This window comes from Cinclus cinclus, chromosome 6 (assembly GCF_963662255.1).
Source record: "Cinclus cinclus chromosome 6, bCinCin1.1, whole genome shotgun sequence".
Classification (NCBI taxonomy): Eukaryota; Metazoa; Chordata; class Aves; order Passeriformes; family Cinclidae; genus Cinclus; species Cinclus cinclus.
Genome location: NC_085051.1, coordinates 41,353,033 through 42,478,326, shown reverse-complemented (window position 1 = coordinate 42,478,326; position 1,125,294 = coordinate 41,353,033). Strand labels below are relative to the sequence as shown.

The 1,125,294-nt window shown below is 39.1% G+C and overlaps 2 protein-coding genes across 12 annotated transcripts; one reads left to right on the top strand and one right to left on the bottom strand.

Annotated features, from left to right (window-relative positions):
• Positions 1 to 97,923: 97,923 nt before the first annotated feature.
• On the top strand, positions 97,924 to 109,614 carry DIO2 (iodothyronine deiodinase 2). Its single transcript, XM_062495166.1, has 2 exons — positions 97,924 to 98,145; positions 109,042 to 109,614. Exons 1-2 carry the CDS (start codon positions 97,924 to 97,926, stop codon positions 109,612 to 109,614), a joined length of 795 nt encoding a protein of 264 aa, XP_062351150.1.
• Positions 109,615 to 192,756: 83,142 nt separating this feature from the next.
• On the bottom strand, positions 192,757 to 1,093,146 carry NRXN3 (neurexin 3). 11 transcript variants are annotated; one of them, XM_062495263.1, is made up of 22 exons: positions 1,092,438 to 1,093,146; positions 1,061,683 to 1,061,700; positions 1,051,627 to 1,051,656; positions 1,049,279 to 1,049,290; positions 893,067 to 893,368; positions 888,293 to 888,337; positions 886,321 to 886,482; positions 852,792 to 853,230; positions 847,427 to 847,810; positions 814,117 to 814,320; positions 806,765 to 806,791; positions 733,564 to 733,683; positions 726,980 to 727,361; positions 725,411 to 725,601; positions 724,705 to 724,878; positions 708,980 to 709,099; positions 437,875 to 438,056; positions 325,122 to 325,293; positions 303,563 to 303,652; positions 297,010 to 297,317; positions 228,461 to 228,545; positions 192,757 to 194,143 (listed from the first exon to the last, which is right to left on the bottom strand). In XM_062495263.1, the coding sequence occupies exons 1-22, from the start codon at positions 1,093,144 to 1,093,146 to the stop codon at positions 193,218 to 193,220; spliced, it is 5,082 nt and encodes a 1,693-aa protein (XP_062351247.1). In that variant the 3' UTR covers positions 192,757 to 193,217. The 11 variants fall into 11 exon arrangements, with proteins under 11 accessions (XP_062351247.1, XP_062351251.1, XP_062351249.1 ...); XM_062495267.1 differs by lacking the exon at positions 888,293 to 888,337 and adding an exon at positions 292,819 to 292,821 and having other exon boundaries at positions 192,757 to 193,519; positions 228,470 to 228,545; XM_062495265.1 differs by lacking the exons at positions 888,293 to 888,337; positions 1,049,279 to 1,049,290 and adding an exon at positions 292,819 to 292,821 and having other exon boundaries at positions 192,757 to 193,840; positions 228,470 to 228,545.
• Positions 1,093,147 to 1,125,294: the final 32,148 nt, after the last annotated feature.

Genomic DNA, 1,125,294 nt, shown 5'->3' with positions numbered 1-1,125,294 from the left:
TTGCTGCAACCTGAAAGTTTGGCACAGTCTGCAGATATGTTTAAGTTTAGTTAAGGCTCTACTAGGAAAGTTCGTATGTTAATTTAACGTCAACATTTGTACCTGCTTTCTGCAATTAGACTATAAAATGTTAGCCAATGAGGCAGTAACAAAAATATCAAACTACATTACACTTTTGCTGACTTGGGTCTTACTCCAAGCAATTCCTGAAGGCAGGGTTGCAAGTCTTCATTGCATCTCAGGAGATAGTTGGTACCTTTGCAGGATTGAAGTTGCTAGCTGTGCTTGTAATTTAAAGTATAACATAAAAACTTGTCATTTTTGTAAGTTAACATAATAAATTATTTTCCCAAGCAATGGAATAGCATCTGTATTCATTTACCTAATGTCAAACTTTGTAAAGGCCTGTTTTATGTAATTGATATTTGTTTAAGTTTTGTGAAATATAGATGTGTCATCCGGAATTGTGTTTCCCAATTTTCTTCTTGTCTCTAGGAGCAGTTGGATTTTTTCTTTTGTTTTCTTTCTTCTACTATAATATTTGTTTAAAAACTAAAATGATAGATTAATTATGAGACTAAGTATTCTTCAAAAGCGTGTATTCAAAATACTTACAAAGGTCTAAGATTTGTATACCATTAGGGACCCAAAAATATGGCAATGTATTATGGTGTTAGAGTAGGAGTGGGTCTTTACATTGGGCATTACTGACAGTATTTCCAGAGGTGCCCTTAATTAGGACAGGCTGTTGTGCCTATAGTCTCTTAGAGAGAGTGAACAAGATTCATCTGATTGAACTTGAGTGTGGACAGAACATGTCTCCATCTAAATGAACCTCCTTTGTAGTCAATGGGATCTGTAGCATGCTTCATCTCAGCCCAAAGTAAGCAGTCAGGGTTTGATCAAACTGCATTGAACTGCTCTGACTACATAGTTTAAATCTCCATTTAGTAAAAAGGAGAATCAGGCATCTGCCGTAGATGTTTATTGCTTGCATTATAGGCACCATATCCACCCACAGAGTGGTGTCTATCCATGTGTGCTTTATCTGGATTCCAGGGTAAATTCTTTATTACCGTAAATAAGAGACACCCCTGGAGGCAATGAAATGGGATGCAGTTAAACAAGCAAAGAGATTGAGCCATGACAGTATTTAATGAAACAAAAATCATTGTTGCTGCTAAGTTCCACACAGCTAAATTTCTGTGGAAGCCTTTAATGGAAAACAAAGCCTTGCATTATATTTTAAAACACAAAGTAAAACAAAACCAAAACAAACCAAAAGGTATTGCCTAATTCCATATAATGAAGTTTTCTTATTCTGGCTTCTCACAACAAGCTGGCCAAAATATAGTTTCTTTATGTACTGAGAAATCAGTTATTGAAAGCCTGTAATTATTTTACTAATTTCATTCTCCTCAATTACATATTCCCTTGCCTTTTGAAATTAAGAGGGTTTGTATGTATTTTTATATATTTTGTGATCTGCAGTTGGTTTATGACAAACTTACTTTTCTTTGAACCTTTTTTTAATTGAAGATAGCAGAGTTGTTTCTTTCACATATGCTTATTCCTCTTCTTAAATCTTCTGTCCCAGAGGCTCTACCACCATTGCATAACGGCTCAGCCTTGGCCCTGAGAATTGAGCTCTTGTAGACAAATAACCTACAGGCTCCTTTACAAGTGAAAACAAGTAGTTTCTAGTTTCCTTTTGGATACCTTCTGAATGTGATCCTTAGGTAGAATTTAAAAAGCAGTACATACTACTGTCTGGAAAACTGCTGGAAGCATCAATGGTTCTACAGGAGACAGGATGCCTATGAGGACAGGTCAATCAACATCTCTAATGCTCTTGGCAATGGACACCACTACAGCTCAAACAACACTTCTCAATGGGTAAGGAAACTAGTTTGATAAAAAGAGTGGACAAATTGGTTTCAAAGTAATTTTAGCTGTAGTCTCAGAAAAATGCATTTATTTTGACCTCAGATAAAAGCCCCAGCTGGTCCTCAGTTAGTAGTGTGGACCTTAACTTATGCTTGTTTTACAAGCCAGAAGCCCATTGAACTATCAAGTGATGGTTCTTCTTGGCCTGACCATGGGTACCTCCTGGTGCCTCAGATTCATATAGGAACTAAACGAGAGTGCAAGACTGGGTCTACAAAAGATTCCTCAAAACTGGTGAATAAGAGCAATAGACAATGCTGAAAATTACAATTTGGATTTTATCTCAGGAGCTGAGAATTTTGAAACAGTCTGTACAGCAAAGTGCAAGCCACAGCCAGTTTTATATAGTAATTGTCAATAGTCAGTTTAGTGACAAAACTTCCAAACAGGCAATGATATATCTAGCGCTGAATCTAGCATAGACCTGCAGCCAACAACAGTGATAGAGGGCAGTTTATAATTTCCTTACAATTCCTTGGAGAAAAACTATACTGTGACTTTACTAAGAGATGGTCCCAAAAATTCTCCCACATATATCCCATGTAGAAATGCATTGTTATTTCTCTTAGTTTGTTGTAAACTCTGTTTTGTGGTAGAAATAGGATAAACTCAACTTTTAAGACGTCCACCAAATACAGGTGGATACAGACATACATTAAAATAACAAAATTTTCCAGCATAATATAGGCTAGGAGATTATATTTTCAGATTTTTTATCCAGGCTTTTAGTAATTTTATCAGAGTTCCTGAGAGTTGTTCTGTTGACGTCCCTTCTGTTGATCTTACCCTCAGGGTATATGCAACCTCCCATTTCCCAAATCCTTTTGTCTTGCAATCCCCATGCAATGAGTCACATTTGCTTTATTTGTTTGAGACTGATGGGGTCAGGAACCTTTTGATAAAAGGCAGGAAGATGACTTCTCCCCGAGGAGTAACTGAATGTGCTTAGGCAGAAAAGTTTTCAGTATGTGAGACAGGGCATTTGTACAGGAAGAACTCAGCGTTAGGTGAAAATAGGACATTGCAGAGAGGAGAGAACAGATGCACAGCCATACATGAGTGGTGATGGAAATAATAATTCCTTTGGACCTAGGAGGCATTGTGCATCAATTGGCTGCATCTCAGAAAACTATCATGTTACTGATCTATGACCAAGCCTGAAAGAAAGGACTCTCTTGTGAGCAGGAGAAAATTTTTTAACAGATCTTCCTTTATTTTGCTTAAACATTTGTTAGGACCCCCCCCCGAGGCAGGGTAACTGAGGTTCTTGTTAATAGATCCGTTGAGGTGCATTAGAGTGAAATGACACCAGTGTGTGCATATGTGTGTGCATATATCTATCTATATCTAATCTATATCTATCTATATGTATATATTTTGGGACAATGTGCTTACAATGGAAAGGAGGTATGTAGCCATTTTGGTTATTGTCTATAGTAATATAACAGTATAAAAGTATAAAGATAGCAAATAAGGAAAAGAAAAATGTAGAAAGAAAGGACAAGAGTAGACAGTGAGAGGAACCCCTGCGCCCACAAACAATACTTGATTGATGCAATTTAGATGTCTGTAGGTTGAAGTGATGGTCACTCTCTTGACCCACTGGGAGTGGGGGCAGCCTGTAAAATATGATCAATGGGTTCAAAAGTTCAGTACATTTAGGTACATGTAGGAACAGCCTGGTACCTGCCTTGGTGGGGGAGTTTTACACTGACTGATGCAGCACTGTGGATCACACTTAATTTTCTGGTGGAAGGCCCCAGAAATGAACTGGGGGCACTTCAAGGATCTTTGATGGTTGATGATCCCTTCTAAGACCGTGATGGCTGTTTCTCACAGGTGCATAGTTGAGTCAGTTGTGCCATATCAGAAGGGATGAATACTGTGAGACTTACCTGTAGATGTCCCAATGCCTCCCTGGAGGTGGGAGGAGGGAGGGAAGTTTTACACCTGAGCCTCATGGGGAAGGAGGACATTGGCATGATAAAAAGCATTTTCTTGCCTCAAAGGATCTGCTGCTTATCAACCTTTTCACTTACCTTCACTTCAAATTCCAGCTTGTTGCTAAACAAATGTTCATTTGTTGCGGTCATCCTCTGGTGCTGGGAGCGCAGCCCCTCTGCGCCTGGACTGTTCTTACGCAGATCAGAGGATTTCCCATAACACTCAAAACCTCTCCTCCTTCCGTTTGGCTGGGGGGGGAGGGGGGCTGCAAACCTGTCCTTAGCAAAGCACCTGCTGCTTTTGCAAAGGTCCAATTGTTTAAGTCGTTTAACCTTTAGCATTTTTCTCACAATTACAGAAGCCTTGTGCTCAGCAGGACTACTTACATGCACCTGTCCACTTATTTTTTTGTTCCTGTTCATTCCCTGGCAGCTATTCTAGTCTGTCCCCTAATTCTCCTTCCTGTTTCCTGTTTTTAGCTCCAGCCTCTGTCCTTAGAGGAGACAGCTACTCTGCTCTTCTACCAGAAGGCTGTTAATTAGTCACAAGTTGGCTAGAGACTTTTCTTCTTGTTATCACATCTTTACTTAACATGCACGTAGTTGTCCATTAAGGAAGCTTCTTCCTAGTCCTTTCTAAGGCAAATAATATATTCCAGCACCTTTGGGATCTTTCCAGTTAGATTCGCAAAGAAAACCTTTCTCGCTTATTTCCAGCCATTTCACATATTCCATTACTGCCAAGTTTAAGTATCTTGAGGCTATGGCTGCAGATGTCACTGGCTGGCAGTACCCCCTGATTTAGCCAACTTTCACCATACTTTATTGGCAAGAACAGAGCTCAGAGGAAAGTGCCTAACATGCAAATGCTCTGTTAAAAAGGAAAAGTACCTGAATGCAAATTAAGGCAGTATTTTTTGGGGTATGTAAACCTAGGAAGAGTAGTACTATTTCAAACAAAATTTAATCTAAGGAACAGTAGTACTATTTCAAACAAAATTTAATCTAATCTTGAATTCTGTATCCAGATATCAAGAAAGTATTGAGAATTTTGAAAATACCTTAAATGGGTTTTAAGGATGTTTTTCCAACATGTAACAATTGTCCTTTCATGGAATTCCCGACACTGTGGTGATAGTCTCCTACTTAATGATAGCCTTGAGGTTTCTTTTTGCTTCCATTAATTTATGCGGATACTTTTCGAAACTTGTATGAGTTTTATCATCTCTAGAATTCTTTAGCAGAGTTCTGTGACATAATCATGCAATGTGGATGTGGTCAGCTTTCTGAATATGCCTCCTGCAAGTTTCCAATTCAAGTGACCTAATTCTTAGTGCAGTAAGAGAATTCTGCCTTCTGAAGACCCTTCTTTTATCGTGCAAAGTGCTCTTCTAAAAATAATGCGGAAAATCAGATTTGTTTCTTTTCTCATCAGTTTCTGCGGTGGCTTCCTGGTATATTGCAAGTGCTTTAGCAGCAAGGATCCCATCTAGATGAGATTTTTTAAAAAAGTAAGAAAGATATGTAGTAGTTGCTAGCTAGCTGTCAGATTCCAGAGGCTGGAATCTTCTGGTTCTATTCTACAGCATTTTGAAGACAATATGTGAAAGAGATTCTGTGACCTTTGATGGAGGGTGTGTCCCTGAGGCACGGCCTTGTTTCAAGAGAATACCTTTTTTTTTTCCTGGGAAACCAAGGCTGTTCTACTGAACAGATAAGACTGGCTGATAAAATAAATGAGACTAGCTCATTTTGTTGGTCAAAGGGAATGGATGGACAGAAGATACCTGAGGCATAGCAAAACTGCTTTCTTCAAAGTGGAGTTTCTGAATGAAGTTGGGAAGAATCAATGTTGCCTGTTCCCTCAAGTAGCCTAGACTAATCAGATACAGACTAATAACTGTAATTGTGTCTTTTTTATCTCACACTAGAAGATTATTGTTTCATATTGGATTGTTTTTTTGTAATGAAATTCAAAACCCATGTAATCTTTTGTTGGATCTCAACAGACTGCTTTAACACAGGATCATTAAGAATCATAGAATCATTAAAGTTGGAAAAGATCTCCAGTATCAGGTCCAACCTTGTTAAATCCTATTCAGAATGTACCATGTTACAAGGTGTTTCTGCAGTCTCCTAGACAGCAAATATCATATTTACTGTGATTTAAGATAGAAAGTTTAATTCACAGTTTTTGTCTCCATGATAATTTCAAAGCTGGGAACAAGTGTGTGTTACTCCATATTGCTCTATAGAAAAGGGCCATCCAGCTCAGTGTCCTGTCTCCGACATGGGTATGGAATAAATTGCTAGGCAAGAGTTTAGGCAAGTATCTGGCCCTGCCTCCTCAAATTGTTCTCCCAGCTTCTGGCGAACTATCTCAAAACCCTCCTAAACTGAAACTTGCAATTTTGTTCTGTTTTTCTGGTTAGACGTCTGCAAGGAGGCTGTTGCTTTTCTGCAGCTAGGAAGGAAACTTCTTCCCTATTAGATGCATGAAAGGAGTTACCCTTTGTGAGATAACAGAGAGTGCACGAAAACCTAAAATTTCTTTTCAGACACACACAAAACTTAATCCGCAGAATAGCAGCCAGTGCTGCACACAACTGGGTTCTTAAACAGGTTCTTATCTCTGCCTATCTGGAGCTGTTTTCTCGAAGGATCCACGTTTTTTTCAAATGTAATGGTTCTGGGGAAGTCCACTGTTTTGTGGAATATAGGAGTGTTTCTCCTTAACGATTCCTATGACCACTGGAATCTTGTCCTACTTCTAGCCATGCATGTGCTACAGGCAGTAGAGAGGTAATTGCAGGGAGGGGCTGCTCTTCAGTGAAGTCGGTGCTGACAGCGGTATCTGCCACGGTGCCAGGACTGATGTGGGTGACTCAAGAGGGGTTGTTCTTCCATTTGTTTCAGTACTGAAACAATGTCACAGCAGGATGCTGGAAGCTGCACGGGGGATGAGATGTAAAAGCCTACTTTTCAATGCTCCATTACTCTATTTAGTGTTTGCTTGCCTTCTCTATTGTGTGTTTGATGAAGTTTTAATTATTATTTATTATATTGTTAATGCTACATGCCAGACACTGTGGATGCAATGGAGAAGGTTGGTAAATAAAATAATTAGTATTATGCTTGAGAATAATGGCCCCTTGCACAGTGAATGGCATGAGTGAGCTGGTACTTCTGCAAAATGTTTTACTATTCATAATCCTTCTGTACCTTTTCTTCCTATGTGCCAAGTCTGTAATTAAACCTTCCCTCTTGTTTCTCATGGTAGATAAGGACTTATATCTATTTTGAATTTTCATTTTGATTTCCAGGCATGTAGAGTGTCTTGGCCAAAGCTGCAAACTTGTGGCTAAACGAGAAAGGATCCTGGTCTGGAGTCTCCTTGCTTTATCTGAAAGACTCTGCAGTAATCTATTTAGGTATTTATGAGTAAAGGTCTTTATCTGCACTAAAAATGACATTAAATAATCTAACAAGTTGCCTTTGTTAGTAGGCTAAATAGAAAAGGAATGCAGTGGCACTTTTTTCATCACAAAATGTAAGATGTCATTCTACTCTCCAGTTTTGAATTTTTTTTAACTGGCAGGAGCCTTGAATTATGTCTGTAAATTTTGCTTTGCTAAGTTTGTGTAAGTGAGAAATTGAGGGTAACAGCCATGTCAAGCACAGAGGAGAACTAGATATCAGTGGGGGGAATTGGGAATAAATCAACACAGGAAGACCTTGAAAGCAAATGCAGGAGTCACGGAAGAAAAAAAGAAAACAACAACAAAAAAACTTCAAAAGGCAGGAGCCTGTGATTGTTTACAGCTATCAGGAAATATTGATCCTGCTCCCAATCTTCTTTGCTATTCAAGGAAAGAAAAGAAATATGAAGAATTTAATTTTAATTAAATAAAATAACACTCTAGGGAAGTAGGCCATGCCAGGGCCTACTCTCTATCTAATATTTCACATAATTTGGTTGGTGGCCTGGCTGAGAGCTGCTATACATGCCTGTCATGTGAGCTGCAGTTCCCCAAGGCTTTGGGATTATTCAGGTTTGTGCCATAGCACTCTGTTGGTATTGCTTTGAACCTGATTAATGAATGGAAGTTGAGTTGATTTAATACTTCAGGTACCGGCATAAAATTAATGGTTGCTGAAACTTGTTCAGGTTTTTTTTTTTTTTTTTTTTTTTCAATAAATATTGCCTTATTCTCCCTGTTGTCTTTGAACAAAAATAGAGAACAGTAGACTAAAGTTCAATATATCTGTTTCATTAGGCTGTGGAAACCCAGATGCAAATGAGGGGGACAGAAACTGAGTATAAATTACCCCTCCCAAAAAATTCTCTAAGCAGTGTTGGAACAGGTACTTTAGCTGCAAAGACATGCAAAATTGCTTCTCTTTTGTTCACCTTCCAGCTAGGAAAACGTTATCTCTCCACTTAACAACAGCAGCAGAAAAAAAAAATAAATACAAACAAACAGATCAAGGGAATGATCAAAGTCTGTCTGCCCAAGTAAGAGCAAAACCTTTTCTGTCCTCCTTGGGGCTGCCTGGCATGACAGTAGTCAAGTGTCCCACTACCCTGGAGGGAGTTCAGAGCGTAATCCATAGTACAGCCTGAGAACAGGAAGGGTGCCTGGGGAGGCAGCACACCCCTGCTACTATGCCAAAGTGCTACAGAGCACTACTGTGTTTGCTGTGTGCCCAACTCAGAGAGGAAGTTTTGTTTCATCTGTTCTGGCAGTTTCACAGTTTCCCTTGTAAGCCCCTGAAACTGAGCTGTGGTCCTGTCACATGAGATGCAAAGGGGCAGGAGAAACCGGGTTGGGATCAACAGCACAAAAATCTGAAAACACAAATAAAAGCATTACCAAAGCATTAAAATCATAGAATCGTGAAGATTGGAAAAAAGTCCTGCCCTTTGCATAGTTGCAGCAGATAAAAATCAGCAGTCAGGAAAGAAAAGCTGCTCCAAGAGCACCAAAAGTATGCCATTGGGATGAACTGCCAAGAAGCTCATTGGCTCCTCCTGGGAAAGCAGTCCATGTGTAAACCTACCCTACAGTGATGGAGGCAAGGACAAGACAGTGCAAAGCTACTGCCTCTGGAAAACAAATACCCATTTCTAACCCTTTCCACTCTTGCCTCTCCCTGTTGATTACTGGGAAAGGCAACAGAGTGTGTGTAAAGTTCTTCATGGTGCAAATTGATAAAAAGGCCACATTACTGGGTCAAACTCTATTTTGGTTTTCAAGGATAGTGGTATGTATTTTAGAGCCTCAGGTTACTGATAGCACAGTATTAACATGTTCTAAGTTTTGTGTTTGTCATACAGATTTAGCACATCTAGTGAACGGAACTAAACAAACCCAAATAATCCCACGGGTTTCTGTGGGATGATGTCTCAGCTTCAGATATTTCAAACTCAGGGTGTTTATTTCCTTTAATATGGTCTCCAAAGGTCTGCAGTTCAAGAGCAATAAAAAAAAGCTGAGCCTTTGCAGTTAAATAACACTTCATACTGTTTATTGTATTAGTGATGGTAATCCAGGTGCTTGTATCATTCTTTCTATCAGATTTTGACACTTGTGTGTCTGTTGTTGGATGGGCTGATAGTTACAAAAGGCTATTGCTTCAGTCTTTGCTTCAAGTACTGGAATGAAGCCTGGCCCCCTTGGACATTTTAAGTAGCTGGTTTATTTATCTTTCCAAAGCAATTTATCTAAATAGGCCAACACAATCAAATTACATGGGATTCTAAATACATTCCACTGCCCACTCTGACATCTTAATCAGAACTTTTGAAAAATAATAATTACCTTTTGGCTCCCAAAATTTCACTAACCTTTCTTAAAAATTGGCCAGTGAATATCACTAGCAGCCACACAAAATTATTTTTTTTTTAAAGTTGATCAGACTTTCCATTGGCATATATCCTGGCCAAGAAAAAAAAATCTGCAAGAAAAAATACAATTTCTGCTGGTTCAAAAACACAAAAGCAGGGAATAACTGATAGTTCCAGTTGCAATCTTGATCTTGCATAAAGCCTTTTTTATCCACCTTTCTCTGCCTTACAAAACCATTTATTTTCCAATATAGTGTAACATGCTTGTGTTGCACAATATTGTGAGTAATTTAAAATACCAAAATGATTGCATTGGCTTTCCCATGCTGCTTCCAAATTTTTTGCCTCAGGGACTGCATAAGTGGAGCTATTGCTGTTAAGTGTAATTTTGAGTTTTTCTGTATTCATTTATAAATTATCTCATGTGCCTTAAAGTGGACTATCATCTGTGAATGAAGGAGGATAAATATCTACTTAGAGAGAGACTTTGGAGTGCATGAAAGACAAACATCATCAGAGCTCAGAGGTGAGGATTTAACAAGATGCTAGCTAGTATTACTACTTCCTTTAATTTTCTGCGGGTTATTAAAGTGAAATAAATTTTAAACCTGTGAAAAACTTCTTGAATATAGACTCAACTAATTTACAGCCATCTTTAAAATAAAATAAACACCACCACTCCCCCCCGCCCCCATTTCAATTGTGAGAATTGCAAATGGTTCTCTTAGGATTTTTTTCCAAGTGCTTATCTAGATATTGAACTTGAGAGATTGATGGTTTCTTTTAAGATAATTATACCTGACCACAATTTTCATCAAAACTCCACTAGTCAAAGTGAGTACAGTTTTTTAGAGATGAAAATAAATTTGTTCAATATTAGTTCAGTTATCAGTTTTGGTGCATAAGTACAAGGTTCCATTCAATGGAAATTAAGTTAGAAGTTTCAGTCCAGTATGCCAAATGCAAAGCAGCCTCTTTGAGACACCAGCAGCAGGAAATGGGCTTTGAGATGGCTTCAAACCCTATTCATGACCACTTTCATTCTAAGTGGCCAAAATGAACCTAGTCTGGCATGAAATTCCATTAAAAGCAGACACCTCAGATGTGGGAGCTTCAGCACACGCTGCTTTGATCTACAGATCCACTTGTATTGTTTGTTAATGTAAGCCTTTGTGACTTTGTGAAGTTTCAGCTTTCTGTTGAGCACTTTGTTTAAAGTAGTTGGCAGTATTTACTGTTTCCTTGAATATCACTTTCACCTCCACAGGTATATGGTAATGTCCATTTACAAACTGTCTGAAGGAAAATAGCTGGATAAACACATCATGTAATGTGTGAGCAACTGGCTCATGGATCAGGCACAAAGGGTTACAGTGAATAGGATGACATCAGACTGGTGACTGATCACTAGTGGGGTTTCACAGGGCTCCAACCTCAGCCCTGTGCCCTTCAACATCTTTATAAATGACTTGGATGCAGGACTGGAGCAGATACTAAGCAAGTTCATAGATGATACAAAACTGGCAGGAGTTGCTGACTGCCTAGAAGGCAAGGAGGCTCTGCAGAGAGATCTCAACAAATTAAAGGGCTGGGCAGTCACCAAAATTAAATGGAGTTCAGCAATGGAAGGTGACTGTTTCTACATCTGGGGTGGAGCAGTCCAGGATGTATGGACACACTGGAGAATGAGAGACTGGAGAGCAGCACCAGGGACCCTGGTCACATTCGATGCAGGTTGAATCTCAGACAACAGTGCCCTGGCAGCCAGGAGGGCCAACCCTGTCCTGGAGTGCATCAGGCACAGCGTGGCCAGCCAGGCAAGGGAGGGGATTGTCCTGCTCTGCTCTGCTCTCATCTGCTCTGGGCCAACCTCACCTGAAGTGCTGGGGGCAGTTTTGGGCACCAAAATTGAAGAAAGACATTGAACTGTTAGGGAGCATCCAAAAGAGAGTGTGACGATGTTGAAAGGCCTTGAGGTGAAGCTGTATGAGGAGTGGCAGAGGTCACTTGGTCTGTTCAGCTTGGAGGAGAGGCAGACACTGATCTCTCTGGTGACTAGTGACAGGACAGGAGGAAATGGCATGAAGTTGTGCTGAGGGAGGTTTAGGTTGGATATTAGGAAAAGGTTCTTCACCCAAGGGTGGTTGAGCACTGGAACAGGCTCCCCAGGAAAGTGGTCACAGCACCCAGCCTAAAAGAGCTCAAAAGACATTTGGACGGTACTCTTGGGTATGCAGTGTGATTCCTGGGTATGGTGCTGTGCTTGTCCAGGAGTTATACTCAATGATCCTTGTACATCCCTTCCAACTTGGAATATTCAGTGATTCTGTGAGTCTGTGAAAATAATGAGGTTCAGAAGTTTAACACTGTGTATGTAGAGACCATAATACAAGTCAGTTACTATTTTCCTTATCTGCTTGTTTCAATTCTGTGGACATACTACTTTTATTGCACTGAAGATTCATCCTACGTTTCTATTATCACAGCTAGCATTATGTCTTGTATTTTCCATTAAAATTTCAGATTATTCTGCAGTGTAAGACAGTACAATTTGAATCTTATGATAGATTATACAACATAAAGAAGAGAAAAAGGTCAGTACCATGTATTTCTGTGATTTCTGCCTTGTAGTTTAGTTGAGCCAAAAATGAACTGGTAAAGAGCCAGCTTCTTAAATTGACTTGGACTGGAATGAGTTCTCATCCTGCCTTATTCAATATAGTCAATCTTATCTTCTTTGCTCTCTCTCTATGAAGAGAGTAGAGGGATGCGGTCAAAACCATGGGAATCTGCCATCCTGAAGCCATTGCTAGTAAAGCACTAGCAAAAACTGACAAAGGGAAGGATGGATGGATGGATGGATGGATGGATGGATGGATGGATGGATGGATGGATGGATGTCCAGCAAACAGAATAAAGCTATCAAACACTGAAGAATGCATATAGAAACCTGCATGACACAGAACAAAAATAATTAGGAGGGTCAGAGGCTTGTGAACAGCAGAACTGTTGGCAAGATGGCTGCAAAATAGTAGTTGAGGAGACAGTGAAATAAGAATTCATCAAATGCAAAGGGAGAAAATGATGCTAAATGAGAGAAGACAGAGGATGTGTGAGGACAGAAATTCAGCTTGATCACCTAAAAATGTCTGGTCTGCATATGTCCATCATCTTAAGTTTGCGCAGTTGTTCTAGAAGTTGTGCATCTCGCTAAGGAAATTGTAGCCAGTTGAGAGTTCTAGGAGAGAAATTTAGCGATTAAAGCAATGATACCAAAGTGAAAAGTCCTTGCTAATGCTCAGAAAGTATATGTGAGACAACAGGTAGAAAAATCTTCACATTATCAGTGATAGAAAAGGGAGTAGGAATAACAGAGCTAATACAGGTGAAAATTGAAATTGAGTGAGATGCAGAGAAAAGAGAAGGAAGAGATTTAAGATCTAACATAATACATGGCCCAATACAGTGTCTCAGTCGAAAACCAAACAGAGCATGTTGAAATCAATGAGATTACTTAAGGAAGAAATACTGATTTTATTAGGAAGAGGAAAAAGAACAATTAGATTCTTATTTAGCTTCCTTTAAGAGTGAAAAGACAAGTATGCTAAGATATTAAAAAAAACACTGAAAACATCATTTTGTTTACTGGGAGACAGGTAAGTGATAATGCAAGGTTATGACTAATAGATGGAAACAGTTTGCAGACTGTTTATGGAAAACTTTGTGAGAAACAACAACCATAGTTGTCCTGGAAATGAAAACTTGACTGTTTTGCACATTAAAATACCTTCTCTCATGCTCCTGCATGAACCAACTTTCTTCAGAAACACTCTAAATAAAGGTCAGTGCTTTGCTAGCCTTCATGAAAGGCCAAATTTTCGATTTATCCAGGATATATATAATCTGTACTTTTGCAGCAGGACTTCCTCCCAGGAAAGATGACTCAAACTTTGTCTTAGTTTCCTTTCTAAGTAGAATAGCCTTGCCTACAGCTGTTGAGTTGCTGGTAAAAGAAAAGAACCATTTATTAACTAAATTGTTCATCTTTGATGGCATACTTTAAAGAAAAAATAGGACTGGATCAAAACTTTACTGACAACAGAAGCATACCAATTTTCACAGAGAATGTGGAAGAGAAGTAAACAATATCCTTCCAAGCATTAAGGATTTTTTTTGTTCTAACATTTTCTTTGGGAATTCCAAATACCTTTGGAATTTTGTCATCTTAATCTAACCAAGCAGTGGATGCTTGCACAGGTACTGAATAAACACTGTGCTGGAGATAACTGCACATTTTTAGCACCAGTAAGCATGAAGAATTAGAGTTTCCAAGCTGAGCAAATGTTAGTTCTCCAGTTGAGTGAATAAAACCTGATGTGCTTAATCCAAACTGATTAGGTAGTGCTGGAGCTTGTACTTTATGCAACTTCTTTATTAAGGTGTTTATGTTGGCAAATGTTTTAAATACTCACTAGTTTGTTTCTGAGATGCTGGATAATAATTGACATTTGAAAAAAAGGGAGAGAGGTCTAGGAAATTCAGATAGGAAGCAGAACTTCCAGTCTTCAACAAAACTAGTTAGAAATTAAATTAGTTAGAAATTTAAACCCTCTGCAATCAAAAGGAAAGCAAGATAGGCATCAAAGTTCAGTTTCTGGATGTCACATTAGGGTGAAATCTCATCCCAGTAAAGTTCATTCCAAAATTAGTATCAATTTCAGGAAGAACGAGCAGCTAGGATTCTCTATCTTGACTATACCCACTTGAGCCATTGAGGAGCCTTTTAATCTCAGTCTTTTGATTTGTGTAAGTCAATAAGAATAGAAGCCCAACAGTTCTCATGTGCAAGATCTAGTGCACCAGGTTCCATCTTTGAACATACAGGCAGGATTTTGGAAGTCTCACAATAGTAGCATTATATTCAGTTCTTCATGATGCAACCTAGAAGCTATTGTCAAATTACAAGATTTTCTTCCTTCAAATTTTGGCTGTCTTAAAAACTTCACTATTGTTGACCCTGAAACGTTCTAAAATTCAGACATATCACAGTTCCATTCTTGCAAATCACCCTATAATATTAATATACATCTTAGTTTTATGGTTTTTTTTAAAAAAAGCCCTGTGAAGAAATTCACAGATCTAAGTAACTAATATCTATAGTGAAATGGTCAGTCCGTTAGGATGAGTGACTTTCAGAATTGGTATAGTTGATTTTAGATGCCTCCACATAATATTAGCAAAACTTTAATTATTCTTAGCTTGAGGTATTCTGAATATTGTTATCAGTTCTGCTTTACATTTGTACTGCAGTATAAATGGCATGGTTTTTTGCATTTTGGAGCAGATAGTTTTGAGAAGGCCCCTGAAGGTGGTAGAAAAAATGGCTGCATATGGTTTGAATCAGAAACAGCCATCTGAAGGGAGGAGTAATAAGCAAATCAGCCAGCCAGCTAAACAACAGAATATAATTCCTGCTAAATCTTTGGCACAGAAGTGCCCTCCCAGTGCCCTAAAGCATCTGGGAAATGAGAATGACATTCAAAGCCTGACAGATGGTGAGAGCATCCTGCATGAACTCAGATCATGCCAACCGAGGATACCTGGTCTGTCATGGTCTGAATTCCACTTGAATGCAAAAAAAAAAAAAAAAAAAAAAAAAAAAATCCAGTCTTTTTAAAATTGAGACCATCTAGATGAAAACAATGTCTGGTAAATCTAGTTTGTCTGGTTTTGATGAGAAACAAAATAGGTTAGATATTGGAACAGAACAGCAGAGGCTTCATAGTGAAAATTGAAAGCTTCTCTGTGTGAAACTAGAATGTTTTCTGATCCATACTCTTCCTTAAATGATCTCAGGTTAGCAACTGTGTGTTAGTGAGATATTAACTGTTTCTGAGACAGATTTTTAATGGAGGATTCTGCCAGACCTACTTCTGGAAAGCAAACCAAGGTCCCTTGAGGCAGGAAAAAAATTTAAGTGGTGTTCCAAGAAGTTGATTCCCTGGAACATAGATGAATAGGGTAAGCAATACATGTCTTTACTGAGCAGACTTTCAGATGGCTGGCACTTCCACAAGGTGGAACTTGCAATATTGCAATAAACTTGCAATAAACTGCAATAATAGTTTAAAATTGGCATAAAACATGTCACCTTCCCATTCTTAGGGACAAAGCTCACATTAACCAAGAGGCTACACTACTTATGTAGCTATTTTTCTCCAAGTTTTTTTAATTTTTTGAAAATTGTTTCCAACATTGATGTCTTCAGCCTGGTGGTTTTCATGGTCTTTTTGAACTCATATGAGTTAAATGATTTTGCTTGGTTGGTTGGGGTTTTTGGACAACATTTTATTTTTCTGAAATTAATGATTATGTATATCAGCTTTCTACTATCTCTCTTAGATGTTCCTCCCAGCTGTTTTTTTTTTTTTTAAATATTTGTCTTATGTGTTTTTTACTTTTGAAAGAGAATGCAATTGTTTAGATTATTAATTTTTTTTTCATGTTTTTTCTCTAGTGGGTGGTCTTTTCCAGTTGTTCATTTTTTTTTTTCTATTTCATGGATACTGAATCTAAGCATGTTAAGGCTGATGCTACAATTCTTTAATTATAAAGATTTTAAACATGGTTCTGAGCACTACTCAGCAACAACTCAAGGGCATCTTCTGTTGTGGGATCCTTAACCTATTAACCATTTGTTGATTGTATATCAGAACATGGGACCAGTGTCAGAAGTGTGACAACCATTCTACAGACATGGAGTGTGTTCAAGTCTAGAGTTGACCCCTGCAACCATGATCAGTTGTTACTGTTGAGGCAGCAACTGACACTTCTTCCAAAGAGCTGAACTGTCATGTACAGGTCATAAGTGTTGCAACTCCATATTTATAGGAAACAAAGAGCTTTGCTTTAACCTGGAGATACAGAAAATAAAGCCTTCAAATATTTCTTTAACCTTGGAAAAATCTTTGGTGAGCACTTCTGATTTCTATTCCCAACCTACCTTTGAAAACTTGATACTTTAACTGTTGAAATCAGGCCACCTTCTGAACATTATGAAATCAACACTGAACATGAAAAGTTGTAAGTTAAGAAGCAAACATTCCTTTCCCATTATTATAATTTCTTATTGGTTATAATCTGAAAATATGGTACATTTCCCTTCCAGTGTGTGTACCTTTTTTTCTAAATTGCATTTACTTTCTTTACTAGAAAGTTTATGGAACTGTTACAGCTTTTAACTGGTTCTGATTAAAGGCATGTTTCCTCTGTGCATATGAACTTTTCATCACGGATTTCAGAACTAGAGGTGTCATCATGGCCAATGGCCTTGCTTGAGCAAGTTGTACTCAACATCCCCAGGTTTGTTTCAAAAGTGCTACTAAATAATTGGAGATTTGGCTGATTCTGCCACAGTCAAGATTGCAGGCTGGATAGGACAATTAAATAGAATGAAAAATCATAGCTGGTAACTCTCAACTAAGATGAAAAGTTATTGGTGGGGTGCACAGATATTTGTTGGTTTATATTACATGCATAACATGCCCTAAGTACTTTATTCCACTACAATCTACTTTTAAGATTGGAAAAAAAAAATTACTTCAGTAACTTTGTAACAGAAAAAGAGAAAACTCAGAGTTAAGGAGACTAATATTAGTATGGCAGAATCTGGATAGATCTGTTTGCACTCTACAGAAGAGCTTGATATTACAGCTTTTGCTATCCAGATGTATTTCTAATGAATAAGAGTCTGGAGACCAGTCTCTCCTCTTAATTTTCTTCGTGTGGAGAAGCTTTAAATTAAATTACAGCCTGCTTTCTGTAACTTGTAGGCCAACCTCCATTACCTTATATACTACCTAAGCTCAAGGCTGAAACAATAGTTGAAGCTCTGAAGCTGAAAATAACTTTTACTGTGTAGCTGGTAGAACACATCCTGCTTATGAGCATTGTGTTTAATGTGCATTGTTTCATACCCTGTAATGGAAAGGAGTCCATAAGATCCTGGAATCTGGACCACAATGTCTGCTTCTATTGTTATAGAATTCAGTCCTGTGGAGACAAATGCAGTTGTCATCTTTGCTTTAGTATTAAACAGTACTCCATAATGACATTTTAGAGCTGCAGGCAAAGTTTTGAGCTGTGACTGCAAATTGTTACTTGGCTGGTAAAAATCAGTAGGGAGGTGTTGGAACCATTGTCTGAAGTTTATTTTTGAATACCTTCCATCTAAAAGTCAGGATGCCAATTTCCTTTGGGTTCTGTTTTTCTGGATTTCCCTTGGCTTCCCTGATGTATAACTGTTTTCTGATGCTAACAAAAATCTTCAGCATGTCTCTTTTGAAGTTTTCACTCTCATTTAAGACATGGTTTAGGGCCTCCAGTGACATACAAGTTTCACATACACTATTATATATTCTGTAGGAAGAGATCTGATTATGTTGAGGGAATTTATGTTGAGAGAGAGCTTATGCTAAATATCTCAGATTTAGCACATGCATTTAATGTCACATACCTGCAGCTGCTATTGATATTTATTCAGACCTTGACATGACTGATCACAGTTCACTTTTGAATATCACTATTCATTTCTTCCTGAATATTCACAGGGAGCAATAGTGCACAGCTGCCCCAGTGGGAGTAATTGACTTTAAATATGAAGTTCACAAAAATATTTTGTCTGGCTGCTTCTCTGTCTTCTCATCTTCTGTGCAGTATGTACCTTCTTAGGCTAAAACTTTTGCTTTTGTAGTGCAGTCCTGCCCTAACAAAGATATGTGTCCTGTTGTGAATAGAGTCACTCCTGGTACTGGCAGAGGCCTCAGGAGGATGTTATAGTTCATATCCTGAATACTAATATAACAATATGTTGATAGCTAGGAATTATATCCTCTACTATTTAACCTAAATTTGTTCATAAAGGAACAAAAAGTCAAGTGTGTTTTTTCAACTTCAGGTGAAGAAATACAGATATGTCTATATTTGGAAACTTTAGCTCTTTTAAGTTGGAAACACCTTTTCTTACTAATGCAGTCAGATAGTTGGATAAAGGCCTTTAATTCCTTGCTTTCACTTTCACCCTGCAGATATTATTAGGTTCAGTATCAATCTGTCAGCTTAGCTGCTGTGTGCTAGTAGTGCCCAATCTGATAAAACATTAATGACTGACATTCATAATGGCATCCAAGGATTTCAAACTGTCTTCTGCCAAAGGTTACTTTAGTAGTCAATCCATCCTTCATCTCCTTTAACACCTGACAAGGAGTTAAAGATATCAATCAATTACAGAAATTATAGTGTATGAACATGTGAACAGCCATTCCCTGTCTGACCAGTGATCTGTGTAATTTATCAGCCTCTCTGTGACACTGCCCAACAGAAAAGGCTGGAGAGAAATGCATTGAGCAAACTCAGTATTCAGTTTCCCTTAAACAGTGGTTTAGAAACTGCATCCAGAGCACTTTCAGCAAGGATAATACTTTCCATTATTCTGATTCCTGAACCCTTTTAATTTATTTATTTGTTTAGTGCTCAATTCATATCACAATGGATTATCCATTGTAATGATTTGTCGAGTGAAAAATGGTTCCTTGTTTATTGCATTAAAACCTTCTACCAGATCACCCATTTTATTTCCCCAAAGCTATGATCCTTCAAATCCAGAACAGGATTTGAAGGATCCTATCCAGATCCCATTAGTAGAGGGACAGAAGGACAAGATACCAAGAATGGCCATGACTACCAGACTTTATGTATTGCAAGATCACTTGCAAGTGTCAAGGTTGCTTTGTGCTAGCAGTGGTACAGACTTCTGAGAGAGACGGTGCGAAGACTTCATACTCTGCAAAGAAGAAGCTGTAAAAGTGGAATAATGAAAAAAAACAGTATTCTCATTCTTTTTGTCCTTTTGGAAAGAGCTAGAAAGTCACAATTATTGCTGCTGCTGTCCAGACAGTAGGCTGGGAAATATCCTTGTTCACCATCCTCCCACTTTTACTCAACTTTCTTCAGCTACTTTAGGCCTTTCTTGCTTGGACTCATATCAGGAAAAGAAGCAGAAGTTATGCAAAAGAGTCAACATGTGAACGGTCAGCAGAGAAGTGGTTCCCTCATATGTCCTGAACTTTATTGCACTAGGATCTCTGAGACTGGGATGTTCAGAAATCACCTGCTGCTCCCTGCACAGGAACACAATTAGTGCAGAACATGGTCTCCAAGATGACAAGTATTGATTGCTACTCAGGGAAGCAAGCAGCTGCAATGGGCAGGAGAAGGTAGAGAAAGTTCTAGATGAAGTATTCTATTAACATTTATAACTACAACCACCTTACACCCATACCTATTATGTTGAGGCTTCCTTGTATAACACTGCTGTCAATAAAGGTACATTCAGACATTGAATAGTAATTTGTGACACCAAGTATGAAGCTGAGGTAAAATTTGAGGAAAATGCAAGAAAAAGCAGTTATCCCAGAATCTGCATTTCTGAATTTGTAGCATAACAGCACCAATGAATATCTTAAGACCAAACAAGAAATAATACATGTAGACAGTGACAAGAGAAGGTAAGTACAGAAAATTCCATACTGATATTTCCCCAAAATATTCTCCCAGCAACCAGGAGTCTATACATCCCTCTAAGACTTAAATTATTTTTTCAGTGAGGTGTAGGAGTCTATACATCCCTCTAAGACTTAAATTATTTTTTCAGTGGGGTGTCCATTCCCTTTTTGAACCTGCATGACCTTTGTCTTCTATGGCTATGGGTTAAACAGCACAGCAATAAAGAAGTGCTTCTTTCTGATACTTTTGAATCTAGCACTTATCATCTTGCTGTTCTCTAGTTATTATATTGAAAAGTTCTTCCATATTTTACTCTTTATCTTTTAAACCACTACTGTATTTCAGATTAAATAGTCTCAGTTTCAGATTATCGAAACTTAGTTAATTAGTGTTTTTCTGGTTTGGGCTCTCTACAATACTATTACATGTCCTTTTTTGATATCTCTTCCAATTCTTCTTTTGGGGAAGAGAGGTCAGACCTACTCACAATTTTCACAATACCAATAAGTCAGGGAGTTATGCAGTGGAATAATCCTGTTCTTATGACTGCTGGTGTTCTACATCTTTTTCTGACTATTACAAATTATTCAGATTATGTTTTCATCAAACTATTTATTAAATCCTCAAGGTTTTCACCCTGCCTTGAATTAGTCAGCCCAGAGCAACAGTTTATATGTGAAGTTCAGGTTGTTTTTCCCCATACACATTTATCCAAGCTGAATTTCAGCTGTTGTTTCTTTGCCAAGCAATTCATTATCATGAGGCTTTTCTGAAGCTGTGTCTCTTCTTTATTGCCTTGAATAGTTTAGTGTCAGCACTATTCTTTGTCACCTCAGTATTCTTCCCCCTTTAATTAATTTATGAATACACTGAGGGCCTCATGTCGCAGCGCAAAACCCTGTGGGACTCCACTGGCTTTTTATTCTTTGGCTCTGTTTCTGATCTCCTAAACAGTTCTTTATCCATCCAAGGACATTTCCGTGTTGTTTAGATTATTTAAGAGTCTTTTGGTGAGGAACATTACTGACTGCCTTTTGAAAATACAAGTAGACCATATCAAAGGGATACTCCTTGTCCACATTCTTAATTGCTTCTTCAGAGAAATTAAATAAATTTGTGAGGCACAAATTTTCTGTAGAAAAAAAACACAAGAAGCAAATAGTGTTGACTGTTCTCTATTCATATTCATTCACATGTCCATCAATTTTAATATGTAGGATAAATTCTGCTAAGATTTCAGAGGACTGGGAGGCTCATTGGTGAGATCTTTCTTGGGTGTCTCTGAAACTTCCGGAGAAGAATCTGCATTATGTTGGCCATCTTCTACTAGGCAAAGCAGTTTTAGGTACAAGATGCAATATACCACAACGAGTGCCTCACTGCTTCATCTTGAGTTACCTTAGAGCTTTTGGTTGAACAGGAGTTGATGATAACTTATAATTAATTTCTTATGTCTTTTGCAAGTTTCTTCCCATTATTTTTTTCTTCTTCTTTTTACTCACCTTACTGTGTTATTTTTTCACTTAGCATGCCAGCACAGAAATTTTCTGAAGGGGTGCTTTCTCCCTTTAAAAGCTGATTTTATTCTGCTTTCTTCTTGTGCTTTCTGAGACTTTCTTTATGTGCAGTACTACTCTGTCCTGAGAATCCAATACATGATGTGTATTCCAAGCTGTGGTTGGAAGCTGCTGATAGGAAGAGTGGCTGTAGAGCAAAAGTAAAAAGAAAGAAGTAAAATGAAAGAAGCAGTGAAGAGGAAGGAAATATATTTCTAGTGTCCAAGCATCTTGATGTGGCTCTACAGGAGAGCAGGAAAATGTTACCTATGCTCCACCAATGGAGTTTAGATAGACTCATGATATTTTGCTAAAAGGCACGCAGGATGTTTACTGTAGAATAGAAAATTGAACTCAGATCTTTAGGGTCCAGGAATGTCACACAGCCAAAGCACCAGATGGATCTCTCTTGCTCATTATAAAAGTGCCATTGCTAGGATGATCTTAGTCCTATTAGCAAGTCAGCATTTTCACTAGAACAGTGGCTTGAATAATATTACACATAAACTATAAAGAAAGGAAAATAAAAACAGAGATCAAGGCCAGTGGCTTTCAAGAAGCTTGTTTCTATTCTTGCTTCAAGAGGCAGTTGTGGGAAAAGAGGATTAAATAGGGGAAATACAAGAGATGCAACTGGGATGTATACAGCTTCTCTTGAGAAAGAAAACTGAAAAAATGTGTGGAAGTATGTGGGGAAGAAAAAGTTCTTTATTCTGCTAGCTTATACTGTCAAAGAAAAAAGGCCCATGTCAATATTTTCGTTTTTTCTGTGGATTTAATTTTGCTAGATGCATATGATAGAAAAACAGACAGAATGGAGGGAACAAAATGTCAACACACTCGCCTAAAGAATTAATTTTATTTTAATGGAATTTAAGAATAAATTTTAATTAAAAATAAATAAAGGACTTTAGAATTGTATGCTGTTAGAAGTGTCCTGAAGTTATACACATGAAACATTTAGTTTTAATAAAAAACATTTTAAAATGCCTTATACCCATTGTTCAAATTTGGATCTACCGTGCCTTGGGCTTCACTGAAGTACAATGTATGAATGGATAGGAAGTTTAGATACAACTCTCTGCTATACAAAATTGTCTTTAAGCCCTTGCTGCTTGTGTCATCTCTGCCTCTGCACAGGACTCTTTAGAGGAGAAAGGAAGATGAAAGAGAAAAAAAGAAGGTACCTCAGGTAATTAAATATACACACCTTTGCACTACAAATATGAAGACCATTTTTAATTGTTGCAGTAACTTGAAAATTATTAGTCAGTTGTGAAATAACATTTATTTTGTATTGAAGACATCTGAGTTAGATCTTTTTCTTTCCAGCTCAGATCTCAGAAGCACCTTTATTTTAATGAGTTGTTTCCTGGTTTTGTAGATTTATTGTGACATTTTGTGTGCTACCAACTTTAGTGTAGTGAATTTGTAGTTACAATTGTCATTAAAAGTTGCCCATCCTCAAGCCATCAGAAGCAAAGAAAATAATTTTACAGTACCTGGCAACATAATATATTCAGTTTAGCTTCCATAATTTTCTTACTCTGATACTTTGAAACATGAAACATTTGTTAAATATGTCCCTGGCCTGATCAAAGTGATAAGGTAATACTGTGAAATGTTGCGACCTTCCAGGTTTTCCCAGATAAAATATAGGACCTTCACCTCTTTCAGTGTTCAGAGTAGGACTCTCTTGAATCTATTCCAGAAATGTAAAAATAAATAAAAAATCAATACTTCCTGGAACATAGTACAAAGTTTGGAAGAGCAGCAGAGATAAGATAAGCTTCCCATGTGTGAAATCCTTTCACTTTTGTAAAGACTTTCCTGTGTCATGAATTTCCAGTGAAAATAGTATCAGGAACCGAGATAACGTCCTGAATGAAATTGAGTGGATCCCTGTTCCTCTCCTCATTTCACAACCCCCTCTAATGGACTGTGCTATTCTGCACACTGAAATCACTGATAATATGGGAGTGGGAAGCAGGAGAAGCATAGCTATGTGGCCTTGAAACTCTCTGAGGATGCCTACTGCTTCTGATGGACAGAGCACACAAGGATGTTATTTTTTCTTCAATGCTGTGGACACCAGTCTCTTGGATTAGATAGACAATGGACCTACTATAACACAGAAAATTAAATGGAATAAAAGTAGTGCTGTTGAGACTAATTAAGACACAGAATAAAACATCTAACATAAAGGCCATGAGTTTAAACGTATTTTGTTGCTTTTTTTTTGGATGATCTCCCAACAGAAAAAAAAAACAAAAACAACCCCAACCTAGTATTTAGTCTTGTCTTTAGCTATGTAACAGGAAATTGTGTTGCATCATTTGTCTGCTGCTTCCAGGTGCTTAAAAAAGCTCAGTGGTTGCTGTCACTGAAACTTGAGTGCTGTCCAAATGTTAAAATCCGTTTCTAAAAAGCTTAGTTCATTCTAGAAGGCCATGCCCTATGGGACAAAAACCAAAGGACCCACTGCCCTACTTTGTCACTATCATTGGCACTTCCCTCTCAGTTTTGCTGGCACAAATCTTTCAGAGACCATGTAATAAACTGGATCAAGGACTGAAAAAACACCCTTATTTTCTGATGGGTTATTTTGAATCATTTCCCTTTTTCAGTTTAAAATGAGATACTACAAACAGTTGTTCCCTCAGTGGTAAAGGGATACTCCACCTTTTTCTAGCAGGGCGTAGTGGAGATGGAATACGTCAAAATTCATTAATTCTGGATGGAAAATTTATTCTGATCTAGGCCACCTGATCACTGGTTAGATAAAGTCGTTGTACTACTCAAAGACCTCAGAGGGCATATAGGCACCAATATCCTTCATGCAATGAGTTCAAAGCCTAGGAAATCTCCACAGGAAAAGGACATGTTATGATGCCATCAGAAAAGCTGTGCATGTTTGTTAATAATTAAGAAAACTGGAAAGACGTGTAAATAGTGGTCCCTCCTCTAGAAACTTCACAGTACAATTTGGAAGATGACAAAATTAATGCAATAATTAGAAAGAGAAGAAAAAAAATCAGTTTTGAGATCAGATCCTGGTAAAGTTTATCAGGTTGTTGTATTTAAAATCCTTCAAAGAAATCTGTCGTGGTTTAGGAATGGTACTTCCCCATTTAGTGCTTCCACAGAGACTCCCCAAACCAAGCTGCTGCTCACTTGCTCACTCACCCCTTTCCCCTCTTCCTCTCCCCTTAGGGAGGCTGGAGAGAAGGATTGGAGGCACAAAAGGCAAAGATCACAGGTTGGGATAAGGACAATTTACTGGAAATGGCAATGAGATACGAAAATTAACAGTAATGGCAAAAATCCTAATAACAAAGTGTACAAGAGAGACAAAGGATTCCCATGTGATTGCTTGGAAGGGGGGTTACCCGACCCCTCCCTCTGCCCACTCTCCCTTCCCCTGCAGTGATGTGTGAGAGTGAACACCACCAGTGCTCTGAAAGGAAGGTGTAAACACCAATCCAGCCTGTATGCCGATGACTCTTGCTCAGTTTTGAGAGGTGGTGGTGAATACATATGCTGAAAATCTATGTATGCCTCATATTTCTAATTGTGTTTGTTCTTATTTCTGAGAACACACAGCATTCTCCCAGGGCAGGGAGCAGGCCCGTTGGCAAGAAGCTGTGGAGTAAGCTTTCAGTTCAGCTTCCTGGACTGTACATGTTCTATGAATAAATAAGGCTTCACTGGTTTAGGCTGACAACTTTCATTGAATGAATTTATTTGAGATTGGTCCTAGTGTTTGGATTTTGTTTTTTTAAGATCTGTAGAAGAGATGATGTTGAATGGAAGTGTTATGAAACAAAATCTGGATTTATGTTTTGAGGCTTGGTCTTTCCCTCCTGATCTTCACTTCAATTAGCACAGCTGGGGTGTGACACTAAGCAGATAATCCCATCTTCGGCAGCACAGCTGAATGCTGTTAATCTTTCAAATTGTCTTTAATTTAACACTCTTGTTGGTTAGTTTTGCATATGCTTCATTAGTAAACAAGTACATCAATAGTGGAAGAAAAGAATAGTTTTCTTTCCTTACTGAGAGATTTAATCCTTGAGAAAAATGTGAAGTTGTGAAGATGCTGATTCATGTACCACCTAAGATATGAAATGTAAGTAATTTACTGGATTTTTTTTTTCATCTTTACTAGATGAAAAAAAACATTGGAAAACATTAGTATCTAACTCAAATGACTGGTGGTTTAAGAATACTGAATGGGGTAAATTTTGATCTGTCTAGGTCTCATTTATGGTTTAGCTGTTTCTACGTGCACAGCAGCAGAAGGAGCTGGTGTACTCGTGTGTACCAGAAAAGTTCCTCTTGCTTGCAGGCACATGTGCATCTGGAAAATGGCTTTGAACAATAAGTGTAGAGTAATTGCAGTTAATTACAAACTGCTTTGTAGTATTTGTTCCTTCTCATTCACCTTTGTCCTTTTCTTCTTTTCTCTTTTCATGTGTAGTATAGTATTTGAGCCAAATTTCAAGTACATTAAGTACTCTGATGTATATCAGTGCTGATAATATGCTAAAAATTATAAATTATGTCTGTAATGGCATTCTGTTTCAATGTGTAAGCCAGTGTTTGGTGTTCAGTTCTGACAGGTTTCTGGATGTACTCTGAGGACTAGTTATTCTTGAAGAATAGTTCATTACAGTCTGATTTTTCTCTGGGTTTTTTTATTTGTTTTCTTTATTGTACTAAAGCTCATGTCTGTTGAGGCAGGCTCAAAGAGGCAGACTTGTCCAGTGTTATAAATGGACTTTAAAGATGAAAGGTTCTTAGTCAGAAATTTCCCGGATTTGAGGTCTTTACTAGAGCTGTTCTGCAAAACTTGGGCCTGATTTTCTTGTACTACAAAGCATTTTTTTTATTCCTTCAGCTTTTTAAAAATATTCTCAGTATGAACAAACAAAATTCCTCTCCATAGTCTCTTACTTGCTCGAGTGGCATCATTAGCCTTAGACTCCATGACAGCTTAAACCTGTTATTTTATAGTTTAGACGAAGGGACTTAGGATTATATTAAAATTTTCACCAAAAATGGAAGCAAGAACAGAAAATAATACAGTTGCAAATGTAGCTAACCTTTCCATTGGAATTTCCTGATTTTGAAAGTGGTTTACCAGACTTGGATCAGATTTTGAAACATTTATGCCTCTGTATAGCTTTGTATATACACGGAGAACATTAGTCATTAGATAAATGTCTGCAAGAACATAACAGAGTGTTCACTTTATTTTTTTATTTTTCATTTTATTTTCTACATTTTCCTTAAGAAAAAAGAAATGCTTGAAAGTTCTCATAAAAGTACTCCAAGTAGGATTACCAAGGCAGAGGGAGGTCAGTAGATGGGAACTTCCCTGAGACTCATTAATCACTAGGAGACTAAATAATACTATGGACAGATGGCACATGACTGTCCTGCTGTTCCCTTGCCCCTCACTTATTTCTTGCCAAGCACTAAGTAGTGGGAAATGGGAGAACTAAAAGTCTACAGTATGAATGCAATGGGGGGAGAGGAGAACTTGGGGCATTGAAAGTGTTAAGTGGAAATATGTTGCTCCACAGGTTGGTGGTTGTGTAGCATGGGAAGATGGAAAGTTCATTTTAGTGAACTTTTAGAGACCTGGATTGCTCGGAGAAAGGTTACTTTTTGCTCTTGTGAGAACAACAAAATTCAACTATCTTCTCTCAAATGGGCTGATCAATTTTCATCTTTTTTGCTTAAAAATTTTGGGGAAAATTGGTTCTTCTCCTGTTTCCAAAAAGCAATCTCTTTCGCAAGGACTGGATCACTTGAAGCAGCTGACTAAAACTGAAAGGTTTTACAGTTATTTTCATTATGTGCAGCAAAGCATATATCACAGACCTGACTTTTCCAGTACTGCAAAATGTATTTTGTGACTTTCCCTTGTCTCAAGACTCCCTTTAACCCAATTCTTCCAAACACTGGAAGATCTCTCCCCTCTCACAGCAAGAATTATGTAGTAAGGTCCAGTCCCCTTTGCTTTACAGCTGCTGAAGCTGTTCTTTGCTCTGAGATCCTCAGATCTCAGAATGACCCTTTGGGACCAATAGTAGCAGGTGTTAATTGGAACAATCTTTTGGCTGCTATGTTGCACTCTAGGGACAAGTTGTGATTTAAAAGCCATATGTATGCATGCCAGAGCTGAATAGTTGAAGCAGAGAGTTTGATGTTTCACATTTCAGGCTTGTACTGATTTTTAAATGTACAAATGGAATTTGTTTCAACAGATCCTGGGCAGGAGCCACGGTGTTCATTTACTTCAGACTATTGCAGATAACAATAGGAAGAAGAAATAGTTTATTTTTCTCCTTTATTAAAGCTACTTAAAAAATACTCATCCTTCTGCATGCAGAATCAACCTGCATTTGTGTCCTTTCAGCACAGTTTATCAGTAGATAAAATGTAATTCACTTGGGCACGTTTTTAAAGATATGTCTTATTCTTTAGTTGTTATGATTGCACGGGTATTTAGTACACAGCTATTTAGAAAAAAAAAATCATTCAAATTTCAGTATATTTCATCATACTCCCAGTACCTCTCTATTTGATTGTTCTTTCTGTTCTTGAATAATGAGAACTTGGTACTTGGGCTTGGCCATCCAGCGTTTTTTGCTTTCTCATAGAGATGCAAAGGAATGTGTCTTGTATTCCATCCAATAAAGATTGGGTTTTGATGTATTTTTGGACACTGGCAGGAGATTTTCTCATGGAATGACCAGTGTTTAAGTATGGAAGTCTGGGCTTGCCTGTTCTACCTCTAAGCAAAACCTTTTTGACTAAATGTCACTGTGGAGGACCTTTCTTTAACCTTTGAGGCAGGCCATGAGATGACCAGTGCTGGAGACTCTTACACCCATAGGATTTCTATCAGCCTGGGAATCTAATAGGAATCTGTTTTTACTCTGTTTTTACATACACTGAGTAGTAGTGAATGTATTAATTTTCTATGAAAAAGGTTTTTAACAACCAAACTAAATAAATCAGAAAAGTAAAGATTGAATTTTAAAAACATTTTGTTAAACTTTTAAATGCTTGATAATCAACAATTTTTCATCAGAGGGCTTTATGATTTTTTTTGTCTGTGTATTTTGAGTCTTTGGGCTTTTTTGATCAAAACACAGAAAGCTTTGATACAAAGTAGTACCTCTTGTGGAAATTTAATTTCAGTGGCACTTTTTTTTAGTGTTGCCATTTCTCTTTTAATCTGCATTTACTGTAAGCTTAAATTCACCACTTGGGATGTTTTGTTTTATTCCCCCACAGTTATAAATGACCAAACAAGAGCAAGAACTCTTTTCTTCTACAATATAGCATTTGTGATTTTCCTGCTTTTTGAAAAAACAGCATTTCCCTGGGCCAAACTCAGGATAGGAATATCACGCTTTACTGGAGACCAACAGCACACTCAATACAGCAGCAGAAATTAAAAAAAAAAATAAATCAGCACAGTCTTAAACTTACTTCAATCTTAACCCTCCTCACCTTTTAAAACTTCTTTTCTGTCTCTTTACCATGTGTGCTAACTTTCCTGATGGAGTTTATATGGTTGAGTAAATTAAAGAAGACCTCACAATGAACCATAAGCTTTTTTCTAAGCCTTTGTAATGTCCTCAACTTTTGATCACGTCTTAGAAGCAGCAGTTGTGACCATTTGATAATAAATCATTTACTGGCATGCAAGGGTCCACTGGGCTTTGCTCCCACTCTTTCATCTTCAAAAACTTTCTGCACAGAAATATTTTTTTCTCACTAGAAGTTCAGTGCCTTTGGTGGCATTTTAATTTTGTTCTTGTTTCCCCCCCTTCCCCCTGCCATGTAACAAATATGTTGCTGAGTTGATGTTGTAGATTGCAGGGACAGAGAGTTAAAAAGTGCTTTAATGCTGTGTGGATTTGCCGGCTCTGATGAGTTAAGCAGGCAGCAATGACTTTTCCTGTCACTGAGGTTCAAAATCACAAAATCTTGGCATCAGACTACAAGAGAGACTTTGCCCATCCCACCCTGTCCCCTATTTCCATGGTGAACTTCGGTTTGCAGAATTGGATTACCTCATAATTGCAGAACAAAACCCACCTTTCAATCACTGCACCATTTGCTAAGTTGTGCTAAGTTAGCACACTTGTTTTTTTGTTTCTTTTTAATGCATGCTATGAACTCATGATTCTTATAAATACTGAGATATTCAGAAAATAAAATCCACAGGGGACACTGACGGCCTATGATTTATGATAAATGTTCATGGGTCATGTTCTTGTTGGTTGTGAGAAGGTAATTTCTGCAGACTTGTGTTGAAGACCAATGTGACCTGGGGCCATGGATAAGAATAAACAGATCTGATAGGCACAGAGACTAGAGAGTGGTTTCCCTTTCATTCCCTTTTCACTGCTGTTGTGTTAAGAGAAGTTGGGAAAGCAGTCAGGTTTCTCTGGCATAGTGATGCTTTCTGTGCACACCTCCCATGTTGACTGTTTTCCTGCCTCATTCTTTATACCAACCTTAGATTTGGAGATTGCAGCAGGGAAGAGGGAGAAGGGAACCTGACCTTGGTGTGTTGCACAAGTTCGGACCAGCTTGGGGCTTTGGTGAAGCAGCTGGTGTAGATTAGAAGAGCCCTTGGTAGGAAGGGCAGGGCTGGTGAAAAACTGCCCCCAGGACAGGACAAATGCATTGGTTTTTCATGGATCTCATCCTCAGCCTCCTCCTTAGTTACATCTAATGAACAATGGTACAGCTGGGAATGTGGCCACACACAGTTTGGAGAGTTTCTTTTTGTAACTAGATCTTGGGAAAGATTTCCCTTCAATACAGAATTTCATGGATTTCCTTTGTGCGAGTTGAGAAAATAAACAAACAAACCACGTCCTGCAGTTGGAATGTTTTGGACTCCATGAAATGAATTTGATTTCCCTGTCTGATGATATACCAGGGGCACTGCTTGTAACAGATACCCTAATGGAATCTGAGTACATTTAGGTGTGGTTCTTCCATTCAAGTGTCAAAGTATCTGGAATGAAATTATATACTAAATATGTGATGCTATTTCTATGTATTTTTATTTTTTATGCTTACATATATATATTTACAATATTTTAAAATTAATAGCAATTGGGCCACCAGAGCTAATTTAGTGGTTCATGACACCTGTTTTTAGGAGATTACCAGCTGTTTACCATTCATTGTCCACAGTAACTACAACTGCTCAGACCTCAGTGTGTTTCCCACAGCTTTCCTGAACTGACTGAGCCAGTTCTCCAATATTGAAGTGGCACTGACAAATTTTGTTACTTGATTATTACACCTTGTTCCTGCATAGCAGGTTTGCATATTTGTATTTCTTTTACTGGATTAGCAAGATTTATTTATGATAATTTAATTTGGTGTCCATCCCTTAAGTTTCTTTCTTTAGAATGACTTTGCCATCTGGTCTGATAATACAAATGTGGTGTTTTCTTTAGCATATATATAGTATAGAGTTGCATGCTCCCACTCCTAGGTGTGACAAAATACTTATGCCCACAGAAGATGCACAAAAGAACAAAACCAGTGTTTTGAATACCTTCTAAATATGAATAGTACCAAATATTACTCCATTTTTTGCAGTCATGAAGGTTATTCTAGTCTAATAGAGTGTCCTTAAATAAATAAGAGAAGAAAAAGAGGAAGACAGAGATACGGGCATGTGTAGGGAAGTGTAACAATCCATGGGGTTAACTCAGTTTTGCCCCAAGGCCCTTCAGCTTTTTATGTTATGATTTTCCCTCTGTCAAACTGGCACACAGGGGTTTTATGTAACCTGTCAATAACCAGCAGTTATGTCTATGGAGAAGAAAGCCTTAAAGAAAGTCACATGATGTATGTATTTGAAAAGAGGAAGGACACAAAGAGGGTGAGGTTTCATGAGAAGGACCACAAGCTGAAAGAGGATACAGTGAACACACATGCTTATTTTTCAAGTGAACAGAACATTTCTGCAAAGCATCAGAAAAACTCCAGAGACAAGAGGCTGGGTGGCACCATGCAGGTGATAGTAGGGAGTAAAATGTAATATTACTTCTTTTAGCACCCATATCCCATTGGATCAGCTTAAATATCTATTGTAATTTCAAGTAAGGGCATGTGAGTGCATCACAGATTGCTGAATGCCAGTGCAGAGCTATATTGCCTTTTCCTCTTCGTGGATACCCGTGGTCACATCTCTTTCCAGAGTGAAAAAAACAGTCAGAAACAATATCATTGTCATCTATGGCCTTTGCAGGGTGTCTGAAAGAATGTCCAGATATGATTTGACCTTCATCTGCTTTCCATGGCTTGGTATAAAGCATGATTTTCCAATGCTTTCTCATTTTAATTTGTGGTTGGGCCAGTGAAAAGATTACACCTTCAACTTCCTGCTTTAGATTTATTATTTTTTAATGTTTGCAAGGTGAGGTAATGTGGAGAACTGAAGTTGAGAACTTTCCTCAGAAACTTGGAAATCATACTGGATACCAAGATCACAATGTGTAAATGAAATACTGGCTTCAGGGGTGACGAGGGAGTACCAGACAACATAAAAAGATTAGGCTATTCATTTGCAAACACGTGCATATACACTAGCACCAAGCATGAAATTCTGTGGCACAAGTAATTTTAGACCCTTGTTTACCTCTACCGCAGTTTGCTGTTATCTGGTCTTAAAGGTCTTATTGGGAAAATTCAATCACCACTGTGGTTTAAAATTCTCATACACATAGTAAAAACTAATCCTGCATCTATACATAGCCACAAATAAATCATATGTGCTGTAATGCATTCCTCTGCTGACATACTAGTGTTCTGACTGGTTTTGAATGGCTGAGGAGTCCCTTTCTAATGCTTTTATATTACGTGATAGAGAGGTTAGCCTCTCCCTGACAATTCCACTATTGTCTATGACTGTGTTAGAGCTGTTACCAAGTATCTGGTCTCCAAAAAGATGTATTGATGCCCAAACTGAGGCCTTTAATAAAGACTAAGTGCGACTGCAGTGATGTTTTAAAAGTTAGTGTCACATCTGAAAGGGGAAGAAAGGGAGTTTGCTCTTGCTGCTCTTAATACTTTGAGCAGCACAAACACACTGAAGTACCCAGTATGTCTCCTCCACAGTTCTTATGGAGACTGAAACACTAAGCACTGCTTCCTAAACGAAGTCCAAGTTGCAGCTCTCTCCACTCAGTTTTCACCTCCTGTGATTTAACCTTGTTGACTGCATCTACTTCTCCAGTTCAAGAGTTGTTGAAGGTTTGAGGCAAAGCCTTTTAGAATCAGTGTGAGTTGTTCTTCTGGCTCTTATCAGGCTTTCTGTTCTTTGGTGTTATGGTAACGTATGACCCTCAGTTGACTTGTAATTATACACTTGAGGAACAAAGAGAGTGATAGTATGAAGCTGATGTTTCATTCCAGTAATAAGCTGACTGAACTGGGGAGGATTTACTGCAGCTGGCCAGAGCTAATGGCTGTGAGTATTGTGGTGGCTGAGAGTTCCCTCTCATGTGCGTGGAAATTCTGAGGAAAAACTGACTCCACCAAGACCAAAACATATTTACCAGTGGGAATTAAAGAGACCATGTGATCCAAGGATGTCTGTCTCTGGGCTGGGAATGCTTTCAGAGAAGAGATGGGGAGCCAACTTATTGGAAGTTTTGGTCAGGACACACAAGCTGCTGCTGAAAGGGCCTGTCTACAGTTGTCTTCTGCACATCCGAACAGGGGATCTCCTCTAAGAGAGAGGGGTTTTTTTTTCCAATTGCATTTTCCCATTGCTGGTCTTCCAATTATTTGATTAAGTGAGCAAAATGGGGACCTACTTACATGCAGTGATGGGTTTAATCCTTTGTGAAATGGATTTTGTGCTGGGAATTCCCACTGAAAACTCCCTACAATGTGAGTGCTGTGTCCTTCCTTTTCCAGCATGCTGCAATCCCTTTATTTGTATAGAAGGCTGGAGTAACTTAAAAGCTGCCTTAAAGCTTATAAATAAATAAAACAACATTAAACATGTAAGTTTCTGGTCTTCACCTTCATCTGCTGTATGTTCTCTATAATCAACAGTGATTATACAGCAGTGCCTGTTTTTTCCCTACAGGTGAAAGAGCTAACTATGCTGAGGCTGCAGACTTTCCTTGTAGATTTTGAGATAAATTAATGTGTTTGGCATATATGTCCATGTATATTTATTTATGATCCAATATCACCTATTAGTGGCAGATCTTGTTGTCTGAGATACAAGAAAGACCCTGAGTGCTTACACATTTACAAGTCCTATAATTATTTTTGTGTTTATTGTAACTTTGCTTCTGTGCTGTCTCAGATCAAAAAGTACTGTATTAAAATTGAAGTATCACCCTGTTTCTTTTGTGAGGGTTGGAGGAATAAGAGACAGAAGGGCACACATAGGGATGAATATCCATGTGCCTTTACAGACAAATACATTGGATGTGAGAGTAGTTAAGAACACCAAATATTCTATAAAGCACGTCTGTTCTCCATGCAGTACTATTTCTAGGAGGCACATGAATACTTAAAGTGTAGAAATCTCCTTTAGGTGACTTGTTGCTCCTTTGGTACTTCTGTATAAGCAAGTAGCCCCAGTAGTTGTGAATGTGCATCATTAATGAATAAAGATAGTTTTTGTTCACTGTCTGAATCTGAATTTGGACGAGGACGGCTTGCATGATTCAGATAACATTCTGAAATTCAACTTTGATTTTTGAATGTTAGCTTTCATTGAAAATGGTAGTATGTTACAGTTCTTTCCCATCATCAGAATTTCCCATAAACAAGATTCTTGCTTAAAGCAAAATTCACCTCTCATAAACTCCAGAGATTATGCTATGTGCAATTACTGTTCTATGGATTTTTAAGCTGATTTCTTCCTCTACAATTCTTTTCAGGTTGGACTTTGTTCTTGGACACTCTTTAGTATTCTATTATTATAATTCAGTTGTAATTACCCTCTGCTGCTTTTATTTCTGATTCTCATGGATGAAAGTCAGAAAAAATAAAATAGCTGGAGTACTAGACCTATTAGATACTAACTCATATATGCCAATAATGCTGTGAAGTAATTTTTTAAAATTGCTACATGCAATATAAAAATTAACTTCAGAGTTAAGTGAAAAACCAATCTCTGTAGTTACATAACCCTGGATACATTTTCTTTTAGAAAGCTCAGTAAGAAATCTGACTTGTGGTTTTAGTTAGAGCTCATTAACAGTTCATATTTAGTTCTACCTATGTGGTTCTTCCTTGTTTTTATATTGAACATTAATACTTTAACTGCCAGTAGCTGAAAAACAAAGAGCTACTACAGTCTGAGTATTAAGAATATTAATAAGAATTTCTCTTCTGTGCAGTAATCTCTTAATTTTAAACTTGAAAGAAGGAAACAAATTAGTGTAGTAAAGTAGCACGCTTCTTTGATTTCAGCAAGGTATTTCCTTCCTTTTTACAGAAAATCTGACTGATAGATCTACTAAAGACACAAATGCCTTTATCATCCTTCATCAATCCTTTATCATCCTATGTCATCCTTAGGATTCCCTGCTTTCCTCAGTTGTAACCATCAGTTGTGAAGAAAAGTCATTTAGACACATAGAATTGTTACTCTTCTATCAGGGCAGAATTTGCATTTAAATTGTGGACAAGGACCCCCTGTTGAAGAGATCACTAGAGTAAACATTTTGTCATCCCAGTGGACTGTCTTTCACGTTGTCTTGTGGAATGGTGTTACTTCAGTTTTTTATGAAAGATACTTGGAAATTCCAAATATATTTTGTTTCCCATTTTGCTGCTAATGGCTGCAGAATTTATGTGTTCTGTACTTTTTCACTGAACTATTTACTTTTCTTTTGTCAACAACCTAATCTTTAATAAAAAATTATTTTTACACTGACAGTGAATGGAAGGTTTGACAGCTTATTAAAAACAGCATTTCATTTTCTGTTTGACACTTCTTGCTTAGTCCATTCTGTGTAATTTTCTTACCCCACATCCTCAGCAAATATGCAGCGTATCTTCTACACAAGAGCTTTTCCTTGAGACCTGTCCTGCATGTATTTTTAGTTCCTGGTTTTTTTTTTTTTTTTTGGTATAGTTCATTCCCTACTGAGCAGGAATATTTATGGCACAGAGGTAGCTAGTACAGGAGGGTAAAGTCTGCCTGTTGAGATATCAATGAATTACATGGTCTAAGTAACTTTTTATGGTTTCAACCTTCCTCTAAAGATAGAATACTTTATCAGTTGGAGAGACTGAATAACTGCATCTGCTCCTAGTCATGCAGGTGGTAATGGCTCTGCCATTGCATGGCATTTTCGCCTTTTCTTTGCTTTCATTTTCCAATTCTGCTTGCCACTGCTTGAAACAAAAGGCATTTAATAATGTCATGGAACTTGAGGTAGGCAAGGTTCACCTGTCTCTAATTTGATCTCCCTGCAGTACTTCATGATGGAAGACATATGCAGTTCATTACAAAATCTAAATTAATGCTTTATCTGTAAATGTGCTGGGAGGATATATGAAGCTGCACAAGGAAATAAGAATCTTTAGGAAATACCATCTAAAGACTTCTGGCCTCTTCTTTGGATTCTCTTAATGCTATATAAGCACCATCAGTTTCAGACCAGCAAGTGGATTTTACTCAGTGTGTGGATAGAAGCTCACAGAGGTGGGTGGGTCAGTCTGTTCATGTTCCTGAGCATGCAGATGCTGTGTCACTGTGTTGCTGAACTCCAATTCCTCTCAGGGCTTTGTTTGGTTTGGAACTGTTAGGTCAGCAATGTGCACCTATTTAGGGGATGTATATTGTGCTAGATGTACTGAAGGGAATAAAGAGAAAAGCATACCTCTTTCTACATCTGTATAGAATCTCCAAGGTAAGTTAAAGCTGGGGAAATTCTCACTTGTTAGAGCACTTAGTATACCTGGTTTTCTGTGTACCTTCAGGGAGCAAACATGAGAATGGTTCAGCATGACAACAAAACATCCCAAAGAGCTGTTTGCCTCACTTAAGTCTCCAGAAAAAAAAAAGAACAAGAATTTGAGGAGGTCCCACCCTTAAAAAAGATTAAGGGCCAGACCTAATTTTAAAGATTATTTGGCAAAAGAAACACAGACAAGAAAGTTTCTCGCAGCTAGTTTGTTTGAATGGTGACCTTTATCTTTCTCCAAATTAAAATGAAAACTCTTCCTATGCTGCATGACCTCCAGTGGGGTTAGACAGTTGCATCATGATGAGATGATGTATATTGACCTCTGTTTCTACTGTGTCCTTTTCCCATATGTGTGTTCCATGTTAAGAAATCTTCTTCTTTATCTCTCTCCCATTTTTGCACATTTTTAACACCTTTTATTTGGTTGGGTTTTTGTTGTGTTTTTTTGGTTTTTTGGTTTTTTTTAAACTATGCCTCATTTGTCCTCTCACTGCCCAGAAGTGTGGCATTGAGAAGAAAGTTATAGGTACAAGAAAGGAATTATGACACTTTTGCTTTTGGACCAGTTTCATAATCTTTTGCAGTTTACTGAGTTATCTCTGCTGCAAGGGTCCTCTGCAATAGCTTTGCCAAAACTGCAACTGTTATAATGGAATCCAAATTAAATGAATTTCAATATTGGCACAGAAAGCATAGCTTTACATGTGCTCCTCCTAGGAACGGGTCAGAGAAGGATTTTTTTAGTTGTAGTTGGTTAGAATGTTGGCTAGGAAAACATCAACTATCCATTAAGAATTAATAAACTTTTAGGATGAAGTAGCATGACAAATTCAAGTCCAAAATGTGATCTTTTTCCTGCATTCTCTTTCTTAATCTAGATTTTTGGTTAATTCTTATTTCCAGTAGCTGTTTCCCTTGAAAAACATTGTGCTTTCAAAAGCTCTATTTGTGTAAAGAACTCTGATTTCAACTATTTCTTCTGATAATTGACTGGGATGTAAAATTCTCAAGGTTAAACATACCATGTAGAACACAAGCACAGCATATATAACTTGAAAAGTCTTAAAAGGTACAACTTATGGGAAATATTGAAACTGGTACTTAATGGTAGTATCACTGTAATGAACCCTTTGTGATGTCCTTTGTCAAACCTCTTAAAGGGATCTTAGAGTGTAAAGACCTTTACTGCACACTGGCTCTTCTTTACTGACAAAGCTGCTCTCTGTGCAAATGATTTTTTTTCCTTAGTTGTCATTTTTGATACTTTTTATTGCAGATCAGGTCCTTTTTTGGCTCGTCATGTGAAGGCTTGTGCATCCTCTGCCTTTGCACCAACAGCTGTTATAGAGTCTGCCCCATAGTCGTGACAAAATTCTGAATCTAGTTCTGGGAAGGTGAAGGAGAGAGATTTCTTACCAGAATCAACAATGTTTCTTACCAATATTGACATGAGAGACCAGGACAGTAGTTGAGCATACATCCTTTGTTACCCTTCCTGGACAAGGGCTGTCTATCTTGCATGGTGCACAGTCCAGTAAAGCCCTAATTCCAAGGGAGACTTCTTGGCACTAAGATGAGTGGTTCATATTAAATTTGCCTTAGAGCGTGACACGACCTTGGTAGTGAGACAAACAAATAGAAAAGATGTCTTCAGTCTCAGGTTTATATATGCTGCAGATTTAAGCTGAATTTAACCCTAAACCAAGCAGGAGTATTTGACCAGATCAAAAGATTGGTGAGTCACAAACAAGCCATGTGGAACTGAAGTTAGAGTACAGAGAAATTGTTTTCTAAGGATTGGAAAGAATCCTGTGAAACTTTGAGGTATATGGAGACATTTAAATTATAGATAATGTAACAGCAAAAAGCTGCTTTCATGATTTCTTGGGTTAAGAAGTTTGTGTCTGCTAGGGTCCTTCAAAATGTTTGATGACAGCCAAGAACACAGGGAGTACTATGCATCATGATGAGATTTACAGGAAAATGGGATCTCAGTGCAGGCACCAGCTGGAAAAACCTAAAGAGCTCTGAAGTACTGCCACCACAAGTACCCTTAAAATACAGGGTGAACTCATTGACTACAGGCTTCTATTTATCCTTTAGATTGGCTCTTCCTGGTGCTGTAAGAATTTGTTATAATAATTTTAGAAAGGAAGGTGTGTAAAAGCTGTTTCTCCTGTGAAAATGTTTGTTTGGTCACTTCCAAGGCAATACAGTAGACAGCACAAATGGGTGGAAAGGCTGGGTTCCCTTTTTCTGCAATACTTTGTGGACAGAAGATGAGAAATATCTCACAGACTGATTTCATCCTTCTCATATCTTGCTTGTCCCTCAGGAATGTGTTCATGTGCACGGAGAAGGAAACTGAGCACAGAGCTCTCATAGGACACACATTGTTCTCAAGACACACAGTCATTGAAAACCTATAGAAGGGAATACATTTTGACCTTTTCCATACCCATTTCCAAGACTGCATCTCTCCTGATGAGCAGTGGTGTTAATGTTTCTTATGCTGTTTTGTTGTTTTTTCAGGAGATGCTCTTACCCCCTAGTGCGAGTACTTGTAGTTGAGCAGCAAAGAGGTAGCAGCCTCAGTGTGACACAACTTTACTCTCACAAAGGCAGAAATGCTGAGTCTGGCTATTCAAAAGGCTGTAAAATGAAAATTGCTTAATGTAGAAGTAACAGTGCTAGCAGCCTTAGTTGTGCTTTTATTAATATGTGTGCACCTCCTTTTGGCAGAGATTACACTGCGTTTAAAAACTGCTGCAGATGCTTTTTCGGGGATCTAAGCCTGTCCATGTGGGTGGTGGTTTTTTTTTTTTAAACCGGCAGCAGGAGATTTGAATCATGCTGCAGATTTCACACTTGAAAGAATTCACAAAATGTCCCATCCTTAGTTTGCTGAAAAGCTATAAAAACTTAGGCTTAACTGGTCTAGTGTTGGGGAATATATAAAAGGATTTCCATCTAGCAAGCAAACAAAGGTACATCAGCATGAAAAGAAAATTCACATCTAAGAAAGAACTGGAAAAAAATTGTAGTTTTCATGTCTTTAAATTAGGCCTTGGATGAGAGCCTGAAAATTGAGTCTCTAGAAGGATTATGAAGTAAACATCTTTACTTTTCAGTCTATTACAAGATTATATCAGAGCTCATGATGAGTTGTTAAGGTGATGGAAAACCTAAAGTTCAAGGCACCAAACTTTTGATGACTGTATTTGGTAGCTGTTAATCTAGCTTCTTATTGCAGATTTAGAAAAATGAAGTGTTCTGACTTAATCCTTTCTCCTTGGAATCACCAGTGGTTCAGAGATTTATATGGTTTACCTCTCTCAATAGCTTAGCATCTTCTTTCCATCGTCATGCGTTCATTTGTCTGTGACAAATACATGAATAAAGAATTAATGCCCTCTCTCTTCACCCACCCCCTCAGTACAGTTTTGCATCTTACTCAATAACAACAATTGTGAAATTTCAAACAATGATCCATCAAGTTCATTCTGAATGCCTGGGGCTTCACAGACAGGCATCAGCTATGTCACATCTCTGTGCCTTTAGTCCAGAGTTCAGTATTGTGGCTTTGGAATGCAGAACTGGATTTCATCCCTGGTCTTTGGTGATCTGCTGAAATAATACTGCATAAATGTTATTAACTCTCTAGTAATGGGTAGAATTATAGGAACTGGATGCATGAGTGTTTTCTTCCCAGACTTCACAGCAATCCATCTCAGGTATTTTGCAATATATGCTTGAAAAAACATATTGAAAAATTGGATAGATTATCTGTTGGGAAAAGTTTCTGCTTTGCACTCCCTCAGTATTGCATACACATTTGCCAATAAGGATGTTTATAAATCAAGAGTTTTACAGAGATAAAGGAGTAAGAGATGCAGCAGGGTGAGAGTAATTTTCATTTAGATTTCTTAACAGACACCTCAGGAAACTAATGTTCCTCATACTATACTGCTTCTGTCCAATTTATGTCCATGTGCCTCAGATTTTGGGTAGGAAGAGGCAAAGATGGGCCATAACAAGGTCTTGTACACACTGATAATTGCAGACACTGGACAGAAGAGTGGGTAGGAGACAGGACATGACCCAAAATGACCCTCAGTTTCTATCTGAACACTTGCTACAAGAACTTATTCCATCACACAGTCTGAGCACCAGCCTTGTGACCTGTGCAGACACCCAATATAGGTTTAGTAGACCCTCTTGACCCTCTTTCACATGAAGGCTGTTCCTTTTATACCCTATAATTTTATACCTTTTCTTTAATATTTGTTTCTAGTTTATGTAAATCAGAATGCCTTCCTTTTTCATAGGTGTGCTTCATCTGGTTCTAAGTCCTAAAAATCTCACAATATGTTAGAACCTAAAGTCTCATAGATACTATCTGAAACAATTCAATGCTAAATTCTTTCTGGCTCTTGGTGAGACATGGAATTGCTGGCTTCTGAACAAGCTGACAAATCAGAACCACAGAATATCCTGATGTGGAAAGGACCCACAAGGATCATTGAGTCCAACTCCTGGCCCTGCACAAAACAGCCCCAAGAACCGCACCATGTGCCCTGTTCAGGAGTGCCCAAATTGTCCAAATGCTTCTTGAATTCTTGTCAGTCTTGGTGCTGTGACCACTTCCCCAGGGAGCCTATTCCAGTGGCCAGCCACCCTCTGAGTGAAGAACCTATTCCTAATATCCAACCTAAATCTCCCCAACTCAGTTTCATGCCGTTCTCTTGAGTTCTGTCAGTGGTCACCACAGAGCAGAGATCAGTGCCTGCCAGTCCTCTTTCCCTTATGAGGAAGCTGTAGACTGCAATAAGGTCTCCCCTCAGTCTAGTCTTCTCCATCCTGAACAAGAGGATAGATGGGAAGTATCTTTTCACTGTGTTAAATTTCTTGAATTCTGTTCCCTTAATGCAATTTTTTTAAAATTCAAAGTAGTGCAGGATGGAGAATCAATATACTTTGCCTTTGTCCTTACTGATCTTAATGGTACTAGAGTTACATGTAGAAAAAATTTCCTGAATGTTTCTGTCCCTCAGATATTTTCTCTCTCTTTTGTTTGCCAAATCCAGCCACGACATAAAAAGAGTGATTGGAGATAATATTGTTTTCCTTTTGGCTTCTTATGTGGCCATATGACTCAGCAAGAGTTGAACTAGAGATAAATAGTGCTAATACACATTTAGAAATGTGCATGGATGGCTCAAACTGAATCAGCATTTTTAGTGCTTTGTGTGACTCTCCTGACTTTCTATTGGTTACAGGAAAGCACTGTGAGAGAAAAGAAAGCTGATGAGAGGGTTGTAATAGAAGAGCTGTGACACCAGTTTCATGTAGAAGAAGCAGTAATAGCACGTTTTATGCAACTGCTTCATCTTCATCTTTTCCTTTGACACCTTTGTTCCTTTCTTCATGTTGCCCTATCCTATAAAATATACTTTTTCTTTTATAGGTAAGTTTGTTTTGCTTCTCCCTTTCAATTATTTTATTAATTATATTTAGGGAGGTTGTTCATATCACACATTCTCTGTAGGCTTCTCCTTTATATGTCCAGCCAGACGTGAGATTAAATTAGGCTTCATGGGTTGTAAAGCACTTTTAGAGCTAAATTTGGGGCTGGGAAGGAGTGTGGTATTTATGCAATTTAAACAAGCAATAGAAGGCAGCAAGGATGATTGGGAAGTTGGACATCAGTCTAAACTGGCAGCCTAGGAGACCATTTAGGGTAAGAGTGAAGTATGCAACAGCTGCTGGTTGTGGCAAAGGAAGCTTGGATTTATATAGCTTATAGCCTCCGAGAGGGGTGCACTCAAAAACCACCTTGGACCCAGTCTGAGACAAAAGCCTAGTATAAAAGAAGTATAGTTACATTGTTGTTACAATTTTGTCACCGTGTCTCTTTTCAGATGTGAGGGTTTTGGTTTTTCTTAATTTTTTAAATTTTTAATTTATTGTTTTTTGTTATTAGATCAAGCTACTTGATCTGCCTCTTCCCCAGGCTACTTTTCCATGAAGGAGGTGTAGCTTATGTCCTTCTCACTTTAAAAATGCTGTGAAACTAACAGTAGTGAGGCCAAAAAAAGTGATTGTGATAATTTCAGTAGAGATTTGTTGAACTATGGTAAAGAAGAAAATATTTTCAAAGTATCAGAAGAAATGGACCACCCTGTTCTCACATGGTGTGAACTGGTAAGGCTCCAGCTGGTGTCAGTAGATCTGTCCAAATCTGTGCATCAGCTGGCAGTCTGGCTCACTCTTTGTGAAGACCATTTGATAAATGGGTGGAAAAGTAACACACAAGAACTCTGCCTCACCTTAAGTCTCCCTGCTAGAAGCACACAGTGCTCTAGGCAACAAACTGGATGCTGAAATCAGAAAAAAAAAAGGCACAATCAGGACTCTGGCATCTGAGGAGCTATACTTTTGCAGAATTTTCAGCTGGTTTGTAATAGTGTTTCAGGACTGGCACACTAACAGGTTTTAATGTGTTTTAATCCGCTTATGTAATTTAAGCACCTCTGGGAGTGGTGAGCATTCATTAAATTATTTGTTATGGTGGGAGTTCTATCATGTTGAGCCAGATGCTGCTTTCCATGGATATGCTATTGTGTCTGGCCCAAACTAAGCTGAATAACTCCATCAAATTCGATCAGACTATAAAATAGGTCTCTGCTATGTATTAAAACGCATCAGAGCACATCCTTGGCTCTTCTAAGCACCTGAAAAGTAACTATCAGCCATGCTACAGCTGACAGTTTTTCTTCTTCCTTTGATATTATTTTTGACTCTTTGTACATCATTACCCATTTTATAGACAAACATTCATAACAGTGGATTTAATTGAGAAGGAGAAATACAGTGGTGTGAAATGGCTCAGAGGTCTCCTTTATTGCTGTACATTGAAGAACGTTACCCAAATTAGAACAAACTTGATTTTGTAGGGTACAAAGAAAAATTGTTCAAGTCTGTGTTCTGTGTTATTTATTCTTCCTCCGTTTTGTGAATTAATTGTGATCAACATAGCCTTGCATAGTTTGCAAGCAAGGATCCAGTCCCATGTTTCTCCCATGCCCAGGTTGTCCTTGATCTGAAGAAGAGTTTGGAATTTGCTAGGAATATGAAAGTAAACCATTGTGTAAGGCATATGGTCTCTTGGCATGGGTTATGACTGAGGAAAAACCAGACCAGAAATCTCAAGTGTGTAAATAATGTGAGTAATAAATAGATTTCACTTCTTTCTAAAACGTTTTCTCTAACAGCTCTACTTCATTTATTTATAGTTGAAAGTATCAACAACTAATGGATAGGCCTGAGCTATATTTTTTTGTCTTAAATTCTGTTAGCTCCCAAGGAAGGAAAGTTTTATCTATTTTCAGAGCACCAAACACTGTTCCTTTGTGACTTTGTGTTCTGTAATCCATGTTTGAACCAGTTCAACTTGATTCTCCTGAACTGACTGTTTAGATTGTGGCCAGTATCCAAAGGCTCAATTATAACCCATTCTCCAGTGTAGCCTTTTCTTTGCCTTTTACTCCTCCATCTTCCAGACCCAGCCTGGCATTCTGCTTCCTGCCATTCTGCCCAAGTTCTGCATCACCTCTTTCATCTGGGCAGATGAAACCTCATCTGTCACACTCTGCCCACCCAGTCTGAGACACTGATGTCTTTGTCTCTTAGTTATTGAAGGTTCTGGATCCTATTCTCATCCCTGTTGCTGCTTCCCATACTCCCTGCACTTTCATTTATTTAGACAGTAAAATATACAAAAGACAGTGTGCCAAGTCAGAAATCATAAAACACGATAACTGCTAAATAATGTACCCTACAAGAGCTATGTGTAGGTTTCTGTAGGTGTCAGTAGCTGCAAAATGTGTTGGGTTTGAATGTTATAAATCCTTCCTTGAGAGAAACATTTATGGTTTGAGCAAAAGCCAGGGCTTTTTTTTTTTTTTTTTTGTGAGCTAAATAAATAGAAGCATAAGTTCTTATGTCACATTTTGAAGATTATTCTTCTCAACTTGCAAACATTCAGACATTGCAAACATTTGGAATAAATATAAAATATTTTTTATGGAGTGTGGAGGAAAACAAAAACCCACAAGAAACATGATAAACATGTATAGTATCTGTGTGATAAACTGAAAACTAACAAATAGTTTCACTGGAAATTTGGCCAGCTTCAGGGTTCTCAGCTGCAACTATCTGAAATCAAGCTGAAAACTGTCACAGAGCAACATTGAGCCTCTTAAAATCAATTGTAAACCCAAATAAGTTTAAAAGTGAAGCCCACTGGGATGTGTTTGTCTGCACCACTCTTCCTCAGCCGTGTAGCCTCATTTGATGACGACCTCTACGGTCCAGCCCTGGCATCAGCACTGGGGGCTCCCACTGACTAGGAAGTTTGGCTCTGTGCTGTCATCCTCTGTGTGGCCATGGTGAAATCAGCTCTGGCTACTGTGGTTCTGGTAGATTCAATTTTTAATTAATTTGGTACTGTCTGCTCAGCAGTGCTCTGCTTATCTAAGCTGGACCACTTCTGAGTTACCTTCAAGTGGAGAACATGGTGAGGAACCCACCAGTGGAAGGACCCCAAGCTCCCTGGCACAGTGTCAGACCCACAGAGAGAGAAAAAGAAAAAGAATCTCCCTTCTCTTGGACCTGTTTTCCAGTCTCAGACTGCTGAATGTAAAAACAGGATCACATGCTTATTTCAGTGCCTGTTTTATGCAGCTCCTAGGTCTTTTCATTGACTTTAGGAACACCAACACTCTCCTTACATTTGTATTACTGGAATACAGACAAATGTAAAGAGAGCAGCAAATATGGTTCATAGAACATATGGCTGATCTAAGGCATCACTGTGTCCCTTGATGTAGTGACTGCATCCATTAGACCATTCTTCTAAAACATTTAAAAATTAAAAAATCCATCCTGCTGGTGAAGTGATAGGGTCTGATGTCACCCGTAGCTCTGAATGACAGTTTAAGCAGTGCCCATCTAAGGTAACTACTTGATTGAACACATTCTCCTCCAGCCAATCTTTTAAAAGTCACAGTATTTAAATAAAAAAAAGTTTATATATATGCGCATGGATTTTTATCACGTACATCTGGAGCTAGTCAAATATTTCCCTAATGAAATGCATTAGGGCAAGGACAGGTTTTAATAATACACAGAAATTTTAAGAAATGCCTTTGATGGAAAGCCAGTATTTAAACTAGGGCAAACAATAAGCATTAGCTTTGAGGAAAGGTAGCACATGTTTTCGTAAGCCATTTTAAATGGGTTTCATCAGCTCTGAAATAAATACTATCAACAGTGCTACTATGTTTAACAAAGGTGAAAGGAAAGGATGTTTCTGAAATGCCCAACTCATTTAGGACTAAGAACAGTTAATGAGCTCCTGAAATGGGAGGACTTGTACCAATTAATTTCTCAGAATAGCTAGAGTATGTCCCTGTTCTTTTCCCACTGGAGTAGAACGAAATGCCATCATTATCCTGCTTGGGAGCAAGACCATCCCATTATTTACTATGTTATGGTAGCCAAGGTGACATAATATCTTGAGTTCCTTGAGTTTATTTTGAGATTGCAGTTGGAAAGTTGTAAGGCTCATTTCTGTTTTGCTGTTGTTTTTTCCATTTGTACTAAAATACAAACATAGTTGAAATGTAGCAGTCAAGATTTTTTTTAAATTTAAAGGCAGATAATTCAGCATAGGTGCATTTTGCTTATCTAAAAGGAGAAGAAATGTTGTTTTGGCTCTCTGTTACTGCTTTGATACTGAAAGACATCCTGAGTTATAAACAGTGTTTTACTATTAATAGTTTAATCAAATGTGAAATCTGCCATTAAAATGTCAGAGTAATTGCATATTACTGGATGAGGTATTTTTTTGCCTCTTGTACTGGGTTCCTTAGGTAACTTTGAGGAAATGTGGCTTTACTGATATAAGGGGAAGCAACAACAGGACTATGAAGACGATTTAATAGGCCTCAGGGTAAATCTTGTTTTCTTGAAAAGTGTTTTCTTCTATTAGTCCTTCTCACAGTGAATGTCACGGTAGTCACCATCCCAGTTTGATTTCTCCTGAACAGAATTTTTCTGCAGCTAAATAGCCATGGCATGGTGGAAGTACAGGTAGATTTATCTTTCTTTTCATCTTCCTTGTTCTCTTCCATGAGTTCAGATGTTGAATGAAGCACCAGCTTCCACAATGATATTGTTATTTATTGTATCTGTGGAGCTCCTATTTTGAGATATCTTGAAAGAACACATTATTTGGGAAAAGTTGAATTGCCATCTCCTTTTAACTTAAACCAAAGTAAATATACTTTTTGAAAAACACCCAAATACTGACACTCATATCTGCAGATCAGTTCATCCCTGGAGGTTAGGTAACAAACATTGATAGAACGGGTAATAAAAAAAAAACAGAAAAAAAGAATTATAAATATTCCTCTGCTACTCAGTAGGGAACATTTTTTTTCTGAACACAATTTTGAGAGCTAAATCTATATTGTTACAGAAACTCTATGTAAAAAAAAAAGAAAATTTTAAAAAATACATGATTACATAAAATTATACAGAATAGAGTTATAATGTAAGAGCCCTAATGCAAATTCTGGTATATGGCTGAGTACCAGAACAGGCAAGAAGTTGCTGTGCAAATGATATATGCCATTACAGAGCTTCAAGGGAAAACCAGTAATTCCTTGCTAAAGCATGTACGTGATAAGAAGATATTTTTATGAAGAAAATATCAAATCTATTTTCAGTTTGTAATTCAAGAAAGGCACAGTTTTAATGACTGAACAGGAGAGTACAAACTACCTGAAACCAACACAGTTCTAGTGTAGAGCACAAATGGGGTCATTTAGGAGTGCTCCTAATCTCAAAACTCCCAGCATAGGAGGAACAGCTCAAATGGACCAGGACAGTCCTAGATGATGAGGTCTGAATGGCAGACACACCTGCTGACACTTTTCTACCTGCCAATTTTTTTATAATCTTATAAACAATCAGCAGGTGGGGTAAACACCACAATTTCTACTTTTACCACCCACAGCAAATACATTGCTCTGTAGGAAGCTCTGAGACGTTAGAAGCTCTGAGATTTCTGATGAGCTTGGACTGGAAAACAGAACTAGAGCCTCAATTCCTTTTGGTTACCAAAGTTTCCACAGCACTTGTGTGAGCAGGAGTGATGGCACAGTGGGGGTCAGCACATTCTGCTGACCTAAAAAGACTCAGTGCTCTTTCAGTTCTCTGCAATATACTCATGGATCAGAAGTTCTTAGCTTATGCTCAGTACAGTAAAACAGTTGTGAAGTTTAAGCTGCATTGTTGGTAAAGCGAGGGTTGATGTGATTTGAATTTGTTAGCTGCAGGGAGATACACTTCATTGAGATATATAGAAAAAAAGCAATGTGGATGTGAACAGCCTCAGAGCTGTATCATGCCCTCAACTCAGTCTTCATAGCTCCCCAGATCAGTATGAAAAGGTCCAGTAGACCTCTAGGAGGATATTCTGATGTGGATGCTTGCTTTAGGAGAATGGAAGAGGAAAAATGCAATGGAAAGCTGGATTGGCATCACAGCCCCAATCATGCTAATGGCAAAGAGCCCTATGATTTAAATTATTTACGATATTACCTTTAATTGGTTCTGGTTACATAATCTGTTAATCTCTTTCCTCCCATTGTTTCTCTGAAGGAATGTTCTCTAATGAGTAAATGTTCTGTCCATTTTATTAAAGATGGAGCGCTAATCATAACAAGAGATCTCATAAAAATCACCACACAGAAGTGGATTAAATGACAGATACCAAGGTCCCAATGGCTGGAATCATGTCATTATCAGAGTGTTTAAGCTTCTGTTTTCTGTTTTTTTTTTTTGTTGGGGGGGGGGGATTTGTAAAAAAGATTTTAAAAATACAGCTGCTGTGTAGTTGAGGAAAGCAGTTTTTGAAAACACAAACATGCCTGAGAGTTAGGTACTGTACCATAATAGGAACCAATTCCAGATTCATTGTTGAAATCAGTGCAACAATGCACTTCATTTCAAAAGGTTCCTTACAGTGCTTTGTAAGCACACATGACACCCCCTCCTACCCCCGCCCCCAACACACCCCCACACACGTCCAGAAAAAAAATAAATCTCATAACTGAACTGAGGTGCTTCAGCTCAGGCCACCTATGGGTATTGACACAGAGGTCAGGACCAAAGTCCTCAAATTCTGTTCTTTTCTGTGGACACAAGAAGTAGCCAGAATTTTATTCCTGACCAAATGTTCTTCCCAATCATGTTTTTGTACACTGAAGTTAGTCAGGCACGTGCAGTTGTCCCTGCTTAGCCCAGGCAATTTAGGCTGCCTGCAGAAATCACTTGCAGTGAACTGTCCTTCCACACTCCAGTTTTAGAGCATTGACTTTGCATGGGCTTTGAGTGAATAAAAATTCAGCCAGCAGTTTTGCAGCAACTGAATCCAAGGTGTTTGCTTTTTAATTTTTTTTATTAGGGACTTGCTGCTATTTTTTTGTATAGGATATTTTGTATTTAGTCTCCTTTTGCAAAAGCAAGTCTTGTCAGCAATTCACCATAAAGAGAGATGGAAGAGACAACAAAATGACTGCACTGGATTGTCAGTGACGGCCCATATGGGCTTAAGACAATGAAAGAGAAGGATTTACCAAAAGTGTCTGTAGCTCCATGTCATAACCTTTTTACATCACTTAAGGGTTCATCTATGGGAAGAGACTGATTAGTAAGAAAGGGAAATTACAGTAAATAATTTTGGGATTAGGCGAATGGTGGGAGTATCTCCTTTGTCATTCTGGGGGAGGGTTGAGGGCTGGGAAACTGACCTTTGGTCATTATGCCTCACTAGGAACAGGGGGGTTACAGTGACCCTTTGCCATTATGGTTCAGTTAGAAGAGAACAGAGCCTTCTTCTGTGGCTGTCTAGGACACAGGCTGCCCCTTCCAGCCGTGCTGGGCACTCATGAGGAACAGTCCTCTTTTCTTCCGGTCATGGTTTAGGATCGGTATTCTCCAATGTAGTATTTGCCCTGAAATCAATCCAAACCACACACTTCTCTCCTTCCACCATTCCCCTCGCCCTCCTCTGTGGCAGAATAGAGAGGAGAATTGGAGGCACAAAAGATAAAGGTCATGAGTTGGGGTAAGAACAATTTACTGGAAACGGCAGTGAGAGAGGAAAACGAACAGTAACAGAAACAAAGTAGAGGGTACATGAGAAGAAACCCTGTTGCTCATCCAGGAAACTCCCAGCAATAGACAGCACCTCTCTGCTCCTTGTGCCACAGCAGCCCCACTGTTCCCCAGCCCCTCACCCTGCTTTGGAACCAGCCTTACCCCACTGCTCCCTCTGCCACACTGACTCCACTGGAAGGAACTCCTTCTCTGAAGAGGCCCCTTTTCCCCACCCCAGCAGTGGTGTGAGGTGGTACAGGGTAACCCCCGTGCCCTGGCCACAGCCCCTTCTGACTACTGCAAAAAATCAACTCTGTCCTGGCTGGAACCAGGATATCTCCCCACAGCAAGGGACTGAAGGACAAGTATGCTTGTTTCCCCAGTAGGAGAGTGAATCCGCTTACCCAGTTCTTGGAATTGTACGTTTGTTTGTGTGCTTACATCTATGTGTGCATGCATTTTTGTGATTATATAGCATAGTTAACATTTTGCTGAGGAGATTAAAGAGTTACACACCTGTAGAGAATTTTAGGGTACCTATTTTTATCCAGGCACCTCTGCCTTCTCTGCAAACACTGCACATAGTAGATCATTGTTAGGTGAACTTCCAGCATGAATAATGATTTCAGCATCTTTCACCAGTAAGCTGTAGACACTGAATCTGCTTAATGGCTTATTTATTACAAGAGTCCTTAGGATCTTTCTGCAGTCTCTACCCGGTGCATTTTGGGGTATGTCCTTCATGTTCCTTAATGTCAGGCTTCTAGCAAATATACTGTTTGTATGTTATATATAGAAGCAAATACACTTTTAAGTCATTCATCTGCATTTCCTCATGTACATTTAGCCCTGACAAGGGCTATGAAGGCACAGGTGGCTTTCTGTTGTTTCACCTTCAGAAAAGCAGGTTTATTCTTTTGAACATTTCATCATGTGAGCATTGTTCTCTAGTACTGTTTTTTGAAAATTGGATCAAACATCTGAATATGAAACTTGGAAATCTAAGCTGGCATCCAGGTTCCTGTAAACATATCTTGCAGTTTTGCTTTGCATGGCTTAAAAATTTGAATCCACTTATTTGCCAGTGAAGTGTGATTCTGATTTAAGTTTTCTGTCTTTCTGATGTATAGGTCAGGAGGGCTCTTACTTTGGAACACACCCTTGTGAGTAGACAAAATGAATTCTGTTGCCCAGCATCACCTGTGGTTGGAGATCAGTGTGTCAGGTCCTGCAGCACTGCAGTGATTTTCATTTGGGGAGGATTTGTTTGAGGTGACCATGTAAAATGAGATGTGGTGCTGCTCCAAAGTGGTGCCACGTAGGACCCTTTGCCAGGGATAAGCAAATGCTTTCCTCTTGCTCAGACTTTCTGTGGTAGAATTTTGTGCAAATATATTGAAAGAATGAATGTTCAGTGTCACAGAGCACAGCTTAGATATTGATTTGTGTTACTGTTGCATAACACTTAGGGACTCTGTAAGAAGCAGGGTCAAATCAATCTACATGTGTTTAAATACTCAGAAATAAAGCAATGGAAAAATTTTGGGAAAAACCAATCAGATCTTACCAGAAAATGATGTTTATTAAGCACTAAGCCAGACCAAACTCTCCTGGTCTTTAACAAAGCCATGTTTTTAAGAGCTGTTTTAGATTTGGAGCAGTAACAAGAGACAATGGGTATTGAACTTAGGAAAGTCAAGGCACTATAGATATCAAAATACACATTGCAGAATTTGATTTTCACTTAGCGAAATTAATAGTGGTGATCAGTAAAAACCTACATGCTCATGGTTTTTCAATGTAAAAATACATGTAGTCCCAGCATATATATAAATGTGGAAGTTTTCAGATTTTTAGAAATAAACACATTTATATCCTGTTGAATTTGCACATGGTAATATGAGGCACAGAGAACATAAATGACTATAACACCTGGAAGATTAATGAGCAAAGTAAGCTACCATCAACCTGTCTTTGTTCGCTGTCCAAGGGAATGAGGAGCAGGTGCTGTGGTCAGTAGACAGCAGATAGCATGTCATGAAGCCCTCCTACTTTGCCACTGCCTAAGTACCCTCCTACTCTGCCGCTGCCTACTTTTATTGCTCATAAGTGTCTCTTTCACTAGGAGAGGTTTGACCCCTTTATTCCAGCTAAAAGTGCTCTCTGTCACCTAAAGAGACAACCTTCTTATACATACTTGGTCTTTAAAGCTGGGTTTGCATGTGAAAGTAGATTCTGGTGTGACAGCAACACAAGTTTATATATGTGCCGACAGTATATATGATATACATGGCTAGATTAATGCATTAACTGGGGGGATAGGGGCAATTGTAAAGATTGTTTGGTTGAGATTCACACTGGAAGTAAGACCCCAAAACAGGTTCTATTTCTGTATCTGAATGTCCTCTCTATTGAACTAGACTCACCTTGGAGCTGTCTCCATAAATTTTTACTTGGTTTTTGTATATTCTTTTCATAGTTTTTTAATTAAGTGGTTTTTAATCATGCCTACTGCCACATGAAAAAGTAAGTCTTCTGACAGAAAGAATGTATTTCTTAAATAGCATAAAAAGTTATGCTCTTTTAAAATCAGCTTTGAGTCTGGAAAAAACTGTTTGGTGAGGTTTCCAGAGGTTCCTGCCAAAATGCCATGAGACCATTACTTCACATTTACTTCCAGATTTATCTGGAACTCAGAACTGCAGACACAACACTGAAGAGCTGGAAGAATCAAGAGTTCATCAACTATTTCTGAACTTTCAAAATTAATTATTTCTGGTTCAGTCTGAGAAAAACAGAAAAGTTTGGGTGGGGAGGAAGTTAGCTTTATTTCCCAACACTTTTCTGTTCTAAAGTAAATCCTCTTCAGATTCAAGATCACTTTGATTAATTAGAAGATAATTATCCATTTGCTGACTAGACAATACTTTCTTCTGTTGAAACTAAGCATAATCTCTTGCTCATCATCTTTCATGTGTTGGCAGCAGATCTTATGTACATACTGAGAAAAAGGTTTCGTCCCTTTGGGAATGCATGCGTGTGGAAGAAAAAAAAATGCACTCATTTGAGAAGGGTGATTATAATGCTGCACACATTACTTCAGGTATGTGCAAGTCAAATACCCACTGACCTGAAGCAGTCATGGTTCAGACAGCCCAGCATGGTTTCCTGCCTGCTGTGACCTGGCGTAGCCTAGGACAGCGTGAGGTTTCTCGATGCATGGCTGGCCGCCACTGCTTCCCTAGGAGTGGAAACTTAAAGGCTGGTGATATAAGGAAAGGAATTTTTCCATTCACAGTTAGCTTTTTGAAATAATGAAACAAGGTACGTTCATGATTTCAAATTAGTACTTGCAGGTAGTGGTCATCCTTCCCTCCCTTCCACAGCTGAGTGGGGAGCACTTTCCTAAGCTGAGGTGCAGTCTCAATACTTTTCTAAGTGCTGGGCAAAGACCAGCCCTACTGTGGTGCCAGTGCAATGGAGATATCAGGATGCCACAGAATTGATGTCAGGTTTTGCCTGCCTCTTTTGAACCTTCTCTCAACTTTATTCAGGAAGGTCTATTATAGGAAAATTGATTAGTGTAAGATAAAATACTTACTAATTTCTGGAAGGGGAGCCAGTTTAGACAGACCTTCATTTTTCCCTCATGTAAATTCAGTTTTTGTCAGTAGCACAGAAGCAGACAAATATCAAGGAAACTCCAGCTCCTTCTTGGTGAAGTAGAATACAATAGCTTGCCTGCTTTATAAACAGCCTAATGCTCCTAAAATTAAGTTTTTGGTGTATGCCCAAATATATTACAAAGAAAACATTTCCTGTAGCATTTTGGTGCTCCTGTTTGGCTCCAGCTAGGACTGAGAAATGTAGAAACCATGTCAGACATGAATAATTGTAATAGTTTGCATTTGTAAAGTGATCCAGATACTAACAGTAATGGACTGCAGTTGTGGAGTGTGAGCATGGTAAAATGGCTCTGTTACAAGCACAGTTCTTTAAATGAAGTGGTGAAAGGGAGACATTAATTATACTAGGTCTGGTATACTTTGATCAGAGGTGTAGCAACCCATGAAACTGAAAAGGCTGCTAATTCAATCACTGAAATTATTTAGCATAAAAAAATTGAATGTGTGGTAATTTTAAAATAAATCTAAGATATTTTAATTGCCTAGAACTTAGACTTGCTTGGAACTGCAGAAGAAAATGATGGGCAGGTACATCACATCCTTTTTCATTGTATTTTGCACACAAAAATAGAAACAAAGACATAATTTAGACAGATTCCTTTAAGTCACATAGTGACTCCCACCTGACACTCTTAGTAATCCTACTGTTCTTAGACATATTTCACCTTCAACTACAGAATGGTCCACGTTTTCCTAAGTTAGAAAACATGAGCACTTTTGTCACATACAAAGAGAAAGGGAGCAGGGGACACTTAGAAATGGTTGGCATGATTTACTGTGTTTGGAAAATAAATACCGGCCTAAATGTTCATGAAGAGGAATAGATACTTTCCCTTTCACTGATAATGCTTAGCAGAATTTCTAGTATCCTGGTCCATATATATTTTTGGGCTATACACTCAGATACAATGCATATCAGTTTGCTGTGTGAAACTCACCGACTCAGTGGTTGCTACCTATTCAGAACACATGGTAATCAGACAATTACTGGGGTCTCCTCATCAATAGTATTAAAAAAACACACACATTTCTATAAAATCAAGTGGGAATTCTATTTCAAGTAAATTCCATTTCATAAATATCTATTTAAAGAAGCTAGGATTGAATACTACTCTATTCCATGCCAATGAATACACACAGATATACAGTTTGTGCTTTAGCAATTCTTGCAGGGCCATAAAGGAAAGTGTAAGTTAGTACTGACTTTTTAAACTGTAGTAGTAGCCTTGCATCCCAGGAAAACCAAGAAAATATCACATTTACGCAGTACTCATAAATCAGTAAAACACAAACCTGAGCTGGACAACTTTTACATGACTTCAATCACAAACTGTGAAATACCCAATAAAATTTCACAACATACCTGTGGAACAAGTTTTGCAATGTGCAAATAACACAGATTCCCCACTACCAGGAAGAAAAAAAAAAAAGTCTTTCAACACATACAATACAAATTCTACAGCGTACATGAAAAACAAGTTCCACTGTATGTATGGGGATTTTAAGAATAAATATAGTATCTTAATAGTCACTAAACCTGAAGTGACCCATTGTTTCATGTTGAATTAGTATTTGGTTTTGTGGTCTTTCATTGCCTCAGGGCTTTATTATGAAGGTGAGTTAATGTGAGAATTGGTCTTTTAAATGAATTGTTATATTTCTGACCTGAAATGCCATTATCAGTCCAGAACCTGCCTGGAACTGGCCCCAAAAAACGGCCCCTAGCAGATTCATAAAGCTTCTGAAAAGCAGAAATGCAAACAGAATGGAATATAACCATCAGAAACATAGAAATGCTTGTGCTTGGTTTTAACTGTGTAAAGTAAATAGATTCAAGAAGCTACAGGGAGAAGGAGGGCAGACAGGGAAGCAGTAGTGTGGTATTAGAAGGTCTTATAGAAGACCAGTAAAACAGCACTAGAGCAATGGATGAGAGATAAAGTTAGGGGTAAACATCCCTAAAATATAGTGACCGTGGGGGGGGGGGGGGGTGAACCATAACTATTGATAATATCCACAATTTTATACTTTTCATTTATAAAGAGCAGAAGGTACATAAAGGAATTGACACTCTTAGTATCAGTCTATGAGCTAATTTCTACTGCCCTTGACTTGGAAAGATGCATCTCCTCTTCATCTGTGTCCTGGCTCCAGCCAGGACAAAGTTATTTTTGTCAGTAGCCAGAAGGCATGGCTAGGATCCTGAGGCTATTCTATACAACCTCACCCCATGTGCAGGGGGTGGTGGGGAAGGGGTCCCTTCCACTGAGGAAGCATGGTGGAGCAGTTGGGTATTGCCAATTTCCATCTCGTGAGCACTTGTGTGTTAATTGTTCACCTCTCTTGTACACTCTGTTATTAATATTTTTGCTGTCACTCTTCATTTTTGTATCTCATTGATGTTTCCACTCAATTACTCTCAGCTCAATCTGTGATCTTTACCTTTTGTGCCTCCAATTCTTCTCTCCAGCTCACCACAGTGGGAGGAGGATGGGGAGGTGGAGAGTGAACGAGCAGTGCGTGGTTTGGAGCGTTTCACTGAGAACTCTAAATTGGAGAATACCATTCCTAAACCACAACAGTTAGTCTTTCCTTTTCAAATTCTTTCAAAATATTTGGCCTTGCAGCTATGAAGGCACATGAATGTTGCTTTAGCCCTAGAGTCTCTGGTCACAAAATGTGCAAAAGCTCAGCTTGAAGAAAGGAACTGTGTATATTTCTTTGTTTTTAACTGAAGCAAAAAGGAGTGATGAAAAAGAAGACCAGAAAGACGAGGAAAGGCAGGTCACAGACAGAGAAAAGAAAATTTTAAGAATGCAGATGTGGAGAAGGCAGGTAAGACTTGTCACTTCCAGATTGTCACGTTAGAGCATGAAGAGCTTGATTTTTGCTTAGGAACAGCTGTAGAGCAGGGTAATATCCAGCTCTCTGCAGCTGTGAGAAGGGGGCACTTATATTTTTCCATCTCAAGCAGTTTCCATGTCACAAAATACTTGGCCACATACTGTGTAACGGTGGGAGGTACAAGCCCATCCAGGTGAGCAGTACTGTTCTTTAGGCTAAAGCAGCTCACTACCTCAGTAAACATTACCAGTGAACTGATGTGCTGCTGTCACTGTTGATTACAATGATGTCAGTATTCCTACTAGAAATCCTCAAAATCGGGCCAGAGAAAAGAAATCCCTATTACTTATACAAACTGTGGCTTCTCTTTGGGAAAAAAGTGAGAATTCATCAAAGAATGACCAGCTTTGTTCTTTTCAGATTTCTGTGAGATCTAGTCCAATTAAATCCAAGAGCCAATACAAAGTTATTGTGTATTTATATATTTTCTTGTCAGTGTTGCTTGTTAATGAAGGAATTTGAGAAACTTGTAGTGAATAAATACTTTTTATGTGCAAGTAGGAATCAATACCTTATTTCTGCCTTATCTCTCAGGTTTCCTTTCTGGCCTTCAAGTATACTCTCCTATGTATTTCTTTGTTCCACTCAACAAAGGAGACTCGTGTTGAAAGTAGGGCACCTACTTAAGTGTTTAGTTGGATTAGGGTTCTTCAGAGGATTTCCTAATCTCTGGAAAAAAATGATTAATTGTTGAAGCATTAGGCCTTCAAGGCCTAGACTTTCAAGAAATTCAGCTTTGAATCCCGGGCTGGGCTGACTGAATTGTTTTAGGATGGCTAGCCCTAGGACTGTGCAGGGTATTGGTTTCTGTGTGCAGACAAGAATAGAAGGAGGTGGGTGCTGTGTGAGTAAAATGAGATTTAACTAATGAGAAACTAAAAAACCAAAACAAAACTACACCCCAAAAGCCCCAAACAGCCCTCCCCTCTCTCCCCCCCAAAAAAAAAACTCTTAACAAAACAACCCAGTAGAAGAGAATACATACTCCATACTCCAGTTACAGTTTAAACTTTCTTGGGACATAGTCATGGAAAAGAAGATATTGTCTGCTTCTGTCTTCCTGTTTAACTTTGTCAGAACAGCTTTCAAGATGAGAAAAATCAAAATTGTGTGATGACACTAGATTTTTGAGATGCTGCAGTTGACCATGAAGTCTTAACCATGTTTGTGACCGTAATAGTTTCTGAAAAGTGATGTGCTTTGTGAGGTAAATCAGAAAGTTAACTTCTACTCAGTAAAATTTGGAGGTAAAGTCTCTAATATGGTTAATTGGCAAGTGGCCAATGTTTTTTTCACCCACCTAAAAGGCATCCATGTTCAATGTGATGACATTTTCTTTAATCTGATTAGAAGACTTGAATACTATCAAATGTTCCCATACTTGCCCTATGTGCTTGTAGACCTTTACGCCTTTCTTATACATTGCATAAAAACTAAAATTATTTCCCTGCTAGCTTGCACATATTTAATTTTAGCCAGCAGTTGCATCTCTCATAACCTAGTCCCTCAAAGTGTCTTCTTTTCAGAGTTTGCCAAAGGGCTCACTTAGAAATGCTAGTTCTCACAGCTCTCACCTCACTTTGTTGTGACTAAGCCCTCCTGAAATGCTATCTGTTCCACAGGGCATTCCTTCTGCAGCTGTCACATGCTGCTGTGCTTGCTCTGTACTTCCTGAACTGCCTTATACTCACATAGGACTCTCAACTCTCTTTTCTTTTCAAGGGGGAGTTTCTATTCAGTCCTGTGTGTCTTTTCCTTGGTTGCTAATATCTTATGGTACTCTATAATGACAGTAAAACTGATACCAGTCTTAAGTAGAAGAGATCAGCCTATCTGAATGCTGATATAAACTGAAATGATCGTATGAAATATGTCAATAAATCGTCTTGTAGTGCATTTCAAACACTTTTTTTTTGCCGGTGTGAGTAAGCACATTTGCTGAGATGGGCCAGACCTGGGATAATGGGAGTTTTTTCTAAGTACTGATGGTTTCCTTGGTATGCACAAGTGCTTTGTAAATTTAACCTGTTATATCCTACTTCACCCCTAACACCCTTTTCCCCCAGTTCATCACCTTTTAATTGCCTCCTAGCCCTGTGTTAATGAAAATGTAGCTCTGAAATTTCGGCCAAGGGGGAAACTCTGCCAATACTTTTTACCTGGAAAAAATCCTTTTCAAAAAGAAAAGATAAGGAATAGTCTAAGTTGTAATCTAGAATTGCACAAATTAATTGGCTGCTCTGAGGCATAGTTATTTGGCATAACATGTTGCTTTGGAAGCTGTTTCCAGGTACAGTGTGGAGCAAATCAATCCCTTTCTTGTTTCTGGGAGTTCCCTGTCCTTGCCATGGAATTGCAATAAGCAGTCAGAATGCTGTGGTCAGTGGCATAATTGGGTTTGGTCCCGGAAATAATGGGAATTCAGCCAAAGCCTCTGAGGGAAAGAGAAAGGACTCTGTAAACAGTTGTAATTGGGTCTGACTGAAAAAAGATCATTAATGGTGCTGTGTCTTTTAAACTGCTAAAGCTGCTCTTATACTCTAATTCTCCCCCAGATGTCTGCATTTTGTGCCTGTTGTTACCCCTATGACTATATGGAAGACACAGTTCCCTTCAATTCTATATTCAAGAGACAGGTTGGATCCTTACTTTCTTTCTGTACTTTTTTATCTCCTGACTCTAGTATGAGAGGTGCAAATGCTGCCAGACATGTCTACTGCCCAGTGGGGCAGCTCCCTCTGCACAGGAGGAGAACCACTGCAACTCCCCACTTCTACCACTACCCATGGCCATTGTGGTTGGATGTGACTCTGCTGGTAAGCAGGGTCCCCATATGCTGCCTTGACATTCTGAAAACACCTGAATTGTTCTCTGCAGAACAGAAATAACAGGAAGAACTGCAGAGGAAGGCAAGATACCGCCCCAAAATCAAACAACATGTCTCCATTGTGAAAGAAGTAATTGGGAGACAGGAAGAACTGCTGGATAGATGGGAAAACAGCTAACTGCTGAGAATAAAACTACAGCTTTGGTGTCTTTTTTAGCAAGAGAGGAAAAAAATGTTTTTTATATATCCATATGCTTTAAAGAAATTCTCGATGTACAACAGAACAGAATAATCAAGGCTCGTAGAATTTCATGTGAGAAATTTCTTGTGCAAGAAAGTGAAAATCAGTGTGTAGAGGAAGGATGGTGCTGTCCCCTTATAGAGCTGAGTCTGTGTGCACCATTGGACAGGCTGGCCCATTTCTACAGTTCTTTCATAGGGAAGTGATGTTTGCCATGATTTCATCTTTTTGTCCCAGTGAATGGCAGATGCAGCAAAGGGAATGACTTTCCTGAGAAGTCTTTTTTTGTCTGTAGGAAATGACTAAGTCAGGTGAGGCCTACAATGGCAGAGAATGAAAAAGAAGGGATGAAGATGACCTGTGTGGCTGAAAACTTGGCTGCTAGTTAATCTGATAAAATATATTGACTTTGTCTACAGACTTTGTTCTGGATAGAAATAAACAAGAGTCATGGTCTAAAATCCAATATCGAGACAGAGTTTTGTTCACATGAAAAACTGAAAAACTGAAGAGCAAGAACCAGAGTGCAGCCCTACCCTGTCTGTGTTGGCTCACACTCACTGGAGTGAAGGCACTCCAGAAAGGGGCTTTACTGATATAATTTAACTAAAAAAAAAACTTGTGCTACACTTGGTGTAGTATGTCTAATGATCTGGAAAATATATGTTAGATATTCTCCTTGTGGTAGCGGACCTAGACACAGAAAGACAGCCATATTTTTCAAAAGTCAAGATTATTGCTCAGCTTTCACACAATCTGCACACATTAAAACTGGCACTGTTTTCTAACTATTCAATAAATGCAAAATTCAGTGGAGCTGGGGAATTAATGATAGGCTGTAATACTTTTGAAGCCAGACCCTCCCATATTTAGGTGGAAAAGTGCAGTGGAAGCAATGCAACCTGAGAATTATTTTCTGTGTAACTTCAACTTGAGCTCTCACCCCAAATTCAGTGTTAGATTTATCTCAATTTCTACATATCTCCCTGGCTTCCTCTGCACAGCATCTGAATGTTTGAGAGTGCTTGGAAATCTATATGATACCTGTGAAGCAGCAGAAGTATTCTTGTTTTCCTTTTGTTTTAAAGAGGAAAAGAAAGATGAGACTTGCCAAAGGGCATGCAAGTATTTGTGCCAGAGCCAGGAAACAGGTACATGTTTTAAGTGTACCAGCCCAATGCCTGAAAAGACAGATTTTTTTTTTCCCAGTCGTGTCTTTTTTGCATTACATAAATAGCTAGATGTGTAGTGTAGTTATTTCCTGCTATGTGTTTGCTCCCTGTGTGTTTTACATAAGTGCTGTGTGTCACATTGGAACAGGCCTTGGTCAAACACACACCAAACTCACATCCTGGAAGACTCTCTCAGTGATGTAATATGTACAGAAAAGTGTCTCTAATATCTTCTGTCTTCTTGGCCCTAATTCAGGGCCCTGATTCAGGGTCAAGAGGATATTTCCAACAGTTGCTTTTTCCAACAAAGAGTGCTCTGAAAACCCAGGCTCTGTGAACTGAGCAAGTGCTCAGAGCACACACTTCTATAAGAAGCTTGCTTGCCTACTAAGCAATTCTCAGCAATGTCTTTGGCTGCAAACTATTGTTATTTGTTTGTACTGTGGCAATGCCCAGAGGCTGCAGTCATGGATCAGGGCCTCATTGTGCTAGGTATTCTAAAGACACAACAAAAAGGTCTTTGTCATACTCTTAAGGGAAATCTGAGGTGAGTCTGGGAAAAGAACTTTCCCAAATCCAGAGTTCTAGGGCCAGTTTGTAAGTAGTTTACTGTTCTCCACACTTTGGGTTTATCCTTGGTTTTCTCATTCGCATTGTTTATTCAACACAGTTAATAAATGAACTCTGGAAACACAATGGGAAATGCAGAAATTTGATGTAGTTACTTATATTTCCTGCTGAAAGATAGTATTTTAAATAAATAGCCATCCAGTGACAGATAGAGGTGCCTTGAGGATTTAGTTGCCATCTTTGGCTCTCTCGAAATATTTTGTTTTGGTGACAAAAGACTGAAGTCTGAGGCAGAAATAACACTTGCCAAAACCCAACCTTTTTTCAGTGTATATTTCAGATGTGTGACTTTCATTTGCTTCATGCATATGGCATTGCTGGGGGTATCCACGTGACAACACAAATTTTGCACCTCAGGCATTCACCAGCTGCTGGCACTTGAAGTCGCATTCCTTTCTGTATCACATCACATTTAGTTGCCGTGGATACTCTTGTGATGCCAAAAACAAAGGATTAGGATTTACTGTAGCCCTTCCTCTCCTAGAACAAAGGGTTCTGCTTCTTATCTGCATTACGGGCAAATGGAGCAGTGAGGGTCACTGGGGAGGGACGGGGCTGGAGCTCCATAAACACTCCCACCCTACAAGTGGCAGTGATGTCCTTGTCTCCCCAAAAGGCTGTGGATGAATAGAATTGGCAATTAAATTTTTACTGGAGTAACTAAGGTGCAAATACCTACAAAGTCATTTCAGATCCACCTTAGTACTTTGGCTTTTTATCTTTTCTGGGTGTCCCCTATACACCTCTTGTCTCAAACTAAGAATGAGAATAAACTTTTCTAGGTTTTGGAGATACTGCTAGTGGTGTACGGTATAAATGAACCCATAATCACAGGAAAACGGTCTGGAAAGTACCTCGAGGTGGCTCTTCACTTGTTAGGGAATCACTGTGTGATGCAAGAAGATGGTCTGAGGCCATAGTTTATATTTTTCTGACTCTCAAATGCAGCTCTGTAGGAATTGAGTCTATTTCAAATTCCACATTCAGCTAGCAAAGAAAAAAAAATTAATGTTTCGGGGAAAAAAAGAGAAAGAAATATAGTATTTATTCTCAGAATAATTCAGCATTTAACACACATAATTCTTACCTGTTTTCATCTGTATGCTGATTATTAAACACCTTAAAAAACAGATTTTGGATTTTAAAAAAAATATTCTTTTGTTCAATAAAAAAGTTAAATCAATACATTTAGCCACTGCTGGTGGGGCTTGTTTCATTAACCTTCCCTGCTATGGATATTTAATAATTGAGAGAACAAACATTTATCAGCTGGAATAAAGCCCTTTTTTTTTGTTTGTTTGTTTCTGTTTCTGTCTTCTGAGATGCATTCCAGGCTTTCAAAGAAGCCACAATAAAGCTCTGATTTTCTATTTATATGCTCAAGCATTATTTTCATTCATATATCTATAACTAGATAAACATTCTGAAAATTCACATTGCATTATAATCACTTTGTTCTTCTTTTGGGACACTGACTCATAATTAAGTAGATGCAGCTGAAAGGCATTGAGACTATGCTGTTGCAGTAAGGGGAAAAAATGATGAAAGCAGAAGTTCTAAGGTCAGCAAAGCAGATTTGAATAGGAACTCAAAAATCAGGTTAATGCTCTGGTGCATCCACAAATACCCTTTACCATGTACATTACAGCCAGTGTTTTATACTTTGGCTTCAAAATGAGGATAATTATTTTCCTGTGTTAGAGGCTTTTGTGAGAATATCTTTTAGTGACTGTAAAAAAATAATCTGACAATATGGTAACATTCACATAGGTAGCAAGAGAAACATTTTGCTAGAGGCTGATATTCTCCTTAGAAAGAGCAATAGACTGAGTTACTGAAGGTAGCCAAAATTCAATCCCTTTCTGTTTATGTAATGAGCTAACTCACAGTTGGTATTTGTTGTGAATTGCAAAGTAAAAGAATTTACTTTAAAAATGCCTTTTTATTGAGTCTTGGACGTGTTGTCCAAAATGTCTCATTTTTTAGCAAACTTTCAAAGAATTTGAGCCTGACCTGGATTCTGAACCTGGCCAGATTTAACACTGCCAGGCAGCATCTGCAGCTCTGGGTTAGGAAGCTGCAGGAGCATTTCCAGGGTAGGGCTGCACACTCAAGGTCTGCAGCCTGAATGGGTTTTGCCACCCTGCTGGAAAGGGTCTCAGATTCCTACTGTGAAGCCACGACTTACAGCACTAGAAGCCTGGAAAAGACTTTTTGCCTTTAGTGGGGAGGTCTGTGCCACCACTACAGCACAAGCTGAATGTAGGGTCTCCCCTGTTCCAGGGCACAGTCCTTTCATGGTTTGCTGTGGAGCTAGGGGAGCAGACCGGAAAAAAAGTGTTAGATTTCTTGTTTTGTAAGTCCCTGCCTTAAAGCAAAGTTTCCTCCTGGGGGACAAAATGTTCCTTAAATAAAATAATTGTATTTCTTTTAAAATCTATTTATGTTGCTGAAACTACAAAGATTGCAATCATTTCTTTTAAGGTGACAGAAATGTACATGGTCGTATCAAAACAAAGTATAGTCTACTTAAAGCTGATGGACATGGAGCAAGTAACAGTGCCTAAAATATTGCAACTATCTAAAGTTTTAAAAAATGTCTTTAAAATTGTATTTGCCCATGCATTTTTAAACAATTTAAAACAACTACAAATCGGGTCATAAGAAAATACAATTGTATTATTTTATTTTTAGTCACTTTTCTTCAAGAATAGGATAGCCAAATTCCCTGAGTTCTTTGAAATGTTTCTATTAAACTTCAAGCTCTCGTTTGTTCATGGGATAACTTTCCATGTCTAACCTCAATTTTATTAGAAAGGAAAATTTCTATAACTTGACTCAGTCCCTGTTTCATGCTGCACTGCAAAGGAAAAACAGCTGTTTTTTCAGACATCTCTCAAGAAAGGTGATGTGTGTTTCCATGTAACTCTTGCAAATACAGTGCTGCCACTTTTACAAAAAAAGGTATTGTGAAATAGTTACATCTTTGAGATATATTGTAGGGTGTTAGGACATTAGTCTCAGCCAGACTGAGAGGTGGATTCTTAAAATAACAGCGTTTTTGGCTTCTGTAACATTTTTGATGTGCAAGATCGGCTAAGAGTTCAGAATCATAGAACAGCTGGGATTGGAAGGGACGTTTAGAGGTCACCTAGTCCAGCTGCCTCTGAAATGAACCCCACCCAACCGGGATTCCAGGAATGGGGCATCCACAATTTCTCTGGGCAACCTGCTCCAGGGTTTTACCACTCTCATGAAAAAGTCTTCCTTATATCTAGTATGAATTTACCACCTTTTAGTTTAAAACTCCACTTCAACAGGCCTTACCACAAAGCTGTCCTCACCTTTCTTATAAACCCCCTTTAGCTAGTAAAAGACTGCAGTAAGGTCTTCCCAAACCCCAGCTCTTCCAGCCCATCCTCACAAGAGAGGTGCTTCATTTTTGTGGGCCTCCTCTGGACTTGCTCCAACAGGTCCATGTCTTTTTGTGCTGAGGATCCAGACCTGGATGCAGCATTCCAGGTGGTGTGTCATGAGAGTGGAATAGAGAGACAGAATCACCTCCCTCGCCCTGCTGGTCAGGATTCCTTTCTTGCAGCAGGATGTGGTTGGCTTTCTGGGCTGTGAGTGCACACTCTTTGCTTGTGTCCAGTTTCTCATCCACCAGTACCGCCAAGGCCTTCTCTGCAGCATAATACATGGCTTATCAAAGACAAAATGTATTTGTTCTGAAATTTAAATTCACTTTTTTTTTTTTTCCGGGCATTTCCCATTTCTTAATGTTAAAATTTGCCTGCTCTACAGGGAATTTTCCTAATAATTGACTATAATATGTCTGAAAGTCTTTGAGTTCAGATAGCCAGAAGACCTTCAAATTATTGTCTCTCGCAGGTTTCTCTTGACTTCCAGATTCCTTCTCATGGGGTATCCCTGCAGGTTTTCTGTACTATGAGATTTGAGAGCATCCATCTGGGACTCTCTAGCCTAGCTGATGGCACTGCAAGTATCAGTTACATTCAGAATCTGCAAGCTCAGGGAAGGTGCTTTTAGAGGCAGCATAGAAAATGAGTATTCCAAAAACATTTGTTTGTACATCTTGAGCTTGTGAGAAACCAGAGATATCCATTTCAGTGCGACTCAGGTAAATATTATATATGAAAAAATATGAGATTTTAATGAATTCAAAGGCCTTCAGTCTTTTTGAGTTTGCACACATGATTACACAAATCACTGTTTTAGTGTAGTGTATTATCTTTAGATAGAACATGCTGAAAGATGTATAATGTAATGCTAAAAAAGCTATAAAATACATTGCTACTTGGTTACATCGGATAGAGATCCTAATCTAGTACATATGTCAATGATTGATCTCCAGCCATTGTTGCTCTACTTTCAGCTGGTAAAATGTCATTTTTGTGTGTCATTTTGGCTGCTTCTCTGTGTATCTTCAGTGAGTGAGGAAAAGACCGTCTGCTCTTGGCTCACTTTGCAGGTGGTCCTTGGAGGAAAGCTGGTGCATGAGGTGCTGCAAGCAGCTGCTGAGTTCCCAGGCACTGAGGGGACCATGTACCCCCTCTGCCCACAGTATGGAGAACTGGAGAAGGCCAGGCCTGAACAAACAAATATAAATAATATTTTTATCTTCTTATTTCATGAACTTCTGCAAAGTTAAGAGTTCAGGTTTGAGAAAATTACACTGGCAACCTCTCCTCTGTTGTGAGCAGGATCTTGCTGTCTTCATTCAAGCACTAGCTTCATATTCTGGCCCTAGCTTGCATTGTTAAAGAAATCTGGACATTTCCTAGAAGCCTGGAGGATTTTGGCTACTAGAAATGCTAGAGATTTCCTCATGCTAAGAAAAACCACAGACTTCTCCAATTACAAATATAATTGTAATTCACAATTAGAAGTTACAATAAAATAACATTTTCTGCAGAACCAAAGACCAGTTTAAACTTGCAGTCATTATTTGCAGAGCAGGAAGGATGGAACTAGATTGTAACTAGGACTATTTACGTGACTTATACATTGCCTTTAGTAAAAGAAACATTATGCCCAATTTGGGCACACTCTTGAAAGGCAAAGTGCAGCATTTGAAATAAGAAAGGCATTTCTCAAATGTCTTTTTCATCTTCTCCATCATTCAGTCCCAAAGTGTTCAAGACACATTGTTGTCTGTCAGACTAAACAGAGAAAGGAAAGCATTATTCAATTCTAGAAATATTTCAGTGCCCACACATCTTCAGTTCTCATGACTTTTTTTTTTGTCCAGCCATTTGTGTCAATGATATTATCTATTCAGAGAAGTATGAGGCAATAGGATAAAATGTTAACTTCTTTAAAATCTTTCATTCCATGTACTTCCCCAAACAAATACTTTACCAAGTTAAATAACATAGCTATAGAATTAAAATATTCCAGAGGGAGAGGCAAGGAAAAAGCTAATGTTTTCAGTTGAAAGTGGAAGAGAGATGGCAGCTTCTAAGCCCTGTTCTGGGATGCAAATGAGGATGTTCTTATAACCTCAGTTCTGTATTTCCGAGACTTTGTTAAGGGCAGGGTGCTCAAGCAGAATTTGGAAAAGGGTATTTCCAAGGCAGAAAAACAGGGCAGAATGGCATTTCAATTCTATTTAACTACTTCTGGTCTATCCTGCTTTCATGGTTTTTTTTCTGATTGAGTAAAAAGACTTTAAAGGATACAATTTTCCGGAGTAGAGTACATTGATATGAGGCTTGATTCTATAGTGTGTTGCTGGTTTATATGAATTGGAGGTGTGTTAGGTCAAGAAAGTGGAAATATTAGGATTTTATGAGGTTTTGTAATTATGAGCTGAAACTTTCTTAAGATGACCAGTGAGATTTTTGATACACTTAGGTAGGATATTCTCATTCTGTTCAGAGTTTAACTCCAGCACACATTTGAACTTCAGTTCTGGTCTGAAGTTTTATATTAATCAGGTCTGAATTCGGCCCCTTTAGTGCACTTTTCTCTCTTTTATCCTGTCCCTACTGTATGATACAATTTACAAATGTTTTCTCACTACTTAATCTGTTACTAATGAATCACTGTCTTGATAGAAATGTATACAAAAGTAAATGTTAAACTGGAGCATAGAGCATAATTACATCACAGCAAAGTATTTGGCAGCTGACTCATTAAAATAGTCATGGAGATACTTTTAAAGTATGTATAAATATGAGTAATAAATGCTATACCTTTTTGCTTTCCAAGGAAAATAGTATATAATCAAATTGGTAGACCACTTACAAATATTGAATTAGTCACATTTAGTGATTTATGGAAGTAGACTGGTTATCATCATGAGAGCCAACAGGTACACCTTTTCTCTTTGACATTTTTTAGTCATTAAAAAGGTACCTCAAAATATATATGCTTGACTCTGAGACTAGCATAAAATTACACTGGGACGTGCCCTGAAGTCTAAATGCCTACAGAAAGAAATATGTATTTTTATAATCACATGGATATAGTGAAAAAGCATTGATGAGATGAAAAGCATGTAAATTCTCCCCTCCTTGTACAGTGGGAAGTGTTTTCAGTTTTATACTACTAGTAAAATTCTGTGAATGAAAAATATAAAAGTTATATGTAAAATAGAAAAATTCTACTTGCAAGAGGCAGATTATATTTAACTGAATCTTTAAAAATGAAGAGGCAGTACAGATTAATATATTTGTTTACATTTATGAATTAAATAAATCTTCACATAATCCTGTAACAAATAGTAGACAGTCTTAACAGTCTTCCAGTAATTTAGCAAGGATGGAACAGCAGTGTAGGTAATAGTATTTAAAAGTTCTTAGTTATTGCTTAGTGTTTGAGGTTCTGCAATCCTACCTCTGAATTTATGAATACATTTGTCAAACAATTCTATACTTTAATAAAAATCAAGTATTTTTGAATTAATAATCTGCTTTTGGAAGGAGAACTATAAAAAAGTTGTGACAGCAGCAGCTGGCATGGGTCTACATGATACCTTTTAAAAGAAACTTGATATGGGAATGTCAGCTGGTCAGCAGACTGCATCTGCACATCTCCTGAGTTTCAGCTAGAGACATATGCAACAGGAGGGTGAAATGAGTATTTCCTGCAGCTTTATCCCTATACTATTTGCCACAAGTTCCATTATCAGAAGCTTTTTCTGTGTTATTTGTTCATCCCTGCAAATATTCTTCAAAGAAAGCTTATAGAGCTAAGCTTAATACTGTTTTTGAAGTATCCTATAAAGTGCTGCACACTGGAATCCAGCATGTGAGATGGTCTTATCATTTCCACTTATACAAAGAGAAATGACCACGGTAACTACGGACTCAAATTAGATCCAGCTGAAATCCTTAGGCAAATGAATAATTTTCAAAGGTACTAAGCAAAAAGCTATTTCTCTGCCCTCTGAAATAAACTGTGAGTACCCTGAGGAACTGAAAATAACTGATAGTCTTCTTCATGTAAAACTTCATTTATTTTCCTTTTAACATTCTCAGAAAATCAAAATCTAACACACTGTAATTAATCTCAAAATCTGAGCTAAAAAGCTGTGCTATATTGCCCAGCTGGAGAAGTAAAGAAGAAATAATTCTCTCTGTTACATCTTACAGTATATTCAATGACAGCATTCTTCAATTAAAAAAAGAATTTGAATTTAGTAGATCCAAGCCCTTCTGGTATTTTTATCTACTGATGTATCCATGTCAAGCAGTGATACTGTTGCTCTGATCATCCCAAGAGCATCCCCTGTAAGGGCTGGATGTGTTTCAGTGATCACCATAAGACAGTTTTTGCAATGCAATAATGAAAATATTTTTTAAAATCAAAGGTCCAACTAGTTTAGTGTCATGCCTCTAACAGTGGCTAAATATGGTTGCAAAGATAATCAGAATAGGGGCAATGTACAGATATTTCCACATCATACTTTCCTGACATTCTGGGATTTCCTAATGCAAGAATAATATTTCTCCATTAGAAATATGAATTATGTGCCCATTACCTAGTTGTGCGCACCTGTCTTACGGAATTTAAGTAATGTGGAGATAAGCAGGTATAGTTGGTTGCTGTGTCTTAATACATATGCAAATAATTTCCATTCTAATGCCAAAGTGCATCCTTGGTTTGCATGGGCCATGGCAGTAGGGAGGTCTACTGTACATCAGGATATGTTTCAAATTGTCACTGATTGTCTAGTAAGTATATCCTTGCTGCCTCAGAACACCCAGCTTTGGTGCATCAGTCCTCAAACACTGCGGACACTTGAAAACACACAGAATCACAGATTCTTTAAGGTTGGATGAGACCCCTGTGATCATCTAGTCCAACCATCAATTTAGAATCACAGTCACCCCTAAACCACATCCCCAAGTGTCACATCCAGACACCTCTTGAACACTTCAAGAGATGGTGACTCCATCACTTCCCTGGGCAGTGTATTTTATCTAATGTTTAATCATCTGAATCTCTCCTGGCACGACTTAAGCACATGTTATTTCATTATACAAAATATTAAAAAAACAGCAAGGGAAATTTTCATTGTCTTTTGAGCCTTAGGTTTGGGGAATGTTTTTTGATCCCTTTTTCCCCCAAAGATTTAAAATAAAAATTTGTTTCCAGTTCTTGAGGTGTCATGTAGCCACATCTTCAAATACTCTGAGCTGTAAGAAAAGCAGAAAATATAGCTAGCATTGACACAGCAAGTAATTTTTAGGTAAAAAGCTTCAGTCAGGCTTTCACAGCCACTGCTACATTCCTTCTTTATGATGTTTTAGAAGTTCCAGACAGAAGAGGAAGTGCTGAAATACTCAGAGAAAGGCACTTCTCTGCTCCAGAATGGAGTCCTGTCTGGAACTCAGTGTGAACCACTGGACCTCGTAAGAGAGACTGTCCTTGGGTGAGGCTGATTCTGGCTTCTACAAACCTATGGCAGCTGAAGACTTGAGCTAAGATGCAGGGCAATAGACTGTGACCTTTTGTGTGCATTCTTCCCATAATTATACAATAAAAATGCAGACTGTTATTTCTATCTTGCTAAATATCAGCTGTGAGTTTGAAACTGTCCAAGATCCAAAACAACACACTTTAACTTAAAAGTAGGCAAAAAACCCCACAAGCTAGAGATCAGGGATAGCAGCATGTCCTACAAAAAGAGGCATAATATGACATTAGTGATAGGAACTTGTTGGATAGAAAATGGACATTTTCCAAGACCTTCTAGGAAAAGGTAGTGTGGAGTTGTTTTGAGATGCCAGAAAATGTTGACAACCCTCAGGTGGGATAGCCTTTAGGAAGGTTAGAGAATGGGTTGAGGGAAGGACTTGAAGAAAAATAAGTAATCATTGTGGACTTTCCATAAATGGTGAGGTAAAAGGTTAAGAAATAGTAGCAGAGGGACAAGAATTTTTTTATTTACTGAAATTATATTTGCCAAATGAAGCATTGTTATTCAATGAGAACAGGTGATAACAATTCCTGAGGAGATATGAGTCTCATGACCATATAATCCTTGCTCACCTGTGTACCTACAAAATCATTGGGAAGGGAGCTCTGGGGTCAGTTCAGCTGTTATCTTTTTGGCATGAACCTGCACTAGTTTTCCAGATGATCAGAGAAACTTACTGAGTCTTGTATCAATTGATAATGTAGACGGTATCATAGATATTTTTTATATTTAGTTGGGTTTTGTGCCTGCACCAAACCATGGCTGCTGAGGTAGGTACGGAAAGCTCCATGCCATGCTGGCTGAGCTTTTCCTATGTGATAAGGAATACATGCATGAAGTTAACTCAGAGTAGATCATCTGCATTGCAGCTATGTGGAGCTTCAGAATGGCCTGGAGCACTTCAATAGTTGGTCTGTGCTCACCTTGGATCTTATAAACCAGAAGGGAATTATTTTCTTCTGGGTGCTTTCTGACATAGTTGTGTACCGTGTACTGTTCTTGCCACCTCACTAATTTCCTCTGGTTCTCAAAGTGTATTGCACTTTTATAAAAGAAGGCTGAATGGTGAGCTTTGGCTTATGATAAGAATTAACAGGCCCAGCAGATTTAAATGGGTTGATTTAAAGTCAAGTCTGTCACCACAGCCCATTGGCATAGCAAAATATGAAGATGTAAGTTATGATGTATCTCCTGTGTGCTGTAATTTTTTGTATGTGGAATAGTTAAGGAGAAATATTAATGGTAGTTTCAATGTATTTCACTCTGATGTATTATCTAGGATTCACATCTATTTTTGAACAGGTAACAAATGGAGATGTTTTGCTTCCTGATGAAAAATTACCTTAAAAATTAATTTGTTGTAATCAAAAGCTTTTCCAGGCTTATGCTACATTCTGCAATAATTTTGTTAGGAAGGTTTTGTAGATCCAGAATAGCTCATTGCCTAATTCCAATGAAAAACATGAAGTTAAATCTCTGACAGCCTATAAACAGTTAGTGCTCTCATTTCACCCCAATTCCCTCATGACCAAGCATCAGAGGTTTCTTTGAGGATTTATGTTTTCTGTAGAATCTGGTGGTTCTTAAATGTATTATAGCTTAAAATAAATGTGAAGGGGAAAAAAAGAAAATATGAATTTTCAAGTATTTTAAAAGAAAATAGAACTTAAACCCATTAATCTGGGGAGTCACAGTCATGTGTTTTGCCAAGAACAGCAAAATTAATAACAAAATTTTTCTTATTTTTTTGCTTGGTCATCCATTTTATATGCAAATGCTCCTGTTCCTGCTTATGTCAACACTGAAAATAGAATAATCAGATTTTTAATAAGATTTTACAGTGGTGAGATTCCAATCCAGTGTTATCCAATGATTTTGTGAAGGAAATTATTAGCTCTGGAGAACTGGCTACAAACTTGGAGAGAGCTAACAAAACTATAAGCAAAATTTATGTCAATCCATAACATTGTTTTTGGCACAAAGGAAAATGAATGAGCAAGTGCATGAATAGGAAATAGTTGAACTTTGTCAAAAATTTTTTGGTGTTCTGAATAGGGCTGTGAATAAATCAGCAAGAGAGAGAAAACTCTCAGGTATGTCCACAAAATTATCTCCCCTTAGAAGAAGGATGGTGAACTGTGGCTCTTCAGGTGAGTGAAGGTTACAGCCCGAGCAGGTCATGCTTTCGGCAGAGCTGAGTGCACTTTGGAAGTCAATCTGAGTGTGAAAAACGGAGATGACAGGAAGTGGGCTCCCTCCCCTTGGAAGGGAACAGCAGTGTTGACACATTGAACACATCACTCCTGTGTGATAAATGAACATGCAAAGCACAGGAGCACGTGCTCTGAGATTGGGACTTGTTGGCTTTGCAGGCTAGAAATAGACCTGAGTTTATTCTGAGTTGTCCTTGGATCTGGCAGTGTTGTATCTTGCCAAGAAAGGGTTATTTTTGCATTGCTTCTACCACCTTTTCTGCATCCACTTGTGCTGACAAACTGAAAGGGCTGATACAGTGAAGCAGAAGATTTTCCTTATGTGCTTGTTTCAGTTTTGAGCTTTAAGGTTGCTCCTCCTTGGCACACTAAAGAAAGCAGGGCAATGCAGAAGTATGTAAATAGCTTCTGGGCTGCCAGATAATATAATTCCCTCACAAGTTAATGAGAGGATGGGCACTTAGGTGAGATTAGCTGTGACTGTGTAATTGTTGTTATTTTTTTCCCCCCATGTATGTACAGGTCTGGGGTTTTTTAATACCTAAAAATGCAGGGATTCTTGCTTTGTTTCTTGCATTTACTATTCCAACATCTTTTTTTTTTTTTTTTAATAAGCAATAATCAATTATCCTTTGGTAATTTTGATTTTAAAGCAAATATTTTAAAACTTATTTATTTTCTGCTAAACATGGGCCTGTAAAAGCATGCATTTAAAAAGTAATTTTGGGGTGACATTCATGGTTGTGGAGACAAGAAAATCTAGATTGATTGTTTTTTGGGTTTTTTTTGAGAGAAGTGACAGTAGTACCTTCTGTGAAAATCACATCTTTGAGGAAAATACCTCAAATGTTTTCAGTTTCCTGCTTCCTGCAGGTATAAATGAAAGAATAGCTTCCTTCCACAAAATAGCTATGCTTCCTTTCATAATAGAGTGGGTAGGAGAGTTTTGATTTTGGCTGAATTAAAAAGGGGACACTGGTACTTGTTATGAAGTGCGTATCCTATCCTCCTACTGCAGAAGTAGGAGAGCTGCAAGCACAGCCCTTTTCTCTACACTGTGATACTCAGCTGGGCTCAGTACTTGGAAACACGATTCTGCATGTGTTTAACTTTCAATGCACGAATAATTCAGCTGAAGTCAAGCTCACATGAGATTCCACACACCCTTCTTGGGAAAGTAGTCATTACTGCTGGGAATATTCCATGGAGCTACGTGTATAAGGGCCACCTATATCGAGAACAAACGTAGACAGTGTTGCCAGGGAGCCCCAGGAGATTTGAGAGCGCAGGACAGCAAGAACAGACTGAAAGGGTCTGTCCTGTACTGCTTACACTGCAGAGCTACACACTCTGGATTATAATCAGCCCCTTGAGGGCTGCCAGTTTATCCTGCCTGTATTTCACTGCAAATCATTCTTCTGTGCTAGGTGTATAGCTGCTGTGACACTGCTCAGGTCATTTTACTTGAGCCAAGGTGGCAGTCATTACAATGAACAACTTCTTTGGCAAAACATTGACGGCTTTGTGGTGAAAGTAATTTCTGAGTACCTGGAGTCCAGCATGTCCTTATTTATTTTTGTGTCAGAGGTTTTTAAGGTTTTGGCTGCGCCATTAAAACTATTCAGGTAGATCATATTAACTAGCCATCTTTCTTTTCTCTGTCACTGTACTCACAAGCCCATCTTTGCACAAGGGTCAGAATGTTGCTATTTATATAGTTCTGATTGGTTTTGGACCATGTCACCACTTCTTTTCTTACTTTTTCACAGATTCCTAGAAATCAAGATTCTTGTTTTCACCCTCAGGGCATTTCTTGGTTTAACTCATCTACAGAGTAGTACAGCTATAGTTGTTATTCAGGAAGAGAGCCACTGAGCTGAAACACCAGCTATGCAAATTGTTTACTCTTTGCACCTAATTTTATTCTCATGGTGTTAACTTCCACCTGTCTTCTCTGAGCATTTCTTTCACCATTTTTTCACTTGCTTCTATGCTAAAATGCTGGATGCCCTTTCTGAATGAGCCAAAATACTACAATACTGACTCTTAGAATCATAAATTCATTGAATATCCTGATGTGGAAAGGACCCACAAGGATCATTGAGTCCAACTCTTGGCTCTGCACAGAACAGCCCCAAGAGCCACACCAGGTGCCTGAGAGCATCGTCCAAATGCTTCTTGAGCTCTGTCAGTCTTGGTGCTGTGATCACTTCCTTGGGGAGCCTGTTCCAGTGCCCAAACACTCTCTGAGTGAAGAACCTATTCCTAATATCCAGCCTAAACTTTCCCAACTCAGTTTCATGCCTTTCTCTTGAGTTCTATCACTGCTTACCAGAGAGAAGACATGAGTGCCTGCCCATCCTCTTCCCCTCTTGAGGAAGCTGTGATTGCAATGAGGTCTCCCCTCAGCGTCCTCTCCTCATAGAGCTTCCTCTCAAGGCCCTTCACCATCTTCATTGCCCTCCTTTGGATTCTCTCAAATGCCTTAACGTCCTCATGTTGCCCAAAACTGCCCCCAGCACTCAAGGTGAGGCCACCCCAGAGCAGAGCAGGACAATCCCCTCCCTTCCCTGGCTGGCCACGCTGTGCCTGGTGCTCCCCAGGACAGGGCTGGCCCTCCTGGCTGACAGGGCACTGCTGGCTCATTTTGACTTTCCATTGACCAGGACCCCCAGGTTCCTTTCCATGGTGCTGCTTTCCAGCCTCTCATGTCTCAGTCTGTCTGTACATCCAGGGTTGCCATGTCCCAGTTGCATAATCTGGCATCTGTCCTTGTCAAACTTCATATATCTGGTGATTGCCCAGCACTCTAATTTATCCATGTCTCTCTGCAGAGCCTCTCTGCCTTCTACAGAGTCAACAGCTCCTCCAAATTTAGTATTGACAAACTTACTTTTTCTTTGGTTTTGTTTGGGTTTTTTTGTTGTTGTTGTTTAAATGACTTTTTGTGTATTTTACTTTAGCTGTATACAAGGCTTTATTCAATGTATACAGTAAAAGGTGTCTGTATACAAGAGGACTTCTGAACATAAGTGCACACAGGCAACAGCATTGCTTTGCCTTTGACTGTTGTGTGGTTAGCTCTCTGGGCTTTGTATGTGGATTCTTTAGGCACTAAATGCAAATTAAAAAGTAAAAAGGGGCAGGACCATGAATTCACATAGCTTTGTCTCTTGCCTCTGAAAATTATGGATACGGTCCACTTAACAGCAAGAATAAAACCAAATTGGTGTGGATGATGACATCAGAACATCTCTTATTTCAGACACTAATTTAAGGTCAGGAGTTAAAAGTGAGGGATAGCTAGGAATGTCTTAAAAGATTCCTGCCCTGACATCAAGGCTTTGAATTGCAATTCCTCTGTTTCAAATTTCACTGCTTCACAGCAGTACTATAGAAAGTAATTAATTGGCGACTGTTTGTGGAATTGCTTTCTAACTGCAAATGAAGAACAATACAATTTTCTCAACTTTGGATGAGACATGACATTTTGATTCGGTTTCAATGGGTGTAAAAGTTTTCTATTTTGGTCTGGCTATTTGCTGAAAGGGAAATAGGTGTGCAAAGGAATTTTTGGAAAATGCTGTGTAGAGAATTGATAGAAGAGACTGGTATGAAAACTAGACAGATGTTAAAAATTCTAGAATAAAACGACACTCCGGTCAGTAGCAGTAGAGACCACAACCACCTTTAATAGACATAATCTGCATTTAAGCAGCAGATAAACTTTGTTCTGTTTGACCTGTGAAGTTTAGAAGGAAGAAGTAAAGATAATGACATATGTTTTCATTAGCTTCTTCCATCATGTTTGCAATTTAAAACTTTTATCAGAAAGTAACAGCAGTTTTGTTTTTTTTTAAATTTATATCTTAATTAAATGAAAAGCAGTACTGCCTTCAAAAATTTTTATATTTTTTCCTTCCCCTGAGATAAGATGCCAGAGTATATTTATAGATCTACAAAGAGCATGTGTGTTCAGGAAATGTGTTGTATCTCATCTTTATTTCAGAAACTTCAGCAATGGACTCCCTCAATAGGCAGTAGTCTGCAATACCCGATATTCCTAATAACCTGACAAATTCAGGTAAGTGTAATAATATATTTAAATTATTTTGGATATACAAGATCACATCTTACTGACTTTTAAAGAGGCTCATTCTTTCACATACCAGTACAAAAATGAGTTTTGAATGAATTTTTATGAGCTTTGAAATTTTACTCAACCGCATAGAATTCTACTAACTTTAAATGCTACAGGAGGCTTTCTCTATATGAATGGCTGACAATTAAAGAGTGTGTTTTTGTAGTATGTTACAGAGACTTTGTGAAGTGTGAGGAGGACAAGGAAGGTGCATGTATATGTTGGCTGTTTTTCATTATATTCCCAAGTTTTGTTTTTTTTTTTGTTTTGTTTTTTTTTTTTTTTTTGTTTGGTTTTTTTTGTTTTGTTTTGTTTTGTTCTTTGTTTTATTTTGTTTTCTTTTTTTTTTGTGCTCTGGTGTCTGAACTACTCTTTTATATTATGAATATAGAACTTCAATATTGTAAAAATACTGTCACTGGAAAGCTGGTCCTAGCTATATTAGCAATTTTGTGTCTCAAAAATTTATACATTTCCAGTACCTTAGTGACACAGAGAAATACTATCATTCCCATTTTAAGTTCACAAACTGTGCAACTTTCCAGCATGACATAGTCTCTCTTTTCCAAGATGAAAATTAAATACGCAGGTGCTGGATTCAAGCGCTGTTCTGGCATGATCTTCCCCTCCACTGGAAAGGGAAAAGTTGTACTTTTTCTAATCCAGAATCAGAATTCCTCTTTAGCCTAGAAGCACTGATTAGCTTTTAATGTATGAGAAACATATACATGACTAACCAGATCCTAGAAAAAAAGTTAATTCTAAAGGCTGAATCCTTGGACTCTTAAATTTCAAGTACTGAGCTCTGTGACCTTCACTTAAGCTCTTTGAGTTCACATAGCATCATACTTAACCCTTCTTTCCTATTTGACTTTATTCTTTCTCTTAAGTAGTGTTACCTTCAAAACATCTGAATGAGCCTCCAGAAATCTAGGCTTAGTTCCTGGTCTTGCCACAAGCCTCCTTCAGCTAACACTTTGCACTCCTTGCTTTCACTGGGTTGTGGGTTTAGGTCTTTTGGCATAGTGAATATGGGTGTAGGGACTTTGATTTTTCACTATTATTATGATGCAACTACAAGTAATCATATTACTGTTTTTGTGTTCATAGACATACACTGAGTTGCTCTCCCTCACACCTGTGTCGTGATTTGGACACATGGAAAGAAAAATAAATAATGCAAAAAAGTAATAATTTAGGACTTGTCAAGCTGAGGGATGCTATCTCTCTGCACAATCTCAATAAATCATAATGAAGTGCCTGGGCAGGGAAGAGACAATGCCCTGGAGCTTGTTTCCCATGTGTGTTGGGGTGTTTTCTTCTCCACCCCCTCACCTGTTTTACTCTTCTTCTTTCTATCATTGCAAAAATTCTCTAAAAAATGATGCCATTAACCAATGCATATGCCAGTGACGTAATTAAAATAACTTCAATTATGTTGAACACAAGAAATTAAGGAAATCCATTTAAACAATCATTGTCCACATCAAAAAGATTTTAGCAGTAAGACAGGATACATAGATGAGAACCACATAGGCAGCAGAACATGGTATATATATTCTGATCATTAAAAAAAATCCCTTTAATTTCAGTTTAATTTTCCTGTCAATCAAACAATTGCATAAGCATTTTATTTCTATTTACTCCGAAGGAAGAAATTCAGTGAAAATTATGAAAATATTTTACAAGTGATTGGTAAGTTACGTAGTGATTTACACTGTTCTTACTATTGTGGTGATTGCAGCTGTGATGGTAGTGATGGCTGTAGATGAAGCTCCTTTTGTATTAGGTGCTGCACAACCACCTTGTGAGGAGAAATCACGACAGTGAGGTGAAATAGGGCTATCAGATCTCTAAAACAAAGGCAAAAGAGTCTACATGTAAGTGGTGAAATGACTTCTGTACCTCCAGAGGTAACCGAAGAATAAGGGGCAGAGTTAAAGCAAAAGACTTAACAGTGATTTAAAACCAATTTTAAAAATCCAGTAGTTAATGAAAACTAATCTTCCATTTTTTACAGTAGGAAGACTTAGATAAACGGATAGAGAGGCCACAAAAACAACTAGTAAGACACATAAACTAAAGCCTGTCAAGGCTAGGGTTAGACCTTATTACTTGACTCACAATTCCTTGCAGTAAGTATATCATACTGCATGAAATTAGTCACTGTGTGCTTTAGTCATCCATTCTCTGATTGATTAATTTTGGAGAAATAAAACATCATCATAAATAATTTTAAGTCAGTACAAACAATTTATTTAGTCTACAGGGCTTTGTTCCCCCTAGAAGTCTGCTTTTCCTAATTCCCAGATAAAATGAAACACCTCCAGTAAACGTGATCACTATGCTTTCCCCCATTACAGAGATAGTAGGAAATCCCTTAGGCTGTATGAAAAATGTTTGGCTTGCCTACCTTTTGCAGAAGCCTAGGTACTCACAGAAAAACCAGTGTTTCTGCACAATACACTAAAACAGATTGCCTTTGGATACCAATTGCCTCAAATATTTTTATGGAGTTCAATGACCCTGCACTTTTAGAGCAGATGGTGTCAGCTGCAGGTAGTTCCACCATGGCTTGTCTTTTTTTTTTCACTAAAATTTATTTATTTTATTCTTAATGACTCAGCCACTTTTGCCAAAAAGGCTTTTTAGTTTTTTATTCCTTACAATGGGACAGACAATGGTGTTGAAAGGTATTGTAGCTGGCATAGCCTAAAGGCACTGTGAAACCCGGTAAAACACTTTGTTTCCTTCTCACTGCTTAATCCTGGCTTGCATTCATACTGACTTATTAAAACAAAATGGAAAAAAACCCAACCCACCCAAACATTCCAGTTTGATTTTTATCATGAAGGGGCTTCTGTGCCAAGAAGACACCTGGTTGGTTCAAGAGTGTTATTTTCCAACACAGCCAAATTATTAATTATATTTCTTTTTGTGGGCCAGGTCAGAGTTTTGAACTCTGAACATCCTTTACCTCTCCACAAACAAAGTGAATATGTAGGATGGCTTTCATTAATTAATCCATCCTGAAATTCAAGGTGCTGATAAGAGGGCACAGTTGTAGTAGAAATTTGGATTTCCAGATGAAATCTGGAATCTTCCTGAGCTATTATGGCTTTATCTTCTCATCAACATACCACAGGATCTTTACTTTCTTCATTTTTCCAGTGTAATTTCAGTCTTCTGTGCAATGCAGTCTTTATCAGATATCTCTGTTTCTGACCCTGAATATTTGGAGATGAACTCCTGAACTTGCCAGTTCCAAACTCTATGATCATAGCAATGGTGCAAGAAGTCAGGAGCCAACTGGAAATTCAGTTGTAAAAGTGAAATTCAGAACTACAGGCATATAATAAGCCCAAAGTGACATTTCCAGAAAAAAAACAAAAACCACCAAACTTGGAAGCTGCTATTCTAGAAGGGAAGCAGTGGCTGTCAGTTGCTGTTATTGTTGGCTAAATTATGACAGCAGGCTAAACACTGGAGAGCGACACACATGAGGACCTTATGTGATCTTGCAACAGGATATTTTAACTGCAACCTGCTGGAGTAAAAGGGGTACCAAAACTGTACTGAGATGTAATTACAGAAGAATGAGATTGAAATAACTTCCCTTCAGTGTTATGTTCCTGAAAGAAAGACACTGAGGCTGACTATAGGCTGCCCACCTGGTATTCCCAGTGAACTCTGGATGTACATCATATTTAGATCAACCCTAGGGACATATCTACTTGCTCAGGCAGTCTCTAGCTTTCCAGTCACCTCTTTTTGATAGCTTTGGTCTGAAAGCAAAGCCTGATAGTTTCTCCTATCATGATTCTGATGTGGCTTACCATAGATGCATATGGGATTTATAGTCCAAATTGAAACTGAGGCTTTTGTGTGTCTGTCTGGGTCATATGATTAGGCTGGAACAAAGAAGGTTCCACAAATGCTCTGTCAGCTAACGTGGTCATAAGCTCTAAGAGCAAAGAGTATGTTTACATAATACCCATTATAAATGAGGACCTCAGAGTATAAGTTTCTTTGTTGTTCTTTCTATACCACTGAAACCATTTCCTTTATTAAATAAATTAATTTATTTTTACCATGAAATTTATCCTCACCAGGATCTGGTATATATTATCTGAGCCATTTCATTCTATCATTACAATGTATTTGTTCATTATGACATTCTAGTTAGTATGCTGTTTGGTCTTAAAAAATTAAGAAAAGTTGAGTCTGGGTGGTAAGTGGATGAATGACTTCCAAAAAAACATCAGTGATTCATAACAATATTATGATTCTTCAATTTGAAGTACTTTAGAAATAATAAATCTTCTGTGTTTTGAAGAGGTAAAAAAGCTTTAATCATTCTCTTCAATCTGAACCCTAAGGGATTTGATTTTATAGTTGGTTTGAATTTTTTTCTTTGTGTGGGAAGCCTCTCTGTTTTATATGAATTGTATGGAGCTGCTTTATTGTTGCCCTTTAGTAGCCCCAAGATAAGTCTGTAGTGGCCCTACCCGAGTGTTTCTTGGATATTTGTCATGTAGGATGCATTGGGTAATAAATCCCTTGGCCCACCACTCTTGCACTTGCTGCCAATGTGCAAAAACTACACTTCCTTCAGGGCACAGTGGGTGCAAAAGACTATTATGTGCATAATTATCCTGCTGCTTAAGTGAGCTGAGTAGTAAAGGAAGGTGGCTTCTTTTATATGGATCAAATATATTGCAGAAAATGTTGCTGCTAAAGAAAAATAGAAGGCATTTACTATTGGGAAAATTATTTGACAACTTGTAGAAATGGAGGATATGGGTTGGATGCTCAGGGAATGAGATTTTAAATGTAAATTTTCCAGTAAGGTTACTGTTTCCCGTCAGCTTTCAAGTGTATATCAAATGGGAGTAGTGAAGGTGAAAGGCTTACTGCAGACACAAAGTGAGCCAATGATTAGCATACATTATTCTCCTAGTTTCCTGAACATTTGAAAAACAATTTGCTGTTTCCCCTTTCTGTGCAATTTTAGATGAGGTTTGTTATTTTGAATTAAAAATTTAACAAAAGGGCCCTCATGCTATTGTATGTGTAAGATACATTGACATCAGCAGGGCCTTTCTCCTCATCACAGGCTTTTGCAGGGTCGGATATAATTCAGCAAAACCTTGAAATGATCTTTCTCTGCCAGTAGACCAACAAAAATTGGGCCAAGGTAAGTGTGATCTCAGATAAAATTCAGCTGAATTTGTATTATAGACTTGCATGGTCCAATGCATATTCCTTGCCCAAAGAAAGATTCAGTGGGGATATTAGGTCAGTTTGTTATGCTGTTCAGAGGGATATCATCAGTCTCGAGAAATGGGACTGCATGAAGTTTGACAATGGGAAGCACAGTGTCCTACACCTGGAGGAGAATCTAGCCCCATGCACCAGTAATTCTGGGTGTCTCGCAAGCAGCTTGACAGAAACAGAGCTGGGTGTCGTGGTAGATTCCAAACTGAACATAAGCCAACAATGTGTTCTTGCAGCACAGAAGATCAGCAGCCTCTTGGTCTGTATGACAGACAGTGCTACTAGTAGCCCAGAGGAGGAGATTTTCCTCTCTACTCAGCATTGCTGAGTCCCTTTGTGCATGGGCATGCTGAAGCAAGTCCAGCAAGGACCATGAAGCTCATTAAGGAAATAGAAAATTTCTTATCCTAGGAGAATCTGAATGATCTGGAACTGTTCAGCCCAGAGGACATCTCAGGGGTGCATATGTGGGTCATATTGTGTTCTATATTCACGTGATCAGCTCCTGACATGGGTGAAGGGGGGAGGTAAAGACTATAAGGGTAGACTCTTCCCAGAGTTGTTCAGTGAAAAGAGAAGAGGGATTAGTTGCAAATTGAACTACAGGACAGTCCACTTAACAGAGGAAAATAAATCCTTTTTTTTGTAAAGGTGGTCAAATAGTGAAACAGGTTGCCTAAAGAGGTTGTGGAGTCACTGTCACAGAGATTCAACACCTGACTATAGGAGGCTGGGAGCAACCTGGGAGCTGACCCTACTTTGAGCAAAGAGATTGGACTTCATGATCTTTGAGGGTTCCTTTTAATCTCCATCATTCCATGATTCTGTGTAGCTATCTATAGGTAACTGAACTGTATAAACAGTGGGTAAAACTTGCTGCTGTACTTTACATTCCTCAGCAAAACTAAGGTGTCCTGGAGTGATCTTTTGAGAAGACAATATGGAGGTCAAAAGCTTTTTTTATTCTAGAAATTGTAGGTTTGTCAAATCTTTTGCAAAATAAGGGGCAGAAGTCACATGCCTTGAAATTTCTACCAATTGAGACAATCCTTTCAGAATAATTGTAGAGAACAAGCCTATTTTGACATGGGGTGGACTGCACAGTTCTCTGCCCATGCAGGTAAATTTCTGTGATTCAGGTATTTCAGCACAAAGGCACACATATTACTAAAGCAGTATTTTATTTGTGTTGCGTAGATGTAATTGCACATGACAGTGGCTCAAAGCAAGTTTTAATGTACTAGCAAAAAAAAAGAGAGAGAGAGAGAAAGAAAGTAAATATCAAGGGGAGGTGACTTGCTTTGTATTGTTGTCACCCAAAACAGCTAGAGCTAGCTGTCTTATATTGTAGATTGTGTGAAGGATTTATCTGGGTAAGAAAGTGGGATGTAAAAAAGCAAAATATGTGAAGCCAGTTTGTTAATCTAGCTGTGTCCTTCCTGGTTCCTGGAATGCTTATTCATTCCTTACATCTTTTGCCCATCTGCAAGACCTGAAATTGGAGGTTTTGTTGATTTTGATGTTGTTCATAACTTTTATATGCCAAAAATATTTTTTAAAAGCTGATTAACAATGCCTTCCCAATTTGGTGTGGGATTTCACTCAGATATTACTTACGTGCTTACCTCTCTTACTGCTTACCTGATAGAGCATAAAGGATTACCTTTTACTGTATGGTCCCTCATTAATTTTTATTAGTTGCTGGTCAACAACTTAACTCAATCCACTCTAATAAATTAACGTGATAAAACACGATACCCTAATATACTTATTAATACAAATGAACGGAATCAACTTTGCTGCACACCTGTTCTCAGTAATCTGTGCAAAGACTAGTGAATTAGAAAAATAACATCTCAGAAATAACATCTACAGTGACACCTTGTTATTCTTTTTTGTTGGCTGATGAAGCTCATGTTATTGCATTGTACAGGACGCTTTGGAAAATACAGTCACTGTGACTGTGAACTGTGGCTGAACTTTATACATCTTGAAGAGACAGCTCTCATTTGCTTGTGACTCCATCAGAACTTTATGGCTGGAAATGCTATAATACTGAAGTGTCTTAGAAATATCAATATACTAAGTATTACAAGAGCCCAAGGGGCAAAATCAAAAGAGACAAAGAAATGGAATTGAGTCTGACGGCTGTAAGTTGATCCTCTGTACAAGGAATTTTTTCCTTGAGCACTGCTCTGGCTCACTCAAGGTCATACAGGCCATCCATGACAGAGGGGATCTATAGCCCTCTATAGTGGTTTTAACCATAAGGTGCCTGGGGGAAAGGTGCTAAACTTGCAACATACCTGGCCCTCATTAGAGTGTATGAAAGAGGAAGAATATGCAGATGATGTAAATTTTATCTAGTGAAAAACATTTAACATACTTTGTCTTGTCTCAAGATTGCTGCACAAATTTCATTCCATTTTCTCCTTTTCATGATTAAAAAAAATTGCAATATTTTTATCCCTTTTTTAGCTCTGATTTGAATCAGTCATTGCCCATACTGTAAGGTAGGGACAGTGACACATACAGGCATCTGAGAATCTGTCAGGGAGTTAATTTCAGATCGTGGACTGGACAAAAGGGGTTCATGTTTCCAATTTGGGAGCATAAAGTACTAGACTATCTCCCATTTTGCCCTTTTTTCACTCCCAATATCTGTTTAAAAATCTTTGTCTTGTTCAAAGGTTATGTGCCAGTGCTTCAGCTTTGGTCCTCTAAAATGACTGAGTTAAGCTTAAGCCCAGAGCCTTGGGTTTAAGCACATTTTGTGTGTGCTGGAAGAAGCAGAACTGGAAACTTGTATAATTTCTTCAGGCTATGGTCATATGAAAATTACTCCTAACTCTATGTAGACAAGCCATTCCACCAAACACTTTCACTCAGTTTTGTCCAACTTTACAACAGTGTATCTTGGTTTACAAAAGTAATCCAGAATTACTGTTTTTAAGTATACATTCTTCTAGTTTACCTGTGCTGCCAACTGTAATTTATACTCTGCTCTCTTCTTGATATGATACTTTAAAAATCATGTCAGTCAGGTAAATCCCAGGTGATTAGAAAAAGGAAATCATTGTACCAATCTTTAAAAATGGTAGAAAGGAGGACCCTGGGAACCATTGACCTGTCAGCGTCACCTCTGGGCTAGGGAAGATCATGGACAAAATGCTCCTAGAAGCTGTGCTTATGCACAAGGAGTACAAGGAGGTGATTTGGGACGGCCAGCACAGCTTCACCAAGGGCAAGTCCTGTCTGACCAACCCAGTGGCCTTCTCTGATGGTGTGACTACATCAGTCAACAAGGGAAGGGCTACAGATGTCATTTACCTGACCTTCTGTAAAGTCTTGGATAATTGGAGAGAGATAGATTTGATTGGGTGGACTGTTTGGCGCATAGCAAATTGGTTGGATGGTCACATTCAGAGGATTGTGGTCAAGAACTCAGAGTCCTGATGTACATCAGTGACAAATGGTGTCCCTCGGGGATCTCTGTTGGGACCAGTGTTATTTAATATAGCAAATATGCAGATGACACCAAGCTGAGGGGTGTGGTTGACACACATGAATAATGGGATGTCATCAAGAGAGACCTGTATAAACTCAGAATATGAGCCTGGGAACCTCATGAGGTTTAACACCTGAGTTTGGACAACCCCCAGTACCAATTGGTGGGGATGCAAAAGGCTGGGGATAAACGGATTGGAGCAGCCCTGTTGAAAGGACTTGGGAGTGCTGGTGGGTGAGAGGCTGGACGTGATTTAACAATGTGTGCTCACAGCCCAGAAATCCAATTGTATCCTGGGATCAAAAGCAGCTTGACTGGCAGGCCAAGGGATAGGATTCTGCCCCTCTGGTGAGATCCCACCTGGAGTTCTGAGTCCAGCTCTGGGGTCCCCAGCACAGGAAGGACATGGACCTCTTGAAGTAAGTCCAGAGGAGGGCTACCAGCATGGTTAGAGGGATGAAGCACCTCTCCTACAAGGACAGGCTGAGAGAATTTGGATGGTTCAGTCTGAAAAAAAAGAAGGCTTTGAGGTGATCTAGTTGCAGCCTTCATTACCTGAAGGGAGCCTAAAAGAAGGATGAGCAGGGAAATTTTACAAGGGCATGTAGTGACAGGACAAGGGAGAAGGGTTTCAAACGGATAGATGATAGGTTTAGATTAGATATTAGAAAGTTTTAACTGTGAGGGTGGTGAGATACTAGAACCATCACCAGTTTGGCCAGAGAGGTTGTGCGTGTCCCACTTTTGGAAGTGTTCCAGGCCAGCGCTTGGATGGGGCTCTGAGCAACCTAGTCTGCTGGAAGGTGTCCCTGCCCATGGCAGGGAGGTTGGAACTGGGTGATCTTTAAGGACCCTTCTAACCGAAACAATTCTATGATTCTTCTGTACCAACTTTTCCAAAAAGTCATATCAAAGTGGTACACTTTCCTGCCTTTTCCATAGACAAGTTTTTAAGGCTTTAAATGCAAACAGTAATTCCATGTTCATTTTCATAAAATCTGCTGACCAGAAATCAAGATTTTGCTGCTTTTGAACACTTACAGTATATCTGCTGAAAACATTCAGATGTCCATGTATTACCAGAGACCTCTGAGAGCACAATAAGAAGAAACTGTTTTATCTCTGAGGAAGAAGAAGGATGTTTTAAATAAATTTACTTAAAATATGTTTGGAAGAGATTACTGAAAATGGTTCGGAAAGTCAATGGAGTTCACTAGACAAAGGGATCTTTTCCTGCTTCTCAGTAGAGGCAGCAATGACTGGCTGAGATTATTGTAGCACTGCATGGATCAGTTAGATGCAAAAGTGATTTTGCACTAGAAAAATTACCTTTGTGAGTTTAATGGATTTAACTTTAGTATTTATGGATTAAAATTTAGTATGCTTGAAAATGAAAATCAAAGGTGAGAGATGCATCCCAAGTCCACATATATTTGTTATTAAAGCAGAAAGTGTGTTGGAAGAGGGAAGGATGAATAGTTGTATGGGAAAAGGGGTGGAAAATTTTTACACAAGATGGTATGGCCTTCAGCTGTGAGAAACTGAAGTTTCTTGCATGCTTGCTGCATGCAGCCCAGACAATTTGGGTGGCATGACGGGGAGAATGGCAACAGGTATGAAACTGTCACCCTAGAGGAGCAGCTCCTATCAAAGTGTAAAAACACAAGTAAAATGAGGCTGTGCAATTAATTTGGTGAAGCATAACACCCTTTTACTGGCCACCTCCTTCTTACAAGGAACAAAATGAAGGTCTCTAATGGGAAGTGCAACATTTTTCTTAAGGGCAGGAGTGCTGAGAACAGCCCTGTTCTTAGAAATGTAAGGTGTGGTTTTGCAAAAAAAAAAAAAAAGTTTTTTGTTTCATAGCTATGACATGCTATAAAACCACTGCTGACATGAAACTGAACAATTCAGGAAAGGTAAACAACTTAGCACATAAAAATTGCTAAGGGACTTCTCCTGGTAAAGTCAGTGGGACTTTTTGCCCGGTATGTTGAAAGGTTAAAATCTATGTAATAAAGAAAAGGAGAAAATAAGGAAAAAGCTGTGACGTATAATTTAGGGATTGACCTTACAGCTTTGTGTAAGTAGTTTCACTCTTTTCTGAAGGCTTATTCCATGTGGTGAAGCATTATTTTTTCCTAAGTCATGTTGCCATGTTAGTTTCTTAATAGTTTTCAGACATAAAGGTATCTGGGGACATATCTTTCCCTTGCTGAAGTAATAAGCAAAACTTCTCACTTATTTCAAGGGTACCTTAATCTTTTCAAGGCTTTTTTAATTAAAATGAATTATTCAGTATGTGTACAGCACTTTGAAAGTACACATAGCTACGTAAGTGCTAAGTGTTAGTACTATTCAACTCATTATCTTTTATCATAAAACCAGCCATGACTTAGCTGCTGTTAAGCTTCTTAGTTCTCAAGGAAAAATAACATTAGGAAATGCTTTGACTTTTTTTTTTTAACCATAGCAAATTACTACTACCACTGATGACGGCAGTGATGACAGTGTATGAGCACTGACTGAACCAATGTAGAGATCAGTTGTAGCTGCATTTCTTTAAGAAACTGCACCCTTACGAGTTGCTATGCTGCACTTGATCATAATCACAGACACATGAACATGACTTTCCACTCTTTTTGCAGACACAATACATGCAAAAAATACACCCTTGGAAAGTGGTAACTATACACCTAACTTGTGTTAGTGGTCACAGGAGGTACAGAGCAGCGGAAAGTCAGAAGTGGAAGACACCTAAAAGACACTTACATTATGCCTTGTGGATATGTGTTTCAAGAATGGGACACTTCAGCTAATGCTATCATAAGAAATCTGTTTCTGTACAAGTGAAAATCTAGGTTTTTGAAGTTTCTATGCTGGACTAAATAAGTCTTGCATAAAGTTAGGTATGTGTGTTAGTTGTGGGTTTTAGGAAAATTATCTGATTTTTGTTGGGAAGAGGCAGAACTTTAACTTTTTTATATAAAATTAGAATCTTACTAGCCCCCTAAAACAGGCATTCTGTCAAATTTGCCGTTGAATAATTATAGTAATAAATACAAAAGTCTACCACTAAATATGTCAACAAATCTGTTTTTTCTCAGTATATATATACCTTATCCATATTTAGAATGTTTTGACATAAAAACCTGAATTTTACTCTAGGGAAACATTGTGAATTAATAGGAGTGGGGTAGAGAAGTACTGTGGATAGCTCTATGGTAAATGCTACATGACATTATTTAGGCTATAGAAACACTTCTCATACTTAGCTGTCTTTTGTCTTGGTTCCTTAGTTATTTGAGTTTTTAAAAGAAGTAGACTATATCTTATCCATTGCCATATAACTTTTTTTTCCATTAAATTAATAGTGTTAATCCTACCTGTACACAGTGAAGATGAGGGCCCTTTTTTCACTTGCAATGAGACTTCAAAAACAAAATCGCACAATAACTTGATAAGATTCTTGCTACTTTGAGTGTGAGGAAATAATAGGTTACTGTCTAGGTAGCTAAAGGTATAGTGAAACCTTACAGGTGAATGCCATTATTTTGTGTCTCTGCTGCATTGTTCTGTTTAGTGCGGTTAGTAATATCTGACATTTACATATCTTTTCTCTGAAGACATAAAAAGCTTTAAAGCTTTGAAGAGCTTACTTAAGTTTCATAAAAATGTGTGCTAAAAATGTGTGATATAACCCTTTTAGTAAAAGTAGGTATATAGGGAATGCATGGCAGAGGTTTCCAGTGGCTTATTTAAATGCACACAGTGAGGTGTTTGCTGACTGAGGACAGGTTTTTTCTCTTAATCTACTGTTCCATCTAAAATTCTTATTTCCACCAGTACAATACTTCTGATGTAAGGGGAATTACATTTAACTTTCTGAATCAATACATTTAATTTCAAATCCCTGTTCAAATATTGTTAGGAGGAAATGAAAACTAATGTTCCTGGATACATGCTCACAGCATTTATTGAAATGGTCTGTCATGCTGAACCTCAGAACAAGCATCTTTCATCATCTATAAAAACGTCCCCTTTCCCAAGAGAAGGCTAGCTGCTGGGAAGTTTTATTCTTTCTTCAGATTAGGAAGGCAGCATAACAGACATTTAGGCAACTATAAAGAGCAAAATGTACTTGGAGCTAAGGACATGGTGAGGGGAGAAAAAGCAAAAATTCTAGACCCTGTACTTGTGTTAAGTTTATTTCTAAGACAAAGTTTTGTTGTTTTTTGTTTTTTTTTTTTTAATTTAATTGCCTCATTCTATAAACTTGCTGTTTGAAGGTACTCTAACATTAAATCATCAAAATCTTCTTTACTTGACCCTCAGTTGTTGAACATTAGTTGTGGCAGCATCAAGTAAATAAGAACCTGAGAATCAGACCTGCTATTTTCTTTCTATTTCTGGCTGGAATGATTCTTTGCCGTAATAAAAGTGGTAGAGGTATACTGAAATAAAATAATTACAGAACCCTGAAATTCAAGTTCTGGCTTATGACTGCAAATTGCTGAAATTCTCTGAGGCTCTGCCCCTTTCTCCATTCTTTCTAAATTTCCTACTTAAATGGAAGCTCTTCAAGGCAGGGATTTTCTATAATATATATTAATTTGAGGCTTAGTATAGTTGATGATTTAACTTAAACATCGTATTTACCGATGAAGTGTACAGACTATAAAGAAATTTGCATGAATTGTGACCCTAATGAGGGGAAGTGTGGTAGGAGATGGATGGAGGCAGCCATGGGATTGTACAAGTGTCACAGGCTTCTAACCACAGAAACTGGAGACTGAAAGAACATGCTTTTACAAGGCATCCTAGGCCTAAATGATTTCTAAAGAGAAAATGGTAATGGGATTAAAATGAATTAAAAACAAATAAAAAAAGAACCCAAGTTAAATTTCACTAGAGTCAAAACAGAAGTTTCAATAAAGCTGCCCTCTCAGTAAGTCTGAAGTCTGTGAGCTGAAGACTGAAAGTATTCTTATTTCTTACAATGCAGCTCTTGTGTACTTTCCATTGCTCATATTGTTGAGTATATATCCTGTCTAGCATCTGTATTGTCTATGAAAATACAGCTCAGAAATTTGCTGGTTTTCATGTAAAAAAATGAAACATTAATGAAATAGTGGGTTTATTTTTTTGGAGAAGTGACTGACTTGAAATGTTTCCCTCTATTCTGCGAAATATGGTTATGGGAGAAAAAAGCACATAAATTTATACATATTTAACATTCCTCTATAAGAAGCACAATGGGCACTTTTTGCATTATCACTTAGATTGTTTTAGGGTAATAGAATGAACTTTTTCTAATGCAGCAAAGAAAATGTTCAGTAAGAACAATTTTTCAAACTGAAGAAAATATAGTAGAAAACACAGCATGAGCAGACCTGAGTAGTTTAGGAAAAGCTAGAGCCCTGGGCTAAGGCAGACTTCCAGCAATACTGGTCCTGTGTCCCATATACAGTTAACAGTTTTAAATAAACTGTTAAACATGAAACTGAAGGAGTTAATTAAAGTAATGCCAGTCTTCAAATGGCCTGAAAGCCATTATTTATACACTTGAATGTATGAAACCAAGCTATTGCAAGGAGATTTGGACACCTACAATATGATTTCATTCAAAGATTTGTAGTTTCTGACACAAATATTGAAAACATTGAAATTAAAGAAGAAGCCTTGGCTTTCCATCTTTGATATAAGAAGTTCCATGTCCTTACTTAGAGAAATAAATTGCCCACGAACTCCTTACTGCCTCATCCAAGAAGACCTAAGTATTTTCCTGATTCCTGAGGATGAAGTGCTACAAACTCATGGATTTCCCCAAAGATGCAAACTTCTAGGATATTTTAGCAGCAAATTCCTTCTTTCTAAAACACATACAAATGATGGTAATAAAGTATTGACAGACTTGAGAGAAGCAAGATTATGTAGGAAATTAGAATCCAGCTGAAAATTTTCAAAGTTGTCTGGTCTGAGACTGAGAATTGATGGTATTTGGGTATATATTTACTAATCTCATGCATCTTAGAGATTATTCTTGTTAAGAAAGTCAGTGTTTTGCTGGGAAAAAGGAAATGGACCCTTCTCAACTAGAAAAGGTGAGGCTGTGGAGCTTTTCTAGAGCTTTGAGCCAAATTACTTAGAAAGGGCTACAGAGATGATAGTAAAATTTTTTACATACTCTTTCTCTCCCCTTCCCCCCATCTCTCTGGTATTTAGATGGGTAGGAGTACCTTAACATCATGTTAGCATCATTGACAGCTACGCACTTAGCTGCCAGTAGACTCCTGTGTACATGCATCTAATGTGGATAGTCACGGGAGAGGTAGACTTTAAATTCTAGTCCCAGCTTTTCTGGGGAATTTGGGAGGTAATTTATAGAACCTACAAATAGATGAAGTTGTTCTCATATTCAAGACATAAAAGTGTCTTTTGCTCTTCTTGTGCATTATTCAGAATACTTGGGCTGACTAATTTTTCTTCTGACAAAGTCTTCTGATTGTCCTTTTTAATAAATCTTCCTTCCTGTTTTCCTTTAAAGGAAAACCTTTAAGGTAGGGAACACCACTCTACCTTATCTTTTAGGGTGGATAAGGTGATTTGTTTTGTTCCAAAATTAAGTCTGACTCAGCCAGGTGTGTTTTAGCATCAGCTTTGTTGAAACAGGGAAAGGATTTTTCTTTTGCATAGAAATTTGGGGATCATTAGTTAAGGGATGTGAGGAATTCTTCTAGTCTCAAATTTGTCACTATTATACAGCCACACCCATGAGTAAATTTTTTCATTTTGCCATCATACAATGAATACAGGCTCTTAGAAGGTGCCAGACTGACAGCTTTGAAGTTTACAGAACAGGTTTTGCAGAGGCAGTGGCAGTCCCACTTTTCCTTGTGCACTTCGATCTTTCTGAACAACTGCAGCTTGATTATAAGACAACCTCAGTTACTTCCTGGTGTATCTAGGTATAACTTGCTATGTGTTAGGATATTCTGTTCTTTCCTTATCCAGAAGTGACCCAATTATGTGGCCTTTTTCTTCTTTAGTTCATTTGAATACTGTTCCAGTTTGGCCTCTATTGGATGAAATGACCTCTAATTGTAGCACTGCTTTGTGGATTGAGTGAGCAGTGAGGGTGTCTTCCTTTATCTGCTTCAGGGGAATCCACTCCAAATTGTCATGGAGAGCTGCTCCTGTGGGCAGTTTATATTCTTCTTACCTGTACTTGGCCGCACTGCAGATAAACTTAAGTAAACAGGTCTCTGGGTCATTAAATCAACACCTCTCACAGCTGCCAGTTTCACAAAATAATCAACTCTCAATTATGCAGCATAACGGCAATGGAAGAATAACCCAAATAAAACAAAACCAAGGCTTATACAAAAGGTAAATAAATTAGGCCGTAAAGATAGATTTAGTGTGCTCACCTTGGAAATACTGGTAAGGAAATTCCTGTAGAGAGCAGAGGCAGCTTTAAGCAGGCAGAATGGGGCTGGGCATGAACAGTGCTCCATTCGGATGAGGTGATGTGGCCAGGAGTGATGGAGGAAGGTAAGGCCTGGAGATTAGCACCGTGGATAATCCATTCAGACAACAATGCAACTTGTGCAGGAAGAAAAAAATTTAAACAACCCCCCCCCCCCCCCAATTTTTTTCATTAAACATATTATATTTTTTAAGAAAATATGCTGCTGGTCCTAATCAAAGAATGTAAATAGACAGTGAATGCTCAATGGCATTTTAAGTGAGGGAATTGTTGCTGAGAGATAGGGGTGATTTTTCACTTTTGGCAAAGAGGAAAAATGTGGGTTTATGAGAGGTACAAATTCTTGTTTGGCTTTAATAAACAAATTTTGCCCAGGGCGGCAAGGCTAAGCTAAACTTTACTCTTCCCCATCTCTAGCCGTATCACTCTGCAGCTGCACAATTCTCCAGGGATAAGCTCATGAACACACTAACTAGCTCTGAAACAAAAAGCTTCATTCTTTGGTTTTGGCAGTGAAAACAGTGAGAAGCAGCAAGGCAGGCACACAGGTTGTGCTGAATCCTTTGGGGTGATCTCTCCCATGAACCTTCTGGGGGTAGGACCAGAGCAGCAGCTTTGCTTGCCTGTCACTCTGAGGTACTCTTTCACAGCTGTGCTGCAATGACTAAGTGCATTCAAAAGAGTCTTGCTCAGTTGGAGAAAATAAGGTTGAATAACCAAAATATCAATCAGTCTACTTGGTTTGTACTCTAGTGTCTTGAAACAGTGTGATTGACTGCCACAGTGGCTTACACAGGTAATTAGGCAAGGAGCAAGTAAAAACCAACATAAAAAAGTGAAGATTGCAAAAAATACTCTCTGACATGCAGAAAGCTACTATGGATGCACTATAAAATGAGATTAGAGGAAGTGGCCTGAGCTGTGGTAACTCTACCTCAAATTTTCTGTGTCCAGATGCAGTTATCAAGAGAGTGCAATAAACAAACTTATTAGGGACTCGTCCTAATCTTCATGCTACTGTGGTTGAAACTGGAAAGAAACATGGTGCTATGCATGGTTTCCGTTTTGATGGCACTGATTTTTATAAACATTACAGAATACGAACATGTATACCGATACTGTTGACTTTAGCCGCATACAAGGTTTAGTAACAGTAAGTGCTTTAATGTTGTTGGCTTTGCTCATTCCACCTTGACAAATTATGGATGATATGTTTAATTTCCCATTACTGAACCTGACTGCTCCTTAGATTACGAGAGGACTTTTATTTTCTTTTGCTGATGAAGAACTGAGGTACATTGTAGGGCTATGCCCAAATTATATAGGAAGGTATGGCAGAGCAGGTAACTGAAATGAGCTTTAGCTGAACCCTATCTCAGTTCTTTCATGTGCAAATTCAACCCTGGCATATTCTTCCTCATGAATCAAATTCATCCAGTTTTCCTTCAAGAAGGAAGGCTTCAAGACTTAAAGGCTCTCTTAATATCTCAAGGTCTGAAACATCTAGCCTTTGTTCCTCTATTCATGACCATCTGCAGGGAAACAGCAACAGACTGTTGGCTTTAAAAGTGAGATTATATTCTACACACCTGATTTTCACAAAAGATGCAAGCAGTGATTACCCTTGTATTTTTGATGTCTGAGAGAAATAAACAGAGGGATCAATTGTTCCAATCAAGGAGAAAAACTATTAACTACTGTCAAGAAGTTGGGTCAAACTTTCCATCTCTCTTGAAGGCTGCTGTACTCTACTGTCAAGATGACTAGAAGAGCCTTGTGCCCTGCAGAGCCTACTTCTGAAGACAGTAATGACAAAAACTATCTTTTTTGCATTTATGTACTCAAAAGATTTATGTTTTATGGTTATATTAGGGAGTTATCATCCATTTTTTGACTGAAGCTCCCAAACACACCGTCTGTTGTAGTTCTGTTTAACTCTATTCACACAGTCAGCTTTATAGACAAGAAAGGTGACACAATAAATATGAACCTCCATCTCACACCAGTGCTCCATGGGCTTCCTGCTTGGCTCCCAGTGCACTTCAAAGCTCTGTAGCTGTCTGGTCTCCAGCTGTCTTACAAACAACCTCTTCACCCATGAAGCATGCTGTGGGTATGGGCAGTTTTTTCACAGGAACCCAGAATACATTGTGTTCCCAGGGTAAGTTCTTGCCTGATTTTACCTCCAGGGAACAGGAAGAGCCTGAGCTGGACTGTCCTCAGAGCTGTTTGCAAACTGTTCTCAGAAACAATGGCTGATGATTCATCTGGCACTGTCATCAACAATCTCCAGGCCTGCCGTTTAACAGACCTTCCCAAAATAAAGAAAGGGGACCTTCCCAGACAGAATCATGTATTTTTTAGTGGTGAATCTACAGAAGAGTAACTTAGGCTTAAGAGTGCTGGTAATCAAGTGATTATATATGCTTGCCCGAGGTCAGACAGTAAGCGAGTTTAGCAGCTCTGGGGACCCTTGTTCCTGTCTTGTGCTCACATGACATGAGCACACTGACTCATCCATGAGTGGGGATATATAAATGCCTTCTTATAACGTGTTTTTGCAAGTTTTAGTAATAAAGCCAGATCTGTGAGGCTTCAATCCTTCTATGGCAACAGAATGCTGTCATCACCAACATTTGACTTAAAAATAGTTTGAAAAAGAAACTCAGTCTTTTGTTTGTTTGTTTGGTTGGTTTATGCTAGTAATGCAGACGGTCACTGGTTTAATGTGTGCAACCTTTTAAAGTTATTTCTATGAGTAAACATTTGCTGAAAGATATCCTGTCTGGGTGATATCTTTTGCGAATGCCTGAAATTAAGCTACATAAACAAACTTTTCTTTGGTGAGAACAAGACAAGACATGGGGTAGCTTTTCTAGAGGTGTACATCCTAGTATAATGACAGGCCAAGTGATATTACAATGTCTGAAAATTAAAGACCCCAGAGTTGGGAAGATTTATGGTGTTTACCTTCTGCATTTGGTAGCAGTGAAAGGATAGTCATGACTGATGAAGACTAAGTTATATTAATGAACAAAGTTTGTACCCCTTATCAAGGATGTGAGTTGACAAAGGCTAGATATCATGCTGGTATCTCTGGGAATGAAATGTATCCAGTGAAGAGAGCCTACGTAAGAACATAGTGAAGACATCCACTAAAACCCAAAATTATGGATGTCTACAACAGGAAATACATGAAGTATTTACCTAAGGGATTTAGAACCATGCTAAAAAATTCCCAAACAAACACATCTACTGTAGCTCCTCAAAAAATCATGTGAGAAGAGGACTAAGTATTGGATTAAAAAGGTGAAACAAAGAAAAGAGCAAATGAACAAAAAAATCCCATCAGCATGGGGCTGAAGAGGATACTTGTAGTTGTAAAAGTATTAATGGCTCTACCAGAGGAAACTTCTTTCTGTTTTTTCTTTACAAGCTTTTAACCAAAAGTTAGTTAACCTTAGTAGACTAGTGGATGTAAATAGCTATCATAGGGGAGTACTAAAGTTCTTGAAGCTCAGTTGTTTTAATAACATTTAAGGCTGAATCATATTTTTTTTGGGGCAGGGAACTTTAGTTTCAAAAACCTAAATCCATAAAACACTTATTTTCTGTCTTTCTTATCTCCTTGTCTTACATACCAGTAGATGAAGTCAGTTATAGGTGTTCACTTATGTTACCAAGAAAACAACAAAAGATATTTAAGCACTATACATGTACTTCAGGTAGGTGGGAGAAAAATATTACAGAAATGTGCCCTTTCTTGGGAGGCATCAAATCACACACCTTCCTATAAAAGAAAAAAAGGAGAAAGAAAAAAAATCACCATGAGAAAAAGCCTATCAATAACAGAAGTCTGTGTTGCTGTGTCACCTTCCATGTCACATGAAAATATTTCTTCCAAAATTTGGAAGTATGTCATAAGAGCATTCAGAAACATACTGAGTTTTTTCTTTCTCCTTTTCAAAGCAATACAAAGTTCCACCCTTGCTCTCTGTCTCTCTTTTTTTCTCCTCTCTCTTAAGGGAGAAAAAAAAAAGTTTTGAGAATTTCATTTTTTCTATTCACTGCAGTCCTGGCCAAAGTAAAGCCCTCTTTTACATTGACGTCAAGATCTTTACTAAGATTAGGGTTTCATTTCTCTATTGCAGCAATTAGCTAGGGAATGTATAAAAGGCTTCAGGGAAGCAAGCTAGGACTCCAGAGGGGAGAGCACTTTGCACCATAGGCAGATAGCAAAGAGAGTTCGAGAGGAGGAAGGCAGGAATACAGAGACGCGGAGTAGGAGGGGGGGACGGGGGAGGCAGAGAGGGAAAGAGAGGGAGGGAAGCAGGGAGGAAGGAACAGAAAGTTTATGTACATAAACTTTTTTTTTTTTAAAGTATTGTTGCACCTAGTAGCTAGTTTTACTGATACAGAAATGAGTTAAATATCCGAGAAACAATGGGATAGTGCAGAAAAGTTAACAATTAACAGTCTCAGCTTAAATTTTGTAACTGCAGGGAACTGGAAACAGAGCTGCCTCTCTCTTCAGCAAAATCAGGTCTCCTGGTAAAGAGAAGAATTTTTGCTAACATCTAAGTTTCTGAAAAAGAAGCAGCTTGCAGTTGAATGAATATCGTGCAGTTATGGTTTTAACCAGCCTGCTCATACTTAACTATCTCTGCTCATTTTAAACAGAGCAGCTGTGAAAGGGGTAATGAGGCTTTTGAAATGCCTTTTGCTTTACTCTTTTAAATGAGGGTACAGAGCAATAAAGACAGCTGAAGGTATCCGGCTGAAGAGAAGCAGCAAGGAAGATGGGTCTGCTAAGTGTGGATTTGTTGATCACGCTTCAGATCTTGCCGGTCTTTTTCTCCAATTGCCTCTTTCTTGCGCTCTATGACTCTGTGATTCTCCTGAAGCACATGGTTCTGTTTCTGAGCCGCTCTAAGTCTGGGCGCGGTGAGTGGCGGAGGATGCTGACCTCGGAGGGGCTGCGCTGCGTCTGGAACAGCTTCCTCCTGGACGCCTACAAGCAGGTGAGTGCCGGGGATGGGGACTGTGAGGCTGGGCTGGGTGAGCTTGGGATGAGCATCCCGCTTGTCAGCGGAGAAGGGAAGGGAATGACTGTGTGGTGCAAACGATCCCCTATCTCATGTTAAGTTTGACGGGAGAAGTAAAAGCTGAAAGAAGAGGTCCTTCTAAGTTAAGGTTAAGGATTGACGAAATTCTGGAGCCGCTGACTACCTGCGTTAACTCTCTGCAGCCTTGGCCGTGTCACTTAGTTTAGGCGTGCCTCAGTTTCCCCAACAGTATGGATAATAATCTTCATGGTTTTAAAGTACTTTAAGATCCTCGTTTTAAAGTAATGCAAAATACTCTAGATGTTTTCACAGCTGTAGGTTATTATTGCCATGTGAGATCCTCAGATATTATAATAAAAAGACTGTATCTTCAGGTAGAGCTCTACATAGATGTTAGCTATGTAACTAGAGTTGTTTTACCTAGAGTAAAGTATAGAAATGAACCATTGCCATTACACTGGAATTTTCTATTACTCATATGTTAACTTGAAGTATATTGGAGGAAGTATCCAAGTGATAGTAGAACTGTGAACAAATTGAAAAAGTTACCTTTTTCCTTCATGAAAGTGGTGACAGAGGGACATGTCAGAGATTAAAAATGAACTTGACTAGCTGTCGGACAGCTGCCTGGTGATTTAAGTTAATAAAGCTAGTAACAGTTATGCAACATGTACTTTTCCTTTTAAGATTTCTTTCAAACATTACCCAGTGGTACTGCCCAGGTCTCATGAGGTAGATAGAACTCCCTTTTATAGAATGAAAAGTTGGATCCAAAATCATGAAATTTCTTGCACAGACCACCCTGTTAGTATGTAGAACTTGATTCAGAGCTCTGTGGCTTTCAAAACAGTGCTTAGTCTGTTAATTTGTTGTCTAATTTAGACCATCTAATTTAACACACTCCATGTGATGTCATAGGGGTCCTGTCCAAATGATACTCTTCTGAAATACTTCTTTTTGTATTGCCTTTCCCCCAGTTCGCTTCCACACCTCTACAATAGACTTTGTATATGCTCTTATCTAAAAATGTGAAGAGCTGGTGATGATGGTGTTTGCTGGCTTTCTGATGTAGAATACCATCTGCTTAGCCCGAAACTCAAGCCATGGGGACATTAATTTTCAGTGTAAGACAAATATAAATAACTTTAGCTTTTGCCAAATGGGTCAACCTCTTACTGTCACCCCAGGAATCATCCAGCTGGCTACCCAAATAAAATAATGCTGAATGAAGCCCACTATTCTCCTAGCCCTTCTAGTCTTTGTTTTTATTCTCTTCATAGGCATTAAGTAAGTACATTTTACAGTGGCCTTGTTAAATGGGTCACTGAACATAATTGTTCCCATTTTACAGACAAGGCAAGGCAGGACAGTTAACACATGACTTGGTCAAGGCTCCAGTGGAAGTTGGTAGCATGACTCTGTATCAGTCAAGTTTTGAGTTCCTATATTTGCAATCTTATGTGGCCTGGGGTCTGGAGTAGTTGTGAAACTGTAAGAAACCTTATATCCATGAAATATTTTCAATCTCTTTTTTGCTTAAATTGCACACAATTATTTAAAATTAACATATTGCATGCCTTTCTGTAGTCTCCAAAGTCATGCTTTGCCTTTCTTTCAGTATCATTGATGTTAAGCAACAGGTATGGTGACTGTGCTATTTTTGGAGTTGGCAATGAAACTCATACCTTGAACTTTGGTAATTTTATTCTCTCCCTTATCATCATTAAATCATCTGGGTTCAGGTCAATCAGGCCATAAGGTTCCTAGAATGAACTCCGTGCCTCAATGAGCTCAGAAGAAAAAGGCATATAAACACAACCAAATTTTTTCAGTTTGTTCCAAGAAAGAGGAAAATGTCCATTCATGGCAGCTATCCTTAAGACAAAATGAATTGACCAAAAATTCATGGAAAGACTGTTTTACTTGATAAACTATGGGCCATAAGGACAGAAGATCATTGGAAACTCTTTACTGTCACATAAAGATAGTTAAGCATAGAAATCAAATTATAAAAGTGTCAAAATAAACTGACAAGCAATATTGGAAGAAGACTAATCACCTTCACAATAAAGGAGAATCTTTTGCTGCTCCTGCAAGGAACAAAAAGGAAGAAAGTTTCATCTGAAAAGTTGTACTAGTAGACTTGAAAAAGATTGAAACATACTCTGTTTTGTAACATATTTAAAAAGCATGAGAAATAGTGAAATATATCAAAGAATGTCCTACAAAGCTAATTTTTCCTTAAGTCACCCTTTTCTAAATCCTGAATAGAGTTACCCTGTTTTGTTGTGATCTTACTCTAAGACAATAAGTGAGAAATGAAAATGTTATGGAATCAGTGCACTATACAGCATGGCAAAATGTAGCTGATAAGGTAACCATGATTGCTTGTTGCTCCAATTTGCCAGCTGAAACCAGGTATTAGCAAATTACTTTAAAAAGTACTTAAACTCATTCCACTGAGCAATATTTATGAGAAAATCACCATTTTTCATGTAGATTAATGTAATTGCAGATGTCTGAGATAACCAGGGCCAGAGTGCCAGTTAGCAGAAGACTGGATCAAAGAAGTAACTATGCTTGGTTTTGCTGTGTTTTGTGTCACTCACACAGAATTCTCCCTAAGTACATTTCATAATATTTTCACAAAATTACTTTTACTTGATGTGAAATTTCTATTCAAAGAAAAATTTATGGGAAGCTATTCCAGAAAAACCCTGTGAGTGGATACTGCATTCTGAATTAAAGTAAATTTAACTCAAAAACATGCATTGTCCCAGAACTGATTTTTTTTTCAAGGTTAGTGTGTACAAGATATGATCTTGTAATGGTTAGAGTATATTTCAAAGAAGCTATTCTGATTTACTTTCTCATTGTCTAGAAAACATTATTAATATCCAAATTTCAACTTTTTTTCTGCTTTTTGTTGTTATTAAGTATTATTGTAGTATTAGTGTTTTTGGTGAAGGCAATTATTTAATAGGCAAGATTTTAACATCATTAGTGGGGAAACAATGCAAAGTTTGTTGTGTTGTATGTAGAGTATATTCAGTGTTCTTTTTTATTGGAACATTTTATATGACTGGTTTTCTCCACATTTTAAAATCCTACTGGAATAAAAATAATTGCTTTTTTTTTGGCTTATTTTGTTCTTTTAAATGTAAATTTTACTAATGGATAACATATTTCTTTTTACTTCCTTAGCTCTGAGTTCAATATCTGTCAGACTCAGTGTTGACATTGCCTACATTGCACCAGCTTTGTGATTTATAGACCATCCTTCTATTATTTTCCAAGAGGCAAGTGTGTCTTACATTACAAGGGGGTCTTTAGGACCAAACTAATCATCATAACAGAGAGAAATAGAGGTAGTAGTCAAGTCAGATTAACTTTCTGTAATTGGAAAAGTGCAAATGTTTGTGCAATATTATTTTCATATATGTATGTACATGTAGGTATTTAAAATTTTAAATGTTTGCCTGTATAAGATAAATGTTTGCCCGTATATATACCTCTTTGTCTCTATGTATGTGCATATATATATGTATAAAAAGGCAAAAGTACACATATGTAAGCATACATTTTCAGGAGTCAGTCCCTCTCATTTCTCCTTGTATATATGGACATATATGTGTGGATGTACGTGTACATACAAATATGAATGCAGTCATAGCTATTGATGAGAGGGAAAAACCAAGACTTTTTGGCAGGGTGTTAGTATAAGCATGATTTACACAGGCCATTTGTAAAATGCTAGTGAGGTATTTGTTTTAGCTTAAAGCATATGTACTAAATGTATTACACATCTGCAAAAATCTGAGAAAAAGCTGGAGAGATTTTGAAAAAAAAAATTAAAAGCCTTATTTTTTTGCCTGATAATGCTTTATGCTCTATGCTTTATTTAGTAATGGGATGAATCTGTTTTCTAAGATACCAAAGGTGAGAAATTGTTATCTTAAAATGCTTTTTAAATAGATTAAAAAATGGTTGTACCCTTTACAGATACCCAGTGGTAAGGCCTTGTGCTGGGAGCTTTTCCAGGGCCAGATATGAGCTCTGTGTTTCAGCAAGGCAGAGCTATCATTCATGGTCTCACGTAGAAAGCTGTAATGTTATCCTTGAGGAAATTGTCCCTCTTTTCCACCTCAGTGTAGGGCAGCTACAGGGGAGGATTAATGGCCTCTTCCTGCAGCAACCCAATATTTAGGAATGCCGCGATGTACGTCTGGGTCAGTGTGCACATATGCGTACACAGAGAGATGTGTGTAACCGTGCGTCATGGGCCTCAGAGGGTGCTGGTGTCTCAAGTGATGGATGGTGGTGGGTGTGTGTGTACTTGTACAGCTTTTTACTGTCTTTAGAATGGGCCAGCAGCAAGCTCTGGCATGACGGTCCCAGCACAGGGGAATGGCTGGCACAGGATCCCAGGTTCATGGCGTAGACCCAGCTCTGGATGTAGCAGCAAGTAGAGTGGTTCAGTAAACACCCAGTGCGATATTCCTGGGTTTTCAGGCAGGCAGTTAAATTACCTTTGGCTGCTTTTTCCTGCCTGGTAGGTAGATCATCTAAAATAAATCTGCATGCAAAGCAAAACAGTCCCAAATCTTACGTGTTAAAAGCATGATGCACAATATTATCACAAAGATATATGCAAAAGTAATATAAAAGTATGATCCTCTACCTTCTCTTTGGCTGTCCAGTAAATCTTTTCTTGTTGAAGAAATGTTTTAAAGGTTGAAACAAAGACACAAACTTCATACTTGCTATTTGTATTTATTTTGTCTGGCAAGGTAAAGAAGTGTCTCTCTCTTCATTTGATAGTGATAAAGGGAATTTGTGAAAGTCTGTTGTATAATTTCAGGGTTTAAAACTAGACATTGTGTGGTATTAAAAATATTTTATTGGTTTCAAAAAGTTCAACTTTAGCAGAGCTGTTTTCATTGACATTTGCAAATGAAAACAATCTTGAAAGAAGCGAGAAAAACAAAACTGAACCGAACCACAATTAAAACTTCTCCTGCAAAGATTGGAGCATAAATTCAAGAGGATTTGGTCTTGACATTGTAATAGTTACTAAAACTTTCTCGTTATTAATATATAATCATGTTGGTTGTAGTGGTGTTGGAGGATCAGCCTAGGCCAGGGACCCTTTGTGCTAGGCAGTGTCCCAACAAGAGGGGCAGAGTGTTGGTCCCATGGAACTTAAGAGTTCAAGCATTCAAAGAGTAGGAAGAGGAATATGAGGACTTTGATCCCACATGGGCTCTTATCCCATTTCATTTTACGGATCTAAATTCACTTTTGCCACACCTCTTTGCACTGTTCCATTTTCACCCTTATGTGTGAAAAACTGACTGTAAGGAGTGCTTGCCTTGTTGACAAAGCCTTGTAAAAACCCCCTTTTGCTGTGATAGACACAAAAAATTAGCTAATGGGCACTATTCAGGAAGAGGATCACACATGGTTCTTGACTGCTGGTTCTATCTCTCTGTCAAAACCACCACTGTGTATTCATACTCATAAAGCTGAGTAAAAAAAGAAGTAAATTCCATCATCCAAATTCCCTTCATGTGCTGAGTAACAAAATCTGGGGAGCTTCTCTGTCACGTGTAGGTAGATCCCAGTGGCCATGGTGTACCAGGCCATGCTCCCAACTTGAGGGAAACATAAAGCCCTTAAGAAGCTTGGTCTTGGCTCCCCAATAGCAGGAACTAAAATTAACTGTAAGAGTGCAAGGCAAAAGGCTCCTTTATGCTTTCCTTGTGCCATGCATACTCATTTGCGGGACTGGTGGCTTTTAAATGGAGAGAGCAGCATTTGACTAGTTATTTTTATCTGGACTGTGCCTGGTTTGTTTGTCTCCCACTTCCCTTCGTCAGCTCCACATATCTGATCCTAAATAAATGACTCTGGGAAAGCCTGAGCCGTTTCTAGTCTGCTCTCCAATTTGAGTAACTCAAGTTGCCACCCTCCCAAGACAAATGAAGAACTTCTGCACCTTTACTCTACTCCAGGCAAGGGTCTTCTGTGATTTTTGTCAACTGCACAACTCTGGATCATGAAATAAAGAAAACAAAAGTAATTGTAGAATTTGCCAGTCAGAGTCAAATTATGATTTGGATGAAGCTATGCCTAGCTGAATAGGATCATATCAAAGCAGAGAATTCTAAAGAATTCTAAAGAATTCTAAAGAATGGTAGAGTCACTGCACTCCTGTCCCAAACTCAACATGTCCATATTCAAATGAGTAATATCATAAACTGTTAATTGTCTGGAAGCACCTATTTTTTAGGGGGTTGACACAGCTTGATGAGTCTGCTAAATTGAATGAAAGTCCCTGATGCAGGGAATTAAAGCTGTATTCCTGTGCACAGGATCCCAGGAAGGTTATGCTGAATTTGATAAAAGCAAAACAGGAAAAAAAGAAAAGGTAAATGAGGAGACAATGTTTTATCTGTGGGGCTTTACCTAGTCCTTGTGGAAAATGCACCACAAACTTTGCAGTATGTGCTATTTCTAGCCTGTGGTTTATGAATAGGGCTTTCTCTCCTGCTTCTAAGTCTCCTTCATTTTGCAGGCTGTGTGCTAAAGCATCAGCAATCTTGTTCCCTTTTCACTCTGCATGCCGACTGAGAACAGGCTGTCAGGCAAACACAAAATTCTCACAAATGATGCGAGTCAGTGCTTTGGTGCTGCTGCTTGCCCCTGCTGATGGCTGGGCTGGCTTGCAGATTTAGCTGGCCTGCCTTGCGTGTCCCACGCAGGCTGTGTGGGAGGGGATGCCTTCGTGCTGCTCAGTTTCTACCTCATTCAGAAGGCTGGCACCCAATGGCCAAATATTCACGCACAAAAGTACGTGATTATGGAAATGATGGATTGCGTGTGAGGGGAGTTCTGCTGGTTTGTTTCTCAGAATTTACATTTTGCCTGCCTTTGTGTAAAATTTCAAAAGCAGTTTGGCTGCATACATGAGTGTTTTTGTTTGTTTTCTCATTTGATTTTCTTTTCCAAGAGCTATTTTTTCTTTCAACAAATAACAACAAAGATGGCCAAGGCCTACAATGCAGATGATCAGCAAGGGTGATATTGTCATCCTGTGTCAATCGGTTCAGAGTCTGGTGAAATAAACGGTCCCTTGGGAATGTCAGTGCTTCATCAAGACCAATTAGTGGATCTGCCGCTGCTGCTTATGTTTAAGCATTAACGACTGGGCAGGGCTGCTTTTTGGAGTGCCTGACACTGGCATGGAACAAGGCACCGACCTAATTACTTCTCTACAAGAGCAGAAAATGCCTCGTGAATGCCTGCTTGGCAAGGATGTCTCATTAAGGGGAAAAGCCCAACACAAGCACTCCTAGAAACAAAAATTGAAATGATAGGTAACCTGCGGCCATGAGACTTCCTTCATGGCTGTGGGAAATGAAGAGAAGCTGCTGTAAGGTGATGTATAGCTGTACAGATGGATAAAAGCTTTGTACTTTGTTTCCTAACTCCATATATTTTTATAGTCCATAAGGAGTATGAGAGACAGAATGCAAACTGGCATTGTTGAAGAACTGAAAATATGTTGTCTTTGGTGTCAATGTTAAATGGGACTTGAAGGGCATTCTTATGTTGGTGTCTCTTGGAAGTTGTTTTATTAGTCTGTTTCTTGAGGGTTTGCAAACTAGGAAATTAAAGGGTTTGGTAGACCTGAGTGAGGAATTGGTAATGAAAAGCTTATGATATATAGCCTCTCTTTCTGCTTAAAATGATCAAGAAGCAAACTGTGGTTTCTCAGTTCAAGAGTGGGGGCTATATATTTTAAGTCATTATAGTTTTGTTAAAATAAAACCTGAGGAGTAAGGAGAAACAGCTGCTTAGATGTTTCTTTGGTTCTAAGAAGCTCTATTCATTCCTGACCTATAGGTGCTTCTTCCTTACCTTTATTTTTCTTCTCCTCTGAAGTGTGAAAGCAAATATAAGAAATACAAAATGAATTGTATTATTGTGATTTGTGAGGTAAATGACATGTTATTACTTCTTTTCTTTGACTGGATGAGCACATACTCTTAAATACTGGAGTCCATTATTCATCCAGGGGGTTGGGTGAAGCACAAATACTTACATGTCAGGCTTTCCCCCAAAGGCACATTTTGATCAAGCTAGCTCTGAAAAATCATGTAAGATAGTTCAAGAACAGTTAAGCTTTCTAGGAAAAGAGGGATCTAGTGTTTGTGTAGATATGCATATGTTGTGTTTCTTAAGGTCTCCCTTTTTTTGCTAGTCACCAATTTATCAATAGTCATTTATCATTTATCATTATTAAATGGCTGAATTGTTTAGTTGGCTTCTGGATTGAATGCAGCTCTCAGGGCGATTATATGGATGCCACATGATCTTGATCTCTGTATTTCTTTGTACAAGTGCAGCCCTTTACCTTACTCCTGCTTTACCTATCTTGCATCACAGAATGGCAGAGAGAGATGATCAAGAGCTGAACGGAAGACTACCTGCTAAGGTGTAGGTGGCCTTAAATGCTGTTGAGATGCTTGATGCTGCTTCTTAAATGCAAGAGCCTGAGTCTCTGAGCTTGCCTCTCCAGGCACATCATTTCTTCTCAAGAATTGGGATATAGTTATTTTCTTTCTTTGAGTTCAGTGGACAGCACACTCAAACATCAGGTCCTGAACTCAGCTGTTTCAAGCCTCTTGTTTTCAAAGGCAAAGCACAAGTTGTTTTTTTTTAAGTGTTACCACTGCTCTAGCAGATAGCAATGCTGCAGATGCAGGTTTACAGGGGTGGGGGCAAAAGAAGTTTTGCTTTCCCAGAGCATCATTGTTTCTCTTGACTGTGGTTCAGCTGCATATCCTCTGCTTCCAGTGGCATGATCACTACACACTTGTAAGATTTGTGGGTCTCAGGTCATCCTTCTTCCTGTGATTCTCTTCCTTGCTGATCTCTGAGTGAGAATAGTGGCATGGTTGTGTTTCAATTTTCCCTATTGAAAAGAGTCAAAATAATGCTCATAATCATGTGCCAACATGCTGTGAGACATTTTCATATAGCCATGAAGTCTGGAAGCATTAATGGCTGTGTCTCACAAACTTTTCTTTGGTTATACTCTTGCTTCTATTCTGGTGAAATAGTGCGGAGTCATGAATAACTGTAGTTTTGTTCAAGATAGTCAGGTTTCTGAGGGAGAAATGGAGGATCCAGTATCAGCAATCTACTTGCCTTTGGATCTATGTTCAGCAGCAACTGCATGAGTTCAGTATTCAGCTATTCACTCTGGTTCTTACTGCATCTGACTCTTATATTGCATCTGATACCCTATAATGCAATGTAAAATAGAAGTGCACCAAAAATCAGATATTTATTCAATTTTTACATGGGTCTCATGTAGTGTTAACTTCTATAGGCTTTAATTGCAGTGTAGCTTCAAGTGTAGAAAGAAATACATAAAATGTAAAAGACTTCAGAATTTGGCCCTGCATTTTTCCTTCAAAGCAATAATTCTGAACATGATCAAATAGTCAGGGGACAGAGATAGAAAGAGTCAAGAAAATACAGAAGGATAATTGCATATCTGTACAAGAGGTTGATGTTAAAGGCAGAGGGAATTGCTGTGGCAGAGCTCATTAAAAATTAATTCCATTATGCAATAACACTTTGTGGTTCTATAGTAGTTATCAGCTAAGGATCTTGGAGCCCTCTGCAGGCTCCACCTTATTCTGGCATGCCCTTCTGTGAGTTGCTGTTATTCTGTCTTTATTTCTATGGACATGAAAACAGAAAAGGTCAGGCAAAATGACCTTTCCACCACTGCCTGTTGGTTCTGAGCTAGATTTGAAGTTGGATCTGAGAAGAGCTAATTTTGCTTCATCATACTTCAGCCATTATATAAACTTTCCCCTTTTCCTGCTGTTTTTTCCCCACAATCATCTTGTAAAGAAACATTGGAGTAGAAGGTGATGTGTCAGTCAGTCAGTGATGAAATTACTGCAAAGGGATTAGAAGAAATTTTGGAGAGCACAATCCTGGATGATTCACTTTCAAAGCCGTGTATATATTAAGTGGGCATCTGCAGAAATTTCTTGTGTTTGATACTCTTGAGTATTTTCATTCTTGGACTGCAGTATGGAAGAGAATATACAAATCTGAAAATCTCTCAAAATTGAGAGGCTCTGTGTGTTGTGAAGATCAGAAATATTATGCAGAATGATTTTTGAGAATTGGAAAATGGTTGTGGGCTGAAAAGGTACCTAGGCTAACACCTTACTGGCTAATCCTTAATGAATAAGCTACTGTTTTTCCAAAACAGTCATGGTGTTTCATAGAAAGCAAACAACTAGAATATATAAAGAGGTGTAGTCTGTGAGCTACTGCATTACACAAAATAATTGTCTGATTAAACTGAAAATTGGTGAAAACACTGCTGAAGTTTTGAATAGTAAGATTCAAGGATGATGTGAACCAAGTGGAGAGACCTCATGGAAAATGCTGGCGGAAGAAGCCTTATGTATCACAGAGGAAACATAGAAGAAATTTAAGGTAGTCTGTCTGAGCAAATACAAGTCTACAAATACATAACGATGGACAGGATCAAGTATGTAGTGGACAGGGAAGGCCTTTTATCAAATTTTCTAACATTTATGAAGTAGCATATTTGTCAGAAATACCACATTTTCCTGAACTGTGAGTGCAGGTGGACAAGATGACCATTTTGAAGCTGCTACTTTTGATGATTTGCTCTGTCCCTATGTGACTCGGGTGTACTCTGAACAGATGACTGTTTGAGGAGAGTAGTCATAAGGATACTGCGCAAAAAAGTCACACTAACTTGCTATGTTTTAATTTGTTCTGCATCAGGTCAAACTGGGAGGAGAAGCCCCAAACTCCAGTGTAATCCACATAGCCAAGGGCAGTGATGGCAGCAGTGGCAGCTGGAAGAATGTTGGTGGCAAGTGTGGAACCAAATGCCACCTTCTGGATTTTGCCAACTCAGAGCGGCCACTGGTGGTCAACTTTGGTTCAGCTACCTGACCACCGTTCACAAGCCAGCTGTCAGCCTTCAGCAAGCTGGTGGAGGAGTTCTCTGGTGTGGCTGACTTTCTGTTGGTCTACATTGATGAAGCTCACCCATCAGATGGCTGGGCTGCTCCTGGAATCTCTCCCTCCTCATTCGAAGTTAAGAAACACAGAAGCCAGGAAGAGAGATGTGCAGCTGCTCACCAGCTCCTAGAGCACTTTTCCTTGCCACCTCAGTGCCAAGTGGTGGCTGACTGCATGGACAACAATGCCAATGTGGCCTACGGGGTTTCATTTGAGCGAGTATGCATTGTGCAGAGACAAAAAATTGCCTACCTGGGGGGAAAAGGCCCCTTTTTCTACAACCTTCAAGAGGTCCGGCTTTGGCTGGAACAAAACTTCAGCAAAAGATGAAATCCATTCTCCACAGGAGTTATGTCAACAGATGTGTCCCTTTAAGGTGATGCAAAAGGGAAAAAAACATGGAAAACATATGCTAGTTTGAATAAAATCTTTCAGATGATTTCAGGAGAACACATTTGATAACAGTGTCAAATGAATGTTAACTAGGAAAAGAAAACAAAAATCTAGCTCCACAGAAACATTGTCAAGTGAAAAAAAATCTCACTCCTGCTCTTGCAATGGGACAGAAGAGGTGAACAGGCTTCTCCAAAAAGGTGCTGCTGGCAAGCAGGTAGGGTGATTAGATAAGATCTGTTTCCCAGAAGACCCAGTCCTGGGGTGAGGCAGAGAAAGCGTTTCTGCTTGGAAGGCATTCCATGGAAAGGCAATGCTGTACATTTCATCAGAAACACTTTATGCCCCTGTGGCCAATGCAGGGAACGTGGGAGGAACAGGGGGTTTGCAATTACTTTGCATACAAATGGGCAGTGCAGTGTGGCGATTTTCCTCTCTTGGTAGAAAATTTATTGTTCAGAGACTTCAGGAACCACATGCAATACATGGCATAGGCAGACTGGCTGCTCAGAGCAAGATGAACCTTTGTCTGCTGGTATTTGTCCTCTCTGTGGACACCACTGCACAGTATATTAACTATGTAATGCTATCATGCATGTTTGTATCCAGTGGGCAGGCCTGTGCCTGCTGAGAAAAGTGTTAAATTCTATGGAGTTGGACCAAAAAGACAAAGGTGATCAAATAAGCCCATTACCATTTGAAAATTGAAATACCTGGACTAATTATAACACAACACTGAGAACCATCTAGAGCATGCATCATGAGACAAAACTCAGCTGATGACAACCAAACCCTTGGTTCTAAGAGCTGACAACACACATTTATCAATGTTCTCTGGTTCTTATCTCTGTTTCTTTACCCACCTCCATCTCTTTTCATACAGCAATAGGCTTAAAGGTAATTTCACTTTTACCTTTAAGAAAATCCCAACTTATTTCTCTCTCTCTCTCTTTCTTTTTTTTTTAATGTTAGTTGCCTTGCATTACCTTACATTTTGGGGATGGGGAGCTTATGCACAATTTTACCTCGTTGAAGTGGAAACCTATCCTGTCATTTACCCTGTTAAATGTACTCATGCTGACTTTCACTGTCTTAGATATCTGAACCTATGTTAATCTGAAAGTTAAGTCGTTTGCAGCCTTAGAATTGATTAGCTGCAGTTCTGCTACTGGATGAGTTGATAGTCTGTTTTGCTCATGCTCTTGAAAACCTTCCCAGAAGAGAAACAGGGAGGACAAATAGTTTGAATTAATGTGAGTGTAAAAGATGGCAGAATTTTCATATGAATGAATATGAGGAATGGATTGTTATATTGAAAGAGATACTGTGAACTTAGAGTACACATTAAGTTAAAGTATTTCTAAAACTAAAATTATTTAATCAAGCCTGATGAAGAGGCAGATTTACAATGAACTAACCTATTAAAGTTGACAAATGAAAACCCATATGGAGATGGACTATCCAAGTTTTCTCTCATCTTTGGCAGAAACATGAAACAGATAAACAGAATAAGTGGCAAAAATCAAATTAGTTCTTTTAATTTCTCATCCTGCCCATCATGAGGAATATGATGTGTTGTTACTGACATAGGAAAGAATAGAAAATACATAAGTGTTTTCACAATGCCCATTAATATTATGTCTTTCCTCTAGCTTGGCTGTTGGTCAACTTAGCCAGTATAGGAGGAATTTGGAAATGTGTTTTCAAGCACAGATCTGCAATAATGACAGTAACATGGGTAATTTCTCCCATATTCAGGTTCATGATTCCCATTCTTCTCACATTTTCCTCCACACACTGTTAAGCATAGACACACATGCACTTACATAGTTGGTAATGTGCACTGGAGAAGGGTGTAAAGAGTGGTCCTCAGATCTCCTAGTGAACCCCACTTCTCAGAAGGTCTGTGTCTCTCTATGTGGGCATTTATAGATGCATCCATATGTATATAATACATTTCTATGTATGTATATACATATGCATGCACATATAAATACTGTCTAAGACCACTATTAGTTCTCCTGTCCTACCATTCTTTAATGTTACTGTAAATCATTGCTCAGTGTGGAAGATTGTTACAGATCTTCATGACTAACTGGGATATAAAACTGAATTTTTAAAACCTCTTATCATAGAAACAGTAACATAGCCAGACTACATGTTTTATTTAATCCAGTGTCCTACCTCTGACTGTATCAGATGCTTCAGGGGAAGGTGCAATAATTTTTAACTTACAGAAGTTTTATTAGCTTCAGCCCATATTATTTTTGCCTCATCTAAAGTGATTGCTGATGTCTCATCATCCCTCATGAGAGGCTGATTCTGGGTTTTGAGATTTAAATATTTTGTGAGGTGGGGATTACTGAAATAAAAAATATCCCATTGAAGTTCAAAGCAAACAAAGTGAAAACAGATTTTTTCTTTCATATTTAAATCGGCTGCTCTTCAATGTCATTCTCATCTCTTGCTGTTATATGCTAAACCACTAAACATAAGTGATCCCAATTTTTCGTATGTATGTTGGTCATTATATTATCTATATAGAAATTTGCATAGCTTTTGTTTGCTTAAGACAAACAATAACTCATACTCTTTCCTTGTCTTTGAATCTCTTCTGTTTTTGCTACACTGTTCTTTTACTCAGGTGAGTAAAGATGTAGACATTAATCCAAGTGAAAATCTGTATTGATATACCCAGCACAGCATTTTTCCTTATTATATTCTATTCTTCAGTCATCTGAAACTTTTTAAATCCATAGTAACTCCATTTGCCTTTGTAAAACTTAAACTAGTAAGTCCTTTCTTCTTTTTCTCATTATACCATTGAAGTCTGAACTGTTTATATGGGAAATGCTAGGCAAATGTTTAACACAGCTGTTGAAACATACCTTTAGTTCAGAGGAAAGAGCTGGAATTAGTAATTCAGTTTGTTAATACTCATTTGCATATCTAAAGTTACAATTATTTTTGAAGTCCATTCTCCCCTTTTGAATTTTGTTATCTTGTTTTGTAATTCATAGATGCCTCTTCATCACATAGTAAACAGGAATTATAAAATTGGCTCCTGTTAATGGGAAAAACACATTGATTTTCCACAAATAAAAATGCACAATAATTTCATTTCTTTCTTGGCAACATGTATGACTGTCCTGGTTAAAATTTAAAGATATTGCACCCTCACTGATTATCAAGACAGAAATACATTTTGCAAAACCTTGGGTTTCCCCAGAAAACTTTTGTTCAGAAAGCAGGGCTTTCTTCAACGTAAAATGGACATAAAGGAAAAAAAATGAAAAAGTATTATCTAGGAGGCTGACAGAAACATATTTATTCTTTTCAACAAAATCAAAACATTTTATTGAAAAGGTTTTAAATGAAATGTCATGCATTGTCCTCAACTGATAATAGAAGTGGCTATATGTCAGATACCCAAAATTCTTGTAACAATCGTTTTGGGTCCAGGTAGAGATTTTACTACCTTGCTAGCCTTGTCTAGTCTGCTGTGAGACTGTATTTGCTTCTGTGTCATTCTCACTTTGTCAGGGCACTATACCCTATTACTTGAGGTGCTCCAGTGTGACATACATGTTGAGCAACAGCTCACAAAATAGGTGCCTGAAAGCATTCTTGAAGGCTACTGTATATAATAGAGACCCCAATACTGTGTCTCAGTATTAGCATGGGAAACTTCCAGTATTTTTTCATTTTGAGCAACCTAAAAAGCTATTCTGGGCTATCATTCTACATTGTTCTGTGCTTAGCATCTGTATTTAGCACTGTATAAATGGAATGCAAAACATTTTGTGCAGATGAGAAACTAGCATTTTGCTCTTTCCTTGTGTAGACAATGACATAAATTTAAGGCAGCAGGAAAACATGCCCCATCTATTAAAAGTAAGAAAATATATCACAAAACATGTTGTTGAACAACTGTCTGACACTTTGAAAAACAAAATGCAGTGATTTTTAGGAGGGTGATCTTGGTGGGGAAACCTACAACACTTCTCAAAAAGGTATTTGTGCTATGCATCCAGGTGTGTGTAGAGGGAAGTTATGTTTCTGCATGTGTGAAAGTGGCTTTTCTGTGATGTGGAGTATAGATTTAAGAGTTTTTAAGGCTTTCATTCAGTACTATAACCAAAGCAATAAGAGGTGTCAGGTAGGGAGTATTGGCCAGTTTTGTACAACTCAACACCACGTCTGTGACAAATCCATAATCAATTGGGCCCAACTTGGAGTCTTCAGTGAAGAGAGATTGGGGTGAGACAGGGGAGGCTTGTGTGCTTATGAAGATCGCTAACAAAAGAGTGATTAACTCAGTTAGCGTTCAGATGCCCTCACACAGGCATTGCTCTGTGCACCATAGCGTGTCTGTTGGAAAGAGGTGTCTCTTTGGGTCTGTTCATAAGATCGCCGTGGTGTAGGTGCCTGTGTGTACTATGTGTGTGTCATTGTTTAAATGTCAAAAATACACTGCAGGAGAGCCAGCAAAATTTTGTTAAAATATGGTGCTCCATGAAATGTGCTTTCTAGATTTGTTTTTCTTGTATTATAATAAATGATAAAGGAAAATATACCTCTTCTGTGTTTTATTCTGATTGCTAATACACAGTGGAATCTTGATATTTGACCAAGGAAAATTAGAGCTATATTTAATACAAAAGCTTATGTCACCCTGACTAGATCTTAAGCAATGCAAGCAAAGTCCTTTATAAGTGGCGGAACTAATTTATTATCTGACTGCTCTCAACTTTTAAGAAAGGTAAAGGGGAGGGAAACAGAGAGCTACAAAGACAGTAGTTGAGTCTGCACAGAATTACACTGTTCCAAAAAGAAAAAGAAAAAGAATGCCAATCTGTATACAGCACATGAAAGCTGGGCAAATCAGTTATGAATGCATCAGCTATAAATGCCACTCCCATTTCAATGTCCAGGCAAAGGTTTAAAAATAAAATTAGAACTACAGCTGAATAGCTGCTAGAGGGGGAAAAAAAATCAAATGAAAGATGTGCAGCAACTTTTTAAACAAACTAATTTTGTGATATAATTGTATTTTAGAAATTCCCTATTCTTTGTCATCTTTTTTTACAGTAAGTTTTATAGGACCCCGCATCTAAAAACTGCTTGTGAATATAGGTGAGAAAGATCAAAACAAATCACCAAAAGGAAGACCATGAAAAAGGTTATATCCTAGTTCCCCAAACAGAGATGTTCATTGCAGTATCCTTTATAGCCCTTGAAACAGTCAAATACATAACTCTCTCTACATTATCTAGTTCACATCACAAAAGTAACCCCCAAAAGTACTAAAAGGAGAATTTTGAATTGTGAGAATTTTCCTGTAGTCTGGTTGCTGGTGATTATGACTATTATACGAGTTGTTGCTATAAGGAGCTACTCTGTACTCTGGAAGAAATAAAAATACCCTTCAGGTATTTTTATTCAGGTCTTGACTCTTACTTCCCAGCTGTATAAATCAGGTGAAGGCAGATGTGATGAAATAACAATTTTATTAGAAAATAGAAACATTAATAAATAACTTGTTAGCAAAAATTAGACACTGGATACTCCTAAATATTTGTGAGAGTGTTTTGTTTTGTTTTTTTTTTTCTGGAATAAATGATATCCTTGGTAGGAACAAAAAAGAAAATAGATTATCTATGGAGCTGTATCTCAAGATGACTGACTACTGCTCAAAATCTTACTTTCTAACAGAGAATTTCTGAGGCATAATAAACCTTTCCCAAAGAGTCTTCAAACAAATGACCTAAATCTTGGTTAAAAACATTGATTACAGATGAGTCAACTCACTGTATTTGACTGTATGTTTCTAATGTTCATGTTAGTGAATCAATGAGCTTAAATGTGTCTTAGAAGGCTAATGTGAAATGGAAACATATTGAATGGGCATCCAGTTCAAATCCTTAAGACCTAAGGATTTGTAAGTCTTGTTATGTCACTTGACTAGAGAAGGAGAATCCAATTTTGGTCATATATATGAAACATATGAATATATAAAAAGTTTTAGTTGTCTCTAAGTGCCTGTTATATAAAAGTAAAGAAGTAGCAGGCAGGAATATTACTCTTTTTAAGTCAGTATTTCCCGTATTTTCCATGTGTGCATTTTTGTTTTCCATAGAAAATCTACTGTGACTTAGGTATTGGTTAGGTGCGCAGGTAATAGAAGGGGAAGTTTTCTTAAAAATCTTATCTTCTTTTAACCCTGTTCTTCTTATATCCTTCCTGCACCTGATTTCCCATATTACTTGAACCTGTCATATTACTGGCTATGTTTCCCCCATTTCAGTCTTTGGTTTTGTGGAGTTTACTTAAGGCTACAAGAATAGCTGAGGTCTTAATTTCAAGTATGATATCAGGATGTCAGTTGTCAGAAGGTCAAGTGAGATATGGGAGAATACAGCAATTTGTTCTGTTTATCTGTGTATTCTTAGTGCACGTCATCTGCATATGAGCTTGTTCTCAAACACAGTTTTTTACATGCCAGCCTGCAGAGCTAAAACTAGCTTTCTGGACAGATTATAACAACACAAAACAGCTTTCTGCAGACTGGGAATAAACATACAGATTTTCAGCTCAGTCCTAGCTACTAGAGTTCGTATTTCCCCATGTCTGCCAACCTTTTGTAAAAAACTCATAACACAAAGTGAGGGTCTGAGCTCAGTGACTCCCATACATTAGACTTCAGCAGATGTCTTATGAGACAAATCTCTCTGAAGTTTTCTCAGAGATTCACAGGAAATTAGACCAATCCTTCCAAATCAGAAATTGGTGGACTATACTTGGAAATTAAAATCACTTGCTTCATGAGAAAGAAAATCTTGTAGCTGATGCTACTGTGTTAGGAGCAGCAGATTTTTGCTAGCTGCAGAAATTGTGTCTTAAGTGATCCTTGCAGATCTTCACAGATGGGCTCAACTGCAGTGCTGAAACTGTCCACAGTAGTTCATGTAAAGACTGAACACATCTAATGGAAAATAACACAACTTTGTCAGCTGTGCTTCCCCAAACACCTGAAAAACAGAATTACATCTCTACAACAGATTAATTTGATAACGGCTAGGCTGGATGCTTGACTGAAAGTGCATGTAAACATTAGACCTATTTTCTCAGCATATTTCTCTTGCCTGTCACCAACATCTGAATACCTCAGTATAATGCTGCTTTTCTGTTGTCCAATACTGTAGCAAACAGTCCAGTATCACACCCAGTTCCTCCTAAGTAGGTTGTAGTGGCCTCTTAATTTACTCTGTGTGACCCTGGTGCTGAGCTGAAGTTCAGGTCATCCTGTTTTATATTGGGACGAATATTTCCAAGTCAACAGATCTACAAGTTTCCCAGCACTATTTTCAGCAGTGGAAGTATAGAGTAGGTGAGGTTGGAGAGAAGAAAAGTTCAACAGATCTTTTTTATTCCAATGGGACTTATTATTTAATGTTGATTGCAAGAGTTTTCTTATTATATGTTTAATTATGTATGAAAATCTTCATGGGGTTTCCACTTGTATTTACTTAGAACATTAAATTCAAACTTCAGTGGAACTTTCAGTATCTGAATAGAAATTTCACAAGACACAAGTACTTTTTGCAGGTTTCAGAAACTGCAACTGTGACAAAGTCAGAGGATACTCCTTAAAGTTCGTGATGTCTTGCTTAGAATTTTTTCAGTGAGTTGTTAAGGGAAGCAGAAAAATAATCATTTTCCTGTATCATGATCCATGTCAATGTGAGGCAAAAGGAAGATTTTCAGGCCACATGACAGTCCTTTGTGGCTTCTAAAGCATTCCTTAGTGTTATTGCCTCTGTTTTGGAGTGGATCACCACTCCTTGAGAAAAAGCCTGCTGGGGTGGCCCAGTGGTGCGATGAGATGTTTTTATTTAAAGGACAGAATTTCCCCTCAACTGACCACTTCAGAGCAACAACTGGAAGAAAAAAAGTCCATGAGAACTAGGTAAGTTTCCATTCCCAAACTGACTGCGGAGGAGGAAGATCTTCCTGTTGTGTTTGTACTGTTTTAATCAATTTCATGTTTTCTCCCGCTGCAGAAGTGAATGTACTGCTTCAGTGATTTGAACATTTCAATGCTAAAGCAGCCTAGGCTACTTGAATCTTTTTGTGGCCCCTCCCTCCTCCTCCTTTCTTTGTTTGGGGCCAGGTAAATAGGTAAGTCATTACTGAGATTACTGCAGTCTGGATCATTACCCAGAATACCATCTGCCAGTATTTTGTCAAGATTCCTTCCATTAAAAAGCCATTAGATTACATCTGACATTCGTTTATGATCAGCAGATAAACCAGTTCACTTGACAGATAAATAGGAGCCCAAGTAACTTTTTAATTGTGACTACTACCATATGTTGTAACTCATGATATATTTAATCACTGATCATGCTATAATTAAATGTATCTTAAACCTCTTTGTCTTGTCAATAGAAGAAAACAGATGGTGATACTTTGATGTGGCTTTGAGTTTACTGTAGACATATTTTCATTGACATGCAATAAAGAATTCACTTTGAAAATATATATATGTGTGTGTTATCAAGATGTAGCATGCATGCAGGATTACTTCTGATATTTGGAGAACAAGAACTGTTATGTAAAGGTGATATTTTTGAAGAAAAATTCAGAAGTAATAATAGTATTTTTATTAAGGAAAAGGGCTTTCACATACTGTCTTAAATGTTTCTGTGTACATTTGTTGGAATACCTATTTTGATTATAGTGAGCAACAAAGAGAAAGGATATTCCTTTGAGTGTTTAAGTGTGCTTGGACTATGTATTTTTTACTTTTAACAGAATAGAAGAAAACAGCGCTAAGTTTCAAACTTTAAAATTGTTTTATATCACATTATTTTTATTTTTCCTATCTCAGTGTGTTAAAAGAAATGCCGTGGAGTGTCCTAAGGATAACTCTATCAGAAATTCTGTCAGTACACACTATTTAGTTTGTTTTCTGATTCCTGGCAGCCTGAATCAGAGATGCACATGAGTCACAACACAATGCAACAATCAGTGTCTCCTTCAGGGCAGTATGTAGGTTTACAAATAAGTCCATCATGTGTTTAAAATTTCTTAAGCATTTATGGACTTAAAAAAAATTAAATGTGGTTAACCTAAATACAACTGATATAATAGGACTTCACAGTTCATACTTTCCATTATTCATCGCTCTCTTTTGAAATATAATCTTCTGCGAATTTTTCTTCCTCAGAAACATTCCAACCATGAACTCTTTCCGAAGCTGATGGGTTTTTTGTTATTGCTTTTTTTTTTCTTTTGTGGAAAATGTCAAGACATTTTACATTGCTATTTCAGAATGTGGTAAAGAACAGAGATACATCCACACAGAGACAGGCAGACGCGTATTTTTCCCATGGTAAAAAAGGAAGACATGATGACAATTAAACAAAAGAAAAAGGCCAGAGCAAATATGAGTGACATTTTTCACCTGATATATTGTAAATAAAAACTCTGAAGTAGAAAGCTTCAGGAAAAATAACATTCATGTAAGCTGTTGAATAACTGCAGATGACCATTTTTTTCTGAGAAAGCAACCACATAATGCAAACTGTAATGGTACTTTCCACAGGCTAAGACTTTATCAACTTTCTAATCATGAGGATGGAGACATTGATGAGCATGGAGGATGACTTCTTTAAAGGAAATATTCCATAAGAAGCCAGAGCCTGTTAAAGGAAAATATGTGCCACACAGTGTGTCTCTATTTTCAGAAGATTTTTCTTGCCATGGCTGAAATCAACCCTGCAGCCAGCCAAATTTTCGTTATACTATCTATCTAGTTATTTCTGTAAAATCTTGCTAAAACTTATGTTATTTCTCTTCTGTGTTCTCCCTGCATCCCTAAATGGGCAAATTTGCCAGAATATGAAGGAATGAGCGAAAGAAAGAAAAATCCTACAAATGAATATCTCCTTCATAGGAATCCATGAACTCTGGCTCCAGTGGTATACAGTAACCCTACAGCCTCATATGATTGTTACCCTGAACATACTAAAGACATGAGAATGTCTCATACACTGAGAAGTGTGTTTTCACACTCCACACACTCCAAGTGTAGTATTTAAGGAGGACATTGTACACTGACATTTTAGACAAGAAAAAATTTAGATAATTGTGACAAAGTTAAGGCAAGTAAGCTATAAACCACAAAATTTTCAGAAAACTCATCTGACATCATTATCATAAGTGTAACTATATATCAATAGATAGTCTGGAGTTATATTTTAGTGATTAATCAACAGTACTAACAAGATTGATTAACATTAAATAATTGCACTTCAGTGAGATGTAAACAATTTGATTATTTTTATTATTTTTGCAAAAATTTTGTCTGAACCTTTTTAAACTTAAAATGTGAGCACGGAGATAATATTCAGAAAAAAAGGTAAGAAAAACCACAGAAAATAGATGACTTTTATTGGCAGCAGTCATCAAATTGGCATAGCTTTACTTGCCTTCTTCTTGCCTTCAACCACTCGGAGTTTGTGTTGGTCTGCTGTTTAGGAGGAGGGTAAGCATGAGAGAGGACCAAAGAAGAGAGACAGCCTTGGGATCAGCAGTGTAACAGTAAAATGTTTAAAAATATTAGTTCCTTTCTTTACCTTAAATAATTGAATGCCATACTCCTGCAGATTTATTCCTGAATCTTTGGAGTGTCTCCTTTAAAAATAAAATCACTGCCTTTATAATGGGCTGCTCTCCAAGCATTTGTCAAAAGATCAGACCTTTGTGCACACACACGCACACACACACGCACACCAGTATCTGAGTGTGCCCTAAGTGGGTTAACCATTACAAAACACATCAGACCTCATATACCTATCTCACATAGAAGAGCAGGTTTGAGAAAACAGTAAAAGAACGGTTTTTACCGTTTCCATAATACAATAAAACGATTTTGTACAGGTGTTTTTTTTTTGTTGTTTTTTTGTTTTTTTTTTTCCTTCTTCATTGGTTGGTATCAGTGAGAGGGCAAGAACATTCACATTCAGCAGACTGATTTTTGTTCATATTGTTCCAACACTGCTGCAGTCACAGGTCCAACCCTTCTAGGGCATCCTGTTGCAAATTGACACTGGGCTTGGTAGATGAACTGGCTGGATAGCCTCACACAAAGACTTGGGGTCAGTGGCTCCTTGTTTATGTAGAGCCCAGTGACAAGTGATGTCCCTCAGGGGCTGGTAGTGGGGCCAATAATGTTCAATATCTCTGGTGGGATTGAGTGCACCCTCAGTAAGTTTGCTGACAGCACCAAGGTGAATGGTGCAGTTGACACATTGGAGGGAAGGGCTGTCATCCAGAGGGACCTTGACGTGCTTGAGAGGTGGGCAGATGCAAACCTCATGAAGTTTAACAACATGGAGTGCAAGGTCCTGCAACTGGGTCACAGCAATCCCACCAATCCCACAGCAAACCTACAGGTTGGGCAGAGAAGTGACTGATAGCAGGCCTGTGGAAAAAGACTTCAGGGTGGTGGCTGATGAAAAAGTCAACATGAGCCATTAGCATGTGCTTGCAGTCTGGAAAGCCAACCCAATCCTGGGGTTGCATCAAAAGAGGCATTGCTGGTCACTGGATGACAGTGGTGATTCTGCTCCTCTACTCCGCCTTTGGGAAACCCCTCCAGAGTGTGGAATAGTGTTCTGGAGCCTCCAAGAGGAAGGACAGGGCCCTGTTGGAGCAAGTCCAGAGGAGCTTCATGAAGATGGTTAGAGGACAGGAGCATTTCCTCTGTGAAGATAGTTGAGAAATTTGGAAAAATCTGGAGAAGAGAAGGTTGCATAGAGACCTCATAGCAGCATTCCATGTTCAAGGCAATGTTAGATGTAGTGGGAGGTCTCCCTGCCCATAGCAGGGGCATCTGGGACTAGATGATCTCTGCAGTCCCTTACAACACGTAACATTCTACAATTCTTTGATTCTACATAGAATTCCCTGGAGAACAGCTTCTAGGGCTCCATTCCAGTTTTAAGTGATGAGACATAACTACTTTCCAATAGTATTTACAAGTTCAGTTACCTTCATATGAAGGTTCTTGGTTTTGTTTTGTTTTGTTTTTCTTTTGGATAAAGCTTTCTTTCCCTTTTTTGAATTTTCTGAGACACCCAATCCTCCTTATTATTAACTGAGAATCATGCAAACAAACCACAGGCTTTTATCCAGGCTTTCATCCAACCCAATTCTCCCATATTTCCTGTTTCCCAGCCCTTTCCTTTAAACCTTAGACCACACTGACTAGTCCAAAATCCATTTTAAAAATCACTTACATATAAATAAGGTTTAGAGTAGTCGTAGGATTTTGAAGATCCCAGGTGGGAAAATCAATAGCCAGCATTCTTTCTTGGTCTTTTATAAATATATATTTACAAATATAATTGAGTTTTTTTGCTTGGGATGCATACAAGATGACATTTTGTGGTAGTCTATTCTCTGCTTAAAGAAGAAAAAATATGTGTTAAAGTTGCCTCTGTAGGTCTTTGAAGGAAACTGGTAATTCAGGCAATGTGTACTAAACACTCGCTGAATGTATACTAAATGATGTATACTAAATACTCACCGAATATCTTGTTATGTTGTAGAAGTTACTTGTAGAGTGTTAGTTGATACTGGTAAAGTTTACAATAAGAATTCAGATTTTTGGACTTATTTCCATAAAAGATGAGAATCTTTAATCTCCACCACTTCTTCAGTATTACTCAGGAAAGCAAGGGAAATGTAGCTGCTCCTTTGGATGACTTTTTTACTTTAAAAAAAAAAAATTTCTTACAACACCACATAGTTTCTATTTCAACTCTAATTCTTCCAGGTCTGACGTTATTCCTGGAGAGTTCTTTATTCATTTATGTAATTGTGGATCTTTACCTTTCATGCAAAAGGCCTAAGTAGGTCTTGCTGCTTAAGCAGCATTCTGACCTGTGGGCATTTTTCTAAGAGTTTGGGTTTGTTTTTTTTTCTGAATAACTGGGCAGCTGCAGGATGTCAGATGATCAGTGGCCCAGCAGCTGGAACCGTGCTCTCTGAATTGGTATTGCACTAGAGATCCTCTAGCACATGTCTGGAGACTGCTGCCAGGTGGGCCTTGGTGACCCTGGGCACTGCTGAATTTCTGCTAAGCTTGCACAAGAGGAGTGGTATTTCCCCACTCTCTTTCAGAGTATTAGTTTGCGCAAACCTCTTTCTCTTCCTTGCATTTGCCTAGCTCTTGCCAGGCAGGGACTCGGTCCTGCATATTACAGCTGCAGTCCTGGCACTCTGGGCTTTCATGTGAAGCTCGGGCACGGACTGGCTCTTGCTGCCCTTCTGTGGCAGGGTGATCAGAGGACAGCTGCAGACAAGCAGTGCTGAGTGCTGCCTGGGCGGCACGTGCTGAGCTCTGTGTGGAAAAAGGGTCAGATCGAGTGGAATTGGCATAGCCCTAACCCAGACTTAGACAAACAGTGCATCAATTTGCCAATGAAGGGAAGACTTACCAAGTATATAACCTGAGGCTTAAAAACAAATGGTACTATCAGAATCTGTGTTCACATATAGGGAACAAAGTACTGCTGTTTGTTTTGTTGGCACTCATTTTTTAAGGCCTACAGCTTTCACTGGTTTTTAACTGACTCTTGTGAAACTGCCTTATAATGCTGCTTTTTTTTGTTTGTTTGTTTTGTTTTTGTTTTTTTAAATTCTGGATTCAATCTGTTCAAACATTACTATCCTTTACTCCTTACCCTAAAACACATGTGCACATCCATGCCTGAAAAGGCACCTCATGCTCTTTGTATGTTAAGGGGCTGAATTTCTGATGAGTTCAGCTCCCATACAGTTAATTTCATAATGATCAGATTCCCGTGAAGAGGCCGACCCACCAGTTTTGTGGACTGGTATAAATGGGACTGAGATTCTGCCGTTAGTATTTTGGGAGCTCTCTGAGTATGCTAAATATGAGAGCTTTGCTTTATCGCTACATCAAACAGGCACTAAGCCAAAATCAAAAATATTTGGAAATTATGTTAGAAGAACCTTGGTTTCAGATGTCAGGCATTAAGGAAAAGCCCCTAGACTTATTCTTGTCTTCCTTAATACAGGTTAATGCTTCTTGCTTGTCTTTGAATGGCAGCAGGCTCTGGACCAGCCCCTTTTCTTGTTTATGCACTAGCTGGGATGCAGATTAGAAGAAATTCAAAGTGAATCTCATTAAACCTGTTAAATCTTTGCCTTCCCCTGGGATTTGTCATTCAGTGAATGCCCTCCCTTTGAACTCTCCCCATAAAACTGAATTCCTTGTTCAGTACAGGAAAGTTATGGGCTGTTGTTTTTTTACTGAAGAGATAAGGTGGACCTTATACCTAGCCAACAAAAAGTACCTGCTTGTATTAACCTAGAACTGATCTGTCTTCTGCTGGTTTTTTTGTAAGTGAAAAGATATGTGTATGCATTAGTTGGAACAAACAAGACATCCTCAGATCCTTATGATATGGGGCTGTTTTCGTTAGACCAAGTAGAGCTGTGCAGTTCAACACAGAGGAACACATGCTCCTTGATGCTGGTCAGCTTTGGGAAAAGATTGTCTTTGACTGTTGGTTATAGCTGGGCCAGTCATGATTTTCAAGGCAGAAGAAAAGTTATGAAAGAAAGTGGATTTTCACGGCAAAACGTCAACCACAGCATTAGCAAAGTTGAGAATGGAAGACTCTAAGACGTCTTTGCAAATTCAACCCCTAGAATTCTACAAACCTACACTAGTCTGTTTGGTACTCTACGAGGGCAGAAATAACATGCTCAGTTCATTTAGCACTCAGTTTTTCTTTTATTTAATAATAGCATTATTTGAGAGGAAACTCTCCCACCTTCTTTAATTTACCAAATAATTACTAATTGCTAAGTTAAACCTGAGGCAGGTGTAAATTTACACTGCCCTGACCCAGCAGGAACAAAAGGACTCTGATTCCCATACTAGAGTTTCTAGCTGAGAGCTTGGCTGTGGAGCTGCCTCTGCAGAGACATACAAGAAAAGAATTTATTTTAAAATATTTTTTTCTACATAAAGGTCTGGACACAGTGCAAGGTATGTGCTCTTGAGAAAGACTTGGGCTATTCTTGATGGAGCGATGGTGGTAGTGAATATCTTTTGGGATTATGGTTCCTTTCAAATCTGAAAGGCCATATTGCTTATACCAAATAAATTCCAGACAATATGGCAGCCGGGACCAGGAAATTTAAAGACAATAGGAGCTTTTACTTCTTTTCATATTCATTGTCCCCTAGCTTGTTTCTGCTGCATTCTGTAGGAGAACTTTTTTTTTAGCTCAAATACATTGGTACTTTCAGTGCTGATGATCCATTCTGTCCCGTCTAGGGAGCTAAAATAACAGTCTTTAAAACAACATTTGGCATTCAAGCAAATATATCACAACAAAGATGACAGTCATCCTTATCATCCTTTGTTTCAGACTGACTGCCCTCAAAAGGGAGGAACACTGTGAAGGAACACTGAGGTAGTAGGAAAGGGTTCTCTGGGTATGACTTCTTTGCAGCTGGTACTTAAGCTTAGAAGTTGTGTGTGAGAACACTTGGTAATGTGGCTGCAGTTAAATGAGTGCTTTACCTCCTAAAGAGTGTACTACTCTGAGACAGTTGGTAGCTCTAAGAGTTCCTAAAGGCCTTTAAAAATCTGGGTGGCTTGATTTGTGTTAGATAATATTCTGAATATGTGTACTGGAAAGCCTGAGCGCAGAATCAATCACTAGGGTTTTTGTCAAGGTTAAACAATGAATTAGTTGTACTGACTAATTACATCTTACCTCTTAATTCCTGAGCAATTAGAGAATCATACCGTCTTACAAAATAATTCCCATGCCTTTCCTTTATTCCTCCACACTCTTTCCCCATAGGTCTCCTTGAAAGCTTGAGGGTGGACATGCTGTTTCCCAGCCTTCAGTCAAGATTTGCAAAGAGTCAGCTGTGCATTTAATTTTTGTCTTTGTTCTGAGACAGTTAGTAGTTATTTAGCCTGGAGTGTCAAATAGCTCCGGGGCAAAGTAATCGGTCTCCATGCGTGGTTTGTAACTAATACTATTGTAATACAGAAGAAACATGAAGCACTGAATGTTTCTTTCCAATACTATGGTACTTAAGCAAGTAGGATACATTTGAGTCATGCCAGCTTCTTAATCCGAAGAGTCTACATGATAAATGTGAAATAATAGGCTAGAACCTGCAAAGACATCTCCTGCCTTCCCCTTATGATATAGTGCTTTCACACTTGCAGAGAAACGAATTTCTATAATATCACGCATTTGTCATAGAGAGGGGATTTTTCCCCCTCTGTTGTCAACACAAAAAAAAATCAAAAATCAAAGGGTAGAAACACTTTCAGATCTGTGTGTTCAAATTGAGGTTCTGCCTTTTGTTCAGCTGGCTAAACTCTATGATTTGCTCTTTGGAGTTTCTCAGCATCAGTTTATTAATATATGTTTTCATGCGGGGAAAAAAGGCAGGAAATGCACAGCTGAATTTACAGTTGTTTGACCTAATTTGTGAAGTCCTAAGCTGTGAGTTTGTCAGCCTCTCAGGTCCAGCTCTGTGAGAGGAGTCATCTTTAAGATATGTGTTATTCATGTTGTGTTTGATTCATGAGAGAAGGTTCTAAATCTGTTTTAATTTTGGGATGCTGGAATAGAAAGATGCTAGCAGTCTGAAAAAATTGTGTGACATGAATACCAAGAAGGGAGGGGTCAGGGCAAAGGAAATATTTAGGAGGATAGGCAGGATAAATATAAACAAAGGAAAACTGAGATGGAACATAATAAGAAAAATCCTGAAATTAAAATGTGTTCAGCTGAGTTGCAAGTACACTTGCATAATCCTAGCCCTTTTGGACAGCAAATATTAGAATAGAAAAACACCAGAAACCTACCTATATATCCATAGGGTCTATCTGTAGACTATCTAAAGAATCTACATGCATTTTATAGCACTTCTCACTGCACTACTAGAAAGGGGACTGGTGGGGCAACCTGCTGCTGAGCCAGGGCAGCGGTCTGCGTGGCCTATATACTTGTTCTGAACAAAAACTCTGGAGCCCAGTTCTCTTACTTTTTCAGATTACCGTGAGCACTTTGCCGTGCAAATAGGTGGGATTTCCTGGGAACACATCCTTAGAAAACTTTTCTTTCACTCCTTCTACCCAATGTTCCCACATGATTTTACAGCTGTCCGAATTTACACTAGATTTTCTGATCCCCAAGGCTAGCTGAACCTGAAGGAACGTGGCACCACCACGTCTCCCTCTGCCATGTAGAAAGCACTCATATTTCATCATATTGCAAAGCTGAACATACCACTAGGTTTTTCTGTGTAAATGTGAGGTATGTGTTAAACCTGATGTATCTTTTATAATGAGGGTTTGATTTTTCTGCGTTGTACTTATTGTGAGCAATAGAATTAAAGTTACCTCCAGTACTAGCAGGCTAATTTTCTTTTAATTATTATTTCAGTTGCCTGTAAAATGGTGGCTTTAAGTATTGAGGAAAAAGTAAATTCACATCCTTTCCAGCTTTGGAGAGTCAACAGGTTTGCTAGGATTGAGTAATTTTATTTTGTTGAAGTTATTAAAGCTAACAGGTAGAATTCAGCCATTACCTAGGTTGTGTGTAATACTTTTATTCCCTTACACACTGCCAGTTGCTAACAACACGTATACCTAATCTAAGGTGGCCCAGCTTCTGGAGTCCGTAGGCTGAATTAGTTGAAAAAGGCTTGAGACACATTGCACAAATGTGAGGCTTTTTTTAGATGGTAAGTCATCCTTGCAGTTTAAGGCTAGAAATGGATCCAGACAAACATCCCTGAACTGGAAAAGAAATATGGATACAAATTTTGAAACTAATATTTTTCTCTACTGGAAAAGAACCCCCTAATTTTCTATTTATCCTGTTCCTCCTTTCCCTAACAAAGCAGTATTTTTCTGATCATGTGAATTTTATTTACTGACTACCAAGTAATTGCATGGTGAGTAATTGGATGGCTCTGCAGGGCTGGAAATGGAATGCTGACTTGTTAACCTGTAGGTGAGTATTCCAGCCCTGTGCTGTCCTAGCAGTGAGGGCAGATTGCTCTCAAATGCCGGCTGAGTGACGTGGTGGGATTCAGCCCAGTGGAGTCAAGTGTGTGCTTGGCAAGGAAACACTTAGCTCTGCTGGCAGCCTTGGGAAAGGAGCAGGACAAAACTGTTCTTAGGAAGAATGTCTCCTGCTAACTACCATTTGTCTGGACAGACTGTATCTATGGCTATCTGAGAACATAGAAGTGCTTGTAGTAATCGAAATCTCAATTTGTTCGTGCTGAGTACCTGCCGAGCTCTGTTATCTTTCACTGACACTAGATGAAAATTAAATATTTGATTTAGCTGCAGGACCTTAAGTAACTGCCTGAATCACTGCTGGAAAAGTAAACAAGATTTTAAAAGAAAATTTGTAGCACAGAAAACTGCCAGAAGGAAGCTGTACTCAGCAGCACTTTAGTTGAAAGAGGGGAACAATTCCTGCTATTTTCCTGCAGTGGATCTTTTCTTTGTGACCCAACAGCAGTTGATTAGTTACCCTGAGCTGTTGTAATCTGCACCAGGTCCCACTAAAATCCCTGGGTTTTTTGCTTAAGAAGGAATGGTGAGAAAATGAAGCCCAGCTGTTACAATATAGAAACCTACAAGAGCAAATCTTGTAAAAAGAAGCCCAGCACAGAAAGAGCTTTTATTCATATGGATAGTCTTCTTTTTTCTTCTTTTTTTCTCCTCTCTTTCTTCTCCTCTCTTTCTTCTCCTCTCTTTCTTCTCCTCTCTTTCTTCTCCTCTTCTTTCTTCTCCTCTCTCTTCTTTCTTCTCCTCTCTCTTCTTTCTTCTCCTCTCTCTTCTTTCTTCTCCTCTCTCTTCTTTCTTCTCCTCTCTCTTCTTTCTTCTCCTCTCTCTTCTTTCTTCTCCTCTCTCTTCTTTCTTCTCCTCTCTCTTCTTTCTTCTCCTCTCTCTTCTTTCTTCTCCTCTCTCTTCTTTCTTCTCCTCTCTCTTCTTTCTTCTCCTCTCTCTTCTTTCTTCTCCTCTCTCTTCTTTCTTCTCCTCTCTCTTCTTTCTTCTCCTCTCTCTTCTTTCTTCTCCTCTCTCTTCCTTCTTTTTTTCCCCTCCCTTTCTTTTATTTTTTCTCTTTCTCTTTCTCATGGACCTTTTCCCTCCTATAGCTTTATGCAGATCTTCTTCCCGTTGTTGCTGGGAGATTTAAAACAAACAGCCAAACAACCAAGAGCATTTAATGAACTCTAAATTGCCTTGCTATTAACTGAGAGAATTTCTAGGTTTCCTACTTCCCCAACTGGACTAAAATCACAAAAATAACCTCATCTTGTTATAATCCTGTTTCACAACTGCTTAATTCTACTCTAGACTGGATTTTTCTTACTTAGCTCTCATTTTTCCCCTATTACACATGTATCCACTCTTCCTCTGTCACAAACAAGCTTGTTCACACACCCCCACACATCCATGCTCACATACACCAGCAGTGGTTTACAGCTCAATTTGAAAGATGTTTCTTAACAACAACAACAACAAAAGCTTTCATTGTTTCTGATGTGGAGCACAACTAACAAAACAAAGGAAACCAGAGCGGGCAGTAAAACCCTTGGGGTGTGCAAGTTCAGTTGTGGGAAATGTGGTGTTAATTTTTCTTATTTTAAACCCAATAATGCCTCTCACAGAACTCAAAAGAACATTTTGTTTACTTAAAAAAGTAAAAAAAATAATCTGATGACTTCGTTATATGGGATTTATTTGGATTCTTTCTCTTTCTTAACTAGGAAAGTTTGTAGGAAAACAGGATATTTGTCTCTGAAGATGTTGTCTGCTACTTATTTCCTGCATGAGCTTCCTGCTGTTGCTACTTCAGAAACTACTGTCTAATCCACTTGTGTCCCAGGCCTTTAACTCTGTCACTGTGCACCTGGTCCCCAGACCACGGACTTTCAAAATTAATTCATTCTCCCATATCACCCCTGCCCTTGATTTCTTTAGCATACACTGGCTGGGTCATGCGACAAGTTTTCCCTCACTCGTTCTTTCCTTGAATAACCATTTTGTTCACCTCTCCCTCAAATTTCCCTGTTTCCTCACATGACATTCTTCACAGTACTTAAATTTCAATCATACATTGAAGCTTGTGGAAAGAAGGTCCTTGCTTTTGTGGATGTTTCAGCACTGTTTAACTACACACAGAAAACACCCACAGCCTTGCAAATATCCCTGGAAATTTGAGGAAATTTGATTTCCTGGGATTTTTGACTCTGTATCCATTCCTTTAATCCTCTAATTAGTACACTTGTTATGAGCTTCCTTTACTGTGTGGAGTGTGGTAATACCATGCCAAAACTTTTTTTCTTTTTCTTTGGTTTTTTTTTTTTTTTTTTCCCCCTCCAATGTGATAAAATGACTTTTTCTTCCATCAGGGCAGATTACACAGCTGTGTATTAAAAGGTCAATGTACAAAAAAACCTTATAAAAGTATCGACCAGTCTGGAAGTTAGTTGTTATTTTTGTAATGCCCTGGTAACACAATGATTAAACTGATTAAGCCATAAATGATGAGGACATCAACTTCTTTCAGTTCGGCTCCTGGAACAGCCCTCCAGCCCCCAGTCTCCCAGTGTTCTGGATAAATGTGCTTTGAGTTCGTTGTAAAACGCCAGGTCAATGGACTGCCGAGTACTCAAACAAAGCAGAATGTCCTGACCACGTGCAGAGCCAGCTCTCCTGCCTGTGCCGCCACAGGTGAAATCAAGGCAAGGAAATGTGAGCAGCTGGCAGACCTACATCAGATGTCATCTCAGTTTGTCTGCGATGAAGGTGAGTGTTCCTTTAGACTGGTGACATGCTTTCCACTTCTGCCTGGCAATTTGCCTGGCTGCTCTCCACTACCTGTTATCTAGATAGCCTCAGGTCTGATATAATTTGCTCTGGAAGAAGTTTCTTTCTAATTCTTAGAACATAATCACAGGGCAACCGCTTCAAAGTGAACTCCTGAATGTGTCCACCACTAGCTACTGTGGCTACTCTAATGGCCCTAACAAATGCAGCTAAACACTGAGAGCATTTGAAGAGCGTGACAAGTGTGGATGGTAGCGGTGGTAGTGACTTGCTTATTACTTTATGCCACACCAGGAACACTGCACACCAGCTTTCTGCCTTCTGAGTGGTGTGCCAGGACTTGGAGCCAAAACTTAGTCCTAGCTGTTTAAGGCCCTTATTACCTGGGAAATGCTCCTTTTTTTGCAGTGTCACATACCCAGAGCTGGTGACGAGGGAACTGAAGTGGGAGTGCGTCAAGACGACGTTTGTGGCAGCACACTCTGCAGTACAGCCTGCGTTGGCTCACTTGCTAGGCAACCTCTGAATGCTGCCTTTCTCGAGTGTTTGGGAGGAGGTGAGCTGATCTCCTTTTGAGAATGGCTAGAACAGAGCAGCTCTGATTCTGAATCATTATTCTGCCACTGATTAATTAACAATGGGAACAGTTTATTAATTAACTGAACTTGTCTCTCTTCTCTGCTTTAATTTGGAAAAAGCAATTAAATACTAGGTTGATGAACCAGAGTGTAAATACACAAACAGCTAGTCCCAAACCCCTGTGACTTTCTTCATATAAGGAAGGTGTTAACACCTGTTTACCTGTGAGGTAAACTCCATGCAACTCTCCTATTAGACCTTGTAGGGATGAAGCTATGGAGAGAGAGCAGTGTGGGTGCAGTGTTGGCACCCATACACAACAGAACCTGGGCTTGAGCCAAGAGCAGTGTGCAGATGCAGCTGGTACATCAGTTCCTGCATGGAATTGGCAGTTGCTATGCATCTGTGAAACTAGTAATGGTGCACAACAACCTTGCATGGAAGGAATTTAATCTAATTTTTAAAAAATCTTTATAAAAGCCCTCTTTGTAAATGCAGCTAGTTATACTTGCTGCAGTTGCAGAGAGGATTTTTTTCTATGTGTGTAAGGATCACTAGATGTGTCACTGACATATGTCTGCCTTCTGGATGGAAGGCAGCAGCCTTTGCTGCCATTTCCTGTGAACTTTATGGCCTTGTGTTCTCTTGCCCCTCTCCAACTCCTAGCACTCAGAAAGGATGAGAAAAACACTACCAGATGAATGAGCAACTGGTGTAATCCTGCTCAGACAGGATACCACTTTCAAGTTGCACGTGATTGAAATTTGTGATGATTTCCACCCTTCTGGGGATCTGCTGGCCAGCTATAGGCAAAAAATGGTTCTGGGTTTGAGATATCTTGGCAGCTGGAGGGATAAGCTCTTGAGTGGTCATTAACTGATGCAGACAGACAGAAGCAAAAGGAAAGCAACTCAAGGGAAGTGAGATACGTGCTTTTCTTTGAATTTATTCTTTAGCTGCTGTTTCATATCATGGTCCACTGATTCTGTAGTTAATTTTGTAGTAGAGATTTCGTAGTTTCTTTGTAAGCTTGGGTCTTATTTTTTTCAGGAGTGAGTTCAAATATTTAGTTTTGGTCTTGAACTCTAATATGACAGATTAGGCACCTGCTTTATAATTATGACCAGACTTTTTCTATTCCCAAGGACTTTTTTTGTCTCTTTCTCATTGATGTCTGGAAGAGTTCTCTTAAGGCCAAGGGAGTTAACAACTGAGCTACTTACTTCTTCAGTCCTTGATGAGATGAGCTTGTGAAACTGCAGACTTGTTTCACTATTATGTATTAATGGTTAAGAGTATGATAGCACCTAGAAGACAAGAATACAAACTAGGCCTCCACCTGACAAATGCCCTTCTTTGCTGGGCAAATGCGTGACAAAGGAAAAGAAGAAAGGCAGAAAGAGATGGAGGTACAGAGGGAGAAAGCAGCAAAAATGGGGGTGGATGCTGAATAGCCATGTCTTTCAGTCTCTTCTGTAAGCCTTTTTCTCTTCAGCCCTTTTAGAGAGGGTCTTGTTGACAATCAAATTAGAAATGGGGGCTAAAGACTGGGCATGCAGTGGAAGAAAGTCACACCTTGAAACTTCAAGGGACTTCTGTTCTGTTCTGCCCTGTGAAGAGGGATTGTCACAGGACTGATGTCAGAGGAATGGATATGGATTGGTCTCACAGAACCTGTGCAAAAGGGTAGCAGATGAAGGATCTGAATCTCAGTTACACTTGTGTGTCTGACACAGCTCAGAGAAAAATGGACCGTTTAATTACAGGAGGGTTTCAATTACACAGATTGCTGGTGCAACATGTGGTCAAAAGCCTGTATGGAATAGGGCCTTCAGATTGCTGAGCATGCTTTCAAGACAAGAATATTAAGCATAGATGAAACATGCTTCAAAACTGTCTTGTAAAGATGCACTATGGCCATCTCGCTGTGAGGCAGATGAAGTTTGTAAATGGGCAAGCAGTACATTGACTCTGTTCTTTCTATGACTCTCACTACAAATTATTTTGACTTCTGACAACCATAAGCTGAAGTAATAAAATTAATTTAAACCTGACCCTGTATGCAGCCTATGAACATCCTTCTTCTGCCAGAAAAAATCCTTTCAAATGTCTCTCCTAGGGCAATTGATTATTGAAAAGCTGGTGATGTATCATTTGCATAGGTAAGATGTTTCTCTTGGATCTCCTCTTCCTATCCTCTATGTTTATGCAGCAGACAGCAGAAGTGCTGCATGTCCCCTCCTACCCTGGAAGTCCACTGTGTGGAATAAGCAGATGGAATGAGCAAAGGGAAACTTGAGGTCTAACTGGGCAATTGGGCTTAAGGGAAATATAGAATAAATGTTTGTCGTAAAGCCCGCATGTTAATGATCAGCCAGAGTTGAGAAAGTACCAAGATCAACAGTCATCAAGTGTGACAAAATCCTCTTGAAGAAAGGAATTAAAGGCCTTACTTTGTTAGGATCAGTTCCAGACCAGGATTTAGGCATCATGACTTTCAGTAGAGGCATTCTTTCCCTCCTCCCCAATTCAGAAGTTTGGTTACAGCACATGAATGTAAGGGCTGACTTCAGATCATTACATAATGAATTGAGGTGTCTAAGAATAGCAGTCACACCAAATAGAGGGGATGAGAGAAAGTCTGATCCAGCCAACTGGCAACGTGATGAGACCTCTCTCTGTATTGCCTGGATTTAGAGAGTGATCTCAGAGGTGGCATTTTGAAATGGAGATTCAGCTTCTGAAAATGCTTCTGGCAAATAAATGCCTGGCCTGCATGTTTTACGTAAAAGTTGTTATTTTTTCATAAAACTTTTTTGAAGGAAGAGCCTTCAACCATCCTTGTTTCACACCTTGATTGCTCATTCAGGAAATGTTAAAGATGAGTATAGACCTTTTGTCTGCAATGATGCCATAAATAACTCTCATATGGGGAAAACTTTCTGTATTTCTTGAGCCTGAGTCACTTTGCACAGATTCATTGGAAAGCAAGCAGAAATACAGTATAGCTGAATAATACAGTGCCTGCACCTTGAAATTGTTCATAATTTTCAGTTATTTACTTGTTCCTTTCATTTTGAACGCAAGAACTATAAATTCATACAACTTCATGAAAAATATGAATGAGAAGCTATGAGATGCTAGTTAACAAGTTCAGATTGCTTCCTCAATGATGGGATTGCACTTTGAGTGTTAGAGTGAAGGATAAGACTGGTGATTTTACAACTGGTATAGCAGTAATGGGACCTCACTAATGTCTCTAGTGGCATAAAATGAGACAGATTAAGGAACAGATAACATAAGACAAAATGGCATAAATATGTCAGTTCTTCTGAGCAGGCAACATGACAAAGGAGAATTCAAAAGGAGAGCAATAGACTGGCATTCAGTTTGGTTGCCACAATCAAATAGACTAAAAACCATCACACCCTCAAGAGGTGTAATTTTGCTCTTTTTCTGTGCCCATAAGCAAGGTCTGCAAAGGCATATTAGTTTTTTTTTTCCATGTACTTTCCTCTCTTTCACCTTAGTGATGACACAGACACTTGATCATTATGATTTCCAATGACTCACGCTCAGCAACACAAAGCTAAATTGATCACCAATCCATCCTCCAGGAAATACTGGTGGGTATCCTCAGGAATCTAAGTTAGGTTCAGGTAAACATCTCTCACACTGGTTCTTCTGATGACTAGAGCAATTTGGTTCTTCCTGCTTTCTGTTTCTAACAACAGAAGTCTTGTTCTCAGTTAAATAAAAAAAAAAAAAAGGATATAGTTGGTAGGCAAAAAAATCCAAACAACAATAACAAAAAAGCCACCCAACAAAACCTTCCAACAGAACATATAATGATATACCAGAAGAACCACTTATGCATTAAAATCTCTTCTTAATTTTCCAGAAGGCATCCGAAGCTCATTAAAAGAGGCTTTATTTTAGTGTGGTTGTGGTTTTCATTTTCTCTCTTCTTAAAAGAGCTTCTGTCACAGACAAATCACTTTCTCTGGCATTTTCAAGCACATATTTCCTAGCAATCATGCTAATACCATCACAGGAGGGAAGCATTTAACTATTGCTGTTTCACCTCTATCTCAGCAGTGCGCAATTCTGACTTGCAATTGCCATTGAATAACATTTTTCTGCAGGGAAATGTAGCCAAAATTGAGCCCTTGCCTTTAAATAATAGAACCAATGAACTTACAGTGACTGATGTCTGTCCTATGCGAATATATTCTTTTGCACGGTTGAATTGGTGGAATACAACGAGATCTCCAAGTCAAGTAATTGTGATGTACTCAAGATGAAGCACAAAGTATTGAGATTTTTGTTGCAGGTTATAAGGATTGGATCAGGGGCAAAATTATTCAGAAATGGTGTGTTTGCACTGAAGTGATTGATTTTACCTGAAATCTGCCTCTATTGTCTGAGTGCCAGTCTGTGGTTGCCTTATCTGTGATATTTGCAATGTAACAGTTTTATTTGAAATTTTAAATTCGTTGCAACTCTTCACTGCTTTTAACAGTTTTGTGTAATGCTCTGATTTGGACATGCATGGGAAGCCTCAGTTATCGCCTTCATCTCTGCTTTGAAAATGTTGTCTTGGCCACCCAGGATGAAGAAGGCTTCCTTGGTCCCAGCAACTGGATTTTTTATTGTTGTATCCCTTACAGGCAATGTCACTCACTAGAGACTGATTTAGTAAGGTGCTTCAGACACATTCTTACTTCTAAGTCACCTTATGAGCCTGTGTAAATCAGGGAGCATTGTTTGGATGCTGAAAATTACTTAGGTTGTCAACAAGGTCCTCAAAATGAAGAATCACAATATCCATACCCACATTTAGCAATCCTCAGTGGTACTACCTTACTATGACTGTAGTGTTGTGGAATGAAAATGGGACCCTTTGGCCCAGAGGCATTCTGTTGAAGCATCAGAAACAAAGCACTTATTTGGCAGAGAAATACAAGAAAGAGATGGTCGTGAAGAGAATACCTGACAGGAATGTAAAGTTATTCACTCGAAGAAATAAACCCACTGATGGAGAAGCAGTTAAAGAGGACCAGCAGTCTCAGAACTAAATACTAGACCAGAAGCCTCTGCCTGAGTGATTGCTATAGATGCACAAAGTTGATAGGTGGCTGGAGCTAAATTCCCTCCTTCTGTTATGGCGTATCTGACCAGTTGTCTGTGATAGCTTCAACCTTAATGCTTTCTTCATGGGTCTCCTGATCTGCAAATGTGTAGCAGCATTCCCAATAGAGTCGACCTGGTGACTTGACCTTGATATCCATTTGAGGCACACTAGGGTGAAATTTTCTAGGACACTGAAGCTGACCTGACAATTAATTTATTTTTACAAGAGGTGAGCTTAGTACTTTGTTAGCTTTATTATTAGCTAGTTAAGGAAGTTGAGTTAGCTCACAAGATAAACAAGCATTGGACTGGGTGCACAGGAAAGTGCAGAAGTAGTACACAGCTGTGGCAGGAGGGTGGACTGTCTCTCCAGAGAGGGAATCAGACAAATGCAACCACTTCATGCAAGGTCAACAGTTTTCATACTTCTTGCCCCAGTAGTACCACGACCTGTATTTTCAGAGCTTAATGATCTACCCTATTTCATGCTGTGCTTCCCTGTGTAGGATAGTGCTGCAGGACTGAGACAGTGAGGATTATTGTGCAGATGAGGGAAGGTGATAACTGCAGCACTTGTGATGGAACCTGGACAGATGCTGACTAACAAAAAACTCCCTGTTTTCTGTCTTCTCATAGACCCCACGTTAGGTCACCACCTTCTTGAGACCTTCTTTTCATCTCTTTACAGGAAAAGAATAGTCCTCTGCCCTCTAAAAGTATTGCTAGGCTAAATTATGTATTTTCCAGAAAAAATAGTTGGTTTCAGCTTCAGATCTATCAAAGATTCTCATGGTTCTTGTTTGTACACTTTTTCAAAAATGTATGGGAGATGAGAAGACTGAAGGTTAGTGGTCCAAAACAAATTTTAGTGGTTATTACTGTAGCAAATAGTTGGATTAGGCAAACATACGAACAAGAGCTTTTTCTTCTCAGCACTTTTTTTCCCCCACAGAAGAATGTGAGCCACTCTTTATTAGGTGTAAATTGTGTATTACTGCATCAAGAGATTGATGTTGATTTACATGGGATCATGGTTTGGCTCACTAAAGCTCTGCTCCACTTTGCTGGACTACATTGTGACTGCAATGAGGTATCATACTAATTTCTCCTGCAACCCTATTCCTCACATCTCCCAGGCCATGGTGTTTGTGTTTCCTGATTTTAAAGCACAGTGTCTTAATTATGGTCAGAAAAAAAACATAAGGGAAAGGAATGTCCTGACCTGTCTTTTAACTGCAGTTCTTACTGGTATTTATTTCAAAGTAATTATAGGAATGGAAATTGCTATGAAAAAATGGCTTTTCCTACTAACAATCTCAGACACTTATGTGTATTTCAGACAAATCTGCAGACCTTTGTTGACACAAGTTTTATTGCAAGCCATATTTATTTTCCAGCCACTACTGTGAAATTGCCTTGCAGCAAGGGTTGTCTTCAAGGAGAGGAGAAGGGTAAAGAACCGGAGGGACTTGCAGTGCTAAAGTCACTTTTTTCTCTTACTCTCTTATCACAGGCAGCTTTTGCTGCCGAAACTGTGAGCCTCTCCTGCCCCCTCGTGCAGACATGTGAGCACTGCCAGCAAGTCCCTTTCAAAACCCTGCTCAGAGAAATAGCAAAATAGAATAACGTGCAGAAGAGCTTCGAGATAAAGCACTTGTGCTGAACAGTGTTTTAGAAAGGATAGCCACATGAAGACAGCTGTCTAGTCCTGCACTGGAGTATCTCCCAAGCCATTAACAAAGAGAAGTTGCTTCTAGAAAACTTGTTTTTCCAGGCTGTAGAACACATAACCTTATGATGGTAGATCTGGTGAAAGTTTGTTTATGTTCATTTATGTACGTTTATGTCTGTTTATCTGTTTACGTACGTTCAGATTTGACAATAACTGTGTCCAAACTTTTAATCTGAAGAGTGGTATCGCCAGGAATTAAGCGTGGAAACATTAGTTAAGCCTTTCTGCTCTACTGCTCCTCTCTGCAGGACACGTCTCCCATGTGTGTCAAGCCTTTGCTGGTGCGTTGCTGGTCCTGCTGTCACCTGGTGCTTCTTACACCCTCATCTGGTACCCAGATGTCTCAGGCTAGGCATCTGTTCTTCTGGCCTGAGTCTCTCACTACACTGAGTTCTAAAATATTTTTGGGTACCCTTAATTGAAAAAAATTATCAAACATTTTGTTAGAAACGGCATGGTAATCAAAGGGTGAGAAGCACAGCAATACTTAAGCTTTGCCTTCATATTTCAATGCAGTTTTATGTACTTGCATCAATAGTGGACCATACTTAGAAGACTATTTGTTTTGTTTTTCTCAGTGGTAACTTAGACAAAATTTCACTGAGGTTAATGGGAGTTCAGCTGAGCAGAATACAACTGGAATCAGGACTGTGGTATTTGGTTGGTTTTTTTTATTATTTTTTTTTCCCTAATACAGTCAGGGTCAGAGTGGATTAGCCTGTGTTCCAAAAACATCTTAGCAGAAGATATTGAATTACAGCAGCAGCTTCCTCACCTTATTTTTGAGGACCAAACTACATTATATAACTAATGTTGTTGAGTAAGCACATACTGACATTGTCTGGTATTAGTCACTGACTTTTGGGTGCAGCACAACTGTTTTAGGAAAAAAAACAATCAGTAATACAAGACTGATCAAGAGCAGAGAAGATAAATGGAATGTCCAAGAATACAAGTCCTCTAATTATTTTTCTAGGCTTTGGATCTTTTTAATCATCTTTCTCTGCACAAATGAAATCCTAACATCTCCCCCTCTCAATTCACAACACAAACCCCAAACCAAAAATGAAAGAAAAAAAATTACAAAACCCACAAAAAAAAAAAAAAAACCAACAAAAAAACCAAAAACCAAAAAACACCACCAAACAAGAAAGAGAGAAAATTGCTTCTGTGATTACTGTGAACAGACTCTTAAGTGCAGATTTATAAGGTCTCATAGTCTCTAAACTGGCTTTGTTTACTGGAAAACATTCTTGCAAGCAGCAGGGCAGCATCGTGTTTTACAAGAGAAGGGTGATGGTGGGGCACTTGAACAAACAAAGTCACAGAAGAAAAATCCACTAATAGTTATTAAATATGAAGATACAACCTCTGTGTCAGGAATTCCCTGAACTATGGATTGCTGAAGCCCATGTCTTTCCCAAGGGAAGTATAACAATAATCTTGCTATGCTAATTCCCTTCCTATCAGCTGATAGCCAATGACAAAAACAAGATAATCAGGTAGCTGATCTTGTCTGGTCCTCCCATTCTATTCTTAAGCAGTCTCTTAATCTGAAACCAAATGAGAGCAAATAAGATACAAGGAAAGAAATGAAGTAGGGAGTAATTCACACACTCTTCCCAGTACCCAGCAAACCTGGCTTCAAATGTACAAGTAACTATGAAAACGTAGATTTGAAAGCTATGAAGAGCCATAAATGGATTCATCAGATCCAAATTTTAAATAATTCAGTTTAAAAAGATTAAGTGGTGGTGGTGGTGCTGTTATTGCAACTTTTTAAGGCCTCAATTAATTCTAGAGAAAGAGAGCCAATGCACCTTTAAAACTTTCTGCTTAATCAAGTATAGCGAATGCTCATTTAATGATTGTCTTTTTGTACCAACAAGAAGTAACAACGCTTTTAGCAAAAGAAATGGAATGAGAGAGAAATTGCCTAATCAGCCCTACTCATGCAGTGCTTTGTGAGAGAGATTATTGAATTTTCAGTCTCTGCAGAATTTTAATGAAGCTCTGTCTTGCTGGAAAATCCAGCCCTTTGTCAATAAAGTTCAATAACTCGACCACCCATGTAATAAGATGTACTGCCTGCAATCTTTCACTTGCCAAAGCCAGAGCCCTGCTGGAGTCTCCCTGAAAGCTGGAAGTATTCATTTGTTGTGCATTTTCCTATAGTCTGCATGCAGTGGAATTTGTATTTACTGTAGTGAAGGTGTTTATAGTGAGGTAGAGAAAAAAATCAAATTTGTCTCAATGTGCTGTTTGCTATCCTAATAGGAATATTGTGCTGATGAAAGGGAATACAATTAACCTGTCTTTAGGACCGCATCTGTCATAGCAAAACTGCTCATTCAGTTATGAAATAAGTAACAAGGTACTGAGGAAGACTGAACTATAAGAAAGGGAGCAAAAGGTGTTTCAGTAATGTCTGAGCTGAGGTGAAAAATTCTCTGTATTACCCCAAAGGGCACAAAAATTCAGAAGGTCACTAAACAGGAGAATACCCTTGCACCAATGCTGTTGCTTGGTATCAGAAGTGAGGTCACCAATCTGCCAGACTAGACAGAGCAAATTTCAAAGGATGCTCACAAAACCCTCCAATAACCAAAAACCAAACCCCAGCGAAACAAAACCAAACAAATAACAACAAAAACACAAAAAACCCCAAATAAATAACTTCAATTTGGCTGGATGGGTATGGTGTAACTATAATGTAGACACCAAATTTTAAGTTTAAAAATAACAAGAAATTGCAGGGATGTGAGCAGGCTTTTTTTCTATGGAATAACTGGCCACATAGAGGTCCTCTGTACCACTAGTTTCAAACAGAAGTTCTAGATCTCTGGATTTACAGACACGTTTGTTGATGAAAATTTCACTGTGGTACTAACTCATTGCAGTGAGAAAATGTTTTTATATTAACTATGTTTTTTCAGTGGAAAAACTTTTGCTGAAGCAGCTTCTACACCAGTTGCTCTCTAACTCTGGACTATATTCCAAGATGAGCAAGAAAGGAATTAAAACTTCTGAAGAGGAATTTGTGTAAAGGAATATCCATAGAGAGCAGTGGGGAGCTGGTATTTGATAAAACCAGGAGAAGGCTCAGTCTCTTCTGATGAGAGGGCACAAAGTTATTGAAGATAATATTATCAGAAATTAGTGGGGTAATACAGAGAATAGTCCAGAAGCAGATTAGCTACAGCAGGAGAAAACTTTGCATCAATCCTGACATCAAGGTTGTGATGGAAGTGAAGAAACCTGTAGAATATATGTCATGGAAAGCAGCAGAAAGTGTGAAGATTTTCTTGTCCCAGCTGCCTGTAAGTGTCTTTCAGATAATGGTTTACATTAAATGAATTTAATACCACAAAGTTAGATGAACAGAATAGACAGGGAAGTAATTAGAGATACCCAAAGAATGAAGAATGGGCAGCTAAAGAATAGTAATGCAATAGATGGTGTTTGCTTTATAGAGACAGAAGAAGATCAGAAAGGTTTAATGAAGATTTTTGTAAGCTATGGAAATCTGTCAATTAAAATAGTGTTAGTAGCTGAAAATATTGCGGACTGCTTTGGAGAAGAATGTCTGCTGCCTGATAAACAAACCTTGTGGAAGGATGCCAAAAATGCATTAAAAGTTTCACAGTGATTGCTCTGGAAGAAAAAGGATTAAAGACTGGTGACCTTAGTTTTGAGTAGCTTTTATGTTGGTTAGGTGTCTGGAGTTCTTGCTACTGTGACCAAAATAGTTATCCAGATTAAAGGAGATGTGAGTAATAAAGGAGTCCTTTTCCAAAACTGGTCACAGGTAGCATTATGATCCTCTGGGAATTTGATGACACTCACTGGTAGAAATGGGAAGAAATGAGATAGGAAACAGGTAAATATCTTAATTAGAAATATTAAGAAACACTGCTAAAGCTTCAGGGATTTTAGTCAATGAAAGAATTAACATGAAATAGAAGAAAGCAGATAGAGGGAGGCAAAGAGAATGGGTAAGAGTAAGGGAAATAGGAAATCATTCGGGAAGGAAATGGAGATGATGGCACTGCTGAAGAGCAGTTTAATAGAATGGAACTGTCCATCATATTGAAGACTAATATAAGTAGAAAGATTATTAAATACTTGCCGAAGAATTGTTTTCATGTCCAGCCAGAGCTAATCCCAGAGCAGGATAAGAATATGAACTGGATTTTCAAAAGAAAGAGGCTTTTATTCTGAATACTTGCTGGTAAAGAGGTTGGAATTGGAGTAGCAGTTAAAGTATTGGAGAAAGGAAATTTATAAATAGGGTGCTTTTGAGCCCTCAGGAACTGACTGTTTAAAAAGTGTGAACAAAGCAGCTATTTTAAAGGATGTGTGTACCAGGAAAGGTCTAGCTGCCTGAAAAGAGAAAAAGAGACAAAACACCAGAGGACCTCACAGCAATGAAGAGAGAAGAAAGGATTGCCAGCAAGACTAGAAATCAGAGAGGGTGTGGCAAACAATGAACTTGCATGTCACAGTGTTTGTTTGCTGGAGTCAGATAATGCCAGAGTATTTGTGGTTTATGTCTTAGAGCAAATGTCTGGGAAGAGTCCAGGCTTTGTCTTACTGATGTACAAACCAACTGAGATTAACTGATTACTCATGTACACAAGGTACTAACCTTTTCCTCTGTACTTGCCAAGTGAGACTCCAAAGGTAGGTGTAGGTTAGCCAAACCTTTTAAGAATCATTTATTTTCCACCTCTTAAGTTACTTGGACAAGGTAAAATGTGCCATTGAATGATACATCATCGGTGAATCACAAGACATGTTGCTCCATGCAGGGGTTACTGTGTACAGTTCTGGCCTTTATGTCAAAGGGAGTCTGAAAACTCTGTCATCTTAATGTCCCTTTCAGTTTTATACTTCATTAACACAAAGTATTACATTTCATCTTCTTCATACAGAGACAGTATTCTTTATAGGGTAGTGGGTTCCCTGTGTTCAGAGCGAGTGTTTTATTACAGCAGAGGATTCTTACTGCATCCTTTCTATTTGTGTGAATCCATAATTAAAAGGTATTACATTAAGCATATGCATGATTAAACTCTAGGTGGGACAAAGCGATGGCACCTCAGCAAAATGATTTTGGTGCCCAGACTTCCCTGAAGACCCACCTTATTCATTCCTGAGTTCACATCCTGTATAATAATAATAATATATATATATATATATATATATATATATATAATAATTCCATACCACAGGAGCAATAAAAAGGCAGCAAGTGGAAGCCAGTAACGTGCGAAATGCATGGGTTTCTATGAAGCAGCAATTCCTGCCAACACTTCCAAGACCAGAGTTCAGTTGCAGTCTTGCTGATGACATCTATGTGGGACATTGTGGTTAATTATGTATCTGAGAGCTATTTTCTTTTCTGAAAAGGTGCGAATAACTGTGAATAGCTGGATATCTCTCTGAGTTGAAATGGCATGAGATAAGATTTAATTACACTAAATATGAGCAATTTTAACCTTGTTAAGAGCCTACATAAAAGGTAAGAAATATGGGTTTTATTCCTATTTTTGCTACATCATTTCCTTCATTATGAGCAATTTTTAAATTTATTCTTGCTGACTATTATTGTGCTTAAGTATTTTGCATGAAGTGAGGCACCACTGTATGGTTTAAATACTTGTTCTGGATGTGTCGTTTTATGTCTGTAAAATGTGGCTTAAGTCCTTAATATAAGATACTAAACAAGCACAAAATTTAGTAAAAAATTATGCTAATGAATATACAAAAGTCACTCCTGCTCTGAATATAGCTAACTTAAACTATAAAAATATATGAAATGCAAACTGATGCAAAACTGTTCCTGTACCAGATATAACATACACTGGGAGAGGGTAGCAAGCATTTTCATCAAAGAAGCATCATTACTTAAAAAAAATAGCACTGAAAACAAGAGCCCAGGAATATCCTTGACCTTTATGAGCAGATTTCTTTTTTTTTATGCCTTGGGTACATTTTGTTTCATTTCTAAAATAAAACTTTTTCCAGTTCAGTATGGCTTAAACTTTAGAAGTAGAAAATACTGATAATTGTGTTACTCTTCTTAGTTGTTGCCATTTTAAATTTCATTAGGTACTATGATTTGCTATGCTACCATGTATTTTATGTTTTTGTGGAAATAATACTGAGAGATACTTCTCTTATAATATCTGCATAATCTCCCTAAAAGGAGACATTTTAACATTCTAGCTGCTCTCCCTCTTTGCATGCAGGACAAAAGCTGAATGGGTCAGGGACACTGAAAGCAAGCATCTTGTTCTTGAAGTTGGTAGGAGTGTTTGGATTATATAATAACTGCTGGCATACATCATCACAGGTATTTCATGCCTTTGATTCTGTGAGTATACAACGTGATATATGTAAGCTCTAATATGCTGATAAAAGTCCAAATTGCAAACCTTGTTCTTTTTTCTGAATGCTTATCCCCACCTTCACCACATTATGTAAGGGTCTTCGCTTTCAAGATACAAAATAAAAGCGTGCTTAAAAAAGATGCTTCAACAACGACAAAAATCCTCCTTGTGAATCCACTCCTTTAAACTTTGCTCTTGTATCTCTTTTGTATTAAGCATATCCATATTATCCATATCTCCAGTGTTGTTTAATATTTGCTTCTATGTTTACCCCTCTTGAAGAAAGTGTGGGAGTGTAGGTTGCCTTGTGAAAGCGGACAGCAGGGAACTCGGGGTAGAATTCCCTTATCTTTTTTTTTCTCTATTATATCCCAACTTTTCTTGATTAATCCTGTGCTAAAGCTAGAGGAGGATCTTTTATTTGCTTGGTCTCACTTCCTCATCCTAAAAGGCACTTTGATTTGCATGGAAGGAATGGCATTGGAAAGATTACACAGAAAGGGGCTTATATGAAGGAAAGCTGATTGAGAAAGCTTATTTTTAAAAGTCTTGTCCTTTTAGTTTTGTATTATACATTAAATTAGTTCTTTACCCTTTATACTTCTGTGCTCTTGGTATGAAATAAAAAGTTAAAAAGAAGGATTTTTAATATACCATAAATTCTCAGGCACATTTTCACTGAGAATGTGGAGCCTTACAACTGAGGAAAGATACAAGGAAGAGTTAGATGTCCTGTTGAGAGCTGGGGAAATATTAGCAAACCTGACCTCATTCCTGCTTCTCTCCTGGGTGTTAGAGCAAAGGACAGCGAGGGGTGGAGTGCATAGAGCAGTTGCTCCCAGCTGGATTGTTGTGGTTTTAGAAGGGAGGTCTTGATGGGTGGGTCCTGAACCATCCCCAGGGGAGCAACATATATTAGTAGAAGTAGATAGACCCAATTTTTATAAAAAGCAATGATAGACACTAGTGGTAAAATGAGATAAATCACCCTCAACTGGAAGCACTAAAGGTCATTTGTGATTTAGTACTCAGAGCAGCTTTAGAAAGGCAATCCTATTCTCCTCATTAATCATTAAAAGTCCTGCATTGAATAGCTTCTTTGTCTGCAAAAATTGAAAGATGCAGAAATTTTAATGTTTTCCCTCCTTGATGTTATTTAATTTTGTATTTTTCATGTGTAATACCCAAAGGCATAACTTGTCCTTTTACTTATTCTTTCTCCAAAGTCTTTTATTTCTGATGCTGCTGTAGAATGACACTCTTGCCTAATCTCTCACTGTATAAATGGCAAAGAGAAAAGAAGAGAAAAAGTGAGAAAAGGAATAGGAAGCATTTTGTGTCCCAGCTTTGCACAGCACTGAAGCTCAGATCTTGTCTTGTGCCTCAGTGGGACAGTGGCTTTCTTCTAAATTCATTGTTGAAGGACTGTCTTCCAGACTGACCCTAGCTGGGTAAAGTATACTTGCCCTCTGGGAAAATGTGAAACTCATAATAATTATCCCACTAACATGAATTTCTGCTTAACACTGTAAACATTAATAATAATAATAATGATAATAATGATAATGATAATAATAATAATAATAATAATAGTAATGAATCAGTTTATTCTAGTGAAATGTAAAGAAAACAAATTAGCTACCAGATGTGAAAAATGAAGAGGGGAAATGAATTTCACAGTTACCTGAGACTTAAGCAGAGCTTCAGGTTTTCTCTGTTAAGCTCATTTTGTAGAGAAAAATAACTAACTTTTACAATTTGTGAGAATAGAGGTAAATTTCTTTTCAAAACTTAACTTTTGTCTAGAGCTCCATGCTTCCTTGGATAACCCTTTTGTCAGTGATGATAAATATACTTCCAAAGACTTCTGGAGACTTTTAACTTTGATGAGCTTTTCAATCAACATACTCAGTTATGACACAACTTCTAATGGATTAGAGCTTTTTTTTTTTTCCACATACAATTGGAATGTGTCTCTTCCTATACACAGGTTAGAGAGAATAAGCATTTCTGAATTGTCACGACAATTTCATCTAAGACTGTAAGCTGTTATAGCCTACAATTTGAGAACAATTTAATTATGTGAACATTGCAATGGTAATAAGGAAGACTGCTTATTGCTAGCTGAAAACAGAGATTATACATGATAGGTAATGAGACAAAGCTGGCAGACAGCAGTAAACTTGGGTCTGGCAATTCCTTAGTCTGAACCTGCTGGATTTGGAGAAGTATGGGCATGTAACTTTTCATGGCCCTGTGGGTTCTTGTAGATGGAAGCCATTTTGGGAGGTGCCAAATGGTGCCATGAAGTCCATGGATATAGAGTATGCTTTGTGCCTCCTTGAGGCAAGATCCAGTGGACATAAACCCACAAATCAGTATTTTTGTAGAGGAATGTTTCACCTGACTTTTATATCTGTATATACAGTCTCAAAGAAGTGACTCACTTTTAAGAAATGATTATGAAGAAGTACAATCAGAGGGCAATGGAATAGTACAGAATTTCAGCAGAACAACATTTGGGTCATTGTGTGCCTTTTTGTCTTATTTCTCTTGTTTCTTATGTAAAGCCTTTCACTATTGTGAGAAATAGATGGCTTAATAATCCTACTGTCATCTAAGTGGGCAGGATTTTTTTTTTTTTTCCATACCCACTGCCCTCCCTCCACCAACAATATGTGAATAAGAATAATGCTGGGAAGGTGAAGGAATGCTGATCCCAAAAAACATGCTGCCCTCTGATTCTATCCATTATGCATATCTCTGCCATCCATGATTATAAAGAGACCAACTTTATCTTATATAAAAAGTGATTGATGCAGAACATGTGTTGTGAGGCTCAATGGTGAGCCTTTTATTTGCATTCCTCTGCCCAGCTGCTGGCTCTGTAACCCAGGGTGGAGTGTCAGGACAGAGACATTTAAATGTGTATTTCATAGCTGTATTTTCAGTGGTGGTGTCTCAAGGTGGCCCTTTTGACTCTGGTGTTATCAAATATCTTTTGAGCTTTGCACTTCTGGAGTGTGGCATTACCAACCCCTTCATAAAGTAACAGCTGTGCTCCAATGTGTGCTGGTCTTCTGTTCAATTTCTGTATCAGTAGATGTCTCTGCTTCAGTAGTGCGTGTGAGAATTGGGTCTGACTGCCTTTATTTCATTCTGTCATTGCCTGATGCACTTTGGAAGGTATACAGGGCATGAGGCTATGTGGCTAGCATGCCACTGCACCACTAGTTTCCATTTTTGTTCTGCTTGATGTTAGTTCTTCATCAGCTGTTTTGGAAAAACCATGTGCAATGAAAGACTTTCTATTTGCAATGTCACATTCTTGTTTGGAATCCATCTGAGGGCTGTGCCTGTCACAGCCTTCTTGCTAATTGAGAGAGGATTCACCTTTCTCATATTTTCACAGTGTCCATTTCTTCTTTTTTCCTTTATGTTTGGATGATTTGAAGATTAGGCATGTTTTAAGTCAGCAGTGAAATTTCACTGTGCCCTGGGGACCACTATCTAAGGGTAATTTTAGGCTGTGGCACCCTGACTTAGCACAGGGGGATACAGCTGCTGTGCACACAAATGTTAAGCCTCTTGAGAAACAGCACACAAAGCCAAGCGAGAAGGCAACACAACATATTATTCCTGAAAATGCCTGAACTCAACAGAACAGTGGTTGTGAAAGTGTGCATTGTGCTGATTGAATCTGCCTGAATGTGTGTAATTGCACCCACTATTCATTCAGTCAAAATGATGGAAACTGGTCCATTTTTTTCCCTTCTTCCCACTCTTTCTCTCCTTTTGTGATATGTAACTTTTTCTGTACCTTCCTCTTTGTGTCCTCTTCACAAATGGTCTTTGCCAAATGAAAATGCTGCCTGGCATTAATGGTTATACTCTGAAATAACATTGCAGGCTGTAATAACATTCCATGAGAAGTAAGCCATTATTTTTAATAATGTGTGTTCTGTACAAGACTAGGTAATATGTTAAAGTTCTTTGCCTCCTTGAATGTGGAACTCTGCTTCTCTGTTAGCACCATAATGTTGAAGCAACAACAAGTTGCCACTATTTATAAAATTTTCAATGTATTTTGAATATTTTATTTTTTTTCCTTATATTTAAAAATGCTTCTTCCTCCTGTTTATGTCAAACAAACGTGTCCAGAACTGTAAAATGACAGAACATGTGTTGCTGTTTTTAGGGAGGAGTTTGTTTCTGTCTTCTACACTGCGTCTAGGTTTTAAGTTCCTCTCAATGCTCTCTTACTGGGTTGCATTATCTCTCAGTTTTACAGATTAATCATTAAGGCTTCTTTAGATGGCTTTCTGGTCTAGAACCTCCAACAGAAACCAGAAAGCTGCATTATTTGAATATTCTTGCCTCAGAAAGCTCATCTTCATAACAACTGTGTCAAAGAATTTTTTAGCCTGAATGGTGCCACATTTTACAAAATATGCCAGAAAATGGAAATACTACCCAAAAGAGCTTTTGTAAGTACAGTTGGTATGAGCTACATCTCTGGGAACCTTTTCTCACTAAGCCAGTTTGTCAGCCATTCTTCCTAATTTTTGTGCTGTTCACACTGTTATTTGCTGGGATGGGAGTTTCTAAACACTTCCCAAACTTCCAGATGGAACCACAGTCCCTTTCTTCTCTATTTCATATCCACGAGGGCTGATGCAAGACCCAAGTGAAGCAGGTAACAGGACTGGGGAACTAGTGTAGACCTATTGCCTCCTTTTTCTGTCAGAGCTCTGTAAAGCAAGATTTATTGCTGCTGATGCCACTAGGGAATGGCTGTCATCTGTGGCATAGCAGGTATGAATGCTTGTGAGGAATTCAGTCTCTCCAGGGAGCCCGAATTACCATTCCCAATAATTTCATTACTTGGCAGGAGCAGAAAGTGTGTTCTTTCAGCAGTGAAGCTAAGCCTCAGGGCCTTTTTCTCTTGCCTGCCAAGCAGTGAATGCCCAGGCCTGTCCCTTCACCATGAGAGCACAGAGCTCAGTGTGCCAGTCATCATGCCTGACACCATGGCATGAACACCACAATTAATTCTGCACTTCCATTAATGACTACTTTTTCACTGCAGGCACGTTGCATTCTCAGTGCCTCAGTTTCTCTGTGAAACTCACTTCCCTTTTTGAGGAGGAGGTTGGGAAATATTTGATTAGTGCTTCCAGAAATGGAGCTAATTATAGTGTCCATGCACCCCTTCTTCCCTGCGACAGTACCATGAAATGTAATCAGTAGCAATCAATCACCTAGAACTAAATAAAAAAGCCTTAAAAGGTAAAATGGAACTCTTGTGGAAGCTAGAGGTTAAAAGCTTTAAGAAGTGGAAGTGAGCTAGTTTGTATAACTATTTTTTGATGATGCTAGTAGCAAAATTATTCAATATATGCAAATGGTAAATATAAACTTCAAAATGTAAACTCTAAATCTAAATTTTACCTAGGGTTATCCCTAGGAAAACAAGTCAGGGAAAAGGTCTGTAAATGCCTATCTTCAACCAAGAAGATGACAGTTATGAGAAGGATGATGTAAGAAGGACACTTTTATTCAGAAACAGAGCTTCTTCTGGTGGTGCACATGTGTGGACACTGTTGGTCAGGGTAGGATGCCCTGTATTTTTAACTTCAAGATCAATCTTTCCTCTGAATGATGATTTGTTTTTAATTTTGATAAAAACCATCTAAACACATGCAATAAATCACAATTTCAGATCCCACAAAAGAAATTTCAATTGTTTTGAACCTCTCTTACTGTGTATCCACATGACCATATGTGAATGCAAACACTGTCCCTTTAAATGAATTTTGTGTCAATATCATGTGTATGGGAAATTAGCAGATATTTGCTTATACAATGAGATGGGTGACAAGAAAATACTTATGATTTGATAGAAAGAATGCAGAAACCATTTTTCAGCTACTCAGTAAGGTGAGTGCTGGGTATACTTAACAATCTGCTTTGATGGTGGTGTGCATTTTCTAATTTATTGGATGCCTGCTCCCTTCATAAAGTAAATGATGTATCATTAATCTTTCTTGGAAGCTGATACCTTTAAGATAATTTAGTGATTATTTTCTTAGATAATCTACCAGTTAGGAAAGTATGATGTGATCAATATAGAGAACTAATCTTACTATCAATGATTTATGTGTGTACATGTACAATATATGCCACACCACACTTGACCTCTCCTCTCAAAGGCATTCGCATTTGTTTTAGGGAGTGAAATATTTTATTTCACATCTTTTGGCACTCAATGCTGAAAACAGCTAAGATTTATAATGGCAAAGGGAGTACATTGATTGATTCCTACACTCATCTACCTAAACATTTCTAAAATGTGGAAAATTAGCACTGATTCTTCAATAACCTCCATGAAGCCAAAACCATGAATCAGTGTGCACTGCAAGATTTGAGCCATAATCAGTGTTGGGTGGACAGATTGATTCTTGATTCAATACAGCAATTAAGCATATGCTTAACTTTGAGCACGTTTTATGCCTATGACAATCACCTAGCACAAAACCCATGTGCTCTTATAGCACGGCACTGGAGCTCTGAGAGGACAGTGCAGAGCCCATCCTACTCACCTGGAAATCACAGGAGGTTGCTACAAGAATGACTGAAGTGGGTGTAAGGAAGTGAGCTGAGCAGGGACAGCTGGTGCCTGTTTGCCTGCTAGGTAACTCTGTCCCTGTGCGCTCCCACAGCTCTTGGATGCACCGGAGCTTTGCCTGAGCCAGTTAGGGATGGTGGGATGCTCCAGTGTGACTGCCTAGTGAACTTGTTCTCAAACAGAGCCTGGAGGCCACTGTTGCAAACACTACAGGGCCAGATATTATGGTCTAAGGATGCAGCAAAGATGAAACTCAGTGTTTTCCTGGAGGTAGAGTCTATTAAATCAGACCCTGTTCAGCAGATGCTCAACCATCTTCAGGGGCAAGAAATATTCTTTCCTTCCAGCTTGATTGCATTTCGAACCTGGTATTCCTGTTACAGTAAGAAAAAATGGAGACATGATCTATTTGTTTTTGATGGAAAATGTAGCTTAATGAGAAAGTAAAATGGATTGAAGAAAGTATGGTTCTGCCTGTGTCTTCTCTCCAGCTGCAAGATTTTGAAAAAACTGGGTAAATATATATATCTTTGATGAAGTCCATTTCCACTGCCTTCTGTGAATTTGCTGGTTCAAATTGAAGCTGGAAATATAATTATTACTGCTTTCCAGTGGCAGATATTTCTATCATGGTTCTAAACCAAAGGGATGTTTTGATCGGAAGTCTGCTCTCAGGAGATGTCCTGGCTGATGAGACAGATAAATCCATCATGTAATGCTACCAAAATTAAAGGGCAAATACCTGTTCTCTGTTACTTTCTTTTATACCATGTAAATGACAGTGGAGCATGGTCTGCTTTCTTGTTCCATGGAAGAGTATAATCTAAGAGGTAAGAGAAACATCTGAACTTTGGATTGTCCAACCGAAGTTGATTTTTGAACTTTTAAGGTTTACTTATCACTGAAGATAATGTGTTCCAGAAAAAGCTGTCTCACTTTGTGACCTTCTAATGACTAACTATTCTGCTCTATTTCATTTTTTATTTCACACCTCTCACCTTTGTATTTGGATGCCAGTGAGATGGGCACCTTGAAAAGTGATTGAATTCAAGAGAATCCAGGTTTTCCCTAACTTTAGTTTTATAGAAACCTATTTTTTGCTCCAGTTAGCTGGCCTCTTGGAGATTGCTTTCTGACAGTAACCTGGGAACACTGCAGCCTATTATCCTACAGGATCAAAGGACAAGTTTTTTTAGCAATGGAGCCTTTTCCAATCTTATATCAACCATAGTAGCAGAGAATCTGCACACAGAGTTGAACCCATTTGGGGTTTAGGATGTAAAGGGTTATTTCATTTTTTTTTTTGCCTTAGAAAATACAGCTTAAAGATGGATCACTTCGATATATATAAACAACATAGAATTGTAGAACAATTCAAGTTGGAAAGGACCTTTATGATCATTCAGTCCAACAATTTACCCAGCTGTGCCAAGTCCACCACTAAATAATGTCCCTGAACACCATATCTACACATCTTTTAAAGACCTCTGGGGATAGTGACTCAACCACTTCCCTGGGCAGCCTGCTCCAATGCTTGAAAACCCTTTCTGTGAAGAAATTTTTCCTAATAACCCATCTAAATCTTCCCTGGCACAACCCGAAGTAATTTCTTCTTGTCTTATTGCTTGTTACTTGGGAAAAAGAGACCAACACCTGCCTTGCTACAACCTCTTTTCAGATAGCTGTGGGGAGAGATAAGATCTCTCCAGAGTCTCCTCCAGGCTAAACAACCCCAGCTCCTTCAGCCACTCCTTGTGAGGTGTGTGCTCCTCATCTTCATCACCAGCAGGCAGATTTCCAGCCTGGAGCACTGCATGGTGCTGCTGTGACCAAAGCTAGGACCCAGTACTTGGCCTGAACCTCATGGAGCTGGTGTTGAGTATATAGCAGATGTTATCTATTAAGTGAGAGACATTGTAGGGCCACCAGCTGCCTATTGTAAAGAGCATGGGGCAAGGCCTTTCATTCAAAAAATGGCAGATTTTCCTGGATTCTTACAAGATCAGCTGGTCTTTGCTTATATACAAAACCACCCACACCCTCCCAGTTTCTGTTCACTTGCTTTACGTGCTTAAATTTTCCTTATTTAAGTTTTCTACAAAACAATGTCTCCTGTTACTCATGCCTGGAAAAGCATTGAGTGGAGGGTCAACAGTGCTGAGATCTGAAGTACAGCTGTTAATTCACCTATCTGCTCCTTAATGGCTAATGGAAGACATTTTTGGAATACAGCAGGCACACAGATCCCTGCACCAAGATGAATGTTTTACCCTACATTCTTTTATTCAGTGACTTAGTCATAAGAGCTGTCACTTCAGAGATGGAAGATTGAGATTAATTTTCTCTCTGCCTGAGAAGGGTTGAAACTACATCTCCCACACTAATGGTCTGAATATCAGTCAATTAAATATCATGGGGTGAATAAACTCTTTCCCCCTTGAAACCATACCAGTTCATATAGAAAAAATAAGCAGCTGAAAATCTGGATGGGGAAAAGACAAGGACATTACTGCTTCAGAATTACAAAGCTACAGGGGAAATGGAAAAAAATATTTGGCTTCAGTAAACCTTATGTGTATATTCACTGAAATTATACAGACACTGGAACTCAGGTCTCCCCTTTGCCAGATGGGTGGTGCAACCATCTGTGTTTCTGTGGATTTCATAGGACAAAAAAGGTCCTAAAATGTTGATGTTGTAAAATGCTTGATTCTGGTTGCAAGGGCCAACTACCCTTGAGAATCTAGCACTGACTTTTTGCAATAGCTGGGGTGTTTTATAGTTAGTAATTATGGAAATTACCTATTTTAATTTGCATTTTTATATACTTCATTCACTTAGCTGAATAATTATAGCTTAGGATTTAATTATCCCAAACACATATCCTTCTTGCCTCTAATTTTAGTCTGTTCTACTACACCTGTCTCTCATCTGCTGTGTTCATCTCAGTCACAATATGATTGGAATGTATTTCATGGAATCATAGAATGGATTGGGTGGGAAGGGACCTTAAAGATCACCTTATTTCAATCTTCCTCCACTAAACCAGATTGTTCAGAGCTCCACCCAGCCTGGCCTTGAACACCTCCAGGATCCACAGCTTCTCTAGGCAACCTGTGCCAGTGCCACACCACACTCACAGTAAAGATTTTTTACCAAACATCTGATCTTAACCCACTCTCTTTTAGTTTGAAGCCATTCCACTTGTCCTATTACTACATGCCCTTGTGACAAAGCCCTCTCCATCCTTTCTGTAGGCTCCTGTGACCAGCACAGCTCCCTTGTGTCCTATACCTTTCTCTTACTAAGATTTCTGATCTCAGTGTCAATGACTCTTTTGTTCTCTGAACTGTTTCAGTTTGTACACCATTCTCTAAATCTTCTTAGAGGCTTTCCCCCCCCTTTTTATGCTGTTTCCCCCTTATTTAGGATGCTCTCAAAATATTAAAAAAACCCATATTGTAGATCTACTATTTTTAAGCAATATCTCTTCCATCTTGAGATCATTATTTTTATAAACCTTCTTAGAATATAAAGTGAAATATAAATATTTTTAAAATAGAAAGTGAAAAATCACACTAAAGGAGAAACTGCTAGCAATGCAGAACAGAAATTTTGAACTTCCTCACTTGCAACTCAGCCAAATCTGTGACTGAAAAAAGAGTGCTGAAAAATCTTCAGATGACAAGCTGTGCCATTAAACTTCCTGATGACTTCATTTCTTATCAATATGGCAGTCCTACAAAGACAGTGTTTTGATTCTATCCTGTTTGATTTTCTTGTGCTCAGCTTAACAGTGCTGAATGATATATAATTTATGAAATTTTTACTTTAAGAAGAGGCATTGCCCCCTCAAAATAGCTCAGTATTTTGAGCTCTCCAAAATATATTGAATTTTGCTATGTTGTCAGTTCTTGCTGAATGCCAGTGGAATAATCTGCCTCTGGCACTGTTACAGTGGTGAAAGTACTGTTCTTGAGATCTGAAGGTAAACAAAAACTAGTTGCAACAGTTGAGCAACATCTGCAGCTCTTGTGGATAAGAACAAAGAAGACAGCAACAAGAGTCATATTATAAGAGCCCTTTATATTCCTTTGTGAAATTGGAATATACATAAAAAGCTTTTTTCTTTTTTTTTCTTTTTTTTTTTTTTTCTTTGATGGTGTCCATTGCAGCTGCCAAAGCATAAAATTATGGAGCTAAACCTCTTTGCTGAAATTATGTCCATGGCTAATTCATCTGTCACATGGCATCCTACATCTGGACACAAAAACTGTTTGTAGGAGAGTCCCCCACGGGTAGGATCACTGTAAGTGACTGGCATATGAAGAAAATTCTGACATACTAAAGTTGGGAAATACAATCTCTGTGTAGAAGCTTTTTCTGGGAGGCATATGTCTCACTGTAACCTGCTGGGCTATATACTGTTAAATCTGGAAAAGAACAGGAGTGTGATTATGAAAATGAAGCTAGATACCTGAGAACAAGCAAGCAGCAATTTTCCTGGGATATGACACTGTAAGTGCAGAGCACTCAATGCCAGCCAAGTGGAAGGTAGCTGTTTAAAATCATCTGGGTTTAAGCAGTCAAGCAGCACATTTTTGGGAAATGCGATTTTGTTTTCAAACTAGGTTGGACAGCAGGTTCCTCCCTAAAGTATTTCACAGTATTGCCACCCTCCAGCTATTAGCTGTGGATGGATTTACCCTGAATTACCATGATGAGCCTGAGGTTCAGATTTCAGCCTTATGTGTTTATTGTGAATAATACTGTGAACAAGATTTCAGAGTTTGGGAAAATTTGGAGCTGGGTGTGGTGACACTGGTAATTTGAGTCACTGTATGAGCTGAAGCTATAGTATGTCTGTGTAAGACAAGGAGTGGAAGGAGTAAAAAAGTTTTTGAGGTGATGCTGTATCAGTGGGATCTTCCTCCATGCCTCTGTCTTTGTGAGTTGTTGATGAGCAGTAACAATATGGGCACCACACTGATGATACAGACACAAAAACCTGTCTCTTCAACAACACTACTGTGAGTGGTATGCTGCTACTAGCACAGGGGAATTCCTACTCTATGTTAGATTCCCATAAAATACCAACACCTTCACTACCCCAATTTTTGATTTCAAGGTGCTGCTCAGTGATCTGAGCCTGATAACTAAAGTCACCTAAAACTTCAGGACCAGAGTGCTGAAAGTCTTCTCTGTTAGAGATAAATTATATACAGCAAGAGTGAAACTTGCATGTGTGGAAGTAGAACTGTTGCTGCATCAGACTGTGATCATGATGGACTTCAAAACTATCTCAAACATCAGTAAAATTTATTATGATCTGCTGTTTAACTACCTTTGGTAAATGGCAGCTGGAATACAGAAAATGTTTAATAAGTAACTGAGCAATAAAAAACACGAAAACCTCATCCTTTTTGAGTTGTAAAGAAGTAGAGAATCTGTTTTGAGAAGTATCAGTGATGTGCAAGTGTCAGTAAGGTACTTCTAAAACATGTAATAATGCTATGGTAGAAGAGGGAATTGAACAACCTGAGCAATATAATGTCTTGCATTTCCCATCTATTTCCCTTTTCAGTTTTCAGAATTTAAATCAAGGTATGTTCTGATTGAAAAGTTTTTGAGCAAGATCACTTACTCCCTTTCCTAAAATAAAGTACTTTTTTCTAGGAAAAGTCACTCTATTATTCCATCTTCAGTAGCATCTGGACTGTTGTCTATACTGGTAGCTGGTAGCGGGTCTTCGTAGGAAGTAACAGAATAAGCCATTAATTACTCCCAATTCAGAAAATGCTGCTTTCTAAAATAGAAATGATGCAGAGGAAAAATCCTTCCAGAAAGCATAATTCCAGATTCTGAGATTTCAATATATTTGCACTTGAAGAATGCAGGAGGCATCTCTTCACACAGCCTCAGATTTGGAAACAGAGTTGGTGTGGTCCTACACATGGTCCTATGACACAGCAAGAGCCTAAGCTGCTGTGCAACAAAGAGAATTGCATATGTAGAGACTAAGAAAGTGCTGACTCTCATAATTGCATCCCAGGATATAAGAATGAGCCCCTGCTAGATTCTTTCCAGCTTGCAATAGAGATATATAATCAAATATTTTCAGAAGATCTCAAATCCTGGGCTAGGTTAGGCAGATTCCAAGCATAAACGACATTGAATTAAAAGGCAATTGAAAAAAAAGAGCTAAAGAATACAAAGCTGAAGCCAAAGCCCCAGCAGAAACCGCTTTTGTTCTCATAGCTGGGGGCAGAGTCAGTGATCTTTCCTGATAATAAAAAGTAAACAAAATAAAATGTGACAAGATATTCCTCTTGACAGATGGCTTAAATTTTAATGCATCCTGCTGATGTTGAAAGCTTAGGAGACTTTTTACTGTTTCAGCCACCAAATCAGTGTGAACTGTTAAGCGTATATTTTTCAATTTTCAGTTTTCCCAACTACATGATGGAGACAATCAAATTATATCTTTTTACACTGCTTTTTAAAGCAGATGAAGATAAGTGAAGGTTTCTGTGGACCTTGTGAAATGGAGCAAGTTGAATGCAAATGCTTTTCATGTTCTTAGATACTTACGTTGCTGCTCAATGGAGGCACACAGCTACTGTGTCACTTTGTGCTGGTACAAGAACTGAGAAAGACCACTTCTCAGTCAAGCTTCAAACTGTCTCCAGGTGCTTGTGATATGGGAGAGAATTGGATTCAGGTTCTGAATTTACATAATTTTAATGTAATAAACAATTTTTGTCCAAACAGACATCTGTCTAAGACCCATGAACATTGAGCTGATTTTCAAGATAAGCAAACAGGCAGAAAGGTACAAAACCAAGCCTCAGTATATCCTATGTCTAGTTACTCACACAGCTGTAGGAAAGAAACCCATGTCCCTGCATTCTCCTCAGTCAGCCCCTCAGGCTGCATAAGATTCCTTTATTTTTTCTCTCTCCCTCAGTAGACCTAGTATTGTTCATCTTAGACTGAGCTCACAGACAAGCTTCCAAGATTTCAAAATACTTGAAGCAACTGCAAAAATGCATTAATAGCAGATGCTTCTGTAGTTATATTAAATTTTTGGCGTTCTGTATTAACTTCAGAATGACAACACTGTCAGTCATTCTAGGACATTTTCTTTGTACATCATATCCGTCTATAAACTAGTATGTCCTGATAATTACACCACTTCCCTGAAAAATCTTAAGAGAGCTTTATCTCCATGAAAAATGGAACATTACATTCCAGTTATTAGACACATTGCTTTGCTTTGCTGAGTTCTAACATATCTGATGTGTGACTCAGAAAACAGATACATGATTTGGTTTTGCTGTCATGAATTTCTCTAGCACATGAACAATAGGATTTCAGCCCATTCCTACACTGCTAAGAAAATTTCTGCCAGTTAGGGCAAGTAGTATGAGATGAATCTACTTTCCCCTGTATTTTTCGGAGCTGCAGGTACTTGTTTTACTTTGCCCTTAGCAAGTTTCACTTCAGAAACTGTAGGTATTGATTCAGTTTCTATTAGCAATATATGAGCCTGGCTGGCAGAAGAGGTGCTTAGATCCATTGCATAGTAAGAGTTGAGATTCTTGGGCTGATGTGACCTCAAAGAAGCAAGATAGATAGATCTGAACCTTTTGTACCACAGCAGTTCATTCCTCACACCACAACCTGCATAATCAGTATGATGCCACAGGGAATATTACCTTTCCATCAGAATCCCAGTATTTGTCTTGTGCTGTGTCCTCTCAGACACAGCTGCTGTATTTCACTTTACTTGTCTCCCTGGCACTTTGTTCTTCCAAAAGAAAATTCAGATTCCTTCTGATCTTACTGGCAGATGGGGTGTTCAATTTTCTAGTATTATCAAGCATATAACCTCACTGGCAAAATTTCTGGTTGATTTAAATGCACTTCAATAGAACTAATTCCGTTGGAATGTGTTCCTGATTTTCAGAATTCCAGGTGTTCAGTTGCATATGGGAAATTCCCCCAAAAGGTTTTTTTAACTGCTCATGAAGAAGATAAGATAAAGTTTGAGATTCTGGAGTAAAGCCTATCAAAGTGAAAAAAATCCCCAAAGTACCATTAACATTTAGAAGGCTCTAGATCTGACCTATTAACACAGACAAGCCAGATATGTCTTTTCATTTCAGTGATAAAATGAAATGAAGTATTTTTATTTGAGCTCAGAAATCTCAGCTGGGGTAAACAAAGGTCTTCCATCAGATCTTCACTGTTCATATTCTCATTTTCTGAGGACCCTTATGGATTTGCAACAGAACAAATAAGATTCTTATGGATGAAGACTGATTGAAAATGTATATGTACAAAATATCAGAAGAAGCAATACAATCAATACAATATCAGAAGAATGGCATGAACTGTTAACCAAGGAAACATTGTTTTTAAATTAAAATCTGAAAAGTGTGTGTTTGCATCGGAACAAGAAAGTTATTGCTCTGGTAAGGCCTCAGCAGAGATGCCTTCTCAGCAGAAAGCTTGTGCTCTAATAGCAGGAGAAAGGCAACAAGCTACAACTCACTGTGAGTAATTTCTTTCCCTACCTTTTATCCCAAGAGGAACTTTGTCTAAGATTTGTGGAGAATGAAGCAAAAACATATCTTGAGGGAAAAGGCTGTGATACCTAGTGTTGCTCCAGCTGTGTCTGAAATAACCCTAGGTGATGATGCTTCTAGACTTACGCCTGTCTTTATGAGGAATTTTTCCTTCTAACTTATAGTCCCCTGAAATCAAACACAGTGTCCACATCATCATATTTAAAAATCAGTATGACTTTCATTGAGGGAAGAAGCCCCATAGTAACCCTTTGCATTCAGAATAGTAAAATCATGCCCTGATCAAAATTAATTCTCATAAGCAACATCTCCTGATTTTATAGGGATCTGAAATTTCGATCAGAATTTTGTTTACCAAATAATTTTTTACTGAAGGTTCTTTAGACTTGTTTGCTCTCTTTATCTCTGTGAATATGGCTGTCAGTATAGTCACTATAGGTCAGTGGATGATCTGCAGGGAAGATGTTTTATGGGCATTTTACATAGAGAAAGTGTTCAATTTTCTTTTCCAGAAGTGAGGTGATGACTCTGTGTGCAAGACTGGATGCTCATTTTCACCAATCATTTCTTTAAGGGATAAATAGCCATTCAATTGAGTGTCTTTTAATGTTGTTAATCCAGTTAAGTGCTTGTGTGAAGGAATCTGACAATAATGGCTAACCCATCTGAAAGCCACCCATAATTGTCAGGATCTGGCAAAAGGCTGACTCAAACATACTGGCTCATACCCTGCAGCTGACATGTCTTCTTCCCTTAAAGCTCCCTTTCTAAACATCTTTCTGACTTGGTTTATTTTGTCATGTCAAGTAATGTCATAGCTGTGACAGTCTTGTTTCCAAAGCCTTTAGCACTCATTTCTGACCAGTTTATCTCAGAAAAATTATTTTCTTCCCTTTCAATCATTTATTAACTATAGCTAGTGTCTTCAAAAGCTATTTTTTTCACAGTGTTTAAGTTTTGAATGATGTTATTATGGCCAAAAGCTACAAGAAAAAGGATCATGTGCTGGGAATGATTTTTCTGACATGAAAATTAGTTTTTGCATAATTTAAATGTTCTGAAGGAAAGGTTGAGTAAAAAATTTTGTTCTGGCTTTGCTCTTCACCAAATACTTTAATTACTGTAATGTAAAAGTAAATTAAGTAATTATTGTGATGTGTAAATGTATATAATATTGTGAAATATTTTAACTTTATTCATTGGGCCTAAATTGAATAATTTCAACAGAACTTTGAACTACACTTTTTATTACCTTTTGGCTGTTCTGTATTTCATTGGACCCACTACTGCTGGAAATTATACATGCTGTATAAATGTACACGTGGACCCTTAAAATAAACTTGCTTATTTAACACACCTGGTTGCAGCTGTGTAATTGTCAATAAACTCTGCAATTCCCACCCTGCTTCTCAGGTTTGGTGAGGCTGATGTAGCTATTAAAGAGATGGTGCTGGTCAAGGTAGGACTGTGTAACAACCCTCTGGAGAATGGTTTTCTGAATCATGTTTTTGGATGTAAGTATATAACATCTACCTAAGCTCCATGCTGAAGTACTGGTGACTTGGCAACCACTTCTGTTGCAAATTTGCTTGTAGCCTAGCTACTTTATATGTTGCATTATGTAAGTTCTGTTGCTTTCTATTAGTATTTTTGGATGGGTGTGTAAAATGTAGACAGCTGCATATTAAAAAGCCCTGTTATGAGCTAGTTGGAATGGATTGCTCTTTTACAAAAGTGCATGTTTGCTGTGCAAAACTGAAAGAGAAACTGGACATTGAAAAAAGGAGACTTGCTAGTCTTCTCAGCTCCTATGATGACTGGACAATGTACCTAAACCAAAATATCCCATGTCAGGAACAAGGCATTGTATTCATAAATTCAAGTATCTACAGTATGGGCTTCCATACCTGAGCTAGTTATATGAACTTTTAAAAGTGTGTGATCTGACCTGAATGTGGAGCTTAGAATTTGGCATTAAACTGAAGGCTGTTGGCAAAACTCTGTGATCAGATCAGTCACAGTGTAAACTCTAATGAGTGTATATGGACAACATTTCCAGTGATCATGAAGTGGTTCCAGATAGCACACAGAGATGTCTGCAGGTGTTCAACATCTACCTAAGTTCCATTGCTTCTTGCAAATATATGTTGAATGTGCCAGATCATAAAATTTAATGCTGAATAGTTCCTTCAAAATTTCCTGGAAGGTTGGTGCTTATATTCATCGGAGGATTTCAAATAAATTTGCAGGCACGTGCTACGGCTAAAAGTATTATCAACGCCCTGCGACTCAGAGTAGTGGTGGTAACGTCCTCAACCTTGTAATTTACACTGATGCAGTTCCTGGAAATGCACACATAAGCAGAAAGCAAAAGACTTAAACCACCCCAGATAACTGTGTGTAAGTCAGAGTCTGTGGCTGTCACAAAGCCTGTCCTTGGCAGTTTTAATGAGACATTGTAGGGGGACCACAAGACTGAAAATTGCCGGAGTCAAATTCAACACAGCCTCATTCAGGCAATCCTTCCCATAGTTCCTTTTCATTTCCGTGGTTTTTAGTGCAGATGTGCAATTTGTCAGAGCCTTCATAGGTGCTCAAAACAGTAGATACACCTTGCAGTTGGTCTTTCTTGCACACGACTTTGTTTGTCATTTGCGTGCTGCACTGTGTCAACTTTTCTTGGTATGCACTATGCAAAAAAATCCTCAGCTCTAACAGATCAGAGAAGGTAAACAATTCCCTCAAAGGCACAAAAGAAAGTGGTGACAAATCTGGAAAAAGGACTGAATATCCAGGCACTCTGATCCCATTGCAATAACTTTTTGACAGCATTATTTTCAGAAACTGCTCCAGTGCCACAGTTTTTAGGAGAGCAGCTGTATTCCAGACTGAAAGTTCAATTAAAAAAATAAAGACAATCAGCTCTTTATGATTTCTTGCAGGAAAGCTTAATGACATATCTCAAATTTTCACATTTGTAAAGCTGAAACTGGTTAATTTTTCGCCATATAAAACAAGATATCAAGAGCTTGACAGTAATGAAACATTCATTTTATCTTTTTACAAGGCAGACAATTAGTAATTTTATGGTTGAAAAAGCTCATTTTTAAACCTTGCATGAGAATGTTATTGCTAGACCTATTCTGATGTCAACTTTGTTGAAAAATAATGAGTGTGACTTATTCTGAATCTACTCCTTTCTGGTGGAGGAAAAATCTTTCAAAGCAAACAAACTGAGAAACTGTTTCCAAAAGGTTTGCAAGTCTTGTACACTTTCTCTTTCGATTTGTCAAGACAGCTACAATGTATGTTTTCACACTAAATTTATGCCTCACATAACTGGCCTTTCTCTGGCCATCTTGAATGTCTTTTCCTCTGAGTAGAAAAGCTTTTTCGTAACCTTTCTCTCTTTTTCTGGCTCTTCCAGTGCCCTGCTGCACTGGAATCTCATCAGTTCTGGTTTGAGCAGACTTTGCAATTGATAGCCAGGTATTACACAAAAATATAGAAATGACTGTTCAACTGAAGACCTTTTTTACCCTTAAATGCTGTTCATGAGTTTTGAGGCCTTGTTTGACACCCAAACAAGTGCTAGATTCCATCTCTGAATCTCTACTTCAAAGCTTTGAGCAATTTTTTACTTGGGACCCTCTCTCCTGAAGTTCTCTTCCAAAAAAACTGAGAAACTACATCCCCAGGATTTCATAATAAGGCTTAATTTTTCCCCCTGTCTGTTTCCATGCCAAGGAAATCAGCCCAAAAGGATGCAACATAAAATTTTATCAGAGGAAAACAAAAGGAATGAGAGTAAATAACAATGAAAGGAAAATATGAACAATAGGATTAAATTCCTGCCAGGGCATCCTAAACTACAGAGTCAATGAGATATCTAGCTATTACTTTTCTGGCCTTGTAAGTGAGGTTTCAGGGTTGATTGCTTCAGTTTGGAGAACATCAACCTCTGAGGAAATTTTAAACTGTAATCAATATCCAGAATCCAGTGCCCTTTGATACCTGAACAGTGAGCTGCTCAGGGGGAGTTCAGGCTGCTTCAAAGCTGCTTGTTTTGTCTCCCAGCAGATGGTTGTGTTCTCCTTCCTAAGCTAAACAATCTCTCTAGGATCTTTGAAAAGACAAATATTTATTGAAATTATATTTGCAAGCTGAATGTAATTTAGTAGCTTTGCAGATTTTGCTGACCTGTGCTGTGCAGTCCCTCTTGCCATGGAAGGAAAGGTTTACTCGCATGTGCATTCTCTGAATGGTTTGCTGTGTTTGAAGTGGGGGCTCAGTCACACTGAGGGTTTTCCTATATAAGTTAAGGCAAATTTTGCTTCTGAAGTTAAAACAGAAAACTCTTTAATTTCAAAGTAGTAGTTGAATGCTTAAGCAGACTATCCCTTAACTCCTTGCAGACAATAATTTGAAAGTTAAATTTTTACCTTAGTTATATCTATATACCTTTAATCTTCTAGCAGAAATACCGTATGAAAATAATCTTTTCCTTATTCTTAAATTTGACATTATGCCTGGCCCTGAGCTCAGTGACACCTGAAGATGTTGGAGGACTGTGCTTTTATGTTTGTGCTCACTGTGGTCTGCATGCTTACAGCCCCAGCCTGACAGATGCTGTTGCAGCAGGCTGGAATGCACAAGCAGCACTAAGATGTGTAGATGCCTTACTGTCATTCAGGTTCTGAACTACTCACTGTTGATAATTTAGATGCCTTACTGTCATTCAGGTTCTGAACTACTCACTGTTGATAATTTAGCTTTGAGGATATATACTCAAAACTTTGTGGGTTTCATGGGATGTAATGCCAACACTGTAAACCCTAAAATGAGGGCAAAGGAGTTAAAGCCTTTTTTTGGCCAACAACACCTCATGCAGTTGTGCAGCTCTATCATAAGCCAGAGCACACCGTGCTTAAGTCAGGCAGTTTCAAGTTCACAGAGATCATTTCTGTGATGTCCTCCATTAAACTGATTTGTGGAACGTTTCATTTTTTCACAGCTTGGACATATCTTATAAATTTCAGGAGCCAGGACCTGTTATATCATCATAATGGCTTTCCTATAGAAGGAGGTTTGAAACAAATCTCTTCAGTGCAATGTGGATTCTTTTATGATCATGAGCATCAGCATGTAGTAGGGTCCTTAAAATAACATTATGACTTTCATGATTTTTCTTTTGTTGTTGCCTTTTAGTATTTCCCTGGACTTGCTTGCCCAAGTCCAAACTGCTATGTTTTACAAGGGACTCATGCTGCCCCCTCCAAGATGTGAAGTATAGTGCTCCTACTTTATATGCTACTAGCCTGTATTGAGCTTTGGTTTTGAGTTTAGAAAAACGCCTGCTGTATCTATTAACAATTTAAAATAAAAATCTGACTCCCTCTTGCATCACACCTCAGAGAAAAAAAAAAAATCTTCAAGCTTCAGTTTTCCGTGCAATACTCCCTATAATTATCTGAGTAGGTCTGAAATGGTTGAGAACCTTTTTATTATCTTGGACTCTTTTTTTTCTCTTTTTTTTTCTTTTGGTTTTTTTTTTTTTTTTTGTTTTTTTGTTTTTTTTTTTTTTTGTTTTACATTTTCTTTTTCTTTTAGAAGCTGTATCATGAGGAAAAAATATAACCATGGTAAGAACTACCAAGATCTGACACCACTGGCATTTGCAAGCCATTGTTTCTATACTGTGTGGATGAGGATTTTAGTTATAAGCTTAATGTAATGTGTAAGCCCAAATAGAGTATATAGAACTTTGTAATGTTCTGAAATAAGATATTCACTTTAAACAAAGCTTGTCATTATATCTGCTATATGCAATAGATAACCATTTCAAACAAAGTTTTCAGGACACAAAATGTCATCAAATTTTAAAAATTAGCAGCATAACTGCTCATATGGGAAAAATGGAAACTAAAACTGACTAAAAATTTGGGATGTTAACAGCAGTATTCATTGTAACAGTAAGGAATTTAAAAGGTAAAGGGATAAGAAATGGAAATTAGATAAGAAAATCTCCTTATTACCTTTCATGTTCACTGTCATCCACCATGACTTCCAGGTGCTGTATCAATAGTGTGACAGATATAAAAGACTGCCATTTCAGCTGAGAATAGCATTTTTAGATGTCTGAAGCAATTTTTAGTTTGCCACTGATGTACACCTGGAATAGCCATACTGATTTTTCTAGATTTACTTCAAATTCATACCTGCATTTCCCTATGAATAGGAGTGAATGTTTCCCTTGAAGAGAGCAGCTGTGAAGTCCAGTCTTTGGCTGCACCTTGTGCAAAATGGCTCTCACGAGAGCACGGGTAAATGAAAATGCTGAGTGTTTGTTGCAGGGTCTGGTGCGTGCAGAGCTCCCTGCTCTCAGAATAACAGTCTGTCACACTCCTGTTAAGTGGTACCAGTGCCAAGGATCGTGACAGGTCTGTGGAGTGCAGACTAATTATCACCAACAATTGTGTCTGCTTATTTCTCGCATGAATGGATAACATCTTCAGTGGAGCTGGTCACATATCATCACTCGGGTTTAAGGGCTGTTGATTGCACAGAGGATGGTTTGTGGCTATTCATAAAGAGGAAGAGTGAAAATATGGCCAGTTTCATACTCTATAACTGCATTTGTAGTTCCAGGGTAATTACCTACTAAATACACTCCAAAATCTCTTCTTCTAGATGCAGCAGGTGAAAAGTGCAAAATGTGGAGGATGCAGAATAAAGAAATGCCTTGGTGCTTACAGAGGTTTTAGGCACATCTTCCCATAATTAAAGCAGCTTTCTTTCAGTTACTATAAAGGGCTACTCATACAAAATGCTGAGTAACTCCTACAGTTATTTTTTCACCCTCCATTTCCAGACTGTTCATAGGGTCCATTCTGCAAGGTACTCCACTTTCTTGGACAAGCTGATTCCACGTAGACTCAGAGGCACATTCTAGAGTTGAAAAACGAGCATGGTGCAGATCACCAGGTGTAGATAGGCACAGACTGAGTGTGGGAGCAAGGGTAGGAACTGAAATGGTGCTCTCTTCCCTTTCAAAAGGGAAGATTTAATCTAGGGCTAAGTAGGAATCAGTTACTCTGTGACTAAAAGCAAGGGAAGCTGGTATCTGTGGCATACAGGGTCTTGTCTTCCTAAAGACAAGAAAGAGGGACATTTAAGTAGTTTTCTGTGTAGCAAGAAAGGATAACTGCAGTCCAGGAAACCTGGGAGCTAAGGGAGCTTGCAATTGTATACTCACATACAATTATTCACATATTCAGTCTCTGCCTTTGGAGTGATCGCTAAAACCAAGATACAGTGACTGCAGTGAAGAAAGTACTGGTCTTAATGAGCTATCACAGATCAAAAGCCAAAACAAAGCAGAAAGATGGCAAGTTTTCCTACCTGATATAAACTCCTCCTGAGAAAATATGGATAAATTATTTGACTTTTGATTTTCCTTTTTAAATTTATACACCTAAGAGCTATTTCATAGCTTTTCCAGGATGTATTACCAAAGTCACCATCCTTGAGGTCAAGATTGTACCCAGAAGGCTGGTGAGTATCAGGTTACTTTGGAAAAAGGGGGAGAAGGAAAAGAATTAATGGAAAAAGGAGGAAAGGAAAAGAAGAGCTTCTGCCTCTGCTGACTACATTTTATAAAACACTTCAGTAAGCATTTCAGCACTCTAAGAAAACTCCATTTCAAACATTTCTCTCATCTCTCCCTCCCATCTCTGTTTTTTACATGATAACACCCAAGAGTATCGTCCCTGGACTAAATCATGTGAAGGACATTTCTCAAGGTGTCCTGCTTTCATTCTAAAGTCATTTTCCCCTGGAGCTCCTGCTCTTCTGAAAGAAGTTAAGTTTTTTGAGCTAAGAACTCATGAGTGTGCTGTAGCGCCGGCCCCCCTGTGAAGATGCTCCTGAACTAGAGAAACATCTGGATGCTGGATTTGGCTGGTCCTGACTGCCAGCTGATCCAGAGACCACTGTTCTTCTCATGCATTTTGGTATCTCCCTCTTTGCTTGCATGTCCGGAATAGGATTTCGATGCTTTCTGAGTAGCTGGTATTTTCCTTGCATAGGTCCCTATTGTTGATTCTGAGAGTGGCATTGATGGACAGTGTTGCCTGCTCTTCCAGCTGGAGGACTCTCAGTAATGACATACCATGAGGGAAGGGAGCACAGCAAGCCCTGAAGATTGAGATGAGTGAAAAAAACCCAAAAACCATAGAGAAAAACTATTAAGAATTTTCTCTCTCCTGCAGAAGGAGCTGCTTGTCAGAGAACCACTATTTTGGACTCTTTCTGCCATCTCTGAAAATTCTCTCTCTGGTTCACATTCATAGCCAGTGAACTACATTCATCTGAATCTGAACTTGCTCTTTAGGTCAGACTATGGGACATAGAATAAAGGCAATGCAAAGAGGCATTACCCTGGAGGAACTCTTGAGAATTTCTGTTTCTCTGATGTATTTTGATATGTGGCCTTGTGCAGGGACTGGCCCTCTTGCTTCCTGTCTCTTCCACTTGTGTCTTTAATGCTGCCTCTTCTTGGAGCTGGTGGCTGAGAGCAATGCAGTAAAGGGGCTCTGTGCAGTGCCTGAACCCATCCACATATGGAGAATGGATTTGGCTACAAAAAGGTTGTTACTCAAATATTACAATAATCTTGCTTCTTGGGATAGGCATTCAGAGCCAAAGCAGCTTGAAAAACAGGCTACTAGAAGAAATTAATCTGAAAATAATATTATTTCATTGAAATTTGCCCTGTGTGAGAACCTGTGTAAAGCAAAGCTGTAGAATGCCTAAAATAATGCCAAATTGAGTTGAACTGAGAGAAATAAATGGTTAGCACAATTTATGCATACATAAATATATTATAAATATGCAATAAATACACAGTACAAGTGCATAAATGTATAAGGGGGACCAAGGGGGACCTCCTTCAGTACATTAAAAATTACAGTAGTGACAGCCAGTGTTGCTAGTGCTGAGAAGCTGTAGGAATTCTCTATGCTAACATTTACACCCCTGTCAAAGGCTGTATTGTTTTAATGACTAAATGCTCCTTATTCATGAAGAAGTGGTATTTTCAGGCTTAGTGATGCCAAAAAGGTATAGTCATTTTAGAAGCTTAAGACTTCTAATTTTTCATCAGGAAAATAACTAATTGTTGGACAGTGTCAAAGAAATAATCTGGGTCAAGATTAGCAACTCAGATTCTTGGCATTTTGCTTAGTGATTGCCAGGAAAAAATATATTTTCCTAGAGAATATGATATAATGAATGTGAAAATTTCCAAATTGGAATTCTATTTTTGTCTCTCTTTCCCAATGTCCTCCTAGGTGACTTGGGAGAAAACATTCACTGTGCTTCAATTACCCCATTTATATGGCAAGCAAAATACTACAGAACTTGAATTTTGGTACAAGAAATAATCTTGACTCTGATCTCTCATTTAGACTTCTAATTTCCTGCTGCAATCAATCTGCAGTATCTCGATAAGTCTCATATTCAGAACAAGCTGTCCTCCTGCCTTCTAACTTCTCAAAGTTTCTATTAAAGTTATATCAATCTAGTTATTTAATTCCACTAATTCTGAAACTTGTGATCTCTATTTTCACTGTACAAAGAGACAAACTGAAGCAGAGGCTTGCTGCCTTATCTAAGCTCACCCACAAATAAGCATCAGTCAGAAGTCTGACTTTGAGTCCCTGTTTGAAAACACAAGATAAAATACTTATCTTGGGCATAATTTAAGAATAGCTTGGAAAAAGAGCTTTCCTAGGGAAAAAAACCCAGAAAAGTAAAGGTTCGGTCCATGCACTTGAGATCCCAGGTCCTCCAAATACCTTACTCAAGGAGGAGACAAGGGTGAAATGTGAAAGATATTTATGTAGCTTGCTAAAGGTGCAGCAAAGGGGAACAGGAAGAGGGTCAAAAAGATTGATCAGGTCAGTCAGTGAGCTTGACATAAGGGTTAAGACTTGTGATATGGATTAAAGATTATCTTGGAGACTTATAAGGACACAGGGGGTGTCAGTGAAAGATAAGAGTTAGAAAAAGTCAGCAAGATGAAGACCACACTTATCTTTACCTTGGGTATAAGTGATCCAAAGAAAAATGCCATTTCAAGCTGCTGAAGCTTGTGGATAGTCCCAAGAATGAGGACAAATTTGAGAGAGATTGCAGGCCCAGATTTTAAATTCTTTTGACTGTTTGGATTTACTGTCACAGAGACACAAATTTAGAGCTGCTTGAGATATCTGATGGTGCACAAAGGTTTTTTTGAAATAAAGAATACAGATATAATAATCAAGTATTGGTAGAAGTTCTGTAATGTTGAAATCAATTCTGTATTTTATAACAGCTCTCATATAAATGATAAAAAAATGCTTCCTAAATTTTTGCTAATCTGTATTACTTCCCTCCAGGGTGAGGTATTATATCTGTCTGCAACAGGGAGCAGGAAGCATTTAGAATTATTGTCTGTGTCTGAGCAGAAATGAGAATCTAGGTTTATAACTGCACTCACTGGAAGTGTGACACTAGAAATTACATATTTTATGGAAAACTGCTCAAGGCAACTAGTGATTAAGCCATCAACCAATCTGAAATCAAGGGATGCTCCTTCCCAGTAACACAGTTAAAATCAGGTAATTGTTAAGGGCTGTACCCACACCACACAGTCTAGGAAGGGGGGGTTGTGATCTCTAGAATTAAACAAAGGAACGGGGCTAGGGTGAGATGCAAGGGGAGAACACTGCTACCAGATTTTCTGTGTTCTCAACAGTGTACCCAGCCCAACAGGGCTGCACTTCTGCCCTTTGCTGAAAGCACAGAATGACAGTGCAGCTCTGTCCAAGTTTATGATGTAATTTTGTAAGTGCTCTCTTTTGTGCGTGTTTTCTCTCAGTAGTGTAGCTCTTTCATCCAGTGCCACCACTGTCTTGGTATTCTGAGCACATTCAGAAGCCAGTCCAATTTAAATGTACCCCTGTTGTGATACCTTTATTTCTCAAGCTCATCTTGAGTGTGTGGGAAGGAATCATCGTGGCTTTTTGTTTTCAATGGAACCTGATCTCTGTCAAGATCTCTGCTAAGGACTTTCCATTAACAGCTTTAAGTTTACTAATCACTTCTTTTGAGCCACAGGCATTAACCATTTATGCAATCAACCAAAATACCTGGAGAGGATCTTTTACATGTTAGATTGCTGTTGTTTGCTAAGATTGAAAAAATTGCTTTTTAAGTGGATGTCTGGTGAGAGGATAAATTGCTGGCAAAGGAAGTAAAAACAGCCATGCTGTAAAATATTCACAGCCCATTTTAGACTTTGACAGCAGCTGGATCTGAATGCTTCATCAAAAGGTGTAACATTTCCCTAGCATAAACAATTGTATCTCTGTGTTCCAGAAACTTTCTTCGTTGTTCAAACTGATGGTTGTTTTATGCCAGAAAGCTTGAATACTAATAACCTTAATGTTCCTTGCAGTAATATTAATTAGGCTAACATTTCCAGCTATAAAATAAAACCAACAACAATACAGAACTTTAAAATTTTAGCAAAAAAATCAAACAGCCAGTGGGACAGCAAGTTCACCCCAGTGCAAAACCTGCCTGGCAGGACTTTTATGATTCATATACATCCAGCTCCCAAAGAGCTGTTTTGATTTATTTAGGTGGTAGAGAGCAACCACTTCTGCAGAAGTGTTGGAGGTACTCCTTTGCCCAGCCTGCTTGTGGCACGGGTGTTTGAATTCGCTGAACACATCATTTTCCTGTTGAAGCAACATGTGTGTCCCTGTATTACCTGTTGCCCTGTGAATCTTGGCTGTAGACACACCAAAACTGTTGTTCATGGAAGCAGCTTACTTCCAGCAATAGTCTCTTCCAGCTCTGGTTTTGCTGGGTCTAGTTGCCTGAGTGTGATGTTTTGGAGACATTTCTGTAGACTTCTCCTTCTTAGAGAGTCTGGGAGTACTTAATCATCTCTGGAATGCTTCATAGATATCCGGCAGGTGTTATACCTGAGATTAGACACCCACATTTATTTCAGGCACCACTGTGTGTAGGGTCAACGCTGATGCAGTATTAACATATCTGCCTGCACGTGCTTTGTTGAAGTGAAATCTGTCATTTCTATATTGTGCCTTGGAATAAATCCACTAGAATTGGAATTTTCCCATTTCCCAGAAAATGGAGAGCCACGGAACCACAAGGAATACTTCACAGGTAGGGAAAAAGAACAGAAGTTACCTGTAGGCCTTCAGGTTTTCTCTTTAGACATGCTCCCTACCCCTAGAGGTCCTGGAGGTCCCTCTGTGTAATATTTCAGCCTCCTGCATTGTCTTCTAAGAGACATTGTGTGCTGTGAACTGTTCAGTACTCCTCAGCCATTGGTTTCCTAATGTCTTGCAGTGCCTCCATTTTGAGCACAATTTACTCTGAGTACTTTAAAAAATATTAGAATACCGGTCTTATATCAGTAATCAGGTTTACAAGAGACTGCTGAAAGTTTTTGGCAAGGACAGATAGACTCTTGTCTCCCGTGTAAGCTTCACTGGAGCTTGGAGAGTGAGAAACATCTAAACACAGATTTAATACTTTCAGATACCTTCTGAGGTCTGAAACATCATGTAGAAGAAGAGTATTTACTGTTTAGCACAGACCACTAGGAGCAAAACTTTTTGTAAATCAGAAACAGGATGACAAAATTAAAATACACCACAACTTCTAGAGGAATCTGATGTCTGGGATGACCCAGGGTAAAACGTCCCAAGATTAGAATGTTAGCATGTAGCAAACTTTTAACATGTAATTAATTATAATTAAGAAATGGAATGCAGCACATGTTACACATAGAAGGTGATTTTTTGGCCTAGGGCCTAATACTTAGAGATTCTAGATATCTAACTACTGAGTGCAAGATGAGTAAAAGCTGCAGAAACCTGGTATCACTATGTAACTAAAATGAGATTAATTTAATCTAACAACTCCCCCCCCCTTTGAAATTAGGAATAAAAATTCTATTATCATCAAGAACTGATAATCAAGAGTTAATCCTGTTTTATTACACTCAGAGATTAAAAGAAAGATTTTCTGAGTGATGAGAACTCCTCAAACTCTTGTCCTTATGAGATGTCTGAGAATTTTAGTGCTGCATTTGTCAGTGCCAAAATATTTTTGAAACCTTCCTGCATCGCCTCAAACTCAGTAGGTGCAGAGCACCACCAAGTATTGTGTTTATGTCCTCTATTTGACCTGTGCATGATTTCTGTCTCTCAGAGCACACACTTCCTTGGGTTGTGCAATGTTGAATACATTCCAAAGGATACAGATAAAACAGTCTCTTCCACGTGGACTAAATAACCTTTTGCTTCCTGCTTTCACCCCCTTAAAAATTTCAAACTGGGAAAGAGCAATCAGAAAGGAACCAGACATACTTTAAGGGAGATTCTTTTAGTGTGTACAAAATAGGATAAAATAGATACTGATATGATTTTGAATAAAGGTCATTGGAATATGGTGGCAGCAAAGGGAGAAATTAGATTATTAATTAAACAGAAAATACGAGAGCAAAGGATTGTTTAATACAGCACATATGTGCCGATGCTGTGTTTTAACAAGTCAAAATTAATGAATAATGGAAAAATAGATACCCATTGCAGATGAATATATACTTCAATAATTAAATAAAGATTATTTTTTGTATACAGCAGTAGTAAAGAATAAAGGCTATGGAACCCAATCTGTGTGGGAATGTCTGTGAGTGCATTGAAATCAAACTCATGGACATGTATTCTCTGCAAAATGAAGGACATTGTTTTCTTGTGAAATACAGTTGTTGCTGGCACTGCTTTAGATCTTCTACATTTCTTCACATATTCCCAGCCAAACAAGGCAAGACTTCACAAATACTCAGATGAATTGTGATGCAACAGAAAAGAGGGAGCAAACAGAGTGCATTTCATCTCTACCCTTCTGAAGACTGATGGAGCAGAGGAGGACCAGGGAGCAGAGGTATAGCAAGGCAGATCTCAAATCTTTAGTGGTTTTGGGTTCCTGCCTAGTTTTTGACTAAGATAGAAAGGATTTGCACAGAAGAGCACCCAAGAAAAACAGTGAGCCCATCCCCTCCCTGTGACCACCTGAATCTCAAAATATGTTAGAAGTACTGCAGAGAGCAACCTAGTGGCCCAGCCAAGTCAGAAATAGTCCTATCCTTGGCCACTTGGCCAGGTATTTTGAAATCCTTGCATTTAGCAGATGACCAAACCCTGACAACACGGAATTCAGGCACGAAGAAGACTGGGAGTCGCTGCAGAGCTGGAAGGTGAGAGATTGTCCTGCTAGACAACTGGGAGGGTGACTGAAGGGTTTCATCTCACAGCACTTTATGAAAGCAAAACCTATTAATGCCTTCTGACTATTAAATCCGTGCAATGTCAGTGGAACATTGAACACCTCATTGTCCTAGCAATAGCAAAAGGGGAAACAAAGGAATGCGATTCTATGTTTTTGTGGTCCTTACCCCACATTATTGAATTTGCAGCTATAATATTTTACTGTAAGAAAACTTTAAACCAGACAAGGGATTTTCATTTCAGTTTGTCACATTTTTTTTTTCTGATTTTATTCAATTATTTTTCCCATCAATTAAGAAGATTTATGAATATGTTTTCCATTACGTGATGTTTGTCAAGTAAATTATTCATTAGTTTTCCCTCAGCCAGCAAATTATTTGCGAACCATCATTTCCCCTTTTGTTTTTCAACCTGCTTAGATTTCTAAAATGATGACAGTTTGTGTTTGATGAATATGGTTTGTTTTCTTCATAATTTTTACATAACAAAATATGCTTTTTATAGGCATTCAGACTCACAGTTAACTCGTCAAACAGTTGCACTTAGTAATGAACACATGTAAGACCCCAGCTTTAGCTTAAGTTATTAGCCCTTACTATGTTCTGCAAAGGTGAAGTATGTTAGATGGCACGTTATTGCTCACTTGTCTAACCTTGAAGATTTGAAATGCCACTGAAGAAGCAGTGGACCTTAACTCTCAACTTGCATAATGATCACTCTAACACCAGGCTACAGATCCAATTCACATTTCAAGACTCCTAGAGCTTTGAATAACAAAGGCTGAAAGGCACATTCACCTGCAATACTGTGGTAGTTAAGGTACTCTTGTCCTTATTTGCTCAATGCCCTTATTTGTTCCTGCCTCAGACAGGTGGTGGAGGATCTTGTACAAGTTACAGCTACAGGACTGATACCATTGGATTTTTGGTAGCAATGAACCAAAATGTCCATCCCTAGGATGCCTTTAATAAAATTGTTGACCTGTTTTGCAGAGCTCAGCAATGCAAATTGAGGGGCAATAATTTTGTCAATAATACACCAAGGTTTGAGTTTGGCATACAGGAACTGAGATTAATGGGTATTGTTGTTTATCTACATCATCCACGTGACATTAGGTATTGGCCTCCTGTCAGGTCCTCAGGGACAAGCCCTTGACTGGACCAAGATATGATCATCATCCGTACTGAATTGCTGGCAGACTAAATGGAGGAGCCATACAGGGTGATGGTGGTAAGTCTAATTTGCCTTTTGCATTTATGAAAACCATTCTGAGGCCCTAGGCAGTGGTAAGATGCTACCCTGGTGACAACAGGGGGAAACATGGCCTGGTATAAGTGAGTCAGAAGTGAAGAAAAATAAAATTCTTGCCTATTTACTTTTGCTTGATTCTCAAAGTGTATCCCATCCCAAACATTTTTTAATAATTTAGCTGTTTCTATTGTTCTTGCTACGGCATTGTTTTTTCTGTTCCTTCTTGCTGCAGTGGAGCAAGTCTGTTTTTAACTTCTGCTGCTATGGAGTTTATCTCCAATGCTCATATGAAAATGTTAAAAGAGCATGACATGGGTGTGCACGTGGAAATGATCAGTAATCTTTAGCCTGAAATAGCAGAACTCTCTTATCTCACAATGAGGGAGGAGGAAATGAAATTGGATTTCCTGCTCCTTATGACAGTTCCTACAGCTGTAGTGTGGCAGTCCCATCAGGTACCATACTGCACAGCTAACCTCAGCTGCTTTTCTCATTGGAAGCAGCTGCCAGTTTCCCTTCAAAACTGTGGCATGTGAAAGCTATGTAGAGAATTAGCACTTTTCTTCTTGCCTTATCATTTTCTGACTCACCTTATGTAAATAAAGTTTTCTCAACATTTGTGCTTCACAAGAACACACTCAAAGTAATTAAGAGAAAAGTCCCATTCTTTACAAGAAAAACAAAAAAGGCGTTATTGCAAACGTGACTTAGGTTTTGTCTGGAGAGATAAACCAGTAGCAGATGTTATGTTTGAAAATAACTGACAGCGAATTAGCCGTGTACAGTGTGCCTTGAAAGTGCTGTAATGCAAAAGAGACACCGTGTTCACCCCAACTCCCAGTAACGCATTCAGTGCATTGGCTAAATAGGAGCAAATGGATATGTGTAGTGGTGGAACATGAGCTAGGGAAGCTGCAGCCTGCAAATCTACTTGAAGGCAACCCTCAGTCAGGTGCAATCCATGGGATTATTCTCCTTTCTGTTTCTTGAGGCAGTGTTTTTTGGGGCAAGTAAATGCGTGGAATAAAGAAAGTTCAGCTTAGTCTTGATTATATCTTAAACTAATCTATTCCCCCATTTCTTGCCTTCTACTCAAATCATCCTTACCTTCACTTGTGTGAGGTGAGAGTGAATCCTTTGGCTTATCCCTTCTGTGTCATGTTATTTACTGAAAGTGAGAGCCTTCCAACCTTTTTACTGCTTTTTGTGTTGCTATGGCAATGGTGGGGTGAGGTCCATGCTTCTTGTCTGGTTAAATGTAATTTTAATTTCTTCAATTAATGTACTTTAAAAATATACAGTGAAGGCTAATGTTAATGTTATAGTTATGTTACATCACATGTAATAGAGATAAAAATAAATGTTAATGTAAACTTATCTTTAACTGGTTTTGAAACAGGTGATTTAGCTTTCAGCACTCTGCCTTTTGGGCTGCGGCAGGAGTGATTGCTTTGGGTAAACACTTGTCTTCAGGTGAAGCCATGGGTAAATAGGATTGGAAAGATGTGCCTGTGCCATTGAATTCAGTTCCTTAGGATTACAGGTGACTGTAAAATAGGCATCTAGCGTAGCGTGATACACACAGGGTCTGGATCATGTGATGTTCCAGAAAAACCCTTGGAGCATGCTTCAAAATCCTGTAATAGAGTAAAAAACTTTGTCTGCAATAGTGCTATTAGGAAGGGGGCAAGAGATAGGGCTACTGCTGATCTATATTTCCATGATTGTCCTACCCTACAGAGCACAGGAAAATCAAATGCCATGCCAATGGAATGTATTTTTAAAGGCCTTTGGGAGAGCAATTTAGTGGCAATTGTTTTTGCTCTTTTCACATGTGAAGAGTGAAATATGAGTTGAAATAGGCGTGGTAGTGTCATCTTCTGACAAGATGCTGAAGACTGGCATTGGACCTGTACACTCAGTCTGTAAATCCAATATTTTTTCCTAACACTGAATTGTGGAAATGGATAGAAAAGAACTGCAAAATTGGTTTGAAAGTAGGAGAAAATATCCTGCAGCAAAAAAGCTACAAAATCAGCATGTTTGAATTATTAAAAAACTTTAGAGGAAGCTTGGGCAGAGTGAATAAAAATCCTCTAAAGAGAAAATACCGTATACCAAAAGGGCCTTTTATTTAGCAGAGAGAGGACTTAAGGTCAGGCACATCCAAATTGGATATAAACCAGATTAAGTTTGAAGGCAACTAATAAGACATAGTGTTCTGCAACTCTTTATATGGGGACTGGCCCCTTTCTAGAGAAATTGTTCCAGTTTTACACAAGCTGGTGGGCAGGAAGGGCAGCAGAGGGGGAAATTCTGTAACATTTTATATACAGATATGCCTACACTATTTATATGCTTACATAAGCACACATACACATAAGGAAGAAGTGATGACTTATTAGGTTTTTCTGGCTCTAGACTCCAAGGCAGTGATCTGTGTGGCAGTACTGAACTTGCTGTTTATAAACTTCTTACAGAAGACTTCTTCAAATAAGAAGGGTAGAAAGCAATTATAAGTTTTCTTGAAACCAATTATAATTTTTGTTGCTAAAGCTCTGTTAGATTCTGAAGCAATTATAAGAGAATTTGAATTATAATGTAAGTGTACTGTGCTTAGCTTTGATATGTGAAGGAAACATGGTTTCTAGTAATGGAACAATGCTGGCAATTAAACCTTGCAGAGCACAAAATATTTGTAAACGAGATAAAGGATGTGTGTTGGTTGCAAGGGTCTTTATATGCCATTAGTGAAATCTCCTTGAGTTTTGAAAAGTTTGACATAACCACTTTTTTTGTGGAGAATGTAAAAAAATACAATTTTTAAGTTATAGAATAAAACATATTAGGTAGATGAAATAACAAATTGGTGGACACATTGTACAAGTGTGTACATAAGTCTCATATTTTAGAGCTAAAAACACTTAGAAAAATGGTTTGTAATCAGAAAATTTTACTAATAATTTTGCTAATATCAATATTTAGAAGTATAAGAATGATGTAAATTTGGCTTTGTGAGAAGTTTAATTTAATTTATTATTTACAATAAATAATGCATTATTATATAATATACAAATAATATATTGATATAAATAATGTATAGACAGAGATTAAAAAAAACTTAATTTCTGCAAAGTGTTATTTCTTTGTCTTGGTCATGCCCAGGTTAATTAACTGAGAATGTTAAACTTATGTTATTCTGCAGATCTGCACTCTTTCCTACAATAATTTGATCATTTTTGTGCTTTCCAAGGCTTTAGAAGTGTTAATCTTGAACAGTTCTTAGGGTCTGGTGGTATTATAATGGAAATAAAAAAAATGCCAATTTAAAAAGTTTTAATGTAAAAGTATACATCATGTGTTATAATTTAGTGTTTATTTAAATTATCAGTTGGAAGAAGAGACCTAATTAACAAGCCATTTTAGGTGGCTTGCCAACTCACAGCCTGATTGTGCTTTCCCCTGGTGCTGGCTGCAACCTTAGCTGCAGTACAAGAGGTGGTGTGTGGCATCCTCTGCTCCTGTGGGAGGCATAAACACCCTGGAAGTGCAGGGCTCCCAGATAAGGGCTGGGACTGCCAGAAAGAGCCATTTGTGACCCCCTCCCTCACCCCCCTTACTGGATCCCCAGCATAAAAAAGACATGTGGAGATCCAGAGTGTACCTGTCTTTTAAAAAGAGCTAACGTGATGGTTTCAAGCAGTTAATGTTGCACTGAACAGCACTTATTTGATGAGTATGACATGAGCTATTTAATTTCCATTGAATCATTGCCTTGCGACTGCATCCTAACCCCTAAAGTCTATGGGTGTCTAATAAATCACAGGAGCCAAAGTGGGAGGTTTAGAATTTGCAGTACCTCCTAATCCTAGTAAAACAGCTCTGAACTAGGCTGAATAACTAATGGTGAATGATTTTCAGTTCTATTTTATCTGTCTTTTAAGTCATGAATAGCCTACCAAAACCTTGGGAGCCTTTGCAAAGTTGTATTTTATTACCACTAATTTTCCAATTCCTTTCTCCCAGTAATTTTTCACCAGTCTTATAGATGAGATTGCAGATCCCTTGATGATAAACTCAGAAGTAATAAAAATAGATAGGTACTAAAGTGAAGTACACCTTTAATTATGAACAGCTCTTCCTGGTTAAATCCCTGCCTTCCTCTGAATTATGTTAATAGATTTCTTATACATTTTGGAATAACTGCATCTGCTATTACAAGTAAATAAAAAATAAGTATGACATATTTATCTAGGAGTAAAGTATTTGGACAAAATCTGTGGATCACAGATTTGGGTCTAGACTGGTTTCTGATATTATCTAACTGCAAGACTGCACAAACCCCCATTTTTTAAAATGTTACTGCTTCCTCATATGAGATGAAACACTCATGATTCTGCCATATTTTCTCAAACACTTTGAGATTTTAAAGTGGATTACATCCACTGGGATTTCTCCCTATAGATGATGATCCACATCATAACCTTTGGGACTCAGCTTTATGAATTTGATCCTGTTTGGTTTTTTTTTTGGTTTTTTTTTTTGTTTTGTTTTGTTTTTTTGTTTTTTTTTTTTTTTTATGTGTGTGTTGGATTTTTTTAATATTATGATTTCTTGGTACAGTCCATATTTGTAAACTGAATTTCGAAGCCTGATACCAAGCTTGTCTATTCAAAAAATTTCTATTTTGTGAGGTTTGAGATGTCTCCCTCCAAAGCAGAAAACAAAATTTGATCACCTGTGTCCAGTTTCTGCTAAAGACACTAGGAAAGACTGTTCTTTCTGTGGGGTTGGCAAGTGTAACCAGATCAGACAATCGGAAGTGCAGTTGCTTGGATACTTGCAGAATAATTTTACAGAGCTGTTATATTACTGAAAAATACTTATTCATCAAAATATTCTGAAAGAGAAGACTGACAAAGTCAGGGCTAAGCCAAGAGCGCTGAGAAAGTCTTCATAAGTTTTTAACTACTTGGGAGGTGTTACTTAGTGAATAAGTAACACCTCCACAGCTCAGTTGCAGTGGATAGTGCCCCGTGTCACAAACATAATACCTGCAAGGCAGCACTCTGTGCAGGTCCCAGTTCACTCTCTGTGATGTTCTAGAGAAATGTGATTTAAATTAGGTGAATACTAATAACCTGGTTATTATTATTCTAAGGCTAAGAAACCCAGAAGCAGCACTTTCTCCCAAAAAAAATTGCCCCAGGTGACTGGATGCCCCTCATCCTTTCACCAGTCTAGAGAAATTTAGTGCTAGACAGCATCATGTGCCTATTCTAGCTACAGTATACATAAAAGAAAACAACATAAATGAACACATCCCCCTACCCCCAAACATCTCTCTATTATTATGTTAAAGTTCACTGTCTTTGGCTGAGCTGTTAGACATGGGACCCAGATGAAAACAGCTATTAACATTGTGAAGGCATATTTGTTAACTGCAGAACTATTTCACTCAGTGCCTTGACTAAATTATCTTTGTACAAATTACATTTTTTTCCCTAATCACCTCAGGTACTTCACTTGGACGGCTTCCTACTTTTCTGCAGCCAACTGCCAGGTATTAGAAAAGCTTCACACCAAACTTGTTTTGGATGATGTCTGGAGTAAAAGGCTACTAATTCAACCTGCTGCTGTGAGCCTACATCTGGGCCTTTATCTGTCAGGAACATTGCTTGTTTCTTAGCTCATATTTGATATGATGGAAAACTTCCAAGACTAGCCTGTGCTTTTCTAGCACCTGAAGACTGGATTTAGTCATTATCCTGAACCCTTGCCTGTATCTTATATGGAGAGGCAAATAAACAGCTCATTCCAACATCCACAGGGCTGTTATGTTAAACAGGTGCTGAGGACCTGGGTAAGGTGTATCAAGGCAGATCAGTCTATATGGCTTATAGTATGCATCATTATCCTCTTACTTGGAGACCATGGCTTCAGGTAGGCACAAAGTTTTTCTTGGCTTCAGGCAGGAATGAGATGTTTCTGTAAACTTAAGATTCTTGAGGTATTAAGTTAGTTTCAACATGAGTGTCCTGATTTCTGGATAAAATACTCAAGCACCAAGGCAAACCCTGCAGAGATTAACTTATGATTTACCAGAATGCTGAAGTCTCTCTTGATTGAGGGATACATGGAAATCCAGACTCGCATCACTGTACTGCCAACTATACAAGTGCAGATGTTTTACATTCTTCATTTCATAAAAAAAAACTACTGTGGAAAAAAGAATGAAAAAAAAATAAATTTTAGGTTACTAAAATATCTGTGAGTACCTAATCTCCTATTCCTGACCTACAGAGGTCTCTTCCATCATACAGTTTCTGGATAAAATGCAGAACAATCCAGGGAATAAAGTCCAGATAACAGAGTAACAGGTCATCAATAAAGCCATGTCAACAGCTTCTTAAACATGGGAACCAGTGGGCACCTGTGCAAGAACCAGGTACCATGAGTGGCATTCTCACATTTAAGGTACCTAAACCACTAGCTTTGAAGCTATGGGTTTGATAAACAGACAGTGAGGTGGATTGAATACTGGCTTAAGAGCTGTATCTAAAGGATGGTGATCAGGGCTGTGAAGTCTAGTCAGAGGCCTGTGGCCAGCAGTAGGGGAATCCTAGGGGTCAGTGCTGGGTCTAGTTCTGTTTTCATCATTGTACATAAATACTGAAAGGCAGGGTGTAAAGAAGATGAAGCCAGGCTCTTTTCAGTGACAGGACAGCACAAAACAGTATCAGTTGATCTGAATTCTGACCACACTTATTAGACAGGGCTCTGTAAGGTATCTAGTTGTGAGAGATGCTTGGCTCTGCATATCAGGCTTAGGAAGAAAATAGAGATGGCTGAAGCCAGGTGAGATTGCAGAACCTCAGCTCTGTTTTAAAGGGAAATTTAACTGTTGACAGCAACAGGTTGACTTGTATTTTTCCCCCATCCTTTTGTTTAAAAACACCTATTTTATACACCAGACAAATTAAATGGCCTCGAAATCTCAAACCTCTAAAAGTACAGTTGACATTCCTGCAGAAAAGTATGTTCCAGGCTCCAGATTTCCTTCCCTCCCAACCCTCAGCTACTTTGAGACGATTCAGCCTCTAACCCATTCATTGCTAAAAAAACCTCATAGCAAAAGTTTTGTGTTAATCACTGTCAGCAAGTGCTGAGATCTGATTGCTGACAATGTGTTTTAAGGCATAGCCTACCTATGTAGGCCTATCAAGACGTCAATGAAGATTTATCTTGGATATGGAAAATAGGATAGGCTAGGAATCTGGGTTGACCCATTTAGGGAATGAAAATAATTTGTGATTGAAAGATTCACATACAGGGATATAAGTGTAGATCTGTATTTTAATGTGAACAAGTAAACAGTCAGCACTATAATAATCTGTAAGGCATTTGATCCCAATAAACCATCTTAATCCTTAGGGCTATTCTGGCAGTAAGAGATAACTGCAAAGAAACAGAAATATTCTTAGCATAAAGCTCCCATATCTGTTTACTCTGTGTGTTAGACAGTTTCAGATCCTTTCCCCCTCCTTCCCAAAACTGATGAGTACTTCATCTATGCAGTCTGGTAGTTCCCTACTTCACTAGCCCTTCAATTTGGATTTTTATTATTTCCAGAAAAGGCCAAGACAAAAGGAAAATCAAGTAATAAAGAAATGCTTGGAACTAATGCTACCCCACTGGCATGCCCTCTGCTTCAATAAAGTTTCACAGTAGATTTTGGTTTTAATAGCCATACATGTAGTCCTGCACTTTGTGGGAGGATGCATTTCCACATCTCTGCTCTTAACAAGCCTCTGAGCTCAATATTTTTGTGTCTGTCTCCTGGCTGCTGCATTGTCTTCATTGTTGTCTGCATTGCAGACAAAGGGCTATAGCTGTGAAATGCAGAGACTGTGAATGCCAATGCAGTAAAGTGCTAAAACTTACTTATTTTGTTGTAATTTCTAAAGACTGAATGATGCTTATGAAAAGGTAGGAGCAACAGCACATTGTACCTTCAAAAATGGGTAGTACCACTGCAGGTTTTGTGGCCATAATTTTTTTATAAGCTTAAGCCAGCACTTGTCCCTCTACTTTTGTTGTCCTGACATCTAAAGACACTTGAGGTCTGTCTGGTATTTCATGAACATACAGACCTTGTCAGCAGTGCAGATGTGTGGTGCCTGGTGCTACTGGTCTAGTTCTAGTGCTCTGCTGGCCTAAACTGTGTCGCAGACATGTAAAGGTGACTATTACTTATAGTTCAGAAATCCCCTGAATAAAGGTGGAAATTGTTCTCTAAGTTTTTTCATTGACCAATTAGTTTGCAAAATCTTTCTAGGTTAGATGGGTGAATGGCCATTAGGTGCCAGGCTTTGACTCAGCTCAAGGCTGTTTGCTACGTAAGCTGAAGCAAATTTTTCCTTCCCCCACAAATAACAAGCTCGGGATAAGACTCTTCAGCACAAATGCTGCCATGTAACAGCATTAAAATAATACACGTGTATTTGTGTTGTGAAGTCTTCAAGGTCTGGAAATGGAATTTGAGTTCCCTCAATTATGCAAATACCAGCAAAAACATTAACCTAGCTGGACACTGCTCTAATTGGGGCAAAACAAGTATTTGGCATCCATATTTAACATTTGGTGTTGGCTTTAAATTGCTTTTATAGACAAGAAGTTCAAGTTCTACTTCATATTGTTGGACAAGGATGGGTAAGAATTTTAGCTTCAATGAAGCTTCACAGGTGCCACTGCAAGAAATGATCCTTAGTATATGAGATACATTAGGTCCCGTATACATAGCGAATTTGAGGAGGTAAGTATATATACTTTAATTTAGGTAAGGATACCAGGAATTGGCTTCAAATTCACACACACTTTCCCCTTATGCGTTTTGTTGATCAGTGACAAAGCATTTTTTGACTTCAGTTAAGTGCTCAAGCTGCAATATGTCTTAATGGTAAAGAGTATTGTTGGATGTGTTCACCCTGGATGTATACCTTATGTAAGTGCAAGAGCCCATGCTTATGTTAAATGCAACAGTGCTGTTGATGAATTTGGCTTACATTTACCCAGATACACTGTATATGCAGCTTATTTTCTTCCATTTTGCTAAGCAAATTAGTCAATGAGAAAGCAATACTATGAAGTGCAATCAGCTATGGAAAAAAAAAAACCTGTAAATCCATTTGTAGGTAAAATAATAATTGTAAATTTATTTGTAGGTCCCTTTCTGTGGAAGAAATCTTGATATTATGGTCACTTAAAATGAATTTTGTTTTTGAAGGCCCAGAAACATCAGGAGAACAGAGAAGCCTTTGAGGTGCTTGAGAGTTTCTATACTCTCAATCTTTGTGTTAAAAAGGCTTTGAGAGAGCAGAAACAGTCCTTCAGAAACTTTCCCTGTTACAAAGTAAGCTTTTATAGTGCATACCATAATTGTTATTCTTTGTGATCATAATGTGGTTAATATAAAAAAAAATAAAACAACAACCAGTGAACACCATGAGGTATGGAAAACGAAGAAAAATCCAAACAGATTTTACAGCAAAACTTGCAGAGATTCAGCGATTTATGGAAAGGGAGCACACTTTGTTCACTGTCAGGAAACTTTGCCATTAGCTTCAAAGGAAGTTTCAGTAGGTTCTGAATGTTTGTAAGAGTTATGACTCAATTTATCCAGATAACAAGATCTTTGTTATCTAAAACTTGCCAATGCTATGTATTTCAGCGCGCAGACTGCGAGAGATAACAATCAACTTCAACTCTCACTGACCCAGGACGGCTGTGGTATGGCATTTAGTCTTATGTCCTATAATTACATGTAATAAAATTGTGTTGTCATTGGTGTTATTGTAATTGGTATAAAAAGTTGTTTATAGCAAAATATTACAGATGCAGGCAGTGATTTTCTGCAGGAGTTCGCAGATGGCAAAGCTAAACTCTGGCAGATTGGAACTGCCAGAGTATAGTACTTGCACAGTACAAGTAAGATCTAGCTCATAATGCACATGGGAGAAAAGGGCTTGATTAACAGATTAGAAGCTGCTTTGGATGTTAAAATTCATGCATGTGCCTGTGTATATACCAGTATGTATAAATCCAGGACATTTTAAATAGACAGTTAGAAACATAATATTTTCCATTGTTAAATGGTTCGTTCTTAGTTAAGTGTTTATTCTCTTTTCAGAAGCTCCTGCATTCACATCATTTGTTCTAAGTTTTCTTAGCCAAATCAAATCAAATCAAGCCTGCTCTTGATTTGGAGAAGCTAATGTTAATGGGAGCACTGTATTTTTTTATACCTCTGGCAGTGCCACAGTGTACTTTGGAGGTATGAGTAAAGTAGGAGAATCTGGAAACTTTGAGGGCTAATCTTTTTACAAACATGGATTTTCTATATAACCAGAGGCAAGTCTCTCTGTCTTAATTTTCATCCTTGCACAGGGGAGATACTAGTATCAGCTCACAAGGGAACCATGGATGTAAATTAATGTTTGTCACTCAGAGAACAGGCAGAAATGAATAATCACATAATGTAGAAGAAGTGGTAGAGGTCAAGTACTTAATAGAATTCAAATAGTACTACTAGAAGTGTCCTTCATAGTACAAGTAAACAAGTGCATGATGCATGTGGACAAAAGGGCTTGATTAAGTTACACAAAAAGTTTTAGCCCTGGCACAGCTCAACTCAGTATTCTTGGTTTGGGAAATCAAAACCCTGTTCTTCACCTGCTGCTTTACCAGTCGTGTGGCTGTGCACTGAATGCAGGCTGTGTTTCTCCATCTTCATCTGTTCATACAAATAACTTTTGGAAACTGTTCCTCAGAAGGGGAACCTCATCACCTTGTGAGTGATCCTTCAATTTATCTTTTTCTCCACATAACTAAAGGCTTGCTGTTACCATCACTTGATAGTAGTAACAACTTTAAATTACTGGGCCTGGCTCTAAAACTGAAAACTGTGTGAGAACTGTGTGAACCAAGGAGGTTATGCAGATGCAATTACAAATGGTTTACAGAGCATTCACTTTTCTCATTTCTGCTTTTGTTTCCGTGGTGTGATTCAGACCTGTTTTGTTGTTCTGTGTTTTAACACTTTATATAATAAGTATTCTTGAAATCCAAATACTGAGTGCATTTTTTCATAGTGTTACAAAGGCTTTGGCAGCATTAGTAAATGTATATATATAATTCTTTTCCAGTGAGTTCAATTTTCCATGTGCACCAGCCAAAGCTGTTAGGCATGGTGCCCAGCTTATGAGCCACTGAAGAAAAGCATGCCTTAAGTTTTCCCAGCTGCTTGTTCAGGATTTTTCTGACCCATGAGGACATAGTCCTTTTGTTATGTTCTGTAAACAGGCCAACAAAAGAGATGCATGAAGTGGTAGATGAAAACTCTTGCTGAGAGGCTTTAGGTTGTGCTTGGTGGCAGAAGTACAGGTTTGGGCTTCTGTTGGGTTTTTACAAGGTATGTAAATAAGCCAAAGTTGTTTTATTTCTTTTTTTTTTTTTTTTTTTGGTCTGCTTCAATGGAATTTAAGTAAACATCATGCTGATGGAGCTTCATCCTAGCATGCTGAAATGGATTTGTCTCCAGGCAATTTACAACATATCTAAATCATCTCTCATTTTAACTCCTACTCTGAAGGCAGGTGAGTTATGTAAGCCCCTTGAGAAAAAGCAGAACTTTGTCCACCACTTGCCTACACCATTTGATACTGCAAAAGCCCAAGCAATTAACACTAGCTAATTAACTTTATCTGACTACTACAATGAAATGGCCTGAATTTTTAAAGGTGTTTATGTAGTTGATTTCCCCTGTTTTCAATAAGAATTAGCCAGCTTAATAACTTTAAAAAATAAGCCTTTCTTTAGCTATATGCTGTTCAACATAATCTCTTGAGTGTGCTCTTTTCCCTCTCTCATACAATCCATGTGACCAAATAACAGAACACCAAATCCCTGCAGACCAACATTTACTGAAAATTTTCCTTGAATGGCACAATATTTTCTCATGTGTGAAAGACAACATGAACAGGCACTCCAGAAAAATGGGGTTTTTGGAACTGTTTGGGAACAGACTGGAGAAGGAGACATAGTAGTGTGCAATGGGTATTGTCTGAAGAGAAAACAGTGTGATAGGTTACTATAAAATGTTTTACCAAGTTGAATGAGAAATTCTGATTATTTTTTTTTCTTAAATAACCCAGAAGATGTTGCTACTGTGGGAAAACCTTCACCAATAATGAGTAAGTATCAGCTAAGATCTTCCACCCAAACCTCCTTCATTTCTTATGACACCCTTGCTTTCAATACTTCTATACCACCAAAGCAAATGTGCTCTCAGAGCTCAGCCAGGGTCTCATCCAGAGAGCCAAACAGCAGGCAATAGTCTTTCTTCTCATGCTAGTATCTCCACCAACTTAAGCAGATCTGGTGAAGTTGACAGCTGGAAGGCAGGTCTTCTTGCTGTTCCATTTCTTTGTTATCACTTGCATGTGGGAAGGGAAAGGCAGTGATTTGTTCTACCGTATGAGAGACATCTTCTAGGGAGCTAGTGCCAACCTTGGAAGCTAGGGAGGGTGCATGATAAAATGGCAACAGCTGCATGTGACTTTATGTTCTCACAGGGCCCTTGACAGAACTTTGTGATCTTGCAAATGCCTTACAGACTGACAGCATTAAAAACTGCATCTCCATGCTTAATTTTGGCTCTAAGTGTCAAGTCACATTCATTAGTTATAACTGATGTTTCTTTGCCTTCCTTGGGAGTCATCACCATCTTATGATTGAAGATACTTTCACTACGGAATTGACAAGAAGGATATTTGTCTTCTAATCATTATTACCAAACTGTCTGATCAGTATGTTCCTGCTTCTTGAGGAAGAAAGACAGCTTGGCATGGCAACTGCAGAGGATGTCTGCCCTCCCTCCCAGACAAGAAGCACAAACATGTCTGGAAAAGGAGCCAGCACTGACGTTGCTCCTCACTTGTCCTTTTCTGTAACATCAAGGCTGGGAAAGCTAAAGCCCATTCGTGCTCAGATCTTCATGACTTGTCTCAGTGAAGAACCTCTGCAACCTTGCAATAAACAGAGATGTGCTGAACAGCTTTGGAAATACAGAACTAGGCATCTAAGAGAGGGATCTTCAAAAAGCGACACAGTAAGCGGGATGCTGTTTACCAGTAGAAAATGGCAGGAAGAGGAGCAGCTGCCCAGCACTGGTCCTTGGAAAGAGCTATAAACCTAGCTCAGTGATGGTGATAAGGCAATTGTGTCTGGTTCAGATACTGGAGTGAGTCTGATAAAGAGATTGAAGATGAATAAGTGATTGGAGCATATGTTGTACAACATATGAGCTGGGACAGCTCAGCCTCAAGAAGCAAAAGCTAATGGGGAATGTTACTAATATGTATGAACACCTGAAGGGAGGTTGTAAAGACGAGAGAGAGCTAGGATCTTTTCAGTGGTACCCAGCAAAAGGATAAAAGAAATGGGGACAAATTAATTAAATTTCATCAAACCAAAACAAAAAAGGTTTACAATGGGTGTGTCCATACAGAGCAGGTTGCCTAGAGTGTTTGTGGCATTTACATGTGGAGACATAAAAAAAATTAGACTTAGTCCTTGGTGAGTTGCTGCACTTGACTGCTGTGGGGTGGTAGTACTTGGACTACATGATCTCCAGGGGTCTCTTTCTATCTCAACAATTTTGTAATTCTGTGATGAGCCGAAGACATACTTTAATTCCAAGCCTTTTAGGCAGCAATGAAATCTCCTTTCTGACATTTTTATTTAGCCTAAGTAATAAAATGGTCGTTAGGTGACAGAAAAAATGAGAAAAAGCATGACTATAGCCAGAGGGTTAGGGTAAGTCAGGTTGAAATTTCTTTCTTCACATAATATTTTATAATGATATGAAGTATAACAGGTTTTGAGAGAAGTAATGAGGGAAAAAAAATCAGAACACCAACTACTTGGTGATAAGGAAATTTTCTGCAATATTAGAAGAGATATTTAGGTTCAGATCTCTATCTCCCATGTGCCAGCTGATTGGTCCAGTACTGAAAATATTAGGTATCAGGAATTTAATAATTTTGGGAGGGAAATGAGTAGAGATTAGACCAGAACCTGTGGGTTTGATACATGTGGGAATCTGTAAGTTATCAAAACATGATTCACAAAAGAACTGAAAGCAGTAAAAGAATCTCACATGTGCGTACACATACATATTCTTGCATATGCAAATGTGAGCAAAAGCAATGTAGAAAATCACAGGCAATACCTGGACAATCATTTCATTCTAAGTTGAATTTGGTTGCAAATGAAGCCTGTGGAAAACACTGCTCAAAAGACCTACAGATTCCACCTAGGGGAAAAAAAAGGTGAAGTCATCCCCTTTCATTTGAAAATGAAAGGGCTGTGAAACACTCATTTGCCTGACCTCCAGATGCCTGTAAAAAGTAAGTAAAAATCCTTACAGATAGCTTGGAAAGTTTGAATCTGCCAAACCCCCACACTACTACTGTAAAGTTCTGCACAACTTGCTAAACAAGACAGGATATTGGCAATTTTGCATGATGGCCAGAATCAGACTATAATTCCCAGTAGGACAAAGAACATTTAGTACTGTGTTTGGGGTTAGCAGGAAAGAAGTGAACACTCAGACCATCTACCAGGTCTGATCCCTAGCACCTAAAATATAAAAACTATCTTCCTTAGGTAGTACATGGAAGGTGATAGATAAATTCAGGGGACCTAAGATAGATCCTCATCTAAAATAATGTGAACATTTTTCTGCATCAAATTAGCTTTCTAAATCTCCAAAAGAATTCAGCTTATGCAGCACATAGATTCCTGGCCACAGATGAATCCAGAATCCCCTAAACATCATTGAAAGAGGTACACACTTCAAAGGGAGCACATAAGAAAGGGCATACTAAGTCAATGTCCTCAGTATGTTTTTATCTGAGATAACTAAAACTCATAATACAGAGAACTATGCAACTGAGGTGGTGGGAGTGTTACGAGACAGACTTCAGACTCAAGTTTAATTTATATCCCTGTAAAGGAAAGGAAAAAGATTCACTGGACCAACAGAAGAATGCAAACATGAATATGAATCTGTAATTTGGTAGCTAGACACTCCTGTGGGATGGGGGATAGTTACATCACAGAATATTTTCACCTTTAAAGGTCTGGAATTTCCCTGAAGTCTTTTGGAAATAAAAACGCAGCAACATCCAGGGCTTTGGGAAGAACATTTTATTGCTAAGCATATCTTTAAACAAAATGCAACTAAGAAAAGAAAAATAATTGAAAAGAAGAAGAAAAAGAAAGGGAAAAGAAAGCAATAACATCACAATAACTCAAATAAAAATTCTCTGGGTTGTCCATAAAGCAACAGGGATATGGTAGTAGCCCACATACAGAAATGCACATGTTCCCAAAAACTGTCCAATAGAAACTTACACAAAAAAGGAAAGTGTAAATATTTTTCCTTTAACTTAAAAAAGGAAAGCAAAAAGGAAAGGAAGAAAGAAAGCAGGAAATCATTTCACAAGACTCCAAGACTCCAAGAACATCAATCTTTTACAGACATCAAGATATAATCAACTTTTATATAGTTTCGGCCAGTTAAGTCATCTAAAATCGTGCTTTCATACCTTTTTAAAACCTGTCTTATTTTCTTTTTAGTATAAAAAATAAAAAAGAAAAAAGCTCAACCTCACACACACGCACACGCACCACACACACGCACACATACACGCACTGAAAATATTTGTTAACATGAAAGCGCCTTCTCTAAGTGTTTGAGAAGACTGTTTTTTGAATTTAAGTTCCCATGTGCGTGTGTGTATCTGATGAAACTTCTTCAAAGTCAAATATTCATGCGACTTATAAACACCAGCAAGAGTAGATTTCTAAACCTAAACAGCTGATTAGTTTTCATCTGCATACAGCAAAAGTTTTCATTTCTGATATCCCAGGGTTCTCAACCTCTCTTGGCTTTTGTTGTTTCCCTCTCTGTCTCTCTCTCCCTCATTTTCTTTTTTGCACATGACAGGCATGGCCGTCAAACCACCTCACTATTGTTCTGTACAGTAAGATAATCCTTTTCACAATAACTGGGAAAATGTAGAAACCAAACAACCAAATTAAATAAATTAAATAAAACAGAAGACATTCCCAATTTAACCATAAAACAGTATATACACCATCAGGGTATCCATATAGAAATTATACTAGCAAAAAAATAGTAGTAAAATATGTAAACAAAATTTCAGATTTTTTTTTTGACACAGGTAACTGTGACAAAGCTAAAACACACGCTCCCTTCACATTTTAAGGTTTGCTTTTGTTGTCTGTTTCTTTTTACTCTGTTCTTCAAGAACATTCTCATTCTGCATTAAGACTATAACAGAACTTCTGTTCCAACCGTCCCTTCAAACATACCATGATAAATACATCTGTGTGTATATATATATATTATATTATTAAATTAACTTTTCTTTATTATTCTTTGTGTGTCACAGCAGCTTTATTTATTTTCTTTTATATAAAAGAGAAGGAAAAGGGAGAATAGGGCTAATGGAAAGACAGAGATGATCTGAAATGTCAAGCTACAAAATAAAAATATTACATATGTAAAACAGTTATATGCCAAAAGAACAATTTAATTTGCATCCTTTTACAAGTGTTTAGCTTTTCTGACATTTATTGGTCTTGTCACAAGTTGAACTCCAGTAGTGTCTTTCTGATTAAACTGATTTATTATTATTATTTTGCATGCACTGCAATGTCACAGAACCAGAACCCAGAGGAAGGCTCCTTTTTCTTTTTTTTTTTTTTTTGCACAGTATATTCAGCTCAGAATGGTTAATAACTTTTAAACATTCTTTTTTGAATCTCTGAATCTCATTAACCATACTTTGGTTGTCTAATGCACACTGAGTGCCATACTCAAATAAAGCTAATTACTGATCAGAACAGACCCAAACTCATCTGCTCTTCTGTTCAATTGCAAATACTGGAGCCAGATCCAAGAGAACCAGCTTTCCATGACAATTTTCCTCAGCACCTCTCATCAGACACTTTCACTGCATTGTTAGCAAACAACTACAAGATGATGGGTTCTAGAGACAATACAACCAGATATGCAGAGTAAACACCATGGGTAGCTTTTGAGTTCATATATGGTAATAGTCTCTCTTTATTTATTATGAATTTTTTTTCCGAGATTTCTTCTCGAGTCATGTCCTGGGTCACCCCCCACACCATTCCATTCTACTCTTCCCTCCCTCACCCAAAAGTAACCAAAGAAACCAAATGTAAACCAACTCAAGAAACAAAACAAAACCAAACCAAAAAACCAACAATCTCCAAAATCTTTTAGTCCCCTCCTCCAATCTCGAAAAATTATGTGTATGCTGGACACGGCCAGATCGGTTTGCTCAATATTTTTTTGTTGTTTAATAATGTTTGTATTTTTTTCTTTTTCCTTCTTTTTTTAATTTTTTTTCATTTTAATAAGTAAACTGAAAAATTATTGATACAGTCAAGGATCACGAACATTGTTAAAGACTCACTTGGAGATATGAAACAAGTAAGCCATGAAGTCTTCTACCTTTGCAGAAAGTTCAGCGGAGGAGGAGATTTGGAGATGTCCAAGTTCACTAACAGAGCAGAGCTGTGCGCGCCATCTCCAGAACGCTTAGTGTGCTTTATAATACATTAGGGCAAAGTTTGCTGACTCCAAGTGATGACTTAGACATTAACAGTCACTGCTGAATTTTTTTCCCAATACTTTTTCCCACAAACGATATCTCCCAATCATCTCGTTTGCTGCAATGGTTCTGATATCTCAGTTAAATCTCATTAAGTATTTATATATTTATATATAAATAATTATTCTTTTTTTACACATAATACTCTTTGTCCTTGTTTTTCTGCTTCTTGTGGCCGCTCTTTGAGCTCTGCTGCTTCTCCTTCACGAGCGTGCCGTTGCTCTGGGCTGAGTTGCTGATGTAGTTCCGCGTCTCGTCCACCTGATAGGACCCCTCGTCCCTGTTCCTGTACTTGTACATGGCGTACAGGAGGATGAGGATGCAGAGGGCGGCAGCAGCCACAATGCCGACGACCATCCCCGTTGTGCTGCTCGACTCACGGACCACCTCTGAGGCCCCCGGAACCCGTCTGATTCCCGGCTCCGTGGGGTTTGCTGTGGGCACATTACGGAACATGGGGGAAGTGATTAGCGGGCTCTTCAGCTTTGTGCTGTCTAGCTCATAGGCAGTGGGCAACGGAAGCAAGACTATGTCAGGCTGGGGTTTGAGCTCACGGTTATTCATTTTGCCGGCTGGCAATTTGGGAACCATCACAGTCGAGGACGAAGCTGTGGAGCGGATCAGCTCAGGGGACAAAGACGTGGTAGTAGTCCTACCAGTTTCGGAGACTTTGTTAGGTCTAAAGTCCTTGGATTCCCACTTGGGTGCGTGTGCTTTGTAGCCACCTTCGAAGATGGAAGTGGAAAGACTCTTATCTGTTACCAAGGAGAAGGTGGTGTAAAAATCTTCATCATCAGTAGGGGGTAGGTTAGAGTCAAAGGTTTCCCCTGAGCCATACCCAGATATCACCAAGCCATCATCATCACAACCATCGCTGCCTTGGTCCGACAAGCAAGGTAACCCCGCCTCAGAGGTCATGGACAGGGAATCTTTGGTGGTCTCAATAATGGTGAGGAGGGGGCGAAAGGTAGGGGGAAGTGTAATGAAAGGTGCACGAGTAGCAATAGGAGGGATATCTAAAGGGTCTTCTACAAGTAGAGGGATAACTAATTCACCTCCTGGGATGGAAAAGAGAGAAAAAAAGGAAGATTAGTACATTTTAATGACACGATGCACCATTCTCAGTTCACTTAAGGGTAAGAGAGGATCTGGGCATTATGAAAAGCTGTCAGGGATCAGCTTTCTCTCTCTAGCTACACTACCAATATACTTTCCTGGGGCTGCCTTTCACTGATCTCTCCCACCCTGCTTGGACATTGGTAAAGTGCATGTTCTGTTTCCCACCTATGCTAGGTATGTACAGTGAAATACCCTGAATTTTTGCCCACTCAATTTTTTGATTTTTGGAGATACTCTCAAGTGACTCTGTGGTCTTCAGTTTTTGGTAGTCATCTTTTTAAAGCATTTGGTTAGAAGACTATTTAAATTACTTTAGACTGCCATAGACTAGTGCTCCCCTAGATATATTTTTCCACCACTCATCTTTCCAGTTTTGCTTCTTCTGATTATTTTAATTTAAAATAACAGTGGTATTTTTTTCTCTGCCATTCTAATATGCTCACCTCTGTAGCAGTATGTAAGTCCTTCCCCTAAGGAGCTTTCCATTCATCCATTTCTTCTGGATGGCTTTTAAATTGTGGGAAGGTTCATGAAAGTGAGGGATGAAATAAGAACCAAGTACTTACTGGGTCCAGGAAGGTACAGAGCTCTACTTATAGTTCAACTCTTTTTAATCTTTCTTTGGCATTCTGTTTGAAACTAGGAATGTCCCTTTCCTTGCATCTTTTGGGGCTACTAGTGCCATGCTATCTTCATCTTCCAGTCTTCTTGATATTCATTTACTATAATTTGATTAAAAATTAAGATAGATTTTATTATGATTGACAAAAAAAAGCCCCAAAAACTGAATAAGGATTTTGATTAACCAAGTTAGCACTTGAGCCCAGGATTGTACTGCAGAAGTTGTCTTCACACCTACTGTTTCTTCTTGATAGTCAGGCAGGCGACATCAGTTCTTCTGATTTCTAACATGATGGTTATGTGCCTACAGAGGGCTGAAAACAAGGTGGACTCATGGTCCCCTCTTCAAGCAGAACAATAAAGCTATAGATGTAACATCTGTACCTTACAATATGAAACAAGAAAATCAGTGCATCATTTCTATGATCTGGATTCTGAGCAGCAATATTGCTACTTTTAGGTTATAGTCCTATGTTGTCTCTATATTATAATGTGACTGCACCTCTACTCTTGAGTCTATGGTAGTTAACACTCCATTGTTTTATATTGTGGACTAAAAAAAAAAAAGTGTGGAATCTCATTAATTTATCTAATTCCTTTAGTTCTGATTAAATAGTCTTCTGCTGATAAACAGGTCGTCAACAATGTTTTTAGAATGAACTATATTGGTTTTGAAAGTTTGTGTATATATTTTCCCTTGGATAATTTTTCTTTGCCTAGTCATTTAAGTAAGCAGCTTAAAATACAAATTGAATTGTTCAGCTGACATCATGAGAACAACCTAGATCTATTCAAAGGAGTGCAACTCAGTAAGAAGTATTCCTAATACGTAGGAAGTTTTGATTTATACTCACCATTGCTTAAGGAGGATGTACAAAGTGAATTACAGTTCCTAAATAAATAATTCTGGGTTTTAGTTTTGTATTAATAACTGCTAATGAAGAGTTTGGCATTGTTCCAATGCTGAATACATCAGGGTCAAAAATTCTACTCTCTCAAATCTACCCTATATATTACATGTACTTGTTTCCCATTGAATTCTGCCAGTAATGTCCATAGAACATCTACAAGGAATATGGTCTAAAATCAAAATGCCTTCTAAATGTATTTGGAGAGCAATATATTTGAACAAATTATACACTTAAGATAGAAATATACTGGAAAAGGTACTTAACAGTTTGATTAAATCTGGATAGCTGAAATAGCAATATGACTTATTCTTTTTGTTAATGGGAAACTAAGTGGTGACACAGTTTAATCAACTGAGACAGTGGGAATTCTCTCAGAGGTACCAGGGTAGAAATTACGCCAAAATAAGAAATGCAGTATTTTGCATATTTTCATGCAAAGCTAGTTTCAAGTTAAGATACAAAGGGCCAATTTGAACATGTTATTTAGTTTTTTGAGCTTCCTCAGTATGTTCATATATCTATTTTGTTACTGCAGAGAGAATGAAGAAGTAAGTATCAATGTCTCCAAACTACATGCTTTCAAAAAAATTATGTAAAAAAGCCTAAAGTGTAGTCTGCCAAATGACTACACTGCATTTTGTGCTCATGCATCTGAGCTGTTTTCTGAGCTATGTAGAAACTAGAGCATGTAATATGATTTATGTATGTCCAGAAGGCCTATTCATGCCTTGAGTAGAGCATCTATAATCTATGCAAACAGGTGGTCTCAGGATGAACTTGGAGTATGCCTTAGGGGAAAAGATCATCTGTGAGCCTGGTAAAAAAAAAATGAATAAAAGTAACAGTATTTAAGTGAGGATTTCATCAAATTGCATGAGTCTGGAATTTAAGTTCTGGAAAGTCAGGGATAGATAGTGTTCATTTAAACAGTATTTTAAGATCAGTGTTTTGCTGGTCAATTGCAATACTCATCTGTGATTTTCATTCATCTGTGACACTTAACTGGAAAAAAAAGTTTGTCAGCTTTTAATTGCTTGTCTGGAGCCTTGAAGTGCCTTTCTTCTTAAAAGCTATTATACTGGCCTACACCATCAGTATGTAGTTGATCTGTCACCCATTGGAGCAATATTTTGGGTACTTTTCAGCTAAAGAGAAGTTATTTTGGTCGCATTAATGATTAATTTTCTGGAAGGAATCAGACATATCTTACATTTAATATGAAGGCCTTCCTTTTGCCCCAGTAACCTTTGCATCTAAAACCAAATCATAATTATATAGTTTGTGTTTCTATCAAGGACTTGTGATAATGATCAAGACTACTGAAAGTATAAAAATGATCACATCTGTCTTGAAATAGTAAGTAAAGTTGATAGACTTGCTATAGTAAGTGGGGCTTTACATAAATTATGGAGAAAATAATGGAGCTTTTTGATGCCAGCAAGTCTGTTGGATGGAAGGCAATAAGACAGAGTCAGGACTAAGTTTTACAAAGCTTTCATCTCTCAATGTATGTGAGGAGAGAAATAACTTTCATACCATGAGCACTGGATTAATTTTGATACAATTATTTAATCTCATCATTAGTTTTTATTCCAAATTGCCCAATGATCTATACTGTGGTTACTTGCATACTCAAGAAATTAAGAGACTGTTTAACATCCTTCATTAGGAATCACTTCTTCATCAAGGAGTTAATTTTTTACACTTACTCTTGTGGAGTATCATGTAGATGCAAGGGTGGTAATAATGTTTTGATTTTTAATTTTTTATTGTCTGTAACAGAAGAAACTGAGACCAAATAAAGCTGTGTGACAGTAAGTCAGAAAAATCAATCTAGGCTTCTCTTTTATTGCATTGTTAGGCATCTACGCAAATCTCACAGCGAACTTGAAGCCGTAGGTCTAACAGGATGCAAGCACAATGAATACTTCTTGGAGTGTGTGATTTATAGAGGAATAAAAACATCCTTAAAAATGGCATGATAAAAATGCCACTCATTCTAAGAGAAATGTGTTATTTCAGGATAACAGGGAATGTAAATCCTGACAAGCTCCCAGGAACGTATGAGAAATATGATCACCAATGTCTATGGCGCAAGTGCAAACTTTCATCTCATACGTGCAAACAACTCTGTAAGTGGTTCTACATTTCTACATGTAAGAGACATGAGAGGGAGTGTGATGACCAGCAGATTATGAGTGTGTGTATAGGGGGAAGCATCTTCCACTGAAAAATGGCTGTGGGTGCAGGAAGCTGCCTGGAGCCAGGGGTCCTTTGATAGTGGAGTAGTGGTGCCTCTTGCCCAGGCTCTACATCAGTTTAAATGTAAACATGGAAAGATTTAAAAAAACTAAACACCCACTTGGTTGTCAAGAATATCTTATGCAGGATTTAGATCCTGAATGGTTTGCTGTGGAAGGCAAATATTTTGGAGATATAGGCCTCTAGAAAAAGAGTAGCCCCTGAAAAACCTTACATGAAGGGAACTGTTTGAGAGATTTTATGTTTGTCAAGATTTCTTTTCTCCTCACAATGTCTACCCATTTTTCAATTGAAAAATTAATGCTTTTTAGCCTTGAATAAAACTTACAGGTTCAATTTCCAAATTGCTCTTTGCTGTAGGGGGAAAAAAAAAAGTAAGGCTGCAACCCAGTTTGAGCCACGGCTTACAAACAAATATTCATGTGAGACTTAGATTCCACCTGTGAATGATATAGATTGTTTCCTGGTAGTTACAGGTGTGTTTTGCTATTTTTTTTTTTTTTCCCTGTTGGCTGTTAAGAACCCGTTAAAAGTATTCACTGGTATGCTGTGAGTTCAGGACTATTTTAGCAATCCAAAGATTTCACAGCGATTTTCCAGATTAATTTCTCACCTACTTTGTGCTTGCTCCCCTAACCAGGGAATAGATGTTTCTTGAATATAAATATATTTTTTAAAAAGCTACTCTCGACAACACAATGCCAAAGAACTAAAAAAAAAAGAGAAACAGATAAAATTGTTTCCTCTGCAGTGACACAGATGCAAAACTTATTTGCGCATCAACAGTGTAGATGAAAAAAAACAACACCCAAGTCCCAAAAATCTTAACACCAAATTGGTAGGACCTCTGAGAGAATTGAATTCTGTGAGGTTGGAAATCTTATACCAAACAGCCCAGCTTGGCCTCATTCCAGAAAGCGTGCATATATTAATTAAAAATTAGCCTTTTAATCTAAAATATATACTACTTTCATGGAGTTGTGCTTTTCTTTAAACTGTCAAAAGCACTGGGGATATAAAAGGTCTGCTTAAGCCTTGGAGCTGCCCTGATTTTTGCTTTATGAGTGTATTTATAGATATATAATTCATACCTCTGGAGCTGAGCTCCAGTCAGAGTCCTCTGCCACTGGAAAAGACAGAGTGTTTAAAATTTAATAGAAGCCTTATGAACTGTGAGGATGGTGTGGGCAAGCCAGGAATGCAGAGGGCACCAAAAAATGCAATAAATAAAACAACTTGGAAAACTGTAGCAGCCACTGGTTTTCATCTTTAGAGCCACAACTACTTCAATGGAGTTTCAGGCATCAAACTGATGCAGGACAAAAGGCACACAAAAAGAAAGCCTGAAAGATTCATCTTCTCCTGATGATGATAAGGAACACACCTTATAGTCTCTCTCTTTTCCAGCTGCAGCCAAGGAGCTTTAAAATCTCATCTATAAAGGCTGGACAATTCATCCGTTCCTGCAGGTACTTGAAATTCTGCATCCAAAGTTTGCAATTTTCAATCTATTCTTTTGATGTTCCTCTGAAGTCTGACTTCATTTTTAATAAGAAATACTTGCCAGAGAAATAATTCCTTACCTTTTCCCCCTCTGTATCAACTCAATAATTCCTTATTAAAAGACTGAGTTCATAACTTTCAGTCTAACGGTATTTAGTTAATTCTGCTTTGAGTCCTCTGAGGATAAAAAGAGGAAATTATTCAGAATATAGTTTCTGATTCAAAGGAAAGATGATGCTAACACAAAACCTAGTATATGAACAATCTCAGTATTTTCTACTCTTGCAGTCTGAATTAATTGCAATTGACAGAGAGTAGTACAGAGAAAAACATTATTTCCACAATGGAATACTGCAACTCTTTATCTCAGATATCCCCTTTTCATTTCAGAGACTATATAGTCCTCAAAGTGATTTGATAAAACTGGATTTCTGGTGGAGTTGGTAGAAAAGTGTTTCCTAAGCCCCTCCTTCCAACTATATTAAAAGACATTAGTAAATGCAGTGTTTCCCAACAGATGAGCAAAAGTTTGAGTCATGAATTGAGTTTGAGAGGTCATGAATCCCAATTTAATTCTGGGTTGTCTGTTACTGATGTAAATTATTGTCACCTTTGTGGAGTTTCAGTGAAACAGAACCTTCCAGAGAGGTCCTGACATCATGTCTGGCAGCAAAATTCTAGAGCAAAATCAAGCATTTTGGTGCCCAGACACTGAGCTTCTCTGAACCAATTGAGGCATGCCTTCTCCTATCTCCCACCATGATTTTAAACTTTTATGAATATCTGGTGACAGCTTCCTATTCAGTATAATTATCTGTTGTGTTTTCAGTATCGGATGTTCCAGGGACTGGGTGGTTGAACCTAATATAGCTGCTGAGCACAGCATTACTATGCAGAAATGGAGAAAACATATGTACTTATACAGAAGTACAGCTTTCTCTTACTTTTAGCCACTGCTTTTTGAAGAAAATAATGCAAACCTCTTTTTTAGTGAGGAAATTTTAGAGGTTCAGGATCTGTCTGCATAATTTCTGTATGATGCTATCAAGCCTGATACTAATAGTAATATAGTGGGTGCACTAACTTGGTAAGAGTTCACTTGAGAGTATCATTTGGATTGGACATCAGGCACATAATCAGCAGTGAAAAAATTGATAGAAATAAAAGTTTCATGGGAATAAAATTAGAATGGTGTAGAGCTGCAGGAGAAAAATCCGGAGAACTACCAAAATTCTAATGAAGTCCCATAAATTTTGACTTGACATGAAGGCCACACCACCAGGTTAAATACAATTTAAATAGCATGAAGAGAAGTGGCATTACTGGTGATTTGTGTGGGGAAAGGGAAAGAAAGCTTCTAGAGGGGGACTGAGAAAGAACAGAACCAAACTGCCTCAGGCTCCTTCACCCCGTCCTATGCACAATACAATATGGTAGTCGACAATATACAAAGAGCACATAACATAAAGTCAAAAAAATTGATTAAAAATAAACAAACTTATATATATATATTCCTAAAACAAAACCATACACTAGAAAATAAAAATGCCACAGCAACAAGGTCAGAGAAAGGAAAAACAGAACAGGTAATTCACTTTATCAGCAAAAGAAAGATCAAAACCTATGAGAACTGAAAAAAAATTATGAAAATCAAAAAAATTATTTCCTTTTAAAAAAGGGAACCAAAAATAAATAAAAGTATTTAGAAAGCATACCACATTGATTTCATAACAGTCAACTTACATCAACAAATTGCCCGCATGTTTTTTGGCATGAAAGGAAAAATTTACAAAAGAAAGTTGTGTAAGAATGCTCTTGGACAAGTAGCATTGCCACATTCTTGTAACTTGCTTTTTTTTTTTTGCTGTTGTTTCTTAAAAACTTTTTTAGCAAAATGTTTATTATTTCTTTTTAAATATATTTGTTTTACAACAAAGGGCGATACAGGGAGGCAACAACACATACATCCACACCACATAACATGAAAAGAAAAAAATCTTGCACCTTAACAGATTTGAACTGGTTTCTTTTTTCTGCTGTTTTTGGTTGTATTTTTTAAATTATGTAAAGTTGTTAGCATATTGCATTTGAAAAATCCTGTACAATTTATTGAATTTACTTTTGCTTGTTTGCATATCTACACATATAATGTTTTTTGAAAAGCAAAGTTTGTTGCTTTTTTTCCTTTTTGGTCAATTTGATATATATTTTTTTAAACATTTTCTTTTTTTCTATAATTTTTGTGTGTGTGTGTTTTAAGGAATGGATGACTGCACATAAAATTTTAACAATGCTAAAGAAAGGGGTGGTGAAGGGTAACTTATGGGAAGAAAAAATGCTTAGGGTGGATGGAGTGGGAGTGTAAAAATCTATGAGTGTACTACACAGGAGATGAAGATGATGGGAGTGAATGTGTAAGTCAGTTGCCATGTCCATGTAAGGGCGGTACGGAGTGATCTAGCAGCATTAGAGCTTCTGGCTGTAAGGAAGGGATGGGCAATATACAAAAACAAATGAGCATATTCATGCCCATCAACAAAAAGAAAGAACAGAACTCTAACATTGACAATCTCACAAACCCTAAGCTGCAACTTCTTCAACATGCAAGTTACAAAAAAATTAATAATTATAGTATTAATATTTACATTTTCATTAAAGGTTCTCAAATTATAAAAACAGTTAAGACTTTTCCCTACTAAAAATAGCAGTAAAAATACATAAACTAATAATAATAATAATAATAATAATAATAATAATAATAATAGTAATAATAATAACCAGAGAGTAAAACAAAAAAAACACAAGGAAACTAGTTTTATGCACTGGAATTAGAACAACTTCATCTGTAGCTGCCCACAGCTTTCTTGTTCTAAGAATCATCTTCTCTGAAGTCCATTAGATTGGCATCAGTATTCTCAGTAATTTGAGACAATAATTTCTTGAGTACATCAAATGTACTGTTTCAAATGTAAAAATTGTGTTTGCACACCCATCCCTGTTGTCAAATTAGACTGCTTTTATATTCAGATTCCCTGAAGAATCTCAAAAATACAGCTGTAGGATTCTACCAGTGAAGTAGTTCCTTATTTAAAGACAGAAATAGAGGGAAAAAATTGCAGAAAACAATTCATAACTCTTTTGTTTTGTTTGTTTTTTTCATTATTAGATTGGAACAAACCAAATCTAAGATAGAAATTCAACCATTGAAAAGAAATACATCCAAATATAACTATGTAGAGATATACTAAAAAAAAAAGCAAAAAATGAAAAAGAGAACTTTGTTCCCAGGAATAAGGGCGATAAGAACAATTGCTGGATTTAGAAAATTTATTTTTAAAGGAAAAATTATTCCACACACTTTCAAAGATGGACGAACCAGATGCACACATTGAAAGGAACAGACAAAGCAGTCTAGGGACACTTTCATAATTAGAATTAGTTTTTAAAATAATTGGATTCTCTTTCCTTCCGTCACCCTCCCATTCAAATATGCTTTCAATTGTTGGCCAAAAACCCCACCACCCTTGAGTGTTGCTTTTTTTTTTAATACATCTTTTTTTTAATCACTTATTTTTAAAATAAACATGGAGAGGAAAAAAAAAAGACGTGCAGTCTGGATGTACGTCATAAATAGACATAGAAAAAGATAGAAGAAATTGGCTGAGATCGACAAATGGGTTATAAAATAGCTTAATTTTACTGTAGGATGTTAATAATAATGCATGCTTAAAGTAAGTTGCATTTAGGGAAAGTAGAAAAACAGAAGAGCAAGCAAGGATTTGGGGGGCGGGCAGGCAGAAGGGAAGGGGCAGACAAGGCCATCCATGCCTCTCCAGAAAAGGCAAAGCACATTCCAGCAGGATCTCTGCATTTCTGGGGGAGGTCAGAAGGGGAAAAGGGTGAGGAGCAATTATAATCTATGCTAGGATTACTTTCACTCTGACGATGACCTTTTTAAGTCCACTGAAAACACCAGACTCCATCCCTTGTTCTGGTTCTAACTCTCCAAGCCACACCTGCAATCAGTGGCTTTTGTTTTTCTGCCTAGTGGCAGAAAATGCTGCCACTGCTAGCATTAAGACAGAGACTACTTTCTCCTACAAAATTATTAAAAATTCAGGGAGATATTACTAATTGTGTCTTTCCTAAAACTGTATCTCAGATATGATATGTCCTAGAGGGGTCCTCAGCTTCCTCTGAATTCCAAATGAAACATATGATGTCTGCATTTTTCTTGTATAAAGACCATCACCTAGACATTGGAGTCCTTCTAGGAAGGAACTCAGGACCCCATACAAGCAAACTGTTTTGTTTGGTGTTTTAAAAGACAACAAAATTACATATAAAGCTCTGGACCCTGCCTAAGATTAATCTCTTCAGGAGGTGGGAAAATCAGGCTGTAAGCACTGCATACACCTTAACTTTCCATCAGGAATACCAGCAAGATGATTCCATAAGCCATCACAAAGTCATGCTACCACCAATCAGTTGAAGTGGGAGCTATCTTGACAATGAATTTCTGGGAATAACGGGGATATCCTCCCTGTGGATGTGGCTGGGGTACTTTTGTGTAGATATGATAACAAACAGGTAGGATGTTTCTGTACTTATTAACATGAGGAGCAATAGCCCCTCTAAAACCACTGATAGATCAGCGTTAGTTCTAGGGAATATTACATAAGTATAAATCCCACAAAAATTAAATAGCCTGGGTTGATTTTAGACATATTACTGAAAAGTGTCCAGTTCTGAGAGGAGTTATATAAGAGCTCTACTTCAGAAGTGATGAGGTTGCACTGACTAAACAGCACAGTGCAGCTGCAGCTGGAATGTACCATGCCTGTGCTGGGAGGCTACACTGGACCTATCTCCTACATCCCTTTGGTAAACATGTTAGGAAGGGAAGAGGTCAAACCACAGAAGTGGAAGCCTGGTCAAGGTTATCTCAGGGACAAAACATGCAGGTTACAGGAAGTAAAATGCTGGTTGACATAGGAAAATTCAGGGACATAGGAAAATTTGTGGATCAGAAAAAAATTGATTAGGAATATGAAAAAAAAAATACAGAAGTGAGGCCTTCTCAGACCTCAGTGGAGATTTTTGTTTTGCAAGGTTACAAGGATAGTGTCCCTGGACATCACTCCCCACCAGGATTCTGAGCCTCTGGTTTAATTCTACTTAGGGAGTTTCACAAAGAGGCATTTAAGCTTTGAATTTTAATCAGTATTTGTCATGACTTGCAGCTGGATTTTCAGAGCAGTGAAATATCCCCCTTCAGCACATTAGAATTGAGTGCCTTCTCTTTGATGCAAAACAGACTGTAAGGCATGAGTCTGGCTGCCAACTGTGCAGTCTATGTCAGGCCTCTCCAGAAAATACTATGCCCTATTTGATGATAAGCACACAACTCATTGCATGAGGGTCTGGAAAAGCCTTTTACTGCCTGAAAGATCAAAAGAGAAAGAGAGAATCACAACCGGAGCCAGAAACACTTAAAGAGATGACAAGATTTTGTAAAGGAAATCTTGATGTTAGTCTCTTAGGATGTGAAGGGTGCTAAGCAATGTTTTATTTGGTCAATACAGAGGCTTGAATAGAAGTAGAGCTCTTTGGAAAATCTGGGTTCAACTATTTCTGTTCAGGCTGGGAAAACCTTCTTCAGTCTTTAAAAAAAATTCTGGCTGCTAACAGTCAAAACTAGATGTCCTAATGTGAAAATTGGATCCTAAATGCTTCCACATGAAGCTACAAGATGCTATTTTATTACTGAACACTTAGCAAATTATTCCTCAGAAAAACAAAGACTAAAAAGCATAACTAGTGCAGCTTTTTTTTGTTATTTTCAAAATCTCAAAGTAGATCAAAGTACTGGGAGTATAAACATCTGTATTATCAAAGCTTACAAGTTTATTGCCTGAAGGATTAAGCTGATAGCCAGTGTTTTCAAATGAAATAATCCATATATCAACAGGGAAACAATTATACAAAAAAGCCCCCTTGTTCACTGACTGCAACGATAAAGTTTTATTATATTATTTTTTGTTTTCAAGTTGCATTTTAAAGGGAAATGGAAAAAAGTGAAGGCAATGCACATTTCTGTGTGTGTATGTGTGTTTGTTTGTGTGTATTAAAAAGCAATATAAAAGATGGATGGTCAATTAGGATCTAGGGCTGCACTACTGCACCCACGTTCATTCTAACCTCTGGAACTTCCATATCTTTTATCACTCTAGTCAGAGAATCACAGAATTACATAATCACAAAACATGCTGAGTTGAAAGGGACCCACTAAGATTACCAAAGTCCAACTCGTGGCCCTGCACAGCACAATTCCCAAGATGAGTCCCACCATACACCTGAGAGTATTGTATAAAGACTTGAACTCTGGCAGGCTTGGTGCTGTGACCACTTCCCTGGGGAGCCTGTTCTAGTGCACAACCACCCTCTGGGTTGAAGAACCTTCTTGTAATTTCCAACCTAAACCTCCCCTGACACAGCTTCATGTCCCTGTGCTCCATTAAAGCTGACAGTTTCTCTCGTCCCTAACACACTGAATTCCACATTGAGTTCTGTCTACTACAACACAACTCTGGTTCTTCCTGCTTGTACTAGCTCGCAAAACAACCTGTTCATTCTTGCAGGCTTTTAACCTTTCATAGTGTTTTTCAGACATCCAGCCAAACTAATGCTTAGCACACCACAAGTAACAGAGAGCTTACAGATTAATAGGACTAAATACTAAGTTTCAAAGGAAACCCTCTTCCCTACACCCAACTAAGAATAAAAATCCATTCCTGTGATTCCCATCAGCTATCTATACTACCTTAAACTGCAAGAGAAGTGTACTGAATTAGCTGGTCCACTACAAAACACAGAGATAGGAAGAGCCTAAGAATATAAATTAGTTATATCACTTCCCTTGCACCAGCTGTTTGTACTGGTAAAAGCTCACTCATTCTAAGCCCATGGGCACGTCTGGAGCTTAGAAATAAAAAAATAATTCATAGTAAGAATATATATAAAAGAATGACTGGCAAAGTCCCACATGCTGTTCTGTCTGGGTTTGTGTGTAAGTGTTAATTAGTTGGGCTTCTTTATAGCAATGAGCTAAAAAACTATCATCAGAAATGAAAGCACATTTATAGCTCTGAGAGCTAAGGAAATCATAGGGCTAAACTGCCACAGCAGTAAAGAATTTTTCAGGTGTTTGCCATAAGCTTATTATCTTTTCACAGTCCTCCAAATCAAAGAGTATTTGATGCTTCCACTGCTAAGTAGCCCAACCAATATCACTGGCCTGAAAGCATTCTTCCCATGCATCTCCAAAATGTCTCTTTCTCCAGGGAGAAAGATCTGATGGGGTTTTTTTGAAAGACTGAAGATTGGTATTTGTAGGCAGCCAGCTAAGGTTTTTTATTTTTTTTTTAATGTAAAGCCAAACTTATTTTATCCTAGAAGTCAGTTAAATAGAAAGAAGTCTTTCTGAAGGGATTTTGCCACTGAAACCCAGATTCTCATACTGACAAACTCAGCAGCGTTTAGCAAAGTGTCATCCAATAATTTGAGTGGGAGAAGGAATGTCTATCCTTGCTACGTCTCAACACATGCAGCAAATGTTTCCTGTATATTTATGGAATACTAAAATGTACGTAATTTTCTGCTAATCCACAAATATAGAGCAGCAAGGCTATATCAGCACCTCCTCCTTTCTTCACTATACAGCTATGAAGCAGGTAAAAATACACGTCATCAGGTTGTCCAAATGCCAGTAAATACTTCATGACTTCTGCGTATCTTCTCAATAATAATGTCCTAAGAAGTCATACGTTGTGGGACAGGTTGAGATAAACTATATGAGGTTCAACAAGGCCAAGTGCTCAGTTCTGCACCTGGGTCACAACAACCCCAGGCAGTGCTACAGTATGTAAAGTGACTGCAAAGCTGCCCAGCAAGAAAGGACCTGGGTGTGCTGATCAACAGCTGCTGAACATGAGCTAGTGTGTGTTCAGGTGGGCAAGAAGGCAAATGGCATCCTGGGCTGTGTCAGAACTAGTGTGGCCAGCAGGACCAGGGCAGTGGTTGTCTCCCTGTGTTGGTGAGGCCACACCTTGAGTTTTGTGCTCAATTTTGGGCCCCTCTCTTCAAGAAAGACACTGAGGTGCTGAGACATCCTGAGAACAGCAACAAAGCTGGTGAAGGGTCTAGAATGTCCTACAAGGAGTGGCTGGGGGAACTGAGATTGTTAGGCCTGGAGAAAAGGAGGCTAAGGTGAGAGCCTGTTGCTCTCTACAACTACCTGAAAGGAAGTTGTGTACTTCAGAAGTGGGCAGAATCCTTTCTCAATGTAATGTTTTTAATCACTTGCATACTAGGCTGCATTTGCCATTTCTGCTGAAAGTTCCTACAAAGTAATTGAATTAATCCCTAAAACAGCATAAACATACTACATTTTCAAAGTCTGCATCTAATCCAACCTCAAGTAACTCAGTGGATGGAACTTCCTCCCCTGTTTTGAGAGAGGAGAACCCAAAGCACAGTAGAATCACTGGTAAGAGGTTTCTCTCGCAATGAGCTTAAACGTACTTTCTGAAGGAAAAGTGTTGATTCTAGTTCTGCACTCAGTAATCCCTCTTCTTCTAGTATTTCCTATTCCTGTTACAGACCCAAACCAGTGCTGGGAAGAACATGCATTTGCAGTATCCAGAGGTAGATATTGTGCTTTTTATCTTGGAGTTGTAAACAAAATAAAGCAAAGAAAAAACACAAAGAAAATGCTGTCCACTTTTTGGATGGTTAAATAATCCAGGAACATCCCAGGCACTACTTATGTCTCTGGAGGACATCCAAGATCTGAAGCACTCCACTTTATAAGTCTCTACTGATGCAGCTACACCTTATCCTTGAGAATACATGGGAATCAGTACAATCATAGACCTTTAACAGTGTACACACATTATAACAAGGAAAGTGTTGGACAAGCTCAAGAAAAGAACAGGGGTGTTAATGTCTAAACTGGACTATACAAACAGTGATGAATGCCAATTAACAACAATACACAAGTTCCTTGGTTATTATATCAAGCTAAACAGTGCAATTATTGAGAAGAAATAATGTACTATGTCTTTTCAGCATTGGGAACACCAGTTCTTTGTAAAATGTAGAGTGAAGAGAATTTACAGCGTGATGGCTGGGAAGAGGCTTATTCCAGTAGGTTTTGAAAAAGACTAATTTGCCTGTGCCTTCATACCTGAACTTATCTATTTTATTAATCACAGGGAATGATAAGGATTCTTATAGGGCATGTTTTATTCTACTAAGTTTGAGAAATTTTAAGTTCCCTCCTAGAGTAATTGAGGTGTAAGAGTTAAGAACTGAAATGACCTATTCAAGCACATGTTAAAAAACTGCACTAAATCAGGGATTAATAAGTTCATGTTTCAAATGATGGAAGCAGTACAGCCCTGCTTATAATATTATTTTCCTCATGTTACAAGAAGCCTTTGGAAGTCCAGAACTGAGTCCTAGGACTATGAGACTTCAGTCTCCTCTTCAGACAAAAACAAGGTGAAATAGTCCTCAGAATTAATACAAGGACTGCCCCAGAGCCATCCTAAAAGGCTAGGCTAAATTCTCCATCAGTAAAATTAGCTGCATACACGATGAGATATTGCATACACTAAAGCTTTAATCCCCAGTTACCTGTAAAAGAAAAATGCTACATAAGATTCTGTTACTGATGAGAAGTTCACTAACAAGTAGACTACTGACAGGTTCTACAAAATTACCACTGTGAAGTGGTAGAAAACCATAGGTAGAAACCCTGATAAGTCTGTAAATATAAATAAATAGAACCCAAATTCTTCCTCCAGAAAGGAAAGATGGATTGCCAAGCTTTTGAGCGGTATGTTAGGTGCTGTTCTCTCACACCACTTCAGACAATGTGAGATGCTCTTTCCTTTTGATTTTAATAATGTATAAAAGCACTAGAATCCCCTTGAGACCTCAAGCAGAGGTGTTTGGAGACGGAATGGCAAATGCCTATTAATCCATGCTTTGACGTCAATTCTCCTACTAGGCAGCACTTGTAACTGCATCAGACATACAATAGAGCTAACTAACATATGAGCTATCTAACTCTGAAGCACTGCAGGGGGAATCCTTTGTATAGGAGCTTTCAACATGTGAGCTAGTTCTGTCTATCATTTAGAAAAGACAAGAGGGGATGGTGCTGTGACTCAGGCGTTTGGGAATGGATTTTTGGCAGGACTTCTTGTTTGTTTTTACAGGCAAGTTTAATACTAGCTATGAAGTGCAGAAGCATAAAGAGAGGGTGCTGTTTTTGCAAATTTTCTTTTGAAAGTTCAGGATTACAGCAATGGAAGGCTGCTGCAGGCAAGTTTGAATCCTCTTTTACAACATTGTGAATGACTGGAATAAATTCTGTGATTCAGAAGCCAACACTTTAAGCTGTTTATCAGAGGTTGCATTGCAGCAAGAAAGTGGATGGGAAGGGTATTTGCTCTGTTTTCATAAAAGATTGGATTAGAAGAGAAACAGATCTCATTCCAAAAGTTAACTTACTTGAGTATTAATCATATTAGTATCTGGGGCCCCCAGCATAAGAAAGACCTGCTGAAGCAAGTCCAGAGAATGGTCATGGAGCTGAGGGATGGAGCTTGTTTCCTGTGAAGACAGGCTGAAAGAGTTGTGGCTGTTCAGCCTGGAGAAGGCTCCAGGGACACCTTACAACACCTTTTTCCACTACCTGAAGAGGGCCTACAAGAAAGCTGGAGAGGGACTTTTTATAAGGGTATGCTGTGATAGGAAAACAGCTTCAAAATGAAACAAGGTCTATTTAAATTAGGTACTAGGTAGAATTTCTTTACTGTGAGACTGGTAAGGCAATGAAACAGGTTTCTCAGAGAACCCCCATCCCTGGAAATATTCAATGCCAAGTTAGATGGAGCGCTGAATAACCTGGTTTAGTGCAAGGCATGCCTGCCCACAGTGAAGAGGTTGGAACCAGATATTTGAGGTCCTTCCCAATCCAAACAATTCTATGTTTCCATACTACGATAATTGTATTTATTTCAGAACCATAAGTAAAGCCAGTATGTTCACAAATAAAGCTGAGGAGATGGACGCCAGAATTTTTCAGGTCCATACAGACTTTTTAAACAAAAACTCAAAATGACTGCTTTTTGCTATTGATTAATTATGCTTGCCTCATTTGTAAGCCTTGATATTCTTTCTCACTAATCATCATGATAAGATAATGTATATCCCACTATCCCAAAAGTTCTTCTTTGTTAGAGAAGTTGAAGCACTACCATTCAAAATGGATGGAGAAGGGGGGATGTGGTGGTATGGTGGTTTTTTTTTTAAACCAGCAGTTAATATTCATAGACCAGGGCAAGTCAGATTGCTGTGCAATCACTATTTATAGGGATATATAGTCATTCATTTGAATATGTTTTCCATATTATTGCTTACTGTATTACCTGAAGTATTTACATTTAAATTTCAGGGTCATTGTTAGAAAATCAACTGTAAAATGACTGCATAGCTATTAACCATCATGTCTGAGCTTCATGGTTTAGTAATTCTCAGGAGCATAAAAATCATGAATACCTGTGAAATGAAAGTTAACTGCAGATCAAGTCTAATAGGATGGAAAGTTAATTAAAAGAAGCTTAAAAAAATCTTATCATATTAGGCTTTCCTCTGCTATGAAGTAAGACATTGTATGGTTAGATTTTAATAGGAAAGTCTATTACTTTCTCATAGACTCTAATTTTCTTTATCTGTATGAGCCACAAAATTTTCTCATGCAGAATTATTTTTCTGATGAATTCATTATTTCTATTCATAGTCTTAGTCTAATTTATGGTCTTAACCACAATAAAAAAAGAGACGGAGCTGGAAACATTATGTCAATAGAACAAACACTTTATTTGAGCGATTCTGCTATTGGCAAACTTGCAACTTTGAACTTTGTGAATGAAACAAAAAGGTGTTCAAATTCTAAGCTTATTGCCCTGTGATTTACTGCCTTATTAGGGTATTAATGAACAGCACTGTTTTGAAGTTAGAAGAAACATTTCACCTTCAAAAGGCTCATTATAGACACTTGAGCCTGTTGCTTGCCTTCTGTGAAGGACATTAAATGAGAACAGACACATGGGCCAACATTATACTGAAGAAGAACTGGCAGATTTGCCTGTTATTTCCAGTGCCTAAACAATTCTTGCTAGTCTTTCATGGTAAATTTAAGTATTTAATGCAAAATGGCTTCTTTTCACAACCTTCCAAGGCATTGAATTATTCATCAAAATGGAAGCATGCCAGAAGACAAATTATAAGTTGCTACTGCTGTCTTAGAGTTCCATCACAATTCCTCATTATTGTCTCATTTCATTGTCTGGTAATTCAGTAGTGCTAACCTCAGCTGAAAAATACTGAGAAAAGGAAGCAAGTGGCAATTCAAACATACAGCTACAAAAGCAGAATTCACATGAGCACTAAGCTTTGAGATAAGATGACAGCTGTATATGCTGTCTTCATAGGTGGGGAGGCATAACATGAACTTAACTGGAAAAAAACACTACATTTCTGCTCTTCAGCTTCACCTTTTTCTTAAAAAAATACATTCCACTTCAAAAGTCTACTGTGGTGTTCCCTGCTTATTATGTCTCAGTGGATGGTTTCCCAGCCTGAAAAATATCTACTTCCAACTCTAAAGATATTTTTCATACCAACTTGCTGCCAACCCAAATTAGGGATCTGAGAGATGAGTTCAGGTCTCCAATCATTACCACTCAAAAGGAAAGACTGTAGGTTAATTTATGTACTTGGCAACCTTGTAGCTACCCTACTACCTTCAGTGATCTTACAGAAACATGACTGGCTGAACTTTTAAATTGAACATAAGTAAATTACTCCACATGAAAAGTGAGGGACAGATTGGAACCCATTCCCTAACCCCAGTACAACATGGACTTTACAGGGACCATCAGGAAACCAAACCCTAAAACTCAGTGGACTGGTCTCTAAAATCAAACACATGGATCAGTGAAGAGAAGGAAACACTTTCTCTTTGCTCATCTATGGCATTCAGGTAGAGCTGTGGGTGAAATTATTCCTTTTGCTTAAATAAATATGGCTTTTCATAATGAAAAACAGAATTTATTTAAAAACATTCCCTCTCCTTTATTAATGCAATTCTTCTTTTAAACTCAGCAGTAGTTTATCCTCCTTCCACCTCTGAAACTGTCACATGCCCTACAAATAATTTTCTCACTGCATTGCTCTATGTTTCTCTCAACTCAAGCTTGTTAGTGAGACACCTAAGGAAACATTCTTTTAACATCTCTGATTATGATATTTATGAAAAGCAGACAATAGCATTCATCACTCTTACTAAATGTCTGAAAAGTTTATTTTTAATACCTGCAAAACACATTTCAAATCAGAGATAAATAATGTCACTGAAGTAGTAACAGTGCATTTCTAGTCAAACACCTTACCTGACATATAGGGCTGGTTGCTTTGCTAGCTAAGATCAAGATCCATAACACTATCAAGTGCAAAAATAAAAATGGAAATAGCAATGGCTTACTTTAAAGACAGAAAAAAGCAAAAGGAGGGTTTATCCCTGCTCTCTTCAAGAATATTAATGTGCAGAATACAGATGCACCAGCTGGGATCAAAAAAGTACGTGAAAGTCAGAAGCTGCCTGATCTCAGAAAACCAACAGACATTCCTTATGTATTCAAACAGTGTAGAATAAAGAAGAGCATTGTAATGAAATGCAGTAAAAATGTAGATGATACATACCTTATGAAAACAAGCTGTTGCATTTTTCAGCTGAGGTTTGAAATGCTCCAGCTAAAGTCTCTCCTCTCTGTTTAATCATCTGGACTTTTTTTTTTCAGTCTGTGATTTAAGGTCTAGCTAACTGTATATAGTGATTTCCTGCTCCCCCCTCCCCCCCCCCCCCCCCATATAACTATACAAATTTAGCCCTAATACTACAAACTGTTAAATACTTTCTACTTTCATTAATCAAAAGTCACTCAACATCTCATCGTTGCCAGCCATGTGGTTACTGTAAATAGCAAATATGCATGCACGCATGCATATATACAGGAATCTATACTCTTTTTTTTTTTTTTTTGCTATGAAAGCATTTAATTTGCATCCAAATTCCAAACTACTGTAGAGATCCAAGTGCTGACTCCTTCCTTTCCCAAAAGAAAAATCAATGTCTTGTTCACAAATGCTTTGGACAATACCTTTAGAAGAGTGTTATAAAACAAGTGAGGAATGCAGAAGGAAACTTCTGCTTTTGGTAATTTAAGCCTATTACCAAATGTAGTCTCCCAGGAATTCCTTGTACACACAACTGGCCTTTTTTCTATACATGTTATGAATCACCTAATCCACTCTTTCTGATCTAGTGTTCAGTTCTAGCACACAATCCTATTTTCCAAACTTAAGAGCATGATTTGCTCCTCACCTGCAGCAGTTTTACACTGATAATGCTTACATGCATTATTGCTAACTTACATTAGCAGTAAATGAGAGGTACAGCATGTGCATAATTTCTTACAGTGGAATCAGAGAAACTTAAAATATGACATGCAGTCTATCTCCTAGGGACAGGATATTACCAGCACTCTGCTTTCATATCTAAGATATTTGCTAGAACTATCTGCAACCTGTCATGATATTACGTACCTGAACAATACTCATGGGTTTTTCATAAATATCTACTAGATATGTGTATACATATTTTTATACACCCACATATATATATATATATATATATATCTCACATATATCATATATATATTTTTTTTTTCTTTTTCTTTGTTTTCTATTTTCAGAACCTTTCCCAGGGCTCCAATCAGAGATGTAAAGCTCAAATTTATTGGATTTTATAAAAGGAAACTGCATTTGCCATCCCTTAATCCTTTCTTGCAAAGAATCTCCTTCCTCTGCACCAGTTCCCTGTGCTTATTAAGCTTCCCAGCTACATTCAGAACTCAGGCACTGTAAGCAGCAGCATCACTGTAATGGAGCAGAGAGATAACAGTGCCTCTCTACTTGGCTTTGTCAGTACTACCCCTGAAATTATGTGTACAGTTCTGTGCATTTCATTACCAGAATAAAGCAGCACAAGAATATGCAAAAGAGAAAAATTATAAAGAACTGCTGCTCAACAAGGAACAACAATCATTGCACGAAGTTGATGTCTAAAATCTTTGCTTTCACTGTAGATAGCTTCATCATTTTGGTTGCACTTGCTGAAATCTCCCTTGAATTGGAAAATTAATGTAATATGACACACACAGTAAAAGCTGTCATTGCTCTAACATGGCTAGATCCCCAGAAAAACGACTTTCTGGTGTGTGTATCTGTCTGAAGATTTAAGAAATCTGTAGGATCAAAATACAACTTTTGCTTAAAAGTGGAGGAAAGATTAACAAAGTTTGGAAACTGAAAGAAGAATTAAGACTCCAAGGTCTTATTTCAAGTTCTGGCATTCAGATAAACCTTAAGGGCCTGGTATACAAAAGGATTAACTATTTCTTGTCAGTATATAAATCTAAAATTTAGATCTTAGAAGCAAATGCTCAACTGCTCTAATATCCACAAAGCTCCCCTTAGCTGTTAGAAAAATTATGGCAATATAGCTATAAAATGTTGTTGGGGCTATTGGACACTCACATATGCAGCCATCCCCAGGATATAACTACTAAAATTCATTTAAAATAAGCATCTTGAATGTGTAGCTGGCATCAGAGATCAAATGGCAATAAAATACAACAAACAATATTGCTTGTATCGGGATTTTAAGGCAAAAGCCATAGGTATCCATAGCAATTGGTATTTGTAAGACCATCAAAAATCTGGGCCTTCACAAAATGTCTGCTACTACAGTAGTCCAAATGGCTTTGACCTCACTTGCTGCTTAGACTCCTAATTAATTTAGTGAAATGTAAGGAAATTTGGTTTGGAAAAAGAAACAAAACTGCTCAAGTTCCTCAGGATACTTCAATAAACATCTCATGTGAAAATAGTGTTCTTACATGAGGCGCGCCAAGCCTGGCAGGTCTTAAGAGTTTCTTAAACTATCTGAATTGGCAGCTTGTGTTTGGACATTTGCCACCTACAAGACAGGCCAACAGAAAACTTGCAGCTTGTCATCAGGAAGCAGAGGTCATCTGAGAGGCAAGGGAAAAAAAGTCACCAGGAGAATTAAAAATCTACTGGTTCAACAGTAAATGAGGTATAGATGACCGGGATTAATTTTTCCTATACTGTCATGTCTTTGTGTTTGCTGTAGACAGTAGTACCAGAACACTCATTCTTCAGCAGAGAACTGTAAATCCTTTGGACAGGAGGCAAGACAGGGAAAAAACTGCTGTACCAGGATTCCCTGCTCTTCTTGCATGGAGGAAGAATTACTAACAGAGTGAGTGAGACACACAAATGGCTTTCATCTTTCAACAATCCCGTTATTAGAATAGAGGTGCTGCAGGCACAACATCTGCAGTTTGTTTTGCCATCTGTTTCTAAAAATATCATCTCAGTGAAGGAGACTTTTTCCCTGTCTCTCAAAATCATTTTTGTTTGCTTTTCCTTTCCAAGAGAAAAGTGATGGATTTGGAAAACAGCATATGTGGGAAAGATCATTCAGCTTCAGGGGTGGACTTTACCATTGCTATTCAAAATACAACGAAAAGCTGTGAATAAAACAATTGAAAATTTTGAAATATACTGGCTCAACTTCTTTGATAAATGTAATCAAAGGGTTTAGTCTTCTAGCATAATTCATACAGAGCTAGTGACAGATGTTTCCTATGGAGGAAAGTATGGTTTAATGTTCTGGGGAAGCTAATGGGGGAGAAAAGAAATTGAAAACCTGAAAAGAGTTATAAGAAGCTCCAAAGGTAATTATAGGTGAAGTTTAGTAGTCATATTTTCAGAAATCAAAAAAAGAGACAAATTAAGTGGGGGGACAAAAGAAGTCCCCATAAGATACTTCATAGCCTAAGTTTACTTTGTTTCATAATTAGAGATTTTGTTAGAATGGAGTTTTCACTTTTTTTAAAGCACCAATTTAAAAATGCAAAAAAAGTAATCAAACCTAGCATTTTAGTGGTCAAGGAACCTTTCTCATTTTGGATATGACACACACCGCTCAGAAGAGACTAGATGGAGGCCATACAGTATTTTGACAGCACCAAATCTTCATTTTTTACTAAAAAAGAACTAAGGCATTAATATCTTCAACTGCTTTTTAGTCTCTGGATTCCTTTGGGGCTAATTTGGCACGTTTAAGCATGTGAAGTAAAGGGTGTGAGAGACTGAAATGTGAAAGACCCAAACAATTGGCTGTTTGCAAAAGCAGCAGATGCCTTGCTGAGGCCAGGTTTGCATCCCCACTCCACAGAAAGGGCAGAGGAGATTTTTTGGGTGTGTGGTGGCAAAACCTCTGATCTGCATAAGAACAGCCCCAATGCCAAGGAGGGGCCTTCCACCAGTGGGCTGCATATGATCCACAGTGTTCCAGGGAGCACCACCCATCAACCATGGGAATAAGGGCAGATTGGGTAGTATGACCAGTTTACTGAACAAAAGAGCACTTTATTTTATTTCAGATACATACATACTCCCACTGCACTTTCTCTCCAGCTGTCAAACCTTTTTAATCCTCTCCACAGGTTTCTGAGAGTGCCCAGAACCCTGGCAGAGGTAAATGATTCAGTACCTCATCAGAGACATCTCCCTGCTGTGAGTTCAGATGCGTGACAGGGATCCTCTGTTTCAGACTGTGCCCAGACCTCAAACCTGAGTCACACTTGCCCCCACTCACAAAACACCTCCCCAAACTGATGGGATGTACTAGCAGTTTTCCAAGTTATACAAAAGCCAAAGACTTGAACTAACAAATATAGCAGAAGCATGAGAAAGAGGATGAGGCAAGATGCAATCTATTTGTTCCACATTTGCTTATAAAGTTCCTAAATAAGTATATTCTACTATTTCAGTTCCCCATAATGCTTCTTTTAGCCAGAACATAAACATGGCATTAGCAGATGTATAAATATACATGCATGTACAGAGAGAAAGCGTGTGTGCACGTTTTGTAATATATTTATCATCCCTGTCTTAGCACTAAAAAAAAACAGCATACAAGAGAACCATGGATTCTAGAGGAAATACTGGTCTCCAGGCTCTCCACAGTAGACTTGTTACTGAATTGAGAGAGATCAGAAGAAGAGAATAAAATTATATTTTGATACATTAGAAAATAATCTGAACTATTTACAGGGGTAGTTTTGTTCTTTTCATTGGTCAAAGACAAAATTTATGAACTCCCCAAGACTTCAGCACTGAAACCTGTAGTTGCTAAGACTAGTATCTAAAAATCAGTCATACTGGTTTGAGTATTAGGGAAAAATCCTGAATTATGGACATATGTTTAAAATTTTTTTTTAAAAAAGCTCAGAATTGCTACAATTGCTTTGCATTGTATTTCTCCTGTCCCTCAAAGACAGATAAGTCTTTCCCCCTTTCTTAATATCTCTGACACTGAGGTGGAGTGAAACCTGTGGAGATAAAACTGAGGGCATTTTCTTGTTGCGCTAAAATAAGCTAATTTTGGGATTTTATAAGTTTGTTTCTAAATAGTTGTACTTCCTCTTGAATGTCTAAAGAGGAGCTGATGATTCTTAAAACACCACCCCATGGGACCAAAGAACTTAGTTTTTATGAGTCTAAGCAGAAGCAGAAAAAGAAGGTCCTTGGTGGTGGCTCTTTTGCAAGGTTTTAATAATGTATTTGTTAGTGCAAAGATCAAATGGGCTCTCAAATTACTAGACATCTGAGATTTCAAATCAAGCCAGTCTGATTTCTTTTTGTTCTGGCTTTTGCTTCTGACCTCATTTCCAAATTGGTATGGTCTTTGTCTTCTGCTCCTCACAGACCATTTAAGATAAGTAATATTTAAGAAATACTACACTTCACTTCCCCCAGGAACTGGAATCCCCTGCTTTTTACACTGGGAAGAAAGCAGTGATCTCTACAACTTGTAAATAAAAAATTGGAACTGAAACAGAGAGACAGAATGAAGACAAAGTAATAACCCCTTTGATGTAATTACAAACTTTGGAAGCAAAAGCCTACATCTGTTTGTAGTATCTGTAAATGCTCAACATTATTTCTCTCTAACAGACATTACTTATCTTTCAGAAATCAGATACTTTCTTCTTGTTTAAAGGTAACTAATCAGTTGCTATAGACATTTAAAGTTCAAAACAAACATTTGCTTTTGATGCAAAATCTGTTTCTGAGTCATGTGCTAGCTCTTCTCTACCACTGAATGTGTCATTGGCTATTTTTATTTTCTTTCCCATATATTTTATGAAGCTGAAAATCAAAGCTAACAGGGACAAAAAGCAAGTCGCAGCAGGTTGAAAATATCATATCTTAGTATTTTAGACATGTGTCAGCTTGATAACATAGGCACAGCACTAGAGGGATTGCCAGAATCTGACAGTGCACATGGCTTTGAGTTTAGAGAACACGCTTTAAAAAAAGACTGGAAGGCAGCAAGGGCAAGGTATCCAGACTGTGGGGCTGATTCTGATCCTTCCTGATCTTAAATGCAAAACCAAGGAAACTTACACCAGCTAAGTCAGGCTGGAGAAACTATTAAATATTTTAAAGGAAAACTCTATAAGGGTACAAGTCCAAGTGATGGAAGTGCTGATATTTAAGATCTGTATATTGCTGTCCACTCATGATGTTAATTTATGTAGCCTGAGCATGGTTCATTCCAGTGCATGCGTTAATTCTAGAGGGAAAAGTGGTATTTAATGAATATAATTTCCCACCAATGATCCCTGACATTAAAATACTTGACTTTTGTATCCTTCACTTTATTCTGTCTGCATAAGCAGATTAGGAATTGTACCTGCATTATAAAAATATGTGATAATATTACTTCTCACAGCAAGTGAAGTTAGCATATGGTACTAAAAACTTAACAATAACACAGTTTATTTGCACATTTCTGGTAGGTAGCAGTACAGAACCATTTTGAGGTGTTGAACAGCAATTTTCACCTGACTATCAAAGTCTACTAAAATAGTAATTAAGTCTCCTTTCTGTTCATCTTCACCTCATTTAGCTAGAAGTATTTCATTTATCCTCCCTAAGAGGTAGAAAAATGAACAATATATACACACACAGTCACAGAGTACCACACCAGAGCTCCGGATTTTTATTCTTAACTGAACTCTCAGCTCTTCCCCTTGCTTAGTGACAAATGTCACAAAAGCTGAAGCCAGCAGCCTGCCCCAAGACGGGAAACAAAAATAAGAACTCTTTTTAGTGCCAGACATCCATATATAACCCTATTGGGATAAAACAGCACAATGGGACCTTTCACAGCACCTCCTGCAGTTCAGTGAGCCCCATGCCCCTGCAGAAGGCTGGTCACAGGCATACAAGAGGGTACATGAGGCAAACAGAAGTCACCATTCAGTAGGACACAGCAGCTTTATCACAGCCTGCAGGTTATTGTCCTGATGCCCAGACACTTGATCATCACATTGCTCCAGTCTGAAGTTACCCTGAACTTCATGATACAGGAGGCTAAAATTCCAATTGCTCTGCTTCAATAACCTGCCACTTGTTCTAAAAAAAAATTGTTTCTTTTGCTGTTTGCCTTGCAACAGGACTGTTCTGGTCTCTCTGCCAGAGGGCAGTATTATACAAACTACAAGCTTGTTGATTACAATATAATTTTATAAGCAGTTGCTTTACTTAATCAATTGACAAGAAAAAAGCTTTAGATTCAGTAGGAAGTACTAGTTATGAAAAACACATGAGATCTAAAATCTAAACCAAGCCAGCTTTAAATACTAGTTTTCTGTTGTAATAATTATACTCAGTAATTTTTCTCAGATTACATTAGAATTAAGAAAACCAAACTGACCATAAATCATTGGTTCCCACTGGTGAAAGAAAAGTGATCTTTTTATCTCTCTGCAAGTACAGGAAACATATCTTGGGTAAGTTAAATGAAATTATTAAATAATTCCATGTTGGAAACCTGAGCATATCCCATCACTTCCCTCTTCTGGTAACTCTTAGCCTAAAAAGTCATTCATTATATCATGGTCCTGTGAGAAAAGATCACAGATTTCAATGTCTTCTCTTCAGAAGAAAATAATTCCTACAAAAAACTGGAATTTCAGCTAGGCTATAAGTATGTGTGAGTACGCTTTTTGTGATGTTGTGAACATTATCTGCATGAAAACTGTCTGCCTTTTCCTTCACTAACTTGGGCTGATCCACTGATGCTAGCTAATACCCTGAAGCGTCCTGTGCCATTAATGTGGCCAGTACATTCACAGAGAACTGAATTAAGGTACCAGGAAATGAACCACTGGACAATCCAAACCATATTTTTTTCTAAATATTGTTTCTAGTCTAAGCAGACACTTGAAAACTCAGCATGCTTTCCTCTGCTATATGCATTACTGCACATTTATGATGCATATGGCAGAAGACACCCCAGATGCAATTCCAGAATTGTGTTCAAGCTATACAAGTAAACATTAGCAAGCCAGTTTTCACCAGCATCAGTAAGAGGAAGACATCACACAGTGACAGACAGAAGATCGACCCCACAGAGTTAAGGCACACTACCCTTAGATATCCTACGTACATCCTGGGATGTTTGTTTGCTAACTACAAACAAACTACAAACTGTGGACTTAAAAAATACATTCAGATATCTTTTCATCTGCACGTGCACTGTGATATTCCGTGTCCAAGACTGCCTTTTATAAAAAGTCCTAGGTACATCCCATTTAACACACAGCCTGCATCCTGCATGGCATTGTCTAGTACCTAAAGCACAGATAGCAGGAATTCTTACTCTAAGACATCAACATGTACACACAAATCCCTTAAGAAGCTGTATAAGAAGTCACTTTAGCATTATGTCAGCAAACCACTTCTAGGAGTGAAGTGATAACAGAGTTTGAAAACTATTGAAATCAGAACAGCTGCAAACTTGGTCTTATGAAGCTCTGCGGACATCTTGCAACATCCATCCTGAAGCCTCGGGGTGACACTCAGAACGTCATTCAAAGCTTGGTGCCTCTTTGTGGACCTCCCTCGGGTAGGTGAGGAAGGGAAGAGGGGAAGGGAAGGGGATGAGGGATGACAGAGCGCCGAGGAGCTAAACACCAGCTTACGAACAGAGAACAGAATCACATAACATCACTGGACCAGTGGACTCCAAGACACAGTGACAAGACAGATGGATACAAACAAGACACAAAATCACTACTGAGAAATAAAAAAAAGCAAAGAAACCCCATTTTAAAAAGTAGATCTATAACTCTGAGGCTGCAAGAAGCAGCAAAGGGTACTGGGATAACTCCTCCAAAAAGAATAAACTATAATATACGTAAAAATTAAAATCAAAACAATATCCCCCCAAATCATACACTACAGACTTGCTCAGTTAGCCTGAATGCGTAGCTCTGATGGAACATACGATGGTGTCATCACAGCCCATGCACCAGTTAATGAAGGCCATGGTTAGTTACATCAGCTAAACTACAGCATGCCAGAAAAATGATTTTGCACTGACCCAGAAATAAAAGATACGACAGACACTCTGCATTGCAATAAAATTCTTTTTATGCCATCTGCAGTTTCTAGGGATCTTTACATTGGAAGAGCTTTTTCTGGGAATATGAAGGGTAAAGGGGAGTGTTTTTTTCTTCTGTGTTTTTTTCTCCAAACGCAATTGAAAAAAAAAAAAAAGAAAAGGGAAAAAACAGGATAGAGACTTGGCAGAAGTTTAAAAAAGTAGGAAAATAAAAATAAAGGATGCATAATACTCTTCATTCTTTTGCACACAACTTTCTTGGGATGTCCAAAAATGTGGATTTCTTGAGGATGGCAAGAAAAGATTTTGTTGCCTTTATTGGTTTGCAGATCTATATCTCATTCTTGAGATGATTAACTCATTATTTTGTTGGAAGAACTCCAAAAATATAAATTGAGAAGTACAGCAATGATTTTAAAAATTAAAAAAATAGCACTATGGCACGATTAAGAGCCAAACAAAAAAAAAATAAAAGAAATATAAAATAAACTAAAATATCAATCACCAAAAATTCATGCGGCACAAGATGAGGTGAAACGACAGAAAATGTTCTTCAAATATATACAATGTATATATCTATCTATATATACACGGACTATGTGTGTATATATCGATCGATATACCTGTATAATTTTTTGTTCTCCCTGGCCCACCCTACCCCAAGGCTAATTGGTAGATGAAATTATCAATTAAAAGTAAAGAAATAAATAAAAGGAAGAAAGAAAAAATTCTAACAGAAAATAAATTAACGTGCTTTGTTCACCAAGAAATAACAATATCATGCATCTGTCCACACCAGCGGATGCCAGGGTTAGATGAAGGCATGAATTTCTGTGTAAACATGTGATTGGATGATAGGGGCTACTGCTGATATTGGTCATTTATTACTTTAGCATATAGGCATATATACACACTGTATATATAGTGCATATATAGATAAAATATCCTCATGGGTGGGGCCTTTGGAGCTTACATAGATTGAAAGACCAATATGCTGAAAACCAATCTCAGTATTCCTAATATTAAAAACAACAACAAAACCAAAATTAAAACAAAACAAAACTTCCTGTAAGTTAACTGCATGATTGTAAAACTTGCTCATTTGATCTTGTTTTGGCTGTAAGATTGTAGCTAGGAAATTCCAGCAAACAAGTGATGTTATTATACCCTGGGAAGTGTTGTGGATGAAGCCCTGTCCTTTGGGTCCATATGGTATTCAGCTTATGAGATAGGAAGTCTATTTCTCTGAGTACCCAGAGGCATGCACACAAAGGCCATTTCTTATTCACAACATGAGAAATGGGCAAGCATTCCTGCTTGTCAGAGGGAAAGGCTGGGGATAGCTGAGCCCTGGACTGTGGGGGGATGTTCCTGTCAGAACACTGAAAATTCTGTAGGTGCTTCAGGAAGGTTGATACAGTTATGGAGGACAACAACCAAATAAACACTTCTTTTGGTTTCTTCAATGAAGTCTTCACTTCCAAAATATTGCTTTTTGTATTGTGCTGGCTGCTTTGGAAGACAGATTATACTTGTTTTCTGCAAATAAATCCCTGACCCAGGCAGCCTGCAGGTGGATGGCTACAGGCCAGTAAATTATAGATACAGAGAGCGTATCTGTTGGATATGTGCCTCCCATGTGTAAGTGTACAAAACACTACATAACTTCCAATGCAAAGAACTGAAGATTTTGGCATATCTACTGCTGTGTCCAGTCCCCCATCAGAAAGATTTACCAGTCTGATTAGATAATAACAGCCTTAACGTATATGAAGCCTTTTTGGGAAACACAGAGTAAATTTCCACGGGGGAAAAAAGTCACATAGGAAACTGATGGGCTGATAGGAAAGGAAAACTGGCAACCAGGGAAAAAAACACAGGATGTATCAAGCCAGGGAACAAGGATTAAGCCCTACTGACCATTTCAAGAGGCTGTATTCTGGGCTTCAGGCTAATTGGTGAGTGTCTGGATCTCACTGTTTTCAGCAGTCCAAGAAGCACCTTGGGCTATGATGCCAGTCAGCTGCCTGGCCACCAGCATCCAGCCTGCCTGGTGCCAGAGCTCCACTAATGGACATCCTTTACAGGAATGAGGGCAATGGTATGAGGAGACAGCAACAGCTGTCAGGAAAGAATAATCATAATCCTCAAGGCTTTGAAGTCTCAGTACAATCAGACTGTAAGGGTGCTCCTCATTTCACTGAAAAGAGACAAATGCTTTCTTTCTTCAGTGCTTCCTAGTAATTTCTTGTTAGAAAATATATTTTCCTTGCAAATCTTACATTCTCTGAGAGCAGCTGAGTGACCAAAAAGCCACCATGGAGCTGTTCTCAGAAGTACAGACTCAGGACCTTGTCTTGAGTTTTGAGGAACTTGAATATTTGAGCCTTTGATCCACCTGGAGCGGGCCAGAAGACAGTCCTGTATTCATAACAGAGAAAAGCATCATGTTTCAGCCAAAATAAATCTTTTGGCCACATACTGGGACAAGCAACATTTTCATAGAGATAAAAGCAGATCTTCTCTTGACTGTTAAGTAAGTTCTTCTTCATGGCAGATGAACAGGTTTTATGCCCCCTGTATCATTTAGATTAAGCCTTCTGGGAGACCTAGAGATCTAAGGATATCTAGGCTTGTCTGCAATAAGATGAACAGGAGGCAATTTCTGCCCCTGAACTTGCAATGGTTTCTTTTGCATTACATAGAATACAAGGGGGTTTTGGATCCTCAGCTGTCATTACTGTCACTTAGAATAAGTCCTTACGTATACATACATGTCTACAGGTGGTGTCTGTAAGCTGCCTCACTCAGAACAGGTCCAGTGACAGCTCCTGGTTTTTAAATGAAGTTTTTCTACCAAAATTCCAAATGAAATCACTTCTGGAAGGGGGGCACAAAGTGTCAGCCAGCCTGCTACAGTGTGTGTTTCAAGGCAGCCTGGAAAATCCTGAAGGGAGAAGAGTTAGGGAACACCTTCACACTGTCTTTTTTTTTAAAGAGATGCAAGTGTTCAGATGCAGATCCTATGTGCATGAGATTCAGGTCTTAGATTCAACCATTAGACAGAATTAAGTGGCAATAAGACCTTGCCAAATGGTTATCACATGATATTTAGCCTCAGAATACATGATTTTCAGCCTGTGAGTACACCAAAAACAAAGGTTTCAAAAGGACTCTACTATGTAAAGTACTGCCTCTGACTAAGGACCAAGACCAAAGTAATATCTCTAGATATTAGGATTTGATTCTGACCCATATGAAATCTGAAAACTTCTGATTTGCAGGGAAATATTCTCTGCTGCCCTTGTCTTGGCTGTTGCACAGCAGGTTCATAGTGATGTGTATCATATCTCACAGCTGCAGCAGTGAGTTCAGTAACCTTTACATTACTAGACCATGGCACTGAGGGTGATGGAAGGCCAAATTTGGCAGAAACTCAAGAGCTTTAAAAGCTACACATTATCAGAGCAACAGAAAGAAGACTGTGCTGGGTTAGGTAATTTAATTTTCAGTCTGCTGTGAAAGGGATCAGGCAAGGCAGAAGGCAGTGACCTGTCAACAGAACAGGATGAAGAAATTTCAGATGAGCGCAATTAAAAAAAAACCCAACAACAAGTTTTAAAAAAATCTGAAGCCACACACTAGAAAACACAAGCAAGATAAACTGGATCTTTCCTCTCCACAATGTACATATTTAAATACCAGATCTTGGCGTTTGGCCAGAATTCTGATGTGCCTGGTGAAGTGTAAAGGCAAACATATCTGCTCAGCCAAGCCAGCACTACTGGATTTTGATAAACCAGCTCAGATTGCTTTAGTGCTCCAGAGCAGAATGGGCTGAGTGTTTTGATACTGTCTGTATTGCAGACACTGGATGCACTGAGAATGCACACAATAAGACAAAGAAAATGAGAAGCCCCATAAACCTGCTACTTTTCCTTCTTATTATGACGGAATGAGTTACGTTTATGCAAAAAGGTCCTGCAGATTCTTCCTCCTTCTGTCAATGCTGTACACCAGCGCCTCTGAGTAGGAAAACTCAAAATCTGGAAGTGCAGATTTCATCAGCAAGGACCATCTGGGAGACTTATTTTTGCATATAATCAAGCTAACTTTTATTCTCAGTGTAATTCCCTAGAAAATAATCAGACTTCAGTGGCTTATGTGGCCCACCTTCCTACGCAAAAGGAGTAGGGTGGAATGAAAGATAAGGGTGAAATTTGCAGGAATGTCTAGTAGTTTAGGAGAGAACCTTCAGCAGATTTTCCATGAATCATATTATTTTACACAGCAGATATTCAAACGTCGTAGGCACTTATACCTGCCAACTGTAATGCTTAGCAGGATTTTCAAAAGCAAGAAAATTTTACAAATCCAGTTTGTACCTATTTGTAGCATTAGATTTCTAACTGTGTCAGGAAGGAGGTATTTTTAGTCTGGAAATGTTGCTGTACAGCACTATGAAATTTAATGCTAAACATGCTGGTTTACCAAATTTCTACTCAAACTTTGATTTTTCCACTGACAGCACAAGATGAAAATATTGCTGTTACAATTCCTAGCTGCTGAAATTACTGGGATTTTTGAAACAAAAATTTACAAGAGAAGGAGTCTGAGAAAGACATTATTTTGTCCTTTAATTGAAATACATGGCAATCGGAATATAAATTTAAAAAAGAAGTCCTCACATGTTAGTGAAGCTTTAATGAAGTGACTTCATTCATGTGCATATCAGTTGCAGTACCTTTGTCTTTGCAACATGGTCCTGTTAATCTCATGCCTCACTTTCATTACAATCACTGTGCTGGCCTTTTATTACTACCTTTATTTAAACTCTCAGTACCCCCATTGTTTATACTTCACAATCTAGTAATATTTGCACTGCTTTTCTTCCAGATGGGGAATACAAAAACTCACAGAAATCGGTGAAAAAAAGAGATTGGAAATAGGCAGAGCTATCTGTTACCCACAGTCTGTGTCACTGCCTTCACTGCCATCACATGGAAGTCAAGAGTATAGGTGGAAGTTCCCAGCTACAACATAATGCCAATATCAGGTTACAGCAGGACCAAGTTCTACTGAAAATGCAGGTACACCATGACAAATTGAAAATAAATGTGAGAGCACTAGCCTTGGGTGAATTTTCATGTTATTATATTACTCAAATGGCTTCAGGAAATTAGAAACAGAACATTTATAATACTTTCTTGGTATTTTTGTAAGGAAAATAAAACATCATCCCAAATAAAACAAAGCAAAAACAAACAAAACAAAGCCAAACAAAAGAACCCCCTCAAACTATTTATATGTTTCATTTTTAAAGACAAAAATTCTAACCAAACTTCATCTTTTTCTTTTAAATGTACACAGAAATTCGATGATGTCTGTTCTCTATTATAGAAATGCTTAACTCATGGCAAACCTCAAAAAAGAAGACTTGAAAAAGCCTGTAAGAAATAAAGTAGACTGCAGTTGCCTGCTGGATACCACATAATATATCTCACCAGAAAGAAAAGCCATCAATTTATCAAAATGTATCTGAAAGGGAGAAGTTGAGTCAGTTCCACATGGCCAGTCCTTCTGACTCTTTAATGGATACATTTTGAAGCATCACTGCAGATAACAAGGCAAGAATTACTACTAATTTTGTTATATTAAAACTATGTTTTGGTGCTCCCCAATTTCTTTGGGGTCACAGGAAACAAAATTAGTATCACCACATTACCATGTTAACTGTACTCAAAATCCCATGGACAAATGTATCCCTTAACATCCATCTTCAGAGTAATTAAGAAAGATCAAACATTGCTAATATCTGATTTTTATTTCAGTTTTGTTACTCTTCTGTTTTCAAATGTTCACCCTCTCCACTTCATAAATCTTCATTATTTGTCACAATCCATATTGATTTTTTTCCTAATGTGTTAGTAAAGTAATTTAGAAATATGTAAATTATTAATTAGCTGGAATCACTTTCAGGAAGTTTGCCTTTCCATGCAAACAACTTTATATAAACCAAATAGTGGCTACATATCAGTGTTTTGCTGTTGCCAAGTCCATGGGATCTGATGCTTGGCTGTATAGTTTCTTGTTTTATATACAGTGTATATATACATGAGTGTATATATATATACGCATATACACACACATATATACATATATAATTATATATGTATACATTCACACACATATAAAATATATGTATGCATTGTTTTTTGCAAATGAAATCAGAAAGCAAGCAAAACACGACTGACCTGACTTACCTGTACTGGGCTCACAGTCAATGAAATCTTCATCATCACTGGAACATTCAGCTGATGAAACGATGTCATCTGTTGTCTGGCATGTGAAGCAAAGGAACAAAAGAAAACAAAAGTAAGACATTTGCAAGTCAAGAAGCTATTACACAGGCAGCTACATATCCAAGAGAAAAAAACCCCAGGTTTCACAACTGTATCTTTTAAAATATTTAAGTTGTACCAAGCACTCCATATTCGTCTGTGTAAATGTGTCCTCCATTGAGTTGGAGTCTCCTGTCAGAGGAACCTGTGCTTAACCTGTGCTATTGAATATTTCAGATGTGCACAGGTGCTGTGCACCTGCTGGGTTGTTTAGGGCAGCAAGTGGATCATACTGATGCTGTTGAATGAAGTACAGTGGGCTACAAAGCTGCTTGGCTGGCAAACTGCCCTCCAACAGCCGCTGTAGACGTGCCTGCTGGGAGGAGGCTGGGCTCCTCCCTAAGTACCAGTATCATGCAGGGCCAGACAGAAGGCACTTCCTGAGAGACTTACCATGCATGTTCAGACTGAACATGCCTCCTGCAAAATAAAAATACAAGGGAGACACAGATAACACACATCATTCACACAGCCAGCAGTACTCTTTGCTGTGCCGGATGCAGCACTCTGTGGCAGACATAATTCCTGCTCTGTTAATGCACCTCTTGGGCTGGGAATCTGGTGTTTACCCAGATAGTAAATATCTGTGCAACTCACTGTTGCATGATGAACTGCTGCATGTGTCAGGTACGCCCAACATGCAACCTCACCTCCTTGCTTAAAAAGTAACACGGGTGTGGATGCAACTAGACTGACCAGCTGTAAAGCCTGATTCTGAAAGAGTTACACCAAACTGTGATCATTCACAACCATTACAGGTTTCACCACATTCCTTTGTGTTTCTGGTTGGCGATAGTTTGATAGTTTCTTCTTTTTTTTTTCCTTTAATTTTTTTTCTTTCTGAATGTGTACTGCTCTAATTAGTGAGCAGCATGTGCTGCAGCATGTTAGAGAGACGTGTACTGGTGTCTCTTCCCAGCAGCATCTCCTGCCTGTAATTGCTGCAATTAGTTGAATTAGTAATGCAGACCATTAGGGAGAGCCTGTGGCAGCCTCTGGACACAGGTTGTAATGTTCCTGTGCACAATACAAAATTACCCCAGCTCAGCAGCATTGGCTCAACCGCAGCTTCTGATGAAACTGTCTCCCCTAACAGCTCTTCCTTGCAGAGAGCTGCCTATTCTGCTGAGCAGTAGGATCAGTGGGATGACTCCTGAAACAAAACAACTGACATGCTCCTCACCAGGCAGCAAGCACTGTAGAACTCAGGAACAGGACAGCTGCACCTCAGTACTCTAGGTGAATGTTTCTGGGAATCCCACATCTCAACAAGACTTTCAAATCCTTATTCCTGAAAAAGACTGTCCAGCTTTAAATAAGGTCTCCTTCATATTCTTATATCTGCTATGGCTGTCTCCAATATGTTCCCTCTTCCCTTTACAAAAGAGTTCCGAGGACTCTGCCTTTTCTTTAACCTCCTGTGCTCCCAGCACTATGAAATACTTCTGACCCCTGCCAGAAGCTCTCCCCCTCTCTGTTTGTATTTGAGCTAAGGGGTGAAAAAGAGAACCAAGAAGTCAGTCAGAAAGATCAGATTAAACCTAATGTTCCTCCAGTCTTTATTTCAGTGGCTTAGATTGAGCCAAGAAAGAAAAACAGGATAGGCCAGTTGTAAGTAAAAATCATAAAAATAGAGTATCTGTAAAAAAAACAGTAATGAAGTATTTTATATGTAAGTCATTCATACACAGCACGGTCATTTGGCAATGTTTTGTGGAATGCTATCTTGCAGTAGTTTCATGCTTACTTTCATTAAATATTTTTAAAATCTTGCTTCCACGGGGAGCCAAGATTAAAAGGAACTGAAGGTAATATGTTCCTAGCTTACATGTCAAGTTAATTAAAAAAAAAAATTCAGTCATAGAAAGTGGAAGAATTCTGTTGAAATCCTGGTGATTTCTCTTATGACAAGCTGGATTTAAAATTTTATCTGCTCAGTAAAGAGACAATAAAGGAAGAATTCACAAAATAGAAATTTACTTTTTTCAATTCTTCTGCTTCTGTCACATATATTTTAGAAAGTATTATTTATCCTGAGAGACTTTATAACTTATATAGTGATCACGCCCTCCAACAGTGAAATGCAGCTGTCCTTGGGTAAAAAGATATTAGTTTTTAATTGCACCAATGTAAAGTAATTTAGTACAAGTTAGTAAACAAGGCTATACTGCTAGAAATTTTTAAGCAGGAGAAATGTTGTTAGTGAAACTGGAGATTTATACTGTAGTTGTCTAAGGGTAAGGATGGCACTCTGAATAAGGAATAAACTATCCATCACTACTAGAAGACCTTGCTCAGACAGTGCTAAAACCCTGGCAATTGGCTTTGACTTCCAGGTTGAATTTAAATCAGGTGGATTTTGCTCTTAGTTGAAGATCTGACAACTCACACTCCTCATAGCAAAACAGTGGTGATTTGCTCCAACAGGAAATAAACATAAAAATTGTAAAAGTGTGTTGCTGTCACTTATCAGCTGCTATACCTATTTGATTGCCCACTTACTTACTCAGATCTAAAGGCTTCATGCAACATTAACGTGGAATCAAATCCAATTGAATTGACAATGTGATTTAGTATTTGGAAAAAATAAGGATTTCCTTTATAACAATTTTTTCCTCTTGCATATTAGGGTCATCATATGAAACCAGGAAGGTAAGGAGGACTTTTTTTTTTTTTTTTAAACTGGACACCTCCTTGCAACAGGATACTGGTAGATAATAAAAGTTTAGAGCAATTAGGAAGTGATCAGCCAAATTGAAGGTCAAAACATCCTTCCAGAGCTATTATTTACCCTATATCTAGTTTGGGAAGTCCCTGTACCACAACCTGAAAAGCCATGAAGCCTGGCCCTTGTTCTTCTTCTTGTTCAATTTCCCATCTCATAAGCAGCTTAAGGCAGTACATGCAACATATTTATGCTGCACTCTGGTATGTGTACTAGATTTCCTGCTATAAAATCCTCTTGCAGCTTGTGCTGGTTCTGAGCAGAGAAGGGCACGGTAAGCCAGACTCAGACAAAATGCAAATATGTGAAGTGCAATACTCACCAACCCTGTGAATTCCAACCTGTATTTGCACTTTTTCACAACTGGTTCTGCCCATGATTTTATCAATTAATCCCCATCTCTACTACATGCTATTTCACCTCATATTCCTGTTGTTTTTTCTTTTTTCTTTGTGATTTCTCTTTATCCCATCCTGCTGATTTTATGTGTATAAAAACAAGGGTTAGAAAAAGAAAACAAGCCTCCAGAAGTTGTGTTAAAGTCAAGGTCATTAACGAGATCTCTAGAAACCACAGAAAAGATAAGTACACTAATCTGTCTTGCCATTTCTTATCTTGTATTTTTAATCTCGGTACTTTCCATCACAATTCATCACAAACTGATTTTCTAGACCCACCACATATTGGTTTCCCACACTCCTTCTGGTCAGATACAAACATCTGAATCATCCTAAAGGAATAAAGTTATTTCAGTGAGAAAGAACAGCAAATGCCTGACTACAGGAACAGGGTCCAGAAAACATCCAGAAGACCATTACTTCTTGTGACAGGAATTGGTACCTTTCAAGACCCCCCCCTGGAACTGAGAATTTCCACTGGTTTATTAAACTTGCTGCTTCCACAAGACAGGAAAGGCTAGTGAGCAGAGACCCTGGAAATCTCTCCACTAACATAATTTCTTCACATCAGAAACAGCTCACTATGAGGCAGTAAGCAAAAACACTACACAATTTCTAGTCCCTTTTCCCCATTTTTGAAATGTTCTCATTTTACTCACCCACTGGCCCCAGGGAATGTAAGTGGATTAATGCTCTAGTGTCTTCCCAGTGATCTAGGGATAGTAAATGCTAAACATTCTTATGTATGGGCAAAAGGATAGTAATGAAACTTCTCCATATGCTCTGATGGAAATGATGTTTGTGTTTTCATTGGAAAGAACATGAGAGAGAAAATATTTTTCCTTTCCCTATATTATCTAAATTCTATATTAAAAATAATAAGTCACACTATACTATTTTAAAATATGTATTTCATTTTTAAAGAATCCCAGCTTTGAAATTACTTGGCCTGTATTAAAGGCCATAAAACTAAAGATAGGTATTATAATAACTTTCAATAAAATTTCTCTCTGGCAGGAACCCTTTTTATTCCTTCCCCTGAAAGATTTTTTATGGCATTTATATTATTATTTTTTCTCTCCCTCTCTCTAGTGTTTAATGAAATTGCTTTGGAATAAAACCAGGGTAGGAGAAAGTGCTAAACTCTGAGTCCACCCCAGAGGATTTATGGGCATATTTACCTTCAAATTCTTTCAATTTCACTGAATTGGCTCCCCATTCCTTTCCATGAATTATTAGTTCTGTAATCACCTCCTCCTAATTATTCACTCTAAGGGCCTCTTCAATCTTGACACAGTGATGGCTCTACAATCTTTGTTCATTACACTGTATGTACTGGTGTGGGATATATAGTGCAAGGAAATTTGGCATGGTGTGGCAAGACCTGTTCAAGATGACTCCATTTCTGTCCAATCTTTAAACTGCCCAAAGTCCTAATTTATGTATCAGATCCTTAACCCTTGCTCCTTTGTTCTACACAAAATGGCAGATGCTCAATCTTCTGTTCCCCAATTCCAAAGTTTTTTTTAACACCTTGCTGTTTGGATACACTACTATTTGAGAAAGATTAAGCATCCCGGATAAAATAAGCTCTGTCACAGAACAGCTTTATGAAATTATAAAAAAACCCCCACACTCAGGAATTATGGAGTTCTCCCTTCTAGAGGAAAAGACAAGGACCCCTAAACTCAACCCCCAGACAAATTCCTGCAGAATTACACACATGGCATTTGCTTCACTCCGTAAAGTAGGGTTCAATTTTCCTACATGCCTTTTTCTTGAAATTCTTCTGCATACTATACATGTTACTTCCAATTCAACACCATTATTTGAAAAGCAACACTTAATGCTTTGTTGTGAGGGAAGTGTAAATCTATTTGCCACTGAGGATCCACAATTTACAGTGCTTCTTGAAATACAACCATCACAAAATGCTAGGCACAAATATCTTCCCTAGAGTGGAGAAATACAGTTGTATTAAACTGTGCACTGTATTTGCCTTTCACAGCTAAAATGTACAGAGCTGAAAGTCAACAAACTTTTCCTAAATACAACTGCTTGACTCCCTCCATTGCTTTCACACTGCTATATTTTCTATAGATCTCAAATTCATTATGGAATATGGACTACATATTTTCTTCTGTGCATAATAGCATAGAATAAAAATGCTCCCTTCAGAATAGCAAAAAGTTAGTGATGCTGTTCTAGGAACCAGGATGTTTCTTGGCAAAGAATAGGCTCAAGGCATTTACTCTCTTGCCAAAAGAAGATAGCAGATGAAGTGTCTGTCTCATTAGGTGCCATTTCTACCTTGAATATCTCCACCCTTTGTACTTTGGTAACTGGGTGTTTTAAAGAACTTTTCATATTCTGTTCACACTATTCAATTAAATGAGAATCCTTCGTCTGTCCTTTCGGCATGTTACATTTGTTTCTCACTTTTTAATTAATCTTTATTTGCAGAATACCCTGGAGGTCACTACAGTATAGCAGACCTGAGAGACTCAGTCTGGACAAACTCAAACTACTACATACACATAGAAATAATCTGCATACAAAGGGGAAAATATTAGAAATGTTGCAAAAATCATAATGAAGTATTGCAAAAGAAGCTGCAGTTTGGGACTGTATAAACTTTTAAGGTGAGTTGTGAGTCTCTTGTCTTTTGCTAATCTTCTCCATCTCATTATTGGATAGAACAACTTGTATTTTCTTATCATGGGACACACACAGCCACATTCGCATGCCCACATACTAATGCTGAGGTTGTGTCTGCCTCTGCAGAGGCAATGCATCAAAGAACATGAAACTAATAATTTTTCTTCATATAGCTCTTTTGAGGTAAATACAGATGCAAGAGGACCAAATCCTCTGTTTGCTTAAATTAGCATTGATTTCAACCAGACTGCAACAAATTTCAGCAAGAGAAAATGGCTCAAAAATTTAGTGTTGGACAATTCAGTACCAAAAGATTAGTAGTAATTTTAGTCCATTCAGAGAAGAGCCGCTGAAAAGAGGAAAGAACTTGGGAGATGTATGAATGAGACAGGCTTAGTAAAACTAAACATCAGAACTTGACTTCACAAGGACTTAAGGTATGATAAATTTTTACAGGTGTTACAAAAGGACATCAGGAAGAATGATGAACTACTTAGAGTGCTTCAAAAATGATAAAATAAAGGGGTAAAAAGTGCTATTTTCACAAAAAAAAAATCAGTAGTGATCTTTACCAACTATGGAGAAGTCTCAAAGAAATAGCAGAAACCATTAGCACTGAGGTCAAGCAGTTGCCTAAGCCATCCAGGTATCAACCATTAGTATATATACCCTAATGGGGAGGAGCTTGCTCCATCTATTTTCAGTCCAATCTAATTCACTCTAAATCAAGTCCATATTTTCATCCTCTCCATCACATAGTAATATAAACACATTACACATTTCTCTCCGTAACTGCAAAGCAGGCACCAAAGCTATCCAGCACAGCCTTTCAGTTAGCTGTGCTTAGAGACAGAATCGCAGAATCTTCTGAATTGGAAGGGACCCACAAGGATCATCAAAGTCCAGCTCCTGGCCCCACACATAGGACAGCCCCAAGGATCACATCATGTGCCCAAGATCATTGTCCAAACACTTCTTGAACTCTCTCAGCCTTGCTTCTGTAACCACTTCCCTGGGGAGCCTGTTCTAGTGCCCAACCAACCACCCTCTGGGTGAAGAACCTCTTCCTGATAGCCAACCTAAATATCCCCTGACACTTCAGGCCATTCCCTTGGGTCCTGTCACTGGGGCTGGTGTGTTATCTACCAAGAGGCTACCCTTCAACAGGAGCCCAGCAAAAGTGCTTCTCCTGGCTGCATGTTCCTGGCTGGATAGAAAAGCTGATTTGCTGTCAAATTATAGCCTTAAGTAGGGATCATGAGAGAGCTACCCCTCAACAAAATCAGCCATTTGTCCACTACTATGGCAGACAACAGATTAAGGAGCTAGGCAGTTAAGAAAGAGAAAGCAAAAAATAATCTTCCCAACTGTATGTCAATCTAGATTCATGGGCAGTCATGATTAAAAAGAGCTTTGAAAGCTTGAATTATTCCTTTGAAAGCCAAAAGCCTGTCTCACTAAAATCAATAGTTCATTAAGACTGTAAAATCTGACTCTTCTGGACCAGGTTTGATGCCAAATTTCAGAGACTTTGTTCTGTGCCTGAGCTGTGGAAAGTCAACAGGGAAAAATTACGTTTCCGCCTTTTGTCTCTGTCTGCTGGCAGTGGGAAGGGTGATGATGTTGTGAGGCAGTGTGAACAGAGAGAGAAAGAGAAGGGAGGGCAAAGAGGGGAGAAAGGAAAGTGGGGAGGATTAATTTATCTGTTGTTCAAGGCACCCTGACAAGGGAAAGAGAAGTATTGAACCACAGCAGCTTAACCCAACTTCAATGTACCTTCCCAAAAGCATAAAGAATGCAATTCTTCATGGTGTTCTGCTGATAAGAAAATCCTCCTAAATCCTTTCAATTCATTTCTTGGCCTGAAGAAATTACATACTATTTAGGAGCTAAATAAATAAATAAAATTTCATTTCCATGAATCTAGATTGGTTGCTTATTGATTGCATATGCCCACAGAGCCACTTGCTTTTCTACTTCTTTCCTAACAGAACAGGCTCTTATTGTCTTGAAGTAGGAAAGTGTCAACTGGCAAATCTTTTCCAGACTATTCAATGTAGCCATCAAGATTTGCAAGAGCTTTGAACTGGGCTGTAAAATACCATTTCTTGGTTTTAATACGAAAGATACAGCTTTGGTGTGAGAACAGACTATTTCTCCCCTCTTATCAACCAATTTCTCCTTTCCATGTGAATTTTCCTTCTTCCAAAGAAGTACCTTGAAAATGAAAGTTGTGATGATGAAGACAGAGCCTTTTGGAATAACCATACAAGAAGAATATTCACACTGAATATACTTTTAATCTGATGAAGGAGCTTGGGCTCCTTCCCTATTATATTTTTATTTCTTATTGAAATAAACTGTTACTTGAAACAGAAACCATCAGTTGTCTGTTATATAACCACAGTTATGCAGATGGTGGTGATGCAGGTAAAAATTCCATAAGAAAGGTGCAGAAGGTGTGCCCATCATGAACTAAAGTAACTAAAAACTTAATACTAAAGATCAAGCCACTACAGCTGACCCCGCAACAACTCCCACTCTAAAGTCAGTGAGAGATGCTGGATGGATAATTTGCTGAAATTCAAACACTGCTCAGGAATGTGACCTTCTGAATATCACATCAATGTGCACAATGATGTTTCCCAATCCTTGTTCAAAAGTCTTCAAATGGAAAAAAATTCTTTTAGGAAATGGTCTGAAAACAGATTCAGATTCTCCTCTATGCCATCATCCTACTCAAAAGAACCAAAAACCAACTAAACACACAGGGCAGCATAAACTTCAACTTCCTGCTCAACATCTGCTTAAAGAAGGACACAGGAAGCAGAATCTGAAGATTCTTATAGATATGGAAGAAAAAGCCAGATTATTGACAGAATTTAGTATTCTGCTGGGGTGGGCTTTAGTCCCCTAGGTGCAAATTCTAATCTTAAATTGCCACAGAAATAATTTTATTAATATGCTGGCTATAAACTACACTTGCTTAAAAATAAAATGTTACATACTTCACCAGCAGAAGGGCAGGGCAGATCACTGGGATGCAGTAACTTTTTAATTGCCCCAGTTCAAATTGCCAAGGACATTGAATCAGAGCCCACGTCACTTCATTTTGTTTTCCTGATATTGTAATATATTGCAATAAATTCACTGTCTGACATCAGCAAAATTGCCCCCTTTCCTTATGCTTCTGTTTATATTGCCACAAAATGGGGAGAAAACAGCTTCTCTGCTTGCTAGGCATACAATCAGAATTTTAGCAAATATTTTACATTCCCAAAGCAAAGCCTAAATACAGAAAACTCCGTTACATTTAGTAAAGGGAAGCCTATGTTTCAGAAAGTTAGAGACTCAAATGATCTGAGATGAATCAGCTGCCCTTTGAAGACTCAGCCTCTAGTAAGAGTAAATGGGTTTTTCTTTGCGTGCTAGCTGGCACTTAATAACTGTGTCAGAAGAATATTTTTCATTTACACTTTGCTCCTTTGCTGGAAATCAATATGTCGTTTGCTGGCATTTTCTCCTGGACATCTTTATTTAGCTTGTCTTTTTTTCCTCAGAGGGGAGGGAGATGTATTTGATTTTGTTCTGTTATTGATTGGATCACTCTGAGCAAGAAATAAATAACTAAGCGCAGCACAGTAGCTTTAATGACAATCTCTTAAGCCTCAAAATCTGCACACCATTTTACACTCCCCCCTAACACATGATTCAAAAGGAACAAATCTGTAAAGTACAGTTACTATGTAGAAAAGGGGTAGTCACACATGCAATTTAACTGGCATTTCTACTTATGTGATCACTTAATAAAACCATACAAGTACTGTTTCTATTAAATCAGTTGTCCTATTGCTTTAGCACCTACTGCTGGGATCTCATAATCTCTTGCAAATGAGTCTTAATGAGAAATTAAAGATACAGGAGATCTTCTCCCAGCAGACATCATTCCCTGGAGAAAAGAGAAGTGAGTTCACATCTTAAACAGTGATGGCAGTGCAGCCTGATACCCGATCTACAGCAGGCCAGTGAGTGCTGGTGGAGGGGCAGTCGCTGTGCCCTGGCTGCTCCAAGCAGCACCAGCCACAGCAATCCTGCCAGCATCCAATGGGAAGTGATGGGCAAGTCAGCCCTAGGGTTGCACACTAGTTGCCCATTATATTTTTTTTTTTTTTTTTTAAACTGGGGAATTCTTTACCTCCTCCCCTGCTTCTCTCTTAATTTCTCTTACTCATTATTATATCAACCACAAATGGTTTGCACACGCAACTGTAAAATTCATAAAGGAGAAAATACCCTGGTACGGTCCAAACTGTGGCACTTAAAATCTAATGTGACAGGGTGTGTTATTCATAAAGTAACAATAAATGCAATCACTCTGAATAAATGTGCCTTAAAACAACTTCTGCAATTATTATAAGTACCTCTGAGTGCAATAAGATAAACAACGATCTTTGAATATTTACATTAATGCGCTAGACTATTCTTGCCAGACAAATATTCCTCTTGCTCTCCAAACATTAACCCACACTTAGAAAATGGCATTTAAATACTGTTACTCACAGGATTCACACATTAGCTCACAAGGGGAAGGCAGTTCCCACACATTTAAATGCAGAATAAACATAACGTAGAATAAATAAATGCAGACTAAATCCTGGCCCACTAGGTACCAATCAGCACCTAGAAATGCTCCCTGAATAACGTTAGAGAGTATAACATTTAACAAAGGAAAACAGCCACTAAATACCTATATGTAGGCACATATACAACATACTTGCTAAAAAAGGCTACGAATATTTTTAATTTATAACCAACAAGAAGTTTTTAAACACAAATGTCAAAAAAGTGGTTCATCCTTCCTCTCTTAATATAGCTTGTAAATGATTGCCAGCACTAGTACAGAGACATCTGTTTAATCAACAAAAGGTATATAATACCATTAACCTGTTAACATACATTATCATGGTAAGATCTAATAAAAGTTAAGTTAAATGGTTCTAGACAATATTTCACCCAGAAATACAACTGCCAAATAACTAATGCTTAAAAATCATGGTATTCTATCATTACCATGCTTTTTCCTTTTGAAATATGAGTAAACTAACATCTTTACTGGAAGGACAGGGAACTGACTTAACACCACATGTTAGCAAAAAACATGTAACAAAAGAGTAAACAGGGAAATTAAATCATCACCACCACCAGGGATCATGGGGGAAAACTTAAGAAAGTTAGAGCCAGAAATTTGTCTAATAATAACTTTTACAAGGAAAGAGATCGACTCCCATCAAACATATACCCTTCACCTTGAAAAACATACTTGGTCAATCAAGTACTGATGAAACCAGGTAAACTTCAATCTCATGAACAGTGGAACACGACAAATGGCTCCTGAGCATTAAATCTGAAGTGAACTTCACTTAAATGGCATGCGAAGTGGTCCAAGCTGCAAATGGTTGTTATGCAAGGAAATTTTGCTGTTAGGTGAGGCAGACTCCCATGCACAACAAGCCTGATAAACACTTATCGCTGCTGGGTTTCCCAGCAGCCCCTGCCTAATCAGAACATTTGCCCTGTGAAGGATAAGAAGGCCATTTTCCTTGCTTATTTATTTAGTTTTGTTGTGAGTTTGATTAACTGCAGTAAAGACAAATCAATCTTTTGTGTTTGTGTAAAACGGAAAAAAGGAACAAAGTTAGCTTTAATGGCTCTGCAGATGCTCAGCTGGAATGCACTTACTGAGCAGAGAGCTAGACAAAGGAATTCAGGCTTTTAACACCATCAAGAACCAACTGACATCACTTATATTCTACCTGCTTAAAGGAAAACAACTCCACACATGGTGAAGAGGCTTTCTTTTTCTCTGCACGTCTGTCTATAAAGGCATCAAGTACTACAAGGTTCTTCCTTGTGCCCTTCAGATTTCCACGGTGTAATTTGGGAGACACTAGGAAACAAGTATCCAAAGGAACACTGTCAGAAGGAGAGAGGATTTGAAGCTCTAAATCCATAAGAATACTTCTTTCACTGTCAGTAAACTTGCTTCTCAAGTAAGTTTTGTGGCAATGTTGCATTTTTGACATGAATAACTTCTTGTAGGGACTGAAAGATAGCATGAAATTCATGCCCACTATGAAATGAAGAAGCTTCAGTGTAAAGAATTTGAATGAGACACTTACCAGTTGAAAGCAGAACTCTGAGAAAATTTTCCTCTCATCTATTCTAATAATAGTGTTAACAACAGTGGAAATCACAAAAAAAGTTATGCCATTTTAATACAATGCCCATTAAAAGCCTTTAATAATACAAAGAAATACCCGGATCTTCCGACTATGGACAAGTTTTAGCCCATGGAGGATTTAATCTTAGTCTTAGCAAGGCATAGAAAAGAACAGCTTGACCAGGATGGAGCCAAAATGGAGCAAGAGTCCCCATATTAAAGATATTCCAGTCCCTGAACAGACAGACAAAAGCTTATGCTTAGGTTTCTTGCCACATCAGTTGCTGCTTTTTCATAAGCATTTTAAAAAAGCAGAAAAAATCAGAACTTTTGTTCTAAGAAAAAATGCCATCTTCCATTGCTATAACACCCACAGCCTGGTGTCTCCTGGGAGGAAACAAGTTCAGTTTCCCTTAAAATTCCCTTTTCAATGGTGTCAGTATTGTAGCTTCACTTGTACCAGCCAGAAACAAGTCATAATAACCAGTGAATTTAAAAGGTAGTGCCTCTGAGGTTTCAGATGTAGGCCCCACTCACACTAAAGAGATTACTGACATGAGGGCATATCCAGGTTGGTAGAGCTGCTCCTTTTAGATCCAGCAATGTTAATTGGAGAAGACTTTCTGCCAGCAGAGTTATACCACCAAAGAGTGTTTAAAACTAACCTGACAATAACTGGCATAGTTATGTCCATGTCAGGATTTTGACTGGCAACAGCATGTAAAATCAAAGCACGTGCTTTTCTGCACTGTGGGACACGCAGTGAAGTTGTCAGAACTCCAGAGTATGGCACTGTATTCCTCTGAAATGCTTCAGAATGGCAGAAATGTTTCTAAAGAATCCTATAATTGGCCCCAATTATTAGCAGCTGCTATTAACTGTCTCACAGTTATTAGCAGGCATATAACTTAAGTCAGGAATTTGCAAGTAAAAGACTGCAGTCAGTGAGATTTCTTTTGATTCAGAAATCCCAGGTCAGAGGGGTCCATTATTTTCACTGTATGACTGCCCATTTTACACAACTGTGGAATTACACAGAGTGCCAGGGTGTCTCTGCCACTGATTTGCAATGACCTTTTACAGGGCTGTTAACGTGTCAGCATACCATAGCTGAATTTTTAAGATAATGAAGATACACATGTATCTCTTGGAAGCAAATGTTTATAAGTTGCTCTGACAGTACCTTGAAGACAGTGCTCTATAAAGCATCTGAATAAACCTTACAGAATTGTTTGGGTTGGAAAAGATCTTAAAGCTCACTGAGTCCAACCATTAACCTAACAGTGCCAATTCCATCAGTAAACCATGTCTCTAAGTGCCACATCTATGCATCTTTTAAATACCTTCAGGTATGGTGAGTCAACCACTTCCCTGGGCAGCCTACCCTGATTGTATCCAGTTCTTTATCTTTTGTGAGCAGAAAAGCTCACACTGTCAAAATGGAACTCCCGTATGGACTGGAACAAACTGCTATGCAGGGCTGAGGTAGGAAGGACATAAGAGACCTTCTGCTCTCTTTAATGTTTCTGAAACGAAATAAAATATTGTAGGTGACTGCACAGTTCCTACAAACTGAAGTTCCTGCAGATAGGAATTTCTTGCAAATTCTTCTCATCAGTGGGGAAAGCCTGCAGTGTACGTCTATAGAAGTAAATGGCAGCAGAGTTTAACACCAAAGGAAACGACCCTCAGAAAAAGAACCCTGCCATGGTGGACCACCAGTACTCATCCCATCAGAACACGAAACTTCTTTCAGCACAGCTTTTCCATCAGGTGCAGAGTAAAGCTCTGTAACCTCTCTACCAGGCAGCTTTGAATCTTAGCACCTCATAGGTACTGGAACAAATTACCTGGCTGGTCCCAGGATATCCCTTTCACCTAAGTCTCCCACTTACCCAGAATGTGCAATTGATTGAAACAAATGCTACAATTTGACACCATGGAGCGCTTGACAGCTGTCAACTCATTAAGTTCTATTCACTGGTTTCCCACCTTCTTGCCAATGTATTCCATAAATTGCATTTTAGCTGGCAGCCTTTTCCTTTGCCTGAAACCACTTTGTACAGAACATATTTAAGTTCATTTCTTTTTAAATGAATTTATTCCCTTCCCTTTGGTAATTTGCCTCACCTTGCAACAGTTTGAATGGGCTGCAGGATACTGTTTCATTATCAGCTGCAACTGGAAATGAATATTTCATAGCAGCTGAACAGAGGTTTGGCTGTAAATGACTATATCCTAATTACACAAAACAAAAGGAACACAGAAAGAAAAATTAATTTAATTAATGAAATATTGATGCAATTTACAGACAAAGGACTTCCCATTTAGAAGGGAATTCCTGCATTGTGAATTTTATAAGGAGCTGGAGGTTCACTGCCTCCTTGATTTATCTAGTTATGTGTCTCATATTTAATTTTTGCTTCTTTCAGGCTCTTTAAAATGCCTGAAGGTATGTCTGGTGACTGTCCATACTAAGTGACAGATGTAAGAGCTTCAAATGCAGATATATACTTATAATGACCGTGTTATAAGAACATGTAAAACCAGAGCAGGAGTGCAGTCATGCTAGCTCAAACTCCACTAAAGCCTTGACTCCTGCCGCTGGCATTAGACATTTATCTTTGCTGACAGATAAAGCATAAACACAAGAGAAACCTGCAGAAGTACTTTTCTCTCACATATGCTAGTTGGAGTGGCAAGCATCAGTTAGGAAGTGGTTATACCTGCAACTCTGTGCTGCATAGATTTTGTATTTCATGGTTCTTAATGGGCTTTTCGACCACATGCTGACATACTAGCTTTTAAAATCTATTTATGTTTTTCTTCTATAATATCATATGGCAGTGAGTTCCACATTTTGTATAAAAGCACTTCCTCCTGTTTGATCTCAGCCTGCTTCTACCTTATTTCACTCCTCAATCTTTGTTTCATGAGAAACTGTGAGCAGTCATTGCCTAGTCACAATTTCTCTGATCCATTTTGATTTTAAAAACCTCTTATCACCATTTGGTTACCAATTTTTCATCATGAAGAATGTCTGCCTATTTAACCTCTCCTCATGTGGAAACCATTGCATATCCTGTAGCTTTTTTATTTGTCATCGATCAGTTTTTGAGAGCTGATGGCCAAAAGTCAGTGCAATGCAGACGGCAAGGCACAACACAGATTTGCATAGTTGCACAATTTTAGTTTAGATTTTTTCCTCTAACAATTTCTAGATTTTCTAATTTTTTTCTAAATTTTGTTTTGCCTTCTTGAATGCAAATACATGTCCAAAAGTAAGCAAATCTGGCAAATTTTTAGCGCACAAACTAATTTTCAATGTTCCGTGTGGTTAAAAAGATATATAAATCAGTACAAAATAATGCATTTTTTTCTGTTCTGGCCTCAGTTTCTGACATTTTTGAATTCAAGGCCCTATATCAGAAGGGATTTATTGATTCCTGAGGTGCTTCAGAATGCCATCTGTTAAACTGTGTATGGAGTGTGAGCTACAAAGAAGAAATAAAGTTTTTAAGAGGATGCTGCATTTCTCAGTCATTCTAAGTCCAACAAGCTGACACCTTTCTGAGGTCACAGAAGGCACCTGAGTAAGCTCCAGGAATGTCTGTCAGGTTCACAGAGTCAGGAGGCAGGAGAGCACTGTAATGTGCAATCATTTAAAATGGACTGGAGCAATCCACACAAGATCAGTAACAGACAGAAGACACAGTATCATAAATAGAAATGAGGAATGTATTATACATTCCAGAAGTGAGGACACACTGTAGAATCTGCTCCAACTTGCTTCCTTATCTCTTTTTGATGGTAAATGGTTTTTAATACCATGCATGTTGTAAAGTGAATTAGGCTTAAATATAATGTCAAAATGCTGCCTGAATAAAATTAGAATATGAGAATAGACCTGAGTTTTAAAGAAAATCACATGCAGCTGCACTTTGTAGCCCAAAAGACAGTTGAAAATGGAAAAAGTATGGCATATGTTTGCCCCAAATAACCTTTCTCTTCAAACCATTTGTATCATTTTGGATGAGCATGACATTTCACCCTGGTGTGGACTCTATTGTCCACTGGGGATCAGTAATGAAACACTTTTAAGGAAACTGCTCTGGTTTAAAGTTAGCAAGGTCAAAGAGAATACAGACTAATAAATCCTATGACTACAGAACCAAGGAACCACAGAATCTGGTTCTATGTGAAATGCAATGTTCAGAAACTTGGGGGAGAAGCTATTGACTCTTGTGAGGCCAATCAACCAGATACCATAAGGCAAATCTCTGCAAAAAGCAAGAGAAATCATTGACCTGAAAGTATATAATTTAGAATTTTCTACACGTATAGTTGCTTTAAATCCTGCATAGGATGTGAACATAAAAGACATAAATGAAAACACAACTACTATACAATTCTTTCTATACCTTGCCATTGATTTGAAGTAAATATAATTTCTCATCTACTTCAGCAAAAAAAGAAAAATATACCAGGAGTGAATGAATGAAATAAAAGGATAATTGACAAGTTTGGAAGGGAGACAGATACCTTTCACAGACTTCAATTACACCTCTCCTTGTGCTATGATTTGTTTTCTAGACTGTAGTCTCCATTTCCCACTCACTGTTTCCACCTTCAGCCCAAAGCTGTCAAAGTCTTTCTGCTCCTACTGTGCCTCTCCCTCCCATGCAGTATTACTAAAGCTAAGAAGCTTTGGTCCTCTACTTTCAACATTACTCCTCTTTTTCTCTGCCACCCCTTCTTCTTTCAGACACTGAGGAAAAGTGAGTGGCTCTTTACTACCAACAGAGATACTGATTGTAACTCAAAAACAAGCTTTTAAATTTGCAGGGGAAAGATTTCTTTAAATTACATATTATCAGAAAGCATAAAACTTATATGTGAAGATACAACAGCTATTACCTGAATTTTAACAATAATGATTTTACCCACAGCCTCAAAACAGATCAAGATTGTGTTATTTAGATACTACAGTATAAACAGGATAAAGGAGACCTTGTTGCTGTTTAGGTGAAGAAGCAACACATTTAGTACAGCTGCCAAGGAAATAACAGCTCACTTTTATGGTGAGTTATGATGTTAAAAGATTAGCTTTTGTTCTATGCTTGAACAACACCAAATGCCCTTTTAAAACTACCTCAAAAACCAGAATGCTATCAAAGTATCAGTTTTCAGATAATATTTTTTTACTTGCACCTAAATTTAAGTTCAGTGTGTGCATGGCAGCAAAGCACCCACTGGACACTTTGGAGGGTGCAGCCCCCACAAAAGGATCCAGGCTTGACATCCTTGCTTCTGAATATCTAAAAGCAGGGAAAATTCTCACTGCATCAGGAGTGTAGGAACAAGAACCTGCAATATCTCCTTCCCCCAGCAGTGCCCCGACTGCAGCCTGCTATGGAGAGAGTGCCTCTTCCCTCCTTGCATGACAGAACAGAGAGCATGACAGAGGACAGCCTTAGGAAATACCACTTATGGCCAAGATAAATGAAAGTGCAGAGGAAGTATGGTCAGAAAAAGATTGTTTGGCTAAATGTGGATTCCTTAATCTGGTTAGCCTGGGAGATTTCCAAAGAGGCTAACAAATTTATTTAGGAATGCAGTTAGTGCATGTGCAACATTAACTGAGATTATACCTTAAGAGTCTACAAAATAACATTACCAAAGATTATACTTATGCTTCTAGGGCCTTCTGAGAAGAACAACTTCAGGGAAAAAAAAAAAAAAAAGAAAAAAAGAGAGAACAAAAATGTAATTGCCTGCCTATCAGCTCCACTATCATAATTACTTTCAAACTCTTGACATGGGTTGAATCAGATGAACACCAAATCAATTTTTGCAGCCAGCAATCATTGCATTCTTAGCTCATAAATTAAAATGTCACTGGTAGACTGAGTACAAAATAATGCCTGTTTCAGTATTTTACCCTGCAGAGAGAGCAACGTCTTTCTCCTGTTTGCAAGTGTAGCTTGTATATCCTTAATCACTGTACAGTACATTACACTCATCTAATTCAAACCAACGTTTGCACAGCTGGATCCCACACAAGAAAACACAAGAAATTATTCATTACCTACAGAGTGGGGTAGTTTTATCCCCCTGGGTATCCAGAGCCCCATTCTAGATCTGGGGAGAAGGTGACAGGAGTTTTGTCTTGCATGTGCACAGCAGCAGCATTATACATTGGGGGTTTTCTGACTGCACACTGGTTCAGGGAAGGAAGTACCTTAAACCTGCACTGCACTGTCCTCCCCTTCATCCTTTTCTCACCTGCAGTGAACCTCATCAGATTGAAGTGAGTAGAGGGCTCCCCAACACAAGGAACATTCTCAAAAAAGCCCCAGATTTTAAGGTCAGAAACTATTCACTGTTGCGATTTCTTTAAGGAATAAAGTGATCAGAATAAATTTATGAGTAAGTAGCATATGGTGAAATCTGACCCATAATAATAAAGTGCTTAATTTCATATTACCTTTTTTGTCCCATTTCTGAGTCTAAGTAGAAATAATTTAATGAACTGTTCTGTGTCCAGTATCTTGCCTATCACCTCTCCCTCTCTATTTTTAACCACAAACTCTACAGCTGAGGGTCACAGAACCAGCTCCCTGAGCTTACTTTTTGTGTAACTAGAGTTACCAAGATACCTCGTTGTTTTCTCCTTTTTAGGGGCCTTTGCTTTACATAACATTTAAGTGTATTTTTAACTTAAAGTACATTGCTTAATCTTTACTTAATGATTGAGATAATTTTTTCTCATGTAATGTGACTAGCCAAGTCCCAGATAACCTTGGAGTTTTTGATATAGTTTGAACTATCTCAAACATCATCCTTACTTCCCAAAAGATAAAACTTCAAGCACCTTATTCTCTCACCCACCCCAGCAGGAAAGGAGCCATGAAGACCAACACTTGTTGAATTCCCAATTGCTCCAAAATTCTCCTCCAAAGCTTCACCTCCAAATACTAATGAACAAGACATCCAGCTGTACTAGCAAATCCAACTGATAATTTTAAATGAATTTCTCTAACAGCCAATGTCAGTATTCAGTTTTGCCTCAAGGGATATCTTTGAAGAGTTGAGGATTTTTCTTCTGCTCCTTCTAGCCTTCAGAAGCTGAGCTATAAACTCACTGAAACCTGAATATAAAGTACTTTCTTATTTAGTAAAAATAGGATTGCCTATCACTTCAACCCAACCAACAGCCACATAGTGGGGTGTTGCATTTAGGGAAAGTCTCCTCTCTTCCTTACAGTTGATTACTTCTCTGGTTCAGAAAGACAATTTTCACTTTAAGTGGAATGGTTGACTCTATCTGATCAGTGGGGTAATTTGACCTCATAGGATGTGATTATCCAAATCATCAAGAGGTCTTGTATGTTTATCAGTAAGTTGCAAAAGCTTTCTGCTCAGCTGTGCCACCAAAATGCTGACAGCTGTCCACACTGGAGCTCAGCAGAGCTGAGACAGCAGTGGTCTAGCATCTCTATCATACTGTCATTAGTACAGTACCAAAATGGCTCATCAGGTCCACAAATCACAGAAAAACAAGAAGGAACCTGTAAATGTGCAGAAGCCAATACTTAGCTACTTTAGTTCTACATCAAATAAAGCCATGAACAAATTTACTCTTCTGGACCTTTTCCTCCAGATGATTCCTATTTTGGATAGAAACCCTTTTCTAACTTCCCGCTGTAGCTTATTGACAGTTGGGTATCAGCCATTTTGGGCCATGCAACCCTTTCGTTAAAATAAATAGTATCCTATTCCAGACTCCTCTTTGGAAACACAACATACTTTCAAAGAGCAAGCATCTCTACTTTATTCTTTCAGTATGCAAGCAAAAGAAGCTAAATTGTGAAATATTTCTTTTACTGAGACTGATTCCCAATTCACAATTTGTCCCTCAAAACTTTCTCTGTACCAGTTTCAAGTCCTTCCAGTCATTCCATAATGTGAGCAGATATGCTCTGAAACAGCACTGAACAAACTTGATTTTTTAAAATAAAATACTTCAAAGAAAATTTCTGCTGTAGTAAAATTCTGGCATGTTTGTGTGAAGATGTTTACAAATTCTTTACTTTCACAAGTAAAGGAATACAGATAATAATGTTCTGTCAGATAGTAGACCAGGTTTGCTACCAGTTTTAACTCAGTTGACATTCAGAGACTACCAAAAAATCTGACACCAGTTCTTAAGGGAGGGATTTCCAGTGGCTTAAATGCAATGACGTTTAAGGATCAGCCCAAAATACTATTGAACAAATTCAATTCAGACCATCTACAAAATGTCTGGAAAAAAAATTGTGCCTTGCTTGAGCACAGAAGGAGGTAAAGAGATCAAGCTGAGAAAAAAAGGCAGCTACTTTTCAAATTGCCATCTTTTATCTCTGAAGAAACACAAAGACAAACTCATAACTTTCTTGATATGTTATCAGTTATAATAACTACATTATGGAGATGCAATACAGACTAAGTCCTTAGAAATTCCAAACTTAGAAATCAAATATAATGAATAAGTGAGAAAGCCCCATGTTCCATTTCAATTCTGCTCTCCTTATCTGCCATGCTAATATTTAGAAAGTAATTACTGCTCTTGATGATTAAACTTTTTCTCCTCCTCTTGAAGTGACTGATTTTTCTTTTGAAGTCTGCATCACCCTGAAGGGAAAATACATTTCTCAGCAGATTTTTTTCCTTTTTGCCTAACAAGGAAAGGGGATTAGAAAAATCAGAATAAAATGACAATAAAAACAAAAAAAGAGGGGAGGGGAAGAATGAGCAAGGAAAGACAGGATGATTTGGGTTTTTTTTAAATGAGGATTGTCTTTGGGAATTCATGAAGAGAAAGAAGTGAAAAATGATGAGTTCATCACCTAGGGTATGACACCTCATGCTGCAATCTGGAGTTCCTACAATGAGGTGGATGTGCCCTGCTGAGAGCTCATTGCTGGGGAGAAGTTAAAACGAGTTCTGCATCACCAGGCCAGGCATTTTCATTGTACCACATTACACATAAATTTTTTTGCAGCATTATTGCAGCTGGGTTAGTTCTCTCAAGCGAGCACAAATGTATCTTATCCTAGAGTCTGAGTGTCATGACCAAGTTAATCTGGGCTGGAGGGAAAGGAATTAGCACTATGTAATGATAAAGGGAGGTGTGCGAATGTAGATGGTTGAATACTTTATCAATATAAAGAGATTAAACTATGGAAGTTTAACTACAGACTCATGTATCCCCTATAATAAATGGCAAAGTAAACTAAAAAAATAATATATTATAGGATGTACCAAAAGCAAAATATAGACATATGTGGTTTCTCATTCTGTAAACTTTTCCCATTAAAGTGATACAATGGGACATTGGGGGTTTTGGGTGTACAGTATACTGAAACCATGAGTGAAACTCCCTAAGAGTCAAAGCCCACACATAGGAATGTGCTCACCACCAACTCGTCCCATCCTCAGTTTCAACATCTGAAATCAGTGAATGCCATGCAAATTAACTTGTCCAACCTTATACAGAATCTTACCACATAATTTGTGAGAATAGCTCCACACTGCTCCAGTGTGAACACACTGGTGCAAAGTTAATGGTTGGATTTGATCTTAGAGGTCTTTTTCAACCTAAACAATTCTCTGATTTCTGCACTCTGCTCTTGCATAATGTCAAGCATAAGATGTGCACTGTTGTAGATGAGAGACATTTTCTCCATAGCCTCTACATGAGACTGAAAATGTTGAAACTAATACTTCAAAGCACTCTTTGGTAGGAGTACTCAAAATACCACATGACAAAGAAATTTTTCTTTTCTCTTTTTTTTTTTTTTTTGAACAAACTCTCAAATCCCAAACTCATATGTGGTTGTTTCCAGGAAAAAATAAATAACAGAAAAAGAAAAGGTATTAGGTCTTAGAAGATGACATACTGACTGTGATTCCCAGCTAGACTCTTGGATAGCTGCTGAAACAGCTACTCAAGCCAAACTATAATTCACAGAAACAAGCTGGAGGAGAGCCAGCTCTGAATGAAGTGATTGGCTTGTTTTGGAATATGAAGTGTATCCTCTTGACAGTAAGCCATGCTGACTGTCCTTGGAGGGATGCTAAGAAGAAACCTTGATCAGATGGGAGACAAAGCATCAGTATGGGGTTGCGTAATGGATGACCATTCAATGCCTTTATATCTGCAAAGTATCTAGGCAATATCTGCAATAAATTAGATGTCTTCAGTTGCTAAAGAGGCTAAACATACATTTCCTGGCATTGTTAGAGCTTGGTAAATCATCAGCAAGTTTTGTCATCTTCTTTATTTTAAATACACTGCTTTTGAAGTTAATAAAATGACTTGTTTCTCCCTTGTGCTGGACCATTTGCATAATTATAAAGAGGGTTCATGAAAGAGAGTCAATGAGATAATTCCCACATGTAAATTAAAGATCTTTCAATTAACATGGCAGGACGTGTGTGAAAACCATGCTAATGTCGTAGAAGATATCCCTAGTTGCAGTTCAGTAATTTGCCTATATACTAAGGCATCTCTTTGTCTCACTTTGCTTTGTCACTGGTGGCCTTTGCTTGGGCAAGAGGATGGTGGAGCAGAGCAAAAGACAAAGATTTATTAGAGATCTTTACTGCAATGTTACTGGTGGTGTGGGACAGCAGTGCCTTACTCAATCTTTTTTTCAGGCAAAAGTCAAGTTGATTGATTAAATAACTGTGTCTCTTCATATCAGGGAAAAAAAATAGAGTCTGATTTCTAGAAAGCTTTTTCATTCACAGATCTATTTGCTTCTAGTTCCCCTTGTGAAAGGTGACTTCCCTGTCTTGTCTTCAGTAATAATACACACTCAACTTTCATAAAGCTTCTCTTGTTTCTCTGCTTACAATTAATGGCACCTCAGAAAAACTACTGAAAAGCAGGTATGAGTGGAAAAGGACATTGGATACTTGGTAACACCTTAGCTTATACCTGATAAAATGCAGTGAAATTGCACCTTTAGAGTTCATATGTATAAGCTGGTGATCAACTTTAACATCAGAATTTAATTTTTCCATGACTATAAAGATGGTAGATGATCCTTTACGGAAGTATTGCATCTTTCCCTCAAGCGTGGGAAATATTAAAGACCAGGTACCAGAAGACACATGCCTGCTTGCTGTTGTGGCACCTTGCTAGCTTTCTAATCACTGAATAAACTTTCAATTGCAGCTCTGACCCAGGAGAAATACCTCTGTGTCTTCCAGCTAAACAAACATACCTGTATTACTGTAGGTGCTAGTTGCTCCTTACTCCTGAACTGCGACCTGAATAAGGAGTCTGCAAGTCTGGAAATCAAGAGTCCCCACATGAGCATGTCAGAACTCTCCCATGAAGGTATCTGCTTTGCTGCCATCATGCTGATACCATCCCCAGGAATCTGCAATAGCTCTAAAAACTGCTTCTCAGGGAAAAACTTACTGATTGCCTTAAAAAAAACCAAACCCACCAAGCAAAACCCCAAAACCTGCAGTTTGCTCTAGGTAGGAATAATTCAGCAGAATACGCATTTATGTGGATGATGAAGGCGACTAACACAGTCACTGTCACAAACTCAAAACTATGTTAAAGAAAACAAGAAAGTTATCTTTGCTGAATGCACTCAAATAGGTTTTTTGTTGTTGCTGTTGTTGCTGTTGTTTTTTTGTTGTTTTTTTTTTAAACTACAGACATTCGCTAATTAAAGGAATATGACTTTCACAAACAGGAATAATCTCCTACCACCTAAACACAAGGATGAACTGGTAGTGGCCTTGGTATTAGTACCTCTCTCTCAGCTTTATTCATTTCATCACCAGCCCACAGGTTATCCTTGTAGGTATTCTGCTTCCTGCTACTGAAAGATCGTGGTGCGCAACCTAATTTAATGGAATAAATATAAAACTGGGAATAAGTACAAAACTGGCCTTATTGTAAGGCCGACTGCTCTTTCCCTGGCTTCTGCACCATACTGGTGGAGCAGACCTAATCCCTCTCATCTCCAATTTAGGGGCAATTCACTTTCCCATTCAGGTTCTTAGTGTTCAAAACTCACAAGGGGAAGTGTTGTGAATTAATCCAGCTGAGACACAAGCCTTGGTGAGCAGCAAAGTTTGCAAGGAAGCAACTGTAGCTCCCACATTGTGCATATAACCTTCAAATCATTGGAGCTTTCATCCACCTACCAACATCTAAGAATAAAAAATTATAATTACAAAAAGCTGCTGTATTTGCATTCCTGTGCCTCTGGATTTGACCAGTTTATAGTGTGGTTCAAACAGAACAACAGTTTTAAATGCTATTTTTGTGGCAGCAAATAAAAATCAGGAGTTCATTCTCAGCAGGCTATTAGTTTTATAATTATTATTAATACTAGTTGTTTTATTATGTAGCACTAACAAAGTAAATTGGAGCTTTTGCAGCACATTTTAGCTTTAACAAAGCAATTACTTGAGTCAAAATCATGTATCAAATTGAGCAACTTCCATCAAGAATTGTATTTCTGTCTTCAAGTCTTTGTTTTTCAAATAATAAGGCATAATAACTTCTTGAAGAATTAGTAATCAATGTGTCACTCCTCTAAGTAATTATTTTACTTGAAACAAGTAATAAGCCTGTGTTCCCATTTGAGGGCACATGTAATTGCAATGTATTGTTAATTCTGCAGTCTTTTGTACAGAATGAATACTCAACTTTAATAATCATAGGAAACTATCAAACTATCTCTAGTGTATATTCTCTAGAAAAAAAGGAATGAAAAAAGTTAGGATGCTGAGTACATTTAAGTTTCAAACTTCAGAGAAAAACACGATTTACTGAAATGCACTCTGTGTGTGGTATTTGTGTGCATACTCGGCATGTCCTAAGGTTTTATTTGTTTGCTTGCTTTTTTGAAAGAAAACTATAAGCCGGGTAGAACTTAGAATTAAATGGGCTTGTTTCTTTATGCTTGTCTCTTCAGTTGCATTTTCTGTCACACAAGGAGCAGAGCACAAGTCTCTTCTCTGCTTCAGCTTCACTGCCTTTAAAGTGAAGAAAAATAAAACCATCTGTAGTGAACATTTTTGTCATGACTGATTGTTTTCTAAGCACTTTAAAATCAATAATACATGCTCTTAGCATTACTTGATTTTAAAAGATAACAAATTAAAATCAAATACGATAAAACTTTTCAACTTAATGTATGTCTCAAGACACATAAGAACTCAAAATTGCATTTCTGAAACTAATTTTCACACAAAATGAAACATATTTTACACTCTACATAAACACTATACTTGAGTATGAGACATGACTTCCATCCACAGAGGGTGTTCAAGAGCTGATGGATATGGCCCTTAGTAAACTGATATGACCAGATCTGCTTTGAAAAGGCTGTTGGTGGAGCTCCTTGTTACTGAGAGCCTTCCTGGACTGGCCTTGCTATTCTGCAGTTCACAAGTGTGAACCTCGTATGAGCGCGCAAATGGGCAGGACAACATTGAAACCCTCAGTCTAAACAACACTTGGCAGCACACAGGATGCAGCCAAAACTGTGTTTTGAGCCAGTTCTGGTCCCAAAGGTGATTTTACATATAACCTCACGATTGTGCCTCTGCAAAGTCTTTCTTCACAGCTGGACTTCCTCTGTGGGCACTGTCCTTTGTTAAAGCACGCAGGTGGCTTTTCTACTGCAGTGAACTCAGGGAGCACGCACAACTGTCCACACCTGGCTGTGCAGTGCTGCCTGTAATGTCCCTGCCACGGCAGAAAAGCACCATTCATCCCAGACTCCAAGAGTACAGGTGTCACTGCTGTGTCTCTGCCATCGCCTCGCACAGCCCTGTGCTTTCAGCACTGTGCTGGGGCTTGAATTAACTGCTGACAAAGAGAGAACTGCAGCATGTCAACCATCAGGAAAGCCTGTGATGGCTCATTATACACCAATGACACAAGACCAAGACAAAACCAGGTCTCCAAGCTGGACGTTTACATTACTGCTCTTATTTTGCCTGTTTGTTTGTGTTTTAATGCCTATGCAGTTAATTTGAGGACGATAAATAGCTTTTTGAGAAAACTAATTTGTACACAGCTGCAATTAATCAGAGTGCAGAGAAGAGTGCACCAGAGCTGAACGCCCTGCTGAAACAGATGGTTGTGCTGCTGCCACACACTCCTGCATTCCTGCGAAGGTTAAGCCAAATTGCAGAGCCCTGGGAATATGAGCCTGCACACATGCTGGCTCTCCCCACATCGAGTCTGTTAGGGAAAAGCTTGAATGATTTTCACCTGGAAGCCTCCTGGGGCTTGCAGCCATTAGTTGAGAAGTTTAATAACTCCTGGCAGGGGAAAAAATAACCCACCAGAAACAAGCAATTCACTGAACTTTTCCAATTGCACAGCTGAAATTTAGTATCTAGTCCTGTTCCTGACTGTTTTCCTTATATTGCCTGATCCTCAAAACTTTCATGACATGAGAACCAAAAGATAGCAGCCAGATGGCAGCTCCTGCTTACAACAAAGCAACCTGATAAGGATCTGGTAGTTTTAGTTGTTTCTACTGGATTCCATCTGAACGCAATAAGTTAATATTCCCAAGGACGGAGAAGCTGAGGTGCATAGAGAAAGGTGTAATGTTTCAAAGTTTCTGGAGGGCAGAATGGGTTCCTGCAAACCTTGGGGACTGATCTGCAGTTGTACTGAATGATGTGCTGACTCAAGTGAAAATTGTAAGTGCTGGTGCCAAACAGAACTTCTCTGAAATGAGAGAAAAATTCTACTTGGTGGCACCCATCATGTTTGGGGCATGCAGTGGCTTGTAAGATGGTTATTAAGGTTATTAATTAGGTTATTCACCATTTGCCTAAGGTATATCCAAGACTTACCAGGAAGAGGTTTAGCATTCACTATAAAAATCTTGTCATTTAAGACAAAAAACCCCAGATGAAATTCAGAAAGATTATGTTTGAAACCTGAACCTCTTTCTAATACGTAGGTGCTCTACATAATCACTAGAAGATGACTAATATCCTTTAAGTATTACTGCTCAATGAGTCTTAAATGCAGAAGAACAGTGATTGTGCAAATGCCACAGCTATTACAAGTGATTCTTCAAAGGTCAGAGTAAAAGGTCCTCCCACGTGTGCCATTATATTATGGAAGATAGTCCCAAAAGAGACTAGTGTGAGATATACCAAAACCACAAGACCATGTAATCTCTGCTTTGATGTTGTTGATTTAAAAAATGCTATAATCAATTTTTGTTACTTGATTGAGAAACAAAAGGCAACATGGAAACCAAGTCCTGACTGTATGGGCTTGTTGCAGCTAAGGGAAGAGAATTTCACTTTCCTATCCATTTTCCTTTCCTGGGCAAACACACACAGCCTAGCAGCATGCCTTGAATAAGGGAAGCACTTCAGCTAGGGAGTAAAAGCAGGTGGCCAAGGAGTTAAAACCTATAAATGTCTGTCCAGTAAATTCACATCAGATAATTAGTGTCAGGTTTCTAGTTCTTTCTTATTTGCAAACTCTTTAATGACTTCAATAATTTGCCATTATCTTGAAAAGGAGGGATGAGGAAAATGGCAATAAAAATGGTTGCTTAAAGACATAAGCACTGCAGTATTCACTTGGGGAATTCTAGTTGCAGGGCAGAAAAACATCTGCATAGATCTTTAAGGAGACTGAACTTGTGAACCGTGGAGTTTAAAGGCTTTTTATGATTCTGCACAAGTTGTGTGTGCTTTTTCTTCTGGCCAGAACCTTGCTTTCCTAAGAAGCAAAAGTAATTACAGTGTTGATTCCAATAAACTCATAGACAGTGTTATTATTTCTCTCCTTTACACAAAGTACATGCAAATGTTTTCAACAGGCTATTGTCTTTTTTGCAGACAAGAAAAAATTCGGACAGACATTTCAAGATTAATCATAACAGTGGGGCTAAAAAAAAAAATAAATAAAAAGAAAAAGCAAGCAAAAAAGCCAGGCCCCCAGAGTTCGACAGTTCTGAAGGTTCTGAGATGTAGTTTTGGGCTGAGAAGCTGAGAGGATTTCCATGTAGGCAATAACAATTGCACATGCAACATCATCAGCTGAGAAACCAGAAACCCAGGCAGGACTTCCCATGACGCTTTAGCAAGGATAAAAAGCTGCGTTATTGCAGACCTTACAGAACAGTGGCATAGTATCTTCTGTTATTAAAGTCTGCAAAATATAAAGCTATAGATCAAGGAAAATTTGTTATTTCATTCAGAGACAGAAATCCAGATTTCTAGTTTCTGCTGCTGGTTCTCATATTAGACTTTATTTTATAGGGCCACCACTATTACAGCATCTGACCAAATTTTATGTTTTATCCTCATAACTGATATAAAAACTATTAACCTCACTTTCAGAAGGCACTAAAGGCACCAAAAGGCTATCTTCCCTAAGATCATATGGGAAATTCATAAAAGGAATGAACTGACCCAATTCTCCCAAGACTCATGTTTTGAATTTTCTTCTTTGCTTGAATCCACTCAAATGTCCATAACCTCAGTTAGCTCTGGATATAATTGTATTTTCACCAAGTTGGGTAAGAAAACTGAATTTTAAAGCCTTCTGAGTTGCTAGGATGAAAGACACTACAAGAAATTCAGTGTACTATAATAATCATTGGCCTCATGCCTTGCAGTAGTAAAACAAAATAACATCACTACAGCTTATTATTCTTCAGATAAAATGCTTTTCTTATTTCCACTATACTTGTAATTCTGCAGTGCTTAACTCCATAACACTCAAGCTCACCTGTTTACTCCTCGAGCTCCAAGCCATAGTTAAGGTTTGCTCTGTAGTGCCTCACAGTGAAAACTCTGGGTGGATATCTGTGGGCAGCCAACAAACAATGGCAATAAAACTGATTTCAAAATGTATAGCTACAATATAGATTGTCTCCACTCCTACTGTGCTGAATGGGCTGGAGATAAAAAAGTTGGGGATATCCTATTGGGAGTTATATATCAGCATTACAAAGCAACCTGATCAATGCCTGCACAAGCACATCTGCCAAAACCAGCACAAAAGCCTAGCAGTAGGTAAAAACCAACAGCCTAACTGTGACCACACTGTGTTCCTACTGCCTGTAATGGGACAGCTGATGCAGAGTTCAACACTGAGCCTGGAATACTCTGCTTTTATGTGACAGTGGTTCACTCAAGTGAACTAGAGGAAAAGAAATCCCTCACGCTAAGCTAGCAGGAGCAGCACTAACACCTGTTTGACACGTACTTCTACAGTAATAGAAGAGGACTGCTGCTACCAGCTTTTGAAACAGCTATGGGGATCTAGCACATAGCAGCTCAGCAGAACAAATACTCTCATTAAGAGCTATTTCCATTGAAGCTATCCTGACCCTCTGCCTGCAATTTACATGAGCTTTTCCTATCTACATCAGAGCTGAAAGGAAATGCTGTGAAAGGGAAATGTATTGATTCAAAATAAAAGTTGCACAAAAATCCTAAATCATATTCAAGTGCTTTCTGCTAGATCAATTAGTGAATTCCTATTGCGTCCTGTAGAAAGGCTCCTTTACAAGGTTTATAATTTCCCTACATTCTCCTATAACAGATAAAGAAGTTGAGATTTTCTGGAGGTGATCCTTCTGCCTTCCCATGCAAACCCCAGAAAGCTTTTTAAGGGCTATGCTAATGTGACTTGGCTACGCTTTTGTGAGTGCAGGGAAGCTGTATCTGCTTCCCATGCTGAGTGTGAGCGTGGGCTCGTGCATGTGTTTCTTGGTGCCTACAATTTGCTGAACAAGATTGCTACTTGTGGGAAGGAGTTTGCTGTACCTGAGAGCACTGACGTGTGTAGGTGAGGAACATGATGTGGGAGGGTGTAGTACACAGACACATGAGAAGGTGTGTGGGTCTGAGAAATAGTTACAGCCGACATAATTACATGACTGGCAACTTTTCTCTAACTTTTTGGAGTACATGAGTGTCTACTCCCTGGGAAAATGGTATCTATCTGGTCTTTTAAGGTGTACTGTAAGGCATCTTATGTAGCTATATACACTTTGATGAATTTATTGAAGATCTCTAAGCATGGTTTAAACTTTCCCCTCTCACTTTACATGTTGGACAGTATGGGAAGGACCAATGCATTCTAGGACAAGGTATTTTATGCAACTAAATAGAACACCCCTTCTCTTCCCTTCTTGGTCTTGTCAACTCATCCAACAGCAGATTGTTGAATTATTACCTTTGCAATAGTCTTGTCCATGAAGCAGATTTTTTGGCTTTAATTCCCATCATCGACCTGGGACATGCATGAAGCATTTAGTTCTTCGGGATATAAATCATAGGAAATTTTCACTTTCCCAACGCCAACAAATCTGTCCTCTCTGTTAGAAGTAGGCAGACAGATGAACTAAGCTAGACAAGATCCCTCTACCTATTCCAGATCAGATCAAAATTAAAGTTTCCAAAAGCATAGGCATGAACCAATTTATGTCTTAAGTGGTTTTTCCTTCCCGGTGTTGAAAGAAAAGATGACTGTTACTCATATTATGCGTTCTCTTCCCTCTAGTCCAAAACTTATGCTTGATCCTTGAAAACAGCAGCCTGTGTAATCTCTTTTTGGTAACTGGCAGTCTGTGGGGCATGAAAGCAATCATCACAAATGAAATTCACCCAGCATTTACAAACCAGACAAGAGAAAAGAAGGCTGAAGTGAAAAGGAACCTTTTGTTTTCAGCAGGGAGCAGAGCACAACAAGGAAATAAAAAGATTAATAAACCTGTCACAGACTTTTTCTTTATGGAGCAGAGGCACAGTTATTAGGTACTCAGAAGAAGGCATTCTGGATATATGACTCCTAATACATCGTCCATAATACAGCACTGTGCAGAAGGCATACAACTTTTCAAACAGTTGTCAGAGAGAGAAATAAATACAGTGTCTTAGAGGAAAAAAATGGCCAGAAGGATTAGAAGTGAGCATTGGGGTGGTGCAGGTAGAAGTCAGAGAGCTCTCTTTGACAACGTGTTTTCCTACACGACACTTGTCAGAAAGAAAAAAATTATTAACCTATCATTATTATTTTTCTCTTATTAATCAGGTTGAGGTTTCCAGTGCTCATAACCTGTGACAAATTGATACTGCTTACTAGAAAGGAAAGGCCACAAACACAGAGCTCTGCCAAGCATATCTCCATCCGCAATTGTGGCACTCTTCAATAAACATGGGTCACACCACTCATGTGAAATCCGTGATCTGACTCTTCCGAAGGCTCAAAAACCCACTCCTAATCCTCCTCACGGCTAATTGCTAACTTCCTACTGTTTCATCTCTTCCCACAGCTCTGACAAAGTACAGTGATCTTTGTATCACATTTCTCTTCAGTTTTCCATGTCTGGCATCAACTGCTCATGCCACCATGCCTGTAGCATTCCTCCTTATCCCAATACTGATCTCCTAAAAATGAACAGAATGTCTTAATACTTGAGTTATGCAATTACTGTTATATCTCCTAATGCAATAAAGCTAAATCTTTGTCATACGCTGACTCCATTGCGCAATCTTACCCATCTGCCTGTCTGCTTCACCAGCATCACAGATTTGGGGGGCAAAGAGGTATCAGAGTGTATAGATCTGGATGCAGATGGGCATATTAGGAAAAATCAGGTGAGAACTCAAAGGTGGTTTATCTGCTGTTACAAATGCTGAGTGGAGGATATTTGTTCTGTAAATTTGTGCATTAAGGCTTTGAACTAAGTAACAGCCAATTTTTTTTACATATTTATACTGCTAAAATGCATTTGCTGTTGTTTGCTTTTTCTTTTTTTTTAAAAACATTCAAATATTATCAGCAAAAGCTTCAGGTAACAGCAATAAGAAACATTTACCAATTATTGTTTATACCTTCTTGATAACATTAGATCATGTTGTTTCCATGCTAACTAATAAGACTTGATTCTGAAATGAGAAGCTTGGAAGGTCTTTTCTATCCTTTGTTCAGCAGTCTGTCATTTGATATACTACAATTCACACAGAAACCACTACAAGACTATTGCATAGTCCAAATTTCTTTATAGACAGCCTCATTTAAGACCTGGGCCTGAAATAAAATAAAATTATTTTCAATGATGGATGATCTCAACAGTAGAATTTTGTCTGACCTGCTGCTAGAAGCAAGGAGGACATTACTGACTTGAGATAAGTTGGTTAGGCTCAAAAACCAGAAACTGCAAAGCTTTCAAACAAAACTGAACTTGTGTCTGAATAGAAATCTTACTCTGAGATCTAGATAAAGGAGTTTTGTTTTCCTTAAGCATGAAGCATATGCATGAAGCAGTGTTTATAAGATCTCTGGCTGAAATGACAAGTGCCCTACCACCGTCAAAGTAAAACAGCTGACAATCCACCAAGGTTGGCAACACCTTCTCAGTTTCAGTGACCTACCTATCTTTCACTCTCCCTCCCTAGCCCTATCTCTTTCTCTGATCTTTCTCCTCCTTGCCTCCTACATAGCTCTTTGTTCACAAATTATTTCCACTGTTTCAAGGAAATTATATAGTACAAAATGAAACAGCATAGTACAAAATGAAACAGCATAGCACAAAACACCACCCCTTTGTTATATTGCACTAAAATGTTATGAAAGGCACAAATTACTTTATTCTTTCCATCCCTAAAAGTAAGAAACTAATCTCTGACCACAAACCTGGCAACTCATGATCCCTGCATATAATTTACAAAAAACCAGAAATGAAGTTGCAGTAGTAACAGCCCAAATTACAACTAAACAAAAAGTTGCATTGCTTTCTGTCTGGCTTGTAACCAAAACATAGTAAGATGTAAAGTAGGGCCAGTTTTTACACCAACCCTTCTCTTTGTCATGGTACTGCTACAGATATTATTAACCTCTGGCTCTGAGCTTCTTTATTCAGTACTGTGCACAGAAATGTATAAGCATGCAACACAGCTTTATGGACAAGGCCAGGGCAATGAAGTGGTGATTTGTCCTCTCAATAAGGGTGAAAGACAACTTCATATAATTAAGTCCTTCACTCACTCTGCAGCTAAGTATTTTTCACATAAGTTTTTAATGTAACATAAGTTTTATGGGTCATTACTCAGACAGGCGTGCTGCATACTGTACCTTTTAAATTCCAGGCCAGGAAAATGAAAAGAGGAATGGCAAAATTACTTGGCTGCAAGCATTCAGGGAATGCAGTGAAATGTTTAATGACAAATACTCAGTCTCACTTTCTATCTTTCAACAACTCTTTTGAAGTTTGATATTACATTCCTTCACTGCTCCCCTCTTTCCTACCTTTTATACTTTACTGTAAATGGCATCCTTCTGATACCAAATTAATTCAAAATCAATTAATTGCTCTCCTAACTCCATAAACTAAGTGCTGCAACAGTGAAACATTCACTTCCCAAATAAATCAAAAATCTAATCTTGTTAATTTGCAGCCTTTCTAGTACAACACAATCTGCTGTTTGTACCTGGTGGGTAGGGCTTAGGGATGCTCTTATCAGCACAGTGGTGGCTAGACCACTTCCTTGCTAATGTGTAATTCCATTTGGAAACAATATTTGGGTTAATTCTAACTTCTGACAGTGGAATGTGCTTCTGCAATTGCATATAAACGGTCTATGGCATTATTTTACTTCAGCTTAGACATCCTGCCAATAGGCTTTCCCTGATGCAGTACCCACAATTTCCAGAGAATTTTAATTCAAAATAAAAGCAGTTTCACTTAATTACCTTCACTGATGGCTTTGATTAGTGCATTTTGTACTGATGTAATCAATTGTAACCAGGGCTGCTACTTTCTTTCATCATGTAAACTAATTTGAACAGTCATATTTACATTTTCAGCATCCCATATTACCTGTTTCTGCAGTGAAAGTGGACAAAGCTCTGACAACCTACATAGAGAGCTGCCTATTCAAAAAGTTATTACATGAAGGTAAAATAAAGTAGATACAATTCATCCCACTGGGTAACTGAGGAAGTATCACACCACAGGAGGTATTCGACCATTGCAGTAAATGTTTCACTTTCTTGACAACAGAGAGTTTTTTAAAATTTTCAGATAAGAAGGACTAACTTCTTTATTGGATTAGCACCTACAGAAATCTGAACTGGATATGCCATTCCTTCTTTTGATGCTTTCCAATCTCCCCCCCCCCCTCCCCCCCCCCAGTATTTGTGGAAATAGGGATTAAAAAAATGCAGCTTTGGGAATTAAGTGGATTTGCACTTAAATCTGAATCACCAGCCTCTCCTGTTCTAAACTATTTCTGCACATTACTACACAGCTTTTGCACTCTGCAAAAGATAGATGCAAGTAAGAAATGAGGGAAATGAAGCATGAACAGACTAGAAAGACAAATATGTAGCCTGTTAGGGATCTAAGACATTTAGTGCTCTGCTTACTCTGATAGACTATAAAAAGTTACAAAAAAAGCAACCTAGAAATGCAAAAATATTTTGGGGAACATTAGCTTCAAACTGTATAAACGGATGGGTAGATTAACATTCACATACTTACTTTCTTTTTGATAAATATTTCTCAGTGACTTTTGCAGATTAAGATATAGTTACAAACACACATTACAGGGCTTTTTTCTCTAGCTCAAAGAATCTTGGAGCAGATGAAATGCCATGTTTTGACTTACCTGAAGAGCCTTTTAATCACAAAGAATAGACAACTTTGACTCAACATTATTTCTGCAGAGTCCTGTCACTGATTTAAAGCCTGTAAAGGGCGAGAGAATCCCATCCGCTTCTGAAAACTCTTCCCAATCTGAAATTTGAATGTATTGCTTCCCCACTAAAAACAAAAGCCCAGCTATTCTGAAACGAAAAGTTTTCACGTTTCACTGGGTACTTCACTACCCAGGACGAAAGGTTCTAGTATTCCAGCCTAAAATCATGCTATTCTGAGGGCAGCTATTTCACATTACAGCTTGAACAGAGGGGGAAATGCAGGATCATTTCACAGACACATTGGCCAATTAAGTATACTAAGTTAGTCATAATTACATCAAAATATGCCAAGTATGACTAGATGTAATCACAAGACAAACACATCTTTGTTCAATTGACAACAGAAGCAAAATTTAATGTAAAATTCAGAACAATTTTTACTAATGCTATCCAGTATCAGAAAGATTCTAGATAATTTGAATGCCCATATTTTACTATATCAAAACTAGCATAATTCCATATCAGTGTATACAAGGAGAATTCAGTTACTGGGAAAGTTGAAATAATAAATGTACATGCAAAATAGATTGTGCATTAGAACAGTATGTGTATTTAAATGACAAAGGTACCTATTCATACAGACTAACATCTTATACTTGGTAAAAGTGAATATAGAGAGAAATACTTCTTTTAATAAAGCTAAACAGAAGGTTTTAAACCAGTGTGGATTTGAAAGACAAAGCTGTTTTTTCATTTCCTTCATTAATGAGAAGCAGATCATAGATTTACTAGTTATTAGTAGGAGCTATGGTACCATTCAGGTGTGCAATGCTCTGTGTACGATGCTACCTGCTATGTACTGAAATTGCACAGTGCAGTCCTGCGGAAAAAAAAATGCAATCTAAATTAGTAAATTTGGATACCAGAAGCAGAAAAGCCATGTACTGCTGCATACCACATTGTCTGATTTCCCTGTTTCTCAACCAGGTAAAATTATCTGCATGGAGCTCTGGGCTGCTGTGGTTAAACTGCTCCCAATATCTGCGCACATTTGCTCAAAGCTAACTTGCCCTATCTCTGTACAGGAATACAGCATCTGTGCAGGTATTTAAAATGATTTTACCGAGGAAAGAAGACAGAGCCCAGAAAGGTAGAGTTAACTGATGTACTGTTCATTAGACTTGGTTTTAACAGCAGTCAATAATAGCTCAGAGCTAGTGTTCTGTAATGTAACAGGCTGGGTTTGGAGGAGGATGTGAAGGAAGACCGTCTGCTTTGTGCTCTGTTGATGTGAGCATGCAGCACCTGGTTATGCTGCAACTCTGAATCACATGAGCCATTAACAGAAAACAAAGTCACAGAAGCAAAAGACTGGAAAGCCATAATACATCTTGGACTCAGTCCCAGCTAGGACAGGCTCCTTCACAAAAGTTCGGGATGAAAGTGGTATAGTGCAGATACCAGCAAAAACGACAAGAAGAAATTATTTGCAGAGAAGGAGAATGAAAGACAATCTCTACATCACATCTGCAACATGAAGCTTTAATTAACATTTCACAAGCCCTGGAACACTTCAAATGTCAGTTTCTGTTCAGTATGGAAAATCTGTGGGGGCTTTAGAACCACAGCTATGGATGAGACACAAAGGCAGGACTATGATTAGGACAGCTGAAATAAAATTAAGCTGCCTTTCCTTGTGGCCATGTGAATCATGACAAAAATAGAAGCAGCTGTTACTGTTGGTTTGGTCACACTGAGGACAGCTATTGCCACTGGCATGAGTAACTGGCTAGCTTCTAGCATTGCTGTAGTGGTTTGGCTGGCACAGACCACAACTTTCCTGTCTGCAACAGCTTTATGAAAATATCACTGTTCAAAAATTTCCATTTGGTTCAATTTCTTAACTGAATGCTTTCTTTAGAAATAAATATTCTAAGTGTTTTTGGGACTAAGCCCCCTCAAGACACTATTAAACTAGATCACAGGCAACAGAACTGAAAAATATGTATTTCAACATAAAGCAAGGATATTTTTGGTTGTTTCTTGGGGAGAATATTCCAGAGTTTACCAAATCTTCCTTTTACGAAATTGCTTCTTCTTTCAGTCTAAATGTATTTAATCTTAGCTTCAGCCCAATACACCTAGTCATATGCCCCATAATGCATCACTCGAAAGCATTTATACTCTTTAAATATATAATGTCTTTCACATTTCTCTTGCTTCAGTATCATTTATCAAACAATGCATGTTCCTTTGGGCTTGACAAGCTCTGCAGATGCACAGTTTACAGGGTCATTTGCTATTTACATAGCAGTATGGTATCTTGGTACAAATGGGAGAAGAAGAGTTTTGTGTTCCTGCCATCATCAACAGCACTGTCAGCTGACTTGATGAAGCACCTCCATTTCCTGTGTACATAACACTAACTAGAGGCTCTAATTAAACTGTTGCTGTATGAAATTCAGAAGGAGGAGATATAACTATTATTATGGCTACCTAATTGTTTCACTGTTTTTGTTGGTGTCACTCATATGGCTCATACTGCACCATCTCTGGAACATCGCTAGTTCCCTTTAGCTAGTGGCCCAGCAAATGTACTTCATGCATCAAGATTCAAGGAGTTCTGTGTGATCTCTCTAACAGACACTTCATAAAGTTAAAAGCCCCATTCCTCCAATACTGTTATAGAGGCACTGTTTCAATTTCTTCACATAAAATTGCTTCAGAGTTTTCAATACATAAGATGTCCCAAATGATGTTTATCCCGTTTTCCCAGAAGTGCTAAGACCACTGCCCTTAGAGGTAAAGCTGAACAACAAATCAGGATAACATAACTTCTGACCTCAACAGTTACTCCATGCTTATCCTCTGTCCTAGGAGAAGAAAGCTTTTTGTTTCAAAAGGTGTAACAGGAGGCAACATGGATACAAATTTCAATTCGTAACATCAGAAGCAGATGCCTCTTTGCACCAGTGTGTGCACACCCTACAAAGCAGAATATAAACCCGGGAATGAACAGAGGGATTATTAGAAAGTGGAAATAGATTTTAAAGCATTTTAGGTTGTAGATATTTGATATGATGAAGGCATGCAATTGTAACTGACTGGAAGTCAATGAAGAGAGGCCCTGCAGAGAAACCTTGTCAAATTAAGAGGGCTGGACAATCACCTACCATATGAAGTTTAACAAGTAAAAATGATGGATTTTGCATTTGCCCTGGGACAGGGCAACCCTGGATCTACAGACTAGGGAATGAGAGGCTGGAGAGCAGCACTGCAGAAAGGGATGTGGGGGTCCTGGTTGATGGCAAGTTGATCACAAGTCAGCAGTGCCTTGGCAGCCGGGAGGGACAGCCTTGCCCTGGGGTGCATCAGGCACAGCATGGCCAGCCAGGGGAGGGAGGGATTGTCCTGCTCTGCTCTGGAGTGGTCTCAAAAGATTAAAAAGACATCAAACTCTTACAGAACATCCAAAGAAGGGCTACAAAGGTGGTGAAGGGCCTGAAGGGGAAGCTGTATGAGAAGCAGCTATGGTACTTTGGTTTGTTCAGCCTGGAGGAGACTGAGAGGAGCCCTCATTGCACTTATAGATTCCTTGTGACAAGAAGAGGAGGGGCAGACACTGATCTCTTCTCTTTAGCAACCAGCAACAGAACTTGAGGAAATAGTGACTGAAACTGAGTCAGGGGAAGTTTAGGTCGGGTATTAGAAAAGGTTCTTCACCCAGAGGGTGGTTGGGCACTGGAACAGGCTCCCCAGGGCAGTGGTCACAGCACCAAGCTTAGTCTCCCAAGTTCTCCCCTGACAGAGTTCAAGAAGGGCTTGGGCAACACTCTCAGGCACATGGTGGGACTGTTGGGGAAGTTCTGTGCAGGGGCAGGAGTTGGACTCAAAGATCCTCCTGGGACCCTTCCAACTTTGGATATTTCATGACTCTATGAATGTTAAATAAATACTTCAGAGAAGAACCTAATGAAGCTTTACTCTTGTTTATGGCTTTTATACTAACTACCTTTCTCCGATACTTTCTTTTTGAAACTTTCTGATTAATTCCTTTTGTGAGATTAGAATCTGTATTTATATACTGTGTATCTAATATAATTTTTTATATCTGCATGAATGCTTGTGAATAAGGAAGGAGGCAGGACACTGAGGTGTTGGAGTGTGTCCAGGGAAGAGCAGGAAAACTGAAGAGTCTGAAGTACAAGTCTTATGAAGAATGGCTGAAGGAGCTCAAGTTGTTTAGCCTGAAGAAAAGGAGGCTTGGAGGGAGACCTCAGGGGAGACTTTATCACTCTCTACAAGTACCTGAAAGTAGGCTGTAGCCAGGTGGGAGTTGGCCTCTTCTCCCAGGCAGCCAGTGACAGGCATAGTCTCAAACTGTGCCAGGAGAGGTTAAGGTAGGATATTAGTAAGAAATTCTTCACAGAAAGGTTGATAATATACTGGAATGGGCTGCCCAGGAAGATGGTGGAGTCACCATCCCTGGAGATGCTTAAGGAAAAACTGGACATGGTACTTAGTGCCATGGTCTAATTGACAAGATGGTGTTAGGTCTCAGGTTGGACTTGATGACCTCAGAAGTCTTCTTTTGCCACCTAACTGATTGTGTGATCCTGTGAAAAACTTTGTACTTTGAATGTGTGTAAGGATAAGCTTTTCTGGTGCCAGTGAATGAAGAATTTAGACATTTATGTGTGCAAGGGTAAATGTGAGCAGGAATGTGCAGTGTGTGCATATAAGGTGCAAAGTTGAATGAAAGACATTCATTTGAATTCAAGTATAAATATAAATAGTCAGCTCCCTCTTTGAATGAAAATCTTAGGTAGGCAGAAGCTGAGAAAGGTAGTGCAATTCTGGTTTTTTTTGTGAAAATTCTTTTGTATGAAAAAGAACTTTCTGCCTTTCTGCCTCTTAGGTTTTGAAGGATTTAGAGTACTTTTTATATTCTTGGTCTTCCACATGCAGCAAAATATGTTCTGAAAATGATAGTTATCTGTGAACTCAGCAACTCTGCCAACTAGAGAAACAGCTTTCAGCCCCACAACCCGTTTGGAGCGATAAAGAATTGCTGTGGTCTTGCACTGAAATGGACTGACTTCATTATCACACTCAATGATGGTTTTAACTTCATATTTCCTCAGCTTTGCCTGAAGGAAAAATGATAGCTCTGATAACCAAAGAATAATATTAAAGCTAGTTTCCCAGGGAGCTTAATGATAACTGCATTATTTCTCCTTAAGAAAATGAAATTGTGAAGCTAGTTATGTTCAGTGTGCTTAACATTGGGAGACTTTGTACTACTGGATTTTAAAGGGCAAGCTAGTGTGATTTTTTTCATATCTATGTGTGTTGGATTATTCAATGGAAGTGTTTTTGGGGCACATTTTGAAGGTAAAAATGAAGCCTCCCTAGTAAGTGGTCTTTTAATCAGTTTGTGGTCTTTACTTTGGTGCTTGTAAACAATGAAAATGATGTCTGAATTTAGTTATTCATCCACTATGTATTTCACTGTTTGATCACATGTGGGATTTCATGACAGAGAGAATTTTATTTTTACCAGCCCCTCCTTACCTTTGGCACACATTATGCACTTGATCTTGCTGCTATGTATAAGATTAGTGGACTTTTTTTAAAAACTATGTGCACATGATGAGTGTTCCCAGACTCAAAACCTTCTTAAAATGGTTTCTTCAAACACAAGGCGATGAATTATACACAGGAATTTGTTATTCTATCATACAATAAATTCTTGTATTTGAAGGGATAAAAGGATGGATTCTGTCCTTGGTTATATTTCAATAAAATGGTAATTATAATCTGGTATACTACCATTACTGATATAACATGGACTACATTAACATCCTTCCAGTGATAAGAAATGTCCCCTGACTTGATGAGTTCACATTCTAAGCAGCAGATACTTCCATCTGAAAAGGGAAGTCAAAAGGAACTCCCTAATCTGAAATTGCAGTACGCTTTCTAAATTTTCTTTCACCAAATTTAATGTCATCCTTAGGGGGATAGTAATTACCAAGCAGATCAGATGAGTGATCTATCTAGACCAGTATCACACGTTCCCCAGAGCAAATGCCAGCAGCTCTCTCCAGAAGACTATACCCACCATTTCATCAAGTACCATGAACCACAGTTACTGCTTCTCTACAGTTTCACAGTATGTTTCTGTTAGTGCCTTAAAACAAGTTGAAATCTCCTTTTGGAGTCCTACAAAAGGCTACAAGGACTTTCTCATTAGTATACATTTGTTTAATCCTCTTTTGAGCACTGATAAATTCTTTGGTTTAGGCTCTTTTTATTGCAATTAGTTTTATAGGTTAATTATCTTTTGAATACAGCACATTTTCTTCTATCATCTTCAAAAATATCACCTTTCAAATCCTCTGAAATCTTTCTGTTCTTGCCATTTTGGAAAGGACAAATAAGAATGTTCAGTATTTCCTCCCTCAATCATTCAGGAATTTTCCCTGTGTCTGCTTGCCTGTTTTTGTGACAACCACAGCTTCCTAAGTATTTCCTGCTGCAATTTACTCTTGTGTCTCTTGTCAACATTAGCAGCTGTTTTTTTGAACTTCCTTTACTTATACTATTTCATGATTCTGTGAGCAGAAATAAATGCTACATCCTTGGTAAGGATGTACTACTGTTTTATATAATGCCATGATCAGTGGAATTTTCTACCCCATTATTCCTGTATCACAGTGTAATTCTTGCTTTTTGACTTCTGCTGTGCAATGAGCAGATGTTTTTACTGAGCTTCTGGCAATGTCCCCTAGGTTGTTTTTTTTTTCTCCCTGAATGGTTACAGTTAATTTAGAAGCTAGTAATGTGTATGAACAATACAAATTATTCCTTGCAATGGGCATTACTTTGTAGTTGTCAACAAAGGATTGCATATGATGTTCTGCTGCCAATACAACCTTCTTTATCAGGAGTCAAATTCCTCACTGTCTTCTTAAAGGCAGACTTCCATAATAATTTCTTATTATCTGCAGATCTTGCAACTTCACTGCCAATTCCTTCTTCCACATCACTGATTAAATACAGTGGTCCTCAAACAGAAGTTTGAGGCACTCTTCCATTAACCTTTTGCCATTTCTGTATTAACCTGAAAATCAAGCATCTATTTCTCTTTTTGGTCTCCTGTCCTTTACTGGTTTCAAATCATGACAGACATTTACCTTTTCCTATCTGACAGCTTTGCTTCCTTATCAGCTCTTACAAGGAATTTCTGAAAGACTAAATAAGTCCCATTTATTTGTTTCACTATCCCCATTATATGGATGACATGGAATTAATACTAGCAAATTGGAGAAGCACAGTCAATTCCAGATTCTCACTTTCATATTATATTAACATAGATGCTGGTTCATACTGTAAATTCATTTAATTACCAATCCAACCAACTTTCCTAAAGTCACAATCACTGAGCTATACAAATATGTATTGAAATAACATGTACTCTGCTTCTGTTCTACAGCAGTTATTTTCATGAATCTTTTTCATTTTGAGTTGTGAAAGATTTGCTCCTCCATTCTATCTGAAGGCCCTTTTTGTTAATCTAGCAGTTCCTCCCTTCATATTATTCTGATCTGTCTTCCTGAAAAAAGCAGGTTTGAGGCACGTTCCTTCTATCATAGAACAGCTTCCAAAAAATTATTCGGTAACTCCCTAATGCTTTCTAGGAAGTGTAATTTCTCCCTTTACTCCTTCATTGTCAAACCAACACAGGGATACTTCATTAAACATTTTGATTTTCATATTTCACCTTTAAAAATCATTAGCCTGTTACTGCAGACAGTTAATTAAGGACTTCCAAAACAATTTGTGTTGAAGCCAGTGACTTGAGAGGTACTGGAGAGAGAAGTCCAGGGTCATGAACCATCCTGTAACTTTTCTATGACATTATAAGCTTCAGTATTTAAGTGGTAGAAAAGAGGGGAAGAATATTCAAACTGAAAGTGCCTGGAAAACAACAGGGAGGTGAATAACAGAGGAACTGGATTTTTCAAAACCAAACTCTGTCAAAGCAGCCAGTTTTCTCCATGGATTGTTGATGAAGGTAGAACCAGAAATTTATAACTTGAAAACCCTTCAGCAGAGTTTCACATGCCACAGAGAAACCTACTTCTACACAGTGGCACAAAACTAACTGAAAAAACATATTCTGTGAATAATTAGCAGTACTTCAGAATGAAAATAGGAGGTTATATTAAATCTGTTTGTCCTGTTTTTGGTATTAATATTTAATTTATTTAGCACCTGGAGGATAGAATAAAAAAATGAGCTAATAAAATCTTCACCTTAATCAAATTTGGAATTATCCACAAAACTGAATTTACTTCAAATTGATTTTAAAATTTAAAATACAGGAGGTGCAATGCAATAAAACTAAACACAGTTCCTACAGTAGTTTAGAATAAACCTGCCTGACCATATGATGAGGAGTGATCAGCCTGGCAATAGTTGAGAAGAGGAGGACCTACACAGCTATAGTTTATTGCAGAAATACAAACCAGAGGTCTATTATTGCCTCCTGTACAGTGTATTCAGTGTTGATAAATCTCTCCCTTAAACACTGTATTTGGATGCTATAAAGTCTGTGAAGTTACAGGGCAAACAGCTGGAGATTATCCAGGACACAGCAACAAGAACAATCTGAGCTCTAGACAACAGAGACCTGAAGAAAGGTGAATTAACCTGTTTTTTAGCCTAGAAGCCTGGGCCTGAAAATGGCAGCAGTACTAAAATATGGTAAAGTGTGCTGCACGAAGGTGACTTGAAAGATGGACATGACAAGAACCATGATCTTAATGTGAAGAAATTGAGGTTTCAGATAAAGCATCTGTCTAGACTGAGCAGGTGGTTTTGTTAGCTTCTCTTCACCCTTATTATCTACAATACTTACTTAAAAGAAAGAAAGAAAAAAAAAAAGAAAACAGCTGCAAGAAAAATGCTGCAGGTATCAGAAGTGGCCTTGGGCAGTTGGGAATAGGCCATGACACTGAGGAATCAAGTTAGTACTACGCTAGTTAAAATACCTCTTGGATCCCTATTTTAAGCCATGAGCAGCAACTGAAATGACTGCATCCATCAGAGAGAGAGCACCATCTAGTCACAGTAAGTGAACTGAGTCATTTACTCTGGATTCATCCTGTGGCATGGCACTGATTCACGGTGCAGCCGTTTTGTAGGCAAAACACTCGAGCCTTCTGCACTTGCTTTCCTTCTCTGAGGGAAGAGTACATAACCTCAAAAGCACATCACAGGTGAATCATGGTAGAAGCCCTGGTTGAAATGGTTCATTACAAGGAAACTGAGAAAAAACTCACTTCCTAGAACACAGCTTCAGATAACTTAAGGGCACAGGATCATTGTTCTCTGCTACTGTTGCCGATGCCTGCCTAACACAGGTTGTTTTCATCCTTTCAGGCAGGCTGTCAGAACAGCTGAAATAGTTTCCAACAAATTCACAGAAAGATCTCAGCAGATGGTCATCACATATTCTTTCAGCCTATTTCCCTGCTTTTTGCCTGCTTTTTTGAGCAGAACAATCACTGCTCCTAGTGCACTCCTACTGAAGGCATTTTACAATGTACCACAGTGAAATAAAGTATTTCAGCCTGTGGTTGTTCTACAAGACATTCCCTTTTGAAGCTCCCGGGCAGTCCCAGGTCCTATGTCTCCTACTTGACATTACAGTACCCTGCTTTCCTCTGTGCACTTAATTTTTATTCAATCTCCAGGTATTTTATGACCATTAACTTCATGGGCCTTGATCCTAGCACAGATACATCTTCATACTTTACAACCAGAAAGTTAAGAGTTCAAGTGTCAAATTCAACATCACAAAGCAGGGCAACAGCTGAACTGAAACAGATTCAGGTTTATCTGATTTCCAGTTATGTGCTATGGTAACCTACATATATGTATATATGAGTATGCATGGATATATATGGATTCATATTATAAGGATTTTACATTGCCATATGTGCATGTGTAAAACACTTAGCCTAGCTGTGAAGACAAACAGAAGCATATGATTCTGTTTTTCCTTTACTCTGTAAAAGTATATTCCAAACAGGTTCAATTTCAAAATATGCATGAGACTACTAAGTGTTTTAAACTACATCTTTCAGGGAATAATGAACACTTCTAAAGAAGTCTTTAGGGGGAAAACACTAGAAATTGTACATGCTGGCTACAAATGTTTTGATTACTGTGCACCTTATTTAGAAAGCCAAGTCTGACCTTCTATTTTCTGGAGAGCTTGCATCCCTAATTTTGGTTGCTTCTTTCTTTGTTGACTACAGAACTGATACACTTTGATTTTCATACATGACTTATCTAGTTTCCATGTGCTTCAAAACTGTCCAGCCTGAAGGCATCTATTCTGGTTTCAGTCCAAGGCAAACTTCACTACTTAGTGGCAAGGGGACATTCATGATAGGGGAACACTGGTCCTCTGGTCTTAGATTTCTGTATTTAAAGGAAATGGATAAGCTGTCAAATACAAAAAATAGGAGTTGTGACAAGGCACAATGCAGAAATCACTATATAGAAAAGAACAAGAAAACAGTTTGCCTTTTTGAAAGACTCCAATTGATAACTGACATTCCTGTCGCCTTCTTAAGTCACCTGATTCAATTTTCTACTAAGCAGTTCAGAAAAATCTATAGGTAGCACAGCCTTTGCCAAAGTAGATAAGTGCACCAGTCAGTCCTCCTAGTTACAATACCATGCCCCTTCACATGCCTGGAGAGAACAAGAGTTTCTCTCATCTTCTATTCAGTCCTGCATTAGAGCAATCAGATAACCTCATTCAGAATGAGTACCCTGTATTCATATCTAGCAGCAACCACATAAACCTCTATCATCACTCTGTTCATAGTCACTGTCTTACACACAGGAAGGGGGCAGTGAATTTGTTCTAGGTGAGGAAGCTCTTGTACCACACTATCACAGTATCTGAGCATCTTACAGCAGCATTTTAAAGGCGATGACTGTATAGCTGGAACAATGCCTTTCTCCCACTTCATCAGCCAAACCTATTCACCTGGAAAACATATTTTTCTTTGGCAGACAGGAAAATCATAAGCTTTTTCCTATGTTCTTCTCTCAGAGAAACAGTGCTCTTGGGTAAGAGGTAGGCTAGAGAGAAGCAGGAAGGAAAGAGAAATTTCAAGGTGACAAAGTAACCACTAGCTATTACAAGAGGTGAGAGACAGGAAGTATTTTTTCCTCTTGCAGCTCTGCATCATTCACAAGAATGAGGGAGTAAAGAGTTTGGGAAGCTGGGACAATCAGGGGCCCGATGTAGAGTCATGATTCACCGCAGATACAGAAGTATACTGCAACTTGTCTTTACAGAAGTCTGGTATAAATGGTGGTGATTTCATAGCTGGTTGTTTCTTACAGAAGAGCAGGGCACAAAACAGCAATGCTTCAGGAATACATTATGGCTAAATTATGTGAATGCATATGGAAATTAAGCATGGCTTTCCACTCCTGCAACATTACTGAGTATCCCCCTGTGTCAGAGAGTTTGGGAGTGCCTGTTATGCAGGCATCAACCTACACATCAAAGCTCTGCTATTTCTACAAGGAATAGGGGGGTAAGCAGCTCTTCCTTCCTAGCCAGTGATTAATCATTCTGCACTGCAGCAGAAGCCATACTCCATAGAATTCTGGCAATGTTACAAAAAACAGGATGGCCATTTGATGGAAAATCATTATCTTCCCTCTCCTGTGTATGACCACACTGATAGCTGCACAGGAGAAGTACATGAACAACCTGTATAAGTTGCAGAGTTGACAGCACACTTTCTTCAACTCAGCTTTCAAAAGCATCACCCTGGAACTGCAAATATTCTTTTAAAAAAACCCAACACTTTTGAGACTTTAGAGAATCTTTTTTTTAAAAAAAAAAAAACTGATAACAGTGAATTTCAACAGCACTGAAGGCCAAAGATTTCCCACTGCAAATATCTTTCCATCAGAAGGTCATAATCCCATTCTGTAGAAATATCCTTCATTAGGAGTACTTGTTTCCCCTAAAGTCATATCTCTCTGGCCTCAGCATAAAGGTGCCATTTAAGGCGAACAGCCTGATGCCCACTCTGACCACATTCTCAATGTGTACAAGAAGGAGCAGTGAGAGTATTTCAGTGATCAAGCTCTTGATTTTATCCCTGAGCACAAGATTTCAGCTGGTGATTTCAGATTTAAAGGCTTTAACTTTTCTCCTCATGTTAGGAAGGTTCTCAGGTTATTGCTCTATCCCTTAGATATTGGGATCTATCGGAAAATGACAAAATAACAGAATATATTAATGTTCAGAAATGGGATTGCTAGTGGAATATACTTGGAAGCTACAGAAAGCATTTTTATAAAAAACTCAGTGTATTACAAACAATAAATTAGTAGATCTGTGTTATTGAAATAGAACTCTTAAGGACTGGATCAGTCAAGATATTCTTCAATAAACTAAAACAAATAAACTTGATCACTCTACTCCTGTCTATGACGTTCATACTATTTATCTAAAAATACAGGATCAGTATCCAAAGTGTAGTACATTTCAGGATTACTCAATTCATTAGTCATTAAATCAAATACATCATAAAATTCTCTCTTTGATAATATATTCATCTGTTTAAAAAACAAAATTACAATTTTTATGGAAAGCTTTTTTATCCTCAGTTATAAATGAAGAGAATTTGCATTGAAGTGCATAAACTAAAGGGAGAGAGAAAGAGGAAGATGAGAGAACATGTGTGAAAGAAAAGAAGTGTAACTGATTGCAACACAATTTATTAGCTTCAAAGGTCAAGGCAGCCAGTGTTTTTATAGGATCTGTTTACCTAGGGGCATTTGCAGTGCCTTGACCTGAAACAAACAAGTTGCTCTGGCAGTGCTTCCATATATTTATGTCATTTCTAGGCTAATGCAAGCATTTCTTGAAGTCCTAGTGCAGCAGAGCTAGCTCTGTGCAGTCATTATCCATCGGCTGAAAATGCCAGGCAACAAGCAGTGGCACAGAATTATCAAATAAGTTTTTTCAACCTTCACTTCACTGTAACTGGATCATCTTTGCCCTTGGGTTGGTCTGGTGGCAAACATCCTCCATAGGCAGGAGATGGCAGCAAGGGGTTGTGCAGAGCTGCTTCACTGAGGAACATACCTATCCATGCAGAAGGAGTGTTCTCTGGAGAGTTATTCCTTGCCAGGGTATTTCAGATTTGTTTTGGGATACTAAGAGCAGCAACAGTATAAAAAAAAGGCCAATAAGTAGGTAACCAGCTGCTTCCTAGATGATCTACTTTTAGCTGTATTTCCACTTCAATAACTTTTCTTGAAAAGAACGGTTCATCTAGTTAATAAGGAAAGTTCAGGATACTGGGGTTTTCCAATTCACTCCAGCTAAGACTATTAAATCTCCTGTAGCAGTGGCTCAGATGTCTAGTGGAAAATGGCATCCTGACTGACATAGCAGATGTTATGAAAGACCAGCTTTTATATTCACCCCATCTTTTATTAGCTGCACTGGCATGTGGGCTCAATTTTTTTGTCTTGACAATATAACCCTGAAATTCCTAGTAATATTTGTGCCAGCCAGCCTTCAGCCTCTGCTACTGGGTTGCTGAGTCTCTTCCTGAGGGCAGCACCCAGTGAAGAGAAGATGGTACCTGAAGATGCTTCAAAGATCCTGAGTTCAGAAATGCTTGCTACAGAAAGAGTTACAAGTTCAGCCTATGAAAAAGTGACTCTAAAACAGAGATGAGAACTGAAGCCTCTTACATGAACTGAAGAAGAAAATGGCAGATATCAGTCTTCTCTTTAGCTGGGGGTTCTACAGTGCCACACTGGACAAATGAAGGATAAATTCTACTAAACTATAGGTCAGTACTACTACTTGTTCCTGAAAATGAGCTCCATCATTGCTAAAACTTGAACTATTGGTTGGTTTACCAAAGGCTTCAGCAGCTGAAGTACAAAGCCAAGTGCACTAAAGCAGCTGTAAATTACGGCGTAATATAATACAAGACCTGCCCACTCATTTCACATAAGCCACAGAAATCTTCCAAATTATATTGACTCTGAACCACTAGTGATTTACACTGGATGTGTTCTGGAATTCTAGAGGTAGTAAATATGTTCTCTTTGTTATTCACATGACTTATTCACAAATGTTTCACAAAAACAGTTGAAGCCATCAAGAGGTCAAATTGAAAAACCTATATACTAGCAAAGTTAGCCATCTTTTTCTTTTAAAATATTCCTTCCATCTCAGTGAGCACAGTATCACTGGTGCTTACACATGCCAGCAATGCAGAAATTTGTAATCTAATAATAGCCAAGGAAGTATTAGAAGTTGCTGTGATGCTCAAAGTTTGAATCACCTTTAAGGTCCTTCTAGCTGGGGATAATCTCTTTCTGAGACACACACCTCAACAGAGGGGAAAGACAACATTCCAGCCTCAGGGTTTCTTACATATACAGCAAAAATTAGAAAACCAAGAGGTAAAACTGTCTTGAAAGCAGTGCTTTCAAGGGATGACAAAACTAAAAATTGGAAATTTTAGGTCTGCAATGTTAAAGAATTTTATTTCATCCTCTAACTAAAATGAAGGCCCTATAGAGAGAAGTTTCTATAGAAGTTAAGATACAAACAATTATCATGCATTAAAAAGTACTACAAGAATTAAGAGGAGCAATAATCCTTTTCCTGAATGGTACAGACACCAGACATAAGGGCAGGCAAAGGCTAATAAGAGGTAACTAGAACTCACTATGAAGTGTCAGAAAGTCATTGCCATACAATAATGAAATGCTGAAAAAATGACATTGACTGAAAATTCCCCCCATTCCCATTAGAAGTTTGAACGAGATATTTTAATTCAAGCTGATATTATTTAATTATACACCTCACTTCACTTTTAAACACCCACTCAAACACTGGTCCAATGTTTATATTCAGTTTTGACAACTCAAAGAATTACTAACAGTATTTAGGAGCTGTTGGTAACCATCAGATACCTCATATTGTCATGCTGGCATAGTACAGGTATCTGCAATTATAGTTTTACATAGCTCAAAGAAACAACTTAATTGTACAAGTGTGTACTAGGAACAAAAAGACAAAAGATCAGCTGGACACAGGCTTACTGTAGTACCACAGTTATAATTATGTGATACATTTGTTTGCAATACATCTCTAGCAATGTAATAAAAAGTGTAAGGTTTGCAACATAGCCTGTCTGTGTATAAAAATGGGCCTAAGGATACTGATACCACATTTTGTTTGACAGCATTAAGAGCTGAGAATCTTGACCTATCACACTCACCTCTGATCTAAAGCTCTGGCTGGCCTTTCTTTTTTTTCTAAAACACTCATTTTAATTAAAGGTACACAAATGTGATGATCCAAAGAAGTGACTGTGACACTGCAGGAGGGAGAAACACAAATGGTTCTCCAGTGAGAACAAAAAATCTCAAGTCTGAGGGGGGTCACTGATATTTCTGATCAATCCTCTTTAGGCATCTCCAGCCACAAGGAGAGAAGAGCCTGCATGAGAATAATTGTGCCAGGCAATACCCATTTGCTGGAGATGCACCCAGTTACTCTCAAAGACCTATGGTATCCCCTGCTTCTCTGCAGTCAGAAGTGGCAGCTTGTCCCAGAAATGCTAACAAGTTTGTGCTGACTTGTGCAAGGATCTGGAAGAACTGTGCTGGGCAGGACAAGACAGTAGCACTCAGAAAAGAAAATGGGAGTTATTTATGCACAACTCAGAATAGGAGCATGGTCATACAGCTCATGGTCTGCTGTGGTTACCTTCAATCCCAGCAGTGACAATTGCTGGGCTGTATGTGCATTTTCATTTATCTCTGCAGCTCCAGGCTGAGGGCAGCCAGCATCCATTTTATCACAAGACCATGCCTGTGAGACAGGACAAGTGTATTTTCAATTCACAAGTAAGCAGAGTCCTGTCAAGGGCAATATTAATTTCTACAGGGTTATTGGTGCATTAAATGTAAAAAAAAAAAAACAAAACAAAAAACAAAACCACAAAAAAACCCTAACACCCTCAATAAAGGAATTTGTTGTCATTGCAAGCATTCTGCAATTCTTCATTGTTCTCCAGGAAGATGTGTCAGCTGACTGCAAGATGTATGTATCCTTTAGAAAGAATATGACAGTACTAATACATGCAATTAATTAGCATTTTTCAGCTATACATCTGAAAACACTGTACAAAAAAAAAAAAAAAAGGAAATACTAATGCCACATCGCATAAAGAAAGAATCTGGGCACACAGGGGCTCAAGTGCCTGGGGCAATGTTTTGTTGAAATGTCAGGCAAAGTCTGGAAACAAAATGTTATTGAAGAGAACAGAGAAAATGGTGTCTGTAACAGCTGGGGGACTTGACCCAGTGACTTACACAAGGTTTTCCTACAATGGAACCCTATAACTATATTTTTGGCCTAAACAGTTGGTTCTGGTGTTCTATCTACTAAAGAAGGAGACTGCACAAGTTATGCATATACTGGTAAAAATTAAATCAGCACCGCGTCAAACAAAAAATTCTTCACTGAAAAAATTGCTCAGTGAACCACAGAAAACAGCATGTGGTTCAGAACCACTGAGAAGACTGTTGATAACAAAAGGAAGTTTTGAGAGGTCAAGGCAATTTCTGCACCTTTGTGTCAGTTGAAAAACACCTATCCTTCAGAAGAGTCTCTGTCCTCTTGAAAAGAAAAGACAAACAAAACAAGAAGTCAAACCCAAAAAACCCAAATACACCCACTGAGTATCATCAATCCAGAACAAATTTGGGGTTTCTCACCCAAGCTGCAAATGTCAGACCACAGCTTGCCTGCATAAAGAGCCATTCCCCTCAACAGAAAGGAAGTCCTCACTAGCAAGTGTCAGGCAGTGAAGGGATAAAAATTCTCATGATCCTAGATTATTATAGTTAAACATTTCTGCAGTAATCATAGAAGTTATGGTCTGACTTTATTTCAAGAGTGAAATGAAGTCCTGCTTTACCAACAGAAAAGAAACAGCGCTTCAGTGAGTAACCCATACCATGTAGTTCTTAGATCATGAGGTTGAAGAGGACATCTACAAGCCGGATCTTGAGTTTGTCATTGCTCCTCAAAGGAGTGCATAAAAAGAAAAAGTAGCAGGCTAGTATAAAGTAACAACTAGTTTAGAAGCTTGCTTCAGCATTCATTTTCATTATTTCTCTTGTGTAGTTATTGGACAATTTATGTTTTGTTTAATTCTGATTTGAAAGAAGAGAGTCAGCTTATTTCAATTTATAGCTAGCTATACCTAGCTAGAGGATGTCACCACTCTATAGTCACGGGTGTGACTACACTGATATGAAGTTACACGTGACTCAGCTTGGAGTTATCTCTTAGCAGGTGAGTGGGTGCATGCTAGACAGCACAGAGATTAATGAAGACTGTCATAACCTGCTACTCCCATATACAATGAATTTTAGGCTGCCAGTTATCATGGACTGGATTACAGAAAACAGCAAACAACAGGTATGATTGACCAGAGGGTTCCATTTATGTAATTTTGTAACACAAAACCGAGGCTAGGCAAATAAAAAAAGCAATGGATTCTAAACAAATAAATGCCAGTATTTTATATTTTGTGAAATATACTGCTGTATTACCATGGCTAATTGAGTAATAAACATCCTGGGAGGATTAAGTATTTTCATAAACAGTGCTTGCAGGAGTCTTAGCCACAATAGTAGTTTAAGGCAGTTACTTCTCATGCTTTGGGAATCAACATCTAGGGACAGAATCCAAAGAAATATAGCACACACATACAAAATTCATGTGCAGGTGCATTGGGAAGGTAAGAATGTCCTCACAAACCCCCTGGCTGCTTCATGCACTCAGCTACTGTCTGTTAAGCCCATTCAAGCTAAGCCCTGCAAGGCAGGTGCCTCCAATTGTCCCAGGAAAGAGCTTCATCCTCTTTGTACTTTACAAATTTGCTGGAAATGGAAGGGTGCACCCTGTTCAGAGGGGGCAGAGATGTTACAGAGCCTCTAGCATTTGTGAGACTCATAAAAGCAACTCCATTTGAGGGAGTTTAGATCAGTGTATTAGGTTTGTATTCAGCTGGCATTAAAATAAACAAAAGGTGGGAGCACTGAAGAAGAAAGGAGCTATGAAAAGCTAACTGCATGAGGAAGGAGAAAGATGGTGTGGTGTGATGTAATGGCAAGACAGTGGAGAGAAAAAATAAATACCAAAACCAGAACATGCAAGCTGAAACAGAAAAGGTTAAGTCTGAGCCCTGGCAGTCTAACAAATTGACTGTGAATTCTTTGTGGGGGAGACAGCTGCCACTGAGTGCACATAAACACTCCACAGAAAGAGCAGCTTCAGAAAGCACAGCAGAGGTCATTCAGAAATGCTCCACATCTCAGAAAGCCTTTTTTATTTTAGAAGAAAAAATCCAGAGTTTGACATGAATGGTTTGATTTGTTTTCCAGGTTTGCAGAAACAGATGACACAGTAAAGCCTGGAAAGTACATGTGAGCTCATCATTTTTACAGAAGCCTTTAACAATACAGCAAGCATCTCAGCCTTAGTGAAAAGACCAAGCAGGTATGCCTGCCACTCAAGGTGTATTTTAATAAAAAACTTGCATTCCTGGCCAAGTAAGTAGTTTCACTTGGCTCTTCTATTTTAAAGAGCAAGAAATTCCTCAGAAACCATAAGATGTTAGCTTGGTACTGAAGGAGTAGTGAATAAACCATTCTCATGGGATTCCAACATAGGGTGTGAGATGCCAGTATAAGAGGTCAAAACCAAAGGTAAATTTAATGAAAACCCTTGACAACTATTGAAAATCTTTCACTGGTTCAAGAAGGACTTCAAAGTGGTAGAACTGTCACAAAAGGAAGAGCAGTCCAAGAAATAAGTTATTAGGTGAGCACACCTAAGGAGGGAAAAAAGATATATTTGTCTGAAGCAAGTACTGTATTCCTTTAAAAGGTTTGGATCTGTGTCTTCATTATGCACTACAGAATGTAATGCCATGCAGAGAAACTTCAATAACACTTTGCAAGGGCATTGAAAAGCTTTGCCATATTAAGAAATAGCCTCATTTAGAACAAAAGCTTCTGACTGACATCCTGTTTTACTGTTGCGGCAGTGGTTGAAGACATTAACATCCCCAGCAGAGGTTACTGTCCCTGCAGCAAGGGCAGTGAAGAAGACTCGTGTGTCCACTCCTCCACAGCTCCATTTCAGGAACCAGCATGCACTCTAACCTGCTCATCTAAAGGGGCTGGCACTGCAGTGCAGGCTGTGACCTGCAGCAGCTCAAGCACAAGCATATGTCCTGATCTGCCAGCTCTGCCAGGAGGCAGCTTCAAGGAAAGATCAGATCACATGTGAATGATGACCTACTAAATGGCAAAATTCAGCAAGTGAAGTCTTTAAGTCTCAAACACAGAATATGTTCCATCTCTTTGATTCTGCCACTGAAGTTGGCCACTTACATTGTCTATCCATTTCCTACCCATGAACCTCAGCTACCTCTGAAGACAGCTGCAGTATATAATATCATCCTATCAATCCAGCTAGGTCATGTGTGAACCAATTAACCTCAGACAATATATAACATTCCCTGCTTTTCACTAAGCAATGTGTTAATATGGTGAACATTTTACACTGCCTAAACTGAGTTAATTTATACTTAGTTTGGACAGTGCTTCTCTGTTGTTCAGCTGTACCTATTGTTACTTAACAGAAAAATAAGAAGAAAAAAATCAAACCCACCTCCTGTCTGTGGATGAGAAGAACTTGCACATGTTAACATAATATACTAAGTACAGCCATGAAAGGCAGATGGGGAAGATTCTTGTTAATCAGTGGATGCAATTTTGCATGTCAGAATGGGACATTGTGGAGGTAGTGGTAAAACTGAGATCATTTGACTATAAAAATCTTTTCTTAAATATCAGTTTTAGGGGTGTCCTGATGTAATGACAGCTTGGTTATTTATATCCTGCTTTGGTTTGGTTTTGCCTCTTGCTTCATGACCATGTTGAAAGCATCCTTCATTGTCATTCCAGACTACTGCTGGCTTAGCTATGCATTATTAAACAATAATTAGCTGCTAACCTACAATTAACTGTGTATCTATGATGAAAGCAAACAATCCTCAGATACAATTTGTAAGGTGCTTCATAAAGAAATCTTGTTAACAGCTGTTTTCATTACTGTTATCACACATACACAATGGTCCAGCAGGTGCCACAAGGTCTATCCCAGAGACTGAAGCCTTTGGGCAAGCAGGTTTGAAATCCACCTGTTTCTCTTGCTACCAAAAAAAAAAAAAAAAAAAGTCACAGCACTACCCTCTACCAGGTACGATGTCAAAGGCATCAACTGAATTATGAGTTTTCTCAAATTACACACAAGTAGGAATGCAAATTCTGTATCCAGAACCATGAATGGCTGAATTTCTGCATACAGTTTGATGCCAAACAAGGTCAATCAAGTTACAATTGACTTTCTGATGCTGCCATGTGGGCTACAGCCCAAATTTCACTCCTCTGTTGAAAGGAAAATCATGCCAGATACATTTAAATAGAGCAGAAATAGCACCTGGAACAACATGATATGGTTAAATGAACGACTGCAAGCAGTGATCAGAAAAAAACTGCAGTCCCACTACAGATGCCGTACCAGACTTATAGGACAGTACATGCTTCTCCATATCTCCTTCAGGACATAAGTACAGTTTCCAGCAACAAGTGCTTATGATCACCTTCTTCAGTGATGTGAATTTTCTGTTAAAATACTGCTTTGTATTTTCATAAAGCAAATCCATCTTCACAAACACATCCTCCCTTCTATTATTCTGTAAGTTTTAAACTGGCCACCAGATTTTCTTACATTAAGATTTCCAATAAAGATAATTTGTTTCTAGTAGCAGAGAGTATGGCCACTCCTGTCCACTGACATCTTTGACAAATTTAAGGCCATAATTCATATTATGGCTTTTATCATAGTTTTTATCTGCACATAGTTTTTATCAAGTCAGAAAATGTTATTTTCCAGACCCACACTTACATGCAAATAAAAGTGAAAAATTAATTGATGAACAATAAGGAAAAAAAACCCACAAGATTAATTCAATCTTACTTCTTCAAAATAAAAACCAGCCTTCCTCTCTTTCAGAAAGTACTTTTTTTTTCTTTTTTTAAAAGGTCTGCCCTGACATCAAAAGGGAAGAGAAACGGCAGGGGTCTGGAGTGATTTTTTTTCCAAAGTCTTTGCTGTCTATGAATGAAGTCACACTAGACTGCTGAATAATGCCCTGACTTGAAACATGATGATGCTATGATTTAGTCTTAGTCTAAAACCCATATAGGTCTACAGTAGAATGTATCAATGGTATTAATAAAATATATTAAAAAAAGATGAGAATTTCTGTCTCAAAGATATAAAACAAACAAGTGGCTTTCTGAATTTGAGGTAAAGTACATAGGTGTTTTGAATTAATAGTCATTATTTCTACCCACATCCTTAGTCTGAATTTACGGATCAGGTGGATGGCACCAGGGCTGCAAAACTCTCAGATGCCAAGGCAATATACATGACAGGTACTGCAAATGTAACTTGCCAGATGGAGCTTAGTTCTACCCATGGATAATAGTAATCACTCCTCTTGTTTTCTCTGTAATGTCCTATTGGGAGAAGAGGGGTACAACATTGCCTAACCCCTGTCACCTTTCATTGCTACCAAGTTACCTCTCAGCTTTAGAAGTACAGAAAAGCAAGGGAAGAACAGCTAACAACAGGAAAAGAATTTCAAAAAATGCAATCTCCAAATCCTCCTGACTTTCAGCTACAGCTGCCATTAAATTAGGTTTGAACAGAAGAGAAATACTAAGTTCCAAGTGACCAGACCTGACAGAAGCAGAGGGACAGCTGGCCTCTGCTATTCCCTCTCTCTGCTTCTAGAAAAATCCTTCATGTTCTAAACTGTTATTTACACCCTCTGCCTTGCTCAATCTGCAACTCTCTTGAGAACATGTGATGACACTGTCATCCTTTCACCCTATTTCTCTCCTCACAGTAGAAGCCCTGATGTCATTTAACTGTGGCTGCCTTTGATGCTTCACATCCACCACTACAATAGTAAGCAGGAGAGCACAAGTGCCTGCCAAGAGTTGCACCAGCAGATCTTCCAAGCCACACCAAAGGAAACCTGGCCCTGTGGAGAAAGCAATTCAGACTCGGAATCTGAAACAGGGACCTATCTTGAATGGTGTAACAAGCCATCATAAAAGAGCAAGTCAGACTGCACAACAACGCACTCCTTTTGATACAGCATTTCCTAAGGCCAAAGTCAACATAGCAGATCCTGGTTCTTAACAATCCATTGCCAGGCTCTCACCTTCCTGTCTAGTTCATGCCAATTTTCCTCCTTCTTTTCTTCCAGGAATCACATGGAGCAGATGCAAACACCATTCCCATGGCTTCAGTTAAGAAAGGACAAAATAAATAACTTGCGAGTACTTGGACATTAGCTGAGAGGCATCCAGAGAGACACTAAGTCTTTTCACAGCAGATTGTAAGTGGTCCTTACTTCTTGCCAGGGCAACAAATATTACAGCCAAGCAAGCAGAAATTTCTCTGCTGTGCTTGAGTCCATAAACAGGACAACGGGTAATCAGCCATCTGAGCACCGAAGAATTATTCATCTTCAGGCAAGCAACAATACCTCAGAATGAGTCAAATGTGGGGGTGGAAGAAGTCCTCTACACGAGAGGCTCCCACTGCAGTGGTTCTTTCTGAGACATATACACAACATACAACCCTCCTTCTTCCTCCCATCCATCTTTCCTTTCCACCTTAGCATTCTTATTTATGTCTAGCAGCTGGAAATCCTGCTGATTCCCAGCAACCACACACAGCTCCATTACAGAGTGGGACCAGCTGCCCTCCTGGCTCTGGAGAAAGCCCATAAGCTCTGCTGCACAGATCATCCCCTAGTGCTCTTAAAGCTGGATGCCTTCAGGAACTCCAGAGAAAAAGGCTGTATATTCTGACCTGCCTACCATATCTACATTTCTAAATTTCATTCTCACTAATTGCTAAATCTCAAGACAAGACAAGCAGGTCACAACAGTAGTCACCTGAATAGCCATTGCTCACAGCCTTAAGAACAACAATTAATTATGCAAGTCAGACAGATGACAGAGTAAATGGCAATGCATTTGGCAGTTGAGACAACTATATACAACTTAAGTAGTATATGTAAACATATATGGGACAAACCTGAGTGGAAGAGTGGCATGTATGAGGAGTGCAGAATCAGTTTTAGCTTGCTTTACTATGAGTATCTCTAATGAGACTATGTTTCTAACAATGAAACAAATCTACAAATCTGGGCACTAGAGACTCGAGTGCTCATATAAGTTTTAATACAAATGTTATTGCTTTAGCAGAGCACAAGAGGATTAACTGCTGCCTAAATGTAATCAATTGGGAGCAAAGACAATGATGCCTAAGAGTTGGACCACAAACATATTTGCAAGTCCTGAGCCTACTCTGAGGGCATTATGCTAATACATCCATAGCAAAAAGTAATCAAATAGTCTCCAGGAATACTGACCCTACCAAAAAAAAAAAAAAAAAAAGCTTCTAAAGCATAGATATCACAGAATGAATGGAGTTGAAAGGGACCTCTGAAGGTCATCTCCCCCAACCCCCCTTAACCCCCAAAGGTAAAGCAGGTGAGCTTTGAGGAGGTGCACAGGATCACGCTTATGCATTTTTCAAGTATCTCTAGAAAAAGAGACCTCACAGCCTCTCTGGGAAGCCTATTCCAGCCTCTTCCACCCACACAGTAAAGAAGTTCCTTCTATTCAGATGGAACTTCCTGTGTTTCAGTTTGTGCCTATTGCCCATTCCCCTCTCACTGGCACCATGGAAAAGAGTCTGGCCCCATCCTCTTGACCGCCATCCTTAAGATGTTTTGTGTACATTGATAAAATCCCAAACAAGTATGTTCCTTTATTACAGGTATTCCTTTCTATATTCTTTTGCTCAAAGTGAAAACAAAAAAAGGTCTGACCTCTTAATTAACATATCTTTAAGTCTTTTTTCATAAGATCCTTAGGAAACAAGACAGTTGGAATCCAATCCTATTCATAAGACAGGTTTCCTACTTAAATCTAAGTCCATATGCATTCAAAATATCCATTTCTGTTTTTACCACAGCACAGAGTAAATTTTCTGCTCTCTGCTGTACACATGTTTAGAATCAAAGTGGAACTTCAGGGTCTTAATACCACTGTGAAAAACCTAGGCCAAGAACCAGGGAGAAGGGAAATGGAATACTCAACCTGATGGAATTTACAAGGTATTACCAATACTATCACAGAACAGTGCTGTGAACTTGGTTGTGAGATGGACCAAGGACTTGGCTTATTTTACTACACAGGAAAGAAAAGAACCATTTAGAGAGTAGGTTTCTTGACAGATGCTGAATGAATAGAATAAGGATTAGAAAACAGTAGCTCCTGGCTCAGGACCTGTATCCAGCCTGCCACAGCCTTTTAACTTTCTAGCTAAAGTACTGCAACCCCAAAGCATCTTGGCAGCTCACCTCCCTCTGCAAGTTGATTGTGTTCCACTTGTTGTGGTCTGCCCCATTAATCTCACCATCAAATTTGCTCTTACCTCTTGCTTCCTGCATTAAGTTCTTCTAGCAGAAGGATAATATATTAAAGGAATAATAATAACACTGATAACAATAGTCTAAGAAATACATACTTCTTTCTCCATATTTCCCCTTGTTTGATTAGTCTCCCAGCAAGAGCAGCATTAATCACTGGGACAAGAGATAAAAGACAACGTTCAATTTGAATTTTGCTGTGTGCTACTGAGAATGTATATGTGTGTTCAGGCAGGAGGCAGGGAGGCCGCGGGATAATCTGTCATTTTATATATTTATGCTGTTGGAGGCAATCGGGACTGGTTCTCCATTGTTACCACAGATTAAAATCATTCATGTCCTTATACTTTCATTGGAGGTCATCTTTCAGGAAAAAAGAGATATTATGACCAAGTTAAATCCAAACTATTTCTGCAAATCTCTGTGTATGGCTTGGACACGGAGGCTATTGCTTGGATATTAGAACACAACATACAGTATTTTTTTGTCCTTACCTGACCTGACTCTTTTTACACTGAGTTTTCTTGCTTTGAAACAGTAATGAAAAAAGAACTGTTGCAAGTGAGAGGAAGATATGCATTTTAAATGATCTTATCACAAGTGAGTGATCCCAGCTCTGCCTGACTTCGAACTGCCATGGAAGAATCCATGGATCGTCAGATCTCACTCACTTCCAGCATTTCTACTGAACTGAGTCCCAGCCAGCTTGGCAAAAATGGAAAACTTTATCCTTAGGGAACATGGTGTGTGGAACCAAGCAAAGATTAAAAGTAGAAGAGTGGTTACCAGCCCATATAGTAAGAGTTCATCTTTTCCTAAAACCTTTGCTTCTCCAAAATAGAGTTCCTAGAACCACCAGCTTACCAGTTCTGACCAGGTGACTCTCCATCTTTAAATTATGCTGGTTCTTTCCCATATCTCTGTGAGAGAGATGTATGTCATCCTTTGGATCTTAGTTGCCATCTGTCCTTCAGCATTCATCCTTTCTCTACCCACTTTGATACATTTAGCCATTAGAGCATTTTCAACATATCCTGCTCTCTCATTCATACCTCCTATAAAAACTACTGTTATTCCCTGGGAATTGTCCTTACCCAAAAATCAATTTACTTAGAACACCTAATGTGAGACAAAGTAAAATGGGCAATACAGCACCAGTTGAAAACTCTAAAGGTAATTATTAGGGAAGAGGATCCCTTTATTAGTCAATTTAAGAGTAAAAAGCTAACATATTTTGTATGCAAATACAAATACAAATATCAAACACCAAATAACAACTTTTCCTCCAAAAATCCACTGTAAGACAAAAGGGAAGCATTAATACCCTGGGCATTACCAGGAAAACTGAAACCCAGTTTCTCACCCCTTTGGCTTTATTTTTTCTCAGGAATTTTGTGGAAACACAGTCTTATCTTTCAGAATATAATAGAAGTAATTTTGCGATGAAAATGAACAACATCCCACCTACTCATGTGCCATCTAAGGGAGGAGGTAAAGAATTGGCGGTTGTATAGCCTCCCTTGTTAATCACTACTTTTACGAGCTGTACTGTTACAGACATATCTTGCAAATCAGTGACAACTCATCCAACAGATGAAAAAGAAACTAGCAGAGATCCTTCTGTTTCTGTTAGCTAACAACACCATCATTCTGAAGAAAATCCAAGGCATTAATTAGAGGATTTCAGAAAGCAGGCCTGTCACAACAGCACAGATTTGTTTCCCATTTCTGTGCACTCACTGAAATGAATGGCCTGTGGAAGATAAGAGGTATATTCCCACCTCTCTGCCAGTCCTGTAAAAAAAAAAAAAAAACTAAAAACCCAAACCAAACAAATTAAATGGAACTATATGTTCGGGAAGAATTCTGATAATGTCTGCAGCTTCTAGGCATTTCCCTGAAGTATATAAATAGCAAGACGAACAGATATGCTATAACAAAACATGAGCCAATCCTCCAACTATATTTGAGCCATAACCATTGATTCTACTCCATTTATTTCCAAGTAGTTGCTTTTGCAATATTGGATCTCTTCATCATATCCTGTCGCTGCACAACCATTCTAGAACAACACACTTGTCCTATTCTTTTATTTGGCTTGGGATCAAATGTATGGTCAACTAGAATAGCTTTAGTTCCTGAGTACTGTATTAATCAGATTTTGAAAATAATCTTTCACGTGACTTTCAAGAATCCTTTTTGACATGTCTAAATGCATGAAGGGATACTGTGCTCTGAAAAACGTGCATACTGATGTTATTAATGTTGCTTTCTGAGAATTGCTTGCCTTCCTGAAGAAGGCAGGTATCAGCTTTCAGCTTCCTACTCTTTTATTCAAGAAAAGGGTGTGCTTCTTGTTCACCTAAAGGAAAGTAAAAATTTCAACAGTTCTTTATCAAGACAAAACAAAGTATCAGAGAAAAATCTAGAAAGATTCTGAAATTCAAGAAAAATGCTAGACATACCCCCTTTTACCCTCCCCTTGCTCTTTGATGCTGGGCCGAATCTTCATTTCCAAAATTGACAGGAGAACAGAACTGGGTACATGTGCTAAAAACACCAGCTGATATTTTGATGCAAGATGCAAAAGATTGCTCAGACCTGTAAGTTAAGGGAATGTAATCTCAACCCTTTTAGAAATGAATCAGCCAACTCGGACCTTCTGTAAATTATTAGACTGAAGAAATAAAAAAGCAGTGTGCATCCTAACAAAACACACAGAAGAGTGGCTGAAGTGATTACTTGTCAATGCTACTATATAAAAACAGGTAATTCAACGAATGAGTAAAAGCTATATTTTGAGAAATCATGCTACATGCCAGTTTATGGCTCTCAAGTTTGCCACACACATTCAATCAAACCCCTCCCCTGGAATCAGGAGATGGACAATTCCATTTGGAGCCAGTAATGGCTACTAAGTTAAATGTTCCAATATCACTGCTGGTAATGTCAACAAATGGCAGCATATACCCAGCATATGCATGAACTGTTTTACAAACACAACACTCTTTATTACTGTAATTGTGCTTAGCAGAAATACAAGGGTGAGTTTACTTTCATCATCAGTCCTTGTCAGCACTGGGGAGCACAGGCTGGAAAAATAATATTACAGCAAAATCACATTCTTATTTTGAATGGGCACTGTACTTGTGGCTCACTTACGGCACTTCTAGAAAACTGGTTCCTTATGGCACCTACAGATAGTGCACAACCATCTTCTGAGAGACACAGAGTAGATGAAATCACGAAAATGTAAGATTCTCCTTTAGATTATATGAATTTTACAGGTAATCTGAGTATCCTGAATATGACATCAATAAATATAATTTAAACACACCATACCATTTGCACACCTAATACTTGGAGAATATTTTCAAGCGTTTCCCATACAGAAAATTATCATATCATTTACATGTTTCTGGTTGGATAGCTCCTAAATTGCTCACCTACAATTCTTTATTTCAGTGTGCACTACATATATTTCCATATTACATATTGTAAAGTATTTAGAGGTCATTTGGTATTATTGAATTAGTAAGTGTAACCTATATGAACAATAGTCTGCATGAAAATGTTCAACATTTGGATTCTTGCTTCCAAACTCCGCTTTCTATCTCTGCTCAAAGCACTTACTATTTAATCACTACAGAAGAGATGCGGCTGTGAATAAGTAAATGCCATTTTGTGAATGCCACTGCAGCAGTGCAGGAGTGTGGTACAGGAGAAGGGATTCCCCTCTGAAGCATGGGAAAGTTTGGAGCTTTGGCCTCTTTAAGAAAAAATAATGGAGGAAGAAGCAGATATGAAGGGATAAGAACCAGACTCTGTAATTCTCAGCTTTGCCAATGAGCCAATGAAGTCACTCTTTAAAGCAGAGACTCATCAAAAGCTCTTTTTTTCATTAGATCTTTGCAGTCTTGGGATGAAAATGTCACTAGTGACTTATAAGAAGCAAAAACCAAATTAAAGGCCAATTTCTTTCCCTACCAAATTATTATCTATGAGTGTAAAAGAAAGTACCTAGGCAAGACCAAGGGTGAGACAATTTTATTTGTCTTACTGACAGTGAAAGTCTAATTAGACTGACAAATCTTCTGAGCCATTTTCCTTTGTGATATACACTGTAGGAAAGGATTTAGCCTGGAGCTGCACGTTATGGAAAGACATTAATCAAGATTATTGGATCCTCAACAGAAAACACGGTTAGAAGGCTGAAAAGCCTAATGGTTAAAAATAAAGGTTGAGAACCTTATTCTAAGCCATGCCAATGGGCTGGACTCTCCATATAGATAAGGGGCAGATACGTTCTTCTACTCTCTAGAGAGAACAGTCTGCATATAATAAATCATAAACTGTCATTCTATGTCTCTAAGATCATAGCTGAAAACATCCACAAGTAATTTATTCTTGTCACCTACAAGCTAGAGTTTGAATGGTTGGGCAAGTGTCATTTTCCGCATCTCAAGAAGTTGGGGCATGCCCAGGATATGTAATAGAGCACAGTTTCTGGTCCCTCATGGAGACCACAAGACCTTCTTGCCCCCCAGAAGGTTTCTGATCTCTTTTTCAAAGAAAACTGTTTCAATCGTGGGTCCTCAGCTATCCATGCCATAGGCCAGACATATTAGGGACCTGCCCTAGGGCCTCCAGAGGATTACCTGGTTCTCCACTTGGATTTGATGAACGGAGATAGTTTTGAATGGAAGATGTGCATCATGATGAATGATCTCTAGACTGGCTTTAGCAGTTAACTTTGCACAAACTGTTTGAAAACTGAATGACCCAACTGTGAATGAAGATAGAATTATGCCACATAAAATCATATGGAGAGCCTCCTAAAAAGCTTTGAACAGCAACTCATGAAAGAGAATTCTGACCACACAAGCAGCTGCCGTGGAAGCAGAAGACAAGAGAATGAGTGTCAGTTTAACCTGTTTTCACAGAGGTCTCCCAAACAAAAAAAAATCCCTGAAGTACTTCATTAATAACTGAAGTTGTTCTTTAAATTAGCAAATAGGGACATGTGGGATTCCAGGACCTCTAAATAATGAAGTAACCCTGGAGAAGCATAACAGCCTGTGGCTCAGCCCAATGACTCTCATCCAGAAGCAGTCTGCATGGCATCTTAACTGAACCACAGACAGAAGCTTGCAGCTTGTCTTTAAGGCCTTTGCAGCTAATGTGGCAAAGCAGAACTCTCAGAGAGGATGTCATTATCACAGGAGAGTCTGATGCATCAGGGCCTTGAGAGGCAGCAAGAAATTAGTATAGCACATGCCACTTCTCAACAGACTGTACTTAAATCCAGGACAAAACCATATATAAGAAAGTCAAATCAGTGCTTCTTCTTGAGGCAGTAGAGCATAAGCACCATGTGCAACTCACTGAAACAAACACAAATCAAAACTTCTTTTTCTCCCTTATTTTCAGTTAGGGAAAAAAGGTCAGATCTTGTTACTTCCTTCTCTGAATCACAGGAACATTCCCAGCAGGATAGCAAACAGCCATATATCTCAACTGTTTCTCACTCAAATCCTAGCAGTCTTCCACTGACTTGAGTTTTACTGCCTTGCAGAATTTTAGTATAAATTTATAGACATTTTAAATGCTAATTTCAGTGCCACTGGGTATTTCCAGCAATATTTTTCTCTCAATTCCCTTTATTTTAGCTGTTTGTCCAAAACTATACTCCATGTCTGGGATCTTCAAAAGCTGCAGCATATCAGTGGTCTGTACATGTACTGTGTATTTCTAAACCTCTTCATTTTCCCAGCTGTTTTATTCTAACCATGCTCTAAAATACTTCTGTTAGTACTCAGACTACTTAACTGCAGGAGGTGTCTTGGTGTGTGTTACAAACAGAAGATATCTTTGCAATTATGCTCTTCTGTAGTTTCTCAACAAGTGATGTGTAAATCTAAGTAGTTCTGAGATTCCTCTGGATTTTGTAACACTTTGTGGTTACAGACTTGATATTCTGCACAAGACTTATATGCATTTTAAAAAGTAGTAGTTTAAGTTACTTACATATGAAAATGAGTAATATAAATAGCACAGATACTCCTAACAGAGTAAGAACAGTAATTCTTTATAATGACTTGTGCTATTTTGCTTTAGATGCTTCACTTCTATTTGTATCATGCTTGGTATTTCTACAATTGGCCAAAACCCTTCTGTGCCAAGTAAAGTGCACGTGCAGAATAAAAAGTACATTTTGAACCCAAGGAGTCTGAAATCTTAGCATAAAACAAGATATCATAAATGGATACAGAAACATGGATAATAAAGAAAAAAAATGTGACAACACTCATTGACTTGATGAACAGTTGTCTTAGACCATCATCAGCCTAACTTTTTGACAACTTTTTGGCATGCATCATGATGACAAGAGTTTCAATGGGATTGGAAAAATAACCTGCTGTTGCCTTTGTATGGAATCAGGAAACAGAAAGATTCCCAGGATCAAATCTAAGAAGTGAGCAAAAAAGTGCTTGAATCATGCTGATCAGAATCAGAAGCTAAACTTTAAACAGCCCTGAAAGTGAAGAAAAACCATTTACTTCTGAGCAGAAAAAAGAAAGCTGAAACAAGGTAATAACTAACTGTATTTGTACCTTTCATAGCCTTAGGTATCTATATTTTATGTTTCCCAAAGAGTAAACTTGCTCTATTAGATTTTTCCACCACTTAGATCTAAAATTGTAAGGAGGCTTGATGATGGTGATGTCGAACACAAGCAAGATAAAAGAACCATTAGGCCTAAAAACCATGAGCTGAAAAACCATGGCTGGAGATACTGCCCAAACAGGAAAAGACAATTTCTTCTCACTTTCACCACACAGATAGTGCCACTTAAGCAGACAGAATCAAATTCCACCAAAAATAAGGAAGAAAGCCCAGCTATCTGTGCTGTGACAGCAATAAAATGTCCCAATATTGAAATGTAGATAGTTGTAATGGAGGTACATATTGACCTTTATTTTTCTTTCTGCGGGTAGCATGAAGTGTCAAAGAGTTATTGCTTTAATATCAGCTGAGATGAGGCCATTTGTTGTGGTGCATGTGTATCCAGGAAATCGCTGCTCTAACCATGTTTTTAGAAGCACTTTGACACTTTATTAAATCTTCTTGATGCTCTTTCAGCACACAGTGGTCTCTGTAGGCTGAGTGAACTGCCATGTAGGCTAGGCAGAAAGCTTTCAGAAAGAGTTCCTTTTCAGGTAAGCCAGCATCGTTTCCAGTCTGACCCAGCCCATAAAGGTCCAGTGCTACTTTCTGCCCACTGGTATAGCTAAACACAGTTTTGCTGCCTTTAAAAATTATAGAGGGCAGGATTAGAACCACAGACTTTATAGTTCTGGAGATGTAACTGTACAAATACTTTCTCTAAAATTAGAACTAGTCACTGAGGAGAAGGAACTGTAACTCTTGCAAAGCTTATGACAAACAGTGACCAAACCTGGGGTAATTTTCCCTCATTTGGCTGAGACTTTATAAAATCACCTGCTGAGTGTTTGAGGCTAATAACTCAATTAATCCCAGTCCTGTTGCCATCTGGATTTAGACAGTACCAAAGCAGGCACTGTTAAACCTCAGCTTGGAATTAATTACTCTAATAGTTGAAAATTCCACTGCAGCCAGACATACCTTACAGAATCACAGAATAGCTGTGGTTGGAAGGCGTCTCTGGAAGTCATCTAGTCCAAACCTCTGGTCAAGTAGGATCATGCAGAGTCAGCTGTCCAGGACTATGTGCAGATGGCTTTTGAATATTTAACAGCATGGACACTCCACAACCTTTTGGGGCAACCTGCGCCCATGCTCAGTCACCCTCATGTTACAAATGTTTTCTGATGATTAGAGGGAAGGTCCTGTGTTTCAGTTTGTGCCCTTTGTGTTTGGTCATGCCACTGGGCACCATTGTCATCTTTACACTCTTCCTTCAGGCATTTGTACACACAGTTACGATCCCCCCCAGCCTTCTCTTTCCCAGGATCAACAGTCGCAACTCTCAGCCTTTTCTCATATAAGAAATGCTCCAGTCCCTTACTAATTTTAGAGGCCCTTTGCTAGTCTCTCCAGTAGCTCCATCTCTCTAATGATTTCAAAACAAATGTTTCATTCCAGTTGATAGCACAATAACATGACAGTATACTGCTGAAAGAAATAATCCACAGGTCAGACTGGTTATTCACATGATTCTTTTCTTTGCACAGACAAGGAGAGCCAATTGAAGATGTTTATTTCTGATCAGTTCCTTATTCTGGCTGCCACAAAAGTGATTCCAAAACCACTGCATTTTAAGGGTTGAAGTAACTACTTTGGCACAATTAAGTCAGATAACCTGAAATATTTTTTTTTTTAATTTATTTAGGAAGGATGTTTACCAAATAAATTGGAACTGCTCTATGTTGGAATCTCTACATTTTGCAAGAAACTGATCTTGATAGCGTTCCTTCAAAATTCTCTGCAGGAAGGCTATAAAAGGGAAATAAAAAATGACTCCAACTGGAAGTAATGCTTCATTGCTTTTCTACTCATTATGAACTTCGCTATTGCAGCAGTTCATCCTGTCATAATAATAAATAACCATACACCCACCCCCCATTAAGCTGTGTAACTCTCTTCGGAATACATTTCCCCACATATGGAACTTTTAAAACATAATTTAAAGCCTTGTTCTTATTCACATTGTGAAAATCTCACACAAATCGGGTTGCACTAGGTCAGGAGCAAAATCTATTCCTGTTCTTACATGTATGTGCCACAACAATTCAGCCAACTGTTTGTCCTGTGTCCAACACAGGAGAACAACATTTTAAAAACAGTGTTACAAGGAGCATTATTCAGAGAACATAGCTCTTATTAACTTACAAATAAGCAGGAAGATGAATCCAGAACTGAAGGAAATGGAGAACCGACTCACCTGGATGCTGGGTGGTGAACGATTTTTTCGGGTGGTAGTGGTCGCCATCGTGGTCGTGGTTTCCATGACTGTAGTTGACATTTCCGGTGGCACAGATGTTGTGGGTGTTGTTCCCAAGATGGAAGGGACTTCCCCAACGAGTCGGACACTTCCATTGATTTTAATGTTGGGGTTGTTCTCTGCCGCCATGTTCAACACTTTCAGGCCATTGTAATAGAGACCGGAGAGCTGGCCTTGGAAGAGACGCCCTCTGTCCTTCCCTCCTATGGCTATTTGCGCCTGGGTGTTGAAGATCGTTAACTGTCGTCCTAGTGAAGGGGGGTGAATAACATTATTGACAGACATTTCCCAAGTTTGCATACTACATTGAGCCCTGGCCCAAAGTGATGGACAAAGGAGAAGTAGATTCATTCTTGGGAGTGTTTATGATGACTGTAGAGAAACAGTATGGAAATGTGGTGCCTAAATAATAGCCTGGAAGTATGAATACCTAAAACTGAACCTTATACCTCAGCATCCACTCACATAAAAGCTCTAGAGGAACTTCAGAATTTGACCCCGTTCTTTTAGGACTGGATGAATTTTAAACTGCAAATAGGACTTCAACATGTGGCTATTTTTCTACTACCAATTCAGACTGCAGTACCTGTCAAGCTTTAGTCCACAAATAAACCTCCTTTCAGACTGGTTAAAGCACTGGGTTGACTCATAAAGCCACTTTTAATAATGAAAAGGTTTCAGGGGTTGGCTCAAAAACAGTAAAACATCAGTTAAAAATGAAGTGATATAAGCATTGAGTAGGAGTGTTATGATAGATCAGTCATGATTTTTCACCTGTAAATTTCGTGTTGTGAAGGCTTGCAAATCTAAACCCAAGAAAGAACAAACACAAACATTTCTGATGTCTCTAAAAGAGCAAAGCTTTTGAAATAGTGAGGATAAGAGTGCTTCAGATGGTTAAGCCCCAGAATGCCTTACTCACTCTTACAGAAAGTGAAATTCGAATGCAGGCAGGTTACGTGGTTTAGTCAAGGTCACATATGAGTGTTAGAAGAGGTCCAATATAATATGTAATAAAAATATAATTATTAAAAATAAATCTAGTAACAATTGCCACCTAGTTTTGCAGGACACTTTTATCACATTAAGCCTGGACTGTTCTATAAATACTGCTTATGTCCCAGGCTGCACTAGGCTGACCATGTTAAGAAAGAAATTGCTTCATGAAGTGCAAAGGCAGTGACTATAATTTCACTATTCCTCAAAGGATTAGGGGCATGCCACCTGAAATCTGCTGAAGTAGCAGACAACCAGACTGGACATTACTCAGAAGGGTTATCAATGCAGCATCAAGAAAAAAATCATTTAAATATCTTGTGCTTTACCATTTTTATGAAGTTTAAAATATGTTTTCCAATCCCATTCCCACTTCCCAGTTCTCACTCGCCATTTTCTGTCTAGTCCGGCCTGATGGGAGGTGCAGGATGCCACCATGTAGGAAAGCACAGCCTATGATCCACTGATTCCTTCACAGCCAGTGGTTAGAGTAGATTAAAATACATGGCGGAGCTCACCAATTTTGGTCGTCGTGGCAGGTCTCGAAGTCAAGTGGTGATGCGGTGTAGCATCATCTTATGGTGACAGGATGGACCATGGGGGAGAGAATGGGGACAAGAGAAGAAATGTATCTGAAAGTGTTCCTGTCCCCAAGAGGGCCCTATCTAACTAAGCAACAGTAAATGGAGAGGTGCAACACACAGACATATGGAAGTGGGCTGCACAGCCCTTATGCTCCTCACTCTGATTTGTAAATGGAAAATTAGGACTTGATCAGGGTGGAGTAACTGCAGTGATGAAGAAATGAGAAATAAAAATGGGGGGTATCCTTCCCCTGGAAAGTGTTGAAACACCTGGTGCCATATTATGCATCTCAGGAGGTTTTAAACTTGCCAGAGGCAACATATGTCTATTAAAACATCAATAAACATGCACTGAAGCCACACATCCGCAGAATGCAAATAGAGCCTTTACTCTCTTCTATGACAAAAACAGGGCCCAGTAACAATACCTGTTAAGATACTCATTCCTCTCAGCCTAGCTCCTGTCTGAATTAGAGGAAATGGCACTGTACACTGTAGAAGGTCAAACTCCCCTCCCATACCATGTCCTCAGAGCTTGCTTTTCTTTTCTCTCCTGTTGTGCTTTGGATTTTTTAAGGGATATGCTGTAATAACTTCACTACATCATTTTCCCTTCTCTGAATATGTTCCCTCCCTCTAGCACTATAGTTCTGTCTATATTGTCCCTGTCCCTACCAACTCAGACGTGTCACTTCCTACTGTTCCCTTCTTCCCACCTCACTCATGGTAGAGAGTGCCAAAGAGTAGAGGTAAGATGAGTAAAGAAGGGACTTAAGTGTAAAAAGTCTTATATCACTAATCTTTAGATGTTATTCCTGAAAACAGATGGAAGTTAACTGTCCGTTCAGTTTTTCATTTTAATTTCCATTCCTTTCTTCCCTTGAATTAATTTAGCATCTTTTTTATCTTTTGAAAAAGAGAAGAAGGTGGAAGGTGGTAAGAAGAAAAAAAAAAAATGTTGCTGCTCTGGGTAGAACTCTCCAAAGGATAGGAGAGGGGTCTCTCACTTTTACTGGAGGATTATGACTCAGGTCAGGATGTAAACTATTCTAACCCAAGCTCATAGCATAGCTTTACAGGTCTGTCACATCTCTTGCATTATTCGCAAGAATGAAAAGTTAGTATATTAAGCCTGGAAAAAAGAGACCATGACTCCAATTCTGGGCCTTCATCTGCATCTTCTAATATTGAAAGAAAGTGTACAACATGGAGGTGATGCTATTGCAGCAAAAACAAAAGGAACTTTGATTTGTATTTTGGAGTCTGTCAAATGGTTTTCCAGACCAGGATTCATGCACTGCACCATATGGTTAATGCTGGAAACCACACTAAAAATGTGCTTGCTAAAAGAACAATCACTTGTTGCAGTCACCTACTACCTGAAATTCCTCATTCTTTGCTCTAAGACTGTGTACATGCGCATGGTAAAGACACCAGGGAAATGAATATGGAATGAGAAAAATCTTCAGAGAGAATATACGCTTCATTCTGCCACCATATGTCTCTTCTGATGATTCTTTCAATGGAATTCAGCTAAAGTGTTTACTTTCCCTAAGTAAAATTTATTTGGCCACTGAATTATATTGAGGAACTATTTACATTAGCAAATTCTACTAGGTGTGTAATTCAATTCTGCAGTCCTTTTTCTTCCACAGAGAATTCTTCCTACTGCTATATTAGTGCCATACTAAAAAAAAAAAAATGAGGTGTTTTGTAAGTATTCTGAATAGTTGAGGCTCTTGTTTGCTCTCTCGTTGACTTCTTCATTTGAAAAACTGAATTCTAATTAAAAAAGACCACAGAGAAAACTGAAGTGTAACTTTTCTGTAGCACTAGAAGAGATTTTGGGCCTGATTTTGCAAATCCTAATTCATACTAATAGTTCTTGCTTCAAAAGTAGAGTCACATCAAGGAGACTTTACAGGTAAGAGAGATTTGAATAATTAAGTACTTCAGGGATCAATCCTTTTGATGAGATGCTTCTGGGTCTTTATTAGCTCATTCAATTGCAGAACAGGTTAACATCTGTGCCTGAGCAGACACCAAGTATTCTTCTAAGGAAATCTGCTGGATTTATGACTACTGAAGTTGAACAATTTAAGACTAATACTTCTTTTTATATTCACATATATAATCTCAGTGAAGTTAATAGCATTTAATATTTTGCTTATTACTCATGCAATTCAAGACTGTAAACCTGGGCTCTTAAAATTATTTTAAACTAATTTATAGAATTTAAAAGCCCTTCAAAGCCAATAGTGATGCCACTTCAGAAAGATAATATGTTATATTTGTTTTCCAAGAATGAACCATTTCATTATCATGAACAACACAGCAGCACCAAAGGAAGACCAAATCTATAGCATTCAAAAATGTCAATCAAAAAGTGTTTCATCTTACCTCGCACAAGCCAAAAACTCATATGGGCAAGACAATTATTCTGTATGCTGACTCTTTCATGAATCTATTCCTTTATCCATCAGTTTGTCTTGTTCCACTTTGATAGGAATCTACCCTTTCACTCACCATCTTTATATAGTCTTCTGACAGAGGGCTTCTATGTTACATTATTTGTAAGAGATGGATGAGCAGGCTGGTGAACAGCTACATAAATTACTCATTCTTTCATTTTTTAAAATTTGAGTGGTACCTAAGTTGCTGAAAATGTTGACTTTGGAATGAAGGAAACAAGTTATATAGTCTCAGGTTTTACACTGCACAGTCTCATTCCCTGACACGTAGTGGAAAGACGGAATTTCCTTTCACTTTAGTAAAAACAGCTCTATCCTTCTAGCCTACCCACATCCAGTGCTTTCAGAGTGCCTGAATACTCAAATATTGTCTCTTTTATGCTCTAGTGCACATGTGATTGTCTTTTAACAAAGCATCAATACCCACAAAAGGTAGACTTCAGTTCAAAACTTCAGGATGGATTACAAATGAAAGTATTTTGGCATGCTTTTAAGCTCAAACTTGTAGAAGCTGAGACATAAAGTAAAAGATTTTGTGGAAAACCAAAAAGGGAAAAAAACAAAAACCCAACAAACCCACAACGAAACTAAAAGTAAAAAAGATGGGTTTCTCAAGCACATGAATTGCATCAAGGACTTAGACATGCATCTGTTTTAACAAAGTTGAGGCAATCATTGTCTTTAGTGTTAAAGGGACTTTAGCAATTCAGACTTACCAAAATTATTTTCTTTTTAATATTAAACTTTATTTATCTATTTAATTTGATCTTGTAAATTAATAGGGCAACCCACTGAGACTCAGTAGCATTTTCTGTTTATTGTTATCTTAAAATTTATTTACAATTGAGCTGAATAAAGTGTTTATGATATACTGGTTGTAAAAAAAAATAAAATTCTCTTTTGATTACATAAATATTTTTGCCTTACTTTCATTAATATTTTAGCTTTAATTTTAAACATTACACCTTTGTAGACCAAACCTGAAAAGTGAGCAACACTGCCAGCTCTAGTTGAAGTTAATAGGAACTTAGTGTGCACAGCACTTTGCAGGATCAGGCACCTCACATGACAATATTTTGACTGGATTTAGCCACATCCTTCCTGACCTTAATTCGTATTGGATAAATCAATTTGTTAATTCAGCTGAGGTTAGAAATTTGAAACAGAACATAAATTATATTTTCCAGTCCTACAAGAGATTGGTTTTCCTTCCTGGAAAATGTGTTAATAACCATAGTCTAAATCAGCACAGAAAATGCAAGATCTGAGTTCAAAGGTCACCCCCTTTTATTAGCAGTACTTTCATAAAGGGAAACAAGAGAAGATTGTGCTCTGCTTTGTCTAGATTTCAAGGCATGGAGTTAATTATGGGTTTTTTTGGGGGGTTTTTTTGTTTGTTTTTTTTTTTTTAATACCACATTTAGTAATAGAGGGGGAAGATCTTCCTGACTTAAACTCCACTGCATTACCAAGAACCTAGTTCAAACCCTATTGAAATCAGCAAGTTATTCTGTTACATTCAACAGGCTTTAAAATTGGTTCTACACCCAAGATTTTTTTTCCTCTCCAAATTTCTCACCAAAAAAAAAAAAAAAAATTACTGTTCTGACACAAGTCCCATTTCAAAAGGTCATGGACTGTATGCAGAACTTTCACTCAAGCCATATGGACTTATTCATGTTAACAAGTGTATTTGTTGAACTGAAGCCAATTACTTCAGACAAACCCATAAAATTAAGTAGCGCTACCTTAGACTAAGAGACTAAGAATTTGATCCATATTTTATACAAATATCATTTGAGCATTCAAACTGTACTCCAGACATAGCATAAAAGCAACAGAACAATCATTTTCTCTGTCTCCCTCACTGTAATTTAAATGAAAATATTAAAAAATGTTTTCTTTACAACATTTTTTAAAATCATTTAATTATCTTAATACAATTAGGAGATACACAGCCATGGTGGCCAATCAGACTCATGAGAAACAAAAACAAACCAACTTAAAGGAAGTGGTTTAACAAGGAGATTTGAAAATCTATTAAGAAAACTTCAGTAATAAAGATATAAATGTAGCTCAAGCCCAAATTAAAATAGGAAAATCATGCAGTGGTTAAATTGCCATAATACATGTTGTTGCTCTTGACTCTTCTTCATTTGGCTTTTATTTTTTTAGAAATCATCTCCTGAATTTTTGCTTGTTTGTCATTACTATTATAGCAAGCTTAGAATTTCGTCCCTTTAACTGCATTTTAATAGCAATGTATTATAGCATGATTTATCAACGTATGGCAGGTGGAAGCTGACAAAAATTATAATGAAAATTAAAACAGTCATTTATGCAGCACAGGCGATTATCATTTAAGAAACATTTATTTGCAGGCTTTAAAAATGAGAGTTTAGAATCAAATGGGTTTAAAATGAAAGTTTTAATGACTGTTACCTTTTTCCTGCAGCCACTCCTCTACAGGCCGGTTATATTTGAAGGGGATTTTCTGTTTTACCATTTGGAACCGTTCACTATCAGTGTTGCCTTTAAAGTTTAAAAAACAGCTTAAAAACAATCTGTAAAGTCAATGAAATAGTTAAAACATCCTAGATTTTTTGGTTTTTTTATGACCTTATTTAGCTATAGAGAAATATGTGCGCATGTGTGTACATATATATATTTGAAAAGAGATTTATCTTTAGTAGAGTGGAGAATAGTTATACATCCAATTGCCTGGGGTTCTGGAAGGTCAAAGAAATGAAATCCTACAAAAGAGACAACTCAGGTACTCCTCAGAGTATTTGTTTATCCAGATTGGTTAGAAGGGATGTGCAATTCACCTGTGATGTGAAACCTTGCATGAACTCAGTGCCACGAGTTAAAACTTTTTGATCAGACCCTGGATCTGATTGCAAATGGACATGGCACAATATGTCAGTGATGTAAACACACAATTAGTAGTAATTTGCTAAATCTTCTTGCACTGGTAAAAGACACGTGTCAGGACTAGAAACCCAGTAAACAGGGGGAAAAAAAAAAGTAAGGAAGAAAACATAAGAAATCGATGCCAAAAGGATGTAATAGAATTAGTTAAAAAAAAACCAAAACCAAACACCTAAGAATGGAAAGATAAACAGGAAAAAAGAGAAGCAAAATTTGAAAAGAGGAAGAACTGTTAATTAAGGATACATGAATATTTCTGTTCAGTTATGAAAGACTTGGGCCTGTTGCCAGAATAAAACAAAAGCTTAGAAACTAATTTAAGTAAAAGCAGAAATAATTAGCCAAAGTGTAAATTCTGGCAATTACAGTTCCATTGTTCCATGTTGATGGATAACAGAATCATCCATTAAAATGTGCTTTGGCTGAAAGCGCCTAATACTTGCACAGCACAGAGAGGAACAGGATTCGCACAGAGACTGTCCAAATTCCCTAGTTACTGGAAAATTGTACAGGTGAGATGGAACCTTTAGTAGAAAGGAGCAGCTCAGTTTGATGGTGCTAGGAAGGACAGTGAACAAGTGCCATCATTCTGCTTTTTCATTTTCTTCAGCTAAAGTCACTTTCCAATTAAATCTAATTTTTGCTTCAAGTACTATTTTTACAAAAACTTTTCAGTCAAACAGGCATAAGAGAAGTGTATTTTTTACAAGCAACATTACAATACTGTTGAAAAAGGATTAAGCCCACACCTTCCTGAAGTAATGCCACCAAAAGCAGAAAATCACTAGATCAGTTGTGCTCCAGTATGTGCTTTGTATAAATGGTGGTCCAAGTCACCAACTGCTCTGCACAATTTGCAGTATTACCTTTAAAATCCCACATATAAATATTCTAATAGGGCTTCATATTTATTTGACTTTCTGAAACAGATGCTGTAATCTTTTTCAACGTAAAAAGAGACACCAATGAAAAAAATCATAGTATAAAATAAGTCATATAAGCCAGTCAAGAGCAGACACTGTCATACTGCAGGGAATATGACTGGTGAATCTCATGTGCTTGATTATCTTTACTGCATAGCTGTTGCTCAGAAATGCTGCCAGTCTATGTGAGCTGACCACAGCTGTGCTCTTGAGTAGCATCCTGGAACTGCTGACTTTCTGCAGCTCATGAGAAGGACTACAGCAGCACACCAGATTGTCCCACAGGGGTTCATATGACCTTATCCTAAGGGACACTTGTTAAAATTGTCGTCTGTATTGCTGTAAACCCAGCTGTAAGGAAAACAGCAATTTGCATTTGGGTTAGTATCTCCAACTATAATGATGAACATTTAGGAGCCTTGCTGCTTTTTAGGGGAACCAGGTAAAAAAGAAGCAAAAGCATTTAAGAACAACTGGCCCAATTACTTATTACCTTCCTGAAAAGTTAGATTACTTTTTACCTTCCATATAACACATTAATCGTGGGAAACCGCTATTCTCCATTGTAGAAATATCTAATTAAGGACCAGCTGACACACATTATTGCTCCAGTTTCTCTGTCACACCTCAGATGCCTGCCATATACAATTGGTCACTCAGATAAACTGGAAGGAAAAGACAAAATTGAAAACGCTCTCTGTCATTTGTCAAGTCATATTTAACAATGTACTGTGGTGACTGGGAGTCACTCACAGACATGATGTTACCTTTAAGTACATTCCTAGCTCTTGTAATTCATATCAGCACCACCAAAGTCAGTTCTGTACTTCTAAGAATACATAAGCCTAAACAGAAATTTTGAACTATGTTCAATGCAGCAAGCAAGAAAAAATTGATAAAGAGTAGCTAATATAAAGAACAAAAAGAGAGAAAACTCCATCTAAAGCTAAAGACACAACAATATTAACAATGATATTTGATCTATTTATTAATAATAAACTACTGAAGACTAATGTAAGCTGAGGTCATGCAGTTCAGTTGTTTTTCCAATTTCTTAACCCAAATGACAGCTTACTTTCCTGCAAATTCTGCCATTCATTTAAGCCTAAGGCAAGCTTACACTCATGTGACAAGGAAGCAGATCCATGGGCACATTGATATTATGTCGATGGGCAGGCACATTTTCTATAGCTACAAAGAAATTCTAAAACACTATTTACAAGTGTCAAGAATCTCCACTGTCTTCATCCTGTATTGGTGTGCACATAAGTAACCTTTTACTGATGGCAGTGAGATCGTTTTCAGAATTAAGAAAGTTCAGAGGAACACTAGACTCAGCCAGGGACTAGCATGGAGTGCTTCCTCCTCTGTCTGAAAGGCTGACTGTAGAAAAGAAAAAAAATGGGTGAATTGAAATTTCTCAGAAATAGGACATCTGACAAGAGCAGGCCAACAAGACTAAGATAAAAAAAGGAAGTGGGATAATAAAAAAAGATCTGATGATGAAAAACGGGTTTCTTATAGTTCTAGACCTTCAAGAAAGCCAGAAATGACAACTATTCCCCACCACATCTTTAAAAACATTTTTTTAAAAATCAGGTTTAATTTAATTTTATTATGTTATTTTTATGCAGATATATTCAGCAAGATTAAAATACATATAAAAATCATACCTTTAAAAGCGATGAAAAATTGAAGGGCATTAGGAATTCAGTTAGGTTTATATTGCAACATTAGTATCTGATCTACTCGTTTTTTGGTTTGATTTTAGATTTTATTTCAGACATAACTAAGAATGATTTTTAAAAACATGTGCATGAGAATGTGTTCACTCATATACCCCATCACACCAGTGAGCTACAGAACAACTTTTTCATTGTTAAATGCTTAGAATAGTAATGAAATATAACAAATAGAACCACACAATTACTAAACTAATACTGACTTGGAGTTGTGCTTTAAAAAATAAACACAACAATTGGTATGAGAGCTCAAAAAGGAAATATGGTTTGCAACATGAAGTAACGCAAGTTCAGCATGAAGAAACTTATTGAACCTCTCACAGCTGAGGCATGATGTGATTAAAGGTGTTTCTTGTCCACCTTCATACACAGAAAATTTCAGTAACAATCCTTTTGTGACCTCAAAGTAACTTCTTCCTAGAGTTGAATGATGCACATATTCAAACAACCCTTTCATGTAACTAATGTAGATCCTCTCTTTTTTTCCTTTTGAGTCCAGATTTGATTCCAGGCTGTTCTTCAGATAGAGCGATTTAAATTTATTTCAGAAAATACCCCTAATAGCATAATTTTTCTCCATTCAGAATCATTGTGGGTCTCCAAGATTGCAGGATATAATTTTTTATTGTAAAATTGTGCTGATTGGTTTTGCCACTTGTGATTTACTAAATATTTCCCTCGCATAGTTTCTAGCTGCTTAAATGATTAAAGCACCAATAGGAAAGGCTCATTTTAAATAAGTTTCCTCCATCCATATACTAAATTCCTGTATATCAATACAACTTAGATCTGCTCAACAACTTTTTCTAAAGAACTGTGACTCAAACACATTATTTTGCCTATTTTTTTATTACTTTTTCATGTAAAAATTCTAAAGCCAACTGTGAAGACTAGGATTAAAAGAAATGTTTGTCCCATTTAGGGCTTATATGCACAATCAATAGAAATTCTGCTGCATGTCCTAAGGTTTTCAACAAACTGATAAGCAATCAGACCTTTATGACCTCAAGGATTTTAATGGTAACGTTTTGAAATCTAGATTCTTGAATCTTGGTTAACCTGAATATTCAAAATAGTTCAAATACCATGGTCATTCTTGAGGACCAAATACTTTGGAGAGAAATATGGCAGAAGTGTTCTTTGTTTTTGGGGGCTTTTTTGGATTGTCCCTCTTTTTCCAAAGGAAATGTGGAATCCAGTCATAAAAATAAGACCCTACTGGTCAAATATGATTGGTTGCCAGTATTCTGTCTTTTCTCTGAAGCCCTCAGTATCCCTGCTCCACAGACCATACAGATAAATAGATCAGATTCACTTTGAACTTTAGCTTTTGATAATCTTCAATTTAGACCAAACTAAAATAGGAAAAAAAAAGTCTAAATTGCTTGTGCTGATCACTACTGGCAGTTTCCACAGGAAATACTTTTTATGCAGTGCGACAGTCCATGGAACACAGTTTAAACTTGTTCATGGGCAAAGCAGAATTTTCTTCCAAAACCCTTGAGTGCTGAAGATGTTTTTCTTTTCTACTGATGGTTCCTTTAAGAAAACAAACAACCTTTATTGCATTAAGCTTATTTCTAAACCAAAATGGAATATTAAGCCAAAGAAAGTACAAGAACAATTGAAGCTCTGAAAAGTCTTGCTTCTTGGCCTAGACCTATCATAAAGATTTACTGCCTCTTAGGTGTGAAAAACTGAATGGTTCCAGCAAATTGCACCAAGCACAAAGAAAGTACTTGCTTTTAGGTGGAATATTAATCCATCCTGATGTGTTGTCAAATCTGTGAAGATGCTGAAAAGAATACCATAAAAAAACACTCATCTGATCTAAATTATTGTCAAAGATTGCTCTGTGAAGCAGAATTTTCTTCCTTGCTTTAAAGTCTCTAAAAAGAATGAGACATTTTATCTAATGAGCAGTTATTAAATGAAAGATGCTACAGTGATACTAATGATTTAAAGAAACATCTTGAGATCAGTGTTCAAGCTTTAAAATGTTTCCACCATTTCCCCCTTATTGTTGATGGAATTTCAGTAGGAAGAGGGCTTGTACACAGCTAGTGTTTGATAGCTCAGTTCACCCAGCAGCCCTTAATGCCAGCTCCCTTTGAGTTTTTATGGATGCCCATAATTTCACTAAGATTTACACAGACTTAATTGACATCATCATGGGAAAGAAGTAGCCTGCTATAGCACAGAAAGTGCATATTCGATGGCTAAATGCTCTACTAACATAAACTGAATCAGTTCAATCCAACCCCAAACCTCTCCTAGGGCTGATGCTGTGTGTCCTGGAAAAGGAGACCTGCATGCATCATGGAGAAGCTACCACTTCCCCCTCTGATAAAGAGAACAAAAGTTTCCAAACTGTGTTTGTGATTGGCAGACTGAGCCTCTTTAACCACTTCTGTTTTTAGACAACTGCACTTAAAAACTTACAGTATACTGAACTGCCCCATTTTCACATTTCCTTAAGTACATATTTTTTTAAAAAATACTATGAAGTACAACCACTATTTGTTCATAGCTTGTCTTCAATTAGAAAATTGACACAAGTCTATTAGTAAAGGATTAGAATCTATTTTTAAAACTAGACCTTCCTACATACATCATAAAGGAATAACAACACTTACAATCAAGTTTTAGCATCAGGTCTGTTTATGTATGGATGTTTATTTTGTTGTGTTACTGTAAGACCATATTGTGGTTTAATGTTATATAACATAGGGAATGGTTGCACTAAAATCCAAACATGTAAAAAATTTCTACTTACTGTGGCTTCAGAAAACACTTGAAAAATGTCCAAACCTGAAACCACAGCTGTGACTTATACAAAAATGAAACAGGATGGCCATGCTAAACAAAATGATTATAAGGCAGATGATCTGGAATGCTTCTAACTATCACAAGCTGTCCCTGTAAAAATTCTTGTAAACCTTCAGTTTTGCCTTGTATAACAGAAGCACTATAGAAAATTAATTCAAATTTGGGATCTTATTTTCTTTGAATGAATTGAAGAATTGACAAGTCTTAACATTGTTCAGCTTTGCTTCAGTTCTTGGATATTATATTTTTCCTCTGCCTTTGCTGTTCAATAAAGTTGCATCTTTTGCTATTGAGTTCTCATTTTATTTCTTGTCCTCATTTTCCCCTTAATCCTGGATGCCCTTGACTTAATCTTCAATTCCCTCTGATCACATTGTTTGCTGGGAGCAACACCTTTTACTCTGTTCATCTCACTGTGGACTGCAGTTAAAAGCTGACCTTCACACTGCAACCCTCCTTAGCTCACTGCCCTCATGACAAGAGACAACAAGGTCTCAGTAATACAAGTACTAAAAATATGAGAGAGAATTAGCAAGCAAGACTCCAACAGTAAAAGTTATTCAGGCAAGTGGAGCTGTTGTTACTAAGTCTCTAGTGCCTCAACCAAAAGCTTTACTGTGACACCACTCCCTATTTTATCTGATCTTTTTTAGCCTAAAAAACTTGGGGTTCGAATTCCAAGTAAAGCTCCATTCAGGCCAAAATCATTGGGAAATTCAGAAGCAAACTAGGAGATAGAAGTTTAAATGTCTGTGCAGGAGGTACAGCAAACTTGGACCACTATGACACTAATAAGACTAAGAAAGACTTTAAGAAATCATCTAATTCAATGATCTGCCCCAAGACAAGATCAGTAACATTTCAACCTCCCCTAGATTAGTCTTTCAATCCTGTTTTGCATGACTGAGCAAGTAGTGCCTTACCCTTGATAAGCTAACATAGAAGCACAATAGGAGCAAAACAAAAGAAAACTCGACCTAACAAAGGTGGAAGAAGGTTAATCAAACCTTTCCAAGCATTCAGAAGAAAAAAAGTATTGTGAAAAATATCATTCAAGTCCTATTTTACATGTCCACATTATGCCGAATCGCTTCAACCCTGTAGAAGCTGAGGCCATAGGCATGAAATAAAAGCAGACAGCTTTAGTCCTCATTTGAGCTATGTTGGAAAACGGAACTAGTGTACAGCACAGAGAAGGCAGCTACCAGTTCAACCTCTGGAAAAATATGAAACAATTTGGGTGTCTACATTACCAGATGCTTGAAATGTTTTATAAGGAATGTGTAAATGACTGTGTTTTTTCATTGAACAGATCCAAATTGAGCCCCATGTCAGGCAGCCAAGGCTGAAGTGTCTATTAAAGAAAAACAGAAACTACATATTGATCTTTCCATTTTAAGCAAGAAAAAAAAATCATTTTGCAGGAAGAAATCAGAGATTGGAATAAAATCCACTGCTATTGTCCCCACATCCTACTTTATTCCCTTGTGAAAGGTAAGGATGTGATTTATATTGCCCAGCGGGAACAAGCAGCAATAATCAAATACCAAAACCACTTTCTTTTTATTGATACTTTAAATTCTATTAACTCTCATTTATCTAGAGGTTGTTTATCTGTTTTGTGCATTAGGCAAAGTCAGGACAGAGAATCACTAATCTGATTTACATATTTGGGGTTAGGCATTGGAACTACATGAGTGTACTTATTTGCTTCCAGGAGCAATGTGACACTGAAAACAGCACAGTTGCCTTTGAAGGATGCATGATCTAAGGTAAGAATACTTGTGGCTTTATACTTGCATCTTGAAGGGTCAGCATCTTGCTACCACAGCCCTGCAAACAAGAGCAGCTCAGTTCTAGCAGACCAGCAGTCTCTGCCTTGGTGCTGGTAGCTATGGAGCTGGATTGACTCCAATAGAAACCTTCCAATGTTTCTGAATCTCGTTTCTCTGTGCACATATTATTAGGGAGATATGGGGAGCTAAATGCACAAATAGAGAGAGCATGTGCAGTCCTTTCCCATTAATACAGTACTACTGTAGGGAAGCTGATCAGTCAGTAACAATAATGAGAGAATGCCTATAAGGCCCTTAGTCAAATGTCACTGATGAGGACTAGAAAGCTAACCAGTTACAAATAACCAAATGGCAAAAACTCCATGGAAGGGGCCAGTTCTCTAGGGTGACTGCTGGGAAATAATTAAAAGCATGTAAGAAACTGATGAAAGAAGAAATTTATTAAGAAGCACTTCCTATCAAGATTGCATATTAGACAGTGCTACAGTATCCTCGGGGAAATTCTTGAATTATTTAAAATTTTACTTGAAAAAGTGGTGGGGGATATCAGTTTATTACAGAATGAAATAAATGAGAGCAAACAGACCTTTCCCATTTATAATTGCTACAAATAATGAAATCAATTCTTCTGTTTGCATCAGTTTAAAAAAAGGAAAAGAGAATTCTAGGATTCTGCAGTAACTCAGCAAGTCTTCTTAAAGACAGATGCTATTCACAAAATTGTGCCATGACCAAGAGCACCAGGTACCCAATAAATAGCAAAGATGCAAATTCATTGACCCAGAAAGACTCCATGTTCACTGAATTGTGGAATATTTTCTAAGTCACCAAAGATAGGGATAATTGGAGCTTTATCCTCAGTTTACTGATGGGAAAAACTGAGCTTCAGAGTGGTAAAAAGCATTACCCAAATTCACAGAGAAAGGCATCTCTAAACACAAAACTGGGATTCATGAACTTCTGACTCGCAGTTCCATGACTGGCCCCTTTCATTTCTGACCATCCTTTCACAATCTGAAGTAGAGCAACTTCAGATTGTAACATGGGATTTTAATGACTTCATGCTTTCCAGTGCCTTCAGCGAGCAGGGAGAAGGCTGATGTGGATGCATAAACCCCTTCTGTCACTGCATGTCAGCATGTCAACCTGGGATTACAGCTGGCACTGTTCTTTCTGCAGGCAATGTGATCAGAAAAGCACAAAATTGTTCAAGCCTGTGATCCCTCAGGACAGATGTTTATTTGCTCATTCTTACTGTGCACACATGTGTGTTTATGAGAGAAAGACAGGGACAGAAGGAGACTTGGAGAGAGAGAGAGAGACAAGAAATAAAACATAAAAACTCTGTTTGACCAGCAGAACTGAAATAGAACTAACCCAGGAGAGAAATGTAAATATATTAATGTCTGGGAACTCACTGCACTATGCTGTGCAGCAGGATTCTATTTACCCTGAATCTCCACCTGAGAAATATTTCTCCATCCTTTTCTGCACTACATTAGACAGCTGCATTTGATGTATCACCAAATGGTTTGCTATGGCTGAAGCAATTGGTGGGATGGGGCTTTGAGCAGTGTGGTCCAGTGGAAGGTGTCCCTGCACATGACAGGGGGTTTGGAACTAGATGATCTCAAAGGTCCCTTCCAACCCAAGTCCTTCTGTGGTTCTAATTAATCTTATTCCAGCACAGGAGAAATTTACCAGAAATCATTGTTGTTAAGGTTTATGCTTGGTACCTGGACCTCACAGAAACACGGAGCAATGGACACAAACCAATGAGAACAGCTCAAAATATCTGAGGATTTAGTCAGGAAACACATGCTGTGTGAACAGCTCTATACTTTGGCATGGAATTGTTGGGAAGACCAAGCTATCAGGATATACCTACATCTCTTAGTATGCAATTACGATTCATGGAAAATGGCTGGATATTAAAGAAATACAGGGAAAAACACATGGATTGTATCTGTTTTGCATCATAGTATCTCAGGCACTGGGACTCAAAGGCCTGTGGTAAGTCTATGAATGCAATGCCAATACTCCAGGATATTCCTCTGCCCAGGGTTCTTAAATCAAATACCAGGTGAGAACAACTAGGCAGAAAAATGCATCAATGCCCTATAGATACTGTATCTTGGAGTATTTTAAGTGCTGACATAGAGTAAATCTAGGACTAGAAAATCATAAAGCTCATCTCTTCATGAGTTTCAGTTTATGCTGTACTACTATTGAAAAAGGGTTAATACAACTCTTACTAGGCAGTCACTCTGTGTTGCAAGAATTTATCTTGCAAAGAATCCTAGTCAATAGAACTAAGCTAAGAGGGAAAAACTGAGATTTAAGAATCAATACATCAATGAAAAAAGAATCAGAGAAATAGAGAAAAATTACAGATGCAACTAAACTACCTGGATTTTGGGTTGTTATCATTTAAATTTGGCTGAGCAATGGGGTCACAATGCTGCAGAGTAACTTCTCCAGCTGCAGAAGAAATAGGAGTATTTCAATACAATCATGTCTTCCTGAATAAATTAATGAGGGGAAATAAAGGAACCGTTTGCTTTCCAACTGAGAAATACAAGTGTAATTACTGTAGATATGATACAAACACATACAGCTTATTTGACTTCACATTTCAGATAACAAACTAAATGCAAAAGTAGGACAATTGTTTTAGGAGGACATCTCTCGGGGCATATTTTTGTTGTTGCCACGGTGGGGTTACTATAATTCTCTGGAACATCAGACACTTGACAGGTCTCAGACTCAATAAGCTTGATTAGATGAACAATCAGGTTCTGGGAAGACAGAAGAGAATCCCAAATCCAGGACCATTGGAAAGAAGTGTCATTTTGACCATTAAAGCAAATTTTTCTTCTAAAGTGTCTAGTAATCATCTGTAGATTTGACATATTGGACATCTAGTCTGATTCAGGAAGATGTAAGAGTGTTGCTACACTAGCTCAGCTAACAGCTGAACATATGACACATATAATACATATCTCTGGTATTTTGGACAGCAGCAAAAATACTTTTCCTCAAACTATCAGTACTTTTTGGCAATATTTTTCTTTATCTAGGCTATGAACAAGTATTTTGGCTCAATTAAACTAGTATTGCCTCTGTGGCATATATTTGCATGTTAGAACAACCTTTCATGTGATTGTTAGGTAGCAGTAATAAAGACTGCTACAGAAGAATATTCCTTTCCCCTCTCACAGATCTCAAGGATTATCAGTGTAATCTTGGGTGGGAATTAGATGGTCACAGCTACTTCCATGAAGATACTTTTCAGTGTTTACTTTCTTCCTGGGTAAACTTCTTTCAACCCTATTGCTGTTAAATCATATTGTGCTGTATGTCCTGCTTCGATACCCTTACATGTCTTCATAAAGACCCATGGCATTTCCTTCTTTCTTGATGCCAAGCTGACAAATTCCAGTGCTTGACAGACTGCTACTCAGATGGGCTTGAGGTACTTGGTGAAGTTAAAACTACAGCTCACTTAGACTGAATGCAGTGTATTAACAAGAGCTCGGATCAGTTTTAAGAAACAAAACAGGAGCAATGGATATTGGAAGCTGCAAAACAACCTTTTTTGTTTGTTTGTTTGTTTTCTATGATTTTTCTCTTCTGTCCTCAAAAACAGAATTTGGAAGACAGAAAATCCCTACAACACTTCCATGAAACTCTTTGAGGATTGGGCGAATCAGAAATTAACCACAGCTTCATTTTTTTGGGGGAAAGCAAAACACAAAGCACACAGCAGTTAAACTCTAAGCATAGTGGCAACATTTATGTAACTTTTATATCATGTCAGATACCATCCCATCATCCAGTATGGAAACATATGCATTAACTTGAGTGTTTTTGCACAAATTCCAGTATGTTTGTTTGTTGGTGACTTCATCTATGGAGGTTTATATGTCAGTGGATACAGGGGAACAAAACTTGAGTGTTCATATCAGGTAGCCATATCTATCAGTTTTCCAATCCTATAAATATATTATAGATGCTATGGCCCTGCAGTGACAAGCTACAATCAACTCCTGATTTCATCAACTTGTCATGCTTTAATCATCCCTCTTGGCAGATCTTTCAACATATGTCACAGTACTGCCTTCAAAATGTGCTTCTCCAATTCTGTTTTATTAACCCTGTCTTTTTATATGTTTTAGGCTCATTATGAAATGCAGTAAATCTGTCAGAGGCACTTTATATGCTGTCTCCAATTCATGCTGATAGGAAGCATCTGAGTGCTCATTTAAGTCCCACAAAATGAGTACAATATGAAAAGTCAAAATCCACAAAAAATACATGACAAGAACCATGTGAATGGTGATCACATTCAGCCTACAGGGCTAATAAAAAAACTGTTCTCTTGTTCCTTACTCATTGCCCACTCAGAAGGACATTTGGATAGGAAAATATTAGGACCACAGTGGGATCTGGTAGCACCAAGTAAAAAAAATCCCTTCAGCATGCAGATCAAGCAACACATCTTTATTAATGAATCCAAGTAATCTAGCACAAGATCCATGTGCGTTTTCTTGGAGACAACTGGATTCAGCCAAACTTTTTACTATTACCTTGGTTGCATAAGCAAGGTTTCAGAAGTGAAAAAGAGATCATAACAGCCTCAAGTCTGAGTGACTTGAAGAGATTGATACAGGGGCACAAGAAGGCAGAATCCAAAGTTTTTGCAGGGAGTTAAAGGGTGGAAAGAAGAGGAAATGATATGTCAAAATCATTCTCCAATACACAGAGTGAATTTGGGGGAGGAGGACCCAGACTCTGCAAAGCACAGAGAACTAGCAATTTGCTCTAGGAAGGCTCCATTACATTTGTACATTTGAACATTTGTAAATCACTAAAGTGGTACAATGAGCCATGTAGAGATATTGTGGAGGGATAAGTACAAACTTAGAAAGAAAGAACTTGTTGGAATGACTCAGATATGTCAGTTAGTTCTACTTTTGTGTATTTCCTGTTAATTTCACAATCAGCATTAGACTTTGCATCACTGAGCTCACAAGAACTCATAATCACAACATTGCATATTATTTACAATATCAGTTCACAAGTCAGTTGAAGAAAGGATATATATAATTTTCCTAATTTCCCCAGTGATACTACCATTAGACCATCTAACTTACCTTTTTTTTTTTCCTGTCTAATGCATTATAAATTAAATAAAGCGAAGTTGGAAGCGGTAATATCCCACTGATAACAGTTAAAAAAAGACAAGCTTTCAGAAACAGAAGATGCAAAAAAATTACAGAAGGAGAAAACTATAATGTCAGTGATTAAAAAAAAAAAACTATCAGGAAGAACTTATATATCCAGAAATAAGGTGCTTTTTTTTCAACTGTATTGGGTTGACTCATAAAAACTATTAACCTTCAGTAATTCTGCCTTTTAAAGTGAAGACTAATGCAGATATCACACACTATTTCTCCACAGTTAAAGACACTCTTATTACCTAGGTTGGACAGCAGGTAGCAAAGCAGAGCACAAAGAAGTCGGCTCAGACCCCTGCTTCAGTCTTGGGAAATCTACTGTCTCCCCATGTTCAGCAATAAAGCCAGCGAGATGAACTCTAGCATGCACAAAGAATCTGGATACAATCTTGTGAGACCTTCTGTTTCAAGGACAAGATGGGGATAAGAAATAAAAATCAGCAGTCACGGGTGGGAGTCCCTGTATGCTTTACATCAAACAAATCCTTGCTAAATTTTTTTCTTTAACAACTACAACAACTACTGCATTATCTGAGGAAATTCCTCATCATAACAAGCTCTTGTGTGTTTTGTGTAATTCCTTTACAAATAACCTTGAGGTTTCTGTATGTCCTCTTAATATCTCAGGAGAGGATCTCACTTTCTCTTCTTCTCTTCCTCTCCTGTCTGCCTTCTCCCCCCCACCCCCCAATTATCTCTTGCTGTCTTCTGGGTGGTTATGTTTAATCTCAGGATTAGGCAGAAGCCTGCAGTTTGCTTTGAACAGCTTATCAGCTTCCAAGAGACATTTACAGGGAGAGAAAGACTCCAGTTTTGATATCAGTAATTGTATTTAGCTTGTAAGATACAGGGCTATTTATCTCATGGCTGGGAAATCACAGAGGGAGAGAAAGAAAATGTTGTCTATAAAAACTAAATAAAGCAAAAAAGAATGGGGAAAGGGGAAGGGGAAGGGGAAGGGGAAGGGGAAGGGGAAGGGGAAGGGGAAGGGGAAGGGGAAGGGGAAGGGGAAGGGGAAGGGGAAGGGGAAGGGGAAGGGGAAGGGGAAGGATCCCTTCAGTAGAGGGATGAGGTGGGAAGTAGACTTAATTGAACAAAAAGATCATGCCAGTTGTGGAAGGGGACTGACAATAACTAGGAAAAGGTAATTAATGACTTGAGTAGGACACAAAATGACCTGTTCCAAAGCAGACTATGAATTCTCATTCAATAGTCACAACTGTGTAAAACTAATGGAATTTTATTTGTAGAGATGGGTAGAACCATTTTTAGGGATACTGAGAACCCTAAATAGGAGTCTGTGGACATCCACATCTCTGGAAATGAAATCTGTTTTTTTGTTTTTCACAGAAACTTACAGTAGTACCCATCATGGAATGTGGGGTGCCATGCAACACTTACTACTAAAACCAACTTCAGGTTCCTCACTTATGAAATGCCCTTTCAATTTCACATTTATTCAGTCAGTATTCAGTATGCTCTCACCAAAACAGCTTCATGCGTCAATTTTCCCACCTCAAAATTTCTGTAAAATCTCTGTTGCTGGCTTCAGTACTCCTACTGTACAACTCCCTTTTTAAAGTGTCTACAGCAGGTTTGGGTGGGTATTTATGAGAAAAAAAATAGAATCTAGATATTGCAAATCTTATTAGGCTGCAACCAGTATTGTAATCTGGTACAATCAAACAAGCAGGGAAGAGTTCACATCAACTCCCTAAGAAATATTCAGCACTTTGCAAAACTATCAAATGGGTAACAGCAATACAAAAAAATCTCAGATTCCAATTATTCCAATACTTTTAATCATAGACTACTTTTCCAAAAAGAAGAACAAGATGGAACGAAGCTTTCAATCTTATCAAGACAAACACAAATACTTCCAGCTCTTTCCAGCACCATAATTAATTCTCTGCAGTTAAGATAAAAAATACATCTACTTTTTCTATGTTATAGACATGTACTGTATAATTTTAGCTGTCTAAAACACGTTTCAAAATTCTAAAATTTTCTCAAAGATGAGAGATCATAAAGCAAAAAAAAAAAAAAAAAAAAGCAGAAAAACTGACAGCCACGAGCTTATTTCTATAGTCTTTGGTGCATCACCTTTAACTTAAGCACAAAGCTATAACCTCTGCCTGATGTTCTCTATTTCTTTGTGAGCAAGTAGTTTAGACTAGACTAGTATATTTGGAAAGTAGCTATAACGATTATCTAGCTCAGGCAGGGCTGGCCAAACGTCAAAGCATGTTCTTAAGGGCATTGTCCAAATGCCTTTTTAAACACTCATGGGCATGAGGCCTGCTGACAATCTCTTTAGAAAAATGGTTCTGTTTGACCAGTCTGTCAGTAAAGTAATGCTTCCTAAGATCTATCGTGGACCTCCTCTAGCACAGGTTTGAAACATTCCTACATGTCCCATCACTAAGTACCATGGAAAAATAGCTCAGCACCTGTCTCTGCTTCTACTCCTCAGAAAACTGTGAAGAGCAGTATCACCCCTAGCCTGCTTTTCTCCAAACTTGATGACCACAAAGTCCTTAGCTACTCTCCATAGGACACGCCTTCCAGCCCTGTCACCAGTTTTGTTGCTGTTCTCTGGACATTTTCATGGATGTTCACATCCTTTTCAACTTGTGGGGAACTACCATGATGTCTCACTAAGATGAGACCACACCAATGCTAAGTAGAGCAGGACAACCACTTATTTTGCCTGGCTGTTTGTGCTGGTTTTTATGCATCCCAGGACATGGTTTGCTGTTTTCACTGTCAGGGTCCACAGATGACTCACATTGAATTGCTGCCCACCAGCACCCAGATCCCTTTCTGCAGGGCTGCTCTCTGGCCACAGCTCTCCTAATTCCTAATAATGCCTTACAAGTGTTACTCTGTCCCATGTGAAGAATCCAGATTATTTTCTTGCTTAATTTTATCCCATTAATCATAATCCAACTCCCCCATCCAGCTTGAATCCCCTGCAAGGTCTCTTGTCCCTCGAGGGGTTCAACAGCACCTCCCAGTTGAGTCACATTAGCAAACTTCCTGCATGCACTACCTTCCCTTCATCCATGAGATAGGTGACCTTAGCACAGAAGAATTACTATATTGAACAGAGCTGTCCCTAGAAATGAACCCTGAGGAACAGCCCTGGTGACCTCAGTTGCCAGGCAGATGTAGTCCCATCCACCATAGCCCTTTGAGCTCTGCTGTTCAGCCAGCTCCTAACCCAGCACACAGTGCACAGCTCATCCCACAGCTGGGCAACTTGTTTGGAATGGTGCTGTGAGGGATGGTATCAAAAGCATTACTAAAATCCAGGAAAAATTACATCCACCACCTTTCCTTCATCCACGAAGCAGGTGACCTTACAATATAAAGACACCAAATTAGTTAAAAGGAGCATTCCCCTTATGAACCCATGTTGAGGGTGCTTTATGACTGTATTATTCTTTAAATGCCTTTCAAGAGCATACAGTATAGTCTTTGCACTTTTTCCAGGATCTGAGTTTAGACTAACAGGTCTGCAGCTGCCTGTATCTTTTCTCACACCCTTCTTGTACACTGGAATAGCAATGGCTAGGTTCCAGTCAGCAAAGACCACCCCAGACACCAAGACCCTTGTTAGATAATTGAGAGGGCTCCTGCTGCTAGCATCCTTCAGTATTCCTTCAGTTAGCTAGAAAAATTATTGAAAGAAGCAAGTAAGAACTTAGCCAGTTTTCTCCCTTATCTCACATAAAGTGCATGGCACAATAAAGCCACTTCAGATCTTTTGACCAAGAAAATGAAGAAATACATTTTAGCAAGGCAAGGTGGATGCCTTTCACATTTTAGATAGGTAGGAGAATCTAAGCCACTATCATTTTGACCTGTTTCTAGAAAGCTTATTATTTTAGACAAAGACTTTGTCTCACATAGACTAACAAAGATGTAGTTCCAATTGGATTGCTTTCAAATTAAATTAAAAAAAAAAATATATATGCCCAACAGTTCAGGAACTTGGAACTGGGACTACTCTGAAAGAAAATCCCAGCACAGATATCAGGGTCTCAGAATCAACATTTTGTTTTATAGGTATGGACTTATCTGGCCATACTACCTACCAGAGCAGTCACTTCTGCTGCCAAGAGCAAACTACCCAGCTTTTCCAGAAATACAATTTCCTCTCAGAAATGTACTTCAGAGACCAAATGAAGTAGGGGCATAGAGGATGAAATACCTTTTTCTTTCATCCACAGCAAAAAAACTGCAGAATAATGTAATTTGAAAGGGCAAAGACTACTACAAGAACACAGAGATAACTTGAAAACGATAAAGGGGAAAAATATAAAATATGTACTGTATGTATGAAATAATGAATCCTGATAATAATCCAGTTGTTTAATACTGTCTTATTTCTTGTTTCTAAAATTCATTAAAGAATCGAGGCTACACTTTTCTTGCTAGATCATGCATTTCTTTAAATGAAGCTCCTTCCTACCTGTTGCCTTCTTCCCTTTAATCTTCCCCTTTAAAACATAACTTCAAAAAGATTTTATTCTTTTGTCGTAGATAGTCTTACTTTACAGCTTCTCTTCACCTAGCATTTTTGTTGTTGTGGTTTTTTTTTATTTTATTTTTCTACTGCAGAAAATTTAGTTGGTGCCTGGATGAATGAACAGGAATTATAAGGCTTCTTTTGACACACACTATGCATCTGGCATCACACAAAATATTTCTTTGCAAGGAAAGATAACAAACAGAGTAAAAAACCCCTGTCCTGCCTAAGAACTAATGAAAACTTAGGGACTCAGATATCCCAGCTCTGTGTAAAGATAGAAGATTTATTTCTAACTATTCTGGAAACTTCTGCGAACAGTCTCAAATTTGATGGCTTTCATTTTAATCAAAACAGAAACATATCAGATACTTCCTCTTCCTAAAGTCTGGGTCCAAAACTACTCCAATTTCACTGTTAAAATATTTATTTAGATATAGAGGAGGCTGTCCCCAGGAAATAACAGTGACCAAGCACAATCTGTTTTCTGTGATGTACACAAAAGTATGAAAGCATGTGAGGCAATAGAAGGGAGGCAGCCATAGAAAACTGTACTTTAGACTACAGCAAAAGTTTCATACTCTGACTGAGAAAAATTTTATCACATTGTGAAAACCAACTTAATGAATCAAGCATAAAGAAATTGGCTATCAGTACAGCCTATGGAAAAAGCCCCTCTCCTTATTGTGTTCTTGAGAGAGCGGAGAAAGGGCAAACTTAATGCAAATAAATTACAAACAGCTCAATGGTTTTGGCTGAACCACAACAGCTGAATTGCAGATAGCAGCCTCTGTACTAATGCTACTTTTTAGACATCTCCCAACTCTGAGGAGCTTTGTCTCAGATATGTACACTGGGCCACTGTTCTGTCTTAGTGCCCAGTAACAGAAAGTCTGGCACTTTGAAATGGTACTAAAGATGAAAGACCATCCCTAGTAATTTGGATTACTTCAGTCACAAAACCAACTTTAGCTCCAAGTTAATTCTCTCCTTTGCCATTTTTCTCTAACCCTTTTCCTTCAAAAATGTGTAAAGCTCATGTTGCAGGTGACTGGAATGCATTTGGATGCTATAAAACCCAAAATGTCAGTGCCTGAATTGTAAGTTTGTTGTCATTCTATTTTCCTTGTCTTTTATTTGAAGTTGTAAAAATACTACTTTGGAGCCTTTTGGTCCCATTGGGCTAGTTTCAGTTAATTTCAATTTAAATAAGGACTATATTTTAAGGAAAGCCAATATTCCCTCACTTTGCTCATTTCATGAATATCCAACTTTTATTTGTACTTTTCATTGAGCAAGTCATTATGAGTTTAATGTATAATCCTTCCACAAGTAATAAAACTCAGAGAGGAGCATGGAAATACCATTCAGAATGCAGCCCTGACTGAAGATTGCATCATGTGTGATGACAAAGAAGATACACTGGATAGTTTATAAAATTCACAAACATTAGACTCTAGCATTGTGTGGAAACCCAAACACACATGAAATTATTCATTTTACAGTAAATACAGTGTGCCCAAGCAAGCATAATCTACAAATACAGTGGTTTTTAAACACTACAAATAACTGTTTCCAGAATTGACATGATCCTATGCAAAACATAGGGGAATATTTAGCTACTATCACTCAAGTTTTATATGACTTTAAATTTTCAGCAGGTTCCAGTTGAAACACACTGGATTAGCCTGGGTCCATTCACTCACAAAACCTTTACAGACCTGAATCTCTACTGAACACAAGTTTCGTCTTGCAGTCAGATCAAAAAACAATACTGTAAGTTTGGCTTGTCAAAGATAACAAGTAATTAATTTCAAAAGCTCCTGTTCAGCCTTCTTTTAAATACCATTGACTGCCCAGAAAATGGAACTAATAAGTATTGGTTTCCTGTAATTATTGGTTCATGGAATCTTTTCTGAATCTTAGATATTCATATTGCCACTCTATGATATAGATATTCTGGTATTTAACATGAAATGACATCAAGCCACAGTCCTTTCCTCTGGGAAGGCTGGAATATTGCCCTTCTCCCTTGGGTCTGTATTTTGTTTGTTTATTGGTTTGCTTGGGTTTTTTTTCCCACAGCAATACAATATCATTAGGTTTTTTTGATTTTGACCTATTTTTTTTTAATTTGGCTAAAATATTAGTTTGAAAGAAGTAGCAAACAAATAAGGGAGAAACCTGCACACGAGAAGTTTGGTCCCATAAGCCTTATTTTCACAGGGACAAGCTTAAAAATCCATCATCTACAAACAGACAAAAAACTGAAATACATGCACAGAAAGGAAAAGGTGTCTGGAAGATAAAGGTGTCCTTTTTTCTTAGGGTTCAACTGCATACATTCAATACTAGTCCAGAACATAAGATTAATTCTGATTCCATAAAACCATATATCTTCTAATGAAAACACAGAAATATCTTTAGCCAAGGCAGAAGCCCAGGGTACTGAGGTAGTCTCTGAGTATGATTTATTTTCCCTTTTAAAAATAAATATCTCTAAAGAATTGAGCTGAATATTTTGTTTCTTTACACCAGAGGCTTACTACAGCCAGCAATATCAGAAAAAAATTATTCATAGGGTTTGTAGTGACTGTAATTGGCTGCCAACTGGATTGGAGGTATTTTACAAAATAATTGATGAAAGGAGCTGAAGAAAGATACTCAGCTGGACTTTTCCTAACACACTTTCCTCTCAAACCAATGGAGAGCAGAGCCAGAATCTAACACAGCATATCTGTCATGGCATTCTTCAAAAAGAATTTTTTCACAGAAATATGGCTAATAAATGAAATGTGTCCTTTTGCATATACCACATGAAACACTGACAAAAGAACATATGTGGTAGAGAACAATACAGCATAGATGATTCACATTTAAAAACTTTCCTGTCTGCTTTCTGAGGGAGTAGAAGACATGAAGTCATGCCCTTGGAGTAATTTATTAGTATAATGTCACATAAATTAGTATAAAACCTCAAGATGGGATATTTCCTATAATTTAAGTTTCTTTTCAACAATGCCTACACAACTAGCAAGAAATATTCCTTCTGTCCTAAGTTACTACTGTACAACCTAGAAGTAAAGAACTGAATGTTTCTTAGATGCAATATTGAAAACCAAGATGATCATGGCTTGATCTTAGGCAACATATGAATAAGAGGAACATGGTTAACACTCAAGTTCTTTCCTTGTGTTCATTCTTCCTTTTATAACCACATACATCATCACACCTCAGCTATCTAATGCACTGTCAGCACCACACAGCAATCTGTTTTTCACTTGGAGTTTGATCTTTTAGCATGGTGACATAAAGTATCATGAAGTTGTGATTTGCCAGCCGTGGGATAAAACGTGACAGTGTATCAAGAGCCAGTTATTCACTATTATTGGTGGATTTAGGGTGATAATTTCCAAAGATACTGAATTCTTCCACTGCATTTTGACAGAAAGTCAACTAGGAGTTGTCAGTCTTGATTAGATGCTAACCTTTGTATCCACAAACCTAAGAGAGAAAGTGAAATTCAGATGATAAAAATTATGAGGAAAGCATAAGGTCTGCTCAAATACTTGCTTAATCTTCCACGTTCACTACATTTCTATTCTGTATTTATATTGACAGTATCTGGGCATGGCTAGAGTCACCATTCCTTTTCATAAAGTCTGCTCAAAACTTTTCTACCCTTAATATTTAGAAAATATCACAAGTAGCAAAACCAAGTTTGTAACTGAATGGCTTTGTAACCCTGTGTAGAACCAGGATTCATTTAGAGACCTCTGAAATAGCATGATCTATGTGCATCATACCATACAGTTGGCATGCTTATTCTTCCAGTTTAAATGACCATTACTTTGTTTTCCAAGAGACAGAATACACATCACCAGGCTCGCGAATTTATTGTCAAGATGAAGCAACAAAGATTTATAGACCAACCAGTTATTATTAAACATTAGTTTATAGATACAGATACACTGAGAGAGAAAAACAAAAGGAAAAATATATGTACCTGTGGGGTAGTGTTCATTCACTGGCCAGCTGTCAACCTGAAGTGTTGCATTGCCACCATTCCTGGTAAAGCGTACTACATGGTATTTGCCATCATTTACAGGTGTGCTTTCCTCTTTAATAGAGATGTCCACTGTGCCAATATTGAAGACTACACCAATCTTGCCTTGCTCCTAAAAGAAGAAAATAAACAAATGTTTTTAAATTGCTGCCACTTACTCTGGGCCTCTAAGTCTCTAGTGGGTAATTCTGCCGGTAGATGGCACTGAAGAATACACAGAAGTGTCATTTTGAGCTTTGTCAGGACACATTTCATTGGTTCAGCTTCAATGAAAACACTTTCTTTCACACTGCTTTTTACAACATTCACCTGAAGACAGTGACTCATTTGTTCCCGTAAAACATCACAAAAGACAGGTGAGAAACCAGGCAACAAAAATCAGATGTGGATAAAGAATTATTTGAGCAACTCCTCTACTGTTTATTACTAGTCACTTGTTATATAAAATGCAGCCACAGACAGGCTGTTATCTCAACACCTTTTTTGTTCTGTTATTCATCTTGGGAAACAAACAGTCCTCACACCCCTTCCACGCCCCCCCCCCCGCCCCCCCCCCCCCCCAAAAAAATAACTGTGGGATCTAGCAGGAAAAATGCAGTTAGAAGATGAATGGAACTCAAATGGAGCAGAAATGACATTAGCTGATTTTGAAAACCAGAGGGAAACTACCTAAAAGACAGGAGCAGCCCATCTTATTTTCTCCACACACCAAGCAGTGCCTTACCAATAAAGCAGTGTTCTTCCAAAACTTTTCACCAGTCACTGACTGAAAGGGAAGAGCAGGCAAAGCCTGTTGTAGTAGCCCCAACACTTCTTTCTGCAGCTCCCCCCAGGTCGTTCCAAGTAATGACCATATTTAATGTCTTTAGGTTGTATAATACACACCCAGAGTATACTCAGATTAGATATGCACATTTAATACTACTGATTTAAACAGCAACAGAAATTCTCATCACTGTACAGTTAACAGGAATGCATCTTCAAACAGTCTGTAAGGAGAGGCACAGTATGCTGGTGTCAACTACTGTGAAGGCATATTAAGTGCACTGCACAGATCCAAAACTGGTACAGACAGAACTAAAATGTATCATTTAGGAAGCTAATACTTTTGCCAGCTCCATCCTATAAAATTGAAACAACAACAGAGAGTAGATGGCCATTTTCTATGCAAATATATTTTCCTTGAAAAAAACCTGAGGCATAATAAAGGGTCACGGGCCAATTTTGTTCCACTTACTACCTTATGTATCTGCTTAGTGTGCATCCTTCAGGGCTGTTACCCTAACTTTACTACATTCACATTAGCAAATCTCAGCAATAAGAAAGAAACCTCTCCTCTTGTACTTGACGGCCACCCTGAATTCCTGTTCTGGATTTAATCCTGTCTCCTGGTATCAAAAAATCTTTTTCTGAAAATTCCACCATGTTTCAATTTCTTGGAGAGGTCTTTCTGATTCCTGTTCTATCTTACATTTCAAAGTTTACTCATACCAAAAGTGCTCATCACAGTTTCCTTGTACCTTCAACACCCCCTTTTTTGACATTTTCTTCCTAACACCAAGTTTCCTGGTATCAGACTACAACATTGTTTTAGGAAAGGGAAGGAAACAGTCCTGTAGCTGAAGAGGCCATGAACAGTGGTTAAACTACTTGAAGTTTGGCACTGAAACAGTAAGCACTTGGTTTTTCTCTCATTACAACACTAAATTTTAGACTGCGCTAAATGTATGCTGGATAGAAAGTTCCATGTACATTCATACTGTTATTCTTTGAAGGGACTTTTCTTCAATATATCAATATCATCTTTCCCTTTTCACTAGAATATGAGGTAAGTGGATTTCTGCTCCCAGCAGATGCATGAAAACAGATGCCATTTGAAAACAAACAATATTTCTTCTCTTATGCTAGCCCAAAAATAAGTGAAGTTTCAGTTAACAAAGATTTATTTCAGATAAAAGCATTGCTGGCACAGTTTCACCAATTCTTTAACATATGAAGTAAGTGATCTCCCGAAAGCGTTTTAGTGAATTTTTTGCTGGCAACCACATAATTATCTTTACCTGCACAGCAATTACCAAAGAACATATGATTAATTTTTCCTCAAAGACTCAAATAATATATAGTGTCCAGATAACCTGGCTACTGCTACTGTGGTTTTGCAAGATATTGCCATGCAATCAATCTCCTGATTGACGTCTCATATCGCTTTTTAATTGCCAACAATACATCAAGCTTCTTCGGCAAACTGTGACTGCTCTAAGAGTCCACCTTGGTGAAGGTACAGCATGAACAGGTAAGATGAAGAGCTGCACCTTTTCTAATGGAATAGATCACCACAACAGAAGAGGAAGGGATTAAAAGGTATTCAGCAGAGTCAAAGCTGCATACCTTCAAGCCTATAGGCTTAATGAGGCAAAGGTAAAAACTTGCACATTGGGAAAAGGATGGTGGGAAGTTCTATTCATCTCTGCAGAATTAGAGAATGTTTCTGACTTCTCCTCAGAGGAAAAGGAGATAGCACCGTTCACCACTTCCTTTCCCAGGGCTTGAAGGAAAAGACCTATTTAAAGGGCTAGTGATAAGAGGGCAAACTGGCAAATTGGCAAAGAGATAAGATTCTGGAAGCAGAGGACTGCAAAATGCCAGTGGCCTTTAATCTGATGGAGAGAAGAGGGAAATGAGCAAACTGGTGCCTTCCCCATCCCAAGAGGCATCCCCTCCCAGAGCCAGAGAAAATAGCCTTTCTAAAAGCAGTGTAATACTTTGCAACTAAGAAGTGCAAACATTTGCCTGAAAAACAAACAAACAACAAACAAACAAACAAACAAACAAAAAACCACCAAAAAACACCCCCAAAAAACAACAAAAACCAAAAAAGCCCCACAGTTCTTATGGAGAGCCTATTCCAGCTCTCTTCTCTCTTGGGCAGAGCTCCATGTGACTCTTTAAACTGAGCTTTGCAGAATCACAACTTCTGAGACTCTTATTTGGAAAGAGTAGGAACTTGTCATGAAAATGGTTTTGTTCCAATTACCAGAATAAAACGTAACACAATATGTCAAAGGTAAGGCTACTGAAGCCAAACTGCACACACAGATCCCAAGATAAAGTTTATTTATGATATTTTATATCTTCAGGGCACCAGACACTATGAAAAAATTAACAATTAGTTTATGCTTTCCTGGCAGAAGTAAAAAATAAAGCAAAGCACAGAGAAAATCCTACAGCAAAGAAGAGTGACACAAGGGGAAAATCCACAATTTACTTCCAACATCTCTTCAATTCCAGTTTCTTACACTACAGCACTTCATTAAAAGCAGCTTTTACCAAGACCTACCTTCCTTCTAAATCTGAAAGACAAGCTTTACTATGATACTTCATGATGGTCATAACCTTTCATTCCTTTCCCCACATATTCAACTGGTGGATTTTCTTTCCACATAACCAAACAAAGGTATTAACTAGATCTGAAAATATGTGACAAAGAAAGATTTACCTTTGAGCCACTTCCTATAACATTTGCTTTGTAGCTATAGGGGAAAAAAAGTCCTAAATATACAGCAAAGAAAAAGGTGAATACACACGGAGCAAACAACTAACGTGGTCCTAAAGGGCTCAAGAGAATTTCAACAGCCAGTGCAATATTCTTCCTCTCTATATTGGTATTCACTGGGTGCCCCAAAAACTTTCCATGAAAATACAACCATTAACTAATGCTTTTGAAACCTCCAAGTGATGTCAAGTGCTGGCACTGTGTCTTGGAAAATTGAAAACCATTTTATTTATAAATAATGAAGTGAACTCAGCATTCAATCCATCTTACTTTTTCTTTTCTTTCTTTAAGGCTACTTTGCCAAAAAGGATTTTTAAAGTTTTTCAAGAATTTTTCTTGTGCCGATTTGTCCCATAAAACTCCCTCAAAAACCACAGTTTCATTCCTTACAGTACTTCTGGAGATAAACTTCTGCCATTATGTCTTTAAAACTTTAGAAATATAATTATGATTACATAATGGAATGATTGTAGATAAATTATAAGAACAAAAAAGCACAAGGTACTGAAAAAAAAAAAAAACAAACTGTACTAGGCTTCTCCTTGACCTGTCTACTCTACATAGACTCCTGGCAACAGTTTTTTATGTGCACAATTACCAAACATTTTAAACATTATTAAATGACACAAGAGCTAATCTCCAGCCTGGATCATGAGATCAGCAATTTATTGCTTGGCCAGAAGCACTGGATCACTTTGGACAACCTTTTCTTTTACCTTTCTGTAAACCAGATTGTTTATCTGTGAGAGAGGAGTTATAGACACCTATCTTTCCAGCTCTGCAAGCCCTGAAATACAGATATATTTTGCTTAAACATTGATTATATACTGTCAATGCAAACATTTCAGCCCTGAGAGCAACTACAATCTGCGAGGAGCAGGTCCTAAGGTTTTCTCAGCTTCTACATTCAATTCCTTCAAAACCTGTTCCTTTCCTCTGAAGGGACCTCAGAACAGGTCTGAGGTATTACATTTTAGCAGGCATGTTTTGACTTCTGCTTCCCTTAATTCAAGGAAAAGTAGAGCCTGTCCTGTGTGCAAATTGTCAGGCCTTTGCTTTCTCCATGCCATGCCTTTACATTTTGAAGGCATCTGTCTTTATGTAGCAGATCAGGTAGAAAGAAAGTAAAATGGGGTTGGCAGTGATTTTTCAAGATGAGCAGTTAAGAGTGTGTTAGAAGGTACACATACATGAAAAGCCACATGCATTCTGTGCTCTGAAAAGGGATTTACCCTTAGGTTTTCTTTTTATTAATCAAACATTTAAATTGTTCACACTAAAAGTATATATTTGTTCCCTGTGCTCAGAAAGTATTTCATTTCAAAAAACGAGAGAGAGAACTCCAGGCATCAGGACAGAACCTACTCTCAGCTGCATCAATGTGAATCAATAGCAATTCTGTTAAAGAAACTCAATTCCTACTGATAGAAGTGGAAGCAGAGTTTATGCCAGTATCTTTTTTGTGTTGTTTTCCTGATTTTTCTGAAGCAAAATGTAAAATTAAAGGAAGCATTTATAAAACATACCTGAAATCTGACTACAATCCCAGGCTGTGTTTTCTCACATTCATTTTATTGCATAATTTTTTAAATAGCAACTACTGCACATACAGCCTCGTTCTCCCACCCTGGCTGGTTCCAACATGGCGAGACATCAGTCCAAACCTGGCAGACAATACTCCTCGTTACTCTGTCCTGCAGATCACTACTGATTGTGCTGCTCTTATTTGAAATTGATACAAGCTCTTTTAGTAATATAAGCTATTTCACGCTGCAGGAAGGTTTAGCAAACTTTGCCTCCCCCACAGAAAGTGCCACATACGTATACACACAAACACAACTGCGCTACCCTGTAAATTCAGGAAAATTATTTTGTGTTTTTATAACCCCGAGAACTGCTTTTTCTGGAATGGCTTAGGCTCCTCACACTTGCAGTCTACATTTTAAAAAAAGAGATTGAACTTTTTTTTCTCCCTCTTTGTTTTCACTTTATTCTTTAAGACTTTCTTCGCTTGATTTCCTTTGGGGTTTTGTTTGCCTGGCTGTTTTTTTCTTTTTGCTTTTCCTCAAACTTGATTCTGAATGTTAGTCCCTCTGAAGGATCACTCACTCTCTGTGTTTCAGAGGGCTTTGCACAACAGTGCTAAATGTTGCAAGTTATCCAGGAAAACCAAAGGTATAGATGCATATTCCTCAGAGAACACTTTTATTACTATGACTGCAAATCACTTTATGTGAATTCTCACTGTAAACAGAAACTCAGAAAGTTCTTGCTGATTAAAAAGATAGTAAAAAACAGCATTGTCCTTAGAGGGCCCTTCTGGGCTGCAGCTAGAGCTGAATGCATGGCTGGACAGATCGTTCTGGTATACATGTATCAGTGGATTTAGGAAGGGAAAGTATTAGAACCTGTATTCAGCGCAGACTATAAGGCAGTTAGTTCTACTCTTCTCTGGCTAGCTATATTTAGTACTGTTTTTAATATCACTGAGAGGTGAGTCTGAAATCAGGATTCAGTATGCAAAAAAACCTCTAGGGCTGGGTGAAGGGAGTGTTTACTGAATGAAGTCTGCCCTCATCCAAACAATGATGGCAGGGGAAGCATGCTTAAGAATCAGTATCACCACCCTGGCAAATAATCAACAAAAACAGCAAATGCTCTCAGAGAAATGAGAGGCACTGAAGCTTACTGGACTTGGAAGTTTTTGATCAGGGTGCCAACACTATACAGTTATCTTGAAATAAGGAAAAAATATTTTTAAGGGGAAAGGAAGTACACAGGTCAGCGAATTTTGTTTGATTTTTAAGAGCTGTTATAAGGAGCGGTAGGTCATTTTTTGTTATATACTGTTACTGCTTCTTTAAGGTGCTCAACCAGATCTACTCAATGCCAGTTAAAACCTATTTATCAGAAAGGATCACACACACAGAGGATAAAATAAATAGAAATTATTACCCTTTGGGGGAATGGTTTTTAAAAGAAGCGGTTCTCAGCGATACATAATTTATAAGGCTAAAAGGGACAATTGTTATAATCTACTCTCCTCTAAAATTTTATAGGAGATCATATATCTTGTCTGAATTGATTATTTTTAAACTACAGGATATATTTTAGAGCAGCATCTGTGATTTGCAGCTGAGGAAAGAAGGCTTGGATTCATTAGAGTTGCTACTTTGATGAGATTGGCCTAGTGTTGAACTCAGTCAAAAAGGCAAGTGGAATTCAAGAATTATAATGAAAAGGAACAGTGTACAAAAGGAAAACCTCTATTATAAATTAAGGCTGGACCTTTAACTCAAATTCTTGAATACAGTACACAGATCTTTTTGAGGCCATCTCAAAAAGAAAAAGAGTAGATATAAAAGGTTCCAAAAAGTAGTACACTGGAAATAGTGTGTACAGTCATGAAGCAATGATTAAGCACTGGTTCTTTATAACTCGAAGAACTACAAATTTGAGAAAAGCATTTGACTAATAATTATGTTTAAGTAAAAAAAAGTACCAAATTCATGGGAAGAATCAAGAGCTGTTGAATACAGCAATATGAATATAACCTTGCACTCAGCTCTTCCTGAAAAGCAGATCATTATTGTTTAACTGTTACTGCCTAAACTGAAACACCACCTAGCATCATACTGCCATAAATGACTTGTAGGAATGTGATCAAGCCAAAATGTTCTTAAAGGTTGCTACTGATTCTTGTTCATTTTAAGAAGTGGTGAAAAAATGAAATTAGAAAAATTAATGAAAATCTAATCTTTTCCTATCACAGCCACGCTGCTGCCTTTAGTGTGACCACAGAGCAAAAAAATTGTTAAAGCAAAAGACTTAGGGTTCCAGCTTCATCTTTCCTTGACTGCAAAATCTCTCCTTAGTTTTACAGAGTATAAGAGAAAACCACTCAGCTCTCTGAGTTTCTTGCTTAAAAGCAAGTTTTCCAATCTTTCATTTAAACTTCCCCATGGCCCTGAAACTCCTTCACTTTACTTATACTATTTTTCAAGTGGAAACACCAGAAATTTTAAACTTTAGTTTACAGAAATTACACAATCTTACCATGGGGGCTCATATTTGAGGCTTATTCACCATGATCAACAGTATAATTCAGGAGTGTTCTCTGGGAGTGTTCCCTGTATTGAAAGATGATCTCTACTCTTTGGCTGGAGACAATGCTACATTATTTGGCTAAGTTAAAATGTATGCCAGTTCCCCTGTTAAGAGTTTAACAAATTTTCCAAACTCCCCTTCATTTTTGGCCAGTTGAATGTTTATGTGGGACACAGACAGTAATATAATACTTCTTTAATGGGCTGTACTACAAGAAAGTGTAGCACAGCAATACACTGCTACTAAAGTACATCTTACTCCTGGTCTTGAACTTTTTTTGACCACACACCTTTGCAATGTTACAGAAATAGAGTTACCAGTGGAATGTGAAATTGCCATTCTCTTGCTTTAATTTTTACCTAATTTTCTTCTCTCCCTGCATCTTTTCATCTTTCAGTCTTTGCCTTTTGTCTAATACAAGTTTATTTTATAAACAAAACTACCCTGAAAAAAGAAATGGACAAGAAGTTCAATTCTGCGACAGTTCTACCAGAGCAGGAGTGGCTCCTTATGTACAATGACACACATGAGATATTCTCACCAAGAAAGGGCATGAAATGTAGAAGATGCTTGCTTATTTCAGCCTAGATATCCTGCATCAGATAAGAGCTTTACATATCATTGAAGCAGTTTAGGTAACATTAATACATAATGTCAGCAGAATTACACTTAGGAATTAATTTTGCACCAGAAACTTACATATTTAATGTATGGTGATACCATTAGTACAGATTGAGACTTTAGACTTTAACTCACAGAGGTAATCAAAATTATTTAGATAGAGAACAGGGTTGAAAGAAAAGATTTTTGATGTTACTGCTGCTCTGCTGTACCTTGAAAAAGCCACTTTAATTTCTCTCTCTCCAGTTTGCTTTTTTATAATGTGAAGTCACATTATCAAAAGGCTTATCAAACAGTATATATGTATGTTATCTGCCCAGTGGAGCCCTGGTATCCCATGGGGCCTCCAGATGTTGTTGCAGTACAGTTAATTAATATCAAGCAGGGTATCCTGATTTACAGTAGCATCATTATCATGATGAGGCTTGTACTAACCTTACCCTAAATTCATTTCCTCAAAATCTGGGGAATGCTGTGGCACATCTAGTTGCTCTTATATCTGACACCTGCCAAGCCCAGTAATCAGTGATATTCAGCAGTCTTAAAAGGAAGGCTTCCTTCCGTGCCATTCAGTGCCTAGAATGGTATGCCCAATTAAATATTTTTTCTTGTTACCTAGGATAGCACCAATACACTGTCAGTCAATTAACAGGCAGTAAAATGTTTCAAGAAAGACATGCAGGTGTGTTTAGGCTTTTCAAAAAACAATTGCTATTACACAGCTGGTGAAACTCCAGCCACGAGGCTGCTAAACTCCACTCATTTAGGAATACACTGCAAGTAAAGAAACAGAAATTAGCAGCATGCTGAAAAGGGGCATTTCCAAGGGAAACAGAATGCAAAACAAATTAAAAGGTGATACCCATCTATTGGTTCACTAGCGAATACACTATTCAGATGGCTAATTTGTTCTCATGGATTAAAATACACATCATAAAAATATGCCCTATGTGATGGTATGAACTCCAGCTATAACTAGGATTAAATATTCTGACAGTGCTTTCCAAAAATAGAAACAGTATATCCTGGAAAGTATTGTGAAATTATACCTTGTAGATATGATTCTGCACGAGGTCAGAAACAGGAACCATTCTAAATGTTGACACCAGCTTCAATTTTCTAAGAGAAGGGAGCCGATGCATATTGAGGGCTGCATCTTAAACTTGCAGGATGTTTAAGCTGCTGCACTGTCCCAGTGTTACAGAAGTTGGCTGATTAAAAGTAGGCCTTTACCTTTCTAACAGCTGCTCTGCAACTCACTCTTCAGACAAAAACATGACCAGCTGCTCAAATGTCACATCCACTCAATAAAGAAATTACTGCAGTAGCAAGTCAGATTTTACTAGGGCACAAGAACAAGGAACTTGCTCCAAAGCAGAAATCTTCCGGGAGAAAATATTCCCATCCATCTCACAGCATCTCCCATGGGGTTTCAATCCTCTGGGCAACATTGCCAACAACTTGTGCTGGCAGAAGCTAAAGTGGCAGTCACACTCTGGTGGTTTGAACCTTGCTGGATGCCAGATACTCACCAAAGCCTCTCTATTATTTCTCCAATTCAACAGGACAAGGAGAAGCAATAAAATGAAAGGCTCACGAGTTGAGATAAGGGCAGGGAGAGAACAGTAATGAGTTGTTGTCACTAGCAAAACAGTCTCAACTTTGGGAAATTAATTTTTTACCAATCAAATCAGAGCAGGGTAATGAGAAACTACTCACCTAAAACACCTTCTCCTTGATTGTCCCTTCTTCCAGGACTTAAATTCATTCTCAAACTCTCTACCCTCGCCCTGCTGCCTTCCTCACCATGGGTTTCACCACAGGCTCTATCTCACTGCCATTGCTCCTGCTCAGCAATCCATCCCCGTTTAACTATGTTTTCACAGAGGTTATACCACTGTTGCCTTGGCCAGCAGCAGGTCCTAGTCTTGGAGTGGGCTGGCATTGGCTCTGTCAGACATGGGGAAAGCTTCTGACAGCTTCTCAAAGAAGACACCTAGACACCTATATATCCCCCTACACCAAAACCCTGCCATGCAAACCCAATACATACACAAAATATGGAATGAAAGATCTGATACTGACAGGCCTTGTGGCATAAACCATGTACTTTAACTACTAGGCTTCTTTATCAAAAGCATTGGTACAATTGTGAGATGTCATTGAGCTGAAGACACAGCACATATTGCTCAGTAATAGCAATCAGAGCTGTCTGTCTCAAGCCATAACCAACAGAAAAGTGAGCACTTGTCAAGAAGATGGCATTAAAAAAGGACACTGTTCTGACAGGAAAAGTGATTACAACTACCAACTCGCCACCATCCAATTAACCCAAGTGCAATAGCTATAGAAGTGCAAGGGGTGAAGAAGCTTGGGACAGAAATAATCTATTTAAACTTGGTTTTGCCTAGAGTATATTTTTTCTGCAAACTCTCTTCTCTTAATCATAAATAATATCATAAGATTTCAGGGTAGTCCAAAAATAGAATTTAAAGGTATATGACTAAGCACTATATACTACTGCACTTTCCTTTCTTAGTGTTTTCTTTAAAAATTTTTAATGGAATAGAATTCTAATAGAACTTAATGCATCCAGGGCCTATGTTCTATGTTTCTTTTGAAATCTATGAAACAGATTCCATGAACTGTATAATATCAACAGCCAAGAAAAAGAGAGAAATGTGGTGATTTGCAAACATAAACAGTACCTGGATTCAATAACATCTTATTTCTAGTTTTTAAAAGCTAATTTTCTTAAAATGGCAGATTTTTTAATAGTTATTATAATGTGGCTTTTGAGATGTGGCTGGACTCCAGCTGAAGGCCTTTCTAATCTTGAATCAAAGAGTTTCCTAAGATTTTTAATGGAAGCAGAACATTAAAAATACATGAACATTGCAGTACAAGAAACTTATATTTCAAATGAAAATACTCTAATCACTCAAAATAATTTAATACTCTACACATTGTATGACAGAGCACTGATAGATAAGAAATAGTGGAATATTAGACAGAGATGGAAAAGTAAGAGGAGAACACAGTGGTTTGAAGACATAGCTCACAAAGGAGGCCACCAGTACCATTTGCATGCTGGAAAGCAGAGACAAAGATAAATGACAAAATTTTGCAAGAACAAGAAGTTACAGGAACAGAGCAAATAACTGAAATGCCTTTTCATTCTTAAGCCACTACCTAGCAATTTACATTACCTTAACTTTGCTACCAAGGAACACTTCAAGCACCCATGTTTTATATACATGTAGGATGCACTAACTACTAAATGGGTCAAAAGGCTACATATGAAACTGCTGGAAAAAGCACCTCACATCAAGACTGACTTTTCCTACAGGGATGAGATTTTTATTAAATCAAGATAGGCCACTGGAAAAAAATGCAACTTGGCTACTTACATATTTATTTTGTGTTGCAGAATTTTCTTATTGCTTGGCAAAGTGGTATCAGCTGAACCCCTTGCCAAGTTTATATTATGTTAGTTAAAACAGAACTGTCGATGTCAAATGGAAATTTGATTATTTGGAAAGGATGCCACCAAAAAAGATGAAGTACTTCCAGTACTGATTTTTTTTTGCACATAGTAGGTGTGGGGTGAGTAAGGAGAAGGTTAATGTCACAATTTCAGCTTTCATACTATCTCCTGATACCTTCTTCTCTGCACTTTCTAGAAAAAAAATGTTATGAGATGTAAAAGGACAGCCAGTAAGTGAAAGGAAACTCCTGTCTTAGGACTGTGCTGAGATCCTAGTCCTACTGTAATACTAACAGTGCTTAGAAGATGAGTGTCCTTTAGGTTCTAGAATACATTGAAATCAGTAGGAGAGAAACACAAAATAACTTAGCATAAGGACTCATTCCATAACTCAGCCTCCCTTGTCCCTATGGCCACTCCCTTATTCACATTAGCTCCATGGGAAGCAGCTATGTTTCATCAGACCTGCACGAAGGGACGAAGACCACCTTTAGAGACAACCCATTATTCAGAAATCAGTGTAGCTACCATTAGGAACACTTAGGTAAAGGAAGCTCAGGATGTGTGAGGTAAGACCAGTACAAAACCAGCCCTAACATGTCCTTTCCAAGATTAAAGAAGAATTTTTCTGAATGAACTGGAGCAGTCAAAGGAATTTAGAAATACAGGACTGTTATGACTTACACTATACAGTTTATGCTTACATACTGGAAGGAAAAATTTTCTTGCTTTTGTCCAGCACTCAGTGTTTTAGCAACACTCAGTAAATATTACCCAAGTGCAAGAACAGAGCTCCTCTGCTCATTCATTATTTTGTCAGCAGGCTGCTGAAATTAGTAGGTCAAACTCTGACATTTCTACTCAGGAGAAAGCCCTACAGAGGACCCAGATCTGAAAAGGAATTTAGCCTGATACTGTATGTTCAGCACAAAATAACATAGCCTTTAAAAATCAAATTTTAAAGAACTGCCATTTTGTTCAGGGGAGTAAGAATAAGATGTGCCTTCTTTTTACAATTATATGACCATAGCCCCAACTCTTCATATTTTCTCCTTCCTACACAATTTAGCCATCTGACAAGTTGACTGGGAGAGACAAACTTGCAACAGGCTGATCTTGTAAAATACAAACTGAAGGAGCAATAAGGGTGATGGATGTCTGTGGCCAACTATTACGGCTGTTGTCTGTGTCTTCAGGCAGATGGAGGACAGTACTGGCAGCATATGGCATGGGAGTTTGGGCTTGGAATGCAGATACAGCAGACTTGTGATAAAAAGAATTAGAACCAAAGCAGCACAGTGGCTAGCAAGCCAGTCTGAAAGACCAAACTGTTGATCACCTTCCTCATTTCTGCACCTCTACACCTTACCCAGTTCTGTAGGCTCCTACCTCCATTCCTAGAGCTAGCCATTTAGCTCTGCCTGCAGGGAGAGAGCCAAGAAGACTTAGCTTGAAAGGGGCTTGTGTCATCAGTCATTTGGGCAGCAGCAGCCAGGCAGCAGTAGTCAGCTGGTGAAGCTGGCCAGGGTGAAAGTCTCATCAAAGTCTATGTATGCTGCTTGCTCCTTGAAAACCTTAATGGACAGCTGAGTGCTGCTCTGTTTAGAAAACAGTCATTTGGGCACTTTGGTTGCTGGGAAACACAGAAGCAAAAGGTGATGGAGGTCAGCAGCTGTCCCTAGAGTCTCTCATCACAGCTTCAAGGCCCATGGGAGTGCAGCACCTCAGGCCCCTGCACATCACACCTAGTCACTGCTGCACTGAAGTCAATGTATTAATCTTTTGCAGTAGCTGTGCCACAGTTTCCTATGGGCTTAAAAGTTTATAGCCTTTTTTTTTTTTGTCCTGACTAGTCTGAACACTAACCCTGGACAACCTTTTATCTCACATGGTTCACCTTCTTGTCATACAGAAGTTGAACTTGTTTCTTCTCCCAATATATTCCGTTTCATTCATCCTGCCATCCTTTTCATTTAAGGGGATACAACTACACTGCAAACGGAAGGGGTTTCTCTGCAGTCTGGTAAAATCTCAGAATGGTTTCACGAGATGCTTTGTCGTACATTTTCTGAATATTTACATTAAAAGAGGAGAAGCTGGTTTTAGTTAACCTTCTTGATAAGCAACTGTTGACTAGATCATTGAAAATTACCTATTTTCTCAACCCTATTGATGTTTCTGCTTATGTCCATGCATGATAGTGTATAAAAGAGTCACCTCCTTTCAATGTCTCTGCTATACCTATGCTGTGGATAGACTATAGCCTTCAAGAACTTCTTAAAGGGCAGCTACCAGCCAGTTCAGCAGCAACTTTAGTGTTGTCAGTTTAAAAATAGTATATGGCATCACAGAATGATTTGGATTGGAAGAGATCTTAGAGATCATCAATTTCCATCCTACCCTGCCATGGGCAGGGGCATCTTCCAGTAGACCAAGTTGTTCCAAGCCCTGTCCAACCTGGCCTCAAACACTTCCAGGGATGGGGCAGGAAGCAACCTGTTCCAGTCCCTCACTACCCTCACAGTATATTATTATATACTAATCAGAAATTATACAGTATTTAAAACAGAGTTGTTTATTATAAGAACACAGGCTTTCACAAGCAAAAACAACAACAACAACAAAAAAAAGCTTCAAAGGATGATACATAGTGTCAAGATTCAAAAGATTATTTTGCAAATTGGTGAACTATGCTAGCAACACAGCCTTGCCAGGCTATAAAAGAAAATACTGATAAAACAGAGCAGGCAGTATGTGTATGCATGTTGGAGCACTTCAAGAACAACAAAAAAAAGGAAATGCTGACATGGATTCCCTGTGTTTGTAGCTACCACGTGTTCTATATTTAGTCATACTACAATAAGAAGATGAGAACAAAAAACAAAATAGCATTAGAAGCATTGGATCTGCTTTTTGCAATGGTCCTGTTCATTTCTGTGGAATCCCACTGCTCTGAATAAACATCACTAACCTCAAATTGCTTTGTAGTTCATTACAATATTAATAATCAAAGACTCTCCTTCAAAAAATGGATATAGTTGTTTTGGAATTGCTAATATGAAATTGATGCTGATCCACCAAACACCATTCATACTCTTGTACCAAAGAAGAATTAACTACACTACTTAAGTCAAAGCAGCTCCAGGGAATTCATGTAACACCAGTCTGCAGTCTGCATGCAAAGATAACCTGTACTAACACTTAAAGGATAGATAAAGCTAACAGATTGCAGTTCTGTATCATAAAATCACGATGGTCTTTTTTCACACCAGAACACAAGTTAACCTAATTACAATCTCCCTAAATAGATACGTACAAATGCCAGCCTGAATGCACAGCAGATTCCTGCGTCAGGGCTCTGAAAGTTTCAGGAGGGTTTGCACTGCTTCTCATTAATGAGCCTCAAACGCTAGCAGAACTGTCCCAGTGTGGGAAAAGAGACCATCAATGAGTGGCCAGAATATAGCAGGGAGAATACAAGTAGTTCAAAATTTCGGGTTTACAAAAAAAATAAAAAAAATTCACCCTGTGATGGTTTTTAAACTCAGATTTCCCATGATAAAATGAAAAAGTAATAAAATAACTGCAATGGTTTTATTTAATCACCCAAATTTTGTTAGAATTTTATTTTCTAGATAGATTACTTATTCTTACATTTAGTCTGTATTTCCATACTCCCTTTTCCTTTGAAGAAAAAAAAGAAGCAGAAAAGATGGCAAAAAATGATAAAGCAGAAATCTCACCATTTACAAGCCTAAACTTCAGATATGTATTTTATCTGAAGACACAATTTTCTAATACAAACAGCAACACTATCTGCAGTGGAAGGTGTTCAAACTCTAAAAATGTGTCCAGTTAAAATCTTGTTTTGTAACACTTGTAATTCATTTTTATCTTTCTTAGACAAAGAAATATGTGGGTTTCTCAAGCTGAAATTACATGCAGAGCATAACCACTTCAAACTAGTAGCTTATGTGTCCCACTTTTACCTTCAAAAATACACATCGTAATCTTCTGATTTTTTATACCGTATTTATTCAGTGCAGTTGTTGCTCTTGCTAAAGAGGTTTGCCTTCCTTAAGCTCCCTGCCAAACTTTGGGAAGTGTTATCTCAGGGGAACAATAAGCATTACTACCAAGGGAGATAACACTGTGGTCTTTTTAATAAGGACTCTTCCTGACATTGAAGCATGTGCTATGTGGTGGCAAGGGAAAATTTGTTTAACATAATTTCCTCATGCAAAGTTAATTGAAACCTATATTGGTTTGGTGCTTTTTAAAATGCAGTTATCCATTCACTTTTTATCATGATTAACTTTCTTCTTTCAGGTGACTACATCTTGGATTGTTTGGGGATGATTTTGTTTTTAATGTTGCACACTGAACAAAGATGCAACCCTAAAGTAGTGGGTTCATGATCACAGCGAGTGGTTAACAATGCTACAACCGTCAAGGTGGCACTGGAGACATGCATTTCTCCCAGCCTTCAGGGCTGTATTTCCTTCTTTCTTTGTGAGACTACATAGATGATTTCAAGAAGAAAAAACATGAAAGCCTTGTTATCTTTTCTAACAAACACTCCTCCAACAGAATTATCTGAAATGAAAGAAGCATGAAAAAAACTTTACTGTTTTTGTGAGAAAGGTTAATAGCAAGAGCTGCATTTAAGAAAGAAAAGTGAAAAAAAAGGTGAGGGAAATGAAAAAAAGCCAGGAGCTATATCTCAATTTTGAACAAAGCAACAGAGAAGTAGCTGTGCCAAGTGTCTCCCCATTTTTCCAGATAACTTTATAGACATGCAAGATACAATACTTAATAAGTCTCTTTTTTTCCTTTTTTTTTTAAACATCCAGCTACATGCAACAAACAGCAATGAAAACTCCCTATGTGCCATCATCACTTAGCAATGCACCTTCTGATAGGACTCCAAGAAAAGGAGTGAGATTCAAACCCCACAGCATTCTCTTTTCAGGTTTTCAGGACAGATGGACAGCAAGGAGTTCCAAATTATTCTGGGAGTATACTAAAACCTGACATTTTTTGGGATTTGCAATTTTTTCCAACCACTATCAGTTGGGCTGAGACTACCCAACAGCTACACAAGATTTGGCATCTTCTTTTATTACCTGTGTGTATTGAGATCAACTGCTAACTAGAAATTAAGAGCATTGTTTAATCCTGGCAGCATTCCTTAGGATTCAGTGTTGTCTATCTAGAAATACATTTGGCTTGAAAACTGTTTCTTTAAATTGATCCTATGAGTCTTAACCCTGTTAGCAGTGGAGGATTGGGTATACTGCATTATTTTCTGAGATCTGCCTGTGGTTTATTTGCAAAAGCCACTTTTCTATCATTGCATTGACACACAAATGGAACCTGCACTTAACCCCGCCACATTTGCTAGCTGAACACAAAGCAAAGATTTCCACTCTTCATTATCAAAAAGACAAACTATTTTCTGTCCAACTCAAACAGCCCTACTATATCCAGATCAGTCGCTTTCCAGAAACGATGGAAGCCACAACACCAGGTCTTGACCACTAACGTCTCAGAACATTTCCCTCTTTTGACTATGGGTTTATGTGCACTTTTCTTGCTGTGACAAGCAATTTTGAAAACAGTCTGCAGTTCCACTTATGTATGTCACTTGAAAGTTACAGTCCTTTTTGTCTTGTATACCAGGGTTGGAACAATGATCTGAATTGCTCCTTCCTGAAGAGCCTCTCATAAAACTGTGAAAAGGAAAAAAGGGGAAAATTAGGGAGGAAGCAGACCCAAAAAATCATCAACACTATGTACTAAAATACTACTGCTAGCATAGATCAGTGTCTCAACTGTACGTCTGAGATAGCTGAAAAAGGGAACAGATGCAATGACTCATGTTACTAAAGGTACACTGCTTGTGATCAGAGCTGAGTTTTCTGGACTGTTAAATCGGCAACTTTCTTAAATGCTGAATTAAAGACGTTTTAAATAGTATTTCAAAGTTACAGTTGGTTACATTTGAGCATGCTGACCTTAACAATGTCACATTAAATATTTGCTTTTTAATTAAGGTAATAGCAAAGCTCTGAAGATGGGTATTGGTTTTCACTTCGTTAATTTTACTGTTAAAAGGAAAGTAAGACATAGGAACAGATTAGCAGAGCAGCATGGCAGAAGGGCCCTTTCAGCTAGCCTGAACCATCACAACCCTCATAGGTCCAGAGTAGCAGTTTCAGGGCCAGGCAGGCTGTGTGTGCAGGAGCCCTGACCCCAGCATGGCTCAGCACCCACAGCTCCACACACAGCTCATGGCAGTGGCCAGCACACACCATTCCGACAGCCACGCTGGCTGCTGGCCACACAATACACTCCAGCTTCTGCAAAGATACACGTGAACCTTTTTTTCTCAGCAGTTCTGCAAGCTCCTTTTCTGTTGGCTGCTGGAGTATTAATACTGGGTATATTTCCAGCATGATAAAGGGAAAACCTGTGTATGCCAACAGTAAGTCAGGCAGCAAATGACCTACTTTGGTTACTGAAGTTTAACCAGATTACAACATGATACAACACTGTTATCATGTAATATAATCCTAAAGTTTCAAGAGGATTACTTAGATTTGAATTTGAAATTAAAATTAGTTGTGCTATACAGACACCTTTATAATAGGAAAGTCTCAAAAAAATCTCTAAGTACTTCAAACTAGGAAAGGTAAAAATGTGAAAGTATGAGATATACAAAATAATGTATGAAACTGAGAAGTTAAGCATTTTGATTTATCTTATCTGATAAACAGATAAATAATGAAACTACTTTATCAATTTATTTTAGCTTTTAAGACAATGCTAGTTTGTAATCTAGGCATGTATTTGCTATAAAGTACTTTTGACACCATTGCATTAGGAGTTAACATTCTTGGAGGTAACAAAATTTCTAAGGATGCAATTTTCTTTTCAAGAAACCAAAAATAAAAAAGACTCTTGTACTCCAGAACATAAAATGAACAGAAAGTGTTTAGAGAAAAACTTTTGCAAGAGCCCAAACCAGGAGCTACTTCCTCTCCTTGTGTTGATTTTGCTGGGTAAAAGCCACTGGCCAAGAAATTCCCATCTGGAACACATTGATAATTCTTCTCTGTTCAAAATTATCATTCTGCATATAGGAGCTCTTAAATGTTTTTGTGATGGATTTGGGTCCTATTTCTATGAGCAGTAAATTTTTAATCTGTTTTTTTCAAAATTAGTCCGACTCATCTAATATATGATGAAAAGAAGCTCCTTACCCTTCATAATTACAAGAGAAACGTGTTAACTGTTAAGACAAGTAAAGAGCTTTCCTCAGGCTCTCTTTTTGAAATTATCACATTATTCTTGCTCACAGGATTTATTACAGAGTAAGGGAAGATTCTCATTGGATCCATTCTGAAAACACTTGTAGCATTATCATTGCTTGCCAGGTAAAGAAGGACAGCTGGCAGAGCATTTAGTCCAGTGACTGGAAAACAGCAAGTCATTTGTTTTTGTAAGGAAAGTAATGGTTTAATAAATCAGTTGGAGAGCTTCATGTCAGAAGATCTTAATCATACCCCCTTATGTTGGATGGGGCTTGCTGTGTAACTTGCAGGAGGCATAATAGCAATTTCCCCCCTTTTTCAAATGAGAACAATATTTTTATTAAGTAGGTACAGACTGCTCAGAGATCCCAGAAAGGGAGATGTCTAGACAAATGCAAACCTCACTCAAGTATTGTCTGACCCCTTACTGAGATATTTACAGATTTGTTTGCAGGTTGAAAGTCCCTGATAGCAGGATAGCTTGTTTGCACAGTCCACCCCTCCTGTCTGCAGCTGTTCTCAGGGGACACATGTAATCATCACATTTGTCATGATGGCAATGGTGATAATGATACCGTGTGCACTAATGAAAGGCAAGTACATATTTCACTTTCTGTGAGGGCTGGTGCTTGGGCAACACCGCCTGCCAACTGTCTCTGTCCACAGCACAACCTGTAATTTACTTAACAAAATGAGCCATTTCAGAGATCAGTCATTATCCTGCCTTTTTCCATTTACTGTTGCTACCAGTGATAAACATAGTAGGTCTTATAAACAAGGCCTTTATGGCTGCAAGGGATGGAAGAATAATAATTGAAAAAAATAGGACTCTTGCCCAATCTGATCTGCCTAGTCAGATCTTTTTACCAGAGTTCTGGAACTTCTGCTTCTTCTCATCTCTGAAGTTAAGCAAAAGTATGTTGGACACACAGTTCTCGATTTTGCATCCTCACTTCCAGCTTCTTTGATACTTTACAGGTTTTTTTGTGGTAGCTATGGTCTGACAAGAAAGTCTCTTTAAAATCTCTTCCTCCTTTATGTCCACCATGTGCTTTAAAATCCAGATGGATGCTATGGTTTAGCTAGTCTCCAAGGCAAATGAACTTCTAGGGGTGAAACAGCTTCAGTGACCATAAAGAAACAATGTATGTTACTATTAATGTTTCACCTTTCATTCACATGAAATTTGATGCAAGTATTCAGATTATTTTGTTGACTTACTTTGCCCCCTCTTTTGATAGAACAGGTATAGCCAGACCCTAATCAGTAGCGAAACCACTGCTCACAATTCAATGTTAGTCAAGTGCTGAGTAAAATTCTGAACATAAACCATTCCACATCATGGTCTACAACTTCAAGGTCTCACTCATTTTCCCCTCAGTATTTAGTTAACATTTGGTACTGCATCATCCCTTAATTCAGTTGCCATTTACTCCACTCCCATGTCTCCATAAAAAAAAACAAAACAAAAACCATCTCCTTGTATCTTTGAAAATTGCAAGAATTTGCACATAACAAGAAGCAGAAGAAGGATTTGGTTTAGCCTTGAGGGCTTCAGAGCACTGTCAGAAGAGCCCTAATTCATTTTTTGAGAAGCCACTCAAGTCTCCCACTGTCACTGCTGATGAGAGGCATGCACACTCCCTGGTCTCTGAATGCAATCAACTTAGATCTTAATGACTCTCCAGATGATTTTAAAGGTCTAGAGCCATAACCTAATCACAAGGATTTTCACTAAGATTTGATTCTGAAAACAGTAACTTGAAGAGAAACTTTATCTTCAGTCTCAATTTCACACAAAGATAATGCATTGGAGGAAAAAAGGTGGAAAAGGGATGATATTAGGTCTGGATTTTCCCTATTCATACCACGACACCAACGTTATGCTAGCATTTAATTATAGTGTGCAGTTTACTTTGCAAATAGTTGTGAAGAGCTGCAGTATCCACTGAAAGACACATAAATAATTAACATTCATTTTTCTCAGAATACAATACAAACTGTGGTGATCTTTCAAACATGTACTTAATAGTTACAAGTGAAGTTGATTTGCTAGCAATATTATGCAACTATTCATACACTATCCTATAGAGTACAGCCACTACAGTACTGGAAGGTGACACAGACATCTTAGGGTTTTGGTAGTTTTCTTTGGTTTTTTTGGTTTTTTTTTGGTTTTTTTTTTTGGTTTTGTTGTTGTTGTTTTTTTTGTTTTTTGGTATTTATGCTTACGACAATGAGGCAGCTGCAAACCCTACTTCATTGGTAGGCACTGTAACAGAAATAAATGTCACAGATTATTAAAATATAACCATATAAATCCAGTATTCTTTCTATAAGCAATCAAACATACTAGGATTCTTTGGATCTACAAAGATGTAATGAAACACCAGATAGAAGAAAACAGATCTCAGACAAAATTTCAAAAGGCCTTTAAAGAGGCCTTCACCAAAACCCCTATAAACATCATAACAGGAGAAAAAGTGCTGTACAGGATTAAAAATTATTAAATCACAGCAAAAATAAATTATGATCAAAATTGTGGGTTTTTTTTTTCAGTATGATAAAGAAAACAATGCAGGCACTCTGCTTAAGCAGCTCCACCTCACCTAGTTGTCAGCACTGTGGAAAAGGATGCAAATAACAAATAAAACAAATCTGCAGCTGGCACAAAATTATTTAAGTTGTTTCTTAGCAGAAGATATATGAAACTGGTCTATGCAATGGCAAATTAAATCTACTGTTGACAGATGCAAAGAAATGCATGCTAAAAATAATGAATTAACTGCATGTGTACTTCCAAGTTCCAAATTGACTGGAAGCACCAAGAAAAAAGGCCCTTGTGTGTGCATCTCAACCTATCAAAGTCTAAACATGAGATACAAGATGGGATGAAGATCCTAAATGAGGGACACAGCAAAACCACTCAGGCAGAAAACTTCAAATACTTGGGAATTTATTGTGAATAGCTTTTTCTTTTTTTGTAGACCTCTGCTCAGTTGTCCCATATTTCTGATAAAGGCAAGTTTAAACATTAAAATTTGTCAAAAACCAAACAGCAACAGAGCGTAAATTAATCTAGGACCAAAAAAAGGTGATATCCCTGAAAGAGACAGATTTTGAAAAATATTTCCACATGTATGTCAGCACATGAGGCCACCGTAGCATCACTAACCCTGAATTCTACAACATGTCCAGATGGATGCTGATTAGATGAGCCACTGGTCAGAATAATATTCACACCTATAGCACTGCAATGCAATCCAGTTTCACCCTTGACAACATTTTGTCAAGATGTACATAGGCAAGGCACATATTCAACCTCTCTTTATTTTTCCCTTCGATTACAAAGGAGTCATTGCTCAGACTGAAGTTTTGAATATTCCAGATTGTTACACATCTCTGATGGATGGATGATTCATGTCAAATGAACCAACACCATGCACAGCCTTACATCAGTGATGGAAAGATACTTAAAGCACAAGCCAAGTGTGTTTATTTCTTAGGGAACCTTATTCCAGGCAAGGCAAAAGAACAGCCTGCTTGGCTTTGTGGGTGATGCAAACAATGGAGGCAGAATTCACATTGGATTAAGTGTTTTGTAACAACTTGCAAAGCAGAGAATATGATCTGACAAACGGGTGGAACACGTAGGAGGAAAAATAACTTAGAAAGATTTGGCAGCATATCCATGGGTTAAATATGTAAAATGTGAGAAACATGAAAAGTATTTAAGGAGTGTAAGTTACAAAAAAAATTACTCTTCTCCAAACCTTAGAGTTCCCTACTAACATAATTAGACTAAAAACCAAACCACATAGACAGGGCAGCAAACTCACCTAGGGATGTGATCTAGTTTAAGTAGACATGGGGCTGCTAAGAACTAAGGTAGAAAAGAGAAATGCAAAGGGGTTCCTGTTTTTTCCTTACCTTGCCCTTGTTCCAAGCAGTTGTACTTGTGCAAGTCTCATGAGTTAAAAAATTTATTCCTTACCAGAGCAGGATCATTACATTTCTATCTGTCCCTGCTGGGATAAAAATAAGGTCAATGTGTCACAAGCAAGATGATCTCAGTGGGCAAAAAGGAAGAATATTACTAACAGGAAATCAGTGAGCCACAGATATGCCTCTCAGTCCTGCACACCATGAGAAGATTTAAAATTCTGAGATCAGAAGAAACAAATAAAAAGGAAAGAAGGAAAGAATAAATCAAATAATAAACACCCTTTCTTCACAGCAGTAGACATCTTCAGGTTCTTATTAATGCATTCAAGAGGAGAGGATAAATAAGCCACATAAGTATCCCTAATCTAAATCTCTATACCTACATTCTCCATACATAAGCCAGACCTGTTGAAACGATTGTGTGTTTGGGTGTCCTCTACTGATCTACATTCTTGTCTGCAGAATGCACCAATCAACCATTTACACAGTTTAAATTAAAAACATCCTGATCAACCTGGTCAAATTACTGTCTGAAAAATTAGGATTAGAAGACAGTATGGCTGTGGATGAGTTTAACAGATTGGGTAAGAAGGAAATGGATGGTTTTACTTTTATCTACATTGAAAAGAGAGAGAGAAAAAAAAAGTCTAACAGCAGGTGCAACCACCTTGTCTTCTCTTCCCCTGCCTCCATACCTTCATCCAAATAATTCAGTATTAAAGTACCAGGAGAAGACATTTCAAATTTCTGTAAGATCAACCTGACAGCTTACCAGCTGTTTCTTTACTCTTCATCCCACAATGGCATGAGTAATCCAAAGACCGTTCTCACTTTCTCTGCTAGCAGCATGGTTACCTGCTGTTCACTTCTAGTCTATTCCCTGAGCAGCAAAGTACTGTCTCTTTTATATCCCACTCACTTTGCAAACCACAGGATTTGATACTGTATAAGAGCAACTATTACCTGTATCTCATCCTAGAAGTTCTCATGCTGCGAAAACAGATTCCCATCTCTTTTCTCTAACATCACTGCCCCAAAGATACATTGGTCAATTTTTGGTGCTATTACAGTACCTTGGCCTGAATAAGAAATTTATGGGCCAATATGTATTTCAGCTTAATACTTAAGTATTAAGTTATTATCCCCTTAAATACTGTAAGAGAAAAAGAACAAGTACTGAATAAGAGAGAAACATGGTCAGTTTAGGGGAAGGTCCTTGTCTCTCACAGGCACCTAGTGTTGCCTGAGAATGAAAGACACTAGTCCAACAAGCTTTGATGGGCTAGCAGTCTTGCACTCTCAGAATACAAAGCTCTTGGAGAAAAAATACTATAACAAAACCACTATCTAGGACTTGAGCCAATCCTTGCAGATATGTGTAACTTATCCTGGATTGCACTGTATCACCTGAGGTCTAGAAGTCTGAAGAAAGTACATTTAGTGTCACAATCAATAGCTGGAAGGACACCAGAAAAGCAAGTGTGCCTCAAATTCTCTGGTGAATCTTGTGGGTTAACACCTGCCATGTCCCATTATATCAGCCTGAGAACATGTAAGGGTCCAGGATGCATGCAGCCTTACCCAACACAAATCACCCCTCATCTTTCTCTTTTCTTAAGGGATATTTTTTCCTGTTGTGTGCCATTCACTGTTTTCTGAATAATTGAGTCTGTGTAGGTAAAAGGCCTGCGGGATTTGTTTGCCCTTCTGGCAAAGCATGCAGTATGTCCTAAAATGCAGAGCCAGACTTCCCTCATGTTTGCCAGCACTGTACAACAGGCCGTTTTGAAATGCTACAAAACAGAAACTGACTAAAGGAGGACGGCAGTACTTGCCAAATGGCATCTCCTGTCAAATGCACACACTGGTCTGGATAGCCACTTGGGTGAAGAAACAAAAAGGTATTAGCACTGGGATAGAAACAGACATCCAGTATCCCCACCCACACAGATGGAGGAAAATAGAACACCTCACTGGTAGTGATTTTCAGAAGAGACACAAGGCAGGAAACCAAACAGGACAGACACCAACAGCACTTTTTTTTCCTACAGCATGTTCCTGCCCCCTCTCCCCTCTCTCATCTAGTGTCTAATCCATAACACAACCTAAATCTCATCTCATAAAACCTCTCTGTTCCTGGATGCACTTTACAGACAATGAAGTATGAACACAGAAAAACACTGTGTTTAATAAAAAAGGACTTTCCTGTCTCATTCTCTGTAATCATATAATAATATATCACATACCAAATAAATAGAGACAAAACATAGAAAAAAAAGCCAGCTTGGGATTCAAACTGTGAGGCATAGGTAATACCAAGTTTCTTCAAAGCTTTTGACTCTGCAGCTCTCTCAAAATAAGGTAATGAAAAAAATCAACAGTAATAATACTGATACTGCCAGCAGTAATAATTTATCCTGTGGCAGAACAAAAAGAAACCATCATGAAAGTGACCTTGGGACACTCAGTGACAAGACAGCATTCATAGTACAAAGGATACATGATACAAATGAGCAACATAATGGGATACAGGACAGGTAAAGCTTGGTTTATCTTCAAACAGGACTTGTTTAGCAATAGATCAGAGAAAAGATACTGATAGAGGAGATAAGGAAACGAGACAGAGACCAAGTCTCAGAAGGAGAGAAGCAACAGAAAAGAAATGGATTAAGTCACCAATCAACGTAAGTTCTTAGAAGAAAACAGTTACAGAAGAACATGTTGCAGTTCCAGCAAAAGATAGATTACAGTACAGTCATTATTATTATCACTGTTTAATAAAAAATTCCTTTTCTATACAGCTCTAAGACCATCACAAAGCATTCTGACACACTGTAACCAGGACATGGCACAATGGTTAGCTACTAAATGAAGGCACAAATGAAATTTGCAATAAAACATGTTTAAACAATTCAGGCCTAGGAACTAATCCACCAGTGGGAAGTCAGTCCACTCAAAAAACTATTAGCTCGGGAGAAATGCCATAATAGGAAAATAGAGGTTTAAATTTTAGGTGCCAAGTGATTACAGCCCCATTTGAACTGAGCCAAGGAAGCAAGGCTAGCACACTTTCTGCTGTGAAAAGCACACAGAGATATTTAAAGACCATAAGCACAGTTGGAACATCAGTTCTACCATCTGTCTTAAAGGGATCCTCTTCAATAATGGTTCCACTCAACGCAATTTTGAAGCCTTATTTTTGTGTCAGCTCTGCCAGTAAGACAGTATTTTAGCCTACAGCCTTTAAAATGGTCTTTAGCTTCCTTCACAGTTACTTCTGCTTGTTGAATTAAAAAGATTACAGTCAAAACCAAACACAGCATCCAGGATTTATAACAGAAATTAACAACAAACTCACACGCACTTATTGAGTTTGTTTTGGTTCTGTGTGTGCATGCTTGTTTTCATTACTCAAGACTTGCCACAGAAAAGTCAAAGACAGCATTTCACAATCATGCAAAAATCTCCTGTAGTGACGAGAAAAATATAGGTGAAAACACTGCTAATATGGTTGACAGTAATGCTTGCTCCACCAGTCTCCAGAAAGCTTGTTTCACTTGTGTAAGCAGCTCATTATATCAACTCTATTCACAGAATCAAGATCACTACATATCAGAGGATAGACAAGTCAAATTTAATTGTCATACTTCCTGAGAATGTGATTTTTCCTTTGTAAAAAACGCTGCTTTGTTTCAACCAACAAGCCTCATTATTTGATTTTGGCAAAGCAGAGCTGATGGTTCCGACAAAATCTGTGGTCACTCTGCACTTTTATTATAGCACTTGATTTTAGCACAGATTAAATTCTCTATGGCATTAACCAAGAGTGAATTTTGTAAGTTTTGAAATAAATAAAACTTCTCCCTTCATCTTCACAAGAAGAGCAACCGTGAGAAATGAGAACATACTGAAAGTATGGAGACGGCATCTAACTGATACCAAATTATCAAATTTTGGAGGTTGCTGTCAAATAAAAATTCTATCCATTTTTATAAAAACTGTTAATATTGATGTTAAATCGTCGATCTTCTTGAACAGTTCCAGAAAATGTGAAAGTTACCACTGTGAGTGGGAGTTAATCCTGCATGTGAGACAGTGAGTACCAGAACCTCACACCATGAATTGTAAATACCATGCTCACTGTATGCGAGCATGACTCATTGATCTATCTGTACAGATGAACTGCATCACTCCTGAAATGAGAGAGAGTGTTACATATCCTTAGTAGCACATACCAATGTCAAACATCACTTTAAACCAGGAAATGTTTACTCAAGTAATGTAGAACTTAATTATAACATAATCTGACTCATATGGAAGGCCTATACATTTTTCCTGATGTTCTTGACTTCCTAGGAATGTTCTTGCTTTTGCTTTAGGAATTGCATATATAAGCACAAAGCAATACAAACTCCCTTTAGTTTTTAAAAGCTACTGAGATCACAGGCAGGCATGCCCTGTCTACAGCTGCACTATGGAACAGACATACACAAGAACAGAGCGAATAAGGAGGACATTTCTTGCATCAGTTCTCTGCAGTGGGACAGGTTCTTCAATACCTTCTTTGTACAGAAAGGGTTTCTCTCCCAGCCTTAGCCACTACAATTCAGACATATTCACAGTTGCCTAGAAAACTCCAATACTTAGTAGTGACTAAGAGCACTTTCAGAATGAGAGTCTACCCATTTATCCCAAAGGCATGATCTCCTCACTGGAACACCTATCCCTCTCCTGACTGTAAACAAAACCCAGAAAACACCACTGGACTTTATAAAATTCAAGATCACAGACAGCTGATGATAGGTAAGCTATACAGATCACATTACAGTTGAATTACTTTTCTTTCCATAGCTCTTTTTCAGTATTATCATACTCTGACTATACCAAAAGAAGTGTGAAAATTTAGCAGGTCTTTTGGTCCATTGTTTTTAAGGAAGATGCATTATCTCAAAATACACCTACATCTGCCATCCTTTGCTATCACATAGCAATGTTTACTGACATCAAGTGACCCAAGCATGTTTTCAAGTAATTTTTTTTAATATATATATTTGTCTCTACTGTTTTGTTTGTAACCATCTAGAAGAATTTAGGTTTAAAAAATATTATGCCAACAGTGCCTGAAAGAAGATATATACACTAAATATGCTGGAGTAATAAAGACCCCTATCAAATGACAGCACTCTGAGTATGAGAAAGGGGGTCAAGACATGGGTGTTTCCATCAAATATGTCATAGCCTTGCTGTCTTCTAGCCAGCAAGTCTTTAAATGTATTGTGTGACACCTCCACTCTCCATAAACAGTCAGTGTGGAAGCTGCCCATCTTGTCTTAATCAAGACATTGAGACAGAAATATAACAACATTGTATAGTATTATTACTGAAATACTTTGCTGTATTTCCTGTGTTAATTTTTTTAAATCCTGTTTTTTCATGTACTGCCTTCTCATTAGATTTTGATGCAGTCAGCATCAATTTCTAAACAGCAATACCAAACCTCATGAATCATTTTGGCAAAACCTTCCTTGAAGTGACTGTGAAAAGGCAAGAACTTTCGTTTGCTTTATCTTTTTTCTTTGAAAACTGCCTCCATCACACACTTAAGTACATACTCCCCCACTCATAAACAGCAAGATACTTATAGCTAACTTTCTACCTCTTGCAGTTTAAAACTTAAAAAAAACACCTTCCTAATATGTGCTTCTAATTAAATTTCAGTCCCTAACCACAGCTGCTGCGATTCATGCATACCCTGCAAGGTTCAGTGTTAATTAATGAGGGCTCTTTAAATTCTCTGAGCCAGGATGTGGGAGAGAAATAGGGTGTATTCAAGACATGATGATTTCTCACAGTTGGTTGTAGGGTGTTGTGATGCCCCTCTGGGAAGCAGCTCAATTACAGCATGCATCCAAACAAGAATGAAAAAGGAGGTGGGGAACTGGGAACAGAAACCCACACAGTGTATTATTCATAAGCAAATATATAATTATGCAGTCTCATGAATTGGGAATCTACACTTTTAAAGAAAGACAGAAACTGTGTCAGAATATTGCTTTGCAGTGTATTGGTTTATTATTCCTTTCTTTTTACAAAAATTTAGAGGTAAAGTGGGACACAGTCAACAGATCCCAGGAGCCTCTAGGCAATCCAGCGACAATTTCTGACAGGTACAATCTGAAGTATTAATAAATTTCATGGAGTATGGATTTCTACAATCCTTTCTGGGATTGCAATTTGAGGCTGCAAATGAAAGCACCCAGCAGCTCAGCATCTCTACAGATAGGAAATTTCAAGGTGAGATTCTAGAACTTTGCTAAATAAGCAAAGCAGTTGGTGAGGCTCACATGCATGTAAGTTCATAAATAATCACAGTTATTTTCATGTATTTGTCTTATACACAGGGCAGGCTGCTCGAGACACCACAATTCTCTCTTCAGCTAAATGTCTGACAGTCAAGAACATATCGACTCCTCACAGGTAGCACAAAATACTGATCTGAAAAGTCTATAATTGGTTGGATACAAGGATGAGCATTTGACCTTTTTGCCATTTGTTCTTTAGTATTTTTTATGTAATTGCAATATCCTGTCTCTCCAAGGCATCTTTCATCCTTTATGTCTGTTCTCAGCAATGCAGCACAGAAACTACAAGACCCCAGTATCAGGATCTGAAATTAAGTAGCTGATGGCTAAATGGAACCTCAGAGGGGAGGTTCAGTGGAAAAGAATAAATGAATGAGAAGGGATTTGGCCTTAGCTTTCACAAGGTTTCCTCTAAAAAAATATTCTTTGGTACATTTAACAGTCCTGAGTAGTCATATCCTCAGTCTTCATCTTACCAATTGATGTTACAGGTGCTCTGCAAACTCCAATCCCACAGGTGATAAGCATTATGCTTGCACTTGGGGTAGAATCACATCTTTCCCTCTCTTTGAGAGGGAAGCTTGCAGTCAAGACATTAGCAAGCCTTCCCAGAATCAATTTCATGTTTGGTCCTCTGAAGACTTTAATTAATGGGAGAAAGGCAAAAACCACAAAGCCTCTCAAAACACACTGTATTTTCCTGTTAGTAGAAATTCTGCATATGATTAAAGAAAAAAAACGCAGATTTTTTAAGTAACAGGGAAAAAGAGCCCTCTAATTCAGTATCTATCCCACCCTAGTGCTTAATGTTCCTTGTTGGTTTGGAAACCCTAATCCAGGGATACTGTAATAGTTTAAGGTTTGCCAATTGTAATATATTTACCTTCTGTTGTGAAATAGGATTAGGAGAAAAAGTAAAGCAGGCCTAAAACTTACAAAGGGAATAAAGAAATAAAAACTTTATTAACAACACAAAGAATAATAATAATAAATTCAGAACAGATGTTCAGACCAGTTCCTCTTTCCCCCTTTGTTACAGCTTAAAAACATACAGGGACACTTCAGTCAGTTCCCTACTTAAATAATCTTTTTCAGTTCACTTTAGGGAGAGGAGTTTCTTTTTGTTTAGCTATAAGGATCTTTTACCAAGAGAGGAAATTGCCAGTTCTCTCTTGACTCCACTTCTTCATGATTAACAGCCGCCTGCCCGGGATCTGCTATCATGAATTTCCTCCCAGTTTAGAATCTTTCCAGAACTGAGTTGTGGGCCATGTTAAAAAGTCATGGGGTATTACTTTTAAGGATGAGCTGCTCAAAGGCAAAACTTCTCTTCAGCTTGCTTCTCTCTCTGTTCATACTTCATTCCCAGGAACAGAGATCCCCCTCTTTTCCTCGGGGCAAAGGATTCTTCAAACACTTTACACCTTGCTCCACCCCCCCACGTTGGTTTATTTTTTTTTTAATGGCTTAAAGGAATTTTTTTGTGAAATACAGTCCACCCCTATAACTTACAAAAACATATTTCAGCCAACTTTCATGGCACTTCCTCATTCTCCTTCCATTTAGAAACTTAGCTTTTACTTCATGGACTTTGGTGTATCCTTTCTGTTCTTCTCCCTCTCACCCAAGGAAAGATGAAAGTCTGTAAGTCTTATCTGAGCATTGGAAAAGTTAAAATCTCCCCCAGAAGTTTCAGGGGCTGTGCCAGGCCATGCCGGAGCTGTGTCAGGATCTCAGGGTGCCCAGGCCACGCTGGAGGGGCAGGACGAGAACTGCAAAGTGCACGCAGAGGAGAAATGGGTGCCAAGGCCGTGTGTCCATGGCTTTCCCCCGGCGCTGCCCGCCCCCAGCTCCAGCCGCAGCCCGGGGGTTCTCCCTCTGCCCTGCCCAGCACACAAAGCCCTGGGGGCTCTCCCGAACCGGGCCCGGCTGCCTCCCCCCAGCCCGTGAGGGCGGCAGGGCAGGGCCCCCCGAGCCACGGGAACAGCGGGAAAAGACGAGAATCCAGCAATGGGCTCCGCTCCCCTCGGCCACTGGGACCCCCGGTTAAAGACGGGGCCCAGCAGCCCCTGAGCTCGGCCCTCCGCCCGGCCCGGGTTCCCCACTAGAAGGGACCCGGGCTAGCCCGGTGCCACACAGTGAGAGGCCGGCAATGCAGGAGAGCTTTCCCGGGGTTTACTTGCTTCAAATGCGATTCACGGAGCGAACCGACTTTTCCAATTGGTTTCTCAGGCTGTCAACAACTAAACCAACCTCCAACTGGTCCCATCAATCCACAGAGGAAGTTCTCATGGCGAAAAACTTCCTAGTGTGCCCTCCCCCCAGGATAAAACCAGCTCAGATACTCAATTATTGTTTTTAATGAGTGTGTAAATACCTAATAACCTCATCATTACTTTTTTCAAGGCAAGAACTGGCTCTGACTCTGCTGTGATACTCTGAGCTAGGTACTCCCTTTGCAGGCACACTGCAGCTGCTCACAACATTTTAAAAAAAGACACACAACAAGTCTGCAAGCAAAGTTAGGAAGTTGTAATGGTCTAAGCAGAATTTATCCACTGCCTAAGTCTAGATCTGAGTCAAGCTCAGGAGGAGCCATAGACAAAGCTCTTCAAAATTTTCAGCAGGCAGAGGAGGCTTTTCTATTAGTAGCTCCAAACAACTAGTTTACCAACAGAAACTCTCAGGATACAAGTTCTCAGCTCTGGCTAACATCTGGATTTTCACACTTGGATCTTGCCTAAAAAAGTACAGAAACTGCAGATACAATGCCACTGAAATCCTTTTTATTATTTCAGATAGCAGGTTGAAGCCAGCATGGTCTAGGAACAGCCACATTGTCTTCTGCCTATATTAGTCTCCAACAGGTGTCCTTAATCACCAATTCCTTCTCAGATAATTTTGCCACTGGCAAGCCCTCTATTTGTTCAGAAGCAATTATAAACTGGTTAGTATTGTTTCCTTAAGGTACAAATAATTTTTGATAATTAGATCTTAAAAGGCAGGAGAAAAAGCTTTCACTTCTTTGCCCCAATATACTCAGAAAAAGGTGCCCTCAGTCTGATCCCTGGGAGAGCAGGATTTTTCCTTTCATTTAGACTAAAGGAAGAATCCAAAAACCACATCAGGACTAGTCTTGCATGGAATTGCAGCCCTATATTGGCAATTCCAAAATATTATAGCAAAATATACCTTTTTAGCTGAAGTAGAGGAGGCCTAGTTTTCCAGAATTAAACCAGATGGGCTCCAGTCCAATTCAGCTCTATAATCTCATTTACTGGATTTGTCATAAATTTTGTCACATTCTGATTTATCTCAGACTATAGGCTCATGGGGCTCATTGTCCTCCAGAACTGCTCCCTACATCCTTAGCTGCTATTCATATTGGACTGCAATTTGAATGCTTCTTTCTACCAGTCTTTTTCCACTGCAGATCCACTGCCTTTCTAGCACTCATTCATTTGTTTCTGAAAGGCTAATCTTTTAACCCAGTCATTTATTTCAGAGCTACAAGAAGCTACACACATGAAAAAATCCACACAGGTTGGAGTCTTTGCTTCATCTTCATGGCTCTGATTTGCTAAAATACTCTTGGGTATGGGGAGTCCAGATAACACAATGAAGAAAATTATTTTTGCCTTCCTGTGTGTCAGTTTTGATTTTCTACACCCTTTTTTGACCTCTACAGGCTCCTAGGAGGTTGTTTTCTCACAAGCATTTCTGACCACATGTAAGACAATGATGGAAGCAACATTAACTTCTTGTAGCACTCACACAGAACACTACCACTACCTGCTACAGAAAATTTTGCAAAATATTTGAGATCTGCCATTAATACTAAAATCTTTGGCTGGGAGTGGAGATAGTTCCTCTACCATAAATCACAAAGTATCTATTCAGTCACATCCTTTAGGGCCACTAATATAACAATTTCACAGGGCTAGCATTTATTTCAAATAAATTGAAAGCCCATTTAAAATAAACCATGGCACCCACAGAGCTGAGTATAAAATTGCATTTGTATGTGCTTGTTCACAGCACTCAGGAGCAAATCACGAGAGAACTTTCCTCTGTCCTTCCACATCCCCTTGTTGTCTCACAACTTCTATCAACATGGAGGAAAAGTAACATCAGCTTTGGTAGTGCTGCTGAGACAATCAAGCTGCTCAACAGAAAACCCCCCCCGAGGCAAATGCTCTTTTATCCCTCAAGATAAATACAAACAAACAACTGACAATTCTCTGTATAATGCAATTATTTCCACCTTTAGAAGACATGTTAAAGCATCCTATGACACATGTCATACATCCATGAAATTCTCAGGATGCAGGACTTCTCTGTTCTTCCCTGGGGATCTGTCCCTCACTCCTCATGTGATCAAATGGCTGAGGTCTCCAGAAAAATCTTAGTGACTGAACCAACACTTGTTTGAGGACTACTGCTGAAAAGAATATTTGCTATTCTCTCAATATTCTCCACAATGCAATGAAATAAAAAAGAATGTATATATGACTGAAAACCCAAAAAACAAAGTCAATGTGTAACAAACGAATTGAAACCTTGACAAAACTGCCAAGAGAAAATGAGTTTGTGTTTGCTTCTGGAATGTTGTGCTCCCAGTTTTTATATTTGGAGAGAGGATTGCAGAAACAATATAAAACTGTTTCAGGAATGGAACAGTTGTCTTCCCAGTCTAAATCACTAACAACACTTACTTATTCAGACTTCAGACCATAAAGCTAAGAAGATCCTTACACTGAATTGGGATTAGAATTTAACAAATCAAACCCTTCTTCCTAGATCTCAAAATGAGCCTGGCCATATTGCCATGTGTGAAGACATTAAAAGCAGAAGGATAAGCTCTTCTAACCTTTAGTCTTAATGATGTTTTAATGTTGCAGAATTCAGTGGAAATTTGCCTTCACCCCATTTATTTTTTGCCATCAAAATGTCATTATCTGTAGTTTTATGAATTTGCCACTTTTAGAACACCAAAAAAATGTACACATGAGAAACATAATAGCATAATACCTAACTTAATAGTAAGTTTGAGCTCTGCAATCAATATTTCATAAAGATAAGGGCACACCATCTTCATTACAATACCCTTTCAGAACTGAATATTGTCCATTTATAATCTTTAGCTGTAAGGCCATGCAAAGCTTTGCAATGCATCCTCTGTAACTGTTGATGATTATAAAGATAAACATTACTTTTTTCCCCCTACAAGTATCAAAGGCAGCAAATACCAAAGTTATCGGTATTTCCCATTAGAACACTGGTTCATAAACTTACAAAATAATTTGCTTTTTAGAAATGACTTAGAAATGGGTGACTTAGAAATATGTACATACGTACGCACACAGGCACATATACATACACACTGTGGGGGTGTGTAACATATATACATATTTATTTACAGTGCCATTCCCCAGTCTTTAGACCATGCATATGATCCTCTATAGGCTCAAAAACACTGGTTTTGCATTCCAATCTCAGGTCTTTCACCTTGGTTTCCATAACTTTAAATAGGTCAAATTGTGCTGATAAATGAGCCCCTAATATTTTTTTATATAGATTGCTAAAGAATAAATGTCTTTCAGAGTTTTTGCTAAGAACAAAATTAGTCAAAGAAATAACTAGATTTTGGCTGAAATTAATGTTGAGTTACTGTACTGAAAGCTGTGAAAATCTTACAAACTGCTACCCCTCTCCCTTTATAAATAAGGCTCTCATTCCACCAAAACACAATCTTTTACAAAATTGCTTCATTCACAGGACAGAAAAAAATTTGAGAAAAATAATTTGAGCTTTCTTCCCCCTCAGCCACTCAGAGTTCCTTCCATATAGTCCAAAGAGTTATGCTATGAAATAGTGTTGTAACACTGAGTTTCATAATTAGTCAGTGACCTCTTACCCACTGATACCTGGTAAAGATAAAAAAGTCATATTTTGCATCTCAATTTGTGGAAAATTATGAACTCTTCTATGTTTTCTTAATGTGAGTACCTGAAACTATGGAATGTATGTCTCTCAACTTTTTAGAGATCTCTTATAAAGCCAGTTTGTCTTTTGAAGTGTCCTGGAGACCCATGCACAGGAGTACCTCATATAAATTTTGTTCTGTTTTACTGGATGAATTTTAAATGTCATGCAGTAGTCACTTTGAGAACATAACAGAAAACCACTTTTGATTATGTCAAATTTTCATGATGTTCAGTCTTGTAGTTTGCCAGCCCTCTAGATATTCCAACTATGCTACCTGGTCATTTTTTTAATCTTGAGCTATGAAAAACCTGTTATTGCTCCCATTACCTGTAATAGTGTTTTCCGTTTTTGTCAGACTTCAGAAGGGAAATACTGACACCCCAGATATGAGCCATGTTCTCTGCTTAGAGAAACATGTTTCTCCTCCTTAGTGTATTGGGAGGCCTGAGAAAATGTTGTATTTGGGGCGGTAGTGATCTCAACCTGACCATCGCTCTGTTGGACCTTGGGGCGTGAGAAGCCCATTGCAGAGCAGTAGCAGCCACTGCAGGGGAAGCTGTGGGAGTGCTCTGTGCCAGCCTGTGCTCTGGGCTCGTGGGTGATGTGACAGAGATAACCTCACAACTTTTCAGGAGTTGTTACATGATTCTGTTTGCTACTCAAAACAAAAGCGCTACACAACAGGAGGGAGAAAGGAAACTCCCTGAAGGGAGGATCTGGGCAAAGGGCTGTGGGAAAATACGTCTGAGCTGCACCCAGTGGTACACAAAAACAAGGTTCCCAGACTCTGGAAGAGTGTAAAAATTGCTCACTATCTGTATTCCTCACTTATTAAAATGGATATTTTATAAAGCCATTTTGTTGCCTGGCCTTTTTACTGAAATCCAGCAAGAGTCCTGTTTTTCCAATCTCATGCCCCCTTCCCTTCTGCAGAACATCAAGAGGCCAAGAGGCCCAAAACCTAGCTGGAATAAAACACAAACTTTATGAGTAGTTTTACCTTCACACACAAGGACAGCAAACACTCCTCTAAAAGATCAATTTGTTCCTCACACTAAGAGAATACTTCATTAATTGACATGACAAATATGGGCTGGGAAAACACACCATTAATCAAAAAGCATTGGAATGACAGATGTAAGTTGAAGGCTTTGCAGCATCAACTGGAATTTATTTCATACTTATGTTATTTTTCATCTGTTGTTCAGGCAATGGTTCTTAGGCAGCTTGTGGTTCATGTATAAATATGGCTTCCAGCATGTCAGAGGGTCCCATGTCACATATGACCTGTGAGATGTTCTGGGAGAAGAGTGGCTGCTCCATGGTGCAAAGGGTTCAAAGTAATACTGTTACTTGTTCATTCCTTTTCAGCATATATTGTAATATTGAAGTTTACAGGCTCATGGTTAAGTTGCTTTATGGATCATATTAACTAGTTTTAACTAAACTAAACCTTGCAAAATGGAGAACTGTTTAAAAAATATTCCTACAAAGAAATCACAGCCTGAGAAGACTGATAACATGAACATGAGTGAACAACAAAAAAAATGGCAGAGTTTACACTACTCCTAGTTCAAGCTCCTCATCAGCCACTTTTTGAGGTGAAAACAGTGGCAATTTGATCTGACAAGAACTAGGCCAAACATCTTTTGTAGTTATCAAGAAAATTATTTGAAATATGCATTTTAATCCATGGTCTTAATGATAAACCTTGCCCTAAATATACACAATGCCTTGAGATAATATGAAGCCTCCACAATTAGCAAGGCATTTAAAAACAAAGCATCCAGAACATGAATACAAACATCTTACTCATGCAATATCCAGCACCTTACAGGACTTAAAGACTGTTTAGCAGTAAGAGGTTTTTTACTTAAAAGTGAAAGAAAAAAAGCCACATAACACTGGTGAAATGGTTGTTCCTCCTGTCATGGTGAAAACAAGTAGACTAAGACATGGGAAACAATATGGCAACAAACTTAAATGTGTTCCATAGCTAGTAAGATTAAATCTGCACATTCTTTACAAAACTTTGTAGTGAGATGGGGTGGGGATGGTGAAAATCTTTTGTACCACAAAGAAGTTGTCTGGTTATCTTGTGGCAACGTGCTTTCACTTAGCTATCCAACTTAAGGATGAGTTACATGCTTTCCTTTAACAAAGAACCAAATGTTCCAAATTTGTTGACCTTTTTTGAGATGACAAATGGCTGTCAGCAGTATGCTACCTAGCAAATATATTGAAAAAAATAAACACAATCTGTCCTTTCAAAGACAGGTGACATTTTAAGGATGACTACAAAAAGGTTTACTGTTCTAAGAATAAATAAAATTAAATAATTATTTCAAAATATTTTCATCCTAATCTTGTAATTTTAATTTCTTTTCATTTAATAATACATACAATATATTAGTACAACAGTACATATATCTAGTAGTACAAGCAGAGTTATGACTAAATAAATACACATATGTAGGGGGTGCAAGCTCAAATACTTTTTAATGATAGGGAGGTGAAATCAAAAAAGTATGGAGATCACTGTTGTAGCGTAGGTCAGTCAACAGTTACAGTGGCACATTAACCATAGCATGCTGTGGGATAAGGAGTGGTTCACAGAGTAAATGGAAATTGCATATAAGAATACCAAAACCCAGAAGAATGGGGGAATAGTACTTCACAGCCTGCAAAAAATAGTTGACTGAGCTGGTAAAGCAGCTGGCAAAGATCAACCTGTGATAGAGCTGAGGAGGAAACAGGTTTAAAAGACAGTGCAGACTAGCAGAGCAGAGGGAATAGCCTATCATAGGTGCTTTATGCACTTGGAATCACACATTCATATATCAGCTCTGAAATGCAGTTAAAGCTGTGCTGCTTGTGATGAGATGCTGCTGAAGTGCATTTCTATGTGTCCTATGCTTATATGACAAAATTGTTTTATCTCTACATATAAACATTACAGCTGCGGAAGGGGAAGGAAAAGAAGCTTCTTTCTGAGCAGCTGAAATCATACTTTTAAAGTGCAACACTGTTTCTTTGATCGGTCCTTGCAAGGCAGCTGAGAAATGATGACAGAGCTGAAGATACTTCCTTGTAAACTGCAGAATTTAATCACTAAGTCTATCAATCAAAGTTCCATTTGTCATCCATCCTACACATGTAGTAATACTTATTACCAGAGATGGGAAGCTGCCACACTCCTACGTCACAGCTAATCCTTGTTGTAAAGAACCACAACAGCTATTTACACACAGCTGATCCCTCACCACAAGAGATGCACCCTTATGCACCATGCCCTCAAAAACCTGCATCTTATTTGACTAAAAGGAAAAAAAGAAGTAAAGGACTGAGTATCTGAGCTGGTTTTATCCTGGGGGGAGGGCACACTAGGAAGTTTTTCGCCATGAGAACTTCCTCTGTGGATTGATGGGACCAGTTGGAGGTTGGTTTAGTTGTTGACAGCCTGAGAAACCAATTGGAAAAGTCGGTTCGCTCCGTGAATCGCATTTGAAGCAAGTAAACCCCGGGAAAGCTCTCCTGCATTGCCGGCCTCTCACTGTGTGGCACCGGGCTAGCCCGGGTCCCTTCTAGTGGGGAACCCGGGCCGGGCGGAGGGCCGAGCTCAGGGGCTGCTGGGCCCCGTCTTTAACCGGGGGTCCCAGTGGCCGAGGGGAGCGGAGCCCATTGCTGGATTCTCGTCTTTTCCCGCTGTTCCCGTGGCTCGGGGGGCCCTGCCCTGCCGCCCTCACGGGCTGGGGGGAGGCAGCCGGGCCCGGTTCGGGAGAGCCCCCAGGGCTTTGTGTGCTGGGCAGGGCAGAGGGAGAACCCCCGGGCTGCGGCTGGAGCTGGGGGCGGGCAGCGCCGGGGGAAAGCCATGGACACACGGCCTTGGCACCCATTTCTCCTCTGCGTGCGCTTTGCAGTTCTCGTCCTGCCCCTCCAGCGTGGCCTGGGCACCCTGAGATCCTGACACAGCTCCGGCATGGCCTGGCACAGCCCCTGAAACTTCTGGGGGAGATTTTAACTTTTCCAATGCTCAGATAAGACTTACAGACTTTCATCTTTCCTTGGGTGAGAGGGAGAAGAACAGAAAGGATACACCAAAGTCCATGAAGTAAAAGCTAAGTTTCTAAATGGAAGGAGAATGAGGAGGTGCCATGAAAGTTGGCTGAAATATCTTTTTGTAAGTTATAGGGGTGGACTGTATTTCACGAAAAAATTCCTTTAAGCCATTAAAAAAAAAAATAAACCAACGTGGGGGGGTGGAGCAAGGTGTAAAGTGTTTGAAGAATCCTTTGCCCCGAGGAAAAGAGGGGGATCTCTGTTCCTGGGAATGAAGTATGAACAGAGAGAGAAGCAAGCTGAAGAGAAGTTTTGCCTTTGAGCAGCTCATCCTTAAAAGTAATACCCCATGACTTTTTAACATGGCCCACAACTCAGTTCTGGAAAGATTCTAAACTGGGAGGAAATTCATGATAGCAGATCCCGGGCAGGCGGCTGTTAATCATGAAGAAGTGGAGTCAAGAGAGAACTGGCAATTTCCTCTCTTGGTAAAAGATCCTTATAGCTAAACAAAAAGAAACTCCTCTCCCTAAAGTGAACTGAAAAAGATTATTTAAGTAGGGAACTGACTGAAGTGTCCCTGTATGTTTTTAAGCTGTAACAAAGGGGGAAAGAGGAACTGAACATCCGTTCTGAATTTATTATTATTATTCTTTGTGTTGTTAATAAAGTTTTTATTTCTTTATTCCCTTTGTAAGTTTTAGACCTGCTTTACTTTTTCTCCTAATCCTATTTCACAACAGAAGGTAAATATATTACAATTGGCAAACCTTAAACCATTACATTATCCCAAGAGAATGGAAGGTAGTACAATTAAAGGCTATTTGCAGCATGATTTTCATAAGTTTTAGCTGAATGCACCACTATCAACATAAGGAAGATGAGTGGGATTTCTTTCCGTATTTTGAATATTCTTTAAATACTCTTGGTTAGACGCCTCAGTTAAACCAGAGCAAACTCTGCATGCAGTACATACTTCATACAGCAAGAGATATGAAACAAGATCCAAAATTGTACATGTTTTTAAGTTAAACTTTTCTGTGCTGCACAAAATTGATGAAACCCAAAGCACAGCCCAAAATTGATGAAACCCAAAGCACACAACATGAAGTAGTAGTACAGTGAATTCAGAGGAAATATTGGGAATCTACCATAGTATTATTCTGTTAGAAGTTGCCAAGAGCAACAAAGAGAAAATCTACGAACTACTGTGTTCATGGTAATGTAAATTGAAAATAATAACCAAACACAGTAATTGAATGGATGGCTCACTCTTTCCACTGAAGCTAAAAAATCACTTCCAAAAGCATTAGAGAGCCTGTGACTCACTAAAGTATCATAATTCCCTTCAGAAAGGTGTGGAAGCACCTCTAGCAACATAACATGCTCTTTACTATCATCTAATTCTTCTAGAGATGCAGTACTAAGCCATACCTCTTGTTTGTTTCTTATTTCTCAAAGCATGGTTTGATTAACAGCAATATATCATTCTAGATGCAAAAAGGACACATGTAGTTACATATGGACCAATTTTCTCCCTTTTACAAGTGCCCTCTCATTGATATCGTTAGATATTGGGTATTCAAACACCAAATACTAGCTTGCTTAATTCCACCTTTTAAGAGATCCAACAACCAATGAAATTAAATGAAAATGAAAGCATGATACTGTGCTTGCACCTTTGATTCATTCCTTATGGTTAAATCATCTACTCCAAGCAATTCTCCTTCAGCATTTGCATTCTTCAGAGAAGCCAAGCACAAATTAACAGAATTTTCAGGTTTTTACTAGAAAAACCTTTCTGAGGGCTAACATACTCACTCTTGGAGCAGGTAACAACACACCTCAAATGCCGTAACACTTGTAGGTAAATCTGACATTGGTAGGTATTAGACTGACATGAGATTGACAAGCATCTACTGGACACATGGTTATCTCACCACTATACTCCCCTAACATATTTTTATCATACACCTTTTTGAACACCACAAAAGCTTATCAGTTGAATTATGTAAATTCTTTTCTTGTAAATGCCTAGCAGTTATTTAAAGTGACTCTAATAGTTAAATTTCCCTGTTCAGTATTCAGCACATTAAAATTTCTGTTTCATGATTTGTTCATTAATGGCACTATAATAACTCAGCACCTCATCATCTGCTCTAAACAAGCATTTTTTAAAGCTAAATAATAAATAATTCATAAATATTTATAATTAATAAATTAGAGAGCAGAAAGATCAATTGTTGTGGATGCTGTATGAAAAGGACATTCCAGTAAGGCATCAATGGTGCTGTTGGCTGGAATATTAAAGAGAGAACTGTGTATTGGTGGAAATGTAATGCCTTCAGTCTTTTCTTGTATCATATTTTGCCTCAGGTTTTTACATTATTTATACTGATTCAAACCTATGTTTCTACTTGATCTTGCCAACTTACATTTTAACTCAGCCTCAGTCTAGCCTTCTGGCCAGCTTGGACACAATGTTTACCTACTTGCAGAACTCTGGGCAAAAGGTTTCTGGACTGTAATTAAATGTTAGTGTCTGAAATCGAGCTCCTCAACTCCCCTCTCCAAATCTTTCCTTTTACTATCACTGAACACTTCTTCCCATATTCTTTCCTATCACTTATAGGATTGCAACAATCAGAAGAAACTGTTGCTTCTATTCTTGCTGGCTATGCCAAAGTTGGGCTGCTTCTTTTCTATACCTCCTTTGGAAATACTACCCCAGCTTCCCTGTGGACAACTATTAAATTTGCCTTTCCTGCTTAGTTAATACAATCCTGCAAGCTACAATACCTTGCATCCAGTTTTCTCTCTATATACTTTTTTTTTTTTTGTCATGAGTAATATATAATAGGTTTTCAATAGACTGCAACAACACAACATGCAGTAATTCAGGCAAGAAGTGAAGAAAATTCCTTTAACTGAATTCAGAGAGATGATGACATTACTTCCAGGCATAGATGTACTGGGACACCAAAAGTAATATTTTTTATCTTGACAATCCAGTTTTGATGACAACATGTGGGCAAGTAGGTCAAATGAAGCAGCAGTACAATGCCTGTAGCTTACATTACCTTTCCCTTACATCTTTCCCTTTCCACCCTTCTGTCCTCTCTGCAGCTTATGTGGAGGGGGAAAAAAAAAACCCAAACAAAAAAAATCTATTGACTTCTTGATACATTTCTGAAAGAATTAAGTAATTAAACCTTGGCAGAATAGAATAGTATTTTTCCAACTATCTTTTTTAGACATTTTTCTGTTTTTCAAAAACTTGAGAAAATCCACAGAAGTTAAGATATGACTCCAGTGCATGAGAAATCATATGCCATCAGTCACTGCCATGGATTTTCTTTTGTCCTTGATTCTTCTGACTGATTGCACTAGACTTAACCTATTAAATATTTAATTGCTATCTTTCTTGGCCTCAGTACATCTGTAACTCACCTTGAAGCCACCTAATTTTGTATTATGGTAAGATTAAGTCCCTATGACTATTCATTTTCTCATTTATCATTTTCAAAATTATGTGGTCTAAAAGCATTTTTTAGAGTAAGATCCAGGGGTTTCATTTGCACGTCCTACTTCTCCTTTAAAAGAACACAGGATTATGGTTGCAGTGTTCCTCCCAGCTGACATCAGTGCAGATGAAAACACAGTGCATTTTATTACAATTAACAAAAGATGAAAAAGGATAAACTCCTGCAACAATCCATATTCTCTGATAACACCATAAAATGTTTTAGATTTTATATTTTTGCAAGGCCTGTAAGAACAGAGAAGAAATTACAATCTCTTAGGATATCTCCCTAAGAACAACTGATGGAAAGAAGCCAGCAACTGCTACACAAAAAAACCCACAAATAGTCACATAATAATTGCATGGCTGACAGTCTCTTTAAAGTACCTTGATTAGCATCTGTTCTGGTCCCAGTACTGAAATATCCACAGCATGAAGACACTACCAGCTGTCACCATCACAGTTCTGAGAACAAGTCTCAGAGACGTTCAAGCTGCTTCTTAATCTCCTGAAAGGTAACATCAGCTGCTTCATGGAAGAAGGGGAGGTAGAAGACACAGTTTTTTCCTGGGATTTAGTGTAAGGTTTTTGATACCATCCCTCACAGCACCATTCCAAACAAGTTGCTCAGCTGTGGGATGTGCTGTGCACTGTGTGCTGGGTTAGGAGCTGGCTGAACAGCAGAGCTCAAAGGGCTATGGTGGATGGGACTACATCTGCCTGGCAACTGAGGTCACCAGGGCTGTTCCTCAGGGTTCATTTCTAGGGAGAGTTCTGTTCAATATGTTTATCAGCAATCTGGATTGAGGAGCTGAATGCAGTATTAACAAGTCTGCTGTCTGTAACAAACTGGAATGTGTTGTCAACTCTCTTGATGGATGAGAAGCCTTGCAGAGGGCTCTAGATAGATTTAAGAACTGGGCAATCATTAACAGTATGAAACCGGACAAGTCCAAACACTGGATCCCACATCTAGGATGGAGAAAGGAGAGGAGTGGCCAGAGAAGAGCCCTGCAGAAAGGGATCTGGGTGCTGGTGTGCAGCAGCTCAGTGCCATCACCTGCATGCCCTCACAGTCAAGACAGAAAACCACGTCCTGGGGTGCATAAAAACCAGCACAAACAGCCAGGCAAAATAAGTGGTTGTCCTGATCTATTCAGTATTTCTGTGGTCCCACTTCAGCACTGTGCCCCACAGTTTGAGAAAGGACATTAAGTGCCCAGAGGAGGGAGGAAACAAAGCTGGTGGAAGGGCTGGAAGGCATGGCAGAAAGTGGTCAGACTGCTAGATTAAATCACTGTCGTAGGTCCTTTCCAATTGAAAATATTCTAGTCCATTCTAACTGGCATGGAAACTTGGAGGAAAATAGCTTAATTGCAATATTTGCCCCATTCTAGTTTCTCTAATTCTGCAGTTCTGACAGGCTATTCAACTTGTCAGCACCTCACACAAAGAATCAGACTTCCTCAAAGTTAATGTGACTCATGTACTTTCTTAACAGCTTGGAGACTAGCAGCAAGAAAGTGTAAACCAAAGCTTCAAGACTCAATCAAGACTAACTTACCTCCCTGCTGAGATTACTGGAAGACAGATCAATTACTACAATAATGGAAATAATTATATTGTTTTAGTATTGCCCCAAATACCAGCAGAAGTGAGAGGACTATGAAATTAAATGCTTCAGACTTGGTATTTTCTTATAAAAAGGGTAAATATTCTTTTTATTTCTAATTTCATTCACCATTAATCTCCAATCCTGATTCATAAGATGCTAATCCTAGAGACGGATGACAAAATTGGAGCCAAAAATTGGTAAAAAATCAGCTGTAAAACTACTTCTCTTTAAACTTTTAACAGCATAGAGAAGTGTCTAAACTCTTATAAACTAAAACTCTTATATCAGTACTTACTGGTCTTTTTTTTGTTCAATTTTCCTTTACAACCTGAGGAAATGAGCTCATCACGGTTGTGTCATAGACATCTCTCCCCTTTGCAATTCTTTGATTTTGTCACAGTTGCAGCAGGCATCTGCATTTTTCTTATCTTTGCCATATCTACATTACATTTTAAAAGGCTTCAGGCTGCAAAGAGAGCTGATTCATTGGAAAAAAACTTGTCTATTGCTCACTTTCTCTTCAGGAATATGTGCCTTTCAATAGTATTTTGAACAAATTATAAACTATATAAACTACTTAATCCATGAGGGAAAAAATATGGATCAAGGCAGCTAGATAGTATAGTTGATAGATTTTTTAATTAAAGTAGATTCCTGAATTCTCTTTAGGACAGCATGAAAACAGATGGGAACTATATTTCCTAGTCAAGTGCTGGCAGCTCCTGAGTATTCTAAAAGATGCTTTTTGAAAATGCAGGGACCAGAACATGCCCATGCAGTCTAACTCCTGCTCCTGAGATACAGGATCTCTACTCAAAGAGGCAGACATCAAGGTGTCCTTTACTGTCTGATGCTTGGTTTTTGTTTTGTTTCCCCCACTCCCTTCTTCCTCTCTCATTTTTGAATAAAATTTTATCAACTTCCAGTTTACAAAAACTGGGTTGAAATAACAAGAATATCCCAATTGTTTATGTACATGGCTTAACCCCTTCTACTGGCTGAAGTGAGAACAGTCCCGTCTCATGCAGTGCACAGCTTAAAATCTAAGCACAATCTCCTTTAGATCAGAGGCTGACATTTTCAATGTGAAAACATCAGAGAAATTGTGAGGGACACTACATAACTATGGTAACACAATGGTGACTGCACATCAATAAGATGATCTTTATTGTGGGCTGATTGGGTCTTTCCACACATTAAAGTAACACACAAATTCAATTTCTTAGCAGCAAGTTTGCACGTTTATGAAATAAAGAGTTGATAATAATATCCAAAGTTAAAAACATCCAGAAGTGTACTGTATTTACAGCAGTGTACATCCACTCTCAGCATACACTGCTCAGTATATAACCAGTATAAGCTTCTTGCAACAGGAAACATGGTTTCAAATCCCATCCCAATTTATCCAGCTTGCAGTGTGATGGATGGGAACTATTGAGGAGCAGCTGTTTCACAGCACAGTGATGAGCCCAATGTTCACATAAGCTAATGTCACCTAGAGGTTTCTATGATTTGGCTAGATAAATCAGAGTGGACCTGTGGCAGTGTTGATGACAGTCCTGATCTGACTTGGTTTGACACTAGTCTTCCTCAGTCCTTTCCATCCACAGTTTCAACTACTCTATTTCATTATTTGAGTTCAAAGGATTCCATAACCCACTATAACATATTGTAACTAGAAACAATTTTATCATATCAAAGTAGGCTTCTTTTTTTGACTAATTGCTGCTTCCCACCAAAACATCACAACACTGCAGCAGATTTATGGCAAGAATCCAGGCTTAGAAGTGAAACAGTATTTTTAGGAATGGATAAATTTTGCTTAGTGCAAACATGTTGTTCCACACCTATGGATAAGAACATCTTTTATTAGGCTTAAATAGTAAGGACCTCTGTCCATTTTTACTGTTTAAAATAACAATTCTCATATAGCACAATAAAATGGTATATTGTGTACAATACTTTATCAGAAGGAAAGAAGATTATACACTGGAGTCAAAGTAACCAGGGCATTGCCACAGTGGTTGCCAATGGAAAAATATTAAAATACTGACCAGTTTCAGTGCTCTTTAGCTCTGCAAAGAAGCTGTTAGAATTATTTGTGACAGTAATGTCAAAAAGACCAAGCAGAAGATCTAAGTTTCCTCCTTTTGTTTGGCCATCACAAGTATCTGCCTATTTATCTCGCACCCCATTCCCAACCAATTATCATCTCTTCTTGTCCTTAGTAATGGCAGGGATGGGATACTTCACTCTTCTTTTACAGTTCTAGGGCCGTACTGACAAACACACCAATCACGAATGACATGATCCTTTTTAGGACTTTGCTCTGGAAAAATATTCAGGCACAACACACAGATGCACATAGAACCACAGGATGCAATGCTAGAGACTTCAATAATGAAATCCCAACCATGTATCATATAAATTCTATACAACCTGGTCACTGTTGCTATTTAATCTAACATTTCACTGGAGGTAAGAGAAGCAATTAGACTGTTGAAAATTGCATTAATATCCCTCATAATTCAATATTGACCATCAGCACTACAGTTTGTGGTAAGACTAATAACTAATTTTGTGCAAATCCTGCAATAAGGCAGGAAAGAAACAAAAAGTGATTGGACATGAAAGCGTTGTGGGATTATTTGATGAAACAATACTGTGTCACTAGTTTCACCAGCTATATCTGTCCTTTATTCCTTACCAAAAAATCGTTCCAGTTTTAATGAAATACCATAGGCTTATTCATAGGCAATATAATCAATTGCTCTAATATCAGCATATTTCAAGACTGAAAAAAACATATTCTAGTAGTTGTTCCAGCAAAGCTTTCAGGAAAGGGATTTTGGACATTACAAAATGCATGAGAATGAGTTATGAAATTGAGTTGAGAGAATGAAAAAAAAAAAGCAAGCATAGTTAAGCTATTTGCAGCCTCTAGTTTCGAATTATACACCCTTTATACAACACCCTAAATTAAGTCACACCAAACAAAAAGCCTTGACCTGGCCACTGCATCAATAAATATACAACATCTGAATAATAAAAGTGCCAGCAGGAACAACAGAACAACCAAAGCTGATAATAACATTCACAAGGAACATAAACGGAAAGCCTTTCAAGTACCAATGCCTAGATGTAATAGTACATTCAAAGTATTCATCCTGTAAATCGCAAAGATTCTTAATAGTGAAAGGTTTTGAAACAGCCTATGTAGTACAAACAGTGGAACTTCCACTTAAGTATTTTAAAATAAAGGTAAGCAAAAGATGAGTGGAATTAAAACCCCTCTAAATCGTGAATTTCATTTGCAAGAGAAAAGACGAAAAATCTAAGAGTAATTTCTAGAGAAACTAGAAAATGACAGAATAAGCAATTTGCTTAACATTTGCCCGATATGTCTGTGGCAGTTTTGGACATAATGATGACAAAAGGAAGGATTGAGGTCCCTTGCGGTGGCAAGATACTCAGGCAGAGAAACACATCTGTGAAAGACCACCTATAGCTAGCTACCCTTTAAATCTTTCTAAACATCTCTGCATTACTTGGTCTTTCTGCTTACACTCATAAATAAGTGAATAGCAGTCCTTCAACAACTGGATCTTGTATACACACTTATCACTCCAGCTTGTATTGGAGCACAATATTTACTCCAAACAGCTCCAATGCATTTCTTCCACCTGAAATAAATATGAGCAACTTTGAAAGCTGAAAGTTTGAAACTTTCAACAAGGATTCATTTAGAGACACAAACCAAAGAGTCCTATCAGATTATGTGCCTCAATTTACAAAGCATATAAGAATGCCATTAAATTGGCTGTAGGTCAGCTAACTTGTGATTTTGTAAATACCATACATATAGCCAAGAGATGACAAGCATGGGAGGGTGCACACAGATGAGAAGTGCTTTTAAACATCTGTTCATACCTGTTGCCTCCACAAAAAACAAAACAAAACAAAAAACACTACTAAAAAAAAAAAGGCATTAAAAACATTAGGGCCTTTCCTGCAAGATTTCTTTTTCCAACAACAACAGCAACAAAAAAAAAAAAACCACAAAAAACCAAAAAAACCCAAAAAACCCCAAACAACATCAACAAAAAAACAAAAAACAAACAAAATAAACCAAAAAAAACCCCAAAAAGCTTATTGTAGTATTTCTGTTGATAGACAGTGCTAGATTTGCGTTGCTATAACAATGTTTCTCTTGCTCCCAGGAAAGGTGCACACAAGCATTAGTTAGAAAACTTAGCCCTGGTGGGACAGCTATATTGATTCATTGCAATAATTACAGTCACAGCTCCTATTTCATCACTTGAGGGCCACTCTGTGCTGAGGAAGGTGCAAGAACAGTTATCCCTCCCTCGGGAATGCCAGTTTCTAATTGATCTCTATATTTGAAATGAAGTTACCTTTTCTCAGACCTTGGCTAACAAATAACTAGGATAACTGTCCAAAAAATGGTAGCATTTGTGATGTCAATTTTCTAAACATACTGCATATATTCAGTTGCTGGCCTCAGTCCATTTAGATCTCTGCATTCACTGCACACATCCAGACCCTGAAGGAGTTCAGCGAGACTAACAATATAATGAAATCTAGAAAAGGGAACCGGGAACCAGGAACACATTACACACCACAGACATTTCATCCTTAGCTAGGGCTCTACATAATTCCCACAGTAGATAAATTGATACTGACTTCAAAAGTCTAGGAGTTGGGACTGTTACTGTGCTATGAAATTGCTACTACCTTGACTTGAATGGATAATAGAAATAATAATAATGGAGGTCACTGAAACCTCAGATGTAACTTTCTCAAATGTCATTTACTCTAGTAATTTTCTTTTTCTGTTTAATAATTTAGGTGGGCTTTGTGTAATACCCACAAATGTTTAAAATTATTTGCCTTCATCCAGCTGATGACTCAAATTCTCAGAGCTTTCCTGGTCTTATGTACTAGGAACAAAAGAATGCAACTGCTGATTCCAATGTTTTTGTTTCATAAATAAGCTCTTTCAGGGATGTCTGTGAATATTTTTGTGTTTCAGTGACTAAATATTTACTGACTAAAGTTTAATAGAAGTGTAGCAAAGCCTTGTATTTTCAGATCACCTTTTGTTAAACATCTCAAAGCACTCTATGAATACTCATGACATGAGCTTCTTAATTGGGTTTTGAAGGAGGTAGCAGGTCTATTTTGCAGAAAGGAAGCTTCAGCGAAGATGATGGAGAAGATGAGGGAGAAGATGAGGGAGAAGATGAGGGAGAAGATGAGGGAGAAGATGAGGGAGAAGATGAGGGAGAAGATGAGGGAGAAGATGAGGGAGAAGATGAGGGAGAAGATGAGGGAGAAGATGAGGGAGAAGATGAGGGAGAAGATGAGGGAGAAGATGAGGGAGAAGATGAGGGAGAAGATGAGGGAGAAGATGAGGGAGAAGATGAGGGAGAAGATGAGGGAGAAGATGAGGGAGAAGATGAGGGAGAAGATGAGGGAGAAGATGAGGGAGAAGATGAGGGAGAAGATGAGGGAGAAGATGAGGGAGAAATACCTTTCCAGGCAATATATTCAAAACTATAAACAGATCTTATAATTCTAAATCTTGTGTTTAATTACCAGGCCACTTTTCACTTATAGATCAAATAGTTACAATTCTTTGTCACGTCTTCTTAGAAAGGTTGCATTGAAGTAATTCAACCAAGTAGCACTGAAGCATGATAACATGCCCTGCTTAACCTTCCCCTTCTCCCTGACTGCCACAGACTCATACATAACCTGCTGATGTCTCTTTCTGCCTTTTGGCCTCCTACTTGACAAGCTGGTATAAGCTGTGATTTCTTTTTTTTGTAGATAGACTGACCAGAAAAAATGGGAGGGATCAAATATACACACCCACATTTAATTAGCCTTCAGCATGACTGCTTCATGGAAAGCAAGGAAGTTCATAAACATCAAAAAGAACTAAAGCCTCAATACAGATCCATATTCTTAATTTACTGCTGCCATGAACTGGTAGGCTGCTGTAGTGAGGGACTAGCCCTGCACTTGTGGGTCAGAACAGAATGTCAGAAGTTAGAAATGAGCAGATATAAGCAGACCATTACTCTAAAAGACCCCAAGTCACACAATTTCCCCAGCTCATTGCTTTTTCACAGCTTTACATCTTAAAGCTTCCAATAATTTTACATCTCATATCACATCTCTCAAGAGCTATTCACATTTACAAAAGGGAACCTAAAGCCAGAGAGCAGATAGCTGCAATAGATACCCAGAAGGACATACTCCAAAACAGTGGCAAAGATGTGTCACTTCAGGAATGCTTGTCTGCACTCCTTGAACCTCAGCCCATTTAATCTCAGTGGATTCCTCAAGATAAAAAGGAGCAGAACTAATGTACTACACTAGGTTGCTGAAATAAACATTAAAAATGAGACTTTTAAGTGAGAACTGCAGCTATCGAAGAATACATGTCTTATTTCTAAGCTGATCTAGAGGACAGATGAATGTCAAAATCTTTTGTGTGTTAAGGTGCCTGTTCAGTTCCCATAGGATTCTGATAGCATACAAACTTACCACTAATCGCTTTCTGCATTACAAGTAAATTTGCAGAATGACTAGGACAGTGATTTTTCTAACACTTGCAGATGTAGGATTCACTGCTTAGAAATACCTTGGATAATTTCCAAACCGCTTCTTCTCCTCCTCCTTCATTTAGTCTTCATTCATTACTCTCTCTTCCCCTTATACTCCTGTTTTCATTCCCTCATCACAACCACCTTGGTTCAACTAGGTGGTCATGAGGGGGAGAATATGTCTCCGCATTTCAGCAAGACTATTTCTTCTCAGGTAACAAGAAGATATTTGCTAATTTCTCTCTTGAGTGGGTCTTGGAAATTTTCCAAGGCTCAAACATTTCTTAACTACTCCTAGAGCATCAACTATTAAAAAGTTCCAGCTTATAGTTCAGAACATTTTTATTAGCCAAATTAGGCAATTCTTCCATCAGTTGGCATGATCTGCCAGCAAGAAGTCCAGAGCAGGTTTCTCCAGAATACCTCTTGTTCCAAGGTTTGATGTAATAGCTGGCATCCTTTCCTCCTCTTTCATGCCTGGCAGCAATGGAAACAGTGCACACATGGTGCCCTTCCCCCACCATCACAGTCCACCTGCACACAACAAGGCTACTGCAGTGCACGGCTGAGGACACAAACACACCGAGACCAACCCTAACAAAACACGGCCAGGGTGGGCACTGCTCTTCAGAAGGGGACTGTTGCTCTCAGAGCAATGTGAAATCAGGCAGTCAAGCCAGCTGCTCCCTGAAGCACCCTCCAGGTCACAGCTGCTTCCATGCATGATGCTGAATTCCACCCAGGATGCTGAATTCCACCCAGGATGCTGAATTTCAAACGCTGCTTGAGCACAAACACGTCACTGATGTCTGTTCTAGATTTTCCTGTCCTCAGCTTGGTGAGGTAACGCATGGCATTCAGGAAGCCAGCTGGATATTTCCTACTGACTTCAGTTGGATCTGAATTGTGCCCCTGCTGGGTGGTATTGAGATGACAGCCTTTGGAAGAGCAATGACAACAGCTTTTAGCTGAAATGTTGAAACATCATGTGTGACATGGAAGAACAAGCTGGGAGTGTGTTGGGAGCTTAAGCTCTGTGCCTGTCTGAGAGGACTGACACCCAGTCTGAGAGATGTGCTACCACAGCCAGGCTGCAAAACACCTCACATATTTAAACAATCAAGAAAGATTTATCTATTAAATAATTGCTGCCACAAAAGAATCTCTCTTAGTGAGGGTAAATTCATCCTTACTGGCAGGTTCTAGACATGAACCATGAAGACAGGAGATGCTTGCATAAGGCAAGGTTATTGTGTTGTTAGCTCAGACAGATACAACTTCTATAGTCTTCACTAATGCAATAAAGACCAACTTGGAAGAGAGTGATCATATTACAAAAATGTATCAGTTTTTGTAAGGGATAATGCAGTAGTCAGAAGAACTACTGTATTGTAAAGGAAATGATTTTACCTGCATACATAATCCTTGTTGATAGCAACATTAGATGCATCTGTCTTTACTGATTGATTTGGCTTTTTTTTTTTTTTTTTTCAACCCTCTAACCCTATTCTAGGCCTTCACAGGGCACTGGTGTATGAGAATTTTTACTTTAGCTGTTACTACTCCCTTACAACTGGACACCTTACTCTCTCCACCTCCTTCCTGTCTGTTTCTTACTGTGCTTCAGAAATATTAAATACACCTACCAGTTCTCCCTTACACTTTACAAAAAAAGACATATTGCTGAAATTATTGATGACTGAAAAATGTATCTTTAAAGTGGTGGTGTAATTTCACCTAGAACTATTGCCCCCACCCTTGATATACCTCAGAGACTGAAAAAACAAAGAGTATTTATTCACTTATGAAGCTGTTTATATCTCTATCAGCTTTGGCAAAACATGAAAATTGAATTTTTAACCTTGCTGCTCAATTCCTCAGTTATCTTCTTTCCTCAGATCAAACCTGCATCTCTCAAGATTAGCTGCAAATATATATTTTTTTAATGATGCTTCCTTTAAGATTATCACAGTTGTACAATGATTGTTACTTGAGTGCAGTTACTTGCTGTTCCCAAGATTTCACTGCAACTCTAAGTCAGGAATCAGTAGGACAAAAGGTTTCAAGTAACTAACATATTGAGAGAACACTCACTATACTAGAAGTGAAAGAATGTAAAAAAAATTCAAGTTATCTTTGTCAGGATGAGAAAAGTTTTTAAAAAAATAACAGAGGCAGGACAGGATCAAGCAGCATTTACTGATATACGAGACACAATGGATACACAACTATGGCATCTACAACAGTATTTCCCACCAGCAGCTCAGCATTCTGCAGTAGCAGCAATATAACTTACACCTCAGTGGAATTTTAACCACAAAAAAAAATTGACCACTTTCTTTGTTCCTCTGAACAGGAAGGAATGAAGACTGAATCTCCAACAGGAATAGCCTGTATGCACACAAAAAGTAATGCAAGTAATTTATCACTACTCTGATGGTCTTTTCTAATGAACATTCTCCAGCTACTGAAAAATAACACAATAACGTAACACTCATTTTGCTACATGAGTGAAAATGCCACTGACATTCTTGCTTTACTTAACTAGAGAATTCAGAACGATGAAGGTTAAACCATGTAGTACATTCTCTGGAGTGAAACAGATTTATTTATACAAGATCCCCCCCCCCCAAAAAAAAAAAACAACAAAACCAAAAAAACAACACTGGAGCTAAATTGCTGAACTAAACAAAATATTAGATGAGTAGAAGGAAAAGTATTGAAACTTCTAGTCACTGGCTTACCTGTTCCAATCTGATTTATATAAAAAGAGGCTGAAAGCCACCATTATCAGATGTTAAGTGGTCTGTATGAAATCAGCACATGGAATTTAGTTCAGGTGACAGACAGGTCCATCTTACAAAAGCAGTGAAGGAAACAACAATTACTTTCCCTTGCTTTTGACAATTTCACTGTAAAAATACCCAACCCACTGACACTGACTGCCTCACAGACCCCCAAGAAGCCACTCAGTCAGGTACAGTGAGTGCAGGGATACAGGGACTTTTCCATAGATCATACTTCTGACATAATTGCTAATCAAGTTAACATCATTATCCTTTTCACAGTTGTCATTAGCACTAAATTAAGTTAAAATGCTAAGCAAGGATATAACATCAAAACAAAAGAACTAATCCACAGGAAAAAAAACAAAAAACAAAACAAAACAAAAACCCACAAATGAAAAAACAATAACAACAAAACAACTCAAACCAAAATTCCAACATCTCTTCAAACTTTTCCATTAATATGATCTCTAAAAAAAGCCACTGGCATTTGATAATGATCTATGAACATGGAAAAAATACCCGTTAGTAATTATTTCTGAGAAAGGTTCATATGGTTTGGTTTATGCTATTACTTTGACTATTACTTCATTAATTATTTGTGTGCAAGTTTAGTTCAGAACTGCATATTCACATGCCTTGCAGCTTGAAGATTTTGATGGCTGCTGCAATCCCCCACTTCCTGGCTGTATTGAGCAATGAAGCCGTCCAGCTGTTCTGCGGTGCCGAAATAGTGATTCAGTAAGGAGGTGATGGCATCAGATTTGATTTGTTAGTTTGTATTGTGGTTTCTAGAACCCATGAATCCTTCTCATTAAATAACCATCCATCGTGTTGGAGATGATTAACTTCTGAAGTCAGAATTAAATCAGCATTGAATCTACACTGCTATTAGTACAGTTAATTTTCTGTTTGATGGCTGATATGCCAGGTGTCCATTGTTCAGTGTAACTTCAAAAGTGAAAAAAATAATTGCTTGCACATGCTCTTCTTATTTCAATAATACACTGAATTCAATTTTAAAGAGTGGGTGAGAGCAGTGGGAGTTATAATGGTATTGACCTTCCCCTCTGTGGAGGATGCTAATGCTGCAAAACAATCAATATACTAAGAAGACAACCAAAAAAATGAGGCCGCATTTTTGCTTTTCCTCCTTTAAGATTTTTATACTGATGATGTGCCAGGAAACTCATTTTACATTAGACCAGTAATTCTTTCTATACAAAGAAGTGTTATATTAGCAGCTGACAATCCATCGGAGCCAAGAGAGCCTTCTTAAGAAGGAAATGAAATGAGAGAGGTTGCAGAATGAAAAATTTGACTTTTTTCACACATAAAATAAAATTCTCAAAACAATAGTTCCTTGTCACAAAAAATAACTAGATCAAACAGCAGTTCTCTCCATCTTCCATTGAACCCACAGTTAGAAACCTATAGGCTGCTTCTAAAGGAGTAAAAAATCCACCAGCTTGCCAGCTGAGCATTCTTTTTTCTGCTTTTGCCAGTGCTTGATGGGCAGAGTACAAGGTTTGTCGCTTTGTTCATTAGGCAACAAGGTCTCTGCTGGACATACAGTAGGAGCCAAAGTATTACAGTTAGGGTTTAGAAAATCAGCTTTTGCACAAGAATCGGAGATGGCAACCATATTGCAGACTGTTCCTCTAAGAAAAATACTAAAGCTGGACTTTTGTTAATGCTTCAGTGTTGGGCACAGCTCTCTTTCAGCTCTCTTGTAGTGCCTAACCTCAGGTCACTTGTCTTTTATCCCTCTGCCTACAGAGTGCAAAACAGGTTGAAAGACAGACCTGGCAGAGGTGTGAGGAAGAGAGAGCTGAGGCAGGGGTCATGTCTCCAGCGTGCGCCTCCGCAGCAGTGGGTATGAAAACAGCCAGCCCACATGTCTGACCCCGGGACAGTGTCACCCACTGAGAGACAGCCTTGTCTCTCTGCCAACAAGCATCAGAAAGTTAAGCCAATCCAAACTATCTGCAACATGGAATTGCAGTCATGAGGGAAATGGACATCTTACAGGGGTCCATTGGCATTCCTGGAATTTATAGATACTGTTGGTCTACAAAAGAATAATTAAAAAGGTAAAAATACCTGTAGAATAAAGCCATAGGAGCAAGCTGAGAGGGCAGCAAGCACTAGTGTGAACCATTAAATTCTATTTTGGTAGGTGTGTTTTTGTCACAATTTAAATTATTACTTTATATTTAAATTTGATTAATTCATTATTTAACCATTTAGAATTTACAAACAATACATGTCTTTGGGTACTTAACCAAACAATTGTTTCAGCTACTCCTTCCTCCAAATTGTTAAATTTATCAGACTGGGCACTGGTCAGGGGAAAGTCTTACTTAACAAGGCAATTAGCCCAACAATTAATATATATACAGGATCTGTCCCCTCAACTTCTTCTAAAAGCCAAAACCAGATTAAATACTTTTTCTGAAAGCAAAACCAGTCATAGAGAGCCATATAGTAAGTGAACCTACTGAACTAAATAAATGGAAGTACTTCTCAAAACCAGTTTGGCACCCAAGCATCTAATATTCAATAGCATTTACTTGATTTTTATTATAGCCTTCTGCCATGGCATTGTTGTTATTTTACTGTACAGTTGTAGGCAGCTCATTTTCACCATCAGGGACTCATTAAGAGTCAGCAATTTGATGCTTAATGATTTGTTAACCCTGAGTAAATATATTAAAATAAATTCAATTTGAATTGTATTTGGCTTGCTTTTTCTTTTTTTTTTTTTTTTTTTTTTTTGGTTGTTCAATAACATCTCCTGTAGCAAGAGAAAGTACCATTTAAGAAAGAATTTTTGCTAAAGTATGTTCCAGAGTGTTCACACTTACTTTTCAACACACAGTCCACCTTTCTAAGGTTCACGCTCTTACATTTTGTGTTATTTCCTTTCAGTTTACATAGTTTATTCAGTTATGGTGTTAGCACTGATATGGAAGACATTTGGCCTATTCTAGAAAATGTCTTTTAAATACTTGAGTAATACCCTCTCCTTTCTTCCATTTTCTCCCCATTACAAATACAGGTTTAGAAAAATCCACTGTTGTTCTTTTCCAGGGTTTGGTTTTATGAGCAAGGCATATGAAACAAAAACATCAACACTCAGACCTTTATTGGATTTTCTATGCCTAAGGACTGCTGAATCTCAAGTGTTCTTATACCCCTCTCTTTTCATTTTTGTCCTAACAAGAGGCAGTTACTGAGCTCTAGCTGGTTCAAATCTACAGGATAACAGAAAAACAAACAAACAAACAAAAAGAATCTGCTGGACACCTGCAAGTCTTAGTCTTTGGCCACAGAGTGGATCAAGTGTCTGAAGCTTTAAAAGGAGCTGTTCAATGTATTTTGGCCTTCTACAAAGGTTTTATGGCCAACTCAAAACTACTTGTGGACAATCAGATATGAAGTGAAGCTGTTCTACATCATCAGTTTTCAGGCACTGTCTGCAGGCACAGAAGTGAAAGAAAGCAGATCTCCAAATTAGATTATTCTAATGACCACCTTACTACTTGCTCTGCACTGCACTGTTCTCATGAGTTATGCTGCTCTTCTCTCAGGAATTATCATTAAATAACAGAAGTTTCAATTATTTTATGCACTAGAACTATCCATGCTTGACACATTACAGCTGGTGTGCTACACATTTGTGGGAAGCAACTCCCAGAGTTGATGACAAAAAGATGTCTGCTAAACATTACAGTGCTGGTTTTTTTTATAATATCTCTCCTGACAAAACTGGAGTTGAAATCATTAATTCAGAAACCATGTGACTGCAAAAGAATGGGCCAGGTTTTATTTTCTTGTACACTATACAAGTTCTGGATACAACATCAGCTAACAAGAATGCTGATATTCTGACCCCAGATCAATCCTTTGGATTGTTAATAGCATCATCAACTGATAAAGGAAATAAATGCTGTAAAAGTGAGTTACAATAAAAGGCTAGGGGTGAAAGGTTGAAATGTGAAATAAAATTTTATAGGAAAACTGAAGGATGTATATATATTTAACTATTTTCATTTCTTAATTTGGCTTATTAGATTTTCTAGTTTACAGATGCCATTACTAGTTTGGGATTTTTTTTTTTAATATTGCTTATTTTTACATAATTCTGGCACCTGCACCTAGCAAATTCATATACTACCCTCAGTAAGAAAAAGTACAGGGAACACAGATGCAGATGGTCTTGAGTGGAATAGCTTGAATAAGATTTGTGATGGATTTTCTCCCCCATGGTTTTACTTGGCAGATTTCACAGATGAGAAAGACAAAAAATGTCACTAAACACAAGCAGAAAGATTATTTCTCAAAGTGTAGTGTTTAATTTCATGACTGTATGTCACTCAAATACTTTCCACAAAATAAACAAGTCAGCGAAAAGGGTCTCTTGGATCTCTGGTCAACCATGGGTTGACTCAGTCAAGTTTTATACTTTGATACTGGGTGTATTTTAATTTGAGACTATGGCTTTGATTTAATATTCAGAGACAACGCAAAGCTTCAAGTCTCACAGGAGTGCTGTTCCTTAGATAGAAGAAAGCAACTGTTGAGTTCAGAAAAAGAATACCAATTTATCTCATATAATTAAGACAAACAGATATTGCATACCCAAGCTGGAATTTGGTGTAATATGGCAAGACTAATACCACAGTTTTTAGAAAGAAGTTCTCCTGATCTGACCAAATGCAAAGGACTGGAGGTTGCTGCTTTACTTCTGTACAGGGCTGAGCTGTGTAATGCTGCTTCAAATTGATTAAAAAAAAAAAAAAACTGCTGCTAGGGAATTCAGGTATTTACATCAAGGGTTTTGATCATTTGCTTTTAAAAATTCCTTGTGTACTGTTTCACAAATAAAATCCTAAAAAGACTTGCTATTTAATTGTGGACTGTCTTAGCAAGAGTAAAACTGAAAGGATGCTTACAAATGACAGCAATACATATGCACACTTCTCCAGAGTGAAAAATAGATAAAAATAGTTCCTTCACTATTGTGGTAAATAATCAAATGGAAATATGGTTATAAGAAGGGAATACAGCATCACATCCTAACCTAACATTTCTGACCCATGGTACCATTCACTCAGAATCAGACTCATTTTTGAGAACCAGTTCCTAAATGAACAAACAAGGAATTGGCCCACCGTGGCACATCCTTGCAGTGAAGACAACAAAAATACACTCTCTTTTCCCTAAATAGTGTTCCTAATAGACAAATCAATGAAGTGCAGTCTCATCAAACTTGGCTGGGATGGCATAGACTGTATGACAGAGTATTGGCTGACCCAGATTTATCCAATACAATGTGATGAGAAGTTTGTGCTGACACAGAGATGAAGCAGAGAAAAGAGCACAAAAATTTGCAGTTCCTAATAGAAAACACACATCTTTCCACAATTATTTTTATCTAGGGAAGCCTGATAATCATACATGAGGCTAAAGTATGTTCTACTTTTCTCTTATGAATAGGAGGGCCTTTATTTCATTCTTATATATCAGAAATAATGAAGAAATCTAAAATAAATTTTTATCATTAAAAAACCAGCTTAACTCCGAAGACTTTGTTTACCTACTTCTTCTGAGGTTGTTCTTTTAGTTGAAAAAGGATTAGCCTATTTCTATACTCTGTCATAATAAGTAAGGTCTGTACTTTTTTCTTTCATTCCCTACAATAAGATTTAATATGTAATACTAAGGTACAGCTTGACAAAATATCATTTTTAATGGCCTAAAACCCATGCTACTCCTATTGATTCCTTTTTTAAACAAATTTAGGCCAGTACCATTTAATCAGTGTTTAACAATGTTACTTAGAGAAAAAGAACCGGGGATTGCAGAGAGAACAATGTTTACATCTAATATAGGAAGCTAAATCCAGTAACAAAAACCCAACCAACCAACAAAACCCCCAGCACCCCCACCCCCTGCAAGTGTCCCTAAAACCAAACCAAATCTCCACCAAAGGGAAAATAGGCAACTGGTGACAGCAGCAAGTTTTTCTTGAATTTTTACTTGTATATTCTTGTGAACAAGGTACACAAAAATTATCATAAGCATTTACTTCACCATCATTCACTTATTATAACTATCTCCCAGTGCAAAGTTGTCTCACTTCTGCTGGTATCTTAGCTGATTTATTACTAAATCAGAATACAATTCCATCAGCAAAGACATGAAGTAATTTTCTGAGGAAGCACTGAAAGTCCTCAAGTGAAATGGATGACAGAAATTCAGAACATTTTAATTATTTAGTGCATTTCATAATGCTTTGTCCTGCTTTATTGTGCATTATTCAAATAATTAGCAGCACAAACGGAAGTTGCAAAAATCCCAAATCTATAGCACAAACACAAGAAACCACACATTTAAGCTTTTGCACTCCGCAGTTTGCTGAATCTCAGCAGCAGGAAATTTCTCCTCATAAGCACTACCTTAATTTTCCTTTTTTCCCATACTTTCCTCCTTTTTATAACCTTTTCATCACCCTACAAATTATTTTCCTTTCTTGGTCATTACACTCAGAATGGTTTTCTAGAGAGGAGAGCAGATGAATTCACACATCCAGTAGAGTTTCATTCACAAGACTGAAATTAAGGATATTGCAGATACTATTTTCATTAGTTCAAAGATGCACTGAGTTTTGGTTTTGCCTAATTTTTTTTTCCAAATTCACTTCTAGATATTAAGCAATTAGAATTATAAGGAACGATTTCTGAGCAGCCAATCATCTCCACCTAGCTTTCTTCTTCTGTAATACTGTTGGCATTGTGCTACAGCAGGCAAATAAAAATTAAATGCCTTAAAGGTTAGAGTATAAGTAAAAGAGAAAACTCTCTATTGACAACAACAGTATTTGGCAATCCATCTATTTTTTCCAGGAAATTAACTGCCTCTTTATGGTACCTTCAGAGACTTGTAACTGACTTCTTACAGAACTACCAGCATTACAAAGATGTAACCATCTCAATCTTTTAATTTTACACCCATCATCACTGAGAGAGCAGCTGTCTCTCTGCAAAGACAAACAGCCAGTAAGTTCCAGGAGGGCCATGTAACAAACAGAGCTACTGCCAGAACAGTTCATAGGCAAATTCAAGTTCAAAGAAAAGCAAGTGCAGGGAAATCAACATTTTGAGACTGATGCTGAGGTGGGGAAGGCAGGCTGTGATTTTCACCATGTACTGCATTTCCTCCCAAAATAATTTTCATCCACCTTTCATTTTTAAAAGGATGGAGAAGAACTGGGGGTTTTGGCAGGTGAAAAGCTTTTCTCAAATTATAGTGGATAGGGCTAGCTTTATAAAGTCACAGGGCCTATTGCAATATGGCAATACTACAAATGGATGCTGCAACTTATTTATAGCATCTTTTGCTTTTCATCTCAGTATTGCCCTCCAACGTTGCCCATACAGCTTCTATCCACTTAATAGTCATTGTTATTTCTTGCATTGCAAGGTTACTTTACCCTTACAATAGTGCTGCATTGTAATGCTCCTACCTGAGCCTGCTATAAGGTTCTGATAATGCAAATGAATGCTGACCTGCCTGCCAGTACTCAATAATTCCTGCCTTGATTCTATCAAACCATTATACTGTTTCAAACCTTCCTGATACCTTTAGCCTTGCACCATTCTTGCTCAGTCTCTAGCCCTGGACACAAAGCTCACCTTAGTTTTAAGTTTCATTGCTACTTTTGTTTGAACATCAAAATAACTTTTTCCTAGTATGGTGCACTCCTCCTTGACTCCTAGCCCAGGACTTTCCAACTCAATTCCCTGAAGTTTAAATAATCTATGAAAGTTTGCATTCAATATCCATTTACCTTCAGGCATTAACTGTTGCTGCCAAGGTGGGAAGTCCATTGCACGCTCCGAGGTTACTGGCCTCAACCCCATCCCCCCCAGACTCCCTACCTTCCAAGTACAATAAATGTCTCACTGTAATTCATGAGTGTAAAACCCACATTAAAGGAAAAAAAGTTGGACCCTTCACATTCCTGTGACCCCATCTGCCCTCCCACAGATGTATCGCATAGGAACCACTACAGGTTCTGCTTCCTGAACGGGTGATTCAAGTGAAGCTGTGGATTGTTGTTGAATATATATAGATGCATTTACTTCTCACAATCCTAAGAACATGTAAGGGCGGATTAGATAAACTACAGGTTATTTTCAGGTGAGATTATCTTTTTTTCCAAATCGCACTTAAGGGTTGTGGAAAGAGAACAGAATCAAAGATCTGTTACGTAGAAGCAGAAAGTTATTTTGTGTGATAAACAAATATAAAACATTTTGATGAATGAAAAAATAGAGAAATGGTTAGTACCTTTGAAAATCAGCTATCTTCTGCATAAAATGGACAAATTGCTGATGAATCAAGCACATAGCTATATGGTTTAGTTAATAAATGATTACAATACTTTTTCAAATCATTAGTTCAAAAAATGCTCACAACCTAGAAATTCTCAAAGCTGACCCATTACCTAAATAACACAGTGTACTAACCAACCCAGCAGCTCGGCCAGAGGTCAAAACAAGCTCTTTCCTTGTAGATTAGATTAAACATGAAATGCTTCAACAGAAAATATTTACACTCTTTGACTGACCATATATGGTTCTTCTCAATTGCTGTCTGGCTGGGGACATAACAGACAAAAATTTGTTATGACCTATATCCTGATCAGAAAAAGACAAGCATATAGTAAGGTTACACATACAAAAATATTTTCATTTAGTTGTGTTGGTGGCCTGGAGCCTCTGCCTCACTATAATTTTGGAAAATATTCACTGTGGGAAGAAACAAGCTCCAAATAAATGAAGAAATCATTTCTCATGCCATCAGGGGAGTCTCAGAAGATTCTGAGATGTGTCTATTCTAGTCGTATGACATGGTCACAATAATGCCACAGAGTAAGATATAAATGGGCTTCCTAAATGGGAAAAGAATATTCACCTTCCAAGTATCTTCACAGCCTTTGTCAGATAGCTGTTTTCATATCTACACATTGTCTGTCTTTGTGTCAGTAAGCCCATATACATTACCCTGCAGCATATGCTCATCTCTTTATGACTGCCTATTTTAGTTTGTATATTTTCCCATTTGTGAAATATCTGATCATCTGTCTAGAACAGCTATACAAGTGATATCTGTCTCATGTAACTACTGCTTATAAGCTTTTAAATAAACTTGCTTGAATAACTCTACAGAAACCTTGAGGACACTGAGTTTTTAAATTACCTACACCTTTCTCTTTCCCCCCCTTTTCCCTTATGGTCTAGATCAATCGCTATAAGGTAATGTCAGAGTGGGACAAATTTTTTTCCAACATTCCCAAAGTGAAGCAATCCTTCATGCCTTTGCTCTTTTCCTTAAAACTGGCCAGAAAAGAAAAAAAACTATTTTTGTACTGTTTCCTGCTGTGTAGGTTTTTTCCTCCTCCTTCCTTCTGTGAAGAAAGGTAAGTCAGTTGAAAAAAGAAAAGAAGAATGACAAAAGGCAGCTTTGCTGACTGATCCATTTCCCACCACACAGTCTATTGTGTCTGAATGGCATCTTCCTACTTGGACTGTGAGCAGGTGATTGATTGAAAACATTTGTTAGTGACTGCAAATGGGAAGTCAGTCTTGGCTTTGAATAGTCAAGAAGTTGGAATTTTTTCCAAAGGAATTTATTCAAATTTTTTGCAGCTGGATATGTCTGCCAGGGATGAGATTCAGAGGTGCTTTGAGGGCAGAAAAGGTCAAGGTGGTGACAGCTTTCTAGATGATGGAGAAAGACATGCAAAGTCCTGGAAAGATAGGCACCCATCATCTCCCCTCTTCCAGCCTGAGATTTTCTTTAGGCACTGAGATTTTCTTTTCATCAGTGCAGGAACATCCTCTCTCACTACCCTAGATTCATTGCCCTACACTGAAGTGCAGTGCCTCTGTGCATTGCTAATCTGTTACCACATCTGGTTTCAGTGATGACCAAATGTGGATGAGGTGACTCATGCTGATACAAAACCTTAATGTTCTTTCTGAATCCATCAGGATGACAGGACTGTATGAATAATGCTGTTAGAAGAGTATCAGTAAAGTGTTTATCAGCATAAGACCCCTTGAAACTGGGCTTGGCTGCAGCACTCAGAGCAGTGGAAAAACAAAGATTTCACTGGGAACTCTGTAGGAGCTGGGAGCTGCTCCCTGTCACAGTGTTCAGGTTCCTCTGGGATAAGTAGATGATTACCTGACTGTGACCAGGTGACAGTTCCTGACCTGTGTTATGGACTTCAAAATCCCAAGGCAACAATTCTTGGGCTTTTGCTTTTCTGAGTGGAAGAAATCCTTGATACAATCTGACCTACTTTACCTGTAAATAAACAACAGGGACAGATATCACTGATCAGCTACAGATTGCTTTCTGCTGCAATGAAATCCCACTGAGGTCTTGGGGACCTGAATGCCAGAGAGTGATGGCACAGTGGTGTTCAACAGAAATACCACAGTGGACTGCCTAAATGGAAGAGAGCATTCTGCCTAGTTAGGAAGTGACAAAGGATTACAAGTCAGGACATGCCTAGAGCACACTTCCAGGGCAATGTGATTAGCCTGACTTTAACCCCCATGCCTGGCCTGAAAGCAACAACAGCAGATGACTAAACTGGAAACTCTTTATGATGTACTTCAAAAAGTGACTGGCAAAAAGCAGCAGGAAGGATGCCAGCATGTCATTTTGAGCCCATAGGGCAACAGACAGCCTTTTCCATCATAAAAAGGCATTTCTACTTCCCCTGAATACGCTGCGACACAGGGGACGTAAGCTGCCTTATGGAGCAGCTTCAATATGGGAAGGAGCAAGTCATGAAAACCTGGTACAGATGAGAGGAACTGTGCAAAAACTCTTCAAAGGAGTAATTTCAAAGAATTTTAGCACAAGTGGAGAAAAACAGAAAGCAGGGAGAAATTTTGTAATATTTGTTATATTCAGAATCAATGGCTAAAGGCAGGGAAGGAATGTGCCTGTCACCCAAATGCTTTGAATTTGTCAACCAGAATTCAAGCTGATCCTGGATTTAGGCTTTCTGCTTATGTTCAAGATGGCTGTACTTGACTTCAATTCCTGGTCTCTGCTTTGAGCAGAAAAAAAAGGGAGTGTTAGAGACAGTAATTAGAAAACAACAGAGGAAAGAATTTACTATTCCGTTTCAGTTTTTAACCTGTCACTTGCCTATAGCCTAGTCCTCACTCTTCACTCCCAAAGCCAGTGCCCATTTTTAGGAAGAAGCTGAAGGAATACATCTATGATTTTCTGTAACTGTATATTTATGTCAGCCTCTTAACTTGTCACTGCAAGATGGGCTTATAATGAGTGAGAAATTTTTACAGTTCTGTGGGATGTTTTACTGTGATGAGGTAGTATTTTCTGTAGCCATTTGCATTCCTCACTGTTCCATGCTGTAAGACATCTTGGATGGTCTACTGTACAACTTTCAGCCCTGGTTCTAGTCCGAACTGAAGTAGAGAACTCAAGTCTGGACTTGGGTAACTTCACTGAATGGTGTGATGGTAAGCCAGAACATTTGGCAGCATTAACATTTTATTACCAATGTATTAGGAGCAGCTATCTTTGTCTATATTCAATATTCTTCAGTTTTTGCCACCTCAAACTCATCAATTTTCACAGCAGACACCTGCACTATGACAAGCCATCACCTTATTGAAACACTGAAGCATGAGAGGCCTCTTACTAAGGTTAGAAATCCACTTTAAACTTTAAAAAAAACTTTAAAAAAACTTTAAAAAAAATACTCTTGACCATATGGACATTGGAACTTCATCATAGAACACTCAGTGACCACAAGGCAAAGCAGAACTGACATACATCAAGATAAAAAATGAAGTATGGTTGCTTATGACACATTTTGGATTTTGTAGTTCTATTTTTTGTTGTCTTGGTTTTTTTCTTTGGGTAGGAGTAGGAGTTACAATTGCAACCAGCTGTAACTTTTGAAACTTCTATTCATTTTGAAACAATACATCATTGAACTGTGACACTTCTGCCTCAGACCTGAACAGAGTACAGTGGAAATTGTGTTCCTTCTTCACTGTGCTTTACAGTTACGTAAAATATTTATTTATATTGGTTTAGGAAGCAGGAGAATTAGCTCTAAGACACCAGTGATCTCTGTGTAAATCTGAATTAATTCTATTTTAATGAAAATCCTCCAGTTGTTCTATTTAAAACAAGGTAACAGCAAAAAACTAAGTCTGACTCTTGGGCTGAAGATACAGTCACTGCAAAGGATAAGCACCGTTCAGCTTGAGACATACGCAAATGTAAATCCAAAGTGAAATAAGTTACATGTTTTATTTCATTATGCAAGTCTTCCTTCCCTCCCAATGCTTTGAAAACACTAAGGCTGGCTGAAAAAAATCACAGGCACAGTCAGTGACACAGCTCCTGTGATGGTTCTAATGTCTCCCTGAAACGCTTTTCAAAAATTGTGGTGCAAATGTTAAACTTTTAATTAAAGAGAAGAAAAGAACCCCCAATTTTACCTCTTTACTTTGGAAGGAAGCAGCTTCCAAAATACTAGCAGGTCATGTGATGGTGTCCTGTTAACCCAATTTTACAGAAACTTCTCAGCAGCTAGACAATAGCAACTTGTAAGGCTGTAATTTAGCCTCCATCTGTGCCATTACTGTCAATTATTGATACTTTAAATGTTAAAATTGTGAAAGAGAAATTAAACTAAACTAAAGAAAAACAAACCAACCAAACAAATAAAAATAAAGGGCAAAAAAGCTATACCATTAAATGCAACCCTCCCAACATTTACATAGTACTGCTACAGTTTTAAAGAAAGATATTGTGGCTGGAGAGTTGTGAACATTTTTCTAAAGTGTTATTTAATACTAGTCTGCACCTCAAGTATGGCAATCTAAATTCCCCTACAGAACAAGTCTTTTGGTTTCCAAGGCATAGCAATTTCTACCCATGCTTAGAGAAAGAGTGGGTGTTGTGAAAATCAGAAACTACTGCACAACAGAAGGTCTTATGTTCCACCTAAATATTTAGCTAGCAAAAGGAAGCCTAAATAGCTGTGCTTTACCTATCCATAAACTTCCCCAGAATGAAGAGAGGTAGGAGAGAAGAAAAAAAGCTAGAGGATAACACTGGCCCCAAAAGAAATGGCAGCACATGGGCTAAATGCACACTATAGGATGCCAATTAGGAACTGTTCCTCCTCATTAAAGGATTTGGGTTCCATAACAACTTTTCAAAACACATTAGAAGGAAAAAAATTCAATGAGTTAAGAGACAACACAGTATTATTACTGAAAGGAATTAAATGATACTGTGACTTGCAGTAGCAATAGCTTGGGTTCAGTGACCCATGGGTCTTTTGCAGGCCTATATTGTAAAGGAAGGAAATGAAATTATGTCAGTAAGAGAAATCATTTAGACCACCACCCAGATCACAGTGACACCATTGTACTTGTGTTTCCTACAGTGCCAACATGCCTTCCTGCAGCCTTGCTGAGCACTCAGGCAAGGAGCTCCCACCTGAAACAGGACAGGACCAGCCTCAGTAACAACACCAGGATTTGTTCTTGTGAGCTAATAGAGATCACATGCACAGTCAGGGAACTAACTGCGAAAATTTACTGGAAAATGAGAAATAGATACTGTGCTGTACCATTCATTTGCTATGAGAACTTGTCGGCTGTCCTGAAAAGGTATAATCTTCCTAGACAACCCAAAGTAACAGTTGTCTGACAATACAGTTTGTCAGAATAATCATTATCATGTTATTACATAGCAAGCCCTGTGAACCCAGCTGTCTTTTTAATGGAAGCAGCTCAAAATCTTGCTGTGGAAAACAAACTCATTCTCTCACTCCCACCCATGCTAAATGCCATTACAAGCCAACATATTAATATCACTCCACTTGAACATTACATATGATGCTTATGTTTAAATAACACCCTCAGATACAGTATGAGCAATCTGAACTTTCTGATGAAACTGAAAACTGGATGCAGATTTCAGGTTTTTCATGTAAAGACTTTTTTTTTCTTTAGTCTTTGCTGTATACAACAAATCTGGGAGATGAGCTTCCAAATTTCTGGTTTAGTTTAGCAAAACTTACCATTTCATGCCTTAATACATTACCTTCCTGGAACAAAATCTTCTCCCAGGCACACAAATGTCTGCTTTGTGTAGCTAATCCTACTAAATACATTTGAGACTGCAGGGAAAGAGGAAAGAACATATACAAGTGTTGCACAGCAGGAGCAGCAAGACTGGGGGACAGCACAAACATTCTAAGAACAGTATTCTGAAACTGTTTTGTTTCCTGGTGGCAAAGGTAATGGAGAAACCACAAATATATACAAACTGTAAGTCTCCCATGATACTTCACTTGAAACCTGTCCCCTGTTTATGCCACATGCTGCTGTTCCAAGTTAGTTTAAAAGAAACAACCAAACAACAACAAAAAAATGAGTAGTTGCAAAGGCATCCAGCTTACATCCCTCTCGCCTATAAGCCATGGAATTTTTTTCTACCTAAAAGATTTCAGTTCAGTTTTGGTTCAGGCTGGATACTGTGTTCAAACCAAAATACAGCAGAAGTGTGTGCTGAAGAGCTGGGTTTCTAGACTTCCTAATGCTTACATTCCTACAAATTATGTGTGGTGTGTATGCAAATGAAATAGTGCAATGAGACATTGAAACACTTGGGTCTCAATTAGCGTTTCATACAGCAAAGCACATCTAGTCCATCCACTCACATCGGAGTGTGCATTTCCTCACAAGGAGCACAGAGCCAGTTTCACTTCTAGCAGTTGCCTACAATAGAGGAAGGGAATACTGTAGGAAGCAGCTTTGGCTGGAGAATTATATCTCCAAGTCTATTCAAATCAATACATGAACACCACAATATGACATTTCCCATGCTGTACAGTACATGCCTTTAACACCAAACTATAATTTGTAAAACCTTTACTTTCATCATAAAAAAATCTTGCAAACAGTGGGTAGTTCCAAATCCCATGACTATAGTGGAGTCCAAGAATATCCTAGGAGAAGACTGTGTCGAAAGAACACCCGTTACAGCATTTGCTACTAAATTACATCCCAAACTTGAGAATAATAGTCCCTATTATGTAAGGCTTATAATTCATCTTTTCATTTGACATCTCCTTTGTGCACCGTGGAGCCAAACAGGCTGCCTTTTCTGAATGGAACAACAGTTCTCATTTCATATGTCTCATTGAAGCAACACCTCTACAGTGCAGATGGATCTCCTTTGCACTACACTCCATGAAAAGAAGTGTCATTTAAACATGAGGCCTTTATATCAACTGCAAATGGAAAAATAACCAGCATGGATTTTTGATCCTGGCAAAATCTGACTGCCTGCTTCTATTTGTATGCTTTCGCAGATGAAAGTCAGAGGAAGAATAAATGAGGATAATTTTTAAATAGCTAAAAGCCAATACTTATTCCCCCAATTTTTCTTCTTTCCCCTGACCTTAGTTGGAAGATAGTGATGGGCTGTGTGCATGCATACAACATGCATACAGACCCCTTGCACAACTGTAAAAGAAAACCTATTTTCAGGAGTACATCTAGATACACAGAAGTCAAGAAGCAAATAATATCTGTACATAATCCCATATTGCTCTCAAGAACTCCAGCAGTCTTTGTTGGACATCTGCCCTGGTAGCACAACAGTACCACATTTACAGTCCCACACTCTTTCTACTGCACAATTTGAGAAGAAACGAACACACTACTTGAGCAATTGGGTTTTGTCTGGCTGCTGCACAATGCCATCTGGGTTACAGAGTTTTTATTCCCCAAGTCATGAAGTCAGCATGACACAGAGCTATTTTGGAGGATGGCTGCTACACACCGGTCACAATTTGTAGCCATTTTCTTCCACTGATAGAAAAGAGAAAAGCATTAAAGTAATGCAGTTTCTTGGTGGAATTGACTTTAGCTACCTAAATCTAAATGACTGTAGTATCCCTTCCAGTTCAAGAGAAGAAAGGGGAGGAGAAAGGGATCATTAAATGATTATTATACCATGCACATGGCAGCTGAACAAAAGTCCTGTCTGATAAGAATGAGGTTCTTGAGGGTAGAAGAACATAATACTGACAACTGGTACAATACCAAGAACAGTCTTCTGCCTCTCTGCTCTGAGGAAGATAAGGAATACACATATTTTTGTTCACAACATAACCTTATTCTCACAAAAAAACCCCCTAAAAACAACAACAACAACAATAAAACCTAACCAAAACAAACAAAAAACCAGCAAAAAAGCTTAACATACATTGAACAAGCTATCCCTATTCCAACAAAAGGAAGCATCCACCAAAATATATCATTTCTTCCACAACAAACCCCTAGACAGCTATCAAGAAACAGACCTGAATAGATAAGCATACTGAGATCCATATGTTTCTAGTGTCAGCTGTCTTTCAAGGAAATATCCTGGGATGTCAACAGGTCAGCACGTCCCTTACTCTATCAAAAAGTAAATGTGCTGGTCTCCAACCTGTGCAGGTTTTGCAACTGCATCAACCATAAATGCTTGGGCCATTGGACTGTGTAGATATGCATGGTTTGAGAAAATGTGATTGCCAAATTGGATGAAATAAGGAATAGACTAAACTTTCAAGCAAAGCTTGAGAAATATCCTGCTTTTTCTTAACAGAAATCAGTATTTCCGATATTAGGACAACTAGAGATAGAAGTCTGTGGAAAGATTTGTGAGAGCCAGATATCCTAAGTCTACGTGCTAGTATGCCCACTGAGAGGAGAAAATGGGAGCATGTAAGGGATTAGACAGATCAAATCCAAATTAGATTATGCTGACAACTTCCTGAGGAAATGCACTCTGGTGAGATTTCTAGGCCATCAATCTCCAACAGATTCTTGCACGAGAACTCTTTTAGGAGGTTCATATCAGGCTCAGTACTCCAGAGCCCTCTCAGCTGCCACTGTTACAGGAAGGTGGGTTGCAGTACTAGATCAGCCAGGGAGGACAGGCTGCTTTTGGCTACCACACAACTATGCTGGGACTGTGATCTTTCCTCTCTGGCAGCTGTCTCAGCTTTCCCACACTAAGCATCTCCACATAAGAAAACTGGTCTTAGCTCTCAGTGTGCTAAACATTATGAAGAGCAATGACACAAGTGACCTTTTTATTTCAAAAATACAGGCAATACTGCTCAACAGACATCTACAAATGACTGTCTTTTGTATGTGTACATGAACCCCTACACTCACCAACATTTCAGAGAGGCACACATATCTATTTAAAAAGAACTGGTTTAGGTCTAATGATCAGAGATGGCAACACACAGCCTCTCAGGCCATTTTATTATGTCTCAGAAGCAGGCAGCTTGTAACAAGTGCACCACATCCTGCAGAGGATATAACCAAGACAATTGTTTATTCCATTACTGTTTTCTTTCCCTTATAGGGGCTCTTCTGAAGAAGAGGTTTTTGTCAGTAGGAGGGTAATTCATAGTGTTACTTTGTCATACCCACAGCCAGGTATCCTTTACTTTTCTCACTTCTTCAGTTAGCTCAGACCCCACTTTCTACCTTCATTTTCCTTAACATACCAGATTTCATCTCTTTTCCACCTAATACTCCTCTCCACATTGCACATTCCTTTTCTTGTTTTATTTAAAACTAGTAAAGCTGTTATTCAGAAGCTGGGAGAAAAGAGATTTGATGAGACTCATCTATTGCTGAGACCATGCTGACCTGGATCTTTCACTTTTCTCTTTCTCTCCCCAGTGAGCTGCAGTAATGAGAGCTCAGCAGCTCTAAAAGCAATCAATACAGAGATGACATGGACAATTACCAGCCTGGACAACTCAAAGGACTTCCAGTAAATAAATAACGAAAAAAACGAGTAAGTTTTCTGAAACCAAACAATTCCACCAGGAGCCTTTGTTGAGGTGGAAAGTCACAAGGGGTGGTGGTAGGGAAATAAATCAATGTCCAAGACAGATGAGGAAGACTGCAAGGAGGGCATGAGAGGTAGTATGTAAGCTGGCACAACAGAAGCACAAGGATCCAAAGATACGAGGACCAAACCCGAGTTTGTTCCAGCAACTGTCTGCACCATCAGCAATCATCAACCATCAATGGAATGGCATCACTGACTTGCTATGTTTACCAACTCACAGTCATACAAAGGTGTACCTTGAGGACATATTAAGACGGCCATTCCATTTCTCCGCTCCATTTCAACCCCACACCCAGAAAGCCTGCAGCATCACAGCATGCAGTTTGTACCTCAATACTTCCCTTTTCCTGGGGCCACGATTAAATCCATTTCCCTGTGGAATGTTGAGAGGGGAAAGCTCCACAGCTATGGCAGGATTCCACATTCTTCCATCACTCTTCAAGATGTCAATATAACCCTGGAGTGCCAAAAAGCTCAACCCCCCATATTAATCATCTCACTAATGTTGTACTTCCACCAGTCTCATTAATGTAAAACAGTGCTTACTATTACTAAATTTTTAATGGTTGTCCTCTCGCACATTGGTTGAAAGAAAAATTCTCCCAGATCAAATGATTTGCATTAGTTTCACCAGAGTGATTCCTTTTGCCTTCCCATCACTCCATCTTTATTTATATAGATATTCCTAATCTTTCAATCATGTAATGTCTTTGGCCCTTTTTACCCCTTCATCTCTGACACAGAATGTTTGAGAAATCTGATGCCTCTCCCTCCCTCCTATCAAAAACATGCCAGAGGCAGCAAACGAGCTGTCCTGAGACTGCAGTGTAGCCCAATGGAACTGTTTTTTCACGGCTTGCAAAGCTGTTTCACCACATGGTGCTCTGCATCAAACAGCTCTGTACAAGCCTCCTGCACCCTCAGGGGGTTCGACTCAGGCTTCAGCAGCAGCAGGCAGGTGGTCTGCAGGATGACTGACACTTCAATACTTACTATAGGACTGGGGGTGGCAGGAAAGCACATACACATTTCTTATCTGTCAGTGACAATAGAAATGGGAAAACAAGTGACACCTGCTGCTAATGACAAATGATGAGCTCAGGTTCAGAAAGGCTCATTCACACTGCAGGCAGTATTCATGTGATACATGTGGGCTCTGAGATCCAGAGCAGCTTAAGTCACTGGCAAAATCTGGATGAGGAAAAGAGGAAGATGACCAGGAAAAAGCAGAGTGAGCTGCAGATGGTAGTGTCTGTGTTGACATGTTTGCACCCCTCACCTCACAACTTCTTTGAACTAAAATTTTGCCTATATACAAAAAGTGGATGCTCAGTTTTTGATAAGAAATCCTAGTGTTGTTTGAGATCTGTAAAGTTCAAGAAGCAGCCATTAGAAATGCAGACTGTTATGCAGTTAGTGCAAAGACCAAGACTAGGTCAGGATTAATCTAGGGTGACAGAGATAACCAGGAGTCTTAGCCATGGGAGTTCTAGTATCAACTGCCAAATATGAGATTTCTGCCTATTCACTAACATCCACATAAGATCCCAGCATTTCTGTTATGAGAGAATCTCCATACAGAAGCAGCTGTCAGTGCTTCTGTGAAAACACTGTCCCCATGTGCCTGTGCTCTGCTAGGGGCATATGCATCTGCTCTGACGCTAGAGACAGCCAATACGATTTCTGTAGTAACAAGATTCTCTAAGGGGGCAACTATTTAATCCTTTCTTTTTTTTTCATAGAAACCTTCTCTAGTAGCAACTGGTCTTACTTGCTCATTTGTCATGGGTTTTTGAAACAGATGGCCATTCAACAGGAGCCAGTAAGAGGGAAATACTAGGGCTCACTACCCACTAGGCTAAGCGATGCCTTTGAAGACTGGGCATATATCAGCCCCAATGCTTCTTGGAGACCACTCAATGGACCACAGTTCCTCCTCCCTGTGTTCCTTCACTTTTGCTAAATCTGAGGCAAAAGCAAAGTGAATGTTCCTGTGGGGATTTTTAGGACAGAATCATAAAAGTGTAGCATGATGACTTAGGTTTGGATTATCGACAGGGAGGTTGACAAATAGCTCTGGCTTGAGTGATAAACTTGGATATCAGAGAGCAAATCTAATGGAAAAGAAAAATCTATCTGTCATTCTTGGTCACATCTGCAGAGACTGAATTGGCAATTGGGATTTATTATCTTAATTTTGAGCCACTTAGAGCTCTCCTGTGATCCCTTGTATCACCTCCCAGGCCCCACAGACAATACGATAGCATGTTTCATTCTAAAGCAGAAAAATTCACCTTGGATCACCACACCCCTTCCAGGTTCTTGGTTTTTACTCCCTTCACGTTGTTCTGCCTGTCTACACTTAGCTTATATATACACACACACACACCCCCCATATGTGCAAAGTCTTTGTCCTTTGACCAGAGTCTGACAGAAAAGCAGATGAAGTTGAACTCAGAGAACGACCAGGTCTACTGACCCTGTGCACCTGAAACCCCAAACCAGGTTCCATTTCAAATCTGTACAAACACAGCTGGGTCACTGCAAGATTTATCACTGTATGGATTTTTGGATCTGCTTTGGAGTACCTATTGATATCCTAAGCCCTCAGCCCTTTTGCTGTGGGGGCATCTTGAGCTACATTTTTTGATTGGTCTTGCAGTAATGCATCCTCGCAGTAATAACTAAGCAGTCTAACTTTAGGCATCTTAAAAAACAACAGTCTAGCAGAATTGGGCAACATCCAGGGATTTATGGACACTTAAGGCTATTGTAACTCACCAGTAGTCTCCAACTACCTTGTATTTTCTTTCACAACTCACTAGCTCTCCTTTGGCTATTATCCTCAAGACTTTTGCTATAAACACTATAAAGTTGCATTGATTCTCCACAGCATTAAAGATGAGTATGAGGTAAGTACCTCCAAAATGCATGTCATATAATGGCCAAGTATAAAAGTGAATCTGCTATAGCTGTACTTTCATTTACCATTTAATTTAAAACTAGTGATCAGAAACTCTCTATTGCATAAAGAAGATTCCGTGGTGCTAATTTTACAGTGGCAAACAATTTTAGAGTGTCATACAGAAGTGTGTTTTCATTCATGCAAGACAGGGTATGGTGACCAAGCCATGAAATACAATCAGAACAAAAGCACAGAACAAAAGCCTCAAGTCCCTCCTGCAAAGTAGAATTTTCATCCATAATAGTTCTACAGTATAATTTAACTGTGAGTACTGACTTCAGGAATATATGTTGGCTAGTGGTTAGGGCATTAAAAAGAGAGAAATACATCAACATGATTTTCTACACCTTGACATTAAACTTTTAGTTCATCCAAGCTAATAAAGTGGTGCAAGGAGTGTATCTTGAACCTAATCATCCAGTGGTCCCTACTTCAGAATAAGCTGAAAGACAAGCTACACCACCCTTACCAAACTACTATGATGCACAGCCATTTGCTCCTCATCCCCACATGAGAATTAGCCTAGAAAAAGGAAATGTGGACATTGCATGCTCAGAAACAGCTCTTTCATTTTATTCTCCCATTCTGCCATCCAGCTTGCTAACGTAACAATGCTGCTGCTTATTTTTTTACGAATTATACTGGCATGTACAATTTCCTAGTTGTGAACTAACTTTAAAAAATAGTAGTGAAGTGGCTTCTGTTGCAGAAAAGCAGGAATATAACACTCTAATACCATTTGTAGTATTAGAAAGCAGGAATTACTTTCTTTTCAGTGCCAAGAGTGCAGGGGATATCTGCTCCTATCACACTGCAGTTATCTAACAGACTAGTTTATATCTATGGAACTAGTCCATATTCATTGCATTTCCCCAAAGTCATGCATATATGCTAAACATTCCTGCAAATTATTTTACATATTTAAGTCACTTTTCGGAACTCATTTACATTAGAGTAGGGTTCTCTTGAGGGTCTCTGGTGGTTGCTTTTGGGAACATCCCATTCCTCAAATTATCCTTGTATGGTCTTGTGAAAGCCATCAAAAAAGCAGTTCCTTCTTCTTGAATGCATCCCAGCTATGTGGTATGACCAAGATATACCATCTTATCAGCTTTGCTCAGGCCAACAGTTTTTAGTCTCAAGGCTAAGATATCCACTTGCACACATTAATCAATGATATGAGTAAATACAGGACTAAGCACTATCTGTTAAAGTGAAATGAATTTACAAGATTTAAAACCTATTTACTACAATTAAAGATTTTCCCAACAGCTTTCCAACCTTTTCCAAGAAAAGCCTGTTCTTTGTCATGATATAACCTTTTTCCCCTGCAACAACTGCTGTAAGCTTTTCTCTCCACCCTCCTTAATAGTTTCATTTGTGTATAAAAGACCCAGGGCCTGTCTCTGACACAAAATAGTTACTGGGAATAAACATGTGAGAAAACAAGGAGAAAACCAGAAAAGGTAAAAATTACCTTAGAACTGATTTTAGTGAGAATAAATCATTCCCCTCTCCAGAACTCAAGAATGAAAACACCAACACATAAAGCTAAGAAATCTTATGAAAAAAAACAAGGAACTAGTCAGACTTTTTGCTCTCATTGGAGACCAGTCTAGAATGTACTTGGATCAAACTAAACACCACCTTCTTCAGGATGCTCACTACAAATCCTGGAATTTACTTGCTCTGCTCCTAAAGTACATTCAAATGTTTCAAGAAGAGTGGGAACTCTCACGGCACTGATGCCCAAACAGATATCCTACAAAGGAAGAACTACAGTTCCCAAAAGAGTCACTTAGGAGTAGAAGCAACAAAGAACTATTTTCTTTGAAACCTACTGCCTATTGACTCTCATAGTGGCTGTTACCAACTTGGTGCCCCTGTGCATCCTGATGGGATTGGGGCACATGCAGCACTTGCTCCACTTCCCACCTCTTACCTTATGGCAACATCATAAGGCTGCCAAGGCAGGGAATATCTCATGGTCTCTTTTCAAAGCAGACAATGAGCTCTTGGTTTTATTATTAGAGTTCCATCACATTAAAGTGCTATTGATAAAAACGAATAAAATTATCCATGTGGCTCAGATGAGTCAGTGCTGCCTCATCACAAATTTTCCATTAAAAATAAAGTTAGGGCACCTTCACTGAAACATTAAAACTGGCATGGAAGAAATTCTTCCAAGTGTCTAAGAACTGTCCTGAATATCTTACTAAGTGTAGAAACCCAGAGCTGCACACACTACTAGTCTGCTCCTAACCTACAAAAGCCAAGGTTTATTCAGCTTTTATCCAACTTAAATGATGTTTAAGTTTCATCTCATGCTTTCATCAACTTGCAAACTCAATTGTGCTTTCTCTAATCATCTTCTATTGCTTCTATTGACCCCGTATCTTCTAAAATTCTTCATTCTTAGCGTAAAAACTCCTAGCTTCATGTCTCATACAACAATCCCTTCAACACTCATTTCCTTGAGCTGCTTTTAAGGTTTCCTCTATTTTACAGACCTTCCCTATTTCAGCCATTTTGTTGTTATCAAATTCCCATAACTCAATCTTGTTTTACTTTTGCCACTAATTTATTTAGAGATTTTAAAAGCAGGAGCATGTGGGTGTCTGTTACGACCCAAAGTCTCAGTATCTCGATGGAAATGGGACAAGGTAGTGGGAGAATGAAATTGGATCATATTCTCTGAGGAGGAAGCATGCTTCGAGGTGTTTTCCTACAGAACATTACCATAGGGTAGGAGGTAATGGAACAAAAAACCTTGGAGAAATCACAAACACTAGCACTAGCATTGATCAGCTAATCATGCAATTTCTGTAACACACAGACAGGGTAATTGATGGGGGGGAGACGAGTATGATAACATTAAGAATCTGAAAGTGCTGGTGACAGCAGAAAATAAGCAAATCTGTTCTGACAGAGCAAGAATGTGAATGTCTGCCACATTAACGATAACTAGAAGAAACCAGGCAACAGGCTTTTCTTTCTCCTCCTCCCCCCCACTTTTTTTTTCTTTTTTTTTCTGGTGGATGCAGTTAAGGGGGCAATGAAAAAGGCAGGTTATATAATGTGGACAAGATGGCTGATATTTGTTGTTTGCAGTCCTCTTGGAAAGACAGACCTGCTGAAATAATAAAAATACTAGCTTTATATTTCCCAAAAACCAAGGATTAAGGATGCTCTCTGTTGTTATTGTCATTAAATATGTATACTGTTGTACATAGAAATGAACACAGGTCAGGGCACAGATGTTATGTGGAAATCTTGCAAAGGATAGTCCAGAACCAAGAACATACCAGTCAAAATAAAAACTCAAAAGATGCTGGAGGAAAACACAAATACAAGGGTCAGGTAAAAAGCTGCACTGAAAAAAAAAATCTCCATTCTCTCTCTTTTAATCACTCCCATCTTCCCACCACCACTGAAGAACCTGATTATGTGTCCTATCATCATAAATCCAGAGCTCACTGATGGGAAAAAACCACTTCAAAATCCCATTCATGCCACCTCCTTCCCAAACATGTCTTTTTAGCATAGATTCACCTATGCTCTCTCTGTATGACCTAAAAATCCATTTTCCATCCCAGCCCTCTGTGCCTTCTTCCATAGGAATGACCAAGAGACAGAAGTGGCTGGGAGAGAACACAGGTGTGTGAAAGGAAGGTGTTCAGAGCACAGAGTTCTGCTATGGAACCCTGGCTGCTGTTCTCTTCCTCTCTGGAACTGCTCTGATGCACAGGAGGGACTACCTGCTCCAGATTATGTAAACCACCTTATAATTCTGCATTCCAACAGCAGGTGCTCACAAATGCACCACTATACTAGATTTATCCCCGAAATCATAAGAAAAGTTAATTTGATCTTTGTGGGGGGGGCGGGGAAATCAAGGTTAGGGGAAAAGGAAGACTGAAAAACCCCACAACTCCACCATCACTTACAGAAGCATTTTCACAGAAATTAAAAAGTATTTCACTTTAGAAACACAAACACTTTCCTGGTGCAAGAAGTATTTTTGCTTCCTAAATGAAATATGCTTCCTATTTTCCCTAGATGGTAATAAAACATACAAGTGTTTTCTAAGCATTTCTATATGTATCTTTTGTGCTTCATGGCTCCAGAAACCTAAGTCACAAAGAAATTGGGAACTTTGGAGTCTGCAGCTCTCTGTGCCCCAGGTTCTGAACCAGGCAAGCCATCAAGAACATATCATTATTCCACACCTCTGGAACATCTCCAGGCAGTTTCTTTAAAATAGCAGAAAGCAAGGGAAAAGAGATGGCATTCAGGCTACTAAAAGGATGCCCTCCAGGAGGCTACAGAGGTTTCCATCAAAAATCTGCTCACTTTTTTTTCAACTGAATTCTCACCTGGATAATTTTTTTTTTTTTTAGGAAATTAACATTTCCAATTAGAAAATCCTTGACCCAGATTCAGGGCTCATTAATCAGTGTATATTACTGAGCACAGAGGACTAATACATCTGTGTATACACAGACATGCTCTTCCCTCCCTGGAGCACTTTGATGTCCAAAACAGTGGGCTACAATATTTCAGAGATGTACATGTTGCACAGCCTCAGGCATACTGCACCTGCTGAAAGGGTTGGCTAGCTGCCAAACATCTTTCTTTTGGAAAAAGCATTTGCTTTAATATCTGCTAATTCCAGGAAGGGGGCTGTGCTCTTCTTGTTTGGCTATGTCTTTGCATTTGCAATGAACAAAAGAAAGGGACAAGGCAACCATCTGTGGGTGCTTCATAGAAAAATAAAACCCCAGTGGGCTTCTTATTACAAGGAGGAAAACAGAAAGAATAAGAGATAAAACAAGCTGAATGAAACAACCTGACACCCTGAGCTCACTTCTCTGCAGCAGACTTGTTAAGCATTCCAGCCCAGACAAACTAGAAAGCCTTTGAAATAAAATTTAAAATCAAAGGGTTTCCCCAAAGCATTTACTTTTCCTTACGACAGTTTTGTTCTATCTTGTTAAGAGAAAGGGAATCCTACTCCTCCCTACACATTTTTACAGTCCTAAATTTGAATGCAGTCAGGGCATCAGCCTGACACTAATGGTCAGATATATTAGAGGCATTTGCATTTGGCAACTAGAGATGATGATGAATACGCTGTAATATTTTGAAATAATAAGTATTTTCAATTAGGTGCATATGCAATTGCTATTCTATTATCAGATTCACTCAGCACTAGAATTCATAACATAAGGTAAACAGAATTTTATAAGTCCCTTCCCTCCATGTGTTATGCTGTTTCTGTACACATAAATAGCACAGTTAACATCAGCAAAACAACACAACCTGCCTCCAAATAGAGTCTTACATCCCTTAATTTTATCAGCATCTCAAGATTATTACTAGCCATGAGACAATATACAATGCTTTTAGTATAAAACTAAGGCTTCACACTGAAACAAAAAGAGTGAATCAGCAAAAGAGAACAGAGTCTCCTCCCCACACTGAAGAGTGAAGTAACAGATTTCTCTGGAGATTTCCAGTAATGAATTCCTGTTTTAATTGAAGCTGCAGCCAATGCATAAGATCCAAATGGGTCTCCCTCTCTTTCTCTCTCTAGGTGATGCTGTGCAGGAAAGAGCTTTTAAATCAGGCAGCAAGCATAATGAACTTCAATTTCCCTTTGACAAGGGAAAAATTACAAACATACACCTCACTTCCAGGCAATTAATTAATTTGTTTACATGATTTCTTTGCTTTGTTTTACTTTCATGATTGTTTTTCTCCTCTACTCTTCAAGACCTTTTAAATCTCTAAGGTATAGGGTTAGCTTTTGACAATTCGTCCTGGTCTCAGGCATGGAGACATGAAAATAAAGCAGATTTTTGTAGCAGGGAAGGGAGGCACTTCCCTTCAGGCTTACTGCTAGCACCTAGGGACAATGTTAAAGCACACATACCCATTCCGTAGAGGACAGCATCAGCTCTTGCCCCTTTTTAGCAAGGCAGACACAGTTGCTGCCACTTAGAAGATGTTTGCCCACTTATTAGCGTGAAAAGACAGACTCATAAACTGCTGGTGTCTGCAAAGACCACGGTCTGACAGTCAGATATAAGTGTGACTGAATTCCAGGGGCAAAAGCCTTCTCCACCAATGGAATGCAAAGGAGAAGGCATTGAAGGGGCCAGCAACCACAGGTATGCACACATGCAGCCTCCCAGCACTGTGCTCCCACTCCTGTGGGATAAGGAAACCTACCTCAAACGTATTTGGGAGGAGCAGTAATGGGGAAAAGAGAAAAAGCACGGTGGTCCCAGTCAGGACAGGACTAATAGATTTGAGAGAGTGAATATGAATAATTTTTTCTTGTAGGAAGAATGCTTCTTCTACATAACACCACAGACTAAATCCCTCTAGCAATATCAATACTGTCTACATTACCACAGTGGTGCATGTTTAATTTCATTTCTGCTGCTACAAATATAGGCCAATAAATTTGACAACACATCTGTTATTTACTTGCACTCAACACAAGCATATTCATGACATTTACTTTGCCAGTTTTAAATTTAACAGTTTTCCTTTTATTTATATCTACTTAGTGTTAGTGAAAAGTGCTCTGGTGACTTTCCATATACATGCAGTAAGTGCAGCGCATTTCGCAACAGTAAAATATTCCTTGGCTATGTACCATTACTGCACATATTTCTGATTACATAGAACTAAAATATTTTAAAGTGGTACAAGATTGTTACATCCACTCACTTTGAGTATAATTAAAACTCTGTGCACCTAAATCATGCCTGCAGTTGTACCATCAGCAGAGATCCAGGAACTCATTTCAGTGCTCACTGAGTTGCTGACACACAGTGAGGTCCTTCACAGACTGTGACTTGAATCACAAAGAGGATTTCACATGAAATGCTGGCTCATTCCTATCTTCTCCATCCTTTCATTACTCTTTTAGAGCACAATATGAGTAGGGGCTTAAGAAGTTGTGACCACAGATATGAAGGAAACATTACAAATATTACACAACATTTTCATGAGCAGTGGGAGAGCTTTCCAAAGTAGTGTAGAGAGGTGATGAGTACATCCAGGTTAATGACATGAGCAGAGGAGCACCAACAGAAAAAAGTGCCTTGCACACACTCATGCTGCTAGCATGAACCAGGGACTGGGGCTGTGACAAGAGAGCACAGCTACACGGCCTTGCTTTTGCTCTGCCCCTAAGTTATGTTGTCAGCCTTCTATCTCCTGCACCACAAACCCAGTATTACAGGGGTCAAACCATGTAAGTTTGTAAATAGCGTTAGACAAATTACAGATGACCAAGGAGGGAGATGAAAATTCACAATACAAGAGTATCAAAAAATCAATACAAGAGTACAGATGTGAAACTACAGCAGTAAGATGACTTTTCCTGTCTGACCTCTGGCTTGGAATTCTCTGCATTTGCATGGTACTACGACTGGCATTTGACAAAGCTATACAACTCCTATGCATTTCTGCAGTGTGGCCTTTTTCTTTCGGTATTAGTTATAGTTGTTAACTGCACAAAACTGACTGCTTAAATAAAAGATCACAAGCCTGTTAGAAAAACTCAGTAACTGTGCCACTTAACAACAATGCCCTTGGCCCACGGTCAGATTTTACAGATCCTCAGACTCAAGTATGGCCTGTTGCAATGAAAACATGCTAGCAAATTGAAGACCATACCACAATAATCTGCTTTTCTAAAGTACAGTGTACAGAGAACTACATATACCAATACACTTCATAACAGTAGGACTGGGGCACACACAGCATGGGGTCTTTTATAATCTATTTTGGAGTTTTGCAGATGCAACAGCTTTGCAGAGAGAAAGAATAAGCAGTGCAGGGGAACCAAATATTTATCTATTGAGTGGATGTGGATACAGCAGCCAAATTGCAAGCATGTGTGCACATGTCTGTTGTGGAGGATGGCAGGAGGAAATGGGACAGGGCAGGACAAGACAGCTCACCCCGTACAAACATTCTATCCTGCACTGATCTAGTACCTACTTCCCAACCTGGAAAAACCTTGCTAGCTCTGCTGAGGACATGCAGTTGGCTCCCACCTCATGTTCCTATCGTTAGCAGTGGAATGGTTGCTGCTCCAGACTCCAAATCCTGAGACAATAGTCACCTTCACCCTGTCCTTCACCAGCTTGGTGATGATGTTGATAATTCTGTCATATCCATAAATGACCTCTACAGTTTAAATCATTACCTTATCAGTCTCATTTTTGTTGTACTCTTGTAAGTTGTCCAGAACAGAAATTATATGGTCTCCACTGACCACCATTTCAACTCCTGCTCTAAAAACAAAGCATGATAGACAATAAAACACAATTTTTTGGTTAACTAGTCTTTGGCTTCATTATTAACAAACAAGAAATAAAGTTGATGTCTTCAGTATCAAAAGGGGAACCTCCCAGAAATATAGAGAGTGATTTTTTTACATGGGTGTGTAGTGACATGACAGGAGGAAGGGTTTTAAACTGAAATGGGGTAGGCTTAGATTAGATATAAGGAAGAAATTCATTACTGTGAGGGTGGTGAAGCACTGCAACGGGTCTCCAAGCAAAGCTGTGGACGTCGCATCCCAGGGAGTGTTCAAGGACCGTTTGAATGGGCTTTAAGCAACTTGGTATAGTGGAAGGTGTCCCTGGCAGGGGGACTGTAACTAGATGATCTTTAAGGTGCCTTCCAACCCAAACCACTCCACGATTCTTTGGAAACAAACATGCCCTTTAATCATAGCTATTTCAACAACCCCCTTCCTTCTTTGTCAGAAGGATATCTGACAAAGAGTTACCTACTCTGCAAATTGCGGAATTTGAAAACTAATGGAAATAACTCCCTCCCATCATTCTTCCTACATTTTCACAAGCAATTTGGTTTTTTCTTCCTTTGTTTTGGCTTAGTTTGTTGTTTTACCATTTTCTTCTCTTTCCCATTGCTTAGATGAAATTCCAAGAGCCCATTTCTCACTGCTTTGTACAATGGCAACTGCTGCAGAAAAGCCTGTAAAACCTGGCAGCAGTAGCACAGGGCAGAGGAGTAGAAGTGCCATTGCCTGTGGGGGTATGTTAGAGGAAGAGGAATTGCTCCTTAGTTACCTGCCCAAAAGCAATTTTCAAGAGGTGTGAGGGAAGCTTGGAAGAAGAAATGCACAAATGCAAAGAACAGTTGAAGGCTCTGTCATTTGTCTTTCACACTCAGAAGGCTATTTTACTTAAATAATCTATAATTTTTAATCTGCCTTTCAAACTCTAAGCTATTTTTCAGTTTAAATTAGAGTCTGTCATGATTGTAGCAGCCAGGGAGCATATCATAGGAAGCATATGTAAGCTGGTATCAGACATTATTACCAAGTGAGCCTGTTCTCTATGCCTTCCCACTAGCTGTTTTCTGGCCTCTAACCACCATCTGCAGTAAGCCAAAACAGTTTTCCAAGTTTCTCTCAAGTTCAGTTTGCTGTTTACATAGGCAGCCTAGTAAAAAGCTTTCCTGAGCAAATATATTTATCTCACCACTGAGTGTTTATGTCACAGAACATTTATCTAATCTTCTTGCAATTATTCTGTCTTTGAGCCAAATTTTGGAACTGAAAATCTCCTGAAGGCATTAATTGTGTCACCTGACCCTTTTATGGAAAGGTTTTCAGGGGTAAGTATTATCAAAGCTGTATTCCTGGAGATAGCTGTAAACCACACTTTGTTTCCCATAGCACCCTGGTAAAATTTTCACTGTGTCAGCAAAAAAAGGTAGAAAGCAACTAAGCTACAAACCAGTGACTTAAAGGCTTTAAAGGAACAAGTAACTCTGCCTTACAGCATTGGTGATATACCATAGGAACTGCCTTCAGGACAGTACAACACTGTTATGATAATGATCTCCTAAACACAAACTGGACACAGCTTCCCTCAGTTGCCTGAAGCTTGTATTTCTCCTAAAGCTCTGTAATAATGGAGAGCAAACTGGAGAGATGTAAGCTACAGGTAGCAGGAGCAACCAACACACTTCCCTTGAGCCTCACCTAACACTGGTGGTAGAAGTGAGCATAGACAGACTCTGTTTAGTGGTGTAAATCCAGGCCAAGCCCTCCAATTTCACTGGAATCACTAGAGGTTGACACTAAGCAAAACTCCAGGACTATGCCTGTAAATAACTATGTTCAATAGGTAAGACTTCAGATATTTAAAGTTCACAAAATTGAGTGAGCAACAATGAGTGAAACTGCCAGATTTACGTGATAGATACATTTTTCTTGCAGAGCATCTTTGAAAGGTGTTTAAGGTAATCCAAATGTTACCTCAAATAAATGGAAAAAAGCTGATGCCTTTGGATTTTTTTTCAGCAATATTAACATTTGATCAGTGCCATTTCTGAACAGGTAGCAGCCCAATGCCAGGGCATGCTTATCCATAGAACTGAAGACCACATTCAGCTAATTTCTTTAAGAGCTTTTTGCATTGCACAAAACAGGAGTCAATTCAGATTGATCAAAAGCAGGATGACTGCAATGGTCAATTCAGATTCCAGAAAACTGATATCTGTGTTACCGATGGTGTATTTTAAAAACAGTAGGTTACATGCCTCTTAGAACTTCTATTAGGAGTATCAACTAATATGTGGATAAAAGATGCAGTTAAATCAGCTGGCTTCCAATTCCCAACAGATACCTGTGTACACTACAAGAGAAGACAGTCATAGTCAAGAGACAGTCAGACTGCTTCACCTTACTGTGCACACAAAACTATTACACATTCGAGATAAACCATAACTGCTCAAAGTTGTCTGTCAGGTGCTCAGCCATTCAACACAAAAATGGACAGCAGAAATTAAGACTGTTAATGCCACGTAAAAGTTCTTCAGACATCAAAAATAGGCTTAAGGATATGTAAGAGATGCTTGCAAGAAGCATGTTGATAATGCAACTGAAACTACAGGATTCAACCAGGAAGAGGCTTCAGCTTTGGGAAACCATGGGACCTGGGGTGCCTTTAGAACCAGGGCAGGTTCCTGTAGCTTTGAAACTGGGTTCCCTGAGGGCTTACAACTGGGGTTCCAACATCATCACGTGTTCTGGAGATGAGGCTACACAATTTCCTCCCACATGAAGAAGTTACGGTAACAGCAAGAAAGGAACATTAAGGACATTTATTCTCTGTCCTAGTAAGCCTGGCAGAAACATTCAGAGTTATTCTTAACAGGTTTTGGGTGATGCAGAATACAAATAATTAAGTTCCTATACCCAGATCTGTAAGCACACAGAAGCAATATACATGTACTAATTATCAAGATGCACATCAGTGGCATGACTCATCACAAATAAATGAAGCTACTCTCAGCAATATATTTTCCTCAAGGAAAGATACTTAATCAGGAAAGCAGATAAGCCAACGCAGGCAGGCATAAAACAAAACATGAGATTTCCCCAATCTCGCAATTCCTACAATAAGCATGAGATTCAACCTGTCTCAAAATCCCTGCTCAGAGCCATTAAACCAATTTATTCTTCTTTCCCTATCACATGTAGAAAGCCAGAGAAAAGCTGAGTTGAGGTTAACCCCTTGTTCACTGAAAACAAAGCATCACCATTTCTCATTCTCCCAGTGAGCTTTAAACACATGGGACATACAGGAATAGATACCAGACAACATCCCACTCAGTCTGATCTACTTCCCTAAACAAATAACAGAAGTCTCACTTCCTCACGTGGGGCTCATCTTTCCCAAGGGCATTGCAGGGTTCCACATTTAAGTCTAGAATTGACAGCCTCTCTACCTCTACAGTCCTCCACAACCTCAATTTTGATATGCCTTAGGTAGATGGGGAAGACCTGAACTAAGAGTTAGTTCATGAAACCTGGCCCTACCGATCCAGCCTTGACCTCAAGTTTTTTATTTTTTTATCTCACCCCTAATCAAAGTTGAATTTACCCTTAAGAATACAGTCCATTCTCATTCTGTTTCTCTCTATACACATGCAGAAACACATACTATATACATATTTCTGAATTAATAAACACATAAATATGTGTACTGGATTAAGGCAAATTTCAAAAGTCATTTATGTGTCAGGTATGGAAATGAGTCATGAACCTTGCTTGGAAGGTTTTTTCATTGCTCTACACAAGAAAGAAGCTCCAAACCCTCCCAGAGAAAATAGGCTGTTGTTAAGGACTGCTGAAGCACTAGGTTTCACTAGTTCAACATCAGTGCTATCTAGGTATTAACCTGTCCACAAATGTGTTTCCTTTTCTCTACCACACTACTTACCCACAGATAGCACCTGTGAGAACAAGACTATTTCAGTAGCTTTTGACATATTAAATTTTTAAAGTTATGAATTATCTGGGCTTCTACTTTTGACCAATGCATTGTGTGCTAGCACAGTATAACTCCGTGACTCTTACTAATGATATGATGTTGATTTTACTGACAATAAAAAGAAAAAAGCAGCACCTCAAGGGACTGTACTGGGTACTGTGCTGATTAATGTAGAAAAATTTGGGGTTGTACCACACCTTTTACCTCTAGGTATTACAAAATATTTAACAAAACAGTATAATTGGTATTTGAAGTGAAATAGTACGTAGGCAAGAGAAAAAAAGCAGCAGCTACAACATACTTGAGAAATGCTTTCTCAGTCTCAGGGGTAAAAGCAAAGGCTTTCACACAAGTTGCACCAACAAAGGTTTTGATACTGGTTACAGTAAACAGATTTATTTGGGTGAGTTAAGTGGGCCTTCATGCTATCTTTGGTTTCCAAGTAATTAACATTGCAGTGGAGTGCCAAAAAAGGGAACTAGGAAACCTCTTGTCATTAACTTTTGGTGTGATCAATTATTTTGTGAACTTTTGAAGATCCAAAGTAAGAATAAACAGGAAGAATATCAAGCAACAGTCTTTAAGAGAAATAGAGGAGGTGTGGGTATTTTTAAAAATCAATACAGAAAGCCAGTAAGTGTTGTGATCCCACAGTTGCACATAAGTTTATCAAATAATTATAATTTGAGACTGGTCTTTACTTGAGTGCCTAAAGGAAAATAGAACAAACATCCAGCCTTAAAACCCCACCGAAAAATCCAGGTGGTCGCTGTGGTATTTCATTTTGCTTCTGATGCTGATGTCATATATCTGGACTCCAGTACCTCGACCTGTGAGGCAATCTGTTGCTAAGCACAGTTTGCATCATTATGGGTAATGCATATATTCTGTACAATGCTAATTATACAATGTTTAATACATATATAATGATATCAATGCCACAAATCATTAGAGTTATTTATACCTGCATGATTCATACACAATAGCACTAAGATCTGGCTAAGATTCCTTTTCCCCAGTAAAGGCCAGCCTTTACTCTAACCATACACTGTTATGTCACTGTAGGCACCCATGACATGTAACTAAGTCACAAAACACAGGCAGTCGTGAGACTGCTGGTATTTAGAACTGTAGGGCTTTCACAAACATCTGCTTAACTTGGGATATGTAGGTGAATAAATTCACAAAGTCCAAACTGTGCTTTCCTGACCTTTTTTCAGAAAGTCAGAAGATGACCTTGATCTTGCTTGATCCTAATCTATGTTTTCTTTCAAGATTTTGTATACCTCTGTAAAAAAATGTATAATTAGAATAAAAGTTACCAGTTGGTGAAATTCATCTGAATTTAAGAGTTCTATTACAAAACTTTAACAAGCCACTGGCTTTTACAGTCTTCAAATAGCTGAGGACACAACACTCATTTCTGCTAACTTTTCATAGCCATCTATAATTCTGCCACAAAGATTATTTTTCTAATTTGTCACTGTGACATGGTCACACATCACAGCAATCCTAGCTCTGCATTGCTCCACAGATTTCCCCTCTCTGCCCAACATATACGGCCTGTCTTTATTTGCACAGCCTAGCCTGTCTAGTTTTTCTTTTATTAAAAGATCACTTCTGATCTTCCAAAGATCTATTGTTTCAGTCTCCATCAAATTTACAGATAGGCAACTTTTTGCCAGTCCTGTTTTTCATACTTGGCAGGAGCTCTCAATTAAATATACATTAAGTACCCCACTACTCCCCTGCAATTTTCAGTTAAAATTCTTAAAAACTCCTGAAGTGTGGAGATCACCACCCATAGCTGCCTCATTGTTATTCCTGTCTTATTCATTATTCCCTTCATCTGTGAAGGTATATCTGTTTTCTTTCCCTAGGTTACTAGTGTAACACTCTTCATAGAATAAAACGTGGTGGGTTTTTTTTTTCTGTTACGCATAAATTCAGTTTCGTAGAAAATACCTGACACTCAGTTCCAAGTTCTGCAGCTCAGTATCTTCTTTCTTCATTTTCTTTCAAACCATATCTCCAATGTTTTCTTCTGAGTAAAGTAGAAAGTGATAAGCACAGGATGGTAAGCAAGAACCTACTAAAAATGTCAAATAGAAAGGCACTACACAGCTGTTTCTGAGCTAAATAGAATTTCACACCAACTGTGATAAGGGATAACTTCAAACTACTAAATCCTCTTCCTCAAAGCCTACACCTAGCTAGGTTGAGCAGCTTCAAAGTCCTCACAAGTGAATAGACACATTCAGCACAGATGCCCCTGTTCAACACATAAAACCTGAGAATCCTCACTTTTCTGCAAGTTAAGATTTCCTTCACCCTCCTCCTCTTTTGCAAGTGCGTGTGTATGTGTAGCCAACCCTCGTACCAGAGAGCAGAGCTGCATCCTCCACAAGCAATGAGCTGTTCCTGCAGCTGTTAGCACAATGTCTCCCTTGAGAGTGCTCTGAAGTGCTAACAGTCCACCATAACTTCCACACTTCTCACAGGGCTTTTTTCCCAATTTCATGTAAGAGGTGAACTCTGAGACAAGCAAAAATAACAAGAATCTTCTACATTTGGATTTTTTGAATCCTCTTGAAAAGTTTCCCCTTTAGAGTTTCTTCTTAGAAATCAAACACACTGAGAAGTATGCATCCAAATTTTTATGTATATATATTTAATACATACATACAAGTGTGTATATAGACATACATACATATATATACATATATAAAAAAAAACCAACCACCTTCAGATTGGCTAGATTAATTAAAACTGAATGTCTCTGCCCTAGAAAGCTGGGGACTCAGTCAAGAACATAAAAACAGAAATGTGCAGGGAAACAGTCTCTTGCTGTTACCTGTATTTAATTACTCTTCACCACTCATCTATCATGCTACATAATCTCAGTATATAAGAAAAGACAATACCTTCCTAAGCATATAACAAAACAAATACCAAGGGTTTTAGTACAGGCATTCAAACCCACTCCAAGCTAGCAGGGAAAAGGAGACTAGCTTTGCTTTCTGGCCAGTGACTTTCTTGGGAACCTTTTTTGGGCATGCAGCAGGGTGGGTTCAGGTAAAGCACTGGAGTCCAGCGCTCAGGATGCTACTGTTAGATAGCGCAAGGCTCCTGGATTCCATATCTGGCTCTGGCAACAACTCCCTGGGCAGCCTTGCTTTAGACTTGCATGAGATTCATTTACTGCATCTGTAAAATAGGTATAATAATAAAAGTCTAACTATTTTCCTATTACTCAAGTCAAATTTACTGATTTATCCAGTAGGAGCACCTCTTCCAGCGATAAGCAGTATGAAACTCTAGTTTCTAGGTGGACATTCTTGCCCATACTGTATTCACACCTCTTTCACAGGATAAGACACTGGCTCCAAAGCTGAACACCATTCCTTTTAATTTTGTATTGAGGGATACTTCTTCTCTTGAGACTGCACCTGTACAAGCCAGAACTACTGCACTCTGCTTTGCCAGTGATGTACTGTAAAATCTAAGGTAAGTTACTCACCTCTTTACCTTTTTTTGCCTGTTTTATTTAATAAAAGCATTTCTGTGTTACTGGAAATATCTGCAAGGCTGTTCTTAGGGTCAGCTAGATGTTCATTACCTCAAAGAATCCAAACGATGCACACCTAACAGCCTATTCTGCTGCTACAGTGCCTTTTGAACAACAACAAAAATATATATATGATTGCTTGCAAAGAAAGAACTACTGGAGACTAGTTCTAGATTAAAGCACCATCTTATAATGAACAACAGGAATGTGTTGCCAACTGCATGTTTGAGGAAAAACTACTCATTTCTGAGGTCAGAGGGAACAACTTTCTGGTATGAAAAGAAACCAAAATACCCTTATCAAGTAAAAAAAAGTAAGGGAATAGTTTGAGCCCATATAACCATCAAGGCATAGCACTGAAAGAAGAGAGGCTGAAGAAAGACTATCAAAAGAGATAAGACATTCATTATAGACAAATATTACCTGGGATAGAATTCAAACTGCCATCAAGGCAGAAATCAGCAAAAACACCAAAAAGCTACTATGTACCTACAGAACAATGTAATGAATACCTGGAATTTCCTTTTTTTATGGGTATCCCATGTTCTTTAGCAAGAAATGCATAATTACAGAATCGTCAGCCAAGGGATATGACTAAAGGCATCACTGCAGCATAACAGACTTAAAGCTCTGCTCATCTGTTGGAAGCAGCTCATGCACAGCATGCAGACTTTAATGATGGCTGGAAACCCCTTCTAGGCTTAAATCTATTTGCACAATTTGAGATCATAGCATGACTGCCAGCAGTAGCTGCCTTAAAAATAACTCCTAAATGTTCATTCTGTAACTGGCCGTCGCACTGTTTTTTGGAGAATAAGGTGATCACTAAGGCAGGTGGAGATGCAACAAATGGCATTAAATGATGGGTCATGTTTTTTTGAAAATATGTCACAAAGCTCCTGTCTCTATGTCCTGGGTAAAAACAACACAGTCTGAAAGCACCAGAGAAACAGATCTTTAAGACTGAATGCAGAAAGGAACAATGTGTGATTCTATCATATATCATCACCAGGGTTGTTTCTGGAAATAGCATGGATATACTTTTGTGGGAGTATAAAGGGAATTTTTTGGGTTTCATTGTTCTGGGGGAGTGAGTTAGTTCCCAGACAGCTTTGCTGTAAACTTCAGCTGGAAGATGGCAAGTCCATTTCATTGTATTGCTACAACCAACTACAGGCTCAAATCTGCCTACAAACCATGTAAATTCAGATGTTACCTCCCATTTAATTTTTTGCTACCAGAAGATTTTTACAGGGAAAAAAAAATCCATTACCTTAAATATGTGGTGTTCAGCATCTGCCCCTTTTTTGGTGGTAATTCTCCATGCCTTGGATGTATTGCTCATTAAAAGCTATACCAATTACTCTAGCTTTGTCTTTTCAGATCTGCATAGAAATACATAATGGTACCATGGAGGGTTGATTCATGCTTGCTTTCTTCAAAATACAGATGATCTTTTTCACTTTAGTTTCAGTTACTCTTACATGGGAAAACTTCTCCTCACTGCTTCATTCTCCTATCACCTCTAATGCCCAAGGCGCTATCTTGCAAGAACCCCTACAAAAAAATTCACAATCAGAAAGCCCAAGTGCAGAACTTTAAAGCTACAAGTTAGAATTGAAGGCAAGGATCTGGAGAAGTTTACATAAAAGGATTTTTTATCCTGTGGAAAATGTAACTTTCACCTTATCTGCAGGCCCAGATGTCGCCCCTCCCAAACATCCTGCACATACACATACTCATTACTCAAAAGCCTTTGCATAACAGCCTCAGCTGGGGTTTAAATGTTCTTCCTTATTTAAGTAACTAAGTCCATTGATCTCAGATGAATAATGTACGAGGGGATGCATATGCTTAAGCCTTTTTGAAACATGTTTAGGTGGAAGAATGATTTCCTTTCAGTTCCTTGCAGATAGTATCTGCACCACCAAAAATCCTTCAGAGTTACCAATAGAAATTGCTTCTATAATTTGGAATGTCCAGTTCAGTTGTCCTCACAGCAAAATACAAAATGGAAACACACAGGAGTTGACAAAAGATCACAGTAAGAAACTTCACCTTCCTATCCATAAAACAACTCAAGTAAATCAATATCTCTGAGTGTCTTTACCATTAATCACTTTAAGGAGACTTGAAAATATTTTTTTCCCCCACAAATGGTTTGCCATTATGCTCAAACAGATGATCCTTTGAATGAAAGATCGAAGTACTGAATGGAAGCAATGCATACAACACAAAAAGGTCTGGTTACAGCTACAATTAGACTTTACACTTGAATGCAGTATTACAATGTCCACAGTGCTACAGGGGGGAAAAAGGTCAGGAAAAAAATCTTCACACTATCCAATTTTGCCTACTGACTTATAGGATAGCTCTCTCAAACACAGTTGAGGTATTCTTTACCTAAACCATTTTATGTCCTCCTATATAAGCCATCAGTCTTGGAAACTTCTATGTTGTATGTATGCCTACAACAAAGCCAACACAGACAAGTTAAAACACTATGTTTTGAGGGCAAACTCAAATATTTAATTAATAAAACATCTCCATAGTCTGGATTGTAGCATTCAGGGCAAAGCGGTCCAAATTCTGCTAAGGGTATCTATAATAGGAGCGTTAAATATATGCGATAATATAATACATATGGTTTTACAGACAATTACATCACCCCAGTGAACTCCAGTCAAAGTTAGTCATTGTTTCTTGGCTGAGGTGCTTGCTTGTGGCATATTCACTAATTCTATTTATGTCTTTCTAACAGGGATTTCTGGTACATTTCCAAATAGCTTTATTCATTTATTAACAATGTGAACTGGGATATGCAGATATTTTTCTCTGTAGTCCCCTGGAGATCAAGGGGCACAAACTTGCATAAAGCAAGAGCCAACAAATGAAGTGAGTAAATTAAAATTGTAAGAGGAGAAAAAAAAATTCAACCAATTGCCAGATATTGAAATTGTTGCTATTGAGAAGAATAATTACACAACCTCAAGGAATAACTGAGCAGTATTTGTTTCAAAAGTATTCAACCAGGTTCAGGCCACATGTAAGTACACAGCTATGAGAGGCTATTTCAACTACTCATTACCACTTCCCTGCTCCTTTTGTATCAGTACTAATTAGCAACATAAAGAAATATCCCCTGCCTTTTTGCCATCATGCTGTTCAAGTTGCCTGATTTTTTTGATAGCATAATCCAGTGTTTGACATATACTTCTGCAAAATCATATTACCTAAAACGATATTACCAAGCAACCTCTGAATGAAGACTTCATTAATGAGGACTACTCAAAGCCTGAGTGAGGGGTAAGTTGAATAACAGATACTTCTACTACATTAAAGCTATTACAGAGCAGGCTAATACAGGTGCTTGACATTTCCCATTAAAATAACTTATTTCAAGCAATTACCATTGCAAAAAATGAAAATGTTTAGGCTGAGGCCACCAGTACCAACTACCTTTAAATTGTTTGCTTTGTGAAGTTTTATCATCACAAGAGTATCTGCTTCTTAATACTATTCCTTCTTTGGAGTCAGGAAGAGCTCCTAGGACTTCCCAAACCACAACATTTCTGTACTTTAAGCAAACATTTGTGAGCAACTGATCCAATCAGTTCTCTCAACTAACTTAAGTGATTGCTTGCAACTTTAACCATGGGAAGTTTTATTGAGTGAGGTAACATCTTTTAATAGACTAAGACACACTACAGCTAGGAAAATGAAGTTTTAGGGAAATACAAGCCCTTTTTTCTTCATGTCCCAAAGGGAGGAAAATGTTACTTTACTACAGCTTTCAGAAGAAAAATCTCATTTCCCCACAAGCTTCCAGACATTCATCTGCTGGGTGGTCAAATGAAAGTTACTGCCAACACACAAATGATGCTTTAAATACAAATTACAGCTCAAAACAAGCCCCAACATTATTCCCATCAGTTACTGTGTTGTGTTCAAGTAGCAAAAAAAAGTGCAATTACAGTTCATATTCCAGTCCTATTGTGACCCAGAAATGTTTTATGGTAGAATCTCAGCTTTTCAGGTCATTTTAGTCAAAGCCAAGGAAGTACTACACACAAGAGAAAAGTATTTGCATGGTCAGATACTTAAAACAGGTAAACAGAACTGTTTTACTATTCATTTTCACTTGCCAGGTATAGGCCCCAGGATTCAATTTGCAGAAATACTGAACATTCACAATTTTAACTTAAAACAACAGGAACTCTATGTGAAAATATGAAATACCACCTGGTGCTAACAAAATTCTCAAAACAGTTTATCAATGTACAATTTACTAAGGAGAATGAATTTGCCAGAGACCCATGGAAACTCTTGATTTTAAGACCTCTGTTCCTTAACAATAATCTTTCAATATATCCATGTGCCTCGTGGGCACATTTAAAATGACCATCAGGGAGTCATAATGCATTATATTATTGATACTGATTGGTGACTTGTATATTCCAAGGTCACTTAATTTTTTCTTTATAGGACAAATTCAGGTGAGTGGGAGTCCTAAGTAGGTAAAGTTTTGCCAAAGCTAGCAAAGGCACCCCTTTACCCAAGACTGTCCCTCCATATTTTCACTCCAGCCAGAATGAACAGCTGGTACTTTGTTCTTGCACACTTTTTATCTGCTCAGCCATTTGACTGAATATGATTGACCTCACTACAACCCGTGCAGAGTAACAAGATTCAAAAGGAAGCTACTGTGACAGGGAAATGGCCCAATTATGCTGAGACCAGCTTTTTCCCTGGCAAAAAAAGATTCATAGCATAACACATCAAGACACAGAAGGAGGCAGACACCCAGTGATTGCTGTTGAAGGAGGAGAACAAAGGGATGGCAATTATTTTAATCATTTTCCAAGAGGTGGCAATAATGTCTCTTATAATTGCAGAGAGAAGCAGAAATGTCAATAGTTCCAACCAGCCTTTCTTTCTGAATGGTGTCTGAATCAGCTCTTCATTTAGGCCATTGAAGCATCAACTATTTCCCATTAAACTATACTTGGGTCAGTCTGCTTTGGTCACACTCAACTTAGACTGAATTTGAGAGTGATAATTACTGTGAATTCACATCATTTTCCCAAGGTGAATTTGTTTCATTTTCTTGATATCTATTTCCCTATGCATATTTCCTTATATTTCCCCTTTATTGATACATTGTTTTCTTCTATTTCCTTATTTTTGCTACAGTGCTGATTGTTGTTGAAGTATCTTTTCCTGAGATACATTTCATGGGGTTTTATCTTCCAAAAAAACCCAGACATTTATTTATACCTGCATTATAATATATAACAACAAGAATTGCATTTAAACAAATGCAAAAACAGCCCAGTAAAATTAAATGAAAGACGGCACAGCAATTACTAATTCTTTTGTCTTAGTTTTCAATGGCACCTAGTAAGGAACAGCCCAAGCTGGCAGTAGACCTTTTACCCCTCTATGTCTACTCTGTGTGTGCCCATGTACTGGGCAGGAACCAGAAGCACTCTCTAAAAGCGTGCAGTTCAAAAACTAGACAGAAACTAGTCATATGTGTTTGGAGAATACTCCGCAGAAGAACAAAATGTAACAGTGAGGAAGAATGTAACTCTGTGCATACTCTGCACTGGGGATGGACATGAGCTTCATGGAAAGGTTTGTGTACAATGTAAGCATTCCAGCCCCTACAAGGCTCTTGCACAAAGGATTTCAAGATAAGCAAATACTCTCTATCATTTACCCACCTGCTGTAACATTACAGGTGAACTGATCCAAAAGCAGTTATATTAGAAGTGTAATGAAGTTGGAGTACAGCAGTGAATTTTAAACAGAAACTTGTCTCAGTCTCCCAGTACTGTGTGTAACCTGTTCTGGAGTTCCCAGCCCATCACTTCATATTTCATTTTGACAGTTCAGTGTATCCCACCCTGAGTGCTAGACCCAAAAATGTAGACATGCTTCATATGAAACAGAAGGTTAATTAGAAAAACTGAAGCCATTAATGAAGGCTATCAATTATTAATCAGTTGGTCCACTATTCTCTTTCCCCATATCCAGAAGTATTTATAAGTCACTCATATATTTATAAGGTTCTTAGGGCTTATGACATCTCTTAGCAACTGTATCACTCTGGTTAGAGTGATTAGACCCCACAAGCAAAGGAGGAAAACAAACATATTTTGAGACAGACTTCTAAGGAAAAAGTCAAGGTGATGAAAGAAAAGAAGAAACTACTTCACACCTCCAGAACCTTCCTGACCACTGCATTGCAGTGGACTCCGGACTTGCATCTGAGTCACTGAGTGTTGCTGGTAATGAAGCACTGAACCATGAGACACAGGAGATTTTAATGTAGGTTTACATTTTCTTAAAAAAAAAAAAAATACAGCAACAGCTGTTTTAAAATAAATATACAAGTCAATATATATATCCTATGACATCAAGAATCTACCAGGAGTTTCCCACAGACAGGTAATTGTGAATACTCACAGACAATGTTGAAAGATGTCAGAATATTAGTAGGGAAAATTATCTTCAGAAAATGAGAGCAGAGTTTCTATTAATTGTTCTCACACACGTGAAATTTATTTCCCTTGCAAAATAAATCTATCATTGAAGAAAAATGTTTAATTAAGAAATGTTAATAGAAACATGCCTTTTCAACAATTTATATTAACATTTTATTGCCATGTTAAAGATGAAAGCCTACTCAGGGGTGAAATCATCGCTTATACAATGTGCTAAAATCATCATTTGTTAACTGTAGAGTAAGGGAAAAAGACTTAGGAAATGCAACACAGAATCTGTCTTCAGAGAAAAAGATTATTACCTTGGTCTCTTCCTTCCCTGGCATTCCTTATTACTGCTAGATGCAGGGTATTTTTCCATTGCCATTTTTCAAAACTTAAAGATGCTTTTCTTGGGTTATGGTTTGTATCATCATAGATAAATTTTAACTTCTAACTTGAATTAAGTTTATTATATAATATCACATACTGAGGTAGCCACTTTACAATAAACCAGTATGCAAAATTGCTGTGAACAGGCAAAATGACATCATATTCCTCTCCTCAAAGGTCATGAAAAATAACTTAAACCTACCTAAATAAGACCAAACTCTACTGAATGTGCAATAGTATGCCTTCTGTGCCAGAAAACTTTCTATTCCTTTTTGCATCAGAGATCCACAGAACAAACTTGATCTTTAGTAATACTTAATATCTTAAAGTTCAGCTTTTATCCTCAGGAGAAAAGTCACCCTCAGGTAATTCCACTGCTTGATTGTTCAGTAGAGACAGAATTTTCCACATTTTCCAATCCAAAGGTTTATAGAAACTTTACTGAAGATACTCCACCATTTTACTAATACCACCTCTCTTTTTATCTTACCTTCCACTTTGAATATATTATTGCTTGCAAGTATTTTTCGGCTGACCTTTGTCACTCTTCTTCATATAAAAGTTTCAGGAAGTCCTGGACCCTTTTAGACATTAACTTGCAAGTTTTTAGTGGACCTTTAAGAAATGTCAATTTAATCCTTCTAAATGGACCATCACTGTCACCTCACCCCCATATTTTGAAGACTATACTCCCTTCATCTACACTGAATCGTACTTTTCCCCAGTTTGGCAACCCTTCAATGAGCTTCCAAAGCCTGAAAGAATTCCCCAGCACTCCAATCATGGGGGTAGAAACTGCAATAAGTTGGCACACACACAGGCTACAAGGATATGCTTCTTGATGCTGGTCTTAATATGTTTAGATGCTTCTATCTATTAAACAAAAAGGACATAAGTAACAGAGAAAATTGACAACAAAAAATACCAGGGTTTTCAGTAAGCCACTATCATTACAAGCCCTCAGATCAAATATTCATCTCTGAAAATTCTCAAAAGTCTATTTCTATCAAAAATAATCAAAACACTTTCAAAACCTAAGACAACTGAGTTGTTTATATTAGTACAATAAAGCACGCTCTTACCTTCAAGCAGTAGTCCTTTCATACTTTGAAAATTAATTCCAGATCCTGTGAGGGTTCTGTTTTATTTTAAGCATCTAAATTACTATAGTTATACTCCATGGCTTCTTCCAAATTTTCTATAATCTATGAGTCAGTACTTATAACACATTTCCAAGCGCACCATCCATACTCTATTAACAGCACTGACATGGTAAGGAAGGCAGGAGGCACAAATCATAAGAAGCAGCACAAACCTGGACAGCATGAGATACAGTGATGACAGCTTGAAGCCTAAATTTACTTTGAGGCAGACACCTTCAAGTGTCTTGACTTTCTAGATTCAAAGCACTCTTTAGGGTCAAATGCAGCCATTCCATATGGAGCAGATTCAGGTTTACCAACAAAAGAATTGAAGGAATTTTAGTCTCTCATTTGCTCAAAACTCAAAAACTAATGCTTTGCAGTGGCCGTGGCTTGGACCTGGCTGGCAGGCAAACTCAGCTGCTTGCTCACTTTCTAGTTCATCTTCCCTTCTGCTGATGACTAGGAACAAGAAGGCTCATGGCTCAGGATAAAGACAGAGAAATCACTTTCCAATTACTGTTGGGTACGAAACAGATGCAGCTGAGGGAAATTAATTTACTACTAGTTAATGTATACTTATTTATTTACTGGCTGGGTTAGCAGGAAACAAAAAGACCAATATTAAAACAGAAGGAAAACGCCTCTCCACCCCTTTTCCCAGGCTCAACTTGACTCCTTCACTGCAGATTCCAATCCCTTGCCTTTGTTACTACCACAAGCTACACACAGTTGCCTCAGTGAGGCAATAAACGTGGATGGGGTGGGTTATGGTCAGCATTTCCTCTGTGCTGCTACTTCTTTCTTACACTTTGGCTCTACTCCAGACTGGCCTCTCCACAGGCCATTCATTTTTTAGTATCCATCTGTTCCAGCATGGGGTCAGTCTTCCACAGGCTACAGCAAATAATTTGCTGTGGCATGAGGCTCCTCCTCCTCCTCTCACCTTGGTGTTACCTCTGATGTTTATCACTTTTTCCTCAAACCCCATCCCCTTCTTGGCTTTTTCTGTTCTTTCCCAGGAATGTGCTTCCACAGGTGGCACTGGCTTGGCAGATGGGCTCAGCTGTGTCCTGCAATGGGTCCATTTTGAAGCCAGATAAATCTGGCATGGGGCATACCTTAGTCTTGTCCCACAGAAGCCACCCTGCAGCTTCCAGCTTGCCCACATTTATACCCAATACATGGTTTCACATATGTGATGCAATAATTTAGATGTGTATAACACCCTCTCTTGTTCCTCCCAGTAGTATCTAAACAAGGTGCAGTCACACCTATGGATATATTGTACTTAAAGCAGATTAATTTATTTTTGCAGCTATCAGCCCACTTATGCTATAATTTTTAGGGGTCCCTGTCATTTCTGGATCTAATTTATACACCTGAGATAGTGCAGTTTGGTAGTGATATGGACCATAGGCTCATTAATCCAGGCAAGACAAACTAAAAGTCACAAATTATGGAGGAAGTAATTATTTTTGTTCTCATTTTAAGCAAGTGACAAGAGGAACTTTCTCCCTTCTACTCTTCCATTTGTCAAAAATACACTTCAAGTGAACAGAGTCAATGTGTCACTAATCATCATACTCGACAAAAGACAGAATGCAACAATCCCACCAGAGAGCATGGTCCTGCAGATGAACACACTCTGCCCCGTATTTGCCTGGTTTCAAGAACTTATCACCTACTCCAATAGGCAAGAAACACAAAAATATGGTTCTAGTTGTACTTCAGTAAAAAAAAATCCCACAAAGATTAATTTTTAATGATTTCTAAAGTCATTAAAAACAAAGCTCAGCTGCTTTGAGCTCTTTAACTAGCTCAAATGTATTCTCTGGACTTTGCCTTACCCAGGTGATATGAGTCACCCCCAAACCCCAAAACCACTTATAATATCAGCAGTTCTGGGAAAGAAGCAGTAAACTCCTCCTCCCAGGAAAAGGGTGGCTTTTGACACAGAAGTGCAAATGTGAAAGCCAAAAAGCTTCTGTAACAAGCTAATTTTTTTCTTTCATGTTCAAAGAACCAGAAACTATACAGTGACTGTCAAGCACCACCTTCATGGGTAGCTCCAAATCAGGAATTTCTTTCAGCAAGCACTGGGGAAGATGCATCGTGAACAAAGTACCACACTGCATAATGCTCTCAGGCACATGGCATTGTTCTTAGCTTGTCTTGCACAGGGCCAGGAGTGGAACATGATGATCCTTGTGTGTCCCTTCCAGCTCATTCTGTGAATCCTATGAAGGTAAGTGAAGGGATTTTCTACCCACAATTCCTCTACGGGGAAAAAAAAAAAATGTTTCCCCCAAACTTGATATATTTAAAGTTGCTTAAAACTACAATTTGCTGCTTTCATTGAAGAAAATGAAGTTCAAAGAAGAAAGAAATGAGAATCAGGCACCATGCATATCTCATAGTGGAAATATTGAGAAATCTGCTGGATTATCATGACTTTGGTCATTATGATATGTATCAGAGTAAGGACAAATGTTTTGCAGAGAACAATACTGAACAGTACTTCCTTATACCTCTATATATCTCTTATTTTCCTAGCTTTGTTTCACACCCAGTTTTGCAATCTAAGTTTTTCATTAAGGAAATAAATAAGCCTGCTAACAAATAGCTCTTCAGAGAGGAGGGGGATAAGAATAGGGCAAGCAGGAAATACATTTCAAAACTGATCAAGGGATGTTAAGACATGGCCAACGCAAATCAATATTAGGTGCCTTGCTTCAAAATTGCATGCAACAACTTATTACCCCTATCCCAAAAGAGCAGCCATCATCCTTCAGTGCCACTGCTCACATTACAAGCGATGTCTTTTCAATTATCTCAAAGGCCAGATTTACCACTCTCTATTCACAAGTTCACAAGCCCATTAATAGCCATCTTGGGAATCACTGCAAGTCTGCAGACTACATATCACATGATGATGTCTCTGATAAAGGTTTTATAAACTGAGTCAACTTGCCATCTAATGTGCCAAAATACTTTTTTTCTTAGACTGACAACAGGAAACCAAGGAAATGCCCCTCTGCCTTCTAACCCAGCATTATAATTTCATACCAGCTGCCACTGAAAGCTGGAAAAATAGGTTACAGGAAAATAATTACATGTAATAAATATATGATGTTATGAGAAATATCACCACACTGGGAGGGAATGGAAAGGTTTTGGTTGAGAACACATCCTTTAAACTGATCCTACCACTGCTGTAAAAGGATTTTGGAACAGATGTGATTGGATGGCATCTGTGTGCAGATGCACCCCGGTGGGGCTACACAGCCAGCCAAGCTCAGAACCAAGATACCCTGGATGGTTTGCAAAGACCCAACTTGGGTCTACAAGAAAGTAGCAATGCACATTTGGTGCTGCAGCTGCATGAATAAATCCTCCCAACCACAGCTGAACATTCAGGTGAAAAAGCAGTGAAATCTGCCTGGAGCTGCAGCTTGTGGACTTGTATATTTGAATTTGCACTAGTTCTGGAATATCTTCATGATGAGCCATTAGAATACAGAGACAGCACAGAATAGCCTTGGGGGATTGGTGGGGAGTTGCTGACACAAAGCACAGGCAATGCAATTCCCTATAAATGCCACTGACAGGTAAACAAAACAATAGACAGGAGCTGAAGGCCAACATTGGCATAAAACAAATGAAGGCTAGACTGACATGTATGAATACATACAGGCATTGAAACAAATTAAATTTCAAAATCTTAGGGGAAAAATTGATTTTAGGACATCATTCCAAGAGAAACAGCAAAACCAGAAATCCAGAAGGGATGAGGTAGATCTGATACAGCCAGAAAAGAGGATGCAAAGGTACAGCTATGAGGGTAAAGGACTGGACTTGATAATCTAGATAGTCCTTCCCCTGCTATGTGTTCCTTAATCAAGATGCTCATCCAGTAACCCTGAAAACCTCATCTATATGTGAAGCCCCAAAACCAAACCTATTTTTCCCATTAGAAAAAGAACACAGGAAAAATTCTGATTGGAATAAAAACTTATGAAGGTTTTTTTGTTTTAAGCAAAACAATTTTCTAACATATAAAACTATTGGAACTATATGCCTTTTAACCTACAGATGCCAGTCAAAATTGAGCTAATCTCATTTGAAAAAAATTAAGGCAGTTATCAGCAGCAATTGTAGGAGACTGTACTTAATTGGGCTCCCAAAATTTAAGTTATCAAGAAATATAAATGAGAAACTACAACCTGCTTCCATTCACAGAAACAGAGATGAGAGAAAAAAAGAATATGGTGCCAGGAGCACAACAGCAAGAAGTAATTTTTTGCATTAAAGGAAACAGAGAAGATCTGTACATGCAAAGATTTACAAGTTCTTCAAATAATTAATGCAAAAAAATTTTCTAGTCTCACAACTGGACAGAATCAGTACAGTAAGATTTTAACACATTACAGGAAAGCCCTGTAGTAACAGAACAACGGACTAAATTCCTCTTGTCAAATCCTCCCTAAACTGTTAGGGAAAAAGACTTGCTGACAAAGCAAGTCTCAGCAGTGATCCCTGGAATGATGGATGCTGCAGAGCATAAACTGATACACAGGCTTCAGTACATTAGTACCACACCACACAGAAAATCACACCCAATGGGAACCCCTACTTCTCCCTGAACATCTCTTAGTCCAAAAGCTTAAATATCTTTCAGCACATCCCAACTTTTTCCATATGTTGCCCAGCTCATTATATAATGCAAATACAGTGGGTGCTCCTGAAAGTCTGTATTAACCTCTCTGTTCTGTAGGAAAGATGTTGTTACTTCATCTGCAATGCTGCAGCACGTGCTGCCCACCTGAATTACAGCAAAAATATTACAGCAAAAGATCACTGTTCATTGAGGGCCTAGTCTCTCTGAATATATTTAGTACACAACATACCTTCTATGAAAGGACAACTTGCTAATAACAATACTGTTTGTAAGAACTGTTCAGCAATGCACCCAAAGACACAGACCAGACCCTTTCCCCTTTAAAAGGGAGAAATGCCTGCAAAGTTAATGGATTTATTCATATTGCTACTTGAGACAGCATATTAGAAGCATGAACATGGTTACCTACAAAACTGATTAATCCCACCATCTCTTTAAGGCTGATCAGTATCACACTAAAAGGGTTTAATAATCCAAAACCTGAAATCTTGTACATGGTACTGGATTTCAGATGAGATTTTCTAAAAATAATACAATAAAAGAGACATAAGATAGCAAAGGAAGCCTTAGTCAGTATAAGATACTTTTCTTTTTCATACTTAATGACTGCTATCTGCTACCTTCCAGAAACTGCAGTCTTAACATCAGTAATTGACAAGAATAAAGAATAAGCTAAAACAAGGGCTTTGTGCATTGAAAGTAAATTTGGACAGTCAGAAGTAGCAATATAATTGATTAGCAGGTATAGGTAAAAATATGCTCAGCTGATGCTTTGAACTATCCCAAATTATACCAGTTATACGAGACAGTCTTTTTCTGTAGGCTAGAAATTGTTTAAAGAAAGCACCAATAATTTAAATGTAGCAGAAAAAAAGGTATGCCAAGATACTTAAGAAAATATTCACTTTACATAAGCTTTACTTCAACTTGCTTGCAGATTGTTCAAGTTTTTACAGTCTCTTCATCTCACTATCCCACTTTTACATAACGAGGTGGAAGAAGAAAATGCCTGTATCATGTATTTAACATAAAAGCCTTTCAAACCAGCAGGAATCCTTCAGCTCAATCATGCTTTATGTACTGAAAGGTTAACTAATGGGAGAGGCTTATTAGCACAAATAACACCACTTCTGCCTTGACCCCAACAACACACAAGCTAAGCAAGCTCAGGCTCCCTACACTTAGAGAGGAAAAAGGAGCAACAACAAACACAGCACCCAGCACCTGGTGCTGGGAAGTCAGTTCTCAGAGGTGGGGACAGCAGCAGCTTTCCCAGGGCACTACCTTCCCTCAGCTGTTGATACTAAACCTCTCAGGGGTGGGAGAAGGCAGCATTTTGCAGACTTCTGATTTAAGAAAAGATGAACATTTGAAGCCAGCCAGCTACAGTTCTAAGGCAACAGCCCTAGTTATACCACTTAACCTCTAAAGCCTCAATTTTCTCATTTTACAAGCATACTTAAACTACCTTTTAAAGACATACTGTGATGTATTTTGTTCATATAGCTGTTCTAAAGTTACATGCAAAAGTATGTTTTAGGCATTCTAGTAACTGTTAGAACAATGCTTCTGAATAGGAACTGTGGCCCTTTCTCGAAAACATGGTGAGAGAAACTCCTAAGAATTTAAATGTTAGAGTTTTAGCCAAATTCCAGTGCATTTTCTCCTCAGAATTTTCTCTACTGTGTCCAGGTAGAATTGGAAAAGGCAAAATTGCCCTTAATTTCCCACATAAAACTGCAGGACTAGTCTTTCATGTTCTCTCTAACAGACAATTTTCATCTCAGTCAGTTGCACATCAATGATCAAGTTATTTTTTTCCCGCATTGAGTTCTGAAACCCTATAAAATTCTAGTCATACTGCAAACAATGTGCAATATTGCTCGGATTAGATCAAGTTAGTATTTTTTTTCTCATAAGATTCAATAGCATGTTCTTGTTTAGGATGTTCTTCCCAGCGGCTTAATAGAGAAACAATTCATTTTGCTGTAGCTGATGTAGTATGAAACAGTTGTTAACCTTTGATGAGAAGGTTACATCAGATACAAAGCTGGGGTAAATTATACTGACAATTGCCCTTGTTTAATTGCTTTTGAGTAGTATTCAGTATGTCTAAATGTGTGGAGAATTATTATTGTACCCTGCTGCTATCCATTTAACATGAAGGACAAGAATTTTGTTTTACTTTTTTGATGCAACCATAGAGAAGGTGATAAAGGCTTTAATTGCAAACGGATTTAATTTAGAACCTATTAGTGCAATTTAACCAAGCATACAGAAGATGGGTTAGTCTGAACAAGCTCCTAAGTGTAAAGATTCTTATACAAGGCAAAAAGCCTATACTGGCAATTGTTAGAAACTAAAAATATGAAAGATTTTAGTTTCTTTTGGAATGAGTACTGAAAACCTCACACTTGTCTTAAAGTCTTGGTTATTTCAAGCAAAGAACTTCCCTGGAGATGGTCTTATTTCTTTAACTCAGCCAGAAAAAGCTTCACATTACTTCAATTCCTTAGTGTTTAGTATTTAAAGGAAAAATATTTAGAAGCAGAATAGAAATTTTCTCAGCATCAAAAAAATTATCCCTAATATTTCTTTGTTTATTCACTTACTTACAAGACTGTGTGACAAAACTTGAAAATCCCAATTATTAGTTCTGAAATACTAAGAGAAACTAATGCAAAACAGGAAAGGCAACTAATCTTAGGTTTATGGAAATGATCATCTATTATACAGCCTTAAATGACATGTTCTACCTAAACAGTACAGTCAAAAGAGAGAGTAAAATAAATATCAAGCAAACCACAGTATTTGTTTGTACAGTGTACAAGAACAAGCAATAGCATTATATTTATTGCCATACAGGGTACATACTGTGAGGTGCTCTGAGATATGATTGTTTAACATCTAATAGCAATTCACAGAACCACAAGGAATCCTAAGACAAACCTGGACAAAATAAGCAAGTTTCAAGCTCCAGAATGCATTTTAAACACAGGCTGAATATTTAGGGATGAATCCTTCTGTGAGTGATCTCATTTGCTTCTAATTAGGAGCAATTACTTTATTTCTGTACTTAGACTGAAATTCTAGTGTCTGACTTTGCCAGATGTACAACACTAAAAGTGGCAGACTTGTATTCTGAAAAAATGCTGTCCACTGCACCAAACCACTATGATCTTAGTAGATGCTTCTGTGACTCAGCAAAGCTCTCTTTTAAGTTTCAGTATTAAGTTGCTATTATCTTTAAGACAGGTTTCAGAAAATTAACAAAATGGAACTTCCCACTGAGTATCCTCCATCTCCTCCAATTCTAAATTTTCACTTTCTGTTGTTCAGATGAATTCAAAAGATTTGAGAGCCAAACTCCCCAAATTATTTTTTGGATTGGTGACCCCAATCAGGCTAATTTATGGTCTAATTAGCAATTTTACTATTCATGCCAGCATTGCCCTACCAACTCTTTCTTCCCTGTCTCAAATCATCTTCATAATGTTCAATGACAACTGCACAAACACTAGGATCTATGCACAAACTGTCACTGAGTGAAGAGTTAATGAATCCCTGTATCAAAGCACTGAGCTTTCCACGCTGCCTGAATGGAACTCAGGATCTAAAATCCATCATCTTTAGCCACGGGACATCAGTGTGCCATTTCCCGCACCGCTGCATCCAGCGCTGTGCCTTCATTCCAACACCTGGTGCAGACACCGGCAGCAGAGCAGGGAGTGGAGCGCCAAAGGTCACTGGGATAACAGGATGGGGCAGGGTGCCAAACGCTGCCAGCCATGAACAGCCACACCGTGGTGAAAAACTCCCTCAGGTTTGTGGGTTTAGTCTCAGCTCATGGCCTCCTACCAGACCCCTGCTCTAGAGCTAGGAGATAACACTAAATGGAGAATTCCTATGGCACAATATGAACCAATTAAATTGTATAAAAATGGATTATTAATCACCTTCTAAAAATAAGAAAAGAAGTACCGATAACATGTTTTAAAGCTGGCATGAAAACAAAGTCCGTTGCCTGTCTTCAAATTAGTTTTCCCTTACTAATTCTTATGTGCTCCAGGGAACAATAAATGCAGCATGCACAAACACATGGGACTTCAGAGACCAAAAGGGTTTAGGAAAGGACAGAAAAAGAGCATTTTGGGACAAGATCATTGTGTATTTAAATAGAATGCTTCCCTTAAAAAAAAAAAAAAAAAAAAAAGTCAGGCTCTCTGGCAGTTTTATACCAGCTGGCAAAAGAGCCAGTGACGAGCATATCTCAGATGTGAGACTCATCCAGATACAGCCTCTCTGAGGCAAAATAAAAATGCTGAAATCATATATATTTTCTAAGGGGATTTTTTATTCTATAAACCGGGCAAGCAGCTATATTACAGTCCATTTTTTTGTGCAGATGATCTGCATGTGGTAGCCTAAAATACATTCACTTTCATTTTTCAAAGTACATGGTCAGGAACACAGGCCCTCTTCCAGGTCAAGACTATGCATGACAGCTTGACCCTGCCTAGTAACTAATCACCCTTTAAGCTGCTCATTCACTTACTCCTCCCTAGTGAGGATGCAGAGAAAATCAGAAAAGCAAAAGTAAGATGTCTTGTGCATGCAGATAGTTTAATAAGGGAAACAAAGCCATACTGCCTCCCACTTACATGCAGATGTTGAGCAACTTTCTTGCAGGAAGCAGGGTCTCAACACACATAACCCACTTGGAAAGACATAGGCCATTAACCATCAACATCCCCACCCACCCTTCCTCTTCCTGCATTTTGTTGCCAGGCATATTATCTTATGGTATGGAATGTCACTATGGTCAGTTTGGGTTTGCTGACTTGGGCCAATCACAGTATAACTGAAAAGAAAATAAATGACCAAATATACACACTCATTTTCATCTGTTTATACTTATTCTCATTCAGCAATTCCATCTCTAACTTAGGGATAACGTACTTTTTTCCTAAACTCATTGCTTAAAAATTAGAATGGGTTACATCAGATTCTGTGGCCTTCAGTGGTGTTCTGGTGGTAAATGATGGATCCTCCCTAGCCGGGGTCTACTTAAGCAAAGCTCGTCCCAAAATCACTAACTAAATTCCTTCTTGTGGGGAATTCAGAAACTGGAACAGCCTCAAAATACTATTCTGAAGATCCAGAGGCTTGATGGCAGTTTATCATACAGAACAAAATGAGGGAATGCAGACTAAACCAGCAGCACACATGAATGATTTCTGTCTCCACAATTACAATAAGAATGACACGCATCATCACTTGCAGCTGTTTCTCTCCCCATTTCATCTCTATGTTTGGTATGTGGTAAAGCACAAAAAATTAGGTGTAGTGGTAAAAAGCGAATGAACATACAGAAGCACTGAACCCACAGCTTAAGACATGCAGTTTTTTAAGTATCCATTGTGGAAGAATTTCCTGCTATAGGTTTGGACTTTTGCTTTGAATGAATTCTCAAGAGAACAACAAAAAAAAGAAATATCACAAGGAATGATCTGATTCTCTAGCAACACTGATTCCATGTGCTACAGTCTGTTCACACAAACACCTCATGCTTCATATGCAACATTGATCTGGACGGTATGCTATCCATTTTTACAGGACTGCCACCTCATATTTCATTGCAAATCAGGAGAGAAAATAGTTTCAGAGGCTGTAATTTTTTGTCATATAAAACTGACATCTTAGTCAATAAATTTCCACAATATCTGAAAGACTCATAATTAAAAAATGAATTCTAATAGAATAACTGTAAATTAAACAGGCAAATATATAACTTCAAAATAAAATATCTTCTTTGACTTCAAATCTTACAAATAGGAAGAGTTCACAGTGGACACTCCAGAACATACATGACATTAAGAAAACAGGCTAACTACTAAAAAGTCTCTTTAGAAGAGTATGAACAACTTTTACAATCTTTAAAATATCATCAGATCTTGATAAACCATAGCCATTACTACTACTTTTGGATTAGATTTTAATTTAGTGATGCACATTAGAGAACAGTGGTCATCAGATAGCTTTTGCCATCTGTTATCACCAATAGAACACCCAGGGAAGTGTGAGGAGGTTGGCATCCAGTAAATAGCATCCAAAAGAGTCTGTGAATGGAACATCTAAAAAGGCTCCAGGAAAAGAGGTATCCCTAGGATTTTTTGTTAACCAAGGAAAATCCCTGTCACTTTTATTATTACTATTATAATTAAATATAATTGCATCTGAAAAAGTCAAGATGCTAAATATATATAAAATAAATTACATTAAAATCAGTGTTTTTCTCTTATAATTTGTTTTATGGTCTAAGTAGTTGGCTTTTCAATGTTTACTTTATTATCACTTCTATCTGTTTTCATAGCTCTGATTTAAAAATCTATTTATCCCACTTTTCTATTAAAATTTTACCCAGACTGCCTTGTTGCTCTTGACAATTGAAAATGGCTTAATGGAAGGTTTTGAAGAAAAGAAGATGGATGAAGTCTAAGTATGACAGCACAAGCATGTGGTAGTTTTTAGACAGTTACAAAAGATCTTAGTCTCATGAAAAGTTTACATGCAATTTGCTAAGGAATCCTAAATTGTCTTGCATTTTAAATGTCATTTCAAGATGCACCTTTAACTTCAGATTTCATTTTTTTTCCCAAAATAATCCTGATGTAAGCTCACTTCTATTTCTTTGTACCATAAACCAGAGATAACTAAGTCTTACAGACATTCAAGAAGTCAATAACACTTTAAAAGTTCCTCTTCAACTTTCTTATTGCATGTCACAGCATGAGTCTCAGACCACATTCTTTATTTGAACAGTTAGGTAGAGTCAGTTATATATATATATATATATATATATATATATATATATATATATATATATATATATATATATATATATATGTATATGTATATATGATGAACAGTAATACCATACCCAGAAGAGCACAGCAGCATGCCTTTGCTCCTCATGAATGACTGGAAAATCCTCCTAATCCATCCTGACCACAAAAGAACAAGAGAAATTAAAGATGAACTAGTTCTATATTTACTGCTAGTGAACAGCTTCAGGGATAAAATTAGCCAAACTACAGAGGAAGCATTGAACGGAACTTTTAGCAAAAAAAAAAAAAAAAATCTACCGCAATTAGTAGATCTTATTTAAATATCTGAAATAATCTGAAATCAGCACCATGCAAGAGTAGTTTGAAAAAAAAGAATGGGAAAGAAGCTGAAAAATTGTCATTACTTGCTTTTCCAAAACTGGTTGGGAAGAGAAATAAATAATTTTCCTTTTTTTTTTTTTAATCAATGCCTGTGTCTCAGGTTCAATTTGTTTCAGTCTATTCAGCAAATTTTTTTTTATAATTAAAAAAAAACCCCAGTCATTAAAATGTTCAATTAAGGGTAGAGAAAGGTAAATGTTTGAGACCAAGATATAAAGAAAAAATATGTGCCTTCATCATTAATGCTGAAAAGAGTCACTGTGCAAGTACTTTTCTTAATGCAAAACTACAATTTCTTTCATTGGTACTTGTGTCCATTTCCCCTCTTCCTTCCACTGATTACTACAAATAAGAGCCTGGCTTTCTTTTACTCTGTAACAGCCCATAAGGCAACCAAGAGCAACATAATCCCATCTTAGACTTTTTCTACAGCCTTAAAAAATTCACCTCTCTTTACTTCTCCTCACGTGCAAGAATACCATTTCCAGTTAATTGAGAGCATTTTACACGCCATAATATAACACCTGAAGAATATACATTGCCTTGCTCAGACATGTCAAGTCACATTTATTTAATTTGAGTCAGAGTTCCAACCAATTAGGCTTAGCACTGTTCACTTTTACAGTTTTCTGGGGTTCTTTTTGTTTTGTTTTTTAGAAAGGAAGAAAAACTGTTTTTACATTTCAAAAATGCCAAGATTCGATCTCATTTTCATTTCAGCACATAAGCTAAATATTTGGCTGTATCACAAAAGAGAAAAATCAGAATGGGAGACAGTCCAATGGCTCAAGCCATATCTATCCCATTCCAATGAATCTGAATTTTATAAAAGGATTCAAAACAAAAACTACTTAAGATGCTGACATTGAGTACTAAAACATTGCTTCTGGTTGTTTCAGAACCACCCTGCAATGTACCCAGTGTTTCAACGTGATTCTCAATGTGGCAAACTCCAGCAGCAGATTAAAGCCCTTCACTCACATTAGGTTTGTTTTGGTCCCTGGAATTCCTTCCTGTTTACTTACATACTCAAGGTTGCATGAAATGTCAACATTTCCCCAGCGAACTGAAAATTTGCAAATGGCCCAATTTCCCTTCCACTCTGAATTAATGCATAATACATTGCAAATAATCTGAACATCAAGTAACATGACCAGCCTCTACCTCTAGTAACCTTGGCTATTTGCCAGACAAAACCACAGCAAACAGCCTCTTCTCCTCCCAAAGAATTTCATAAAGTAACAAACTCCAAGTGTCTCCATTCCTAGTGTCCTCATTTTCTCAAGTAATTCAACTATCCTAAAACGCCCCTCACTCAGGTTCTCACAAAAGTCTATTTTTTTTTGTGCAAAGCCATGTTGCACTAACATCAAATTCTTTTGAACTACCCTGCTAAAGCAAGCATCAGCTGTATCAGCTGGAGGATCTGTTCAGTTCTCACTTAACTTTCTTCATGAGGAAAAGAACAATAACCTATCATTCCCTCTTATTCTTGGCCTTTCAAGAATAGTAATACTTCACCATAAATTCAGCTGTATTCAGCACTGTGCCTATGAACCAGTAGATTGCCACTGATGCAAAATGTTTCTTCACTTTTTGAAAAAATCCTTCTATTGAATCACATAAGGCTTTTGAGTTTTGTTTGTTTCCTCCTCCCCCGATTACTTTCAGCATCAAGATTTGATTCTCTGTGCAGCCCATTCAGCAACTCTACAAAACCCTCAAGAACTACTGTAAGCAGTTTAATCTGGTAAGAATTGAAGACATAGAAAGTACAGAACATGACATGTGGTATTTTAGAGTAACAGTTTTCTTCAAACACATATCCAGTTAAGAGAAACACAGGTCGGGAGAGACATGGGCTTGTGTGTACTCACTATGTGCAGCTGCAGAAAATCACCAAGCCCAGGGGCACTGTCAATCCGGACAAGAATGCCATCCTTCACTGTTGTGCTGAAGCCCACAGCAAGACGGTCTGTCCTTGTGCTCGGTCTGTCATTGGCTGGCCAGGTGTACAGGATGAGACCTCCACTCTTCCCAAATATATACGTGGCACCAGCTACAAGATACAAAGCCAAAGAAAAATGTATTAGCTACTTATTTGCCAAGTCTGGTGGTAATACTGTGACTTCTGAGAGGAACAACATAAGCAAGCACATACTTTCATAAGTTACAGGGGTGAAATCAATGGTCCTGGTCCTGCTGGCCAGGCCTGATGAAGTATATTATTAGTTCCTCAATAAATACAAGCAGCACTTAAGACAAAGATAAGTGAAGAGTTTATGAAAAATTATCAAGACGGTTTATAAAGAATGAATGATTTCATTACCAAACACGGCTGGATAGAACACTGCTGTTCAGAGGGAAAAAACACTAGCCACTCCTGCTTCAAAAGCATAGGCTTCAATCTTATGAGATTCAAACAGAATCTTTAGCATTTCTCCTTGAGGTTGGACTTGCCTTCAGCTAAAGACTATTCACGCATAGGAGACTATACTTTTCTCAAGGCTTCGAGATTTTTTGACATCTAGTCCACATATTTCCAGCACCACTTGTCTTGTCACCACTGAGCCTAGGAATTTGTTCCTCGCCCTTGTTTTTAAGGACAACACTAAACCTCTCTCATGCTGAACACTGTCCTCCCACATTCATGAGGGCCATCTGAGCTGAGGAAGGCAGAAATGCAAGTGAAGAATTGTTGCAGACGAGGAAGCTGAGAAGCAAAAGCATTTGGAGTTCACATTCTGACTTGTACTCAGTCTGAGTTAGAAGCAAGATTTTCTAACTCAGCAGTTATAAAATCAGCCTTAGAACTTCTTGAAAAATATATCTAAAATTCCTGTCCTGTCCAAATCTACAGGCAGACCAGGAACAACACACCTCCATGTTTCAGCCACTTACTGCACCTCATTTTTCTGAGCACTATTAGAATGATTACAGAATATTAAGCAAAAATAACCAGCTTCTCTTACTGCAACAAGGACAGAACATATGTAGAAAGTACAGGCAATTACTGAGTACATTTTCTAATCTGAGTGAAACTACAACTGAGAATTATTTTATTTTTTTTTACCATACCAATTAGCAACATGCATCACACAATCCTGTATGGAGTAAAAGTAGATAGATACAGAAACAGGTAGGATCATAAAACAGCAATTTCTACACCTGCCTACAAGCCTGAAGTTGCACTGAAGCTTTCTATGACCTGAATTCCAAATAAATGCTACACATTAGTAGAAATAGTTGATACACTTCTCCCTTGCTTAAGAGGCTTCCCCTACACATCTCAGAACACGTTACCAAAGCAGACATCAAAAACTCAGCCACAAAGGAATGAAATTATTTGTGAACAGCTGACTCAATGACAGTGTGAAAATGAATGATGTTTCCTTCTTCCCTTCCAGGCCTGTGCACATCCAGCAGAACACGCCCTCAAGTAAATTCAGACAAACGTGTCCAAACTCGGGGTTACATAGGAAATTTCAGTCATAATTCTGAATTACCAAAAGAGCACATTCTGGCATTCTGGAACTGTTCACATACACTATTTCAGTTTAAGAAAGAATTATTTTACAGACTCAGTCTCCTCATTCAGCTTTAAACTCTGAACTTCTTAGGTTATTTCATATGCTGGTATAAAGGTCCTTAGAAGTTTATTAGTAATCAGAACCTTCTGCTATTTAACAAAAAAGCTATCACTTCAACTACAGGAAAATTCAGGATAATGGCATTTTGCTCTTCTTTCTTGGCAGGAAACAGAAATTTAGGTAATTTTCAAGAAGCAATGTTGTCAAAGAATAAAATCACACATTGTGCATGACAACAGGTTACATGAGCAAATCAAGAGCTATTTCACATCAGGAAGGAAACCTTGGTAACACCTGTAATTAGCAGCCTTTTAATCATCAGGCCTCTGATAACTAAATAATGGAGACCTGACAGTTTATACAGACATTCAAAAAATCCTGCAAAATCTCAATAAGAAAACGTAGATGTTTTTCCAAATTTACATAAAGAAAAAAGTATTGGTGACCATTACCTTACTGTACCCGGACTAGGCAGTTCATTTACTATTTCCATGACCAGAAAAGGCATGTAAAAGGAATGCAGGTTAGATTAATGGCATGAAAGCAAGTGAGAAGAGATCAGGCATACATCTGCAGAAACTAAGTAAGGAGACAAAATTTGCTGCTGTGGGAAGCATCATAATTTGGTCATGTAATAAAAAAGCAGTTCCAAAAAGCATGGTATACAGTGAGTTATTCCACCCTTGCAAGTGGAGATGAACAGAGCAACAAGGAAGAACTGCTAAGATCAATTTCTGTTCTAATAGAGAATTTTAATAACACAGATCGAAAGTTTTGCCAGAAATTGGATCAGACATTTTGATCACTGTCCCCAAAATTCGGGTTCTTGGTCATATGTTTGCAGCTTAAAGGTAGACTCCACATTTGACCATTCTGTTTCTAGTCAGAGAAACAACTGTAGGGTAGCTTCTCAGGTCTTTACTTGGCCAGATAGTTCAGCATCTTATTTATTTATGCTTGCTACACTTGGCAAAATACAATCCATGCTTTGACTACCAGCTCAAAGGGGGAGCAAACAACACCTTTTGTACAAACCAGAAAAGAGAACCAAAACTTTCAAATTACATCTGTCTATTACTCCCCAAAAAATTATGACATCACAATGCAAACAATAAAACATCACTTGAAACCTGTATGCTGCCAAAAGGATGCACATTGGCTGAGTAAAAAAATGAAGCTTCTCACAGTTGTTTTTAATACTTAACTCATTCTGGCCACATCAGATACACTACACACATGCTGCACAACTCCAAATTTGCATTAATTTCCTAGGAGTAAAAAGAGTAAAAGAATGACAAAAGAATATTTTGAGGACAGTCCAAGAAAGGAAACTGTGTCCATACGCATTAACAATAATAATTATGAAAATAGGTAAAGTTTTCACCTAGCTTTGCAATATACTCCCAAAGAGCATGGATGATTTAGCTGACTCTTCATTACTTGAAATCGCTTCAACTAGGTCAATTTTAGGTGTGCTGAAACATCTATAGTGCCTCAAGATCACCTAACAGGTGTTTTCAATTGACATCTTCTGCAAAGTTACTCCTTTGGGTCTTGTCCACTAAATGCACTGCATTCAGCATAATACAGCTTCTTTGCCTCACAGTTATATTAGACGCATTTCCAGCTACCATTATGAAACAAACTAGGAACAGAAAACTAAAAAAAAGAAAAAAAAAAAAGAGAGAGAGAGAGAATTGTCCCATTCCTTCTGCACTTTCATATTTACTAAGGCATCAGTCTTGACAAAAGCTATTCATCCTTCTCCAGTTATAAGCTGTCCTTGTTGCCCTCGATCCTAAACTTCAATTACATTGTTATCCTAATCCCTCTTCTACTCATCTTCCTATCTCACTATACATCACACCAAATAAAAATGCAATTAGACAAAAGAATTAATTATATCTCAGGGACCAAAACCAAGCTAGACATCGACACATCCTCTGCCTTCAAGCATATACACCAATGTTCTTACATTATATGAATGATCTGCAATATCTAGATATCCCAGGGCCATCTTGTGAGCTCACTCAATCACACACAAAGATATGGAAGTCTCATCGAAACTGAGTATCATCAATCAGGATGGAAAGTCTCACTCCATGTAAAGATCCTCTCTGGCACTTGTACATCTCGATGACTCAGTTGTGTTTTCCACACCCCGAGTTTAAAAGGTTTATTGATACAAATGCCTGCTTGATTAAAACAAAAGGAGATGGAGGTTAAAAAGGTTACAGAGGATCTAATCACCATCATCATCTGGCTCATTTGACCATTCCATCACAGGATCCTTCCTGGGAGAAAGAAAGACAGACCTAATAGTTTCTATGATATGACTGCTGAAACATCCTTTTATTTATCAAGAGCTTTAAGTTGCCTAAGAATAAAGAAAAGCAAGCTTCTGTGCTTAGAGTTCTCATGAGCTAGCTCTTCCTTTCAGGATGCTCACTCTTCCCTTGACAAACCCTCTGAGACTGAAATTGAACATCATATTCATCTCAAAAAGCAGGCTTTGTTTGACATGAAACTGAAATTCCTTTCTCACTTCAAAATACAAAGGAGCTTGTATAAAAAAAAGGAGGAGGAGCTATAAAAGCTGCAGGACTAACACAAAACAGAAGCAGCAATTCAGATCATGCCTGCTTTCTGTGTTTGTCTTTTTTAATGACAGCAAATTAATACAAGTCACTTTCCTCCCAGTATGTGTGCATCAGCCAACAATCGGATCAGACAGTGTGTTGCTTCTTATTAGCTACACTGCATTAAAAAGATTGGAAGAGGAAAAGGAGAGCAAGGGAGTGTTCCTGGAACTACTACAAGGTCCAAGATCATTAATTCTTGAAACATGCATTTCTCTAATTCTGGGATACCAGGAAGATTGAGGTTTTTTCCAAATATGAATTTACCATGGGGCATGTTTATCATGTTGGGGGTGTTTATCATCTCAGAAGGAATTCAGGGATTAGCTCCTGACTAAAACAGATGCAAGATAACCACAGGCACACCAGTTTAAACATAAAAGATTGCAACACTGAAAATACTTCAGCAATACCTTAATTTCCATTATAACAACATGACTGGTCAGACAAAGATCACTGTCATGCCTTCAGCACTGATCCTAAGTTTTCCAGAGAAAACTAAGAGTAGAACAAGCCTATTTCCTTTAAATACGCACTCAGACCATGAGTCTTGTCATCAATTAACACAGCCTCAGGTGGTTTGTTTATACAGTAATCCCGAAGAGATCTATTTTTCAAGTACTTATCCAATCTCTCTTTGAATACATTTAAAAGTTTTGCATCACCATAATGTCTTGCAAACCCTTCCCAATGACTCACACAAATCTGCCATTGATGTAGCAAGTTAAATATTAGCCCGCTGTGGGCCCTATCAGCACAGCATCTTGCACTCTATTAACAGAACCTGAGGCTGTTAGTAGATGAAGTGATTATCCCCCTTTACTCAGTGGTTGTTAAACTGCATCTAGAATAATGCATCTGATTTTGGACTGACTGGAGCGTGCTCAGTGAAGTGTCACAAAGGCAGTTGGGTGGATGAAGTGCCTGCCTTGTGAGGAAATGCCAGCAGATTGGGGCTTTATCAGCTTGGAGATGACACAGCTCCAAGGGGACCTAAGGGCAGTCTTACAGCACCTGCAAAGAGGTTATGGAAAATCCAAAGCTAGGCTTTTCACAGTGGTGCACAGCTGAAGAACAGAATGCAGCTGCCATACTTCAAAGTGAAGTATGAATATGCTGCAGAGAACCTGACTCTGCAGCAAGGAAAGAACTTTCTTCTCACTAGGACAGACATGCAAACAAGTTGCCCAAAGAGATTTCAGTCTCTGTGTATGGAAGTTTTCAAGATATGACTACATAAAACCCCAAGCAACCTGACCTGACCTTACAGATGACCTTAGTCCAAACCCCTGCTTGGAGCAAAGATCTCCTGGTGTCACTTTCAGTCTGAGTGAAAAGGGATCACCTTTTTCTGTGAAAAAGCATCTTTTTCATACTTGCTCTTGCTAAACAGATGATGTGCTCCTAGTTCTCGTTCTGGAAGGCACAGTAATCTGTCCCTATATCTATGCTCTCAGTGTCAACTTTGCCTTGCAGACTTATATCACCACCCTCAATCCTTAAGTAATTTCTTTCAGTAAAGAGACCAGTTGTGCTATCAAATTCAGCTCCCACAGATTTATGCAGCTAGATGACAGTTATCAATCTAGAAAAAATCCACAAGGACAATTCCTTGAGGTCTTCTTATTTTTCTTTTTTTTTTTTTCTACACATTACAGAGTATGAAAAACATTTAAAAACCCAAACTCCCCACAGTACTAATAACAAAATAGAAAACAAAAGGCTTAAAACCACTATGCACCAGAATAAGAGAGAAAAGAAACTACAAACACAACTGAAATATGTAATGCTCTGGGTAAAAGTGCCTGGGAAATTGTGACCCTTGCAGAACAGCAGGATATGTTTACTTGGGTCAAGTTATCCACCACCTACAAAGAGACTCCATTATTTCATTACATGCAACTGTGACTAAATTCAGTAAAGATAGATGGAACCATTTCTTAGTTGCATTCTGCTGCCAAAGAGGAGGCAGCATCAGGATGCAATTTCTTATTTATTGGTATTTCCTGTTAAAAGAGAACACAGAGATGTCCTTCAAGAAGCCCAGAAGGCAGTGTGTCAGAGGAGCTGAATACAGAGACTGCTGTTAGGAAGTTAGCACGATTCATAGCTCACTTGGTGCTTGGAGGAAGAACAGGAATGTTGGTTCAATACAGTTTTACAGAATCTGAATGGTAACAAATTGGCCTAGATACCCCTCAGGATGGATGAAGGCCAAAATGCTATTACTGATCCCAGCCCAGTCAACACTCCAGATAATCTCTTTCTAGTGTTTATCTTTAGCTATACTTTATTTAGTCCATTAAAACAAATTAACCCTAACAAAAAGATGGAAACAAAACAAAGAAATCCAAACAAACAAACAAAAAAACCCAGAAAAAAAACAAAAAAAACCCACACCAAAACCAAAACAAAACTGCAAAGACAACTTCTGTTCTCTCAGCTTCATTTAGTCACTTCAGGTTAAGTAGCATGACACCTTGCATGACCAGTCTAATTCTATAAGGTTTTGCTTGTTTTAACTGAAGGCAATCCTTTACTCTTCCTTACTTGCTCACATTTCCTTAATCATAGATACCAAACCAGAAAATACAGTTTAAATTTACTGTCTTCACTGTCATCACTGCAAGAGACCAAACCCAAATTTTCAGTCTTCGTCAGATAGCTAAAAAATGTTGGGCCAGAAATATCAGCTACTAGGTATTTATTAGAGCCTCAGAAAGTAAGAACTTTACCAAATTTAATATGCTAAATTAGCAGCAGAGCTTGGAAAAAGAAGCAAGTTTTCAGGTCTCTAACTTCTTGCTGGCTATTAGGATTTCAACAGTATTCTTTTGAAATTAACTACTTCTATCACCACTAGCCATGTTTTGGTACTCATCAGAGCAGTCTCAGAGCTTGACTCCTTAGAATCTTCCAGTTCACCTTAGTTTAAAACTAAACTGGAAGATGCAATTGAGCTTTAAGAGGATACTAGCCTATAGTAACAGTAAAATAACAGTTGTTATTGTAGATATAGCCTAGTCTTCTATGATTAAATAGGGCCCATTTTGGTCTATCAAGGAAAGAAATTCAGAGTTCTGAGCTTTATGACCTTGCCACGAATATGACACTGTCCCTCACAACTCCAGGAAGGTAGGTCAAGGATGAGAACAAATGCCTTTATGGAAGTTCACCATTCCCAAGGCTCTCTAACCTTCTCCAAGGTCACAAAGTGGGAGCTTAAAAACAAAAAGTATGCAGAGTTAGTAATAGGGCATTGAAACTAGTATGAAATTATATGCAGCTTTTCTTGCTATTACCTCTTCTTGCCACCATCAAAGGACATCCACCACTAGAAGAGATGGACACAAGCGAACTTCGTACAGGCAATCTGTTAAAAGTACCATGCCAGAGTAAAAGACAAGTGTAATGGTTGTTTAATCGCTCTTACCATGAAGTGCCAATTCTTTAGTGTCTTATGACATTCATGAATGATGCAGAGGACTGGCATGATGAATGCAGAGCAATTCCAACTGACAGATACTTCCAGAGAATTTATATCCTTCCCACACTCCCAGGACAAAAGGGCTCTTGAGCCGAGTTATCATTTGTTCCATGAGAGGATTTACAATCTTGCCAGCAACTCCTTTTACCTTACTCTCTAAAGCGTTTATTTTGATATACTGATTGTGATCATTCAAGAACACCTGTATCTGAAGAAATTCATCAGGGGAGAGAAAAAGCAGAGTGGCTCTGAATAACTTGCTTACCTTGACTTGGGACTTCATTCCCCTCAGTCAGTTTGCTTTGTCTTTGATATCAGTTCTTTCCCAGCATCCTCTGCTATCCCATTGTGTTACATTACAAATGTAATGTCACTTAAGGGAGACATGTAATCTCCCATGCCTGGCTACCTTCCTTCATGGCAAAAGGTCAAGTTTAGCCTCCAAAACCATCCACCACAGTGCCTTCTTATCATTTCACTAGAAAGCACACGAGCATCACAGTTCTCACACCACCCTAGAGTGGCCTCTATCCTACACTTACACATAGCAACTGCTCCTGCCATGAGATTCAGTGGCAAAGGAGCACCTGGACCTTATCCAGAAGAACAGGGTGATACAGGCACACAGTACCACAATCTTGGCAGCACTTCGACACCAAGCTATTCCCACTGCCATGATGAACATGTCAGCATCAGACGTGTATTGCATGAGGCAGTTTAGCTAATGCAACGCTTCTTGCCTCTGGCAGAGGCTACCAGTAAGTTTTGTAAGTTGATATTCAGCCGCTCTCTAAAAGCTTTATTCAGCACTATTGTATTCTGAGAAATTCAGCAGTTACTATCTTGACTAAAATACATCATCACCTAAGAGGCCTCTGTGGCCTTCAGCACCAAGCAACAGTGTCACACAAGTGAGGATAATGAAAGGCCTGTGGGCTGATCACATCGATCTAATGACAGCAGTGATTTCCCTGCACTTCATTTTGAAAGCTTAAGGTGACTTCAGGCAGAGAAGCAGTAAGTTTCTATGAATATTACAAATAATATCTGTAATATCATTACAGAGAAGGATATTATCTTTTTTACTCGTTTTAAATTATGCTTTAATGCCACACTTTCGCACCTCTACACAGTATTTGATCTTAAATGCCCTGAAATCTCCTGCTCCTAAAAAGAACCTTTGAAATTAATCAATCATTACGTTAGAGGATAATGCACCATATCACCACATAATGTTAAGGTAGACCAGTGACAGGTGCTACCAAGTACCTATCTAGACATGTAGAAGGGACTTCCTAGAGCAGTGAGTGAACCATACAGTATTCAATGGGTATTGTTAAGAAGTTCTGAAAAGTTAAGTTAAATTAATAAGGCTGAAGAAATAGCAAAAAATGGGTAGGCCACGTCCTTTTAACCTATTCTCCCACTAAAATTTTTGATTAAAATTGATAAATATTTTCTTCACTCATATTTCAAGGGTGCATTAATCATCACCTCTAAGCAACAAACCTCAGTATTCTTGCTTCTGTCTCTACCACTTTATTGTGAATTGCCAGTTTCATTCCCAATAAAGCATTTAATTACTTCATCATTTATTTGGGATACAACACAGGGAAGAGTTTCTTTCAGGTATGCCTTTCAGTGTGCCAAAGACATAAAATTCCATTTAAGTTGATTTCTGTGCTCCCTAAAGGGGAGGGGGGGGGTGGAATATCTTTCTCAAATAACCTGGAAAAATAAATCCCAGTCTATCTTTTCTTTCTCTCCCATGCTGTAAATACAAACTATTGATTTACCTCTAGCTCTTTCATGCCTTTCACACGCTTCAATAATACAGAGGATTTGTTCCTCATCCTTTCATCTCCCGGCTTGGAATACCTCTTAAGCCCTCTGTTAAGGGTCAGTCATTCTTCCTCAAACTGCAACACTCATATCCTACAGAGCTCCACAGGTGACAGCTAGCGAAACATGCAAGTGGCACATAATAACTTACCTCCTGACTTCTTTGGCAGGTGAGACAGAAAGACAAAATTTTTATAAATCCTAGTTATTCAAACTTTTGATCATTTATGTTTGATCTTTTTAAAGCCTCCTTCTGAAAGCAATAGAAGAACAGTAAAATATGGATAAAAACTTATTTCCAATCCAACACCTTGCATGAAGTTGAACTGGCAGCACTGTTCAATGGGGTCTGTACTCCCATAGGAAACAGGGAATGTGTGGATCTTCTCACCTCAAATGCTTAGAAACAAAGAATCACTAGATAATTTGAAGGAACATATAGAGATCATTTCGTCTCCCCTCTCCTCCAACTCAAAGCAAGATCAGTGAGAGAAAGTTACATAGGAACTACTTCAGTTCGGTTTTGAATGTCTCGAAGAAAGGACATTTAACAACTTCATTGGAAACCAGTTCCACTGTTTCACTGTCCTATTTTCTAAGTTACAATTTTCTGTATTCTATGTTGTTGCTTCCTACACTATTTCTGTCGATCTTCAAGATGAGTCTTACCTATAAACTCCTAGTCTGATAATTAAAGACAATCATAGTTTTTCCTCCCTCTCCCCTTAGGGTTCAACGAACCATGTTTTCTTGTATTTTCCAGCATTTTTACCACCTTCACGGCCTTCTGTCAAATGAAGCCCAAACTTGAATGCAGTACTCCAGATGTAGTCTCAAAACCAACTACAGGGTAGGAAAGCATTCCCTCAGCCAGCTGACTGCATTCTTGCTAAGGTAGATCACTGTAATTGGCTCTTCAAACAAGGACACACTGCTGACTTAGTCAAATGATTAAACACCTTTTCTACATGGTTGCTCTCTTCCATTCAGTTGGAACACACCCTGTTGCACCTCTTGCACAGGAATTCTCCATCCTAGATGACTTGGCATCTTCTTTTGTCAAGTTCCATAAGATTCATAATGATGACCCCATTTTTCCAACCTGTTGAGGTCCCTTCAAATTGCTGCTCATCACTGGCTGTCCCAGTTTGGTAATTTGCAAACTCTCTGGGACCACACTCAGTTTCATCACCCAGGTCATCAGCACATACATTAAACAATACTGGCATCAGCATCAACCCCTCAGGGACATCACTAGTCATAAGCTGCCTGCTGAACTTTGTGCCATTGAGCACAGACCTTTCAACCAGCAAGTCAAGCCAACTTCCCACCCACCTAACTCATATCTCAAAGTTTGGTATATATAGGGGTACTGCAGGAGACTGTATCAAAGCCTTTGTAGAAATGAAAATAAACATCTCCTGAGTGCATTATCCACAGAGCCAGTGTCACTGCAGAGGGCAATGAGTTTGGCCAAGCTTAATTAGCCTGCAGCAAATATATGAGGGCTCTTCCAAATTAGGTTTTCATCCTTTTTGTGCTTGCAGGGAGCTTATAGGAAAATTAGCTTAGTAATCTTCCCAGAAACTTGTGTTAGGCAACTGCTCTGTAATTCTCTAGTAGATGTGGCATGTGCCTTTTTCCTCCCCAGACATTAATAACATTTTGACCATTTTATTTGGTTCTGTTTTTCCCACCTATCTCCTCTCCAAGTATGTCACAATTTCTCACTGTATATTGAAGATCAAAGTGCCTCAGTGCAATGCAGGCACTTGGATCTTACTATTTCTTCTATCCCAGAAAGAATTTCCTCTCTTCACACATGCTGTCCTCAAGATTCCTGTTAAAAATAGATCTCCCCTTGTGAACACTCAGTCTCAGGACCTGCAGCATTTCTTCATCAATTTAAGGGCCTGAAAACAAAGAGAAGCTCCTGTTCCACTTAGTTCATCAAAGAACAGGACCTGCTCCTGTGTTATGCAATTGTCTGTTTCATGAACACATCAAATATGGCCAGTGCTACATATATCATCATGTTCCATTTTCCTGCAAATCCAGAAAAGTATTTTCTTTCCTGTCAAATGGGTCTATACTCACAGTTCATTAATCTGATATTTTCTTCATTTTAGCAAAGCTGAATGTACTCCCTCATGTTGTATACTTGAAGCTATAGGTCAGATCCTCTGATTTAGATATTCTGCTCCAAATCCAGCTCCTAATCCTGGTCCTTTGCTCTAGAGAATGAGATCACTGAAGAATTCTTCTGGCTTTCCCATCAGTGAATGCTATAAAATACTCATAAAGCTTCTGAGAGCTGCAGTTTCTTCAGGGAAGTCCTTCCAACATGTCATTCTGACAGTTACATCTTCCCTTCAGTCCTGATGAATTGGAATGTGTTCAATGGACACAGAAAGGAAGTTCCAGGAAAAGCCAGTTTTTTTTTTCAATGGTCCCAGAGGTGCAGGCTACTCCATGGGCTCATTTTCCTTTGTTCAAAGGTTCATAGATTATCTTGAAAGGTGGCATCCATACAGTACTTTGAAGTACTTTACACAATTGTACACTAATTTATTTCTTTTTACACCCAATCAGTTTCGTCACTTATGCTAATCCTCAAAGTCATTTGTATTTCAACAACAGCCTCTGGCTTTTATTCTTTCCATTTGATTCTCCCCTAAGTCATAAAATGCTGAATTGATAAGCTGACAATAATTGCCACAACAGAACAGTAAGGTCACAAACATTAGCAAAAGAGAATGTCATTCTGACCTTGCAACAAGCGCAAATCTGAGTAATTCATCTCAGGTCAGTGATTTAATTCAAGTACATTTAGTTGTAAAAGAAATCACGCTCATTGCAGTACTTCGAGGCAGTATCTGTTTGCATATTAATTTATATTCAAATATAATACCTTCTGTGACATATTGTATCATTGGAAAATTGAAGTCACTACCAGTGAAACTTTCCACTTCTTACAGAATGTATCAGAACTTCCTGCCCCACTCACATATTTCTGTGACAACGTATTCCATGAGTAGGTGGGTTGGATCTTCCTTTTCGAAAGCAATCCTCATGTAACACTGCCAGAATAGACTTAAACCACACACAGTTGAGCAGAGTAACAGACATTTCTGTCCAGTTATTCTGGCATTACAGGTAGTCTATCAGCAACCAGTCACTGTCATGATAGAGCAAAAGCAAATTGAAGACTTGTTAGGGCCTATATAACAGCTAGACCACACAGTGGAAAAAGACTAGAAACCAAACAATGTAAAAGATGCAAAATTTTCTCTTCGGAGTTCCATCAAGTTGGGCTATACATGATGAGAGAGTTCAAGGCTGTCCTGTGCAAGTTCATTTGCCCCGGTGTAGCTACAGCTGAACTACTCCAAGGAAAGTGTATAAATAATGCCTTACAGAGAAAAGAATAGAGACCATGTGCAGTGGATGCCAAAATAACATTGCTACTTGCCCATTTATGAAAAAACCAACCAATCTAGACACTGAGCAACTACAACCACACTGAGCTCAGTCATCATAAGACCAATGGTCTACATACATTTCTGTATTCAGTCAGCAAGGACCAGGTAAATAGCAGATTTGTCAGCCTCTGGTAAAAGCAGCTGGTATCTCAAGAACAAATAACTATTAACTATCTAGGATAGTTACTATTTTCCACCATATTTTCAGATACATAACACTTGTTTTCCATATGCAACATTATAAAACCAAGCTTTTCATGGGTAAAAAAGTACTGGGTTTTTCCTCCCACTAAATAGGAACAATATTCTAGGAAAAAAAAAAAAATCAAAATAAACATACTAAAAAAATATCAGCATAAAAAAAACCAATAAATATAAGTTCCAAAAATCTCATGTGAGACTCATGACAGCAGTAACTATACATGCTTACCCAACTAACAAAAACACACGAGCCCTTCCCCACTCCTGCACTTTTAACAAGATGCCAGCATCTTACTTAACAAGTTTGCAGGAAAACATACATTTCCAGTGTTGCTCAGCTCTCTCTTTCAGATGTGGAGATTTCCATCACTAAGCACTACATAAATCAAGATATTGCATTTCAGCATGTTTTCTTACTGCAAACATATTGCTATTGCTCTTTTTATTAGAAAGGGAAAGGTTAAAGAAGTTGTTTCCTTCAATTCAACTGCAAAACTTGGTTTTACTTCTTCGGCAACATTAGCATCAGAGATCATTGAGCTCATGTTTATTTCTCCTTCCAGGCTACCCTGTGTATGCAGAAAAGAAAATATTTGCAATGTTTTCTCCTCCAGATGATCTTCTATGACATACATCTTCAACAAGACCCATGAGAAGTGAGTTATGAAATTATGAGTAAGGCAAGTAGCATTTAATCAGAAAGAAAGGTATTTGGAAGTTTCTAGTTACACATGTATACTATTTAAGGTCAGCCATTGATTAAAGTCTCTAGGGACTACTGCAACACAAGTTGAAGAAAAGTATTTCTGTTTAAAAAGACAATCAATTCAGCATTCTGAAACAAAATTATTGTTGCTTCCAGGCACATAATCCTATTACTGCAGCTCCCATTTTTCCTTTGCTATTCCTGCTGTTCCTTAGTAAATTCCTTTACAGGAATTTTACATTACAGGAGATCCTGATGTACAGAAACATCCTGTATCTCCAATACAGGAACAGAATTTAGTGATTTGTTTGTTCCACACCGGCCCAAGGGTATTTTGATGTAATGGTGGTATTTTGCCTGCCACCACTATGAACCAAGCTAATCAACAACAGCACATGCATCAGTACTGTTGAAGCACAAACATCTTAAATGTATGTATTTTTCTGAATTAACTTCATCTCACTATACCAATCTATTTGCAATTTGAAAGGAAAAACAGACAGAAGTACTGGCTAAGCTCATCCCTTTCTGCTCCAGTCTGAATTATCCACATCTAACAGGACTGACTGAGGAAACGGAAAAAAGGCTATGTGCTCTACACACAGCTTATCTAAGGAGCATGTTTCAAAGGTTCCTATAGTGAAAAAGGAGATAAACTTCCTAAGTGGCAGCAAAAATTAACAGCTAATAGTAATGCAATGAAAATGGAAGGGGGAAAAAAGAAGAAACCAATAAGTCAGCTGAATGTCAAGGGCAACAAGAAATTAATAATGATTATAGAACCATCAAGTTTGGAAAAGACTTCCAATATGAACAAGTCCAACCTTTGACTGAACACTGCCATAGCACTAATGAACATGAGCTCTCTCTATGCTTTTATTTTCCCCCTCCTAGTTCTGAAGCAGGGCTTCAAATAACCATCCTCACTTCAAAGCCATAGTGCCAAAGCACCCAATAAAATTTTCTAGACGTGTTTCTAGCAGACACCCAAGAAAGCTGTCTCCTGGAAGTGCATATGAATCCCAAAACCCTGGGTACAGCACTATTGTTTCTGGTAACTAATATACACTGCTGTATAATGACTGAAATTTTTACACAGAAACTGTAATCAGCACTGTTCAGATGTGTCCTTCAAATTCTTTTCAAGTGGCAGTTCAAAGAACATCACTAGCAATATTTATTTCTTTATTTTCCCGCCACATGTCTGGGACCTTTTACTTGGGGACTTTTGTTTGACTGTGGTTTCAGTTTCACTGTTTTTTTTCCTCTCCCTGCTGATGTCTGCCAGAGGCATCACCATGGTGACTAAAAGACCTCCTGAGAAGATAACAAACCCTCAAAGTTTTCCTTCAGAGCAGTCTCCAGCTGTTGCAAACTTTCCCCATTTATCTCTTCACAGTCTCAATTAGAGCAATTGCATCTTGGAACCGATTTCCTCCTCCCTCCTACTGAAAATGCTTTGGTCCACCTGTCAGTTGGCATCCTTACTTCATTACTTGCTGACAGCTCACAATATAGCTCCCTTCCCCTGGAATATTACTCCTAATCAATTCCTCCTGCAACATTATCTCATAGCTCTACAGCATACAGACACAGACACTCACACCCTGGGAAGGGGCTAGCTGGGATGGCTGCCTCCCTAAGGACCTATGATACATAAGGAATTTGGTGCATGGAATATTTTCCTGTGCTTGCTGAAGGTTTTTTCTGGGACACTAGATGAGTTTCATAGTCTCACTCTCCTATCTATACAGGGTACTTAGAGAAAAGCTGATGGAAGAATGCTTGATTACTCAGAATGAAAACAAAGAGCAAGTAAATAAACAGTATTAATAAACACTGCACTACATTATGATTGACTGTTTATCCACAATAAACCCCCTGATAATCTGTTGATTTTTGCTTAGTTGCCCTATCAGATAATGCTTTTGGTTTAATTCCAAATCCTCATCCCATTTCCTTACACCAATAAGATAACATGACAAATACCATAGAAAGACAGCAACCCATTCTGTAACCAGAGACAAAAAGAGCCTTCACAACTTTGATGCACCATCTAGGGAACTTTAATCACATTAAGTGAACCAGACTATCTTATTCAGAGAAGACAGAAAAGACAAAAGTCATCATGAAATGTGACCCACACTACCAAAGGTTATTACAACTTGTCCTTATGATAGGTGGACATTGCTTGATTCTGTTATTTCAATATTTCTTAATGCTGTTTTTTTTCGATGGTGCCATCCTATTCACTAGACATCAGTCTAGAAGTGAGTTTGAAGAGGTTTTTATGCACATATTTCTATGTAATTGCCTCCTTTGTTTTTTTTATTTTTTTTAACATAATAAAACACAATGAAAGTACCTGTGACTGTGGATACAACAAACTCATCAACTGACTGTTTCTAAAGGATGTGGAGCACACAAGGGCACATTGCTGAGATTTTGAAGGTCTTTCTTTGCTAGCAGATTTAAAACTGCTGAAATTTTCTCGGTTGACGTGGCTCTGAATAAGGACATCTGCTTGGCAGATTTATCACTGGAAGCAGCCACACTGGTTTTAACTACACTGCCTCCAACACTGCTGCTACTGAGTCATGAATTTCCAGGGCTAAGAACCAAGTTCACCTTCGAATTGTTTTCACTCCTGGCCCTCCCAGGTGAGGCTGCCAAGAAGATGTGCAATCAGAGTCATGAGTGATAATGGGAACTGCCAAACGGATCCCAGATGCACCAGCTTCTGCCTCCCGTTCTGCACAGACATAGCACTAAGCCTTTAAGGGCTAATGTAATGTCATGGAGCAGTGCTTGTTCAGCATCCTTATTATGTGCAGGGAAGCAGTTTTCCTTTTGTGCTACAGAATGCAGGACTGAGAGCTGGACACGAAGAACAGAATAAGGAATGTTGTTCTCTTTTCCTATTTTTCCATATGGAAGAAATGAAAAATAAAATTAAAAAAACATCAAATTACCTTAGAATACGAAAATCTTTCTGGGCATTTCATTGTATAAACTGAAGCAAACTGCATTTTAGAAGTTGGTTTTTTTTTTTTTTAATTTTTCAAGCAGTTAGTAGTCCAGAAGGCATGTTTGTGGGTATCAGTAAGCGTGTGACAAGTGTAAAGGATTATTACAGGCTGACTGAATAAGCCATATGTCAGTCAAAGGTGGGGAAATCACATGTTTTGTACTAATATCCCCAGAGACAGGAGCCTTTCTAGTCTCATTTGAAACTAAAGGAAAAAGGAAATAATACATTCATTTTCAAATCTGCACTGTAACACAAAGAAATGGAATAAAACTATTAAGCGCAGTGAATGACTCCCAGCAATCTGCAATAAAAACATGTTAAGAAACAGAACCTGACCTTTTAATTTTTAAGAAATACTTTTTCTATCACTTCTTATTTCTTGGAAAACAATTATCAAGAGAACATGATAATTTCTTAAAAACAAGAATTTTGAGACATACTACCACACAACTAGCTCACAACAGACAAAAAGTACTTTTATTTCTTTTTGCTCTCTGCTTGCATTTAATTCAGGCACCCAATACACCCCAAGGAATCAAATCCCAGCACTGCAGGAAGCTAGCATGTCAGCTCAGGGACATTGCTCAGACATATTCTGTTGAAGTGAATTCCAAGAAAGACTGTGAGGTCACCTTTCCCTTTTTGTTATTAAAAAAAACACTTGCATGATGCTGGATTTATAAAATGTGATGCTCATTTCCAATATGGATTCGTAACAACACTGTCTAACTTAAATATGTTTTTCTTTCTATGATTTCATAATGCTTAGAAAGAATAAATACTATTTGTGTTTGACTGCCAGGGAAAAGCACCTCAGCTGTCCACACTTCTGGAAGAGCCTGCAACTTCTAGTAGACTAAATCAAGAAGTGCAGTAGCACAACATCTCTGCTTCCCTGTGATATACCAAGCCCCATAAAGTCAGTGAGACAGCAGAGAAAAGAATTCAGGGATTCCAATAGGGAAATTCCCAAAGGTGGCCTAGGAGTCCATAAAGACAATCTGAAATTGGATTGTGGAACCACATTACTATATTTCTGTTTAGAAACTCTATGATGCATTTATGATATTTCCTGATAATTATTTTTGATAGTAACTCAATACTCTAAAGTGTGAAAGCTAGAAAACACTGTCTGTTCCTTACAATATCTCATCCATTTTGAAAGGTACCTATGCTGATATTGGAGTTACAGCTTCTGATGAGAAAGAAGTTCCAATAATAGAAGTGACCAACACATTTTCATGGAATGAGCTGCACAGAAGAGTACCTAGTAATAAATAGATAAGAGTGACAAGCACTCAAGATGAAGAAATGGAAAATCACAATCATGCCTTCATAAGTCTTATCCTTCCAAACATAAGCAACAGGATATCGGCTGCTCTCTAACCTCTCTTAAAAGCAGTTACATATCACTGGGAGGAAAAAAAAATTCTCCTGACCTACCAGTGGCACAAATGCAAGCAAAGCTGATATAGCATTTTGATGTTTATGAGGTCTGTCTTTGTTTAAAACTAAGTAAAAGCATCATTTTTAAAGTGTTCAATATAAACCAGAAGACAAACTCAACAGAACCAAAAAAGTTGACCTTACAGATTCAGTGGGACTAAAATAACTGCCACGCAAACCCTTAACCTCTGTTCCCTGCTCTCAGACTGGGAACCCTGAGGTGATTTGCCACTGAGGCACTATATCTTACCACCAGGATCCACATTATGTTACTCTACAAGTGCATTCTCTCCGTAAGAATTAGTAGAAACAACAAGCTATACAATAATTACAAAAATTACAGTAAAAAATAAAAAGCTTACTGCTCAAGAGAAGAAAGGGTGCATACAAAAATGCACTGAACTGGAAAAGATACCACAAAGCCCTAAAGCGGAATGGTCTAGAACATCCCAATTAGCTATTGCTGAATTCATTTTAACTCAAAGGTTTCCTATTCAAACTCATTTGTAGAGGTTTTCATGACAAAACAACAAAAACTGTTTCCAAATCAAAACAGAAAATTAATTTGTGGGATGTCTGCAACAGACATAAAATTCAAGCATCTGCACTATAATCCAAGTTATCTGCATGGCATAGAAGAGGCTCAGCCACTGTTTCTTGCCTTACTAGAAGCCTTACAAATTCATCACAGACAGTTCTGCTGCTGTCCTATTGTCCTCAGAAAGGTTATTTAAATCCCTTTTTCTTCCCAAAGATAAAAATAAAGACTACAGAACAGGAGAACAAAGATTTAGTTCAGAGAGACCTCTGACAGTCAAAGGAAATATAACATGTTTTTCACATGGGAAGTATAATCTTCTGCTGCTCAAGCATCTGTTTGTGAAATCTCTAAGATACGTGCAGATACTTCTGCACACACTGTCAGTTTAGATAAAAGTATAACATGGAATAATTTCCATCTGTAGAAAAAACTCAGCTTTTCACATTTATTATAAATGACCTAAAACTAGTTCACAAATAATTATACCACTGTGTGCAGGAATCTTCTTACCAATAACAGTAGAAAATAGTATGTTCAACCATTTGAACACATTAAACTCAGATTTAGCTCAGAAAATATCCAAGGTACAGAAAAAGATGCACCAAAAGCATCACCCCTTTTGCTGGATGCAACCATGTGAATCTTCTCAACTTTAAAAATAAGTGTTCCTAAAGATCATTCACTTATGCTCTTCACTAGAAATGTAATTGCAACATCACCTGGGAGTTTAAAAAAAAAATATTACTGGGAACAATGCAACACTGTACTTATTGACATACTTACTAAAACCAGAAAAAGCAAGTGTTCAAATTACAAAACAAATACAGCTCTGAGCCATCTGGATCCTTCCTACAATGTTGTTCCCTCCTTATCCAAGCAGGTGCCATTTCTGCTCTTAATGAAGTCAAATTAAGATCTTCCAGAGAACTTCAATGCCTCAAGATGAGACACTCCTTCTCAGTTGAGACTCCCTTAAATCAAATCAAAAGGGTAAACATCTATCACATCTTCACCTTTTATGTGCTGCATTTTGAGCATGGAAATAGAAATTCATTGCGTTTTCCATCCCTTCAAGTTGCAGATACACAAGTCACAAAACGATCGAACCTACTGTCTTTGTTTGATCCAAAACCTATTGAGATCAAAAGCTTTGAAACAGGATCTTTAATGTTCGGAACGGATTTCAAAGAAGCCTCTAATTAAATTTATTTCTTTTTATATTTTTATTTTTCATTATGGAGTTAAGGTATAATAGGATAAATATTTGAAAAACTCTGATGAGCACCACATTGATATACAGAAGGGCTCAAAGAATCTTCTCGGGTTTATTATCTATTATCACCTTTATTTAAGTTGCATCCACCAAAAGAAGATTTTAGCCAGAGGGTTACAGCTGCTCAGGATATCCTCTGTGTTCAGATCTCATTTAATTGTATATTATCAACCATTCCCTGGAGAACACATTTAACAGATGAAGAACATGTTTCATGAAAAAACTTTCTCAAGAGTGTTGTGAGATTTGAAAGCCCTTGCAGAGAGCAATGATCTGTGTAACTACATATTCCATGGGGAACACCACTGCTCTGTTTGAACTCTCAAACGGTGAGGGAAATGGAGCCCACCATTGGGGGAGGAATTCTAATTCTAAAAATACATTAATAGGTAGAATGAGCACTCATGTTGGATGAAAGATGGTATACTTGTTGGCTTGTGCTAAATATTCCAGTTCTTCAGAGACAGCAAAATATACCTCTGTTCTTCTCCCCTGACCATTTCCTGCTTATTCCCTTTTAGCTTTCAATCCTGTAGTCTCTCTACATGTACAAAATGAGGTGAGGAAACAAAGCCTGAAAACCAGCATTGACTGTAGAGAAGCAGATGTTGCAGTCATGGGTGTCTGTCAGATGTAACTGTCTAGAAACCAGAGGAGAGGACACTGAAGTGGGAAGTCTCTAACAGAGAACAGCCTGACAGCAGGTAAAGCACAGGAGACAAAACTGAGGGTATATTCAAGACACAAGAAACCTCCTCCTGCCCTGTTCATGCAATGTTTATTTCAGTAACGTCTTGATCCATTTATAGAGAGACAATATTATCTATAGCTAGATACACAGAGAAGGACTTGGGGAAAAGGACTGCCTCTAAACCTGTTCAAGTGCACAGCATCAGCATCCTGAGCCACAGCAGTTTTCAAACATACTCCCATGATTAATCAGATTATGACAGAAAACTTAAAAATCTTTTGAATAAAGCCTATCAACACAATATTAAGAGGAAAGAAAAAAAGCCCTCAAAACAAATATCACAACCTACACATGTACATGTTTTGGTAAATTTTTCTTCTAGATTAAGCCTTTGTGCCTTACGCTTACACTACAGTCTGCAACACACCTTCATTTGCCTGGAAATTAGACAAATTTGATTATATTAGACAGAAGGTTTGATGAATTAGTTGCATAACAAAAAAAAAAAAAATAGAAGGGGTATTATGTCCACAGCAGTCCAGGCAAGTACTCATATAGCCAAGCAGCATTACAAGTTTGCAGCACTCTCATTGCAATCACGAAGCTATAAATAAATACTTCTTCCCATTTCACTGTCATAAGATCTTTCTCCCATCAAGTAATATTCCAGAAAAGCTGGCTATTCCAAAGGTGCCATTTCTGACCTTCTGCACTTCTTCCTTTCTTTACACTGTTTTCAAAGATACACAGATGCAAATAATATAAACTGACGGAAAACAAAACTGACTTGGGAACCTTAAAGGACCTTCTGATGCAGCCAGCTGTGTAAAAGGCAATAGTGTTTCTCTCAGATCTATGTTTATCTTGTTTTAATGAAGTGGATAGCACCCCCTTTTAACACATTTCTTTCTATCTATATATTTTTATTCAACTACGAGACTCTAGAATCACTCGAAAATTCATTAACACTGACATTTAGACAACACAAAGCCATTTCAATTCAATTAAACAAACACAGTTGTGTTAACCTTCAGCAAAAGAAGTAGCCGTTCATTTTTATAGGTTGCCGTAAACAGATTTCTGGGCTTCAAAGCCAAGATCAATAAAGCTTCTGCAAACAATAATAATCTCACACAGACTCCATCGACAGCTGCTCAGAAAATATAAGCTGATTCCAAAGGTCTTAGTGACTGGGTCCTTTCTCAGTCTTTTCCTCTTGCTCGCTAACATCACACTGCAAATGCCACAACCTTAGTCCATTCCTTTAGAGCAGACACTAAAAGGAACTGCTCCTTTCTTTAGCAAGAAAGTCTTCTCACTGGGAGAAAACTTTGGGACAACAGTGAACCCATGTGTTGCACAACTACCTAAATGCTGATGAGACATCTATTATGCTATAAGACACTATTTCCATAAAGCAGGTGAGAGATAGATGCAGTTCTCAAGCCTGCCTCTTTGTCCTTTAGATCAGTGCTATTAGGTTAATAGTAATGGAAAATTTTCACTCGTCCTCAGAACAGGCACAATTCAGGGGCCATGTCTGTCCACAGTGACTTGCTTTCTTTCCCATAGTCTCATATTACAAAGTACCAGAGAACAATTCAGAACAGTAGCTTCTGCATTTCTTAGTCTTACTAAAGCAACCAATGCAAAGGCCAACCTTATGTTATCTACTCCAGTAAACATTTCACTTCTTCCTATTTACATCCCCAGAATCTTCTTGACTGCCTGTTTAACGGGGTTTCCCTGTGTGCAGGGATTTCTTTGGGTTTAGTTGTTGGTTGCTGGGGTTTTTTTGGGTTTGTTTGTTGTTCGTTGTTTTGGGGGGAGTGTGTTGTTCGCTTGGGTATTTTTAAACATCTCTTTGGAGCAGAGATTGTATCTTCTTCAGTCATGGCATACTTCAAGCCCACTGATAACTGATAGCCAGCAAACACAGTAGCAGTGCTTGTGCTTTACCAAGTGCAGCTATCACAACAGTCAACAGAGGACACTTAAGTAAGTGGCTGATCAGGAAATACAAAGTGCAAGGAGGTGGATGGCAAATTATATCTTTGCTCTTTCAGGTACGTTAGGAATCTTGCAGACACAGCATCTCTAAAATTAACATTTAACAATGAGATGCAATATCAGTGCAGTTACATAATCACATAAGGCCAGCATTTAAATTATGCTTTTACCGTGGCATAAACTTAGATCCATATAATGTTTTTCCTTCTTTCTCTACAAACTCCCCTCACTGTAAGAAGGGATAAATACAGAATGAGTACAGAAATTTTGAGACTTCATCCTATCTTCTCATATGTCAGTGAAGGATTGAGGTGAGAACTCAAAATGTACTCTGTGATAGCTCAGAGATCAGGTCTCACTCGGGTCAGGATTAGGCTGCTTGAGAGGTACTGAAATGTCTTATCTCTGAATAGGAGATTAAGACTTAATTTTGTGTGGTCAATGCGAGGGGTTTGGAGGGTTTATGTAACTCCACAATGGTTGGTTCAGCTCTATTGCATTAAAGAAAAAAACAACCAAAAAAACCCAAACCAAAACAAAACAGTGTACGACTTCCCTTGAGAATACTTCCCTACAATACTACATAGTTTCATAATCTATGAGAAGGAAGCTATCACACATATTTCTGTCAGACATTATACACCCACAAGGCACATGACATATATTTCATTCTTTCAGAGCTTAGGACCTCATACATTGTCTAATGTGATGAGATAAAATATAATTTAATCATAAACATCAGAGATATCAAAGGAATTTATAGGATGCTTAGTCCAGCTTTATAATGGAAGACAACAATTCCCACAGATGGTCAGCTATCAAAGTCATGGTTTCATTGTAATTTTAGGCTACACCCAATAAGTTTCAAAGTCACTCTATTTTCATAGTCACTCACCTCATTTGCTGAAAATTAGAACAGGATTGGACCTTCTGCAGGTATTTTAGTAAGTAGGTACAGGACACCATACCAGCCAATAAGCAGCATTCTAATCCATATGTACAGCATACTAACACTTGATGCACAGAGGACATTCTGCTGAATACCTACAATTTGCAGATGAGGTGGTTCTGATGCTTGCTGGATGCCTCTGGTGTGTATTTACTGTATTTCTTTACAAGAGTACCAACAAATTAATTTTCTATTCATGGACATCTCATCCAGAGGAACCCTCAGCAACCCAACACTTATTGAAGCAATAAAACAAAATCTAAGCAATAAGCCTGGTGGGGTATATTCCCATTTAGGTTGGTTCCCAAATCACCTTGACAGATGGCAGGAGAAACTAGTTCATGGGCTACAGCAAGGCAATTAATTTAGGTCTTCTAGGCAGATGTCTGTACAGTCTATAACAACCTTTTTTTCCTTCCTTTCACTACTGCACTCTAGTGCCAGATATACAACATGCCATGTCCAATGAAGCTACTAAGGAACACAAAGTACTCTGGTCATCAGCACTGTTGGGAAATGGGTGCTGGTCTGCCCAGTTGGCAGAATTATTCCTGCTTTCAAGGGCATTCAGTAACATTAGCTATATTCATTTTGAAAGCAACTGTGCTTCTGCTAATAAACACCATTTGTATCACTGCGTAAGAGGTTGCAATGTATTGTGGTGGATTTGCAAGTCTGCTTGGTTCTGACCACTCCTGCTCTTACTTCTCAATTCATGAATGAAATCTACCTTTTACTATGAGTGCCTCTTCAGAGGCAAAGTGAATACACAGAAATTCAGCAAAAGAACAACTGTGTGGAGGCACTGGTGGGACTTAAGGGAATGAAAAGGAAACAGGTCAGGGTTACACAAAGCATCTGAGCCTTAAGGCAGAGGGCTCTCACTGCTGAATTCAGTTTACCTGCTGAAATGTATTGTCTAATCATATGGAAAGAAACAAGTAAGCTTACTTCCAAAGGCAGCAGTTCATCACACCTCTAACTTCAGAGGTTACAGGTTTACTCAGATGAAATCAGGTGATAGGTACCTCATTTTTATCACACCTGACCTAAATGAGGAAACCTGTTGGTGGGAAAGGGCATCATTTATACCTCCCAGCACTAAAGATACTGACTGACCATTCATTTGAGAGCTCATGTAGCTGTTATTTTACTTTTCATCTCTCATCCCGCATTCTGAAAACACCATTTGATCCTGGAACTCATGTGGATAATATAGATTATGTTCCTATATAACCATACATAACCATGAACAGCTGAATGCATCTTATACTTCAGAAGCAAGTAAAACTCATCTTCCCTCTCATCACATAACATTATGTCAAAGATGAGACTAATCCTCATGAATCACACAATCCACTTCCTTGAGGCATTCAGCTACTTGAGTCATCCTTCAAGCTTATCAGCAATTTGACCAAAACACCAGCAAAAAAAGCCTCACAACTGCAGACAAGTATGTGAGTGTGATGAGTTGGCCCCAGCCGGAAAGCAGAAACTCACCAAAGCCACTGTGTCACTCCCCTCCTCGGCTGGACAGGAGGAGAAAACAATAAGGAAAGACTTGAGTCTTGACTTGACTTGAGTCAAGATAAGGACAGAGAGAGATCACTTGCCATTACTGTCATGGCCAAAGCAAAAAGACTGAAGTTGCAGAAATTAATTTATCACTATCTAAATCACAGTAAAATAAGGATAAATCAAATTAAATCTTAAAAATACCTTCCCCCTCCTGCAAACTTCTTCCCAGGCTCAACTGCACCTCCATTTTTCTCTACCTTCTCCCCACAAGCAGTGAAGAGGAGTGGTTAAGTCATGATGCACTGTCTCTGCCACTGTTTCCTCACACTTTTCCCCTGGTTCTGTGTGGGGTCCCTCCCATGGAAGACAAACCTCCACAAACTTCTCGCACAGCCCCTTCCCACGGGCTACAGCTGTTCACAAGCTGATGCAATATGGGACCTTTCTATTGGGTACAATCTGCTCCAGTGTGGTTCCTTTATAAACTCAGAAGTCTTGCCAGCAAATCTGCTCCAGTATGGGCTCCTTTCCACGGGGACCCAGGTCCTGGCAGGAACCTTCTCCAGCACAGACTTCCCACAGGGTCACAGTCTTTCAGACACACACACAACTGGTTCCACTGTGTGTTCCTTCATGGACTGCAAGTGCATTTCTGCTCCACTAGGACCTCCATGGGCTGGTTTCATGTGTGACAGTGGAATAAATATACCTACATGTCTCAGTTTCAGCTGAGACAGAATTAATTTTCTTCCTAGTAGCTGAAGCAGTGTTGTGTTTTGGATTTACTATGAGAATAATGTTGATAACACAACAATGGTTTTATTTGTTGCTCAGTAGTGCTTACCCTAGGTCCAGGACTTCTCACTTTCCCAGACTCTGCTGGTGAGCAAGTGCACAAGAAGTCAGGAGTTAGCAGCTGACCAGAACTGGCCACAGGGATGCTGCACACCAGAGAATGTCTCACACATTTTATAAACTGAAGGGATTTGGCTGAGCATCAGACAGTGAGTGGTGAGCAATGGTATTGTGCATTACTTGTCTTTCTTGAGTTTTACTCCTTTTTAAACTTTTGTTGCCTTCCTTTTCATTATTATTATGTTTAACTTAATTTCAACACTTAAACTGTTCTTATGTCAACCCATGGGTTTTACTTTTTCCCCACAATTCTCCTCCCCAACCACTCAGAATGGCAGGGACTGAGACAGCAGCTGCATTGTACTTAGTTGCTGACTAAAGTTAAACCACAACACACGTAAATAATAATTACATCATCACTTTTCAGAGGGAAAGCACTTCTATTCCCCCCTTATGGAACACTGCTGTATTAAACCCTACAGCTCTATGCTAAACTATTAGCATAGTTTAGGGAGAGTAAAATGAGCTCACTACACAGAAACTGCATTATTTGCTTTGGGGACAGGAAAAGGAACATACAAGGGCTCTCTTTTAAATATCTGCTGTCACTTCGCCTATGCTCCATACAAGTCAAATATACTGAGTTAACATCCTGATAAACAGTTTATGCTAAATTAGGATCTAACAGAGAAGGCTATTTTACTACACAGATTTTCTCACATTTGGCCAGAAAATATCACCCATGGCTTTCACAGGGCTTTATTCTTACCACCCCATGCACTTTGCTAAAGAAAATAATAGACTTTCGTTGTTTATCACATGGCATAAAAGACAAAAAATGTTGCAATTTAACCATGTTAACAGCTGTTCCCTTTCCACACTGGCACTCACATCACCAGCATTTAATGGATATAGTTAATGATGCTTCTGCTCAAAAAAAAAAAAAAATAATAAAAAGTGCAGGACAGCAATGATGATAATCAGAAAGTGTTCAAGTTTTCAGCATAGAAATCGAAATCTAAAAATCCAATCCCCTTTTTCTATCTTTCCTTTCAAAAAGTACATGTACAAGATTCTAATGGCAAAATAAAAATGGCACCACACTTCATGATGAATCACTTTCTCCTCCTTCAACCACTCTATTACAATTTTCATTAGTGCAAAGTAAAAAGTACAGCAAACGGATGACGAAGTACAGTCCTTCCTAGTACTATGGTGCAGCCCCAGGACACCACAATTACATGCTTTCTCACAAGACAAGCATCAAAGGCAAGCAAACACACTTGTCCAAGTGATACAACTCAGAGCAGATTTGTTCTGGCTGCAGCAAGTAGATATCAGGGCCAGTCAAATACACCAAGTCTGGAAAAGGCATGTACTCAGAAGGGAACATGGTGCAAAAAGAGTGATGGACTGTAACAAATATACACAAAGAAAAACACGAAGAATTGAGGCTGGTGGAAGTGAAGGGCGAAGAGTAGAGTTGAGAGGAAGCAACAATATCTATAATTAATTATTTCTACATATAAGAGCGAGGTAAATGAAAAGTTTTAGAACACATGAAGACACATATATTACTGTAATAGACTAAGAAAATGTTCTTTTCAGCAGCATCTGTCTTTCCCAAAGAAGAAACATGCTTTGATCTGACGTCACAAAATCCTAAAAGAACCAGAAAGAGCTCTAGAAATACAGTTGTAAAAGTTCTGCCTAAAATACAAAGAAAAGTCATGGCCAAAGCACTCAGCCACAGTACTCCGGCATGCTTTAATGCCCCTTGGAAAAAAAAAAAAAACAAACAAAAAAATCCAAACACTCCACAAAACCCACCAACTATTAGATGGGCAAAGTAATTGCAGTGGCTTTGATGACTCACTGAGAGGCTGTGTTATCTTTTACAATCTCTGCTCATGCTGAATATGCTTTCTTGAGCTGCTGCCTGACTGTGAAGAAGACAGCATGGGCTGGAGGTCATTCATTTAATTGTCTTGCCAACTGGATGCTCTTTAGGACAAACCCCAAGTTCTCTCTCCCTAAAAGCAATGGCTCAGACTTTTGAACACCAATATGACTGCAGCCAATAACAAAACAAAACAAAAAAAACCCCCAAAAAAACAAAACAACCAACCAAAAAAAAAAAACTAACAAAAAACCCCACAACCCAAAAAAACCCCAACAAAACAAAAAAAACCCCAAACTGCTCAGAAAGTCAGACTTGAAGAAAAATATTAAGAAAATTAGAATTCAGTTATTCCAGCTGCTTGGTTCATCCATCCCTTATCAACCTGCTTGTAGATTAATCAATACCAAGATAGAAAATGATTTCATACACTCAGTGACCTTGCAAAACATTCCAATGACAAATTTAACCATGCACAACAATAAGACTGTTTGCTACAGAGGCTGTGAATAGTGGGAGCTGAAATTAATATTGAAGTCACAACAGTACATTTTGCACTAATGCTGAGTACAACATAGCAGCTACATATCTGCTTTCCACAATCTTTGTGAGGAGATGAGGTGAGGGTTTACATTTCTGCCTCCTGTTCTTTTTAACTTAGTGCTGACACAGGCACTTGGAGTGAACCAAACCAAAAACTGTTTTCTTGAATTATTTTCTGGATCATTGAACTGGTTCCTCTCACAAACTTGTACAGTAGAGTCAACACCATCCATGCAACTGCAATAGCAGTGGAAATATTTAACTTGACATCACTGCCAAGATCTTAACACTGCCCAACAGAAATGTAGACAGTATCAAATACTAATTCATTAAACATTCATTACTCTATTTTCAAACAACACACAAAAACCACCACAAAATGTAACCTACCACGTGCTAACCTCAGTGACCAACTGCCCTCAGATCACAAGCAATCAGAAAAGGATTAAAAAACCCCTACATCTCATCTCTCCCCTCCCCCGCTTTTTATAATTAATAAATTAATATATTAACAAATTTAGAATTAATAAATGTTAAAATATAAAAATATTGATATTACTATTCTGTATAGAATTGCTTCTATACTTCCCATTTACTGTTCTATATGTCTCTCATGTACTGAAGAGTAAAATAGAAGATAGTTTCATTTGGATTGTTTTTCTCTTTCATGATTATGTCATTTTAAAAATATGTTAGAGAAGCACTGAACCATCAAAAACCTTGAGTTTCAACTAGCATTGAAGTACATGAGTTCAATTGGTGACACTTAGAATGCTTTCCCACATTCCTCTTCAGCTGCTCAGCCCACTTGAACCTTGCTAACATAGGGCTTCTTTTCTTTTCCACCCTGAAGTAGTGTGTCTGAGAAGATGGTATACCTGACCCAGATTCCAGAGCAGCATCTGTACCATTCTCTTCACAAATTGTTTCATCTCACTGAAAGGTAACATAACCAAGTAGCCTCTTACTCAGTGCACAAGATCTGCCCTTGTGATCACACCCCCTGGTATTTGAGGGTGGGTGCACATAGTGTTTTTAAACTACAGCTCAGCTTTCACTTTAGAAAAATAGGCCATTAGAAAAGCAGACAGAGACAGAAAGCTTACTTTTGCTTTACTGGTAGAAACCACAGGTAGAAAAATCCACACGATTTACAAACATCTACACGTCATAATTCCTAGTCACAAGCTGAAATTGTTCAAACAACTATCATCAGCACTTCAAACTTTATTAGTAAATACAGTTCTGTTTCTACAGCTGGCAAGAGGAGCACATCTCAAGTATGAAATTATATTGTGCTTGCCTTGGTAAGGTTTTGGCTGCAGGGGTAGCTTCTGTGAGAAGATGCCAGTAGCTTCATAGGAGTCGAGTTTGGTTTGGCCATCAAAACAGTTGGCGAGTGACCTCTCTCTGCCCTTATCTCAACCTAAAACCCCTTTGTTGCACCTTTTTTTGCCCCATCTAGCTGTGGAAGGAGAGTGAGAGCAACATGGTAGGCCAAGGAAGGAAAGAATAACCAGCCCCCATCTTCCCACTGATTACTTGTATCTGCCCAGAAATAATCCTCTACCTGCAAAGCCTCCCCTTCCAGAAGGGGAGTAGGCAGGGAGGCCTTGGCTGCAACACACTAGGAGTGAACAGCCTGTTAAATTTCTTTGCCATGAGCCACCATCACTATTTTGTCACTTCCATCATTAAAGGTGTTCAGTTTGCCTACGCCAATCCTTTCACAGCCTTCTGCTAAGGGAAACATTGTGCACAAAGATGTAAAGAAAACAGTAAGAAGCGAGAAATGAGACACTCACTGCAGTTAAGAATTCAAAGCTGATGAAGTAGAGGGTTTTAGGTTATTTTTAAACATTGATGCAGTACTGTAATGTGCTAAAACCTTAAAAGCCAGCATCATAAGACACACTGCCTTGGATTCTGTAATAAAGCACTTGCAGCACACCAGTCCATGTGTCAATAATTGAGCTTCAGGATTTTTTCTTATTCTTCATTTTTTCCTTAAATAGTATGCTGATATTCAAACAAGAATATTAATTACTTCATTGAATAGAAATGTCCTAGGGCTTTTTATCTCCTGCTCAGCGTATTATGATGTACTACATGGATTAGACTGCACCAGCTGCTAATTTTTTTAAACAGTGTTCACTCAAACCTTCTGTATGTGGGCTATTATGCAGGAATTGTCAGGTCAATTAGGACTAGTGCAGCCAAAGCCCAAAAAGTGGTTATTTCATTACTATAGGGATAAAGCTGACTAAAGGACATAGGAGATGCAATAATGTTAAGATGTTAAGAAAGAAGAAAATTCTTCTAATGGCTAGACAGACATTACTTCATGATCAGAAAAAAAGCTGTAACTAGTTCACAGCCCCAGTATGGATTTCTAAACGACCTTGAATCAGTTCTCGCAATTCTCACCAGGCGTATTATGGGATCTGAGATCACTAGCTAAGAGGACCATGCAAAACTAGGGCTTATTTCAGAAACACCTGCCCCCCCACCCCCTTCCATTTTTTTTTAAATGCAGGTGACACAGTTAGTAACTTCAGTAAGATACTAAAGCTTGCTTAGCACAGCCCTTCCACTCACACCTCCTCTCCTTATTTAACCCCCTCAAATACACACAAAGTGGATAATTTCAAGAGGCAAAGACGTTCCAGAGATTTAAGATTTAGCAGTGAATGGATGTTTATTAAGTACATGGAGCAGACACAGAGTGGCATTGGTTAGTCAGGTTTCACACTTCCCTGCCCCTCCTCCACAGTTACTTTAAAGACAATAAACTTTATAATGAAGTATTGATAACATCTTCCCATTTAGGCTAACAGGCTTATCACGAACTCCACCACTGAATATGCTGTTTTAATTAGCAAGATGGATCTCAGAGCTGATATGTTCTGTTGTGCTATAATTTCTGCCTTTACAGTAATTTTCTCCTGTTTTTCACAGTATAATGTGCTATAAATCCTACTTAGGCTGCCTCACTGGCCTGTTGCTGCTCAGAGTCAATCTTTCAGGCCCTCTGTTTCCATGACAACTTCCTGCCATCCTCCCATTTGCAGGATTATCCTACAGCCCCCTGGGGAGACTGTTTCCAGTCTGGATGTTTGATGCTCATGGGCTCCCAAATCCAAATTCAGCCCCCTGTGCCTCCAGCAGATTTGGTTTGCCCAGCCTTGCCATGCTGTTTGTGCCTGGGGTTGCACCCAGGGAACTGGGCAACTGGTCCTCTCTTTGTCCTCTCTTTATCCCTATGGAACAGAGGTGCCTAGAAGAATAATACTGACTTGGCTGGTTTCATCCCTAAACAAGTCACAAACAAATTAAATAACTTGTTCTAGCACTCCAGGCTCCTTTTTTTTTTTTTTTTTTCCATTTTTCTCTGTATCCTTCACTCCCACATTCGGTCTCCACACTTGCATCTCAGACTACAAGCACATACCCTTAGCTGTTTTTAATTTTCAGCTTCTGTCATGTTACCTCTCTCATATTCTTTTTTCCCTTATTTTATCTTGCCTTCTGTACCTTTTTTCCCTCTCTATAATATTTCTTCATATACTACAATGCTTTCTAAATACAGCTGTGATGATCCAGAAACCATTATAAGGTCATCCATCAACTGCTCCTGCTCCCCCAGGTCATATACCACATTCCACTAATACTTAATTAAATTTCAGAAGTGTTTTTTTTTTAAACCCTCCCTGTTTACTTTTTCTTCATTCTCATTTTGAGTTGTGAAACATTTATAAGTTAGAAGCAAGTATCAATCCCTCCATGCAATTTCAACAAAGGAAAAAAAAAACCCTAGGACTGACTGTTCTCTAGAGCTAAAGGAGAGGCAGAAGGTCTGCACCTGAGATAGCAACTTTTCTGAAGTCACTGTACAGCAATAAGGAGCCGCCAAACATGCAGAGAGTGAGGAAATAGCATTTCTCAGATTTCCCTCTGCACGACCTATCCATTTTCCCCTATCTGCATGACCTTATTTCTGTTTTTATGGATGCAGCTCTCTACAAACTAAGGGTACATAACTGTTAACAGGAAGAAACACTTTAGGGGTATATATACACACCACCTAACCTCAGGCATCTGATAAAGCTCATAGGTTTACAGTTTATGAACAGAGAGGATCTTATACATCAAGTTCCTCTAAACTTTGGCCAAGCCACCAAGCTAAAACCCAGGTTAGGTGCTTCAGGTAGATTGGGTGAAGAATGAACCTCTTCATAGAAGATTCTTCCCAAAACTTATCATTTCCACAGACCTAACTGACATCTGCAACATGGCTAGTCTCCAGCTGGACTTCAGTGAAGTATGACAGACTTGGGCATGACAGTACTGCTTCATACCCATGGCACAGTTAAAAAAGCAAAATTAGTTCTGTATGGAAAGATGGGATAATTTCCATCCTTCACTCTTCAGAATGACAAAGGAAGCTGTACAAGACAGCAAATAGAATCCACACATGTGAGTCCTACTAATTTGAGGGCACGCATTATTGTATCAGATTTCTGGTAAAGTGAAATATATCATATCTTCGCTGTAGCCAGAGTATTAGCAGCTACAGAAAATTCTGGAAATAATTCATAATTCAGTAGCATCTCTACAATCTTGACACTTCCACTCTAGTCTAAATTTCCAAAAGGCAATCTGGGCTTCAAAATACTGCTGCCTTTTCAGCTCTAGACATAGCCCTTAACAGAAACCTTCACAGAGAAGCAGAAGGTGCAGCAAAAGAATCTGGATCAAAAATAGAACAAAAGCTTTCCCTGGGGAAGCTGCATTGAAGAAGTTTTTTTTGTTTTTTTCTGCCCACTAAATATTCATCCTGACATCAGTTTATATTCAATTTATCTCATGATTAATGTAAATAAGACCATCCTAGTATCTTTAATTTAGTAAGAGGGATTCTTTTATTCACCTTGAGTAATTTGGACTGTAATTCACCTTTTAAAATTCGGTTTTTACACAAACTGAGAAGATTGATTTTAAGACTAATAAAAGATTATACACAAAGAGGTGATCAAATATTAGAAAATACAGAATTAATTTCCATTAAGAAAGCTTACATAGAAGTAAGGATATTTTTCAGAACTAAATTTCTGGAATTTTTTTTGCTCATTTTAAGGACAATTTCTTGTTTTGTGAGCCAGGATCACTTTCCATCTTGCACATGAGAATTTCAGTAGCTAAAAGAAGCAATATTTAGTGTGCACACATTCCATATTTCCTGCCAAGATCATATTAACTGCCTCACATCACACACTTGATACAGACTGGCAAGTGTAACATATTTCTTACAGTTATCATAGGAATTTCACCACCTTCATGAAGGTTTCTCTGAACTGGATAAAGTGCTGAGCTAAAGCCTAGTTTAAAATGTTTTTCTCCCCTCAATCTGTTTCTTGTTTTAGAACTAGACTTTTGACTCCCTTGACCCAAGCACCATATTCCAATTCATACAACAGATCAAACTGTTGAGAGGTTTAATTTGAATTGACAGTGCTGTAACACCTACACAATTATTAATGATTATCAGTTTTTAAATGGTACATGTGAAGAAGAGGCATTCCACGCCAGATCTGCACTCCATCTACTCTGATGTGCCACCCCTGATGATTCTAAGTAACCAGAAACTTCACAGTATCTCCTTTAACCTTCTGCTTAACTCCTACTAATAGCCTCATTCACCCTTCTGAACCAGACCTTAATATAAAATGCCCTTCATCTTATTAAAAGGAGCAGAAATGGTTTAGATGAGTCTCAGATTCCACATCTCAAGCCACTGACTTACTTGAACATTAAATGTCTAGTAATTTCTCCAGACTACATCCATGAATTTATCTGAGCACACATCTACAGGTATGTTTTCAGGGACCTCATTAACATCTCTGCTGTTCTAATGAGGACGTCCCAACCACATGGCAGAAGGGCTAGAGAAATTCCAGAAAGCTAAGCTCACAAGGACAACAAAAGCAAAGCTTTTAGCTCATTTCCCTCGAAAGGTTTACTTATTCCTGTACCAAGAAGTGGGTTTTTTCCATATATAAGTACACACACACATATCTATTTCCCAAACTCTACTTTGAGAAGAAATTTGAAATTGATGTCCCAAACACCTGATAAATAAGTGACATGTTTCTATAGTGACATTACACTGCAGTGACAACAGCTTTGTCCATGAGAGCAAATGACTAAGTCATAAGTCAGCCCCAAGCTTGATGAGCCCAAGACAGTTATGGCAGTCAAGATAGTCTGTTGATGAACTGGAAACAGCTCTCAGAAACTGGAAGAGTGTTCCTTACAACTTCCAGTAGATTGCTTCAAGGCCTTTCTCTTTTATAAAGTAAGCTGCTGTGCTTTGTCACTAATGAATTGTCTCCATTTGTAAGAAAAACAATAATAAAACACGAGACTGATGTTTTTCAGAAGCATCAGCTAATGTCAATTTTGTCTGTTGTGTTCTCACTCTCCCTTCCACTGTGCAGATATCCAGACGCCACACTGTTGTTTGCATCACAAGGAAGATGGACCAGCTGATTTCTGATCCATCCAAGACCAGAAAAGTTGCTTTATTGGAGGGGTTCTACTCACTTTTGGTCAGTTAAGGTCACACAGATAACTTTTCACCTGAATTCCAACAGCAGCACTTGTTAAGGTTAGAACATTGCAGTGGCAGCCTTCACTTAAGGTTGTTTTATGCTGTCACACAAGAACATCCTGATGCCTCCATCAACACAAGTGCAGAGCCTTGCTCATTTTTGAACTCAAGGAGGGCACAGAAATATCACGTTCTTATCAAAACTTTTTAGATGAATAGATCATTTCTGTACATCTCACCAAAAAAAGGCAAAAGGAGAAAAGATGCTTCCCTGTAGCTGTATCAGTGACTGGTTAAGAAAAACCCTCTTTAATTGCAAAACAAGTTGGACAGTGATTTTAGAACTTTCAAGCATATTGGAAATAAAGTATACAATACACCATAGGCATGCATTTCTCCTACTGTTCAAGGCAAATAAAAAACAACTAAACAAAACACAACCAAATTCACACCAAAATAAAATACAACCCCACAACCAAAAGTCACAACGCTCAACTTGCTCAGAACCTTTCATAGGCTTCAGACTCCTGGAAACTCACAGTATGATCAAATCTTTGTTCAGGACAACCCATTAGGGGTAAACTGACTCCATGCAAACAGTACCACACAATTCCAGCTCCTTACACACAAACTGCAAACAGTCAAGACTGTGATTATGTGAAAATTGCTCTAATTCTCCTCTGACAGCACTCCAGCTGAGAAGTCTCCCTGAGCAATGAACAGCTGTTGTGTAGTATTTACATTTACTTCTTATCCTGGAGAGTGCTCTCAGTACAAGCTCTCCAGTATAACCTGCAAAAGGATGACATACTAATGACTACCTGGGATCCAAAAAAAAAAAAAAAAAAAATCCAAACAAACAATCAGGGGCTGTATTGTGAAACACTATACTTTTTAAAAGTTGGAGGGTCAAATAAAGAACATTTAAAATTTGCCTTGTGGACCAAACCATGCAAATTTCAGCCCATATCTTCAGAGAAGTTCTGCTACACAAAAATCTTGAACTTTGCACTTTTGCTGAACCTTAAAATAAGAGACCAGACCATGCCCAGAGACTGGACATCTCTCCATGAACTTTTGAGGGCAGCTGTGTATATGTTGAATAACGATGAGGAAAGTTGATGGTCTCTTGAACAAGAATTATCCATACGATATGGATAAGCAACAGGTTCCTGACTATTTTCTGGTATGTTGAATATCAGTTACCAACAACTTGAATACATCAGTTTTTAAACAAGGAGTTGGATTTTCCTGACAGCTACTGAAGTTTGTTATCCTACATAGAAAAGTATCACACACTGAAACACCATGTGTTTTGGAAACAAGATTATACTAATCAAAAAAAGCAGGAAATTCAAGGAAGAGAACAGAAGGAAATATTGCACTTATCTAAACTATGACATTTTAACCTGGGAAATTACTGCAGCTAAACTTGTTCCAAGAGTTGAGTAATACCCCTGAGTAAGCACACATTTCTAGTAATAGCAGCAACTCAATGATACTGGCTGGAAGAAAAGTAAGATAAGTATCTCTCTTTTACTACCACAGCATTACCTAGTCTGGGTGTATAAACTACATTTCCTCCTGATACTGTTATTTCTCACAAGCTGTATATAGCATTATCTAGGGATACAGGTAAGACACCAGTTAGCTAGAAGTCTATTTTGTTTGATAACAAAACTTATGCTCTCCAGACTGTATGAAAATTGGGTAATGAGCTTGCAGGTTTTGGTCCACTGCATTTTCATGGGAGGATCTTGGTCTCCTGGTACACACAAGAGCAGGGAGAAGCAGTTTGTCCATATGCAACTGCACTTGGTATCACTGGGCCACATGATGGAGATGTGCTGCTGGGACCATATGTTGAAATTCAAACCCAACATGTCAAAGCACAGAAATGCCAAGGCACCCAAGGTCAGAATCACAGTACTTCAAAACAAAATGTTAAAGTCTCTGGCAGACCAGGATTAAAAAAAAAAAAAAAAATTAAAAATTAAAGCCTGCTACAACACTTTCCGTGACAGATTTCACTGGTTCATCACAGTTATTCATTACCAGGTAAATAACAATTGATTTCAATGTTCCTGCACACATCCTGACTCAATAAACCATTTTTCACCTGATGAGCTACAGCTGTCCCCGAGATAAATATCACTCAGCTTTAAAACTACATTAGAACACATCTATATCAGCGTGACTACTGCAGATTTTGTTTGGTGACAAAGGTCAGTGAATGTCATGAACTACACTGCCTATGTAGCTAAATGTGTATATGTATTAGGGTTTCTCAATTTTACTATCTATAATAATACTTAAGACAAACATTAACTAATTCAGAAATAAGAAATGGGATCTACTAAACAAAATGTGAGTCAGGCCAGACTCTTCTTGTGTGGGCCACATACCCATTGCTTGAAGTGTAATATAACTTTTCTGTTCCAGTCCAGTTTTCACCCAAATGCCTTATATATCTCAAAAGACAGAGAGCACTCTTGATGTCTTCCACATCCACCCACACCTGACAGGACATCCCTTCTTGTCAGAAACAATCCCTTCTGTCCCTGACAAGAAATAGCACAAACTAAATGGCCCTTTCTATCCCCTAAAATTAAAAGGCCATGTCTTACTCTTTTTGCAATATTATCAGGCATCTCCTTACCTTTAATCCTCTCTTTCCACAGATGCCAGTTGAATCTCAAGATTCACACAGCTCATCTTGTCATCTTGAACCCAGTTTTCCAGTCCTGCACACATTCTTGGGGTACCTCACAACCCAGCTTCCCCAGCATTTTTAGTTGTTTTTTTTTTTCTTTTAAACCTCCTTTATTATTCCATCCATCAGCACTAGCCATCCATACTTTCCCCTGTACATTCCACTTCCACACTCTACCCCTCTTGAGCTTGAGAGCACTGATTGCATCAAATTGGGCATAGTTACATTTAGTGGCTCAGTATCCAGCAAGGACAGGCTCCAGCCATTTGAAATCTCCATTTAAGCTCCCTGCTGAGCTTGCAGGCTTACTGAGACAAGGATTCACTGACACTTAGATGGACACTGTACTGCCAGTGATTGACTTATTTGTGCCTTGCACATGGAGAATACTTCAGATGCACAATCTGTGAGAATCTTGCACCCGCCCGTGTGATGTGAGGCACCAAGACAAGGCAGAGGAGGAATGGTCCCCCTCCATACCCTATATACACAGACTTAAAGAACCTGCGTAAGTTGTTTTCACAAGTTATGCAGCTGCTGACTCAGGAGCTCATTTGCGCATGGAAGCACTACCAATTAAAGAAATCATTACTACACCAGAGGTGAGAATACCTTTCACATTCTACATTATTTTTCCTAGAGCAAGGAGTATCAGGTCAGGTACAGCAATAGTCTGGCCCAGTACTTCTCAGTGATCAGCTTGCTTGTGCTGGAGAATGGTGGCTGCAGCAAACTACTTTAGTTTTCCTACTTTTTCTCAAACACTGGCCTAAGGTAATTGCAACACATCCAGACAGGGCTGCATGGAATGATATGCTGGGTATATCTTTGAAGCACTTTTCAGAGCAGTGAATAAAGCGTGCCGCTTCTTCAATGTAAACAGACAGGCTATCTTTTAACAAGCAGTTAGAGTATAGATCATGCTTGTCTAAATTGTTCAATCACATTTGCAGTAAGCATGGAAGCACTTCCTGACAATGGAACACAGGTTTGTACCTTCTATTTAGCATAATAAAAGGTAGTTCTTTCACCCACAGAAATATTTGGTTCTTAGAGTAGTCTGTTTCTCAATAGAATAGCACTGTGCAAAAAGAGGACAAGGACCTCTATTATGCTCTACTACGTCATATGAGCACAGAGGCAAGGGGGACAAAAAGAGGGAGAGCTCACACAAGATTGGGGTATGGAACAAGAAAACTAAGCAACAACAAAGCTTGGAAAAGGAGAAAGCTTGGCTCAACACACTGGGGAATGTAACTGCTTGCAAAAATTTGAAGTGTGCAAAAACAACAGTATCTTAAATAGCTCTTAAGTAGAAGAAAAGGATGAAATTAAGCAAAGGAAACTGCAGTTTGAATGCCCAGAAGTATTTCTTTTGAAGGATTTTGTTTTGTGAGCTATATGTGATGAAAGACATTGAAGACTACATGCTGGTAACACACTGATTAGAAGCAATGCTGAACTGGCCACTGAGTTTGTTGTGCCTTGCCTCCCACCTCTCTTGTTTTTAAAAAGTTTGTCACACTTTTTTCTTCTCCATCAGACAGATGTCAGAATAGCATTTGATATTAAGCAAAAGGCTCACACTGCTACCTTCGGAAATGAGCTTCAATGCCCTAATTAGTCCAATACATCTTTGGCAATGTCTATAACCCTTATATAGTCACAGCAGTGAGAATCGTGCACTCATGAAATCTAAGCAGGAAAACAGATGGTCTTAAATAAAAACTTTGTTTGCAATTCATTTTACAACATGGTGCGAGATCTCCAACTTGATAAAGAAATGGGAAGGAACAACACTGAAGAGATCTTTGGCTTTGAATCCCTGTGTGTAATTTGGTTCATGGAATAAAATGAAACACAAAGATTCAAATTCAAATGTACCCACAAACACATTAGTGCATGTCACAGAACTGGATGCAGTTTAATAAAAGTAGGATAGGTCTCAGAGGGCGGCAATGCACTGATTGTCATTAGTGCATTTCATTCGCAGGAAGATGAAAGCAGTGGCACTTTTGAGAAAAGAGCACCGTAGACCTCTGTAGGAATGGGCAACGTGACAAACCTGGACACATCAGTAGTTAGGGTGCTTGAGGCCAGCACTGCAGCAAACTCCTATAGTTTCTGTAAGGAGCCCAAGTCTGAACCATCAAACCACTTCAAATTCTAGATCCACTGAGCAAAAGCAAAAGCATACCAGGACTGTAAGGGATGCTCTGTGTTAACAACTGAGGTTTTCAGCAGAGCCAAGTACATGGAGCCATGTACATACAGAGGGTTGATTGAAGGTGAGGTGCATCCAGCAACTTGCAACAGCAGGGGGATTACAAGGGGAGGAAAATGTCATAGCGAGCTCACAGACTAAATGCAAATCTAAAAATTATCTACCCCATGATAAAGCTTCCAAATGAATTTCATCAGCACATCATTACTAAACTCCATTGATTTGGAAAAGAAAACAATTAATGCCAAAGCCAACATCTGTGACATCTTTTAATATGATACTGCAAACCACAGGAGTGTAACTTAATAGCTAAGCATATTGAAATACTCTAAGTTTTACTGGAGCGTTGGAGGAGGAGTCCTTAAGATTTGAGCAAAAGTCATCCAGCACACAGACTGGTGCTCTTATGTGCACCTGTGCTCCTGTTACACAAGTTATCACAATTACATGAGCAAACACATACAAACTCCAAAGTCTCAGGAGGATACTTGCTATACTAGCAATACATTCAGTGGATGAGAACCAGAATCTGCACACCAAATGCAAACGAGACTGACAATGAATTGCAGTGCCTCACCCTCAGCCTCTGTAAGAGTTTGTCTCCTCAGTAACACACAACTTCCCCTCAGCTTTACCAACTCTCCTTCCCCAGTCACAGTGCCATCTTAGCTGTGCCATTACATCTGAAACTGATGGAATCTACATCAACCAGTAGCACATTCTGTTGGGCACTGACAGCCCTCGAGCTATGGGAGCATCCAAGAAAAGGCTCTGAACAAGTCCAATGCTGCTTTGTCAGTGAGCATACAGCTGTGCACTGCTTTCTTTCAGGCATCTACTGCCTATTTCTCTCCTTTTAAAAAATCTGGGAAGCCACCTAAGCTACGCCAAATCTAATCATCTAGTTTAGTAACCTGGATGGTTACTCTTGAAAAGGATATAATGAAGCCTAGGGAGCTCCAGAGAATCAGCATGGTAGTGATGCCAATGGGAAAGTTAACTAGGCAAGGTGGATCCATTTAAATACAATTTTCACTTTGTGGCATACCTGCAGAATATTTTCAGGACTCTAAAAACATTACTGGAACATCAAAGAATACAAAATAACCAAAACTAGTCTTTCACCTGTGGGGATTGCTGAGATGGGAGGAAGGGAGAATAGGTTTGCAAAATGTGCCAGGTAAGCCAAATGTGCCTGGTAACCAAAACCTAAAAGTAAAGTACTCTTCCCAAAGTGTTCAGAAATAACAAATACTCCTTTGACTTCTTTTGCAAGGAAGGAAAATAAATAAAAAAGACTCAGGGACAAACATGAAATATGTTTGCCTTACTAATTTTCCTCTCACTCTTGTGAGTCATTCCTCTTCAAAATAAAAAGAAATTCAGGGGAGCATGCCACAAGGCAGAGAGAAGTCTGCCATTGAGACAACATATGAAAGTCTGTCTTCATAGTTCATCATCCTAAAGTTCTGGGTAGCTTAGAGCTTTTGCATGAAATTGTTATTGCCTCTGAGGAGGAAGAGGGAAGAAGGAATCAATGGCAGGGAAGAAAAATGGCACGCAGCTCTCTGAATTATTTTTATTGCTGTTCAAGAAGAGAAATACCAGAACCAGGCTTCTGGCCATTGTACCAGAATCCACTACAACCAGAGATATAAAGTAATAAAAAACAGGATTACAGAATTTCTGGGCCATCCTTTACTGCCCCGCACAACAGCCCACAGGATTCAGACAGGTTAACAACCAGAGAGCCCCTGCCACAAGAGGTGGGAAACTGCCCCAGCAGCTTCTTCAATCACTAAACAAGGACTGCAGCCTTACCCCAGAAGAAAAACAATTGGATATTGCAGGTCACCGGGTATATATTGTTGAGGCTGCTTTCTTAACATGTTTTTTTCCTACCTTCAAATAAACATGTTGTCAGCAGGAGAAGTCAGATCATTACACAGCAGAAACTAACTCCAAAGCAAGATGGTCAAACTCAGTCCCAGGCCTGGCTATATGCAAGCCTATGGAATGTTTATGGAAGCCAATGGAAAGTTTACACTTTCACTTAATGGCCCCCTAAAAGTTTCAGGAAACAGCTTGTATGAATTTAGATCACCTCTACATTCAGGCCGAAAAAAACTTGTCTCAAATGTAAGCCCATCCCTGCCACATTATAAATCAACTTATAATAATAAAATCTTATTTGTGAGGGGGGAGAACCATGGCTGGTGGTCTTCAGCCAAGGAAAGCCCCTCTTTTCTTTCATATCCTCCTGCAGCAGCTTGTAAGGATAGCAGCACTAAAGATTCAGAGTGGAGAAACAGGAGCCAGAGATGTGAGTAAATGATAGGAATGCTTCCAAAAAGAGTGATTTTGCAGCAGATTGAATCACACATTCAGTGCTGAATCCAGTGCCTGTCACCCTAACATCCAGCTACTCCGCATTTCTCTGGGGCTATGAAACTTCTCTCAACACTAATTAACGTCCACAATCAAGACAAGGAGTAACTTCTATGGAGTCCTTGTTTTCAGGATTAGATTATCACTAAGGTACCCATTGTCCTTTATGAGCACACAGAGGAAAGGCCCACAATTTACTGAATTATTTTTCAATGGAAAGGTTCATAACGAAAACTCTCATGTTCTTCCTAGAGTTGCCAGTCCACCAATCTAGACAAAATTTACATGTTCAGGAGATACTTGGCTGGCATGACTCTGTGGTCTGCCTTCAGACAGATTCCTGCAGCATTCACAAAGCCTTACTGCTAAGATTCATCGAGGGATACAGTTTATTTTCTTATTGTCTTTATGTGGGACCTTTTCTGCTTACAAATTATCTATGAACGTCCTTAGTTCTTCTCTGAATACTATTAATCTCTGCCATTTAGTAATGTCTAAGTGTTCACAAGTGGATACAAACCTGAATACCAAGCAGTTTAAAAAAAAGTAGAAGTGCTTTGTTCTTGTAGTCAGAGCACACTGCTTTTTGAAAGACATTTTAAGTTGCCCCTTGCACAAATGGGATAGACAACCACATAATCAGTAACCTTACAGCAAGGCTTGATCAGTGCTCATTTCAAATATGGTCCTTTTGGAATACCAAGAAGCAAGTAAAAATTCATAATTTCTGTGGGATTTTCACATTACCACCATAGGAAGAATCTATATTTTTTAGTTAACCTATCAGAGGGAAGTTTCTACCTCTACATTAGAGGTTAGGAAAACTATAGACAGACCAGGAAATTATTACATATTTTAGTCAAACTGTATACAATAGCTGATCTCAGAAGACAAGTGATACAAAACTCACGCACAGTCTCCAGTTGAAATGTATCGATACACACACCAGCTAGACATAGAAATCTCATCTTTGGACAGACTTTCACACTGACCACAGATTACATAATCTGAAATATTTCACCATAAATTTGAATCCAAACTAAAAATAGCTTTTTTCCATCTCCCCAAGGGGTCAATAGAGCGATACTGTAAAATACTGACTTTATACTACTCTCTCCCTTAGAACAAAACAACTACTGACTCCATTTCATCAGCTCTTGACCTGATCCTGGGCACTGAGCACTAATACAGCACTGTGTAAAATATCCAGTGAAGAATGGGATCTTAAACTAAATTCTGTAAAAATTTTGTCATACATTGCCTAAGAGTCCTCTTCATTCATGTTTTCTTCCTTCTCAATTTGTGACCTCAGGACAAAGCAACTTTTGTTTTATTTAAAGGTAAAAAAAGCCCTACAGTTGTTTCATCTCTGAAACATTTCCATAGAGCTGTCATTTGCAGATAAATTACACCTGCATATTCCAAGTTCAAAAACCTGTGCCTAGAATTCACCAAATGGGTATTACAACACTGTACAATATCTGTTCCTAGTTTGAAATAGTATGAAACTCACGGATTTTTATGGTAGGGAGACAAAGACACCAGAACACCAAAGTAGATGGGTTCAGTTGCAAGTGTGAGTTTTATTTTGCCAGAGAGACCCCAACACTGAAAATAAGTTTTTCAAGTGTGTGTTCTAGTGACAGCATTACAAAAATAATTTAGGACCAAACACATAATTATGTGCATTTATTTCAACCTTCCATTACTGGAGATAACAAGACGAATAGTGGAATGCGAACTTTAACAATCCTGTAATTACAGCCACTGAACCGTATGTTATTGAAAGAATTGTGCAAAACCCAGATGCAAAAGAATCAATGGGGTATGTAAATAGAAGTGAAACAGTAAAATAATCAAGTGATAAATAAGTAATGTGCAGCACTAAATAGCTTCTCAGCAACTCTTGCTACAATGTTTAGCAAATAACTTTCATATTTTCCTTTCAGGTTATCACTCTTTCCACTACCATATATTGTTCAGAGATTATTCTCCTAAATGGCCCAGCAGAAAATACTATGATAGTTTCTGTCAACAGTTGAATATAACCAAAGTTATACAAATACTGCAGGATCTTCAGTTTACACAGACGAGAAAGGCCTAATTATTACAGACCACCAGGATTAGAGCCAGTTCTTACAAGGACCCAGGGACTTCAGGCTGACCCCACCAGAAGTGGTACTCCCAAATTCCAGCAGCCAAGCTCCTGCATTCACACCACCCTAGGAGTTATCCTACCCCTGGGGCAGGCTGGCTTTAAGAGCTAAACTACAGACACCAAAAGCAGACTTTTGTCCAGAGGCAATTTAAAGTTCCTATTAATACACAGCACAGTCAACTATTTTAGCAAGATTAACTGATTTTCTTTATGATGGGTAAAGATCAGGAGGAAAGGATAAGCTGTTCTCCTCTTTTCCCCAGAAGACCTATTTTGTGACAGACAGCTATCTGTATTTCAAGCAGTCTGAAGCTATTTTAGTCTGCAGAAGAACACACACACAACCTGGATTTTAACAATCCTTATGCATCTTAGTCTCTTCTGAATGGCCTCTACTTTATTTAACCTATTATTTGACTTCTAATTTTGACACCACAGATTCAAGGGATCTCTTTAACCCCAAATGTCTCTTCTGTCTCCACAAGCACATAAAGGAAGGAAAATAACAGAGTACACTAAAATCTCACAGTATACCAAGAACTTTGGACTCTGCCCTGGCATTCAAAACAGCCATTTAATCAAGTTACCACAGTTCAGCAAAGGCAAATGGTGTCTTGGGGTGTGATATGAAAAGGTTAGAAATATATTACAGTCTTTCTACTCCTGGAAGCAAGAATGTAATACCATCCCTACCAGATATTTGGAAGAATAGGAAAAATTTATACTAGCCTAGACACTAGCCAGTACCAGCAACAGCATTAATTCTAGAACCTGCTTTGCAGGTTAGGCCTCACAGCTTGTAGTGCTTACCATTCTCTTAGAATGCTCTGCTTGTAGCAGCTCATAATTATGAAGCTACCCTACAACAGCCATTTTATTATTCTTACCTTCCTAATAGCCAGTCTTATCTTAATAGGTTTTTTTTATCATTCATAGGCCTTTTTGATAGGACCATCCTTAGTAAAGTTCTAGGTTCACTATTATAGCCCAAAGATGAGACCAGTGGGCAGCCCAGCCTCTGCTCTTCCAGAGTTCACAAGCTGCTATGCTGTTCATCACCACCATAATTTCTCCTCTTCTAAAAGAAAAATCCCCATTCCCTTCTGTTATTGAATTTCCTGCCCTAAATAACTAAGCACTCTTACCACTCACCAATAGCTCAAGTAACATTCCATCTTCATAATCCACACCCTCTCCCTGATAAACAGGTTCATGGTTTTCCCATCCTCTGAGGCTGCGCTCTCCTACAGCACACAGATGCAGCTGACCACTGAGTCCCAGCTGGAGAAAATAATGAAGCCTCCTTAAAACTTGATGGGCTGCAGCTGAGGTCTTTATCTCACACATCCTGAACGACTTCAAAGAATTTTATTAGTAGGGCCAGAGTTTATATAAATAAAGTGTATTAAAAGCTACATGTGGTGCATTTTACATAATTTCTGGTTGGTGGGCCTTACTGGGATCTATCACTCAATTTCTTGCAGGCAGTCACACAGCTCCACACATAGCAATAGATCATCACAGTTACCTCTGAAACTCTTTCAATGTGAGAAGAGCTCTGAGAACTTGCCAGTTGTTTAAGGTCTTGGCGTGATTCAAGGAAATATTTAATTCTACATGTTTTAAGTGCTTTTCAATAACTAGAAGTATATCATTGTTTATCAGATTTCAAAACTTTTCTTGGTATTAAAAAAACACACCCATCAACTAAATATATGTCCAGGAGATATCTATCAAAACAAAATTCCAATGAAAAACAGAGTAATTTTTATTTGCCCTCCTTCTGCATTTTCCACTGGTTAATTACTCATCATGTGTTAATTCAGCAGCACCTAAGGAAAACATCCTCCTGTGCTTCCACCTAAGAATGTCCCGCTTAGAGGTGAAAGACCACCAATTGCTGAGTAATCTTGACTCCACAAGAGTTGACAGTCTAAACTCCTTGCATCTCCCATTAATAGGTTTGAACACATCCAGTTGACTAGAAATGCAATTAATGCAGGCAGAAGAGAAACTCATACATGAGTAATTAAATGGAAAAGAACATAGGGAGCCCAACTCGTCTTCCCAGGTAGTTTGAAGTACACAATGTTGTACTCTGAGTGCAGACAGCAGACTCTGAGCTCCTTTAAACCCTTTTTCCCCTGATCGAGCTAAACCAAAGGATAAGTACAAATTTTCTGTGTACAACTAAAAGATCAGAAATGTAACTTCATTGCAACAGTCTGATTCTAAAATGTTATCTATAAATAGCAAACAATTCACAGACTGCTTCTGCCTCCTATACTGGAGCAGATGAAGTATTGGTTATCTCTTTTATATACTTTCATGCATACTTTACCTAGGATTGGTACCTTTACTAGTATTTTCTCTCCCCCTACACTGGAGGGAAACTGATTTTCCCCAACATCCAACAGCCCTTTGATATTTAGAGACTGAAAGCAATGTATTAATTGAACAGCACAGGAAAGAGGCTCTCCCAATATGGACTTTCCTAATATTTCTTCCAACTGCTTAAGCATGTACATTTTATTTCCCCAGGAACAAAATTAAGTCAAAAGCAAAAAATAATGTCCCAGACCTCTTCAGGCAGGATTGACAAGCATCCCTCTTCCTCATGTTATTTTACATGGATGTAGCATCAAAAGTCCCATCCAGCAGAGATTCACTTCCAACCATGCAATTTCTTCAGCAATAAAGTAGGATACAAGCAGTTCTGGAGCTTAAACTGAGAAATAGGAGCTTAAGATCAAATGACCCCTAAAGGATATATCTAAGCCAATATAGTAAAGTTTGATTAAGAAGATGAAGACAGATCAACCATGACACACATTAAGAAGCTGAGGTATTTATAGTGGATTTCTCTAGTTGTTTTGAAAGTCCAAAGAGAACTGTGAACTGTTCAAAAATCTAAGATGGTATCAAAAAACTGCCTATGCTTCCTAACATCTTTTATGCTTTTATTTTGATGACAACAGTAGCAGGCCCCTTGTATAAGTTGCACTTTTAAAATAATTCTAGTAGCAAGATTGAATACTTTATTTGTCCTGACCAGTAGGGAAACAACAGATATAAAAATTACTGCGTAGCCAGGTGCTTCCAAGCTAATTAACACCTTTTTTGGTTGGACTAAGCAAAGACAAGTTGCAAAGCACATGTGCAAAACATGCAAGAAAGGAAAAGAAAACACACCTACGCATAGAGGGAGAAAAGGATTAGATAAGGGTGGGGGGAATAGCACAGCAAGCTTTTTAGAAATCTCTGCTAAAATCACTGCTTAGCTGGCTGTGTGAGAAGAGGTTAAGATAAAGGCAAAACCTGTCTCTGAGCTCCCATTTACCTCAGCAGATAAACAACTTTGGACTAAACAGAAAAAAAGCGGAGATGTCAGCATACTTCAAAAGCCGAACATTTTACTCAGTACTTTCCATTAGCTGGATTGCTTCTAGCTCTCTCTCACTCTCATATACTTCTCACTGATTTAGCTTACAATGGTGTCAATGACAAAATTGAAGTTACTGATAAAAACCTCATGGAATCAGTCTAATCTGTGCAGCATAGACATGATGTTCCCTAACTATACTAAGCATTACTGCTGGGTAATTTTCTGAACAACAACAGTAAAATAAAGAAGACATGCTTAGTATTTTTTCACTTTCTCCCTCCATATATATTTTTTATAATCTGTCCTTATGTGGCAGGGAGAAAACTGAACTATCAAAATTAATTGGTGTGGTGTGGGTACCAGATGCATTAAATTTGATGTCCATAGAGCAAACCTGAGGCCAGATTCCTCTTTGGTATATATATATATATATGTGTATATATATACATATATAAAAAAAGCTATTTAAGTGTGTAAACTAAATAGGCCTGGAACACCAAATAATCTAAACACAATTTCTAAGTTTATGAAGTCTGAGAGCTGCTCATCTCTCATTGTGCTTTTTGACCGCTCCTTTTTTTCCATATAACTTTTTTGTACTGTAACCTTATCAGGAACAAACAGTTGGGGAGATGTGATAATAGTTTTCATGTACCTGAGACTGCTGCAAAGAAGGAAATAACCTATTCTCCTCATCCAGGGTGGATAGGGCAAAAAAGTTCAAACTTTGGCTGCAGCAAAGGAGATCCAAGTCAGACATATTAACAGGTGCTCCATACTTAAAATATTGGAGCCCTGGCTCAGACTGTCTGGAGAGACTGTTGAGTCTCTGTCACTGAAAGTCTCTACAAATAGCCTAGATCACCATCCATCCAGAAAGAAACAGGTATAATTTATCTTGCCATGATGCTGACAGATGAGATGATTTCTTAAGGCTTCTTATCCAGAGGTCCTGTGACCTCATATGGTAGAAAAGGTCTGGATTGGGTTTGCTAGGTACTTGTAAGACAGGTCACCTGACAAATTAGCTGTGGAATGATTTCTGAGAGTTCTCATCCCTCTAATCAACAATTAGCCAATATCTCAACTGGGCAATGTTCTACCAAAAATGTCAATGACTTAGTAAAAAGGGAATTCTGATGACTTCAGTCTGCTAAAGTTGTTTTCTCAATCCCAAATCTAAACTGAAGTCTCAACTGCAATGAAGTGTTTAGACTGTCTGCAATTTATCATCTTAGTAAATCCTTAGATCCCAATTAACTACCATGGGTGTTTCAGGAGGCATATTGGCCCTTTGATCCATTAATCTAAATGGTGCTTTGAAGTGGCCAGGAAATAGAGAGTTGATCAGTAATACATGATGAGGGTATGCTCCCAGCTCCAGCAAAAGCAAGTAGCTCAACATCACACAGAAGTGAAAATAAGACAGACACACATCCACCACGCAGAAATAAGATGGAGAGAGAGACAGGGCTCCATCTGCTTGTCCAGTTTGGACCAGTTGCCATACTTGAGTTTTAAAGTCATATTATATACAACCAAAGCAGCTAAAACTTGCATGCAGTACTTCAAAAAATCCTAATGAAAGATGAATAAGACAAAATAACACAAAGTTTTCATGAACAGAAAACTGGTTTGCTTGTTTGGAAGCTATGCATTTCTACTGCTTTAGAACACTCCAATTCCAATTTGAACGTATCCTGAAGCAGGAAAAAGGAAGAGATTCTCATCTCACTGTGATCTTTCCTACTTCCCTAGGTACACTCTCCTCATTTCTGTAAGCAACCCTACCAATAGAATATTCCTCTTCATGTTTGGAAAGCAGATAATTCTAAACAAAACAGAAGCAAAATACCCCATCATAAGCAGATCAAAGGAAATACAGCCAAGAATTCTACAGAAAAATCTCTAGAAATCTGCTGGAAAATAGCGTTTTAAGAGTCCAGTATAGTCCTTTCTTCATTTATTATCACAGAACACAACCTAATTTAGCATAGTTGGATATGAATAAAGTATTCTAGAGATTATATTTCATTCACCTTCACCTGAGTTCCAGCTAAAAGACATCTGCCAAGAGATGAAACAGACTTTCCTACAGTCCTTAGCCACCTTGAGGAAACCCAAGTGTAGCTGCTAATCTGGACATTATTGAGCACTTTGGCTCTAATACCACAACTGTGACTCCAGGACTGAAGCTGTTCTATTCAGCTGTCCTCCTGCTAAACCTATAAAAAAATATTGCACACCCCAAGCCCATTTTCATCATATGAAAACCAAAATGAAAGCAGCCATTGCGTAGGAGTTTTCTTGTGCTTAGACCAGTGCCATGAAAGATTATCTCCACTGCCTCCATGGGAGTTACACAGATGAAAAATCTGTATGAGAAGGAAATCGGAAGCAGTCCTGCACCACATGACTTCAGCAGGTGGACTGTTACCAGAGAGAGTGGGGTTCACTCAGTGTCTCACTGGGCGTTCCAGAAACCTCAGACAATATTAAAAATTCTGATAGGGTCACTGGCAGAATCCATTAACTCCAAAAGCAGTCAGTATCAATAAGGAGCAGGGAGGGGAAAGATCAGAATAAACAACACATGTATGGTGTGTCCACAGTCACATTTATATAAATGACACATGAAAGAAGGAAATTATCACTGAAGAGAATGAAAGACTGAAGTCAGATGAGTGGAGGGCACCTAGCACAACCCCACAGAGACTGGAGCAGCTGTAAGGAACCAAGTGGAGATATTAGAGAAAAGAAAGGCAGAAATTTTATATCACTTTTTATTTACAGAAGATGATGTACTATTAAGATTCTTTCAAGTGTTTTTTCCTAAGTGGAGAAAAAACTAGGAGCTTGCAGATACTTTATTTCTAGCAACAAAAACATTTTAGTGCCTAGGCATGGACAGGCACATTACTGGGTATCCAATATTAGTTGTGTCTTTACTGGTTCATTTATCAAGCTGCAGACGTATGCTTTTCTCACTAGAAATCACTCTGAATATAATAACTATATGGAGTATCTCATTCTTATTTATACTAAGGCTGCATTACAGATTCAGTGTAAAGAATCCTTATTCTGTGTTGCCTCTATACATCTTCTACACCACCATCACTTTGTGAAAAGATTTGGAATAAATGAGAATCATATCTGTAGGTTAGAATTAATTATTTTACTTCATATTTTTACTGTACATGTTATTTCATTTTATTACTGCCCTGTTTTCTCATGATGCTTATTGCCAGTGACTGCAGTTGGAACATTACATGAATTTTATTTTCACCCTGGACTCATCAGAAGGCTGTTCCACTGACAGCATAAGGGAAAATCAAAAGTCTATCCAGAGCAACTTCATCTCCAGAACATAATCATGAAGTGTGTCCATATAAGGTGCCCATACACAGTCATGATAGGTATAATAGACAAATCCAGATGTATGTACTATACACAGGACAGCAATAAACCAATTAACTGGAATTAGGTTAATAAATTTCCAAGCTCTGCAAATAAAATCTACCAGTTAGAATACAAACTGCACAGCTATTTGCATTTACTTTAGTGTGCTCTCAGGAAAGTACTAATCACCTCCTCAAATCCCTACATTTCATTAGAAAACACCATAAATTACTCTTATCTCATATGTATAGGGAACACATCTTTCAATATACTGCAATTATACCAGTTCTGGATCTGAAATCGACAGTTCCAAAATCTACTCTGTGGCTGCGCTGATAATAATATAGTGCAGGCTTTAGCAGACTTAATACCATTTTCAGGACACAGTTATACCACATACAGACATAAATCTGTTATGCAAGATGCAACTCCACACCTTATCACATAAATTTTTCCCATTTCTAGAAAACCCACACACAATTTCACCCTGCAATGAATTCCAAATTTAACTTTTGAAACTGTCTAACTTATGGAGAATATTTTTGCCTGGGTGGTCCACAAGTAGTATTATATTATGGAGAAAAAGATATTAAAAGAAAGGAGAAAGGAAAAGGAGAAAAACAAAAAAAGCATGTATGAGAAGAAAAGCAAAAATGTGTAAGATGGTGTGAGAAGAGTAAAAAATACTGAGGGAAAAAAGTAAACATGTCAAAACAAGTCTGCAATAAAAAAAGTTAAGAAGAGGCAGGAAGGAGAAAATATAATACATATTTACTACAAGATGATATATAAGAAAAAAATACCATTCTCATTATAATCCCCCATTTTGACTGTTGACAATTCATTACAATACAGCATCTAAAGAATAGATGTTAAGAAGATAAATGCTGAAGTATGGTATCAACATTTCCCTACAGCCACAAACCTCACTATCAGCACAGATAAACCTGTTCCAGGACACCTTCTTATCAGAATATGGGCAACAAACAGTTTAAAATCATGTTAGATTCAGAAGATCATTCTTGTTCCAGGTCCCTTAGAGCAATCAGAAGAGCAGCACAAACATGTTGAAATCAAAACACCTTTGCCTCTTGATAGTGAGATATTAATTATATACTGTGAATCAGCATTAAGAGAATGTTTTCTCCTTACTGACCTATGCCTGCTAAGATGCTCAGCTACAGATTTAAGTACAAGCATTCTGGCCCAATCTTATCCCTTCTTAAGCTCTTGGAACAGATAGATTTGTGCAAATTTTGGTTATCAAGACGTCTGAGGCCTGAAAATTATACCTAATGAGAAGTGCCTTGTTTGCTCCTAAAAGAATAAAAGCCTGCTGTTGCCAGCAAGGGATCTAATCTCTGGCCAACATTTCCATGCTGAAGGAAACGTGGTTAATTACAGAGCTTTATTTGTTTGTGAAAAATTCTAGGGGAGCAATAAAAGGAAAATTAAGGATCATTACTGAAAAACCTTCCTGTATAGTAAGCTCTATCTGGCTGTGATATTGTCTCTCAGAGGAAGTGTCCATTGGTCATTTTTAACTGGAATGGATAAAAATCCTATCAAAAGTAATGAAATTCAACACAATTCACTCAGAGCTTCAGAAATTCCTCATTAAGTCTTCTGAAGAGCTACAGCCTTAGATGCAGGGCTCTACCAATGGTCTTAAATCCCTAGGGAAAGACTGCAATTCTGAATTCACAAGAAACAATTCACAGGACTACTCTCTATTGGAATAAAATATTAATTCATCATTCACACCACATGTACTCACACCACACTTGATCTGGCTTATTAAGTCTTTCTCACTTCTAATATACACACAAATGTTCATGCAGCCTTCCACTTTTAAATTTCAGGTTCATGATCTGAAATACCATTTATTGAGTTATACCACTCAATAGTTATGAAACTGGGATAATTGTCAGAAATATCAGTATATTTTTCTGTAAATGACAACTTTGTTTTGCTAGTGAATTCTATGCTTTGTAGTTAACAATCATAAGAATTACCTTTATTTCTTGTATTATATTTTTATGAAATTTTTATAGCTCTTCCTTAGTACCTTGATTCTTTTTCTTGAATTGTTAATCTAAATAGTCCTAAGAAGCAGGATGTCTTTGTTATCAGCTATCAGGGAACTGTTTTTTTCCCTGGGGAAAGTCCCATTACTTCCATGCACTGTGCTTTCACCTACTGCACAACGCTGACAAATTTCAAAGAAATCTGATAGGTTTATTTACTACAAGGCTGTCAGAAGGAGCAGATGTAGAACAAAATTCAGAAGCTGAACTGAAAATTAGAACCTGTTCAGTGGATCCTAATTCCTTACCAGTTTAATTTTACTAAATTAAATTTATTTCCATTCCTAACAGGAATATACTTCATCCTAAATACCACATCACTGGACACGTTAACAAAAGCAGAGAACAGATACAGACTGACTGATATCATGGGGAGGATTTCTTCAAGTATTACTCCCCATGAAATGAAGAATTTCTTTCTTCTATACACCCAGATATCAAGGGACTGTGCATAGGAAGGATGTCTCAAAGACTGTAGTGCTTCTTGCTACAATTTCCTACTCATTCTTCCTACTCATTCTTGTGCCTTCAAATATACATGATAATGTTAGTGGTGGGAAAAGTGTATAAATTATTATCGGCTAAATGAGCATTCATTTTGCATGAAGACTTTCTGTTTTGTAATCCAATCTTTTCACAACTCAAAATCCCACTGCCCTATTATCATTTTTGATACTTCTTGGGACAAAGAGCAGACCCTGTCATCCTATTCCAGTTTTTTGTCCCATCTTTTAAATATTTTATGCTCTTCTGGTTATGAAAATCAGGAGATAGTCATCACAGTGTAGTGTGTCTAGCACACACTAGACACTAGTTGCTGGCATCTTTCATGAGTTATGATTTAAAATTTAAGAATGATGGATGGTCAGCATAGGAGACACAAGTACCGTTTTTGACCTACCCCATGAGAGATACTTTCCTGCTTTCATTAGTTGTAGAATCACACTTTATACTGTTATTTCAATTATAAATAATTAGTGTTTAATCAATGTTGTCATAAACAGCCAAGCAAATACCACAGACTATACTGAAGTTCACTGGATGACAAGTTTTAATAGCTGCGGCTCTTAATCACAATAAAATATTCTCCCCTTATGTGTTGTGAATAACAGCAGTATTTTCTCATGATGCTAATTTGTCACATATGCACTCTCTATAAACCATTTACTATTTGTTATAAATGAGAGCAGATAAAATTCAATAGACAAACGTGAAAGCTCTGAAACAATATGAGCATTTCTGCTCTGCAGTAAGTTAGCTGAATGCTCTTGCACAGAAACATATACATGCTCCTCTCTCATTTGACCTGAAACAGGGATATGTGCAAAATCTTAATGATTGTAATTAGGAGATTAGATTTTCTACGTGACTTCTATACAGGTGAAAAAGCTCCCATTATCTGATGAAATAGTTGTGTATACTGCTCTCTTGCTAGTCAGCCCCTTTTATGCTCTGCAAGAATAACAACCCTTCTGGTTTTCCTGAAGGTGACTTCCATTCACAGGAAGAATGCCAAGATGTTTAATTTCTATATACTCCAACACAGTTTAGAATATAAAAGTGCAGGCAACAGAATAGCTGTTCCAGTGTCACATATGGCCAAAATATTCTGCAAGTTACTGCAGGCACTTAGCATTTTGACTTAGGGAAATAGATCAAAATATTACAGAAGTTGCTTCACCCCATTCTACCATGGAGACTAACGTTATTATAAAGGGTTATTTCTAAAACCTATGTACATTTTTAACTTTAGTTATCAAGTCAAGGCACTTCATTAAATGCACACTAGAATTTTATGGCATCCTTGGGTTTGCTTTCTTTTTCTTTTCAGTCTCCTCCATTTCCTCCAGTCTCAAATATTTCACAGTGATTTATTATTTCCTTTGGTGACTTAGAGAAATTCCATTTCACTTCCCTGCATCTTTCCATTTTTCTAGCATGACTTAGGGTTGAGAGCCCAACAACTGTCATCTGATTAGGAAAAAATAAAGGGTTCATCACACACGTGGAAGAGGAGAAGATCCAAATCCTAGGCCATTCATTTCTTCTGTAAAAGTAAGTATAACTTCTAATGCTACATGCATTAGAAAAAGCTAACACTGATATTTCCAATAGCCCAGCAATTATAGAAAATATTGAAGGCTTTTGAACTTTTGGATCACCACCTTAGAAGAAGTGAGATAGAGAATACAGCTGGTGAAGCTCTAGGAAACTCTTCCTCTTTTTGCTTTCACCTAGGGAATAGCGTGCAGTCATGGGCTGACAGGGGAAACACCTACCATGGTCCAAACCAACCTCTCTTATGACATAGGCTAAGTCCTCTGAACTCCAAAGGTTCTGAATAGAGGCAAGGTGATGCAGATAAGCTTTTTTAAACTGCCGGGTAGAGCCTGCAGAGGCATCTGCCAGGATGGGCTGTAGTTTGTACACATCCACATGTGAGCTGAGGTCTCCATCAGTGCCTATCAGGTGTGGCCAGAGGTGCACTCCAGGTGCACCTTTGAGCAACAGAGGGTAACCACCAGTGCTTGAAACTGACTGCCTTTTTCTGATAAGCAGTACACAGAACTGAATATATTTCAAACACACATACTAGTGCTCTCTGCTAAAAAAAAAAAAAAAAAATTAAAAAATGATCCTAGCATTAGTCATCTGCACCTCAGAAGGATGCAACAGAGCTGAAGGTGGCAAGAAAATGGCAAAATGGGAAAGTTTATGTGCAAGCAGAAATTAAACTAAGATTATTCAACTCGGAAGACAGGATTAGGAAGATTTACAAGACCATGAAAGAGACAGAGAAGATAAATATGGAATAATCAGTCACTTTTTCACAATAAAGAAGAGAAATCAGATTAGCAAGCCAAGGCTTTTTGAAAAATATAAGGAAATACCTTTTTCACATAATTCATAACTGAAGTTTTGATCACAAGTATAAATAGACTGAAAACATCATTAGAACAATTAACAGAATAAAATTCCATTGATCATTTAAACACTAAGATGTAAATAAAACTTCTGACCTTGGAAGACTTTTTGGAACATGAGAATGTATTTTAGAAAAGGGATAACTATATTTTTGCACTGGTTTTATACTTTTTCTTCTCATTAGAATATTTTAATTTTTATTTTAACAGCAGATCATGACTGGATATGAACAGGAAACACAGTTTTGCAAAGTATATTTTAAAATACAATAACAATCCCATGATGTCAGTGCTAGACCACATCAGAATTCTGATTTTATTCTGTCATTTCAGACAGACAGTTCCACTCATTGTAGTTTTAAGAGTATCTAAGAGTTAAGAGTGAAGGACTACAGAGTGTCATTGCATAAGAGAATGCATTTTTCATGCAAGGCCCTTGATATAATGCTGACAGCATATTATGAATATAAAAGCAAAGTCATCTTCATAAAAAAAGCTAAAAAGAGAATAGATTTGTGGCACGAAGCAGAAATACCCTAGTTGTGGTCTGTAAAGCACAAAGGGTAGATAAGACATTTCTTGGCTGGATGGGAAGAACAGTATCATCACAAAGCACTCCGTCTGTCTCCTTTTTTTCCAGTGACAGAATTGCATTAAAAAGAAAGATAGAAATGTACACATTCCTAATCTCACTTTTCCTTGCAAGCCATTGATATTGCGGTCGTCGGGATGTTGTGGGTTGAGAATCAGTGAAGAGATGCCCCAAAAAGATAATGCATCTTTAAAATGTTTTGGAATCCCTGTAATAAATCATGCATATAACAGCATGAGAAATAATATGACTAAAACCTAAATGGCGCAGTTCAGGAGTTATCAACTCAGCTGGATTAAAAGTTAAACTTTTAGACCTGAATAACTTAAACCGAGGTCCAGATCTGAACATAACTTCATATGCACAATTCAAACAAGATAATTAGTTTTTGACATAAGCAATTTTACTTCTGTGGGAAAAGACTATCTAGTACAGGGTATGCCCATCCCAAGACAAATCCCCTAAAGAACATGGCTTATGTGATCTTCTAAGTGCCCTCACAATAATCATACTTTTTGAACTCTGCTGCTATGCAACTCTTATATGCAGTATTGCTGGAGGACACCAAGATAAACAGTGAGTAGCTGTGAAGGATTGACACTGGCCAAATGCCAGTACACCCACAAAAATAATTTATTCATTTATACTTTAGAATAAACAAACAAGTTACATGTTAATAAAGGCATAGGTAGCTATTACACAAAAATTGAATGTACATTTCATAAAGCTAAGCTTCATCCCACCTCCTTAATGTGGAGAATTCAGGTATGTATGGCAAACCAGAGCATTTCAGTTTCATTAACTTGGCCAAAAGCCCAAAGTAAGAGTACAACTTTGGGCTAAAACACCATAGTTGTTAGTACAAAATAGGCATAATAGAGTTACTTTCAAAGATATACTGATATCTAACAAGCAGTAGGTAAAAAATACAAATTTATTTGTGTGGTTTTTAATTAGTGTCGTTCACTCATCCAATATGCAGCTCTCAGTGGAGTCTGGCATGGCCTTGTGCAATCAGGACCTAGCTCTGCATAATGACCATATTGATAATGTCTCAAGCTGGCAGCTGAGGCACATAAGACATACAAGCACCCTTTTTCTCTGTTCCACAGTCAGTACAACTGCCTGCCTCCAAGAGTGGCATGGCCAGCTGATTTTTCCAGGTGGAGATTAAGTATGTTTATAATACCCTTCAAAATATTCAGCTGCAGGAACTGCAAAGTTTGGAAAGGGTTTTATTAAATGCAAGGAGAACAAAAAACTCACAATCTCCTACAGCATATTAAAAGAGTGGTTCCATGTATAAGCAAATAAATAATGATGTGTTCACATAAATGTAATGGATTTCTCTTCTCCATCTATGGTTCTTTCCCTCCTGCAATTATTTCTGAGTGAAGTGAAATTGTAAATAGCTTTACCCACTAAATGATCTTGAGAAAATTATTTCTGAAGCGCCACAGTGCAGCTTGGGGGCTTTTCCTGATCATTCAGTGCTCAGATGATTAGCTTGAAGCAAATTTTTGCAACTATGCTCACCAGGGCAAAAACACACTGTGAGGAATGATGAAAGCAGAACCTAAGTCACATTTGATTTTCAGCAGCAAAAGGCTTTGAAACAGGACTGCAAAGATGCTGAAGGCCACAACAGACGTGCTTGCAAGAGCTGGGGTTGTGAACTGGAACAGTGAAAGCTGTAGTTATCCATACTGAGCTAGCTAATCTACAAACTTCAGTTCAGGGTAGAGATGCCAGGCTTGGACTGCAAGAGAGCCAAGGAGAGCAGTGAGCACTGTGTGTGAGAAATGAAACACACTGGAAATACTGCCAAGTAAAGCCAGGTTGGGACAGCATGGACGAGCGAACAGCCCTGGCAGAGCTGAACAGTACCCCTGGCTCTAGCCAGCAATGCTCAACCTTTCCACTCAAAAAAGACAAGAGCAAATCCATCAGTTTTACAGTTTCTTCAGAGTCTCGAAGGCCCTTTATCTCTACAGCTAAGGCATCAGGAGAAGAAGTAATTATCTACCTAGTCTGAATTAGTTCCTTCTAGAAAATGGAAGAAGAGCATTTGAAACACCTGTATAAAACACTCCTCTGACTAAACTAATCTTCCACACCATTACCGAGATTCCTCTATGGAAATGCAGGCATGAAACTGTTCTGATTGAAGAAATATACTGCCTTGGTCAGAAGGTGATTCTTTTATCCAGTAGGTTTCAAGAAAATTTACCAATTCTCCCCAATTTCTGTGAGATGCTTACACCTTAAGAGAACTCAGCAGTCACAAAAAAAAATCTCCCTAGTAGTCCAAGTCTTGATTGTTTTCATAACAAAAGAAATAATTTGCACAATATATCACTTTGAAAAACAGTTCATCAGCACTGATGCCTCAACATCATCTACACACTAGAAGACTGAAAGATAAGAGATTTTATTAATCAGAAATAGACACAAGTTGGGTTTCATCAGGCTCCACATCAGCTGAGAAGACTGTGAACATCCAAGGAAGGGGCAGAGAATAAGGATGTCCAAAGAAAGAGTTTACTTTTGATTTTCATCATGCCCAAACAGCTTCACTCTGTTAACAGGAAAGGATGTCAGGATGGCAACCCAAGGTGATGTTAGGAAAAGACTGGTGCCCATCTGCTCACTACTTTTCTTCACCAAACACATGCACTGTTGCCATACTGCAGTATGGCTCGTGTCCATTCTGTGATATATCTAATGCACAAAAATTGATTGTTTAGGAGACTCAATAGCTGAGAAAAATAATTGCCAATCAAAACCAACTGCTCATCAGAAAAAAATGTTGCCACGATGCAAGAGAGGTGTTGGTCTTGTTCCTTGTGGTCACAAGGCAATATCTCCTCACCAAACACAACCTGCACTACACATCTCTGCTTGAAGACTGTTAGTTGAAAGTGTGGTCTACCCTAGCAGAGGTGGTGTGGCAGCCTTTCAAATGGATATTGGCTGGTTCTCACCCAAGAAACCAGGAGGAGTCATTTCTGGGGGGCATCCAATTCTGCAAGTTCTCTGTGACTGAAGAAAGAGCCACAATTATGCACAGCCCTAGATATCATGACTGGAAGCAATAAATGTAGGAAAACCATATGCAATCTTCTTCATCGCCTATTTTGATAGAAGAATTAGCAAGCCATAAGATTGGCTAGGACAGACTGTTTCTGTCAGAAACAGATAGTATAAGTGCATGCATTAAAATGGATTTTTAAATGTATGTTGGCCTGAGGGAAACAGCTTTGCTCAAATCTTTGTAAACAGCTATTCACCCTCTCCATGCCTTTTGAAGCAGATGTTCATTGAACTGTGAGAGGGAAAAATACCCAAGTCCAGGATGTATTAAAGATCTGCAGCCTCATCAAAAGGTTCAGGTACATCTTTTGTCACTATGATGGGTACAGCTCATCTCCGTTTACAGTAAATTAAACTGATCCCAGCAGCTGAGACCACACTGTGTCAGAGAACTAGGTGTGCAACAGAGCAGAAGATACAATTGGAATAGCCATCATCAACAACATTTTGTCAGCTAAGAAATTACTCCTCTGATCTCCATCCTCATTGCTAATTTATTACAAAGCATCATCTATTAAGGAGTATCATTAGATGTCTTCTTGGCTTTGATATTACATACTTGAAACCAAAGTTTAATTTTTGATCCATGAACATTTTGTAGTGAGAGACAAACCTATCAGAGAGCTATGAGGGAGTATCTTATCTGCTACAGTGCCTTCCCCTGTAAACAAATAATGAGTAAATTGCATGGACTGACTGTAGGAAAACAATTCAATCATTTTTAGGTGGCCTCTAATTAGCACAAAAACTTAACAGTAAGTACACAACCTTCTCTGCATTAAACCAATACATTCCCAGAAATAAATGGGGTACAGGACACTTCAGGACACTAAAGACATCTCCTTAGAAATCTTCTGGCACAAAGGGAACTCTCTGCTTCTTTTGATATTTTTGTGTAAATGATCAGTCTATAAAATTGTACCTGTTTTTCCATTTGAATATATTTAAATTTAGCTCCACGTTACTATTTTTCACTATATATGCCTCTGCAAATTAAAGATCCTATTAGTGCCTGGTATTTTCTTCCTGTAAACATACTTTTATACTGACACCGGGTCACCTCAATTTTCCTTTCCTAAGGTGTCTTTTAAAAATGATGGAGTGGTGTTGCAGATAATATACCTGGGGACACTTTCAGATAGTTATTTTATTCCAAATTTAATTTTTCTCTGATATTTCAGATATTCCAAAAGTTGTGTATGCAGGTTTCACACGTGAACTAGTTAGGAATTTGATGAAAATATGGAACTACTGACCTGCAGAGCTCCACTGTACTTTTAAAATAGATAAGGGTTTTTCCTTCTGTCTTTATCAGATCCCAGATCAGAAAATGGTATTTTTTTTTTCCTAGGTTCAACAGAATACTGCAGGTACTGCAGGTACTACTGTACCTTCATTCTTGGTGGATATTTTCAACAGCTGCAATAGTTTACTCTAGAGGTGGCTGCATGTGACTATGGCTTGAAAGGTACATCTGGAACACTGAGACTTATTAGAGATTATTGGAGCTTGTTTCAGGAAAGGAAGGTAGTATCACATATATTAACTTTGAATACAGACTACATGTCTGCTAGAAAAAGCACTAAAGTTCTGTTCTATTTTTGACCTTGAGATTACAGTTTGTACATTTTACAGAGTCACTGTAGCAATCTGAAACTACACATGCTTTGCATTTAACCATGCCAACAATGATGAATCTGGCTATCAGAGGGAATACTTAAAGCTGTCAGTTTGAATTAGGGCTATATTTATCCTTTAAAATGTTGCTGATAATAATGACTTCTCCAAAGAGTCAATAACTCCTTGAAAAAGATTAAAAAGAAAAGCACAGAGAGCAACAAATCAGATTCATATTTTTCACACAGTATCTTCCACTCTACCTTCTCTGTTCAGGTGAATTCAGGAGCTTTATAGCTATGAACCGATGATTTGAAAACACATGGAACAAAAAAAGTAGTCCTAGGGCATCAGTTTAACAATCTCGGTGAGTCCTAAAAAAATACAATAACTCATTGCAAGATCCCTAAGGACAGGCTTAAAGTTAGGTACGTGCTTGTGCACTGTGTTTAGTAAAGAAAAAAGATCTCTTAGATACTATCACCATTTTCAGAATAAATCCTTCTTCTTCAAACCACCCCAAACATTTTCTGATTCAGAATGTTTGGCTGAAGTAATTCCACGACCTCCCTTATTCCTCTTCCCAAAGTGTTCCAGATAAAAATACATCTTCCATTTTGATTCTTCTCACAGAAGAAAAAGGAGTGGAGAAACACAAGGGTAATTGCACAGATATTTTTACTCCATATATAAAAGAACTATTTTGTTTAAAATGTTTGCAGCATTAAGAACCAGTAATTTAGCAAGAACTGAAAACAAATTCTGTACTTTGCGAACAACTATGTGTTTTTAGAATGTGTGAGTGCTGCAGAGATGTCATGACTAATGTGATTTGCAATACAACTTGATCAAATTGCAGTGACATCAGTACTGGTACAGGGTGCTAGACTGTCCGCTCTAGAACATAAAGTCCACAGACTAGATACAATTTGAGGCATCAAGGAGAGATTCTTATTGATTCCTGAAAATGTATTACACTGGGAGAGGCATTTTCTAGAAAGGGGACTGAGTCTCCTTCAGTTTTTCAGCTGAAGATGTCAAAAATGCCAGAAAACTATCTGTGTATTTTAAAGAGGGGTAACTCCTTGTCTACAGCCAAATAAAATTCCTCCAACTCAAAAAGGTGAGACAATATCTCACAAAATGCATGATAACTCTCCATCACTACAGAAGTAGACAGGCATCCACCTTCTTTCTTCTGCAAATTCCAGTAGTCCTTTTTTGTGCTGTAACTATCAGCAGAACACACATTCTGTGGGCAAATAATGAATTGAAAGGACAATAATTATCTCCATGTGGAAACCTAAGGCTCATATATACTCCAGGTTGCCAAACTGAAAATTAATTATCTATTAAGCCAAATAAATTACTTGTGTACTGTACTAGAGGTAATCCATAAAGGAATTTATTTCTTCTACCTTTGTTAATTTAGATAATAATAAGTGATGATTTGCCACATCAAATGATGGCAATAACTCCATAAAGTTTTATCCTGTCAATTGGCCCTTCTCAATTAAAGAAAGAACAGCATTAATCATTGCAAGCCAAGGTTTCCTAGGAGATCTTCTCTTGCTATCACTGAACTGATAAGAGGGGTCAAGAGGTCACCATCTGAAATCTACCCAGAGATTTCAATAGACTTGTTACCACTTTTGCACCAACTGATAACAGCCTGTATGGTTTCACTCCAGCCTGCACACTGCAAACATATCTCACTAATACAATAACCTTGGTTTATTTCCATATGCTGGGTAATTGCCATGTACTAAGCGATAAATTAAAAAGATTAACCAAAGTACTAACTACAATAAAGCAGCTAATTTAAGAATTTTAGCTCTATATTATCTTCTCTTTATTGAAATTGAACTTAAAAATCCTCCCTCTGCTTCAGCTAATGATAAAATGTTAGATAAAGATAGGTTTCTGTATTCTCTATTGGTTGACAAATAACAGTTTATCCTCTAATTATGCAGCTCAAATAGCATTTTCCTTGACTGCAATTCCACACTTGCATATGGATCTTAGCCTGCCTGAGTGGAAGACTGCCCCCACAGCAGTAGTTTTCAGTCTCCTGCAGGTTAGAGGACAGAGAAGCTGTCAGCATGTCAACAAAAGCATTTCCAGAAAAAATTCCTGGTGTGATGCGGAAATAGTGAAGATGAAGAACAGATCACCAAGGCCCTACTGATACTCTGGAGTTTATAGAGCTTTTCCCATTATCTATAAGCCTTTCAAGTCACACTGAAAAGCTGTAGTTAAACAATAATAAAAACTCCTTCAGTCAACCAACAACACACTAAATCTTTGGGGAGGATGTCTGCCCCCTCTGCATTGCTTCCTAAACAAACAATATGTGTTGATGATCAGGAAGATATTCAAGCTATGCTGGTCCTGGGTATGAAACCCAAATCCTTCACCATTAGTCATCTGCCTGGGCTCTTTTGCACCCCAGTGTGTCTCTGACTGTACGCTGTGAAGTCATCCATCTATTCTGAACATTGGAAAGACAGCAAGTGTGTGAAACTTCCTGATGTATGCTCAGAAGGGGGCTTTAGAATGAGGCTGTGGAGTTACATCTCCTTGGAATCCAAAACACGGATTTAAAACATGCTGTCTTGATAGACATTGCTCCTTGCTACCATTCATAAAAATGATAAAATCATAGAATCATAAAGGTTGGAAAAGACTGTAAACAAGTTAAACAGAACCACCTCCAGTACTGAGCCCTGGGGAGCCCCTCTAGGGACTGGCTGCAAACTGGATGTGGCACCATTTACCACTCTCTGAACCTGGCCATCCAGACAGTTTTTAACACAGTGAAAATGCTCCTGTCCAAGCCATGGGCTGCCAGCTTCCCCAGGAGAATGCTGTTGGGAGACAGTATCAAAGGCTTTACTGAAGTCTAGGTAGACGACACCCATGGCTTTTCTTTCATCCACTAGTCAGGCCAGCTGGTCATAAAAGGAAGTTGTGTCATAAGCTGAAGATTAGGAGAAATCCTCTCTTCATGGTTTGGACACATCATAGGAGTACTGGGAAAAACTATATGTTCATTGCAAGTAACCTCTAGCATCACACCACAGTTTTCCCTATGGAAAGGGAACACAAGACCTTTTGTCTGAATTGTATTTATTCTGCCAAACTCAAAGCATGTCTATACAAAGGACATAACTGTGTCTTACCCCTCTCTGTGCTCAAAGCTGTCTTAAAATCAACCAGCTGCAAATCTGCAGCTACCTTACTGTGGTGCAGTGCCCAGGCTAACATGCCCTGCCGCTCAACAGGTCCCATTATCTGGGTCACAATGCCACGCTATCACAACTCTGTAAATTTTGGACTTGATCTTACTCATGTCTGAATAACTTCATAGTCAGGCAGAGTGTTCTCATACCCATTTCCATCTGTCCACACCAGCTCTGTTTGAAAAAAACATTATCAAGCTCCATCTTAAAACCAGTTTTCTGACTCTCTTCATCTGCCTGACTCTATTTGGAAACTGTCTAAAAACCTCACCACTGTAACAGTTAAGAATTTTCCCATCATCTCCAAATTCCAGTTATCCATTTGCAAATTTATACTGTTATCTTTTTTGGTAAAATTTGGCTTTCTGAGCTTAAAAAACACTGCCCTCCTTTGTGCTTAACTGACTGATGCAGTTACAGGGAATAATCACCTCCACTACTATCATTTGCTTTGCAAGGCTGAATAAATCACACTGGTTTGCAATCATTTTCTGTGAAGAACTTTACATTCCTCAACAACCTAGAAACTCTTTATCTGTTCCAGAAGAAACTCATCTTTCTTGAACAGAAGTGACTAAAATCAGACACACTTTCTAAAAGAATCATCACCAGTTTGGTACAGAACAGCACTAAATGCTTCCCTATTTCTGCTGGCTGTATGACAGATCTGCTTATATATCCTGGGATATAGTCTGACATTTCCATCACCTTTTCATGTTTTTTTTCAGAACCCTTTGTTTCACAAAACTGCACTTTAAATCTCAGAGGAGTATGTTCATGCACAGCATTTCTGATCCCTTTTAATTCCAAGTAAAGACAATCTTCATCAGAAAAAGTTCAGATCTATGTGAAGGCACAAATACCTTGGAATCTGACTATGTTCAAAAGTTGTTTTTAATTGGATCTATCTTTTCTTTGGAGTAAGCAAAAAAAAAAAATAAAATAAAAAGAGTTCTGACATTTTCAGTTTGGGACTAATTTATATTGATGAAAAATACAAAGCAATTGAACAGCACAACCACACCAGATATTTTCCAAACCAGTTTCTAAACCCAGCCCTTTTTCAGAAATAGTCATTTAAGGGAAGCAGAATATTCTCCATCTCCCTGGACTGGTTTACCCACTCTATCCATTCATTCCTCTGGTGTTCTGAGTAAAGCAAACACAAGAGCATTTTCTTCTCTGAATCCCCTTTATGTTTTTTGCAATTCTGCTACAATGCAAAAGATCGTGCAAAACCAGTGTGGTTTGTCAGCCAGATCTGACACTGGCCTTGGCCTCTCTTCTCTTGAGCAGCTCTTGAAATTCAACAAGAAGATGACTCAAGAGCTGCTGGAAGGAGGGAGGGTATAGTGATGCCATTCACAACACACTCCATATCATTCCTGAAGAACTCACAGGAAATGGCACCTAATAATATCTTCACTACCAGCTTTAACCAGCTCCTCTCTGGATCATGACTAAGGTCAATCATTACTAAACAGACTCTGTCAGATATTTTATATTAGTTTGCATGGGGTTTTCTCCCCTCTGGATTCCTTAAGTATTTTCTTCCATTGTGGAAATAATTTCATTTTGAGCCAGGTTTTCAGTCAAGATAAGTCTGTGAAGCTCTGCAGAAGTCAGTTCACACCACTTGATGAGCTTTCCTTCAGAAGACAGATGCGGTTTTTTTATCGCAACTGTTTCTTTAAGACAGGAAACCAACTTTTCATATTATCTGTTTTTGTATTTCAGGTCAAATCCAGGGCACCAGCAGCAAACTATGTAAGTTAATTTAAGTAGTGAATTGGTTATAGTTAGGAAAACTAAGCAAAAAATGTATGTACTAAAGAACGTACAGGGCCTGGTTACAAATAAGCTAAAATTTCAAATTAAAAAAAAAAAAAAAGATTAAAAAAAAGAAAGACAAGATTTTGAAATCAGTTTGCAAATTTGGCAGCATTTAAACCTTTTTCCCCCACAAAGAGAACAGGAAAAATTATAGGGAATAAAAGTCCTGTTTTGTGAGATCAAGAAGGGCAGAGTGATGTATATGTGGATGTGGAATAACCTGTTGAACAGTAACTTAAGGAAACTGACTGCTATTTTCAGTTCCACCAATTACATGCTTCAGAAGTCTCAATAAATTCCTTTATTTCTTGTGCCTCAATTTATCTGTCTACAAGACAACAATAATGATTCAGACATCACACAGCAGCTGAAAAATCAGAAAACACAGTCTAAATGCTAGGTATTAATATCTAATTTTTTTTTTGTGTAAAAACAGGACAGTCCTTAACAGTTGAAAGAAAATTGAAGAGTTGGAGATCATGTTTTCACAGAATTCCTTTTAATTTATATCCTCCCCAAGTCTCCTTTTAGTTCTGCTCTATTTTGCAGAGGTACTTTCCATATTGATTTGTCTTTGCTTGGGTAGGTTTTTTCTTTTTTTTTTTTTTCTTTTTTTTCTTTTTTGGAATGAGAGATTCTCCAGGTGTTCTGTACATTCATAAATGGCCTTTGAAGCAATCCAGTATAATTTCAGCTATATTAATTCGATCCACTTGCTATCCTTGAAACAATTTTTGACTTTGCAGAAACGAGCGTCTGCATCTAATGTAGCAAGTATTGTAAATTGCCCTTAAGTGCTTAAAAATTAGTTTCAGACTGTATCTGGCATCCATTTGTCACATAAATGCAGCAAATATAAGGCTTTTATCAGCAACATCTAACATATCTGAAAACTGTCAAATGACAACAAATTCTGTTTGAATCTAACCTAAATAAGATTTGAAACACAAGAGAGTGTTGCAGCCAGTTAACACCCTAGGAAGCAAGATAGTTTGCATCACAAGTATGGCAAGGCATATCTCCCAATACAGGGGGTATATGTGTATCTATATATGCATATAGAAGTCTGAACTAAATGATCAAACAGAGAAAACTTCTACTGAAGTTAAGTACAATAGCAGATTAATCTTAATGCTCTAACCTCTAAACACAGGAGCCATTATACTGTAAATGCAAAGCCAAATGTAAAGCTACAGTATTTAATTTTAAGCACTTATAACTAAAGTAAACAATTACTTAATCTGATTTTCCTCACACAAGAATTGTCAAAAGCATTGAGGCTTAGATCAGGTATGATACTGACAATGATAATGATTAATGATAATAATAATAATGGTGTTGAAGTATGTAAGTCTTAAAGTCTTATTGGTCTCTTAGTTTTTCAACTTCCTCAGTTTGCAGATAAATATCTAAATAGATGCTAACACTGCTGCATGTGTGAAATGATTGGAGAGGCATGTTCTGCTCCCCACTTTCAAACTTCATACTCTTTCTATCCTGCCACAGCTTCAATAATCCCTAAGACAGTTGAAAAACACAGGTGAAAGCCTCCTAGCTCTTTTTTTAAGGGTTTAACAAGATCTCTACATATGGTTCTCATTGTTACTACATCTTGGTACTTACTAACTTTCTTGAAAGAAATTTAGGAGTGAATTTGATCTCCACCTTTCTCAAGCAAAACAATTTGGAGATATGAGGTATTACAGTGTTTGGCTTTTAGAGGATTACCTGTTGTGAAAAGGCACTGAAAATCCTTTGAAAGAAAGAGATCTGTTCCTTCACCCTAAATTTTGCATGGCAAGTAAACATTTTGGTTTGTGGGTAGGCAAAGCAGGAGGTAAGGCTCTCTGGTTCATTTAATGAAATTCACATAATCATGTCAGAAGCCTGTATAGAAGCAGAATTAATCAGGAATGATTCTTTAGAGAAACTCCTTGAAACTAAGCAATTATTTAAAATATTTGCCCAAACCCTCTTGCATTTATGCCAGTTTAAATGTGATGCAAATTCACTAGCTTCTGTAGCGCTGCTTTCAGATCACAGCCATAGCAAGAAAAGAACCAAACCCAATCTTCTTATTCCCAGATCATAAGCATCATGAATTCAGCCTGAGGTTTATGAAATCACTTCCGTGCCACATATCCCTCCATTCTTCCTCTGCCTCATTTGCTGAACAAATGAAAAAAACCACTTTCCGTGAAAAAGCAGCAGTAATGGAATTATAGCTGTGAAGGTAACCTTAGCCCATTCCAACTCCAGTCCACAGCAAACTGCTGACTGCTGTCCCAAAGAGCTGCACTCTGGAGTGATCCAGCAGCAATCTCATTGACTTTGGCTTCCTGCAGGAGTAGGACACCATTCCCTCTCACCTCAGCCTCTCCTGCATTGTCTGGGGCTGCTTTTCTCCCTTTTCGATTGGATATTAAGCCATGAATGATATATCATCCAATAATTACATAAGGTTACATTATTTTTAGATGTATTAATAATCTATTGGGGTGGGCGTTAAAAAAGGGGAAGATAAAGTTAAAAAGGAAATAAAATTCTCCCCCAATGGTCCCATGCAATTTTCACAGTAATACACTTTATGGCATAATGTTGCCCCTCACAGGCCACAGGGATGAAGCTCAAAGAAGAGAAATGAGAATGAGGAATCAAGAGGCACAGCTCAGTTAGGATTTCAGGTTTCTGTTGCCTGTTCCAAAAGAATGCACTGACTAGTACAACACATGTTGTTCCTGTGCTGCTGGAAAAAGGGATAACAACATTTCCCTCCTTTCTCAGGGCATGCCAAGAGGATCAGGTAGCCACAGAGCTGCAGCTAAAAGATTGCACTGCATTTCCTTCATCCTCTCTCCCTACAGCTTCCATGTGCACTGAAGCACAAACATGAATAGCTCTAAACACTGTTCTTTCGTTAAAACAGAGGGGATGTAGGTAAAAATCTCCTATACATCCTGCTTGCACGGGTTTTAGCATAGCTGAATGTCTCTGGAAGCCATTCCCCATCTCTGTAAGGTTGTAGTCAGAGCTAGGCACAGCAGAGAAAATGGAAACACATATTACAGTCAAAGAGAGAGTCAGGCTCAAGTCAAATCCAGCTCTGGATTTCAAACTTGCATTATAGTCTGGAGAGACTGCTTTTCAGAACTGAGAACCTGCTTTTAGGGGGCATGAATAACAGTAATGGTATCAGAAGCAATGAACTGAGGTGACTGCTATTTTCTCAGGACCTAGAGAGAAAAGAACAAAACAGAAATGAAAGACAGGGAGGAAGAGAGGACAATGTAGGCAGTAAACACTCATGTGCTTCTAAACTGCCAGAAAAGCATGACAGTAGGGAAAATCCTACAAAAAGACACTACACTGTCAGCAAGAAAGGGCTGCTGCAGAGGGGGATCAGCAAACGGCCTTATTCTTAAGGCAGAGGGATTTTGAATTTTAGTGATTAAGCAGATACATGATACTGGTGCAGGAGTACAGTATTATGTCCAGTTCACTCTAAACATGTGTGTTTCAATACTGCTTTCATTGTCTTGATACTATTTATGACATAAGCTCTATAAGAAAGAGACCTAATATGCAGAGTACACATATGGTCCCTTACTAAACACAAAATAGGACAGGCATTCCCCTCTAAGAGCAGCCTGCTTTACAGATCCAGCACAGCACACCACCACATTGTTACTCCCGTGCCGTTCGTCCCTCCAGTCATTATCAAACAGCAATGCACATAGTAAATGAGCACAGGCTAAAGGCCTAAATGTTTCTCACTGCTTTCAGGAAATTATTAGTGTACTATGTACCCAGCTTCCCTACTTAACTGTCTCTATCTGTGGGAGCCCAACAAACCAAATCATACCCTAAGGATGTTTAATTTCCTCTTTATATTGCCTCTTTTTGCTAAGCCAGCCAAATATGATGTTGACCTGCTTTCAGTATGTGACAGACCAAATTCAGGTATAACTGGCCAAGTTCAAGCAAGGTACATGCCATACTCTCCAAAGACGATTAAAACTTAAGGAAACGTAAGTCTAGTCATCTTAAATCAAGGAAATGGGGCAATGCTGCAAAAGTAAAAGGGGAAAAATTATTTTGAGCGTGTCTTGGAAAAAGTCTGGGACACATTCATAATGGCATGATATTCCTCAAGGGTGTTTTCTTACAGGATATGCAGACTGGCGCTAGCCACAAAGCAGCAGGCTGAGAAGGACTGTGGGAGGGAGCAAGAGAAATTTGGGACAAGAGAGGGTGGTCTAAAGCAATCATGTGCTAGGAGGCTGAAAATAAATCAGCTCACAAAACTCACATAGGTTGTTACGCAACAGTGCGTGAGATGAACAAGTATCCTCAGATCTGGTCATCAGTATCAGCAGCAAAAGCAGAAAAGAACCTTTTGGCATCCATTGTGTCCACTGCTGTACCACTGCTTTCTGCTTGTTATCTTAGGAGGAGAGTGTAAATATGATAATGTTGTATTTATTTATATATGTATTTATTTAAAATTGTATAAAGGCAATTATAATTGCATAAAGGCTATTTGTAAAGGAGCAAAGTGCAATTTCACCACCCTTAAGTGTAATTAATCAATTTCCTTGAGCTATTATAAACATGGCCTGGCACTTCTCACTCCACTATTCTCCCCACAAAATGTCTCATCAGTAACACCAAAAATCTCTTTGGCCTCATAGAGGGTCCACCAGAAAAATCCATCCATATCCTTAGTGTGTTTCTTTCTCTATGAAGACATTTCTTCATTTTGTATAGTATGTCCGGTCCTTCTCTTCAGCTGTTATTCATGTTTCAGAAAGCTGCTGGGACTGAGACAGGAACAGAGGAACTTATTTCACCCAAGTCTAGATCCAAAACTGGCAAAAAGGGTACAAGAAGAGGCCAAATAGTGTTTCACTGCTAGGCTGCTGGCCTTTTGCTGGTCCAGGGCAGGAGCAAACAGAAGTGAATCACATCTTCTGATGGATTCATGACATGAGTTTCGTGGAATCGGATCTGACTTTTTGGAGACAGTACCAACTCAGGAAAACCAACACATACTGTTAACCTACAAGCACTTTAAAAGGAAGGAGTCTCTGGGGAATACCTCAATGGCAAATACAAGGAATGACTGCATAACAGAGATTCCCTTCCTGGCCATAAAGAGGAGCTCTCTTAGTCAGCACGAGTGTATGTGAGCTGCTTAAGCTACCATCACTGTATAGATATGGTGTGAATAACAAGAGAGGCTGGCAGACAGGCTATCACTTAATCATTGTAGCCATGTTCAATTAATTGAATGCAACAATTCAGCACTTTCCCCAAGTATACCGACACACTATATATCCAAACTAATATGGCCATATTAAAATTCTTCTAAAGACTCTAGCTAAAGGGCTAGTTTCCCTTGAACTGGAATCAAAGATATGATGAGAAAATGTAAAGGTTTTTTTATTACCAATTATGAGGGCATTCATGCAGCACTGCTTAAATATTATCTTCTAAAACTGATAAAAAGGCAATGTAAGGGGGGAGTTCTACAGAGAGCAGGAGACCAGACAATTAAAGCTCTTAATTACAACGCAATACCCAAGAACTTAAAGATCATACCCAGACTAAATTCTGTCTTTTGTACCAATATTCATCCCCCTAATATACATCCCTTTAAAAAAGTATACACATCATAATTTTCTATCATATTTTTAAAGGATTTTAAGAACATTTCATGCACCAGTTAGTTCAAAGATAGTACGATACAACAAAAGTTCAAAGCTGCAGCTTCTCTCTTTCCTTTTATATCTCATTTTAAGAAGGAAAAGTTGTATGCAATTTAATATTCCTCTTTACCAAGGGTTTGTACTTGTTGCTCTTACTCCAAGACTGCTAGAGAGATGCCTTTAACACAGAGAAGAAACAACAGTATATGCTGTTTCATGGTAGTGAAACAGGACCAATCACACATTTGAAAGAATATGGAAAAAATTCAAAGCAAGAGTCCTACCTGGCCACAGAAGCACAGGTCAATCACCCCCAGCCACCTGCATCTGATCCCAGTTAGCAACCATCACATGTCTAGACAGCATCACAGAGGGTACCACACCTACTATTGTGAGGGAAAACAGGAGCAGGTGGTGCACTACTACCTCTAATTCATCATCTTAACCAGTGACATATAAAAAGCAGTGAAACATAAAGTGCTATTAGACCTGAAAAGTTGCCATAATTGCAATACCATTGCTAACTAACCATTCAGCCCCATGTTCAGAGTAATTAGGGCAATGGTTTATGACCAGCACTTGGTGGCATTAGCAAAATGGAACAGGAGATTGAGCGTGACGGGTGGGTTGGTAAAGAGGAGGAGGAGGACATGTAATTTACAGCTTTAGGGAATCACCTGTTAAAAACATGTGTCCATGTTTACTGAAAAGGAAGATGTTCCCCATACCTTATGGCTAAGGAAAAGAGAGTGAAGACAATGGTAAGGTGACAGTATTTTACAATAATGTTTTTGACTTTCTCCCCGACACAAAGATTATGTGATTTTGCTCTGACAAGTCAGCAGGAGAAAGGAAAGACTAGCAGTCAGGCTTTTGCAAGATAAATTCTGTATGCTTAAACCATTTGAGAAAGATGTTACCTTACTTCCTCTTAGAGTGAAAAGGCTGATTTAAGTCACCTACACTGCAGCTCTATACACAGCAGGAGGAGACTGGGGGAGTACACATAATTCCAAGAAAAATACCATGGAGGGAGGAGAAGCCCTTGTTTCTTGCCCTCCAGTGTTAGGCCACAACAGTGAAGATTCCACAGAAGATGCAAAAGATAGATATGCATGACTTATTTTTTCATGGCCATTAAGAAATCTACCCTGAGCTCTAGCACAATTCAAGCTAACTTTCTTGTTTTAATTCAATAGCATATTGAATAGCAGGGCCCAAAACACAGAATTCCTTTTTTTTTTCTTCTTAATTATTTCAGTGGGAGTAAGAGAAGGGATTTTTGATGGAAAATTGCCAGCAGTGATGGCCTTCCCACACTGCAGAAAACTGAAATGTGCAGACTATTACATGTCTACATTTGTCTAGTTTAAAGTTCCAGCCACTCAATCATGTCACGCTTTCACTTTCCAAAAATTAAAAGCTCTTTTATTAAATTGTTCTTTACCACTGCAGGTAGCTGTAGATTTTTATTTCCAATCCTCCATTCTATAGAATCACAGAATTATTTAGGTTAGAAAAGACCTTTAAGACCGTCAAGTCTGAATTTAACTTAACACTGCCAAATCCACCACAAAATCATGTCCCTGAATACCTGATATTTTTTTCAATATCTTCAGGGATGATGACTCTACCACTTTCCCTCATCAATGCTTGGCCTTTTCTATGAAGAAACTTTTCATAATTTCTAAACTAAACCTCCCCATCACAACTCAAGGCCATTTCCTCTTGTCCTATCACTTGTTTACTTGGAAGACTAACACCCACCTCACTACAACTTTCTTTCAAGAAGTTGTAGGGAAAAACAAGGTCTCCCATCTCTTCCTTTTCAGGTAAATGACAATTTTTTTCAATTGCTTTACCAATTATTATATTTAAGAACTGTCTCTCCTCTAAGGTAATAGCAGCTGTATGCATAGGGAATGTATGTCATTCACAATCATACCAAGACTAAAAAAATTTGTTCCTACTCAATACTGTCCTTTAACATATCCAGATAATTATTTAGTCCTTTGGCCACCATATTACCCTGAGAACTCATTTTCATCTGAGTAAAAAGCCATGATCCTGAAGTCCTTAGCAAAAATTAATGCTTCTTAAGGTACTCTATAAGGATGCCTTACATACTTTGAAAACTGATGCATTTCAAAACAGACACTTTAAAATGCATCTTGTTCAGGTGCCCTATTTTGCAATGCAACTCAATCTATCAGTGACATTTCATCTCTGAATGTTTGGACTACCCTCTGTTTGAGCCATTCAGTGCCAGGTGGTCTGTGAAGAGGATTCACAAGATATCATTTTCCTATACATATGTTTTTCCTCTTCAAACAGCTGTTTAAGGCACAACTGTACATCCTTATTCCTTCAGAGGATGTTACAACACAGGTGGCAGTGGCATTGTGAAGAAGAGAAAATAAGCCAGCTCTGTCAAATCATTCATAAAGAACGGGTCATGCTGGGAGACTCAGCAGAAGAAAGCTGGCTTGTATGACTGTAACACGAATGACCCTCCTCCACATTTCAGATCACCCATCTGTGGGGCTGGGTGCCTCTCTATGTTTGAAACAAAAAGCTCTGAGACTCTCATTGCTGTTCCAGGGTCTGAACTGAGGATATGTGGCAAGGGGGTGTTAATGGGGAGAAATACACGACTCCCATGCAGGGATTAACAATGGGACTGGATAACTTGTATTTCCCTGGTATGAATTTATTTTTTCATAGAGAAAAATCTAAATTGACTGTCTCTTCAACCTTTGGTTTTTTGGTAACAAGGTCAGCAGATTCTGATAAGGAAAAGCACAGGCTTTTTTTTTTTTTTTTTTTTTTTTTTTTCCCTGCTGAAGAAAATATCCTTTTCTAATGGGAAGTAGAAGATTCTATAGCCTCATCCCATCTTCCGCACAGTGGTGCATGCCACATAACAGCATGCCTGGGGAAACTGGCAAAGGTAATAACATTTCCTCTGAACCCTTGATGGTGGATAAAGAAAAAGGGTACTTGGTCCATCCCCTGTTCTCTTTGAGCTGTCACAGAGCTATGCTGCACCCACAAAACAAGGCAGGGGCTGCTGAAGAATTCACAGCTCCAAGGGAGCTTGTTTAGCTTGTTTCCATCGTCCAAGAGTCAGAGGCCTGCAGGACATATTGTGGTAAGCAGGACAGCAAGACTAGGGAGGGAAAAAGTGTGTTTCTGGATTTATAGCCATTTGTTCTGAGTAACTGACAGAATCCTAAGTGGGAGGGTGAGGAGCACAGGGTGCAAAATTAGCCTGCATTTAAATAAGAGACGTGTGGGTTTGGAACCCCTCCTTCCTCTGTTTAAACAGCCCAGTGCTGCTGTGAACAAAGCCTAAGAAGATTATGTTCTGTGAGGATAATCTCAGCTCTCTAGTGCTGTCTTGGCTTCAGAAACATAACATTCCAGTTTTCTCACAGGGTCATTTCTATCCTTTCCCTTCAGCTCCTATATGCTTCTCCAGCTACTCTCTGATTTATGGAGTGAACTTTTTAAATGTTTTAATTATCAAGGTTCCTTGGATTTTCCCGCCATTCAGTCTTGAGGGAGACAGATTCCTCACGTGAAGGTAACAGGATTAGGTGTCAAGCAGCTTTCTCAGCAATCTAGGTACCCCTTTGGAAAGCAGAGGAGCAGCATTCCCCATGTGCATGAGGAGCCAGCAGCCCAGAGCACCTCATTGTCCATCCAAGCACATTATCTTATCTAAGCATTAAATAATGCAAAAAATATTCCAGCAGCTCAAACATTGAGCAAGTGGAAATGATGCTGTCACTTTGGCAGAATGTGCAAATATTGGTGCAGATGGATAGCATTTGTGAAGAAAATAAGCAAGATGAGAGAGGACCCCCCCCAGTCTGCCCTGAGCAGGTCCCATTGCAGCTGAGCTAGTCAGGGATAGATGTTCCCATCCTGGCACACCCTTTCCCACTCACAGACAGACTCTCTTGCCTTCCCTGCTGCAAGAGCACAGAACCGCTTGCCTGGCAGGCACTGTGCACCAACTTTAAATGTGCTGAAGCCTGAAGAGTGGCATTTCTTTATGCTAGCTTTGAATTTACTCCATGCCTGCCAGAAGACTGGAGAACATGCTGTGTAGGGTCCTCACCTGCTTTAAACAAGGGAAACAGGTAAACAAATGTCAGAGATATTTTACAAATCTGAATATGCTGTGCATAATATGCCTTGTTTGCAAATATGTTCCTATGTTTTGGGGTACATGTTGCCCCATTTCCATATACTAGTTGTATATGGAACAGAAGCATAACTACCAAGAGAACTGATAAATATGCAGGAAGAATAACTGGGGAAAAAAGCAACACAAGAACCAGGAGTCAAAACACTGTTAAGAGCTGCAGCCCTTTCCTAAGGTAGAGTCTGGGCAACCTGGAAGCTCATTGTACAGGACAGGCACAAATCTCTAGACTTCTCTGTGCCCAGACCACAGGATCAGCCTTGTCCAACACCTGCATGTCATAAATGCAGTAAACAGCCTGAGCACTCACCTTCTTCCTCTGGTCCACTGAAGGTTAGTCTGCATTGTACTTGGTCTTACAATGCTACCTTAGTCCTTCATTTGGGCTGTGGACACAGAACTCTGACACTGATATGAAAGCAACAGAGCAAATAACCAACATCACATAAATAACCAAAGTAACTGTAATTGTTCTTGGTGGTACCAAGCCCTGCAATGTTGACACCAAACAAATTCCTTTGACTTCTATGGATATTTGGCCTGATTATGGATTATCAGAATCAGTTGGTCTACCACAGGCTACAAAGGAAGTAGAGCATCAGAGGAAGAAAACAAACATGAATTACTCTCAAGTTCACCCTCAGGTTTAAGAAAGATAGAAGCCAGCCAGTACAGTGCCTCATTCCACCACAGTCCCACTGATTTGGAGATGCTGCATCAATATATGCCAGAGTCTTTCATATCAGAGTTAAGGATGGGAAATCCCAACTCCCAGTAAACCCAAAAAAATGCCCAAATTAATTTAAAAAACAAATGCTGAAACAAACCAGCTTATTCTAATGCAATTTCTTTTCCAATGACATGTTGCAAAGCCCAGCCAGGAGCACACCTGCCACACCAAATCCTCAAGGGCATTTTATGAGATTTGCCTCAAACCTGGTAAAAATGGCCAAGAAATTATCTCGGTGTTACAAAGTATCATGTCTTAAAACACATTAGAAAACTCTGAAGGATGCAATACAGTCTCTGTAGTCAAGAACTTGCAATGCAAAGTACTTCCATCATAGTATACACACAGTGCATCTGATCTCAGCCCTCCTGAGGTACCAGGTAGTAGCTACACACGGTATAAAGTAGTGGAAAAGGGATCAAATATCAACATGCTTTTGAAATGCTGTAAGGACATTCAGTGTCCTTTCAGATCACATAATTGCTCTGGGTGTAACAACACAGACACAGCAAGCCACTCAAGGTCCATCTCCTGCTGGAAATCCAACACGCAGGCAAGGAGCCAGCTAAACCACTTCTGTCTGTAAACGTTCCGAGGCTTCCTGGTGAACATGCTCCTAGTGGCTGGATGCCTCTGCCACAGATCAGCTCCCCTGGGCAAGCCTTTCATTTTCTTCCTGCAGCAATCCAGCTCGAAAGTCTCACATCAGGCATTAGAAAAAGGATCAACAAGATGAAGTCTGACATCACTTGGTGATATTTGACAGGAGCATGTGCATAGGTGTATGTAATTCTCCCTGCTGAGAATCCTGATCCCCCAGGCCCCACAGCCACACCAGCAAAGGAAGAACAACACCCCAGCTAAACAAGGAGGGAAGTACTAAAATGACAGTCACTTTGCATTTTTTATGAGGATTGTCTCCTAAGTGTCTCTGTACCTCCACAAAGCCTTCATCACTGCCTCAAAACCCATCCTGTTTCTCTCAACTGATCAGGAATTTTTAATTTTGCTTGTCTCCCCTCCTCCCTGCCTATTCCTGTGTCCTTGGTGTTAGTGTGTCCTGACAGCAGCAGCTCTTCTGTCTTTCCCAAACACCTACTACTACTTGTGCTGTCAGTCACCCACTGCTGCTGCCTCTCCTGCACCATTCACACTGGGCAGTCAGGAAAGTCAATTTTTGCCAGGCTTACTCTCCCAGCCAACCCAGCCCAAGAGGAAGGAGCATGCACAAGGCCCTGGGGAGCTTCCACGCTGCCCAACCCATGTCTGTACCCTTCACTTGCCCCAAATCCAAACTAGGGCTAGAACTCCATATATATATCAACCCTCCCACTTAACACCCCACTTTTTATGAATGGAAAACTTGGAAAACTGAGAGGGTGCAGAGTTGCCATGTGATCTTGTCCTGGTAAAACATTCAGATAACTAAGAGACCAATACTTCATGGTGCAATACAGTATACATGCAGAGTAAATTTAGCTACAGCCTGACATTCTTGCTTTCCTGCTTGTAAACAGAGATAATTGTGGTTTCCTAATTAGTGTGTGTTGAGAATAAACATCAAAATTCTTGAGGCACATCTTAGCATAAGAACAAAACTCACAGAAGCAAAAAAGCATCTACAGAGGCCACAGGAAAGCTTTGCTTAGCTTAGAGAGCATGTGTTCAGGGAAGGCTGACTGCTTCCCAAATGGAACAAAACCCTCTTATACCCATAAAACCTCCAGAGTACATCCAACACTACCATACAAGCGTTCCCTTCCTCTCACAAGCTCTTCTGACCTCTTCTTTTCCCTCTACTAGTCATCCTAATATATCTTAACAGCTGTATACTTTAGATATACTTGTATACTTTACTAATGCCAGTTCAACAAGGCTATAATTTCACAATGTTTCCTCAAGGCATGCACAGCTCAGCTTCCTTCTTTCCTCCCAAAATCAAAGGTTCAGATGACTGACTATGGCTGTACAAAGTGAAAGCTCTAGGTATACATCAAATAATTCAGAAGTAGAATAAGCATCAGGTACTAAAACTGGCTGACCTTTTAGTCCCTGAGCTCAGTCCTTTTGCTTTCCAAGCATTTGATGGACCAGTAACTCACTCTTCAATCACATTGAAACTTGCAGGCTCCTAAGCCAAACTCTTCATTCAAATAAAACTATCCCAGGGGTGAGAAAAAAAACAAAACAGTGTGTGCTTGTTCTTCAATTGCGATAACATGGAAATTGTATTTCTGTTCTCTTTATAAAGGGTTGCTGACGTTGTAGCAACTGATGGCTTGTAACCTATGCAGCATTGCAGCCTCACAGCAAAGTTTTAGTGAGCAAGTTGAATTCTTTTGTCAGGTTTATTCACTCATAAGGAATTCCTTTCATTTAGTACAAATAAAGATATACTTTCATGAAAGGCTTCTGCTGGTAATGATGCTCGCTTTCATATTTGATAGCTGAACAAACAGCTAGATGCCTTTGACTGTTCCACATTAGTGTGCAAGAGGGGTTCTCTTCTGAGATTGCTTAATTTTCAGAAGAATATTGGGTTTTCATATGGAATTGGATGGAATTTGCATCAGATTTTGCTTTCTACCTTTAAACTCCTCTAAGGAGTAAAAAGAGCTCGCAGTACTCTTGGCTCATCCAGCAAGGTGAGGCACCACAGGGAGGGACTCCTACCTGACCTCTACAGGCATTAGATAATGACTTGAGCTAAGGGATTTGAATATCCCTCTGTTACAGCCTGAATATGCCTCTGATGCATATTCCTCCGTGAGGGCAGGGACTGAACTAGGACTGTAAACAGCATTTCAGACTGTCTCAGCTTTAGTTCTACATCACACTAGGAGGGACCATGTTGAAACCCTATATATGCCTTCCCTCTGTGGACATCTGCTCTCCTCTTACAACAGCACTAGCCTGCCACCATTTTCAAAGTCCCCAGAAGGTTTGCCACTGAGCTTTGAGAGGTGGGAGTTATTGCATCCTTCCTCCTGTTCTAAGATGGCTGCACACAATCCAGTGTCTTGCAACAGCAACTTGTTACTATTTTGAGTAAATGTGTGAGCTGGGTTCTGCTGCCTTGTGGCAACAGATGGTATAAAGCTGTAGGTTTTGTCCACAGCACAAAATGAGTCTTCTTTTAACATCTCTGTCCTGTGCTACTGGCTGGCCCTCTAGTCTCACATTATTGAAGACTGTGAGAACCCAGTGCTGATCATTTGCTTCCTGATTCTTCTCAGTCCTTTCACTATCAGTGAAGTAGCCTTCACTAACTCATCTGTCCTCAAAGGTAGACAATTCTTTTCAGCATCTCCCTGACTTACCACCTTCAGCAGTCAGTGCATCTTGTTTCCCCCAGTTTTCGCCAATGCTAAGAAAACCCAAAGCAGAATTTTGTGCTCTGATTATGTCCAAGCCAGAAATCCTAAGTGCAGAATTTGCTAGGGGAAATCATTGCAAAATAAACAAATGAATAAGATACTCTGCATTTTGCAAGCCTATAAAAAGCTGGGCTGGAACAGAGTGGGCAGGAACTTAAAGGCTGAGTGCCAATCAGGATGGCCAAGGGGTCTGTTAATTTATCCCCCAAATATTTCCTTCTCCCTTAGGTTGTAACTAAACACAAACTCCTATCTAATGCTACTAATGCTATTATGCTGGAAAGCCCAAACCCGAGGAGGGAAAAGTCAGTGTCTGGCAGCAGATGCCAACAATCAGCCAAGATCAGAAGTAGAGCATGTCTTCTGGCTCTATGTATGAGATAAATGTGGACTTCATTTCCATCCATATCCCCCACACTCTGCTCCCCTGAACCCTCCCAGTGCCTCCTTTTCCAGAACTCTGCTCTGTTCAGGTTGAAATGATAATTGTTAATTTATTCTGCTTTCTGGTTGCTGTGCTAACCCACAGCTTGTGCTGCTTGGTGTCTAAGCAGCTTGTCCTGGGGATATGGTTAAACCTGCCTTTGATCAGCATTTAATCCTTCAAGGTGCTCTGGGGGCTGCATTTTAGTTTTTATGTGAAAGCAGTGAGAAAAAGCAGAAAGGAAGGAACAGGACTTTCACTCTTGTTCTCCCTCCAACCCTCCCCATCTTCAAAATAAACATTTCCAATGTTTATTTGTGGGTAAAAGAGCTGCTCCATGGGCCTGATTCAGAACTGATGTGAGAAGCAGGAGCACTGACCTTCAGAAGCCTAATCTGTCCATCTCCCCAGGTAGCCCAAAGACTTGTGAAAATTTCTTTTTCAGCTAAAAATAAGCTGCTTGTTAAGGAGAGAAGCTTCTCCCCTTCGTTCTTTCAAGCTTTCATCAGGGAGAACAAGTAGAGGTAGCATTTTAAACAGATGGGAGCTAAGGGAATCTTTCGAAGTAAATAAATAAAAAGTAACTTGCAGTTCCTACACACAGCTAAATATGAATGTCTAGATAAAGCCTTAACTGTGGAGTACAGCCATCTGCAGGAATGCAGAAGCTGCAGTAGGAAAACAAGTGGTGGACCTGGGGAAGAATTTGAGAAGGCAGGACTAGACTGGATGAAAAAAGGCAGCTGACGCCAAACATCCCAGAGAAAGCTATTTAGAAAAGGATTCCATTAGTGCTCTGGTACGGCTTCTCTAGGAAAACTCCACACCTAAAATCTCTTCAAACTAAGTGGTGTGATGTCCACATCAATGTATTGCTATGGCACAGGACTTCCCCCAGTGTGGAAAATTTACCATCCATTCAAAGAATTTGCAAGCACTTGGCCCCTGGAAATCAAAGAGCAGCATGCTGTCCACTTGTCCTCCACATAGTTTGCTTTAGATTCACAATGTAGAGGTTACAGAATAGTGCTTCTCAACCTCTCTGCATATGGAGCTTGATCATTGTAATGATATAGCACATACTTTTCCATTGTTAGCTAGATCATGTGAGCCAAGGTCTTGGTGTCACAGAAATGAGATACAATAAAATAAATGCCTAGTTAAGGTACTTCCAGAGTATTAATCAATGTAGTTGTCTAGGAAATGTATCATCAGATATTAAAGTTGGTTACCATTCCCCAAGTGCTCTAGTAGGTCACTCAATTTGAGATTAAAGGGATAACTTAAAAAATGGTTGGAACTAGAACAGGAAAATGCTGCCACTGTAACCATCTATATAGGGCTTGGTTTAGTAAACTTGGGATACACTGTAGATCCTGGATATTACTTTTTCTGCAACAGAATTGTTTTGTGCGCCTGATGAGATGAGATGCTTCTTTTCTCTAGGCCTCAGTAATCTCATGATATTTAGTTTCCTTATGAAACTCAATTTCCAATGAAATGGAATTAATGATATTGTCCTATTTCGGTAGGATACTTTTATCTGGCTCTAGACATGTAAACAGCTGTGAAATTGCAAGTAATAATTTATCTCATTTGCACTTGCTTACAGCTAGAGTATTGTAACTCTTTGAATGCTCCTGTATTTCTGCTCTGTAACTGCAGATAGGAATTAGAATTTTTAACCTGCCACTCATGACATCATAAAATGCGAGCCACCTCTGGTATTTAGGAAAAAATTCTAGTAACTACATGCGATTTTGAAGTACCAAATAAACTTCACTGCTTGATTCAAATCTCGCAAATCTTCATGCCATGACACCATACTAAAGGACTGCCAGCTGAACGTGCAGTAAACAAATGAAAACCCCTTAGCAGTTATGTACATGGCTTGCTCAAATACTATACAGGAGAAATATTTTTCATCTGACATGGAAAACAAATTAGACAAATGTCAGACCCAATTAGACATATGTTAAATTCTGTGAAACACCCCTTTGTATCACACTTAAAACATGCGGAAAAATACTGATAATACAGGGTTAGACTAGTTTCCAGCAGAATTTAGGCAGATTCCAGGAGTGACTATATAGTCAGGAGCTCCCTGACATCCTATGTTCTCTGCTCCATGGCTCTGAGCTGCCTCAGGGCAGGAGAGGAGCAGCCCCTTCCTTCCTTCTTCTGCTGCTCCAAGCCCCGCAGCCTTACAAGAATTCTTGTTTTTTCATCTCATGTTGTGCTCTGCAGCCCTAAAGAAAACAACACATTAGCTTTGCTGCAGGAAAAAAAAAAAATCACTGCTACCTTGGTGTGCTAGCAGAAAACAATTGAGAGGCACTTGAAATAAAGAGTTAAATCTACTATAAAAACATGTCTCAGTCCCTCTTAGGTGAGCTGCAGCAATCCTTACCCATTTTTTTCCTCCTCAGGACTTTTCAATATAGAAAAAGTAATGTGTGAAAAAAAAAATTAAGTCAGCTAGCACAGCAGGAGCTACATGCTGATTAGAAAAATTTTGCTTTGTTGGGGTGCAGGTTTGGGGGCGGGAGCAAATGAAGCAAATAAATGGTATTAATCTTTTAAACCTGAGAGTTTTAGCTACTGCATTAAAAATTTGGCAGTGGTATCTTCTAATCCCAAAGCCCAAGTACGGAGTATTATCCAGCAGACTGCATTCCCACACTTGACACCTCCCTAAAAGCTTTCTGTCATGTGTGCCAGTTTTATCGGCTACCTGGAGGACTAAAAGAGAATTCACTCACTAATTCCCAACCTCAGAGCAATCTTTCTCTGTTCCTTGAATGGCAGGGTGAATAGGACACTATCTTTAGAAAGCCTTTGCTTATTCAGTTACACCACCTTGCTTTGCTACCAGCCCTGAGTACAAACCATATTAGGGAGTAGAAGCAGCAAAAGCATTCACTGGTGGTCTAATTCTGCTCTCCCTGCCTTGCCCTGAGGTGTGACTGCCTCTGATGTGGACCATGAAAGCTGATGAGCAGTTCACAAAGGCATGATGAAACACTGCAGGTCAAGACATGAGGAAAAAGTCAATATCCAAGTAAGCCTGCAGGAAGAATGTAAAAAGTTGGAGTAAAAATAACATAATTGGGATATGATATAGCCAGAGATGAGGATTAGCACTAGACAACATCAGTGACAATGAGTGATGAGGACTCCCATTTGCATGTCTTATACCAAAAATATCTCCACAAGTAACAACCTGTCCCAAGAAGAGTGAGCTCAATGTTAAAATGCTGGAAGTGCCATTCCAGATGAAATTTAGGTCCACATAATGCAGTATACATCTACAGCAGTAGCCAGTGTCATACCTTGTGCTGAAAGGGCAGCAAACCTTGCTGTAAGAGGGAATTGATGTCTTTTAGTAGGGAAAAAAAAAAAGCAGATTAAATAAACAGGCAAAATATCAGACACAAAAAAAATATTTTTTATATCAAAAAACTAGTCTGTTACAGACCAGTTTTATCAGTGGTTACTTCATTTACACACTAACACCACTGCAACCACAAAAACACCATTAACTACAATCTGCTCCAGTACATTTCAGGAATATGTGCTTCTCTACCTCCTAGGTCTCATCTTCATTTCTGGGCATAACCCATCACATTACCTTGTCAATGGCCACTGTGAGGCACAATCCCCTCAAAACCACACTGAACCGACTTCCTGGTCCTCCACCAGAGGGATAAAGAAACATCGACCAGTTAAAAATAGATGTTGACAGATTTGGTATAATTAATATTGATATTTAACAACTCTAGATCTCCCGCTCTTTTGTGAGTTCATCCACAAATGCAATATGGGGTCTGCAAGGAACATGGTAACTGTCCTTTGATCCTGTCCTCTTCCAAGTTATAAAATAAGATTTCTTATTAAGATTTGGGGCAAGGGACAAACTGCTTGGAGTTTTGGTGTAGCACAATACACTGAGTGCATTATTTTTCCAAGTCACAGCTTCCCTTTTGGATTCTGACAAGGAAAGACTGACACACCGGATAAACCAGGGAAGAAATTACATCATATGCAATCTGTTACTTTCTCTTTTTCTCTTTTTTTAAGACACCTGAAGCAGATAAAAAGCAGAGAGGGGGAGTCAGATCCCCACTGGGTATAAGCTGGCATAGCTCTGCTATAGTCACTGAGTAGAATGAGTCAATATATTGATACCTACTGAGAAGTTATCCTGTGTACCTTAAATATTAACACCAGAGTCAACATGAAGGAAAAGAGAAAGGGGCTTTCACCTCATTTGTTCAGCTCTTCAGCCTAATGAATGTATAACTTCCCTAATGAGCACACACACACACACACACACACACACATACTTGCTAAAAAAAGCCTGGCTGAGTCAGAGAGGCACTGTGGGACCCATCTGCCCCTGCTGATCAACCTCCTCCTCCCATCCACCCACCTGCTGCCCCAGAATACACCTTGCTCTGCTGCCACACTTCTATGTCAGGTACAAAGTCCCCTGTGCAAGCAGAATAAATAAAAATAATAGCCTAGGTAGGCTTCCAAATATCAATTATCTATCTGCTTTTTAAAAAAAAATATTTATTTACAAGGTAGTTGGTCCACATTCTGCTATTACTGGTAACAACACAAACCTGGGAGATTGCAGTTAAAGACAGCAGAAAAGACCTAGTATGAGAACCAAGTACTATCCTGCTCTATCCAAACTTAAAGCATAATCTGGCAGTATATAGTATGCGTTCCTGCTTCTTTTTGTGCACATTGTAGTAGTTCATGAACACATTATTTAGCCTGGGGAAGCATCAGAACTTTCCTTCATAAATGCATTTCAATCCAGACGATTGCTCAAATAGAAGTGTCCAAAAATTGGATTTAGAGGAAACCCCATCTGAGAGGGTGTTAGATGACAAGAAAAGTCTTACGGTATTTAAACATACAACAGCCCAGAAACAGACAGTGCTGGATATATGTGTGAAGGTACCTTATATGTTTTGTGTAGCTCACTCTCTCTCTTAACAGCAGAAGCCAGTTAAAATGACAATTTACATGATCTGAAAGGCTGGGATTTGCAGCCTGGAATGGGGAATGAAGAACAGCAGCAGCAGCAGTTGCATTGTGGATCACAGCATAAACCATACACCATAAGCAGGACCTATGCATTGCCCCCCACTGCAGAGTGAAGCTTTCCAAATTAGGTCCATTAGACTCAGTACTTCCCTCATATCTCTCTCCAGCACTGGCAGACAGAACCTTTGAGAATTCTCAGCTGTGTCACACAGCTACAAAAATAATCCAGTTTTGGTCTCCCCTGAAAACCTCTGGCACGGACGTGGTTATTTCTAAAAACAAATTTGACTGTGGTCAACAGCCTTTGGGGATTTCTTCTGGATTGGGAAAGTTTAATACCAGACATGCTGGGCAAAGGACGAAAATACTTCCATATTACATGTCAGGAATAAACACAAGGTGATTCAACTCAATCAACTCAATACCTTCTTGTTCCTGTCACACCTGTAAATGCTACTGACTGTCATCCAGTGATATGCTTCTCTAGGACAAGCAATTTTCCCGTGCAAGGGAAGTTTATCACCATTAGGTATGAAGGACTATCCTATCCCTCCTCATCTCCAGTCTCTGCTTCCTTTGGCAGTATTCTGGTGCTAATTTTCTTAGATAATACAGTTGCTTTAATGTTTTAAAACAAAATACTTCTTAAATTGAAAAGCGATGTTTTAAAAACTACAGTATTTTACTTTTCAACATTTTTCATTTTTACAACATTTTAAATGCTAATTCTATTATGAAAAAATGTTATTGGAACTGTTATCAAAATGGTTATAGGTGTAGTAAACCCCCTTAGCACACAAAACCCAAATCTATTTTGAACCCTGAGAACAGAAAAAGCATCAAAACCTCTATATTGAAAGGGTAAGTAGGTAGAAATATTATCCAGCCCAGGTCTTTAGTAAGTCAGGCAGTTAACTCTCTCCTTGCTGCACACTCTCTCCCCACCCCCCTTCTTCACACTAAAATGTAAGAAATGCAAGCACTGAAATGAGGGTGGCATTCATTTCCTTTCAACCCAACACAGACTGAATTTTCCACAGTCTACCATCCTACCTACAAACCTATCAAGCAGTGTTTTTAGGGGGCTAGCTACTCACTTGCCATAATTACATGTAAAAATTATGAACTATACAGGTTCAGGACACTCTGAATGAGCTGCTTTACTGGGCCATGTTTTGCAAGAAGAGACACAGAATGCCAAGTAGTCCTGAGCACATGCATACACCAGTGGCAGCTACTTGGGTTTCCAGAGCTCTTTAGGCAGTAAGAAGAATGAACAGTGAATAGGAATTAGGGACCCTGTTTGCCTTTTGCCTCTAAAATGCCAGTGCTAGTGAATAGCTGCACATGAAATCAACAACAAAAATGGGAAGGGAGATAAGAAAACCCTTTTTTGAGACATGAATTATGATCTTTTTAAAGAGTAATGGTGCATAGACCCCCCCCCCCCCCCCCTTGTTTAAATGCTCTCTGGGAGCACAGCCTTACAGAGGTTCAGTGCAACTACTAGAAGGGTTGTCATGCTAAATGGAGCCAATGATGGCTAAATATCAATCCCCAGTTAATCGTTTGCTCTCACCAGCATGTTAAAGCTGAGCATCCCAAATCTCCAGGACAGTTGTGCTAATGAAATAAGCAAAAAAAGTCAAGTGAGATGTTATCTGAGCCTGCCTGATGAGATTGCAGTTTGCAGACAACCCTGGCTTATCTTAGATGATGAACTATCGTGGATAAACAGAATGCATCAAGTCTGTTTCCCCAAGACCTTGACTTGCTGGTGGTAGGGGAATATGAATAACATCTAGGCAGCTCAATACAGATTAAATGAGGAACTGGATAAGACCACGGTGTTAATGAATATGCCCTTTTAAAATATCACCAAATACCTAGTCTAATAACCACACAGTGTAAAGTATTATGCTTCTGGTATACATTACTTTAAGTCAGGTAAATTAAGGTTAGAATCAAAGACTGTAAATGCAGTATGTACTTGCAAACATACATAAAGTTTTCTATGTGTGCCCTTACAGTAGTACCCAACTTTTACATGATCGAAAAACTACTGTCCATCTGAAAATTCCTTGCAAAGCTGCATCACTATCACAATTCTGACACATAAGAGGAAATTGCAGTATTGGCTAGGATTATAAAACCAGAACATGCAAGATACAGAAAAAGGTTCTCAGACCCTGCTCTCCTCTGGATTCACAAACACTAGGTATCAGTGATGTCAGCAAGAAACAGTTTGGTAAGAAGGACACAGAAATCTTGAAAAATGAAGACTGAATGTTGTCCCACACACACCTGTGATCTCATCAAAATTATGTATTCTGTTTGATAACTGCCACTGAGAAACAAATTTCGAAACATCTAGTTCAGGCAGGCAAATCGATAACGAGTAGAGACATGCAAGGAGTATTCACTTATGCAAATGTGACTGCATTATAGGTGTCTGAACAAGTTATTGTAATGCATTGCAATAATGCACCAGATTGTTTATCCTAAACAACATATTGCCTAAACAGTGACTTGTTTGGGCTTTAAATTTATTTAGCTTTAAACACACAAAAAATATGGGTACCTAGCAGTGATGGTGGGATTGAGCCACAGTTCAGGCTTGCTCCAGCAGCAGGTTACAGACCAAATTTCTTGGTGCAGAAACAGAGCAGAAGTTCACTATGAAATCTTTTCATAAGAGAATCAATGACACTTTAACAAGCCCACAACTACAGCCGGATTTGGAAAAACCTACAGCGTCTGGGTTATTACACAGTGGCAGTTAAAATAATACCATGACCTTACAACTGATGTATGACATTGCTTCATGTCTTTGAATGCTTTTTTCTCAGAATTTCACTGGCAGCAATTTCAGTTTAAAAATTACTCTTCAATTAAAATCCCAGCTACAGAGTAATAATACAACAAATATTCACTTTTAAGCCTAAAACTGTGCAAAGAAGCATGGTTTAGAATACTCACTTCCAAAGCCCTAGTCACCTACAGCTGAAGTCCAGAAATTTTTCTCATTCCCCCTGCTGTTCAAACAATGTATCAAGTACAATAGAAATAACAACAATTATTTTGGGAGCCTTCCAAATGGATTAATGCTCATGTAACCCAGGCTTTCAGAATGGTTCTAATGGCATAGATGTGATTTTTTGTTTGTGTTTATTTTATGACTAGCATTGGTTGAGAATTTTCCACTGAAGGGTAATCCATCATAAGTAAACTATTTTTAGGGATTGGTCTGTATTCAGGTTTAAACAAGTTTAGGCATTTAATAAGTTTCATGTTCCATTTAAAACATGCTTTTTGTTTGGAAAGCTTAATAAATAAATACTTTAAAATTTTTTAAAATGTGATGGTTTTATACCCATGGTAATTAATAGTTATAAATGAGCAAGATTTGCCTTTAGTAGAGCAACCAGTATAGAAGGAAAAAATTCAAAACATAAAGAACATAAACCCTATTCAGATCTAAGAATATAGCAACAGCTTTCAAGACTGCATGCAGGTTTATACCAATAGCTCTGAATTTAACACTGTAATCTAATAAATTAGTCAATTTGAGGCAAGAGTACTGTTACCTGTAGATCCATGGGGAGTGGTACTAGCAATGGTAACAGGCTCTCTCCCTCAGCTGAACAGAGGGAGAACTAATTATTGCCTATAGGATATGAAGAGTTCACAGGCAGCAGGGCATAAGGAGAAATACAGCATACAATAAATTATTATTGCTATCCTCAGCCCTTGACTTTTAGCAGTAACAAATTCTAGTTTCTAAGATCTTTCTTCGAAACTTTTAAAGGACTCCCTTGAGGATCAGGGCTAATAGGTTAGAGTGGTTATTTGTGAAAAATGTTCTCCCCCTGTTAACTGGATGTTTCTATTTACTCAGCATCTGTGGAGTTTGCCATGGTATATGGCAGGTTTCTGTTTCCCCCAGTTTTGGTTCCTTGAGGACCTTTGCAAGCACTGGATGACTTTGCAATACTGATTATCAGGTTGGACCATGAATATATTAAATCCAGGGCTCTGGACTGCTTACTGTGAGTGACATTTTCCTATGACTACAGAAACTGGGCAGTCTGCGCTTGGTTTCATGATATGAATTTTGTTCCTGGGGATGAATTTGGCAAGACTGTTGCCGAAGTAGTCTGAAGTAGAGGCATTGTAGGGAAGGAATGAGTTTTGGGAGAACATCTTTTAATCACATTAGTTTTCTTGTACAAGTTTAATGTTTTTCTGTTTAAATTCCTGTGCATGGTGTTAAGCCATAAGCAGATGTACACTATGTACATTTGCGCACAGAAAAAAAGGGTTGTATTACCATTATTTTGCATCAGGTTTGCTTGGATGTTTCACAAAAAAAAAAAAACAAAAAACAAAACAAAACAACAAAAAAAAAACTACCAATCTCTCTCAAGCAGTAACTGTTTAAAGAAGTTACTTGGACTGATCTCTGGATTCCTTGGAATAGCCAGTTCAACATTTTCAGTTTTTTGGGGGTTTGTCCATATGGAAAAAATAAAAATCTTGAGTAAAATAGATGGGAGAGCTGTTAATTCTCTGTACCCTACTCTATTCACATCATACATTACAACAACAAATGGAAGTTCTTTCTGCCCAGGTGGTAAATTCCCTGGGATCCCTTTTCCGTGGCTGAGTCTGGCAACTGCTAGACAAATACAAGAGATCAAGAAAGATTTTCATCTGAAGTTGGCACAGCCGAGTCTGAAACTGGGATACTCAGGTCAGAGCTACTTCTTTAGATAGGCAAGTACAGATTGTGACAGCAAGGGAACTGATGTGACCTGTAGCCAGCTGAGAGCACAGGGCCGGCACAACAGACTCTTCTTGATGCTAAATGTCTTCTGGTTTGTAATGGCAAAAGTAAAATCAGGCTGCTTATGTTGCCCAAGACTAGGAAATATGCAAGTATTTCAACTCCCCATTACCACCTGTGAGTTTCAAATACACAGAGGTCAAGCTCTGATTTGCCTAGAGTGACAGCAGAAGGCAGAGTTAAACCATGACACATACCCACAAGCTGTTTCCATATTCCTGGCTTAGACTACTCTGCCTCTTTCCCTTTCAGACACTCTCATGTGAAAGCTGCTTTCTGGGAGATTTACATTAGTTTAGATGAAAACGCTGAATAGAAAGGACTTATTTCCATGCACCATGGACTGTAACTGAAACACTGTGAGTACATGGCAGCTGCTGTCTGACACTGGACACAACAGGCTTAATGTCACAGTTTTGAGGCAGAAAACATTTCTGGCAGCATTTAACATGGCTGAGGTTATTATTACTAGACACAGATACAAACAAGACCAGCTTTTCTGCAAAGCAATGTGTAGTCTCTCTTTCATATACACATCACATTTCTAGTCCTCAGAAATCCATGATGTGGGTTGCTAATAAGAAGAAAAAAAGGTAAATGATGTAATTCATGTGCAGCAAGCCAAATATTTTGGGAAGATATGGACAAGAACTGTACCAACAATCTACCCATAAACCATATTTTTTTAAGAAAAAAAGGTATTTTAGACATATTAGACTAAAAGTACATGGATGGATTAATCGTGATGGTCAATGCTTCCTGGTAGTGTCAAACTAATTGTTCATGTGCTTCCCCTCCCTGGGTATGTATTTCAGCAAAGAAATCCTAAACAGAAACTCAACCATGTCACCATAAAAGAGCAATGAGAAAAGTGCACTGGATCAAATGCCACCAGTGCCAAGGTTATACTGTGAGCTTTGACTTTGTGCACAGCCACATTCAGATAATCTAAATTCTATTAACCTTCAAAGCCTGTTAGGTGCTTCCAATTAGGCACCCTGATAACCTGGACTGAAGTGACAGAAAGCAATAAACCCTGGGATTTCAGCAGAACTCAGGCTGTTTAAATGTGGCAAAAGTTTCTGACTCAGCAAACTGCTTTGCCTCTCCATGTCCCATTTTCTCATCTTAGAATAAGAAATAAAGAAACTGGTTGCACACCCTCTATCAGGGCTGTGATGGTCTAAAAAGCTGCATAACATGCGTTGAGATGGCAAATTAAAAATAGCTAAGGAAAAAGTGAGTACAAGAAAAAGACTTACTAATACAGAACAGCCTATGAAGTATTATAACCATAACAAAACTACAATGAGTCTCCTCAGCTCTTTACAGCATAAGGTGTTCACCATTTGTGAGGTCAAGGAAAAAAAAATACAAGCCTCCCTTGGGATTTAATACAATTAAACGTATCAAAGAGGTTATTTGCATCCATCTGCAGCATCTGGCACTGGCCACAGTGAAGAGAAAGAATACCAGACCAGATGGACCAGTGTATACAGAAATTCTTTTAATCTTCTGTGATTAATTTCTTCCTTCAGGTTGGATACATCTCTTCAAATTGTGTATCAACATCTAACCATAACTGGTGCTGACTTATCATTGATTGTACTGTGAGTTTATCTGCAGCTCAGCATTCTGGGACAGTTTAGTCCCTTGCTTACCTCAACTCTAAAGCAGGATTTCTTTATCAGTGAATTTCTACATTCACTCACACATTTTCCAAGCTTTGTCCTCAGAGATTACTGACAGAGTCCATGACTCAACTGTAATTTGAACCAAAAATCTTTTTCAGTTTCTCAATCTTTGCTTCTGTAAGGCTGTAGACTACAAACCTATAGACCATAAGACTCCAAATGTACTTCCAATAATACAGTCTTGTCCATGAACTCATAGAGCCTAGGTTTGCATGGCAGGATCCTAAAACTTTCCCACAAATTCTTCTGGAATGACTGCACCATTTTTATGTGATTCATGCAAAGACACAGAAAGCAAGGGTGAAGTAAAACAGCAAAGACAACAGAAATCTTGTCACCCATTGCATTTTTTTTTGTTTGAAGACCATGTAAGTAAGAATAATCAATTCTTTTTAACCCTTATTTTATTTATAAATAATTTACTTTACCAATAATTACAAATCATTAGCACTGCAATATGGTGACACTGTATTATGATAATACATCAGGGACTTCATTGCCATATTTTAAACTTCTTGACTAACTAGGACCCCTGTAAATATGGTGAAGTTCAGCTACACGAAGGCCAGGGACATGAATCATGCTTTCTAGAAGGTGAATCCAGGAATCCAAAATGGTTATAGAAAATGGTTGCCATAGAATGGTGGCACAGGCAGTGAAATGGGATAAAAGAAAGAGCTCCTGCATATGTGACTACTTCGTCACTATATACTGTTTTGAGGGAAATACTCTCCAAACACAGCCCCCAGCTCTTTCCTGGATCTGAACTCAGCTTCCTTATGGACATGAATTAAGCATCATCCCAAACCTCAGCAGAAATCTAAAAATCAGACAGTGCTTCTGAAGAGAAGCAAGTTTCCCCAAGGAGAAGTACTGCACATATCCCTGTGTACACACAGAGGGGTGCCCTGGCAAAAATGCCCACTGTTCAGACACAGCATTTGAACAAACTGCTACCCAGTCACTTGTGTAACAGAGGAACACAGACACGGCAAGCACACACCCTGAGGCACCACTACTGACTGCCATACAGCCCTGCCTTTACCTAGGCCTGTCCTAGTCACCTTCTTAGGAACACAAATAAAGCACTGCACAGCTCTCCTCTTGCCAAGCAGCAGCAGAATCCACCCTTTCTCCCTCCATTAAAAAAGGTGCCTTGAGTCTTTATACTAATAGGCAATTAGTTTATTAATGTCTTGTTCTAGATATTGACAATAAGACTTAAAAAAACACATGGTGAAAAAAAAACAGTAAAAAAGAAACCTAAACGGATGATTCAATCATCACAGTAACTGGACTTATAAAACATACAGAATACTCTGAAGACTAGATCCAAGATCAAAAAAGTGTGTGGCTAAAAGAACACTGTACATTGAACATCAGCAATTTGGGGCTCTGGTGGACAAGATGCATATCCCACAGCCTTCTTCAGAGCACTTGAAACTCCTCAGCTCAGATGAAGAGAAGCCAATAGGGCAGCCACTTTGCTGAGCTCTGATACTGCTCCTTCCTGTCCTGTTTATTTTCTGTATTTTTTTCCTCTAAAAATTATATATATATATATAAATTTAGCTTCAAATTGCCTGTCTCTTTACTTAAGAATTACTTGGGTCTTTAATGGCTCTTCTAATGCTTCCCTCCTTTGCTTCTGATCAAAGAGAAGGAAAGAACAGGAACAAATTTACACTTCAGCTTAATTTCATCTTCTTCCTCTTTTCTCCCTCCCCTCTTCTTTCCCTTGATTGCTGAAATCACCTGAATAATTTTGTTCACAATTTTCGGTAATATGAGTTGACTGAACAGTTGCAGACAAAAATCTAACTTGTGACAGAAGCAGAAGAAAGCCAACAGGGACAATGAGAGTAAAGGCCGGGGTATACAATCAGCTTTTGAGCTCCTGGTCTAAAAAAACCCTCAGATTTCTAAAACCAGCAAAGAAAAATGCATGTCCACAATGCTCCTTAAAGCAGTAAATGAAACCACCAGCAGCAGTTGGAACAACTCTTACAAAGAAAGGACTGAAACAAAACACTGCATCTAACCACACAGCCCTGGCACTTCCCATGCTTCTGACAATGTGTTCTTCGGATGAGAATCAGTATTTCTTTGCAGAACTGGCTTCCAAAAAAGGCACCCACCTCTTCTCAGAAGTTTGCCAAAGAAAGTACCAGGAGCCATACCACTATGATGTTCCTTAAATTCTAAGGACCAAATATTCTGGCTGAAGTTTGAAGATACCTTTCTAGAACGCTGAGAAAGAAAAGTAACAATATAGCTCTTTTCCTTTCATATGTGTTACGTCAGGATCTAGCAAGATTTTAAAAAGTCATCATATTTTTGCACTACAACATAGAGAAACTGAATCACCTGGCAATGTATGATACACCATCCAGTATATAAAGGTAAGCCAGGAGCAGAGCTAGGGAAAATGTTTAGGGGTTTTTGTTCAGATCTGTTCCATTCTGCTGTTGAGGTAAAATCTCTTCAGCACTGCTCATTAACAACTGGAATATGACTTCAGTGACATCAGTGACAAAATTTCTCACCAAGGAATGTACAAAAGGCTCAGATTTAGATCGTTTTTCAAACAGTTATCAAGTATTATTAATTAGACCAGTAGGGGAGGCTGTTCATTTTGCTGTTGTATATTTCCTAATGACTGGGCCAGGGAAAGTAGCTGAGTATATGGCTTGTTAAATAGAAATTAACGTGTCTGGAATAACAATTACCTGAACTTAAATAATCTTTGATACACACCACTGACAGAATTTGCCTACCTGCCATCTGAGCAGAATTTGCCACCTTGATATTTGGTTACCAGATATACTCTTTTAATACTAAGCAAATGCACATAAATTCTGAAGGACAGGTGCCCACATCCCCGTATTCTGTTCCAACCCACTGCAGTCCTGGCATGTTCACAGTGCCTATGTTAGAAAAATAAGTCACAAGGTAAATGGATGTTTGTAGGGCACAGACACTTTTTGTCTCCCACATTCTCCATGCGAAAAAAGAACCAAAAACAACGAAAAGAAAATTTTTAAAAAAAATTGAAAGTAAGTTAGTAAGAATTCTCTGCTCTGTTTCTCTTCTTCAAGCCTCTATAAGGTGCTGAATACATTTCTCAAGGAAAATTAATTTCTTTGTCTTTTCCTTGCCTCTAATGAACTGCCTCTGAATGCATGAGGGGACAGAAAGGAGAGCATTATCTTCATGGTGAGATAATAAAAAGCGAAAATGCATTCAAAGCCATCAGTATCTTCCAAACTTACACTGACAGAAATATGCTGGACTGCAGACAGGGAAGCAAGATCAGGGAAACTTAGAATAGCTTTGGCATTCATTACTAAACTACAAAGAAAAGATGACATTGGGGGAGCAGAGGTCATCCTACAGAGATGTTACACAAGCACATGCTAGATGTAGGCCACATAAACTGAGGATCACTCTAGGTCCTATCCAGGCCACCAGCATTCCTACACACTGTACTCAATGAACATCAGTGAATGACAAACTCTCCTGTGAAAGCACAGAACATCATAAACATCAGTAGCATAATCAGAATATGAAAAAAGCTGAGATGAGCTACCATCAGACAAGTAAATCAAGAACAAATAAAGGAAAAATGTCAGGTTTCAACATACTGTTTCCACTTTCATTACACCAGATACTAAAAGATCCACAGTGCTTGTAAGTAAGAAAACACGCTTATGTAACAGCAACTTCCAGGAGTCTTTGGAGTGAAACTGTCCCAGACAACCACCATAACTCGGGAAGTTACAAAAGCTTAAAGCTTTAATGCAAGAAACACAGGAATTCCTATGTGTTAAGTCAGATAGTGAGAATCTTTGCAGAGCAGAAGCCAAGAAGAAACCTTGGCAGAACCCATTTTCTATGTGTAGTCCAGTCAATGTAACAACCAAATGAAACTAATAGATTAAAAGAAAATTAAATTATCTTTTTATTTTTTTTTAAATTCTCTTCTTCGGAAACACCTGAACTTCTTCAATAATTTCAGGTTTATTGTATGTATTATGTGTTCTCTCCCTCAAACACCCTGTAGTTGACATCCCAACACCACTCAGGGAATTTCCAGATTCTGCTGTTTTGTCCTCATGGTTGAAGTCTTCATAAGAAAAGGAGGACTTTTGGGCACTGAAACATTGGTGAGACATAAAAACATGCAGAACCAGCTAAACAGAAATATTTTCAGACCTCATCCCTGTAAAGTATCCACTGCAAACCAGTTGGAGCAGGAGCAGCAGGCTGCTGTAACTGCAGGATCATGACAGGAAGCCATAAAAACCCTCACTAGGCAGTGCAGCAGATGAGCAAGGAAGCAAAGGGTTCATCAAATATGTCCAGAAAATCAGTTCATGTCATGCAGCATGACGTTAAAGATTGAACTTGTGAAAAAAATCCAAACTTTACCTCCCTGCCCCTTCCAGTAATTTCATCTTCTTAATTTAGATTAATATTCTTCCAATAATTCGATCTGATTAATGGAGATTAATACTCTTCCAATAATTTGACCTGATTAATATGTTGAATTTATTCTAAATTCAAAATTAAGTTCCAAGGATAGCATAGAAACTTATTCCCTCTGAAGTTATTAAATGGAGCCCGGACTGCTGACTGAACTGATGGTACTCTCTTCCTGAGCCCTCTGGAAAACAAAGTCTTCCCTCAGTCTTTACCACATGGTATTCACAGAATAAGTAAAGGGTCTTTTTTTAGCAATGTTTTTGCATCTTTCTGATTCATTCACCCTGTCCCTTGATCTTTTACAAACACAAGACTCCCTGTAGACTGTAAAATACTTCCCCTCTTCTGCCCTCCATCATCAAGAATGTAAAAAGATGAAAGATGCAAGACTAAGAGATGATAAAGTAAACCTTAGCACTGGATCGATTTAGTAATGTCCTTTATCAGCCCCACTATTCATGCTTCACAACCACTATAGCTCACACTAACTTCATTTTCATCTTAATACACCATATAGAAAAGCAGCCTAAATATACATCCCCAGATATAAAGCGTATAATCTGTAAACTACAGGAACAGGCAGATCATTTCCATTCGTTTCTTATGTAGCAAAAACCAGAATTTACACCCAAAGCATATAATTATATTCAAATACTAAAAGACAGTTTCGGAAGTACTTTAAATTCATAGTTTGGGGCGAAGTCACTCAGGGATATAAGTAGTTGTTCTAATGTGCAAAAACAACACACAGAGAATGCAAGAGTGGTGAGAAAGCCATGGTGAATCACAGGTTCCTTGGCTCCAGCAGCTCCCTAGAGTTTGGCACCGCCAGCACTCTGCCAAAATGCTCTCCTGCTCCTTCAGAAACACCATGCTGGGATTTGGCACGAGAGCCTATCCAGGCTTTAAAGCCATAAGGGAAAACACTACTAGGATCTAAGTTCAGGTCCTGGTTGTCCTTCAAGAAGAGCTCCAAGCAGGCTTAAGGTTCTCAACATCTAAAGCCCAAGAGGACTACCGGGGTTTCATTCATTTTTATGGCTCCCTGCCTGCGATCTCAAAGGACACAGATGCACCAGAAGTGCTTGCCTCACGTAGGTGAAAAAAATGGTTTTCCCTTAATTTCACAGATGAGGAAAAAAAGTCAGGAAGTAAAGTAATGTCTTGTCATGTCATGTCAAGGTTGTACAACAAATCAGAGCCATTGGTCAACTGCATGTCGTCTTGTGTATAAAGGTTACACAGAAGACATGAAAACCATCTTTTTCTTTTTTTTTTTTTCCTAGTACAAATGACCTTTCATAGTTATCAAGGACCACCAGGTCAGCAAGGGCAAAAGAAAACAGAAAAAACAGAAAAAAACCACTAAACAAAAAAAAAACCTTTAAAACAAAACAAACAAGAAACAAACAAAAGCACCAAAAACAATCAAACAAAAAAAAAAAAAAAAAAAACAAACGGGCAGCCAATCAGCACAGGACTGTCATCCTGGGCAACTACACAGAGAGCTAGTTTTCTTAATGCACAGCACATGGAAAATAAAAAACAGAAGACTGGTCATCCTTTGTACTTCCCAGACAAAACTTACACTCCTTGCACTAATAAGCTCCAACTCTTTATTCAGTTACCTTCCGTACGGGAAGCTTCTGTTTGAACGGTGGAACTTCCCCACCACCAGCTGGAGACTATTCTGTTCTTGTCAGTATTGCCACAAATGCACATGATCTAGGTGCATTTTCCTCTTTCTAGTGAGATGTGTAAGGAATTTGGAGCTCCCAACGGCACAGTATATAATGACCCAGTGGCAAATAATAATGACCCAGAACAGTCATAACACTTTCCAAGCATATATTTTCATGTCATGGCAAAAGAAGAAAAAGGAAAAGAAAACAAGAAAAACTAGCCAAAATTATTAAGAAAAAAAATCTTATCTTTTTAAATAGAAAAATAAAAGTAGAAATAATGTAAAATATAGCATTCTCATTCTGCAGTATTCTGACTATATAGCTGTTGTCACACAGCCATGTATTCTTTACAACATCAATGCCTATACAAAGCATATAGCAGGATCCTTCCTCTGTCTTTGAAATGTAGTCACCTCTGCAGCAGAATGTGGGAGTTGCTTGAAAAGTCAGGGTTGCATTACCCAAAAGCAGAAACAATAAAGAGAAGAAACCTCTCTCCAGTCTAAATTGCAAAGGAATTACAAGGAGGAAGAAAGCCCTGATCTAATTCTGACTAGGACTAGTATTGCCCCTTTTGCAAAATGTGCTATGAGATACTGAGCAAGCACAAAGTAGCTTTCAGAGGAGGCTTTTTTTACATGTTTTAAGAGACTACGCCTTCAGTAGTACAGGTCTGAGCAACATTTCAAAGAGCACAGAGACATATATTAAATAAGACTGACAGGGTTCAACATGAAGTTTCTCATGTTCCAGATCTCATAAGATCATTGGGATCTCCTAAGAACAAGTACCAGGTGAGCAGACTTCAAGATCAGTTTTGGAGATCAATGCAAACTATTCCAAGTTGGGAACTTCCAAGTTAATGCAGTGCACAGAATGAGAAGTCAAAGCACCTGATCAGAAACTGTTTCATAGAAAAGCATGCAAAGGATAAGTAAAACAGCAATCTCATTTTGAGGAAACAGTCTTTGTACATACCAGACTTTTTCTGTGTTCAACCACTGAAAACTGCTTTCTCAGAAGAGCTACAGAGTCAGCACAGGGAGGGAAAAAGCACAGCTATGATCGCTTAAAACTCCAAGTGAGTGAGTTTGTATGCTTTGATTTCTGTATAGCCATCTTGAGATAATTGAAGGAGATTTCCTTTAAAAATAATTAATCATTGTTAATATCTCTGTGATAGTGAATGTAAACATTCAGGCATATAGCAGCACTAGTCTTTACCAAAAAATTAGTCTTCATTGTTGATACGAGATTAAAAGACAAGCCACAGGAAGTAGACAGACTTCTACCTTTTCACCTTTGCAGAACTTAACTGCAAACTTAATTTCAGCTCTGAGTGAAGTTAATTTTGCTGGATTGCTGACTGCTCTGTACAGAACAATTTTTTCAATTTTGTTAAAGCTACCAATCCTTCCTCAAAGAAATCTGGTGAAGAAGGAACAAGAAAGGTCCTGCTTTGTACTGAGGAATGGGAAGTGCCAATGACGAGGAATTTGTTTCCTATCATAAAGAAAAGGCAGGATTGCAAGAACATAGAATCTTGAGAACAGGAATAGGTCACACTGGAGGAGCAGCAAGGACATAAGTTTTTTTCAAAAGGGTCCTCTGCTAGAGCTGTGTGTGGCAACCTTTGACACTGGTTTGCAGAATACCTGCCTGTTTTATGGAAACACTCTCTCAATTTGTCCAAGCATTCACTCTCATTTGCTGATTTTTAAAAAATATATAAGAGAAGGAAATGCTTCATATAAATAACAAAACTTCTAAGAATTGATTCAGGCCAGAGAGTTTTACCCACAAGATCTGGTGACTGCTTACTACCAGTCCTCACAACAAGTCCTCACAACAGCGACTATGACTCTACGTCTAGTGCAACAGCCTGGGCTAGCCTAGGCCCCACAAAGTGAAAATGAAGAGAAACTATCCTGTGTCCACCACTGCTCCCATAGGTCCAGAGCAGCCCCTGCAGGCAGGGGCAATTTGCACAAGGCATCACACACTGCCTCTGTGCACACCTGCTCCAGAGCCATTAAGGACAGCCAGAGAACAAACAACTGGAGGAGAAAGAGAAAACAAATTTGTTCATCACTAAGACCAAACACGCACAAATCCCTTCATTTTATCTGTCAACCAGAGGCACGCACTATTCATCAGCTGAGGCAATGAGGATGTGGAAAGAGGGGCTGTGAAGTCACTGCTGCAGGCTCCTGTAAAGCAGCTGACCCAGCACAGTGCTAAACAGCCCAGGGGAGACAGGAGGATTCAGTACATGTGAACCTTCAATAAACACAGCCCCAACTTTGCTCTTCCCCCTGTTTCACAAGCCTCCTGTGAAACAAAAAGGAATCAACGGTTTCCCTTCCCATTATTCAGGGATAAAGATTCTGCAAGTCTAGGGAGGTCCTCACATGGAAAAAAAGACTTGTCCTAGCTTGTTGAAGTCCCCTGCCTGGCCAGGCTCACTCCTCTGCTGACAAGGAGGTAAACCTGTAAGAAAGACTTTCTCCTTGAGAAGATGCACTGTGCCAAGTTTTGCACTTGCATGTTGCAGCCCAACTACCGTAAAGCACCAGCTCAGTGATTTCACAATTAACTCTCATAACACCAGCACGGTAGCAACTGCCAGATCTGGGTCTGGTCCTGCTCAAGGTAAGCCACAAGAAGGTATTCCACTGATTTTAAAGGTACACTAGATACAGACTCCAAACAAGTGCTCACTGCTCATGGGACATTTATTTTTCCTCTGTGCTAGATATTAATTTGCGTCTCCAAACAGATTGAAATCCACTGGCATGTATGAGAAAAAAGGAAAATATGTTTAAATACAAGACTGAGTTCCAGTGGTCAGCACTGTGGGGCTGGAAGACAACATAGCAGGGTGGCCATGACCCTGACCTGATTCCTTCCAAAACCAGTATTAACGTAGCCATCAAGCAGGGCAGCTATCATAATTAACTTCTTAATTCCCTCTAGGAAAAACAAATAATCAAAATCCCAAGAAACACAGGGAGGGCACAGCCTCTTTGGAATCTGACTCTTCAATGCTGTTACAGATCCAAGTTACGAGGGCCTCTGTTGTGCAACAGTGAAAGAACACACAAAAATAAACCATGCACATTTCCAAGACCAGCTGTCTTTGTGGTCTCTGCTTCATCTCTCTCTCTCAATCTACCTCTCTCTGTCTACCCCATTGACCTCCTTATTCATGGCCAAAGGTGATTTTTACATACCTTTCCTACACAGCATGATGAGAAAAGAAAAATTTAAAGAACAACAACAACAACAAAAAAAAAAAACACCACCCCACAAAAAACCCAAACAACTCACACTGACTTATACACTACCCTGAGCTCCCTGAGCCCTCTATTTCCCTTTATTCCTTCCTGCAATGGGGACACTGAAAAAATGCCTGTTTCTCACTGAAGTTGATAACTGCTTTTGCCCCTAGCTCTTAAATGAGGCTTTGCTTGACTTTCAGGGCAGATGGAAAAGCCATCAAGGAGAAAAGAGCTATCATTTCTTGACCGGGAAACACACTGTAGACTCTCACACAGACTTTTACAGCAAAGCCAAACACTATCACATTTTGTGACATCCTTCTCTCCTTTCCTCACAAGTGACCTATGAGCCAGGCTTTGCTATCCCCTTTCATCACAGGAGAACTAAGCTATATAAGCTGGGCTGTTGAAAACCCTTTGAGGCAGTGACTGGCTGATCCCTCATATTTCTTGCTTTAGCACAACAGGGACTCTCTCACATGGTCCTCAAGCATTGCTACAAATAACAGGGCTCCTGCTGCTAGTGATTAATAACCCATAACTGAGTTTCACAAGGGTGGTGCTTAACAGATGGTCTTGATGTCTGGCATAGCATTGGTTCCCTTCCCATGTGGGGCCTGAATGTTTCTCTTGCATTTTAGGATGGATGTGAACTTTGGAGCAGAAGTAGGAGCTTGATAGGCGGAAAGGATAGTGCCACTTCTGTCTGCAGAAATGGCTGAACACCTCCCCCTCAACCTACTGCACCCACTGCCACTTCAGTCCTGAGTCCTTGCCTCTGCAGCACAGTGCTATTCTGCAGTGCCCTGGGCTCCCCCTCCCGCACTGCCAGAGCATCGACGACCTACCTTGCAGAGTTCCCTGTCACCCTCTTCCAACGGCCTCCAGCAGCTCTGCCAGAGCACCTCCTGCTAGCACAGCCCTGCTCCGCTGGTGCTCAGCTGTGACCTGCAGCATCTGCCTCCTGGCTGCATTCCTGAGCCCTTTCCTTCTCCAACACGCCTTGGCTCAGACCTGCAATACCGACCTTCTACAACTCTGTCAACGTACCTAGAGACTTCATTGGAGATCCATTCATCACTGTGCCATTTGAACCCTTCAGACTGCTCTGCCTGTCGTCTGAGCACATAACTGGGGTGCTCCAGGTTTCAATATCTGTGTAACCCTGACACAGCCCTCCCAGCACATCTTCATAGTCCCTGCTGCAACCATGTCACGCAGTATTTCAACCAACTGTACCAGTGCTCTTCCTTCTTTCCCCTCCCTCTTCTTCAAAGTGTTCCTATTTCTAATACTAGTTCCTCTTCTTCTGGCCCTGCACAAATGTGAATCTCTATGACGGAAGGCCAGACCTGACCCTGACCTGCAGCCCTGGAAGGAAAGGACCAGGCCTTGGCCTGCCTGCCTCTCCCAGCTGATATGATTGCAAACAGAAGTTAAGGGACAAGGACAGAAGACAGGAGAAGGTGGAGATGAGGGAGAGCCTCCATGTCAGACAGGCCTAGACCACCTCCTGTCAGGGTGGGGAGACTTGAGATAGCTAGGTAAGAGGCTGTGTAGGTCCAGCTGCTGAGAATTGCTCAGCATTTCAGGGGCACGATGCTGGCCCTTTCACTCTTTCTTGGCATCGCTTAGACACCCTCTTCCCCTTCTCTCTTGCTGCCAGAGTGAAAACCTACTCCCTGTTATTTCCTACCCCAGGGTTTCCCAGGAAGACACTACCAGGTACCAAGAAGGAAGCCAGGAGCAGGAATGAGACCTCGCCTTTTCCTTTGTACGCCCCTTTCCATCCTCACCCACGAACGCTGCGAGCGCGCCGATAGGGGAGGAGCGGCGGCGGTAATTCCCGGAGCCCCGGCTGGCCCTCCCGCAGCTGGGCGAACGGGAAACGAGGCTGGCCGGCGGGGAAGACGAGCTGCTGCAATGACCATGTCAGCCGCTACAAGCTAGGGAGTTAGTGATTCCCCGTCGCAGGACCCCAGCGGGACAGGAGCGGATGCCCTTCCGCCGTCCGGAGCCGATCGGCGCTGCCGTCTGACACGGAGCGACCCGAGCCCACCCCGGCCGCCACCCTCCGTCCTGCTGGACCACACCGCCCGGGAAGTTGGCTCTCGGAGCGGTGTGTCCTCAGTCCTAGGCTCTGCTCGGGGAGGCGGCAGGGTAGGAGTGGAGGATTAACAGGGAGGGGAGCGAACGGCAGAAATATGAGGGGCAGGGAGGACCCCCCCCCGCCCCCCCCCTCCCCCGGAGACACGGCCATCGTCCCTGCTCCCCCTCTGCTGCTCCAACTGCTCTGCGAAAAGGTTAGAAAGAAACAAGAGTGGGAACCCACCGTGTCCTCCTCGGAGGGAGACAGGGGAGCGGTAGATAGAGATAGGCACAGAGTGGTGCTTGCTGCCGTGGAAGTGATGCTCATACTGAGCCTGAGAAACAGACGAGGAAGAGGAGGCAGAAGAAGCCACGTTAGAAGAACTCCACACAGAGCTGACGATACATCCCCAAAAGAGGGAGCACATCCACAGGGTCCAGGCGGGGCGGCGTCCCGGGCAAATGCTGGGGTCTATTCTCAGGTGCATGGTCAAGGCACAAGACACCTACAGACGGGCAGTCTGAATTCCAGCCAGGGAGAGAGAATAACGTTCATGATGCCAGGGGACCCATGCTAGCAGAAAGGAGAGTCGCTTCCGAGGCTCTAGGGGTGTGCGTGTGTGCTCAAGAAGAAAAGAGACAGTGTGTGCGAGAGAGCGAGTGCTAGCAGGGAAGGGGAGGGATGGGGGAAGGTTAGTAACCACACAGAGACGAATAAGACGCGCCGTTTCCCAGGGCTGGATCTATTGTGGCAGGAACCCCGCGGCCGTACGGAGCCTCCAGGAGTGCGCAGGAAAGCCACACATGTCCGCGCGAGGGTCCTGTTCAGGTTCCTCCAGGATCACGGGGTCCTTGAGGACTTTTCCCCGCCTGCGATCCCTGCCTCTCACTTTGCTGAGAGGGACTATTAAAAACGAAAAAGAAGAAATAAGCCAGGGACCCCAGGTAAATGTTTTGATTTTTTTTTTTAATCCCAATTCCGAGGGGTTTCTCTTGCTTCTCCACTAGCAAGTGTTGCAATGCAGAAGTGCTAGGACACGCACACGCGCGCGCGCGCACACACACACACACACACACACACACACACACACACACACACAGAGAGCGATCTAGATTGTTATCCTCTTTCCACCGAATCCAGGCGACCGAGGGGCTCAAGCCGATTAACCCTGCGCAGCCGTCGAGCGCATCGCCAGGTCCTCCCGAGCGGGCGGGCGGGCGCGTTGGAGCAGCCGGGGCGGGCGGCGCGGTCCGGGCGCGGAGCGAGCGGAGCCGGGGCGGGCGCGGGCGGCCGGCACCAAGTGCGGACAACTCGGCGGCGCAGGTGAAGCGCAGCCGGGGCGGCCGGGGAAGCGGCTCCGCCAATGGGCGAGACGCATGCAAATGTCCCGGCGCCGGAGAGCCAATGGGGGCGGCGGCAACGCTGCGCAGAGGGACCGGCTGGCTCCGGGGGAGGCGGGGCCGGCGCGCGGCACCGCCCCCGCCATTCATGCGCTCGTGCGGTCCCGCGCGCCCGCGGCCCCCGAGAACACCCGGCTCCTGGAACCGGCCGCACCGGGAACCGGAGCCCGGCATCCGCCGCCTGCCCCGAGCGGCCCCTGGCGAAACGCGCCCATGGCACCGTGCGGGGCCGCCACCTCCTTCCCGTGCCGCCACCTCCTTCCCGTGCCGCCACCTCCTTCCCGTGCCCCCGTCCCGCTGTGCCTCGGGGTCGGCCGGCTGAAGTAACGCCGTCCCCCCGCGCCGCCCTGTCCCAGGGCTCTTCCTGCGGCCGCAGCAGCTTAAGAGAAAAGGAAGAACTAGGAATGACCGCGCTCTTTAAAACTCCCTATGGCTCTTACAGTTTTTTATATTTTTTTAATGCTCCTGCAACATCAGGCGTAGTCCAAACAGGTGTACCTGCACTTAATCTTCGCAGAATAAGGAATGAAGCCGGAGTTTGCGGCCCATAAATTAATAAACAAATGTACTAGCAATATCTAGTAATTTACTGCCTATCAATTTGCATGACAAAAATCCCCAGCCACACTCGGGAAGGCGAGCACCAGGAGTGAAGTGACTTACACAGGATCATTCAGGGAGTCAATAAGGAACTTTAGAAAAGGAGCCAGCTAGCCCGAGGACTCACCTTGCACTGCACTGCCTCCTTCCCTTTCATTTATTCATACAAACGAATAAATTGTTTATGACTGTCAGTTTTCCTGTTTTCCCCTCTAGAGCCGTGTTTGCAGGTGTGCACGCGTGCGCCTGTGAAACACCTGCTGTTTGACTCGAGTTTCCCTGATGCTGAGGTGCAGTGTTTTCAGTCATTGATCTCAATTTGGTACAACATGTCAGTAACTTGTAATGATCAGCCTGAGTTGCACGTCTAATACTTTTAGTTGAGCCTGATATGCTTGTAATTTATTTTCCAGCAACTTATAGTATAAGTGATCTAAATTAGGGGCTAAAGCAGCCAGAAATGCTTTGGTGTTTTGCTGGGTTTAATCAGTGATTATGAAAAGCAAGAATATTATCTTCACATTTATCTCACATACGCCACCTAAGAATCTCAGAGTGCTTTAATATATTTTATTAATGAAGCCATTCAACAGCTTTAGGTATTACTTTGCTGTTCTGTAGATAAGGAAACAGGCTCAGTCATGTTGACCCAGTGAGTGACTGATAGACACAGGAACTGAACAGACACTAAGATTCCCCATGCTAAGCAGTACATGCTGGTAGTATAAACTATTTTGGTGGCCACTTGCTAGCCTTAAAGCATGGATATCAGCTCTCCTGACAATGGGGCACGGCACAGAGGTGGAGACAGGACTGAGTAACCTGCAGTGCAGGTGGCTCCTGGATGGCAAGTTTGCAGTGCCATACAAAGGGCACAGAGCAGTTTTATCTGTGCAAGACAACTTTTCCTGGCCCTGAGTTTTGTTGAGGAAACTGAAGTTGCTGCCATATATGTGGTGGGATACCCAGAAGGATGCTGTCTTGGTGGGAAAGCTCCCTGCTCCTAACTACTTGGGGGAAGGGGAGAATATAATCTGTCATAACACCCATGAGTCAGCACTCTTGAATCCCTCATCACAGAAGTCCTACTTTTTACACAGTCCACAGACAAAGTATTGTGAAAAATTTATTGTGTAGTTAAGCTGTTAGGGAGCCTGATTTAGGGGAAGGACATACATTAAACACTCATCACTCAGTAGCTGATTTGTAAAGCAAAGGAAATCTGAATGAGTTTCAGACACAGATAATTATAAGCAATGTAACAAATATCGGCTTCCCATCTACTTTCTGTTTTCTCTGGCTACAGTATTACAAAAAGGACAGAAAGTATCACACGTATTACAGGACCAGTCAAAGCGACTACAGGTGCTACAGGTTTAAACATTGAAGGCTCAATGCTTCTTTTCCAGGAGGCAGTGTGGAAAATTCATTACTTTGTGTGGAAAATATATATGTTCCAGAAAGTTCAGTTCTAGAGATAAGAGCAGGGGAACTGCATGGATACACTCCTTGCCCCTGTCCTGCAACTATTTGCCCTGTTACTGAAAGAGAAGAAAACAAAAGAAGTTGTTTCTTTGACTAAACTGTGGTAGCATCCTTCAGCTTTTAATTCCCCTTTAAACAGTCCAACAGGCCACATCCTCTTCTCCATACTCAATCCCCTGCTCATGCTGGCCATCTACCTCTTGGGTTCCTGTGGGAGGTAGAGCCTGAGATGGACAATAAATTACCAAGCTCCAAAATAAATCACTGATCCTTTTCCTCATTCAATCTGCCACCAATCCTTCCCCGCCATGCAGACGTACCAGCTTCGGTGCTGGTAGGACATACAAACATGAGCATCACTTCATACTGCCCTGGCCAGAGACAGAAAATGCCTGGACAGTCCATGAACAGGAGAAATAAAGTGGCTGCGTATTGCCCTCTGATGGGGATTTTCTCTACATTCTGCCTAGCAACCTTCCTTTGCTGGAAACCAGTAGGTAAACTGCCTTAGGCAAAAATGAGAAGGGCCAAGAAAACCAAACTCTAGGAGTACCCCATAAAAATAAATAATGAAAAAAAGGAAAACCTGTGAAGCTAGCTATAAATACATCACAGGATTCTGGTGACACCATAAAGTACTGGAACTTCACTCTGCCTTGCTTTATGAGATGTCAGTGGATGTATTTACTGCCCTGTAGTTCACAGGTGACTCATTTATTTAGCAGTACCACTGCAGGAAGAGGGCAGATTTCAATTGCAGTTTTCCTTCTGGGTGGCAAGGGGAAGTTTATAGCCAGAAGTGACGTTTCAACAGTATTCCCACTAGATTTACTGCAAAAGATGCTGGCTTTGTTGTATTCATAATAGTTTATTTAATCTGGGTAAACATAGAGTCTTTCTAAATGCTCTTGTGTCTTCAGAACCAAGACGGATCCCTTAAAGAATAATGGTTTCCATGATATTGCTCTCTACAGATATGAGAAAAGTCTTATTTCCTACATAGCTGTTTCTTTTACTAAAAGAACAGAGGGCCACCATAATCTGAAGAAATGAGAAATAATAAAGCAATTGTTTCTGAATTTTAGAATCCCAGAAAGAGACCCAGTCATCTTCAAGCCCAGGAAAAGTTTGTACTCCACATTATGTAAAGAAGTAAGTACAAATTTCTCTGTTTGCTATTAAATATTAGATGTCAATTAATTTGCTGCACTCAGAACTGAAAAATCAGTGCTGCTGTAAAATCACAGGTCTTTTAAACTGAATCCAATGGGGAAACTGGATTCCATTTATCAATACATGGAAATATGTATTGAAATATGGAAAACATTTATCAGTACAGGGTGCTTCCCAGAGAAAGGACAGCTTTGCCTCCACCCAGTAGAAGCTAACAAGGTACAGTGTTATTCAGTGCTTTGCTATATAGTAAGTTTAAGAGAATAAGGTCAGCTAGAACAGCCTGTTTCCCAGAAGCTTTTCCTAGACTGAATTGCTTCTCTCGAGGTTCAAAACAGTTCCATAATATTTTAAAATGTACTTTGCAAAAAAAACCAGAAGGAGGGTGAAAACATGTCATATTTATGATGTTAAAATACAGTATAAAAATAAAATAAAATAAAATAAAATAAAATAAAATAAAATAAAATAAAATAAAATAAAATAAACCAGAGGGGGTTGCATGCTGTAGATAGCTTAGGACTAGCATATAGGCACCTTTGTCTTTAGCAAGCTACTTCAAATTCTGCTGACAACAGCAGTGACCAAAAATCTGGTAAGTTCCTCAGCAGTGCTGGCAGAATTAACTGCTCGGAGACTAGTCCCTGGTGCCCCACTGTCCTTGTCATCACTGTCTCTCTGCAGGCAGCCTCATGAGGCAGGGCCCAGCAGCACCAAAGAATTATCAGTGTTTGCTCATCCAGAGCGAAAGGGGAGGGTTGCTCCAGGACAGGGCTGAAAGCTATGCATACAGCTGCTGTTATGCAGTACTTTTTCTTGTGTGCAGTACTTTTTTTTTTGCGTATAACTAAGTTGCTGCAGTCTCTGTAGTTCTCAGTTTTATTCTGTATCTGGGGGGGAAAAAAAACACCCAACCTTTTCTCAGGGCTTCTGTGCTTTCCTTTAACAACCAGTAAGCCTAGTTAATCCACAAAAGTTGAGGCATATGCCTTACATGTTACCAGTAACACAGGGCAGGTGTTCTCTTTTCTGCACAGCTCCAAGGGACCACAAATTGCCAAAAGCAACTAATATAGAAGCTTTAGAGTCTAGTTTTGTTCTCATTTATTTCAGGGTGAATAAACTCAACAGAGCCAGTAGATTGACATCAGTGAAGGGAAATCTGATCCTTGGTGTTCATTTGTGAGAAGAAAAATGCAAGTTGACTACAACCAGTTAGTATTGTGCTAGCAGTAAGTTACCCAAAAGTGATGGTAACCACTGAGACACAAATTCAGTTCTATCAAACATCCAATTTAAGAGCTCAAAATCTTGTAAAGTTAAGACTTTGTGACACACCAAGAGTTCCATGTTGGTGGAAACCAGCAAAAACAAGTGGATGGGCACACAAATACAGTAATATATCACTTTTTGATAAGCATTAATCAGCTATAATTGGGAAAGATGTCAGGATTTGCTAATGCAAGCTGACAATAACATGTTAAAATTGCCACTGTTTGCTAGATAATGTATGAAGGATGATCCACTGTACTCAGCACTATGCAAACTAACACAAGCTGGGAGTCCCTTCCCTGGAGAGACTGTACAGACTTGCTGGAAAGGGATGAGCCAACATATGTCAGAACAGCTTTATGAGCAAACAGTACCTTTTTTAGGCCAAAGTCTGCTAGACTGCAAACCTAAGAGAATGGAGGGCATTGGCAATAGTGCTTTGACACAGGAGTGTCTAGTCCATACTTTCAGCCCTGAGCATGGGAGTTCTTCACTCTGTCATCACCTGGGAATTCTCCTTCACAGAATGTTCTGCAGAGATACCTCTGACCACCTGCAAAAGACACCAGCAAGCATCCTCTCTCCTAAAACTGCTTCAAAAATTGAGACAAAATCCTTCCCACACTTCAGACCTCTAACAGATCAACAATTATGAATGGGATTTGTGTTAAAGGATGCTCAAGTTTAGTTTATTTCAATCATTATAAGGAGGTTCTGTTATTCAAGTACCAATTGTCCCATTCTGTCTCACTAACACTTTAGTCCCTGCCTCTGGGGTACTTCATCAAAGCAGGCTAAGCAGGCTCTAGTCTGCCCTTCAGCTGTGTGCTGACAGACAGACTCTCATCTCACAAGAGAAAACTGATCTTCTGTAGCTGCAGAGCTTTTTCCTCCAGGAAGGCTGGAACTGCATCTATCTTTTCACTCTCTGTGGAAGCTGGATTCAATGGCAGCTGCTCAGAGCTTGTCAGGAAGAGAAACAGAATCTGCTTGGACTTCTAGTATCACTTTCAGCAATGTGACTTTTGTCAAAGGTTTGTTCAGGCTCAGAAAGAGTAGAGGAACTAAAAGACTGGCTGAATTTGAAAAAATCAGAGTTGCCCACTTCTTGACCTTAGATAATTATTGAATCACCAATGAAGAAAAGAACCCAAAAGTTTAATTTTCTGATGCTTCTTTCACAGAATTCACAATTCTACTACCTATGCTTCACTAAGTAGACCAGTATAAAATGGTAGTGACCCATAGAACTAATTTCCATCATTCGTAACAGCCCCCTCGTACAGATCTGTGATTAGCCGGATTTTATGTTGAGCAAAATTCATCTCTAGCCTAACTCCTAGCAACTGATACTATGGATGTACGTAGCTACTATGTTTATGGAAACAAAAAGACACATAGAAGTATCTTATTCTCCTTATGTTTGGAATCAGTGTTGGCAAGTCACAGGTGAAGGCCTGTTTCCAGCCTAGGTGTGAGCCCTGCCTGGGATACACACTGCTGTGATCCCTTGCCTTCAGTGATTCTCACAGCAGCAAGAGGTTAGATGCACCAGCAGATCACAGATGTGTTGCCTACTGTATTTTTTTCTGTATCCATTCTGCAGATCTAGATCTAGATCTGGAAGCTCTGCAAGCCCAGTGCCTTACACACTAGGGCAAATATTACAACTGTAGAACTAACATCTATATCATGAATTCTTAGTGTGGAACAGCTGGAAAATTATTTTTAAGAGTTCCAAGTTCTAAGATTTAAATAGCATCTGCAAGGCTGAAGTAGAAAGACACAAAGAATAGATGGAACTAAATTACCTGCTGAGATAAATAGGGAACTATTTTAATTTTGCCCATGAAAGCAGAAAGACGACTTATTTTTCCTTATGCACTCAAAGAAATCTTGTCTGACACAGAAAGGAAAAGCTGGAAAAACTGTTGCTTTTGCTCCTTTAAACTGACTTCTGTACTAATGAAAAGCGAGTTCTCTAATATGCACTGTGCACAGGCTCCCCTCTGCTTCTCTTCTCTCTTCCATCTATCATCTTTGCCTGCCTATTGCCTGTAATCACCTGTTCTACTCACAGCAGTAACTGCTAGGTGACTGGTGTTTGCTGTGGTCATCCAGCCGCCAAGAGAAAAAAAAAAAAAAAAAAACAATAAAAAACCAAAACAGAAAACAAAAGAGAGAGAATTAAAAACAAAGAAAGATATAGGGGAAAAACCTTCCAATGACATGAGTGTCTCACCACCTGACAAAGAGCAAACTGATTCCAGCAGCCAAGCCCTCTTGCGTGGGAGCTGCTGGTAGGTGTAATTTCCTAAGATGTATACCTTGTCAGTGTGCAGGAGATGAAAAGAAAAAGAAGGTCAGAGCAGCCAAAGCTAAAAATTTGAAGGACAAAGGAAGGCGCTGAAGGGAACAATTCTTCTGCTTTTAACCCTGAAAGAGCCCATTCTGCATGGTCTGTGTCAAATTACTTACTGGCTAAGGTGTAACAAGCAATAAGCCGTTAGATGGCCTTCTCTGTGCCCAAAGGAGACAGCTGTTTTCACATGTGGTGCCCGTGCTACATGCACAGGGTGGTATACAGTATACAGTCCAATTGATCTCAACCACAGTATAAATGAACATTTTCCCTCCAAGTAACTAGCTCATAATAGACTAGACAGACAGATACCTTAAGAGGCTATATTGCCCCTGTCTCCACCAATGCAATATAAATTTTGCCTATAATACTCTCGGTGATGTCCAGAGTGTAATGATGAAGAATCAATTCTCTGGAAGCAATATATATCAGCGTTCAACTTTATCAACTTTGTTTTTCCTCCTTCTCACAAGTCAAAGAAGTCATATGTGGCACCTATAAATTACAAATACATTCATCAGGATATAATTAATCTTAGCTTTCTTTCTGCCCAGATATAAACATAATAAACTATTGTAACTGACAGCAGTATATAATATATTGCAACACTCTGATGGTACATATAAACATCTCACTACGTATGTGAACAACGTGACCACCAAACAGGCAAACAAGACATAGCTATTTACTCATAGGAGGCATCCAGGCAACAAAAAGTTGCGACAAAGGACAAGATAAGCATAAGGGATGCAAACAGACATCCAGCTGACACACAAGTAGCATGTCTGGGGAAAAAAGAATAAGAGAAGCAGCACTATTGGCAGTTGAAGATCCCATTTTTGGCAGATCAAAATAGCATTAAAGAATCAAGTATGTAAAGGCCAATTGGATATGGAAGATGACAAGCCAGCATCACTTCCAACTTCTCTCATCCTTCTCTACTTCTCACCTCTTCTTCTGCAGCTAAAACCACCAAGGACTGTAGCTGTCAGTGCTAAGTGTAGAGAATCTCTCTGGCACTGTATAGTCACAGTTAATTTAGGACATAAATGCTAAAGAATAGCAGTTCTGAAGTCTTGTATATAAAGCAATAATTAATGATAATATTTGAGAATTAACCATTATCATTAAGTTGTTGCTACTCAATGAGTTCAGTAAAATTTTGGTTTAAAGTTTAAAACTGATTTACTAGTTTTCTATACGTTCACTTCCTAGCAATCTGTAATTGCCCAGCATACACATACACACACAATTTCATTTTTCAATACTGAGGTGTTATTTCTTCTCTCTCATAGAAAAAAAAAGATTATCTCCTTCATCTTTACAAATACTATTTACATATTTGGAGACTTGTGCTATTTCCCTCCTCCCTGTAAAAGGACATTTGCTCTATTGTTCCTTAGAAATCTATGGGGTTTAGACTCTGCTCATTTTTGCTGGTTTCCTGGAGACTTTTCTAAATATCTACATTTTTCTTGAAGTGCAATGTCCCAGACTGGATGCAGCCCTTCAGATAAAGTCTTATGAGCACTGCATACATAAGAACAATTATTTCACATATCTTACTGGTGATGCTCCTGTTTACATTTCCAGTAAGGTGTTTGCCCCTCTTGCACAGAAGGAGAGCTCATATTAGCACCCTGCTAGCTACTCCCAGTTATATATTCTCTAACATGGAAAATATCACTAAGCCCTGGTTCACAGGCTCCTAGGCCTTTTGCACTGAGATTTTTAAAAGGTTTTGCAACTTTCAGAAAGTGCATCTTAGGTGACTGCAGTGTTATGCTGAGATGAGTAGTTATACAGCATCAACTACCTGTTCCCTGCTGATATATGTAATACAACCAAGGACAGACCCTGGCTTCAAGGAATGCAATGCACCCACACAAACAAATCAAACAGATGGAAGCAGAATACACTCCAGGTCCATTTGCAGCAAATGGATCAGGGATCTTACTGGGATACTTCGTCTCCAGCAGAGAAGTTCAACAAAAGTACAATAGTGAGAATAAGGAGCATGAACTGCTTTAAAAAAATCTCTCTCCTTGTGAAGCACCTCCCTCTCCTGTCATCCCCCAGGGTCTCAAACTCCACCTACACAAGCTCCCCCAGAACTGCAGGTCTCCTGAGGCACCAGCAGTTTCCTTGACTTGTCATATCCTCCAACTCACATGCAATTCAAAGAGTACTTGTAGTATTCACATAGATGCAAAAAAGCCAAATTCCTCAAACTGAACACTTCTCTTTGCCCAGCACCCTAGTCTTTGAGCAAAATGGGAGGGAAAGCAGCAACAAAATCCCACTGGTGCTGCAAACACCACCAGACTTCTTTATTTCTTCAATCTGAATTTTGAATTGGTCATAAAAAAGCCATCTGCACCCTGGACCAATATATCCCTTAACCCTTAAATTAGAATTAGGTCTGCATACTTTTAATTAGATGCCACGTTTCACCCCCCTCACCTTTTTATTAGTCATCTAAACTGAGCACTCAGGATGGCAACACACAGTCTGCCACTGACTTGTCCAGGGTACTGGCAGAAATATGGTGGGTATTGTGAGGGTGAAAGAAATGTGAGTGGTCTTCAGGATGACTAACTGTGAATCATTTTGTTGCTGTCTTTATCTCTGCATTCTGATCTCCTCCTGCACAGAATTCTGAAGGTAGCTATTTCGTGACAGCCCAAGCTACCAAAAAAAACCCCCGAAGAGACAGAAAGCAGTATGTCATCAACAGAATAAGCAGATATACAGGTGCTCCGTATAACACGTTTCCTTACACTGAGACACTGCTTACCCACTACCAGCCCCTACACTAGGTGTTATCATCAGAAATGTAGCAGCAGGCAGATAAAACAAGGGCATCTGATATTCCTGGCTACTTGAAAAAAAATTTGTTCTAGAAGCAGCAGAACTACAGAAATAACTGATTAGGAAATGAGGCTTTATGATTCCCCTTTATTGTGCTGTGTGTACCCTCCCCTATTTACCACAATGTCACACATGACCTTTGGTTCCTCCTACATTCTCTCACACTCCCTCCTCTGATGTGTTCTGATGTTTGTCATATTTCCTTACCCCACTGTAACACCTTTCATTTATTTACCTTCTCATGTCATCCTCTGGCCAAGGAAGAGGTGGTCTGTATTGATGCAGGTTCAGTGTTGCAAGCTTACCAGCTGGTGGACCAGCCTTACACCTCAGCAGGGATCAGGAAGAGGTTTTGGAAGAATTCAGTATCTCTGGGGCTTTAATGTTCCTGTCAAATGTGGTGGCTGCTGGCCAGGCAACCAAAGGGGTGATGGCCAAACAGAGTGATTGTAGAAGCATGATTTCCCCAGAAGAACAGACTGAAATAACACTCCATTTCCACACTTGTACATAATGGTCCAGAATGAATCCTTCAAAGGAGAGTAATTCTATTCCCATTTGATGAAGCATTATTCTCCACTAGAAATGGGAGATTTCATCTAGCACTAGCAACAGGACCTAGACTAGCTAGACTCCAAAGGTAGGATGCAGCTTTTCCCCACTGCAAACATTACTTCTGTATCAGAGCCAAACACTGAACAAAGCTTGCACAGGAAAGAGAAACCAATTATCTGATGGAATATGAGGAAAGAAGAAAATATTACACAAGAGCAAATTTAAAACCAGTAGAACAGTAAATTTCCAACTTCTGCCAGGGAAATGGGTGGCCTCTGAGGGAAGCCCCAAGCTGCCCAATTATTTGTGGGTCCTTTCAAACCCTTTGACCTATCATCAGAAAGACTGTTGAGCTTTAAAATACTTCTAACAAAACTTTCATCTAAAGGAATAAAGCTATGAAAGACTTTTACTTTCAACAAAGGATGATCTAATAATTTGTGTTTGGTTTGTTGGTGTTTCTTTTTTTCCAGCAAGCTCTATTACAGCAAATCACTCTCATTATTGGGTTTGCTCAGGCCACTAGTTACGGGCTGAAAACAACACATATCCAGATGTTTATACAGAGCTTATCATAGCTTAGGTTACATAACTAATGGCAAAATGGGGTTAAAAATCACACTAGACAAAGCACTGAGATAACCAGCCAAAAATCCTACTCCATCCAAGTGGGACAGCTGGCATTTAGCAGTTATTTTTACCTCCATCCATCCTTATTTTTCTCCCTATCTCCCATATTTGTAATTGCCCACCCCATCCTGCACAGTAACACACACAGGCTCACCCACTCACCCTCAATTCTTCTCTTGCCAAGAAGAGCATCCTGTGTGGGATTCAATCATTTGTTGTCCACAGAACTTCTGGTGTGTGTGTCTCTAAATAGCTGACATCTGGAGAAGCTATACCTTCCTCGGCACAATCAGATGCTGCTAAAGAACATGACAAAATTCCTCATTCTTAAAATATCTTCTCTCTTCCCCTACTTCTTTTCAACGAAAAAGGGATTCACAGAGGGATTTACAGTCCACTACATATAGTGACCACCTTTCACAGCTGTTGTTCCCAGGGACATAAAAAAACCGATAAAAAGTGTACACTGATAACAATCCATTATTTCTGCCCTCACATCTATAACATACTCATTGCTGTTTAGGAAGAATATATCACTCTAGAACTCTCTTGCTGAGCTAGGGGAACAAGTAGAGCTTTGGATTCTTTAATTACAAAACTCCAATTTCCACTTCATTATTCAACAGAAAAAAAATATATCAACTAAAACAGAAGTTTCACAAACTACATAATTTTCTATCTATACAAATACATTTTGCTTAATGATTTTTTTCTAGCTCACAAACAAATAGGGAGTACACAAGAACATAATCCTGATATGATTAAAAGATGGAAAGAAATGCAGAAGGGGGAAAACATTACATGGATTTCCAGCTTACCTCAATTTTGAATGCTTGAATTTGCAACAAATTCCCCAATTACTCAGAGCAGGGTTGTTGTTGGCTTTTTTACCATTCTCTCTCACACACATGGCAATGTATTCCTGTTTAGGTGTAATCTTTACTTCAGTGGAGTATGCTTTCATTCAAAAATTACAGCTAGCACATACATGCCTGAGGTCACCCAGGCAAGAGAAATTCTAACAGCCAGCAAAGTGATGGGTAGCACAGATGCTCCTAAACTGATTCAACTGCAGCTGGTAGAACGCACACACCACAATCCCTTTCCCTTTTGTTTTATACAAGATAGTGTGTCATTCTTCTCTAACCCCTTCCAAACTGCTCTTGTTATCAGGTTGAGAGAATTAAGTTGACTCACTAATATTAATAGGTCTCTCTAATTCAATAGCGGCTTGTTCAGAGAATGCCACCTGCCTTCTCTTTAAGCTAAAGATACTGAAGCACAGCCAACATTTTGCCCAGCTGTTTCAGAAGCTAAAATTAGACACACCTGTTTTAACAGTTGTTCCAGCAGCTGGACATTGGGATTTGGATCATTCAGATTTACTCACAGTTTTTTCCCCTTAGAGCCAATAGTGCAATTTTAGTGTTTCATCCTGTGTTTAGAGAAATTTATGCTACAGGGGATGGTGTAAATGAATCAAAAGAGGTCAGAGTGTTTCTCTTCCACATTGATGGACCTTGCTACAATCCAAGAAAAACTGTGTTTTTAGTTCCTGCCTTCACATTCCTATGGGACCAAGATACACTGGTTTTGACCTAATAGCATACAAGAACAAGATCTTGAATCATCTATAAAACAACATAGTGATAAGCTGCAGGTATAAAATGGCAAGTTTTTGAGATTTGTATTCTCCTTTTGCTGCAATGAGTTGGCAATGCTCATAGCTAAAGCCAGCAAGTGAATCCTGCCAATTTTTCCATTAGTGCTCTTGAAGAAATCCAGGTAACACACAAAAACCACTTCCCAGCACCTAAAGCAGAACTGTCCCACCAGTTGTCTTCACATTCAAAGTGATCCCCCACTGTAGAAACCTACATCATGCTGGAAACAAAAAACACTGAGATGTTATGAAAGAACTGACTGCAAAGTGAAAGACAAAATAAATTAAATCTTACTGAAATTACACTTTAAACACTTGCTGGAGCTATTTCCAGGCTCCATTTCTGACCAAGTTTCTTGAGAATCCAAAAACCTTGTCCTAAAAGGAAAGTTGAATTCCCTAAAATTGTGATATTTCACAATCTAGTTCTGTTTGCCTTTTTCCCTGAGTCCAACCCAATTTATACAGTGCTATCCAGACCCATTTATTCCCAAACTAGTGGCAAGCTCTCTGGTGTGACTGTGGGACCGACTGGTAAACAGGATCAGGGAGATAATTTATGTTACAAAGAAGCATGCAAAAGCAGGAATTCCATAAATTTGTGTTATAACTAAGAAAAAGACACAAAGGAATTCTCAAGATAGTTCTCGAAGTTACACTTGGCCCTGTAGTCTTAAGAGTTCCCATATAAGCAAAAGCCATAAATTTGTAAACATGAGTGCCCTGAGTTAATATAAAATGAACATATATATTCACAGAGTATATAATCATTATGTACTCCCCTGGAAAGGATACCTGAGTATTTTCAAAGAAAAAACACACTTATTATATGAACCCAGAGAAGTAACATGCACACCTATGGAGATTATTTAAAATGTACTTAAATGTATGCAAGCATACAACCATGGCCATACAGCTCTTTAGCCAAGGGAGTAGGGGCCTCAGAGCACACTGGACATTATCAGCATCCCATCAAAACACACTGCAAATTTTCTAAGAGGAAGGGGCAAGGGTAGGGAGACTACTTGGCTGTCAAATCCAGTAATAAATGCTTGTCAAGAGTGTTTTTGAGTAAAAGTGCATGTAGAAGTGGGGCCACAATGATCAAACTACAAGTTGAACTCAAGAGCAGGGAGGATAGGAGAGACAGTGACACAAAGACTTTCCCCTCTTTCTGGGAAATAATGAACAAATCTTTCAGAGTAATTACTCTGTTACACCTGCTAGCCCTGCTCTCAAGTCTGTATGAGACAAAAGATGTTTCTATCTTCCCTCAGATTAAATATGCCTTGTAAAAAGTGATCAGAGATTGGCACAATAATTATCCTTCCTCATTAGAAAGCAAGCCCTGAGCCTGACTGAATATGACTCCTCTGTCAAGGCCCCCTGTGTGGGCTCTAATATTATTCAGCCAACATCAACAGGTAAAACACTTCATGTGAACAAAACAAAGCAACATATCAAGTTATCTTGTCTTTTTAGTTGCTTTTTCTCTTCCAAGCCTGATAAGTGAGGTGGGAAGGTGCCAAATTCTTTTTTTACTTGTATAAACACGCCTAAATGTCACAGAGGAGCCTTGTTAAGTGAAAAGCTTTCCAAATATTTTTCTTTCTCACATCCAAAATAGATTGCTCTTTTTTCTTTTTCTTTTCAATTAAAAAAGGCACACTCTCTCAGACCACTACCTTTCACTATTCCAAGTGTCAGCCAGCTGTAGGGACACACAGCAGAGCTTTCATTGTTCTCCTGGAGCATCATATACCAATACTCTAACAGTACACCTTTGCCCATGGAAGCCAAAAAGAAGAGTAAGCACATGGGCAAATACAAAGTTAAAAACTCTTCTGGCAAGGGCATGAGCAGACCTAAAAGGCCTTTCTGTGACAGAATATACATGTTCTTTTTTTTAATGTATTGGAAGCATATTTGTTGCTTTCGTTCTTTTCTGTTAGCATAAATGTGAGCAGTGACCAACCCCCAAGAACTCTGACCCCAGTGACTGCAGCAGCACCACCACCACAGAAAGGAAAGGCTGAAGCAAAACACTAGTCCTGGCACAGAGAGGGCAGCTAGAACAACTTCATTTAAAAGGGATGAGTGGGAACAGCTCAAGCTTCCACACTGGTGTGCATGACTGGTAGATATGGCACACTGAGAAGGATGGGTGGTCAGTGGTCAGATGTTTTGGGAGCTTTGTGACAGCAGATGAGGGCAGACAGCACTGGTTAGTCTACAGACTGGAGAATTAGGGAGAACTGCAGAGAACTGTGCTCAGTGGCCTTAAACAATCAGCTACTTCCCTTTTAGTACAACCAAACACGGTCACTTTATCATCCCAAAGGTCACTCCCATCTCCTTAGTCTGGCTCATTTTTTGATGTTCCCAGTTAAAATGCTCTGATTGGATTTCTGTTCTTACCAGAACGATGTCAGGAGAAGCATCCCATTTGGTTCTGCAGCCAAATACAAGGCTTAAAGATATTATCACATCATATAACCTGTTCAACAAAACCTGCTGCAAAATGATGCTACTGTGCAGTAGGTGGAGCAGAACTATGTTAATGTATTACAGTATCCTGTACCACTGTCAGCTGAGATGTGTGGTGCCAAAATGCAATGGCATTTAAACAGAAAAATTATTCAAGTCATCACATTAAAGTACATCACAAGGAAACAGAAAATACTTATAACCTACAGGAATGCTATAACTTAACCAGTAAGAGCAGAGTCAGACACCAAATTTAGGATTTAGGAATTTAACACCTGACATCCCAGAAGGGTAACCTTGGATATGCTGCAAAGGAACCCTCTTCAAGCTACCCATGCATGGGATTCCACTGCAACCCACCCCATTCTCAGCCTCCTTCAAACACCCAAATCAAGAGACACCTTCTACACTGGAAAAATGAAGTCTCAGAGAAGTAATTTTACTATTTCACCATCTGCCAGAGTCGGCACTTTTCCAAGAAGAAATGTGGGCCTTTCCATTCCAGGCAAAACCCAGAAGCTCAGACTAGTACAACTACCATCCTCTGAAGTCTAAATCTCAGAGCTGGCCCCTCAGGTGCAACAAGAGAGATTTTTAACTTTTTTTATTTTGTTTTAATATAGTACTGTTTCTTTTATTTGCTTTTTCCTTTTGTATTTGGGTAAAGGGAGAGGAAAACTGGGGAGTGGGGGGCTGTTTTCATGCTTTCATCTGTAGTAAATAAAAATCTTCCTTTCATAAAAATTAAATGAGCAGATACAATGACACTATATGCCTGCAGGAGCTCAGATTTTAAGATACACATCAGCCACCAGTGGCCTCAAATTAAATTATGCACTAGCAATAAAAAGCATCTCACATTTAAAAAAAAAAATCTTGATCAGTGAATATTTCAAAATCTCTGTTCTGCAGAGGCATACCCAGGTGTTTGCTAAGCAGATGTAACAGAATGTTGCTGTACTGGAGCAGTGGTTAATTGCTGTGATCATTTAAGTATGCATTTATTTGCCTTTGGATTGAGAAAATAAAAAGCTACAGTGGAGTAATTTTGTGGCCCCAGTTCTAGTTACCAGCCTCCTCATCTAGGTAAAACTTGGGTATGCAACATTGCTCTTCCTTGCCTTGCCTTAGCTTTCCAAATACTAATGATCTCCACAGAAATCTGACTTGTTTTGCTGGTCTCCTTTCTCCTGTCACTACCTGCCTCTCCCTTTTCTGTTTCATGTGCTGCACTGGGACAAGGAGCAAGAATAGCACATGCATAACCCCACTTCTTTACCTTGCTGCTTACAGCATTTCTCAGTTTCAGCAAAGTTCCTTTTCATTATTGCTGGTTGGTGCCTTATTTGCATAAGGGTGAATTATTAAGCAATGCTACCTCTCCTCTTCTGCAGTACCAGAGTCTCCTGATGAGTTTGAGTAGTTTTAAACAGGGTTATGCTTTCTCTTGTGCCCTCTTGCAAGCTTGGTGCTCTGCCAGGCAGCTGCAGAATGGCTGCACTGAGTGCTGAAAATTCCCCGTGCAGCAGGCTAACAGGAGCTCAGAGGGGGAAGGCTCATCCAAGATCCCACAGCTAAAGCCTGGCAAAAAGAATGATCATTCCTGCTGTCTTGAAAATGATGTATGTGCACAGAGGCTTTTCACAACTTAGAGCCATATATGATGCCCTACACTGTCGCCTGAAACCCTGCACACGCCATAAATTGCCACACAAGGAAACACGCTCAGTAGCACTGACCTGAATGCTACCAAGATCAAGCAGTAATGTAAAAGGTAAAGTTACTCCACTGGCCAGGGTCAGCCTTTGCTTGCAGGGTTTGTTTTCATGTAGATATTCATATATAGCTTAATGGTTGGCACTTTCAAGGGGATAGCAGGAGATAACCTGGCTTGTTCCTTTTGGATAGGATTAAAAGCTTTTACCCTGGCTCAGTGCTTCTTGAGAAAAATAACTGATTCTCCTACAAACCTCAAAAGACAGGATGTTGCAGTCTAGCTGGAAATGGTAACAACAGGCCTTCTTTTGGTACTTCTGCTCTAAAAGGAGCCGTGCAAAATAATACGTATTTTCTCATCTTTTAGGAATTAACCAGATCAAATATGCCTTTCTGATGAGTGGGAAATGTTGGGCTGCTTTTCTGTCAATGCTTAGACCTGAGAGAAAAGTTGAGGCCACATCCTGGTCAGACTAAATAACAAAATATTAAGTAGCTTGACCTCAGCAATTCTCTAGCAAAAGCAGCTACAAGAACCCCTGTCCAGTGTGATCCCAGCAGCCCACATATAATTCACCTCCACAACACCCTCAAAGCAAGGGGTACACATTTACAGTAAGTCACATACTAAATACAACGTGCAGCCTGCTGGCAATGAGAAAGCCAACTGCCAACAAAGATATGGGATCGGCACTTTTTTTGTCTGTTGTGCCAGGCATTTGGGTAAAACTCTACTTGTCCTGGGAAAATGGCCAGAAAGATTATGCAATACCACTGTCATCTCATTTTCTGTATGCTTGCTAATTCGACCTATTAACAAATTTAATAACAGTCACAAACACTGGCATAAACAAATGTTTTCTAACATTCAGCCAAGTTTTCAGAAGTTCTGTAAAGCCCTTATCAGTTACAGGAAAATTAGGGTCTGCCAGTTAATAATTTATGTCAGACTCATGCAGACTACCCAACTATGAAGCAGGAGAGGACACTACATTCTCCTGCTCCAAAGCTGCTGCCTCCTAGACTGCAGAAGACCCAATCTCTCCACTGCAAGTGGTGTACAAGATGCCAGTGCACTCGTACACTCTGAGCAGCTCTGGGCCTCTTTAGCACAGCAGCAGAACACTTAGTTTTATTCTACACCAAATGCATAACCCTGAAATCATACAAAAATTCTGCTCCAAAATCCACAGCTATACAAATAAGTTGTGTACTGCATAGGAATATTCTGCATTTGTAAAATGGCATGGTATCAAACTATTCCAAAGGAATTTACTGCCAGACAGTACATAGAAAGGAAGCATTAATTACTCCAACCTAATGAAGAGCCAAGCTGAGGCAGTGAGAGACCAAACATACCACTGGTGGGGGCAGGGGTATCTCTGTGTGTTTCTACACAGCCTCTAATGACACAATCACACGCTACTCTTTTTAAACATGACCTTTCCTTCACTCCTTGCACAAGAAGATTAATGCCTGTTGAAGGTGCCATTACTTGATCCTATGTTTTTTATTCATTGCTCCATTGTGGCCATTCTGCACATTACTAATCCAGCTCTGAAGAGTAATTTATTTCCACATGGGCTTTTCTGCGGTGCCACTCAGCAAAGCACTGGACTGTTTTGCAAAAGCTAATTACTTTGGACAACACCTTTCTCAGGTGATAGGCTCATTTTCCAAATGCTGAGTTCAGGAATAGAGAAATTGAATCGAAATGTCCACTAGTATTGAATGTGCAGTCTCGGATTTCAAATTCTGCATACATAGAGTGCTTAGCACCTTATGAAACCTTACACTTTTGAAGCATAGCTAGTGCTGACTTCATTCATTTTCTTAGTAACTTCCCCAGCATCATACTGTGATTCTGGGGAAAAAACAGGGATAGAAGAATGAGATATCCCTTGATCAATGCTTTGCTAAAATGATATCCCTTCCTAGTAAGAATCTTCTTCTTCATTTGCTACACATCCAGCTTCAGAAAAATCCAAGTGGCATCCTATGTACGAGGTCATCAATTTGAGAACAGATCCCCCATGCCAGAAGCTCCTTTTTCTTCTGTGCATAGCATGGGTGAAAGGCATATTGGGGAAATAATGAGCAAAGATGCTACCGAACACTGTAGCACAAAGACCATAACCAAAGCAATGCAAGGTCTATTTACACTAATTTTTAACTCCATGACTTTGGATTATCCCCAGTCCTTTCAGAGTTGTTAAATAGGAAACAGCTTGTATAAATATTCATATAGAGATAGATAGGTTTGTAAATACAGATAAACAAATATATATATATATATATATATACACACATAAAAACATATAGCCTTCTCTAAAACTTATTTAAACTTTCAGTGAGTTTCTTTTGATTTAAAGAGATGCTGCCATATCCATCGGCATTTCTGTTTTACATTTTTTATTGAACAAATCTAGAACTGAAAACTAGATTTCCTTCAAATTCCCCTACCTGCATGATGCAAGGAAATGAAAATGTCTGTCAGCAAAAGTAATGTGTTTAATACCATGCCAGCCCTAAACATCAGTAGAGATTTCTGTGTATTGCAGATAATTCTATCACCAAGCCATATTGCTCTGTGATGTGCTTTTATCTTTGCTGTAGGATAATATCAATATTTCAAGCACGAGCAAAATAATGTTTTATGAGATTGATGTGGGAAAATATGGTGACAAGTACATAAAAAAGGGCAGAGAAAAATGCCAGGTAGTCATCATAAATGCCTTCCATTCCCACCAGAATTTGTCTAGTTTATCCAACTTTAATCAACAAGGAGAGGTCCACTGGGGCACCAGTGACTTTGATTACATTTTCAGTGCCAAAGAAGAACAGCAAGGAAAAGAAAGAATAAAGAAAGCAAGGGGATGGGGAGACTGTCAACTATATCCTAGAAATTTTGACCTTTAGAGGCCAAAATCATATTTTGTTAAACTTTTAAATTAAATAAAAATAAACTATTTTTAAAATAAATAAATAGAATTGGGGGGGGTGGGGGGGGGAAGTATTGAGCCATTTGCTGCACTGCACACATGCCTGATATGGGCCAGATGACACAGGGCAAAAATACTGAGGGAATAACACTGAGCAGGCAGCTCTTTGGGTGCTGCTGAAGCCTGTGCATGTAACTGCCCCAACAAGAAGCTAACCCTGTACAGCTCTAGCTGTGTGAATTATTCACCTCCTGCCTACCTCTGCAAAGGTAGACACGGTAGGTTTTCTGAAGCAAAACTCTCAGTTACAGATACAATTATACCAAAAAAAGACAGTGGTTTTCCCCAGTACAGCTAATTATCTACCTGTGCCCCATATTAGCACAAGATCTAAGCTTGTTTATATAAACTTTGCAAGTAACTCTTCTGGCAAATCCACCAACACAGATGATTTGTCATACTGTCTTTTTTTTTTTTTTTTTTTGCCTCTGGGGCTTGCAGTTCCTCCCAGTTTGACAACCGAACTGATGATTATTATTTAACCCCTTTCCACATTAACACTGCAGCTATTCAGCCAGACTGATTTGTTACTGTAGTTTGGTGTTAGGTACCTCAATATTTGTTTGTTGAACTGAGAACCCTTACAGGAAGCCGAGTTTCAGGAAAAGACCAACTGGCACCCTTTGCAATCACTTTTAAAACTGTTCCAAGTCATTAAAAGTGAGGTAATCAAAACTATCAGTTCTGTAAATCTTGTGTTTTAACTGGAAGCAAAAGGAAATCTCACAGCCCTATCTTTTCTAAAGTATCCTCCAACTCTGCTGTCCAACTCAAAGTTCTCCTGGGGACATTAAGATAGTTTTTTAGTCCATCTGGAGCAGTGCTCATTTCAAACCAAATTTAATGAAATGCCTAAAAAACTCTTTGAAAATAACTCTCATAATAAGTACTGAACCTTTTATGGTATTGCATTATTACCAGACAGTAAATTCATCTGTTTCCCAAAATCCTTTTCCAACTTCTTTTAAATACATAAATAAAGAGGGGGAGTTTCAGTGGATATTATTTCACAATATGTGTATCTGAGATATTTTAATAAGAAATGCACTTTCAGGCTAAGAGGTATGAATTGTGCACCAAAGAGTATGGTTTAATGCTTAATGCTATCATCAGAAATTATAATAACATGAAGGCTTTTACAGATTTTAACATTTCTTCAGTGCTGGAAAAAGTGGTAGTGAGAACTATATTTGTGTATTACATAAATGCCAGAAGTGATACTGAACCAGGCAGGTGACATATAGTTCCAACAGCATTCCCTCTCCCTGACCAAAGAAATATTACCTGAACAGAGAGATGCAGGGATTTCCTCTGATAGTGACTCTTAAAGAAAGTGCCTCTGCTGTATACCCGACCAGTTAATGTGGAATAATGCACACCTGCTATGTCCTCACATCTGCTTGTTTCTATATACTATGTGTTTTTTCAAAAGCTTTGACACATAGTCAAGGTAAGACATGTTGATAACGGCATTTGAAACAGGAGCAAGGTGGACAGGATACTCCTATATACTGAGGAACAGCACATGACCAGGAATCCCTTGCTAGGCAGTGGGTCATGCAAGAGACAATGATTTTGGAGAGGCCATCATAGCAGCAATCACTGTAAGTTCTGTAAATCACTGTGCAAGGACCTAGAGAGACATCCTGAAGCATAGATAGATATACCTGTAACAGCACTGTAGCAATAGTACCAAGGATGAAAATAACATTTTTAGGAGAAGGTTCCTCCCTCAGCTATAGCCTTTCTAGCAGAACCCTGCCAGGAAAAACCCTCAACCATATAGTCTATGATCATACACAAATACTGTTGGGGGTGCATTATTCTGTTTCTTAAAAAAAGGTAGTGGAGACCAGTAACTTAAAGAAAGCAGCCCCCTTCAACTGACAGCAGCCCATGGCAAGCCATGCAAGCCTAGGTACCTTTCCCTTTCCCAAAAGGAGAAGGGAAGTGGTATTTTCTGGAAGCAATCCTGGATCCCCCTTAAAAAAGTTACCTCTGCATGAGTCCATAACTGCAATACTAGCAAGATTTTGACTCTCATAGTCCCAAGGATGGGAAGATTGTCAGGTCCCATATGGGAATTTCCAGGAGTGAATATGGAACTTAACTCTGAGGCATTGACTATAAAATGGAAGGCAGAGGAAGTCATATTGCTCCAGCTTTATTTAGTCCAAAACATATGTCTTATTTTTGTGTTCCCCAAACCCCACCAGACTTGTGATACAGGACCCAGTCTACTCACACAGCACATATCCATTTAATGTATTTCTGTGGACTCAGATTGACCAAGTGGTTCTAAGTCTTTGGGATACTGTTGCAAAAGGAGAGCTTTTAGACTTCTAAAATGCAATGTAAAAGTAAATGATCTTTTAGTGTTCTGTAGCAGGTCTGTGCTAAATTGTGCAAGCGCTAGCAAAAAGTATTAACTTGTACATAAATTTTTTCTGCTTTTTTATTCTTCCAATGAACAGGAAGTCCCTAGGGTCCTGTTAACTGAGAACAGTAAAGACTACTTGCACTTGTCAACAGAAACAGGTTTTTACACCTAACAATAAAGTATTCTGGCACTTTATAATGTGTATTTGCTTTTAGTGCTATACCCCTTCAGAGGGATGCTGGCACTTTTACACATTCAGTGGGAGTAAATGGGGAACATCTGAAGCCACCCTATGCCCAGTTTCTGGAAGACAGGGACTTTTCTTATTCCATGGTACAACACTCTTGAGGAGTCAGCACCTCCAGTCAGGCAACATTTTCCAAGAGACTGTTTGGATTTATCAAGCATATAGGATAACTTCCAGATTAGGTTAGGTTTCTGGCACAACACTAGTTTCCCTTGTCCTATCAATCAAGACCTCTTTCCCATGGCATTGTTATAAAAATCTGTGCTAAAACAGAATGGGAGAGCATAGGTAATAGAAATTTCCAAGAGGAAGCACATACCTAATATAGGTTCTCTCAAAGACCAAACACACAGCTCATATTTGGCTACTAACCTGAAAGATGTGCATTTCCCTTTCCTTTTGCTAGGGAGTGTGTTTTCTACACAGAAGTAAAAAAGCAGTTTTTCAAGGCTGGAGTTGAAGGCTAGAGCCTTCTGCTTTTCATAGCTTTATCACTTTTCATAGGTGTAGGAGTCCTGGCTGTTTTCATATCAAGGGTATCTTTGGTGAAAAGGTCAGGAAAGTCTAGCCCAAGGTAAGGTTAAATCTTAGCATTAAGATGAAGAAAAAAATAATGTTCTTGGTTTTAAGCAGTGAGGGTTTTTAAAATGTATTAGTTCTTAATGCTGAGGTACAAACGTGTGAATGGGCTGAAGTACATGTGTATGAAGGGCAGTACACAGGTAAACAATCCAAGTTTCTGAGCTGCCCTATTCTCCCCTCACCTCCCTCTCCACATACCTCAGCCCTTCCCCCAGTGCTCCTGTGAATTCTTACACCTGGCTACTCACAGAACTGACCAGCATTTACTTAAAAGTGTGTACAAGCACATCTATTTCATTTACTTCAGTATAAGTATCTTCATGGGCTCTACAGAAATAAAACTGTTTTTTTCCTCCCAAGTATGAAAACATAGCACATTCATTTATTCTTTACCTAAATAAGAAATAGCTGGAATATTGGTATAAAGAAGGCTTAACTCAGTGTCCAAAAACAGTACACTATCTAAATCTGCTTCAGGAAATTAAGATTTTAAGCTCATAAATACACTTAGTTTCTCGTAGCTCTGACAGGCATTCCTCTTCAGCTTGTTTGCAGCTTTTCAAAACAAAAGAAAAACCCTAATAATGTTATATCCTAGCTGGGTGCTATGAGCACTGCATCAAAACTGCAAATTCTACAGAGTGAGGGCTGATAGTTTTTGTTGTTCTAAGGTGTTTAAAAGAAAAAATAACCAAAAAACTTGCTTTTGGACTTTAAATTGCATGTGTATATCTAAGAACTGCACTTGTGGATTCTCTTTGAGCGCTGACCCAGCTGAGTACTGCTCCTCAGCTCTGCACTGCTGCTCTGCCATTGTGTCACAACCGATCTTGAACTCTTCCATCTGTGAGTTATTCATTGCCTCTCCTCATGTTCGTCTGCTGGCTATTTATAAATTAAACTCCACTATCACAGCAGTCACTAGTTTCCCTTAAAGAGGATCTAAATTTACAGAATAAAATGCTGATGTTGCACAAACACTCACCACACAGGGAAAAAAATAATTCCTATCTTAGAAACAGCAGAGTTACTGTGAAATATTTGAAGTATTTCCACTTAGTTCTATCCTAAGTATTGCCATTTGATGCAGCCATTTTGGATTTTAGCAGGCATAAGGGCACAAACCAGCTTACAGAGAATCATTTGCACATATGCTGATAAAGTTCTGCCTTGCAATAGACTGAAAAAAGCAATCACCAGTAGGCAGTTTAGCTTCCTGCAGCTTCAGAAAGCCTGTGCCTAAGTGACTGGTGGCTGAAAATCCCTAGGTATCTTATAGCCATACTCTATCAGAAATAAGCCCTTGGGACCAGATCCTCTAGTCTGTATTCCCATTGCCTTTGGGAAACATTCTAATTTATCCTGAGGAATTGGCCTTTATGTGTGTAGTCTCCATAATTCTCTTCCTATGACACCTCAAATAAAATGAGAATGATAAAAGCTGAAAGGGTATGAGAGTGTAAAAAGAAAGCAAGTCCCTGCTCTGTCTCATACAGGTAAAAACATGAAAGGGGCAGAGCTCGAAAGAGAGGCTTCAGATCCACCCTGATGCACAGAGAGCAAAACCTAACCAAATCGATGTCCAGAATTAGGAGCGGGACTCTCAATGCATTTTCTTATCTCTGCTATGCTTTCGTCCTGACCTTGGGTAAGTTGATTAACCTTTCTTTTCTATGTTTCTCTAAAAGTGGCATGACTCTGCACTTCCCATAGAGGTTGTGGTGCTTAATTGGCCAGTATCTCTCAAACACTCAAAATGCTTTGGATGAAGTACGTTGTGCAAGAGAAATAATTGAAGTCAATGGAGCTGTGACAACTGAACCCAGTTGAGGAACTTCCCCTTACTGTTTAACAGGATCAGAAGGAGACTTAGTTAAAATGACAGGAAGTCGAAGAGGCATTTGGTAGGGTAATAAGATCATAAATGAGTTAAAGGGGTTACTATTTGCTGTGGTAATACTCAGAATTTTTCATCTTCCAGGCATTTTATCAGCATCCATTAATTCTCAAGCCTCCCCTTAAACAGAGATCTGTAATACGTTCCCCATTACGCAGATAAGAAAAATCAGGCAGATGAGTGATGTGACTTATACACAGAACAAGATGTAAGAAATCAAATTTGAGCCCCTGGTTCTCAAGTCTATTCTCAGAGCTCCCTTTCTGCCACTCTTTTGTTGTCTATATATTTCCTTATCTTTCTGTTTCAATTATGAAAGCCCATCTCCTGCTCCTTTTTCTGCAAGCATCCTTGCCTAATTCCCTGTTAGGTACTGCTCAGATGCTCTTCCATAAACTTCTCAAGGCTTTCAGACAGAAAGTGAAGCTGGAGGGAATGCTGCTGTGCTGAGCTGCTCTCCTTGTCTTAACAGCCCCTTTTCCCAAGAGCCAAGATGTAACAGTATTTGCCCTTCCAAGTATTTTTCCCTGTTCCCTTCCAGTTCCCCACAGCACCTGGCTGCTGCACTGCAACCTCTTTTCTCAGAAGTGGTTCTTATCAGAATATACTGGGACAAGGTCTGTCACTTCAGACTGCCTACTGCCATTGCTGGAAAAAAATCGTGACCTGCTTAAGCCCCTAGGGAAAATTATTGTCATTATTTCAGCTCTTGAAGATGTCTGCCATTAGAGGATGCAAGGCTGAGGTTATATAAGCGTGCCAGAAAAATTCAGATATTCCAAGCAGTCCAACCACAGCTGCTCGGCTCCTAGCCCCCCTCTGGAATGGGTGCCAGGCCAAGCTTTTGGGTGCTGAGTCTGACTAATAGCGTCCAGACACATCTCCACAGACTAGTTTCTGTGTAGAGGGTATAAATGAACTTGAAAATACAAAAGTATCAGTGTGCTGGGATGTTTCTGTAGTGAAGTGTCCCAGCAGATGGAAACATAACATGAAAAGTGGAAAATTAATCAACTGTTATAAATCTATAATATGCACAAAACCCAGACAATATTGTTTATAAATAAAGATTTCCACTGCTGCTGCTAACCACAGCTATGCCACAGCAATACTGGGGGTAATTACTCTTGTATGCTAGAGGTTTTTTCTTTTTATTTTTAAGTTATTTATCCTTGATTTACACTCTCAGTTCAGAAAGAAGAGGCTTGGCTACATTATCTCTACTTAACTAAAGCCCAAACTGGGACAAATATAAAACGTTACCTGAACAAACCTCAGCATTTACTTGTGATAACACCACAATGAGCCACATTTGCACATGTTACTCTCTGGCTATCTACAAAAGAAGCTGGCTTTTTTTACCCTTAAAAAAAAACATAAACAATCAAACAAAAACCCCAAGCAAAAGAAAAAGAGCATTTTAATTGCCATAGAAGTGCACATATTGGTCCAGATAAAATTTGAAGGAGTCAGGAAGCAAACAGTACATAACTGGACAATAATTCAGTTTGGGTTTTTTGGGTTTTTTTTGGTTTTTTTTGTTTTCAGAACAGAAAGGTGAAGAAGGATGCATATTTGCCCTTGCTGACACTTGAGTGCTTTGATGGTGACATAACACTTCATGTGCATCTCTATTTTATATATTGAAGAGAGACAGCAAATCAGACACAAAAACTGTAAACTGTAAATGACTCCAATCCATATGAGATGGTATTACACTCATAAAAAGAATTCTATGAAAAAAAGAAATTATTCTGTTCTTTTCTAAATAAGATTTTGAGACTTTTGATTGAGATATTAGTTTCTTAACATACTGAGTGTCTTTTGTTGCAATGCAAGTGAACTCCCTAAAATTTTTAAGTCAACAGATAGGGTTCAGGTGGAAGGGACTCTAACACTGACTCCCTGTATAACCTTAGTGAAATCTCTGGTCTTACATTCCTCCAGTGGGAGCTATTACAGTCAATTCATTAACATGCAAAAATATGATTTAAGACTATCAGATGGAAAATCCTAAAGAAAAAGCACTGTTGTCACAGATTTACATTAAATTATCTTAATGAAGTGAATGTTATGCTATCTTTAGTTAAAAAGTTGGTTTCTTTAAAAAAAGGTAGTCAGGCAGCATCACACTATCTGATAACTGACACAGCAGGGAGATCTGTGACAAGTAGATCCACAGCAGCTAAAACTTCTGAGGCTTTCTGCAAAACTACAGGTGAAAGCAATGACATCTTTCATTTAAAGGCTTGCTCAAAGCTCATCTCCTAATACTGGAGAAAAAACCCAGAAGAGAGAGAAGGTAGCAATTACCATTGGGGAAAACATAAAAGATGAATGCTGTGTGTGTGCCAGGCATTGGGGAAAATTACTACTTTGTCTTTAGCAGAGAGATGACATTATCCCTGCAGCCAAACAGAACCTACACTGTAAATACAATGTCCAAATATATTCAACAAGAAGAGGAGAGAAATCCAGCTGGATTAGAAACAGAGCCATTCATGAACTAATTGGAACAAAAGTTTTGCTAACAGTCTAGGCAACTTACTAGTAATTTAGAAGAGGTGGCAGTACCATTCCCATTTTGGGAGCTCTAGCAGATTAGTGATGGGAATTACCCAGGATAACAGTGGGAACCTGAGTGGTCACAAGCACAGGGGAGGTAGTCTCAGCTAGCACTGGGCTTTTTGGATGCAAGGATACCCCTGTGCTGCCAAATGGAGAGCCAATACTTCCCTGTTTTGAAATAGATTCCAGGATTTAATTTTTTTTTTTTCTTGGTAGCATTGATCTGGAATGATCTACAATGATCCAGTGGGCATTTACCAAATAAAATTATGGCTCATTGGGTATGTGAGCTTTTCACATCTGTGCCGCCTGCTTTTCTCTATGTAGCTGCTGGCTTGGAGGGAAAGACTTTGAAAAGAAAAAAAAAAAAAAAAAAAAGGAAAAAAAAAAGGCAGCACAAGAGCCCAGGGGAAATGGAGCAAAACTGTAATGGGAAAAAGGAATAAATAAATGGAAGTGGTATGTAAGCAGCACTTAAGTCTGTATGAGGTTAACACCAAAAGCTTACTCCAAGCTAAATAAATGCTGCCTGGAGACTGTGATTAGAGCAGGCAGCTCAGGGGAGGCAGCAGGTTCTCAAAGCTGGAGCCAGGGGAAAGCTTTGGTAGCTCTGCAGTGTGGTGAGCATTTTTGAGCATTAGCTCCATCTGACCAAAGGGAACATGATGTTCACAATAAGGGTGAAAGCACTCCCGCACCACATCTATCTAATGCAGTGCCATCACACTGGCAGCCTGTGCAGGGATGTCATGTCATTCTGTCACATTAACATCACAGGATTTCAGAGCAGCTGGAGATGTCATGTGCCCTGTCCAAACTGACCAACTCATGAAGACAACAGCTTGAAATACCTCCTTCCCACATTAGAGTCCTAGCTCAAGACAAATGAGCAGGCAGTCAAATGCAGATTAAAATCCTCGTTTGAATAATCTTCCTCTTGTACTACGTCTCCTTTTTCAGAAGCAGGTATTGGATAAAACTGCTCAGGCGCAGCCCTCAGTCAGAGGTAGCAGCCAAATTATCAATTTACTTCTTCTGATTCATATTACATTCTACCTGCAGGTACATAATCAGGCTTTTATTCACCTAACTGCTTTACCCTCTAACAAGCAATTCATCTGAAGAGTTTTTACTGCAGGATTTCAACTGTAAGGATCCTTTTTTTGCCTGTTGGATAAGAAATTCACTGCTTCAGTGCAACACTTTTGCTCATTAAAAATAATTTCTCAGTGAGTTTGGTTGTAGTAGCTCTTCAGTCATATTAGAGACCCTGTTGCAGCATTAGTGCCAGAGAACATGCTAAAGACCAGCAGGGAAAATGAAAGGGAGAGAAGAAAACGAGGATGGAAGGACAAGACAGATTGCTGCAAATTATAAGCAAGCGCAGACCTGTGGCTGCCCACTGAGTTACTGATTTGTCCAGCCCTGGGAAATGTGCTTGACCATAAAGTCAGACTGTACCCTCACTGGAATTTCTCACCTACTTACAAATGCAGTTCTCTATGTATTTGCTCTCTTGCCTCGCTCTCTTTCCAGCTCCCTTCCCTCTTATATCATCCTTGGCTTTCTTCCTTTACTACCATATCTTCTGTGCTCACCAGGGATGCTTTGAAGCATGCTTTTGCAACATAGTCTCATTCCGATCTTTAGGGAAATTTGGTACAGAGAGAGTCTGTAGTTTACATCAGCAAATTCGGTAACACAAGCACATTGCCCCAGAGAGATGGCATGTTCAGCTGCCAGTGAGTTTACTTTAGCTCCTTTGCTTCTGGAGCAAGCTCCCTCCTCAGGAAGTCTTGTGTGTATGTGTGGTAGGCCTGCAGCAGCCTGTTCTGTTACAGTATGTAACAAAAACTGACAACTTCCAGTGAAGCTCCCTGTTTTCAACTAAATAAAAGAAGTGGCACAATCTGGAGGTGAAGAAAGTAATCGTAAATCTCCCTTCTTCTGACTTAAGCACAGGCACAAGTCAGTGATTATTTCTAATATACCACATAAATACTGAATCACATTATTCAGAGAAGTATCAGCTCAAGCAAATACAGAAAGAAGCAAGGTACTACTTTTCGTTTTGTGGGACAATATAACCTCCAGAGCAAGTTAAAAGCCTTCCTGAGTCTCTTCAGCAGTTGAATAGAGCATTGTTTTAACAAAAATCAAAGTAGAGTTCCTTAGCATAAAAGTGCTAATCACTTCAGGGAATTCATGATTGTACAATAACATCTACTTTTCTTTAAGTATCAGAAAAAGGAGGAGCTGGATAGCCTGTCCTGGACCCAGGAAAAATAATGTGATTGGTCACAGTTCAGCCTAAGGGAACATACTAAAAGATCAAATAAAAACTGCATTATTTGTTTAGAGAGGGAATACTGCTTTAACACAAAAAGAACTCATATGTCAGAAATCTCCCTGCCTGAGGTGAAACAAGAGACATACAGCCACTGGGATTATCCTGCAGCAGGACAACCAGAGCTGCAGAAGCAATTAACTAGTTGAGACCTTCTAGACCTTTTCCATCTTTAATCTTATTGCAAAGAGCTGTCCTGGTCACTGTGGCCATGTAATCTCCTAGGAAGACAAGGGAGTATAAATTTGGGCCTCCAGGCTTGAGTGGCTCATGTCAGTGTTCACTATTGACTCCTTTGTACCTCTGCTGTGTCTCAGGAGCACTTTGATTCACTTCTAACTTCCAGCTTCTGGCACTGGCAGGTGAGAAATGGCCCTCCCACCTGCTTTGAAACCCTGGGGAAATTCTGCAGTCTGTTCTATTTCTACTATCTGTTCAACTGGTATAATTGGGCTGTTTCAGGATGGATGAAGAGAGAACTGAGAAATGGGCATCTATGAGTTCCTGAAAGAAGAAAAATGTAAACAAAATCAAAGACTTGAAGTTAAAATCTTAGACACTCCCCTCTCTTCCAAAATCTCATCTGTAACACATCAGCAAAACAGATGGTATAGGAATACAAAAGACGCTTGCCTGCTCAGACCAGTCCAACAGTGATGATGATGATAATGCCAAGAGAGCATCATTCACCACAAAGGGGAAGAAGTAGTTTTTCCATTCAAAAAAAGATGGAATTAAAGCAAAGAGAATGTGAAATGAGGAAGCCAGCATCAAACAACAGACAGACTGAATTGAACTTATAAACAGATTTTCTAGTTGTCAGCCCAGTATTCTCTCCCAGAGAGTATGCCTTCTAAAGCACTTAAAAGAAAAATCTGTATACTACTACATGGAAAAGACAACCCTATAGGACTATTGAAAAGCACTAGAAGGGATGCACTGGAACCTCCTTTTTTCTAAACAATTAATGGGATTACTGTCAGTCCTTGTATATGGAAAAAATATATGAATACCTGAAGAGAAACAAGCATGAATTGTCAGCACTCATACAAGAAAAAGCCCCATGAGCATCTGTCACTCTTACCCATCCTTTATTAAGCGCAATATGTGGCTTTTAGTGAAAAAACTAATTCTTCCCCAAAACAAATTCTTGCCTAAAGCAAATAAATCACCAGCCCATTAGGCAGCCATTGTACACTGGGCAAAATTCAAACTGCCTGATTCAAAATTTAAGCCTCAGCATCACAGTCATACTGGCCAGGACTCACCCATCATCACTTAGGCCTTTGCATATGAGAGAGCCAGGCAGATTTCCTTCAGAGTCAATAGGGGTATTTCCAAGGCTGAATTCATCTGGTGTCTTTTATATGTCCATTTTAGAGAAAGAAGAGAGAGATGCCGAGTTCACATAGTCACAACACTGAATCACAGAATGGAACTTTAAATTTTAATACATATCAGCAAACAGATCCTTTACTGAACGGACTCTCAATCAAATAGACAAGAACTGAAGATTGAAATAGATAGATATATGCAAGTAGTATGAGCTAAAATGAAAGGTTACAGAAAGTCCTCTCTAGTATCAAATGGGAAACTTGTGTGCCACAAAGACCACCAATGGTAACGTACATACTCCATCAGATGTTCCCCTTTATTGATGCATACTGCCAGAAGAAAATGGGTACAGACTCCATACTGTGGTCTACCAGGATGTTTGCTACAAAACTTATCATGCACTCAAGGTAAGTAATGCAATAAGTAAACATAGAGGCTGGTTATTACATTAAATTCCATAACTGAAAATCAAGACTAAATCCAACGAGATCATTAGAACTCCAGCACCCAGACTGCAGCCAGTGTATGTTTTAAGCCAGTATTGACTCTGAGTGCAGGGACTTCTTTTGGTAAAACCAGTTCTTCCTCAGGAATTCAAAGAAGATAAGGCTGTTAGCTGTGACTAATCAGCATAGTCTCTTAGGGAAAAAGGAAAGTTTAATTACCTTAGTGTTCTACTCAGTAACTTTCCTAGACATACCACACAGTGAAAGATACGTGATACTGTGTGTGCCAGAGTTTATATCATCATGAGCTTGGGACAGCCATGTTAGTCATGAGTTTGATTCTGGTCTCCTCCTTTTCTGAAGTGCATTAGCTGCTATGGAAACTGTATCATTAGAATGGGCATGGCCTTCTGACACCCAGATGAACCCCATGCTGATGCTAAATGATGTATTTTCTACTCAGAACTCTAGCTGGTTGTAACCTCATCATATTAACTAATCCAGATCCATCACACACAATCTGAAATACATTTCTATACAAAAGAGGTAACTGACAAAAGTTTTACAGTTTTTTCCTACTCCTTCCCATTCCTGACTGGTGGTGGACTTCTCATACCCTATAATGCCATGAAAACAGCAGACTGCTCAACACACAGCTGCAATGATTGGCAATGTGACAGTTAAAGAAGCCTGAGAAAAACTTCCATGCTCCAGAAATACTAGAATCCCTCTGATGAAGTACAACCACAATGTCATGAATTTAATTTTTTATGTTTCTTTCAATTTTCCTTTCGAAAGGATGCTGCAAGAGATGCTACTTCTGTTGGATCAAGAGATGTATAGAGAAGCCACTTTTACATCCCCATGTTAAATGGTGCTTACCAAAAGACTAAGATACAAATACAATGAGACCCTTTCTTTAAAAAAAAAATAAAATAAATAAATAAAAAAAAGAAAAACAGCAAAGCAGCTCTCTTTAATTAAGAGGCCTATCAAACTCCATAATCTGAATGAATTTTTTTCAGGGGAACAGTGAAACAAGAACTTCTCTGCTCAATCAAATCAATGGCTCATCTGTTCTTGTGTCTAAATGTGACAACTGCCAGATTTTCTAAGCAAGATGTAACCAATTCCCTTTCTGCTAGTTCAATTCATTTCCATGCTACTGCACTATAATATGCATTGTTATATTCCTCTCAACACCATTCTGCGATCTTACACAGGACGATCACTTTGGAAAAGCTTCAAATGCTGCAAAATATTTACCAGATTTTAGAACACCTGGAAAGCTATGAAATAATAATAAAAACAACAGTTATAGTATATAATGCTTTTCCAACAGTGTGCTTGTGCTTTATTTCACTTCCCCAGTCCTCTGTAACTACAGAATAAATTACGAGATATCACAAGGAAAGCAATTGTCCGGATCTCTCATGCAAGCCGAGAAGTGTCTGAAACACCTTTGCTTTAGCAACTAATCCTGCACCATTGTGGAGACCCTAAAGAGTTTGAAAATGTCAGTGAAACTTCTAAAATAGAAAGTTTGAAAAATTAAAATTATCACAATGGTCATAGCACTCAACCTCCAAAATGTCATTTTTGGTCTTTATTTCAAGAAGCAGCAAATGCTCTCAGTATGTCATTGAAGATGTATGCCTCAGTTTACCAATTAAGTCTGAACAGCAACCTCCTGTGACCAAAGACTTTTTTCCCCCTCTGAAACAGTATAGTCAAATTACATATCAGTAATTAATCCATAGTAAATTAGACTTGATTGATTAAAGTCTACTGCTCTGCAGAAATAAAATTAACTGGAAACCATCATGTAGCTATACTAACTTTTAACAAAAAGAAAGAGTCAGAGAAGTCTGAATGTGAAATAGCACCTGAGCTGCATATTGCAGTGGAGAAACAAGTTCAGGACTTGGGCTCCCCCTGCAATAAATAGTTGCAATGCTCCATGTTTGGAAAAATGAAGACAACTAACCACAACACAATAGGTAACTGCATGCTTTCGTTTTTATTTCTTAGCTAGAAAATTTACAACGCTGCCTTTCAAATTGCTAACAATCTATCTTCTTTGACAAGGCTGTTCTTTATACTATTTGATGTTAAGCAGAACCAAAAGGGAGTCTGTGGTGGGGTCTCAGTCTCACAGGTCTTTAGCCTTGCTAAAGCCCAGGGGAGCTTCACAGCTCTCCCCTGAGCACTATTCAAGGCCAGTGGCTGAGAAATAAGAATTAAAATCCTCAGAAGATTGTAAAATGGTTTGAGGCACAGCATGCCTGTGCATCTAGGACAGATGGTTACTACGGGTCCATGACCACACAAACAACTCTGGGTAAGATCAGCAGATACTTTGTTTACCTTGGACTTTTACAAGTAGGAGGAGCCAAGGATACATCCTTCAGGAGGCTGGTGATCTAATTACAAAGGGTTTCAACCTTTCAGTTTGTACACACTCAAAAAAAATTGGGCCTTTTTTTTAGAGCTCTATACAGTGGCTTTAAGACAAATTACAATAACCTTCCTTTACTTAGTTACTTTTTATATAACTTAGATGTAGTCCACTCACATCTACTAGTCAAAATCTAAAGGTATTCCAGTAGATCTTTTCCATATCTTACTAATGAATCCACCAACTTAAAATAAAATGTCAGTTTATCAATAATTTTTCCTAGTAGTGATCACTGCCTTGATGATACTTCCATGGTCAGTTAAATCTCCTATTTTAGGGAGACGTGCCACCACACTGCAGTATTTGCATTGCCCTCCATGGACCTAAGACAATACTGTGATGCAGGTTGGCCTTTCAAGATGGATAACCCTGAGCAACCCTGCAGCAGCCCTGCAGCAAACCTAGGACGAGGGAATCTATTTCTGCCTGCATCTCTCAGTATCCTATTGCTGTGTGGTGCTCACGGGGTTGGGAAGAAAGTCTACAGAGATAATGGCTGCAATTTGCAAGGGCTTCTCTTTGTTTCACTGGCTGAGCTTGCTTGCTGAGGCGGCACTAATTGCAGAACAAGGCTTCAGCTCAAGGGGCCTCACAAGCAGAGCTGCTTGTTCCTGAAGCTTAATTCTCTGATTGGTGACCTTGGAACAGCAGGGACGAGGAGAAGAGGGAACACATATCCGACAGTTGTTGCAGTGAGGATGGCAGAGTGGCCTGAGGGCTCAAGACATAGATCCTGTTCTCAGCTCTATTTCCTACTGGATGTCAGCTGTGGACATCTCACAAAATCTTTCCTTGGACTTAAGTTTGTCTCATAATGGCGACGATCAAGTGCTTTGAGATATTTGGAAGACAGAAAATGCAAAAACGTTTTGCAGCATCTAGTTATTAAATATAGGACTAGACAAACACCTCCGAATTTTGTTATTATTCAGGTAGATAAATATAGAGCTGGTTGCACTGAGTCCCTTCTGTGTTTTCCTTCTGTGAATATTATAGCAAGTGACATGCAATGTGGAATGAGGAAGAAAAAAAAAAAGAGGTAAAAAGAATATTTTTAAACTTGCATCAGAAACTGCTTAAAGAAAAAGATTTTTTGATTGTGTTAGCTCATTTGCATTTGAGAACGGATTGTTTTAAAGGAAAAACACAATATGACCTTATTGTAAAAATAATAGCAATAAGCCCCTCTAACTATAAAGTCCACTGATCTTTGCTATAGCCAAATCCCTGAGTAGCTTCCTCCTAGGTGGCATCTGAAGAACCTTCTTTTCTCTTCAATGATCTAGAATTCTGTGTACCAGTATAAAAGTAATTTAAACCACACCAAACTTTCATAGTTAACTAAAGATAGGGATGGTAGCAGAAGCCACTTTTAGGATACAAACTGAACAAGGAAATCACATCGCAAAAGCTTAAAGAGAACGGTGCTAATGGGCGAGATGAGTGGGAATAACTCTCCCCAGTGAAGGTGAGAGGCACTGTCTCTGCAGAAAGGCTAATGAAGGACATTTTGATTGAGCCTTCCAGCTCCACAAACCCAGGACCACAGAGCCAACGGAAGGGCTATTCCAAGGGCAGGTCCAGCCCTGCTATGCCAGCACAACCAAGAGATCCCATGCACAAGACAGGGCAGAAAAAGGTACCATCTCCAGATGATGCCATTCTCCAGGAAAGAAAGAAGACTATTTCCAAATAAAACCAGGTCAAACTTCCACATGCTGTTCTTTTGGTTTGGTCCTCTCCAGACTCTCTATGCTCTCTGCTTATGACACCTGGGAAAATTACTAATTATACAGCATGTGCCCATAACTTGATGAATTCTATGTCCAGCACATCAGTATCGGCAGTAGCGTCTGTCTTCTAAAGATAAAGGAGGAGCTAAATGACCTCTCTATGCATCTGACCAAAAAAAAAAAAAAAAACAAAACTGAGGTTATGCAGTACAGTTTGTCCTCTAGGCAATTAGTAAAGTCAGTCGCAACAAGCAAAACATAAGAAAGGCTGGTTTTTGGAGACTCAAGACGAACCCCAAAATGTCATTGTGCACCTTGTTGAGGGGAAGTTTGCTTACTTTTCCTACTAACAGCTTCAACTTCCCCCACCAGGACTGATGGGAGAATTATATTCACTTCATAGTAAGCAGAAGTCAAATTTCAAAGCAGTTTTACATCAATAGAGGCAATAGAGGTGGGGAGAGGTGAAGATGCTGAGGTGAGAGGCCTGATGTTCAAATAACACAGAAATAATGTCCAGTCTTATTTCTTTTCTTTTCTTTCAGATTTTCTGTAAACCTCACAGAGATTAATAGCAATGGAACTCCAAAAAAAGTAGACTAGAAAAAGCGAGACACAAGTACTAAACATTATGTTTTACACAATGACTACACTATGACCAAGGGGCCAGAAAGACAGATGGACTTCTGATTTTTATTCCTGAACCTGCCATATCTTTGCAGGTTCATCTTCAGCAAGCCATTTACAGGTCTTCTGTACATCCCTTTCATAGTTTATAAAAGGGACAAAAATACTTTTGAGTTATTAATACAAGAAGTGCTGTACATGAGCAGGGTATTATATTTAGTAGTAATCCATATAACCCAAATAAACAAATCCCAAGTCCTTCTTAAAAATAAGGAGTGTAGGACTTGGCTATGATGCTGGAAATGTGCATAATAAGATATTTTTAAGTTTATTAATTTATGGATCACTTTTCTCCTATACAGCATTGATATAGATTAATAATCTTCATGGAAAAGAGAGAGTCTTGGCAGTAAGCTTCAAGAGCACCTAGTAAAAGAGCCCAAGTAGCAAGTGTTCCTGAAATGACAGTTTTATTCATTGTATCCCACTGGCATCTCCTGATAGCACCTCATATTTTTTTTTTTTACTGTATCTCACTTGACAGAAAAAAATCCTTGTAAATGCAAACAGAAGTACATTTAGAGCAGTTAGTATGCCCAAATTAAATAACCTCCTGTCCCTCTTATTTACAAAGACATGCATATTTTTATCTTCAAGTGTTTCTAATCTACAAATTCTTCCAAGAAAAATCTGTAGTCTGACAATGTAGCATTGGCATCTCCTGCTGAAGGAAACCAGTTCCTCCCTGATATCTTCAGTGACTACCAAATGGTTTTTCCTATCATCTTTCAATGTTTACATTATATAGGAATATGTAAAAAATAATAATAATACAATAAAAATAACATATAGGCAATAAATAATAGCATATAATAGTGTAGCATATAACAATATAGAGTTATGTTACATTAGAATAAAAACAATACCACTAACTTGCACTGTGGCATGAGAATCAATTGAAGATGTAACATTATTGCAGAATTTGCACTCCATGCTTAGTATTCAGATGACCGAAGTTGAAGAATGGTAAAGAAAATTTCAGCACCAGAGCTGCTTCCTATGAATAGATAATGCTTCATCTAGATATCTAGAAAAGCATATTAGACTTCTGTATCCCCTCATACACATACACCAGCAGTTGTACTGGACAAGTGTGGGCTTAGCAAACACATTGGACTGCTCTGACCACAGTGACTGCATGCTCAGAGCTATTTATGTCAAACACATCCATCACCTTCTGTTCAACATAGGTAATGTCTTCATCATTAGAGCTCCCAAGCAGCTGAAGTGAAAGATTACTTTCCTCTTTTCTGGCATTTCTCTGTTTAAGATCAGGATTTTTTCAGATACTCACCTAAGTAGCAAGTTACCACAGATGGAGTGTTCACTACTGTCTCAGTTTCAGCAAGGTTAGTGTGCTGTGGCCACAGCAGTTAACCTTGGTTGGAACCATCACCTTAATCTGTGTTGTCCCTGTCTGTTGATCCTCTCTGCTTGCCATCTCTCAACTTGATTTTAGCATAGCATCTCTTTGGGAAACCAACCACAACCATCTGCAACATGATTTAGCCATTGACTAGCATAAGGTAGCTGCAATATGAATAGAGAAAAAGTTGTCAAAAATTAAGAGAAGCAGAAAGAGCTTCACTGGCCATAGCAGTGAACTTTAAAACTCTAAGTTGTCCAGCTTGATGCATGCCACAGAGGAATCCATTTCTCAACAATAAAGTTCACATTGCTGTGTGAAGAATTTTGGAGCAAACACTGTTGGCAGTGGTCCACCTAGAAGGTACCAGTCACTTTATTATATAAGGACCAAAGATAAAATTAGATTGAGAACAATATGTAGCATCTTCTAGAGCACAATGACTCACATTCACACGAGGCTGTCAAGCTGGAAAACAGCCATGGAGAGTGTAAAAACAAGGCTGCAGTAAAAAGTACATCTCCAGATTCTTTTGCTGAAAATACAGAGAAAACTAAAGAGCTAGGGGCAGATTAGTAACCAACTTTCTGCTGTAGGCCACAGAAACTCATGAGCCACACCAAATAATAATATCTCCTTCCCTAAACATTGTTAATCAGCAAACAGAGGGAATTCATGGGGAAAACTATGACAAAAGAAAGACTAAATATCCCTAAGAGGAGTCTCAGGAGAAACTACTCAGAAGGTTAAACCCTTTCGTACAATATCATGTCAGCTCACACAGAGACTCCAGGTTGCCTTATTCATACATTCCAGTTTAGCAGAGACTGGAAAATGTAGGATTCTGTACAATTCTACCATTCAGGAACAGTGTATCATTCTCATTGTGATACACACAGAATGAGAGAGATGAGTAGATCTGTCTGGCTGCAAACATCTGTTTAGCTAAACATGTTCTCTACAACCTCATCTCACAACAAGCAAGCACATTAATCTGTACAGTGGCCTAGGATATCAGGGAATCCCTGTAACACATGGGAGTTACAGCACTGTGTACCAGTGCACAAAAATTATCGAGCAGTTTTAGCCAAGTCAGCAAGTTAACATACCGTCACTGACATGAGGTTTTATCTCTGCCATATTCAGGTGAAAATCCCATTCTTATGATGTCTTTTCTCCCTTGCTGTACTTTCTTTTCTATAGTTCACTGTAATCAACACTTCGCCCTCTTTGATTTCAAATAATTATCTCATCCCTACTTAGTCACAAATTAGTCAAATTATACACATTTAGTTTGTTCATTTAAATCCACATGCAACTGTTTGGCTCCCTTAGGAGATCTACAAGGCAAAGAATGCTTTTACTGGAAGAAGAAAATGACAGATTGTCCCTCAATGTGTCTGTGTATATAAATACACACACACACACACATACACTGTATGTTCTGGCACATGGTAGAGTGCATTTACTGGATGAGGCCATATGTTTGAAGAATTAGAACAGAGGAAAAAAGCCAGTTTCTGAAAGTTATATGTCTAGTTTATATATTGTCAAATATACTCTAAATACATGTGAAACACAGTTCATGAGATTCATAATTGGTAAAGAACATGCAGTCATATATAAAGATCAGTGAGTGTTCAGGAGTCAGATTTATAAAGAAAGAAGGTGGAGCACTTCTAATCTGTATGAAGATTTATAATTGCTCCTGTCTTTCCAGCTTAATAAAAACTCTCATAAAAATCTGAGCATGCCAAATGTAGCAGAAGCAATATCATAATCCTTGCATCATGTGTGCATTTACTGGAGTACGTTTCCACTTCCAGTGGTGGAGTCAGAGTGCTCTAATCATGTAATAGAGATATGCCTATAGAATTCTTGATGCTTTTTGTGCAAGTGTGAATATGTTCAATGGATGAAAACTGAGCATTAAAAGGCTTTTTCTACCCAAAAGAAAACAGTATAACAAGAAGAATTAGCTGAGTGCTGGAAGCAAGATAAATTATGAGAAAACAGCACTTGATAAATTCCAGTGAGTTTGAATATGTAGATTATGCTCTTAATCAGAGGAAATTCACATTTTTAGAGTGAGTTACCTACATTGATGCTTTCATGGTCTTTGTTACTTGTTGTTTTGAGGCTTCTTTTATTTCTTTAGGTCACGGGTCAGAAATAGCCACATTTTGTGACACTTACTTTTCACCAGAGTTTAAACTGAGAGAGAAGAGTCTAGTTCTTCGACAGCAACAGCCAGAGGTTATGGCCACAATTATTTGCATCCATTTTTCTATGTCAAGTCTTGCCTTGAGAACTCATCATTAAAACAAATACTTGGGAAAATAGTACCCCTGGGGAAATACTAGGCAGGAACTGAATCTCCTCTTTAGGTTTTTTACGTGTATAGAGAATCAGACATATTCTTTTCAACATCTGCAGCACCTTGTTTGGAACCTCTTAATGCACTCAATTACATAGCACTATTGTGAAACTACCAGCCCTCTGATTTTGCAAAGTTATTCTGTTAATCAGAACAGCTGTGAATAATTCAGGTTACTAGAGAACAATTAAATTCATTTTAGTCTAGCAAACTATCACAGAATAACAGAATACGATAAGTTGGGAGGAGCTCACAAGAATTGAGTCAAACTCCCAGTCTTGAACAGCACCTTCCCCAAGAATGACACCATGTGCCTGAGAGCTTTGTCCCAGTGCTCCTGGAACTCTGTCAGGCTTCATGCTGTGACCACTTCCCTGGGGAGCCTTTCTTAGTGCCCAACCATCCTCTGGGTGAAAAATCTCTTCCTAATATTCAACCTAAACCTCCATTGACACAGTTTAGATCATTCTCTCAGGTCCTGCCACTGGTTATCCCAGAGAGGAGATCAGTGTCTTGCCCTCCTCTTCCTGTCGTGAGGAAGCTGTAGCTGCAATGAGGTCTTTTCTCAGGCTCTTCTTCTCCGGGCAGAACAAACCAAGTGACCTCAGCCACTCCTCACACAGCTTCCCCTAAATGGTCTTCACCATCTTTGTGGCCCTCCTCTGGATGCTTCCCAATAATGTCTTTTTTATACTGTGGTGCTCAAAACTGCACCCAGTGTTCAAGGTGAGGCTGCCCCAGTCCAGAGCAGAGCAGGACAACCTCCTCCCTTGCCTGGCTGGTGAAGCTGTGCCTGCTGCAGCCCAGGACACAGCTGGCCTTCCTGACTGCCTGGCTGTGAACTATGTCAATAAAGGACTTGACTGTACATCAAATCATGATCTTCTCTTAAAAAATATCCCAACACCACAGGTTCTTTAGCAAGTGACCCTAAACCCAATGATCTTCATAAACAGATTAGCTCTGCTTCTTTAAAGGAAACCCATTCCTGCATCATGAGAGCACTAGGAATCAATTACACAATGTAATTCAGTATACTTCAATTAACTGTTGCCAACAAAACATCTCTGTCGTTTTGGCAGGCCTCATTTCCCATTCCCTAGCCACTGAACCTTTGTGAAACCTAAATTCTCTTCCTGTTTTAGTGCCTCACTTCCACTTCCTTTCAACTATGAGGATGATGATGTTGGTATCTACCTCAGAGGGATTCTGAGGATTAATTCTCAGATGACTCGAAATTATCTGAACTGTGATATGAGGGCAGAAACTATGAATTATTAGCAGATGTTGTTATTACAGTGACAACTTCCTACATTTTAAAATCTCACATTTTTTGTGTAAAAGAAAAAAGAGAAAAAAAAAAGAAAGAAAAACCTCTTGGTTCCTATATCAAGACTTAGATTTTGATTTGATTTTAACCTTCAAGATTCTTTTAACTTTATTTTGCAGAGTAGGAAGATTGAGAGCAGGGACTGCAGAAACATCTGAAATTCAGAGAGATTCTCTTCTCTGACTTCCTTCTTAATAGCTTCTTTAGGCCTGCAGCACTGACCCCTATTACCCATCACCAGAGCATTTTGCCCCACTAGTTGGAAGTATGCTGAGAAAGTAGAGTCTCCAGCCAGCAAAAGCAGGACTTGATACACAATGTGAAATGAGCAGCAAGAATGACAGGACAAAAAGGATTTTGACAGAGAAAGATTGATGGTGGCAAATGGAGAAGTGTCACAAAGCCAACCTCACACTTGCCAAACTCCAAAGCTATATTTTTCATCTGTGGCACTTTTTCCCTGGTGCAGGCTGCTTGTCAATGGGGCTAGTTCAAGGGTTCAGCAGGTGAGGAGATGTGGAGGTGAAGAAGTAAAGACATCATTGTTCATTACTCACGTCAGAAAGGGGGCAACAAAAATAAGAAAGAGTCAGCCACAGTACAGTCTTGATTAATTACCAGGCTTCTCAGTGACAGTGGAAGCCAGAGGACAGCGAATCTTATTGCTACAAACATGCAGAGCAAATGTAAGTTACCCAAGAACCATCAGTTCAATGAGGCAAGCATTAGTGTCTGGATCCTGAAGTCCTGCAGGCTGAAAACACAGACCTGCACAACCATCCAGCCCCTCCTCACTCCACATTGCTGCTCTGGGCCTCAGAGCTTTTCGCCTGGCAAATCTCATGGCCTGGCAGGAGCTTTGGGTTTACAGTAAGCAATATATTTCACGTGTAGTTACCAATATGCACACTGCATCCACAGACTATGAGAACAATTCTGTTGTCTAAAACTGGAATGGTTGCAGAGGATTTAAATACTTCCAAAGTGCAAATCACACGAAATCGTGATTTTTAAAAAAATTTCTGATATCTCTCCTAAAAGTAGATAAAGACTTTGTTTGGAAAACCTACCTTTATTGCTAAAAAGGGCAATACCTGATCTCTCCTTACAAGTTACTTAAAATAGAGTGTAATTATGGGTATCATACCATGTACACTTATTATTAAAGAAAAAATGCTGGGTTTTCCTTCCCTGATTTCCAACCTTGTAAACTCAATCTCTGACCTAAAGTCTACGTGCTTCCAGCTCATCTGAAATAAGGAATATATTTTTGGATTTCACAATTAATTCTACAAAAACTTGTAAGCCATGAAAGATAATGCATCTCTTTTCTCTGAAAGTTCTTCTGACTTAAATAAAAGTGAAAAATACTTTGAATGCATCTTAATTTCTGCATCCTGCAGTTCTAATTCTGCAGTCATAAAGGGTTAAAAAAGTGTGCCTATTATTATTTGACCAAATAGGCTTGAGATCATATTCCAACAGGTTTCAATCATTGTGGCAGCTACTGAAAACCACTTGTCCCATGTTCGTTAATGGCAAAATTGCTTTCAGTAGTTGGGGATTGGAGCCATTGATGACAATTACAGTTAAAATACAGGTCACTTTCCCACTACACACTAACCATGAGCTCTGCAGTAGCCAGAATAAAGACTGACACAGACGACCTTTACTGTGAATTTTATTTTTTTTACACAGTCCCTGAAAGAAGGAAGATTTTCTTAGCTAAAGTCTAGTATTCAAATGTCTTAATAGCTGTACAGGGTCTAAAAAGCACACCTATCAACATGGCCTCTCTCAATCTCCTCCCACCCTGTCACCTCCACCTGAGGAGTTAGGCATGAGGACATCCAAAAAGTAAAGTCTTCATACATCCAGCACAGTAAAGTTGGCAGCACGTCCGGGCACACATGAGAGCAGAGTAGAAGACGTCCTAGTAAAATTTCACCAGAAAATGCAGATGCAGTGTCCCAGGCAGCCACACTGCCTAAGCAGAGTTTTCAGTATCCTTTAAACCGTGCTTCTACCACCAAAGTGCTTTTGTGGATACAAACCACAACCTTTTGCCACGGAGACTTTCACCACCCTGTTAGCAGAATATTTCACAACCTATCCTCCCAAAATGTGAAGGACATAACTGATGTCACACTACAGTATGGCTTGAAAATAAAGTGGAGAATGGAGGAACATCTTTCAGAAAGCCATGAACCAGTTATATCCAATCTGCATTAGAGTCAGAAGCAGCACATCTTGAAAGCACTGTGTCTCTGCTAAGAGGCAGAGACCAACAGCTGTACACAGATAATGTAACACTGCTAGGAGGAGAACAGCACATCTCTCTGCACAGATCTGTTCCATGCATTACAGAGACACAACTCGTGGAGCTAGGCCAATGCAGCCTGCACCATGTTCAGCTGTACAGCACAGGAGTCCAGTCACTGCTCAAGGTCACTTTATTAATCTACAGGAAGTATGGAAAAATGTGCAAAACCTAAACTCCTAGAAACGGCATCACTTCCAACTCCCTGCTCCTCCCTGCCCTGATTATCATGATAAAAATGGCCCCATCTCTTCAAAACATAAGCACTGTCACCCTCAAAGCATGCATGCTTTCTCAGGAAAAATTAATCACTTTTTAAGTAAAGGTAAGCTTTCTTCAGAATCTTTTAAGTGTCTTCATGCAAACATTTCCAGAGACGGAAAATTGTATAGATTTGTGCCTTTTTAAAAATGGTTTCGTTTCACCAGGTTCTAAATTGCAACTCAAGGTGCAGAAAATATGTACTACTACTAGGGTCTGTCTTTTCCCTGACACACTTTATTCATTGACCCCTCAAAATGAAAGCCAGTTTGAAAAACCGTTCTATTTTGCATCTGTTTTTCAGTTCATTGGCTCTCAGCATCCTTCATTGTAGCTGGTGCCTCAGTTAAGCTCCACAGATCTGCCTCCTGCCATCAAATCCATTCTGAAAGCACCCAAATCTGCTCTCAAGCAAAGAAAAAGACATGTACCTGCAAATACCTGAGTAGCTTTCCCCTTCACCCCTCCTTGCAGGTGTCCATAATTTGTTCTTCCCAGGTAAGCTGCCAAGTTATAGCCACTATCCTTCTTCCTGGCCTGACGATAAAGTCTGACAACACTTTCTCTCAATCATCTGAAGCTGTCAGTCATTATGACTGGCATACCAACTCACAGCTTGAACATATTACACCCACAGGAATCGCACTGCTGTCTAGGCTACACAGTGATAGCTTCTGACCAAGCATTCTAAACCAGATCTGGACAAAGGGTCTGAGGCAGAAAACTACAACAGATGTGCTACCACCAGGTTGGCACTCTCCTATAGCCTGTGTCCATCTCACAGATCCAGAGGAATAGCAGGAATGAGATTTAGATCACAAGACTGCTGAGGCAGAAACCGTATATTTTTCTATGTGCAAATTCAATACACTGTATGACACATCTTTATCTTTGTGCTTGAACTAATAGAGAACCTCCATCAATGGAGAGGAGTTATGAGACAGCTGAGAGATTCTGATTCAAGCTGTTAGAAGAAGCTGTATACAAATGCACAGTTCATCAAGCAAGGGAAGACCTTCCTACCTTTTGTACCAATGTTCAAACCAAGTGTTTCAAATGTTAGAAAACACTTTCAGTTCTTCCCTATTATTCTTCCATCTTTGCAGCTGATAATATAGTCACAATTCAAAGTGGGAAGTGAAAATTGCCTAAGAAACAAAAAACACTATGTTGCTTCAATTGCCCAAAAATGAAACAGAAATACTAGATAATGTACAATAAAGATTTTCCACTTTAAAAATAAACTATGATTACAGAGATCATAGTGTTTAACTGACAGAAGAAGGTAAAGAAGTTCTGCAGAAATTATATGGTGAACTTATTCTTAATCCTGGGGCTTAAACAGGATGATGTCTCCATACCATGCTGCTCTGTGGCCTTTCCATGCTGAGCAGGTATAAACTCTCAGTGCTCTTTGCACTGGGTTGACAAACTCCAGGAAGCATAGACTGAAGGAGAAATCAATCCCCTACATTCAATACCCATGAAAGTAACATCAAAGTCTTGTCATTTAATGTGTGCTCAGATGTTTATTCCCACTCTACTTAGGCTGGTAAAAAGTATAGATCAGATGCTTAATGTTTTCAACAGCCACCTAACACTAGAATCAATACTGCCAAACACCATGGGTTGTCCCTCATTAATACTCTTACATCAGTAGTGTCTCTGATTTAACGTACTTTTAATGGCTTTGAACATTTGATCCATACACTTCACTTGCCTAAACAGAAACAAACATCTCTTGACACAGGGCACCAAGTGTGCATGGGCTATGAAACCAAAGAAGCAGAGAGAACTGGGAGAGACAACTGGGGCAGTGGCTGCAGTCAGGCTCATCACTGTCCTTAGCTCTTTAATTAACAGACAAAATTTCACCATTCCAGCAGATAAGTGGTACTGACAGGAAAGGCAGAAAGCAGAGAATGAGAAAGAGAATGAGAGTAACTTTCATGTTATTGCTCATGTTTAAGGAGTAGTTTGGAGTGCTATAAGCATAAGGAGCAAAAAGGCTAAGATTTTTCTTCTTTGGGGACTATAAAGGCTTGAAATTCTCTTTTTTAGAGCTTGTGCAAAATCCCCTCCACTTTTGTCCTAATACTGCATCACACAGCATGGAAGTATTTCTGATGGACATCACATGACAGTACCAGGTGAATATGCAACTACACTGGACACACTGGAGCTTCACGTGATAAGCTGATGGTGTGACTATGTAAGACAAGCACCTGTGGGCAGATGATTGTCCCAGTGTATGAACATTAAAAGGGATCCACAGAGAAAACCACACCCCTCAGATCCAGCCCCCTCAGAACTACTCAGTGGCTGTTGGTTATACCTTCCACGTGTGCATGTGTAAATATTAACAGTCGTATAGGCACACACACAGAGGCATATAAGCTCTACTCAACAATTTCCAGAAACAAATTACAGCCTTGACAGGGTGGGTCTTGCATCCTGGTAAATTGCATAGCCACAACCCATATATATTCCACAAAAAACGTATCTCTGGATTACTATGTTTGTGGTCACAGCTCAGTGAAAAGCACTCTCCTCTAAAGGATGACAAACAGCATCCTCACACTTTTTAGACTTTTGCTCTTATGACTGCATCCTAGCAGCTTATCATGTGTTTCCACACCTGGGGTCTCCAAGGATATTCCTTAGCACCTAGTGACTGCCAGAATTTAGATTTCACTGTGATAGAGACCAGCTCTGCATTTCCACAGGGGCTCTGCTCTCTGCCTCTAATAATCTGCACACATATGGTTCTATGGAACAACTCTGAAGGACATATGACAATGCATTGCTCTCCCTGCAGCTTGGCCTATCCATCACCTTACTTTAGCTCAACAATTTTGTTCTGGCTTTACTGTGGCTCCCTTCTATATAAATACATCTTTCACCTCCTACCTTAGCTTCAGGTGCTATTTAGACAACATAATATTTCCTTCCCTGTGTAATATGGGGGGATGGGATTGTGGCAGACCCTTGCCCTCAAAGAGAGTGGTACATCACACTTAGAAATCACATGGGGATTTGTTCTAACTTAATATCACCTGTAACTCAGCTGATTCTTCTGCTCAGTCTTTGATTCTATCAGCCTCATTGTTTCCCCTACACAGATGTGTACCTCTCCCTCAAATAAAGAAGAATACAAGTCAGAGGTGGTAAGACGAAGAGGAGGAAGGCAGGGCATACTTGCTCCATAACAGCATGAGGAAGGTGTGCGGGGGATGGAGTAAGGCTAGTGTTATCATCCAGTAATCGCAGCTCAGGGAGAAAAGCTTGCACTGCAAGGTGTGAAACATCTTTGGAATGTGATTTTCACTTGATAACCAGATTTTCTTTTATATTCTCTTCCTTTTCCCTGCTTCTCTTGCCAACCTGTAACACGTGGGATTATTTTCCTTCTATTAAAGGGGAGTTTATCTCCCATTCTTGCAATGAAATACAACATCTAAACAAACACATGAAAAACCTCACCAAGAAGAACACTCTTAAAATCCATCTAGAATCACTGAAGAAAGCAGCTAACACAATTTGGATTAAATAGGAGACAGAGAGGGAGGACTTCTAGTCTCTCAGAATTCTTGTGGATTTCCTGTGTGGTCACCTTGAGTAGTAAAAGTCCTTGGGACAGCTTGCAGCCTGAATTTAGAAGGGAAAACTTGAAATACCTTTATTTCTTACTTGTGTAGCACCCCTCACTCATTTTAATTGATGAAAGCCTGTAGGACTCAGTACCAAATGCACTGTACAAGGAAGTGTGCTGTGACAAAAAAGGGTATTCAAAGAGTCAGTATAGTGGAAAACTGTGGAATACCCGAGAATACAAGGCAGCAGTCCATTACCATGCTCTACTAATGGTAGCTCAGCCACTATCTTACCAAAGAGTGGGAAGGAAGAGAAAACCCTGAGGCTGTTCAAACGAATAGCAAACACGGTCTGGTAGCACGGGGCCTGGGCTGGCACTTAGGAATCGTGGTCTTATTCCCAGCCATGCCTCTCCTCTCCAGCGGAATGTCCAGCACACTAATACTCTGAAGTTCAGTTTCTCCATCTATAAAATGGGCAGGTATTGGCTTTCTTCCATAAAATATAAAGATCCACAGAAAACTGCCATATAAGTGCTAATTATTGTTAAAAAGATGATTCTGTCCTAACTCCTTCAGACACACCAGCAGCAGTTTGGAAAATGAACAGTGCAATCTCAGTAACGATGATCATCCCAACAGCACTGGTATGTTTAGCTCTGCATAAATCAGGCCTGGCAGCTTGATGAGTTGCAAGGAAGGCGATATTACGTCTCCAGAGGAATGGACAAGTGCTGACAGCTCACCAAGGCTTCCTCTGCACAGACACTAAGCAGCTTTCTGCAAATGCTCAGGCTCCCATGAGAGGAAAGAACAGTACGATGAGAGGGAAAGTAAAACATTTTGTAAACTTTCATTTTTTTTAACTTCTGCTGCTGTTCCATCTCCTTCCCCAGCTCCTTTTTATTACAAATTAAATAATTGCTGGGCTGTAGCCCAAAACACTGAAGATTTCACATCTTGTTTGGTCTAATTGTATCCGTCGGCCTGACAAAATAGTTTCATCAATGGAATTGCCTTGCAAGGGCTAATCAATTCTTTGACACTTAATTAAGAACTCTGTTGGTCTGTGAGGATTCAGGGAAGTTGGGGGGGGAAGGGGAATGTTGGGCAACAGAGTATCTGTATAGTACAGGTTGTTAAAACTCCTGGCACAAACGGACCTCTAATTCCTTCACTGTCCCTGCTTTAATATTACCTCACACATTATCCGTCTCTCTAACCGCTTGCTTCAGTTGGGTTTTTTAATTACTTTAATCTTAGCCCTGCCACCAGTAATGGCTTCAAAACACCTCTAGGGCCTTAGATTTACTTTCAGGCAGATGTTTGCTAAGCAGGCAGCAGCAGACAGGCTCAGAGCATAACACTTCAAGCTGAAAGTGTAGTGGACCTCAAACACTAACCAGCCTGAGGTTCTGCAGCATTTGCAGAAGAGATCCGTGCACGTAAGACGTGCTGCCGTAGTGAGAGGAGCCTAGAGCAGGTTCACTTCCCCTGAGCCAGCACACATCCTGACAGTGCCTGCATGTCTTTGCAGGCTGCAGGGTAATGGCTTTCTTTTGAAAAACTCTGCCAGGAAGTCTGGGGAACACCCATCAGTGCAAGTTGTCATCTAGGCCTGCAACAAAAAGACAATTGTTTTGCTTTTTAATGACCAGTGCAGTAAATTCAGATCTTGTATTGGTTTTCCTGATTGTACAGGCTTTGGTCTGGCTAAAGGAGAACAGATAATGACCATTCTGGCATAAAGTTAGAAAAGAACAAACAGAGTATCTGATCTAGGATAATTATTTCCATTCACTGCAAGGTTAACCCACTAATATTTTTCTTAATGGCTCAACACCAGCAATGTGAGTTTAACCTGAACAAGCATATTGTATTGTTTGGTGGCAATGTGTTTTTATTTGGCCCAGATCAGAAATTAAAAAGTGTGAGCTACTTGAAAAATGCACCATTTAGGAAAGAAAAGTGGCCTTTATAAACAAAATCAAGTTAGAAAAAAAACAAACAAACAAACAAACAAGAAGCCAAACCCACACAACAAAGCAGCAAAAACAAACTGGTAAAAAATTCTGGGTAAAATCTGCTTGGGTAAAAGTTACTTTATCAGTGTTTGAAGAAAACATGGCAAATGAATGCAATGTCATTTCACATGCTAAAGCCACATCACAAAGCATATGCTGACCCCTAGTTTACTGCTCTTCTCAGGGAGTGCCACAGATTAGCAATACCAAAGGTAAACAAGAGATGGGATACTCTTAGCCTGACCATACATTAGCCAGATTTGCATTAAAATGTTGGTTACACTGCAGATTCAGAGCCTCAGCTTCAATTTCGGCAGTGGCAAAGGCTGACCATTGAGAGATAGAAGGCCAAATGCTTTACTGCAAATAAAGTAGTCAGCAACAGGCTCCATCACAACATGAACACTTGCAGAACTGCTACACAGAACTCCGTGTGCAGTTATACTTTTTCATTCTAAACTCCCTAAATTTTGGAGTGCAGGTCAGAAGACTTTAGATGAAAGACAAGCCTTAAAAAGTTTCTCTATCTTCTGAAATTTAGGATTCAAATTAAAAAATTCCGTTTCAGGTTTATCCAAAAATCAGATACACAGTAGAAAATGAATTAACCAAAGATATAACAAAAAATACCAAAGTGTTATTTGCACACATTTTCTTACATCTGAAAGACATTAGCCAGTAACTGTAAAATCCTATTTGTTTTGGCTATTTCTAGTTTGGAAACCCCAAAATTTTCAAAAGAGAACCAAAAAAACTTTTTAAAAAAATTAAAATTCCATTTTTAGGTGTAACATGTCTAACTTCTACCAAGACTAGATGGCAAGACTTGCACACATGGAGATTCCCTGAATCCATGGTCCCAAACAGGAAAGAAAAAGTGGTAACAGTGACAAATTCAAAATATAAACTCAAAGTTTTGGCCATCTTGAAAGACTGTCGGAAAGCCAGATACACTGGGCAGAACCAAAAGTGGAGGCAGGCAAACAGACATCTTTAGCTCTCAGCTTCCAAGGAGGTTAACCTCATCCCAAAAGCATCAAGAAGAGAGTGACTAATTTTCTCTTTCTCAGTTTTGCCATTGTCCTCCCAGTTTTAATATCGCAACTGAGAAAACTTCCCTTTGCACCTCCTGCCATCAAGATATTCTTTTCTGTATTCCTTTCTTTCACTACTCTTAAGCTTTCAAATTCTTTGTTTTCCCCAAGAAAATCATCCCCTTATACCTCTTCATTAATTTTTCACTTCTTGATGGAGGTGTTTCAATTTACACATGGGAAAACTTTGTTTACACTAGACGATAAACTTGATAAAAATTATTTAAGTAATAATGGAAAAGTTCTTTTATTCACTGCTAAAGCAAATCTGAGTTTGTAGCGTGCAGAAAACAGTGAATTTTGTTAGGAACTAGCTGACTATCTGGATCAGCCAGTACCAAAAAAAAAAAAAAAAACACAGAAGAGCAAATGGAAGATGAGTTTAGTGAAAAATGAAATTTGAGAATTAATTAGGAGCAGAATGAGAAAGATTGAAAAACTACCTTTATAAAGCTCTGTATTCATTCCAGTCTTTCAGTGCTGACTGTCAGGAAGTTAATATTTTGTTGTAAGAAATGTGCAAATCTTTCATATTTGCAATTTTTTTTTTGGTGGTGGGTAAAAAATTAAGGCAAAAGGAGAAAAGGTCCATTTGCTTCTTCCCAGAGAATATGATTTCAAATTTCAATTAAAATGAAATGAGCAGCACGATTATCGCTATGGAGCAGGCGCTTGGTAGCGCAATAGACCCCTTTCAGTGCCATGGCAACCGGTCCTCATTGTCACGGCTACCTTGGCACTACATGTGATTGTCGATGTGTGAGCCTGGCTGATAATACACAATCAATACCCCATAAGCAGCAAACATCATTTTCTGTCCGAGGAAAAGAAAAAAAAAAAAAAAAAAAAAGAGGGGGGAATGCTTGCAAAGGAGAAAGAAAGCAGCAAAAAGAAACAGGGAAGTGAGAAAAACAGAGTAGGAGAGAAGGGAGACCTAACTCCAAAACACCAGTAACAACGAAACATGGAGCTTTTTTTCTTTCTTTTTTTTTTTTTCTTTTCTCTCTATAAAGTAAATAGCTGGAAAAATCCCACCAGCAGATATGAGCATCTACTAAGTCCTTCTAGTAATGTATTAACTAATTGTTTATACCAACATCATTAAACTATTATCCAAACACCACATCAACCAACAGAATTCTTTTTGTATATAATCAACGGCAATTTTGGTAATGCCAAGTTCTCTGGAAAGAGACAGCACTTACAAAGCAGGAAGCTGATTTTTGTATACGGATCATTAGGTTTTTTGACTAGCTGAATATAAGAACAAAACAGCCCAGGGAACAAACAGATCTTGTTGGGGAGCTTAGCCCTCAAATGCATAGCAGAAAGCCAACTGTGATATCAGAGTGCAGTATATCAGATATCAGGTGCAGGAGGCTAAAAGGAGAAATAAAAAGTCTGCTTAGTATTAACACTAATACTTTGGTCACCTCATGTTCTTCTTTGAACACTGTGTCCTTCTACCTAATGTTTGCATGCTGTGCAGTGCAATCAGGTCCCATTATTAGTGAATGAAAATGGAAAATAAGAAAGGATACACAGAAGAGTATAAAGAGAAAAGTGGAGGAAAATAAATGAAAAGAACAGCACAGGAAAAAAAAGGGGGGAAAGTGAAGGAAAAAACTTGACTCTATTTTTCATAAGTGTGGGACCCTAAAGATTAAGCATGCAGGCATGTTTACTTCAGTGTGAGCTACCTGAATGATACAACTGTATGTACAAGCAAGATAGAGCATACAAGACTGTTCTCACTAGAAACGTGGCCACGCAGCACCAGTCATTCTTCTCCAGAGAACTGGCCAACAGCAATACTATAGAGATTTCAGGTCAAAGTGGGTAATATTGTTACGAGATGGCCTGAACTTACTGTCTTCAGATTTAAGGTATTTTATTCCCTCTAAATTCTTTAGGGATAAATATTAGCAAACTCTGGCCTCATCTGAAAAAGTGAGACAATAGTAAGGGGACTGAATCCCTCTAGATACAAAAACAGGGATCTCAACAACTCCTTAATGGAGCACCAGGAAAAGTCATTGACTCACTCAGTCATGGGGAGATAAGATTCATCTCACACCCCTGCACACCTCTGGGTGTTATCAGCTGGTGTTAGTGAGGCTGAAAATAGCTAAGAAAAATGTCCATGTACCTGTTTAGAATGGTATGGAAAGGAAGTGCTCCATGTTCTCAAACAGCCTTCTTCCAGATATTTTTTATTTTCTTTGTAGATTTATGTGTTCCTATGAGAAACTCAAAAGATGTTTTGCAGGTATACGTGAACAACTTTTTCACAGCACAGGGCAAGGACAGCTGATGGTACAACCTAACAGAGATAAACTTAGTATATTAATACTGAGTGCAGAGTGGGAATGTCTTCCTATTTTGTTCCTTATGAGATAATCATCTGTAATAAATTAGACACATCAGAGACAGAAGAAATTCTTTGCTGGCTTGGACAAGCATGGACAGAGCTGAATCACCCTATTTTGTGGTCTACCATTTCTTAAATATCAGTGTTCTGTCTGCTGAATCTGGGCACGTACTTTTGCTTTAGACTGGTGTATTTTTAATGGTGTGCTTCTCTGAGATATCACATGTGGTAATATTAATTTATTAAAGCACATCATGCATTCCAGCATCCAATACAGAAGCGAAAATGTGTTTCCGAATGAGTCCATTTAGACAAAGTTCCCTGTTCCTGCATGCAGTTACACAATGCAGTTGCTGCTGAAAGTTCAGCTTTCCAAAATAAAAAATTCTGTTATAATTACAATGCCAGCATTATTTTAGCTACAATATCAATCACCTCTTGCAGGAAGAAGTGCATCATACACACTTGCCAAGTACAGGAAGAATCCTGCATTAGTACTGTAGCAATATGCTTTGCATTCCCTCATTACTAAATCAAGGCAAGTCCCATAATACAGATCAAGGGATAGTTACCTGAAGCAGCTTTAGCTCTTCCCGCTTTAAAACAAATCTGAGAGATAGATAATGAAGCATATGTGTATCACCACACCTTAACTAAAGACCAGCACATTCTCATATCATATAGTCCTGAACCTTTAATATGCCTTCAAATTCCCTGGCTCTTCTGAAATGACATGATACCATCTTCCTAAACTCACACTCACCCCAGAATAATCAACTGTAACTTGCACCTTTATTTGTCAAATTCACACTGTATAATAGATAGGATAATTGGGCCCCAGTCGACTAACTTTTATGGAACAAACCTGATAACAACAGACTGACTGACAGCCCCAGCAGTAGAACACAAACACAAAGTCTTTTAGATTATAATGTTCTAAATGTTAATGCTAGGGTTGAAAAGCAAAATTAAACAATAATAAAGGACATACCTGTAACAAATGCAATGTCAGAAATTTCCCTGGGGCTTGAGTTAGGTCTGATAGCATTGTTCTAAAATAAAACTTGGAGACACTATAAAGTTCTAGTTTTAGTAACACTCCCCAGGTTTCCCAGGGATGCCTCATCATTTCTCAGTATCTGAAGAACTACTTTCCAGACACTCACTTAGGAAGCTTTCATTTTCTTATCCCTTTATGGACTTGTGTTTCATCTTACTTCCTACCTCTGCTCCTGACTAGTCCTACTCCATCACATACAGTCTGAAAATGAGTATAAACCCTTAGCAGACAAAACCAGCAATCTGTTTAGTTTTGGCTCCTTGTCAGATTATCTGTTCTATTCCAACTTTCAAGTTTGAGACAATGTGTCAGGAGAAGCAATCAAAACCATTTTTATTTAATGTGGTCTTCTTAATAAATGCAACCTTTTATCCACTTTCTAAGGACAAGTTATTAATGAAGTCTAATTTGTGCTATAATTAGAAGGAAGAAAGAAATTAAGCAGCCACTATTTTCCTCACAAAACAATATTAATAATATCCATTGAATATATTACAAAAAACTTAGACTACATAGATAATTAAATAATGTGATCTGTAGCTAGTAAGGCTTGTAGATGCAGAGGCCTCCCTGCAACAGCTCACTGCAAGATAAATACCTGCCATACTAGAAAACATCCTTGGCTCTGAGAAAAAAACATATGTGTTGCTTTTGGTACTTTTATCATGCTGAAGAATTCAAAACTCACTCAATGCTTATTTTCAAATATTAGAAGAAAATGTGAAAAGAAAATCTGCAAATATGGTCACCTTGCATAAATCAAAACTAACATTGCTTATGAGCACTGGGAACAGGAGTGATCTGCATACTCAGGACAGAGGGATGCTACAGCCAGATAGGATGGAGAGCAAAGGCAACAGCAGGCTGACTGAAATACTAAAGCCCTTCCTGTAAACCATTCCCACATCCTGAGTTTAAATGAGATCCAGTCCCTAATCACTAAATTTACAGCTGCTTATCTGTTATTAGCACTACTTAAGGTAAGTAATGGAGGAGCCAAACAACAGAAAGTTAAGTTCCTTATACCACAGGGAGAATGTTTTGCCACTAACAGTTAATAGCAAAGCTCCAGAAAACCTGATACATCTGCAATTCTTTAAAAACATTTTCTCTTAAACAGCCTACCCCTTCCAATGAGATCCAACAGGCAATCTAAGCTGGCACGAACAAAATCTGCTTGAAAAGGAACTTGGGCCAGTGGGTGAATATATCTGGCCTCCTTGCGCCTCATAACCCTTCTCCTGTCCTTCCAGCTCTGGGTGAATGCAGCATCCAATGAAGGCAGCGATTTTAAGTCAATGTTACAGTTCAAACTGCTCGTAGACAAGGCTACAAGCAATTGCAGGAGCTGTTTGACAAAACCTACCTTATGGTTGGAAAGACAATCTCACAGAAAACAGTGTGCTTCCATAAATGTCTATGAGCTTTTGAAGGGCACATAATGCAAAAGGGGAGAGATAGAAGAAGGGGAAGGAAACAATTCCAGGTTGTGCAATTAGGAAGAAAAAGACACAAAGGAACACACAAGAGGAATGTCAAGATGCAGTTCTATTTGGCAACGAAGCTCCTGGAACTGCCACCGCAGAGTGATGGTGGAATTTGTGTTGCTATAGTCATTTATAATTAAAATGGATGTATCACTAGTGATTGTGACACAAGGAACAAACTTGTAGCAAATGCCAAGGGAAGGACTAGATGGCACAGGTGTTTGCCATTTCTTGTGTCAAAGGCATCCTTCATTCATAAACACCTCCTAGTCTTTCTGCATAAGCCTTTTAATCCCACTACCCTGGCAAAATTCCAACTAAGTAATTAGTTTCTGTCTACCTTAAATTTCTTTTTGTAGTTTTGATTTGTTATGGCATTATCACATCTCCTCTTAAGTGAAGTATAATATTGTGCTGCCATGTTTCACTCCAGAAGCAGTTTTTAATACACACAGAAGGAGAATGTGGTGGCTGTTTAAAAAGCTCAGCAAACATGAAAATGTAACACAGCAAATGGAGGAGGAGATCGCAGCCAATACAAATCTGCTGCAGAAACTAAGCAGAAAATAGCTCCTCAAATTGGAACAACACCAGAACCCTGGATTTAACATATCTGCAATTGTGAAAACTGACAGAAGATCTTTACAAACACCAACGCTCATGAAATAGGCCTATGCTTTATCCCCAAAGACCAGCGGAATTAGTACGATCTCGAGGGGGAAAAAGACCATCTACCAAGTGACCCCTAGGAATTCCTGCGAAACACCCCTGTTCCTTCAGGTGATTTGCAGATCTTTTCTTTATGCTCTAATACTAGCTGAAGTCTTGTGACATCAGAACACAAGGCTGTGAGACTACATGAAGTCAACTAATTTCCTTTGCAGACCAGCCTCCTGTCCTGTTTTATTAGCACATATCTCAGTCTTGGAAATATATGAAAAAGGAAAGGCTCCACAGACCACACATTAAAAAAAAAAAAAAAAAAGAACACCCAAAAAACAAACATCAAAATAAGATGTTAGGCTTTTTTCCTCTACACTTATTTGTGCTGTTATGCTGTTAAAACTTGGCAATTTAAGTAAGTTCCTGGTTGGGTTGATTTTTTTCCACTTCTTAAAAATGCACCCACACTAAAAATTACACAACACTGCTTACTTTTAAACTGTAAATGTTCAGGAAAAACACGTACCAGAAAAAGGAATTTCTTTGCTTTGTTCTTCCCAATGAAATAAGTTGCATGTATATCACATGAAAAAGTAAGCCCTCAGAAACTGCATTCTAGGATCTCAGGAGACATGGAAGAAGAACTAGAAACGATAGCATTTTCTGACAGTCATTACAATTACTGCTCATTTTTTGAAGAGGAGCATCAATATTAAAGAAATATGAAAGCATCTTTTTTAAAACTGCAAAAATAAATAAACAACTGCATTAGTTAAATCCATTCTCACATCTTGAGAGGTTATTTATTTTCTCTGAGGGCTGATAAAAGTTCCTGATGACATGCTTTCTAATTTTAAAATTGCTCTCACTTCACAGTTCTGAAAAAGCTGATGTCAGGGAGTGAGTGGGTGGGTCTGTTTTAAGTGTGATTCACACATTAGATTCTCTTATCGGCTCATGCATATTCAGAAGTGCAATCCACAGGCTGTGGGGTTCAGGAGGAATCCAAAGGACCGGAAAGGAAAAGGGTCATTTGGGAAGAACTAATTAAACTAGGAGAAGTAAAAAAGGAAAGTTGTTACACTATCTTTGCTTCATGTGTCAGGCACACAAGAAATGCCCTATTTAGGCCTTAACAGAATTTGTCACACCTGCAGAGAGAAGCTTTCCCTGTCCTGAGCTCTGGTTCTTCCCACCATCTTGTGACTCTCAATATGCAGAAGTATATCCAAGGCTGCCAGGATCTCCCCCCAGAAACGAGACATATTTTCAAAGATGCCTGGGACTGGAACACAAGATCCAAAGCCAAGGCTGATTCACAATGTAATATTTGTGAAAGGCTTGTGTTTAAAGCATCTTGAAATAACACACTGCCCTGCTAACATGTCATCTCTTCTGTACACACTTTTAAATACTATCTGCTCCTGCTGTAGGTCTGAGCAGGATAGCTCTTCCCCAAAGTAAATAACTCCCAGGACAGGAAAAAGCCATTCTTGAGATGAAATACAACCAGGTGATGTCAGCTGTGTAGGTGAAACTGCTGTCAGGCCACTAAGCTCATAACCTGGCCTGTTTCTCAGATCATCAGGCTGGCTAGCAGAAATCTTTCTTCAAAGTCCTTTGCTAGAGGGGGGTGCTTTGTCTCTTCCTCCTCCCAATGCAAGAGATTTGCTGGTACTAAAGAGGGTATATGGAGTAACAAAATGGCACACCTGTGCCATCGTCTTGGGGGAAAAACAAAATTCAGCCGTGCAGATTTACAAGAAGATTCTGTACGATGGCTGCTGTGCTGGACACAGACATACCCTGAAGCACAATCTGGTTCTCTCCCTGCCTTCATGAGTAACATAGCCCATGATGAACAGCCTCATCACAAAGCCTCCACAAATCCTGCTCTAGCCTAAGCAGATGAAAAAGGTTCTGTTGACTGCCGTGCACATACCTTGGTCCTCAGGAGCTAGCAAGTACAGCTGAGCTGGGGGAGGAAGGAAGAAGGCTGGGTGGTAGGGAGGGACTGTGTATGATACAGACACACTCAACACTGTAATTAAGGGTAATTTCAGAAGCATTTACCTGTGTTTCAGTGTCTGACAACTTTTCACTTGTGAAAGCTGCAAACGCCTCAGCTCTATAGACTGATCTTGTTTTTATGTTGCTGGAATGGGAGGAGCAGAAAAATGAGAATGTCATTTTCTGAATTAATTACCTCCTCTGATTTGAGCAATATGCACAGAAATGCAGTTTAACTCTTGGTCAGGATCTATGTGCCTACATTAAAAGAGAACTGATATGGAGCCATGCCTTGTGCTTACACATACAGAGCTATTGTAGAGGCTCTCCTACCTGCAGAAGATAACCATGGATGAATGCTGCCATATAGAAAACTCACTGTTTTTTAAGAACTACACTGGAACCTTAACTTCACCTAATATGACCTCTAGCTAGCAAAACCATTACTGTAAATATCACTTTTGTTCAGTCACCACCCTAAAAGCCACTGCTTAATTTCCATTTTGTTTTTCTGCTAATCTGAGGTTTCTCATCCTTTAAAAAGTACTGTAATGGGATTGAAAACCAAGCTGCAACTCATCCAAGTTATATCCATAATTCTACAAGTGGGTCAGTTTTGGGTACATTATATCACTTCTTTCCAATCCTATTTGCCTGCTCCCTAAGGCAGTAGCAGCATCTTTAATCTTTGTCAAGTGTTCTGAAAGCAGGGACTCATAGACATCTGAATAATGAAATCTTTGAAGATGTCCAGAGTTAAAAAGTTGTGAGGAAAATTGCATTTTAAGTCCAACATCCAGTGCTTGCCTCACTTTCTTATTTACTTATTTTTAAAATTTACTTAACAATTGTGCTCCAAGTCCTGATCCATGGTGTCACTCTCTGTCATGTCAAGGTATGTCACACATCAGACTATGACATATTGGACTTGATACTTCATGTCATGAAAGAAAATACTCCATCATGACTTGGTCATGATGATGGGGTAAGAAAAAGGAAGTATAAGGTGCAAGCTATTTTCTCTCATTTAAGTTAACATTGCAGTTTATTTTATCCATAATTTTTCATTAAATACATAAAACATTTCCAGAGTTTATAGCACAGAATGACCAAAAGTATCAAACAGAACTGCACAAACTGTGCCCAAGTGATACACATTATTTTCTCAAACATTTCTGTCCTGATGTCCAGCTCCCCAGATAGTTGAGGCTTAGGCACTACAATAACACTGTCACCTTCTTCAGAACTCCTTTCCATCCATTCATTACCTGTAGCAATTATTCCCAAGGTAATTCAGTCAGCTCCATCAATGTACCTATGCTGAACCTTGTGTTGTTCTAGTATTTCAAAATTTGTAAAAGCCTCCCTCTGGGGCTGAAATCTATAGCAGAGGAGTCTGAGATCATTAGATTCTTTTACTCCATTTGACTGCAAATTTGACCCTGTTTGAACCTATACCTATACACATATCTGAAAAACCTGTGACTCATCTATGTTTACTCTTTTAATACAGTCTAAACAAATTTTTCCAGTTTTCTTTCTTGTTTCCACTGTGCAAAGTAAGTACTTTCTGAGTAGGCCAGTGTGTGGCCACTACAACATAAGAACATATTATCTGCTTCCTGCCAGTGTGATATGCAAATCTTATTCACATCTTTATGGTACTTTCCTTCATTTCTCTTTTGAACATGATTTTCTATTCCTTCCAATTTTTTTTCCAGAGCAGCAGGGAGCAGTATGTAGCTGAACTAAATTTCCTGAAGCTCACAAATGTGAACAAGCTCTATGTGAATAAGTCTTGGAGTAATGACCAGTGATAATCCATCTGGGTAGAACTAAGAACAATTACAACCTCCATTTCACTATTCAAAGCAGCAAAATCTTTCTGTAACAAAGCTAATCTGTCACTGACAGCAGAAGGCACCACAATCAGCTGAGGAAATACTGAACAGATTCTGATGAACTGTGTGGTAGCAGCAATTAACTTTGGATTGTCATGTACCCACCTCTGAGCAACAGCGAGGGACTGCGTCCCTTGCTAGTATCAGACTGATTGGAAGATTCTTCAGCATTACACTTACATCAGCAACACTGATTAGGTGGTTCCCCCTCACTCACTGCACAGTCCTATGTATCCCTTTAGGACACCTGGCTGCTCACATTCCAAGAACATTGGGTCAATCCCAACCCAGCCAGCAGCAAACAAAGAGGCATGACAGTGGTCAGAGCAGCATACAGAGGAAGATAATGCTGGTTAGTGACTGACACTGAACTGTAAGGGAGGAGAGTTTACTGTAAATAGAATGCTAAATTAGGGATGGGCTCTTTCCTATCAGAGCAAATCAAGAAATTACATAAATTTTTGACACAGCTAGAGCTGATATATGCAACAGGAGAAAAAACAGGAAGAGAAGTATCATTTGTACTCTGTATTCACTTACATGGATTGATTTGACTGTGGACAGTCCAGTTGGTGGACTGTCATAACAGCTGCTTCTTCTTCACTGACAATTCTTAACAATTGAAAAAATCTTCCTGTCATTAATCCTTCCTGTCAGAGCAGAACTTATCCTGCAGAGCATACCTGTATCTTAATGTAATTCAGCTGCCGCAGAGATAGGGACTGAATTCACTGTAAACATGGACAGGACCTTTTGAGGAGTTCCTGTCACAGACTGGGAACATAATTGACCCAAAAAACCCCAAAAGAAAACAAAACTATTTGATAAAAGTGTCAGATCATCAGGTCTGGGAATGACAACACCAGCCACACCTGTCCTAAGCCCAAAGACAGATAAAAAGATCTGTCCTAGGCAGACAAACTACTCAGCATAATAAAGATGAGAGGAGCAGGAACTCATACTCTGTTTGCAGGACCTAGCAGCCCTCTTCAGAATGTGATTCAGGATGAGTGCCTGACATTGGTGCTCCAAAACTCTGTGACACATCTCATTTCTCTTCAGAGCCTATATAGTTCCTTAAAGCTTAGTTACTCAGAATTAGATCACATTAATAACTTCCAAAATGCTTATGGATCAATCACAAATCCAACTTTCCCTCTGAAGGAGACTGAAAATAACAAACAGTAAATGCTGTTTTGTCATCCCTGATTGACAATTAATAATCAGCCTCGATTCCGGCACCTTCCCTCCTGCATACGCTTCTCCCATCATACAGATATGTCCATATAACAGCCTCCTAAACCTACCAAGTGCCTCTTTACTTGAAATAGGCAAATAGGCCCCTATCTCCAGGAGGCTGACTGTGCTCTACTCATCCCTCCAGCCCTACAGAGTGCCCTAAGAAAACAGCCCTTGAAGAACAGGTATCCTAGGTAAAATCCTGGGGACACAGAAGCAGTGAATGCAAAGCGTGCCGCTGCCAAGGTCGATGGATGTCTCTGACACTACAGTGAGCATCACAGCCTCTTGCTGCTCTCTATTTGGAACTGAAAGGACCATTTGTAATTCGTTTCTAATTGTCATGTTAAAGCGCACAGAGTGCAGCACTCAGAGAGCTGGTGGTGTTGGAGGCCTGACACCATCAGGCATGGATCAGCAGACAGGATAATAGGAGGAGAAGCTGCAGGGTTAGGCAAGCAGGCACAGGCAGTCAAGTGGGAATCTGAGAGAGGAGGGTGAGTGCATGCCCTCTCCGTGCTCTCTTCTGGGAAGCAACTCATGTGAAAATGGCAACACAACCTCTTACATCATGCATTAATTTGGTCCATTGAAAGGCACACAACTCAAAATCTTTGATTTTTCACAATGAAATGAAATGACTGGGTTACTTGTAATTTTTCTCTTTTTAAGTGCTGGGAAGTGGCTTCTCCAGCTTCTAATAGTTCATCCCTATCTTGACTAGAAAGCATCAAGAGAGGTTGCTGCTGAAGCTCAGCAGTCTCTAACAAGTTATTTACCTTTTTGGTATTATGCCTTTAACTACCTCTTAAGTGAAATGGCTCCTAGAAAATCTCACCAAGCCAGGGATCTTCTTTCCAGAAGACATGGTTCTCTAGAAAAAGATACTCAGAATCAGAAAGGGTGAGTCATTCTGGAAGTATCCTTTCAGTAAGTCCTGTACTAACTGGAGAAAGAACTTTTTAGGTTGATCTAGAAGCATGGGTTCAGTTATTTCTCATTAACTTGTCTGCCTCAGGTTATTTGTGAAACACCAAACACAGGTTTGGATCCTGTTTGTAAGAAGTAATAATACACAGTAATGGGTGTTCATTGACCTTCACATGCTTCTCACAACTACTATTTGCTACTAAAAACTCTACAGCACTTTAAACTGAGGTGCCTTCAGTCGAGTTCCAGAGGACAAAACCTCTCCAATTCCTTGTTCACCTCTCTGATCAGTCAACTACTGGGGAGTATAGAAAAGCATGGGCTGAAATCAGGGAACCACCCTGCCTTCACCACAAAGTAGCCAGACTACTGTACTAAGTCCTGGGTGCATTCTCTCACTAGGTACAATCATTATGCGAAACAGCAGGCAGCAGAAGAGAGGCACAGAAAAAGGTTCTGCTTCACTGAGGATTCTTATTACTGCTTAAATACAGAAGATTGGATTTTCTTTCATTATTACTCCCCAGGAGACCAGGGGCCTTGCAGATCTAGGATGTTTTGTAATCTGACATAAGGGACACCTGTTCATCTGCAGCACATGGAATCACTTAGCAAACACATTCTGATTGTACTGAGAGCAGCAGAAAAGTTATGCTTGCAGCTTGAGGGTGGAAGGTAGAAATGGCTAACTGCTGCCCTTCAGTCTCCAAGAAACTGCTTTGATTGCTGTTACTCTACTTATAGTCTCAAAGAGCTATCCTTGCAATTAGAAGTAAGAAGCTGAGAACAGTCATAGCCATGCCCACCTCTTCTATAGCAGCATTCCCATGGTCATTTTTCTGCCAGCCAGAAATCAGCATTATGATAAATGAATTTCATTATAAATAAATACAGAAAATAAACACCAACTTTATATTATGAAAGCAGCAGACAAAGGCTCCAAAACTTGGTTCATTATGTTTATGAACAAGTCCAATGCAATACTGATCAGGAGAGAATCAGGCTTATCTTTTCTGATATTCTTGATGAAGCTTTCTCACCCGTAGGGAACAGAGATGATGCACAGTAACAAACACAGCCAGTTCCCTATGTCCATTCAAGATTTCAGTGGCCTGCTGAAAGGAGTTCCTCTGTATGTCAGGGGAACCCTTCTAGAAGTTTGAACACTTAGCTTTTCCTTCTCTCTGCAAGGCATGTGTTTGCCACCATGCTCTCTTATCTAAGCAACCACCTAAGTGGCAAGAAAGTTGATTTGTGGCAAGGAGTGTCAATTTGGTTGGAAAACTTTTGGCTGCAGTTTTCATTGCTGTAGTTTCTATCTGAGCCTCAAATGATTTTTTTAAAGGGTTCAAAAATATTGGTCAGAGTTTGGTTCTTTCTGATGCCATGGTGCTAAGTATTTCCTAACTCTCTATACTGGGTGAACTGAGAAGGAATGAAATAATAAGGTCACACTCAGCAGAATTATTAAGAAAATCTGCCCCAGTGGTAGAACTGAAAAGAACCTACAGAAAAATAAGGTAAAAAAGAGCAAGCTATGAGAAGTGTGGGTTGTCCCCACAGAGTTCCATAGAACATTGATACTCAAGTGTACAGGTGACAAATTAGGTATTAGCTTTGTGAATTACTTCACTTTTGACCACAATAGCAGGAATATCTAATAGTTTTTAACCTCAAAGAAGAACCTGAGGATAACAGTCTCCACTCTGACAATATACAAAAAAATACTAGGAAATCTTAAACAAATATGCAGAGAACCTTTTCCCTTACTGCCAGTCCCAGTTCTAAGAATCAAGTAAATAGAGAATTCTGACAGATAAGCTTTGGTAAACGTATCTCAAGCAGTTTAACACATTACTATACACACCTGTCTAACCCACTACTTTACTAGAGAGGTCTGCCTTCAAAAGTAAATAAACAAAATGGGGAGTTATTCCATCCTTTATTTGCTCTAGGTTACAGTCCTAACCAGTATCTTAGCACAAACCCTCTTCCCTGATTGATTCACCTGAGTTTGATTGCAAATCAGTTGTGAAAATGTAGACACTCTCCTCATTTTGTCACTCCATTGACAAAAGAGATAACTATATTTGCACTGAAATAGAATCCACAAATGAGAAATGCAGTGCTAAATACACTTATTTCTGCCCTAGACTACCCATGGATGTCCAAGGATCATTTAGGCTATCCCATTTTTGACATTTTATTCAATTCAAGGTCTTACAGCAAAACTGTGGTCTGCAAACACATTCATCAGGCCACTGACCAATTCAGTCGATTTGTCTGTCTTCCTTCCTTTCTGAACCACAATTATTTTGACACAAACTGCCTCTAAAGCCACTAACAATCTCTTTCCATCCAACTAGTTCCCTCTGGAATTGCTGAAGAGCCTTCCTTCTACCGGTGCTGTCCTTCCAGAGAAGCAATATTTCACTAAGGAGTTACGTGAATGGTTTTGCTTTCACACACTTTGCTTTCAGTTCTGTGACTGGTGTTCTAAGGTGAGGATAAATACATAGAATAAATGCAAAAGAGACAAACACAAAACAATCCCCCAAAAGGAGTAACTACGCGGGATAGAAAACAAAGAGAGGCTCAAGAAATTCTTCAAGAAACTCTTCAAGTCACACTTTTTTAAAAACTTAGAAAATCTATTTCTTGGCTACCTTGATTTTATGTAGGAAATTGGGGGTTGGAGGTAGTTAATTTATGCTTCGGGGAAAAACAGAATGTTACCCCTCCCATTTGCAGTTTTGTTCGGTTCATTAAATGGAAGAAATTGATTTGGTGAAGGTAATTTTGTAATTAAAAAGCTTATCATGGCTTTCTCTAATGAGCTAAGCAAACAGACAGTAATTCAGTGACAATATTTACACAGTGCACGCTGGGGGACGTTTGTTTATAAAATTAAATAATAGAAGGAAATGGGAGGAAGAGAGAAGGGAAAGAAAGCAAAGGAGAAGAGGTCAATTCTAGATCCAAGTTCATCGCAGGACACTGGTTCTCTGATGGCTTGCTCCTATTTCCATTGCATCACAGCAGCAAAAAGAAGAAAAGACTGTAAGCGACCTAAGCTACCCCCTTGTGTAAGTGGGCTTTTCACAGACTGAATTTACTATACTCTCATCTCCAGCTGGGACCACAGCCAACTCTCTATTCAGGATTTCAGGGAACAGCTTTATACTCATGCAAGACTAAGAATTACCTTTCCAGGATACATTTCCTCCCTCTAGGGTGCCAGAGGCTTCACGCACACCGACTGAGGGCACAGTATGGAAGGCAAGACAAACTCTTGAGAACTGTAGGTAAACTTGACTTCAAAAAGCTCTTCTGTTACATTTGGAATGAAACTCAGAACTCAAACTACTCCTTTTTTACCTTCAGAAAGCAAGAAAACATGACAAAGATCCTGCCTCAAACAAACCTTTGTGCATTGCAGGATGAAAAAAGAAGAGAGACAGAGGAAATCCAGCAGTTCCCTGGAGATGTCTTCCCTCTTGGTCTAGTCTGTTATGCAGAGGTACAACATTCACATCCTAGGGGATATCTTCCTAGTACAGAAAGGAGGAAATCTCCTCTGCCCCTGCTTCCCCCAGCCTTCAAAGTTTATTCTCCAATCATCTCTCCCTGCTCTGTGTAACTATGGATAGTTTAAGAGTGTAGGAAAGTGAGCTATGGAAAAGTCATTCTCAGTTTTCTCACACTTAAAAAGCTGTTCCCTCTATTCTTGAAAAAAGACCTGGCTCAGATACTGTAGCAATAGACAAGTGCAATTCAAGGGGAAAAGATGAGTCCTGAAAAGTGTGAGCAGAAGATCAGTTAGATGTGAGACAGCAGAGAGACAGGAAAATGCTGCTAAGAAAAAGGTTAATAGTGGGAGCAAACTCACAAAGCTTAAAAGACCAGAGAGAGAGAACAAAATGGGAACTTCAGTGGACAGAGTAAAAGAACCTGCGAATCTAAAAATTTGTCACGTTTCAACTCAGAAACAGCTGCCTTCTGATGCCTAGCATATGCTTTCAAACCCTTCTTTACAGCTATAATGTAGAGCACAAAGTTCATATTAACAAAGAAGAAAATTGTTTAGGAGATTTGACTCTCAAATTTCCACATGAATTCCCTTATAAAAGATGGGGTAAATTCATTCCTGTGCATCATCGGAGGTCAGCATATCACTGTGCCTAATGGATATATGAGGGGGGACATAATAACAAGACCTCCTTCTTTCCTTAATATTTACTCCATAGGACAACCTCCCTCCATTCTGAACTGGGTCCAACAGGAACCACTACTACAGCATATGTTCCAGCACCTCCTGAGACTCTGACACCAAAAGGCATTTTTAGATTAAAAAAAAGAACAAATTAATTTCTGTCTGCTGAGTCCAGGTTCACACCTACACATTTCTGAATAGTCTCTCAAAAATTAACACCAACCCAACTTACTAAGTTAATAACTGATTTCTGTGGTGTAAAAAGGTACCTACAACATACATAGAGCTGCATGTAGCTCAGTCAAACTGCTTGCATACTAAACATATTTCATGCTACCTTACAGTAGAAAAGGAAGTTCTCTATCTCTGCTTTCCTCAGAGGTATCCTGTACATATCCCCATTGTTTCTCCAATACTGGATACTGCATAAGAGCATTTTGAGATCACAGGGCAGGCTCTGAAATTCTGCAGGAACTGAACTCCTTGGTGCAGTAGCTGGACATAACCTACTCGTATGTCTGAGAGCACACTCACGATAGTGGCTTGGAACGGAAGATAAAATTAATTGGAGAGACACAGGGCAAAAAAAGACAAATAAAATCACAACCAAGATGAGCATCTGTAATAATTCTTAATCCATTCTCCAAGATAGGAGACTCCTGTGACTTCTCCAATACAACATCCTGTTGTCTGTCCCTGAATGTTCTCTGACAATAGGGCACAATTGCACAATCATTAATACCAGACATCCACATACTCTATCAGTACTAATTTTATACATATCAGGCATAAACCCACAGCTTCACCTCTGTAAAATAAGCCAGATAATATGATAGAACATTTAAGGCTGTTGTCATGTCAGCTGGGGTTGAAAGCACTTGACCCAGCATATAATCAGAGGTGCAAAACCAGACAGTCCAAGATCCAGCACAAAGCCTCTATGTTCGCACCAAAATCATTTGAACAAATCTGAGAAAGCAGAATAAATTTATTGGTGCCATGTGGCCCAGATTTTCTGTTTTTATCTGAGATGTCCCAAAGTTGTGTCACTGAAAGATTGTCATTATGCACTGCAGGGAGAATCTCTTTCAATACACAGGCACAGAGGCAGAACTTAAGACCAGAAGTGCCCTGCATGCCATGACTCACAGCCAAATGTGTCTAGGAATTGCTGATAATTAAGACTTATGAATCTCAGTACCACACACTCAATCCTGCAAGCTAAGAAGCACCCCATGAGTTAAAGGAATTTGATATAATCAACAAAGGTTACTAATTGGTAACGAATGAACTGAATAATTGGTTGCCAATATTTCTCCCAAATTCCCTTTTCAACTGTATTTTCCAGCATAAAAAAAAATGCTTTCTTGTTCTTCATTATTTGTCTTCTCTCATCCTTATAACTCTTCCATTAAGTGCTTTTGAATCCAGGAGCAATCCCTTCAGGAAAACAAAGTTAGCCAGTCATGATTTGCTGGCAAGAAAACAGACAAGAACCCAAGAAGCTGCCTAGGTCAGACCTCAGGGTAGAACTGTGCCACTTCATTAGCTGCAAAAGTAACATGAAAATCCCAGTAGCTCTGCAGTAATAAATATGTAATAAATACTACCTTTATACATAACAGAAAAACCCTGCAAGTTGCACTTCTGGGGAATAATTCTGCTTTGTGCTTAAGCAAACTGACTGAACAGAATATAGCAAGGATTTTCCATCTCTTAGTTCTGTAACCTAATATTCTCAGCAAAACACCAAATACATTTCTTATTTCTGTTTGTTTGTTTTGTTTTTTTTTTTTTTTTTGTTTGTTTTTTTTTTTAGTTGGTTGGTTAGCTTTTTGTTGTGTTTAGGTTTGGGGTTTTCTGTAATAATGAACTTGTAACTGATTCATTTATGGGAGACTGGGTGTAGCTGCCTATATGGGTGCTGCCACAGGACAGAAGCAGAGCTGCTCTAGCAGGCAGCACTGCTCATGAGCTTAGACTATGAACACAGAGCAGAGGGTTTCCTACAGCTCAGGTAGAGACAGACATTGGCTTTTGGAAGAATAGGACCAGACCTATGTCCACTGCCATTATGCTGTATTGTAGGGACTCTTTTCTGATAGGGTAGTAACTGTTGGGAACTCATCCTGGATTTCCTTTGACCTGAAAGAAATTATACCTGAGGCAACACTACACAGAAAATTAATAGATAATGACTTAAACATCTGAGGGCCATCTGAAGAGAAGGCAAGTAGAAGAGCTGTTGAGAAGAGCAGAACTGAAAAATTATCCACACATCTCCCACCTTACTGGCAGCTCAGGGTGGGTTTTTTTCCTTTTATTTTTTTTTTAACTGTGGGAAGTGAGGTTGTCATGATGAGGAGAGAATGAGGTGGCTGTGAGGTTTCTCCAAGGAGTATTTAACTACTCTCTGGGTATTTTAGTGCCTGCACACGTGAAACACTTGAGTATTAACTTACCACTCTTTCTCAGTTAAAAGCATTAAATTGCAGATACTAAGTGTTTTCCTCCCCTCATTCTCTTTAAAATTCCCAAAAGCTAAAGCAGTTTTGTCATGACTCACATTATAAAAAGAACAAGCTATGTGACTGCTCCCACTTATCATGCACATGTACAAAACAAATATTCTCTGTCTGCTCTACCTTGACTTGCTGGTGCCTGCAGTCCTATCATCACTGCCATCTGTTTAAGCATTAATGCCAAGCTCTGCTCCATGAAGCAATTTCTTCTTTTTTTTTTTCCTCTTCCCCCACCCCCCTCCCCTCAAGGTTGGAAATCTCTCCATTATTCTTCTATCACTCCCATTAAATTAACTACAATTTGTAGGACAATGGAAAGAAGAATTAGGCTACAACATGAGTAAAATCCTAGATGGTGACAGAAAATACCTATTCTCAGATCAAAGACACTGGACACAAATCACAGTACCAAAGAGAATTTGAAAACAGACACTCTTTATGATTTTATCCACAACCACTTATCTCCCAGAATATATGGTTATTCTTACTAGAGTTATTCATGAACATAATTCATTCAGTGACATGATCTGATCACTGTTATACCTTTTGATTCAGCAAATTTGTTAGCGATGGAAACATGATTGATTTTCTAAATTAAAAACACGCTGAGAAAACTGGTGAGGTTTTACATTAAGTTCATAAGTCTTCTCAACAAAGAAATTAGTTGGGTTTTCTCCATAATCAAAGTAATGTCAGTTTCTGGAATAGAGGCTTTTCTTTTGAAAAATGATACCACCTCAGCCCCTTTCAGCTCTCAGCTCACAGTGTTAACCTCTGCTGCAGTTACAAAGACATCCAAAGTACAACATGAACTTTTGTGAAGTCACGTGAAAAGTTAGGCTTTAATTGTCACTTGAGCTTACCTTTCAGAAGTTGCAACAAGGAATAGAAGAATTTGACCATGTAGAACAGGTGTCAGATTTGGGACAAATAACAAATTAAATTTCCAAATTCAATAAAACAGATTAAAAGGCTTTACAAGATAGGAAATAGTTCTTCACCCTCACAAAGTACAGAATGCAACTACCTCTTCAACTTCCGCTCTTTTTAGACTATGAACACAACCCTTTACATATATATGGAAGTGCTGAAATTATGAAGCACCGGACCATATTTTGGTGACAAGTTTTTTGAGTGACACGGCTTCATCTCTGGTAAGGATGAGCCTCCAATCTTCTGAGTCCTTGCTAAAAAAATTCAGATTCAAAGAGCTGTTCCATTTTCAGTGTAAAAGCAGAAAGAAAACAGTGCCAAAGACTTGCACACATTTGTACACTTACCATAACCAAATTTCAAACCTCAGCCTTTCCAGTCTTTCTGAGGGATGGGTGAATGGTTAAAAACCTGCCCTACCGTTTCATAGCTCGACCCTTTTCTTGTAATAGACACCCAGCTGGAGCCATAGGGTTCCTTACTGCTACGAAGTTGTGATGCACACTGCTCTGACTCATCACCAACTCTTACGACCAGCACAGGTTGCACAGCCTCTGCAGAAGGCAGGACTTCTAACTCACTTTTACAAAGCCTTTTACCATTAATACTGTGTATAAATCACTGAGTAATAATGATTACGGTTAGATTTGTAATTCACAGAAAATAAAATCCATGCAATTTTGGTCCTTCTTTATTTCTCATGGACTGAACCATATTTCTGTGAATGGATTTGTTATTCAGAAACATCCACCAAATAGTTCGTTTGAGCACATTTCCGCCTCCAGAACACTTGCGAGCTGCTCACTTCAATTATCTGCTATTCACAGTGCGCGAGTGGTAGCACAGTACTGTTCCCAGTTCCTGACTGCAGGGAAAAAAAAAAAGTTTTCAAATGGGGGAGTGATAAGCAGCAAATGCTAAATCACTGTTCATAAATAGCTTTCAGAGATAGATGACTACATGGCTACATGCTCACGTTAAAGTCTATGAAACCTACAAAATAGAGAAATGCTTTTACAAGTACCTTCAGGAAAGGAAGAATCTGACCCCACATACAGCTATAATCACATTCAGTATTTTATTTCTAAAATTAGTTACTAATTAACTTTTGTATTAAGCAGCAATTTGACATCCATGAGTGAGATTTTTAAACTCTTGAACAGTGACACTATACTGAAGAATTCATTGCTGTTTTTCAAATGGAAAGAAACATATCCAAGGAAACTCAGTAATTTTTAAGCAGATTCTGCAAAACCAAAACCACTACACTTCTCTACTGGCAGTCATCACCACTTCCTTTTCCCATTTTGTGTGCTGTATACATATATGAGTAATGTAATCTTCCACCCAAAGCTGTGATGCTACAAACCCACCCACATTTTTCCACTACCTGATAACTAATCACTGCAAAGTTCTCTTTGATTACAGTGTGAAGCATAATAATAGCCATGAAGGGAGATGGCCAAAAATCAATCTTGGCATCAATCTCAATAGCTAAAAGCTGGTTATGCTATTCCTTTGCTGGAAGAAGGAGAGGTGACATACTCTATAATTTAGTGACTGGATAAAAGCATCCCGCTGCCATGGTTGAGTTGTGGCACGTGATGGTTGCACAGTGACATTTGGGCAGCTGATTGATGGAGAGCTTTTGCAACACTGAGTTTGACAGGGTGTGGCTGTGCCATGACTTTGCCATGGGTGACTTAATTTTTTTTTTAAGGTGAGGAATAGAAAACAAGCTGTTTGAACTGACAAAAGTCAGAAATGAGATATAATAAGTACCACTCTAGCCATCTATAGTAACAACATCTGTTCCTTCTGAGTCCTCTTTTAATTTTGAACTGTCAGTAAAAAAGACAAAATTCTCAACGCTGTAACTAATGTCAGAAGAAATCAGTCAAAAATCAGGAAGATGAAAGGCAACAAACTTCCTACGTTTCTTTTAGGCTAGCTACCCTAACCCCCGGCTCTTCAAAATCCGCCCTCTTGTTTGCCAATACAGAGCTCGCCCCCTCTTTATTTTTAGAAATATTTTTTTACAGTTAAGGGCTGACTGTGGGCTCCAGGGTTGATGGGGACTTCGATTCAATGCTCACTTCAAAGGGAATGTGCTGGGTGCTTACACACGAATGACATGTCATCACTTGTCTTACTGCACACAGTGTGCCCTGATGAATAATCGAGGCAGCTTTAATAGAGATGCAAGAAATGCCGATCACAGTTTGTCTCTGACTCAGTTGACATTTTTATTTTATATATAAAGCAAATTAGGGTGGAAGACAGAGGGAGAGCAAGAGATGAGGCTGTATGCCAACCTCTTCAGATCTCATTTAGTCTGTGTTACAGAGCACTTAGTCTTTACAATCCAGCACGCTAATAAGGGACATATATCCCTTCTCAGAAATTAATAAATCTTGAGACAGCTTAAAGGAAAGACAAAAATGTACAGACTTTATTGTAGACATCTGTGCCTCTGCATGTGTAAAAGGATTAGAGAGGGAGGGGAAGGATTTGCAATATTGCTGAGAGGGACTTGGGGGTTGTGAGATATTTCCACAGGCTAAGAGCCATTCCAACATTTATTAAAAGTAACCTGGTAATTGAGTTGGACACAAACAATGACAGTGAAAAAACAGCTCCCTTTATAAGAATTCTGCCACAATGCTTTGAAAGCTCTGTTGACCTTGTGATACCCACCCCCACCACCCTCCCATTGTGCTTATTCCAGCTCAAAGGTACTCCCAAACCTCAGAGAGACACATCACCTCACTGGGAAGTGAGTGACAAGAAGTGTAGGCCATCTACTTAACAACTTGGCGAACATACAAACAAGACTCCTTTTCAGATTTCATTTTATTGAAGAAACTAGTTTCATTAGTGCTTGAAAATCCTGACAACAAAAATATCAGAAATTTCACAGGTGGGAGAATTGAAGCACAACATATCAACAGCAGAGTCTGGAAAAGAGCTTGGAAAAATCAGCCATAACCTTTTGTCTATTCCTTGACATTTTTGCAGTATTTTCACTTATCTCCAAGTTCATCTGCTATCTATACCAGAGTTACTTTCCACAAAACCCCAGAGTGAAGCTAAAGCCAAAGCCAACTTTTCTACCACAACGTTTCAATGAACAGCTAGGTAGGTCCTATTAAAGGGAGAGGCCACCATGCACAGCCAGTTAGAGTGAGGATCCCTGAGAGGTACATTGGAACAGCCTGAGTGTCACATTTTTGACTGATCCTGCTTGAGGGATGGTCTGTTAGAATAAATATATTTATTGTTTTTTAGAGAAAAGTACTGTTTCTTACTAATTGACCTGTGCCAGACCCAAGTTTCATCAACACAATAGCTACCTGCAGGCTAACTTGCAATTTAGTACATGATTACTTGCTGCCAGTGAATCCTGAATCTTTACAGTCCAGACATTCAGTGCTGAAAAATGTTAAAAATATCACTTACAGTATTTAATGGAAGAGGAAGAAGAAAGGGGGGAAGTGGGAGAAGAAAATAGCACTAGACTTCAGTGGAAAAAAAAAAAGGTAAAAAAATGGAGGAAATAAAGTAGGAGAAAAGGAAGATGAGACATAACAAGAAGAAGTAGTCGAGACAGGAGGGCAGAAATGGATAAAGAGCAGCTGCAAAATGACTGAAGTCTTTAAAAGTTGGAAAATAAATTACCTGTTTTTTTCTCCTCAAAGGAACTTGTGCAACATGGCTGCAGCAACGTTCACTTTCAATCCTTCCCTCTCTCTGCTAAAAGCAGACCACGACTTCTCAGCTGAACTGCCAAAACTGAAATTTTACAGCCAAAATAAAGTAGACTGGGAATGCTGTCAGCATAAGAACTTGAGCACACCACTCTTGTCCCTTCCCATTTTATGTGGGCATTGGAGTGACAATAGCAGCAGTAATCCCTGGCTAAAGGGCAGGCGTCTAAGGAAACCACCCCTCACAGGCTTTGGAGCTGCAGCCAAAGCCAGGTTGCTCGGCCACCACAAAGCATTCAGTGGTAGAAACCTACAGTCCAGGGAGTGCAAGGCACTCCAGCATCCAATTCCTCTCCTTCTAGTACAGGCAAAGGTGTCAGAGGGGTTACTCTGTGTTACCACTCTCAGCAAGCTAGCACTAACAAGCACCTGCTTCCTTGAACTGTCCTGGCTGCTCCTAGGACCACTGAAGAAATCAGTACATGGTGCCTAACACTGGGACTGTGAAACATTGTTTGCTCTCTGTCTTGTCTCTGCCTCTTTTTGCCTCACAGCTTCATTTCCCTAATAACCAAAATATTTCCATTTGAATTTCCCCGTTTACCCTTTTTATTGTGCTTTACTTATGTCCTTCATTTGCAATTAAAACTATTACTGAATTATCTAAAAATAGACCTTTTATTATAATTATTCTATGTGCTTTCTTCTGCAGTATCAGTACTCTGAAAAGCCAATTGTTTTCACTCATACAGAAAATGAATTCCATGTTCTAGCTCTATGAAAGATGCAGTAAGAATTTTCCTTTTATTTTCAGAACCTCAGCATTTCTAATCTCAGGACTGTGTGAATCAGAAGAAAAAAAACCTAAACCAGTTAAAATGAAACCACTGAAAAAAAAATCCCATAATAAAGGATGATAATAATATTAACAGTAATAACAACAACTATTATTATTATTACAAAATGTGGCTAAGTTCTGATTTTCTTCTACCCAGATCATATATCTTCAAGAAAATATTTGCTCTACTGAGTTGCATGTTTCTACTTTTATGAGCTCTGAGATGAATGAACATGAGTTAAAGAGGTGTACTGATACTTCACATGATTATTTCTCTCTTCGCTATCTTATCAATTTAAAAATGTCTTTGCATAAATGACTTAAGTGGTTAAATAATCTATGAGCTATTTGCTTTACACTATATCAAAATACAGACATTTGATTTTCTTTTGTATTTTCTTTTGTTAAGAATGAGTTAAATATATCCCAGAAGCACATTGCCACATCAGTGGCAATCACATCAGCCAGCACATTGCTGACTACAAAGCTGAGGCTGTGGCCAAATTTTGGTAGCTTGTTAAGTGAGAATACTGGGCAGAGACACTGACTTTGACTCTCTCCTATCAATTGTTTTGCTTATATGCTGGGGTAAAAGAAGGTTTCTAGATGGGAAGATGCTGAGAGTTTTTCTAATTTTTTCAGTAGTAAATGTTTCTTTTTAGTTTAATTTGGTGGTTATAAAATGCTCCTTTTTCATTTGTATGCCTGTTTGGGGGTCTGTACAAGATTCAGATTCATTATCTTGTTTTATCAAGCATGTAATAAATAAGTACAACTAATTTGAAACTTTCCATTTGTTCATGTTGTTTATTTCTGTATCTGTACTAATCAGAGTTTTTCTAGCTCTCCTTTTTTCCTGTTTGCTGTACTTTTATTACTGTTTTCTTATATTTGACTGGAAGTTCCTCACAGTCATGCTGTCATATAACATACATTCATACAACATAAACTGCATTGGGACTTTGGGACCCTGATACTTAGAGGAATTTGAGAGTGATCAAAACCAGACACAATAAAAAAGAAGTAAAGGTTTTTCTCCCATCTGCTCATTCATTATTATGGCATTGGGAGAAGAAAAATACAAAATAATTTTCTGGGCAATTTATTATAGCTATCTACACCTGTGGTAATGCCTGATATCTAGTAGCTGCCTTCCAAGAGAGAACAAGTGCAAGAAAGCCATCTACATTGGGACAAAGAAGAAAAAAAAATCAGATCTAACTTATAAACTTCCATCTTCCAACACATCTAAAACAATGTTCTGCTTCTTCACTCGATCTCTAGCTCACCCAGCCCTCAATCTACTGTAGAGAGCTTTATAACTTCACCCACGGAAGGTTTTTCGCAATAGTTCCAAGGATAGCTCGAGTAGGTACATCCAAGAGCAAAGGAAGACAAAACCAAATCCAATTCACAAGGAGCAAATAAAAATAATCCAAATTTTCTCCGCAAAATAAATAGGAGACAAGAATATGGATGCTACTGTCAGATGATGTGCAAAACCTACAGAGATTATACAGAAGAGTACTGTCACTAGTACATACACGTATATAGTGCAATTTCATACTTGAAGCAAGTCATTCAGTCGGTCTGCTTGAAGGAGATTCAGGGCTCAAGGATATGGGTGAAATCACTTGCCTTCTACTGGAAACTTCTGTTTACAATGAACCCTCCTAGCACTTCTCCCCGAATTACATTCAGGAAGCAAAAAGCTCAAACTCCATCAATTTCTATCTGCTTTTTCCCCCTCCAGTTGAAACTCATCACCATGCTAAAGCACCAAGGCAGTCTGAAAGGTTCACCCTAGTGAAAATCTTGCAAGGCTGTCAGAGTGGAAACCTCATTGAGAAGCAGCAGCATCAAGTCAAGAAGGACATTCATGAGAGGGCTCCCCTTAGCCACATTACAGTAACTGGATCCTCTCACGACCTTCAAGATCCCACTTCAGTTCCCTCCAAAGAGACTTAAACAGCCTCTCTGCCATTACGATGTTCCTTCATTTGTCAACAGAAAGCTGCTCAATTGCTAGCCTGAGCAAATTTACATAGAAATTACCAGTGATACTCTGCAAACAGTTAGGAGAATGACAGCAGAGATACCCAGCAGACATCCAGTACAGGATACACAGCCTACAGTCACTACTCAGACAAAGACATAGAGGAAAATGTTACCAGGAAACTTCACTGGACTTGCAGAACTATTACTATATAATTAATAGTTATTATGTTGCATTCAGCAATAGTTAATATTACATTGCAGTCAGCAGTGTGAGGTCTGCTGGGGCTCTGAGCATACTACTTCACCCAAAACCTTTCCACAAAACGAAGATGCTGTTGCAAGCATTTCCTTCCTAACTGACAAGCATTTCCAAGTTGCCAGGCAGCTGAATCTTATGTGAAGCCTGCAGATGAGAGGGAAATTTGCTACCCCATCCTGATAAAGGATGCCTGGCTTTTCAGCCTAGCACTCAACTTTATCCTCCTGTCCCTGACAGACAAGTCTTGCTGCCCTCAAAGCTCCTCCTTGAAGAGAGCACTCTCTCGTTGTCACACTCCTCAGACCCTGCATCTATTCTCAGTCTTCCCAGAACCCTTTCCCTTTCTCCTCCTCCAGACACAGCACCCAGGCAAATCAGGTGCCTGATTGGTTCAAAACTGTCAGGTTTGTCCCATTTTTTTTTTCTCCTTTCTAGGGCTCTTGACCTGTTCACAATGGACTTTCATGTGAAAAATTGTAGAGCTGTGAAGTCTGCACTTAATCCTTTTGTCAAGCAGTACTTGTAGTAGTATCTGGCTTCCAAAGCCTAGTATGAGTGCTCATACAATTAGAGATGAAACACAAATCTGACATGGTTGCTTCTTGACTGGAAGCATGACAGAAAGAATATTCTAGGTTATCAATGGCAACATTTCCCCAGAACTGCTCTTCAATATAGCAATTTTTCTACAGCACAATTTTTCTACAGCAATCAACAGCCTTAGCACAAGACCTTAACCCTATAAAAATTAAAAGGCAATGCAAAGACTTAGAAATAATTATGGTTGAGGAACACTAACAGTACCAGGCCCTGTCTGCCCAAACAGGGACACTTCAGGAGTCAAATGAAGTAGTGGGCACTAAAGGATACCAAGAGACAAGTCTACATTTCCTTAGACACCACTGCAGCAGAGACTTTTGGATAAGTTAATGGCAAATAAAGAGGAACCAAGAAGCAAAAAGCTTTCTTCCTCTGTGTAGTGATGTACACTAATGGAGGCACATTTGTGTGAGTGTACATACAAGAGGAAAAAAAAAGGTAGGGATTCAGCAGGGTATGGGTGTTTGATCCTTACTATGTATTCTTGACATCAAATGACTGCACAGAGCGGAAGAAAAATCCCATTTCAAATAATGATCAAAGCTATCATATGGAAATTAGTAGCTTCCACCTCTTAAAGCAAACATGCAGATAATATTTAGTCCACAGTATAGACAGAACTCTGCCTTCTGTCAAGGGGAAAGGAATAGATAGTTTTCCAATAATGGTGCTTTCTTTACAATCAATTTCCCTTCAAGTTTGATTTAAGAGGATGCCATGCCAGAACCTCAGGAGAATGGAAGAAACCTAAGATACTCCCCCATGAAAGGTGAAAATGATGATGTGGTCAAACTTAAAAGTTCCATCTAAACACCAGTGTTGCACATGGGTACATGCACTCCTCTCTCTCCTCCTCTTCAAATGAAAGGTTTACAGCAACAACGCAACAAAGGGCCAGCAACAATGAGGAAGAAAGAGTTCAGAGCATAAGGAATAACAGCAATGGTTATACATTGCAGTGCATGTTACTTTAGTTAGGGATAAGAGCCTAGGGAAACTGTTACAGGTCATTTTGCTACAGGCATATGCTGTATATGTTATAGGTTTTTATTTTTTTTATTAGTAAGACCTTTGTATTTATTATCTCATTATTAATACGCATGCATGCAAAAAAGAACAGTAACATCTGGTAAAACCCCTGTCTTTTACGAAAAGCTGGAAGGGGACAGAAGGAAGAATGAGATTGCTCCTGAGAATTGCAGGCACTTAGGTACTTACAGAGATAGGTTATCAGGGAAGACTTCAAAAATACTGCCTTGCTAAAAATTGTGCATATTTTCTGGGGTTACAAAAAGCCCCTCTGAGTTGGAAAAAAATCACAGTAGTTTCTGTTTCAAAGAAAACAGACTGATGTCTCTTTCAAAGAAAGAGACTGATGTTGCAAAAACTTTCCTATCTATTTCTTTTAAATGCAAATTGTAGCAAGACTGTTTCCAGGAGGACAGGAATTTAAAAAGAAAATTCTTAGGATTTTTTAATCTTGGAAAAATGTTGACAATTTGACCAGACAGTATGGACACTCAGAAAAGTTCCAGTAATATCAGAACCCAAACACATTGTCTCAGAAGTTCAACTAAGCTGTTAACAGATGCAAATCTGAAAGACAGACGATCCTTATTCTTCCTCTCAAAAGGTTCCTCACAGGATGGAATTCCCAGTTATATAAATCATCTCTTCAAAAGTCATGGGATTCTTACTGTAAGATTTTAGTGAGGGGATGTTGATTTAAAAGACACAACTCCATCCCATTTCCTTCCTTACAGACCTTTCATTTGAATGGATGATGCCTCAAGACAGGGCCACTTTGCATGTTTGAGTATAAATGAATTCCTCATGGCAGTACAGTAAACAAACAGCTAGCAAATTATTTGGGTGCTCAATGGACTTTGCAAGCAAGATTCTTAACAACAGCAATGTTAGTTAAGCAGAAGTTAATGAACACTTACTACAAATGACATTCCCATTTCCTGGCCCTAATTCTCTCATTATTTATCCACAGGCATAACAGGCATGTACTGGTTTTAGCATTACTGACAACAAAAGCCAGAAGCATGAAGGATGCCATATCGAGTGATGACAGCCCCAGAATCATAACTGTTGATTAAGCTGGGGAAAGGGACTGCTGGGGAGGACCGAGTTAAACACCCAGCACTGCCCAGCCAGTACTAACAATGAGAACTCACTCCGGGTGCTGAGTAGTTATCCATGCACACATGTATCTGTGCATGCACCTGCAAAATGAGAGCCTTATAGGAATCTTTTAAAGATTAAGATTTTCTCCACAAATGTAGGACAACGTTTTCAAAAATAGATGTCCAAAGTTAGGCATTCCAAAATCCATATTTAAGCATCTACAGAATTGTCCTCATTCTCAGAAGTGCTGAAATTGCCAAGAGCTGTAAAATGCTCAAATCTTGAAAACCAGGCCACATCTTTAGGTGCTTGAAAACAGATTTAAGAGCCTCAGTTTAGGCATCTGTATTACTGACTGTAAACTTCTATTACCCAGGAAGACCTGCTATAACTCATCACACATACATGACATTCTCAAAAATGTAAAACACTAATTGTCTTAAATTTTCATTTGCAATTGAAAGGTGCACTACCCAAATCAGAGCAGGATCACAAAGGTAGCCATTGCCCTTCTTCACTTATTTTCCGGTGGTAATTATGGAAGTAAATTACAGTGACTGTCAAAGCACCCAGTGAACAGTGGCAGCTGACCTGGTCCATATTACTTTTATCTACCCTGAGTCTCCAGCAGAAGAAAGTATGAAATTGATGTAAGGTTCAATGAATCAAATTTAAGAGTGCTGGTTTTGGCTGGGATAGAGTTAATTTTCTTCATAGTAGCTGGTATGTGGCTATGTTTTGGATTTATTCTGAACCCAGTGTTGATAATATGGGGATCTTTCAGCTGTTTTAGAGATAGCTAAAACACAGCCAAGGCCTTTTCTGCTCCTCACACTACCCCAGTCAGGCTGGAGGTACACAGTAAGTTGGGAAGGCACACAACCATGGCAGCTTACCCCAACCTACCAAAGAAATACTCCAGTTCAGATGGCACCATGCTCAGCATATAAAGGTGGGGAACAAAGAAGGCAGAGAAGATGTTCAGAATGATGGTGATTGTCTTCCCAAGTCACCATTACAAAAAAATTTGATGGAAATCTGCTTTTCTAAGGAATGACTGAACACCTGCCTGACCATGGGAAGTGGTGAATGAATTCCTTGTTTTTGCTTGTGTGTGGCTGTTTCTGTACTTAAACCTGCATCATACAAGTGGAATAGGCTCCATACTTATCAATGTCAATCACATTTATTAAACATGTGAATAGGGTATATCTGTTTACTTAAATGTTACCAAGTAGAATTCGGTCACATCTTTTGAAACTGATGTCAGATCCTTCAGCTTAGGGAAATTAAAAAGAAATACACACAACTGTGTGGTATGCTGGTGCCTCAGGAGGCAAATAGTTTTCCCCTGTGCTACATGTGGCAAAAGCACAATAACAGCATAGATAATACTTAAAGGAAAAATCACACTAAGGAAAGTTTCATCGGTGAAACAGCCAGTATAGAGAAGATTTTATTTTTAATGCATTGATACAATTTCTCTGCCTCCTCTGAACCCAAAATCATTATATTATCTCTGTGAAATATCCTGTTACAAAACTCTTAGTATGAATCAGGGTCTTAATGCACCTCTGTTTTCCATTTTTCAGCAGCATTTTAAAATATTTGCTGCATCGTGTATCTTCAGTGATTGGACTGCAGCAAAGAAAACATATTCTAACTGCCTGCACTTGTACCCAACTATACTGTCCCACACAGCTGGCAAGTACTTGATGAAAGGGCATACTAGAACACCACAAAATTATCCTGAATGTGAGATAAGTCATCATATGTGGCAACATCTTACTAAAACTGCAGTGAAAACAACCATACTTGCATAGCTTATTTTATCAAAATATTTTCTTATTTGTCTACCACATTTATCTTTTTAAATATATTCTTATAAAGGGTCAAATTCTCAGTTGTCCTCAAATGTGGTATTCTGCTTATATTAGAGCTGTTATTATCTTGAACAAGTGAGAATCTGATTACAAACTCCCTCACTTAACAATAAACTATGACCACTTCTGAGACAGTTAGAACGACCATTCAGTGACACACAAACAACATTATCTAAGAGTACATAGCTGGGAATAAAGTAAAAGACCTTTTTCCAAAGATACAGAGAGAGGAAATTAACTTAGGAAATTAATCCAAAGTGGCCAATGCATTTAAGTATATTGTTACAACATTATGTCCCAGAGAAAAATACATCTACTAGGTCACCCACAACCACAAGCACGGTTTAGCTTAACCACATACAGAGCAGCCACGTGTGACTCCTAACAGGAGCCAGTGTCATTCCCTCTGCCTCAGCAGCCTCCTCTGGTGAGGCCACATCCCTTGGTGAGCTACCCACATAAGCCCCTCATATTTTAATAGGACTATCTCTGCTTCTTGAATCCAATGCACAGAGGGATTTGCTTACTCAGCTCTAACTTCTTCCCAGAGACTCAAAAGCTACTCAAAGGCTAAGCCTATTTGTTCAGGCATAGAACCAGCTATATTGGCTTCCAGACTACCCTGTTTACTCATCAACCTGACCAAACGCAAGGCAATTCCAAATGCACGTTTGTCAGCAAAAGGCCCTGCAAACCTTTCCTTAGCTCATGTGAGTCAAAAATGTTCCAGTGCAAAGGTGGCACCACTGAGCTTTCTGTAGCAATAATTCCTTTTCATTTGCTACATAGTCTAATGACACATGAACTACAAATAAATTCCCAAGGTATAGTAAATGAGAAATGGTCTTTTAAACTACTTTTTGACCAGAAACATCCCTTTACGCTTGAGTTGCTACGATTTTCTTTTCTGCAGTGACTTACTCAGGGAAAAAGGTTATGGGAAAGACTGCAAGGAAATACTTGAATGAGATTAAAGTGGTGCTTAACACACAAAAAAAGATGGGGCTAGGCACAGCATTTGTGCCAAATAGCTGTGTAAGAGGTAACAACAGAAGAGTGGAAAAAAACATAAGATCCTGGAGTCTGATGAGCTGGACAGGAATCACATGAAGCAGAAATGGGAGAACACAATTTTATGGTGCCTTGGATGACAAGCAATATGATTTGAGTATGGAATGTAAAAAAACCTGGCAGTTCAGAAAGAAATGTGAAGCAAGCAAGATGAGCAGTAATAGAGAAACAGCTGCAGATTGCTATCTCAGCAGCCACTTTAATGAACTGCACACAAGGAAATCCAAAGGAAGAAAGTCACAACAGTCAGTGCAAGAGATTAACAGAATTATGGACAAAGCTTCTAGCTGAAAGACTGTTTAGTCAGGAAAGTGACACCTGTTGTTGGCTGCGCCAGATCAAGAATTGGGTAAGTGACAATTGGCCAGTCACCTGCTTCCTGTGAGCTGGACCTCAGACCTAGTGGTGGGCCAAAGGAAGGAAAGCATGGCTTAGCTACAAATTTTAGTGTATGGCTCTTGTCACTGATAGAGGAGTTGCTCTCTGTGTCTCACAGTATAGGCAGAAACAGCTGCCCCTGAATCTTGGTATCTCTGCATGGCACAACTTCCCAGAATGCCACCATTCACATAGCAATGCCAGATACAGGTATTTCACAGAAAGTATTTGTCTTTGAAACCCTAAAGCTCAGTTTTGCAGACTTCCACACAGGGGAACACCAGTGAAAGTTGCATAGGAATATCTCTGCAAGAAATTACTCAATGACAGAAGTGGTAGGAGTAATGGGGACCACAGGAAATCATTAGGGCAAAAGGGCACAGATTTCTCTGCCATCCATACACATTTGATCTTTATATTTTAAGAAATCTAAATACATTTTAAAAGCTTTCCATTTTAACCACTATATCTGCTGATCCCTAAGGACTACACCTTCAACTTTAAACCTTGAGTTTATGAAGCTCATTTTTTTCCCTTTACTAACTGTTATTGTCCTATGTGTGCTGCTGGAAGTATCTCTGCTGTTCTTAGAGAGATGGTGGGTTGCAGCCCCCTTGGTCCCTGTGCAGTTGTGCTCTTCACCATGACCCTCTTATTCAGACACTGCCTTTCTTACTGAAACCTCAAAGGGCCAACTCCCTCTTCACAGAGGTAGACAGCTGCAGTTAGAAGAGATACACACCACGTGCTCTTTTACTGAGTAATTGCATCATTATTTATTTTCAAAAAAAGGGAGAATAATAGAGAAGGATCCTTTGTCTCATATCAATGCTAGCAAATGCACACGCTACTGTTAGCAGACCAAAGCCAGTGAATACTGAAAAGAAATGGTTTGAAATTTTGTTTAAGTTTTGCAGGGAATATGGTTTGCCAGCATTCAATTCTGCCTCATGGCCTCTACCACTGTGAATGTTCAGTTCCTGAGAAGAGAAGCAGGGACACTTAGCAGTATTAACAAGAATGTGCTTTAGGGATTTTGGAAACATTTCCTTTGGTGCAAGAATGCTTTTGGTAGGTCATTACTGAATATCTGGCCTACATACCTATTACTATCATATGATGGCTTGTTTATATTCTCTAATTTTTCTATTTTGTATAGGGTTTTCCAAGCAACTTTTATCAGTGAGAGATTGCTCATTAGTTATATATATTGCTCCACATAACACTTCTAGCACACTAAAGATTTTCAATGTACTTAAGATTTCACAACACCATACAATAGTGAGTCCCAGAGGCTCATTAAGTCCATGAAAACAGAGTATTTCCTTAGACTTCAAATATGCAGCTTCTTTGGGAATCACCTGCAAATATGCACTGTTAACATTATATTCCAATCTTGCATTAGCTAACATAGTCTCACTATGCTTAATACAGATACATAATCAATTGAAACCTGTGCATCTTAAGGATGCTACTTACAACAAAATAAGAGAAAATCCACCAGCACTCAAGAAAAGCCTCGAGCACACCATAGAATAAATCCAGTCCTGCAATTTCAGTATTTAATGATAGAGAGCTGTGTTCAATAACAAAGTGTGTTTCACTTTAGATTAACATCACTTAGGTATTGAAAACACACTGTACTTTCTAGCTCTCTAGTTTTTCTGGAGGGAAAAAGAAGGACGCTATTAAAAACTTTATTTCATTCCCTAACTTAATCCCAGTTTGAAGGACTCAGGATAAAAAACTGGAGATGGGCTTTCATTGTTGGGTTTCTCAGCTTTCTAATTATATTGTTATTATTATTTTCCTTTACTCTATAAAACGTACACCACAGTAAAGAACCAGAGGAACTGGCAGACCGAGAAAGACTGAAAATGTCTTAATTTTTCTGACCTTTACCACAATTTTCTTTCTCCAACAGAATATACAACTGACCTTTTCCACCAACGAACAGGACAGCTTATGGCAGATTTCCATTATTGAAATCTCTCTGCAAATTCACTGCAGTTATTACTGGTAACCCAGCTCAGCTCTGCAAGGGTGTTATAGTACACAGCTCCCTGAAACCTTAATTGTTGATAGTTTCTGGTTCCAGAAAGTCACAGTGGCCATGGCTGCATGCCTGCTAGCTCTCCAGATGTGCACAGAGACAAAATATCTGCAAGACAGCCAAAAATTACAGATGTTCCCAGCAGAAATACAGCTGAAGCATTGCCAGGTGCACCAAACATTCATCTAGGTCACAAACTTTGCTGGGTTGAGGGATGTCTCAGTCATTAGACTGCCTGCCTAGCATACAGGAGATCTCTCCTCTCTGACTTAGGAGCTGACATTGAGAAAGTCACTAAACCCCTATGGCTCTGCTCTTTGTCTGTAAAAAGGGTGTGGGTTGCATCTCCTCTTTACTGTTATGAAATTTGTAGACAGTGAATCATTTACTGCTACTCTGGTAACAAGGTCCAGATGGAGAAATTTGCAGAATATTTTAGTTGAAGTTTATAATTTAATTAAGGAAAGACAAAAAATATTGTGGGGTATGGTATACAGGTTTTATTGGTACAAGTTGGATATGTGATTATTCATGCTTAGAAAAGCCAAGTGACTCATGAAGTTTGCATCAACTGACTAGCAACAAAGACTTTGTACCCAGCTGTGCCATCCTGGTCTCTGTACATTTCAGACTTTTATTAAGACACCCAAATGTTGGTGATACTTTTTTATATTTTTTCACATCTTTTTAACTGAAACTATTTTTACATTGCTACAGCTGTAAAGCCAGACTCTTTTAGTAACCACATGTTCAACTGAGAAGATGTGGCAGAGAGAACTTCATATTTTTATTCCCAAAATAACCTGTATTCTTATGCTTCCTTTCTTTGTTTAAACTAGATTCAATACAGACACATACAGTCAGGAGTATTTTGAGTGGTTATCACATGTCTTGACAGAGAGTACCAGAAAGTGAGAAGATTTTCCACAACTATACATTCCTCTATGGTCAGCAAAGACAAAGCTGCTGGGGTTTGCAAAGGAGTCAAAGGCAATATGACTTCAAAACAAAAGAGAAGTTTTAATCTATAAATCGAGGCAGCAGCTGCATTGAGAGTGTGAGAGCAATATTTGCCTTTCTCACTCAGACTTGGTTTGGGATTTAAAATCCCAGGGGGTTCCATCCTGCATCCTACTGTGGTTTTACAGGGAAATGAGCACTGAGAGAAAAATATGAATGCTCAGACAGGAGGACCAAGGAAAGGATAGAAGAGTATATGCAAAACCACCACACTGAAAATGGGAACCGAGCCTCCTTACATGCACGGCCACTCAAGATCACATTTTGAAAACAGAAGTGGAATTAAATGGGTTTTGAAGAGGCCTGTGATGCCTCCTACCCACAGAGAACTTCTTGAGGAGCAAATCCCAGAGACAGCTAAAGAAGTCCTGAGTGCTGCACTCAAAAATTATTACAAACAACACAAAATATTAAGTCTGATATATGTAATCTTAGTTCAAGAATTTCAGTGGTCTGACTATATTTACTCTTTGAGTAAAAGTATTCTTGGTTACATAAAATTCCCCTGCAGACAATATTCTTTGCTTTGCTGTATTTTGCCACTAACCAGTCATAATATTTTGTGCCATTATGACAGAGAAAATAGTGTTCATAAAGCTTTGCAAGGGCCTTCCACAAAGAAAAAATATACTCCCAGAAATAGCATTCCAGGAACGTGTTATTTCAGATTTTAAGACAACTAGAACTAGTGCATGGTTCATGTACACTTAATTTAGAATTCTGCTGACACTACTCCATAGATCACTCTATGTTGAAAGGAATTTACAATATATGTATCATTCAAAATTATCCCATGCTTCAGACAGAATGTCTCAGAGTGGGGATGAACAGTGACTTACAATCAAAATCTAAAAACAGGATTAAAACACTATAGAAAATGTACTACATATATATTTTAAATAAATATATACTTACTTGTTGCACATGAAAAGAGAAAAGATATTGAATGAAAATCAGTGTAGGTAGAATTCAGAGAGGAGCACATATTTTAAATCTTACACAAAAGCCTGATTTCCCTGTAGAATTCCAACCTGGCAACCTGGTTTCTTTTTTTTTTTTAACACACACAAAAAAAAAAGCTTGGGTAAATAAGTAAAGGACTAATTATTCATTATTACTTAGCTAGGGAGTTTGGCTCTGACATTTCTTTCCTCATTTTCCTTCAGACTGCCTATCAAGTACTACAAAGCTCCATTTGACAGTGCTAAGCAGGAATAGACATGAAGAAAATCTGTGACTATCCGGCTGACTTAGGAAGACAGTTTCAAATTTGAATATGAAAATGCTGGGCCAATGCTGACTTAGAAGAGAAATAAAAATCTACAAACATGAGATGCAAAGGAAAGATGGAAGACCAATACAAAATGATAAAAATCAAATTACAAGCATAAAATATAGACTGAAGAAATTTAGATTGGAAATCTTCCAGAAAGTGAAAAGATGCCATGGAATTATTATTTATTCTTTACAATGTTTTCCACCAAATCTCAAAAGTGGATCACAAATATAAAGTAGCAGTTCAATTTCTCAGAGGATAAAAATCTCATCACTAAGGACACATAATTAAAACCCAGAAGAATGGAAAAAGCAATTGAAAACAAAGCTGTAGGGGCCTCACTGGTGCCAAGAGTAGCATAAAATAAATTTTCTATTTCTGAGGAGAGTGATTGTAGCAAAAGACTTGCAGATGTAGGGAAAAGGATACTGCATGAGAGATTCTTGGGTTTTTAAAGATGATGTGATTATAGAGGGATGATCTTCCAATGGTAAAAGACATACAAGGATAGTAGGACATCTCTTATATGCACATCAAAAATACTGCTGCTGAATGCAGAGACAAGATAAATTTACTGAGAAAAGGCCACAGTTTCAGACACCTATCTTTTGCTTCTCTTTTACAGCCATCTGAATATACTACCAAAATCTGATGCACCACAAAATCGTCAAGAAACTGCTGCTCTGGGATCTTTCGTTCATTTTGCCATTTTACACATCTGAACTCCTTCCTCTTTAGCAACCCAAAGGTGAGATGCCCCCTCAGCCTGTCTCTGCTGCTGTCTGAGTACTTTGGACTCATTCTGCATCACAGAAAGAAGGCACTTTTCAATGTCTGCCATTGACAGCCATTCTCCTTTCCCACTCATCCTTCCTCAGCAGGCAAACACATAACTCATGCTAACCCCCTGACTGAAGGTGAGAGAGATGGACAGTTTAAGCATCCTATGCTTTTTCCTAATCTGTAACTGATAACCCCCAGCGTGACTCAACTGTTTGTCCCTGAGAGAAAGCTTAAAATAAAGCAAAGTTTCAATGGTGAGAAGCTGGATAAATAAATGCTTGAGTTGTTTGGTTTGGGGGTTCTGGAATATTTAGTTACAACTGACAGAAGCTTGCAAGCATCACCTACTTTCTCAACACTTTGGGACTGCATTGAAGTAATGCTCCTAAATTAAACTAAAGAAAAAATAATGATCTTTCCTTGGCTTTGCAGCATATGTAAACTTTAGATTTCACAAAACCCTAAGGATTTCATACAGATCCTCAGGATAAAGGTACTTCAGGAAACATCAAGCTGATATTTTCCATGCTGATCTAGAGGAAGAGAGTATGTACCGGCTGGAAAGCCATAACTATGGCTTTATCTTTACCTTCCTGGACTACAGGGAGAGGTCAGAGAAGACGCAAGTTAATTTTGCTTTCTCCCACTTCTTTAAAAGGGTTTGTTTGTACATGCATATGGGGAGAAAGAGATGAAGGAATGGACCTGAGAACAGGAATTTTCAACAGCACAGTATGTTACCAAATACTTTGTTTCTCTACCATTGTCAAGAGCAATTCTTCATTTCTCCTTGCCTGCCAGATTTGCTTTGTAGGGCTTGCCACATGCAGGCCTTCATTTGCAACACTGTGGCATAGGAAATCTGGGCTTGTCTCTCTGTGGGGCTAATTAGGTCAGGGATTTCTATTCCATTCCAGTATCTCTATTTAATGCCTGAAAGTACAGACACGTAAGCTTCTAACTGGACTCATCCTTGCTCTGTATTTCCATTCAACAGAGAAAAATGCCCTAGAAAAATTGCTACGAGAGAAAGCTAACATTAAAAACAGAGTTTACTTTTCTTCTTCTAAATGAGTTAGTTAGAAACCAGTCAGCTGTTTGTTCAACATCTGAGCCAAAGCCAAGCACCAAGCTCTCCCTTGACTTATATTAGCTTTGAGAGTGCAAACAATAAGCAAGCTGGGGCTTAATGAGCCTGTATGTGGGGTCAGTCTGGCAGAACGAAAGAGGATGGTCATTTTTTGAGCTATCCCAGTTTGAAACAGAAACTACAGGGGGGATAACAAGAGCAACAATGAACTAAAGACCTGCAGAGATACCTCACAGAAAGGATTTCATTGAGAGAAATTCCCTCATGGCTTCTTTACTCCAGCTGATTGTAAGATACTATTTCCCAAGTACTGGCATTGAGGCAGCTAACCCAGATCAGCCCGCTTCAGCCTTTGGCATAGTGCAGTGGCACGTTTGGACCATGAAGGAAAGACTGAGCCTTTAACTATTTCAGAATAGAGAAACTTCTGCTAAAACCCAATTGTGTTAAAAGCACAGACTTTCACCATCAGAGCCAAAATGAACATCTAAAACTTCTCTCAAAAACATGGAAGATAAACAATTTTGGACTTAAAAATACTTGACCAACTAGATGGAATTGGAAAACACATGCTAGAGGAAATACAGACCCATGGTACCATCTTAAACCAGTCTCATTTTCACAACTTATGCCACAGACCCCATTCTAGGGTGCATTTAATAATCTCTCTTCTACACAATTTAACAGACTCCTTGGATTTTCCTGGCCTCCTCTGCCTCCTCCCCACCTCACCCCCCCCCCCCCCCCCACCTTCCTGTGCCAAAAGAGCAAGAATAATGAGCAAGAATAATGCCAACTCATTAACCCAAGAGGTGCTCAGTTATAAAGGTGATAAGCTGATAGAAAATTCTAAAGGCAGACAGGACTAATGTCACAGATATATCTCTGGGCCACCCAGAGAAGGAGTTTTCAATAATTCCAGAGCAATGTAATGAGCTTTTCAAAATTTTACCTTGGTAACACATTCCCCAGGCTGCAAAACAATTATCAGGGAAACTGAACATCAGACAACTAAATAGTTAAAATACTGCTTGTGATTTGCTGCAGATGCTTCCACTGGGAATGTTTGAGCATAATAGTTCTGCGTAGGAAGAAAGGAACTGTATTTTAGTCATCTGCATATATTCTTGTTTTGGTTGGGTTTTAAGTTTTTTGTTGGCTTGGGTTTGGGGTTTTTTTTCAAGCTACATTTAATGATTATTCAGGAGTGGACTATTACAACTGTTAAAAATAATATTCTTACAGACTGTAATCAGCTCCAGTGTCTCTCCACATGTGTGTGGGTTGGAGATGAGCACCATGGCCAGTAGGCAGGGACTTTTTTGGTACTGATGGGGGTGTATATTAAATCTTTAAAAGTTACTCTGATTAATTCACATCAAGCCAGCATAATTTTCCTCACTGCTTAAGTATTCCAACTGCCAGGATTCCTAAAAGACAGTGAACTATGCTCCTGAGCATGACTAGGGTCATGCCTTTTTTTCAACTGGACTGAGACCCACCAACTCACAACTTGTCTGGGACTTTTCTTTGATCTCGTTGTCAATATCCAGAAAGGTAATTTCATAGTAAGACTCCAAGTCTCCCTTTCTCAGCAGCTCTCTCCTTTTAGACTATTGATAGAATTCAAATTATGTAATTTCAGTTCCCTCAGGTACCTTCAAAATACTCTGGCTTTTGACGTAAGTACCAAGAAAATGCCTTCATACAGGTTTGTCCATTAGCAAATGCCCAGGGAGCAGGAGAGCTGAAAAGATTTTGCTTCCCAATTAGTCTTATCTGGGATGTTCAAGGAAAGTCTTCCTTTCCTATTATATCATCCATCCCATTAATGTCTAACTAGGAAAGCAGCACCAAGTTTTACAGAGTAGTGGTGGCTTTTCCCTAACAATAATGCTTTTCTGTCTATAGCTTTCACGCCATTCTTTGGCTGATGCTTTTAATTCTTCTTGGTTTGCATCCATTTTAAATGAAATAACCTGATTGGATTCCTTTTGTCAGAAGGCTGAGATCACATCAATCACAGCAAGAGTTTTCTGGACACATGGAATGAAAATAGGTTGGACACCTTTACATTTTCAATTCTCCTATAAAGAGTCAGAGTATCTGTTCACGTAATAGTCTTTAATGCAAGCATGCAACACTTAATTGTATGTTTCATTCATTCTCAAAAATGCATATGCAATCTAACTGAAACTACTAAAAATGAAAATAATATTCAAACTGTTCCAGCCAAAATGATAGTGTCAAGTACAATCTAAAAAAGACTACATAGTTATCAAAATAAAGTTTTCAAAAGAAAGAACATTTTCATATAAAAGTGAAACTCTCAATTTAAAATGCCTAAATTTTTAAGTCAGTAAAAAAAAATTAACTAAGCACTTGTCCTATTCACATACAGAAATACACTGAAGTATATTTCAATTATAGAGGGAAAAAAGTGTGCTTGACTCTTTCCAACACTCTTTTCAATTTCAATCAGCAAATTATAAAAACAGCCTTTGCAGTTCAATCCTACATACAAGAATTTATAAATCTACCTTTGACTTTGCTCTTCAGTTTTCCACTAATATAACAAAATCATTACAGCTACACCTGTTCTGCTCATCTGTACTACCTTCAACCCATGAAAAGTCAGCCTACAAATGAATTTTCCTTCCTAATCTCTTGAAGAGGCTATTGGTTGCACGATTCAATTGATTGGAAAATATAGAGAGGCAGTGTAAATTTCTGGTTGTCATACAGAAGGTTTTAAAAACATTTCTCCTAGCTTCAGTCATGCTTTCTGACAAATATATTCTGCCTCTTTTTATTATGCTAATGAATCACATATAAATGTTCATATTGCTGAGACTGCTAAGGTTTACACAGAACCTGTTCCATCAACAGAGTTCTGATCTGTCTTAAACTCTGTTGCTATTGATCTTTGGTCCTTAGCCTCGTGTAGATCAGGATACTCACATAATCACTTTGTTCAGTGCAGCGCCGCATTTGCAGCTACTACAGAAAAGTCGCATTTGTTTTTCTCAAGAAAAACTAACATGCTGAACTGTCGCTCTGGTTTTAGTAAGCAAATGAAAAGGAACTAGGCAGAAAGAGACCAACACATTCATTTTCTCATATAAACACAGGCTCAAGTAACCTTACTCTGCAGAGGTGAGAGGCTTCTAAACACTGAGATAATCCAGCTAGGTAGCTTCTGTCAATTTAATTATTTTTTACTGAGATTGGTACTCACTAAACCATCTCTGATTGACAGCCCTAGAGATGATGCCCTGCGTTATCTATGGAACAGATACAGTCCAAGGAGCAGCAATGTTTTTTAGGTCTGATTTATTTTCATTTCAGTCTTAAATGTGTCCTTCAATTTTTAATTGATGATTGTGACATCTCTTCCCCACTAGCACCCTTTTTTATTTTCCTGTAAAAGACAGCTAAGTTATTTCCTTCAGCGATATAGATTTTACTTCTAAACTGATTAATTCTCCCTAAATACAGACCATATCTTCATAAATACTCTTATTAATGTGATTGCAAAAAATTCTACAGGTTACTTAATCAGTGACTTACCTTTTAACCATGGAAACTAATCTTTATTTACATTGAATACAAACATCTGAGTAGTTACATTTTTAATAAGGCTTCGTTTAATGGAGAATGAGATTTCTATCTGAAACTGACATTACAGAAATGCAATGAGGTATGAAAATCAAGAAAAGAGAAAGGAAAATAGGGAACAAATAATTTTAAGATATTGGCTGTCGTGGTGTTTCACCTATATATATATACCACTAACTACATGGAGCAATGAAGCCACTTTGAGGAGAGAGAATAGCACAAAAATGTCATAACAGTGACAGAAAATTTACAACCAACATCTGCAGGAGGCAAAAGAGAAGGAAGAAGGAGAGGATAATCTAGTGAGTAGGCAATTACGAATCTGCTTAAACCGGAGCCTCAGGAAAAATGCAAATATAGTGGCTGGTGTGCTCACAATCCGGCTCATAAAGCAATAGTTGCCAAGACCCAGCCATTGACACAAACATGCAGAGAGATTCTGCTGTAGGTGGCAAGGAGGCAATCAAATCCTAACATAAAAGGTAATATCCTAATCTCCAACCTTGATCTAAACCATGAGGTTTAGTACCCTTTTCAATCTCCCTGCCCCTGTTAATAGGAATATCCAGACTTACAGTGATTATCAACATAAATGTCATCTCTGCTTCTGGCTAAAATTTAGGCCGTAATGAAACCCTTTGGCAAATAATGCATTCTAATACTTAGGTTCAGCTTGCTACCATACCACAGACTTCTTGTGCATTACCCACAAAATCTTTAAAGAAAAGGTTTTTAAAAGGAATGTAAGCACATTACACATCCTTACAAATCTGTTAGATCCTGCTCTTATAATGAGGATAACTGCACCTAGCTGTATCTTACTTATCTTTACAACATCTCCAAATTACAGACTGTAAAAGCATTTACTACTTGAGTAATGACTAGGCAGGTGTGTAAGGAACTATGTACTTAGTGATGAAATTAGGTAAACTGTCACATAATGTCTAGTCAGGAGTTCATTCGGCCTGGAAGAATTATTTTCTAAAGACCATTTTCTTGTTCTTTGTTAAATTTTAAGTAAGTGAAACATCAAGATTGCTCTCCAGGGACAGTCACGTTCCCTGGTCCTGCTGGCCACAGTACTGTTAATACAGGCCAGGAGGCTACTGGCCTTCTTGGACACCTGGGCACACATTGGCTCATGTTCAGTTGGTTGTCAACCAGAACCTCCAGGTCCTCTGTATCTACATGCTCTCAGATCCATTTCTGCCCGGAAGCTTTCCAGTCACTCTGCTCCCAGCCTGTAGCATTGCCTGGGGCTGTTGTGACCCGAGTGCAGGACCTGGCACTTGGCCTTGCTGAACCTCACACCACTGGCCTTGGCTCATTTATCCAGTCTGTCCAGATCCCTCTGAAGAGCCTTCCTGCTCTCAAGCAAATCAATATCCCTGGCCAATTTGGTGTTGTCAGCAAACTGACCGAGGGTGCATTCAATCCCCTCGTGCCTATCATTGATAGAGATATTGCACATAACTGACTCCAGTTCTGAGTCCTGTGGAACAGTAACACTTGTTACTGGCCATCAACTGGGTTTAACTCCATTCACCGCCACTCTTATGGCTTGGCCATACAGCCAATTTTTTACCCAGCAAAGAATGTGCCTGTCAAAGCCATGAGCAGTCAGTTTCTCCAGGAGAATGCTGTGGGAGACAGAGTCAAAGGTTTTACTAAGGTCCACACAGACAATACCAACAGCCTTTCCCTCATCCATTAGGTGGGTCACCGTATCATAGATGGAGATCACGTTGGTCAAGCAGGATCTGTCTTTCACAACCCTGTACTGACCGGGCCTGATCCCCTGGTATGTGCCACATGATGGCACTCAAGATGATCTGTTCCATAACCTCCCCCAGCACTAAGGTCAGGCTAACAGGCCAGTAGTTCCTTGGATTCTCTTTCCAGCCCTCCTTGTAGATGGATATCACATTAGCTAAGCTCCAGTCTTCTGAGACCTTCCTGAGCCAGAACTGTTCATAAATGATGAAGAGTGTTTTGTCAAGCTCTTCTGTGAGCTCCCTCAGTGTTCCTGGGTGGGTCCCATACAGTCCCACAGACTTGTGTGCATTAAAGTAGAGCAGCAGGTTGCTAACAGTTTTCTCTTGAATTATGGAGACTTTGTTCTGCTCCTCATTTCTGTCTTCCAGCTCAGGGGGCTGAGTACCCTGAGGATAGCTGGTCCAACCATAAAAGACTGAAGCAAAGAAGACATTAAGTATCTCAGTCTTTTCCTCATCCTTTGTGGGAATGTTTCCACTTGAATCCAATAAAGGATGGAGACTTTATGCTCTCCTTGATAACAGCAAATCTTTCACCCTGCTGATTTGTCAAAAGAAAGACATCAACACTATGGGAACATAACTATGACAGAGAATCTCTGAACTGCTTATTGAGCTTGCCTTGGACAAAACCTACAACAGAGATGTCAAGGAGGCGTGCCAGGGACAGAACATGCACACAGCCCCTCCATAGTGAGCTCCTTTCCTTTTGCTTTAGCCCACTCCTCATCTTGTTTGCTAAAGCCCTTACCAGGTCAGAATTGGAAGTTATTCCCTACTGTGGGTGCTCTGACAAAGACTTTTCCACAAAACCTTAAAGTAATTTTTGTACTTTAGAAAATCTATATTATGAATGATAGAAAAAAAAATATATTAATTTTGTATCAGGTGTCAGCAAGACACCTATTACTTAAACATTAACAAGGTCCAGTGAAGACCTGTTGAGCAATCATAAGAAGGCCAGGAAAGAAATGAGTCAGGACAGCAAATTGCTCTCTTTCAGAATTTCTTTGCTTGGTATCTTTGCCAATGAAGTTTCAAATCCCAATAATAGAAAGATTTGAGATCAACATTCATACTCAATTCTGCATCTTAAAACAGGGACAAAAAATGCCCTCATTTAAGATTCTAATTTAGCTCCCTCCTACTTGGACCTCTGTGCTATCTTGTGCACTTCTTATAAAAAATATTTACAAGGGAAATGTCAACTCAACAAGCAAAGGGAGGGGGAATTTTTATGTCAAAGGAACAAAGTCTTCTGCAAGTTGGCTTTCTTTTTTTCCTTCTTAACAAGTCATTCTGTGGCATGAGTCAGATAATGTGGAGTGGGAGGATCACACTCCAGCAGGCTGTGGTAGAGCAGGTGGAGCCATGGAGACAGCTTGGACATATGCAGCTTGTGTGTTTTCTCTTGAAAGACTTGGAGAAACAAGTGTTACAAAGCTGATTTTGCTAAACTCATACTTTAAAAACACTGGAATGCCTGAGTTTTCCTCCCCCTGCATCAATTAATGTTTTTCTTCTGTATTTTTTTTTCCCAAGATGAGGCAAAAAGTCACAGATTTCTCTCACAGACTATTTTGGAAACTAATTCTGAGAGCAGATGACAGCTGTTTCAATTACAAATGCATAATACTCATGCTATTTTCTGGACACAGAGCAGACTCACTGGTGTAGAAAGAATATTCCACAAGGGGGACTCATGTAGTGAACCTGGATTACTTTCCTTGGCCCCTAATCACTGACATTTTTCTGTTTCTTCTGCTGTTACATTCCAGGTTAAAGTAGCATTGGGGTACATACAAGCAAATGGCCATGTTAACTCTAGACAAAGGTTTTTACAGGGCCCTGTATTCCTCCAAATATCAAGAAGCTTTTTAACAGTGCTGAAAGTCCCTGAATTTAATAATCAGTTTTATTCTGTTTCCAGGATTATAGATAGCCTGGGCCCGTTTGTTTGCCCTCTCAATAAAAGTGGCATGAATAAACAATAATGACAGTGATCCCAGAGAATTCACATCAGTGTAAATTAAAACATCCAATACTTTAAAAAGCACAATATAACTGCTCCTGCTTGTCTCCTTTCTCTTCCCTAATAAAAATCATCAACTCTTAGCTTTTTGAGGACAGTGGGAGTTCTATTTTGGGTGAAGATCAAGAAACAAAGTAAACAAAGGTCTGTGGTAAGAAGGCTAGCCCTTGCATTAATGTAGCCCATCAGTGGCTCAGCAAATAATTTAAAATAAACAATGTGAACAAGACACAGTAAATCCAAATTTGAATAATTAGAACTCTAGGTTTGGTGTTCTTTGGAATATTATATGAACAAACAGTAGCCCCAGATGTTCTCAAACAAGCCCAGCAAGCTCCCTAAAGGTTTGCTAGCTGACTGCTTGCCTGAGACCCACTGGATCTATGACAGTCTTGCTGTAGCTTCCTGCTGAAGAAACCCTTCCCGAGTGTCTCAAATCTGGCACCAGGCTAGTCAGTGAGAATGCCAGAAAAATGCTGTGGAGACCAGTGAGACATTACTTACTGTGCCTAGCTTGGGATGCCAGACTTCTGACATCTCAGATCACACCTTATTTTTAATGTGTGTCAGGAGCTTTTAATCGAGGTGGAGGGAAGTGTCCTCTCCTTCCATGGCAGGCAGCTCAGGCTGAGCACAACTTCAGTAACAAGGGATAAGGGAAGATCCTCAAGGGGAAAAGTGGTGATGAAATTGGCATGATTGCTAGTGGCTTCTTGTAGGAGTCAGAGCTAGTAATTTGGAAAAACAAGCTTGTTAGAGAAAAACAGGAATGACACCAATCTGCTGTAATGGGCAGGCAGTAGAACAGTGCCTTCATGTCATGCTTCATTCCGGGTTTGAGCCACACACTGCAAAGGCTGTAGTCTTGCTGGGTGTAAATTAACACAGCCTAAAGATTTTTCCTCTCATTTTAGTCTCCCAAGCTAGTATTGGTTTACAGTGAGAACGCCAAAAGACAAAAGCAATGCAGCAGATTTGAGGGCAGATTAGGAGATTCCATTAGCTATGCTATATAGACTTTAATTTGTCAGGGTGAAGGAAACAAAAGAATGGATGCTTTAGGCAACTGTTAGGTCTTGAGGTTAAGCAGTTACTCACCTGGGGCAAGGAGCTTCCAGTTTCCCCCAGACTATGGACATTTTTAAAAATAATCATATCACTCCAGAGTACCATCTAGCTATGAGAACATTGTCCAGGGAGTAAATTCTTCAGATTATGAAACGTTCCTTTTACAGATGAGAACACAGTTGCACAGAAGGATTAAATTACTTGCCCCAGTATTATAAAGTAAATCAGTGATAAAACAGAGAAAATAATCAGATGTCCTGATGCCCACTTCTGTACATAAATCACTAGACCATAATTTTTCCTACAAGACCATAATTTCCTCCTTTCATATGCTATCTTGCTGCCAAGAGAAAGATTATTCTACATGCTGCATGGACTAACATTTTTCCAAGTCTAATTCAAAACCTGCCAAGCTCTGAAGTTGCTCTTCTATTCCACTAGGAAATGATTCCAGAGCTTGACAGGGAAAGGACATATCTCCATGACAGGAAGTTTTCCATAGTATTTACCCTTAAATTTTCTCTTCTCCATTTGTAGTCATCTAAATATCTTGTCTTTTTCTATAGTGTTTATGATCGTCAAATACTAGCAGAGATGTATTTCCCCTTCTCTCTCCCAGATATCACTTAAGCAAGATTAACTAATTCTTTCATTAATACCTCTAAAAGCAATTCCCTAAATTCCCAAAACCGTTTTAATTTCTTTCCCTAAACTTTCTCCACTTTTCCAATATTAGACACTTATTTCAGTGTTTCCAAAGTGTGCTCTTTGGCCAGCACTTCTTTTCTCCCTGCTGATGGGACACACTGCAGCAGTACACAGGATGTTGGGAGAACTGAAGTCTGGAGCAAGAACTCAGTGATGTCACTAGACCCCTAAGATTGAGGGATTACTGGAAAGCTCCTGAAGCAATGTTTCTTTTGATCCATTGGAACTGGAAAGACTGCCAGATCCTACATTAACATTGGGCTAATTAACCCAAAGGTGAGAGGAAAAACTTACTGCTTCCTTCCTGTTTTTACCATTTTAGCCCACAGAAATCAGAAGAAACAGACATTAAATTCCATCATTAAATAATAAAAATGAAATAGTTTGTTTCACTACTTGGCTAAATCAGCAAAAGACAAACACCAATACCTGAAACCCCTGCGGTTTCTACTGTGGTCAGAATGAAGCCTCACAAGAACGGCCATCTCAGCAGAAATATACAACCCTGGGCTGCCACATTAACATAAATTACAGCAGCCAGAAATTATTGCTGCCTCTAATCTCCAAACACTCAGGAGCTGAACTGCGTTCAGCGGAATGACCTGTCCTCCATGATGCATTAGTGTTTGCACTCTCTCTCTCATGCACACACAAAGCCCATCCTTTTGAAGCACAGAGATTTATGTTTACTGAAATAAAAAGCCCAATACTTTAACTGCTCCTGCCTGGTCCCCTTCCTCCTCCCCAATAAAATCATCAACTCTTAGCCTTTTGAGGACAGCGGGACTTCTATTTTGGGTGAAGATCAAGAAACAAAGAACAATCCAAAGCTTCAATTAGCATCTTGCTGCTGCCACCCAAGAAGACACAATAACTTCCTTTCATCCCATACTTCTAAACTGAAAGTGATGTGAAATAGTTAATAAGTTACAAAAAAGCTGTAATCATGCTTGTAAAAAGTCACATAAATAAAAACAACCCGATCGTCTATTTTTTGAGTTTATGCCATCCATCCCTCTGAACCACCCCATGTCTTCTCTAATTTGTCTTTACTACTCCTTTAAAACATTACAGCTCTGCCTGTGACCAAGTCTGTCTAAAATTAAACTAGGAGAAACTAATATGCTCTTATTTCTACTAAAGTTTGGCTTATTTTAACCTAATAAATGGCTTTTTGTTTGTTTTTGAAGTGTTTTTAGTTGTTTTTAAAAAACTGATGAAAACCAGTGACAAAGTGAAATGGCTTAGAAAGACTTATAGGAAGCAGTACCTTAAATTAAACCAGTACAATTGATGACAAAGAAGACCATAGACTGAATGCTTACTGCTGAAAACAGAATGACAAAGGTCTGCCTAAAATAATAATAATAAGCAGAGGTTTAATCGCAGTGGAACTGGTAGATTTAATTGTCACCCACATATTTGAAAGGTAGACACAACAGAGAGTTAAAAACAAGTTTCCACTTCAGACAAAAGGATAATATCATGCTGTTTGAGATCTTGAGCAATTAGATTTTTTTTTAAAAAATGCAGCAAACACCAAAACACAACACACTATAGCTGTGCAACTCCTTCAAAAATCACGTGAGAGCAGAACACACTCTCCAGGCAGAGAGAGTGACAGAAGTTTAGGTCTGGCTGAGCTCACATGTGGTGCAGCTGTAGGATGGAACATTTGAGGAAGGTTACATACAGAGAAAACTGGTGCTCTGTTTGAGAATGGAGGACTTTATATAGTTCTTTAAAATAACAAAAATCCATCAAAGTTTTCTGACTCCATGCAAATAATTTCCTCTTCATAAATGGAATGAACTACTACTCCCAAATTTAGACCAAATGTTGCAGTAAAAAGAAACACAGTTTTAATAGGAAGACCACAGCAGTAAATAACCTGGCATCTATTACTACAATAAGAGCACACAGCTGACAATGACTGAGGGTTACTACTCAGAAATCATCCTACACAAAATGACAGATTAAATCAGTTCTAGCTCTATGCAAAATACAACTCTTCCACACATTCAAATGTCATGTTCTAAAAGCCAGACAACAAACACAACTCTCTGCAATGCCGCGTGTGACCTGAAGACTCCACACTACTCTTCACTCTCTAGAACTGAACAGCTGCTGTAAACACAGAAAGCATGTTAGTATTATGGATCACTGCTACTACAAATCTATTCAATATAATATCTGGAATAAAACAGTTATTAATAATCATACATATGATATTTTATTTAGGACTAGATGCCAGCAAAGTGCTACAACAGCATATTAACAGCTATTTGATGCAGGCAACCCACACTTCAGAGCCAGAAGAAGACCCAAAAGCTTGCTTTCAGAGAAAGCTTTGCATCTACTCTAAAAGGCCTTTTTAAAGACCAATAGCAACACCAGATTAAATCTACAAGAGAACGGATGACTTTCAAGTCTGAATCAGTATTTAAAGTCTCCCACTCTTCTATTTGAAACTCACCACGTGTTCCCACCAAAATAATCAGCTGTGAAAGAGTGAATTATGCCTATATTTAAAGTTCATATTGTTAGGCTTTGGAGCTGTATCCCCTTGAAACAGACTAACATCCCTCAAAGGCACTGCTTATAGGTTGTCTGCAGCCTCATCCATCTGCTTAGAAAATATTTGAAAGGATATGTATCTATGAGATACACTCCATTAAAACACTGCCAGCAAATACTTCAAGCAGCACCTAGTTCTCCCCTCATTTATACCTCTCCTTTCATGCCAAGAGACAGCATTTTCAACATTCAGGCCTATCAGGTTATGTCAGAAATTTAACCACTGTCCTTGTGTCATCTATGTCAAAAATATCTCTTTTTTTCTTCCTCTTCTTCCTCAGATCTAAGTCCATGAGTCTAGAAAGGCTGTCTACTTCTTTTATGCCTCAACTGAGAAATCGATAAATGCTTTCAGCCTTTCAAACTTTATGTTTTTATTTGACAAGAGTATACAACAACAACAATCTATGTGACACAGTTACAGCGGAATATTCTTAGGTGTGCTATCACATTGCTGCAATTGAACAGGATACAATAAAATAGATTTACCCTGCCTTTGCAATGAATAGTGTGCAAACAGTTAATTAAAGTAACTTACCTAACACAATATAGTCTGATACAGCATCTAAATCTTTCACCAGTTAAATTTTAAGGTGACACACTAACTCTGCGGTAAAAGGTCATCCAACTCAGAGTCTTGTCCTGGAATAGTTGTTTTATTACCATTATTCAGGTACATGCTCCCTATTTCAACACACATACATTATAGTCTCTCTTATTCTTCCTCTCAACCTGTTATGGGCTCACTGGACATAGCACAGACCTGTAGTTCCATGCTACAAAAAAAGAGGTAAGGAGAATGGACATACAGGATTCCTGTTGAGTTTTGGGATGCTTCACCCAAGATTACACCATAGCACTAAATTAAGGATCGTGGTATGATTTTTAAAGCTTACATGACAACCAAAAAATACTTCTAGATATTAAGGAGAGATTAGGGACCCCCACCTTTTCATAAGCACATTGAAATTGAAAAAAATATTTTTCTTAAATGAGCTTTTCATTTTGCTCATTTCCCTCCACTTAAAGATAAATCCAAAACAAAACAAAATACAAATGATTGCCAAAAGCTCAAATGAGTGAACAAACAACAGAGATCATACAAACTCATCACAAAAGAAAATACTTGCATTTCTTGTTAGAAATATTCAAAGAAGGAAAGCTGAGCCAATCAAGTGATGACAAATGCAGGCAGGCTGGGATGCCCAAGGCAACTTCCTGCCCTGATAATTATATCCTTGGGCTGCATTGCCATAACTCTGGCTTACGGCAATGTCTTTTCTTAAAAAAAAAAAAAAAAAAAAAAAAAGAACACAGAAAAATCAAAGTCACCTATGGCTCGACAGGTCTGCAGTTAAGCCCAGCCATGTAGAAAATAGAGCAGCAGCTGCACTACAGGATCAAAAACCAGAGTGAGCAAACTCCATCATCAGATAGAATTATCTTAATGGATTAAAAAAAAATGGATAAAATAAATACACCCACCTTCACTCCCCAGATGTCTCACCCAAACCCAAGAGGTTTGGATTTCTGATGAAAGATATCTGCATATTATCCATTACCTGCCTTACAGGGTTGTTTTTTGTTTTTTTCCCAAATGTTTGGCTCTCATCAGCCTTCAGTTTAGCAATTCAGAAGGAAGAAGCAAAAAAGCATGCACAGGCAAGGGAGTCTAACCAAGCAGACTGCCCTTCACAGTCTTCTTCCATGCACATGGCTCTTGAAGGAGTCATCCTGCCAAGCATGGGAGGAGGGTTGCTCCCACATCTTGTCAGGGCGTAAGAACTACATAGCAAGCTCAGGTAAGGGAATAGCAGCAGCAGACAGCATTTAAATCACCTCACAGAAACGGGCTCAAACCATATCTCCATGAACAACTATAGTCTTTGAGTGTTTAGCAAGTCCAATATTGATAATACACATATCTATGTATGAATCCAGAACTAAATTTTATAAATTAAATTCTCACCTCAAGTTCTTCTCTAAGTATATAAAATAGTTCACCCCCTAAAAATGTTCAGCCAAACTTTATCCCATAAGATAGTGGACATGAGGCAGAAACCTCAAAAATACTTCTGGCTAATGAATTTTCTGGGTCTAGTATGCAGCTCTACATGCTGCCCAGAAGCTCTGGCAGCTCTACAATGCTGCCCAGAGAGATAAGTACCTCCTTTTCCCTAAACCTACTGGAGCCAAATCCCTGCATGGGGATTGGTAATCTATTCCCTACAACAACCATACTAAAATCCATAGGAGGAGGAGGAGGAGGAGTGTCCTATTATGCCTGTAGGGTTTCTGATGGTGTTGTCAGTTGATAGCAAGAAATTGAAATTCCTGAAATACAACCAGACACTCTTCTTCATTAGACGTCACCAAATTACATCATCATTTCCTAATTTCCCCTGCCCATTTCTCACACCATGTCGTGCTCACTTTTTCTCTGCCTATTTGAAAGTATGAAATTCTTGGCTGCACAGACTAAGGAATATAAAAAGGCCAATCCTCAGATGTTTATGGGACATGTCCATTAACTTCATGGCTGTAATCAATGCTACACAGCACTCAAGTATCTCTTTATTCATGCATGTTTATATTTATGACTTGTTTAAAAAAAATCATCAATGCCTCAAGGAAGTATTTACAAGACAGAAATTACAGGAAATCATATTAACTAAAGTGTCAGTACATGGGTAAACATACATCTTTTAAGTGGTTATCATAAAACAACAGAAAGTGAACACCAGTGAAGACCTCTGGAATTCTGGTGCTCTATCAATGCCCTGATCTTCAGCAAAAGGTTTTTCACTTGTCTCCATCTCCTATGCTTCTTCAGCCTTTTGGGATTGACAGCCCTCTGCTCTGCATGTACAGGGAGAAGGGAAAAACCACAGAGCCAGCTATAAAGAGCAGAGGAGGAAAGGTGGGTGTCTTTATAACAGAAAAGTACTGAGGTACCCTTTGACATTACCCTGCACTGCAGAGAAATCAACTTACCCACAGGAATAGCAGTCAAAGGAAGGGAGCACACCCTTATACTGACTTGCTATCATTTGTGACATGATCACAGCATAAAACAGCACAGATAAATCCTGTAGCTGCAGTAAAAGCAGGTGCCCAATTTTGAAACTAAACAAACCTCACAAGAGAAACAGAGTAATCCAAGGAATTTGCACTTAATCCCCCAGAGTCTTTTACATTTAAGGCATTTCTTTCATTTTGACAATTCTTACTACAATATGCTAAAAGTACATTAGGATTATGAATAAAAGAAAATATAAAAAGATAAACTCTTGAAAAATTATGCTGATACACCACTGACACAAACACCAAACTGGACTCAAAAGATAGTTTTGGTTTTATAAGCACCTCCAGGTAAGCTGAAAGCACAGCAGGACATTGCCCAATTGTAGTGATGCTTGGAGAGGAAGGAGCAGCACCCTTTGGCACTGCACAGCCCTTCCCTCCACATAACCCAGCTAAAGAGGGTAGGTAGCTGCTGAATTAACACGTACACATACTAACAAATCCTCTGGAAGCACCAACAGTCTCTGTTGGGCCTTCAGGAAGCCAGACTTGCCCTCCCACGGTCTCTCTTTCATACTTCAGTACGCTTCAACTGAAGCAAAAACCCATGTTAGCTGCAGATCAGCAAGCTGCAGACTCACACAAGCAACAGGTAGAGGGATAAATAATGGAAGGCAACATGTTTGAGAGCAACTGGGAAGTGAAAAAGATTCACACAAAGCAAAGACAAACAGCAACACAATAAAAAAAGTAGCTGAAATGAATGCAAGTGTCACTCATCTGCAAGTGGTGACAGTACCCAAGTAACTGACAGCTGGGGATACTCAGGAGTTCAACCAGTTCTCTAAGGATATGGTGAAATGCAAACTATGATCTGCCTCTGGGAAAGCACTTTTCTTAATTCCTCCTAAATTGTGTGAAATGGGCATGGGTACATAATGCAGGGGCATTTTATAGATGTGCTTTTATGAAAATATAGGTCTTCTTGAATTTAGAACAACTGCAAGCCAAGGTTTGTCTGTACTGTCTCAAGATGAGCTGCAATGCACGTCTCCAACTGACCTTCAAAACGGTGCCGCTAGGAACTGTCCTCAACAGGAAGATCTTACCACTATTCCTTCCAATTTCACAGCCACAGCAAAGACTCAGCTCCAACAAACTCATTACCTAAAGTCACCTTGTGAGATCTCAGAGTTTACTCATGAAAATCCAGCTTGTGGATGCATAGAAGTTCTTGAATGAATGAATGGTAGGTGTACAGGCCCAAGTTTGAAGAGAAACAGACAGAGGAAAGAATACAATCCATTGTCTTATTTCCTCAAATTCTGAAACTTTGTATCACTTCAGAGATAGTCTGTGGGATATGTTGGAGCCCCACTGACCCAGTAGATTTCAAGTAGAATTCTGTCACTAATATACCCAACAATCTGACTACCACTGGCATAAAAGAAAACATGCACATGTGACAATAGTGCATGAGTACATCTCTGGAAGGTCAAAATAATAATTCAGTCTGTGTTGAAGCTCCTCCTCCACCACTTTTCAGGAACTATAAGGGATCTGCATAACAGATTTTCTAGAGGAAAATCCAGCATAGGCATAAAAAACAGGGTGTTTAATTCACATTAACATATAATACTACAGACAGAAACCTTAACCTATTTTACCTCTTCTCCAGCAATGGGATGAAAAGATATTTCAAGGTCATCACCCATCATCATTTTAGCTTCAAAAAAACAGTACTAGCAAGAGCTGTAGATAAGAATTATGTTTTTACTACTGTACCATTTAATTCCTGTAGTTTTCATAGGCATACCGTATGATTTGGTTATTTTTGCAGCCTTTTTGCATTTGCAGATGTTCTAGCAAATGGTATTTATTAGGGGAATATTCCAGTCTTAAAAAGATGCACATTTCAAATAGCATATTTCACAGATAATGCAAATTTGGATGGGCTCAATAAAATGGAGAAAAGGTGGAAAAGAGGCCAGATTCACCAAGAAGTATTTGCTAAAGAAATTCCTGAAGAGCATAATTTAACCAAAACTTCTCAATTTGTGTAGGCCAAGAAAGAAGAGTAAATATGCAAATGGAGGATTTGTTTTGAACCACTTTGAAACTTCAATATTAGTTTTAAGATGTCAGTATCTAGCTTGAAAGTAATAATGTAGAATACCTGTATGCAATCTTCTCATGTCTGTATTTTTTTATCATTTTTTTATATATGGTCAGATCTTAGATGACTCTAAAATATCTGCAACTCAAAAGTCTCCCACTGTCACAAACACAAATGATAATACTGTCTATTCACATGCCATTTCCAATCCATGGATATCAAAAACATTTGACAATAAACCTTTTAAAGACCTATGAAGTATTACAAACATTAGCCTTTACTTTCATACCTACAGCAGGCTGACCTGATATCAGAACTAGGTCTGCAATCCTGGAATTCTGACCATTTTGACTACTATCTCATGCCATCTATCAGCCTTCATCACAGTAGCCATACACCCAACTTCATAGTCCCTACTTCAAAATATTCTCCCAAATTCTTCTCCACACAGCAGTACAAGAAAAGTCAATATTACACTGAAGGAAATATAATAAAACCATCTATTCTGGAGAAAGCTGCAAGCAATTTCCAATTATTCCCTGATAGCTTGGCATCTCTTCATAGTGTCATTTAATGCTATCAGATAATCACTAGTTATTTTTCAGACAAATAGGTGGAATCTAATCCTCTTCTTCTACCTGGGTTTTCAAGACTTTTCTTGTGAGTTATCGTCTGAGAATTATCTCTTGATATATCCTTCTCCAATGGAACAGGCTAAAAGATATCAGGTAAGTTCAGAGTTCACCAGGGCACTTGACATTTTCTTCACAAAATGTTCTCATGCCGAATAGGTGCGATATTATGCTGAATAATACTGCTTATGCTGCAAACATCAGCCTGAAAGGGACACGTTTCCTTCGAGTGGACAATCTGGAACTAGCTAGAAATGCAATAAAACAGAACAACTGATGGACATCAACTCAAGCTGCATACCCATCAAGGAAAGAAATTACCATGTCAGTCAATACTAATTTTTAGCTCCAAAATTTGTATATGTGAAAAGAAAAGAGTAACTCAGAAGCCCTTAAGTTCTTTCACTGCTCTGTCACCAGATATGATTTTATGCAAAAATCAAAACACACTGGCAAGCTTCAGCTTTTCTGATACAAAAAATGTTCACATCTCTGTCCCCAAACACATCATAAAAAGCTTCCAATCACAGGCACTTTAGCAGACTGTTTATGGTCTGCAAAAAATGAAATAAATTATCTTGCCTTCATTCTAAGGGCACTAGGCCAGGGCAGCACAAAAAGGGAAACTGACTTGGCTGTTGATTCACAAAAGATTTGTTTTAGGAATAATTGTAGGGTATTCCTTACCAGATGTCCTAGCCCAATTACTTTCCCAACATCCTTCATTAAAAAAGATAAGATAAATATAAAACAATTGGAGAAACATCTGAGGATTAATCATATTCTGTAAACATCTCATTTGCAGCATGGTGTTTGTATTTATCTTCTTTCCATCCACCCTGATGTGAGCTGCTTTTGTAGTTCTCCACAGACCTAATGCTAACATCTTGGGGAAAACCAAGCACTTTAGAATTTATTTTGGAATGTACAGATATAATACAGGAACATTATTCTCAACCTTTATATAGTTTCAGAGGAAAAACAGAAAGTACATTAAGACTTGTCTGCATAAAATTTCTCACAAATCCAGATTTTGGTGTGAGCTGGAAAAAAAGACTTTCTTTGAAGCCGTATTGTTTGCATTTGCATTTTGAAACAGAAATTTCCCCTTGAAACTCCCAATATGTTTCTGTTACCTTCAGGGAACAATAAGGGAGCCCTCCTGTGGATAATGCATCAAATTTAAATTCCCATGACCGACAAGGAGACTGTGTAACCTAGGGGATAAAATGGCTCTATTTTAGAGCAAAGAGAGTGAGGCGGTAACCCACTGGAGGCTGTAGTTTAATTTAAATGGCTATTAACTTTGTTCCATTGGGGCAGTTATAACTTAATTCTTACTACTTTTCTGTAGCAAAAGAAATAATATCAAATAAAACATCCAGGCTACAAAAGATATTTTAACATGACCAAAAAAAAAAGTGTGATAGCTTTTTATATATATTATGAATGCTAAAATATTATTATTTATGCTTCCAACTCTTGGAAGGAACCTCATTCATGAGGTTTAACTTTAGGGACAATATTCACATGAGGGGATCAATGTTGTTTATATTAGTAAAGTCAGCTATTTGCTCAGTCTGGACTCTTAGTACATCATTGCTTCCTCTAGTTGAGGCATGGCAAAAAATATACTCTCTTCCTCCTTTCTGAAACAGAAAAATATTCAGAGAGAACACCAAAACCAAGTTAACTCTATTGCCTACTTTCAGTTCTTGTGTTCAACTCACCCATTCTGCTGGCTTTAAACAGCAGATCTGCTCTCGTAAGGAGCAAAATGGCCATATTTGCCATCACAACACATTGTTGTTTGTTGTCTGTCACTGGCTTCAAATATGTCTTTTAGGGAAAAAAAAGTATTTGACTCTGATGGTATTGCAGCAATGATAAAAAAAAATTATATGTCAACCACTTTCAGAAAAATGCAAATATCTTCAAAAATTTCGCATAATCATACATTATAGACTATAGGTATTGACTTCCATCACATCTAATAGGGCTTACAATTGCTCAGCACCCTTACAGGATGGAGATTCTGCTCTGAAGATCATAATTGCCGAGTTTCTGCAATCCACAGATTTATGCTTAACTCCTATGAGCTCAATTCCCCTAGCTGATTTCACTTTTGAAGTGGTTGCATACAAAATGCCAATCAGTAAAATCTTACAGCTATAGGGACTCCAGCTACAGAGGACACTACTGCAGGAATTGTACAGGCAGGTCATTTCACCAGGAGGGAAAACAAAAAGCAGCACTAGAAGTTAACAGAGCACAACAATTTTTTTACGATTACCCTGGCAAGGAACTGAAGAATATTCAATGCAATTGAAACTGCAGGGAAAATTTAATAATCACTTGTAGTCCAATTTGTTCACAACACTGAAACTAATGCTTTATGTAAACTTACTACACAGTCTTGTGGATTGCAAGTAATCAAGGCTTGACTTCTGCCTTCTATTGAAGGAATTTTATGACAGATTTTTACAAAAGTAGAGATAAAATTCAACAGTCTTTGCTATCATAAGTCGTGTCTATAAACAAAGAATATTCAACCTAACAGTATTTTGTTTCGATCTGCTCTCTGAAAAACTGCACCTAGTGTAGTATTTCTCTACCCCAGATGACAAAGCAATAAGGAGTAAGACATGAAAACATGCCTTATTTCTTACTGAGTATGCCATCATATAAGGCCTAATTTCCAAATTCACAGATATGAGCAGGAAAATTTCCATTTCACTCAACTAAATCAGAATCAAATCTATAATACAAGACAGAGACAAAATATCTGCAAACTCAAACACAAGCAGCAATCTTAGAATTTGGTATGTAAAGAGTAATGAATTAATACTATAGACTCAATACCTACATACCAGTGTAAGCACAGCAATTGTGAAAAATGGTCTATCAAAAGAACAGTATCATGCATATGGAAAGAAAAAGGAGAATAGACCTAATATGTCACCTTAGTCGTTACCCCTACACAGAAGAAATATCTTCTGTGAAAATATGTTTAAGTCCTAATGCACACTGCTATGGTCAATATTACCTGTACTAAAGTAAACAATGAAGTTTAAATTCACTACACAGAAGGATGCTTGAAGAAAGAGAAAAACAAAACAAACAAAAAAACCCCCCACAAAACAAAAAATAAACAAACAAAAAAAAACACAAAAAAAAAACCCCACCCAAAAAAACCCAACCAACCAAACAAAAACCCCACAACCACAACTACTTGAAGACATATATAATCAGGAAAAACCATAAACAAAAACAAACACCAAGTCACTTAACTTTGGGATAGAAGCCCTATTAAAATATTTGGAAAGCAAATCACTGAGAAGATAAACACAATGAATATCTGGATACAGAGAATAAATGAGGGTATCTTACAATGATTGGTGTCTCCACATTTTCACACAATTACCCAATTTTTTCATAAGCCAAAAGTTACAAAAATCTCCACTGCTCCTAGTAGTTTTAGGAAAGAAGCCACATAGAACAGAATTTCCAGAACTTGAGAAGTTCTTTCAACATTAAAAAGAAAAACATTCAAGCCTTATGATAACATTCAAAACCAGCCACATTGCAGTAACTGTGACTCATCAAATTCTGACCTAATACAGCATGAGACAGGAGAAAAGTCTGAGGTAAAAAGGCATGACACCAAACCAGTTTCAAAGATCTTTGTGACTGGAGGCAGGTTTCAGTAATAGCTTTCATAATACCTTCAGCTCCCACCTTTTTACTGGAGTATGAGCCAGGGTCACCACAGTCCTGGAGATGAGATAGTAATATACAGGATAAGAAGGAGAGGAAAAACAAAATAAAAAGAAGATTCATGACAGAATTTGGAATCCTTGCAGCGTTTAATACATCTCCTTAGAGATCTTAATTGCACATCAATCTTCTTCAGCTGGAAAGTGAGAGGTGAACATGCAATTCTTTAGCTTGGCACAGAGGGGAAACTGGAGTTAGAAGAAAAGGAGAAAAGAAGGGCATGCTCAATCGAAACTGGATTTTCTCTCCTCTTACCATGAGAAGACAAGAAGCTTTTCCTTAGTGCTTGCCAATACAGGAAAATTACTTTGGAACAAATAAGAATGTGGCTTGAAACATCCTCTCTGTAATTCCCTTATTCTATACCTAGAATTCTTTTGGCAGTTAAGCTAAATCCATTTCTAACCCACACAAAGGCATGTTCAGTGCAGGGTGCCCACGCAAGGAATTAGCGGAGAATAAGTATGCTAAAGTAAGAAGATGTAAGCACAAAGTTCTTCATCAACCTTCATTGCCAATGTCACCTTTGTGACACTCCTGCCACCAAGGCAGGAAATAATTAGGTGGGAATCATTCTCCACTCCTATAAATGAAAGACAGACAAGAATTATTCTCTGCTGGTATCACAACAAGCCACATCCAAGCTATCTAGCCATAGACTAGACTGGCATATTCAAGATAAAACAAGTACAGAGTAATTTCCAATGCATGCTATGTTTAGATGAACAGGACACAATCCCCTTGAATGGCTTTAAGCTGTGTGTGATCTATGTGGCTCCAGACAGAACTTTGACTTATTTATTTCTTACTGTATGTATTGGTTTTGGCTGGAACAGAATTTTCTTCCTAGTATCTGGTATAGTTCTGTGCTTTGGCTTTAGTGTAAGTATAATGTTAATAACACACTGATGGTTTTAGTGAAGGACGTCAAGGACATCTCAGCTTCTTGTGCCCTGCCAAGGAGAAGGCTGGAGAGGCACAAGTAGTTAAGAAGGGACACAGCTGGAATAGCTGACTCCAAAATGATGTTCCATGGCATATGGTGCCATTCCTGTCATATAAACCAGGGGAAAGCTGGTCAGGGGCCACTGCTCAGGAGCTGGCTGGGCATGGACTGGGGAGCTGTGAGCATCATGTATCTCTTGCTTTGAGTATTCTAATGCTTTAGTTATTATAACAATAATTACTGTCTTTCTTTTGTGTCCCATTTAATTGTCTGTGCCTCTAACATGTAAGTTCTCACTTTTAGTCTTTCACCTCCATTCCAGTGGTGGGACCAGGGAGTGAGTAAGCAGCTGAGTGGTGCTCATCATCTGGGGTCTACCCACCACACTGCATAAACAATGCGTCTATGTAACAATAACAAGAAAAATAATTGTTACAGTCCAGATTTACCAGATCCAGATTGGAGATTTATGTAATCAACAGACACGTGATTAGGAACTATGACCTTGTCTGCATTTTATCCCATAAAATCAAGATTAGTAAAGTCACTAAAGTTGAGATGACTATCCCAAATTCCAATTCTCAAACTCTCCTGTTCTTCAAGTTCCTGTTCCTAATGGTACACCAACAAAAGAATGCCCTGCAATACAACTCACATTCATACCAACAGTATTTTGTTCTAAGGGCATCTTAGAGTCAAGCAGAAAATAAAAGACTCTAAAAAGCATTCCCAGTTTCTAATTCAGAAGAGTCATATTTTAAATTATTCCTTATAACACTGTAGACTTTATATCCCACTTGAGGTTTGGGAACACCTAAAATTTTTTCACAGGCTTAAATGAACAATGTCAGGATTAAAATTATGGATTGTCCCCGATGAGCATGCAGCAACACACACCTTCAGACTTTTTTAAGCCATCTTCCCCTAGGTTACTCATGAGACTATCAGAACATGTTAGAAAAATGTAGGTTAGATTCCCCTATTATTTTAATTTAAGATATGCATGAAGTGAGAAATGAGTGGTATCAATTCATTGCACTTTCACTTTATGATCTGTTCATTCTTGCTCTTATATTAAACGTTTGAATGGTTAAGAATGGAGAAGTCTCTCCTGCTTCTAAAAATAATGATTTTTGAATTCTCTTTTTCTAGAAATAAAAAAGGTATTATAGAATCTATGCTTTCTTGAGGTGAAGCATAGGCCACATTAATTTTTAAAAACAAACCCACATTTGGAATCGAAGCAGGACATTTCATATTTCAGATCTGGCATCTCAACCATAACATAAAACTTGCACTAGCAAAAGATGAAAGGGAGAAAGCACGCTTGTCTGCCCTGGAACTCTGCTGCCCTTAGGCATGAGCCAGAAATAATCCCAGAGGCAGAATGCAAATGAAATGTCTCGTCAGCATGTAGGCCTTAATGCATTTTACCTTAAACATTTACATTAACAGATGGTCCCCTGCAGTCCCATAAACTCACTTCTGAGTTCATTTCCATCTCACTCCAGGCCTCATTTGTCACTGGTCAGACAGAAGAACGTTGCAAGGGAGTTGAGACAGAACAGAGAAATGGGACAAACTGTATGAAATGATTGGTGTCACCTACATATAAGCATTTGACCTCAGCTACACAGGGAGAAAAAAATTGTATGTAAGAGGAAAATGAAAGAATATGGTGATGATCAGATGACCTAGAACTACCAACATTAAACCACCCCACCAAAAAAAAAACAAAAAACAAAAAACAAAACAAAAAAACAACAACAACAACAAAACCCACAAAAAATAAGAAATCCCTCCCAAAAAATAAAAACCAGGAAAAAAAATCCCCCCAAAAATCCAAAAGCCACCACCACTAAAAATCAAACAGAAAAACCACACTGCTCCTTTTGGGGAGGAGGCAAATGCTACTTTTTCAAGTGGAGATGTAGCTGTGTACTGTGATAGTAGACTAGGCTGGCTCATGCAGTTAAGGAACAGTGACTGACATCAGGAATGACAAAAGATGGCCAGACTGCTCAGCTGTCACTTGTGGGACATGTAAAACTCTCCAATCAGTCCAGTGCTCTTGTACCAGACTTTGGCTTTGCTGAGTCTCTAAATTCTCAGTTCTGCCACAGAAAGTGATATTGTTTTAACCAGGGGAAGAATAGAATTAAGCCCTGCCATGGTAGGTTGAAAGATACCAGCTCTTGAGCCACAGCTCATCTGTGGCTTGGGCTCATTATAGCAAGACCAAAAAAAATTGTTTATTTGTGTTATTTATATCTTGGCCAAAAGACAAAAATAAATTATTAGAACAGAGATACCTGCCAAAGCAAAACTCTCAAGTGCAAGAAGAAAAACCAAAAATCAGTCTAGTTTAAATCCATGAGGGATAGGAACACAAATGGATAAAAATTGGTGACAAGGTGATAGTTCTTTATTCAGGATCTGAAGAATATGAGCAACAGAATTTGATGTATATTCTCACCAGAGTCTTGCACAGATGCCATAGGTGCTCAGACTGTCCCAGATGTGTAATACACTGAGCTATCTCAAAACATTTCTCTGAAGCACAAAAATATCAACTCTATTTTTCAAACTGAACTACATCAGAGATAAAGAAAACTGTCACTCCACAAAGAATACCCATAGCCAAAAAGAAAAATTAACTGAATCACTCAAATCTCCAGTTAATGTCATAATCGTTCAGCTCTGCCCAGAACCATGGAAATGTTCTTTCTCCCTGTGCAAGCAGGATGGGAAACAGGTACTGGGATGAACCAGCACTACGGCCTAAGATGCTTTGTTGTGATGGTAAGAAAAAGTACTGCTAATCCATTATTTTCATGTGAGGAAGGATGTTTTGTTTATTAAATTAAAAGCTTACTTTACTTCTCTAAATTGCTTCAGGGGCTAGAATATGCTACACTTCACATTGCTTCCATGGATTTCATACTGTAAATCTGAATACAAGACTTATATTTGAGAATTAATAACAGTGCTCTACAGTAAAGATTAATCTTCATAAAACAATCCCATTGTGACAGATTACTAAAATATATTGCTTTCTTTAACTCAGAGGAGGCCTACCTACTCCTGCAGTCTTTATCAAGGCTTTGAGCCTGAGTCAAAATGTGAGACAATTGTGAGAAATATTGTTTTCCCTTCACCAGCAATTTTCACACAGGTTCTTTAGCTGCAGTTCAGTATTGCCCAATGACTTCACAGATTATGCACCAGAGCATCCAGGTACTTTGGAACAGGATTTTCCCAAGCAAAATTTAAGAACATATTCATAAAGATGTGATTTTTCTTACACATTTCACACTTCAGAAGACATTCAGGAATTTGTCATGTTCCCTCTATTTTAGATGCCAGTTAGAAGCCAAGATTCATAAAACACAGTAAAAGAAAAACTGCATTCTCCAAAGGTTCCATACTTGCATTCATGACACTCACACATTCTTTTCTTTCTCTAGAGTTCAACAACATCTGCTTTGAAGGAGACCTCTACCCCCACAACAAGTCAGCAGCATTCATGATAACCCACAATTTCCAATTTTCCCATTATCTGCCTAGATGAAAACCCTTCTGATGCCTGGAAATGGAAACAAGTCACAGCAGAATGGCACAGAAGAACTGCTGGGCATTGCACTCAAGGCAAACGCCTCCAGCTCCCTCCTTGTAACTGAGGCCACTTCCAAGTACAATTAAGGGACTGCATCAGGAAGAACAGCCTTGGAGAGATGGCCAGCTACATTAGAGCCATCTATATCCTGAATATCATTGTAAAATAGTTAGAAACACCAGTTCACTTGAACAAAAACTGGCCATGACCTGTATTTTAAGCGTTCTCAAGTTCAAGTAATCAGTTAATGGCTGGGCCTTTCTGTCAGAAATGACTCATTTATGCAATGTCTGGGGCTGAAATACATTTTATTTAACCTTTCACAGATAATGAGGAAACAGGAAATGTAACAGTGAGACTGGTTCTTCAAAGATGTGATAACAAAACCAGCCTGATCAACAATAAGAGGGACAACCCTACCATTTTGGAAGTCGGTGGCCAAAAAATTATACTACCACAATATTCTCCTCCAGCAGTAAAAATGCAAGCCTGATTGTTGCTTCATTCCTTTTACATTAAACTCAGTGAACACCTGAGGGGGTTGCAGTGAGAGAGAATTTTAGACACCACCTGCCATCCCAAAGGCAGCCCTCAGAACTTCTGTAATCCCAAGGCCAACATGGTCACTGTGAAATTCAGCCAGCCTGCTTGCAGAAACAGCCTCTGCTTTCACATAAAGTTAGTCTCTTCCTCCTTGTGGCTCCCTACACTCTCAAACCAACTAGGGGAAAAAAAACACACCCTCAAGGCTGCAATATTCACTAGTGTATATTCATGTTACTATAATTTCATTTTGGTCTTCTGCTTTAAAAAATCTGAACACATCCTGAAAGCTCTTGCAAACCACATTTCCTAAATAGACATGCTGGTCATCTTCAAGCAGCCAGACTTTTTCAATAATTACCTGCTAGGATTCCACAGTGCTCATCCACTTACTGTGACCTGCACTGGAGGATTTTTACAGGTATCACAGTATGTGCTGCAGTGCCCAGAGTAATGGCAACCACACATGTATGGGTTATTTAAACACCTCTAGAAAACACCCATACAACACTGCTTTAAGTTGGATTTGTGAATATACTTGAGTGAGTACAGGTGACTTCTACATGAGCATCAATCCTTATAGCTCTGCTTGGGAAAAGGGGTTCTTATCAATGAACAGGTAAGCTGTCTCTATTGGCATTTGCTGGATTTTGTAACGTTGACTACAGCACATTTCCCTGAATCTTTCCCTGAGCCATCTCCATGTGATACTACCACAAGGAACTCAAGTCCTAGAAAAAAACCCAAATGTTTGAGTACAGATCTAATGCTTGCAGAACATTTGTGCATACATTGCTCTCATTTTTATGTCACTTTGACTCAACTGTAAAGGAAAGAAATCTCCACTCAATGCTACTGGATGAGATCATGATAGCAAGTATTTCCTTTCCACCAAGGCAAATTTCTACTCATTAGTCTTTTCTGTTCTTTCAGTGAGTGGTGATTTAAGCGAGCTACATTTATAGCACTGATTCTGCAAAGGGAGAGAGTGCCCAGTGAGGTAGGACTGCAAGTGATGGGTCCCAAGGGAGCTAAAACACAGATGTCATAAAAACCCATTTCGGATATTGTACACAAAAGCACAGCTGTGCAGTGGGAAGCAAAACAGGTGGCACCAGCATCAGGGGCTGGCAGAGCATGGAAATAAACATAATGCCTCGTGTTACAGTACAACATTGCCACAAGACACCATCAAAAAGGACCCCTTAAAAAAGACCTCCTTCTCCACTGCCTCTGGAGAAGTTGCTGAGGTTAAGCAGCCCTCTTCAAACAAAGCATCCCCAGAGCACAGAGTGTATTTGTCCTCGATCTGTGAATTTACACAAACTACCACAGACTAGTGAAGTCAGCCGGAGTTTAGAGCCCCACAGCAATGTACTAAATCAGTTTCACACTCACCCCTGAGTCCTCTCCTTAGAAGCAGCTGTTTTTCTACTGCTTTTGTTCAGCTTTGTACCCTGGGGTTTAACAGGCCAGTTATCCCTCTCACTCAGTGTCAGGTCAAGAGACAGCAACTGAAGCAGCACAGGACCCAGGAGTCATCTCAGTGCCATTTGCTGATCTTCCCACCAGTCCAGCCTGCTTCATTTCCCTCTAATCTGCTATTTTTTAGACAAATTCTCTCTGTATAACAGATTTTGAAGAGTTGACCAGCTCTCTCCTCAGTGATTAAAGCAGATTTAAGGGCAGTGTGATCCTAGCAGGATGCGAGGTTGTGCAATTTACTGCTATAAATCAACTGCCTTGATTCAGGTTTTGAAGGCTGGAGCAACTCCATCTGAGGCAGTGGGGAGCTGACGCAGTTCACTGACATCTGACACCTTGCAATGTTTCAAAAGTTTGTTCTGAAAAGCAATACCAATAAAAATGACAGTGTAGAGCTCCTTTTTTATTCTGTGATGCCAGATCAAATTTTCTGAACAGACACTCAAAACCCTAATGTAGCCATCCCCACCACACTGTCTCTTATGTCACCATCCACAAGAGACATCCCATTTGAGGAGCTGCCACTATTGGTGCAATTATGATAAACACACTGGAGGACCCACTATGTCCCCTGCTTTCCAAAGGTTCTAAATCTAATCCTTTTGACAAGGATATAAGTATGATCAAAATAGCTATCTTGGGACCAGGTTTGTGTAATCTCTGCTTGTTTGCTCATGTGAATTTTATTCTTTTTAACTAAAAAAATTAAAAGGAAAAAAACCCATAAAAAATAGAAAGTGTTAGCATATATTTACATCTGTAGAAAGAAGATATTTGTATGCATAGCTGCTTTGCAAAATCACTGAAGATGTCAAGTTGATCATAACTGAGACACCAGTAAAATGCAAAGTTAACTTAAGAACACTGAAGCAGCTTGTTAAAAATGGAAAGTGTATGGAATTACTTTTGATACCAGGCATTTCAAACCCTCCAGTCTTTCCTCTTGATACTTGTTTGTATTTGTGTTGTTTGAAGGAATATGCCAGGATTTATTATGACAAGAAAACTGCTCAATGCTATATGCCTTCCAAATATTTATATATTTTGATGAAGAGGATCTTCTTCCACAGTGTTTCAAATGACTTTGAGGTATCCAAGTAGTACAAGGTGCAGCTCAGAGAGATTAGAGGCACCAAAGTTCAAGATACAACACTTACAGAGAAATTAATAACATAGCTGATTGAAACAAGTCACATTTTAAAAGACAGTTCAGGATAACTGTAGAGATCACTTCAGAAGCAGCTTTAAAAAACAAAAAAGCCTCTCCTGTCCCATGGGTCAACTCCAGTGACAGAGTCTCCAGCTGGAACTTGGCTTGTCTGTCTGCTGGAACTCTTGCCAGCCCAGCTTCACTGTGATCCCTCCTTTGACCCCAACACAGATGCTGCAAGGTTTTGCTGGTTCTCAGACATCAGGCATGTGAAACTGTAACAAAGAATTTCCAAAAATTTCTAGTAATTGACTCTACTGTCAATTTAACAGCTTAAGCATGAGGAAAATAAAAAATTGCAGCTTGATGCCAAGGAGCCCTGCACTCAGACCATGAAAAGAGCACAAAGGCTAGAAAGATAATCTTGCAAAGAAAGCATGGGTTTAGGACAGCACCACAGTATTGAGCCCAGTTTTTCAACAGATTCATTGAAATACTGGGAAAAAATATGCAAGCATTTTGGGACAAATCCAATGATTTATTTTCATTTATCTAGAAAGATAATTATGGTTATATGGAAGTCATTGAGCACACAAATGCCTTTAGCATCAACGGGAAGCCAAATATTTCATTGTGACTGCAAGGGTAAGAAGACAAATGAATCAAGCTTTTTACCTCAGTGCATAAATTCAAATTCCTCACATGTGAAAACCCTGCCCCTGCATTTTCAGGAGAAAGTATGGATAAATAAATGATACTGGATAATAGCTAATTCTTCTCAGCCTACTGTGGTTTTGGCTCAGCCCTGCTACAAATGGTTTTCACTCATTTAGCTAACTGTGGCCACAACCCCATATGCATTCAAAGATGCCTGGTTCCACTAATTTTTACATCTTACCCATCAGATTGAGCCCTTGCTATTGATTAATCCTTAGCAAATGGATACAGCCCTGTTTGGCCATAGGCAAATAATATCAGATTCCCCAATTACTTTTTCTTTTCTTTTTTCCATATTTTTACTTTTTCTTTTCTTTCCTTTTTGTTTAATTAATTAAGTGCCTGGCAGAGCCAAGAGCCTCCCTGCAACCTTCCTTTTGAGTAACATGCCAGAGTACCAAAATGGCTCTTTGTAAATCTAATTGAAACAAAAGCTATTGACCCAGACACATTTGCAAGTAAATCTGGTTGGACCTCAATCAGAGAGCATGTGTTTGACAGCAAATTATGCTTAAGTGCTGCAGCAAGAAAAATTAAAGGACTGAAACACACACCAGCAAGTCTAGCAAATGAGATTCAGAGCAGAAAAGGAGAAGTGCAGGGCAGCTTCTTATTATAGGAATCTAGCACTAAGGAGATTTGCTGCCCTCCATGAATGCTTGGGCACAGAAAATGATCCTACATTGCTGTGAAAAGGGCAACAACCAGAGACAGGAGCTAAGGGAAAAGTTAACTACATTGCAGGAGACCTGAAAATGTCACCTTGTCTTTTGATTAGGGGTTTTTCAGTCTAAAGCTGAAGATGAAGAAAGCACAGTTTGCAGCTGCTGCTCCAAGAAATTATCTTCAGAAAGGCCACAGCAATGCTACAAGTCATTGTAAAGCAGCTACCAGTCCTGTTCTCACCCAGATAATAATCTGCCATATATTACTGAAACAAATAGGAATTCCAGCAGAAACATCTGCAGTAGACAGCTGAATCTAACCTCACACAGCTCAAGAAACAAGATGATCCTGAGTGAGAAGGTAAACTGCTTCTCACACAAGGAGAACCACAACATGTAACAATCATTGCTTGCTACAGCTCGGCAGAAATAAAAACATTGTGTCCTGGAACAACCTGGAGGCCAGAAAAACATATCAATGTTCCTACAAAAACCAAATAAATAAACAAACAAAACCCCCATGGAACATCTTTATTCCCAACACAAAGGAGCTAAAACAGCTCATCATTTTTATTTAACTATGCTCATTTGAATGTGATATTTATCAAAATAATTATGTCGATGTAAACACTAATTTAAACACAGTTATGTATGTTGTATGTTCAGTAATCATGGCAAAGACCAGCATCTATAGCTCTCTTCTAAAACTATTGTGCTCTGCATTTGAAGTCTTCTTCATGCCTTTTCCTCTTTATCCCTTTTATACCATGGTGAAACATCACAGTTCAAAATAAATACATTAACTAGAAGTGGAAAATAATTTCCAACACTTTTCTCTTGAGACTAGGAAAATAACCTTCACCCTCAAGGTTTAAATGAACTTCATGAATGGACAACCAAACCGTGTAGGCTGGCATGTCCTAAGGAACTTTATAGACATAAATCCTCCAATCAAGCCCTCCTAGAAATCTCTGTATTCCCTGCTGCTGTCAGCTGGGTTCCCACTGAACAAGGCAGGCGGTCTCACAGATCAGTGGGCAAGTTGTGCCACTGATGTGTTTGACTGTCACATTCATAAACACAACAAGCTATGCCAGCAGCAATAGCAAGGCAGCATGGTGGGGGATTCAAAACAGTTGACAAGCTGCAGTGCACAACATTCATCAGTGCAAACAAATTCAGTCCACAGCTCTTCAAGCTGGCTTTCACAGCAGGGGCAGACAGCCACCAATGTTGCCTTGTGTCCTGCTTTTGCTCACTCCTCAAACGCCAAATCCCCAATGCAGGCGCTATTCTTCTGTCATTGTGACCTACTGGAACTCGTGGCTACAGCCTAACAAGCACTGACTGCTCAGGACTCTTAAGAAAGCATTGCAAAGAGATGCCCCACCTCTCTCTTAAGGGGAATTGAGTGCCAAGCCTTTCTCTGAAAAGGGACAACTACAAAAGCAATATCAAATGCCTCAGACAATTATACATCAGGTCCAAGTAAGTATCCTGGTACCTGTACCCAGCAAAGATCATTGTCTATTCAGGACATGATCTCCACCCGCATACCACCTCCCCCTAGCATACGAGTGCAAATGAAAATAAGTGCTTTTTAAAAATAACGTAGTAAAACAAATTTACTGTGATTCTTCAATACCAAACAGTTTTAAAAAATGTGCATTTAGGAACATTTCTCTCTCCTCTCCTTGAAATGCTATTACTGAGATGAAATTGGAGTATTTAAAGCACATTCAATTATGAAAGAGAGAGCAAGGAAAGGATTCCATATTCAAATGTTAAAACATAAATTCAGGAAAGTAAAATCTTATTATATAACCCATAGTTTGAAAGGGTAAAAGATTGCTCTGGCCAAGAAATCTCCAAGAATTTCATCCATCCCTGGAGACAAGACTCTTAGTTTCATGGTAGATATAGAATTACACCAGCAGTCCCTGGAATCCTTGGATTCATGCTGTGTCCTAGGTCAGAGCTGATGGGAAGCAAACTGCTACCTACTGCACTGCTCCAGCTTTTGGACTCTCCAGACATCAGCAAAGATGAGAACCCAGTGGATGGCAGCTGGGGACTCTGAGCTATGAAGGGAAAGAAAGTAAAACGGAAAGAAAAAAGAAATTGAAAAGAAAAAACTACATTGGGTACCTTGGCAGATATTGACAAGAACAGAAACAATAAAAAAGTCCCTGCTGTGAAAAACTCATCAAGTAGGGGATGATGCATACCATGCAGACCTCATGCAGTGTCCTCCCTCAAAGATGTCGCAGTTCTCGTCAGCTTTGCTACTCTAATATTCCTCCAGGAGAGGAGAGCTTAGCTGACACCCTGCCAGTCATCCCAATGACTGCTGACAGCCTCAAGGAACATACGGATGGGAAACTGATGCCTGCATTCAAAGGCTGCTGTCAAACCCAAATAATAACCCATGCTGCAAGGCAGCATTGCCCAAGCACGTGTAAATACCTACAGGATCCATACGTACACACACAAATTTACATATCCTCGGCTGGATCCTCAGTGATGAAAGGGAGACACAGTTGAGTCTGCACGATTCAAGCAAGCCTGAGGTAGTGTTGTGAGGCACAATGTGAGCTTTTCCACATGACAGCTGCACTAATTCCTTTGATCTGCAGTGACTGGGTTGCCTCATTGCTACGTTATATAATAATATAAATTAAGATCAGCTACAGTAAACAATAATATAGTATGAAATACAGTCAGTGTTTATTCAGTGGACATTACCAGGACAGACCCAGAAATAGGACAGCACCTGGAGAGAGAAAATACTGCCCTGAGGTTTTGTCATGAAATTACTGAGCGGGACCTACTGGATGCTCCTTGCTCCTCATCCTCAGAGTCTGATCATCTTGCCTCAGTTTTGGACACATTGCAGAGCAGCAAACTCTGAGCCTATGCCATCCTCCCCTCACCTCAAAACTGTAAGATACCAGTAATCCTTGGAGATGTGACTCCAGTGAAACTGCAGTATCAGTTTCCCACTTCAGTGAACCCAAATGGGCACTTGACACTTTACCTGCCACATCTTGCCTGCAGGTAAATCCTAAGGATGTAGTAATGTAATTACATCTATTCCCAGTACCTATTTGACTAGTAGCAGTAAGAGAACACAAAGGAAAATGCAATATGATAATAAATTAGTTCATGTTATATACATATAACTTTTTTAAAGTTTGTGTGAGTGAATATCACTTGTTTTAATTCTTGGTGAAATCACATTCCTGCAGATGCTTCTTTAACATGTGTCAGTGGCAAAGATGAGGGCTGGTAACTTTGAGGGGTGCAGTCATTTGACACTGCAATATTAAAAGTATTCCTAAAGTTTTTAATTTCATTCCATCTTCTTTTGTTTTAATTGAAAAAATATAAAAAAGGATAAAATACCTACAGTCTTTACAATCCAATCCTCACATCAATTTTTTATACAGGAATCCACAGGAATTCACATGTTTTGTTACTGTCCAGGGCACAGTGCAAGCTGACAACCAAATTGTCAATTTATGGGCTACCCAGTCTTAATCCACCAAAGCAGCAATGTATTTCATAGAGTACAGATCTAATTAAATATTCATCATTTGGGCTATAATTTGGTCAGATAGTGGTTTACCAAATATGAAAATTTGCCCACCTCCCCAGAAAAATACACAGCAATACTTAAGTTTAAAAAGGTGACAACAGTCAACATCATTTGATGGAGGGTTTTCCTCCTACTTTCTCTCTTTCTTGCACCATCAGGGTTACCCAGGAGTCAAAACCTGCAAGAATAATTGACTTTATAATGTTCCCAAAGCAAACCACAAAAAAAAAAAAAAAAAAAAAAATCAGACCATAAATTACTGAGGCCCTATGATTTACAGGCAAGCAGCTCTGATTCAGTCCAGAGTCAAAGAGATCAACAAGAAAAGAAACCAGAACCATCACTAATAGTTGAGTGTTTTCAGCATGCCACAGCACTGATTACAAAGCAAAGGGTTTCTCAAAGAGTATATGGAGCAGTGACCTTTCTCAGCACTGACTGCATGCCATTTCATGATCATCATCATCAGATCATGACAAGGAATTTTCTGTAAGAGAAGAAACCAGACCCCTCCTTATCAGGTTACCTAAATAAAACAGCATAAAGTCAGCCACATACCAAATGAAATCTTACTAAAGAGAATGAAATCAGAAATTTCACATTAAAGTTGCTCTGGGTTGGATGATGGATGAGGCGCTTCCTATGGCTCAGTAAAGCCTTTTAAGTTGACACCATCATGTGGGCCCAGACTTTTAGCTCCTGCTACAGTAGAAGACAAATCCTGAGAAACATGCTGAGACAGCTGCTGTCACAGGTAAATCTCATTGGCTTTTAGAGCAGCACCTTTAAAAAGATCACCTGCCTGGCTACACTTTCTTTGATGCAGCCCAGAATACAGTTGGCTTTCTGGGCTGTGAGCATGCATTGCTGGGTCATGTTGATTTCTTTCTCCACCACCATACCAAAATCCTTCTCCTCAGAGCTGCTCTCAGACCAATTTTCACCCATCTTGTATTTCTGTTTGGGATTGCCCCAACGCAGGCACAGACCTTGCACTTGATTTTGCTGAATACCACAAGGTTTGCACAGGCCCACCTCTCCAGCCTGCTAAAGTCTCTCTGGATGGCATCCCTTCCCTCCTGCACATCAACTGCACCACTTGACATGGTGTTGTCAACAAAAACTTGCTGAAGGTGCAGACAGTCCCACTGCCCATGGCACCAACAAAGATGCTAAAAAGGCCAGGTCACAATAACGACCCCTGTGGAGCATCACTCATCACTGGTCTCCACTTGGACATGGAGCTGTTGAGCACAACTCTTTGAGTGCTGCCATTCAGACAGTTCCTTATCCACCAAGTGCTCCACCCATCAAATCCATGTCTCTCCAGTTCAGAAGCAAGGGTGTCACTTTGGAACAGTGTCAAGTGCTTTGCACTAGTCCATGTAGACAACATTAGTGGCTCTTCCCTTATCCACCAACATTCTAACCCTGGTCATAGGCAGCCACCAAACTTGTCAGGCTGAAGTGCTATAGTATCAATATTTACCAGAAGAACACCACTTGGGATCCCCATCCCTTGGCTTCCAGGGTTCCTTAATAAATATGCCTTGTCCAATTCTCTAAGATGTGTCAGAACTATAGACAAGCACAAAACACATTATAGACATACAGAGGCTAAGTGGCTTTCCAGAATTTTGGTTTCAATGTTTCTATTACTTCTAACAAAGCTGCTTTCTTTAGAGGAGGCACTAAATGGCAAAGCAGTTTCTGAATCAAACTGGGGAAAACGACAGTTACAGAACACCAGGAAAGCTTAGAGTAAATGACAAAGTTGCAATTTATCAAGTTCAGAGACCAAGGAAAGAATCAAGAAACTAAAAAACCAGGGTCTTCTCACTATTTTTTTAGAGGAATTGTTCAGCATGTCAAAAAGGAAAGTGACAATGCACAGCTAGGACTGGAAGTAAAAGACTGCAAAGCAGCTATAGAGGGACTGTTAACCAAACAGAGACTTTGCTGCTTAGCCAGGATACTAATGTTAATGCTACTGGCCTAAAAAATCATTGAGAATGATATACAGCTCCATTCTACGGAAAAGCATACCAGAACTTCATGGGTGGGGGTTGGCCTCTCCTCCCAAACAACTAGCAAAAGGATAGGAGGAAATGGCTTCAAGTTACATTACATTCAGGTAGGAAATCAGGAGGAATTTCTTCACAGAAAGGGTCTTCAGGCATTGGAATGGGCTGTCCAGACAGATAGTGGAGCTGTTATCCCTGGAAGTGTTCAAGAATCATCGGGATCTGGTGCTTAATGCTATGATTTAATTGACATGGTAGTGTTTGATCAAAGGTTGGACTCACTGATCTTAGAGGTCTTTTCCAGCTTTAATGATCCTATGATTACCTACAGGTGCACAGGATTCCATGAAGCCTATCCCCATGGTGCCTTTGACAGCAGGCACCCTTCCCTTCAACTCTGAGGAGATTCACCTTCACTCTCCACCTCAAAAATAACACAAAATGTAGATGGGATCACAGCCACTACCAAAAAGCTGATTCCTCTCCACAAAGCATACTCAGTTTTCTTCAAAGCTCACTCACCAAAGAGCTGACCCTGCCCAACCCTGCACAGAGGGGATCTTTGACTGCATAATCTAGCTATGCCACTAGAAAGAGGTATTACTGTCATATCCATTTACCTTTGCTAGCTCCTGGCAGCACTGGTAAGCTGTCAAGTAAAGAAATGAGCTAATGTTCACCAGCAGACCCTTGCCTGCTTCTGCTCTCTGGACATGACAAGCCCTGTCATTTCTCATATGTGAAAAATCGGAGTAATAATGCCTCTCCCCTCCAGGATGATATAATGGTGTCTGCACAAATAGAGAAGAGCAGCAGAAGCTCTGGCATCCAGTACAGTACACAGTATACATGTATCAAGAAAAACAACAAATACCAGAAATAAAAAAAATATGCCATGTTTGATCAAAAGAGGATTTCATACATGGGAAATTGGCTCACCCAGCTATTGAAAAATCCATGGAAGCTGGTTCCTCCAACAGCTCCAACTGTTGGTTCTTCCAATAGCTCTGTCTGTACAAGTCAGAGCTGCCACATCTGGCTCTTCCTTGTTTCCTCCAACTGTGAACCTGGTAGAGGGATTTGGAACTCACACTGCCTGTAATGCAGACTTTCCCTACTGTTAGAGCTGCACAGTCCACAGGAAAAAGACTGCTACTGCCACTAAGTGCTGACACTGATGGTGATCATTTCAACCAGCTGAGGAAACTAAAAAGCAATGCAGAAGGTTGAGACTGCAGAGGTCAACTCCTTCCTTTCCTCTTGTCAACAAGGCTTTACCATGTGAAAAGCCATTACCAAATGTAGGCCCTCTTATGGTTCAAACTCTTTCAGAGACCCCTACCCACACAAACATATAAGGAGGAGTCAGACATTGCGCAGGACAAGCTGTATTTCCACTCAGAGATCAAAGCTGCAGCACAAGCTGCAGAATTTGTGTTCCCCCTATCCATCAAGCATCCCTCACCTTGACCAGTTAAGGAGCATTGATGAATACCATATCTTTGCAAGTTCATCAACAATATCACACAAATAATATGAATGGCATTGATTAACACTAAAGAGATGCCCATCAGCAGGTGCCTTAAGAATATACAAAGAGTATTTAGGTAAAATTATCTTAAGTGCTTATGGACTACTTCTTATCACTGCTGGTTTCAGAGAATCTTGTTCCTTGATGATTCACTTTTTACACTCCAGTGCACAGGCCATTTCAAACAGACCCCAAAAGAGGTACTGTGATGTATTGAATAAACCGTGCAAAAAATCTCTTGAGTGGCTCGGACACATGCAAGAAAACTATTGCACTAAGCAAGCTTCAGCTGCCCCAGAAAAGTGCAAATGTATGTACATGTATACATACTGGCAGGAAAAAAAATACAAGTTTAAACACCAGGCACACCAATTTAAGAAACAACATGATGTACTAACTCATTTGCATAACTCAACACAAAAAAGGGTAGTTTATCAAAAGAGAATTCCATTCCTGTCTTGATCCAGAATCCACACCAGAGGATAAACTCCACAATAACAGAAACGCCCAAAACCTAATAAAACCTTTGGCTGATTGAACATGAAAGAAGTCTTTACTCACCCTGTACCAAAACATTCAAAGAAAAGGCACTCAGGCAACAGCAAAATTTCACTGAGGTCTGTGCTGTCACCTCTTCCTCTGCTACACATTGTATACAAATGATTGCTCTCCAGGGTGCAATTTAATTCTGCTCATTTCAGAATTAGCCCAGTCACTGTTACAGCAAGGCAAATTTTCCCTGCAAGAATTCATAAAATGTGAAGTTCAGAAGTTTATCTGGGTTCTTAAACTGGCAAGTGCACTTAGATACAGAGAAAAAAGGAGAGAAAGAGCTTAAAAAATAGGAAAAAATTTAGGACGGAAGGATTGGTGAACAAACAGTGGTCAGCAGATAGACATCAGCAAAAAAAGACAGGAAGAGAGGGAGAAAAAAAGGAGAGAGGTGAAAGAAAGAACAAAAGTGCATTTTTATTACAATATTACAAGCCCTCTGATTGCTCTAATTACACCTAAAGGTAAACAAAACTGCCTGCTAGTAGCAAGGGCATGAATAATTAACTGGAAAGGAAGGAAGGCAGCAAAGCTGGAAAAAGCCCAAACAGTCTTAAGCTATGGGCAGGTTCTCTGTAAAGTAGGAAAGCATTTCATTGCTGGTGTGTGGTGGTAGGTTGTTGTTTTTTTGTTTTTTTTTTTTTTTTTTGTTTTATTTTTATTTTCCTCCCTTCCTGTATGTCAGCTGAGCTTTTCTTCTCCTCCTCCCCCACCATTCTTGGCCTGTGGTAAGCTACCTCATCTTGTGATACTTATACTTCTTACTGTGACTTACCACTTTAAGTGTAAGCTGTCTGATTTTACAGACTCTGTGAGAGCATCTCTTAGGAAAATCCAAGAGAGCAAATAGAAAATGGATATGTTTTTCTGGGTTTTTTTTTTTCCCTTTGGAAAGAACAACAGCTCAATACTAAGGTGTACAGTGAAATCTGAGGCTTCAGTAGCTGCTAGAAACATACATAGACTCTTTTAAGGTAATAGTGCCCGCGCTCAAAGGTCTTCTAAGCAAAAAAAAAGCTTGGGCGCCAATGTCTTAACCCACCTCTAATCTTTTTAATGATTTATACAAATAGATGCCACAATGAATTGAAGCAAAATGATGGTGTTTGTTTTCTCCCTAAACTGTCCTTTAATTTTGAAAAAGTAACCCTCAGGAGTTTTTCCTCAGCACAGAAGGTAAAACTGAAGTGTTAGGCTTTGGAATTTGCTGTAAAATAAAAACCCACCTAACTAACCAATTGCATAGGAAAGAGCAGAAAATGGTTTGATCTTGTACAGTAATACATACAGTAGGCAGATGGGTTCAATGGGACATCTCTGGATTTAAAAGAATCAAATTAAATCAAAGGTGATCAAATAAATACCTTAGATAAAGGTTTTATTTTCAATATAAATAAAAACTAAACATTTCTGGAAATAGTAGAATTTGATAAAGAAACTAGAGGGGATAAGGGGCAGGTAAACATGTCATTAATGACTACAGGTAGAACCTCAGATGATGAAGTATTAATTGTAATTTCATTTATTTTGTTGAAACCTCAAAAAATAAAAAGAATAATCAATTCCAACAGAAAGTTACTAATAGGGCCCAGCAAAGGTTGTATCCTTCCATCCTGAGGCAATGTCTTTGCTAATCCATTGGAATGAAAAAAAAAAAAAAAAAAGCTTGCAAATAATCAAGGAATTTAAAGAAGAAATCTTGACTTAATTTTCTGGCATTCCAGAACAATGCTGCTATCAGTCACTTTATGTCAGTGGTGGGGTAAGTGCTAAATAAAACTATTTTCAAAGTATGGATATTTACCAAAATAAACAAGCTTATTTATTACACAGCAGGCAAGGAGAAGAAAAATAACAAGAAGAAGGAAAATAAAGATTTAGAAAGAGAGGTCCTTACATCTATTTATTTATTTATTTAATATCTGGAAGTAAAAGCTTTTTGAAGTGCAGAAATTCAATTGCTACATGCACCATGATGGATTAGCTCTGGTAAGATGAAATAAATAGCCATTCATCTTACTGCTCACATTGGCACTGGGTGTACAACGCACAGAACTGAAATGAAAAGCCTACAGACAACCTTAACCTGGGGACACATGCAGTATGAACATTTGCAAAACAGCTTTGGTACCAGAGCTAATTCTGAATGCCCTTTTGCAGTCTCAAACCAGTCATATTGGAATCAGCCATTCTGTAAGTCTCCTCTCTCTCTATGGATAGTCACACAGAGAAAAGCATGTACATAGTCATCCATCCTGGAACTACTTGAGGGCTTTCTCTCCACTCAAAGCATCTCAGCATGTGTGCCCTTCAAAGACCTTTGGTCTACTGCTGTAGTACAACTTCCACACTACCAGCATCAAATGCTGTGGCAGCATTTTGTTCTCCTCACTTTTAAAGTCTCTTCTAATTATGAAGATTGAAATAAACGTATTGAAACAAGAAGTTAATGTACCTAAGTCTCCTCTTACATACATTTTATAATGCATTAGCACTTTTACTGTTCAGAGATACATTGTCCCAAGGAAAAATAAAATTGATGTATTTATGGCAGGAGAATTAAAAGCAAAAAAACTAGTCCTGCTGGAATCTGAACTTATGGGTGCAGGATTCTTTCCATTTTGATGCTGAGAACCCTGAGTAATGATCCTCAGTCCAGTACACCACTTTCATTTTCATTTGGAGATGAAAAGGCTTAAGAAAGCCCTGATCTTCAGCATCTTATTTCAGGGATTTGAAAAAAAAAAAATTTGAGGATCTCATCACTAGTATTAAAGTAAATGCACAAAAATACGGATTCAGTTGAACAGAAAGTTGAGAGTATGGACATTGAGCAACTCAGGCATGGCAACACATTTTCTCTTTGGCACAGCCAGAAGCAATTTGCTGTTCACCAAAGCAGATACTCACTCTCATTTACTGACTCCTGAGCCATGCAGCAAATACCCCATTCCTACTTTTTTTCCCCAGGAGATGTAATTAAACACCTTTAGGATAAAACCATTTTAAGTTTCTTTTGTTTGTTTGTTTGTTTTTCCAAAGCACCTTGTCCTTTGTCTCACACTGCTTTTTATTGCTTAGGTGAAAGAAAGTTAATGACTTTTCAGCAGTACAGTAATCACAGTCCTGGTGGAGTCTGTAAGGTGGGAGGTCACTGACACCTGAGCAAATCTGATTCCAAAGAGCATATCACCTGAAACAGATAAGAACTGCAGTTGCCTCAGGGTATTCATTCTGCACTGCCTTGCATGGTATGTTTCTCTTCCTCATCAGTGTTGGTTTGTCAGAAATTTCTCTTCCCTAAACTCCCTGGTCTACAGCACCAACGGTACAGCTGCAGTTGTTCCATCCTCCTCTTCTTTGCCCTCTAAGAGGAGGAACTCAGGGAGTCCAGATAATCAGGTAGAGGGCTGGGGAAAGACTGAAGGACTTCAGAGAGAACCGTCTTCCCCCTAAAGCTACAGAAGTGTTACAAAGCCACATTAGGAAGCAATCAAAGAGACTCTCTTTGAGATGCAGAGCAATCAGATAGATAGTTCTGCCTACAAAGAAACTTGGAAATGAGAAGTAGCAACAGAGAAGGTTCCACACAAATCGTGCACTTCACCAGCAAGAAGTCTGTTTTCTTTCAGCTCCAGACCCTGCAAAAGATGATGACATCCTAGAGCCACAGCTGCTTCAGCAGCCCTCTGCAGCAAGAGGAGCACCAGTCCACACATATACACCACGACTCCAGTCTCCTAACAATAAACAAAACAACCATCCCAAAGTCATAAAATACGGAATGTTTCCTAATGTACAGTGTCCTCATATCCTTCTGTTATCCTCCTCCTCTGAATAAAGACTTTTTAAACAAAGTATAGATGCATGCATATAGATGATTACTCATATGTGAACCTCCACTTAGGAGAGATAGTTCCTGATAAGCTTGATTAATATTATTTTAAGCCACAGACATAAAGTTATTTGCTCAAAGGGTTTTGATATTCATCAGCTTCAGTTCACATATTCACCTAGCACTAATTCTATCAGTGCCTTTCATCACTGAGAGATCCCATTAAATAAACTTCATGAACTATTCCACAGATGTTTAACAAACTGAGCAAGCTTCCCCACTTCCTAAAGACCTCTGTACAAAAAGCTCCAGCAGATTAATTTCTAAAACTTACCAGCCTCACAACTGAGCATGTGCCCAGCTGTTGCATCCTTGTTAAATGCTCTGATAACATGAGCTTTTGCCCAACAGTAGCTTTGGGCTCCACCCAGGAGCCAGGATCTACTGAACAAACATTAGTGAAGCTCCTGGGAAGGAAACATTTGAAAATGCAAAATCACCATAATCCAGATTTTATGAGTCTGTTCTTGGCCTCTTTGGCTCAGATGTCCTCTTCAAAGGGAGACATCTAAAGAGAATCCAGTGGCTGTGTGCTCCTTCAGTGATTATCTAACATTTTCTCAAACTCATGGAACTTGGCTGTGTACCTTCACATACTTGTCTCATTTCAACCCAAAGGTGCATACATTGCCTGAATGCAGCTCATAACTTGCTTTAGGCCCTCTCCAAGTAAAGGTGCTGGACAAATGAGAGCTATTATTAGCATAGATAGCACCAGAGTCCAGCAGCTATGACTGGACAGCAATGGTGAGCATTAAGCTAGCACTTCTGACTATCACCCTCTCCCACACTGTAACACCACACAGGAGCAACATATCAAGCCATCATTTTGCCACCAAAACATTCAGTGTGATGACCAAAGGACTCACAGATTTTGCTGGGACCTAAAGCACACCCAGGAGCAATAGTAAAGACACACAGAACTGCTTCATTAAAAAGAGGGATGATCTCAGAAATAACAATGTGCCAGACAGCTACTAGCAAGCACAAATTGAAGAAGGGTAGCTGGATTGCGCCAGCTGTCTCCAAAGCAGCTGCTTAGGGTAGGACACAACTTTCTGATGAGGGCAGCTGGGAGTAGAAAGTGTGGCCCAAGCCCGTCATGAGTTAATGCTGTCTGCAGAAATATCTCCAAGTGTGCAGTTCAATCTACTGAACAAATAAATAATAATCCTAAGAGAAATAGAGAAGTCTTCAGATCCAAAGGACATGAGAAGACTACAGTAAGTACTTGCTGTTTACAGCATTTCTCTGCCAGAAGTTCCATAAAACAATCTGCTCAGAAAAGCTGTTTATTTTCCATCATGTAGCTTTTCTTTAGATTGGATTTCCAACTCATGACTAATAAAGCCATTTTTAAGATGTGGAATGCTTATTTAGTACCACATAACCCTACAAGCTGTCAGGGGCCATCATATTCCTCTCCTACACAATGCACTTGACAAAGTTTATAAAAACATTATCTCTATATTAGAGCTATGCAAAATAAAGATCGGATTACTGATCCAATTACTGATTCAGGGGAGCTGGAAAAGTATATTGTTCCAGGGACATAGACAGGACACTAAAATCCAAACTATAAGGGGGAAAAAAATCCCACCAACAAGAACATGCGGAACTTTTATTGTCCTTCTTCATCCAGTGTTTCCCAACAAAGTTATGAGAAAAGATATGCAATTTTATGTGATGGATAACAGAAAGAAAAAAAAAAGTAATGAGGAAGTAATTTGGTATTCCTTGGTCATGTAAAGATTAAATAAGAGTGCTAACAATAAGCAATACATTCCCAAAATGTGTCTCAGGCTCTGAATAGATCACACTGCCTTGCTTTGACCTAAATGCTGGAATTAAATTTTTTTCACATTAAATTAAAATCAGAATATGGATTCTTTTGGGGTTTTTTTTTGGTTTTTTTTTTTTTTTTTCTTTTTTTTTTTTTTTTTTTTTTTTCAAATTGTGGCAGTTGACAAGACCTCAGCCATTGCTTTTACAAACAAAATGACTGCTCAGTGATATGTGGCAAGCCAGAGTGGCCGCATTTGAAGTCCATGGTTCATTCATATTCTGGAACGGGTGAGGAATATATAGTTATGATTTGTGACAAACCCTGAGTTTATAATTTTTAAAGGGACAAGTACTCTCTAACACAAACAAATGGAGACCATACAGCCTATCTATTTCACACAAAACTCTTAACTTTAGCACAGTACTGTTGGCCAGCTCTGTAACAAATAACTGAAAACAACAAAGTAAAGGTGCCAGCCACTGAAGCGACGATTCCTCATTGTTGCATTGAACGAAGTAGTTTGTTTTGTTTACAGGGTTTGGGATTATTATATTGCACCGAACGGTGTGCTCTGTACTCCCCCTGGTTGAGTCTTCCCCTTGCCCTCCCCTTCGGTTGTACCCCATTACTTGTGGTTCTATTCCCCTCCTCCCCTTCCCCCGAGTTTAAAATTCCCTGCCATCCTTTGTTCGGGCTCTTTTTTCCCCCGGAGTTTTGTTCAGCAAATAAAGCAGGACTGTGGTCCTGGGAAAAGGAGCCTTCTTATCTTTTACCTTTGTCCGTGCTGAAATTTCCTCCATCTCTCACCCGGAGCTAGCCGAGGCAGGTCAGGGCGGGGGGATGGAGTTTGCAGCACCTCATCTCTGGTTACTTCCTAAAATACATCACCTCAAAAGCAGACCCACAGACTTCCAGGTGCCTTCAGGCTCCTGGAAGCATTCACAAGACAGCATTTCAACTCTGAAACACATCCAAGCAGGACGTGAAAACAAAGCAGGGGGAGAGGGAAGTAAACTTCCAAGTTTCCAGGTCAATCCACATGCACATTAGTCTTAGGCTAGTCTCTGTGTGCTGGGACATAATGAAACTAGCATCTAAATAAAGCGACAGAAACAGAGACAACGTAATGCTGGTGGATCTAATGAAAATTCCACTCTGTTATAAACAGAAAATAAAGGTGTGGCTAAGACGCTGCTCTGTAAGACTGCCATTGAAACACTTTCTCTGCAAATAGAGAGTTTTAAAGTTCTATAAAGTTCAAGTGGGTGCAACTTGCCTTCAAATTTGAGGCAACTTCATTCAGAGGACACAGTGCATGGCCTCTAAATATAACCTCACTTTTATTCTACCTCATTGTCACTACCCATTAGTCTTAAATGTAGGTTGATGGAAGCAGCTGCCTTCTACTGCCTGAAAAATTAAAAACTGGCTTTTGTCAAATCAGACAACTTCCATGTTACCCACAGAGATCACATATATTCCATCTTCTGTGCTGCTTTTGGTGAGGAAACAAAATCCACATATGATTTGCTCAGTTTAACTATTTCAGATTTTATCCCTTGAAGCCTCAAAGAAATCTGTAGAGAAGCAAAAAGAAGAGTGCTGTAGCTAGGATTCGGAGTTGCTTATGCTATAAACATGGTAGCCTCACATTTTTTGTGATGCTAGGCAGGCAACAGGAACAAGGACAACCAGTAGAGAAGCCAATCAAACCTGGTCTCTTACAAAATTCCTCTGGACCTGCAATGAATGCAGTGAATATTTTAGCCTCTCTATTGCTTCCCCATTCTCAGCTGGAAACAAGATTCCAAATTCATCCCTAACCACACAGTGCTTAGTGTGGCTAATACTTTTAGCAACCCATTTCTCCAGGTCATGACAGTGTCTTTGAATTGCAGCCCTGACATTTGGCATACCAATTGATTCCACTATCTAGTGTTACCTGCAGACTTAAAGTGAGGGATTATTCTATCCTATCACCTCACTTATTAGTAAATGCATTAAGCAATATCAGCTTCAACACTGACCCCTTGAGAACACCACTGCCCTATGCCAAAACACAGGCATTTTATTTCACATTACTGAAGAAACAGCTCTTTATGTGGAAAATGTGGGGGTTGGAATTAGATGATCTATAAGGTTCCTTCCAACCCAATCTGTTCAAAGAACCACCAGAGGGTGATAGAGAGATAAAAAAACTGATTGGCTGACAAGCTGGAACTCATCACACCTTTGCAGGGGAAGAAACAGCACAGAACAGATCCACTTCATAAGTTTCTTAATTATCAGACACTGGTGTCTGCTGTCTCTGGCCACACACTCCTAAAAAACTAATAAAGATTTTTCCAAAGAAGCAATGAGGAAATCTAGACTCTGACATGAGCCATTACTTACAGAATTAATAAAAAGGCCCTACATTATTTATTCCAAGATCTGCAGCAAAAGTATCACTTTCTCAACCAACATGAATAGTTTTTCCTTGAAGTGAACACTTGCCACCGTAACACCTTATTATTGTGAATATATGCTTTGCATTATTTCTACATTTTTCAAAGGATATTAAAGTGTAGTTGAAAACATCAGCAATCAAGTGTCCCTGTGAGGTAGATTTGTGCTGTTAGTTGGAATTGATAAAGTGTAGGCATTTCTAGGGTTGAAAACAATACTTTAATTACAGTATTCACACACAACAAAATCCTGATATTACATTACACTGTCCATTCAATCCAGAGGCTTATTAAAAAACTCTGATATTTTTATTGAATTAAAGCAGTTTGAAGTCAGACAATGAATCTTTCCACTGATTTTGAATAAATAAGGGCAACAATTAGTTGCATGATCATCTGGTCAATTATTGCCAAGCCTGTGGATCCTTCATACTAGGAAAGAAACAGGAAAATGCCATCAATAAGAAGTCTTTGAATTGTAGTTCAGAGGTCTGAAATGAAAGCACAGCATCTTTAAAAGAAAAGAGAGCATATCTGATCTGCCTCCTGTACCTGGGACAGTGATAGAGCTGGACTGTAGAATGGAGTCTCAGAGCCAAGTCATAGTTCAGTGTTAGTACAGTATATGCAGGACCAGCACTTTTGGCAATTTGTGATGCATTTCTTGTATATTTATTATTCACATACAGCAATTGCTGAGGCTTAATTTTGCAGTGTTTCTGCTCTGAAAAAATTTGAAGCAATAAAACATGACTGACTGACATTTTGTCTCCATGCCACAACACTGTGCCACAGAGCCATGCCACCTGTCACCACTGCTGGCAGCAGGAGACTGAGCCCTCCACTAATATTTCCCCCGATTATCCATGCCTCACTGGTCAAAGCCCTCTGCATTTTCAGTTTTACTATGGATAATCTTCTCTATTATTGTACTGATGGGAAATGACAGATTAGAAGGGAGACCAAATGATTTTCAGTCTGAGCTCTAGCAAGTTCTTGCTGGATTGTTCTCAAATCTGCATGCTGTAGGCTTTCCTGGCAGTGTCCTATAAGCCATCCCAACATTCACACTGCAGGACATGCCTGCAATTTAAGGCTGCTGAGAAATCAACTGAACCAGGAAAGAACAGTGATCCCCATCCTGTCATTCATTTACAGGAAGAAGTAGATAGGAAAGCTATGTGAAAGAAAGGGTTGAGGTAACAGATTTATCTCAAAAGAAAAAGTTGAACATTATTTATCAGCTATCAATGCTTTCTAAAACTACATCCTTGCTTAAAACATTGGATGCAGCAAGGAATATGAATAGAATAGAAAAAACAATGCATCATCTGTACCTTGGTGAAAAGAGAGATGGGCTAATCTTGGCATTCTGGGCCAACAGATGGCAACCAGACTTAGCAAAGTGTAACTTTGTTCCCCACCTCAGCTTCCCTGACCCCAATTATGAGTTAGAACAGTTAGCAATTTTCCAGCAGCATTAGAAATTTATATACACATGAAAGAGAGCTCCTCAAACTGCAGCCGGAGAAGAACCATACACAGCTTTAATGCTGGTGCCTTGCAGAACGCTGACTTGACACCCGTATCGAGTCCAAGGATGGCTGCAGCCCACAATTCCTGGCTATAAAGGGCTGTACAGAAATGTTCTCGCAACACAGAAGGTAGTGACATGAGCTAGCACAGAACAGCTTACTTTCTTTAAAGCCCTAAAGTGATCAAAAGATCTGATGGGCACAACAGAGCATTGAAAAGGAGTGAGAGCCTTTGGGAGCAGCTGGGTGCCAGCCGCTCAGCAGGCACAGCTTGCAGAGCCAGCAGGCTGCCCTTCTGCACAGCCTCCATTCTCAGCCCTTCTCCGTCAGACGTCTCACAGCTGGGGGGGAAATGCTGGCTCAGACTCACAGGGGACACAATGGCAACACTTATAAGAAAACAAGGTATTCTGCTTCAGAAAAATGTAATTAAACAATCCTCATGCCAGCCACTTTTTCTCAAGCTCTGCATCCATTGTACAAATAAAAAAACAAGAAAGAAAAAAAAACACCACAGATTCCTAGCACCATATTAAGTTTTATGTCCATTAAATTTTACCTGCAGAAAATAAAACAATTTGTCTGTTTTCTGTCTTTTCATAATGCATTTTTATGCCTCTAGGTGTCTGCCTCTTTAGACTCTAGGGACTGTAAAAAGTATTCTGTACACCATTACCTGAATAAACACCCTATAAATTACAACTGATATTTATCAGCCTCATGGCAATTCCACTACATTAGAAATAGTACAAGACTGTATTTAGATTGATAAGATATGGGTAAAAGATTAGCATGCAGAGATGCCTAAAAAAATCCATGTCTGCTATTTTAGACAAAATACATACACGTTACTTTAATTAACTTTATCTGCATTTGGAATTCCACCAGGATAATAAGCTAGCTGGATCACTAAATGCAATTAAATTTTCAGCCCAGCCTGATACTTCACCAAAACCATTCAAATCATTTTACCCAACAGAGACATTTGTCCCTGGCCTGTCACTATGGCCTGCATTGAACCTCCTGCACTTCTTTATCTTCTGGCAGTGCCATCATAAGCAAGCGACATAGAGGGTGATGTATGAGAACTCAGGTAAGTTATAAATCCTCCATCCCTTCATCAGCCATCAGCCTAAGTGAATTTACTCCAGTCAGCATTGGCAAAGACTCTCTCTGCTCTCAGGAACAAGTCAGCTCTAAGATGACGTGTTCTTCAAGAAAAAGCTCCTCATTGCTTTTGGGAAAAGAAGGCACTGCAATGGGAAGGAATGGAAAAAGGCTGCATCCCTGACAGGCAGTGATATGCCTAGAGCAGCAGCAAGACTCTTCCATGTACACAGATGCTTCTCAAATGTCTAGAAATCCAAACTAAGAATCTGTCTCAAAAAAAATCTAACAGTTATTCCTGTGATGAAACTTCATTTTAAGGCACAACTCTTAAAGTAGTAGTGCTAGTAATATCAAATCAAAATCCTAAAAAAACCCAATCCAAAATACCCAACACCAAGACCCAAAAGAGTGGATAGTTACCTGCACTTCAGGATAAAGAGAAAAAAGACTGAGTTAGTTTAAAAACTCAGAGGAACAGTGAAAGATGCTCTCATTTTTCATACTGACATCCTAGGGTTCCTTGCATGGTCTTTTTGAACACCCTTGAGAATGTTCGAGGTATCCATTTCCCTGACACATAGCCAAAAGAATGGTAATTGAAAAGTTAAGCAGCCACTTACTCGCTAATGCAAGAATCCTTGACTGATTCACAGGTACACAGGTAGCCAGATGGTCCAGACCAGTAGAAATCTTTGCCCAAAGCACTTGAAATGCCAACATCCAACACTGTAGGTACATAATAACTCCTTTCCTCCCTACTGTAACTGAAGGCCTCACCACTGTACTTGTTTATTTGATTAGCAGATATCACAGCTGCAAAGCTCCTGGGCTTTCACTGCTTCCCTCTTCTCAACAGTATGCATACCAGCTCTACAGCACCACTCTCCACTCAAGGGGCCAGGTCTTATGAGCTTTGTCATGGCAAGTCAGCCAGCCCCTGGATGCAAATGGCTACATAGCTTCAACTTCTGCCTACAGAGAGAATGCAGAACAGACAAAGAGACAATTTACAACAGTGAAGTAATAGCCCTGACCATTTCCCTAGCAAAGGATATATGCTGTTCAGCTGATAACTAGTTTGACTGCATATAAATACAGATTTGTTATTTTGAGTATCCTGTTAATCACTTTATTTGTGATTTCTAAGTCATAAATTATCCAAAAAAATCTTTCTAAGCTAGTATAAAGGAAATATTCAAACACTTTCCCAACAAAACCAAAATGAAGGCATTTTGTTCAACAGTATATTAAAAGTTACAGCAATAAGGTGAGATTATTAGATGAACAATGGAATTATTCTGAAAGATGTGGTACAAGTTTTCTTACCCTGGCATACTGAGGAAAGAAGAGATATGGGTGTTTTCCATCCATCAGCATCTCCTTTCTTTCAAGCACACAACACTTCGGAGCAGTTATGATACAGGGATGGTTTAGGTTTGAGACACAGTCGATCTGATCCAGCCTGGACACTCAGGCTATAAACTTTACCAGTTATTTCCCAGTCATCAGCCTCACAAAAGCATCTTTCTAGAGGATTTCCACATACAAATTTAGATCAAAGCTCAAAACATCAGCATGAAAAATGTAATAAGGATCTCTATTCAGCTAAAGGCAAAGTTTTAGGCATTTAAGGCCTAATTTCAGTTTGGAAAAAAAAGTTTTGGTCAATGTTTATGACCTAAGACCCTTTCTTCTAACAAGTTCAACTACAGGGCTTTCAAATAAAAATCATTTAGCCCACCCTGCCCTGGCATCTGCCCTTCCCCTCTCAGAAGTGCATGTGCAGGCACTCTCATACTCTCATCCCAGTCATTTCATACCATCATAAAAGCAGCAGTCTCTTCTTTCCCTTGCATACATCTCATTACACATCCTTAGTACACATCTTGAGTAATGCAATTTAGTTCAATGTCACCAAGAGAAAGAGATTCCTCTGGGACTGTCATTACCATAAACCACAATCTGCTGCCAGTTTATATGTCCTTATCCACCCCTTGTTTTAACTTTATAAACCATAACCAAGTGTTTTGCACTCCCGTATTGTCACTTAGATTCAGAAATCTTTTCCTCTTCCCCCCAAATACATTCTTCATATTTTGCTTCCCTATACATCCTTTAACCTTTCAATCCCAGCATCACAGCACAGTTCTGTTGACCTATTAGAGCCCATCTGCTCATCCTGGGTTGACTGCCACTTGACAGAACTACTTCCCTGGCCTGTTACAAGTCAATCGACCTCTCAAGATCACATGAAACCCTAGCCAGCAACCTCAGAGGGCATCATGCTACTGTCAGGTTGAGCAGGACAATCAAGACAGGCCATCAGTGCAATCATATCTGTTCTGTATGAATAAACTATCTCAAAGTATGATCCTACAGCAGCTCAACAGCTAAAGAGAGTTAAAGTTGTGCAGGAGATTTTAACGTCTCTACAGCAGAGATTCTTTTACTACTTGCCTGTGTAGTCCTCTGGCACTAGCATAAATTAAGGTGTCATAGTAAATTATAGAAAGAAAGAAACTTGATTCTTGAGGTGAAGAACTCTGGAAATTACCAATATTTATACTGTGCTAAACAAAAAGCATTAAAAACAAAATAACAAGCAAATAAAAATATCCCCCCCCCCACCACCACCCCAGAAAAAAACCCTCCAAACTACAAGAAGAAACTACAGAGGATTTTAGCAGTAGATTTAATAAGAAGACAGGCTCAAATCAAACATTTAAATCAGAACATAATCTCTGAGTTGGTAGTTATATACCTGGATGATGAGTATTGCTAGTGCATGACTGTACCCTGTATCTGTTAGGGATAAAAGTTTTATTTTTCATGAGAAACTTGAAAGAAGTATTTTGAAAAGAAGAGCAGAGGTCCCTTGTCAAAGACGACATTTCTGGATTTAAAAACAGAAATACATGAGACTTCAAAATCCTAAAATGAGAACTTTTATCTACACAGTGATTGAAGCTAGTCAGAAAAGCTAGGAGAATAATTTCTTGAAACACAAGATAGTTTTTTTTCTTATGCATATAGAGAAAAAATTTTTTAGCTTATGAGAAAGTTGAATCTCTCTTAGCTAATATATTTATTTGCTTTAATTATGTTTCTTCATTAGTTTTAATGAGGTCTTTTGTTCCCTAAGATTCTTGTCCCAAACTAATTTCATGAAGATTTTACCAGAAATCGGACAACCTATGAAAAGAGGTGCTGAAAAATAGAGTCAAGAAACAACTTCTATTGCTCAGTTAGAGAGCAAGCATATATTCCAAGTCAACTCTCTTCCCTCCAGGATGCTTTACATGAACCGAAGTGGTCCAGGTGGTGCTGGTAACATACTGAATTGTTCACTGATGAGTAAGCACTGCAGATGCATCACTCCATTACTGGATCAGTCTTCTGAATCTTCTTATGTTTATGTACATTTCTGTCTTACACTGTTCACATCAGTTCACTGGACTTCTGGGTGGAAAAGCTTTAAAACATGTCTTAATTTACAACAGAATGTCTCCTTAACCCTTCAAAACTCTGCCCAAAAAAAAAAAAAAAAGGGGAGGGCATACACAATTACAGCATGACCAAATACATTTTGCCTCTTGAACTCTTCTGGTTTTAGCACGGTGTGGAATTTTCCTTCATCTGTTTCTTTAAATGGTGTGAGTGACAGTATTACAGACTGTTGAAAATTCATCAAAGTCTATCCCAAAGATGTGGAGCATTATCTTGGTATGCAGCTAATACAAAAAGCACTTTGCAATGAAAGGTGCTACAGGAGCACAGGTGCCAGGGATCACATGTTACTGAAAGATTCATGGAGACTTGGCAGCACTTTATTCCTGGTATTTTATGCCTCTGAAAACAAATACATCTGCTCCTTTTTTTGCTAAATTTCAGTGTCCATACCTTGCAGATGTAAATGATAAGGAGAGTTCTAGAGGGAGGAAGAGTCAAGGCCTAGAGTGTATGCAGTGACCCCAAACTTTAGTAAGGCAAGGTGACTTGGCAATGTCATTCCGTTTGTGTGGAAAACTGCACAGTGAGTAAGACAGCACAGAGAACAGAATAACCTGTTGTGCCAGAGCAGAACTCAACTGCTGATTACTAGCTCCCCTTGCACAGAAAGGCCAAAAACGTAACATGGATCCAACAGTAAGATTTAAATCCTCCAACAAGAACAAAATAAAACAAAAAAGACTGCTAAAGGGGAAAAGCCAATGCTATAACTGCAGCTGAAAATAGTCATTCTCTGTACCAAGAGATGCTATGACAATAGCATTAAAAATAAATCACTCTGAGGTTTTTGGTTTTGTTTTTTTTTTTTGTTCACCAGTGGCAGTTGTCTGACACTGCTTTTAATTCAAATTGGGCTGAAAAACAAGTCTCATGCATTTTGAATCCTGGATCTCATGTAAGAGTAAGGGGAAAGCCATAAAGTTATTAACAGCCAAGCAGTAAAGAAAAAGGAACTTGGTAAAGGTGCTACATTGCAGGCAAAAAGCGATCATTTTGCTGCTTTGGGATTTCAGCAATGCTGTGGGAAAGCTTATATATTAATAAAACTTGCTTATTGACATTTGCCAAGACTTATTGTTAGGACTTTCCCTTTTTCTTGTATACTTGTACACTTGTACTTATTTATCAGTCTATAAAACCCATCATGAAGTGTAAAAATGCTAGAATTACTTTATAAAGGGTTATACATCTATACAGTCTAATTCTGCAAACAACTTCCCAATATCTCAAAAGCATTATATATAAGAAATGGCATTCTGTTCTTCAGACTGAGGTCATACTGCCATTTTTGGCATTCAACAACACCATAAAGGCCTTCAGATCTCTCATATTCTATAGCATTCACATTCTTTTTCCTATTATATGGACTAGGTTATCCAGTAGATTTTTTTTTCTCCTAGGCAGGAAACTCTCAACACTCTAGAAATTATCATCTCATCACTTATGTGAGCCCCAGTTGGGCAGACTAGAGAGAAATAATCAAAGAAATCAAGCAGCATGCCTGCTTATTTTGGCCCCTTTCTCCTTCAACAGTCCAATGATTCTTGCTTTCTTTGCTTGTTCGGGACTTTAAAGACTTGGGAACCATTTACTGTAACGCCATATGTTGCTTAGTTTTACATGTCACCCCCAAAACACTAGTCATTTATATCGACAAGCAGTAGATTAGCTAGTAGATAGCTCCTAATCAGTCATCCTTTTCACTAGCATTCACATTATCTGTTCAACACATGAGAGTCCTTTAAGAGACTTCCCATCGAAGTGGTTCATAAGTGATCTTATTCTGTTTCTGTGAAATTGTATAGGGCCAAAACAGGGGCACATCAGCTTATCTCCTAGCTTGTTTCCTTTATCTGTCTCTCCCCAGTAACTTAAAAATACACCCCAAAACCTTGCTGTGCTGCTGGGAAAAAACTGGCTCATATTGCAGACCTGTTTCCATACAATAAATTCAGCATTAGAGCAAACTTCTGAAGTACACTCCATATGTCAGATTTCTTCTTTGTATGCTCTTTCAGAAAAGAGACAAGAGCCCCTAACCTGCCGAATCCATTCCGTCTTGGCTTGCTACCAAACTTGCCAAGAGAAGTGATAATCACTTGATCCATTTTACAGAAGCACAGGAAAATGTGTTCTAAAGAAAAGGGAAGTAGCTAAGTAGCTCCTTGTTCTACAGAAAACCCAGGATTTCACCATGATGTCAAAAGAGCACACACTCCAGGACTATATCCACCCTGGAGTCTTCCAACCCCTTGAGCTTTTGTAGGTTTTTTTATTCTTCCTTTTACTTTTTTTTTGCCCTTTCTCCTCAAGACATGCCCTCAGCTTCCAAAAGAGAGAGGCTGAATAATCTCTTAGCTGACAGAAACAAGATCTTCCCACAGGCAATCGTTCAACCAGAATATCATTTATTCTCCGCTTTGCCCCACCTATCGTTATGCAGTTTCAACACCCTGAATGGCCTGGCAGTCCTTTATGCTTTTCCTGACACACATCTGGAAGACATGTAACTGCTATTACCTCCATTTTGTTAATATGGGCTACAAATGTGGGTATAATCAACTAACTGAATGTGTCATCCTATTTACAAAAATGTTCAACAGACAGTAACAAGCTTAACAGATATCTATTTTAGAATGAGATGATTCAGACTCTGAAGGAATCTGTTGTTCCTCCTTGCCCATAAGGGAAGTTTGACTAGTTCAAATGCCCCTGTGTGGCAGGTGTCTGTGTAAGGTAGGAGCGAGTCTACAGTGCGTACCAAGGTTCACCACGGTTTGCTTACCAAGAAACAACTCTGCCAGACCAACTAGGCACCACAAAGCAACCCTGAAAAGGATAGCAGGAGTGGTCTGCAGGTGCTCAAGTCAATGCTGGGAGAGAAGGACATACCCCAATGCTTATAAACAAGTCTTCACTTAGTCTTGTGCCAACGCACTGCACAGACATTGCCACCATTATTTATTCCTATTTACAAAGCATCAAAGAAGGTAAACCTGCAAGAAAAAGCAGTAGCATAATCCAGAGAAGAGTCATATTTCCACGTAATACCCAGACAAAAATACAAAGACAAAAGCTTTCAGAGATCCAGGACCATGCTTTCTGAACACAAATAAATGCCAATGCCTGTACAGTACTGGTCAAGGAAAAATAACTAAAAAAGATGTAGAGGAAGGCTATCAGGGGACAGACAAGCCTATCTGGGAAAAAGAATATTGAAAATTTTGGCTTGTTCAGACCAGCTAAATAAATGTTGAGAGGAGATACATTTACTGTGCACAAACACCCAGGGGTAGAAATAGCTGAGGAGTGGAAATTACTATTTAACTAAGGAAAATACTGGTACAAGAACAGATGGTTATAAACTGCCAAAGAATAAATTTAGACTGGAAATTAGACAAAAGTTTCTAATCAGCAGAGCAATGAAGCCTTTAAAAAGCCCTTACAGGGAACAGGGGTAAAAAGCTGCTCTAAATGAGGGATAAAGTTTCATGCATTTCTGAAAGGTATCATGAAATATGGTTCCCTACTAAAGCACAGTACAGGAGACAAGGACTTCTGAGGTTCCTTGCAGCCTCCTGCATCTCCACATTTCACAGTAAAATCCATTCATAGCAGCACCAGCATATGAGAAGTACAGTTCTGAAATACCTTGACCTCCCAGAACAACTACATGAAGAACCATTCTGCCTGGACTCTGCTGAAGGGTAACACAAGATAGCTTCTAAGGGAGGGAGCAGCCAAACCTGTGAAGAAAGCCTGAGCTGATTTTTTACATTATCTTATTACAAAAGCCACAGACTGGGGGCAAGTGCAGACAGAACATGTCGTCTCCTTTAAAGCTCATAAAACAAAACACTTGACAAATTCTAGAGGCTCTTGGGTTCAGAAAAACTTCTCAATACATTGCTCCATGCCAGACAACCCTCCTGATGATCATCAGTCATTGAAAGAGGCAGTTTTTTTGTCTGACCATACAATATCAAAAGATCAATTTTTTTCTCCCTCTTAATTTTTATCAAGATTTTGCATAAAATGACAGAGCTCAACATTATCATTATGCCTTGTGTCTTTGTTTTCTATGAGCAGGACACAGTCAAGTATTTTGCAGACCCATACATAATGATAAATATTTGATCTGTTTAACATGTGCATGTGTCAAAAGTGTTAAAGTACAGGAGGAAAGTAACTTCCTGAGAAGTACTGCAGAATTATAGGGTTTGACCCGTTTCCTTCATTCCTTAGTTATGGCTGCATCATGTTTAGCATCTGGGGACATGCCACATATAACATGTATCATTATTTTAGGAATAAAAAAAACCCAAAACAATCACAAAAAAATGGGAATTTGCCACAAAGACTATCTCATCCAGAAACTCCCTCTTGACAGCCATTTCTATAGTCCATCTTATCAGGGCATTTGAAGATATTCTGAACTTTTCAGGCAAAAGTGTTTGGAAAGCCCCAGACCCTGAGGAGATATTCTTTGGAATACTCAGCCAGAAATAGGCCACGGATAAGTTATCTGGACAAGACTGTTCCTGATAAAGTGAGGAAACATATGAGGCAATTTTCTAGAACACAAACTTCACTGCTTCTTCAGAAAATCTTCAGCTAACTGATACAAGACAGAGTATGTGGTTTTCAGTTGCAAGCTCTGTCCCCTTGGGCAAATCTCAAGAGGTCCAAAACTTATATGAATAACCCTAAACTGACTGTTACATGCAGAGGCCATTACCACAGTAGACCACTTTCCACAGACTAATACCATGCTCACTGTGACTGAATCCTCTGATGATGGGAGGTTTTCAACTGCATGCCTGATTAAATGCTGCCTTCCAGAATTCTTGGATAACAGGAATTAAATTTTAATGCCCTTAATCTAGTTGGCACTTTTCATAAGCTCTTCCTCCCCTCCTTCTCCTGCGTTACAAACGACCAATTACCTAATCTAAGGTAATGCAGGCTTTGGTCGAGGCTAATGAAGATGCGGTGGGTGAGATCCTGCTTGCAGCACAGTCCCATTAGGAAAGGTTAATCACCTCCTAAGCTTACAATCCCACATTTTAGCTACAAACAGCAAGGAGGCAGGGAAAGAGGCATCCATCACATTAACCAAATAGCACAGCAAATGCCTGGCACTTGATCAGCAGCAAGGTGCTCTCCTGATGGGAAGAGAAAGACTGCAAAATGAAGACCAACAGTGATTCTCCAAGGTTGCTCAGGGACAGAGTCCCACATAAGAAGGGAAGGGAAACGCCCCTAGCTAACGCCTGAGACGTGTGCTTTAGAAGAGAGGTCTGCATCTTCCTTCCCTGAGAAGATGTACGATATGTGATGTTACCCTTTCGAGGAATAAAAAACCTTATCTCAATGAAATGTGTGTAAGCAGCTGAGGGAAATCAGAGAGGAACAGTCCCAGCCTACATAGAATGAAACAAACCTTCAGCTACTCACAGTTATTTCATAATTCCAAAGCCTCAGGAACAGCCTAGGCAATGGAGCACAGCTATCTTCTCTTAACATTCAGACTATCCATTGCTTCTCAGTGTTCATCAATAAAAATCATTTATCTCCACTGAAATTAGAATGCATGTGAACACAGAGCCAGAGGATTATTTTTTTCATCAACAAGGCCTAACCCTGTGCAGCTGCACCTGCTTTTAGAGATATCTAGAACTAACCTTCAGGACACCAAGTCATTCCATTACTAAGTCCTTACTCAAAGAAAGAATAATTTCTTTTGTTAACTGAGGCAAAGGGATTGTTGGTAGGAGGAGAGGAGACAGTCCTAAAACTTTCACATTCTGATTGACTACACAATAATGTTGTGCAATTACTACAATAAAAGACTTTTTTTTTTTTTGTTTGGGTTTTTTTAACTCTGAGAGTTTTTTCTAGAACTGTCTTCATTCATTATCACTGTCCATGACCATTAAATTTCCTTTTGTAAACAGTGAAAAGCCTTCATCATCTTTCAGAGATGCTCTCAGAAAAATTAGAAATACTTCAGTTGCAAGACAGAGGTATTGCCTTTTTACTGTCTTTTTTTTTCTTCATATATATATATATATATATATACATACACACACACACACACACACACACACACACATATATACATATTCATGTCTCCAGGTCACCTTCCTTGCTGGACCTTTTCAGCTTTTAAGATCCTGTAGTTCTTGCCCAGATGACAGAAATATTCTCCCTTTTACCATTTAAGATCTCTTACAAACCCAATTTATGCAATCAAGAATAGATCCCATGATGTGAAAGCTGAAATAGGATCCCCTGAAACTGGTAATATGTATTGCAGAAGATAGAAAATATTTTTAAACTGTGTTTAGTCGTGATGAAATTTAGGCTCTTTATAGTTCTAGAGCAACCTGACATCAGTGAGTGCTCCATTTAGTTTGCAAAGTAGGAGGATGTTTCCATGCAGTCTAAACTTAACCTTACTTAAACAATTTCTGCTGTATTTTTCAGGCTTCTCTCTACTCCTGATCAATAAATATTCAAGTGAAACATTTTATGCTAATTTCTTCTGAAGAAGAAAGGCAGACAATAGTAGCAAAAAAATCCTTTGCTTGGAATCTGAACAACGAAGAAAACACTCAGATGGTGATCCTCCACAGCTGCCTACTGAAGAAAATTCCTATTTGAACTGCCAACCAACCCTGATAGCTAAGGGACAAATTGTGAAGAAATACAAAAGGAAACCCATACAGACAGCTGAAGTGGCAGGCAGAGATTTCAAATTTGATCTGAGTGATCTCTTTGCAAATCTGCAGAGTGTATGTAAGACCAACATTAGGCACAGAAGAATAAGAAACCTAATTTAGGAGTAGGAAATTGCTTTTTGAAAGGGTTTTGAAAAAAGCTTAGAAATTAGCCTTTCAGAAGCTCCTATCCCAAAACTGCTTTCAAATTATTTCCAAAATATTTAACCCTTTATTAGAATAAACTTCTTTTTTCTTAAGACTTATTAATGTGTGTCTTTAAATTAACTAGCCAACACGGAGTAAGCTTGTTTTAAGAACCAGTTATAAGCTTGCATTTTATGCCAAATAACTTCAAATACATATTTTCAGGTTCTCAAGCTGTGTCTATACAGCAATACTTATCAGGCAACATGCAGAGACTCAAAAGTATCTACTATTATACCAACTAATCAAACACAGAACCACTAGGTTGGAAGAGACCTTCAAGATCATCAAATCCAACCCCTGCCCTAACATACCAACTAGACCATAGCACCAAGTGCCACATCCAGCCTATTTTTAAACATGCAAACCAGTGTAGTTCAGTGAACAGATGAATGAATACAGCAAAGACACCAACTCATGGATTGCAGCAGCCCAGGAGAAGGCATCCACAACATCCTGTGAGTACTAACAAGGAAAAAGAATTTGCTCTGTATGTATTGCAAGGGAAAAGCTCTGTATCTTCCACATGGAAAGCATGCAGTTAAATGAAGACCAGCACCAACATCACACTAAGAGACAGAACCTAGGTGTTCTCAGACAGTTCCAGCAGTACTCTGCCACAGGTGGTTTCACGGACCAAAAGGGAGAAGACAAATTTACTGCCCAGGCCATAAAGTTGCAAGCATAGGAGAAGTGTGGGCCTTGGTGTGCAGTCATTTGCCTTAAGAAGATTTCTCCTTTTCTTTGAGGTGTGAAACAGAAGGTAATTCTCAGCTGGATTCAGAGTTCATCATAAGTGTCTTTGGCTATTGCTCCAGCTGGTCACTGTGCTTGCTAGCTTGTCTTGTACTGGTGAGTAACTGAAACAATACGATTTCTGCTAGGAAACAAGGACTTTCCTATTACAATTAGGAAAACTAGAAAGAAATATTTTCATTATCAGGTGTGTCTGGAAATATCTGGAAGAGAACTGCAATGACTCTAAGGTGGGGAGGGGCTTGAATCTGCTTTCTAGAGGGACCCCTTCTGGAGTTTCCTCACAAATTTTCCCTAAACCAAGACACGAGTTTTACAGGTTTCTGAGAATATCTGAGCTCAACTTTGTTTTCTGAGAGAATTAACATTACCAAAACATCCAGTCAAAAGTTGTAATTGGCAAATGCTAGAGATCATGAACAGCGGCTCAGTCAAAATTTCTGGTTTTCCAATTTCCTGATTTCCAGTTTTTAAAATTTGTTGTCAGCATTTATTCAATAGCATTCACTTACCTGGAAAATACAAAAATCTTATTCAGTTTTGTCCCTCTGTTCTCTGATCACAAGCCTTAATTAGAACCAAAAGCAAGAGAATTGCTCTGATGTTGAAGCTTTTCCTCAAGAACTTTTTGAGATCTTCCAGTTCTCCAAATCATCCCACAAAGTAAGCTACGTACTGGTCATCACAGCAGAATGGCTGTTATTTTCTCAGAGCCTGAGCCATATTTGAACCAGAGGAAGATAAAAAACTGATCCCAAACCAGCTCATCCTCTCTGCCATCTTCCAACTACCTTTTGAAGAGGAAGCTCCCTTTGACATCAAATCACCTCACTGCCTTCTGTAGCTAGCGGCTCCCAGATTGAAAAGATATATAAGACAGGAGCAACAATTGCCAAAGGAAACTAGGAGTCATTAAAAAAATATGAAAAAATTAACAAAAAAAACCACAAGCAAACAAGGAGCAAGGGAAAATTTGCTCCATGCTTACTAGTTTAAAAATTGTCTCTGGAGAATTCAACCCCTTCTGCCCTGATGTGTCCTCCTGCTGTTTTACTGCAAGCTCTGTCGATTCACAGCTGCTGCTCTGCAAAAGTCCTGGGTTGCCTTCAGAAAAAAAGAAACATGGAAAAATTGGAGAACCATTTCCCCCACTCAAACAGCAAATCCCAATTCAGAAGGAAGACACCAACACAGAAGTCAGAAGTCTGCATTATAACAGTAATGACAAGGTGAGTTATGGCAAAAGCTGTACTTACCAAACTAGTGAGAGCAGCATTAGCTACTTTCCACACAGATCAGGCCCTGCTTTAAGCTAATCTACCTTACCTATGCTTCTGCATTCTCATTTAAAATGCTCTCAAGTTACTGGTGCAGTGTGACCCTGTCTGGCCTCTAAAGCTCAGTAAAATCTATATGCAGTAAACATGAATCACTTAACTGAAAGAAGAGTTCAGAGAAATATTTGCTAACATGCATACTTTTGAGGAGGGCCAAGCAACCATCACATTGTATTCAGAAAACACCCTCACAGTGATATTCATAAAGTCTTAATCATATTTCTCAATCCCCTAAGCCTTGAAGCCACGACTACTACATCAAGATAAGACAACCCCAGACAAGGATCTGGGGAGGACTTACAGACAAAAATGTATCAGTGAAGCCTAGCTTTTATTGTTTGGTAAATTTTCATTTAGCAGAAGACAGGACACTGATTGAGAAGCGATGAGAAACACTACTTCTGATGTTAAAAATCTCTCTTGTGTATATCTGATGATGCACAGAAGCATTTCTGAAGTTGTACCTGAGAATTAAAATTTGAATGAAAAATCAGAGATGAGCTTTGAGCATTGGAACATTTAGTAGCATCTTAAAAAACTTGCTAGAGGCATCCAGATAAGAAGCTTCTCTTGCCCTGGAGAACATGCATGACAGGGAATTTCCATGCCACAGCTTTTTTGGGTTAATGGCTGTTGACAAAAACTGCTGCTTACATCCAAAATGCATCCTGAGCTAAGGGAGTAAGAAACAATCCTTACACAATGATGTTCTCAATGTTGCTAGGTCCTAAAGTTCCCAAGCTGAGTGAATAGTAACAATTGTAAAAATTCTAAGATGTGCATTAGGAGTCCTGCTGAAATGCATTTAGGTACTTGAAATGGAAAACAGTTACTGACTTGCCCCAGAGCTGTAGTTGTTCCACATTAATCTGGACCAGTTAGAAAGAGTTAAAAAGTGGGGAGGGTGTCAGCCTCATTTAGGCACATAAAGATTTTCTACCTCTTCTCTACTAATCACCTCCACACATCTTATGGGGATCTGAGACTAGATATTATCAATCAGAAATCCACTTTCAGTCAGCATAAATACAGCAAAGTGCAAATTCAAGATTTTGAAACTTGCTAAGAAAAAAAGTGGGAGGACAAGTAAGGTCAGACTGTTCTTTATAGAAACATAAGGAAATGAGAGGCAGAGCTTTGAAGACAATGGACAAAGCTCTACAATACACAAATATATGACTGATAATCAGGAAGCTAAAATGGCAGACTCCAAAGACACACAGTGGATGGAGAAGCCTTTCACCCCAAATACCTGTTTGTGTAAAGAAAGATTCTGTTCTACAGAACAAAGGGAAGTTCTTTATCCACGACTTCAAAAATAACTAGTAAGTTGCTTTTTTTACTTTCCACACTGGCACAAAACTTGCTTTAGCAACCCAAGAAAGGCTAACACCCTGGCAAGTTTGAGAAAAGTGACCTTTCCCCCGAGGAAAGTCTATTTCCACCTTGGCCCAGAAGATCAGCAGACTTCAGCCATTTCAAAGACAAGCTTCTGAAGTTTCCTCCTTGCAAAGACAGTACCTCAGTACTGTTCTACTCCAAATCTAACTGAAAGCAGGTGAAATAAAACACTAAATAACTCCCAAAACCATAAACAGAAAAGCATATGGTAGGAGAGGGAGAAGGGCAGAACTGCTAGTTATTTTAAGTGACAAGATCACATAATTTAAGCTCGCAGGGCTGAAGCTCTGGAACATTTTGCACAAGAGTAAAATAAATAAATAAATGTGAAACTAGGCAGAACCCAGCAAAATGCAGACATCTTCCTGACTCAGCAAGCTATACAAGGAATGGCCACAGACAAGAGCACAAAATCTCAGTTTTTCTATTTGCTATTTAGTATGTCTGCTCTTAAACTATGGCATCTGGAAGCAGCCTCTGGAAAGTTTCCTAAAACCTCAAGTCATGGCAAAGCTGCAGGACTCAATAAATATCAAGGAAGACATAATTTGTAGAGGACTATACAAAGCCTTAGGTGATTTTGGAAAACCTCTTTTTGAGATTAATTTGGAGAGGAGAAAAAGACAGCTGGAAGATAGAGATTATTTCTAACTTCATTTCAAGTTTTCATAATCCAAATATCCACCAACGACCTGGGGAAACTCAAGCAAAGGATGCTTGGGGTCTGTGGGTACACAGCACCATCTCGTGGAGTGAATGGAAGTATAAAAAGCAAGGAATGATTCCAGCACTTCAGACGTCTGCAGTTTGGCTTTTTGACAGGCTGCTCTTCTAGAAGGTTAACAAATCTCTCTATCGAATTTGTGCTTTATAAAAAAGGTTCACTGCAGATCTATAAAGAACAAATGAACAACAAACAACTCCCTATTTTTATCTCTCAAACTCATCACCGTTAACATAAACACTGCAGGCCTCTTCATAAATAGAGTGTGGGCAGACAACCATCTGTACTGAATTTTATTTGCCAGTAGGACTAGCACAGCTGTGAGCACCCTTTTCTTACAAGTCTGAAACTCATGTACTTAAGGTGGGTAAAAAAAAACAAGTCTACAAATAGTAAATTTGCCAGGAATAACAGCCTATACTCCTCTCTACTTTGTAATGGAAAAGAAAAAAGCCCTTTTCCATTTAGAAAGAAACTCAGAAAAGCAGCTATTCTACCCTTTCCAGTATTTGCTCCCTAATATGGAGGTATGCTTACAGAGTGTCTGAGAAGGAACACCTTAAGTTACCCAGCTTGCTCACATCTTACTGGCAATAAATAAGGATTTCCAGGCACTACTAAAAGCATGAAGACCTGATTAGTTTCTACCTTATGACAGGTAAGCATTTAAGTGCCCTGACTTCTAAAGGAGGTAGGAAAATACAGGGGTCTCTGTGCAGGAAGGATGTAGTTGGTCTTGCTTTCAGCTCCATCTCAATTATTCTGTTACACCCAGCTCCACTTTAGCAAATACTTCAAAGTTTATTCTTAGTTCATCTTGGATGAAAGTTGTTTAAAACCAGAAAGTACTATGCATATTGTCTATGCATTTCAAATAGCTTCCATAATTATTTTAGCACAGGTCTCTAAGATGTAATATTTTGGTTAAGTATGTTCTCTGCTATGCCTAAATTAAGTTTAAATGACTTGAACTGTCAATATTCCATCATACAACCTACCAGTAGCAATTCCACAGCCAAGTGGGGGTCTTTGTGAGATACTTCCCCTTAAGACAAAGCACAAATTTATGTTTCAAGTGTCCATCAGAAGCATCTCTATTTCAGCATGATGAGGTAAGGGATTTAACCCTCTAACCTCTTCCAAATGAGACAAATACCACTGGTAACAAGTGCAAAAAATGGAGAGGAAAAAAAGGTAACAGGCTGGTGGTTCAGGTTTTGGGATTGTTTTGATTGTTTGGGGTTTTTCGGTTTGTTTGTTTTTTTGTTTTTTTTTTTTTTTTTTGTGACATTACAAATGCCTAACTCCTACCATTTGTGTTTAACAATGGGGAGCATAGATAATTCTGCCTGGTCTCAGTTTCCAGCATTCAGGTAACTGTAAGAAGATGAATTCACAGGTTAATATCCCTGCTGCAGCACTACATGCTTCAGCATCATGTGGAGTATAGGACTAACACAGTGCCCTGCCTAGCCCAACATACTACACAAATGTGCACAACTCAGCAATAGTTCACATGGGTATTTCAGATATCTATGCATGGCAACTCATTCATATTCTGCACAGCTGATACTACAATTATAAGACATCAAAATCATGCCCTACTGGGTATCTTTAAATGTATCTGTCAAATATTATGCCTATTGACCTCAAGACAGATACTGGTATCTCTGCCTCTCACACACATGTGCAGTCACTCAGATTTTCTCTTGTCCCATATCACACAGCAGGAGTGCCTATAACTATTTGCTGGCAGTCAGATTCACAATCACTGCTTCTGAGATCTTCAGTTCATTCACACAGAGCCAGGTCTGCTCATTTTATTCTGCACTGGTAACACAACCAATCCAGTGTTACAAGAGCAAAGCAGGAAAATGAGTCTTTGATGTCAGCAATAGTGCTGCCTTCTGTAACACGCAGTTGGCTTGGATCCTTAATATAAACCCTGGTGCACAGGCACTTTTTGTGACAGTCTGCATATCCAAGTGAAACATCTGATGGCTGAAGTCTTAGGTAATAAAAAGAAATACCAATATTAGTGCTCTCTTCAGCATTTTGTGGTGTTGAACTATGAAGCTATCTGTGACAGATGAACTGTTAAAGACACAGATGCTTCTGTGGGACCTACAAATTGTATGATGGATGGCTTGTGATATTGCTATCTATCTTCATCATTTGCCTGAGATCAGAGGGCAGAAATGTAACAGACAGAAGGTCATTTAGTACAATCTGAAAAAGAAAAAGAAGGAAAATAAATATGACAGATGGTTATGGGAAGCCAGAAAACTTGACACCAGTTTTGCTGTGGTCAAGCACTGCAAATAGGTTTCAGAACAGAGACAAAGAAGAATAGAGCCCCAACCACACTTCCTTCAAAATAAATGTTGGAGTCTCTCTGGAAGAAATAATATGCTTATATTTGGCTGTTACATTATTAAAGTCAGAGTCTAGTGAAGACACTCTAGTCTAGAGGTCAGCATCTGAGACAGCTACTCAATAGACATGAGCACAAGTACTCTTGCATTAAGCCTAGAGACACCTGAATAAAAGCTACAAAGATCAAACTCTGCTTTCTTAGGAATGGAGTCATTTTCAAATCTCTTTCCCCATTCTGCTCAAGACCACACTCTCAAGCACTGTGCTGGCACTATACTGAAAGGCATATCCTGGATTAGGGAGGTCACCACAAGCCCATGCTGCTTATCTTCAATTCAGACATCTGTGAAGAGCCTCAGAAAGTCACAGCCAATAGCTTACTAAATAATATACCTAGGCAGAGGAGGATGAACTAACTTAGGTCAATGATTTCAAACCAAGGTTAGTTGTCTTCTTTCTCAGGTTTTTAAGTGTTTTCTGCTAAATTTCACAATAAATTCATTCTTGTGATGTAGTCAATGAATCCCGAGCTTTGTTTTGAAAATTACAAAATCAACCACATCCTACCTTTTTATTCCTTCTTTTTTTTTTTTTTGGTTCAAAGGTATTCTAAATCTTTCACTGAAATATGCAAAGTTTTGCTTGCCCTAAGTGTGCAATTTGCATTGATTAAACTACCACCTATGAAAATTTTTCACCAGCTCTGTATGCATCCAAGACTTTGAAATGAACTAATGTTCACAGATTTGAAAGCTTTTTCATCTGCAGACAGCTGTTAGATAACTGGGGTTTTGGTTAACACTCACATCCCAGTAGAATTCAAGTTATATTATTATTATTGGGGTTTTTTACTGAAAAGCCTAATTTCTCCCACAATCAGAGAAGTTGTTTTGTGTCCCAAAATCTCTAAGGACAGCAAAAAGACAAGTGAAGTCCCAGACTCCTCTCCCAACATTTGCCAAGGCCTCAGATGTCAGTACACAATGAAACACCTCCACAAAGTTAAATTAAATCCACCAAAACGCGCTCCCCTGCGCAAAGCTTGTTTCACAGGTACCCAAGCAGCCAATTTCAATCTGCCCCTCAGGGATTATTAAGATAACTGTAATTAAGGTTTTTCATCTAATCCCCAATGTTCTACAGCTGAGATTATTATACTAGCTCCTGGGTAACAAGATTGCAACATAATAAAGCTATGTCCCTATATACAGCTAAACTCCACTGGAGATCAATAGTAGCCTTCTGTCAATGGCAGGAAATAATTAGTACATTAGGCAGCTTGGATAGTGAACAAAGAATCTCCTTCAGGACCTCTGACTCCTCCTGCCTTTGTTTTCCTGTTAACAATTTCCATTGCAAAACAATGAATAGCGTAAAAGATCTGTCTCTTGATCCTTACTGACCCCAGCTTCCTCCCTTAGGTAGCCCAAGACTTGCAGGCTCAAAACTCAGCAAGAAGAAAAGAGTTTAAAAATTCTAGTACTGCCTGAATTTCTCTGCATGTTGGCATTCTCTTAGCTAGCCACACCATAAATATTTTATGACATAGATTTGCCCACCTAATGACTGTAATCTTAAATGCACCTTTTAGTTTAAGGTATATAAAACAACATATATACCTCTTAAAAACAAAACTGTTAGGCACATTTGATAGGTGGACTGTGAGAATGCCATACCAGATTTTGATCTGCAACTATTTGAATAAGTCAGAAGTTACCTCATTGAATTAAAATAATTACTTTGTACTTATAAATGTTACTGCAAACAAAGTCTAGTCTGCAAAATAGAAAATACTGACTTCAGTCCTTATCTATTTGTTCTCGCCTAATAATGTAGGGTCCTCTTTGCAAACTGTTCTCAAGCTAGATAGCCTGGGAAATAAGCAACAATCACCTTGAGGACCCAATAGGAATAAGGAAGCAATATAGTGTGTGCTATGGCAAACAGCTCTGCGCTGTCTGGGAAAGCATCAAGTGAAGCCTAACCCATCTTGTTAACACCATTACACCCCACTTATCACACATCAGATTTAGACAATGGTTTAAAAGCACACATATATAACTCAGCTGAGTGCTGCAAAGATGGGAGAACCCACAAAACCCAGGTGGGACAAAAAAAAAGATGAAGGATTATTGCAAATCAGCACTTCCACCCAGTACAGTAAACCCAACATGGAAATCGTATTTTCATAATCCACAGTGCAATTTACAACAGACTTGTAGGGGATTGGAGGGAACAAGCAAAGCCAGCTGTGTGTTCACCTGGACTAATGACTGGGTATCCTCTTACAGATCAATTGCAACAGCTAAAAGACCAAACAGATTTTGCAAGGTTTTTTTCCCCCTTTCTCTGCAAAAGAACAGGTATTATCTGCATACCATATGGTACTCAAAATACCTCATGCTGATGAAACCCATAGTAGGTGTGAGATTATCAAAAGCATTTGGACAACACAATTGAGGACAAAAGTTTAACAGCATTGTGCGGTGGGAAAAATCCATTTAAAATAAAAGTCCTCAAGCTCAGGGTATAAAGAGTAAAACTGATGGTTGAATGGTGAGACTTAATATTTTCCAAGTCTTTACATTTACTGCTTCTTAAAACAAATATGAACATGTGCAGGATATTATTTATATATTACAAAGAAAATGCTAAATTTAAAATTAATCAAATCCTTGTTGCACTTGACAACTTAGAACACTTTATTATCTTACATTCAGTTGGAAAGATGTGCTTACAGATCATCATTGACAAATGGAGCTTGGGGTGACAGAACAGAGACTCTTACTCTGGTGTACAACATTTCTGTTTCCACTGCGAACTTATATCAGTGTCTTACCAGTGATTCCACCCTGGGTGTGCCACTACTGAAGGAACAATATCTGAGGCCAAATCTCTCATGGGGCAAAATACATAGGACACAGTACCACTTGCTCAGCTATTTTTAAGATGAAAAGTGAAAATGATTGCCATGACTACCAAAGAGTATCAAGTTAAAGAAAAATACTGTCAAAGGTAGCAGAGATCACAAGGAACAAAATTATGGTTAGAGCCTTCTGTGACATGCTTATGAAAATGGCATAGCTGGTGAGCAGTGCCTGGAAGAGAATTAACTGCTTGAACTGCTCAAAGGCTGATAACACAGGCTGTAATCACTCCGACCTGGAAAAAGTCTCTCTTCTTCCATGCTGTAGTCTGTAGCACAGCTGGACCATACCTTACCTGCTGACAGCAGCCAGGTGTGCACAGATATCAATGACTGATTACAGCTCTCATTCTAAATGGTTCTTCTGCCAAGCTGTTGAAGCAATCGTAATTAAATTACTCACTAGAGACCTAGCTGCATTTTGGGGATCACAAAAGGATAAAGTTGGCTAGCTCTCACTATTAAACAAAGGAAACACTTGCATGTCAGGGCACCTTGAGAAGCTGAATTTCTTCTGAAATTGCAGAAAAAGCAATTTCAAAAAGCACCTGACACTCAAATTCCCTCTTTCTCCCCCAGAAGAGGGAGACAAATTTCTCCCTCTAATGTTGACAGTACTGCCCATTCCAGATGATTCCCAAAGGGAACATGGGGCAAACATGCTCTTGATCTGAAGTCTGATCCCATGTTTAATAGCTGTTACACAAGCAAGAGGAAATGCCTTTCAGTACACTGAAAAAAATTAGCATTCTTAAATCACTGAAGAGCTAAGGCAATTATGTAGTGGGCTATTACTAAGCATCAGAAAAGTGCAAGGTGCTTTAATAAGAAGTAGTACCAGATCCTTGCCCTAAAGATATTATACTTCTTGGACCTGCAGGGCAAATGAAAGTAAACAGTGCTAAGAAGGATGAAAGCAGACTTCATAACCCAAATCACAGTGGTACAATTTACATCATGTACAGAACTACACAGTTGCATTTCTGTTCTTTATTTATCCCTGTTCTTAGAGGATAAGGTCATTAACTGTCAGAAGACACCAGAGGCTCAAGTTAGGAACTCAAAATGAGCCATCATCCAGAAAACACTAATTATAATATGTGAAAGACCACTAAGTAAGCAAAAACAAAGCATGAGGAGAGAACTAAGAGGCAGGCAAATTGTCTGACCTGTTGTAATGAAGTATGATTCATTTAAGATAAATCAGAGGTGACTCCTGCTTCATGTAGGATGGATGTCTCTATAGTATCAAAGGCAAATCCCCAAGCATGCTGATATTTAAACAGCTGACTGGTTTAGCCACTCATGACTAATGAAATCTATGGAGATTTATTTTCTACACACTAGCAACCTCTTGCTCTCTGACTCAGTGAATGAGTAAGCTGGGCACATTAGAAATAAATGGGTAATAATTAAACATGAACAATGAAGAGTGTTTCTGTAAGTAAATCAAGCTGACTTTGTTGGCCTTTGCATTAAAGGAGGTCATGAATTCTGGACAAAAATTGGCCCAGATGGTGAAAAACACAAAATACTGAGACAGAGGGAATAGGGTGCATCTCCCAGCTGAGTGTCTGAATCCTGCAGCAGAGAGCAGGAGCTTTAAGTGCTCAGTGACTCACAAAGTAGGTTTGGGGTGCAAATGGCTCATGAGCACATCAGAATAAAGCCATCATCATATAGGAAGGGTTACTCATTTAGTCATTTGCCCTGCTAGTAATCTCTTCTAATTACTATTCTGCTATGCTATTTAAGCAGGTGTGAGGGACACCAGTACTGCCACTGCAACCTAGTTTACAGACCATTCTCAGAAGCATCAATACACTTTGATACTCATTCACTTACTTTGTAGGGTGCAAAAAGAAGGGCATTAATGAAGAGGGATGTGTCTGCTCTGACAACCTTGGTATCTCACACATGTGGAGCTAAGGCCAGCTTCAATCTTCCTTAATCAATCAAAAATACTCTGTGCTTTACTCTAAAGTAGTGGTCTTAGACATTTTGTGCTAATTTTGATATCCTTCCTTTCATATCAAGTAAAAAAAAAAAAAATGGCTAGTAAGTCACAGTCACTATGATTACATAACTGAAGTTACCAAAAGCTCTTCTTGTGATGGTGCTAAATTAACGAACAATGGGACAAAGTCACCATAACTCTTAATCCCTCTAATCCTTCCCAACTCCAAATGTGATTCACATAAAGACAGTAAAAGATATAGGTTATGCATCATATGGAAAGGGACTAGGAAAAAAATATACCTTATTGCACACAAAAAAAGCCTAAAGCCCTGTATATTACTTCTCTCCCAAACACAAAAAAAAAACAAGCATTACTCAGCCAAACAACCTCATTGGAATGTTACTTATCAACAGAATCCTTGAAAAGCTGGAGGCATACAAAGATACCAACACAAGAGGACAAAAAGCTTGGGCTGCCTTTTCTCTTTACCAAACAAATGGAAAAGTTGTTTTTAAGCCAGGTGTTTTAAACCAGGCTATTACAGCCCAAAGTTTGTAAATAAATGTATAAATAACCCCTCTAAAAAGCCAATCAATAGAAAGCATATGGATTTAACTGTTACATCAACATAAAACCTGTTTGTAAAGGTGCTTTATACCCTGTTTGAACAAGTCATTGCTGCAAAATCATTGATTTTTCACAGGCAAATACCTCCACTAATACATACTTGTGTTACCCTGGCAATTGCTCTTGGAAAACTTGACCCTCAGCGTTATTCATCTGCATGAACATTGAGTAAAAACCAGCATTTTTTATGATCTAGTTTGACATGGATATACCATTTTCATGATCTAGATTGCCATTGCCTCTTCTTATGCATTCTCTTGTGCAAAAAATGTTATTGTTTGAACAGATAGACAAGAATGTAAATTAATTAAAGAATCTGTAAAGCTGTTCATAGACAACAATTTAAAAACAGGTCATTTCTTAGGTAGGTTGAAATGCTTAACTACCATGTTTATATTTACAGGATGGAGTTCACCCCAGATGCAAGGCACTTCATTAACATCATGGGCAAATTTTACTTTGCTACCTTATATGCTTAAAGTTGCACATTTGAACAGTCTAAGCAAGAACTTGACATGCCAGGATTGTTTAATATTTCTAACATTAACTGCAGTACGCTAACACTGACTTCCTACATCTTAGAGTAGTATGTAAATTCTTAAAATAGGTTGAAAGCCCACATTTATTGAATGTGATGCTGAAATCATTAAAACATAAAGATTGAAGATGGAACAATTTCAAAAATTTGAGAATATATTTTAAATGGCACAGAAAATAGAACCAGTATATCCTGAATAGCATTACTACTTCTATTTCTACCTTTCATTTCGGGTGCTCGTACTGGCCAGTGTGAACAGCAAAACTTTAAATTCAGTTTTGTACAATGGACCTTCTTAAATGAATTTGAGGAGAGGGGGTGTCTGTGGGTTATTCCTGTGTCTGGCTTGTTTTTTGAATCGATACAGTTGTACAAGTCAGAATGAAGCATATTAAGACTGAATTTATATCCCCATAGCTCCCACTGATTTCTTATTCTGAAGAATCTTGATTCCCGCAAAGTAAAGAACATCTTAAACAAAGCTAGAGACAAAAAGGTAAAATTAAAGGTTATATAATAATTTCCTCTAGGAATTTAAATCCCTGTCTTGCTAAGCAATACTGATGAATGATACACAGGTCTATAGGTTCACAAAATGAATCTCTGTCACTTCTGAAGAGTTAAGGGGTATTACAGGGGCTTCACCCTCCAGAAACTGCAGTTCTAAGACAGTTGCATCTGAATTAGGAAGCTTAATGGCCTAGTCCTGGGACAAAAAAAAATTAAAAAGGAGCTTCTAGCTCCACTCAGCATTGATAAGACTGAATATCTTTGCAAAATTTGCTCCAGCAAACAATAAAAAAACCAAACACAAATCACACTTACCAATAGTTGATTTGGGATAATCTAGGAAATCATCAAGAACACTTGAGTAGAACACCACAATTTCCATGTATCTGTCTCAGAGGCATATTCTTCATCAAACACATGAAAATGCAAATTTCCATTGTGGACACTTGACTTGATTAACAGAAATATAAAGGCAAAATATGTACAGTAAGTCAGCCTTTTGCTATCATTTTCATTGCGTAAAACTCAACCTGTTCTGTTTACTTCAATACTCCACATTTACAACAGTGGGAGACCACTGATTGCTCATAAGGTAGAAATAGCCATCTACTAAATTAATAGAATGGACTGCTGTGGCCAAAAAACCCAAAGAGCCTGATGAATTTCTAAATAAAAGACTTCAGGTTACAGAGAAGGTCTATCCTCCTGCCATTATTTGCACTAAAATCCAGTCTAGAGTATTTGTTACAACTGATAGATATGGAAGGGGGCTCACAGCTGGTCTGAGAGCCAGAGGGTTAATGAATAAGGGTTATTTCTGAAAGGATTCTTACCAAGGCCATTGGCCTGGAGACCAAGAAGAGAAGGAGAAGGAGATAAGCAGGAAAAAACCCTCATCTGGGAAAAATATTTTTAGAAAAGTTTTGTGAAAAATGGAGGTGGAGATGCTTTTACACTAATGAACATTATGTTGATCTATGGAAACCAATGAATAAAGTGTAAACTTTGTAGAGTGTTTAAAAGACAGCCAGCTGTTGTAACAAACAGAATATTAGCCTTCTGAACTGTAGTGTGTCTATTTGTATGCCATGCCCACCCCAACAGCAACAGATAGTTGCCTGTACTTTGATTAGCAACCTCATCTAAAAGGTAGGAGGGAATAGGACTTAAGCCTTCTCAACTACACACCCACAATGTATCCTAATTGTATCAGGAAGTCAGAGTAGAAGCCTATTTCCAATGTGATGATGCAAGACAAGGACAAAATCAAACAAATAAAACCCACAAAAAATGTTATACGCACTTTTTGATGGTCCAGGATGAAGTCTCGTCATGTTCCAGAAGGAGTCCACACGACTTACCTTTCCTCATAAGTTTGAAACCCACATCCTTCTGCAAGCATTTGTAAATTACCAATCAGGCCTGATAACTGGAGGCTGGTTCCTATGATGCCCACAACACTACCACTCATTTCAAGCTCCCTTCTCTACATTATTTCCAGCTGCCAGCTCTAAAAAGCAGCAAGAAATCCCCAATTACAGACACAGGAACCTGGCTCTTCCTGATGCTTCAGAGCCTTTTCTAAGCCATTAGCAGCAGCTTAACAAGGGCACTGCAAGATTCTGGAGCTGTGAAGCCAAACACATCAGAAACGAACCCCATAGTATCAATAATGTAAGAGATTTCCTGGATATGTATTTAAATGCAATCCAACAGAATTAAAAGTAGTGTTCGTTTCACACATTTGTGTGCTGCGCTTAGCAAGTCTAAACTGATTGACTGAACAAGTAGTTTGAGAGTGGGAAAGTGGGAGTCCAATTGATAAAAGCAAACCAAAACAAAAACTCAGAAAATTGGCACCAGATCTTGTGACTTCAGTATGAAATGTTTCTTCTGAACCCAAAGGAAACATTCTGAATTCCAAAGCAACCCAAAACCAGACATAGCATTACAGTCTATAAATCTGTGTCAGCAATACCTTGTTTATACAGCCCCTGTCAAAGTATAAATGCTGATAGGCCGTTCCAATATCTGTTTGAGAGAAATATGCTGGAACAAATGGAAGACCAACAGAGACAACACTACATATTATGGATGACTCAGAAAAGCAGGAATTTTGGCCTTCAGCAGAAATGGATTGTTAGCATATGCTACACAGCTTGTCATATGTGCCATCAATTCAGTCATGTCTCAGACTTTTAAAGGAAGGGTTGCAGATATGACAGTGCTGTGGTACCAGTATTGCATGGACCTTGCTGGTAACACTAATCAAGTCTACCACGAATACCTTAATGAAAAGCAGTTTTTTCTCATTTTAAAATTCATACAGTCAGTGAACCAAATTATTGAAGCCTACTGTTATACTTACTACAGCACTCATGATGTATTCCTTTGTTCCCTGCCTTGGAGCAAGTGAGGGAGAAGGGGACAGTAACCTCAAATAAGAGAAGCAGGCAGACAGCAAAGCTGAAGTGATCTGTTCCCTCCAGGAAGGAGCAAAGGCCAAATCATGATGAGGAGAGGGCATGTCAAAAAGCTGATTATCTGCCCCCTAAAAGCAGACTTAAGAGGTTTGTTCAATTATTTTATCAGAGATCCTAGTCGTAATTGGCCAAGAACATCCAATGTTTTGAGATGAAGCAAATCAATACACCAAAAAGCACAAAGGTTCTGCTGTGTATTTAACTGATCACTGGTTTTAAGTGAACATTCTCACAAACACTAGCCACCATTTCAGCATACAGATAGTATTACAGTAGAAGACTATCTAGAACACTACTTATTTTACATGCATTCCATGTCCTTTTCACCAAGGTTTGAATGAAAATCTCCAAGTATAATTCAGTACACAAAACCTAGACACTTTTTACCTATGAAAATATTGCATTCAATAGCTACAGTTCATTCCTGGTTTCTCTAAACCAGGAATTCCATTAAATCAATTACCACCATTGGACTTGTGGAGTTGGTTTCAAAAAGAAGAGGGAAAAGAAAACCAACAAAAAGCAGCCAGACAAAACCAATGCATTCTGAATTGTATATTTTCATTTTGAGGAGAAAAAAAATAACCCTCTGTAGGCTTTAAAGAAATTTCCAAGAAAAAAGTTTCCATTTGTTACCGGGAAAGTTGCATTGCAACTGAAAGAACAGTGAATCGTGTTCTCTGTGCTCTCATATATCAGAACTCACAGGTCACCAATGCATTGAAAAGTCTACTTACGATCATTACACTGGCTCCCAGAATATGAAGTCATGGAGCAATCACAGGTGAAGCCTTCCCATTGCTGATTACAGATGCCCTGATTGGCACAGGAATCTTCCTGGCAGGTAGTGCTCGGTCCTGGAGAAAGGATGAAAAGTAGAGAGTGAAATAAAGCTGAGAGAATCACTTTGGTCAGGCCCACAAAAGCTTCAATTGATCACTACCATTGCCATCAGGATCCTCATGCAGAAGAGAGAAAGCACTAACCAAACTGTTCCATTCCTGGACGTGCAAGAAACTCAGGTAAAAATCTGAGCACAAAGACAAGTGTACACCTCACAACAAGACAGCAAACTGTAACACAGAGCAAGGAAGAGAGAACAGCAGCATATTCCCTCTTAGGCAGGCCCAACTCATATGTTCCCAACTTGCTCAAAGAATTTTACAGTAAAATAGGGGGTGATGATAGGCCAATAAACATAGCCAGGTTGCTGTGCTCCCCTAGAAGTTAAATTCCTTTATAGAAATGAATACCTCATCATTCCCAAAGAACCCTGATAATTTAGATTGAAACTGAAGTTCTAAAGCCTCAGCTGGCTCCAACTTGGCTTTATAGCCGAACAAAAAACCAAACACTCTGACCTATTACACAGATTCCTCTGGGAATATGCTAATGAAGTCCTCAGAAGAGTATGGCGTTTATCCACAACAATTTATTAGTGGACTGCCCTCCATGCCTTTGGTGGAGGCAGAGAAGGAAGAAGCCACTACTAATAGAACAGTCTTTCATTGTTCTGTGATTTGCAGCTAACAGTTGCTATCCTACTCAGAAAAGCCTTGCAAAGACAAAATCCAAGCAATAGCCAGAAATCTTCAACCAGAGAGACTGAATGACAGCTACTATGTCATCCACAAGGAGGTAGCTGGATTCCGAATCCTCTGAGAGCGGGCGTGAAGCTGCAAATCATAGCTTACAAGAACATGAGTGTACAAGTAACTTCCTGGGAAAGTATTTTATATTCAGCATTCCAGACAAAGGTATGTTGCTTCTGTTGTGCAGGATTTTAAATAAAATGTACATATACATTTGACATATGTACTATGCTATACCCTGTAGGTGTTGGAAAAGAAGAAATGAAATAAATAAAGCAGATAATAAGGGATCAGCTCATTAGGCTGCCTGAAACCAGTTCATTACCCACTTCCAGTCTAGGAGAATACTGTAAGGACAAAGAAACAACTGTTCAGCCCATCCAAGATCTTTCTTCACAGTCTTTGCTAACAACAGCAACTCCACAAGACTCAATCCTTTTCCTTATTTCTTCATCACATCAACACCACAGTCTGTATTTTTTAGATTAGATAGAACAGACCAAAGTGGATACAGCATTTTAAAATATCTTAGCATAAAATTAAACTCTTCAACCTCCATTGGACACCATCCATAGAGATTTCACTAAATCCCATCATTATTCAGCATCTTCACACCTGTATTTACAAGCCCTTGTAGAACCCACACCTAGCTGGAAGTCCCATGTCAGACCACGATCCTCCCAACATTTCAAAGACCAAGCCAGGAACGGACTCTTAAAGCTTTGCTGCCAAGTTTCTGCACCAGAGTCCCCACCAGATCATCTTTCCCCACTGAAAGAAGAGAATGGAAGAATTTCAGTAGTTTCTCAGCTATCTGCGTTTCTGTACATCTCTCCTGCAATGAGAATGAACATGTGACTCAGTAAGCAGAGACAGACTAATTTTAATAAAAACCTGAGCTTCTTCCAGAATGTATTACACTGTTGAAAAAACAAAAAAACAAACAAACCCCAAAACCTCTAGGTAGAAGGATAAGTGTGGTTAATAGAAGATGACAACAAAATCCCTGAAGGGAAAGTTCACCTATTGAAAAGAAGTGACAGGAGCAGCCACAGCAAGAAAACCCTCTGTTGCCATGCTAAAGGAAAGTTGAGCAGCATTTTCAACACTTTTCTCCTCCCCTCCACCTCTTCTTCCCACCCACCTGGCTCTCATTTGCAGCCATATGAATGCCAGTGGTCTCAGTGGCACAGTGTGAAATTAACAGATCACTTCTAGATTAGAACAGGGCTGACAGACTTTCCAGTGTGGGCCGGCAGGCACACAGGCCATACAGGCCTTTACTCTTCTAAAAATTATGGATATTAGTATGTATACATGTGCATCAGGTTGTGGTCTGATACTTGCTTGTGAGGCTTACTCAGGCCAAGCAAAAGAAGAGATAACATTTAACAATCTGAAATAGAGTATTAGATGTCATTTTGTCTAAAATGTCTAAATTATCTGAGGATAAGGGATGAGAATCTCTCCTCCACATTACTATCCCACTATCTAACTTCTAACCTCAAACATGAATCCCACCTACTCCTTGAGGTATAAAGAAGCAAGATACCTATGTTTTAAAAATTAAACCAAAAAGCAACTGTGACTCTATGCAAACTTGCTACAGCATCAACTATAACAGACCATGACATAGAACTAGAGCAAAGCACCATTTTCAACACCATTTTTTTCCACTCTTCCTATGTTATTCTGAGAACACTTTAATCAGTAACTGGACTTGACAATGGGCATACCCTTTGTCTAGAAACTGCAAGAGAAAGGACTCTATTCAAGGAATAAGACTGCATGAGGCCCAGTATGTGTGGCTTGAGGTCTTCATGTGATAGAGCCCAGAGAGTCAAAGTACTTGAATTACTCATGGCCTGTATTATGGTATCTGCATATTTAACAGAAACCAGCTGTGAAGAGGGGAACAGCACTTTCAGCAGCTGGGGGGGGGGGGTGGGGGTGGAAAGAAAAAGAAAGAAAAACACAACAAGGAGGATTTTTAAAGCCTGAAAATACCACAAGGAAGCTTGAAGCCTGATCTGCCATCTTTAGAGTCAGTCAAGGCAGCAGAGCATAGATGCTGGGTATTTGGCCTCACTTCTTAGAACTATGGGCCATTTGAATCATAAAAGGATCTTTGTCTCAGAGAGTTCATCTACTCCCGCTGCTAAGTCTTGCCTGATGTCATAATCCTCTGTGGCAACAGAATTTTCTTCAGAGCAACTAATAGGAATGTCACAGGGAATTAGGATTTTGGATTAGGGAGCAAAGTGACAGAAGCACAGGAAGGATTATAAAACATGAACATTGTGTTACCACACACATGCCCTTTAGTGCTAACGAACAAGGAAAGAAGATGACAAATAACTTATATATAAAGCAGTAGAATTGTTTCTAAATTACCAGTGCCATCAGGACTCAGGTCTATTTTTAATCTCATTCCTCTGGCAACAGTAAAAGTAGAAAAGGTATTGAAAAGCAAAGTTTCAGAACTAGTCTTCACATAATAATCTGATATACTTCTGATTTTATTGTCTGTTTGTAGCTGAGCTTGGTGCATTGCCTTCTTTGTGCCACATGCACAGTGGAAAGAGGAATAAGTGGGCAGTAGATGTCAAGTAGAAGTGGAAAAGTCCCCAGTGCAGAAAAGAAACCCTGGCAGCAGAAGCATGACTTGCTGTGTCTCTTCCTGTCCAGGCTAAGCCCACCAACAGAGGCATCTCCTTTGGAACATTAAATGGCAAATCAGGATTCTTCAACAATACTGTTTTTATCTTTTATGTCTGCATCTCTAATTTTTACTGGAACAGCTTAGTATCTGAGGACTTGCAGGATCTGAGATTTGTTGGGTCTCCCTCCTGGGGAAGGAGACCACTGCTCCACTTTTCTTCAGCTACCTATCCAGATAAATTGTTCATTCATTAGTTTTTTCTTCTAAGTATTTGAAGAAAATCACATTTGAAGAGTATAATAGCCTGATCTCATATCTGTATTTTGCTTAGACCAACTGCTTCATCTACCCTCTTTCCTACAATATCAGTTGTATGGTATGTTTCTCTTTGCCCTGAAATAATATATATAAAAAAATAGCAACTGGTGCATGTTGCAAAAACTTCCATGTTTCACTGGCAAGAAAAGTAATTCCTTCTGTATCTTTTGAAATTTCTTTGCAGGAAAAGGAACTTCAGAAATAAAAGTATTGTATTTATTGTTCCTTCAAGTTATATGTGAAATCAGTTTATACAACAGTTGCAGGCTTATAACACAACTGCTTCATGCTTTGATCACAACTAGCAATAAATATTAAGTAAACCATTATTGATTTTGCACATAACACCTTCTACCACACATCAAAAATTCACTCTTTTTGAAAGGAACCAAACATTTGTGTTAACATTATTGTCTCAGTAAGATGAAGATCAGCAACAGGGGAAGTTCAGTGACAATATGGTTCCATTTTCATTCTTCATCTCCCTAAGTGCTCTCATCTTTTCCCCTTGTATCTTCAGAGAGGTTGGGAAGCAATAGGAAAGTAATATACTCAAGACATCTTTACAGCCTTTGCAGAATAAGGTGGTCCTTTAGTTCCTAAATTACAAACGCCATCCAGCACTGAAATATCTCTACCGTTACAAGTCAGACATTACAATCAATTTACACCTTTGATAAATCTACACTCCACTTCTGTCAGCATTCCTCTTTCATAACCAGAGATAGTCAGCCTTTTTTAATTCAATCTGCAGTAGCAGTTCAGCTCAGAGAGGCATCAGGTCTTGGAAACCATATGCACCAGGCAGAAAATAAACTTGTTCCAGGACTCACTCTTCCTGCAGGTTAAGTAGGAAACAACGTTATGCTCGACAGTTTTCCAGTGTTATAATAATTTGGAGAACAAGATTTTTATTCTTTTTTTCTGAGTAAAAAGTGAGCAAAATTAAGTTTGAACATCATGGAACCATTGCTTTATGTGATGGACCATACCACATATACTGTATCTGCCAAATACATATTGCTGGTACATCAGCATTTACTCTGCACAAATGCAATAAACTAAATTATAGTTAGGGTTCAGTGCATGGTTCAGAAAGTTAGGTCCTGTATTTTGAGTCACAGATACCAGAAAGCAGGAATATCAATGACTAATATAGCAAACCAGAACTATAAATCAAACAGATTTTCAAGGATTGCAAGGCCAGCTCTTCAAGCTCTCAGTTTCATACTTTGTTAAGAACTCATCATCCCTTTCATCACCTAAATAAGGTTAGGCATCTGTCAGGTTCCATATTTAAAGTTACTCATTGTCAGAAATAACTCAAAAGCTGGCAATCTTCTGTCCTCTGAAATGCAGCCATTTTTTTCAGTGCCTCAACAGAGCCTGAATACTCCATCCATCTGATAAAAGTCATGGTGCTGAGTCCTTTTGCTCCAAATAAGTGTCTGGTCTGCAAACTTAGGGAACTGGGACTAGCTAAAATAACAAATATGCACAAATGTGCTTTCTCCCACAGAAAGCACTTCTATCTCAAAGTTACAGAAAAATGGAATCAAGCAGCAATGGCAATCCATAGAAATGGATCTGCAAAGTGGTTAGATTTCCTTCCCCTCAAAGAAAGCTGGCATATACCTATCTTCCTCTCTCTTGTCATTTCTAAGTAACCTAAAAGGTCATGAGCAACATGCTTATACACATGCTAGTGACTAAAGAACAAAAAGAAGCCAAAAGAATAAAAATCCCAACCATAGAACAAAAAGTCAACTGCATAAAAGGGAGTATGCCTGCACACAGAATGCAACAAGGGACAGGGAGATGCAAATGCAGCAGAGGAAGTAAACAGCATTTGAACATTCAGACACAGAAACTAAAAGCGTAAAGGAAAATTGAAAGGGCTGCACATGAACAAGAGAAAATAGAGTACATTGGAAAAAATGTACTTCCTCACTGCAATCACAGCAATATAAAAGAATCATGGAATAGCCTGATACGGAACAGACCCACAAGGATCATCAAGTCCAGCTCTCAAGTATGAGGTGTCATGGCCTATCCTGAAATAGCCAAACCTATTTAGCAAAGGTTGGTTTCCTGAAAAGCCAATAATCCACTTTATGCATTCAAGCCAAATGCTTCCCCTTAGGCTTCAATGCAATCAGATGTCTATCTGAAGGGCAAATATTCCTACAGGGTTAAGACCTCTGTAAAAAATTGAGCTTGAGATGGAATAATCTTCACAGCTGTAATATGCCTTTGGTTCTGAGGACTCTGTAAAAATCAAAACAATAGATCTCTTTGTTCCAGAACTTCTTGTTCATGATGCATCTGCTTCAATAAACATCAAAAATCAAGCTCAGGAATTCCTGACCATGCATTCTGAATTCTGATGGAGATATAACTGACTACAGAGAACAGTGGCTGTGGCAACAGAGACACAATATTTGCTGATGTCTAATGCAAATCCCAAAATCATTGCCACAGTTGGAGTGGATGGCACAAAACATCTTAATCCAAAATTATTTATTCTCCAGTGTACTTCCAGGATACTTTTTTCTTGTCACATTGGTCCCAGTACACATATATTTCCTATTTTTTCAAAACTCATCTTTTATCCCATTCATTTACATAAACTTTACAAATCCCCCAGGGGCAGCACCTCTCTATATCACTCATCTCTGTAAGACACAGTATTTCAAATTTTTACAGTTGGGAACAGGTCAGAGATGCCAACAAAACATAGTTGCAATCAGATGCTCCACATGCATAAAGCAAAATACATCACATTAATTTCTGTATACCTCAAGACTGTCAAATATTTCAGATTCAATGTCTTGTATGGATCCAATTGCTAAAACTACCTCAGACTGTCAGTATCATTACCTGTTGGGTAAGAGGGTATCTCTTAATATGCTCCTGTCAACAACTGCTACAGTGATAAACTGTTTACCTACCCTTATTCCTCCAAAATTTTTTAATCTTTTTTTACTGAGCCATAGAACACAAATTATAAAACACAAATTATATACTGAAGGAAAGGTAATGGCTACCTGCCTATATCTGGAATACAGAAAAAGAATATTTTAATTTGAAAATGGCATGTGTTACATTAGATGAGATCAGCAATATCACCAGGTCTTCACAGTAAACACAGCAAATAGAAAATGAATTTATGAATCATGTGATTAAAGCTACAAAACCTTAATTCCAAAGATATTTAAAATATCAGGAAGTCTATTTCAGAGGGTGAAACAGGAACATTCTATGTTTTGTCTCACAATAGAACCTTAGACATAAAATGGCTTAGACATAAAATTTCAAGGTGACAAAGATGATCCCATAACAGATGCCATCTGTGGCTTCAGGACTGCTAAACAGAGACAGCTTGTTCAATGCCTCTGATTTCCCCTTATACCCGAGACCATTATATCCTTTTCCATTAAAAAGGAGGAGCAATTTTTTTAATATTCATGGCATTCCAGAATAAATTAATTTGTACTCTACATTGCAGTTCTTACAGAAGAGTTGGGAAGAACACTTTCATTATCTATTTAAAAGGATTCACTTTTAATGCCATGGAAAACATCTCTGTGCTTATACTAGTATCAAAGATCTATTAATTTCTAATAGGCACATTTCCTTACTTATGTCCCAGGCAAAAAGTCTACAGGGTCTCTGAGAACACCAGATTTCCTTCTTATTCTCACAAATACTACTCAACCAACTGCCTTTCTCAAATAACTCCTTGACCTGGTGACACAGCTCCTCAACAAGGACACACCTTCTGCAGAGGAGGTGATTTGACCCCAGTTTCTTGGACAGACACCAGGCACTCTGCACCACCAGGGGCCTGCAGACTTGTCAGAAGGTCTCTTTGGGGGAAGCCTCTGACATGGATGTTGCAGCAACAGCTGCTGGGGAAGGAGCTTTGTGGCACAGAATAAGTGTAATGTTGGCAGCACTGACTGCTGAGATAGGACAAGGGGCCTCCTTGTCCCTCTTAGTGTTAACAGCTGCTCCTTTGTGCTGTTCCCTGGTTCTGGTACTGTGCCGACCCTCCTACAAAAAGGAACCCTTCCTGCCCAGATTATGACTTGTAAAAAGCTATTCTAAATATTAAGGGAGTTCCTACTTTAGAGATTTTGGGTTTGTTTTTTTTTTTTTTTAGTTTTATTTTAAAATTGAAATCCCAGAAAGTTATTTCTGTGGGGTTTTTTTTCTAAATCTAAATTAAAAAAAAAAAAAAAAAAAAAACCAAAACAAACAAAAAAAGCCCCAACCAGTTTGTTTTTACCTCCTGATCTCCCTCCTTAAGATCAGTACTAAAGAAACTAACTCACCATTCAATTTTTTAAAGCTCTGAGGGCCTTCTAGGTTTTGATGCACAGATCTATTTGCCTGATCATTAGGCTTTCCAGGAAATCAACTGGTGCTTCCATGGCTATTCAGAAACTGATACAGTCAAACTCCCCAGGTTGACAGAAGCAGTTCCATTGTTTGCCATGTTCTTCTTCAAGCCAGAATCCCCTTTCAGAGATTCTGGGAGTTGCCATTCTGTTACTGTCTTAGAGGTGTGACTGCATCCAGTAAAAGGCACCAGATATAACATAAAAGCATCTTTCATTGGAACAAGTAATGGAGAAGAAGAACCACAACCTTCTCTACCTTGCAGGTCAGCTTTGGTCAACTCAACTTTGTTAGCAAAAGAAAAAAAAAAAAAGCAAAGACAAACAACAGGTTAGTATTAAAGCAGATAAACCAGGGTAACATCATTTTGAATAAATAAAAGCAAGTGGTATAACTAGCACAGCCAACATGCATAATCAAAACAAGCAACAAGGGCACAGAGGGACAATGACTACATTAATGAAACTAACAGGTAACAAAATGAAATAAAAAGAGAAGAAATGCATTTCATTCACGCACACACAAAATCACAAATTTGCAGATAATAAAAAGAGAAGAAAAAAAATTGCATTCTTTAACCCATCTCTCAGCATTTACAATAAAATTAGAGAAATTTTGTCTTGTTTGAGAAATGCATAGAATCCATTTAAGTAAAAAAAAAAAATCTATTTGACTTTCAGTACCTCTGAGAAGCATATATTCCTTTGTTTGGTTTTTTGTCCAAAGTGGATTTACTGCCAGAAAGCTATAAAGGACTGATAACTCTATAAGACAAAAATTTCTATTTATCCAAAGAACGGAACTCGACACTGGATAAAAGTGACAGTAGCACCTTGCCCCCTCACAAACTGTCACCTGCTCATGGATTTCAACACATTCTTAAAAAAAATCCTACATCAACAGACAAGCAGGCTTTAGACTCATATAGTCTTAATCAGTCATCAGAGCAATCAAAAGAAAAAGAGTACCAGCTCGTTATTTCACCTAGGTCAGAATGATCTTGTTATCAGTGGTCAAATCATAGTCCACATGGCAAACAAAAAGTCATAGATCTACTAAGTCTGACTGAAATACAAATACACTGACTGAAGAGCAGTAAAAGCAAAACATTACAGCTGATGCTCTTGCACGTAGGCACATTTTTTCTTTTTAAATTTTGTTTGGGATTTTTGTCTTGGTTTTGTTTATTTTGTTTGGTTGTTTGTTTTAATTGAGTTAGTTTACAAAGAAGCCACATAGATTTTTGGTGTGTTATACTTTGATTCTAAGTTTTCTCTTTCAGAATGGAAACATTAGAGGACAAAGATGGGAGCACAGGCAGCAGCTCCTGAATCCCCTGCTTCTGAAGGTTAAATATTTCTATTACATAGCACAATAGAAACAATAAAACACCAAATCATCAACCTCATTGCTCAAAAGATGGTTATTTAAGAAGTCATACTTACCTTTTTTACCTGTTCTTATAAAGGTCTATTATCACAGCTGATACTGAAGAAAGATTGATAGCTCTCCTTTCCCCACTGTCTCCTTTCACATTTACAACCCAATAAATTAGAACTGACACATGCAGATGCCATTTCTTGTACTTCCTAAGAATTTTAACATTTCCAATCTTTGCTGTTTCACAGCTTATGAAAGACTCAAGATAGCAATTTTCCTCCCTTTTGAGATAGTCAGAATTTTCTTTCCACTTTTGAAACTGCTTTACTACATAAAGCTATAAAATCCTGTTTTCCTTAAACAAAATTCAAAAGAAAGGGGGAAGGAGTAGAAAGAAAAGGACGCATTTCTCTATGCATCATTTTCAACACTTATTCTAACAAATTTCTCTCTAACAAACAAGTACTTTTCCTACTTCCCTGCACCTCATTTTCTTTGTAGCTGAGAGAAGAGCTTATATTTGTTCCATAAATCCAGTAACACTACAAGAATAGAATAAAAAAACAAGGAAAAGGAAAGATGTCAAACCATCATGGAGCAAATTAATGCTCCACTTTTCAATGGACAACCTTTGATTCCATAGAGAAAGTGAAGTATGACCAGATTTGAAACTTCTCTACTGAGCAGATGAAGGATGAAATCCTTTTTGACATTATCCTGCTGTGAGATTTTAAGCATGAGATTAGATTTGCTGTTTTCCACATAGTGCTTAGTATGCAAAATGTGTTTCTGATTATCCAGCCTGTATGTGTCATTCATGCTTTTCATGCACCAGTGAATTCCAAAGGTTAACTATACTATTTCATGGAAAGGAGCAAAAGATTATGATTTTACTGTGGGATCTGGAAAGAAGATTAAATTAGGACAAAAACAAAGTCCCAAAACATCTGGAATAGTGTCAGCCAGATTAATAATAATCACTCTCCTTTTTGAAAAGCTGTTAGTGGAACAGGTGAGGTAGAAGCTACATCTCTAAAGCACATAGAAAACTACCTTACAGAAAAAATAAAATATTCTTTAGCCACTGCTGTTAGGTTTTTCTGTCTGGGTGCAGGATGGCGTGAAAATATTTAGAACATGCAGCTGAATTTCAATTAGCTCTAGTGTCCATGGTAAGCAATATAGGGAAGTAAAATTAAAAGAAAGGAAAACTCAGGAGAACATGTGGCAAATCAATAGAGATGAAAAAATGCCTCAAAGGCAGAAAGTATGATGAATATTGAGGGCATCCTCTTTAAACTACACTAAAATTAAACTATAACCTCTTTAAACTACAACTTAAAGTTTGGACAACTGCTTAACTTTTTCAAGGACCAGTGAGAAAAAAAGCAGTGAATCACTTGGTCTAGATTTTTGTGGATGGAATAAACTGATCCATTTATGTAATAGTAAGACCAGGAATGATGAATTCAGCAAGAAGAACTCATTTTAAAAGCCAAGAAGTGAGAGAAAGCTGAGCTGAAGTTTAAGTTGTTTACTTTAAAGAAGGCAAAGGAGGTACAACTTCTTCTATCTACCAACTCCTCATATACACCATATACACCAGTGCAGATATCTTTTCCCTCAAACTGTGTATGTTTGATGTAGAATAGTCTGTATTACCCAAACTCAGGAGTAGAAAGTTACCAACCACCCCTTACAGACTGTTGAGATACAGACTAGAGAAAACTATGTCCTGACAGAAGACTTTTCTTCAGTTTCTAATGCTTTGCTCGAGTCCAGGAGCCTCCACCCACAATTTCAAAGTGGTTTGCAAGGCATAGATGAATTTCATACTTTTATCACAAATACATGAACACCTGGAAGATGAATTTTATGGGTGGGGAAAGCAAGGCCCAAAGTAGGTGGCATACTTGCCTTCGAGTTTCCACCAGAAGAAGCCTTCCCACGTGAAGTCCTTTCTGAGAAGTCATTTTTTCTCTTCACTGTGTTTAATACCCTGATGCAACACTGACACAAGGACCATTTAAGTCTTAACCACTTCACTATTTTTGGTAGCTTTTTTCAGGCTCTCTCACCAATGCCTTTTTTTGAGGTGGGGGTATGGGGAAGGGCCTTCTTATTATGTAAGAGAGAGTGCTGAAAGCTGCAGTAAGCACAAGACATCAAGAAGCTGAGAAAATGAAGTAGTATATTGGTATCATGTCATTCTCCCCAAGATTTATTCTCCTCAGAGGTGTGTGCATCACACCTGAACATATCAGACAGCAAGGTGGTTTCTGGCTTTGCCACATCTTTCCAGTGAAACACAAGCTGCCACTACAGATCTGACCACACAGTTAAGATCTGTGAAGACCTGCCTGTTGGTCCTGAAAAATCAGCAATGTAGCAATTGCAAAAGACCAACAAAAATAAACCAAGCTACCACATTAAAAAAAAAAATAGAAAGGTGTGTGATATGAAGCTTTAACTCCATAAACTCATTTGACATTTCAGACACTCTTGAGTTGTCTTTTTCCAGATAATCCCCCTCAAAATCCTTTGCCAAAAGCAATGGTACTACAGGACACACTGAAACACAAAACATACCAGTGTGGTAGCTATCATCTTGTCAAACACACTGGTCATTGAATGGTAGACTTCAAAAGCTGAAACCATAAGTTTCTACAGCACACATGGAAGCTGCATGATGCAAAAGGGAGCTGATATGTCACCTAACAAATGCGATGAAGGGGTTATTTAGTTGTGCTACCATAAAAAAATCCCACCATGTATAATTTAAAGAAATTATAGCAATAAGACTAGTAGAACATTGGAGGCAAAGTAATTCTTGCTTTAAGTCTTGAACTGACTTTTTTTTAGCACTACTATACACTGTTAAACACCAGCCAATTTCAGTCTCAAGGATGCCCGCATTTCAAGAATGACTTGTATGTATATGACAAAGAATGTTTAGGAAAATTCCACAGGAAAAGATGTCCTATAAGTATAAATTACTACAACTGCTTCCTGTTCAAGTAGAAGCCTTACTTGTCCCTGGAACACAGATAATTCTGTTGTAGGTGATTCTGGTGTGTGATTTGGTGCACAGAGAGGGTGAATCATGCTTAAGCATATAAGAGCAACAAAGCAGTCAAGGAAGTGCAATGGCTTTCTAAAACTGAATAAAAGGAGGTGGCAGCAGAACTATGGCAATAAGGAATATTATTTTCCTATTGAAACTTGTGACTCTTAATTGGTGGTATGAAAAAGGATACTGAAATATGTGAACAGAGATAAAAAACACAAGCAGAATTCAACAATGCCTTAGTAGCAGTGCTGGTGCATCTTAGCCAGGGCAGTGCTCTCTGCTGACCTACAGCTCATATTCTACTGTTCTCAAGGCTGTCTTCCTTTAAATTTTCTTTGACTTTTTCATGAGATCAAACTGACAGTTCCTAAGAAAACAGCTAACACATTGAAATCTCTGCCTCTGAAAGCAAAACTCAACAAAAGACAAGCATTAGCAGAAAACTCTCTCACATGACCTTTGAAAGACAAAATTCATACGTGGGAATGGAATAACATTTCTTTAAGCATGCATGCTCCCATCATGTATGTGGTCCCTCTGACCTTCACGATGAAATACAGAGATGTCCAGGAAACCAACACATGGCATGACTATTCGGACAAAAAGGCTGTAATTTTTTATTAAAAACATATTTAAACATCATGAGGCAGCAAGGACTATTTGGGTCTACTATCCTTAAAAGCATTAAGACTGCACCCAAAGTCACTTCAGATGGAAATGAACTAAGGAGACATAAATAAGTACTGAACAACCTTAGAGTTTTTCTTTCCTTAGAGAATGGGAAATAGGTGTGACTTTCACTGGCAACTGTAAGAAGAGGCAAGCAGCAAGACAGATATGAGATGAAGCCCTGAGGATTGTTATGATTCAAAATAATATAAAAAAAAATTAAAAAATGTAACAGCTTTATGGTGACCAAATTCTCAAGATTTTTACTAATCTTAAATATATTGGTACAAAGAATGCTTTCCTCTTCAGCAGTTTCCTTGGTACTGAACAGGGACCATTTGGGAAGGTAGCACAGGCACAGCTTTCCAAGACCAAGTTCTTCCAAAGGCAGAATGAGGATCACTGACCTTATCACTCATTTTTTTAGGTCTTTTTCCAATTCTGAGTCCTGTTTGAAGAACTTTAGAAGAAAAGGGGAAATTGCCTTCTGGAAAGTGAACCAATCTCCACATTCAGGCAGCAGCTGTGCTGGTACCACACTGGCACACAGACAAAGTAAATATCACGTTATGTGTTTTGGGAGTGGCACTGATGTTACACAACCTCAGCAATTCAACACTAAATCAAAGAACTACATTGGGTACAGGAGAAGGAAATGCCACGGCTCTAACGGGACAGTCTTCTGGGAAAGCCTCGTGGCTCTGCTGCTGAGCCACACACAGAACAACAGGACAGTCTAATTGGCTGCTTTTCTGAAGGAGGAGGAGTAGAGATCATATGCCAGCTAAAGAGCCAAAGTGTTGCAATAATTTTAAATAAAAGAATTATCAAAAATCACTAATATTAGAGAGCTTTCAGTGCATCAAATAGAAATAGAATAGACTTTTTAATAAACCTCAAATGAATTTTTTCCTTGAACCTTATAAATAGCTATACAGGAAAGGGCCACTTCTTTTGGCATGTTGACTCTGCCACGAACGAGCAAAGACACAAGTTCTCCTACACTGTGCTCATTTCCTCAAGGAACAAAGTGGAATTTTCTTAATAGACACTATTAAGAAAAACAGAGAAAGACAGCATAAAAACACTCTACAACTACCAATGCTGTGAGATGGGAGTTGATGTGGAATGAGCTCCTGTGAGAGGACACAAAATTCTCACAAACCAGAGCATTATCATAGGAGCATCAAAGGAGGGCTGGGGCACAAGAGCTCCCAGCAAACCAGAACACTGAGACACAAGCAAGGGATCAGACCTGATTGGATGGTCAATTTGGCACTCAAAATTATTTCGCGGATAATACGTTCAGTCCTAAGAAGGAACGGTCTTGACAAGTGGCAAGGCTTCATCGTGATGTAACCTGTACATCATAATGTAACTGTGTCTTGGCACGGTAGGGAAAGACGATCAAGGAGTCATTTCACTTTGTGAAATTTTTGAAGGATCAGTTTGGGACAGACATCTTGTTTTAGCAAACATATACACAAACTTCACAGAAAAAGTTATCTTCCTCTGGTGACTGGTAGCCAACACAGCAGACTGATACTGAGTGATTCTAGACATAATGGTGATTGTCATTTAACCCAGACAGTAAAACCCTGGAGTTTTGGATGATAAGTATCCCAAGTGCTTTGGGAATTGAAGCTACATGCATTTTACTGAGTCAGTGAAGCTGATGCCAATATTCTTTTTAACTAATGGAAGTTTACAGGAACAGCAAATTATTTCAAGAGGCTTCAATAAATCACTACTGTTTACAAGCTTCAAAAAGTACCTCATTCCACTTAGTTCTAAACTAGCTGGAAAAGAGAAACAACTGAAGAGAAATGCTTTCCAGGCAGAAGAGTCAATGCCTCCACTGCTTTCACTGGAGGCCCACCTCACCAAAAATTAACTCCTCCATCAGTCCATTCTTTGCCCCTCAGCTCCTTCTACTTTCCATTTCCCCTGTCTCTATTTGTTCTTTAAAATACTTACTTCTGTGGATACCAAGGAAGGGTGCTCTGAAGCACAAATGAACTGAACACTCAGAACACCTTGCAAAGTATTTTAAGACTACTATAATGCTAATAAGCCACTCTCAGAAAACTACAAAACTGCTAGTAAGTAGTAGTCCATGCCTTAGCACCATCCTTTCCCACTACTGAAGGCACCAACTCATAGAGGATGGAGCACATAAGAAAAGAGTTGCTAGGCCCCCCTGTCAATCCTTAAGCTGCATTTGGTGGACAAAAGTGTAATGAAGGGTATTGCAATAGAAGCAAACTAATGAAATGGACAGTAAGGTAAACAAGTAGATGCACAGAGTGCAACAGTGAAGTGCAAAGTGAGTGCTGGAGAGGGGAACCTCTCTGAAATCAATTATACCTTCACATCCACGCTCAATCTGCCCACTGCGGTGCAGAGCATCGTTGATAAGGTCAGGCAGACGCCCATTCAAGTCCACAGATGCCAGACAGCCCTGAAATCCATCACGTGAGGCCACAAGCTTCGGGAGGTTGCTATACATGCCTTGAGCTAGGCCTGCAATGTAGAGATCACCTAGAGCAGAGAGGGGGAAACATACAGGAAGGAAGAAGTCACTCACCTTCTAGAGTCACTTTTCTTGCCACCAAATGTGAATAAAGCAAAGTGAACACATATTCAGAAAAAGTTAAAAACAGAGCAACACATTGTGCAAGACGTCACTTCTGCTTCCTTTACTACAAAAACCAAAATAAACCCCAAAACAAAACAACCAAAACAAAAATGAAGTGAACCAAAAAAAACAAACAAAAAACCTATCACAAAATCCCCTAAAAAAATCCCAGTTCTCATTGCTACCTAACTAGGAAAAACTAAAAAATTAGAATTTCTGAGAAAGCAAAATATGACAAACTATTCAGCTACAAGTAGTTGTCAAACAAACAAACAAACAAACAAACAAACAAACAAAAAAAGAGAAACATTAATTTAATTTGAAATCCAAAATGTGCGAAGTCCAGATTTACTGTTCTATAATGCATGGTTACGCCAAGCTCTTTTTCACTGGTTCAGCCCTGCAGGAATAATCTGTCAATCTTGTAGGGTTTACCTTTAAGATCCAGATTTTTGGCACCATTGATGACCTGAGTGACCATCTTAGTGTCCACTTTTAAGCTGTGTGTGTTACTGTTATCTCTGGTAATGACGACATTGTGCCATTGGTTGTCATTCAGAGGACGATCACTGTTGCCTTTGATAACATTAGGTCCATTTCCAAGGTCAAACACATAGTGTATATAGCTGTAAATATAGCAAGAACTGGTTAAAATTCTGGAAAAACTCCAGCATTACTAAACCATTGAGCTGGTTTGTAGCCAGAGCTGATAAATTAAAAAGCCATGAAGGGAAATATCTCCGGATTAGATAGTTTTAATAAGCCAAAATACTTGCCACTGCTTTGAAAGAAGAGAGTTGTTTCCTTTCCACCAAAGTGTAAGGATTAATACTTTGAGATGACAACATTTCAAGTAATCAGATTCTAATGACAAAACATTCCTCTTTTTCATAAAGTACTCTCAGATCCACAAAAATACTGTGCATATTTTTTTTTTAATCAGTAATTTTGATAAATGTACTGGGGACCAATACTAGACATGCTTATTTGGGCCATATATTCCCCAGGTTAATTCTGAATTTGAATAACTCCCATAAGAAGTTAATTGGGAAACTCACTTGAAATATTGTACTGAAATCCTCATGAGGTCCTAGACTTATTCAAACAGCTGAAAAACAATTAACAATGCTTTTTGGCAAAAATAGGGGCCCTAACAAAGACTGAAGTCATGGTAGTGATACCCTGAATTATTTATACAGTTCAAACACAGAAATCCACCTGAGGATAGAAGAGAGGTATTCTGCATAGAAAAGAAAAAATAAAAAAAATAAAGACAACAAATTTCAACTCTCAACAGAGCGCCAGGAGCTCATGACTATTGCTTTTTTATTACTCAATGTCCCACTTACGGAAGTATGTGCAAAGCCAAAAACAAAAACAGATTGGACTGAAATAAACAGGACTAGTAAACTGTGGAAAACATGTCTACCAGGACTAAATCATAAGAGATCAAAATTTGTTCAGCTAACGAAGGATTTTGTTTAATAAGCTATTAGTCTTACGAAAAAAATATAGCAGCTCAAAAGCAAGTTCACTTTTCATCAAGCATGACCAGCAGAAGTACAAATTCAGCATCCCATACGCTTTTTCTTTTTCCTTCACTGGAGATGGCAGAAAAACAAGCATTACAATGGGAAAAAAAAAAAGAGGGGGGAGGGAGAAGGAAAGAAGAGACATACAGAGCCCACAGCACATCTACTCCTCTGTGCTAATCTGGGAGGTTGACAGGACAAAACATTACTCTAAGTATGTCCAAACGACTAAAAATTAGTATTTTGCACACTGTAAAAATGTCTTTCCCACAGCCACAGGAGGAAGTCAGTGATAAAATTGGGAGTCTTAAGCTTCAGTGTTTTTGTTTGAATGCTTTGTCTTACAGCTCAGCAAACAGAAAAAAAAAACATGAGCATCAGATGAATTTCTCTTAATGCAAGTATTTTAAGCTCACCTGTAAGTAAGTTTATCTATATCTGAGCTGATAGAAAATAACAGAAAGCCACTTACCCCTTGACTAGTTCAACTGCAATAAAGTCATTGCCATCACCACTGTTAAAGAGGATGAAACCATCAGCTGAGGTGGTCTTGAACTGAAAGAAGAGGTGCATGGATGTATAAGCCTGCAAGGTGGCCAAGCTCAAGTAGCTGCTCTTAGTCTTGAATGTCACAGGGTCAGCTATAATGTTGCGGAGACCAAAGCGTGCCTTCAGCTCGCAATAGTCAATGTCACCGTTCTTGCACAGGTCAATGTAGAGCATCCCGTTGAACATGAGGCTCTGGAGATGGCCAATGAAGCTGGAGGGGATGACAGAGATGTACCGTTTCTCTGTCATGATCCCTGTCTCAATGTTGTGGAACTCCAAGCGGGTATGATCACCAACCATTGTGCCTGAAGGACAGAAACAAGGAGGAATATTGGGGATCAGCAACAGGTTATATGGAGCCCATCACACTCCAGTTTCCATACTAATAGCAGAACTAAATCCTAGCTGATCACAGCTCTGTAGCTTGCGTAGGAAAGGATGTATAGAATCTTGGTGAAGAGGCTTCGTGGAGATTTGTGAGTCTAGCAGTTACCAAAACCTGGTAGAAAAAACAGGCCCCCAAAGGGCCATGGGCAGCAAGCTCTGTACTTTTCCCTGTGCTTCACAGACTTTATTGTTAGTGAAGAAGACCAGGCATCTCCCTTACAGCCTACAGGAATCTATTTGATGAAGCAGACCATCTGCCAAACAACTCAAACACTTCTGAAACACCTTTTCCAAGTGCATTTCCTGAAAATGTTTGATAAACATAGATTAATATAAAGAGCAGTGAGAGAAGTGAGAACAGTCAAAAAATTGCTGATATTAATTCCTTTGTTCTCTCCTTGTGCCTGATGTTATTCCTCTTCTTTTAAGAGCATGGCAGGAGGGAAACACACAAAAATGCAACAGTTAAAAAGCCCTCCATATATTTAAATCATCAAATTACAGCTTGGGCTATTTACCACATCATGGCTAGATTTTAGCCCCTCAAAATATCCAAGTTATTCAGTGTACCAAATACTACTGTCAGAGTCTTCCTACAGCATATTTAAATGCTTCACTAAGTGTGCTAGGCACCAGTGCAGACACAGAACCCATACAGACAGATGAAATACAACAGTATGCTATAAAGACAAGTTGGGCAACATCAGAATGAAAACCCTTTCAGCCAGTTTTATTAGTTATCTTATCATAGTTGTTCATTAAGGTAGTTTTTACTATTTGGTCACATGTTCAAGTATTTTTTCTACACACGCCTTGGTCCATTTAGTAAACAGGAATGAATAAAATACTAAGAATTTCATTGTTTTCCCATCATTCACTGTAACCCACTATTCAAATTCTGCTACATATAGGGCTTTATTTTTTTCTCTCATGAAATTTTCTGCAGTTCTGCATTGGGTTTATGCAACGTGGTGTTGTCTGTGGGGTGGCTGCAGGGCAGCCTTAGTAAGGAGAGCCCAGGGCTATCCCATGCCTGATACAGCCTGTTCTAAATGGCTCCAAACCACCCACCACGGGGCACAGCTGAGCCCTTGGACAAGGTGGTGCTGCCCAGGGGAAATCGTGTTTAAGAAAGGACATAATGCTACCCACAAGAAACAAAGGGGGAAAAAAAACAAAAACAAACCCTTATGAACCCCAAGGACTGGAAAGAAAGAAGGGGCATTCCAGGTGCCAGAATGGAAATTCTCCAGCATCCACAGAGAAGATCATAGTGGTGCAGAAAACTACATTGCAACTCACAGAGGACTCTTGTGCTAGAGCAAGCGGATATTTCCTGAAGGAACTGCAGCCCCTGGAGAGCCTACACTGGAGCAGGTTTTCCTGAAAGCCTGTGGACACCACCCATGCTGGAGCACTTAATGAAGGACTGCATTCCATAGGTAGGACCCACACTGGGGCAGGACAGAAGTGTGAGGAGGAAGGAGCATCAGAGAGGAGCTGTTACAAGCTGACTGCAACCACCATTCTCCAACCCCTCCCTGCGTACTGGGGGCAGGTGGGAGAGGCAGGAAGGAACAAATCCAACAAAAGCGGGTGGCAGACACTGTTCTACTTTCCTGTCTTTGTTTCTCACCATTCAACTCCATTTTTATTTGGTAGCAAATTAAATTAAATCCAAATCAAATGTGTTTTGTGATTATAATCACTGCACAGTCCTCTCTTTTAGGTTTTCCAAAGAAAACAGCCCCACTACCTGTTGGTCCCTCCCATAACATTTTAATATGATGGTCAAATTCACCAGGTTTAAAAACCAGAGGGAACAAAGATATTTAAATTCACATTAGTTTTGTGAAATTTGACAACTGGATAAACACCTGAATAAATATTTCCAGTGTGCTATAGACAGACAAAATTTAGCAACAGTATCTGATTTGACTGCATCTGCTGGTCAGCAAGTATATACACACAACTCTCAACCAGTCACTGCAAGAGATATTTGTCAGTCATTGGGATTACACTCAGGAATCATACCCATCACCATAGCTGAACCCAGAACCAATTCCCCTAGATTATATCAATAGGGGCTTATAAAGTCTTTCTTATTCTGTGCTGTCCCCTGAAGTCTCCTAGCATTTCTCACCTTAAGAGTTTCCAGGCATTCAAAGAAAAAAAAAATCAACCAACCAAAAAACAGTAGTCCTTTCAAGACTTCCTACTAATTGCAATTTTTTTTTTCTTATTTCTGTTGGGGATAGAACAAAACCTGAACACACTTATAAAGACATATCCTGGTTTGTAGTGTATAGTGAGTCAGATTAAATGAATTGATGGTCATTTTCTTGCTTAGTGACTTCAGAAACACTGAAATATTCCTAAGTCACCTCTCATGATCATGTACAAACTGCAGTTCTTCAGTTTATCATTTGTCCAAATGTGACCAAGTTTTATTCAAAGACAGCAAACAAGCATAGTTGTTATTAGAAAAAAGAAAATTAGCTATCTACTTCAAATATGAAGAAAAAATATTATATAAACCAATTCACCTTTTTCACTTATTCTAAATTTTACCATTGGATCTAAACATAAATGCAATTATACAAAGACCATGGAAAACTTCAGTCCAAGCAGACACAGATGATCAAGAAGGCAGTACAAATTTATGACTATTTAAAAATTCAAATGTCAGCACCAATGCAGATGTTTTTAAATCCCGAAACAGTTCTTTACCAGAAGTATTATTATTTTAGTTTGAAAAATTGAAGTTTGCAGCAATTGAAACAGTACGCAGGGAAATTTGTTTAGACAACTTTCTCACTTCCAGTACTGTGATTCTTAGAAGCTCAGAGTTTCAGTATCATAAAATTTATGATTTTTGCAAACCAGAAGCTTATTTTCTTAAAATTAGAAAAGGCGCTTAAAAAAAATTCCGCTTCTTTTCTTCAAAAAATTCGAATAATAAAATTAAGATAAGTCAGTTCTCAAAGGCAAGAAAACTCCTCCTTTGTTCTTCTACACTTAAAAAAATACAAGGCAATTGTGGCCTGAGCAGGAGAGAAAAGCCAAGACTGGAAAATCTGGAGTACACTGGGATGGGGAGCCCAAATATAGGGGGCATTAAAAGTGGAGTAAGAGAGTTTGGAGGAGGTGAACCGAGAATCTTAGTAAAGGTGAAAAATGAGAAAACTGGGGCTGGCTTAATAAAAAAAGAAATAGTGCTAGAAGCAGTACTGTAGAAAGTCAGGAGTAATTCAGTGAAAAGCTGGAGAGGACATGGCAATACAAGATCAGAATCAGGACAGAGATGTAATTTCCTAGGAAATCATGGAGTACAACCCTGTATTTTCTAATCTCATCAGATATCAGCCCCACCTGCAGAGTTAACCTCTATCTCTCCCACTGTGCTCTATAGAGAACTCTACCTACTACAGCAATCAGAAGCTCTCTAGTTCAAGTGGTAGCAGACAGAAAAAAACTCCAGCCTTCACTCTGGTATTTGGGTGCTAGGGAGATGTCATAGAGAGGAATATATCTGCTGTATCTGTGTCTTATTTACCACTGATGTTCTGAGGTCTCTTCTGAGGTCAGGAGGAATGTTGGACAAAAGTCTTGTGATTAAACGGCAAAATGCTCTCCAGAACTAGATTCTGTCTCTGCCTTACATGCCTACAGGAAACCAAGTCAGACACTTCATTACAAATTTTTTCTATGTGGTCATTAATTGTCTACATCTAATTCCCCAAGTGGCAGAGTTGAACAAATTTACAGGATGTAATTTACAGACATGCTCAATCTTTCTGATGCAAATTACTAAAAACACATAGCAAATTGTTACCAAATACATCCAACTTTAACCTAGTGTCTTGTTCCCAAACCTGCAAAATGGGAAAAAGAAGCCCACTCACTTGACATAACTTAGATATGGTAATAAATCCTGTTAATGCTTCTTAGTTCTGTATGAACATATTGATGAGTTCCCTACAACACACACAGACACAAAAACAAAACAAATCAAGTCAAATTAAAAAAAAAATAATAATTAAAAAGGCAGGTCTAAATTTAGAGCAAAATTCAGCTGGCATGCATTGTTCCAAACAAGTAATGAAGACAGAAATCAAATAGGCTGTTTATTTTTACTGGGGCCCCAATTTAGACTTTTGAGCTATGCCTAAAGACAGCAAGAATCCTGTGGAAAAATCTATGTGACCACACCACTGAAGACTGGTATCATCTGCCCAAGGAAGTGGGATGCAGATTGCACAGAAAATCTTAACTCTGGCTTTTCTGACTTCTAACTGCCATGATGGCATTCTTTTAACAGATATTTTTAGCTGTAATGCATCTTTAATTATGTAATTCATATACATGTACATATGCGTATCCTATTTTAGTATAGGATTGTATCATTATTATTTATAAACTCAGTTTCGTGAAAAAGACTTCAAAAACAGATGGCTTTGGTGGACCGATTCGGTAATGCAGAGTGTGCCACCTCGTGGTGCTTCCTAAAAAAGCATATCCAGAAGAATTGTTCTCATATTTAGAAGTAATTGGGATGAAGTGTTTCTTTTAAGTTCCCTCTTAAATAAAATTAATTTTTCCTATAAGCTAATTTTGACCAAGCCACAAAGGCTGATTTCCAAGGAGAGGGGAACTTATTTTTCGTGCATATGTTTCTTGTTCTCTCTTGCAAAAATACAGCCTATATAGGACAGCATATATTTACCACAGAGAGAAAAGGTATTTCAAACAATTTTCCTGTAAGTCGACTTCTTTGGGCTTATTTCAGATTTCTGACTCCTGTCTTTCCAGATAATCTAAATTACCACAATATTTAAAATAATTCACATTTGTACAGAAGAAAAAAATCCCTTTTGCAGAGATAGGACACAGTGTTCTGGCACGATGTGTAGCAGCCATTTCCTTCTAGTTACATTCTGAGTAGAAGCTAATCAGAAAAGAGGATTTCAGTTTTTGGCAAACCAGCATGGGTGTCAACTAACAATCATACCCACATCAGTTTTGCATCTTATTTGTTTTTTGTTTGTTTGTTTTTGTTGTTGTTTTGTTTGTCTGTTTGTTTTTGGGTTTTGGTGGAGTTTTTTTATTATTATTATTATTATTATTATTCTATTATCAGCCTCAGTTCCTGAAGTTATATACAACTGTGAGAATTTTAGAACTTCTAAAGAAAAGATAGATAGGTTTGTGGCTCTTGCAGTCATGGAGATATGGACCTGAAAACCTGAAAAATATCTTCTCTAAAATTCTGCAATTAAAAAAGTATTAGTCTGGAGTACTTTGATCAGTTCAATGCAAATCTTAACCTGGGGACACACCAACTTTCCTGACTGATTTTTTTCTTTACTCCCTGCAACTACATTTCTCTGCAAAAAGAAGTAGGAGCTCAAAAAGCTGTCTGGAAATGTGAAACATAATTTCTTTAAAAGATCAAGGGGGGAAAAATAAAAAAGGACTGACACACTCTGTTGAGTCAGGATCCTCTCTAACCTCTAAACCAAAGTTGAGAACAAACTGCTTTGCTTGCTTTGTCTTCTGGATGAGCACAAGAACTCAGGAAATAAATAAAAAAGAAATTTTAAAAAGGAATTAAAAACAAAACAAAACAAAATGGGAAAAAAATGAACAGCAGAGACATAAATCCATGCTCTGTAACACATGTACTCCATGCAAGCTAATAAAGGAAAAGTTTGCACAGAAATAGGGTCCAGAAAGCCTTGGCCTTGATTCCACAGCATTGGAAACCACCACACATGCAACTCAGGAATGGAGTGCATTCAGTCTACCTCAGAAAGCCTGGATCACAAGAAAGTTCTGCTGAACCCCTCTACAGGCTGAGATAAGTGCAAGCTCATCTGTCCCCTAAACCCGTATCTCAGGTTGCTACAGTTGTCACGGAATTTTCTGGTGCTGGCTAAGAAGTTTGTCAGACCTGAACATTCATTTTCAACGTGGTTACGCTAAATAATACATGAGTGTTAACGGGAAGGGGTGGGGGAAACATACACAAAAGAACGGGGAGAAGGAGCATAACGGCAAAGACTAGGGACAAAGACACAAAGATAGTGGTAAAAAAAAATACTGATACATCACACTTACCCTCAGCAACATCATCATCCACAATCAGCTTGAGGCTCTTTCCTCGCCGAACCACCCGGACAGTGTGCCACTCGTTGTCATTGAGTTTCTGCCCAGCATAAAGAGTTTCAGGTCCCTTGCCTGGGAAGGGTGATAGGTGCAGCAGTTAAAGCCAGATCCACGATTAGTACTTTCTCAATGGGAAAAGTCATGAAAATCAACTTGGTGTGATACAGACCAGTAGAGTGCATAACAACCAGCAGGTGCATAACAACCCTCACCCTACACCTTCCCAGGAATCACGAACCCTTCCACTCAGTCAGGTGCCTTCCTCCACAGAGCCCTAAAGCCACACACATTTAAAATGGTTAGAAATTTTTCTTGTGCTGCGGTACTAATTTCCAAACATCACACTGCACAGCACACTACAGTAATAGGAAAACAAGCTGGCGACTAAAATGCCTCTAAAGCTGAGCCATTACAGTAGCATTTTGCTCTCTTAAGAATCTGGATTTACAACATCCCCAAGGTATTTGGAAATCTTTTCAAAGTTAAACACACTGGTCTTTCAACACTTCAGTATCAAACACCAGGTTGGTTTCAGTCTCAAAAAAAAAAAACCCCAAAAACAAAACCCCACCAACCCTTCAAAAACAAAACAATAAAAAACCCCCACAGAATGTCATACCCCACCTTTAAAAATAATTTTTAAAAAATTAAAATCTCAAAGAAAACCATTCACCAACCTTGCTGATTGCTTTAAGATTCTTTGGCAAAGCAGCTTAGATTTGAGGTGCTTACTTCACCCGTTGAATTACAGTCAAAAGAGAAAGAGGACATGTCTTCTCCAAAAGTTTATACCACATGATTGCCCTTACAAACAATGCTCCTGGGAAAACAGCATTAGTGCTACCCATATTTGTCTAGTTTTGCTTCTCACCCATCACAGTTGACAGGCAATTACTTAAAAAATTAATTGTTCAGATTACAGGACCAGAACACCTCACTCATGTCAAAAGGTAAGTGAAATTGAATAGTGGTGTGTGTTAAATTAAAAGCATCTATCCTCATCTCAGCACAGTACTCAAGCAGGGGGTTTTGATCCAGGTATACCAGAAAACGTAGAAAGAGGACAGTCAAGCTTGTTGCACACTGGTTTGGACCCACTACCCAAACTGGCAAAAGGGGAACCCCCCCAAAACAAAGAGACATATTGAACATATTAACAGAGGTGGGACAGAGACAATGAGGCACTGCCACAGCTCCTCATACTGCACTGGCAAAACGAATGTCAGATAGTCCATAGCCCACAGAATGCACAGTGCCTAATGAGCAACATTACTGTAATTGCTTCTCACCAGAGGGAAATCGGGCAAAGAAGGGGGTGTCTCATTCAGCTAGGATTCAACGTATAGAAGAGGAATTCTTCAGAAGGATACCAAAGCAAAATAAATATTCTGGTATTCTTTTTCTAAAAATCATACAGTTTATGCTAATAAAAAAGTCATTAATACTTTTTCAAATAAAAACCATTGCCAGCAAAATTCAGCATAAACTAATATGAAAAAAAATTATTTTCTAGTGACCTGAAAGATAAGTCATTCTTGGATTAAAAGGAAGAGGAGTCATATATTGAATTTACAGAGAATATCTCCTTACCAGGAGAAACCCATAACTTCTGCTGTCCCTCATCCATGTGCCTGAGTCATGTAACCACACATGTAAATCCAGCTGAACAAGGCAGCTAGATCATGGCCAGAAAGTTTGAATTCTTTGGCATCAGACAAGCAAAACACTAAGAATCCACTAAGAATACTTTGAATACTTAGAAGAATACTAAGAATAAAGATTTGATGCTAGATTTACATCAGTATGGAAATTTTAACCTAAAGTAGAATTCACAAAATTGTATCTCAGGATGGACAGTGAAATTATTGTCTACATCAGAATATTCAACATCAGCTATAATTCTACACAGCCACTTTCCACGTAGGAAGATGAAGGAGGTCACCTGGAACTGTGTGTTTATATAATGCCATCTGAAAGCAGGGGAAAGGGGATGAGGGGGGCAAATGCTTTCTAAAAAACCCAATCTTTTCCACATTGCCATTAGAGCTCTGGAGAGCTCAGCTAAGAGAAATAGTCAGGTGTGGAGTCTGCTCAGCTGACAATGCAATGCTTTCTGTGCAATAACTCTATGTTCAGCATGGTTGAGTAACTCAGCTGCTGACATTCTAGCTCCCATTTTTCAACCCTAGCCTGACAAAACTGGCATCAGCTAAAACAGTTTGTAGTTTGGCTTGTCTTGATGCCCACTGTAACACTCCCAAAACAAAACTGTGACACCAACAGAAGTTATATTAATATATTCTTAGAAAATGTAGCTTAACCAATTCACAAATAAATGAATATAAAGTTGTAGTATTCCCATTTTTTTCCCAAATTAATAAGGTTATCTACTTAACTGGTTAACAGCTGGGGCTAAAAATTTGAAAATAATAAATCATATCTGCACTGCTTAATTTAAGTCCACATCTTGATCAGCAAATCTTGTATTTGATCGGTAGAAACAAAAAAAAAAAGTTATAATACTTCTGCTCACTTAACACCCTCCCTTTTGCTAAAATGGGCATTAGCTTCTTTTAGTAGGGTAACCCAAATAACGCTACATATAAAAATTCAATATGTGAGCATGATTAAGAGCATTTAGACAAGTTTTTAAAACCAAACATATCTGATCTTAAAAGAAAGCATTAAACAGATATTTTACTCTACTCAAACTGTTTCATTTTCAAATGCTTTCAAGACATTTATGGAGCAGTGGGCTGACTTCAAAAGCAGCAAAATTGTGTCCCCATTTTTCAACTGAGATTGTGCAAATGGATTGCTGGTCCTTGTGTAAGCTCTCATTGAATTCTAAGTAGTTCCAAGAACTGTTTATACGGAGACTTTCACATCTGGATAACAAAATTCATTTAATTGAGAATGATTACTACATGTGTCATTACTATACAGACATTAAAAAAGGAGTTTAACATTCCTAACCCAACAGTTGCTGATGCTGTGAAAAATAATAAGGAAATAGGCCACATGTTCCTGCACCACAGCGCTGTCACTAAGAACAATCTCCTGCCGGGCGTTTCTGTGGTCTTGTTTTGCAGGTTTACGTTTTTTCCTCCTTTCAAGCTATCTCCACCTATATCATCCTTCAAAAATGACAACAGACATATGAGAAAGCAAAGCAGAAGATTAAATGGACAGAGAGAGAAATCTAGAGATTTGTATCTTCCCTTTGCACACAATTCTTTTACGATAAAAGACAAGAAAGGGCAAACAAGGAATTCTTGTAGCAATGAACAGCACACCAGGAAACGCTTTCTATTTGTAATACTTTGGGCCACTGGGCATTAGGTGAGTTCAACAATTAATTTAATTTTTAAGCATAAAAAGAGGACAACATAACAGTTAACAGAACACGAATGCTTTTATTGTTGCAATAACTTAATAGTTAAGGTGGCAGACCACCACTCCTGTCAGCATCTCTGACCATCTTAGTCATTCCATCCCCTTTCCTAGTGCTGTCTGAGGAGCTGTGTATTATACAGAATTTTCATTTCATTTTCCAACTCAAATGAGGCTGGCTAGTGAATATTCCTTTTATGCTTTGCAGTGACAAATACTGCTTAATCAGAAGCAAAAATATCTGTCTCTCAGCCGTCCCCAAATTCTGGACATGAATTCAGCTGTAGTTCAGGCTTCTTGAGCAAATATTACTTGATTCAGCCACAGTCACTTCTTTTCATTCTCCCATGAATCCTCCAACATGTACTCAAACTTTTATGCATATTGCTCATAAAAAACAACTAGTATATGCTTTCAAAAATGGAAGAACTCCATCCAATCTGCCCAGAGTGTCCCAAACACTATCTTGCATATCAAAGGTGCACTGCTGTTAAGTAATACCTTGGCTCAAATAAACTATATAAAAGTGCCAAGAATACACATGCCAAAGTATAAAGAATCAAAAGGCAGATTATGCCTTCTAAAAATGCCAAGTTGCTTTCCATGTGCTCCCCAAGAACTCCCTTGTTTAGAACAAACAACTGGTCAGAGGGGTGCAGTTCTGACAATACTTCTGAAAATGCACTTCTTCACCCTCAGTGGCTAACAGCACACAGAAATTTCCTCTATGAGATAAAGGAGAAAGAGGGTTAATCCCCTCTGCAGTTTCTCACAGGTGGATCAAAAAGTGTGCTATTACTTTGGTACAGGCTTTCATCATCTCATCCTTTTATAAGATTAAAGTGCCTTTCATGAAACCAGGCTATCTTTAACATTGCATACCTTAACCAACATTACAGAAGAAGTGGAACATTGAAGTCTACAGAACACCACTAGAGCTGAACAGAAGGGACACTGCCATATTGATGAGAATGGAAAAGGAACTTCCCTCAGTACAATTACAATGATAAATAGTTCTACAGTGATATTCATGCTTTTCAAAGAAGACATTCAGTAAGGCTTTCTCTGCTTTTACTTTTTCACCAGGAAGATGATTTTTGTCTCTTACGCTGGGCAACATCCTATCAGAATGCCATTAGCATCCCAAGACAAGGAGAGGCTTGGAAGGGGAAGTTTCTTTTCTTCCCTTCTCCTTTTTCTGTGATGAAGGTGAGGCACTGGTTGTTCTTACTTACACCTTTACATAATGACCAGAGAAGTTGTGGTTTGCTGTGCAAAATGTGTACACAGAGATTTGTGAAACATGACAATTAATCACAGGACCTCAAAAAAGGAAGAAATGGGTGTAAGGACAAAGATGCTGGCAATTTTTCACACACCTCTGTGGCTTCTTGATACGCAGTAAGTTCCTACAAAGTACAGGTACAATATCAAAACACAAGAATGGCTCAAAAGCAGAGCTGGTAGCTGCTCTGAAAATCTTCAGCATCTTTCAGTCTTGGTTAAATATAAACTACTAGTGTCAATTTTGTTGTTTCTTTCAGGCAGCACTAGTATGGACAAAGTGTTTTAGAACTGTCTTTTCCTTGACCAGGGCTTGCTGTTCAACACCAGGAGCATTGTTAATTGCTAAGAAACAAGTGGCAACCCCAGACTCCGTACGTTTGCAGACATTTATATAGTCATCCCAGTCAAATCAACTTATATTCTTGTACACAGACACTTGTTTTGCTCATATACAGGCTTTAGAATTCCTCTTTTCAAGAAAATGTTGGCTGCCAACAAGGAATAAGCAGTTGCATTACCCCTACAGATACTAAATATCTTCACTGGGGACCTTACCTGCAGCAGTCTTTCCATTTCCTCAAGGAAGGGCATCATGTCCATGTACTACCCCACCAGTTAAACAAAACATAGTATGCACTTAAGAAACAACTTTTCAGAGAGGCATCCTAAAAACTTTTATGTTTACAGCCTTACAGAGAAGTGAAAAGTCAATAAAGTTGAGATGATTTACATCAACCTACCCAGAAGCAAAGTTTAATTGTTTACATCATTCAGCAGTACAAAGCGCATACACAAAGTCCGTTAAAGACCCACAGAGTCAAGTAGCCTCACAAGTGCAAGTAAGAATTCCCTGAAACGCCCAGACTAATAAAGTGCATGGGATTAGCTCAGCAACTAATTGAAAAGTAGCAAGACCATCCTACTAGTTCTCTCAAACATACCCCCATCTCCATACAAACATGACAAAAAATACATTAAGCTAGGTTTATTTTGTACACCACCTACTTTCACTTTTTACAACCCCTTATTTAAAAAAAAAAAACAACCAAAACCAAACCCAACAAAACACAACATAGTTCTTTGCTTTTGCTATAAATACATGTATCACCATACTGAATAACTGTTATTTTCACGGCAGACTCCCTGGCCAATAGGTGTAATAAGTTAAAGCACAGATTTAGGCAGCATTCAACGGAGTTGCAGCTTTTTCATAAGGCACTGAAACAAAACTTGGTGCAGAAATAAAGTTGTATGTCTTTCAGGTGACATGAATTTAACTTGTGATTACAAAACAGGGAGATTATTCAATTGCTTATATCATACAGGTCACACATGGCACAAACTGCATTTATATGGAGGTTTTTCCATCGAAGTTAGTGGATCACTACTAACATCAAAGTTAGTGGATTACAACAATGTTAGTGGATTACTCTTTGTTTACTTCAATTTCACTGCTGTTGAATTTTAATGCCTTAGACACTACATAACTATTGTGTATCTAGAGCAGAATAACTTTTAAAAGGAAAATGTTCATGTTAATAGAAATTTGATCCTCTCAAAAGGGTTTAAATAGGAAATTACAATTTTAATGAAAGAATATTTCAGTTTAACCAAAAATAATTTTATTCTGTTTTAGAAAATATCCAAAATATTTCAATTTCAAGCTAAATGAAAAAAAACACTGTTAAGAAATAAAATCAAGAATTTCTTATTATCTATTCAATATATTATTAATTTTTAATTGTAATAAATTCTTTCCCATTTTTATTGAGTGAGCTTTTCCACTTTTAAGGAAAGGGATTTTATTTTATACTCACAACCAAAGAGGACATAAAAAAAAAGGACACAGAATTATGTAAAATGACCTCAAGTATTCATGCTTTTAAAATTTAGATTTAAAAGAGTTTAATTAAATTAACTTCCAAGTCATTTCAGTCACACTGGCTCTGTTTTCAGATAAGGCTGTCATATGAAGCACTTCACATTTGCCAAACACCTAAAACTGCTCTTCCTAACAGACCAGGGCAACAGAAGCTTCAGCATAGGTATAAGAACTGAGAAGATGCTATATTGCAACTAATCTACAAGTTGCCTAAGGAATTATATGTACACATTAGATTTTCACAGAGCAAAGCTCAGGACTACTCCTGGTGTAAGTTAAGCAGCCAGGCAACCACAGGAGCAGCATCTGCCGCAGGGAGCACCACTAGAGGGAAATAGCATTCACCGAAGTGCTGCTCAGACAGTCTTACGTGACTAAAAAGGAGTTACAGTACCCAGTGTTGCTGTCCAGAGTTTCTCCCGCTGATATATTTTGTTTTGAAGATTACTCCACCCCGGCATTTAATAAAATAACTCTACAACTTCAACCCAGCTTTGCCTCCATAATAGCAACTATCCACTGATATCAGGTATATTTGTTTAATGGGTGTAATTTGCCACCCAAGAAATGAGTATATGCATAAATTACAAATATGCAGAACCTCACAGTTTTACCATAAGAGAGAATTTTAAAGTAACCATTATAGAAACAATCATGCATAGACTTTAATACAACACAACAGTAATAAAAAGGAAAAGAGATTCTATTTAAAGGAAGCTTTACATTTTATTAGCTTTCCAGTGATGCAGTAAAATCAAAGCAAGATGCAGAAGGGACAAAGTTAGAGATCTAATTCTTCTTTTTATTCCTGTGCGGATACAATAATAGAGATACCAAACCCAAACAGCTTTACACTCATCCTCCTGGTTTACCTTACTTAAAGCATAGATAGACTATGCTACCAACAGTAACACTTCTAAAGTTTATCTTCCTGTTTAGTTTAAAATCTCTCAAATGCTAAAAAGCAAGTGGATTAATCATAGTGATAGGGAAAGGACAGTCTCAGCTGGCAATGAGACTGAGACAACTGGAGTGAGCCATATGTATTATACAAACACACATATACCAACAATGAAATAATTTGACTGCTATCTGCCTGGATGAGGGGCAGATAGAGGGGAAAAAAATTATTAATCAAATGCATGTGTCTTTATACCAAGAATCGGCCCCTCTCCCTCATATGCCTTCTCAAAAATCTTTGCTTTTGCTATGTTACTAAGTAACAGGAAGGAGCAGGCTGGAAAAGCTCCTATCATCCCATTTAGTGAGTGCTCTCACACTCTAATTGCCTCTATTACTTAATTTGAAAGGATTATTTGAATTTTGGAATTATAGGATTCTTAATGTAGAGGGGGCTTTTTATGCCTTTTGGAAGTATTATAGTAGCAACTTCTCATCTAACCTGCAAAGCAAGGACAACTGAAAGATGGATAAATCATACAGTGCATGGTAATACAGCACCTTATGGTAATTGCACATGTGTCTTTCAGAAAAGTATCTGAGACCACTTTCTAACAATATTTATTTAATAATTTAATGGCAACTTTGACCCCTCTTTCAGAATACACAGAAAATAATACCAAAGAAAGGGTCTCCTCTTCCCAAAGGCACATCTGGCAGTCGAACAGAAATCTGAGTCATTAAAAAATACAAAAAGCTCCTGCATTAAAGTTTTTTGTGGTTTTTTTTTTTTTTTTTGTGGTTTTGGTGGGTTTTGTTGTTGTTGTTGGGGTTTTTTGGGGGGGGTAGTTTTCTGTGTTGTTTTTAATGCTCTTTAGAACACACTGCACAGTCCTCACCAACAGCACAGCATGAAAACAGAAGACAGTCATGGTACCAACACTTATTTATCCAGTTATGAAGGGCAAAGAACAACATCACACATTCAAAAACCTAAACTTTTATCTAAATTAAAGTACATTTCCCTGTGGCACCTGGGTGCCGGAAGTGTTACAAATGCATAGAGTTACACCTTCATTGTTGCTAGGAGTATGACATGAACTAGATTCAGCCCCCCTCTAAGAGCAGAACAGTATCACAAAAATTATGTCTAACTGATTGCAATACCAGCAGGATTCCAGTCTTCTGAGGGGGTACAAAACACTGCATATGCCCTTTAGATTTAGCTCTCTTTTTACAACCTCCATTCTGAAAGCTGCCACTCTTCTTCATGATCTTTGGAGTTTCTAAACTTGCATACTAACCTGTATGTATAACTCTACTGGGAACCCCAGGTGTACTGGTAAGGGGAACAGCAAAATGCAGAGAAATCATACTATTAACAAGTACAAACACCAACCAAAATTTGCAAGTGGAGATCCTTTGTTTTCAGACATTACAGACAAGTTATATGTGCATAACTGGTAATATTGGTCCTCGCTGCCTGAAGTGAGAAACTGCTGAGAGAAGGATGGTAAGTGGTACTTGGACCTAACATGGAAGAGTCTTTTTATTTCACTTAAGGAGCTATTGAGGAACAATCAAATGCTTCTAGAAAGCTGGGGGATCAGTAGTGCAGACTGGACTGTTTAATGCTAAAGTCCTTTAAAAGCTTACCCACCAAAAAGAGGGTCTTTCACAGGGAACAGAAGACAGACCTCAGCTGCTGTTACTTTTTGAAGAGCCACTGACCATTCTCCCACTTCCTAAATAGGAATGGTTAGCACACGATAGTGACCATATAGCAACGCAGATGACACTACTGTGACTGAAATCTTTCCTAATATTTAATAGCTAGAGCATTGGTATATATTTTACCTGTTTAAGATAAACCACATTTCCAGGTTACATAGCAGCAAACAAGTACAATCCATTAAAAACACTTCATGAGGATGTTCTACTGAATCTATCTCTACACAGAGTAGAGGCATAGAAGACTCTCTCCAAATACCATATCCTTTCTCTTCTTGAGCTGCAAGTTAAATACTTCATTTTGGTTGCCATCCTCTAAGCTTTTAATTTTCATCTTAGTATTTGCAGAATGCCTTATTTATCCAGGACACTACAACACTAATCAAACTGAAAGTTTTAGGAGGCAGAATATGGATAGAGTTGTGTTGCCAGCAAAAGATTGGATGCTCTTGTATTGCTCCAATTAATTTTTTAATGATGCTTAACCCTTCTATTCCCAAAAACCTTTCAGCAGTAGTCACAATGTACACTCCCAGAAGAACTGGGAGCAGAAATCTGCTAGCAGAAATACACCTCAGTGACAGCAACAAGACCAGTATCCACTGATGAAAAATCTTCCTCAGGTGCTTTATAGATACCAGTAATATCCAGTCTCCTAATAGCACAGACTGCTCGTTTTCTACCTAAACTGAGAAACCCAGATGAGAAGGACAACTGGTATGTAGACCTACAGGCAAGAGCCCCCTTATTTAACTTAAGGAGCTATCAAGGAAGGATCACAGGCATCTGGAAAGTTGAGGGATCAGACGTGCAGACTGAAGGATAGCTGAGGATTTACAGATAAAGATGACATCTGAGGCAAATATCAAGAACCCCTTTGAAATTCAGATTTTAAAAGTCACAGCTTTCATGTCAGCTAAGGAGCATGTAAAGGAAAAAAATGCCCTGAGAGAAGAAGAGGGAATTATAAAGTTAAGCACATAGCTTTAGACATACCCATATCTCTCTGTCCTCAGTGCTCCCAATAACAGAATGTAAAATCCAAAATTATGCCATCCCTCTTCTCAAGAGGATGCCATACCTCTTGAGTCACTCCATTTCATATGTATACCTTCATAAAAATCCTCTGTGCTTCATACATAATCTATGTATAATCCTAATATTGTTAAAATTGGAGAGGAGTACACCAGGTAATTAATTGTACAGAGTCAGCCTAAAACAGCAACATACCAGGAGAAAGAGAAGAGAAACAAAGATCTCTTCCCACAGGATGCAAACTTACTCCTGGAAATGTACCACCAGCATTTGGGGATCTTCTTTAGCGCCCAACACAGAGAAAAGTTAATGATCACTTAAAAAAGTCTGGAGCTCTGACAGCAACACCAGTGTGCAAACCATGAGCTGAACACAAGGAAGGAAAGTGCTTACTATAGATCCTGAGCTCAACTGATGCCTGTGCAGCTTCATCAGCCATCTTGGTTACAATCAAGGCTTATCAGTTCTTGTGCATCACATTTAAAATAGTAAAATTTTTAAGGAAAATTTTAAAAGCCTAGTTGCTTTTGAATTACATATTAGTTCAAGCTCTTTCAAAGACAATTTAAGCAATAAGGTTGCTTGACTGTCAAGCTATAGTATATATTCTGACCTCTGGCTAAGTTGTAAAAACTGGATAATTTGATTAATGGCATAAGCTGGTCACAAACTACTCTCTATAGAAAAAGGTTAATTTGTGTGTTGCCATTTCAAAGACTCAGAAAAAGAAAAGCCAAACCAAACCCACAAAACCTCAATACATTCTTTTTCTCCCTGTCCAGCTGCCTGTTAAAAAAGGAGGTAGGGATGGATAGATTTTACACACATCTCTCCCCATGATGTCTCTATTTCTATCTGGTGAGCAGCTTGTGTGCTGCAATGCTCATCAAACCAATATTTCACTAATTTCTCTCATTCACAGAAGGACTCTGAGAATGAATCCATGCATGTTTAGAAAGCATTCAGATTCTCTGCTGAACAAATGCTACAAAACTACCAGCATTTATACAGTCCACACCATCAGCAAACATACCATTTTAATACTATCACAGCAGCAGAATATTTACAGATTGCCTTTAAAATGTGGATCTTCAGATTCTATAATCAGCGCAAGATAAAAACCACAGTAAGCAGAAGAGATTATCAAGTCCCATGGGTCAATCAACTGGGGAAATCTGATTCCCAGGATAGCACCAGACTGCTAATACAGGCCATGATACAAATGATTGGCACAACTGTACAGTGCAAGAGTTTTAAGCTGTCTATAGTTCTCACAACTTCAAGGGGAGTAAGCACTCTTCTCAAGAAGAGTTTTGGCTTGGGAGGAGGTGCTGGGTTTTTTGCTTTGTTTTAAAATGCAAAAGGATAAGGCATTTCAGGATGATGTATTAAGAATCACTACAGAAACAGTCAGGAAAAACAAATTCAACCACTTAGCTCATCACACCCCCAAGAACGTTAATTATGTGCTGAAGTAAGGGTTTGGTGGAATATTCAAAGCAATAGCCAAGCCTGGAGAATGAGGACTAGACCTCAGAAGACTCCCATTTCTAAATCTTTAAAGTACTCATTCTTCAGAAGTCAGGTTTCCATAGAAATAAATATTTTTATCTGCAAGTGTCATATTAGCCTGATCTCCCTAAGGTGCTCTAAAATAATGCACTGGGTAACACCCTGTAGGACCACAGGTCAAGTTTGGGGTTGTTTTTGTTTTCTCTTGGTTTGTTTGTTTGTTCTGCTTAGCCTGTATTGCTAATGGATGCTTTAGATCACTGGTTGTAAACTACTCGCTCTTACTGGTTTGTGAGCTTTTATCAAGTGTGGAACTTCCAACCTGCAGTCTGGGGAGGAGCTGGATGGCTTGTTGGAAATCGGAATTGCAAAAGTGACAAGCAACTATCCCTGGTCACCAGCCTGGGTTTGTCACTCAATGGTTAAACAACCCCACCTCTGGGCTGAACCCTGTTTGCTAGGAAGAGGCCTTAGGGCTTTCCTCTGGCTTCCTCTTTCATTTACTCTTATTTAAGGAAGAGATAGAAACTAGTTCTGACCCTTTTTCAATGCAAAGATTAATTAAAGTTATCTCCAACTGACAGCAGTTCAGTTTTAACAAATACATGTGCACGAATTCAATGGCAGCTTGATTTTCAAAGGTGCTGAAAGGAAGCTATAAATCACATCAGTCTGGAGAATCAGATGAACAGGTATGTAAATTCAAAGTCTCAGTAAATGGTAGAGTAATTTTATAGGAAAGGACATATTTATAGATGCATTGTTTCTTATTCACTCCCAAGTCCAGTTTTAAAAGTTGCTAAACATTTGTTTAATGCAAAGCATGCTTAATAGCCAATTGGTAGCTGAAGTTTTACCTATAAACCAAGCCATTTGTGCAAGCCTACAAGCAAACGGGTCACATTCAGTATCTCTTAACATTACTGTCACAGTTTCAAGCAGGTACAGAGAAAAAAAAAGTTTTAAGTACTACTGAGATGAGTTGGAATTAAGGGAACTTCTCATTCAACATCACTAGCATCACAAAGCAAAACAGCTTCTAGTTTTATACCAATGCTAACTTTTAATGATGTGTCAAAGACAGACACATGGTTTCATGCAAACAATTAAAAGACTATTTCTATCAGAACACCAATCTAAGACAACCATCTGGATCAGCAAATTTACACTTTTATACTTATAGTCAAATATAAGCAATAGCCACATAGTCAAAAATTATGCAAAGGACATCTGCTGTCTCGCCAGCACAAAGAAATATCCCTTCAGCATTTAAATGCAATGTGAAAGTGCACCTTTTCTGTGACTTTTCTCTTTCATAAACCACATCTGACTATCTGCTGAAGAATTCCCACTGCTAGAACAGAAATACCATGTATGTTGGATTATGACATTAATGTGAATATTTGTTCTACATGCAAACACATATTTGCAGGACAAGAACTGGACCACAGAGCTGCTGCCACAGCACAGATCACGTTTGACATCCAGGAAATAAAAAGAACAGCAGGCATTTTTGGTTCACTGAACAAATTAACAACATCAGCAGAAGGAAGAGAAAATCATTGCATGCCAATCAGAATGTCTTTGGTTTCTGGACCAAAAATTGGCCTGCAAAAGCAACACAAAAAATGTTCTGCATGGAGTTGGGGTTTTTTGGGGTTTTTTTGGTTTTTTTTTGGTGTTTTTTTTTTTTTTGTTGTTGTTGTTGTTGTTGTTTTGTTTTTTTTTCAATTCAAAGCCAAATAGGACTGAAGTACTCACACTATGACTTCTTTGCTGTAGTATTCAATGTTGAGGTCAGGCCACCAAAGTTTATGATGTATATAAATTCATGGGATGAGAAAGGCTGCATCCAAATGTACTGAGGTAGGCAGCTGTTGTCGATACAGGAACACCTTCAATCACCTTTGAAAGGCTGCAGCCACAGAAGGAGGTCTCAAAGTGACAAAAATCTTTTCAAAAGCTGCCCTTGTTTTATGCAGGGAGTTGGACCACAGACCTCCAGAGACCACTTCCCAACCTAAGCTTTTCTATGAAAACATTTAATTTCACTAGCAACCAGACATTTTTGGTTTCACTGTGTGGGAAAATAAATAATTTTAGAATAAGTTAAACATTGAAACATTGTTAAAAATGAAAAGTCAAAATGCTTTTATATAAAATGTCATAATGTTTTTATGTTTTCCATTTGTTTTCCCATAAATACTTGCCAAGTTCAAACTAAATTGACAAATAGCTGCAGTTCACATAAATCTGAATGTTTCAGATAATCAACTATTCAAATGAAAACACTTAATCTAGTTATACTTGGCAGCTGCTTTCAGCAATACTACTTCTGAAAAAACAAAACACTTGTTAGAAAAAACTGCATATAAAATTAATAATCACAAAGCCTATAGACTAAGGCCCCTATTTACCAATATTTATCAATCAAAAGTACTGACCAACACAGACAAAACTATTCTTGGCATCATACATGAAAACAACTGACCACAAGGCTGCATCTGTAAACTCAGATCTGTGAACTCAAGCTGACCAGAGGCTCGGCTGTACCATGAGCAGTGATGCTCTGAACATATCAATTGCAGCTGCCTTTTCCATCAAAGTTATTCTTTTGGATTGCACTCTTAAGAAGGTACAGATGCTTACAGTACAATCCAGTATAGAATGACCCCTATGAAAACAGACAGATTTTGCATATAATTATCAGTTGGGAGAGTTTGCCCTGATTATCAAATTGATTTTGATTTTTTTTTATCTTCATAGTGAGACATTTTTCAGAAATGCTTCCTACACTCATCTGTGTTGATGGCAGAGATGGCTCCTACAGCCCAAACACTGACACCACAGCAGAGTAACATGGAGGAAATCAAGTGTGCCCTGAACAGGCAGCCATCCTAAGTCAACCCCGTCCTCTCTGGATGCCTCTCATGACAGCAGTGATTCTGTTCAAGCCCTCTTCAGTCAAAGTTATTACACATGAACAGAGCAATCCCCAGGGCCTCTCAGCAGGAGGAAGCCTGGACACCTCCACTTCTCCATATGCTCCCCTACAGAGGGAAATGGGCTGTATCTCCAGTGCACCTCATCTGACAGCTTTCCTCTGAGAAAAAAACAAAAAAATTATAAAGCATGCAGACACATTTCTCCTGCAGCCCTCTCACCCTGAACAAACACTGGGAATGAATTTTAAAAGTCAGACCACAAGACTGTGCAGAGAAATGCCTGAATCTGCTCACCAAGGTTTTGTTTGTGGAAGTTTTCAATTTCTTTCCTGACAGTGTGAACCCCTTTATTAACATAACATAATTTATACAAATAACCACAGCTAGCATAGGAGGCATTTATTTTGTTATGCCCAGAATTTACATGCATTCAAGGAAAGATATTTTTTTCTGGCTGGCTGCAAAATTGCCACTAATATTGCACAAACACTTCTCTGGCTTTAGGCCAGAGCCCCTGCTATGCATGCATCATGTCTTCAGTTTACATTCAGTTTCAGGAGAGAAAGATCTACAGCTAAACTAATTCTCTGAATAGGAATGGCACCACCTTTTGTCACAGGCCTTAGTGATGAAATTGTACCATGAGGCTGGCAGTATTTAATCAATACGAAGTTTTCTGCTAGTCACCACTCTGAAGCAAAGGAAACATGTGCGCAGGAGTGGGAAGGCATGGAGGGGAGATGCAAAGCAAAAGAATTTTATTTTCCCAGTGTGCTGATCCTGAAAATTTCTCTTTTGAGAAATTTTCTAGTGTTCTCTAGTGTTTGCATACCTTCTGTCCATATGGGCAACACACTGGGTGTGCAACAGAACCAGAAAGTCCTGCCTTGCAGTCTACCTCATTCAGAGGTGACAGAGACCAAATTGAAGCAGTAAGGCATCTCAGCAAACAACTACAGATTGGCAAGGCTCAGAGAGGCTTTAATTCCATTAGGAACTTTTAAAATATTAGAAACAATATTTGCATTTAGAACAACTTAAATATCTGTGAAACTTAACCATAGAGAATCTTACAATGGAAAAACAGATCCAGAATTTCTTGCAAAGAAATGCAGACAGTATCTAGGACAAAGGAATACCTTGAAAATACACAGATTAAGAATCCTTGCTTTCACTAACACTTTCATGTGGAATGACACTAAGCCAGTCCTATGCAGAAAATGAATCAGCTGGATGTTAGCCACCTGAACATCTTAAACTGCTTTCTAACTACCACCTAAGTATACCAATGCTAAGAAATTAATCACTAACAATTAGAGTCCATATTAAACAACTATCAGAATCTGTCAACTACCTTGTAATTTCAAATTATTTTAGCATTTTCCTTGCACTCTCTCCACTCACCTATCCTGTCAAAAGAATTAGATGCATCAAATAATAAGAGGTAAGAGATGTATTTCTAAAGGGTTAGAAGGAAGAACCTCAACATTACAAATAGACTGCATGAGCCCTTGGGAGCATTCAAAATGTATTCGAACTTGCAAAACTGAACAAACACCCGGAGTTATTTCCAGCTGACACCTTACACTATCCTGTCACAATAGATTTATAACAGATACAAGAAGAAATGACCTCAAAGAGCTTTACACTTAAATAGCCACAGACTAAATCAGAGATATTTCTCTTTTTCTTGCAGAAGCATTACAGAACTGAGGCGTAGAAGAGACTGAAGTCCTCACACTGATATTTCTCTGGATATAACAGATTAACAGTTTTTCCTACATTACAGCAACATTTAGAGATATCCTGCAAAATATTATGCCTCTCATTAACGGGTGTTTATCAAAAGTAAATGGCTGTTTATCCATCTAAGCACAAGTAACTTATTTCTCAAGTGCCATCAGTGTTATTTTTCTCCACAAATAATGGCTGGTAACCTCAAGGTGCGTTTAGGCAACATTATAACTAGCATAGCAAAGAAATAATTTATAAATATGTTGGGAGGTTCCAGCACATTCTTTGGAATTCACTGATCTGAATTATCTCTTCCTTGAGAGATAGAGATTCTTCTCTAATCCCTGACAGTCACTGGGGAAAACAAGGAAAAATCTACTTCAAAAATTATTTCTCTCATTGACTCTGTGTCACTTTCCTTTCTATGTATCCAACTCTTTCCCTGAAAGATTCCTGAGGAATCACAAGTTTTACCAAGCTAAGAAAGCTTGACTGGGAAAGCCACTACTTGCAATGGTGTGAACATAAGCTTAGTGTACACATGCAACTTTGGGGAGGCCATTTACATCTGCAAGAGCCAGTTTGTCCACATTTTATGTGTTGCTGGAACTAAATTAATCTCATCTATAGTATCTTAGTGATCCAGGAGTACCAATCTAGTCAGGAATGAGTGAATTAGCTAGGTAGCACAAGAAAGTTTAAATTAAAGTAATTCCTAAAACAGCCTACTCTACAAGCAACACAAGTGAGCTGGTGGTAAATAGTACTCAAGACATCTGATGCTCCTTATATTGTAGATTGCTGTGCTTCTTATTAAGCCTTCTTCAGACATTCACTAGAGCTGTAGTCAGTTAGCCAGCCAGCCTTACCTTAGCCTATATAGATAATGGAGAGCTCCCTGAGAAAAATTAAAAGTAGTATCTGCTTAGCAGTGAACACAGCCCAAACATTTTGTATTCATAAGCAATTCAGAAATTCATAAGGAAAGAAAAAAAGTACAAAATAAATTTGTATTAGAACGTCTCGATCAGCTAGAAAATTATCTGGAAAATGAAAAACCTTTGTTACCCCACCCAATGGCTCTATTCTTCACCCAGAGAAAGTCTGTGTGTAGAGTAAGTTATGAAAGATAAATTCACTAGTCAAAAGAACACAGAAATCAGTGATATGACAAGGAGAAAAAAATGAACCCCAACTGCCAGAAGATCCTGTGTCCACAGATCCCTTGCATTCAAGCCTAGAAGTAGAATCCAGAGGCCTCTGCCATCAACTGCCACAATGTCTTAAAGGAAGGGATACAGTCTTAAAGACCCAGGATCTAACAATTACAGAGGTTTGAGCATTGCACTTCCGAGTACACTTCCAAAGTAAAAGGAGATAGGTACCACTATGAAATTCAGAGGCAGTTCTGCAGCCTGGGGGAGCCACTGGTATGAGTTACTGTTGAAATGTCCCAAAACAAATAGAAAGGCTTCAACATTTTGACTAAACATAGGTGATTTATGGGCAGACAGAAGGAACTGAGAAGCTACAAGCTAAAGAAACAGTTTTTAACAGCCAAATCTATCTATTAAGAAGGTGGCTTTTCTTCAAGCTTCCTCTCCAGCTTGCTAAGATTCAAGCAAATGTCCTTTGCTTAGCATCTGATTTTGACAGGACACAGGAATGAAAGCTGCTTCTACCAAATACACCACCACAAATAAATTGGATATTTAGGTAAAACCTGGAGAGTTCTGTCAAGACTTGTATACTAAACTGATGTAATTGCAATGCTTTGCGTAACAACTTAGAAATTCATTCAATCGTAGCAAATAAGTCTGGTAAGACTTACACATATGATCAGGCATTATTGTCCACAGTTCACGTTAACTAAATATACTTATCAGTGTATTTAGGGACTTCATAAAATCACTGATAAAGAAAAATGCTTGCAGTTTGGACAAGTCAAGTAATCATTCTGTGAGTGACTACGCACAGAAGACTTGTAAAGAGGAACTAACTGAAACTTTCTACTTTGACCACAATTCACAACAATTCACTTTCAACATTTATAATAAACATAGCACAAATAGTAAAAATGCAATATTTTTCACTCATTTATGGTTTGACTAACCAGTCAATAAGCTCCTGATTTAAAAATCTAAAAATTCCTGAAACACCTTCACTGAGAAAGATAACCAAAAAGTCTTTAATTTTTTTGTTGTTGTTCTGGTTTTGGGGGTTTGTTTGGGTTTTTTGTTGTTTTTTTGGTTTTGCTTTTGCTTTGTTTGCTTGTTTCAGGCATTTTTCTTCTGATGTCTTCACCTCTCTTTAATAGCTTTTCACACTTTTGTTATATCACACTGTTTGTCCTAACAATGCTTCATAATATTAAAAAAGCAAAGCTTGCCTCTGGTATGTTTAATCCCAACAAACATAAGAGCAGTATTGTTTGCTATTACCAAAGACTTCCTCACAGAACAGCCAAAGCACAAAATTTCCAGTTGGTTCTAGAACTGTGACTGTCAACCCTGCTTCAAGATATGCTCCTTGACAGCTCCCAGCATCCTTTCATCATTTTTATGTGATGTTTACATCCAGTCTACCAAATTTAATCTCTTACATTGCCATTATGCTCTACTTTGATTAGATTTTTCTCTAATAGTAATAGCAAAGTACTTACATAACTGTTGTATAAATGTGATGAGTTCCTTATGAGAAAGCAAAACTGTATAATTTTACTGGAGCTGCAAGGCATGTTCTCTCAGCTGCTTATCTCCAATCCCACAGGTAATCATCTGAACGATGTGGAGGATTCTGCCTGCAATGCTCTGCCACTTCTCACAAAGTTGTGTGTAGCACTTGATCTCACACCATAGCATCTGACAGTGATGTTGTCAAGAGAGAGAACTTTGGTATCTATCTTTCAGGTGTTGAATAGTCTTTTGATGACATAAAGGTGGAAATCACAAGTTGGTGAGTTTTTTAGTGATATTCTAAACTTTATTGGATAAGGTTCTGCAGACTGACCTAAGTAAACCTAACACATAACATCCCAAATGAATGGCTCAAGATATCCCTTTTGAGTTAAATCATTCAAAATTCTCCTATCTTGTCTCCCAGAATGACAGAACAGTTTGGTGGGAAGGGGCCTTAAAAATCATCTAGTTCCAGCCTCTCTGGCATAGGCGGGGACATCATCCACAAGATCTGGTTGCTCAGAGCTCCATCCAACCTGGCCTTGAACACTTCCAGGGTTGAGGCATCCACAGCTTTCCTGGGCAGCCTGTGCCAGGGTCTAACCACCTTCACAGTAAAGAATTTCTTTCTAATATCCAATCTAAATCTATTGTCTTTCAGCTTAAAGCCATTCTCCCTTATCCTCTCAGTGTGTGCCTTTGTAAAAAGTCCCTCCCCATCCCCAAGCTCCTTCAGGCACTGGAAGGCCTCAATTAGGTCACCCCTAAGCCTTCTCTCCTCTAGAGTGATCAGACCCAAATCTCATAACCTTGTCTCACAAGACAGATGTTCCAGTCCTCTAACCATCTTCATGATCCTCCTCTGGACTTGCCCCCAACAAATGCATGTCCTTCCTGTGCTGGGGCTCTAAGAGCTGGACACAGAACTAATGAAACTGGGGTCCCCACAGAGCAGGATAGAGTAGCCCTGTGGTCATGCTGCTTTGGATGCAGCCCAATTTGGCTTTATGGGCTATGAACACACACTGCTTGGTCATGTCCAGCCTCTCACTCACCAGCACCTCTAAGTCCTCAGCAGGGCTGATCTCAATCTGTTCATCCTCAAACTGTGTTGATACTGGGGTTTGCCCTAAGCCAGGTACAGCACCATGCACTTGGAAGAACTAGGCCTGGCTAGCACACAACTCACAGTAACCCGAGACCTGTACACCAAAATGTTTTCTTTTTAAAAATAATTTGGAAGACTAATGAGAAGCTGGAAATCAAGAGATACATCAAGTGAGCAGATGGACAGACAAAAGATGAGATGATACACTGAAACAGAAAGTAGTGCAGAATGACACATTAAACTAGAACAAAGGAGAACATGCCCACAGCAAGAACAATCACTGTAAGAAACAATAAAGATAGGCTTTGAGGTACAAAAGAGATACAGAATAGGTGACAGGAAAAAAGACTACATAATTTGAAAAGACCCTAGGGAATAAAGCAGCTGAAAGACTGCTAAAAATATTGGTTTGCTAGATACATGGTCCAAACATGATATTTGAAGAGGAAGAAAAAAAAAAAAAGACAAACACAAAGAGGTAGAAAATTGCTTTTTAAAAGCACAAAGCTAAGAAGAACAACAAACTGCAGGCCATCATGCTGAAAATAGCATTTGCAAGTAACCTCCAGCATTTCTTCTAAAGAAAATGTTTCAGAGTGCCAAACAACAAAGGGAGAGTATGGCAAGCAGCATCCTGGGCATTTCTAGGCAGGCTCACAAAGCACAGCTCAACATTCAATCATCGCTCAGATGGAAATACTGCCCTCATACTCACATAACACATGTAAGTACAGCCAAGTCACTGTAGCCTTCTCACATGTACAGGAGCAGCCAAAGAACAACTAAATAATCAGAATCTGCATTTCCACAAGTGTATATATTTCACTGGAATGAGGAATGAAAGAGAAGGTTGTTCTGAGAAGGCTAACATGCAGTCATAACTGTATTAACTGCTGCATTTAACAATACTTGCAGGGATTTAAATACTTGGATATTTATATGAAAATTGTAGACAGACTAACTTGTTTTCCTAGGTACACACTTGAGAAAAATCACCACAAGTAAAACAACTGCAGATTTTGCTGGGGTGGTAACTTCTTTCTACCCTTTCCTCAAAAGCGCTAGATGAAAAATACATTTAAATTATCTATAACTTCTGTTCTTTTTATATGAACTACACAGTAATGAATCCATGTTCACCACTTGGTCTGCAGAACATAAGTAATTTTACTAAACCCCCCTGAAACACAGTAGGCCTGTTAGCAGCAGGCTAAGCAAAAATACCATATTGGAGTTGGAATCAAACTTCAGTTTCAGTGAAGTTGCATTCAGGATTAATTGGGTTCAATATCTCTCTCATAAACATGATCAAATGACACAGCACCTACAGTCACTGTAGTACAACGCTGCAGAAAAGCATGCAGGAAATACTTTGCCAAGAACTCATCTGTCCTGTTAGTGATGTTCATTGTGGATTCTATGGCTTATCTAACAGAAATGTAGATGTGCTGATTTCTTGGGCCACAAAGATCTATGCAATAAAAATAATCAGGGAAAATTTACCAATGATTTTTTTCCCACGGCTAAATAACCCACTATTGATATTTTTTATATTTGTGACATGGAAACCATACTGAATGAACTTCAGAAATTGAGTGGACTTACCATGGCATAGATAACTTACAAAGAACTGATGGTATGCTTGCTTAATTTACTTCACAGGGAAACCACTGAGAGGTTTCCTTTAGGGTACTGTTACTATATATATAGAGAGAGAGAGGTAGAATAATAACAACATAAATTAGCTTGCCCTTCGGAACACAGAAATAAATAAAAAGTTATGCTGTGGGACCCTACAAAACTAATATAAAACAAACAATGTTAGCACTGAAATTAAGTGTTGGACTGCTACCATATTATTGAAGAGGAGTCACAATAGAATAGTGCTTGAAATTTAACAAATAAACTGATTTTAATCCTGAAGACTCTTCATCACCCAAAGCCTTCAAAAGTCAGGCAAACACCTTGGGAGTGCCATGAAGCTGACTGAGTAACTAGTTCCTTTGTATCTTGCATTTTGAGATGCTAATTAGGGACCATTTAAGATTCCATGCAAGCTCATCTGGTCTTCTCTTTCATATCAATCTTTCCCAACACCTGTTCAACATCAGCTCTTATAAGGCTTGCAGCTTATCATCTACGTGGTACAGAACTGCAACCAGAATGGACTACAGTATTGTCCAAGAGACGATAAAATGGTCAAGAAAAGTAGAAAAATGAATTATTGCCTCTCCACACTGCAACAGAACATTTTCCCATGGATCTCCAAATCCAAAAGGACAGTCATGCTATAATGGAAGCTACAAGAGAGGGGTTTTGACACTCACATGACAGCATCCCTTTCGGGACTTGAAGATGACTGTCTCACTTCCCAAAGAAAATTACTGACAGAAAGAGACATCTCAAAGAGAGACACTAGTGAAGAAGAAAAAAAAGGAAAAAGCGTTGTACAAAAGAAGTTGCTTCATGTTCTCATCTTTGGACACAGGAGTCCTTTACAGCAGGTGCTTCATTACATGCACTGCCTCAAAAGTCATTAGGATTAAAGAGCCTGAACAATACAAATCTCTGGGCTTTAACCAACTCTCCATGCAACTCTCACATTCACTCTCTGAGAGCTCTTCAGCACTTCATCCTGCAAGTCTCATTTACCTGTCGACCTCCCTATCCCTGGAATTCTCATGAGACATCTCTGATAAAAAGGAACACATTCAACTGCACACTGAGCAAGTATCGAGTCCATAGGGGTATTGAATGCATCCCAAGCTTCATAATCAGATATAAGACTGTTCTCCATGGTACCTAATAACACTACCTGGTACCAATTGTATATTTTTTTGAAGAAAAGGGGCTGGTTCAAACTAAATCAGTGGTATAATAAAAACCAAACCAAACCAAACAAACACAACAAACCCCTCCCCCCCAACACATTTACCACCAGCACTGGTAGGAAATAGGGGGTTGCCATGTTAGTCTCTGTTTCTACAACACTTATTCCACACAATGGATGGGAATAATTTTTGGGCCTTCTGAATACCATCTGAGGAAATTGAGAGGTTCTGAAAAACCCTCACACCCTTAGAAACAGAGTAACAAGCAAAGAACAGTGTGTTAATAACAGTTGAGATTGTCAGAATGAGACAGTTCATAACATAACTGCTAGTTTTGGGCTGGTTTGATCAATTCAAAGGCTTGCCTGCAAGCTGAAAAACTGATGAAAAGATAATTGAGGCATTATGGGACACTGAAGAGCTCTTTCTAAATGCCTTTGAAATGCAGTCAGTACATGAAATGTAACTATTACTCTTAAGTATAAGAAATGTAACAGCCTCAAGTCATGACTGTAAGATAACAGTTTTGAGAAAATAAGCACAATGGAAATGTATCTGCCAACTTCAGCAGAGAACAAGAACGAATTCAAGAATCGGAAAGCAATTATAAACAGAAGCAAACTGTGACAAAGTACCACTTTTTTCTACACATGAAGAAATGAGAGACCCAGGAGAAAAGTCCCTGGAAAGGAGGATAACCAGGGCCACTTATAGTTTTCCTTTTTAAAATAGAAGTTACTGCATAAATAACATTTACACACAATCCCACCAACCCTTGGATGGCCATTCTTCGAACAGTCTAGTCCAACATTTATTCACTGTATATAAACTCTTCAAGGAGAAAGAAAACAGCAGGGAGATATCAAGACCGGTTTAGTTCGGGAAAGGCAGAATGGCAGAACACAAATAAATCTTAGAAGAATCGTGGGCAACTTGTACATGGTGCTTCCCTGTGTGAATAACCAATAAAACCTCCTTTGCTTACCTGGAAATTAGCTTAGTTCTAAGGCAACTCCCCAGTTCATCACTGAAGCTGTGACACTGGAGAGACTATTCACAAATATAGTATATGGAATACACCAAGTTAATTAGCAGTATTTTCACTTTGATTAACTTTCTGCTATTCATGGAGTTGCAACAATATCACTAATAGTAGCAATGATAGATTGTAGTAACTACTGAGCTGTTTAAGGACCCCAAAGGAGTTAACATCAACTTGTATACCATGACTGAAAGGAGGTAAGATTATTAATTGATTTTATTTTATTTAAATTGCAAAACAGAAGTGACAGCAGTTAAAAAAAAAATAAAAAAGACCACATATTGACTGTATGTTTAACAGTTATTGTCTTTGGGCTGCTCTGGAAATAACGAAAGAAAAGCAAAGCCTACAGCCCATATGATCCTTCCACAGCTACATGAGGTGGACCAGAGATGCTAACTCCTTTTACCATCTCTCTAAGGCACAATTAGGTAAGTCCTCTCACCACAAATCCACATCACAACTTCTGATTACACTGTAAAATAAACGTCATAAACGTCATTTTTGTCATAGCATTTGAAAATCTAAATCAAGACAAGATGTACACTTCCTTTACCAAGGTTTCTTCAGTAAGACATCAGTGGGCGCCTCAGGGTTGAGAAATCTGTATTGAAGTATGCTCACATACATGGGTATTGTATGTCTAGCCCAGTGTGTCTGACTGCCCATCTTCAGCTCAACTACTGAGTGCCACATAATCTAGGATTATCCAAAGAATCATGATATCCATCCATAGTATCCATGACATCTGATACTGTGAAACAGTAACATTACATTCTTCTTCTTTTCACAGTTACCCTGCTGTAGTGCTACTTCTACTTTGAGAGCTCATATTGATGTTTCATATGCTGGGTGGAAATACTGGAAACACAGTTTTTCCCAAGGGAAAGTTTTCAAATGTCAGTTCACACAACTAATGTGCCTGAGGTTGAATATTTTGTTTAGAATATGTTTAAATGTTGATTTGATCAAACTGAGCTACAGCAAAAAACAGCAATGTGCAATTAATATCAATAAATTAGCATTAATGACTTTCAAACAAAACCAGTCAGAATTTTTTCCATTGGTTCCACACTTTTTTTTTAAAAGCTATGCAATTAGAGGGAGAAGAGTAGTAGCCAATTATTGCAAATATTTACCACTCCATCACTCTGCTTCATAAAGATCAACACAGAATCACTTAACTCCTGACCACCACTGTAACATACAGGGACAGAAAAAGGGAAAAGCAACTTCTTTCCATTGACAACTAACAATTTTCCTTACTCAGAGTATAAAGCAGATGAAGTGTCTAATGTCTTGACAGTCTAACTAAACTCATAAAAATGTCAAATTGGTCACTACCTGTTCATAACCAAAAGGTTTTGTAACCTGTTTCTTAATGAAAATTGGCTTTCACCCAAGTTTCTGTTTTAAATCTGTACTTTAATAAGGAAAATCATCCTACTTCTTGATAGGGAACAAGCTAACACTTCTGAAACCTCACATCATTCTTCTTTGATGAGAATGATAACTTGTGCTATCACTAAATACTAGACTTCTTGAGTCATCCCACTATCTCTTTCTTCCTACTTTATAAATACAATTTTCAGCTACACTTGACCATCTTCCCTCTGAGTTAACACCACCTCTAAAAACTGGAACTCAGTTGAACTCCTATGTCCCATTTCAGCGCCCTGTGTTTTTTCCCAGCTTGCCTATGCTAGATTCTGAGGTGGGATTACAGGTTTCACCCACTGGTTTACTGCAGTAGGGTCTGCGAACAGGGGAAGCCAGACATCACACACAAAAGCAACATAGTTTACAAGCTTTGCTTGCAGAGGGACTCACTGGAAAGAAAAGAAGAGCAGAAAAATTACAAAAAAAAAAAATAAACAAACATGGGGGATAGCATCAGTGGTTATTATCAACAGCAGTCCAACACAAAAATATTTAGAATCATTTGTAACAAGCTTATGACTGACAGAAAAGGGAATTGTTCCAGACTAGCTTCCATGCACTGCAGGGAAATATTTTATACTATTACTTCTCTAGCATTACACATTATTTAAATTAAAGGCATTCTGTTCCTCAATCTATATAAGTATTGATGGATGATCCTTAACTATTATAAAATACAGACACCAATATCTACTTTGTGACCAAAACTAAATTCAATTACACCACAATCTTCAAAACACGGACAAAATCTATTTTGCATAATATTACCACCACTATCACTAAACATCATGTAACTCTGTATCAGGTGAAAGAATGTCAGTTACTTGGGTATAATGACCTATGAATGACCAAAACAAACAAACAAAAAAAAAAATCTATCTTTTACAAGATATTGTCATCACACATCTGAGATAATTAGATGGGGATAATTTGCAAAGATCTTTTTGGTAAATAAAGCAACCACTTGGGTCATATCACAACAGAACAGTCAGTCACACTGCAGATGACATCTTTCTTGTCATTTACAGCTGATTTCCTCATTGGCATTCTCAACAGACCTAGAGATAGCACTTCTGATGTGCAAATCGCAAAAAGCACTTTTCCTGAACAGCCACAGGCAAGGCTTTCTCTGACTCTGTGCATAACTTAACACCATACCTAGGATCTCAACTCTGTTGGAAGCTTCTCACCCCCTTCAGACAGCTTATTCTACATAAAAGTGCAGCAAGCAGTGTGCATTTGTACACACATATATACACACACATACATCTAGCATCTTTTGTATTCTTACTGCAATTTCAACAGACACTTGAAACTTTACCTCTTCAGTTCTTCTGGGGGTGGAACTGTATACCTGTGTAGAGACTTTTTGTGGGCTAGTACCTGCTGCAAATACTGATAAAATAAAACTTCAGCAGATTAGTCATCACAAGATCTTGAAGCAAGTTTTAAAGCTGTTTCTACATTCACAGCAGTTTCCAAAATACACTATCTCACCATAGATTGATCAGATTGTTTACACTAGCATTTTTGCTACTCAAACAGAATACTTCCCTGCTGAGAGATTCACACACATTTATTTCAAAGATCACTTTGTAAGCAATACAGTTTTTAGAAACTTCTGAGAGCTCTACATCATTTTACACCACCTCCTTAAGTTTCCAGAAGGTTTTCTAATAGCTTCTAGAAGCCGTTGATGCCTCAGGAATGTGAGAAAAGGATCTAGAAAACACCAACATTTGGTGTATTAACTGCTTTATTGTTTCACTCACCAATAAAGAAATTCTAGGAAAATAAAAATGATTAATACCCACTAGGGAAGGTGCCATACATAAGGCTCACGTGCATGGAGTAACATGAGTGTTATTTCCACATGTGCATTATATGGTCACTAAGCCTCAGTGAAACATTTCCACTAGAATGATTTATGTACACACTTGCTCATCAGCTATGAATAGTACTGCAGAAAGCAGGCAGAAACTTCATCTTGCCTTTTCCCTCCCCGACTTCAGCACTGAAATTACACTGAGTGGTTGCACAATCTGTTTCTCAACAACCAGCCATATACAGTGCACTTTAGAAGAATACAGAAAATCAGAATATGACCAAACATCCTAATGAAACAATATGGCAGACACACAAAAAACAAGCACTGTTGTGAGACTCAAGCTTTATTACCATCAATATCAACTGATTCCAGTAGTTACAAGTGGAAATTGTTTCCTAATTGGCCATCTGTGCAACTGCTCTCTCCTTTACTCCATATGAAGATGCATTTCATTACGTCAGACAGCAGCTCTTAATCAGTATTTTGTAACCTTCTGCTCTCACTCTTTAATTTTGTTCAGGAATATTTTATAAAATTTCTGGTCTATGTATTCATGACAGCTTTCTAAATCCCCAAACTACTCAAATACAGTTACTTCTTGCAATCACCTAAGCAGTCTACAGAGAACGGGTAAATTCAATTAAGTATTGGAATATCACCAAGTATGGGAACAGCATCACTGCTTATGGACAACAAAATTAGATTCATCAAAATTTCAGTATCCTATTGGATGAGGTCCAGTGGATGAAGCACCAGCAGCAGGTTTCATTACTTTGAACAAGAAAAGAAAGAAAGAATCTTTACACTATTAGTCATATCAATTAAAAAATCAGAAGAAATTTAAAAAGGCACTTGAAATAATGAAAAAAGGAAAATTTTGATAGGTGAGGAGAGAGAGAAGTAAACATATGCTTCACCTGACCCAAGACATCCAGTGCAAGTAAAAAATTAATCACAACACAACATGTACCATCACAAACATAACGCGAATTTTCACTTTTCCTCTACAAACCTGCAAGCTGCTCACATTTTCATACAGACAACAAAATGTCTTTCCAATACACCAATATCACACAATGCATCTACCATAAAAATATGTCATTACTTATCTCAGCATTTGAAAAGACTGCACAGACTTCCTTTTCACGGTTCAAGTTGCTTATCCAAAACCTACACTCACTTTCCTTTGTTGTATCCAACCTAAGCATTTTCTTTCCATTTGCCTATGCAGACATCACAAAAAAGGCACATATTCCTGAAACGTGGTAAAGATTGAAAGAGGGGAAAAAAAAAAAAAGAGTAGCCCCAACCCTTTATTAGCCCATTTCTCTAACAAGTACCTCAATTATTGTATTCAACAGTCGGTTTGAACCTGTTCCCATTATGCTTCAAAACTGAAGTCTTCTTTAAACAGTCATGAAACCTACATATGCAGGCAATTACTTATTCCCTCTTCAGCCTTCCAAAGCAAACATTTATTGTTACAAGATGTCTATTCATCCTTGTATAAAAATGAAACTTGCAGGAGACTATGACAGTACTTGCCATCCAGTCCTTTTGTCTGCTTTTCATAACCCGCATACACGGTTTTCTTCAGACTATTCATTTTCTGTACAATGTGGACAATCTCTAATTTCTGTCAATAACTCCAGTTTACCATTATGCCATGACATAACAGGACTTGTTGCCTCTGCTTTTACCCTCAAAGCACTTATCTATTCATACATTTAGAAAGCAAAATTAAGTTAGTGAGGCACTGGAACATTAGGAAAAAAAAAAAAGACAGAATAGTCCAATAAGCCACATCAATATTAAATTGAGATCAGTCTGCATTACTAAAATGCCTTTCAGACCGCTCTTTCAGGTATGAGGAAAACTACATAGAGTGTTAAAAAAATGTCTACAAAACAAAAATGTATAGATAACGAAATCATTAGCTCCACATTTCATTCCTAAACTTCCATTTCTTTTCTCTCCCACTGCTCAACCATTTTTACCACACCTATAAAAAGCAACAAATAGACAATTTCCGGCCAATTTAGTGTATTCTTAAAGAATTTAGATGTATTAGTGGCTTATTGCTCTCGGCATTTCTTCCTGTTTTGACACCATAGTGTGTACGCACCCAAGCCCTGATCTTAGGAAGCTGCAATCATGAAATATCTCCACATAAGCAAAAGTGTTTTGTCTCTTTCTCATGTCTCATTTCATTTGTCAGAAGGTACACTGTGGGAGGAAGAAGATGGCCCTGGAAGGCTGGCACACTATTAATTTCTAAAGGATATATTCCACAGCTTTTCTTTTTCAAATTCCAAAAGTGGCTTAGCAAGGAACTTTGAAATAAACAAACGTTAATTAGAGACTGATTAAGTATATTAACATAACAAAAAAGCTAATAGCCTTAAAAGGATACAAGAGTAAATTTAGATAACATCAAAGGAAATAGCTTCTTAAAACTAAATGTAATTTCAAAAATTTTAAAAAGTTATGAAAGGACAAAAAAGAGACTACTAAAAGCAAGATTAAATAATAATTTCAGGGAAGCAGCACCATAAAAAGTCTGCAGCAGTTCCAGTACAAATTTGTCCCCTACCAACCATAACCCCTCAGATGTACAGAGAGGGAGTGGTAGCACTGGGGAGGACCACTAGTGTATTCATTGCTACCCATTTTTGTGGAACACCTTTTCACAGAAACATTTAGGTCAGGAGGGACCTCTTGAGCTTATCTAGTCTAAAAGCTGTGCCTCAATCAAGGTGAACCATAACAGGCTGCTCAGGAGAATGTCCAGTCAGGTTTTTGATATCTCTAAATGTGAAGCTTCCACAAGCTCTTTGGGCAAACTGCTTCCATGTTTAAACACCCTCTCAGTGAGAAAAAAAAAAATTATTTTCATCTGGTGTTCCCATTGACGTTTTCTATTTTTCACATCTCTGGGCACTGCTGAGAAAAGCTTTGCTTCTTTAGTCCCTCCTAAGTCCTGACTCTCTTGAGCTCTTCTTCCTTCCCCCTGCTACTTCCCCAAATCCTGAGATCTCTCAGGAGGTGTCTGCTAATCCATGCAAGCCTACTGCTTGGTTTTGCTCCATTTCCTACTTGTTTGGACAGACCTTGCTTAAGTAGGTCTCCTTGCTTAAGGAGGAGGTCACTTTAGAATCTCTACCAGCTCTCCTACATGCCTCTTTTCAGGGCTGTATCCCATGGGATTCTTCTAGCAAATCACTGAAGTGGGTGAAGTGTGCTTTACTCAAGTTCAGGGATGTGTCATGCTTTTTGTTCTATTCCCTTCATTTAGTATCATGAACTGCACTAGTTCATGGTCAGTGCAGCCAAGTCTGCCTTCAACTTTCAAATCATGGCCAGTCCTGCCTTGTTTGCAAGTACCAAGTCCAGCTGAGAACACTTCCATATTGTCTCCCTGATCGTCTGTATCCAGAAACTATCGTGAGCCCTCAAGAAATCTCTTTGAACCATACAGAGCTGTCCTCCAAAAAAAATACAGTGATTAATGTTCCCCAAGAACGAGGGCCTGTGAATGAAATTCTTCTTCCAGTTGTCTGAAGGCAGTCTAAGCACTATTTTCAATCACAGACACCCACTCCACCACCACCCATGTCAGCCTGCCCACTAGTCTTCACCCACAAACTCTTGACTGAGTTCTAACTGGTCTCAAAGCAGCACATGATATATCATGCATACAAATGCTCTCACATCAAGGGCAACTCTCTCTCCTTGCCCTCCCAGCCTGTTTTTGTTAAAAATATTGTCTCTCGATTATAGCCCTTCATCATGTAAGCCATCCCACCACACCCCCACAATCCTGGTGAGGTCACAGCCCTGTTACTGCCCAAGGTCTTGTAACCCCTCCTTTTGTTCTCAGGCAAATATGAGACACCACACCTCCCCAAGAAGCTGCAAGACACTTGGATGCACAACTTGCATTGATGGCCCCCTATGCCATCACTGAGCATGTTAATTGTCAATGATTTCAGCCGAATTGCACAAGAAATACTCCCTTTCACGAGCTACTGGTTCAGTGAGAAACATACCAAAAAAAGAAAACTAGCAGTGTATTACTAATGGTTGCTAGTACCTATAAATAGAGGAATCTGACAAATTCAAAAGCAGAAAAAAACAGGCAATAAGACAAGATGATGAAATGAAGAAAGCTAAGACCTAAAGCTCTGCAAAAAAGTGATAACATAAAATAAATTCCACAGCCAAACATGAGTATGTGTGAGGGAAAACAGTTAAAATATTTGGTTTATGCAAGAGATGTGACAAGATGTTAAGGGAAGCCTTCTTCCTCTTCTGACAAACAAAAAAGAATTGTACAGATTTCGGTGGGTGTTTGCACATGTGTCTGTTAAAGTGAGCCAGTAAATACAGAATGCAAGAGGATTTCTGCTGCCCCTCTGCAAGAGCATATCTCTGTTTTTGCCTCCAAGAAATACTGAAGAAAACACATTAAAGGAAAACATAAAAATTGTCAACTTGAACAGGATAGCTGGATTCTTCTCTTATAGCAGATGGTGTATGGGATATAATAAACGCTCTTCTACACACAGTTGTAATTATAGAGAAATAAAAGAGAAAGAAGAAATGTTGTGTTTGATTGATACCTTCTGAAGAATTATTGAGCTGTATCCTCCTCGACTGTCCAATCTCTGATGTCAGTTCCATGCAGAATGCCTAGGGTATGGCTATTATGCTGCATGATGGGCCGTACATGAGGAAACACTTCTTAAAACAGGAAGTTTAGTTCTCCTTATCAAAAGTTTTCCCCTCTCACTCTTGAGTTGAGACTCCAATTTGTGCTCTGATCATCACATCAGCGTCATGACCATTGCCACAGCTACTGGTAATACTTAGCAGAAGACTGTTTGCCATAGACCAAAACCCTGCATGGTGCCTGCCTTGCATCTTAGGACCATTCTGGAGCCTACACTAAGTCCCTGCTGCTGTAGAAATAGCCATTACCATGTCTATCCAATATCCAAGCAATATCCAAGCTAACATGAATTGAGCTAGTCTAAATCTAGCATGGGAACCTCAGGAAATAAATATCAGCAGGGGCTGGGAGAGTCTTTGCCACTCAGCAGCTACTGAGCTTTGCTACTCCTATTGTTTTCATGGCAACTGCTACAAAGAGACCACCTTGCTAATACAGCCCCACAGCTTTGGCAACTAATCTGCAAGGCATTTTTTTAAGCAGTCTATGTGCTTCCCCAGATGATCTGCAAGGGTATGAAGCACTGAAAGGCATCCTGCTACTGCCGAGGCTCCACAGTTTGTCTACCTGCCCGGTCAAAGTGTGAAGGCTCAGCATTGTGGAACCCCAGCTCCTTATCTGGAAAATGACTCTCTGGCTAGCTTAGTTTCTAACATAACCAATGTGGCAGGAATGTCTTTGAAAACCAACCTGGAGTTGTGTATTCCTACTAAGAGGCATAGTGAAGTCAGCCCACATTACTCTCATTATAAGCTTCCCCTCTGTGGGAGCAGCAGCCAGCACAGAGCTCACATTTCTGCTCAGCAAGTACAGGTTTCAGTTAATGAGCTAAAAGATATGCTTTATTAATTACGAAAAATATATAGCCAAGAACTCACAGTAGAGCTGCCCAAGAGAGTGTGCACATTAAAGCACTAGACCTCTCTGATATTCACACACAGGGCTTACAGCCCTGCAATAGTAAAATCCCTGAACTGCTGCTATGAAAGGGCAATTTCAGTTTCTATTGAAGATCATTACAACAATAATACAATGGTACAGCAAACTAGAGGGACAAGCTCCAAGCAATTCTGAACTTTCAAATAATCAGTATCACTTTTTGTATAGATGGCATATACATACATATAAAGCTGAATTAAAACTCAATATAGATTATTTTTTATCTCTTAAGAAAATAAATTTTTAAGCATGCACAATATCTAAAAATAAATAAATATACATCTATTTTCATATATTTTTAATATCTGTAATGCCTCTGAAGAGAACCCCTTCACTTTTACCTACCCTTTTCTCCTGCGAGTGCCATAGCACTGCCCTTTACGTGTGTTTCCAAACCACACGTACCAGCTTACAGCAAGCAGCTGATGCCCAGCCAGGCAGACCCGCCGTGCCCCGGGCTTGCTGCTCCGGCCAGAAGCGCACACGGGCCCCGTGTCACTAGATGGAGCTCATCACCCACTGCAGCTACACACGCCACAGCGCCGTGAGAAAGCAGGAGTTGGAGAAACATTGTCAATCAACCGAATTTATATTCAGGCAATCTATTCAGTTGGTTTGCTTTCTTGCTTCATATTTTTTTAAATGGTTCCATGCATTCTTAACCATAAATCTCAGCAGACTGATAGGACACAGAGAGAAGTAAAGGAGGCACAAGGTAAGAGTGTTCTCTGCACATTCCACATATTAGATATGCATATAAACCCCATAGTTAGCTGAGCCTCATGCAAAGGAACTCATGCCTTAACTGCTTGTTTCTGGGGATAATATTTTCCACTGAGGTAAATCCAAATTAAAGATCCTACAATACTAGATGAGAAAACAGAGATCTAGAAAGATCAGGGCTAAAGATAAAATTTTAAACCATTTTGAATCAATTCTATAGTTGCAGCATTTACTTAATATATTCTAAGCTTGAGCTGAAACTACAAAATTTTCACGTCCTACAAAAATTGAACCTCAGTAGGACAATTCAAACAAATTTGCAAAGTCTCATCAATTTCACTTGTGACTAAATATCAATAACCTTTGAGGATAAAAACCTAATGATCTGCCTGAATTTTATAGCTGTGCTAGTCTTGCAAAAAGATCTAGGTTTACAGTCCTCTGCCTAAATAAAAAAGACTTTTTCTTAACATTAACAATGATAAATGGCTCCAGAAAAAAAAAAAATCCTATCTACTCATAAAAGAGCAGGATGCAGTGTAGTAAGACTTTTGAGAATCAGAGCTTCATCGCGCCTCAGTATATTCCTTATTAGTGGGTGGTTGGAAAAAAGCATACAGCTGAAAAAGGGTTTTTCTGCTATTGTGGAGCGCAAAGAAACAGAAGCGCCCACAGCAAAGAGATTTCTAAAATAAGACAACTTTGCTTAACAAGTTGATGCTGTCAGAAAGGTTTGCAAACAGTATTCTTTGGTTAATGGACAGCTTTGCAAATGCTTAGGTGGCCTGGATTGCAGTTTGCACATACAAAGTGTCTTCTCTAGTGATTTAAAGTGGAAAAGACACACAGTACAAGAAGGCAGCAATGTCTTTATTCTCCATGCATCGCTTTCACAGCAAAATATTCCCCAAACTGCAAAACATGTAATCAATGGCTTGAAATATAGGTGACTGTTCTCTAAACCTGAAAGATTTTCAGACAGAACTGGCTTTAAGCAGTTAAGAAAAGAAAGGTGAGCAAAACTCAAAAAGTCTTCACTAGTGGACCCCTCTCAATCTGGCTTGTCTGTTCATGGTACCCTGTGCCTAAGAACAGCCAGAAGAGAGTCCCAGTGCAGGTACAGAGGAAAGCAGCAATAAACAATCACAGAGTCTGATCATCAAGATAGGAATCTCTGTATGTGAGAAGTATCTTCCAAGCCCCTAGGATATAAAGACTGGAATAAAAATTAATGAGTGCAAGTCTCTTACATCCCCTATGTATATTCTAATCCATGAAAAGAAAATTATAACCTAATCCTAGATGTACTTTTATCCTGATGAATTATCTATTAGAGTGGCAGCTAAGCTCTTTGCCTTGATGATACCTTGTGGTAATTAGTTTTACTGCTTAGTTATCAAACATGTCAAAAGCATTTTATCAATTACTGCTGAATCTGCTGCCTTTCAGTCTTAGTTCCATGATTTACGTTCTTCTGCTTCTTCAAGAAAAAAAGAACATTCAATGCATCTTATCATCATTCATGGCTGAGTAGCTCTGTCGCTATCTGCCACTCACACCATATCTAACTGATATATTCTTGATTTCTCCTAGGAGTATGACTTTGTTGCCAACCTTTTATCACTTGCCTCTGAAAAGAAAAAAAAAAAAAAAGAAAAAAAAAAAAAAGAAAGAAAGAAAAGAAAAAAAATACACACTCTCAGAAGGAATTATGCTATTGCAGCTAAATTTTACTTAAATAGGTAAATATATTTAGAAGCACAGAACACTAAAGATTAAAAAGAAAAAGCCTTGTATCATCAAACAGAAGGAAATGTCTCACTGGGAAGTATACAAACAGTGAGTAACAAACTACAATCAAATCATAAGTACAGTGAGAGGCTATATCTCACAGCGAACTTGCAGCTAAAAACCAAACAAGCTCTAATCCACTTAATCCACTTTTCTATTTCCAACCGTGGCCATTGCCAGAGGCAGTGGCATTGCTAAAAGGCAGAACAAGAGTGGGGCACTGTTCTCTGCATCACATTTCTTCCCAAATTTTTTGTTGCTAGAGGTTGCCTACAAAATTGAGCCATAAAACTCCTCTCAAACCTCTATGACAAACAGCAAAATAGAATCCAATCACCTATATAGAAAACTGAAAATTTAATGAGGTTTTGAAAGCATCAATCTGAATGATCACAACAGTTTATCAATTGTTTGAAAAGTATTTTCTTGTAGTAATTTTACATTTTCTATCCTTCCATTTTTAACAGGATTTTCTTAGAGTTGTATTGTTTTATTGCTTTCATAAAACTGTATTTCCTCTGTCATTTATTATGTTAGGTATTTTGGTCCTTCCCTACTTCCTGCTGAAAAATATAGTTTTAAAATTTGAAAGATACTTCTCAATCTTATCTTTACCCAGTTCCACAACACAAAAACTCTTTTTTACCTAGAAACACAATCTCAATTTTTTTTAGGAACTGAGAACCAAGTATTTGCAGAAGCAAATTAGTTCACATAGCTCTAAAATTAGAGAATCCTTTGTTCACAAAGTAAGCATTCAAGCAGCTGGATGCAATTAAATAAAGCAAGGTTATTCTGCAGCTAACTAGAACAAAGAAACTAGTGCTAAAGATTTAAGAAGGAATATTGTGCTTTAAAATTCCTTGCATCTCCCAAACCCTGCATGTATTAAAATCAAAGTCTGAAATGCTGTATATGTTTAACTAGATGGAGTCTTGAAGAAGATTTTTCCATCTTTTCTCCTCTCATGTTTAAACTGAAACCTGTAAAGCTTTCCCAAACAACAATTTGATTACTCCAGCCCCAATGGATATTTTTTCCCTTCTATTTCCTTATCCTCCAGGCAAATAAAGGGCAGAGAATAAAGCGGCTTTTCTTGGGCTTCATTTCAACTCAAAAAAGAGGAAATTAATAGAAGACCCTAGAGTGCTGTGAAATGGAGAGGAAAAGATAAAAATTGAACTAAGGCAGTAAAAAATCCTTAGTCCTTTTGGCAACTATCCAGCATCAACACATGCAGGAAATAGGACATTTGAAACTTCAGTAATATTTTAACATTACTGCTTTTCAGTGTATTGTTCAGTTTCCTTTCTCCCACAACCTGCCTCATTCAATGTCATAGGCAAAAGAAGATAAATATTCCTTCTGTAAATCACAAGATAATTTCTAGACTAAGTTCTCAGCCTTCAGCCTGCATTCAGGGTTGCTTGTGGCAGCTTGCCCGCACTAGACATCAGATTCTTTAGCAGCAGAGTGCAGAGAGAACTTTCTGACCAGCTCATCCCACAGCATGTTACTCCTTTTCCAGAAAAAGGTCCATTTAGATGAGAAACTCACTACAAACTCAATTAGTTGTAACTAAAGTCACAGATCTAGGTAAAAGCTTTATTTCCATCAAAATTAACAACTATATTAACCATGAACAGATATCACTAGACATTAAATGAATTTTTAAATACTTATACTCCACTGGTTAAATACACAAATTGCTTCACATACTCCTAAAATGCATTTAATTCCTAAGTGAAGCATAAATCAATACTACAGCACAGTATAGCAAGCAAAGACTGTCACTGGTAAGGGTAGCTGAAAAAGGAAAAAAATGAGAATTTGGAAATAAAGGGTACCACTTAACAATTCCATCTTTGGCAAATGCCAGCTGAACAGAGTCAGGTTTGCCTTCTTAAGCTACAGTTTGCTATTGAACCAGAGGACAGTCACATGGTGTATCACCATACACCACATAAATCATACTAAAAACATGATTAAAATTATAAAATGCAATTAGTACTTAGATTTCTGAAGAATCCTCAACAATCACATGTTCTTCTCGACAGCAGCTGTAGCCCTACTATATATTTATCTCCTGTCTGCCCTCGTCTTGCCAGGCTTATAAAATTTCAGTCAGCACAACATACTGCTGCCTAAGCACATATGTCTCCACCACTTAAAACACACTGGCATTACCCAAGACACCTACACGGCACTGGCAGATACGACAAGAAAACTTGTGCTTTCCTGGAGTGCCAACTACAGGCCAGGCTAGCTACCAAAGGATATTTAAAATGACACTGTACACCACCCTACAGTCAGTTGAATCCCATCCCTATTCAGCTATCCCATCCCAACGGTTTGGAGAAGCCAGAGGCAGTCCACACCCCTCGTCTGCTCCCCCAGCCAGCAGCTCTCCTCCCTATAAAGCACTGGTGACAAAATTGCTGCTGAACAAGTGAGATGACTGGGCTTTGGAAAAGCATCTTGTGGTGGGGGATGGTCCAAGGAGACTGCCGATGTTGACTGTTGCCTTCAAAAGGGGGAACCCTAAGAGATATAAACAGGGTCCTCATATCCACACTTCAGTCTGGGAAAGAAGTATCCCAGAAATAGGTTTCCAACATACGAAATCCAGCGGAGCCCCAGAGGTCTGCCCACAGGCTGAAAGATAACACTTTTCATCCAGAACTCCAGATTCCAGTGATGAAATTTAACTTGATGATAGTACAGTGGATTTTAGCACTGGTAGTAAGAAACACTAACAACCCATGCCTCCACAGCTGAATGGAAGGCAGTCAGCAGCAGCATTACCAGCAGCTTTCAGCAGCAGCCCTGCAACTTAAAAGAAATGCAAATTTTGAATCATCTCTGCCATGCTCTCAGAATACCCAGTCTGACAAGATCACAACTACAGTAGGATGACCTGTAGATTATGTAATAGGTAAAAACATGCAGGTTTCCACTCTGAATAACTGCTTGGAAGGAATCACAGTGAATTTCAATATCCCTACACCAACACACAATAAGGAGAGAAAGACTTACAAAACCACATGCAAGGTTAGTTGATCCCATCCAATCCACATCTTTGCTATCCTAGTGGAACACAGAGTATTTCTACAGAATCTGCTATATTTATTTATTAAGAGTTGATTTCTTTCGTTTGTTTTCATGTAAATACCTTCAGCCGGTCAAAATGCAAATTAAAGTTTAGTTTTTGTCAGCACCAGTCTGAAAACAAGCACAAACTTATTGCATTTCAGTCCTTCCACTTTCAACTGCCCCATCTCTTTTTTGAAGTCTAATCCAAGGACATGAGTTCTCTACTCCATAGGACAATTCACTTCTCCATAACAAGTACTAAGATGCAATAAATTCTCCTGCTGGCAACACTGATTATTCATCCAGTCGTCCAAGAACAGCATTTTGTTGACAATTACTCACAAAAGAGTTCACCTGGAGTCCAGAGATCACTGCATGCATAGGTGCCATCAAAAGCTACTTAGGTGATAATGGGACTGGTAGACAGGAATCTGCCTAAGTGGGTATATACTAACCATCTTGAGGGGCCAAGGATGGACTTTACACTATCATGCTTCTCACCAAAAAGAGCTGAGGTATTAGAAACAAAGTTTTCAAGTCTTTTACGCATCTCAGGAGGAGTAATTTTAAAGTCTCTGGGATCCTAGAGATAGAACAAGGACATGGCTCTAACAGCATGCAAACTATGAAAGGTAAGACATAAATTTGAGTTTATTACCTCATCTTACAGAACATGTGTGCACAGGCTAAAATACAGATAACTGTAAGAGGCTATTTATTGATGTATCAGAGACTGAAATCTCCATGTACTACACTGTCACTGCTAAGTTTTGCTGGCTTGCACAAATATTCATTTAGCTGTATTGTTTTCCTGTTATTCTCACTTCAAATTAATAAACAGCTCAAGGGATCTTTGGTTTTGTTACAATTAAAAAGATAAAACATAAGAACATTTTAATAAATAAGAACAAGGAGTTTCTTTCTTTCTCCCAAATGAAATTTAAACCAAACAAGAGGCAACAAAAGAGTGCACAGTGGAATTTCCTCTTTTATCTGTTAGAAAATTATTGTCTAAACATCCAAACACTGTCTAAAGAAAAGTACATGGTATGCCTAGTAAAATCATAGACAATACCAATGCAGGCATATATGAGAAGATGAGGGTTCCAGATAGATGTACATCTCCCAAAGCTATGCAGCGTACAATTGTCAATGTATTACCAACCATCCCGACACAAAACCACTTCCAAAAATCACAATCAATATTGGTATAGCCCCATAACTTAGTTACATCAACAGGTTATGTGACTTGGTTCTCTACAACTCCTGTGTGTCACCACACTCCATTCCATTATGAAAATATCCCTTCAGCCAAAGCCTTCCCTCCATTTCTGCACGTTTTTCACACACACTTTGACTCAGAGGTAAAAGTTGTTCCACATTAAAGAAGCATTTTTGAAGAAAAGCCTGTGAAACTCCAAGGCTGGGGTGGGGAAGCTGGGCTGCCTACCTTATAAGTAAATATTCTCACTGTTTTATTGGCAAGGATCCACAGAAAGGCAGAGGCTTTCACTGTGTGACCATGAGGTAATGAATGGTGAACTGCTATTTCTGTTCAAATTATGATTTTTAAAAATGCTCATGTGGATTGAGACATAAATACAGTCCAGGTTCTTTCTAAACTCTTCCCCAGCTTCTCTTTAAGCCTCTATCAGTTCATCATTAATCTATTAACTGAGACAATACTGTCTCCCTCATGAAATGCCATTATATTAAATGCATCAGAAATGTGTCAACAATAGCTATGTCAGAAATAAATGGCACAACACATGCAACTGAAGCAGGAGATTATCCTCACCATTCAGGCACCAACCTGAGTGCTGCAGGTGGCCTCTGCATGTTTTAGATCCTGGCTGGGTTTGTTTTTGGGTTTTTTTGATGTTTTTTCTTTTTTTTTAATAGAAATTAAATATGCTGGATCATATATGAAATCATAGTGACCAGTTTGGTTGAAAACTTTGCCCTTCTAGTCTCTGATCAACTAGCAAGGAATGAAGAGCAATATTTTTTTAACAAAATCCATATAGAAAAATGGCTTAAAAACAGGACCCAAGATCTTTTGAGGCTTTCATTCACCTCTAAGTACTATCAAGTCCACAAATTACAAAGACCACATCTTCTTTGCTTTCTGATGTTAGGAATGAGAATTGGGGGCAGGGGAAGAATTCACCTTACCTTTTTCAAAAGCATCATCTGATGATACTTTTCAAAAGCACTTTATACAGAGTTCGGTTTTCACCATGGAATATTACTGAAAACATACTTACTTTTGGTGCATATGTCCAATCCTCCATCACCTACCTTGGATAACACTTGAGGCATAAAAAAGCACCAGGAACAGGACTTCTAACCAAAGCAGAGAAAGTACTAGAAAGCTCCTTCAACAGGAATAGACAGGAACCAGTATAAATTGAGATTTAATTGGGAGGCCATGCCCACAGATACCCATAGCAAAACATCTTTTTCTTGAAGAACACATTCTTTCTCATCACAAACTTCCAGTGTCCCCAAGCATGACATACCAAAACCTCAGATGTTGGCAGCCTTCCTGCTTTTTTATTTTTCTTTTCTTTAAAGAAGTGAAAACAAAAGAAATCCAAGCTACATAGACAAGTAAGACAATTTAATTCACAGCAGCACAAGCTGCATCACTTAGTCAAAGGAATGTTCTAAACACCTGTTTATGAGCAAAACCAGTCATAAAAACAGCTGTTAGCAGCAAACAGAAGCTAACAACAATTTCCCATCCTTTTCCAGACACATAATGACATTTAAATCACAGCATCACAGAAGAATTGCATAGAGCTGATAGTAATTGACGTAATTACTTGTATGCATTTCTCCACTACATACTGTTGTGCTGTAAACCCAAGCATGTTAAAAGTAAACAGAGCTTTTGAAATCCTAAAACAAGAACACAACATTCTCTGCTGGATCCTTATAACCTGTAGGTGTAAAGAAAACATCCACTTCTAAGTTTTAAAACTTCAAAACGCATAATTTAAACCTCAGGCAGACACTGAAAAATGTAAAACTTTGCCAGTTCCTTTTGGTTAAATGGGTTCAGATCAGAGTGGAGATGATAAACAGGTAATGAATGTTTATGTGATTAAAGATGAAGACTAAAAGAAAAAGAAACCACTAGGGAAAATATGCATAGTCATATTTTTCTTCTTTCTTTCAAATGAACCAAATCTTTCACCTTTGATGGATCAGAGCAGAGGAAAAACGCATCAGTGAATGTGAATCATAGAAAACTCTCCTTCCTTGAGTATGCATTAACATCAGCAAAAACATAAAGGAAGCCATGGATAACAAAATGATGACAGTTTTCTCTCAGAGAGGATTGCTGTTTAGGAAGACTCCAAAAATCCTAAATGACAACAGATTTTACTAATAAATATTTGAATCCAAAGTATCACCCACATACAAGGACTTGGAACTGGTGTTAGAGGTTGGGAAGAGGAAAGTAGCACCACGTGGAAAAAAAAATCTCTTCTAAACACAGTTAAAGCATCCGATGGAGAACATCAGGCAGAAAAAGCCACTCACCTCCCATATAAATAATAAATGCATCACTCTAGATAATGAAACCAAACACATTAAATTATGAGCCCAGGTAGAGGATTGATATCACTAGAATATCCTATAATAAGCACAGAAGAACATAGAGAGGACACAGCATCCTCCATACACAAAGAAGTTTTCAAAGCCATCAGTTCTTCCATACACATAAACTTTCAAACAACCACTTCTCAAAAGATTTCTTTTTGACTCTCCATTTGAAAACATTTATAGATTAAAAAGAAAATAAACAAATGGCAGTGGGGAAAAGCCTGCTGGCCCAGAGTATAATGAAAACATCTCTAAAAAACCCCCAACCCTATCACACTCAAGACATTTTAATTTGGCACAGCTTTTACCAATACTCCAGACAAGGCAGAAGGATGCTGTGGCTGCTTCCAGAGCCATGACTGCTGACAGATGGGAGGTGTCTCATCAGTACTTTTTAAAGATTAAGACAACTGGGTATTTTATTTCTCTACATAGCTCAACCTGAGCTGCATCTTAGTTACCTTTCAGTAATTTATCCTTCATTCTTGTTCTCCGTGTTAGCAATTTATTGGGACAGGCTGATATAACTTTCATATATCAGATGGTATGTCAACAGATAATCAAATAACGTGTTCTCTGTTCATTTGTAAAACAGACTTTCTATTAAGCACAAACAGAGGGAGCCCAAGTGATGTTGAAGCTACACTAATGGGGCATTGATTTTTGCTCCATAAGCACAGTACCTGGTCTTTAAAAAGAAGAGAACAAGGTCATAAGCCTCTAAAACCATTGTAGGCTCTGGTCTCATGTTACATGGCTACTGAAATAACACCAAGAAAATCATGAAAGGCTGTAAAGAGTGGAGTGTAACAGCTCAAGGATAGGGAATAGGGGACATTCAGAATTTACACACTTAAATGTTTAGCTTAAACTGCACCTTAACCTAGCTGCTACAGTGTTTCTGGATCAATTACATAAACATTGCAAGATAAGCTAATTAGAAATGACAAAATAATGGGTTTTTAAATAAAGCATGCTTTCCTCCAAAAAAGTCAGAAAAGTACATTTTCTTACACAGAAGGATCACAACCATCTGGATTTCCCCAGATTAAAAAATGCTCATCTTCCAAGATGGCCTCATGACCCATCTCCCAGTATTTTAAAATACTTTTAACTCTACAGTGTAAGGATAGCTCATTTTTCCTACTTACTATTCAACCCAAGATATACTTCAGATCTTTTCTAATGTAATGTAACTTAATCAAAATCAAATTTATCTATCCAGCACAGGAGCAGGTAAAAGCTGTTGTGGTTAAATCCCAGCCAACAACTAAGTGCTACAAGCTGCTTGCTTACTCCTGCCCTCACTTTGTGGGATTGGGAAGAGAGTCAGAAAAAGGTAAAATGCATGGGTGGAAGTAAAAACAGTTTAGTAATTGAATAAAGTAAAATACTATAATAAAAAGGAAAGGATAGAGAGGAGCAAAACCCCCAAAACCCCAATATCATTAGGGTTCACAATCCTAACCCACTGCTCACCACCTATTGACCGATGCGCAGCCAGGCCCCCCAGCAGCATCTGGCGCCTCACAGCCAATTCTCAATTTATACACTGAGTGTGATGACCCATGGTATGGAACATTCCTTTGGGTACCTCAGATCAGCTGTCCTGAACATGTCCTGAATTCTTGTGCACTGGCTTGCTGACAGAGACCAGGAAACTAAGAGATCCTTGACAGTAACAATTAAAACCATCACTGTGTTACTGACACCATTCTCATGCCAAATCCAAAACACAGCTCTGTACCAGTTACTAGGAAGAAAATTGACTCTATTCCAGCTAAGATCAGGACAACACCAAAAGTCAAACCAACATTTCCACCTGCCTCTGTCTTAACCTCTCATGACAGCTATTCATACTAATGAAATAAGCTGATCTCCACGCATTACAGTCTTGGTTATCAAGTGAATATTTGCAGTAGAAACTCCGTTTATTTTAATGCAGAGTCAGTTTGCACATGCATTGTACCTTCTGTTTAAGAATATAGGTAGAGACACATCATGTCCTCCAAAAATCCATTGTTCTACAGCCAGGAAAAATAAGAAAAAGATGGATTCACTTTCTAATGTTTAGTCAAGCTTTTCATGGCTTGGTTTTAAGGGGTCTTCCTGATGTTGAGCAGCGTCAAGCACCCTACTGTGTCACTGAAACCCACATTCTTGGAAATTCTCATTGCTTTGCATGGAAGTCTTAGAATTGTGACAGTCAAACCCAGAGATCAGTTTTTTAATCAGATTGTTTGTTCCTAGTGGTTTACAAGCAGAACTAAAATAAAACTGAGAAGCTATGGCTCATACATACATGCTCTGTTAACAGCGAATCTATAAATTAGAACTACATAAAAATGTCAGGACAATATAGTAGAACTAACTCCTACATTTTCCTCAAGTATCTTAAAAAATACCCCAAAACCCAGAAGAACAAAACAAAACAAAACAAAACAAAAAAAAACCCACCAAAACAACAGAAAAGGCTTTGGGTTTTGTTTTTTCTTTTTAAGCTTTCAAAAGTGTTTTGGGTAGTGAGGCAGGTAGTTTATGGGCATCACCTTCAACCACCAGAAGATCTTCTATATGTCCAACATTACAACCTTACACTGTGACACTGACATAAGAAATGGACAAAGACACAAGAAGCAGCACTATACATGATCCCTAAAATTACAGTATGCTACTGTGGAAAAGCAAATTGCCAATGCTGACTGCTGTTCAATATAAAAACACTATAATTTTAAAAAGTACAGAAAGTGAATCTACCCTGCATAAGCATGCTACTGTCTTCTGCTATTAGTAATTCCATGGGCCACAGACAAAATCATAAAAACACAACCAACAGCATCTAGAGGCTCTCTTATGCAAGTTCAGGAAATCCGAATTCAAAAATTTTAGGCTACATACAGTTAATGTTCATAATTTTAAACTTTTCCTAGAATTTTGTGATATGAATGAAACAGAAAGGCAATCAGAAAAAGTAGTAAGGCTCTAAGTAAAAGCACAGCAGACATAAATAACCTGTTCTACTACTAACTGCATCTGAATACACACACAGAAGCCAAGATGTGCCCCATTTAGACAGCAAATTAACTTATTGAAGCAGGAACCTTCAACTTCTTTGCTTTTTTTCATAAGACATCCAAAATATCATAAAGATATAATAATAATAATAATAATAATCTCAAATTCCCAAGCTTTTTTGATGTTGTTATAAAGATTTCCTAAGTAGCTCTCTTAAAGTTCCCATTTTATGACCAGCTTCAGACCAAACAGAGACTAACAAAGCAGTACCCCTTGCTTTCTGCATGACAAACACAACCTGACTGAATTCCTAAGCCTACAGAAGCACTTGAACCCTTTCTCAGCAAGAGCAGCGCACAATACTTCTCTATGCTGTTAAGAACCCGTGTTGGTGTTTATACACCTTGACACGAGCAACCAAAAATCCAGTGTCCAGCAGGGGAGTGTGCCTCATGTCTCTATACTTTGCATAATTTGTCTTTTCAGTAAGAAGATATATTGCTGTAAAAGTAATCAATCCAGAAAGATGTACAGCAGTATTCATAAAAAAGTGCATCAATCATGTGTTACTGAAACACTTCAGGGAGGACTGCATAAAAGAAAAATCAAAGTGAAGAGAACTATCTCCTCTCTGCTTTTGGGATGTTTTGGTTATTAATTATTTTGCTCCAGTTGAAAATGACTGCTTTCTCTCTATCAGAACTGGAACAGCTGTTTATTCCTTCAGCCTAGCACATCTATTAGCTTCATTTTCATGTCATATGGTCATTCAGACATTAGTCACCTGCTGGAGAAATACATCTTTACATAAAAGCACTCACCTGTCTGTTCAGTTTTGCACAGTCTGTCATACAAGAATGTTGTTGCTGCATCCCTAATCTGTACCAGAAAGGTATCACCCAATTTTTTGGAGAAGTTTCTGGTATCAATGGAAAATAAATGGCTTATCAGGCAGAGGCATGAAGAGGTAGTGCCATACTCCAGAGAACACTTAGAAGATTGAGGACCACTTGTACTTATGAACAGCTGACTTAGATTTTCTCTTGGAGGAGGGGTACCTCAAATCAATGAGGAAAGGATGCTAGCTACAAAACTCCAAGATGTGACTGCAAAGAATTGTTCAGTTACTAATTATCAGGGCGCTGACTGCAGAAAACTCCCATCTCGTTTAGATAAACTCCAGCAAAGGGAAGCTTTGTCCAAATGTTACAACAGAAAAAAATGGAAATGCCAAAAAAGTTAAGCATAAAATAAAGCTAGTAGAGTCTTTACAACATTGCAGAGAAAGAATAAGGTAGGCCTAATAGTCAAAGCAATAAAATGAGTATACATCAAAGACATCCATCATTCCAACATTTATTTTAGGCAAGTTCTGCTCTAAAAATAAAATCCAATATGCTTCACCTTTAGCCAAATATCCTGAGGAAAAACTACTGTAACGTTTGTGCCTGTCCTCTCAGTTTGGCAGTAGGCACACGGCTATGATGGATTCTTTATCCATTACCTGAGAAGGGGGGCAAGGCATAAAAGTATCATGAGGGTCTCACTCTTTTGCAAACACTCCTGCAATTCAAGGAAGAAAGCAGCCCAGCAGTACAGAAAACTCCTGTCCCTCCTGCACACATCCAAACTGCTCTAAGAGTAAGCACAATACAAACACTCACACCTCTCAATCCTGCACCTTCAGCAATCACTCTCATTTTAAGCAATCTCAATTAAAGAAAATTTAAATTAGTTTAGTCCTGTATGGTGCCTTTTGGACCTCATTTAGGCCTTAGACCTCAGAGTAGCCCACAGAAAAATGCAAGGGTGGCAGCAGTACTAGTCTGTAAGTTTTGGACACTGGTGCCTTCAATACTGAATTAAGAAGTGACAGTTCTACAAGGGGTCATGCACTGAAGAGGATGGACCACAGAGGCACCTAGGTGTTCACTCCAAAATGGAAGTCAGGACTTACAGAGACACCAGAGCAGCAAACAGACATGGGTTTCTCTCTTCAACTTACAAAACTGCCTTTCCTGTGCAGGTAATCTAGTTTTTGGCACAGGTGGGACTAGGTTTTGATTTGTGGATATAAACAGAACCATTTCTCCACTTGGAGAAAGGCTTGCTTCTGTTATGTATATTGTACAGAGAAGCATAATGATTGTACATACTATAAGTCAAAATGCTATTTTCTAGCATTATGGAAACTCTCTCCTCTGGACATTCTGGACCTTCAGAATACAGAAAGGTACCACCTAAAACTAATGGTTGTTTTCTATACCTGATATATTGTAGGTAAAATTTTAGAGAAAGAACCAGAAGCAGTTACTGAAGCTGGATGGAGCTGATGAGTTCTGTGCCCAAGTCTTTAAAGCCCTCTCTGCCTTGTCAGAATTATCTTGAACATTACAGGGTGACACTGCCTGACTTAAAGCACTTCCTGACAGTAAGATTTGCTTCTTGCAAAACATGAGCAGTGTTTAAACACCAGAAGGGCATACCACTCATAACCCAAGACTCACTTATTCATTCACTATTGCTCAAAGATCACAAATTATAGTTTAATACCATCATCAGAAAGAATTACAACCTTTCCTTCTGTCAGCAAACCCTGAACCCTGACAGAAAATGTCTGATTTCCAGGTGCTTGCCATTACAGCTACATCACTGAAGTGATAAGAAAGTTAAAAGTCACTGAACACAGAGACTTGGGTTGACCTGCCCTTTCATATCTAAATGCAAGCTTCCTGCTAACAAACCCATAACAGTACTCACATCTATCATTAATGCTGCTAAACTGTAATTAGAGCTGGCAAGTATCTAGCTCAGAGAGAGCAGCAAGCAGCAGGTGTCCCACCAAGTGATGCCACGTCCCCGCCTCCCTTTCATACTGTCTGTACTACAGAAGCTCTCAACAACTATATTGTTGAGTAGAGGCAGACCAGGAGAAAAGTTCTCACACAATTTTCTGTAGTCTCAGGGAAGCTATGCATACAGCCATACCAGCAAAGAAACTGTGATTTCTAGTTCCATATATTTCCTGACAGTATTTCTTCAGCCCTCACAGCCTTTATTATTAATCAAGGTCTTGTAACTTCAGGGAGGTAAATATCAATCATTCGTTTACACATAAAATCAAGAAGTTTGAACAAGGTCAGTTCCAGAAGAGCCAGAAATGGATTAATACATTTTTCTGGGCAGAACGAGTATTATGATCATATGCACTGACCTTCTGCACAACTCAGGCCACAGCACTTCAGCCAGTAATTTCAACACTCAGACTATAACTTCAGTTTGAACTAGAGCTTATCTTTTAGAGAGACATTCAGCCCTGATTTAGAGAGTCCAGGTGATGGAAAATCTTCCATCCAACTAAAAAAATTGTTCCAGTGATTAATTACACAAACTGTTAGACATGGGTTTCTTATTTTAAGTCTCAATTTGCCTAGCTTTCACTTCCAGTCATCAATCCTCATTACACGTTTTCTGCTCCAAAAAGATAAAGAAGCAGTCTACAATCAGAGATCTCTTCCCTGAACAAGTATCTGTAGACTGTCTTCGATTCCCCTCTTAACCTTCACTTCTATAAACTCTGTAAAGCAAATTTCCTTGTCTCACTACTCAAGTTATGACACTCCTAAAGTGCACATCCTTAGGAAATAAGATATCACATCATTTTTATAGCCTCCTTCTGAACACTTTCAAGTTTACTAGGAAATGCTACTTTTGATGCAAAAGACAAAACTTTGAATCTTTACTTTGTTGATGGTCTCCAATGTCACAGCAAAGGTAATTCCAACACATGAATATTCCTCTACTTGTACAGCCCAGTTCTCTCAGCTACAGAATTAGAGGGACATATACTTAACTGTCTAAAAGGTTTCTCAGCTCCCTTTTCAGAACTACTGCTTCCAAAGTAAGAAATGCTCTTTGTTACTAGAAACAGGAATTTACTACAGGCTGTTTTAAGAAATCAACTACCCAAATGAGCCCATCTCACCAGCTATTAAAAAAAAAAATCTAGATTGATTTTCCCATACCAGTATTTGTCTCTTCCTTACCTTTTTCTGTAATTTTAACAGCTGTGTCCTTTATCTCCTCCTAACATTACCAATTACCTCTTCTATGCTCTTGATCAAATAAAGTGGTGCATGTTTGGCACACATCATCCACGGTGCCATCTTTCCCCTCCCTCAAGGGTGTCAGTGCCACAGCTATTAAATGACACTGCCCTTTATTTTCCATTGTCTAGATTTTACTAGAAATCAGAACTGACATTTTTCAGATCAATTCTTTCACCCTTAAAAATAATTTTGTAATAAATATTTAGGTCTCACAGGCTTAAGACCCATGCATACAGTACACATAACACATGCGGGATACTCTATGATGACTGCCACTGAACTATTCTGAGATCATAACTGGCATTCTTCCAAAGACAGAGTAAGGTATTTGCTGATTCCCATTCCTTTCTCTGCACTATAAGTGATAATTTTAGATATTCATCACTCACACTCCATATCTTTTTTTAATTAAACAAACTTTTCAGAATTTAAACTTATTCACCATATCCAAGTTTATGGTGAGGTATCTTTTATTGTGTTTGCTTGGTTTTGCTGTGCTTTTTTGTATTTTAAACAAATGCACATGTAATTCCTGTAGTTTTCTTTCCCAGTTGCTTGCACTGAATCTCCCAATTTCTACTTCCTCCCCCTCAACCCAAAAAGACCATACTCTGTAACTCTATCACAGCACATTTAAGCACATCACAGAAAGCCAGAAGGACTTTCATACATTTCACTATGCACAATCAGTCTCAAATAACATTGTACTTCATCACCTTTTATGTCCCAGCCACATAAAGGAAAATGGAAATTATTTTTACAAATATATTCCTTCAGTATAATAAAAATGGCTCATAGTTTTATAGCTACATAGCCCAGACATATTTGGTTCAGAACTCAATACTGACAAATGCAACGTTAACCGTTATCTAGTTTTGTCCAGAAAGAAATCCTTCAGCTTCCAAGTCAGAAAGAGACCCAGGGAAACTGGTGGCCCAAATGCTGCACAGCTAACTACCAATGCACATTAAAAATCCTCCTCTGTAGGAAGATTTTCTTCAAATGCTATCAAGTTTCAACTATTTCACACCTGTGCATTAAATCCTTAACAACATTATCAAAAGGACTTCCAAAAAATGTAGCTGGACTACAGGTCCAGTTAACAACAGATCACCAGTCTCAATACAACAATTCAGAAACTGCAAGTTATTCCCATTAAATACTCAAGAAAGCTACATAAAGTACTTTGGTTTTGACTTCCACATCCAAACCCACTATCATGTTTTCCACTAGGTTGCTCTAGCCACAGTATATGCAGAAAAGAAAGAACCCTTGCTACCTGGTGGTAGGGGCCCAGTTAAGCTCTTCAGGAAGAGCTCCCAGAACAGAAGCTAATTATTAAGCCCATTATTTGTAGTAAATGACAAAACACTAAACAAGAACAGCAGCTTACCATCAGTAAAAGGTGAGGGTATGTTTGGCAACAAACAGATTAACATTGGAGCTCACATTTAAGACATGCTTTTAAACTCAAGAAGACTTTTCGAAACCAGGTTATCTTATTTTCTTCAGGATAAGCTTCAAAGCAAATAGACAGCAATTCTGAAGTGTGATGGCCTATGATATACCAGAGTTCAGGCTACAGTATCATAATGATTTTGCTGGCTTTATAATATATGAACATATGTTCACACCCAAAAATGCTGTTTACACACTGAAGAGGAGGGGCATTCCCGCCAGAGATGGATTAAATCAGTGTTTCATTTTCTCTGCCTTCTAGAAAGCTGAACTGGTCCAGTAACAGTGACCTTTTATATTTAGCATTATTTTACAATGTTCACAGCTTACAAATTTTATTCTGTTAGCTTTCTTCCCACCCTGTGTTAAATACTGTTTTACCTGCTTCTTGGTCACCTTCTCATTCCTTCTCCCTCCTTGTCTTCCCGTATTCACCCCTTTGTGTTCAACCACCTTTCTCACTATCAAGAGCCTTTTCCTTAGACTCTTTTCATCCACATATATGCATGCTACTTAGCAGATGATGGGGAGAGCAGAGGAAGGAAAAATGCATATCTTCAGAAACACTATGAGTCAGCAGGACTGGTAAAAAAAATTATTTTCACTAATAACATGCCACATGAGTCTCTCAGGCTACTGTCCATCCTAATGAAATAAGTAACACATGAAAAGGAAGACGAAAGAGGCAGTTTAGACTTCATGCTCTCAGGCAGGGCTGCCTCTTCTAAAACAGCACTCTGAAATATGCCATTTCAGGTGTAATAATGAAGAAAAATATTGTTTCAGCTGTGTGCCTCAAGTAAATCAGGAAGCTTCATGCATGCTGGGACAGCTCCAGTGGTGCCAGTCTGCACCTTAAGGCATAAGGAATGCAGAGGCCTGAGCACAAGCCCAGCTCACTGGAGCTTAATGAAAATAAGTAGCATTAGACAATAAAAGTAAACACCAGGTTTCATCCATCTAGCATCCTAGGTTATTAAATGTTTCTTAAAAGTTGCATCACAAGTAAGATTAGCATAGGCTAAAGCTCCAAATACAAGAAGGTTTTAAAGCCCCACATTCACTCCCTGTTCTGTCACTCCTCTTGGAAACCCCTTCTGTCCCAGGCACTTGCTTTAAGCCTGTCCCTGACTTTCTGGAAACACACAATGGGGCAACATTTCCAGTCTAGAAGGCAAAAAAGGGAAAATTCTGACTAAGGCAGCTAGTTTATCCTGTCCAAACCAGAAGTCATCAGGATACCTCACAGACTTACTTCTACTACAGTTTAAATTCTGTGGGGGAAAAAAAGAAAGGGGAAAGAACTGTGCAAAGGACAAAAAGCCGGCACAGTGCCAGTACAGCCACACCTGCTGACCTGCAGCTGTCCAGAGCCTGTCTGCCCACATCCCTTGCTCCTGGAGAGGAGAGCAGATCCCAGAGAGGGGAGCAGACCCCTGAGAGGAGGCAGGGCACAGCCGTCCCCAGCTGCCTCAAATGGTCCCACACCAGCTGGACTTCAGCACTTCAGTGCCTGCACCCCACTCCATCTGTTACTTAACAGGAGAGAACTTGCAAATGTAGTATTTGCTGGGGCTTTTAATAGCAGAGATACAACGAGCCAACAGACCTGGATGAAAAGGCCTCAGACTGTAAAAGCAGCGGCAATGGCACACACTAGACAGTGGTGAGGTACCACTGCTGTTGAAGGTGGGGAGGAAGACAAAAATATCACAATGAAGAGACTGCTAGAAGCTCCCACAAGACACACAGCCAGTCACCTCCAAAGAAAAGCCAGCCCCTGAATAGCTGAGGACAAAAGAAGGGTGCCAGACCATGAGGGGAAGGCCTTTGGCTGGGCAGTCACAGGACTTCAGTCTCACATTCCCAGCTGTTGGGGCCACACCTTGGGGAAAGGAAATGCCTACACAGCTTCTGTCCCAACCACTACTGAGTAGGGCTACTCTCTGCATGGTCTGCCCATGCAGAAATGGTACCAGGTCCCATCTATCCCAACTTCATGTCAAGGCACATCCCCATTCACTCTGAAGAGCTTTACCAGCACTGGCTTCTACTTTTCTCAGGGGATTCTGACTAGATTCAGGACTCAAGTTACTGTCTTCACACCTTGGCAACAACTTAGCTACAAACCAACTCCCACATTGCTACAGAAGACCCAAAGTTGTCCAGAACCTCAGGGAGGACTGCACCTCCCAACAAAGTCTCCATCTGCTGAGGATGCACATGGTATGGGATAGACTGGTCTGGGCTGAAGACTGCATAGCCTTTTGCAAACTCTAGTTAAGAAATGGTGCTGAGATGGTCTCTAAAAAGGCAGTGTCTGATGTTAAGTCACTGATGTATCAAACCCCAGTGGTACTAATACTACCAGAGGATCCAAATAATGCCAAAGAAGATGGAGCCTAACTTTGAGCACCAGGAATGGGGTACAGTGATTACAGGATTTTAATAACTTGGACTAATTTATGGCTTTACTACATATATTTGATGTATAATTGGCAAATGTCCCTTATGATTTTAAGGGATTTATAAATCCTTAGTGTAGATACAAATTTTAAGACAAATATACCAAATGGTGTTGCATCCAGATACAAAATGTTTCTACACAGATGTTTCATAGTTCAAAGGGCATCTAAACACAGAAATCAGTCCCGTGCCATATGGCAGGTCAGGATAGATCATGATGGTGTCTTCAGGCCTCAAAATACACAGTGTGAGCAAATGATAATACCTAAAGCCGTACCAGTAAGGCTGAACTCCTGAAAACAAATAATCATGGACAATTCAGTGTCTGTGTGTTTTACAGAAGATGGATGTCTCCATGGAGTACTTAAAATCATGATCCCAGCACTTCATAGGGCACTTCACTTGTTCCATTGTCTTGTACCACAATGACTGCTGTTTCCATGATTTTCAAATCAAACAATAAGTATTCAATGTAGCATTTAAGACTAGCTCTGAAGCATAACATCTGAATTTGACGTTTGTTATTAGTCACATATTCCCATCAGGGTGACAGTTAACAATTCAATTACCAAAACTGCAAGGCCTCTTTCTAGTAATACTTTTCATAGAATCCCACTAGCAGTGATTCACATCCTTCCCAGTCTTTCTCAGTTTGTGACTAATACTGAAGTACAGGCTTACAAGGAAAATTGTTTACTCAATTTGTATGCCTTTCTAATGCAGGGACACAGTCAAGTCTGAAGTGTGAGACAGCAGACTGTCCTTAGTGCTTCTTCAAACAAGCTTAAATTATCAAAACTAGTATTTAGTTTTTGACATACATAGTCCTAGGAGTATTGAACACAGAACATGTCCTGACAAAGATGAGAGCTGGAAAATCACCCCCAGGTTTTGGAAAATGTTGATTCCCTGATTCCCTAGATCCCCTCTCCAGGTGAAATATTGTATCTAGGTGAAATATTGCATTTTATTTTTAATTTATTCAACATCCTCTAGGTGCTGTAAATGAAAGATTGGAAGGTTTTAATTTAGATATTCAGTGTCAGTATATAACAAAGAGCCAGATTCCTTCTGAGAATTTCCTAGCAGCAGTAGTTAAGCCTGTGAATTATTTTTTGAGTGTTTATATAAAGGGGAAGATGCTAACAGATATCACAGTTCAGTGTTTAACAAGCAACAGAGTGCCAAGAATTGTCACCAGATTAAATACCATAAAGAGTGAAGAAAGAAATGCTAGATCTGTCAAATGGGAAGGGGATGTTTTGGGCTTTCGCTCTACAGTAGATAGACAATTGGTTCCATTTAGCACTGTGTGCTCTTAAACTTTCTGTCCAAAAACATCCTTGAGAATTCTTGGCTTGGAAGAAATATCAACACAAAACCAATTAGCAGCAAAATTGTACTTTCCCAACTGATCCCCTTTTGGATCAAAACTAATCTAGTTCATAGGATTAATCTCTCAGTACTCAAAAATCAGGAATTTGAGAGTAGGATCAAAAACCTGCAGTATTTTGAGGGAATTAATTCCCTTTGTCTGTGAGGAGGCTGGAGGGAAGTGCTTTTGTGTGAGAGGATACTTCTAAATTCTTTCTTCTTATCTTTGTAAATCTATATGTCAAAAGTTAAATACCAGTTTCAAAAATCTGAGCCCAGCTGAAAAAAACATCATGGACAGTCTTCTATCTCACACTTCAGATTCTACCTTTTCAGAAGGTCATAAAGATTGAGCAGACAATTCTGCTCATAAAATTTGTACTTCCCACAAGTAAAATCCCCCAGAAGAGTCCAAACAACAGCAACAAAAAAAAATAGTGGCCAGCCCAGCAGTCAGAGTCTTGATGGTGTTACTGGTCCAGGATAACTTTTCCTGCTTGAAAAGTGGAAGTGTAGAGCATAGAGAGAGGGGTATTTTCTGAGCACACAGGGTTCAGCTGGCAGCCTGAGTTCAGGTGTGAGTGCCAGCCCGCTGCAGGGGTGTGCCAGGCCTATGGCCAGTGAAGGAATAACATTGGAAAGAATAGAAAAATTAAATAGACTCCTAAGCCCCTTTTGTTAAGCAAGCAAAATCATTGCTTGTTAGTACTAAAGAGGAAAATCTCATTTGAAATGACTCAAAGCAAAGGCTTGGGGAAAGGGCACTGGACACCAGCAGTCATTGTGCTGCTGATGACAGGGTAAGGAGGACAGCAAGGATCTTGGATAACTCAGCTGATGGAGTCACATTTGCCCTTATTTTAATGGAAATCCAAAGCCCTTGTCTTTTCATGTGACTTGATGTACTTCCTGTACCTGCATTTAGTTGCCTGCATCAGCACCCCAACTTTTTTCTCAAGCTGCCCAAGAGCTTTAGAAATTGAACTTCACTGAAACTGCGTAATTTATATCTTTCCCTCAGGAAAAAGCAGCTAAAGCCATGGAAGATGCAGAGTGCCATGGAGAAATAAAAATTCAATGAGCAATGCTAGGCACAGATTTTTAAACCTGGTGCTTATTTTTATCTAGGCAAAAAAATACTTGCTCCTGTTGAAAATCTCTCTGAGCTGGCACTTACATTTCTTGGCAATGGTTTAGGTGAAAGTAGAAACACAATCTTAGACCTGCCTTGAAAAGACAGGACATGCAAGCTCAGCTGGCTAATTCTAGCTATTTACAAAGCAGTTAAAATAGCTTCTTTCTGCTGCACCCTTGGCATGAAAAAATCAATAAAAACATAAAAAGATTAGACAGAGTGAAAGAAGAAATGACTGACTGACTTGCAAGATAGATAGATTCTGTAAAGACACAAAAACATGCAGAACCATTAAGGCCCATAGGCCACTTGATAGATGTACTCAGTGAACATACACTGTGCAAGAGTGTTCAGCAATTGCAGCAGAGAAATTCTAAAGACAGAGGCTCTCCCAAAAGTGAGGAGGTAAAGAAAAATGGCTCCAATCTATAACAAAAAATTACATGCACACGCACGCTGTGGTTTGGTTTTTTTGAGCATGATTTCCTCTTTTATATTCTGAGGCTTGGACGTTGCTTTGTATGTTCAGATCAAAGCAGCAGCTGTCAGAGCTCTGGTATTGTTTGGCATTATTTATAGAAGGGCAGAGAACAATTATTCTCAAGGTACATGAGGGCTCCAAAACAAACAGGTTAAGACCGAGCGGAGTGAATTTGGAAGCCAATTTGCCACATGTTGCATATTATACACCCAGATGAGAAGTGGAAATCCTCATTCTCTCTCTGCTGTGACTTGAGAATATTTGTTCACTTAAAAAAAATATTTTTTTTCTCATTACCAGATGACCCTCCCTTCTCATATATTTCTGATTCCCTACAGTAAAAAAATAACTGTACTCTACTTTTAGACATCTAAAATTGACCTTTTCAAAACTATTTCTTTCTTTATTTTTCAATCTTTCACCTTCACTTGTTATTTAAAACTGGCTTCTTTTCAATCTCCTTCCATCTCACCACACGTAATTTAGTCTTTCTGACAAAAAGTATTCTTCCTCTGCATTTCTTTCATGCTTCTTTTTACCTAGCTAACATACCACATCTTTTCAAACCTCATCCAAGAACTTATTTAATTCTTTTATACAGGATGCACATTATAATTATTTTCCTGATAATACTTGTCTTTGTGATTCTGACTCAAATTTAAGAGGAATACTGCCTACTTACTCCAGTAAGTAACAGAATCATTTGAATAACATCAGTGTCTCTAGGCCTTGTATGTACATACATCTCTCTCTCTCTCTGAGTTTATATGAAATGAAATTCCAGAAGACACAGTTAAAACCAGAAAAATTCTGATCATATGTATAGAGATGATAATCATATGAACATTCCAGTATAAGATGAAGATGCCTTTGCCATAATTACATAATTAGAAAAAAAAAATCAGTAACAATCTACTTCAGTTTCATCTCAGATTCCAAAACAAGAATCTCATCAAAGCTGTGAAGTTTTAATGCCAGCAGTGTTTTGCTGACCTCCTGCCACTTGCCAAGGTAAGCCACAGGAGCCACAGCTCCAGACATTTCCATGAGTGCAAAGAGAAAGCCATCTGAACAGGCACAGCTTCAGTCACAACTGTAATGATATTTCCCAGTGCACGGGCCAAAGGGAAACCACACTGACATAAAACTCATCACAACATTTAACAGGGTAAACAGATCACAGTGTCATGGCACAAGGTCAGCATCATCTCTTTGCTTTCATTTAAAGAATTAATCATTTTTTAGCACACAAACAAATTTTAGCACTAGTATTTCTTCCTATAGCAACTAAGAGACTGCCATGTCTGTAAGGTAGCTATCTAGTTCTGGTGTATAGTATTGAAAGATGCAAAACATCATCTATGGAGAGTATCATAAACCAGGTAACCTGTCATCCAGTCTGCAGATATTGCAGCCATCCAGAAAGATATATATGCAATAATGTACAAGCCAGTATAATTTCTTAATATGAACCTCATCATTCTGGCCTAATTATTCTGTCATTTTTATGGAAATTACAACTGAATCTGAAGTACAGTGCATAAATACCAAACGTATAAACCCTTACATACTAACCACATTTACAGCAGTCCAATTATTGCTGATGCAGGAGACTGAGCATTCGTTTCATTGTTGTTTAAGGTTCAGGTTCATCATTTCACACTGTTTCTGAAGGCACTAGGGTGAGAAACACAGTTATCTCCCTCAATGTGCTTTCCTCAACAAATACAGAAAAATCAAAGCAGAGGAGAGAGACAACTGCTAATAACATGTTCAAATTTCATGGTAAGGTTAGATCATGTATAGATAGAACATTGCACACATTTTTGTAAATATGTCTATGTCTTCCTGCTCATTTAAGTTATTTTTCTTTATTGCAGTTTAATTTGGCTTTCTTATTCCCATTGGCGAAGCATTTTTCATTAACTTGATGGCTTATCTATCTAAATAACTACATCTAAAATTGCACATATGCCATAGATTTGATTTATTTGATTTCTTTCAGGAAACTAATTGCCACACATAAAAATTATCTTGCTGTGATTCCACCAAAATGAACCAACTGGACAATCTGACCTTTAACATTTTGAAAAACATTTCAACTTACTGCCACTTATTACTGTAATATTGTGGGTAATAAACAGAAATTCACAATTATTTCATAGGCACTAAATTTCTTTGCACAATATCTTTGTACTTATGATATTAAAGCCATTACAGACATTCATGACTTCAGTTCCTAAACCCTTCTGGCAAAAGTTGACTATTATTAGCTGCACACCTCTAGAAAGATGAAATTCTGGTAAATAAATTACTTTCCCAGAGTCTTGATATTACAGATTAATGTAGAGAATATTATTATTATTATTATTATTACTACTACTACTATTATCTGGGGACTGTGCGGTGATGTTGATTTAAGAAGCCTTGATCAGGGAATGCTCCTGACAATCACCAGGAGGTGCAGGGGCTGCAAATTGTCCACTAGAGGAGGCTGACTTAGATTCCAGCTTCAAATCATTCTCAGGAAGATCTTAGTCCTCTTCACAGACTAAAGAGAGACTAGTGTCCACAAATTAAATACCGCTTAATCTAATCATTAGTCTAAATGTGAATGCCTAAACACTCCCTCTATGCCTTTTATCATTGAATATATTTGAACAATAAAATCTTCAGAGCAGATTCTGTCTCTAAGCCATCCTGAAAAAATACATGGCTATCCATACATACATACTATTTCTATCAGAAAGAACTGAAACTATGATTTTCTTCATACAGACATGAAACAATATCAAAACAGTAGTACTACCCTTTGCTCTCAGGGCACCAAGATGATGTTTTTATCAAAGCAAGGACAGACTACCTGACTAAAATGTCAACATACTGGTATGCTCTGATACTAGGTAGCAATCAGGTTATGGATGTAAATTTGTTCACCTACCAAAACTGCCTTATCCTTTTCAAATACAAGTATTCTGGTCTCTTGCCTGTGAACACACAAGAGCTGGCCACAGTAGAAGGCTGCAGAAGTGAGGTAGGAACAGGGATGCTAGGCTCCATCTCTAGCCACTGTGGAAATCCTACAAGCTATAAATAGAATTCTCAGTACTCAAAGAAAATAAGTTTGAAGTATGGACCAACCAAACAGGAACAGAATTGAGGCAGTGGATTGGTGATTAAAGTGCTTTAGAAACATCTGTCTCTTTTGACCAACAGTTCCACAGGACAGTGAACCGTTATGACCTGTTCACTAATAATATTCTTATAAACTAACAGTAAGCAGAACAATGTACACCACTAATCACCATTTGATTTTCCACTGTGAGATTTTCCATACTCACTAAGAACTGATTCAAACTTCTCTACAGTCTCTGATGCTTAGAAATTAGGGTTTGGGTTTGTTTCACGTCTGTGTTTGCTGCCAAAGAAATTGTACACCAGTGATTCTGTTAGTACTTCAGATAGTTTTCTTCAGAAAGTGGTGATTTTTAATTGTGGTTTCAATGATCCTGGAAAATTTCATCCTAGATTTTCCTCTGCTCTTGGCAAAATACGTACAGACTTTTACATTGGATCTACTGCAGTTTCAGAAGTCTTAGTGCTACTTAGAAGTAAAAGATCTGAAACTATTGTCACCTGAGACTGAATGTGAGGGTTTTTTTCCAGTACTGATGCAATTAACAGTGCTCACATTTCACAGGTAGTGTTTTATCCCTAACTGATCAGTTTCAGGTATACTTGTAGTTAGCAGCTAAGCACTTTCAATCAGCATGAAGCCCACAGGTTTCCAAAAAGTGCATTAGGAATAAATTGAGTCACATATCCTCTTTATAGAAGTTGGATCCCTCTATATATTATTGGTGCAGCAAGGAAACAAGAGTAAGAATGGATAAACTTTCTTCTTGCTCGTACTTCCCTCTCTACTAAAACTTGTAGAGTAGCACCAGCACACTGAATGGCTACAACAAAGCCTTCCATCACTGTCAGAAGTTCTTGAATAATGGTACCATATTACGGCAGGGTTGAAAGCCCATAATATCACTGCTACTGCTTCTGTACATTCTGTCCTTCACTAATTCCATGGTGATAGTAGTTCCACCACTACTGCAGCCCTTTAAGTATTAAATCATCAGCATCGGTATAATACTCTAAAGATAAAAATATGCTTAAGGACTCCTCAGAAAAGGCTTTTAATTTTAGGCTCAAATCTTAACTCACTGTGAAACAGAATCCAATATTCTTTTGGTGCTGTGACCAAAAAAAAAAAAAGAGAAGCCAAAATAAAGCAATGTCTTTGCCCATTTTCAGATTAAGTTACTGTTCCTAAATTTAAAAAAAGAAAAAAAAAAGTGGTTTAAAATATTTTACTAGATATTCCTTCTTTAGTGAACCAGAACTGCAGTTCTACAAGTATCTCTAAGTTTTTCTATATTCCCAAAGCTCTCAGGAAAGTTACATTTCTGTTACATTTCTGGTCCAGTCAGAAAAAACAAAAGCAGAAATCTTACATGAAAACATATTCATGTTTAACCATGGAGTCTCAACATGATGCAGGTCCCCAGAGGTATATCTGTAACACATTAAAACACACAGTTTTGCATTCAAAGCTAAGTGACTCACATCCTCAGTCTTTTCAGACCTGAATCATTCAGATCACAGTGTTTGAATTAGGCAACAAGTCTTCCAACACGAAGACACGCCTGTACCAAGCACCTGGATTTACTTAATTTACCTCACAACAGGAAAATAGATACAGAACTTCTCATTTGTCATACTTTCAGCTCTGAAAATTTCCCACAGTATTTGGGAGTAGATCTCTTAAGGCCTTAAGATTTGATTCTTCACTTTAGATGAACATCTAAAATCCTGTGAAATTTGACAGGGCTTGACTATGCTCAGTACCTCTGCAAAATAGAGCTAAAATAGAAAAACATCTTAATAACCTCCTAATGGACTACTGAAAACCATAGTTTCAGCAATCAGAATGACAAAAAGCTGGCTCTTTTCCCCTTACAATACAGAAATAATTGACATTTGAAAACCATAAAATGCCATGCAATGAAGAGGAATAGATTTGTCTTTTAATTCCATTTGAGTGAATTAGACAGAAAGGCTTTGTTTGGAAGGGAAAAGCAGAAAAGTACCTCTCTTGAAATAAGGGAGAAATATTTTCTTATGATGCATCAAAGTTCACCTGCAACAGGAAAGTATCTTTTCTATTACCAATAGTGAGGGAGGTGGCTGGCACTCATTTGGAGTAATATTTTCCCACACTCCACCTCCCACCTTCACACTTTGCAATTTGATAGGAAACATTCTCCAGCCCTCTGGCTCCCTAAACAAATTTCAGAGCTCAAGTTCTTCGTCCTGTTTTTCACTAGCTCCCTTGCCAGAGTCACTCTTTGTGCAATGGTGAAACACCTTATTTCTTAAGTTTACCTTGGCTCACCTCAAAAAGTAACAGACTGAATTTATGGTAAAAAAAAGCACAAGATCTTATAGAAATTTGAAGTCAGGGGGTTTTGTTATCAAGCGAACATCAGATGCAGTTTCAATATTAGCTTAAAATAGACTTCATATGTATTTGTTTAATTACTCCTACTCAGAATTCTCAGAGAGGTTCCGGCTGGTTCATCTGAGGATTTAGCGTTAAAACAACATCATGTCTTCCATGTGCTGCCATGGGTTTCTACAGCTTAATCAAGCTGTATTCATGACTAGTTAGGAATGACTGAAAATGAGCTATGATAATATAACCAGGTTAAATAACTATTTTCTGTATCTTCTTAACCTAGCTGGCCCACATCCACTTGCAGCTGTTCCTATTATGAAGGATTATCCACATTTCTGTATGAGTTATAAAATACTTCCGTTCCATAAGTATTCCATGAAATTTCCAGTCTCAGGAGGTGTTAAACATTTCTATAGGTGTTACAACTGATCATTTTATTAAGGGTGTTCTGTACATACTTATACATGCATACTTCTCTTATTACATCAAGCCTGATCTTAGTTATCACTAGCTTTCCTGAACCCTAATGTTGGAATCAGATGGCAGATGGAAGAAATAAATGTTTTAAATGCAGTACAGTATCCACAGTATGTGGATGTAAGCTCTAGGAAAGAATACTGAAGTTAGGATAACCTGATTTGGTGCAGCTGTCAGAGACACAGAACGGTAGTTTCTGCTATGGCCTGGTAGTCCCTTCAGTCTCCATTTTTGTGTTTATAGCATTTAAAGCACAAAGCTTCAGCTGCATGGCATTAGCTGTTTTCATTTGAGGCAAAAAGGAGTAACTCCAAGGAAGCAGAGCACAGAGTTGTTTGCTGTCTTAATCAGTGCCTGGCCTATGGTACAGTGCACTCTGACAGAGTTACTTGCTTCCTATAGAGCCTAAAAGATATGGGAGCCCTATACTACTGTCAAGTACCTGTTTGCATTCAAGTCTCAAACCGCTCTGCCACTGAACTGAATCTTCATGTTTGCTGCTTTCCACAAAGCATTCTGAACATACTTTTAACCCTTTCACAGGTAGGAAACAGTAATAGAGCAAACAGAAAATCATCATATCACTTTGGAAATGTATTTAAGGTGCTCAGCACATGAATGGAGAGGAAACTACAAAATCTCCAGCTGCACCACGAGATGGTGCTCAGCCCCCTCTGTAAGACACACATAGAGTCTAGCAGAGTCAGGAAAGTTTGCTTGAACTGGGTACTAGCATTCCCAGCATAAGCACACACAGACAGTTGGGCTTACAAATGATTCTTTCTATGCAGCCCTGCTGGATACAGCATTCCCTGTGCTGCAGGGGAAAAAAAAAAATATTCTGCATTTTTAAATGTTTTTATGCTGCTTCACCTTCTCTGTTGCATTTTATTATGCTTGAAATAAAGTGTGATTAGTGAGTGAAATATTATAAACTTTTATTAGAACAAGAAGTAGTCAATTTGTTTGTTGCTGCTTTAAATGGGAATGATAATTTAGGAAGCAAGTTTCCTTTAACCGAAAATTATCATAAGCAGAAAAAATATCACAATATAATAAATTGGAAGTAACAATCTTTCATATTTTTAATATAAGAAAGCACAGAATTAAATAAGGCTGTCCTCATTCTGTCCATCACCAAAAACAAAAAACAACAACAACAACAAAAAAAAAGATATATTATCCACATTTGTGGCATCGATATTTTGGCAATTCTAGGACTATGATCAGTATTTTCATGGGAGAATGAAATCTGGTGGCAGAATAGGCTATGATGACAATGTGATTGGGGTATATGGACTTAAAATTACAGTATAATGGTAACTACTGGTGTATGATTTGGCCAACTGGGTACTGACCTCTAAAATGCTCTGTAGTCCTCTACAAATATGCTTCTACCATATTGCATTAAAGTTCAGAGTTGCCACATGATGTTTGATGCCATCCTTCACAGTAGAACTGGCTACATATTAGCAGCAATGAATATTTAATTAATTTGAATTAAATTAATTAAGGAACATTAAATGTAAGAGCCCTTATAAATTCCTGACTTAATTCACCATCTACTAAGCAAATACTCCTTACTAGGCCATAAGGAAAAAAACCTTCCCTATTTCTATAGCTTTTACCAGGGCCCTCTTTGCATTCAAACATTTCTATATTATTTCTGTCTTTAAAAATGAATTATGAAATTCCAGCAACATTTTCATCAGGCAGTTTTTCCTCTTGCACTGAATGTGCAAAGCCCCTTTGTTCAAATTAGAACCTGTACCATTATAAACTCTCCTCATATCAACAGTAACGTAGGGAATGTGTTCAATATCTAGAACTCTTCACGTACATGCAAATGGACTTGGGTTTTGGGAACATGAAATATTGAACAGATGACATCTTTCCCTGACTCAGGTAAGAAAGGGTTGTAGTTTTGCTTGCAGCAGAACAATTTAGGAAATAGTGTCCCTCCTCTAAGAACAAAACTTCACAAATTCAGGAGGAGAACCATGCTAGATGGAAGACTGCAACTTAATTGTTTAAGTGCTTTGTTTAACAGCTTGGTAAAGTAGCAACAGCTTGAAACCTGAAAGATGCTCATGCAAGTCAGAAGCAATACCAATTACATTTCTTCTTTTCCCTACCAGTTCAAAACAGTGGGCTAATAATTTCAAATAAGAATCCCCTACAAGAGAAAGTGGAACAGAAAACACACTAATCCAAATCGTGTCAGCATGCTCGCAGTTTATTAATATACAATTAAACCCTTACCTGAACTTACTCTTGCATTAACAGGTAATTAATATAACTTCCCTGTTTTGTTTCAAGCTTCTGGTTATTCTGTACTCCAATCTCATGAGCAAATAAAAGTAATAAAATATCCTTAGATGATTAAAACTCTACCTGGTGATTTGATTTCCAGTTCATAATCAGGCCTGGACACTGAGAAATCCACCAAAAAGAATAAGTTATTTTTCCATAATGAAGTGAGCTCACATGACTGTTTATTATAGCAATCACTGAAGTTACACAAATCAAAAAGATATTTAACTGGGAAAATCACTTGATAACTTCTTGCAGACTTTCTTACTTGTCACATCCAAAATGAAAATGCTCAGCATATTGCATTTTCCACTAGGTAGAAAGTGATTTATGATGATATAATGAATCTTCACCACTGATCAGACACATCTGTGGCATCTTGGTCAGGTTTCTTCTGCCACCAAAGCTTCCAAGTACCACTAACAGTCAACATTTCTAAGCTGCTTCTTCCTGACGCAAACCACAAATCTGCAGCTCACCTTTTCCCAGCTCCAATATTTAAGCACAAAAGCATCAATGGATATTTTTTAAGTGAACTTCTTACTCCTGTGCACAACTTCAGTTCTCTGCTCCCAGACAGAAATTTTCTAGGAGCAATGCCTTTTGCCAGACAAACCAGCCTAGCAGTGGAAAATACAGGCAATGTGATGGGTCACAGTGGCAGGACAGTAGAGTCATTGCTGAAAGAGGCAAGGTGTCTGAGGATTGTTAAACCTGGAAAAAACCTCTCAGCTGTGGAAAGGCAATTTTTCTCTATTATCAGCCTTCTCACCATTCATGGAAATGGTAGTCAATAATAAAGTCCTAATGGAGTCACTATTTAAGATAGTCAACAGCTTGACATCTTAATTCTGGAAACAACACATTTCATACTCCTACACAGCTCTCTGGTGCTACCTCTAGCACAGCAAGTTTGCTCAAATTTAGTGACTTGTGTAGATAAAGAAAATCAGTGAAATGGAAAAAGAAATTGCCAAGTACTTGATGGCTGGACACTATGAATTACATTGGTTCAGTCCACCTTTAGCTGTTTATTTCACTGTATGGCAGCAAAAGCATTGTCTTTTTAAGTTCTATATCAAAATGTTCACAAGCTTTCAAGGGTAGGTTCTTTTCCTGAATGTTCTGGATCTGGCTGAGAGATAGTTAATTTTCTTCAGAGCAACACACAATGCCATGTTTTGAATTTGTCAACAAAACAGTGTTGATAACACACAGGCAGGAAGAGAGCAAGAGAGAAGCTGTGTGCTTCTTAACCACCTACAGGGGTTAAACCAAAACATTGAGGAAAGTGGAAGTGATGACAGCTGATCTGAAAAGAACACAAATCAATTTATACAAGGAAAGTGGCCAAAACAATAAATTGAAGTGCTTCCAAGTTTTTCTATCAAAGCTTTATTTCCCAGGTATCCTGGCTGAGATCCCACAAATATTGCAATACAAAAGGAAAACAGGAGACAAGACTGTTTTCCCCAGACATGAGAAAGGAAGGTGATAATAAGAAAACTGGTGGATAAGACAGAAATGTTGCTGATCACAATTAGTTAATTCAATGTATAATTAAACAAAACCTAGCATCACAAGACATCTTTCTAGGTTACTACAAGCTTCACCAACAGTATCTTTCTCCTCTAAAATTGGAAAACAAACAAACAAATAAAAACTACCATAAACTTTTCCTATTTCATAATCTTTATGCACAGCATATGTTATAGCATCCAGGATCCCAGTACTTATTTAGAATTTCTAACATTAAGTAATGGGTATCTATCTTAGTGACTGACAGGATGATTGATATAGGTGGTTTTTTTTACCTTAAAAACAGTTCTCTTTTTAAAGTTATAATCCCACAGAAGGAGTGAAAGACTACAGGAATCGAAAACTATATATATATATATATATACAAATGTACAACAAACACAATCTTTTCAAAAGTCAAAAGGAATCAAGAAAAGCTGCTGGTGTAGGAATGATAGCCAGTAAACCAGAAGAGCTGTTTTCCAGAAGTGGGTCATTGGTTCCTGACAGATGAGTTTCCAAGGTTAGTTTTCTTTCTTGTTAGGTCTCACCACAGCAATTCAGGTAAAAATAACACAGAACACATTCTGCCAAGCTCTGCTTTCATCACTGCCATCTCTCCATACTGATGACCTGTCTCCCTGAGTACTGAAACTGAAGACTCAGAACTGAGACTTTCAAAGGATGGGATAGTATTTGCTGGAAGACGAATGCGGACTGCTCTTAACTAACAGCTGAGCCTAGATGAATTCTAGCAAACACGGGCTTGTGTTTGTAGCCTAGATCTGTGGCCCCTGACAAAATATTCTGGTATTCAGGGACCTTGCCATATAGCAAACTGCACTTTAGGATTGCTCAAATCAATTATGCCACAGCAAAATCTTAATCTTCATGGCACTGTCTGGATGAGGAGGATTGAGGACGCTGTGAAAAGCCTGTGCTCATTAGGCCAATGTTCTTCCCCCAGTAATGGCCATCACTAGTACTTCTTTACCGGTCATTCCTTATCCAATATCCACTGATCCTTGAAGCTCACTGATTTGGCCCTAAATTTACAAAGCAGGTGGCACCCAACATAGCAAGCAGTGCTTTTGCTGACTGATTTTCATCTTTTTCTTTATAACCATTTAAAGCCTCATTAGAGGTGCTCTCTCTGGGTTGTTCGCAAACAAAATTAATAACATATACAATACTTGGTTCTTCCTAAATGCTGAGGCACAAGTTTTCATTTTTGTGCTAACATTCTTTGAATTAAAAAAAAAAGTGAATATTCTGGTAACTAATTACACAATGTAATCTACAGAAGACATATTGTCTAGATATCAGTGAAGTGGAGCAGTTTCTTAAATGTGCATTACATTTTCTCTCTCACCCAGATGGAAGATTGGAACCCAGCATAAAAAGGGACTTTCCCCCAATTGAAACTGATAATTACATAGATTCTGATGCTATCTTTATAAAACAAGCTCAGAAGCACTACTTCCCTTTGTAGGGGTACCAAATAACCTGAGTTGAACATGTGTCCTGGTTTGGGTTAAGGACAGGGCTAGTTTTTTTTGCAATAGCCATAAGGTGGGACAGCCTGGAGCTTTATGGGCATGGCCAAAGTCCTAATATTATTCAATACCATTTCATGTAATTGCCAGGGCAGGGAAAGTGACTCTCTTTAGCTCCCGTTTGGGAAGAAAGAGCATTCCTTTCTTGTCTGGTCATGGGGAAGCATGGTGGTAGAGTGTCCACCTGCCATTGTTTTTCACTGTTCCAGGCTTGGTGGGCATTTTGCATGTAAATCACCCTTTATTTGTGAAGAAAGCCCTTCATTTTTTGCTATTGGTGTTGTTGATGTTCATTTTCTTCTCTCATGGATGATTCCAATACATGGTTCTTAACTTATCTCTGCCTTTTGTCTCCCACTGAGGCGGAGGGAGGGGTGTGGGTCATGGTTTTCTTTTCAGTGGGAGTACTTAATTGGAGAATACCATTCCTAAAATACAACATTAAGAGGGTATTTTTCCCACTGGAGACTTGGAATGGGCTTGAATCAAGAAAATCTGAGACAAAAGAGGTCACTTTGAAATGAAGTTCATATGCACATCCATAAAGGAGCACAACAACAGGAGGGGGAGCACAAATAATATCTTCCTGTGTTATATCTAGGGCCATCAGCCCACCAGAGACCCATATGCACAAGCCCAGAGGAGCCTGATGAACAGCAGCAGGCAGGAACACAAATCACAGACTCCTGAGCGATGAAAACCTTGTCCAGGTCTTTCCCAGGGCTGTTCTGGCAGAGCCACTGGTTCCAGTGTCCAAGCATGACATGCATCACTATATGATAGCTGGACCAGCTCTTGATTATCACCTTTTGGATTAAGAGGATTGCTGCATAGGGTGGGATATATACAATGCCAGGGGAAAGCAGTTTGGAGTCAGACAGACTTACTACGGATGTTTAGGGGAGAAACCAGAGGCACAAAAAGAGAGAAGTTTAGGTGATTTTGGGAAGAGCAAGAGTGGGGAAATAAATATAGGGGTAAGGGGATAAAAACAGCTGAACATGTAAATAGTTGCTGATCAGTATGTTCATCTGACCAGTGCAGCTTGTCCTGTCTTCTTATTAAATTCCTTTCTAAGTCTTTCCTGGGTAAGAGCCCTTTATTCTCTGTACATGAGGGTTTATGGGGCTACAAGTGCTGTGACTAGAGGCAGACCATGGGATCAACAGGCCCAGATGTTCATGATGCCAGAAACTGGAAAGAATGTGGATCTATGAGCAATCATGTGAACTCTAGCAATGGGCCTGCCAAGAACACATCTTCAGCTTGCTACAAACAAAACCTGGGAACAAGCATTGGCAGTACCCTCACCTCTCTTGGGCTGTTGGATCTAGCAGGGCAGGTTCTCCTCTAACAGAACTTTTATCTTGCCATCTGACAAATATCTGGGAGGACTGCTGACAGAAGAACCTGACAGAAGAACTCTTCCAAAGACAGGCTTGCTCCCTTGTTTTCTCCTACACTGTGGTGCAACAGCAGCTCAAAGCCAGACCAGCATCCCAAGTGTGAGACTGCTCAAAGGTGAAATCATTCTCAGCTGGGCTGTGCAGATGCATACTGCTTCACTTTCAAGATTGTCTTCTTGTTTGAGTACTATTAAGATTTTATGACAGCAAGATCACTAGGAATCAGATAAGTGCACTTGGTTTTACAGTATTTTGGTTAGACTTAGCACAGCTTCCCATTTACTTATGATGATACAGAAAAAAGAAAACTTTAAATAAACCTCTCCCAGAAAGTTACACATTATAGATTCACATTTTATGTTGTTACAGTGGTGCTTAATAAAGTGAAACATTAACACTGCATTGAATAAGGCGCTAAATAGAGCAAGCACAGCAATTCAAACAGGAGAACCAAACATATTCTAGCTGTCATTATTGCTAAAAATTATTTGATTTCAAACAACATGTTAAATATGAGATCTCAGAGACACAGAATCCACTGTGTAGTAGCAATTAGATTGATTTTTTTTATCCTCTTCCATTTATGCTTTTAGCATCAGGTAAGAGAAGAAGATATGGAAGTTTTGAGGCATCAAAAGTGACACGAAAACAGATGATAGCTTGTCTGGCATGCTTTAGTGAGAAGAAAATGCCTCATTCTGAAATAACAAGGAATAACAAGAAACAATTATGAATAAGGAAGTGTTCGCTGTCTCAAGGAACTACTTTTGTCAGATCTCTCTTAGAATTAGTGTCAAAGTATGTGACTGAAAATTGACACACCACATAAAAGGCTTGTGAGGAGAGAGAACTAGACCAAGAGTAATAGCCTAAAGAGAATACAGAGTGATAACCCCTCCAAAATCTAACAAATCTGTAGCACACACAGATCTGTCCTCCACACTTAATACTGAGTAGAATGTTGAAAACTAGCCACATCTAACCTGATATGAAGTGGTGTCACTGGATATGGAACAATGAAATTAAGGACTAGATACCTTTGAAAAAATGAAGAAAAATCAGAGCACCAGATGTGACAGTCTAAAACATGACACTCTAACACGTGACATACTATAAGATTACCACAACTTCAACTTTTTTCAAAGTGAACAATGTATTTCAATAAACAGTTTACAGAAGAGGGACCAATTTCTTAGGAAATCCTATTTTAACACAATAAAATATATGTAGGCAAAAATCCAACAGACTTATTTTTAGACAATACCTATTCAGACTACACCTATTCTCCACATGAATCCAACCAACAAAATTGTCCTATCCATTATGTCTGCATTATGTTGGGGAATCGTTCAATGCACTTTCACACAGCTTATCTGGAGATCCTGGTCCTGCTTTCGGTTGTGCTGATTTCACATTCAGAGGAAAAGAGAGTTACTATACATCTACATATGTGTGAGCAAAAGCATTGTTGGGTCCTTATAAATGTGCAGAAACAGAAAAGATCAGTTTAGGTATCTTCAAGAGTGAAAGGAAAGCATGAGATGAGTACTAAAATAAGTACAGAGACAGTAAAAAACTGAAGAGCTGGATGGAACACAGAGAGAAGGGAAGATGAAATTATGGAAAACAGTATTTTGCATCACATACACAATAGCCCAAAGATGTATAAGAAAAAAGCCTTCATTCTTTTCAATGAAAATTAAGAGTAAGTATAAATGCTTACCTGGGACAATATGCAAGACTCCTCTCAAACAGCATGAGTTTCAATGCTTGAAGTAGTGGGCTCTGAAGCCACATATTCCACGAACCCCCAAAACTACAGCTCTGTTTACCTTTAAAACCATGCACTGGATCCCTTCTATTCAGTTACCAGTGGCAACTGCTCAACCTGAAACTATTTAACTGCTGGGAACCCCATTTGTAAAGTGACTTTAAAACACTTCTGTTCATTTCAACAGACCCTGGCAGACATATATGTATGTGGATAACTCCCTCTACACAAGTAAACGTCAGTGTGACTGCAGCAATGTTTACAGTGATATTTGATCTGCTTCTGCCTAACCATATTTTATTCATTCAAGGGTACAGATTTCACTAATCCCCAGCAGGTTCCCTTCTAGGAAACAGGACAGCTGATGTAAGTTATTGCAACAGGCACCATAAAACCAAGGTATTGGAGGGACTAAGAGTAGAGATGCTTGCTTTCAGCAAAGCATCATGAAAAATAAATTAGGAAGATCCAATGTGTTTTAAATAAAGAAATAAACTGAAACTGTCAGGGGAAGACTGCATTTAAAAATGCAACAGGCTCAGCTATTAAAAATGCATGGCAGCAAAATAATTCAAGATGTTTTTATGCTTACTCAGAAACTAACAAAAACATGGAATTCAAACTGTCTTCCCATTGCTTTCATTATAGGATTCTCTTTTTCCTCTCCTTTTTCTTTTCCTTGTGTTTTTTTAATGTTTTTTCCAATTAGTGCTAGCTTTTTTTTGCATAAAAACCAGACAAATGCTACCTGCTACTAAAGCTGACTTCCCAACTGAAGATAGTCTTCCATAGCTAAGCCTTTAGCAGCAGCTGTCATCAAAAGTTGAAGATGTTGATAACATCAGACTGTTATCCAGTAGCAGAGGAAATGGATCCTCAGATGACAAACATCAAGAACAATGGGGAAAGTGTTCTAATAAAGTTACAGGTGGTTAAGCAGCAAGAGCATATGAACTCTTTTGAAGCAAAAGATCGTCTTTTTATGTAAATGTCCTCACCACTGCTATGTAAAATCCAGCAATCTCAGCTACCAAATTCAAGATACTTTTTCCTATTGCACATTCTGTCTTGAAATTTAGTGTGAAAACTTCGAAGAGCAAAAGGAATTCAACAAGACCTTTCAAGATTTGAGTCATACACTGACTAATTCCATACAACTAAGCACCATGCAGCTGCTTGCTTATACCCCTCCTCCCATCAGTGGGATGAGGAGGAAAATCAGAAAAAGGTAAAACACATGGGTTGAGATAATAATTTAATAATTTAATTAAAGTAAATTACCATGAACAAACTTATGTGGCATATCACAGCCTTTCCCCCGCTACAGGCTCCCAGGGACCACTTCCCAAGTCCAAAAAACTAACTGCTCACACTTTCGTGCAAAGTAGGATCTCAGTCAGCTGGCATTTGCCTTTCATAAATACTTCTACATAAAATCTAACACAGAGGACCTGCTAGGAATCTGGTAACAAGTTAAGAATAGCCTCAAAGCATACTTGAGAGCTGTACAGATGCATTGTTTGGGGGGTGCTTTTTACTTTGAGGCCTACATCAAGTTTGATCAGCTCTTTGAAGCAGAGTAGAAAAAATTCGTCTTGCTCAGTCACTCTAGAAATAGATATGATCTTTCACTATTATTTTGCACAAGAATTTTGTAATTACTCTTCCCTACTCCGAAATACTGAAAGGAATCTTAGGTGACCCAGGGGTTCAGATGGAATTTCTTATAAAAACCTAAGAATGGCAAATGCCAGATATATATATATATATGAAGCATATATAATACACTCTAAATGTAAAATCTATTTTTCTTTATTCTATAACCAAATAAAAATTACTTAGAATAAATATCATGTTAAGTTGTCACCATTTGGTAATAAAGCAAGAGTTTGAAGGTTGTTTTCTTTGTTTTTAGATACACCTGCCTTTTCGTAGTGGAGAAGTGCATACAGTACCTGTTGTTATTCTTATGTGTCTCCTTAAAAGTTTTCATAAAGACAACAGGTTACCAGTGAAATATAATCAGCTCATCATGTTCCACAGGTGCTCTTCTGTAAAGCTATGAAATAACAGTTCATCTCCTCCATGGAGAAACCTAATACAAAATTTTCCATGTACAATCACCTTAAAGTCTTCCCTCTTCCCTCTCCAGCTTCATATCCCACCCAACCCTTCAATTTCAGAAGATTTTTTTAAAGAAAAGAAAAAAAAAGAAAAAAAACAACAACAAAAAAAGAAAAACAGCTTATAAGACAGCAAAGAAAATAAAGTTATTTTAATATATATAGAAAGAGAACAAAATGAAACTTGAGGGAAAACTTACTGGCGTTACAGTTTATCCTGATACAGTCTAGATGGGGAAAAATAAATGAAAGATGAAATTGCATCCTTCAAGGTAACAGCTGCAGACATCCAAAAACAATCAGTCCACCCTTCCGGGGACAGACACACGCAAAAAGATGTGGCCATTTTATACTTATACACAGTCTGTACAAGTTCAGGAGTGGGTGTATATGTACAGTATATTCTATGTAAATATCTGTTACATAAGTATATATATATACACATATATACATATACATATACATATGTATAGAGAAATATACCAATATACATACATAGCCACATGATGATAAAGTTGTTTTCTTTATAGAAACCTACAAATCTAAGAGAATCTTCCACTCCGGACCATTAACTGATATGAATTACAGTTTAAAAATTTATAATTAAGGCACAAAAATCTCCCTCAAGACACAAGTCATGCTCAAGTGTCATTTTGCTTTTTAGAGACCTCTAGTAATTTCTCTAAGAAGCTTCAAGCTCAAAGTGAACCTTTACACTTGGTTTCTTTTAAATTAATTTGTATTGTTATTGCATAAATACACCATCTGCCAACAGAGAATACCTGTAAAATCATCCTATGAGATTTGTTGGTGCAATATTTAACCCTTTCCAGCTATCCCAAAGACAGACCCTCTTCTCATTCCCCCAAAGCCAGCCCAAAACACTTTTGTGCACAGACACATTTGACACTGTCCGCTCAGGTGAGGAAAGGGTTAACATACTGCCCAGTTGTGTCCTATCATAAAATGGCCACTTGCAAACAGCTAACCGCACGAACGCCCAGCCCAGATTTCAGCTAGCTCTGGAGGTTGGGAATACTTTTTTGGGGGCTTGGCAGGGAGGATGGGGATTTCTTTCAAAGGTTCCCAGCCCTGCCAGTTCCTCAGAGCCCAGTCTCATCTTGCTGTCTGAATGCCACGACTGAGTGGAGAGTTTGTAACATTCAGGGAGAAGATGAAATGGGCAGTGAAGTGGCAGATCTGGGAACCTTTGCTGGCCCTGCTTCATTCAGAGGTCACAGGCAAGGGAGGGACAAAGAAAGGTATAAGGAGAGAAAAACAGAGTTATGCTTGTGGAATCTAATAAATGGTAACTGAGGAGTATCCTCCACAAAGAAAGCAAGTTGAGGTAGAACAGCTTAGCTAGAGGGCTTCTGAGCACTGCTTCTCTGTTTTAATACACTAATGCTCAGCATATGTCAGGATATGATCCATAAGAGGCTCTTTCATTTATAAATGCCTATTTATAGGCATGTGAACATCCACTGCTGTGGTGTCTAACATGGGCGAGAGCTTTCATATTGGTGTTATTACATATCTCGGGCTGTGCTGACCTTTTCTCAGGAAATCAAGGCCATAAATAATAGCACCATGCTAGTTGTCTGAACAACTAGAACTTTATACACCAGGAATGGTTGTATTTATTACAGAGATATGGCCCAGCAAGGGAGATTATATCAAATGGCAGAGAAAATAATGCAGTTTGCTTCTTAACTGGACCAATTTTATGTTTGCTTAGACAGATGTAGGAAAATTATTTCAGCAGCTAAATGCAGTTCTTATAAAATGAAGGAGGGGAAAGAACAAGAATCTATCAATAACAAAGAGTTTTAATAAGCAGGGACATACCAATAACAAGTAACATAGCCAGAGAGAGTCTGTTTTCAAGCAGAACTCCTCCTGAGAAAATCTGGGTTTGGTTTTGTGCGATTAGGTTTGTCATGTGTCGTCAACCGCAACAGAAAAGTGGGAGCAAACAGCCCTGGAGCAACTGCTACGATCACCAAACAGTGGTGGCTATATCCCTTACAGGAGTTGGGTGGGGTAAAGGGATCTCTGAAGTACATGCAAGGGAACTTCCTTCTCTGCCCTGAAGGAGAGTGACAGCAAAAGTCTCACTGCAGGCAACCGAGGTCAAGAGAGTTGCTACAGCTGGAACATGGGAACTTCTTATGGACTAAAGAGCAAGTATGCTGGAAAGGGAAAAATACATGGCTGGTCCTCAACAACATTCATCAAAAATACTAAAATCAGTTTTGTGTTATTGATGTATGCAGATTTTTTTTGTTTTTTTTCAGTGATGCCAAAACAACTTTATGTCCTAGGGCTTACACTCAGACTGAAACACTATTCCAGATGAAGGGATAGATGTTTCAAACTGAAAACCAGTGTAACCCTTATCTTGGCTGTAAGATTCTTATTTCAAAGGATAGGAGTCCAGGCCACTGAGAGGGCTGCCCTGACAAGTACATGGCACTACTACATCTCCAGACTGTGATCACAAAGTCTGCAATGCCATGCAATTGGGAGCCAAACAGAAACACCCAGGTGCACTCCAAAGGAAGCAGCTCCCCATCACAGTTTCATCTAACTGGGTCATTGGGGATCCTGCAGGGCAGGTAAGAGAGGGCATCTGCTTGTACTGTTACACCAGTGCCACCATGCCATCCACACTACCATCATAAAACCTGCATTTTTTGTTGCTTTAATTTTAAGCCTTGCCCAAAGCAATCCAAAAACTTTCCAACCATTAATAGATGAATTTGTTTTCTTTTTCTCTCCCTCTTCAGTTTTTGAAAAGGAAGAAAATACTTAAGTTCTTCTAAACTAGTACAACAGTAAAAATCCAAAGCAAAGGAGATTTTTTTGTGAGGGTGCAGGTGCAGGTGTCTTTGTGCTCAAAACAGCAGTATCTGGTTAATTCAGGAATAATTTTTAAAACTCCTCATGCACTGTACCAGGGCAATAAGACTTCTGATAATCATCATCTGGAGCACTCAGCCCTGTTACCAGTATTTAATTCTGAGACAGGTTTTGGAGATGAGTATGCCTGAACAGCTGTAAATCCAGTCACCTGCCAGTTCAGCAATTGGATGAGGAATGTGGTGGCATGGAGGCATGGTGAGCAGAATTAGCTGGGAAGACCTTCTGCAGTTACTTTCTTTTCATTAATTGTCTAATGTAAATTGAAGTTCCTTCCTTTGTGCTCAGATGAAAGGTTTTCCAGAGCATATCACCTGGAAAATGGGCCAAAGACACTCTCCTTCCAAAAGATTCAGTAGCTCAACTGCAGTGAGCTAATATAGGGGACCCATTAATTGAATGGAGGTATCTTTAGCAGCAAACAGAGATCTGCAATTTAGGCCTGTGTTTCTTACCATTTTTATCGACTTGTCTGAAAATAGTAATATTTATTTGAAGCTGCTAAGGCTTCTGGCTGTTTAATTTGTGAATCAAGAAAGAAAGTCACCTTTACTGTGTGAGGACAAAATGGATTTTCCTTCAGATGAGCAGCCATATGTGGCTATGAAAGAGTACTTTAGGGCAAGAATAGGACAAAAAAGATAATCAGGGCCCAACTGTTTCTAAGCTCACTCTTGAGTTATTTCCTATGGGAAAACCAGATGAAGTCCTGTGCACACCTACCCAACATTATATTGAGGCTCTTTGCCTCTCTACTACTTGCACTATTTTTATGTAAAAATGACAAAAGAAACTTTCCCTTTTGGATGGGCAAACATGGCTCTGACACCCTTCAGGATTTATCTTAGGAAAAGATAAGCGAGAGAGGTGATTACACTTTGTTAAATTAGAGGAGGCAGGAAATATTTATCCTAGTCACCAGTGACCTGAAGATATGTCAGGCCAGGAAGGAAAAAACCCTGAAATATTCTTCACTGAAAGTCAGTATAACATTATAACCCTGCCACTTATCAATGGGAAGAAAAATGTGAATGTTGATTTCCCTATGAGGCCAGCCATTTCTTTCCCTTTCTGCACATCATCTCAGCATCAAAAATTATTCCTAAGCATGTTCCAAGCTATGATTTACTTAATTTCTCTCTCACTCTCTCTCCTTCCACTCCCGACCCATTTCTTCAAAATCCTTCCCAGCGGAAGTGAGATATCTATCACATTTAGATTTCTATTCTCCGCACAACAAAAACTCAAACTACTGGGAGTCATGCTGTCGACTGAAGATTTGCAGTGCCTCAGGCACCCACACTGGAAAGGTCTGAAGCAACTTCCTTGCCCCCTTCCTTAGAGAATTATTCACTGCTGCTGTTCCTTCCCCTCCCAGCTTGCAGAGCAAGCACGGGGCTGTCCGTGCCCACCCACGCCCGCTGTATCTGTGCCCTGCCTGGTTTGGACACCGAGTGCTGGGGGTGAGAGGGATATGCCAGCCCCTGCAGGCTGCTCCGTATGCTCTGTTCTCAGGGCTGTTTGCCGTGCGGGCCGCAGGCTTCAGGCCTTTGAAGGGTCGAATACCATCTTTTGATTTACCATGGCTGATGGGGTATGGGAAAGCTTTACAACTGAAATACACAGAAGTTTTAAAAAAATAGAAAAAGAAAAGAAAAATAATAAAAGGAAAAAACCACATAGGAAAGACCTTAATAAAGACACAAATGATAATAAGTAATTGAATGGAATAGGTCAGAGAAGAGAAGAAAGAGACAGCTCTTAGTAATAGTATTAAATGACATAAGAAGAGCACAGTTAAATAACTCACCCCTCAAAACAGTCCTTTTTCATACACACCTATCATGGGTTAGATGCTCGGGGGATACTGACATATAGCTAGTCAGCACCAAGCTTACTCAGATCTTCAGAGGTGGTGTTGATGACCATTTCACACTGGTCAGGAGGTTTTGGCAAGGTCAGATAAAGATTCGGTTCTCATTTGTGGCATTTGGGCTATGAGCAGTCTCCACACAGAGTTATTGTGACTTAGAATATTCTAACAGCTGGGAATGAATGGCTTTGGTAAGGTGATTCCTCCTCAAATTCTGTTCTTCAACAGCAAGGTAACTGCTGTTTTGGTAAAGAAAGTCCTGCTTCAAGGACATTTTCTGACAGTTTTATAAATCTGAATAAAGGAGAGGTGGAGCTCAATCAGGTTTCCAACAGTCTAAACCACCCCTCTGCTGAGTTAGACATATGAGATTCCTGACAGGTTCCCACTGATCCAGCCTATAGTGTCTTTGGGGAAGAACCTCATAAAAATTTACAGCTGAAAAGCTGGCAAAATGTGGCATACACATTGCTCCAGTCCTTGCGACTACAGAGAATCAGCCTTCAGTTTACACTGGGGTTTGTTTAAAGATTTTTGTCCCTGCATTAAGCTGTCAACAACACATCTTTTCCGAACGTGTGCAGACCATCTGTCAAATCTTTAGCCACATCTTTTAGGTGCCAGACAGCAAGAGTTGAACAGTCCACCTCTAGGCTAGGTGATGGCATAACAAATCCCAGTGAGAGCTAATAGAGACCAGTGCCAATCAGGTGTAGAATGTTGACAGGCCCTGAGAGAAAATATTTTCCGCCAGCATGATATAATGAAAATTAGAAATGGAAGAATAAGCTATAAAAAAATAAGTATGATCACAGTTTTATAAATATAACCTCTGCATATCCACTTTAGGTCTAAGTCTAGGAGGCCACAAACACCCAAAATGAGCAATTCCCCTAATTCTCATTCACTTTTAGGAAGATATAACAGAATCAAACAAGTAGTAGCTTTCTCAGAAGAAAAAGTGACAATTTTGATGAAGTGTGGCAATTTTCATGCTGTAGTACTTCTCATGTGGGAATATCAAAGGTGATAAAAGTAGCCCTTACAAAAATACTAGCACATTCCTCACAGGGTGCAAAGAATTCTCCTTTCAACAAGTAGAGAAACTAGGGCTTAAAAAAAAAAAAAAACTGGCTCTGGTCTACAAGAGGATACTGTAGATTTGGGCAGATACTCAGTCACCTCACCACGTCCCCATCAGAAGCATGCCACTACCAACCTTTCTCTGATTAATTTTCTTTTCTGAGAAAAAAAAATGGCTATCCATAATTTTTGAGAAATGAAACAGGAAAAATATAATCTCATTTTTCTTGATTATTAGCAACAACTAATTAAATCAAAAGAAAATGTAAACACATAGAGGTACAGAAGCACTCCGGGGTTTTGCAGTAGAGTCTCTTTGCGTATGTAAGGAGGCTCAACAGGAGTTCTTTTGAGCTGTTTTCCAGAGAAACTCTGCAAATCTATGAAATTTTCCTTCACTTAGAATTAATATAGGTAGAGATGGCTATCATCAGAGTGCTTTTTCTCTTTATTTGACACTTTCCTTTTAAGAGATACGAACTTGTTTGATGCATCTTCTGCTCTTCACTTTCTTATTCAAAAAGCAAATGATAGGGTCTGGCTCACAATTTCAAAGCCAAAAAAAAACCCCCACTAGATGCAATCTTAAAAAACAAGCTAATTCCAGAGGACAACATATTCTACAAACAAAGCTGCTACACGGTGTTATCCTGATAGCCACAGCAGGGCTCTGAAGATGGTGATACTATTAGCTCAAAAATGTCAAACTTGTTCCAGTGGGCCTTAGAAATCTGAATGCTGACAGAAGCTTTCACAGACCATACACAAACTTTCATATAAAATAACCTACACATTAAGAGGTATAAGATTATGCACTATTATGTTAGCTTTGCCTCTTTGAGTCAGAACCTCTTTTTAGTCATATTCCTGAATTCACATGAAGCAACAAGCTGCATCACTGAAAAGTGAAAGAAAGCTTCAACTTACATATTTACGTTCTTGTAAAATTTGTTATTCCACAGAATACCTAAAGACTGGCAAGTAAATTAATTTAGGTTAATCTAATAGCACATTCAATCCCAATTGTTTTTGTATTGTTGTTATTGTTGGACTTGTTTCTAATTGTCTTTTTAAATTATTTTCTGGGAAAGTATAACTCTAAGGAGACAGAACACAGCCCTTTAGGATGGGGGGTGCACTTTTATTATTGCTGATTTCTTTTTTGTAAAGATACAACAAAAACAGCAGGCTTTTAAATTAGATATATGAAATATGGCAAGCTGTATCAAATGCTGCCAAATTATGCAAAGGGTGGGGGGTTCATAGGTCTTCTGCTTGCCACATCCATTTTGCTTCCTTTCCATGTTTGCCTTTGACTGTTTTGAGTGATGTTGGATGAATGAGGGATGTAACTGATCAAAAGATGGACCAAGTAGCATGTTTCACACAGAGCTCACCAGTCCCAGACCAAGAAAGGAAACTTAAAAACTTAAAGACTTAAAAACCAACACTGTCCATAACGAAGAACTGACAGCAAATCTCCATGCAGCAATGCAGAAGAGAATTTCTCTCCGCAAGAGAATATAATTATAAAAGTTTCAGCAGTTATTTTAGAAATCAATCCAATCCAATCAAACCAACAGAAAATAAATAAAATCATTTAAAAAACAAAAACCACTAATCACAAGCCCAAACTAATAGTGAAGAGGGCAGTGGAAGGTGTTTATACGATACCTAAATTGACCATAAGTTTGACCCGGCCTCCATCCAGCTCCAGGCGCAGAGTGTCAGCAGAGTCTCGTGAGGTGGTTGCCATCAACAGCCCGTAAGCGCGCTGGGACATGAAACGGAAGGACACATCTTCTGCTTCTGTGTGCATAACCATAGGCATGATGATCTTCATGTACATGCTGCCATCATAGCTCAAGATAGAGGCCTCTGCAAGGAATCAGCAAACGATTGCAAAAAATTAGAAGAAGTACACCTCTGAAGAACCCTCACATCTACCATAGAGCAGTATGTCCACAGAAACCATAGCAGTTGCCACAGAACAGTTTGTAACTGGGGAAAAATGCAACAAACATTTAACTGCATCCAGAAATCCTGCAGGGCAAATACAAGCAGCAAAGAAAGATACGGTGTTCACTGCAACTGCTGCCAGCAGTACCCATGGACACATAATTCCCAAGGTCAAGCATATTAGGACAGAGTCCCTTCGTGATTATAAACTAGCAAAGCCTTCATTTTTCACACCTTCCAGAAAATGCAATCTCCTTCAATGCACTGAAGTCCAGCCTTCCCTAGGACTAGCAGTAATGACTAGAGAGAGTGGAGTTTTAATTTCTGGTACTCTTGTTTATGCTTATTTAGAGAGGAATTTCATTTCATTGATATCACTTCAAAGACAAACAACTTTATAAAGTGAATTTCCTAATAGGTGTTTTCTAAATCAGATTTGGTCTGTTTCGTGATTTTGTATTTTCCCACTACTTACTAACAACCCATATCAGTAGAGCTCTGCTGACACAACCAATGCAAATGAAGAAAGGAACAAACCAAACTCCATTGCAAGTGCCATTCAAATGCAGGAAAAGTTAGAAGATAGAGGCACAATGAAAGCCAGGAGGAGGAGAGAAAGAAGTAATAATTTTCTATCATCTCTGACGATGTCAAAGAAAAAATTGGAATTTCAGCTGAGGAAAAGAGTTAAATTTAGCATTCTCTATTTATTCAGGGTCTTGCCTGCAGAAAGTGATATTCTCATCCAAGGCATAGAATTAAAGTCTCATGTTAGAACTGCAGTAAACACTACAGCATGGCAATCATTGTTTCTTCAAGGAATATGGTCAAAAGCATTTTTATCTGCAAAATTTAAAAATCTACATAAATATATTAATGTATGAATCGGAGCATTCGTATTCCTCACAGCCAACCTGTACCAAAGGGAGAGCTCAGAGATTGCTCTATGTAGGGCTTCTACCATAAAACCAAGATACCAAACATACCAAAATCCCAGGGTTTTTTTAAAAAAATAGACTGGTTCAGCTTCCTAGAAACATGGATGGATTGCTCCATAAAGCTCTCTTACCAGTATTTCATCCAGGTCAGTTCAGCTGAAGTCTTCTCAAACAATTGACTGGAATTCTCTCCAGGCACCTCCACCCCACCACCCCTCAGAAAATTAACAACCCATCTAGTTTAACCAACTGAAAACCATGTATTTGGAATGTAGATGTACTCCTTATGTTTCAGCCCTCTGTCCCATTTTTCCCAGCTGATGAGAGCAGAACTTCCATCAGGAAACAGCAAGTTTGGCAGAGCCAAACCTGATATCCTCTCAACGTCTAAATGTTAGATGCTACAGCAGGGTAAATGGATGGGGAACTGAGGAACAGCCACATGTCCATGCCATAAAGCACCCATGGCAAGCTCCAAAACGGCCAGTAACAGAACTGCAATGCAATAAATATGCAAATGAGGTGATAGATAAAGATATAAATATCAAGCTGATAAAGTGACAGAGGAGACATGTTTATGGTTCCAAAACATTTCGTGGGGATCACTACAGCTGTGCTGGTGCAGCAACCCTCCACACTAATAGCTGGTATGCAGCACATCTGCAGCCATAGGCCGCACAAACTTATTAAGAAAACTTTTCTGGGAGCACCATTAAGATGTCTGTGAACATCCCTACTCACCAGTTTTCTTAGCTGCACTCACACATTGTCATGGTCTGTACACAGAAAGTGTTCTACACTCTCGTTACATCACTCATTTCAACTCACTCATTACATTACACACATCTCTGGTACCAGCTGCGAGTGCTGCCCAGGGGTCCCACATCTCGCTTGGCCAAGAAACAGAGAAAGAAAGAAAGCTTCTTTTTCAAGGTGGAAGAATAGTTTCTACTTTTCAAAGTGCAGTTCTCTTCCCCCTCACGTCTGCATATCTCACTTGCCACCCACAGCTGCAAGCAGGAACTAAATGTACTGTATATTATACATACACTCAAAGGCAATGCCTATGTACACACAAACCTTTCTTGCTCTCTCCTCTCTTTCCTCTGTCTCTCTGCAGATTGTATTAGAAAATGTAGTCAAGCATGAAATGGCTCTTTTGACGCCTTCAGCTCAGATGCGCCTTGCATGAAACAGTTGCTGGCCCTAGCACATGAATAGCTGTGAGAAAGGGGTTGGAGGATATCAGGACTATGAGTGGGAGTAGCTGACACAAGTGTCCCAGCTCGGCTGCTTCCTTCTCCACAGTGCCATGCATTAGTTAGGTGTTCTGAAAACATGAGTTTTTCTGCAGTGACTAGAACAAACCAAAATCATGGTAATAATGAGTCTCTTCCCTTCAGTAAGAACTTGTGTCCTTCAGCTTTACCGATCCCATTGCCAGATAACTACTGTACTTAGACAAGAAATCCCAATCCTTACTATTATACTTATGTAAGGAGGACGTGAAGAATACTCAGAATTGCTTAAGATAACATAAAAGTCTGGACAGTGTTTCAGCTGACATCCCACAGTAGCCTAAATCGGGTATTACTGTCCCTTCTCCAGTCAGTTTGCTACAAACACAATGCAATGAAAACTCATAACAATTAAGCAGATAAAATTAAATATCTTGAACACTTGAAACAGGCTCCACACATTCCCAGGAGACAATGTTTTGCTCCTGTGTGTGTCCTATGCACTTGACGTATTTAAAAAATGATAAGATTTCATTCTCACATTGCAAGCCTTCATAATCTGGAGTATTTGAGAGTCTTTCAGCACATCTTCCAAGCAGACCATTCCCTCCAGCTATGAAAATACCCCTTCAGAGGAGGGTATTGCCTAGCAGCAGTCATACAAATAAAACCTATTTCCTTTTCCTGACAGTCAGTCTCCAAAAGATTGAGAAAAGCATGTTACAGCTGAGCAACACATACAGCAAATCTGCTCAGTGTTGAATGTAACCTGGCAACAAGTGCACAACCTCAGCCTCCCAGACACCTGTGCTGGCAGCTTCTGCCTGAATACAGGCATCTATTCAATTGTCCTCAGCCATCCACAGCAATGGGACTGTAATGCTTTGTTCAGCACCATAAATACATGCAGCAGCAAGTTATCCAAGTTTAAACTACATGGACATTTCTGCCACCCTTCTACTTTTAGGGTAGCTATTATATTGGATGCATAGAAGCAATATGTGAAATCATGTTTTAGAACCCCACAGATTTGTACAGACAAAAAATACTGAGTGGCATTTATTTGTGATTCCAGTGCTAGAAGCTTCATTGCCATTAGTTTGGAGATGGGAAGAGGAAGAAACCAGGTGCTGGTTAAAAACTGCTCTGACATAATGCCAGAAATCTGTGAAAATCAATATGTTATTAGGAGCAATTAGCTTCCCAGTCTTGTGTTCTCAGACCCTGCCAGTTTTAATTTTACACTTAGCGTCCAAAGGAGCAATTCATTGCTGCTTCCACACAAGGCTCCACATAAACCTCCTAGGGAGATGGAACAGGCATATTCTTAGCACACAGAAAATTATTCAAGATTTCTTCATGCTTTTTCTCCTGCTTTCTAACCTCTCTCTTGTATTAATCTCCATTCCTTGCCTCTTTTCTTTCTCGTCGCTTTTAGTTTTTCTCTAGTCTCCTCTTCTTCCCTGTGGTCTTTTCCCTATGCCTCCCAGACTACAATACAGTGTAGTTTCTTACTGAAATTTTCAGAAAGGTGACAGTGCAAAAAGAATTAAAAGTATCTACACTTCATGAAAGTTGAAGTCCCCAGTGACAGCAGTTCAGGGTACAGGCCATTTTCCCAGGCTACATTTGCAAGACCAAAACAATAAGACCAAAGATTTCCACGTTCTTGTGAATTCAAATACCCCGAAGTGTCTAAGCTTTGTATTCACGAACCAAACACTTTCCTGCAGGCACTGATTGCACAGCTAACCTCCTGCCTTCACATATGCACAAGCAGACACATGGTCCCAAATAAAAAAAACATATTTTCCAAAACCCCCCCCCAAAATTACACTTTAAAACAAAACAAAACCAACTAAACAAGTTTTTTTAAAAAATAAAAGATAAATAAATCGTCCATCCTGTCCAAGTGGATTCCATACAGATAAGTATCAACACAAGAAGTCTGAAGTAATTCAGGAAGCCCAAATGTAATCACTCAGACTGAATCCAATGACAACCCAGGATACAATGCGCCTGTTTTGATGGAAAAGATATAATGGGAGCTTTAAGTGCTCACAAGTGCTTAGGACCTTGCACATCATCCAGCAGGACAGGTGCCAGAAGCTGTGGAGTTCCCCATGCCAGTGCCTTGCTGCCCAGGGCTGTCCCACAGACACAGGAAGGTGAGTGGACAGATGTGCAAATGGAGGCCAGATCCAGCCGAGGACCAGGAACCCTCATGGCGTTGAGGCAGGTCCGTGCTCAGGCCAGGAGGTCAATCTGCTGGCCAGGGTTAAGAGCGACTGCCAGGCAGGGCCACAGTGGCAGGGCTGAACACGGGCCTGGCTCGGCAGCCCCCGCGGCAGGCGCTCTGCGGGGACCTGGAGACTGGCCCTGCCACAGCATCAGCGTGTGGGGACCGATGGCCATGGGGGCTGCCACGGGGTCCTGGGCCACGAGCAGCGTGGGGGATCCCCAGTGGCCAGGCAGGGTCTGTCGAAACGTGCTGGTGGTACCACTGACCCATAAGAAAAATCCATGTTTTCTAAATGTGCTATGACACCTCCTGAAGTAAAACTGAATTTTCCCTGGGTGTCTCCCATCTCAGTGTCATTGGACTTCACCTTAAACTTAGCCCACCAAACAGGAAAGAGCAATTTGAAGGGGTGCAAATGTAATTCACTAGCACTGAAAAGGACAACAAGAGAGAACACAAAACCATCTTTAAAAGCTTTCCTAAACTGAAGCATTACATCAGAAACAAGAATGTGATTTATTAGTCTAGCAAAATACCCTGCAAACAATACATACCACTGATAAGCCACTGATAAGGTTTACTGTGCTAGTAAGAACAAAGCTATTCTGCTTTAGAGATTTTAAACAGACAAGATGTCAATAGTATTATTATGAGTTGTTATCCACTGCAAACTCATGAAGATAAAACAGTAAAATTATTTGATACATACAGCTATAGAAAAGTAAAGAAATCAGATGGGTTTTGCTGGTACTCAATCTCTCTGAAAGACCAAAATACTTTTTCAACATCAATCCAAGTTTTTCTTTGCTTCAAATTAAGATGATGCCTTCCTTCTCCACTTCCAGATGGGTATATGGCTGTTTTACAAAAGGATCTCTGTGCTGGTTTTACTTTGTATCCTGAAACTTAGTAAATCATTAATCCAGCTCCCTCACTCTATTTTAAACTAAGTAAACTCCTTTCTACTCAGCTTCTCCTAGCTTTTATTTTCTAAAACCTGCCTCTCATGTTTCTCATCTCTGGCTTCTTTCTTGTTCATATACCGTTTTCTTAAATTCAGATTTGCCAATTTGAACAGCATATGTCATTTAAGACCAAACAAGCACTTAAAGTAGAGTAATTGCATAAAACATCCATATCAGTGCACTGTGCACAGAACAGTTCCAAATGATCACCCAAATGAGAGACATAACAGAGCAAGCTCCAAGGCATTAATCACATTTTCCTCATCTTGCGTGGGGATGCAAGAATACTGGTGGAGCAGTAGTAATAATTGTCACTTATAAGGCCCCTGCTATAGATATAAATTGCTACCAGTTGTTTATATAGGCCAGATGACATCCAGATGAATATTCTTCACCAAACACATTTTTTCAAAACCTTGAAAAGTTTCTTTCATAACCTTAATTAAAATATTCAATTTCTGGGCTGGAACATAGCCCAGAAGCATGAGTTCCTTCATACAAAAGAAAAAATTCCTGAAGAAACCTGAAGTGCAAACCACACCTATTTATCTAGAAAGTCAGAAGACATTAAACACTCTGTTCACCAATTTTCTTTCTGCATCACTGTCTCCCCCGTTCCAGTACCTTATATATTTTCTATCCCTTTGAAGTATTCCCAAACACATAACCAAAGCCTGCAGATAATATTATTGACTAAGTATCCACAAAATGGAAGACATACAAAAAACCTAGGGGAAGAAGGGAAATAAAGAGCTCTAAGCACACAGTGCATGTACTATAATGTTCTTCAGACAAAAAAAAATACCTTTACTTTAGAGTTTAGACTTTGAAACTACTTTGATTATGAGCAAAAGTCATTTTGATTATTCTTTTTAGAACAGCACTAATTTTCTTATTGAGTCCAAAATAAACACCTTGCTCTTTTACTTCAATGTTATACCAAAATCCTGTGAAGCTGTCCTGAGAATTTTCATCATAAAGTGGACTAAATCTCAAGGAACTAGTTGAAACTGTGAGGCTTCTACCATTGTAATGTAAAATCTCACAACATTTTTGCCCATCTACAACATAAGCTCCAATGGAGACCTTCCAAATTTTAAACTGACCTAGGGAAGACATTATTAGGAACAGGGCTCCCAAATCTCTCTCCATTAATAAACCTCTCTAACATTTGTCATCTGGATTCTAGCTTGGCTTAACTTCTATATTTAATCAAATCTCCAAGTCCTTAGGTTAACCTGTGGCTACCCTACAGAGCAGAATGTACCAGTCTCCATCAGCATCAAGCTTGGTATGCCCTTCCTAAGCTTCTGTTGTCACCACACACAAAAAGAGTATGAGCTAATCAAGGGGTGTTATCAGGTGGGGAGTTACCAAAATAATTAATTCCTGTACTCCACAATGAAAGGCAAATAAATTTTATTTCTCCATTCTTTGGGTTGCAGTCACGAAGAACTGGCCTACAGAGGAGCTGTAAATGCACTGAGTACCACAGTGGAAATATTTGCAGGCAGAGGAAACTGTAGCCTGTAAATGTTATTGCTAGCCCTGGGAGGTGACGAGTGAGGTTATATTGCAATACTGAAGCTTGGCAGAGACTCAGGAGAACCATGAAGGAGAACATGTGCTTTTCAAATCTACTCCAAATGTCACTCTAACATTTACAGAGCTGTGTACAACTATTTGGGAAGAAATCTCTGGCAAGAAGGTTAAGGGTAGAAGAAGAATTGCTCCTCAATGCAAAGGAGCGTAATGGGGAGAAATGCTATTAAATTGATAGTTTGAGAGTTTACATTACCATGGGTGACACTTTATGAAAGCAACTTCCATTTAGCTCAAACATCTTTGAGTCCTCTTCATGGCACTGTCAAACTACATGAAGTATTTGATCACTACCTGCTGAGTAGTGTTCACTGAGAAAGGGAGATCAGAGCAAAAAAATGTTTGGTTTACCTCAGCATAAAGCGAACAAAAGAGAAAAAAAAAAGGAGAGAGAGCAAACACAATCTGTGGCAAGGGAAAATCAGGAAAATTGTAAGGAAAATATTACACTATGAGGGGTTGACACACACTGCAACAGAACAGCTGTAGAAACCCCAATCCTGGCAATTTTCAAAATTCAAGAGGATAATGCCTTTAATAATCAATTCTGCTCTTTAAGTTAGTTTCACTTGAAGCAGGTGCTGGGGACAACTTCCAGAGATCTCTTTCAAACATGATTATTCTATGCCAAGTGCCAGAATGCCCAGATTTCACTGGATATTGCACCTTTTCACAAACATCACCTTACACCTGCAAATAGCTACTGATTTGAGATGGAAAAGGGTTCCAGAGTCACCATGTCTGGAAGTGGCCAAGAGGCATCTGGATGTGGCACCTGGGAATATGGCTGAGGGGTGATTATGGTGCTGCTGGGTTGACAGCTGGACTAGATGATCTTGAAGGTCTCTTTTAACCTTGATAGTTACTTGATCATCAGTCTACCATTTTTGAAAAGCAAGTCTGTAATGTAAACTACATTCATAACCTTTTTAAAGTCCATGAACAACCTCTTCTCAGTTCTGTTTTTCCAATACTGAAGAGAAAAACAAACTACTATTGCCTCTGGCTATTGGTTTAAGGAAGGTTCAGAGCATTAGACAACCCTCAGTTTCATTTCCTTCCTTTTCCTCATCTGACAGCCCCAAATCCCTAAACTTTGTAAATTCCAGGAAGAGGCGCATTAACAGAACAGGGAGTAAATGGAAAACATTAATCTACAAACTGTAGGTCTAACTTGTCCATATCATACTGGTTTTGAAAAAGCAAAAATTCTTCAAGCCCATCAGTGATGCAAGAAGGGCCAGAAGTGACACATTGCTTTGCTGAAAATAAGTGAGCAGAACTAGGTAACTATTTATGAAACTCATGTAAGTCAGGCAGCTTCATGGAAACAAGAATGTCACAACATTTGCAAAGGATGGAAATCAGGCCATCTTTGAAGGGAAGCCTGATTCAACAGAGCAGGTAGCGATTAGGAGGGTAACAACAGCATACATGCTGTGGAAAAATACAGAATATAATGTAATTTGGGGTTTCAGGCTACAACTTCCAAGCTTAAAATACAAGATAAACAAAGCTGAGTTTATAATTCTACGATCTGGAGGAAGGTCTCTTTAGAGCCTTTTCTTCTCCTGCTGATCTGATGTCCTACCTAAAAACATTCTCAAAACCACTAATCTGAGAATGTCTCTCCCTGTGGGAGAGCAACACTCAGTGCAGCATAGGCAGTGCTGAAATGATGACACTGCTGTCCAGGCATCGCACAGACTCTGTCCATTCCTAATGAAGTCATCAGCAGAGATATAACAGCCAGATCTGTTCACCCAGCTAATTGCAACCACTGTTCAATTATTGGAACCATGATAAAAAGGTAAAGAGAAGCGGAAACTAGTAGCTGTATTGGAATGGCAGTTGATATTGCCAGGATCATGAAGGCTGAAGTTATATGTACATGTATGCAAATATCACTAGCAGATAAAAGAAATTTAGTTCTACTTTCAAGTAAAAGACAGTACCTTTTGAAAACATGATTGTATTCTAGACCAAAATCCACTTTATAACTCTGGTACTTGTTGATAAACATTTTTAAAATAAAAGGAACTTCAGATATAAAAAGGAAGAAGAAGGAATTGGCATGAATATGTAAGATGTTTTATGTACTAATGATGTCCCAAATTACACAGAATTTCAGTGTTTGGACAACTACAGCAATGTCCATGAGCTGTTCCTCTCTGATTCCAAACATGACCAAGTGGAGTTTCTGTCTAACAAAACCAGTATCTTTTGATAAGGACCCAGTTAGAAATTCGTAGCCCATGACACTGGTTATAATTGTCTCACAGTTATTAAATTCTTACAAGCCTATCTCAAATGCCAAAGGCTGTAACTCAGGATCTACAGTGCAGCACTGTGTACTGGTCCAACTGCCCAAACTGGCATTAAATGAATGTGTTTCATAATAGCGGTAGCCAGTACAAACCCTCAGTTCAAAACTCAAAGATTTGGGTACATGGAAGAGTTCCATTAACCTTTTTCTTCTTATCTGAGCTCCAAGAGCCTCCAGTGATCTAGATGATAATTGCAAATGATAGTAAATCCTACTTCTTGTTGAAGCTGTGAAGACTTAGTCAGCATTGGCAACTTATAAGATTATTATGACAGCAGCTGTGACCCTAAATCTTTCACATTCACCATTATGCAGCCCATTTTATTGTCCTTGAAATTCAGGGCAGCAGTCAGAATCCAGTGAAGAGTGTCATACTCCAAGAGCACCAGCCTGATGTCACAGTCAAGCAAAACTGGATTTTCTTCAGCTCCTTCTATCGTGGACTTACTGAGCTGCTGAGGCCTGAGACTATTCCTATTCAAAACAAGAATGATCAAATCTTGAAATCACCAGGTATCTTAGACTGAAAATGTAATCTGTGTACAGTGGATTTTCAGATCACCTTCTATGGTGGCTATGACTTTTACTTAAATATTTGGATCTTTCCTGCTCCTAACTGAAATTGGAAAGCTGCAACATTGTCACCCCATATCAAGACATCAGCATCCACTTACAGATAAGATGTAAGAATGAATGTACCCACATTCTTACAGAACACAGAAATGTGTTGTTCTCTTTATACTAGACATAATGAGAAACTCCAAGAGAGCTTTAATGGTGAATAACTGACTATTTATCCTGTCTAAAGCACTTCTGTCCACTATAAGGCAGTCCAGAGGGACATTTACTCTCTGGATTGCTAGCAGCAGATTAAACACAGCCTATTAGGGAAGAGGGTCTCCTCAGATCTGTAAACTGTCTCAAATGTAAAATTCAATGTCTGCTTATCAGTGACCACAACTCTTGACTGTTCCATACACCTTCACTCAGTGCTGGGCAGCACACATGCAGAATGAGCTTCCTGGGAAGAAACTCTGCCATCAGTAGGCAGGTAATAAAAAGCTTCACTTCACCGTGGTCTTTTCAGGCTCTTTAGGTTTTTGAACAATATCTTTATGAGACTGAGAACCTGAAATATTCAAAGAGCAATAGCAAGGAATAATTAGTCCCCCACCCACATCCATGTTACTCCTTGTAGTGTTCAGAAAAGCATTAAGGATGGTACAGTTGATATCTGCCACAAGGGTGGGGTAATAAACTCAAACATCAGCCATTTATTCCCAAACACCAGAGTACAGAAATTCCCTAAACAGAGAAAAATTGGAATTTTGTAACCTCAAACTAAGACCAGGTTTTCTATATCCAAAAAATCCCTGTTTAGAATGACCTGCAGGGCTGCCTGTGCTCTGAAGAAGTTGGAGACAAAGGAATAAAGCTACCCATCACAAATGTGACATATTTGCTAATCTGGGTGTCAGACAAAGTGCAATCTCTAGGAATGGATTCTGAATCCTAATAAAAACGTAGGTGTTTGATAAAAACATCAACAGCCACAGTCTTAACACTCTGTACAGTGGAAAAAACAGTTTGCTTTCACCTAAAACGTCTCCCTGGCCCCTAAGTGCAGAAGAGATGGAACTAGGAGACTAAATTGCAAAGCCCATCCCATTTAGATAAGTGGGATCACAGGTAAGGTCAGGACAGTTAATCACTACCTATTTGCTGAAAATTACCCATAAAGGATATTAGATGCACAATACTTTTACAGCAATTAGCTCTTGTTGATATGAATGAATATGAAATAGGTACCTAGTAAGAGTTACCTTGGTAACAAAAGGAAGGAAATTAATCAGAACAAAGATGGAAGCCAAGGTAAATTTGGGGGATGGCCAGTTCAGATATATGGAGGACTGGAAAATGTTTTCACATGCATTATTTGGCCAAATCTCTAGAGTGTATCAGAGGAAGTGAGATTATTAGAACAGAGCCCAACACAATTTAACAGAGCATGGTAAAAGCAGATGGGAGCGTGGCTATCAGATTAACTTTGTATAAAGGCTGTGGCAAATCCATCATGAGGTTTTCCAGGCTCTGAGAAAGCCTGACCAGAATGGGCTACACCAGCAAATTGTGTTTACTTCAAAGATGAAAATTTTCTCTTCCCTCATTATACAAGGACAAAAAGTGGTAGGGGAGAGAGTCTGACATTTCCCACTCTCCCAATTGGTAATTCTTTATAAAGGTAAAAGCCTAATTACTAATTAACACTTGGGAGAAAGAAGAAAAAAAAAGTGGCTTCTTCTGAAGGCATTCTTTCAGTTTTTCCACTTCTTGTTGCTGACGCCTTCTCCTGGGCTCTTGGGCTCTGCAATCTGCACCCCTACTGTTTCTGGAATGGGTTGAGAAATCCTGGCTGCAACTCTGCAAACGCAGCTTTCAGCTGCAGGGAGAAGAGTCTGGCTGCCAGCCAGGCAAGCAGGAGCAGTTAGGACCAGCCACATGGATGTCCCACTCACATCTGCCCACATTTAAAGGAGCCACACAATGCAGCTCAGGAGGTAACAAGCACTCCAAGTTCCACAAGTGCAGAGTGGGGAAGCCAAGAGCTGTTTCCTGTGGCTGAAGCATGATAGTGGAACCTCCTGTGAAACTGGTACCTAGCCTTGGTGTCCCAAGTGGCCTACAGTTTGAAAAATATTTGGGACACCAGCCAGAAGCCTTCCCACAAGGGTTGTAAAGTTGAATTAAAGCCAGTATAAGGAAACAGAAGAACTCATAGTCTGGAGATTCTGCATTCTAAAGGATCCTGTACAATTTCACAAATTATTTAGACAAAAATTATTTCAGAACAACAGGCTCTTTTTAAGCCTGACTGTAACAGCTGCCTATTGGGACATCTTCACTTTAAAACTGAGTACATTGCAAAAAAAAAATACAAACAAACAAACAAACAAAAAAAAAAACCCTCCAAACCCAACTATCTGTATGTACTTCACCTGTCATATTTTCTCCTTGTACTGTTCATAGCATCACAGTATGGTATTTCCTTTTTTCATATCTTTCATATTTTTCTTTCTGCTGTTAGTGAGCAAAATGCCAATACAAAGAACAGTAATCTACCTACACCAGGAAATAAACAAAGCATATCAGAAAAGTCCTTCCTTTAATCTGAAATAGAATTTAATTTTATTTTTCAAACCTGTCCTTCTTTCAACTTCCATCCAGCTTTGGAACAAAACAAATCAGAATATGTGCAGTGCTTCCAAATACACAATGCCATAATCTTCAATGACAGTTAAGGGCTGACTTATACTTAACAGCAATTTTATCAAGTCAGAACAAGATTCTGCACAACATCAAAGCAACAAGGGTTGTATCGAGACACATCACACCCTTTCCTTTGGCAAACACACAGCTGCACCTACAGCACTTGGCCTTACACAACGTGTCACTTCTTTACTGCATAAACATCCTCCTGTGTTGGCCAGACTGAATACCACAAAGGGAGCAATACAGCAGAAAAATACATAACCAAAGGAAGACAGGCAAAGCCCTCACTCTTCCAAACAAAGTCAAGCACTGAGCAACCAGAGTTCAAGGCATATTTGGACAATACTCTCAGAGACATAGGATGATTTTTGGGGGTATCCTTAGCAGGGTTAGGAGTTAGACCTAATGATCCTTGTGGGCCCGTTACAGCTCAGGATATTCTGATTCTGTGATCTATGGTGTCAAAACTGCCATCTAATGGTGAAACTGTAACTTTGATGCAGGCAGAGCACACAGCACACAAAGAAACAAATGCTGCTTTGACCTGCAGCTCTTGGATTCAGATTGACAATCACCTTTTTCAGCAACATTTAATTATATGCTGCTTCCTTACAGCACTAGCTGCTGGTGAAGCGAAAGTGTATGTTTTAAGTGACAAAACATATTTTCATCAGGGATGTGATTACTGACTCCAACTGCCAGATCTGACTTCCAGTTTTATGCCACAGATAAGAGACCGAACAACAAAGAACACAGTAATGCCAAAGTTCAGGCTTGTATCTTTTGAGGACTGATAATGTCATCTTAATTTCTGATGAAAAACCTACCAACATTGAACAAATGAAGAAATGCTGAGTTAAACCATCTAAATTACTCCAGTCATATAGATTTACTAGACATTTCAGCTATTCCAGAACCAAATCACTGTCAGTCATCTATCATTTAGCTCATGATCTGGCGGTACAGGTTCCAAATCACTTTCCTGGTAACTCAAGCATGGGCAGAATTTGTGGCCTTGCTATGCACCTAAATCAAAGGAAGCTAGTTCAGACAAGCCAGTATTTACCTTTCCACTTTGCTTAAACTATAATTATTAGTACTTCTTTATTATGCTTCCACTGATCCCCTAATAACTGTAGAATCATAGAATGGTTTGGGTTGGAAGGGACCTTAAAGATCACCTTTCCAGCCCCTTACCAAAGGGAGGGACATCTTTCACTAAACCAGGTTGCTCAAAGCTTTATCCAACCTGGCCTAATAATGTTGGCCTATTATCTAAAGCAGAGGGATGCAAATCAGGACTCTTGAGATCTATTCAGCAAGTCACTTTGTGATTTTCTTTATTTGATCTGAAAGTAGGAAAGAATGTAATTTACCTCTCTTCAACAACACATTCTAGATTCTCACTTAAGCAATCATTACAAAGTAAGCCAAATCTATTAAAAGGATGATGCTAATGGAAAAATAGAACCTAATGAACCCTTTTTTTGAAGGTACACTGTGTCAGGCACAGACATACTTGGAATCCACTTCTGACAGGTTATTGACATCTAATTCCATACTATCACCAAAGACAGCTCGATTTACTACTCCTTTTAATGTGCAAGTGAGGGACAGTGAAAGCTGTCAGACTTGTGATGAAAGGCAAATACCTAGAATACATATAGAAAAAAATGGTTCCTTCATGAAACTCTCTCCAAGTCATTCAGGAGTTTAGAATCTCAGAGCTTAATACATGAGCCATCTTTTCCTCAAATCACTGGAGAAAAGGGATGTTAAGCTCTTCACCCATCGAAGTAGGCATGTGGCCTCTTTTGCAGAAAGAGAGTAATTTCTATTTTCAATATAAAGTGAATCACAGGCTCTTACACTGGAGCTTAATCATGATCCTGAAAGTTCACTACAACATCTGTACTGAACATCATGCTCTGCTTTCTCCTCAGGGTTCCTGGAGGGCTGCAAGGGTACGGGGGAAGCCCAAAGGTGGAAAAGCTGTGTGTAGTAAGGAATTAATACACTTCAGTATGTATCTGAAGTCTATTTGAAGACAAACCCAGTGTCAAGATTTTCCCCAAAAGGGTTGCTAGTAAGAACTTAGCAAATCAAGCGAGCCACCAGTTGCTGGGTGAGCAGAGCAGGCAATGGGGATGCAAAGGCTATGGGTCCCAGGGACTGATGCACTTGCTTAGACACTTTGGGGAGCACAAGTGTGGGGCAGATGGCAGTGCTGCCTGAGGTCATTAGATGGCAAAGGAGGCTGTAATTGTCTCCCCACCTGTGCCACTAGTGCTGAGAAGTATTTGTTACGTGTTGTTTTCATGGGACAGCAGTTGGCTCCTCCCTGGGGTAGAAGAGAAAGCAGAGACACAGAGCAGATCCCAGTCGGTTCTCTGTGCAGTGTCAATACCAGCAGCTCACACTGTCACTTGCTGGACAAGGTCCCAGGTTTTCACTCACACCTATGCAAGTTCTGGATCAGCGAGGGCTATTTCAAAAGAAGCTTTTCCTAATTTTTACCTGGAAAGAATTAGGCACAGCTCTGTACCACAATACAGCCATAAAGAACTGTTTTCTAAAATAAGTAGCTGACATACTCTGACCAAAGAGGAAAAAACAGCTCTCCTAATAGGATGGTTTTCCAGCTCTCAATTCCTGTTATTTGAAGTCCTCCACACGATTTCAAAGCATTAAGATGCATTCAGGAATGTCTTTTGAACTGGCCTACCTTCACAGCAGAAACTGAGACAGAAATAGAAGACAGCTCATCCACTGTCACACTGCAAAGCCAGGATTGTGCAGTGACACTACACATTGTCCACCACAACTGCACTGCTGCCCCCCCGCCCCATTTTCTAGATGATCCAAAAGCTACCTGCTGCCTTGCTGTACTTTTCATCAGGCAAACCCTGAAAAATTCTTAGAATATCAAATAAGTCAAAATAATGAAGAGGTCAATAATTCCTTTGGAAACTGGAAAATAATCCACAAGTCTAAAAATAATCTAAATCTGTAAAAGAAAGGCGACTGATCCACTTGAAAGAGAGATGGTAAGACTCCATAGATACAACACCTGTTTTTCTTTCAAATTCTGCAGAGAGAGAGAGACTCAAAAGGGAAGAACTGAGGCACAAGACAGTTTTTTAAGATTTCAATTAGCCTTTTTTTTGGACTAGGATTTATTTACTGCAGAGTTAAGCATCTCTCATAGTGACAGATTCTCTATTTATATCTGCTAACTGTGCAAATTTCCTGGTTCTCTGATTCCAGACCAGCTGCAGGGCACAGCTGTGCTCCAACAAAGGCACCAAAACCAGCAGGATTGCTGTGGGACTGTCATACTTCTCTAATTTCATCTGCATCTGGAAGAGCAAATCACAGTGCTTTTCTCACCCATTCCTGACACAGCTCAACAGAACACCACTAATGTAATTAAAAAAACCCCTCAGTGATATATTGCCAGTGTGAGAAGCTCCCAAGCTTCCACAGCTTTTAAACATGCACTAAAACTTCCTGCACAATATAAAAGGTTGTCAACACAAAGAATATAGGAATCTAAGTGAACAGTTGCCTGCAAACCTTTCAGACAGAGCAGAGGACATCCTGTGACGAATTTGACATGTACAGAGATCAAGGCATAGAATGGCAACAAAGAAGCCTCTGTTTAGTGGGAAGAGGGGGAAGTGAAAGCAATGCAGCTAAGCAGAGCACCCAATGCCTCACACTGCAGGCTGTATGACCACGCACAGCTATGTGGCATCTCAATCTTGAAGTGAGCTTTTAGAATCCAAATTTCGTATTTCTTTCGGCATCAAGCTCAAGGATGCAGCAAGATCAAGCTTGCACCCAGGAGAGGGGACAGGCACATCCTCCTCCTGGCATGCACCCCTGGCTGCCTGAAGCCTGTCCCTGCTTCCCCCACCCCCTGGCAGTCCTGAACACCATCCTTATTGAGTGGCTGCCTCACACCCTGAGCACCTTACTTACATATTTGGATTTTACTCCAAGAGCTGATGGGCTCCTAAGAACTATAGGGGACAACACTGGGGTTTGTCAGGGTTTACTGCTTTTATTCATCAAAACCTAATTGATTTGCCAAACAAAACAAACAAATAGCAGGACTAAATGGAAGTGAATTAAATAGTGTACTATGGGGCTTTTTTTGTTGGTGTTTTGGGGGTTTATGAAGATGAACAATATTTTGGATGACAGCTTGTCAGTCAGAAAAGTTCCTGTCTTCCATCTGCCACCAAGATGAATAGCTAGCAGCATACTTGCTGCTTCTGCTTATGCAGTGGCTGGAAAGAATGAATGTTACTCTAGGCTCTCTTTACCAACAAACTGTAAACACCCCATGCTTCTCCTTCTCACATGAGTCTCTGATTACCTTTTCTAACTGAGACTTGAGCTTGGGACTTGAAGGTTTTGGCAACAGCTTTTCCCTACAGTGCAGCTGACAAAACCTTCTGTAGCAACGGTCTTTTCTCATCTGATACTGTAATAAACACCGCAGAATATTGTTTCTAGTTTGCCTAAAATTGAGTTTGTTCCACAACTCTTTGAGATCTAGCAAAGAAGCTGAAGTATCAAAATGTTGCTATTTACACCATTAACTATTCTGCTCTTCCTAATTCAGTACGAGCTATTATAACAAGAAATTACAAGTAATTAATCAAACAAAACTTAGTTTGGTAGTAACTATCTTGTATGCTGTATAAATTTATTCATGTGTTTTCTAATTAGGAAAACATCCAGTCATTAACAGGATTTGGAAAGAAAAATAGGTCTTTTGAAGTTGGAAGACATTTCCAGGTTTTGATTCTGAGGCACACATCGCATGGGTCAATTCAAGCCAGAAGCAGAAGAGCTGGCTAAATCATGGAGCTCTCTTCCCTTCCTGTCCTCTAACAAAGCATATTTCATTGAAGTATAGAGCAACCTGGCCTGGCTCTGCTGCTTTAGCCACCCTAGTTTCCAATGTCTAACAGATGGGATTTCCATCCTTTGCTATGAATCCTGCTGAAGCAAAATAAAGCAAAAAACCAACCAACCAACAACAAAAAAACAAAAAAAAAAACCAAAACAAAACAAAAAAAAAAAAACCAAAAAAACCAACCCAACAACAACAACAACAAAACAACCAAAACACAACAAAAAAACCCCAAACCCAAGCCCATTGTTGTGATGGTATGATATTCATCATTTTCCTTTCTTAATTTAAGCCAATATTCCATAATAAGTGTCCTGTGAACTTCCTTAAACAATTCCCCTTCCTTGGGAAAGCAGTTCTTCCACCAGAGCTGATTCATCATCCTTTCCTCAGGTTATCATTTACCAATCAATATGTATTGAACTCTTTTTTCTGCATAATTTTTCCCTTCAGCCTCCTGATTATATTTCAACTTATTTTGCCAATTTCCTTCATATTGTTGGATTTTACTCTAAGCTGCACAACAGTGCTTTCTTTACACCTTTTATATTTGCATTTCTTGAATATACTTTTCTACTTGTGTGACTAGGAATACTTTCTAACTAGCACAGGTGTAGCTGAGTACACAATTGTACTTCATTAGTACACAATTTAAGTGGTGAGGAATTGATATTCAGGCTTTATTATCTTGGCAAAGGTCAATGGGTAAAACTATTTAAGGCTCCTTTCTTGTGTGCTCTGTAAATCTCATATCACTATTGAGTTAAATACATCCAGCCAATCGCTGACACACCATACAAAATTTCATCATTTGTTTAGTGCCTTATAAAGGGCAATGAATAATTTTACCTTTTCAATGCCAAAGAAACAAGAAGTTTTTTCCCCTTGAGTGGCTGAAGAACTACAACATTTTATCTACAAAAGGTTGCTTGTGTATCTCAAAAAAATACAGCATTGAGTCTCAACAACCACACAAGGATTGCACTAGCACTGCAGGTGTAGAAAAGTAGAGAAGAGAGAAAGTTACTGCTATTTTAAAAGAAAATCTCTGATCTTTACAGATTTTGATACACATTGCTGGTCTAGGCAATGTTGTTCTTTTGGGGATATGAACTGAAATTATTAACACATAACACCAAGAGTGGCCCCCATTTCTGTACTGATGAAGAATAAAATACTCCGTGTCAAGTAGCAGTAACAAGAAAGTTAGTTAGATAACACAAAAATAAGTATCATTAATTGGGTTAGGTTTCCACTCATTCTCATGGCAAGATGTCCATTAAGCTTAAGAAAAACTATAAAATAGAAGGTCAAATATGAGCAAAAAATAAACATTTTGCTGGTCTTCAGCTTTTCTCATCCTAGAATCTGAAGCTCTTAGTGATTCATGATTTCTTCCACACTGCAAGCCTTTTATGATTTTGGAAAGTCCTATGTATCTGGCTTTTGGGGGAGTTTTTTGAGGCTGGAAACATAAGGCATTGTGTACTTTTGTGAAGCACCAAATTAGTGAAGTCCCATATATATCAAGGCTTGTTTTGTGAGAAGCTCTGATCAAACTTACTTTCTAGCCTGGCAGAGATACTGAACTGATGTGACACAACTCACTGCTCATCTGCAGGTACTGCCACTGTAGCAGTCACCAGATGGTCTTGCAAAGCAAGCAGGACTACACACAGTGTAGCACAGGATGCTGTGCCCAATACACTGCAACACAGCTTCTGAACAGCATCTACAGGGCAGCTTTGCAAAGATTTCTGAGTAACAGCATTTGTTGTGCTTTTACCCTGGTCCACAGGAAACCACTGGTTTTTAGCTCACACTGTCAGATAGCATTTTCTTAATCTTTACTTGTTCCTTAAGTTAAGGCTTATACAACTTCAATTTTCCTTATCAGCACATCTACTAACTTCTTCCATGTTTTCAGTCAGTTGGGAGACCCCTGAATTCTGATCAGACATACAGGGAGTGATAGTTGAGTGAGCAATGCTGGGTAAGAGAGAGGCTGACCCCTGGGGTATTGCCATATGGAAATCAGCTTTTCATTGCTTCATGCTGAAAGGCCAAAGTGATTCATAGTGCTCTTCTGAGTGGGAAAAACAGGAGAGGAAAAGATGAAGGAGCTCTGGTTCTGATATGAATTATCTCTATCCTATCACAATATATAAGTATTTATCTCTAGAAACTGCTAACCAAGTATCCCAGGACTATATCACTATGTCTGCAGAGATCTGCAAGTATTATTTTAGAGATATCAGATAGCCTTTTCAAGGTAGAAAGAGTAGCTTAGTTCCCTAAGGGTCTAATGACTAAATTAGGCAATATCTTAGTTTCAGACACTTAAATCCCAGTAAATAAAACCCTCTCAGAATCAGGGTCTGTGGCTAATTACTTTTGTAATCTTGAATCTTACTGTGGGTGTCTTAAAAGTTCTATATCACAGTCTCACAAAATATAAAATTAGGATGATACCAATCTCAAATGCTCTGTATATGGGAAATAAAAGGCACTTGTTTGTATAAGATTATCAATCTGCATCCTTATAAATAGTTTAATGTGGATTTATTTAGCATATTCTGATAGCCCAAAGACAGGTAGAGATGTCAACAACTTCCTGGCTTTCTCCCAGCTATGACCTTGCCTGCTCATTTTAAGTTTGAATGGTCCCCCATGAGTTATCTGAATGCAAAGGTACAAAAATTCACCCAAGCCTCTGTCTCTGGTTTCTACAGAGAGAGAGGTAATACTGTGAGATTTGGCAGACTCCACAACACTATGGCAGAAAACAGCCTAAAGTCCATTACTAAGCCACGTTCCAAATGCTTTAGAGTTCACTGCCAGAATAGAAAACATCTCATTTCCAAACACAAACAAGCCTAATGCCAGGAGCCCTCTCACTCCTGGTTGTATCTGAGTGTTCTTCCTTCCCGCCCTGAAGCTCCCCTCGGTAGTACCAGGAAACTGCTCAAGTCTGTAATCCAGAAGCAATGCTGAAGCAGGAAAAAACAGTTACCTGCAGGCACCCAAACAGATGCTGAACCACAGTTCTTGACATGCACAATCTCTTCAGTGCCTAACAGGATACTGCCTTTCAAGGGATCGACATGGGTAAAGAAAGTTATGGGTCCCACCCAGTTAAATAGGATTCAATTGACCAACACTTTGATAGAGCACATAGATCAAGCATCTCCCCATAATCTGAATGAAAGGTGTCTAGGAAAACCAACTCACAGCAAAAGGGACATAGCAGCTGTTTCAAAGCTGCTTATCCTGCAAGATTTACTGACTGAGCCTTGGCTGGTGGCACAGACCAGGGTAGGAACTGTAGGCAACACACACACAGATACACAAAGAAAGGTAATGACCTGCATTTTGATTTTTACAGCTTCTAGAAGAAACAACAGTGTAAAAAAGAATAGATGGGCTCAGCAAATCATCACCAGCCAAAAGGAAAAGACTAAAGAAAAAAGAAATCACAGCAGTGTAAATCAGTCAGGGAGAAATGGCTAAATGAGGATGCTGATTGCTAATCTACATCCTGTCACTCTGACTTTATAAGCAGGTGAGCTCAAGAGGCCATGTGTGCAAAAGCAGCCCCAGAAAAGCACTGTTTTTCCCAGTCTCATCTGTATTCACAGTGGACCAGGTTTTCACTTTATGGCTGCAATGTTCCTGTTTCTTCTGCAGGTCCATTAGCACTGTGCACATCACACAGTCAATACCAATTCCAGCCTACATTTTTCTGCCTTTTTTATTTGGACACAAGTCTTTCTGTCTGCTGGATTCATTACTCTTCGACATGGCTATTTGAAGTCTCCCTTTATGTTCTGATTATTTTTTTAAAGCAGCCCAAGTGCCTTTGACTTAAATACAAAAATTTAAAGACAAAGTGAAAACACTAAGGCATTTTAAAATGTCATGATAAATAATTTCTGCTTCTCTTTACTTTAATCCTTTTTGTTATCCATAATTACTTTACCCAAAAAGCTTGCAGGCTATAAAATTATACACTCCCCCACCAAAAAAAAAAAAAAAAAAAGAAAAAAAAAAAAGAAACTGAACAATGAGCTTTTCTTTAACAAAACTCTATTCATTTCCTTTCCTTGTCCCCTTTTCCCACATCCCAGGAAATCTTTCAGGACATTCTTAGTTCTTTCACACCAGAAAGGAATGTGAAATTTGATCAAACTGGAAGGTGGCAGAAGGAATCTGACAGGCTTAGGGGAATGGCATACAAGAATTTGAACAAGATCCAGAACCATGATGTCACCCCAGTAAAAGGGAGGGCAACAGACTGGAACAGGAGTTAATTACCACCCTGCTGAATTCTGGCCCATCTCCACCTCCTTCACCAAGGTGGCTAAAGGAGCTTCTTCACAGCACAGTGGTGCTTCCAGCATCAGACTGGGACTGGAGAAAAGAGAGCTGCCAACTATTACCTGTGCTTTACTTTATTCATACCCTCAGATGACCAATCCCGTGTTTAACATGATGAAAAGATGGAATTATTAAAAACAAGCAAGCACATGCTTTTTTCCAGTCACTTGTTCAGGGGGAGATCTTGTCCTCACATGGCAGATGATACATGCAGCACAAATTCCATTTTGTTCTGCTTAGTTCAAACCTTACTCTGCTCCCTGGGCTGGGTGCACTAAGCTGCGTCATGGCTCTCTGTCTTCAGCAGTTTCACATACAAAGGAAAGGAAATCAGAGCTATAGAAGAAGAGTTCCTCATTTCACCATTCTACTTTGTAGCTCTACCAAAGACCAGGCAAGTCAGAAAGTCTGACCTATTTTCTAACCTCTAATGCAAATACTTCTCCAAGACATGACTAAGGTATATAAAGGAGAGCTACTCTATATACTTATCATTCTAAGTACAAGCCTAGGGCTCCCAGAGCTGTCAATCTAACACGCTTTTCAACTGAGGGCTGAATTGTTATTTTCCATTATACTGATTTAATGAAAGGTAGTGGATAAAAAAAAATCACTGTATAAAATACCATATTTTTTCCTTTTTCAGCCTTTTGAAATAGGGCCTGTGGGTATTGGAGCAGTCAGACTTGACTAATTCCACATGACTCTGTTTGAATCCTAAACTCTGGTGCTTTGATACAACTTCCAACAGTAATCTCCTTCAACCTTCCCTGTCTTTCACTCCCTTTAGCGGTATCACAGCAAGAATTACAATTCCTCTTTGTTCAGAAATGGAAAAATGCTGTTGATCACAAGAACACAAGATTAGTGTGGTAGGTAACCCAAGGGTCCAGGCTGACCACAAGACAATCCTGCCCTAACAGGCAGAATTTCAGAAGTCAACAGCTGTAGGACACAAAAAATTGAAGCATCATGAGATCAACAGCACTTGTTATGAAGCTGCTTTTCTTGTACATCCTCCTTGCTGCTGTGTCCCTTCAGTGGGAGAACTTTTGCCTTAATGTAATGGATATCTCCTAAGTTTTATGTTTTATCTATTCACCAACTCACTACCTATAATCATCACAAAGCAGGAAGTCACTTTGAAACTCATATTAATATTTGATTCATCAGGACACAGTTTCCCTCTTCTGCACCTTATCTCCCAATTTTAACCTCTTGTTCTTGATTACCCAGGGGGAAAAATAAAAAGAGGATGCTAGTAAGAAATAAAATTAAAATGATGAATATTATCTTTCCTTTACACATTCTCAGATGCCTTAGCAGTGAGAGTGAGAAGGGTTTCCCTTGGGAGTGTCATGCCTTGGAGTCTGGTACCTAGTGGCAGTGGATTCACCAGGACCACCCTGTGGGCTGCAATGTGAGATAACTGCATTGGAGACAATGTCTGAGACAAGAGAAACAACCAAGCAGATTGGGGGGAGCCAATATACACCACCAGATAAGATCTTTCCATGCTTGTGATGGCTGTGGTCCTGCATATCTTTTCCATATCACATAATAGCCTCATCCAATCAATCAAAGTGTCCAAGGGACGACTGCCTATCTCCACATGCAGAAAGAGTCAATTAAGGGAGCATCATGAATGCCAAGTTTTTCCTCTCCCCCTGAGATGAATAGTGAAAAAGAAATGAGACAGAAAATGCACTGTGCCAGTGCTTGCCTTTCAGCATGATGGCTTTGACTGGGCAAAGCAGGGAGATAGAGAAAGCTAATTTCACAGATAACATCTCCAAGGTTTATATAGCAATTTTAAATATTGGAAATAATTTTTCATGACAAATGAATCTACTTCATCCTGGCTTCTTCCATCAAGACATTCCCTTTAGTTGTAAGGACAATTGACAGTCTCAGCAAAAATACAAACTGGTCTGATTGAAAGGTATGGAAAGGAAGTGGGGTATGAAGCCACAGGGACTGAGATCAGCCACCAAGCTATAAGAGACTCAAAGACAGAGGTAGTCTGAAGCAATTCTTGAACTTAGTGTCATCAGTTTGTCTCTGGACACCTGACAAATCACAACAGATAGGGTGCATATTCATAGTAAGCTCATTCTGGATCATCCATGTGACACGCTGTGAGACTCCACTACTAATGATTACTGACTGGAAACATTTGCCCATTTGGGGAGGCACCAAGGTTTGCACCCCTGGGGGAAGGAGGGCAGCTTTTGGGTGTGTAATGACTAGTCTGCATAAGACAGAGGGGGTGAACTCTCACTTTCTGCAGGCTGCAAACCAAGCTTTGAGGCTGATCAGAGGCAGCCTTGTGCAGACAGGATGTTGTGTTTTATCATGCCAAATTGCCCTCCCTCACACATCACAGCTCACTCCTCCAGGGGAGGGTCACATTCACACTTAGGCCTATTGATGTCAGAGGCAGCTAAGAAGGGGTCATAAACCATCCAAGACCCTCAAAGCACCCCAGACTCATTTCTGTGGCCTTCCACCAGAGGACTGAATTCTCCTCTCCCAGGAGGTACCTGAGTATTCCCACAAAGCCAGAGCGCATTTTAACCCACTGGACTTCGTGCTTTGCTGGCTTCTTCTTCATCCCCATGACAGATCAAGATGGATCAAGACCATCAGTTCAAAAAACAGAATCTACAGATGGTGATAATGTATCCTTTTACTCTTATCCTATCTTTCTCTTGCTTTCTTTTCCCTATGCATTTTCTTAAGTAATATTTTCATGCTGTTATACTACTATAGATAATCAAAACTGCTACATACCTGCTTTCCATTGCAACTAAACAGTTCTAAAATAAACCCTATATATGTATTTATATTTCAAGCACTGACCATTCAGTATCCTTTCACTATAATCCACCCAAAAGGATCTATTAACAAGAACCTGCGTTATTCTTGTCTTTGTGGGGGAAGAGTCATAACACACTATCATGTCTCTTGCAGGGAGTAACCTGGGAAAGATATCATAAAAAGGTGAAAATGTATTTCCTTCCTTCATGAAACATTACCACTTCAAATAATGCAAGTTTTACAAAATTCTGCCTCCCTCTGTGTGTTGGTTTTTGCTGGGGTAGAGTTAATTTTAGAGTAGTGTGGGACTATGCTTTAGAATTGTGCTGAAAAGTGTTTGCCACGTGCTCTTGTTATTGCTGGGCAGGGCTTACACAGAGCCAAGACCTTTTTTGCTGTCTGTACTGCCACACCAAAGAGGGGGCTAAGTATGCACAAGAGGTTGGGAGGAGACACAGCCAGGACAGGAGGCCCCAGCTGACCAAAGGGATATTCCAGACCATGTGACATCGTGCTCAATATAGAAAGTGTTGGGGAAAGGGGGAAGAAATTTGGAGTGATGGTGCTTATGTTCCCAAGTCACTGTTACATGTGATGGGGCCCTGCTCTCCTGGTGATGGCTGAGCACCTGCCTGCCATGGGAAGTGGTGAATTTATTTCTTCTTTTGCTTTGCTTGCACGTGTGACTTTTGCTTTTCCTATTAAACTGTCTTTCGAGCCACGACTTATCTCACTTTTAGCCTTCTGATTCTCTCCCTGATCCTGCTCATAGTGGAGTGAGTGAGTGGCTGCTTAGGGCTTGGTTGCTGGCTGAGGTTAAACCATGACAATGTGATATTCTGGCAAAACTGATCTGCTATGACAAGCTGTCCTTCAAGCTGAGAGTTGTTTTGTGCCTAGACTTTTTTGTGGCTTACATTAAGGAGAAACCATTGTTCTGAACTGTCATTTATAAATCAGGAAATAAATAAAAGCATCACTACAATATTGGTCCTGTGGAAGAGGCCTATACTAGTAAAAGTATCATATTCTATAAGCATTCATCCAATGGTCTTACCTACCCATCAACATCTTTTTTGTTGCTCTAGTGTTCTTTGCAGGAGTTGATAGTACACAAAATCATCCAGTTTCGCGTAATCATATTTCTTTAACTGAGAGGACCTTTTGAAAGCTACACTCAGCAATAAACAGCCAGAAGTACAGAAGTTTAGAGAAAAACAGGAAAAATTATTGTCTTCTTCTGTGCCAAAACTAATATATTCAGATGAGATAAGAGCACCTGGAGCATAACAAATTCACATGCAGCACGGAAGTCAAGAGTGGCCTTAAATATCAAAAGGGTATGATGATGGAATCAGGGTGAAGAAACAGGAGGAACACATGGATTTAAAAAACAAAAAATCATACCCATAACATTATACAATACAGGAGAGACAATCAGTTGTTTTTTATACGGTCTCAGATTTCCCAGCTGCTCAGCAGATGCTGTTGGAGATTGTCACATCAATGAAACTCTTCCAAGTTAAAGTTTGAGAGCATAAAACCCATGAAATGGTCTTTTCCCAAGCAGAGGTAATCACCCTGACTGCAGAATTAACTGCACACTCTTCTGTACTGTAGATATCACAGGCATTAGACTTCAACAAATGCAGTTACTTGGTCTGGAAAGCACATATATTCAGAGTGGGTTTTGACTGAATGTGTATATATGGACAAAAAAGTTATAATGAATGGTAAGGTCACATATAAATCCACAAAAGTGAGAAACATTTAAATTGTTCCTTAATATTGTTTCTTTTCCCTTACAAGCCCATCTTGGCTGCACTGTCCCTACTGAAGCTAGCACAACATCTAATGACCATCCTGGGAATTGTTTGAATGTTAGCACAGAAGTTATCCCATTGAAGATAAGTAAAGAATTACAAGATGGAGGATATATAAAAACCTAGTAAGTAGAATAATCCAGCACTTACGCAACAAACAGTAGCCTTCTGGTCTGACAGTCAGTCTTTAAGGAGAGATACAAGGATACATAAAGCTAGGCCTGTGTTTCTTGAGCAGGACTCTGAACAGTAGTAGCTGCCTGGGCCAGCCATAAAAGGATCAGCAACAAGTGTTACAAATGGATTGACAGCAAGTGAGAAAATTAACTTCGCACATAAAATGCTCTTAGCGAAGTTAATATTATTCAGATCACATTTAATAGAGATTTTACCATAAAATTAGTGAGAAACAAATTGAAATGAGTGTGAAGGGATTGTATGAAATATTTTTCTAAACTCAGATGGCATTTTATTTCTGCAGTTTGGAGACAATTTGGGAAACTGTACAATAGGGACCTATCTGGTACCAGTAAGTCAGCGAATAGATGAGGTCTAGAACAGACCTATTTTCTAACATCTTACTTTATGTTATGAAATCATAAGAATTATTCTGATGTTTTGATTTTCTTAAGTCTTTGACTGTTCAAGATCTAGCAAGAACTAAAAACATTGCAGCAAAGACTTTTCTCCTAATGTGTCCATCTCTCCTTGGAACCATCAGTCCCATAGGAAAAGCTATTCTCAGCAGTTATCCAGAATTTCACTGCATACTCAGAAGGTCTGGACAGTCCAAAAAGCATCAACACTTTTGAGTTGCTTTAAACAAACCTTCAAAGATATGATTATCATAAAACATCTTCACTAAAACTAAAAAGAAATCTAAGCTGCTACCCATGCTTGAGACAGCAAAGTGTGCAGCACTTATCCTGTGCAGTAAATGGTTCCGCAGCACTTCTTATTACTAGTAATTTTACAACATCTGCCTTCATTGCATACATAATGGGAAGAGGTGTATTGTCATTAAACCTTCTTAGTAAACACTGCTGCAAAGGTACTTGGCAGATAATAAAATGTGCAGCCCTGTGTTCAACATCACCATTGTTAACAGCACATGTGTTGCTACTCACAGAGAGTTTACCATAAAATTCAGAGGAAAGCTGGTTTGCTCAGGATGTTAGCTGTCCATCTGTGAGCCAACCCAAACAGAAACGAGCAGTGGTTCCAGCCCTTGGGAGAAGAACCAGAATGGGATACTTCTGTCTTTCTGCAATAAACACTGGATGCAGCTCAGCAAAGGAGGTTGCTGGAACAAGCCCGTTTTTTTCCCCCCTTTACCTGGAAAGGACTTGAACTGTGTCCAGTTCTGAGAAAATAACTTTTGAGGTTTAAAATCTAAACCTCAACATATTTTATTTCAGTCTTAAATTATCAGAAGTCTCATACCAGCCTGCCTTTTCCAAAAAAAAAAAAAAAAAAAAAAAAAAGAAAAATAGATCCAAGCAAACTGCAGACAAATCTCTTAACTAGGAGAAAATGTTACAAAGTGAGTGATCAACAACATTTGATTCTCACTGGCCTAAGATTATCTGATTTTCAGTTGTCTTTTGCTTTGTGTCCTTCCTGGGCTCTTGTTCTCTGCAGTGGCTCTACACTGCTTCAGTAGAACAAAAGGGTGCAGAGAGTTTTCAAGATCCACATGCATCTTTTTGAGCCCAAAGCATTTTCACTGTAGCTACAGAAAACAGCTAATTTGAATGCAACACACATTCTCTCCTCCCACTTAGTTAATGCCAGGGCTTTGAGGTCCTTTTCAGAACAGTCCAGGGTTGTGAGGAGGTACTTTGTAATCACAGCTAAGTAGTACACCATCCTCCATGAGCCAGATACCAGCTCCTACCTCTAACATCTTCAGTGCAATTAACAGGAAGCTGCAATGACCTGATACAACTGATGTCAAACATTGACGTTAGACAATTACAAGGCAAAGGGTAAAGAAGACATTAAGTACTTGAAAAGCCCCACCAAAGATCCTTCACAACTGTTGCACTAACCCACATTTCCCACCCTCCTGCAAGTCTGCAAGAGCCATCCAACCCTTGCTAACAAAACCTGCAACTCACCTGAATATCTCTTATGTTCAGTTTGGACAGACATCTCACATGCAACAGGAGGAAGAATGGCACCCATCACATTGGAGGAATCTTTTTGTCAATTACCTCAAAGCTTGCCCTGCATCTGATGATCAGAAAGCATTTGGGAAGCATTCCCACCGAATTTAAGGTATTTTAGGTCCTTTCTTTAAAACTAACCAGCAGAAGAGTGGACCTGTTGAAACAAGATACTTCAGAAGAGAGAGGCTGCACTGCAGACACTGTTCTCTGCTACTCTACTCTTCCTAAAACTAGGATGCAAGAATGATTCAATACTACCAACAGTAAAGGCACCGAGGTTTGGGATTTTTTTTTCCCCTAATGCCCAGCACACCACAACCCAAAACTAGAAAACTCAGTACAAATTCTCAGTATGCACTTGCAATTATAACTTCCGTCATAAATCCACTTCACTGTGCCTGTGATTCGTTAAAGAGCTATCCAAAGCTAAATTCAGTTTAGGAATTTCTCTGACATGATTCAATCTTTTTCTTAATTTAACAGCAGTGCAAGCGAGCTCAGGGAGCAGGGGGAGGTGAGATCATTACCACATTGCAAAGCAGTCAGAGCATCACTTGTGGGAGGAATTGTGTCCTGTCTATTTAGCTGCTTCTCTGCTTCTTTCCTTTCTTTTTTTGCAACACAGTCACACTGAGTTAGACTGCTTAGTAGAGAACCATTCTGGAAAAGTGGCAGAGGATGAGAAGCAAATATTTAAGAAAATAACAGTGTGTTACCTGGTCATCACAGTCTCTGGTGGAAGGTGTGAAATGGGGACCATATCAAGCTATCTGTAAGCATTTGCTGCTGCCTTTGCTCAGCCTCACAGCCTGGCACTGAGCCCTTATGGCCCATTAAAGCACAATCTGCTCTCTTCCATGCCGTGCCCCATCTCTTCCGTGAAATTTCAATTACCCAAGGAGAAACGACATTACTACTAGAAACTACGACACTTTCAGACTGCTAGCACCTTTGTCTGCTTAAATCTGCTTACATCACTGCCAATACCAAAATAATTATTAAACACTAGAATTTTAAGAATGAATTTGAGGCCTTGGCATTAGTTCTCTGTTCTGTGCCCTGTCAAACTCCAGCTACAGCAAAGTTTCTCTGTCTGCACAGAAGTACTGCCTGAGCAGACCAGTGTAACCAAAGTCTATGTTGCATTATTTCACTGATAAGACAAACTCCCACAGGCTCTAGATAGAAGTGGCATACAGAATACCATGTATCTGTATTGCTTCACCATGAATAAAAGGAACCCAGACTTTGACACAATGTCCTTTTCAGTCACTTTTAAATGTATAATATCCTTCATAGGACAAAGTATAAAATTAATGGGAAATACAGCATTATAAATGTAGAAATTCTATATCTGGAAGGTAGAAGGTAGACTTTATCATCAACAACAAATTATTCATCTGCTTCTCTGTCCTTTCTGTTTTTAGTACTTTAACTAATGTTAAGTATGTGCTTTCCTTTGTGATAAAGAGTGATTTTCCTGATAGTCGCCAGCACAGGAGATTCTTTATTCTAGGCTGCCCTGCCTAGATATACATGATTACCCTTTATCATACATCTTGGGCTGCAGGAGTTACACTCCTCTTTTAGCAGGACAGAAATGTAAGGAAAGAATAAAGTGAAAGATGGCAAACTGGAAAAGTGAGCCAGTAGCTGTCCCATATGAGAAGATCTAGCCTGCTCCTTCTTCATTCCTACCCTTATGCACCAGCCTGGCTTCTCCCCAGTCTGTGGCAGCTCATCAGTCACTACGCAGCAGTGCCACTGTGGCATGGCAGAGTCTCTCACTTTGATTCCCTTCCCAGTCTCCATCTGAACCTTCCAACAGCATTTGGATCACAAGACCAGATGGAATCAGGGCTTGCAATAATCCTTGGGTGTCCAACCAGGAGAACGAAAACTATCATTGGTAGCCTGCTATGCTTTATATTCTTGGAGGCAAAATCAGTGGGCACGAATGCAGTGGTCTGACAAAGCATTTATATCAGAGCAGTATGAGGCTCCTACGTAACACCACATAAATATTATGGACTCAAATGTACTACAATTTGTACAACTTTTCTCACATGTCCAGCCTCAAATATTTATTCCCTGTGAGCTGCTTCTCACAATGCCAAGGAAGGCCAGGCATCATAGCCACATTTTACCTGACATTGGCACTAAACTAGCAGTGGGTCTGTGGTTTCTAGTTACAGAGAAAAGGGGTTTCTCAGGACTAGAACCTTTGCATACATCTTTTATACTGTCCTGAACTGTTTCATCACAATTTTGTTAACCTTAAATACACTCTGATTCTAAAGGATATTTATTATGACCTCAAAGTTCCCATGCTAGACATTAATTCATAAATGTATCTCCCTAATTCAAACTGATGGACATCAAAGCACAGCCAAGTTACAGATCTCAGGCCTGACTTGATATTAATTTCTCCCAAATTAAAATGCTTATATGCCTTTAACCTACTGTTTTATTTTCACTGACAATAAAAATAGTAAAAGGTAACACCATCAATATATAAAGGTACACAATATGAACTCTGTTCTTTATGTCACTGTGGAGTCTGTTTCATGTCCATCTCCTAGACCTGGCTCTCAGAAGAGAAGCCATAGCTAACAAAGTCCTGAATCACAGAGCTGGTCACTCCTAATACTAAACAGAGACCAAGGGTAAACATACATGCAGTTTTATGGGGGAACGATGCATTTATATTAGTGCTTCCTTTTATCATGTTTGTATAAAACCTAATCACACAACAATTGGACAAAACAGCTCCCAAGGCTATGGCTGAGAAGACTTCTATCTGATGTTTTCCAGAATTTTCAAATCCCATGTAGTCAAAAGAGAGAATTGCTGAGCTGACATGCCCATGAATCTTACATTTTCACCCATGTTCCTCCAGCATGGATGGTAGTGTTGATGCTTCAGCTGTTTTAAGGCCCACTGGCAATTATCTACTATTGCTGCTTAGGGCAGCATGCAGTGAATTACTGGCTGTGAGCAGTTTTATGAACAATCACAGATCTTGTATCGTAAAACCTAAAAATCCCATCCATATAAGAAGAATTTCTGCAAAGAAGGAAATTCTCTGTAGAGTGAATGAATTACAAATCTCAATTATGTCTAATATTTTATGCATTTTAACTAAATTTCATGTTCTTCCTCATAAGTGGCATACTACAATGATCAATATTACAAAACGCACTAAGTGGGAAAGGTGTTACTCAAATATTTATAGCAGAAGTTCAAAAATATCTGAATTTCCAGTTCTAAGACACGTGCTACCACCATGGTGCCAAGTGAGGTGATATAAAGAAGGGACTGAAAGCCCTAAGACTCTGCTAATGGTTTACAGTTAATTCTTGGGTATACTGTGAATGCAATTTTGCCCAAATGCAGTGCTAATGGCCAAATATTAACAGAAAGACTGGTTTCAATATAAGAGAACACCCTCCAGGGAAGTGGAGGGTTTTTGTAACTGATCTTAGCCCCATATTTTTCTGTAAAACCACTCACCTACCTTGTTCTAATGGTGGCAGTAGCATAATAAAGATAACAACAATTAATGGAACCATCTATGTACTTGAGAAATATATAGTCCAAATATGTTCCATTAGTAAATCCTTTCCATATCTTCCATTATTAAATCCTTTCCATGTGATCTATAACACATAAAAAATTTGCCTGCCAACAAGAGCATCACTTGGGCCTCGTATCCAAATTATAAGTCTTTAAATCACAGTTCTGTGTGAGCACAAATAAGATTCAGAGACTCTCCCATGAATCTCCTACAGATTTACCTTATCAGAGATGATAAAAGATGCTGCTTTTAACACTACCGCATTAGCTGGCTTTACTGATAAACAGCCATTAAGGAAATTCTGCTACACAAAAAAAAGAAAAAAAAAAAAAAAAAAAAAAGGAAGCCTAGACAGAACTAGGGTTCATTGTGCCTCCCATGCAAGAAAAATCTCCCTAACTAAAGCTCACACTTGGTACAGTTTCCAGTAATTTGTTGGAGACTTCTCACATGCAGCTGCATTTTCCACCTCAGGAGACAAACCATACTTAGCCAAAGAAACTCTGGAATTTGAAGACAAAGTCTTCAGAAGGCTTAGGGAGTGAAGCGGCCAAATAAGCTCATGAAACAAGGGTGGAGAAGACTGAAAAGAAACAATCAGAGAAGAAAGTTTTCCTACTACGGGGACTGAAACTGTGTTGGGAAGACCAAAAAGGGCAGGGAAGAGTCTTATGGGAACACAGGATTTTGTTCTTGCTCTCACACATACCTTCAGCTTTGTGTAACTGAAGTCAGAAAACCCAGCTTACCTCGCTCACATGTTCTACCCCAATAGCCAGTGCCGGTGCAGTCACAAATGAAGCGGTTCCAGCCATCCTTGCAGACTGCATTGTTCTTACACGGGTAGCTGTCACACTGCTTGGTGCTGAGGCGGGAGCAGGACGACTTCACTCCAGCAGCATTCTGTGCCTCTGCCAGCTGCCGGATGTTCTTGCTCCGTCCATCAATGAACAAGTCTCGGATACAGCCAACATAGCCATAGTTCAGCATTGCTGTCCAGAGCTCTGTGGGAAGGATGAGTCCTGCTCGGTTCTCTGGCAGCCCACCGAGGTACATGTCACCTTCCAGATCTAGGATCTCACTCTCCCCGCTAGCAGTGAATGGGGTGCGTCGGCTGTTTACTGAAATAGTACCTAAATGAGGAAGATAAGGAGATGTCAACACTTTCAACTGCAGACTCAGTTTAGTCCATTTTTTTTCCAATAACTGAGTGAGGTTTAAGGTTCAGCACAGAAAAGTTAAGATTCTTCCCTACCCAAATGGCATTCTAATAGGTCTCTCACACAGCTCCCTCTCCTCCTGATCCACAGGTCCTAAGTACTTCCATGCAATGACTGATCATCATGTGTCTGTATCGCAAATTGCAGCAGAAAGTCAGAAGCATAAGAATTCAATGGCTGAATAATAACATGCAAAATTTGAGCATTATTCAGTGGTATTCATCCAGCAAAGCAAAAACTTACTGAGAACACACAGGAGTCTGATGGCATAAAGATTAGAGATAAAAAAGGTAAGCAAAAGCATTTTAATATCCACTATATAGATCTTTCAGAAAACAATCAGTACCTCCAAACATGGACCTGGATGAGGGACCAACACAGACATGTTTGTAAGTGACATGAAGGGAATGGCTGACACATTGGAGGAAGCACTGGGTTACCATTTAGAGAAAACAGTGGAAGGTGGAACAAAGGACTGATAGCAGTGTTTGATGTATATCAAAACAAATAAATACAAAGTCTTACACCTGAGTCACAAAAGCTGCACACGTAAGTACAGGCTAGTGACCAGCTGGCTAAGGAGCAACTCTGCAGAAAGGGACCTGGAGATATGGCAGACAACTTGAACGTGAATTAGCACAGTGGCAAGAGACACAAGCTGCAGTAAGGTGTCCTGGTTCCAGCCAGACCAGAGGTAATTCTTCACAGAAGCTGGGAGGCCCATGGCCAGGGGAAGCAAGGGAGAAATGTGATTTGCAGAGTCTCAGTGGGACCACTGAATGGGAGAGTACCATTCCTAAGCCACAACATAAGGGAACCTCCAACTCCATAGAAAAGGACATTTTTCACCACAAGAGTGGTCAAACATGGAAAGAGAAACCTCAGAGAGGTTTACCAGACGGAAGGCATTCAAAGGTCAACTGCACACAACACTTAAGAAAGTCTAGATTGAACTAAGAATCTCCAGAAGTTCGTCCCAAAGTAAAATATTGTATGGATTTACAAAGAAAGTCTTCTAGTTTCCATGTTATACAGGAAGATTGAGGAAGAGAAAGACAAACTTATATCTGAACAACAGTTATTGTAAAAACTGTGATAGCTTCCATAGGCTCGAAATCAAATGTGGGGCATACTGCACTGAGGTCATTCACACATATTTCAAGAAATTGTCACAGCACATAAAATAATCAGACCATATAATACAGAAATAGAATCAGAATACGTAAAACCTGTACAGAAAAGCAAAGTGACTTGCTTAAGGTCAGACAATGCATTCAAAGAAAAACAGGGAACATAATGCACATCTCTCACATTCCACAGCAGTGTACTCTTCCGAAGAACATTCAGCAGTTTCTGTGAAAGGGATATCTGCCCACTAGACACTTAGATCTAAAAATCAGCAATTCACTCTCCCTAGCTATAAATCATGACATCCAATTGCCTTGTCATTAAGACAGTCTGTCTTCAGAGACACTATCCAAGCTTTAAGATTAATTCCACATCACTGCATTTTTATCAGACACCCCTACAATAAGGAAGGAGAGTTAATAGAGTTAACTATCTATTTTCTCTGTGAGAAAGTAGAGTCATGTACACACACCTTTTCTTTAGCTGTAAGAGGTGTCTTCTTAGAGAACTGCATGTATGACACTGACACAAGGTATGCCATGTGTGTGATGTTCTGCAATAATTGAGGAATAATGCTGGAGGCAGCAGAGTGTCAGAAGCAACAGAGGCATTACAAATTAAAGGCTCAACGAGAACCACAGTTATTTGATTAATCATTTTATATCAATAAGCAGGATCACCACAGGCATTTTCTCTTCTATAAAATAACGAAAGAGAAAACGTGACAATAAATGGACTGGCACGCAGGCAGCATGTCATGGAGCTATGGGAACACAACTTCCCTTCCAGCATCTGCACTGCTATTTCTCAAAAGCAGCCTGTAGAGTACATATTACTCTAAAGCTTAGAACCAAAATACTAGAGGGCTAAGCTCTAGACAGCTGCTACTGGAGAGAACAAATGTACAAATGCCACAAAGGTAAAGAAACCTCCCAACACACAAGAAACATTTGATAACACAAATTGTAAAACCTGGAGAAAGATGATGGGAGGATGAACAAGAAACAGGCTAGACAGCAGTCTAAACATTCTGAGAGTTTTGTATCCTGCAGTAAATCCTGCAAGGAGATGACTAGTTTGGATGAACAGCACTTTCAAGACCAAGCTGCTGAGATATAGAAATCCTGTATTGATCCTAGAAAGGAGCACACACATAAACTTCCCCCCCACACACCCCCGCCCTCCCAGAATCCACTCTGCTTCAAGTAGATTCAAGTCCATCTTGAGAAATCAGAAGCACCTAAGCATCTCCTCTGCAATGTTGTAGTTACTTTGTGCTGAAGAACAGATCAAAACACCCCACTGAGGGCAGAACAGGCACACCAAACAGTGCACTGATACAACTGTAAACCAAGCTATCCAGTAAGATTTTCAGTGTCTGATGAAGTGGAAAATCATGTATGCTTTGTAGCTGATGACTAGTAAAAAACATTGTCCTGCATAACATGCTCACTGCTCCCCAGCTAGGAACTGTGACAGGTTTTGTGAACCTGCTGAGAGCTTTCCCAATGGACAGAAAGGTTACAGGATGTTAGGTGTCCATGTCCACACTGCCAGCTTCTGTCAGAGTAGAAAGACAAAAACAGGTTTTGTTGCTCTGGCAGCCAACACAAACCGAAGCGCATACAAGGCCTAAGGGGGCTAGAGATGCCAGAGGTTATCTGAGCATGACTGCCAAGCTTCCCTGCCTTAGAGCACTGCAATAGTGAATATTTGGATTTTTAAGCTATTTTACTAAGATCAGCGAAACAGTTTTGGACTGTTAGAGAAATGCAAAAAAAAAAAAAAAAGGGAGAGATGACACCTAACATAGGCCTTGCTGCTTTAGTAAGGAGAAAAAGAACTTTCAGGTCACTAGCCCATAAAACTCAAATGGGTATCTTTAGCTCCAATTAGGTAAATTAACTGTTTCAGTTTCCAAATTAGTCATCTTTAGTGGTAGAAAGAAAAACTCTAACCATTCTCCAGTTCACATGTGGAAGAAAAGCCAACAAGAAGAGGTCTTGAACTCCCTTCTCACACTTATCTGAAGTGTCATTGGATAATAGTGACTGAAGGTAAAATATGAAGAAATCAATTATCCTGGTTTTCTCAGGACACAAGACATCAGTTAGGATCATTAACCAAATATTCATTGTGAGCAGAGAACACAACTAAAAAAAATAACAACAAAAAAGAACCAAGAAAACCCAAAAACCACAAGACATCATGCAGACACATTCTTTCTTGTTGAGAAAACTGTTTCTAATTCAAAATCTGTTACCTCTAATCAGTGTCCAGGAATCATAAACCTCCCTGACAAGAGAAAAACAAGTCAGTCCTACAGTGTCATCCATCAAGTGCGATGGACACATCTGTCACACCCTCCTGTGAATGTGTCCAAATAAAAATACGTCCCTCTTCAATGGTTTTGCAAACATTCTTAGCATAGAGCCTGTGTCATTTCTGTCTCTTCTCCCTCTACAGCTGCTTCTTCAGGGATGAGACAGTCCCCAGTGAGCAAGCAAAACTGAAGTCAGTATGAAACACAACTAATTGAGTTTATCCCTGGAAGTTAATTAAATTTTAGCAATTCTGAAGAAATCAAAGCTCCATTTATTTATTTATGGCTTCCTTGTAAAATGGTCCTATCAATGTCTTTAGGAGATAGCAATATATAACCACAGAATATTAAGTCCAAGCAGAGCACCATGCCAAATACAAAGAAATTACTCACATCATCAAAGGAAGAAATAGCTTCAGGCAAAGACCTGTTCAAACAGCTAGGCCTCACATGGTACCTCAAAGTCAGGTCTTCTAAAAACTCGAAGCAAATTCTAGCACTGCATTCCCTATACTGATGGTATTCAGCAACTGGAAACATAAAATTAGGGACCTAAAACTATCATCTGGAGATCACCAGACAAATCTCAAATCCACTGGCAAATGTAAGCAAAATTCATTTAGAAGTGAAGACTTTGAGATGCCAATGGTTCAGAAAAAAATTGAAGTACAATTGTTATTCTCTAGATGAAGCTACAGTACTTGAGCATTTTTATTTTCATCCACAATTTCAGTTATGAGTATGTTAGCTTGATATTCAGCACTGGAAATAATAAAAATATCTCTTGACAATTGCATGGTAGGTGTATTTTTAGAAAGAAACTAAAACCCCTATTTGAAAATGAGAAGCTGTAGAGAAAGAAAAGAAGCATCCACTGAACGCTGTCTCAGATTTTAAGACTATAGTCTGTCATGCAAAAGAGTAAAGAAATCTAACTCAAAACTACAGGATACTAAAGGAAACAGAATGGGATGAAAATGTTGATTTGTTGCCATAATTTTGTTACTGGTTGTACCCATTGCTCTTATTTTCTCATGACAAGATCCCAAATGCAGAAACCCAAAGTAGATCAGTAAGAACTTGTCAGACTGAGAACAATGGTTCTGAAGGACCTTAAACCTTATCATGGCCTACAAAGAAGTCATCACTGTAACTATGCATGCAATTGCAAATACAAGTCCAGAATATCTGAGGATTGTGAATAAAATATTAACAGGTTACCTCTGTGATGTGCTATCCAAAGTTCACACTAATAGTTTAATTAAAACATTTAATGAAAACCATCCACATATTTGCCTTGCTGGATAAACATCACTGGAGTAACACTAAGTTTTGTTAAGGAGGTGACTCATATCTAATAGGTTTTGAATGTTCTGAGAATTTACACAGCCTTAGGTCTGAATCTGAAATATGAATCTATTTTTTAAAAAGTTATAAATCTACCCGATCTTCCATCTCGTTGAATATCCACATGATACCACTCTCCATCATTGGCTTTCTTCTGGGTGGCCTTGACTTTGATGGTCCCAGAGCCCATGTCCAGCAGCAAGTAGAGGTTTCCATCTAGAAGCTCAACTGCAAAGAAGTCTACCTTTGTATTTTTCTGACTTCTGGTATCTTTCCTCTCCTGAGGCTTGCCATGGGTGAAAAGGATCAGTCCATTGGGTTCAGTGGTTCGGAAATCAAATGAGATGGAGCCCATCCTTTTGGTATTCCATTTAGGCAGACTAATATAGGCCTCAGGTGTCTCAAAGCTGATGGGATCCAGTGTAGCCACATTTTCACATATGAATTTGACTTCCCCATAGATCTTCATCTTAGTATCACCAATCCGTGCCAAGCGAGACAGCTCCAGACGAATGTCGTTATTCTTATAAACAACCTGCCAGACACAAGGAAAAGTATCATACATCAATCCTGCGTAACATACCAATACCCCAATTACTTTCAGCCATGGGAGATAAACTTTTCCCAAAAGGCACTGGGGAGAGCAAAGAAGAGAGTGCAAGAGTCTGACATCATGACAGAGGGAGTGAGTTGAACCAGAAGAGTGTATAGAAATGACAGCAATGGGTACTTTGCAATGACTATCGATCAGATAAGCAGTCAGAAGAGAATATTTAACTGAAGGGCAATGAGAACAATTAACTCTGCCACAGGCCCATTCGACTGTAAAAGCTTCTGTACACAACATCCAGTGTGTGTCTGGTATCATGCTGTTATATTTGCATAAATCCCATACAAAATATGTAACAAAGTGTAACCTCCAGGTCCATCTCTACGAGCCACAGCAGGGAACTTGGTAGCAGCACTGTCATTTCTCTATTATACCTATACCTTTCTTAACTACTAGGAGAGAGATGAAAAAAAAAAAATCAGCAAGTTGCTGTGAACTGTTAGTGATTGCCCTGTGGGTCCCAAAGGAAAAAAATAACTAAGACTTAAAATTTCTCTGACCAAAAAATCTTCGATCACTACTGACACAAACTTGCCATGGAAATATCTCTACAGCTTACCCTTGCTTCAAGAAACCAACAATTTATGTGCTAACATATAAAACCCGTACATTTTCAGTGCCTGGACTCTCACTTTCTGTGGGTTAAGGACCAGGACTCTGGGCTCTATTGTTGCTACATGGATTGAAACTAGCCAAGAGAAGAGTCTCAAACAGGCAAGCACTCCTGAGCATGTCTGTCTTACTCAGGAGACCAGACCTCCTACTTTTCTCTTTCTCACAGGTAGAGAATTAATTCCTAGAAAGCAGACTCTCTTCTGCCCTACACCATTCTCACAGAAGCAGGAACTGGAGAAGACACAAAATTGAAATACTTGCAAACTGTACTTCCTCTCAATCACCTTCCATGCTTGCTAAATGCAGAGCTGGCATGTACAGCAAGCAAAACCACTTCTGCAACTATCACAATTTTTATTGTATTATTGTTCAGTGATACTACTGAAGACTCTAATTTCTTCTAAGGAGTTATTATTCTACAACACTTAGTGTCTCTCACATATAGCATATATACACACACATTTGATTTCTGCTTTCAAAATCCTATCAGGATGAGTTGTCAGCAAATTGTTACAAAAATAGAAAGGAAAGAAGATATGCATTGTTACTGCTACTATTAGGAAAGTCAGAGAAATGTGCATGCAATAAATATTAAAAGGCAAATGAGAGAAAGAATGAGGGATAGGTAACTTCAGGATGAAAAAACAAATGAAATCATGATTCAATACATTAATAGATAGCAAAGAATTTCCAGATTTCTCTAAGTATTAAAGGAGAATTTCCCCTGTGCAGTCAGATTTTCCTGTTGCAAACGCAAAGCACAAAGTGAAAGGAGAAGCCAGCTGTTAAATCCCATTTGGAGAAATGACCCAAACCTCTAGTTCTTCCCAGCAGAGGACAGTATTGACCCACACTAACTTGTTTTGCTCCAATTCCTAATAACATGCTCTGCCCTCACACAAGCATCAGAAACGTCAAAGCTATTAATATCTGCAACAGGGATAAATTTAATTTTCAATTTATTATGTAGTTTTATTCTACAGATTAATCATGTCAAATGCTCTCATTAAAGACCATACACCTCCTTCCATTGACACAGCAAGGGGGTGCATTAGAGCCTCCTCTCTTGCTAGACAATGAGGTGCACCTCAGTCAGACTTTAGTTATGAGCACTGCATGAAGTCCTGTCTATGCTCCTCAAGCAGAAAGAGGAAATAAATAGAGCAACTTAAAGGATGGAGCAGGATGCTTTATGAGGATAGGCTGAAAAGGCCAAGCTCATATTTGGAGAGAAGACTGCGAAAAACATGATTGAAGTTTACAGAAGATGGAGAAGGTTAATGTAGAACTGCTCTTTGCTAAACCTAGCAATAACAGACTTAGAGGCATTTCCTGAAACTTGCATGAAATCAGCATAAAATGAATTTTTAGAAGTACTTATTTACATGGAGGGTAGTGAACTTCTGGAACTTGCTGCCAGGGGAGGTGATGGAAGTAGGGTGCAACAGAAGACGCAAAAATAACCAGAAATAACAATGGAAAGCAAGTCCACAAACTGATACTAAAGGAAAAAGGAAGGAGTGTGTCTTCTAGCAATTGTAAACCAGCAGAAGTGGGTACTGCAGGAATGTAAGGGAATTCACCACCGACAGCAGTCATGGTTATGTGTTCTCCCTAAACAGCACTTGCACCCTCCATTATTGGAGACACCACACTAGCTGCATGGATTGACCATTTTTCAGGCCCACAAGGGCTCATGACAGGTGCAACATGGCATTTTTGGTTTCACCACAACATGGAGTTGATTTGGTGGGCAAGAGAATGCCAAGCTTGAATGAGCTGTGGCTTTAATGACCCTAAGGGAAGAGAGCTACCCTTATAGGACATCACTATCAATTGCTCAAACCAACACTCCTCTAAACTGCATCTTTCCCTTCATGAGAGGAGCAGACAGGCAGCACAGTACCCTCCATGTGATTGATGGGTAGTGCTGGGCTGTATTGAGCCATGACTCAGTGACCTGTTCAGCAATCTCTGTGGATTGCTGGAATGGGGAATACCATGCCCATAAGCAGCTCCCCACACACAGTTGAGCCACATACAGGTTACATCTCCCTCTTTCATGTATTTGATACTTCAGTAACAATGCCATCTTTTCTGGGGAAATGCAGAGGATTTGCCTCAGTTTCTTTGAGGTGTGATGCTAACACTTAGTGTTTCATTAATCATACAAGTACCACAGCTGGAGAATCCTTGAGATGGAATGCTTTCAAAGGAACCAGAAAAAAATATACATAAAGATAGCTGTAATCAGAAAGTGACTAACAATGAAGAATCTAAGGCCAAGAATAAAGAGACCAAGAAAACAAGCACAAAGGAGGACCCGGGGAGATAAGAAAGGCTGTTGAATAGATACAAGAGTTCTGAATTCAATCTTAACAAAGAAACATATCCACCCCAATCTAAATCTCTGATGCTCAAATGTTGTTCTAAATTATTTTCTTTTTAAAAACCCCTAAACAAAACACCTAGCTTGAGAAATTTAAAAAAGCACCTGTGTTTATGGAAAAAGTGCAAGTGTTTCCATAGGTGACTTGAAGTATTATTAACAGACACATCTGGACATCAACATCATGATGTATAATCAAATACACCAGAACTCTCATGATAACAATAAAAGAAAAGGCTAGAAATAATGCTTGGGTGTAAAACCAGTGTGAATCCCTGTCAGGAGCAGAGAAATGCTAAGGCAGTCTCTGATAATGACAGTTCAACTGTTAAACCAAAAGTTCAAGATTGAGGAGGGAATATAATTAAATGACTGGTATGCATGCCCCATAGTGGAGAACATTCAAATTCAGTCTGTTTAATAGATAGAGGTTAAAATGTGATTCGATTGCAATCTACAAGTACCTGTGCAGAAATAGAATTTGGTAAGAGAGGGTTCTTCAATGCATGTGACAAAGGGACAATGAGATCTGGGGGCTACAGACTGAAGTTAGAGAAATTCACATTTTAAAATATTATGACTTATTTTTACATGAGGGTAATTTGCTACTGAAATAATTTGCTACAGGTTATAGTGTATTCTCTGCTACTGGCAAATTTTAAATTAAAATAGTATTCTGTTTTCTCTAAAAGACATAGTGAGACAGGAATTAATTATACAGCAAATCAGCCTATATTATCATAATGGCTCTTTCTGGCCTCATAACCTATGAATCTTTGTGTTTTAATGAAATCAACAGAGGCTTCAGTGCAGTTTGCAGGACAGACGAAGCGCATCCTCCCAGCTGCTAAAATTGCCTGGTAAAGGAGAATATGCTGTTGTCAGTTCTGCTCTGACTTGTCATCAGTGCTTTCAGTGAAGTTTTTTATATATTTTTACATGCTTGGGATCCCACCTCAAAACATACCACTAAAAAGAAAGGTGAGAAAAAAAGTCTTGGACAAAAAAGCCTGATTTGATAACTCTAACATATAAGCTTCAAGAAACAGTTTCTTTCTGCTGCAAGGCAGAGATGCATTGTCATGTTTCACTGAGGAAGCTTTCTGCCAGCAGTAGAATCTACCACCTGCATAGCACTTCCTACCTCACAGTCTCAATGTATGAGCAACCTCTGAACTAACTTGAAGGCTCTTCAGTATATGCCAAAATACCTACGGAAAGCCACTTCTCTAAATTCAAACAAGGCCATGAGTGTCTCAGAATGATGCTCTAGGACAGTCTTCTAGAGCCACACATGTCTTCCACAGCAACTGAGAAGAAAGCAAAGCAATGAAAGCAGTGCCATAGACTTCTCCATTTATGTCAGGTGCCTTCTGAACAACACCAGTCCTGTCTGTTTAAACAGAGACAAGCTTGAACTCATCCAAGGTCTGATATGTACATCAAGAGATGGTCTAAGGGAGTCAAGGACATGACTCCTGATACAGCCATACCCATCTTAATTATGGGAAGGTAGAAAAAAGAAAGAAAACTATTAGCAAAAACTATGCACAGAGCTTTTGAAAAATAACCTTAATTCTTCCAATCTTAAAATCACTTTATATTGCAAAAATGAAACAAGAATGATAAAAAAATCATAGTTTTTTTTTTTCCTTTTTCATTAAGGATAATAAATATACTTTAACAAAGGAATATTGACCATTCAATGCCTGTATTTAATGAATTACACTAATATAAATGAATGGTCAGGAAGGGGATAGTCCATGAACATGCACAGTAGAATTTCATGACATCTGAAACATACTGAGGAAGAAAATATGTACATTAAAGCATGTTTCCTATAAATCTGCTGAGAAAGTAGAGCTTGTTTTAGGCAGAGCTATAACAAATTCGTAATCTACTTCTGAAGTTTCTTTAAAATGGCAACTCTGCAATTCTGAAGCATTCAAGGAATTTCTCCAGCTAAACTTCCTATAAGTTTCTCTCATGGGTTAATGACAGCTCTAATCAGATGGCTTTTCACAATGATGAAAAGCATCTCTCTGCAATCAAGTGAAGTTGCAGATAGGGAGGGAGCAACAAAAAGGGAAGAAAAATTATGTGTTTAGTTTGGCCAGTAGCCAATATAAAAATTCCTCTCCAAGTTGGTGTTATTAAGCAGGAAACACGATTTTTGGTACAGGCTGGACACAGCCATAATCCAAAGGGGAATGGCTGTCAACAGCCTGGCAAATTAGATGACTACCATCATGATAAAGAGCAATAACCTGAAGGTTGCAATGTTTAGCTAGCTAGGAAGAGCACCGCTGAAAGCCAGCCAAATTGTTCACCTATTGCACCCTGGATATTGCTTTTTTTCTGTCCTAGGCTGCACCCCTTCACCAACCGCCCATATCAATTCTCACAAAGGATACCTGCTAGATATTCAGGCTAGAGCCTAAGACTTCTTTAAAGGCACCTACACATAACCAAGCAAGTTTCTACAGCAAGAAAATAATTACAGTTTATCCACTGGTCTATTAGACCTGTGTTTTGCTAGCCTTCCCTGACAAGCAAGTAGAAACAAATGCATCGGGTTAGCAGCACTTTTATTTTGTGTCTGGGGCAGATCATGTGTGAAGCAATCCAAGTCTTCAGTGACGGACAACTAAAGCTCCTATACTTATTTAAAAAAAACATTGTGTGGACTGTGGACACCTAGTATAAACATACTTGATGTTCCACTGGGATGACAAGCATATTCAGGTAAGAAACGCCATCACTGTTCCCTACAGTAGAAGACATAATTTACCTACTGTGTAAAACAATACATTGAACATTGGTGAAAAGTAACCGAAACCAAACAATCAAGACTCAAATATGATTTGTACAATGTTGACGAGAGCAATTCAAGTCTAGAGATCATCTGAATTATGCTTAACAAAGAATATGTGTTCACCCAGTGTTGAAGAATCCATTCAGTAAAGGTGCCTCAGCTTGCAGCTGCAGCGTGAGCTGCAGGTTGAGCTCTGGGTGGGAGCAGCCCAAGGCAAGAGCCATGAAGTGCCAGTGGTTTGGATAACATGGTGACCTGTGGCCCAGCTAGGTGATCAGACACTCAGAGAAACCACAGGAGCCACTGACTCCAGACTTTGGGGGTATAAAAGCCCAGGGACTCCTCTGTTCAGGGTCCCCCTCAGAGGCACCAAACTCAAGCTGCTATTTAGCTATTGAACTGAGATTAAGCTATATAAGGATCCAGAGATTTGAGATTCTGCTACAAGAAACCCAGAGTTGAGCTGGTAAAGAAATATTGTCTGACCATGTGAGAGTTGTAAGTGTAGCTGCAAAGGGGTCTGCCTCTACCTAGCTTAGGTGCTGCAACTGTGACTGCCAGAGTGGCTGGCTCCTGGATGATCAGACAGAAAAGCTTCCTTCACTCTCAGCTAAAAATAGGAGTATGGTGAATAGAATGCCTAAATAATAAGACAGAAGTATTTCAAGCTTCCCTACAAAGATTTTTTTTCCACCTTTAAAATCAATTATAATTTCTGAATAACTTCAGGTTTTGTGGAAAATTCCAGAAGAGAAAATAGACTGATTTAGTCTCAAAAGACTCCTAGGAAGATATGGAGAAGCATTCCCTAAAGCAGGATATAAAGAGAAAGGCTTTCGAGATGCCAGTATAACATGAGTGAAAAAGGCAGAGTGGAATTTCTTTAACTGATTTTGTGAAAATGTTTCCTTAACAAATAAAGAAGACAGAGGACCCAGGACTTCACTGAGGTGACAACTATCCCTTGATCCCAAAAGGGGCACCACAATGGCCACATGTCCATCAGTGACATGCATCAGCTGTGCATGTACAGCCAGGCACAGGCATGTCACTGCAGACCCCACAATTGCATCTTGAAATAAATGTGATGTGGGAACATTAGAACTTAGACACATTTATTTGTGAAAAAAAAAGTCATGACATTGTTTAGATGGGGGTTTTGCTGAAGGATTCTATGGCCTCCAATACTTAAGCAGTTTCCTCAGCTACAGAAAAGGCAGCAGTAAGATTAAGTAGAATTGGTTCTAGCATGAACTGTGATTTAAGGATGAATGCTCTTTTGTGATGGAAGCATCAAGTCATCTTCTTTCCTTGCTACACAAACCTCAAGTTCTGCAGTATGTGAAGAAAGGGATCACAGGAAATAAGTTATCATTTCTATATTTCTTAAAAATATCACTTTCCCACAATTTTTCTAAGAAATGTTAAGAAAGCATCTAAATTCAGTATGTTCTAAAGTATGTTCCTTGTATCACAGCATCCAAATTGAGATTGGGGAACTGGTTTTGCAGAAGTGCTTACTAGCCAAAATCAGTAAGTGAATACAAGGAGATATTTTGTCTTTTCTGGTAAACCTAAAAAATACTCTGAGAAATTAGATTCAAATTTGTCATTCCGTTTCTAAAAATCTAGCTGATTCTTGTTAATACAAAGGTAAAAAACTGACTGCCTGGTATTTGACAGTAACATAGTTCACCTTTAAGTTATAGCAAAGTGTTTAAGGCATTTCACTGTGGATTCAGATGCACCAACTGAAATTTGCTCTATTCTGTGTTCCAGTCAACCTCCATTTGGCCTAGTAACAGAGAAGAAAAAAAGCTGCAGGACAGGGAGGCCAAGACAGCAAGCTGTGATGTTCCTCACTTGTGCCACAGACATAGAGATACCTCATGTTAGCCCTGAAAAGCAGTTTGTACCTTAGATGTATTTCTGTGTGTAAGGACACAGAGAAGATATGTCTGTACTTTAAAAATATCCATCCATATACAATAATGAGGAAATTCGCTGTTTTACACTGAGATTAGTGCAGAGGTAAAACAAAACAGAAGAAAAAAACACTTAGCAACACATAGAAAATCATTCATTGAATAGGTTGAACGATGCATGCTGGAACATATGGAGGCACAGAAAGAGATAGTGCTGTACTCTACTGGAGATCATGTTCACTTTGGATAATTATACTTTAAGAAAGGAGTGGTACTACTGGAAAGACTTCTGACTAGAGCAATGAAAATAATCTGGAGTCTAGAAAATAGAACTTTCAAAGGAGACACTATAGAGAGTTCAAATATTAAAGGGCTACTACAAAGCAGAAAGGAACAATCTCTTATTTGTACCCATGCTGAAAAGGACAAAAAAATAATTGGCAAAAAATTACAGCAAGAAATTTTGAGAGAAAAGAAATTAATTAATTAATTTCTTAATTAAGAATTTATTTTTTTTTTAATGAAAGAACAGTGAAGCACCAGAAGAGGTTGTCTGAAGAGCCACAATCACTGGAGACCTTTAATTTCAAGCCAAAAAAATTACTGTAAAAACTCACATAGATGTCATTGTTTTTGTTTCGGGACAGTGGAAGTGTAAAGGATTAGATAGTCTCTCATGGTCCATTCTAGTTTTATTTTCTATGATTCTGTGCTGGGAGGTGGACAGCAGAGGAACATGTGAAAGAGCAAATTACTATGTATCTAAAGACTTTCCTATAGTGTTCAAGGACAGGAAGGAAGAATAAACCTTATAGTAACACAATACTGACACTTCAAAAATTTGAAGAGCCTAAATTTACAAATTACCTCCCTAGCAAATGAAGGGTTGAGACTTAAATAAAAAACTTCTAAAAATTTAAAAACTTTAAAAAAACATCATCACAACAGCTTCTTTACCAGAATGCACGAGTTGAGTTCAATTACATTTAGTCCTGTAGTGATTTCACACAAACATTCACCAGTTACAGAATACTCTGCTCCTCCCAAATGCATCCTGAAATCTCAGATTTGTCTAGCAAGCACAGGCTAAATCTGTCCAGCTTGGTTCAGTGATGATTAAGTGAGGAAATTATTACTGTCAAGTGTCTCAAGAATTTCATCTGAAAGGCTGAGAGGAATAATTTTAGGATGGCCCCAATGATCATTTAAGGCTTGAACCTTACTACACTGAAAAGTCTATCAGACAATGACTTAGCAAGTAAGACTCCATTTAGTGATTTCATTGTATTTTAAATCCACCTAAGGTTGTGCAAGTACAAAAGACCTATCTCAGGAAATAAATCTGTTTAGTATGGCTGGGTGAATGCTTCTATAAGAATGAGTTTTTAACAGAAAATTCCATTTCTCTCACACAGAATTAGCAATGAAATGCTTCACTTCAATCTGTAACAAACCAAAATGTCAAGTTTAGTTTTATCAACCTTTACAGAAAAGCTTTTGCATGAACTTAGCCATAACATAAACCAGTATTTTTCAGGCACTGCATTTACCTTCAGTAGTGGTCCCACTCTAGTCTCCACTCCCTATAAAAATACTTTTACATGACACAATGTCAGTGTCCCACCTGGTATCAGCAGAGACACATGACTGGTTTTGCCACAAAGCAACTTAACCAAATATTCCTCTGGGAGAATGGACACAAGGGCCTTACAGGACACAAGAACTGCATTGGAGGGGAAAACAGTTTGTGTTAAACTGGCTCTGGATTATTTGGGGTCAGCTCAATAATCAATATGAAATAATTTGATTCAGAAAATACCAAAATGTTAGATATGAACTCAGTTTTGAAGATTTCATGGATTTACACTTTTAAAAAAATAATCTTACCAGCAGCAATGAAAACAAATGTCAGCTGGAAGAATCTCCTTTGGAACAGAAACTCTTAATTTCACTCAGCTTTTCACTTCAGTGATAAAATGTGTTTTAATGAGAGCACTAATGTGCAAAGTCTTCTGTGAGAATACTGAATAGATATTGTTCACTCACAGATATGTGGTTTTTCTCCACAACCTACCTTCCCTAGCCAATATGCCTTGAACCCGCTTCACTAGAATATCCCTGGAAGGTACAGGAAGGTAGTTCAGTCTCCATATGCCAGGCAAGCATTAGTCTCACTGCTGAGGTTTCCAACATAAGCAAAGCAATTGCTAAGCAAATTGTGCCAATCACAGCAGTGTCTTCTATGTTTTTGTCACTTGCCCAGCAAAAACCAAATTGAAAATATTTACCATTACATATGGGAGAGCACATGCTCAAAAGTGAGCACTGCTGAAGTAACAATGAGATTACAGCCACAGAGGAAGCATTTAGCAGATTTAGTATTGTACAGACTAAGCCTACAAACTTAAAGTGTCGCCACTGCAGCAGGATGGTGTCACTGTAGCCAGACTCTCAAATCTGAAGGTGCTGCATCACAGCACGTGTCCCTCCATCAGCCTTAGCACAAAGGTCTCAGGGGCACTGACATCTCCCTCCACCTGCAGTGTTAGCCAAAGAAAGAGGCATCCCTTCAGCTAGGCTCTCCTCCTGTGAGGGACCAAGGACACTCTGGGTCTGCTGAAGAACTCCCACTGCAGGATGACACTATCCCATGGCAGACACCATCTGTCACAGGTCCTGATTTTCTGGTGAGGAGGAAGACTGTCTCCACATGTCTAGTCCAAGATACTATGGGATTCTAAACTTCTTTCCTAATGCCTCTCTTTTTGCCCTTTGCAAAAACCTTTCAACACTGACATCTCTCCAGGATCTCTCTGCTCATATCTCTTCAAATTCTACAGCATGGAACAAAGTTCAAACCCTCCATGGGTAGGATTCCCCATACATTTATCTGCACTGGGCCTTACATTGTGTGAAAACAGGGATGTGATGAGCTAATTTTTGCTTGAATATTTGCTGTAGAGGGCAGGAAATGGAGTTAATTCTCTACCTGAAAGAAACATCAAGAGAAGATACTGTCCTCTTATAACCCTCGAATTGGTGTGAGAAAAAGAACCGTAAGTTCTTTTACATCTTTCTCTCACGTGTGTCTAAAACTCCATCATCTCTGACCTTCATCTCTAAGCTTGCAGCACTAATAAAAGGAATGGGGGCGGGGGGGGGGGGGGGGGTAAAAAAAAAAAATCCAATACCTATCTTCTGTTTGGGACTGAACCCCAGTTACCATAATGGCAAAAGTTCTAGTTCATCCATTCATCCAGAAGCCACCCAGCTGCACCAGCCACAGCTTTAGCGCACAGCACAACAGTGAGACCAATAGAGGGAGGTTTGGAATGGGATGGTTCCTCTCAGCTTTTCATCTGGTTTTATCTGGCCTCCAGAGAAACCCTTATTAACAAAATTCTCCCCTTCACCCACCAACTTTACAGGTTTCTTGGGGAAGAGTGATAACACGTGCTGGCAAAACTTCACAGTCATCCCTTGCTTAGATCTGGAAGCTGTAGACATGGAGTGCAAGTCCAGTGGCTCCTGGGGAACAAGGGGGAATAGGGAAGCATTCAGCACAGCCAGAACTGCAGCCACACTGAGAGCTCTGGGGAAAGCACATGGAAACAGAAACAAAAGCAAACACAGGTGACATTTTCCACTAGAAGCACTGAAATGAGAAGCAGAAATGGGAGACAGGTGAGGACCTCAGCACCCAAGTCAGCACCAGATTACACTTCCTTCTCCAAGTAGGCGGGCTGCTGCAATCAGGAAGAGAGAAAGCTCTTCAGAAAAAGGAGAGAGGTCAGGTCTGGAGTCAGCATTGAATGCCAGACAAAAAAGACACCTGATTAGCTGGTTCCCAGCATAAAGGGAGCTAGAAAATAAAAAAGATGACACAGCCATAGAAATACTTTCCATAAGAAATTCCTACAGAAAAGTTTAAGTTACTCAGTGAATATTACTGTCTTGACATTAGTTTGCTTAATATTGCATTAACTTCCACTTCCCATTAAGGACTACTATCCCTGTTTTATCCCTGAAAGAGGGAACTGAATTCATACAATAAGTCAATAGATGTCAAGAAAGAATATTTCTTCTTCCTAGTTACTACCTTGTGCCTAAGCTGGGAAAAATATTTTGGTAACACAGATGAGTGAAAACAACCTACTGATCTCTTTCCATTTTAGAATGCTATAATGTAAATATGAACAATAATAAACCTTTCCCTCAGTATATTTACTTTTGCTACAATGCCATTTTGATGCACTCAGGCATTGGGTTTCCATCTCCTCTGTGTGGAGCTCAAGGAACTGATCTCACATCTAAGAAAGCCTCTTTGATACAAGACTAATTTACTTATATTTTCTGATTAGCTCAGTATATCTTACTGCTTAAGAATGATCTATACCAGATCATAAACAGAACAATAGAGCTTACATTGCTCAAACACTAATAGGCAGAAAACAAAATCTGCCTTTGCCACACTTTGGCAAAAATTTGCCTAAACCTTTCTGTTTAAGTGGACTTCCCATACACTTTAGAGGTTTAAGTCCCAACAATCTTTTCCAACCTTTATGGAGCACCGAGGTAACTACTGGTACTTGCTGGGACAGAAGCAGTTTCAGAACATGCTGAACTTCCATTTCTGGAGTTGACTCCTTGAAGAAGGGGGTTGAGAAGAGGGCTCTGCTCTTGTTATTACCCAGACCACGTTGACCAGAACATAGAAACGATTGGTCTGTCTACATGGCACTCAAAGAACCTACTGTTTGTCCTCTACAGCAGTTTTATTCAACTTGCACTGAGTAAGCACTATCAAAAATAGCAAAATACATAGAAATCAGTCAGCCATTCTTTGCCTAATATGTCAAGAAAACTTCTCTGTGTGTTCTACTGGCAGCTGAATGGGGAAAAAAGGGAATAAGAGAAAATGGCTGACATAGTCACAAAACTTGAAAAAAATATTCCTGGAAGCAAGGACACATATATATTCCTCAGTGCAGGACTGGCTGGATGTTTGGACATGTAATGTCTATCTCTAAAGCATGCATACATGCTGTATTTGTCTGCCTAGATATACTTCCATATATTTACATATCCACAGATACACAAAAAACATATATATTTATGTACTCGTGTACAGATCTGCACTGGTAGCTACTAAAGGCATATATATGGGTTTATACACATTTGTGAACAGTACCTGCATGCACTCTACTGTATGTGCATACATGTGTACTCATGTCTTCACTTGTGACTTTTAGGCTATGCTGTTGTGATTTAACCCAAGCCAGCAACACAGCAGCACATGAGATGCGGAGGAGAATCATAAATAAAATAAAATAAAAGGGAAAACCTGTAGGTTGAGATAAGAACTGTTTAATAATAATAGTAATAATAATAATGAGACAACAAAGGAGACAGGAATAAAACCCAAGACAGACAAGTGATGCACCACACTGTTGCTCACCACCCACTAATTGATACCTAGCCCATGTTTACCCAGGACAGTAAAAGCAGCATTAGAAGAATGCACATTATCTGCATGCAGATTCCTACATTCTGTTCTTAGGCAGCTGTGTGACCAAAAAACTGGTTGGCATTCTAGTAACAGCTATCCTCTTTCCCTGAAAGCAAGAGCATATCTTATTGAAATACTATGCTGGTTTGGGCAGAGTTAGAGTTAATTTTCTTCACAGTGGCTGTTATGGGGATGTGTTATGGATCTGTGCTGAACACAGTGATGGCAATCTAGAGAGGTTTTTGTTGCTGCTGAGCAGGGCTTACACAGAGCCAAGGCCTTTTCTGCTTTGTGTACTGCCACGTTGGTGAGGAAGTTGGAGGAGACACAGCCAGAACAGGTGACCCCAAGTGTCCAAAGGGATATTCCAGAGCATGTGACATCATGCTCACTATAGAAAGTGAGGGGAAGGAGAAGGAGGGGAGGGACGTTTGGAGTGATGGTGTTTCCATAGTCTTGGTGACTTCCCAAGAAGTGATATCACACCATTATGTGTGAAGTGGCCCTGCTCTCCTGGAGATGGCTGAACACCTGCCTGCCATGGGAAGCAGTGAACTAATTCCATGTTTTGCTTTGCATGCATGCATGGCTTTTGCTTTTCCTATTAAATTGTCTTTATCTCAATCCACAAGTGCTCTCAGTTTTGCCCTTCTGGTTTCCTCCACCACCCCGCTACTGGCTTCACAGCACTTGGCTGCTGGCTGGGGTTAAATCATGACAAACACCACACAAGGATGGAGTTAGTATTAGAGAAAAGACTGGTGGAGGTGAGATTACACCAGAATCCTTTTGATTGAAAATTCAGCCTTTCCACACCCTCCAGTATACCCCAAAGATACCAGTTCAGAAGATGCAAGTAACTTTGCTGTACATGACATTGGACTGTGTGCTGACTGGGACTTTGCAGAACAAAACCATGCTCACTCATACATTTCTATTTCTTTCACACTGGCATGGTCAAACCTGAAAGAAGCACAGACAAGGAAGGAGGCAAAAAAAATGACAACAGGGGCTTAAGTAAAGTATTTCTAATGTAAGCTATACTGGATTTGGCACATTATTGCCTACAGTCCTGTTCCAATTCCAAATAACCCAATGTCAGCTCTGATTATTGTACTATTTTGAATAGGCAATTAAGAAAAAAAAAACTTAAAAAAACCAAAAAAACAACACAACAACCACATAAAAAAGCCCCATGTGCAGCATATTAAGAGGAAAATGCTGAAAAGTACATTATTAGAGAATACATGTTCAGCCCATGATGCTTCCCAGCATCACTGTGTCCTGCCATTCCCAGGCAGTCATTGTTCTGCTTGGCTCAGGTCCTTCACATAGAAGGCACTCAAAAGGAGAGAATTAGTGGTGATGGTTATGGCACAGTGAAAGTGCTGCTGTTTTCTATACTTTACTATACTCTTTTTTCTCTTTCTTTCCCTACAGAAATAAACTTTGAAAGAGTTGCATTTTTCAGTTACCTCATACTTCCCCATTTTGCTTTGGGAGGAATATAAATAGTAAACAAAACAGGCAAGTTATTTCTCTAACTCCTCAGTTACTCTGTCAATAACGTCTGTATGGTTTTATAACACAATTTCTTTGCCCTTCAAAGCACAAGAATCCCACACTGTTCTGGTATCCATAAGCCTGATATCTCTCACTGCAAACCCATCATTTGTATGCAGGTCTATCAACAGGTATTACTAAGGGTAAGAATTATTTCCCAAAAGCTTCTAAAAGGAAAGATGGGTTGCAGACATCTGTCCCATTTTTAGTCCCTCACAAAGCCACAGAAATTCAGAGGCCAGAGAAAAGTTCTCAACTGCTCTTCCTGCACTCTGCTACAAATTTGTTTTATCCTACATAGGCTAATCTGCCTCTTAAAAGCAGATCATCAGCCTCTTTCCATTTTTTCCTTGCTTATCCAGAAGTATTAGACCCTGAAAGTCAAACCCTAAAATTAGTTTGACGCAAGAAAACAACCTCCCTTCTTGTTAATCACATTCTGCAAACTTGGCTTGCATGCTCCTGTAAGAGGTATAAGATGCACAGCCACTGCCTTCTAAAACCAAGTTTCATTTTGCCAGACTGAACATAAAATCTATGCCACTAAAGGAACGTTACCATTACATTATTACAATTGCTATTGATTATTACATGCTGCAGACAGGGAAGTAAGGAGGTAGCAAGTGGCAGATAGCAAACTGCAAGTGACAGTTTCCACTGACATGGACAAACATAAGGATCATCCTGCACCATCAAATACCAAAAATTTAGGACTGCAGGCTTATTTCAATGGATCACTTGCATTAAAAAAAAAATAATGGCAAACAGAGGAAACATACAAACAGGTATATTTTTCATTGAGGTTTCTTCTAATTTTATGAAAGAATTGTTATTAATAAAGCTTTCCAGAGAGAGACAGACTGAGGCAGCACACTGGGGAAAGTGACTTTCAGTCACTTTCTAATGTAGGCCAGAAACTTTCAGCCCTACCTCGACTGAACAACAACCACAGAGCAACTTCCAGGTATTACAAAATAGTCATGACACTTAAGGTGGTTTTATGGAAAAGAACAATAAAATAGCTAAAACTCAGATAACTTATCACTTTGACATGGATAAAATAATATATACTCAGACACATTATTTCAGTTCTGGCCATTGCTAGATTATAGATTTAGGATCAAAGACTGTAAGCAACTCTCACACAATGGGAACCGTATCTAAGTCTTCCAAGCAGTGACTATGAAAAGAGCATGCATGCCTTGGTGCATAACCAATTGAACGTGAAATGCCTTTGAAAGGCAGTTCTGAAGAAGACTAATTGTGATTATTCACTCTGAAAGTAGGAAACCATCAAGAAAGTACAGACAAAAGACACTGATTGTATATATAGTACTAGTGAAACCATTTCATAATACTGTGGCCTGTTATCTTGCCTATGCTTTAAAAATATGTTAAAAACATCAAAAAAACACAACAATATATTTTTAAAAATCAAAGAAAAAATCTTTCATCTTATACTACACTGGGTGAGCTATCCAATGAATTCTACCTATTTTACCCAAAGGTAGGTTACAAGCTGATCCAAATCTACATGCTACAGGGGATCTCCATCTGACAGAAGAGATCTGCTTTAGTTTAGGAGATAAAAGCATAATGATATAACCAAATCACATGTACTTAGGTTGGAAGTAATGTGCAATTTTTCCTAATGATCCAATGAAAAAAATTAAGTCTTAAAATCACTACAGGATGAAGTAGCGGTTTAAAAAAGTTGTATCTTGACACAAAAGTCCACCATAACACCAAGATGGCAATTGTTTGTTTAAAAGGTTCAGCTTATATAATTTATGAAGTATGAAATATTTTTCTCTGTCAGATATAAATACATGAAGAACCTAAGTGTTTGTATCACAAGAAGATGACAAAGTATTTTGCAATCCATGAGAATAAAAGAGGATGTTGATCAGCTGCCAGGAATAAATATGCTTTATTTTTAATTTCACAGACTTGGGTCACTTGCTCCAATTTCTTAAAAGAGCTGAATGAGGAGATTTATGATCCACTGGGATTTATTTTTAATCTTGGAATAACGGAAAGATAACAGAAGAATAGAAGAATGATAAAGTTGTGTGAATGTTTTAAAAAGCCAAACAGGACAAGATGTATAACAGTAACAGGTTTTAGCCTGGGGGAAACATCAACCCTGGAGGAAAAAGCACAACAGCTTCTATCTGAAGTGCTTAATAAAAGCATTAAAGGAGAGGAATACAACACTTACTGTCATTAGACCTTCCTGTGTAAAAAGAGTTTCTGTCAAATAAATATGATATAATTTGAATTACAATGGTGAAAGCACAGATGAAACATTTTTTAAGGTATTTGGCTGAACACATTGAAGCTCTACTCAAACAGCATACAAGAACAAAACACGATGCAATGATAGATAGATAGATAGATAGATAGATAGACAGACAGACAGACAGACAGATAGACAGACAGACAGTCAGTCCTCAACTGACAAGTGTCACAAAGTATTTGTCAGTGGGGTAGCATTACTGATAAGGGGCATTTCTAATGCACCATAAGAATCTATGTTTGATGCAATAGTATTATATATTGTATCAATTACCTAAAAGTAAATATAGAATGTACTGAAGCTGATGCTTGAAGGTAACACCAAGTCTGGCAGACCACTGAACAACCTTTATGACATGTCAGTCATACAGAGTTATTCATAGAGCATGGAATTCTAGGCCCTTTCGTTTCAAGCAGCTTTTAAAATATTTGAGTACTCAAATATATAAGCTTAGAAACATGGAAGATAGGCCATGAACTATAGAACTAGAAAGGGGAAGCTGCAAGGGAGCTACATCTTTGAAAACAATTCAGAAAACAACAGAGGGGAAATGTGAGCTTCCAGTAAAACTCTATGGGCAAAAGATTGGTACAGCCTCAGGACAAATTGATAAAACAAGTAATATGCAGTGATACCATATGCACTGTAACCCTAGGTATAATTCTAATGTCTATGTTTTGTTAAAAGACTCTAAACAATTGCAAAGAACATACCAAACAGCTTTAGTATGATTTGAAAACTGGAATAATACCTTAGCGTAAAATACAAGGAGCTCCACTGTTTTCAAAAGACTAATGAAGAAAAGACTTCATTACAGCAGATAAACCACCAGATTTCTGAAGCATCTTTGTTTCGGTAGAAAACTGCATCAAAATAATCCACATTTAGGGGCCATTGTCAAACAAATTCTGAACAGATTATAAAAGCCCCAATGCTTTTGTAGTAGGAGGTGGTTAACCAACACAAAAACTTAAGAAGAGGTCCAACTTATTAGGCTTAATGTGAGGGACATAGGAGAAAGTGAGGTTTTATGTTTGCTGTTTATGACCACTCTGAATCCATGTATAGGTGAGGACGAATCATCACCTTAAGGCTCAGCTAGCTGGGTATGGAGGAGGTTTTGGGCCTTAAAATTCTCTGACATTTTGAAACACTTACATGCCACAAATAACTTAATTAGGAAGAGAAAATATGACTGCAGACTCAGTTTGAGTGGCAGGCATTTATATTCTGCTGAATTAAGCAACAAATCAGCTGTTATGTTTCCTGGTTTTTATTCCTGGTCCTGCCATTTGTCTGTTGAATAACTTTGGCCAGTTTTAAACATGATTTCTTAGTTTAGAAAGTCTTTAATTAACTAAATAGTGCTAATACATGTAATTCTCCAAATAATAGTTCTTTTCAATTTAGTTGCCTTTTATTTTCATATATGTTTGCTTTTAAGTTTCCAGTACCCACAATGCAAAGAAACCAGGGTGCAAGAGAAGCCTTACTTGTCCTTAAGACATCTTTAGCAGCAGTAAACAGAACACAGAAAATGACAGTCCCATGGAGAATAACTCTGTAGAAATGTTTCCAAGTTAATACACTGAAAGGAACAATGCACTCCTGGCAGGAGAAGATGGACAAGGTGACCTGACAGATGTTTACTATTTCTAACATCTCTTATTCTCTGGAGTTTGTCCCAGTAGGGTAAACACTTATCATCTCTTTTTTACACAGCACCAGTCCACCTCTCTGAAGAAGTAAAAAAGGCTCCTTAGGTTTTAAGCCTCCTGTAAAAGACAACTCTAGACGAATTCAGTGCTCAGAAAAGGGGTCCAGTTGGGCAGTAATAAACCTTCTTAACAGTTACAGCCACAGGGAAAAAAATATAGATGATCAGTGTCTGACCATTGGTCATGGATGGAAAAATCCCCAAATCCAAGTAAAGGCTTGAAAGCCGTCTGCAGCTACCACAGCCTGTAGTGATCCAGGGAAATTTTCCTATTGGAAATCTCCCTCCAAACCTTTACTGAATTCCCAATTCCATACACAGAAAGATCAACTTTAATGAAAGACAATGCAGCTCAAAAAGCAGAGCTGTAAAACTGCTTCTAATATCCTCATTTCCGATCAATTCCATTGGGGGCCTTAATAATTACAAATGGAGAAAGAAGTCAAGCTGTTTTGCACTTCCCTGCAAACATCTGAGATTCATCTAGTCCTCCTTGTTTTTCTTTTCATTTAAACCAACTTCCTCAAATGTAGGCTGCCTACACATATGAACAGTTGTTTTCATTCAAAGGGCATCATTACACCTCATGCCAACATGGGGCACTCTACCCTTTTCTCAACCCTTGCATGTCTGTTCTTCCAGCTCTTCCTAACACATCTCACTTCCCTATCTACACATTGCTGCACAAACCTGCATGCCAAACATCACACCAAATTGATTTTCTGCTGCCTTCCCCCTCAGCTGTGTACAAGCTTTCAGGAGCATGACCTGGCTATGCAATACTTGCAATGAAGGGATTATGTGTACTACAGCCTGTGATGGGTTGTGGCACACTGTAGTTGATAGATCACAAAGCAAATGGAATATCAACTTTGAAATATTGCAAGGAGCCTATAAATGGAGTAGCTGTACCAGCAAATATTTAAACATAAAATTCTCAATATTACATTGGATCAGTATCCTATATCTGAAAACCACCTCCTCAAATACCCAAGCAAGTCTAACAGAGTATCTATGTGGCAATACCCATCCATAAAACCGTTTCACAGACTCCACTTATCTGGGGCTTGTGAGAGTCTGCATGCATAGACTTATGTCTTTGTGTTTCATATACCATCAATAATTTTTCTTCTGTGATTTTTCCAGGCACAGTAACATCCCATGGCAAGGACTTCCATTACTTTAATTGCTATCATATTTCTTTTTGATTGTTCTAAAGCTTGCCCTGCCTTTGTGTTTTGAACTTACACTTAGTACCTGTATCCAAAAAGAAACAGAAAATACACTATGATTCCCCATTCTCACATCCTTTTTCGATCAGTTCAGTTACAAAGAGCCTCAGGCTGTACTGAGATTTCCTGAACAGAAGTCTCTCTAATGACTTTTGATGATCATTGTTACCCTTGTCCCCTTTCTGAGATTAAGATGACAGGATGATAGTGTCCCATGTGGTTGTATTTAATGACATCATTATATTTTCTGTTTTGTTTTTATTCCCTCCCTAGGAATGCATAATATTAGATGTGCTTACTTGCCCAATACTGAGCACTGAGAAAATATTTTTAAATAATTATTTAATAAAACATAAGAATCACCTCGAACTCCATCACTGCATATGCATGATAGGGATTCTCTCCCCCCCAATATAAACACCTCAATTTGTGTTTACACACATTTCAATTTAATCTGCTATTTATTTGTCCAGACATTTAGCATTACTAGGTCATCCTCTGCAGTTCTGCAGACAACACTCACCCGAAAAATTGTCATGTTCTCAGTAAAGTGTATACTGTTGCTGTCCACATCCCTTTCCATTCATAATTCCACTACTGAATCTTCAGACTTCAGCATGAATCCCAAAAGTCTTTCCACTAGGGCCTTCCCATGGAAACTATTTAGTGCATTCTGTTTATTCCATTCTGATTTTTACCTTCCAACCAGTTCTTCCTCTGCGACCAGACCTTCTTTCTCTGCCATTGCTTTTTCAGCTCTTGAAGAACCCTTTTGGTGGGACACATCACTGAAAGACTTTTGAAAGATAGATTACATTTGCCACAACTCTCCTGTCCATATACTTATTGAGGCCTCAATAAAACCTCAATAAGGCAGCTCCTGGCAGTGACAGCTCAAACACAATGGCAGTACTAGTCTTAAGTCCTTGGCACCACCATCAAAGCTTGTCTGCTGCACTCCAAAGGCATGGAGTCTATGGAATGGTTTTAGGGGCGTATTGCCACAAGGCTGATCTGTTAGACTTGCCTGGGGTTTGAGGAAGCAGTTTTCAGATCTAGGCTTTTGACACAGCTCTTCACAATATCCTTCTCCCTAAATTAGAGAAATCTGGATTTCATAGATGGACTGTTCAGTGGATAAGGAATTGGTTACATGATTGCATCCAAAGGGCACGGTTAATGCCTCAATGCCCAAATTCAGATCAGTGACAAGTGGGACTGTGACTGTTCAGTACCTTCATGAATGACATAGACAGTGTCTCAAGTGCACCTTCAGCAAGTTTGGAGATGACACCAAGCTGAGTGGTGCAGTTGACACATCTTTAAGAATTGGACACCATCCAGAAGGACCTGCACAGGCTCAACAAGTGGGCTTGTGGGATCTTCATGATGTTTAACAAGGTCAGTTGAAAGCTCCAGAGCAGGTGCAGAGGAGGGCCACAAAGAGAAGCAGAGGGGCAGAGGGCAAAAGCACCTCTCCTATGAGGATAGTCTAAGAGAATTCAAATTGTTCAGCCCGAAGAAGAGAAAGCTCTGCAGAAACCGCATTGCAGCCTTTCAGTACTTAAGGAGAGCTTTTAAGAAAAATAGAGATAAACTTTCTTGCAGAGCCTGCTGCAATAGGACAAGGGCTTGCAGTTTTAAACTAGAAGAGGGTATTTAGATTAGATATAAGAAAGAAATAGTTGATAATGAGGGTAATGAGGCACTGGCACAGGCCAGTGGTGGTAAGATCCCTGTAAACATTCAAAGTCAGGCTGCATAGGGCTCAGAACAACCTGATCTCATGAAAGATGACTCTGCTCATTGCAGGGCTGTTAGATTAGATGACTTTTAAAGGTCTCTTCCAATTCAAACCATTCAATGATTCCTACCAAAAGGTGACCTCATACATAGCAAGTTTTTCCTTAAACTCCAGTTGCAAAACCAAAGAAGAAACTAGCATTTAATAGTCTTCCTCTTCTGGATGCACAGGCAAATCCAGCTTCTAGAAGAAATGTGGAAACAGCTGGAATCAAGTTTTTAAAAAACATCTGTGGTTTTCACATGGATACAAAACTTATATTAAGGGAGAGAAGTACTTTAAAAAATGCACTTGATGTACTCTGAAATATTAATGCACAACTTTAAGTGAAGTTCACAATGAGATGAAAGTTATTAACCTAATAAGTTACATGCATAATTAATTTCTCCTATGATATATGATTTGTGAAGTTCTAACAAAATGTGTCACAGAGGTTGTAAACATGAAAACTAGCCTGAAGCCAGAAGAGCTAAGCATATGCAAATTAGAGAACATATGAGAAATACACAGTAAGAAAAAAACTGAGAAGAGAGAGGAAGTGACAGCACTGCATATCTATGTGGTGTACTAGTGTCAGTTATGAATAACAGGAACTAGGCTCAGACAAGGAGGGAGAAGCAAGCTCACCAAACCAAAGGAAAAAGGAGGCATTCAGTGTTCTCACTATATTAGACGAGGCTACTTTAAGTCAAATCAGCCCTGGAACACAAATCAGGGAAATGGAGGAAAGTGCTCAGTTGACAGTTCACCTTATTAGCTGAACACTGAAGCTACCCATTCTTAAATATGAAAACACCATATACTTTTATAGAGCTTTGCTTTATAACCAATTTTAATATTGTTATTGATTGTGTAACCACTATCTGGGTAGAACAAATGAAGAGGGCATCCCCAATAACAGCTTCTACTTGAAAGAGATAACAAACACAACAGCCTTGTCCTTTAGAAGTGGCAAGTCATCACAAGGATCCTGGTTTATCAAACTCTTGAGAAAGCTCTTCCCTTTGCTATATGTGGTTTCCTTTACATCTTTGAGAAGGGTGATATGGCAACCCTTCTCCTTTGGGAGGCTACAACCAACATTCCATTTAGACAGTCACCATAAGGGGTTATATAGGGCAGCTGCAGAAATACTCACATGGTCATATCAGCAGCACTAGGAGAACAGATTTCACTTAACCATCTCACTGTTCTTCTCAAGAAACTGTGTTGTTTTGAAAGGAACCATAAAACAAGTAATAGAGTGTAAACTGATCTTCTTAGTTAATTGTCTATTTGCTGGGAAGTTGTCCTAGCATCACTGAAGTTGAAACACAGGCTTGAAACCCATGTCAGAGGTGTGAGAGAACTGGCCCCTACATAACCAGAATAACCACCTCCTCTACCCACGCAGACAGTAGCTATATTGAGCTCATATTAGGTAAAATCTCCATGCTTCCCCATTTTGCTGCGCATGCAGTAATCTTGCCAGAGACTGGGAAAAAATTTGTCATCTGACAAATTTTTGTTTCAGATTGTTCCAGTGGTTTGGCCAATCCAACCGCAAACATGAAAACAACTATTCTGCCCTCCTAGCATTTCACAGCAATGTTTTAGTCACCTCAAATGTCTTGAATTCCACAGCCAGATCTTTTCTCTGATGGAAGTCCAGAAAGCATCAGCATACTTCTCTTCACAATCTGTTCAGGGTCTGAAACCCACTAGAACACTTCACAAACAAGAAGAAACTGGGAAAGGAGCACTGGAAGGCAGCTGAAAAGCAGGATCAGAGTGGTATGGACTTGACCAGCCTTCTGAAAAAACACTGGCTTCATTTCCTGTTGCTGCTTGCTGCCTCACGTTGGCAAGTGCATGCAGAAGCAGATTGTCTGCCTACCGCCCGCCCCAATCAGGGGAGCATCTTGCCTCTGGCTGGCATCTCACTGCATTCAGCTGTAGTAAAAAAAGGGAGATCTCAAGGACAACCAATCCAGCCACGGTGTTCTGCCAAGGTTGCTGTTCTTAGCTGAGGAAATAGTCCTCTCAATTTTTCTTAGCCAGAAAGAGAGAGAGAATATACACACACCCCCACCCCCATTATCCTAAAGCCCGCAGGTGCCAGCAATCCAAATAAACGTAGAGCAATTAACAGAATTAACACAGCTTTAAATAGCTTGGCACACCAGATGCGGACTCCTAGCAGGGTTCTATAAAATGTAAAGTTATTACAGATAAAACCATTAATCATCTGTTCAGAGACTTGTTCTAGATGCAAAACCCATTTCACTTAAAATGGCTAATAATCAGAAAGAAGGGCACAGATTTAACAGGAATGATTATGCCATTCTCAAGCCCCATTTCCAAATGCCATTTTTCTTCTCTGCTACCTTTCCCAAACCTCTCTGCTCCCTCTGCTTGCTAACGCTGATACAGTAAGAATGCTTTGCAGACATCACTCACTCACAATTACCTCTCTGGGTGCTAGAAATGAGATGCCGCCTCTCAGCCTCTTCCATTTTGGACAGATCAGGTTAGTGACTCGCACACTACGCATTGCTGCTCTCCTGGATGCAGTTGTTACTGTTGTGTGTCATCAGCCCCATGCAGCTTACAGATAACTGATGCTCACCCTGATGAATTAAGTGTTGAACTGCTAGATTTGTGCTTAGAAAATATGAGCATTTGAGTTTTCCCCCTTCTAGCAATGTGAAGTCACCAGTAGACACCATATGCAATATAACAATCCTCCTGATATTCCCCTAAGACCGATTCAAATAACTCCCATTTACTACATCTGTGTAGTAAATACATAGCTACAGGAATTATGGATCGGGGCAGACCCTAATTTCACCTTTGAGCTTGATGTTACCATTTCTAACGCTTCCACTTATGGAACCATAGCTCAAAGAGCAATAAACCCTGTAAGTAGCAATTTCAGAGCTAAAATTGCATCCTTCCATGTATCTACATTAATCCCATAGATTTGCTTAGGAATCTAGATACACACACTGTTAATTCCAACTAAATGAATTCTGCCTGTACAGTTTGAAAAAGGGAGGGAGATAAAGCACAAATATTCAGTGCAGCAGGACGACATCAACAGAAGCAGACCAAAGCCAGAGAGCAGCAACGACGAAGAACTAGAACAGAGAGCAGAACAGAGTCCATACAAAACCTGCTCGTATTATATCAAGCCCACTGCCTTCTCCATGCAGTTCAAATAACAAATGCTGCCCATCAGCTTCCTGCCCACTCCTGTGCTCCTCACACTTGACAGCTGGCTCACTGCTACAGAGGAGTGGCAGACCTGGGAGGAGCTGTCCAGCCCACTCACTCAACATTCAAACTTCATCATCCTTTCCTGCCTCCCTTGTTGGCACAGCTGAGTGGCCTGGATTTTTGTGGTGGGTAACAGCAGGTCAATCTTTCCCCACTACCCACAGTACATGTGCACATTTCATAGTCACACTCCAACTTCAGGGTCTGCTGCTCCCAAAGAGGTTACACCTGTCAAGTAGCTGCAAGTGCCTGTTTTATACACATGTATGAAACAGAACAGTCTTGCAAATTATCTCATGTAATTTTATTTATACTAGCATATGGCAGTCCTGACTCTCCAAAATTACTTCCATTTGTATTTCTGTCTGACAGGGTAAGGATGGATCCTTAGCAATCTCTTTAGCGCAACATAACGAGCACCAAATAAAAATGTATCTCCTATTTCTTTTCAGTATTCATCCAAACCAAGAGTTTACTGATCTCAGTGAACCACAAAGCCAAGTAAAGTAAAAGAAGCTCATTTACTTTCAGTCCAAGATGACTATGGACTCAGCTATGTTTGTCTATCAATATATCCTGCTCAGTCTTAAATGGGTAGAGATTAGACCACATATTTTTGTAAAGGATTTTTGCTTTAATATTGAATAGTTACCAACTAACTTTATTATATGCACCAAACACAGGCTATGTTGCTCCAATCCCCATTACATTTTCTGAATTTGTTGATATAAATACAGTTCTACACGTGTAAACACTCTCATTTTCTGAACCACAGCACACCGCAGCCCCAGCAGCTCAGCAGGAGTTAGGTTCATTATGCAGGGAAGAAAAGCCTGATCCTGATGATCCTATTGCAATGTTAGCACAGATGGCCACACCACCAGGACTGAGGACATGTGGACAGCTGAGTCAGGATTCAGTGGAGTGCTCCCTCACTGTTGTGACATATCAGCCCACTGGCTACACTGCCCAGCAGTGACACCGATCTCTGCTGCTGGTTCCCTCCTTAGGCACCTGTTCCAGTGGGCAGCTGAAGAGAGTTCACCTGGGTGAGAACCCCACTTTGGTTTAGCTCCAAAGATTCTCTTTAGCTTGTGTGGTGGCAGTATATAGTTCAAACAGCCCTGCAAAACCTCTTACACGTCATGCATAGAAAGATCCAGTTTCTATGTTTGCTCATCAATGCTTGCGCTTTAGAAGGTATGCTCAATCTACATACATACTCTATTACTCAGATTTGGGTGATTAATTACTCTTGTAAAATTTCTAATAGTGCAGTAAGTTTAGGAATTCAATGCCACTGAACTGTTGATATGTGAATTATCCTTTAAATTAATCCTCAAGAAAATATGTATGCTTAGGCCAACCTAGAATGCCCACAAGATGCTGTTTCCTGACTGATAAGAGTTCCAGAGAACAAAATACTACATTGTAATAAATGTGACCTTAACAAGAATTTGCATTTTTTTAAATTTGCAAATAGAGCTATGAAAAAAAACAACCAACCAACCAAACAAACAAACAAAAAAAACCAACATGCTTTTACTTCTGGATTCATTATGGCTGTAGGATTGTGCAGCCTTCGCAATATGAATTGTATTAAAGAAATAATTTTAGGAGCCTAGAGTTTTTTTCTGTAAACAGTTGATAAAATCTCCTCCATCTTCTGTCCCAAAGCTAAAAACTCAGAACTCAGTTTCTGCCTTTGGATTTCCTATGTTTTACTAATTGAAAAATAATTCTAGTACTTCATTTTCATACTTCATTCACTACAGGTTAATTTCATGAGGCAATTTAAAATTTTTCCTGCTTAACTGGAATACTTTTCATGGACATATGAGATAATGAGTAAACTTTCCACAGTAATGAGTAATTACTCTTTCATTTTTCCATGTATCCAGAAACATTTGACGTAAGAGATTGACCAGTAGCTGAGGTTAGCTTATGTAATTTTGCAACAAACACTCATTTAATAGCATTATGACAGAAAAGCTCTTGTTATGGATGCATATAAGCCAAGGTAACCAAGTTGTTTTCTGGCCATGCATGAAGCAAGGCAATAATGCTATCAGAAACCTCCTTTTGGTAGAGAAGGCAAAGGAGAAGCTACATAATGAACAAAGGCTTTGAATAACCCCTTAGCTAAAGCAAAGGCTGCAGCTTATACAGAAATATCAAATGCAAACTAGCCCAGGACCTAGGCTTATAAACCTTACCCAAAGAGAAAACAGTATCATATTTCCCTCCCCATCTATCGGTCTACTCAGAATTCTCTCTGCATCTTGCCTTCTACTGTATTGCTCTCAATTTCCAAACACCTCTGTTCCCACCTCAAAATTAAATCTTTCCAGAAGTAAGTGTTTTTTTCTTTTCTTATGAGCTTAAGAATGTCATCAACAGCAACTCAAAATGCTGGCCTGTGTCTCTACTTTTTTATGTTGCTACAACTGTGGTACTCGAAAACCTCATGAAGGCTTTGCGTTGGATGTTCTGCAGATGCACAGAGAAAATGACTGGCATTCTTGACTCTCAAGATACACAGTGTACAGCTGCAACAGAAGACTGATCCAAAACAGCAGCAGCAATGCAATTGGAAGTTTGAGTGAGAGGCAACCAAAATCTTTATAGAGCTCTAGATAATGGAATCTCAGGAATCAGGGTCATAATCATCATCTGGTCTATTTGGAATGCTCCGGCAGAGAGCATTAATGAGAGACCAATACAAGAACAAGCAGTATTTTGAGGAGTGGAATCATATTCAACCTTTGGCTGTGCTTTGTCTGCTTCTACACACTGCCACTAGCCTCTCCCTTTCTTTTTCAAATGTTAATTCATTAAATAATACAGACAGGAAGCAGACAGGCCCAAACACAATAGGACAGCTGGAGCAACAGTATTGGATTAATATATGTGGGCAATTAGTGGCATTCATGTTGTAACTTCCACCAATGTACCTCAGTGCAATTCCCACACTGTTGATTCCTGATTCTCCTCTTATGTATTCCTGGGACTCTGTTAAATCATTATTGTGGAAGTGGTGGTGCTATCTTGGGCACCCAAAAGCTTTTGGGCTTAAGGGAGGGGCTCTTGCAACTACAACTTGCTCTGTCTGCCTTTTTTCCTGTTTTACTCTGCCTCCAATTTTATGCTGCCTTCCATCTGCACCTTTAGCCTCCTCCCAAGTGTGAGAACTGCAATCAAAAAACTCATCCCCAAACAGAAAGCACATTATCACTACACATCAAATAGTCCTGAAAAAGACCTGGCTTGCAGATACCATCTGAGATTTACATACAGCAACTGGGCACACTCATGAACCATTTTGAAATCTGGCTCCTAGAAGTTAAATTGCAGACAGAAATGATCTAAGCTTTCACATCTTTCTCCCATCACAGCCAGATGGTGCCTGACCCCTGTAATAATTTCTGCCATATTCCACCCATATGCAAGCCTCACTGCTTCCATCAAGCTGTTAGTACCAATCAACATTTTTCAGAATTGAGATTTGAATAAGCATCAATAGAAAAATGTGAAGATTTTATAAATTCTCCCATGAATATCCATTCTATAGGGACCACCTTAGGCTCTTCTAAAGCACCTCCATCTGTACCATTTTAATCCTGCTCCAAGTAAATCAAATCTGAACGGCTGGCTCCCTAACCCCAGGAAATACTCTGATTCTCTTCCCTAGCAACTGGATATTGAATTACCATTTTCCCCTCTTTGCTCACACAGCTAAATTCCTACCCTGCCACTTTTCATCTCCATCCTTGATTACTAAAAACTCCTCCCTGAAGCCCCTGTGATTACATACAAAACACAGCTGTTTCTTGTTACCTTTCTTGTCCTACCCTCTCTGGCCATAGAAGTGCCATTAAATCCACTAATGGATCCTTTTCCCTTTCCACCTTCAGTCAGTACTTCTCCCTTTTTAACCATCACTATTTGTTAAAGCACTGTCACACCTTCCCTGACACCCATTAAAATTATTTCTGCTCAATTGTCCCAAGATGTGTTCCTGTATCTTCTCCTATCCCATCTCTACATCTGGTTCCATCCATGACAGGAAATACACCAGCTTCCCCCCAGATTTCCTCTAGAATGATTCATCTTAAGAATGAAGGTCCAAAACAGCCTTGGATTCTATGCGAGTACAATGCAATTTCTATATTTCATGTCTGTGTACTACCCTATTTGCATATCTAGTATGACTATTTTCCAGTCCTGTTGCCTCATTAGAGTGTCAGGTATACTGCAAGACTGCCAGGATGGCTATGGAGAAATGCAAAAAAACATGGCTCACCACACATAGGGAAATCTTTAATTCCAATGAAAATAGAGGAAAAAATCCCAACCTGAACTACACATTAAATACTTGTATTTATGATGTAGGTATATTGCTGCTATAAGCTTAGTGGAACCTGTTCAGTCAAAACCTGCAACCCCAAAGGAAAGAAGAGACATGAGGATCTATTTATCTATTCACATGGTGAAAGGAAGTACCATTCAGTCAGAAATTGTCTGACCTAAAGAAAACATTGTCTAGATAATTAGGTATTTAGATTAATTTTAGGAATTGTTATACAGATACTACAGCAGAGGAGCCCTGAGAGTCTTAGTTCCTTGTCAGGAACACATTCTTAGACACTCCAATTCCTTCTAGCCAAGGCTTACACTCTGCTTACATGAAGTATCTACCCTGCCAGAGCTGCCCTTCCTTCTCCCACCAGCCCTAGCTGAGTGGAGAAGTCCTCTCCTGCTACCAAGGGGCCAGAGATAGTCACTAGGCACTCTGGCCCCTGCCACTTCAGCACCTGTGTGTCAACTCAGAGAAAGTGGGAAGCCAATGAGCCACTCAAGGAGCCCTCTTAGCCCAACATGAGCAAATTTCTTGGTGTACTCTCATACTGATTCAGTCTATATGAAATACAAGAGCTTACAGGGGAAAGGCTGAAAGTTTCACCTCAGAGTCTGCAGAAATCCCTTTACATTCCTAGGAAAGTGACACATCCCTAGAGGCAGTCTTGAATGAATGCAGAGACCATTCTGCTTTAAAACCTTCAAGAGATCAGTACAGGGCTTGGCAGAAATGTTCTCTACCATTACAAACAGTGTAATCCAATCAGGAGTGTGCTGTGTCTCTGGTAACAGGCAATTACACAGCCAGGACTTCACTATGAAAGAAGAGTTTTGCTCTGCTAGAAAGCATAAACTGAAAGGAACACTATTTGCTATTAATCTACCCTACCCCTTCATCTAACTTTCTTAGATTACTTTTGTTAAAAATCCAAGCTCCTCCAGTACTGGCTAATGAGACTGAGCATCATTCTTGGCCACGGAGGAAAAAAATGTAAGCTTAAAACATAAGCTATAGGGACTGATTTATGAAATATGTTGACAAGCTGCACAGAGACAAGTAAAGTTCCCTGTAGCTGGTTCTGGAACCAGACACATTATAAGAACACAAGCACTGCACTAATCTGGTTCTGCCTCCTGTAGGATCAAAGCTGGCTGAAAGCATTACAGGACCACTACTCTAAGTGGGTTGCTTTTAAGAAAACTATAGCTCTAGAGCAGTCATCAAGTCAAGACATCTGCTCGTACACATCTCCTGTCATTGCCAAGTCAAGTGAAGATTACAAAGCACATTCTGATTATCTGTTTTCTTCCTCTCATTCATAAGTGGTTGCTTGGGTTTTTCTTCTTACAGAACATTATGAGCCTGGGATGATTATGCTGGCAGCTCTTAGCACATTGTGCAAGCTAACAGAATACAAATTATTATATAAATAATAAAGCTGCTGAAGATTTTCTTGTCACTGCTTTCTTTGCTCCATTGGCTTGACTTAGAGCACACATAAAAATGGCCTCTGCTAAGTGTTATGTTTATAGCATCCATAAATAAAATTAAGATCCTGATTTAAAGAGACACTAAGAAGCTGTATCTCCTCATGATTTCAATCAAACTGGGATGCTCAGTGCCTAGGAAAATCTGGCCCAAGGCTCTGTAGATGTAACCAAAAGGATTTTATCTCTGTATGGCAGTTTGTATTCAAAGTAGCAAAGTTTCATTTCCTATATAAGATGCTCACACGCTCATCTCTAGCATATGTACATCCCTTTAATCCAGAGGTCAGGCAGGAGAGCAGTTTCAGACCCTCACAACTCTTCCTCACATCAGAGGCCTGGCACATAACATACAAACCCTGACACCACAAGTCATCAGCAGGATGATGACTTGTCAAGGCAATTGCAGCCACAGAACAACATTTAGGTCAGCATTGCTGCTTCCATGACTCCTATATAAACTTTTTATAACACTTCTTGGAGACATCAATACCTGTTAATCACAGTGATAATCACAAATTGCATTAGAAGAGAGAAGAAAGAAGACAAAGACTACTGCAAGCCAGCATCAAAACTAAACTGCACCAAGTTTGGTATTTGGAAAGAACTCATCTTTTAACTGTTTTGTTTTGTTGTTGTTTTTTTTTTTTTCCAAGAATCATTTATCTGGTTCCTGCTGCTATCCAGGCAGTCTGATCTCTATTGGCCATGTGTGAATTTTCTTAATACTGTGGATTAACTATGTGGCAAGTGCACCCAGCCAGAGGAAGACAACACAGTTTTCAGAACCAGCCCTTACCGACCAATGCAGCCACTCCTCAAGTGCACAGACTTAGCAGCCCAGTATAAGGCCTGAAAGATCATAGTTACCTGTCTCAAATACTCTTAAGGCCACGGAACAACTTTGCCATGAGATGAGTACAGAATGGAGTGACAGGATAGTGCTAACTTCTAGGCAGAGGTGAGACATGGTCAGCACATCCTGGGTAATGCATCCAGACAAAATTTCTCACTGTGGCAAACTTCGTGAAGAAGCAACTTCTACACATATTAGTGGTCAAACAAAGATCACCCCACGTTGCATACAAATGGCATCTATTACCACTGAGGGACCTCCTCCCCCCACCTCCTAATTCCTTCCCCAAATACGCCTCCATGGATACCAGGAACTTTGACTGGAAATTAAGCCACCATGACCAGGGAACTTGAGATGAGATAGAGGTGATTCTATTGAGTGACCTCAGGCCGTCCACTCCTGAGAAGCCCAGGGTGAAGGAGGATAAATGGGATGCAACTGGATGCATAGGTGGTGACTATCTTCTCTCTTTTCTATTTCTTTCTATCTCTCTACCTCACATTTTATTGTTCAATCAAACCCATACTATTGACTTCTGCATATGGTTTTGTTTGCACTTTAATTCAGGGAGAAGCATCTCTCATTAACCATACCTTAACACACGGTACACTTCATGTCCACATGCCACATGGTTGCCACACCTCCCTTACACCCGCATCTGGCATTCTCCTTGCAACATTTACACTTTTTATGCTACCTTCAACTTCCATTTTTCTGTTTTATTCTATTCCTGTATCTTCCTGGAAAATTCAGATCTAATTATACTCCCAGGTGAAATCCAGGACCTTAAAAAGTACTCTAAATAAGTGTCTGATTATGATTTTTTTCACCTCAAAATGCAACTTGTAATCAAAGGCCATTGGTCTTTTTTCTAATGGCTATTGCCTAAGTGCCTAGAAGAAAGTAATGCTTTCTTATGAAGGGCTAACAGCTTAGGGAAGACACCTCTCCTACTACCATGAGCATTTACTCTGTAATTCAAGCACTAGAAGTATGATTCTGCCCTGAAGTTCATAAGTTTTCTAGCCTTCTGACCAGTTGAATGACAAGTTTATCTTTACAGAGCTGTTGCAGTTATCAGTATAAAATTAGGCATCAGGGAATGAATTGTTTGTGTAAGGCAGGAAAGAGTGATGACTTCAACAAATCAAAAGCACAGAGACAAGAATTAATTTTAAATAGTTACCTCTTTGAGACAGCCCATGAAGTTATTGCTTACTGGAGACCCAGGTAAATCAGCAGTACTGGGGCTCCCTCCCACGTAAAAGAAGTCATCTGAGCCCAGCATGGTGTAGTCCTCCTGTGTGTAGCCCGTGGTGGTAAGGATGCCATCCACAGAGATTGTCACCTGTTTGAGGGACACAAGGGACAAAGAAAATCCCAGCAATGACCTTACAATCCTGAACAGAACCACTTACATCCCCTATAATTTTATGCCAGTTTTATTAAGGATTTTGTTGAGATTTGGTATGCCTTTTTTTTTTTTTTTTTTTTTTTTTTTTTTTACTTAAGTCAAGCTCTATTTTCTGGTCTGATTTTCCCAGAGAGAAATGCTTCAGCATCTGCTTCTCCCATTTCTGGTGCATCAGCAGTCTCAGGCTCATCCAGTAGCCTATCCATCCAGATGCTTTCTGTCTATTCAGGCCAGAAAATATAACTGTCCTTGAAAGACATTTCTTGTATTAGTTGATTTTATGATTAATTAGAATTTATTTTAATGATTAAAGTTAGTTATGGTTGTTAGTAAAAAAAACAAAACGCTAATGAAGACGAGGTTGGTATTTTTTATTTTTTTAAGTTTCTTTTGCTCACGGCACACTGATGATCATGCATTCAGGGATAGAGGGAGAGGAAACTCACTTTCAATACATTATGGATGTGCATGCCATGTACCTGGATAGACACACACCCACCACCCAGCACCAACAAACAAGAAAAACAACAAAAAAAAAGGGGGAAAAAAAGAAAATATAAGAAAAAAATTACAAACTAACCCATAACCAAAATACAAGCAGAAAATAAATCAAAATAAATTAAAATAAATCAACCACACACCAACAAATGTGATAGAAGTGGATATGAGAAAGAAAGAGATACAAAGCGTGCACACACTGCACTTTGACATGTCATGCCAATATATGTGAGGTCCAGAAAGATGACAGGAAAAAAGAAAAATAGAGAGAAGAAAAGGGTAGAGAAAACCATCTCATACTCACATGCAATCAAAAATAAAAATACCAAACAAATTCCATAATAACAAAAAAACTCAAAACTAAACAGAAATGTCCCCAAAATCTCTAACCACAAACACATGGAGGGTGAAGGGTGACAGAAGGAAAGGGTGGGAGAGGAGGAAGTGAATTTTATGTGTTTTGCTTAGATGTTGTTAGTGGTTGCAAGGGAAGATGGAGGAAAATAGATCGAGGCCAGGAGGAGACGGGCGAGTCACCAGACGTGGACATGCCATGCAGAGTGTGTACTGAAACAAACAACCGGCTGAGCTCCTGTTGGCCACGCAAGTAGAGGTCAGAGAGAGAGAGAGAGAAAGTGAGAGACAGAGCAAGAGGGAGAAGGAGAGAAAGCAGAGGGAGGGAAGTGGGGGAAAATCAGGAGAAAGAGGAAAACTCTGGCCAGTTTGCCTGTAATAGCCATTGTCACAACAAAAGGGTGAGAGAAAAAGAGAGCCTTCACCACCACGGACTAGAGGTCCTGCAATGGTTCTGATGTAGAAACCTTCAGAGTTGCAAAAAAAAAAAAAAAAAACAAAGCCAAGAAAAAAGCCAAACGAAAACAAAAGCAAAAGAAAGAAATCTAAACTCAAAAACAAGGGACAAAAACCCCCAACAATTTATCACCAGAAAGGAAAAGAATAACTAAAGACAGAGGTGAAGAAAACAGTGAAAGAAATGTCCAAACCCCAGTTCCAGAAGAGCTGTGTTAGTTGCTTTTGATGCTCATTTTTCTATTCAAAAAGAAGAAAGGAGGGGAGAAAAAAAAAGAAAAAGGAAGGGGGAAAACAACATGTTTTCAATGAAATTAGAATAAAATTAAAGGAAGCAGTAAGTATAAAGGAGGGGAGGAATAGAGCAGGTAGGGGGAGGAAAAGGCAGGTAACACACGGCAAACCCAAAAAAAGAGACAATAAGAATGATATCTACCAGACAATGTAGTTTGTTTACCATAGCGTGTCCAATGCCTGAGTGCTTTGCGGAAAAGGGGGAAGAAAGGAAATTAAAAAATCGTGAACAGAACGATTGTTAATTAAAATAACTAAAAGCAAAGATGAGTCGTTAGGGTGTTAGTACATTAGTTGGTTAGTAAAAATGACACATTGCATGAATGATCTAGTGTTAGTTTTTCAAAAAAAGGCGTGGGGCACCTGAGACACACAAAGTGAGAAAGAGGACAATATGACCAGGACTCTATGGGGAACCATGCCATCTAGACTGTAAAGAAACAGGGGGCTGCCTACTCTTCCCACGCTGTTATTAGTCATTTACTTCAACCCTCATTCAACCAACATTACCCAGACCTGAAGCAAAGTTAAAACAGTATAATACTTACTCTTTGAATGCTCATCAAGGTGTTTCCCTCAAACAAGAACCTTATTCTCAGAGATACACACAGAGTACACAGTTTACCCCTTTAGCACAAACCCAACCATGACTCCCTTCTTCCACCCACCACCACGCCAACTCCTCTTCCAAGCTTCACTACCCTCAAGTGTTGCAGAATATCACAACAAGGCCAGTATTTCCTTCGGCTGGAGGATACAGATGAAGATGAGTCCAAGACTCTGAGCCTTCCTTCCAAATTTCCCAGTCTGCAGGTTTCTTTACAGCAGCTGAGTTTGTGACTTCCAGAAGTACATAACAGTGCCTGTTTGCCTGTAGCTTACTTCTGTCATCCAAGATAATAGGAATTGAACCTCTCCTACTGTTGGGAGAAATGTGTCAAGAAATTGTGTTGAAAGAATTGTGTCGCTTGTGTCCAGACTGAAGACAAAAGATTGACAAGATTTAGTATCCCTCCTGTTTCACTGCATCTCTATTACAAAGGAGCTAGGAGAATTTGGTTTGGTTTAGTAGAACTTTTTTAACCTGTCCCAAGGCATACAGATGCCAACTGTCAGAACCTACACTTTGCTTCTAGTTTTCATTTTAGCAGTTAAGGAACTAAAGATCTTCTTTGTGGATTTTGCATTGTGACTAGCTTCAGTGTTAATAGGGAAAGGCAGCTTGTGGAGGCTCCAAGTCCCTGTTCCAGTGTGATTGAAGTTGGCAAGAATTATCCTAAATTACACAAGCAAGATCTACGCTGCCTCATGGAAAAACCATCTGCTTGCAGGCTTCAGAGTTCTTCACTGACTAGGGAAATAGTTTTTGAAAACTTTGTGGCACTGAGCATGAAGTCCCAAGGTTATCTGCCAATGGGAATGAATAATAATAATACTCTGTACTTGGAAATTACGAGAACAAACGCCTGAACTCTTCACCAAGGAAGTCTTACAGCAAATTGTCGTGTTAGTAAATTTATTTCTACAAACAAGGGAGTTGAAGCATGGGGCAGGGAGAAGAGCATGATAGAAACAAGGAGGAGTGTCAGCAGCAGACCTGAAAACAGACACAGGAAGTCTGACCTTCAGTCTCCTCTGCTCCTTTCCCCCACCAAACCACACTGTTCCAAATATGCTCTGAAAGCCCCAGTAAAATTCAGCCATGATCCTACTGCTAAGTAAAGGTTTCTCACAAGGCAGACAGAGGGCTTAGTTTTAACTGAAATAATAAGATAAATAAACAAGGAGATTTACTTTGACATTAACAATCACTACTCAAGGGAATCTGTGGATTCACTTGGTTTGTCTCTAAGGAGATTAACTGCTGTGATAGTCATTTGATCTTTAAAAATGCAGCCATTAGTACTCTCCCAGCTTAGCTACAAAACATTTAACAATTCCAAAAAGTACCGGGCAAAAGTCCAACTATTTAAAGTTCCACTCTAATTCTAGAAACAGCCAAAAAATTATGCAAATCCTCCTCCCCTTTCTCTTAGCCCCCCAAAAAATCAGAGGAAAAGATTAGATGGCATCCTGAAGCTGCTGATAGACCATTTAGCTGGAATTGCTAGATTTAGATAATATTCTTGGAATTTCTAAATTATTGTTTTTAAAGTTCATTTTAAAGAAAAATATATCTACCTCCAGTGCAATGTTTTCAACTAATTACAAGGAGGCAACTGATTTTCTTCAACATTCAGAGGCAATTTATTTTGTTGGGGTTTTATGTTTGGTTTTGGAATGAGTTTTTTTAAGGAAACATGAACACAGCTGGAAACAAGACTGCCTAGTGAACTATGCTATACTGCAATGTTACAGGTGAATTTATGTCAGGAAAGACACAAAACCAATAATCTACATACAAAATTATTTAGGTTTTACAAAATTATATTGGATGACAAATTTTAGTACTATCTTGACTGCTCTGTCTCAAGGACTTATCAATTCCAATATCTGGGCAGCTTTAGGTTCTCAGTCAATGTCTTAATTTTGAGATAGATCAAAAGCTAAAATGCAAGTATCCAGGGGAAAGATGACTTAAAAAAAGTCCAGCCTTACTAATATTTATTGGCTGAACTGTATTCTGTCGTGTCTAACTATAGAACTGGATGTCAAATCACCACTGCTAATTAAATGTAATTTTATTTGAAGACAGGCCTTCCTTTGCAAAGAGCCCATCCATCTCATTAAAATATCCTCTCTCTTGCCCAGTCAAATTGGACCCTGTAAGAATTCAGGGTCACTTAGAAACATTCATAGTGAATAGATCAGGAGGCTTAAAAATTTACGGTGCTGCTTAATTGGCAAGGGACTACCTACTTTCTAATAATTGCCAAAGTACTGCCCTGGTCTCATCAAATATGAGAAGGCATAGATAGATACCCATTTTCTTGCTCCACTTCTGTGGACCAATTAAAAAAATCACTAGCTAAAATATTAAGAAAAGAATGTGACAGCTTCCCATCCACGGTTTCATTTGTGACCCTTAACTTTCTCCTTCTTCAAGATCCAAACCAATCCTGGCATGAAGCAAGGATTAACTTTGCTTCTGGCACATTTGCCCACTGAAATTGATTTCAAATGAAAAATAAAAAGTATTATTAACTAAAATGGCCAATGAGCTCTACTGAGATATTCAAGAACCAGCTGTTCTGAAACTACCTAATAAAAAAACAAAACAAAACAAAAAACACCACAAAAAAACAACCATATCAAATAAAGCTGTATATTCCAACCTTTCAAGACTGACAAACCTAGACCAGTTGGTACATCTCCCTCTACTGTACTGATGGGGAAGGATAAACAAAATAGGATCATTAAGACCCATCCACTGCATAAGAACTAAAATTTTCATCTGCATATAAACTATTGAAAACAGATTGATTATTTCCATAGGTAAGAATTCTGTAGTCTCATGAAAACTTGTTGACAGATATTTTTTTTTTAGACCCAGACATTCTAAGCATGTAAAAATACAGGGATTTACATGGGAAAGACAAATATAAAATCTTCAGCCCCAAACCCAAATATTGAAAAGAAAGACATTAATTCCTGATAACAAAAAAATTATCCACTGACCTCCACTAATAGAGACTTTTTCTGATTCCTGGCATTGGTTATCCTGTACTCACAGACACATTTGCTCTTAGCTAGTGCAAAATGTTACCATAAATTACATTGAATAAATTTATATACCACCATGAAAGGTTGTGTTAATATTGACATTACTGAGAAAATAAACAGGCCACACTGTACTCACAAATTGATTTTAACTGAATTTTAAATCTTAGTTTACAAGCCATTTCTGCTCCTATACCAATCAGCTAGACATTAGATAAACTTCGTTTACCATGTAGTGGATGGGCCTTAGTGACTTGATATATTTACAAGCTTTCAGAGTAAAGTTAGTTAATTTTATGTTATCTATTTACATCTGAGTTTATATTTTATGAGAAAGGCTATGACATTTTAAGACTAGCCTCCTACCAAATACATCACCTGATATAGCTGTCTGCTAGGAAAAGCAGCATGTAGATGTGCAAAATTACAGTGGTAAAATCAGAAAAACCTTTCCAAACTGGAATTGTAGGGTGCTGGATTGATCTGAGTTTGCTTGGGGGTTTTTTGATCCTTCCACTTTTCCAGTCCTCACAGCAAACAGAAGAGTCTCAAGGCAGAGACAAGAAATGAAGTAGAATCTCATTATAGAAAGAAGAGGAAAAAAATCAAAAAGAAGAAAAGAAGAACAGAGAATCAAGAAGATTCAGAGAGACTCCAGCCAATTAATTCCAAAGCTATAAAGTTAAAATAATTACACACATACCCACCAGCCTGCACACCTGCACACTCATATGCACACACAAAAGAAAAGGACAAGAAAAACAAAAGACTTTGAGAATTAAAATTGTAACATCATGGCAATGGTTAAACCAATTAACAAAACTGAAAGAAAAAGGAGAGGTGTAAAGCGTTGGCTGTTGGCAGTAGGTATTATTCCCCCAGTAATTAAATGCAACAAGAATATTACTGATAAGATTGAATCATAATTAAGGAAATAATAAAATTTAAAAGGAAGAACAGAAAAAGAAAAAAGGAAAAGGGAGATGAAAGTAAAGTTATGTCACAAGTTTTTGTTATTAAATCAAACTGGGAAAAAAATAGAAAATTAATAAAGTGGAAATGAAGATATTGCAGAAGGGATAAATTCCCATCAACTAATGTTTTTTTCACTGTCCTTTAGGCACCAAGATCCAGAATAGATGGAGAAATTAGCAACAGCACTGAGCTTCCCCATTTCTCTATTACTCTTTCCCTTCTGCCAACCCAAATAAAACGTAACAAAATTTTCCCCAGTGCTTTCTCCCCTTCACCATTACCTGCCGCAGGTTGCGTGTCACCTTAACGTCGTGCCATGCGTTGTCATTGAACTTGCCATTGACCGGCTCCACAATGGCCTCAAAGGCCCCAGATCCCAGGTTAATGACCAAGGAGACAGCACCATCTTTCAGGGCCAGGTTGACGTAGTCAGCTGACTTGCCAGTGTGCAGAATGAGCCCGTTGCGTTGCCACGTCTTGAAGGAGAGCGTGATCTCGTCGCTGCTGCTCTGGATGGGGTTCTGCGACAGGTCATAGCAAAGGTATTCAGAGCCACGGAAAGTGGCCATGTTCTCATCTCGTGCTGGAAAGGAAGGGAAATGAACTATTCAGCAGTCAGCCAAGAAGAGATTTAAGGTTGCCATGAAATTGAAGCATCTCATGGCCCTGTCAACTGTAGAGCTAAATATCAAGGCATGCTAGTAACTGCAGAGCTCCTTTTGTAATATGGCTACCAAGAGAATTGACTGCAGGGTTGTCGGTAGCGATGAATTTCAGTGCTGTGTTTTTAGTTTCACTGCAGCACTGTCTCCATAGGGACCATTCAACAGTATGCAGTGGAGTCTAGGAAAAGCACATTTAAGGACTGTTATAAGACATTTCACATCCTTTTTAGGAAAAAGATGGAAAGTTCTACTATTCACAACACAGCCACCACATAGGTGTCAATCAAAAAAAAAGCCCAACGTTTCACCAAGGTCAGTATTTAGATTCAGCACTACTGCCATCTGAACTTATCTTAATCTATCCAACAGGAAATATAAGAGAGACACCAGAATATAATCCTAACAGAGCTGCCCCTTTCTTTCAACTGAATGAGGAGAGTGATAGGAAGGCTTGGAGGAGGGCTGGCTAGTGCCAGCTGGAAGGAAATGGTACTTGCAATGGAGTTTGCATAGATCCCACCCCCCACTCCATATTGCAGCACCTTCCTGACTCCCAGCTGTGAAAGCAAGGCTTAGCAGTAGACAGTAAAGCAGTCCAGCTATCCTTGCTTACAAATTTGCTTAAAGCAAATGCTGGTTCTATTTCCATTGGCATTAATAGCACTTTTCTGCTTCATTTTGTTCCATTTAGCAATCCTAGTAAAGATTAGCCAGAATTTATTAGTACAAGACTGAAGGGAAAATACTTGTTGTCATAACCATTCTTGGAAAATAACTACATGGCAAAATCTGTGACAAAACAGCACAATATTGCAACTGTACATACAGCATTCTCAAGTGAAAGGTCTGCTTTAAGTGGAGACTCTTGCAGAAGCAATTTGTGTTTGTACTTCAGTAAGTGAGCCATGTGTCCAGATACTCCTGCAAGCAAACAGCCACCCAAATTACTCCATGTAGCATCACACAATGGGAGCCAACGGGTTCAAAAGCAGCTTTTCAGAAGAAGACCTGTGGTCCCAGTGGACAAGCTGAGCCAAGTCAGCAGTGCCTGCCCTTGCAGCAAAGGCCAGCTGCATCCTTGGCTGTATTAGCAAGAATGCAGTCAGCCAGCCAAGGGAAGTGATTCTTCCCTTAATGGACACTTGTGAGATCACATCAGGAGCACTCTGTCTAGCACTGAGCTCCCTCCTATAAAAATTACTTCCAACACACTGGAGTCAATCCAGCAAAGAGCTACCACCATACCCAAGTACTGGGGTAGTTGATGTGTGTGGAGAGGCTGAGGGAACTGGGTTCATTCTGCCTCAAGGAGAGACAACTCAAGGGAAATCCTACTAATCTCTTTAATGACTTAATGGAAGAACATAGACAAGACAGGGTCAAATTCTTCTAAGAGTTGTGCAGAAGGATGAGAAGCAACAGATGCAGCTGAACACAAAAAATTCTCATTCTATTAAAAATTGTTTCATCTTGAGGATGGTCAAACAGTAGGAAGGGTCTAGAGAGACTGAAATATCCACCCCTAGAAATACTAAATACTTGATTAGGCAGAGTCCTGAGCTGCCTGAACTAACTGGACCTTCTCTGAGCTAATGGTTGGATTACACAGCCTCTGGAAGTCCCTTCCAAATTATCTGGTTCTTTGATCTTATTCTGAATACATTTAACTACCACCACCAAGTGTTTATGCTTGTATCAGTGTTAAACCAGCCTAAGCACAGAGGGCTGCTGCTGACTGCAGTTCTGGAAGTCAGAGCCAAGCACTTAACAACCCTATCCCAACACTGACAAATCCCCTACCTAGTCACTCCTGATCCATCAGAAGAGAATGTGTTAGAAGCAAGTTAGACACATGCTCCATGTACCTGGGGGTAATTTCATCAAATAGCCAGTGTCTGAGGGCAGGAGTCAAAAACAATCATTGTGAGTGAGCCTTTTCCCTACAGCTGAAGATGGGTAAAGCACTGAACACACATTTGTGAAGGGGGACATAGTGGGTTGATTGGTCACTCAGTACAAGACATACTAATAGGGTTCAGTTACACTTTCTCAACCACTTAGATGAAATCTCACTGGTCTATGAGAAATGGAGAAGGCAAAGAGTAGATGAGAGGTCTAAACAGTAGTTTAAGGCAACCACTGAAGACTTAGCAAAACAGATGAGAGTAAATTCAAAGACATATAACCCCTACTTGTTTTAATATAGGGCGCATTCAATTATGTCATCTGCCTGTTTCCTCCAGTCATCTGCTGCTGACCCTTGTCACAGATGGGATTCTGTACTTTATCCACCTTTGTATCCTTCCTGTTCTTGGGAAAATGTCAGCTATTTCTGTTTCATGTGTTGTTATGGGGTTTTTCTTCCTCCCGTGGCTGCTCTGGGCAGACATTCAAATTTGCAGATCACCACACACTAAAGTATCTCTGGGGTTCATTGTGAAATCAAAATTCATTCCTGTCCATGCCACATCTCATAAGCTCAACTCTGAAGGTCAACACACTTTCTAAGACGCTATTTTCCGAATTGCTGATTCCTCAACTGTTTACCAGTGGCCATGTGGTTTATCAGTCTCATGAAAGGCTTCAGCAGTCCGAGCCTAATATGTGCACTAAAGAGCTTGACTGTGTATCCCCCAAGCTACAGCACAGTAGCTTCTGTCAGGCCACATGAATGACTTCTTACCAAGCATGGCCTCTCCATACTGCTCTAACTGTTAGGATGCTCTGACATACACCACTGTTGTGATCAAAAAGCACCTGAAAATTACCAGAGCATGGAGGGGTGAAAGGGATATAGGTTCTTTCCACAATTAATGAGGAGAAAAAGCCCTGAGTAGGCTGCAGGTCTCCCAGTATTTCTTTATGCTTTCAGACACGGTCTGGTGACACCCGGAAGACCACAAAGCAGTGAACCACTTGATTTGTTAGCTCATGACCCTTGTGCTATACAGTCTTGAAGGCTCCACAGATTGCACTGTGATATTTTATCTTCTGTGATCCTTAAATAGTGGGAGTGTACCAAGCAGCTTCTGCATAGCAACAAACAAGCTAACCTTAAGATCCAGCTCAAAGTCAACAGTGATCCTTGGTTTATGTTACTTGAAGCAATAGATCAAACCCTGATTCTTCTGGTATGTTGCTTGAAGCAATAGATCAAACCCTGATTCTTCTGGTATGCGAAACCCCATAGATAGTGTTATTTTTGTAATATCAAATTGAATTGATGATCTAATTATTCAAGTGTGGCAATGTAACAGCATAAAATAACATTTACTGAAGACATATATGGTATATGTTTGAATTTTTGTATGATTTGTAAGATTTAATTATTAACTCAGTTAATACTAAATAGTTATACAAAAATCAGAATCTGTCAGCACATATAAGTAATTAAATCTTCCATTCCTCTTGTTAGTAATAATCTAAATCCATTATTTACTTCCTAATTCTTTCACATAACTAAATTCTCTGCAGTACCTGGGATTCTCAAAGATACAAGACTTGTATAAAATTCCACACTTGGACTTAAACCTTCACATATTCAAGATGCAAAACATCACCTAAATAGAAACAAAACTCAGAATCTTCAAACTAGCACAGATATTTTCTTTGAATGCATGGAGTCACCCATCACTTTAATGGGAAAATGTTACCATTTTCAGATCAATCCCTAGCAGATACACTCACCACATTAAGCAGTTACCATCAACCCCGCACTGCAAAGCCAGCTTTACAAGTCTCAGACATCTGTTTAAAACCCAAACCAGCCATCAGCACATATCAGAGGTTGAGTACAAAAGCACAGCAAACAAGAACCTCAGCCTGGCTCTTCTCATCCTGCAAGAAACTCCAGAACTTTCTGAGCCTCAGGTCTCATGGAGAGGTCAAGACCCCAGGATCTTCCCATACAGTATACAGCTATACTGCCTTTTCAAGAAAGTCAGATGGCAATTTAAGCTTCTGTTTCTATGTGCAATGTTGTTGCTGTTCTGTTCTTGGCATTTTGATTTGTATATGAGGAAACCAACGCACAGACATTTTAATGGGTTTACTCAGAGCCACCATGAATGTCAATAACAGAGAAAGAATTTGAGTTTAGGAGTTCCTATCTCTCCGTCCTCAGCTCATTTCAGAGTTCTCATATATTTGTGGAGGGAAAGCAACCTCCTATTTTTCTCTAGTCCTTCCAGGATGTCATCCCAGCAAGGTGCGGAGAAAGCACCCTGCAAGTTTTGAATTATGCTTGAAAGTAAATACTTCATTACTGCAAAGCTGAAAACAGCAAACCCCAGAAGCACTCATTTTGCTCAGGGGCATGAAGCTTAATAGTCAACAAAAGCAGCATCTCATGTAACAGGAATTTTGGCCCCAGACAAAATTAAGAAATATTTAGAAAAATATAAAATGGGCAGGAAGCTTCCTGAAGTCTTCTGAAGAAAACCACAAGCAGCTCTCCAAAAACCAAGGGTCAGCTGTGTGAGGCAGTCCCTGTCTTACTGGGGTTTGGTTTACAATCAACATAATGTGACAGAATGTTGAAACTAATGAAAGCTCTCAGAACTTATCAAAGCACCTTGCACAGATTGATGTCATTAAAACAAACCTCCAGGCTTAGTAGTTTAGTAAAAAAATCAAGCTTTATTTTAAAGAGATAGTGACAGAATCCAGTAGTAGCTGAAAGGAGATTACTGCAGCTTCCATTCATCCCTTTGCCGCATTCCTCCCTTCCAGCCTTTGAACAGGAAAAATAATACATCCAAATAATTATTTTTTTCCTAGTCTAACCATTCTTCACACCACCTGATCAGATCAATAACACCACTCATCAGACTCTCTCATAAGGCCCCATGCTTTCTCCCTCACAAGCTCACTTTTGTGGTCTCAAGATTCAAAAACAAATACTGTTTTTTAAAGTCTTACAGATGTTATTCAATTATTTAAATACTTTAGAAATCATGTACAATACATTCTTCAGTGCATGAAGCATCTTCCAAGCACCACCAACAGTGATACTGGTATGTGGAAGCTGTGAGAGCCATATCATAGCCTGCATTTATATTCCACAAACTGTAAAGTAAGAACATATAAATAGTATTAATGTCATAATGGGATGACTGAACTGATTGCATTGATTAAATTTTAGAAAAAGAATATGACTTCTAACCTCAAGGAAATTATAGGAATATTTTTTCAGAAGAAAAATAATTTTTGCTGTTGGAAAAAAATTGTCCATAAAATCATAGACTGATGTTATAAAGGATAAAATTAAGTGCTGACCTGGAGTCCCACAGTAAAAAGAGTAGTCTCTTAATTGTTTACTAGCTTTAAACTATTCTGGGAAATGTGACATTTTTCATAAATAGTGTAATTTATTTTTTTCCTCAAGCTCCTCATGCTCACTTACTACACCTACATAACTTACAACTTGGAAGCAGAGAGGAATCAGCATAACAACATCAGAAAGAATGTGGGGAAGAATCAATGCAAGACAATTCCCATCATGTTTAAGAGATGCCAAGAGTCCACAGCAAAAGAGCTAGCCCAGGAATCCACAGCAAAGGTGAGATGCATTCAACAGTGCTCTTTCAATGCCAAACTCAAATTTTGCATGTAGTGTAACAGCTCTAATCTTATTCAAAAACCTCTTTCACCTCACCAGTAAGAGCAAAGGAAACATTAATGTTCCACCAGAGAACATCAAGTGCCTAGCATGAATCATGCCCTCTACTCTCTTATCTGCTATTTTACCCATTACCCTTCAAGTCTAAAACAGAATGCTTATTAAAAGGTCCTCAAATTTAAGCCCGGAAGAGATCAAGGAGACTTGGCAATACAACGAATATTCAGGGGTTTTTGTCAAACCTGACTAATCTATTACTTCCCTGTGCAGCTAAGCTCTTAACGAACACAAGAGGAAGAACTGTTTTATCTGAAGATACCTCATGAGAGCTCTGGAACTGCATGTTCCACCTCCGCTTTTGTCTGCCTGTGTCCTTGGATGACACTCTTTGGGCTGGCTCCAACAGAGGAGGCTTTGACCTGTGGGACTGCAAACCATGCCTAAGAGACACAGAGCCAGCTCTGCAGAGTGACTTATTTCACCTGATGAATCTGCACCACTGCATAGCAAAGACTGACTGCAAAGGGAAGGAGGAGGGATGAGAGTGCCTGAATCTTTAGCCCAAAGAAATGAGAAATTCTTCCTAGGCGCCTGATCCTCAAAATAGTTGACATATACTAAATGTATAAAGCAGTTTCCATATATCACTGTCACATAACAGTGGCAGAACTAGTAGCATGTTAGAAGCACAACTGCCTTATATTTCTGAAGTATGAGTATGCAACTATCAAATATACAGCTGGAGATCTTACCATATAAATAAATAAATATTCACCCAAATGAAAAGCTAGTTTGCTTGTCAATGATGAGAATCTCCTTTTCACCCAACAGTATATTGCAGTTGTTTGACAAAATCTCTTCTGAGAGGAAAAAACGTAAATCAGTTATACCACACAAAATCTCCTAGTTAGTCCACATATTGAGCACAGACAGATTTTTTTTTAACTAGTTTTGCCAATTCTATGATCCACAGGTTCTCTACTCACTCTAAGCCACATACTGTCTATTTCTGAAGAGAGGCAGAAAACAGAAGAGTCTAAACTCCTTCAATACTGCACATAAAAGAGCTGAAAAACACAGCTATAAAAACATTTTTGCTGAAATGTTTTGATGACAAAAGTATTAATGCTACAAAAATGAAAATGAATACATGACATGTCTACAAAATATTACAGCATATGTCTGATAACATTTTTTTTAATTGCTCATTAAAATTGATGTAAATGACAAAGTAGAGGCATGGAATTCAGAACCCCAGCTTTTTATCTTCAACTCTGTCACTGATTCACTGTGCAACCTGAGGCACTTAATTAACCTCAGCTGCCTCCATCTGTACTATAAAGATAAAAATATAGGTTAAGTCCTTGAGACCTATAGGAGAAGAGCACTCTGTGAGTTTAATAAAACTTCGAAAACCAAGAAATGTTCCACATCTGTGAGGAGAAGCCCTGTACCAACCCAGTGTATTTGCAGTGTACAAAGTGTCTTGAGTATCTTCTTCTTCACCTACTTTCAATTGCTTGCTAGAACAAACAACTGTACTGATATCAGTTTGGGATGTTGCATTCTCGAGCAAAGAAATTATAAACTCCAGGTATTGGTCTGACCATGGCACTATGTACTTAGAGCTGTGCTTGTGCTTTATGTTCTGATCAGCTGACTATACAGACTAAAAAAGCAATTCTGTGACGCCGTCTTTCTGAACCCAAAATGAAGTTCAAAATTTTGGTTTACAAGTCCATTAAAAAAAAAACAAAAAAAAAAAACCTAGAGCTCCATTTTAAAATGAAAGCATGAAACAGGTTTATTTTGAAATGAATGATGCTGAATAAATCAATTTTTAAAATAATTTGCCTGAAAGAATTTGATATAGTCATATAAATTCACAATTTGTTTTGGTTGAAGAAAGTATACTCTTCCTTTTCATTTCTCTGAACAATTTTGCTACTCTCACTCCTAGTTCCAGAAGGTAAAGAAAAAGCAAAGTATTGCTACAAATTTTTGTTAAGAACTATGACGATTTACTGAGCATCAGACCTCCTCTAGATTCCTCAGTGCTAAGCATGGGTGAGGGCCATTCCCACTCCTGCTATATTTACTTTTTCTTACGTTTTTATTTCACTCTGCAATTTTTATATTTTTCTCATTTTCCTGCTGCATCACTCTAAAATGTAAGGATGCCAGTCACTGAACACATCACCCAGTAAAACTGTTTCCTCACAGGCTGAATATTCAGCAAAGTGCAAACTGACAAGAGAGAACACCACAGTACCATGACCATAAAGTTCCAGGTCTAACACTCACCAGCCCTGCTCTCACAGAGGTGTCTCTACTGCTGGGGTTGCTGTATCTACCCCTCTTCTGTGTAGAGCACACATGACAGTACCGATAAGAGTGTGTAAGCATACAGCTAAGCTTCTTAATTCACCAGCTTTTTATATATGTATTCTTGACCAAATGTGCTGTTTCTTTACACAAACAAACAAACAAACAAAAAAAATCCCCCAAACAAACAAACAAACACAAAATTAAAAAAAAAATCACAACACCAAACTGAAGCAACTTGCAGGCCAACAAGCAACAATATATTCACTCCCTAAAAGAGACTTACTGTTCTACAGCTGCAATCGGTATCCCAGCTGCAATTCCCAATTTCACACTACCCTTACTCTTCAAGCCTACTAAAAACCAGGAGTCAAAAACCAAATATTAATCTTGATTGCAAGCATTTAGACCTGTTTATTACCGGCTGCAGATTCAAGAGCACTAACATTCAGCTATTAAAACAGGGTACACTTGGCATTTTTGTTCCTTATCACACTGAAGACCAGGTCTCTCCAAAATTTTCTGACCTTAGTAAAAAGTCACACCATTAGAGAGAAGAACATTAGGTAGCTATCACTGTCTTCTCTACGTGTGTGGTATGACTAGTCCTGCTTGGGAGAAAAAGCATGAAGGCTGTTAGAGGGAGTCTTCCAAGATTGACCCAGGAATGAACAAAATCATTTACACCAACACTGGGAAGGAAGTTGAAAGGGCATTCAGAACAAAAATGCATGTAAGGAGCCCAACAGGAGACAAAATTCCTGCTTCTGTTGAACAGCACTATTTTAAAGAGCTGCTGGAAGCTCACAAAGAAAGGGGCAGAAGGGAAAGGCAGCACAGTGCCAGAGGTGAGCGTGTGCTGCTGCATGCTCGTGGGTCTGTGCTGGCAGCAGCCTTCCAGCTTGCTGCTGAGCAGGGAGCCCCTGGGGCATCCTTCCAGCAGGAAGTGGGAGTAGAAAAATAGTTACTGCTAATCACTGTAATAACACAATAATGATCCACAGAATTATCCTTTTCAATATCAGTGAGCAGCACTGAAAGCCATGCCCATGGGAAAGGAGAGATGCAAAGGAAGGTGAAAAGGAAAAGTGCAGTGGAAGAGACAAGAGCAGGGCAGAGCAGCACCAGTGGCATCACGAGACTGCAGTAATGTCAGCTTCTCACGGCTTCTGTGCTACTGGAGAGTGGGTATGTGTGGAACCCCAGGACTGCCAGGATGTCCAAATACACTGCCAAACACTACTGCTGCCCTTCTTTTATGCTCGTTGTGAGACATCATTAGGACCATTTATGGAAGTAGCAGTATCCAAACCTAATTTGAGGCAGAACAATTCTTCTCAAACAAAGCCACAGGCAAGAGACTGTTACAAGCTGGCAGAGCAGCTTTGACCAGCAATTATTTAGGGGCAAAAACGTGTGCATTTGTATGCAATGAGAAACATGCTAGGTTTCTGGTATGCGCATACAGCAGCAAGTTCCATGTGTGCTTACCAGGGCAATGGACACATATATGCAGTATAGGCAGGACAGCTGCCTACACAGCATATTTCTGCAGACAAAGTGCAGATGAACAAACACAATAGATAGACAGGAAGAGGAGGTGTGTCCTTTGTTACAGCATGAAAGGAAGCAACCCTAGTGTCAAGAGATTTACAAGAGCAAGAAACATGCAAAATCAGGTTGAAGTGGATGCACTAGTGTACCTGCAAAACATGGGATAATTAACACGCTTACACAATTTACAGTACACATCTGAGGGCAGGAAATGAAATGCATCTTCGCCATGTAATTTCAGGGTACACACATGAGGACTTAGACACACATGTAAGCAAACAGAAAAAAAAATGAATGTGTGTCCTGTCCAGGTGTAAATACTGGAGTGAATACACACAATCTCAGGGCATAAGCATAGATGTCCACAGTGCATGAGGATGCAACTGTGGTGGAAGCGTTTGGAACTGGCACTGTGCATGGGGGTGAGAGGGAGGGTGTGCCAGCGCTTCTGGCGCATGCTCCAACTTCATCCTGGGCTTTTTTCCTTCCTGATTTAGCTTTTTTCTGCAGCTGAGCAGACTCCATGTCTACAGGGAAGGTGCTTAATGAGTCAAATCCAATCTCTCGAATGCCTTATCAGTTGTGGACAGGCCTGTTTCTGACAGCTGACCTTTCTCACTGCACACTGATGAAAAACCCGTACACCACAAACAATTAACACAATGCTGAAAACACAAAGCTGAAGGAAGGGAAGACTCTAGATCACTATAGACAGCACTACATCAGAAGGAAGAGAGGGATGCACATAAAAATGACAGAAAACATCTATATAAGGATTTCATTCCACCTTATTTTGCCACACACACTTTATTACCATCTTCACAGCTTGGCTGTAGCAAAGTTATGTGCAAAAACAAGGGTCATGTAAAACAAGAAGGAAAAGCATAGAGAACAGGGATCATTTTTGTGATGTACATGACATTAAGCCCATGCACAAATAAATATATATTTGAATAAACACATCCAAAACTGATACAAAGAGCAAAGTTCTGATACAAAGTCCATTACTAGAAAACAAAAGCATACAGAGCAGAGGAGGTGGAGACAAGTATCAGCCTGCCCTCCTACACCTCTGCTGTTACGGGACTAATTCCTAAGAAAAAACACATTAATACATTTACTTTAAAAACCTAACCTGAATATTCCCTGAATTAGAAACATTAAAAATAACAAAACTGTCAAATAGTCCCTTCAGTAATGACAAGGAGGCTCGTGAAGAGTGCGACTCCAGTTCCAGGTAAGCAGGAGGTTGCTTCTTTTGGGAGGTATGAGCACCTAAACATAAAGTGGACTGTCTAGCCAGCTGTTCAAGGCATTTGTTGCTTGAAAAAGAATAAGGAAAAATCTGCATGTTTTCAGCTCTGCTACCAGCTCAGCATGAGACTTGGGCAAACCACATATATTGCATTTTCAGAAGTCTTTCTTCACTACCAGAATTTTATGCAATGGGTACAGTGCCCCAACATGCTTGAAGATCAATACTAATGTATCTCAGATTTCAGGAGCAGATCCTAGGCACACAGGATCCTAATTTGAAAAAGTAGGCATCAATCTTTTGTGCAGTGGTCTCTCTGCATATGCAAAAGAGCACAGCCTACCATTATCCCATTTTGGCTTTTATTATTATTTAATGGAATAGCATAACCTTCAAAATGAACATTTTCTTCCATCTTAACAACTCCTTACATGTTCAAAATAGGAGTTAGATGACACTGAGGAAAGTTCACAGAAAAAAAAGTTTGCCAGAAGCTCCACAGAAGTCATCTGGATGAAACATCTAATTTGTCTAGTCACCTGTGGACAACAAAGCATGCTTTAGAAGATATTTGCATGCAACCCAGACAGGACTGACACAGGAGTGGGTTGAAACGTACATAAAGTAATTTAAGGTCAGGGAGTGGGGGAAGCTCAACAGCAGTGTCAAATATGGGCCAGTTTAGCATCTCTGGCTGGTAGTGATGCTGATGAACAGAAAAGGTATTCAGGCAATAGTGTTCCAGTTAATCACTGGAAGTATTTAAGATCTCTTCAAACCTCAACAAATCAAAAAATATTTTAAGAATAAATATTTCATTGTAGTAGAAGTTTTTTGTATTCAAATTAAAAAAAATTATGTCATGATTGTAATTGTTTCTTAGCTATTCCCATGTAGTCTTTTCATATATACATATTATATCCATTTATTTCAATCCAATAAAAATTGACGTTTAGTATATACTGTAATTATCTTTAAATACTTATCAGCTCATCTTTTTTCATAAATTTCTGAAATTATCTATGCTATTTAGAATAACAGATAACAGCTATTCTATCAGCTCATTCAAAATTAGTAACTTCATATCATCAATGAAATTACTTTCATATCTTGATGTGACAGCACCAAAAATAAGCCCAGCTGCTTTCATTAGTTCAAACTACTGGGTAGCACAATCTTATTAAAGCCTTGTACACCTTATCAAGACTGTATATCAACTAAAAACCAAGAAAAAACAGCCAAACCAATGCTTCTCTTCACTACTATAAGACAAACTCTGAACTCACTGGCCTTGATAAAAATAAGGAGCAATTTTATGGCAATCAGTGAGGGTATACTGCTGGATGTAAGACAGCGATCATGCTGGTATCCGTGTTCATGTTATTTTACTAAGCCTGTTGCTAGAAGGTCAGAACTGATGTAATTCTTACACTTGCAAGCAAAGCCCAACTGCTAGAAAAATTACTTTTCAAATCTCTCTCTGCAGGAGATGTGACACTGCCCTTGTGCTACAACTACTGTTGAAAAAAAAACTGTGTTTCTCTTTCAGTTCAGAAAGGTGCTGCCATTATTTTCCTGGAGATAAGTTCACCCTAGAGGGTCTTGACTTCCGTGGTTTTGGGGTCTGGGACTTGGTTTCTTTGTTAGTAGCAAAGACTCTCATTCTAACCTAAGCACCAGGCGTATTTGTGTATTTTATAAGTATTTTCCAATTCCTGTTTCACTGAAGTGCTGTCCCCCTTTTCCCCACACATTAACAACTCCATTTACCTCCTGACACCATATTCTTGTCATTTTGGAACTGAAAGCTGGTCAGGGATTTTGGGAAGTTAGCTTGGAAGTTTTGGTCATGACCCATAGAGGAAGCCCTTGTGTATCCCATGCATGTGGCCAGCACGAAGGATCGTTGAAGCCCTTGCTATGTGAAAAACACCAATGTGTTTAAAATGCAAGACAATTCTGAAAGTGGACTCTGCCAGTTTGTAACCTCAAGAGCCTCCAGATTGTCTCTTGACAGCTCTCTGGTCAAATGTGCTTATTCCAACAAAAAAATACGCGTTGGTGTTTTTTTCCCCTGTAACTTCTATGACTGCCACTACTTTTTAGAATCACAGAGAAGCTGAAATCCTTTTTCATGCTGTCTCTAGCAACAGAATTTTGTCAGACAAAGTTCTACCCATATCTTCATAAACCATGAGCTATTATGGGGCTGCTGAAAAAGGACTTCTGGCAAAATTTGGCCTTCACATTGTAATTTTAAGAGCTTTTCTGCTAAAGCCTATGTAAGAACAAGGTATAACTTATTTTTTCACAGCTCTGTTGGCTCTGCAGAACTAAAAAATAAGAGGGATAAAATCATATAACTTTATATTAATTCATATAGTTGATCTATCTAGATATACATATATATGCAGTTTTATCATTACAAACAGATAACTTGAAAAATGTAAAGAAACTTCATTAAATATTTTTTCCCAGTTTTACACATTTTTTCTTGCTTGCCACAATACATCAATCCCACAAGGGATTGAACAAAAAAGAAAAAAAAGAAAACTGTATAACTTAACTAGTCTGGGAAGACAAAGGAAGAAGAGAACTCACTGCATTTAGTATATCCCAATACTGAAAGCTTTTTTACAAGTACATGACAATTTGCAACATTAAGCTTTACCACCTGCAGCCCACAGAGGATCACAATTGCTCCTGCTATTGCCTATGCACTTTCTTAGAGCACCACTTCCCAGTTTCTTTGTCCTACAGATGAGCAGATTTTCAGCTTCTGTGATCTGCTTGGGTTTGACCATACCACAATGTATGAATCATAAGACATAGTTGTGCTCTCCTCACCTGGGAATGCCTTCTTGAATGGCTTTCAAAATGAATGCTAGTTAAAACAAGTTCTCAAGCCGCAGAGATAGCAGGAGACACATGTTAGTGCTGACCTCAATATTTCATAGCATCTAGTAAAACAAGATTCTTGGCCCCAAAGATTCTGCTTCTCAGTAGGGGTAAATGAAGAAAGAGCATTTTCAGGTCTTACAAGAACTGCCACAACTCCATAAAGTTCCTTTAGTTGTGGGCGGCTTATATATATGTACTAAAATTGCTTCATCTGGCACAACTGAGGCTGTTCAGCCCCAAAAGACAGAAATGATCCTTGACAGGAACTGTAATTTCCCACCAGCTACAATTTCTGAGAGTCATGCAAGCACCAGTCAGAACAGGCTGCGGTCAGCCCTGCTGATCCTTCAAGTGGTTACAGCCCTGCAGGCTTATAAACCTCCAGACTTCACCTGTGCCTGCTTTTTCACCTCTATGAAATGGAGCTCTGTCTACTGGTTGTAACAATTACTCTTTCCAGAGCAGAACATACCTTGTATATACTGCTTTACATCAACACTCCACAACCACTGAAGACTACAACACAGCTGGGACATGACTATTCTTAGCAGCAACGAGAGTTTCAAAGGGGCAGAAAGACATTACAGCAATGGGAAACATGACTTCTGCACATCAAGGAGTAACTCTGACTGAGAGGTGGGGCACTTGTGTCTCTGTGCACTAGGCAAGCATGTGCAACACATCCATCACATCCACTGCGTCATGGCAGCTGCCCACATGGATCACCTTACCCTTCAGAAAACACAAGGCAGCTCATGCCTCAATGTGAATACACTAGCTTAGCTTGTTTTCCCTTAGAATTAAAAGAGTACATATATTTGTTTTTTAATCGGCAAATTCAGTCTAGCTTGCTTCTGAGTGATTTGTTATTATGGTAACAATCTAAGATAGCTATCTCCCTTCCAGCACTGCCCACCTGGTATTATTTTAAATTCTTTCAGCATTTAGGTTTTTCACTGAACTCTTCTCAGACTCTTCCAAAACTCCCTGAGTAGTGGTAGAGACAAATGCACCATTTCCTGTGTCAAACTTCAAATGTCAGTGGCTCCAGCCCTCCTTCACTTCCCTCGTTGCATCTACTATGAATCACTAACTCATAAACACAATCCGTAACCTGTAACATTTGAGTTTATCAGTTATTTTCCCACTGCTGCATCTGCCTGCCTGAGGTGTTAGGCTTCTATTGGGATTGACATACACCTCTAATAAAGGAATGTTTGTTTGGTAACTGCTTCTTATTAATGTGTTTACACTGAACACCAGCACAGAGCAAGAGGGAATAACAGATTAGGAACCAGATCAAGAAAGTTATTTTTATAACACTTATAATATGCATGTGGTTACAAACAGACTTCATGGCTTTATTTCAATAGGAAAAATTACAACAAGATGATTTTATTTTTTTTTTACCAACTGGCATCACACCGTAGCAATCAGCTTTAAAGGCAGATACATTGGAAAATAACTCCTACTTGATGTTCCTGCTTGCTTCTAAAAAAGTAAAAGCACTCTTACACAGTGGTGAATAAAAGCTCAGATTATAAAATCAAAAGATGAAAATATCATTTTTTAAAAAATATGTTCAGTTAGTATCAGAGCATCAACCTCATTGCAGATTTTGCCAGCCAAATTTTTAGATCTTACTAACAATCCCCTAGAGGTCTCTAACTTCACCTTCTGCTGGCTAGTGTTTCTGTGGCCCACTCAGGGCACTGAGTTGCTTACTTTGATGCAGTCACATGCCCGTGTGGGAGCACTTCACTGGATGGGCAAGCTATAAATGGCACATACGTGATAAACGTGTATCACAAAACTATCAGCGTAATCCAGTCACTGATTGTCTTAGCAGAAGCCAGGAACTGAATGAACTATGGATATTAAATTCCTCTCCAGAGCAACTTTTTGAGCCAAAGCTCAGATGTATGCCCATTAGCCATCTGTATGGCACTTCAATCAAAGATGGCTCTCTCAGCTTCAGACTCATCTCCAGAGTCTAAGTGTTTCCTGTTTAGGCTGTTCATGACAGATAAGGAGCATGAAAAACAAAAGGTCAAAGGGACAGAAGAACCTTAAGTGATGGAAGACATTTTCATAGCCAGAACTGAGCTTGCCTTATCCTTCTAAATCCCTGAGGAAGACAGTCTCTGTTGTTTCACTTGTGAGTACACGACTTCACGTGTGCAAGCACACCCACAGCTGGAGCATCCTCTGTGGTGGTGCTTCCAGAGCAGCTCTCACTAACCTGACATTACTGTCACAGTGCACGTGGGCACAGCATGGTCAGCAGGGCAGGCACCCAGACATGAGGGATTTGACAAGCACACAGGTACAGTCCTTACAAATGCATGCAAAACTGGGTTTGCACCTGCACGTGTGGCATGTCTGCACATGCAGACTCATGCACCATGATGTACATTACATTGGTTGCACACAGGCTTTTGAACATGCATGAGCACACAGTGGCCACATGTCTGCATGGGCTGGGCAGGGTTCCCTTCTCCCTCTCTCTCTTTTCTTCATTGAATGGGAAAAGGCTGTCAGCAATTTCCTTCTGTCAGCAGCTGGGAGACACTTTTCTGCAGTTAGCTGCAATTTGTTCCAATTATGTGTATTAATCACAGCCTGCTCCTGATGGGATTCTTCATAAATGAAAAATTTTTAAAAATCAGAGCTTTTCTTTTTAACAAGCTGATTCCACTCTCATGATGGCACTTAATGACTGCAGGTTTGTTGAGAGAGTGGGGGGAAAAAAAGAAAAAGAAAAAACAAGAAAAAAAAAGATTGAGACACTTCCATGTTTGTTTATTTCATTAACAAGCGCCATGGCTCAAGAAGCTGGCAGGGCATGCAATTGAAATGGGAGGCAGCTCACTATCATTTTAACTGTGGAGAGAGAGAGCTCTGAAATGCCTTTATACTTAAAAATCTAGTTCAGAGAAGTGGTAGAATTAGATCAATTAAGGATTTTTGGACTCCAATTTGCTTTCTTTGAAATCTAAAGCAGAAATCACCTTTCTACTGTTTCAGTATCTTACATCAGGGATTAAAGACACTAGAAAAAGTAGTGAAAAACTGGGAAACCCATAGCTGCCTAAGAACTGCTCCCAAAGTCTACTGAAACATAACCAAGGTATCCGTGAGGATGCATGGTTTTTTACCACTCAACTGCACATCAAGCTTCTGTGTCTCAAAAGTTGCTTATTTCATCTGTGAGTCCTAAGGAAGACTTCTGAGGAGCATGCTCTACATTTTCAGTGAAAAAGTAAATAAAATCAGGTATTTAGGATGTATACTGGTATTTTGGAAATATTCCTAAATAAGCTCCTCTGCAGAGATATGAGGGTATACAAGGACATAAACCAAAAAAATCTCTCCTTCTTTCTCATTATTTACTTTCCCCGAGCAGTCATTATCTTACCTGCTATTGTATTAAAGATTCCCCCTGCCCTGATTTGTCACAAATCACAGTGAGGGCTAACAAACTTGGAAAATTTAAGAGTCAGATTTTACTCAGATGTGTAAATATTTCTGGGAAACTGCTAGGATTCAAGCAATGGGCACTTTCTTCACAGCCCTGGAACTTCAAATCAAAAACTGTCCAAGTACCAAAAATGTAGATTATTTACAAGTCATGTCAATGTATTTTATCAAAGACTGGGTTATAACAACTAGGCTGTCCTAAAATAACAAGGGGGTCTGTAAGATTAGTACTGCTTAAAACTGTATTGCAATGACCCCTTGCAAAATTTGCTTTCTAAAATCTGCTTAGCTAGATTTGCTCACTCCATCACACCCAGGGAAAAGAAGAATGATCCTATTCTAGGTCCATATGGCACAATATGTATAATGCATCGCTTAGTGAATTTAGGCCTACTCCTACCTTAAGATTTAATGGCACAGACACCATTTGGGTGTACAGAAAAATCCATCCAATATATCCCCTGTAATCATCATATCAACAATGACAAAATCATGAGTGAAGATGTTACACTGGCAGAAAACACAACTTTACTAGTATGGATTTTTTTATAAGGGCCCAGGCACACTAATTTCTAAAGTATATCTGTATTCAAATGAGCTCTTTGCATAACTAGGTTAATAAAGTCATAGGTACAAGCAAGTCAAGTCAAACAGGACCTTGTATCAGGTGTGTTTTCCAAGACACCAGCATGAGACAGGGATTGATGTGATGTGATTCTGGACATAGCTACAGTAACTAGGGACTGGGCAGGTGCCAGAGCTCTGCTACCTCGTGTGATTAGGAAGTCATACTGCAAGATGGTGCACATTCTGTGGGAGAACATGATTGCTTCTCTGCTCTCCCCAGCAAATGCATGTCTAGACCCTCATGAGCTGTGAAGGCAACTCCCACGGATGCAGCTACACCCACATGACTATATGTCAAGAGAATTTCATGGTGGAGGAGATAGTTTGTACTGAGAAGAGCATGCCTTTGCCTGCATGAAGTGCATCCACAGACAGCCCTTTTACTGATGTCAGAGCAGCCTTTGAGTCCCAGCAATGAGTTTCACAGGTCTCGATTTCTTCCAGCTAAAAGGTAGGTCCCTGAATGTTTATTGTTTAGTTCAAAGCTTTATCTGCAGAGGGACAGAAGGGTCTTGAGATGTGATCTTGAAGTGATCCTGAGAGAGGACCACTTGCTATCATCAGTGCCCCTTGTTCTCATATCAGAGTTGCACAACCAGGACATTTAGAGAAAGCAAACCCAGAGCAGTTACTAAGTGAAACTAACTCTGAATAATTAAGACGTGAAAGAGTCACAACATTAGGAATCTTTAGAAGCCAACCTGATCCACAACCTAGATTCAAAACTGCCCAACCTCTGGGCACTCTGTGGTCACAAACTCTGGCACCACCAGAAGCAGTACATCCCCCCCACTGGCACTTTCCTCTACATTTCCATCAAAAACTTTCATTACATTGTTTTCTACTGGCCAAATTAAAACACAGCCCACAGAAACATGTTGGTAGAAGGCTCATCCAGAAAACTTCAGTCATACTAACATGTGCACATAGACAAAAGGGAGAAGCACTAGGAAGAACATGGGAAGTCTGAAAGGTGCAAAATCTTGGAGCTCCACAAAACCCTTGGGCTTCAGCCACAGCAATTTTCAGCACCAGGAACAATAAATCCAGAGAACATGATAGAGAAAGCAAGTGGGAAAAGACGTGGGGAAAGGAGAAAAATAAGAAAGAAGGAATACAAAGAAACAGATGAAAGCAAAAGGGCCAATTGGAGACAACAGGCAGAAAAGGGAAAGAAGGAGAAAAAGAAGAGAGAATGAGAGAAAGTGATAGACAGAAGGGGAGAGAAATCTCTGCTGGTACAGTAACAAATAAATCCCTGCAGCATGACATGCGTCTGCTGAAGCATTTCATTTCCCCGCAGCATAATGGTGTGTTATTGCCCATTATCTGTTCTGTCAGTGCCAGAGTCGATATTAAATGAGGGGCAGCTGCATTTAGCTGCCATTTTTCAGCTGTCTCTCTGTTACCATGGAGACACGCTTGTTTTTTTGATGAACCTGGCTGAGAGCAGAGGGGTGCATGCGCACAAGGGGGAGGCAGGAGCACTGCAGAGCAGGGGAGCAAAGAGCCAAGACAAACAGGGGAGGGACACAAGCAAGGGGAGGGCAGGTCACTTGTACCCAAGCACCATAGAGACAGCTACTTCAAAAACCCTCTTAAAATGCAGAGGGGCCCACAGCCGAGCACACAGACATTGTTCTGACTTTCACAGATTCTAGCAACTGCTCCTTCATCCCTCTGCCCTTCTCCTTTCCCTAGACCCTGTCCCATAACGATAACAATCCTTCCCTTCTTTCTGCAGGTATCTCTGCAGCAACATCTCGAAGGCTATTAGAAGTAATGATTAATTAAGCCTCTCAAAGAGCATGTAGCAGATTGATGAGCATTAATATCACTAAAATACTAATCAGGAACATGAAGCTCAATGAGATTGGATTTGCCCCTGTTTCCCAATAAGATTTTTGCAGCAAGCTGCTGCCACACATGTGTTGAAATCTAGGTAACTTCACTCACCATTTTCCTGCTTCAAATATAATGATGTTCCCTACAGGAAAGTGGATAGGAGATGCCTACACAGCAAACTGGATGAAAGGGATCTCATTTCCTTCTCATAACTTCTTAACACAAAGCTTCTTTAGCGGAAATATGCACTGGGGGCTCCCTGCACCATTTACTTTATGGTGGCAACTTCAAACCCTGCATCTAGCATAGATTTGTTCTCTAACACTGCTGGTTTTAGACTCACAATCAATCAGCACATCTGCAGTGGTTGGGAGAGCCCATCTGTTCTCCAGTGGTATCTCAGTCACCAGTATGAGAAACTTGTGCTTCAAGTGACCACACACAGCAGAACTAAGCAGTCCAGTTCCAACAGCATTCTCCATTTACTTATAGTTATTATAAGTTATTTATCTCTGCTTGAGGGCCTTATTTTTCTGAATTGCTTGTAAAGGGTTTTAGAAACATTGGAGAAATGGACTGACAGGATGAAAGTCAAACTAATAGACTGTATACCAACATTAACAACTGAAATGGAAGAAATTTTCTCATTTAACTAGCAGTCTTGCAAATTATTCTGAGGACAACTTAGAGATTAGGATATGCCCATGACCATTGCCAATGCCCAGTTTTCATATAACCATCTTGTTCTGCAGGTTTATGAGCACAGACAGACCATCCTGCAATGGCCAGCTTCAGTGCCAGGAAACATCTAGACACATGTTCAGATGATTAGCAGAGACAACCAGGCAATCCAGCTTGGAGACAACCAGGACAGTACTTTGTGCAGTCTGAAACAGCAAGGATAAAGGTCTTGCTGACATATCCTAGCTCTGTCTGTCCTAACTCTCTGTCAAAGGGCTGACTTCCACAATTCTGCTTATCATGCAGCTTGTATACACACACAACGATGGAGTCAGAGCTCCTCTGTAAGCCACTGAATACTTGAGCCATAAGTCTACTGAGATATAGCCTCCTAAACAGATAAATACAAAAAGAAGACTAATAATCCCACTCAAGCTGGCAAGGATAATAGGATGCCCAAGAAGTAAATCACAGCCTTAAGATACATACCAAGAGCACTTTTTGGGTCTCAAAATTCCCTAGCACTAAATGGGAATATTCTACTGCTACACTCTGAACTTGCAGAAGGCCTCACCTCTACATCAATATCACAATACCAAAAGGAAATGTTTGGTGTGCAGTGTTTATAATTAAGGCTAAAGATGCCCAGAGGACATTTACTCCTCAAAGGTGAATTCATGATGCAGATATGTTGTCAGACACTGACAGCATTCAGCTTTTCACAAAGCAGCTTGCTCTTTAGGTGATATCTACATCTGAATTCTGATTTACAGCTTCCCACTCCATCTTCAGATTATGTTTCTCAAAGTACAAACCTTATACCTCCCTTAAACCTCTGCTCTGTCTCTTCACCCCAAACTCCCAGACTGCAAAGCAACAAAGCCAAACATCTTTGCTAGGAAGTTGCAAGCAGAAGATGCAAAGGTGCCCAGGCCCAACGCTGGTTTGCAGCGGAGTGTCCCAGCTCTTGCTGTTTAATCTCAGCGCAGGTGAAACTGAAGATATACAAAAGCAACACCAAGAAACACAGCAATACTGAGTAGTATTAACTTTTAAAATTATTTGCTGCTTCCTTTTAGCTTAAAGCACCCTCTTTTCCATATCCCCTGCTTTCCCAATGCTTTTCTTTGAATCTTCTCACTCATTTGTTCATGCTGTCCAGCATCACCTAACAAAAAAACTTCTCAACACTCAAACAGGAAACTACTGTTTCAATAATTTTAAAAGCTGTAGTACCTTCCAATGATCCACTGCATTTTCTTCCAGTAACCTGCTGGTACAGACAATTTCAGTGCCTGACTGTGAAGCAGCCTTCTTACTTTATTCCATATATTTGGTTTATAGAAGCCATTTTAAAACTCCCTGTTTCTCAAGACCTGCCTAGTTTTCACTGGTCCATGCTAAGATACAGTAAAAAACAAAGCATTCAAGTGTGTCATTGTATTAATATGTAAGTCCTCATCTCCTAGTTGCAATATACCCATATCTTGTCATTTTTTTCATCAGAGCCCCTTACTCTGATGTTTTCCCACTTTGGGCCTTCTGGAACTTGAAAAAGCTTTTAAAAGCAGATTCTAAAGAAACTCCTCAAGTGACATTCAGTTGGCACATTGCTGTTGATCTTTCCCCCAAATGACATGTGCTACCTTTCTCTATGGCAGTTGCCTAGAACTGCTCTTCATGTATCTTTTCTTATCTTGCTGACTACTGCTCTCTTTAAAATTTCTGACTGTCCCACACTGAAGAAAAAAGTTCTGCATGAATTGCTTACATGCCATTCCTTCCTTTGGCTTCTATCCACTTCCATAACCTTTTGCTTTTGAATATGAAACTATCTTAAGCGCCACAGAGTACCAGACTGACAATGGATTTGCAGAATCTTTTTCTCTGGGGGATGCCTCAGTTCAGAGTGTGTGATCAAAGTCATCTTTGTAGTCCAAGAGAATTTTGCACACAGTAGTGGAAACAAACAGCTAATATACACGATTGAAAATATGAATGCTAATGAACTATTTAATCTGTTAGGTCAATGATACTAGTTTTGATACAATGAGTCAGGGAAGCTAAAGGGAAGAAAGAAATATGCTCGTATATTAAGAGATTTTGTTTAAATGTAATCTCTGGTCAGCAAAGAATATGGCAAGAGCATTGACAGAGCAGGTTTTAAAACAAATAGGAAACAAGGGGGAAATTATCCTACAGAGCTCTCACAAACAATTCTGTGATCATTTCAAGGAGTTTCTAGAATTTTTCCAACCACAATTAAAATTAGTTTATATAGCACAGATAAACTGGCTCCCACAACCTGCCTAAACTGTCCCATTTGAGTTAAGGAATACATTCAGAAGAGCAAGGGAATTTGAAATTAATTCCTCTGACCATACTCCCCACACCCAACAACTCCATTGGGCTGAGAAACAAAAAAAGACAACAAAGATGTAAAAGAAACCTAACTGCTAGATGCTACAGACAGGTCTTATTTATTCAGTAACAATTTTTAATCAAAAGTATTGATTTCTAACTCAGAAATTCTTTGTGGAAATCATTCAGGCAGACAAAACTAGCACTTAGATTTCAAGGAAAGAATGATATATCTATCTTTGGACATCTCTGCATCTTTATTTTCCCCACTCTCTCTTTCCAAAGAACAATACCCATGAGTTTTCTTCCTACAGCCTACTGTCTCAATTCATGTTTGGCTGTAATTATTTGCACTGATGTACACAAGGCAACATAGCTGAGGATCAAACCCTCAGTGACACAAAGGCTTGCACAAAGGTGCCTCTTTAGTTCTGGCGTTAAGGGACTAGCGCTCCTGGTGATGGTATTCCTAACTCTGATCCCTACTACTAGTGAAGGAATGGTGTACATCACTCCATACATACTCCAACAGAAGCTGGGACAGCACAATTCACAAAAATACAGGCCCAAGGGGCAGAAATGTGAGAAGGGCAGAGCCCAGTATCACAGCTTTCTTTAAAAATGTGGCCTCAGTTTTGACTATTCAGGAGCAGATTTCAAACCTCAGCATCCCTGGTGTTGAGCACACCTTATGCCTTGCCTGTTTGTAAGTCAAATCATTCAACTGCAGATCTGGGAAAAAAGGTTGAGTCCTCCAGATGCAGCCTTTTGGCACTGAAGCCTCTCCTTTCCTATTCTTTCCTACTCCATATTGCCCCAGGAAGGGACACTGTGTTTTGCAGAGTACTATAACATAGTCATGAGGAGTATAAGCAATGAAGTGTATTTTCATGTCACAACAGACTTTATTAGCATAATTCCTAATTGTGACTGTTTAGAAGCCCCATAAGAGCAAGAATAATTATGTTTAACAGGCAAAGTGATCAAGAGACAAGATAAGTCAATTCTTCATCCCCCTCCCCTTCCCTATTGCTACAAAATCCTTTTTCTTTCATCAGCCTTTGGAAAAAAAGTACAAGTGAATATATTCTACAGGAAAAAATGGCCATTTCTAGTGTTCCCAGGAATCTTTTATTTGTGATACACACTAACACTAGTTTCTTTGAGTGGGACCTTATACACACTTGTGAGTGGCAGCATAAAACAAAGACAAAATTTGGATCCCCACTAGAAGACAGTCTAAAAGAAAAGGCAAGATGTAACTAAGCAGAGATGAATATTACAATACATTCCAGAACGGCACACTGGGAAAATAACTCATCATTTGGATACAAGTTTGCAATTTCCACCACCTTCAGTACAAACATAGAAGACAAAGCATTTAGTGCCTTATCATGAAGCATCACTTCCTAACCTGCCCCTGGGATCTGAAGAACACACAAAGCAACACTGAGCCCTTGTGGTGCACAACCAGTCAGAGGATAATCTGGGGTGTGCAAAGACTGGAATACACAGCATTTCTTCTGTTGTGGCAGGAGAGGACAAGCCTGCAATAGGGACTCGCCAAAAAGTACAGTTCTGTGGGGGCTTATGGATAGAAGAAGTTCCTCTTTGCAGAATCCAATGCAGTCATTATATAGATAGTGGCCCTCACAAAAGCAGCTCCTTTTAGGTACAGTGGCCTATCTTGGATATTAGAGACTTAAAAAACATGCAGGAGATTCTGCAGTTGAGTCTGATTTAGTAAGAAAAGAATGTCCAACAAGGACAAGTCAGGGTCCCGAGTAGGCCAAGACACTGGGGACTGCCCCTCCCTCCCTGCTCTCTCCCCAGTCTGCATAGCTGCTACTCTGGAGCCAGTGGGACATGTCCTGGCTGACCAGGACTGTGTCCAGTCAGTCCAATGGCTTGACTGGACCAGTCACCAGCAAGCTGTCAGCCCCCATGGTGATCTGATGCAGCACAAGATCTTTAGATGCCAACTGATACCATCCACAGCAAATCCAGTCCTGCTGTCCCAATAAGCATGAAATATCCAGCTATTCCAGCTAGCAGCTTTAAAATATCCTTCTAATATGCACTACTTACCTTCGTTAGAGCCCAGGGATAGCTGAACCATTTTAACCCTCCCCTTCTGTCCTTTAACTCCTCTAAATCTTCAAAGAATATTTATTTTCAAGCTGACTTGTCAATTAACTTCCTCCTCTTCCACAGATTCTGAGCAGATCCAGAACTGTCATGAAAACACAAGGGAAAGCACTTCTCCCCATTTAAACTGCATTTTACATAACCAGGACATTAGAGCAGCCAAAGGCTCTGCGGTTTAATACAAACTTAGACTCTCAGGTGAGATTCTGATTTGCTGCAGGTATTTTAATTTCCATTACAGAGAAAAGAGAAACAGAATCTTACATGGTTTCAAATGCATTTGTTTTCATTTTTATAGTTGGCAAAAGTGCTATATTAATAGCACAGCAGGGGCTGCACTGAAACCAAAGATATGGAAAATAAAATATTCTCAGTATTCATTATTTCAGTACTTGCAAATTCCAAGAAAATGAGACTTTTATATGCTTATCATGAAAGAGAAAAAATAGGCATGGATTAAAATAGAGTTTTTAAAAGCACTATTTATTTACAGGACATAAAGCAAATATACTTGCAAATTGTAAAAAGCATTACCCTTGGAGTCCTCAGAGATTCTAATGTATTGGAACAAAAAGTAGGATACCCAAATACCTAAATTAAATGCTCAAAGAAAAACTGGAAAAGATACTTTCAATCTGATATGCAACTGCTGAAGACAGAGAGAGGTCTCAAGGCCTGAGTCATGAATCCACATCTCAGACATCTGAGCTTTCACGAGGTGCTTGTCATATCTCAAATCTGGCATGAACCTGATGTACAGACATGGTTAAATCACTTGATCATCTTTTTCTTAAAATTAAGACTGATATTGAGCCATTTAAAAGTGTTGCGGGATAAATTGTCCCTAGCATTGCAAAACAATAATATTGACACTTAGTTTTGCCTAGTATTAAAGAAAAAGTCTTCAGAAAGCACACACACATTCGTTGAGGTCTTAATTCCAGAAATAAGAGCAAGTGTCACACATAGCTGGAATAATCACAGTCTTCAGTAGCCCTCTCCCATTCCAGTCTTTACTCTGAGTAAATGAGCCTCATCTGAGCTAATTTTTTTTTTAAAATATAGTTATCTAAACAACTATTCAAGAAAGCATCAAAGAAATATGGAGGGAAAATAGTTCCGGGAAAAAAAAAAAAAAAGACACAAACACCTAATAGTAAAGGGCTTCTCACATTCAGCACAATGAGCCCCAGCTGATCTTATAGACACAAATTTGGAGTGGACACTATCTAGGGCTTTATAGATGATGTCCTACACCACCACACAGAGCTAAGTACTCTCTACAGATGCATGTGTGGTGGAAGGGGCCAAGTCTCCTACTCAGGGCACTGCCCCATAGCTGACCCTTCACTCTGCTCCTGCAGCTGCAGTAAACATGCCCACAGACTTTGCAAGTCACCTAGTGCAAGAGAACAAGGGTCTGAATGGCCCTTCTGGGGGCTGAAATTTCTCTTCAGCTCTAGGAAAGGTATTATCAGGACCAGGACAGTAAAAGGTCACGACTCCTCAAATAGTCCCCCATGTGTACTGAAGGGGTGGGAAGGAATCCTACCCCCACAGTCAGTCTGCACTCCACATGTTAGTAACAAACAGCACCCAAGTACCAAAGACAAAAGTTTTGATGAAGGCTTGAGTCATTTAGAACTGATCTGATACCCCCCCAACTTGTTTCACATAATTTCTAATTTCATATAGAACCTACTATTTAAATGTCAAATGTGGTGGCAAGTCTAGGACTGTGGGTAGAAGCATGTGTTTAGCATGGCACAGGGAAATGTACATCCTCTAGTGATGCCTTGTAGCTACAGTAAGTTTAGTTCCTATATGAACCAAACACAGGGATAACAATGGTTGATCCTGCTACACAACCATAAATAAGTAAATATGAAGCCCAGAAACAAGCACTGTTTTCACATAAGATTATGCTATCAGCTGGCTGAGAAATCAGTGTCAGATTTGTCTACCAGACAACTGGTTAGTGATACAAGGCTGTTTCACTTGCAGCATAAGATGAACTATGCGTTAACACTTAGCCCTGAAGATACAGGAAAATAAAGGGGAAGAAATACACTGCAAGCACCTCCTTATATAAGGCTTCTCCTCAGAAATATTCTGTAAAATAAGTCTTTTGGGGGCAAATGTTTAAACATTAATGAAGACCAACATAAATTGAACATCTAATTAACAACAATGAAAACTGGTCTCATACAATGGCTTTTTACCTTTTGGTAAAACACAGCTCTGCATTGTAGAGGCTTTTTCATTTAACAATTAAATATTCCACAATGAGAACAATTTTTTTTTACTTTTCAGTTGTTTCTACACCAAAATATACCGAGTTCTCTAACAGCAGCATAAATTCAGTGTATTTCTGATGACCTGTTTACCAACCAAACTTTATTTGCCAAAAGAGATTAATCAATAATTTCAAATTAACATATGTCAATAACATTACAATTAACTTGCCAGCAAAAAAAAAAAAGGAGGAAAATGTAATTAACAGAGCATTCGGTTTCCCCATTCGTTCTGCTCCAGATGGAGTGGTGTGGCTTCAAACTAATGGAGAGATCTCCAAGGTTAAGAGGGAATAGTTACCTGACGGGGTCTGTGAAGCAGACCCTTCTCCCCTAGTCCCTGCTCTTCACCGAGACTGCAGCTTTTGCCATGGACAAATCATTTCAGCTGTTAATTTAGTCTCTACTTTTGTAAAATAGGCCTAATAGTACTCACTTATCTACTTCACTAGGACGCTTCAAGGATTAAAATTGATGTGTCCCTGATGAAGTAATGTGCTATAATTACCTTGTTAATGTGCCCTCTCTTGGATAGAATGAAAATTGCTTAGCTGTGTGTCACAGTCCCAAACTGCCAGCGACTTGGGCCCTGGGCAAGCTCAGGCAATTGGACAATGTTCCCTTCAAACTGATTTTTCTTGTGCAGCTGAAGGGAAAGGAAAATGGCAGCCCTGCAGCCAAGGGCTGCAGCAGTACACTGTACTTGAGTCTGCCTCCTCAAAGTCACTAATTATGCAGAAGAGCGTTCTTTTACAGATCAGTGGGAGGCAAGGACTACACTTTCTGCCTACATTTGGGTGACAAAAAGCCTGGAACATGTTGACATCTTTACAGTGAACTAGATCCTTCCCTCATGAAATCAGTGAAGCAGTCAGCCCTTTTTAAACATATCTGCAACATGCAAGTTCCCACCTGTGCTCCGACCACTTTTCCCCTGCTGTATGATCATTCCCAGCTAAGTGCCCCTTTTTCTTCTTCTGTTCTAACTTCCAAAAATGAGAATAACATTACGAAATTATGCAACACAAAGGGAGAAGGTCTAAAATTTTACTTATTTCAGAGAAAAGTGGTCGTAAGTACCTTTTTTGCAGATACACTCTGGTAACTGCAAGCCTGTCTCTACTACCCAGAGATGTGCACAGCCCAGAATATTCCTACAGGCACAAGCCAGTGAAGTTACAGACTGGATATGTCCTCATCTCCTTTTGCACTGCACTACATTACCTCACTCCCAGCCAATCCAGCTGTCTCATGCCTCAACACTCTGCTCCGCCCTACGCACAGCCACTGCTGGAGCCGCTGACTGCCATGGCAAACACGGGGGAGTCCAGAAAATTGCATGTGGATAGCAGCTGGCATTTGTGGAAATGCAAATAAGAACAGCACCATTTAGTAATGAGCAGGCAAGAGCCTGACATGAGCATCTTCTGCCTCCAAAATTTAAGGAAACAGAGCTGAGCAACATTTACACATTGAATACCATAAAGTTATGTCCAGCTAAATAGGTTTTCCTGATTTTACAGCCCAGTTCCAATAACCAGGAATAAGTTGACTCTCCTGCCTCAGGAGAAGCTCTTTAGGGGATAAATTTCAAATAGCAACACAAACATTAGTGTTTCAGACAGGCCAAGGCTTTCTAATTCACTATACAAGTGGGTACACAGCCAAGATTGCAAGAAACAAACCCCTCTCCTTCACCCTTGGAAAACTCAAACATCCAGCTTCATACATAAGAATCTTTCTTAAGCAACCCTATTTCAGAGATAGCCAAGTATTATCACTGCAGGAGTCTTGGAGGGTCTGCACTTCTTACAGATGTTATTTTACCCAAAGGATTTTCTGCCAGTTACAGTGAATGTTTCTATTGTACTCCTTTAAAAAATAAAGACGCCATTATAAAACTTCATAAAACATTCAACACAGAGTGATCCCTGAGCAATGATGACTCCACACATTTTCAGTGCACACATACTGTTTAAAGCACTGCAGACATCTAAGACTGGTTTTCCTGCTGTTTCTAAAGGTGGCCAGAAAATGTAAGCAATACCAACGAGGTGAAAGATGCAGGATTTTTAAGAAACACAGCTGTGTTGGGAACCAGTGAGATCCCAAGACTGAACTCTGCAAAGAACAACTTTTTGCTGAAACAAGCTCTGCAACGGCCGGAGGAAAGCTCAGATAAGCTGACAGAACTGCTGTGACCTCTGTCTATCACAAAAGTTGTTTTTTAACAAAGTGATCCTATGGCACTGAGCTGCAAGCTCAGTGCAGCATCCAGGTGCTGGCATGATCATCTCAGCCTGCTTCTGCCTCTGTAGAAGCTGTTCTGATTAGCAGCCCGTGCTGCAGGAGAGAACAGGATTTCCAAGTAGTTTCACACAGGATTATTAATCACTGTGAAGAGTTTACTCATAACCCACACTGTCTGTGTTGTGACATATGGCTGCTTTGCTGCCTCTGTGAGTAAATCTGGTACGTTACAACATTCCCTGTGTGCCAAGAGTTTAGCAAACACACATGTTGGCAGCCAGAGTATTCCTGGAAAGAACATGTGTCTTGTAATGAAGCTGTGCCAACTGCTGTTCCATGTCATAATAGAGAAAGTGCCCTAATATCCGAGTTCAGCAGTGCTGGCACAAAGAATGACTGTCATCCAAAAAGCAGACCTGGAAAAGTGCCATGAAAAACACAGACAAATTAACAAATATGTGGATTTAAGTACGTCTGCTTCAGAAGTATCTTCTGCTCTTCTCTTAATTGATGGAAAGAAGAGATTTCCATCAACAGATACCTTGGAAATGTTTGGGCAGAGGTCAAAGGGATAACAAAGCAAGTGTAACAAAGCAAAGGATGTCAATTAATTTGTAAAAAAAATACTGAATTGCTGCCCAAAAGCCATAAATACAGGTGTCACAGCTTCACATAGATCAGTGACCAGTATGACACATGCACCTCTATTATATATAGCTACCTAAACACTAATATATGCTTAAGAAGCTGATGTCTAAGAAAACTTAAAAAAGCAAAAATAGTAAGAATAAAGAAAACATTAATGAAATTCAGAAAAATTAATACCTGGGTATTTCGATTGCGAAGTACAGTCAGATCTTAACATGACACATACTATAGAAACAAAATAATCCCAACTATGTCCAAATCTCAGCATTTGTGGATCAGATTTTTCTGGACTCTTTTGGTACGAGAGTCTATTTCTGGGATAATCAGTTCTTATCCTCCCTTGCAAAAGCTGATTCCTAATATTTTCTGAGTATTCTGAGAAAAGCGTATATTACCTAAATTACAGCTGCTAAAGAGTTCAAAATTTAAATTTGTGTGTACTTCACCAATATTACACACTGTGAGCATTTGGGAAATGCTTGAAAATAGCACCCACAGGCTTGGAAAAAAAGAATTCTCTGGCCCTGTCTACATAAAAAATAAGGGAGATCTCCCTAATAATCAGCAGCACAGGAATTGCAGATATGTGATATTTGCAGTTCTACTCCATCATGAACAACAATGAAACACAGGCATCAGGGAAGACTTTGCAGTTTTATAGCACCAACTATTGCTATTATTGAAGAAATGGAAAGAGAAAGATGACGTTGTTATATTGGGTTTTTCTGCATGAGACAAAGTGTGGCAGAAGCGATGTGCAGATTGTGGATAATTTTTTTTGTTGAAGAGTAGAAGATACTTTCTCACCTTACCTAAATTGTTATTCTCTCTAGACATTTGCAGCCAGTTGTATTAAGTAGCTGATAACAAGTTAAACCCCGCAAAGAACTTCTATGTACAATTTTTGCTTGCCATTACTGAGTGACTGACAGGCACTGTTTCCTGCATTTCAGCACACATAGCTGCTACTGAGTTTTAATTGAGGCATTTATTTTTGAAAAGCTGAGTGATAACATTATCAAGAAGGAAATACTCTGGAAACAATGAGAGAGGGGGAGTTTGAAAGGATGGTAAACAGTCCTTATCCAAACCATCTCAGGTAGAAAGCAATTTTCTGAATCTTCTCCCTCAAAAAGGGTCTTAATGGTATTTCACCTTTCCAGCTGCCACAGGCAGCAAGATCCATCTGTATTGCCCATTTCCAAATGTTTTATGCTGAGATTCTCTTTTAATTACAACCTCTAAATTTTTAATCAGAAATTTTAATTCAGCCTATGTATTTGTTCAAAACTCAGAAATCTGTACTGCCTCAGTTTGCCAGAAGCCTGCACTGATGCATATGGCATACTAATGCAATTAAAACTGCACGTCAGATTAAAACATTCATCCCAAACCCACTAGAATCACATTTTTCTAACAAAAAAAAAAAAAAAAGAAATTGTCTGATGGCTGATTTCACCACTAACACAAAAACCTCCTGCTGGCATCATCTTTATTGGCAGCATCATAGGATACTGCCAATTTTACCATCAATATTACACCCTGCCTTCCTTATTAAATCAAGGCCAGTAAATTTTACCAGAGAAATGCAGGTATTCATCATTTGTGCTTTCCCTTCCTCTCCACTATATATGCAAGTTGACTTCTTCTGACATTTTGATTGCCACAGAAAGATCCATAGTTTCAAATATTCATCTAGACATACATAAAATAACACTTAGAGCATTAAAATTTTTATTTTAAAAAGCCACTTTTAGAGGAGTAGAAAAGGAATAAACTACCTAATCTCACATGACAGATTACAGGCTGCAAGTGAACTCATTTTTTCTCTGAAGGTGTCTCCCTTTCAATGGCACCTTCCAACTGGAATATTGCACATATTTGAAAATATTTATTCATCTAGTTCTATAAAATTTGCACCACCTATATGCTATTAAAGGTCACAGAGTATTCACACATGAAGCAAAAAAACACCGGGATACTCATTTGTCCAAAATTGTATGCTGAAATTAGCCCGGAAAAGGCAAATCTTTCTAGGTCCCAGAATGTGCCTTAATGAATGTCCTTACATGCAGGATTAGTCCTTCACAGGAAGGATTAAATAATATCGTGTTCCTGTATTAAGTATCTTCCACTGCAATGAAAATTCATTGCACATACATCTGTAGGTAGAAGCAAGTTATAAATAATTAATATGATTACATGCAATATATATATATATATCAAGCCTGCAACAGATTATGTATGCTGGTCTCATATTGCATCTGCTGGATAGTGTAATGTGATTTAGTAGATAAAACACACTTATTATTTAAAAGGTTTATCAAATTCTGAAGCTATATTAAATTATACATTGAGTCATTGTGTTTGTGGGGTTATATGTACTCCTATAGTTTGTGTACAAATCAATCATTCTGCCTGTTAATCCCCAACATGTGCATAACCCAGAGCACTAGACTGTAAAGAGTCAAAGCCCAATACAGCACAAAAATAAATGCATTTTAACACGCACTCTGAGCTTTGCTCTAAAGACAGGATAGGCATAGTGTGGACATTTTCTAGGAAGGAATACACAATCCAGGATTGCATTATACCCCAAATCTGTACTGCTTGACTACAATCTGAAATAGCATCTCAGCGTGCGTGTGCACACGTGCACGTAAGCGATGTGAGACCGACCACCCATTTCTGCTGCAGACATACAGCATCCCCTCGGGTACCACAGGTGCTTCCTCTTTGCGAGCTGTTTGCCTGCCTCTCCATCGTGGAAGCAATATGTCAGTGACCACTCCGGAGAGAGAAGGTGCTTCAGACAAAAAAAGAGGAAACAAAAGAGCCCCCTCTCCTTGTGTCACCCATCTGTGGCATTTCTGATCCATCATATTACTATGGCCAGGTGAAGGCTGCTTACACACAGTTCTGTCCGTGCTCTGCAATCATAACCTTCATGGCAGTGCTGCTTCCTCTAACACAAGGCCTGTGAGGAAAAGTCTGACAGATTTTCTAATACGTGCCACCTGGGACTCGGCAAACTCTTTTCATTTTTCCCCTCACAAACAAGAGTCTTTCTGGATACTCACATCTTCTGATAATGAAACATTGAGATCTTTGTGATACTTCATCTTTTATACATCTGTTTGAATAAATTAATATCAATCTAGTTCGTTCATATTGTCCGTACAAGAGAACATGAAGGCTTTCACCCTGAAGAAGTGTTAAAAATCTTTCATGGAGGATAAAGGTTCTGTGTACAGCCACTGCAATACACACACACACATATCCCTAACATAATACCATTAACTCACAGAACAGTTTTCTTCAGAGTATGCTTGTATGTGGTCATTCAATTTAAGAAGGCATCAACAGAAACAAAAATTATTCTTAAGAGCACAGGGTGGCAAGAAGGGGTAGGAGTGGGGAAAAAAATTATGAGACAGAAAAGATTACTTCTATGCAGAAAATCCTTGATTTAACCAAAATAAAAGATAAGGTAGAAGCACAAGAAACAATGAAGCATCCTATAGCATCTGTCACACCTTCACACAGCAGGAACAAGAAAACTGGAATATTTTTACACAATGCATAACAACCTGTGGAATTCACTACCACTGAGTAACACTGAAGCCCAGAGGCCCAGCAGCACATAAAATAAAGCGAAGCACTTGGGCAGATAACAGAAACTGCATGTACTTATTAAATGGTGTTTACACATTTATAGAAAACACACATTAACCCTCTAAAACATATGCAGAAGTACTAAGTTGGTAAAGACAACTGTCAATGGAGTTGTCTGTCAAAGGTGACTGGAGTAACAACAACCATCTTCAGCTGCCTGCCCTTTTACATGTCAGTTGTAGCAACATTGCTAATATACTAATTTTGATAGCAGTTTTAGAAGCGTCACATTGACGCCAACCTGAAAACAGACATTTTTCCTTCATGAACGTTACTTTTGCTACTGGCATTTATTCTGTATTCCTCCATGTGACAAATGAGAATGTCAGGTCACAGCAGTGCACCTGTTTTGGCTCCCTGTTACTTCCAGGCTCACAGAGAAGGCACTCCTAGTTAATTTCTATGCAAAGTGAGAACATAGATAACAACAAGTAGCACAGAAGTTAATATATTTGGCTTTTTCACTGCACTGGGAGGGTCTGAACTATCAATAACCTTTTCTGCACTTGAGCTCAGCTCCACCATGCCCCATTCCAGATCTCTCTCCGTTTGTCTGCAAGAGCCTTGCCTTTATCTTTACAGCTTTTCCTACAACATCAATACTTACTTAGAAGGAAAATGTGAACACACAGTACCTAGTAATTCCCCAACTGACTAGCTCATCCCTACAAAACCCCATAATCTCATAGGAATTATGAGCCAGAATCTCCAGATTCTGTTATCCACTTACATTGATCAGGGAGGGCTGCTCCCACCAATGCAGGCAGGACCTGGTGAGCAGAGAGGATGATCACCATTTCTTTCCCTAGATCTGCAACTAGCCGCTCCACCTCCTTTTAGAAACATTTAAGTATGTGTAGAAAAATAAGCTTGATCTATTACCCAGCAGAGATCAGCACAGAGAAACAGCAACTCCATGCAAAGCCACTGATTCATCAGCGCCCTATATGGTGAAAGGTGAATGAATTTTAGGTTTATTTAGGGATTTTTGGGGGAGAGGAGGCTTGGGGGGTTGAGGTTGGGTTGGTTTTGGAGTTTTGGGTTGCTGGGTTTTTCTGTTTGTTTCAGGAGGCTTGTGGGGGCATTGTTGGTTGGTTTAGTTTTTAGGTTTTGTTTTTGTTGGAGGTTTGTTTTATATTTTGGTGGTGGTGGTAGTTTGGGGGATTTTGGCTTTTTTTTTTTTTAAGGCTTTTTGTATCCCCTTCAAAATTTGCAGAAACCATCCACTCCTGCCTCCCTGGGTGGATGAAATCTCAATGTTCTTGGCCCACCAGTAATCTATACCCCAATAAAGTATCATAAGACAGCACTATGGACCACACTCAGCAAGTTCTACATAACCACATCTCCTCAGATTAATATCCATAAGCATTCCTGAAAATTAATTTTCATCATTTCACATTCACTCAGTGGCCAATTATCTTGCAGAGATAGCAGATGGAGTTTGAGAATACATAAGAGTAGCTGAAGTTATGTGGATTTAGAATACCTTAATGGTGCACACACAGCCTGTCAGAAAAATGGAATTTTTAAGCTTTAGGAAATAACTTTTTGGCAAAAATTATTATTATTATTATTATATTGACATATTTCTATTATCAATTGTTACCAGAGTAAATAACTGGAAATTAGACCCTTAAAATTCAGTATTAACAATGGACTTCTGAAGTGTGTATTTTATGATACATCAGAGTGTGTCCTCCTGCAAATGAGACTTGGAGTCACTGGCCATGGGCCATCAGAGAGATTGATGAAGTCTAGCTGCCAGTCAGACAGCCCCAAGATAGGAAGCCACTGAATACCTGCTGCTCTAGAGGCACTATCATGCCATCTCTATAGAGCAGAAACTACATTATTAGTCAAAATATATGTATTTTGAAGGAATTCATTCACATTTTCTATGAAAAATTTGATTCTGTAGCTTTTTCAACAAAAAAAATATCTTGGGTCAACTATTCATCTTTTTACTGCTTTGCTCCATATTAAACTTAAACAGCTGTTAGGTGTGAGCTTTTGACATGCTGAAAGAGGCTGATGGGTGATTCAGCACCATCTCTGGGTTCTATCCCACTCTTCAGTTCATTTGTGGGTTTGCATTTGAACTGAGGGAAAAGTTAACACAGTAAAAACAATGAACAGTGTCCTTCAGGAGGCTCTAGGAACACTACTTTTCAGGACACTAGGAATAAATTGAACAAAGACAAGGAACAGAGGCAAAAAAATGAATTATTACAGGTAATCCTAATAGCTCTGCTTGGCACATGTTCGTCACTCCGTGGTACTTGTATTCTCCTGCCCTTCACAGTCATGCTCCTTCCACTCCCCTCTGCACAGAAAGCCTTTGCATCTCACTCAAACAATCTTGCAATGCCTCACACTGGACAGTGGAACTTTTCCTTTCAAGTTACAGGAAAGGGCATGGATCTTCCACAGTGCTGAAGTCAGGCTATCAGTCTCTTCCAGGAGCATAACCACATGTATGTCTGAAGGCAGTCAGTAACTTCTGCACCTCTTAGAAATATAATATACTGCTATTTTAGCCATCATACAGATCCTCAATCTAAAACCCAATCCACTGAGGTAGGTAGTCCTAAATCCATGGTTTTCCACTGAATACAAAATGAGTTTCCTGCTTACTCACAGTAATGTTATTTCCATGTTTGCAGAGATAGGTAACAGCAATTAAGGAACTTGAGCTTCACTGAAGAGGAGTCTGGCTAAAACTTTCAGGTTCTGTGGACAAGAACTAAGTGTCCTAATTTTTCTACTAGGATGAACAAACCTGGGAGAGTCAGCAAGAAAAATAATAAAATCCCCTGGGAGGAGTTAGGTAAAGCTTCTTCCTTCATACTAACCTAACTGAAGACATCTTGAGTAATGGATCCAAGTCTTGGAGATTTGTCCAAAAGCAAGCTAAGCAGTGGAAATGCTTATTTTAAGGCAGAGTGCCTCCCTTATACTTCCATTTTCTACTTTATAACTTAGTCCCACTCTTTCTGCTATGTTCCCTTAGCTGAAACATGGCCCACTATTGCAGAAGTGCTATGCAACGTCATGTGGGTCAGTTGCTCAACACGGGGAGACGTGAGGAGAGAAAAAAATCCATGTTCTCCTGAAGCAATGGCAACTTCAAAAGTTACAAAAGCTTTATTAAAAATTCAAGTTTGTCCAGGGCACTGGACATTCCTTTTCTTTTACATAGAGCTATGGAGGACTTCTACATAACAAATTTAAGCACAAGCATATTGCACATCTATCCAAACTCAAACTTTAACACATGATCACAAACTCTGAATAATCATCTCACTAAGAGACTGGAAGTATTAATTTTTGAAGCCTGGAAAGGGACAGTAGTTTCCCTATAATAATCCCAGAGGCCAGTGGCAGCATCTGAACTGTTTGCTATGTCTACCAAAGCCCTGACAGAGACAGCTTTATTTTTCTTCACAGCTAGTGGTAGGGATTTGGGTTTGCTAATTAATGCTGTGGCATTTGTTCTTGCAATGCTGCAAAAGGTGCAGGTTAAGGCTAGAGAGTTCAATGCTCACACTGCACAGCATGTTGGCATTTCACTGGAAATCTGCCAAAGTATTTACTGTGCCAGGAATCTACTCAGAGTCATAGATTGGGCCCGACCAGTGTCTTCATAAGATAACACTACAAAAAGTACATTCTATGAATACAAAAGGCTTCCATCTGAAAGCCAGAAGAGAAATTCACACAAATTTGAAACACTATGCAATAAGGTGATCCACCTTCAGTGGAATTTAGCAAGTACAGCTCTGTGTCAGGAGAAATAGCACATATGAAGTGTAATTACTTTTCCTTCCCTCCAAACTTGGTGTTTTACAAACTAGGACTGACTTGTGAACGAAGAGACTGAAAAAAAGCAGATTTTATCACCACAGCTTGTTTGAAAACCCAGCCTACAACTACCTGGAAAATGCAGGGGCTGCTATCCTATGAAGCAGACTTGAATTAACAGTGATAACAATACCTAAAATACTCTGCACAACTAGTTTACGTGTCTTTTGCAGAAGCTTATATGCTTCTTGCAAGAAATAGATATGTCCATGGAAACAAAACTGTCTGCTCTATCTGCATCCAAAGGCCTCATGGCATTTTACAAAAGAAAGGAGAACTGTTAACTTCCATTTTACGAAGGAAAAAAACTAAAGCATAAAGATTAATGTCAGATCAGCAGTACCAGAATTTAGCTGCTCATGCAGCTGCTCTCAAATTTGTCTCTTTTTCAAGTAATAAGAAAAACTATTTCTTTAAGGCTTCAGTGAATCTGACCAAGAGATAAATGCTATTTAACCTGAAGATAGTGGGATGTAAGATCTAGAGAAGCTGAACGTTTTAATCCAGAGCATTGTCAGCAAGTCACGAGATGTGATCCTTGATCTCTACTCAGCCCTGGTGAGGCCACAGCTGGAGTGCTGTGTCCAGTTCTGGGCTTCTCAGTCCAAGAGAGACATGGAGCTGCTGAAGTGGGTCCCAGCAGAGGGCAACAAAGATGATTAAGGGACTGGAGCATCTCTCTCATGAGGAAAGGTTGAGTGAGGGAACTGGGCCTGTTCAGCCTTGAGAAGAGACAACGGAGAGGCGACCTTGTCAATGTACACAAGTATCTGAAGGGAGGGTGGGAAGAGGAAGGATCCAGGCTCTTCTTGGTGGTGCCAAGGAATAGAATAAGAGGCAACAGTCAAAAACTGATGCACTGAAAATTCCACCTAAACATGAGGAAGAATTTCTTTACTGTGTGGGTGACTATGCACAAGAACAGGTTGCCCAGAGAGGGTATGGAATCTCTATCACTGGAGATGCTCAAGAACTCTCTGGACACAATCCTGTGCAATGTGCTCTAGGGATGACCCTGCTTGAGCAGAGGAGATAGGACCAGATGACCCCCACTACTGTCCATTCCAGCCTTACCCATCATGTGATTTTTTTTTAAACAACCACCTGAGTCACCAATTCAGGATTTGCATTTAATTTAAATAGCTGTTTAATATACCTCAGAAAATTATGAAAAAAATCTTTGGAAAACCTGTATTATTGACACCTGCTTAAAAATACGCATTTAATACAACATTGAATATGCTCTCCACATGATTTGATCAGGATGGTGAAAAGATAATCCAAGGAGAACAAACGTGTATCTGCTGTGCTTAGAAAGTACTACCACAGATAACCACATAGCTCTGCCCTGTTCTCTCTCTCTCCACCTTGCCTAATCTGGACCTCAATAGAAAGTCTGAGAGTTGCCAAACTCTCAGCTCCAACACACTGAGCTGCTATTACCATACATCAGTTTCTGTTCAGCCCCTGTAGCTTGGCTTTAGCATGCTGCAAAACCAAGAGCTCACCAGTTTCCTCTACAAGCCCAAGCAGCAGCTCAGGAAGGCAAAGGAATTATCAGCTCTCCAGGTTGCCCCGTCTCTCACTATGAGAAGCTACTATCAGTCATTTCTCAGTTTGCTAAGTTATAATAATACAACTTGGAGGGTTCTACACTTTTCAGTGAGGAAGCTCTTGGATTTTCATGCTTTGAAACAAGAATTTGAATTTAGCAGCTGCACAGCATGGGTACTCAGGATGCATCTTGTGGGCCAAGTTCTTGCATTAGAAAAAACTTGGCAAGTATGACAAATATAATGCTATTCATGCTCTGTAGCTGTACTCTAGGATGGAACTCTCACACACTAGCCCTGGCAAAATTAGTTCTTTAATAATTTTTCTCTCTGGTTAAGAAGCTAAGATAGTGTTTTATACAGACTATTGCCAAAAGTTACTTCTTGTAGGTTTGGCCACAAATTTCCACCTCCCTCCTCTGCAGATGATCCAGCCGTTACAAGGCTGCCATAAATTAAACATCAGATCCTGTTAAATGCAACATCAAATCTCCCTATAAAATTTGAAGTCAAGAACTTAGATTGCTCATTCAATACACTAAGGACTGAGGCCAAATCTGTTCCTTAAACCATTCAAGATTTCAGTGCTCTATATAAGATTGATTACAATCTGTAATCTGCTTTTCTGAGGTGTACAACTTATATCTGTCTCTTACTACTTCAGGTAAGCATGTCTGCTCATCTCTCACTTCTTCCTTGTGACAATGCTAAATAGGAACATTTCTGAGAACTTCAAACAAATTTAATGGAACGACAGTCTTACTTCCCACCTAGTTGTCTGCAGCATTTACAATAGATATTCTATGGAAGCAACTGACAATAAAAAAGAAAAAAAAAATAGTATGACAATATCTGGGAAAGCACCTTGGCTTTGCATATCCTTTTCTTGGGAATTAACTTCCCAAACTCACCATTACTTCCCTACATTTTCACACTCTGGCTCCTAGGTCCCCAAAAATTCAGCACCCCCATTTCCGTTCAACTTCATTTGAGAGTACCCTCTGCACAAAAGTGGAAACATTGTGACATTTACCTTGTCTTTTTCATGGCAGTGTAATGGAGTGCTTGATTGAAGAGATAAGAGAGCCACAGAATCATAAAATGGCTCAGGTTGGAAGGGATCTTAAACACCATCAGTCCTCTGACATGGACAGGGATGTCTTCCACTAGACCAATCTGCTTAGAGCCCCATCCTTCCTGGCTTTGAACACTTCCAGTGATGGGGCATCCACAGCTTCTCTGGGCAACCCATTCCAGTGTCTCACCACCCTCACCCTTTCTAATATCCAATCTCAGTCAACCCTCTTTCAGTTTGAAGCCACTGTTCTGTCACTACCTGCTCTTGCAAAACATCCCTCCCCATCTTTCTTGTAGGCTCCCTTCAGATACTCGAAGGCCACAATAAGGTTATCACAGAAGCCCTCTCTTCTCCAGGGCAAACAATCCCCACTCTTTCAGCCTTTCCCTGTAGGAGAGGTGCTTCATCCCTCTGATCATCTTGGCGTCCCTCCTCTGCACTCACTCCAGCAGATCCCTGTTCTTCCTGTGCTGGGGATCCCAGAGCTGTACACAGCACTGCAGGTGGGATCTCACCAGAGCAGAGCAGAGGAATCCCCTCCCTGGCCCTGCTGCCCATGCTGCTTTGGATGCAGCCCAGGACACAACTGGCTCTCTAGCTCATGTCCAGCCTCTCACCCACCAGCATTCCCAAGTCCTTCTCATCAAGGCTGCTCTCCATCTGTTCACCCCAGCCTGTGATGATACCATGGCTGCCCTGACCCAGGTGCTGCACCTTGCACTGGTCTTGTTAAAACTCATGAGATTCCCATGGGATCTGTATTGGGCCCATTTCTCAAGCTTGTCCAGGTCCCTCTGGATGACACCCCGTCCTTCAGGGTGTGGCAATCACATCAGTCAGCTCGGTGTCATCTGCAAACCTGATGAGGGTGCATCTCTTTCCCTGTATCATTAACATATTAAGTAACACTGGTACTAATACAGATCACTGAGAGACACCACTCATCACTGATGTCCATCAAAATTGAATAACTAACCACTACCTTCTGGATGCAATCATTCAAACATGTTGTTATCCACCAAACAGTCCACACATTGATTCTAGTTAACATAAGTGAAGAAGCCCTCTTGTTATTCTTTGAGTACCCTGACAGATTCAGTTCCAGCTTTGTCTTGGCGTTCCTTACCCCTGCCCTACACAACAGAACTTCATCTCTTCCTAGGCTACCTGTCCTTGTCTCCAGCGTCTGTGCATTTGCTTCTTTAGTTTGACCAGCAGTTCCCTACTCTGCCATAGGGGTCTCTTGCCTTTCTCACCTGATTTTTGTGCTCCTGGAAATTGCTAGCTCCTGCACTCTATGGAACATTTTCTTAAAGACCAACCAGTTTCATTCCACTCCCTCCCTTGACGGCAGTGTCTGAAGGGATGCCACTGACAATCTCCCTGAAGAGCTTTATTCCTTAACTGACCCATACCCCTCGGGACTGCAAACTCAACCAGTGCATGATCACTGCATCATTCATAGTTTTTAAAGCTGAGCTAAAACACAGGAAAAGAAAACCTCTTCATTAAAATTACTTAGCTGCCAGTGGTGGCCATAGATTTTTTTTTTCTGATGTTACTATTTAATTATTATTACTAATGCAATTCTTATTATTAGGGTGTAACTGTAATTCATGTGGTTAAAATAAAAGAAGAAAAAAAAAAAGAAGAAAAAAGCAGGAAGTATTAAAATGCTGCTGCAACAGTAAATATCACCTCTGGCATATGTGTCCTGGAAGAACAGAGCATGATTTGGAATACCTAATTGAAATGTGCTACAGGAGATAAGGCTGGCTGCAGAGACTGACATTTAAAAGCGGGAGACACTAAACAAGACATGAAATATCACTGTTGCTGCCTCAAAGCAGAGAGCCACTTTCATAGAACTGAAATTTTCTCCTACTCACCCCTTGCTGCTCCCCAGCTGACAGACATAGCAAGCAATTAACCCCTTCCCTAATGTCACCAGTAATACACCCCCACAAAAATATAAAGGTTGCTACAATTTCATGTAGTTATTCCCTCCTGCAAATCACTCAGCCCTGCACGAAGCAGCACATCTTCCCTCTTCCCATTTCTTCTGTGCAAAATCTTGTTTCTTCCCTGATACATCAACATTTCCAATTCCAGCACACAAGATGCTGGAAACCAGGCTCTCTTCCTGACCAACCCTGCATGGCAGCATGTGCACCCTGTGCCTCCTGGCCTCTGAGTAGAAGAGCTAGTAAACTCCTCCTCAACTGGAATGGAATCTAGGGATATTGCCAGAATACAGAGCTGGTGAAAAAATCCTTGGCACGCAAGTGATACTATGACATGTTTGACTGCTCAATTTTTTGCTGCCTTAGTCAAAAAGAGCACTGGTGCCTTTGAGTAATTTGATCTCGTGTTGTGGACAAGCAGCAAGGGACATAAATCCAGCAGGTTCCATAAATGCTCAGTTTGCATCAACAACACTTCAATCAAGGATTTAATTAGAAAGTTACAGTTCATTAAAGGAGCACCAATTAGCTTTTTCAACTACATATTTTTTCCTATGCCAGGATAGCAAGGGAAAGACTGGGATGCATATCAGAACCAAGCACCTTGTGCAGCTCAGTGAAACATCCCAGTGTTGAAGAAATATCCCTGGTTAAAAAGCTGTTTTTGAAATAGATGTTAGAAAATATGCTGTGGAGTTTCTGAGCTATTACTGTTCATGCCAATAGACTGATCACTGATCTTGAGGAAAATGGGAAATCCTACCCCAAGAGAAGATATTTTTAAATTTAAAAATTAGATTTTTCATTTCAGGTTATCAATCAACATTTGCTTTCATATAGCGTCAGTTGGTATCTCCTTGCTTCCCTGAAACAGGGTGAGCCAAAGAAGGAGGTTCCTCTTTGTTGAGCAACAGACCATGAGGAAAGATCCATGCTGTAGCCAAAGAGACTCAACAGCCCTGTTTTCCTGGAGGTATTCTAGTCACTCCTGATAGGCAAACAATAGATCTATTCTCCTCTGTTTTCAACTCAGACTTGCTGTGCAGGGTGTCATTTCTTTCCATGTTGTAGCACACACTGTATTTCTCTTCCATTAACCCCCTTTACCAAATTCTGGAGCAATTTTATCAATAAAACCCAATATATAGAAATAATAAGTTCTGTGGACCCTTGAGTAGTGCTTCCAAGTGGAAAGCTTGATCCACAACAGTACGTAGAAGATAAATGCTCAGAAGACTCATCAGCCCTTATCACAACATTTTAAAGAAACACGACTGAAATATTCCTTAGATGAGAAATATCTCCTATTATCACCCCTGCCTAATATGCAGTAGTGTCCCAAATCAAGGGGAGTTTTCTTGAGAATGCTTTAACTGTTTCCAAAGAAGATATGCAAAACAACTACATGCAGACTAGATTGCAGTATCAGATATCCAAAGTGTGCCATTCTTTTCATAAGCACCTACCTTGTCATTTATGGACTTGTAATAGCAAACAAGTGCACAACATTCTGTTTTCTTAGACCTCAGAAACACGGGTTACAAGTTTCCATTAGAAGCTACCACTCAAAGCAGGTGGCCACCTTATCTGTATGAAACCCAGCCCTACCAGAATCCCTGCTCTTCTGCCCTCCTTCACACTACCAACTGAAGTACTCATTAAATAAAAAATATAACCAAATAAACAAATGAAAGAAAATTACTCTCTGCTCTGTGTTTTGAAGCATTTGGATGTGTTGCCAGCACACTTGAAAACTAGGAAAGGAGGCTGAGGGCAGGGGTGCTTCATGTGTCACAGTATAATATTATGATGTTTGAGATGCCTGTTAGGTACCCTGCCAACACCAGTGCTCCTTCCGTACCAATTTCTGCCACCATAAACTGGCACCACATGGAATGCACTGCAAGACTGGAAAATCTCTCTCCAGGGACATTCAGGTCAAGATCCACATGCAGAAATTACACTGATTACACAGGAAATCTGACACAGGAGAGAAACAAAATGAGTGAAGTGCCATCAGTCAAGTCAGGAGAGAAAATACTTCTCAGGTAATTTGTCTGGGAGAGCTCATCTAGAGAAGCAGAAGTACTAGGAGGTGTTAGAAATTTGAGATCCAAGTGTAGTTATACAACTGGAAAACAAGGAAGGGATGAATCTGGGATTCGGATACCTTAGCAGATTGACAGAATCCTAAATTGACTGCAGAGCAGGCATTTCAAGCTATTCCGAGCTCTTCACTTCTCCAAGTGAACTCATCCCATTTGAATTTTAAAAGCCTCTAGTCCAACAGTGAGATATCACTGGAACTGCTGCTGGGGCTTTAACTGAGGCACAGGTTCAGGTCCTCAGCATGCCTGTATGTATTCTTGGGCATCCTATAAACACAGACTTAAGTAAAAACAAACCTTAATCCCTTCAATCTCTTTTTTTTTTTAATTTAAAAATTGCCTCTTGCCAGCTCACTAAAATGTCAGATATTTTAAGAATGGTTTTGAATGTGTCCACAAACAGGTCCATCTACAGAATCATGAGGAAGAATTCATATTCTATGTACCAAACTGAAATACAACTTAATTCTCACAGCCCCTACTTGATTCTGCATCTTGTAAGATCACTTCCCATTGGGATGATCTGAGCAACTGTATCAGGCTGACACTTCAGTGGGATTGGTGAGAGAAATCTCTCCTAATTTGAATTATAGAATGGTTTGGGGCAGAATTTTTTCCTCAGGGCTGCTCTCAATCCATTTTTTAGCCAGCCTGTATTTGTGCCTGAGCTCCTGACCCACATGCAGGACCTTGCACTTGTTCTTGTTGAACTCCATCTCTCTTTTAATTGTATAGGGAACTAGGGGAAGGTTGTGAGGGGCAAACATGCAAACATGCACTGTGCAGTGTAAACTTGTCCACCTTATTTTTCAGTAGCTTCCAGCAGCTCTTTGCTTTTTTTATGGAAGTGCTAATGGATGGTGGCAGAAAAGGAAAGCAAAAGGAGTGAAAAAAGAGAGAATTAATCACAGTTATGCCATTTTTTTCCCCCTCTTACTAACTGAAAACCTCCCCAGTGACTCCATTTTACACTGCTGTGGCTTTAGAAATAGCCTGGACAATTAAAATGATCTCTCCAGAGTACTTCCTGCAGCTTTCTCTCGCCTCCAAACTTGCATCTCATTGTAGAAGTGACCATCCCTCTATATGAAGACAGCCTAAACCAACAGGGGATTAGATTAGCTTCCATTACTCATAAATTGTCCCTGCTCCCACAGCTTTCTACTCTACTCCCTAATAATTTTTAAGGAGACTTCTTTCAGTGTGTCTGACTAATATCAGCTTTTTCATTGCTTTTACAGGATGTTGGAGATTCTCCCAGCTGTGCAGAGTCATTTTAGGTCTACACAAAGCACACCCCAGCAAATTAACTTTTTGTGTATTCAGTAAATTGCTGTGGGAGACCACTAATAGAAACAGTGCAACAGAGGAAGGAGGGAAACTAGGGGACTAGCAGGCATGACATGAGCATGGAAGTCCCATAACATCAGACAGAAGGAACCAGGGGAAGCCCCAAAGTAACACTAAGAAACAATTGACTGGACTAGTGAGTTTTTGTTGGGTTGGGATTTTTTTTTGCTTTGGTTGGTTGATTTAGTTGTAATTTTTTTTAATTATATGGTATAAGAATCAAAGCAAGCACGTTTCTGTGTGAACCAGCCTCCCCATTGAAATATACGGAAAGTCCATATCTCATAGCCAGAAGCTCAAATATAACTAGTATTCATAAGTTAGCACCACTATGAGGTTGAACCACACTGTTATTTAAGGTATGAAGTGGTAGGACTGGCTTTCTAGTCTCTCCCTCTGAAAGGCTAAGCATTAAGACAGAATCAACAGATCTGAGATGGACATGGCATTAAGTCTCTTCTGGCATGAGCTGACCTTTCAGAAAAATGCATTAGAAACACTGATAGCCACTGAGCACAAATGCAATTACATGATGCTGCCAGACAGAAAACATACATTGCATTGCAGCCACTGAGGCAGGTGAAGCAGAATAGACCCACCCCAGGATGCCAGGCCTTAGCTAGCAACTTCAGAATTCCCATTGCTATCCAGGCTCTTCTTCCACTCCAAGTGGCTTTTTTTATTGTTGGGCATCTAATTTTTGCCCTGAGTTAAGCCTGTGGGTTTGCTTTTGCATACCGAGCTGTGCCTATTAGCACATTATCATACTAAGACTTTGGAATGCCTCAGCTCCTTACTGGAGATGGGGAGTATTTGTTTTGAGGACAGAAAGTGATGAAAAATATGCCCAGCTCTTGCTTTCTTCTACCCTCTGCAATACAGTCATTATTGTGGTGTCTGTGACATCCAGTTTGGCCTGGTCCTAAAATAAACTCAGGTACAACCGGAGTAAATATAATAAATAAATAATATAATAAACTCAGGTACAACCTACCTTTCAGCTGGAGGTAGGAGCAGAATAGGCAAAACAACCTGAGGACACCAACTGCCCAGGGTGCTTCCCTTCATCTCCACCCTCAAGGAGCTGCTAAGTAAACACCAGCTCATGCAGTCATGACTGTCAGGCTTAGCAAATTTTGCTTCCTTGTCCCTCAGCAGCCTCCTACCTATACAAAGAAGATTTGCAAGTGAACTTTTGGTTGTTCATTATGTATCATTCCCCCACACTTCTTTGCAAAGTCTGTGGCTGAACGGGGTCCTCCTCTTCCTGTCTTCTGCCTCACTCCACCTTTCCCACCTCACAATCATCTTTTCCACCAGCATTCTAACCACAGCAGTGTCTGTCAGTGAGCCAAAGCTTGCTGAAATTAGTGAAGAGTTGAGATCAGTTAAATTTTTCAGAGATCGTTTAAAAGAAGAGATTTGTGCAATATGCTCAACAGAGCACACTACTGTCCCAAAAGATGTCTGACAAGCAGTTTGTACAACCATGGCCTTCCTCTAATACCAAGGACTATGTACTAGGAAATGTGATTTTCATTCCTGGCTTGTCTAAAGACACATAATGACAGAGAAGTGATTTAACCTCTCCCTGTTCCTTTTCCTACCCAAATAATACTGAAAAATATGAAAAAGTGATCACCTATGACTCTCTGACTTAGCTTTATCTAGTAAACAGAGCTTCATGGGACCGGTGGGCACAGGACAGTCCTTATTTTCCTGTATTTTCCTAGAGAAAATACAGTGACTGATATATTTTCAGACAGCCTCTCCGTAAGTCACCGAAGTCTTTACAGTGCCCCAAACAGCTAAAGTTAGAAGACAACTAATAACTCTACTGTGGGCCATTATAGGATTTCCAATCCTATTTCCTCCCAGTAAATCTTTCTTAGGTCTGTAAGGGTCTAATGAGCACTGTCAAACTGAGCTGTACGAGGTGAACTACGAGCAGTGCAGCTGAACAAACTGGACCAAATGGCTTCCAGTAATGAGCATAGTGGTCATCAGGGGACAAGGTCTCCAGACAAAGTTAGAAACTTCAGAGAAACCCTGAGGTGAATGCTCAAGCCTGCTCCTGGATAACATAATACAACAAGAGCCAGAATGGCTAAAAAAATGACACATTTCTTTCGAGCCTCTTCTTAAAGGCCAAAAAGCTTGTGCAGCAGTGTGAACATGCATGTCATCACTTCCCTCTGGGAAGGCAGTGCTGCATTTTGTTTTTTTGTTTCATATTTTGCTGACTTCACTGCCTGGAATAATAAGCCAGATGGAAGGTCTGATTTTATAGGATGAAAGCAGCGTGTGAAAGTCAACAGTGGAGACAAAGTACTGTGGCAGTGAAGGGAGATAACTCATGGGGTGATGTTCAAAGGAGGACTCCAGACTGAAAAGAAGGAAGAGTTGTCAGAATCTGTGGTATAGGGGAATGCAGAGAATGTAATGAAGACAGCAGGATACCCAAGCACAACACAAGAATGAGCACAATAAAATGAAAAAAATCTCCCTCTGAAAGGACAGTGCCTTTCAGACTCAAGCACTTAGGGTCTGCCTAAAAGAAAGAATATTCACACCTATTCAAGTAGCTCCCACTCTCTCCAGGACTGAGCACAGGTTCATTCATGAGGTGGCTCCAGCTGGGTCTGTCTCCCCAGCACCCAGAGGATACCTCAGCAGGAAGGCAAGAAAGGATTTTTTAGGTCTCTCCTCTATAATTAGCCTTTCATAATCTTCTTAGCTAAAAGGAAAAGGTAGATGAATCTCTGACACTTTTTCATAATAATGTAGTACAAGTGGTGAGTAAAAGCCCAGCCCTTTCAATAAGTAGCATACAAAAAAAAAAAAAAAAAGCTTTGCAATTCTAATCAAGAAGATCAGACCACCTGCAAGTTAGGTCTATGCAATTATTGCATTTGCATTTTATAGAGAGGATATTATAAAGTAACATGACAGAGGAACAGATACAGTACCAGTATTTTTAAAGACTGAGTTCCCAAACTCAGAAGTCTGTACAATTTTCAAATGTCATCAATAAGCAAAGCTCCAGATGCTCCTACATTCCAAAAATGCAGCAATCATCATGACTGCCTGCTTACAAAAGAGCAGCACCTTCTAATCTCATCTAACTTGCTCCTACATCCCTTACAAATATTAACAATTGGAATGTCTACAGGACATTTAACTTCAAAGAGGCTGAGACAGTACATAGAACTCAGCCTATGTAAGAGGGAGGAAAAAAGTTTTCAATTAAATGATAAGACAAACATTGTGAGGAATTGAGTCTTTTCCTTACATTATAGTCCTAATTCAGTCATTACACATAATTATTAAATTTGCACAAAATGATTAGATAGGCTTTACTTACAAAAGAGAAATAAATGGAGCTGCCAATGTTGGCATATTTTACTACTTAAAATAAAGACCAAAAGTCCCCCTTGTTGTGCAACTGTTTGTGGGTGCATTTGCACCAATATCCATTTCAGATAGCTCCATTTTTCAACACACTGAATACCTAATGGAAGATATCTATATTCACCTTAGAACTTCTGATGTGTCCTATTCACAGAGACCATCATGGGTGATGCAGTACATATATTTGTGTTTCATTAAAAAATAAAAATTACAAATGAGCAAAATTTGGAGAAATGATTTAGTTATTTTCAACAGGGAAAACCAGCAATGCTGCAAGCAATGCAATAGCACAATAAAATGCTCTGGATAGAACAGACTACAAGGAATTTTCCAGAACTGATCAAAGCTCTGACCTATCAATAAAAAGAAATAGTAAAAACATCTTCCACTATGTCCTTGCCACTAGGTCACATGCAGTAACATATATGTTTCCCTTATTGAAAACTATTTGCTTCACTAGCGGTAACAATTGTCACATTTGTAAGGTGCATTCTTAAGCATGTCAGAAATTTTATTTCTCAGTTATCAGGAAAAACATCTACTTCAAAATTCAGTTTTCCCTCCTCTACTCCACTCAGTATGCTGTATTTAAATGTGAAATAGGATGCACTCTAACAAGACTTTTTAAAAGAAATAAAAAGAACAGCTGAAGAAGGATGCTTGCTGAGCAGAACAGCAAGCTTTCTAGGTCTTACAAAACCAGACACTTGCATATTCACCAGAACACTTATTGTAAGCATTTATGACTAGATAGAGGGAGGCTTCTAGGTACATCTACAGATCTCAAAGCAAACACCAAACGCTGCAGAGCCCTCCTGGGCAGCAGTGGTTATTGCTGTTTACAGAGAAGCACATAACACTCAAGTGACAGAAGCTGTACCAGTGGCTGCAGCCACGCTGGGGACGCACAGTGCAGGAAGGCTGACAGCCACTGCAGCTGGAAGCAGGGCTGTCTGGCCACCACAGGAGGTGACCCTCCTGGCATTCTGAACCTCCAACACCAGCATGCACCAAATTAAGCAAAGTATTCAGTGGCTGCAAAACTGCAGAGGTTGCTCAAAACACATAGTGATAATGCTTGTTTATTCAGCAAGGCCACTTATCTGGAGTGGGTAATACACCAAGGCCTCACCACAATTAATTGACACATTAATTGACAAACCATTGCCTCTAGTTTGCTTGATGCCAGATGCTGACAGTGCTTGTGGACTCCTTGGTTGCCCTCTACGCATGGACACATCCTGCAGCAGCTCATAGGCTGTCCTGGGGATGCAAGCACTTTGCAGGAGGGTTCACCAGAGAACTTGCTTGTGTAATGTAAGCATTTCAGCCTCTCGGACACCAAATATCACCTTTAACCCAGGATTTTCATAAAGAGAAAGCAGCAGGCTCCATTTAGAGCTCTGTTAGGCAAAATAGAGGTTCTACAGCAGCTAGGGACCAGTGGAGAATATTAAACACTCCATGCCTAATCGAGCATCTTTTCAAATTAGCCTGGCTGCCGCATTTGCTCTATTCAGACAGAACAATGAGCTGAAATGTTACAAAGCATCTGCAGCACTGAGCCCCATGGGCACCCTCCCCCTCCTGCTGTGCTGGACCATCGCTCTAATACTTTTACAGAAAGAAAACGTAGGCAGACTGGGATTGAGAGCTCTCTTTGCTCATCTTTCCCCACATGGTATTGGTAACATCCATTGCCACATGCCAATTGCACAAGAACCACTCCCACCTAAACATCTTTTGGTGGCTACAATCCCTTATAAATAAAACTTTAAATTAAAAAAAAAAATAAGGCTTCCCTTTTTAATCAACAACTAGTAAAGAGTATCTCACCAGACAAACCATCTCTAATTGTTATAAGACAAACAAGCCTCATTTTCAAATTAAAATGGGAACAAATGTGTTAAACACATGGGGTGGTTTGGCTCAATTCAAGGATAAGTCTGTAAAAATCCATAGCTCATGATGTACATTAGAAGGCCAGAGGCTGGAACGATTTCATAGGCCCTTTGCAGTTGTAGGTTAAAAATTTTATAAAACATTATTTCTCTGACTCTTCACCACTCCAACCTACATCCACACTCCTTTTCCCATAGAGTCACTGAATGCCTGCACCCAAACCAAACCACGGAAACTACTGATCAAAAAGAATGCATCAACAGCACTCCCTATCTCTATGCCTGCTCCTCCCAGCCCCAGCTGGGTCGCCGAAACATCAGCACTGAAATTTAAAGGCATCCAGTATAAACTAAAGCTAGAGCTTTCCACAGAGCAGCCATAAGAATTCTTTTGCAAACAAGGCAGAAAAGCATAGAGTTCAGAGCAAGTACTGTTTAATTAGGGCAGTATGAGCTGTTGTAGGTTCTTCAAAACCCTGATTGTTCCAATAGTCCCCTGCAGAGCAGCCAGGCCTGCTGCAGACATCCTCTCACCTGTTGAATGTTTTGCAGTAAGAAAGGAAAAATCTCTTCTGCTTCTCTTTGTGAATGGTTCCACCAAGAGCATGTGACAATGAAAGGCCCAAGAAGAAAGGAAGGAAGGACTCCCTTAGAATATCAGACCAAATTTGGAACAGTAACAGTGATTTTCAAATCAGAACAGCCTTTTGCCATCCTAAATAAAACCTAAAAAGCAGGTTGTTAGCCTCTGCAATTCACTTGATACCAAAACTCACAAATTTCAGGAGCAAGATAAAAATAGCACTAGCACCAGTGATCAAATAATTAAGGAAGTAACCTCCAATTTTTGGTTTACCTGGGTTCCAAATAAACCTATTTAAGAAATGCCTGCTGGTAAACCCACCAAGAGACACACAGAGTTAGGTAAGCCAAGGTGAGAGTGATGTGCTTCTCCATTACCTGTACCACTGCTTCCTCACCACACCAACATGCTCCAAACTTCCATTTTCTTCCAGCTTATGACCTTCCTGGTACTTTCTAGAAAGTTTTTTTGCTTTAATTTGCTTGAAACAATCCCCACTCCTGCTGCAAGAAGAAAACCAGGAAGGACTGTGAATGCATGCTTAGTTTAGAAAAGCGAATGTTGACTTAGACAACATTAGGTACATAAGGCAGACCTGTTTGTTTACATCCTGCACACTGCTTGTTACTCATCTTAACAGCATCCCAGCATCCCACCTTCCTGCCAGCACTGCAACAGCCTCAAAATCTTTACAGTGTATCAAATCCTTATCTTGAGAGGCGCCATACACTTTCTCTGTTAGATTAGTAAATTAAGATTTGACACTGATCATTTCACAGCACTTGTTCATTCACCTGAAAAACAGCTGCTGCATAAGAGCTGCTATGGTTTACTTGCTACAAAAGCAGTTACTTTTAGTTTTCCTATTAAGTTAAAAAAAAAAAAAAAAACACGAAAATAACCCCACAGAATAAATATCTAATGTAAAACAATAATGGAAAAGTACATATTTTCAAAGACAAGGTTTTGGTGAATGCTGTTGGTTGATGCATTCAGAAACACTCTTTCAAAACCATGTTTGGAAACATGATACATGAAACAACTAGGTCAAGATGCCTTCTGCTGAAGACTCTTTGAGCCCACCATACACCAATGTGTCAGCTCTCTGGGTTTGCAGTAACAGTTGTCTATCTTCTCAGAGGAACAGGTTGAGGACTAAAATGATTTAATTTTGAGTGGTTATTCATATGAAATGAAAATTCCAAATTCAGAAATAGATAAGACAGATAACCATACAGTCGAAGCGAGGTTTTCAAGAAATAAAGGCTTTGACCGCTTCACATCATGAAGTATATGCTAAGGAGGATTCTCAATCTTTTTTCAAGTTAATCTAAGGTATAATTTCCAAAGAATCATAGTTTGAAATAGCATCCAGCATTAAATCTTGGGAAATCTGATACAATAAAGTTAACATAATAGCAATGCAAAATAAATTGTTGTTGCTGTTGCTACAATATAAAATTTTGCATGTGTAAGATTTCTCTATAATCTTAGTAGACAGTGCAACATCCAGAAAATACAATCTCATCCTTTCCTATGTGTCTACCACTAACCTGTGTCTGACATTCCTCTAGGCACTTCCTTACCTTCTCATAAAACAAGGGAGAGAGAAAATGTGGCAGACCACATTTCCAAAAACAGAAACTCTTATGATAGTTTTGAATCCTCTGTTATTCACATCAATTTACACCCTCAGCAGTAAGACAGCATCCAGCTGCCACTGATCTGACCTACAGTATTTCCCCATTTACAATGGGTAGCTCTTCACTGTTTGAATAAAAGGCTTACTAAAACTGTAGATAAATCTAAACTGATTTATCCTGTACTGCCTTCTATTTGGTTAGTTATGGTGCCATTCAGTTTGTTACAAGAAATACCTCAAGCTGCTTCCATAATTCAAACATACACAAGACAGTCAAAAGAGACTCTGTTGTCAAGCCCATCAATGTATTAGTTATAGCAACAAGTCCCAGCAGCTTTTGCAAGAAATAAACAATATAACAGGTCATGAAGACTGGTTCAGGCTTCTCATAGGCCTCATGATATTATCACTTTATGTAGAGCTACAAATCAGTTTAAGCAGTCTCTGTATTTTCAAAGCTGTAAGATGGGTAACCAAGGGTGACTGAGTTCACAAGGCAGAACCACAGAGCCCTTCTTTACCTCATCAACCTTCCTAGATACTCTTGTCCCAGAGTACCCATCCCAAATACCAGTACTCTGAGATAAACCCTCCCTTCTTCACCACCTAAAATCATCTGCTTCCAAGCTTCCATCACTGCCATGAGCACACCACCCATGCACTAATCAGCTCTGCAAGTGTCAGAGTTAATTCCCACACAGAAAATACAGATTGAAGGATGTCCTCAAGCTGCCCCCTGGAGATCCAGGTTCACTCCTGACACCAATGTTTCAGTTTTCACATCTGACTTCTACAAAACAGTCTCCGTTCATGGGTGTCTCCAGCTCCCAACACAATTCTATCACACACTAGAGGAACTAAAACTTTAATGTCATACAGAGAGTGTTAATGTTTGTTTCCCATTTTTACCCCTCATGAAAAATCTCTCAGACAGCAACACCACCAAAGGCAGTATGAAAAGATGTTCTTTCCTTTCCTCAGCAAATTGCCAGAGACTTTTAGAAGAGCAAACACAAAAGAAAATTGGTTCTCCTGACATCACATCCCCCAGATTCTACTGTGCTGAAGAAGGAGGACAATACAAGACCTTTTCCCTCAAGCACTTGGCTGGAGGCTGGGAGACAGTGTTGGATAGAAATCATCTCGAAACACGTAATACAGTGTGCCTTGTTTTTATACTCTCCTACAGACGTCCACTTTTGGATGCTGTTGGAGAACAGGAACGTGTTGAGTCATTATGGCCACTCATGTTCATCTTATGATGGACAGCTGCCATCAACTTCCCTCCTCTTTGAGGAGAGCCTGATGCAATTCCTCAGCTGAAGCAGAAGGCACAAATGTGAGCACTGCAACTCTCTTTGTCCTGACCTGGGCCAATGAAATGACAAACACTGATCCTGACTTTTATAGTAAACTGTGACAGGAACATTACAACATGAGGTCTGTAAGAGCCTGTAGCTGAAAACAGACAATGGCTTCAGTATTGCAGGAAAGTATTGCAGCAAGAGATTAGGAGCATCTTCCATTCCAATCAGCTCAGTACAGGACACTGTACCATTTGTCATGTTGAAGGAAACACAATGCTTCTGTAACTAGGCAGGCAGCACTTCCTCATTCCCTTAGCCTCAAAGCAACAGAGATCTTTGCTATGTAATGGAGATAGGAAGCAGAGAGCTGGAGACAATTTTAAGGTAGGTGGTCTTGTTTGAGCTGTTCTCATTAAGCTGTATAAATACTCAGTCTGGCCAACCACTCTTTTCATGGCTGTACCAGCTGGTCACAAAAATTAAGATAAAAAGCAAACTAAAATAAGTCCTTTCCTGTCTGTGTAGAAATTTAAGCTTAGGGATGACCCACAAATGCATGATATAACATACCTCCAAGTCTCCTATCATAAGCATATGTCTACATGTGCTGGCATTTTCCCACAAACAGCTGCACATTCACATGAACTTATCAGAAAATCACCAAATCCTATATTGACAGGTTTACTCTCACATTTGCACAAAACTTCACTTCCACATAGTATGACAAACTCCAGCTCACCAATTTACACAAGCAGTGATGTAGACATGCCCTCAAACACTAAATCTGCCACTTTCTCTTCTCTTTTTCCTCACCAAACAGGCAGAGGCACAGTTACAGGCATATACAATTCCCATGTGTATCCCTAAAGACCCTTCTGAGATACAGCCACTGTGCAAATTTCAGACACTCTGTTTGTCCTGAAATGAACTAAAAGGCAATGCCAAACCCTGAAAAAGCAATGAGCATAGCTGTTGCAAAGATATTCAAATACATGTATTCTCTTATAATCACAGTCATTCCTAGTTAAGTCAAAACGAACAGAAATTGCAGAATAACCAATGCTAAGTAAGAACATTGTTAAAACGAGTGATGACAACAGACTGGCTTGCAGGAGAGCTCTTGGGTGGGAAGGAATCTGCAGGAACATTGTGCAGGATTCAATTTTAGACCACAACTCACTTAATACTCCTATTAATCTGACTAGGCACAGGACAGGAATGTGCTCAAGTAATTTACTGGTATTCAGGTAGGAGATTCCATTAATAAGGAGGATCACAATATCACAAGGATGGGTTGGATCATCATTAGGACTGTAAAAATTGAAATAGTATATGATACAATATTCTATGTCTGACAATGAAATGCCATATCCAAATCCCTCCTATAGATCCTATCAGCAGCAACAACAGCTCTCCAGAGAAGTCTGGCAGGCTGCATCCCTTTCAGACAGACAGACACTGTTCTCTAGGCACTAAAGTGCTCCCTGGCCATCAGCAAGGATGGCTGCCATTGGAGCAGGCTTTCCAACATCCTACATCTTGCATTTTATGTGGCAAATTCACCCCAAAACACCTACTTTCATCTTGCCTTCACAGCTGAAAACGTAACTATGCTAAAGTAGAAATAAAAGCCAAGCAAATTGCCCATTACACAGAAATCAAATTAATGTACCACAGTGAACCTGGAATATATTAAGGATGGAGAATGCCAGGATAGCTCCCCAGTTTTGCTGGATGATCCCCAGATCATGACAACTCCTATGTCCATCGCCTTGTTTCTATGCTGTCCCTGAATATCAGGATGCTGGAGCCCATGGCCTTTGACCAGATGATATGGTGGCAGCCCCAGAGCAGGCGAAGTGACAGGGGCCTGCTGAGTGAACCAGACAGCCTGGTAACATACAGGGACAGAAGGACAAGGGGACCTCAGTGCTGCAGGCTGCTTGGCAAGTCTTGGGCTGGGAAGACTGCTAATACAATCCTTCAGGAACCACCTCAACCCAACCAGGTATGGCACAACCTCAAGGAGACAGCCCAGCATCAAGGACACTGCACAAAAAAAATAGTTATCTTCTGTGTCTACACACCACTGAATTCAAACCCTCCAGTTCCAAGAGCAGGCACCATGAGCTGCTGTCACACCATGTTTCACCTGGGGAAACTGAGGCAATGGTTCAACAAGTGATCAGAAAAAAAAAAGCCAGCCCCCTCTATTGCTTCTACTGACAGCAATCATAAATCTCTTTTCAAATGATGACTTGCAATACAGCAGCTCCCAATAATTTCTCTGGTATCTAACCTGTATTAATTTTTTGCCCATACCTCTGCACTAGCATGTCCTTCTTTGTTCCTGTGCCTCATTCCCCTGGCCTCTGTCTGAAGACCTTCCCATGATACTACTTTGTGCCATCCACAGCCAAAGCTACTCCTGCATCTCTAAGCAGCATGTTACTCATCCTCTATGCAGTCCTGCACCAAGCTGGTTCTCACCAGCATCAGGATTCAAAAATAGGAGAATGGGAAAAGGCATCCTTGGAACCACAGAACCAGTCCTCATTTCATATCATAACAGAGGGCCTGAGAGAAATTAATTTAGGAAGAGAGTAGGCACAAAGGCAAAAATTCATGAGTCTTCCATCTGATTACATTTCAGAGATTTGTTTGGTGTTTTTATTTCCCTCTATCTCAAATATACAGAAGAATAAAAAGGATAATCTGGAGCTCTAAATTATTTGAAAACCAAAGGAACTTCAAAAGAAATTAAAGTTAGTTAAATATTTATACAGTGCAGCTCTAATTAAATTAATAGGGCTGCAGATGTGCTGGGGAGATCAGCAGACTATCTCCTCCACCTTAACCCTCTTATTCAGTTATTACTGCAAAAATTTTAGCTAATTACTGGTACAACTGAAGATACCTTTAAAAAGGCAAATCAGAACAAAAAAAAAAAATTAAACACATAGAAATAATAGTACCTTGCAAAGAAAAGAAGAATTGAATCCTCCTCCTCAACACAGGTGTCATACAGTAAATATTGAAGAGCAGCACACATCTTTCCATATAAAGCCCCTCACATTCCTACAGTCCCTGGGAATTCCTGAAACAGGATCACTGAACAAATCCTGATAAATCAGATACAGTTATATTCACTATGTGTAACCAGTCTCTCTTTCAACCATCCTGCCAAACAATCAGCGTTATCACCATGTGTGAGTGACAGAACTGGACAACTCTGTGTGTCAAACCCTTACGCTTCACCTCTCTGCCATCTACTTGAAACTGCAACTCTGAGTTAGGCAGTAACCCTTTCATGGATGTACAGAGTTGGGTGTGAAAGAGTCAATCTGCTGCATTCAGATATTAACAGATGTTCTGTGAGAAGGAAACCAGATTCCCAAGTCCTGCCCAGTGAGTGTCCTAAACACTAAACTCCTTATCCATGTACATGCTTGTATGCTTGTTTGCTCCTACTTTGCTCTCAAACATCATGACTACTTATATACTTCAAGCAGAGAAGAGAATCTTCAGAAACAGGAAGAAAGAGTTATACCTTCCACTGCAAAATTATCTGCTGGGTGCAGCAGCCTGAGAAATACTGCATAACCAGTTGCTCCCATAGGCAGGCTATGTGCTGCACTGGGACACCAGACAAAAAGGGTGGCTCCCATCATTTCCATGAGCAAGCTGGTGCTGTACTCCTGAGAACAACTAGTGCCAAAATTATGGATCCCAACAGACACAAGCACCAGCACTGAACAGCACTGTCAGGAGAAACAACCCTACACAGAGTTTTCGGCACTTTAGGAAATAGAAAACAGCAGCCTAATGACCTCCACCATAAGACAGTAGTGGGGGAAAATAAAAATGAATGGACTTGGAAGATCTGTTGAGGGTTTGAGCACCTGAGAAGCAGTTACATGGCACCAGGTCACATAATTTTCTTTTGTGGATGTAGTTCAAAGTCTTATTTGCTGATGTTTATCACAAAGCTCCCAAGTAATTTTATATAGCCTCACAGGAATTCCAGGATATATCTCCAAATGCAGGGATGCACACACCCAAGATTCTAGATACCCCTTAATAAAAAGCAACAACATGAACAACTTGTGTCAGTGCCCAAATTCTCCAGATCATAATGCACTACACCTTCCAGTGTCTCACTTACTCTCACCCTGGGGCTGACAGAAGAACAGAAGTTGTTCCTTGATACAGCACTATACAGAATTCTCAGAACAGCCCTATGTGTGTAAAGCTATCCTGCAACAGAGATTCTTCCTCCTTATCCCCAGCTGAGATTAAATGAAGGTATATGTTCAAAATTATATAGACAGTTACGAGCAAAACCAGAAATAGAGGTAATACCTTTCAACCCCTTATTCTGGCCATCAGAGACAAACTCTTCTTGCATCCTCATGTCTCCCTGTTTCTGAACTAAAATACCTAAGTATCTGGATCACCTACTTGCCGTGCATATTGATGTGCCACAAGTAACACAACTCATACAGTTTCAATTCATGAAGATACAAAACTACCTTGTAGAGAGGAGAAACAAGAAAGCCTTGCAAATTTTTATTTACAATACCAATTACTTCAGATCTTCCCATTCTAGCTCCATCTCTAAAGCTTGCCCCTATTTCCATGGCTCTAGAAAATAATGCACCACATCAGATCACAAAAGGCCACATAGATCACACCACAGGCCTCTGTGCTATACCAAGAAGAAATTTTCCATTATCACCACCCTCAGAAAGATAATTGAGATGCACAAAGGATACAAAAGACAACAGAAGGACTTCAAGCAGAAGTAATAAAACTATTGAGAGAAAAAGATTCAGAGAAAAAAAAACAAGTTCATGTATGTATTAAGAAGCAAAAGTTAGTAGTTTTATCAGCTCCAAACTAAACTAGCTACACTTCACTCTCCACAAAGTGTAACTAGCACTGGTTACCAAAAACTTCTTGCTCTGTCCATAAGACCTAAAAGGCCCAGATTACAATGTACTACTTGAAAAAATACCAAACAGCACAATGATTGTTTTTTTTCTAAAAAAAAAAAAAAAAAAAAAAAAAAAAAGGAAGAAGAAACAAAAAAAAGGAATGAATCCAAGAGAAATTGAAGTGAGGAGAAGCCTTAAAGTAAAACCTGAAGAAAGTAAACTTCTGGAGACACTTTAAAACAGGAAAGCAGAGTGAGACTGCTTTCTGCCTCGCTCATAAACGCTCCAAGCCCATCTCTGCTTTTTCCTTTGACTGTTTCTTTCTTTTTGCCGAAGATCTTGTTTTCCTTCTTGTCATCATTGTGGGCTTTTCCCCCCTTTCTCCCTCAGAGCAGCTGTCACATTTACTCAGGTCTCATGAACTGCTGTGCTGCGGGTGCGTGTGATTAATTATACCGTTAGCCTTCATTAAGTCAGTGGATTGGCACTCCAGTAGAGAGGCAGCGGGACCAGAAGGAGAAGCTATTGAAAGCCAGCAGGATCTGTGTCCCACAGTGTGTGTGTTTTTTGGACATGTGAGGCTTTTGTCCTCAAAAAGAGCAATATCTGAGTGGGTTTTTTATGCTTTGATAAGCTACAAAAGCTTCTGCCTCATTGCATTCCAGGCTCAAGAAAATAAAGAAGAAAAAAAAAAAGAAAAAAAAAATCAAGATCCTAGAACATTTTATTACCCCAAAGATCTTGCTGCTGTTGCCTACTTGGTTTTGTGCAGTGGAAATCAAATAATAAGCTAGTGTACTGATCATGGCTTTTGTCCTCATGCCACTTTAAAGAGATAAATCAGAATTCCCAGACGGGGCAGTCTGCTTTCCTTTAGGATCACCAAATACAGCTAAAATGCTTCTATTCCATACTTCCCAGAAATAGTGCTTGATCTTTCAACAGCCCAGGAGAAAGAGCATTATGGGAGGCAAAAGAGACTCCACTTTGTTCATTCCATGGCATTAGCTTCTCCCACACAAGGGCATGGGATGTGCTCCCCAGTGCTCAAAGAGAAAACTCTGTTTCTATTCAAATTGCAATTATTCACCTCAGCTGTTTCTACCTGGCTGGAGCTTAACCAATAACTGAGACCGAGTTTTCCATACTTTATAAGATATAATTGCAGCCTCAAATCTTCATAGTTCTGCTAATAACTCTTCACTCTGCACTACTGAAAAGAATACAGTTCCTAAAAGTTATTACATGTCACTGTTTTCTTTGGAACAATTCACTAAAGATGTTGGAATTTTTTCCTTAAATGCTCTCCAGCTCAAAACACAGAATCTCAGTTTTTGACATGATGATATTGTGTTTTACTAGTCACTGGTGAACACTCTCTGGAAGAGAATATGAATTTAGGAAATAGGGTAGTTTAGCCACTCTAGTTATATCATGTGGTTTAATAAACAGAGAAGCCTAAAACCAAATTTCTCCAGATTTTATTTTTGTTTTAGTCACCAGTGAAAAAAAAATTAATACACTTACAGCTCATTCTTTGCAGTTTCAAATATCAAAAATTTAGTTTACCACAATTGTAAATTTTGCTATATAGCAGAGAACTAGGGATGCCACAGTTCTGATTGCAACCATTTGCTACACCAAATCCAGATGACCGAAGGATGTAGCCAAATTATGGCTTAAATTACTCCAGATGAGCCTGAAGGACTGCAGAATATGCAGAATCCATTGACTCCATTTGAGCAAGAAGATACCAAAATATCTCTCTGGGGAAGGGGCAAAAGTGACTCAACATGGGGAGCTTCAACAGATTGTTTGAGAGACAGAGAGATCAGATAAAAGTCCAATAGAGCAGATGCTGTAAGAGGATTAGAGCAAGCGGATTAGAAGCCTTGAGAATACAAAGATCATCAGACTCATGATTCCTCTTTAAACATAATCGGGAACAAGTATCCCAACTTCCCTTACCCACTAACGATGCTCCACGTCCTTATTTGCTCTCTCCCTCCCTCCCTTCTCTTCTGATTCTCAATCTTCCTCTCAATCATTTTATGTTCCTGAGAAGTTATTAACATCACATGATGGACTTGCATGAAGTCAAGTAGATGCTTCTAGAAATGTGGTAGGATCTTCTTAGGCTAAGAGCAGCAGGAAGACTATGAAGCTGGCCAAGGACATACCAAAATCCACAGGTCCTGATAAAAGCTGGTCTTAGATAGGTGGCAAGCAGGAATGCCAGATGCCAGGGAGAATGCAGGCCCTAAATGGATGAGGCCAAGAACATAACTGTTTTTCCAAACATTCTACTGTCCAAAAACCCACTGTTTACATGATAGCATCACCTGTGTGTTACACTACCTTCACCTCTCTTTCAAGTAATTTAGTTATGGATGAAGAGCCCACCAGCATCCACTGAATAACCTTCATCGAGTTATACAACACTGCTCTTTTCTCCCAATGTTGAATCCATCCAATTTGGACTGCACTGAAAGCATTTATCCACAGGATTTTTCCAATTATCTTCTAAGTGGTTTTACAGATCTAAGTGTTGGGAAAAGGTCACTATGTACTGAGGACCAGCACTAGGAAGCAATGAAATGTATCCACAAAGTATGCATGTTTCGTATTTGCTTAACTTGTCAATATAAACCCACAGGCATCCAAAAGCACAGCATGAAATACCATACTATTCACAGGACCAGCCACACTATGGAAAGCAAGAGTTTAAGTAAACAACTGTGCATATGCTACATGTTATAGGCTAAAATAAACATAGTCTTTTCCAAACAATTATGAATCAACTCAAAGTTTGTATGTAATTCATGTGCTGTAAAAACATCTGACAATCAAATAATTTAAAGCGCTATATAACAATTCACCCAATACCACTCAAAGTAAATCCTGTCACCATCAGTTTCACCGGGCCTACAAAAAAAATTAACATTCTAGAAGCACTCATTGTTGAAATGATTCATGAAGTCAACTTACTTTGGCTCCATGGACATAAATATGCACATGCGTGGCAAAGCACCTCTAGCTAATGTCACATGGCAAACTTCCTACAAACTAAGCCATAGGCTCCAGAATGGGAGGTTTCCATCTTCTAGAGATCAACTGCATTTTGACACACCATACTTAGCTCTGAGTATTGCCTCTGAACTCCTTACGACCTCTCCTTATGTCTTCCAAACTGATCTGCAGTTCAGGTCACACAGAGTCTTCCTCATGGCACATGTTCCAGACCACTGTCTATTGACCTTCTCTCCTAAAGCCTGGTTTATTTGTGCTTTCTGTTTGTAAGCAAATATAAATAGATCTTTAATTCCATTCAGTAGAAGTCATAAATAACCACCCACCCTTTGTTCTGTGGAGAACTTTGGTGCCAAATGAGAAAAGTGGGAAAACACCCATCAGGAGGTGTTCAGAAGGTTTGGCCCATGCCCATCCCTTATCAGAAGGAATTCAACTGTTTACCACAATGATTGAAAATACACATGTGTCACCTCAACTTTGCCCATGATCTCTGCCTCCTCACCTCTTCACAACAGCTCCTGATGTTTGGCCTTCCTCCACAGAACAACAAATAATCAGGTACCATGGTTTTCACCGATCAGCCCCACCAGCTTGTTGGGTTTTCTTTCCAGTCCCAGCAACAGGACTTTGTGGCTGCATGCCTGCAAACCCGGGCTACCTTCCTCCCCTGAAATCCCTCATGCCAGCCTTCACTCAGTTTGCCATGACAGGCTTGACACCTGGCTGGAGGCCAGAGAAATCCTGCCCATTACAAACAGAGTCCTCAGCCAAACACATACTTCTATCACAACATACTGAGGAAGGGGAAAACCCAACCCCTGCTACTGGTGTACATGTCCTCTCCCCCAGATTACCTAAGTTTCCTCACTAGCTATGATGCTGCCACACACATCAGAAACATCCATACAGCATTCCAGGGGCTGTAGAAAACAGCAGTGTTACTATCACAAATGAGAGGCTGACAACAGAGAAGATTCCTCTGCTCTTACTCTTATGACAACTGAATGGAGAGGATTCAAGTAGCCCCTGCAGCCTTGTTCCAGTCTCTCATTCTGATGAAAAAAGTACAAAACAGAGAAATAAGGAGAAACTATAGCAAATCAACTAGAATCTCATAGAGCAGCAAAACTATCTGGATGCAGTGAAAGTAAATTCAGTTGTCATGTCATATAATATAGCTCCCCCTAACTACCCAAGAGGTTATTCCTTCCAATGCAAAAATATAAATTAGATGATCTTTCATTAAGAATGAGATTTGTGCTAAAGCCAGAGGCAGACAGCAGTTTAGCAATGCAGAGATGCCATGATTCCCTCAACAATAAACTACAATTGTCAATGTAAGCAGAATTTCTGAATATATGTCCTGCTAGAGCAGGTGATGAGGGACCAATTAGAGGAAAGTAAATGAGATATGCACAGCAAAAGGCCATTTTGTTTTGAACTCTGGAAACTGCTTTGCCAATATACCCCAACCTGGCCCACTCCTTGAGCCTTTGATAATTAAGCTATCCCCTACAACCCTCAAGCTTCAACTTACACATCCCTACTAGTAGAACAGTTTAGACACCTGAAACATCCACCAACTGCTGAACTACACAGCAGTGTGTAAAACATTCCAAGTGTGAGCTTGCATTTAAGGAACTAATATTTGACTTGTGAAGACCAGCACCTCAGAGGTGAAGAAGTGCATTATCTACATCTCTGCTGATAATCTGCTTTATATCCTCTAGGAAGCTTTTCTTCTGGATGCAGTGGGAAGTATTTTTTTTTTAAAATAAAAGACAAAAGAAAATAGAAAATGTTAAAAAAAAGGGAAAATAAATTTAAAAAAGCAATGTATTTGACAGAGGGATATCACTCCTGAGCTTAATACATGTAGAAGAAAGACTAAGACCCTAATTGCCAAACAATAAAACATTGTCTCCAGTGACCTGCCATGATGAAGGGGAAGTAAGGGTCCCTGAGACCCATCTGAAGTCATCTGCTTTTAACCACTGTGGAAGGAGCTGTGCTGACAGACTCCCATCTGCTGGTAGATCAGATACTACAAAATACACATAAAAAAACCCCCACCTTATTAGGAGAAAGTTATGTATGTGGATCTATATACACAGATCTCATGTAAGGCTGGTAAGCCTAGGGATTCACCAGAACATTCTTATCTGTCCCCAAGACTATCACTTTGCAGCTGTCAGATGGAGGGCTTATTTACAGCTCAAGGGGAGCACTTGGATGAACAGCTCTAAATAACTTAGTGAACCATAAACCATTCTCCTGAAGCAAGACCCCCAGAATCTATCCTGAAACCTAATCCATAATAATAACTGAACTTTCCTACAAAATTTTTTGTTGTTCCATTACTCACAGGGGAGTGAAATGGTTGCAGCTTTATCACCCTGTTGCTAAACTGTCCTTCCATAAGCAGTTCTTATCTACAGAGTCTCTCCACCCTCAGTAGTTAAGTCTCTTAGTATCCTGAAGCCTTCATTCACATCAGTCAGGTTAATAAATCCCTTCCCAGTACAGCCCCAAGTCTTGTTTGATGGCTCTCTCTGAGGCATGATGCACATATAAACTCCAAAGATTTTCCACAGGAGACCATGATGGGAGATAGATTTGCAGGATTCTTTATTGCCCCATTAAAGACAGAAATCTGTGGCTGCAATTTACTGAACAGTAAGACATGCAAGAAATAAAATTTGTCCAAACACCACAAACAGCAAATGACCCAATCTGGGCACCTATCAAGGGAAAAAAACACTTCAGCTCAACAGTTGTCTTGGCAGGACAGGAGTTATTCCTGATGAAGAGCAACCAGACCCTAATAAAAAAAATAAAAAACATACAACAACAAAAATGTCCTGTGCAAGAAGGAACAGAAGAGAGAGGAGGACATAATAAGCACATAGGGACAAGTATTCCTTTGGCATGGGCAAAGACAGATCTGTAACAGGCCGGAAATTACATGGTAATTGTGTATGAGAACAGCATCTTATAAATTCAAACCTTTGACAAAATCCCAATCAGATCCCACAGTCTGTTATCACTCTGCTCAGTAGTTTATACTGAACTGAAGCAGTAGAACTCAACCTGTAGGGCACAGAACAGTAAAGCAAGAACTCAAGGCTGCTCCTGCAAATCTGTTAGAATATTCTGGCTAAGCCAATTCCTCTCCTCATGCCTGGGTTTCACTGTACAAAGAGCAGGCTCACAATACGTTCTTATGAAGCACTCTCTATCACAGGAAAGTTTCTTATTCCTTAGAGAGTTAAGAAATATGAGACTTCCAGGTTTTCATATCACATGAAGCATTATTCAGCCTTTTTATTATCTAGTTAGTGAGCAGCAAAAGCAGAATAAATGCAGCAAACACTTGACCTGCCCCCTCTATAAAGGACAAAAAAATCCCAAGCCCTTGCATTTATGAAAATTGTCTCTTGATCAAAACAATCTAGAATCTTTCCTGCGATTTTGTCATTGTGTGGTGGGGTCACCTGGCAACAGTCAGAGAAAGCAGGAGCTGAGCTTTTTCACCAGCCATGGCTCAGCATGGTTGTGCTTCAGGGGAAGCACTGGAGGGGCCAGGCAGCTGAGAACAAACCTGGTGTTATCCGGGAGGGGGCACTGGTAATACACAGTAGCCACATCTTCAGGCTACCAAGCACCAAAATGATAGAAAACTAATATTAAATGAAATTAATAAAGTATATTGTCTTGATGCTCTAGAAATTTGATGATTTGTAAAATTAAGCATTGCATTGTCCTAGACTAACACAGGTAAGCCTTCTGCACTTTTGTAGAACCAAGCATATTTCCTAGCAACAGATCTGTAAAACCTACCAGGTTTTGGCCAGCAGTGAGCAGACAGAGCAGTTTACAAAATATAGATACCATGGCTGCTGCCCACAGAGGCACTCAACAAACTCTGTGCAGGTTCCTTGCACAGACACCAGCATGCAGTGAAGCAAAACTTTTCCAAACCACCTTCTGTTCCCAAACCAAACAGCCTGGAGAAGACCTCAATGAGTACTGAGACTTCTAAAACTGAAACATCACAAAAAGAAACCTGGACACAGCAAGTACATTCACTGAGGTACCATGATGAGATTTCACCTTGTAGAGCAATATATCTCAGCAATGAAAATATATTTTCACCAAATAGATTTTTCTCTAGACTCCTCCCAAACTCCTCATCCCTTACAGTTATGGGCTGTGACAGAACACATTAAGGCACAAGGCCCAGTGAACACCTACAAGGCAAACTTCTAAGAGAAAATACCATGCATGCATGTTTACAAAAACGTATGCCCTAGAATTTGGGAATACAGACTTCTATCAGCCAGTTGTTAATCTTGGATACCTGTCTATATTAAACTCTGTGACATTTATGTTCCCTTGTATCTCCTTCCTTTCTTGTATTAATGCCTGAAGCTCCTAAGGCCAGAATAATTTTTCTGCCTCCACTGGAACCTTTGGGTTTGGCCTGTAGGCAAAAATAGCTCAATTCAGTGCTAGACATGGGGGGTAAGGGGTGTCAGATTTTACACTAGGCTGGGGTGAGTTCGAAGTGATCATCCAAGCAATTCAAGTTTAAACTACATAAGCCCAGTGCTAGCTCTTCCAAGAGACTGCAACATCTCTCTCCAAAGTACCTGACAAGGTCTCAAAAGCAAGGCTGCTGCAGACAATAATAGGAGACTCATCAGCTTGCCCTGCTTTCAGATGCTCTCAAACTTGGCCACAGAGGACCTGTTTCATCCTGAGTCTCCAGCTCATCCCCAGCAGCCTCACTTGCCAAATCTTGCACTAACTCCAGGTGTCTGCTCACTGCACAGGAGAATGCTACCTTTAGAACAACTTCTCATATATAGGCCTAAGTACCAACACTCAGGAAATGTTTTGGTTGTACAGCAAAAAACATGCTGCCATTCAGCAGCTCAGATGTGGACAGCCTGGCCAGTCATCCTGCTTGTCGGAGGCAAGGATGGCTTCTCCCTGCTCTGTCAGCCCAGGATCCCAAAGAGGAGGGAAAGCAGATGATGTGAGATCTGCCGACAACCTCAGGCTTGCAACGCAGGTGGGCACTTTTGATTTCCTCCAGTAGAGGGCAATACTAACACAGGAAAGAAAAAGTAAACCAGAGTATTTCTTGCACTAAAATAAACAAGCAGAAGAATTAAAGACCCTGATCTTGCAGCACTGAGCACAGAACAAAGTACTTGGATAGTGCATGAGTTCATTCCAGCAAAAATGCTTCTGCAGTCTGGCCCCTGTGGAAGGTTGCCCTAGACAAAATTTTCAGTTGTTTCAGGTAAGATTTTTTACTGTTCTGATGAAAACAGACAAGAGGTGGTCTGTGTTGCTCACAGCAGAAATAAAAACAAACCTTTTTTGTTGTTCATTAATAAAGAAACTTTTCCATTCCACACAACTTTAGTCTGAATATATGAAAAGGCCCAAAAGATCAATGCTTCATCATTCTCCCTTAAGTAGTTTGATACAGACTATTTTTACAGACAAAGAGATAAAATGAACCATCATTCAATTGCATTTGTGATGGAATTGCCTCATGCTTGTTAGGACCCAAAATTAACTTTCTATGACCAAAGCTACCACACAGATACTCATCACACATTTCTAAAGTCTGTGACAGCACCATCCCAAATTGTACTATGATAGCATCCTTCCACACTAAGTTTGAGAATTAACTCCATGTATTTTTAAAAAATATTTTTTCCTCTTTTATAAATAAAAAATCTCTGCTTCTGTAACTTTTCCATCCCATACTTCAAAATAATTTAGAAACATAAAGGAGTAAGTCTCACAATCTTTTCTTACACTCAAGCAAACATCCTTTCTTAGAGACTGGGAATTTGAGGCACATGACATGATAGTGAGTCTCCCCTAGGTCATGCATATCTGCAATGGAACAAGATGAGAACTTCTGTCACTCCAATATTGTATTTTAAACATTTACCCATAGTGCTAATCATGCTTACTGTCACAAGATTAGATTTTTTTTCTCTGAACTCATCTATTCTCAGATGATGGAGATAATAGATGGAGAGAAACTATTTTCCTATTCACAGTATTCTGCTATTATTTGCTTATAAACCAGATATTTTCTACTCTTTCATTCCTTTTGTTTACTTTTCCTTTCAACTCAACAAAAACACACAGGACTATCTTAGCAGATTTCTTTAAAAAATAAAATAATTTCTTCCACAAGTATTTGAGAAACCATGTCACACCATGACTGATCTCAGTAATAAAAAATAGCATATTACACACAACTCAGTATTAGCCAAGACTAATGTACAGAAATCTGTACACGAAGTGCTGTTAAACCCAGAAAGAAACACATCTTTTGCACCTAGGGAAATGTACTAGCGAATGTGCAGATCTTGGCCCAAATTTCTATACGGATGCTTAGGTGCCCAGTTTCCTTGGACCTCTCTGGAAGTTCCAACATGTGTTAGCAGTCATGACATTTCTTTGTGGATATGAGGCTTACTTCTTCCTCTCTCTCCCTTGCAACCAGGCAGAGCCAATTCCACACAGCTTCTTCAGAGGTGTGAACTCTCTCAGTCTATCTGCTCTATGCAATGGTGACCTCTAAAAATTACGACCCTGTTTGTGGTCACAATTTTGTCTAAGACAGAAAAGAGAAATGGATTAAGGCACAGGGTTAGGTGTAGTCACACACCAGAAAGAACACACAGTCACAACAAAGCCTATTGCACACAGACACAGAGCTCCTTCCAGTCACAGAAGAGTGACAGCCTACTTACCATTACTCCCTGCATCAAGACTGGAAATGGACAATTACACCCCCTGTCACCATGGATAATTTTTAAGTGATTATCACAAAAGCACAAAAACAAAGGATCTTAAGTGGCTAGGAACAAGGAGGATAGTGCCCCATGTCTCACAGCTACCCCAAAAAGCTTGCCTTGACTTGTCACCTTGACTTCGACATATCCCTTTCAACATGAGGATAATGACATAAACTCTTTCCCTAGCAGTGACACTCAGACTTTGAATACTATAGCTTATTTCTGCTGACATAATATTATGGAAATATGACATAACATTAAGGAAACACTGGACATGGCACTCAGCACCATGGTCTGGTGCACAAGGTGGTGTTTGGTCATATGGTGGACTTAACCTCAGAGGTTTTTTCCAACCAGTTAAGTATGTGATTATACAATCAGAGTGCAGCAAGGACAGGACGTATAGCTCTCAGAGTCAGAAGTCACCATTACACCAGTTAGGCCACCTTCTTTTAAGGTTTGACAGAAATATATTTCAGGGCATAGCCACATAAAATGCTGGAAAATTTTTTCACCACTAATACCCCTGAATCCTGCCACCCTGTAGCTGTAATCAACACTTTGACTCCAGAAGGCAACTAGAGCAGGGATTCAGTGCTTGTTCAAGTGTGACAGGTTTGTTTACAACAAAAGTAGTTTCTTATTTAAATAAGGTATTTTCCTCTTACCACGTTAAAGAGAACCATGTGCTAGTGCTGTAGCATCAGCACTTTCCATGCCAGCAAATTAAAGTTCCCTAAGTAAGGTTGATAATTGCGTTATCCTAAGAGAAGCTGTGGGACAACACTCTGTGCACTGCTGAGGGAGGGCATGACATGGGCTGGAGAGAGAGGAACTGCTCTGTATCCCCCTCACCCTCTCCAAGCTGACATGTTTAGTCACTGTCACAATTGGGATTATCCTCATTATCATCCTCCTGCAGCATTAAAATGTTAATTGACAATGAAGTAGCTATAAGTTGGAAAAGAGGCTCAGTCTAAGATCTGGAAAACATCACACAGTGTATATGAAGGAGCTTCTATGTCACCCACAAAAGCAAGCAACTCCTAAAGCTAAGTAAGGTGATTGCAGGTAACAAGTACTCAGGATGCTTTCTGCATGCAGTTCTGCAAATGCATCTTGATTCAAACACAGAGTCCATCAATCAACCCCATGCATAAGCACCCTTCCTTCACAGGGCAGGGATCCTAGAAATGAAGCAGTCACCTACCATCCCAGACCTGCATCCCCACACAGTCCAGACACCCTGACAGTCCTGGAGCTTGCCCATCCCTGCTCCCTCCACCCCAGCCCACCCCACACATGCCTCAGCTGGCACAGCCGGTGCTCTTTCCAGCAACCTGACCACTGTGCAACACCCCATGCCCTGTCCCAAGGGGCCAAGGACACCACAGCCAAAGCAGCCCAACCCAACCTCCTATCCAGCACATCCCACCACCAAAAGAGAGACTTCAGCTGCAGCAGGGCAACTTGAGGGCTGTAGTACAACAGGGCATTTCTATGAACAACTCACATAATCAGTATTTTCTTTTCAGTTGCACTTTTTTAAATCTCCTCTCTGTACAAGATATTTTCTTACAAACCCATTAACATTTCCTAAACAAATACTAGCATGTTTTTAAGACAAACCAGTTTCCAGTTCTCATCTGCCTGAACATAGTGAGGCCTCTCTCTACATGGTATCTGCATGTTGAGTAACTACTTTAAAAACTGCTCCAAACTTCATTGCTTCAAGACAGAACATACAATTTGTGTCCTACATCTGTAAAAGACTGACTTAATCAGACTCACATTTCAGAAGGCCAAATTCATAAATTACCAGGATATTAATATAAATATAAATAAACCATGTTCTGATTTTCAAGCGTAGAATACATCTAAAGTCATGGAGGTACCCCATTCTGTGAACTTGAGTTTGTATTAAAGAAACAACTATGTTTATACATACACACAGACATTAAAAATTAAACTGTTGGATATACTGACTTAACTCTGGATGCTAAGACAAAACAATATCTTTAACTACTACGGAAAAGAGATCAGTAACTGAATGAAGCTGGAACAAAGGACAGGTGTCCACAGCTAATAAAATATAGACCTTAAGCAAATGTTGTTGAAAGGCTCTTTGTGTAGCTTTTTTATTTTAGTGTTTCTCTTTAAATTGTATAAGGCCAAGAGGGACAAATGGCAGGGTATATTTTAAAAGCATGATTTATTCCCCTTTTAATTTTTAATTTCCCAGTAAAAATGACAGTGTTATTGCTAGAAACTCACTTGCTCAGGGGCATTTTTGTAGTCTCCAGCTTTGCATGAATTCTCCCTAGAGATCTCAAGTTCCCCTGACTCTCATCTAGTAAACATCTGACTAAACTGCCTATTAGACAATAATGCCCTCCAGGCAAGAGGGGAAAACACAGCTCTGTTCCTCTGCAGCCTTCTCCCTCCACCCTCCCCAGTCCCCAACATCACACAGACAATATTGCAACAGCTGCCTGTTTCAGGAGAGAAGGTGACACAGGGTGAAGCCTACTTAAATGGGAATTGCTGTTTCCTAATGTTTTAGGCAAGTGTTTTTCCTTCCTCTCTGGGTAGCAAGGACAATCCTGGGGTTAACTGTTTAGTTTCCATAGCCCACCGGGCATTCTACAAACTGGCAAATTCAAAGCCCTCCAAAAGGGGCTGGAGATGACACAGCAGGAGACAAATATCAAACATGCCCCGAAAACAAAGAAACCAGCCTTGCATTCCCAGCATTAATGTTCTCTGGCAAACCCAGCCTCACACATAAAAAGGATTCCTGCTGGCCTCTCATCTGCCAGGGCTTATGTATCAGCACAAGAACCCAGCAGGAAAGAGTCAGAAGGTCTCTCCCCATCTTTTACCCTCTTGCAAAAATAACACTTCTCCAATGGACTGAATATTTTCAAGAGGAGGGAAAAACCCTGCAGAAATGAGGACAACAGCAATGACTTTTCCATACCTCTTCATCTGTGCAAGGGGGATTTATCTGCCAGCGATTCAAGCATTTGCATCCCAAACCACACTTACCATCACCATTCCTGAGCAACCTGGTGTTGGGTGCCTTCCCTCCTTGTGCAAATATGCACTTTCCTTCACATTCCTGAAGAGAATTGCTCCCCAGCGAGAAGCCTCAAACAGAAAGCTTTAGAATTCATGATTTTTTTTTTTCTCTGCCCTACCTTGCTGGAAAGCATCCAGGATTTAGAGTGGTGGGTCTGAATTCTTCTCTCTGAAGTAACAGCAGTGAGGATAAAGGAGAAAGACCCACAAAAGTGAGCTCAGAATCTAGCCACTAGCTTTCTGTGCCCTGGATTAGGCAGGGACACAAATGCTGCATGGAGAGTCACTTTGCTCAACGGAGAAAAGAGAAAGTGCTTCATGCAGCAGGAGCATCTCCGGCTGCTGGTCTCCAAAACAAACAGTACTGGGATGAAAGAACTGTGCCCTTTACATTGCTCATGCTGTTACACATTTGCCATGATCTTCCCAACACACACTTCTAGTAAGCTCCACAAAAAGAAAAGCATTTTAGACATCTCAAACTCCACAAACCAATATGCATATGCATTACAGTGCAGCAGTTTAGAACTGAACTGGCAGTGAAACAGACTCACGGGATCAGTTATTCTATATCTGATTTCAATTATTGTGCTATGCAAGGAGGTGAAGGTCACAGAACAATTTAGTGCCAAGGCTGCAGATCGCTCCCAGGTGACTGACAACTAAGCCCTCCTCCCCTCCAGCCCTGGCCTATCTCTGAATTACCAAAGAGCACAGGAGTCTCTTATCAGTAAATGACAGATGCAAGTGGGTCCCCAGAATGGGGAAATAAAAAAAATAGAAAATTAGGGTCCGCCAGGTTCTGGAGAGGATGAGAGGTTGCTGGGGATATCACTTTTCACTATCTACTGCTCTTATTTTTCATTAAATTACACAGAACAAACACACTTGGCTATTAAGCAAAAAGGCACCAAGGGACCCAAAGAAGACAAATTAATTCCTGATTTATGAACAGAAAATGCAATAACCATAAGGGGAAATCAGCATATTGCTCATGTACTAAATGATCATTTCATAGACAAAACTGGGACTAAATCCAAGAATAAAGAATAAAAGCAGCAGGGCTGCAGTTGTAGTGTTGGGGATCTACTACACAAAGGAATATTATGGAGAGCACTATTAATTCATTCACCTGGAGGAATAACAGCATCACTGGAAAACAGAATATTTTGACTGACTACAGAACAGGGCTAACCCAGGCCAAAGGTTTTCATAATCTTAATATCAGCAAGAATCTTGTATGTATGTACATATACTTAAGCATGACTACATGTGTGCATAATGTTTTTAACTTTGCATAGTATCTTCTGCTTCTCTAGTCCTCAGCCTCTCACACCTCCACCAGTTCACCAGAATCCTGTTTACAACCTTCTATTATTCCATGCTGACTTCCACGTACAGATCTACTACAGGGACCCCGCAATTCTACTCCAAGTGCTGAGCTATGGCAAACTTAACTGTGATCTAACTAGACAGAGTTAAGTGCCAGGTAAGATGCACAGGGATCTGGTAAAAGCACTTAGCTCTTACAACTGAAGGACTGAATAAAAAAGAACTCAGGGCTGAGGAAACAGGAACAACATCAGTCTTACCTGTGTCAGTCACAGAGAGGCTGCCACACAGCAAGAATATTGAACAGTACCAGTCCCAATACAGACCCCAAAGGGACACCACTTCTTACTCATCTGCACTTGGATGTCTAGATTTCTGACTGCAACACTTTGGATTCAGTCATCCAGTGAATAGTCCACCCATTAAATCCATATTTACTGCTTCAATCACTAAAAACCTTTTTAAAGCTGAAACAAGAAAAAAGGCAATAAAAAATAGTGCAAAACCCTGACATACATCATATTTGAAAATAATTTAGAGTTGGCATAGCCCAGCAAGAAAGATCATTTGGGCCACATCTGCAACGATCTCACCTCTTTCTCTTTCCTAGAAAGATATTGAAACAACAGTTTTACATCACATCAAGGGAAATACACCTGGGTATCAATTCCACATCTGCTCTCTCCTCTCTAGGTCCTCTCAGTAGCCTTTAATCCCCCTGGATCCACAACCTGTCCTCAGACCATAGCTCCAGCCATGCTGAATACAATTACCGTAATTGATGTGCTGCTTCTGTTAAAACCACAGTATCAATAAACAGGAGTAAAACAAGCTGCTATAGAAGGTGCAGGAAATTTATTAGAATGAATGTATGCAGTGGCTGGCATAATAACTGTTGATGGCCAATTCATAAATCACAGCTGGATTCTTTGGGAGACTTGTAACTCCCAGGCAGCTTCTCTCATAAAATAACAACAGTATGAGGAAACAAATGACAGACTGCTACTAAAGCCAGTGAAAAACCTTTGCTATGCCAGTCACAGTCTCAAAACCTAACAAAAATCCATTAGCCTAAGTTACCAAGCTCAGAATCAGCTAAAAAACTATCAGGAAATGCCAGACAACAAGCTCTCTTACCTTCTTTTCCACACGAGTGGCCAGTCACACCTCAGACCTCTAAGAACTCACACCTCTGACCTCTCAAAGCCTGAAATTTTAAGAGAGTCCAGCAACTCAGAAAGTAATCCAGTACCTATCAAAGCTTGCCAAGCACTTCAGAAGCACCCAGTCCCTTGAACAATACCACACACCTAGCCAGCACATTAAGACTGCTGCACCAAACACAGCAACTCAGGGCACTAAGGGAGTTAGCATGTGGCAGACCTGGCAGACCTGCCAGTCCTGGTGTGACTGCTTGCAGGTTGTGGCAAATGACCCAAAAGCACAGCCATGGGGCTGAGCAACCCAACCAGGAAAATGTCCTCCTGCTCTCAAGGTGGCAGGACCATTGAGAAGCAGGTCTTCATCTTCTTCTCCTGGGGTAACCCTGCAGCTTGGCCAGCAGAGTCTTTGCAATAGCTCAGAAGCAGAAATGCTATGCTCTTTGGCTGCCCCATGTTCTTCACAGGGCACAACGGTTTTATTACAGGCCTCTGCCCAGTACTCCCTAAAATGGAAACAGGGTAGTGATGCCCTGGTGCCTCTCTGGCTTTCACAAACGACTGGGATGTGCAGGGCCCCTGATTACAAGATAGTGGTATAACCAACTATCCCATGGATAAACTGGCATACCAGGGCATCAGTTTGGCCTCATGTCCTAATCTCTGGAAGTCCTTACTTGTTCTGCACTCTCTTTCTCCCATATTCATATCTGTGGTGTCTGATCCAGATCAGTGGCGATGAGAGGGTAAGGAAACAGCCAGAAAGGGACCTACAGATAACAACTGTTCCATGTAAATTTGTATCTGCAATAAACAGTTTATTTTTATGATGATTTATTAACATGCTTATACATGTATAGACTGGCCTGAGGCAGCATTCCATTGCATTAGAGATTGGTGCTGCCTGCAGCTGGGGTTGATAAATAGCACCTCCCATGTAACAGACTCAGGAGACCTCGAATGCAGTTTGCCCTTGAGGGCACTGCACTGCTTTAGCACCAGGGCTGTGCACTGCAGCCTTACAAGCTGTAGCTGCTACATCCCTCTTCTAAGCCTTCTCCTCTCCCTAGGGTACTGCCAGAAATTTCTCTAAGCTTGTGCTGCAGGTTGAGGCTCGTGGCCAAATCTCATTTCATTCTGTAGTCACAAGCCAGTCTCCTACTTGAGGGGGTCCATCTCACCATTACCAGTCTGTCTGGCTGGCTCCATGAGGGCCATGTGAGTATTTCCAGCTGTGCAACACTTCACCATACTGCAAAATATTGGCTTACTCAGGAAGACATGAACTTACTCAAGGCTGCCTGTTTTTCCAGCAGGTGTTAACAATAATACCACTGTTCTGTTACTTAAAACTGCATCTTTCATTTAGGAACCTCAGAATGCTTTTTAGCAGCATCATTACCCACATCTTTGCTTCCTTCTTATGAGGAAATAATTCACGTAAATTAAAAAAAAAAAGTGCAAGTCACAAAAAAGGAATGGGAAAAATTTTCTACAGTTGATCCACTGTCAGGATCTTTCTAGATTATCCTTCAGTATATCTCAGAGCCAAGAAGGATGCAGAGGTCAAAGTGTATACTCTGAAAATCTCACAGCACTTAAAACACCATAAGCTTAATCTAGTTTTATAAACTTTTGTCCATTAAAATGAGGCACAAGACTGGCAACTCATTTAGCCAAGGTCCTACAACTATTTAATGTCATCATTTACCTTGCAGACATTCTGAAAAAGATAACTAATCGTTGCCTTTGCTGTTGCAAACAAAAAATTGCAGTTAACAAAAAAAACCAAAAAACTCAAGAACTAACTGCTGTAATTTTTGTTTACTAGATAAGCAATGAGACCATACATCCCACCACATCCCTGACACAAGGACTTTTTTATTTTGGGGCTTCTAAAAATATTTTTTGTTCAGACATCTAAGGTATGCAGGCCAGTATACGAAGAAATTTATAGTTTTCATTAAAGCAAGAGCAATAGGCAACAGTCACAACAGAAACACCACAAAAAAGGGCACAGTAAATAATGCTGCATATATATATTGACAGGGAAAAAAAAATATTGATGTCGCAGACTCCCTCCCAGGTGGTTAGTTCCTGACATTTGCATGTTGAGCACACAGTGTACACTTCTGACATACAGTGTGTAACTCTGGCCAAAAAGCTAAGGCTCCAGAGGCAATGGCTATAGATGCTGTGTACCTCATACAGCCCCAAATATGCAATGCATACTCAGTCAGTAATAAGTAACTAATAGATTTGATCAGGCTTCAAAGTGATCAGCCTTTAAAACCATGCCCATTTAACTTGAACTCTGATCCCTCTGGTTTGTTTTTTTTCTTTCTTCCCATGATGCTTGCTTTGATGTCAAAAGCGAAGGAATAAGAGCTTCCAGTACCCCTGTCATCAAGGTAATAGATGTGATAGACTCAGGCTTACCACTAACTAGGTTATTGATTAAAATTTGTCAGAAGATGCTTTGGAAAGGCTGCAAGAGGCTTCAAACAGGGCAGGGGGAAGGGTGGGGAAGGCAGGAAGAGAAAGTAAAATGTATTTCACTCCCAGAAGTGTATTTCAAATGACTGAAGGTCAATTATCCCAGCAATTTACAGCCAGTCTCAACAATTTGGCTTGATTAGAGAGTATAATACAATAAGAGAGTTCTCATCACTCTATCTCCCCATCTTCCCTTCTTTAGCCAGTTTGAATGTCAGAAATAGCAGAAAGCACAGGGCACCTATACCATGGAATAAATCATCAAATAATTGTTTGTCTGTGATCTTGGCAAATTCAGACTTAGAAAATATATGCTAAGTAGAAAGCACTGCAGAAGGGTTTAAAGAGCTTGAAGGACTGGGTTGATGACAAATCAGCAAACAGGAGAGAGATGCTTGAATCATCAAGAAGATAATTTGATTGGTGGGGACTATCAGTTATTGGAGGAAGAGACAAAGATTTGGTAGTTGGAAAGTAGGTTAGCACAGCAAAATTTATAATTTCACACAATCTGTCCTTCTCTCACAATCTCTCTTACCTTCTGCACTGGCCTGCCAGAGCCACGATATTTGCCTTCCCCAGGCCGTATCTCCATTGCCAGAAAGCAGTCCTTTGCTGCTTTTCTGTTGCCACCATGCTGTGCCACACACCCAGCCTGATACCATCTTAGCTACCAATATCTGGGCTTCTCCAAATTTTCCAGCTGGTTGCTTTAACTACTCTCAGGGCAGGTAATAACTGTGTAACTAACATGTTCTGGATGGGTAAAGCAAGGCTGCCATGCTATTCTCAGCAACCAGATACACTGAAGAATTGTGAGTTGGTATGTTATTTGCATCCAAGGTCACTAAGTGGGTTGGTACCTTCCTGCTGCCCAACCAAAGCATTGTCATACAGCCATGTCCAACTTAGAAAGGCCAATACATGTCTAATGATTACTGAAAAATGTGCATGCATCATGCCTTTCAAACTGGCTGGATTATAAATCTGTCAGAAGTGCCTCTGCCAGCCATTGTGATAACAGGGTGATGAGTATTTTCTGTTCATTCTTTCATCTCATAGGTTATCAGCTGCTCACTTCACTGCTTCTCAGTGCCAACAGGAACTATCAAGTCTTTCTGACCCAGAGCACACCAATGTCTGATTTCAAATTGTTTCAAGCTTCTGTTCCCCCAAATGCACAAAGCTGTCTTCCTCCCACAGGGGAGAAAAGGGTTAAAAGCCCATCCTCATTCTCCTTGATGGAGGCCATCCAGCCATGACCCTGGTTGAGTGGCAGACACATAGGAAGTAGATTATCAATAACTCTTTTTTTCTACTTTCTTTCACCCTCTCTCTATACAACGTCAATGAGCTGGAAAATGAAAGGAATAATGCAGGTTTAAGAGGCCAATAATTAGGTCACAGCTGATCTCTGCTCAGATCAGCTGACAGCTGGTGCCTATCCTGCCTGAGTGAGCAGGGAAGCTTCCAGGACTCAGAGGTTTAGGCCAACGTGCCCTTCTCCCTTTGCTCTATTTCTTTGTCCCCAGACTCCTGAAAAGCAAAAATTGACAAGTGTAATGCAAATGTGCAACTTTTCCATGCACTGGAAGGAATTACTTTGGAGAAAGGGAGAAATTACTTTGCTTGTTTTTGTCCTAAATTACCTTAAATCCTCTTCCCTGCTGCCTCACCACCACTGTGGCAGACCAGCACCACAGCTTGAGTTACTGCTTCTGTGTTGCCCCCTTCCTCCCGCAACTCCTCCTGCCCACCCCCTAACATAATCACAATGTTTGCTTGTTTTAGCTTCCATAATCCTGTTGTTTTGCAAATCTCCTCACCATAATCCTGCTTTTGTCTGTCAATACAATTTGCTTGCTGTGGAGAGGAAGGGAGGTGAAACGTTGCTTGGAACGCAGAAAGATTCTGCTGCTGTATTTCAAAGCTCTATTTGCCTTCAAACACACCCGGAGAGTTTGGCACTGCTGTCCACTCAACATTTGAGAGGGGTGTCATAGCCTCCAAGATGGAGAGTTTGCTGGGTCACACCAGTGGCCACTAAAGAATTAATAGCATGATGGCAAGGGTGTGCTGTTTTATGTACTTGTATACACTAGAGGGAGAGCAGGCAAGAAAAGAAATCAAACAAGAAAGAAGCTCCACTTTGCCTTGTAAAAGAGCTTGCACTGTCAATTCTATCTGAATAAAGCAGTGACAGAAGCCGCAGAGTGGGGCACTGCTGTAGGCAGTGGCACACAAGGGATGAAAGAACAAAGCCTGCACAGTGGTAATGGGCAGACACACAAACTAGTAATTGATTGGTAGGAGCTGCGGCAATTTTGTGTGTTTGCGTGAATAAAGAATCAGCTTAATCAGACTAATTCCTTACAGTCAAAACACAACATGGGCTCCAGCACTCACAGCAAAACTCTGCTCCACCAGCCAAGTTTCACACCAGAACAAAGCAGCTAAGAATTTCACCCAATTTGGATGCAAAACTGAGTCAGGCCAAGTGCCCAGAAAACTCTTCAGAATTCAGACAACAATCAGCTGAAAAAGAACAACAAATCATGAAACTACAAGATGCTCATATGTTGTGGGGTTTGTTTGCAAACATTTCAAAAAGAGATACGGTACCTGAGCAATTTGCTCCTCAGGAACTTCTGAAGTGGCTAAGAAAAGAGGGGAATGCATGTCATTCCAAGAGTGAAATGAAACCTTAAGCAATGCTTTCAGAAGATTAAGAAAAGTATCATTAACACCCTCTTTCCTTATGTCAGTTCTCTACCTCAGGTCTCCTACTAGAAAAGAAAGTATTAAAGCATTGCATCCAGAATATCCCTCCTCCAGGGGAAGTCTGGCTCGAGCTCTTTGCAGAGAAAAAGGATTTTTGGATTTACACTGAGCTAAGCTTGAGACTCAAGCACTTGGGATGCTCAAAGTGTATTCAGATCAAGTTGCAGACATCGCTCATCCTGCACTTCCCATTGCAGGCCTTACTCTACAAAATTTTTTGTTCCTTTTTTCACCCAAAGTGCATCATGTCAAAAAGTGCATTCTGTGTAGAACTGCTCAAATTTTCACTACCATCTATGTAACTACCATAAATCAAATGGATCATCAAAAACCAGCAAGCATTGTTAATAAACTTCTGCATCCTTGATGCAAAAAGGATATGATTACCAGACTAAATGTTGCTAATGCAGAAAGAATGTAGGAAAGGTAGTAAAGACTCTAAGAAAGGTATTTTATGAAGATGTTTATAAATTTGCATGAGGACACTACAAGAATGGACTGATGCTATGGGATAAGTCAAAACCAATGCTGCATAACCACTGCTTTCCCAAAGGGGCTGGGACTTTGAGGAAGGAATTACATGAGGATCTTGAGGCATCATCTGGGACCTTAAGGAATTCCAGCAGAGCAGGAGTGGTCCCTTCTCATACTATTTTCAAGTACACCAGGAACCTGTTATTCAACAGTTTATTATAGAATATGTTGTTGTTTAGCTTCCTTTAAGTGGGAGAGCTCCTTCTTTAGCTCCAGCTAAAGATAAATATATTCACTCATACTCATCCAATAACCTCCCTATCAAGACTTCCAGACATAGCATAACTTTTATCAGCAACTTTATCCCACTTTCATACACCTGTCCTCACCGACCCAGGAATTCACAACATTTATCATCTCAAGCAGTGTATCACACTCCATTTAATTTCTGAAGTCATCATCTAAAGATACGCAGTTCGATGTTGTGTGTCTTGAAGCAAATGGAGTACTTTCGGACAAGTCACAGTATTTCACACTTACTTGTTTCAAAATCTGGTATATATTCTTCCACCTCCTGTGGTAGGCCAGCCAGCACTATTATGTCCAGTGCAAAGGTGCAGAAACTTAGGTCACAGAGTAGGGAAGCAGCTTTTCCTCTAGCTGCAGCAGAGCTGGTAACCAGGTGATAAGTAACTACCTGATCCTGTTTAGTGATTTTTATTGCCACCTACAATACCCCCTCTATACTTGAGGCTGTAAACAAAGCCTTCCTGAGAGCTTGCAGTTTTTAAACGCTGTCGTGTAGAAGGAACTTTCTCCTCAAAGGTAACATGCTTAAATGACAAAAAATACAATCCCCTCTGCACCACAGGAGATGAATCACCAATGCCCCCCACTCCACACATTCAGAGCAGCCTTACCATCTCATCCAGACAATTGGTGCGCAGAGGCAGCAGGGACATGAAAAAACACCTGCTGAAACCAGGTCTCCCTGTCATGGATGGCACAACTTATACTGAGAGACCAGGTATGAGTGGCTTTTTTTCAAAAGGGAACAGCTCTTAATCTAATATTTATTTAATACTTAGCTTCCTAATACTGGTTTACTAAGAGGCATCTGTCCTGGTTCCATCCAGGAGACCTATTTTTGCAGTAAGTGTGAGGAGGCAGAACCAAGAGCTGGGTGTGCATGGCTAGGAATTTACTCGTACCACCTCACACCATTTACCAGGGACAGAGGTGGGGAACTCTCTGGCTTTGGGGAGGAATGGTGTGATTTTTCCAGTGGGGAACCCTGTCCACTATTGTCCATTGTCTCAGGCTCAGAAAGAATTTTTGTGTGTGAATCACTCTCTTTTTTTGTATACTTTTGTTATTAATATTTTTGCTGTTTCTGTTCATTTTCTTATCTCATTGCTGTTTTCAGTAAATTGTTCTTATCTCAACCCACGATCTCTACTTTTTCTGCCTCCTATTCATGGGGTTTGTGCTATTTTCAGTGGGCGTACTAAATTGGATAATATCATTCTAAACCAATGGATAAACTATTCTAAACTTAAGAACTGTAAACCTGCACAACCAGCCTCCTCCCTCCTCCCAATTTACGACCCTAATTCCCCCTACCTGGGATTCCAATTGCAAGAAAAGTGTCCAGTTCTGAAGTTTGAGGAAGCTCACCTTCTCTCCTCAACATCATCTCACATGACACCCACACCTCCCTTACATTTTCCCATAGCAGAAACTTGTGTGTTTCACAGGTCCACGCATAATTTCCTCCACATAATCAGAAGCAAATTCAACATAAAGCCATGAGATAGGGAGTGTTTTGAGGAACTTGCCACTCCCTCCCTTCTGCCCAAAAATCTATTCGGAAAAGAAGGAAGACAGTGAAGTTTGATTGCAGGATCATCCTGCGAACACTTGATGAGGACTGTTTAGCTCTTAGAGCCCAGGCATGTAGCCCTGAACAGTGGCTGTGAATAGTACAGTTAGCTATTCAGGTAGCTGTGAATAGTACATCCTGATCCATCTAGCACCAACACCAAGGAAAAAGGATAGCATGTACTTCTACAACTCCATCTACTCTGGTGTATTCTGAGGCATTTTGAAATTGATGTAACACTTGAATATCACAGAATGCAACTTCTTCCACCTACTTTGAGAGATGGTAAGCTGATCAGCCACAATATCAGAGCATAGCAGAGAAGTGTTCTGCATGGAGTGGAGAACACAGGCAGAGAAGCACTGAGACTGGGAGGTAATAAAGGTGCAGAAATGACCGAAAAAAAAAAAAGACAGAAAAGCTAATAATCACTAATAAAAACGTGATATTTAAGTCAAAGAGCTCAGTTTTACATCCAGGCTGAAAGCAATTACATGAAGACTTGCTGCTTCCAATACTTTATCAGATGTTATATAAAGAAGTTGGTTTCACCCTTGACTTCTGGCAGACGCATTTTTCAAGACTCAGTAACATCAAAGCCCTAAATTTGGAAATGTCAAAATTTATGATCAGAATAGTGTCTGACCTTAGGTTACCCAAAGTCCAAGATATACATCAAAAATTTGTTGGACTGTTCTCACAATTCATATATCCAAGTTTACTTCTGTGCCTGTTTTACAACTGCTGACACCTTTGACTGAAACAACCCCCCCGATCAGTGTAGTTCATGAATTTTCAGTTCAGAAGACATGATACTGAAACCCTGTAAATGCATCAGCAGAAGCTGCTTCAGGTTCACTGCTGCATTAGACTGGATATAACTTGCTCTGTAATCCACTTAACTGGGACATGCTTCCCCAAGGAAGTATGTTTACCTACTAGATTCCACAAGGAATTGGTATAAGCCAGCAATACTTAATGGCAGTAACTACAGTTTAACAGAGACTTTAATTCTGCTCATTGGGAACAAAATGCATCTGTTAAGGAAATTTTACTAGGACCTGCCAATGCATAATGTTTACTCAAGGTCTCAGCAGGCTTATATAAGTTAAGTGCCTTCCTAACTGGGACAAACATTTGCTCCAGGTGCAACACTCAAGCCCACAGTTTTGCTAAGACTGCACAACTTACATTAAAGTAGACAAGTATTTCAGGTGGCCCATAGCTGCCAAGCAGCTCTCAGAAATTAACTCTAATAATCTTTACCCCATTAGTATCCCTTCTACTTCCCTGAAATCAGCAGCAGCTCAGACATTGGCTCCAACAAGAGGAAGCTTAATTTTTATTGTTCTGTACTTAACTCCTGCTCCCTTTTGAGACAGAGGGTTTTGAGACAGAGAAGGTTTCAGTAAGTGTATGTTACGATAATAATGCCATCAACATTGCTGGGAATTTTTATTTTCTGCACAGCTGTGAAGCTGGGCATGTACCCTCAAATTCCCTATGAAGCCGTTTATGTTGGGGCATCCCTCACCCACCTGGGAAACTGTCAGTGGAAACACCAATGATGATCTGCACTGTGATGCCCTATCTCATGAATCCCAGGAGGAGCACAGAAGAAATACAAGTGTAATTAAGAGACCTTCAATATACCCAAGTAAGTAGGTTTGGATGTGGGGCAACATTAACAAGCCAGTACACAGCGAGCTCTGATCCAAATACAGTGTTCCACTGTTTGCTTTTCCACTGTGTTTTCTGCACTAATTCACAGCCACTGTAACATCAAGACAAGCTTCCATATGCTTCATTTACTGACAGTAATTAATTTCAGCCTCTCCCCACATACACATACACATTCATTTTATCTGACAAGCAAGTCATGAAAAGCAAGTCCAATTTCATAAAAACACAGGGCAGCTACCAGAGGTTGCCTTTCTTAGCAAAGAAAATCTAATTGGTGTATCTGCTAAGTCACAATGCCTTTCTCACCCTCCACTCTTCACTTTGCATCCCCTGCCCAAGCTTTGGTCTGTTGCTTCTCCCAGGCCTCCCCCTACACCAGAAAATGTTTTTTAATAAAGCCCTTTTTTTTCCAGATGAAACAGGAATAACTGCCTAGAGAAATGTCTGGGCACCTATCTCCCTGTCAAAACAGTGAATCTATTAATGATCATGAGGAAAGGAATAAATGCTTTAAGAGGCTTAGCAAGTCACTCAGAGAAGCACAGACTCTACCCTCCTGCTCCCCCTTACTCACTGACAGTTTGACCCACAGCAGCAGTGCCAGTAAATTAAAAAAAAAAAAAAATCAGGTTATTGATCCCATTTTAAAAGTACTATTTTATTTTATTTTTTTTTCTGGAATCCACTTTTTGTTCACTTGTTCTCATCCCTTCTTGCAAGCTGCTACTCTGTTATTATTCTAAGCCTATACTAACTATGGTCTGTTCACTAAGTCACTGTTCTTTTATTAAATTTGGTAACTGTGTTTTTAATTCTCCAGCATGTCTCAGTATTGAGGTGTATGAGAGAAGTAACCATGTGATTCTGACAGAAGACAATACAATTAAATCAGCAGTTGAAATCCGGACAAAGCTACCTCAGAGCTGAAGTCACCGTTACCTAATCAAAGTTCATCTTCATAAAAAAAGCCAAAGTGCAACTTGCATATCATAAAAATTTGACAAGAAACAAAAGACAAAAATAATATATACTTTCAAAATTGTTAACTCGATTTTCAGTGTATCATCAAGCACTGTTGCTGCCCTTAGAATCACACAGGTAGAAAATACAGGCCCAAAGTGTCCCCAGCAGACACAATGATCCCTCGACTGTCAGGATGAGACACCTAACTGAAAAAATAATAAATACTTTTATTTGCAATTATCACAGAGAACAAAGAAACACAGACTTACTGACATGTACTTTTTTCTGCCATCCCAAATGAGTGAGAAAACAGACACACACATGAAGAAGGGTCTTGAGTTATAGATTCACGGTATCAACAGAGAAAACAGGAAACAAACCTAGTCCCCACCACCTACCAGACACTAGTTTGCACACGTTCCTTTCTGCTGGGGGAAGATATGGTGCTGCTTGTCTTTTAGACATAATATTTTTTACTTTCCTGACTTATATATAACAGCAAATCTGTGCCTTTTTCACTCTGATGATATTTTGAAGTGCCACTGCTATCTTGCAAGAGTAAAGCCTATTCTGTCCTCCACAAGCCACATCCAAATTTCTTCTCACATTAAACAACATGCCCAGTTCTAACAGCAGCTATGCCTATGCCCATCTAGCTACTCTTATTAAAACATCTGAAAAAAAATAATTCAGCCGAAGAGTCATTCCTATCACCAGATAAGAAAATCAAGCACAGAGCACCTTCAGTCAATTTTTCCCATTTATTGCTTACTTTAGATGCTTTCTTTTAGAGTTGTCCAATGTAAGACAGCTGGAACTCAATTTTCACAGCATTCTCAATGTATTAAAAAGAAGAATTAAAGCCACGAAGGAAACAAAGATCAACCCAAACTTAATAGCCAAAGTCACTGACTGCTTCTAGTCTGAGATCTGACAGCAAATCTGTGGAGAAACCGGGAATTTGCAAAGTTCAAGAGTGCTGAAGTCCTCATTAATGACTAATCTACCAAAAATGTCCATTTTCTTGAAACTCCCACAATTTGCTGCATTCTGTCCAACACTTTGAATTAACACAACATTGCCTTTGGGATTTAACCTGTAGAAATGACATTGTACGTGTGAACTTATTCTCCAATTCATGTTCAGGAAGAAATAGAATTCATCAGTCAACAGTATAGATATGATACTCCTTCTCACAAGTGCAGCAGTAGGGAAGTGAGAATCAGAACATAAGTAGCTGTTCATCCAAAGAAAGGAGCATAAAGGTTAAACACACCCAGCTGAGCCTCACACATAGAAATACAAAGCTAGCTGTCTAGCACGTGATAGCTGAGAAAATTAATGCCCCTTTTCTTGGGGTCATCACAAAAAATAGCTGACCCATGTGCATTGATCTGCCCTTTCTCTGCTACAAGATGGACAAGACTAAAATGCTTTTAGCTGACCATTTCTTAGCTTCACAGCCCTGTACTAAGGAAAATGTACTTCTTGTCTGTAGGGCAAATGGTCCTAATACAAGGACTAAAGGCAGGAGCTGGCATAAGATAGAATTCCCCAAGCCCTCCCAGGAAATACCCATCAGGAAAAGGCTGAACCATGATGACACAAAATTGCCACACTTTTCCCACTTAGTCAAATCAGAGCATCAGTCATGGACCCCCGTAACTGGATCTTCTCGCAGTTCTTAAGTTTTCTACAGAACATACTATACTGCCATGGCAGATTATGTTGGTAAGAGTTCTTAAGCAGCTGTCAGTGTGGATTTATCCCAGGTATGCAGGATCAAAAGGGCAGCTTTGCAATACAGGAGAGTAAAATGGCTACTGGATATATGGGACAATAGCACATTTGATAGCTATTGCAAAAGCTCTTGAAAATTTCCTTGGTCCTTGTCTCCCAAAAAACAAGACGATGGTCCCTTTCATTCCCATTTTCTACACCTTTTCTCTGCCTTGCTACCCTGTCTCAATTTCACCTTCTCTGCCCATTTATATTTTTCTATCTGTCCTTTCCCCCTCATCTTCTCTCATAAAGCAATTGCCCTTGTTTTTCTCCTTTATTTACTTTCCAGCAAGTGAACAGCATCAGTGGTGACTGCTCTGCAGGCTGCGACTCAACTCCCTGTCTTCATTTTCCTCCCAGCTCAGGCTCAGCAGTTCCGCCTCAGTGCTGCTCTCCCGAGACTCCCACAACAAGGAGCAGCCTCAGCTCTCACCTCTCAAGCCTCAGTAGGTTAAGGAACATCATGGAAGGGAGGCAAGTGGACACTGGAAGGGGAGAAGTATGTCATACCCACTGCAGTCAGCCATTTTGAAGGTCATGGCAGAGAATCCTCCCCTCTGCCTGCCAACTTGGAGCTGTCACTGGTATTTTGAAAGCCTCTCTGAATAAGGGACTGATATTCCCTGCAAGCCACTACTTCCTTAAAATAGGACCAGGAAAATGAGTAAGTTCAGCAAGGAGAAAAAAAAGTTAGAGCAACAGTCAAACTCTCAGCCAGCACATACTGACAATGAGAATAAAACTAAACATCTCACTTAAATACCTCATATCCCTAAAATAACAGTATGATAAGAAAGGGCCCTGTCAGCTCAGGTCTCCCGCCTCCCAGACTCTTTATCCCATTATAGTGAAAAGGACTGAGCACACTGGACTGCCAATACACACCAGGCTGTGTTCATGGTGGTAGGGCACACTCAGCCACCTTTCCTATTATGACACACCAAGATACACAGCTATAAGCCAGGCATTGCACAAAAAATATATAAAGAGAGATCTTGTTCCAAAGTACGTAACCAAAATAGAAAGCATGACACTGTAGAAATACACAGAGAGGACAGTGCATACTAGACTGATGCATTTTCCACACAGTGGTTTGCTTTCCTTTCATTATTTCATCCTCATTATGGACAGTAATCAATTGGAATAATGATAAAACTCACTGGCAATGTGATTACCTCATCTACTCACAGATTTGCTCTTAAAATGATCCTCCCTTGCAAATAGCCTGCACAGCTCCTATGTTGCACACTTACTGCTGCCAGGTATATTCCTACTCTCAGGCAATTTCTAATGCCAATTCGTTGTGTTCTGTCTTGGCTTTAACGACAACTCCTGGTGCTCAATACATGTGGCATGGGGGAGGTAGAGGTGGACAGGGAACAGTGTCAAGTATGTCTTGAGCTGAAGGCCAGAAACACACCCAAACAGAATCGGTGACTGCTACTGGAAACCATGTCCAAAGTGACCCACTCACTGCTCTCAACCAATAGTAGAGCCAGTGGTGGGATATATGAGCTCTGTCTCAGCTACATCTTTCCACGCTGTCTCCAAAGCAATATAATAGGCTCTACACCTCAGGGAAACCTTCACATTCCATTAGGCTGTCAACTTCAAAAGAATGTTCTGGAGCTCACAAGGTGTGAGCTATAATCTAGACCTCAGATTTCTCACACATAACAGAACAAGTCCAGAATTATTAACTCCTAAAACTATCCCAAATTTCTTGAAAATGTATGAAGTAACTCAAACCAGTCTCCTGAATAAACATCATCATCTCTTCTTAGAGATTCCCTATCCAGCTGCTGACCAAAAATGCATTGCTACTCAGGATAAATACCTGATACATTCCCAACAGCAAACCATATACTGGCCAAGTTCACAGCCAGCACCAGTTTCAACTAGTTGAGCAGCTCTCCTGGCAAAATTTTGTTCTCAAATTCAGCAATGGAATCACTTTATCCTAAGGAAATTAACACAAGAGAGAGATGAAAATGTAAGAAAATGGAAGAGAAACAAACAAACAGGGGCAGCCAGAATTTGCAAATTATCATGGACAAAGGACTGTCTCAAAAAAGGAGTAATTCAACCATGTCGAACACCTTTTCTCCTAATCAGACAAGAACACCCTCATCAGCTGGGGAGAAGGCACACAGCCAAAAGCAATTCAGAGACAGCAGAAGGTTAAGACACCAAAGCAGTCAAAACAGCTGCAGGTATTTGAACATTTTTGGCCAAGTTATTACATATTATAGAAAGGTGGCCTTAACAGAACTATGGATCCTACCTCCGTTTTAAAACAGTGAATTCCCTTCACACTTATCACTGACTTGTCAAAAAACAAAAAGTGACTTAAATGTGCAGGTCACAAATACTTTGCTTATGCCCTTTCATACTAGTTGGGTAAAATCTCAGTACCAGAAAATTCAGATAACTTTTGTTATTGAGGTCAATGGAGCTAAGATTTTACTCCTAACATCTTCAGAAGCTTCTTACTATCCTACTTATTATCACATCTCTATAAAAATCTTTATTTCTCTGCTTTCCTTTATTTATAACAGATATTAACTGTATAACTGACATGTAACTGTATTTCTGTCTATTTTTACTATTGCATAGCACTGACAAGCATCAGCAGAGCTCTGTGGTTCTCTCACACTAGGACAGAAAGGAAATGCTCAGAGTTGTGTCACACTGGCAGAAACACATACCATTGAAATCAAAGCATCAAGAGGAGTTAAAAATAAAGACTGACATGTGTTGACAGAGATGCAAATAACTGGATTTGCAGAACCTGTACCTGGCTCATGGCAGATGCTACATAAATATTCATCAAGAATTCACCAGCATCTCTTGGACATTAAGAACAAAAGGATGAGGGACACATGCCATTTATCACACTTTTAGGCCTATATCCTGTCAGGCTAGGCACCAAACAGAGTGGAACAAAAAGATGGTCTTTTCTCCATACAGATTTTTGCCCCTTAGTAATGTTTTGGGGACACATGGCCTGTTTCAGATAATAGGCACAAAAAGACTGGCTGGTCTCTCTGAGAACTATGTACAGCAGTAATAGAAACCAATCTTAGTCCTCCTCCCACTATGAAGAAAACAAAGTTGTTGAGCAGTTCCTGCCCAAGGGAAGAAGGTAAAGAAAGAAGAGACATGCAAAAGCCCTGCAAAACCAGCCTGCATCTGTCATAGCTGCCAGACACACTGGAGCAGATGCTGAGGAGCACACAACTGCTGGCAAGGGTTGGCAGCACTTGTGGCAGTATCTTGCTTAGTGTCCTCATGCGCACTGAATTCTGGCCCAGGAGTGGCAGCCTGGCTTTCCCAGGAACTGTCAGGAGGGACAGATCTGCTGTGCTGTCCACCAGCACCCCTGCCCCACAGAATCTCACACTGGCTAGACTCAGTCCTACTCGGTGGCCACAAATATAGCAGTCCTTCAGGACAGAGAGAGCTCTCCACCCAGTCATGAGTTTCACACTCGAACAACGCAATCATTAAGTATGAGCCAATTAGATAATGTGACATCAAAAGCAAGGATTCAGAAATGAGCAATTTTAAGAATGAATAAGCTGAAGGAACTAATTTATAGAAACATTATCATCAGGAGTTGTTTTTTCTGCTTCTTGCTTAAAATTGCCTTGAAAAACAGGATTACATAAACCAATAGCAATACAGAGTGCAACTCTGACTCTTGTATCTGAAATTAGACCCAAACTTTTCAAGTTTGCCCCTGAAAAATTACTACAGCTCTGCATGCAAAGGACAGCTGAATAGCTCAAGAGTGACTTGTGCTGGCAATTATTCTGACTACTAGGAGGAAACTACTTGCCCAGACTGTGCATGAAAAAAATTTGAATATTGATTTTAAAATGTTCAGTTATTTTATTCCAAAATAGTTCCACCCAATTATTTAGTTTCAAGAAGAGCTTTCATTAAAAGTGCTGAAAATAATACATTATTAGTCTATATAATTTTGTACTGTAAACTCAGCCTCCTATTAATCTACTTCTCCAAATTGTGATGAGCAAACTACAATTTTTGCAAGTTTTCTTCATGAGGTTTTAGATTTGTGTCAGGTAAAAAAATACTAATAACAAGAATATATTTCATTTGTCAAGACACAATCTTCATTCTCCATATTTCCACAGAACTTCTTGGGGTTTTTTAGTAGAAAACTTTCTGTAGAAATTAATCAGGATGGGAAAGGGACCTTATTTGCTTTTCAAATTTATCATTGGTTTGAAGAAACAGCAGAGATAACAGCATTTGTGTCAAGCAATGATTTATATGTTCAGAGCCAAATCTTCATCTGTACGTGCTCAATGAAATGAATGACACTGATTTACACAGTGGAGTCTTTGGTCTACAGGTTTGATTGTCAATAGCAGCTGATCCTGTATTGCCATACACTAGCTACAGAGAAAAGAGGTGGTCTATTGTTAACCCAAGGCCCTACAGAGGTACAAATTACTGACACTGCTTAAAATCAAGCCATTCAACTGCCTCTAGTGCATTTGCTCTTTCATACTCAACATATCATGTGACAGTTCATGGATCTCTGACACAAAGGCTTGGCTCGATTTTCTCCTTGCACCTCACTGAACCGAGAAGTAAAACCATGGACATAGTCAGAGTTGCACTGGTGTAAATGTTCTCTTGAGAGAGCAGGGCCTTGTGGTCATCTCCTCTTTCACCTTGTAGCACACTAAATTGATCCAGAAAGCAGTTCATCTGAAAAAATACCTACCAACAATTTGTTTTAAACAAACACTTGCAGCCAGATCCCCCATCTCTATTGGCACGCGATTGTCTCAAATCACAAAAGGCAGGGAAACCAAAATTGAAAATTGATCTCTCTGCAGCAAAGTAGACGGGAAGAGTGATTTCCTAGCTGTGATTTTAAATAACTCTTTCTTCTCTCCCCTATACCCCCTCCCCATACACATTTACATTTCTTCTCCTGTATTCTCCATCTTTTGTCGAACAGGAACAAAGACTTCCACCATTTTACTCTCTTTCCCCAGCCTTCTCATCAATATTCCATTATCAAACGAGGCTTTAGCTCTTTTTCCCTCTTTAAATCAATAAGAAGCAAAGCAGTAAAAGGGAAAAAAATTAAAATCACCAGCAAATAGAGGGTCTTTTAAAAAAGTTAATCATTGCCAAACACAGACAACTCACTGAAATGTGTCACAAACATCCCCTGCTACATTCTGTTTGGTCCCACACTGTCATAAAGGTAAACTACCTGCACCTGCCTGCCAAAGACATCTGAAACAGGAGAGAAAACAAGAATAAAACATTCAGAATTGGTATTCTTATGGATGGCTGTCACCTGAAACCTGGAAGAGCAAGAGTTTGTAATGCCTGACCTCTGGGTGAAGGCAACACTGAGTAAGCCCCAGGAGTACCTGTCATTGAGTACCCACCTCCGCTCCCAGCTGGAAGCAGGGGTAGTCAAGCTGGCCTTGTACCATTTCTGATACTGAAGTGCTTCTGCTTCTCTCCCAGGCCTAAGACTTGTTCCCATCAGCACATCCACGCATGGATGTAGACAGGTTTCAGCTGTGCTGCTATACATATACATGTATATGTGGGCATATATACATAGACCCAGACACATCAAAATTATGTGTATGGGACATTTCATACCTAACATCTTCAAATGCATTGTCACACATTTGCCAAAAACACCTTTAAATTATTTAGAACAGCAGCAGAAGGAAAAGCCAGTACAAAAGATAAGCAGAGACAGAGGAAGTGATCTGGGTGTGTCTGATGTCAAGACTGATGACAAGAGACAGCATTTTTCTTAAGCCATATGTCTGTAGTATTATTGCTAGTACTATTTCATGATCAAAGGACCTTTCAAGAGTCATAGCTGGACAGATACTCCATGTCAGGGGCAGGAAACAGCAGAAAACAGTCCCTCCAGAGTCACTAATTAGTTTTTTTCAGGAATAGCTTTTAGAACTAGAAAGTACAGTCAATTCAAAAATAAAGCAAAGAAAATAGGAACCCGTTCAGTTTTGACTCAAATCAGTTTTACATCTTTGGGCAGCATACACTGTTCCTTCTTCTGCCTGCTAACAAACTCAAGTTACAGCTCTGACCTCACACACCTGCCCCAGCATAGGTGATGACACCCTCATATTCTGTTGCACTGCCCTGCCATACTGGACAGCACTGGGCTGCACACCTTCTGTCAGACATGCCATGAAAGAAACCACCTGACTTCCCACAGAGGAAAGTATAAAGCAGCCCACAGACTGCTTCCCATATTTCTTACCAACCTTCACCTATCCCTGTGACAGTTACAGGCGATTACTGGTTCTGTATTCTTACCACACCAGCAAACAAGCACAGACTCTTAGTGAGGAACAAACTAAACAGAGGAGTTTCCTGTTCAAGACCACCAGAGAAGAAAAGAAGCAGCAATGTAATTGAGCAAAGTTTGACATGACAATCTGTCCATCCTCAGGAAGATGACCATGAGACAAACCTGCTTGCTTATATAAGAATTGATTTCATCATTGTTCCCAGTCACCATAAACAAATTACATGAATCCTTAATATTAGAAGGACCATATTTTGTCACTACCTTTTGACAGAGTAAAATTATTCTGGGGACAAAACAGGAGGCCTCTAAAGATAGTGCTTGTATCAGCAGGACAAAACTCAGATGACTCAGGAGAGAGCACATCTCCTGAGAAGTTGCCACCAATCACCTCCACACCTTGCTAGAGAGCATTATGATGTTACACGAGATGGATTCTGCACTTCTGTTTAAGCACGAAGGTCCTCAAGCATTTACAATGAACAAAAGCTTCTTTTCCCTCCATACTGCTGTACAGCACAGTGTGTTCTTTCTGCTTGGTGGTGACATGTTCCTTCAGGTATGGAGAGAATCCTGCATAAATGCCTTATTAAACACTTTGGACCTATGTGTGCCAAAGAGGAAAATCTTGAATTCTTACTTTATTTAAAATATGCAGTGAATTTAATGTGTTTACCTGGAACAGCAAGATAAGAAGGGACACAAGAACTTAAGGAATATCATCAGAATCTCAGTGATTCTAAGCAAAATCATCAAAAACAGAACCACGAGTTTAAAATCCTACTCCATCCTTGTAGTGAAGAAATACCCTTGTCTTTTCTAATCTCTTGGATTTTCCCCAAAAATTCACAGCTAGCCATGATGCCAAAACGAGGGTTCTTCCTCAAAAGTTGCCCCATTCTCCTGCATTCACTCTCCTCTTTGCTTCCCTGTACAGCTAGCAAAAACAGGGACTTTCCTTTTCTCTCCTAGCAGCATATGGCAACAGAAATTCTCCACAAACCTTTCAGAACCATCTGTACTAACCTCTGTGCTTAGCAGCTATACTAATCATAAGGGCAAACTAGAACTCAGGAACCAAAGACTTGTTATGCAGTGAATTAATGGGTAAAGAAAGTAAAACCAGAAATTCTTTGGAAAATCTCCATTCAGAAAAAAAAAAAATGCAAGCTGAAAAAAAAGTCAGGCAATATTTACCAATGGTGAACTACAGAACAGTGTCCTCAGTTAATGGCTTGCATCCCTCTCCCCTAGGGCTGGGCATGCTGTTTCAGCAGCTCCACCAGCAGTCATAATCAAGCACACCCTCACTCCAGCACAGGACTGCTGTCTTGACAACTGCCCATGGCCTTCATGAAGGCTGTCTGCATTCATGCTGACACCTAGGAGGCTCCTGGGAGGACACACTGCATGTCTGCTCACAAAACTGCTTTCTTGCAGAGCAAGCAAGTTTGGTCCCAGGAGCATCTTTGAGCTCACACTTAGGAGTATTAGAACATACTCAGAAATGGCTCTCCCCAAAATACAGGGTAAGAACAGTCAGGTGTGGACAGAACGTACCAACAGAGGAGGCGATAGAGCAGACCAAGTACTCCTGGATCCACAATAACAGGAATACAACCCATACAGCTCAGGACATGAACACCTGTAAATAAATAATGGGCAGCCCATATAACAGCTCCAAATGCACAAATCTGGGAGCACTATGCAGGACCCAGCCTACACAGGAGAATAGAAATGCAAGTCTAGGAGTCACCAGCTGCAGCAGGAATCCCAAGCTGACAGGCTAGCTCTATGTGCACATGTGCACAGCCCTCAAAGCAAAACAGCAAAGCGCATTCAAAGATTGTAAAAAAACATGCAGGAAATAACTGAACAACATGATACATTCATAAGGAAAAAACGGTAGCAGAAACCAAAATTCACTTTACAACTCCCAGAAGTAAATAATAAACTCACAGAATGGTTTAGGCTGGAAAGGACCTTAAAGATCATCTAGTTGTAATACCCATGCCAAGGATAGGAGCACCTTCCACTAGATCAGGTTGCTCAGAGCTCCAACTACACTGGAATGGAACACTTCCAGGGATGGGTCATTTTCAGCTTCTCTGGGCAAGCTGTTCCAATGTCTCACCACCTTTAAAGAATTCCGTCCTACTATCTAATCTACATTTATTCTCTTTCAATTCAAAGCCATTCCTCCTTGCCCTTTTACTACATGTCCTTGTAAAAATTTCTCTTTAGTTTCTTTGTAGGTCCCCTTCAGGTATTGGAAAGTGCTATAGAGTCACTCTAGACCTTTCTGTTTTCCAGGCTGAACATCCCAGCTGTCTCAGCCATTTCTCATAGGTGAGGTACTCCAGTTTTCTGATAATTTTTGTGGCCCTCCTTTGGACTCATTCCAGAGGGCCACATCCTTCTTATGCTGGGGACTCCAGAGCTGTATGCAGAACTCCAGGAGGGATCTTTAAGAGCAGAGTAGAGAGGGAGAACCATCTCCCTCAGCCTGCTGGCCACACTTCTTTGGACACATCCCAGGATACAGTTGATTATGTAGGGAAAGAAAGCTACTGTCTAAAGGAGAAAGACTGAAAGGAGACAAATACCTCAAGTGTTCCTTCATCTCACACAATTACTCTTTTTTAAATTTTTATTTTATGATGCCAAAAGAAGCTATTCCACTGAGAAAAAAAAAACAGGTTCAGATGTCCTTGTCTGTGATTGGTTGGAAACTGCCAAGCAAGGATGTGTCTATATTTTTGCTGCTGAACAAGGATCCATCAAGCCAATAAGATGAAAGAGGGTGTCCAAAGGCCCAGAAATTGAATGCAGACAGATGGAAGGGCCAGAATTTGTCACTCACCTCCCTTACTCTCCAAGCCTCATGGGAAAGCAAAAGGAAAAAAAGAGGCCAGTAACCATGAATAACCACTCTCAGGTTAATCTCAGATGGGGAGGGGGAAACGCTTCTCAAGATTAATAGCTAAAATACACAGGGATTAGAGATTAGGAGGAGAATCCTGTTTGCTAGGATTAAAAGGGCTGCGTTCGCATGAAAACCTCAACCAGCGAATTGCCTCCAGTGAAACAGTGGTTTTTATTGTTATAATTATTATTTTATTCTCCTCCAATAGATGAAAAACATCAGCAGGAGAGCAGCAAAATCCATCAAAGGTTTAGAAAACAAAATCTCTGAGGAAAGGCTAAGGGAATGGAGTCAAGATAGAAATCAGATATTAAAACCAAAAATCAGCCCATGTTATTAGTAGCACAAAAGATTATAAAGAAGGAGAGATTTAAAAAAAAAATAAAATCATCTTCACTTCCCAGAATCCATGTGGTGTAGTCTATTTCTTTACCCTTGACTTAGCTGGAGGCAAGTTAGCTACAAAAATGGCTAAACTTACCCAGTTTGCACATAAGGAAAGCACAGTTGAAACATCCAATGGCTGGTATTTTCTGGAGTGCTAAGAGCTTCATTTTGACATTTACTCTTAGTTGCTTTTCAATGACATATGGTTAAGGTAGTTAATGAAAGTGTATAGGAAGGAACAGAAAAAGAATAGGACTATGCCCTATCAGATGGGGTTAATAGAGAAGGAAAAGACATTAATCCAAATCACCAAAGCAGGCATTCAAAAATTTAGTTAAGCAGCTTTCCTGAAACAATTTTCAGTGATGGAACAAGGAAAAAACTTGGATCCACTGCAACAGAATTGTCTGAACTAGACACTACTTCACTTGACTTGATCCTTGTACGAGTAGGAATATTCAGTCGGGATTAGGTCAACAGACCTGCAAGCCAGCTCATGAGATCAGCAAGAAGAGGCAAGGCCACGACACTGCACAGTAAGCACGGACCACACTACTGAGTGCCATGCTACTGTAAAGCACATTCCTACCTTGCAGTCCAGTGCCACATAACCAGATCTTCTCTGTAGTCCTGTGTCAAAAATGCCCTGTCAGGAGACTTGGCATGAGTCTTCTTGAGCACTGAGGGAGAACTGAAAAATCTGATTACTCCAGCAAACTTGGCCTTTCAGGTTCACAAGAGCTGCAAAATCGCCAGATCACTGCACAAAAGAAAGCCCAGGATGTTGCTGGAAATAATGCCATTCCCCCAAAAAAAGCCATAGAGAAACAAGGATTTTTACAGGAAGGAAAATAAAGAAGGTATTCTTAAACACATGTGCTTAGATATTTACAAGAGGTATTTAGCTGTAGAACAGACTAGTATGTCCTCAACTTTCTTTAACGGGGGCAAAAACATCTGCACATCTGTCCCTCAAATCACATGCACACAGGAAAAACTGGCTCCACCTTTCAATGGGCAAGATCTCAAGGAGAAAGCTTTTTCTGTTGCAGGTTATTTGGAAATTTTATTAAACTGCATGTGTAAAAATAAAAACAACAAACCAATTTACAAAGCCAACCCTTGCTTTGCCTGATGCCAGATGGTTTCACTGCCAGACTTCCAACCACCACTGCCAAAGAATTCCCAAGGGACCAAAGCTCAGGAGGCTGAGGCACCACCCAGGACAAGAAAACACAGTTTTCTATTATTTATTCCTCTGAATGAACCCTGGTCCTTTGGGGCTCCCAAGGCCAGTAAGCAGTAGGTGGAGATCAAGCTGATTCATGGGGAAAGGGAAGTGCAAGCACAGCACAGCCCAACACTCAGACTGAGCTATTCACATACTGGAAGCACCACTGCCTCCTCCTACTTCACCTGCAGCTGCATCCCTTCTCTTTTTAACCTGCTATTTTTGGAAACTAGATGACTCACCTTCCTGATAAAGCCAGGTCTAGTTGGCTCTACGCCCTGACACTTTTTTTCTACAGAACAGAAATGGCAATTTGCTTGAGCCTTTCCTTCTACACTCAGGGAAGCCAGCCATGTCTGCACAGGATGATAGCAATGCCACTTTCCTAGCATCTGTAACATTTCTGTGTGAGCAAGGACTGCCAGCACTGAGCTTCAGACTGGTTCACCGTCTACTTGCTTGTTTGCCATTGAAAAACAGACACTTGAAGGTAACACATGATCTAGGAAGGAGCAAAGTGAAGAGGAACCTGTAGTGAAATACAGCAGAAAGTAAAAGCCAATGTATGATGCACACACAAATGACCAAGGCACACAAAATCCCCTCCCACTATTATCTACGGCAAGTCCTATCTCAAACACTTTAACTCTAGATACCACAACTTAGGATATAAGAAAGAAAAACATTGGAAAAGATCAGGAAATTGCAGGAATAAGGAATAATTTACTAGTATAAATCAGCTAGTTTTTAAAAAAGCAAACCAAAAAAAAGCAAACAGTGAAGATGAGGAGATAGGATGATGTATATATTTCCAGGGAAAAAGAACATTGAACCAGAAAAGGTGTGCTCCATTGCTAAAGGGAGAAACAAGACAATTAGATACTTAAAAGCATAAGTTTACCAACATCAAGATACTCCCTTGCAAATAACCTCCCACTCTCCTCTCTTTGGACTGCTTTCACAGCTATTTCTTATCCATCCCTCCAGGCAGTGCCTCCCCACTGCCACACACACAGCCAACTGAGTCATGTTTCACTTACCCTATAAATCAGTACTTGGTCCTACCTGTGCAACTTCCCTTCCTTCACACATTCGCCTTTTTCCTTGCAATACTGATTTCTAGTACAGGTTAGAGATTAAGTTTCCCATTAAAAGATACTACATTTCCCATAAAAATAGTAATTTTAAAAGCCAAAATCGACCATGCTCTACAGTATAGTAAAAACAGCTCTGCTCCCCTTCAGCCACCACAACAGGGAGAACACAGGACCGCCTTCTGATGAAGGCTGAAGATCCACTCTTGGAGACTAATGACTTCAAAGAGAAAGACACATCAACTACTGGCGATGGTTCTTTGGGAGGGAATAGTATAAATATATATAAATATAGTATAAAGATTTGTTAGGGCCATGTTCCACAGACAGAATAGCCACTTCACAGCTCAGATTAAATTGAAAAACTGATGGTGGACAGTGGTGTGAGTGGTGTTATGCTTGCAGTAAATAACACAATCACACATTGCTACAATGCTTTCACTCACTGGTTTGTAGATGATAATCACAGCCAAAGCCAATGCACTGTTATTGCCCACTGGTACAGTTGTGACAGACAAAGCACCAGCACATCAGAGGACAGCAGCAAAGCTACATTCCCTAGCAAAGGTACATCAGCCCTAATATAGCCCTGTGCTATAAAAACACACAGAAATTTTACTGTGAACGAGGACCTGCCCTGTCCACCATAATCACATCATTTGGTAAAAGCAAGATAGATAGGAAAATGAGAATCAGTTCCTGACAAGAATAAACAAAGCATTAAAAAAACCCCAACAAACAAACAAAACAAACAAATAAAAAACAAACCCAGAGCAAAAAAAACCCACCTCCTTTCAATTGAAATAATCTAAAGAGAAAAAGCAGTAGACAGCAGAACTCAATGTGTTTTGCTGAGAAAGTTATTTACAGCAAGGTCTGGCCTCTCACTGCCACCATGTAATTCCAGGCAATTGCACTTTCAAATAGATCTTTTCAGAGAAAATCAACAGTGGTTTTGCTTTCAATCTACTGGAAAATGAAGTCCTGCGAATGTGTTACATAAAGCTGCAGCCGAAAGAGCAATGTGCACATAGGCCCATGCTCTCAGGTGGAGGTTGGTGGGCTTAAGTACTCAACTCTGCAAGGCCCACTTCACATTTGCCAGCTCTCACCTCACACTCTGGAATTCTGTAACTAATGATGCCAGACAGATACTGCGGCAGGGACAAGTTTCCATAGGCTGACTCCTACTGCCTGAATCAGTCCTGTCTCTCCAGGTCCAAGGACAAGTGGCATCCCCAAGGCCCAACAAAGCTGTAAGCCCCCTAAGCACGGCCCTCAGCCATGAAATATACAGTCTTCTGAGGGAAAGGATCATCCCAAAACTCACCACTGATTACAGCCCACATAATGATGCCCCACTGTCACCTTAATTCAACATCCATGTCTGCCCAAATGCCTACAAGGCTGTTTCCCAAGCCTGCAGTGATCAGTACTGCCCTGATCAGTGTAGCTGCAGCTCTCCACTCCTACAGAGATCCTGTCCCACTAGTCTTGTCATTCAAAAGCAACAGACACTAGGTTTTGAATATTTTATGCCACTGACAACATAGGGAATATTGTAGAAAAATCACCCCTAACAGTTAATACAAATACTCAGAAAAACTTCAGAAGGGGGACAATTGAAAACAAAATGCATGTCTTCATGCAGAGAGGACTAGGGGCCACGTCATCAGAGGTCAACAACATGGGAACACAAGGGTAGCACATTCAGATTCCAAATATTTCATCACCACAAGCTGTAACTGTGTGTCACCCTCTCCCCCAAGCCTGGGCTTACATACACACATGCCAGCCCCAGCACCCACTTCAGACAAACACCAAAGAGAAATATCTTTTCAGAGCAAGTCAGAGGGAAGGAAACTAGAAGGTAAACCTAGGCTTTGAATTATCTCGAACTAGATTAGATACCACTGCCTTGTGAATACAGCAGAAGAAAAAGGTTAAATTCCCATTACACTTTCCATCGAGAATGATTTTGAACTAATATTTCCCTTCACTCAAACACTGAAAAATTACAAGAGACAAACCTGCAACTGGTAACTCTAAAACAAGCTAATCTTAAGACAAACAGGAACAATCCTTGTTTTAGGAACACTGGAGCAGAGGTTTGGAAACACCTGGGTCATTTAGTAGGTTCTGTAAAACAACCAACCACACATTTCAGTAAGTGTATGGCTCAAGCTCCCCAGCAACCCTATTCCACTCATGCCCAAGCACCTCAGGCCACAGAACACCTTCATTCAACACCTTGCAGCAAACTACTTCCAACAAACTAGTTTTTCACTGTAAATGGAAGATCAGAGGAGATTCAGGATCACCCTCCCCCCGCTCCAAGTGCCCCACCTCTTTCACACAGAGACTATATGAAAGAGAAGTCTCCTATAATCTCCTGAAACAAACCATGCCTGTTTCCACAGTGGAAGGTGATTAAAAAAAAAAAAAAAAAAAAAAAAAAAAAAAAAAAAAAAAAAAAAAGTCTGACAATCTGACCAGAAGAAATTGCATTTTCTCTCCCTGAATCTGGCCGTTGCTTTAATCCTGACATCTTGAAGGGGACGTGAAATCAGGCATCTGGGATAATGCAGTAACAATAGGAGTGCTGAGAGGCTTGGTGCAGCCTGCAGGCTATCTCTAACTGAATCTAATCTGCACTGCCCCAGAGAAAGATGGAAAAATTATCAGTCAGAAGCCTATTTACACAAAGGTGGAAAACATTCCCTGCCCTTTCTAGAGAACTGGCCCAGGAAAGCTCCTTCATAGGATCAAGCTGACTGCAAAGTATCAGAAACCCTTTTCACTTCTCAGTGCTGACACCCATGCAAAGCACCCATGAGCAGCAATACCTGTCCACTGGTTATTCCTGCTGCAGTGTAAAAAACAAAGGAATTCAACACAATTAAGTAAATGTAAAAGGAGTTTCTAGGCAGAAAATATCATCGCTTTCTCTAAGGAAGTAGAGATTAAAAATAAAAAAAAAAATAAAATTTAAAAAAACCACCACCACCACTAAACTAGCAATAGCAATTGCACCATGAGGCTTGCTTGCTGTTTCAGTGCCACATAATGCAGTCAGTTAAGACTTCACAAGAACAGCAAGGAGGAGAATTCAGGATCTTCTCAAAAGTATGTGCCTCTGCCACCCACACATCAGAGGAAGCACTAGTACTTTTTTTTTTGCTTTCTCTTTTTTTAGCTCTATAAGACACTTACGACTTGATGCACATAGCCTAGCTTTTCTGAGAACCTCCACTAGAGGACTTCTCTGCCCAGGAGCCAATAGTCAAGTCACAAAGCAATAGGTGTTTCAAAGGAAACCCTCTCCTTCCACATTGAGCCTCCCGCAGGTGGAAATAGTACCAAAACACTGATACACCCTACATACATTTACACTCCCCTGAACACAAAAGACTTTAATTAATTAATTGACACACCCCCGGCATTTTGTGTGATTTACCAAAACCACCAGCAGTATAACAGAGGGAACCTGCCTGTGAACAAGCCATGAGCCCTTTCTGGAACAGCACTGGGAAAGAGTGTCAGGCCGCTCAGATAGCAGCAGTTCTTCCTGGCACTCGCTTGTTCAGATTGCTGATCCCTTCCTGGCCCATCCCCTTGCCCTCCTCTTGCTGCCTGTAGAGCACTGCCATTCTCCAGCCCCTGGTGCCTCACTGGCAGGCTTTTAACCCCCCTTTTCAGCACTCTGAAACAAGGGAACCCAAACAATATGGGCCTTGGGGAATAGCTGACAGCTTTATCTCCTGAGCCACACCACCTCCTGAAGCCTGTGCACAAATGAGATAATATCCTCCTGCATCTGAAGGGTACCCCTTTTAATCTTATGACTAAATATCCTCAAAATCATTATTCAAAGAAAGAATTTCAAGATAAATTAATTTGAAGCATAATTTATGGCCGTAGACTGAACCACTACATCACTGAGCACACAGGGAAATGCTATTTCATTTGCACCCTCCTAAACAGACAGAGACAATCTTCATATGGAAACATGCTTCTCAACACACCAATAACAGCTTTTCTAGAAGTAAAGCATATAGACCTGTAATTAAGTATCTAATGCATCATCATGGACAGAGCACTAAACCTGTGTCCTAGACAGGGATAAAGCCATGACATTTACAGCATTCAGAAAATCCAAACAATCAATTTGGTACACCAAACTACATAAGCCTGCAATAACATAAGCCAAAACCGAGCAAGAGTAGCAATGAAGAGATTACTATTTTTAAGAATTTTCTGTTATGTGGGCTAAGGAAGGCATATAATTCAAGGCTACAAATCAAATCACAAGCACCATCCTTGAATCCCTCTCTGCAGCTCCCCCTTCTCTGAAGGCAACATTCAGAAGCACTGCCCGAATGTTACATTTGCATTTTATTCAGTGTCCATATCCAAGTGCCAGATAATCACCATATTTAGTTTTTTACAGAAAGGTTAAAATGACAACGGCCTGAATCATCAGAGCATGACTTCAGTCTGATTCTAATGTAAGCCTAATGCTTTTAACAGTCACACTGGGGGGGGAAATCAGTGACGTGACTGCAGAACTGAAGGGCCTAAGCATCTTATACAACCCTTATCTCTCTTCTAGTGAAAGTGATATAGAAACAGAAAGATGTAGGAAAAGCTTGTCTCAAGATGCACTGCAAGCTAGCTAGAGAGATGTGAACAAACTTCACCAGTCCTTGGATACTAAGTCACATTTACTGGATCAATTTTTAAAAAAAAAAAAAACACTTTTCTCAAAACTATGCAAACTAAAAGCCCAAAGTGATTGCTTTCTTTCCCTTTCCTGCTACTACTGTTACCACCTGGCCCATCTGGACAACAGTCTCTCACTGCCCAAACACTGGCACTCAGTTTGTATATCACTGATTCATACTGGAAGACAAAAATCCATGGTACAACAGGAAAAGAATCTCCACACCCTGGACTACCCATGCAGCTGAGACCCATCTAGTGTGCTGCATCAAACCCTGCTGCCTCTGTTGCTATAAGACACCTGACTATGCAGCATGCTCTTTTGTACCTAAATCAACAACTAAACAAGGTCCAGACTTCCAGTAAACTATTGTCATGGCCGTAGATAAGCAGCATTTCTGCTGAAGCTGTTTGCCTAATTTCTGGCTGGGCTAATCCCTAAGTATTGGCTGTGACAAAGTCATGGTGCCAGACACCTGCTTTTCACATTTTCATTTCTTCAGGAGGCAGGCTAGAAAGCTATGATGTTCTGTGTGGTGAGGATGAGGAAGGGTCACTTGACTTGACATTAATTGTTCTGCATCCTGTAAGTTTGCCAGAAAACACAGAGACAGAAGAAAGAGACTCTCAAATAAGCATTTAGATCAAAAGGTGCGGAAACAACTATGGAAAAGCTTAGTCAGCTCTAGTTTCCAAGCCTAGGACTCCATCCTCACAAATATTTGCCCTACTAGTACCTTGTCAAGGCTCACTTTGCAAAGTAATAGTAATAGGATTTCTCTCTCTTTCCTTGGAAAAATTTATTAAAGTGAAAAAAAAAATCTAGTAAAGTAAAAAACCTTCTTTCCACTTCTTCTCTGCATAATTTCACTCAGAAATGAATGCAGAAGCTCTCTAAATGCTCTGAAGATATGAAATAATAGCTAGTGTAGATAGGTTTTTATTTTTCATATACTTAAAGCTCTCTAGGGAAAACTGCTTTTGACCAATCATACAACATTACTTTTTTATGTATAAAATGAGTGAAAACATTTCTGGGTTATTTTTAATGCAAAAATTAAGCACGACTCAAAAACAGAATCCATGTATCTACAGATATTTACAAAATATATGCCACCATTGTGTGTAGCTACTAGAGCATGCTTATGTCAGGTTGTCTTGAGCTCATGTTACCTTTGCTAACAGTGAATCCTGCACGGTTTCAAAAGGCACATAGTACATCCACCTTCTCACAGAAAAAAACCATGAGACAAGGGCTGAGAAGTAGAGTTGGGAGACTTTACCATTCACATATCTGAAACTTTTATCAAGTGAGAATAAGCAACTTAAAAAAGCATGAACCACGTTCTCTCTAAATCAAAGTACAAAGGAAAATGGGGCAAAAAGAGGACCAAAACAATGTTTATTATTGTCAACATTTTAAACACACCCAAGTAAAGGATTTTAAAGTCATTGCTCTTCCTGCTCTTCCTCTTGATCTCAATGCTAAGATATTATTTCTTTCACAACATTGTTGACTTTATTATCCATGTATCATTCCATTCTCACTTTTTTTATCTTACTTAGATTTAGTCCTTCTGCAGAATAAATATTATCCTAGAAATAAAGTACAGTGTGTCGTTGTAGCTGAAATAGCAGTTTTCAAGGAGCAGATTTTTCTCATTTGTGGAAAAGTTTCAACAGCAGAGAGACTAACCAATGTATTTCTCTAAATGGCAAATGACTGCTAACGTTCCCTACCCTCAACAAATGCTACAGAAATTTATTTCCTTCAGAAACAAATCAAAGCAACAATCAAATAACTTCTCTAACTTTGTTTACAAACTCCTCAGGATTCATTCCCCAATTTGGGGTTGAAAGGAAGATGAAGATTTTTTGGTAAAAAGCTGCCTTAGAACATGGCCAGCTTAGGTGGCCACAGAGCAGATAGTCAAGAATGCAGAAGCCATCTGTCTTTTGAGCCTATCCAAATCATGATGTGTCTCAGTGCTTTAAGTAAACACAGACACACACAAATAAAGGTTATTTTTTGCTCACACATAATATTTATCATAACCAACAGATTAGAAGAACCCACAGAAGAGCCACAGTATTTAAAAGATTCTAAACAAACTCTGTGTCTCTATTGTTCTATGTCCAGGTGGAGGCTGGTGACAAGTGGGGTCCCTCAGGGATCTGTCTTGGCACCGATGCTCTCTAATACCTTTACCAGTGGCACAGACAGTGAGATTAAGAGCAGCCTCAGCAAGTGTGCAGATGACACCAAGATGAGCAATGCAGTGACAACAGAAGGATGGGATGCCACCCAAAGGGACCTGGACAAAACTCAGATGTGGACCTGTAAGAACCTCATGAAGCTCAGTAAGTCCAAGTGCAAGGGCCACACCTGAATCAGGGCAATCCGAGACATGAGCACAGAATGGCAGATGAACTCACTGAGAGCAGCCCTACAGAAGAGGACACAGGAGTTCCTTTAGATGAAAAGCTGGGCATGACCCAGAAGTGTGCACTTGCTGCCCGGAATCACAGAACCAATTAGTTTGTAAAAGACCTTTGAGATTATCAAGTCCAACCTATGACAAACAACCCAATGTCAACTAGAACATGGCACTAAGTGCCACATTCAGTTTTGCGTTAAACACCTCCAAGGGTGATGACTCCAACACCTCCCTGGGCATTTCAGTGTTTCATCAGCCTGTGATGACATTCTTCCTGATGTCCAACTTGAACCACCCCGGCACAGCTTAAGACTATGTCCCCTTGTCCTGTCACTGGCTGCCTGGGAAAAGAGGCCAATTCCCACATGGCTACAACCTCCTTTCAGGTGGGTTGTAGAAAGGTTCCCCCATGCCTCCCATTCTCCAGGCTGAACCCCAGTTCCCTCAGCTGCTCCTCATAGGACTTAGACTCTAGACCCTTTATCAGATCTGTTGTCTTTCTCTGGACTCACTCCAGCACCTCAATGTCCTTCCTGAATTGAGAGATCCGGAACTGGACACAGCACAGTGTCCAGTATGGTGTCCATGAGGTGCAGCCTTACCAGTGCTGAGTACAGGGGTACAACCACTGCCCTGCTCCTACTGTTCACACTATTTCCTTACAGGCCAAGATGACATTGGCCCTCTTGGCCACCTGCTGGCTCATGGTCAGCAGCTGTCCACCAGCATCCCCAGGTCCTTTTCTGCTGGGTTGTTTTCCATCCCCTCTGCACAATAACATCCTGGGCTGCCTCGGAAGCAGCGTGGCCAGTCAAGCCTGCCCCTCTACTCTGCTCTGATGAGACTCTACCTGGAGTACTGCATCCAGCTCTGGAGTCCCCACCATCAGAATGATGTGGATCTCTTAGTGGAATTCCAGCAGGGCCACAAAGATGATTCAAGGGCTAAAGCACCTTTGTGTTAAGAGTCCCCAGAGAGCCTTCCAGGGCTTAAAAGGAGTTTATAAAAAGGAGAGAGAGGTTTTTACACTAGCATATAGTGATAGGATAACTGGCTATCATTTTAAACTAAAAGAGGAGAGATTTTGGGATTTAGGTTAGATGTTAGGAAGAAGCTCCTTACTCAGTGTTCTGAAGCACAGGAAAAGGTTTCTCAATGAGGTAATGGATGGAAGAATGGACTGAACCCTTCACTCCTGGAAGGGTTCAGGGACAGGTTGTGTGGCGCTTTGGGTAACCTGATCTAGTGAAAGCTATCCCTAACAGAAGTCAGAGAGAACAGAGTGGTTTCAAATAGGGACCCACCTTGGGACCACAGACCAATCATCCCCCCCCCCCCCCCCCCCCCCCCAAGCTTCAGCTGTAAATTTCAACAGCACCAAAGTGGTGCCAAATAACTAATGAATCTATCCTCATAAACAACTGATCAGTGGGAAACTCTGCCTCCAAAGATCATCCTCATCAGATCTGTCTACCACCTACCATACTTGCCAGATTTGTGTGCAACAAATGCCGTGTCTTTTTGGTATTCCGGGTTTCCTTTTTGACTGAATTTCAACACGATTTCTCCCATTCACTTTACACTTAAATGGAATATTAGGTAACATTTAGAATAAGAAAATGTCTTGTTTCACCCAATTCTCTCTCAAAACAGTGTTGGAAGTATTGGCTAGACCTACAGACATGCAGATGTTCATGTCGTTCTATGATGAATAACCTCCAGAGCTCTGATTGATGTGGAAAGAACTGAGAGTTTCTAGAATCATTTGTCTCTGAATCTGTAATAATCTAATGCCTTTGCATGGAAATGCCCTGCTGCATTGAGGAAACAGGGCAACATGGTATCAGTTCTCAAACTTTAAAACTGTGTTGACTGCAATTACTAGAGGCTGCAGCATCCCTGGAGAGGACATACCTGAAACAGACAAAAAGTAAAGGCTTTCCCAACATGCTTTTTAAAGATCTCATGAGCAACAAAGTTAGTTAAGATATCTTGGCTGCTTTCCAAAATCAGTAAGTATCTCCTTTTAAGTTACAATCAGATGGGAAATCTTTCTTCATTCCTGTACTTAAAAACACAAGTTGAATTAGCATGCTGTTAAATGACAAACATCAGTTGCAAGCTAAATGAATCCTCCTGTCTACACAATTCTGAAAGTACTTTGGGATCCTTCAGGATAAAAAAAAATGCTTAAGAACAGTTGTGGAACGTTGCAATGACTACTGCAATCTTTTAATTTTTTCAGTAATAAATTGATTTCCTCCCTGGAGCTAATTTTTCCCTTGTGCCAGTCTCCAATATCCTTCCTTGATGTGGCAGTAAAAGATTAAATTGCTCCTGGGGCTAAGCTCCCAGGCACACAAGTTTTCCAAGGATCAGACTTTATTTTTTTATTATTTGGTTCAGTAGTTGATCTCTGTAACATCTATTCAACTGGTGGAATCCTGAGACTGCACTTCCTTAGTTCAGCTCTAGAAGTAACTTTTGACTTCTTTTCACATCTCAGAGGGCTGCAGTGACTGTGTACAATAGCAACCTCCTTCCAATCCCTTCAAAACACACTAGTTTTTCTGGGCTTTCTTCCCTCCTAGTTCTTAAACTCAGATTCCCAGAAAGGACTCTTTCACAGGGAATACACTCCTCTTCTGGGTGCAACTGTCAGCATGCACCCTTGCACAGGAGATGTACAGAGACCTGGGGTAGTCCTTCAAGAAGTAAGAGGCAGGTCCTAGGCACAGCCTGCAGCCATTAAAGGAGTCACTTATATTTATATTAGACAAGGCACTTGTTTTCTAATAAAGTCTCTTGTGCAGGCAATAAGACACCTAAGAAAAGCAGGTATGTGAAATCCAGCTGCCACATGGAACAATCCCCCTTCACCTGCTGCGGGATGGATTGCACACTTCACTCAGCTGCATCAGGGCTGAACACAGCCTCAGCAGTGCCACTCTGTTCTGGAAGCTTCTGGTTTGAAGGCACTGAACACTAGGAAAGGAAGTTACACTGAGCAGAAGGGAATGACACTTGAAGCCCAAGATCAGTACTTAGAAATATGGGCAATTCAACCATCAATATTGCAACACAAGTACTAGTGCATGGAAGGGTTGCTGCTTTGGACTGGATTTCTCCCTCACGACCACCCTTTCTCTTTAGTAGTCTCATTCATCCTCTTCTATCTCACTTAATGTATCATACCTTTCCTTCAGAAAAGTCCTCTCTGTCCATAGAAACTTTGCAGAGACCAGAAAACTGCTGAGCATCTTGTGCATAGAAGGCAACCACAAAACTACCCCTGCTTTTAAATGCGTAAAACACTGTAACTTCACAGAAAGCAACAGTGCCTCTTTCTCCCCTTGTGCTCCTACAGGGCATGTAGACAACAGCACATCTGTTCTCCCAAATCCCTGATAGGCTTGCTGACAAGAAGTCTTGCCTATAAGCTATGACAGGTTAGTTGGCCTTAGTACCCTTGAACCACGTGGCCGAATTCACATACCCACCCTCAGCCAATGCTTAATCAAGCTGTACACACTTTGCCATTTAAACTTCTCATCAGCTACTCCCATCTGGTCCCCTAGGAAGTATAATGAAAGGCTCCCATCTTGAGTTTACTTCTTTAAATCAAAATGCTCTGAGTAATTCAGTGAAGCAGTTGACACAACTCGTAGACCCATGCAAATAGAGAGGACTTATTTTACCACTTACCTGATATTCTCTGTACCAGCCCCTCCAATCTAATCTCATTGGCTTTGCCAGTTATTTCATAGCTGTTTCAGATAGATTAAGCACCTGACTCCTTAGTAATGTAAAGGGTCTCACAGCCTGCAAAGGGCTTTTTAGTATTTAAATGTATACCACTATGTTCAGTTTCCTACTATTACATCTTATTACATCCTTCCAAGCCTTCAGCAATTCTATTGAAACATCCTTTTGAAGTATTTACAATTTCATAAAGGTCTCCTTTTTTGCCTACAGTATCTAACAGTTCCATATCCTCTGGTGATCTGGCAAAGGGAAACCTATTCCAGTAGGAGTGCAATACATACACTCTATTCATATCTCTTCCTCCAGAAAGAGATGGCTCACTTGTAAACTTCTGGGCTGAAATCCATTGGAAAACAGTCAAAACAAATTTTTCATTCTGTTACCACTGTAAATAAGAAACTGGCAGTACCACACAAAGGTCTAAGTAGACTGAACTAATGATGCTGTCTTCTTCCCAGAGACCATACAACCAGGAAACACATAAAAAGGAAAAGGTAACATATTTGGTCTCAAGACAGGTGATAACCAAATTCATCCTGTATGTGGCTAAAATAAACTGGTTCAGGTAGCCACAGAGATGAACACTCCATTCCAAACCTCCACACTAGCTCTCTATAAAAATCAGATTTTGCCCAGCTGTACAGAGCTTTCACATCTTTGCTGCTCAGAGACAGAGCAGCAGAGGAAGACTATTCCTCCTTATAGCAGCTGCCTCTTTGCATTAGCTGTAGCGGATTTCAGTCCCTACAGGAATACAGCTTCCTCCCTTCCAACTGGGAGGATTAACACTTGTGCTTTCTACAAGCAACTGCTTGTCTTGCAACTCCAAAATAAGCACCTTTGAGGCACCTACAGGAAACACACTGCCTCTGGTTCCCTGCGCTCTTGTCAAGCTCTTGGGGCGATGCAAGCTATCAGCCACATGATCCCAGAGCAGAGGAGAGAGTAACGCCAGTGCTATCCATGGATGGAGCAGGCTTGCTGTAATTGCTTCTAAAAGCAAATTCTACTAGGCCCAGGGGAGGGCAGAGACTGGCACGTGCCTGCACATACTCACACAGAGGATCTCGTATTCCTTTCAGCTTCTACTGTGCAAGCTTACTGACCTCCTGCAGCATTAATGAATTCTTCTCACCTCCTTGCTCTGACATCTGCTCAGGAGAACGGATGAGTAAGCAGGTAATCCAATTGGGCAGGAGCAAAGCAATGAGCCAATTCACCCACACAACTGTGTTACCCTACTGCTCTTTGGCACTGCCTGCCCCTACAGGCCCTGTATTCCAAGAAAAAGCTTTTGGGCTTCCTGCCCTGAGGATGGCTGAACAGACCTTCTCCATCTCCAGCTTATTTCATTGCTCTTGTGTAAGTATGACATAAAAGGCTGACTTCGCATTTCCAAGATTTCAACATTGAAAAAGCATAAATGAAACCTTGATTTCTCTTCATCTCTTCACTTTCTATAAAGCAAGTTAACAAAAACAATTGCTCCCACACACAGAGCAAATTAGACCAGACAGATCAACAAAGCTTCTGCACAATAGAAACAAATCAGATCGAAATCAAACACTTTCAGTAAAATAATTTCACAGGTAACCTTAAGAAAACTAAAACAGGCAGCAATACTAGATAGATGGGAATTAAGGACAGAAGATGGCCATAAAGTTAATCCTAGCTCAGGGCTAGGACAAGATTGACTGAAGTAAGTTGCCAACCAGTTTCCAACTACTCTTTCTTTCATCATCAAACATTCTTTCCTATATACATTCATATTCAATCAGTTGATACTGAAAAATATTAAGACAATTATTACTGGTTGTCAGATGAATTCTACCCTGTCCAGGCATTTCTGCTACCACTACTTAACTTTCAGTTGCACATAAATTCTTTTCCCCAGTTTATGCATGCTTAGGATGCCTGTTAGCCTTTCCATGTTTTACAGTCTTTCAGTGGAGCACCTCATTGCAGGAAGAACAAAGATCATCTCTCCCATCTCTGTCATCTCCCATTCACACCATATCACTAAAGGATCTCCTAAAAATCAAGGAAAAAAGCAAGAATGAAGACAGGTTTTCTCATTCACTATGAGAATGTGTTCATCTCTGCTTGGCTCAAAATAGTATCTGACAAGAGTGAATCACACAAGTTCTGAAAAATTCCCAAGAAATAAGCAAAGAAATCTATAGCTGCCCTCCTCAATCTCACTCCCTGACTGCCTTATTGACTTCTGCTGCCTGCATCAACCATTTGCAGCTACCCGTCTGCTTTCTCTTCCATTAAGGTAGCTACTAATAAAACATGAGAGGAGTGGGAAGAAAGGGAAGCACTGAATTACTGTGGGGACCTTCAGCACTGCCTCTTGCTGAGAGGGATAAAGAGGGACCAATGTGGAAATACACAGCACAAAAATCATTCGCCTTCATGAGAAGCCAATGAGCCAACTCAATATGAATAAAAAAACATAGAATAGATTTACTTGATTTATATAAATGTCTCAAAATACCTTCATCAGCCCAGCCCTGGGGAAAAGAGAGGGGAGGAGACAACCTTATAGAGCCTGTATACCCAGGATGCCACTAATCTCCAGAGCTGGGTATGAAATAAAGAGGACAACTATCTTCAGAACAGATTAATCTCCATTCTCCCATTAACTCACACTTTCAACAACTTGTTCTCCACTACATTTCTTGCTCCAGTCTTCCCTCTATTCTTCTAATGTAGCAACTACACCTACTGACACTGTTTACATGACTAAATATGCTAACCCAGAGATGAGGTAATAGTTGTATTTTTATGAAAAGGGGGTCTAACAACTGAAATCAAGCAATTAGCCAAAATATGTTGGAAGGGCTATACCCATGTAATTCTAAGGCACAAAAGGACTGGTATGAATTTGGCTCCCACTTCTTTCCAAGTGAAAGTAAAAAAACTATACATATATTTCTCTAAGCAGCTGACTTCTTCCTCTATCCTTTTCCTTCCCCTGACCCCTTCTATTTTCAGTTGCTTTAAGCTTCCCTCCTTGTGGACAATCCTGTGTTGTTAAAAAGCAATATTTGATCTGAGAAGGACAACAAAGAGAAAAGCATTAGCTTTTGTGTGTATGTATATAGATAAAGGCTGACAACTGGACTCAATGATCTTGAAGGTCTTTTACAATCTAAACAATTATATGAGTCTATAGAGGTGTATTAATAGATACATACAGGCATTTTTCTCTACACAAATGCATAGATGAAAACCCAAGATATTTGAGAACTAATCAAGAAATTACTATGCATTTATATGTACACATAAACAGCCCTAGTCCCTCACTGGAGCATTATATACCTATAAGTTTTTGCTTGGTGGAAAGCAAAACACATGGCGAAGGCTGCTCGCCCCAGCCTCAGTCCAGCGCAGAGTCAGCAAGCACCCTGTGGTCACATCCAGACCTGAAAGCTGGAAAACACCTCCAGGTCTACAGTTTAAATACCCACAAGAGGTAAGGAGAAAAAATACAAGAGACAAACGTCAGAAATTATTTCAAAAAGAATCTCTGCCAAAAAAAGAACGTTATGCCTCTGAATGTATTTTTAAAGGAAAAAAGCTGAAATACTAACTCTGATCTTAATACTAATCTTTAATCACAGAAAAGTTGTAAATTTAGCCTGTGTAGAGCTCCAAAAGAGAACAACCAACCACATTATTATAATGTTAAATTTTTTCAAATACCCTAAGAGTCAGAAGAAGGCTACAAGTAAAATTTCTTCGGCGATCACACCTGAAAGCCATTCAAAGTCTTATTGAAGTTCTCAATTTAAAATATCTTGTTTGCATGCCATCATGTTTGACATGCACCAAAAAAAACCCTCATGGAGGCTTAAAACATACATAGTTTGTTTCTCAGATGAAAATATAAGAGTCTGCAGATTATTTTCATAATATTACAGAGGACATTATGAAAGCTGTATGTACATGTCAAACAAAAATTTTTTCAGCATCTGTCATTTTTTAACTTTTTTTTATACAGATAAGCAAAGATTTGCATGTTTCAAGGCCCACAGTTAAAATCAAACCTTCACACTTCCATTCTAAAATGAGTCCCGTCAAAAGCCAAAACTAACATGTTATATCCAGCTCTCCCACAAAACAAGGGTACATAAATCAGTAGGCTTTCGTGCCACATGCACCTAGTTTTCCTGCAAGCAGAGGAGAAAAATAAATAAATAAATAAATAAATCACCTTTGCAAAGTAAGCATACATTTGGTTTTGGAAGGGGAATTTCAAGAGGAAGTCATGCTGCTTAATAGAGTGGAAATCACACTGCTGAAGGCCTGACATAGGGTCAGGAAGCCCACATACAGAGAAGGTCTAACTGTGGGAATGGTAAGCTCAGCCTTACTATGTGTCTTCTATTTGCATCCATAGCAGTATGAAGCATCTGTCTTCCCCTAAGTAGCCCAGGGAGGGGAGGAATCTTTTTGCATAGAGAACATCCTGAGCAATACACTGTGGTCAAAATAAGTCACTGAGTCACACCATAAAACCAAGAAAAGATCAGATCAGACATGTGGTTACTTTTTCCTACCATGACCTTGATTCCATTCATGTAGCAAATGTTCCTAGAAGAAGCTGAAAGCTTGGCTATGAGGGAGGAAGAACAAAACAAAACAAACACAGACAAAAAAAATTAATAGGATTTACTGGTTTGGTACACCAGGACACAATTGCACTCCCCTAGTCCTCCAGCATCCATCCAAGGCCAGAACAAGGTATCACTCTCATCCTGCAGACTAAGAAATTCAGTAAGCATTTCCTTTACTATGCAGTTACAACATACCCAAAGTACATCCCTGCAGTCTCCACAAACCAGAGACACTTTAGTAAAATTGGTCTTACAGATCAGCAAGACAATTAATTAAGATAAATCTTAGGAGGAGGTTCTTCTCTCCTGTAAGGAAGCTTCAGACAAAAAGATTAAGTTACTTGGAGGGAAATCAAAGAAGCAAAAAAGGCAGCTCCTCATTTGTCTATGTAGCCATTACTTATCACAGAGTTCTGACAGGTTAAAACTAATGCTTTGGAAAAGGGAATACCAGCAAGAAGATTCAGCGGCACCCAAAGAGGTGGCCAAATCAGCAAAGAAGTAACCAGTCATTCACAAGCTTCTAAACTAGGTACTTGATGGAACATAGGACTATAGGAAGATTCAATCCAAAAGTCCCAAGTCACCTAATTCATGTGATGGACAAATGATACAATCCCTCTTTCCTGGATGGCAGTAACTTTCCTCTGAGCCATGTTGCTAGACCAGTGCTGCTGGTCATCCTCTAATCTCATGGTCTCACCCAGATGGCAGCCTGGGGTCCAATACTGTGAGAAAACTCAGCACAGAGCATGTACAATACCCAAAAAAAATCAAGAGTCCGTTCAGCACCTATGTGCACACAAATAAATAAAATCCACTTCTTTCAAGCCAAAAAAGCATTACATGATAATTTTGTGACCACAGAGCTGCTTTGGGCCTTGTTTTAAATTGGACTCTCTAAGAACTTACAAACCACATTCTAATTCCTCACAGCCAGACATGCTTAAACAGGGGTCAGGCTGGAATATAAATATTCCCGATCTCCACTGCCAATACTTCAGAGCTGTTGAGTTCCCTCAGATGAGAGTTGGACTGAAGTAAATTTCAGTGAAGGATCTTGCATGTGGTTCACCAATCTCTTGCATTGCAGCCACACTTTCCCCTGTCCCTCTTTAAAGTGTTTTATATGAAACACGGTCTCTACATCCCCTCTTTACAGTTTCTCCTCTCCTTTGATCTAGGCAGCATAAAGTAGGATAATTATATTTTTCTTCAAGATGAACAAAATCTCAATTTCCAAGAAAGAATGACTCATTTAAAGAAAGGCAAATGTACAATGGTTGGAAGGCAAAATGGAGGGAAACAGAGATGGTGGTCATAACCCCATAAATTCACTGCCACTCCTACTATTTGAGTATCAGAAGGGAACACTGCCTGAACAATGCACTTTCCCCCCCCCCCCCCTCCTCCCCCCCCCTCCCCTTTTTGCTTCTTTTCTGTTTCTTGTAATTTTACATTATGGAAGGGGGGGTTGGGGTGGGAGCAGGAAGTTGCTTCCAAACCTATTCCAAATTATTAATCCACTAGTTCTTCTGTTCTACTCAAATAATGAGGGGTATATAGGCAACATACATGTGACCTAAATCCTGTACTTCCTTAAATTCTAAGTCTTTAAAATATCTCTGGATCTGAAGATGCAATTACTGGTCTGTACACCAAAAAAGCAGGAAAATAAATTTAAAAGTGAAGTGATATGAGCAGAGATTTTGATAGTACAAAGAAAGATTTCATCATGCAGAGAAACAGTTCAAGATAAAACAGAGATCTTGCTTGGCTTTTGATCACACAATGACCAGATTACATTAAAGCTCGGCAGCTGTTTTGCTACTTAAAGAAAGCAATAGCTGGAGGATTTTAAAACAAAAAGCGTGTAACCCTAAAATGAATTACAGATGGAATTGAAAGCTATTAAGTGATTTACCCAAACATAGGATTTGACCGTCTTTCATGTTGTGCCCAAGAAGGCAGGCTGAACTCATAATGGTTATGGGAAAGCTGGTCCCAGACAACAGCACACTCCAAGGCTTGGCAAGTCAGGCCCTGCAACCTCACCAGGGGCAGGAACTGCATTAATGTAAATGATGTATCAGAAAAGGAAGGACCAATTTGTATTAGCCATGGACTTTGTGGCAAAGGTGGCAGCAACAAAATGTTGAGAAACAAGAGAATAGGAAATTGTATGGCATTACCTTTAATAGCATATTACCAAGACCCAGCCTCCTTTGCCACACTGGCTTCTTTTTGGTTTCTGTTCATTTTTTTCATTGACAAGCATGCAAAGTAGCAACTTCAGTAGTTCATCACCAGTAAAAACGGGATTTGTGTCGTAACCAATTCCAAAAGAGAAAAGGTGTCTGGATTCCATCAAAAAGGCAAAGACAAGAGAAGCACAGCCACACCCCCAAACAAGTATCATATACCAAACCCCCAGATACTTCCTGTGGGCATCAGGTTTTTTTCTAATTCCCACTTTCTGCTCCTTATGGAGTATCTTTCTCAGTCTGGTTATGTGCAGCACTGAGCTCTCTTCCATACACGACACCTTCAGTTGCACTTGCAATACCAAAAAATATTTAATCTAAAATTTCCAGGTCCAAAAAAAAAAAAAAAAAAAAAAAAAAAAAAAAAACGTCTCCAATCCCCCTTTTTTTAGCTCCTGCTAGTGCTAGAAGCAAGTCAGGTGGGCACCGGCTAGAAGAGCCAGAGGCAGCAAAAGGCAACACAACTTTAGCAATCCTTGACATCAGCATTCTCACCACTAACAGTTTCTTTGTGTCAGGAATACATCTGACTCACTGAAACAGGTAAAATAAGAGCAGGAAATGTATTTACTATGTGAGTGAAGCCAAGTTCCTTTCCCCACACATCCCATATCTTATCAATTCAACTGGAGATGACATTCATTTGTGAAGGAAAAAAAATAGGGAGACAAATTATCTGCTAAAAGCACTGTCTGATTATGAAAGGAATGCCCAAATTTAAAACATGATTGGCAAAAATTCTTGCAATTTAAAGTGTTTAACGCTATGCCTGATGTTTGCACTTATAAAAAAATTAGCAAAACAAAAAAACAAACAAACCCTGCTCTCCCCCCCCCCAAAAAAAAAAAAAACAAACAAACAAAAAAACACCAGCAATCACATAGCATAGTACTACATAGATGATATACTGTATGGCCAAGTACTCTTAACTTAAAACATTTCATTGGGCTGTTTGCACACCCTAAGATGGTGTTCAGGCCAAGACAAACCAAAATTCAAACAGTTTCAGCTTGTAAAATATTTATATAAAATGTTGCATAATAGAAAGTGCCAGACCAGTGAACTAACAAGCATAAGCAATCTGTAACACAGAGTAACAGCACACAATGTACAAAATTTACTCCTAACATGGTGTGCTGTTTGATATTTTTTTGCTAATCTTGCCTGCTAGATTATCAGGATACAGAAAGTAGTACAATAACCAAAGATCTTTTTTTCTGTGTCAAGTAAGAGTCCAGCTGAAAGCCCAGCCAAGGTAATGATGGTAATGGGCACTGAATTACATCCACCTTATCAATAAACAAAATGGTCTTAATCAAATCTTACCTCATTCTTCACAATACTTCATTGCATTATGGTTTAAGATATGCAAATTTAAATATATTTCTTTCTAAAAGAAATTAAATAAAAATTCAGATTAGTAATACTTACCTATAAACTTCAGAACATAATTTAAGACCTCAAGAAAACTTGAAAATAAATACATTGCTTCTGAGGATAGAAAATTCTAAATATCACTGTACTTAGAAGGTTATTTAACATGTCACAGAAGTTGTAAGAAAAAATTAATTTCTTTCAAATATTAACAAAAGGAGACCACACATACAGATGCCACAATGGCTGTTCTGTGTTCTTTATTTTTATATAAAATCCACTTTCATGGTGTCTAAATATTTTCCACATGTCACAAACTTCTAAACTAAGCAAATCCATGAAAGAAAACGCAAGGGAACCAACTATGCTTTGGCAGCTGACAAAAACATCTTTTGACAATGAGGTGTCAGGAATGCAAGTTCAGATTGTGGGATATGCTTCTTCACAGCAGCTCTTCCTGCTACAGTGGTCAACAGCGGGAAGGCCAGCAGTGATGACCTAAAATGAATAATTTTAAGTTCAACCACTGGCCACTTGAGACAGGCAGTCCCATTCTTTCAAAAAGAAGCACCTTCAGCCAACTTACAGATACAGGCAAGCATCATTTTGTTGGTTCTTTTCAGGTAGTGCTTGTAAAGTCAGCATCTCCAAAGATATGAAAAAACATCAGCTAAATTTTCAGCTGATGAAATCAAAGCAAACCAAGTTAAAACAATCCACATAAGATTATTAGCAAAGCAGTTTTACTAGTGCAACAGCACAAATCCTGTGTTCAAGGTATGAGACATGATGTCTAGACTTGCGTTCTTGTGATATGTTCTACCTCTCCACAGTGGTAACTGCCCTTCCAATACAACAACCAGCATATGAAGCTTTCAGTCTGGTCCAGCTGGCAGGAGGGCTGGAGAACCTGCTCTCAAATCAGCAGAATTTCACAGGGGGATGAAATCCAAAAGTCATTCAGATTTAGTAAGTCACTTAGATTTTTCCCCAGTTAGCTAAGACAAAGAAATAAGAGAGGTGGTTTTCCTCTGGCACAGAGTCATCTCCATCTGAGCACAGAACAAATACCCTCCATTCCCTAGGTTTTACATAAGCTGTGCTAGGAACCTAGTAACTGTGTGTTTTCAGTTTTACTTGTTCTTAATCTTGATTAAATTTTCTCGTCATGGATCAAAGTTCTTTGAAAGCGAAGTCAAATACACCATGTCTCAGTGTGTTGTTAAGGCAGCTGAATATTCAAATTTACCAGAAAATAAATATTTGTTAGTTTACAGTGCTATTATTTTTGACCAGAATATGACAGTATTCTCTCCCACTCAATTAATTTTAGTTTCTGATCCCAAAAGGGCCAAGACAGGGAAAAGGTTATTTGCATATTTTATCAAAAAGACTGTACAAACTTCCCACATCCAAGGACAATTAAGGAAGAGCTGTAAATATACCAAGTCCAGCACCCCTCAACATCTGTTCCTCCCAAGACCATCTCTATTGCAATAATGCAAGCAGATCAAAATGCATAGAGAAGCCAAAGCAAAAGGAGCTGGGATTGCTTTGCTCAGCTCCAAACTCTACCACAGCTGGTGAGGACAATAGGCAAGTAGCCAAATGCAATATTTAAATTTCTTACTGTTATCAAAATGGCTTAACTTTGTATTTCAGATTTGAACCACATTAGTCCTGAAGCTTAGAGGAATTTATTAAATTACCCATTTAATCCAGCAAGTGAGAGTGGAAGTGATTACTTGGTCACTGCACAAAAAAGAAAAACAAACCAATCAAAAACACCTCCACTAGTCACATCACAATGAAGATGCAGGTTGGTAGTTACTTTTGACAGCTGTCTTTAATCTTCCCATAACTTTGGATTCCCACCTCCAGAAAGGCCAGTGACAAGCACCATCCCTGTTGAACTCAAATTGCTCTTCCTTAAAGGAGCAGAAGAACAGTCTTTCTCTCCTGTTCATATACTAAACCATAATCCAGGGTCAAGAATATCTACTAATTCAGAATAATTCTGACAAGCCTTATCCCAAGACATTCTTCTAATTAAGAACTATGCACAACTACAATATCATTCAGTTTTCCATTTAGTAAATATACAACTACTCCTGCTTCTGTTTTACTTCTGGCCCTACTTAATTCTGACTTTACTGCAAAACAATACTGTACATTTCTACATGCTCTTGTTCTTGTGTCTTTTTTATTCTCTCAACCGATCACTTCATTTCTTTTCCTGTCCATCCGTGGTCTCCTTTTTTTCCACTTCTAAATTTACCCCTAGCTACTTACCTAAGTCTCTCTTCTGGACAACTTTTCCTACTTACTTACATCAGAGACTTACTCTACTATCATTCTCTGCAACCTCATGCCACATTCAGAGCCTGAGAATTGTACCATGACATGATGACTAATTAAATTATAATTCAGTATGGTGATGGAAATGTAGGAATCTAGGCACTCTTCTTTCCTTTTCATTCAGGTCTTACAAGGCACTTTCCAGAGAATCTGCCCACAAAACTTTTAAAAATAGTTCTCAAGAGATTTCCATTTCCATTTCACTGGCCCAAGAAGACCACACCTAAAAATCAAGTTAAAAATCCCAAACCCTCTGAACTTCAGCCATGACTGAACTGCAAGTGGATGGAAGAGGGCAGATGCTCAGGGATGTCTGTCCAGCTCTGTAGTCACTCCTGCAAATCTTCTCTACCTGTAACCACTTTAAAGATTTTCACTGATTAATTCCATTTCATTCAGAAATAACAAAACAACCCCCAAAAAAGTAAAACCAAACTTTAAATGCAGGCAAATTTCAGAAATATATTGAATTTTGTTAAGCTACAAACATTAAACAACAAACCTCATTCTGTCTCTGCAAACTGCCAATCTTGATTCTACCAAGGATAGCCAGCTTTCTTTAGTTTTTCACACAGGCAATTCAATATAGGTAGGTAGTCCCTTCCTTTCTCTTATCACTCCTATTCAGCCAGTTCTGCAGGAATTGAGGACTATCTCATTTTCAGATTCCTGCACATTCTTTCTCACATTCTCTTGCACTGCAATTCTTTCAAAACTGAAATGTAAAATGAATAGTATTTATCTTGAGTGATCTTCCAAGAGGAAACACAATGTAGACTCCTTCTCCATTAACTATTTTTGTTATCTTATTCTGCACATTAAAAAGTAACCAAATCATTTTGTCCCTCTCTGAAAAGGGATTTTCACTGCTAAATTTTGTATTCAGGCAATACCTAGTCTGCTCATATTGGCCATTCAGAGAAGCAACACTTCTGAAAAACATAAAATGTAACTCCTTGTCTGCTTTCCATTCAAACATTAACCATGACAACTGCACTTTAAATCCTCAATTACTACAAATCCTGCTCAGGAAACAATGAAGGTTTTTTACTGGGACAAATCTTGCTGCTGCTTTTCCAAGATTGTGACACATGTCAGTTCTAAAAAGACCACGGAATAGACTGGAGGGAAAGAATTATTAAAGAAATATAGGTAGAGATGAACAGAAACCAAGTATTCATATAGTAACTGAACTATGCTCTGAGAATTTATGCATACAAACTACCTACAGTTAGACAATGGCAATTTATATACTTTTTTAACACACTAAACATTTACCCATAATTATACTGAATAGCAGTCACACAGGTTGTAGTGTTACTGTGCCAGTAAACAAAGAGATAACAGTATGAAATAAAAAATGAAAATCAACAAGAATTAGAAGATGCACACCATAATAATTTAATTCATTACAGAAGTTCTATCTACACTTTGTAGACTTTTAGGAGATTTGGGGACAAATCTGTGATTATATGTTCCACAAGCAAGTCCTCTCATCCATCAATAAGAAATGGACAAAGAGTGGCTGCTGCCTCCCATTAAATGAGCAAAGGCCAGTGATACATGTGATGTGTTTTCAGTCTCCATAAGAGTAAATAAGATAGTCTCAATAGCTTCCCTGGAAGATTACATACATACAGATAGATGTTCAAGTACTGCTAACAGCAGGAGGGCCAAACGTACTGATGACAGGAAGAAAAATGTTGAAGCTGCTGTGGATGAGCCAAATTCAGCTTGTTTCCTGTCCAGCACAGACAGATCTCTTTTGCTCCAGGTAGGGTAAAAAAATAAGATGGATGCTCAAGTAGATAAGAAATTCAGTCTTTGGACTACCCAACTCGGTAGCCAGTTATGTTATTCTTACAGCTTTTATCACATAGTTACCAATTCAAGTCTAGCCCAAATCAGTACCATAAATCAAGTTAGACACCAAGTCTCCATAGCAATACAGAATCAATATTACCAGTTCTTTAGTAGTACTTTTTACTTCTCTTACATATATATGTATTATGGACAGTAACTTAGAGCTGCCCACAATAATCTCCACCTCACTAGACAAACGTGCAGTATAAAAACAACAGTGACAGATCTGCCATCCCTCTAGTTTGCTATCTAGAGAGAATGAATTCACAAAAGTTTGAGATAAGCAACTTCTGGTCAAATAAACTGGTAGCCAAATACAAGCAATACTTCAATTCCCTAGTTTTGTTACTTAGTAGATAAGTACAACAGCAGGAGTCAAGATACCTCACCTTAGTTACACAGGATAGAAAACGTGAACATAATTGACCTAGGTAGTCTAACAACACTTCCTGGCCTCAAGCCTAAATCCAATCTGGAATTTAAAACATTAAATAAATAAGAGTGGCAGGTAGCCTGACTGGACTTCGACACTCCTAATCTTTCCCTTAAGATTTCTCCTGGGGTTCTAAACATAAAAATACCCAGACAATAAGTACAGGAAACTGATTCTACCCTGAAATCCTTCAGACCAAAGTCTCCAAACATCCTGTACATCTCTTCTGGGAAGGGAGCAGATAGGTCCTCCACAGCACTTCCTCATTCTAGCCTGGGCATTACACCCATCTGTAATGCAATTTGCAGCTTCAAAACCCTGCAGATTCACCACATTCCCTTGGCTCACGAAAGCCTTACAGGTCTAAACTCTAAATCCCACCTTCTAAGAATCATAACTCACACCTTATCCCAAAAAATCTAGAAGATAATGATTTTAACAGTAAACTCAGTCATTCACCACACAAATAAAGACCCCATCCAGGGAGCAGAAATACATGGGTTATGCACTGAGAAAATATATTAAAATCTTCAATGGCTGCTCCATCCAACCGAGTCTTTTCCCATAAAGAAAACAGCCCCTATGACACTAATTTCCTCCTTTGAGCTGAGTGTTCTGTAAAAGTCTGTGGCTCCAAAGCAGACTGAAATGCAGCCACAGATGTGTGGAGCCAAGCTTGGCCCTGGCCACACTGTCAGGGCAGGCAGACATCTGTGCCTATGCTGGGAGCACTCACACTGCCCTGGCACCTCTGGCAAGCCCTGCCTATAGCAGCCCTGCTCCATCAAAGCCCATTTGCTGCCTCTCACCCAAAACAGGGCTATGCATCTCTCTCTTCTTTGAAAAAAAATTAAACACATTCTTCCATAGCAAAGTCTCACACTACAACAAACATCATGATAGGGGTTTATCAAATGTCCGGAATTGAAACCTAATCTGAGCCAAAACAGACAAGGCTTCCCTAATTTGGGATTCAGGAGAGAGATATGAGGCATTACTTGGTAGTTTTTTTCCAACTAGGAGCTTATTTTTACAGACATTCTGTTCTAGACTTCAGTTAAACAACAAAGGAAGAGAAGGGAAAATGGAGGAGGCTGACAAGGAGATGAAGAGGATTGTGTCTCAGAAGCCAAAGCCAAATGGATGGAGGTAGACAGAGATACAGAGATATTACCCACAAAGATAGGATCAGTATATGTCGACATCTTTCCACTGGGTGCTGTCCCACATTTACATGTTGTCTTGGGCAAGAAAATACCCCTAATTATTCTTACATAACATTCGAATGGTGCTAGTGAGAAAAGCTCCATTTTACAGTGCTGATCATTTTCACAGTTAGCTTTTATCTTGCAGCAATGAAAGTGGTGGCTCATGGGCAATAATTTTTCCCATACTTCTCACATTTCTTACACAGTTTTTACAAAAAATCATCATCCACAGCAAAAGCTGGTTTTTCTATCCTCCTTGTTTGCTACATAGGAATACAAAAATGTTCTACTTCAGGTTTATGGTTTGAGGATCTCCCTTCGCAAGAGTCATTGTCAGGTGCACCTCACAGTGACTTATATCAGATTACAGATCTGGAAATGCTTTTCCCTCTTTGAAGCCACCAGCTCAAAGAGCCTTGCATGGATCTGCATCTAACCCCAAGCAGCAGCTTAAGTGCTCTTGACCATCTGGAGTCTTTGCTTTTTTTGTAATTTTACTCTAACATGAGTAAAGCCTTAAAAAAAATATATATAATATCAGATTTTTTTCAATGGAAACCACCAAAACAAACAAAAAAATCTGGCTTTTTCACATTACAACTTCTAAATACACCTACACTTTGATTTTCATTGTCCTTTCCTCCACCTCCCAAACTAAGAAAAACTAGTATCACCCTTACACCCAAGTGAAAAGAACAGCAGTCTCTGGCTCTATCAGATACATTCTCAGGATCAGTTCAGTAAAACACTGTCCAACATTTTCACCTACATAATTTCACATACATCCTAAGTAGTATGTTACTGCCAAACTTTAGAAGTAGGTATCTTTCAGGACTTAATGACAGAGTCATATCTGGAGCTCTCAACTACAATGCTTTAAATTAACAGGAGAATCATGGCAGTCATTAAAATAATGTGGGAAATAATCAAGTGTCACTTTTAAACTTCCCTGTTCTGAAAAAAGACTGACACTTCTCAAGCAACAAAATAAGAGTGAGATCATTTCTTCCACTTGTTCAGCTGAAATCCTCCACACTCTGCAAAAATCAGGCTGGGAATTTCCTGACAGCAGTCCTGAATAAAACAGAGGAAGAATTCCCTGATCTTGTTGTATAAATTTATGTGTGGGAAAAAAAAAAAAAAAAAAAGGAAAAGCCTCTTTTTGCTAGGATCCATGCATACAAAGACTCAGGATAGCAGAAGAAAAGCATTTCTACTTTCCCAACCTCAGGACAAGTCAGAAGCAAATTTCAAACTAAGTACTGAATTGACTGTTCATTCATTTCTCAGAAAAACAGAATTTGCCATCCTTGCTGCAATAAGAGGCAAAAGACACAGAACACAAAACTTCTACAGCAGATACAGTTATTAAGTTTTGTATAGCTCTATACACAGTATTAAGGAATTTGCATTATATTAATCAAATAATTATTTTGCTAACAAACTGAATGTAGCTATCAACTTAAAATTCAAAAATATGGACTGATTTAGCCAAGGTAGCAAATTCACAATAGCTACAAATATGGTTTCATACTCATTCTATTCTGAGAAGTCTTCAAAATAGTAGGAGCAAACATTAAAAAAAGGGAACAGGTTAGTATTTTCTCAGATTCATCTTGGCCCCAGCAGTCTGAAAAAACTTTAATGAATCTGCAGCCCAAAAAATAAGAACTAAAACCCTGCAAACTGATCACTAACTTAGTCACCAAGCATTTATCAGCAAGAACCATCCTCTATTTCCTATTCACCTGTTCTGGATTGAAACAATGACATGGAGATGAATGGCACCAATAGCAGTGTCCTGCAGCCTCTGCTCTGTTAGATGTGCCAACATCATGCACCTGGGGAATAAGGCTGCTTGTTCAGAGAAGTAAGTTTACCAAACTGTGTTTCAGACTTCTTGGAGCTTAAGGCATTTTTTTCTGCTCTCTAGGACTGAGACAAAATCTTCCTCATCCTTCAAGTCCTTCAAACTCCCTCCAACCAATTGCCCAACCCCGTTCCATTAATGAAAAGCATTTAAAAATTAAGTAAAAATAAGCATTTGCCCTAATCAAGAAGGAAAATGTGATTTCCTTTTCTCCCCTATCAGGTGCCACTACTGAATTTAAACACACATCCATGAGATTTCCACCCCTTTTTCTCTGTAACTATTTCAGTTACTGTCAAACTGTACAAAACACATGAAACACCAGCAATTGATGCCAGGACCCCAACTTTTTACTACTGTTGGCAAGGCAGCCCTGACTGACTTGGGTGTCAGTGTACCCTTCTATCTATCAACAAGAGATATTAGATGTCCCAGTACATAGGCAATCCTCCCTGAAGGTTGTCCCAGTACAAAGAGCTTTCCTTCCTTGAAAAGTAAACTGTTAAATTAACTGTTGATCAATTTTTATCAGAGAACAAAATTCCCTTCTGTAGTCTGTTTCAGAAGCCTTGCACTTAGTTTTTCCCAATGAAATAAAAACTCCACCATAAATATAATGATGTTTACTAGGGACTCAGAAATGGTTATTAAAATTAGATAAGAAAAGCAGTATAGACAAGTCTATAGACAAGGACAATACCCCAAACCCTAGGCAACCTGCTAATTTATGGAATAGTGCCTCATTTTTTTTGTCTCAGTATCTCCTTTGACACAGAGGAAACCATGAAAGACCCATCAAAAGTGCATGTATCAAAGCAGGCATAAGAACAACACTTGGCAGCTCTGGAAATATGAACATCAATCATTGTTTTGTCTGTGTTCCATCAAGCTGTGAAAATGAGCCTCTCAAAGAAGGTGTGGGGGAGAATATGTGTTTATTACACTCCAAGACCTTAAAAAAGCAACAACTTAACAGTCTACACTGCTTTCTCATACTATAATAATCACTAAAGTACATAAACCTGTAGAAAAAGGTCATAACCAAATGATGTCCCTACCCTCTTATCTTCAGATGCCATATCTACCTATGCTTGACATTTAAGGTTGTAATTTTCATGCTGAAGTTTCAGAAGCCCACAAACACTAATGGTCATCTACATCCACCTTTATCAGAAATTGTTTTAAAATGTAAGAAAGCTGCATTTCTAACTCCTTATGAACTAGAGAGGCCAAGAACTCAAAAGGCTCACAGTACATGCATTCTTTCCCTTTTTTAAATACAAGCATGATCTGATTTGTGGAAGAAAACTGCCACATTAACATGCAGCAAATTTACTTAATGAAAATAGATAAAGGAGTCTCTTCAGGTTTCTCCAATGTATGTCTCACATTTACCAACTTAAATTTCACAAAAAAAAAAAAAAAAAGAGAGAGAGTCCAGTTTCTCAACTAGTCTTTTAAGTCTTTCTTCTAGTCTACGTTGATCCTTTGAATCCACGTTATCAGAAGCAGTATTGATAAAGACAGTAGAACAGAACAGCATTTTACTCTGACAAGGACAGTGGAACAGAACAGCACAGCCTTGGAGAAGCAGATAAAGGATGTAACCTGGGCAGACAGAAGGCTCAGTTCTGCAAAGCCTACAAACTAGAAGTTAGGCACAACCATATTGTGCTTACCCAAAAGTGGGGCTCAAGGAACAGCCACCTAAAAAGGACACCGGACACAGAAGACAGACCCCAAAGAACCAATAAGGAATGCAACTATGCAAAATAAAATGATACATACACATCAAGTATGAAAGGAATAGCTAATGAATATGTAATCAGTGTGCATGATAAACACTCTGTTTACCCAATGCTCTGGCCACTCAGGTAGAGAAAGGATCCTCTGAGTAACCAGCACACTGTAATAAAGAATGACTGCTTTCTAATACTCAAAATTGTGTTAGAAAGTTTGTCTCTGGACAATTTTGGTATCAGTATCAACTACAAAAGGGAAGGGAAGAAAAGCATTTCCATAGCATCTGTTATTGGCCTTCCCCAGGGCTATCTGATCATGAAGTTTATCCAGTACTTTCCAAGGAATGACTGTGCATCAGCAATGACAGAATAACTCAAAACAAAATACAACAAATGTACAAACTCAAGTACCCCATTCCTATACAAATATTTCTGTTTAATGTTTCTGCAACGAGTTTCACTATTTTTTTTTTCAATGTCCAAAATACCACCACCAGAAAAATTTCCTAAGTATATCATGCAATGGAAAATTCTGGTGTAAGCTGTAGGTCCTCCTAGCAAGGCTAATCACACCTCTAGGTGAATCAGGACATCTACTCACTCAGTTCCAGTCTCTTCTTCCTGGATTAAACTCAGCAAGAGAGATTGCAAAATGGCACCCAGCACAATCACATCACTCATACAAGACAAACTCAGCTGTTCAAATCAATATTCGTTAGCAGGCAGAACAGGCCAGTTTTGAGAGTGTTCTAATTAGACAATAGAGATTATTACAAAACACCTGCAATGTTTGCAATCGTTTAAAATAATGAGAATCAGTATTAGCCTTCAAAGGCACCATATGGTAAACGCTCATTCCAGGCGGGCGGTCCCTTATAGACTCTCAGTGTTTCAAAGTGCTCATTAACATTTTCTTTAATCTAAATGAACTTGTTCTCAGTTAATGCATCGGCCACTGGTTTGTCCTCTGCACGGTGACCGCACGTAAAGCCGGCCTAACTGCAGCACCTCCTCATGTCATGCTACAGGAGCGGAGCCGGCTTCTTCGGGAGAGGACGGCACCAGACCAACAGCTCTCCTGCTCTGCCCCGTGCCCCAGCATCTCAGAGGCCTTACAACCCATTTTCAGGCAAGAAGCGTTACTCGGTGCTCTCTAAGCTAATGTCACAAACCTAGGGCCTCACACGCAATGCCGCATTGCAAATTCTGTCTCACAGCAGCGCTGTCTCGGCAGGCTGGCAGCCGGCGCCTCAGAGCGCAGAGGGGCAGAGGGGCCCAAGAAGGAGCCCAGAGGGGTCCGAGAAGGAGCCCAGAGGGGCCCGAGAAGGAGCCCAGAGGGGCCTGAGAAGGAGCCCAGAGGGGTCCGAGAAGGAGCCCAGAGGGGCCCGAGAAGGAGCCCAGAGGGGCCTGAGAAGCGTCCATGAGGAGTCCATGCGGAGCCCGTGATCATTGCAGCTCTGCTCTGGACACAGCGGCTGAGTGCACCCCTCAGAAACCCACACCAACTTCTTCATAAATGGGAAAACAATGTTTCACATTCACATGCTGCTTCACCTCGCTATAAGCAAACAAGATATCTTTTCGGCAAGTCATATCAGCAAAACTGTATGTTTCAAGTCACTGATTGTATTGTCCAATTGTAAGAAAAGCAGGTTAAACAGCTGCAGTGTTGTGGAAACAATACATGCTAACAAATATAAAAATTCCCCATAAGGTAGCTATTGCCATATCTCTTTTACAGAAGGATAAATTCAGATATAGTCTGTCCACACCATGACAGAAATTACCATAGAGAAAAATCTTCCTATGTCGGTATGAAAACAGGCCTGTGTGTTCCCCAGGCACACTTTGTGCAGTGACCCCTGGGAGCTGATCAGGAAAGGAAAAGAAAAGGAAAAGAGTTAATGCTTTAGCTTCTCCCCTTAGACAGCAAGAAAAAGAAACCGAATTCCAAATAAATGTAATGATACTATTTTACAAATCAAATAATACATCATTTAAGACTCTCAGCCATACTCTTTGCAAGTATAACTACTTACGATGCCAAAGAGGGAAAAAGATATTCAGAAAACTGAGGAAACAGAGTTAAACCTTGAAATTATATAAGTCTAAACTTAGATAAACTTCATAAGCTTTGCTACTAAGCAATAATTACACAGAACTCTGTTTACCTATCAACTTCAATGCCACAGATCTCCGAGCATGTTACTTAAAAATTATTAAATCACTGTTCCCATCCCTGATACACAGCTACCTTTTTTACAGCATAGAGGCTGTTTAAATGCACTCTGCAGATTATTTAAAACAGGCATACAGACTGAACTGCTATCAAGTGAAACAGCAGGGTAAATGCAGAACAGGTATTGAATCACCTGAGTTGAGAATTAAGACTCTGGGGTGCAAACTCCAAGACTTCTGGAAAAAAAAAATCAGTGTTTTTAAAGACTGTAAATAAAAAGGGCGTCCTTTGAAATATTTAACCTCCAGTCATGGTACATTTAGCTGTGGTGGTGAACATTAGTTTTGAGTAAAGCTGAGGAAGGAAAAAGTCTAACAAAGATCAGATGAACTTTCAAGATCCCTTCTAACGTGGGCTATTCTATGATCCTACTAAATCATCAGGGCAGATTTTGCTATTTTACAGCATGGTTTTGTCATAAAGACTGTGATTTTTCTGCCTTTATTTTTTTTGCTTGAGACTTTGAGAAAGGTCAAAACTTGTGAGAAATTTTTTCATCACTGAAATGTATCAAGTGACTTTTTGAGGCTACTACTAGAAAAATAAAACTAAGCATTTAAATTTAGACATGCAAAATTAGATTTTTTTTCTAGTTTGCTTGCCTCCCCTTGAGAGAAACTCAATTTCATTACAGAAATTTGTCAAAAATATATTTTACTGAATGTTTTGATAAGCTCTACTTTAGCCCTGCTATGGACTTCTTACAATAGAGAACCCAGGGAGATATAAATAATGCATGTGTCACTCTGCTGCCCTTTCACTAGCTGCAGCAAGTGATACACCAAAGGAGATGCAGATGAAAAGAGAGGACATGGCTCGTGAGTCAAACCATAATGAACAGACCCCCCAAACTGAGCAGCTGTGAGTTGCTAGATCAAAATTCACAAGGCAGTCTTGCCACCCCTCCACCAAGTTGTTTTAAAACCTGGAGGCACAAAGGTGGTGCAAAGCCATAATTACTGTTTTACTTACAGGTTGGTATTTCCCTATTGCTTGTCCTGAATATGTAACCCTGATCTGGACCAGTATTTTGGCAGTAATCTTCTTCTCCCTGTTCATTCAGCTTAGCTAGAGTTAAATGACCATATCAGAGCACAAAATGGGATAGATAGCACCAGCAATGTTTGTTTCATGAGACAGCAAAGCCAAAGAACACAGTAGGAAAACCTGAGGCAGGATTTATTACAAGGTTTGTCCTTGTCCAGGTTTTACACTTTGTCTTCCTCATTCACTTTATTTTGAATATATGTGGATTGTTGCTCTGAATTGTTCTGGTAAAGTACTGCCTGCTAAAGAGGCTGTGATCACAAACTCTCTAGGCACCAGCATTTGTCACCATGATTGCAATTCACAGCAATACATAAACTTTTTATAAATGCTGTGAACATAGCTTCAGGGGGTTAATAAAGCTGCTTTCCAGTCCCCTACCTGCTTCCATTGCTAACTTATTCAGATTGTAATTGCTTGCAGTGTGCACCCTGTATCACAGAACTACTTCTGTTGCAGTACTCCCTGGGGCCATCCATCACCCCTGCCTACCCTTGCTCTTGCCTGACGATGGCAGCCAGGGCACTGCTAACACGCCTGGGTTTGTGCCCAGCCTCAGCTGACTTCCAGCCATGATTGACTCTTATCCTCCTGCATTTATCATTTCAAATTTCTTTTATCCTCAAATCCAGCTCAGTCCATTGCTTACAAATCAACACTTCAGCAAGTACTTCCAAAAGACCTATATATGTTACACACAGAAAACAGCTTATTCCCCACCTTTTCTCCCCTAGGAAACTCAAAGGCCAAGTTTCCTCATTCACACAGCAGTTCCATCAGCTTAACAGTGTATTTCACAGATGTAAGTCACTGCTTCCTTGGCCTGGGAGTACAAATAGCAACATACTGTCAAAGGAAGTAGTAATGCTCTTTCCAATCAGGAAAAGGCACTAAGCAAAACTACATCTTTACAATAGTTGTAAGGCACATAAAATTGAAAGGTAACATCACAAAGGCAGACAAAGCTGGGAAATCTTCCCTAACCCACACTCCTGAGTACTATACTTCAACACCTACTTGTAGTACATATATTTATCTTTGTCATTAACTTTATGGCATTCAAAGTTATAGTAGGGTTTTCCCTTAGATGCATAGGAGCGTATGTAGTCTGAAGATTTCCCAAATGCATTTTAAATGAGATAGACTACACTAACAGTAAGGAGAGGCTGTGTCCTAGGGCAAGGAAAATTCAAGCTTGACTCAGATATGCAGCAGAAATCTCTGCTGAAGCACCAAAGTGCTTTACCAAGAAAACATTTTAGTAACTGTTCTTCTCTATGTACTGATCTTCATAGCTCTGCATAGTGGGTTTTGCAGGCAAATTTATCCTCAAAGCAACCCCGAGTGCATGTATTAGTTCAACTTCATAGACCAAAAACGCAAAAAAATCAAAAGGGTTGGTTGTAAGGCATGCCCAAAGCCATACAGAAAGTGATAGATCTGGTACTATTACTCTTGAAAGTCTTGATCTAACATCGATACCCAAAGACATCATAGCTGTCTCTCAAATTGTGTGTGCAGCCTCACAACAGGGAACAAAGCTAATAGAAATTGAGGACACATTTACCTGGCCATCAAGAGGCAACTCTAAGTTGCAGGCTGTCTAGATGTGAGCTAGTTCTACCAAGAAACAGTGTGGGCACTTTAACTCAGGTGTGATGCTACACTAACAGAAGTCAAATGAAATTCCTGAGCATCAAGTGTCAAATTATATTAACCATCCTGAAGAAAATTTCCACATCTGGATGACTTAGATTAGGAAGTGTCTGACAACAAGTTTACGTCCACCAAAACATACAGCTATTCCCTAGAAAATCTTAGTCCTGAAACACATTTACCCTCAAATGTATTTGACTCCAGCATGTGTTTTTTCAGTGACTCTGAGACACAAGGTTAACAAGTGGTTGGGATATACACTGGGACAGAAAAGTACCTTCTTTTTCTGGATCTCTTAATGATTTGTCTTTCTTCCTCCTCAAAAGCCTATTTGCTCTGTGGGGGTTTGCAGTTTTTAGCTCAAGGATTGTCCCTTACTGAGCAGATGGATAGTACCAGGCTTAATACCTATGTGCTGCTGAAACAGACATCATTATAATTTCCCTAGCTGAATATTATACTGAAACATCCCCCCTCCTCTAGTGACCTCTCACTGAAATGGTTTGATTGAGTGAGTACTATAGTAGTCCATTGGTTTAGAAACACTATACTGGCTTTTCCTAGAGATATTCTCAGTGCTCTGCACGTGTACGGAGCCAAGCTGCAAGGAAAGCTCAGGTCCAAGCTACAAGGAAAATGTGGTGGGTCTAAGCCAAAGCACTGTATTACTTTTAGTTCATGGGTAATTAATTTAATGTATGTGAAAGGAAGAGATAAGCATTTAATTGTTACTAGAAGTGGGGAAGCTGATCAGGGCTGAATCAGTAGAATCTGTGACCTAATTTCATCATTGTTTTAATGTTCTAAAAACTCTGCCAAAATGAGGCAGACTGCTCTTCAGAGCGTCTTCTGCAATGGATTTTCCCTTCTCCTCCCTCTCAAACTTGACATTGCTTCTAAATGAAGGTGACCAGCCCATCAGCTTGTAATTACTTCTATGCTGCCAAAAGATAGTCTACCCTTTATTTCTTGTTTGTTCAGGCCCTGTTTTTCTTGGAATAGCCGATTTCAGGTTCTACATTAATTTCATCCTAACGGTGGTAGGACTGGCAGCAGCTTCTTCAAGTGTCCCAGAATATGCATACATACAAAGCACATGCTAGATACTGTATGCTATGTATTTTGTTATATGTTATCCTAAGGATATGTATGTTATCCTAGCAAGTCTTCAGAATAATTAAGTTTTAAGACCTTGGAATAACTGAAACAGGGTTGGATGTGACACTCACATGTCCTAGCAGAAATGAATCTAGACCTCTCTTCCTCCAAAGAAATGTTGTCCAGCAGCCTAGCTCTAACACTGGGTACATGCCTAACTTTAGGGTAGAATCAATGTCTTTTCCCCCAGAAAAAAAAAAAGTATATTACCATCCCTTTTTATTTCTTCACTTCCCTTTGGGAGATCATGCCTCTCATGAGGCCAAAGGGAAGAGATTTTATTAATCTTCAGGGAAAAAAATTAGAGATAACAAAAAGGGAAAGGAAGTGGATTAGGGAGAACAGTTTTGTCCTTGTTTCCTTTCCCTAACTCCCCCCTCCATAGGAAAAAGTCTGTTTAGAAAGCATTTGTCTTCAGGGGTTTCATTCAATATGAAACCAAACACCTCAAACTCCTTCTGACACCAGCAGAGTTCAGGGTGCTTAGCTCTGCTTAAGATGAAACCCAAAATATGAGAGAGTCTGAGTTATTGTTCAGGAAGGAAAACAGTAACTGAAATTAGATGTCTCCCCTCTCTGCCCCCATTATTTAAGACAAATTATTTACCTTCCTAGAGACCATGAAGTGTACCAAATTCTCCAGACTGCTTATCCAACAGGAGACTTAACACTCCCAAGCAAGACTTCTTCAAAAGAAGACTGCTTCTCCTTTGCAACTTACATTACCAGAGAGTCTGTGATTAGCCTGGTATTGTATCTCTGACACGGTGAGAAATATCACTGCCATAAACCCTGCTGTCCTTAGGAAAAGTGGAAGTACTTGGCAAAAGCTAATAAAATGAGGAACAATGACAGCGATCTCCAATGAATACCTACGGAACAAATGAGCCAGCTGCCTACGCATATGCACACACACAGATGCATTTTTTTTCACATGGTGCATACACCAGCAGAAAATGTGTCATAAGGACACTGCTATTTTAACTTCATGCCATACAAAGCACCAGCAGGGAAATGGATGAGGTGCTTTCACAGTTCCTTAACTCCTGACTCACATTTCTCTTTACAAACTAAGTTTAGTATCTAGCTTATTTATTAAATGGTTCTGCTTTTTCCTGGATTCTTATGAGTGAGAGCAAGAAGAGGAGACTGTGTCTAACATTTTATGAATGCAACAAAACTTTCTGTCCTCTCTTTCACATCACTTCTAATTTTCTTCAAAGTTTTGAGCTATAAAATACAACAGCTGAAGAATAAGGAAATAGGAAATTGAAACAATTAAGGCTGTTTCAACCACTGGTGCTGATCAGGGAAACACTCTTACACCAGTAGTTCCAGCTCTGGAAGAAGATGAGAAGGGGAAGACCTAAGCTATCCCATTAGAGGAAACAGAAAGATGCAGGCCTCCTTAATTCAGCTGGGACATCATAAAGCATTTTAAAGATGAGAGAAATTTTGAACCTTGGGAATTTACTGCAGCAATAACATGACCTTAAAGGGCTATTATTCAAGATTCCTGAGAGAAATTGCTCACTATTCTCTTTCACTGACCTCTACGAGTCTCCAGTGTCAAAACTTTGAGAAATTCTGAAAATACAGGGTGTAATATTCAATTGTAGAAGTTACCCAGCTGAAATCACTAGACCTGCACAAAACTAGAAGATACCATTAAGATCCAAAGAGAGAATATTTTGTAGGGACAGTGTCAAGGTTCATTCTTCCATTTCTTGTAGGGTTGGTTTTGCAGTGCTTAAACAGGGTACTTTGGGGCATGCTCCATTTTAAAATATCTCTGGATCCAAGTTATTGTTCCTGCTGCTATGCCTGCAGCATTTTGGCTGTACACTCTGTTTGCTGTTAAGAAAGGTGTTTAATGTTACAATTAGAATTTTTTTTCAGCTTTTAGAAACGGAAGTACAGTCAGACAATATATTCATACAACTACTTTTAATTCTATTACAACACTTTTGTTACCTCAAGAGTTGTGTGGCAGTACTCACACCCATGGGAAGCCTTGTTCCTCCTATCAGTAAATCAAGAAAGTCTCTCTTCTTTGGACAGTAATACAGCAGCCTTTTCTCACAGCTCTGACTTATCCTTTCTCCTTCCTTGATGCAACATCCCACTCATGATGAATCTCTTTAAGCATATTAATATACCCCACTATGTTTGGTCTTAACTTATTTGCATTACTCTAAACCTTCATGTGATCCAGTTTTGGTCTGCTTTTTGAAAGACAAATCAAGAGGTCCCGGTTGGCTCCTGTCCCAAGACCTGAGATTTATACATGACCAGTCTTCCTTTGGCTTGGCATTATCTGCTCTGCCAGTGGTCTGAGTCATTCCCTTTAAGATACAACAGCCCTAAGATGGGACTGATAGACTGTGATGAAGAGGGGCAGCAGAAGGGGATAGATGCTCCCTTTATTTTGTCATTGCATTTACCCAAGCGCTGCAAGGGAAATGTTACCAGGAGGCTGTAAAGGGCAACTTTTTCTAGAGTCACCGATACATCTCTGTGTGACATTTACTCTGTGAGGAATGATTTATCCCTTCAGGAGGAAAGGCCTGAGTCACAGCTCAGCAATAACAAGTAAATCACCTTCTGGAGAAAGATAATGGCTCTGCCTACCATAGGCTTTTTAAAATTTATCAGACAAAACTCTACCCCGTTCTTGATGAATACTTAAATTTCATGTTTAGACTATGTATGGTATTAATGCCCAAAAATAATCAAGAATATCTCAGATTTATACCCTCTTCTACTACTGATTCCCTATGGGACCCTCTTCCTCCTCTTCCCCTTGGAAGACAAGACACTAATCATTCCCTAGCCCACACAGTAATTGTGAGAACACAGCCAATAGTGATAAAGAAATCTGACTCACAGATTGGAAGTGCCACTGGGAGAGTAAGGAGTACCAGCTCCTCACTTTTCTACTGCTCCAACAGAACAGCCAGGATAAGGAGAACAGACCTATCTGTACTGAGAAACTTCCTAGCACAAAATTCTTCCTTTCACTACAGAGCCTGACAGAAGAAAAAAAAAATGGAAAAAGGACAGAACATAAATGCAACAGTATTAATAAATTATATTCACCATTAGAATGCTCTTTAGCACCTTTCCTCGTGTCTTATCAGGTTACAACTTATGTTCTGCCCCAAAACACCTGCTATTCACTATAAGATTATTTTCCAGTGATGTAGTCTCATTATTTAGTCTAATCCACTTTGAAGCTATTTGAGTTCTGGTTTCTGCACAGGTTTAACTTTGATCACTTACAAGTGGAATCCTCCAGACATACACAACATCCATGTAAGTAAAAGAAAAGACACAGAAGAAACACAAGGTCACAGTTAAGTATGTGTTGGAAAAGCTCTACAGTATGACCTAGACAGAATTACCAGAGGAAAGGAGAGAGAGATTTATACCTATTTAAATTATCCTTTCAAACCAGGAGCAATTTACCCTTACTTTAAAACACTGAAATTTTCTATGAGACTTGCTCATAGAAAAGATGCAAAATGAGATTTCAGCTGCAACCCCTTAAGCTGAGAAAATGACAACACAGCAATAACGTATTGTTTTATTATTACTAATAAACTCTGTCTCAGACAGGATTCAAAACCGAAGGGAAGTCCAGTAGTTGTACCTCCACAGGGGTGCTTAGGTGTCTAGAAAGTTTCTGGCATTATTCAGTGCTGCAAAGAGCAAGAGTCATACAAGACCAGCAGAGCCTGAAGTCAAATAGTCTCACCTGCAGCAATGCTGCTTGAGAGCCACAATGTACACCCTGTAGTCACTACAAAAGTTTCCTTCAAGTTGTAATGGGATCCTGATGTGATTAGAGCTTAAAGGTACATCAGTCCATGCTTACAGATGTGGGTGCAGGACCACAAATACTTTATATTCAAAATTAAGTTAAATACATTTTTAGGATGGACAAAATGAAAATCAAGGACATAGGACAGACTAGGAGGGGAAAAAAAAGTTTAAAGTTAGCTGCCTTGCCTTTACCAGTGGCCTTTTCTCCCTCCTGCCTCACACTTTCAACATGCAGTTTCATAATCTTCTGGGTTGCAGTACACCATGCACAGTCCTAGCAGTGTCCCTGAGAAAAAGGACTGTCCTTCCACAGTATCTAAGATCTGGTTCTTTGGTTACTCCTGTCAGTATACTTCCATGGCCACATTGTGCTGCAAAACCCCTTTCCACTAAAACTATTGTCTTCTTTGAGCCTCCTGCACACCCCAGAAAGTCTTCCGCAGCCATATGATACAGGTCCCAAACTGAAACACATTTTTCTTTGGTCTGAAAAGTCTTCTGTGAGCTCATCTGTTGAAGGAGACAATGATTTTAAGGAGACAGTGGCACTGTAAGCAGTAAGAAAAATCCTATCTGCCATATAATTATAAAAAATTCTGCTTAAGGAAGAGCATCTACATTTGGCTGTACACTGCATGTCACTATGGACACTACTCTCTTGTAGGAACAGCTGCAGACTAACTGCACTAGCCTGTGAAAAGCCACTCTTTATCAGAAGTGGCCAAAAGACTGCCAAAAGGTCAAGAATTAAAGAAAAGCACACCTTCTCACACTCAGCCAAAATGCATATCCTGCAGCCAGTCAGATTAAGAATTCTTTGACTACTCTGTGAGGTGGGTCCATCTGCAAAAAAAGACCTTATTGCAAGGGAGCAGTGCCTTGAGAATAGACAAAAAAGAACTGATAGAAAAAAAAATCACTTTTCTAGGCAAGTGATACCATACTGTCACTCTGTGATTAAGCACACATAGATCACTTAGCTGATGTGAAGCTTTCATTTGGTAAGACTGAAAAGGACAAATGGGAAGCATAATCAAATACAAAAGTGGCCAGGAAAGAATATGCAATACATAGCATTTGCTTATTTGCAAGTGGACCCATCATATCCCCCTGCTCAGGACTTGCTTCAGTACATACCAAGGCAGCTTTTATGGTCTTCTGGAAACCATGCCAAAAGTTACCAGACTTCAGATCAACACAGAATTATGATTCTTTATTACAACTCCTCAGTGCTAAATCACTCTTATTCCCCTCTTAAGAGACAAAATCTGAAAGTAGTTCTTCTGGGACTTGTCTCTAATTATTTGATTGCAACAATCAGCTTCTTGAAGGACAATACAGGAAGTCCTTGCTTTTTCCCGATGAATGCTGGTAACAACAGCAGAACAGGTCAGAGGACACACAAAGGCAGCTATGACCAGTATCATTACAGCAGAAATATGCATTCCCACTACCAATGTTGGATGATGTGAGCCACCGAGTTTATTTTGATATATGATTTCACTTAGTCAGTGAGGTGGTTTTCAGATGTTCATTCCTTTCTAAACTGGAAGGGCATAAGGACTGGTTTTTTGTGACTACTACAGAGCTCTTTGAAAAGAAGTTCTGTGATATTTGCAACCTGAAGAGATGCTGGAACTTTTGGTGGTCTCAGAACAAGGTCACTACTCATAAAGCTCTTTTTTATCATTTTTCCTTTTTTATCATTGTGAATATTTAAGAGCTTCTTTGTATTGTTCCACCAAACTCATCTCTCTTAGCCTGCCATTGCAAGCCCTTGGATGCTCCATGAATGCAATGTCCAGACTGCTTGCTCCACTGCACAGGAATGCCATCATGCTGAGAGTTGTTTGGCAACACCTGCCAGTGATGACTCTGTTTTATAACAGTCCATTAGCACAAAGTTCTTAATGAAAATGAAAGCTGGTAATGAAGCCAAAAGGCAGCAGCAGTCTCTAGTCTGGGGAGGGTAATTAAGCAAGAAGAGACTGAGAGACTGAAGAACAAAATTAACACACAGAAAAAGAAAAAAAGAGACCTGGTAGTGCATTAGTACTAATGTAGTTATGGCAAACCATCCAGTTTCCTTTATGAAAGCATTTTGTTTGCATTTGGTGGACTATTTTTTAATTGCTAGCTGATACAAAAACAGCTTATTGCTCCCTCAGAGATACAGATGTCACCTAGAGCAACACACAGATGATTTCAGCGTGGAGTAGATGAAGAACCACTGAAAAATTAAGGAAATCCATGTATCTATTGATACATCCGAGCTTTGGAGAAGGGAGAAAATTTCAGTTATCTTCCTTTCAGTTGTCATCTCATGTTCACTAGGCGTGGAAGAGAAAGATTGGCTCCCTTGAATGGTTTACTTTCAATAAAATTGGCAAAAGTCAGTGGCTTACATCTTTCCACTTGCTAAAATACTCTATAAGCTGTTCCTGTAGTGCTCACTGTTAAGATATTCTCTCTTGCTACTGAACCTAGAACACCTTTGACCAGTTGAACCTTTCTACATAATTCCTCTGAGACAATCCCAGGATAACACTTTTATCTCCTGAGTATTTATGCTCCATATGTGTTTGGAGATAGCTTTCATTTCTTGCCACTCCCTCAGCATGAAGACTTAGCATACATACAAGGCCTTTGTCTGTTCTCTCTTAATCAAGTCATGCATAATCTTAATTATCAAGCCCTTTCAAAATACTAACAAATTGCTTGACATATCTTCACCTTACAGTTTTTAAGGTCCTCAAAAGTTTAGTCTAGGTGCATCTTATCAGGTCTCTCTACAGATGAATTATCCACCTATTGCTTTATGAAGGATGTCATGGCACTTATGCAACATTTATGCTGTTTTCTATCCACACTGTTGATTGCAATTCTTTCCATTCTACTCAATCTACTCACATTTCATTAATATGTCATTTCTTATCCTTTTTGTGATCACTAAGAAAAGCACTAGACAGAAATGACAGTAACTTCTGATTTGTCTAGCCTTCTCAGTTCATGAAAATGCTGTTGCATTTTGAATTATTAATTTATTTTAGAAAACTCATGTTAAAGCCAAACTTCAATTGTGGGGTTTTTTAAAAAGGAGGGCATTTTGTCAACACACTGGAGTATAAACAATCACTATCTTCTTTTCATCCACTAATTTTGTAACTGAGTCCAAAAGTAATCAAATGTCCTCTATGAGTTTTGCTTATTAAATGCCACTGATAATTGCTCATGGTTGTTACTCCTTACAGCTACAAAGTCATCATTTTAATATTGTTTACATTATTTTATTAGACACTAATAATGCTCTTAAGAAACATTTTGAAAGTAAATTCAGGGAATTGTTTGGGGAAGGACTCAAATTAAGCCATTCACAGAATCTAACTGTTGAAAAGCTGCCATAATTTTTGATTCTCCTAAGAGTGTAATATAAAGGACCAGAAGAAACAGGAGCAGACAAAAACTAGAGGCTATAATATGAACATTATGCTACTGTAATACAGTTAAGGCATACACACAATGTAGCACAGCTTTTAGAAAATTCCAGAAAGGTTTAACAGCCTCACAGATCAAAAGACCAGTGATCCTACTGTCTGTGGGTTTGGCTAATTGTCATGTATTTCATTATCATCCTAGACAGCACAAAGGTATCTCATGGACTTCAGGGTCTCACACACTAGAAATCACAATAGGAAAAGTGTACTTAAATGTTTTTCTTTGAAGCAATGCCTGTAAGGTGGCAGGGAAAGAGTTAGGAAAGGGGATGAATCCCCAGTGCCTTGTGACAGAATGAGGAATTTTCGCTTTCCTACTCTAAGCAGCCCACCATGCCAACACATGACAGCAAGAGATACTTGGATGGATTAGAGACTCTGACACTCCCTGCCCCATCCCCAGGGTGCCAACTGCCCCAGATCCTTTTGCTTTTCTCCTGCTGAAAATTCATATGAACATTTCTAACCACTTCCAGCAGTGGCACCAGCAGAGAGCTCTACCAGATAGCAGAACAGCCTCCTGCCTGCTTTGGCTCGGACATTGCACCCTGGGAAAAATGGGGATCTACAGTCAAACCTCTCTAGGAGTGGACTGAATAACTGGCTCTGTTTACAGCTGTTTATGTGGCATCCCAGCCATCACCAGGTAAATACATGAACCTAGGCAATCACTGGCCTGTAACCAGAGGCTAGCCATGTTATAAATATGCAGCTCAATAAAAAGACAGATAATCTTGTAATAAGAGACTCATGAATCAGCCTTCTTGTTTCACTGTTTCCTTCCTTTCTTCAAAGCACTCTCTTACCCAAGTGAAATCTCTATGTACAGTATAAAGTTAATATCCCCACTTCCTGGCAAGCCAGTGTCTCAAATGCAGTAGGGACTTTTAAATTAATATTATATGCCTGCGAAAGACTAGGAAAATGCAACAGAAGCAAATTCTACATTGCCTAAGAATAACATAATTGCTTAGGCTAACTTCTAAATGGGGCTTTGATGTGACTTGCTGTACCTAGTGTGTTCAGCTGAAAGCTTGCTCAGCTCAATAACTCTGTGCCAACAGGAATCTGAGTCTCTGGGTTCTGTTCCCAGCCTTAGTGGTTCATCCTATCTCTGTGGAAAATCAGGTAGCCTCTGTCCTTCACTGTCTTCTGTTAAACGGAAAATACTAAGTTCTCTGAGTGACTACACAGTACCTCCTGTTCACAGCTCTACCAGTGTATCTTGTTTCTAACTCTGCTGTCCCATAACTTACTGAAGTCCAGAGTGATGTGCACTAACCTAATGCTGAGTCTGAGCAATGGGATGGCATCAGTGCCCAAGACCAGGGCACCAGAGGGACCCAGCACTGCATGGCAAGTCAAAGCAAGGCCGAATCGGGGTTTGAGTGGTAGAGTTGTGGGACAAAACAAAACAGCTGTACTACAGCTCCGAATCTAGTCATGCAGGCAGGGTAATATAAGGAGACACTTTAAAATATGTTTAGCATAGATGGAAAGATACAGACAGTTATTCTGACAAAAAAATACTGAGAACAAAATAGATTTTTTTAATCATAGCTACCCATCAATAAAAAAACCAAGGTAAATGAAACTGACACACTAAGAATAAAATCAGAATGAAATATACAACATAATGATCATCAGATGGAAAGAAAACAGATGTTTAGGCAATCATGATGGAACTACTGAATGAGAACACTGGAATTATCATGGAAAACTTTTATTTATAACTTCTGAAAATTCATAGTCTACATGGTCAAAGCTTTGGGAACTCACAGTTCCCAAGGTGACCCATGAGCCAAAGATACTCCAATCAAAGGCAACAAATGTGTTGTAAGAGACAAAGAGTAGTATTAAATGAGTTATGTGATGGGTTAACAAAAAAAATATTGGAGCTCTCAAAAAAGCCTGCAGCAATGCCCATGAAATAACTCCACCCAAATTCTTTGTGTGGACTTAACAGGGCACCATCCTCCCATTTCTACTTATACCCCATCTCACTGCTGCCTGACCCTCAACTGACAGAAGCACAGAACTGCTCCAACTCAGAACCAGAATAAAATGAGTAAAGTTAGGATGTGTCTGATCCCTATCACAAAAGCCATGACAACAAATATTAACTGGCTCTTTCTTGGTAGATGTAACATAGAAGTGTAAAGACCATATAGTCATACAGTCATAGCCACTGTTCTGACTGTGGTCTCTAAGAACAGAGTTGAAAGATTTGAGTGAATGGGGGGAGCACACACAGTGGTGAAACACAAAGTGAGAGCAGTAGCAAAGGTAGGACAAAAGAAGTCTTTGCCTGGGTCACTACTCTGCAGAAGAGCTCACACTAAGTTGAAACATGTTAGGTGTCTGTCAGTCATGGCTGCTGCTTGAGGAGAAGCCAGCAGTGACTTCCAAGAGCTGGAAACTGCAGAGGAGAGCAACAGCAGGTTCAGAGGTAAGATACAGCACCACAGTGGGAAGCCAGCACCACCAATATTAATTAGCCTGTCTCTGGTTCAACTACCCTGTGTAGAAATAGAGAACATAGTTCCTGTAGGAAAGAGAACATCCTTCCTTTCTTTCCTGGAAAGTGTGTTCCTTTGAATAGTACAAGCTGCAACTAATTAGTCTCGGGGACAGACAATTTAGTAGGGCCTGTATTGACAGGACATGGAGTAATTGCTTTAAATTAAAGGACGGTCGATTTAGTTTAGATATAAGGAAGAAATTTTTCACAATGAGGATGATAAAACACTGAAAAAGGTTGCCCAGAAAGGCAGTGTATGCCCCACCCCTGGAAACATTCAAGGTCGGGTTGAATGAGGCTCTGAGCAACCTGATCGAGTTGAAGATCTCCTGTTTTCTAGAGCTATTTGCTTTCTCAACACCACAGCACAATTTCTCAGAATCTTCAGGCAGTGCTGCACTGTAAACCCATGCAGTGCCAGAGTAAGAAGATTTGAATAACAGAGCTAAAGATGAACTCAACCCTTTGCTTAGGGTTACTGCTCAAAGCCAGGCTCCCATCAGGGGTGACTTTCACCAGGCCCTCTAGAAGCATATGCCAGTCTCCAGGCAAGGTAGAGCACGACCCAACCTTGCAAACTGTGTTGCCCCCAAAGAGTCCGAGCATGCCAATCCCATGGGATGGTTTCTCTTTTCATCCCAGGAGGGTGCAGGGCCCCCCTTTTCTACCAGCATTGTGTCTGCCCATTACACAGAGGGAGAAGTAATAGAGGAACAAAAATAACTCAAAACATCTGAAATAATGTGTGGCAGTGTGGGGCATAAGAATACTCCATTCTTTTCTTTTGTACTTACTACCCAAATACCAAGTACACTTACAGAGTAATTAATATCATTTCATACAACATAAGACAAGAAATTTATCACCATTTCCATTTCACACATGGACAAGCTGAGGTTCTGTGGGCAATCAGAACAGCCTGAAGCAAAATCAGAGCAACCAAGAACTTAACTGCAGACCATAGATCTTGTGCCTTAACACTACCTTTCGTTTCTCAGCATGACTTCCTCCCAAGCTGAGATGCTACTTTTCCGTATTCAAAGGTATTACTTTCCTCCCTAGAGAGACCTGAAGACTGAGCTGACTTCTTTCTCTTTGCTTAGAGAGGAAAAAAAAAAAAAAAAAAAAAAAAAAGAAACCACATCCACAAACACACTCCAAAGGCAGTCTTATTTAATCCCAGTGTAATTCCCACTGCTCCTTCTTAATCCTTTCACCTGTGAGATAATTGCCAGCATTCTGGGAAGAACTCCGTGCTAATCATAGACTTGTATAAAAAAAGAGACAAAGAACCAGATAAAACAGTCTAAAGGAAATCACAAGGCCTGATTTAATCATGCACACACATATCCATTCCAGACACCCTGCTGAACTAGCCTCTTTCACAACAGATGAAAGGTCTGCTAATGGGCCTGGAAGAGAAGGCCATAAAAAGCTATGTCAGTAAATAAAGGCTTTAGTCTTCTCCTACTGCACTGTGGAATGAGACATCACAAAAATCAAATACTAAAATAAGCTACCAACAGAAATACCTCGTTGCCTAATAACACAAAATCTGTAGGGGTATCTCCCTATCTTATTCTGTCCAGAAAACCAGTGTTCGCAACAGATTCCTCTTCCACCACTTCAGCTAGGAGACTCCTCCCAGATAAAAGTATGTATGTTTCTACTACTCTTCCTTCTGCTTCCCTTCCCTCTTTTCACTGCTGATGCACTTCCTCTTCACTGAAAAAGCATTTTCACTCCTTGAACTATTTAAACACCTTAGTTCTTTTCCACTTTCCCTTAAATTTCATGCCCTCAAAAAGAAACCCACGTTGTCTCTGTGTGCTCATATGTACTTTCCCAACAAAATCCTTACACAGCACATTCAGGGCACCTTTGCATTATGATAGGTTATTCCCTTCTGTTGAATTTTTTTACAGAGAATATGTGTCGGTTCCCTTTGCAAAATATGATTGCTATTTCTGTGGTCATGTACATGTTTATCAAAGATAAATACAGTTTTAATCTTTTTAGAGTATTGCTTTAGCAAGTGGAATCTAATTGGGAGAGTCCTTGGTATAGGAGGCAAGTTTAGTGGTTTATAAAATAGATTGTGCTGGTGCTTAGAGAAACAGGAATGGACAAGAGAAGTCAGGCATTTATTGCCTGTTCTCCTCCAGCTCTCTCCATCTCTCTGTGCTTCTGCTCATTCAACTGTAAAACACAGAAAACAAATAATTAACCTTCTTGCTGGACGGATGTGAAGCTGAATGATAATGCTTTGCACTCGCTGAGTATTTTTTGCAGGACACACTCTAAGTGTCAATGCAGCAGCTCCTTGTGCAGTGGTGAAGGGCTTTTGTCCCACTCCATTGCTGCAGAGCCACAAAGGCCCCAACAATTCGCAGAGAAAGTCACTCCAGAGCCAAGAACACACCTCTCACTTCTGAGGCCTCTTCAATAAGCAAGATGCTGTGCAGGAATGTACTCCAAGTATTTATTTGTAAGACACCAGCTCAGGAGGTTGGTGAGTTGTCAACATGCTATGTGTGCTCTGATGATGACAAAAAAAATCAGCACACAGAAAAAAAGATTTTTTCACGAGATTCACAGGTGGATATGGCTATACAAGGGAAGAAAAGCAATCACTCATAAGAATGGAGGCCATAATTCAGTATCTCTTAAAAGGAACTGCCGAGAAATGGACAACTGGAAATCCCAGCAAATACAGCTGTAACAAGCTCAAGGCCAGAAAGAAGGGAATCAGTGTTTATCCACTGAGCTTCTCAATATGAAAACTTGTAAAGAGGGTTCAATCTCCAAAATCAGTCAGATGGGAGAAGAGTCAAAGACAAAATTATTTCTGAAATAAATTTATTTTCAGTTATTTTTTGGAAGACAAAAAGGAGGGACATTGGTACATTGGAAAGCTGACAAAAATCATTATTCTCTATAAATTGCTTTGACATTGTATAGGCAGTGACCTTCACAGCACTACCAGTTTAATGCCATTTACTTCAGCATTAGCTGATTTCACTATTAAACAGGGATGCATAGCACAAGATTACACAACTAAATCACTCTTGTAAATATTTAATATCATTGCCTTTCTTTTTTTTCCCCTTTTAACAAATCGCTATCAAAGGCAGAGCACACAGTAGAAAATACATTTATTTATTCTATCCTGGAAAAAGCTTAGTGCTCATGCATTTTATCTATCTAGTTCTCCAAATGACTTTGACACTTGAAAGCCCTTGTGATCAAAACAGTCTGAAGGAAGGCAATTTTGCAACCATTTAAGAACTGATTTCATGCACTGATCAACATTTACCAAACTTGCCTGATGAAATAGCACAAAGTTTAACCCAGCAGATTGATAGCAAACACCTGAAGGAGAAAATTAGTAAGAAAACCACACTGGTTAAATAAAAGTACCTTAGAAGACAAAAAGAAAGAAAATCAGAGATTCTTCTCTTCCCGGACACCAAAAAAAAAAAAAAAAAATCAGCACTTGGGAAGTCAAAGGGAACTCTCATACTTCTGCCTGATAATACAGTAAGTGCATCCACCATATAATACTTTCATTCCATTGTGGACGTAGAGTCCATAATGTCCATAAGTCCAGTGCATTTCCGGCAACATAGCAGGAAATGCAGTGTCCACAGGTTTCGCTTAAAATACATCTCTTTTAAAGGAGTCAATAGAGAGAAGAAATAAAATACAAGAATGTAGCAAAGAAAAGTTACTAACATGTGTCTCCAGTATCATATCTTAACAAAAAATTGACTGATAAATTGAAATGCTGAGCCTGGAACTGAGTACTTTAAGTACAGCAAGTAAATTCTAAAGAAGGCCTTGCAATCTGAAAATTGTGATTTTTCCAATTTTAGGCAAAGGTTTTTTCCACAACCTGGTATAAATGGTCTGTCACGTTATGGAAAAAATGATATTATGTTCAAACTGCCAATGATCAATGTCATAAAGCGTTCTTTATAACAGTATTTCATGAGACAAGTTAAAAAGTTATGTTTCTTTTCGGCAGTTTCACAACATGGGAAAGACAAATCAATGGATATTTAGGAACTGAAACAATTCTGGGGAAAAGATTTGGTAAACTGAAAAAGGAAAAAGCACATGTAGAACGCAGCTTGCACACATGCCTACAGACTTCTCTGAGATTGTCTGCAGAGTAAGACTATCAAAAATAAATAAGAAAAATGGTCAGATAAATGTATTATCTGGATGATGGAGTTGGCCAGTCCTGCAAGGCACTGGTGCCTGAAACACGCGTGACCTTCATCAGAGCTGGGAAATACAAATGCACAGCAATGCTAGGGCTGCCCTGGGTTTTATAAAAGCTTGCAACATCTTTAACGCAGAGCTAAACGAGAGCCTGTAATCCCTGCGCTGCGATGCAGCAACGTGCTCTCCCCTCACAGGACAAGCCAACAGCTATGCAAGATCCTTTTATCAACATTCACAGGGTTGGAAAATAACTGTTCACAGTTTGATTCCCAACATTATCAAGTGAACCAGGAATTGCTCAGAGAACAGGCAGCTGAATACACATGAAAAAGACAAAGGTTCTTCAGTGATATTTATTCTATCCAAGTTTTAATATTTCAAGGCTTACAGCAACTAACTCTTTACATAATCAAATGTAATTATCTGATCCCAGCTGGTGATCAGAACATTCATCATCAACCTGGTAATTATTAATATACCAGTAATTAGGGGAATAAAGGTGTATGCTTCATAATGCTGGCTTAATACAATTCACTATACCTAATAAGACCCCAGCTCCCTTTAAAATAATATTTTTTTAACATTTGATACATTTTTGTTACTACTACTAACAATGAAAAATCACAAAGATATAGTATTTTAGAGCAAATACTGAATTCTTTAAAGTCTTCAATAAAAATAATTTGATCAATTAAAAGGAATCATGTTCTGCTTTAGAAATAATCTGACCCATAAGCAGCTCCCCAAACAAAATGTGATTTGAGAGAAAAACTCGATTAAAATGCATGCAATTGACAGAATCAAATCATAAACACTTACCTACAAATATTACATACCATCTTCCTGCTCTACTGTAGGAGAGGAGGTGATTTCTCAGGCACCACTGTGTGGTACTGCTTGGCAAATGCTACCGACTTTTTAATGGTGACAACTGTGTACACAAATCCTAAAAGTACCAGTTCTGTTTAAAGCTCTTCCTCACAAAGCAGTGCTGGTAAAGAACTGTTTCTAGTAAATGCTTTGCAGTGTTTAACAAGAGAACTAAGGCCATAATTTAGTGAGAATGATCCAGAATCCCTCAGGTTAGTGTTGGAACAGTTTTAGAATCAGATTCTGTTCTGCACTATTTCTTTTACATCAGTGCATTTCCTCTGCTTCAGTATCAGGTAAACCACAATAAAACACTTTCAGAGCAGTGAAGAATATGGCTCTTCATATCATTGCATCAAACTTCTCAGTATAAAAAGCGCATCTAGTATAAGACCAATATCTCACAGAAAATCTTTCTATAACAGAATTTGGGGACTTAATCCCTGCAGGTACGCAACATGTTCCCAAGTGCAAAACATCATTAATTTCTATAGGCTTCTCCAGCTGTTTTGGGAATGCAGTAGACTCAGCACAGCAACTAGCAGGGTAGGTTATCAGGAACCAAAATTTCAAAACAAAAAGGCTTTCAAAACAAATGAATATGCCACAGCCTGTGAGAGCTGTGTTCACACCTGATTCCTTGCTCTCTGCAGTAGTATTTTCTATTATCTTCCCTTATTTCATAGGCTATCAGTACCGATTTCTATATGTGCATTCAAAATTATCAAGGCTCTTGAAACAAATAAGGAAATGAAAACCAGCATAAGAAGGAGCTCTAGCTTCATGAAAGGGTGAGGAGAGCCAAATGAATGAAGAGTTCTGGGTGTCACAGGAAGATGTGCTTTTCCAAAATCAGAATCAAAACCCACAACATTGATGTGGGGAACTAAAAAATCACACACCCTTAGACATAAATTAGTAACTGACACATGTGACCTTCTGCACACTAACAGTTTTACAACCATTTGCATGGTGTGTTATTCCCTGATCTCTAGTCAAAATATTTACCAGTTGGTAAAGCACAGCAAATAAGGCTGCCTTTTGTAAGCTCTTATTTTTAACATACAAGATCCAGCTTACACAGCGCATATTTTCTAAACTGTTCAATACCATAATGTTATCTCTCTAGTCCACAGAAGGCCCAAGGAGCCTTAAAACAGGAAAGTCCCCTCTTTCACAAGGTTTCCTATTTTTGCAAGACTGTCTGATGGGTGTGTGACAGGGTCTATTTCAGTTCCTGATGGCATTATCATCACTTTGCTGCATTACCATAAAGCCCAGGAAATAAGCTATTACCTACCACACTCCTCCCAAACGTTATCACAGACAATCATGCACTCACAAAACAGCATTAACTGTGAGAATTAGAGTCCATTTAAACTGCAGCTGTTCCTTCATTCCTAAATAGGTTCTTAGATCAAAACCTCCCTGACTAGTCTCATTACTGAATGTCCATTTCAACTCGAAGAAGAAAAAGATCACTTCAAAAAATTTTGTGGTTTATGGAAACATTTCTTCCCTGTAATACGACAGCCAGGTAAGTAACATTAAAATGAAGAATTTTTCAAAAATACAGTGAACATTTTAGCTTTCAGATTTGCGAGTTGAAATTTTGCCTTCAAATCATCTTTGGAGCAAGAAATGAACCTGTAATTTTGATTTTCTATTTCTAGTTTCTCTTATTTTCAGAATCTCAAGCTTCAATTACTTAAGGGAAAGATGTTCTATTTATTTTTAACAACAATACTAACTCTTCATTTGCTGTTAAATGCAAAACTTAAATCCTAGATTTAATATACACGCTGGTGTTCTTTTCAGCTAAAAACAAATGCCCTAGAAAGGTCCAAACCCCCACAAGTCTATATTCTGCTATTATCAAAAAACCCCACAGATTATTATGTTCCATTTCCTGCTCTGTTTTCTTTGTCTCTTTGTTACCATCCACTGGAAGGGCTTCAATCTGCAGAGAAAAAACACTTTCAAATCTAAACTGGAAAACCTAAATGTCAGGAAAATGCACAATGTCTCTTTAAGAGTCAACAGTAAATTAACTTGCCCGTAACAGTGCAATAATTAGCAGTTAGTAGCTTATTAAATGGATGGCAAAGGCCAAGCTGCCATCTGGGATCTCCAGTTTCTTGTGATTGTTATTATGTCAAGATGTGCAACTTGCATTAGCTTTCATGTCACTGCGCTTGCCCTTACTTCACATGTAAATTTTAATGAAACATACAGCACTTTAAAAATCAGACATCCATCAAAAGTGCTATTAGCCTGCCTTTTATAAAGCACGTGGCCTGTTTTGCTACTTCTGCATCTCTACACACCACTGAATGCCTCAAATGAAGAAAACAGAGGAAGGGCGGGGGGGGGGAACCTTTCAATGTTATCAATTAAATATTCTCTCTGGGCAGAGAGAAACCTGAGCTTCACTGAAAACAGAAGACTACAACAGAGACTAAGATGACAATATTTTAGCTCCTTTTTATACACAACACAACCACAATGCCTTTAACTCTCACAGGAATCATTCTTCTTAATAAAAATGAAAGCCACAAAGAATCAGCTGCTTATTCACATATCAGAAAGACACAGTTTTAAAACAAAGCAGAAGGAAAACATGTAAGAAAAATTTTATTACCTATAAACTACAGAATACTTAAGACATTATTAAATACCTTATGTATATACAATATTTGTAAACACACATGCTCATAAGCACAAACAAAAATAATTCACCAGAACTGTCCTATTATGGTTTTGCTCATAAATGTATTACAAAGGGTATAAAAAGAAGACATCTATTCCTTTGCATTAGCTGATATTGAACATTTAAATAACTTCATTCCCCCAAATTTAGAAAATGTCATCACCACTGAAATAAAGAAATAGCATGAATGCCTTGCAGAAATGCCACCCAATATCTTACATTTTAAATTTATTAACTATAAATCACCTCTAATTAGACTTTAAGAAATTACATTAAATTATTCTTTTTCCCTAAATAAAATATGAAACCAGCAACAAAAAATCACTTACAAAAAATTATGCCAGCTAATCATAAAATAAACTGCTTGACTTTTTAAAAAATAGTCATTAAGAATAAAGTTAAAACTGAAAGTCACTATCCTTATCTATACATGATTTTTTTCTTAGCAAAGGAAAACAAACCCACTACCACACGTATTTTAGAGTCCTTTCATTAATACTTTGAATTATAGAAACCAAACCAGTGCAGTATTCCCATTTAAAACCCAAATACTAAGATACCTTACAAGGCAAAGCAGAGCTTAAAAAACACTGCCAAGGCTGGCAAGATGAATGTAATGTTGTTTTCCCCTTGTATAATCAGACTTTTAGAGAGCACAGACAATTTTAATTTGTTACTGATGTTTCACTTCAACATTTGCATTAACTCTTGGCCATTCAGCTGGACTTATTCACATACAACCACAGAACCATTTAGTCTGGAAATTACATTTAAGGTCATCAAGTCCAACCCCCAGCACTGCCAAGTCCACCACTAAACTGTGTCCATGAGTACCTCATCTATGCATCTTTTAAACATCTCCATTTACTAATAATCTAAATCCATCCCTGGTGCAACCTGAGGCCATTTCCCTTCATTCTATCTCTTGTTACTGAGATGAAGAGGCTACACCCTACAACCTTGCTGCACCCTCCTTTCAGGTACTCGTAGGGAGCAATGAGGTCTCCCCTGAGCCTCTTTTTCTCTTGGTTAAATAACCCCAGCTCCTTCAGCTGCCCCTCATCAGATCTGGGCTCCAAAGTCTTCTTGCCCTTCTCAGGACTCACTTCAGCACCTCAATGTCTTTCTTGTAATGAAGAGCCAGAACTGGACACATCAGTCAACATGCAGCCTCAACAAGTACAAGGGATGGCAATGGCCCTGGTCCTGCTAGCTACTCTGTTTCTGAAGCAAGCCAATACAAGTCCTAATGGTATTGCTGGTGAAAAAACTTGAAAATATTTTCCTGATCAGTAAGGTCCAGTCATTTCCTTCTATTCAAGCCCACAAATGTTGTTTCATTTTTCCTGTGCCATTACCTTCAGGTCAATATTATTGAACAGCTCAGAGAAATAAGAACCTCATTCTCTGAGAGCAATACTAAACCTTCCAAGACTTAAAAGATCTACTTCAGTTAAGAGCAGGTAGGACCAAAGCGGGTAATACAATTTTGCAATGTTGATTATTAAACTGCAAAATTGGCCTTTGGTCCACACAACATGTATTTTCAAAGATCCCACTCTTGCTTCTCTCTCTCTTTTTAAAGAAAAATACCTACTTCATACTGAAGGTGAGCAGGCAGCTGTGTAATTCACACTGAGCACAACTACTGATGGAAGGAAAGAGCCAGATGCCTTGGAGAAGACCCAGCAGTCTGCAGACAACAATGGGTGCTACAGGGTGTCCTGTGCACACCCAGAAACCAGGCTCACTGGCCGTGAGGGTGTCGTCTCTGTGTCAGAGAGAGCATCGTCAGTTCTTTGAGTTCCTGGCCCACTGGATTCAATGTGAATTTTGCTATTGCCTTCAAGAAGACAAAGGACTTAATTCACCACAAATAGGAGATTCCCACCAGGAATACAGACAATTTTCAAAGGGGACATGAGCCTCAGTAGAAGTCAGATCCAAACCAAGAGCGATGGTAAAACAAAACCCAGATCATGGAAGGTAACAAAATGGCAAATAATCACTTCTTTAATAAAGACTTTCAAGAGAACAAATAATATGGGAGAAGGTGATAACACATTAACTCCACTAGCAAATTAAAGTTGGATATTTATAATTTCCTTTGATATCATTTACTTGTGGGGACATTAGAGAAGTAAACTTAATATGATTATTCCTTAATTGCCAGTACCTCTCCAGAAGAGGGGATATTCTGCAATTCTTGCCAAACTAAACTTCTTGCTCATCACGTACTTACCTTACCTCCATGACTAGGCTCCAGACCTCAAATAAGCACTCAATGCATTTAACCTGAAGCTTCAGTTCAGATTAAAATGCAAGTGATATCCAGGTGCTTGTCTGTATCTCAACTACTCCAGCCATTACCCTAGGACACCTACACTTTAACTTTCTAGGAACTTACAAAAAATAAATTAAAATCTCCTGAACATTTTAAAAATTATAGATGCAGAGAAAGCCTATTTACTACTGTGGAAACAACTAATCAAACACTTGCTTTAAATTATGAATGCAAGGTCACAGACCACTATATGCTGTGAAAAAGTTTTATGAAATCAAATACATCATATCCAAAATGAAATCAAATATATCATATCCTTTGGTTACATACATGACATACATACATGACATGAGACAGAGCTGCTGCCAGTTTTTATTTAAAGCTACAAGAATGCAAAAAAATATCAATCTTCTATGTGAGTACTAAAGGCATCTGGTAGCACTTTGTGAGCTGAAGGCCATGTGTGGGTTCAAAATTACAGTCTGAGCCCTCTGAAAGCAATGCCATTTTTCACGCAGACTGATGGATCTCTGACAAAGTCACTTGCTATAACTAGAGCTAAAAACTACATGCAGCTGGAAATTGAAATGATATTTTCACTCAGTGACACAATAAATTAAGTTTCTGTGCATATTAATTAATTGTGGACTACATGTTATAATCCTCATGCCTAGCAGCTCAGTTAGGAAAATTGCCTCGGAGAAGACTTTCAGCTCAGTCCTGCATAGGCTCGCCTGAAGCATAAATGCCACCCAAGAAAAGAACATGAACTAACATCACACAGGACCTGCCCTGATCTACACCGATCCTTAAAGCACACTAAGCCATACATCAGCTAACTGAATTATTTGCAGCTGTGTTGAGGCACAGTAACATTTTATATGGTCTGCTTAGAGCTTCAGGTTCTCATATTTTTAACAATGCATATATGTGATTACTATGTTCTGATGTTCACCTCTTGCTGAGAAGATAGCTCTGAGTACACCTTAGGTATTACCCTCCATCACCCAAGTTTAGAGGGATTAGAAAAACTATGAAATTAATTATTGGAATATTTTTCCAACCTCAAAATAGAACAAGTATTGATTACATAATGTCTTCCATCACAGAGAATTCAACAATACAAAATTGTTACAAGAAAGCTGGGCATCAGAAAAAGGAATCATGCGAATTAAGGTGTTTAATACACCATTCTGCTCCCCAGAATTCACATATTACAGGAGTAGAAATTATTGAGCAGAGACTGCTTGTGCCTCAAAGGAAAGTTAATATGAGCAAATCCTCTGAGCTCACATGGCTCCCAAATTCATAGCTGCACAACTAGCCACTTCATTCCCCTGTGTCTAACCAGCATGGACAAAAGCAACATCCTCCAACATGTTCAAATCATGCTAATAAATAGATCAGATTTTTTAGCAGTGTATTCATTGGAACAGAGTAAGCCTCAGCATAACAAAACCCTTTAATATTTCTCATTGGAAATTACAATCAAAGAAAAGATTTTTCTTAAGCCGTGTTTATAATTTATCAATCAATCTCCACTTTTCCTTCCAGTCCAACTGAAGACCCATAGCAAGTTTGCAGCATTTTGCCTTTTTGGCAGTTTTGATAAGGGGTGGAAGACTGCCCTCAGCATGCCTAAGAGAGGTGTGAGCTGCCAAAGAGCAAGCTGGAGCCCCAGAGCAGTCTAGCATGCCCTGAGCTGTACTGGGCTGCAAAGGAAATGGACCTGTTTAGCAGTGCTGATCACCTCTGCTTCCTCTGCAGCTTTTTTGCAACTCAATTTCCCTTTGAAAAACACTTTAGCATTACCAGAAATGATGAGAAGCAGAGCCAGGGGAAGAAACAATAGCTCAAAAAAACTCAATTTTGAAGGGTACTGGACAAGCCCAGGTTCTGCTGCCACCCACACCAGTAGCAAAATTATCAGCAGTGGCATCACTCTAGTTCAAGTGTCAGCAGGATGAGCTCACTGGCCTATGGCTCAATCCTTGACTGACCTGACAAACCCTTTGCACCCCAGCATCACCAACTACATGTGGCCTGACACTGCACAGCCTATATTTAGTGTGAATAGGGAGAAAATAACATCACTTAGGAAGACCTCAAAGCATTAATCTTAATAAATATTTCCTCCATAATTCAATACAAAATATTGTTATGAGACTTCTAAAACTAAAAGCATTAAGTTCTAATATGAAACACATTCATAAAAATACACTTTGCCCATCAACAAACATTTTACAAGTAATGAAGTCTTAGAAAGAATGTGATCTCTACCTTTACTTCTACCTACAGACAGGAAGGCGTGTGTCCAGTTAAGAAGAAGAACAAGAGAGGTGTCCACCACGGAGGAGGCAAAAGAGAAGAGAAGGAGGAAGCATAAAAAAACAGAAAAATATGTCACTGGCCATACTTAGAAAAACAAGGAAATGAGCATATTTATCTAGCAGCCAAAGCCAACAAAACACAATGTCAAGGGAAAAACGAGACACACCACAAATAAAGCACAAAGCAAAGCTTAAACCACTGACAGTACAATCAGAAGCTGCCTGGTTAAGCTTTAATTTGATTTTCTACTGAGAAATGCAAACTGCTCATGCAATACCACGCCAGTGATATGCCTCAATCCACGTCAAATTCAAAACAGCAAGGGAAACAACAGAATAGGACAGGAAAAAAAATAAATCTCATGGTAATATATTTGCTAAACACATTTCACCTACCAGAGCTAATGTATTTGTATATAATGTTGACATTGCATATTTACTCACACATATACATTTACATATTTTATATCCATCATATTTTTATAGAGAGTAAATATTTATCAAAAGGCAGTATCTGTGAGTTTGTTGGCAAGAAAGGCGAAGCCACTGTTCCCTGATGTGTTATAGATAAACAAGGGTGGCTAAAGTTGCCAGAAGCCAATAGTTTTCACATTTTTTGCCAGACGAGGGAACATAGAAAGTGCTGATGACTGGCCTGAGTAGGTCATGCAAGTCTTCATGAGCCAGCTGGGTTGCAACTTGTAATTTAAATGTCCAAGTGCAACGGTTTACATAATCCAGTGCTAAATCACAGACTACTACAAAGAAATATTCAGTGTTATTGAGAATGAAAGTGGCCATCAACTGGTTCTGATCACTTCCAATATGCCTTCCTCTGTCAAAACAGCCTGCCATACTCAGCTGCATCCTGAGAAACTAGGACGTGCTGAAAGGACCTGTCTGCTGGATGATCCTTCATTAAGCACAACCTCTGAGCCATGAGCCCAGTTCACAGTAGTGGGGACAGAGAAGGAGCTCAATGCTTTCCAGAGTTTAATCAGATGCTCCGTATGCCAAACACTGTGGTCTTGACATACACCTATAATGAGCCAAATTTTCCTGCCTTTCCTACCACACAGGATGTTAAGCAGTATAGAAACTGGTAAGTAAGCCCCTACTTCACTTCTGATTGTTACTTAACTTTTCATGACCTCAGAGCAGACATCCATCTTGAAAAATAGAATAAAAACTAATTATGTTTTATGTCTTTCTACAATTCACTGAGCTACATAGAAATTATGTCTGTTTTACTCAAGCACCTAATTAATCTTTAGCCTTCAGAGGCATTTTGTACTATCTTACTAATTCTCTGGGCTGTCTATCCTCAGATACAGGCTTACTTAAAGCCAAAAAATGCTTTTGTGTACATTTAGTCTAGGAAAGGCTCACCAGGCTTTTGAGTCAAAACATTCATTTTCTCCCTATAGGCCAAACACTTGGTCTGGTCTTCCTAGTGTACCACTTACACACACCCTGCATTAAGTCTTGAGTCATTTCACTCCTGCATTCAAAATACTAGAAGGCATCAGGAGTGCTGCTAACTCCTGTGCACCCATGTCAGTAAGACATTGGCACTGTCAGAGGAAAACAGAACCACAATTCTCCTTGCTCTACCTGTTCTCACCAGCTTCTTACTTGACACCCTCGCAGTGCAAAATAGGACTAATTATCCCATCCTGTCACAGCCAATAGATCTGTAGATCAGTGTAGGCTGAAATATTAAAATGTGATCTCTGATCTGGGCCTAGATCCCATTTGTAGCCCAATATGGGGTTAGCCCTGTTGTTCTCAACCACTTTGCTTTGTATGTATTTGAGTATTTTAAATTGCAGGCACAGGACTTACAGGCCATTATATGCAAATTTCCTCAGGATTCATAATGAGTTATGATCATGCCACAAGGGCTATTAACATACTTTTTGTAATAATTGTACTCTTAAAATAAAGACCAACACTGAGGTCTACATTTAGTAGGCAGAAGTGGGAGTCATTACAGTTGGCATAAAAAGAAAGAAATGGCAAGATAAAGTAGTTGGTGGGCTGCATGGAAGAGGGATGCATACCTTTTGCATGATCACTACTTTCATGGAATCACTGCATGCTCCCTCCTGGCCATCTGAGTCCTAGGTTGACAAGAAGCCTTGGCTCATGAGACACAGAGGCAAAAATGCAAATGGCTTGACTGGCACTCTATAAACTTAGTTGCTTTTATTGTGCAAAGCCCAGCCCAGAAAGGCAGCAGGGACAAGGCTCTTTCATGATCAGTGACAGAAACAAAGAAAAAGTGGAAGGACTTACCTTGTTCACCCATCATCAAGTGTGAGAGGCCTGAGAGACAGAGAGAGAGAGGAAGTAAGAGAAAAAGAACAAAATTGAAAAAGAAGCAGTAATATGCATGCACACTAGCCACAGTCCAATACCCATCAGGATTAGAGCTCACATACTTGAACTAGACCAAGTATGGTTGTAGCACACAGGTCAAAAACATTTGCAGGTGCTGCTATCCACACTGAGCAGGAAAGCACCTGACACTGGTAGAAAAAACCTGCTGCTCATTGCAGAATCGTGTCTGAGGTTCAGCACACCCGTTGGAGGTGGGGGCAACTCCAGAGACACTGTACACCACTATGGGCTAAAAGGGGTATGAAAGCCAAGGTCTGCAATGACAGTCTGCAGCAGTGAGCTGTTGCTCCTCTAGAGAGATACAGAAATAACTTCTCCTCAGCTAAAGACTTTAAATTCAAGATTGCAGTGGTCAGTAAAAGGGAGACAATGAGCACACCACACCTGCTTCAGATGAATCCTCTGATCTAAATGCATACATATACACAAAGCTATCGTTATTGAACATGTGGCTTCATTGTGTATTTTTAGGAATCTATCAACACTGCTCACACTTACTAATTAGACACCAGTACACAAGACAAAGCAAGTACTAAAAAAACCCAAAACTATCTGCAACCTATTTAACTACACCTCCCCACCATTTCTGGGAAGAACTACAGATTCAGTTTCCTAGGACAGTGTGTTACTTTATGGCTCTATAGCTAAAGCAACTCTTCAGTTTCAGAATTGAAAGTACAGCCAGAAAGCAGCACAGTCCCTCTCAGTAGAGACAGCCATTATCAGCTCTGAAGATGAGGTTGTAGTGTTCACTTGGGCTGCTCTACTCTCTGATAATTCTTTCTGGCACAAACCTTGTTTGTTTCAATCAAATTCTACATCTAGGCCAAATTTTCAAATAGGTTTACCCTATTGTATTCATACAAATGTTGCTTAGATATGTCTGTATATATATATCCATGCACAAGCCATTAAGCATGAATTGACCCATTAATCAATTTTGCCAATCTGTGATGCAAGACATGACAGAACTAATGTAACAAAAATCAAGTCCTACACACTTACTCCACGAGGGACCGCTTTCATACTTGGTTTTCTGACCAACTTCCCTTTGCTTGATTCCTTTTCACATCTCCTATCTCTCATAGCACTTAATATGGCAGGGGCTTCGATACATGCACATACACACCACACACCCTGTATTTTAAGTCATTTTTTTAGTCAAACAGGGCCATGACTTTTTTAATCTCACAGAGGCTGAGAGGTCAAATAAATGTATTAGAATGAGAATTTTCAACAAGCAGCATGCCGAGTTTGAATTTGTTTATTCCTTTCTCTTTTATGGTTTTCCTTTGCGTTGGCTGAAGAAATCTAAAATCCAGATCATCCTAAGAATATGTTCACCCACAGAGAACTTCAAGCCAGATAAGGGGATTAATAACTGTACAGTCTAAGGAATGCAAATACCTTAATGTTCTTGAAGATTATTGTGGATTTATAAAAAATAATCAGAAACATAACATAGGTTTAGATTCTTTTAGGTCTTTTAGCTATAAATAAACCTAGCAGATTTGATACTGTAGGACACTTCTGGTTTAAATTACAAGATATAATTCAGTGAATCATTTGCTCTGCTAGGAGAGTGGGTTGAATTTTTGTCTCTATTTATGGCCACTGACCCCATCATTCTTGACAGGCAAATCTTAGGTCTGATCAAATGGACACTTGAAAGTCACCGTAAAAGGCAGGAAGAGAAAAGTATAATTGTTAGAATGCACAGAATCCCCATACCAATGCCAAAAAAAGTGAAAAGGCTAGAAGGTGTCACTATGACATGCAGCAGAAGCTGGCTGAACAGGGAGGGGACATCACATCCAAAGCAGAGATGGGGATCCCGATCCCTACAGGGGATCCTGTACACTGTGGGACAGGAAAGTCATACCTAAGAGGCTGAGCACTGACAGGTGCAGCTACTGGGGATGGCAGGGGTTTTGTCCACTTGGACACAAAGAAAGAGGAACCTCCAAAGAGGGTTCAAAGCAAGAGTCTACATTAAACACCCTAAATCACACCATAAGATCTATTTTCTCTCCACCAGCCACAGAGGAGCTTTAAAAAAATCTCAAAAGGTCAGGATTGTCAACACCCCTTTTTGTCCTTATCCCCAGAAGGCCAATGCCATGTGCCTTATCTGTCAGGCACATCAGCCAGATGCATCCCCACAAGTCCTTTGCCTGCAGATGAGGAGTGAGCACACCTCCAAATAAATGGAATGTTGTGGCCCCCAATTTGACCTTAGTTCAAATGCTTGCAAAAGAAAGTATCCCTAAGAAATGTTCTGGCACTTTCTGCTTCTTCACAGATTTTAAATACCACAGCAGCCATGGTACTGGTATTGCATGTACCTCTTGACTTTCTAGTCCCAACTCAATAACAAAAGCAGGGAGATTAATGAAAAATAATGTCCTCCCCCTCAATGCTACTTTTTCCTTTTTTAAAATAGGAAGAAAAAGGAGGGTGGACCTGGAGACAGAACAAAAAAATAGTATTGTTTCATAAGTTGTTCATTGACAGAGACCCTTATTTTAGCAAAGAGAATACCAACAGAATTCCAGATTCATCAATAATAATACAAATAATAAAATAAAATACAAGCTTTTCTCATCTGAAAACATTTCTGCCTTGCAATTTAAATTAGGAGTGAAAATGAGTGTATTTATCTCCAAGAAAATGTCATTAACAACCAAAAGCTTCGACCATTGAGAGATAAAATCTGTGACATTTGCAACATGTGTAACAAAGGCCTCAGTCAGAATAAACTCAAAGTGGAAAATGTGAACTGACATAGTTGTCTCACCTTTACATCAGTTTCAAGACATGACAAGATACTAAAAGAATTTTCGAATCGTAAAAGTCAAAGCCACCTCGAGGTGGAATGGTGTAACACTTGCTATTGGACTGTAAGAAACTAATATGGCATCCAACACAGTAATGCAAGAGCTGTACAAATTGTTCAGACCTGCAAACTCGAGCAGATTTTTCCAGATCAATGGGGACACCTATCACCATGCTATTTGGGCAGCAGTCATAAAGACAAGCAAATTTTTTTATCAGGCTGAGGATACAAATGAACTCATTAGGCCCCATAGCACACGATCCACATATTCTACCATTTTATGTGCCAATTAGCAATCCCATTTCAGAAGAATCCTATCAGAAAACATGATTTTTCCACCTAAGCCCTGGTGAAACATGTTTTCCTTTTAATCTTGGAATTTTTTTTCAACAAGAAACTTTGATTATAGCCCCAGATTTAAGGAAACCCAGCCAGTGCAGAACTTGGAAAAGGTTGATAAAAATCTGCACAAGCTCTAATAGCCAAGGGGCTTCATGCTTTTTCTAAACCAATCAAGTCATACTTATAAAAATTTACTGGCTGGACAGAACTGCTGCCCAGCAAAAATAGTGTGTAGTAAGTGGTCTGGAAAAGGTTAAGGAAAACCTCAGAATAAATGGCTTATCTGCCTGTTAAGAAATTTTATGTCAAAGTGAAGAATCTGGTGACTTTCTATTTCTGAACTTCAAATGTGAGTGACAGTAAGGACAAGCACACAGCTTCAGAAGAAAACTCTCGACAGGTTTTTTTGATAAACATCTGCTTGTACTCAGCCTCTGGAGACCCAGCTTCTTTGAACACTCAGCAGTAATGTGAAGAGAAAGCAGCCTGTTTCTTCAGAACATCAGTTTGTTATTAAAATAATATGTCCATTGCTGAGGGCAGACAGACCCAAACTCTGCTCTCTGGCCATGATTTATGCCTGCCACAACTGACTTTTCCTATTTAGGTCTGGGAGGGTTTTTTCAATAATTTTTTAACCTACTACCCAATCAGTATTATTTTCTTTAAAATTAAAAATCAAATTCCCTTGATCTCAAGGAAACATTTCAAACTACTTTTTTTTAAAAAAAAAATAATGTAAGCCATCTGCTTTCTATGTCAAAATAGTAAAATTAAGTGGCTCTAACTGTACAAAGTACCAAGGGCTATCACTGGATTCTTATGAAGCCAGAAGGACATTTTTAAAAGTAGCTTCAGAATACAAAGATATGAAAGAGCAACATAGTTAAACAGCAGTCCTCATCTTTAAGGGTTTGCTAGGGGCAATTTTCAGTGTAGAGGAGAAAATATGGGAAACCTTGGAAACAGTTTGAATCTTACTCCCTCCCACATTTAGCACTTAAAATGGAAAATAATGCCACAAAACATAAGAAAATGGGGATAGCACAAAACACAGCTGAGAGTGACAAGTGATTGCAGCAACAAAGGAAGATGGACTCGTTCATCTAGTTAATTATAGCTTCTCCTGTGCTACTGGGCCAATGATGTGGGGGTGTGCACGTGTGTGTGGGTGTGCATGCACTGCTGAATTGCTCTGCTAAGGCAGGCAGCCTCAGCACTTCCCTTTTAATGATGCTACCAAATTATTAGCCCAAAAGCTCTTAATGAATGGGAAAAGAGACTGCCAGGCAGCAGCAACCCAGATCTCCCCTGGGGCAAGTGTGCCCAGAGAGGACCCTTTTTCAGGGTATCAGGCTGCATAACCCATTCAGACAGGGCCAGCTGCAATCTGTGTCTGAGACAGGACATCAGACCTGCTGGTCCAGGCTATGCACAAAATCCTTTATGGCAAAGATGAAGAAAGGAATCATGCAAACCAGGGACTCTTCCAGAAATCAAATGACATCCACTATAGAGAAGAGCACTCAGATGAGTACTGGAGTCTGTTGTTTTCACCTCCTTTCTGAATATCCTAAAACCAGCAGTTCCTTAAGAAATAGGCTTTTCTCTACTCTGAGCCTCATACCCCAGCTTTACCAGCAGTTCCCTTTTCTGTTAGGGAAGAGAGTTGACAAGCTCTTTGTCTTCCATGTGTTCTTCATAAAATAGGTTTCTTGAGGTTTTCTAAAACCAAAAGCCCAAGAAAAATTCCCTAAGAATCTCCAGGTACCAAAAAAGAGGACATTCCAAACAATGGGACTCAGAAGAAGCAGCAAAACCCTTGTCGTGAAAGATGTGAAGAATGGATAAAGAAGAAAAATCATTCTGCAGCCTAGTTCAGACCTTTTACCCGCTAAACAGGTCAGTTTTGCCAAGAGGGTAACCTGATTTCTTGGCTGCTGGTGTACACAGAGCCTTTTCCTTTTCCTAACCCAGCAAAGCAGTAGCACAGGCTGGGGAGGTCAATTCTGTTTGATTCAACCATGACATGCACGACAGCCAAGGGGCTGCTCTCAGGCCCCAGCAGTGAGCCCAGCCAGGAGTGCAGTTTTGTTATTGTAGCCTCAGGCCCACTTCCAATCCAATTACACACAACAGCTGTGCTAGCTCCTCTTTCCCATACCCTTTCCTTCCTCTGCTATGTAATTCCACAACAGGTTTTGTCATTATCAGGGGCAGTGAGTCAGGGTGAAAATGACATCTACTTTGAGTGATCAAAGGAATAAGAACATGAGATAGAAACCAAAGAGAAAGTTGTTTACCCCAACATCTGTGGAAGCAATAGTGGAAAAACCATACCATCTCCTTTCACTCCCAGCAGAAACAGTATTCTGACATTCCATGGGACATTCTAGGGATAAAAACCTGGTGGTGTTTGAAAACAAAAACAAACATGCAAGTGTTCACAAAGACAGCCACATGCTCAAGAGAGTGCATGTGCAAGACCTGAGAGTAAATGCATTTTATGACTGATCCACAAAACGTGTATCACGGCATATCAGAGCACCTGATCAAGTCAGTGCAAAAGTTGGGAAAAGAACTGTTAGACATGGAATACAATTCTTCAGCTTAGAAAAGATATCTCTGACAAAACACATAATTGAGATAAAACTCCAATTGAGACAGAGCAGGTGAATAGGAAATATATTTTTCTTTATTTGTGGGAAACAAAAAATAGGAGTCACTGAATGAAATTCTCAAGTAACAGATGTAGAAACAACTAGAATAAAGTACTTTCCACATTTCAATGACTAAACAAAAGGACTTGCTATCACAGGATACAGTGGAGTTAAAAAATACAAGTGGATTAAGAAAAACAAAGACTGGGTATGTCCAGAAAAAAAAAATGTTCATCAGTGGCTGTAAAACACAATCTGGATGCAACATCTAGTCAGAAAGTCCTTAAAAAGTAATTACTAGAAACCAAGGTATTGGGAGAAGACCTATGCTATCACAGTTTCTTAAGCATCCTCCAAAGCATCTACTTTCATAAAAAGACACTTCTGGAATACAGGAATTCTTGCTCTTACCCTAGTGATTACTACTGCCATATTTTTACAAATAGATTTGTATGCAACTGAACAACATTCACATTCCAGTGTAAGAAAACTGCATTAGGGGACAGTATCTGTGCAAAGGGCATGAAAAAATCAAAATAATGGTGGCACCTATGAAGAAGAACCTAAGCCCATACATACTGGCTTCAAACTTCTAATGAGGGCCACTGACAATATGGCATAGATGGATTCCTACTCTGACCTCATACTTTTTGCAAACAGGAGACTTCAGGTGGGCTGAAGCCCATCATTTTCATGGCCCAAAAACAGAGTTTTTCTTTAAGGAAGCAGAAGGCAGCATACAGGTGCTGTTTAAATGACCCTATTACATGCAGACCTGAGATGAAGAGGGAAAAAAGCATTTAAAGATGGCATTTGAAAGATTAAAGACCTGGATCAAAAATGTGCTAATATGCTTATGCCTTCAACAATCTCCGTGTCTTTGTGAAACATTTTTTCAGGTAAACAAGGACCAATTTTTTCTCTGGGAACTACCTAGGTAATGTCTACTGGATTTTGCCCATTCAGTTACATGCAAACACTAGTCAGCAGTAAAATGATGACAGCCAAATGCCCAGAACTTAATCTCTTAGCCTCCTCCCGATAAACATTTAAAAATCTCTCCCACAACAGGAATAAGTATGGGATGAATAGGAAAAGCATTATTTAAACTTGGACACACCTCTCCCCAGGTATCACTAACAGTCTCCATAATATAAGGGAACCATATTTAGTTATTTCTTCTGCATACATTCTTCTACTTAAAAAAAAAAAAAAAAAAGAGACAGGAGCATATAACTTTCTCTTTGATCTATCCGTCTTTTTCCAACTACTTATCTTTCAGAATCTATACCACTGGTAAAGAACAGAAGATGCAAAGAAAGAAGCAGATAATATGCAGAAGTGACAGAGGTGTCCATTTTGCTCTGTGCTACATGCCACTTCCCAGCCAGGCACTTAACCTCTGTACTAAGGCTCTTAAACTCCATAATGTTCAGCCCCAGCACTCAAACCAGGTTGTGAAGGTGAGGTGAGGCTGTAGCTATAACCCCAAAGGGAAAACTGAAGTATTGAAAGAAGCTATTTCTCCACTATATGACACAGCAAATCGGTGACCCATCTGAGTGCAGACAGCAATAATCCCAACTCCAGGACACTGTTCAAAATGGGACATTGTTATTTTATAATTATATATATTTATTTGCAGGAAAGGTGGGCTAAAATCTGACAAACTTCTTTTATACGTGGAATAAGCCAGATGGGATCAAGCTGGCTCTTGGAAAGAGTATAACGTTGAGCCCCTGTTGCTGGAGTGCCCTTTTCCACAAGCAGAGACCTCACAGCCAGGAAAGGCTTACGCTACACATTCCTGTTTACTTTAAAAATAAACAGCCTCTTTTCACTTTGGAGTAACTGCACCCGGCAGAATCCTGTGGTGCCCACTGCTGCCAGCCCCAGCCTATTCACAGCTACCTCCTCTTAGTGGGGAATTAGTCTGAACCAATCTATTCAACAATAATGAATACTTATTTAATCAATGGACTCTTTACAGCCCTTCTGCTGCCTGTGGGTAGTTACCATGAGCACATAAAATCCCTAATTTGTCTTTCAAACAGTAGATGGTTAAAGTAACCATTTTGATAGGGGCCTGAGGCTCTGTCCTTGCAATACAGATAGCTGGATGGCCAAACAGGTAAAAAGTGTCTGCACAGTTTGGCAGTGAAGTGTAGAACCAAACTCCCTGGAGGTCCGTGTCACTGCTCAATCCTACAGCAGTGTCAGTGCACCCCTGAGGGTGAGATGAGCAGAGGGATGAGACAGCCTAGGAGTAAACAAGTGACAATGCCTTGTAATGAGGTGTGGGTAATTGTGAGACTGAAAACATACCAATGATTGAGAGAACGCATGGAAAAGCATTGCCATGTCTCTAGAAATCCACATGTGACTAAAAATCCACACAAGAAAGCACATAACAGTCCTGAAAACAAGAACATGTGTATGAGCAATGGGGAGAATAAAAAATGCACATCCAAGCATGTAAATCATGAGAATAACAGGGCAGTAGGGCAGAAGAGCACAGTCAGAGAGTAAAAGGATGGACCACTCCATGGTGCCCACACTAACAGCAACAGAGTCCTGAACTAGATGTGCCACCTACGCTTGGGCTCCTACCTGTAATGCCATCAGCTCCTGTGCACCAGGAGATGTCCCTGATGTTACTTGAGGCATTGCTCATGACTGGTGTAATATCATGTGTCCTACTGGTAGAACATAGCAAGGCCATGCTTCCCCAATTCACTCATCCTCCTTCCCATCCACACACATCAACATCTTCAGGGTGTTGAGGAGAGACTTGTGACTTAAAGCCTTTGGCATATGTCTTGTTAGATTCCTGCCAAGGAAATAACTTCCTGGGCACCTCACACTGGGGCAGAAATGGTACAGTTTTGGCCTCATTGATAAATTAAAATATTGCATGTCAAAGTTAACAGAGCCTTTCTTTCCGAAGTGTGCCAGGCGACATTTGCCATTCAACCACTTCCATTCCCACTGCTGTCAGTTGAGATGCACACAGAATGTAAAAGTTCTCAGCAGAACAAAAATGTGGCTGATGAGAGAAGCCAAAAGGCTAAATATGCCAGGAAAATACCCAAGTGATGGGCCCTCCCTGCAACTCTTCAGAGTGATGCACAAGATCTGATTATCCATGTGTAGCAAAGAAGCAAATTGAACAGAGAACACATTCCAGATAACTTGTTCCAGATTAGGTTTAGCAAAAGATATGGAGAATGCTGAGAAGGAAAAGAGCTTTGACTTGTCCATTATCCCACTCCAGCCAGGGCAACGAAGGGTGCTTTCTTGGGCTCTCGTTTCCATTTCACATAATGATAAAGTAGGTGGAACTACCCAAGTGTGAAGTAAAAATTTGTTTCTAAAGGTGTACTGGTAACAGAATGTGGACTAGAGTAAAGCAGCATACTGCATCTAACACTTGTAGCTGAAGTTGGGGGACCCTGATCCTGAGAAATGAGACAGCAATCTGAGGAGGGAGGTTTGGAGTTCTCTGTGGTAACATACACTGCTGTGGAAGAACTCCACATATAAACAAGCACGTGAAACACACATTCATTTTTCCTTTTAAATAATCACTTGTGCCCTGGTGGGAATAAAATTTTGATACCTAAATAAGATCATACATTCAGATTCAGCCACAAAGATACTGACTGCTTTATAAAAACAAAGGAAAACAACAACAAAAACCCCTTTGTTAGTAGAACTGAAATTTAACATGTTATCAGTGGGAGTAGCAAATGGAGTAAACTGCAGTAGGCGAAAGAAAATTATTAAACTAGATTTTTATGCCAGACTACACATAGATGTAACAGAAATAAATTGCATACAATGCAGTTTTCAATGCCAGGTTCAAGTAGCAAAATACAAGCAACCATTTTTAATGTAACTTTCATTCAGAAAACATCCCTTTAACTGACCAATACAATGCAGTCTCTGAAGAGGGAAGTTTGTGACCTTTGCTACTATGAAGGCCCTCTTTCAGCAAAGACTGTGCAATCCACACCTCATGACATCCAGTAGGAAGCAAGATGAGACCTGCCTTGGTAACTTACCACCATTCCTTAATGAATAGCCTTTCAGTTCAGCAAAAGTTACACTTACCTGGCATATGACTGACATCTGTCGAGGTGTGTTCATGGCAAGCAGAAGGGAGAAAAGAAAGAGAAAGAAAGAGAAGAGAAAAAAAAGCCATTAGAGATGCACACAGCAACTCAGCATCCTTGCATGGAAATCAATTTCATGCAAAACCAGAAGTAATTAGGTTTGTTTGAAGGCCACCCATCTGCATCCAAGCACGCCGCCATGCAAGGGAGGAGGCACTGGCTCCCTCTCCACTGTGCATGTAAAAGTGAATCCACCATCATATCTGTCCGGAGAGAGAGTTCCTGGAATCAGATAGAACCAAGCCATATCAGTTCCTGTAAGAATTAGTTAAAATAGTCTATGTTTTTCACGCACACAAATGCAAAAGAGGGAAACAAAAAACAACCTGCCTGCAGAAGGCTTCTATAGCACATAAATTCAAGCAAGTTTCCAGAAAAATAGAAAAGAACCTGCTCCCCTTTTATAAGGGGCCATGTGAATTTATGGTGTAAGACATACAACATAGTCCCAAAGTCTAGAAGAGAGCCCATTCCTTTTCATTCTTTCTGTCCATAATTTTCCAAAAAACATCCTTCATTGCAGACAGTAGTAGAGGTGGGGAAGAAGGAGTGTTCCAGAGCTCTGCACATCCCACATATTTTCTTTCACAAGATGCTAAATTCAGAAAACTAATGACATTTGGTACTTCTCCTTTCTGTGGCATAAGACCACTTTTCGGAATCAATCACATAAATCTCAAAATAAATAAGTCCTTTAAAAAGGGAGGAGCAAGACACTGTAATTCACAGTATTGATAACAGAGAAGGCATATATTTGAATGTACTGTCTGTTTTGAGCAGAGCCCATAATCCCAAAGAAAGTACTTCCAAAAAATGCCTCTCATAACCTTTTTCAGTCATCCCAAGTTTAGTCTTGCTCTGAATAGCTAAACTTATCATAAAACCAAGAGGCAGAATTCCCTGAAATGTCATAGGATTAGATCAATATTTTCCTTACAAGGCAGCCCTCAGGAAAAAAAAAAAAAAAAACAAAAAACACCAATTTGCTTGAGGAAACAGGGAGGCCAGGTCCATAGAGAGCATTCTCCCCTGGGAGCTTGTACTCTTATCCAGAAGTTGGGCTGGTGGAGTTCTCACCTTTCCAGTAAGACTCCAAAGAAATATATTAATGATTTGGACTATAGATCCCAGACTATTTCTGCCAGAAATCTAGGAGCATGACATACTGAGTGCATTGGCTTCACACTAAGGTCTAAGGCTATATTCTCCTTCTTCCAGTGTGTCCTCCAATTTCCATCAGTGTTCCACCTTCCTGTCCAAACCCACTGTGCTCTTGTGAAACTGGTGCCACTTGTTCTCCTGAGACATTCACAATGCAGCAGTGAGTGAGTCCCATGCATGCTGCTTTTTGCTTATCACTTTGTAATGGCTCCAAAACTATTAGAGGAAAAGTCTCTGTAGAACATGATACATATATCCAGCTGTCCTTTCCTAAGGAGGTAACCCAAATAAAACAATGCACAAAGAGGGGAGGGACTGTTGCATCAATTCATTTAAGTTCCATAGCTTGTGCTAAACGTATATGGCAGGTCTGATGGGGATTATTTTCTGCCTTTCCTCTTTTAGCCCATAATTGCATCTAAGAACCAGTGTCTTGGTTTGCAGTCCTAGAATGACACAAAGCACTGAAAGTTTACCTGAAAGTAATTACTTTTAGGTAGGAAAAGAAAACAAGTGTCAGGTAGCAATGCATGCACTGAGGATGGAGAGCAAAAAAAGGTGATGGCAGGGGCAGAAGGAAGGAGCAAAGCCTTAAACACCACTCCAGAATGTGAACACGATGACAAAAAATTTACAAGACCACTGCTAGGAGCAGTCTTGAGTTGATGTGCTGCTTGGGAAAAATCAGTGGCAGTTAGAGATGATCACTTATCTCAGAAGAGTAGAAGTGACTACCATAAAGTACTGCAAATGTTTCTGATAATCCAGCATCCACTTGAAATTCTATTCTAAGTGGGTAAAAAGTTCTCAACCCATGTTGTCCTCTCAGCCTCCCTGCACACTTGACAATGGAGCAGGCACCACTGCAATGCAGGCTACCAATGGGGGCCTGGAACAGCGTCACCAGGGTATGTCTGCTCCATCAGAAAATCTGTGGAATGGTTGGGAAATAAAAACTATCAGCAGATAGAAAGGGCAGAGGAAACAGCTAGCCAAGGCTTAGCAAGGGATAAACACATTAAGCAAGTAAGAGAAGAGGCAGTGGGCTGTAACTGATACACTGCTTGAAATAATACTTACTTAACTGTGTGAAAATTAAACAGGTCATGAAGCTGTTAAAAAGGGAAATGAAGTGCTAAGAGCTAACATAAGCATCTCAAAAATTCAGTTTCTCAATGGCAAGTAACAGCAAGGGGATTTCTTTTTACCTGACATTTTTTTGTGCCAATGTCCCCAAGAGCAGGCATCCCCCATCCTGACTGATTTAGCTTTTTTTGCTGTATCTTTTATTGCAAAGTTTCCACCCAACAGGACTTTGGAATACACTAGTTGCATCACTAAAGTCACTGTTTGCATTTCTGTGACACTTTCACAGTACTTAACTACATGGCAGCCCAGGTCATTAGTTTTACTTCCCATACTAAATGCAGAAGTTTCTTGTATTGCAGACACACCCCCATGTGGTATCTGCTGGCAAATGCTGATTTCCAAATCGTGAAGCTACTTATTTTCTGAGTTTAAAACAAGAGAAAGCACTGATTTATTTGCAAAGACAAAAAAATTACATATAACCCGGCAGTCCTCACAAAGACCCTACAATAAATAGCACTGTGGCATACAAGTGCTGAAGTGAAACTGCCATGCAAGCCACAGAATCACAAAGCCCAGAATAGTCTGGGTAATAAGCGACCCACAGGGATCACCAGCTCCTGGCCCTGCACAGCACCATCCCCAAGAACCACACCATGTGCCTGAGAGCTTTATCCAAACGTTTCTTGAGGTCTGTCAGGCTTGGTTTTGTGACCACTTCCCTGGGAAGCCTGTTCCAGTGCCTGAACACCACTGTGAAAAAATCATTTTCTAATATCAAATATGAGTCCCCATGGTAAACACCGTCACACTTTCGCAGTGTGGAATGTTACTCCACTTTGGTTCACAATTCAAACTGTGGCTGCAGATATTGACAAAAGGGACCCACCACACCATATGGCTGGTAGCTCCACAATGAGACATCTAATGCCTCAAGAAAGGTAAATGACAGAGAAGGCATATAGCTAGCAAGACCAGACCGGGGGACCTGAGATGACACTCCTTCAGACCCTGTCATATGAGATGTTCTTTCAAATTCTCTTTGGTTTTCTGGTTTGTTTACAATAGGACTGTTTAAAACATGTCCCCACTCTCTTCTTCTTCCATTAGCACTACCTTCCTCTACCTACACAGACCTCCTCCCTGCCACAGGAACTGAGGAGGTTGAGCATTCCAGTTAAAGAGGGAGCACAGAGAACCTATGGCCAACAAAAAAATTCAGTGACCATGGGACTTACGGCCACGTAGATGGAGGTTTCTCTACTTCCTTCAGCTCAGAGTAGTTCAAACACAGAAAGGTCGGCCTCTTAATGCAAGACAAGGCAGAGCTTGCTTTATTCTGTACACAAGAGTCCATTTATTGCTCCTTTGTAAAGGGCTGAGCCACAAGCCAGCAGTGTTTGCTTTTGTTCTTCGATGATAATAGCTTTGTTGAATGAGGGATCAGCAGGGCTGCTGCCTTTGTCTGGTGCAGCCCCAGCCATCTATCTGGGTGGGGTGCAAAGGAAGGAGGAGGATGAAGGGGAGCAGCGGGAACAAAGCAAACGATATTATAGCTCAGATAATTTCCATGCTTGTACAGGAAACGTCGGAGGTATTTTTCACTCTAACATTTTTTAACACAAAGTTTAGCAAAAGAAGGGGGGTATCATGATAGCACACTTCTCTCTCCAGCTGCAAGACAAGAACAATACCAACGTTCTGAAGGCATAAGCCCTACCAGTACTTATCACGCTGCCTTGAAGAGACCAACTTTCACTTCCATCTCTGCAATCCATTCAGTCTTGTCCCCCACTTTGATGTGCAGTGGACACCTGTCTTCTGCCAGCTAAACTGTGAGCTACTGACTGAATTCACAAGTCACAAACAAGCTGCCAGGCAGAAGCATCCTAGGCTAAGTGGAAACACTTGGAAGTGAACGGCACTAAAGTTCTCCAGCATCGCCCTCCAGCATTCTCTTGTTACTCTCACTCTGAACAGCATTGTACAGAGAGGACTGGGGAGCATGCAGAAACCGGAGTGAGGAAAAGGGCAAAAGCCATAAAATTTAGAGGCATTTTTTTGTCATAGGAGACCCACTCCCAAATGAGAGGAAATCCAGCTTTTAGACACAAAAGTTACCATATTCTGAGGATTATTCAGATATTGACTCCTAAAAAAGCTTTTCTAAAGTAGATTTGGCTCTCATCATTCTTCAAATGCAGAAAATGGACATGGGTAGAATTTCACTGACGGAAGCATGACTGGTTGGGAAATCTGACATATATATATATATATGTGTGTGTGTGTGTGTGTGTGTATGTCAACTCTTCCGAGCGTAGATTGATATGGCAGTCAGTGAAACGATTCAAAAGCTACATGACGAGCCAGCCTGAACTCCTGAAGTGTGGTAGTAAGAGATGTTGGTGATTCAGAACTGGCTGATTACCTCTTAACTGAGCTCTGATGGAACATTTTAACAATATGAAGAGCTGCATTTTGATTCAGCTGGAAACACCTCAAACAGGCAAAAGCAAATTCTTCACCAATTTGATTCTTCATCAAACAAAGTGTTAATTTCATATGCTGATCTGGCAAGTGGTTTCATTCTATCCTGATCTGGTCTGTTAACACAAGGTCCTACTTCACCTCCAACAGATTCTTCTTCTTTCTCTTCAGTACACAGCAGTTGAAAACCATCAAGGAAGGTTACAGCAACCCAAAAATAAATAGCATTTCCATTGTATAAACATCTTATAACAACAATTTACTTGGGTAAAGTTGGGCTCAATAATGAGATCAACTCCAAGCATTAGCACATCCCTGGATACAGTGCTCACGCTGGACACAGACACTTCAAAGATTTATGGTTATTTATGGTTAACCAAGTTAAAATCTTGGCTTCATTGAATCCATAAAAGACTTGAAAATTACTTTAGGAGTGTCACAATTTTAATCCTTCATATTTACTTCACATCTTTTGTTCTATAATGGTAGTAAAATGCATCCCTGGTGTCCTACCAATGATTCCAATGGGATTAATTTGCTAAATGCTTAATTTACTAAATGTTTAGGATACTGAAACAAATCCAAGACCACTCCAGCCTGTGATGTCTGTCACTGAGCAACACACTGGGATCATGAAGAACTTCACAGTACTAGCAGGTGTAGGCCTTATTGTCTCACTCCAGAAGAATAGGACCCTGTAATTTGTGTTAATGGAGTGTTGAACACTTCTGATTTTATTCAGTAGAGATAAGTGGTGACACATATACAAACAAGTTCATTACAATCAATTACATTTCTCTGTGTTCTTTGTCCTATGGGATCTCTTAGGCTGCCAGTCTCCTGGGAATACTATTCACTTGATACATTGCATAGAATTGCACACATTTGTGGTACTGTGCCTTTGCACAGCTAATACTTGGGATCCCAAAGCACTTATTAGCTGTGAATATAGGACTCATTCATCCAGTACTGAAAAGCAGCCAGCTCTGAAGTGAAAGAGACAGATGTTTAACAGCTTATAGGAAGCCATACAGCAGTTTAGCACGTCAGAGTTAGAACAACAAGAATTACTTAAAGAGGCAGAATGAAACTTCGCTGATTCTACTAAAAGTGCTGTGTGGCTTTAAACCACTCATGATTTAAATGAGGTGAAGGGATTTGATTTCAAAACTTATCTGGTTTCAAACTGTATCTGAATTACAGTGATTTGAGGCTGCCCATCCTTTTCTCTGTACTGCGTACATTAACGCTGTGGGCAGCCTACTCTCCCCATGGGGCCAAATGTGAGGTCGACCAACTTATACCCGAGTATGTCACCTTCTAAAGCATAGGAAATTTGAGTGGAGCCTTTTTCTACTAAGCAAATTTGACCCTTTACCTTAAGGGGCAAAGTTTTGTCCTCTCAGGCAACCAAGATAGTCAGGCAGAGCAAGTGCTCGAGCTAGCTGGGGAGACATTTGCAAACCACTATGATTTTGCTGCTGTTGTGTGGCCATATAGAAAAAGGCTTCCATATCAACATGGTATAGGTTGATTAAGTATGCTTGTTGCTTTCAGCAACCAATGCACAGAGTTATTTAACTGCAGTAAGAAAAAAAATCTTAGAGAAACTAATTCCTAATAATCCCTCTAATTAACTCTCATTCATTACTATTCTTAGATAAAGTTGCTTTGCTGATTTCACAGCTTTCAGTGAAAGTACCATCATCTCCCACACATCCTAACAAATATGCTCGTGTATATTCCTCAGGGCCCGGCCTACATTGTTGGGGGAAAAGTCAATAGTCAGTTCTGTAGCCCACTACTAGCAAAAATCTAACTGGAATTTAGTTACTCAGTGCCCTCCAAACAATCTGTTGATCTTTACTTAGGCAGCCTAGATAGAGTGCCTGAGTACTCCCAAGAGTAAACTTCTTTATGTTTCATCCTAGGTTTCTGGGCACTGCACAAAATAGAGGATTTGCTCCCTGCTATTTTGCACAACACCCTCATGCATCTACATTCAGCCAGTTATGTTCCCAGTTTTGTGGAGAACACAAAAATACATAATGGTATAACTTCTCAAGGGCAGATGGAAGCAGAAAAAAAAGCATCCCTCATATTCACCATAGATAGGATAAGGAAAAAAAACTTATGATGAAAGAGAAGTTTTAGCTTAATGTCAGAAAAAATTGGTAGGAACAAGATAGTGAGGCTCTGGACTGCTCTGAGAGCTTGCCGAAAGCATTGAAGATTATTAAGAAAAGATGACACAAGTATTTCACATTAATTTTTCAGATTCACCTGCTCTTGTCTTGGAAAGACTAGTTGGCCCTCGTGACCTTTTTCAATCCCATTTTCTGTGATTTTATTACTCTAATTCAAAACACACTCTAGCCAGGCATCCCATGAGTAGCATCTGCCAGGCATCATAAGCCAGCAGTTTCAGTAATGGAGCAGGGCAGACACCAAAGTCAAGGCTCTGACAGCAGCCATGCACAGGTACTCAGGGAAGAATCAAAGGAACTAAGAAAAATCACAGTACCATTATCAACAATTTCCAACAATGAGACTGGTGGAGGCTGCATCACAATCAAAATGCTGATCTCACTCCTTGAAGGACTTCTCCCTCCTTGCATTTGTCAGGTCTCTTCTGGAACCAAAACTGATGCAGTGTAAAACTGGTTTTCTTTATTCATTTAAAACCTGCAACTGGGCATCCCCAAACTGTTGCTTTTTAAAATACATGAATAAGCATTCTCTATTCAGCATCACCACAGCAATCCTGATTATAAATATCTACTTCACCTCCTGCTTTAGCCACTTCTTTTCTAAACTGAAGAGTGCTGGTCCATCAACACCCTCTGCAGAGGGCAGCTGTGTTTCTCACCTATAGTGAAAAAGGCACCAAAGTTATCCACATCAAGACCAGTTTTGAAGTTTATCTTGGAATTAGTTGGGCCAGGCCATTTGTATAACTAGTATGTTTTAGCACAGGTCTAAACCCATCAAAAGTCCTTTCCTCACCTAAGTACCAATCTGACCAAAACTTACATAAGAACAAAGCTATTATTCTCATCAGAAACACAGACTGACAAGTTTATGAGTAGGAAATGCAGAGTGCATTTGAACAAGTCAGACTAAGATCATCCCCTACTGCTCTGGCAGTTCTTGTACCTAACCAGAGGCTGGTGCAGATCCAGGCCCCTTCTCTTTCTGTTTAGTAGTATCATGCCTGCAGTCCTATAAAGAACATTTATCTGCCTTAGAATTCACTTGAAATGCTTGGGCCAAGAACAAGCTATTGCCCCTGTGTCCATAGAATGAAGTATGTTGGAGAATAACATGGACATTCTTGATGGCATGTGCCCAAGTCAGGCACACACAGTACACTGTCTCCTCCACAAGCACTACCATTTGTCATTCAATGTTCCATGCAAACAGCAGAAGTCACCATATGGTTCATTGTGTTACATACTGGAAATTACAACAATTTTCCACCTAAGTGTAGCCTTTAGCTACAATATTTGGGACCACAATTTGTAAAGCATTCGTATATTAGGAGTGGTGGCATGGTCACAAAGAAAGCTGTTTTTCAATTTTCTTAGGTAAAGAGAGGAAGATGGTTCCTCTTTAATTCCCAGCTTGGATGAAACAAGAACAGAACCTATGGCCTTCTAAAAGCATGCAGACATACTTCTACGCCACACTTCTACATCATTGCCCAGGCATCTCTGTATCTGCTTCCATACACACACTTACAGCTAGAAACTCCTATCCTCATTCAGATTTCTGTTCATGGTGAAAAGTCTCACACAATTTGAAAAACCTTTCAAAAACCTTTCAAAAACTGCAACATTCCCATGGGCAGTTGCTTCCTCATGTTTTAATTACAATTGAAACTACCTTTCCATTACAAGCCAAATTTTCTCTTGACTTGAACAAGAACTAAATCAATTAATGTGACATTTCAGTGGCTACATCGTGTCATAGCAAGACTTACTCTTGTAAGCTGGAGGTGGCACACAAGAGATCTCAGGGATACAGGAGTCAGTTTCTCTCCAATGCTCTTCTTGTTTTAATTGATTTAGGCATCAGGAAAGGACGGAAATTGGATGAATGTCCCTAAATGAAATACCCTCACTGTCAGGAATGCCTTCCCTGGATTTACCAACATAGCTACTTACTCTCTGACCTCTCAGATCCAGCAAAGGCAATACTGCCTGAAGGTTAGCAGGACATAAAAACAGCCAAGAGCTTGATGATACCAATGCACATCAGTGAATTTTGCTAAGATGACCACCATGAAAATTAACCTATTCTTGAGCAGTCTTGTAAACTTACACTAAAAAGTGAACTAGCCAGATGACCCAAGAACCTAATACTAGTTTCATTGCTGGCAGTCTGCAATCTGCTCAATGCACTGAAACCAGGCCCATGGTGTTTCACCCTTATCCACATCACCTGCAAGGCTGACACAGAGACTGGAAACCCAGGCATTACCCACCATGTGCCACAGGAGGAGAGGTACTCTCCTGTTCTCTTGAGGAAGAACCTGCACACATGCTAAGGATTTTCATCTTTGTCCTGTTCTCAGAACATCACCCTGACAGCTACAAAAGACATTTACCACTGCCAAATCCATTGTAAATTGTGCTGCCTCTATTCCTTTCTTATCATCTAAAAAATGACAGATGGAAATGAACTTTGCGCATATTTCCTATGACATATACATCAATGAGAATATTCAATAAAAAGTAACACAAAGAACAGAAAAAAGGAGTTAACCCAAGGAGATTTGGGGTGAGGGGGGGAAATTATAAGTAAGCAGAGAAAGGTTTGTTAAGCTTATGAAATGGCCCAAGTTATAATCTATTTGCTGTACCCAGTCTTGGAATTAATAAAACAAATCCCTTGATATGTCTGACAGAGTTATTAAAGGATGTTAGTATTCCTCTCAGAGTAATCTGAAAAGGTGGAGCTGAAGCCACAGAACGCTGTGACTAGCCTAGTCAAGCAAGCGTGGAGGGAGAAGGGGATCCCTTCTTCAAACCCACCTGACTCTCACCGTCAGCACTGCTAATTCCTGCCCAGCCTACTTTAGAAAGCCCATTCAGCCTTCAGAAGCCCATACAACAGCAGCAGCAGTCACTGCAAGAGCCTGCTGGAGTGCCCTGTGGCAACCTGTGTTATGGGATGTTAGAACAGAAATAATACCCTAACCCATCAGGAAAAGATAAGTGATTCCGTTTGCTGAAATGGAGGAAAATCCATTCAAGGTGGATGGCAGCCAAGGTCCATTTGATGGAGCATAAAAGCAGGACTCCAAGACTCTGAAGAGACAAAATTTACTCACTACCTGTATTCTTCTTTGTATTATATCTTATTACAATTTCTATTTTATTTCACCATTTGTTTTTCAGCCTTCTTATTTAGTTCCAGAAAAATCCCTGCACACTGTCTCTCTCTCACAAAGCTGGTCCCCAGCACTAAGGGAGAGACTCCTCAAAAAAAAACTGGCACAGTTCCGGTTAGCCACCTGGTGCTAAATCAGGTGCTAAGATTTGTGCTTCAGTAGGTCTCTTCACCAAGGAACCACTCACAGTCTCCTGTTTTAAACACTCATCTCCCGGAATTGTCTACTGATCTGAAAATAAAGACCATTCTCTTGAATTTACTTGCTATTTATAATGCTCTAAGCATGCTTCTGGATTTGGTGTAAGTATCAATTATTGATTCACTCACTCCAACTCCAATTAGGAGAGAATTCCAGTGTGCCTGAAAAATGAGAACTCCATTTATTACACATAAAAATATATATACTGCATGCTCCTCCAACATACAAGAATCATCCTAAATACAGCAATGAGTAATCAAAAGAAATACATCTTCTTTTCCTCTTCTTTCTACACTTACATACAATTTTTAGAGTATGTGTTAATGGGTTTTATATTCCATGTTATTGCTGTATTTGCTGCTGCAATATATATATTTAAATTAAACAGAAGTCAGCAGGAGGTTCTATTGGAAGCATTTGCCTTGTTTATTGTTGAAAGGCACTGCTTGAAAAAGAGTAACTGCTGACTTCAGTAAATGTGAAATATAATGACGGGAAACAGCTGCATTCTCCATCTTTCAAAATGCTAAATTTTCTTGTGTGATTGTCTAAATGTAGACTTGCAGCAGAATCTATGCAGATGCAGGCCCAAGTGCATAATCACAGGACCTCATACCCACTGAATTCAGCAGATGTCTCTCTTCATTGAATGGACTAGGCCCAGGCCCCTAAAATTAACAGCATTCAAATGGAGGAAAAAATTGGTTTGTTTTTTCTTTCAATTAATGTGTTAACATAATACACATAAGCTCATATCCAGAAAAACAGAAGACAGAGAAGGTATAGGTAAAAGGTGTACATATTATTGGTACAGAAAAACATCATGGTTTAAAATCTTAGCCCTTTATAAATCTGTGAAAGAATTTATGCAACAAATAGCTTCCATACTCATTATCTCAGATTTTTCATACAAAAGACACTGCTGAACAGTATGAAGCCTCCAAGCCACCAGTTCAAATCCACTGTAAGTCAATAAACATTCAAAGCTATTCCCAGCTAGCAGCCTTTCCATAACCTAAGTGGAAGCAGATGAATAGACCCCTCAATTCAACTCCTGGCTGATTGCTGAATCCAGAAAATCCACCATCAATAACTGGCTTCCAACAGTACACAAATGTGTTGAGCACTGTATAAACCGTGAGAGCACAACTCCCTTCCCACCAAGAAGGCTGCCAAACACAGAGTCAAACACTAGCACTGATACCTCATCTGGGTCTCAAGCACAGAAAGAATGCAATTTAGTCTCTTATTTCTAAATGTCATCCCTTTGCAGAAAATTTCACCAGATGCTTGTTGTATGAGTAAAAGCCAGTACCTCTCATCCAGGAACTGTAATTACTCAACAGCCAGGATCCAGTTCTATGTATTCATGCACTAAAAGCACGGAAAAGGAAGGTGCTAGAAGCTGCAGCATACTGATGGCTGTTCCAGAGCATTTGTACCTCCATGTCTGATGAGGTCAAAGAGAAGCACAGCCCCTTTTTATTCCCTGAGTAATTCAGGGTTTCTAACTGCAGCATGAGCCAGGGAAAGCCATTCAGCTTACTCTGATTACATCTTACAGAGCCTCATTCACTGCCAGGTGAGTAATCAGTTCCACAGTTACAGAGCTAATAAAAACTTCCTTCACTAGGAAGACACTGCCCTGAAATAAAACAATAGCAATTAGGGAACAGAGATGCAATTCATCTTTGGATTTCAGTGATAGTCATAAGCACTGTTGCTGAGGGATTTGGAAGAGGGATGGTACCTTCTTTTCTGTGCCTTCTAATTACTAAAAGGGTAATAGCTCTTCTCTCTTCTTCAGGAATATGTCAGTATGGATCCCACAAGGAATTGCTGGAAAGCAGTAGCCTTCCAGGATGGTAGAAGAAAGTATTTCAGCTACATCAAGGAGTGATTGGAGGACAGTATTCCTGAAATGGCATCTGATCTAGATGGGTTTTCAAAGAAATAATGTTTAACAAGATTAAAAAATCTGATTATTCTGTATTGTCACCTCACAACATGATGCAGAAACAGGTACTAACATGGGCTTTTGAGATCACAAAATTAAAATATCAGTTGAAGTTCGAAGGGACATTCATGACCATCTATTCTGACTGCCCAAGGTCAAAGTAGAACAAATTGCTCAGAATTTTAACTAGTCAGGTTTTTTCTGTATTCAAGCAAGAAAGACCTTGCAATAGCTGGTGAAGTGAGCCTGGATATGCAAAACAGGACATACATTTAAGGAGAGCTGATAAAACCTGGTACACATTCATAAAACATGCAAGAAAGAAGAAGTGGGGGGGGGGGGGGGGATATTTAGACATCTAGACCAGTATTACAATCCAAACACCATCATTTGGTAAAAGATGGTCGGATAAATCATTGCCTTGTACCACCCAACTCTGGATATTAGGCAGCATACATCAGGAAGTAATAGAAAACTACACAGTTGCAAAATTAGGGCACCTAATAGAAACCTAGCACAGGCAATACATAGAGAAGCAGATGAAGCATTCAGTATCTTCCCTTGTAACAAGTCAGTCATGGAATATTTGTATTAGCAAAATGTACAGGAGATTTATTAAGACTTTTTTTCAGCAGCCACCAGCTGCTGGGTCTCAAAAGTCTGGTGAGGAAGGTTGCCAGCTTGGAGGTTTAGAGCAACAAGATTCCTATTTGATCCAGATCCTGATGATTTCCCAGTGAGGAAGCAACTGAGTGCATCTTCCTGGCTGTTCATATCATGTAGCATTTTTTGGATATCTTGCTTATCAGCCATGCCACAACACAGCCCTATAAAAGAAGCAGAAACACTGTGTAGACCAGCCCTGATGACTTTCTAATCCAGGATATTACTATATAGCATCATCTCCTTCCTAGAGCACACCACTCACCTCTGCAGATAGCTCAAGCTATCTATGTATAATACTGCCCTGGGATACTCATGACCACTGTCACTGCAGTGAGAACAAAAGGAATATTCTTTTTCTCCAGGATTAGGAGTTAAAAACATGTGAACTCATTGCTATATGGTGCCTAGACAGAATATATTGACCTCGGTAATGTTCTGGAAGGCCAGAGGTGAACTAGCATCAGTTCTGCACACCATCATTTGAGAAGCAATTCCTTCTCACCAGCATGATCCAATTTAAACCATACAGTAAAAGAAACTATCCAAGAGGAGGATATTGCCAGTCAGCCATAATGTCCATGAACTTAACTGGTTGTTATGAGTGAAAGATAAACTGTTGTAGCTTCTATCTACCAGGGAAGTGGAACACTCTTCTACTCCAAATGTTGAATGCTTGATGAACACTTTACAATAACATGAAGAGTAAGGTAAAAAAGCTTGGTGAGGTCAGAGAATAAGGACCCACTTCACCAGTCTGCACCTCAGAAAGAAGACAGTACATATGCATTTGCTGGGTTCATTCAGACCCAGAAGAGGGAAACAACCTCCATTATTATTTGGCATGAGTATGAGCAAAAGCCACTTCTTCAATCCTATCCAGTCTTTTGAATCACTCACAAAGAAAGCAATGCCCACTTCTATTGGGGCAAGCTTTCTTAGGAGTGACACTCTGAAAAAGAATAGAGAAAAAGATATAAAAGATTAAACTGGTCAAGTAGCTACAGCCATAATGAATTTACAAAAGAGAATGAGTCTGTTTCCAAAAATTTATTCACTGAACTCTGGAAATACTCCTAATCACCACTGCAAATTTGCAGGTGAATAATGTGTGGGGGCTGTATTATCAGGGAAGAAGACAACACTTATCCTCCAATATCTCACTGAACTTCAGGTTGGGAAGAAAGATAAATCTACTGACCTGAGAACTGCACTCACTGCAATTCAGTGATAAAATGCAAAACCCTAGAAAGGACAAGTTGGGCCTTCTGATATTTCAGAACATTCAGCTCAGCTCTGAATTACAGCTCTGAAATCTCAAGTGAGCATTAGTACTGCTTTCTCACTAGATTTTACTCTTCACAGTCTTTCTCCATACCAGTAGGGAAAGACATTTTCCATTGTCTCAAATGCAATGAACACCACCTTCTTACTAACTCCAGATCACTCAGCAGTGCACAGCCTCATGGCATATAGAGTATCATTGGTTTGCTGGGTACTGGCCAACTTCAGGCCATTTCTGTCAAGGTGTGAGGCAGGACCTTTGCAATCATCTTAGAAAATACAGAAATTGGCTCCACTACCAATGATGATCAGGACAGCCTTGGTGTTGCTGTGTCAGCCCATGAGTGACATCAACCCTGGCTGTTCTCTGCCTACTATAGTTTCCACATCAGTCTTTGCTTTCCTGTCTGCTACACTAGGCACTGAATGAAGCCACTTCATTTAGGAGCAGGAGGCCAGAGCTTGTCTCCAACAGGACCTTCAAAAACTGCTCCAGCAGATGGAGCTTTTACCTCATATCTTGCAATTTACACAGTTTTGTGGAGAATGACAAGTCAGGCATCTGCTCTTTTCTGAAATTCCCACACACAGAAGAGAAACCTGTTGTGTTCATCCCCTATAATGATCAACCCTGGAAAATACACAACTCTTAAAACTGGCAGGGCTTTGAATCCAGAGGGGTCAGGAGGAGTCAGTTCAGACAGATGGTCTAAGGAGATAAAGAGAGATGAGTATTTTCTCAGAAATTAGTTTAGTTTGAGAGTATTAGCAATATTCCATTATCTAGTTCTCTGTCCCAACGCCTGGAAGGAGACGAAAGAAAGTCACACTACCTTTACATCATCCTGTTAAAGGAAAGGGAGACCCAAAGTTCCTACATCACTTCTAATTTCATTTATGAGGAATGTGTAGGCCAAACAGGATCCATACTGACATATGAAGACCTAGAAGATTTCACACCTCAAAGCCAAGAGCAGAGAAATGAGATTAAAAAAAAAAAAGGACTGCTGTAGGAAAAAAGAAGATTGATGCATCACTGCATTCTTCTTTTATGTGGCAAGGTTCTTGGAATACATTTGACAAGGCCTAGGAAGGTGTGAAGAGTGTGTCTCTAGTATAAGGTGGAAAAATCCAGCAAGGGAATCAGATATCAAAAGGAGGGAGATTTAAATTATGTTCATGGAAGAGATCCTCAAAGATGTGGACATTTCACCTAGCTGAAGACAAATACTAGAACGCAAGCATGGAAGTACAGCTTCTTCTTCCAACTGTGTGTCGTGAAAGCTGATCAGTTTTCCATGCTTGGACAGCTTTCCTGCTACAACCACACAGAAGGACCGGATTTTCCCTTGCTGACTCGCTTCTTTTTCTCCAGTTGCAAAGCTCAACCCCCAGCCTCCTGTAGCTTTGCCTCAGAAAAGACAGCTTTGCCTCCCAGGGCCAGTATGCAAAAGCCAGCCTGGCCAGTCACAACCAGGAGGCTCTTCTCCTGCTAGCCATGATCATCTTGACAGTTCTGCTTTCTCCTCACATCAGCTGTCATCTCTCTCACTGCACCTCCCCTCTCTGAAATCAGCCTCCTCCATCTCCCACTTTAGGGTTGGGGGCTAGAAGAAACACGATCAATGCCAAAGTAAGAGCACTTACTCCTTCACTCCTTCCTTCACTCCTTCCTTCACTCCTTCCTTCCTTCCTTCCTTCCTTCCTTCCTTCTCCCACTAGAGTGATAAGGAAAACAGAGCCAGGGACAAGCATGAATAGGACAACTGGGCTGGAGAAAAAGCTGTGAAAAGCAGCAAAACCATAAGCTGCTCATACAAAAGTCAGCTCACACTTCTTCTCTGAGAAAGGAACAGCTGGAATGTTGATATTTAGGTGTGATTTGGCTTAGAAAAGACTGCCAGAAAGATTTAAGGAAAAGATCCACATAGTCACAGGTCTGCGCATCACTTGCCAAGCATCCATCATGGAGATAATAGCTCTACAAATACATCTGAGTCTGGACTGGCCACTCGCTTTTGTGTGAGTATCCCGAGATCCAGTTTGACAGCGCTACCAACAAATGTCACTCCTGATCTTGGGATTGCCTGTTAGTTTAGATCTGTTTCCTTCTGGCCTAGTTCTGATGATAAGTTTTATTACAGACATAAAGGAATTCCACTGATGTGGTTCTTCACAGCACCAACACTTAAACTGTTGTGCACTGCACTAAACTAATTCATACATGGTGCTTACAGCTTCAAATAATTTAATTTAAACAGCTTCCATAACAAATGCCAGTCAGAACTGTTAGTTACCCCAAGCAGAAAAGTCCAACTCATACTCCTGTATGCTATGCAGTAAAATAGAGTATCTGCTGTATAGTAGTTTATCACAACTAGATAGAAAAGAAGAGAGTGCTTTTGGGCTAAAGAGCATGTACTCATGTTTTCTCATTATGTTATTGTTTTCACAGTAAGTACAATGTCATCAAACCCCATCTGCCACCATCTTCATTCCACCCTGAACTTGCTGGTCACTTGGGTAATTGTTCTTTATTTTCAAGGGTAACACTAGAAGTGGGGCATACTGGAACCATTTTTAGTGTCTAAAGAAGAGATTTTGGGGAAACAAATACAGAAGAACTCTTAAAAATATTTAAGCTGCTCAAAGAGAATAAAGCTAAAAAAAGAAAAGGTCTTTTCAGGAATCTATTTTTCCATGGAACTTTCTCTCTGCTCATGTCTTGGACAGGTATACCCTTTGCTGGGTAAAAAAACTAGATAGCCAAGCCCCAAGAGTGGGAGTGAGTGGAGTTAGATCCAGGTGGCCAGCCACAAGTGGGGTTCACCAAGCTCTGTACTGGGACTAGTTCTGTTAAGTATCAATGATCTGGATGATGAGGGGATCAAGTGCAGCCTTACTTTGCAGAAGACACCAAGTTTGGTAGGGGTGTTGATCTGCTGGAGGGCAGGAAGGATCTGCAGGGGAATCTGGGCTGAGGCCAATGAATGGCATGAGGTTCAACAAGGCCAAGTGTCAGGTCCTGCATTTGGATCACAACAACCCTGCATCTGGATCACATAGGGGAAGAGTGATTAGAAAGCAGCCCAGCAGAAAAGGACCTGGGGGTGCTGGTCAATAGCAGCTGAACATGAGCCAGGGTGTGCCTAGGTGACCAAGGCCAGTGATATCCTGGCCTCTATCAGAAATAGTGTGGCCAGCAGGACCAGGGCAGGGATTGTCCCCCTGTACTCAACACTGTTGAGGTCACAACTTGAGTCCTGTGTTCAGGTCTGGACCACTCAGAAAGACACAGAGGTGCTGGAGCACCTGGTTGCAGAGAACAGAGCTGGGGAAGGGTCTGGAGAGTAAGTTTTAGGAGAAGCAGCTGAGGGAGTGGGGAAGAGAAAAAGCCTATAGATGAAGAAGCTCAGGTGAGACCTCATCCCTATCTACTATTACCTGAAAGTAGATTTGGCCTAGGGAAGGACTGGCCTCTTCTCTCAAGTAACAATTGATAGGATGAGAGGACAGTCTCAAGCTGTGCCAGAGGACGTTCAGGTTGGAGAAAGGGCAGCCAAGCATTGGAAGAGGCTGCACAGGAAAGTAGTTGAGTCACCTCCACTTGGAGGCATTTAAAAAAATGTGTAGATGTAGCCCCTAGTGGTAGGGCTCTTCTTTTCTCCATCACGTATGAACAACCTTCTATACAAACAGTTCTACTTCAGCTGAAGTCCAGCACAACAGAGTTCTGCCTTCAGTGGTTCATTGGAGCCACTCCACTCTGGAACAAAGTTCCCAGTAGAACTTACTGTTTCTAGGGACAACAAAGGCTGGACAGAAACCAAAGGTTACACGAGAGCCTAACCTTTGCAGGTTTGAAGAAATTCAAATTCAAGAAGGGAAGGGAAATGTAAAACCACAATACATTTTCTCCTATCACCTTCCATTCAAGCGTATGTCCAGTAAAGTATTCAAATATTTGAAATTACTCTTTCTTTTTGGTATTTTAAGTAAAATCATAAGCTTTTCTTTTACTGGAAACATCTAGAGGAACTGGATCCTGTCTTGAAAAGTTTTATTGAAGCACACATAAACCACAGATAGGAAAAACCAGATAAAACTTTTATTGCTACAAGTCTATTTTTCCTCACTACTGACTCTAAAAAAAACACTGAACAGGGGAATCCATAAAGCATAGCCCAAGCAGTGCTGCCTACTGGCACATGATACAGAACAAGCTGATTCAAGGTGGTTTCAGCAGACTGAGTTGTGAGACAACAGCCCCAAAGCCAGAAATTCTTGGCTATGGACAATCCAATCCAACAAAAAGGATAAAAATAGCTATTTCTTTGAATTTCAACTGAAATTTTACAAGAGTTCCTAAAATCCAATGCTATGGTATTAGCTTCACACTCAATGTAAACCACAGTATTTTGTGGCTTTTCTAGCACACTTGGATAAAACTAGATAAACTATTACATTGTTTAATACTTAGGATTTAGCATTCAGGATTCCAATTTCACCTCAGGCAGCTTCTGACTTGATACCCTTCAATAATTCCCATTCTGCTTGCCTCTCAGTTTTGCCATCAGTTAAATGGAGATAGCATGCAGTTCACAGTGCGGCAGAGTGATGTGAAAGCTGACTGATTTATCAGTAGTTGTGAGATGCTTAGGAATATTTTGATGAAATGTGCCACATGTATGCACAATTTATTATTAACCTGACAGCATTTTAGCTCTTTTATTTTCCTGCCTTGCACACAATTCAAGTGCAGGATGCCTGAAGCACATTTGAATGGATGCCATGTGGCATTTAGATTGCAGCAGGTACTACCATTTAATTCTGAAATTCACAACTCTAACATCACATTTAAGCAGGATTTTTGCAATTATTTTTCCTTCTTCACTCAGTTTTAAAAGAAGAACATTTGATTGGTCATGGTTTCAGTTCAGTATCAGATCATCAATCAGATCATTAAAATTATTAAAGGCAAACAGGCAAGGAAAGAATCCCATAGAACAATGTACTCATTGGGCCAAATCTTTAGAGGTGAAAAAGGACAGGAATAAATACCATATGAAGGTAAAATGATCAAAACTACTGTTTTGAGTTCCAGATCAGTCACAAGGCTTTAAGCTGCCTAAATCACTTTTCAAAATGAGACTTGAAAGTAACTTTTTTAACTGACAAGATCAACAAATCTAAGTAGATTTGTGTTTAGGTCTTCGTTAAGGACATCTTTTATCAGATGAATGAAAGCTTTGCTTGAATAAAGAGTACTTGATGTATGAAGTTAATTTTAAGTTGAATACTATTTATAGGACCAGATGTGCAAGAAAACATTTTATACAATGATCCTTACTTTTGATATTTTTACTACAGAACAGCTCATTGATGACACAGTATCTGCAAGTTAAAATAATTTACATGTCCATGTTGCAGCAGAGCTGTACACAAGGAGAAAACAGCTGGGCAACTGTAAGGATAGAAACTAAACCAGATGTAACCTACATTTTGTTTCACTCCCAGACCTGAAAAGGGGCTTAAATTGTCTTAGTCAGCTTTCCAACAACCACATTTTGTCAATTAAGCAGGAGGAAACTTAAGCAATTTCAGCTCTGGAAGAAAACTAGTGGAGACTGTTACAAATGCCCCAAAATAGCGTGATATAGATTCATAGATTTTTTAAGACCAGAGGGAGCACTAAATAGACCTACAGTATAGCGGTGACCTCCACTGTAAGTGGTAGCAAGGCTATAATTAAACACCACTGACAAATGAGTTCTGAAATCACAGCCAACTGTTCTCCCGGGATAGAGGATCTGTTACTTAGTACTTCGGTTTAGCTATCTTTTGCCTCGGGCAAACTGGGAGTCACCACACTGGCAGCAGCAATGACAGGGAAAACATCCCAGATCTCAAGAATGACTGTCATGCCACACTGGTGCAGATCCCAAGTAATTTTCATAGGCAGAGCCTTGCTTATCCAGCCCAATTTTCAGCTTTGGCTGGCTACATTTCAAAGAGCATTTCTTGCACAGAGAGGTATTTGTTTTGCTCTTCTTTGGGAATACCTGCTGTCCAGTCATTAGGGCCAGCTACATTGTAAACTACTTAGGTTCAATCCAACATGCTAAAAAGCTAAAAAAAAAAAAAATTGCTGACAATCTCAGCCTCTCATATCAGCAGCTGTGGTTCTTTGTTAATATACTCAGCCTTGCTGCCTTCACTGTCACTGTTGAGAGACTGCACTGTTCATTGATACATACTAGAAGTCAAATGGGAAAGAGCCCACTCGAGTCCTATCCACTTATAATTATCCCTCGACCCTTTCTTTTAGTGGAGCTCTTGACAGAAAGCAGTACCTATGGAGATGTCACTTCCAACTGAGAGGGTAACAGTGCTTCACACCACTCTTCTCTCCTGGGAGGCTTCAAAGGGCACAGATCTGGTCATTGCTGTATTTGTACTCCAGGCTCCACTTGCTGTCTTCAAGCTGGAAATCTGTTCTCACTGGTTAAGTTTAACCTATGCTTAGGTCTCCTTTTGCCTGCTCTTCTGAACCTAACAGCTTCCACAGGAGCGTGGTGGGGTTGAATCCATGGGTTTTCATTAGTTCAATTTGGTCACTGTGGGAGTACATGCCCCTTCCTTAAAACAATTCAACATTTTTATGATATATTGCAGTTCATCAGTAGTAGATCCATATTTGGGTAATCACATCAGTATATTATAAAATAAGCTACATTGTTGGGTAATAGATATAAAGTACATTAAAAAAAATAGGATTCAGAAATTCTACAAATTAGAAACACATTGCTTTTTTTTCTGCAGATTTTCTTCCAAATCAGTTGGGGTGTTTTTTCTAAATATTTTGATCTGAATGAAACCACCATTTTTCACAAGGAAAACATTTTCAGTCTGTCTGATTCTGATGTGTCTTAGCTGGTCAAAATGTAACTTCATATGTCATTCAAACATGGCACATGATAGGGCAGCCAAACACCAGACTGCCTTAAAGACACATTTCTGTGTCAGATGAAAAGTAGAGATAATGCGTGTAGGTATATAGGCCTCATGTCTGTTCAAAACCAGCAGGCTTTGGAATTTGTTGTAGATACGTTCAGTGCTGCAGTTGAGACACAATTGCACATTTCAGCTTAAGTAATGAAGGAAAAGAAAATTTAGGAGGAGGCAGCCAGCAAGCTAAATTGCAAATTGATCACTGGAGCCCTACTTTTCTTTTTCAGTGAAGAAAAAATAAAAGTCAGATCTCCAACAACACGGTGCCCACTAGAGGAACTCTAAACAAAGAGGATTTTGCCATTTTCTGCAGCATCTGATGATAACTGAAAAGGTCTTCCACAGAATAATAAACTTACAGTCATAACAATATCATCACATTCCAAGCTCTGGGATCACACAGCTACCAGTACCTAATCTGCCAAATTCTCAGCTAGATATGCCTGTATGAGTTTTGCCCCATCTTTGACATTAATACAAACCTACGTCTAGCTCTGGTTATCCTAAGGGATCTAGCAGTGCTACTGCTTCACAACGGCAATGTATCCATCCATAATTTTTTATATTCACTTATCTCCTGTTATCTTCCTTAAAGTCAAAGCTATGTGAATTACAAGGACTTACACAGATCTCCCATTACACCATTGGTCTGGCAGGCATCATGCAGGGCAGCTCCTCTGCATAGCCCCCTGCCTCCTACCACTCCAAGTCCCAGAGCAGGTCTCAAAGAAGCCACAGAGAAAAAGGAAAATGACAGAAGTGAAAATACAGAAAATCTGGCTACTTTAGCAGGTTTTTTTTTCTTTAGGTAGTCCAAGACAAGAAATCTAATCCCACTTCCTCTTCACAAACTTCACCTTTTTCTTTTTTCCTTTATTTTTTAACTAGAAATTTATTAAGGAACTATTCCACACACTTCTTCCCCATTAAAAAAAAAGTCTTTGGGGAATATAAGGAATTTCAGCCACATACAGAAAGAAGCTTAAGGAATTCAGTTGCAAACAAGTGAACTATGAAATCTGCAGATCACACCACTAGCCACTCTCTTCGTGGCTAGCCATTCCTCAACTCTTGCTGCTGACCACCCTTAGTGGAGAAACGTGCCTTTAGTTCCAAGGATTTCTCCTATATTACCTTGAGAAGAAAGGTACTGAGAGGCTCTGCAACCATGAAAGCCAGACTTGCAAGATGGACGCAGCAGGAATAACCAGAAAATCAAACACATGCCTGTGAAGATACACCAGAGGTTTGGAAAATTCAGACTGTGTCACTTTTCTCAAGTACTAAGGCAACAAACCACAAAGAAATGAAAATCCACCCAAGAGACTACAGAGGCCAAGAAAGACTTCTGAATAAATTCAGCAGCCAAGCAAACTATGGAGCCTGTCAGCTCTATTAGAGATTGAAGGCTGGTTTAACCTACAGCTAAATTCCTTCTTCTACCAAGGAATTCCCTCTTTCTTTTCTGATAAAGGTCTTGTACCAAATACTCAGAGCCAACCCCAGTCCATTATATTCACTCAAGTTAATTAACTGGTCAAATTCCATGAGTAAGAGGAGGAAGAGCACACCTCAAAGCAAAATCCTGAGAGTCAAGTATACCTTTCCTCCTTGCCCTACATCGCAAAGTGCAGACAAATGCACCTGCTTTATTTAATAAGCAGTTAGAGCTTTGATGAGAGTTAACAGGAAAGGCAAGATTTTTACACACCCTTTCAGTGCCTTAGAGCCACAAAACACTTGCCAGATTCATGCTAATTAAACACTCAGAAACAATCCAATGGGCTTTGCTATCCTGCCTTTTAATGCATAGAGGAATAGAGAAAGTGCCATTCTGCTTGGGTAGCCTTTTATGCTCTCTTTGCTTCCCCTGACAGCACAAGGTTCAGACAAGTCTTGAGTATGGAGGGTGAAAGGGGCAGGCTGAAACCAGCAGCCACAGCAGGAAGAGTGCCAGTGAAGACAGGTAGGCAGAGGTGGGCCACTGTACAAGGAAAAGCATCTGATCAGCATCTGAGGTTTCACAGCAGAGGACATTTGGTGGAGGTCAGTGGAGAACATGGGTCAGATACGAAAAAAATAAATAAAAGTAATAACGATCAAAAGTTCTCTTTCTCCTATTGTTTCTATCAGCACCCTGCAGTGCAGCATCTGCTCCATGTCACCAACAGGGAAGAGGCTACACTGCTGCTCAGGCTCTGTCTTTATCAGCACAACTGCAGCCTGGCCTGGGAAGGGTCTGCCTACTTATAGCATGACACTGCACAGAGTAGCAGGAAACTGGGAGATTTCTGTTAAAAAGAAAGATGAGAAGCACTCTTTAAAGATGGATATTTAACAAGGAAAACCACCTTAATTTCTAAATGCATGTCCTAGCTAAAAAACTGACAATCAAACCAGGTAATTCTACTGGGTGTTCATGCATTATCATCATTTACTTGTCATGCTAAGATATTTACATGTCTCTATCACTGTCATACAGAAGCATATGGGATCCTTAATACCTGGAGTATAGGAAGCCCCACTGGCTATATATTTCAGATACAGTAACTGAGACACAGGGGGTAACCAGGTACATATCCTCTGCAAAGAAAGGTCAATTGATTCAGTCTTGAGTCCTTTAGTCTGCCAGCAAATCACTCCAGGGACACAGAAAGACTGTGGCAGAAATGGAAATCAGCCTCTTAGGTGCCAACACACTTATGACCAGGCCACTCAAGTTCTGCTACCCTGCTCCACTTCCTTTATACATTTTACCTTGGTCTCTTCTCAGAATAATGAGCTGAACAAGTGTACATGCAGGCAGGGCCTGGAGAGCTGACACAGCGTAACTGGCAAAGGTAGCACAGAATGTGAATCCAATGTACTCAGGTCTCAGCCCCATTTCAGAGCAAACGCATTCAAATACAAATGAGTTCTGCTTCAAGTATAGTGTGACATCCACAGTCCTTTCTACCCCTCCACATCTACTTCTCTCAGCCCTTGGGCTGTTTTGCACCCAGTTGTCAGCTCCTGGACTTGTTTACAGATGGAAGAAGGGCAACTGCTTTGCCCTGCGGGGTGGGTTTACAATGGCAGTGAACCTGTCTGCAATGAAGGATTCTGGGAGAGACACACACATACACCAGAAGTCACCTTGCTGTCTCTGGACAGCAATAACATGGCAGTTGCCTTGCCTTCTATAGGGACAGAAAAAAAGCTTTTCTGCCCATCAAGTTCAAAGTTGGTCAGGAAAGAAACAGAGAGGTAAAAGTGAAATTAGAAGTTAGCCAAGGACAGGTGGCCATTCTACCATTACATGGATTACCACCTTCTCCTGCACCAGGGAGCACTCAGTGCTGACGTTGACTTGCAGAGGCTCATCTTCTTTGAGTAGTGAGAGTTCACTGGACAGATGTGCTCCTCCTTCGATTCTCTCCCTGGAGTTTTGTGGCACGATTTCCAGCATCCTCAAGGTATCTGGGAGGATTGCTGCCCTCCATTTTTCACCAAAACATAACAAAAATTACCTTGTGGCAAATGCCCTGCACGCCTCCGTACCAGAATAAGGACGAAAGCAACAGCTACGGCATGTGCTGTCTTGCTTGGGGCTATATTTACTGCTGATTGACCTCCATGACAAGCTGCCTAGCTCAGCAGAAGTCTGTACAGTAATAATAAATCAACTCTTATGCCTTCCCCCCCCCACCATTTTATTTTTTTATGGCAAAACCAAAGGAAAATAAACCCTTCTTCAGAAATCAATTTGGGGATCCATAAGCTGGAAAGAGAAATTTCTAACTTTGTTAATTTTCTTACTAATTATTACTAGTTACTTGAATGTCAATCTTTATTTAGTAATTCCCAGAAATTGCAGTTTAGATCCAGGCTGTGCACACTTTGGTTTAGAGAACGAGGCAGCAGGATGGTCTATGGGCTCACAGAGAATGCTGGTATCCAAACTCCACCTAGATTTAGTCCTCCAGTAACTTGGTCAGCCCGTTCTCTTTGCAAGAACCAAGAAATCTTTTATTCTATCAGGCAGGTAAAACCAATAATGGGGGAGGTACTGTAAACAGTCTTGATGTGCTATGGTTTCCTCTTCTGTAACATTTTATAAAAGAACATTTGCATTCTGAGGCTTTTTTCCCCCTGAGTTCCATCTTCTCCTGGCCCACAAATTATTGTCACTCTTCACCAGTTCCACCTTACACCAAATAGCAATCTCCTTTGCACCCAATCACCACCTGCTTCATTTTATCAGAGGAGATGTCCAAGCTTTGCCTAACTGAGGGGTTTAACATCTCTTTTGCCCAAGGTCTGCAGCTGACCTGCAATCCAGCAGAAAAGGATTGTAACCCCGTGGTCATCTATAATGCAAGAGAGGGAAACTACAAGAATATATGTGTCAGCATGTATTGCAGTCAGACTATTTGAATCAATGGCACTCACCACACAAGGCCTTGCAATCTCCCTGCAGCTACAAAACAAATCCAGCCAACTCTGGAGTTGCTTTGGGGTCCTTGGCATCTTCTGTGAAAGGGTATGTAGGGTCTAAATTCAAATCCTGTGGCTCCTGCTCAGTTTTAATACTTATCCTTAAGAACAACAAATGGTGCTTAAACTCCACTTTGAAGTTTCAAAGCACTTTATAAACAATAATATATGAACACATCATCTTTCTCTGGTGCTCATCTGGCAATGCACCAAAAAAAATTGCAACCAGACTGGAAAAAAAATTAAATACAACCAAATGAACTTAAACGAGGAAGAATGAGCAAGTAAAAGAGATGGGGAAAACGGAATTGCTGCAAAATGAAGTCATGGGCAGAGTTCTTACCAGCTTTCTGCCCAATGGCCAGTGTTGTGACATAAACCAGCAGATTTGCCCCTTGGAGATGGGATCATCCTTGGAGATGATTAGCTCTAGAGTTTTGCACTGGTGAAGATCTGGGCCCATCCAAGGCATGTGCAAGAACTGCCTGCTGTCCTCAAGAACAGCAGAGTACAAGATCAAATGGAGGGTCTGCAACTGTTTATTGCTGGTGAATTCAACAACCAATTTATATTCATCTATCAAGGAATATGCAAGTAGAAGCAAATATTATGGTCATGTTCATTTGTTTCTGATTACAAAATGTATGTAAATGTATATGCAAATTAAGTGCAAGCATCAGGCTCATGGCAAAGTGCCAAACTATCCCTTAGTGTTACAAAGATTGGGGTGGCTGGCAGGGAGACACAGTGACTGCAAGTGAGGCTGGGCAGTGCCTTCACATACAGCCGAGGCTGGGCTGCTCCGTAGGGACAGAAGAGGATAAATCCCGCATTAACTTGTCACTTTAAATGAAGCTGAGGGGCTATAGAAAAATCTGTTCCCGATGCAGTTAGAAGTGTGATAATTACAGAGCAGTGGGCTCCTCTGTCATTCAGCAGGCAGCATCCCCAGGAAATCTTGCTGTGTAATCAAGGGAAGAGGTGCAATCAAGCCCATATTCAGCCTTCGTTTAGAAACAGCCCCTGCAGGCAACACAAAGGCTTCAGCATGGTGCTTTGTGAAGTTGGTGATCAACGTCTTGGTTCTGCAACTACAAGCAGAGTTAATGCACTTCTTAGCACATCTTCTGTTCACCTTTCCTCAGAAAGTCCAGGAGTCTTGGAAGAAGGGTGAGGGTTTAGGCCAAAATACACTTGTACAAACAGTGCTGCATTCACACTGTCCACACTTGTGAGCTCTCTCTCTACACAGCAGTGTCAGCAAAAGAGAAAATTTCTTGCAGACTGACAGCATGGTCCTCAATGAGCAGATAGGAACAATGTCATCTGGCTTCTACAGCAGCTCAGCTTACGAAATTTGCATGGGGAAGGTTTTCTTGAGGTGTTTTGGTTTTTTTTCCCAGAAATATGAATGTATCTGTGATGATCAAATTCTACAGGAACCTCATTTTTTTGGTAGCAGTCTGATTCCACAGAGGCTGATGAGGTTCATTAGAGGGGAAGATGTCTCTGAGTTCAGCTTTCATGTCTAATGCCACGATTGCCCATACACATACAAACTAATAGCAACTCAAATTAGCCATCCTTTGCACCCTACAGAGCTGTCAGATTCAGTGAACCAGTTTACTCCAACTGCAATAAAAGTAGTACCACATTTTATTCAAAACAGCCAAACTTTCCAAAGTGCACAAATTTTCACTCCCACTGTATAAACTCAGATACAGAAACTGTACTTGCTCAGCCACCATCTGGGCACGTGACTGCCATGATGTACACAACCCTACTAACTCTGGGTGCACATGAAGTGCCAATTTTTTGTTTTGTTTTGTTTTGCTCGTTGGGGGCACATCCTGGACAGGATTCACAGTTTCATCTCAGTATGGAATGGTTGTTTTCTGTTGGCATTCACCATAACTTGGAGTTACAGTAGCCTATAATACTGTAAATGGAGCTTCATTTCATTACAGTACAGCATCAGCAGGTTCCACTCTCTATTTACTTCTCCTATTTCTGGCCACAAAATAAATGAGTTTGCTATGGTTTTACCATCTGCAGACATGGGTATCAGTCAATAGCCAAGTAATGGCCTGGACACTGTCAAGAGAACTCATTATTTAAAAAGCACATATTACATTTAGCTGTTCAAACAGAACTTGTTATTGATTGGATCCCATCAGTTCCCAGTAAAAGAGCCACCTCTGGTGATGAAATTAAAATATGCACAGAGACTACAGACTAGTAAATACTGTAATGGAGTGAAGGTTCCCCTCTCAAAAAGAGAGTTGTTGATATCCAGTCAAGAGACCAATCTTTTTCAAAAGTGATACAGAGAATAAAATAACCATGTTACTTCTGCATATATCCAAAGGCATGATAAAGATACAAAACAAAAGGGAACTGTTCTGACAACAAACATCTCAATCTCTTGGGGAAAAAAAAAGCAAACAAAGAAAATACAAGTTGTTTAATGGCCAATCAAGCCACAGGCAGGAAGAGCCTTTAGCCAGTTCTGCCATTCCTGCCACATCCTACTGTTTATCAGTGAAGGTTCTGCCACAGTTGCAGAATTGAAAGACAACATCTTACGCTTTTCAAAGTCAGACAAAAAGGTAGCTATACATAATTTGGTTCCTGTTTTTTTTCTTGCCACTTTTCTTTGTCTGCTTGTTTCCACTTACTAAACAGCCTTTTTTTTGTTTTCCCATTCATCTGCACAGACACTAACATTTTTATGATGACAGCATTTAACACACAGAAATCATCACTTTTACAGCATAAAGAGGCAGAAAACAAGGCTGATTGTAAAATTCTAACAAAAAAAACAAATAGACACAATTTAGTAATATAATAGAAAACAAGAAGAACCTAAAAAGGTAATGACTGTGGAAATCTCCAGATTTGATCCATTGGAGAAGTCCTCTGCACAGCATCTTCTCTGAGAGTGAAAAGACCCCAGCTAACAGTGAGTTAAAATTGTTTGCTTAAGAAGGCACATTGTGATGAACTTCTTTGTTCACCCTTAACACCAGGTTGGGCTGGAAACTGATGAATCACTATAGGAAACAAACAGCAATGGTGACTCACGGCTTCAAACAGTAACAATAGCACTGCTTTATCCATGGTGTCTACAACAAAAATATCCCTGGATTCATTAGAAGATGTATTTCAGATTGTTCCACCCACCCAGGGAATGCAGAAAGTCCACCCCCTGAGCACTGGTTAGAGTTCTCACAATTGTCCCACAGGTACATGAATTCCTGCTCACTTACAGTACTTTCTCAAAAGGTTCACTGAAAACCATATGCTGTTGATGTCTTGAGCAGCTCCCCGAGGAGTCTGGACCCATTAGCCCAGCAGTAGACAGAGCCTCATATCTTTATGTTTCAGGGTCCACATGCCTGTGTGGCTCTTGCAATCTTCTATAACCATACCTGGCATTTAAACCTGAGGTGTGTTTGTTCCATAAATGTGTGAGGCTAGTGGCCCAGCACCTGAACTGCCTGGTCACAACCAAAAGTTTGTCCAGCCCCACATAACTCATGGCTCAAGCACAGAAAATAGTTCTGGCTCATTCAGGGTTTGGATTAATCAGGTCAGAGCACATAGCCAGGAAGAATTCTGGTGTCCAACACTTCACAGACTCACATCTCCTGTCTAATGCTCATGTACTGTTACTGTATTATTTGTATATAAAGCCAAATTTTCTGTTATTATTAAAATCACCTTAAAATGAATGCACATATGGATGCTTTGTTTATTTTCCAAACCTTCCCCTCCTATAAAAACATTTTTCTTCCCCATCTAAATGCAGACTGTAAACGTAGAGCTGTAGGGATTTTTACTTAGATATCAAGAGTATAAGGATTGTTTTCACCACTTCTCACATTGTACAGACTAAACTCTGGTTAATCATTGCCAAAAGAAGTGAACACATAGTAGTCGTGAAAATCTATTACTGCAAATATTTCCATTTTGAAAAAAAATTCAGGTAGGGTTTTTTTCCTTGAGACTGGACACTTCTTGTCCAGGTTTCATCTTTGGTTTAAGATCAAACTACGGTGTTTAAAGCCAAATGTCATAAAATAATGTTGTGATGAGATTCTCAAATTCACACAGGGATTTTCAGCTGACTTACTTAAGTCTCCTGCACATACAGAGTTAAATACTATCACATTGCTAAAGACCAAAGGAAAAATCTGAAATACACTTCATCATGTGGTTTGCGCAACTTAAAACTTTTGAAGTCAAATTCAAAAAGAGTACAAATCAATGCAGAAACATTCAAATCCCTCTTCCTTTTGGAACACTAAATAAGATCAATTTAAAAAGCAATTTAAGCAATTTAATCAAGAATGCTAAAACAATCAAGGTGCCATTCAGTGATTAGTATCCAAGCAATTGAAAGGAAGCATGGGGTTTCACAGTCTAGCAACAGTTAACATCAAATAATTATACAGTGTCCTGTCAATCAGTTATGTCAGTGATATATATATATATATATATATATATATATATAAGTAAAACTAAGAAGTACCCTAAGTTAGTGTTGGTAAAAGCAATGGCGGGCTTTTTTCAGTAGTCTCCAAAAATGGAGTGAAGTGTCAGCAAACAGGAGCCATATATATATACATATATATATTGCTTTTACCAACACTAACTTAAGGTACTTCTTAGTTTTATTTACCAATTTATGTTCTCTACCCTTATTAATAAGTTGCTGATGCAATGAATGATGATGATGATGAAAATTTGCCCATGCTACAAGTGCAGCATCCTTTCAGCAAGACACTTGCTGCAGTTGCTCACACTCTCTATTCTACTCCCATTTCATTACTTCCATTTGGAAAAAGAATGGTGGAACTTGAATTCCTCTGACAGGAATAAGAACTCTGTCATAGCTCTGCTAAACAATAAATTAACTCTCTGGATTGTGCAAAGGTCATTGAGAAGCAGGGAAGTATTCTCTTACCTTCAGAACACAGCTTGCCAGCATATCCAGTGGCTGAGCAGTCACAGTGTGGCTCACCATCCAGAAGGAAGCAAGTGCCACCATTTTCACAGGGGTTTTCTGAGCAAAGTCCTTCCATTTCCAATCGGACCCCTTGACTGCCCAGGAGCTGCGGTTCAGAATTGCCGTATTTCAGATCCAGGATAAATCCTTGAAATGGAGGCTCACTCAGAACACCATCAAGAGTCAAGGCAGCAGGACGAATGTCCAGTGGGACTCCACCAATAAAAAGATCACTGACGATATTCATATACTGGCGTTGTGGACGCACCTCGCCTGGCTTGGCTTCACCATCCAGCACTAGCACCGTCCGCAGGTGGTTGCGGCTGACCATCAGGAAGTGCCAGTTGCTGTCATTCACCTGCTTGTCTGTGATTACTGTGGTCTCTGCACAGTCCACACTGAACTGCAGCTGGATGCGCCCATCAACCAGGGACAGACAGAGGAAGTCACAGACACCACCATCATCAAAATAGAGAAGCAGCCCAGCAGAGACATTGGTCTTGAACTGGAAGCTGAGTTCGCTCCTAGTGCTGGCATCCCAGCGGAGGTAGCGGGCCCACTGATTGGGAATGCCCAGGAACTCCAGACCCAAACAGAGACCAAGCAAGGAGCCCAGCAGCAAACTCACCTTCCAGGTGAAGTAGATAGAATGTGGAGTGAAGCCCATTGTTTCAAGAATCTGCTCTTCCCTAGGAGAACAAAAGAAGCCACACTACTGGGAGGAGAACCCCAGCAGTCAACACCAAATGTTAAATCCAAATGGAAGAGGAGCAGAGAGAGTGACAGAGAGCAGGAGAGTAAGTGGAAAGTGAGATTACAAGTGCAAGTGACCAAGAGGAAGTGTCTCCTCCCAGGGAAAGATCTCGATTATCCTTTAGGAACCAGAGGCTTTTATCTCAGAAGTACAGGGTACATGAAGTGACTTCTCCAGATGGTGTACTTCTCTGAAGGGCAAAATAACCTACAGTGATTTGTTTTGATAGAGCACAAAGGTAACACTGGTGTTCCAGGAGGAAGGAAAAGGAGAGCCAAAGCCCAAGCCTAAAATTCTTGTTTTCTATAAGTGATGACAATATTGATGGAGATGACAGTGAGACAGAAGAGAGAGTGAATTCATAAAGCACGTGAACTTCAAGAGGGCAAAAATAAAGTCAATCTTCATGATGCACTGGTGGATACCCAGCCCATAATTCACTGCTTGGCACTCACGGAGCTTGCAGAACCTGTGGGGTCAAGACAAAAAAAGAAAGGGAAAAGTTAATCTTACTACTCACTGTATCTTTACTATGAAGCTTATTAACATCTTTAATAAGTCAAATTAACTAAATTACATTTCTTGATACTCTGGACACTTCTTCATGCTTGCAACTAGCTGTACAGGTGTCAAAAGCAGCAAGGACATCTAGGTCCTCAAAACTAAGAGGCCAAAATAAAGAACTCACCAAGTCATCTGCACTCATAATGATGATGAGCAATGTAAAAATACACCAAATTATTTAACTCCTTTTATGGATGCAATCTCATTGACTTTACTGAGAAATGGTGCTGGAGCTTTCCCAGTAACAATTACCTCTTCATGAAAATGAGGGCAAATACCAGAGTTCCTCAGAGTTTAAAAGTTGGTAAGGGCAAGAAACACCATTATCCAAACTTCCTATTCCACTGCTTACATTATGCTTCCTAGCACACCAAGGAAGCATTACAGAAGACAACCCTGCTATTAGCCTATCACACAATAGCTGCTTTTAGTTTACATATCTTGCATACTTCAGAGACACTTCCACAGACCTCTGCAACCTGGAAACACGTGCTGTGCAAATTATATATGGCAACCTGCACCTTAGATGATAGCAAACTTGTAGCTTAGATGCGAAGAACTGTCTAAGCACTTAACCATTTACCCTGGTTTAGTGGCCTTTTGGCAAAAAGGCCAAATTCAGAGGAATTAAGAGCAAAGAATTCTAACTGCCTGCAATGAGTTTAATCTGTTAACACTGGTATTTAACTCACTTCTGCATACTGGCATGTGGGTGATTGTATGCCTAGTGTAGGAGGATGTTTTAAGTGACAAGTAAAGGCAGCACAAAGCTAGGTTCATTCTTTGAAAATTCTATCCATAAAGAGAGTAAGTTTTCTATTAACACAGGTGTTTGCTCACAAAAAAAGAGTTGGACACAAGAACAGTTCTGGGAATAGCTAACATTGGCATTGATACAAAGCAGGAAACGAGGTGATGAGAATCAAGGCCTTCTGCCTCACAGAAGTCAGCATGAACACAGCTTCCACAAACTGGAACACAAATATTGTGAGGCAGTATTTGCCTGGGAAAAGTGCTTTGTCCTGTGGACCATAAGAGTTGCTCACAGCAAATGCCTTTCAATGCCACTGCCCATCTTGCTCTGAAGGAGAAGGCACATAGACACTGCAGAAGTGGGCAGTGCTGGAAAGTTTCTGTTTGGTAGGGACAGGAGAATCACTAGGAGGAAACTAAGGGGAGAGGTCACACAGTCACACCCTCACCTGCCTCAGGGACCTGCAGCAGCCGTAAGTCTCAAGGGCTGTCAGTCTGACAAATTTAGCCAGCCCAAAAAACAAGTCACTTAGAAAACAAAAGGGATTTAAAAAAAAAAAAAAAAGCAAGTTGGAGAGAAATGTGAGCTCTCAGTGCCGAGTAGAAACCAGGCCTGTTCCCTGCAGCTGCCTGAGTGGAGCGTGTTAGCTAAACTGCTATAAACACAAATAAAATCAAGTCAAAACCAGAGGGAAGATAATTCCTTTTAATTGTTAACAGCTTGGCTGAGGAGAATGGAAGGTGGAAAAGGAGGTGTTAGGAGAGGTATAAAATGAACAAAGAATTGAACACAGAATCCAATTCCTCAATTCATTTGTTTTCCCAATAATCACAACGCTAGCTAAGTTCATAGCGGTTTTGGGGGGGGGTCTGAAAAATTAATTGGGAAAAAAATTATGTGGTTCTTGTCCATTTACCTTTCTTCTCTGTGCTCCCTAGTGGATCTACTAAAATAGCCCATGATTTATGGAGAAGAATAGAGTGAGAGAAAGGTAAGAGAGAAAGTGATGACCCAAGCCTGGAATTACTGATGAGATGGAAATGGGAACATCATAATGTGTGTAAATTAGCCAGTGATGTGCTCCCAGCAGCTCACAGCTTCCTGGATCATTTACTACCACCATGGCAAAATTCACTAGTCCATCAGACAGCTCTGTGCTCAGCCTAAGCTGAGAAGGGCGACAAGCCCAGCATGGCAGCAACCATCCACAGAGACCCCAGTGCAGCAGGGCTCTTGCCCCAGCAGCCCTCAGTCTTATACTCTTCTCTCTCTGTTTTAGAAGACCTACACTTTGATAAGCAGTGAAAGATGCTGTAAATCACAGCAGCAGGTGTGAACATTATAGATAACCATAGATGAGACGCCTATGCCCACACATAGTTCAAACTCCTGTCTGAAAAGCCTATCAATCTCTCCCAGTCTCAGGATGCTGAAACTCTGTTTTACACAGACAAATCCCAGCCTCCATTGGTCACTTCAATCCTTGGAATATTTCAAAGGTACAATCATGGGAGTAGGCTGCCACTGTGGTGCAAATTTCTGCAATGACACAAGTTCATTAGGGCATGACAGCAGGCATAGTCAACAAGGGAAACCATACAGAAATGATTAAACAAGAATAGCAGTCTTGACTGAGGGAAGCCAAGGCAATTCCTCTTTCTGTTTTGATTGAGAGAAGCCAAAGTAATCCCTTTCTAGCTGTTTTGAAAGAAGACAGTGCCAGCTCTGCTTCAGAAGAGGAAGACAATGCAAAAACCATGAAACATAGGTGTCATTGCTGGGTGCTTCATTGCCTTTTAGACACTGTAGCTCAGGTTTTGGGAAGGCTTCCCACACCCAGCCACTAGCAGGCTAGGACCATCTGTGACTCCCCCAGAGCTCTGTCAGCGCACGTCAGTCCTGACTCACAGTGCTTCCCATTACTCCAGTTTCATGTCTCACACTGCTAAGTCTGTGAGAGCAAATCTTACCACAGTAGCAGGGTCTTCAAGAAGAGTTCAGGAGTCCTAGTGCCCCTTATAGCAGGAGGCAGGACCTGAGTCCCAGCCTTGAGAGAGTAAATCCTGACACACCAATTCTGTGCCTCACCCATTCCCACAATGATTCTCCAAGACACGCTGAGAATGAATAATTTTCTGCTCTTACCATTTTATTTTTAGCATAAATACTACCCTAGCAGCCTCATACAGCACACTGCTACCATAGCAATACATTACAGTTTGGGACAAAAGCTAGAGAATCCCAGAGTATTGTCTTACATATTTTGTCTCTGAGCCATCTCTTCGTCACGGCATGACCACATCTTACATAAAGAGGGACTTCATGATGGACAGCAGCAAGCAAGTTATCTCCACTGCACTTCCAACAGCTTGTACCACCTCCCTGGCCCACCTGAGAGCTGCAACAGCGAGGAACCTGCACGCTGAGCAGACGGCTCAGCATCTCACACACACCAAACCCACTGTAGGAAACACACCCACTCGCACTATTGAAACATCCCACTCACAGGGCTGATAGAGCTGCACAAGTTCCCAGCCAGGGAAGGGAGGCAGCCCCACCACAGTGCCAAAGGCAAATGCTGCCTAACCACTGCAGACTTTCCCAAACGTGACAGCAGTCTATTAATGCCAGGTCAGAGCCAGCTGCTCAGCAGCCCACGGAGGGGGTCTAGCCCTTGCTTTGAAGTGGCTCTCAACCACTTATCAGCTGTATATGGAGAGTGAGTGACATTATCTAATTGCCAACTAATTTCCATAATAACTGACTGGCACACTCTGTATGCAGGGTTAATACCTTTGCAAACGTCTTGAAACACACCTGCTTAGGAAAGCGGGTGAGAAGCTGTTGTTCTGCAGTTTATTTACCCAACTGCACAGAAAGGTTGCAGGAGATGGATTTGTCACTCCCTGTCCTCCCTCCTCCACTAACTCCCTCTCTGGCTACTAATTGCTTGGGGATGGACTTATTTGTATTTGAAAGTGTAATTTTCAGCCGAAAGAAGAACAGAGTTAGATTAATTCAAAGACAGGCTGGTTATCCCTTACAAACCCCTGCTTCAGCAGCCCTGTGCAAGCCTGTGTAAGTCCTGTTATTCCACTTCAGGATGCTGGACAAAATCCTACTGACACACTGACGAAAAATGTACAACCCACCCAGTCTGATATCTTCTTCCTCAACCAGAACTACTCTCTATACCACAGTTTGTGCAGAAGGAAAAATACACACCGGTCACCTAGGATCCATGAATACATAATACCCCATGTGAACTCACTTTTGTCCTTTCCTTCACTCCAAAACAAGCAGAACCCAAGTGTCTTCCTTATTCCCCAAGCCCTAATGAAGCAGCAGAGTTTTAGGAAGCAGTAAACAGGATCCTAATTTGGCTCCGCATCCACGTGTCTTCCCTCAATTGGTGAAAAGCACAGCAATCAAATCATTACAGCTCTATGACATATGCTGCTCACAATGACACAGTAAAATTTATCCTCAATAACTGATATTAAAAGTTAAGCTTGCTAAGAGAGAAAAATGGCGAATTCATAGTATTTATTCACTCATCCATTTTGAGCAACGGGCTCCTTTTGGCCAGTGCTTTGAAATCTTTCTGCGCAATCCATCCCCAGCTGAATTGTGGCTAAAAACAAAGAGTGATAGCATAACAAAAAAAAAACAAAAAAAAAACAAAAAAACCTTCCAATAAAAAACGCAGATGTGAAAACTATGAGTTGGTATGGTCAGTATAGATAAAAATCCTCCCATCACACAACCACCTCAGCAAGGATGCATGGAGGGATGTTTACAGAGAACTAAGAGGGGACACGGAAGGTTTGAAATTCATGAGACTAGAGAAAACTGCAGGGGCTAATTTAGTTTTTAATTCCTCTAGCAGAATTTGCATCTCAGTAATAAATCTTGACACTGGCTCATACCCTTGCTGGGATGGAGAGGACTCTGGGGTGGTACCAGGGAAGCTGAGCTAGAAGAACTAGGATGAAGATAGATATGGAGAGCTGCTATCTTCATTCAATTCCATCATTCTCTTACCAAGGGAGATTTCAGTGGCACTACACAACTCAGAGGGGTCACAGGTAAGGCAAGATGGGCTCTGCTTAGTGAAGAGGCTGGAAGTGAGGTCAAAAATGGTGGCTTTGCTTTACAAAGAGCTGAACACACCTAGGTTCTGCTGAAGTTGGCAAAACTTCATGGGATGCAGCATTACATCACTGGCTGGTTGGCTGTAAGGAGAGAAACAGTGATATTTCAGGCTTTATCTTGGATGTAGAGATATGTGCATATGAAGACCAGCATCTTAAAATTAGCGACTGAGGGTGACACGGAGCACCTGTTGACCTCTTCTGCATGGTTTCCAGGGATATAGTACTCATGCCAGTCTCTCACATCACTGTGAAACCACACATGCCTTTGGCCAACTCCAAACCCAAGTAGAAGATGTATTCTTCAACGTTCTTTGGTTCTTCACCCTACTGATATATCTTGCAGGCTTAACTTTTCCATTCTTGAAAACTGATATGGAGTTACTTAATTCTCATCTAAATTCAGCACTGAGCTCCCTCAGAGACAGTTGCAAATAAACCGTATCAAGCAAAAAGCAAGGAAACAGGGTATGGGGCTGCAATTCAAGAGTGTCCCCTTAAAGTAAGAAAAAAATAGACTATAAAGCTAAATTAGTTTGTCTTTGCTTCCATGTAGTGGATTAGTACGTACACATGCACATGCATTCACCATCAATTGTAACCAGTAGGTTGTTGGTTGGTTACCTGGTACCTGGGTATGTGATTTGCAGTTGGTTTAAGCCCACAGCCCTTCTCCCCATTCCAAGTTCTTCCCTGGGGAAGGCAGGAATGACTGCTTATGATATGGTTAACCTTGGAGCTCACCTCCAGAAACACTGCACAATACCCAAAGTAGGCACCTATGCATGGGAGAGCTGAATTCACCTGAAGCAGCAAGACATACAGTTGAAATGTCACCAGCAGCCTCAGAAGGGATATGAGCAAACGAGTAAAGTGCTTAATTCCATAAACAGCATGACTTCAATAAACAGCCTCACTTCAAATTTATCAGGCTGGGAAGTCATCTGACTGCTGAAGGAGTTACTGTTTTATCATAACCACCCTTCACATTTTTACATCCTGGGCCTATTTAAACAAACTTAACTCAGAACCAGAGCTCTACAAATCTATCCTGGAAAAAGAAGGGTTAAAAAAGCCACAAGGGACATCGTGACTCCCTTCTTAAACACTCTCACCACCTCACAGAGGAAGCCATCTAGTCCATGAGAGTGACCTTTAACTAACCTACCTAGCCCCGGCTCAGCATGAATGCAATTTACAGACCATTACAGCTCTCCAGCTTTCCTAACACAAAGAAGAAAAATCAAAACCCAAGCACAATGGAAAAGAAAGAAAAAGAGACAGAAAATAACCCTGCAGAGCAATCATGTCTGGGGCTGCTCTTGATGGCTTTCTGTTCCCTTCCAGGACACAGAAATGACTCCCAGTGTGTTAATTACTCCCATTACCACAAACTCTCCACTAACAAGGAGTAGCTAAAAGGAAGCTTGGCAGCAGCTGAGCAGTTATTGCTCTGTACTGCCACGCAGGAGAAACCAGACTCCCCCATCTCTGAGCTGGTACTAACCAGGAGAGCGATTTCTGCAAAACTCAACAGCCTTTATTGTAATTCCCATGGCAGCTGCACTGGGAACACTGGCTTTGCCTCAATTCCACCATCGTTAGAAGAGAACAAAGAATACCTGCTTTTCTAAAGTCTTTGAAGCTCAACAGTTGGAGAGCCCTGAATCATTATCATTTATTTTACTCCTTCAATAGATGGTCTGTCTCCATTCTCCACATCCTGTCCTTTCTGCCATCAAAAAGCTTGGACAGATTTGTAGTATTGTTTATTCTAGCAGATCCTAATACACCAAATGTAGCCAGTGGCTACACATATTCAGCAAGGAATGTTAGTGGGAAATTTGGTGATATCACAGTGCAGGCATTATTGACAAAGGCAATGCTTCTTCCAGAAGTACACAGTATTTCCATTTTCTTTTAATACATACATACATAGCATTTCCATTTTCTTTTAATAAAAATCAAGTCTTTTGAAAATGTGCTTATCATTACCAAAACCCAAAATTTGAGCACATCATTAATGCCTGAAAATAAGGCTGCTTCCGAGAAGATTTTCCAAGGACTAACAGCGCAGAATGGACTTACTTTTCCCCAAAAATGTATTTGATATTATAGACACAGACTAGCATTAGACAGTCTTCAAAAGGAGACACAACTGGAGTGTGGGTGGGACTCCTGGCCTTGAAGCCAGAGGAAAAAAGTCACTGGTGTGCTGTTTTGTCAGTTACCTACTTTTAGAAAAAGGCACAAAGCACAAAATCAACAACAAAATAAAACAAATGGTCAGCATACTAAGTAATACCACCTTGCTCTTCCTACCTGTCTGTCTACCCATCTGCCTCTTCTTTGCATATGCATTTTATGTTCTTCAGGAGCAAGAACATTTTCTTTTCTGTCTGACAGAATCTAGCACAACACAGTCAAAAGCAGAGTTATAATGTACTACATATGTACACATTAATAATTGTGATTTTATGTACTTGAGCTAGCCCTAAAATATAACCTTTATATTCCAGCTGATGTGTAAAAATTTATTTAAAGAAATATATATATATAAAAATAAATAAATAAAGGAAGAAGAAAAGCTTAAAAGGACTCTCAGAATGACTATAAGAACGAAATTTTAACTCACTTTTTCTTTCACTTATAGGTCATATTCAATTCACAGTTTCTTTAACATATTTTATACTCTTAGACCTATTTCCAGTAAGTCAGAGCAGACTGCATGTTTTTAAATGTTGCGATAATATATTATAAAGACAGCAGGCAGAAGCAATCAAATTTGTTATTGCACCAAAAATATGGCAGGTATAGAGGGTGACACTGCACCTGGCCAGATTTCCCTGTCATTAGTATGGCTAGTAATTAATGTAGATCATTCCCTTAGTCTGCTGGTTCACAGGAAAATAAGTATTGTCCACTTAAAAAGGAAATACAGATTCCATGGACATCTTGAAATCTACAGTGGATTTTCCTATTACATAAAAGGTTAGCACTCTCTATCAGTGAATTCAGTTCTCTGAAGTTTTACTGCAACTTAGGAATCTCATGCAAAAATTTACACTCCGCTTCCCACAAAGCTCACACAAACACCCAAACGCAGCAGACAGGTGTGAGAAGCTGCCCAGAGTGCAGGCAGTGCTCTCAGTTCCTAAGCTCTTTGAACAGCCAGGGAGCTCACACTGGTGCCCTGTAAGCACTCTGGAAGTCTCAGCCACCCTGAGTTACAGGTCTCCGCTTTCTGAACCTTACTCTCCTCTTACCACTAGCTCCAAAAACATGTTGCTTTTTGTGGGTGTGTACATAACAGCAGGCTGGGAATCCCCTGCCATGGGAAATCAATGCATTCTTCCAGCTATCTGTTGTTTTAATCCTCTGATAAACAAATTTCTGCCAAAATTCATTCCACCCCATCCCCCTCCCCACTTCTACCTCAGGGTAACTGGGTGAACATGATGAGAAGCTACGCATAGATAGATAGATTTCTCAGTTCTAGCATGCTGGGGAAATGGAAGTGGAAATCTTTGCCAAGACAGACTGGTTGCAAAAATCTTTAAGTGTCACTGTCTTGGCTGGAAAAGGATAACATTTTAAATGGCTGGGGATATTGAAAACTTTCCATATCATCAAGGACATTACTTGTAACTTCGCACAACAGGGGTTACTTTCTAAACTGACCAGCAATTATGGGACAGGTAAAATATACACTAAACACACTCCACTTGCAAGGAGTCATTTCAGCCTGGCCTGTGTCTGCAGCACTACATGGTGATCTGACAGTGCACCAAGCAACCCTCCACCTAACACAGACTGCCTGCGGGCAAGGCTGGAATAACAAACCTGTCACTCTGCCATAGCAGTGGCCTCACAGCTAAGGACTAAAACAACCTTGTAAAGGCTACCTAAGCTCCGGAGCCCTAGGGACCCTCAAAGCAGAAATACAATGCTTTTGGCACAACGTGTTTTGAAAGGAAGGCTGTTGAACAGGTAATTTTAGTCTTAAGAGTCCTATGAGCCCAGACAGCGGGACGCTGCACACAGAACAGGGCTCTCATTTTTGTTTTTTAATTCATTTACACCTTCCAGGACTGTATTTCTGTGCTTCACACTGTTTTGCCCTACAAATTTTCTCTTTAGTTGTCTTTTCCTCAGAAATTTCCTGCTCTGAAATGCAGAACCAAACATTAGGATGTGCAAAGCAAAAGGGTTTTATGCAAAATTCAAATTTAAAGGATTCATCTGCCTATCTCAGTGGAACCACCTAATGACGAGGAAATTACATTTCCTGGAGTAAGCAACACACAAGATGCCAAAAAGGCAGGGGATGCGTGCACGTAGCAAAGAGCAATCATCATATACACAGTGCAACAGAGAGGCAGATATTAGCTAAACCAAGAACTCCAGAGGCTGGACAGTCCTGGGCTTTCAGAAGTACTTGGGCATGACTGCAAAAGGACTCCACAACCACATTTTATTTTAAAATTAACTTGGATAAAAGCACTAGGAAATAGTGTAACAGAATAACCCTTCAACACCTGAGAAACAGACTAGGCCACTGCACAACACTCTTCTATTTTCTCTCTATATTAAAGCCCCAAATGCTGTGTGCCAGGGCCACAGAACCAGGAAGCAAACCCTGTCAGCCAGCTCAATACCTCAAGTGAGCTGAGGGAAAGAAAAAGCTAGCAGCACTAAGGAAATTAATGCCTTTAGAAATTAGTTTAAATTTTCTAATGGAGCGTTTTAACACCACTGGAGAAGACATGTCTCTTTGTTTAATCATTAGTTTGATAAACCAAACATATTGATAAACCAATTATACTTGGTAGATTTAGAAAGACTATATATATATATGTATTCTCCTGCAAATGTTCCTTTAAAAGTCAGATGGTATTTTAAAGAGCTTCCAGCCTTGGGACTCACAGTGCAGTGCCCTGGAAGACAATTGACATTCTGAGTGACTGGGCTGCGAATTCAAAATCCCAACTCAACCTGCTCAAGCCAGGATTCAAACTCACATACGTTAAAAATAGGAGAGGATAAAAAAAAATAAAAGGAAAAAAAAAGAGAGAGTGCAAGGAAAAAACTTTAATTCCTAATTCCTGCAACTCCCCAAGGCAGAATCTCTGAGGTTACAGATGCAATAATGGCTCTGAAGACATGGCTACACTGTATTCCAAAGCTGCATGGGACATATTTTCTGCTTTGCCATACTAAATATGAATCTCTGTATGGTTAGCAATACAGCTGACAAAGGACAATTGTTTGTTATGAAAGCTACTAGTGAAAATGAAAATAACATTTATTATATTGAGGTGCTTTAATTCAATTTTCTATTTTTAATTTAAAAATGAAATATTCTAATTTACCTGGCTTTGGATATAGTAACTTCCAGTCATTATTTGCAGTTTATTTTTATTTCTTCTGGGAAAGAAGTATAGAATAGGGAAGGAGTATAGAAGTGGGAAAACTGAGACTGCTATATAAATAGCTTCATTCCTAGCAACTGCATAACTTTTCATTTCAAATCAATTTTAAATGTATTACCCTCCCTCTCAACAAAAAAAAAAATCTGAACATTCTGAATAATACATCCTTTCTGCTAACATTGTTTTCACAGTCTGAAAAGCCATTATTTTGACAAAAACATTATGAGCAGTTCTTGCTAACAGCACCCACTTTTTCCCTTTCATACCAAGCCCTGCACTCAGCTCAGCATGTGTCTGGGAACTCCTGCATAGCTCTAGAGATCAGTGATGAAGCAGTGATGGGTCTCGCTCCTTTTTGGCCCCAATTTTCACCTCCTTGTTCCACATACAGCTTTTGCTAGCTGGTTGCAAACTGGAAGCCATCGAGAGAAATGCTGCAGGATTAGCCCCAGTTTCTAAATTAAACACCACAAACCCTCACTAATATTTTTCTGCTGTCCACTGGTAAGGCAAGCAAGGAAAGAAAAAACAGTACGACTCCTCTCTACACCTAAAGACACACTCTGCCTAGGATGTAGCTAAAACATGTGGGTAGAAAAAAAATGCACTAGTGAGAGCACTCATTCCTGGGTAGACTGAGTACTCCAGTCTCCCACCCCACACCTGTCAAGGTACAAAAATAAGTCTGGGAGAAACAGGGAAAAGCTTTTCTAATCAACACTTACATGGAAAATACCTGAAGTGCTTGTAATAACCTGGCAGAACTTCTGCTTCCAAATTATCTTGAGTAACTGAGATTTAGAATTAACTAATGAAAATGATTACTTGATACCATGGGCAACAGATGGTTCCTGCAACCTGCCAGTTGCCAGATTCTAGACCTCTCCCCCATGTAACTTCATCACACATTAATTTAACTCATTTTATCTATAGCACCTAGTTTTTGGCTGCCAATATTTTGCTGTTCACGAGTAAGATTCATGCAATGAACTTCATGTTCTAGCAGTCAGAGAACATACAAGAGTCAAAATAAGGAGGCTCATGACCGGGTTTGGCCTTAGGCAAAGTGCTCTTGCAAGGGATGTAGCTGGGGCTACAGCAGCCACAATGTAAAGTTTAATTAGTCATTGTGAAGTGCTCAAACCACTCAAAAGGCAAGCTAACAGAAGAGTAATCCATCTTCTTTTATGACATTAACAGTCTGCTCTCAAATTAAGCAAGGGAAGACATATCTATAAAACACAGCATATTTTCTTCCATTATTCCTGATGCCTCAGTCCCAAAGAGGCACAGGTTTACTCAGCAGGCAAGGAGAAAGACAGAGCAATGGTGGGGGAGTGGGGAAGCCTTCACCTGCCTCAGCTCCTGACCTACCTGCAGCTGCCCTCTCGCTCCACCTGCACCAGACAGCTTTGGCAGAGCAGAACAGCTCAGTCACAGAGAGCTGATCCCGTCTGCACCTCCCTGGGGGCTGCCATGCCCAGCCATACGATACCTCCCTCCTGTGATACAACCCAGGAAACTGGGGCACTCACCTTCCCCATTTCAATACAATCCAAATGAATCTGTACAATGGCTGCTCTGTGTTTATGTACTGACTCAGGGGAACTGCAACCCCTTTCTTCCCCCAAAAAATCTCCCTAAGGAGAACTCATCTCTGGGGTTCCAGAAACAGGCAGTCAACCATCTGGGGAAAAAATGGGTACATTTAACTCCATTTTTGACCAGTGATCACCTAAACTATCTGAAAGGCTCAGAGGAAAAGAAAGACATAAATCCAGGCAGGCTGCTTGTATGCAGCATTGCTCAGCATTAAAGATCAGCTAAGTACAACTATTTCAACTTGCTTCCTCAACTTTTCTGGGACTTTTAAAAGTCAAAAATTAAGCAAGTTAAAAAGACATTCATCTTGCAGAAGAAAGACTCCCTATGTATTTAATTAAAGATCTAAATAAAGGGAGAAATCTACAAAGTCTTTTATGAAAATATATGAGGTTTCAGATTCACTTAATTATTAAAATACTTTAAAAAATGAAAAGCTGCTCTCAAAGCAGCTGGTTTTCAAACAAGTGCAATGTACACTACAGCAAAAAGTAAAAGTGTCTCCACAGTTTACAGGAAAGGGGAGACATACATCACTGTAAACTGCTTTTACAAAATCCCTAAAGCAGGATTTCCTACTGAATTAAATGAAAAGGGAAGATGATATGGAAAACCCATGAGTCCATGGGTTTTCTGATTACCTCAAATACAGGCTAGAAGAAGTCACCTGTTAAAAAATACATATTGATGAAGGTGTACAGTTACTCTGCATCACTAAGCCATTCTGTTGTCTTGGACTACAGCTCTCTCTTGGCTTTCTGTCAGATGCCTCCCAAGAGAATCCTTTACAGCTTCACTATAGCAAACACTGCAGGTCCAGGGCAACAGAATTAGAGGCATTCAAGGTATATCTCCTAAAATATCTATTCTCAATAGCTTTTTCTGACTACTGGGAGAGATTAAGATTGCAACTGTACCATCTACACTTGCCATTCACTAAACAACTAGTTGATTTTAAGCCACAGGACTGCAGGCTGTTCCATGATGAAGAAAATAAAGTCTGAGGTAACAATACCACAGAAGCAGGAACGCATGATTGAGCAGAAGAGGGAATGGTAGTGTTCAGTAGAATATTTCCTATTTAGGTAGGTAATGGCAATAAAGTCAGAAAAAATTATTTAAGCAGCACTGCTGGAGAAAAAAAAATAAAAGGACACCCCACTGATTAAACTGATTTCACAGACTTCAAGAACAAACTTCCCTTAATATTCACACCCACAATAGCTAAGAATACCACAGGGACATCTTCTTCTTCAGCCATTCATCCCCAACAGACTCTGCAACACTAGGCTGAGAAAATTCTGCCAGACAGCTGTCTTTTTCCTTAGACCAGCTAGACACTGGTCTAGCTGCCCCATCCAGTGCACATCCTCATTCAGTACTTTCACAATCAAAACACAAGACCCTGGATATTGAAATTAGCCTGTCTATATCGCAATAACTTTGCATTAAGAGGTACTAGTGTGTGCTTCTTCCTTTCCTCCTCACCAGAATTCTGCTTCAGTGCTATCTCCTATTGCCCACTGCCAGACTGGAAGTCAACCGCCTGCTCAATCATTTTGCATCCTGCTTCCAAGACCTACAGACACATTCACACAGTTTTAGCCAAGCCATCCATCTCCTCACCCCTGGAGTCTTGGCTCTAACCCAAAATTGGAGGCCACATTCCCCATCTCAAGACCATTCTGGCTTTTATAGCACTCCCTGACCTAGTCCTGTTCTCATAAGCTGAGATGTCCCAGCCCTTCCATGCCTCTTCACTTAACATACCAGCTGGAGTCTGGTGAATGGTGTCCATGTTTCTAGGTGGGATCACCAGAACTGCATGAAGCCAAGAAGCTGTACCATACTGAGTTGTGATTGATGGAGTTTATAATGAAAAACAAAAGGAAATTAATTTTAAAATAGGAAACAATAAAAAAAAAAAAAAGTACCCCAGCATACCACTCAGTTTACTCTGAAGTTCCTACTAACCTGGATTCTCCTCTGATTCTTTTATAGCTTGCATCTTGGACGTGTTCAAGTGCATAACACTAAGCAATGTGATTAGAATTGATCCAGTGAGCCTCCTATCCGGCCCCAAGGGAACAATTACACTGTATTGTAAGGACAAAATTTAAGCACTTGATTTTGGACCAGAGATCCACAGGTGAAAAGCCATGCTCCCATCCTTGTACTAAATCTCCCAGACACAAAATATTTATCTATACTTACTGGATAATAACTGAGTACATATTTTCCACAGTTATAAAACATTTACCAATGTATTCAAGGTATTCATGTGAGGGTTTGGGTTTGAGGATTTTTTTTCTATTTTGGGGTAAGAGATTAAGTGAATAAAAGATTTTTCTTTGACCACAAGCTTTCTTAAACTTGCCAAAGCAGAATGGACCTACATTCCACTAGTGAAAGAGATTTTTAGAAAAAATCCCAAGTGGGATATAAAAAAATGACAGTAGATTTGGGTATGTCAAAGCTGCAGGCTCTGTCAGAGAACAGGATGGGGAAGGAATGTCAAGAATAGAAAACATAAGGCCTATAGTCTCCTGTAAAGCAAGCATTTTTACTGATCATGTTATTAAACATTTTGATACTTCAGTGACTACAATATCCCCATTTCATGCTCCTGAGTTCATGCTTTTCCATTATCAAAATCTGGCCAAAATACCAATGGCTCAGAAAATAAATTAGTCGATTCCCTTTTTTAAGAGATGTGTTTGACTTTAATTACATTGATACTTGCTTGGGAAATCAGACTTCACTCTCAAGAGGGTAAAAAGGGGGAAAAGGAAGGAGAAAAAACAGACACGGAGAGAAGGTAATAGAATAAGAATAGACAATGGTGAGTCAGATTAATCAAATTAAAAGTTTCTAACCTCCTATCTCTGAAATTTCAGACAATGGCCCTACTTAGGAATATGGGGGAATGAGTTTTTAAAGTATTTGTTAAATTTTCTTTTTATCACTCATCTATTCAGAAAATTCTGACATCTTCAAGCAGACATGGTTATCAATCATTAGAAAGTACTTTTATCTGGAGCTGCTCATAAGAAACTGAAGAATATACAAGATGAGCTTAATGGAGGATGATGGTACTTCAAGGAAGTAGAAAGCAGCAAAAATGGGAGAAGTCTGTTTACCTTTCTTTCCATGTGGGTTAGTACCTAAGACTGAACAAAAAAAAAACCCAAACCACTGCAGTCACAGTGAACAATCAGGGAAGATTCTGCAGAAGTGGGTAAGAAGTAGTTATAACACAGATTGCTCCATGGAAAATGCTTCTGCTTTTTTACTTATTCCTTTCATCTTTCATGAGTGAGTGTCTCAGTGACACAACACCATGTTGCTTGTCCAAGCTGCGTCCACAAGTGCCAAAATATTTATTCCTAGGCAGCTATTTCACAGCTGCTGATCAGCACTCAGCAGCATGGTCAAACCTTCCTCTTTCCTTCCTTTCTCACTCTCCTGCACTCTCATCTTCCTCTCCTTCCACTCTTACCCCTTCTCATTCCATTTTAATCAAGGTTCTTTCCTAATTAAAACAAACAAATATGTGGAAGCAATTAACGTCTTGTGGGAAGCAGATGGTGGAACAGTGCCATTTCGTTTTTGCATTAAGCCTTAACTTGCTATCTCTTCAAACTTCGTGCACTTTAATTAAGCACTGTTACAGGCAAGTTCAATGGGCTCTAGAGTAGAGTTTATCCAATTAGCTCCTAAAAAGCTGATGGTGCATGGTGGCAAGCTGAGCATGCTGGGCAGTATGCAGCTGGAAGGGCAACTCCAGAGCCAGAAGGGACTAAGGACTTCCTTTACACATGCAGCAGGCAGGAAAGGGAGTGAGAGAGAACCAAATGTTGGTGATGGGGCAGAAATGTAAACCAGCCCTGCCCTACCATGTTCAGGTGGAAGTTTTCCAGTGCCCATGTCAAAGGACTCAATGACCATGAATTCTGTGTGCACACATTTTAAGGGGCCATGGTGACTTTCAGTGTCTATGCCACCTTCCCAGAGACAGGGAAGGCGTGAAAAAGTTCTCAAGCACTTGTCAGAAAAATTTTCTGTTGCTTTCAGGCCTGTTTACTGACTTCTCATCTTCAGCATTAGCACCACTCCAATCTTTGGCTTCCATTATACCCTCAGATACAACAGACTGATGAAGAAGTGGCAGTTAAAGATCTTGAATCACCTAGAAAAATACACTCAGAAACAGAGGGATTCTTTTTTTCCCTTGCATTTCTGTTTGCAGTCAGCCTGACATTGCTGAACAGAGGCTTTTGCAGCTGAAGGAAGGAGTGAAAAGCACGTGTGTCATCCAGGTTCATGTTCTCACTGTGCTCCACAGACACATGCCAGAAATGCAGACAGGCAAAATATGCAGTGATGCCATCTACCTCCACCCTACCACATTCTGGCAGATGATACATTTCTATTCGACACTGGAGACAAGTGTCTCCAGATCTTACTCGCAAGTATTTAAGGAAAAACAGCCAGTGTGATTCAGATGGAAATAGCCCTATAGATCCCAAGCTTCTCTGCACAGAAGTGTCTCAATTGTCTACACCCATAGAAGGAAAAATATACTACATCTATTTTATAGCTAGAATGCAAGACAGACAATTTTTGTGTCCAGTGTCGTATGGGGACCATGCGGAGGAAACACTTTCCTGTGTCTGTCAACCACAAAGATCACCTTTTTTGTATAACCAGGGTTGGAATATGACTTAAGGAGAATTTACCAATTACAAAGCCAAAGGCCATCCCTAAAGGTCATCTAGTTTGAGAACTTCTCTGAATTAATTTTCTCTTTGAAGCAGGACAGAAAAAAATCCACTCCTGTCCTAAAGATTTCTATTAATGGAGAGTTCACAACAACTCCTAGAACACTTTCTTAGAGCCTAGTTATCATAGTTGTTAAAAATGGGCACCTTGTTTCTAGTCCAAATTAATTTATTTCAGCTTCTAACCACCTGTTAATGTTATATATCTTTATCTGCTCACATGGAAAACCTAGTGCAAAAGGCCCTCTTCTTCTCTGGATAAAAGACAATATGCAATATTTTCTGAGGGGTGAGACTTATATCATAGTGTCCTGGCACCCCTTCATTCATCAAAGTTTCAAACTCAAACAAGGAAACTATCATAATATTAAGAAATACAACCACAGCATGCTATAAATATTGGGTTTTTTTCCTTGCAGACCCTTTCTTTTACAATTGTGCCATATACAGTACAAATGTATTTATTGAGTATTTAATAATGCAAAATTCAAAGATTATGAACATCCAGTTCCCATCATAACCATGATGTAGTCCCAAGAACAAATGTAAGATTTTGTTTTCCTGTGGATTTTATCTTAATTGTGGCTTGAACACATCACATGGAAAAGTGAGTTTATAAGCATTATGGAAACAGAAATTCTCAAATTACAAAGTTTGGGTACTTAAACTGTTATATTATCACACTATAAGGTGGTATGGAAACACAGTAGGGCTATAGAATAAAGAACCACAGAATCATTTGGGTTAGAAAAGACCTCCAAGATAACCAAGTTGAAGCACTGACTCAGCACTGCTAAGTCCACCATTAAACCATGTCCCTAAGTGCCACATCTACATGTCTTATAAATACCTCCAGGGATGGTGACTCAACCACTTTCCTGAACAGCCTGTTCCAATGCTTGACAACCCTTCTGTAAAGAATTTCTTTCTAATATCCAATCCAAACTTCCCCTAGTGCAACTTGAGGCCATTTCCTCTCATGCTTTCACTTATTACTGGAGAGAAGAGGCTGACCCCCACTTTGCTACAGCCTCCTTCCAGCTACAGAGAATCATAGCATCTCCTCTGAGCCTCTTCTCCAGGCTAAACATCCCCAGCTCCCTCCACTGCTCCTCCTAAAACCTGAGCTCCAGACCCTTCACCAGCCCTGCTGCCCTTCTCTGGACACACTCCAGCACCTCATGTCTTTCCTTTTGCAAGGTGCCCAAAACTGGACACAGCGCTTGAGGTATGGCCTCATTAGAACCAAGTACAGGGAGGTGATCACTGTCCTAGCCTCACTATTGCTGATACAGGCCAGGATAACATTTGCCTTCTTGGCCACCTGGGCACACTCTGGCTCTCATTGTACCAGCAGTCCCAGGTCCTTTTTTCTCCAAGTAGCTTTCCACTCACTCTTGCCCAGCCTGCAGCGCTGTGTGGGGTTATTGTGAACCCAAGTGACACTTGGCCTCATTGAACCTCACGCCACTGGCCTCAGCCCACCAATTCAGCCTGTCCAGATCCCACTGCAGACCCTTCCTGCCCTCCATGAAATTAATATTCCTGCCTAACTTGCTGTCATTTGCAAACTTACTGAGGGTGCATTCAATCCCTGCATCCAGATCATCAGTAAAGATGTCAAACAGAACTGGGCCCAGTACTGAGCCCTGGGGAGCCTCACTAGTGACGGGCTGCAAGCTGGATCCATTCACCCCCACACTGTGGGCCTGGCCATGCAGTGTTTCTACTCAGTGAAGGATACACCCATCCAAGCCATGAGCAGTCAGCTTCTCCAGGAGACTGCTGTAGGAAACACTGTCAAAGACTTCACTTAAGTCTAGGCAGACAACATCCACAGCCTTCCCCTCATCCATGAAGCAGGTCACTTTGTCACAGAAGGAGATCAGGGTGGTAAAGCAGGACTGCCTTTCCTAAATCCCTGCTGGCTGGGCCTGATCCCCTGGTTGTCCTGCACATGCCACATGATGAGACTCAAAATGATCTGCTCCATAATCTTCCCTGGCACCAAGGTCAGCCTGAAAGGACTATAATTTCCCTGGATCATCGTTCTGGCCCTCCTTGTAAGTGACATCATGTTTGCCAACCTCCAGTCAACTGGAAATTCCCCAGTTAGCCAAGACTGCTTATAAATGATGGAAAGCAGCCTGATAAGCACTTCAGCCAGCGCCTTCAGTACCCTTGGGCAGATCAATCCAGCCCCACAGACTTGTATGTGTAGCAGGTCACCATTTTTCCCCTTAGATTATTAGAATTTCCATAATATTCAGTCTTACAATATTCATTTTTAATCATCAACAAAATATTTAAATATGTAATCCCATACTACAAGTGTGTTTATATGTAACCACTTCATATCTATACTTATTTAAGGCATGCTTAGGTTCATATGTGAAGTATTACATATAACTATACCATGTTCTCAGAAAACAGATGTTTTCAGATCCACACCCTATCAAGAAAAATGTTGCCCTGAACTACACTAAAGGAGGACCTATTTTGCATTATTTGCACTGTCCATCTGGTTATTTGACTTCATAAATCCATTTGGCCATGCAATTACATTAAGTAGATGCTTAACGTAGATGTACTAATAGGAAGCAGCAGATATGCTGGCTTCAGAATTAAATTCAGAATGCTGGCTTGTGAATTAAATCTGACTTGGCCAGTTCACATCTTTATCACCAGCTACGGGCATGAAGAAATTCTACCAATGCCTCTGAAGCAGAAGTTGAGTCCATGTTGCCACAAGGACCAACATCCATCATCCAATGCCATGAAAAGAGAGATCTTTACAAACATCGCATGAGCTAACACAGTTTGTGCAGATCTTTAAAATGTGTTAAGTCCTAACAGGTGGATCTGCACACAAAGTTGGCAATGAGTTGTCTTAGAGCAAAGGTTCTAACATATCACACTGGTTAGACCTGCTCTAAAACTGCATATACTATTCTGACCACCTCTGCTCATGAAGGAGGAAACCAAGTCTTCGGAAAGCCTCTGAGGATGAACCAGGCAACCGTGAGCCTACTTCACAAGAAAAGACTGAGACAACATGGCACTTTTAGCCTAACAAGATGAAGGCAAAGAGAAATTAATACTGACTATAAATACTTTAAAGGCAGGAAAAAAAGAGATATTTATTTAATCTCAAGAACAATACTGACACCAGAATAAAGGTTCACAAACTGGCAATAAGTACAAGTACACTGGGAATTAAAAGAGCATTTCTAACCATCAGCAGAGGGAAGATCTGAAATGGCCATCCACCCAGAAGACTTGCAGACATTAAAAAAATACTGGGGATTGTTTGCTGTAGAAGATACATATCTGCATGCCATTGGGCTCAGGAGGTCCTCTGCAGTCTGTGTTCCTACCCTAATCAAGGTAGATATTGAAAAAAAAGACAAAAAAGCACAGTCTGAGTTCCAAAGAACCAATAAATATTAGAAAGTATTTAAGACAAGGCTGAAGGCTGGTGAGGGAGAGAAACTGTCCCCAGTGTACTGTTCCCAAAAATGTTGCAAGTGTCCACAATAGTTTCACTATATGAGCATATGCTGTAGCTCATGCAGCTTCCATTACACAGGCAATTGGAGTAGATCATCATAATGGGCACTTCTGGCCTTAAAATTCATGGATCACAAGGCAAGGTAAAAACTATAGAACATCAAGAGAAAACCCAAAATTCTACTCACATTTACTCAACACTTAGAACCTGACAGCTGATTCAGATCTCAAGTATTTTCCCAGCCAGGTGTTGCAGTTTTACCCAGCAGGCAGCTAAACACTCCACAGATGTTCACTCACTGCCCTCCATCAAGGGAGGGGTGGATGCTCTAGTGTTAACTAGCCACATGGCTTTTACTAAATGTGTATTCCAATGTTTGAAGATCCCACCACCCATTACTCTCAGTGTAGTCTTTAACAGTTTATTTGATTTCCCCAGAGGATGCTGCGTGATAAGAAGTGTGACTACCAATCACTTTGGCCCATGTCTACATGAAAGTTGTTTTGAAAATGAGCCCCATTGTCTGACTCAATTCTTTCTGAGGTGTCATTTCACCCTAAGACTTGCTTTTCAAGGCAAGTTTTGGGTGGTGGCATGTGGCACAGGATGTGTTTCCAGCCAATTGGTGGCTGCTTGCACAATTGTAAGGACATAGTGCTTGCCTTGATATAATTGGTCTGCCAGACCTCCCCATATTTAGACCATCATTCACCACACCACAGAGGCTTTAACAACTTGCCCTGCTTGATCACAACACACTTTTCACCTTAATGAATAGCCTGTGCTATTATGTCCATGGTTGAGCCCACCTACATGCTGCATCTCTTCCTCGGTGACCTGGGGTGTCATGGACCCACCTAGCTGGAAACAATTCACCTTTGTGTTGACAGATCTGAGCTACTTCAGTCTTAGCAGCCTGATCAATATGCCCATTGTTCTGATGTTCTTCACTGGTCTGACTCTTGGGTCCTGAGCATCTACCTGACATACTTTCACAACTATGTTCTCTCCCCAGGCAGCAACATCCTGCCACAACCCAGCGACTCAAAGGGGTTTGCTCTGTCCTGTCAGTTGTTCTGCTTTCATTGCTGTAGCCTCCCCCAAGGTATCCATGAATCAGTAACTACTAAACTAATATAATGAATGCTTATAATGAGTTTGTTTTAGCATGGTCTGGTCAGCTTTATCTTTATTTTCAACCCTTAGTACTGCACATGGGAGACCAAAAATGACTGCTATAGTTTAAAACAGCAGGCAGCTAAATACCACACAGCCTTTTGCTCAGTACCCCACAGTGGGATGGGGGAGAGAATCACAAAAATAGATAAAACTCGTGCCTTGAGATAAAGACAGTTTATTAGGACAGAATAGGAAGGAAAGAAAAAAAAATAATAATGACAACAAAAGAATATACAAAACAACTGATGCATATGCAATTGTTCATCACCCACTGGCTGACGCCCAGACATTCCCCAGGCAGCAGACCAACACCCTGCCAGCCAACTCCACACGGTTTCATTGTCCAGCATGACACCATCTGGTATGGAATATCCCTTTGACCAGTTTGGGTAAGCTGTCCTGGCTGCTTCCCCTCACAGCATCTTGTGTACCCCTGTCCTACTCACTAGTGGGGCAGTGTAACACATCTGCAAAGTTCCTGACCTAGTGTGAGCACTGCTTAGCAACAACTAAACATCAGTGTGTTTATCAACAGTATTCTCATCCTAAATTAAAAACACAGCACTATGTCAGTGGAAAGAAAGACAAGAAACTCAATACTGACCTAGGACTCATGCAGTGGTAAACTGTAAACTCCAAAACATCCAATGTGCATTAGTAAGAGCCCAGAGATACCTCTACAGCACTGACAAAATGTTTTCGCATTTGTCATCATTTAACATGATCTGGAGAAATGTCAGTCCCTAGGTAAAGAATATGAAACTATAGATCAAAAGTGCAAAGTAAATACAGTAAACATAGCCTAACATTAGTATTAAGGGGGAAAAAAACCACTTATCTTAAAAAACATTAACAGACTATGTAGTTGCAGTTTTATGGACAACTTTCAAAGAATAACTATGCATAATCATAGCCATGACTTTTAGAAGCCCTTCATAGGAACAGGCAAGGCACAATCCCTGCATTAATCACCCACATTTCACCTCCTGCAATTATGGTCCACCCCACCAACTGCCCTCTACACGTTGATAAGAGCTGTTGGCAAGCAAGTGCTCTGTCCAGAACTCTCTTTAGTGAGTCAGCCCCACCCACTCTAAGGACAAAATACATTTAATTCTTTAAAATACAAGAAGAGAGTGGTAGTTGAGCTTACTCTAGAAAACGCCCGTAGAGAAGCGCAGCTCTAATGTGGGCAAAGTGAGAAAATAATCAAGATGGGCAATGGCCAGAACACATATGTGGTATTAATTCAGTGCATCTTTCTTTTTGACCTCTCAGATGAAATTCAAACCTTTCTTGCCTAGAGGTAATCAAAGAGAGCGCAAGAGAGTGCTGACTCTTACAGCAGAATTTACACGCACACAAGTCCTCTGTGTGGCTGAACAGATGCCAAGTCAGACTGAGAAGAACTCTGAGGATCTTCAGATGAGAGTATCTAAAACCTGCACAAAAACAAATATTTATGGTCTGTAAGTATACAAAGGCACATTCCATCTCCTTCCTCCACAGAGCAGAAACTCCCACTACAAAGTGTCTTGCAACATGTCAGACATACTGACAAAGCAAGCAGAAATTGTGTTTTTTTCCTCTGCTCCACATAGCAAGGCTATGTTCTTTATTCCTACTCCCCTGATATTTATCCCTCCCTTTCTTCTCCATCTTATGCCTCAAGCCAGAGGCTTGCCTGCTGTCTCTTCATATTGGAAACATGCAAGCTTGTTTGGTTTAAAAGGTCAATCATAGCCTGTTTGTACAAAGTCTCTGATGCAAAAATCTCTTTGTATAAGCTAGGAAAAATACTGAAGAAGGGAGTGGTGGATGGAGGACTATGAGGTGTGGTTAACATATCAGGGATATAGAAACAGTTAAGGCACTGTGGCATAGGAAGGCAGCACCCATCAGCTGAGGGGCTCATGGGTCTAAGTCCTTGGTCAACAGAAAACAGTGCAATTAAAGTCAGCTCATAACAAGAAAGGCTTAAGCCAAATGAGATTACCTTATATTCCTCATTAAGATAATAGTGTCCATAAGGTTGGTGACTATCTAGCAAATGATTCCCTATATGTTGATCTAAAGCAATTGACTGTGTGTCGCAAAATTTAACTCCTCAGCAAAGGGCCTAAACCAACACAACTTCTGTTTTACAGATGGGTAAAGCTATTAAGGTTAACATTTCCATGATCAAGGGTCATGATACAGGCCAGGACATTTTTTAAAGATGCGCTGTGATTAGTCTGAGAGGTTTTTTTTTAATGCATATAAAAAGATCTAAAAATAAAACACAAAATTTAAAATTGTATGTCATTGATGGGATATTCTGCTTAATTTGATGGCAACAATTATCTTTCAAAATAAACTGGACCTAGTGCATGGTGCCACTACTTAACTCTGTCCAGTTTGGCCATGCTGAACTGTATGTCATTAAGTTCTCTAGAGGTAACACCATGACCAAACCTTTCCAAAGATAAAGAAGTGAATCCTAAAGAAGTGAATTCTTCACCTCATTTGCCAATGGTTATATTATATAGCTACACACTATCTATCATGTCTGTCAATTACAAAAAAAAAGTTGCAGTTGTGTCCTCTTTCCCAGGCCTGAGTAAGGATAAACAACATCCTCTACCACTGAAGGAGATCCTGAAACCCAGAGCTGGGTACCAGCAGTAAAAATGTAGCAGACTAAATGTTCCCTCACGTCACATGCCCCACAGACTACTTCATGTCCATATTTCTGTGCTCTCTGTGCTGCAGCCCTTAGAATTAATTTCCTCCTTCTTCCTTCCATCAATTGTCATAATAAAAAGAATCAAGTTCCTTTTCCATTCCCAGGCCTTCCCTCTGCTCTCTTCCAAAGCAGTTGTTTTCCATAGCATAGCCAGCCACCTTGGTCATGCCAGGACCTTAAGTGAAAACCTAACTAAACCACAAACTCTGTCAAGAGATAGACTAAAACCAGGGTTTGCTTTCAACTGGGTTTAAGAAGGACCAGCTTTTGGTATGCTATTTCCAAGTTATTGATAGCCTTTTGTAACTCCCTTAAGGACTCCACTCCGCACTGTCACTTGACAGTTACAAGACCATCAATAACCATAGAAAATAATGCAGCCTGAGAGAGGCCAGAGCAGAACCTCCTTCTCCAAAATCTTTCTTTACCCATGTAGTCTGCAGTGAACCACAGCACTAAGTAGCTCAGTACTACAGGCTTCATCTGATATCCACGCACCAGTGAGGAACAGCACTCCTCTTCCATAAGTCAGCATGTTCATTCTGTTAGGGAAAAAAAAAAAATTCCCAAAGAAAAATACTACTGTTTCAGATTTTTATTTTTTTTCTGTGTGAAAAAGTGCAAGTCCCTGTCCTGTATAATCAGAGACAGCCTTGGAGCAAACACCCACATAGCACCCTGCTGCTATTCATTAATCGCTCCAGCAGCTTGCAATGAAATCCACAGGGAAATTTTATAGCATTTCTTTAACTCTACACATCTGTTTGAAGACACTCCAGACATACACACTACCAAATCTTTGAGAACTTGGTTCCCGTGAAATATCAGAGAGGTGCCAAACATATCTGCTCCCACAAGAGAAAAGTAGAAAATCAGTGACCTCCATTTCCAGCACATGGTGAAATACTACTGTGCAAACTGCCCTTGCTTGTGGGTATCAATACACAACACGTCTTGGGAAACTCCCATGAGATATATGACATTCAAGAAGAAATGCTTTAGGAGATAAATATCAGCCTCTGAGAGCAAAGCAGCCAAGATGGTGCAAAGAAACAAAGAGGGATGTTCACTACTTCGTCAAGACTGCAAGAAAGGCCACAAGTCACAGTTGCAGCCAAAGATAGAACCTCCTCAGTCACTGTCGTTCTCAGATGCACACATTTCTAGTGTAGAGAGCCTTTTGCTGGGAGACGATGGGGACTAATGTTATCCAAAGAATTAGGGGAAATCATTCCGTAGTGCGATATTCAGCACTACTGAAGTTAGAAGTACTTTTTATTGGCTTCAGTGAGGGTGGAAAGTATTTTTTATCCCAGATATTTTATTTGATACTTTAGACGGGATATTTTGTAATCAAAGACACCAACAAGTCCTGAAGATAAAATTTTGAGCTGCTCTTTTCCCCTGAAGTTTAACCCAGGCATTTCTGAGAGGCACAGAATTCCTCTGTGTTTTGTTGAGATTGGAGCACAGGACAAAGCCTCAATGATGCATATACCATTGCAGATGCAAATTGCCAGAGAAATTCACGCTTTCCTTCTCCAGTCCAGCATGCTCCTGTTCTGGCTCAGATCAAGCCTCTGCATCCTGTTTCAGAAATTGAGATTGTAGATAAAGACATAAAACCTGGTTAACTATTAACTTTACAATATCATGTCATGAAATGTCATCTCAGTTTCCAAGGCTGTCAGTTTATGCCACAGCCCTTCTGGCCTGGGTTCTTCTTGCTCTTCCCATTCAGACGTGCACAGCAGGCAGCAGCCTTTTTGAGCTACCCAGCTCACCTGCACTCTAGAACAATATGAATATTACATGTAGCAGCCTTTGCAGCAAAGGATGTATTAAGTCCTATATTTTTAATGCTGCTTTTAGTATGCCTATAAAAAGAATATGCAAAAAACTGGATTGTGTATTTCTGTGCTGTATGGGAATAGGGTACCAAGTGAGAGACATGGCAAGTGGGAATGCTCCCATCCAGGTGCAGCAGCCTTCGGCAACCTGCATCTGCATGGGATTTGCAGAGAATTATGTAAAACTTATCTTCCTACAAGCATCAGAGCTAGTTGAGCCCATAGGATTTTTATATCTCAAGAGGTTTTTACTGGGATATCACACTAGAAATGCTGGTGAATGCTATCCTTCACAGTGAGTGGATGATATGCTGCTCTTCAATTCCTCTGTAACCACTCAGAAATGTGGCATCTTTACAAATCATTGCATGCCCTCCTACAGCTCATATTAAAGGGCCAGAAGGAAGAGAAATGCCTGCCAGAAACTTTTAATAAAATTTGTGAGAATTCTCTTATATTTGCCCTTACTTCTTCCAAACTAAGCTAGGGCAAAAGAAATAATTACACCTTCACAATTACAGCTGTCTTTGCATTGCCTGTTACTGTACTTCAGTTCTGGCCTGTAAAGATTTCCCCAGCAGCAAAAGAACATCTAACCTCTGTGATCCTTGCAACTTTTGGTTTCCTTCAGCTGGTAAATGTATGAAACAAACAGGACTGGTAGTATGTTAAAACATGGACAGCTGAGATCACTTCAAGTCTTTTCCACCCCCGGTATGACATGCCAAAAGCGACATTTCTGAAAGAAGCAGGGTTTCTTAGCACCACTTCTGCTGAACAGAGAGACTTACCTGGGAATTAGGTTATTAAAACAGAGGGACTGACTCACAGTGAGAGGAGGATCAATAAGTGACCTTTGACTGATTGGAGCCACTGATCAATGATTGTTTTTTTATTAAATAATTCTTTTCCTGTACCAGCAGGGACTCCATCCCTTATACACAGCATTAACATTAACCTTTGCTGCACAAGGGTTAAAGGAGATGACACCATAGAGTACTGTCGAGAAAGCAGTGAGCAGAAAGGAAAAAGGCAAAACAGAAGTTTAGCCCAAGGAAACACGCTCTTCTCCTCTACTCAGGGATGGGTCATGCTTCCCAATTTCCCCACCCGTACTCCGCCCCTCACTACTCATTGTACATAAGCACTGCTAGGTCGGTCTGAGAAAGAAGGCAGTGGTCAATTCAACTATAAAGGCTGAGAAATCAAGGATACCCAGTGAAGGCAGATGGGGCAAGGTGGCACACATAATGGTCGTAACAGAATACATAAATGAGCTACAACATCATAATGAAAATCAAGGCCTACAATTCAAAAGGAAGCTGTGCTGACCCCTAGCTCCCATGATGTCAGACACAACCTGAAGCATTTCTATTTCACTATTTGGCTTCATCCCAAAACACCTATCCATACCAAACTGTTTGTCTTCAGAGCATTTACTCCTCCTGAGTGGATATCATCAGTCACACCAATCTGTGAGAGCTATTTTGTTATATGGGGAAAAAAGACCCTCAGGGAAAAGCACAGTTCATCAAGTGTACTAAGCCTCGGGCTTAGGTTCAGTCTTAATGCAGGTCTCCTGGGATGACCCTGTACACTAATCAGGTGGGCCCTTTGGCACTGTGCCCATAGCAGAAAGACCAGGTGGAAATCTTTTTCAGACCTTTAAGAGATGAAAGCATGACACGGACATGAAAAACCGCAGCAGATGGCAGGGAAGGAGCTTCTTTCTGCTTTGACAGTGGTTTGCTCTGATGTGGCTTTTACTGTGAAGGTTCTGCTGCTTTCTCCATATACTTCTTGAGATGATGTATCTCACAGGAACTGGAGGAAGGATCCCATATCCTCCTCTCACACAGTCTAACTCCATTATTCCCAATAAGTGTGATACCACAGTCCCCAGTAAAGCAGTGTGTCTTTGTCTTGGTGCAGTGCCAAGAAACCAAGTGTCATTTGAGCCTCAGATGAGGAGAACATGCTACAGGCAGCACAGCCCCCAGCAAAAGGAAGCATTTGGCTAAAGAGAGAAACATGGAAACCAGAGAAGAATACAACAAGAAGTATCTAGTTCACATCATATATCTTGCATATATATAATTCACCACCATATATTTCAACAGCTGACACCCAATGAGAACTCACACAAATCTGAAGTGTCTCCCATCTATCTCAAAGAAACAGGAGACATGCTCAGCTGAAGTCAACCCTCATTTAAACATTATCAATGCAAAAGCAACTGCACTGATGCCAAAAATGAATGCCCTGTTCCTTGTCTTCAGGGGTGATCAGTCGTTAACTCTTTAAGCCACGAGCTTGATGTATGAACCAGTAACTCAGCATGAGCCCTCCCCAACAAGAGTACAGTGAATGTCTGCTGTCTTCAGAAGAGACATCTACTGCCCTTATCACTTCATGTTGGCTTTAGTTCATGCAGAAGGAAATGCCATATGGAAGAAACAGAATCATGCGCACTAAATCAGAAACAAATAAGACAGCAGAGTGCTAATTCTTACCAACAAACAGATCTCAGTAGTTAGGGAGGGGATGGGGAGCCTCACCAACTACTTTGCACAGGAAAACCTCACCCAATGTGACAAAGCTCACCCATCTGAAGAAGGCAGTAGGCTCTCAAGTCTTCCTCTAGTCTTGCTTTGAAAACACATTTCTTGGCCCCTCATTTCTTTCAACATACAGACTCACTGGTGTCTTCAAGGTCTCAATCTGCACATACAGTGTTTCCTTGCATTCTGAATTTCCCTTCCTTTCTCATCAGGGAAAGCAAGAATCACAGGGAGACCTCATATTTTAAATTTACAGATTTTTTTCTTAGCCTAAGAAATTGGATCGTACACAATTTGTGCTTCCCTTTCAATCCTCAGCAGAGCTGCTTGGGCTTCACTCCTTCCTTGCTCCAACACCAACTCCTGAAAAGAAAGCCTCCAACACCTCATCACAGACAGCAGGAAGGACAGCCAACATCAGCTCCCTCAAGAGACCTTCCACTGTCACACCAAGCAGAGAAAGCTGAGCACTTCCAAGGGAAGCAGAAGACACTACCTCTCCATTCAGAGAAGCCAAGGAGGGATGAGGATACCCAGTGTCAAATCTCAGCCTCAGGCTGATCATTTGATAGAAGGTGGGATTTTAATTCCTAGTTTTAATCAAAGAAAATGTAGTTATGGACTTCGAAAAGCAGTGCCATCAAGAAGAAAAGTGGAAAGAGTCTGCATAGATCTTCTTGCCAAGTCCCCTGTTTCCCCTGGAGAAGGAAATGAACCAAGAGCAGATGCAGCCATGCTGTGCCCACAATATTATCTCTTCCCAATATATACATGCATTCCAATATATCCATGCTTTGTCGTTCCACTCACAAGGTACAGATTGACTACTCCCTAGGAACTTGGTCAGACTGTAGGATTTGAAGAAAAGATAAAGGGAACATAATCTCCTTATCCTATCCAGACCTGCACCCTCCTGATTTCTTCTTAATGCTTTTCCCATATTTTTCATTTCCTGTAATGGTCTATATAACTGAGCCATGTGTTTTTTATCATTATGAATATGAATTATTAGCCTGTTCAATAATTTAAGTGGTCCAACATGATACAATTCTTCAAACTTTTTCACCATGAACACAGATGTATGCATATACATATATATACACACATAACTATATATATATATATATATATATATATATATATATATATATATATATACACACATAATTATATATATTTTTTTAAGTGAGTGGGAATCAAGGCAGTTAAAGACTGGCATCTTCTTTCCTAGAAGGCTATAAAATTCAGAAACTTGCTCTTGTTTTTTAACAGAGCTTACAGTGATTTTAAGCACACTTAAAATTAACCAAAAATCACAAAGCTTTCTTGATATTTGTCTTGGATCCAAAAATAAACTAGCATTGGCAAATTATATTAACCAAAAATTACAAAGCTTTCTTGATATTTGTCGTGGATCCAAAAATAAACTGGCATTGGCAAATTATATTAACCAAAAATTACAAAGCTTTCTTGATATTTGTTTTGGATCCAAAAATAAACTGGCATTGGCAAAATATATTCCATTAAAGGATACTACCAATTAAAAGAAATCATTATTCTATTTGAGTATTTTTTAATTTGCTATTGTTGCAAGCAACACCTAAGATTAATACAACTGAAGGATTAGAAGGGAAAATGCCTTTCACCTAAGTGCTTACTCCATGCATGTGATAGTACTTTGTGTCAAGCCAGTTTGACTGTTTCTCTTGTAAGCAGTCAGATCCCCTTTGGATTAGATCCGTAGAAACAGGGAAGGAAAAATACATGTGGAAATGTAACTGCAGAAACTCAAATATTAGCAAACGAACCCAAAGAGAACACTTTTTTCTTTTCAGCTAAGTAAAATGAAGCTGCTGCACAGTCCTTAAACAACACACAGAGAAAATCCTCTCCCTCAAATAAACACACATTTCCCATCAGGCACAAAAACTTATTCAGTGCTCAACAGACAGTGTCAGTACTGGTTGCAGTCTTACACACACTCTACCCTAGAAGGATGAGACATCTATGATTCATTCTCCAACCCACCTCTCCAATCACACACCTAGGAGGAAGGCATGTTGAATGTTTTGGGGGTTGTTTTTACATCAAGGAATAAAAATATTAAAAGCATTGCATTTCTTTTGGGATTTTGTTCCTCCTCAAAAGGAGCCTCATCACTTAATTCTTCCCTTCTGCATTCCCCCCCACTTTCCCTACATCCAACCCACTGCTTGATATTCTTTCCCTTCCCAGAGATTGTCTCCTTTTCAACCTTGCTCCTTCCAGACATACTTTCCAGTGCTGCCTCCTGGCTCTCCCCTCTTCCTTTCCGTGCAAAGTCAGGTTCTTCTACAGATGTCAGCAGGGTTAGCACACACATGAAGCTCTGTTAGATCTACACTTCATAAATCAGAAAGCTGCCTTCTCTTCTCTTCTCTTTATTCACACTCTTCATACAGAAACTTCTTCTCTAATCCTTCTCTCTCCCAGTCTCTTCTGCTTCCCTATATACTTTTGCCTCACCAAAAGCTTTCTACTTTTTTCATATTTTTATTTCTTGGTTTTAAAACTTCCTTTTCCCTACATATTCTCCAGGTAATTCCTTTGGATTCTTTTGCTATCAGGCTGTCATCTATACTGTTAGTGCCAACCACATCTACAGTACAGTTAAATCATTTATTAGATTCCTTTTTTACTTATTTTCCTCATTTGTTCCTTGGAGTCCTAGCACAGTCAATTCCCAATCACACAGACATCAAATCTATACCCTTCTCTTAAATGGCACAATCTTTTACTGGAACTGACTGTTCATATAGGATGCAATACCCAAAAGTTTTCACAGGGGCACATGATGATATGTAAGTGTTACGAAGGTGATTTACTATGAACTGATTAGAAGAGATAAGTGAAACCTTGATAATCAAGGCTGACTCCACTTGTAGTTTAGACACAGGTTTGCACTGACC

Excerpts from the sequence above, each read along its gene's own strand:
- NRXN3 (XM_062495263.1), bottom strand. The coding sequence starts at position 1,093,146 with ATGGGCTTCACTCCACATTCTATCTACTTCACCTGGAAGGTGAGTTTG. Across the intron at positions 814,321-847,426 it reads GGGTAGAACATGTGAGCGAG|AGGCCTCTATCTTGAGCTAT; the intron begins GTAAGCTGGGTT and ends GATTCCTTGCAG. Across the intron at positions 733,684-806,764 it reads CAGGATAAACTGTAACGCCA|GCAAGGGACCTGAAACTCTT; the intron begins GTAAGTTTTCCC and ends CACCCTTCCCAG.